This window comes from Mustela erminea, chromosome 8 (assembly GCF_009829155.1).
Source record: "Mustela erminea isolate mMusErm1 chromosome 8, mMusErm1.Pri, whole genome shotgun sequence".
Taxonomy (NCBI): domain Eukaryota; kingdom Metazoa; phylum Chordata; class Mammalia; order Carnivora; family Mustelidae; genus Mustela; species Mustela erminea.
In genome coordinates, this window is record NC_045621.1 from 106,987,954 (window position 1) to 108,141,386 (window position 1,153,433).

At 38.2% G+C, this 1,153,433-nt stretch overlaps 1 protein-coding gene, 1 long non-coding RNA gene and 1 pseudogene across 4 annotated transcripts; 1 reads left to right on the forward strand and 2 right to left on the reverse strand.

Moving 5' to 3' along the window:
- Positions 1–129,440: 129,440 nt before the first annotated feature.
- CNTNAP5 (contactin associated protein family member 5) lies at positions 129,441–955,123 on the forward strand. Of its 2 annotated transcripts, XM_032353926.1 has the most exons (24): positions 129,441–129,929; positions 301,147–301,251; positions 319,426–319,619; positions 466,845–466,992; positions 495,501–495,704; positions 516,042–516,226; positions 533,504–533,647; positions 560,348–560,612; positions 578,196–578,345; positions 581,168–581,339; positions 618,772–618,878; positions 669,976–670,095; positions 696,292–696,492; positions 797,198–797,354; positions 813,947–814,074; positions 814,262–814,432; positions 823,813–824,031; positions 840,655–840,894; positions 848,915–849,139; positions 895,970–896,100; positions 903,198–903,285; positions 943,464–943,682; positions 945,135–945,206; positions 947,759–955,123. In XM_032353926.1, the coding sequence occupies exons 1-24, from the start codon at positions 129,848–129,850 to the stop codon at positions 947,953–947,955; spliced, it is 3,924 nt and encodes a 1,307-aa protein (XP_032209817.1). In that variant the 5' UTR covers positions 129,441–129,847; the 3' UTR covers positions 947,956–955,123. The 2 variants fall into 2 exon arrangements, with proteins under 2 accessions (XP_032209817.1, XP_032209818.1); XM_032353927.1 differs by lacking the exon at positions 823,813–824,031 and having other exon boundaries at positions 947,759–947,955.
- LOC116596861 lies at positions 289,464–289,843 on the reverse strand (annotated as a pseudogene).
- A 146,885-nt stretch (positions 955,124–1,102,008) lies between the features above and the next one.
- Positions 1,102,009–1,113,484, reverse strand: LOC116596788. 2 transcript variants are annotated; one of them, XR_004288313.1, is made up of 4 exons: positions 1,113,335–1,113,484; positions 1,112,850–1,112,914; positions 1,102,964–1,103,588; positions 1,102,009–1,102,302 (listed from the first exon to the last, which is right to left on the reverse strand). It is a non-coding gene; the product is annotated as an uncharacterized LOC116596788 (long non-coding RNA). The 2 variants fall into 2 exon arrangements; XR_004288314.1 differs by lacking the exon at positions 1,112,850–1,112,914 and having other exon boundaries at positions 1,102,011–1,102,302.
- Positions 1,113,485–1,153,433: the final 39,949 nt, after the last annotated feature.

Consider the following 1,153,433-nt stretch of genomic DNA (forward strand, 5'->3'; position numbering starts at 1 on the left):
TTTAGAACCTGCTTCCTGTCTGATAATCTCCACGCTGCCTCCCAATAGGCACTATAAATATCTGGTATGGATGTAAGAGGGGAAAGCTATTGTATAATCAATCAAGGCATGAGGGCTCAGTAAAGAGGTAGTAGGAGTTAAGCAAATAATTGAAAAGTTTGAGACTGCAAGGGTGGAATTTGTTACCTATAGCAAAAGATTAGAACACACTACTCGCAACAAACAGCTGAATACTGAACTCCAAACCCTTCCAAACGGTATCCCTCTGGCCAGAGTACTAATTATCAGTGTACCCTGGACCAGCAGTATCACTTAAGAACTTGTTACAAATTCAAACTCTGGTCCCAAGAAAGAGGATCAAATGGAGCCGAGCAGCCATTATCTTAGCAAACTCTCCAGGAGATCAAGATGCCTGCTGAAGTTAAACTACTGAACTGGAGATAAAATTGGGCTCTAAGGGAGGACAGGAGAGAGGTCATTAAGGAGGTAATTAGTAATTCAGTGGATTGGATGAGTGAGGAAAGTGCAGGGAGCAAGCCAGTCTAAAACATGGGGATACAGAAAAGAAAAATGAGGTACCTACAGAAAAATAAGATAGGCCTAGGGAAAAGAGTTGGGGGCACATCAGTTTTCTTTTCCTCTAGCATTTTCTTTCTGCTTGATTAATGCAAACTATGTGTCAAAGGGTAATTTATTCACTGTTAGTGAGGCAGTTAATGGTGTTGTAATTTTGTTCTGAATAAGATATTATACACTTATTATTTTATGTATTTAACAGAGCTTGAAATTAACACTGTCATCAGACCGAGACTCACAGACGTTGCTCTGGTTCTGGGAGGAAGTGTCCTTTTGCAGAGGGAGTATCCTCATGCTCCTCTATCAGTGGGGATGCTCCCAAAGTAGCTGCATGATAGACTCAGAAACAATTAGGTTCCTAAAGTCATTATCATTTTTGTTATTAGTGCTTGTTGTCAAGTCTGTAATGATCATTTTTCAGTTTATGAGTTTATTTTAACGGTTAGTGAGGTTAGTTTTAGGAAAAGGAACACATCTGAATGACCCAGCTCATTATGGAGTAAAACAAGCATAAGTACTCCACCTTGGATCCTTTTCTATATACTCAAGTAGGACTACTTCCCCCCAACACAGACCCTAGCCACATTTTGTCATTTAAGAGTTGGTATTAAATCAAAAGCCAATAAGCTTTGGCACCAGGAGAATATAGATCTTTAGCACATTAAACAAGTTGACTGTCCTGAAGAAGTTTCCTGACCCTTGGAGACTCTCTTATCTCAGATGTACATCAGAAACAATGAACCCTAACATAACCATTTCTTGTGGGAGCCAAACCTGATCACAAATATAAACAGAATGGAACAAAATAATAGCTGGCTTTTATGAAGCAACCTATTCTAATATACACTTGCTCAGTATTTTTTTTTAATTTTTACCCTAGACCTTCTCATATTCACTGTAATAACTTTAATATCAAAAGGGATAGAAATGATACCACAGCAATCCAGAGACAGAGCCCAATGTGGCCTACAGATAGCATTAAGTTTGTATGAATACATGCTTTGTGTGTGTGTTAATTTTTATGTGCTATACATGTAAGTTTGAAATATAATTCTATTTGTTTTTATTAAAATACATTTTTAAATTACTTAATCTAAGTAAATAAGTAATTAGAGATATGCTACCTGTACCCCTGGCTTCAGTTACAATGGATGGTAACAAAACTGATCAAGAAGTAGAGTGTGTCTTTCTTTCCAGGGTCTTGGTGAAAGGCTTCCCTTTCACTATCTTGTTCAATAATCACAATGATCTTGTGGTGAATTCCACTGTTATTCCCACTTTATACATAAAGGCAATGAACACTCAGAAGTTAAATAAACTTCCCCAGATTGCAAATGTTGAAAGAGGTCAGAATTTGAACCCAGATGGTCAGCCTACAGACATCAGGCTCTATTTCACATCCTAAGGGAGGTTTTATCCTCCTTTGATTTCTCTCCTCATCTCTACATATTTCTGAGTTCTACTTAGAACTCATTTGTTTTTCTAGTCTCTATTTCATTTAGTTCTGTTCTATTTTTTGTCATTCTGTCCTTCTTCTACCTTTGGTCTTAGTTTGTTCTTTTTTTTCCCCCTTAAAATATTTCAGTCTTGCAAATATCAAGTTTCTTTTTTTTTTCTATTATGTCATGTTACTCACCATACAAATACATCATTAGTTTTTGATGTAGTGTTCCATGAGTCATTGTTTGCATATAACACCCAGTGCTCTATGCAATACATGCCCTCCTTAATACCCATCACCAGGCTCACCCATCCTCCAAATCCCCTGCCTCCCTTCTAAAACCTTCAGTTTGTTTCCCAGAGTCTATAGTATCTCATGACTTGTCTCTCCCTCCAATTCCCCTCCGTTCATTTTTCCCTTCTTTTTCCTAATGTCTTCCATGCTATTCCTTACGTTCCACAAGTAAGTGAAACCATATGATAATTGACTCCCTCTGCTTGACTTATTTCTTTTAGAATATCTCCTTCAGTTCCATCCATGTTGATGCCAAGGCTGGGGTATTCATCATTTCTTTTTTTTTTTTTTTTTTTTCTTATGATAATTTTATTTTATTTTATTTTTTATTTTTTTTAAAGATTTTATTTATTTATTTGACAGAGAGAAATCACAAGTAGATGGAGAGGCAGGCAGAGAGAGAGAGAGGGAAGCAGGCTCTCTGCTGAGCAGAGAGCCCGATGCGGGACTCGATTCCAGGACTCCGAGATCATGACCTGAGCCGAAGGCAGCGGCTTAACCCACTGAGCCACCCAGGCGCCCCAAGGGTATTCATCATTTCTGATGGCTGAGTAATATTCCATTGTATGTATGGACCACATCTTCTTTATCCATTCATCTGTTGAAGGGCATCTCAGCTCTTTCCAGCTTGGCTACAGTAGCCATTGCTGCTATGAACATTGGGGTGCATGTGGCCCTTCTCTTCACTACCTCTATATCTTTGGGGTAAATACCCAGTAGTGCAATTCCTGGGTCATAGGGTAGTTCCATTTTTAATTTGTTGAGGAACCTACACACTGTTTTCCAAAGTGGCTGCACCAACTTGCATTCCCACCAAAAGTGTAACATGATGCCCCTTTCTCCACAACTTCTCCAACAGTTGTTGATTCTTGTCTTGTCAATTTTTGCCATTCTGACTGGTGTAAGGTGATATCTCAATGTGGTTTTGATTTGAATTTCCCTGATGGCTAATGATAATGAACATTTTTTCATGTGCCTGTTAGCCATATGTATGTCTTCTTTGAAGAAGTGTCTGTTCATGTTTTCTGCCAATTTTTTGACTTGATTGTTTGTTTTTTGAGTGTTGAGTTTGAGAAGTTCTTTATAGATCTTAGATATCATCCTTTTATCTGATATTCTTTTTGCAATATCTTCTCCCATTCATGGGCTGCCTCTTTGTTTTTGTTTTTGTTTTGTTTTGTTTTAAGAGTTTTATTTATTTATTTGACAGAGATACAGTGAGAGAGGGAACACAAGCAGGAGGAGTGAGAGAGGGAGAAGCAGGCTCCATGGTGGAGCAGGGAGCCTGATGCAGGGCTTGATCCCAAGACCCTGGGGTCATGACCTGAGCTGAAGACAGACACCCAGCCACCCAGGTGGCCCATTTCTTTGATTTGTTGCCTGTTTCCTTTGCTGTGCAGAAGTTTTTTATCTTGATGAAGTCCCAAAATTTCATTTTTACTTTTGTTTCCCTTGTCTTTGGAGACATGTTTTGAAAGAAGTTGCTGTGGCTGATGTCAAAAAGGTTACTACCCATGTTCTCCTCTAGGATCTTGATAGATTTTTGTCTCACATTGAAGTCTGTCATCCATTTAGAGTTTAAGTCTTTGTGTATGGTATAAGAGAATGCTCAAGTTTCATTCTTCTGCAGGTGGCTGTCCATTATCCCCAGCATCATTTATTGAAGGACTGTCTTTTTTCCATTGATATTTTTCCTTCTTTGTCAAAGATTAGTTGACCATAGAGTTGAGGATTCATATCTGGGCTCTCTATTACGCTCCATTAATCTATGTATCTGTTTTTGTGTGAATACCATTGGTGCTCAAAGCTTTGTAATATATGAACAGGCAAAGTGATTCACATAGCTATCTTTTTTTTTTTTCTTTTTCAACATTTCCTTAGTGATTCAGGGTCTTTTCTGGTTCCATATAAATTTTAGTATTGTTTATTCTAGTACTTTGAAAAATGCCATTGGTATTTTGATCAGGATGGCATTGAGAGTATAGATTTCTCTGGGAAGTGCAGACATTTTAGCAATGTTTAGTCTTTTCATCCATGAACATGGAATGTTTTTCCATCTTTCTTTGTCTTTATCAATTTCCTTCGTAAGTGTTCTGTAGTTTCTAGAGTATTGATCCTTCACCTCTTTGGTTAGATTTATTCCAAATTATCTTATCATTTTTGGTGCTATTGTAAGGGGAACTGATTCTCTAATTTCTCTTTCTACAGTTACGTTGTTAGTTTATAGGAAAGCAACTGATTTCTGTGCATTGATTTTTTATCTTGCCACATTACTGAATTGCTGTATGAGTTCTAGTAATTTAGGGGTAGAGCGTTTGGGGTTTTCCACATAAAGTATCATGTCATCTGTGAAGAGAGAGAGTTTGACTTCTTCTTGGCCGATTTTGATGTCTTTTATTTCTTTTTGTTGCCTGATTGTGGTTGCTAGGAATTCTAGTACTATGTTGAACAACAGTGGCAAGAGTGGGCATCCTTGTTGTGTTCCTGATCTTCAGGGAAGAGTTCTCAGCTTTTCCCCATTGAGAGTGATATTTGCTCAGGGCTTTCATAGATTTTTTTTTTTTAATGAATTTGAAGAATTTTCCCTCTAACCCTACACTCTGAAGAGTTTTAATCAGGAAATGATGTTTATTTTGCCAAATGCTTTTTCTGCATCAATTGAGAGAACCATATGGTTCTTCTTTATCCACTTATTAATGTGTTCTACCACACTGCTTGATTTGCAAATGTTGAATCACACTTGTATCCCAGGGATAAATCCCACCTGCTCATGATAGATAATCCTTTTAATGTACTATTGGCTCCCATTAGCTGAGATCTTGTTGAGAATTTTGACATCCATATTCATCAGGGATATTGGTCTGAAATTCTCTTTTTTGATGGGGTCTTTGCCAGGTTTTGGGATCAAGGTAATGCTGGCCTCATAGAATGAGTCTGGAAGATTTCCTTCTGCTTCTATTTTTTGAAAAAGCTTTAGGATAATAGGTATTATTTCTTTAAATGTTTGGTTGAATCCTCCAGGGAATCCATCAGGCCCTGGACTCTTGTTCTTCGGGAGGTTTTTGATCACTGCTTTAATCTCGTTTATGGTTATTGGTCTATTGAGGTTGTCAGTTTCTCCTGTTTTAGTCTTGGTAGTTCATAGGCTTTCAGGAAGACATCCATCTCTTCCAGGTTGCTTAATTTATTGGCATATAGTGGTTGATAACAATTTCTAGTAATTGTTTTTATTTCTTTGGTGTTGGTCGTGATCTCTCCCCTTTCATAATTTCATTAATTTGGGTCTTTTCTCTTTACTTTTTGATAAGTTTGGCCAGTGGATTATTGATTTTATTAATTCTTTCAAAGAACCAACTTCTAGTTTTGCTGATATCATATACTGTATTTCTGATTTCTAATTCATTTATCTCTGCTCTAATCTTAATAATTTATCTTCTAATACATGACTTAGGCTTTATTTGTTGTTTTTTCTCCAGTTCTTTTTTTTTTCTTTTTTTTTTTTCTTTCTTTTCCCCCAACCTCCAGTTCTTTAAGATATAAAGTTAGTTGGTGAATTCTGGATTTTTTAATTTTTAAGTTTTTTTTATTGTTAATATTTTTTTTAAATTAATTTTTTATTTTTTATAAACATATATTTTTATCCCCAGGGGTACAGGTCTGTGAATCACCAGGTTTACACACTTCACAGCACTCACCAAAGCACATACCCTCCCTAATGTCCATAATCCCACCCCCTTCTCCCAAACCCCCTCCCCCCAGCAACCCTCAGTTTGTTTTGTGAGATTAAGAGTCACTTATGGTTTGTCTCCCTCCCAATCCCATCTTGTTTCATTTATTCTTCTCCTACCCACTTAAGCCCCCATGTTGCATCACCACTTCCTCATATCAGGGAGATCATATGATAGTTGTCTTTCTCTGCTTGACTTATTTCGCTAAGCATGATACGCTCTAGTTCTATCCATGTTGTCGCAAATGGCAAGATTTCATTTCTTTTGATGGCTGCATAGTATTCCATTGTGTATATATACCACATCTTCTTGATCCATTCATCTGTTGATGGACATCTAGGTTCTTTCCATAGTTTGGCTATTGTGGACATTGCTGCTATAAACATTCGGGTGCATGTGCCCCTTTGGATCACTACGTTTGTATCCTTAGGGTAAATACCCAATAGTGCAATTGTTGGGTCATAGGGCAGTTCTATTTTCAACATTTTGAGGAACCTCCATGCTGTTTTCCAGAGTGGCTGCACCAGCTTGCATTCCCACCAACAGTGTAGGAGGGTTCCCCTTTCTCCGCATCCTCGCCAGCATCTGTCATTTCCTGACTTGATGATTTTGGCCATTCTGACTGGTGTGAGGTGATATCTCATTGTGGTTTTGATTTGTATTTCCCTGATGCCGAGTGATATGGAGCACTTTTTCATGTATCTGTTGGCCATCTGGATGTCTTCTTTGCAGAAATGTCTGTTCATGTCCTCTGCCCATTTCTTGATTGGATTATTTGTTCTTTGGGTGTTGAGTTTGCTAAGTTCTTTATAGATTCTGGACACTAGTCCTTTATCTGATATGTCGTTTGCAAATATCTTCTCCCATTCTGTCAGTTGTCTTTTGATTTTGTTCACTGTTTCCTTTGCTGTGCAAAAGCTTTTGATCTTGATGAAATCCCAATAGTTCATTTTTGCCCTTGCTTCCCTTGCCTTTGGCGTTGTTCCTAGGAAGATGTTGCTGCGGCAGAGGTCAAAGAGGTTGCTGCCTGTGTTCTCCTCAAGGAGTTTGATGGAGTCCTTTCGCACATTGAGGTCCTTCATCCATTTTGAGTCTATTTTTGTGTGTGGTGTAAGGAAATGGTCCAATTTCATTTTTCTGCATGTGGCTGTCCAATTTTCCCAGCACCATTTATTGAAGAGGCTGTCTTTTTGCCATTGGACATTCTTTCCTGCTTTGTCGAAGATTAGTTGACCATAGAGTTGAGGGTCTATTTCTGGGCTCTCTATTCTGTACAATTGATCTATGTGTCTGTTTCTGTGCAAGTACCATGCTGTCTTGATGATGACCACTTTGTAATAGAGCTTGAAGTCCGGAATTGTGATGCCACCAACGTTGGCTTTCTTTTTCAATATTCCTTGGCTATTTGAGGTCTTTTCTGGCTCATCTAAATTTTAGTATTATTTCTTCCATTTCTTTGAAAAAAGATTAATGGTGTTTTTATAGGAATTGCATTAAATGTGTAGATTGCCTTAGGTAGCATAGACATTTTCACAATATTTGTTCTTCCAATCTGTGGGCATGGAATGTTTTTCTATGTCTTTTGGTCTTCTTCAATTTCTTTCATGAGTACTTTATGGTTTTCTGAGTACAAATTCTTTGCCTCTTTGGTTAGGTATATTTTTAAGTATCTTATAGTTTTGGGTGCAATTGTAAATGGGATTGACTCCTTAATTTCTCTTTCTTCTGTCTTGTTGGTGGTGTAAAGAAATGCAACTGACTTCTGTGCATTGGATTTTTATCCTGACACTTTACTGAATTCCTGTACAAGTTCTAGCAGTTTTGGAGTGGAGTCTTTTGGGTTTTCCACATATAGTATCATATCATCTGCGAAGAGTGATAATTTGACTTCTTCTTTGCCGATTTGGATGCCTTTAATTTCCTTTTGTTGTCTGATTGCTGAGGCTAGGACTTCCAGTACTATGTTGAATAGCAGTGGTGATAATGGACATCCCTGCCGTGTTCCTGACCTTAGCGGAAAAGCTTTCAGTTTTTCTCCATTGAGAATGATATTTGCGGTGGGTTTTTCATAGATGGCTTTGATGATATTGAGGTATGTGCCCTCTATCCCTACACTTTGAAGAGTTTTTATCAGGAAAGGATGCTGTACTTTGTCAAATGCTTTTTCAGCATCTATTGAGAGTATCATATGGTTCTTGTTCTTTCTTTTATTGATGTGTTGTATCACATTGACTGATTTGCGGATGTTGAACCAACCTTGCAGCCCTGGAATAAATCCCACTTGGTCGTGGTGAATAATCTTTTTAATGTACTGTTGAATCCTATTGGCTAGTATTTTGTTGAGTATTTTCGCATCTGTGTTCATCAAGGATATCGGTCTAAAGCTCTCTTTTTTGGTGGGATCCTTGTCTGGTTTTAGGATCAAGGTGATGCTGGCCTCATAAAATGAGTTTGGAAGTTTTCCTTCCATTTCTATTTTTTGGAACAGTTTCAGGAGAATAGGAATTAGTTCTTCTTTAAATGTTTGGTAGAATTCCCCCGGGAAGCCGTCTGGCCCTGGGCTTTTGTTTGTTTGGAGATTTTTAATGACTGTTTCAATCTCCTTACTGGTTATGGGTCTGTTCAGGCTATTTCTTCCTGGTTCAGTTGTGGTAGTTTATATGTTTCTAGGAATGCATCCATTTCTTCCAGATTGTCAAATTTATTGGCGTAGAGTTGCTCATAGTATGTTCTTATAATAGTTTGTATTTCTTTGGTGTTAGTTGTGATCTCTCCTCTTTCATTCATGATTTTATTTATTTGGGTCCTTTCTCTTTTCTTTTTGATAAGTCGGGCCAGGGGTTTATCAATTTTATTAATTCTTTCAAAGAACCAGCTCCTAGTTTCGTTGATTTGTTCTATTGTTTTTTTGGTTTCTATTTCATTGATTTCTGCTCTGATCTTTATGATTTCTCTTCTCCTGCTGGGCTTAGGGTTTCTTTCTTGTTCTTTCTCCAGCTCCTTTAGGTGTAGGGTTAGATTGTGTACCTGAGACCTTTCTTGTTTCTTGAGAAAGGCTTGTACCGCTATATATTTTCCTCTCAGGACTGCCTTTGTTGTGTCCCACAGATTTTGAACCATTGTGTTTTCATTATCATTTGTTTCCATGATTTTTTTCAATTCTTCTTTAATTTCCCGGTTGACCCATTCATTCTTTAGAAGGATGCTGTTTAGTCTCCATGTATTTGGGATCTTTCCAAACTTCCTTTTGTGGTTGAGTTCTAGCTTTAGAGCATTGTGGTCTGAAAATATTCAGGAAATGATCCCAATCTTTTGATACCGGTTGAGTCCTGATTTAGGACCAAGGATGTGATCTATTCTGGAGAATGTTCCATGTGCACTAGAGAAGAATGTGTATTCTGTTGCTTTGGGATGAAATATTCTGAATATATCTGTGATGTCCATCTGGTCCAGTGTGTCGTTTAAGGCCTTTATTTCCTTGCTGATCTTTTGCTTGGATGATCTGTCCATTTCAGTGAGGGGAGTGTTAAAGTCCCCTACTGTTATTGTATTATTGTTGATGTGTTTCTTTGATTTTGTTATTAATTGGTTTATATAGTTGGCTGCTCCCACGTTGGGGGCATAGATATTTAAAATTGTTAAATCTTCTTGTTGGACAGACCCTTTGAGTATGATATAGTGTCCTTCCTCATCTCTTATTATAGTCTTTGGCTTAAAATCTAATTGATCTGATATAAGGATTGCCACTCCTGCTTTCTTCTGATGTCCATGGTAAATTCTTTTCCACCCCCTCACTTTAAATCTGGAGGTGTCTTCGGGCTTAAAATGAGTTTCTTGGAGCCAACATATTGATGGGTTTTGTTTTTTTATCCATTCTGATACCCTGTGTCTTTTGACAGGGGCATTTAGCCCATTAACATTCAGGGTAACTATTGAAAGATATGAATTTAGTGCCATTGTATTGCCTGTAAGGTGACTGTTACTGTATATGGTCTCTGTTCCTTTCTGATCTACCACTTGTAGGCTCTCTCTTTGCTTAGAGGACCCCTTTCAATATTTCCTGTAAGGCTGTTTTGGTGTTTGCCAATTCTTTCAGTTTTTGTTTGTCCTGGAAGCTTTTAATCTCTCCTTCTATTTTCAATGATAGCCTAGCTGGATATAGTATTCTTGGCTGCATGTTTTTCTCGTTTAGTGCTCTGAAAATATCATGCCAGCTCTTTCTGGCCTGCCAGGTCTCTGTGGATAAGTCAGCTGCCAATCTAATATTTTTACCATTGTATGTTACAGACTTCTTTTCCCGGGCTGCTTTCAGGATTTTCTCTTTGTCACTGAGACTTGTAAATTTTACTATTAGGTGACGGGGTGTGGGCCTATTCTTATTGATTTTGAGGGGCATTCTCTGAACCTCCTGAATTTTGATGCTCGTTCCCTTTGCCATATTGGGGAAATTCTCCCCAATAATTCTCTCCAGTATACCTTCTGCTCCCCTCTCTCTTTCTTCTTCTTCTGGAATCCCAATTATTCTAATGTTGTTTCGTCTTATGGTGTCACTTATCTCTCGAATTCTCCCCTCGTGGTCCAGTAGCTGTTTGTCCCTCTTTTGCTCAGCTTCTTTATTCTCTGTCATTTGGTCTTCTATATCACTAATTCTTTCTTCTGCCGCATTTATCCTAGCAGTGAGAGCCTTCATTTTTGATTGCACCTCATTAATAGCTTTTTTGATTTCATCTTGGTTAGATTTTAGTTCTTTTATTTCTCCAGAAAGGGCTTTTATATCTCTCGAGAGGTTTTCTCTAATATCTTCCATGCCTTTTTCGAGCCCGGTTAGAACCTTGAGAATTGTCATTCTGAACTCTAGAGCTGACATATTACCAATGTCTGTATTGATTAGGTCCCTAGCCTTCAGTACTGCCTCTTGTTCTTTTTTTTGTGTTGAATTTTTCCGTCTTGTCATTTTGTCCAGATAAGAGTATATGAAGGGGCAGGTAAAATACTAAAAGGGTGGCAACAACCCCAGGAAAAAATGCTTTAACCAAATTAGAAGAGATCCAAAATCGTGAGGGCGGAGAAAGGGGATAAAAAGAGGTTCAAAAAGGAAGAAAGAAAAAAAAAGAAAAAAGAAAAAAAAAGAAAAGAAAAGAATTAAAAAAGAAAACACCTAAGAAAAATGTAAAAAAGAAAAAATATATATATATTAGATAAACTAGTAAAAAATCGTTAAAAAAAAGAAAAAGGTAACAGTTAAAAAAAAAATTTTACCCGAAGGCGAGAAAAATAAAACAAAAAATGAAAAAGAAAAAAAATTAAATTAACTGCAAGACTAAAAAAAAATCACAGGGAAAAAGCCATGAGTTCCGTGCTTGGCTTTCTCCTCCTCTGGAATTCTGCTGCTCTCCTTGGTATTGAAACCGCACTCCTTGGTAGGTGAACTTGGTCTCGGCTGGATTTCTTGTTGATCTTCTGGGGGAGGGGCCTGTTGTAGTGATTCTCAAGTGTCTTTGCCCCAGGCGGAATTACACCGCCCTTACCCGGAGCCAGGGTGAGTAATCCGCTCGGGTTTGCTTTCAGGAGCTTTTGTTCCCTGAGCGCTTTCCGTAGAGTTCCGGAGGACGGGAATACAAATGGCGGCCTCCTGGTCTCCGGCCCGGAGGAGCCGAGAGCCCAGGGCCCCACTCCTCAGTGCGCCCTCAGAGAACAGCGCCCAGTTACTCCCGTCTGCCTGACCTCCGGCCGCGCTCCGAGCTCACTGAGCCTGCGACCGGTTCAAGGTAACACCGAGCTGTGAGCTTACTGTCGGCTCTGTCTCTGTAGCCGGCTTTCCCGTTCCAATACCCGCAAGGTCTGCGACACTCAGACACCCCTGATCCTTCTGTGACCCTGCGGGACCTGAGGCCACGCTGAACCCGTGTGGGCTTCGCCCCGGTTTAGCCTCTGGAGCGATGTCCCTCAGTGGAACAGACTTTTAAAAGTCCTGATTTTGTGCGCCGTTGTTCCGCCGCTTGCCGGAGCCGGCCCCTCCCCCCGGGGTCTATCTTCCCGTCGCTTTGGATTCACTTCTCCGCCGGTCCTACCTTTCAGAAAGTGGTTGTTTTTCTGTTTCCAGAATTGCTCTTCTTCTTCTCTTCGATCTGCCGATGGATTTTCAGGTGTTTACAATCTTTAGATAAGCTATCTAGCTGATCTCTGGCTAGCTGAAGCAGTCTCAGCCTGCTACTTCTCCGCCATCTTGACTCCTCCCCCCTAATTTTTTTTTTTTTTTAAATAAGGCTTGAATGCCAATGTATATTCGTCTTAAAACTGCCTTTGCAGTATTCCATAGATTTTGGAACAATGTGGTTTTGTTCTCTTTGATTTCTTGAATTTTTTAAGTTCTTCTTTAATTCCTGGTTGAACCAAATATTCCTTAGCAGGATGATCTTTGGATTCTAATTGTTTGAATTTCCTCCAAATTTTTCTTGTGATTGAGTTCCAGTTTCAAAACATTGTGGTCTGAGAATACACAGGGGATAATCCCAATCTTTTGGTGTTGGTTGAGGCCTCATTTGTGACCCAGTAAGTGATCTAATCTGGAGAAAGTTCCATGTGTGTTCGAGAACAATGAGCATTCTGTTGTTTTGGGGTGGAATGTTCTGTATATATCTATGAGGTCTTTCTGTGCCAGTATGTCATTCAAAGCTCCTGTTTCTTTGTTCTTTTTCTAGTTTCTTGAGTTATAAGGTTGGGTTGTGTTGTTTGTTTGAGTTCTGTTTTGTTTCCTAATGTGAGCATTTATAGATTTAATATTCCCTCTTAGGATAGTTTTTGTTGTATTTCATCATTTTTTTAAATTTAAATTTTAATTTTTTTTAAGATTTTATTTATTTATTTGACAGACAGAGATCACAAGTAGGCAGAGAGGCAGGCAGAGAGAAAGGAGGAAGCAGGCTCCCTGCTGTGCAGAGAGCTCGATATGTGGCTCAATTCCAGGACCCTGGGATCATGACCTGAGCCGAAGGCAGAGGCTTTAACCCACCGAGCCACCCTGTTGCCCCCATTTCATCAATTTTGATATGTTGTTTCCATCTTTATTTGTCTTAAGGTTTTTTTTTCCCCCTATTTCTTAAAGAGTATATTGTTTAATTTCCACATAATTTTAACTTTTTTTATTTTAAAAAGATAAAGTTAGTAAACATTTAGCTACATCAAAGGAAAAAATAGAAGGTTCAAATAAATAAATAAAACTATAAGTGAAAGAGGAGACATTACACCTGATAGCACAGAAATACAAAGGATGACAAAAGATTGCTATGAATAATTGGATACAAACAAATCAGATAAGCTAGAAGAAATTAACGCCTTCTGAGAAACATATTGAACCTGAGTCATAAAGTAAAGACCAGTAACAAGTGAGGAGATTAAAATAGTAATCAAAAACTTCCTAACAAACAATAAAAGCATAAGACTTGATGGCTTCACTGGTGAATTCTACTGAGCATTTATAAAAGAATTAACACCATTCTTTCCCAAAATCTATGTGTTCAGAGATTGGAATAAGTAACATTGTTAAAATGCCCGTACTATCCAAAGAAACCTTCAGACTTAATGTAATCCTTATCAAAATTCCAATGTCACTTCTCACAAAATAGAAAAAATAATATCAGAATTGTTGTAGAATCATGAAATCCATGAATAGCCAAAGGGATCTTGGGCATAAAGAACAAAACTGGAGTTATCATGCTTCCTCATTTCAAAATATACTACAAAGCTATAGTAATCAAAACAATGTGATACTGACATAGAAACTGACATTTAGTCCAGTAGAATAGAAACAGGCCCATGCCCTTATGGTCAATTTGTCTTCAACAAAGTTGCACACAAGGAGTAAGAATAGTCTCTTTATTAAATGATTTTGGGAAAACAGAATATCAACATGTAGAAGAATGCAAATGACTCTTATTTCATGCCATATACAAAAATTGACTCAAAATGTGCTAAAGACTCACATGTAAAACCTAAATATTTAAAACTATTAGAATAAAGCACTGGGGAAAACCTTTATGACATTGGTACAAGCTGTGATTTTACAAATATGACCCTAAAGGCACAGGCAACAAATATAAAAATAGACAAATAGTACTGTATCAAAACAAGACACTACACACAGTAAAGATAATCAACAATCTATGGAATAAAGTAAAGACAATCTATGGAATGGGAGAAGATAATTTTGAACTGTACATATAATAAAAGTTAATATCTAAAATGGTCAACAGGGATATGAAAAACATGGACATCATTAATCCTCAAGAAAATGCAAATCAAAAAACACAATAAGAGGTCATCTCACACCTGTTAGAAACATTAAAGATAAGTATTGGCAAGGACATAGACAAAAGAGAACCCTTACAAACTGTTGGTGGGAATGTAAATTACTATAGCCCTTATGGGAAACAGTATAAAAATTGTTTTTAAATTTCTCAGAAAAGTTAAAAGAAATGCAACTTTTATGGTTCAACAATCCTACTTCTGGATATATATCCAGAAGAAATAAAATATCTTGAGATATAAGCATTCCCATGCTCATTGCAGCATTATTCACAATAGCCAAGACATGGAAATCAACCTAAGTGTTTATCACATTTGCAATCATATGTGTGAAATTTCAGCACATTATGCTAAGTGAAATAAGACAGGCATAGGAAAAAACAAACAAAGCAAACAAAAACAAACAAACAAAACCCTGCATGATCTCACTCTTGTTTGGAATCTTTAAAAAAAAGCAATTTCATAGAAGAGAACAGAATGGCTTTTTTCAGGGTTTGTGTGGGGGAAATGAGAAATGGTCAAAATATGCAAAGTGTCTTGTGCAAGATAAATAAATTCTGTAGATTGAATTTATAGCATGATGACTATAGTTTAATTAAACTATACTGCATACTCAAAATTTACTGAGAGTAGACTTTAAAAGTTCTCACCACACACAAAAAAATAACTATGTGAAGTAATGAAAATGTTAATTAGCTTGATTTTGGTAATCATTTCATGATGTATACATATATCAAAATATTTTGTAAAGTAAATATACAATTTTTAAAGTTATATCACAGTAAAGCTGGAAAATGGTTTATCAAAATGTTTCCATATTCTCCATTCTCACCCCACCTGCTTTTCTTTAGGATTTCTTTACTCTGCAATGAATTACAAGTAAGTAAGCAGTTATAATAAGGTAATTATTTCTATAATTGAAGATGGTAAAATTTGTTGCAGAATTCATAACAAATAACTTGATAAGTAATAAATAGTAAAATCTAACACCAAGATGAATACTTCATACATAAAAAGGCCTTCAATAAATGTTTGCTGAGTTTAATAAAATCTTGTAGGGATAGCAAGTTAATAAACTAATTTAGTTATCTTAGAAGAAACTACCATGTAGAGTTATTATAGTAACTGATTATAACCCAAATATATTTTTACAATAATTTTCCAAAGTGCCTTAAATTCCTTCAGTGAATCCAAGCTGTTCATTCACTCCACCATTTATTCATTCATTTATTGAACATTTTTCTGCTGCTTAAAATGTTACAGAAACTATGCCAAACCCAAGAAATATAAAGGAAATCCGAACACAGTATTTGCCTTTCAGAAATCACAACTTGGTTTAGACTATTGATATCACTTGTTTCATTGTTATGTTATCTGAAATGAATGAGGCTATTTATCTTTGCGCTCCTTCCACATAAAGTTTTTACCAATTCAGATTGACAAATAATGAAGTTAGTTAAATAAGGAGGATTTGAAGTAGGCTCTCCAGATTTAGAGAACAAAAATAGCATGCAATACATTTGAATTTCACATAAGTTTTTTGTTTTTGTTTTTGTTTTTAGTGTAAGTATGTCTCATGTAATACCTGGACTGTACTTATATAAGATATTATTTTTTGTTTATCTGGGACTCAAATGTGATTGTGTATCCTGTATTTTATTTGATAACCCTAGTTTGGGGACTTTTTAATCTCATTCCCTCTTCTGGTTTTAGTAGAGTTGTAAAGGTATACAGAAAAGAGCACAGCCCACTGAGTCTTCTTACCCATGGTGCACAAACCAGAGTCTCAGCACCTTAAACAAAACTAAAGGGGTTTTGAGACCCTTATATGAAAGGCATTTTTCTCCTGGAAAATTATGTTATCCTGTCAGACATATTTTCCACTCAGAGAGCAATAGTTTTCTCATTTAAGTCTGCCTGTCTGGGAATATTTTGAGTGCAGTGATATTTTTAATATCATATTTCACTCAAGGATTTCAAAGTACTTTAGAAATAATTACATTATTAATGCCTTTGTGACCCCTGTGAAGTAGTTAGGGGGGATGTATTATTTATAATCACATTATGGATGGAGAAACTGAGATAAAGAAAAGCTTAGTGGTTTGATCAAGGTCATGGAATGACTCACGAGTGAAGCCAAACACAGAACTGACAACTGGTAAGCAGAACGGTTCTCTGTACTTGGGAGCAGGGGCAGGGGTGGGGGTCGTTTCACCAGGGATACAATTCGGTGGAAGCTTTGAAATAAAGGGGAATCACAATTATAATAAACTGGGATTATTATGAATGTTCTTTCCTTGTCCCTGCTTATTTTTCCTGCCCCATCCTGCCATATGGCAGGTGACATAGGAGATGAAGAACTTTAGGGTGTGACGTGATCTGTGGTCTGGTCCTCATTCTAATCAGATGAGGTAGACATTAGAACCAAGCAAGGTCAGTTTCAGTATCAGCCTTGTCACTGTACTAATTGTGTAACATCTAACTAGATATGCAACCCTTAGACAGCCACCAAAGTTTTCCAGCCTCAGGGTCCTTATCTCTATTATAAAAATATTAGTACCAATTTTGACTTGTGCCATTAAGCATGCGATTCATTAAAGATGTAGCAAATTGTTAGTACATATTTCAACCAAACTAAAATCAGGCATTTACATAATTTCTCCTTTTCTCTGGTTCTTGTTTACATCAGCAGAGGAAAATGATGGCATTAGGAACAGAAGACCTAGGTCTTCTCTGGCTTTAAGATGATATAATTTTATGGACTGGAAGCTTTGAAAAAATCATGGAGGTTCACTTTAAAACAATGCTATGTTTATAAGCTCTCTCTTAAACGACTTCAATTCTGTCCATTTCTGGTGCAATGAAGCTGCTACTGATAACCCAGGTGCAGGGTGCTGGTATCATTCTTTCACACACATAAGCACCCTCTGATAGCTGAAGGTTTATTTTTGACATTAAATAAGACCTTTTTTTTTTTTTAATCTCAAAAAGCCCTCAAGTTATAGTATTTACATTCAAGCTGTGACTATAAAAAGCAGAGTATCTCTCCCTGAAACCAATTTCTCTGCATGTTGGGCAACCCAGAAAAAGCCCTGGACTTTGGAGATAGACCTTCATTTGACCTTGGGTGAGACAGTTAACTTCTCTGGGCCTTGCTCAGCTACTTTTACATATGAAATAGATGTACTATGATCTAACTTATAAGTTTGTTATAAGAGTGAAATGACATAGTAAAAATGTTCTCTTACATAACTTTCTATTTTAATTAAGTTTCCAATGAGTTGAGGTTGGAAAACCTCTTTCCTATATACAGGTCTTTTCAGAGCACTCTACAATTAACAAATATAGAACTGCATTTTTTGGTGGGGGGGGTTCATCTCATTCACCCATTCTCTTATTATTCATTCCTAAGAATGTTCTCTTTTTTATTCAAAAACAATAGCGAGTTGTTACAAAGAATGACATTTTGCTCAGATTTACTAATAGACATTATTCTTTTTCCTTAACAATTCAACTTTTGAAAACACATATTTATAAAATAAAGTATCTTTTAACCTTTCAATCGGTTGACTAATCTTCCACCCACAATTTGAAATGTCTGCTCGATTTGTAGTGATGTACTAAATAAGAATAAGAGAAAAAAGAAAAAGTAGGAAACCACAAAATTAGTAGCAAGTTTGCACACACATGCACACACACACACACACACACACACACACACACAGTTAAAAGGAAAACATTGCATTGAAACAACACATTCTTTTAAGTAACCACTTACAAAATGCCAGAATAATGAGTTGCCTTTCAAATCCCATTTCTATAATATTACCCACTTTTATCCATGCTATTTCAGCACCTTCCACATCAGATAGAACTCCTGTCTCATGTGGGGAACATAGCCCTGACTATTTACCAGGGCAGCAAAACACAAAATTGCATAAGATGATCATCCCCCACATGACATGATGATCCCTGGGCCACCCTGCTTGCCACACGGGTACTACTCCCATACAGCTTATGCTCCTTCCCACTGCTCTCCTTTCTCACTCCATGGCCAATAAACTACAAGGACTTCTTCTACATGAGACTGGCTCATGCCTCTGTGCTATTGCTAGTGCTGTTGTCTTGGTTCCTGGCACTACCCCCAATACCCTTCATTTCCTCTGATACTCTTTTACTCAGATCCTGTGGCTTCCATAAAGACTTCCATGGCCTTTCAGGCTAGCCTAGGCACACTTTCTGTTGTGAGCTGTGATCCATGACCCCTCAGTCAAAACACCTACTACCATATTGACTGCTTATGAGTTTAGGAAGGCCATGGCTATGAAGGACTTTTTTTTTTATTATTTCTGAATTCCCACTGCCTGGCATGTAAAAGCTAAATATGTGGTATTTGAGTGAAATAATGGGTAAATGAAAGAACATATTCATTGATCTCTTCCACAGAGAGCTCTGCAGCCAATCTGTAGGATGAGCAAGAGCTTATGAAGAGGCCCTGAATGAAGAACTTGGCCAAACATAAGTAAAGGAAAGAGGATTATGTTTAAATGAAACAAAAATATTTCTCAGGAGCATAGGTTTAAGATATATGGAGAATAAGTGCTTGGTGTTGAAGGCAGTAGCCAGAAAGACACAAACAGAAAGGGCAGTATGTGTGCCATGAATTATAAGCTATCTGCGGGGCTCCTGGGTGCCAGATGGTTAATCCTCTGACTCTTGGTTTTGGTTCAGCTCATGATCACATAGGTAGTGAGATCCAGCCCCATGTCGGGCTCTGCACTCAACAGGGAGTCTGCTTGAGCTTCTCTCCCTCTGCCCTCTCACCCACACCAAACACTCTCTTTTCCTCTCAATTAAATAAATCTTTAAAAAAAAAGAAAAATAAATCATTGGCAATGTGGTACCTGCCTCATAGATATGTTGCAAGAATTCAAGAAATGCATTTAAGACACTTAACATGGTGCTTGGCTCCAAGAAAGCAGTCAGAAAATGTTAATAATAAGAAGAATTATTATATTTTTAATTATAGACTTTCATAAGATGCCCTTTGTACCTAAACTTTCGTGATACCCTATGGTAACTCTACTATATCCCTTATTAGTGATCTGTTGACTCAAAAATCCACTTGCCACATATATATTGAATGCCCATGATATCTCAAGCACTTTTCTAGGTATTTATTTTATCCCCTATGTGATAAGCTTTTGGTGACTACATTTTTTATTGAAGTTGACTGACCTAATATTTTACTAGTTTCAGAAGTCCAATATAGTTTACTTAGGTACATTATGAAGTGATCACTATTATAAATCTAGCTACCATCTGTTACCAAAGTTGTTATGATATTATTAACTATATTCTCTATGCTGTATACTGCAACCCTGAGTCTTACTTACTGCATAATGGGAATTTTGTACCTTTTAATCCCCTTTCCCTATTTCCTCCACCAACTCACCCTTTTTCCCCTCTTGCAACCACCAGTTTGTTCTGTATATCTATGAGTCTTTCTCTGTTTCTCCTGTTCATTTGTTTGTTTTCTACATTTTGCATAGAACTGAAATCATATGATTTATCTTTTTCCTGTCTGACTTAATTCACTTAGCATAACATGCTCTGGTTCCATCCATGTTGTTTCGAATGGCGGGATTTCATTCTTTTTATGGTTGAACAATATCCCATTGTATATATACATACCACATCTTTTCCCAAGAGGCTCCTAGTTTTCCCAAAGGTGTGAGCAGATCACTAAGACTCTCTGACATTTCCAGCAATATTATTAAAAAAAAGACCCCAGTCTTTGCCTTGAGGGAAAGTAGGATCACACGAGATGGAAGATGTGTGTGGCCTTTCTTGAATATTAATTCACAAATTTGTATTAGTAAGTGTCTACTACATGCTAGGTAATGTCTTAGGCACAAGGGATAAAAAAAAAAAAAAGAAAAGAAAAGAAAAAAGAAGAATCCAAGGCTTTCAGTTCACTTATGAAACTCAATCATGACAAAACAATTTGAAAATGTCTATCATATAGTAGCATAAGCTACGAGAGCTTATAAAAGGGGTGCCTAATAGGAAGGGAAGGAGTGTGTCAGGGATACCTTCCTAGAGAAGATGATGGCTAAAATAAATTTTGAAAAAAAATAGTGTTAATGAAAGAGTAAAGGAGAACTTTTGAGGGAAAAAGAATAGTGCTTTAAGGGCAAAAGATATAGCACAGCAAAATACACCCAATTGATTATCCATGCATAATTTAGACATGTTTAACCACAGTATGCAACATTATTATATACATTATGTATATATTATATACATTATATACATCCATCTATGTATTTTAGGCAATTCAATTTAAGAAAGATTAAAATTCAAAAGAATATATTTTAATGCATAAAGCATATTTATTTTCAGTCCAAATTTCTGGATGAAGCAATTTGACCTGTGCTAACTTCACTCTACTTATCTTTCTAGCTTCCTACTTCCTTCTTCCCTGATGCTAGTTGTTAATTTGGATGTGGGCATACTCTTTTCTATGAAGGACCAGATACTAAATATTTTAGATTTTGTGGGCTAAGCAATCTCTGCTGTGACTACTCAACTCTGTTGTTGCATGAAAGGAGCCATAGGCAATACATAAACATATGGTCATGGCTGTGTTCCTAGAAGACTTTTTTCATGGACTCTGATATTAGAATTTCATGTAACTTTCACATGTTATGAAATTTCATTTTCTTATAACTTGTTTTTCAATTATTTATAAATGTAGAGAAGTTTGTTAGCATGTGGATGTAAAAAACAAGTGGTAGCCTGAATTTGGTCCTCGGAACATAGTTTACCAGCTCCTGTTTTAGAAAATTATTACAACTTCATGGTTGAAAGCTAAAGCAGAAGGCTGATGTCATGGGATTTACTCCGAACTCAGTCACTTTATTAACTTTGTAATCTTGAACTTGTTAGAGAGAGTTTAAGTAGCTTGCTCAAAATTACCCTCCTGTAGGTGATGGGAAGTCATCTAAAGATTTTAAACAGGTCAGCAGAGTAGTATGATTAGCATTTTTTAAAAAGTCTTTTTTTTTTAAGATTTTATTTATTTATTTGACAGAGAGAAATTACAAGTACACTGAGAGGCAGGCAGAGAGAGAGAGAGAAGGAAGCAGGCTCCCTGCTGAGCAGAGAGCCCAATGCGGGACTCGATCCCAGGACCCTGAGATCATGACCTGAGCCGAAGGCAGCGGCTTAACCCACTGAGCCACCCAGGCACCCCTAAAAAAGTCTTTTTAACTAAATGGTGGAACTTAAACAAAAGGGGGCAAGTTGGGTATTGTGGAGGGCACATACTGCATGGAGCACTGGGTATGGTGCAAAACAATGAATTTTGGAACACTGAAAAAAATAAAATAAAATTTTAAAAATGGAAAAAGAAATTTTTAAAAGGGGGGCAGTTGGATAAACAGAGGGCGGTTAGGAAGAATTATAGAACAGATTTTATTCATTTCATTAGCTATTCTCATTGTTATATCTGAAATCAGAATATACTATATTTATTTGATTCTCATATCTAAACTTGCTGTGTTTTTTCCTACTGTCATTTACAAATGTGTTGTATTTTCTATTGCAAAGTCATTAAAGACCAGCTGTATGTGATGACCTTGTGAGTATCACATTTGATAGGAATGGATTTGGAACCTGTGAACTGCAGACAGGAATGCCTTTGTAAAGTATTTTTACCAGGAACATGGACCATCTGTTTCCTTCGGTGATACAGTATCTCAGTCCACAATGTGGTTCCAAATGAATAATGGAGATTGGTTTTTACACGTCAGCTTTATCTGTTGCAGCAATGATTAATAGCCCCATGGTCCACCTTGCTTATAAAAAGGAAGAAAACACGTGAAAACAATTTTGTATCAGAGTGAGATGAATCCAAATTTTGTAAATAAGATTAAAGTCAACATACACAGATGCCACTGAGTTTGGAGCTTTTCCTTATTGTTCTATTTAAGAGAAAGAATATGGGCATTGGAGACTGTATGTCTTGGGTTAGGAACCAGATTATGCCTTTTATGTGGCCTCTGACAAATCACCTAACATCGCTAAACCTTCATTTCATCTCTGAAAAGGGGTTACCAACAAACACCTTGTGCTATTTGAGTAAACATTTATCATTTTGCATTTATAGCGTCTAGAACATGGTAAGCTACATAGTATTCAGTAAGGTATTTAGATTTTTTTGGCGGGGGACAATGATCTATGTGAGGATGTGTGTGTGTGTGTGTGTGTGTGTGTGTGTGTGTGTGTGTGTGTGTGTGTGTGCTGGGGATATGTCTAACTCCACTGCAATCCAAAAAACTCTTATTCCAAATTAGTTCTCAATTAGAACCCAATTACCTCCATATACTTGAAACAGACTTTTTCCTCCACTTACCTTATTTAACTTCTAAGCACTATTATTTTAAAAATTATATGCCCTTAACTTCTTAAATACCACAATATTTTGTTTTTATTACTACTTCTCTGATATCTCCCTCCCTCTCTCTCTCTCTCTCTCTCTCTCTCTCTCCATTTACTCTCTCTCTTTCTTGCTCATCTTTTTTTCCTGCAGTAAAAGACCACTAAACATTGGACTTCTTCAAGACTCAGTCCTATGGGGCACCTGGGTGGCTCAGTGGGTTAAAGCCTCTGCCTTTGGCTTGGGTCATGATCCCAGGGTCCTGGGATCGAGCCCCACATCGGGCTCTCTGCTCGGCAGGAAGCCTGTTTCCTCCTCTCTCTCTGCCTGCCTCTCTGCCTACTTGTGATCTCCATCTCTCAAATAAATAAATAAAATCTTTAAAAAAAAAAAAAGACTCAGTCCTAAGCCATTATTTTCTTTTAGCCTATATTCTAACCCTTGAAAACATTATTTGTGTTCATGATTTCAAATGTTGTCTACACACAGATAACTTAAAATATATGTCTCTAATGCAGAATTCTCTTTTGTGCCCTATAATTAATTAAAACCTAGTGATCACATGATACCTCTCTTTGGCTAACTACTCAATTTAAATTCCTTCAAACCCAGTATGTTTGCTGTGTTCCCTACAGTGTTGTGACAGTTTTTCTGTTACACAATATCCCTGATATCACTTGTTCTCTCATCCCACAAAACCCATCCACCTCTTGCTCTCTCATCCCACAACCCCCCCCCGCCATTCACCATCAAGTTTTATCAGTTTTTCTCCCCAGATATTTTCATACCAGGGTTTTCAACCTAGACACCATTGATCCTTTGGGTTGGGTAATTCTTTGTTGAGGGGTTCTATGCCTTGTAGGAGGTGTAGCCTCATTCCTGACCTCTACCACTAGAGGTCCTCCCATGTTCTCACAACCCAAAGTACTCCAGACATTGCTGAATATCGTGGTTTGGGAATAGAGAACAAAGTTTCTTCCAGGTGAAAATCAGTATATCCATCCATTTCTGTCCATCTCACTTTGATCACATAGACCGCGCTTGTATCTCCCTTCGCTGGATGGCAGGAATAGCCTTCTAACTGGGTCCCCACATCTACTGTTCCACTCTCTCCTTCTCACATTGTAGGGGCAGTTCAGTTTGGGCATTCACAGTAAGAGTGCTAAAGTCTGACTACTGGGGTTTGCTCTGCCATACTTTCACCGTGTGAGCTTGGACAAGATAATTGCTCTACTCCTCAATTTCCTCACTCTTACAGTGTGGATAACAATGCAAAACCTGTAGGGAAATTATGAGCACCCAAAATGTAACACACACATAGTGCTCAGAACAGTGTTTGGCATAGAGTAAATTCTCAATGAATATTAGCCATAATAGAATGATCTTCTGAAAACAGAAATCGATAATTTCAATTCTTTACTAAAAAATATGCTTCCTTCAATTTCATGACTCTTGGGATTAAAAAAAAAAAATAAGTCATTAATGTGGCCCACAGAATCACCTGACATTGTCCCTATGTCCCTAGTGTCAGGTTGCACAAAGCTTCCTCTTGATACCTAGCCGCATATGCTTTGTTTGTATATTTTTGTTTGTTTCATGTTTTGTATGTTCATGATACATGTTTCATTAATACTTCAGCCTCCAAATCTTTGCCCCTGCTCTTCTTTCTAGAATGTCCTTTCTTCCCCTAACCATATATTCATTGCCTCAATAATCCCTACTCTTCCTTGGGTTTCTGTCCAGCCAATCACCACTTTTTCAGAGAAACCTTCCCTGGTCCCCATGACTAGATCTGTTATCCTTACTTAACCAGTCTATAACCCCTCGTACTTGCTTTGCACATATTCTAATTTGTTTTGTGTGATTTTTTGTTAAATACACACTTTCACCACTAGACTATACACTCTTAGAAGATAAAGTTTCCTTGTTGTTTTTTTTTTTTTTAGTTTTGCTTACTGTTAGATCCATGCATAACATAATTCCAGACTTACAGGCATTCAAGAAATATTTTGTGTTGAATGAAATATAGAGATAATTTTATAACTGACTAAATGACTTTATAGTCATAAAACTAATGTATGTTGCTTTATAATAAAGACAGATATCTTTGCTAAGTTTCCTGAAAAAAGCAGACGGAGAAAAAGCCTTATGTATAAGAAGTTTATCTATATATGCTATCCAGCTGATTACCCCTATGGGCAGCTATGTCTAGATCCTACTAGAGAATCTATAGAGAACGCAACCAAGAATTACCCAGCCAGTTAACAGAAAAAGGACCATTTATCTACCATTTCCTATTGCCCACAGTCACATGTCCATGACATGAGTGCTAACTTCTTCATATACCTGGGTGTATTTTTGTTTTGTTTTTGTTTTGCGTGTACCAAGAAGCTAAGTGGATGTCCATGTGGAAAAATCAGAGAATATATAGCACCAAAAGCAAAATATATGAGGCGCAAACATTGATGTCGAATCATTTTAATTTATATTTCCAGTACTTCGGTGAAGCTACATTTTCATGTATTTTTGGCTACTTTCTTGTTCATATTATGTGCAAATGAGTTGCTTGTCTTGTCTATTCACAATTTTAGGGTTTTTTTTCTAGAGAGATAAAGCAATCTCTTTGTCTTTCATTTTATTTTAATATAGTCAAATCTGATAGTTTGTGCTTTGTACATTTTTGGTTCCTTCTCTTGCTTTCTGATACCTAAGGAACAAAATAATTAGAATTTTTTTCTAAAAGGCTTATATAAGATTTTTTTTTTTTTTTTTTTGCAAATACTAGATTCACTAAGAATTTATTTTGGCGCATCTTTTCTTTTCTTTTCTTTTTTTAAAGATTTTATTTATTTATTTGACAGACAGAGATCACAAGTAGGCAGAGAGGCAGGCTGAGAGAAGGGGAAACGGGCTCCCTGCTGAGCAGAGAGCCCCATTCGGAGCTTGATCCCAGGACCCTGAGATCATGACCTGAGCCAAAGGCAGAGGCTTTAACCCAAAAAGCCACCAGGCTCCCCTATTTTGGTGCATCTAAACAATGCATGAATGATAAAGATCTTCCTCATCCTTGGCAACATTTGGTTATCACTATTTTAAAAAGCCATTTGATAGGTGTTTAGTGATATCTCATTGTAGCCAATGCTGATAGCCAACATCATTGAACACTTTTTATGTGTTTATTCATCAACTGTATTTCCTCTTTCATGAAAGGTTTGTTTATGTATTTTTTTTTTCATTTCCTAATTGGAATTTTGTGGATTATTTTTTTCTTTTTTTTTTCTTAATACTTTTGAGTTTTTGGAGTTCTTTATACATTTTAATTACTAAGTTATTTTTGCTGGATATGTAGTTTGCAAACATTTTCTCCTACTCTTTAAGCTTGCTTTTGCCTGTTTAATGGGATCAGTCACAGAGCAAGAATTTTTAATTTTTTTTTGAGGTCTAAATTATCACTTTTTCCTCATATGGATCTTGCTCTCTCCTGAAGTACTCTCTGCATTCGCTGTCTGGATTCTCATCAACCATCTCAAAATACAAACATATACCTCATAAATGCTATTAGTTACTATGTAGACCTAATTAGCTCTTACTTTATTTCTCTTGCCTATTGATGATAAGCAAAAGTTTATCCATAAACAATCCAAACATTTATTGAGATATGCTCTCCCTAGAAAGGACTCCATGCCATTGTTGACCCATTGGCTTAAACAGCCCACAGCTAATTCTACTCAACCAGAGACATGTGGTTAGGAACAAAAAGAAGAAGAAAAAAACACCTGTATTAATACTACATATCTTAACCAGATTATAAGTAACTATTAGAAATGTCATGTACTAAGTGGATGATCTAGTGAAGATAAGCTGTAGAAATCTAGACTGAAAATATCATTGCTATGATAAATTATCCAAGAAGCAAATCTATTTCATTAGTTTCAGGCTTTGGAATATTATAGAGTCAAATACAATCTAGTACATGAATGGAAAAACCACAGCATTGACTTCACATTTGAAGAAATGCTAGAAATAAGGATGAACCCAAAGGAACAGAAGAAATAGGAGATTCATGTTCCCTCTCTGGGAACATATAATCTATCAACGAACAAAATCTAAAGGTTATGGGAACTCTAGGGACGTTCTAGAAGTGATATATCAGTTGGAGAGATAAGTACTACATTTCACAGAGAAAACCATGCAATGAAGCTTGTTAGTAACTACAAGAGATGAATCTGGAAGAGTTAATTTGAACTTGCATCCAAATAGCATAGAAGGAGTGGGACCTGTGGCTGAAGTTAGACTCATTTGGAGAGAGTCTGGGGGGAAATTGCTTAAGCAAAGTTTCAGGGGTAAAGAGCATGAGAGCAATGGCTTTAAAACTGAAATCAAGCCATTTAGTAACTTGGCTTCATTTAGTTTAATTGCATTTAATGAATATTTCTCCAGTTCCAGCTATATGCTTGGCAGTTACTAGACATTGGAACTGTGATGAGGAAAACCACAGTACAGGTTATTAAATAATATTTTAGTATATCAGAGGAGAAGATCAGCTAAAAGTAGTAAAAATCCAATTATAATTACAATGTGCAATAATAGAAATTTGTAGAAGCAAATAGCTTCTATTAATTAGATGGATTATAGGCATGACTTTTAATGAATACAAAGGACTGGTGTCTATAATCCCTTTCTAAGTGAGAACAAAGGTTGTGTTAATGTTACTTTCTTGACCCGGCCTGCTTTTTCCTGCCACTCTCATAATTCTTTCTGGTCCTTATGATACTTATGTTCCAAACAATATTTTGTTCTTGGGGTTTTGCAAACATCTTTCCCTTGTTCTTTCTTGCATCCACCGCATTCAGGCTTTTGGCCTAACCTCTCCACAAAAGCTCTTTCTTCCCTATGGACCTTTGGTTGCTCCAGCACCACTTCCTGAAAAAGGGTATCTTTATTCTACTGAATTGCCTTTGTACCTTTGTCAAAACACAGCTGGACAGATTTAGGTGGGTCTGTTGTTGGGTTCTCTCTTCTGTTGCACTGACCGCAGCCCTTCTCCCTCTACCAAGACTACACTATGTAATTAGTCTAGATATATATATATATTAGCTCTTCCATAAGGGTAGAGTGATTTTTCTCACTTTACTCTCCTTTTACAAGATTTTTTTTTAGTTACTGTAGTGCCTTCTCATATATATTTTATATGAATTCTAATGCCTATTCTAGAAGTGATATATCAGTTGGAGAGATAAGTACTACATTTCACAGAGAAAACCATGCAATGAAGCTTGTTAGTAACTACAAGAGATGAATCTGGAAGAGGTAATTTGAACTTTCATCTAATGTTTGTGTATTGGTCTTGGATGCTGTGACCTAACCAACCTCATGTATTCATTCTAGGATTTGTTTTTTAGAGATTCTTTTGGATTTTTCATACAGACATTGAAGTCATCTATAAATAGAAGTAGTTCTTTGCCTCTTCCTTTCTAATATGTAGGCTTTTAATTTTTATTACCTTAATGCAATGACTAGAAATGTCAGTACTGTGTCAAATGAAAATGATGAGAGCAAGCATCATTACTGTGTTCCTAGTCTTAGAAAGAAAGCATTCAGTCTTTTGTCATTAAGGAGTAGGCTATCATTAGAATTTTGTAAACACTCTTCAGAAAATGAAGATGATTTCTCTCTATTCTTAATTTGTGGAGAGTTGTTCATTATAATATATTTTGAATTTTGTCATATGTTTCATCCACATTAATTCACATGTACATATGATTTCCCTTCTTTAGCCTGAAAATTAATTTATTTTGTCTTTGTCTGCCATAAAATAATTTTATATCACCTTATTTTTGAAAACCATGTCCACTGGCTATACATTGAATGTTTCTTGCCTTAGGTGAAATTCCCTGCCACTGCCTTTGGGCTTCTACTATTTCTGAGTAGAAGACAGACATCTTTTTTTTCTTTTTAAGATTTTATATTTATTTGTTTATTTGACAGAGAGTCCCAGTAAGAGAGGGAACACAAGCAGGGGGAGTGGGAGAGGGAGAAGCAAGCTTCCTGCTGAGCAGGGAGCCCAATGTGGGGCTTGATCCCAGGACCCTGGGATCATGACCTGAGCTGAAGGCAGACACTTAACTAAGCCACCCAGGTGCCCCTAGACATCTTTATTTTTGTTTTCCTGAATGTCATGTGTCCAATTGCTTGGTTGATTTATAGATTTTCATTTTATCTTAGGTCTTCAACAGTTTGTCTCTGGTGTGTCTAAGTAGTATTCCTCCTGTTTGGAGTTTATTGCTGTTCTTAGATCTGTGGGTTTATTTTCTTCATTATTTAAAACAAAACAAAAACATTATATCTCTATCCCTCTCACATCTCCTACTAGGACTTCAATTGCAAGTATGTTAGACCATTTAATACTCTCCTACAAGTCTCAGATGGTCTGTTTGTTTCTTTAAAATCTATTTGGGTCTTTATATGTTAGTTCCTGATCCTTTCCTTTGTTGTGTCTGGGTTATGGTCAAATCTACCAAATGACTATTAATTTCTAATGTATTTTTTAAATTCTAAAATTGCCATTACTTACTTTTTGTAGTTTCCCTTGAGTTGCTGAGACTCCTTATCTGATCCTATATATCACTTTTCTTTTCCACTTGGTTTTATTATATATTTACCATAGTTATTTTAAAACCCTTCATTAGGCTGCTGCTTAGCACCAAGCAATGGTCTTGGATGTTTTGGGAGAAATTCTATGGACTTTATCACTTATTCCTGAGTCTTTTCTGTACTGTTGCCTGCAGTGGAAGGCCCATGGCGGGGTGAGGAGGGTGGGGAGTGCTGATTGTTGTCGATTCACTCCCTGGTAGGATATCTGGGAACTCTCATTCCTCATACCAGGCCTCATGGTGTCATTTGAAGGTGGGCTTTTTCTTCAATTCCCTCTTTTATGATTGTTCCTTCTAGCTCTGAACCAGTGATAAAGCATCCATGGGTCTCTAGACTCCTAAGAACAGCCTCACGCATTCAGAATTAGGCTCATTTATGATTCTTTGTGTTTTCTGCCTTCTGGTGAAATATCTTCTTGTCATTATAAGATCTGTGGGCCAGTCTTCTGCAGCTTTTTATAAATTAGATAAAAAGGTCCAGAGTGATCTTTTAAAATAAAAATCTTATCACATAATTCTTCTCAAAGTCTTTGCTAGATAACCTACTACTAGATAGCTTATCTTCTCTCAGCCAAAACCAAAATCTTTAGAACTTTCTTCCAGACCAGTAAGAGCTGGACTTCTATTCACTGTCTGATCTCATTTGTTCCTGGGCTCCTCACCACGAACTCATTCTGCCCCACTGATTTCTCTGTTATTCCTCTGGCACACGAGGTACATGCCCATCTTTACAATCATTTCTCCTGCCGGGAATACTCCTGGCCAACACCAGCATGGGTTGCGCTTGACCACCTTCAAATTTTAAAAACAAAAAATCACAAAACAAGAGCAATAAGAAGGAAAAAGAAAGAAAGAAAGAAAAAGGAATGAAAAGGAAAAAATCTAAAAAGGAAACGACTTCTCACAGTGATTTTTCCTGAACACACTATTTAAAATCAGACCTCCCTTTGTTTGAACTGTATTTCCTCTTCTTTCCTGCTTTCATTTTCTCCATAGCATTTATCACCTTTATATGTAAGGTGGTGTGGTGTATGTAAAGGGTGTGTCTGTGTAATTCACCAGTTTATTATCTTTTTTCCCATTTGAATGTAAGTCTTACACATGCAGGGATTCTTTCCTATTTTGTCCTTTGCTGTATCTAAAACCCTTCAAACAATGCCTGCATGTAGTAGGTATTTGGTAAATATTGTAAAATGAGCACCTAGGTAATACATAGTTTGAAAACATGATAATCTCTTCCATGTCCAAACCTTATTCATTATAATCTCATTTAGTGATTTGTGACCACTAAAGAAAGCCTGAGTTTTAGATATGGCATCATGAACAAGGAAATACCTTTGTCAACTTGACAAATTAAAGCTTCTACTGACGCCGCTCTTTCTGAATGAATCCAGTGTACCTGATTCGTATGTATAAGTGAATACTTCCTTAGAAATTGTAGGAGTACTGAGGAGATTAATGAAGTAAAATATGAAATATTTTATTTCCTCTTAAGAAAACATGCTAAGTGTATGTCTGTGCAACCTCACATAACAATACAACGGAGTAAGCAAGCCTCATGGTTAAGCTAAGACATACCATTGATATTGATTTATGGGGAGAACTTAAACAGACATTTTCAAAAATCTAATGAATAGAAAAATAGAAAATTGGGAAAATAATCCTTTCATTTTTCTCACATTTTACATTAAACATAGAAGACGGCATGGAGTATTCAGATTCATTGGGATAATTCCTGATTCCGTGTTTTGCTGCCCTTAATCTGGTTGGTGTGCTTCAGTTGCCTTGCCACCTAGCCTCTCCATGTGAGAGTCATGGCTGGATTGGATTTCCGAGCTCCTATGGCTCCTGTGGCTGCAGCAGGGAGCTCAAAGAAGTGAACTTTCACATCAGTAAGTCCTGGTGTATAATCCAAGTTCCATGTGTTACTAGCTGTGAAACTTCCTCTAGCCCCAGTTTCTTTATCTGACAGTGACATTATTGACCTTATAAGACAAGCATGAGGATTTGAAATAGCAGGTGTCAAGAATTGTGCACATTATAGGGACTCAGCTGATGGTAGCAAATGCTTTGCTAAATGCTTCCTATGGAGACATGTGCTTATACTTAGTCTCAGAACAGTATAGAGGTTAAATGTGCAAAGGTTCTGGCCAAAAGACCTCTCCAGCTCTTGAGGGAACTTGCCTTGGAGGCATGCTAGAGAGATTTTATAAGACTGAAAATGCATGATACTTAATGTATATGTGTTACAACAGTGAAATATAAGCTAACAACTTGGAGATGTTTTTAAATATAATTATTTTTAAATTATTTTATTCATGATTGTAGGAATATTTATGCCTTATAAATATATATGCCTTATATATATAATTATATAATTATAATATAATAATATACAAATATTATTTAATAATATATGTTCCATAATACATAACTTATATAAGACTTATAATATACTGACATATAAATGAATATATATAAATATATATATAAATAGTATGTTATTTATAATTATTGCATACATATATATTTCTTATGCATATATATAATATATAATAATATATTTAATAAAAAATAAATCACATGTACATTAGCTAATATTCACTGAGTTTTTTTCTAGGCTCTTCTATACATAGGAATCATCAAAACAACCCAATTCTGTCTCGAAAAGAGAAGGGCACACTTGAAGAATCAGTGGAAAGCAGTGAGGAGGGGAAGGAGGCTGTGCCAAGTTAATGCACACACCACACATATGTTCATGTGAGAAGAAATAAACGTGAATTAGAAAATGAAAAATGTGCAGCTATAGGCTCTAAATACATTTATCATTGCAATTTGTCTTCTTTCATTATCCTTATTTAGCCTATGAGTAAACCAAAGAACAGAAAGCTAAATTATTTGTTCCAGTTCACACAACTAGTAAGTGGTAGAGCCACGTACAAACCCAAGCAACAGGATTCCACACCCATAAAATCAAATATACATTTAAGACTATCTATACACTTACATTTTTATTTTTTAGAATAACAGTAAGTAAAGTGATGTATCATTTCTTATGTGTCTTAATATTTCACAAACTGTGATTTGTAGGGCACAATCTTCAGGAAGCTTTTTACCCTTGGCCACAGAAACTAAAGAGAAACTGATCATTGCCTTCCTTTCTTTGAGACTGACAGTGTTTATTAACATATTAAGGCTCTCTGTAATAAAGAAACCTGTAATAAAAATAAATGATTTAGCTTTAACAGTTAAAGAAATAAACTTATTTATGTATGGAGAGAATAAATATTTATTTTATTCATCTATCAAAAGTCCTCCTCAGTATGGTATTTCTTTAATAGTACCTTGGGGAGTATGACTTGAGGTCATTCTCAAATTAGGACCCAGGGGTGATGCCAGCAAATTTCCTTCTACAGGAAGATTCAGCACACTAATTAGCTTTGTGACACTTTGTAATATCTTCATTCATTTCAAGACCTTCCTTGGCACAGTTTCTGACATAGTCCTGATGCAGATGCAATTTTTTGTTTCCTTCTCAAAGTTGGTCAAACTAGGGAACTTTAACTTGAATACTATGTTACAATATTTGCCATTTAACAAACCCCATCCCAAGCATTACTTATCAATAAGAAATCCACAGAAAAGATTTCAAATTCAAGGTTTAATATTTGGCATGTGTTAAGATACCTAGTTGAAATTTTGCAAAAGAAAATTGAGGGGCTCCTGGGTGGGTCACTGGTCTCAGGGTCCTGAAATCGAGCCCCTCATTGGGCTCTCTGCTCAGTGGGAGCCTGTTTCACCCTCTCTCTTCCTGCTTCTCTGCCTACTTGTGATCTTTCTCTCTGTCAAATAAATAAATAAAATATTAAAAAAAAAAGAAAAGTTGAACTCAAGTCAACCCGTTTTCTTTCTCTCTTTCTTTATTTCTTTCTTTTTTTTAAGATTTTATCTATTTACCTGATAGAGAGAGGGAGAGATCACAAGTAAGCAGAGCAGCAGGCAGAGAGAGGGGGTAAGCAGGCTCCCTGCCGAGCAAAGAGCCCAATGTGGGCTCGATCCCAGCACCCCGAGATCATGACCCAAGCTGAAGGCAGAGACTGTAACCCACTGAGTCACCCAGGTGCCCGTCAACCCGTTTTCTAAGTGGGAACACACTGGGTGTCTGGGGGCACAGTCTAATCTAAGTCAACAGTCTTTTTCTTTACCTTTTTAGGTTCTGTTGCAAATGGGGCAGAGGGCACAGCTGAGGACAGAGTGGAAACCAGTGAGGGATGAAACTATGCAAGTTTGTGTGCGCTCATCACATGTCCCTGTGAGAAGAGGAAAACAAATGGGACTGTGAAGATTCACACAGCTATGGTTTAAAAATCTGTGTTTGTCCTTAGGTCATGTTACACTTCAGTGCCTCAGGTTCTTTATCTGTAAAATGGGTTCCCACATTTTTCTGTTTCTACTTTTAACTTGGTAGCTTGTACTGGAGAACAATTTGTCTACATGTTTACCCCAGTTCCTTCTAAGGACTTTCAGGCAAATTACCAAAAACATGAATAATTAAGATAAAAGAAATTTTTAAACTCAAAGAAAAATGAAAATGAAGTATTCAACCACCGTGAAAGTGAGCACGTAGAAACATATGCATGCAGCAAGGACTTGAACAATTCTTAAAGTAGTGCTGTTAGCTCAGATCAGAATTTCCCAGAAGCTAATGCCGATAGAACAACTGGACGTTAAAAGTTTTGTGTTATCAAAAAGCACCACTTTCTGGTGCTTTGAAGCAGAATGCATTTTTAGTGAGAGTGTATGGAATAAACCAAGTGCATGTTCCCTGCAAAAGGCCGCACACATTGTTCTGGCTTCAGCAGAAGAGTGGTGCATGACACTGCATCACGTCTGTGTGAACAGCTCTTCAACCTGTATTCTTTTGTAGCTAGCCATTGTAAACATATGTGGCAGATTTGATGACATCTCCACAATTAATATGCTAGAGACAAACTTTCAAAGTGGCTATTTCTAATAGCATTCATCACAATATTCAGCTCTATATTTAGTTGTGACAACTTTCCAAGGTCACTTGTTGAAACCCCTAAGGACAAGCATATTAACTTGGGTCTGTTTCTCAAATAAACACAGGCAGCATGGCCTCTACCAGAAAAACATTTCTAATTTGGAGGAAAATAAACTATTTGATTTTAAATACCATTATGAACATGTAAGAGAATGCTTAAGTGACTTTTATAGTTTAGTATACTCTTTATTACCTGTACTCTGCAGGAAATGTGCTTTCTCCACTCCTTCTTTTAATAAGAAAGCCACAACAGAGAGAACATTCCACTTGCTGGCCTTGTGACTCTGCTTTTTCCCACTCCCATCACAGGATGCTCAACAGTATGAAAAAGTCCATGGTGTTTCACTTGTGTATGCAGTGATAATTAATATTGAATTTATTTTATTCCTTTAAGAAATATTTGCCAGGAGGCTACTATTCCAGGTACCAACCTAGGCATCAAAAAGGAAATGGAAAGGACATGGTTATTATCTAATGATGATGTACCTTAAACCTGTAAAATAGTCTTTAAATGCTAGTTACTATTGTTAAGTAATAACTGATAATGAGTAAAGGTTATGGTGATTATTATCTTCCAAACTTTTCTCATTGCCTCACAGGCGTTTGTAAAAGTAGGTGGCAAAGTTGCTGCAGCTACAATTTGCTTGAAATGTAGGAATCTGTCTTGATATCCCTGAGATTTTGTTTCATGTCAGATATATCTGAATTGTGCATATCTGTTCATAAACCATTCATGTGGCATTGTGCTAGGTGATCTAATGTATACAAAAAATTACAGAAACACTCCATATCCTAATTTGATGGAACAGATATAATCCCTTTAAAATGTTAACTATGAGGAGCCATGAAATTACTTATTTATCTGAACATCCTGTGGCTTATATAAGGATGCAGTCTCTGGACAGACTATAATTGCAACATGACTTCCTCTATGGATGGAATCTTTTTATAAAAATAGTCTTTCTTTGCTCTGGGCAGATGCAGCTTTATACTAAGATACACAGCTTGAGTAGCCAGCATGCACGCACTGGATAGCTTTCCCCACTCACCCTGTTAGCTGGGCAGCTTCGAACATGTCCCAAAATGCAACGAGTTTATGCAATCCTGAGTTAATGCCACTAAAATGGATGCCAGAGTAGTAAAATATTAATTAGAAAATTAGTAAAGTAATATTGGCATTAAGATATTCAAAGAACTCCCTTTTGTTTTGTTTTGTTTTGTTTTGTTTTGTTTCCCTTCCCCCCAGGAAGACTTTATAAAAGATGAAGAAAGAGTAATTGCATTTTGAAGAATAGGTAGGATTCACATAGGCAGAAAAAAAAGATAGAGATATTTTCAGTTGGGTAGATGAAACAGAGTGCACAAAAAGTATGAAGATTGGAGAGAGAAATTTGTGAGAACAGCTGGTAAAAGCATTTGGTTGGAATTGTTGTATTTAGTGTGAGAATTAGGATAAGAGAAGAAATACAGTTTGCTGCCAAGTGACAGAGGACTTTGAATATTAGAATAAAGAATTTAAACTCTACCCTTTGGGAACAACAAATCACTGAAGCATTTTGAGAAAATGATTGATATAATTAAAAGGAATCATTTTGGAAAATGTCAGTACAATATAAAAGAAAATTTTCCACTTAAAATGAAAATCAGTAATGGTTGCTCCTGAGAAATGCTAAACTGCAGGTTAGGTAAATAAAATCATCTCCAATTCACCTACAGTGAGGTAAGGAGTACTAATGTTTTAGTGTACTTAAATCTAGATTTGTTCCATGCATGTAGTGCATTTTACAATTATATAAGCATATATGTTATAAAAATATTGTTTCACTGTGCATAATATTTTAAAGATACTTTGTCATTGCACCAGATAATATAGATTTATAGTTAATAAGGAACACATCTATTGAACTACATAAAAGTTTTACACACACACGTGTGTGTGAGTTTAATTTAATTACAAACAACACAAACACAGACTGTCATTTGTACACAGATATACGTATGAAACCTGGAAGGAGACAGAAGACCTAGACACAGGCAAATGCTGGGAATGGCCAGCAATCCCTATACCAACAAATGAAAGGTCACTCCAGACTTGGCTGTGAAAGAGAGTAGAAGGCGAGGGGGTCAATGCCCAGAGCAAAGACCCTTTGCTCTTCTTTGCTCCTCCTTTTATTGATCCTTCACAATAATCACAAATCCTTATCACTGTTTCTGAGGCCTGTGATGTTGACAAGGGGTCTTTCTGAAACTAGGAGGATCTGTTTACAGGAAAGATAAGATATGCTAATCTGCCTGTCCTCCTAGACATAGCTTAAGGGACAAAGCATATATCTCTTAGATCACAGGGTGGCTGTTTGGGTTAAGAGAGCCTTGGGGAAAGCAAGTCTCTGCAGCATTCCAAAGGCAGAGAGGTCCATCAGGCCTAGGCATTCCAAAGGCCTATCCCTTCTCTGAAAACTTCTTCCCCCCAGCAGCCTTAGTGTTACATTTTAGCAAGCCCAGTATTATGGCTGATTTCATGCTGAACATTAACCTCAAAAGGCAAACTTCTATCGCAACTGACTAAAGATAAATAAATAAATCCCCAAACAATATTGGGTTTGAAAAATTGAAAATAATTCTGGATATATAAATGAAATTTAAAAATCAGAATTGGAGTGCCTGGATGGCTCAGTGGGTTAGCCTCTGCCTTCATTCAGCTCAGGCCATGATCTCAGGGTTCTGGGATCCAGCCCCACATTGGTCTCTCTGCTCAGTGGGGAGTCTGCTTCCCCCTCTCTCTCTGCCTGACTCTCTGCCTACTTGTGATCTCTCTCTCTCTCTGTCAAATAAATAAAATCTTTAAAAATAAAAATAAAAATCAGAAGAAATTATAAACAACTTCAAATGATATATAAGAAAAAAGGTAAAAATGACATTTCTATCAATATATCTTTATAAATTTTCTACACACACACACACAAATAAAATCTAAATATATCCAAAGCCATCAAAGTGATTAAATCAGCAAGTAAAAGTTACCAAAAATATTATTTGTTAGTTCGAAAATGTTTTATAAGCTAATGCCAGGGAACCTTCAATAAAGTAGCAATTCCCTTATTGTACTATTGGGTCCATGGAAGAGGGGGCAAGACTGATCCAAAGAGAAGATCAAGCAAAGCTTTATTTTGTGCCAAGCATCGAGAATCAAACTGACCATCCAGGACCATCTCATGCAAAGAGGTGACCTCTCTCTGCCTTACAGACTAGCTTTTAAGGGCAAAGGCCATGTGGTTGGGCCTGGCCATGCACAGGTGGCCAGTGAGATTGTAACACAGAGAAAGCTGTATAGTCCTGCTAGGTCACACATAAGTGACCAATTGAATTACAATTTACCCTATAGTAGATATTTGAACTAGCCTTTCACCTTGGTCAGAATTAATGCCCAAAAGGCACCCAAAGGAGGGGCCCATACTCCTTGGTAGCTAGGGAGACAATATGAGCCCCTACTGATTGAATACCTCCACTTGGCATGACCAACCCTTGTATTTGGGCTTTGTTACCTGGGACTAGTTTCCAGGACTTGCTTTAAGTAAGTCCCCTGGGGGAAGGGGGGGCAGGGACAGTTTAAGTTTTACTGTGTAAACAACAAGGTCATTGCTTAACCGGGTGGAATTGCTCTGGCTAAATAGGCCCTTACAGTACTTTTTTTTTTTTTTTAAGAAAAACACAGCATGAATATTTGTTCAATAAATAAGAAATGGCTAACAAACTTTATAAGGATAGAATAAGATTTAAATCAAACAAAGTAAAAAGAGATAAAAAATATAAAATTTAGACCAACTCTCTTACAGAAAAAAATGCAGTAGTAATAATTATAAAAATAGAAAAAAACATAAAATTTCATCCTTATTAGTTTATTTAATCCTTAAATATACATGTGAGTTAAATGATATTTTAGTTTTTATAAAGACGTGATTTGGGTGACAAAGAGAGTAAATGCTTTTGCTCATGTTTCAGCTACTTTTGATAGCACCAGGTAGTCTAGGAAAAATATATGTTTCTACTGATTTCATTATAATTCACCTTCATATTAAATAAAGTATGCTAAATCAAACACAACAGTATATTTTGAAAAAAAAATCTAAGTTCAAATTGTCTTTATCCCAAGCATAAGATGTATTTCAAGAAAAGATTATGTATTTATGCAATATGTATTATTAAGTGAGTAGGGGAGAAAATGTAATTGTATCAATCCATGGATAAACTACTTGATAAAACCCACAGCTAACATCACACTTAATGATGAAAGACCAAAAATTTCTCCATAAATTCAAAACAACACTAGGATGGCCACTCTTATTATTTCTATGTAATATTTTAAAAGATTGTAGCCAAAGCAATAATGCAAGAACAGTTAAAAAGATATTAAGATTAGAAAGGAAGGGATAAAACTATCTGTATTTTCATGACATGATCTTGTGTATATAGAAACATATGAAATGTTTCTAGAGAAACATATGAAAATACAGAAGGAAATTTAAAGCAAATAAATTCAGCAAGGTTTCAGGATACAATATCAATATACAAATTTAGTGGTGATTTTATACACTAGAAATGAACAATCTGGAAATGAAATTAAGAAAGCAATTTAATTTTCAATAGAAAAAAATAATAAATTAAGTGGAAATAAACTTAAAAGAACTACAAAACTTGTACAGTAAAAAATATAAAAATCACTGAAAGAAATTTTATAAAATACTAAATGCATTAAAAGATATACCATGTTCATGAGCTGGAACATTTAATACTATTAAAATGGCAATCCTACTCAAATTGATCTATAGATATAATACAATTACTATCAAAACCAGCAGGGCTCCAAATAGCAAAAAAAAAAAAAAAAAAATTAAAAGAACAAAATTAGAAGACTCATACCTCCTGAATTCACAACTCATCACAAAGTTAGAAATTTAATTATGTGTGTTATTGGATTAAGAGTAGATGAATGAATTAATGGGATAAAAATTAATGTTCCAAAATAACACCATATATCTTTGAGAAACTGACTTTTGATGAGGGTCCCAAGACAACTCAGTAGGTGAAAGAATAGTCTTTTCAACAATTAGTGCTGAAGGACAGCTAGTAATCTTATGCAAAGGAATCAAGTTGGACTCCTACCTTATACCATATATAAAAATTAACTATCTAATTTTTAAAAACAACTATCTAAATAAATAAATAAATAAACTATAAGAACTAAAACTATAAAACTCTTAGAATAAAACATATGTGTAAATATTTTTGATCTTGAATTAGGTAGTAGTTTCTTAGAAAGAATTCATAAAGTCCAACATACAAAGAAAAAACAGATAAATAAGATTTCACCAAAATTATTTTTTTCTCCATCTCCAAGGACATGATCATGAAAATGAAAGACTATCCACAGAATGGGTGAAGATATTTGCAATTCATATATCTTGTGACTTTCACATCCAGAGTATATCAAGAACTCTTACAACATGACAAAGAGACAACCACCCAATTAGAAAATAAGGAAATAACTTGAATAGACATTTCTCCAAGAATACAAATAGCCAATAAGGGCATGTGAACAGGCACAACATCACAAGCCATTAGGTAAATACTTATTAAAGCCACAATGAAATGTTACTTCATACCAATCAAGATGGCAATAATCAGTAAAGTCAGAAAATAAAAAGTGTTGCCATATATGTTGAGAAATTAGAATCCTCATCTATTCCTTGTTGAAACATAAAATGGGGGTGATGGACATTGAGGAGGGTATGTGCTATAATGAAGACTGTGAATTGTATAAGACTGATGGATCACAGATCTGTACCCCTGAAACAAATAATACATTATATGTTAACTTAAAAAAAAGAAAGAAAAGAAAACAAAGAAAAAATAAAAAATCAAATGCATTTAAGATTTAAATAATTCCACACCTAGGAATTTATGCTAAAGATATAATCAAGTATCTGTACAAAAATTAATCTATAAGAATGTCAACCATAGTATTATTCATCATAAAATAATTGAAAAACTAAATATTCTATACAAATGGAGTAATTAAAAGAAAAAGAAACATAAAATGATGGATTTCCTCTGTCAAACAATTTGACAGTTCCTCAAAAAGTCAAATTTAGAGTTATCATATAAACCAAGAATTCTACTACTAGGTATATATTTCTAACAGAACTGAAAACATATGTTTACATAAAGAAAACCATGTATATGAATGTTCATAACAACATTATTCTTAACAGCTCCAAATGGAAACAACACAGATGTCCAACAACTAAAAATGGGTAAACAAATTGTGATATATCCATACAATGGAATAGTATTTGACTATTAAAAGAAATAAAATATTGTATGTGCTACAATACAGATTAATTTTTAAACCTTATGCTAAGTGAAAGAAGATTGACACAAAAGGCTGCATATGGTATAATTTCATAAAAATGAATTGTCCAGAAAAAGCATATCTAAGAGACTGAAATCAGACTAGTGGCAGCCAGGGCTGGGGGAGGGGAGAATGAAGTATAACTGCTAGTATATATGCAGTTTTTCTTTTGAAGTAATAAAAATATTCCAAGCATTAAATAGTGGTGATTTTTATACAACCTTGTGAATATACTAAAAACCAAATAAGTGCAAAAAAAAAAAAAAACCAACAACACTCTAGTGTCATGATATGTGAATTACATAGCAATAAAAAAGATGGCAGAGAAAGAGGAAAAAGATGGTAGAGAAGTAGGGGACCCTATTTCAACTGGTCCCCTGAATTGAGCAGGATATCTACCAGACTAGTCAGAACACCACAAAATCAGCCTGAGATATAAGAAGATATATCTGGATCTCCACAAACAGAATATCTCTGGTGGTTGGTATTGAGGTATGAAGCAGGGATCCATGATTCTGTGAACAAATATTGTAAGATAAACAGAAGGAGAAGAGACCTGCTTCTCTCTTCAGCCTGGAAGGTGAAATAACACAAGAGCACTCAAAAGCTGCCCACACTATGGACCAGGCACAGACTTGAAGATCCATAGCAGTAAGGAAGGACTTTAGGACAGTCCACCAGACTTATACCTAGAGCTTTAGGAGCACACAAGCAACCCAAGGGTGCCTTGCAGTTGTAGAAGCACAAAGGGTAGAGACATGCCTGGACCTAGAAGCAAGGGCTGGGAGTGCTGCTGTGGGGTGCACAACCCAGAACACTGTGGTTTTTAGCAGCACATACAAAAGCAGAGACAGTGTGGCCTGGAGAGTTCCATGAAGATCAGACTGCATTCTCTCTATTCTGAGACAAAGGTTTGGATACAATCACTTCTGCTCTGACTCTCAGAAGAGATGCACAAAGCTGCCAGGGAAAGATGCCAGACAACAACAACAACAACAACAAAAATCAAAACTAAAAAGGTTTCAATGAATACATCCCCTCCCCACAGGGGGCAGGGTAATTTCGCCCAAACAAGGTTGCCTGAGTAATAGCACCACAGGCCTATCCACCATCCACCAGAAAATAGGCTGGAAGAACAAGAGGCCAACATCCCTAAGGTCCCTATAAAACAGGTGCATCTTGCTTGGGTTGTGGTCAATAATTTGGACTCTGTACATCCCTTCAACCACCCCTCAACAGAATGACTAGGAGAAGGAACCCTAAAAGAAAGAACCAAAAAAGTGGTCTCTGCCATAGAACTACTGGATATGGATACAATCAAGATGTCAAAAATTGATTTTAGAGTAACAGTTATCAAGGCAATATCTAGGCCTGAGAAAAATATTAACAACAATGTAGAATCTCTAAGGACAGAGATGGGATCTAATCAGGCTGAACTTAAAAATGTGGTGAATGAAATGCAGTATAAGCAGGATACATTGACTGTCAGAGTAAACGAGGCAGAAGAACGAATTAGTGAGATAGAAGATAAGATGATAGAAGAGATGGAAATTGAGGCGGCATGGGAAAAACAAATTAAAAACCAAGAAATCAAACTGGAAGAGATTAGTGACAGAATGAAATGTTCAATTTAAGAATTATTGGGATCCTTGAAGGGGTGGGGGGAGTTCTAGACGATATATTTGAGTAAATTGTAGCTGAGAACTTCCCTAATCTGGGGGAAAAATATAAGCATTCATGTCCAAGAGTCAGAGAGGACCCTTCACAAGATCAACAAAAACAGACCAATGCCACAGCATATAATAGCACAATTTGCAAATTTAGATCCAAGGAAACAATCTTGAAAGCAGGAAGAGGGAAGAGTTTCTTATTTATAAAGGGAGGAAAATTAGAATAATGTCAGACCTGTCCCCAGATACTTGGCAAGCCAGAAAGGGCTATAAGACATATTCAGGGTAATAAGTGAAAAAACATGCAGCCAAGGATACTTTATCCAGCAAGATAACAGAATGGATGGAGAGACAAGGAGCTTCCAAGACCAGCAGAAATGGAAAGAATTTGTTACCATCAAGCTAACCCTACAAGAAATATTAAAGGGGGGTCTATAAAAGGAGAAAGACCCCAAGAGTGATATAGAACAGAAATTTACAATCTATAGAAACAAGGACTTCACAGGCAACATGATGAAAATAAAATCATATCTTTCAATAATCACTCTCAACATGAATGGCCTAAATGCTCCCATGAAACAGCACAAGGTTGCAGATTATAAAAAGATAGGACCCATCCATACGCTGTCTACATGATACTCATTTTCAACCTCAAGATGCATCCAGACTGAAAGTGAAGGGATGGAGGGCCATCTTTCATGCCAGTTGACCTCAAAGTAAGCTGGGGTAGCAATTCTTATATCAGACAAATTGGGTTTTAAGTTAAAGACTATAGTCTTTACAGAAGGACACAATATAAATATATTTTTTAAAGATTTTATTTATTTATTTGACAGAGAGAGATCGCAAGCAGGCAGAGAGGCAGGCAGAGAGAGAGGAGGAAGCAGGCTCCCTGCTGAGCAGAGAGCCCGATGTGGGACTCAATCCCAGGACCCTAAGATCATGACCTGAGCCGAAGGCAGTGGCTTAACCCACTGAGCCACTCAGGCGCCCCAGACACAATATAAATATTAAAGGGTTTATCCAACAAGAGTATCTAACAATTGTAAATATGGTATGCTACCAACATGGTAGCAGCCAATTACATAACCAACTATTAACCAAAATAAAGAGACATACTGATAATAACATGCTAACAGGAGGAGACCTCAGCCCTCAACTCAGCAATAGACAGGTCATTGATGCAGAAAATCAATAAAGAAACAAGAACTCTGAATGAGATACCACACCAGATGGACCTCATAGATATATACAGAATCCACCCTAAAATAACAGAATATTAATTTTTCTTGAATGCACTTGGATATTTCTCCAGAATAGATCACATACTGGGTCACAAATCAAGACTCAGCTGATACCAAAAGACTGAGATTATTTCCTGTATATTCTAAGACCATAATGCTTTGAAACTGGAATTCAATCACAAGAAAAATTTGGAAGAAATTCAAACACTTGGAATCTAAAGACCATCCTGCTAAGGAATGTTTGGGTCAACCAGGGAATCAAAAAAGAACTTAAACAATTCATGGAAACCAATGAGAATAAAAACACATTGGAGAAAACCTATGGGATCCTGCAAAGGCAGTCCTAAGAGGGAAATACATAGCCATCCAAGCTTTAATCAAAAAAATAAAAACACAAATTAACTATACACCTTAAAGAACTGGAGAAAAAACAACAAATAAAACTTAAATCATGAATTAGAAGAGAAGTTATAAGATTAGATCGGAGATCAATGAATTAGAAGCCAGAAATATAGTATAGGGCATCAACAAAACTAGAAGTTGGTTCTTTGAAAGAATTAATAAGATCGATAAACCACTAGCCAGATTTATTCAAAAGAAAAGAGAAGGGACCCAAATTAATAAAATTATGAATGAAAGGGGAGAGATCACAACTAACACCAAAGAAATAGAAACAATTATTAGAAATTATTATCAACCACTATATGCCAATAAATTAAGCAACCTGGAAGAAATGGATGTCTTCCTGAAAACCTATGAACTACCAAGACTGAAACAGGAGAAACTGACAGCCTCAGTTTCCACAAACAATAACCATAAACAAGATTGAAGCAGTGATTAAAAACCTCCCAAAGAACAAGAGTCCAGGGCCTGATGGATTCCCTGGGGGATTCAACCAAACATTTAAAGAAATAATACCTATTCTCCTGAAGCTTTTTCAAAAAATAAAAGCAGAAGGAAATCTTTCAGACTCGTTCTATGAGGCCAGCATTACCTTGATCCCAAAACCAGGCAAAGACCCCATCAAGAAGAGTTTCAGACCAATATCCCTGATGAATATGGATGCCAAAATTTTCAACAAGATCCTAGCTAATAGGATCCAACAATACACTAAAAGGATTATCCATCATGAGCAGGTGGGATTTATCCAAGAAACATAAGGATGGTTCAACATTTGTAAATCAATCAATGTGGTAGAACACATTAATAAGAGGAGAGAGAAGAACCATATAGTCCTCTCAACTGGTGCAGAAAAAGCATTTGACAAAATAAGCATCCTTTCCTGATTTAAACTCATCAAACTGTAGAGATAGAGGGAAAATTCCTCAATTTCATAAAAACCGTCTATGAAAGCCCACAACAAATATCATTCTCTTCCCTTAAGATCAGGAGCATGACAAGGATACTCACTCTCACCACTATTGTTCAACTTAGTACTAGAAATACTAGCAACGGCAAACAGACAACAAAAAGAAATAAAAGATATTCAAACTGGCAAAGAAGAAGTCAAACTCTCTCTCTTTGCAGATGACATGATACTTTTCTGTGGAAAACCCCAAAGACTCCACCCCTAAATAACTAGAACTCATACAACAATTCAGTAATGTGGCAAGATACAGAATTAATACACAGCAATCAGTTGCTTTTCTATACACTAACAATGTAACTGTAGAAAGAGAAATTAGAGAATTGATTCCATTTACAACAGCACCAAAAACCATAAGATAACTTGGAATAAACTTAACCAAAGAGGTGAAGGATCTATACTCTAGATAAACTACAGAAGACTTATGAAGGAAATTATAGAAGACACAAAAAAGATGGAAAAACATTCCATGTTCATGGGTCAGAAGAATAAACTTTGTTAAAAAGTCTATACTGCCCAGAGCAATCTATACTTTCAACGCCATCCCAATCAAGATACCAATGGCATTTTTCAAAGTGCTAGAATAAATAATCCTAAAATTTGTATGAGACCAGAAAAAAACGTGAATTGCCAAGGAAATGTTGAAAAAGAAAAACAAAGCTGGGGCATTATGTTTTCTGATTTCAAGATACATTACCAAGCTGTGATAATCAAGACAGCATGGTACTAGCACAAAAACAGATACAAAGATCAATAGAACAGAATAGAGAGCCCAGATATGGACTCTCGACTCTATGGACAAAGCAAAAAAATATATCCAATGGAAAAAGACAGTCTCTTCAATTAATGGTGCTGGGAAAATTGGACAGCCACATCCAGAAGAATGAAACTTGACCATTCTCTTACACCATACACAAGATAAACTCAAAATGGATGAAAGACCTCAACATGAGGTAGGAATCTATCAAAATCCTAGAGAACATAGAAAGTAACCTCTTTGACATCAGCCACAGCAACTTCTATCAAGACATGTCTCCAAAGGCAAGGGAAACAAAAGCAAAAATGAACTTTTGGGACTTCATCAAGATCAAAAGTCTGCACAGCAAAGAAAACAGTCAACAAAACAAAGCAACAACCACGGAATGGGAGAAGATATTCACAAATGACACTACAGACAAAGGATTGATATCCAAGATCTATAAAGAACGCCTCAAACTCAACACACACAAAACAGATAATCACGTCAAAAAATGGGCGGAAGACATGAACAGACACTTCTCCAAAGAAGACATACAAATGGCTAACAGACACATGAAAAAATGATCATTATCATTAACCATCACGGAAATTCAAATCAGAACCACACTGAGATACTATCTTACACCAATCAGCTTGGCAAAAATTAACAAGACAAGAAAAAACAAATGTTGCAGAGGTTGTGGAGAAAGGGGATCCTTTCCCCAGTGTAACCTGTTACACTGCTGGTGGGAATACAAGGTGTAACCTGTTACACTGCTGGTGGGAATACAAGGTGGTAAAACACTTTTTTTTTTGTTTTAAAGATTTTATTTGTTTATTTGACAGACAGAGATCACAAGTAGGCAGAGAGGCAGGCAGAGAGAGAGAGAGGGAAGCAGGCTCCCTGCTGAGCAGAGAGCCCGATGCGGCACTCGATCCCAGGACCCTGAGATCATGACCCGAGCCGAAGGCAGCGGCCTAACCCACTGAGCCACCCAGGCGCCCCACTTTGGAAAACAGTGTGGAGGTTCCTCAAAACGTTAAAAATAGAGCTATCCTATGAACCAGCAATTGAACTACTGGGTATTTAACCCAAAGATACAGATATAGTGATAAGATGGGCCATATGCACCTTGATGTTCATAGCATCAATGTCCACAGTAGCCAATCTGTGGAAGGAGCTGAGATGCCCTTGAACAGATGAATGGATAAAGAAGATGAGGTCCACATATACAATGGAATATTACTCAGCCATCAGGAAGGATGGATGCCTAATATTTGCATCAACCCAGATGTAAGCGGAGGAGATTATGCTAAGTGAAATAAGTCAAACAGAGAAAGGCAATTATCATACAGTTTCACTTATTTGTGGAACATAAGGAATAGCATGGAGAATATTAGGAGAAGGAAGGGAAAAATGAAGGGGGAGAGGGATTCAGAGGGTTGGATGAACCATGAGAGACTGTGGACTCTGGGAATCAAATGAGGGTTGGGGGGTGTAGAGGGGATGGGTAAGCCCAGTAATGGGTATTATGGAAGGCACATATTGCATAGAGGACTAGGTGTTGTACACAAACAATGGATCATGGAACACTACCTCAAAAACTGATGAGGTTTTTTAACATTAAAAAAAAATAATGTAAATAAATAAATAAATAAATAAATAAATAAAATACCAATGCAAAAACATTACACAAATGCCTGACGCCTAGTAAATACTCATTAAATATTAGTTTTTATTAATAAAAAAGATGCCAAATCTAAATGTGAAATGTGATTCAAGATTGTATCATAGAGCAGAAATATAATATTTGCTGTAACAAACATTATTGAGACAATCTACAAAGCTTGAAATCTAATGGGATCAGAAGGAGACAAACCATAAGAGACTCTGAATCTCATGAAACAAACTGAGGGCTGCTGGAGGGTGGAGGGGTAGGGATAGGATGGCTGGGTATGGACACTGGGGAAGGTATGTGTTATGGTGAGTGTTGGGACATGTGTAAGCGTGATAATTCACAGACCTGTATCCCTGGGGCAAATAATAAATTAAGTGTTAATTTAAAAAAAAAAACTTGAAATCTTTACTTAGCCAATATTATTTTATTAATATTAAGTTTCCTATTTGTGGATAATTTGGGGATCTGAACTGACATACTTAATAGGAAAGGAGTCCTGTGATTGCTGCCTACTCTCTAATGAATCAGAAAGACAGTAATAAAATTGAATATGACAAAATGTCAGCAATTGCAGAATCCAGGTGAAGGGCAAAAAGAAATTCTTGGTACTTTTCTTGTCATTTTTATGTTAGTTTAAAGTTGTTTAAAGATAAAAATGCTTGCCATAAAGTGAAAAAAAAAGAAAGAAAGGAAAACTTAATTTATCTAGCAGCATGTGAATATGGTCCTTTCTAGAAAGAAGTGATGTTGAATTCAATGATTCTTAAAGGTTGCTGGAAGTTTTCTCAGCCTCCTGTTACCAGTAAACTCATAACATGTTAGATTAACTGTTGAAAAAAAAAATGTCCACTATCTTGTTAGGGAAAAAAAAAAGATATTTATCTGATGGTCTTATAAAATTAATTTTACTGTCAATATTTAACTTTATTTACATTAGTGAAGTTTATAAAAGATGGATGATTATTTTATGATTCAAATGAACTTCACTCAGAATTCTAGAGAAATGAGAAGATTTATGGATTGATAAAATATTATGATTAAATATTGATACAGTGATTATGTTTATATTTCCTGACTTTGCTTTATTTTACTTATTAGGAGTATTTCTAAATCACCAAATATTAATATTTTATTTTCAAGTCTCAGGTATTTTTCCCCTACCTCTATGAATTATTGCATGATTGTTGACATAGCTTTAAATTTGTGTTTTTCATGACTAGATTATAGTAGATATTCTAAATGTGAGTTTGTAGTAAAGCCAAGAAAAAAAGTACAGATGATTAAAATAATTCATTTTTATCTACCCTCAGATGAAAATAAAATTTATATTCACTTTCTCTCCATTAGCCATATCAGTATTTCTCTGACATTGAGAAATATCTGATATCAGGCAAGTGGATTGGCACTGAAAGACAGGAGAGAGAATGGCCCAGTCCTGCCCAGCACTTTTAGGTCACCAGATGTGTGCTTGCACTGAGTATCTGTCACCTCAGTCCTTCAGAGCTTTAACCTGTACTTCATACTCTGGCCTTCTTTACTTTCCATTTTTCTCATTTCTTCCCCACCCTTCCTGCTTCTGAACTTATTTCTCATCAAAGTCATTAGAAGACCCTTAATAGCTCAAAGTATATACTTTTAATATTCCAGGCTTTGAGTTAATCATCACATCATGTAATTCTCACAAACATTATCTCAATTTTTATTTTATTCTAAAAAAATAGGGCAACGTAGATGGATTTCCAATTCTGTCAGTGTGGAATAGTCCCATTCCTCATGGGTCTTCTCACACATAACAAAAAAGCCCTGCACATAAAGCATGGGAACTCTCTGAAAGATGGGAATAAGAAAACATGGTGCTTGGAGAATGGAGGACTTGAAGAATAGCATGTCAGGGGGTTCCCTGGATTTCTTAATGTCCTACAGAAGCATCCAATCCTGAATCACCAATACAAACAAACCAAAAAATCTCCAATAAAGCCTGCTACTATAACCAAATGGCCCCAAACTGGACAACCCAACATTAGATGTTGTCTGGTAATCTATTTTCTACTCCAGCTAAATACTAACAGAAAAACTAGGATGCTTCCCTCCCTCCCCACTATGGTTTCATTGGCACTGAGCAAGAAGTTGATGATTTTTCTTCCACCACATCTCTTCTTACCCTTTTCCCACCTTTCCAAGCAGGAGTATGCGTTTCTCAGAGTACTTCCAATTAAAATAAAGTTACTGAAAAAGAAATCTTTGGGCCTAGATTGCTTCTCTAGAGAATTTTACCAAATATTTAAAGAAAAATTAATACCTATTTTATAGAATTACCTCCAGAAAACAGAAGAGGAGGAAACACTTCTCAAGTAATTTTCATGAGGCTAGTATTATTTCGTTACCAAAACCAGACTAAGACAATATAAAAAGAAAAAAAAAAATACTCCACAGATACTGTCTCTCATGAACTTAGATACGGAAGTTCTCAACAAAGTACAGCAAATCCAATCCAGCAATGTCTACAAAGAATATATATACCATTGTCAAGCAGGATTTATTCCGGTTATGCTAAAGTGTTTTAACATTCAAATACCAATCTTTATAATCTACCATCTATATGAGCAGACTAAGGAAATCATAGTTTGATATCAATTGATAAAGAAGTAGTATTTTACAAAATCCAAAACCCCTTCACATGAAAACTTTTACCATACAAGATACATATGGGAACTTCTTCAGCTTAATAAACAGAATCTACAAAAACTTCCTATAACCCACATTATATTTAGTAATGAAAGACTGATAACTTTCCATCTAAGATTGGCAAGAGGGCAAAGATCCACTCCCTCATTCTTATTCAAACAAAGTATGAAGGTTCTAACCACTACAATGAGATAAGAAAGAAAGAAATATATAGACTGGAAATAAGTAAATAAAACTGCTCCTATCTGCTGATGGTATGACTGTCTATTAAAAATCCATAGGAAGCTAACAACAACAATAATAAAACCCTAGAACTAATTAGTAGTTCAGCAAGGTCATAGGATACAAGACCAACACACAAAAAGTCACCACATTTCTGTATACTCACAATGAATATGAAAACTAAAACTAAAAACACAATATCCAAGAAAGCGTTTTTGCAAAGACAAACTCATAATAAAATTTACACAAAAAGGCACACATCCTGCAATAGCAAAAACAAACTTGACAAAGGAAAATATGGTGGGAGGAATCACTGTACCTAATATAAAGCCTGATAAGCACCTACAGATATATATTAAGGCGGTATGATGTTGGAAAAATGGACAACACATAGATCAATGAAACAAAACAAGATAACCCAGAAGCAGGCCCATTGAAATGTACCTAAATGATTTGTTATCAAAAATGCAAAGAAAAACAAACAAACAAGCAAAACACAATTCAGTTGAGGAGAGCCTTCTTAGCAAATGGTACTGAAGCAGCTGGGTACCCATAAGCAAAATTTTTTATTTTTATTTTATCTCTATTTTATTTTTATTTATTTAGAAAAGGAGGCAGAAGGGCAGATAGAGAGAGAGAATCTTAAGCAGGCTTCATGCCCAGCTTGGAGCCCAATGTGGGACTCGAACTTACAACCCTGACGTCATGACCTAAGCCAAAATTAAGAGTCAGACAGAATCAACTGAGCTACCCAGTTTCTCCCCATAAGGAAGTTTTTAAAAGAACCTCAGCCTAAGCCTCACATTGTACAAAAAATTAATGCAAAATATATCCCAAATTTAAATGTAAAACATAAAACTATAAAAGTCTTAGACAAAACTAAATAACAAATAATAAAAGAAAAATATCTTAGGATCCAAGATCCAGGCAAGATTTCTTTGACTTTACATTAAAAGCATGATCCATAAATGAAAGAATTGAGCTACTGTACTTCATCACACTTAAAAACATTTGTTCAACAAAAGACCCTGTTAACAGGGGGGGAAAAAAGTGAAGGTACAGAATGGGATAAAATATTTGCAAATCACATATCTGACAAAGGACTTTTGTCTAAAATACAAAAAAAAAATCAAAACTCAACAATATGGAAACAATTCATTTAGAAAATGAGCAAAAGATATGAATAGACGTTTCACCAAAGAATACATATAAATATAAATTAAGCAAATAAAAATATTCAACATCATCATCAATCATGGAAATGTAAATTAAAATCATAATGAATTTTCACTTTGTACTTATCACAAAGATTGAAATTAAAAATAATAGTCTCAACATCAAATATGCATGAGGATATAGGAAAACTAGATCATTCATAGGTTGTTGATGGGATTATACAACGGTACAGTGATTCTGAAAAACAGGGTGCTAATTTCTTTTTTAAATGATATTCCATGTATTTTATTTATTTTTTAAAGATTTATTTATTTATTTATTTATTTGACAGAGAGAAACACAATGAGAGAAGGAACATAAGCAGGGGGAGTGGGAGAGGGAGAAGCAGGCTTCCCACTGAGAAGGGAACCTGTTGCAGGGTTTGATCCCAGGACCCTGGGACCATGACCTGAGCCAAAGGCAGATGCCCAATGACTGAGCCACCCAGGCGCCCCCAGGTTGTTAATTTCTTATAAAACAAATTATGTAACTATCAAATGACCCAATTGCATATTTGGTCATTTATCTCCAGGAAATGAACATTTATGTTCACCCAGAAACCTGTACACAATTATTCCAAGAAGATCCGTTCATAATTGCCAAGAACTAGAGATACTAAACACATTCTTTAAGGGGTGATTGGTTAAATATCCTGTGTTCATCCATATCATGGAATATTACTCAGTAACAGACTTCTGATGTACACAACTACTTGGATAAATGTCTATGTAATTTTCTGAGGGGGGGAGCCAATCCCAAAAGTTTATATACCCCATGATTCATTTATATGACCTTCTTACAAATTAGCTGTCGCTGGCATTCAGGGACCAGAAGAGGGAGGTGGGAAGAAGATGGATGTAGTGTTAAAAAAGCAACAGGAAAAATCCTTGTAGTAATGGATCTGTTCCGTATCTTGACTCTATCAATGTCAGTATCCCAGTTGCGATATTTTACTCTACTGTTGCACGATGCTACCATTATGGGAAACTAGGCATGTTAGTTTTCTAGGGCTGCCATAACAAAATACCATACACTTGATGACTTAAGCAAGAGAAATTTATTTCCTTGCAGTTCTAATGGCTGGAGGTCTGTGATTAAGGTGTCAGCAGGTGTGGCTTTACGAGAGAAGGTTCTTTTCTTTCTTTTGTTCTTTCGTTCTTTCTTTTTAATGTTCAGTTAGCCACTGTATAGTACAGAATTAGTTTTCTTTCTTTTTTTTTTTTTTAGTACATAATTAGTTTTTGGTGTAGTGTTCAGTGATTCATTAGTTAAGTATAACACCCAGTGCTCATCACAGCACATGCCTTCCACCTCTTCTCTCCTTGGTTTCCACATGGCCACCTTCTCCCTTTGGGTTCACATATTCTTTCCTCTATGACTGTGCTCTGGTATCCTCTTCTTATAAGGACACCAATCAGATTGAATTAGGGCCCATCCAAGTGATCTCACTTTTCTTTAATTACCTATTTAACACCCCTATCTTCAAAACAGACACATTTTGAGATACTGTTAGGGCTTCAACGTAGTAATTCTGAGGGACCCAACCCAGCCCATAACACTGGGTAAAGGGTACATGTATTTTTATGAATTATTTCCTGTATTATTTCTTATAAGTGCATGTAAATTTGTAATCATCTCAAAATACTTATGTTTTTAAAATAATATGAATCATTATTGTACCTCATTCTATTAAGAAAATGACTGAAACCCAGAGCATTGCAGTTACTTTGAAGTTACAGGCATTACAAGGTAGTAATAGGCTATAATTTATTTACTCCATTCCACTGAGCTTTTGATAGGTATCTAATAAGTATCTGATGTGCCAAGTAGCATACTGTTTGTTTGTTTTTTAAGATTTATTTATTTATTTATTTGACAGATCACAAGTAGGCAGAGAGGCAGGCAGAGAGAGAGAGAGAGAGAGAGAGAGAGGAGGAGGAAGCAGGCTCCCTGCTGAGCAGAGAGCCTGATATGGGGCTTGATCCCAGGACTCTGGGATCATGATCTGAGCTGAAGGCAGAGGCTTTAACCCACTGAGCCACCGAGGTGCCCCAGCATTCTTGTTTTTTAAGATACAGAGATGGATAAACTCTAAGTAGCTGTGATTATTAATTTCATGTGTGAACTTGAGTGGGCTATAGTATGCCCAGATATTTGGTTACATGTTATTCTAGATGTTTTTGTTCTTAGATACCCATGAGTGTGTTTTTAGATGAGATTAACATTTCAGTTAGTAGACTGAGCAAATCGGATTGCCCTCCCTTATATGGATCCTCCTCACCTAATCAGTTGAAGGCCTGAACAGAACAAAAAATCTGATCCTCTCCCAAGTAAGAAATAATTATTTCTGCCTCCCTCACTTCAAACTGGTATATATGCTTGTTGTTTTTTGTATTTTGTTTTTGTTTTTGTTTTTGCCTTTGTCCTCAAACTGAAATATGGGCTCTTTCTAGGTCTGCAGCTGATACCTTCAGACTAGAACTATACCATCAGGTCTCTTGAGCCCCCCAACTTGCTGACCCACTCTGTAGATCTTGGGGCTTTCCAGCCTCCATAATTGTGAATCAATTCCTTAAAATAAATCTTTTTATACACAAACACACTCTCACATCTCCTATTGGTTATGTTTCTCTGAAGGACCCTAGGTAGTATGCTAATTCAGTGGCTATAATATTCTCTTCAAATGTAAGATTGATTTTCCCACCCTCAGTTCTCCAAGGGTTACCTCTTTATCCCTGTCTTGCTTAAGTACACCTGGACAGTGGAGTTCTCTAAGTTTCTCATAAGATTTTACTGCCTGAGGAATTGCATGCTGTTCTTAGAGACTCTGAGCACCTGAGTCCCACCTTTCTCTTGGACTTGACATTATTCCTAAAGTGTCCCACATCCTGTCTGGAATGAACATCACTGGAAACATGTGATTCAAACTCAATTTTCCACGGTCAGAGCCTGGTTTGAATGAAGCTCCCTGAGGGGACAGATATAGTGAGCATGTTTATGCTGTATCACCAATACCTAGAATAGCATGTGTTTGGAAGTTATCAGATAGAAAGGCAAATAGAAAGATGAAAGATGATAGATTAGATAGATAGATAGATGATGGATAGATGATAGATTGATTGATAGATGATAGAATGATTGACTGATAGAGTGATATATCCTACCTATATTTTGAATGAATAAGTCTTTTTGCTCATAAGCAAATTTATATCTAGAATGAGTTTGTGAGTCATACTGAGTCTTATCTAGAAGTAGGTGGGTCAAAAAGAGGTTGCAGGTGGTAGATAGGTACTTTCTTCCAGAGGCTATTTTATGATCCTAGGTTTCAAGAGGACAAATTATTGTACCCACATTAAAAGCCCTTCTTCTTTAGTCAGTGATATATGCTGGTTTTGAAAACAGGACAATTGTCTGTCTTAAACAATTTTGGTCTGATGTGGCATGTTAGATGTTGTTGTTGTTGTTGTTGTTATTATTATTATTATTATTATTATTATTATCAGTTAAAGGTTTGTTCAAGTTAGTTTTTCCAGAGGTCAGTTGTCAGTATTCACGGAAGTCCTACAAGGACTTCAAGTTCTACAAGGAACAGAGCATGGTGGCACTACACTATGAAACCAAAAACCCTAGAGGGGTATACATACATGTAATGTTTGAATGGTACACTTCACTGGGGCACGTGGGTGGCTCTATTGGTTAAGCAGCTGCCTTAAGCTCAGGTCACGAGCCCAGAGTCCTGGGATCATTCCCCATGTTGGGCTCCCTGCTTGGGGGGAGCCTGCTTCTTCCTCTCCCTCATCCCTTCCCCCTGCTTGTGTCCTCTCTCTCTCTCTGTGTCAAATAAATAAGTAAAATCTTAAAAAAAAAAAAAAAAACAGCACACTTCATCTTTCACAGTGCACTCATAGCCCCATTTCTCAGTAACCATGGGGCACATCATACATCATCCATATAACATTCCTCAACTACGAGACACATTGACTTGCTTGCCGAGAGCTATGATTGCTCTCTTTACTATTCCAGCTCTAGGGTAGCAGGAATCTTTGATTGGACTGAGGTAACCAGTCTCTTTAATATACGTTTAAGAAGTTAAGCCCACAAACTTATTTAGAAATCTCCTGAGGCCAATAGTCAAGCAGATGATTATTGCTTTTCCCTTAGCAGTCCAAACAGCCATCATTCAAGATTCCTTAAAACAGATGAGTGAATGTCAATATTATTTTTTGCTACAATGTCACTGTATTATTAATAATCATTTCCTATGTGCTGGGGCTGGACCAGGCATGAAATCTATGAGTTGTTCTGATGTGAACCCAAAATGGGAGAGGGACGGGGAGACTGTCATTTGCTTAGAAAGTGTGGCTGTCCAGAGTTGAGTCCATGGAACCTGGAGGAATAGATTAGGATTCAGGAGACACAAGTTGTTGCAATAGTAACTGTGGGACTCTGTGTGGGAAGATACCATGTCTTCATTTTTCTCTTCTGTCCAAAACAGTTAACTCCTGTAATCGCCTTCTACTTTTTTCCAGTGCTTTAAGTTTAACCATCCTGGACTCTACACCTAATCCAATTTACACACTCCCTCCCTGACAGAAAAATAAATAAATAAATAAATGAACAAATAAATAAATAAATGAATAAATAAAAAGAACTGGCAAATTATTTCAAACATACAGTTATAGGAAATAATATAACAAGTATATATCAGGCACATGTGACACATGTTTGCCCATAGTAATAATGTTTCTGATTCTTCTTTTAAAGAAACACAACAGTTGAAATCTTCTTTCTAACTCAAAATTGACATTTCCTTCCCATTCCCTCCAGGAATTGTAAGTTTCTGAAACTGTTGCTAACAGCTCTCTGTACGTTTAATAATTTTACTCCATAGATAATTTATCACAACCACTATAGTATTATTTAGTGTGCTTTGAAACATATAATAGTGGTAACTCTCTCTACATGTTCATTTGCATCTTCTTTTCTGTAATGCTTCAAATATATTTTTAAAGGTGAGAGGTGTTTGCATTTCCATCCTAAAATACTAGCCATATCATGTAAATCCCTGGATGTAAGTATTCAGAAATCTTTCTCACAACATGAATTCAAAACTTTCTAACATGGCATAAAAGACAAAGACAAAAATTATCTACCTCCTTGGCCCTGGAGCATAGTGTTGAAAAACATTCTGTAAATGGATAAATGGTCTCCGGTATCCAACTTATATGGCTAAGTCAAATGAAACAATGGAAGTGAAATTGCTTTAAAAGTACCAAAGTTCAAAATAAAAATGAGGTCATGTGTGTATTCTCAGTGGCTGAAATAATAATAATTAATAATAATAATATAATACTGAAATCATATATCCTACTGCAATGTGTGGGAATTGCTCTCAGCTTTCTTATCCTCTGCAGCCAGGTTATCTCTGGTACTACAAAAATACAGAGCCACAAAGCAGAGCCACAAAGATGTTTCAGAGCTGCACTGCAATATCACTCATTATTGACTCTGATTGTGAGGACAGTTCCTGGTAAAGTTGCCACTATTTTCTTATAGTTTAAATTAAAAACAGTGCTAGATATCATGCAATTCTGTTTAGATGTTTGTATTGAATCATTTCTCACTTTTGAGTGCTTATAAATCATATGGTATTCTCATATAATTCTCATCAATTATGAAAAAAATATTCACAAGTTGCACACTCCTTCTTGCACTGGACTCCGGGGAGACTCACATTTGTACTATCTAAACTTAGGCTGGGTCGTGTTTTGAATGTTTTTAGTGATGCAACCAGTCCCCCTACCAACAACTTGTCTTCCTCTGGAAGAAACACCTCACATTCCGGTGCTTACTTTTCATTCCATATGAGTTTTAATTTCATTTTGTAGTGACTATGGCTTTGAAATAAATATGTGCTTCTTCTTTCCCATACCCCTTATGCACAGATTATACCTTCCTTTAAGTAGCTCCTTTTCTTATCTCAGGTACCTTCCTCAAGCTTACCCTATGGTCTATTCCATGAAAAGTGTGCCAGTTTTGTTTTTTGTTTTTTGTTTTTTTTTAAGATTTTATTTATTTATTTGACAGAGAAAGACATAGTGAGAGAGGGAATACTACAGGGAGAGTGGTAGAGGGAGCAGCAGGCTTCCCGCTGAGAAGGGAGCCCAATGTGGGGCTCCATTGCAGGACCCCAGGATCATGGCCCAAGCTGAAGGCAGACAATTAATGACACCCAGGTGCCCCGAAAAGTGTGCCAGTCTTCAGCTCTTCTCTCTCAGCTTCAAACCTGTAGTTTAAACTCTGCTGTGTGATGACAGCACTGTCTCAAAACCACATTAACACTGTGCCAGCTGCTTCCTGTTTGGCTCAGCCATGGGGACTGCAAAGGGCCAGCGAGCTCTAGAGGGAGAGACTTGCTCTGCCTCTCCTCTTCCTGTTCCTGTTCCTGTGAGGATCAAAACAGCCTTGCTTCTTCACTGTGATGGCTGTGGTTCACATTAGGAAAAATCGTTTAAATCAATTTTCAGTGTTTCCAACATTTGCAAGACTAGTGTCAGGGTATTCCCTCAGACCCCCTCCTCAGATATCTCAGTCCCAGGGAAACTTTTTAGAGACACCAGTCCGACTTAGCCTATTCATAGAAATCTTGAGTTCAGTGCTGCAGCATTCCTATTCCAGGTTTCTAAATGTAAGTAATCGCAGCTTCATCTGCTTTGCTTAATCAACCCTAGAGGCAGCAACTACCTCATCGACATCTTAGTGTTCTCTTTCTACATTTTTTAACTTTATACTTAGTTAATTCTTTATAATTACTTTTTTTTTTCCTCTGCTAAAATACCTAATATGATTTCTGTCTCCAACCTAGATCCTGCTTAATTAGTAAAAGAGTAATCTCAGGAACTAGACCAATAACAATGAGTTTTAGGGAGGGTTTAACCTGAAGCAGAGTAAGTATTTCTGTAAAAAGCCAGAGAGTGGTAAAGGTTTTTTAGCCTCTTGGGCCAAGAATCACTGTCACAACAACTTAATTCTGTTATCAGATGAAGGAAGTTCTACACAATATGTAAATGAGTAGGTATGGTGAGATTTGACCTATTGACTATCATTTGGAACACCGTGGTTGTTGGAAAATGATCTGGAGTGGATCTGGAGACAACAGTCTAGGCCTGGGATGGCTGCAAACAAGGTCAAGGTCTATGACCTCCTTTCAAAAAGCAGATTTTGGAGATCAAATATCTCAAAGTTCTTCTTCATCTCTGAATTTCTAGGAGTCTAGAATTATTCATTTAACTTAATTATGTACCCGTGGGTAAGATTTGGCACAGAAAACAGTTGTGGTAATTGATTTGAGGAATGACAGAGATAGGAGCTCCACTGACCTGCTCTCCAGTAGGGAAAATAATCACAAAAAAAGAAACCATTTAAAGTCTTTGAAAACCATCCTAAAGGTACACAGGAAATGAAAAGTATCTATTCTCAAGCAAAGCTACTGAAATTCAGTAAGAACAGCAAAATTTTGTAGTATTTTGGGGGAAAAAAGGCATTAAGGGAGAAATTGGGGGAACTCAATATATGGAAATTGAAAAACACACTCCTAAATAACCAGTGAGTCAAAGAAAAAATCACAATGGCTCAGGTCATGATCTCAGGGTCAGATGGAGCCCTGAACTAGGCTCCATGCTTAGGGAGTTGGCTTGAGGATTCTGTCCTCCTTCTCCCTCTGCCCATTCCCCAACTCATGTACACATATTCTCTCGCTCAAATAAATAAATAAATCTGAAAAAAAGGGAAATAAGAAAATACGTTGAGATAAATGAAAATGAAGACACAATCTCCTAAAACTAAAAAAGATAGAGATAAATCAATGTAAATGTCTATGGTAAAAAAGAAGAAAGATCTCAAATTAATAACCTAACGTTTCACCTAAGAACCTGGAGAAAAGAAGAGCAATTTAAAAACTGAAACAAACAAAAGGAGAAATAATAAAAGAGCAAAAATTAATAGAGTAGAGGGGTGCCTGGGTGGCTCAGTGGGTTAAAGCCTCTGCCTTCAGCTTAGGTCATGATCCCAGGATCCTGGGATCAAGCCCCACATCAGGCTCTCTGCTCAGTGGAAGAGCATCCCCCAAACCCTGCCTGCCTCTCTGCCTACTTGTGATCTCTGTCTGTCAAATGAATAAACAAAATCTGTATTTTTTAATTTTTTTTAAGATTTTATTTATTCATTTGGCAGACAGAGATCACAAGTAGGCAGAGAGGCAGGCAGAGAGAGAGGAGGAAGAAGGCTCCTCGCTGAGCAGAGAACCCAATGTGGGGCTTGATCCCAGGACCTGGGAGCATGACCTGAGATGAAGGCAGAGGCTTTAACTCACTGAGCCACCCAGGAGTCCCAACAAAATCTTAAAAAAAAAAAAAAAAATTAATGGAGTAGAGAATAGAAAAACAATAGAGAATAATAAATTTAAAGAAAGCTAATTCTTTGAAAAGATCAACAAAATTGATAACCCTTTCACTGTATTGATGACTCAAATAACTAGAAACAGAAATGAAAGAGAAGGCCATTACTAATGATCTTACAGAAACAAAAAAATATTATGAAGGAGTACTGTATATAGTTGTAAGTCTATAAATTCAGATAATTTAAATAAAATGGGCAAATTCCTGAAAACACATAAGTTACTGAAACTTGACTGAAGAGGTAGACAATCTGAGTAGACCAATTAAAAAAAAAGGATTGATTAATAATAATAAAAATTTACCCCAGCACACACAAAACACCATCCAAATTATTTCACTGGTGAATTATTCCAAACATTTAAAGAAGAACTAGCATAACTTTCTTATAATATCTTTTTTAAAAATATTTTATTTATTTATTAGACAGAGATCACAAGTAGGCAGACAGACATGCAGAGAGAGAGAGTGGAGGAAGCAGGCTCCCCGCCGAGCAGAGAGCCCGATGCGGGGCTCAATCCCGGGACCTTGAGATTATGACCTGAGCCAAAGGCAGAGGCTTTAACCCACTGAGCCACCGGGTGCCCCAATATCTTTTATTTTTAAGCATTTTATTTATTTATTTGAGAGAGAGAAACAGGAGGAGCAGAAGGAGAGGGAGAAACAAACTCCTGGTTGGGGCTTGATCCCAGGACCCTGAGATCATGACCTGAGCTGAAGGCAGACCCTTAAATGAATGTATCATCCAGGCACCTCTTTCATAATATCTTACAAAAGCAGAAGAAGAGAAAATATTCCCATCATTTTATTACCTTTCTATCAAAACTGGACAATGACATTACAAGAAAAGAAAACAGCAGACCACTAACACTTCTGAGTGCAGTCTCAAAATTCTCAACAAAATATTATCAAACCAAAGCTAGTAGCCTATAAAAAGAATTATACTCCATGACTAAATAGGGATTCAAGATTGCTTTAATATCCAGAAATCAATTAACATAGCATATCAATAGAATACAAAACAGAAGACACATGATTATCTCAATAGATTCAGAAAAGCCATTTAACAAAATCCAATACCTATTTATGACAAAAGCTCTTAGAAAACTAGAAGAAGAAAACATCCCTAACCTGGTAAATGGCATATAAGAAAAAGAAAAAAGAAAACAGCAAAAATCATATTTAATGCTGGAAGACTAGCTTTCCCCCATAACTCTAGAAATAAGACAAGGATGTCTGCTCTCAACATCATTTCTATGTTGTCTATCCATTGTAGGTTTTAGCCAAGAAAATTAATCAATAAAAAGTACTAAAAGGCATCTAGATTGAAAAAGTGAAATAATCTCTATCTGCAGATGACAGAATCCAGTATGAAGCAATTACCTTTGGTCATAAGAAGGAACTCTGGACTGATATATGCTCTACATTGACGAACCTTGACAATATCATGCTAAGTGAAACATCATTAGAATTAATAAATGAGTTCTGCAAGGTTGAAGGACAAGATCAATATACAAATACTCATTTTCGGGGTGCCTGGGTGGCTCAGTGGGTTAAAGCCTCTGCCTTCGGTTCAGGTCATGATCTCAGGGTCCTGGGATAGAGTCCCACATCGGGATCTCTGTTAAGCAGGGAGCCTGCTTCCTCCTCTCGCTGCCTGCCTCTCTGCATACTTGTGATCTCTGTCTGTCAAATAAATAAAATCAGTTTTCTTTCTATAAACCTGCAATGAACAATGTGGAAAGGAAATTTAGAAAAAAATTTCATTTACAATAGTATTAAAGGGAATAAAATAATTAGCAGTAAATTTTACAAAAGAAATTCAAACTTTATATTCTGATAACCATAAAGCTTTGTTTAAAGGTATTTTTAAAATATTGAAAAAATAGAAAAATATTCTATGTTCATGGATCAGAAGACAACAATGTTAATGTGACAATAGTCCCCAACTGTCTTCTTTGTAGAAATTGACACATTGATTCTAAAATTCATATAGAACTGCAAAGGGTGGGGCGCCTGGGTGGCTCAGTGGCTTAAAGCCTCTGCCTTCAGCTCAGGTCATGATCCCAGGGTCCTGGGATCGAGCCCCGCATCGGGCTCTCTGCTCAGTGGGGAGCCTGCTTCCTCCTTTCTCTCTGCCTGCCTCTCTGCCTAGTTGTGATTTCTCTCTGTCTAATAAATAAAAAAATAAAATAAATAAAAAATAAAAAAGAATAATTAAAAAAAAAAGAACTCCAAAGGGCTCAGAATAACCAAAACAATATTTTTTAAAAATAACAAATTTGGATGATTCTCACTTTCCAGTTTTAAGACTTTCTACAAAGCTACAATAATCACAAAACGATGATACTGGCCTAAGAATAAACATATGGAACAATGGAATAGAAGTGAGCATCCTATTCTCACACTTGTATTTATCATCAACTTGTTTTTGACAAGAGGACCAAAAGCATTCAATGGGAAAAGAGCAGTCTTTCCAACAAATGATACTAAGACCATGGATAGCCATATGTAAAAGAATGAAATTAGAACCTTAGTTCATCCCACATTAAAACATTAACGCAAATGCATCAAAGGCCAAAATGTAAGAGCTAAAATTATAAAATTCTTAGAATAAATCATAGTATTTAATCATCATGACCTTGAGTTGGACTTAGATGGGTTCTTAAATATAACACCAAAAACAGGGAAAACAAAAGTAAAAATAAATAAATTGAACTTTATTACAATTAAAAACATTTATGTTTCAAAGGACACTATGAAGAAAGTGAAAAACCAACCCACAGAATGGTAGAACATATTTATAAATAGTATCTGAAAAGAGACCTATGTCTAGAACACATAAAGAACTCATACAACTCTCAATAAAATCCATGGTTAAGGGGAGAGTGAGGTAGATTTCCAGTTATGGAATGAATAAGTCACAGAATAAAAGGTATAGCATAAGGAATATGATTAATGGTATTGTAATAGCCTGGTATAGTGACAGGTTGTAGAGCACAGCACAACACATGCAGTTGTTGAATTGGTATATTATACCCCTGAAACTAACACAACATTGTGTGTCAACTATAATCAAATAAACATTGGAAATGTAATATATATTTCAATGCAAACACACAAAATATGCAGGTGATATGAATAAATATTCTGCTGAAGATGAACAAATTGTTGGAAAGCACATGAAAAATGTTTGATATTATTTGCCACAGTAAGATACTATTTCAAAAGAACTAGGATCTCTAGAATCAAGAACTAAGTAAGATGATAGCAAGTATTAGCAAGGATTTGCATCACGCAGAGATGCCTGGGTGGCTCAGTGGGTTAAGTGTCTGCCTTTGGCTCAGGTCACGATGCCAGGGTCCTGGAATTGAGTCCTGCATGGGGTGGGGTAGGGAGCCCTCCCTACTCAGTGGAGAGCCTGCTTCTCCCTTTGCCTGCCACTCTACCTGCTTGTGCTCTCTCTCTCTCTCTCTGAAAAATAAATAATAAATAAAATCTTAAAAAATATATGTTTCTCACTAACTGCTGGTGGAAATACAAAATGATGCAGCCACTTTTGCAAGTTGTTGGCAGTTCCTCAAATGATTAAACATCAAGTTACCGTGTAGCCCAGCAATCCCCCTCCTAGAGAACTCCACACCCAAAGGGAATGAACTACATCTACACAAAACTTTTATATAAATGATTATAGCAGCATAAAGACTAATTTCCAAAAGTTAGAAACCACTTACATGTCTGCTGAGTAATGATTAGATTTAAGAAATGTGGTAAACCTGTATGAAGGTATAGTTTTGGTCATAAAAAGGAACTCTGTACTGATCATACTCTACATTGATGAACCCTGACAACATCATGCTAAGTGAAAGAAGCTAGTAACTAAAGACCGCATACCATATTATTCCATTTACTTGAAAGTCCTATGAAATATGAAACCTGAAGATAAAGAAAGTGCCTTAGTGGTAACTTAGGACCAGGACAGGATGAGATAAGGAAGTGATAGCTAGAGTCTATGGTATTTTTTTTTTTTTTGAGATAATGAAAATATTCTGAAATTTGACGGTGTTGATAATTGAACATCTCTGGACTATACTAAAATCACTGATTTGTACACTTTAAAGGGATGTACTATATGACATGTGAATCACAGTTTGATAAAGTTGTTAAAATATTGGCTGTGATAGGAATTGACAGAGGTCTAAGCAAAACGAGTTACCTTAAATCATTGCACATTCGGTTAGCCTATGTAGTTGGTTGTAGTCTTTGAGTCTGGATAACTTCTGCAGTTCAGTAAACTCGAAGTAGGGAAAGAGTTGAGGGTAGGTAGGAGGTGTCATGTTAATCCATTTAAGGGGTATTTGATCTTCTTGGTGATTGATAGGGGCAGAGGCTGGGGAGAAGAGAGCCCGTTTTTTTAACCTACAGCACTTGAAACTGTTGACTTCTTCCTGGCTTGCGTTGTGTGAAATGAGGGACACCTAGTCCATTTAAGTGGGCTTTGGAGCTCTTTGCAGAGGCTGTACCAGAAGCCTCCACAAACTGCTAGAAGGCATGCTGGCTGCTGTCCCTCATCTTTTCCTTCTACTCAGAAAACCACCACTGCCTTTTTGTGTAGTTACTTCCCCATCAAGTTTTAATAGACTGCAATATTTGTGAAGCCTTGTGGGCTGAGTCTTAGTTCTCCTTGGGAGTTAGATCAACACACTGTCCACTTTGCTTCTCTTCCCCATTTGTGTCTCCACTCCCAGGCATTTCCATTAACTCTGACTTATAAGACATCCTCTGCTTTGCTTCAGGCTTGAATTTTCCTACAATTTAGTCATATTTGGGCAGTGGCCCCATTCTGGAATCCTAACTGGGGCATTAAATGCACACTGAGATGCTTTAACCAAAACAGTCTATAAGTAGGACCCAATAGGCCTGAAGATTGGGGATGTCATCGTAGTGATTACCTCTGCAGTCCTCAGGAGAATGACTGGCTCAAGTCAGGCTGTGGGCACATGCATGACAAACAGAACTGAGATATCAACAGCTTGACAAGAGAAGTGGGGCAGTTGTTTGGGGGCTAATGCCTAAGTGTTGACAAGATTCTCAAGTCACATGCCCTCTGCATCATTACATGAATAGGTAAACCTGACCGTGTTACCCCTGGATATAATTACAAAAGGATTCCCAGGCTAAACTTTCATTGTGTTCACTTTTCCTGAAACATTAGTATTACCGACAACTGCAGGGATCCATACACGAGACATTTTACTTTGTGTTATTTCTGAACGTTAATTTATTTTCTTATTGTGGAGTCTTGGATTGCATAGCTATGGGCATTCTAAAAATCAATCCATCAACGAATAAAAATGCTGACATTTTTTTACCAAAATTGCTTTTATAATTAAAGAGTGTATGTTTTGCCTCAAATAGTTTCCAAACTAAGGAAATAGCCTGTGGGGTCAACTGGGACATGGGTTGCTTTTTCTCCACCAAATAAATTAGTATAAATGAGAAATTGATAAAGTAATTCATTAGAAGTCAACTCTAAAATTCCTAATGTTCCTTGTGACTATGAACTCAAATGCTCACAGTCTATTTTCTCAGCTCACATGAGAAGGGCAATTAAAATTAGCTCCTGTAAGCTGTGACCTGCTGGGTTTTATGACTGTGAGGCTGGACAGGCAGGCTATTTAACGGTAATGAGAGCCCACTCTGGAATTCTGCACACTTTGAGTGGAGTCCTAGATCCACTATTTACTAGTTGAATGAACTTGAAAAGTTGTTTCTCTTTTCTGGATTTCTGTAGCTTAACCTATAAGATGAAAGGAAGAACATAACCTTTGGTATAAAGTGGTTATATGAATTAAACAGAGAACAAATATAAAACAGCACAATCCCTGGCACATGTAAACCATTCAAGAAATGTCTGTCATTATTATCATTCCTTGGACAATGTGCAAAATGGTTTTCAATTTAGTGTATAAAAATGGCATGATTAATGTGGATCATGAGAAGTGAAGCCATGAGTGCCTGATCACCCTTATTTTGGTTTCACCCCCAAAATAATAATTTGATTATGAAATATAGTTCTCATTAAACAATTTGCTTAATAAATGTAAAAATGCAGAAAAATATATAAGTAAAACTTTAAAAAGAAGAATCTTACAAACCTGAAGAATGTAACTGTTAACATTTTGTTATATAACATTTTTCAGCCATTTGGGAGTGTATGTGTAATAGTCTCTTTTGTTTTTTAAGACTTAATGTTTTTTAGAGTGGTTTTAGACTTAGAACAAAATTGAGAAGAAGGTACAGAGATTTCCCATGTACCCCTATATCCCCCACAAATGCCTCTCCCATTATCAACATCACTCACCAGAGTGGTACATTTTTTACAATGATGAACCTACCTTGATTCATCATAATCTCTCAAGGACCACAGTTTACATTAGGGTTCACTCTTGGTGTTGTATATGGTATGGATTTGGACAAGTGTATAATATATGTATCATCATTATGGTATCATGTAAAGTATTTTCACTGCTCTAAATATCCTCTGTGTTCTGCCCGTTCATCCCTTCCTGCTCCAGTCCCAACCCCTAGCAACCACTGATCCTTTTATTTTTTCCACATTCTTAAATTTTACAGAATAACATTCAGTTTGGATCATGCAGTATGTGGCCTTTCCAAATTAGCTTCTTCCCTTAATAGTATTCATTTAATATTCATCCATGTCTTTGAATGGCTTGATAATTCCTTTCTTCTCAGGGCTGAATAGTATTCCAGTGTTTGAATGAACCACAGGTTATTTATCTGTTTACCAAAAGGATGTCTTGTTTCCTTCCAAGCTTGGGCAATTATTACTACAGCTGCTGTATACATCCATTTGTATGTTTTTGTGTGGACATAAGTTTTCAACTTCAACAGGTAAATACCAAGGAATATGATTGCGAGATTGTGTGGTAAGAGTATGATTGTGTGGTAAGAGTATGATAAGATTATGTTTCTTTTTGTAAGAAGACACAAACTGTTGCTCAAAGTGGTTGTACCATTTTGCTTTTCTACCAGCACTGAATGAGAATTCCTGTCACTCTACATCCTTGCCAATATTTGATATTGTCCCTCTTCGGGATTTTGGCCATTCTAAATAGGTGTGTAGGAGTATTTCCTTGTTTTAATTTGCATTTCCTTGATGACATATGATGTGGATATTTTGAAGTTTTGATCACACTTAATATATATATTTTTATCATGTATTTTTTACTTAATTTACCAGGATTTTTTTTGCAAATTCCTCACAAAGATCTTTTTAAGAACTGCTTGTGATTAAAATAGGTGGAAAAGCACAGGGCATTGTGATTAAAGATGTTGACTTGAGATCAGATCCTGGCTCTGAAGCTTTCTATGAATGAAGATATTCATTACTTTTACCTCTCTGAAGTCCAGTCTTCTCAGATTAAAATATGGGTAGCATATAATTCCAAATAAAAGATTCATGGGATATTTAAATAAAATAGTACATTTAAAATATATAATAAAATTGCTGACTCAAAGGACATTTTCTAGTAAATAACGCTAATAATAATTATCGTGATTTAAACAATTATGCTCTATCTCATATATCCATTGCTTCCTCTTCCCCTCCCAGGACTTTTGTATTATTTAATTAGCATCATGATGAGTACTTTTGCACATGAGGCATTTTTACAATGTAGACTTTTTCTTTAAAGCTGCAAGACTTTTTTTTGAAGCTCTAATTCACATTTTGCATATGTCAGGTTGCCATTATACTGTCACAGTAGCAAAGACCAAATAAGTGTGGGGTTTTGTTCTCATTACCACCCAGCCAGTATGGCATCACAGACAGACATGATAAAGTGTGGTCTAGAACCCAAGTCTCTTGGTTTCCAATTCTTAGCTTCTATTAAATCCATTCTGTACAACTCTTGCAGAAGGACAGATAAATGATTTTTCATGCCTTCCTATATGATTCATAGCAATAAAAATAATCTAGTTTGGAGAAAATTTATTCACACATGCACCCAAATATCTCACACCCACATCAGTGAGCAAATAATGTAAACACTTGCCAATTTCATTCAGAGTCAAAATATCTTCAAGCATTAAGATTTTCGAGAAAATGAATTACTACTGATAGCGAACTGCCGTTCCTAGTCTTAATCACGGGAGATGACATGCTTCCTTTGTCTTGTTATATGACCCACTAATAACAGAGAATAAAAGTCTAAATTAAGTCAATGAAGAAAATGGGAATTCAAGGAGAAAGAGGGGGAAATGGGGGGGGAAAAAAGCAACTGAGTTTAAGAATCCAGTCCCATTCATTTAGTTTTTGTATTTCTGGTCAAACAACCTTACAATTTAGTGAAAGAACATTTAGTTAATCTGAATTTACAACTAAAATGGTTTATTTTTGCTTGCTTGGCAGTCTGATTGGCAGTATATGATTAAAAATGTCCTCAAAGGAGCTGGACAGTCCTCCAGGATCAGAGATGTGGAGTCAAGAAAAGGAAACCCCTGGGGAAAAAAAATCAGCCCCTGAAAAACAGACTCAACCTCAAGATGGACTGGTCAGTGTAAAATGTTTATTTAGAAGTTCTCAGTGATGGAGACTCCTGCAAAGTTCACTAGTTGACTAGTCAATTATTTTCTTCTGGGATAAAAGCCAACTTGGAAGACCAAATTAATTCAAGAGCTACAGAAGGAAGGTACATGAGTGGGAGACTCCATAATAACCACTAACATCCATTCATTTATGCTTATCTTTTTTTTCCACCAAGGGATACTTTTCTATTTATGACCGCTCAGTTGAATTAAGTAATTAGTTTAGTTTAAAATGCAATTTTTATCAGAATGGCCATAAAATAAAAATCATGTTACTCTCACAGCTGTAGCATTTCATCTGAACATGGGGCGGGATAAACATATCATGAACTATAGTATTTTACAAAAAAAAAAAATGGCTGTGGTCTCATGATGAAAAAACATTAGTTTTTTCAACCAATAAAAATTAAAAACAATTATCATCCTCCCGAGATGGCTGCAAAAGTTAAATAAAATGTAATATATAAACTCTTCTTATGTACTGGACATATTTTTTAAAATGTTAAAGTGTTTGGAGAAATAAAAACAAATGTTTTCCAAAACCTTAATGAAAAGTTTTTTTATACCTTGAAGCCAAATTGATTTTATTTAAAACCATGTTAATAATAATAATAAATTTTTGATTACATATTAGGTCCATACTAGGTGCTAGGCATTGCTTTAATTGTTTTACATTATTAACACATTTAATGTTTGCAACAATACAATAACTCCAAAAGGGAGATATTACACTTACCTCATTTTTGAGATGAGAAGGTCTTAGCTAGTACATGTGGGTCAAATATCTTGCCCAATATCACAGAGCTCTTGCAGGCAAAGTCAGAATTATAACTCAGGCAGTCATAAATTAGAGTGTGTCCTCTTATCCACCCTTGCCATCTGTGTCAATCAAGATACATTAAGTTATGCTTCAATAATGACTACTCTTTAACTGTCAGTGGATTAAAGCAAAAAGTATTATTTTTCACTCATGCATGTCTATTTTAAAGCATATCAAAATATGTCCAGTCTACAATTTCTTCATTCAAGACCTCCACCATCTTGAACTGGTAACCAGGAAAATAAGAAGAAAACGTAATAACTATTTTAATGCCACCCAGAAGTGACAAATATCGTGTCAGCTCACATTTCACTGGCCAGATCAAGTCATATGGCCATACCCAACTTCAGAGGAGGCACAAACTAGAATATTGGCCGACGAACTCTACTGACTCTAAAACTAGGCACCAAACACACACTCATACACAGGCATGCTTGCATGGACATGTATGTATACCCACAAACCATTGCAAAGCAGTGTGTATATTATTTCAATGTATAGAAGCAAACTAAAAATTTCAGTAAACCATTTCTTCCTTCCTTCCTCCCTTCCTCCCTTCCTTCCTTCCTCTCCAAAATTTGATCTTTATTAAAGATCATTTTGTGTTAATTATTCTGAGAGCTATATGATAAACTACTAATACAGGATGTCTTTAAAAAAAATATGAATCTGGACATGCAACAGGTCAAATCCCTGAAGTATAATGTGGAATTACTCTGACATCAAACTCTGATCTTCTAATTAATCTGTCACCTTTAAGCTATATCCTGCTAAGTAGCATTATAAATTACTTTGTCAACAGTTGGTCTACAGATATTAACAGATATTAAAATAGTTACATACATTTGTTTAATTTTCATCCACATGGGAATGTTAATCTCATTTTCTTCTTGGTCATTTACTAAGCACACTTATTTACATATAAGTTTCATTATATATGATCCACATGTAAACCAATTGTCAATTGCCTGGTAGTGCCAAGTTTCCAGTCTGTCTTATAACATGTTTAAGGAGTCTCCCATCACAGATATACCAGTAAAAATTCAGCATATCATCAAATCTTTCTGGAGATTGTGATTCTGGAGGAGTGAATAGTTGTAATCTTCCAGAGACCTTTTCACTCCAATTTTCTACCTTAGATTTTTTTTTTCTGCCTTTTGTTTTAATTCCTGCAGTTAATGCTATTAAGTGCAAACATGGTTACTGGCCCCTTTTCTATAATCACTTGTAAGTAACATGTATTAGTCTTCTCAGATTTCCATTACAAAATGCCACAGACTGGACAGCTAAACAAAATAAATTTATTTTCTCATAGTTGTGAAGCCTGGAAGTCCAAGATCAAGGTATTGGCAGTTTTGGTGTCTCCTGAACCTTCTCTCTTTGAATTGTAGATAGCTGCCTTCTTATTCTGTCTTCCCATGGTCTTTTCTCTGTGCAAAAACATTCCTCTTCTGTAAGGAAACAACTCCTATTGAATTAGGGCCCCACCCTTATGACCTCATTTAACCTTACTTACCTACTTGAAAGGTGCTATCTCCAAATGTAGTCACACTGTGGATAAGTCTTCAACATATAAATTTTAGAGAGGACACGATTCAGTTCATAACATATCACTACATAAGATTCAGGAGTATTCTATATTTCTACTGAAAACATGGTAAAAAATACCATTAGTACACTATGGCACAATCAAAAAACTATATAGTTTTAATTTTATTAGATTATATTTAGTATTTATTTATTTATTTATTTATTTATTTATTTATTTATTTATGGGCACTGTGTAGAGAGCTCATAAAAACAAACAATACCGAAAACTAAATCTTAGACATCAGGGTTCTAGAAAACCGTATGAAATTCTTTGCATTGGGAATTCCTCCCTTGTTGCCTCTGTATGCACAACCTGATTTTCATCATCACTGGACTCCTTCTCTCAGTCTAATTGTCAGTCTTCCACTATTACTGACCCCCCCAGGCCTTGTCTCTCTCTCTCTCTCTGATGTGAAAAACTGAGTTGTGTCCTACTTTCAGTGTTTCCACCAGTCCTTATGCTGAAGAATTTTCACCTTCCATTCACTACACAACTTCTTAGAGCATCTTGCTAAACAAAGAGCCAAATACTTGAGAAAGGAATTAACTCCAGCCCTAGCAGAGGAAAGGTGATAAGTCAACTTTGTTTTCTCGTGGATTTTAAGTTAATAAAATGGTGATTGGAGACAACACAACTGAGACTTAGGCTTACTTTAAAAATAACTTGAGAAACTCTGCAGGCATCTAGGGTTTCAGTTAAACATAAGACTCAGGGTTTGGGCTCAGTTCATTATCTCAAGGTCATGAGATCAAGCCCTAAATCGGGCTCCTCTCTCAGCATATAGTCTTCTTGAGATTCTCTCTCACTCTCCTTCTACCTCTGCCCCTCATGCTCTTTTTCTTTCTCTCTCTCTAAAATTTTAAAAAAAAGAAAAATCTTAAAAGAAAAACAATTTGAGAAACTCTGAAACACAAAGAAATATGTCGTATTGTGTAGAAATAAAACAAAAGTTTCATTCTTAAACTGTGTGATAAAACCTGATATTTCCTATTTTATTGCATATGCTGTTTTGACTTTTAGATGATTTTATAACTTCTAATGGGTTGTGACCTACAGATTGGAAAACACTAGTTTAAGGAGATTATATTAATTAAGAAAAATCCAAGAACTACTCAGTGTTGGAGACAGAATTCCAACACTAGCTTCTCCGGATTGAAATCCTGTACAAGCACTACTAAAAGCATGAAAACTTTAGGTCCTCTCTGGGGGATGAACAATGTATTCATGAGTCTGCAGGAGATCTCAGAGGAAGCAGCTCAGAGAAGTAAAGAAAGAGCTTCCACCTTTTACCCAGAATTTCTCATGCCTGCCTAGCAGGGTGACAGCCTTCTGCTTGAAATGGGAATGCAGACTCGGTTAGGCAGTTCACTTTGAAGATGTTTTCACAACTGCTCTTTTAAAGCAGTCTTATAAAACTCAACGCTGTCATTAGAACTGTGATCCTTGCACAGGGGTGATATCATAGCTCATTAGGGCTGTGCGAATTTTAATAAAAAGAGGAAGAATTGTATGGTGTACTTAATGCAGTGAGCTTAATACCATAATAAGTACCTACCAATTTTTTTTCTCTCCATTAGAACTGTACCAATCTTGAATTAAGTACACATGTATATACACACAGACACAAAAAAACTATCTCACAAATAAAAATAATTTATCCCCAATGTCCAAAGCCCAAATAGAAAATATGTAGCAAATATTCAACATTAGTAAGATGGAATAAGGCAGAAGTAGAATAGGGGTCCAGAATTTAGGGCAAAAATGGCAAATAGAAATAACTCCTTTAGTTTGTCCCTACTTCTAAACTAAGGGCTGCTTCTAGGGCCCAGCTCCCACAGCGACAGAGGAAGCACTCACTTATGGAGATAACAAGGAGACAGACTCCCGCTTCACACACACACATCTCCCTCTGCCCAATCACTGAAGTGTGAAGGACCACCTATAGTGGTTTCCTCTTCTGGGTTAGATTAGACATTGACCCTGAAATGAGATGGTACTTATGTCACAAAGGGTAGGTAATCTCCTTGGAACAGTGGACTCAAGGCAGCATGAACAACATTTGGCAAGAATGGGATAACAGATGGGATAGGCAGGAGGACATGAAGGAAAAATATATATGTCACAATATCCAACATTTCAAATGTCAAGAGTAGGCTTTCCTATTTCCTTTTCTCTTCACAATAAAATGAGAGAGACTCAACAAGTCATCCCATATGACCCTGGAGTGATGTTTGAAGATATTCCACCACATCATCCCAAACTAGCTATCAAACCAGATGTTGTGAAGTACCCCCACTGTTTAAAAAAAATTCAATCCTGCTGATGGATAGTTTTGCATAACACAAAACAACGTGGATAATTTGTTCGTTTCAATTCCTATAAAATAAGCACTTTTCTTACTTTGTCTACTTATCTCATCTTGGACTGTAATAAAGAGTTACAGCACTCATGTAACTTATGTTTGAACACCTCCAGCATTATCATAAAGGTCATTGTCTTGAGACAAGGTGATTGCATTTCTGCACCTTGACAGTGTGAAGAACATGTGTCAGGCATTCAGCTGGGTGAAGGAGATACTAATGTGAGTAAATAGGATATGTGTGTGGAGGAGCTTTCAGCCCAGCCCAGAAACGTGAAGGTTTGGGGAAAGCTTCCAGAAGAAAGGGTCCAGAGCTGTCTTGGAAGAACAGGAGCTATTCAGATGTGATGGGGGGAAAAGACTGTTTTGAGCAGAAGAAACAGCATAACATAGACCTATGAAAACATAAATCAGTACACATATAAAAAACTACACACAGTTTGGTGTACAGGAGGTTAAAGCTCTCAGTTCCCCTGACACACACACCTCTCTTCTCTCTCTCTCTCTCTTTTTCTTTTTTCTCTCTCTCTCCCCCATATAGAGGCATATTGGTCTATCTGTAGTTTCTACTCACTGATCCTAGTTATACTTGTGGGGACCAATATCAGTTAGGGACTTTATCATCACTAATGGACAAAACAAAAGAGAGAACAAAAAAGAGAAATGGGGCAGGGGGTGTGGCCGGGTGGGAGCAAGGGCAGAAAAACAGCAAGCAAGAAATCAAAATTGAATTGCTCCAAAAACGGAAAGTGAATCGTGTTAAATCTCACAGAAACAGCAATATTTTCCATTCCTCAAATCTCCAGTCAACTTCTCCCTGGTTTAATTAGTTACATTTCCTTAATCTAATCAGTCTGCCAGAGCAATGTGGGATATGCATACAATTCGAACGTTGCGCATTCTGCTTCTAGAGCTGTCTCCGGTGAATCCCACCTAAGTCATATGGTTGCTAATTAGGAAAGTGAATTCTCTCAACAGAAATCAGGATACATTCTGGAAAGAAGAAGAATGGATATGCATCAGGGCCAGGTGAGGGCCACAACAGGCCTCCCAGCATGTTCTAACCCTTCTTACACGTGGCAGAACTGCAAATATTTCAAACATTTTTAAGCATTCCTCAGGGTTAAATTAACACAGTGTCTTAAAATGTGCCCTAAATTTCAGGTTCCCTCAATATCATAGTGACCGTATTTAGGAAGATAAATATATCCTTTTTTTTTTTTTTTTTTTAAGAGAAATGGAAAATCTTTAGTGACTTCCTGGAGGATCTTAGAACCATACTTATCAGAGGGTGCCTGGGTAGCTCAGTTGTTAAGCATCTGCCTTCAGGTCATGATTCCAGAGTCCTGGGATCCAGCCCTGCATCAGGCTCCCTGCTCAGCGGGAAGCCTGCTTCTCCCTCTCCCACTCTCCCTGCTTGTGTTCCCTCTCTTGCTGTGTCTCTCTCTGTCAAATAAATAAAGTCAAAAAAAAAAAAAAAAGGAACCATGCTCACAAGGTGTAATGTGACCCAAAAGTACCCTCCGACACAACCACCACCAGTAAATCTTGCCCCCTGCCATACTGTCTCTCTGCTCAGACTATTCCTACCATTCTCACCTGGCTGTCCAATTCTAATCCCTCCCTTGCCCTGGACCTTGTACATATGACTTTTTTGTGCTCAAAACACTCCTTGCTCCCCTATTTGCCTAATCTCCCTGCCAAGCTCATCTGCACCTAGCTAACCTTTCAGGTCTCGGATTCAATATCCCCTCTTTAGAGAGTGTATCTTTCCCCCTCCAATCCAGGTTCAATCTTTCTAGAATATGTTCACACTGAGCTCGCTCTCACTCTTATGCTTTTTTCTTTCATAAAGTAGTTGATAAGAATTGCAACTACGTAATAATTGTGATATCTCCCTACAGTCCCTGGGATGAAAGCTCTATGAAACTACAGAACCTGCCTGTTTGGCCTTTCTAGCATAGTATAGGGCTTCTCCATATTCACCATGAAACACATATTTGTAAACGAGTATGAGAACCTGCCAACTATCATTCATAAGAAGTATAATTTCCCGAGTACTTACTAGTGAATGTTTAGAGACCAATATTATGAAAAAAGGAAGGCAAGAAGAGATTAAATGACTTGTCTAGGGTGACACTAGCAAGCAGCGGAGCTGGGATTTAAAGAGTGACAACTTGACCACAGAGTGCGTGTACTTACCTCCCGTACTCTGCTACCTCTCAGTTACTAATTTTAATAAAAACCCAACACCATCAGAAAACATGAATCATGGTTCTCTTTTCCCCAATCTAGACTTTAACCTCTTTGACTCTCACACTGCTCCAATTTATTTAACTCTTCTAGAGCCTTTATTGGGAAAGGAAGGATGGGGTTTGGATCAGAAAATTGGAAGCCACACCCTGGAAATTCTCAGCAATGAATTCACCTGTGGAAACAGTACTCCATTGCTTCCCTGGCTGCCCAGAGCCTTGACTCTGGGGACAAAGTCCATGAGACAGGCAGCTCTGTAACCTTTTATTTTGGGGAGGGGAGAACAGGGAAGCCAAGGTTCTGCAATCTCTGGCATTGATGGTATGGAGCACTAAAGGTACAACGAGATTTCTGTCCCTCAGTATGGCCCACCATCATCATTGCCAGCTTCTACACTGAGGATTTTATATCATACCTTAGTTGACAGGGTAGGAGAGAAGAGAGTCTACAAGATGGCCACTTGATCCCACTGGGAGAAATAGCCCTCATGTAACTCTGCAAATGCTCTAACACCAACGATCAGACATTTCCTTTTTTTCTCACATTTTATTTTGTTATTATTTTTTTCATCATGATCAGTGTAGTCTTTACTGCCCACTGACTAGTTCCCCCATCTCCCTACCTACCTCCCCTCTGGTAACCATCAGTTTGTTCTCTATAGTTAAGAGAGACACTTCTTTTTACTATTTTCCTTTTTTTTTTTTTTTTTCAATCAATGGATTATGCCAGAAACAACAGAGCATAAATATGTGAGGCAGAAATTTTGAAACATTCTCTTGCCTGCAGGAAATACAATTTCTTTGAAAAGGAAATGATTTTGTTTGGGAAAATGCCTTGATAAGCTTTGGGGGAGGAAAGGAGAAGCCTGAAGGTATCAATGTTGGCAGGAAGCAAATAAAAATAAGAAAAGCTCAAGGGCTTTGCTCCACAGACTTGTTCTGTGTTCAGTGAGTGAGGGACAAACGCTGGGGGGAGGCTGAGAAAGATGTGTGCAGTGGTGAGAATAGGGGGCGCTTGAAGCTGGGTACTCTGCAGAAAGAGGCAAGCAGGAAAAGGTCAACTGGAAGGCTGACCCAAGGCCATTTTTAAACCAGAGGATATTTAACATTCCATTTGGAGAGTTTTGCACAGTTATGATGGATATCTGTCCCCTCCAACACCTCACCTCAATTCCAACAAAGTTTTCTGCACACACATATACCATCGTTTATTTATTTATTTATTTATTTATTTCGCATTGTCTTTTAGGTTGTGTCATTTCATCTGTTATGAAATATGGAAAGGGGCAGTTGTCTGCCTGGAGTGATGTGGTATAGGTGGAAACAAAATGTACAAGAGGACAGGACCTAGAGATTTAATTAGGAGGAAGTGAGGAATTTAAGGCCCATGAGTCTCTGATTTGATGCCAGCTAGAATTCTAAAAAATCATAGACAAACATTTAGATTTTTTTCAGGCTTGGTTTTGGGCCATCTGATTCTATTCAGTTGTCAAAGAGATTAGGCTCTCTCCCTTACAACTGAATTAAATTTAATAATCATTTTATGCACACTGACATTGATTTGTCCTACTTGTCTCCCCACGCCAGTAGCTCAACAAGGTTCAGGTCTCAGAAAAGACACACTGCATGTACACAGTCTGATGTTCATGAGAAAATGCTGATGACACTGAGAGACTGTTGAGAATAAAAGTGTCAACGGAAACATTCTCTATCAATAAGTATGCTGGTTGTTGGTAAGCATTTTAGCCATACACACATGCAAGGCGGAGCTGCTACTGCAGGAGAGACAAACATTGAGCCTATGTGTGTCTGTCCAAAACTCTATTCACTATTTACCAACTATACCTCAAGGGGATCTAAAAATAAATTCTTAAAAATTGAAAATCTCAAAAGTATCACTGGAATCACTCACTTTGAAAAGAGAGAGGCTTAGACACATTCACCAGCCTGGGAAGATGAGTGTCCAGTAGGTCTTAAAGGTATCCAAAAGAGTTGTTTTCTTACAGACACGAAGCTAACATAATGAGAAAGAAGAAAAACAAGTTAGAAATCAATCTTTCTTTCTTCTTTCTTTCTTTCTTTCCTTCTTTCTTTCTTTCTTTCTTTCTTTCTTTTTCTTTTGCCTTTTAGGAAAAAGGAAGTTGAGAAATGTATATTTAAACTTCTTTTTACTCCCCGCTGCCTTCCATCCTTGTGACCACCTTGAGAAAATTTTATCATTGACTGTTTGCAAACAGTCATTCCTGAAAATCATTGTACTATTGTTGTAGCATGAAGCTTCAAGGTCTGCATTTTGGTGATGAGAAGGAAAGAAGGAAGGAAGGGAGGGGGGAGGAGGGAGGGGAGCGAAATGGGAAAGGGAGGGAGGACTAGAGCAGAGAAGGGAGAAGGGAAGGAAGGAGTGATCAGAACTCAGATCAAGAATCAAGATCAACAGTACCTCAGAAGTCCACCTCAACCCATCTCTGGGTTTCTATATTCCCCCTAGAATAATAGGCAATTTTGCCTGTTTTTGAATTAAAAAAAATAAAAGCATATGGTATATCTTTTTATTCAAAATTACTTTCTTGAGATTCATGTGTATTGTAAAGTATGGTTGTAGTTCATTTATTTTCATTGTTAATAGGCTGCTCCACAAATGTAAAATTTATTGATACAGTTTACAGTTAACAAACATTTGAGCTGTTCTCTCTCTTTCTCTCTCTCAGCTACTATGGTTAGTGCTGCTGTAAATATTTTTGCATATGTTGGAGAACTATCTTATTCCTTACCTGGAGCTATCTGACATTATCAGTTATAGCTTCATCTCTCTTCCCATAATATAGTGGCTTCACAAATACATTATTATTTGATGATTTGGCTTTAGCATATGATTCCCTAGAAAATTTGTTATCAGCTACATTTTAGGAAAATAAAATGTGTGTCCTTCTCAAAGATGTGATTTTTGGCAACTCTCTTGTTCTTAAGGAATTCTCTTGTTCTAAAAGGTGGCAGAATGATGTTCTTACATAAGGATAATTGGCAGCTAAAGAGCATTATGAAAGATATGAGTCCCATAATGAGTGATTTACTTACTCAAGCCTGGCTATAAATTAAAAGACCATGGAAGAGTGAATACTATTATTCCAAAGGGAGATGTTAGTTAGAAATAACAGGAATAATATGATAATAAAATCACATAATAATAATAATTATGATGCAAGCTAGAATTTATTGAGCTAGGTAGCATGGCACAGTCGTTAATAGAAAAGTATCTGGACCCAAACTGCTGGGTTAAAATCTTAAATCTCAACTCTGCCATTTTCTATCTATATGAACTTGTTGTGCCTCAGTTTTATTATGTGTCAGATATGGAGAATAACAAAAGAAACTATTTCAGATGTTCATTAAATGAGACACCATGTGTAAAGGACAAAGAACAATGTTTGAAACAGAGGAAATGTTGCACATGTATTAAGAGTTATCATGGGGCACCTGGTGGTTCAGTTGGTTGATCATCCAGCTCTCGATTTTGGTTCAGGTCATGATCTCTGCATAATGATCTCAGGGTCATGAGATCACCCTCCCCGGTGGGCTCTGTGCTCAGTAGGAAATTGGCTTGACATTCTCTCTCTTCCTCTCCCTCTCCCCCTCTTCTTCCTCCCTGACTCTCTCTCTCAAATAAATTAAATCTTTAAAAACAAAAGAGTTATATTATCATGATTTTTGAGCATGTATATACATTATTTCTAACTCCTTTTATAACTTCTCAAGATAGCTATCACTATCCCTAAACTTATATAAACTGCCTTTTTTTTTCTAATGTCTTATTTAATTTTCCAGTCTCCTGTGTTTCATGTGATTTCTTAAAAAAAAAAAAAAATGTATCTTGTATCTTATGTCATTAACTTGCTTTTTTGAGTGCCTCTCTTTACTGGTTACTTTCCATTTATGTTGTCTCAGTGCATCAATGGTAAATCTAGGTAGAGTTTTCTTATAGCCTGCTTTACAGATTCAGTTATGAAGTCCTGTACGAGTTAAATAACTTTACAGCATATTAGGTAGCCAAACTGGTGTCTTCTTTCCTGCAGGCCCAGTGGTCTTTTCCTATTTCTTGCTGCCCCCTGTGGCTTAATGGAAAAATTAAGTCTTCCATGAGTTTGACTATTATGAGCTCGTCTTAATACTCTGAGTTAGTTGGATACCGATGTTCTAGATCATCATTTCTGGACTGCCACAGCAAAAAGTCTGCTCAAATTGTCAGACCAAATTTTGATTTCTAATTTTGGTGATTTGAAATGCCATAACTAGTAGAGAAAAAAAACCAAAGCCACATGATGACATGAATATTTCTGTCTTTTCTGTGCAGCATTTTTAAACTATATTGAAACTCACATCAGTTATAATTTAAACATAGTTAATAGCGAATTAACAGATTCTATTTCTGGTAAAGATGAGTAAGTGAGATGTCGATGTGTCTCCCACTAAATGCAACCAAAAATCTGAACAGAATGTATCAAAGAAACCATCTGAGAGCTGAAAAATAAATAATGGCAGGAAGATTATGGTCAAAAAATATGTTTGGAGCTATTATTGAACTGGCAGTAAGTTTCCCTTTTTATTTCTTTCAGTTGCTCCTAGTCTGGAATCAAAGACAAAAATGCTACTAGCAGTGTACACCCATTGCGGACAGAAGGAACTTCAGAAGAATCTCTCTGTATGAGTAGTGGGACAGGGAACATGTATGGGGCAGATTTAATAGGAAATACCCCACTAATTTTTTGTTGTTTTTCTCTCCTAAGCTGGCCCCTGGACAATCTTACAGTGAAACAGAAGAATTAGCAACTTAGAAGACACCTAAAATTCCAAGACAGAATCATCTGTGGTCTCAAAAGGGTGCAGAGGACCCCTATTGTCTAGAGAGAGCAATAGTCACAGAAAGTTCATGACAAAATAAGAATATTATGTACAGGTTTTGTGTTAGGAGGTCAGAACGTGGATCTCCTGATACAAGAAAGTTTCAAGGAAGTTAAAGAAGAAAGACATTTCAAGAAAATGATCTCATACAGTTGTTTATGAACCACTGAACTCACCCTCGATCTGTGCATGTATCCATCTATCCAACACACCAAAGAGTCTGGGAACTGAGCTAAATCACTGACCACCACTCAGGTCCTAGACTAGCCATTGAGTGATCAGATGCAAAAGACCTGAATAAAACTGTGAACTCTGAAAACTGACCTGACATGAGCACCAGAGCCCTCAGGTGTGGAGGGACTTGGCTGCTGAACATAACACAGTCAATTGCCTGCTAAAACAGAAAGATCAACATTGTCAATAGTCCTCTGAGACACATAGTATCTAATAATACACAGATATAATCCATAGCTTCTCCATCTATGACAGCACAGGAAATCTTGACATCTTGTAAGGGGAAAAAAAAAAAAAAAAACAACTGATGACAACTCTGAGATGACATAGATGTTGAAATTACCAGGCAAAGACTGTGAAGGAACTATTAACATAATCCAAAAAGTCAGGTTGAATGCTTTTGAGACTACTGAAAAGATATAAAGTCTCAGAATAAAAAATGGAAGAGAGGAAAAGGAAAAAATACGTTTACAAATGAAAAACATAATACATTTTTTAAAAATACTGCATAGGTTCAGTAGTGGAGGGAGATACCAGAGGAAATAATTTGTAAATTTGAAAATACACCAATAGAAATTATCTAATATGATAGAAAGAGGTGAGGGAGAAGGAAAATATAAACAGAGCCTCAGGGACCTGTGAGATAATACCAAAGATCTAGCATTAGTGTCATCAAAGTCCAAGAAGCAAGGGAGAAAAAGCAGGAAAGTAGGCTCAGGGGAAAAAAATAAAAATAAATAAATAAATAAATAAAGGAATAGTTTCTGAAATAAGACGGCAAAATGTAGGACTTAAATGATGCAAAAATGTCACTGAATCCCAAGAAGGATAAATAAAAAAATATATATATCCTCTCTCTGATACATCATGATACAACTGACCACTTTAAAAAATATTTTAAAATGTGAAAGAAGCTAAAGAAAAATAAGGCATTACTTATGGGGAAACAATAATTCAAATGATTGTGGATCCACCCCCCCCAAAATAAGCCAAGAAGGGCTGAAAATAATTTAATACTTTTATTTTATTTTTAAAAAGATTTTATTCATTTATTTGACAGAGAGAGAAATCATAAAGGGAGAGTGAGAGGGAGACGACTCCCTCCCCCACTGAGCAGGGAGCCTGATGCAAGGATAGATCCTAGGACCCTGCCCAAGGCAGAGGCTTAACCAACTGAGCCACCCAGGCACCCCCAGTTTAACATTCTTAAAAAGGTAACAGGAAAGATCTGTGAACTCAGAATCTATATCCCTCAAAAAATATCTTTAAGGAATAAAAGGAAAAGTTATAACATTTGTTAGCAGCAGATCTGTTCTATAAGAAATGCTAAAGAGGGGTGCCTGGGTGGCTCCATCAGTTGAGTGACCCACTCTTGCCTTAGATTCAGGTCATAATCTCAGTGACCTGAGATGGAGCACCGAGCTATTCCACGCTTGGCAGGGAGATTCTCTGTCTCTGCCCCTCTCCCCCTCTCTCTCTCAAAAAAAAAAAAAAAAAAAAATCTAAACACCAAATAAAATATCACAGTGGATAAATAAAAAGATGAAATTATACCCTGTTTCCAAGAAACTCACTATAAATGCAAGAGTAAATAGACACCATATCTTAAACTCTGAGCCAAAAGGTAGGCATATTACTTCCATTTCTGAAAGATGAGTGTGGTCTCCACTCAGACTTCCTTACTTAGAACACAACCTGATACTAATGCACATGTCCTCTTGTGCCCCCTCATGTTTCCCTGTGGGAATGGAGGCTTGGGAACCTCAACCTAATAGTCTGGATACTGTGATTTCTGTGAGACATAAATTGCCCTTAATCTCTGACTCACTATTGTGTCCTCCATCAACATTCATAGAACTGCGGCATGCTATTAGCTTGCAAGTAAAATAAAGTCTCAGACTCTCACAGCTCTTGACATGAAGTGGCTACATTAGTATGAAACAAAGTATACTTCAGAACAAGAAAAATTAGAGATAAAGAGACATATTACATAATGAAAAAGATGTCACTTAGTTCACTAAGAGGACATACCCATCCTGAATGCCTAGATACAGAATAACAGAGCCTGAAAATACATGAAAAAAAGCTGATAAAATGAAAAGGGAAAGTGGACAGATATACAAGTATTCTCAGAAACATCAATATTCTTCTCTCATTAATAGATAAGATTGTATTAGAAAAGATATATAACAACAAAGCAATACGATCAACCATTTGGAACCTAGTCGGCATTCACAAAACACACCATATAACATCAGCAAAACACATATTGCAGGGAGCCCTGGGTGTGGTGCATAAACAATGAATCTTGGAACACTGAAAAAAATAAAATTGAATTAAGATGTTAAAAAAATAAAAAAATTAAAATTAAAATAAACAGCAAAACACAAATTATTTTCAAGTGTACATGGAACTTTCACAAAGATAAACCATATATTGGGTTATAAAATATCCTTACTACATTTAAAAGACTTCAAATCATATTTCAAGTATATCACTTGATTATAATGAAATCAAGCTGGGTATTAATAACAGAAAGAGATATGAAAAATATACACATATGTGGAAGTGAAAAAACACACATCTCAGTGATCCTTCAGTCAGGGGGAGGAGTTAGGGTGGGGCAGGGGAGGAATGTGAATGGAACTATACAGCCTAAGAAGATGATCAATTTTGTTGTATAGATATTTAAACACTTATAATAAAAAGGTTAAAAATCATAGCTAGTGTAGACAAAGAGGCAAAACTATATCCATTGTTGACAAATTTATTTTTAGCCAGTAGCCACATACCATATATGGAATTTTGAGTCTCTGTAGAGCATGGTACACAGGTATCACCCCACTGGAAATGGCTAAAGAAGCAATGCCTCTGGTGCTATAATCCAGCTTTAACGGATCACAAGAGGACCTGAAGGCCCAAGGTAAATTGAAAATGACAATATTAATCATCAAAATATCTGTATCTTGAATACACTTTTGAAAGCACCCATTATTCTCGCTGCAAAGACCTTATTTATGTATAAAATAATAAGAATGGAGGCTCTGGAGAAAACAGAATACACTATTTACTGGCTCACAATCCTGAACTGTTACATAAAATCCCTGAGCCTTCATTTCTTCATTTTAAAAACGGGGCTAACAGTAGTAACTATTTCTCTGAGCTGTAGGAAAGAGACAATTAAATCAGTATCAAATGCTTAGAACAGGGCCTGAAACAGTAAAAAGTCAGTATGTGTTAGCTATTATGGTAAGCCGAATAATGCTGATCAAATATGTCCACATCCCAATCTCCAGCACCCAAGAATATGCTACTTTTCATGGCAGAAGGGACTCTTCAGATGTGATTATGTTCAGGATCTTCAGATATCCGGGATTAACTTGGGTGGGCCCAGTGTAATGTCAAGGGTCCTTTCTTGCACGTGAAAGAGGAAGCTGGGAGTGTGAGAGAGAATTCAGAAGATGCTCTGCTATGTACTTTAAAGTAAGGGGCAAGAGTAAAGGAATGTGGAGACTCCCAGACTAGAAAAAGCAAGGAAATGGGTTTTTCACTGTAGACTCCAGAAGGAGCACAGCCCATCGACACCTTGATTTTAGTCCAGGGAGACCTGTTTCAGACTTCTGAATGTCAATACTGCAAAATAATACAAAATAAAGATTGGAGGAGTCAAGATGGCGGAGAAGTAGCAGGCTGAGACTGCTTCAGCTAGCCGGATATCAGCTAGATAGCTTATCTAAAGATTGCAAACACCTGAAAATCCATCGGCAGATCGAAGAGAAGAAGAACAGCAATTCTGGAAACAAAAAAACAACCACTTTCTGAAAGGTAGGACCGGCGGAGAAGTGAATCCAAAGCGACGGGAAGATAGACCCCGGGGGGAGGGGCCGGCTCCCGGCAAGCGGCGGAGCAACGGAGCACAAAATCAGGACTTTTAAAAGTCTGTTCCGCTGAGGGACATCGCTCCAGAGGCTAAACCGGGGCGAAGCCCACGCGGGTTCAGCGTGGCCTCAGGTCCCGCAGGGTCACAGAAGGAGCAGAGGTGTCTGAGTGTCGCAGACCTTGCGGGTATTGGAACGGGAAAGCCGGCTACAGAGACAGAGCCGACAGTAAGCTCACAGCTCGGTGTTACCTTGAACTGGTCGCAGGCTCGGAGAGCTCGGAGCGCGGCCGGAGGTCAGGCAGACGGGAGAAACTGGGCGCTGTTCTCTGAGGGCGCACTAAGGAGTGCGGCCCTGGGCTCTCGGCTCCTCCGGGCCGGAGACCAGGAGGCCGCCATTTGTATTCCCGTCCTCCGGAACTCTACGGAAAGCGCTCAGGGAACAAAAGCTCCTGAAAGCAAACCCGAGCGGATTACTCACCCCGGCCCCGGGTAAGGGCGGTGTAATTCCGCCTGGGGCAAAGACACTTGAGAATCACTACAACAGGCCCCTCCCCCAGAAGATCAACAAGAAATCCAGCCGAGACCAAGTTCACCTACCAAGGAGTGCGGTTTCAATACCAAGGAGAGCAGCAGAATTCCAGAGGAGGAGAAAGCCAAGCACGGAACTCATGGCTTTTTCCCTGTGATTTTTTTTTAGTCTTGCAGTTAATTTAATTTTTTTTCTTTTTCATTTTTTGTTGTTTTTTTTTTTTTTTCTCGCCTTCGGGTAAAATTTTTTTTTTTAACTGTTACCTTTTTCTTTTTTAACGATTTTTTACTAGTTTAATATATATATTTTTTCTTTTTTACATTTTTCTTAGGTGTTTTCCTTTTTTTTTTTTAATTCTTTTCTTTTCTTTTTTCTTTTTTCTTTTTTTTTTTCTTTTTTCTTTTTTTTTCTTTCTTCCTTTTTGAACCTCTTTTTATCCCCTTTCTCCCCCCTCACGATTTTGGATCTCTTCTAATTTGGTTAAAGCATTTTTTCCTGGGGTTGTTGCCACCCTTTTAGTATTTTACTTGCCCCTTCATATACTCTTATCTGGACAAAATGACAAGACGGAAAATTCAACACAAAAAAAAGAACAAGAGGCAGTACCGAAGGCTAGGGACCTAATCAATACAGACATTGGTAATATGTCAGATCTAGAGTTCAGAATGACAATTCTCAAGGTTCTAGCCGGGCTCGAAAAAGGCATGGAAGATATTAGAGAAACCCTCTCGAGAGATATAAAAGCCCTTTCTGGAGAAATAAAAGAACTAAAATCTAACCAGTTGAAATAAAAAAAGCTATTAATGAAGTGCAATCAAAAATGGAGGCTCTCACTGCTAGGATAAATGAGGCAGAAGAAAGAATTAGTGATATAGAAGACCAAATGACAGAGAATAAAGAAGCTGAGCAAAAGAGGGACAAACAGCTACTGGACCACGAGGGGAGAATTCGAGAGATAAGTGACACCATAAGACGAAACAACATTAGAATATTTGGGATTCCAGAAGAAGAAGAAAGAGAGAGGGGAGCAGAAGGTATACTGGAGAGAATTATTGGGGAGAATTTCCCCAATATGGCAAAGGGAACGAGCATCAAAATTCAGGAGGTTCAGAGAACGCCCCTCAAAATCAATAAGAATAGGCCCACACCCCGTCACCTAATAGTAAAATTTACAAGTCTCAGTGACAAAGAGAAAATCCTGAAAGCAGCCCGGGAAAAGAAGTCTGTAACATACAATGGTAAAAATATTAGATTGGCAGCTGACTTATCCACAGAGACCTGGCAGGCCAGAAAGAGCTGGCATGATATTTTCAGAGCACTAAACGAGAAAAACATGCAGCCAAGAATACTATATCCAGCTAGGCTATCATTGAAAATAGAAGGAGAGATTAAAAGCTTCCAGGACAAACAAAAACTGAAAGAATTTGCAAATACCAAACCGGCTCTACAGGAAATATTGAAAGGGGTCCTCTAAGCAAAGAGAGAGCCTACAAGTGGTAGATCAGAAAGGAACAGAGACCATATACAGTAACAGTCAACTTACAGGCAATACAATGGCACTAAATTCATATCTCTCAATAGTTACCCTGAATGTTAATGGGCTAAATGCCCCTGTCAAAAGACACAGGGTATCAGAATGGATAAAAAAACAAAACCCATCTATATGTTGCCTCCAAGAAACTCATTTTAAGCCCGAAGTCACCTCCAGATTTAAAGTGAGGGGGTGGAAAAGAATTTACCATGCTAATGGACATCAGAAGAAAGCAGGAGTGGCAATCCTTATATCAGATCAATTAGATTTTAAGCCAAAGACTATAATAAGAGATGAGGAAGGACACTATATCATACTCAAAGGGTCTGTCCAACAAGAAGATTTAACAATTTTAAATATCTATGCCCCCAACGTGGGAGCAGCCAACTATATAAACCAATTAATAACAAAATCAAAGAAACACATCAACAATAATACAATAATAGTAGGGGACTTTAACACTCCCCTCACTGAAATGGACAGATCATCCAAGCAAAAGATCAGCAAGGAAATAAAGGCCTTAAACGACACACTGGACCAGATGGACATCACAGATATATTCAGAATATTTCATCCCAAAGCAACAGAATACACATTCTTCTCTAGTGCACATGGAACATTCTCCAGAATAGATCACATCCTCGGTCCTAAATTAGGACTCAACCGGTATCAAAAGATTGGGATCATTCCCTGCATATTTTCAGACCACAATGCTCTAAAGCTAGAACTCAACCACAAAAGGAAGTTTGGAAAGAACCCAAATACATGGAGACTAAACAGCATCCTTCTAAAGAATGAATGGGTCACCCGGGAAATTAAAGAAGAATTGAAAAAAATCATGGAAACAAATGATAATGAAAATACAACGGTTCAAAATCTGTGGGACACAACAAAGGCAGTCCTGAGAGGAAAATATATAGCGGTACAAGCCTTTCTCAAGAAACAAGAAAGGTCTCAGGTACACAACCTAACCCTACACCTAAAGGAGCTGGAGAAAGAACAAGAAAGAAACCCTAAGCCCAGCAGGAGAAGAGAAATCATAAAGATCAGAGCAGAAATCAATGAAATAGAAACCAAAAAAACAATAGAACAAATCAACGAAACTAGGAGCTGGTTCTTTGAAAGAATTAATAAAATTGATAAACCCCTGGCCCGACTTATCAAAAAGAAAAGAGAAAGGACCCAAATAAATAAAATCATGAATGAAAGAGGAGACATCACAACTAACACCAAAGAAATACAAACTATTATAAGAACATACTATGAGCAACTCTACGCCAATAAATTTGACAATCTGGAAGAAATGGATGCATTCCTAGAAACATATAAACTACCACAACTGAACCAGGAAGAAATAGAAAGCCTGAACAGACCCATAACCAGTAAGGAGATTGAAACAGTCATTAAAAATCTCCAAACAAACAAAAGCCCAGGGCCAGACGGCTTCCCGGGGGAATTCTACCAAACATTTAAAGAAGAACTAATTCCTATTCTCCTGAAACTGTTCCAAAAAATAGAAATGGAAAGAAATCTTCCAAACTCATTTTATGAGGCCAGCATCACCTTGATCCCAAAACCAGACAAGGATCCCACCAAAAAAGAGAGCTATAGACCGATATCCTTGATGAACACAGATGCGAAAATACTCAACAAAATACTAGCCAATAGGATTCAACAGTACATTAAAAAGATTATTCACCACGACCAAGTGGGATTTATTCCAGGGCTGCAAGGTTGGTTCAACATCCGCAAATCAGTCAATGTGATACAACACATCAATAAAAGAAAGAACAAGAACCATATGATACTCTCAATAGATGCTGAAAAAGCATTTGACAAAGTACAGCATCCCTTCCTGATCAAAACTCTTCAAAGTGTAGGGATAGAGGGCACATACCTCAATATCATCAAAGCCATCTATGAAAAACCCACCGCAAATATCATTCTCAATGGAGAAAAACTGAAAGCTTTTCCGCTAAGGTCAGGAACACGGCAGGGATGTCCATTATCACCACTGCTATTCAACATAGTACTAGAGGTCCTAGCCTCAGTAATCAGACAACAAAAGGAAATTAAAGGCATCCAAATCGGCAAAGAAGAAGTCAAATTATCACTCTTCGCAGATGATATGATACTATATGTGGAAAACCCAAAAGACTCCACTCCAAAACTGCTAGAACTTATACAGGAATTCAGTAAAGTGTCAGGATATAAAATCAATGCACAGAAATCAGTTGCATTTCTCTACACCAACAGCAAGACAGAAGAAAGAGAAATTAAGGAGGCAATCCCATTTACAATTGCACCCAAAACCATAAGATACCTAGGAATAAACCTAACCAAAGAGACACAGAATCTATACTCAGAAAACTATAAAGTACTCATGAAAGAAATTGAGGAAGACACAAAGAAATGGAAAAATGTTCCATGCTCCTGGATTGGAAGAATAAATATTGTGAAAATGTCTATGCTACCTAAAGCAATCTACACATTTAATGCAATTCCTATCAAAGTACCATCCATCTTTTTCAAAGAAATGGAACAAATAATGCTAAAATTTATATGGAACCAGAAAAGACCTCGAATAGCCAAAGGGATATTGAAAAAGAAAGCCAACGTTGGTGGCATCACAATTCCTGACTTCAAGCTCTATTACAAAGCTGTCGTCATCAAGACAGCATGGTACTGGCACAAAAACAGACACATAGATCAATGGAACAGAATAGAGAGCCCAGAAATAGACCCTCAACTCTATGGTCAACTAATCTTCGACAAAGCAGGAAAGAATGTCCAATGGCAAAAAGACAGCCTCTTCAATAAATGGTGCTGGGAAAATTGGACAGCCACATGCAGAAAAATGAAATTGGACCATTTCCTTACACCACACACAAAAATAGACTCAAAATGGATGAAGGACCTCAATGTGCGAAAGGAATCCATCAAAATCCTTGAGGAGAACACAGGCAGCAACCTCTTTGACCTCAACCGCAGCAACATCTTCCTAGGAACAACGCAAAAGGCAAGGGAAGCAAGGGCAAAAATGAACTATTGGGATTTCATCAAGATCAAAAGCTTTTGCACAGCAAAGGAAACAGTTAACAAAATCAAAAGACAACTGACAGAATGGGAGAAGATATTTGCAAATGACATATCAGATAAAGGACTAGTGTCCAGAATCTATAAAGAACTTAGCAAACTCAACACCCAAAGAACAAATAATCCAATCAAGAAATGGGCAGAGGACATGAACAGACATTTCTGCAAAGAAGACATCCAGATGGCCAACAGACACATGAAAAAGTGCTCCATATCACTCGGCATCAGGGAAATACAAATCAAAACCACAATGAGATATCACCTCACACCAGTCAGAATGGCTAAAATAAATAAGTCAGGAAATGACAGATGCTGGCGAGGATGCGGAGAAAGGGGAACCCTCCTACACTGTTGGTGGGAATGCAAGCTGGTGCAGCCACTCTGGAAAACAGCATGGAGGTTCCTCAAAATGTTGAAAATAGAACTGCCCTATGACCCAGCAATTGCACTATTGGGTATTTACCCTAAGGATACAAACGTAGTGATCCAAAGGGGCACATGCACCCGAATGTTTATAGCAGCAATGTCCACAATAGCCAAACTATGGAAAGAACCTAGATGTCCATCAACAGATGAATGGATCAAGAAGATGTGGTATATATACACAATGGAATACTATGCAGCCATCAAAAGAAATGAAATCTTGCCATTTGCGACAACATGGATGGAACTAGAGCGTATCATGCTTAGCGAAATAAGTCAAGCAGAGAAAGACAACTATCATATGATCTCCTTGATATGAGGAAGTGGTGATGCAACATGGGGGCTTAAGTGGGTAGGAGAAGAATAAAGGAAACAAGATGGGATTGGGAGGGAGACAAACCATAAGTGACTTTTAACCTCACAAAACAAACTGAGGGTTGCTGGGGGGAGGGGGTTTGGGAGAAGGGGGTGGGATTATGGACATTGGGGAGGGTATGTGCTTTGGTGAGTGCTGTGAAGTGTGTAAACCTGGTGATTCACAGACCTGTACCCCTGGGGATAGAGTATTATGCCTCCATCAGAAAGGATGAATACCCAACTTTTGTAGCAACATGGACGGGACTGGAAGAGATTATGCTGAGTGAAATAAGTCAAGCAGAGAGAGTCAATTATCATATGGTTTCACTTATTTGTGGAGCATAACAAATAGCATGGAGGACATGGGGACTTAGAGTGGAGAAGGGAGTTGGGGGAAATTGGAAGGGGAGGTGAACCATGAGAGACTATGGACTCTGAAAAACAATCTGAGGGTTTTGAAGGGACGGGGGGTGGGAGGTTGGGGTACCAGGTGGTGGGTATTATAGAGGGCACGGATTGCATGGAGCACGGGGTGTGGTGCAAAAATAATGAATACTGTTATGCTGGAAATAAATAAAAAAAAAATAATACAAAATAAATATTTGTGTTGTTTTCAGCCACTGCCCATGGTGATTTGTTGTATCATCGATAGGGGACTCATTCAATCATTTAAAGCAAATAAGTTCTTTCTTCTGAAGTGTTTTCCTCAATTTATAAAAGTATTATTTTACCACTTTCTAAATAGTCTTTCAAATTCTGTTATTTTCTTGCACAAAATAGACACTTTGAGATAATCCATAAAGGAATTCTATGCTGTGATAGAAATTCAGACTTGGAGTTGACCAAACCCAGATTCAAATCCTGACTCCAACATTTACCAGCCCTGAGACTTGGAAAGGTTGTGTAACTTAGGGTTCCTGTTTCCTTATAACCCACACAGGGATTAAATTTTGTCTGCCTATAGGGTTGTCATGAAGAACAAGTGAGATATTGTCACAAATCATTTAGCACAGAATCTGGCTCTTAATTAGTGGTCATTAATGAGAATTATTAATGCCGTGTTTATCCAACATCCTCACTTTGTAGATGAGAAAATTGACACCCAGAGAAGGCAAAAGTCTTGCCCGAGGCACACAACCAATTCCTAGCGTATGTAGGACTGAAACCCATATCATTTTGCTCTAAGACAACTGTAAGCTTCTCATAAATTTGGCTGATTCAGAATATCTTTATGTTATTTATCCTTTAGGAAACTTTGAAGGGTAAGCACAGGTTGACACTGCTAAGCTATGGATCCTACCGGTCTTCTTATAGAAATCAGTGTTCTGGGTTCTCATGGAAAATTCACATTTCCTTTTTCCAATCTCCCTTACCCCATGACAAAGCATTCTCTGCAAAGTATCCTTTTAAAATGTCAATTAAAAACCTGATCCAAGTAAACCTGCCTCCTTTACTCTTGCAAAAATAAATATCTCCTATTTTCTTCCTCTTCAAAGTGTCTTCTTCTGAAGTGAAATGAGTCAAATGACAAATGACAACATCAAACCCCCAGGTATGAAATCATGCTTCCCAAGACCTTTTTGCTGAAGAGGTGGTAGGAAGAACAGGGAGAGGTGCCCAGTTGGACCAAGATTCACTGCTGTTTGCCATCTGGTGGACATTTGCTCTCACTGCAAAATAAATTCAAATTCCTGCTTTTAAAAGCATCCCTGATCAATAACCTTAACTCCTTGGTTGTGTATTCTGCCGGTGAGTAGAGATCTACTGATAGGAAGACAGCTATAAGTGTACTTCATTATCCTTACTTTGGGAGAAAAAAGATCTATATTCAGTAAGTAATTAGTTGCCTGGCAGTTACAATTTCTTAGATGTTCTCCAAGAGACCCTTAATACTACCCAGGGGATTGCTATCACTGAAACCTGCATTTCTCATGGCTTTGAATAAAAACGTGACTACCTGTTGATTATTTATTTTTTTTTTTTTCAAAAACGACTTCATATCCTCCAGTAGATCCAAGGGTTCAGGGTCTATATATTTCAGTTTCCTTGAACAAACCCAATCAAGCCCCCCACCTCCACCTAGATCCTCTTTAAGTGTCCGTTCACAGCTTTGATCATTTTTTCAAACTTCATTGCATCTATCCTTTATAGGATGCTTTAGCCATAGTATATAATTTGCAATTGCCTGCTATGGACTGAATGTTTGCAATTACCCCAAATTTAACTGTTAAAACTTAATCCCTAATGTGAGCGTACTTGGGAATGGGGTCTTTCCCATTTAATTCTATGAAGGTAACTGGGCAACAAGTGTGAAGTAATCACAAGGCCATGAGTGCCCTTAGAAGAAGAGATAGCAATCAAGAATGTTTGCTTCCCCTCTTTCTCCCTCTCTTTCTGTCTTCAACCACAGAGCAATGTATCCATTTACAAAGAGGAAGTGAGTCTCACCAGAAAGTGACCCAGCCAACACTTTGATCTTAGACTTTCGCAGCCTTCAGAAATGTGATAAGTAAAGGTATGTTGTTGAAGCCCCCTGGTCTCCTGTACCTTGCTCTCACAGCCCCAGATGAGCAGGACTGTTTCTGTATGTGCCATGGTCTCTCTCATGCTTCCCTGCCTTTCCATGTGCTATCTCCTTCTCATGGGGTGAACTTTTCCCTACTTATTTGAAGTATGCCACATCTTATTTAGTACAATATATCCCTCAACGTGTAATCAATAGGCAAAAACAAATTATAATGGGCTATTTGACATTTGCTTCTTCACACTAAGTTTTCACAATTTAATGTAGAGTTTTCACTTACAGAGCATTTCAACACAATTAAAAATTTAGATTCTTAGTCATATGAGCCATATTTCAAATAGCCACAAGTGGCCACATTGGACAGAGCAGATCTATAAAATCTTGGGCAGATTCACATCGACACAGCCATCATTGAAACAAAGATGATAGCATTGTCATATAGATATTTCCAGTATGGGTTTCTGTGTCAAAAGAATGATCTTATTTAATTTTAGCATTTTTAGGCACTGCAGTAGATGAAGAGGGCCAGACAGAGTAGAGACTATACCTTCCTCCATAAAGCCATTACTTTTTATCTAGCCATTTCTATGTCTTGTTGTTGTTGTTTTCTTTTTCTTTTTTCTTTTTTCTTTTTCTTTTTTTTTCCCCCCCACTTACATCCAACCTTGCTTTTTTGGAGGAAGTAGAAAGCACCCCTGATCTCACAGTCTGGTCTAGAGGGACCTTCGGTGTCTCCACACATCTTCCATAAAAGCATGTCATCAGTGGATTCATTGTTCTCTCCTCTAACTGCCTCTTTTCCTGGCAGTTTTTCACATTTGGTGGTGTCCTTCTTGAGGTATAGACTAGCTGATCCTTCTCCGTACACCCAGTGCCATAACCACTAACAGCACAGAATTGTGCTAATTCCCATTTGTTGAATGAATGCATGCCAATCCCTTTAATAGGCCTAGGTTAGGTAACAGTCACCAAAGAGTGTTCAACCAGATGTGATTTGAATTCAAATAAGGAGGCGGGGGGGTGGGCAGGGAGTACTGCTGCCTTAACCCCATCTGAAACATTGTTTTATTATACTTATTGAAAATACAGTTTTGAGACTTTTTATAATACATTTTGAAGGCATTTTTGCCACATCCCATTGAAATTCTAACCTCTTTGGAATGGGCAGGGTGCTTTTCAAGACATTAGTTATTGTTCAATGGACTTATCAGCAGTGACAGGCAGCTGAAGGTAATGTTCTTTGGGAGGAGAACAACATGGGGAGAAAGAACTCAAAAATAGAACAGAATATAAAAATGCAAAAGTAATAAAGTGGTAAAAACAAGTATTTCTTACAACATAGCTTTGTCTATCAATAGATATTCCTCCTGCTCAAGGACCTACAGTGAATATTTTGTTAAAATACAGATATGAATTCCATTAAAGCTGAATTCAACTCCAACTTCTTCCACTTCTGAAGACTCTGAATGACGGAAAGTTATTCATACTGTCTGAGCATCACCGTAATAGAAAAAGGGGGTCACAATTTTGCAGGGGTTTTTTGGGGTATGATGCATGCCTTACACAATGCTGGAGTCACAACAGAAATTCAATAAATGGTACAATATACATCCATTCTGCCCTGTGCTCAAGGCTCTTCACAGTGTGCCAGCAATCTGATATTTTGTCCAAAATCTTGCCAACAACAGAGGCAAACATCCATTTCTTGTGTGTTCTTCATGCATTTGACCATTGTAACTTTCTACAAGCCATTCCGGTATCAAATGTACTGAGAAGATTACTCCCAAGCTTTCCTATAAACAGAATTGTGCATGGATTTTAGAGAAAGCATGTGTGTTGGGTTGTTCATGGTATTTTGGGGTAAAGAAACAGGAACATTTCCTTGTTAATTGGATTTTGGAAACCACTTACTTTGCCAACTAAATGTCTGCCTAAATATATGTACAGGAGGGGAACCTGGGTGGCTCAGTGGGTTAAAGCCTCTGCCTTTGGCTCAGGTCGTGATCCCAGGGTCCTGGGATCCAGCCCTGCATCGGGCTCTCTGCTCAGTGGGGAGCCTGCTTCCCTCTCGCTGCCCGCCTACATGTGGTCTCTCTCTGTGTCAAATAAATAAATAAAATCTTTTAAAAAATGTATGTACAAGAAGTTTAGACTACTTCACATTTATTGGGTGTCTTCGATGTATGAGGCTCAGAGCTGTTTTGTCTGTCATCTCTAGCAATACAGGGAGGAAAGTTAACAATTAAACATTATGCTATATTTTTCTACAAGACCTTTCCATTTCACCAGAGTTAAGCTGTGAATTAACTTCAATGGTATGTGTAGGCTCAGCACACACATACATCTGTTGACCCTAAGAAATGGTCTACATTCCAAGAAATTCTGACAACTCCTCACATGAAGAAAATTTCCCCAAATTTGAATTAACCATTGCTGACGCACGGCTGAAGCACTGAGATCTGCAGGGGCCTTGCTTTTTCACTAAGAAATCTTCTGATGGAGTTTGGTTTAGCCTGAGCTTGACCTCAGTGCTCATAATATCCTGTTCCACCTCAAAATCAAATACAAGTCAATCAAAAATTATTTTGGGCCTGCACTATGTGTAATTGCTAGGAAGGCATGATGAGGATGCAGTCAAGTCTGATAATATGTCTGCCCAGCTGCCTGCATCCCCACAACACAACTAAAAGGGCCACTCCATCCACAACATCTATTTACCCCCATTTGGGGTATTCATGTATTTGGGGTTGTCTACCACAGTTATCATCTAGGACAATAGCCATGAGATAAAGTGGACATGTCCTTTTCCATCATCACTTATATTTATTAAATCAATAGCCCACTAGAAAAACACATTTCCTAAATTCTATAGGATTTTGGCTATTACTGTCATTGGAAAAAATATACTTTGGGAAGATTTTTAAAAGAAATTTCTAGCTTCTGAGTTAAACTTTTGATGAGTTTTACATTACCTTATAAATATACTGAACAGCTAAGGAAATCATCAGTTGGAATGACAAAATCTCTCTCTTTCAAAATGTACTGAGTTCACACAAAAATACAAGAAAATCTATTCCCCATACTCCAATATGTAAGACATGTACATACGCTTATACATGCACAAACCCACATACATACAAACAGAAAGTATTTGAGGGGCACCTGAGTGGCTCAGCGGCTTAAGCCTCAAAGTCTTGGTTTCAAGACTCAGGTCATGATTTCAGGGTCCTGCGATCGAGCTTCAAGTTGGGCTCTGCACTCAGCGTGGAGTTCCTCTCCCCCTGCCCTTCCCTCTACTCATTCTTTCTTGCTTCCTCTGAAAATAAATAAATAAATAAATGAATAAATAAATAAAATCTTTTTAAAATCCTACATGTGGGATATTATGACCGCATTGGGTTTACCTCTGAAAACTGTTCCAAGTCCTTTGTAGAAGCTAGGTGCTTTTATTCTAGTGTTTCCTTAGCATTCTGTGCCTTTTTCTATCACAAATGAGACATGATATTTAATTATTATTTATTTTAGCAAAAATGGGCATAGGCTCCTACTTTTTGAGAGCATAGTCATGTTTTTCTCACCCGAAGTTCTCCTCAGCAAATCACAGAGGATTCAGCATACAGGTTGTGCTCAAGAAATATAAGTAAAACTACAAGTGGAAAAAAAATTCAATGTTTAATAAATGTTAGAGACATTAACCACTCATGAAATTTTGAGGATAAGGTATTCAGTGTGTGATGAAGTTAGGAAGGTCATACAAAGGAGAGGAGAATAGGTTAGCTGTTAAGGATCTGAGGAATTTCTATTCATCCATGTTAAGTTTAAATGGTGTTTTCCCTTCCATCTTTAACTCTGAATTTATCCATTCACGCAAACATATAAAGATTCTTTTCCATACCAAATCTCACAGTGAGTCCTAGGTTTATAGAAACAAGTCAGGACGCCTCTTGAGGAAAGGAATATATATTCTCAAGAAATCCACAAGCTAACGATTGTTATTTGTTGAACGATGACATATTAATTCAAATATATCCCTATTTAAAAACCCAGAGAAGAGAAAGTAGTATCTTCAACTGATGGGTGAAAACACTAAGTCTCAGGAAATTTAAGCGATAAATCCTATACCTGAAAGGGGTAGATGTGGTATTCAAACCCAAGACTTCCCAGCCCTGAAGCTGTTTATTTTTTCTGCTACACCGTAAAATCAGCCATAAACAGGAAGTTGTGGGTAGATAAAGGGACCTGAACTGAAAGCCAGCTGGTGAGAAACATGACCTTTCTATAATAAGGTACACAGTAGCAAGCACCAATGTTGTTTCAGGAGTGATACATTAGGAATATACTTATTGACCTCCCTGCAAGGCTCCTCCTGAGCAGCCAATTTAGGCGCCAATGCAGTTAAAAATAGGTTCTCTAGACATTTTCCCTTGCTCTAGCTCCAGGAGCTGACCACATTACCTCACCTCACCCCCAATTAGTTCTCCATACAAAAGCACTTTGGCTACCAGCCATTTCTAGAGCCAGTGAAACAGACTTCAGACCCAGCCTGAGCATAATTCCAAAAACAACACCATAAGGGCAATGATGTGGAGTGGAGAACGTGGGCCGGAGAGAGAGAGAGGTCATCCCACGGCACCATCCACAGTTCATTTGCCATTAATAACAAGGCAGCCTGCTTTCCTGGGCCTGCTCCAACCTGCTAATAGGTACTCTCTGGGGATGGTTTCAGCCCTCCTCCTCCGGCAGAGTGGAGCCACTGCTGAGGCGTCTATGGACTTGAACTCTCGTTTCTAACAACAGCAGGACCCTACAGAGTTCTAACCTTTGAACACTCCTCCATTCCAGTGGAAGGATTCTGGCTTCCTGGCCCTTCTCATCTTCTGCATTCCACATTAGTGAGGGCATTTAATATGTCATCCTAATTCTTTTCTGTTTTCCATTTAAACACTCTCTTTATTAGAAGCACAAGAAATTGATTTAATTAAAAGGTTAATTCCAGAGCAATCTAATCTTCACTCCCCACCCTTCTCATCTGATTTATCTGGGGTTGTAGCATACATGAGAAATCACAGAGAAGGAAAAGGGGGGAAAAAAAACCCATCAGGCTAGTTTTATAACTAGATAAATCAAAGGACAGCTGGGGAGGGCTCAGTATAGTGAGCACTGCACTTTGAATGGAGATTTTTAGATTTATAGCTCAGCAAGAATCTCATCACAAGTTATTTTGGGCAAGTCCCTTCCCTTTCTAAGGTTCAGTTTTCTGATCTGTTAAATGAATGGGGTTTTCCAAACTTGCTCAATTATGAGGATCATATAAGATACTTGTCAAAATAGATTTCCAGGGCCCACCTTAGATGAACTAAATCTGAACCTTCAAAGAGGAGGAGGTCACCCTAGATGTTATTCATGGTCAGATGAGTTCAGAACACTCAAGGCAAACAAGCCCTGCACGCGTGTCCATCTCTGATTTCTTGTCCACATCTGATCGTGATTGTAAGATTGGGTTATAGATAGAAATAGAATCAAGGGTTCAGGGTGTTTGTTTGTTTGTGTGTTTGTTTTATCAAAACACCTTTGAAAGTGGTAGAATACAGCAGTCAGATGCTTACCTAGGTCATGATCGGCCCTATAAAAATTCAGACTGTATATCCTGCCCAAACTGCCCTTTATATATCCCACTCTCTCTCCGTTGCTCGCTTTTTTGGCCAAGGTACGGCTTGGCCCAAAGTTGGTTTCTGCTTTATCTAGGCTGCCCGTCATGTCTGCTCCAAGGACTAGCACTCCGTTCTCCCAGTCATCCCTCCTCTTCTGTCCCTCATGAAGCTATTCTCAACTCTGTCTCACTAGACAGTATCTGAGAAGCAATTAATATTTATGTGTTAATAACTAGATTGGGTGTAATGTATTTCCTCAGGAAGATGATTTGCATTTTAACTAGATATATCACCTAAACTTGAAAGAATTCTTCTCTGTTGGAATTGTGAACAACATGCACGATCTAGTGTGAAGATATTTGGGGCCAATGGGTTGCTTCTGACACACTAAATCACTCCATACCATCATGGAAGAAACTGCATTAATGGGGCTTTATTTTTTAATACTTTGATGTGTATAAAAGATTTAGCTACTAGGCTAAAAATCTCTCTGCCTCATCCACATGAAAAGGAATTTTGAAAATTTAATCAAAAATCCATTTAGCCATTTCTGATATTACCAACCAAGCTACTTCCCCCTGCCTCCCTCTGCACAGTTAAGAGCATTCCTAGACCTTAGCTTTTTCCGACAATGAAATCTGATGTTCTGCAACACAAATCTAAGAATAAATTAGAACCTCATGAAATATCTGTATCTTTGAAATGTTTAGAAAGGAAATATGCTTGTATGTGTCAAAACCACAGGTAACCACTTTTGAAAATAATGCGGTACACCTTTTTTTCCATAAAGCTGAATGGACACTCTTGATTTTTTTTTTAAATAATATTTGCAACATTAAGATCGAATGACTGAGGATTTTCCTGTGTGCAGAATAGAAAACAATGGGAGGATAATGCTACTGGAAAAGACAAAATTTTAAGGGATATATTTTCACCAGTATTCATCTTACAGAGTTATTGTAACATCTGACAGGAAGACCAAGCAAAAGTGTTTTTTGGTTCTGTAAAGAAATTCACAATGGCTCAGTACCTAGGTTCTAAACACAGACTCCCTGGACTGGAGTGGTGGCCTGACATTTTTAAATCTAAGTCCGTGGGTAAGCAGATTGATTCCCTATGCATTCGTTTTTTTATTTATAAAGTATTAAAATATCACCTACTCAGTAGCTTTCCTGTGAAGAATCAATGAGATCATGCATATAGGAAGCTCAGAATAATGTTTTGGTCCCCAACTATCATGGAATCTTAGTGACAAGTGTTATTATCAATACTCAACAGGATTATTTCTTTTCTTTTTTTTTTTTTAGATTTTATTTATTTATTTGACAGACAGAAATCACAAGTAGGCAGAGAGGCAGGTAGAAAGAGAGGAGTGGGGAAGCAGGCTCCCTGCTGAGCAGAGAGCAGGATGCGGGGCTCAGTCTCAGGACCCCGAGATCATGACCCCAGCCAAAGGCAGAGGCTTTAACCCACTGAGTCTCCGAGGCGCCCCACTCCGAGGCGCCCCATTTTTACCCAGAGTAGTTATTAACTGGGAGCGATCTTTGCAAACCCAAGCTCTTAATACCTATCAGTTTGGTGCCCATCCTGACTAACTTCCTTATAAAATGTTGAAAAATAAGGGGAGTCTCAGGACCCTTTTCACCCTCAAGACTTAAACCTGGCGGAAACTTGTCCTGAGCCACCTGCTCTTGTCTTCCTCTTCTTTCAGCCTCTACCCAGGCTGGCAGGATCCTTCCTGATCTTCCCCTATCAGCCCCCTGCAAGATAAACAGAGAAGCCCCAGGAGAAGAGCAAGAAAACTCTGTCTCCTTGTCCCCTACAACTTCCACCAATGAAAAACACGGACTGACATATTCATTGATGGTCCATTTGTGACTTTCATTTTCCATGTGTTCATTTTAATTTATCCTCTAAGGATTTTACTGTGAGTTAAAGATCTGTCCTTTGAGAAGTCAATAACTATATATTGAGAGCCAACTTTGTGGCAAGCACTACCCTAAGAACTAAAGATGTATTGATGAAGAAGACAAATAGGATCCTCACTCACAGACCCTGGTAGTCAAGAGACAAAATACATATTTTTCAAAAAAGTACAAATGATTGAACCATCATAGGTATGATTAGTGCCAAGATGGAACAGTATAGGTGGTCTAATATAGTCCCAGAAGTTGGGAAAAGGACATAAATTGGACATGGGAAAGATAAGTCACAGTTGACAAGTTGGAATAGAGAGAAAAGTCATTTTATACAGAAGAGAATGTATAAGGAGGCCATGTGAAGGAGAACATAACAAGGAAAAAGCATGATGCAAAAAAAGGAATGGAGGACAGAGGAAAGAGTTACCAGAGAGAAGCAGAGCCAGCTCCTTTATGGCCTGGGAGACTGTGTCAAATATTGAATATTTTATGACTGCAATGGAAAATCACTGAGAAGTTTTTACAAATTAAATGTTCAGAAGTGTTTTTAAAGGATCACTTTTCTGCAGTCTAGAGATGTTTGGCTGGAGACAAATAGATGTGAGTCTATTTAGAAGACTACCTAAGTAGAATCTGTAACCTATGGTGGGTCTCACCAAGTGCTAAAAGAGGTTCTGAAAATATGTCAGTTTCTGGACATATACAGAGATAAGAACTGATGGGATGTGTGTTAGAAAGGGGAGGGAGAGGAAATTCTGAAAATTTCAGGAAAAGATATTGTGTCTTGTGTGGGCAACAAAAGCGATGTTAGTGAAGTAAGATACCTGGGACATGCTGAGTTTGGGTGTCAAGGACATCACAGTAGAGATGTCAGGCGGGCAGCTAACTGTGTTGATCTGGAGTTCAGAGGCATACGGGTATAAGAATTCACTTAGGGAATTCGTATTCAGTGAAAAAAATGAAACAACCTAAAATTGGACCTTGAGTAACTCCAAAGTTGAAAGACTTATGAGAAGAAAATGAACTCTATAAAGGAGCTATCAGCAAAGCAGGAGACACTGAATAATCTGTAGATTCCAAGAGGAAAGAGTGCTTCCAAACAAGATAATGCTTATGAGAGGTATGAGAGGTTAAGTTTGCTAAGAGTAGCAATGGTCATCAATGATTCTACCATCAGGTATGATGGTATCACCTAGGTGGCAACTCTGGGGCATTTTCATGGTTTTTTGTTTGTTTGTTTGTTTGTTTTTGTTTTTGTTTGTAAAAGAAAGACGAAAAATGCGAGAGTTTGATGGAGAATAGAAGTCAAGGTAATGATATATAAGGTTGTACACTGAAAAGTTAAAGGAGGATATCTAGTATAAGGGGGAAAGAAAGAGGTTAATCTATGTCTTAGACTCCTGAGAAAGTAAAATGAATGAGAGAAGAAGTGGAGGTATTGGCTGCAAACATACCCTCAAATCCTTCAGTTTACCAGGAGAGGAGAATAGGGAAATACGTGGAAGTCTCAGTGAAAGCTTTTATATCATTCCTTTCAGGTTTCCTACTGTGAGTTCCACTGCCGTATTTTGAACAATTGTGGAGCATATGACTTTTTTTTTTTTTTTTTCTTCCTTGGTCTCTGAAACAAGATAATCTATGTCTAGAACTGGTGTAGGGAGGTTTATTCCTCTGAGATCCCAGTTTGACCTTGGTGGCCAGGCTGGATGCATTCTGAGTCATTTCACTTAATGAAAGTTTGAGTGTGTTCTCTTCTAGAAAATAGAGAGCAAGAGACCAAGTTTCTTAAAATCACACACTCTATCTCTCAACTGTTGTACTAGATAATCTAAGAATTAGGATACCCTAGGTTTACGCTACCAAATCAGTTTTTTCCAAAGTTTATTTCTTGCTTTTGTTACATGTTTATTTCAGGTTGTAAGGGGGAGGGAAGTTGCTGGCTATGGATGATCCGCTGTCTGATAGCTACGCCATTGGAAAGCCCAGTCTCCCAGGGTATGGAAGCTGAAAAACTGTCTATCATTTTTTGCATGCTTCAGTTCAGCAAGGAAACCCGGTATTTCTTCCCACGGTTTGAACAAGTCACCTGGTCCTGCCTAACAATGAAAGGGCTTGGAATTTTGGGTGAGCACCACTGACCACTGTCTTTGCCACCATCCACATGTCTGCTCACTAAACATTTCTTTATACTCTTTTTCTATACATATAATATGCTCGAATCCTCAGCAAGGGAAACAACTCAAAGTCTCATCCATCCAGGAAATTAAGCTCGAAGTCTGGGGTCTCAGGCTGATGTTCTGTACTTTTGTCACTAGTTGCAAGCATAACTTGTCTTGGACTAGAGACTTACAAAGGAAAAATACAAATCATCTACATTGCCTGTACTTAAATTTTACTATGTAACAGAGTCAAGGTAACCACAATAAACACCCTTATCTCATTCAGAGTGAGAAAGAAAGAGATAGTTAGCAGACATAGATCTATAGAAACCTAAAATTTCATTGGACGAATATTGTGAAGGCCTCCTGCTCTGGGTCAGAGAACATTTTTTGGCAGAACCTGTATCCTAAAACTCAAAGTCTCTAGTTCTAGACTTGGAGTATTCTTACTTTTTCTATTATCATTCTTAGACACATCTGAAATCAGTATTTGGGAATATCTCATCTTTCTCGAAAGCTATAAAGCTCTGGGAGAAAGTTGAAAGACCTAAGAATTATTGTGAGTTTCAAAGAGCTTATAATTTAGCTCAAGCTCCCTGTTCCCTAGCAATACAATTCTCTCAAAACAAACAAACAAACAAACAAACAATCAGATTTCTTGTGTATTTAATATCAATTAGTTTAAAGATGATGTCTGCATTTGCTTTTTTTATCTCCCACTCTCCTTTCCATTTGAGGGGGACCTCTTGAAACTAAACGTAGTTTATTTAAAAAACCATTGCTCTAATAATCCTTGCCAGTGTCAGTTATTCCATTCCTGGGAAAGGTTTTACTATGGGTTATGCCCTCATCTTTCCCCTGTGGGATCTTTTTCATTAGAGAAGTTTTGTCAACAGGTGTGAATGCCATACCTATGTGATATTTGTCAAGAAGCTAGTTTAAATTAATTCCTGTCTTTCAAAGATTCCTCAGTTTTATTTCTTAGTCTTTGGGATCTCAAGGATATCTGCTCCTTCAATATTGTAAGGCTGAATTTCTGGAATCACTCTGTTCTGTTTTATTTCCACTTAACACCTGAACCATTCTTTCCTGAGATGATTTTTTTTTTCTTGTAATACCTTCCCAAATGCTCTCTGTAAATATTACTTCCTCTCTGATATTTATTGGCTCATATATGGATCATTAAAAACGCCTCTTGACTTCTTTCCCAGTAACTAATCTCTCCTATTATAATGCAGCTTCCATTTTCCTATCTGATTAAGATCATGAAAGCACAATTCTGCTCCCATTTATTCTTTTTAAGTATCTTAGTATATAACAAGAAGAGCATTTATGTAATGAGTATCCATTCTGTGCCAGACGTGGTTTCAGGTGTTATCTCATGTAATCCTTGCTGCAGTATGATAAATAATCTCCCTATCCAACTTTTAAGTCTCTCAGAAGTAGGGAGGCTGAGCAACTTTTTCCCAGTTAGATAGTATTAATTGGCAGAGCTAGCCTTGAGGCTGTGGACTGCCTTGATTCCAAATCTCATCTCATTCCCTCCCATCCTTACCCCTGAAAGAGTTAAAGGATGGATGCAATCTATAAATGCTAAGCAATTAAACCCTCTGGAGTCCTGCGAATGGCTCAGACTTTGCACACTACAGATAAGGTTTGTCTGAATTAAAATGTCTGAGTCCCAGGCACCTTGGTGTCCTTAAGAAGTCACTGCAATTTAACACATCTTCTAGATATATTTAGAATGTCAAATTTTAGTCTTTTCTTCTTTTTTTCTTTCTTTCTTTTTTTTTTTTTTTTTTTTTTGGCTAGCTTTTTTTTCCCCGCACTTTCTCCTTAATAGAAATCTGGCAAGGATAAGTGTGGGTGAAATGAGGGAAACCTCTTTCAACTTTAGAAATGAAACCACACCTCGAACTACAACCTAATGACCACATTATCAAAAGTCTTAATTTAAAGAACTGATAGAAATAACACTTAGAGGTGTGTGTGTGTGTGTGTGTGTGTGTGTGTGTGTGTGTGCTGAAGATTTTATTTATTTAAATAAAAGAGAGAGAGAAAGCACACACCAGCAGGGAGAGGGGCAAAAAGAGAGAGAGGATCCTCCCTATTGAGAGATTCCCTACTGGAGTGATGAGCCTGTTCTGAATGAGCAGAGGGCAACACGGGCTAGATTCCAGCACCCTGAGATCATGACCTGAGTTGGAGGCTTAACTGACTGAGCCACCCAGGAGGCCCCCTTCATTTAATGTAGAGATTTTGTCTCACTCCTTTTCTCATTTCTTAATTCAACTGTGATACTTTTAGATTTTTTTTTTTTTTTAACAGGCAATGCTGTTGTTTGGAACACTCAATTCACACTCTATCTTTTCCAGTTCTTTCACACTTCCAGAAAAACATTGCTTAAAACTGCCATTTATATGTCTTAGATCTTAATATACTACATCTCATCTTCTGAATTTTAATCTTTTAGTGACTATCTTTCTGAAAAAGAAATAGCCAAAAATAAAATAAAAAAATAATCAACCAATCTGTGCTCACTCACAGTGTCTGAAATATAGTAGACATGTGTGATGTTTATAAATGAAACAAAATAACACGAACTCTGATTTTCTCAGTGATCACACCATTGAACCAGTCAGCCCTTATTTTGCAAACTAATGAGAACTGGTCATTTCAGGTTTAAAATTTTTGTTCTGGCTTAAAATAACATACATTTATAGGAAATTTGGAAAATTCAATAAACTAGAAAAATTCCAACAGCAAAAGAGAAATATTTCCCACCTTTATTCATATATTTTATATATGAATATATTTTATATTCATATATTTTATAGAGCTGCTTATATACATTGCATACATGATGTATATTGATTTTCTTCCCAACGGTACAAAGAGACATTTCTAATGTCTTTGCAAATATGATTAATATAATTCTAATCCATCATGCCTTAATTTACTTAATCAATCTGCTATGGCTAATCATTTATCTGTCTTTTATGTTCTTGTGGGGTAACTACAACTCTGGCATATTTGTCTTTCTAGTGTTAATTCCTCAGAATTGACCCCAAAATTGGTATTTCTAGATCAAAGTTTAGTGATGATTTCAAGCCTCCAAGTACACATTGTGAGAGTGTTTTCCAAAATGGTTGTACAGTTTTAGGATATCAACAGTGAATGACTGATAGTCATTTCACTCAAGCAAATGCTGAGATTGATTGGAACATGTAACATCTGCAACTGGTAACTAGTTTATAGTGAGCATATCTGGTATATCCAATACTTTGTTAAGTGCTGGTATTTTAAATATGCTTACACATATAATATTTCATTCAGGAAGTCTTGCAAAAAAAGAAAAAGATGGAGAAGCTATTATTAGACTCGTGTATAGGTGGAGCATTTGAGGCCAATTATAGTCAAATAAATTGCCAAAGGTCACTCAATGGAGGAGCTAAGAGTATAGGTCACATTCTGCAACCCTCAGACTGGTCCTTTTCTTTCTATCCTATCTGGCCTTGTTTGAATGAGCCTCTCTGTACATTCTGTGCAGACAAGAGTCACACATCCTGACAGCACTAAGACAGGTGTATGGCCTCCAATTAGCTATCATTTTTTTCTGTCAAACACATCCATTATGATGGGGCCCACTAAATCCTTTCAGATTATGTCTAATTGATATAAAATACTGCTAAGAGCTGAGATAACCCTTTAAATTATTGGGCCATTTACAGAATGAGGAAACTGAGAAAGAAACATGCTCGATTCATGATCACACAGGATACTGGTTCATGCTCATCACTATTAGTAAACCCCATGTGTACGTGAAGGAAGTATAGCACAAACCCACGTGTGTGCCTAGCACACAGCACAAAGCCAGTTGCATTGATTTTCTCAGTTTCCCCTTATACTGTCTTCCTTGGCCACACATGGTTACTTCAAACTCAGAAATATGCAGTAAAACCTCGCCTCTACTTCTCACTTCTCACAACAGGCTACCTCATTTGTAACTTGATTTTATATCATGAACAGTAATAATTAGTATGCTAACATTTTAATTAATGTGGTCATCATCAATTGTTTTCTTTTGTTCTGTGATAGCCATTGCTGCATTTTGAAAAATTTTTAGCCTTTTTATTTATCTACCTTTTTTTTATTTTTTTATTTTTTTTATAATTTTTTATTTTTTATAAACATATATTTTTATCCCCAGGGGTACAGGTCTGTGAATCACCAGGTTTACACACTTCACAGCACTCACCAAAGCACATACCTTCCCCAATGTCCATAATCCCACCCCCTTCTCCCAACCCCCCTCCCCCCAGCAACCCTCAGTTTGTTTTGTGAGATTAAGAGTGACTTATGGTTTGTCTCCCTCCCAATTCCATCTTGTTTCATTGATTCTTCTTTATCTACCTTTTTAAAGATTTTATTTATTTATTTGACAGAGAGATAGAGAGTGAGAAAGGGAACTCAAACAGGGGGAATGGGAGAGGGAGAAGCAGGCTTCACTTGAAGAAGGGAGCCTAATGCAGGGCTCCATCCCAGGACTTGGGGATCATGACCTGAGTCAAAGACAGATACTTAACAGCTGAACCACCCAGGTGTCCCTGAAATTATTTTTTAGACCATTAATGGATATAACAACACTAAGGAAAATTTTCTAAAAGGAAAATCTCACAATGTTTCATTCTAGCAGGTCTATTTCAATGTTTGCTTATTTCATTATATTATTTGTCTCTATGTATGTGAGCATTTATTAAATTTTAAGTCTACATTGTATGCTTAATTGCCTTCATATGTCATGCAATTTGGGGTCTGCATTTTCTCCATAACTGTGGTTTGTAATTGTTGTGTAAAATTTTATTGTATTTTAGCTCAATCAGTTGAGAATTGTACTTATGATTTCAGCTCTGATCATAATCTCAGCATAGGGAGATTGAGGCCCCCCTCCCCCATATGGAGCTCCATGCTGAGCATGGAGCTTGCTTGGGATTCTCTCTCTCCCTCTTCCTCTGCTCCTGCTCCCCAGCTTGCTCTCTCTTGCTGTGTCTCTCTCGTGCTCTCTCTCTCTCTCTCTCAAAAAAAAAAAAAAAATGCTGTCTACACATTATATTGAATAGGCAGACTAAAGTTGACATCACAGGGTAACAAAGTATACAGGTTTGGCAATTCTTGATGTGTATATCACAATTACCTTCCCAGAGGACAGTGCTCTTTCTATTGGTTTTTTTTACTCTTAAGTTTTATTTAAATTCCAGTTAGTTAACATATGGTGTGATATTATTTTCAGGTGTAGAACTTAGTGATTGGACACTTAGAACACCAGGTGCTCATCACAAGTGCCTTCCTTAATCTCCATTACCTCTTGCCCCCAACCCCCACCCACCTACCCTCTAGTAACCATCTGTTTGTTCTCTAGAGTTAAGAGCTTATTTCCTGATTTGCCTCTCTTTTTCTCCACTATATTCATCTGTATTGTTTCTTAAATTCCACATGAGTGAAATCATATGGTATTTATCTTTCTCTAACTTACTTATTTCACTTAGCATAATACAGTCTAGCACTATCCATTTCATTGCAAACAATAAGATTTCATCCTTTTTTACGACTAAATCATATTCTCTTTTGTAGATACAGATGGTAAATAGGTAGATATGCACACACACACACACACACACACACACACATATGTATATATCACATCTCCTTTGTCCATTCATCAGTCAATGGACAGAAATGGACTCAAAACTATATGATCAATTAACCTTTGACAAAATAGGAAAGAATATCCAATGGGAAAAAACAGTATCTTCAACAGATGATGTTGGGAAAACTAGTCAGAAATATACAAAAGAATAAAAGTGGACACTTTCTTACACCATACATAAAAATAAATTCAAAATGGAATAAAGACCTCAATGTGAGTCAGGAATTCATTAAAATCTCTTTGACTTCAGCCATAGCAACGTCTTACTAGGTATGTCTCCTGAAGCCAGGGAAACAAAAGCAAAAAATAAATTATTGGGAATTCATCAAAATATTTCTATTGATTCTTATAAAGATTTCTAAAGTTATTGACCATGGTTAACCATTTTATTGTAGGTTTTTAAAGTTGTGAGTTTCTAACATAATAATGAAAGCTGATGAAGATATGTATTGGTGGCACACAAGTCCCTATTATAGGGTATGGTTGCAGCATGTGATTCATCTCTTGAAGAAGTTCTGAAGGAAGGAAGAAGAGCTGATATTTTGTCTCTCTTTTCCAGTTTTAAATGGCAAAATGAGGATCAGACCAGACCAAACTTTAAGTGGGGTCAGAGCTTTCAAGAAGTTCCTGGTTATCTGCAAGCCCTACTTTGACTAGACTGATAACCCAGGTTGCTGTGAGTCAGAAGAGAAAGCCATCTGAAATAATGTGTTTTCCTAACCTCTCATGAGACTGAAGAATGCCTGATAAATAGAGGAATGCCATCAAGAAACAATAAACTCTCTTTTTATGAAAATGCTAGAATCTGGAGTAAAAGTCAGGTCTGACAATTTGTTCACAGCTATATACACAGACCATTATTTCTTATAGTGGGTTTTGAAGAAGACATATCTGTGCTATGGTTCCACTCACATAATCCTTTAATATTTGTTTTTTATTTATTTATTTTTAAAATTTTATTTGTTTATTTGACAGAGAGAGAAAGTGAGAGGGGGGAATACAAGCATGGGAGAGGGAGAGGAAGAAGCAAGCTTCCTGTTGAGCAGTGAACTTGATCCCAAGACCCCAGGGAAAATGACCCTAGCCGAAGGTAGACGCTTAACGACTGAGCTACCCAGGTGCCCCAGTCCTTCAACATTTCTATATTTATTCTATTTAGAATTCTGTAACAAGTTAACTATCATAGGGCTTTAGGGACAGTAAGTATTTGCCTAGTTCTTGGGTAAAATATTATGTTAAGTCACTCACTTTATTTCAAAAAAATATTCCGTGAAAATTGATCAAGGGAAACCTCACTAAAGTGGAATCAGAAGACTAAAAGGGAAAGCAGTGTCACTCAATGTCAGTTATAGGAGGGATTGCTAACTATAGATCCCAACAGAAGAACCATCAATAGGAAAGAGTGAGCCATCACAGGACAGATATACATTAAATCTTCTAAAAGAAATCAACTATTCCTGCAATTCAGTCAGTGAGAAGCCATAATCCCTCATCTTCTGCTTTTCTATGTGAACTTTTATTCAACAGAACCCTTCCCAATTTCCTCTTTTTTCTCTATAAAATAGCATTCCTCTCTAGAGTCCATTGGACAGGCCTTACCTTGCACATTCCAGATTTCAATCCTCTGCTATTCCCAGCAAGGGGAATATTTGCTGGTAAAATAAGTCACTTATTTTTCAAGGTAACAGTTTTATGCACTTATAAACACAGTGAAAAGATCTGTAGGTTGTTCTTTAGAGTTTAAAATCTCTTCAAAGAAACGATTTGGTTGTTTGCAAAATCATTTTCATATTTAGCCAGTGCCTCTTTCTGTTGCTTTGGGAACTTAAGAAGTTAGGGAAAACACGACTGGAATTATTTTCTTTTTTAAGTAGCTCACTGAACTACCCAAACATTGCTTGCTCTGTTCCCATTCAGGCTAAGACTACTCTAAGCAAATTTGAAGGGAGGAAATAAAAAATGTTATTCCAAATAATTAAAAGTTAAGACATTCAAAAATTGTTTTTTTCTATACATCTACAGGAACTAAACTGGAATTTTGATAAGGCTTAAATTAGTCTGTAAATTGCTTTGAGTAGTATAGATACTTTAACCAATATTAAGTTTTCCCCAATCCATAAGAACAGAATATCATATATTTGTTTGTGTTTTCTTTAATTTTTGTAATCAATGTTTTGAGGATTTCAGTGTACCAGTATTTTGCCTCTGTATTTATGTTTATTCCTAAGTATTTTATTCTTTTTGGTGCTATTGTAAATGAGGTTATTTTTCTAATTTTATTTACAGGTAATTCATTGTTGGAGTATAAAAAAAGCAAATTGATTTTTTTTTTTTTGCATTTTGATTTGTATCCCGCATCGCTACTGAATTCATTTATTATTTCTAACTCGCCCACCATTGCCCATGGAGTCATTAGGGTTTTCTGTCTATAATACCATATCATCTGCAACTAGGAATGATGCTATTTCTTCTTTTCAACTTGAATTATTTTTATTTGTTTTTCTTGACTAATTGCTATGGCTAGAACTTCTTATGTTATATAAAAGTGATGAGAATAGCTTTTTAGTTTTTCACTGTTGAATATGATATTAGCTGTGGGCTTTCGTATGTGGCCTTTATTATGTTGAATTTTATTCTGGTCTTTTATTTCTAATTTTTGAAGTTTTATCATGAAAGGATGTTGAATTTTTTCAATGTACTTTCTGCATCTATTTAAATAATCATGTAGGTTTGGCCTTTTTTTCTATCAATGAGGTATATCACATGAATTGATTTTTGTATGTTGAACATCTGAGGGATAAATCTTACTTGGTCATGCTCTATGATGTTTTTATTGTGTTGCTAAATTCATTTTAGTAGTATTTTGTTGAGAACATTTTCTTCTACATTTGTTAGGATATTGGCCTGTAGTTTTCTTTTCTTGTGATATCTTTGTTTCACTTTGGTGTCAGGTTAATCCTAGCCTCACAAAATGAGTTTGAAAGTTTTCCTTTATCTTCAATTTTCTGGAAGAATTTGAGAAAGATTACTGTTGATAAAATTTACTAGTAAAGCCACCTAGTCCTTGAGCTTTTATCTGTATAATTTTTTAAAAGATGACTTAATCTTCTTACTAGCTATAGGTCTATTTAAACTTTCTATTGCTTTAGGATTCAATCTTGGTGGTTTGTATGTTTCCCAAAATTTACTTATTTATTTTAGGTTATCCAATTTCTTGGTATATTATTATTCATATTAGTTCTTCTAATCCTTTTTATTTCTGTGACCTCAGATTTAATGTCTCATCTTTATTTCTGTTTGTATTTATTTAGTTTTTTCTCTCATTTTTCTTCATCTAGCTAAAGATTTGCTAATTTTATCTTTTGAAAAAAACAGCTCAGTTTTATTAATTTTTTTTCTAATTTCTGTTTTGTTTATTTCTTCTTTTTGTTCTTTTATTTTTGCTCTTCCTTTTCCCTACATTTCAAGATGTAGGGAAAGATCTTCAATAGCCAAATTCAACTTAAGAAAGAACAAAACTGAAGGCATCATACTTTCTGATTTCATAATATATTACAAAGCAACAGTAATCAAAACAATATTTTGTTGAATAGCCAAATCAATTTAAGAATAGCCAAAACAGGGGTGTCTGGCTGGCTCAGTGGGTTAAAGCCTCTGCCTTTGGCTCAGGTCATGATCCCAGGGTTCTGGGATCGAGCCCCGCATCGGGCTCTCTGCTCCTCAGGGAGCCTGCTTCCTCCTCTTTCTCTGCCTGCCTCTCTGTCTACTTGTGATCTCTATCTGTCAAATAAATAAAATCTTTAAAAAAAAATAGCCAAAACAACTTGAGAAAGACCAAAACTGAAGACATCATACTTTCTGTAATACACTACTTTCATAGTATCTTACAAAGCTACAGTAATCAAAACAACATGGTACTGAAATAATGACAGACATATAGACAGATATATAAACAGAATAAAGGGAACAGAAATAAGTATGCACATATATGGTCAACGGATTTTTTACAAGGATACCAAGACTATACAATGGGAAAAAGATAGTCTCTTTAACAAATGATGCCAGGAAAACTGGATATGCACAACAAAACAAAACAAAACAAAAACAAAAAGAAAGAAGAGCAAAGAAAAGAAAAGAAGGAGGGTAGGAAGGAGGATAGGAGAAGAAGAAAGAAAAAAAGAAATACTTATTTCATACCACACACAAGATCAACTCAAAATAAAGACCTAAATATTAGACTCCTAGAAGAAACTCCAAAACTCCTACAAGAAAATGTAGGGGAAATGCTTCATGACATTAGGCTTAACAATAATTTCATGGATAAGACACCAAAAACACAGCTAATAAAAGCAAAAATAGATGAGTAGGATTAAATCAAACAAAAGATTCTGCGTAGCCAAGGAAATACTTAACAGAGTCAAAAGTCTTCCTGTAGAATGGGGAAAAAAATTAAATTGTATATCTGATAAAGAGTTAATTTCCAGAATTTATAAGGAATTCATACATCTTGATAGCCAAAAATTCCAATAACCCAATTTTAAAAATGGGTTAAAGACATGAGTGGACATTTTCCCAAAGAAGACATACAAAGAGCCAACAGATATATGAAAAGATTCTCAATGTCACTAATTATCTAATTCAAATCAAAACTGCCATGAGATATCATGTCACACCTGTTAAGATGGCTATTGTAAAAAAAAAAAAAAAAAAAAAAAAAAAACCCACCACCAACAACAACAAAAAAAACCCAAAGGCAATAATTTTGATGAAGATATAAGGAAAATATAAGAAAGTTTCATTAACTTGTACACTGTTAATTAAATTGTATAATGGTATATAGCCTTTATGAAAGGAAGATTTTGAAGATTTTGAGATTCCTCAAAAACCTAAAAATGGTGCTACCATATGATTTAACAATCTCACATCTGGGTATTTAGCAGAAGAACTGAAATCACAATCCTGAAGAAATATTAGCACTCTGTGTTCATTGTAGTGCTACTCACAATAGCTCAGATATCACAATTACCAAATGTCCATTGAGAGATGCATGGTTAAGAATACACACACACACGCACACACACACACACACATACACACACACTGGAATATTATTTAGGCTTTACAAGTAAAAGAAATTCCCAGTATGTAACAATATGGATGAACCTTGAGGACATTACACCAAATAAAATAAGCCAGACACAGAAAACAAATATTGCATGATTCCACTTCTATGAAGCATCTAAAATGGTCAAACTCATAGAATTAGACAGTGGAATGATGGTTATTAAGGCCTGGGGAGAGGAGAAAATGGGGGGGTGTTGCTAATCAAGAAGCATGAGGTTTCAGTTACGCAAGAGTAAGTTCTAGAGATCTGCTATAGAACATTGTGACTATATAGTTAGCAACACTGTCTCATGCACTTAAAATTTTATAAGATGGCAGATCTCACTTTGTGTTATTGCCATAACAACAAAAAATAAAGTTAAATGAATTTTAAAATATTGTCATGTCATCTATTCTCATACTTTAATAGTTGATATCTATAGACTTTCCTAAGCCTAAACATAAAAACGATTCTATTTCAGATTAGCATTTTGCCTTCTGCATTCAAATCCACTTTCTGACTAATCAGAAATATAGACACATTGACACATTTACTACTACATATACTATTTATTCTTCTCATTGTATCCGTATGCATCCTAGACACACAAATATTTATTCTAATTTACTAGAAATGTTCAAATTTTCCCCAGCACATGGCACACAGACCCATAGCTTTGGGCTTTTACTTTCTCCTGAAATTCCCTCCTTTGTCTCCACAACAGATGAATTTTTGCTCATCAGCTCTGGATTTAAAACAACAACAACAACAACAAAAAAAACAACTCTCTTGCTGAATTTCAGGATGGCAGAGTCCGTTTCTTCCTACTCTAGTTTTCCCTGATACATTCATCATTCGGTATATATTTAGTGGTTATGATGTCTGCCTTACCCTTCACTATGGGAGCATTCTGGAAGCAGAGAACTTGGCTTACTCATTCTATAACTAGTGCAGCTCTCATGGTGACCTGGCATCTGGTAGGTCTTCAGTATGTTTGTTGAATGTATAAACTCCAAATTGTTTGACTCTTCCTATCACAGACTTAACTCCACAGCAAAAGGTCTAAAACTACCTTACTTACAGAGTCCTTAGGGCTCTAATGATACATCAAGAACATCAAACATGTCTATGGAAATTACCTATAAAGAAAATATGTGTCACTTTTTGATCAATGTCCCCAATGATCTACTGCTGTGCAAAATTAAACCATGTAAACAGAAATGGGTATAATTTCAAGCCATGATTGAAAGTCTTTATAATAGAAGCCAATAGCCTACATTCCTTAATCAGTCTAAGTAGGAAAATTTGGTCTTTCATAAATTATACCAAAGTTACCAAAGTCTTTAATTTCCTTCTTAGTTGCAACACATTATTAAGTGATGCTATCATCTTTCTACATTTTACCCTAACACATTTGGTCTGGGCTGGCTTTAATTTCTGCTTAATAGCAGAGCAAATGCCATTACAGAGTTATGCAAATGGTTCAAAGATAGTGAGCTAAAATAATTAAAGTCCCCCATATGAAAATCTTGATCAAGATTAAATTGTATATATACTTTATTCATACATACCTTTCCCCAAAAATCTAATTGAATTCCATTTAATCCTATAAATCTAAAGTTGCACATTAGCAATTCATAGACTCATGCTGAATCAACATCTCATTTTCATCCAATGAAAAACTGCAAGAAAACCAAGATGTGGATTTTGAAACCCATTAATCAGGTTTCCTGACAAATAGGAGGAAAAAAGATGGTAATACCATTTAATATAGAATTCCAAGAATATTGTAAGGACATTCCTAAGAAACCAACTAAAGTTTCTCCATGCTCAGTATAGTTATGGACAAAACACTTTCTGGAGTTGTAGGTGGGATGACTCTTTCCTAAACCAAGGAATAGCATCATACCAAGAAGAAAGAGTTGTGCATCAAAAAGTCGAGATACAGTGTCGGTAAATTCCAAGCAATGAAATTTCTTTGAGAAGTATTTGTCTAGTAAATTCAGCACCAAACTTTCAAACTTCAGCATTTATAAAGCTAATCTTCCCCAATCTCTAATCATTTTGGCCAAAATCACTGAGCTACAACTTTCTGGTTTTACTCTAAAGTCCTCTTAAAAAAAAAAAAAAAAATCCTTTCTAAATAAATTGCTTTCCATCTGTCTTTTTCCCATTATAAATTTTTAAGACAGACTTTATTATGCCAACTCATTCTGGCTGTATTGAAAACAAATTCTTTTTAAGGGTGAGATATCATCATTCAGATTCTGAAACCTGTTAGTAATTCTTCAGAAAATAAGTCATTGTCCACCAGAAGCGAATTGTCAGACAAATGTCAAATATGAAAATTTTGCATTGGCCACATTCTACAGTCCTTTCCCCCAGGGGAATATGATTATTGTTGATAACTATGATACTGCTGCCCCTATTAGGCTTTGCTATATGAAAGACATTGAATGGTCTCAAAGAGGACTTGCTGGAAGTTAAGTCAACATGTTTAACAGCAACAAATTGTCAATAACAATCACCATTTCAGGAGCACTTAAAGCAGTAAGCAGTGCGTTTCATTTGTAAATTGTCACAACCACCTTGTCATTTGGCACTATTCCATTTTACAGGTAAAAAGGATTTAAATAACTTGTCCTCTATCCTATGTCTAAAGTGAGATAAAAACTTAATATATAATTGATACTCTGGACACCAAATCTAAATCCATAAGCTGTTATTTCTTTGAGCAAGGTGTTAGATGATGTGGGAAACAAAGGCAGAAGAAAAATTATTAGATTTCCTTATTATCTACAGCCCACTGACAAGTCCTTGAAACTGGTAGAGTGACATTCCTCTAGACACTCAACTGCCTTGATGTCAACACCTTGCTAAGGGCTTAAGGTCTTCTTAGCCAGCCCCCCCTTCCACTCCCCATCCTGTAAGTCTGCTTTAATATATAAAAATTCCTTCAGATATTATCCTTTATCTCTAAACCCCCAAAATATAGGATGGCAATTATCCTTCAGGCATATGACCCACTGATATACATCTGAAGGGTCTTATAATTAAGGTTTTTTTAAAGATGGTAATAAATGACCTTTTCCCAACAATAACTAGCACCCTCAAGGTCCTGGAAAACTTGCTTCCAAATTCCTTAGAGACTAATGTTATCTGTAACCCCCTTCCAACTTGAAAGTATATAATGGGGGGCGCCTGGGTGGCTCAGTGGGTTAAAGCCTCTGCCTTCGGCTCAGGTCATGATCCCAGGGTCATAAGATCGAGCCCCGCATTGGGCTGTCTGCTTGGCAGGGAGCCTGCTTCCTCCTCTCTCTCTGCCTGCCTCTCTGCCTACTTGTAATCTCTGTCTGTGAAATAAATAAATAAAATAAAATCTTTGGGAAAAAAAAAAAAAGAAAGTATATAATGGGCCATTCCTCCTGACCCTGGTGCAACTCTTCCTGCCCTCTGTAGGTCCCTGTGTCTTAATAAAACCACCTTTTTGCACCAAAGACATCTCAAGAACTCTTTCTTGGTAATCAGCTTCTAACTCTAACATCTTTCCTTCATCATTAGAGACATCTAAAGTGGAAACAAATGTTGAAAGGAGGAGTAAACATTATTTCCTTGTAACTACAAATCTATCTCTGAGAAATGACCTGACTGACACCTGGACCCAAAGAACTACAAAATACGAAAACATGAGTCACTTCCTTCCTTTACAAAAATAAATTAAAAATCCCTATAATACCTATACTATCTCTTTTAACAAATACCAAACCTGTAATAATCTTTCTATGGGCTGACTCTCAACTCACTTTTCCATTTGGAGGTCACTAGTTAGCTCTGGTAGTCTTCCTCCTAGCCATTCTGCTCCCTCCACTGAAGTTCCTTAAACACACCCTCCTCCTCCCACCTCCCTCAGCTCATCTTATAAGTTACTTTCCCTAGGAAACTCCCTGGCATCTATCGAGAGAGGTCAAGCCCTCTTCCAGTGTGAGTTCCTAGTATGCCAGGTTTGTTCTCCTTGGCATGTAATGTAATTGTAATTAGTTGTCAGACAGGGACAAAATAAAGATCTCCCTTGACTTATGATGGGGTTATGTCCTGACAAACCCATGATAAGTTGAAAATATCCTAAGTCAAAATGCCTTTAATACACCTAACCTACACCATAGTTTAGTCCAGCCTACCTTAAGCATGCTCAGAATACTTACACTTGCCAACAGTTGGGCCAAATAATCTAACACAGAGGCTACTTTATAACAAAGTGTAATATATTAGGTTGACTATCTCTTGTAATTTATTAAATGCTATACTGAAAGTAAAAAGCAGAATGTTTGTATCGGTACAGAACGTATCAGTTGTTTACCCTCAGTGATCACTGTGGGACTGGGATCTGTGGTTCACTATTACTGCATAGTGTCTTGAGACAGGATTGTTACACATTGTCACTAGCCCAGGAAAAGATCCAAATTTGAAATTTCAAATACCATCTCTACTGAATATGTATCACTTTCAGACCAACAGAAAGTCAAAAACATTTTTAAATTAAACCAGCTTAAGGCGGGTATATTAAACCGTGAGTATTCATGAGCTTTCACTGCTCTTCTGTACCTGCCATTTCTGGACCTTTCCTTATGTTGACCCAAGTGTTGGATGAGTCAGAAGATTAGAGGAACTGTAGAAGATTATGGCCATGGAAAGAAGGGGAAGAGAGACAAAGAATATATATTATTAAGTAAATGGGGTAACACAAAAAAATGCTAAAAGTAAAATGGATATAGAAGTTTTTGCCATTATAAAAATTTAAAAGTATACCACAATAAATGTGAACATGCAAGCATTAAAAACATGCAGTCAATAAGCAACAGGAGTTTTTTGGAAGATAATTAAAATTGCTCAATAATCTGGTAAAATCAAAAGAATGAGAAAGAATGCATTTTATATTTTTAAGAGAATAATGAGAAGATCCAAACTCAACACATTTAACAGAAATGTTTTTAACCCAATCCAATTACTGCCAATAAATCAATATATCCACCTTAGACTTTCCAAGACTTGAGTGATTATTTTGTTTCTCAGCTTATCCGATGGTACTGATACATCAAAGAGTCTTGGTAAAAAAGAAAAAAATATTCTGAATGGATGAGCTCTACCACGTCCTTCATTGTGTAGTACCTCTGTACCTTGTATTCTGCTTTAGTGTTCCACCTAGTAGACCCTGTCAGGGCTCAGTAAAGAGTCATCAAGTAAGTAATTTAGGTTTTGCAGGTCTTAAAATTTCTGTGGAAATGTCTCAACTCTGCAACTGTAATGCAAAGGCAGCCATAGATAACATGTAAACAAATAACCATAGCTGTATTTAAAAAAGAGAGAGAGAGAAAGAGAGAAGGAAGGAAGGGAAGGAAGGAGGAGAAATTCTTTGTAGACACTGAAATTTATTTATAGACTGAAACTCCTTTGTAGACACTGAAATTTGCATTTCATGTAACTTGAAAATGTCATAATATACTACTCTTTATTTGATTCTTTTCAGCCATTTAAAAAAATGTAAAAAATCATTCATAGTTTGTGCACTGTTCAAACACACACAAAAAAACCAGACCAAATCTGATCTATGGGCTAAGGTTTCGAAAATCCTTGTCTCTACCTTTTCTTTTGGCTTGTATACCAATCATTCTTAAATTGTATAAAGCCTTTGAGGAGTTGCTATCTATGTAACCCCATCATCTAATTATACATGGCTAGATTTATAATAGCATCCCAAATAGAGATGTTATGGAATTTGAATCAAGACATATTCCACTTAAATGAATTCAAATAACTGACTCTTACAGCAAACATCCCTATTTTAACAGTTTTGAATGGAAAATGTCTTAAGTCATACATACATATTATTTTGACCTTTAAAAGAGGGTTTCTTTTATGCTAAAACAAAAGAAAAATTTTATTTACCATATAGGGAGTTTCCTGCAATTTGAGGTCATTCATCTTCATAACTACACTACAATTTCCTCAAAACCGCAGATTATCCTTAATGAAGCCAGTATGTGAAGTTTCTCAAACAGGGCTAGGACAAAGAGGATATTATCAGGTAGTGATTGATGTGACTTATACAGAAAATAAAAATGAGGCTATATAGAAAAAAATACATAATGAAAATGTCCATTTCACTACACATATGAAACACTGAAAATTTTTTCTAAATTATATAGCTTTGAGTGATTTAAAAACTCTAAGTTTTTTATTGAAAGAGAGAGGTAGCATATTTTTTTAATAAAGATAAAAATAATTAAAGATAATGGATTTTATTCAATATGTTTGATCATAAACTTTTATTATTTTTGGTCATGCATGATTTCTTAATAGATATAATATCAGAGTTGTAGGGAAAAATTTAAAGAAAGTCATCAACAGATTTGGTTTTATTCCATTACCTTCTTTAGCATCCTCTCTCTACCTTCCCCTAAATGAACAATAATTCAGTAACCTACAAAGTTTCCCACGCTGCTGCTTCAAATCTGCTCTGGTTTTTTTTTTTCTTCCCACTAGTCAACACACCCCCTGCTGGCTCTAGGCTAACATTCATTCTACCTTATTAGAAATGCCAATAAAAAGCAAATTATAGATGTTTTCACTGTATTTTCTATGCTGATTCAAATGCAAAAGGGACAAAAGGACATAAATGCTAGGGATTAGGTTACATAATGAAATAATCCTTTGAAATCAGCTCTTTCTCCTTCCAAATAATGTATTTCCTGAAAAATATACCTTCAAAGAAATTTAAATTTTGTAGAAGAGTTTTCATAGTAGTACTTACCACAAATCCTATGTTCAGATGTCAGCCTGACTGACTTAAAGATCAGGTGAGTACCTGGAACTGAAGAGATTACCTCTTTTCTTCATTAATTTTCTTTAACCAAGTTAGTCATAGCAAGCTGGCTTTAGAGACAGCTGTTCCCTGAGACGTAGAAGCAGGCCAGCAGTAACCCAAATAATTTTTTTTTATCATAGAAATCAAATTGTCAGTCATATTGGAGAGTAAATGAGCAAGTTACACACACACACACACACACACACACACACACACACACACGATTAATATATGCATTCATTTCTAAACATTTGTGGCACTAGTGATGGCATGATAAACCAAAACTCTAAAATCAGAACCATTTCTGATTAATAGCTTTGAGCTTTGGACAATATTACTTAATTTTCACAAGCCTCAGTATCCTTATCTGCCAAATGTAGCTAATGATACTTCCTTCAGAATTTTTCCATGAATTCTAAAAGGAAAAAACAAACTCATAATGCCTACTGCAGGTTGATATTTAATACGTGTTCTGTTTTCCTCTAGAGAACCTAACTAGCAGTGGCTTAAACAATACAGACATTTATTGTTCTAGAGTAGAAATAACTCAGTATTGTCATTAATATCCATGACATGTCTCTGTTTTTGGCCATGTCATTGTCCTGGTCATCCCCTCATATTCCCAAGCTGGCTACTGGAGTTACAAACCTTATGCCCTTGTGAGATAGTAACCATGCTGTGGGAAAGCAGTGGGGATAACAGGATTTTTATTCATGCTCCTCTCCCTTTTCGGAGAAAAAAATTTCTCCTTCCCCTTGAATACTATTGTTCAGAACTGGGCCACAAGGCAAGCATCACATAATCACGCTCAAAGGGAAATATACTTGTAAAGGCTTAGTCAAATCATGATTCTTTCGACAGCCTGTTTTGCAATCAAGGAAGAAATTGCAAATGGTTGTTGGTCAAGAAACCAATAATATCTGTCACTTCAATGGACTGGAAAACCATAAATTTAGAGTTTTCTCACCTGTAAACATTCATTACTTATGTTTGTATACACTAACTTCTTATTTTAAAATTGAGAGGAGTGTAAGAACCTTGAAGACTGGACCAAGCCAACTCTTTCTAGGGACCCTATTTAAGTATTTAATTTATTTATTTATTTGACAGACAGAAATGACAAGCAGGCAGAGAGGCAGGCAGAGAGAGAGGAAGGAAAGCAGGCTCCCTGTTGAGCAGAGAGCCCGATGCTGGGCTCAATCCCAGGACCTTGGGACCATGACCTCATCAGAAGGCAGAGGCTTTAACCCACTGAGCCACTCAGGTATACCCTAGGACACCTATTTAACCAAAAGGAAATAATACATGTCTAGGCACATCAGCGTTGCTCAATAAATTAATGTTGGTTAATTTAATTATTGTGATGCCTTTAAATAATGAATTATGTGTACTTCCCATAGAACAGGTAATGTTTTTGGATACTTACATGCATTTTTACTTCAGGGATGAACTAGCAAATAAAATGCATGAGAAATCCAGTGGTTAGAGGCTGACTAAATTGTCTTCTTTGGACTAAGGCATGATATTTATAACTTGTGCCTATATAACAAAAATGCTTTTACATGTATGATTATATTCACTATGCCAAAATACCTAAACCAGAAATTATCACAATTTACAGTTGTAGAAGCTGACTCTCAAAAGACCAAATTAGGGGCACTTGGGTGGCTCAGTGGGTTAAGCCTCTTCCTTTAGCTCAGGTCATGATCCCAGGGTCCTGAGATCGAGCCTCGCATCAGGCTCTCTGCTCAGCGGGAAGCTTGCTTCCCCCCTCTCTCTCTGCCTGCCTCTCTGCCTACTTGTGATCTCTCTCTCTCTGTCAAATAAAATCTTTAAAAAAAAAAAAAAAAAAAAAAGACCAAATTATTTTCTCAGGGTTTTGTACCTGGTAAGCTGCAAAGTCAAAGCTAATGATTGGGGTTTCTGATTCTGAGCTCAGAACACTTTTCATTAAACTCCAAACAGGTTTATCCTGAAATATGATATATATCATAAACAACTTCTCAGAGATTGTAAGGAAGATTCCCCTCAGAAAGAGCCAGCAATAAGTGAAGAAGAGAGATCCTTCTCCTTTTTCTTTTTCTTTCTTTCTTTTTTTTTTTAAGATTTTATTTACGTAGTGGGGAGAGAGAGTGAGCGAGAATGAGCACAAGTTGGAGGGAGGGGCAGAGGGAGAAGCAGACTCCCCACTGAGTAGAGGGGCTGACAAGGGATTCAATCCCAGGACCCTGGGATCATGACCTGAGCTAAAGGCAGATGCTTAACAACTGAGCCATCCAGGTGCCCCAATCTTTTTCTTTTTTAATTTATTTTAAACAATTGCATTTTGAAGCTTATTTTATTTGTTGTTATTATTTATATATTTTTATTTCTTTTCAGTGTTCCAGAATTCGTTATTTACGCACCACACCCAGTGCTCCATGCAATATGTGCCCCCCATAATACCCACCACCAGGCTCACCGAATCCTTCACCCCCCTCCCAATCCTTTTCTTGATATATGTTTCCAGATACAGCACAGCTGGGATTGTACAAATATAATTACATGAATGCTTTAAAGGGTGAATTCCTCCCCCCAAAATAAATCCAAGTATTTGAGAAATATATGTCTAGGAAAAATGAACTATAAAGATACTAACCTAAACTGTATTTGTAATGTAATTGACATCTTGATTTACAGGGAAAATAAGAGTAAATGCCCTCAAAGGAGCCTCTGAATTCTGGTGCAGTGGGTGAATAGGGGTGAAGATAGGGGGTAGATGTAGCCTTTTAAAAAGCTGACAAGGTCTTTTTGTATCTAACATGATTCATTCATCAAATATTTTTTGAGGGGTGCCTGGGTGGTTCAGTGGGTTGAAGCCTCTGCCTTCTGCTCAGGGTCTGGGATGGAATCCCACATTGGGCTCTCTGCTCAGCGAGAAGCCTGCTTCCCTTCCTCTCTCTCTGCCTGCCTCTCTGCCTACTTGTGATCTCTGTCCAAAAAAAAGAGTGTATATATATGCATATATACATATATACCTGCAGGCTTTCAAATAAAAAAAATATATATATTTATATTCAATATCTTTTTATATTAAAATATATATTTTAATATGTATATATATACATGTGTGTATACATGTGTGTATACACATGTATATATATACGTATATACATGCAGGCTTTCATGTGTGTATATATACATGTGTGTATACACATGTATATATATACGTATATACATGCAGGCTTTCAAATAAAAAATATATATGTATACATATATATTCACACACTTATATATATACATGTTAAAATATATATTTTAATATAAAAATATATTTAATATAAAAAATATATATATTTTGGTCTGTGGAGCATAACAAATAGCATGGAGGACATGGGGACTTAGAGTGGAGAAGGGAGTTGGGGGAAATTGGAAGGGGAGGTGAACCATGAGAGACTATGGACTCTGAAAAACAATCTGAGGGTTTTGAAGGGACGGGGGGTGGGAGGTTGGGGTACCAGGTGGTGGGTATTATAGAGGGCACGGATTGCATGGAGCATGGGGTGTGGTGCAAAAATAATGAATACTGTTATGCTGGAAATAAATAAAAAAAAAAAATATATATATATATATATATTTTTTTTTATTTGAAAGCCTGCATGTATGCTGAAGACTAAGAATTGAATGTTCCTTGATAAATTACTCCTGCGAAATTACTCAGAGTTAGGAAAACACATGTGAAGAAAAACATTGTACAGAAATCACCAAAAAATTCAAGAGAGATGTGGTAGCTGAATTTGGAGTGGAATGGTGAGTGAAAATTAGCCATTTGGGAAGAAGTAGTCCATAGAAGGAAGAAAGAGTAATATGTGTAAACAGCACAACATATTACCAGCTGAGAAACCTGCACTTCAGGTAAAAGTACATAAAGGGCTGTTCTATCTGCAGGAGACTGATGTTAGAAGATAACTAGTTTTGAGGTCAAGGATGACTATGGTGGTGACGAGACTGAGTGAAGTGGCACAAGGAGAGAAAAATAGTGGGGAGAGACTCAAGTGAATTGTACTCCGCCTTTGGCTGAGGTCCCTTTGCCTGAATAGAAAAGCCCATCCTGTAAAAGTAGAACTCTGCCTACATGATCCTAAAATGTGACTTCCTATGAGGCAAAGCTACCTGACCTAACCTAATCTGAGTAACAATCTCCATGGCCCAGGGTGACTCAAATCCCTTTACCCATGAAGAGAGAATTACTTCATTATGCCAAATGCAGGTCTTCGTTCCCAGAGGAAGTAATCTTTGTCCGCTTAAAATCTCCTATCACACTTATTATCTGAGCCATTTGGCACTCAATCACATGCTAACTTGTACTGTTACCTTAACTTTTTAATGTGTTTACATCATACTTTTCCAAATCATTTTTAGCTCCCAGAGAGCAGGAACATTTTTCCTATTTCCTACACCCTTCAGGTATAGCATGTTGCTGACTCCATGCTCCAAAGAGGAAAAAAGAAAAAAAAAAAAATTATTTCTTTAAAAAAAAAATACATATATATATATTTTTTTTTTAAAGAAATAAAGGTGAAAGGATAAATATTAAATTAACTTTCTGCCACATCATTATTTTTAAAAACTCTATTTTAAAGATATGAATGGCAGCAGAAATCATCCTTCCATCTTTACAACTAACCACAAATATGTGAAGCTGAAATAATCTCAAAGTACTGATACTCACAACAGTGTAGCCTATTGTGATCAATGCCAACTCTTCCCCTATATGTGACAGGCACCAATAACATCACAGTGAATTTGACCTATTAGTTCTCAAAAGATAAAGGAAAAAAGATGAGGGGTTTTCATTTTAAAGTACCATATGGGGGGGAGCCGTTAATTCTGTATGATACTTAACATATCAATATCTGTCTCCTCTTAGGATAGCATCTGTAAAATGGAGATGACCAAACATACCTCCTACATACCTCACAGGAGGATTACAAAATCCATGAGGCAAACCACTTGTTGAATATACCAAGGCTAAGATTCCAGTTGATTATGATTCTTTCCCTTCAGCTCTATTAAAGGGAAAGAAATGGAAGGACCCAAGGGAAAATTAAAGGGACATGAACACCAAAGCCTGTCCAAGTCATTCCTTTTTTAATATTTTGGACAAAAGTTTGTCTTGAGAAGATGCTCAGATTTATCATTCTAAAATTCAGGCATTTGAGGATTTCAATTATCTGTTTTCCCCCATTTCCTGTTAGCAATCAATCTGCTCTATCTATGCATAATTTTTAAGCTTCTTCAAAGCAAGGCACTCTGCAAGTATGAGTTCTTCTTCTTCTATATAAAGCAACATCGAGGAAACTGATAGATTATTCACCTTCTACTCCAGCATTTGAAAGGTGGATTTATCAAACAAAAAGGTTTACAAAAGAATTTCAAAAGGTAAATATCAATCTGGCTGAGAACAGTTTTAACAGTGATTAATATTCTACAGCTAATAAAAACTTGTTGGCAAAATGCCCCCAGAAGATGGCATTGTTTACACTATTGTCTAAAAGGAACAGCTGTTTACCCCTCGCTCCATTCAGAGCTGCAGTATTCTTGCTGAAATGTTAACAAATCTTAGACAAATATCTGCTGTTTAAGGCTCAAAGTTGCTTTGAGAACAGGTGTATTTGAGAGAGAGAGAAAAAAGCTACAACTGTAAATAGGACTTTAAATTAGGTGCAATTTATATAGTATACACTAGGTTTGCATATGGGCATCTAAATGCAGAGTTCTAATACTCACTAATATCTAGAAGATTATTCAGTTTAGGAGCTTCACATAACAATTTCCCTGCTTGTCTTTTAATATATATTTCAAGCACATTTTATTGACATAGGTAGATTCAATTTTAAGACATTGTGACATGAAATGAAGCCCACATCTTCCATAATTAAAAAAAATTATTTATCTAATATTTTTGGATTGGTGGACAAGGTAGGATGATGCCCTAGAGCATTACTCACTGAACAAAAGCTTGTATTCCCTGGGAATCATTTTCTCATTTGTAAAAAGAGAGGTCTTAAAGTTTCAGCAAGGTTATGGAGCTAGGGGAAATTTCACACACTGCTGTGGGGGAAGGGGAGTGAACTGCTAACATCATTTTATAGGGCAACTGGAGAGACCTACTAAAGCTGAGGATAAGCATGCTTTATGACCCAGAAATTTGACTCCTAAGTACATATTTGGGAAATATTAAGGGACAGGTACAAGAGTGTATTGCTTATGTTAGGGAAAAAAGAAAAAATTCTCTGGAGGAGATCTGGAGGGCTCAGTTACTTTGACTTCTGACTCTTGATTTTGGCTCAGGTCATGATCTCATGGTCATTAGCTTCAGTCCTGCATAGGGCTCTGTAAAGGGCATGAAGCCTGCTTAAGATTCTCTCTCTCTGTCTGCCCTCCCACCCCTAAAAAAAAACAGGAAATAGTCTGTAGATTCATAAGCAGTAGAATTAATGAATAAAGTTGCATATTTATAAAATGAACTATAATACAGCAGTTAAAATGAAAGAATCAGCACTACATGTATCCAAATGCATAAATTCAAAAAGTATAACTTTGAGTAAACTGCAGGTGCAAAATGAAACAGTATGATACCATTTATATGTTGATTAAAGACAACCAAAGTGATACCATATATTGTTTAGGGATGTAAATACTTGTGGTAAATGTATAAAAACATGATGTATAAGAATGAAAAAGAAAGTGTTTACTTCTAGGTATGATAGGAAATAAATGGGATAAGGCAAGAATGCAAAAGCAGCTTAAATTATATTTGTACTATTTTATTTCTTTTAAAACATGTCTAAATGTTAAAGAACATATAAACCTGGATAATGGTGCGTATTTTTTCTACACTCTCTAGTATGATTAAACTAGCCACAAAGGTGTTTTTTATCTGAAATATTCAAAGGCCAAAGATGAGTGGCAGCTGCTTGGGGCCCCCTGTAGAAGAAGAGGCAGGCCTGATCAGCTTGACTTTGAACACCAGGCCCCCTCCTTACTCAGACCTCTTTGAACCCCACAGATTTTTGGATCACCTCAGCTTTGATCTGATGTGATTCACCATCTCCTGGAGACGGCTCTTCTTCCACAGGTAAAGCCTAAGCTGGAGAAGTCTTCTGGTCGCCCAAGAATCTAGTAGCTAACAATTTTTTTTAGTTAGAAGCTTATAGACAAAGTGCACTGACTGGGGTGGTTTATTTGGTTGCCTTTGGCTCAGGTCATGATCTCTGGGCCCTGGAATTGAGCCCTACCTCCTGCTCACTAAGGAGTCTGCTTCCTCTTCCTCTCTTCCTCTCTTTCCCTCTGCCTACCCCCAACCCCCAATGGTGCTCTCTCTTTCTCAAATAAATAAAATCTTGAAGAAGAAGAAGAAGGAGAAGAAGGGGAGGAGGGGGAGTTTACAGACAAGAGGGTCATTTTAAGTGACAGAATTCTTTCTTTGATAAAATATTGGTGTCACAAATCCAATTGTCATTCAAATTACCTTTTAGTATTCCAGTGCAGCGAGTCCAGTCCTAACCAAAACCACATATTAACCTCAGGATTCATGCAGAAGCTGCATGAAACCCAACTCAATCTGCTATTCCCTGTTCATTTGATAGGGGAAGACCAAAGGTTATTGTCAGGAATCTATAATGTGAAATAAGTCTGCCTGGGCGCTGCTGCTGCCTGGGGAAGGGGGGTGGGGGTGGGGGGAAGAGGAGACATCCACTTCCTCTGAAGTGACTCTACCCCAACTTAATTTTAAGCTTCACGTAGGAGAAATCATTATGGTCCCTCATTTTGTTAAGGTTTGACAGCTCTCTGACAGCTTCCAATAAAAACAAAATAAAATTGATTTATGGTAAAGCAGGAGAATCCCCAGATGTAAACTAGAAGCCAAAGAGAGAACCAGAATTTCCAACAGGAAGCTTCTAGGAAGGAACCAGAACTACTCTTTACCCCCTTTTAAATTTTAATCCTTCCATGGCGGGGGTGGGGGGGTGGGGGGTGAAGGCGGGCCCAGATCTCCAATCTTAGAAGCCAGCCAGGACCCCCAGCCTGACTCCCATCATTTGTCACTGAGAGACCGAATTTTTCTCTCCCTCTCTGGGGAACGTAAAGCCCTGAACACCTTGCAGTACTCGACCCAAGCTACATGCTAACAGCTAAGAGCGAAGTGTGGATGTGGTCGCCCTGAAAGTGCGAGCGACGCAGTGGGGCGCGGGGTCGAAGACCAGGGACTCGGCTGTAACGTCCAACAGTTAAACCAGAAATCCCAATATCATCAATACCCATCGGCCTAGTAGGAAATAAACACGGGGTTGAAAATCGCTCATCATTTAGTAATTCAAGTCTTCCCTCTCCTCTCAAAAAAAAAAAGGCATCTCGTTAGCTCGTTGCCAAGCTTTCCATGGGAAATTCGCTCTGGCTGATGCGTTCTGTCTTCCAACTCCTTTCAGCATCACTCGGACAGCAATGTTCTTGGAAAACCTGGTTGAAATGCCTTCGCTGCACCCCCCATCGAGGGCGGGTGGGGAGGCAGAGGAAGGGTAGCGCAGGGAGGGGATCGAGGCGCGCCCGCGGGAGAGCGACCCCCACCCCGGCCGCCGGAGCGCACCGCCGCGGCGCGGGGCCTGGAGCCAGGGCGCCGGAGCGCGCAGAGGACCCGCCCAGACCGCTCTTATAGGAGAGCGCGGGGCGGGCCTGGCCGGGGGCGGTACCGCGCGCCTCGCTCGCCTATAAGGAGCGGCCGGCCCGGGTGCAGATCCCAGCGCCGGCGGCCGAGGTGCAGGGGCTGTCTGCCGGGCTCTGCGCCTCGTGTTGCAGCGGGGTTTGGATTTGCACCTTTAAGGAGGGGGAGAAGAGGAAGAGGCGGGCGAGGAGGGCGAGTACAGCAAGCGGCAGTTGCGGGGACCGTAGCTTCAGCCGCAGCTCAGAGGCAGAACCCGCTACCTTTTCGGTGGAGCGTCTGGACACGGGATGGAGTGAAGCCGCGAGTGCCTCTCCTAGGGGGGGTGGGAGGGGGTCAGGCGGTGCCGAAGAGAGGGAGAGAGAGAGAGGGAGAGAGCGAGCGAGCAGCAGAAGAAGCCGCGGCTGGCGCCTGCGAATTTGGGATTCGATTGGGAGGGACCGCTTACTCGGGGGAAATGGATTCTGTACCAAGGCTGACCAGCGTTTTCACTTTGCTGTTCTCCGGCTTGTGGCATTTAGGATTAACAGCGACAAATTGTGAGTACCAGGAGCTGGGGGCGGGTAGGTGAGATGGGAAACGCCAGCGTTGGGGAGACACACTCAGCTGTCCAAGCATGTTCAATTGTGACTGCCCTGAACAGAGAAGAAGGGGGGAAGTGCTGATTGGTGTGGTTCTAGCACTCAAACCATCCCAAAAGTTAGCAGAGCTCGGATGAGCCAGCCCCGCTGAATTTCCTGCCCTTTTTCCCGAATCGCAAAGTTCGGGGGAGAAGGGAAGGTTTCTCTTCCCCGTGCCTCACGCCAGGTCCCTGTTCTTCGCCTGCCTGGTCTCCGCCAAAGCTTTTCCGGAGAAGGGCCCCGGGTTCGGATTGTATGCACTGAAGGCTGAGCTTCCAGAGATAGAGATGCTCCCAGCCACCGCACTCGGTGACAGTGGCTCATCTCTGAATGCGGCTGTCTGGGATTTGCAATATACCCAGTACCTCACTAGACATGGCTTTCAGCTCTCCCGTAGGCAGGAGGCTTCAGTTGGGGTATCCTGCAACCAATAGGCATCGGTTTAATAGGATTGGGAGTTTTGGCCTAAGAGTCATGGCCCAATGTAGTCAAACCACAAGATCAATGGCTGCCCCTGTTACAGGAGGAAGAGCTTTGATGCACACTCCACCCCCAAAATCTTTGTGCCAAAGAACACATAATGAGTATGCACTAAGTGTACACTCTGTCGTCCAAGCTCTAACCTCAGCAAGTGCAGGGCATTTAATTTGACAGGCAGGAAGGCTGGACACCTGGGGATCCACCACCTGCACTGTGTATTTAAAGAACCCAGTTCGTCAAAGTTGAATAAATCGCTAGAGCCATCAGAGGTTCAAGCTCAATTGCTCAGCTGCCTCTCTAGGCAGAGAGAGGGAAGTTTTTCCAGCTTGGAAACTCCTAAATGAGAAAGAACGCAATTAAGCCATCTGTGTTTTTTCCAGAGATGTTTTACCAAGGTTCCTTGAGTTTCTGGGCTTGCTCCTCTGCCTGCTACCTCCCAACTCCCAGGAACCTCTGAAATGCTTAACTGTACTAGAACATAACACCATTTTAAGAGAAAGATAGAAAGACTACTTAGTACTTGTGAGTCCCTCTACATCACTTCCCACACTCAGGTTCAAGAGGACCTTGTGTAAGAGATACTCATACTCAACCCAGAGTTGCTCCTCAAGGGAAGAAAATTAGACAAATGTTGTTTAGTGAAAATGGTCCAAAAAAGAGCCAGTGTTTCTGTGATTGGAAGTTTTGGAGGTTCAGAATCCATCGTTAGTGGTAATGTCTTATTAAGATTGTATTAAAGTTTCTATTCTAAAGGAGTGAGGTCAACCTCTCTAAAAGGGAGGAGCCAGAGGGACTTAGTATAGAAATAATTTCAGATAAGAGGTAGGACAAGGTTAGAATCTGATGTTTCTTTTCTCTTCCTCCTCCTCACCTCTCCCCACTTCCCCTCCCCCTCCTCCTCCTCTTCCTCCTCCTCCTCTTAAGTGAAATTGTTCCCATGGTGCTTTAGAAAAACATCTAAGCGGTTTAGTTAGAGGAAGTTAGGCATGGTGCTGAGCTAGCCTCTCTACCTCCTAAAACACTAGAGGTCAGTATTGTCCTAATGATGCAAAGGTATAGCTGCAAAAGAGCTGTTTTTCCGTTAGCACATTTACCTATCTGGAAATAGTGAATATTTTGAAGATCCATAAAGGTGGGGCGAGGAATAAGGGTAAAATAGATAGAACATACCCTACAGGAATATGGTTGGGGCTTCCTTATGTAGCACCTTTTCTTAAGAGCAAGGAAATAAATAAATTGTAGAATCCAGTTTGTGTAAATTAACTGAATTATGGTTAATATGTTTTAATAATGCTCATAAAGCCTAAATGGTGTGGATTTAAGACTCATGCTTATCATTACTGATGCAGCAATAAAGCTAATTCTTAACATTTCAAATGAAACTTTGTGGTAATGAGCTTTAGTATTTCATCAGTGACAGTTTAATTTTCTTATTTCCAATCAACAATTCAATTGAATGCATGCTACTTGCTAAATATTTTAGGGTCAGTGTTCTTAAAGAATAATGATGAATGTTTTTTTATTATGGTGAACAAAATGTATTAGTTCAGTAGCATGGCAGCAGAAAATTACTTCTCAACTCAGTTTATCTCGGTCATCTTCAGAAACAGTGATGCAGAACCTCTAAGAGAAAAACATTAGCATTCCACAATTCTTCCCGACTTCAATTGTCCACATACTTTATCCATTAAATTTAGGGCTTTGATTTACTATTTATCTACAATCCATGAACATTTATATGCCTGTATTGAAGAAGATAAATCTCCTTCAAATAGTCAATTTGTATAAGTATACAGATTACTTGGAGAATTTTTTTTCAAGATTTTTATTTTTTGAGATAACATTTTATGTCATTTGTGAAAGTATCCCTAAACATGAGTTATTTATGCAACATGCTCCGTGGTATCTAAGTATACCTGTGACCTTTGTTCAAATAAAAACAACTTTTAATTGTTTGTATTATTCTAAAAATAGTGTGTTGTTATTACTGTTGCATGTAGAATGTATATGTATGTGTGTGTTTAATTTTCTTATAATCTGACCAAAACTTGGGCATTTGTCTGTAAGAGAGAAATGAATGCTTACCCATTATGGATTTTGTAAGTTTCTAATTAAACAAAATTAAAATAAAGTCAGGTTAGAAGGCCAGCTACAGAATAGGTATTATGAATCTGTGCAGAGAACATAATTACCAACCAGTAATAAAAACTGTGGAAATTCCCCCATTCCAGATTTTCAGGATATTAAGTAGCTACAACATTTCCTTTGGGTTTACCCTGAGGGAATTAGTTAATTTCGAATGTAGCTATGATAGGCCACTGTTAAATGAAAAACCATTTTACATGTGATATCAACTCCTTTGGCACAAGAAGAAACAATGTAACTTGAGGATAGCTGGTTCAAGTGAAACTAGGAGTTTGAAATGCTCATGGATTTTAGCCCTGGTTATGCCACAGCTAACACATCGAATGTTGTCCACTTATGCAACTTTGCCATGCTCACAGGCTTGGATATAAAATAGCAACTGAGATATGTATCTTCTCCCAAACAGAACGGCAGTTCAGTATTTTACTAAGGAGATTCTTCAAATATTAATTATGTGGAAAGACTATGATAATGCAAGAAATTGCATTCAGAAGATAAGAGCAATGCAGGATACTTACAAGGGTCTCTCTTCACTTTATTTTTGCCAATATTCAGATGTTATGTGATTATGACTGCCTTAATTTTAACCTAATGAGTCACTTGGATCTCCAAGCATCTTAACTGTTCGGTGCTACATACCATTCACAGAGATAACAGCCTTGAGAAAGAAATCAGAAACTCTTTATTCTATGATGATGCCTTTCATCACAGAAAGAACCTCATGTAAAATATAAAAGGATGTCAATCATAGTCATAAACATCTTTAAATAAAGAGAATGCAATATTTCTTGAGTTATCTGAAGCTTATGCACAAACCCAATCAATAGGTAATATTATAAATAAACAAATACCAGGCTGACTTTTTTTCAGCAGGGAAGTGTTTGCGGTATACTTTTCTGACAATTATAGTCAGCAGAAGTGAAGGAAGCACTAGAATGCTCATTTGGAAGAGAGTCCTAAAGATTTTCCCATGGTTGAATAGGCTTGTCTTTGACAATCCATGTGAACTCTCTTTCTCTTCAATCCCTCAGAGCCCACATCTCCAAACCAGATTCATATTTCCACTATTGGAACATGTAAATGAAAAACTAGAAAAGCAATGTCCATACCAGGGTACAGAAATATGAGAGAATTAGCTTCCATTAGAATGACATCACTCCAGCCCTATTCTCTAAATTGAAGTTTTCTTTCTTTCTTTTTTCCTGCTCTTCCCAGTTTCTTCATCTTTCTTTAATAGGACCCAGTTCTGCTTACCTACATCTCTTTACTTTTCAGTGCTCATTTGTTACAAAACGAAGATTTATGATACCATTTGAAATGTTCCTAAAAGCATTAGTTGGTGATCCAAAGCCCTTCAGTTTGTATGCCGGAACTCTGCTGAAATATGCCTTGTCTATATACAAAGCTAATTATCCTCACTAGTTAGGAGGGTGGGGAGAGGGTCTAGTTACCACAAAGATCATAATACAATAGTCATGCACTCACTGGACCTTTGTTTTGAAGATTCAGTGTACTCATTTGGAGCTAGTAGTGGCATTTTTAATACCTAAGGGAAGCTGTCTTCATTCATCAAAACTCTTGACACTTTCCGGAAAGTGTCCTTGAGGAGGTCATTGACTGATCCCAATGATTGTTGTGGATTAATTGAAAGAATTGGATCATACGGTGATTAAGGTCCTATCTAGTCCTAATGTATTTATGTCTTTACTGATGTTACCCACTTACTGGTCATTCCATTTGGATACTTCTGGGATGGTCATATTCTAAATTGTTAAGCAATTATATTTAGAATAACAACATAATAGGGTTTTAATTCCTAATAACTCCCAATAATTGTATCTCTCACTTCATATGCCGTGGGCACATAATTTGGCAAGGCATTGCAGCTAGGTAGACTTTATTAAATTCAGTTTACAGATGAGTAAATTTAAGGTTAATAGAAGTTAATAATTTCCCCAGGATCATAAAGGTATGATCCTATGGAAAAAGAAAAAAAATCAGGATCTGGACCTCTGTCTGTCTCCAAAGATCAGAGTCTGCAAGATACGAAATTAATTCCCATGCATTCAGTTGGGGGCTGTGTGTGAGCTGGCAAGTTGCCTTGTGATCCCTATGGTTAGTCTCTGTAGCTCTATCCATAGCAAAGGGCAGGAAGGTAACATTTTCCACCAGAGCCAACACCTGAGTTATACCTTATCAAAACAAAACAAAACACACAAAAATTGGAATGTAGATTTGATGCAAAATGCCTAATATCACAATGGTCAAAAATAAGAGGCCACATATTTGTATGATCATCAGACGCTTTAATTTTATTTTACAAGTTTTAATAAGAAACTGGATGGGGAAGGGCATAGCCTTGATGAAGACTTGTGACCACACACAAGCTACCATGAAATCTACCTCTGTTGGCATCATGTCTTCTCAGTCTCTAGAATCAGACGAAATGTCTTAATTAAATAGTAGATATGCGCTCCTTCTCCCTGCACAGGGCTCTTCTAATCTAGCCCTACCTAATGGTCTAAACTGCATGTCCACGGTTCCTGCCCTGTCCCCTAATTTCCAATTTGGGAACTCCACATTTTACAAACAAGCCATGCTGTCCTGCATCTCCCTTGCGTTTGTTTGTGTGTGCTATCTGTTTGATCTAGTTACCCTTTTCTAGTTTTTACACATCCTAATTTTCTCCCAGTTACACACACACACACACACACACACAGGCTTTCCCCACACTGGGCCAAATGCCCCTATGTATGACTTAGTATATTTCCATAGCACTTTCTTAGAATCCTTGTCTTCTTGAGTAGTTGCAAAGCTCCCTGATTATCTTATTTCATTTCAATGTCTCTATTCAACACATAAAACATTAGGTGAATGAGTGGATGAGAGAAGTAGTGAATGGTTTCTAACTAAGAAGTTTAATTTGTAAACAAAAATAATCTTTCTATGGCCCTGTTGCTAGAGTCTTAAATTTATTTGGTTTATTTTATTTTTAACTGGCAAGTATTACTTATTATTGTTCTAGAAATGCTAAGAAGATCTGACCTCAGAACCAAGTTTGATCTAATTTTATTAACTTGCTTTTGCAGTTTTAATGAACATTTCCTATAGAGCTGAAAGTACACAAATATATAGCTATAAAAAATCTTTCTTCATGGCCCAGCATTCAGCATAGAAAAGAAAAGTTTAAATGTTGTTTTATAGGGCATTTGTACTAAATTACTGGAAAGATTATATTTTATTGCAAGCCGACAACATGACCTCGATAACACTATCCTGAGCCTCTGATATCCTCTCTCTAAGCTGTGGTTGGAAGATTCAGTGTTAATACTTCATGTGTGCTACTCATTTGAAAAACTTACTGAAGAAGTGTCTCCCAACTAAAGGCTCTCCTTACTAAACTCAAGTTTTTCTAGAAACAGGAGAAATAGAGATAAATCAGAAGAACTGTCCATGATCTCAAGGAACTTTGAACATGGACAACCAGAAAAATAAATCTTTAATCACATCAATGTGATAAATGTTGTAGAATAGGTAAGTGCCAAGTGTAATATGAGGCACCAAATGAGCATCTCACACTGGCTGGGGTATCAAGGCAGGGGAGTGAGATGGAAGGTGAGACTTGAACAAAGTCGGACTTCACTCACTGCAGAAATGGGGAGAGGTTCTCACTGGCTTTTTTTTTGTGGAGGCTTAAGGGTGAGACCTGTTGTAGGGACTACTTGCGGGAGTGGCCTATAGGGAGAGGGCTAGAAAAAGAAATGAGGGGGCGCCTGGGTGGCTCAGTTGTTTGGGAGACTACCTTCAGCTCAGGTGGTGATCCTTGAGTCCCAGGATCCAGTCCTGTTTCAGGCTGGAGTCTGCTTCTCCCTCTGACCCTCCTCCCTCTTATGCTCTCTCTTGCTTTCTATCGCTCTCATTCACTCTGTCTCTTTCTCTCTCTCTCAAATAAATAAATCAAATCTTTCAAAAAAAGAAAAAAGAAATGAGGGAAATTGGTAAGTGTGGGGGGTCTTGTTTTTACTGTCAAGCTATGAAGCTTCACTGAAGGATTCTGTATATGTAATTAGATAATACATAGTCAGATACTTGTTTTAAAAAAAATCACCACGTGAGGGGTAGACTGGCCCAGGCCAACACTAGCAGCAAGAAAACTAGTTGAGAGCTTAGCTTATCACAATAAGTGATAAGCTTATTATCAAGTGGTAAGAGCCTGAAGAAGGATGTTTCAGAATCTGCAAAGGTCACAAAGAACCAGAAAGAAAATAATGGCCAAGTACATTGAAACCAGGGGTATATAAACTAGTAAACTCACAGAAGGGCCAGATTTGTGGTTAAAATGTATGCTATTGCTGCTCCCATTGTTTTTGACAAATGAGAGCCATAGATGCTAGAGAAGGTGCTCTGTTCTCTGAAATGAAGTTCTTCTCTGGGAATACCAAACGACCATATTCTCAGAGCAGTATATTTCATATTTGCATGACACTATATAGCATATGCTGTCTGTATCCATCATTCTGATGCATCCTCTAGTCTGTAAATTACACCAATTTTTGTCAGCAGAGTGAGAACTAGTCATTAAGAAGTGTGTAATTAAACCTCAGTGTTTCTGTTCTTGATCCCCTTCTGGCAGGGGGTAAACCAGGGATCACTCCTCCTACCAGTGGTTGCTCTTTGGAAAGAGAAACAAAGGGAAGCTGGGTGTGCCACGTTGATTTGCTATCATTGGTAATTGATTTGCTGGCATAAATTCCAAGTCTCTACATTTCTAATTGCTTTTGTGCATATTCTTGGGGGTTGATTAATGCCATCTGTTCACTGGATCAGCTGCATTGATTGAGTTTTAAAGGATGACAACAGTAATGTTGAAGATGGGGGGGGGAACGAAAGGGAAATGCCAAAACACACTCATGATGTATTTTATTTTTAACCATCCACCTTTGGAAGCAGAAATATCCCTTTGAAGACAATCCAAGGCAAATAGCAGTTTAAAGAAATTCGCCTAACAGACAGATGCTTGTAGGTGTTAGTCTAGGCCACTGTTTGCTGAATATACATGTTCAGTTCTTTCTTGCTCTGCCCCCTGCCCCATCCCTCTCTCCCCGTCTCTTGCTTTCTCTTCCTCCCTTTCCCACTCCTCTCCCCGTCATGTGGCCAGGTATTTTTGGTATTATCACTGGCTCTTCCCTGTGTTCATGATTGTGTTCAGATGTCAGAGGACGGGAGAAAAAAAAAAAAAAGTCTGTTGGATTCAAGTGTTTCCTTGTTATAAACTACGTGGGCACAGTCACCAAATGTGATGAAGCCTCCCATCAAGGCCTATTCTAAGGGTAGGCCTGACAGGGATCTGCCACCCACAGGACACTTGGGAAAGCCCACTTGATTCTAACACCCCCTACCCATCTGTCCCCAAACAACTCTTCCGCCAACTCCATCAGTGCTCTGAATTTGTAAATATGAGGGAAAGACTTTCAGTGCATGGAGATAAGCCTTAAGACACAAAGCGCCCTCCCCCCCCCCCCCCCACCGGAGAGAAAATATAGGGATGCCTGTGTATCTGAACTATTCTTGACTGAGAGGAACAGACCTCTCAAACAAACAAAAATTTATTGGCAGAGAAAATGCTGGGTACCTGAAGGAGACGAAGAGACTATTCTGAGTGGGAGAAGGGCAAATAATAGGGATGTTCACGGTGTCTAAGACAAGTGTTGCCAACTTCTGATTTTGCGCAGGATCCTCCATATTCCAAGCAGGTGGGCAACAGGGAGGTAGTTGAAGGAGAGTGGAAGGGTGTAGGTCATCAGTTATGATACATATTAGGGCAAAAGTGTTTCCATTCTCAAGCAAAGGTTGAAGAGCTCACTCTCCCTTCATTTGGGCGAGCAGAGAGCTGAGTGATTGCCCAGGCAGATGGAAACTTGTTCTCATTTTAACTCCAGTGTCAAGAGGACTGTGGGCAGAATCTGTCTCCACCTGACAAAAACATGCCTGTCTGGATTCCTCACTTGATTCCTGAACTCTGTCAGGGTATGACCACTGCTTCTGGGCTGTGGCCAGTGAACATGCTCGCTAAAAAGCTCACAAAGGGAGCCTTCTAAGACAGTAGAATGGGTGTTTATCTAGAAAAATAAGGAGCACATTTCCAGGACAGTGATGAGACCCTCGCAGATATTGTCAGCATGATGGGAGAAGTGTCCTTGATTAGACCTTGAGAAAAGCCAGTGAACTGGGGCAGGATTACGTGTGAAGCTTTCCCATGTCTGAAGCAGGAGGCTCAGGCAAGAGTTTGGGAGCTGTTCTTCTCGCGCACTGCTGAAGCCTGCACTGGGTGAACAAATAATAGACATGCTCTTATTGCTGTTGAGTTAAAAATCAGGTACTGGTACAATGATTGGTGTATTGTAAGTGCTTCTTCCATTTTCAAGTGAATCATTCATTCATTCATTGATTCAAAAAATGTTTATGAAATGCGTGCTGTGCATTCATTTTTGTGTGCATTCCTAAAGCCTTTTGTTTATTGATTGTTCGCTGATGGACTATTAGGATTGCTGTCCACAAAGCCCCAGAAACAACCACAAAAGCTAATAGTATCTCTTCACAACAAGATGGTACTATGGTCCTGTAGCCCCTCTGCTCTATTCTTGATCAATTTCTTTTCTTTTCTTTTTTTTTTTAAGATTTTATTTATGTGACAGAGAGATCACAAGTAGGCCGAGCAGCAGGCAGAAAGAGAGGGGAAGCAGGCTCCCTGCTGAGCAGAGAGCCTGATGGGGTGATCGATCCCAGGACCCTGGGATCATGACCCGAGCCGAAGGCAGAGGCTTAACCCACTGAGCCCCCCACCCCTTTTGATCAATTTCGTAAGCAGCCTTTCCTAGTCCCAGATCTTTTCTCGCTGCTTCCTTGTCTTCAGTGTTTCTTCCCCTTTGCCCCAACGCCGCTGCTTCCTGAGGCTCCTTCTTTTTCTTTCCCTTGTCCCATCTCTCCCTTCTGCTCTTTCCCTCCTCCTTTCTCAGATCTCTCCCTGTCGCTGCCTCTCTTCCTCCACTCAGCCTGTCTCAATCAGCAAATACTAAATGACTCCTCTTTATGTGTTATGGCTGATGCTAACACTTTTCAGACTTTTCCTTTGAAGTGCCACTCACCACAGTAAATAAAGAACTAAATAAAGACACACATACATAATAAATAAATAAATAAATAAAGTGCAGGAAAACCCAGGAGATTCTCAGTTCCTCCTCAAGTAGCCACTGAAGCATGTAATTTCTTGAATTTGTGTCTTAAGCCTCAGACACATTTGCATTCTGCTCTACATTATAGCCATGTTTATATTACGATAAAAAATAGCTTCTCAAGATCTCCAATTAAAAATTGATGGGCAAAGTTGATTCACTTAACCCATGGCAGAGGGCCGCATACACCCGGAGGCTCAGGTCTGAGCTTTTTAGCTTCTCTCCCTGCATCTGCCTTCCAGGGTTCCTATGTGAAGGAGAACAACTGCCTTGTCTCTCCTGGAACGGCAGCTTCCTTTGCCATCAGCTATGACAGTTCTGTGAGCTGCACATTACGATTAATCAATAATGGGAGGTGAGAAGGGCTTATCAATTCATAGGAAGAAAAGAAACCCACAAGCCTATGAAATGAACAGAAAAGGAGCTGTTTGTAGGGGCTGTGGGCAAGCAGTCTGCCTGGCCTGCTCCAGGTCTAGGCTGCACCCCAATATTCTGCCACTTGCATGAGGTTTACCTTTGAGTGAATGAGCTCTGCCAGGTTACAGGATTGGGGTCAACAGGGGCAGATTCTTTCTGATTGGAGACAGGCTGAGCTCACTAGGATATTAAAAGAGAGATTAATGCCTCTCATTCTACAACAATCAGGAACCTTTTGACACAATCAAAAGAAATGAATCCAGTAGATTGGAATGTTGGAACCCCGGAGATTAGAGATAAAATGAAGTAATGTGTTTCTTCATTGGCAGGGTTTCCAAACCTCCACTGGGTGCCAGGGGGATGCCTTATGAGGTCTCCTCCTATTCCTAACCACAGCCATTGTCTTCTCCATTACAGACTGAGGATGTGCTGGCTTGAATGGTCAGGTTATTTCCACAAGATCAAATAGCTGGGAGGTGGTCACACTGGGATCATAGTCCATGTTTCCCTGACTGAGAAGTCTGTACTTGCTTTTCTCTGCTTGCTGTTTCCTTGAACCCAAACCCAAGGCTGAGTCATCCTTAAACTCAAGTTGATGTTCAGCCTTGCAGAGCAAGCCTTCTCTCTGATGCAGGATGAGAAAACCCTTGTCAGGGTAGACCTACAGATTCCTCCCAATCTGCCAGTCTTTTACTAATTTTCAGGCCATCTTTTCCCCTACATCTAGAAATCCCTGTGGCAAACAGCTCCTATATATCTAACCATTTGTAAAAGTTGAAAAGTTGTATTACTCATTAAAGCTTGTGCCATCAGCTCTCTATGGCCAGGCTCCAAACCTATCACTAATGGTATTGTGGATTCCATGATCAGTGTGTCTGCTCCTTTGAGATCTTCCTCATAAATGCAGTATTTTTTTTTTTTTTAATCTGTATCATACTGTATTGCTCCTAGAATTTGTTAGGTGGGTTTGTTCGTTTGTTCTTTCTTCCTTTCTTTCTTTCCATCCTTCCTTCCTTCTTTCCATGTGAGTAAAAAAACCCTATTTGTGATACTTAGGTCACTGGTTCGAATAAGGCAAGGATTGGATGGCCTTCAGATCTGTTCTGCATCTTTGGGCTACAGAGTTCAAGCTGCCTTAAAGCCCAAACACAGCCCCAAACCTCCTTCCATCCAGTGGGTGTAGATGGGAAGGTGGGTTTAACTGGTGTATACACTGTACCATTATTCTTTGTCACAGACTAGGTGTGATGATGAGCCTCTGCCCTGCTGTCCTTGTAGTGTCTGCTTGATAGAAGAAGACCAGCCCATGAGGGAACTTCCTTTTATCACGGGCTGTGTGGAAAACCAGGCCAGGCAATGGTTTGCTTTATTCTCCGGCTCTCCTGCCCTTATCCCTGCAGTCTGGCTGCTGCTTGGCTTGGCTGTGTGTTACGTCTTTGTGTGTCTCCTTTGTCTTCTTTTTCATCTATTTCCTTGGCTCAGTGGACCTTCATGCTTGGGTTTAGAGAGGCCGAGGAACTCGTCCGATGGCCCACTCCCTTGCAGTCTCGCCTGTCTTCTCTGTCCGTGGCAGTCGGAGAGGAAAGGAAATGGAGAATTCGGAAGTCACTCACACAGAGGCAATGCAGAGATGCTGTGTTCTAGCTCTCGGAAAGAATAAGGCCCTTTGTACTCAAACTTAGTTCAGAAGCAGGAATTTTTGTCTTCCAAAATGAGCTCTTACGTAGACTTTCTGGACGCAAAAGAAATGACCAAGATTGCTGTTTGGGGGAGATGGGGTGAGGCCCTGCTCAGTCTCCTCTTCTCTTTCTGATTCTTCATAGAAGTGAAGCCTCCAGCTTACTTGCAGGTATCTTTAAATTTGTAATTGTATGCAGATGTGATTAGGCATAGGGAAATTTTGAGGAGTCGGGGGACAGTGCCCTCCATGGTGGCTGACCTTTGGCTGATGTGCCGGCAGCAAGTCTGCCCTGGGTGCTCACCACTTGCATCTGCTTCCAACAGTGTCCAGCTGTTGAGATTATGAAATACTTTAAATATTATCTCTACCCTGGTGCCCATTTTTAACCCCTTGAAAATCTGTTTTTGTCCTGATGCTATTTTATAGAAGTCTTAGGACAAGAGACTCTTACTGGCATTTACAGATGGGAGAAGAGAGTAGCTTCTCCAGGACATGTCTCTTCATTTTGATCTCCTTTGTGAATAGTCAATAGCTCTTATGAAGGCCCTTGAATTATCTACCTCCATCCCAGAAATTCCTTGGGGACCTTCTCAAAAGAAGGGATTTTATGTTAGCCATCAGCAAAGAGCAAAATAACTACTTGCTAGGTTGAATTAAAGCATAGACACTTGACATGAAACACAAATGCAGACAGCAAGCCTGGGTGAGCGACGGGAACAGAGGCCAACCTCTGAATACGGGTCCTCAGTTCATCATGTGTGGATGGAGGCATAAGCTCATTACACTGCCTCTCAACTTTTGTGAGAAAAATAGACCTTCGTTCTCCACCAGTGAGGCCCTCTCAGTGTGCTCTCTAATGTTAATTAATGTGGCTCGAAGTGGTAAATGTACACAAATTAAATAAATGTCTGGATCCAGCCTTGGCTCCTGATTCTGGTTAGACTCATAATTGTAACCACGTGCTTGTGTGTGTGCTTACAGTTCCATGACTTGGGAAATCCCATTGTATATAGATCTACACTGTACTTATATAGGGAAATAAAACCTCTAGTGAACTCCAAATGCTCTTGCTCTGCATTCTTAACAGAATTTAATGTAATAAATAATTAAAGATAATATATATGCATACACATATGTATTATATATTTGAGTTTCCCTTCATGGTTAATACACCAGGGAGAGTTTTACATGTGTATATACTCTATGCAAACTGCTTATTCTGGCAAATGTCAAAATTTATTATCCCCCCAAGGTCAATATTGACTTGGGTGTCACCTTTGTGAATATTTACTTCTGTCGATAATGAATTGAAACGGACATTTGGATGGAAATTAATATCTATTTATTTTCTGAAATAGAGTATGTTTTGCCAAGAAGGTGGATAAATGCTGGGGGGAGGCGTGCAGACACGTTCCACTGTGGCTGCTCTGTGTCAGGGCAACATGCAAGTAAGCATCCTTCGCATTCCAATTTACTGGGGTTATTTTTTTATAGTTCTTTCACATAGTTCTGTTACCTGATGGACGGAATGCAAATCTTCAGCTATATTCAGCTTGACATTTCAGTAACATTAGCGGGAGATAGTGATACTTGAGCATATGGATAAGTATACATGGGATTAACGAGAACCTTGGCCGTGGGATTTACTGAGGCCAAGGTACTATTACCTGAGACACACACAGCTCCTTCAACAATGATCTAATTAAATGAAGAATACAGGAAGAGACATAAAATCACAACGTGGTTCTTTTGGTTTTGCGGTATTGAGTTTTTGTCTTGAAATAACCTTATGGGACATTAGGTGCTTTGAAGCCTGTGTGTGTGGGGGGTGTGTGTGTGTGTGTAATGCTTGCTTCTTTATTAACAAAAGTTAGTACAACATGTTTTGGTACGTTTTCAGTATATCAAACCAGGTTAATATTCTTTCTAAAATTTCTACAATAGAAATATTTGCTGCTGTTCTCCTCATCACTGTTTTATCAGTTTTGGGTATTGAATTACCTAATACACAGACGCACACACACACACACACACACACTCTCTGGATAATGTTCTGACTTAATACGAACTGATAAGACACTTAGATGAAAGTGTAATTGTGACAGGCACTGTGTGCTGTGTGCTGTCATATATGCATGGGATGTAGATATGCTTTTCTCTACAAATATGCACCCACATCACATTCCTGATTTTGTCCTTTATAAACAAGATGGATTAGTTTAGCTGTCATGTCAGCGAATCTTTTCCTGCCATTAATGATTTGATAAAAGATCTGGACTTAGGAAAGAATATCATAATTAAACACAGACCGTGGCTTAGCAGTCAAGGGAATAAACTACTGTGAAAATTCATTAGTAAAGTTAATCCAAGAAACATTGGACCGAGTGAAACAAAATCAATTTAAGGGGAGAATGTATAACTCTATTGATGTTCTCAGCCTTGTTGATACATTGTTTGGGGTAAAGATTTCTATGTTTTCTGTATAAATGTCAGTTTTATTGGAAAATTCAATTTGGCTTATTGGGTTCCTATAGCTAAGTGTTTTGTGGCTTCATTGGGGAAATGATGTCATTTTGTATATGGAGAAATAAAAATACCTCATTTGGTGTCCAATGAAATTCTCATTTTACACACCTTCCAATTCTCATTCCAGATTAGAAACCAAAGTCAAGATGGCACCTTGCTTTTTCTGTGCTAGGGAGATTTAATTCCTAGAAGCAGCCAAATGCACTGGGAGGTTCCTTCGTCATTGTTTATATGTGCTTGTGCACACATGCCTAGATTAAGACATGTATGTGCTCAATGTCAAGTAGTTTAGTTTGTGCTTCTCTTAAAAAAAAAAAAAAAAAATCAGCCCAATAGTGTGAGATCAGCAGTTGTCAACTGGAAGTGATTTTGCCCCTGGATACATTTGTCAATGTCTGAAGGTGTTTTCAGTTGCCACATCTGGAGTCTTGCTACTGCATCTCATGGATAGAGGAGCCAGGGATGTTAATAAGCATGCAGCCATGCAGCAAAGGAATGCCTCCCACAGCAGATAAGCAGATAAATATCTCGCCCAAAAGATCATGATAGCCGAAGTCTGAGAAACTGTTTAGATCTGTGAGTTATTTACAGAATATCATGTATTAATTGAAAAGACACACACACACATACCCCAAGTCTTTCTTCTACCATTTTTCACTCTTAGGAAAATTCTTAGAATAGAATAAGAAATATCCTAGTCATGTTTTTACCACTTACTAGGTGTATGCCTTTGTGTTTATCCTTCCACATTTTCGCCCAATAAGGATAATAAAGCAGATAGCTATAGCAGATAGGCTATTGTAAATAACAAATGAGATAAGTAGTGTCTGTGGAGAAGCTGTGCATGCATATTTCTGATATATTGATATTTATTATAATTTTAATATTTAGTTAGTTAGTTGGTTATTGTTTTTGGAGAAATAATGATCTGGATATACTGTCCTGGTAGGCTTTAGACAAAAGCTGATGGGGGAGACCTAGGCACAGTTTGAATAGGGGTGAAAGGGACGTATCGTGGACTGGGAATGGGAAGATAAAATCCATACCATTTTTCTAATTACCTTGTGGTTCAGTTTAACTCTTATCTTGAAAGCCATCTGGTCATGCCACCTTAGAGTACCATGGTTTTGTCATATGGTAGTAAAACTCTGTTTCATAACAAAGCATTTTCTAATTTTTTGTGTTACTTTTTCTTTTTATAGCACCCCCCCTTCTAGCATACATAAATATTTGAGGAGTTCTAGGAACAAACAAAAAGTACCAAAATGGTCTATGGAGGTGATTTCTGACACTCAGGAAAGGCCATGAACCAATCTATGCAGATGACCTTTTCTACTTCATCTAGCAATTCAGAGATCGGTTAGATAAGAATTCTGGCTTTGATTGCTTATCTACCCCCAATCAAATGTTCAATTTCTAAAGCAATTAAACAGATACACAGTATTTAATTTGTCTTCTCAATGGAAATGGGATGATTGGCTTTGGCCTCTACTGGATGTCTGCTTTTTGAAAAAAGGCAGGGTATAAAAATCAGAAAATACAGAATTGACAAAGAGACCTTCGAAGTTATATAATCCAGCCATAACCTTTATAACCTATGCGGATCTCCGTATTTTCTAAAGGCATTCCAGACAATTGGCAGTTACATTATACTTCTTTCATAGGACAACTTATTTTCCTCCTCCAATATCGGGCATCCTTTCTTCTAGCCTGTCTTCATGCACCACAAAACCACTGCCCTTACTAAGCTCTGCTCCCCGGGGCATCTCAAACCAAGTGCCCTTCCTCTTCATCATGATTTTTCTGCAGATCCATAAAGAGAACAACACCATTTGTCTTAGTCTTCTCATCTCTTCTTTTCCTTTATTTTTCCTAATGTATGCTTTCCCTTCCTTGCCGTCCCTGCATCACGTTTCCTTATTTTGTAGATATTCTGCTTTGATGATGCTGTATTTAAAATATAATGTCCAGGGGGAAAATATAATGTCCAGAACAGAACACAGTCATTCCTCCAGATTTGTCTTACTGATCTGCGAGAGCCACAGTGTGACAGCCATTAGGAAAACTGGATTGCAGAGTAGATTCGGAAAGATTTGACCACAGCGTAAGGCTTTCAGTTGAAAGTAAATCAAGCTAGCAAGCATCAGATAGCTGTGTTGTTTGAAGGCCATCAGTGTCTTTTCTTTCTCCCTCTCATCACTGTCACTTAGTTAGCCCTCCATTGATATAAATGGTTCTCTTAACTTTGTTCAAGGCTATCTTGGATAAGTTTTCTTTTTTTTTTTTTTTAAAACATTTTATTTATTTGACAGACAGAGATCACAAGTAGGCAGAGAGGCAGGCAGAGAGAGAGAGAGAGAGGAGGAAGCAGGCTCCTCGCAGAGCAAAGAGCCCGATGTGGGACTCGATCCCAGGACCCTGAGATCATGACCTGAGCCGAAGGCAGCGGCTTAACTCACTGAGCCACCCAGGCGCCCCTTGGATAAGTTTTCTTGCTGGCTTCTCCTGAATTGAGTAAACTAGAAAGTCTCATCTTAGCTTCTGTCTTCAGAGATCTCCATGGTCCAGTCCTCAGCTCTCAGCCTCTCTTCCCTGGACTTCATTATTGTTGCTTTCCTTTAAACCCTTAAAGCCTATACGATATATATCACATCTTTGTTTCATCTCTGTTTATAGTATTAGTAGCTACCATGATTGACTGCTTACTCTATGCCTGGCCTTGTCATTAACATGCATCACCACTAATTGGCCCCACAACCTTAATGTGGTCAATGTTTGTTAAGAAACTTAACAGTTTAGAGAGGGCTGAGTAGCCTACTATTAACCATTAAGCAGTTGACCTGTGATTCCAAACCACTATATTCTTTCCACTGAGAAGAGAATTTTAGACCCTTGGTAGGAACTGAGGTCCTAACAGTTTATCAATATATTCTGACTGGAGGAAATAACATTCATTTCCCCCCAAATTTTGGAATACAATTCCAAACTAGGAACTGATTTTAGTTTTTAGTGAAGAAACACATTCAACTTCCAATTTGACAGTGGAAGAGTCCCAGCAGCCTAGGCTTCTTCTCTTTCAAGGCCATGTTTATGGAGATGGTGTTTGTATCGGCCGCTAGTCTGTATCCACCCACCCACCCCCGTAATTTTACTGTTGCTTAAGTTTTTCATAAAGTGCTATGGTTGTTCCTACCTCCTCTACTGTCATGAGATGATGGATGCTGTGAAATTATCACAGCATGTTTAAGAACACATATCATTCAGGGTGGCCTCATCTCTGAACCCAAGCTTTTCAACTATAGCTTTAGCAATATTTGTATCACAGAAGGAAGCAATGATAATGAAGAAATAGACACACTGATACACACACACAGTAATTTGGTTCTTGAGAACCAATTCATGCAAAGGTTAAGAAAAGCACATTATTTTAATATCAAAGAAAACAACAGATATGTTCTGGAGTAGGATATGAAATATCATGGACTTTTCAAATGAAAACTCAGATCGCAAACATGTCTCTGGCTTCAAAATGTGTCTTTAGTCAAGGTTTATCAGTTCACCCTTTTCTGACTTCTGGACTCCTCAGGAAAAAATCTTGGTAGAGTTTCCCTGAGTCCTTTTCTCCAGGCCAACATTAAGCATTTCAGCTTGGCCTCCAGTGGAAAATGTCTTTCTTGAAACACTTTTCCCCTTTAGGGGAAGAGTTATTTTCCCTTATAGGACAGAGTTACTAGATTGTGTTTGCATTCTTACAGAATGATACTACCGTTGTGTGTGTCTGATTTCTCCTGACCCTCTGAAATAAGGCACTGTGTGAGTAATGATAATATTTATACTCACTTTTTATTCTAATACCAATTTATTTTTTTATTTTTTATTAAAATATTTTATATATTTATTTGAGAGTGGGAGAGAGCATGAGTGGGAAGAGGGGAGTGGCAGAGGGAGAGGGAGATGCAAACCCCTTAGTCAGCAGGGACCCCAACTCTGGCTCAATCCCCAGACCTTCGGATCATGACCTGAGCCAGAGGCAGAAGCTTAACCAACCGAGCCACCCAGGTGCCCCTCTAAAACCAATTTTTAAACATATGTCCACTACTGGCTTTATGTGTTGGGAAAGAAAGTGCAATAAGTGATAGTGACAGAAAGCCTGTATTTCTGCCCCAGCTCCCCACCCTTCCCACCCTCCCCACACAAAGTGGAGCAGGGACTTTGCATTAACATTCTTCAGGATTTCCATTGTGCATTTAAGAGGGCCTGTGAGTCCCCTGAAATTGTGCAGGAATTGCTGGGTTTGTATATGCCGTTGTGCATTTTTCTTGGATAAAGGGCTTATATTTCACCTGATTTCCAAAATCCGTCCATGACCCAGAAAAGATGAAGAGAGAAAGATTCTGAGAGACTCATTCCCCTGCAAGTCCTTGGAGAGGGGAGGAGGGGAAGGTCTATTCTGAATGCCAGTGATTGTGAAATTTCTCTGAGTGTGCATGAGTGGCATGTTCTTCCCCAGCTTCTGACAAGATGGGTGTGAACCCTGTGGGGACTGGCTGGGGGCGGGAGGGATCTGTGTGAGAAGTCCCTCAAAGGGAAAAAGCCAGACAGAATCTAAAAGGCAAAGACAAGAAAGGGAAACTTGGAGATTTCACAATTTTGCCAGTGGCCAAATATGCACATGGCAAATAAGTGGAATTTATACAGATGAACATTTTTATTACAAAGAAAGGAGATTTTAAAAAGAACTTATTCAGAACCTGTCCCTTTGTCTTTTCCAACCCCTCCCCTGTTATGCCTTCATAAAAGAGAAAAAGACAGAAAAGAACAGCTTAATGTCTAGCATTTGCAAGTCTCTGAATATCCACCTGAAAACAGCTACCCCCCACAGAGAAATCACTGAACCTTAATCATTTTCCATTGCTTGAAAAGAAAAATGGCTGAGGTACCCATTTTTTTTTTTTTCCTTCAAATATCAGGTGCCCACGGCAATTAACTAATCACACTCCTACCAGGTCAAGTTACAGGGTGAGGTACATATCATACTAGAAAAGAAGACAATTGGGTCGTTAATGCTAAAGGAGCTTTCTAGAGACAGAAATGAAGAAAGGTTTTCACAATAGGAGAAGGCTCCCCAGGAGTGGCTTGACAATCCCTGAGTAATCCTGTTCCTTGAGACTCAGAAACCAGGAAATAAGGGTGAGGTTGGGCTGTTGCCTTGGGCACACATTTTTGTTAGGTTAGTGCTGGAATGGCCTTTAAAATCTTCAATGTAAGAGATTTCTTTGATACCAAAATCTCAAAAATCCTTACGCGTAAGCGTGGGAGAGCCACTTGTTCAAATCATCCTTCCCCAGTATCTGCCATGGCCTAAAAATTGAGTGTTACTATCTGACAGCAGTAATAAGGGGAAGGTCTAACATTTATGTGACATTATAGACCAAAACAATCCTGTCTTTTTATCTTCATACTATAGGATCTTCGTAATAACCCTGCATGCTAAGGATATGTCCAACCTGAGTTTACAGGTAAGGAGACAGGCACAGAGAGGTTAAATCACTTGTCTGAGGTCACACAGCTGGAAAGTGGAAATGTTAGCTCAGGCAGTCTGGCTCCAGGACCAAAATTTTTGTGTCTGAGGTTGGCATTATGTTCCTCATTTAACGAAAGAGAAAATGAAGCTAATCATGAGTGACCATCATTAACAGCCAAGAAGTTCACCCAGGGTTTATCATTGCCTCACACGGAGCTTGGCTTTGACCTAGGTCTGTCTGACAGTCCATGCCTTTTCCAGTGTGATATTCCTTCATAGAACCTGCTTCTTGCATATCATTATATGGGAATTCAACTCTGGAGGGAATACTGGTTCCCACTTCTGGTGCCTGAACGTGGCCAAGCAGAAAGGCTGTATCTCAGCTGGACCTTATAAGCCTATCACCCTGGAATTCCTGGGTCTCTTACGCATTCAAGAGCAGTCAGTGACTCCACTAGGAAAGGTGTAAGATAGAGGCTCCCGACTCAGAAATGTGAGGTCTTCCTCAAACCAGCTGGTCTCCCATTGCAGCCCTGTCTTCCCATGTGCTTGGTGTCGATCTATCAGGTGCCTATTGTGTGGAGTCAGTGTGCAGTAGTGATCAAGGGCCAGCTCCTGCCATGTGACACTGTAAGAAAGAGAAAATATTTCCTCTACATATCTAGGTTTTTGGCTAACCCCAACACCCCCATAATAAAAGACAGATTAACATGAACAAAAGACCCCAGACATTTAATTACATAACCTCATATACATGTGGGAGATAGTGGGAAAGTTGAGTAACTCCCTAAAATGGCCCAAGCCTTCACCTTAAATATTTTCTTCAGCTAACGACAAAAGAAAGGTGCTGCGATGGGAGAGGCTGACAATGAAGGGTCACCAGGAAAAGCACAATAAACAAGAGTAAGGTGGCTGTGGGGATTTAAGTTCCCAGAATTTTAGTCCTCTTCCTCTTCCTGGAACAAAGAGGGAGATACCCTTACGAATGGAGATTTCCCCTTATAACTTGGACTGTCTCAAGAGGTTAAACACTACTTAGGGTTTCCAGAGCTTCTCTTGTGTCTGCTATTTCTTAAAAATAACCAGCTCGAGATAATCCTTATGCCAAATGGATCTATTTTGGGGTAGCATGTTCTGTGCCCCTTCAGCATGTAGAGGTCAGGATTGGAGAGGCCCCTAGGGCTCTTGTTTCTAGAGCTCTCATTGCTTTCACACTGCTCCCTGGCCCTGCCTATAGTGAGTGCGTGCACACCTGTGTAGGATGCCTGCACCGATTTCAGTCACAGCCATTCCCAAGCCTATGCCAAAGCCTTCATTTCTCTCTGTTTCTGAGTCCCTTAGGCATTTTTTCTGCCTGTGTTACTAGTTTTCCTGTCATGCACGTCTCTAATCTTCCCACCCACTAGATTGTTCCTTGAAGTGAGAGCCACTTCTTACTCATCTCTGTAGTAGTGGTCATCAGCTCCCATTAAACTGGCAGCATGAGGTGGTGAAGGCACGCTTTAAAGTCATACAGACCTGGGGTCAAAACCTAGCTCGACATCATCTTGGGAAAAACCTCTTAATCACTATTTTCCCATCAGTAAAATGAGAATTCCTTTCCTGACCCCCTCATATTTATTGAACACATTCCTGCCAGATACAATGCTTATGTGTCATTTAATAATGTCTCTTTCCTTTTTTTCTGCATCTAGTAGGTACCCAGTAAAGAGTTTTACCACTTCTTCCTAAGGTACCGAGAGTTATAATTGTAACTCCTGTTTGTCTCTAATTTCTATGTAGGGGGTTGTTAGCTGGGTCAGAGCACAGGGGTCCCATGGACATCTGGGATGTAGGTGCAAACTTCCTTAAATTATGTGTGAAGTTATTTGTGTATACTGTTGAATTCATCATACTTTCTAATGGGGACAAGTTAAAACATGATGAGATAAATAAGCCTGCCTGGTGCCACCACCGGTCTCTGGGTTTGTCTTCTTATTCCCTTTAAATGTCCAGCAGTGATACGGAGGGAATGTAGTAGAACATTTACTGTCATTGAGAAACCCCCATCTTGCTCTTTGGAGGCAAATAATGCCAATGATTGGAGACGACATAATGCTTTATTTACATCTCAGGAGGCAAGAGGAGGTGGTGGCAGTACCTGTGTAAACCTTAAGCTAATGTTCAGAGATTGACTCTGGTGTTTGTTTGCAACCTGGTCAAAAGTTTGGTGTATACTTTTCACCCTTTAAGGTACAGACCTGTATTTTTCAAACCAGAATAAAATTGTCAGGTCTGCTATATTTTCTGTTAGATAAAACATAATTATACAAAATAAAAATTTAAAAATTAACAAAAAAACAATGCTTAAGGATGAGTTGAATCTGAGTTTAAATAGAGGCTCTGTTATAGTCTCTGGATTGGGAACTCCCTGAGCTTCATCTGGAAAATGATGATAATATGATAAAATACCCTTATGATTAAGGAGAGAGTTAAAGGAACTACCTTTTGCATTATACTTTAAGTTTGGTGCTTAGTATCCAATAGGTGCTCATCCAGTAAGGGATGTTCTTGGCTTAAAGCCTATGGGCTTAATCACCAGGCTGTATTGCCTTGCTTTGAGAGATATTATTAAAAACAACTGAGATTATCAAGAATAAATAATTAGATTGTATTATTAAGATCTTAGCAAGGAAGGTAGGTTGGGGGTCATAGTAATAAATATGCTTGGGGAGATGTCTGGGCCTGTCCTGATAAACTCCGAAGCTATCTCTGCCTCTGTGTGCTGCTCTTTCTCCTGATGTGGGACCTTGACATACTGATGAGCATATTGAATGGTTTTGAACCCCAGGTTCCTCTCAGATTTCAAGGCATAGCTCTGGACTTTGATGAAGACTACTTTTGAATGAATTTCAATTTCTCTGAAATATCAATCTCTCAAAATGTCTGCAGCTTTGGTTACACTTGGCACAATCTGCTCGGGCACTGGCAAGTACTGAAATAAAATTTATAGGAGGAACCAGCTCAGAGCCACCCTCTCCCTTCAGAGTGTGTGATTTCTGAATGAAATAGTCAACAGGAGAAAATCAACAGTGTTTAATCTTAAGCATGCAGAATGTTCTCTTGGACTGTGGCATATTAAGTGTCCCTGTTCAAAACCTGAAAGAGAAGTGTGAGCAATTTTTCAGTTAATCTAACATTATAGACAGCTGTGGTGGGATAGGAGCAGATATAATGGCATGTGACAAAGTGTCTCCCATTGACATTAAAACCTGTGTGTGCATCTACAAGCGTCTGAGGCCTTAACAATGGCAAAACCTAGTTTTCTTTCCATCTCTTCTCTCTTCTCAAAATGAACTTGCACACATACACAGTCCTTGTAGATAAACACCAAGTGTCCCATTAGACACAAAGACATAGTTCGAAGTTTAATTGTTTCTCTATAAAGACCTGATGCAAAGATTCCCCCTGATAGAAGCTTTGGCTGGCTTCTGAGAGGTCCTTCACTTGGCTCTTCCAGGGTGCTCAGCACTGCCTTTCCTTTACCTCTAAAACACTATGTTAATAGCAAGGACAATTCTAGGGTGGCGCTAGTTATCCAGAATATATTGAAAATCATCATCGCCTCTGCTGCTGTGCTATGGATTATGAACATTCTTTTTAGGTTTCTGGACTCAATTTCAGTATGGGGGTGGGGTCCTCTACACACAACACCAAGCAATTCTCAGACTCCAACAGGGTGTCCAAAAATTCAACTCAAATCCAACACTCTCCACTGGAAATAACATCAGACTCCACAGGTTAAGACTTCAGTCCTACAAGACTGCCTTCCCCTCCCTTCCGAGCTAGTTGCATGCCTCAGATGGTTACCTGTGTTTCTGACCAGATTGGCAGTTCTGATGGCTTCCTCTTCAGGTTTGACTAATTTACTAGAATGGCTCACTGAACTCAAAGAAACACATACTTACACTTCCCAGTTTATTAAAGGGCATGAATCCATAGCCAGATGAAGAGATGCATGGGGTGAGGGCTGGGGAAAGGGCACAGAGCTTCTGTGCTTTCTCCAGTCACACGACTCTCTATAATATCCATGTGTTCACCAACCCGGAAGCTCTCCAAGCCCAGTCCTCCTGAGTTCTTATGGAGGTGTCATTGTATAGTCATGACTGAGTGTCACTGGCATTGACTGATTTGACTCCAGAGCCTCTCCCTTCTCTGGAGAGGAGGATTAGGACTCAGAATTCCATCTCTCTAACTACATGGTTGATCCTCCTGACAACAAGCCCCTGCCATTGGGTGGGGTCCAGAATTTCAACTTCATTAAGAATAAGACACACATTTCACATTCATGGCTCTGACATGTTTTCAAGGACTGTGGATGAATACCAAAAAATATCTGAATGTGCAAATAAATATTTTATATAAATCCCTGTATCATAGGCATTTAAAATGGTGTATCATGTGGGCCCTGATTTTAATGACCTTTCTATCTCTTGAAGAAGCTAAGCCTAATTTTAGCAATAAATTATATACTTTGTAACAAGGGAGCAGGGGGTATTAAAAAGAATATTGATTTGGGGATTACATAGATTTGAGGTTGAATTCCAACCCATATAATCTACATAAATGCTCCCAGCTCTGGTTGTTTCATTTGCAAAACAGCTGTAATAATGTCCATCTCACAGAGCCTTGGGAAGGGTCAAGTGAGACATCCAGTTTACCTGCCTGACACAGTCACTCAGAAATGTGTTAAGACTATTTTGCTTTATTTTATTTTCTTATGGCATTCATTTTGCAGCAGAAAGTAGAACAAGGCTTCTCAGACTATCTGTGATGAAGGACCAGTCCCTCCTACATCTCTCCCTCCGGCCCCATCCATCACAGACTAAGACATTTGCAGACACAACAAAATGGATTACTGGAAAAAGTAGAATGAAGAAGATGCCAAAGATATTAAAAAATGCAAGGCAAATTTTTACCATTGAATTCCACATGGAGAAAATCATGCAGCCAGGTTGCTATAGGTTGCTAAATGCTACAGCAAAGTTCTGTACCTATCCCATCCTGGACCCAGCAGAGCATCCCTGGGTCTGACATGGTCTGCGGTGTGGTCTACAGATTACACTTTAAGTAGCTCAAACTGAAAGACAGACATGGTGTCCTTAATGTGATTAAAAGTTGAAAATCCCTGAGTTCCTCCATTTGAAGACTTTATGTCATGCTAATATCTCCAGAGAGACTGATCTTCATTTGCAGGTGATGATAAAAACCCTACCCAAGGAAGTAACCATGCACACACCAGTATCAAGGACAACAGCAGGGGACTACTCAGAAGAGAGTCACCAGGCACAGTCCAAGAGATGAAGGAATTAGAGGCAGCCGGGGCTTTCCACTTAGTCCCTTTCTACCAAGCTTCCCGGTATTCACAGCACAGAGGAAGTGGAAATTAATGCATGTGTTTTGACGTGTAGAACTTTTCATGTTTTATAGATTTTTTTTCACTCCAAAGTTTCCATTCAGTAATTATTAATGATCCTCTTGCTTTCTGGAGAGGGTGGAGATCACTTGGGCTGGTAGTGTGAGTTTCCATCTCCTGCCTCTTTCAAGGACCTCTTCCACTAGAATTCAAATGTTCTAAATGCACATCGGTCTATGCCACTCCCCTTTGTTCAGCTTCAAGACCCTGAGGCCGACTCCTGGCTGACCTCAGCTTTCCTCTCTCCCTCTGCAGTTGCTTGGTGTTCAGTGTTCTAATTGTTCTTAATCCTTGAAAGTTCCCTGTCCACCTCTCACTCCTGCATTACTCTGCCTTCTTTTGTTCATGCTTTCTTCCGCTGCATAGCCCAACATCGACCCCTCCTTGTCTGGCTGACTTTTAGTTATCCTTCAAGAATAACTTCAGCTGTCCTCCAGAATGTCTGCCCTGACTCTCCCTCCCACATTCTGAGCGAGATGTCCCTGCTCTGTGGGCCCCTACTTTCCTCTGCATACCTTGACCGCTGAACCAACCACATTATTCTGCAACCATCTGTTTGTCCTCATTTCTTATTCATCGACAAATGCCCAATAAATGTTTGAGAAGTGACCATAACTGAGGTAGCTGTCATGGCCATGTTGAGAGGCACTCAAGGATAGACCCGCATACTAATAAGCCTAAAACCATAATTTATTCCACAAATTTGGCTGAAGCAAAGCAGAACAGAAGATCATCAGATTCACCTATCAGTTAGATATATAATCACCTATCAGTTAAATATGTAATCAAGGCACACTCTGTATGCAGCTCTTCTATTAGTTTGCCCTGGCCCCCTTTGATATACATTAAAAACTTATACATACATATTAAGCCAAATTAAAATTGAGCTATCAACCACCAGCACAAAGGTCTCCATATTAGGGTAGCAATGAGCATGAGAGATGTTAGGCTCAGTCTAGAATAATGGAGAGAGCCCCAGGTTTGACTGGAATTTTTCCCTTGCTACTTTCAAGCTCAACAGATTGTTGACATTTCTAAATCTCTGTTTCTTTCACCAAAAAAAAAAAAAAATGATTAATAAGCTATGCCATAGAATTATTTTGAGGGGTAAGTGGCATGATTTACATAAACACCTGGTACAGTGTCAGCCACAATAAATGGTGGCCATTATGATTATAGGCAACTCTTAATTTATAGTCTATTTAAAAGCTTCTTTTATGTTACTCTGCTATGCAGTTTCTTGCAGTCTAATGTTACATTGCCAGAAACAAAGTTGAGGGGGAATAAACTCTAGAAGGTCCATCAGAGCATGGCTTTACTCTTCTTAAAATCTTCCCTAGAAATTATAACAAACATTTAATCTTAGGAAGTATTTCTTAGCCTTCCCCCTATAATGAAGATGTTGGAGGATCTAAATTTTACCAAATTGTGGAACTGCTGCTGAGGAATGGGATGAAATGAAACTAAGGCAAGAAATTATGCCATATGACTTATTGGAGGAAAATGGCTTCTTAACTGGCATCAGAGATAAATCAGACAGGTATAAATCAGATAGGATTCATGGCTACAAATATAGAGACAGATGCCTCGGCTAGTTTAGAGGACCACTAAAGATGCAAGAGGGCCAGTAAAATTCCTCCATTTGTACATAAAAAAGAAACATGGACCCTTTGCCATCTCCCATGAAACTATGTGCTCTTGGCTTTTTGTCCAGATGTTTGAGTTGGTTTTCTTTTTAAGCTATGTATATGGGAGGAGAAGGGAAATGAGCATTTGGAAAGTGGGAAAATCCTTTTGGTTTTAAAAATATTAAAGAACATATAGCTGATGCAGTAGGGTCCTTGAGCTCCTGGGACCCTGTTCTCCAGACACCAAGAAAGGTGAACCTAGATGATGTTTTAAAAGGATTGCAGGATGGGGCGCCTGGGTGGCTCAGTGGGTTAAGCCGCTGCCTTCGGCTCAGGTCATGATCTCAGGGTCCTGGGATGGAGTCCCACATCGGGTTCTCTGCTCTGCGGGGAGCCTGCTTCCTCCTCTCTCTCTCTCTGCCTGCCTCTCTGCCTGCCTCTCTGCCTACTTGTGATCTCTCTGTGTCAAATGAATAAATAAAAAAATCTTTAAAAAAAAAAAAAACATTTCCTATCTTTAAAAAAAAAAAAAAAAAGGATTGCAGGATCACAGTGACCTGTCCAGGTCACTAGCAATGAGCAATGGTATCACTAGCATCTAGCAATGGTATCACTCCACCTCCAGTAGCCTGGCTGGAAGTTGCTGGAAACAAGAGTCATGAAAAAAGAAGGAACAGACAAAGAATACAAAAACACTAATTTGAAAAGATATGTGCACCCTTATGTGTATTGTAGCAGTATTTACAATAGCCAAATTATGGAAACAAACCAAATGTCTGTTTATAGATAAATGGATAAAGAAGAGTGGTATATGTATATATAGTGGAATATTACTCAGCCATAAACAAGAATGCGATTTTTGTCATTTGCAACAACATGGCTGAATCTAAAGAGAATCATGCTAAGTGAAATAATTTGGAGAAGGAATTCTCCAAATACCATATGATGTCACTCATATGTGGAATTTAAGAAAAAAAAAAAATGAAGAAAGACAGAGATGAGCCAAAAACCAGACTCTTAAATATAGAGAACCAACTGGGGGTTTCCAGAAGGGAGGTGGCTGGGTAGAATAGGTGAAATGGGTGAAATAAGTTGGGGGGGGATGAGTGAAATAAGAGGATTAAAAGTACACTTATCATCAATGACTTCTGTTACGCAAAAAAGAAGTTTTTAAAAAAGTACACTTACGAGAACTGGGTAATGCATGGAATTGTTGAATCACTATTTTATACATCTGAAACTAATATAACTGTACTTAATATACAGTGAAATTAAAATGAAAAAGGGGGATATAGAATGCCCAAGGAGAGGTGTATACACAAAATAAGTTTAGATATCTTGGAATTTTATTGCTGTCCAAATCCCAGAATTACTGCAGTAGATCCTGGCCCCAGATACACTGGCAGTCCGTGACTATTCCTTATAGTTCCCAGGGCTATGAAGACTACATAAGACACTTCACCAAAGCCCTTTCTTTCCTTTGGTTCGTTGATAAAATTACCTTCCATCATCTAGGTGACCTCTCTATAACAGCCCCACAAATCTTTTCTGCCATTAGGACAAAGAGAGTAGCTCTTCTTGTTGTACGCAAAAGGGCTCTCATTAGAAAGTGACTATTGATGCTTTTCCACGAATTATGTACCTAAGGAAGTTTATGGGCTGGAAACAAATGGATGTGTGGGAGTGTGGACTTGAAAGCCTCTGCTTCCTACCTGTGTGACCTTGGCCAAAAAAAATGAGCATAATCCTACCTATGTAAAGATTAGATAGATTATATATAAAATCTCTTTCCAACTCAAACAAGGAGCCAACCTTTTTTTTTTTCCCCCTCCTTTCCACAATATCATGGGATAGAGCTGAATATGCACATCTTTAAGCAGGACACTTAGTGAAGCCAATGGTGAGTGTCTACTTTGGAAAGACTTGACAAAGTATGAAGTCCAGTTTCTTCAGCTAGACTGGCGATCTTTTCAGAAACTAAGAAGCATCTAACTCCATTCTCCAACATCCCCCAACAGTATCCCTCTCCTCATATCCCTTTCAACACTTCCATGTTACTTGATAGCCTTTAGATAACACCTTTTCACATTTCCAGGCTCATTCCTCTTGCAATAGTTTTCTCCCTCCCTTCCACCAGTCCACATTCTGTTGAACTTTTTAAAGTTTCACTTCAGACCTCACCCTTTCATGAATGCTCCTTAGAATGCCCTCATGCAGCTATTCCTAACTAATGGTATGTGATCCTCCTGGTGGAACACAGAGGTTGTCTGAGGTGGACATCAAGTTTTGCCATAAGTTACTGATAGTTTCCTGACCATGGAAAGTGAGGACATTCCAGGTCCTTTTGCCCCTTTCTGAGCTGGACCATTTAAACTCCTTGCCTTATTTCTATATGCCCTTGATAACCCACCACTCCATGTCCTCTGAGGGGTTAGTCACATTTTCATTTCATTTTATTCCAGCTCCTATTTTTACCATCAGATCTCATTATTTTCAGCAAATGTCTCCTAAGTCAATGAGAAAATGGAAAAATAAAGGCCATCTCTCTGGAGAGACTTCCTGAACTCTTCCTTTCCCTACCTAATAAGACAATTATTTGTATCCTTGAGTCCCTCTCCTGCCATTAAAATGTCTACTGTCATGGGCTCTGAATTCCACTTCCCCTGTGACTCTACAAATAAAACATGCTTCTCTCCTGCACCGTCATCTCCTCCCTCTCTACTGTCTCTTTCCCCTTTGAATGGAAACATACTTTTATTTTTCTTTCACAGTTTCATGTCCCTTCATCTCAAGTTACTTTCCCTTTGTTTTCAGACACAGAGTTTTAGAAAGAATCATTGATGTGCAATGCCCCTGTTATTCACCCTTACACTTACTGGACGTGAGTCTGTTGACATTTCCTTCATAGGCAGCACGTGATAGAGGATGGGTCATCGGCTTCCAGACTAAGCAAAGGTGAGACTGGGGACCCTTCTCCTCTCATGAGCCGTGTGACTGTGGGCAAATTAATAAGTCTCTTTTGTGTCTCTGCATCTTCCACAAGTCTGGAGTAAGCATTCTACCATGTAGTCAGGGTGAGAATGCAAATGAGAACATCATCAAGTAGAACATATGAATTTGACATCCCACAAAAATTTTCACACTATAGAAATTCTCTTTTGGAGTTTTTCTCTTTTCTTTTTCTGGTTATTCCTTCATTTTTTTTTAAGTTATTATCTTCCATCAAACATTGCCTTCTTCAAAATTCTATGGGTGCCTTTGTTTTCCTTTGTGTGTGTGTGTGTGTGTGTGTGTGTGTGTGTGTGTGTGCTCTTTACTCATCCAGACTATGAATTTAACTAATATTAATAGTTTGACAATTATTAGGTGCTCTTGTCCAATGTTGATCTCCTGAGCTCTGTTACATGAACTGACATCACAATCTGGAGGAAGCACAGGAAAAGAATGCCCACCCTGAGCTCATCTCTCACTAATCAAGCTCCCACACTGTCCCTCCTTCTCACACTGCATGGTAGTACCACGTTTCAAGAGTCATCCTTGAATCTTTCCCTTTCCTTGTCCCCTACACAAAGTAACAAGTTCAGCCTTACTTAATGCATGTATCACTACTTAACCCGGATTATAGCAATAAGTTACTCTGCCTCCCATTTGCCTCATCTTCTTTGAGTGTCCAAACCAATCTGCAATTTACTTTACTGGAATAAAAACTTAAGCAGATAAACATGGCCACTTTGCCCAGTTAAAAATTGTTCAGTAGAGGATTGGTTGCTGGAAGTGCCAGAAGTACCAGAAGTGATATAGCCTGGAGTGATTATTTATAATGCTGATTTCTAGACTTAAACTCACAATATTTCTTGGCTGGGTGATATTTACAGACTGAAAGTTGGGAGCAATTAACTCTGGAATAAAGATCAAACCCCATAGAATGTTACATAAGGTTTTGGATAATTTAACCTCTTCCTGCCTCTCCAACCTCACCGTCAACCATCCGGGCATATCACTTGCATGCTCATCACATGGTCTGATCCTTCATACCACTGTAACTTTGCATAACGTCAGAGTCCTGCCACTGCTGGTTCACCTTCCACATTTGGTCATCCTTCTAAGCCTAGCTCACATCAATCATCTTCCCCTTAGCAAGGCTTCCGAGAAACTCTTTACTCACCACCCATTCAGTCTGAGATAAATGACCATCTTCCATGCTTCCATAATCCAAGACATCTTTAGGTCACAATCCCTTTACTTCTTATCCTATTCCAAAGCCAACAGTATTTTTTTACATATATCACTGTCATTAATTGTTTATTTGCTTGTTTTTCTCACCAGCCTAGAAAATTCCTAGCACTTGAAAAAGATGGATGGCATGTATTAGGTCCTAAAATATTATTTGTTAATTGAAGAATTTTATCTCTTTTTTTTTTAAATTTTATTTATTCATTTTGACAGAGAGAGAGAGATCATAATTAGGCAGAGAGGCCGGCAGAGAGAGAGGAGGAAGCAGGCTCCCTGCCAAGCAGAGAGCCCAACACGGGGCTCAATCCTGGGACCCCGAGACCATGACCCGAGCCGAAGGCAGAGACCCCAACCCACTGAGCCACCCAGGCACCCCGAATTTTATCTCTTTAAATCACGATGTCTATTGGCTCTCTCCTACCAGTCCTGTGGGCTAAGTCTTGTCTATCAATGACCTTCTGAAATTCAAGTACTAACCTTGTGTGGAAAGTTTTCATCTTCCTGTCCATCCTGGTACTTCTAAGCAAGTGCTTTTGTAAGCTGCTTCCTGCTGATCCAATCTGCCAGGGATATTTAATTGGCCTTGTGCCTATTCCCCTGTTATTCTGAAGAGTAACTTATTGTCCTACCTGGTGATGGAATTATTTCTTATTTCACAGGCTTTTTTTTTTAAGTTATAGAAGTGAAATTATTAACAGGAATATTATTGCCAACAATGTTATTGAAATTTTAGTTACTAATGTATTTATTGTTCCTTGTCTGTGTGATAAGTCATGGAAATAAAATGTATTTTCAATGACACTAGTGCATTTTTTATTTATTATATTTATTCTTTACTCTTACCTTAAGCAGGAAAAGTTGCCTTTAGCAGGGCTATTAACATTTTCAAAAACTAATGGACTCATTAGATTTGTTTGTGTGTATTTTAAAGTCACGACTATAAAATGGATTCACTGGTTATTAAAATGATGTATATACATCACATTCCTGCGGGCAATAAATAAAATAATGGAAAGCCTGTAATCCTGTGAATGTCTTCAGAAAATTATGCTTTTGCTTCTTCTCCCCAAAGGGAAGCCATGCTACACTTTAAAGAGCAAACTCTTTTGAATCAGACACAGTTGGGGTCCTGGCTCTCTAAGCTATTAGCATGATCTTCAGGTTTCTCGTCTATAAAATGGAGACAATGATATGAACTTTGTAGGGATGTGATAGTAGAGGTAAAAATACCCCAGAGTGCTTATTGCGTATTGTGATACCTGGCACATATCAGGCATTCAAAACATATATTTCCTGTCTTTTTACGTGTTTTCTATCGTGGTGGGGGGCAGACTTGTTTCTCATAGATCCATTAAGGAGTTGAGAAATGCTGTTCTCGTGGCTCTGGCACTGCTTTGTCAGCCTTGATTATCTTCTGTCTGACATCACTGTAAAATTATTCAATATACCTGTGACTGTGGTCTCTCAACAAGATGCAAGTTTATCAAGGACAAGAGCCCATGAATGCCAACACAGAGTGTGCTCAGTAATAAAAATATCAGACGAATGCAATAAAAAAATGCAGGAATAACATTATGTAAGGGAAGCAACACTGCTTGAAAAATAATTCTCCTTCTCACAAACATGGTTTCTTTAAAATAATGAAGTTACAAATGGAAATGCTTCAGGTCTTTTCTGATTCTAATGGCCAATGATATGTAAGACTTTTTCTGTAGTTGACAGATGTCCATAACCTTCAATGTTCAACACGTATATGTAGCTAAAGGAGAGTTTTATTTTATCATGTGTAGGGTGGCCCTTTTACCTTTCCTGAACTTAAGCACAATGTGGAATTAAAGGCTGAGAGACATCGGTACAAGAAATCCATCCACTATGAAGACATCCGTCATGATTAATCAGCCTAAGCAATTCTCAATAAGGAAAGCATGAGTGAGTTTGTTTTGCTGCAAAGGCATGCCCTGATCACATTAATTTGGGAGGCAGCTGGAGGTGGCAACTTACCAGGGGAAAACAGATTGTAGGACCTATGAAATTATTCCGATGCTCATGGGAAACTCTTCCTGTAATCCACAGGCAAGCCTATTCTTACAGCTGAGAAGGAAAGTTATAGAAAAAACCCATCAGAAATTGTAACCCCAGGTAATCAAAAGCGTGAACTGAAAGGAGTCAATGTACGAGAAACCTGTGTGAGTGCCTGCTTTGTGGGCTTATGTGGATAGGGAAAAGCCTTCAAGGGACAGAGAAAATAAATAAATAAAAGTAAATAAATAAAATTTAGCACTGGGAAGATTTTATTTTGAATCCTGGCTCTGCCACTTCCTGGCTGTGTGAGCCTCTGCAAGTCATGTGAATTTGGTATTTACAGCTGTAAAATAGGAACAATAAGCCATACTCCACAGTTATTGTTAGGATTAAGTGTGACCAAGTTCTTTCACATGTGGTTGAAAAAAGCAAAAGTCCTCACCCTACCCACTTCTATTTCTAGGTAGGAATATGATTTAATCAACATTTAATAGTTTTTTACAAAATTATCTCCCCATAATCTTACAGAGTGCCAGAAATTTTCACCATGGTAATTTTGCTTTAATGGTTAAAACAAGAATGCTCCTTTTAAAAATGCAACACTCCCCAAAGGGGAAAGGTAAACATTTTGGTGGTATCTGGACCTCCAGTGGGCTCTTGAAAGGCTTGGTCTCAGAGAAAGGAAAGTCTGGTGATGAGGAAGTAAGGGCACCTTAGTAACACAAGGCCCCCAAATCCATAGAGATTTGTCATCCGAAGCATGGGGGTAATGAGATTTATCTTGCCTCACTGGAGGTCTTGCTGGTGTACATGCCATATGCTACTCTTTACACATCCAGATTATAAGTTCATCAAAAACATGAAACATTTCCTTTTCATCTTTGTATTGCCAGTGTCTAGAAGAGAGCCTGGTACAGAGTCAGTCCTCAATAAATATTTATTAAATTTGGTCAAAGTGAGAATTCTATATGGAAGAAGACTCCAGCAGAGATCCAAGGACCTTTATTTACTTCAGAACATGAAAATCACAGCTGAGCATAGTATTCCTCAGAGACTACAGCAACAGACTTTCATCTGGAATCTCAGAGATGGTGTTTTTCCAGTTCTGTTATAGTCTAGTTTTCTCTGATATTATTGTCATTGATGTTTCTCAGTGCCAGAGCTTTAGGTCGACATTTTTCCTCATGGAACCCAAGACCTTTTAAATCTGACTCTCTCCTCCTTAGCCAACTTTGTCTGCCAGACTTTGCTTGGGTCATTCTGGTGTCTTCATCTCCTGCTTGCTCTCATGGTCCCATAGTTCAAGTCTGCTGTGTCTTTCCTTTTCCCAAAATGACCTTCTTCCCCTAGCCCTGGTCCTGCCTGTCCAGATCATCACAGGGCATCCAACACAGCTGTCTTCTCCTGCACTTAACCAACCCTATGCCATTTCACATTTCCTTAACTCATTGCTTCCCTAATTGATTTGCGTGCAGCCGCTGTACCTCTCCAAATAGATTAGTGAGAAATAATGCCTACCTGCGGGACTGTGGTGAGGATTAAGTGAGGCAACAAATGAGACAAAGCATAGCTCAATAAATAGTTCTGATCTTCCTCTTTCCTTCCTTAACACTTCACATAGAGTCTTAAAATCGACACTTTAGAGACTGTATATTTCAACGTACCTCAAGAAATACATTCTATAGCAGTGCTTCACAAAATGCTTCACACCATGGAGCACAGAAAATCAAAATATCAGCATGGACCCTGAGGTAAAGGCAAGGCAGCTCTTGGTTATAAACAACTGGCCAGAGACTTGGTCCATCCAGGCTCCGACTTTCTACTCAAGAACTGAGACAATCACTGCTTTGGTCCCTTTGCGACCCAGTGATGGCACATTGACCATTAGTGAACTCAATGGCTGAGCGCCATACCTCCCTGAGAAAGAACACTGATGCTGAGAATGCTGGCTCTTAAGTTGAACTAGAGTTTTCCTCTAAGATCAATGAATCCTTGTTGTTTGGACTTTCTAAAACAATTACAGAAATTAAGTTTAAGCCCCTCCTCTTACAAAAATATATTTTCCACATTAAAAACAAAAAAGATTCTCTGAAGGTGCTCACCCTTCTTATCCTAGAGTTCGGAAGCCTGCAATGACTCTGGAGTCCCACGCCTGACTCTGGAATTCCACACTTCCTACAGAATCCCTCAGCCACTCCAAGAATCCTGCAATGACTCCAGAACTGCAGTTACTCCGGAATCCTACAGACACTTCAGTCTCACAGCTACTCCAGCCACACCTTATAAAATGCCATTTTCAGACCTCTCACATCCCTGGCCCATTTTCCTCTGTGTTCTCTGTGTTTACCATGCATACTGCCTTCTCGTTGGATAGCAAGTTTATTGATATAAGCAATTATTACATTGTCCAGGAGTATATTTGGCATTCTAGTAACTTTTCTGTAACTTCTTGGAACTGTGTACACAGCGGAGGAAAAAGACCTCTTTCTGTGTGAGTCCTATATGAGCAGCACCTAACTGGTAGGTGGGACCCCATTTTAATCAATTGTTTTCATTGGAGTACCTATTACAGTCTCTAGTACATAGTGGACGGTGAACAAATGCTTTCCAAACACAACAGAAAGACTTCTCCTGGCATGTGACATGGTAAAGATCAGGTGGGGGCCAGAGACGAGACGTAGAGCTAGAGGAGCAGAAAGTTCTAAGCTGCCCATGTAGGAAATCCTACTGAATTGTAGCCAAGCTGAGTAGAACGCCAAAAAAGAAAGAGGCCTCTTTCTTCTGTGGAGGTCTTTGTTTTTGTTTTGAAAATGCGCACGGAGGGTTCTTTTGGCATTTTTCCATGGGGGAGCCAGCATTCATATTTATATCTCCACATTGGCAGAAAGGACTCTGGGCAGATGTATCATCACATTTACTCATTTGTGAATTCATCTAATTAATGACTAAAAAGAGTTCTAATCTTAGTGATAAGAGATGTAGGTTGTTATGGGGTTTTTGTTTGTTTATTTTGTTATGCTTTTGTTTCTTTTTCAGAGTTCTAATGATTTTCTCTTGATGGTTGTGTTGTAGCAAAAAGATAAAGAGAAACTTGGGGCAAATCATACCTTTTTTTTTTTTTAATTCTCCATAAAGCCTAAAAAATATGATACAACCAAAGTATGAACTCAGAAGTGCTAATTTATGAACAGTAGAAATCACAACACATAGTAAAGTGTCATTTGACACTGACTTGGAGTTAGAAGATCAAGTTATGTCTTCCGTTTTGTCATGTCCAGTTATGTCATCTTAGACTAGTTAGTGTACGTCTCCAAGTATAACTTTCCTCTTTCTTAAATAGGAATATTGATTTGTATAATTCCTAAGATTCCTTATGACTTTGGTATTCTGATTCTAAATTCTATAATTCCAGTTGAAGTGATTTCAAATGTATTTACTGAAACCTCTATGTTTATCAAAACCAGCCACAAAATAAGAAGTTCTGGTTCTTGTTCTTACTGAGTTATCATCTAGAAAGAGAAGTTTAAAGTACAAAAAACATTAAATGAGAATTACGAAAGCACTTAGGCTCGGCTTGATTTATAATACTCAACACATATTTCTCACATTCAGCATACACTCTTTAAGTCCTTTTATATGCTAGGCACTACGATAAGTGCCTGGAATATAAAGTAAAAGAAAAGGCAAAGTCTTCGCCTGTAGTGTAGTAACACAAACTGACAGTTATTCAAATAATTATTAATTTCAATATAAGCCACTTAAAATATAGCATTCATAATAAGTATGAGATATAACAGGATTATAAAGGAGTAGGCTGTCAAGGCTACTCCTGTTGTATCCTGTGAGATGGAATGAATTCTTTTTAATAGGATGAAATAAAAATTGCAACAAAAAATAATCAATTTGTGCTTCTTTTCCATTGGCTGCAACTTCATCTCATGCTCACTTACAGCTGTAATACAGACTTAAGTTGTGTAAGTCATTTGCTCAGATGAAACTTAACAGAAATCTATTGGAGGACTGGCAAGTCAGTTATATCACTGTCACACATGGTCTTGGTCTGGGTGGGGGAGTCCTCATGATTAAAATCTGGCCACTATGCAGGATTCATTGGCTGAATAGAGTAGGGGTAGAGGTGGGAGATGAACAGAAGAGTGAGTTTGAGGATAACATAACACTTAGGGGAGCTACCAAAATCATCTGGCCAGGAGATAAGAAGCTTTGTTAATATGACAGCCATTAAGATAGAGAGCAAGATCAAGATGCAGATTCTGACCCAAGAGTCAGAAATGAACCCAAAGAGGTCTATGTTGAGAGGAAGGTATGGATACAAGGCATCCTTCATTTCCAGACTTAATAGACCTCACATCTCAAGACCCTAGGGAAGCTGTCAAAGTAGTAGGATAAATCCAGGTATAGGATGTTCCACGGTGGGTAAATTGTTTCAGAAGTACAGGATTTTCATACAAGTGCTAGGGATTTTGTTCAGGGATAGGTAGGACTATTGGTCATTCAGGCCAAAGAGTTGCAAAGCAGAATCTGCCATATTTTCTTGGAAAGAGAAGCCAGGCTCTTTCTCTTTCCGGAAACGACAAGAAAATATGTTGTTCCCACTGCTGCAGTAAACTATCTTATAAATATTTACAAAACCAGACTTAGGATGAAGCTGATGCTTATAGAAATAAGGGAAGTATGGAAAGAAACTATCAGGTGATATAATAGAGTGGCTAAATCAATTAACCTTGGGACTATTTTCCCTTTGGATTTCTGTATATCTAAGATGAAATCCTCCTGCATTTTTTAAGTGCATCAGAATTGGGGTTTCTTCTACTTAGAATAGAAAGAACAAAACTGATACTGTGAACAGACCCCACAGTGTTATTAAAGGTCAAGAATTAAGAACACTATCTGATAAAGGTCAATAGTTGTAGGGTTAATATAATTTGTTTTTCAGGTATAGGAAGAATCCAGGCAAGGATCCATAGGCCTTCCTTTCTCTCATTCTACATGTCCAATCAATCACAAACCCTGTCAATTCTGTGACCCTGCTATATCTTTGCTCCATATCTAAAGAGGTCAACCCAGTGCAAACTGCCATCTTTGCACACCAGGATCAATACTCTGCTGCAGGCTCCTTACTGGTCCCCTACATCCACCCAATTTTCATTCCTCCACTCTATCCCTTATCATATAAATCTGACATCATCATTCCCTGGCTTAAAGAACATATTCAGTGATAGCTCATTGTTATGGATAAAGTCAAAACTCTTTAAAATAGCTTATGAAAATGTCAATAATCAGATTTCTGTCTACTAATCCTACATCATTATTCACTATTTCTCTATCTTCCATAACTAGATTCTGGGTTTCAGCCATTCTGAATCTCTTTGAAATCCTACTAATGCATGTGAGTCCTCACATGCCGTTAATCCTCAGACAGGCTTTTCACAGGGAAGTCAGGCATGCCATGCCCCCTGGCAGACTGACTCCTGACATTCTTCAGGTTTTGGTTACAATGTCAGTTTTTGTGAAAGTTCTTTTGACTCTGGTTTAGATTGCTTCCTCCTGCTAGACATTCTCATAATACTGTATCCACTTTGTCCCATTCTACTGTAACTGGCTGGCTGTTTCTCTTCGTTCTTGCAGGTTCTAGTCTGTCTTGTTCACAGCTGTAATCCCCAGTGCCCACTTAGAGTGAGTACTCCATACTTACTGAAGAGAGGAATCATGTGAGGCCATGGGTAATCAGGCAGACAATCCTTAACAAGGCAGTCATGTTAGGGCAGGCACAGACACTGAGGATAAGGAAACGTGTAGTTTGGCAAAAGAAAAACAATTAATTACTCAATATTCTGTCCTGAGAGTGAGTAAATGACAAGCGTTAAAAAAATACATAACACACAGGTAGGTTCCCTGACGCCAACCCTGAGGCATGTCATTACTCCTGGCCAGTTTCACTCCACTTGTCCTACCTGGTCCCCATGTGCTGCAGCAGTAATTATTCGACCTAATTATGTGGTACTAAGAACAGGAGAACTGCCCACAGTCAAAGGTGAGCCCACAGTGTCAGCCTAGAAATGAATGAGTCACAAAGAGCTGGGGTCAGAAGCCAACATGACTAATTTCAAGCTCCGTTACTTTGGCCAAGTTTCTAAATCCCCCTAAGTGTATGTTTCCATATCTTGAAAGTGAAAGAGTATTCTTTAAAGAGTTGTACAAATGCAGACTTTGTATGCATAACAGAAACTATAATGCACTGAAAAATGAAGCTTGTCATTATAATAACACAAAGGATCCAAATTTAGAACACCAGAAGAATGGCAGTAGCAACCAACAGAAATAGGAATTCAAGTGCTGAGCAATAGCTCCTTCATCTCATGGTTGGTGTTCTCAGTTTAACATGGTTGAGCTACAATCCACAAACTAGATGACTCATAATCAAAAGTAAAAAAAATCCAATTTAGTTCACAGTGTTGATACTAATGTTAGTTTCCGTCTGGAGGTTTATCAGCTTAAAGTCCATCTGCTTTATAATGCTAAAAAAGGACGATGTGTTCACAGTCTGATTTCAGTTTCAAATTGAGAAATACTTTCTGGAGCTATTAACAGTAAGTGGATATGCTCTCGAGGTAGAATATCAAAGTAGCCACTGTAGCAGTCAGAGGAATGTCTCTCTGTTGCTGCCTTACTGCTTAGATTCTAAAAGTCTAAACTCAGCTACCACAGGAAGTGTGGCAAGTGCATCAGGGACTACGGCTGGGGGAGCCCTCTGGCAGGTGGGGTGCAACCTGACAGACAGTATTTCTTTTCTTCTTATTCCTTGAAGAGGGTTATGGACAATAGACGCTCCAGCTCAACCTCTAGAATCCTGTGCTACATCCCAGTGATTTCACTTTTGCTCTGAGAGGAGGATAAAGTCAGTTTATTTTTAGAAAATTACCTCATTTCTTGAAATTTAAGATAGGCTTTATTGTAATACTATTCATTGTAGTATTTCACTGAATTTAGGATATGCATATGTAATCTAATGATGAGGTTTTTTGTTCTCTTTGAAGATTGTTAAAAAATTAATAACATTCCATTTAATCACTGGTATCTGAGCATTGAATGAAAGTGGCCTATACTCTTCTGGGTGGCCAAATCATTTGTCATTAGAAAATACAACCCTCTTCTGTGGTTTGATGAGGAGGACCTTTGATGAGGAAACATGTTACTAGGTTAGTGATCCTCTATCCCTCCTCTGTCTTACGTCTTCATCCTGAATGTATTTCTAACTGGCACTCAACCCAGACTGTTTTTAATAAAAATACTTTTATTGCTTTATCATTATTAAAAAATCAGGATATTGGCAAGCACAAACAAAAACCAGATGAAAATAAACACTAGAAACCCACTACCCAGACAAACTTATGAATCATGCCTTGGACCATATACTTATGAACAACTTTTTTTGCCCCGTCGAAATTATTTAGTGGTATTGAGTTTGAAAGATATCAATACATCTGAAGACATTTCCAGGTTAATACATTTGTTTACAACCACATTTTAAATGGTCAGATAATATTCCATTATGCAAATATGCCACAATTTGTAACCAAGTGCCAGAATTTAAGTGATGACACTGTCTCATAACAGTTCCATTCGCCCGTTTGTGTAGATTATGGGCACCTATAAAACGGGAGACTTGTCTTACTCAGATTTGTATTCAGCTGCCTTGTACTTGTAGGAACTTGGTAAATATTTTTGGATTTCAATTAACTCCACAAACAAAAAGATCCTGGAATAATATGCAAAATCTTAGAAGATAATAATCTAGTTTCCTATGCCTGCTGTAACAAATGATCACAAGCCTGATCTCTTAAACTTCAGAATTTTATTGTCTCACAGACTGGAATCCGGAAGTCTGATATTACTATCACTTGACCAAAAATGAAGTGTCGGGAGGACAATTTTCCCCTGAGACTCTAGGGGAGGATTTGTTTCTTGCTTCTTCCAGGTTCTGGAGACTCCCAGTTTTCCTTGGCTGTGGCCGCACCTCTCTAGTCTCTGCCTTGAAAATCACACTGCCTCTGCCTCTTCTGTGTAGAGGAGAAGGGAGTTGGGGGAAATTGGAAGGGGAGGTGAACCATGAGAGACTATGGACTCTGAAAAACAATCTGAGGGTTTTAAAGGGGCAGGGGCGGGAGGTCGGGGTACCAGGTGGTGGGTATTATAGAGGGCATGGATTGCATCGAGCACTGGGTGTGGTACAAAAACAATGAATACTGTTATGCTGAGAATTAAAAAAAAAACATATCCCACTTATTAAGGATAAATATGGTTGCATTTAGGCCCACCCATGTAATCCAGGCTAATCTCTCCATCTCAATATCCTTAATTTTATCACATCTGTGACTACTCTTCTGTGTTTTTGTTTGTTTGTTTGTTTGTTTGTTTTTCCTTTAAGGAAAATTTGCAAGTTCCAGAAAAGATATCCAATACATGGATGTCTTTTTTTTTTTTTTTTCCCCTTTTTGGTGAGGAGGACTTTTTTTTTTTTTAACTCACTATTAATAGTACACAAATTCAGCTGTAGCTTTTAATCATAGATTATACTTTTATAGGAAGAAAGTTCTTAATATTTGTTGTGTACTTGGTCTTGTTAGTTTTATTCCAAATTGCCATTTGCTGTGGTGAAAGCACTTTGCATAGTTCATCTCATTTATTCTTCAGAGCAATGCAGACATTTCTTTTGTCTGTACAAGTTGAAATCGTTCAAAGCAGACTCAGTGGCCAATGGGAAAAAGTACAATTATTCTGTGACTTTTTAAAAAAATAAATATTCTATTTCTTTAATTGAAGGAGAGAGAAAGAGTAAGTGGCAGACTAGGGGTGGGAGTACAGAAGGAGAGGGAGAAGCAGACCCCTGTACTGAGCAGGGAGCCAGACTCTGGGAACCAGAGTCCAGGGCTAAATGTCAGGATCCTGAGATCATTACCTGAACTGAAGGCAACTGCTTAGCCAGATGAACAAGCCAGGCACCCTTGTTCTTTAAAAAAAAAAAAAAAAAAAAAAAAAAAAAAAATTACTTTTAAACATTGAAAGACATTCTCACAGTTAGTTTTAAATGTATAGGGAAAGTAGTTAAATTAATAATTAGCTAGTATACTTTAATTTGAAATACTAGAAATATAGGGAATCAAAGTGTTTCTTATTTCTTTGCAAAAAAAAAAAACTACCAAGAGGAGTTGCAGCAGTGTTTGCATTCTCATTGTACCACTTACAGTATGCAGCAGACATCTTTTCCCTGCCTTGGTGTATTGGCAAACTCAGTTCTCAGTTTGGATCAGCTTGTAACATTTTATTGTTTGTCCTTTCAATGTTGCAAAATATCTCTGAGGGTCTCTTATTTATGTATATATCGAAGTATAGTTGACACATGATGTTACATTAGTTTGTGGTGTAGGACATAGTGATTCAACAAGTCTGTGCCTTATGCTGTGCTCACCGCAAGGGTAGCTGCCATCTGTCACCATTCAAAGCTATTACCATTTCACTGACTATATTCCCTACACGGTACGTTTTATCCCTGTGACTTATTCATGCCATAACTGGAAGCCTGTACCTCCCACTTCCCTTTGCCCATTTTACCCACGCCCCTACCCTTTACCCTCTGGCAACCATCACTTTGTTCTCTATATTTATGGGTCTGTTTCTGCTTTTTGTTTGTTTGTTTTCTAAATTCCACATATAAGCAAAACCATATGGTATTTGCCTTTCTCTGTCTTACTTCACTTAGCATCAGACTCTGAGGTTCTTCTTAATGTGGCTTTTTCTTCATTGTCCTTCCTCTGGAACGTCTTCATCTCATTTATCAGGACATCTTTTCTTATTTATGTTGACAAGTCTGCCTTCCCTAAAGTCTTCTGGCTTCTTGTGGAATCTCTTGAAGAGCAGCATGTCAACACTTCCAAGGTCAGCTCTTGGTGTTCTAGTTCCATTTATATATAATTCTCATTTTATTTCCAGTGTCACCACTTTTCCTTTCTTTACTGCACTTGGATTTTTGTTGTCCAATCCCCTCTTTTAAATACCCACATATGTAAGATGCCGCCTTTCTTGTGTCACTGGAACAAGGAAGAAACACAATCACATGCTTGACTGTCTGTGTGTGAACTACATAACAGAAACAGTGACTTTGAGAGATGTGGTGTGATTGGCCACTGGCCACACAGCCCATCTGTTATGTGGGTGATGATGTGAAGACTCAGGAGGTAGCAGCCAAGTTTTGACTTTATGCAGTTTTCTCATACTTAATATACCACGGGAATGGAAATTTAAATGATGTCATTTGAGGACTTTGTTGTTTACTCAAATAGTGGAAGTCAAAAGTGTGGATGCCAGAAACATGCAAAGTGAGGATGCTTCTGATCTGAAGTGGAGACTATTATTTTGCCCATTTATTAAAGAGGAAATTGAGCCAGGGGCACCTGGGTGGCTCAGTCATTAAGCATCTGCTTATGCTTGGGTCATGGTCCCAGGATCCTGGGATTGAGCCCCATATCAGACTGCCTGTTCAACGCGGGAGCCTGCTTCTCCCTCTCCCACTCCCCCTGCTTGTGTTCCCTTTCTGACTCTTTCAAAAAAATAAATAAAACATTTTTTAAAAATTGACCCAGAAAAGATTAAGTGATTTACCCAGGGTATTAAGTGGTGAAGCCAGAATTAAAATCTAGGTAGCCTCACTCCTTACCACAGCTTCACTTTCACACTTTTGGGCTTCAGCCTGAGTTTCCTACCCACAGCTCTCTCAACAACCAGATAAGTTCTGAATGCTAATCTCAGTCACTTCTGCCTCCTAGGGACAGCAGTTCATTTTGCAGCATCTCTACTTAAGCAAGGACACTATCTTCTGCTACTGTTAGAGTCTCTAGCATCTCCATTTTCCTGAGGAACTATAGAGTTTGTATGACAATGTCCACCTTTGATGTTTTTTTCTTGTCTCCTCCACCCTCTGACTAGGCCCACAAGTTTGAAAACTTCAAGCTTGTCCTTGAGTCTCCTCCTTCAGTTAACTCTATTGGACCCAAAGTCAATTCCCCTTTGGTTCTTGTTTCTTTTCCACAAACACCTTCTTGGTGCCTTTGATGTTTCTCCTCACTAATTTCTGCCAGCGGAGAAGAAATTTGTGCAACCCTCTTTTCTTCCCAAGTAAGTCCTTTGCATTTTTTCCATTTTTAGGAGAGTGTGCCAACCCTCATTCTCTGACTAAGGGATGGAATAAGCCTGAATATTTGAGACTGGAAGGAACCAAAATAGTGCACAATTGTTGAAAAGTTTGAAATAGAAAAGCCATCTCTTCTGTTTGGATAGCAACATCTACTCTTTTCATGATGCCAACATGACCATTATCTTCTCTGCTTTCATTACCATTTTCCAGAAAGAATAACAAAGTAAAAAGATTAGGGCTTGCTTCAAGAGGAGGTTAATGCTTGTTCCTATGTAGTGATGCTAGAGTTGGAGCCAGTATAATATAGAAGAAACAGCCCCAGGTATAAGATGCACAGGCCAGCTCCATCACCTACCACCTCTGTGGCTTAGGGAAAAGCTGAGCATTTTAAAACCTCCTCTATAAAGAAAGAAAAGCTCAAACTCTCATGAGGCAACAAGAATTAAAATGTAGTTTATGCGACCTGTCTTGTTATGAGGACTTAGAGAGTGGGACACAGTGATATGTATACATTATGCATTTTTTTATTCATTCATTTATTCATTTAGAATATTTTGTCATATCCCCCCAAAATCTGTGCTCCAATAATTCTTGTAAGCAACTTCATAGACCAATTTATTAAGTATAACCTGGGCAGCATGCTTCCAAATGACTCTGAATATAGCCCTTTGAATTTAACAGGTACAGCCAGACAACTTTAATTAGAATTACAAACTTTGTTTGGGAAAGAGTTCCTTGGCAGTAGATTTTCCTCCTAAGCTAAGCTGTTTGACAAACCACAAGTAATCTCACAAATTCACACTCCAGCTGTAGTTTCCTGACATTTATGCTGTCATAAATTATTAGGAGACCTTGCTTGAGAATGCCTTATGTACACCTGTAACCTGATAAAAGTGTCTGATGAATATACAGGTAGGGGTATGTTGGTGTAGGTTCTCACCCCTGTGGAAACCTAGAAGTTCTTCAGGAAATGCCCTTACCTTTTATCACCCAGGGTCTGCCCCAAAGCCTTTGTCCATGTTCTTTCAGTTTGTATCTATGCTTAATGTTCTCTCATACGTAGTCATGCCTTGGGTTTGGACCAGCCCTTCTGACTCTGATTAAACAGATGGACAAAATGAGATTTTAAAGCTCTGACACCAGCTTTAGAGAAAGTAGGTAGAGTCAAGCCAGATTCACTCTGGCTTGTAATATAACTTGCCTTGAGTCAACCTTTCAGAGTTAGGGGTTTGACACTGCTCTAAAAGGATTCTTAGATATACCGTGAAGATATTTTGAAGGTATTCAGACATGGTTCTCCATTTTCTTTCAAAGCCCACTGCAAGATTGCACAGTGGTGGAAAAGGTTAAAAGAGCAAGGACTATGGAGTCAACCGTATTATTTGTTGAGTTAGCTCAAGGAGTGTATGTTGACTCCAAAAATAAAATTTTAGAAAATATAGAGAAAAAATAAAAATGCTAAACAAAATTCAAAATTCTACCCATAAAAGGCAACTACTCTTTAAATTGTAGTATATAACCATCAAATTTTATTTTTTATGGTCATGTATACCTTACTCCTGTAGACAATATATATGTATTATTTTACAGATAAGATTTACAAATAAGATCATGGTCTACATATTGAACTATAACCTGTTAATTTTATTCAACAATATGGTATGAAGAGCCTTCTATATCTGTAAATATGTTTCATACTTTTATTGGTTCATAACAGTTTATTGTATTTAGGCAAAATGGTTTTGTTTGCACCCATCTTTAATTATACCCTTCGGAGAAACCTCTACATAACTGGCCTGGGTTCAAATTTCTATTTATTTACCAGCATTACGATATTTGCTCTTAATTTCAAACTGTTTTTGGCTCCAACACATTGGTTTTGCCCTCTATACTGTGATAGAGTCTTCACAGAGGAAGACTTTATATTATCTTATCAATTATTTGATATGTACTAGGTATTCCACTAGAGATAGACTATACTTCTGTCATTTAGTTCTCTTCTCTTAATTCATGTTACACCAATGGTAGAGACTGAGACAAAGATTTGGGTGCAGGTTGATGATTTGCAAGGTAATCCCAGAAAGAATGAGGATGGAAGTGGAAAGAGTAATACAGAAAAGAAGGGGAAAACAACATAAAGACTCATTTCTGTGGGATCACTCTGAAGAGAATAGTTTCCAATTTGTCTGTTCTGAGGAGAGTTGGGAATTTATTCACCAGTTGAAGATTGAATCCTCGGTTATTAATTCCTCTGAACATGTAGGAGATCCAAAAGGTCAGGAAAAGACAGAGGGCTGGACATAGAAATGAAACTCCATCTGTGTAAGTGTGTGCTTAGATAAATCTGTCCATTGAAGTTGTGGTTGAACTCATAAGTAAGATGTAATTTCCAGCAACAAAATCACCTGCTCCATTATTCCAGAATAACAGATAAGATCTCAGAGAGATTAATTATTTTCCTGAGAATACTTGAGTCGTAATTGGCAGATCCAATCTTCAGTTCTGGTTTCCTGGCTCCTGGTTCTTCCCATCATACCACACTAACTCCAAAAATTGCAAGCACTTTATGCTTGTGTGGGAGCTGTAGGCATTTTGCCCCTTCCATAGCTCCTTGGCCTACCACAGTGGCTTGCCCTGAATACCATTGATCAACCTCTAAATCTCCTTTAACATCAGAACTTGGACATAGGTTCTTCATCCTTTTTTCTTTTGTAACCCCTAATTTCCCTCATAGCAAAGATAGTGCACTGTGCATTTTATTTCAAGCAGTGGTTTGCAATATATTCATGGGTTGTGAAATTAGTTTAGTGGGCCTCATCTAGAATTTTTGTTTTTAAAGATTTTATTTATTTATTTGACAGACAGAGATCAGAAGTAGGCAGAGAGGCAGGCAGGGAGAGATGAGGAAGCAGGCTCCCTGCTGAGCAGAGAGCCTGATGCGGGACTCGATCCCAGGATCCTGGGACCACGACCTGAGCCCAAGGCAGAGGCTTTAACCCACTGAGCCACCCAGGCACCCCCTCATCTAGAATTTTAAAAATGAAATAGATGAGAAAAATATTGCAAATGCCTGGGTTCTCTCATTTCAAAAATGATTGTTTCCAGCGTGTGTGTGTGCGTGTGTGCGTGTGTGCGTGTGTGTGTGTGTGTGTGCATGTGCATGCTTTAGGATCTACTAGGAGCTTATTTCATACAACTCATCCTGGATAAAAACTTTGAAAGTCATTACTTTGGTGCTTGGTAATGTTCAGAACACCTGGAGTAAAATCCCAGTGCCACTACACATTAGCTGAGTGTGTCTTCCTATCTGTAAATATTACCAACCTGCATGGCTGTTGAGGAGAATAAATGGATTACTATATATATAAGGTGGTGAGAACAGTGTCTGGCACATTAGGGTCAATAGGTAAATGTTACTATTATTGCAAATGTTCAATCAATCCATAAAGTAAACATTTCTGTGCAATCTTTTTTCAATATGGAACAAGGGAGATGAAAATCACCAGCATTTTCAAGTGTTTAGACAATGTATTATTGGAATGGAATTAAAATAAAAATTTTCTGGGACACCTGGATGACTCAGTCGGTAAAGCCTCCACCTTTGGCTCAGGTCATGATCTCCAGATCCTGGGATCCAGCCCAGTGTCAGGCTCCCAGCTCAGCAGGGAATTGGCTTCCCCCTCCCTCTGCCTCTCTCTCCTACTCATGCATTCTCTCTCTCTCAAATGAATGAATAAAAATATTAAAAAAAAACCCTATAAAATAAAAATTTACCAAAATTTTCTATGTATTGTCTCCTAACTATCCCTCATTAGTAAATGTTATAGCACCATACACACAGCATTTATTAATGTATTTATTAATTTAATTTGGGAATACTATAAAATTAATGTAAATATTTTACATCAGAAAGCTGAACTATATTAAAATATTCATTTTGTCCAGTATCCTGGAGGATAAATAATCTGTATAATATGGCCTATGTCGTAAATAGTCTTACAGTCTAAACAAATAACTTTAAATTGCCATAAAATAAAACTGAATTATACTTTCTAGCTCAAAAAGAACACTGCCAACTGGGCTTCTTCACTGTGACCTCCAAATCTTGATGAGTATGGGTGTGTTCTGTTTTTATAATCCAGGGTAGTCATTCCTGAGTAGAGTGTACATCAAACTCATCTGGGGGACTATTAAAAGCAGTTTCCCAGTTGCACTGGACCAATTGTATAGGAAACCATGAGAGAGCCCTCAAATCCATTGTGTGAATAGTATTCCTGGGAGGTGACCTTGGATCCAAAAATAAGCAGTTTTGAGAATTGAACTTGCTGATTCTCTTTCTTAGGTTGAAATAATGTCACTGCAATTATTTTTAGTACATCTGCAACCATTATACAATCATCACGGGTCCTCCAAAACCAACCTCAGAAAATCATGGATCCTAAGATCCTGAAATGTCAAGTAAGGATCTAAGAGATTACCTTTTCCAGAAGGTCAACTGTGATAAGAACCCTTCTTCCAACATCTTCGATGCATCTTGTTAGATCTGACTGAAGACTTATAATGATAAAATGATAAATGTGTCTCTAGTGAAAACCCACAGCCGCCTTCATAACAGCCTTGAAAATTGTCATAGTCATGAACCATCTATACTCTTATTTACTTATAGTTTTCTTCAAAAAATGTCTTTTAAAATCTAGATGTCTTTTTAATAGAGAATGTATACATCCTATTACAAGTGAAAAATTTGTATTATTAGATGTACTATTTTCATTTTTCTAATTCATATACAAACGAGAACATAACAATTAACATGAAATATGTTAGTTCTTTCACCACCTAAAATCATCTGTATGAACCACCCTATGGGAAATACTCTTTATAAGTAAGAGGAGATAAGCTCCCATTTGTCTTGCCTAAGAGCCCTTCAAATACATGTACCTGCTAACGTTTCTCCAGGCTAAATTTCCGTATCTTAACTACTCCTCATATGAAATGACTTCCTGACTACTCTCTAGCCTATCAACCTTTTTTAGATGCTCTCTGGTTTGTCAAAATAGCTTTTAAAATGTACAAGCTTCTCTAAGGTGTTAATTTATGACTTGTCTCTGGAAAATGTAAGCATTCCACTATAGCTTCCTTTCCTGCATTGCAAACCTAAGGGACTCTTTTCCAAAAAGTGTAAAAGAATCAGTGGAATTTCTTACAGTGCATTAAATTTCTCTTTCTGTTTCTTCTTAGAAACAGATCAGATAGTGAGAGTTTGCCTTTAAAAGAGGACATTGGGCAGAATATCAAATGTACTTTTTTCCAAGGATAAAGAGCATAAAGTAAATACCCCACACATTCAACATTTTAATTATCTTTTAAATTTTGAGATAATTGTAGATTCATATACAGTTGTAAGAGATAATACATAGAGATCTCATATACCTTTTACCAGTTTCTCCCAATGGTAACATCTTCCAAAAACTACAACATAACAATCAGGATAATGACATTAATATAATCAAAATATAGAAAATTTCTATCACCACAGGGATCCCTCCTATCACTCTAGTCTAGTAAATTCCCTCCCAACCTTACCTCTTGGCCTTTATTCCAGTATTTGTGTCACATCAACAGGGGTATATAATGGAATCACACAATATGCACATTTGAGGATTGGCTTTTATCACTTAACATAATCCTCTTGAGATTTATATATCAATAATTCTTCCTTTTTCATTGTTGAGTAGTTTTCCATGTTATGAATATACCACTCTTTGTTTAACTATGTACTATGAAAGGAGAATTAGACTACTTGCAATTTGGGGCTATTAAAAATAAAGATGGTATAAAATTTATGTGCATGTTTTTGTGTGAATACATTTTATTTGTATTTCTTTGAGATAAATTCCTTGAAGTACAATATGGTAGTAACATATTTAATTTTTGAAAATGCTGCCAAAATGTATTCCAGATGCCTGTATCATTTTAACTTCCCACCAGTAATTTGTGAATGATCCAATTTGTCCACATCCTTGACAGCGTTTGGTATTGTCACTATTTTTTATTTTAGACATTATTTTTTAAAAACATTTTACTTATTTATATGATGGACAGAAATCACAAGTAGGCAGAGGCAGGCAGAGAGAGAGAGAGGGTGGAAAGCAGGCTCCATGCTGATCAGAGAGTCCGATGCAGGGCTGGATCCCAGGACCCTGAGATCATGACCTGAGCTGAAGGCAGAGGCTTTAACCCACTGAAAATAGGGGCACCCAGGTGCCCCTATTTTAGATATTCTGATAGCTGAGTAATGAGATCTCATTGTGGTTTTTATCAGCACTCTCCTATTGCCTAATGATGTTGAACATCTTTCATGTGATTATTTGTCATCTGAGTATCTTGTTTGGTAAAATTTCTCTTTATGTCTTTTGCCCAGTTGTAATTTGTTTACCCACTATTGACTTTTGAAAGTTAGTTGTATGTTCTAGATACTATTCTTTTGTTGGCTATGTGGTTTGAAAATATTTCCTCTCACTCGGTAACTTGTTTTTCAAAACAATGAATGGCGTATTTTGTGGACCAGAAGTTATTAATCTGGATGAAGTCAAATTTATCTTTATGAGTTATGCTTTTTTTTTTTAAGATTTTATGTATTTATTTGACCGAGAGAGAGAGAGAGATCACAGGTAGGGCAGATAGTCAGGCAGAGAGATGGGGGGAAGCAGGATCCCTGCTGAGCAGAGAGCCCTATGTGGGGCTCGATCCCAGGATCCTGAGACCAGGACCTGATCCCAAAAGCAGAAGCTTAACCCACTGAGCCACCCAAGCACCCCATGAGTTATGCATTTGATGTGATGTCTATCTTAAAACCTGTTGATTTTCTGTTTGTCTAAAATTTTTATGGTTTTCTGCTTATATTTAAATGTATTTTTAAAATAATAATTACATAAATTTATGATCCATTTTGAGTTAATTTTTATATACAATGTGAGAATTTAGTCAAGTTTAGTTTGTTTCATTTTCTTTTGTTTTGTTTTGCCTATGGATGTTCAATTTTTCCAGTACCATTTACTTAAAAGATTGTTTTTCTCCACCGAATTACTTTTAAGCATTTGTCAAAAATCAGTTGGGCATATCTGTGTGTTTGTCTTTAAAAGAGGACTCTTTTTTATTCCATTGATCTATATGTTTATACCATCATTAATGTTACACAGTCTCAATTGCTACAGGTATAACAAATCTTGAAATTGACTAGACCTATTCTTTCCACTTTGGTCTTTATTTTTCGTTTGTGTCCAAAATTATTTTGGCTATTCTGATTCCTTTGCTGTTCTATTTGAACTTGAGAATAAGTTTGCCCATATATGCTACCCTAACCCCCCAAAAACTTTCTAGGAACTTAATATAAATTGTGCTAAATCTGTATATCAATTTAGGGAGATTTGACATCTATACTGAGTCTTTCAGCTCATGTACACTATACATCTATCTCTCCATTTTATATAGATTTTCTTTGATTTCTTTCATTGCTGTTTTGCAGTTGTCAGCATATCATTCCTGTTCCTGTTTTGTCAGATTTGAATGTAACTTCTATATTTTGAGTGATTACTAATGGTATGGTATTGTATTTTTATTTTCATTTGAATTCACGTGTTCATTGCTAGTTTATAGAAATGCAATAGATATTTTATGTTTACTCTATGATCTCGCCGGAGTCACTTATAACAATACTAGAGGTCTTTTTTTATAGATTCTTGCTTTTTTGCCCTAGCTACTAATTCCAGCATTATGTTGAGCAAGAATGGTAAGAGCAGACATTTTTGCTTTGTCTCCCATCAGTTTTTCACCATTAAGTATGCTAGCTGTAGGTTTTTGTCAGTGTCATTTATGAAGTTGAGAAAGGTCCTCCAATATTTCTATTTTTATCATGAGTGAATGTTACATTTTATGAAATTATTTTACTTAATTTATTGATATTATTTATTTTATTTTAAAGATTTTTATTTATTTTATTTGACAGAGAGAGAGATCACAAGTAGGCAGAGAGGCAGGCAGAGACAGAGGGGGAAGCAGGCTCCCTGCTGAGCAGAGGGCCCGATGCGGGGCTCGATCCCAGGACACTGAGATCATGACCTGAGCCGAAGGCAGTGGCTTAATCCACTGAGCCACCCAGGCGCCCCAATTTATTGATATTATTATGTGATTTTTCTTCTTTAGCCTATTTTCTATGTTAGTTTACCTTGTTTGATTTTCAAATATTTAACCAGCTTCACATCCCTGAGGGTGGAGGTGAGAAATTATGGTCAGTAACCATGTACAATTATTTTATATATTGCTGAGTTCTACTAGCAAATATTTTTCTTAAAAATTTTTGCATTTGTACTCATGAGGAGTATATATGTATATACACATACAACAACTGTTATGTAGGAACTTCATATAAAATTAATTTAAGATAAATAGTGACGAAGCTTCCCTCTTCTGTATTTCCCAGAAGAATTTGTGTAGAATTGATGTTGATTCAGCTTTAGTTCTTTGGTGAAATTCCTTCCTGAAACTCTCTGGGTTTGGAGATTTCTTCTCTGGGGGTGTTTTAAAATTATGAATTCAAGTTTCTTAATAGACATAGAATTATCCAAATAATATATTTCATGTTTGTTGAGTTGTGGTAATTTGTGCTTTTTTCAGAAATTTATCCTTTCATAAAAGTTTCAACTTTATGAGTTAAAGGATTTAAAAAATATATCCCCTCATCCTTTTGATGTCTGTAGTGATAGCCCCTGTTTCATTCCCGATAGAGCCTCTTCTCTCTTTCTTTTGTCAGTTTTGCTAGAGTATTGTCAGCCTCATTGATCTTTTCAAAGACTTAGCTCTTTGCTTCATTGGTTTTCTCTATTTTTTCCTTCAATTTCTTTGATTTCTGCTCTTTATTGTTTTGGGTGTTACCTTTTTTCCTGTCAGTTCTGTGCTTTCTTTACTTTCTAAGTTCTTGAGGTTAAAGCTTATATTATTGACCTGAACTCTTTTTTGAAGTGTGTAGTTAGTCCTCTAAATTTCTCTCTTAGTCATATGCCCCAAATTTTGATATGTTTTATGTTTGTTTGTATTCAATTAAATATATTTTTGATCATCTTCAAAACCACTTTTTTGACCCTATGAATTATTTAGGACAACATTTTATAGTTTCCAAGTATTTAGAGAGTTTCTTTCTGTTGCTAACTAGTTTATTCCACTGTGGTACAGAAATCAGGCCCTATTTGATTTTTAGTTCTTTTAAATTTGTTGAGGTCTGCTTTATTGCCCAGTATATGGTCTCTTTTGGAACTTGAAAAGAACGTATGTTTGGCTGTTGTTTTTGGTTGATGATGTTGTTGGTTGATGACCTCACTGAACCTCTGTCTCGTTCTATTAATTATTTAGAGAATGGTGCTAAAGTCCCCAGCTGTAACTGGATTTGTCTGTATCTCATTTTAGTCTGATAGTATTTGCTTCACATATTTTGCTGTTGTTTGCTACATATACTTTTATGATGCTATATCTTCTTGGTGCACTGACCCTTTTATCATCATATAATATCCCTCTCTGGCTGTGACAATTTTCTTTACTCTGAAGTGTACTTTATTTGATATTAATAGAGCCCTTCCTATTTTCCTTTGATTAATATTTTCATAGTATATCTTTATATTTATATCTATATCTAGATCTATATCTCTTTTTATTTATATTTATATTTTCAACATGCTGTACTGCTATAGCTATAGTAAGGTTTTATAAACAGCATATTTTGGAGATGGTATAATCCACCATGATAATCTGTCTTTTATTTAGTGTATTAAAACCATTTATATTTGATTTTAATGTTGATATATTTGGCTTAACATTTAACATTTTTTTCCTTTGTGTTATCTCTGTCACTTCTCTATTTATGTTTTCTTGTCTTCCTGTGGATTACTTGAACATTTTTTTAGAATTCCGTTGTGATTTGTCTATAGTAATTTTGAGTGTATTTCCTTATATAACTTTATTAGTGGTGCTCTAAGCATTATATTATATATGTAATTTATCAGAGTTTACTAGTGTCATTTTACCAGAGTAAGTTAAGCATAGAAAGCTTACTTCCTTTTAAGTCCCTTTAGTCTCCTCCATTTATAATACAATTATTTTTAAGTATTTCCTTCAAATACATTTAGAACCACATCAGACAGTGTTATGATTTTTGCTTCAATTGTCAAAGATAATTTAGAAAACTCCAGAGGAGAAGAGCCCACTAAACTGATCCACAGTTTTGCTTACTGTGTTTTTTTTTTTCTCCTTGATGTTCCAGGGTTCCTTCTTTTATTATTTTCTTTCTGTTTAGGTAACATTGTCTAGCCATTCTTTTAGGATAGGTCTGCTGGTAACAAAACGTCTTAATTCCCCTTTTTCTTTATTTCCTCTTGATTCTTTATTTTCTCCTCATTCTTGAAAAATGTATTTCCTGTGTTAAGGATTATGATTGACAGTCCCCTTCTTGAGCTGTAAAAAATGTCATGCCACATATTTTCTGGCATCTCTGGTTTCTGATGAATAAAATGCTGTCGCTCTAATTGTTTTTGCTTCTTTATTGTAAGGTGTCATTTTCCTCTGGCTGCATTCAGTAATTTTTGTCTTTAGTTTTGAAGTTTAATTACCGTATGTCTTGATATGGATGTCTTTGGGTCCATCCTATCCTAGGTTTACTCAGCTTTTTGAATCTGTAGATTATGTCTATTGTCATAAAAACTTTGGAAAATTTTCATTTATTATATCTCTGAGTTTATTTTCAACCCCACCCACTTTCTTTTCTTTTTCTGATATCGTAATGATATGTGTTAAATTTTATTTATAGACTTTAAGTCACTGAAGTTCTGTTTTTTTCTTTTTTTCAATTTACTTTGTTTTCAGATTGAGTAAATTTTTTTGCCTTTTTCCAATTTTTGATTATATTCTCTGTATGTTTTCTTTTTTTATATATATGCACATATATATACTTTATATATATAAATATCTTATGTATACAAATTTATATTTATATTTATTTATTTGAGAGAGAGAGAGAGAAATAGAGCAAGTGCACAGGGGGAGGGGCAGAGGAAGAGAATTTCAAGCAGACTCTGTGCTGAGGGGGAACCGGATGTAGGACTTGATCTTACAACCCCATGATCATGACCTGAGCTAAAATAGGGTGGGATGTTTAAGCAACTGAGCTACCCAGGCACCCCTTCTCTCTCTCTTTTCTTTTGCCGTTGAAGCCATCCACTGAAATTTTAATTTCAGTATTGAATTTTTTGGGTTTAATATTTTCATTTGGTTATTTTTCTGTCTTCTTTTTATTTGTTGACACCTTTTTTTTTCTGAAGCTTTCTAATTTTTCTTTTGCTTGAAGTCTATTCATAATTGATCATTGAAACATTTTTATCATAGCTGCTTCTAAATATTTACCAGATAATTCTAATATATATCATCTTGGTGTTATCTTGTTTTTTAATTCAGTTTAAGATCCTCTTAGTTCTTGGTAGAATGAGCAGGTTTCAATTTAAACTTTGATGCTTTTATATTGTTATGACATTCTTGATCACATTTAAATTTTCTGTTTTAAGTGGCTTTTGTGACACTGTTTTGTCAGTCAAAGGGAAGAGTACCATCTCATGGGACTGTAGAAACCAAGGTTTCTCTGATCAATTTCCACTGACGCCTGACTCAAAGGCTCCTCATTACTGCTAGGCAGGGTAAGAATTCTGACTCCTGAGGTGGTCTCCACTGAAATTATGGGTGGAGAGCCACTTTCTGCCATTGGGATAATAGTCCTGGCTTCCTCATTGGCCTTCTTTGATCCCACCTTGGTGCCTTATTACAGTCTGATAAGGGTGGAAGTATAGTTTTTTCACTCAGCCTTTGCATGGGAGAAATGGAGCCTTAGTTTATTCTGTGCTTTTTGGCTATAACAAAGTAGTTATTGTCATGAAGTTTTCTGACTTGCTAGGTTGCTCTTTTCCTGGTCCTTTGCCTACAGAGAATAGGCTTCTGTTGGGGGGTTATTTTGTCTATCCCTACAGGCATTTCCAGGTTGCCGGCCTCTTCACCTCCATGTTTGAGGTACATGAGGAAAAGAGAAATCTCAGGGCACTCTCCGCTGTGTTCTTCCTCAGGTTTCAAGTTTCCTAGCTGGTCGTCTTTTTTCTCTACAACTTGTTTTAGTGATAATGTCCAGAGTTTTCCATTGTACTTACTGGGAGGAGTAGGAAAGAGTATGTCTACTCCATCTTCTTGGAAGCTGAAGACCCCCAGTCTTTTTTAAGTACAAAAGGAGAAAAACATTTTGATGGATTACTATATCCCAGGTGTTTGACTTGCATCTCATTTCATGTTTTCCCTGCTCTCTTTGTATCTTCCCAAGTGTACATATGACATATTCAGTTTCCAGAAAGTGTGAGAAACTTGCTCTAGGTCACAGAGATGAAACATGAAATAGATAAAATTGAGGGCCCTCATGTGGCTACCTTACCAGCCTATGCTTCACTCACTATGCTTTTGCCCTCCTTCAATGCTGTAATATTTTCACGGTTGCAATAGCTTTGCAAAACAGTTTAATAGAAATAATTCTCAAATGTTTTAATAACTTTGGGAAGTCAATTAGAGGAGGAATTATGAATCAAAATTATAGAATTTGAGAATAAAGAAACCTAAAAGGTAATTTAATTTTCCCGAATTTTAGGTTCAAAATATGTTTCCTAATCCAGATCTTCTGGATCCACGTGCACCTTCTGCTACAACAAAGGGACAGTGAATTAATCCATTAATCCAATTATTGAATTGAACACAGCTTAGTTGAGCACAACTCTACAGACATAATAGGATGTTTACAAAGGCATTGGCTTCCTGGAATGTTCTGGCCTCACCTAATCCCATCCTTTGAGTCCATTTACCTGCAGCCTTCAAATCTCAGCCTTCAGGCTATGAAGAATTACCAGAGCTACTTTGTACATATGTCATTATGATATCATCTCATACTACTGTGGCTTCTGTGAATCCACATTTCCCCCTGAGAGCAGGGTCACTGAGAGGAAACTCAAACTTCATCTTTACAATCCTAGCACCTGTGCTGGCCTACTGTCACATGGTAGGGCCTCAGGAAACAATATTGATTGAATATATGGATAAGGCAAAGAAAGTATAATTGGACTGAACAATCATATATTTGTGAAAGGTATTTTGTGATTGTTTTATGTTGTAAAAATATACTGCCTACATTGAAAAATAATTCAAGATGATTGTAAAAGTACACAAATTATCAGTCCCATCATGCTCTATTTTTTATCTAATCTTTTAAAAAGACTACTTTTGATGAGGATCTTTTTTTTCCAGTAAAAATATCAGTAAGAAAAATTGCAAAGCACTGCCTGAGGGTAAATTTTCTCAGGATTATATTGACTACTTTACCTTGGGTTAAACCACTGATTTCCCCCATTATCTAAGAGACTCTACTTAATATCAAACATTTTATTGATTGATTCCTGTATGTTCAACAAAATCCCAAAGACTAAAGAAAAAAAAGAAAAAAAAACATATTGTATGGACCTTCCTTTCATGTTATTCACATTGTAGTTTACATGGTTTCTGTTGGAGAAAATACATGTTTTCTATTGGAGAAGAAAATAGAGGGGAAAAAAATAAGACAGGAAATGAAATACTGGGTTGTATAGGGTATGTTGCATAGAAACAGTGGTAGCCTAAAAAGGAAAAAGAAGGAAATATGCATTAATTGCCTACCATGTAGTAGCCATTATTCACAACACCTTAAATGTTATCCCACAGAAAAACCCTTCAAAATAGATATCTGTCTCTTTTTATACATATGAGAAATCTGAGACTTTGGGAAGCTGAATAACTTTCTTAATGCTACACATTAACTGAAAGAGCCAGGATCAAATGAGGTTTGAAATAAAATCTGTTCTCTGTAGAACACATCAAGCCCATTGAGCTGAATAAGCAGTGATAGTATAATTAATAATACGTATTTTAGAAACTAAGAGAAGAATGAGCAGACGAGGGAAGGAAAGAAGTCTGTATAGAGGAAGTGTGGAGATTAAGATGTGTAGCATCTTAATGCATGGAGAAAAGGAGACGGAGAAGGGGCCTAGCCAGAGACATGAAGAGATCTTTCAAACCGGGAAGAGTAGATGCTGATAGAGATGCTTAGGAAGTGAATGAGGCCTCTTGGGGTCAGGTGATGAACAGAGGCCTATAAATTGGACTTGATGGGGGAAAAAAAAAACAAAAAACAAAAACTGGAAGGATGTCAGAGACTTTGGGTCAGAAGAGTAATATAATTTTGGTATGATTCAGTGGCTAATCTTGCAGTTGGGCAGAGTGAAGCAGAATAAGGCATACTCCCAGGGAGGAGGAACAACTAGGGACAGGGGAAGTTCATCCAGGCCTGGATTCAGAGAGGAAGATGGGATCATTGCTAGGAAATGTTGCCCCCTGGGTCTGGGTAGGGACTCAGTGAGAGGAGATGACAGAAATGACTTGCATAGCTCACACCTGCCTGGTTGTTAGAGCAGGAGAAGCACATGGTGGAGAAGACGCCTGAAGTTGTGACCTTGCAACATACTAGTTAGTGATCTAAGAATGTTATTTTACCACTCTGAACTTCTTTATGGGTTCTTCATCATTAAAATTTTATATCATTAAAATATAAGACCCTCTCCAAAGGGTTACTAGAAAAATTAACTGGAATAAAATATGTAAAGCACCTGGCCCATACAGCCTCCCAACAACTGCAAGTTCATATCCTTGGATGGATGCTAGTTCCTTTTACAGGGAGAAGCAGCACAGAAGAGAGCGCAGAAGGAGATTGTGACTTGGAGCCCAGAAGTGCGTTTGGGTATGGACCCTAAGGTAGATGAGGGCCCCTAATCATGAAGTCAGGTTATAGCCTCTGTGCCCTAAGATTCTCAGGTAAAAACAGCACAGAGCTGTGGATAGCTTCTGCTGAAAACCTAAAGTAGGTCAACAAGTACCACCCAAGCCCTGGGGGAATATGGAGCCTTGTGCTTTGCATATGGGCTGTCCATGGCTTCTCTGTCAGTCTGGGCCCTTTTGAACTTAGATGAATAATCGTCACTACATCACTTCTTTTTTTTTCTTTTTTTATTAAAGATTTGTTTATTTTAGAGAGAAAAAGTGAGGAGGGGGGAGAGAGAGAAGGATCAGAGGAAGAGGGAGAGAGAGAATCTCAAGCAGATTCTGAGCTGATTACAGAGCTCCAGCTCAGGACCCTGAGGTCACAACCCGACCCCAAACCAAAAGTTGGATGCTCAATTGACTGCACCACCCAGGCACCCCAGTCTCTACATCACTTATGATGTCTCTCTCTCTATATATATATATATAAAAGCATATTATGCTTCTGAACATCTTCCTCCTCCTCCTTCTTCTCCCCCTCCCCCACAATCTCTGGGCTTTACAATTATCCTATTGCAGTGCTAGGCTATATTACATAAGGAAGTAAACTAAGCTACAGGAAGGTGAAGGAACTTCACCTTGGATTATAGAATTGTGGAGAAAACTGAGGATTTGAAGAAATGAGAGCCATCAGCTCTCTTAGGGGTTGGCAAACATTGTAAAGGGCCAGCCAGTAAATATTGTAGGTTTTGTAGGCTATCTATCCTGTCTGCTACCTATTCTCCTCTCCCTCCTCCTCTTTCTTCCCCTTCCTTTTCTTCAATAATTCTTAAACTTAAGAAAAGTAAGCAAACAAAAATACTTTAAAAACTTAAAAAATCATTCTGCTTGCAGGTTGTACAAAGAATGAAAGAGCCAAATTTGTCCCAAAAGCTATAGTTTGCCAACTCCTAGTTAGTTCAAACATTTCATTTTATAGGTAACGTAACAAAGACATAGGTTCAGTGAGGTATCCATCTGATGAGGTGAAGGTCAGCTGGCTAGACAGTGGCAGAGCTGGACTAGACCCAATATTTCCTTGTCACCATCATTCGGTATCTTGGATACTTGCCAGTAGTGGAAATAGTTACTTAGCTATTTAAAGTCCAAGTAGGACCACTTGAAGGGCCATTGAAGATTGGGACAACAGGCCTTGCTTCTCCCCTTGTGTGCCTGTCCTCATTAATCACTTCTTTATACAGTTACTCATTGCCTTTGTCCACAGAGTATTTGAGGTTGTATACAAAAGCACAAATAACCCATAATAATTAAAAAAAAATGAAGCGATCACATGAGGTACAAAATAAAATAAGAAAATAAGAATGCCAAAAAGATTCACAGTAGGGGGTAAATTTTGCCTTGAACTTCTGAGTACTTACTGCAGAGTGAGATTCGTGGTTAGTCAAAAAAGCCCATTCCAGAAGATTAAAAAGGATCAGATGTTTGTTGCAACACACATTTTTGTAGTTTTGAGATTCCCCAAGAGCTCCACATGAAGAGTGCACTATGTGATGATGTGACCCAGGCTGCACAACTAAAATGGGTATAATTATAAATTCCTGGATGTTGCTCAGACTCTGGGAAACCCCATTCTTTTGTCTCCAAGATTTGGGAGTGAGGATTCTTATACTTGGAATAGCATTTTAAGAAGCCTGATTTTCTAAGCTCTTTACAGATACCAATGTCAGATTTCCAACTTACAGGTCTGACAGCCACAGAGAGTAGACCGCCCTGCCCTCTGACCTTTAGCTTCGCTGCAGCTGTGAAGTCTGAGATAATGAGAAGGGAGGTGGGGCAGGTGGTGGCCACAAGAGCATACGCCCACCCCTTCGGCCCTGTTACCTAAGCCTGTCCCTCTATCCTTCTGTTCTGAAGACTTGAGGAGCCAGACCTCTTCCAAAAGACCAGCTTTAAAGTGGAGGAAGAAGGATAATAAAATCTGGGCCAGGCCAAGCCTTCCTCACCAAAACATTTCTTATCATGGGCAGAGGCGGCGTCACTGCCACTCATTGTTTTCATTCAAATTACCAAACGCTCTGCACACAGTAGGTACCTAATGCTACTGATTTCTTGTCCACTCTGCTCTGAGGTCCACCCTTTCCCAATCTGGCTGAGGGTGTGCAGTATTTGAAGACAACATTTCCTGAAGTTTTCACCTAGTCTGGTGACTGCCAATCATCTTGTTGTTTGGTGAAATGAAGGCCTGTATAAGTTGGCAATGCCTGACGGCTCATCTGAAACCATCGGAGCTGTTCCTCCTGAGTTTCTGCCCTCACATACACACAGTTTCCTCCTCTTTCCCCGGCCTGCTTCCTTCTTGGGGGACATTTGCTCATTCCTTCTTTGCTCTGCTTTCTCAAGCTAACTACATGCATAATCCCTCATCCTAAACCAAGGTACTAACCGTTCGGAGCCCTTCTATCCTCTAGGTTCTCATTTTCCAGGCATTGCTTTATCCCATCTGCTCCTTCCCAGAACCATAGTCCTTATTTTACCTTCTCCATCTGGATATCTTGCAGTTTCTCGAAGACCTACACCTAAAGTTATGCTGTGCAAACAGGCTGGGAATGGTAATTAGGGGAGACAGTCATTCCTTCAGTGGATATTTAGTGAGCACATTTGGGGCTCTTGGAATATAGTGGCAAACAGGCAAGCATTAGTGATCCTATCTAAAATTATAGAGAGCACTGTTCATTGAAGTATTTTCAGGCTTGTACATTTAATTATCCCCCCTATCAAAGTAGTGAACATGGGAACTTGACTTTCACTTACTGTTTCAACAGCATGAGCTCACCTCTTTGTGTAGTCAGTATCCTTCTGTTCCCATTAAACACCTGGTACTCCAACAGTCTTTCATGACATTCCAGGATATTTGCAGTGCAACTTTATTTCCACTCATAGAACAAAGGGCATCATCTCTTGCTAACATAATCCTTGTCAGCAAGTGAGAATAGGATTAGGGAAGGAGGCTTTTAGCACAGCACAAATCCAGATTATGCAAATAGCTGGATTTTACAAGATCTTCTTTTTTTTTTTTAATTTCATAATTATTATCACATAAGAGGCTGATTTTTTTCTTTTTTGGGGAGGGGGGGTAGGGCAGACCGTGGCCTGTGGTATTAGGCAAACCCGTGTTCAAATCTTATTCTGTTGTATTCTTGCTGTGAGATTTTGGCAAATACCTTGACCTTTCTCTTCCTCCATGTCCTTATCTGTGACAGGAGAAATAATAATAGTTACCTTAAGGCATGTGGTAAGGAGAAGTAAGTAGATGTGAAGCCTCTAGTCGAGGCTAGCACGTGATCAGTGTTCAATAAATGGTACCTATTATGATTACTCACTATAGAATTTTGGCTTGCATTTTGAAGGAGTGATGATTATTTCAGCGTCAGCAGCTCAGTACTGATTTGGTATCAGATGAATGCTTGATGATTCTCTGTGAATGCCTGAATATGAATGATTAGACAGTAGATGTTCAGGTTAGTGGAGGAGAAGATGGGATCTTTTACTTTTAGGGAAAATGTGCACCCATAGTCACATTAAAAATTAAAGAACATTTGACATTGTAAAAGACAAAGCACAACAAAGCCATAGTTGTTATTTCATCTTTCTAAATGTCTAGTGTAGACTTCTTATTTTCACACGCTCCCTAATCTCCATATTCTGGTATAAGATAAGGGAAATACCTCATAGGATATGGACCACAATAATAATCGCATTGCATTTACATGCCAGCTCAATGGGGGTGAAAATAAAGATGTTTATTTCAACTCAGCATTATTGTACATGATTTGTATTACTGATATCACAGCTCCAGTGTTCAAAACCAAGCTTGGAAATTTGCAGATGCTACTAAATTATGGAGAACAACAAATAATGAGGTACAGAGCATTCTGATGGAGGAGAAATTTGCTCATTTGTGCACCTCAAGCTAGCAGGGAACTAATGGATGGCAAATACAGTTTGGTGTAGATAAATGTTGAATGAGTTTTGAAACACAGACTAAAGAGAAGGAATGCCTAATGAATTGGAATTGTTTCTGTACAATGAAACAGGGAAGGTTGGGGAGTTATTAGAGGGGATGCTCTAAACTGAAAACTCAAAGTGTACCTCCCATGCAGAGAGTGGCAGAAGTGGTCCGCAGAGGGAAGGAGTGCTTTGGGCTGTTGGCATTTCAGAGAACAGAGAGAGCAGGAACTTTGAGTCAGGTCTATGTGAGTTTAAGGTCTGCTCTGTCATTGTCCAAATTCATATGATTTGGGACAATTCTATTCATCTAGCCAAACACTATTTCCCTCTGATAATAGGAATAGTAATATCTACCAAGGCTGTTGGTATGGTGGTGTTAGTTGAGCACTGTGTAATAAGCCTCAGCTGAGGGGGCATTCCCCGCATCAGATACAGGATACATTAGTCCATTTATTACAACAGTGTCCTTGCAGATGGCTCCAAACCTTACGTTCTTTTTTTTAAAATCAGTATATTATAAAACATTTCAAATATGTGGAGGCATAGTATGTTGAGAAGATGCTCTTTTTCTAAATTGTCAAAGGCACCATAGGAAATAATGGAAGTACCAAAGATTACATGGTTCTAGGTGTACGTAAGGCCTAGAGCAAGGTGGTGCAGAATGAAGGGCCAATTTGGGAGTGAAATGTGGGGACAATCTCTAATGGTCATTCCTTCAGGATTGACATTGCCCACCAAAAAGGTGGTGGGCTCAGGAGGGATCTATGTGGGATTATGGAATATTACAGGGTAAATGAACCCATTGAGGGCTACAAGACCAATCAACCAGGTATATACTGATTGCCCCCCTCTCCACAATCCTACCTTTAAATGCTGCAGTACAACTGTCCATTTAGCTGTCTGGTCTTTCGCTGAAATGTGAGCTTCCTGCAAGGATGAGGGCAAATCTCAACGTCCCTTTATCCACAGGAAAATGCCTGAAAATATTTAAATACTGGGTTCATTGTTTCCAAATAAGTCATGAGTGAATCTCTCTTCTGCTGTCTTCCATTGAGAATAAAATTATATGTCTAGGGTTATTTTTTTAACTTGTCATTTTTTTTTCATATTCATGTACACCTTTCTTTTTCTCTTATTTTTGGTTTTGTCAGCTTGTATTGAAAGCCCAGTGCATGATAGTCACTGTGGTAAACACTTTACAGTCCTTATTTATTTTACATTTTATTTTATTTTTATTATTTTATTTAAACTTTAAAACAAACTTATAAGATAAACACATCAGCCCCATTCTCCAGATGAAAAAAATTAAGGATTAGAGAGGAAAAGAGTAACTGCCTGAGGTTTCACAATCAGCAGATATCAGAGCCGGTTCCATCTGCACCGTGATACCTTTGCTTCTAACCACCCCCTCCTCTTGACTTCTTCATCCTCTAATGACAAAGACAGGTGTCTTCTTCAGTCCACCAATGTCATGATTGTATGAGCAACCAAATAAGCACACAAAGTGAAACAGCATGTATGTTTTGCAAACACAGATTAAAAGCAAGTGCCTTCTCCTATATTCTCCCACCCTCAGCTTTTAGTCAAGCTCCCGTTTAAAGACATTCTGGCAACACCAGAGCCTGGGTTGTCTTACTGTGCCAGTAGGACTCAACACATACCACCCTGAAGTGAATGATCAGGTCCTTCCCCCCATTTTCTATGTGTTTTACCCAAAGAACATAAGAGATAACCTTTACTAAATCATATATGCCAAAACTGGGTAGTGGAGGAGGATCTACATAATTTAGACCATTAATAGTCATTAAATTTACTGGCTATTTACCACATCCTAGAGATGGTCCTAATGCTATTCTGTGTATTGAGTCATTTAACCCTCACAACAGCGCCAAGAAGTGATATACTCTTTGTATTCCCATTTTACAGATGAAGAAACTAAAGCACAAGTAAAAAAAAAAAAAAAAGTGCTTGTCCAGAGTCAAAGCTAAGAAGTGTGAGGGTTGGCATACATATTAAGACTATTCTACCCTAGAGTTCTGTGCTCCATGACTTTATCTGTGCCTAGGATAGGTTAGAATTGGGAGGGACAAAAAAAATCTAGCAAGATGTCAGCTTGAAGAATGGCTTAGTGCTCTACACAAATTGATTTTATTCCATTGGGAAAAGTCAGGAAGGGGTGTAAAATGTCAGCAGCCCAATGGCAAAGATTTCACATGTGCGAGGGAATCAATCCTGTGTCGGCAACATTGGTCTGAGGACATTGCCCCATTAGCAAAAGTAATAATAATACCATCTACCATGTATTAACTAATTCCTATGACTCTCAATGTCGACCTATGAGTAAAGCCTCAGGTCCTAGTGCAGCCCTCAAGAACCAGCTTACTTTTTCAGACTCATCTTCCACTTTGTCCCTCCTCATGCTATGAGCTCTAATAAGAACATGGGGTTCACTGCTTCCACTGCACCCTTATGTTTGAAGGCATTATTTATGCTCTTTTTTGCTTGAAAAGACCTTCATGGTCTTTATGCCTGAACACCTCAGCTTCAATTCAACTATAATCCAATGCAGGAAGTCTCCTCTGGGCATACAGCTTGGAGGTGAGATCTTTTGCTTCTGGCCTCTAGAGCACCAAGTCCTCACATACGTCTGAATATTTACTTAGAAGGACCTCGTCAGTTTGTTTCTGTCATTAACCACATAGCAGGATCCTTGAGGGCGAATCTGCTGTAACCACTTTTGTGTCCTAGCATCTCACACAGCACCCAACATATGTTAAGTATCCAAAAGGGACTGAATTATGTATGAAACCCGAGTATGGTACTTTGATTCCAGCTCTAATCTCAACAGAGCCTCATGAATGTGGCATTACCAAGCCAACTTTACAGATGAAGAAACATAAGCTCAGGGAAATCAAAGAACAATCAAAGATGCAATTCAAAATTGCATCTAATAAGCAAAACATATAATAAGGAAGTGATAGAAACAGGAAGGGCTCAAACCTAGCACCATTTAGAGTCTGGCATTGGTTCCCAGGTTAGCACACTGCATTACCCTGCCTTTTTTCCCCCAAGTGAGATGACAGTTTGGGAAACTGAGCAGAAGAATCACAACTCATGAGAATCAATGGCGCTGACACACAGAATAGGAAGGCAGTTTTTGAAAAACTTTAGGTATTCTTTTCTTATCACCCATGGCTTAGCTAGAAAGGGGTGGGCCTGTAGGACTCAGCCAAGCCTAAATCACAGTAGTAGGGAGGTAAGAGAGCCCTGAGATGGGTCACATCAATGATATTCCTCATGAAAATGAAAATTGTTATAGCTAATATTTCTGATCACTTACTACAACATTGATGGTTTTAACTGCTTTACAGTTAAAACAGGTACTGTTTTGATTTATTAAATGAGAAAACCAAGAGAAATTAAGTAACATTAAAATTTGATTTGTGAGAGAACCAGATTCCAAAACTCAAATTCAGATTGTCTGACTTCAAATATTAAACCCATGATGGGAATCCTACACTGTCTGACCAGGGTTGACCTCCAAGGAGGTGCTGACTCTGAGCTATGTCAGAATCCCAGACAAGGGCAGACAAAGGATGATGCCACCAGACAGGCAGGATGTATTTGAGGTGGATTCAGAATTTGCATGGGGAACCCCCAGCATGCAATATAGCTCCCTTTTTAACAAAGGACTTTGACTTGGGGGTACACGTGTTAAAGAGCAAATTCGGATAAGGTATTATTCTGATTATAGAATAGAGCCCAAAGTTTAATTTGAAAGCTTATTTAATTCAGTGATTTGCTCACTCCAGCCCTTACAGACTCATGGACGGGAAATTCTAGGGACTGTGCCAATACACCCCTGATATTTGAACCAAGACAGAAGCAGCAAGTCAATGTTATCTTGGAGTACTTAAATGGCCACCCTACATTGATCACTTATTTGAGGCCTTTTTGCAAATAGAATTAGGTCAGTTGTATTAGACATGTGCTTTATTTAACATGGATCAGTAGTTCTGTCTCAAATCAAGCATAGCTTCCTTATGCCTCCTCTCTCACAGAAGCTAATGGGATCTCTGGCAACATATCCCCGCAGACCGCTACCAGCTCCAGAAACGCTTGCTTACCTCTTCCAGGACCCACTGCACGTGTTAAAGACAACCATACCCTCCCCGTAAACTGAACCCCTTATAAACACTGAGGTTTCCAGATCTTATCCATCACCACCCAAGCCAGAATTAAATATCAAGGAAACAAAATACATTGTACTTTTTAGAAGTGACCTTTGAGTTCTCTTTTGCAAATATTAAAAACAATGCCACAGGCACAGAAACTCATCCCAATCTCTTGGGTCACTTTTCAAGGAAATGAAAAGTCAGTAAACTTCTACATAAAACAAATGAAGAAAATACAAAACTACTGGCAAAAATTGCTGAATAATAAAATAAAGAAATTTAAATCATCCTCCTGGGATAATTATATACTGGACTCTGGTTGACTTAGCCGATGAACAGAGCACAGGACAACAAGCAGAGGGACCAGGGTCTTTATTCCCAGTTTGCCCATCCACTGGCTTTGTGGCTTCCCCTCAGGCAATCCAGCAGACTCTGCAGTTCAGTTACTCTTCTGCTGCATTGGAATGGTAACACCAACAGAAGTCACAGAGCAGACCTAGAACCATGAGAAAGCCAAGTAGTCTGTCTCTGTCTCAATGGAGATCGTGCCCCACTCTTCAATGCCAAGAATGGAGTCTTTTGATGAAAGCTGATCTCTCCATTGTGCTCTGGAAAGGGACCCCCATTCCCTTGGGGAAATTTAACCTGGGAAACTTCCTGAGCTTCTCTAAACTCTGGACTGATTATCTATGAATTTGGATTTAAATATTAACCTACTTCATAATGCTGTTATAATGATAAATGAGATAAATCAGACAAAGCACTTGAAAAAGTGCCTGGCACATTCAAAGTACACCATAAATATTAGCTTTTATTATTTCTGGCACTTATATCTCCACATATAAGAAATCCCCCCCCAAAAAAAGAAATTTTCAGGTGTCTATCATCTTAAAATGTTTATATGATATAAGCATGCTGTCTTTTGTGTGTGTGTGTGTATATATTTATATATAATTTAATTATTACATATTATTATAATTATACATGCTATATATTATTAAAATATAATCTGTGAAGTTACCTTTTTTCAGACTGTACATATAAGTGAGATCATACAGCGTTTGTCTTCCACTGTCTGACTTACTTCCCTTCACATAGTTGCTGTGGTAATCTTCTTGCAATATATGTGTGTTCAGTCATTATGCTGTAGGCCTCAAATTTTTACAGTGATACATATCAATTATGTCTCAGTAAAATTGAAGAAAAATTTAGTTAACCATAGAAATAAATATAAAGAATATAGATCGTCACCTCCTTGGACAGTTATCCTCCTCTACCTACGAGCTACCTTATTTCTCCATTTTTTTGTATAGCTGGACTTCTTGACCCGGTTCTCACCATTGACAGTCTTACCTTTTTCCTAATTTTTAAGGCAAAATAAAAGTATAATGAACCCCATGTAATTCTTACACAGATTCATCAATTATCCACTCATGTTTCATTCAGTTGATCATTTCCCATCTTCTAGATGTCAGTAAGTGTCATTGAGAGGATTATTATTTCTACTTTTTGAATTTCCACTCACTCCTCTAGAGAGGTGCACTTGTCCATTCCACTCATAGACGCGTTGAACACATGGTGGATCTTTCTCAATTCTCTGGGAAGTAGTACATGGCCTACCTTTCTCGGTTGTGTGATTTAGCCATTCTATTTCAATTGCTCCCATTTTCTTAAAAGTTTTTGGGTTTTTTTTTTTCCATAAGAGACTCTTAATCTCAGGAAACAAACTGAGGGTTACTGGAGGGGAGGGGGGTAGGAAGTTTGGGGTGGCTGGTTGATGGACATTGGGGAGGGTATGTGCTATGGTGAGAAAAAAAGTTAAAAAAAGGGTTTTTTGTTTTGTTTTGTTTTTGTTTTGTTTTTGCTTTTCTAACCAAGATAGCTACAGTTTTCACATTGTCCAGTCTAATGGTAATTTTTCTGTCCTAACTATATTTGATTTTCTGAGGCCTCTAATACTTTACAGTGAGATAGGGCTAAACTAATATTAACATCTGAGATCAGTTTCCTAGCCTTGTTAACATCTATTTTTTTAAAGCTCTAAAATGGGGGGAAGTTATAAAGCATCATATAACATAATTCTTGGCAAAAATGCCTACTCTGTGAGAAGTAGCATTATTAATGCTACTTAATTTTCCGTTTGTCTTCCATGGTGCCTCACCCTCTTTGTTTACTTCCTATCCATCATATCTTCAAGTCATTTCACAGCCATAGGTTTTATCAAGGTGTTTTATTGACGTTGGAACCTGGGCCTTACTCTTGGCATTCTACATAATTACTTTGGGGGAGCTCCTAGTCATTGCTTTAGCTCCCAAGTCCATGTACATGTCCTGATTCCCTTTGGGCTGGTTCCCCTGCCCATGGGTACTTCCACTTAGGTAATCTCAAAATCTCCCACTTTTTTTTTTTTTTTTAAGATTTGATTTAGGGACATCTGGGTGGCTCAGCTAGTTAAGCATCTGCCTTTGGCTCAGGTCTTGATCTCAGGGTCCTGGGATCAAGTCCCATATTGGACTCCCTGCTCAGTGGAAAGCCTATTTCTCTCTCTGCCTGCCACTCCCCCTGCTTGTGCTCTCTCTCTCTCACATGAATAAATAAAATCTTTTTGTAAAGGTTATTTATTTATTTATTTATTTGTCAAAGAAAGAGGGTGAGTAGGAGGGAGAAGGTGAGAGAATCTGAAGCAGACTCTGCACTGAGCCCAGAGCCTGAACTGGGGCTTCATCCAAAACTGTGAGGTCATGACCTGAGCAGAAACCAAGCATCAGATGCTTAACTGACTGAGTCACCGAGGTATCCCTACAAAGTTCCCAAATTAAACATTCTCAAATAAAATTTGTCCCCTTTCCTCCCAAAGTATTTCTCTCTCTTGGTGATCCCAGTAACATTACTGAACCACACATGTGGCATTATTTTCTGTGCTATACTTGGAGAATGGGGATGAGAAAAAAAAAAGATTACTTTGATTTTACTTGCTGATGAATCTCTCTGAGATCACAAGGTATTTCTAAACCATGTTTTTAACCCTTCACCACACTAGCATTGCTTATGCTCAGTTGTTACTGTACATCTGCTTCTTCCCTCCCACAGACTCACAGCTCCTTCCAGAGAATAAGTTTTTATCTTCTGTCATCCCAGGGTCTAGCTCAGTGCTTGGCACAGTTTTAAGGGAATGCCTGTATAAGATTATTTTTATATTATTGTGTGAAGTTGAGACCTCCGTGTGGGGAAACAATGGAAAAGTTTGTTTTTTATTGCTTTTATAGCTGTGGAAAGCACTTGTGAATGCCTGGATTAATTGCAGTTTCAAGGTAAATTTTAAAAAAGAGAGATAAGGTAGAAGTATTTCATTTGATTAAGGAGGGAGTAGCTATAATTTTACCATTGTCATCATCATTAACCTTAACTGAAGAGAAAAAATATATAAATATATGCATACTCATTTGCTTCTTTATTCTCATAAAATTTATTAAATTGTGTAGATTCAAACTCATCAAAGACCATCTCAAATATGTTCAGTTTTGCATATCAATTATAGCTTCCGAAGGCTGTTAAAAAATAAATAAAAGAATGGTAATTACAACTCCACTTAGTATAGGAAAGCCCATTAGTCACAGTGACAAATTTTAACAAAATTTTCTCCTCCCACCGAAGAGATTTAGAAACTGGACAGAGAAATGAGATATGCATATAAATGGCTATACATGAAAAGTACCCTGCATTGAAGAGGAGTGGCAGGAGTTTTCTGGAAGCAGGAAGAGTGTCAGATGTACAAATCAGAGGAGGCAGAGTGCCTGGGTGGCTCAATCAGTTAAGGGTCTGCCTTCTGCTTAGGTCACAATCCCAGGGTCCCGTGATTGAGTCCCTCTTCAGGCTAACTGCTCAGCAGGAAGTCTGCTGCTCTTTCTCCCTCTATCCCTCGCCCCGCTGTTCCTGCGGTCTCTCCCTCTCAAATAAATAAATAAATGAAAACTTTCAAAAAATCAGGGGAGGGTGGAGAGTGAGTATGAACCGGCTTTCAGCATCAGCAGGATGGCAACGCTCAGAAATAGGTATGGTGGGAGTAAATGTGAGAGTCCATGTGCAAGCAGTACAGTGAGGGAACCGTGGATTCAAGGATGCATGCACATTTGCCAACAGGTGGGTATTTTGGAATCATTGGAGCGGAGGAGGATCCACACGGAATGAAGCAGCTGCTGAGCTTTGATGCAGAGGTTGCCTGGGCTGTGGATGGTCTTCATACCATCCCGTGGAGGGTCTGATACTTGGTATAAATAAGAAAGGCTTTAGAAGTTATATTCGGTTTCCTGAACCTGATATGAATTCTAGTCTATGATTTTCTCAGTAAAAAAATAAAGCAAAACAAAAACAAAAATGAGTAAAAAACCAGAACAAAACAAAACATAGTTGTTGCTTATCATACTGGTCGCTTTGTTTTGTTGGGAGTACAGTTGCTATTGTCCTCATTTTTACTTATCTTTGGAAAAATTAATACAATCACATCAAACACTGTTAAAAATGTATATGAAGATAGGTAGATAAAAGTCTCCTGACATACCTATGTCCGACAAAACTAGGTCCCCATAGCTTCTTGGCCTTTTGGCTAAGATCAAGTGTAAAACTAGGTCCCCTCCCTGGAAGCAACTCATTTATAGTCTACTGTGTATGGTTTGGAGATACTCTACAAGCATTCAAACATATATAGATGTTTTCACACATACTGGCATAAGGAGAAATGTTTTGCATCTTGCTTTTACCACTTAACAACCTATCTCTGTGATCCCTTCAGATCAGCGCATATAGAACTTCTTCATTCTTTGTTAGGATGTAGAAAATTACCTTGTGTGGCATATGATTGCTTCTTTATCCCGTCTTTCACTAATAGCAGTTTAGGTTATGACTAATCACTGCCATTAAAAACAGTATCACAGGAAATAACTCCACGCATTCCACAGTTTGCAAATGTTTGAATACATGTATAAGGAATTTCTAGAAGTGGGGGCTGCTGAGTCAAAACATACGAACACTTGCTATTTTTAGAGATAGTGTCAAATTGTCCTCTAGAGAATTTGGACCAATATATACAGTCCAATCAGCAATTAAAAGACTGGCTTTTTCCAAACACTCTTGTCAAAATAGTTTTATTAATCTTTTGATCTATTCAAGCCTAATTAAAGAAAAAATGGTATCTTGGTCTAATTAATTGGCATCTTCTATCAGCTTTATCTAAATTCTTTAAATATTAATGTGTTTGGTGTTCATGATTGTCATTTTAAAAATATTCAGCATTTTTTAGTATTTACCATTCACCCTTAAACATGGGAGTTGTTTTAGCACATTGTCTTTTGCTGTTTGTTCTTGTTGTTATTCATTTTCCCAGTGGAGAAGTTAATTGATTTCCTAGCTTTTGTATTGATTCCAGTTTTGCCTCATTGTGATTAGAGAATATGGTCTGAATTATTTCTGTTTGAAAACATATTGAGAGTTTCCTCATGGTCATTTATTTGGAATGTTCTATGGATCATCTGAAAAAAATATTTACTGACAGTTATCAGGTTACAGAAGTTAAATAGATGTACTATACCAGCTTTTAAATTATATTATTTCAGCCATCTATCTACTTCTTTTGGCCAACTTGATCTTTCATGAAATGAAAGAGGGGAATCACATTCTACTATCAGTTTGTTTCTGTGTATTTTCCCACAGACTTTTACTTCTTTTTCTTGATACCTCTTCCTGTTATAAGAATTAGGCCTACACAAATGTAAGAGAAGCTGGAGAAGTGAGGGACAGCAGGTGGCAGTGGGAGGGTCAGGTCAGAAGTTGTCCCCTTGGACCAACCATCATGAAACACAGAGTAGAAAACTGTGGAGACTTTCAGACCCTTCTGAGGCAACGTCACGTTCAGTTGCTAAAGGGGGGCTGAAATGGGAGCTCAGGAAAAATAGGAGGAGGTGGCCTCTTGGAGTGAGCACCTCTGTGGGTCCACAGCCAGCCTCTGGTGATATGCTGGGGACCACTGAGAGTTAACAGGGCCAGCTGTGGGGAGTAGCTGGCTCTGGAGTGGAGGGCAGTGAGGACAACTGAGCCCAACCATCTGTCTTTATGTCCAACCATGAAGACCTTACAGGGGACGTCTTCCACTACACCTGCCAAATCCCCCTGAAATCACCCTTCTGACACAGAGAGTCATATAGGAAAAGGAAATCTGGACAAATATTATTTCCTGGATTAACAAAATTGGCTCAGTACAATCCAGCTCACTTTGCTTATTATCTTATTTCTAAACTCTAAATTATTTACTATAGGTCTGTCTCTCCTATACAACATAAAATTGGGATTTGCTTCTGTCCAATCTTGGAATGTCTTTTTTTCATTTAATAGGTGAGTTTAGCTATATAGAATTTATTGCTTGGCAGAAATATTGTTAGTTCCTCAAATATTTTCCATACACTTTTATTCCTTGTAGCTTTAGAAAAACATTTCTCCAAGTACTCTGTAAATTCTTGGCTTTGTTTTATTTATTTATGTATTTTTTTGTTTATTTGCTTATTTTAATATTTTATTTATTTGAGAGAGAGGGAAAGAAAATGAGAGGGGGAGAGGGGTAAGGGAGAGAAGCAGGCTTTCTACTAAACAGGGAGCCAGACACAGGGCTTCATCTCAGGACCCCAGGAACACAACCTGAGCTGGAGGCAGACACTTAAACCACTGAGGCACCCCTTGACTTAGTTTTATTGACATATCTGTTTGTGTCTGTGTGTGTGTGTGTGCATGCATGATCCCCTGTGCAGGTGCAGAGTGGGTATTCATTTCGAGTAATTTGAAACCCTAATATATTTGCTCTACTAGTTAACTATAGAGCAATGGTTGTATCTGGTATCCTTCATCCTCTCTTTCATTGAAGGAAAACCTCTGGTTATGATCTGATTAAATTAACCTTTCCTCTAACTCACACTCACCGGTCACCACCTGATCTTAGTGTATTATGTGCTCTTTCTCAGTGTTTACATTTATAACATTGAATATACTTATTACTTTACTATTTGAAGTTTTGGTGTTTAACAACAGTCTGTAAAGAATGACTTCCTCTCACCTTCTAATACTTTTGCCCTTCTGAACTTTCTCCTTACATCTCTCTCTGTAATGTTAGTGTTTGTTACATGGCTTGTATTTCTTTTCTTTTCTTTTAATAATTTTTGTTTATTTATTTATTTAGAGAATGTGTGAGTGGGGGGCAGGATAGAGGGAGAGAGAGTCCCAAACAGACTCCATGTGGCTCAACTAACAGAGCCACCCAGGTGTCCCCATAATTTGTGTTTCTTATACTATTGCTTCTTAATGTTTTCATGTCATTTCTCGGAAAAGAAGAGGAAATGCCTACTTCACTTTGTCATATGCACATTAGAAGCACATGGGTAATTTTTAATATGTTCAAAATAAATGATTCCCAAATTTGATCCTTTAGATGATATTAAAACCAGTTCATCTGCCACAGAGCATGCTGCTTTAAGTCACACACAAGTTTGTGGAAACCCCGCAGTGGTGAACCACCTTTTCAGTACCGATATAATAGCAATTTCCTTAATACATTTCAGAAACCAAAAAGTAATCAGAAAATGTGTTTTCAAGTTGAGATCATAAAGCTCATGCATGTGCATCACAGGAGATTTCCTTAGCCTCTTGCTTCAGCCCGTGTCCTCTTTATGTACCCACAAGTCTAACAAACCAGATTATTACCAAGTTCCCATCACATTAAAAGCACAAAATCAGAATTTTCGAGAACTGTATTGAGTAAAACTTACATCTTGGCAGAAAGCTTAGACAATCCTAGGAAACATACCAATACAAGGTCATCAGGACCAGCATCATGAGTATGCACCAGAGGGGTTTCTATTTCAGCACCCTCGAAATTATTAATAATTTTACCTTTGAATTTGTACTTTGTGAGTGATGTCCAGTGGGACAAAGAAGCACGTGTTGGGGGCTTAGAACCTTGGCTCCCAGATGGATTTTGAGCTGCCAACTTCCCCACCCACTGATGCTCCAGCCTCCCACTCCTGGCACCCACATAGGGACAGCTGCCACCCTCCACTCATGGCAAGACCTGGGTGCACACATGGAGAGAGTTAGGAATAAACACACATTTCACAGCATCTCAAGGTAGGGCATGACAGAGCTAACCCTGTGCCAGGTGAGTAACACAAAGGCACATTAGTCAGGTGCCTCTTACTCAATGGAGGCAAACCTCTTACTCAGTCCTACTGCAGATCCCAACCATGTTCTGGAACAGACTTTCCAGTTGCCTAGGGGCTGCCTACTTGCCATTAATTGGCATGCCGTCCCTTGGGAAGGGAACACCAACTTTCTCACTAAGGCCTGGTCATGGTTTATCCGTTAGACAGCTGGCAGGAGGACAGCTGGTGAGCCTACCAGCACCTGCGAGAGTCTGTATTCACCCAGCAAGTATCCCTTTGCCTGGCAGAGTGTGACATTAAATAAAAACAAAACAAAACTAAGCAAAACAAAACAAAACAAAACAAAGCAAACAAAACAACCACTGTAACAGGTCAGAGACACTAGGAAGAAAGGAAAATAAATGTATACGTATTTTAGCACTTTTAATGGCCCCGTTTTCTGTTTATTTTTTTAAAAAAAGGACCCAGGTTTTTATTTTGCAGTGGGCTATTAAAGGCATGTACTCAACTGTGTAAGTAATTTAGGTACAAGACAGACTGCTTTACTAATGGTTCTAACTTTTATTGCTTAATTCCATGAAATTACAATAAGTACTCAAGAACACTATTACAGATTATATTCTGGATGCTGAATACACGGAGAGGTAGGAATCAGGATTTTGTTGTTTGCTTGCTTCAGTAGGTCCAGTTGTGTGCAGGACATCTCTCCAGGTTTTGATGGTCTTTCTGTCAGCTCAGTGGAAGCATCTGGATTCCTATTTGCGTCATCTTCCCATTAAATCAGCTGTACATATGCGTGGACTTCCTCCTTGGAGCTAAGCACAGGGCTTCCTATTTAGGAGTGGACGATATTCAAGGATAGGTAATGTGCTGAATAGAGATTGCACTTGTGAAGCTCTCTGGGGGCTCCTACCATCAGTGAATCCACATGCATATTGTTGGCACCCTCTTTGGCCCTGGGAGCGGGAGGTTAAGACAATAAAGAACTTTGTTGTCTTTGGGAACTTGGAATCAAATTGGCAGCCAAACACACATGCACATTAAAGAAAAACAAACAAAAAGCTAATACATTCATGGTGCTGCCAAATGAGCCACGCCATCAAAGAGCTATAGGGAAGAGAGAACTCTGCTTTTTGAATACCTGCCATCCGCATGGCACAGTGCTAGCATTTCCCATACGTGACTCCCATTTCTTCCTTCCACACATCCTGAGAGATGGCGATTGGTATTCTCACTTTACAGACAATGTAACTGAGTCACAGACAGCTGAGAGGTTGCTCCCCAGGGTCACACAAGTAGTTGGCATTCAAAGGCAGATCTCTGTGACCTTAAGGCATTCCACTTTAAGAGCTTAATTCCCAAGGACAACTGTCTCTATTTATTCAGTACATTTACCATTCAAAGAACTCTTCATCTATTACCTCATTTGATCTTCACAAAGGCCCTTGATAAAGAGCTCACCACCAGAAAGGGGAGCTGGGGACACGGAGGGGGTGAAGGACCCAAGTTCATTATCCATTCACACGTGTGGCTCCTCTGATCTCCCACGATCTCTACTTGTCTGGTAAATGAATGGACTGAAAAATGACTGTATAATCAAAGTGCAATTTGTCCAGGGTGGTACTGTATGAATAATTTATGTAGCATAAATACTGCTGGATAGAGCACTTAACTAAACCCTTGATCAGATGCCTGTTATTATCTAGCTGGCACACAATCAAAAAATGAAATGAAATTTGGGCAAATTCCATACACACTTGGGAAAGGCCACAGAGAGCAAAGGAAGAACAGAAAAAAAAAAAAAGAAGAAGGGAAGTATTGAGAGTTTAAAGTGAATGTAGATTTCTGGGACTGCTGAAAGCCCATTATGAAAACAGGCTAAAGCATCACAGCATATCTTAGAGTAAAATTATATGTAGTGACTGTGATTGCAGATAAACCAGAGTCTTTTTCTGGCTGTAGGTTGGGGGTTTGGTGTCTCCTACATTTTCTGCCTGTAGCGACTGATTCTGACATTGTCCCCAGGCTCCATATTGCCTGTATGTTGACAAGTAGGAGTCCGTTAAGTGTATATTTGACAATCCATGGAACATAAAATTATTGATCTCTCTGAGACCCTCAAATCATTTTCACCTCATGCGCCATGAGTGGTTTGGATACCTGGAAACAGCCCTCATGATGAGATTACAAAATGCCTAAAACAAAACCAGAACGGCAGCCATGGTAAGAAATACTGAGTGTTCAAGTCTCCGAGGCCCTGGGCAGATGATATATCGGGGGTGTCATAAAAATTTCTGTTAACACCACATTGTCTTCTTTCTGGCCTTTATCCACATTAATCATAGCATCAGTCTCCCTTCCAAGTAACAGCTTTCATTTCTGACTTCTCAATTTCTCCAAATCCAGAGCTCTGAGTCAACAGCCTTTGTCTGTCCAGGGATCCTTCATTGGCGTAGTCAGCACACCCACTGCTATTGTATTGTTCAGGCCCCTCCTACTTCTGTACCGTCCCCAGAGACATCCCTGATGGGTGACAACATCTTCAGTGATTTTTGCTCAGTGAACCTCAGAATCCTACCTACTGGAGTTTGCTGGAATCATGTGCTGCTATAATATAATAGTAGTATCTGACGTGTCTTCCTTAAGAAATTTAAATGTTTTGAGGGCTAACGGAGCACATTTCTCTTACATTCAGGTTTTTGTACATGAACCTGGCTTGCCCAGTTGTCAAGTGAAAAGAACAAACTGATGCCTGACGCTGAATGGCTTCTTTAATATCCATAGGATTACCTTCCAATTCACTTCTTTTGGTTTGTCATTCCTTGATATTATGTTCCCTAGTTCTCAAAGACATTGATTTCCCATTCTAGCTCCTAGTATTTTCCATGAGTTGACTATGTACCACTGCCTGATGTTCAGATCAGATCCAGGGCTCTGTCTCAAACATAAAACATTGTTCTCTTTTGATTAGAAGCTTCCAAATTCCATTTATGAGATGTTCTGACCACCTGCCTTGCTCAAAGGACCCATGTTAGCCTAGCCAGCTTGTCACACTCTTAAAGAAGACAAATTAGAGATCATCCTTCTTTACAAAATAGAAGTGCTTGGCTTAAAATATATTACAAAGGGATCTCCTGTGTAGTATTCATTCATTTATAACAAGGAAAAAAATATATTGGTGCCACCCAAAAGATCCTGAGTGGACCCCCCCTGCCACCTCCTCCCTCTTCCTAAAAGCCTCCCCTACTATTGTAGTAATCATTTTCATGTTTGTTTGTTTGTTTTTATAGTTTTATCTCTGCAGAAAGCATCCTTAAGCACCAGACATTTTTAACTGTATAAATAGAAACATTTTGTATTTGGCTTCTTTTGCTCCATATTACTTTCTTTTGAGATTCTTTCAAGTTGTTATTTGTCACTATAGTTCATTAATTTCCAAAAGTAATTAGGGAAAAATTCACTAAAGAAGATTGAATACACAACTGACAATAGATATAAAATTTTTAAAATCCTCATACTATCAAGACCAATAATATCAGGTGTTATACTGCCATTGGGAATGTAAATTTATACAGATACTTTGGAAACCAGTTTTCTATTACATAATGAAATTTGAAATGTGCTTACCCATCCCCCAGAAAGGCATGCACAATTTATACCAAGAAACATACACAAGAATGATCATAGTATTATTCACAGTACCAAAAACTGGAAACCCTCCAAAACAAATCAAAAGTAAAAAATGAATTATTATATTCATACAATGAATTGTAGTGAATGAGAAATCAGTTTTTAAAGTTTTTTTGTGTATGGGGTGCCTGGGTGGCTCAGTTAGTTAAGCATCTGCCTCCAGTTCAGTTCATGAGCTCAGGGTCATAGGAAAGACAGGTGCTGGACTTTCTGCTCAGCTGGGAGTCTACTCTCTATCTCCCTCTCCCTCTGCACCAACCCCCCAAACTTGAGCTGGCTGTCTCTCTTTCTCAAATAAATGAATAATAAAATCCTTAAAGTTTTTTGAGTACTTTTTTGTATAGGTGTTATGTTTCTCACATTACACAAAGGCAAAAAAAAAAAAAAAAAAACCCACAAAACAGACTTCATTTAATGAATTGAATTAGAAGAAGCACTCTACACCCCATTGCTGGGTAAATAACCTACTAGGTCTGTTCAAGACTTCTGGCCATTATTCTATTGGATAATATAAGTTTTCCTTTCCTTTTTTCCCCCCATGGGAATTCTATATATATTCTAGGTAGAAGCTCTTGGTCTATCATGTGTCAGAAATGTCTCCCTCCATCTTATTTTTTGTTCATTCACTCTTTTAATTAAGTTCAAACAGATATTCATACTTTCAATGATTTAGTTCAGCAGTGTTTTGCTTTATAGCATCATGTATCTTATTTAAGAAATCATAAGATAGTTTATCTACAAGCTTTATGTTTTACCTTTCATATTTGTATCTATGATCCTCCTGGACTGTATTTTTGTGGGTGAGTGGAGTAAGGTCACATTTTCTATTTTTTTTTTCCAGTTGTCCCAGAATCATTGAAAAGACCCTCATGTTTCCATAGCTCTACTGTGTCACCTTGGCTTTAAATCAATTGTCTACACATATCAGTCTATTTTTGATTCTATTCTGCTGGTCTATTTGTCTAACCTTGAGCCAATATCACATGGTCCTAATTACTATAGTTGTAATAACTTTTGATAGGTGAAAGAACAAGTCCTCCCACTTCATTCGAGTACCATTAGCCCTTCATGTCTTTTGTTTTAAATTACTATATAAATTTTAGAATCAACTTGTTAAGTTCCAAAAAAATTCAATTGCAATATTGGTCAGGATTACCCTGAATCAAAACACCAGTTTGGGAATAGCTGACATCTTTACAATATTCAATCATGAGCCAGTGAGTTTGGCTTGTCTACCTCACTTCATTTATCCAGTCTTATTGTATATTTCTTTTAATAGTAGAGTTTTCTACATAGAACAGTGAACTTTTTTGTTAGATTTATTCTTTGTCATTTTATATTTTTGAGGCTATTATAAATTATATCTAGTTTTCAAATATCATCTCCTAACTATTTGTTGCCAGCACATGGAAGTAGATGTATTTTAGTAAGTTGATCTTGCATCCATCAGCCTTGCTAACTTCATCAGTCCTAATCCTTCATCTTTGGATACATATTTTCTGTGTATATAATTATAGCATATATGATTAATGGCAGTTATATATTTTCCTTTCTGATCTTAATGTTTAAATCATTCTTTTTTTTTAAAGATTTTACTTATTTATTTGACAGAAATCACAAGTAGGCAGAGAGGCAGGCACAGAGAGAGGGAAGCAGGCTCCCTGCCGAGCAGAGAGCCTGATGCGGGACTCGATCCCAGAACCCAGAACCCTGGGATCATGACCTGAGCCGAAGGCAGAGGCTTTAACCCACTGAGCCACCCAGGCACCCCTGTTTAAATAATTCTTTTGCTGTACTGCATTGGATAGGTCCTTTAGTACAATGTTCAGTGGAAGTGAACAACGGACAATCTGTTAATTTCTCAGCTAAAAATAATAGCTTTCAAAATTTCATCAGTAAATATGATGTCTGTTTACACTTATTTGTAGATTCCTTTTATCAGATAATTTATTTCCTTTAATACAGGCAATATTTTGTCTCTCTCTCTCTCTATATATATATAGGTATATAATTGTCAAGTGCTTTTTCTGCATTCAAGATGATATTTTCATTTTGTTAATATACTTCATTCCACTGATTAATTTTTGAGTATTAAACCAACCTTGCATTCTAAATATACCCAAACTGCTCATGAGAAATATTTATATATAAATATGCATACATATAATCAATGGCATGATATTATGATAATAGTATATGATTATTATGGTGTTATGTCATGACATATAAAATCAAGATCTCTATATATCCTTTTTAGATATTGCTAATTCAGTTTTTAATATATCTCTGCCTCTGCTTTCAATTAACACAAACTCAAAACAATGAAGACAAACATTGATTTATTCAAAGGGCTGATTTCTTTAGATATAAACAAAGAACTGACAGGAGGGAAAATGTGGGAGCAGTTACTTCCAAAGGAAGGTTCAGACCAGACTGTGTCTCAGATCGTGGGTCCTCCCTCTACTTTTAGAACAGGAATAAAGTCAGTAGCAGGCATTCACACTAGAAAATGCTGGATAGGGGGCACTGCCTGTGAAGATGTGAGTCCTCCCACCTCAGCTTCCACAGCAGGAGCACAGGACCTGTTACTTTCCTCAGGGTTGTGGGAGGACAGGGAGTGACTTTTCTTCTGCCCAGTTATTGACACAAAGGAATTTGAGAGAAGGGAAGGGGTGACAGGAGCTGTGCTAGTAGCTTGGCATCCTCACCTTACTTAATTACACCCAGGTACTTGGCCTTCTGAGGTGAGCTTTGCTGTTGGTCTCCATTTTGGTGGCTCAACATGGGCTTTCTGGCTGTGCATGGAGCACCACAGATACTTGGAGTTCTCTCAAGGTGGTTGTGCTCTTCTTAGAATGAACTCCTCCTTTTTTACCTGATTTTAAATGTGTAGCCCAGAACTCCTAGACATTTTGGGGTGTTTCTACCATGAATTTTGCATTTCCCTATGAATGACTTTCAAATATCTGTGTTTCTGTTACACTACCTTAAAGAATGGCTCTTCTTTAGGTTCAGTGTCCTCTGTGACCTTCTTCTTGCATCATCCTACTTAGTTATGTATTTCAGGGTTGCATATATTTCCCCATCAAACTTGGTTCTAAATTCAATACAGCTTTCTGCAACTGAACTAGAATCCCAGGTGGAAGGCTAGGACTCTTAAGAAAATGAAACAGGGTTACAATTTTAAACACAAGTTTCTGACTTGTTTTGCCAATGTTTCTATTTTATTGCCTTCAAAACTCGAAGGGATTTCTTGAATTACTTTCTCCCGTACCTGCTTCCCTGAAGAGTGCTACAGAAACAGTATCAACAGAATTCTCAAAGTGTTGCTTCAGCTTACCTTCTCCTTACTTCCTTTTGATCTTCTGGCTTGACTTTCAGAGGATGCAAACCAAATCAACTATTTCAGTCATTCTAGGGCAGAAATCTGAGGCTGAATCTGGCCCCTTTACCAGAAGCTTCACCTCTTCTCAAAACTCCCTCATTCCACTTTCCTAGTTGGTATTTCTCTATCACTATTTAGCATACTGTATGTTTTATTTAATTAACCTGTCTCTTCTCCCCTCCCTTACCAGAATATAAACTCTATAGAGGCAGATATTTGACTATAAGTACCCAGATGCCTAGAACAGTACATGGCATTTATAGCATATACTCAAAAAATATTTGTCAAGATAATTATCTCAATATAAAACAAAATGCATTTAATTCTAAATTATCTAGGCTAGTGTGGGGTGAGGAGTTAGGTTGAAGGATGGGGGGAAGGGGTATTCAAACAATCTGTGATGAAGCTTACTGATACCTTGAGTATTCATCATCATAGTGATTACTTAACACTAATCAATGTACTCTCATCCCAAGAAGGACTTGTCCAAGAGAAGAGAAGTTCCTTCTGTAACATCTATTCTTCAGGAACCCTACTGAACTCCTCTCCTCTCCTGTACTCAAGCACAAATCTGACTGCAGCACTGAGACCAGTGGTCCTCAAATGAAAATTCTGAGTCCCTGCTCCAGGGTGACTAGACCAGAAACTCTGGGAGTGGGATTCTGAGCAACATGGGCTTTAGGCTTTCCAAAGGTTTTGATTCGTGCTCAAGTTTGAGAACCATTGGTCTATGTTTTATCTTAAAATCACCCTATTTCTGTTCTGAGAGGATTTTAAAAAAGAAGATCATGACTATGCAACGTGTTCATATGAATATGTATTAGACACACACACTAAATACGCACACACACACACAGGCATTTAAAAGCCAAGTGTATATCTATATCCTCCACTGTTTTGATAATTGAAGAGTTTTATAAGCCACAATACTTGCCTCAGATTGTCATTTCTGTAAGCTACATGTCTTACATTCAACTTAGAAGAGCTGACAAGTTATTCTCAGACCTGTCCCTTCTAGAGGACACCCTGTCATGGGGCTGATTGAAGGGATAGGAAAGAGAGTGCAAAAATAATGAGGCTTATTTCCCATTAAGGAAGTGACACGACAGTAAGCCAGTTTGCTTCTTAAATCATTGTGACCAGGTTTGCTTGGGGGAATTCTGTGCTTTACAGAGAACATAGAAAGAATGCTTTGGAAGGGGATAAGGGTAGTGGAAGGTCAAGGAAAAATAGCTCTGTGATAGAGCTCATGCTTTTTCACTCAAACTGCCTATTCTATGACTTATGGAAACCTGATACCGATATTTTAGAGAGATGAGCAAGTGAGGAGAATTGATAGCTGCTAAAAGCCCACTATGGACTGAGTGTTTACATGTGTATCTCAATCTTCATAATGACATACTGTCTCAAATTACATTTCCATTTTAGAGAAGGAAACTGAAGTTTACAGCAACCATATAATTTGTCCAGGATCATAGATCCAGTTAATGCGGGTCATTCATTAACAATTACTGTATGCTTATTGTTGGACACTCTAAGGCAGTTATGCTCAAACTTGGAACCACCTCAGGGGCCTAAAACATACTGATAGATAGGGTCCAACCTATAGTTTCTGATTTAATTGTTCTGTAGAACAACTTGGGTGTGGGGGTATTGAAAGGGTCCTCCGATCACTCCACTACACAGCCAGTTTGAGGACATCTGCTCTGGGGATAGAGCACAAGGTTCAGTGAATGTCAGAGTCTGATAAAAGTGACAGGTACAGCAGTTATGGTACAGAGCCAGGAGTGGTGTCTAATAATAACAGTGACCTGAGGGTGCCATGGGAGCACACAGTAGTTGCTCCTCAATGAGGCTGCTAGTCCCTGCTCAGAATGTAAACAGACTTAGGAAGAACCAAGAGCCAAAGAAGGAGAAGGGATATTTGTGGCAGAAATGGAGTTTACACAAAGTGGAGAGGAGCAAAGATGAGCTAGAGAGAACCATTTGGCATCCTTGGAGCATGAGGAAATGCCAAGTGAGCGAGAGGAAAATAGCCAGGTCTGTCTCTGAAGGGCTTGCGGCAAAAGAGGTATCTTAAAAGATGGATGGAATATGAAGAGCCTTAGAGGAAATGAGGTTAGTTTTAGGGGAAACTAGAGTTAAAAAGAGTTTAGAAATTATATCACCTCATCAGTTTATTTGACACATGAGGTAACTGAGGGAGAGAAGTTTTAGCCAGACTGTCCCAAACCAGCAACCAAATCATGTCAGGGGCAGAACCCCCATATAAACTTGGAGACTTTCAGACAAGTTTCAACCACTGAAGTGCCATCAGAAGAAGTTACATTAATGAAAGTAGAATGATCCTTGTGTGTCTGAGTGAAAATACTGGTTTTACAGAGAAAAGTAGACACCAACTGAATGGAGACAAATATGCTTTTATCTTGTTATAGGGTCTCAGAAAAAGCCCCAGGCATGTATTCACCCATACTCTGACCTTGTTTCCAAAGACGGTCTTTTAAAAAAAAATTATTTATTTATTTGTTTGTTAGTTTATTTATTTATTAAAATACAGTTGTACATGGGAGGTCTATGTTTTCAATCTGCATCTTCAATGTGGTAAAAATGAATAGATTTTTGGAACACCATGGTGGATTTGGGATATTTGGACCATCCGATGTGTCCCTAGTCTTGGCTACCTCCATGTTACTGTCAGTGTTTCTTCACCTTGAAAGGATGGGAGGTTTTGGTATTAGTGCTCTACCCACTCCACACACACACACACACACACACACACACGCGCACATACACACACACACACACACACACACACACACACAGTGTGCACATACATCTAAGGTCACTGCTTTGAATGAAAACAATTTCATATGCCTCCATGAGTATCTTCACTCGGTCTGCATTAGGTACAGACTGACCATTTAAAGCACATTTTATCAATACAAACCACTGATGAAAAAAATGCAACACTTCCTCTCCAGCTGGCTTTCTAGCACATTTTTACATTTTCCTTCCCTGCTTCCCATACTTATTTTCATCCCCAAAATATTTCAGAGGCTTTCTCCTTTCTCTGTATTTTGGTTTCACTGTAGTCTGCACAGTCAACACAATGACTGCTTATGTGTGGCTTCCAGGACTTTTATCATTATTGAGGATTATCATTATTGAGGAGAAATACAAAACCAAAACACATGCTTTTGTGGTCAAATGCTGAATTAGGCTTTACGAGAGTCTACATTTGGGAAAATTCTGGCATATTTTGAGTCATGAGATGTTATCAGAGGAAATGAGGTAAGGACCTCATTATCCCCATGGCCCAACCCAAACTGAATTATCCAATGCACCCAATTTTTTCAGTCCCCATCTGGACCTGGATTTTTCTCTACCACTACAAACCACATGTTGATCTTTCCCTTATATGAACATCAGCTGAGTTTTATAGTGTGTACCAAACAATTTAGCACTTAGTGCTAATTAAATGAGGTTAAATAAAATCACTTCTGTGGAAGTGCCTGCTGTGAACTGTAGTAGACAGATGCATGGGACTATTACCACCATTAATTAGATTAATTGCCTTTTGTATGTTCATTCTCTCTCCTAGACTCTTGCATAAGCTCTCTACTAGAGGTTTATATCAGCTAATTCATGATGGAAAGAGAGAAGATGCTAAATAGCTGTGGATTAATGAAAGATGGGATTTCTTGGAGGGTCTGATCCCTGGCTCCTTATAGAAGGTAGTCTCATTTCCTCCTGCGCCATTTTCTCCTTGAAAATTCTTGCTCATCCCTGCAAAGGGAACAATGCCAGAATTCTAGCCAGCTATATTTAGACAGCCAGAAATGAAATAACTGTAACATGATTGATAACCTTAAGTCCAGGGAAATGATATTACTAATTAAATCGTGAAACATTAGGCAGCCTGTCAAGCACAGATATATTTAAAGTCGTAACAGCTCTTGCTTATTTTTAAAGTGTTTGCATATTGAGTGATTCTGGTAAAATTGTTTCTATTTATCAGACCAAGTATAAAGTGCTCATTTCCACAGTATCTGCAAGCATAACAGGCAATCTAAAAGAAATCCGGGTCCAAGAGAGCAGCAATGCAGAGAACTGGTCGGGTTCTATGAATCTGAGCCTCACTCAATTTTTGGAATTAGAAAATCTAATACTTACAGCTTCTAGAAGCAAAGTGTGTGGGTGAGGTTAGTGGAAGGGAAAGATAGAAATAACCAAGCTACAATTTACTGAATGCCTATTTTGTGCCAGGCTCATCCACAGATTACTAACCTTACCAGTACCATTTCTCAGATGAGAAAACTAAGCACAGAGATGGGAAAAGAAAGAAAAAGCAAACGAAGATCATTTTCCCCTCATGGTGCAACTAACAAGGGACAAATCACGCTTTGAACTGAGTACTCGCTGAAGCCAGTGTTGGAGCTCCTTCAGCTAGCTGAATTCCACTTCCTTTGAGGGATCTTTCTTATATGCTTGCTATCTTTATATCCAGTAAAACCCATAAGTTTGATGATAAGAGAGGCTAAGAAAAAAAATAATCTCACATGAAAGAGTAGGTGAGGGTGTAGTTCTTCTTCAGAAGTGATCACATTCATGAATTAAATCCTTTTAAGGGATAAATCTCTAAAGCCAGAGAGGAGTGAAGAACACTTGGTGGGCTCTAGGGTCAAGCAGATCTTTTGTCCCACTGGCAGGTCAGACAGAGGACGGTGTGACCACTGACATACTACTCAGTTAGAGGAGACTTGTCCCCTTCTTTAGAATGGGGTAATGATCTACTTTGACTGTGTTTAAGAAAAAATGAATGGAGATAATGTAAGAGATCTACAAGATGAGAAAGGGAAGGGGAAGTCAGGAGAGAGCAGAACTACCCAACATGTCCAATATTGCATTTCTGTGAATGTTTGCTTATTCTCTGTTTAAAGATGACCTTTGATATTGCATATTGTACAAATTTTGGCAAAGATAATAGGCACATCCTACTCCAGCACAAGGTATTAGATTGAGCATAATAAAATTGTGGTTTAAGATGAAAGGCCTGAAAATCATGTTAAATAGGATAAGGAAAGCTTAATTGAAGCTCCAGCATGATTGCTTTAAAATCTCTTTATCTAGGTTTGTTATTTTCCCATCTGATTGGGAGGGAAGGATGACCTCAGCTGACCTGGTTTACATTCGTTCTAACAGGCTTTCTGTCACTGTTGCAAATGAGTAAACAGATACTGCCCCTAATCCTGAGTGCTGCAGCATCACAGTGAATTAAATGCACAGAGGTAAAGAAAGGTCTTTTGGCATTAAATCGCAGCCAGGGACCTCATCTTCATTCCATATGATTGTCAACTTGCCAAATTCAAGGCTACAACTATTGTTATAATTAGACTTTGAAATCCTTCTTCTGGTTTCTCTTTTTCCGTGACAAGGATTTGCTACTTAAAATTATAAATTGCAAATATATTGCCAGGGTCTGGATCTAATCAGCTTTCATCCCCTCTGTAAGCCCCAAGAAATTGCTTTTGTTTTCAGTGTTGAATTTGGGTGGTTTTAAAGCACTAATTCTGATATGGGGTGAGGTGAGGAGGAATGAGAAAGAGGTGGAGACCCTTTCATCCGTGGGCAGCAAAGGTCCTTCCCAAGGCCAAGGCAGCATCTTTGGCCTTACCTGACTCTTAACCTCAGCATGAATAGCACCATTACGCAGACTTCCACCGAGCCACCTGTCCCCTTCTTTCATGCAAGCTGATTGTTCTACATGAAACAACTGCCTTTTGGCCTATTCATGCAGTGTCCAGATACTTTTGAGAGTGAAAGGAACACCGTTAATTATTATGCCTGAAAAAGATGCATAAACTGAGACTTATCTGGGCCAGCCCGGATATCCTGGTCACCCCACTTACGCTCCCCTCTTCTTCAGAATTCTCCAGAATTCTCCAAACATTCATTGTGAGCCCCAGTTTCTTCTTGATATTTAATCCTTTCATTTTTGCATGATTTTTTTAAAAATACTTCGAAGATGTACTTTATCTCACCAACTAGGTTTCTAACTTCAGCATAGACACACTTCTCCTTTAGTGCCTAATAAAGTATTATGGGGTGGTCCGAGTAGACATGCAAACACTGACTGAATAAATATACATCAATTAAAACAATTTTGGGTGGTTTCCTCTTTTTTGTAAATGAGGAAGAAGAAAGGTCATGCTGGTATAATATTAGCAATCCCCAGAAATATAAAAATGCCAAGAATAATATTCACAATATTCCCATAAATGTTAGTAGCAGTAGCTGCTTTTGAGGTTTGATTTCTTTAGGAAAATCTAACAACCAGGGAAATAGTTGATCTGTTTTCCATTAATATGACTGCTTGTGTTTTAATAAAAGGAACACTGGCCTAAGGACATTAGTTGACTTGGACTATAGCTTTGACGCTGATGAATGACTGTGTGACCTTAAATGTATTGTTTCAAGTTGATGAGGCTCCACTCTTCTAATCTCTTTATTGGGTTAGTGAAGCAAATCTTTTTTCTCTAATTCACAGCCATGCTCTGATGATGCATTTGATACTGTGACCGTTAAGATCACATTCTAAATGAAGATGCTTTATCGTTCATACTACATAGGAATGTCGTAGAGTGTTTTTGATACAGGACAGTTAGTTATTCCGAACTTCACTTGAAGATAAGGAGGTGGAGACCAAGGGTTAAATAAGTTGACTAAGTCCATAACTGCCAAAGCGGGGATTCAATCTCAAGCTCACCAGACTCTGTAATCAGGAATTGAATTGTGTCATTGCTTCAGCAAACCCAAGAGTTTCCTCATGGGTAGGTGATTGGAAGTTAATAGATTGGGAATTGATCTCAGGATTCATTGAGCTGCAGTGGTTCCATGCTGATTCAATCCAAATGTGTTTTTGTAGATACAGCTGCAGCACATTCCTTTTATTTCTCTATTGAGGGAAGTGGGTGGTTTCTATGCAGAAGCTAAATGAAAGCCTTTTAGAGGAGAAAAAAAAAAAGTCCCATAGGTATGTTACAAGCATTCCTTTGTTTGCATACTTTTCCTTCCCACTACAAAAGTTTTAGAAAGTGATTCCATCTCTTATGAACCCCCTTTTTAATCAACACAAGGACAATGTTTCGTTTAGCTTTCTGTTCCGACACTGCTTCAAGCATAGGCATCTTGGGGTTACGTGTAAAGATTGGATGAAAACCAAGGGCCTGGTCCTCTCCGGGTAAGACATCAGAGAGGCATGAGCAGAAGTATATTCATAAGTATTGATTTAGTCTATTGAATGTGTTCATATTCTTTGGGAATGGGGGTATCCTGCTCTCCCTTGGCAGGATAAAGGAGAATATTTAAGTGTGTTATACAGGCAGTGCCATCAGGTTTAAAAGGAGCCTGTTTTCAGAGCACACCTGAGCGGGAAGGATGTCGACACACCAAATGGGCACTGAAAGCTCCCCCATGGCCATCGTCAGAGGAGGGGCAGCCACAGAGCAGGGGTCTCTGAGAACGCAAACCAGGGAGGCAAATCTAGAGAGACACAAAAGAGCAGCAGCCTTGCCTAGAGTCAGCCAAAGAGGACTGAAGCTGTGTCAGTGGTCAACCAGCAGAACCTGAAGACATCCAAACTACAAACTGCGCCAAGGCCACGCACTGAACCTCAAGCATGCTGGTGCTGAGGCTATGGGCAGAAACTGTTGCTCCTCCTTTACAGATTGCTGACTGAAAGAGCCCACAACCTTGCATGTGGTGCTCACTATAATGAATGGACATGGTCACTCTCAACAAATTCTTCTGCTGGCTTTGGGAACTGCAGAGTTTATGGCTTGTGTTATTATAGTTAGATATTTGAATATAGTGCAAGTGCCCAGCTATTAAGTGTTAAGATTATCTTGCACAGATAGATATTCCCTATGGAATGTGATCTTACTGTGACTTGCATTTATCTGCCCATATTACATAATATACTTCCAAAGGGGTCATCTGACTTTCCTATTCAAATAATCTGAGATAAATAGAATCAACCTAATTGACCCCATTTTATAGATCAGCCGCTTGGTTAATTATTATTGCTCCTGGCAACATCCAAATATTCAAACCGTATGAACATTAAGTAATTGTGATAAAATAGTAGTAATGCTAAAGTAACAATATTAATAATAACTAATATCTGATGAGCACTCACTATGTGTCAGGCACTCGGCTAACAATTATCTCCATTTCTCACTGGTAATCTGGAGATACAATTACTGTGCTGTCAATTTCACAGGGTTGTTGAAGAGTTAGATGCAATAATGCATGGCCAAGTGCGTTGGCATGTTAGATACCACTCAGTAGTAAGTGTTCACTTATCACCCTTTTGGCTGTACAAACACACTCCTCTCCCTCACTCACTGAATCAACCATCAGTTTGCATTTTCTCAGGCACCTCTACTTACATTTCTCTCCTTAATTCCTTAATAGTGATATTGATAGAGCAACAAGAAGGATAATAATAGTGCATTATTCCATTGTGGAAGCCTGTCTGGTTTACAAAACATTTTATACATTTCATCTAAAAACCATCACTGTGAAGAGGATAGATTAGATATCCTAATCTTCATTTTTCAGAAGAGGTAGCCGAAAGTCAGGAAGACTGACTTTTCTAATTCATGTCAGTAGCGAGGTGGAACTCAAACCCAGAGTTTTGTCATTCTCCTCCATAGCTGTCTTTGCTTTAAGTGCCTATTCCTCTTCCTTCCAAGTCCTTTTTGTCCAGAAGAAGTGCCTGGAAGTGTCCCTCAGCCTTCTTCAAAGCTTCTTACATCAACCAGCTTCTGCAATGTTACTTGCCACCCCAGGTGACCTGAGCTCCCAGACAGTCTGGAGGAGGCTCTCCAACAGTGATCATTTCTTGTGTTACTTCTCACCGGAGGACCTGGTGACACAGATGGGGACTTGGAGGTCACACTGCTCTCTCTACAGGAAATGGCTCTCACTGTGCTTATCTCAATGGAGTGTTGGAGAAGATGGAGCTCAAGTGTCCCCTCTCCTGTGAAACCTTTGCCAACACTGTTTCTTCATCAAGTGCTGCTCTCTGTGCGTCCCTTTGTTCCCAGCATTGATTTTCCGTGAAGCCGGGCCATGCTTGCCTTCCCCCACGTAGTCACAGATCTGTCCCATGGGGTACACTGTGTAGTCCTTGAGAGGCACTACTACATCTTGGCCTGTCTGTGTCTGTATTCTAGCACAGGAGACACCAAACTCATGGTGGATTTTTGAAATGAATGAATAGAGAAATAAACCAATACACAAAACCTGTGGCCCCTGTTAAAGTGCAAAGTGTCTTTTGCTATGGTAGGTAAAACTGCTGTGCTCTGAAGGGAGCTGAAGTGGAGAAAGCAGCCCCCTCTTTTGTCGTAGGTCCTTAATTGCTCTTCTTCCCTGCAACATTACCGGTGTAATGTGCTAATTCTTCCTATGTGTCACCTGAATGCATTTTCAAGTGTATGTGGAGCCTAATTCTGGTTTCACTCATTTGTAAAGACTAAAGGTGAGATGTTGTGACAGTTTCACCTCTGTGAATCGATGAGTTTCTTTGGGGTTCTTTCCATGGGGCCATTAGTTACCGCCTCTCACCCTCACTCACTTCCTGTTGTGAAAAGGAAAAATTACAAGGACAGCGTGACTCCTCCGTTAAAGGGAAAGAGAGGTGAGACGATTAAATAAAAATGCTTCCCAGATGAATTAGCTCAAGGAAAAGAAAGGGAGGGGGAAGATGGGTAAGTATTCCTTGACATTTGCATTAATGAACTGGGGTTCCAGACAGTAACTGTGGGGTCTATAATAAAAACTAGTTTGGAAACAATATTGTAGTGGGTTCTTTTATACGGCAATCTCTTCTTCAGAAAGCTTGCTATTAGTAAAATACCCCCAGCAAGGGGTCTGGCACAATGCTATTTCTAACTCGTAAAATCCATATTGTCTACTTCTAGTCAATAAAACACACTATCTAATAAAACTCAATTGTGCATAGTCCTGGGGCCTGGAATTCATCTGGATAATTGAAATGAAAGACATAGAAATACAAATAATTGGCTGTAGTCAATATTCTAATGATCTTCCCCACCTGGTGTTGGAGATGAACCTGTATTTCTCAACACTCTTTCCTGATCTTAGCAGCCAGTATTCCTCAAGAGTCCCCCAACCTGACTCCACCCCAAAAGCTCATCCTTGTGGAAGACTTGTTATATTTCAGTAAGAGCACCGACTTTACAATCAGACCCACTAGGCTTCCCATTGTGATCTTTCCTCTTCCCGGGTGTGTGAGCTGACATTTGATGCCAGCATTTCACTTTCTTCATTTGTATAATTAGGATAAAAATATCTGTCATAAGATTATTGGGAGGATTGAATTAAATTGAAAAGGACAGGGCTGCCAGCAAGACTTACTCAGTTCCATCTTAATTCCCATTTCTTTCCCTTTGAAGCAGAGACGTCCTAAGTAGAAAGGCAAAAGGGACAAGAAAGAAGAGCCTCAAAAACTTGAAAATTATATAGCAGTTCTCTGCATAAGCTAATGGATGTCCAGGCTTTTCGCCTCTTCTGAAGCCTTAGAATTACAATTTTCTGAGGATTCATAGCCGCAGGAGAGCAGGGCATTTCCCAAGCCAGCTCTAGGTGAGGGCCACGTGTGTATCCAGAAAGCAAGATGAGTGCTGGCAGCGGATGATTCAGCTTTGCATCGTAGCTCAGTCATAGGGAAGAGGAGGAACCTAGGCAGTCTTACATCTCTTTAGGTCTCAATCTTTCCCTCTATGAAGAGATGTATGTTTGGTGCCTTCTTTGCTCTGTGTTTCTCTATGAATATCTACACTAGATTAGTAAGGATGGGCTTGAAGAGAGATAAGAAAAAAATGGATGGACAGCTGAAAGGGAAGGGTCCTAAAAATAACTTAAGGCATATATTGCAGATATTGAAGGTTTGTCCTCCGAGCACCACAATTAAGTGAATATTGATATAAGGCAAGTCAAATGAATTTCTTGGTTTCCCAGTGAAAAAGTTATATTTATGTTAGCCTATTAAGTGTCAAATAAGTTTATTAATCTATTAATTATGTGTAGAAAAACAGTGTACACACCTTAATTAAAAAATGCTTTATTGTTGAAAATGTTAACCATTATCTGAGCTCTCAGTGAGTTGTAATCATTGATCACAGATAACAATAGCAAAGACAATAATAATGAAAAAGTTAGATATATGCAATAATTACCAAAATGTGACATAGAGACACAAAGCAAGCAAACACTTTTGGAAAAATGGCACTCATAGATTTGCTTAATGAAGGATTGCCAAAATCCTTTAATTTGTGTAAAAAAAAAAATACCTCTGAAGTGCAGTTAAGAGAAGCACAATAGGGGTGCCTAGGTGGCTCAGTGGGTTAAAGCCTCTGCCTTCAGCTCAGGTCATGATCCCAGGGTTCTGGGATTGAGCCCTGAGTAGGGCTCTCAGTGCTCAGCGGGGGCCATGCTCTCCGCCACCCACCCCGCTCGCCGCCTGCCTCTCTGCCTTCTTGTGATCTCTGTCTATCAAATAAGTAAAATCTTAAACAACAACAACAAAACAAAACAAAACAAAACAAAACAAAACAAAAAAAAACTCCTTAAAAATGCTTTAAAAAGGGCGCCTGGGTGGCTCAGTGGGTTAAGCCGCTGCCTTCGGCTCGGGTCATGATCCCAGAGTCCTGGGATCGAGTCCCGCATCGGGCTCTCTGCTCAGCAGGGAGCCTGCTTCCCTCTCTCTCTCCCTCTGCCTGCCTCTCTGTCTACTTGTAATCTCTGTCTGTCAAATAAACAAATAAAAAAAAAAATTAAAATAAAAAAAAATGCTTTAAAAAAAAAAAGAGAAGCACAATAAAATGGTGTATGCCTCTATATTTGTCAAAGGGATGTCTCTTTCCCTGTGAAGCTACAGATAAGAGTCTCTCTACTGACTTCCCACTCCCATTCCTTTCTCTAGTACTACTATATATACCAACATCTAGATCTGTGCATTTACCCCCATCCACATCCATGGATTAAGAAAAATCCTACAAAAATGAGGTATGGTGACCTAGGTTTTATTTGTTTTATTTTGTTTCTAAATTATTTACTTAGACTGTGATTCTTATGTTCTGTGATTCATGCTGCTCTTTGCCCTACAAACTTCATTTATTCTTATTTCATCCTCTAAAGCTAGGATAAGCACAGCCTCTCTCATAAAGATTTATCAATGGACTTGATCTTTATTTATTATGAAATTCTCTGAACTCTTGCGTAATGTATTATGGTGACAGCGATGAACCCTAAATCTGTATGAACTGACCAGCATTACATGAGAAGTGCTGAAATTGTCAGAATCTGGGGCACGTGGTCTTCATACTTAAGATAATACGATGCTCATTTCCAATTACATTACAGTTCCCCATTTTTTAAGGGTATAGTCTTATTGCATAATAATCTGAGGCTTCAAGGAGGGGGCCGTGGGTATTCCATCATGGTTAACTCCAAAGCTCTAGCTGAATCTGAGAGCCTGAAAAATGAACCCATGCTTTCACTTTTGAGCTCTTCCTTTGCTGCATGCTTAGGGTGACTAGAATGGGAGGAGGAACTAACAATCAGGAAAGTGAAACAATGAGTGCCAACCATAGGGCAAAGGTATGCACCTGTGCTGGCGTATATTTCTGTTTGTGCTAGAAACCTACAGAATCAAATATAAATGCTGGAGGTGCTGGCTGGGAGCAGTGGACCTCTTCTATATACATTGCTTAGATGAACTTTCAAGTCCTCTAGGAAGTGTCTCTTCATCAGAAAAACTCTGGCCATTGTAAACAACATGCTTTTCTTCCTATGTGCTCTCTGTCCTTTTGCCATTGTATATCTATAGTGTGCCCTTTGGGGATGCCCTGTCCAAGCTTCTTCAGGGACTTAGTCATAGCATCCTCTATGAGGGATGACTCCTTCTAATCTAGGCTGTGTAAGATGTCCTTCTTTTTTTTAAAATTTATTTTTTATTTATTTTCAGTATAACAGTATTTATTTTTTTTCACCACACCCAGTGCTCCATACAATCCATGCCCTCTATAATACCCACCACCTGGTACCCCAACCTCCCACCCCCCGCCCCTTTAAAACCCTCAGATTGTTTTTCAGAGTCCATAGTCTCTCATGGTTCACCTCCCCTTCCAATTTCCCCCAACTCCCTTCTCCTCTCTAACTCCCCATGTCCTCCATGCTATTTGTTATGCTCCACTAAGCTGTCCTTCTGGGTTATCCCGTCTCTTATTTATTTATTTATTTATTTATTTATTTTCCCCATGGCATAAATAAATAAATAAATAAATGAGAGACGGGATAGCCCAGAAGGACATCTTACACAGCCTAGATTAGGAGTCATCCCTCATAGAGGATGCTATGACTAAGTCCCTGAAGAAGTTGGGACAAGGCATCCCCAAAGGGCACACTATAGAATATACAATGGCAAAAGGGCAGAGAGCACATAGGAAGAAAAGCATGTTGCATTCTATGTGCATGGCTATCTTCTTCACCAGGTCATGCATTCCTCACGGGTCAAATGGTCCTTTTCCTTGTCATATTCTATTGTCTAGAATAGGTTCCCCCTCAACATTGACATCACATCAGTGTTCTTTGAATGTGTGAATGAATGAATAAACACATGAATAAATAAAACCACATATTATAATTTTTAATTTTATTTTTTAACCTGATACACTTTTATGATGTTATTTTTCCCCAAATTTGCTCTTCATGTTAATATTAACCAGACTGTATTTGTACATAAAAGAAAGGAAAGAAAGAAAAAGCTTGATTCTGGCTGGATCCGCACATAGCTTGGTGTAGCTAAAATCTATTGACCATGATTGGTAATCTAACATAAACTCTGAGCCCATTCACTAATTATGTAGCTTTAATAGCTCAGAAACAAATTACGTGAGTGAAGTCCAATTCTAGAGAGTTTTTTCTTCATCGACACTCATGCTTTGAACACACACAAGACATTGCTCTTTTAGATGCTTTAAGAGAATAAAAGATGAAACTAAAACCAGTCTCTTAAGTTTTAAGAAACTTATACTCTGTAAGAAGAAGTTGGCACGTGTTTATATCAGTGCTATTGCCAGGTATAGAAACATTGTCCAAAACTTTAAAGATCAACATTAATTTGAACTTTGCCATTGAAGAGATGGCAAAGTATAGGGAGAAGAAATATAGGTCATTCTGGGTTAAAAGTAACACAGGAGCATGGTAACCAGAGGGTTCTGAGCCTGGAGCCTAATGTTGTTTTGCTGAATAAACAACATGTGGAAAAAGTTACTGGGGTATACACCAGAACATAAGCCAAGGGAATACCCTGTCAAGGCCTTCTCTGTCCCATTGATCTATATTTCGGGGGCAATTCAGTTTTGATGGATTTCCTGGAAAACTTCAGCAGTGAGCACAATGGTTAGCTCCAGGACAAATGTTAGATATTATCCATTGAAGATGAGGAAGCTGGTGGAGTGAAGGCCAAAGGCCCCAGACGACATATGGGTGTCAGCATCTCATAGGAGCTTGTGATCAAAGTTGGACAGAATTTAGGTACTGACAGAGATGAAATGTCTATGTGCTCCTTTACCCTTTGCCTATTCACATGCTTTTTCCTCCACAACAGCAACCAAGCAAGAGCAGAGGGGTGAACATATGCCAAGGTCTACTGGTTCCTTAAAAGCATTTGTGTCATGATTCTGTACGGAGCAATCATCAATATCTTGTTTCCATTCAGGATCCTTAAAATCACTCAATATTACTGCTCTAGAGGATCTTGCATTCTTAATGGGATAGTATTGAAAGAAGTTTTATATGAAAGTTATTTCATATCAAAGCCTATTTGACTGTGGCTTTCAGGGATAGTTAAGCAAGCCTTTTCATAAAAACGATAAACTCTGTTTCTTTCACTTAAGGGTTTCTTTAAGATTTGCCATTTTATCCCTCAACTACCATACAGTAAAGCTTCAACTCTTCTGGCATTGTTGGAATGTCTGAGCTATAGAGAAAGCCAGGCTCTACTCTCAAAACCAAATTGAAGAATTAGTCCCTGAGGTTGAAAGAAAACCTATTTAATTTGATTATTGACAGAAGAATAAGTGGCACTATTACTTCAGACTAATCTCTTTAATATGGCATATATGAACCCACATGATTTGATTCTCTCCAGCGGCTTACTTCCCTCCGGTCTCTCTCTTTCATCTCTCTCTCTCTCTCTTTCTCTCTCATATACACCAACAGAACTGCATGTCAGCTCTCTAGAATTACTCATAATTCTACAAGAAGCTACATTCTGCCCACCACAACAAATGTTTCCTCTCCAGAACATTTTTTGCCTAACCCCTATTAGCCCTGTGGGATGGATGGCATTAGGGTTCCATATACTGGGATTGGTTCCTTTCTACTTCACTCCTACAACTCTTCAGACTTGCCTCCATCCTGCAAATGAATCTGTCATGGTAAGTATTCATTTACTTATTTTATTCCTTTTTCTTATTATACTATGAACCACTCCTAGGTAAAGACCATGATTTGTATCTTTAATCAAGAAATTCTAGAGTATTTCTAACACAATGAACGATGTAGAACAAAGAATTTAACATAAAAAACTTTCTATTTCTGCACACCACAACTCACATGCACACAAACACAGACCTGGAGTCCCAAGAGTTGAAGAACTCCACAAAATGCCATCTGATCATCTTTATGCCGTTGAGAAAAGACTTATTGCCAGTTGAAACATACTAAGAGAAGAGAAGTTAAAAGAACCTCTTGAAGTATATCCAGCCCCTGAAAAAGCAGTTGGGGTAGATTGCTCTGTGACATGGCTTCTCTCGCTGTAGCCTTTTTCCTCCAGCCCTTCACCTCTTTAGAGGAAGAGAGACGAGGTCTCAGTGTTAACACTCGGAGATAGTATACTTGTCATATGAGCAAGGCTTCAATTTGCTCATGTTCAATGTACTCTTTAGAGTGGCAAAGGAGACTCTGGTCTATAATTATCTACTTCCTTCAGTTTCTCATTAGTACTTGCTGTTGCTGAATAGAGATAAGTCTATTTTTGAGAATTCTGTGCCCAATCATTGTTATTAATTATAGGGAGGATTTGATTTTTTTAAGTATTTTTAATGGGATTTTGAGCTTTGGATTTCACAGGAAGAATTGAAATCTGATACATGTTGCTAGTAACTGTAAATAGTACACAGCTGACAAAAATTTCCATTGCTGGTGTGTTGAATAAATAACACCTTGCAGTTGTAGAGAAATTTTTACTTTAAAAGGTTTTTCATGAGAACTGTTTTATCTTCAGAATAGCCCATTTAAAGCAATAGGGCAGAGGTTAACAGAGAAAGGGAAACCGAGGAGTGGAGAGAAACAGAAGGGTGTTTGAAGCCAGGAACCTTGCGCCAGCTCTCCTGACACCTGGGCAGGTATACTTTCCACTGGAAGCTGCCACTTTGGTTTTCTTCCTAGTTGCTAAATGCCCAGATCGTTATTGTGCCAAAAAATCACTCATACCGCTAAGTTTTGTTCCCAAACACGTGCACACGAATGCATGCACACGCATAGCCCGTCTCTCCTGATGTTTCCTGAAGGAGGGGCAGGACTCAAGAATATTAGAAATTTTTCAAGTCAGATTCAATTTCTTTTAATGCTAACAAGCTTAACACCCTGGCCCTTTCAGGTAGGAGTCCTCTTTCTAGAATCTGCTCTAAATGGATAGAGACATGTGAGCAGATTTTGATTTTCAGCTCAGAATTATGAAAGCAAATATTTGAAAATGAACTCCAACATTAGGAGAATACTTAAATAATTTATATTGTATCCATATGGCAGAATTGTATAAAGCTGTTAAATTTCATACTTATCAAGAATATTTCACAAAGATGGGGAATGCTCTGTGACTGAACCTTAAATAAATCAAGAATAAATAAAAATAGGGGTGGTTATCATCAAGATAGATGAGATGTAGCATGATGATGTAGCTCATCATCAAGAGGTTCATAAAAGAAATGAGAGCCTTAGCCAAAACACAACCCCGTTTTTGGAACCTTGACAACAAGTTTGTTTTCAGAATTTTTTAAAATGTATAGGAAGATTATCATATGGTTTCACTTATTTGTGGAGCATAACAAATAGCATGGAGGACATGGGGAGTTAGAGAGGAGAAGGGAGTTGGGATAAATTGGAAGGGGAGGTGAAACATGAGAGACTATGGACTCTGAAAAACAATCTGAGGGGTTTGAAGTGGCGGGGGGTGGGAGGTTTGGGTACCAGGTGGTGGGTATTAGAGAGGGCACGGATTGCATGGAGCACTGAGTGTGGTGAAAAAATAATGAATACTGTTATGCTGAAAATAATAAAATATTTTTAAAAATCTGCTAAAAAATGTATAGGAAGAATTCAATGGATGTACTGTATGTTAACTAAAACTCCAGTGAGGTCTAAGAGAGTACTCTTAATCAAACACATTAATATTTTTATAGGAAAATATATGAATAGTCACACAATGTGGTATAAATAAAGAGCCTGCATTAGTTCAGGTTAGGTTTCTTCATCAAGTGACCTATGGAAAAAAGTGGTTTAATTTCAGATCTTTTTGGATTTCAGAATGCAGACAGGGGTTGTGATACAGACAGCTTGGTTGATGCTCTACAATCTGAAATAACCTTTCATACTTATTGCCATAAAAGTGTACCATCTTGTTCCAGGTGTCTTTCTGACAGCCCTGCATCCCTGGTTAGACTTGGCAATAGTTCAGATGTTAGTTGATGGAGTGAGCTACTTACAGCCTATGCTGCAGAGCTGCTTGTTACCTGGAGCCCAAGTGGGTGAGACTTTGTACCAGAGAGAATTCTTGCTTTGCAAAGAGGCTTGTGCTAGCTTACCTCCTTGATTATTCTCTACTTAAGAAGATCTCAGGCCATCAAGGCATAAATATACTGCATAATCTCTTTTTTTTAAAATATTTTATTTATTTATTTGACAGACAGAGATCACAAGTAGGCAGACAGGCAGGCAGAGAGAGAGAGAGAGAGAGAGAGGAGGAAGCAGGCTCCCTGCCGAACAGAGAGCCCGATGCGGGGCTCGATCCCAGAACCCTGGGACCATGACCTGAGCCGAAGGCAGAGGCTTTAACCCACTGAGCCACCCAGGCACTCCCTGCATAATCTCTTGATGTCTGTCTTCAACAGTGACTATTCCAAAGGGAGTACACTGATACAGATGCTGGGAAGATGTTGGGTAAAAACCACCATTTACCTTTGTGAACGTGATCTTGATTTATTGAAGGATTCAATAAATATGAGTTGAAGGGATTTTTGAATAAATGAAGATGTCTGGCTGCATACAATTCCACCCATGCTGCTCCAGCCTTACCTTACACAAGGGTCTCCTAGGTTAACTGTCTCTTGTCTTCAAGGGTTATGATCTACTTTAATGTATTATTTACTGTTCAGATCATTCTAGTAAGCATGCTTTCCAAAATTTCCAGAACATTGACTGATTTAAATATTCTCACTTAGTTTTGATTTATGTATCCCAAGAGCTAATTCCAAAAATAATTTACCATGGAAATGCCTTGAGGCAGGGAGTTGTGTTTTTGTTTTTCCCTGTTATATCCTCATCTCCTTAAACTGTGCCTATAAAATACTAGGCATTACACACACATACACACACACACACACACAGAATAAATGAATCTCATTAATAGTTTTCCCTGAACATATTAAATTCTTATAAAATTGTGGGCAAATATATCATTTTTAACTTTTGTTAATCATATGCATTGTTTTTGTGGAACTCTTCAAAGTTGTGCGTGTTCCATTAAATTCTTTTTTATTTCCAGCCAGACCATATGACCCCCTTTAGTCTGTCTACATGTATCTCCTACTTTACTCCACTTTTTGAGTCCTTATATATTACATGTAATTTTGATAAATTAGTAAAGAAAAAATGTGGCTGTTTAGACATTACATTTTGATGTTGTCATTACAAAGAAAACTTAAATGCAGGAAGGAGAGGAAATAGGACTTTGGTACCATGTGATCCAAGAAAGTGCCTGTCACAGAGTAAACAAACCCAAAAAAGAACCAGCTTTATTCTGATGGTAGTGAAAATGGAGGTCGATATCACACACAAGCCAGTTTTTTGGCTGCATTATCTAGATTCAGAACTCTCTGTAAGATGTGTCACCAAGGCAAACAACATGATTTTTACATTACTTTTCTGTGATTAAGAAATTTTCTTCAAATAGAAGGAAAAAATAAACAACAACAGCAAAAACTGAACAGTTTTTAAGGGCCATTATGAGTTCTGAGAGCCACATGGAATGTGTAGTGAGAATCCAAGGGAGAAATCACGGCATCCAGGCAGCCTGCCCTCCTTCTCTTCTTGTGACCCTGACTACAAAATTAAGTCCTAGAGCTTTAACAGAACCAACAACACTGAACGGTCTACATCTAGCCAGGCCGCCTGTGTATCTTGTGTTGCAGCCAGAACAATCCCCTTGTCATCCATGAGGAGCACAAAGGCAGCCTCTTGACCCTCCCAGTCCAGTTCTCTGGCAATGAGAGGGTCCAGACTTTTGACTTTTGGGCAGGTGTTGCTGCTGTTCAATAACCTCTGTCTTAGCAGTTGAAAATCTAAGCTTTTGTCTCTTGTGAGTACCTCTGTATCATTCCAAAAACTCTTGGGAATGGTGGAGTGGGGAAGGAAGTCCTTAATTCTCTCTACTACTTAAAAAAAAAAAAAAATGCAGTGTAAAGGACCTAACTCCCAACCTAAATACCTATTTTTTTTCTATAAGCAAAATTTATTTATGATTAAAAAATACAACTAGAAAGTGTATGTTTGCTATTATATCAATATATTTAAGAATGTTGGCCTCCATTATATTTGTCATTGTGTTAAATAACAAATTTGAAGTACAGTGACCCATAGTTCTAAATCTGCCCAATGTGTGATATCTCAGCTCCAACTTATTAATTTTATGCATTCATTTACTGCCTTTCCTAATGAAGTTTGTAGTTCCATACCAGGGTTTCTTCTGGCAGCTTATAAATTGGCTATAAATATGAATTATGGGCACAAATAATCTTGATTTTGGATACTGGATCCTGGGTAGTTGTTACTTAGCACTCTCTTCCTCCTCCTGGAGAGCTCTCTGTCCTTCTTTTGACGTATCCAGGCCTATTCATTTTTTTAAAATGCCTATTGAACACTTACTGCTTGCCCACATTTTAAGCCTGTGCTGGAGATCCATAAGTGACTAACAGAGAATCAGGATGTGAGAGATGTTCTGCAGGCAGCAATAGGGAGTTCCACGTAGAGGACTTGATCTGGGATGGGATGTCCTAGCTAACACCCCAGAGTGGGATAGAGAATGGAAGTTTCCAAGAGGAAGAACATTTATCAAGAGCCATAGAAGAGAGACTTAAACTGAAAGACTTCCAGAGCGACACATAGATCATTGAGTACAGTTAGGAGAAGCAGTCCGTGATTCAGGGTGAACTGGTCTGGAGCACACATTGGAAAGCCTTGTGGCTGCTATCAGGGGCTTAGACTGTATCTTAAGAGCAATGCCAAGCCATGGAAGGTTTCTAAACAGAAGTGACAGAAACACATTCACCCTCCTGTGTCCTCCAGGCACATCCTGCTTTGCCTGCTCACATGGTTACTGTTCCTTCTCCGACCACCCTCCTGAGCACCCAGGACTTGCTCACTGTTGCTAACCTTGCCAGGAGGACTTGGAATTACAATGAACCATGTTTAAAAATCTGTTCTGCCACTTACTGGTTGTGTGATTTTCGGCATTGCATTGCTAAGATGTTCTTCCTTAATTGGACCTCCTAATGGGCTACTAATTAAGTCTATGTTTCAACACTTTAAAAATGTTCTCCTCTGTTGTCGTTGTCATATGAATTTCAATTAAATGTCTTAACTCACTGGCCTTAGGCCCTTAAGTGGATTGCCAAGTGAATTCATTTAAAACCATGTATATCTACATTTTGAGACTGCTGTGTTGGAAAGATAACCCGGGACCTAGCTTTATGAAGTTGTCTCATATAGATGGTGATGTACCCTTGTCTCCTCAGCCTAAATAATCTCGATTTATCCTTCTGCTTAGGTGGGCAAAGTTCTCAGACCCAAAGATCAAGAACACCTACTGTTAGCTTAGCATGCAAATGCTCTGCGTGTGTTTGCACCAAAGGCACATGTGTCCTCAGTCATGGAATGATGCATTAATAATCTGGTGAACATCTGATGCTTACTGTTTTTAAGGCAATTACAGCTTTGTAAAGGGTAGGTGAGAAGAAGTGGGGCAAGGGAAATAAATGTGTGGGACATCCACTAAAAACACAATGGCTAGGGGGTTCTCATGTGGTGATGTATTGAGTTAAACTTGACCAACATTATGTGAAGTAGGCGGTGGCCAGTGCATTTTATAGATAAAGAAGTTGCTGAATGCACTCTAACTTACAAAAACCAATGCGTGTGTGTAGGGCAGTCGTGAAGCAGGATTTGTCTGACTGTCCCATCTGTGCTCCTGATGTGAGTGCTGCCTCATGAAGTGACCCAACAATGAAAGCAGATCCTGCTTTAGCTATCGTTTACTGAATGTACACTACATGTCCGTCACTGTGCTAAGATAGTCTGTCCAGGATCCCGTGGAATCCTTTACCACAGAGGTGGTCAGTTCTATTGTTATCCAAATTTTGCCAACGGAGGGACTTGAGACCCTGGAAGGTGAAGCCAATAGCTCAAGGCCTCCGAATTGTTAAGTAGCAGAGCTGGAATCACAGATCTGTCTTTTGCCAACTTCTTTGTTCTTAACCGGTCCACCTAACAACAATATAATCATTATATACATCGTGTGGAATTAAAATTGATATATTCCTCAGAGCTGATCCCTGTTAATAAGGATAAGAGGGGATTTTATTAAGGGAGAGGGCGGCAGATATGGAAATAGTAGCTGGAGAAAATACAGAAAAGCAGAGAGGAAAATGGAGGGCATTCCAAGCAAGACAACATCGAAAGGCAGGGTGTGGGAGAAGAACATGACAGATTTGAGGGACTTTGAAGAGAACAGACAAGCCAAGATCTAAATTTCAGTTTTGAAGAAAATAGCTGGTAATCCTATCCTATAATAGCATATAACCCTCTCTACTTGGTAATCATATTTCATATTTCTCCTCTAGTTTCCTATTAAAAGAAAGTTGTAACTCAGAGACAAGCAAATGAAAATCATCCTCATTTATCAACTTTGGTTGCTATGGAAACTATTGGTGAGGCTCTGTACAAAATCCTGGAACCAAGGTCATCGAACCCATCCCTGGGGTTAATTCCACCTAGAATATTCCAGGAGTGGTTAGCCAACCTAAAACTACCTTAGGTTAAGGCTGGAGGTTGAGGTTGGGATTACTGATGGATTTATAAAAATTTAACCCTTCATACCATAATGACATGATTTAAATATTTCATACCATCCATTGATTTTCTGAAGAAGGGAGAAAGGCTAATGACATTGATCAAAAAGTAGAAAAAATAGAAAACTAGACAAAAACATAGAGATAAAATGTGGGGAGTGTATGTACAATAAATACTGGTTAATAAATATTTAAAATGATAATCTCTATCATTTAAAGATGACATAGAATGCTGGCTTGGAGTGTGACCCCTGGCATCAAATGTTGCTGGACTCATCATGATTTGGTTGCCAGAGAACTGAGTGTGATGCAGCAGCTAGGTAACCTCCAGAACGTTCCAATTGCCTAAATATTTGGGATATGGTCTCCTTTAGTTATGAGATTTGTTCACTGGTTGGCTTTCCTCATTGTGGTGTGGGCTTCCCCAAGCCCAAATGAGCCTGGTTTGGATTCTGTCAGAGCAGACTCTGAGACAGTTTTCAGCTGCAGGGAACTTTTTTGGGAGGTAAAAAGAACAGCTCTAAGGGGCCCGAAAGTGAGACACAGAAGAGAAAGGAGGTTTCAGAAAATGGGTGTTAGCTAATGAAGGTGGGGCGAGATGGTTGGAACTTAATTTCACTGGAGAAACTGTGAGGCCCAGTTGTAGAACGTTCACCTCAGAGTCGCCCTCTATAGAAGGAGCGAGTTCCCATCCATCCTGCCTTGAGGAATATGTCCAAGGAGCAACGGTGCTCTGGCACTTCTGTCCTGCCATGTGATACGTAAAGAGGCCTCTCATGGGAACACAGTCTTCAGATGGTGAAAATTCTGGTGCGTTGGAGTGTTAGGAGTGAGGGGTGTGGGTGGGCACTACTAGCGTCTGCTACTCTCCCTACTTCAGTTCAGAGAATCAGGCCTCCTGAATTTGCCCCATTAATATCTGTCAACAGAGTGATAAATAAGATGAATGCCTTCCCTAGCCCTGTGTTTCTTTATCTGGTTGCACACTGGAATCAGATGGGGAGCTTATAAATATCCTAATGCCTAGGCTCCACTGTGGATCCATTAAACCAGAATCTGTGGGGTGAGACCCCAGTCTCAGAATTTTTAATAGCTGGGACTGAGAACCATTACTGCTGTTTAAAGAATGTGCGAATTTTTCTACAAAATCCTTGACAGGTAACCCATACAAGCCTCTTTTTGAAATATCTTATGAGGAAAGACTTTGCTATTCTCCGAAGCAAATCATTCCCTTTTATGATAGAACTAATTGTTCCAATGTTTTTATACTTATGTTGGCCAAAACTTGCCTCTGCAACTTCCATCAGTCATACTAGCTCTGCACTTTGGAACAATGAAATGAGTCTATTCCATTTTCTACATGACTGCCCTGTAGATATTCAAAGGCGGTGATAATGCCCCAACTTGACCTTCGTTTTTACACTCTGAACACTCTTAGGTCTTTCAACAACTGCTATTCAACCTCCTCTAATCATATTTGAGTTTGCCAAGTAGCACTTTTATCCTTTGGAATTCTAAAATTAACCCATGGTCTATGTCTGCATGTGAAAATAGAGAAGACCATGTGTTAAATAAAGTGTGTGTGTGTGTGTGTGTGCGCGCGTGCACGCGCGTGTGCATGAGCACAGTGTAAAATGTTATTAGTGATGGGTCCACTTAAAGTATATCCACTTTAATTGGCTTATTAGGAAACAGTAGATTTTCAGTTTTTCTTTCCCATCTCCCAGAAGCTGCCTTTTCTAACCATGCTTATTTTTCTCCCTTGGATAATTAGTTGGGACATCTTAATCCTTATATTGCTTTTCAAGGTGATGCAGATATATTTTTAACATGCGTAACAGGGACAGATGAGAGGGGAAGTGTTTACCTTGAGGTCTGTCACCAGTCTTTTTGGATTCATGAACTCAATAAATAAATTAATTAATTAATTAACCTTTGAAAGAAAAACATTAAATGGCTGTGGTTCTCCAGGATAAGCCATTGTTAGATCAGTGACCAGTTTCAGTTTCCTGAAATTTTGGAGCAAGGGAAGTGGAGCTTCTTCCGGATAAGTGCAATGGAAAAAGCTTTTGCTGCTCTAGAGACAGTGTGCATGCTTGACCAGCCCCTCTGTGACACACAAAAAGACTCCAGCTAGCTTTGGAAAGTGCTTCTAAAAGAAGGTTTGGGGAGAAGGTACATTTGTGCCAGTTAATGTAACATGATCTCAGAAAACAGAGACAAATAGAATTGGCATATGGCTGCGATCAGCAATCTCAATCTGTAAATAGGTTTAAGACTTGAAGACTCTTAGGTTACGTCTGAAAAACGTAAACAGGTAGTTTGATACACTGGCAAGGCCGAGGGCGGATGGTAAGAGGACAATAAAGTTGCATTGAGACCAAGAGGAGAGACAAATCAGAGAGGCAGTACTGTGACCCCAGATCCAGAACAGATTATCAGAATGACCACAGGGTGATCTTGCTTTCCAAGCCTTGGTTTATGCATCTGGTTTAAGCCAATGCCCAACCGCAGCCCAACAGTTACTGTAGGAATGGCAGGACCTCATGTCTGTGTCAGGCCCAGAGTAGGACCCAATAAATGTGAGCATTTTGCCTAATCCTTAAGAGTCCATAGACATAGAAGCTCTGGCTGAGGCAAACCCGAGCTTCATCGTGCACCTAACAATGTGATTGATCCAGGGAAGTGCCTTATCTCTGTGCCTCAGCTACCTCTTCTGCAAAATGAGATGACAACAAAAGCTACCTTACAGAGTTATTGTGAGGACTGAATTATCTAATATGTATGCAAAGCTTATGGAGCAGAGCCTGGTACATAATAAGCATGCAAAAGATTTTGCCAGTGTTTAAGGATCTGTCCCCAAGTGTTCCCATTAGTTCAAAAACCTTTGAGGCTCGGTTTTTTCAAGTGTGAAACAGAGAAGGGTCATTAGAGTTATTTTTGGTGATTCTCTATTTATTGCAGCATTTGATAAGTTGCACTGGGAATCCAGTTGCATGTCGCGTCTTGCTCACAGCTGTCTTCTAACTAAGAGCAGAGCCTGGGTCTTACCTATCTACTCCAACAGGGTTGGCATTTGGTGTTTCTTCCTATTGTTAGGCTGAATTTGAGTTGTCCCTTTTAGGTGGGGAACAGGTATTCTGGAGGTGTGTTGCATATGGCTGACAGACTGTGTTTTAGTGACTGAGACAGTGATCTGTCCTCAGGACCCACAGGAATCTTCCAGTCTACTCTCTCACACACACACGTCTTGCCCTTCAAGTGAGAACCCCTTAGTGGAGTTCTTATTTGAACTCAGCGCAGACCTGAGAGAGAATGCTCATGTGAAGTGGCTCAGAGACACATATATTTTATGGGTTTTACTGCCTAACCTCCACAGTCCTGCCCCCTAATGGGAACAGCTGCTTTTAGCATTGACATCACACTTGTGTAACTCTTTTTACAAAACTCACTTCAGAGTGAAAAATGTTGAACATTGTTTCTTGGTTGGTTTTTCCACTCAGATTAAAAAAAAAAAAAATTGGGGTGATAACTCACTTCATGAGTTGGAGTTTTGGAACTGTTCCTCTCGATCAGGGGTTCACAAACTTTTTCTAAAGTTCCAGAAAGTAAATATTTTAGGCATTGCAGGCCATATGGTCGCTGTCACAACGATTCATACTGTTGTTGTAGACGAAAAACCATAGACAATATGTAAATGAATGGATAAGTCACTGTTCCAATAAAATTCTATTTACAAAAATAGGCGCCTGGCCAGATTTGGCCTATGGGTCATAGTTTGCCAACCTCTGTACTTAGTCAGTAAAAAGATCAGTGTGAACATATTGTCCCTGTTTTGTCACTAACCAACTGAGAGGCCACGGGAAAGTCATTTAACCTTTCTGGGTCCCAGTGTTTCTTGTCAGAAAATTAAGGCATGGGACAAGGTGATCCTTATGTTTCTTTCTACAGCTAATATATGATGCTCTGTGATTCCAGTTGTGACACTTCAAAGGCTTAGCTGAAAACCAAGCAGGCAAGGATTAAGAGGTTATGGTCCTCTTTTGAAAGCCAACTGTCACATTTGAGCTCGTTATCAAATGTCAACAAAGAACATGTCCACCTGTATGAAAGAGTTCATCCAGATTTTGAAGAACTTGAGGGATACTTATCCGGAGGGATGAATACATTTGAAGAATGAGGGTAGGAAACTCTATCACTTACTTAGAGCTTCCCAAACACGAAACAGTATTATCATTTTTTAATGGGAATGAACAGTCACTGTTTCTCCTTACAAATAGTCTATGAAGGAGATATCAGCATTCCTTTCCAAAGAAGTTGAGATTATGGACAGTCAGGAAACATACACCAGCCACTTTACACCAAATAAATGGCAGATCTTTGAATCCACATCTATTAAATCCTATGTTTTTACCACGTCAGATTTTCCTACACTAATGGAGAAAAAGTTATTGCCACCGAGGGAAAGGGAAAACCAAACCAAACCAAACCAAACCAAACCCAAACCTATGGTGGGCAGCAGCAGGTCAACATTAGGGTCATCAAATTAATAGGCTGGATCCCTCTCTTCCCCAACAATCAGTTCTTCAGTGGTAGATATCATAAGTTTTAGATCTCTTCTCTCCAGTGGTTGCTGTCTTTACCATTTTTTTTTTTTTTTAAGCTTGAGAGCAATTGACCATGATACATAAGCAACAAACTATAAAAACTGAGCATGCAGGTGAGGAGAATAGTGGCATAATCAAATAAAACTTACAACAGAGTTAATTTGACACACACCTAATGATATACATAATGCAATTTTGAGGCATGGTAATTAGGTATAAATGGTAAGCTGTTGACATAAATGACTGCAATTAGTATTGCTTCTGCACATACAGGCCCTGTGTTAAATTTTACAATTCTCACTTTGTTGGCTCTTTGGGATTTATAAATTATCATCATTGTTGACAGAGTTTAAAACTAAAGAATACGAGGCTTTGGGAATTTGTGGCCGGAGGCCATATTTATTTGTTTTATTTTATGTGTTTGCTTATATTGTTTGTTTATATTATACACTACCAATTTCACAAAGGCTTTGAGGATTATCTGCAATAACCATATACAATGCAACAGGAAAATGTACAAATTCAATGATAAACAAAAAAGTAGAATCAGAGGAATTATCAGTAAGAAAAAGGAGTCTGGAGAAAAGAAGTCTAGACCATGAAAGAGGCTAAAAGTTGACTATGTTTCTTGGCACAATGGAGAGATTCATTCAACTTCTGTGAACTGAGTACCTAGTACATCAATTTATTTCTAATTATCTTAACAACCCTGCAAAGTAGATTGTCTAAATCCCATTATACATATAGGTCAGAGAGACAAAAATATGTTTGCCAAGTTCATTCAGCTAGCAAATTAATAGAGCTGAGGTGAAAACTCGGTCTGCGTGAGCTCAGACTCATTGTCTACTCTTCTGCATAAGAGACTAGTGGAGGGGAGACAATGATGGGGGTGATGATGGGACTGGGATTTGGAAGAAATAAACTGAATCTCAACATCTAAACTAGTGAGGAAGGCAGAGAGGCCAGAAGTCAGTTGCCTCGCAAGGTCCATGCACACATACACACCAATGGGCACCAGAGGAAGAGCACTCCTGGAGACTAGGACTTAGCAAATACTCAGTGTTTGAGTCCAACCAGAATGAACATAACATGACCACCATGTTTTCAATTTCAATCATACCACACTAGGCCCACCCCCACTCCCTAGGCTGTAATGAGGACAGGAACATGTGGTCTCCAGGGCCTTGCAAGCATAGCAGAGAAGTAGTTACTTTGTTTATATCAAATCATCATCACAGGCAAATGTCAGAAGGAAACTATTTTATCTGTCTGCCCACAGAGAGTTTCCATTTATAGCAAATGCCAAGATGGGATCATGGTTCCTCAAAGAGTCAGGCATGGATGTCTTCATCTTATCTGCATGAAAACACTTCAAGACAGAAATGCTGGCTGTCAGGGCCCATCATTCTACATAAACCTAAACAAGCAAACTCTACCTTCCTTCTTAAAAGTCAATAAAAGCAACTTTGACTTTGCTTAAATCTCCAATTTTGAAATCAGTGTGGTTTCCTTCCTTACATGTGTACTACAGAAAAGTTACCACTTCCTATGATAGCCCTCAAAATTACACACCTCTTCCTCTTTTCGTATCTCTGTCTCTCATCTAATTTTCCAACTTAAGGAAAGGATAAAGAAAAATAACGTTTATTCTTCTTCCATAAAAAAAAAAAAACCCTTTTCTTTTAACTTCAAGTTGTTTTCTCTGCATGAATCTTTGAAAGAATTGGAATCTCTCCTAACAACATTCATGGCTTAATTATTTTTATTTTCTGTTCTAAGGTCTATGACTCTATTCTTCAGTTACTTAGTTGGAACCCACCAAACATTTTTTTTCTTACATCTGTGTTTATTCACAGCATTTGTTTTCAGTGATTTCATAACACGACTGTTCTCCTTGTGTTTCGGCTCTGAAAACATCAGCGTGCATGCCAAATGTTGGAGAATGTACCTGGACCCTTGAAGTCACTTGGCCATTCGTGAAAGGGGATTTGTGCAGGTCGGACTTACTCAGACACTGTTCTAAGTGCTTAGACACAGCTGTGAATGCAGCAATAACCTTGCCCTCATGGAACTTACATTCCAATGACGGAGATAGGCGGTAAGAAAATACAGAGATGATATAATTTTAAATAGCTCTATGTGATAAAAAGAGGACAAACTTAAAGCAGAGACTCATTTTTATTTTATTAAAGATTTATTAAAAATTTATAGTTTTAGAGGGAGAGTACAGGCATGCACAAGCAGGGAAAAGGGTAGAAGGAGAGGGAGTTAAGCAGACTCTTTGCCGAGTGGGGAACTCAATGTGGGGCTCAATCCCAGGACCCTGAGATCCTGACCTGAGCTGAAATCAAGAGTTGGATGCTCCACTGGTAAGAGTCACCCAGGTGCCCAGCCACTCTATTTTAGATAATGATTTCTAACATTGCCTCTTTGAGGAAATAATATTTGATCAATAAAGTGAGGGAACAAGTTTTGGAAGAAGAAAATTTTCACTGAAAGGGGCAGTCTATGACACATAAATCCCATGAAAGAATTTGGATTTTATTCTAGGTGGGAGGAGAAGCCTTTGGAAGCGCTGGAGCAGGGGTTTAATGACACAGTTTAAGTGTTCTCAAACACTCATAGACAACACGGTAGAGAGAACTTACTGGGGAAGAGAGAGCTGCAGGCTTGCCCTAAGCTGTCTGTGGGTAGGTGGAATGATGAGTAATGAGTTTACGCAGGGGAGGGTATAGGAGGACTGTCTAGCAAGAAGCATGGTGGAACCAGGCAGAACTGGACCTGTACCTCGGATTGAAACCTGTGTTTGGGCTGACTTGGTATCCACACACACTTGGACAAGGAGCTTGAACTCAACCGTGAAGTGTAGATTCTGTTGCCTACTCTGCAGGGATATTAGGAGCCATCACAGTATAATACAAACAGAACATGTGGAAGAACAATCCTTTTTTTTTTTCCCCTAAAGATTTTTATTTATTTATTTGACAGACAGAGATCACAAGTAGGCAGAGAGGCAGGCAGAGAGAGAGGAAGGGAAGCAGGCTTCCCACTGAGCAGAGAGCCCAATGTGGGGCTTGATCCCAGGACTCTGGGATCATGACCTGAGCTGAAGGCAGAGGCTTAACCCACTGAGCCACCCAAGTGCCCCCCACTTCTTTTTTTAAAGATTTTATTTATTTATCTGAGAGAGAGAGAGAGAACATGAGCATGAGTGGGGAGGGCTGGGTTAGAGAGAAAAGGAGAAGCAGGCTTCCTGTTGATGGTGGGCTCAGTCCCAGGACCCTCAGATCATGACCTGAGCCAAAGGCAGACACTTAACCAATTGAGCCACCCAGGTGCTCCTGGAAGAGCAAGTCTTGTTATTAATGGAAAAGGCATGTTCTTGTGAGTCAAAAGAGTAAGATTTGAATCTAGTTTTAACAAGTTACACTTGCTGGGTGCATGCCTCTTTGTTGCATTAGCTAAGACTTTCCCCTCCCTTGAAATATATGTAAAATGATATCCGTCTTACATGGTTGTTTTGAGAACTAAAGCCACGTGTGGACTTTAGAGACTTTAGAGGTACTGAGAACTAAAGCCACCTAAGGTAGGGTAGATTCAGTTTAGTAACTGCACGATTTGGGACTGGTTCACTTAATTTCTCTTTCTCCCAGTTTCTTCTTCTAGAACATGGAAATGTCTGATATGTTTGTGAAGATAAAATGAAAGAATACATCTGTATATTTTGTCAGAACATAGTCTGTGTTAAAAAATGCAAGATAATATAATATTTATCATCAGCACCTTCTTTTCGCTGCCCCTTCCCCTTCATGTGAAACAGATTTTTTTGCTATGAATGGCTTTTGATGCACAGCCTAATGGATATCTGCAATCCTCTTATTCTGCTTTTACATCACTAAAACCTTGAAAAGGGGAATGGCAGTAGGCTCAAGGACATTAGGCAGAACTTGAAATGATATTCATCTGCCCCTGCCACTACCTGTCTGCCCATGGAAGAGTCCCTTTCCAACTTAGTACCATTACACCCACTGGTGCCTTTCAGTCATTTATTCCACACCCGTCAAGTGTCCATTTCATTTCAGGGCACTAGACAATGAAAAAGATGCTAATAATAATAATAATAATAGCAATAGTAATAGTAATAAAATAATAATAATAACGCAAGGATATGTGATATCTCTCCTGACAATATACACAGTTCAGAGCAGAAGTCTCAAACTAATGGCCCATGGGTGCGTCATGAATGGTGCATGCATAAATATGTTTTAATATAATTTCCCAAATTCAAAATCAGGGATTTTTTTTAAACACTAGGAGCCCCAGACTACTGACTTTTTCTTATAAAAATACGAATATTTTACAACTACTATATGCAACAGTATATAGCAGCTGGCTCTGTCCATGAGACATGGGCCTTTCATTAAGACACAACCCCCCAAATCCCTATTTACTTTTACACCCAGCTCCCTCATCCATCCATATTACTCAATGGCACACAGGATTGTAAGTGTGAAACCTTGGTTGGTTACAAGAAAAAATGAGGTCTAGACATGGAGCCTCTCCAAAAATCCAGGTCATGGAATTCATTTTTCTGGTTGAAACATGAATGTTAATATTGCAAACTAAAGTAAACTAAAGTCTCCAAACAGCCAATTATTTGGGCTGTGATTTGCCTGCTTTGCTTCATCATCTATCGCTCCTATGGCTTAACATCTGTGAGTCTGTAAACAGGACATGGATCGAATTGCACAGACTGTTGTTTTGTTTAAAACTGATGTGCCATAATCCTGATTAAAGCATCATGTGGGAGATTTTATAAAAATAATTATATGCAGTTCTCATTAGAGCGAGTAAGAACCTAAATCACATTTAATGATCTAAAGCTTGGAACTAGTTACACTTACTTACCTCGGGATTTAAGTACAGGGAACCCAAGGATGAGGAAATGGACATTGCTTCCCTGCATACTTGATCAGGTCCTGAACCAACAGAACCACTTGGGCCAGTTGATATGAAAGTCTTGCCTGGCTTCATTAGCTATCATTTAGTTAGTTATTGTCATTTTTCCCTTTTACCTTGTTCCCTTACTGGCTTCCATTTTTACTTATTAGAAATAGTGTTGGCAGTTCCACTATTGTGCCTGAAACCCAAGCTAATTAACAAAAGCCACCAAAAGAAAGAAATCTACCATTTCTAACCTCTGGGGGTTCTTTCCAGGCAGTGTAGGCCACCAGGTGGAATAAATGGGACATCCAGGATATACAATTAGAATATTTACATTGACAAAGATTACACCATTGGAAGGACGAGGGGTCTACGAATCCAAGAAATTTCAAGCTTGAAACACAGCCCACTCCCTCTGTCCTTGGACAAAACATCCTCAATTTCCTCTCCAAACCTTCTCCCAAGATGAAGTGGTCAGGTCACGTACTGCTCAGTTTCTATTTCTTGTTCTTTTGCTTTTCTCATTTTACTATTATTTGCATATGGAAGCAGTCTATAACCAAGGGAGCAAGACCATGGCCCCTGGAAGTTCAATGCTAAGGCTTCGGTTCTATGTGGTAGAATGCCAGTGGTCTTTTTTTTAATTCATCTTGTCTCTTGTATTAATAAAGATAAAAACTTCATTATTCTCCTCATATTATATTTTGTCCCATTATCTCCCTTAAATTCTTCAAATTAACACATTATATTTCATAAAGTATGTATCACATCTCTCTTTCTTTTTTGAAATAAAAGATTTCTAATTAAAACACAGAAATACCTTCTTAGTTTCTCCTCCCACCTAAAGATTTACTTTTAAGTGAAGTTCTATAGTTTTTGGAAACCATACACAATCAGAAAAAAAAAACCAAAAAACAAAACAAAACAAAAAAAACTTCCTTCTGCTTTTCAAAAAATGTTTGACAGGTGGTCCCTGTTTAATACATTTCCATGTGTGACTGCAGAGTTCCAATCATAAGAGATTAAAAAAAGTTTCTTTTATACTCCAGAGCCCATTTTTACTTGGCAGTTTCAACTCTGCTTATCACTTAGAGTTGTCAATATAAAAACAAAACAATTTTTTAAAAGGTTCTCACTCTTCTCCACACTGGATAAAAGTTTCTGAATTTTTTTTTTCTCTCACTTTTTTTTTTTTTTTTGAAGTATAAACATAAGGTATAGCAAGTTGTATGTGGAGAAACTGATTTCATTACCATGTAGTCTTTGTAGGATTCTGAAAATAATCCCAAGTTGTTAGAGAACAGATTGTGACTTTACACCCCCTGTTAGGCCAGTTGCAGAAAGCCTGTCCAGCCTGGACCTTTGAGGGCAGTCGAGCTGCTTCCACGTGGTGTCAGGGCTGCTCTGTGGCACAGGAGCAACAGCCCAATCCTCAAGAGTCCAGAAATGTCAGATACACAAAGAACTACTTTCCCCTTCTGTGTGCAGATTTCTAACATCTGAGATTGGCTGAAGGAAGAGAAGCAAAATCCCAAGTGGTGCTGGGCCAAAGCAGGCAGTCAAAACACATCTATGGCAAAAAGTAGGAAAAGAGAGGCCAAGGAAAGAGGGAGGAAATGTAGGGAAGAAGAAAGGAAAGAGGGCCAGCAAGGAGGAGAAGATCAGAAGCATTCTAATTCTCATCCCTCTCTGGGTGTGTGATCTGGGGCGAGGCAGTTCCTTGCTACAAAAGAGAGGAGTCCTAGATCTATGGAAAGATCATTGGTTTCCTTCATCTCTTCTGAAAAGTGTCCTCATTGTAAATTATTAATCATATCAAAAAGCAGAAAGCTGTTTTTTTTAATTATTAAATTATTATTGACATATTCTTCATCTTGTACTTTTCATCCCCGTGACATTTAGTTTATGCCTGGAAGTTTGTACCTCTTCATCCCTTTGCCATGTCTCTGATCCCCAGCCCCCTTCTCTCTGGCAACCACCAGGTTGTTCTTTGTATTTATGGGTCTGTTTCTGTTGTTTGTTTGCTTGTTTTGTTTGCTAGGGCTCTTATGTTTACAGTGCATAATACAGCATCAACGGAATTCTAATTATTCCCTAAAAGTTTATACAGAAACTGGGCAAAGAGTGTGTACACAGCCCTTGGGCTCTTGAGGGCAGAAGGGAAATTCTTGACTGCTAAAACATTGTTCCCAATTTTCAAGATTTTCTCGATATAGGACCTGCTTGTTTGGTACAGTCATGACAGACATGGGCCTAGTGTCCCTACACTGAAATAGCTCAGTTTTTTGGGCAGAAAGTCTTTTTCCTACTAAACTGTCAGGTTAGGGTTGAGAAAGCCCTTCTATCAGATCTGTCCAGATATGGTAGAAAGAAAGGGTAAGTCAGGAAATGTCTTGATTTTCTCAGAAGGCTGCCGGAATATCCCATGTGGGATGAAGTTGGCCCCACATGGAGAGAAGGGCAGGCAAAGCATGAGCAACTGGAATTGCTCAGGGTCCTTTGGGTCATGAGCACATCAACACTCATCACCAGTTGTCCCAAGTCCTCTGTATAAAGATATGGGGTATGAATAAATACAAATAACAATCATCATTACCATTACCATTGAGCGATGCATGTCTCTCACCCCAAACCAAGCTGAGCTTTTGTACATTAGTAAAGACCGTGAATTGTGGGTATGGCTATCTAGTGCTTTAGGGTGGATGCAGACTCTAGCTGGTCAGTCAGTGAGGCCTTCCAAATTGCACACTTATTCATGCCGTCCTCCTCAGTGGAACCCAAAAAGGCCCCTCACCCCAAAGGCCCACCTTGGAATCAACAGGCCAGCTATTTCTATACTCACTACTGCTGCCTTCCCCTTTTCTTCTTCTTCTTCTTCTTTTTTTTTTTTCACTGTTTTCTCTACATTCATGTCTTCTTGCTACTAGGCTATAAGCCTCCTAGAGGACAGAGGTGGACATTATTGGTTGCTCCTTTCCCAGCCATTATTCTTCTGCAGGTGACATGGGAAGATAGCAAGTAAAGCACTGAGGAGGTTGTGGGAGGCCTTTAGTCTTTTGGTATTGTCTGTGGTGGCTGGTGTGCCACTTGGGGCTGGGCTTTGGGCTGGCAGGACGTAAGTGGAGCTACAGGTCACTGAGCAGCACGAAGCAAGTGTCCACTCACATGAAGGATCCATGAACACAACCAAAAAGATGGGTCCCATTCATCCATAAGAGAAAATTAATTGTGAGGTTGAAGGAAAAGCACAATAAAGAAAAGGCCTGTCTTTGAGAGAAAACTTTAATATGGGTGCAGTTTCCATAAGAATCCTTGACTTATACCTAGAAACTGCAAAGATGACATTTGTTGTGAACTTCTATGGGACACTGGACAAAATATAGGAAAAATCCTAAGAATAGCATTGAACAGAAATATAGACACAATCTACAGAAAGAAAGACTTCAAAGGTAACACGATGTCAACAAAAACGTATCTATCAATAATCACTCTCAATGTGAATGGCCTAAATGCGCCCATAAAACGGCACAGGGTTGCAGATTGGATAAAACGACAGGACCCATCCATATGTTGTCTACAAGAGACCCATTTTGAATCTAAAGATACACCCAGACTGAAAGTGAAGGGATGGAGAAGCATCTTTCATGCCAATGGGCCTCAAAAGAAGGCTGATTAATATTTAGAAAAATGAAAACTAGTAACACTGTGGTGCATTTCCAACAAAACCCAGTGGAAAGCTCCATTTCTAAGATCCAAGAACCCCAGCCCATTAGCAAGCATTATAGTGCCTCACTAATTTAAATATAGTGCCCAAATATTCCTATTTTGTTTTTTGTTTTTAGGGTGCAGGCCAAAATTATGGTGTATTAGAGGCTTTACTCAGCCTTAGGCTCAGTATAACTCTGGAGTTGATACGAAGGAGAATCATGGGAAGGCCATAGCTTCTGGTTCCAGAAGTCAGGGTCACTTGAGCTGAGGTCTAACACTTGCCATATCGCATAGACCTGTCCTGCTCTTTTCTTCATGTGGGAAAAGATGGTGGGCAAAATCCTGGTCAGGAGCAGCACCAATGGAAAAAAAAATCTCTCTATAGCTGAGGCCAAACATGATGGGGCATTTAAGGGAGGCAGGTGACATCTTCACGTTTTGTTGAGAAAAGAGGTGACAAACCAGGACAGGCATGCTAACAAACGACACAGGGTCTGAGGACCAGAACAGAGAGATTAAGGAGAGGTAGGTGGCATAAGGAGACAGTTATAAAGGAATCTTCTTTAAGATTTCAGATATCTTGGGGTGCCTGAGTGGCACAGTGGGTTAAGCCTCTGCCTTCGGCTCAGGTCATGGTCTCAGGGTCCTGGGATTGAGCTCTGCATTGGGCTCTCTGCTCAGAAGGGAGACTGCCTCCCCCTCTCTCTCTGCCTGTCTTTCTGGCTACTTGGGATCTCTGTCTGTCAAATAAATAAATAAAATATTAAAAAAAAATTTCAGATGCGTTAAATTTTTATTTATTTCTTTTTTTCCAGAGAGGGCTGACTTCTCTTTCAGTCACTGACTTAACCTTTACTTTTCTCTAGGAGAGTTACCTTGGGAGAAGACCAATAAGGATTTGACTTGTTCATTTGGCATGATTTAATACCTGAGTTAGCTTTTCAGAAATCTTGCCAATATTAGCATTGTGTGCAGACGCTTCTCAGATGAGTGGCGCCCTGGGACACTGGTGGAGATGGCACTGTTAAATCATACAGCAGTGTCCTCTGCCACTCTAAAAGGCAGACAGTGGGGCAGCGGCTTCCCAATGCCATCTTTTGGGTCATCTACGGGAGCTTGTCTCAGAGTGTCCCTGGTACACTTCCACAGTGATGAGAAGCTGTGGGTAAGTATGGGCAGAGACAGGACAGGGTCAGTCAGGGTGACTGCTTTGGGCCACAGTGAGCCATGTCAGTGTCTCCCATAGCCTGTAGATACCCCCGTCCATGGCATAGAGTGACTGAGGGCTGAAGTAGGCAAAGGATTGGTAAGAAGACAAAGACTGGTAAGGAGCATAGGAAGAAGTGCCGCTCCCCCCCACCCGACATAGCTTATATAGAAGGGCATAGTGCACAGACAGAGCTCACAGACCTTGTGGCCTGCCCCTTCCAGTTGAATGAGCTTGAATCTCTGAATTTCAGTCTCCTCACTCTCAAATAGGAAACTCAGCAGGCTTCTGTGGCATGTTCTGAACCATTTGCATTTGAGAAGCCCCTTCCTTCCTTTCTGCCTCCTCCATCCCACCATCTAGGTGGATTTTTCTATCTCTACGTTGCACGGAACTATAGAAACTACCCCATATGGCTGTCACTCAGATAGAAAGAAAGTTATTGCTTTTTCAAACCAGGATAGAATTACAGCAGGGTTATAAAATGTTGGCTTCTATCAAGTAATTTCAGATGTCGTGTTGGCTCCTCTGCCTTCCAAAATGCTCTCTTTTCCTGCCCACTGGCCTGACGCTACCTCTTCTCCTTGAGAAAGGTCAGATAAAAGAGCTGCATCTAATTCATGTTATTTATTGAGCACACAAATTACAGTATTTCAATTTGCCAGCTGCAAAGTGACCTTGCTGTTTTTGATCATGGTGGGGGGGGCTGACATAACAAGATCCCCACTACCCCTCAACACACAGGTAATTTGAGCTGTTCTTTAGATGTGAAAAAGGTGAAGGACTTGTGACAACAACTCCTGGCTGGACATCAAGAGTCACTGAAAGGCCGAGCAATGGTGGTGAAGGCTGTCTGGCCTTAAACAGGTCTCACCCGAAGTCTTGGGATCGTCACGATAGCTAGAGCTGTCCTCAGGGGCCATGTGATACATAGAGCTTCTGCTTTTATTTCAGACTCTTGACCTTCTCCTATTTCTGGTTTTGGAATTTATTGTTTCCCTGGAGTCCAGGCCTGTCTACTAGAGCTAAAGACAAGGTGTCCTCGCCATGGTGGGCATTCCGTAGAGTAAAGGTCAAGCTGTTCTGGTACATGTGGTAAATGCTGAAACAGGCCTCTCTGAGGAAACGGTCTAGAAAGGTTTTCTGTCAGCCAAACTTGGTGGTGGTTCATGTTCTTTATCAGCAAAGAGCAGCACAGTGACCTCCCCCACCTACGTGTAAGATACAGTGCCTGCTGGCCAATTTATCAGCCCGGTAGCTAGCTATGTTCATTTGTCCTTGTATGCTCAAAGCCCGGTCACGGCATCTACCATTAATAATACCAAAATATTTAATAACTGAGTAATTAATGGTTAACTGTCTTATTTACTTTTCTCTATCAGGATTTGATTAAATATAGTTCACTTTTTTTTTTTTTCCCCTAAGCATTCGAAGTTTCTATATGCCAATTGCATACTTCAAAAACAAACTATCTGAGATAGGCTGCTTTTCCCTCTCAAAACAGCAGGGAAAATGATAGGAATTTTTAAGTGTAATGGAAAACATATACACATTGAGATGGGCATTATTATTATCATCATCATCATTATTATATTGTTGTTATTATTATTAGTTGTTAAATAATGTTGTTAAAGTTGTTAAATAACGTTTTTTACATTTTTCAGATTATAAAAGTAACACAAGCTCAATTTAGAAAGTTTAAAAATTACAAAAATTTAGAAAATAACATAAAACCTTTACTGAAATTCCTGAGAATTAATTCCTTAACATTTTGATTCCATGGCATTTATTTTGATGTGTTTCTAAATGTACACTCTCTCTCTATATAAATAGAAAGATAGATACAGATAGACAGATATGCATGAATTATTAGCCTTAGAATATATGCTTGAATATGTATCACAGAAATGAGAACTACATACATATGCATATATGTACACACACACAAGAGTTCATAGAAGCCTACATATTTAATATTCAGCATCTTGATTTTTTACACTTTATCTTATTTTATGATCTTCTACCCTGAAATTAAATGGTACTCAAAACTAAGCTTCTAAAGTGTTTTTAATTTATCAGAATGCAAACCCACACCCTTGAGTCCTTGAGGCTGAAAATTCTGTGTCCATAGGAGAGTGTGTTTGTCCTTCCCATTCTGTTCCCAGCATCTCTCTTTGCTGATCTCTTCCTTGCCTGCCCCCCATTCCTGGCCTCAAAGAGTGAGTACACCTGCCAGCATGTGCTCCACTAGAATTCAGTCCCCTAAAACATAACAAATGGTCATTAACAGAGAGATAATACCCCTGGCTTCACACCTCATTATTGGGAGACATGAATTAATTTGTGTGGCAGAATTAAGGGGAAGGAAATGCCACTTATTGAGCTTAATGATGCAACAACTCGAAGTAGAAAGCTTGGAGCTCTGATGAGGCCTTCCTCTCAGGGGTTTTGTGGCCGCCAAGCCAAGCAAAATTTATATCTAGGAGGCAGATGATGACGACAATCTAAATTCTTCACAAAAGCTGCTGGCTTCTTTATCAGCGTTAGGTAAGAAAATGGTGACTGCAGAATCAGATAGCTCTGGGTTCTAATCCTGCCTCTTCCACTTGAAACATGCACATTCATACATGTTATTTCTCCGTTTTATATGTGTCTTTTTCCTCTTATGTAAAAAAAAAAAAAAGGTGGCAAAACTTGTATTTATCTTGGTTTTTTGGGGGAATAGATACATAGGGTGTGAACAGTGCCTGGCACCTGGGCGTTGTGTAATCAGTGCTCATTCTGCATGTGCACACCTGCCCACAGACACTCTGCCCTAAGATCCTGACTCCAAGGAGAAACTCGGGTGAAGGGCTGGAATGCCTCTGCAATGGTGGATTAAAAATCCTTCCTACTTTCTGTATCAATGATCAGATTTTTTTTTTCAATGATTTACATTTTCCTTATTGTTCTCCTTCTTTGGCAGTCATTCTTGTCACATCTGGCTTAATGTGTACACTGAACAAATGCCTTTTCTTAAATATTGCTTCCCTTCCAAATGAATCTAGTATATGTATAGAATTTAACCCTCACCCAACCCAGGTCTTTTCTAGACTATAGATCAGTTTTTTAAAAATTCTTTCTTAATGTCTAATTTCTTTCTTTTAAACACAACTGTTGCTTTCCACTAGAATTTGTTCATACTGTTGATATTATCATGCAGTTGCTGAGATTAGAAACTGGAGCATCATTCTAGAATCTGATCACAAAATTTAGGGGCTAATTGGTGTTTTCCCCCATACTGAAATATCCTATAGTTATTCTGACATCTTGCTTAATATTGCAGTTTTAGTATGCCTTGTACACCACAATATAGCTTGTGTTCCACTAAGACCACCAAGTCTGCTTTGGTCTCAGTCCCTCAGAGGTAGTACTTATTCCCCATTTTGGGTTTGAAATGCTTTTGTTACTGTGATGCTGGTGGTGGTAGTTGTTTTCCTTTGTTTTAACTCCTGACATTAAGGCAAATTTTGAGGTACATTTTTCCTTTTTAGATTCTTGGTAGTTTGCTCATTATCATAGGATTGGTTATAATTTAGAAATTGATCTACAGAGCAGCATTTCAAATAAGAAAAAAAAAAAAGTAGTGTAGAAAAGCTCTCAGAATTTTAGGGATCTCCCAAGAAAGACTGTCAAAATTAGCTTCTCACCCGGCCCAATCCCCTCTCGCTATTTGTGGTGCCCCTGGCCTGCCCTACAGATGCATCTGTGCTCACTCTGTAGCCTTAATCTGATATTAGGATGGTATACCACACAAAATCAATTTTACATAAGGGAGTGAGTGCATTCTTTTTTCTTTCTCTTTAATCATGAAACAATGACGTTCAAGTGTTTCTTAGAGTGATTACATTATTGTCAGAGACTGCATTCCACAAAACCAGGAGTGAGCAACATTCAAGATGAAGATGCTTCCTTTAATTATAAGAAATGTCAGTCTGCAAGTCACATGGAGGGGAAGGGGGAGTTTTATTTCAATTCACTCAGAGACAGATGCACTTCCAACTTCCAACTATTAAAATCCAAAGCCTGTGGCTCTGGCAGAATTAATAGGATTTCGATGCCTTCCTGATAGGTTTGACTTTCAGATTTCAGTGGTTGGCCCCATGCCCGTGCTTGACACTGCTCATCTGCTCATTTCTGCTCCCCTAGGACAAGGCTATTTCAGAGTGCACATTTTATATTTCCATCAAAACCAGTGAGGATGTCTCTGAAAAACAAACCTGTGGTATTTTCTTTTCCTACTGATGTGATTTGGATGATTCCACAGTAAATAAAAGAGAGGAAAAGACATGATTTGAGAAACATTAAGACTATAAATAAGGGGTGGGGGAATGTTTGGCTTCTGGTATCTTTTCCAACAATTAATTTCATGAAAGAGTATTCTGCTAGTTTACAAACAATGCATGAAAATGCACATTGGTCTTTGACAGGACTTCAAAGAGCCTGCAGAGCTGAGATGATTTCCATCACAGAAAATCAATTTCCTGTAAATGGTGAAGAAGCAAAGATTTTAGGCCAACATCAGATAGGATTCTCGAGAGTCTATTTTCTGCTTGTTTTCTGGAAGCACTCAATGGAAATTTGAAATAGATATATTGTACCATCATTTAATTTCTCCTTTTTCTTTCCATCATATTCAGTGATATTAGAGTTCATATTTTATGTAGATTTTTAGACGTAGTTTTCTTCCACAAGGAATGTAGTACAGTTAAGTACATATTGAGTATTCCCTATTTTCACTCTAAACATAAATGCTAGTGAGAGATGGAGAAAAGATAATCGTGCAGTATTAAGTCCCAATTACTGCCTCCCCACCAATCTGCCTGTTGTCAGGAACACAAAGCCTAAATTTATACAAACCAAAAATAAGGAGATTTAGAAAACCTTACCTAAATAAGGTTCAAATCATACTTAGGGGCACCTGGGTGGCTGAGTTTGTTGGTATCTTACTTAGGCTTGGGTCAGGATCCAGGGTCCTGGAATGCAGCTCCCCCTGTCTGGCTCCTGACTCAGCAGGGAGTCTGCTTCTCCTTCTCCTGCTGTCCCTCCCTGCTCCTTGTACTCTGTCTCTCTCACTCTCTTCCTTACTTATGGTTAGGAAATATTTCTGTTTTCTGGGCTCTGGATTTCAGAAAATGAAAATCGCCCCCCTGTTAATTCCAGTGCTGCTGAGTAAGTAACAGGAAGTGCCCTGCTCTGCCAGCTCATTTCCTCTTATTGTTCACTTTCAATGGGCCCCTCAGCTATGTTTTTGTGCCACCCTCTCCCCTCAGATGTACTGAGACTGGTAAAAGCCAGCAGCTTCCACTGGAAAGGAGCTGGGTTGGAGATACCAAGAACAGTATGAATTCCCCTTCTTTAAGAGAAAGGGTAGGGGAGTTATAGGGAAGCTAGAAACTTTCATCTACCAAAGCCTAGTAGACATTTAGATGGATACATTAAAGGAAAACAAAAACAGATCTTTTAAAAACATTTCAGTGTAATTTTATATTTGATTTCACTTAAATATTAATTTTGTATTTCTATTATTTATAGTTTTAATGTAATTCTACATTTTTTATAAAAACACTTGATGCCTCCTTGAATAGTCATAGCAATTAGTACAGTGCCTTGCTTTTGGAGCTCAATGAAAAATTACTGAGTGAATAAAGATAAAGAGAATAAGAATTTCTGTGTTCCAAAGAATGATTGTATTTCTGAGTCAAAACTTACAGTATGTAGGAATTCCTTCCCTTGCACCTAATCAGGCTATGGCAATTTAGGATACAATTAATCGTATCGAGTATCATGAAGATATTCTGGGAATATGTGTTACCTGTATGCAAATAAGCCTATATCCAGGTATTGCTTTTTCCTGCATTCTTTTGCTGTTGGTTTCAAGCTAGTTTATCATCTATATCTCTCAATACGTTTTCATTTCAGAAGCATTTGAACTATTTGATCTAGCAAACAGATCAGTGGAAACAGTACTTTGGCAAGCTATTTTGTTTTATGTGTTATTTTCTTATGTGATGAAAGTCATATATCTGCGTGCATCACATGTTTGTGGTAAGGAACAAGTAAGATTATCAATGCATTCTGAGAGGTAGAAAGTGCTTTATATTTATAAGGCAGTATTACTCACACAATGGTGATCATAGTATTAGTTAGGTAGTAGGTCTATATTAACAAACAAATTAGGATGCTCTCTTCGACATCTTCCATCTTGAGTGAATCAGTAGCTGTTTGGTCTCCTAAGTTATTTTGAGATTTGAAGTTGCCTATGGGACAGAAGGGTATGTCATGTATCTACGAAGAAAGTCATTCAAATAGCTAAGTACAGTTTTGACTTGACTTTAGTTATGTATAATCTGGGTAAAGTAAATTCAAGATTATACCTTTCTAAGTATAATTCCTTTCCAAAAGAATCTGATTTAAGAATACACTTTCAGCATTATATTTTCTCTCATTCTCCCAGTGTGATAGAAAAGTAGAAATGTTGTTTGTTCCTTATCTGCCAACATTGTATTTTTTTATAGGAACACATTTATCTGCACTGGAAATCATCTTCACATTCTCCTCAAAAGAAATACAGAACAGAAATATCTCAAACACAGTTATGTATTCTTCATTAAAAGTAATCCACCTGTACCCAAGGGGATAAAAATATATTATATGTTTATAAAAAATAAAAAATTAATTAAAAAATAATCTTTGGTGACATTAGAGGCAGTATCTCATTTAGTTCTGAAAGTATTTCTCACAGGGAGATAAATTACCCCAATTTTACAGATGAAGAAACTGAGACTCAGGAAGATGAAGTAAGTCACTGAAACTCACATAGCGGTCAGGAAACTCCTTTTGGACCCCAGGTTTCTTTGACTGTTCATCCCATGCCTCTTTGCTTCTCAGTTCTCTGGGAAGCCTAAAGCTTGTATCACTCAAATCAAGCGTTTTGACTTCAGCATAACAAAGTCCTGGAACCTATGTCCTCACTGACAAATCCGGGAAATAATCCTTTTGTTTCATCCCTCTGGTTCTTTAACCCTGTGCTTTCACCTCAGTATTTGCCAAGTGTTGAAAGCATGTCTACCAAAATTCTCTAATATGTTTAGACTTACCAAGATTCTGCTGTTGTGATACTACCTTCACATTCTTGCCTTTAAGTCATTCTTTGTCTCTAAGGTACTAACTTTTCTCTGACCTCATCTTCCACCTGTGTCTTGAGTCCCAACAGTCTTGGCTGTGCTGTCCTTTCTCTTCCTGTCAGAAGCTTTCTGCCATTTTGTTCTCTACCAGCAAAATTATTTCACTTTTGCACTTCCAAATTTTCTATGCTTTAATTTTGGCTTCCTTACCATGAAACCTCTGCATATCAGATCCAGAAATTTTGTTATTCATTCTCATAAGTAACAAAGAAGTATCAAATCAATCTCTCAGTGTGGAAGACATTCCACATTTTTCTTATTCATTTTTGTGACTTGTGCTAGCCTTTCAGTATTTGGCTTAGACATCACTTCTACCAAAAATTCTGTATGATAGATACGTCACTGATAATTATCAGTATGATTTAGACTTTTCTTCACTACAGCTGTTTATTTCTGTATCCCTACAACTGGACATAGTTATTGGCATTGTATAAACATCCATTAATGAAAGAATAAGTGAACATTTGAATGAATGATTGAAATATATGTCCAAAAATGAGAGATAGCTTTAAACTTCTCTATTTCTCTGATCCAATTTATAATGTCACCTCCTAAAAAACACATTGTCTGCTAATTATTTTATGGTAACCTTGAAACCCTTTAAAGATTTTCCTTCTTAACTATTTTCAATAAATAGTAAAAATGTCTATTTTCCCTTGAAATATGTTCAAGTCTTATGAAAAGTCGAAAACAAAATGTACATTCAGTGTGTTGTAATCCAGTAGAATCAATTGATATTGAATTTATGTCACAGTATTTCTTCTGGGTTGAATAGCTTCCTTTCAGAAACCATCATCCATTGCATTAATCAATCTAATCAAATAGTAAATCACAGTCAATTCTTTCTCACTTGGAAAATGTATAAAACATAGTTAATGTATTTTACTGCAACCCCCACATGGTCTATTTCTAATTTTTTCTATGGAAGGTTATGATGAAGTTTACTTCATTTATTCATACATTCATCCAACCCCCCCTTTTTTGGTGTAAGGTGCAAGGAACTTCTCAAAGGCTGAGGGTAAAGAGATGAAAGATAGCATCCGCCCCCTCAGATGTTCACTATCAAGGTAGAGAAGTAGATGAGTAGATAAATACAACAGATTATATTATTGGGTCTAAGATTGATAGATACCCAGGATTTTATGACAGAGAGCAGAAGGAAAAGCCATTCAGATCAGGGAATTTGGAAGATTCCAGAGGAAGTTACATATTTGCTAAAGGTGAAATCCTGGTAGGTTATGGAAGTGAAGGAGGTTGAGGAAGCATCTGAGGGAGAGGGAGCAGCCCATGCAAAGACAAATAGACAAGAATGGCAGAGACGTATGTTTGGGACTGAAAATATATCTGTTGGATGAAAGCAACATTGGAATTGCATATCTGAGAGAAGGGAAGGCAGTGAAGCTAGAAATATATGCAAGAACTCCTTCAAAAGGGCCACATGTGCATTTCCCATCATTTTGAGGGGAGGGATGTGGAATTATACAGAGGATCAGTGTGATTCAGAAGAGCACTTGGATGCAAAATTTTGGTAGAAAACTATAAGGTAAAATATAATTACATTTCAGATAAATAATGAATAACTGTTTAGTCTAAGCATATTCTAAGTATTGCGTAGGACATACGCTAAAAAGTTCTTCATTATTGACCTGAAATTCAACATTAACTGGCTACCCTGTACTTTCACATGTGCAGTCGGACAACCTTACTCTGGTGGCAGAGTGGAGAATGAGTTGGTAAAGAAAAAACAAGGCAGGAGGGACAATTTGGGGGATAGGTCACTAAAAATCTCAATTAACCCTTTGAGACACAGTGGCGGGGGGATGCACTATGCTAGATTTCCGGATGTAGGCCAGCTTGTGATGGTTACTGAGACTCTGAGAGGTACAGATTGAAGAGAAAGCTGCCTTAAGATCTTTAGATCTTTAGGCATCATTTGGAAGTTAGTGGTTTTGGAATGAGTAACTTTACTGGCCAGGGTTGACACACAATCCACTGGGGAGAAGGTGGCATGTTTGCATGCCTGCCACAGGCATGTGTGCCAACACAGATGCTGTGGAAAGGAAACCAAGGGATACAAAGACCCAATGTGCTTACCTTGGTCTTAGGGGTGCATTCTCAAACAGGTGCCATATTGATGTTTGTATGATGTTTTAAACTTTTCAAGTCCTCTCCTACTCACCATCTCACATCTATACACAGTGGTCTCACAGTCAGGGATCAGTTATTATTAAACCAAATTGACAGATAACGAAATGTACACATATAGAAGGACTCTGCCTTAGCTCTGCATTTGCTGTTGAAATTCCAGTTGAAATGCCACACCTCCCATGAAAATTTTCATTGTTCCAAGTTTACTCTCCCTGCCACTTGCAGTGCTAGCATTATTTATTTTTTTTAAATATCTTCTTGCTTTTAAGTAATCTCTACACTCAGTATAGGGTTAGAACTTAGAGCTCTGCTCTAAGAGTCACATGCTCTACTGACCCAACCAGCCAGGCAACCCAATGTCAACAGTATTAAGTCCAACACATAGCTGCTCTCTGTGACCTTATTTGATTTCATCTTATGTATTCATATGGTCAGCCACTAGACTATAAGCTGCCAAAAAACAAGGGCAAATTCTCACATTTATCTGGAGACTTTGATAGTAGTACATGTTGGGCATTTAAAAGGCTCTTAGTAAATGTTTCATTATTAGACTAGCATTGGCACAGCCAGAAATAAAACCTTGATTTGCAGCCTTCTTTTTTTCTGTGCTATCCTCATACCCCTTTTTTGTAGAACCAGGCAGAGATTTTTTTTTTTTTTTTTTTTTTTTGTGAGCAGAGAGAACAGAGCAGAGCAAACACAGAAAACTAAAGGCCAAAGTACTAAGACACTTCATTTGCTCCCTAGACTTAATGCAGGACTGGGTCTCAACTGCACTAAAGGGACAGTGTCTGTGTAAACTGCACCAGGGTTCAGCCTAGCAGAGCGACAAAATGAGAGGTTTGGCTGGCACATGCTTACCCTCCTAAGGTGGCTTGCTCTGGTTCTTGGCTCCTTTCTACCAGCCCTAGAGGTGTGACTTCAGTCCTCCTTGGTCGTTCCTCAGGTTCTAGGAGTTCTGAGCTGGGAGCACACTTGGATGGCTCAGTTGGTTATGTTTCTGCCTTCAAATCAGGTCATGATCCTGGAGTCTTGGAATCCAGTACCTCATCAGGCTTCCTGCTTAGCGGGGAGTCTGCTTCTCCCTCTGGCCTTCACCGTGCTTGTGCTCTCTTGTGCTCTCTCTCTCTCAAAAATAAAATCTTAAAAAAAAAAAGCTCTGAGCTGGTAAAAAGAGTCTGAACAGGGTCCCCCTGCATGCCAAAGGGTTCTATGCACCGAATGGTTATCTGTCCCTAACTAAAGGGCAGTTGCTTTACATTTATGATTATATTCAAGTATTCATTTTATTATTTGTTAATGTAAGAGCATATGTATATGCACCTATAAATAAAATATGTGCAAAGTACATTTACTGTATATTATATAGGACAGTCATTTTCATTCTAAAGTGTAAATCAGAATTCCCTAGAAGACTTGTTAAAACAAACTTTCTGGATCTCAGGGTTTCTGATTCAGTTCGTCTGGGTAAGTTCTGAGAATCTGCAAGTGTAACAAGTTCCCAGGTGATGCTGATTATACTAATTCAGGATCACACCTTGAGATCAATGGGTATAGAATATAGAGTCTTATATTTTTTTGTGCATGTGTCTTGTACATGTTGGTTTACGTATGCATGCATCTCTTCCATAGTAATGGATTATGATTAGAGACAAATTAGTATACACATGCTTATCTATGTATTTAAATATACACACACATATAAATATATACAAATAAAATGCATATTCATAAAGCTGTTTATATATGAATATAAATGTATATAAATGCATATGCAAATGTAAAAGCCCAAATATGTAATTTTATTTATTTATCTGCATGCACACAGATTTTTATACCTAAAAATATGATCATAAATATGTTCATAGGTGATGCTTACACTCTATGTGTGCATGTGTATATTTGAATGTGCCTTTCCCTTTTATAGCAAAACACTCAGTCAAACATAGAACTCCATATTTTATGTTAAACTCATTACAAGAAGCATTTGTTAAGTGTTCCTACCTGAGGCAGAGATATCTTCATGCTGGTCCTATTAAACTCTATTAATGGGATGATCTTTTCAATTTCTCTGGAGTCTCTTACACATTTGCCATATTTCACATACAAAAGTGCTAAATTAAACAAGCTCCATGTTCTTTTTTTTTTTATTTTTTTTTTAATTTTTTTTTAAAGATTTTATTTATTTATTTGACAGAGAGAGATCACAGTAGGCAGAGAGGCAGGCAGAGAGAGAGGAAGGGAAGCAGGCCCCCTGCTGAGCAGAGAGCCCGATGCGGGACTCGATCCCAGGACCCTGAGATCATGACCTGAGCCGAAGGCAGCGGCTTAACCCACTGAGCCACCCAGGTGCCCAAGCTCCATGTTCTTAATAGAACCACTAGGGTCTACCTGTGAAGTCAAATTTCAGTCTTTTTTTTTTTTTTTTTTTTTGCCTTCCTTTCAAGAGATAATGCAGTCTTTCTGGCATTTTACTGGCAAAATGAATGAAAATGTAGTACAAACTCAGGGTGCTGTGTGATCCTGGATCATATCTCCTCTCCCTGCTGACAATGTCTGTTTTTGTCAAAGGCAAACACTGTCTCTAGAGGAGGAGGAAACGAGAACCAAGAATTTGAGACCTAATGCTTAAGACAGCAGAAGTAGAAGCAAAAGCAATGAAAGCACCAGGTTTACCAGATTGCATGGAGCACTTTCTGTAATAATACCTTTTCTCTTCACCCTTATCCTCCATGCTCCAACATTCTTCCAATACAACGAAAGAGAGGAAGGAATAACCTGGAAGAAGAAAAGAAAATGCAGAGGGAAAATATTTCTCTGTGTTTCACGAATGTGATCATGCTCTGTTTATATCTCATGACACCATATTGCAATAAATATTGTCCTTAACATAGAACTATCTGAACTGAACTTCAGAGTCTTGCAGTAGCATGCTCAAGGACTCTCAACTAAAAGTAGAAGAGTGAGAATTTGAAGGCACATCTATCTGATTTCAAAGCACAACTCCAGAAATTGTGATTAGGGCCTTCCTAAAACAATGTGCAAGAAAGACCCAGATCATAATTCATCATCCCTGGAAATTTATCAAAGTACGTTTCCCTATGGAATGAGAGGAGCAGTAGGAGACCTAGTGGAATTGTGCATTTTGAACCAGGAAAATAAGCTTGGGATGTGAGGGATGGGAGGTCAGCTATATGTGATGGGCTGTCAGCAACAGTGGTTATCAAAGGCAGTGTGTGTTGTGTTGGCCGTCGGAGATCATCTTTGGTATGTGGTCTGGTGTTCATGTACTTTCATGTCCATGATTTTTATTGGGATGTTTGCCTTGTGGCAAATTCACAATAATCATTAAGTTAAGTGCCAATTTGAATTGGCCTTATCTAAAGGTAGTCTTTCCTGACCTGTTCTCTTTTAACAAGAGATAAGATTTTATTCCATAAAATGAGATAATTTGAATGTAAATAATGCAGAGAGGAAAAACATTGACTTAGCACCTGCAAGTATAATCAATGGAAGACCATCTTCTGAGCTTATGGTTTATCAAAGAGGTAGAGAAGGACACTGAATGTCCCATCAGGGAGTCAGGAGAAGCCCAAAAATGAAAGACTCTAGTGGTATGAGATAAAAATATTCTGACCTCACTAATGTTTTGGGAAGGATCTGAAATTTTGAGGTGACTTTAGACAAAGGAAATGTGAGGGGTGATTTTTGGAGCAGGGATACCTTGTGAAGAAAGGCTTTCCTGGAAGTCTCTCTATCCAGGTACATTGCTTTTAGACATTTTGCTCAAGCAAAAAGGGTATCTGTCATGGAACCATGTAGAAACAAGAGATCCTGAAGGTAGAGAAAACACTGAATCAGCTAAGTCGATGCTTCCAATGATATTGGGGAAAGTTTGGAATTCAAACCCTCTAACAAAACCCAGAATAAATCCTCACTAAACAATTATTTGAAAGATCTAGCCTCACACGTACACACAAAAGAGAAATAAGAAAGAAAGGGGAGAGACGCAGGATTATTTCATCACCAACCAGGATAAAAGAGTGGCATCTGCCATGCTTGGACCTTCTGCTGTCATGAAGAATAAGACTGACTGTGGCCTGAGGGATTTAACATCTGGATGTCTTAAAGTCTGGTCTGGATGATTGAACTCAAGAACATGTGTAATAGGATTTCAATATTTTGGAGATTAAGCCTTTCATGAGTTCTTCATATGTTTTCTTCCATTATCAAATTGAAATGAACCAAAATGTTTAAGAATTTCATATGCTAATAATGTACATCCTCTGATTGATTAGGAAGTCATTTTAAATTTTAATTCCTGTTACTCATACAAAAAGTATTTGTCGATCACTTGTTTCAGGCACTCTTTTAGATGCTGGAGATGTGGGGCACCTGTATGGCTCAGTTGGTTAAGCATCTGTCTTTGGCTCAGGTCATGAAACCAGGGTCCTGTAATTGGGTCCTGCATTGGGCTCTTTGCTCGACGGAGAGCCTGCTGCTCCCCCTGCTTGTACTCTCTTTCACTCTCTCTGACAAATAAATAAAATGTTAAAAAAAAAAAAAAAGAAGGTGCTGGAGATGCAGTAGTAAACAATACAGAAATCTCTGACCTTGTGGAACTTATATTCTAGTAGAAGAAAAGAAACAAAGTAAATCTGTAAAATTTGTAATATTCTGGATACTTCATATCATTGAAAACCTTCACAAAGTCTTCTCCAGGGCCTTTTCATGGTGTCTCCAGGAGCCGCTGTTAACCTCAAGAGGAATGAAAGCCATGTTGTCTGGAGTAGCCCTCACACATCTGCTCTGCAATTTCCTCACCGCTGGACCCTAGAGAGGTCATTGATATACCTTAGCCTCAGTTACTGCTCTCCTAGTATCATGGCTATTCTTTTTACCTTGAAAGTTATTGAGAGTTTTATGGGAGATACTAGATGTGGAAAAATATGAATATAACTAGTGATGAGGAGAGCTCTGGGTAATTGTCATTAACATATTTTTATCAACATAATTAACACCAAATAACAAAGAAGAAAATTTCTTTTTATCTATTTCATTACATTTTGTTTTGTCTTGTTTGTTTGTATTTAATGGACTGGACAGAGATCTATATCTTAAGAATTGGCAGGGCACTTGTCACTAGATTACTAATCAATTCTGAAGCACCTTTTGAGGTCACAGAATTGCTATTCTAAATATGTAAGTAATAATGAGCAGGCACTCCTTTCATACCTGGCTTTCCATCTGTGTTTCATGCTCCTTTTGAACATGTATTTTAACTTCATCGTGTTCTTTTGCATCTGGAAAATTAGAAAAAATACCAACTTGTCTATATGTGGGTCCTTAAATTGAGGCTTCTCTCCAAAGAGGGGAGAAAAAAAAGTTACAAAGACTTCATGATTGAATTAAAAATTATAACCTTCATGGGGCATCTTGGTGGCTCAGGTGGTTAAGCATCTGCCTTCACCTCAGGTCATGATCCCAGGATCCTGAGATCAAGCCCAGAGTCAGGCTCTCTGCTCTGTGGGGAGCCTGCTTCTCCCTCTCCCTCTGCCTGCAGCTCCCCCTGCTTGCGCTCACTCTCTGTCAAATAAATAAATAAAAGCTTTTAAAAAAAATTACAACCTTCATATGTTTTGCTAGACCACTTTTCCTAAGTGCCCTTAAGGGTAAGCTTTCTCTCTCTTTGTTCCATAATGTGTATGTTTAAATAATTTATTGTTTTGGTGATCTGAATAGGGATATGATAAGAGCCACTATTAGGCTAACAATTGGTAACAATGATCTTTATGAGAAAACTTCAAGGGTAGTTGGAGAAAAAGTCTAATAGTGCCTGTTTTATGAGTTAAACATAGCAGTGATAGTAACCAACAAGAAAATATCCCTTAAGAAGGAAGAGGGATTAATGTAGTTTCAAATAACACACTTTCCTCCATGTGTGATTAGAGAACTCAACTGAGACCACACTAGCCCATGGGACACTTCCTGGATCGAGTACCCCTAATCTTAAAGTCAGATATATCCCAACTTGCAAATAACCACTTCTTAGTGTATCAGTTAATCAAAAAATGTGTGTAGCAAGAGAAAAAAAATCTCAATTAAGGTACAACAATGCAGTTCCTCATAGGATATCCATTTCTTTGAAACTGCCTCTTCGTTAAATGAGAAATAAAGGCATAGCAAAGAAGCCCATCTCATTACTAAGATCATAAGATATCTAATAATTAATGTATAACATATATGTATAACATATATATACATTACATGTCTGTGTGTGTGTGTACATGTATGTAAATTCTATGTCTGTGAGGGCTTTGTTCTAAGTATTTTCTTCATTTTTCCTCATTAATAAAAGCCACTGAGTATGTGTTACTTTCCTTAGCATCAATTTTTAAAAGATTGATTTATTGAGAGACAGAGAGTGTGTGTGAGCAAGCATATGAATGGGGGTGAGCAGAGGGAGAGAGAGAGAGAATCCTTAAGCAGACTCCCCACTGAGCAGAGGGAGAGAGAGAGAGAGAATCCTTAAGCAGACTCCCCACTGAGCACAGAGCCCGAGGTAATGGGACTTGATCTGAGGACCCTGAGATCATTACCTGAGCCAATATCCAAAGTCTGATACTCACCAACTGAACCACCCATGTATCCTCTTCTCCTGCTCTGGGATGATACCACTCATCAAGATATTTATTTTTCATCCTGAAAAGGTAGATGCCTCTTTAACTATTGGATGACATATTTTATTGGAACTCAAAAAGTTGAATATATACTTGTACTTTTTGTGGATTGTTTTATTTTTGTTGTTGTCTTTGGAGAAATGTTGTTGTCTTTCAAGACCAAACACCTAATGCATCTGAATTTTCTGACTAAAGGCTTGAAAAAGACTCTGAGTGACTACTTTATTCAACGCATTTCCTTAGGCCAACAGATATGCATGACACAGACCTGGTTTTATATGTATATATATATAAACTTTTTCTGGTGTGTGGGGAAAACTTCAAAGGTTGGGATTTTATGAACTGCCTTTGTTGTGCATTTCAGTTTGTGCTTGCCCCTTTGGGTTTTCGAACCTCCATGTTCCCACATACACTTCTTTCATTGAAGAAGTTTTCCTTGTGTTCTTTTTTCTCTTTCAAACAAATTTACACAAGATGCTTCCAGTGATGGGTTTTAAGGAGGGCAAGTATTGCATGGAGCACTGGGTGTTATACACAAATAATGAATCCTGGAACACTACATCAAAAACTAATTATGTACTGCATAGTGACTAACACAACATAATAAAAAAAAATTTTTTTAATGCTTCCAGTTCTTGGAAAAAAATTTTTTTTAGGTAAGTTCCATGCCCAGCATGGACCCCGATGTGGGACGTGAATTCATGATCCTGAGACAAGATCTGAGCTGAGATCAAGAGTCAGACACTTAAACAACTGAGCCCCCTTGGTGACCCCAGTTCTTGAAATTCTTGAAAATAATTTATAATCAATTATAAAACTGTGGCTTTAACATTAACCAGTGTATTAAGAATGATTAAAATGTATCCCATGTCAGCAATCCTAAAATCTCTAATTTACATCACCCACTTTCACTCTCCTCATGTCAGCACAAGTCAAAGACTACATGGTTTCAGCTTTAGTCCATTCTGCATGATTTACAACCTTTTGAAGATCAGTAAGTGCATCTATTATGTGATTATTCTTCCATTTATAATAATTGAGCTCACATTAAGTTGACCTTTTAAGTTGAGTTGATTTTCCAGTTTGAAAATACAAGACTACAGATTCATAACCCAAATGTTTGTTTTGTGTTCCAAGAGATATATAGTAAAAAGGAGGGTAATGTGGCTGATATCACATAGCTTATTATACACAAAGTTTCCTCTTTCCAGCCTTAGTACCATTACACAATTTTTGGTCTTCAAGGTTTTTGTTTTTGTTTTTATTTTTTCCCCAAATACATTACTAATATTTTGTTCTTGAATCCATTTTCTTAAAAAGAAACATTAAAAAAAAAGAAAGTTGTATCAGTATACTGTTTAGAAAAGCCATATTTTTCTGGCAAATGTTGATGTTGACAGAAATGGAAGTCTCAGGGGAAATCTGGTTTAACAAGTTAGTAAAGGGCAAGTGTATTTATTAATATGAATGATAATTGTATTCTGACTGAAGAACAGAGGCTCTCCTTTCACTGAGGAATGCCTTGATGTTATGAAAATCTAGAGGTTAGTCGCTACTGAGAAACTAGAGTTTCTGGTTTTAAAATCTGGATAATTTGAGTCAGTATTCTTAATATTAACCACCACTCTGAAGATGGTTCTTTTGCCTAGGTGACTTTTTCAAGTTAGAAGTGGTCATGAACATAGACTATATGCCAATTTAAAGGCTAGTAAACCAGATTTCTGTAGGAAAAAAAAAAAATCCCTATTTTTTTCTTTTATTTCATCTATAACTAACAGCTCTGACTTATTTTTTCCTGAAACAAAATAAACAAGGAAGAAGGCATTAATTAGTACTTGTAAATGAATAGCTTTTGCTCACATCTTTTTCATTCAGAATAAATTTTTTTGATGTATCCGGATGTATAATGGAAGGTCATATATACTGTTGAATCAATATATTTTTATAGAGTCAAAACTAGACCCATACCTTGTTCTGTTTCTTAATCTTCTCACATCTGAGTGTCCTCAAAGAATAAATTTAACTCTCCATAAATGAAATTCTCCAAGGCACATCCCACTTCTGATCCATTGTTGAGGTTTAAGAAACTTTATTTCTAGGTATGAATGCATGTATCTTGCATGTTTTGCTATATTGGAGCAAGAGTGACTTTGGTTTACAATTGAAAGTAATTATTTTTAAATAAGCACAAGGAATGTGACATTTTTATATTCAGACAGTGAAATCCCTCATGTAGAGTTAACCCTTCATATTTATATGTGTAATAAAAGAAAAAAAGAGAGATAAAGAAAAAAATCTTTTTAAAACAATTTATTTATTTATTTGTGAGAGAAAGGGAGAGAAAGCACAGGGGGAGCAGCAGAGGGAGAGGGAGAAGCAGGGTCCCTGCTCACTTGGGGCTTGATCCTACACCTTGGAATCATGAACTGAGCAGAAGGCAGATGCTAAATGGACTGAACTACCCAGGTGTCCCCCGTCCCCCCCAAAAAAGTCTTTTGCAAACATTGCATAGTTTCCTTGGATGCCTTAAATCTTGAGGAGATACTATTTGAAGTCACTTCAGATGATACTACTTGGAAGAGAGGTTTATATGTCTCTGGGTCCTTCACAGAGTAGAATAGGCAAGATAACAGAATTATACCCTTTGAAGGGATCTATAAGGAGAACCAGAGGCAGCGCATAAGGATGCAGATGCCATTTATACTTTCACTCCACAACGAGGCATGGGTTCCCTTGATACATGAAATCCGTACTGGAGAACAAGGTGAAGAAAATGTGGATTTCATCAAAGGAATGAAAGATATGGACAGATACATTTCTAAATATGGCAGTGTTATAGATTAGATGACTCAGGCAACTATAGGAAAGAACCCCAAGAAGAACCCTCAAAACAGACATGCTTGGCACTGGAGGGTTTAAACCCTTTTGGTTGGGGCAGTGGATGGAAGGAGTCCCCCTTAAACAAGAAAGCAGAGGGTGGTGAGTGCAGGCTCAACCCCCGGGCTGTTCTCTGTCTCTATACCATTTGTGGCTCTCCGTCTCCACTCCCTCCACTGCTTCAGGCTTCTCTCCGGGGAACATGGTGACAGTGAAAGACTAAAGCAAACAGTATCAACTTGGGATATTGAGGAGATACTCAGGTGGAGAGGGTGACTAGGATTTTCAGGAAGAAGAATAGCACCCCAAGGCCAGGGAGGCAGGAAAGAACTGGCCCACTTGGATAATTAAAAGTTACTTGATGTGCCTGGTAGAAAAAAAAAAAAAATGGGGAGAAAATGGACAGAACAAGCGGAAGGGCCATAACTGGTGCCATAGTAGATATTCTAAGGATTTGACCTGTTTTTAAAATCTGGGAGGAGCCACTGATGAATTTTAATGTGAGTACATGAAAAGACACAAAAAATAAACTGCTAATTTGTCACACAGGAAGATTACAAAACCCCCTCTTCCTTGCAGTGCTTTAATGAGCTGCAGTTATATCAGATTTGGACTTTGTGTACTTGGGTAGGTGACCTGTGATGGGAAATCTGTGAAGTTCTTTCACTGCTGTGAAAAATAGCTTAAGTGTTGAATGGAATGCTTTCTGCTAGCTCTGCATATCCACTCTCATTCTTTCCTGGCTCTGGATTTGGGGACTTAACTTTATCAGTTGTTCTTTCTCTCTGACTTCTGCTGGGATCTGTCCCAAGAAGCATGAGGAGAAGGAACAAGGGCTGAAGGAGAATGTGGTTATTATTACTGCACAGTCCATTCCTATTCCATGCTACCCCAGCTGGCTGCCTGTCCTTAGAGGAGGCCCTCCCCATTGCCCTTGTTTTCACTTCCCACTGCCTTTTGCAGCCCTGCTCCTGGCCTATCCACGTACACCTTCCAAGCTGACCTCCACTACTATGGATGACTCATGGTACTATGTCATCATGTGTGGATTTCTCTTCACCCTCCCCACACTGCAAGGACAGTCCTTTAGTTGTATTCTCGCCCATGCATTTCCAAGTGCCATCTGCTTCTTGCCAACATGCAGACTAAAGAGTGATGTGTAATAACATTTCAGATGTCTTAAATGTCAAAACAGAAATCCACAATGCTCTACCTGTAAGCATCTGCATCATCTCAGTCATCCTACCAGCTGTCAAACTGAAAACCTCAGAGCCACCCATCCTGCAACTACCCTCTTTCTCCTCTGTGCCACACACAATCTCTTAGGAAATCATATTGGCTCTATCTTCGAAATGCAAGCTTGCCTCTTCTCACCAGCCTCTTGGGTGCCATTCAGGTTGGACCCATTGTGGTGCCTTGCCTGGATTAGTACCATAGTGCCTCACATGGTCTCCTTGCAGCTATACTGGCCCCCTAATAACTTATGCCCAATATAATAATTGTACAACTAAATTGCTGTATAATATAGAACATGTCACTCCATGAAACCTCCGACTACTGGCTCCCCTCCCACTCAGAGTGGTCAACAAGGTCCTAATGATCTGGCCAGTGACTTCATGGACCACTTGTTCCACTCCCTTCTCCCTCAATGTTAGCCATGCCATGTATAACTTGCTGGACTTTGGCCATCAATCCCCATATCTACTTATCCTTCCCTTAGATATCCTCTGGGCTACCACCCTCAACTCTTAGTAGATGGTATGGTCATAATAGTCTCTACTCTGACCACACTATTCAGTACTGTACCTCATTTCTTCCTTCCCGAGCATCCTTCCTCCTCTTTGTCTTGTTCGACTTTCTCTGTGTTTTGCAGCATTTATCATTTTCAAGCATTCACGTGATATGAATTTCCCAAGGCTGCCATAACAAATGGGTGGCCTAAAACACCACCAATTTATTGGTTCACAGTTCTGGAGGCGTAAAGTTCTGAATTTACTTGTCAGCAGTGCCATGTTCCCTCTGAATTCTCTAAAGAGAGGATCTTTCATTCTCTCTGCTGGTGTCTGACAGCCTCAGGCTTTCCCTGGTATGTGGAAACGTAATTCCAATCTCTGCCTTTGTCTTCATGTAGCCATCTTCTCTCTGCGTCTACGTGTCTCTGTGTCATCATACACATTTTCCAGTGGTCTGTGTGTCTAAATGTCCCTCCTTTTAGGAGGACACCAGTCATACTGAATTAAGGCCCATCATCCCTAATTACCTCATCTTCACTTGATTAAATTAAATCTGCAAAGACCCAATTTTGAATCAGTTTGCATTCACAGGTACTGTGGACTTGATCTTTGCCAGGTTTTTTGTTTTTTGTTTTTTGTTTTTTGTTGTTGTTGTTTGTTTTTTTGCAGGGGAGGGGAGGAAGGGACACAATTCAACCTATAATACATAGTTTTCTTATTTACTATGTGAATTGTTTATTGTCTGTCTTCATGGGCCAAGAGCTAGGGTTTCCCAGAGTAAGGACCTTTGTCTCTTTTATTCACTAATTCAAAGTATCAAGTCTGTGGATCAAGTATCTCAGATTGTGTGGGCACATAGTGAGTGCTCAGTAGACATGTGTTGAATGAAGGGAAAGTCTGAGTAAAGGCTGCTTTACAGATAAATGTGAATGGAATTTTATGCTACAAAAAAAAAAGAAAGAAAGAAAGAAAAATCTCCGAAGCTCTGGTTTGGCAACGTGAAGTTTTGAAAAGCGAAACACTTTGCTGAAGATTTAAAAAGACACCAAACCATGAACCTTTTCACTTGAAAAGTAGTACCTCACTGGCCATGGTGGACCCACATTTTACTCTCATGATTTATTTTCCATATTTTACAACCTGTTCATGCAACTGAGACACATATTTTTAAGCCAATCCATGTTACTCACATCTTCTGAATTTCAGACCTGGGATTTGACTCTTCAGCAGATGGTTGATATGTACCTTGGGGAGGAAGGCAAAGTAGGAGAGGGGATGTGGAGACAGGAGGTACAAACCTCTGCCGCAAGCAAGCTTCGGCAATAAAGGGAAGTGAGATGTGGCAGGACCCTATGTGCCACTAGCCTCATCGCTTTCCTCCAGCTCTGGGTCATAAGTGGCCTAATCAAGCTTAGCCAGGCGTCTCTGCCTATTGCACTGTGCCTGTTTTGTTGCACTTGGAGCCACCTCTCACTCCTTCTGGTCCTGTGCATTAGGATCCCTTCATGGGTTCCAGGACACAGCTGTTGGAGCATCTCTTCATTTCAAATTGTTACCCAGCCGCTCCCTCATTTTGTTCTCCTGGGGGCCACTGAGGCTTTCCAACACTTAATATATCAGTACGCTCTTCACACTGCCCCTCGATTACTCAGTCAGCTATGGAGGAGCAGAAACAGGAGCAAACAGCTGTCATATATATTAACGAAATCTGGATTGCACCTAGTACAGATATAAACCAGGTCTCTCATATATGGGTACATCATATCTTTACATAACCCAACAAGGTCTGGATCCTCTAGTCTTGAACATGTGGTCATTAGACAAAGATGCATCCATTGGGCCTCCATATAGTTCCTACAGTAATTTCAAATATTTGAAAGTAGTTTACATCAATTATTAAACCAGAGGGGGAAAAAATCTATATGATTTGCAAGTAAAAGCATACCCATCAAAACCACTTGGAATATTTGTTATAAATTTATAACAATAGTATTATAAAAATATATAATATATAAATATATGCTATGCAACATATACAACATTATGTGTAACAGTATACATAATGTAATGACATATATATGACATATAAGATTATCACATTATAATGATAGTGCCATTAATTTGTTAATCCTCCAAGAAAGGATTTCTTTTCAACATTAGACACAGAAAGAAAAATTAATAGATGAATGACAGGTGGCAGAAGTTGCTTGAAGTGTCCCAATTCAGTAAGGGATTGTTGTGAAAATATAGAAGGGTTCTGCATACCAAAAATATGCCTGAAAGGACAACCATTCCAATAGAAATAGGCCAAATATAGATCACAGCCACTTTTAGAAGAAATAACTCAAAAAGTATAAAAAGCATCTGAAGAGGAGCTCAATCTTTTTCAAGCTCTGTAATGTAAATGTAGCCAACAGCAAGACGTTACTTAATGTTGATAAACCTGGAAAGAAGCAGACACCTGAGTAAGGTCAAGGTTTAGGTGGACAAGGTGGCTATGGCAGTGTGGGCTGGTGTAACTGTGCTGGGGGCGGGCAGTTGTGGGGCATGCTCACTCCACTGTGATCCCACATTCTTGTCCTGAGCATGTGTCCTGGAGAAAGTCTCACTCAGGTCCATGGAGGCGTGCTCCTGACAAGTGTTTACTTTTAGTGGTTTTTAGGATGTTAGGGAGCAAGAGGGGAGGCTCTGCATCCAATGCTGGAAAGTGGATGGGTAGAATATGGTCAGTGAACACCTTTGAGCAGAGGTAAGCACACTTGTTTCATAAAGTGTGTGTAAGTAAATGTATTTATTAGGCTTTTTGAGCCAGAGGGTCTCCCTTGCCATTGCTCAACACTGTAGCATGAAAACAGTCCTTTTGACAGGACCCAAAAAAATGGATATGGATGTGATCTATGAAGGAGCGTTTACAGAAACAGACAGTGGGTTGGATTTGGCCTGGACTATAGTTTATCCATTCTTATATGGCGATTTCTGTTTTAAATATTGTGTTAAATATAAACACATGGAAAAAAAATTGGCAAGGCTCAATATAATAAAAGATCCACATTAATCACATATCAATGAGGCTTCTGGGGAATGGAGAGGGAAAAAAGGATGATATAGAAAAGAATAAGAAGTGGGGCAGTGATGAAAAGGAACCTAGAGGGGCGCCTGGGTGGCTCAGTCGTTAACCGTCTGCCTTTGGCTCAGGTCATGATCTCAGGCTTCTGGGATCGAGTCCTGCCACAGCCTCCACGGTCAGCAGGAGGCCTGCTTCTCCTCTCCCATTCCCCCTGCTTGTGCTCCCTCTCTCACTCTCTCTCCAATAAATAAAGAAAATCTTAAAAAAAGAAAAGAAAATGAAGCTAGAAATAAGGAATATCATTAAGTCAAGATTTTGTACTTAACATGCAGTTTCTTTTTTTTCTAAACAAGGACAAACAAGCTGCCATTTTGAATTAGAGGCTTTAATTTGCTCACAACTTCCAGAGCTGAAGTACTGTGTAGGCATGGCTGAGTGCCCGCTGTGGGTTAACAGGACATGTGGGCCTCCAGTTTGATGTTGTACCTAACTACGGCAGGGAATCACTGTACTTTGTGCAAAGTCATTTTTAGTGCCCTTCTTTCAAAAAATAAATGGCACTAGGTAAAAATAGAACCTTCCTTTCTTTTTTTTCCTCCTGATCAGGAAATAATAATTTGAAAAATGCCCAAGGGGAGAAGAAAATTGTCAAGCTGAATGTACAATGGCTTAAATTGCTCAAGATATTACCTCTGATAAAGAAGAAATGGAGCTCTGTCTTACAAGAAAACCCTGTTCTTACGGGAGATGTAGTAAGGGAGAAGCATGCAACAATGGTTAAAAGCAAGGTATAGGAGTCAATTTGGGATTCATATCCTGGCTCTTCCACTTTCTAGCTAAATTACTTAATCTTGATCAGTCCCTGTTTCCTCATGTTAAAATAAAGATACCTTGAGAGATTGTTTTGAGTGTAAGAATCTCAATTTAAAAACTAAGATGGGCACACAAGGTAGTACTGCTATCATGGAAGATGCATTAATGGTTTGTATGAGTAGCAATTCCTCATTTCTGCTTTTCTCCAGGTTTCCATGCAAGGATTATATTTCATAACAGGGAGAAAATTGTTACCACAAAAGCATAGTATATTTTATAGAGGAACTACCAACGTATTGTCTTGAAAGCATCCAAGTTCCCATTGTTAAATACTCAAAAACATTTTTATTTTTTTAATTGTATTTATCTATTTGAGAGAGAGAAAGAGAGGGGGAGAACAGAGGAAGAGTGAGAGGGAGAAGCAAGCTTCCCACTGTGCAGAGAGCCTAATGTGGGACTCGATTCCAGGACCCTAGGATCATAACCTGAACTGAAAGCAGACACTTAACCAACTGAACCACCCAGGTGTCCCACTCACAAAATATTTTTTTTTAAAGATTTTATTTACTTATTTGACAGACAGAGATCACAAGTAGGCAGAGAGGCAGGCAGAGAGAGAGGGAAGCAGGCTCCCTGCTGAGCAGAGAGCCCGATGTGGGGCTCTATCCCAGGATCCCAGGATCATGACCCCAGCCAAAGGCAGAGGTTTCAACCCACTGAGCCACCCAGGCACCCCTCACAAAATATTTTTGAAGAGATTACCTCAAAGAAAAGTCCATGTTAATAAAGTAATTGATTAATTAGAAAATTAGCAAAATGCAAAGGATCGCACCACGTTGGGCAAAAGTCATCCACGGTCATCCATGACACCTCTCTCTCAAAAACCAAATAACAAGCTGCAGACTGTCATCTGCTTTAGTCCTTTCCAAGGACTAAAGCTGGTAAGACTTGGAGACAGTGTTGGCTTTTCTTAAAGATTCAGCCCCAGCCTGATTCCCAGTGTTTCTTGGCGCTGACACAGCTAGTTAGCACACCCCCACCTCCAAGCTTCCAGGTGAAATGATAGGTGGTCTGGATAAAAGCCATTAATGCAGAATCTTATGGTTTCCAAATCAGTTCTCAATAATGTATATACTCCATTCTCATGCTAAATATTTATTTCACCTCTAAAATTTGTTTTTTTTTTAATTAAATTGAGAGTTCATTAAAAAAACATTTAAATTATGGTTTGTCTCCCTCCCAATCCCATCTTGTTTCATTTATTCTTCTCCTACCCACTTAAGCCCCCATGTTGCATCACCACTTCCTCATATCAGGGAGATCATATGATAGTTGTCTTTCTCCGATTGACTTATTTCGCTAAGCATGATACGCTCTAGTTCCATCCATGTTGTTGCAAATGGCAAGATTTCATTTCTTTTGATGGCTGCATAAGTGACTCTTAATCTCACAAAACAAACTGAGGGTTGCTGGGGGAGGGGGGTTGGGAGAAGGGGGGTGGGGTTATGGACATTGGGGAGGGTATGTGCTATGATGAGTGCTGTGAAGTGTGTAAACCTGGCGATTCATAGACCTGTACCCCTGGGGATAAAAATATATTATATGTTTATAAAAAATAAAAAATAAAAAAAATTAATAAAAAATAATAAAAAACATTTAAATTATGTGAAAGGAATAATAAATGGTGCATACATATCTATATACTCACCATCTCAGTTCAAGGAAAATGACATAGTCATCCTGTGAGAATTAGCCTGTGGGCCTCCTCTCTCCTGTCTTTCTGTCTTGCCTCCACCCGTGCAAGTTGAGTATTCCATGTCCCAAGAAGTTTTGCGTTTATTGTACTCTTGTTTTCCTTTAAGAAGATTTTACCGCCTATAGTTCTCTTTTAAGCTTTTGGATTTGGAACTTCAAATCAAATAACAAAGATGTGATTGGAAAGTTCATATGAATGGATTAAATTGCCGTATCATCTTGCACGATTTCACTCTTCACTCAGTATTAACTTCTTTATACTTCCATAGATGTGTTTTGCAGGTAGCTCTGGTTTGGTGTCCATGTGGAATAACTTTCCTTTGTAACAACATACAACTGTCTCTTTATTCCTTCCACTGTTAGTTGGTATTTGTGTTGCTCTGGGTTTTCTGCTGTGCCATGATGAATAATGTGGCGCATGTGCTTGTGTGCTTGGGAAGACATTTTGAGAGTATGAATCAAGCAAGGGGATTTTGTGCTCATAAATTGTGATTGACTTTAACTATATTAACAGTATCAAGTCATTGTCCAAAATGTTTATACTGACTCACACACAATTTGTAGGCCTTCCAGTTGATATCTATTCTCATCAAAACTTTGTCAAAAATTTTGTTTTGGAGAATGTGAAATGGTATTTTATTTCCATTTCCTTAAATACTAATGAGTTTTTTTTGTTAAATCTATGAGCCATTTGAGTCTTTTTTTTTTAAGATTCTTTTCATATATTTTTCACTGGATCATATGCCTTTTTAAAATTTATTTGTAGGCATTATTTATATATTCTGAATTCAATTATTTAGTCAGTTAGATTATTGTCAAAATTACCTCTCAGTGTAGGGCTTGTATTTTTACTGTTTTTATGGAATATTTTTTAATGAACAGAAGTTACTAATTTTTTATGGGGGATTTAATCCTTCATTTCTCCGATAATTTGAATTTTCTGTATTTTGTTAAAAAATAGTTTTCTACCTCAAAGTCATAAAAATATTCTTTTATAATGCTTTCTAAATATGTATTTTTTTAGTTTTGTCTTCTACATTTAAACCTTTAATCTACCTGGAATGTGTTCTTTACATATGGAGTGAGAAGAGGTTTGCCCAATTTCATATATTTCCAGATGAATGTTTTTTCAGCACTATGAATTGTGAAGTCTGTGCCTTCCCTATTGACTCATATGACCAATTCTATCATAAATCAAGTCTCCGTATATTTCAGGGACTGTGTCAGTTTGATTAATTGATTCTTGATTTATTTATTTGTTTTTGGATTGGTATTATTCTGTCTCATGCCAATACTCATACCACCTTAATTACTACAGATTTTTAGATAATTCTTTTTACTCCTTATTTTATTTTTCTTGTTAGGGAATATCTCAACTCTTGGGATCTTCTAAATAAATGTTAGTATCAGCTTGTCAGAGTCATAAAAGGAAGGGAGGAAGGAAGCGAGACAGGAGGGAAAGAAATTCAGACATGGCATTTAGGATTGATGTTCCAATAATTTATATATCTCTTTAGGGAGTAGTACAATTGCCAGTTTTACAATGACAAGTCTTCCTAATTTCTCTCTATTTACCTGGGTCTTTTAAAATGTCTTCCAAACATGTTTTATAAATTTCTCACTGTTTTATTAGATTTATTCCAAGCTGCTCGAGACTATCATAAACTTTGTTTTTAAAATCATATTTTCAATTATTTGCAGCTGGTGTGTATAAACACAATTGATTTTTATACATTGATTTTATGTCTAGCAACTTGAATGCTCTTATTAATGCTAATAATTTCTAGGCAGATTGTTGACAGTTTTCTTTTAACAATTTCTAAATGAACTGTTTATGGTTTTTTAAGTATACATTCATCTCAAAGGCAGATGATGAGGGCTGTACCCCCTCTTTTCTAATGATCAAAAACTCTTTTCCTCTTTCTGGCCACACTATGCTGGCTAAGTTCTGTGGAGAGTTCACAATAGGCTTGTTGGTCTTTTTTACCATTCTAGGGAAATGCTTTCAGGAGTTGATCATGGTGGATCACGTTTGCCCTAGGTTCAACATCCATACCTTTCTATTCTAGTTTGCTATAAGTTTTTGTCAGAAATAGATGTTGTGATATTTATACTGGGTAATGAATTTTGGTATTTCCTATCTATGAACCAATCACTTTATTTCTTTTCTTTTATACCTTAATTTAATAAATCATATTAAACAATTTTCTAACATGAAAATTTTTGTTTCTTAAGAAAATTTTGTTTCTTAATTTTTGGGTTTTTTTGTTTCTTAAGAGTTTATTTATTTATTTGAGGGAGAGAGAGAGTGCACAGACACGAAGGAGGGGCAGAGGGAGAGGGAGAAGCAGCCCTCCTGCTGAGCAAGAAGCCAAAAAAGGGGCTTGATCTCAAGACCCTAGATCATTACCTGAGCTGAAGGCAGGTGCTTAACCAACTGAGCCACCCAGAATCTTAACATGAACATTCTTGTCCTGTTTACTATTGCTGAGCCCTCTACAGGATTCACTTTACTGCATCAAGTATTGGGCTCTCCTTAGGATTTACCTGACGTGGCCATGCTGATGATCTTTAATACATGCTGGATTTGATACTACATCAAAAACTAATGATGTATGTTTGGTGACTAACATAACACACATACACACACACAAAAACCAAAAAGAATACATTTCTAGATCTGTTCTGGATTCTTGCCTCAGTGGTGATGAGAGTGGCCTAGAACTTTCGTTCACTGTATTTATTAAGTTTCAGTAGTAATTGATTGTAGGATTACTTCCTCATTTATGCTCTGGACAGACTTACGATATTTTTTAATGATTTCGTAAAATTCCTGTTAAATTGTCTGGTGTACACACACAAAAACCAAAAAGAATACATTTCTAGATCTGTTCTGGATTCTTGCCTCAGTGGTGATGAGAGTGGCCTAGAACTTTCGTTCACTGTATTTATTAAGTTTCAGTAGTAATTGATTGTAGGATTACTTCCTCATTTATGCTCTGGACAGACTTACGATATTTTTTAATGATTTCGTAAAATTCCTGTTAAATTGTCTGGTGTACACACACACACACACACACGTTTCTTCTTAAGAGACCACTGATTATGTAACATTTTCCCAAGATATGTCCCTTTAACTGGTTTTCAAATTTACTGGCATAATGTTCAGAATATCCTCCTAATAACTTGAAAATTCCTTCTGCACCTTCAGTCACACCCTATTTTCAATTCCTAGCTTTATTCAGGGGCTGAAGACACTTCTGTCTGATCCTGAATTTCTTACCCCTCTACCTGGGACATGATCTTCTTGTCCAGAAGTTGTCCACACTCTGGCTGCTTCCAATCTGCCTGGAAGATTTAATACCTAACTGCTGACTGAAACCTGAATTCTCCACAGCTTGGGCAAGCTCTCTTAAGGAGCCCCCTCCATTCACCCTCTGGAGCAGTCTCCTCTTCAGGCTTAACTTTCTCTGAGGCCAAAAGCTCTCTGGATTCAGTGCACACAGTATCAACACTTTTCTGAGCATCTATTTTGTTCATAGACATAGATGGTAACCTGCTGTGCTTCATTTTATTCCTTTCCTAGACTTCTCCTTCATGAGTGCTAAGAGTAGACAAGCATGGCTTAGAAATGAGACTCAATCTAGCTACCATTCATTTTCTGTGATTCAACTGAATGATTATTAGTACCAGTATGGGACTCTGAGGCTTATAGCACTGCCCTCCCCTGATTCCTACTGCTGCCTGGACCATTCTACTTTCACCTAGTGCTGAGAGTGTTTTCTTATCTGGAAACTGTGGAGCAATGCCCAGGCTCCCCTACCCATACTGGCCCATAAGTCTTGAGTAGCCAAGCAAGGAACACCTAGAGGTGCCACGTGGCTCCTTTCCTCATTCCAAGGAGTGAACTTCCTTCCACAGACTTCAGAGCAGTAGCATGAAATTCCAAGGTTGGAACTGACTAAGCCTTATCTCTTCTGTTTTCTGCTTCACTGTATTGTTCACAGTCACCAGGGAAATAACTTTACCTTGAAGGCCATCTTTCTGCCCATTCATCTTAATGTTTCCATTTTCCCTCAGGATGGTCTATTTTCTACCAAATGACTGAAATCACTCCACTTCTCGGGACCTCAAGCCTTCAATGGAACCCTTCTCCTCTGTCCAGGATCTGTATAAATGTACTAAAGCTCTGTCCTATCTGGACTTTCCATCCTCACCACACTGTCTTCTTGGACTCCTCAGTCAGAGCCCAGTCTTCCAAGCTCCAAGATATCCCAAGTTCCTGTGAACACTCTCCATTCACTTTTCACTTCCCCTAATGTTTATGTTCCCATTGCCCAGGTGTACACTTACTCATGGCAGCTTAATGGAGTACCTGCAATGTGCCCAACCCTGTGTTAAGCACTAGAGATACATGGACTAAAAAGAGATTTGAAGCCTTTGGTAGATTAAGCATGTGGTTGTGCAGATAGACTAGAGCCCAGTCCCGTTTCATCCTGGGAGTAGCAGCGTGTGAGGACAGTGGAGAAGAACAGCCTTGCAGGGACAAGGCCATTCAAAAGGAGGATTTCTGCATCATTTAAGACCAGGGTGAGGTCTGAAAATGGGAGGAGCTGATTGGGAAAGAAGATGATAGCAGGAAAATCAGGTAGCATTACTATCAGGTTAGAACCAGAATTAGCCTGAAATCTAAAGGGAATTTTAGGCTAATGAAAAATTTAGTTTAAAGCAAGTAAAGACTGGGGAAAGAGGCCTTAACAATATAAGGTGCACATTAGTATCTGGAATATATGGTAGACTCCTAAAATCAATAAGAAAACAAGCAACACAATTAAAAACAACAAAGCAGCAGGCAGCAGCAACAACTCGGCAAGGAGTATAAACAGTCACTTCATTCAAGAGGAAACGTAAATGGTTAATAGAATATTAAAAAGACACCCCCCCCATGATCTGGCAAATATTGCTTACCTGACAAAATACCCAAGACAAAAATATCTACGATATCAAAGGTTGAGAGATATGAGGAATAAATTAAAGCTATCTTATATTGTTGTGGGTGGGTACAAATTACTATAACCACTTTGAAGAATAATATGACAATTTTCTCTAAAAATGGAAATGTACCTATATTATAGGTCAGAAACTTTACCTCTAGATGCATCCACACATCTACACAGTGATGTTTATTGTATGTTATTTGAATTAGCAAAAATGCATACATATATACATACATACATACATACATACAACCTAAAGTCAATGGGAAAGTGAATGACTAAAATATAGGTTATTCACGTGGTCAAAACCAAGACACATCTTTAAAAGAAAGGGTAGATCTAGATGTATGGGTTGGGAGAGAGCTAAAAATCAGGTTTGACTGAAAAAAAAATTTGCAGAATATTAACACTGACTTCCGGTTTTAGAGAGTTATGTTTCATTCAGTTTAATAAAATTCCAAATGATCCTGGAATTGAGAAGGTTCTAAGAAAATGGATGTCTGGAAAATTAGGGTTTCTTTTATTTTTTTCCATACCTCCCTCCATCCATACCTCCCTCTTTCTCTCCTTCCTTTCCTCCTTCCCTTCCTTCTTACTTTCTTTCTTTTTCTTTTTCTTCCTCTGGGAGGGGCTGTGGTTGGATATAGAGCTGGAGGCTGGTGAGTGATTTGCTGTAGGGGGGTGATCAGCAGAGGTTTGAATTAAATATAGATGCACTTACATTTTGGAATGCTTGGCTCTTTATAGCAGTCATTTTGAAATGAGTCAAAAAAGTCATTTGTATCACTCGGCATCAGGGAAATACAAATCAAAACCACAATGAGATATCACCTCACACCAGTCAGAATGGCTAAAATAAACAAGTCAGGAAATGACAGATGCTGGCGAGGATGCGGAGAAAGGGGAACCCTCCTACACTGTTGGTGGGAATGCAAGCTGGTGCAGCCACTCTGGAAAACAGCATGGAGGTTCCTCAAAATGTTGAAAATAGAACTGCCCTATGACCCAGCAATTGCACTATTGGGTATTTACCCTAAGGATACAAACGTAGTGATCCAAAGGGGCACATGCACCCGAATGTTTATAGCAGCAATGTCCACAATAGCCAAACTATGGAAAGAACCTAGATGTCCATCAACAGATGAATGGATCAAGAAGATGTGGTATATATACACAATGGAATACTATGCAGCCATCAAAAGAAATGAAATCTTGCCATTTGCGACAACATGGATGGAACTAGAGCGTATCATGCTTAGCGAAATAAGTCAAGCAGAGATAGACAACTATCATATGATCTCCCTGATATGAGGAAGTGGTGATGCAACATGGGGGCTTAAGTGGGTAGGAGAAGAATAAATGAAACAAGATGGGATTGGGAGGGAGACAAACCATAAGTGACTTTTAATCTCACAAAACAAACTGAGGGTTGCTGGGGGGAGGGGGTTTGGGAGAAGGGGGTGGGATTATGGACATTGGGGAGGGTATGTGCTTTGGTGAGTGCTGTGAAGTGTGTAAACCTGGTGATTCACAGACCTGTACCCCTGGGGATAGAGTATTATGCCTCCATCAGAAAGGATGAATACCCAACTTTTGTAGCAACATGGACGGGACTGGAAGAGATTATGCTGAGTGAAATAAGTCAAGCAGAGAGAGTCAATTATCATATGGTTTCACTTATTTGTGGAGCATAACAAATAGCATGGAGGACATGGGGACTTAGAGTGGAGAAGGGAGTTGGGGGAAATTGGAAGGGGAGGTGAACCATGAGAGACTATGGACTCTGAAAAACAATCTGAGGGTTTTGAAGGGACGGGGGGTGGGAGGTTGGGGTACCAGGTGGTGGGTATTATAGAGGGCACGAATTGCATGGAGCACGGGGTGTGGTGCAAAAATAATGAATACTGTTATGCTGGAAATAAAAAAAAATATGAAAGAAAAAGAAAAAAAAAAGTCATTTGTATTACTACTTTTTATCTTCTTTTAAAAGCCAGTGTATGAGCATAAAACTGTTTAATGTTAGTTGCAGTGCCAAGCAAATCAAGAAATAGCTTTATCTTAAGTCTATGAGAATTGAAGAAAGAAAAGGAGAGGGATAAAATTTTGGATAAAATTTTGATAAATTTTGACAAAAACCCAGAGATATCTGCCCAATTCTATGTGAAAAAATTTATTTTGGTCAAATTTTCAGTTTCCTCCTCTTCCAATGAATACGTAGATCCACATATTTCTTGAAACATCTTTCATCCCATTCTCTCTCTAGAGGGGGCCATATTGGATCTTTTTCATTAGTCATAGAGGGAAGAGTGTAGGCATATGTCTTCCACAGGTTGGCAGCCTACAGAAATGAAGACATGTATTTCATCCTTCTATATTACATCAGAGTGCAAAACACTGTCTAGCACTGGTATAATAGTCTTTAAAGATAACTAAATTAAGATGACAGATAAAATTCTTCAGGGAGAGCTTTCCAAAGCCCTCTCTTAGGTATGTGCACTACTTATAAACCTAACCAAGAAAAATACAAACATGATTAAAGTGTTCCAATTTATAATTATGAAAATGATATTAATCAATCAAGTAATCAGGAGATATTTGACCATAATTGCCTTTGGAAAAAGAACAAGAATGAGCAATTACTAAATCCGTACAATAAATGAAGTCCTTTATATGTTACCACATTTAATTTTCCTCAAAACAATCACACTAAAAAAAGGGTAATTATCTCATTTTATGTCAAAGAAAACAAAGTTTATAAAGGTTAAATAAATAATTCAAGGGCATCCATCTGAAACCCTGTTCCTTTTATATGATACCAGTTCCCTGTGGGGCTCACCATTAGGCTAGAGTACAGAGGCATGCATAGGTCTCTTCCTGAGGCTCAACATCTAATTGGGGTGACAGTAACTATGATGTGTAGCAGTAAGTGACAGGAGCTACCCATAGCCTGGTTCCAAAAGTTCATTCCATGCATTCAGAGATGGTGTTTGAAAATGATCCAGAATATTAGGATTTTGAGTACTTGGATTTATCCTCAAAAGTTGACTATATAGGTTTACAGAAGCACTATTTCAGGACACATTTCATATTCCATAGTACTGTCTCATCTGAGGTATCAAAACTGGCAAAGAGCTGTAGACTCTGCCCATTAATCTCATTATGGATATTGTTTTCCCTTTTCCTTTTCCTTTGCCCCCAAAACAGTGTTTGCATAATTGAGGTCTGATCCATTTATGTAAAGAAACTTCTTGAAGCATGTTTTAAAGATCTATGTTGTAACATAAAACAGTCTGATTCTAATTCAAATATTAATATAATTATGTGTATGCTTTAAATTTCTGCAGCTACCTAATATGAAAAATATTAATATGGTCATTGAAAACTTTTTCAAATCAAGGGAGAAGAATGTATTCAATCATTTAATTAATGTCCCTATAACTCTGACTGTGGCTTCTCTGAGCTTACTATTCTCAGTAGGACTGTTACAGTGATAATTCAAATTCCATTACAGCGAGACTGGAGATGGATTGTGGGAATGTCACTGAAGCCTCGGGAAAGTGATTCAATGGCCATCCTGAGAGGTTTCAGAAGAAGGGCTTGATTTTTACATGCTAGTTTCATGTTAGCATCTCTTCCGTAGTGTAAATCTAAAAAACAAAAGCTGTCATGCAGGTCTGTGAGTGGGAACTTGCTGGCCAGGTGGGGCTGGACTCGAGAAGAAATAGAAAGCCCAGTTCAGGAGCAGAGTTTGCATGTCATCCTTCTGGTTAAGCCAGAAGACAGACAGAATGAGGGTCCACAGCCAAAGCCTAGGTAAGCTTCTGTGAAGGGCAGAAAGTTCAGGATAGCGGGAGGACTTATATCTGAGATGTCACAGAAAACAAAAATTCTAAATTTCAAGAGGGTTAAACCAATCATTTGCTGTGCCAAAGCAGAGGGAGTAGAGTGTCCCTCACTCTAAATCAGTCATCACTCTCCTTTTACCTCCTTTGTGTGTTGTTGGCTCTGTAGACCCTGGAGACATAGCCCTGGGTGTGCCCAGGATAACTTAAATTCCAGGTAATAGAATCTCTGAAAGGTACTTGGATGAGGTCCTCCTGAGGAAGTTTTAGTAGTGGACCTCAACCTATGCCTACTGATTTAGTTAATTTTTGGTATGGACATACTCTCATATGTATTGTAATAGCACTTGGCAGAGTATATGTGAAGCTCTCTTGTATTTTTTCTAAAGAGTCTAAGATTCCAAGATTGGTCAAGATATTGGGGAAAAAATGAACAGAATGAACTGAAGGATCCTGGGTTAATTCTGCAGGATGGTAATAAGGTAGTTATTGTTAGCAGTCATTGGACAGATTTAGGGCCCATCCAAGCTCTGCGACCTTGGACATGTTACTTAAATACTCTGAAATCGCTTCCTTATTAAACCAGGAAAATAATACCTAATTCATAATTAGTATTAGGAGGAAGCAATGAGGTAATTTATGTAAATCCCCTGTCACAGTGTGCCGTTGTCTGAATTCCATAAGTGGTGTGTTCTGTTGTAATGCTGGTAGTTATAGCAACTGGAACAGTATACAGATGGCCTGTTTTGTAAGACACTTTGTAATAAGAAGGGAAACTTTATCCATATAACTTTTCCATGCTGATAATCTTCCCTTCTCTTCATCTGTCATTCTTTTTTCTTCTACCATGGGGTAAGACAGCTTTTCCAAGCTCTCTCTCTCTGTGTCAGACAGATTCTGGAGGTCCTAATCAGCCAGTGGAATTGGTTACATGAAATAGTAAAATGAGATCAAGCTACAAGACAGAGGCCACAAGTATCCCAGGGCTTTCTCAACCCAAGTGTGACATCTGAGATCTGGGAACTTAATCTTGAATCAGGATTTATTCCAGGGAGTGGTACCCCAGGAAATCAAAAGCAGAAAACCTTGACCATAATAGTCCACAGAACCCATGAGGATGCTAGAATGGGTTTAAGTACTACAGCTAGATGACCGAAGTAGGTCCAACTACTTTGGACCTACTTCCAAAAGACTGAAGTAGGGTCCAACTCTTTTGAAGGCACAGGCACAGCAGGGACAAAAACAAAACAAAATAAAACAAAATGCTATCTAGGCTTAACATCAGTACATATTAAACATGAACAAATGACTAAATTTTTTCAACTTGTCAGTGTTCATATAAATTCATTCCAAGTCTGTGTGGCAAATACAGGATTTAGTATCAAATGGCATGCATCCACATTTTCCTAAATTTACTCCCCAATTAAAATTCCATTTAAACAAACCAGAATGCCTTCCTCACACATTATACTGACTCCAAGGAACTAGAGTCTGTGACCCAGTTCATCAAAATGCACTTGAAAAATTCTGTCTGGAACTCTCAGACCAATGCTGTGCATTAAAGGGTTTTTGTTTTTTGTTGGCTTTTTTTTTTTTTTTCATTCTGTCTTTTCTCTTCCAAAGCTTGACTCATAACCACTTGAGATAGAGCTAAAGCTGACAGAGAAAGTGAAAATCCTCTGCCTTCTTGCCCGCAGGAAATGCTTGGCAGGAGATTTCCAGGCTGTGCTGTCATCAAAGCTAAACTTAACCTTGTTCAGGAAAAGAACCCTTCACTTTCAAACCAACTCCTTGTCAGACCCATTCAACTTGCAGAGTACAATGTTGGGGGAAAAAGAGAAGGAAGAATAGCAATGAACGCATTTCAGTTTGAGGTTATTGAGTCTTGAAATGATGACTTCTCATGTTTTGCAGTGACATTAAAGTTAAATGTCTTGGTTCACAGCCACTACCATTCCCTTCATCTCCATTAATCTTTGCTCACGGTTTTGAAATATACCACTTTCTGTCTTGAGCAATAAAATTAAAATTTCCCAGGGTTATAACTGCTTTCCAGTGTGTCTTTTCTCTTGTTATTTGATTGCTAAAGATCCCCCCCCCCCACAAAATGGTAGATATTTAGTGAACACAATACAATGTATTTTCCCGCTTTTTAAATCTGTTCATGCATAATTTGAGGGGTTGGGTATGGGAAAACTTGAACTCATCTGACCCTGACAGATTTACAAACTCTGAATACAACTCAAACTTTATTGATGCTTTTAAATTACGGCACCTAATACCTGGACATGTCCATATAACATTTATAGCATTTTATGTCTTCATAGCTACAGCCAACATTTGCTTAAGAGTCACAGTTGTAATTCAGGATGAGCAAGAAGACCATTTTACAAGGAAAAGTAGAACATGCTGAAGCATTTTGCCTGGAACAAGCTTTTATTTTTAGCCTGTCCCCAAAAAATCATTATCTAGAGGCCTGAAATGTCTCAAAAAATCATTATATTTGAGTGCCTGGTAGGTCACTTCATGGAGTTCTGCAGGATCAGATCATATTTGGTATCAGATGGGTAAGCTCTCTGGACCACAAAAACAATTGGTAGAATGGATTGTCTGTTGGAACCTACCTCTTTCTTGGTCTTCTGATGAGCAAATATTCTCTAGAGAATGTTTTAACAAATGGCACACCATACTTTGATCCAGTAAATCATATCCAGGATTTTTATTGATTTATATAAAAGATAGCATTTCTAAAATTGAAATATGGTAATATGAGGGGATCAGAATAATTAATATCTGTCTGCATATAATAAATGAAGATCTATCTTCTCTCTACTGCTGTAAATTGGATATATTTTGTACGGGTGATAGAGTACAGAGGGCAGCAAAGACAAAAGGACCAGATTTGAGACTTAGCTCTGAACTCTGCCTGGTTCCCTCTCTTGCAGTGATTAAAATTTTTTAGAAGAGGATAAGCACATTAAGGTAGAGCCATCAGTAATCAATAAAAGGGAACCAGCTGGTAAGTGGGAACCTCTAAGGCCAGTTTATTCGCCACCCTTGCCTAGTTCCTATCCTCAAATTCTAAGAGCAATGTTAAGAGAGGTCTAGTGATAAGTTAAAGATGATCATTGAGAACTAGAAGTGTTTTCACTTCTAAATTTTAGGATTCAAGTTTATGTACTCTCTAAACATCATTTCCTTACTCAAAAATCCATACAGGGGCTTACTGGATAATTATGTTATAGTTACCATTAATTGAACACTTTTATCTGCCAAGCATTATTTTCTCCGTTGCTTATTCATAATAATTCTAATTTGTCACATTCTCTCTGTGGAGAATAGGCATCTGCATCACCAGTTTCCAGGGAGGGAAACTGCAGCACAGAGAAATGAATGGATTAGTCTAAATGTACCAGTAAGTAAGCAGGACAACCAAATGCATGGGCAGAGTGATGCAACCCACAGCATTAATGTTTTTATTCGACTCAATATTTGCACACTCACTAGATTTACACAGTCAGGATCCCCTCTGTATTTACTGGTCTGCTTTCTTTGCCAGCAGAACTGGGATGGTGGAGATGTTTGAGGCTAGAACAAGTACTTTGGAGAGAAGATGTCTTTGTCTTTCCAGGTAACACTTGTGTGTCACTGGTAACTGCTTCTCACCTGTTAGATGACCACCATTATGGCCGTCCTACTCACCTGAGACATTTTTTCCCCCAAAGATCAATTAAAGAAAGTATTTGGAAATCACACACATACAAAAATAGTATTGATGAGCTCATCAAAATTCTCTTCAGGCATTCAGTTTTGATTTAACTCCCCTATGTGACTTGGGTGGAGTCTTTACAGTTGCAGTCAAATGCTCTTCCACTGAGCTGTAACCCCCAAAGTTTTGATTGTTGCCCAGACATTTCCCATTTTAGAAAGCTGCTCAGTTCCTACTCAGATTTTTAATTTGGATTAAAGACTTTCCTTCATTTATCTAAGATTCTACTCAACAAATAATTATTGAACAGCTGATCTGTGATCATCACTGGGAAAGGCAAGGAGGATAAGAAGTAAGACATGGTCCCAGCTCTCAAAGAGCTTGATGCCTCAGGTGCAACAATACCATCGAAATAAAAGCTTATTGTTGTGGTAAGTCTTCCTACTGACCTACTGACCCCCCAAAGAAGAAGCACTTCTCTCTGCATGAGGAGATCAAGGCATGCTCTGGGAGCATTTTTATCCTGTGCAGGAAATAGGAGTTGATGGATGGGCAAGCGGAAGGTAATATGGAGGGCTTTCAGGACAAAGTCACAGATGGAGGGGCATAGAAGTATGGCACAGAATGGTCCAGAAAGCTGTCAAAATATTGTCCAGCTGTGAGCACAGACTGAGAAATAAGGAGTGCTAGGAAATAAAATAACAAACAGTGTGATTACGAATGGATCTAGAGAGGCAAGGGACTAGAATTATATTCTTGTTGTTGGTGGTGGTGTTGTTTGTTACATAAATTAACCCATTTGTTATAGGCCAGCAAATGGTGGGGCTTCTCCTGGTCTTTCAACTCCTTCAGTCATCTGATGGCTGACTTTACTGTGACAGCAGAAGGGTGTTGTAGATCCAGGCACCATCAACGATAGTTTTCATGCAGGAGGCTCAATGCCAGATCCCCACAGCTAGTCTTTTCATCTTGGTTTTACTGCAGAAGGAGCAAGTGTACTTGGCATGCTGACTCATTTCAATCTTTTTCACCGTTTTCCTGAGGAAGGCACTATAACTGGTCCCATATTTACCCAGGATTCCGATCTTCTTGGTGTGTTTAGCCATATCACTGCAAACCAGGTCTGAGCCCAGAGAGGAAGAGACTAGAATTGTGTTCTGAAAGCATGGGGAACTACATACTTCAGGTCAATGTGATGTTTCTTTTTTACTGAATATAGTACTTACTGCTCACTTCTCTCTTTGGACAATTAAGGATGTGCCTCTTTACAACATGATATGACTTGCCATGTGATATATGTGTGTGTGTGCGTGTGTAGTATTCTCATGACACTATTTATTGTATTTATCTAAAAGGAAGATGAGGAGTATTCACTATACTTTGGAAATCATTCTAATGTGTGGTCATTCATCTCTGTTTTGCTTGATTTAAATTTGTTAATTTTAGAAACTGATCTGTAAGTTTCCAGGTCTCTAAAATGACAAAATATATAGTCATGAAACAAAACCTTTAAACTATCTTTTATTTTTACCTCCCTTTCAATGCACCAAGCAACGATGATTCTTAAGTGATATATATACCTCAATTTTCTTACCTTTTCTCCATTCCAGTTGCCATTGTTTTAGTTCAGGCCTTCATTATCACTTTACTATTTCCATAGGCCTTAATTGGTTCTCCCTGTCCTTTACCCTCACTACTCTGTAGTGCTTGCTGTGGACATGCACACATAAACATGCTCCATTTTCTATGCTGAAACCAGAACAAACTTTCCAGAATACAAACTGGGGAGACTTTCTTGCCTAGAGCAGTGTTTCTCAGCTTTTTAAGCTTCTGAACTAAAAGCACAAACGTAGCAGGACCATTTTTTAATGTCTAATTAAAAAAAAATACATTAGGGGCGCCTAGGTGGCTCAGTGGGTTAAGCCTCTGCCTTCGGTTCAGGTCATGATCTCAGGGTCCTGGGATCAAGTCCCGCATCAGGCTCCCTGCTTAGCAGGGAGCTTCCCCCTCTATCTCTGCCTGCTGCTCTGCCTTACCTGTGACCTCTCTCTCTGTGTCAAATAAATAAATAAAATCTTTTAAAAAAATACATCAAATATAAGGACTAGAAAGAAATCCAAACATATTCTACAGCTTCATTCTTTGTAATGTGTAAAAGCTGTGCTTCATATTCCTCTTACAAAGACTCACCGGTATATAGGCACCTAGGTGGCTCAGTTGGTTAAGTGTCTGCCACCTGCTATCAGTTCAAGTCCTGATTCTGGGGGTCAGGGATTGAGCCCTGCTCAGTGGGGAGCCTACTTCTTCCTCTGCCCCTCACCTTGCTCATGCTTTCTATGTCTCTGTCTCTCAATTACAAATAAATAAGTAAAATCTTAAAAAGAAAAAAAAGAAGACTCACCAGTATAATGGACTAGACAGCATGATCCTTGGCACATTGTGCTTAAGAACTGCTATTGAATGCATTAAAGGAAAAAAAAAAAAAAGATGATAAAACTTAGAAAGAGTACTGGGTCTAGTCTTAGAGCATAAGTAATGCATAAACAGAATAGCTCTTGGTACAGAATTATATTAAGAGCCCTGAAATGCTGATAAAGAAATAGTGTTAAAACCATCTGGATGGGAAAAGTCTGAAATATATAATAAAGTGTACAAAAATGTCATTTTTCAAATGTAATGACTGCAACTGGAAAGGGTGAGCTTGAATTTAAAGTAGAAAGAGTGACAGCAAGTGAAGGAATGAACACATATCCAGACATGTGCCAACCACTGGGTTAAATATTTTACATGAATTGTCTTTTTTTGTTCTCATAACAAGCCTATGTACACTTATTATCCCCATTATACACAGAGAAGACTGAGATTAAATAACATCCCAAAGGACATATAATTAGTAAGCTGCAGAGTCAGGATCTGAATTCAGACTGGGCTGGAATCCAGTGTCTGGGCTCTTTCCAAATATACTACAGTCTCCAACTGGTCCAGAAAGAAAACGCACACACATACACACACATACAGAGCCAGATTATGATCTTGAAAGACAACTGCTTCTGTCTCTGGGCTGTCATTATTTTTTCATCTAAAGACCAATAACGATCAATATTTGTTCACATTATCAGTACATGTTTATCCCATCCACTCATAAATGGTTGGCGTTGACCTCATTGGGTTCTGCTGTCAGCCAACTGGCTAGTTTCCAACCCAAGCCTATCTTTTTAATCAGGCCTTTTCCCTCGATTCCAACGAGCAAATTGATGATACAGAGATGTTAGTGTTTCCTTTAGAAACTGTGCCTATGCCTATTAAAAACAAAGAGGTTTTTATAAATATCTAAGGATTCATTGATCTGCCCTTTAAAATCAGGGTTTCCAGAGAACCAGAATTTTCATTGTAATTTAGAACTACTTGATGCAAGAACTTGAGTAGCTATTGGAAGTTTAGCTTCATTGTATTCAAAGAAAGAATAGGTATCTCTGTAGAAGACCACAGCTCCAGAACAGAAATTCTCAGCTCTGATTAGCACTGAATTGGCAGAAACACTATCTTTATAATTCTTCAGTTGTCTCCATTCTTTCGTCTTAATACTCCATGCATAATCCTTTAAACAATTCACTTTAAAAGTAAAAAGACATAATCTGTACTTTTAATTCTTTAAACCTGTGATCTTATTTTCCCATTTTCATAATCTTCTTCCTTCTATATATCCCATTCATTCATTTTTTTAGCTTTGCTTAAAAAAAATAAATCCCAAACCTGACTGACACTGTACTTTGCAATGATGTGTGTGTATGTGCATGTTGCGAGTTGCGTGTAATGCTGATAATTGTGTTCTATGAGGAGTGTTGATAGTTGCAGATAGGAAGAAAGGAACAAGGGTACATAGAAGCAAAGTTAGATTTGGAATTTAATTTAATAGATAAAATTTAATTATTTCAAATATTGGCTTTTCTTTATCATTTGCTTTTAAAAATAATCTTGTCACGAATCTCAGTTTCTTGTATTCCAGAAATTTCCAGTCCTTTTTATTTATGATTCTTGTCTTTTCTACCCATCAAAGACTTACTGTCTTCTAACTAATCCAGCTCCTCTATGAATGAGCATTCATAATCTTAAGAGTTTAAAAACTTCAGCGTATTTGTATTTAGGCACCACAAGTGATGCTTTTGGGGGTTATGGTTCTTGGTCTCTGATCAAAGCTAATCTCAACAACAGGTTCCTTACTCCTGACTCTGGTGACTGAACCTCAGTTTCTGAGTCTTTGACCAGCCTGTGACCCCTTCAGTGATGCTCTGACCTTATGGTCAACTGAGACCTCATATATGCACACAACTCTCTCTTTGTTCCTTCATTTTTGTGATGTCACCTCTGGAAGCCAAATTTAAGGCTCACATACTATTAGGTCTTGGTGAGAGAAACATGGGGTTCACAACTGTTGATTGAATGAGGATAGACACAAGTGGTAAACTGACAAGGTGGTTACCAAAAGTGTCACATGGTGTTCAAAAAGCCTGATATGGGATTAAGTAGTGGACAAACGAAAGGGAAAAAAAAAATTGAGTACAAATCTGAGAGACCTTTCTTTCAACTGTTCATTCAACACATATTTATTGAACATATATGTAGTACTGGACATTAAGTGCTGGAGTAGAATAATATCCTTGCTCTACCAGGAGCTTTGTATGCTTTAATCACCCCACAATTAGTATATATATCCTGTGACTCACACATGAAGGAATTAGGAAACATTTCTTCAGTTAGGGGCACTTGGGTGGCTCAGCTGGTTAAGCATCTGCCTTCAGGTTAGGTCATGATCCCAGGGTCCTGAGATGAGCCCCGCATTGAGCTCCCTACTTAGCGGGAAGCCTGTTTCTCCCTCTCCCACTCCCCCTGCTTGTGTTCCCTCTCTTGCTGTGTCTCTGTCAAATAAATAAATAAATTCTTAAAAAAAAATTCTTCAGTTTATATTAAGTCATTGATAAATTATATTTAAGGTTAGAATACAAGAATAAGATAGTCAATATTCCTAACCTGAGAATCAAAAATAAAAAAATCCATTAGTGGAGGTCTGGGGGTGAAATGGAGTATGTGAAGAAAGCAACTTAGAAAAACATATTTTTAGGCATATTTTGAGTTTAGGCTAATTATGTAACAGTCATGTGGGCACATTCTTGAAAATCCAAGAAGGGCCAAACTCACACAAGACAGTCAAATGGAAGACTCACCCATGTCCATCTAGGAGACATTCCTGCTGTCATTTTTAGGGATTGGAAGTCAATTTTCAAATAGGCGATATGCAAAGAATCATACCAACCTTGGTTCAAAGCCCAGCATAGATATTGACTAGAGTGTGAAATGGATTACAACCCTTGTAGCTGCCTCAACCACACAGTACAAATGATGGTTTTCCTCTTGCTGACAACCTAAACAGACAGCTGTGCAAGACAGACAGCTCCCGCTGCTTTGCTGTTATACTTGTTCGTTTATTTATGATGTAGTCCTAGCAAGCCATTTATTTTTTTTAATTTAATTTTATATTTTAGTGTTCCAAGATGCATTGTTCATGCACCACACCCAGTGCTCCATGCAATATGTACCCTCCTTAATAGCCACCACCAGGCTCACATAGCCCCCACACCTCTCCCCTCGCAAACCCTCAGTTTATTTCTCAGAGTCCACAGTCTCTCATGGTTCGTCTCCCCCTCCGATTTCCTCCAATTCACTTTTCCTTTCCTTCCCCTAATGTCCTCCATGTTATTCCTGATGCTCCACAAGTAAGTGAAACCAAATGATAATTGACTCTCTGCTTTACTTATTTCACTTAGCATAATCTCCTCCAGTCTCGTCCATGTTGATACAAAAGATGGGTATTCATCCTTTCTGATGGAGGCATAATATTCCCTAGTATATATGGATAATATCTTCTTTATCCATTCTTCTGTTGAAGGGCATCTTGGTTCTTTCCATAGTTTGGCGACTGTGGCCATTGCTGCTATGAACATTGGGGTACAGATGGGCCTTTTTTTCACTACATCTGTATCTTTAGAGTAAATACCCAGTAGTACAATTGCAGGGTCATAGAGTAGCTCTATTTTTAATTTCTTAAGGAATCTTCACAGTTTTCCAAAGTGGCTGCACCAACTTGCATTCCCACCAACAATGTAAGAGGGTTCCTCTTTCTCCACATCCTCTCCAATACTTGTTGTTTACTATCTTAGCAAACCACTTATAATTGAAAGACAGTACCTCCATATCAAATCTAACACAAGATTGTGAATAGAATTGCTTTTAAAGCTGGGAAAATACCCGAGAGCTCTCTTGTCAATCCCTGGACAGGACTAGCCTTTCTTCCAGAAACTCTTGCAGCCTGCTGCACCCCATCCATCACCAATCACCAGCACAACATAGCAAGTGAAGTGCCCATCTCCACCATGTTTGAGGAATTTGCTTTAATTGCCTTTATTAGCTTTGAGGCCCGACAGACCCTCAAATGTCTAGAATGTGCTCAGTTAAGGCTTGTTGATTGAACAAATGAGTGATAACCCCTGCAATTTACATTTGAGGAATCTGAAATACAGAAAGGTAAAACTGGAAATATCGAAGGTAGAAGAGTGCCCAGGATTCCTGGATCCCAAGTTAAAGTTTTTTTTACATGGAATTTTTCATAAACATAAAGAGCTTCTTAAAAATACATGTGTATTATCGTTCAATGCAAAGTAGATGCTTGGTTTCTTGAGTTCAGGGTCTTTGCCTTTGACTTTAATTTTGTCTTCCTACAACAAAGAGCACAGCCATGTTTATTCAGCAGGTAGTCAAAAGGCAGAGACTGTATTAAGTTGGAGATGGATGTCAGGAGAGAGAAGGTTTAAATTTCTTTTCATCTATCTAAACTTCTTCTATTTTAGAGAGCCATGTTTCTTGTTAGGTTCATTATAAAGCAATTTATCTTTTAGGATTTCATGGTGGAAAATGGGGACAGGGTTAGATTTAAGAGTAATATTAGAGTATTTATTTTTGTTGTTTACTAAGTGAAATTATAGGTAACAAGGGGAAAAATAAATGAAGCTAAAAGCACGAGTTGTCACTTCTAAGCACCATTGTAGGCACTACACAAAATACGTGCTTTATGTCTTTTAAACAAAGTAGGCCATTAAGTGTGAAATGCTAAGAGGAATTTTATCTCACCTATAAATACAAGTGAATCTTTTAAGCTCCAAATCCCCATACACAGACAATTTACTGTGGTAATCAAGATGATACTCACAATTTGACTTCAGGGCCATCTGTTACTCTATTGGTATTTTAATAATAATGAATAAAAATATATGTTGGTAACAAAAAGTGTTACTTAAAGTAGAATCATCTTAAAGAGTCAATGATAATTTCTAAAAAGCTGTGTAAATATCATATTTACTCAGAATTCTTTTGTTTGCCTTTACCTTTTAATTAACGTGATAGAAGACCTTTAGTATGTAACCGTACATACATACTAAGGAACAAATAATCCCCACTTCTTCAGACTGAAAATATCAAACAAAATGCTTAACTTGAGGATCCACACATATATTCATAAGGAAACATATCACTTTTGTTTATCTGTTCTTGTTTTTTTAATCCTTCCTTTATGTTTTCTTTTCTTCTTGATGTTAAAGTTGTTGAACTGAAAAGACAAGAAAAAATAGAGAAGACATTCAAATTCTTTTGAAAATCCTATGCTATTCTTTACTGTTTTTTTCTGTTATCCAGAAGATGCAACTCTGGCCTTCCTTTTGCACAAAGAAAGTTATTCTTTAAACGAATGTTATAGAACACAATATAATAATGATCGCTGGACTTATGCAGATGTAGCAGGTAACTTTGAGCTAGCAGTCACCATTTATGAGTAAGGATACCTGAGCTTTTGTCTAGGTTAGTCCATCAGTGAACTGAATAATCCTTAACAGCCTTGTCATCTCTCCAAACCCTGAAGTCCTCATTTGTAAAGTGGAGGGCTTGAATTTCACCACTTCATAGGTTTCTTGGGTTTTGGTATCCTCTTAGTCTATGAATGTAGGGCTAAGTCATTTACAGGTAAGAATAGTGTTGTTCAGCAGTTACTGATTGGAAAGAGTTGAGTAACTTTCCATCATACACAGAAGCTTGGATTTTTATCTGCCTGGGCATCGGGTAGAGTAGAAAGTGACCTTAATGTCGTAAAGGAAAAAGGTAAAGATGGAAATGAAATCATCTGCTGAGGAAAATGAATTAACAAATCACACATGAGTAAGGGTTTACATTTTTTTAATAATAGCTTTTTAACTTTATTTCCTTTTTGCAAAAAAATATTTTTTAAAGATTTACTTATTTATTTGAGAGAGAGCACGTGAGCAAGTGTGGGAGGGGAAGAGGGAGAGAGAATATCAAGCAGCCTTGTCACTAGGCATGGAGCCCAACGTGGGGCTCAATCTCAGGACCCCGAGATTAGAACCTGAGCCAAAACCAAGAGTCTGACACTGAAACAACTGAGCCACTCAGGCACCCCTGTAAAAAAATCTTTTAGAGATAAGCTCCATCCATGGGATTTTTCAGAGTTTTGTTTTGAAAATATTCTACTATGCCAATGCATCAATTAAGTGTGAAAAATGATGTTCTAGTAAAATTATGAAGGTCTATCTCAGGTTGTGTGTTCTCTTCAAAGTCTGACTTTAGTCCTTTGCTATATTTTCCCCAAACTTCAAACATCTCTCTGCCCACTTGGGTTTATTCACCCTCTCCTCTCTCCTCATGTAAATACAGATAAACATCCACCATACTTTTGGAGGAACTGACTGATAGATTTAGCAGTGTGCAGACACACTGTCAGAAAGCAGAAATGTGAGTGGTGCCTAAAATGTAATGACAACACGGGTTTGCTTATTTAAAGCCTGCAGGAATGGTGGAGCAGATGGTGCTTTGTTTCTTTCTTTCCCATCCATGTGTTTGGCGTGATGTTGGCCCAGGCTCCGCAAGGCTGCCGATCCACAGAGATCCGGGAGGACTGCCCTGTGCAATGTTGTTCTCACTCTCTGATGATTCTTTAACACCCTCTTTCCCCCTCCATTTCATATTCTCCTTCTCATCTGGCCCTTTGTCAACGTTTAGTGCAAAAGAGTTATTGGTGACATCAATTATTGAGCAGGTATTGTGACATACAATGCCTCAGAAATAAAATTGTTGAAATGGTTGTTTTTGATTACTGCAAATATTACAGACAATTCATATAGTGCTTCCTGATTTCATTCTGTGCTTTATCCTTTAAAGGGAGTTTCTCCCATATTTTCCCATATCTTCTCTTTCTGTTTGTTCTAAGATGGTGCTCTGGCTAGATATGTCAGAGATAACTCTCTTGATTTTGCAGACAAAGAAGTTGCTGTTTTAGTATATTTGAATGTATTAACTGGAGTCATCAAATCAAGAGAAGAAACCAAACTAGAATGACAAACTCTTAGCTCTAGCCTTCCTGATAATTTCCACTATCCCCGACTGCCCCAAATCATGAATTAAAACATATATAAACTGTTCTCATGTATGCTAGATTATTTCTCTTCTGCTTTAAGAATAGGACACTTGTCTAAAAATAATACACACTTTTGGAATTAGAATGGCTACCTGGACAAATTCTTAATTCCCAGTGACCAGGGTTAATTTGATTAGAGGCCTGGTCTATTCTCAATTTAGGTGAAATAAAGGAGGCAAAAGGAGCTATGTACTGGCTGTGGAGGAGAGGTCTTTCTTCCTTTCTGATTTGAAATTTTCCCATTATTTTTATTTTTAAGGATAGAACAAAATTTCAGCCATGTTCTCTAAAAGTCACTTTTGCAATGCACAAGGTCCATGATGAGAGGAATCCTGAACAATCTCCTCTGGACCTTTGCTAATCTTCCAAGTGGAAACACTGACCCCACAAACTGAGATACAAGGAAGGTACAATTCAGAAGAGGAAATGGCCATTGGGGAAAATGGCAGTTGGGGTCACAAGGCCAGGAAGCTTTGGAAGCTAACCTCTCCTTGAGGCCAGCAATTTGTGAAAGAGGAGACTGCATAGGGCTGGAGGAGACAGAGCAGATCAGTTGCCTGGATGTCTAAATAGTTGGATCCCCATTTTACTGGCTTGGGTGTGACCTTGGTGAAATTCCCTTAAATTTTCTCATCAGTTTTATCTATCAGCCAGCCATCCATCTATCTATCTATCTATCTATCTATCTATCATCTACTCTTTCTATTTCTCAATGGTCTCTGAGCTCTGTGAGGTCTAAGATTCAATTTTACTCAACTCTGTCTCTAATGCTTGTTCAAGTTCAAGAATAAAGTATGTCCTTATAAATATTTTTTGGACTGAATTAAATTGAAATGGTTAAATCACTTCTATTCCTACTTTAAGGGAAACATGGGGTTGGGGCACAAAACCCAAGCATGTCATTGGCAACATATTGAAAAATCCTAAGGACCCAATAAAAATGGTAACATGGCATTGTACATGCTGTATGTTTAAGGAATACTTAAATGCATAAATGTATAAACATGGCACTTTAAAAAATCTTTAATTTGCTTGTGGAAGTGGGTGTCAGAAGGGTTCTTAGCTATTGAGAAGTAGTACAAGGAGTGTTACCTGAAATTGGAGGATGGTTTAACTACAGTTGCAGACAAGTGTGGCTCATAGCATAGCTGTGAAGTATGATGTTGTGTGGTGTTTGATGTGTGCATGTGTACGGGTATACTGTATTTCCGTGGGGGTCAGTTCCACTGAATTCAGTTTCCTGTCTTTACCTAATGTTTTCTGATAATGAGATAAGTATAGGCAAATGTAAGATTTGCATCACATCAAAATTGTTTGCTAATATATAAATAGTGTAACCAATCTGCGTTTCCAAATTAACATATTGGAAGTGTGTATGCACCTCCCTGCACCTGCATCTTATGCCTGGAATAAAGCAGCCCTGAGTTCTGCTTTCTATTTGCAGAATGACCAGAACTGCAGAGGTGTCCTTGCTGTGATTTTTATGTCATTCCTCCTTAGTGAAGATCTGGCTCTGCTTTGTGTTTGTCAAGTACCTCAAAATATTTTTCAAACATTTGTGTTTGGGGAAAAACTCAAAATACACTTTGCCAGTTGATTTTTTTTTTAACACATTTAACAAACAAAAATTTAATCCTTATGTTTCTCATTAATTTTCCTGGAGTTAGATGAAATAGTCCTCTCTAAGAATTTTCTAGATAAACAAACACTCCTATCCAATGTACATTAAAAAAAAAAAAAAGACTCGCTTTTTTGAGAACCTTTAATACACGAAGTTTCCCTTCAAATTAAATGACATAAAGTCATGTTTGAATGAGTATGTCTAGATTCAATGGCATCATTTTGCAGCGTTCTGAAAAGCCAGTTGTGTACAGAATGGAAAAATAGGGAAAACATGTTGGTACTGTTGTGGGAACTAATTCTGTCCTTTCTCCCTCCCTCCCTTCCTTCCTTCCTTTCTCCCATGACCACCCATTTCTTTCAACAAACCTTTATTGAAGGCTTACTATGTATCAGATTATTTGCTAAAGTCCTGCAAAGTGTGTGCCATTTAGTGTAAAATGCAAACAAATAAATGATTACAGAACATTTATACAGCCAGTGTGCTCTTTGGAGAACAGGGTCCTCTGCACAAGATTGCATGGTCAATCTGGAAGAACAGGTCTGTGTTGCCAAGATCACATCTCCCCATGGTCCCACCCTGTTCCACATTTGGAAAGCATCAAAAAAAATTTAGAAAGCCTATCTGTCACATCAGGGTGGGCAGGAAGGGTTGTTTCTGAAGTAAATATCAGATTCAAGATTGTACAAGATTGGGGGCTATTCTCCTTCACTTTGTGGGATAGAAAGAAATTAATTATTAGAATTAGTCTTTCATTTTCCAAACATTTTCGCACAGCTGGGAATGAGACATTCTAAATCATTCTATCCATCTAGATACATCTATGGCAGGACTCCTCGGGGACTGAAGATCTGAGAGCAAACAATTTTATCTTCCCTTCAGTAGTCTCCTTCCTTCTAGAATAAGCTATAGAATAGCTTCTAGAATAGCCATAACTTGAGGCTTTGTTCAAGTGGTTGATAAAAGGAGCAGATGATAGACAAATCAGTGAGATTTCTGGCCACAGCATTTTCTGGTGTTGTGACCTTGGACAAACTTCTTAAAATCTCTGAAAGTCAATGTCTCCAACTGTGAAAGAAATGTTTACCTGTGTTTCAAGACTGTGAGGAGTCAATGAAATAGCACTTGGAAATGAGTCATACTGTCCTTGTTCAGAGCAGTAGTTAGTAAATGATCATGGCTAATGCCATCATTCCTCTCTTGACAGGCTATATCTTGCTAATGGAATTTGCTTGCTTTCTTTCTTATCTTTATAGACAACTGTGATGACCCATTAGCATCCCTGCTCTCTCCAATGGCTTTTTCCAGTTCCTCAGACCTCACGGGTACTCACAGCCCAGCTCAACTCAACCGAAGAGTTGGTGAGTAAGGTGACTGAAACTCTAAAGGCAAGTGCTGAATAAGCACAATGTGAGGAAATGGAAGACAGAGAGCAGTTTCCTTCACTGGGATCATGTCCAAGAGCACTTTCAGAAGAAGAACGGGAAGAGAGGGTTAAGGTGGAATTAAACCCTGTTTCTCTGTGCATAATAGATATCAAACTATGCCAGTTCTATCTCCCCAACCCACACTATTCTTAATTATTATGAGAGGCCTTGGTGAAATTAAGGGTTTTTTTAATTGCTTTCTTTTTATATTTCATATATCTAACATAAATAGCTACCAAAATATATTATTACTGAAGCATGTTTATAATAAACATGATTTAAATCTACTGATATAGTCCCTTCAATAACTTCAAATTTTACAATAAAATGAATTTCACTAATTTTAAAAATATGTAGTACTACTAAATAAAAGTAAAAAAATGCAAATAACTTGCAAGCTTACCAGCTAGAGATAACTGTGGTTAAGTGTTGGGTGTGTATCTTTACCATGTATGATGGAAGTAATAGTAGGAAACGCTTAACTGATCTCTAAGGCGAAATGTCTTTAACATAATGTTGGGTATCTACATAGATATATTTTAGTCAGATTTGGTTAATTTTTATTATATATATGTTCATTTAAATACACACACACATATAGCTATGTAATTGATTTTTTAAATTTTTAAAGATTGTTAAAATTTTTTTTTTATTTTTTAAAGATTATTAACATCTTGGTAATATTTATATGCTTTTATCTCACTAGAGAACATTATAAACTCTTTCTCAAGTTGAGAAAAAATGTACATGCAACTTCAAGAGGTATTCTGATCTGTTAGAGTTCATATTAATTATTCCTAATTATATCTTCTCATTGATAATATGAGGCACATCATATTAGTAAAATTTCAAATATTGGCCCATATTTGCTTTCTGGAATAAGTTATAATTGGTGATTGTGTTATGGATATAATATGCAGAATGATTTAACTTGTCAAATTTTATTGTTTTAACTTGTTGACATTTTAATTTATAATTTTGAATTTTCATTATTCATAAGAATGATTTGTAGTTTTTGTTTGTGTATTTGGTATCTCTTTTGTACTATATTTTACAGGTATTCTGTTATAATGGGATCAGTAATTTATGTTAGCAAGTTATATGGTCTTGTTAAGAAAGGAGTTTAAGGGAGCTCCTGAGTGGCTCAGGTAGTTAAGCCTCTACCTTCGGCTCCGGTCATATTTTAAGGATCCTGGGATCGAGCCCCACATCAGGCTCTTTGCTCGGTCAGGAGCCTGCTTCCCCCTCTCTCTCTGCTTGCTTCTCTGCCTACTTGTGATCTCTCTCTCTTTCTCTCTCTATCAAATAAATAAATAATCTTTAAAAATTAAAAAAAAAAAGAAAGGAGTTTTAAGAATGCTGTAAGACACTCTTAACTAAAAAAACAAATCGAGGGTTGCTGGAGGGGAGGTGGGTGTGGATGGGGTAACTGGATGAGGGGCATTAAGAAGGGCATGTAATGTAAGGTGTTATATGCAACCGCTGAATCACTAAATTCTACCCCTAAAACTGATAATACACTACATGTTAATTAAATTGAATTTAAATTAAAAAGTAAATAAATTTTAAAACAGAATTCCATTTTATTTTTTTTTAAGATTTTATTTATTTGACAGAGAGAGATCAAAAGTAGGCAGGCAGAGAGAGAGAGAAGGTGGTTCCCTATTGAGCAGAGAGCCCAATGTGGGGCTTGATCCCAAGACCCTGAGATCATGACATGAGCTGAAAACAGAGGCTCAACCCACTGAGCCACTCAGGTTCCCCAAGTATGCTATTCTAAAGGAAAAAAAGAATAAATAACCAATAACCCAGCAGGAAAATATTAATAATAATTGTGTACTAATAAGAATTTCATAAAGCATTTCACCTATATTAAGGTATTTTTTCTTCAGAAAGATACTGTAAGATAAGTAGTATTACCTTTTAATTTCAGATAGGGTTCCTGAGGCTCAGAAAAGTTGTGTAACTTGCTTAAAATCACACAGTTACAAAGGGGAGATGCTTTGATTCAAATCCAAGTCATTCAAAACATAGGTTTAGCTCCTAATCACCCCATGAGCTAATTGGTTCACTAACAAAGGTTTAAAAGGGCTATATTAGTGCAATTGCTGGGTCATAGGGTAGGTCTATTTTTAATTTTTTGAGGAATCTCCACACTGTTTTCCGAAGTGGCTGCACTGCACCAACTTGCATTCTCACCAACAGTATAAGAGGGTTTCTCCACATCCTCTCCAGCATTTGTTGTTTCCTGCCTTGTTATTCTTTGCCTTTCTAACTGGTGTAAGGTGGCATCTCAATGTGGTTTTGATCTGAATTTCCCTGATGGCTAATTATGATGAACTGGAGGAGAGTATGCTGAGTGAAATATGTCAAGCAGAGAGAATTAATTATCATATGGTTTCACTTACTTGTGGAACATGAGGAATAACATGGAGGACATGAGGAGAAGGAAAGGAAAAGTGAATTAAGGGAAATCAGAGGGGGAGACGAACCATGAGAGACCGTGGACTCTGAGAAACAAACTGAGGGTTTACAAGGAGAGGGGGTGGGGGATGGGTGAGCCTGGTAGTGGGTATTAAGGAGGGTATATATTGCATGGAGCACTGGGTGTTGTACATAAACGATGAATCTTGGAACACTACATCAAAAACTAATGAGGTATTTTATGGTGACTAACATAACACAATAAAAAAATGTAAAAAAAATAATATTAGAGGGGCACCTGGGTGGCTCAGTGGGTTAAAGCCTCTGCCTTCGATTTAGGTCATGATCCCAGGGTCCTGGAATCGAGTCCCACATCAGGCTTTCTGCTTAGCAAGGAGCCAGCCCCCTCCTCTCTCTCTGCCTGCCTCTCTGCCTACTTGTGATCTCTCTCTGTCAAATAAATAAATAATTTTTTTTTTTTTAAAAAGGAACTTATTTAGTTTAAAAAAATATCTTAGAAGGAGACTTGGAAACAAATTATCCAGAGTTCGAATGCTGTCTACTGCATTTACTTACAAGCTCTGTGATCACCTACATGTCACCTCTCTGCTCTTGACCTTAGTTCTTTATCTGTAAAGTGGAATGCTTGCCTTGACACATGATATGCACATTGAGGAAGACTTTCACATTCAAAAGATACTTCTCCCTGCAGGGTAGAGAGCTGGACGGGAGTACGGAGGTCTACTTGCCAGTTCAAGAGGAAACACAGCTTGGAAGATTTTATGTATGTTTCGAATGGGACATCCAGGGCCAGAGTTTGTCCCAGTCTCATCCAACTCTGCAGTGGCAAAAAGTCATTACTGCCTAGTAGCACCTGGGCAGTTTCTGGGGAAGCTGTGAGTCTGATCATATGCCAGCTTGTCCCCTAGTGGACAGATATTGACCGAGCACAGTTCTCTCTCCTCCAGTTTATTATAACGATCCTATTCACTTATCACTAGAAAATCTGTGTGCCATGAGTGTGTATAGAGAGGATGTTGCTCTCTCTTTCTTCTCTCAACTAGAGTTTACATCAGCACGGCCATGCAGGAGATTCAGTCTCAGAAGGTTGAGTCACGTTGGCCTAGAAGTCATCCTCTAGCACAGCTGCCTGGGCTGGCAGCCTCCCCTTCATTCCCTGGGTCCAACCATTGCCCTCAGGGGGAATTTAACACAGCTTCAAGGAGAGGTTCAATCACTGGTTCTCATCCACGAGCTGTATCTTTGAATCACCTGGATAGGTTTATAAGTAACACTGCCTGAGCTCGTTCCTCAGATATTCTGAATTAATTGTCAGAAATGGGGCCCAAAGTTGAATATTGATGAAGTAAATAAACACAAGATTTCCAGTTGATTCTAAAATACAAGAGTTCCAAACTGATAAGTTGAATGAATTTACAAAGAACAAAATTTTTTCTATTAATATTTATTGAGCACCTACTATACACTAAGCATAGTTCACTCTGTTAGAACTGTAGCACATAGTGGTAAAAACAGGCACAAATCCTATTTATAAAGAGTTTACATGGATAATGTAAATTAGCATATAAGTAATTAATAGCTACCATTTTTGTTAGTGATAATATTGATGTCATTATCCTTATATATAACATAAATAATATGCATGCATACATATATATATAAATAGGATAGAGAGCCAATATAGATGCATACAGTTATACACACACAAACACACACTCACTCACAGACATACACACCGAGTCAGATATAGAGAAAGAGATGAATATATGCAAATGCAAGGTTGGAGATACACGCACACAGAACCCCATGTATTAGGATATATATACACATATATGCATATACACACATATAGTAATATGTATGTGTACATATGCACACACATATACTACTTATACAGAATATATAAATATATAGCATGCATTATAATAAAATATAAGTTATGTTAATATTAAGAATAGATTGTTGTCATGAATTTTCTAAATATAGAAATCTGAAAGTTGAGAAAACTAATTTTTGTTTAGTTTGGAAATGTTAGTATGGTAATGACTTTTTTCTCCTGTAAAAACAGACTTACATGCTGTCTGTCCACTGAAAAAGCCTGGAAGTATTATATATCTTTATCTAATGAACACTCCTTTCTTCATGTCTTTCTTTAAAACTTCCCTTTTACTTTAAAAGAGGAAACACATCAAATATGCCCAGAAATGCAAACTGTTCTGCATGGTTTGAAACCTAGGATACATTCAGATATACTGGAGATTTCAAAGAACATCTTGGTTTTAATTTGAATTCTCTATATATGTTTTATTAATTAATTAATTCATTCATTTTTAAAAGATTTTATTTATTTGAGAGAGAGAGAGAGAGCATGAGGGGTGGGGGTAGGCAAAGAGAGAAGAAGAAGCAGGCTCCCTGCTGAGCAGAGAGCTAGAAACAGGGCTTGATCCCAGGACGCCAAGATTATGGCCTGAGTCGAAGGCAGACACTTAACTGACTGAGTAACCCAGATGCCCCAATTTCTGGATTTTTTTTTCTTAACATACTCCAGTCATTCATTTGCTTATTCATTCATTCATTCACTTATCACCGTATTTCATGAATTCCTTCTACTCTGCCTCATTCAGACTTTTATATGTTTATAAAGAATCTTCCCGGGAGGCCACCCAAGATGAAATCCAGGTTGTAAAAATCTTGACTTCCATGAAGCTATGTCTCTCTCATATGGAGTGTGCTCAGCAACGTTCTCACAGCTAGCTATTCCCTGTTGAGCTATTTCCCAAAGAGCAACTTTTCTGCAAGTCCTGAGCACCATTTAAAACTGCCGACTCCAGGCAACCACATACACCTTTGGCATACACTGAACATAGTAATGAGAACGACTTTACCTCTCGTGTGTGCTCAGAACTCAAGCACGCATATCTCTGACCTATACACAGGGGCAAATGCTGCCCTGCTGTTAAGTTTGTCGCGTCGGAAGCAGAGATCCATTCAGAAGTTCAAAAGAAGACTATAGGAAAGTGCGCTGATGAGTACTCTCAGACCCTGAGTGAAGCAGATGTCATGAGTTCTGTCAGTGACAAAGGAATCTTTCCGAGAAAAAACATGCCCTGGGAAACAACCTTTGCCCTGAGGTACTGCGGTGGAAGCCAAAATCTGGGCAACACACCAAATGGGGAGGTAGCCTGGGTGGTGGGTGCCCGCTGCAGTAATGTTGACATGCTCTCTCCTCTAGGGAAGGGATTTGCCAAATAGAGCTTTTGTTCTCTCTCTCCACACATCCTTCAGCCCTCTCTCATCCATACACAGAGAAAGAAAAAGAAAAAAAAAAGAGAGAGAGAGAGAGAACTAATTGCTTAAAAAAAACTGACAAAATATATTAAGCAGGAGGTCAGATCACTATTAGGTTACCAAGTCAAGCTATACAATTGTGGCTTAGGAGGCATCTAACTTTGTCCAGTGTGATTTATTTTGCGGCAAGAAAGCTTTTGATCTGGGCTTTAAAGTCAGCTGGGCTTGGAGAAGCCCTTCCTGTCAGGAGAAAGTGCACTGTTGGGGGCGCAGTGGGAAGCTGCTCAGCTGTGGCTTCGACCTGATCCAGAGTGAGAAGGTTTTAAGTTACTTTATATGATTAAAAGGCAAATAAGAACAGACATCTCTGGCCCCGTGAGAGGAGGGGTTCGTATTTTTCTTTCCCTATCGCTCTTCCCCTCATACACAGTTTTGCAAACAATTACCTTTACCATTTATCCCTTGAAATTTTAATCTCTCTTCCTCACTTGATATATTTTTGAGATGCTTGCCTGTGTAAGTTGAGATGGTATGTTTCTAGCATGACAATTTTGTTGCCATGGAGAATCTGATTTTTTATGTCAAGGCCTTTTTAACTTCCTGGACTCGTGGACCAGTGAAAAGGCTCAAAACCCTTGCCCCCATTTAGCACAGATTCCATACACACTTTTTATTTTCTCCTTGGGCAACACTGGTTGCAAAAACCTAAGGACCCCTGAAGGTCTTTGGAAGTTGGTTTTCGGTTTGGTGTCACTGGTCCTTCTATAAGGAGAAATGGATTCAGAGCAATTCAGGCATCAGTGATATCAGTTATCTGGAGACTTGTTCCAGATAGCTAGGTGACAGTCCTGAGGATCCAATTTCACAGGCAGCACCATGATGCCTGCTTGCAAATGACAGCACCAGTCTCCCAGCTGAATTGATCGAGCCAGACATGATACGGATATCATCTAATCTGTTTAAAAAGACAGTGAGACGGGCAGAACTCTGTCGCTGCATTTCTTCTCCTCCACTTGAAGGGTTCTTCCCTTCTTTTCAGTTTTCCTTTTTTTTTTGTTTTTTAATCCTGCTCTCACTGCCCCCACCCCCAGCATGACCAGAGTCAAGTTCTTTGCTTTCCTTTGTGACCTTACGCTCTCCTCAATATTTGAAGTAAGTGTGGACTCTTTCTGTGGATCCTGGGGCATCACCTGGGAGCTTGTTAGAAATGCAGAATCTGAGCCTCCGCCCCCAAACATCTGATCAGAACCTGTGCTTTAGCCAGAGTTGCATTTACACAGACTTCTGATCATATGCCTCTTGAATTCTTAAACTCTATGCCTCTTTCAGCTCAGGATCTCAGAGGTGGGTGCTGGGGGATGGGAGGAAATCAAAGTTATCCAAGTTATTATGAATAAGAAACCATGCTCGAAACCAAGAAGTAGAAACTTAAGCTCTATTTGTGTCATCATATTGGTACTCTAAGATAGTTGGTATCATTCACATTTTTAAGAATGAGGAAATAGACTCAGAGAGGTTAAGTCACTGATTTTTAGGATAGGCAGCTAATTACTCAGAATTGAATTTAATTCTGTCTATCCCTAGTTAACTAACATCTTTATCCATGTTGATTTGAGATCTTAATCTGGGTAAAGGTGGGGTTAGCGTAACATTCACCCCTTTCAGGTCATTTTGGCATTTCAGATAGTATTGCCAGTGTTTTAACCACGAAGACTGGATTTTCAGGCACCAAGAGAGAAAGAGAGATATGGACACCTGTGCCTTCTCCGTGCCCCTGAAATCACACTATGGCCTAATAGACCTGTGGGCAAAATTAACCTTGACCTAGATATTTAAACAATGCTGTAGGCCTCTTCTCTGACTAAGACAGCAATAGATCATTGAGAGATACAGAATAGAAATCTTCTGGTATTTAACAGGAGCCTTGGGACCCTGTTTCAATGTAGACAAATTGAATGTGATGACCCTCTCTCTATTCAGCCTGGATAACTGCAAAACACAATGATTTTAAGAGAGGGAGAACCTTGAATGCTTTTGCTCCCTAATAATACAATTCTTAAGAGCTTCTAAACATCAACATTCAGCAAATTGAGAGTGATAGATAAACCCACATAATTGACGCTTTACTTTTGCTTCTGATAGCCAGTCACTTCCTTTGAAATGCCAAGCTGAGATTATTTCTAAGTAGCACTCTGTAAAATGCTACCTCAAGCCTATCTGATACCACTAATACTTTGCAAAGAGACAAGGTCTTCAGTTTGCCAGTTTACTGAATTTAACTTAAAGCATTGTAACTTAAAAATACAGTAATGCAACTAAGAGCAGGGTAATTAATGACATACATTTGTCTAGTGGTGACAGTTTACCACTGTATTTGCAATGAAGGTCACACACAGATGGAAGTAAGTTGTATTTGAATAGCTTATTGTATGGTGGATATTTTTGCTTTGTTTAACCTGGAATAGTTAGAGTCCACTCAATTCCTTTGTTTAAAATCTATTTAGAAACTTTTCACTTAAGACATTGTAGAAATGGGATGCCTGGGTGGCTCAGTTGACCTGCTTTGACTCAGGTCATGATCCCAGGGTCCTGGGATCAAGTCTTGCATCAGGCTTCTTGCTCAGCAAGGAGCCTGCTTCTCCCTCTGCCTGCCCCTCCTCCTGGTTGTGCTTTTACTCTCTCTGACAAACAAATAAATAAAATCTTAAAAAAAAAAAAAAAAGACATTGTCTAAATGCCATTAAAAAGATGAGCTAAGGGTAATTGAATCCACCATATGGAGTGAAAATGGTAACATATAACCAACCTCAAGAAACCAGAAAACAAGAGTAAATATAAACAAACAGTTCATCTTTCTCCAGGATTCCTGTTAGGATGCTCCACATTCGGTGGTGGTGACTTTCCTGGGGCCCCTTTTGAGAATCTCAAACTACACTTCTCAGACTTGTCTATGCAATCACTTACTGACACTTGTATCTGGACTTTATTTTGCTAATCAATGTACATGTTTGATAAAAGTCCAGATTTTATAAGAGAATCCATCTAATTTGTTTGCTAAGGACTTGCTTCTAATCAATCCCTCCCACAAAATATTCAGAGCAATTGGTATTATCCCTGAGATATCTCTGTTAGGGTAAATTTGTGTGCAGGTAATGGAAAACAGAAAAACTCACTAGCTTGGAAGAAAAACCTCAGTAATGTGAAAAAATATTAAGTAATCGAAGTTAGGTGCATGGAGATTGAGAAGTGTCCGTACTTTTGTTTCTTGAACAGCATGGTAGTTGCAAAGGTGTTCCCCTTGGAGTAGTTTATTAAGCTAAATATTGGGTTTGTGAGGTTTTTCTGTATCTGTGTTTTATTCTACTTAAAAAAAGAATACATATTACCTTACATCAAAGGAAATCCTCAGTGAGCACCGGGCTCCAGGGCTGGTGGATTCAGTTCAGCAATGCCATCCTCACAGCCCACATCCTTCTCCAGCTAATAATACACCCACCCGCATCTCAGCCAGATTCAACAACATTCTGGGAAACAGAAAGCATGGAGTCTAATGCTTGCTTTTAAGCCATCAAATTCAGTTCTTCAGAACAGCGACATGCTGAATATCACCTCAGAACTTGTTAACAAAAATGTAGATTGTCTGGACTTAACCCAGACCTGCTGGACCAGGAACTCTGGCAGTGGGACCTAAGAATGTCTGTTTTTCCAAGCCCCTCGACTGGTTCTGATGTGCTCAGGTTTGAGAACCATGGAGTAGAGCTGTGAGACACTTCCAGGACCCAAGTCTGCCCAACCACTCAGCTTTCACATCACCAGCAGTTCTTCTCCGTCCATTTAGCCATAATCTGATCATATGTCCACTTCCTTGACCCAATCACTGTCAAGGCTGGTGGAATTACCTTCACTGGCTTTAGACTAATAATCTGATACAGAGTAAGAGAACAGTTAATGAGGTTTCTTCTCTATCCTGTGTGTGTGTGTGTGTGTGTGTGTGTGTGTGTGCGCGCGTGTGTGTGTATCTATCTTGAGCTGTATCTCCATGATTTTGGAGGGTTACACAGCACATATTCCAGCCAAAGGAGTAATTTCCTAATGGGTTGAACTGATGCCATAATTAGTTTCTGGAACCCAAAATGAAGCTTTTGAAGTAACAATTAAATACACTTGTATTTAACCATTTGGGGGCCTATGTCATAAAAGGTGTGAGTAGACAAATATTATCTTGGTCCTTGATTCTTGCTAGAGTGGACACTGAACTATATTATTTTTATAGAAGTAAAGAAATTACTTGCCCAAAGTCACAGAGTCAAAAGTAACTCTTCCAACTCAAGCACCAGACTTAGACTGGGCACTGTCTTTCAAACAAAACTGCCCCAGGAAGCCAAGATAAATGTAATATGTGAACTGTGCAAAAAGTATGCTGTTCATGGAGAGAGAAGCTTTAAGTGGTAATGCCAACAATATGAGATTTGTAGGTTTAAATGACTTTTGATTCCATGGCTCTGTTTTCCCTTCAAAAATCTTGGGAGTGTCATTTTTTTCTCTATATGCCTAAAAATAGGAAGAGTGTCTTCTCTTGCTCCTCAATCGTTTATATTGCTTTACTCATGGATGGAATTCAATAATTATATATCCATTAAATGAGGAATAAATAATCCACTAAAAGCACCCCCAGGCCTGAGTACCGATGCATAGTTAAATTGTATTGATCTGACAAATTAAATAGAACTCAGCTTCCACCAGTTTATAAGAGAAATTCTAGAGCAGTACTAGCCAATAGAAAGTTCTGCAAGAATGGAATATTCTTTGACTGTGCTATCTAAAAAGGTAGCCACTAGCTACACGTGGCTATGGAAATGTGGCTAAGGCTACTTCAGAACCAAAAGGTTAAGACAACCTAATTCAAATTTAAAGAACTACATGTGGTTAGTAGCTGCCACACTGAACAGCATAGTTCTGCAGTCTTTTCACATTTTATATACACGACCTTCTCACCTGAGTGTTTTTGTGTATGTGAATCAATCCTTGGCCTACAAGGGGCATAAATATGAGATATCCTCCTCGGGACTGACCTCCAAAGTTTCCAAGCCCCAAATGCCCTCCTGCTGATTTCTCTCACTTCCTGTATAATTTTGAACTGTGACATGCTCAGCCTGATGTACTTTTTTGATCAATGAGGTCCTTAATGGCTACACTCTTCACAAGAGAAGTACTCACTGTAGGACACCACGGCTATCTGAGTAATGAGCGCTAGAACCCTTCAGAGTAAAACACAGCTCTCTCTGATCAACACAGTCACATAGGTTTGTGTACAAGTGTACACACTATAGCAAGGGCTGTTGGAGCCCATATCTCACGGACCTCATCACTTCCAGTACAAGGACATCTTAGAAGCTGGCCTGTCATGGAACTTCTGATTCAAATTCAAGTGATTTCTGGAGACAGGTTGTGAGGGTTAGGAGAGGGGAAAGCTAGCAAGAAACATGGTCTCAACTGAAGCCTTGCTTCCTTCTAATGCCAGGAGGAAGTTCTGGACCACAGATTGCACCACAAGTATCAGCCACGTCTTGAGACAATGGGATTGACTTTAAGAACTGTGTAGCAGTTCATCACTGGCTGAGATGAGAACCAGGAAGTGGCAGCTTCCTGGGCAAGCGCGCTTCTGTTTGGCTAATGGAGAAGGGGACAGACAGTTCTAGTTGTCAGCCTGCATCTACAGTTGGGGGATGAATCCATCAGCTAAGGAAGACCACAGAAGAACACTTAGAAGACCTTAGGATCTCCCCCCAACATTACCACCTTCTTTACTCTGCCTGAAGTCTCTCTCTCTCCCTGCCGTTATTTTCAAGCACTATGGGACTCAGTTGTTATATTTATGATTTATGATAACACACTCTGGTAATAGAACCCTAAGTTGTATCCTGCACTGATGGGATTAAGCTCATCCATAAGAAGGCTCGCTTGCTGATGTGCCTTGGCTCTCCTTCCTTCCCTGTCTCCGCTCCATCTGCCTAACCCAAATTCCTGGGGTCATTTTCCAAAGAAACTATTGACACTCCAATCCATGCTTCATAATTGACTTCTGGGGAACCTAGCAAAGTCACACACAAAGAGCCACTGTTGCCCCAACATTACTCTTGAGGCAGCCTCAGGTATGACTGGATCTGAATCGGACCCAGACTCTCCCCTCCCTTTCATGAGTCTCCTCTTATAACCTCCTTTGGTCTTCTCTGCAAATTGGCCTCAATAGGTCCACTTCAGGTTTTTGTTTTGTTTTGTTTTAAGATTTTACTTATTATTTATTCGACAGACAGAGACAGCAGGAGAGAGCACAAGCAGGGGGAGCAGTAGGCAGAGAGAGAAGCAGGCTCCCCACTGAGCAGGGAGCCCAACGTGGGGCTCCATCTCAGAACCCTGGGATCATGACCTGAGCTGAAAGCAGACACCTAACTACTGAGCCACCTAGGCGCCCCACACATCGGGTTTTCCTACAGGTTTTATCTGTTTTGAAACCCACAGGGTGTTTGGCCAGGTTCCCACTTTCTTTATCCTCAGGGAGTCCTGGCCAGGGCTGGCCTGAAATGCCCAGGTCCTACCATACCTGCCCAGCAGAAGGATGATGATGCCCAGGCTTCCAGAAAACATCCCACCAGCCTCAGAAATCCCTGCTCAGCCATAGGTCCTGCTATAAATGGATGATAACATCTCTGTACATGGAGGTATAGGAAGCCCTCCTGAGTGCTTTGTGCAAGTCTGTGAATGTTAATCACTCTTACCCATACTGTATAACATTAAATATTTATGGAACAGTGTCTCTGCTTTTCTCATTGCCATCTCTAGGTAGTTTTGTCCCTGAAAAATCTTGAACCTTTGCTTATATGGGCATGAAATATTTAATAATTAATGATGCAACTAATAATTCAAGCTCACCTCCCAGTCATTGGTGACAATGTACCTGTAGCTTTTGAGAGTCTTGTGTAAATCTGGGGGAAGGCACGAGCCTAAGAAACCTATTCCCTGCAGAAATTATTTTAGAGCTTTTAAAAGTGGCTATGTGCTTCAAACAAGTAGGTATGAAAATGCTGTGTGTATGCGTGTGTATGTGATGATTCTAGTTCCTGTTGGTCTTGTACTAAATGGACTGTTTTTGAATAATAGTTGTAAAATTTTGCTGAGCAGAGGGCTGTATATAATCCATCTTGTGCCCATTTCCAGTGTGTGACACCAATGAACTCTCATTTCCTTTTCTGAGTTAGAAGTGGAGATAAGTGTAGAAACCGAGGAATTTCTCCATTTTCTACCAGTTATTCTGTTTCATGCTTAGAGCCTCCCTAGCTTGTGAAGTGAGGAATAAGCATCATGGTATAAAGGCTGAGGAGGTTGCTGCTGGGAGTCAGAAGATGTTTCTCTTTTCCTAGTTTAAATCTTCTTTAGAATTCTCCATAAGGATCATTTCTAAGGTTGAAGACCCTGGTCCCTGTTGGAACCTCAGGTAGGGATGAAGCATCAGAAGGACTTGGTTGGAGAACAGTCTCTCACCACCATTAGCTGGTTGACCCTCCGGGGCTGCTTTATTCTTTCATAAATGGAATTAAAAATACATTGCTGATTGCTGTGGGAATCAGGTAAGATATTCTAAACAAATTCGGAAATGTGAATTATGTTTCTCATGAGAATTGCTATTTTGGAAAAGAAAAAGAAGCAGGAGGAAGGTTTTCTGTTCATCCTGTTTGGAGTTGGTATTGCCAAGTGGTTAAGTTTGAGCTCTGGGTCCTGGTTTTGTGGTTTCAAATCCCCTGTTCTGCCACTTACTAGTTGTGTGATCTTGGAAAAGCTGTCCAACCTTTCTGGCCTCAGTATCACCACCTGTAAAATGGGCATAATGATATCTATCATATAAAGCTACTGTGTCGATGATTTGAGTCCATGTGTGCCAAGTACACAGGGGGTTGCTGAGCACTTAGCAAGGACCATATGTCAGCTAATGGTGTTTATGAATGAACACTCCAAGGTCGTGCAGGATAGGTGTGATGAGAAGGAACAAAAGGGTTAACTGGGAGGGGAAATAACTATTCAAGTAAGAGCTGAGGTGGATATTTCTCAATTCACAGTTTTTCAGATTTCCTTGCCAATTGTTAAGTGTGAGTTTAACTACACATCTGTGTTTGGTGTGGGGACTTGGGGGACAAATGAGACAAGGGTGTCGATCTTTAGATCCAGAGGCAATTCCAGGTAGTTATTTTTTGTTATTGTTTCTGATCATCAAAAATAGCATGTTGGATTTAAGCTATTTTGGACCACTATATAGCTAAATAAAGCAATCCTTAATGGTAAAATACTAGAACTGGAATTGTAGAGGTGGTCCCATCCAGTTTTTCCCAAACCATTCAGCATGCCAGGAACAACTTCCTAAAAAATCAAATTCCTAGGTTAGGCCCTGGAATAAGTCATCAAGCAGAAGGCCCAAGAATGTGTACTGTCATCTTCACAAACACCTAAAGGTGTTTCTGATGATTGAACCCCTCTGAGAATTTCTCATCCAGTCTAACCTTGGGAGCAGAATAATATCTTGAACCAGGTCTCTTGGCTTTCAGTCCATAATCCCCTTTTCCCACCCTAGTCACATATGGTAAATGTAATGTTCAGGGCTTGGGTTGTGCTAAAATATAACGTGAAAATCCTTCAGGATCCCATGTTTGAAAACTATTGGAAAACTATAGATGATATTAAAATATAAAGTGAAGTTAGTTTTCTTCTAAAATTAAAATCTTCCCTTAACTTTTTATTAGATTCTCTTAAATTCAAACTACAGGGGTTATGGGATTTGCAGCTCATAGTCATTTATACCTCAGCCACATTTATAGGCAGCACTGCCGTAGTTTACGCCTTTGACACAGGTATCTGTGTGTACGTTACACCCCACTTTAGAGAATAATTCAGAAACAGAAAGCTAGTGTGGGCACGGTATGTGTTTAGAGTAGCTGCAAATAGTATCTTAGGCTTCTCTCATCATTTTGAAAACACAGTTATTGTTTGGTGCAAGGAACAAAATGTTTGCCATAGCAACCATGGCAACCCTGGATGCCTGGTCTATTAGCTGTAATGCAGGGAACATCTTCAACAGCAGGAAAAGAGTTCTTGGCAATTATCACCCAGACAGTGCCCCTCTGTTTTAAGAGCTTAGGTTGAAGCTTCTGGGTTTGGAACATTTTTAACTCAATGTGTTAATGAAGGTGAACAGCAACAATTCTATTTCAGTTAATTTCAGGGTGATTAATAAGCTACGGATTCTACTGTGGGCAAAAGGGAGATGTGATTTTCTTTAGGCAAATTTGAAGAAACCTTAGCATTAACTCTCTGTCTTTTGTTTAGTCTTGTTTTGGTTCGGTTTGGTTTTCAGTCGGTCTTCTGTGATTTTATGTTTTGCGTGCTGACAGGGAGAGTTCCTTGTCATTTTTTCTCTCTCTTCCATTCTTAACAAAAATTCTTAACATATATGAGGATGACAATAATTAGAATAAATGAAGAAAAAAATCCTAAAACATGACTAGGAGCTCTGGCTGCTGATAATTGAGGATAAAAGAGGACTAGTTAAGGTCTGAGGATTTTGATTTCAAAAATAGTGATGATCACATAAAAAGTCACAAGTTGTCACCAGCTGTTCAATTGCTGTACATATTCTTTAGGCAATAAACCACATAAATATGAATAATGCGAATCTGCATTTATGTAAGAAAGACATACTGATAATAGAAAATATGTCATAGGCAAAAAGCATAAAAGGATGAAATCACTCATAGTTTCATCACTCAGAAGAAATCATCATACAAATTTCTCTTCGATCATGTTTTAACACATGATATATAGTTTATACAAACTTGCGTTTTTTCACTTAAGAAGAAAGAGACCCCATGAAATGAGCAGGAGGAGAAATTGAATGGAAATAAAGAATAGGCTCAAAATTGTTTTGGACTTTAAAATTTTTTTTTAATGTTTTTGAAATGTAAGTGCTCTTCTTAAGCCTCTCTGTCAGTTGTGAAAAGTTGAGAGAAGGTAGTCAGGGCTGGGAATTGTAGACAATTTAGTAAACACAAAGCTGTTAGACAAAAATGTACTTCCAGATCTGGCAGGTCAGATCTCTGCTCATATGCCTCCTCCCTGTGCCTTTCTTCTGTATTGATTTTCTGGGTTTTGTTTTGGTTTTTTTGTTTGTTTTTCTGCTGAAAAAAATTTTTTCCTGAAACTTTTTTTTTTTTTCCTGCTACATAATAGTCTCAAAGAGCAATGCTTGAATCTCAACTGTCAGGTGTTCCAAACTTGCTGGATCTCAGTTTCCTGAACTATATACTGGCAATTGCGCTATTTATCTTACAGGATATTATGTATGTTTTAAAGTAGGTTGAATTGCAGTATCAAAAAAGTTCTAATCCACAATGTCTTGAGCAACATAGATGCTTAGTTCTTATTTATATTATTATTTGGGGCAGGTATTCAAGTAGACAGATGCTTTCCTTCATGTGATGATATAGGAAACCAAGATCTTTCCATATTATTGTTTTGTCATCACCTCAGGCCTTGGTGCCAACTGCATCTATCAGTCATAGAAGGAGAAACAAGTGGGGAAGAGACCAGTTGGCTTCTAAGTGGCATGTCTTCATCCTACTCCTATCTTGGTTAGAGAGAACTTATCTCTGTGACTATAAGTATAAGAGGATGGAGAGCTGAAAATGAAATTAAGCTTCATACCCACCTGAGAAGAAGAGAAATGGATATCAGGGAAATCAGCCATATCTGCCACTGTATCTGTGTCTTGCAGAACACTTAATAAAATACATTCCGTAATAGGTGCTGAGCATGTTCCATCTCTTCCTTTCCCTGCATTTCAGTCTTCTCAGGAAAGTGAAAAAAAAAAAATCAAACCAAAGCTTAATAGCAGTTGCTATTAAGAGAGAATCAACACATACCTTGCGGGATGTGCCTATGACTAAAGTAAGGTTCACCTCATGTCCTCCATCTCCTGTGCCTACATGTCTGCTTCCATCAATGACGGGCTGTCTACACCAGGGAGCCAGGGCTCAGAAAAGTTCTCGATTACCAGGAAGAAGTCCCATTGATACCTTCTGAGATCGTGAGAAAGTTATAAAATCATAACTAAAATGATTTTAAATGACAAAGGTTGAAATCAAAAGGGATTTATTGATTAAGTCCTCTAAATTGAAAATGTAATTAACTCACCAACTTGATACGCTGAGCAAGGTGCTTCACAGAAGTGTTGTTTCCTTCTCATCCCCACCCATGGCATACACATTCTGCCTTTCCAGGATTCCACTCAGGATTTGGAAGATTTGTTAACTCTTGGGTCGATAAAAATGATTATTGACCTCATTATTACCATGTGAAACAATTAGAGAAGACTGAGGCCACAAGTCTTCCAACAAGTCTTCCAAAGTTGCAAGAGCTAATACTGATCTTTTGCAGAGTTCCAGTATATCAAATAATGGATTTTTAAGGCCCAGGGTCTTTTGTCGCATGTAAGAATGTTTTTGTGTGTCAAGTATACTGAATCCCGTGTAGATCCAGAAACACGGCACACTGTCTCATGTCCCCTGATATTTTGTGCATGCTGTTCCCTTGGCCCTGTTTGATCTCTCCAACGTTTTCTCTCTTTCACCTTGTTTGCCTGCAGCATGGTCATAATTGCTTCGGGCTTCAGCTGTACTGTCTCGTCATCACTATCTCATTTCACTATCTCACTTTCTGTCACCTACAGAGATATTCTGTCTTCTGAGCTCCTATTGTACCTTGTGTTTGCCTTTTATAAGGCTTTCTATCACATCAAATTGCACATTTTTGTTTGCATGTCTTTCTTCAGTATCCAGAATGCTCCAGGTGCTCAGAGAACATCAGTTGCATGGATGAGACAGAGTCAAAGATATAGTCAATGATCTTTCATCTTTGTATCCACAGAAAAAATATCTGGGCCTTGGTAGAGGGAGGGATAAAAGAGTGGAGAAAAGAAGGAACGAAGGAGCTCTCCATTAAGCAAAGGATAGAAAGCATGTTATAAGATTAAGGTTGTAGGAGAATAAAAATAAATAAGTAGTACCGATTGTACTAGGAATCCAAAAAATAGAAACTAATGCCCGAGGAAAGACAGGAAGAATTATGGAAGGGACAGCATGGGCTCGAGATGAATCTTGAACCATGAAAGGGAATAGTGTGGAAGAGGAGAATGGAAATCAGGCCATGCAAGGACGACCAGGGCGCTCTGGGGGGTAAAGACATCTTAACGGCACACCATTTCTTTCTCTTTGAGAGCTGAGAGTTGCAGCCATGGGGAATGTTACTACAACTCTCTCTCTGATCTTCTTCCAGGAACTGGCGGTTGGTCCCCAGCAGATTCCAATGCTCAACAGTGGCTCCAGATGGACCTGGGAAACAGAGTGGAGATTACAGCAGTGGCCACGCAGGGAAGATACGGAAGCTCTGACTGGGTGACGAGTTACAGCTTGATGTTCAGTGACACAGGACGCAACTGGAAACAATACAAGCAAGAAGACAGCATCTGGGTAGGACATCTTTTCTCTTCCAGTGAATGAATCTGAGATATAATAATGGTAACCAGTGAGCATTTCTATCATTTTCCTCTACTCAGATTGTTGGTAGCTTAATAACTGTGGAGTGCCCATTCAGAAATAACTAGATGGTCTATGAGTCATCCTTCCAGCATGGTTCCAGTTCCAAGGGAAATTAGGATGCCTGTTGGAAAAAAAAAAAAAAAAGAAGTGTTTTCCTCCTCTTCTGGTAACCTGAGTAACTCGATGAGCAGGTCTCAATTCTTCATCTATACAAACAGAAGGATACTGTACGGGTCTGATTTTTAATGAGAATGTATTGATTTATTGAGCATGTATTTATTCACTCACCTGTTCATTATGTATCAAACACTTCACGTATCCTCTAGTGACCCAGCAAGCTCAGTTATATAATGCAATCGACATTGAACAATTTGTAAAATCTCAGCCTGAGAATCTGTAGTCTGGTCTGATGTTAGAGCCACTGTGCTCAACAAACTCTATTCAAGATTTGAAAACAATTAAAAGGTTTAAAAAGACAAGACAAATGCAAAATGTAGAATCATTTCGTCATTATAAATAACATCACCTAGGAAGTGAAGGACAGTGTGCTCCAAGTTGTGAAAAAGAAATTTCCTCCCCACCCCAAGGTCTAAACTCTTGACCTTCAGGTATAGTGAAAGGCTGTCCCCAGACTGAGGTTAGAAAGGGAGACAGAGACACTGAGCAAGAGGCATCTGGAGGAGGCTTCAGAAACTGATGCACTAAATTAAATAATGTGTTTCTTTATGTTGCTTACAATTTATGGAAAAAACATCTCCAAATATTTATTTTTTTCTTAATGTATATACTATGTGGAGATGTGGCAGTTGATAGGTTAATCTGTCTTTCTCATATTCTCCCTACTTGTTTCCCCCTTTAAATTAATGCTAAGTATGGTTCCAAATTGCTATTGTCTATGCTTTTCTGTGTTGGCCCTACTTTGGTTGGAAACAGATTTCTTTTTTTTTTTTTTAATTTATTTGACAGACAGAGATCACAAGTAGGCAGAAAGGCAGGCAGAAAGAGGTGGGGAGGGGGAAGCAGGCTCCCCGCTAAGCAGAGAGCCAGATGTGGGGCTAGATCCCAGGACCCTGAGATCATGACCTGAGCTGAAGGCAGAGGTTTTAACCCACTGAGCCACCCTGGCACCCCTGGAAACAGATTTCTATTTTATGTTCATTGCTATTTGATAATTGTCTACTCATCAATATTGCTAATTGAAAATAATAGTGAAGTTAGGATTGAGATTAGTTATGGTAGATTGAATCTTGGGAATACTATTATTATCATGTTTATTCTAGGTTGCCTGTATATTAAGTTGTAACATTTACAAGGAATATGGATTTTCTACATTTTAAAAATTAGGTTTTAAGGGGTACCTGGCTGGCTCAGTCACAATAGCATATGACCCTCGATCTCGGGATTGTGAGTTTGAGGCCCACATTGAGGGTAGAAATTACTTAAATAAATAAAACTTTAAAAAGTTTTTCTAAATAGGGCTTCAGGGGACCATTCCATTTTTTCACTCAATTTTGAAGCCTCCATAAATTTTTACAGATTTTTTGTTTTCTTTTGTCTTGTTTTTAGTTTGAAATGAAAAATAAGCACACCTTCCATTTTGAAGAACAATTTTAAGGTTTTATTTTGACTTGAGAGAGAAAAATAGATGTGGGGTTATTTATTTTCTTTGACATTTTCAATCAAAACTGGTTGTTTTTCAGAATGAATTGAAGTTTTGAATTATTTTGTCTAAATATTTTTATTAAGGTATAACTGATATGCAATATCATAGTCATTTCAGGTATACAACATATGATTCAACATTTGTCTAAATTGCAAAATGGTTATCACAAAAAGTCCAGTTACCATCTGTCACTATACAATACTATTGTCCGTAGGATATTATTGTCTGTATTCTCTATGTCGTACATTACATCCCTATGACTTCTTTATTTCTTAATTGGAAGACTCTACTTTTTGATCTCCCTCACCCATTTTGTTCATACCCCAACTCCCTCCCTTCTGGCAACACCAATCTTTTCTCAGTTCCTAAGAGTCAAGATTTTGTTTGTTTGCTATGTTTTTTAAATTCCACATGGTAAGCATGTGGTATTTGTCGTCGTATAACTGACATATACTACTTAATCTAATACTCTCATGGGCCATCCATGTTATTGCAAATGAGGAGATTTCATCCTTTTTTATAGCTCAGTATTATCCGCGCGCGCACACACACACGCAACATCTTCTTTGTCCGTTCATCCATTGATGGACACTTAGGTTGTTAGCATACCTTTGCTGTTGTAAATAATGCTGCAATGAACAGAGGGGTGCATATCTTTTTGAATTAACATTTCTGTTTTTTTGGATAGATATCCAGTAGTGGAATTGCAGGACCATATGGTAATTCTATTTTTAATTTCTTTTGAGGCATCTCCATGCTGTTTTCTATAGTGGCTGCACCAGTTTGGATTTTCAGCAACAGTTCATGAGGGTCACTTGTTCTCTTGTTTCTTGTCTTTTTGGTAATCACTCTGACAAGTGTAAGTGATAGCTTATTGTGGTTTTGATTTGCATTTCCTTGATGATTAATGTTGTTCCTCATCTTTTCATGTGCCTGTTGGCCATCTGTATGTCTTCTTTGGAAAAATGTCCATTCAGATTTCCTACCCATGTTTTAATCAAATTGTTTTTGTTGTTCTCATTGAGTTGTATGAGTTCTCTATATATTTTGGATATTAGCCCTTTATCAGTTATATGATTTCCAAATACTTTCTCCCATTCAGTAGGTTGCTTTTTGATTTTGTTAATGGTTTCCTTTGCTGTGCAGAAGCTTTTTAGTTTAATGTCCCATTTGTTTATTTTTGCTTTTGTTGCACTGATCCAAAATATATATACAACTGATTTCAAAGAACTTCAAATTCATGTTTTCTTCTAGGATTTTTATGGATTCAGGTCTCACACTCAAGCCTTTAATCTTTTAAATTAATATGTATGTATATTATAAGATAGTCATCTAGTTTCATTCTTTTGCATGTAGCTCTCTAGTTCTCCCAGCACCATTTGCTGAAGACAGTCTTTTCTCCATTGTATATTTTGCCTCTTTGGTCATAAATTAGTTAACCATATATGTGTGGTTTTATCTCTGGGCTCTCTATTTTGTCCCACTGATCTATGTGTCTGTTTTTATGCCAGTGCTATGCCATTCTTGATTACTATAGCTTTGTAGTATGTTTTGAAATCAAGAAGCATGATGCCTCCAGTTTTGCTCCTTCTCAAGATTGTTTTGGCTATTTGGGGTCTTTGTGTTTCCAAAGAAATTTTAGAATTATTTTTTCTACACCTATGAAAAATGCCATTGGAATTTTGATAGGGATTTCACTGAATATGTAGACTGCCTTGGGTGGTCTGGACATTTTAACAATAGCAATTCTTCAAATCCATAAGCATGAAATATCTTTCTATTTCTTTCTGTCTTCAATTTCTTTCATCAAGGTCTTACTTTTTTAAGTATATGAGTCTTTCACTTCTTACATTAAATTTATTACTAGGTATTTTGTTCTTTCTGATGCAATTGTAAATGGAATATTTTTATTTTTCTTTCTGATACTTTCTTATCAGTGTATAGAATCACAACACATTTTTGCACATAATTGTTATGCCTATGATTTGCAATACTATGTTAAATGAAAATGGGGAAAGTGGACATCCTTAGGAGGAAAAATTTTCAGTTTTACACTGTTGAAAGTGATATTAGCTGTGGGTTTGTCACATATGACCTTTATTATGTTGAAGTCCACTATACCTCTTTGCTTAGGGTTTTTCATTAATGGATGTTTAATTTCATCAACTCCTTTTTCTGCATCTATTGAGATGATCATATGATGTCTAGATTTCACTTCTGTTAATGTGGTGTATCACACTGATTTATTTGTAGATGGTGAATCTTGCATCCCTGTGATAAATCCTACTTGGTAATGGTGTATGACTCTTTTAATGGATTGTTATATTTGGTTTGCTAATATGTTGTTGAGGATTTTTGCATCAAGGTTCATTGGGATATTGGCCTGTAATTTTCTTTTTTATATCGTCATTGTCCAGTTTTGGTACCAGGGTAATGCCGGCCTCATAAAGTGAGTTTGGAAGCAGTCCCTCCTCTTTACTTTTTTGGAAGTTTGAGAATAGGTATTAACTCTTTAACTGTTTGGTAGAATTAACCAATGAAGCTATCTAGTCCTGGACTTCTGTTTGTTGGAACTTTTTGATTGCTTATTAGTAACTGACCTTATTAGTAGCTGATCTGTTGAGATTTTCTGTTTCTCATGATTCAGTGCTGGATGAAATTCTAGGAATTTAACCATTTCTACTTAGTTGTCCAATTTGTTGGCATACAATTGTTGGTAGTAGGCTTTTGTTTCTGTTTTGTTTTTTGTTTTATATAGTCCCTTTTATTTCTATGGTATGAGTTGTAGCTTCTCCTTCATTTCCAATTTTATTTGAGTCCTCTTTTTTTCTTTCTGTGGTGAGTCTAGCTAAAGGTTTGTCAGTTTTGTTTTTCTTCTTAAAGAACCAGTTTCTAGTTTCATTGATGTTTTCTACTGTTTTGAGGGTTTTGTTTGTTTCTTTGTTGTGTTTTGTTTTTATTTCTCTTATTTCCACTCCAATATTTATCATTTTCCTCTTTCTACTAATTTTGAAATTTGTTTATTTTTTTTCTAATTCCTTTAGATGTCAAGTTGAATTTTTTATTTGAGATTTCTTTGTTTCTTGAGAGAGGCCTTGTTACTATGAACTCCTCCCTTAGAATTGCTGTTGCTGCATCACATAGATTTTGGTATGTCATATTTCTGTTTTCATTTGTCTCTAGATTTTCTTTTCCTCCTTTGATTTCCTTCATGATCCAGTAGTAGTTCACTAACATGTTGTTTAATCTCCATGCATTTGTAGCTTTTCTAGTTTTCTTCTTGTAATTGATCTTTAAAATTTATTTATTTATTTATTTGAGAGAGCTTGCAAGTGAGGGGTTGTGGGGAGGATCAGAGGGAGAGGGACAACAAGCAGTCTCCATGCTAAGCATGGAGACTGACTGAAGACTGGATCCCATGACCCTGGGATTATGACCTGAGCTGAAATCAAGAGTAACATGCTTAACCAACGGAACCATCCTGATGCCCCTTAAATTGATTTCTAGTTTCATACCACTGTTGTCAGAAAAGATGTTTGATATGACTTCAGTTTTTTTGAATTTACTGAGATGTTTTTGAGACTTAACATGTGGTATACCCTGGAGAGTATTCCATGTTCTTTTGAGATTGCTGCTTTCAGATGGAATGTTCTAGCTATACCTGTTAAGTCCTTCTGGTCTAATGTGCCATTTAAGACTGGTGTTTCCTTACTGATTTTCTGTGTGAATAATCTATCCATTGATGTAAGTGGAGGTTTAAAGTCCCCTACTATTATTATATTGCTGTCAATTTCTACCTTTAAGTCTATTAATATCTGCTTTGTATATTTAGTGTTCCTATGCACGGTGCATAGATATTTGTTTTATCTCCTTCTTTTGAGTCTTTTACCCTCATGTACTGCCCTCTTTTTCTTTTATCACAGTCTTTATTCTAAAATCTATTTTGTTTGACTGAGTATAGCTACACCAGCTTTCTTCTGCTTTCCTTTTGCATGGAATGTCTTTTTCATCCCTTACTTTTCAGTCACTATTGCTTTATCTCCTAAACATCTTGTAGATAGTATATAGAGGCTTGAAACTCACAGAGACTAACCCAAGATCATACTGGGGGTGCTAGAATACAGAACTAAGATTTATTTCTAAATATACATGATTGCAAAACTGTATTTTCTATTTCTCCTTTATTGCACTTGATTAGTTTTTTTTTTAAAGATTTTATTTATTTATTTGACAGACAGAGATTACAAGTAGACAGAGAAGCAGGCAGAGAGAGAGGAAGGGAAGCAGGCCCCCTGCTGAGCAGAGAGCCTGATGTGGGACTCGATCCCAGGACCTTGAGATCATGACCTGAGTCGAAGGCAGCGGCTTAACCCACTGAGCCACCCAGGCGCCCCTGCACTTGATTAGTTTTAAAGTTTCACGAAATTGATTTACTTCTCTTACTTTAAATGTAAACTTTATTTGGACCCACTGTTAAGTCCTTTTGTTTTATTCACATGTTGCTAAAGTATGAGTGAGAACACAGTAATAACATAGAACTGTTTCTAAAGCAAATGGATGGGGCTCAAACTGAAACTGCATGGCCATCAAACAGACTGAGTATTTTACCAAATACTTCATAGACATACGTAAAATCTGACTTGTGGTTAATATTCATTATTATTTCCACAAGATTATGTTGCTGGATGAATAGATTATCTTGAGAAATTTTATTTATTCATTTTAATTTTTATTTTAAATTTAAAATTAGAAGGGAGATTATAGATTTACCAGAATTAACCCTGATAAAAAAGATGAGAACAATGGCCAAACAAGAGATTTTTTTTTCGTTTAAGATTTTACTTATTTATTTGACAGAGAGAGTGATCACAAGTAGGCAGAGAGGCAGGCAGAGTGGGGGAAAGCAGGCTCCCTGCTGAGCAGAGAGCCTGACGCGGGGCTCGATCCCAGGACTCTGAGATCATGACCTGAGCCAAAGGCAGAGGCTTAACCCACTGAGCCACTCAGGCACCCCCAAAGAGATTTTTATAAAACTCTTTAAGTTGTTCTATTTAACTTTTCATTAAAAAAATCAATACTTAAAAACATCAATATCAAGTACTGAATTAATTAGGGATGATGTATCTTGGAAGTAGAGAATCTGTTGAATGATACTTTCATGTGGTCTTTTGGAGATCTTCAATTTTTGCTAATATGGAGTTTGTAATGCTTTTTAAAATTGAGTTAGCAAACAATACAACTTAGGACATGCTGTGGTTGAGATATCAATTTACCAGTACTCCAGAGATTTATTTTATTTTATAAAGTTCATTCAGAGTAACAATCCTGAAATATATCTATCTATACAATGTACAATATCAAATATTCATGCCCTAAAAATTCAATTTGAAGACTCTCTGATCTGGCACTGAATGGAATGTTCATGAATGAGGTCGCCAAGCAGCTGCTTAGAGATGAATCATGATTTATGAACAGACCAGAGTTCTCCACTTCACTAAATAATCAGGTGTGACTTTGTGACAATTTTAGAACCTTAGCAGATTTAAAATCTTTTTCAGGTTGTCTTGAGACACTCCACAAAAATACAAATATAAGATTCTAACTCTGAGCAGCAACATTTGCCTATGTTTGGTAAGGTGGATAAATATATTTGGAACAAAGAAACCTCTAATTAAATCTACACAGACCAGAGTCCCGTTACCAGCCATTTGGAAAGATAGGCCTATAGAAACACTTACTGTCACAAATATATGCATGAATTACCGCTTCAGTTCTGAGTCCCTCCTGTATGTGTTCGAACCCTTAATGAATCTGCCTATGTTTCCCACATACAGCATGTAAGTGTTCTAAAAACGCATTGCCCTCTTTGTGTTTTGACACTTTCCTTTTTTTTTTCTGATATTTTTCGTTCTGAAATTTCAAAGACAGCCACTTGTGCTTGTGTTTTAATATATGGTCTCCTATTTTTAGATCACTTTATCCACATTGCTCATGTTTGTGTACAAGTCAGTTAGGATCCTTTCTTCTCACCTAAGAGAATGTCTCCATCTTTTGATCTATTATAAAATTTCAGGGAAATTTTCACTTTCTTTTTCTTGAGGTCTTTTGTTCCCCCCACCATGTTTCCGGGTAAATCAGCTGTGCCACGTGCATTAGCTATGGGTGCAAAAGCCTTATATGATGATTCAATAATATTATATGTTTCATTTTCAATATCCTTTAAAAAAAAAGATTTTATTTATTTATTTGGCAGACTGAGAGAGATCACAAGTAGGCAGAGAGGCAGGCAGAGAGAGAGGGGGGAAGCAGGCTCCCTGCTGAGCAGAGAGCCCAATGCGGGACTCAATCCCAGGGCCCTGAGATCATGACCTGAGCTGAAGGCAGAGGCTTAACCCACTGAGCTACCCAGGCTCCCCTCAATATCCTTTTCTGATTACAATTTCTATACCCATGCTGTCTATAGAAGCGTATCAGCATATTCCAGCCAATGGGCTCACAAGTATTTAATAAGTTCTTACTAGCACAGGACAAGAAGCAAGTGCAAGTATCTTCAACCCGTAAGGTAGGCTCTGCCAGTCCATGCTAAAAGCTCATTTCACTCATCTGGAAGTTAATTTCCACTGTCAGAGCTCCCAGATTCCACCACCCTTCACCACATTTCTTGGATATAAAAGAAGATATATATCACAATTCTGTTACCTTTTTGCATCCAAGAACTTCACCCGCAGAAACCCACAGTGTAAAAAAGACAAAATCAGGGGCGCCTGGGTGACTCAGTGGGTTGGGGCCTCTACCTTTGGCTCAGGTCATGATCCCTGGGTCCTTGGATCGAGCCCCACATCAGGCTCTCTGCTCAGCTGGGAGCCTGATTCCTCCTCTCTCTCTCTGCCTGCCTCTCTGCCTACTTGTGATGTCTGCCAAATAAATAAATAAATAAATAAATCTTAAAAAAAAATAAAAAAGACAAAATCAAAGTCCCCAAAGCCATCTTACCCCTGGTCTCCAGGCCCCCATCTCAACCATGTTTAGTTTATAAATAAAATTCTTTTTTATTGAGGTATATTGGATAAAATATTTGCCTTTTCTGACCGCTTTACACATATATGAAAGTGTTCACCAAACTCTTTCTTTAATTCAACTCTAAATCCCTCCTACTCACAGACTTTCATGTCACCTAAAACTTCAGTGTTTTACACTTCTCTTACCGTGTTTTTTTATGATGATGACAGAAAATAAAAACTAGAATCAATCTATAAGAATCCCAGATTTTTCAAATTCCTCTTTCTTCTAATCATTTGCCTATTTTTTCCAAGTTTAATCCTATTATCAATGTTAAAGCTCTATTCATCTTTATAGAAAAATAAAACTTATCCAACTGATCTTTTCCAGAGATAATCTAATGAACCCCTCTTAGGTACTGGTTTTAAACAAGTATCTGTTGTTGGTGGATCCCTCAGTATTAATTATGAAGATATTAGTGAGCTGTTTTACCTACATGTTTGCTCACTTATTCCTAGCCTCATTTAGTTAGGCATTCACAACCAGCCTCTGATCTATGCAGGTCATATACTTTGAAATGGTCAAATCAGTCCTCATGCCATAATATGGGAATGTTCCCTCACAAGGGATGCAAGGACCACAGTGATATAGACAGCTGGGGGAGACCAGAAGCTTAAAGAGTTGAGGTCAGGACTAAAACAAGGAACTTTGCAGGGATGGCACCTACGAATGAAATAATGGCATTTCAGAATATGTTCAAAGGGTTGATTCCTTTGGGGTCTATATTTCCGGAGGCCTAATGCAATGAAGGAACTAATCTATTCAGCAATCAAAAATGAATAGGTACCCAGTTAAGATTACTGAAGATATTGTCCACCACCTTCTAAATAAGCCTAATGAATTGTTTCTATCTTAAGGGTGAAAGTTGAGATTTAGAAGGGCCAAGGAACCTGATCCAAACCACAGAAGTGGTAAAGTGATGGACCAAGATGCAAACCCGACTCTGTTTGTTTATAAAGCCTAAGCACCTAAATCAGCAGATTAGGCAGTGGTTGATGGCTTAAGAATGAAGACCCAGTATTCTTTTTTTTAAACATTTTATTTATTCATTTAACAGAGAGAGCACAAGCAAGGTGAGTGGTGGGCAGAGGGAGAGGGAAAACAGGCTCTCTGCCAAATAGGGAGCCCAGTGTGGGACTCGATCCCAGGACCCTGGGATCATGATCTGAACCAAACACAGACACTTAACTGACTGAATCATCCAGGTTCCCAAGACTCAATTGTCTCAGACAAACAGCTAGTGCAAACTGGATCAGGACACATTCTGGCCCAATGAGGAAATCACCTGCTAACTGGAAATCCAAGTCCCATCTGGGCTGAACCAGCACCGTGAACCTTGGGGGAAAGCTTCATGGACAAGGCAATACTGAGGAGGTATCTCTAACACATTATATCTTTAAAGTATCCCTAACACATCATGAATTTCAGATTCTTCCTGCTGGTGGCTCTGTAGTCAGTGGTGAGCTCAGAATGAGGTTTAGTACTAGCTTTCTGACCTAAGTCTTCTGTTGATGATTCAGTAAAACAGATCATCAGAACAGAGTTGGAAGAGACTGACGTATACAAAGTCAAAATCTGCCTCCCTTAAGTGTTTACGCATTGAAACCCAGTTGTTTGTTCATGCAACAAGTCATGAAAATGTCTGCCTCCTCCCCTATAGAATGATCTTTCAAATCTTTTAACAACAACTAGAGGCTTTGATTCTTTTCCTTCACTGATGCCATTTCCATGCCAGTAAGCCTGCTCACTCATGGCCAATAATACCTGGTAAATTCCATCCCCCTCACTAGCCCATCACTCCCCTCTGAATATACTGTATGTTATTGATAATTAGCTTACAGTTTTCTTTTCTGAAAATCATGTTTCCTCTTCCCAAATACATCAGGAATCTTTCTCTTTATGTTAGAATCCTTTGACATGTATGATAATGTGGTCTATAATTTCCTGTGGCTTTATGGAATTTATCTTAATATAAAGCACTTGCATATGTTACTCAACACTTTTCTCACACAGAGGTCAATTGAAACAATGGATTATACATTTAGCTCATTAGTCCCCTAATTTCATCCTTGAGTGACTTCTGAACTCTGGGAGATGTTCTCTGATATTTATGATTCATATACATTTATTTTACCAATTTGGTCTAAAATATCCTGAGTTTTGATCACTCCTTGATATAGTATTTTAAGCCTACTAATTTCAGAATACAATCTGAAAGTGAGAATCTCATGAGCATCAACATATATCTTTTAAACTCTCACTATATGCCAACAGTGTGCTGGTGTTGGGCATAAAAAGGGGCCTTCAGGTGTGGCTAATACCTTCCATGGATATGCAGAACCATCAAAGAGAAGGTAAATGGCACCGAGACAGAGTATGTATGTACAAGCAACACTGGTGACCCTCCGGGACCATGAAGCTTTGAGAAGTGTGCTGGTGAGTAGAGAGTGCAAGGGGCAAATAGGGGTCCACAGGGCAGGGACCGTGTTCAAGTTACATTGCCTTCCCAGCAACTACAGAAGGCTGTGCACCTAATACAAACCCAACAAATGTAGGAAGGGGGCAAGAGAAAGTCATAGAAAAGAAGGAATATTCATAGCAGGATAAGTGTTGCAAGCAAAATCTGAAAGGATGAAGTACAAAATACAAACAAAGTCTTGAAAGAAGATGTGTAAGATGTATCTGAGATATACAGAATTAATAAATTTAGATACAAGATTCCCTGGTCAATTCTATGAAATAATCCTGGAGAGCAAGGCTGGCTAGATATTGTGAACTACTAGAATGCACATATCTTCATTAGCTACAGATCAAGAAAGTAAGTCATTTTGTGTTAATTACTTTGTTTTGGTGGGACTTTTCTTGGGGGGAGGTTGTTGTTAAATAACAAAGACCACACATATAAGAATATAATCAAACATATTTTTCAATGGGGCGCCTGGGTGGCTCAGTGGATTAAGCATCTGCCTTCGGCTCAGGTCATGATCTCAGGGTTCTGGAATCAAGCCCTGCATCAGGCTCTCTGCTCAGCAGGGAGCCTGCTTCCCCCTCTCTCTGTCTGCCTCTACTCGTGATCTCTCTCTCTCTCAGTCAAATAAATAAATAAAATCTTTAAAAAATATATTTTTCAAGATTTTGTTAATAGTTCTCTCCTTGGCTCTCTCTCACATACATATAAGGTTTTATTGTAAATATTTATTTCATAGTTGGTCATAACTAAAAATTCAGTTCAGAAGTTGGCCTCCAGTTAGAATTTTGCCTCTGACTTAATGAAGACCACCAGTGCAAAAGTGAGATAACACTATGTGCCCGACCAATAGAAACAAGGAGGGAGGGAAATGCAGAGGCTTTTGATTAGCATCAGACCCCAGTTGCACCACTGGTTGCTTATGTGACCTTGAAAATATCACTTAACCTTACTATAATGATTCTCCCCATCCATAGCAGGGATGTATCTAGAAACTTCCAGGCCCTTTGCATCAATTCCTCCATACTTCCCTGCTTGGAATACTTGGTTTATGGGCTGCCCTGTGGATTGTAATAAAAAGTAACTGGCAATAAAGCCTAAGCTTCACTAGGGATCCAGCTTAAAACAGACAAGGCCCCCTCAAAACTTGATATTTCCCATGAATCATCCCCATGGTTTTGTCCTGTGCAATTTTTGTTGACCTTAGATTCTCTTATCACTGGATGAGGTTCTGCGGAAAAGGGAAGAAGGAACAACTGGCCAATCAGCATTGTGCAAGCAACAGCTGGTCTTTACCCCAGAAGCAGCAGGCTTCCCTCCAGCCCTCTGGCTCCACATGAGTCTGTGAAAGTTCCACAATGATGCCCATCTGTTTCCCCTTCTTAATGTTAGAATTTGCCGAGATGTCTCAGAGAACTTCCCAACATGGGGCCTAGCCTCTTCAAGGAGTAAATACTTTCACACATTTACATATGTGGCATTTAAACACATCACATGGACAGGGAGTCACCATGTAGTCTTCAGGATTAATATTCATGCGGACACTTTCTAGGGGAGAACAGATGTTTGTGGTCTCCTACAAACTGGTTGCATTTGTATTGGGATGAGGTTCAGCAGCTGATCATCAAAGGAAGGATAATCTGGTTAAAATTAATTCTTCTACATGCACTGCTATTAAATTAATCTTATTGTTAAAGCCCTCAGCAGTTTGTGGGAAATTTGACTTATAAGTGTATTCCTGATATTTATATATATCAGGAATATATATATATACATATATATATATATATATATATATATATATATATATATATATATATATATATACCAGTTAGGTTTTGGAGACACCTACCTTAAATTTGGAGAAATTAGAGTTAATATCTCAACTTTAACATGCAGTAGAACGTTAGAGTGTGTGTGTGTGTGTGTGTGTGTGAATATATTGAATTATTTTAGCAAGGTATAATGACTGAGGGGAAGAAATCTATTAACTACCTTTTATTCATTTAGTCTTTAACTATCATGATTTCTTTTTCTTTTTTTTTTCCCCTTAGATTATATCAGTCTTTGAAGTTTGGCAGCTAGAAATGCTATGACTCTGATAAATGATTTAGTCCATAGAAGGCTCAGTTTCTTCTTCTGCAAAATGGGTTCTTACCTAATGTGGTCTGTGAAGGAGAGATTATCAAAAATAAGTGTGCCTCAAAATGCCCCACAGAGCTTAAGGGACAGATTGCAGGGCCCCACTTGCCAATTTTCTAATCCAATAAATTTGGGATTGGGTTGAGAATTTACATTGTAACAAAATCCCAACTAATGCTGTGCTGCTGGTCAGGGACCTTACTCCGAGGGCCACTGTGTAAACTGTAAATGGGTTAAAGTGTGTAAACTATACACAGAGCTAAATAAAGATTAGTTATTATTATCACTATTAAAGGTAGGTATACATGATGCATTTGGTGAAGATACCCAGAGGAAAATGGCTCTAAGTTTTCTTTCTTTTGAGCTTTGTATGCAAAATGGAAAACAATCTTAATAAGTCAGTTTTTTTTTTTTTTTTCAATAAACTAAATACTCAGTGGAGAAGGTAAGATCTCCTTGTGGTTATAGGCAAAGATAGTTACCCACCCAGGCTCATTAAAAACAATTAGCTGCGAGTCCTGGTAGCAGACAGAAGAGCTAGAGGAAGAGCCTGGGGGAGTTACTGACGCCTCAAGATAAAGGCTCTGGGCCAAAGTCTGAAGCCCCGGGTGCCTACTTGGCTCTAGGCAGATGGAAGGATTCCAGGCCTGGCGGGGACCTTGAGGAGACAGAGTCTCTCAAGTGTTCTTTACAAAGTCCAAAAGAAAGCAAGCTTCATTAAGTTTATGATTAGAAGGATAACAGTCGATAGTAAAGACAAAAGTGTGATCTAGTCAGCACAGGTTTCGATTCCTGTAAGTATCCTTCCAGTTTTGTTTGTCTTCATGTTAAAAAGAAAAACGAGAAAGAATCAGAAAAATGTGAGTGTAAGCAGGAGTTGATCTTGTGCCTCAGATCCCTGGCCAATTGTGACTGTTAATGTGAGAGAGCATCTTTCCCCTGCCGTGTCACCCAGGGCACCGCTCCTGCTGGAGCAACTGTCCGAAGTAAAGAAGCAACTGCATGGTACCACTAGATTTGTCTAGACTCTAGCCTGACAAATAATCAAATAATTCTCCAGTTTTGTGACTAAAGAATTATTTGAAAATTAATTCACAAATCTATAAAAAAAAAAGTGTTTGTTTTGTTTTGTTTTGTTTGCTTATTTGTTTTTGGTTTTGGTTTTTGGTCTTATGTTGTTTTTAAATATTGGAAGAAGAGGGGCACCTGGGTGGCTCAGAGCCTTAAGCCTCTTCCTTTGGCTCAGTCTCAGGGTCCTGGGATAGAGCCCCACAGTAGGCTCTCTGCTCAGTGGGGAGCCTGCTTCCCCTCTCACTCTGCCTGTCTCTCTGCCTGCTTGTGATCTCTCTCTGTCAGATAAATAAATAAAATCTTTTAAATTTTTTTTAAATTAAAGAAAAATAAATATTGGAAGAAGATAGAGGGAGTCATAAATATCAGGCTGGAATTATTTTGGCCTGAACATCGTCGATGTTTTTTGTGTGGAAAAGATGCACTTGCAGGAAAAAAAAAATTGTAGCAGAGAATCATGGACCCCTAATATCCTGTCTTATCTGATTGTAATTTAAGATATCAAGCATCTGTTAGGCACATTCTGCATGCAATAAATTAAGGGAACTTCAAGAGTAGAATGTAGAAATCCCTGGTCAAAGGTGAGATAAATGCCGGTAAAGGTACACAATAGAAGAACATGCACAGATGGCATATATTTGAGAGCATGAAGTTTCTGACTTGTCATTAGAGTAGGTGCTATGAGTTGTGTTGTGTTTTTTTTTTTCCCCAGCAGTTATTTTGATCTCATAATGGTTCTTCCACCATTTTTCCTATCTGTCCTCCTTTATGACACCCTGAAATAATCTGCAGCCAAAGCCCCAGGAGTGAACTCTGAAACAAAGTGGAAGGAATGAATGAGATAAGGACTGAGCTGATAAACATGAAGGACTTAATGGATGTTCCAGACACACCGGCTGCCTGTGTGTGGTAGTTTCTGTGAATGGGAAGGAGTCTGAGAAAGGGGAGTGCTGTGTCGGAAGAGGGGTCCCTAATACACGGCTGTGTTTACTCCGAGGGGGCAGGTCCTCTCTATGGCGAGGCTGCCCCTCCCGTTCCGCACCTAGTGCACATTTCTCTGTGGTGTCATGCTGTGTTTCGGGCATTGTGTTTACATGAGCGCTCTATACATCTGAGAATTTCGGAGGGTATGTGTGTATACAGAGGCATCACCGAGCCATCTCTTGGGAGGGGCATCCTAAGCCACCTGGATGAACAGATAATTTGAGGAAAGATCCTGTGCTTGCCAGCCAGGCTTGGCTTGGAGGACGGTCACTCAACCCCCCTCCATCAAGCTGGCTGCCCCTGTGCCAGCCATATCCAGAAATGCATACATAGCTCGCACTGCTACTGTAGGCAGCATCTCCACGTGCACTGTAGGTGGCTCACCGGTGATGACCAACCACTTAGCCAGCTGAGCCCCAGGCTGCTCTCTGAGACAGCTCTGGGAGAGGCAGCCACTCCAGAAGCCTTGGAGCACCGCTCTCCTTCCTTGGTGGAAATTCTAACCTGTTCATTCTGATTCCTCCAAACACCCTTTGTTCATTCTGCGTTATGTGTTCCCCTTCACTTTTGACATTGGTTTGTCACTTAATCACTTCTGAAACAATTAAATGACAGCTCAATACATGGCTTTGTCAGTGTCATGCAATGAAAAGCCAAATTATCATGCAAGAAAATGCAACATCTTTCTTCTTATAACATGGTAAAGGAAGTTTTAAAAATAACTACAGTCACCCAAGAATTTTCAGGTATTTAAGTTAGCAAAATCAATAAGAACACTCTGTAAAATTTTTTTTTCCTAGAAACTTGAAACCTTATAGATGACCTTATTTATATGTAAATATATGAGTGAAACTTCTGTGTTAAGAGTGTGATCCTGTCATTTAAACTAGAGTTGAAAAATTGCATTGATATGTATATGTGTATATGTACATATGCGTACATACTAGTATTTAAAGATATATTGTATACATAAATTTACAGATTTAAATTATATAAATATACTTCTAGATTTAAATATATGTTTGTACATCCATCTTTAATTAAATTTAAATATATATGCTGTATATATGTGTGTATACATATGTATCATATATCTTTTAATTTTAGCATGCTTTATCTTAATTTCTCCATAACTATAATTTCTGATCTTTCACATATTTTACCTCAATGCCAGGCGTTAGAAGATTTAGAAGATTTTTGCTCCACTTATTCTGTGTTAAAAGGTTGATGTTGGAAATAGATGTTACAACAGTAGTAATACATAAATTATGCCAAATTACTGTAAAGTCTTGTTGCTAATTGCCAAAGTCTCATTGAGGTACAAAAAATGAGCCTAGTACTTTAATGACATGATGGCCAAGTTAGAGAGGCACTAGTTGATGGGATATCAGGTACAGATACAGATACAAATACAATGATATATGTATATATATTTTTTTGTCTAAACCATCTTTCAAGCATATTAGAAACAATAGCACTAGCTACACATATTGAGTGTCTACTGTGAGCCACATTTGTGCTGACAGCTTTTTATAAGCCCTACAAAGGGGAGATCATCCCTACTTACAGATGAGAACAGAGGGCTCACAAAGTTAATCAACCCAAGGCTCAGGTCCTTCCCCTTGCACAACTCATTCATAATCAACACAAGTTCTACCTGCTTGCTAACACAGATGTGGCAGCTGCCTTACTTTAAAATGTAGCAATCACAAGGATTCTTTGAAATAATCATAATTCTTGGGGAGCCTGGGTGGCTTAGTCAGTTTAGAATCTGTCTTTGGCTCAGGTCCTGATCTCAGTTCCTGGGATGGAGCCCTGTATCGGTTTCTCTGCTCAGCAGTGGGTCAGCTTCTGCCTCTCACGCTCCCTGTGTGAGCTCTTGCTTTTGCTCTCTCTCAAATAAATAAATAAAATCTTTAAAAAAAAAAAAAAGAAAGGATTTTAATCTCTGTTTTCTCTAATCAAGATGACCCCTGATGAAGGAACATAGTAAGGATTTGTTGAATGTGTTGCCCTGTTGTTCAATGACTTATGTAATTTTCTTATTTAAACATGAAAAAGAAGCCAAAGGAAATAAATTAATGTGCTTTGGACATAATTGGGCACTACTTATCAGAGTTCTTGAAGACCTGTTACTAATAGAGTGGACTCTGAATTAGTTCTCTCCCCACTTAGAGCTACCTCTGCTTATTCCACACTAGATATGGTGCTGCCAGTAGTTGAGACTGCACTTATTGGATTCAGATAAGACAGCAATGGGGGAAGGCAGATTTTTATTTTATTTTATTTAGTTTTAAAGCTTAAGTACAGTTGACGTGTAACATTATATTAGTCTTGGGTGTACAACAGAGTGATTTGGAATCAAATCACTGTTATGCAGTAATCACTACAAGTGTAGCTACCATCCATCAGGGAAGGTGGATTTTTTTTATTAAAACTGGATCTGGATTACTGATTCATTCGAGTCTCTTTTAATTTAAGAGTGCTCTAAAAAATTCTGCTTTATGGACAAACTTGGAACGTGAATTTAGGATTGAGGCAAATCTGAGTGTGAACCCCTGCTGCTTACTATCATTGTCAATTCTGAGCAGCACTTTATGTCTCTGAGCCTTAAAGTTCACATCTCTAAAAGTTTATAGAACCTACCTCTGAGTGTTAGAAGAATCCATTGAAGTATCAATCTATGTAGAACCCCAGTGTCCCTGAAATATAAGAAGCATTCAGATGAACAGTCTCTGAATCTTTATCGGAAGCAACCTGGATTGTTGACCAAGATTGTGTCAGACTTCCAAAAGGTACTCTTTCCCCCTTCAAACATAAGGTGATAAATGCAGTCAGCACGGTCCTGCTTGTGTTCCCAGTATATTTCCTAGGCCAGTGGCATTTGCCAGTTCTCAAGGCTATGACATACTAGGTGCCCGCTGGTGAGAGATGAGTGGCGCCTTTGAGGCTCTGAATAGGCGAGCATTTCCCCCATCAGCCATGGCGCTGCTGCTCCACTTGGTCCCAGGATGAATAAAGCATCCGCCGTTCTTGTGCACAGACACAGGTTAGTAAGCAATAACAAAGTGTAAGTGGGTCTGGAAAAAAGGTAAACCACCTGGAGGGCCAGGGATTTAACACTGAGCAGATTTCTAGTCACTGATATTTTGTTTAAATCGGTTCCCAGGAAAATCATGCCAGCATAGTTTCAAAGTCAAAGCTGGGGCCTTGGTTGAGATAGCATCTTATGGCAGACATCTTGCTGAAGGCCCAGAATCTGAGGAAACATTCATTAACATCCATTCTTGCAATGCTAGGTAATAGCAGAGCATTGTTTGCTCGTTTCAAAATGGGTCGGCTAGCCAGTCAAAATGAGTCAGTCAAAATACTGACTTTTGCTTGATTTCCAGAAGCACGGGCATGTTTTGCAATTTATTTTACTCCTGATATGGATTCTTTAACCTCCTCCATCTAAATAAAGATATTGTCACAACAAAGATTTCCAAGTAACATTTCCAACAAATATGTTGTTACCCGAAGTCTGAAGTAGCATCAGGTTCTAGACAATGATGTAGGAGATAAGATGTAAAGAAAGGAGATCAGGAGATACTGGAGAAGTAACAGATTCTGGACAGGGTACAGGAATAGGAGCTCAAGAAAGTTCTGTTGTTTTTTGTTTGTTTGTTTTTTTTTTTTTTTAAGATTTTTTGTTTTTATTTGATAGAGAAAGAGAGAGATCACAAGCAGGCAGAGAGAAGGGGAAGCAGGCTCCCCACTGAGCAGAGAGCCTGATGGGGGGCTTGATCCCAGGACCCTGAGATCATGACCTGAGCTGAAGGCAGAGGCTTAACCCTCTGAGCCACCCAGGTGCCCCGCAAGAAAGTTCTGGATGGTGATTAAGACACCAAATTCAGAACCATCTCTATCTAGTGAGACTTAAAGAACATTTCAAAAGAGGTACCAAAGGAATGAACACAGGATTTGCAGTTAAGGTATCTATGTCCCCATCCTGACCCGTTCCCTAATTATTGGTCACATCTTAAGCTCTCTGAGCCCCCAACAGTATATATTAATCAAATGCAAATACCTTGTCCAGGAACACAGTAGGTATTTAATAAATGCTGGCTGTAATTGCTATATCATTTTCAACAAGTATTAACTAAGTATGTATTGTGACAAGTCTCAGGATTGAATTTTGGGAAAAAATATATAAAATATCCTTTATATGCCCAGAAAATAAAGACATGCCATCTGTTTGGCTGAAATGCAGAACTTGTGTTGGGCACAAAGAAGGTAAGTCTGGACGGGCTGGTGCACCTTCTGGATTTGCTAGGGTAAATTTCTTGTTTACACCAGCTTACACCTGCAAGTTTTAATTGTGTCACCTTTCGCTCTCAGAAGTGTTTTGGTTTGGATGATAAATTATATGGTCAATGTGCTTCTAGGGTCCATTAATTTAGCATAAGCAAATTATAATTAACTCAGGAGAAAAGAAGACTAAGGAAATTTAATACCTTTTGAGTGTGTGTAACCAGAGAATGGTGGTGATATTAATTGATGTTGGATGATCCTTAACCTCATGTTAATTCAGGAGATGGCCAGCATTATTTATTTATTTATTTATTTATTTAGAGTTTAAACATAAAGCATGATGAAAGAATGACCAAAGATAAAATTTTGGTTTTAAACCCCCAATGGTCTTAAATTCAAGATCTTTAGGAATCTGTATGACATTAGTGTGAGCAATAATACAGCATGTAAAGAAACCTTCATTTCTTTTTTTTTTTTTAAGATTTTATTTATTTATTTGACAGAGAGAGAGCACAAGTAGGTAGAGCAGCGGGCAGAGGAAGAGGGAGAAGCTTGTTCTCTACCGAGCAAGGAGCCTGATACGGGGCTTGATTCCATGACCCTGGCATCATGATCTGAGCCAAAGGCAGTTACTTAACCAACTGAGCAACACAGGTGCCCCAAGAAAAACCCTAATTTATAAGGAGTTCCTGTAGGATACTTGTTAGGATAACTAAGAAGGAAGATTACCTGCGTCGACTGATTTGTACTAAAGACAAAATTAGTTTATTTGGGAGAAAAAATGTCTATTGGAATGCGTACGAGTCTGTAACAGATACACTTGGTTTTAAAACTTCATAGGAGGAGTTAAGCCTCTGACTCCTGATTTCTGCTTAGGTCCTGATTTCACGGACCCGAGATCAGGCCCCGGTGTAGAGCCTGGCTTTGGGCACTGCACTCAGAGTAGAGTCTGCTTGAGATTCTCTCTCCCTCTCCCTTTGCCTCTGCCCCACTCATGAGCTCGCTTTCTCTCTCTCTCTCTCTGTAAATGCATACATTAAAAAAATATTTAAAAATAAATACCTAGATAAGTAAAAATATAGCTTTAGAGGAATCGAGTTACTCTGTGGAAGTGTATGTAGGGACCACAAAATTAAAGTATCTTCTTTTGGTCACTTTTTAACTTAAGCACAGACTTGTAATGAGCTAAATAGTGCCCCCTCCTTCCATTCTGGGTCCACCAGGAACCTCAGAATACGATCTTCTTTATAAATAAGATCTTTGTCGATGTAAGTGGTTAAGGACCTTGAAGTGAGATCATCCTGGAATTAGAGAGAGCTATAAATCCAGTGACTGGTGTCCTAATACAGAGGATAAAATACCAGGAAACACAAGGAAGGTCATACAAACACGAGGACAGAGACTGGAGTGACACAGCTATGATCCACAGAACACCAAGAATTTCCAGGAGCCAGCAGTAGCAAGGAAGAGGCAAGGAAGGAATCTTCAATAGAGCTTTCAGGGAGAGCCTCACCCTGCCAACATTTTGATGTTGGACTTCTGGTTTCCAGGACTATGAGAGAATAATTTTACTTGGTTTTAGGTTTCTCGGCTTGTGGGAATTTGTGTGGCAGCCCTAAGAAACTATTACATTTCATGTACAATTTTGTGAAATGTACTTTAATTCCACACATATAACCCTGAGCTTGTTTACCAGAGCAAGGGCACTGTGCATAGATGCTCTTGTCTAAAAACCCCCCTGACTGGGCTGCCTGAGTGGCTCAGTAAGTTAAGCATCTGCCTTCTACTCAGTTCACAGTCCGAGGGTCTTGGGATCGAATCCCATATCAGGCTCCTGGATCAGTGGTAAGTTGTCTTCTCCCTCTCCTTCTGATGTTCCCCACTTGTTCTCTCTCTTTCTCTCTCAAATGAATAGATAAAATCTTAAAAAAAAAAAAAAAGTTAAAACAAACAAGCAACAAACTACCCTGACTCACCCATAGCACCTAGCACAATGGCACCATTGGCTCCACACAGCCATATGGCTTTGCATTTTAATCATTTTCTATCTTTAAGATTTTACTCGTAGTAACACCATCATCTGCAATTCTTCCTCAGTCCCCCTTACCTGCCCCTTGTCCCCCCAACACACAGACCTCTACCTCCAGGAATTATCTCTCTTCTTTTGAAATCCAGGGCAAATACAATCCCAGACCCACAGTGACACTTCTGATTCAGTCACTTCGGGTAGAAGTGATCTCTGGCACATTTATGTTCCCTTCCACTTTGTTTGTTCATCTCTTAGGATTTAGAGCAATTCTTCTTTATATTTTGTTATCATCCCTTCAAATGTTGCTCCATGTGAGCTAGTCTTGTCCAAGAAACTAAACAGGGTATGTTTGGAAGACAGAGCCCCATCCGATTTGTATCTCCATCTTTGTACTTTGCCTTGCACAAAGTAAATGATCAACAGTAATATGCTGACTGTTTGCCCTGACTGCTTCATTCCACAGTGATAAAACTGAAATGTTCTCTAAAATTACTTTTCCATCATTATAAATTTGACGTGAAAGCCATGCAATTGATGCATTTGCAAGGGATTATCTTTTGCCCATAGCTCATTAAGGCTGTCCTTATAAAGCATACACAGTCATAGAAACAGCCATACATAAGACCCCAAGTGAAAAGTGACTGGTGCACATGGCCTGGCATAAGGAAAATACCCACAATAGCTACAAGTGTAGCTCATGCAATAACTCTGCTGGGTGGCTACAGATCAGAGATGTGGGCGATGGATGAACTAACTTGGAGAAGGCAGCCAGAGCTGGCAGGGGAAAGAAAAGGGTGCAAGGCTTCATTAATTTGTTCCCAGCAAACATTTTTCAAGGATTAGCTACATACTGATCCTCCTAGAATATGCTCTTTGTAAATGAGCAAAGGTGATATGACAAGCATTTCAAAACAGTAATCGTTGGATTAATGACACTGCTGAGGAACGAGGACTCATTATACCTAATTTAGAAGATTGTGAATATGTTGCATAGATGAGTTACAAGGTGGCATTTCGGCCAAATGACTGGACAAATGCAAGATGACATTATAGTACCCCTTTGGACGTCTTAAATATATAGCACCTTCTCTCACCTTTCATTATTTTAAGACTGTAGAATAATGTTGCATACTGAAGTCTACCAATTCAAACTGAGTACAGCTGTATGCTGCGCTACGCGAAGAAATTGGCCACCTGGTTGACAAAAAACATTCCAGGAAAATGTGAAATTGTAACAATGCTATCACAGTGCTACACTTATAGAGACTCCATCAGACAAAAAGTAACATTGTTGTAAAGAGAATTTCACGGCAGCTGCCTTCTGAGATTTACATGTCTTCCTACAATAATGCAAGTATCCATCAGTGGTTGTTTGACATTAAACAATGTAAAGTGATTTTATTTTTTTAAGTTTTTACTTATATTCTGATTAGTTGACATACCATGTAATATTAATTTCAGTGTACAAGTTACACTGTAAAAGGTAAATGTGTACAGGTCAATGTAATAGATAATCATTTGTGCATGCACACACACATAGAAAAAAATGAAACAATTTTCATTTTTGACAGATTACTAGGTTTACTAAAATTAATTAATTAATTTTGACAGATTACTAGGTTTACTAAAGAATTATCCCCTTCCATAATGTCATTTTAAAATAGCTTAAGAAAGTCATATTTTATATTTACTTTTTCTGTGGGAATGCATCCCTAATCGTATTCTTCATTTAATTTTATATAATTTACATAAAAAATATATTTTAAAATAAAACCAGAGAGGACAGAAGGGTTCAGTGTCTCAGAAGTTCCATGGCAGTAACAGAAAATCTGAAAAGCCATCCTGAAGGATGAGGCACATAGATATGAAGATTCATGACAACCATCATTACTGGGTAATTCAGTTAACTAGTAACTGGAGAACTTGTGAGCTTCCTGTGTTGGGATTTCTTTAAATATAGAGATCTCTAAAATAGATATCCCCCAGCAGAATTAATCACCTCCATATTTCCCTGCTACTGCCTCTTAAAGAGCACATATCCCACGTTATTCTAATAATTTTTTTTTTTTTTAGTGTCTCTCCCCAAAAGAGTGGGAGCTTTGAGAAGTGGCAGAAACTGAGATTTAGGGAGGAAGAACAGTAAAGAGGGATGGTAAGGATAAAGGCAACAAGTCACAGCAGCAGTGGCTATGGTATTTTCCCATTTCCCCTTCCTGCCCAATGGACACAACTGTGCCTTTGCTTCCTGAGCTCCTCGTGACTAGATCTGTGGCAAAGGAAGCCCTCCTTCTGGGACACGGTCCACCTGCCTGCTGCCTGTCACAATGTTTGCCTTGTAACCAGGCCACTCTGTACTTGGGAGCTGCAGGCAAGATGCTATTTCTGCAGTGACATTTCCTTCTTTCTTGGCTGTCAAAGCAGAGGCTGTTCAGGTACCAATCCTCAGACTCTTGAATAAGAGAAAAAATTCCTATATAGGGAGTTGGAAGGGTGCAGGTGAGACCCAAGCAGGGTTTTCTAACTGCAAGGGTCAGGGAAGCATGAGGCAATCTGGGCAATTACAGCTCTCATTTTCATTGTGATTGTGATAGCTGCTAATTAGGTATTTACAACCCACCCATTCTAAGCAGAATAGGAAAGATGGCTTGTAAAAAATATATGTAATAGGCAAGTATGAAATGAAGCAATGAAGCAATCACAGAAAGGAAGAATTAATTGTACAAAATCAAAATAAATCCAATATAAGATTGATACAACAAATTAGATTGAATACATAGCAGGTTTACATATGACAAGTATAATCTTTGCTAACACCGCTATTGCATATGAAATATAAACATCATTCTGCAAATTTAAGAAATTAGGATAGAACTATTAGCAATCTGTTCCCTGATCCCCTTTTATTTCTATGAAAACTGATAGGTACTATGTAGGTCAGTGAAAAGAGAGGTGTTTCGTGGATGTTGTTGTTGTCTGCTTTGTTTCATTTTGTTTTGTCCAACAATGCATGGAATTTCCCCAAAAGCCTTCTTGGAAGCAGCAACAAGTGGGGAGGCTCCACCTGTCAGTGAGTGGCCCCAAATGCCCATACCAGCACTGAACAGGAGGTGGAGGAGGCAGGCAGACAGCTGTAGGACATGTAAGATAATGTCTTCCTCTGATAAATTCTACCTGGATCTGTGATCTTGTTCTTAAAATATACATAACATGAACATATACACTTATCTGAATCACTACTAGTGGATACGTGATCCAGGGTCTCTATGGTAAAATTCAAGGACCATTTCTGCCTCCTGCCAAAAATCTAATTGGCTTCATGACCAAACTGTCTTAGTGATCCTGACCAATTTTTCTTTTTCTTTTTTTTTCTTCAACATCTTAATCTTATTTTATTTTTTTATGTTCCAAAATTTATTGTTTATGCACCACACCCAGTGCTCTGACCAATTTTTCAAAGGTCATACATGATTTGGATGTTCCTTGCTCTCCACCAACACTCTTTTGTATATGACCAGTACTTCCAAAATCCTACTGAAGGAGACATGAGGATGATGCCAGAAAAAGCATGGGGTATATGTCCACAAAGCCTTAACTTTGAATCTTAGCTCCCCACCACCAACTTTCCTGTGTCTTTAGACCAGTTATTTACACTGCTGCCCAACCCAATTTCCTTTTGCATGGAATGCAGATCACAGTGTCTCCTATGTTAGATTATTGGGGGACTAGAGGTAATATATATGAGATATCTGTCACAAAATAAGTGGTCAACAGATGATTGACATTATTAGCCACTTTTATTTTATGCTAACCCACTTGTCATATACAGAAAGAGATTCTTTTCAATCTCTAGATGCCAGAGTTGTAGAAACCAGCCTGCCCTTGGGAGCTCTCTGGATACTCAAACTTTGGGCACTGATAAGACACTTCTGAGTTAATTAACAGAATGAGTTCATTTAAACCACGTAAAATGTCGAAACTTGTAAATATTCTTGTAAATAAATGCCCAAACTAGACTCTTTCTATAAAACTATGAAGAAATGATCCTCTGGTTGACAGTCTTTGGGTAAACTAAGTGATGCCCAAATACACACACACACACACACACACACACACACACACACACACACAAACACACACATACCCTGATCTCCATGCCCAGTAATCAATATGAGAATTAGATCCCAAGATCCTAGAACTAGAAATATTGATCCTTCCTGAGGCAACATGAATGTGAGCAGCCAGATGGTCAGTCCTATCAAGGTTCCTTGGGAACACTCTAGAATCAGATGTCTGAGAGATACAGTCTCCACACCAAGGCCTAAAGCCCAGAACTACAACTGAATTTAGATTGTCAATGTGGATTTCAAGCCCCTGAGGGTAGAATGGAGTGTATCCAGATCTGTTCCAAGGTAGGAGGATCCTAGATGATTACCTCCTGCTATCTGTGGTGGCTTTATGAACTTACTCAAAGCCCAGAGGTGGATCAGGTAATTAGCAAACCTCAGACCACCCTGGTCATTCTTGTTATTTTACTTGCTGGTGTCATGTACCAGAATCTCTCTATAGTACTGTTGTGTGAGTGTGTGCATAGGTAAACATGTCTGTGTGCTTCTGTCCGTGTCTGTGTATTTGAGGATGCAACAATTCCTTTCAATGACAGAGTTTACCCTGTGTGAAGGCCACAAGAAGTGTGAGAACCCATGAGAGATCCCAGAGTCACAATTGTCACCCTAAGTGGAGCTATTAGGCTAGAGGATCCAGGAAGCCTTCTGGCTCAAGGTGCTTGGGCTGGGAACATGTGCATTCATTGTTTTCAGACAGGGATGGTGAGGAATGCTTCCAGCCTCTCTCACAGTTTGTGGAATGGCACAGCCATCCTGCCCCCACGTTGGCAGAGTAAAGGCTCTGAAGAAAGCTCCCACTGTGCACACTTTGCCATCTGGAATCCCTTAAGCAAGAACAGTGTCATTCTAGCACTGCCTGTCAGTTTCTGCCTGTCTCACCCCTTAGTGTCAATTTCACTTTCTGCATCCAGTAAGGTCCAAATGGACGGCAGGGCACCTCCACACACTGCTTTTGCTAATAATCGTTCGCTGACTACGCTAATGTGGTCATTATCCCCTCTCATGTTCGTGGGGTGCAAATTGCCACTTTAGCATCCATCGCTTCTGACCTAAGCCGCCACTATCCTTCATACCAACTGCTCTTAGAAACCAAAAAATTCTGTCTAAAAAGACAGCATTATGCCTGTGCTTCCTGTGAGCATTCAGAGATGAAAGAAAGGGTACTGATGGCAACATGCCTGAGAGAGATTATAGCAAGTTAGGGAAGAGAGGAGGCCCTCTGGCAAGGTTTTTAGCTGCAGCGAATGAAACTAATTCATGAGTAAAGGATCCTGACATGGAATTGGAGCTGGTGCAGTGAGTGTGTACAGTCTGGCTTATCTAGGTGACAGAGGGCTGGTCTGGGAGCCTGGGATCTGTCTTCTGCTCCAGCAGCTCTGGCTGGACGACACAAAATTAATGGGCCTTCACATTTCCATTTGCAGCATGAGAATGGTAAAAAAGAAGGGAGTCAGTTAGTCAGGATTTGGGTCAGTGCAAAGTCAAACAACCAAGCAGATGATCCAACAGCCACAGGAGACGGACCACACAGTCTGGAATGTTGCTCATGTTGACAACCTTCCCTCTGTACCCAGCACACTGATTATGCTGATGAGTTCAACCTCTGGGACCCCACCATCCGGCTCCAGCCCCTATTAGCTGTGTGCCTTTGAACTGTTGCTTTTCTCTCCAAACCTTAGTTTCTTCATCTATAAAAAGAAACAAAATTACTGGCCCCAGGATACTGACTATCTCCTGAGCCTCTTATGCTGGAGTATTCAACCTGTGGCTACTGATAGTACTTTTCTTTACAGAATTGGATGGGAGTTTATGAAGTTTGAGGTGTCTTGGTGTTGATAGTTTAGCAGCACCATGCCTGCTAACCAAATAGAATGTTCTAAGTGTATGTGACTAGAAATGACTATTTTTTTAAAACTGAATTGACATGTTATTAAACTAGATGAAATCAACCACTTGGCACTTATGGGTACAATATCAATGTCTTTGCAGACTTCAGAAACTGATTTTGCTCCATTTGACTCTGGGAGAGAGTTAAATTTCACCTTCCAAGAAAAGTTGGGCAACCCTAAGAATGATTTATGAATAGTTCTCTGATGCATAAAATCTCATTTTCTTCAGTGCATTTGTCAAAAGATTTTCCAGTATGTGTCTTGTGTAGTACTTGGTTAGTGTAATCCCCTCAGCCACCCATGCAAGGGGCGTATTTTTGCTGAAACTTTCTCTTGACAAGTCTTGGGATGATCATATTTGACTGATGTGTTGGTTTTCTTCCTTTAACTACTGCACTATGAACTTTATATCAAGTTTTACTTCCCCGCATATTAATGCTTCGGTCTTCATGTGCAGATGAAGCAAAGCCATAAAACTCAGTCCCGTCAGCCAATTAGGATTCATCTGACAAGCGACACTTTGTCTTTTGTGTGCTAACCCAGGAATGGTGGAAAGACAGCATCTTGTTTGCCTTTCCAAAAATAACACCCCTTGTAGAATAGAAGTTACATATGCTTTTTGCTGGCTTAAGCATTATATGGATTTATTATATGGGGAAGATGAATGAGAGTTTTTTTTTTTTTTTAACGTGCGGTGCAAGCTTTAAAATTATTTACTGTCCTCATTATCATTAGGAAGCTGGCATTATCTGATCTATCTCTCCATTTTTTCATGGAGAAACTCTGTTCTAAGATTCATAATTTTTAAGCATCGCCTGTTCCTGCACAGAATACACACACTGCACCGAAAAGAGTGATGCCTGAGGGATGTCCAATTGCTTTCACAAAAGCATATTTGAAAAGTTGAGAACATGTTTTCCAACAGAATGCAAAAATTCAGTCTTAAACAAAGTGGGTGCTGCTCAGAAGAGTGTTTGGAAAGGAATGGCTTCTGAATTTATGTAGTGCGAACATTTACAGTAAAAATTCAAATCCTCACCTTTGGGGTCATGGTGATTAATTTCCATTCCAAATGTAACTCTTCTTATAGGCAAGAAATCCAGTAAATATTCCCCTGTGACCAACAACCCCGTGAGCTTTTGGCAGAATTAATAAAGCTGTCAGGATTTCTTTGGGATATTGCACGTCTCTCTGTATGTCATTTAATCGTGAAGTGTAAATATGCATATGGCACATCCAAGAAGACTAAATATATTAGTCTTTAGGGCTTCAGATCCTGTTTCTGTATTCATTTATCAATTTGGATTAAATTAAGGGAGAGCATTTTGATACAAAAATATATAAAATGTATGTAGTTTTCCAGGAGAATGAGTTGCATTGTTTATACAACGTAAGTGTCCAGGGAGAAATATATATTTTTCTAATATGCAGCTTTGGATAATATAAAATTTTCTGTATATAAGATTATGTTCACAGCTTGGGAGAATTTGGGGGAAATGCTCCTGGCAAACAAACTGTTTTTTAAGAAGAAAAAGTAGAATACCCAGAAGCATAGGGAAAACGTAATGCAACTTAGTTTCTGGTGCTTTAAAATACGCAGTTTTTAACGCTGATTCTCAGTCCCAGAGAGGCTTCTCTCAGGAAGGTTCTGGGTATGCAGAGGGAGGGAATATCTAGATAAAGGGAGAAAGTTTCTGTTTATGTCACGATCAAGCTCAATTCTTCAAAGCAATGCTTTCAGTACAAATAGGTCTTATTTAAAAGGAAATTGGCTTGTCCTTTACTGAGTGAACATGGGACTTCCTGTCCTCCTGAGTGCTCCCCCACTAGTTAAACTATCCTGTTTTTGGAATGACAGATACTGGCACAGACAGGAATAAGTCAGTGTTTTGTGACTTTCAATACTGCTTTCTCATTGAACTTGTCAAGAATGAAAAGTATCTTTTATAAAGAATAATAAGACGTGTCAATGGATATAATTGAATTTTATTAAAATCCATGTGTTGAAGTTTTTGTTTTGTTTTGGTTAGTTTGTCTTGCTTGTACTTCCCTTTCCAAACTTGAGTATTAGTTTGGAAGAAAAGATTTAACACGTTTTATTAACCAATGAGTTAACCTATGGTCTGTGTTGTTATAAGTATTATAAAATTAACTACAAGCACATCGTAGGACTTACTGTTCCATTTTAAAGATTAACGAATTGTAGTGCATAAAGATTAAATCCATTTACTTCAAGTCATATGGTGAGGTGGTACTTCCCCTGACAATGAGGGGGCTTGGGGCAAAATCATAAATACTGTCATGTTGCACCGTATGCCTCCATATGTGAAAGTTATAAATCATGTCAACGAACTGTGAAATAAGTTGTGCTCTCTTTGTTAACAAATATACTTTCATAACAACATGGATGTCCAGGTTCAAATCAGAACATGTGGTACAACCCACCCTCTTCCCTTCCGACTGGGCAGAGTTCATATTTCCAGGCTCTGCCCAGATGTCTGTCTCCCCACGCTCGGCTGACCCTTGCTCATGCCCCCACTAGTATTGTGTTCCTGGTCCATTTTCTCCGAGGCTGGTGAGCCTGGGAGAGGCCTGCACACACCCAGGAAGTGGGCTGGGCAGTTTGGTCAGGGAGTTCTCAGATCTGGATGCCTGAAAGAAGGATGGTCTAGATTAGGATGGAGGCCAGTGACAGGGTGCCCAGGCTCCTAGTGAGCTCACCGCCCACCTGGTTCCAGTCTTCACCTTCAGGGAGGAACTCGTGAAAAGGAACACCAGCCAGAGTAGGGTCTCTGTAAAGTGTGGAGCCTGGGACAGGCCACCTCCTACTTGGTCTAAGGAAGATACTACAGCCTGGAAGTCATGATGGAAATGAATTGATTGGAACTAAGGTCATGTGACTTGAAAGCTGGTGTCTTACCCATTCTATCTTGCTGACTTCCTAGTGCTTTAAATGAAAAAAATAAACAACAACAACAACAAAAAATGTGCATTTGGCTCTCTTGACAATTACAAATAAAAAGATTTCAAGAGTCAGGCCTCAGTGCAAAGACTTCATGTCCCTGTGTGCCCTTGAGAAGTGGCCAGGAGCCCCAAATCAGGGCCTTCATTAAACTAAGCTGGATTTCTTTCTTTGGGGTCTTCTCGAATTGGGCCTTAGGAGCACCTCCGGACCGCTTATCTGCTAGCAGTGCTTCAGATAAGATATTCAGGGCTCTGCAGATTTCCCAGCTGGGCTTCCAGTGAGCGATAGGAGCTTTGGGATGCTTTGTGTCTGCAATCACTGGGAAAGAGAGGCCATGATAAGCACCAGAGAGAGGGATTTTTCTCGCCTGTAGTCTGAAGACAGAAAGTGATAAGAGAGGAAGGCCTCTGCAGACTGACCCCAAAATCAAATGCAAGCTCAACAAAAGGAAGCCCTGAGTGTAAGAAGATAAGGCAGTCGCACAATTGGTAACTGGCTATAGAAGAGCCATCCATTCAAGTCACAACCGTATTCTACAGCATACATTGGAGGGAAAAAAAAAAAAAAGAAATATATATATATATATATGAATATGAAAAATAAGAAAAAGTCTCAAGGTCTCCACTATTAAAATAGGTCAGAACATCCAATCAGACTTAAGTAAAATAAGGCTAAGAACAAGTCAGTTGGAAAATGGAAGACATTGTTTGATGAGATAGATAGCCTACTTTCTCAAACTGTGTCCATGGGTATCAATGAGGTCAAAGCAGTGCTAAACAAGATGAAGCATGATGGTCCTTACATTAAAAAATTTATGATTTAAATAAGATGTCACTAAAAAATTTGCAAAAATGAGATTTCAGATAATGCAGGAGGGAAGCATGATGGTGACACCATCCTCCCCCCAACAACCATAACCTGCAAATCACAGGCATAACTCTCCTTCACAAGACTGTCTTGACTGTGAAATTACAAAGGTAGAGTTTTTAGGGGAGTGACTGGCAGCAGCCAGTGTAGAAGATGTTCCAGCTTTACCCTCTGTGTGTTCAGTGATAGCCCAGAAATACTTCTGTACAACAGGTACCATATTCTAGTTCTGGGAGTTTTGAAAGAGAGGATGCAAATTTCTGTTCCACGAATGGCTTGAAAACTTTTAAGTTTGTAAATCAGATGAGTTTATACTTTTTTTATACCTTCAAAATTTCTATTAAAAACACTATGTCAGAGCTCATCACAATACTGGCTCATCTCTCTCTCGGATTTCTCCCCCTTTGGATTTCTCTCCCTTTCCCTATGGTGATCCATGCTTATGTTCCAAATATGAATGAAACATATGATAATTCCCTTTCTCTGCTTGACTTATCTCACTTAGCATAATTCCATCCAGTTCCATTTATGTTGATGTAAATGGTAGGTATTCATTGTTTCGAAGGCTTAGTAATATTCCATTATATATATTAACCACATCTTCTTTATCCATTCATCTGTTGAAGGTCATCTTGGCTCCTTCCACAGTTTGACTATTGTGGACATTGTTACTATGAACATTGGGATGCACGTGCCCCTTCTTTTCACAACATCTGTTTCCTTGCTATAAATACCCAGTAGTACAGTTGCTGGGTCATAGGGTAGCTCTCTCTTTAACATTTTGAGCATTGGCTGTTATACTTGACTAATAAATCACTGAACACTACATCAGAAACTAATTGTTTACTATACAGTAGCTAACTGAGCATAATAAAAAAGATTAAAATAAATAAGTCAAGCAGAGAAAGACAACTATCATATGATCTCCCTGATATGAGGGAGTGGTGATGCAACATGGGGGCTTAAGTGGGTAGGAGAAGAATAAATGAAACAAGATGGGATTGGGAGGGAGACAAACCATAAGTGACTCTTAATCTCACAAAACAAACTGAGGGTTGCTGGGGGGAGGGGGTTTGGGAGAAGGGGGTGGGATTATGGACACTGGGGAGGGTATGTGCTTTGGTGAGTGCTGTGAAGTGTGTAAACCTGGTGATTCACAGACCTGTACCCCTGGGGATAAAAACATATGTTTATAAAAAATAAAAAATTAATAAAAATAAAATAAAATAAAATAAAATAAATAAGTAAAATTCAAAAAGAAAAATAAATAAAAATTTAAAAAAACAAACAAACAAACAACAAGCAATATGTCAGATATCCCTGTGCCAAACAGTATTGAAAAGGCCATATTAAAGTAACAGAATCAAAATATCAGACTTCCTTCTTCTACCTCAGTTCTTACCCTGTTAAAAACAGGCATGCGTCCCACAATATATACCCAGTTTTGGAGTTCCCAGTTATGGTCATCAGTGCCATGAAGCAGAGCTTGGCTGCTAAATTATGGGAAGGAGTAGGTTATTTTTACATAGAAGTGCTGACTCCCAGTGTATGGAGCTACTTTGGGCAGGGCTTGGGGAGCGCTCCCATTCCAATGACTGAGAACCTCGTACTATACTGTGTGAGCATAATTATCACCTACTGTGATCTGAAAAGCATTGGGTGACAGTGGCTAACTTAGTCTAGAGGAAGAAAGGTGAAATTGGGGTACAGAAGGGGTAGATTTTGACATATGTCAAATCTACATGTATATGTCAATGTATATGTCAATACATTTTGACATATGTATACTTGGGAGAGACACTGAATTTAAATTAAAGAGGGAAGGGAATAGATTGCACAAAAGGGGAATAACAAGAGACATAGTTGGGAGGGTCAATTAGAAGGTGGGAAGAAAGGAGTGTGGGTGACATTATAAAGGGGTCCTTTCAGGCAACAGGACAAGAGCTGAGGTCAGCCCTCTGGTCCAAAGGGTCTGAGAGTGGAGTGTGGCAAGGTGGCCGGAGGAGGTCTCTAGGCAAAGATGTGACATAATGAAAATGGGGTTCAGGAAAATGCACTCTTTAACTGCAGGCAGAGAAAACAGATGGCAAGAGAAGGAAATGGAGTCTGGGAAATCGGGTAAGAGTCGCTGAATCTATACTTTTTCAGTTTTCATCTAAAATTTGTCATCAAAAAGATAGAGCTTTGGTTTTCACCTTCTTTTCAAATTGACTTTATATTTATTTATTTTTTAAAAGATTTTATTTATTTATTTGACAGACAGCGATCACAAGTAGACAGAGAGGCAGACGGGGGCCGGCGGGGGCTGGCGGGGGCCGGCGGTGTGGCGCTAGGAGCAGCCTCCCTGCTGAGCAGAGTGCCTGATGCTGGCTCAATCCCAGGACCCTGGGAGCCTGACCTGAGCTGAAGGCAGAGACTTAACCCACTGAGCCACCCAGGTGCCCCTGACTTTATGTATTTAAAAAAAAAAAAAAAGTTTCTCGCTTGAGAATTTCATCTTTGTTTTGTTTTTAGGTTTTAAATTGTTTGTGCCTGTGACATAAACTTACTTTTCTTGTCCCTCCACATTTCAGACTTTGCTATAGATAGCTATCATCAAAAATTAAGCATAGACAGAGCTTATTTCTAGGATATTTTTAGTTTTCCCAATCGCTGATCTGGACTTCCAGTTTTTGTTTATTTTCTTTAGTTCAGATAAGATGGATTGCTTTGGGTTATGAAGTGAGTCCTTTATCCAACCATAAACTTTACTTTTAAATATGTTATGAAAGTGAATTGAAATGGGCTTTAATAGGTACTACTGTAGCATATATGCACCAGACATTTTTATGCAGAATGTGCTTATGGAAAGGGAATCTGAAGACTGAAAACTTTCCAGAAGCCATCTGCTCTGTCCCCTACCTCTTCAGGGGAGAAAAAAAAAAAAAAAAAAAAAAAAAAGAAAGAAAGAAAAGAAAAAAGAGAGAGAGATTGAAAGAGAGAGAGAGAGAGAAATGGAGACATCATGCTTAATCATAAAATATTAGAGTAAAATATGTAACTCTAGTTCTACTATTGCACAGAAGAGGAAGAAGGGGTGGGTGAATAAAATAAATTTTAATACAGTTTCCTTGCCATCTATTACCTGTGGGTTGATAATCAAAAGACTTAAGTTCTCTGAATCTATTTCCTCATCTGTGAAATCAGGTAAGTGTCTACCTTATAAGACTGTTGGAATGATTAAATAGCATAGTATATGTAAAACACCACTCAGGACATAGTGTTCAATAAGTTATACCTACACATGATTATTTTATTAATATTATTTTCATAAAAATGAATTGGAAACATGACAGCAAAGATCCTCATGTTTTATTTGGAGAAGTAAAGAATTGATGCATGAATCTATTTAAAACATAAAAGACTATCTCTAAGCATTAGATGAGTGAGCTGATAGGTCATTTCTTGACCTTGTTCTCCAAAGGAAATGTTAACACATAGGAATGGCGATAGTCTAGATTCTGATATTTACTAGCTGTGTAACTTTAAGAAAGTCATTTAAAATTTATAGCTAAGAGATCTATAAATATTAAATGCAATAGTTTAGGGCGCCTGGGTGGCTCAGTGGGTTAAGCCGCTGCCTTCGGCTCAGGTCATGATCTCAGGGTCCTGGGATCGAGTCCCGCACCGGGTTCTCTGCTCCGCGGGGAGCCTGCTTCCTCCTCTCTCTCTCTCTGCCTGCCTCTCTGCCTACTTGTGATCTCTCTGTGTCAAATGAATAAATAAAATATTAAAAAAAATACAATAGTGTATAATATACCCAGATTAATGGCTCTCACATATGGTGTTCTGTAGGCATTATTCCCTATCCTAGCATTTCACCTCTAAACTTAGAATGCTACCACACTTTCCCACTCTCCAGGGTTATTTGGGGTTCACAAGAGATGGTGAGTGATATAGCAATGTATTTGGATGACTGTACATATGTGAACTTACAATTAAAAACAATGATCAGAGATATCTGTATGGCTCAGTTGGTTAAGCATCTTCCTTTGTCTCAGGTCATGATCCCAGAGTCCTGGGATTGAGTCCTGCATCGGGCTCTTGGTCAGCAGGAAGCCTGAATATCTGTCTGTCTGCAGCTCCTCCCCTCTCTCTCTGTGCTCTCTCTCTCTCTCTCTATTTGATAAATAAATAAATAAAATCTTAAAAAGATAAAAAATAAAAACAGTTACCAGAGATTGGTATCCTGATATAGAACAATGGATGAGCAATGGATACTCTGATAAGTTGAAGAGAAAGATAGATGTCCAGGTTTCCCAGTGTTGAATATACGTTCTGCTTCCTCATTGAGTCTATCAGTTTCTAGACTTGATACATGAACATTTTTCTCAGCTCAACGACTGAAAGTGCTGTCCAGAACAATTCAAATGTCTTTCCCACACACAGAACAGGTATAAAATGTATTTCCACGTTGGTTGTCATATTTGCCAACAGTTTCCAAAGGACTAAATAAATAAATAAATAAATACCCCCCCCCCACACACACACACCTCCTACCTGGCAGGCTGCGAACACTCAGTGAAGTTCAGCTCAGTGGTTTCAACGAAGAACCCCTGAGGAAGACAGGTGGGGGTATCACTGGTAAGATCTTCTTCATGATAAAAACGTGTGCCCTTTCTAATTTACCGCTTATCCTCACATTAACTCTGAAACAGACCTTACTGATACCAATATTTTGGATGTTGACACAGAAGCTCCAAAAGGGTAAGCAACTTGTCTAAAGTATACATGGCAGAAGAAATGGTATAGGGACACAGGTCTGTGTGATTCTGAAGTATATAGGTCTGCACTGTCCAAAAGAAATATAATGCAAGCTACGTGCACAATTTTACACTTTCTAGTAGCTTCATTAGAATAGCAAAAAAACAAACATATGCTTTATTTACCCCAATATGCCCAAAGTATAATTTCAATATATAATAATGTAAAGTTATGAATCAGATATTCTACTTTTTTGAATTAAGACTTTTATGTTCATTGTGTATTTTATACTAACATGAGCACACCTCCTTTTTAGCTTGTTTTTTACATCTGTTTGACATATAAAAAGCTGTACATATTTAATGTATGTAGCTTGATGAGTTTGGAGTTAAGTATACAGTCATGAAACTATCACCATAGTCAATGCCATAATCATATCCATGGCCTCCCAAAAGTTCTACCCACCCTCTATTATTATTTTGCTTTGGGGGATAAGAACACTCAATATAAAGTCTACTCTCAGCAAATTTTAAGTATACAGTACGGAATTATTAGCTAAGGCTCCATTGCTGTGTAGTAGATCACTGGGACTTACTTATCTTGCATAACTGAAACTTTGTTCTCTTTGACTAAGACTTTCCTCCGCCCCTGGAAACCACCATTCTACTCTCTGCTTCTAAGAGTTTAAATATTTTAAATGCCTCCTGTAAGTAGTATCACATAGTATTTGTTATTCTGTGTCTGTCTTGTTTCCCTTAGCATATCCTCCAGGTTCCTCCATGTTGTCACAATAAACAGGATTTCCTTCTTTTTTAAGGCTCAGTAATATTACCTTGTATGTATAAATCACAGTTTTTTTATCCATTCATCTGTCAATGACATTTAGGTTGCTTTCTTGTTGTGGTTATTGTAAATAATGCTGAAGTGAATATGAGAGTACAAATATCTCTTTGAGATCCTGATATCAATTCTTTTGGATTTATACTCAGAAATGGGAATGGTGGATCATATAGAAGTTCTATTTTTACTTTTTAGACTAATCTCTACTATTTTTTTTCCGTAATGGCTGCAGTAATTTACTCTCCTACCAACAGTGCCCAAGGGTTTCACTTCTTCATTCTTGCTGACCCTTATATTTTGTGTTTGTTTCTTCTGTACTATGTAACTTCCTCCTTTTTCAAAGTTTGTCCTTGAGGCCCAAGATAAACACCAGATTTATCCAAATTTGGTGAAATATTAAGTTAATTTGGTGAATTGAAATTAGCCAGATTGATTTTTTTTGGATTTGAATGGATTATTTGGCCAATCCAGTAACAGCTTATAGTAGTAGATTACAGAATCAAACACCACAGGTTGGGTCCTTCATTGCTTGAACAGAAAGTACAGTATCTCAGGGAATAAGAGATTCTTGTAGGCTGTCCTTTGGGACTTTCCACCTCTTTCTGAGCCTCTGTACCCTCTTTTCCAACTCCAGGTTGGTCTGGGGCCAATATTTATAAGTGAGGTAAAATTAATTCTTTTTCTTTTGTCTCCTCTTATTTGATATTAGATTCTGGTGAAAACAGACTCCTTTAATCAAGGATATGCATGTTTTATTTTTGCCTGTTAAACCAACTAAGACACCCCACAAGCTATGTGGAAACAGGATAAAAGTGTGTGGTCTTGTCCTCTGTGTACTCCCCCAGCAATAAAGTTACGGGGATCATTCAGATTCCAGCTAAGGGTGACGAATGATTCTGGGCTATCTTTGCATCTGAACTTAGGAGAAGCAATATGTGAACAGCAAAACAAGAGAATTATTCACATAATGCACATTTTGTGTTTTTAATGATAGCTATCCTAACTGGCATGAGGTGATATCACATTATGGTTTTTATTTGTATTTCTGCAATGATTAGTAATGTCAAGCACCTCTTCGTATACTATTTGGCCATTTGTATGTCTTGTCTTTTCTGGAAAAAGTCCTATTCTGTGCATGTGCCCACTTTTTGATCAGTTTATTTATTTTTTACTTTTTTGCAATTGAGCTATAGGAATTCCCTATATATTTTGAATATTAATCCTTTATTGGATGTATGGCTTGTAAATATTTTCTCCCATTCTGTAGGTTGCCTTTTCATATTGTTGATTATTGCCTTTGTTGTTCAGAAGATTTTTAGATTGATATACTACCATTGGTCTTTGCTTTTTGATGTTGTTTTTTTTTTTAAGATTTTATTTATTTATTTGACACAGAGAGAGATCACAACTAGTCAGAGAGAGGGGAGGAAGCCGGCTCCCTGCTGAGCAGAGAGCCTGATGCGGGGCTTGATCCCAGGACCCTGAGATCATGACCTGAGCCAAAGGCAGAGGCTTAAGCCACTGAGCCACCCAGGTCCCCCTGTGCTTTTTGATGTTATAGCCAAGAAATCATCACCAAGACTAATTTCAAGAAGCTTTTCCCTTCTGTGTGTGTTCTTCCAGGATTTTTATGGTTTCAGGTCTAATGTTTAAATCTTTAATCCATTTTGAGTTGAAGTGATTGACAGAGTCAATACAATCTCTATCTAATTTACAGAATTAGAAAGAAAAATTCTAAAATTTATATGGAACCATAAAAGACCCTGATTATTCAAAGCAATTTTGAACAGGAAGAACAAAACTGGAGGCAGCATATTTACTTATTTCAAAATATATTACAAAGCTTCAGTAACAAACTAGTATGTAACGGCATAAAAACAGTCATATAAACAAATGAAACAGAACAGAGAGCCCAGAAATAAACCCATGCATATACAGTCAACTGATTTTCAAAAAGAGTGCTAAGAATACACATTGGGGAAAAGATAGTCTTTTCAACAGATGGTGTTGGGAAAACTGGATGTCCACATGCAAAAGAATAGAACTGTACTTTTCTTATGAGATATCCCAAAAGTGCATCTTAATTTAAACTAACAATATATCAATTACTGAATGACCACATGTGAAAAGACTAGGTAGATAATTTCACTATATTGTGCTACCTCTCTATCCACCCTTCCTCTTTTAACACATTCTGCAAACAGCATCTAAGTTATACTACACTTTAATTTTCTGATGCATGTGGAGTCTTGAAAGAAATGAAATGTGAAAGAAAACAGTCTCCCTTCCCTATATTTTCCCATAGTATTGAGTTTCTAAATATCATTGTCAGAATATGTATTCTACTACCATTATCTCAGATGAACCATCCAATCAGTCCGAATGGTATACCTGCTTATGAACTACAGACTACAGCATGCTCACCTTGACCTACTTTCAAATATAGCACATAGGGATCTCCAACATAGACCCAGATCTTGCCTTATTATCTTCATGGCTTCACCATCTCCTGGCTCTTTATGCCTTGCATTGATACATTTTAGTTCATTTGAATTTCTGACCCATTCTTTGATCTTAATCTCTGGTCATTTTGTAACCCATAATCTCTCCTCTTGTGGCTGCCTTGATTCTTGACCCACTGCTTCCTGCTTCCCTTACCTTCTAAGAGAAGGACCTCTCCACCGTGATTTCTCCAACATGGTATCAGACAACTTGCTTGACCTATGGGACCATTCTTCAGTCTTACCCATCAGTTCTAGTATTCTTGGCATTTGAAGCTTCATACCTCCACACTCTGCAGGATCTGTCACTTGAAGCCTTCCCCAATGGTCTTTCAGGGACTCCTGCTTTACACCTGGTTGTCAGGCTTTCTCCTCACTTGAATTCCTCTGTGACTCTTAGTTGCCTTGCCAAGCTCTGCTGCCAGTGAAACTATCTAATGTCTGCCAAGTGGAAAGGGATTTTATTTCTTTCTTTTTTTTTTCCCACCCTTAATTTCAAGTGTTATGAGTTTCCTCAGAAATAAGCCTAGGATCCTTATTCAGCAAACTTCACACAGAAATATTCTGTCCTCTTAGGGAATATTTTAACAACCATGAAAGCCAAAGGTATACGAGAGAAACTTCTTAAATAAGAGATTCCCCATGAATTTAGATTTACTAGGTATGATAGAATGCAGTTCTGAAGTTAACAAGTACAAGAAACTAGGAAGTAAAAAGGAAGGAAAACTAATATTGCATGCCTTCAGGCAAGATGAGCATGCTTCTGATATGAAATGGATTAAGAACAAAAGCCCTGCAAAATGGTTTGGAGTTTTTTCAAAAAGTTAAAAATAGACCCAGCTATTGCAGTACTAGGTAATTATCCAAAAGATACAAACATAGTGATTCAAAGGGGTATGTGCATCCCAATGTTTATAGCAGCAATGTCCACAATAGCCAAACTATGGAAAGGAACCAGATGTCCATTGACAGATCAATGGATAAAGAAGATGTGGTATATACTATATATTGTATAATGAAATATTACTCAACTACCAAAAAGAATGAAATCTTGCCATTTGCAATGATGTGGATGGAACTAGTTGGTATTGCATTAAGTAAAATAAGTTAGTCAGAAATTGTCCAATACTATATGATTTCACTCCTATGTGGAATTTAAGAAACAAAACAGATGAACATAGAGGAAGTGAAGGACAAGTACAGTAAGACGAAAACAGAAAGGGGGCCAAATCATAAGAGATTTTTTTTTTTAAGATTTTAGTTATCAACGTGACAGAGAGAGATCACAAGCAGGCAGAGGGCCAGGCAGAGAGAGAGAGAGAGAGAGAGGGAAGCAGGCTCCTCGCTGAGTGGCGAGCCCAATGCAGGACTCAATCCCAAGACCCTGAGATCATGACCTGAGCCACAGGCAGAGGCTTTAACCCACGGAGCCACCCACGTGCCCCAAGAGATTCTTAATTTTAGGGAACAAACCGAGAATTACTGGAGGAGAGGTGGTGGGAGGATGGGGTATTTGGGCGGATGACATTAAGGAAGGTCCTTGAAGGAATGAGCACTGGATATTGTATATAACTGATGAATCACAACATTCTACCTCTGAGACTAATAATATACTATATGTCAATTAAATTTAATTTAAATAAAAATTCTAAAAAAAAATTTATAAAAATTAAAAGTTAGAATAAATAAAAACAAAATACCTCAATAGGCGGGATTTTCTCTGATTCTGACTTAAAGAAAGGCTTATTAACAGATCCATTTAAAAACCTAATCAAGAAAAAAATGGATCAGCCTTTCTCCCAGTTTTAATTTATGAAAATATGCCCCTCAATTTGTTTAAATTATACCGCATCTAGTAAATATCAAAATGTGGATCCACCAAAATCTGTACATGTTTGGATAATGGGCCCAATCCAAGGAAAAGACAGTTGGGCCCAAACTTCCAATATTCCAAGTTCAGTCTTGATGAAAACTACTTCCCCATTTAGGGAGTTTATCAGTTTTAACTAAGCTTATAGTAGGTAATAGCCAAATATGTACTACACTCTTTTCCCCCGATTCACGCACGGGAAGGGTTTTAGTACTCTTCTTCTCTGGGTTATTAAGGAAAACTCTCAGCTGGGGGATTATGTTGGCTATTACACATATAAAGAGTAGTACAGAGGCATGAATATGTACCTATGGGGGAATCAACAGGACAGTGAGCAAATTAAAGCCAAGTCACATGGAAAAGTTGGAAGAATTCTGCACATGTCCAGTCTGAAGACTCCTATTTTGGCAGGTTGGGAGTAGATGACATGTGGCCCCCATGACAAAAACAAGCCAAAAACCAAGGTGCTCTCAGGACACATCAGCCAGCCTGACCAGGTGATACTGCAGACACACGATGGGGGAGTTAATGTTAATGACCTTGAAGGGCCTGTCAGCCTTGAGATTCTATCACAAAATATTCCTCTCCCACAACCACATGTGAAACATCAATGTTGTTCCATGAAACACAACCAAGAGAAGACTTCTTTTAACCATGCCAGAACAGGGGATTCCTGCTAGTGAAGTGTTTGAGCTTTGACCTGGGTCTTGTTTTTCTATAAATAATCAGTAGTGCACATGATTGTGCAAGGCAGGGTTGGCCCTAGCACATTTTCCTGGCCTCATCTCATTAGATGAAGGGTGGAAAAACCAGGCCCTCTCTGGCCTTGGGCAAGGAAACTTTTATTGATTGCACTTGTCATGAGTAATTTGCAGCCGAAGAAGAGAAACCAGGGGAGTCCTGTAAACTAGAACTCCTGGTCCTGCATTCGCCATATCCAAAATGGATACAATATACAGAAACCTACATGGTCCATGTTCTCATTCCTATCTACAGGACACTCCAATATTTTTTCCTTTGTAAGTGATTGGGTAAAACCGATCCTCATTAACTTTCAGCTTCTAAAGCTTTAGTAAAGACCACAGTGATACATCAAAATAAATATTGAGCCAACCATCCCTTTTTAGTTATTATTTTTGCTATTATTTTTATTATCAACAATGACCTTAACACATCAGTTAGGAATAGGTTTTTATCTACCAGTGAGAACAGGTTTAATGGGATGGGGAAAGAGAGTGTGTGTGTATGTATAATTATTTCTTTGTCTTCTTGCAATAAAAAATCCCATGACAGGCAATTCATAACAGGTAGAGCAAATGTCAAGTAACTAGTAAATGAAGGATTTGAAGCCCTGATTCATGTCAGATCAGGGCCCATACATTTGCAATCATCACCATGTTGATATACCAAAGAGACCAGCCTCAGGAATTGGGTCATCCCATGACTGACTTGGTTAACTTCCTGCCAAGTGTCCCTATGTTCCCAGCAGATGGAACAGCAATGTTCTCATTGTGTTAAGCTGCCAGAGACAATCCATCCTCCAGTGAATATTTGCAATATCATCACTAGATGTAACAAAAGCTAAGAAAGTTGAAGGAAATTTTAGGGCTGAGATGACATATTTCATAAATACAGATGAAGACAATGCTTAAGTTAGGTGGGATAATGAGATCATTGGATTTGTACAAAATATCCAAGATCATCAGGCTTAATAGACCCAATGCTATATTAAAGGGAGACATTGAAAATAACATGTTTATAATAAGGTATAAGCAGATTCTATTCATTTAATTAATTCCCACCAAAGGAATTACAAATTATTTTCAAAAGAAAAATACTGAAAAAATGTGGTAATTCAACAAAAAAATAAGGCATTTACTTCTACTGAGAAGTAATCCAAACAGACTTTAGAAAACATTTACCTTTCCCTAATTATTCTTTATAGTCAACTTTATATGAAAATGACCAAATCTTAATACCCCAGATGGCCAATCATATGCTTACTTATTTATCTGTCCACAATCAAAACAAAGCCCCAGACAGGCAATGATTTCCACGTTTTCTACAAATTAGAAGAAATTTTAAACAAATAGACCTCAAGCGGCTGATAACAGTACCTTTCCTGAGAGATCAAACTTGGAAGTTAAGATGATGTTGAATGACATCATTCCAAGCCGTGACTTCTCATTGAGAAATGGCACCATAGACAAACAGCTCAAATTAAATGAGAGAGATGTGTACCCTTTTGAACTATAGCTGCTTTCTATCTCTTGATTTTACTATGTTTTGAGTGAATCTTTCTTACCTTCCTCATGCAGTCCTCTTATTCTGTTCCTTTTTAAATTATGTCCTAAGTTCTGTATGAGGAAACATGTTTGTCCTTGAAGAATGCTTCTAAGTAATCATAGGTCTTATTTATGCCTCATTTATGATACATTTCAAGTTTGTTTTTTAACACTTTCTTCACTTTTTTATTCAATATTTATTGAACATTCATCATGTGTCAATAGTTTGGCATCATTTTTTCTAGGGAATAAAGAAAATGGGTTCTGGAAATGCCATTGTTTGCTGCTCCAAAGCCCAGACGGAGGTAATCTTAGGTTGATCATGCAAGTGTTTCCAGGGATTGTCTTGGTTTATGCCTATTGTCTCAGCCTAAATATGTCTTTTTTTTTTTTTTCATCTTCAAGTGTTTCAGTTTGGAGGATAACTTATATGTATATCCTAGTTAGAACTATAGGAAATATGGTTTCTTAAGTTGGTGACCATGTTAGCATGCCTTCTTATGTGTATTCTAATAGGTATAGAAACCTGAAATCACAAGCTAGAGACAAGCCAATGCTATTGCTAACATAAGGAAAAGAAGAATAAGGTTGGAGATGTCACATTCCCTGATTTCAAGCTTTACTACAAAGCTACAGTAATCAAAACAGTATGGTTTTGGCATAAAAACAGACACAGGTCAATGTACCAGTATAGAGAGCCCAGAAATAGGCCCAAGAATATATGGTCAATTAATTTGGCAAAGGAGCCAAGAATATAAAATAAAGAAAGGTTAATGTCTTCATAGACAAATACCATGCTGCAGGGAAAACTGGATAGCCACATGCAGAAGAGTGAAACTGGACCACTATCTTACACTATACACAAAAATAAACATAAAATGGATTAAGAACTTGAACACAAGACCTGAATCCATGAAACTCCTAGAAGAAAACATGGGTGATAAGCTCCTTGACATAGATCTTAGCAATAATTTCATGAATCTGACACCAAAAACAGAAGTGAACAAGTATGAATGCATTAAACTAAAAAGCTTTTGCACAGCAGATGAAACCATCAGCAGTATAAAAAAGCAACCCACTGAATGGGAGAAATATCTGACAAGAGGTTAATATCCAAAATATATTAGAACTCATACAACTGAAAAAAAAAAGTAACTCATAAACTGAATAGCAAAACAACAGTCTATTTAAAAAATGGGCAGAGGATCTGAATAGACATTTTTCCAAAGAAGACGTACAGATAGTCAACAGTAAATGAAAAGATATTCAACATTATGAATCATCAGGAAATGCAAATCAAAAACAGTGAGATGTGACCTAACACCTACAGATTAGAAATAACAAGTCTTCGTACAGATATGAAGAAAAGGAATCCTTGTGCACTATTGGTGGGAGTGTAAACTGCTACAATCACTGTGGAAAACAATATGGAAGTTCCTCAAAAATTAAAATATTAAAATAGAACTGTCATAAGATCGAGCAATTCCACTTCTTGGTATTTGTCGAAAGAAAATGAAAACACCAATTGAAAAAATATATAGGACCTTCCTGGTCATTGCTGCTTGTTTACCATAGTCAAAATATGGAAACAGCCTAAGCATCCAGCAGTGAATGAATGGATAAAGAAGGTGTGGTGTATACACATAATGAAATTTTTTAATTTAAAATCAGTTAGCCAACTTGTAGTACATCATTAGTTTCAGACGCAGAGTTCAGTAATTCATCAGTTGCATATAATATCCGTGCTTACCACATCACATGCCCTCCTTAATGTCTGTCACCCAGTACATTAAAAAAATAAAGTAATTTTGCCATGTGCCAGAACATGGATGGAATCTGAGGGAATTATGCTAAGGGAGTAAGTCGGACAGAAAAAGACAAATACTATAGATCTCTTATCTGTGGAATATATGTAAAACTCATAGTTACACAAAACAGACTGGCAGTTGTCAGAGATGGGGGGGCAGGTAACAAAAATATCAGATCACGATTTGGCAAGTTAGCACCAATATTCACATAGGAATTTAAGCTCCAACACCTACCAAAAAGCAAAGTAACCACCTAGAATGCTCTACACATGGTTGGCTTATAGAAGAGAAGTAAACTATGTACCAGGATGTGTTAAAGGCTCTTGACCACCATCTAACCCTCAGGAACAATCCCATGGGGTGGGATTGTTTATTTCCAATTTCTTTTTGAGGATATTAAGGGTCTGATAGGTGAAGGGAGGTGTCAATTATAACCTCACAGGAACTGAACAGGGAACAATGTATACAGATTTACTGTATTAAAACAGTTCTGCTCACAAATTACACAGGCCCTGCTCCCACTTGGCTTGGTGGAGACAATGGGCTGGGATAGAGGAATAGCGTCAGAGCCACTGTATTTGATGAGTTGGTTTGGTTTTCCACTCTCTGCTGACATCTGTTGGATTCAGGGACTCATTCCATCATTCACTCTAACTACACACCCTTTAACCTCCTTACCTCCCCAATCCCTATATATGTACATTACTTATTTGCCACCAAAAAGTAATGCGTATTTAAATTTTGTCCCATTCCTTTCTGACTAATAGCATTATCCTTCACTCAGTATCCAAGTATATAGCTTAAACATCTATCGAGCATTTGCTTGTAGAAAATGTGACATTTGCCGCCTTTATCAGAGACTTACTATTGCATGGGTTTCAAGACCTCACTGATATCCTTAACTTCCAACACTCTTTTTAAAACTCATTTACCCCCCCCCCCAGCTTTACTGAGATGTAATTGGCATGTAACAGTGTGTGGGTTTAAAGTATACCAAGTGTTGATTTGATACACTATGTATTGCAAAATGATTGCCATCATTACATTAGCTACCACATCCATCAAATCACATAATTACCATTTCTTTTTTGTAGGGAGAACATTTAAGATCCACTCTTTTAATAACTTTCAAGTTTTGGGGTTTTTTTAATGGCCCAGCTGCCTCCTCTGTGATCACTGCCTGCTAAGAGTTCCATACAACACCGTATAAGCAAGACTGTTTATTGCATAGCACCGACTTTTACTACAACTTTGGTTTGGTAGTCGTAGCATCAGAAAGACACATTGAAACATTGAAGCCTGGATGTCACTCTCCCCATAATCATCAGCTCATCTCCAGCTTTAGGTCTCTAACCGCCTGTCCCTTCAGAAGCCCCAGTGTCCCCTGAAAACATCCCATCTTCAAATCAAGTCCCTCCCCTTTTCTTTTTCTTTCCTTCCTTCCTTCCTTCCTTCCTTCCTTCCTTTCTCTCTCTCTCTTTCTTTTTTTTTTTTTTGTTTTTTTGTTTTTTTGTTAAAATTTTATTTATTTGACAGAGAGAGACACAGCGAGAGAGGGAACACAATCAGGGGGAGTGGGGAAGGAGAAGCAGGCTTCCGGTGGATCAGGGAGCCCGATGTAGGGCTTGATCCCAGGATCCTGGGATCACGACCGACCGAAGTGGAAGGTAGAGGCTTAAAGACTGAGCTACCCAGGTGCCCCAAGCCCCTCCCCTCATCTGACCTTTTTTACATGGCCCTGGGTTCCAGGGGAAAAACAAACAAGCAAACAAACAGATTTTGATTTTACCTGCAATTATTAAACAACTCTAAAAATAACAAACAAAATCTCTCCACCACAGAACAACCACTTCACATGAAAAAAGGAAGGTGGTTTTTCTTGTTATTGTACTCTACTAAATGTTAACTTCTTTTATCTAGACCTTCCCATAACTAACAGTGACTGAGGTATTTTCCTAAACAGATAAACAAGCTGTCTTTCTTCTCCTCCTGCTCTGGAACAAGGAAATGCTGAAATCAGCTTTTAAACTAGCAGTGTTCTTCTAATGATAGAAATGAAATATATTTAATTCATTACTAAAAATGTATTTATTGGGCCCCTGTAATTCTCCAGCAAGGTGGGGAAGATTATGGAGTTATAAAACAGGATAATATATGGATCCTCAAGGAGCTTTCAAGTCTGTTGAAGAGAACAAATTCTGAAAGAACAGATAGAAATGAGAACGAGGGTAAAAAGGCAAGGTGTTTCTTCCACACTCCCTTCTCCTACCTAGTTAGACAAAACTAGTTTGAAGATAAAAAGGAAAGCATCTATGGAAGGAAATAGGTCCTTTAAACTTCAAATAAATTAACTAAAATTAATTCAATGCTTATTTATTGCCCAAACCCCCATCCCTTGAGTAAGTGATAGCACCTAGAGTTTTTGCAAAAATAATATTTTAAATTGCTAATTCGAGAAATACTTTACTGAGCACAATCAAAGTAGAAAAGACAGACTGATGAAAAATAATTTAGCATGGAAAGATTAAGGTGATTATTTCTTCTCAAAAGAGATATTGTTTTGTTTTGATTGCACATGGAGGTATTTAAAAGACTATCATCCCTAAACCTAGAGTCATCCTCTAGGTAGACCCCAAGGAAAAGCCAGCTAATTGAAGAAACTTGGCAAATGTGGGTTCTCCTGGGACCAATTAGGTAAGAATAGGAGAGAGGAGTTTTTGCTTTCTTTCGTGGCAGTTTCACAAACTGGCTGTAGGGCTGTTGCTGACCAAGTATGGAAGCCAGATGGGACCTCTTAAGGAAGAAAGCGAAAAGCATCGTTTACAGCTCTACTTCCTTTAAGCTCAGAGTAAAGACCTCGGTCTCTCAGTAAGTAACGCAGGGACTTCTCTCATGCTAGCATTTAACGCCTGCCAGGCTTCCTGACAAGGACGGCATTTGTTTGCAGGCAGGTTACACCTTCGCTCGCTCCCACACAAAAACTATATCCTCATCCTTTCTTCTTTTTTGAGGCTGAATCATCAGTCCACCATGTTTGAAATGCAAAGATTCAAAGTAATACGGTTTCCAGGCTTTTAAGACAGAGATGGTTCAAAGCCTCAACGAATCACAGGAGTGCAGACACTCAATAAGGGCTAAACAAATGATTGGTGGCTGAACAAAGGACTCTGGAATCAGATACACTTGTATTTGGAATCCAGCTTCTCAGTAAACCACCTGAGTGATTTGGGGCTAATGTCTAGCTCAGTACTATAAGCCTCAGTATACTTATTTCTCAAATGGAAATAATAGTAGGTTCTGAGGTTCGCAACTGATGTGTGTAGATAATCAGGTGTTCTAATAAACTATGGCCATGTGCATGAAATAAAAGTGATACAGCAACCTGGACTTCTTCTCCCTTCATTCGTCATTGCGATTGTGTGTGATTGTTGGTATATGGCACGCAGACCAAAGAGCATTTGCAGCCAGCCTTCTCTGACTGGCTCACATCTCTCCAGCATATATATTAATAGCATCAAGCACCTCTCCTCAATGTATCACAGTTGGAGTTTTCTATTTATTCCTGCATGTATTTAAAGTGTGCCTCCTTCCAGATTGTATATGAGCTCCTTAAGGGCAAATACCATTTTGGTTTTGTTTTTTGCAATGGCATGGCACGTGGAGATTATGATCAAATAAAATATGAAAACCTTGCCTTCCAATTTCACAGGTGAGAAAGCTGAGGCTCTGGAGGAATACTTTTCTTAAAGTAACTTGGGTCTTAGGCAGAGAGCCTGCGATTCAGACCTAAAAGTGATACTCCATAGTCAATATGGTTTCTGGTAAGATAGACAATACCACATTACCATTATTATTATTACTTTATTATTATTATTATTTACAGACAATTAAAGGAAGCGTAGGGGATGTTAAATAATTTTCACAGGCAGATACATACAGTGCTGGGGCTCATCCAATTAGATGCCCACAGCTCCTTCCCTATAATCTACTTCCTATTTACCATGAAAACTATTCTCAGTATATTGCTAGTGGGTTCCTTAATGGTCTTCTGCTGGTTGTGCAGGGTTTGCTTGGTCCAGGCAGGGGTGATGCTTTTTTACTTTCTCTCAGTGATCTAGATGATCCAGTCCTATGAGAATCTTGGATTGGCACTTGTTGGGCAGGTGGGATTCAGCTACCACCTGTTTACTTGTTCTAGTTTGTGCTGGAGGGCCTTTTCTCTGAATATTTTGACAGGCAGCCAGGCCTTTTTACTGAATGAAAGCGAGCCTAGGAAATCTACAGTGGAGTGAGGGAGCGTGACGCTGTCAGGAAGTTAAGCAAAAGAGGTTGCAAGACTGACCAGCTTAGAAGCAGAGGGTTGAACAATTTGCCCATAGTATCTGCTGACCCACACACATGAGTGTCAAGCTAGAATGATCCTGGCAGGTGTGCCTTTGGAGTCTCAGGTGGACTCTGAATTTTGGGCTTTTGTAAGCCAAGTAGGAATGCAGGCTCAAATAATTTAAGTGTCTCTTATTCAGCCTGCCAAGTGACATAAATGCGGGAGACTATAGGAAACCTACTCTGTCTTGGCAATATTAACTTTTGCTATGAAGCTCTGGATACAAAAGTATTCTCAGTAATTCCTGTGGGGGAATTACTAGCCCAGTACCTGTACTTAACCTCTATTCAAATCTAGGATGAATCAGTATTGCTAATATGTCAAAATGATAGAAATATCAAAATATCAAAATATTTCCTTTTCAATTAGCTAAGTACCAGAGTTATCCAAATAGCCGCCATAACTTTGTGTCTATCCTGTCACCTCCCTAGGAACCCCAACTCATCTCTGCTCCAGCCATGACCCATCTGGAAACTGGCTCCTGTACTTTGATACTGGAACCCTGGTGGGCAGTGATTTATTAAATATTCTAAATATTACGTGCTTTTGAAATTGCTTTGACATATCTGGTTTCTCTGCTAGACTATCAGCTCCTTGAGGCCAAGAATAGTGCTTAGCTTACTTGTTTAGCCCTAACACCTAGCACAAGAGTTGGGAACACTCTATGTTAAAAAAAAAAGTGGAGACACAGAGCAACTTTTTAGTACAGTTTACTCTTTTAAAACAAGTTAGTGGTTGAAGTATGAATAGACACTCAGTGGTGTGGATGTCCAGGACCACGGCTTGTTTCAGTTTGTAAGATCACAGGTAGCGTTCCCTTTATTGTTCATTACTATCTGAACGCTTCTGTAATACCGGAGTCCTGCAGTTCCACAAGGAGAGTAGCCCCGGATAATTAGTTTCATGAACCACGGCCACTTTGGCAGCTTTCCCCTCTTCTGGCACTCCTGGGAATATCTGGGACCTGGGATATGCTTTCTTTTCATAGAGTTATCTTAAATGAAAGTAACTATACACTATGTAATATATACATTAAACAGTAGGAAACTAGATTATATAAAGTCATTTAAAATTGCTAACCAACTTTTATATGGGTTTCTTCTCATCCAACATGTTGGACTTCATGTTGTGTCTTTCCTTGTGTTCATAAATGGGATCCTGGATGTTTAAGTCTTGTTAAAATCATTTTATACATTCACAGTTCCCAGAACAGCATGAAATGCAGGGAGTTTGGTCATTTGGATACTTTTTCATCTGGAATAATAAAATATGTTGTTAGTAATAATTTTATTTACCAAATACATATTATTTTTATCTAGTGAATGCTTTTTTGATTATTGATCTCCCTTCATACAGCAAGCCAATACATCACCTTTTATTTTGATTATAACACTCTAAGCTAGGTATTTGTATCCTCATTCTACCTATGAGAAAACCAAAAGCCAGAGAGATTAAATAATTTCCCCAAGGCCTTCCAGACCCTAATTGGTGTTTCTGGGATTCATCTTGAGTCTGCCTGGCTCCAGCCTGCGAACGCCTTTCCCCTGGTACTGCCTTGTCTTTCATTCCCCAGTGACCCATGCCTTCCCAAGGACAGCCTGTGACCAACAAACTCAACCTGACAGCAGGCAAGGCATCCTCACAGCTACGTTCTGGAGCAATGGGTGTCAGATTCTGGGAATCTTAGAGTTAGCGAGGGAGTTGCAACAATCACAGGTGCCCAGATGCCACTTGCAGATATTCTGTCGGGAGTGGTCTGGAGTGGGCCTGAACATCTGGGTTTGTGTTGTATTATGTTGTGTTTTAATTTTCTGTCAATTCAAATGTGCAGCGAAGTCCAAACCCCTGTTCCAGTGTAGTGGCGCCCATATGGATGTGCATACGAACGGTTGAGGATTTGTTAAGGATGCTCCTGGATCTGTAGAACTGGCATTGGGCCCGTGTTTCTGCTTTTCCAAGAAGCCCCTGTGACCCTAATGCTGCCGGTTCCACAGGTTGTTAGCAAGGCCCCGGAGCTCCCATAGTTTCTCCCCCCAGCAGACCTCATCCTCTCCTTTCCCGCTCGCTCTCCTCCTCGGAGAAATTCTCCTGCCAGCGGTTTACACTGAGTTCCCCGCCACCACTCGCTTTCAGCAGCAGGCTTGGTAAGTCCTGGGAAAGCTCTGGTTTCCACTAAGACAACCTGTTAGCTGAGGGGATAGAGGATAGTGAGTAATGAAGTCCGGGTCACAAGTTCAGTGCCCAGGTTCAATGCCCACAGGGATCAGTTAGCTTTTCTCCACTCCTAGCCACAGTCTCCAGGCCAGCCATCGCATACACACGTGTGACTGGCCCTGAGGGATGGATGCCTCATCCACCACGCACGAAACACTCACCAGAAACTCAGCCAGTGTCGGATTCCTCCCTACAGTGGTGGATAGCATCATCCTGATAGGAAGGAAGCATGCAACAATATTAGCTCTCACTGGGCGCGTCCATGTTTTAGGCACCATGCTAAACACTGTGGAATCTTCTCAATGTTCTATGAGGTATGGGGTCATTACCCCCACTTCAAAGAAGAGGATATTGGACTCATGGCTTTAACCTTATGATTAAGCCCCCAGATGCACAAAGCACCTGGCAGGCACCTGGCATCGCGAGGACTCAGGCTAGTGTGCTTCATGCTATAAAGCATAAAATAGGGTAATAAACTATTCGTATTCTTTTAAGGTTAGAAATTTTAGAATTCATTCTTGTAGGCCCCATCTTGCCTTTTGATTCTTCTCAATTTATAATGATGACTGTTGCAGTGTTTTTAGAGAAGCATGAATCAGACTGTCCCTATTAAAACAAATAAAAAACAAGCAAGCAAAAAAACCACAGCTGATGAACTCTGTAATATTGGGAGTGTTTTACCTACATCCAAGATGAACAGCAAGTGTATCCACAGATTTAACCACCATAATCAAGGTCCTGAAGGTTTTCTGACATACCTGTCTTAGACCTTTTTGGTTTGTCCTAAGTTTACAGGAAAAACATCTAGGTTAGGAGCCCAGGAGTTTCTCCATTCAAATTTAGGTTTGATTCCTACATGTCTGACTAGTGGAATCAGCTTTATTTTCGTATGTTAAGGAATCACTAATGTGGACATTGGTGTTTTGTTTTTAAGCATCAAATTCAAGAAGAAGGGGCGCCTGGGTGGCTCAGTGGGTTAAGCCGCTGTCTTCGGCTCAGGTCATGATCTCAGGGTCCTGGGATCGAGTCCTGCATCGGGCTCTCTGCTCAGCAGGGAGCCTGTTTCCTCCTCTCTCTCTCTCTCTGCCTGCCTCTCTGCCTACTTGTGATCTCTCTCTGTCAAATAAATAAATAAAGTGTTTAAAAAAAAATTCAAGAAGAAGCTGCATATGTGTTGCTTCAGTGATCAGAAATATATTTTTTGAAATTTTTAGTGAATATTGAATACTACCAAATTGGAAAAATAACCGTGATTCTGGCAAAGTCTAAAGTCTGTATGATTTAGCACTAAAGCGAAGTTGCTAAAAATTAAGTAGTAGATCACACACTTTTTGGAGGAATTCCCTATTATACTTTCTTATTGAGTGTTTCAATTACTCTGAATCAAGCCAGCCAATTAGTGCATTTTTATTGACCCTTCTGTATACTAGGTACTGTCCTAAGCCCTAGGAATTGAAGCAGTCAGGCATATGGCTTACCCACAGAGAGATTCTGTCCTTCCATATAAATGGAAAATTTTATTTTTTTCTTGGTTATTTGCTTGCTATCCCTAAGGAGTCTTTTATCTTGTTTTAATAAAAGACTTATAAATTCTGATAAATATTTTGCTCTTCAGCTAGTATTCCTCAAGATACTTCAGGTAAAAATAAAAAATAAAACTTGTAGTTCCCTACTCTTTTAACTCAAATATCTCTGTCTTTCAAATTGAAATCTTTCTTGTGATTTCCCAACCCTCCCACCCATTCTGTTTCTTTATTGGTATTTTATCACTCTCTGAGATTATTTATTAGTACCTTGACACACAGTACCTATCTTCCTTGCACCGGATGTAAGCTCTATGGCCATAGAGGTTTGGGTCTAGTTTGGTGGTATGTCATTATAACCAGGAACAGTACTTGGAAAATGGGAGGCACTCAACAAACACTCCCCGGAAGGATGGGAGGATGAATGGATGAAGGAAGGAATAAATATTGGCCATGGATTCAGCATAAGGAATCTGTTACTACAGGATGGATCAGTACAAGAAATCCATCCTACACTGGATGAAAGGTTACTAAAGACGGATCTCCATTTATCATCATAAGATTTGAGGATTTTACAATTCAGTCCCCCGATGACCATTAATAACAGTCACTATTGATCCTCCAGTATGTTATGAGGGTAGCTTTGTGGTTAATAGTCCAAAGACACTGTAGCCATATCAAAAGAGCATTCAGTATTGACTCTCAGTGTTAGGCTACGTTTCAGTATTTGAAGACTTCTGCTGTAAAACTAGTTTTATTTTTTTTTGTATCATCTGAAAACCACTTCACTTATTACCTAGACCTTCCATTTCTGCCAGGGACCCAAAATTATTATGCCCTGAGTTGCTTTAAGAAGGATTGTTTTTAATCAAGTTGGTGACTAGACTATTGCTAACAACAAACTAGAGGAATGAATGAATGGCAAATTGTCAACTTGAGAGTAAATGACAATAGGTATAAAATTGGTTGCACATGTTTTAAGTGTATGGCCATTTAAAGGAGTATTTAAAGAGTATGAAAAAATATGAGTTTTACAGATTTGTCACCAGTCCCCATGGTATTACAACAAGATCTAATGCTTGAAGAATAAGCAAATTGGTCTGGTTTTAAAAGAAGTAAAAGAAAGCAAACCCCATGCATTTTTTAGCAATTCCATTATGAATGCCCACTATGCAGGTACATAGTGGGCCAAATGGACTAAGCACTAACTATATTTATTATTTCCTATAACCTAACTATCGTCTTAGGAGGTAGATACATTATAACCATATCACAGATGAAACTAAGGGACAGAAAGATAAAAGAAATAAAGAGAAATTGAATCTGGATTTTGAACCAGATATGCTCATCGTACTGTGGTCTTTGCATGCTACAACACTGCCTCCTGGGGTCTAGGCTGAAATTACACACAATACTTTATAACATTCACACATAATACATATAAAAGTTTATTATACATAAAGATTATACATTGTATATTACAGTGGTAAGATTATGAGTGATTATTTTCTGATTTCTTTTTTTTTTACTTTTTTGAATTTCTATTTATTGTCCAAATTTCTACAAAGAATATAAGTTAATTTTTACATTTGTATTTAAAAATATCCTTTGGGCTTTTTGGAGGGTATCTATAGATTTTTGGAAACTGATTGCAAAGGGTGATAACCATGCTTACCCCAGCTATGTCTTGGAACTGCTGCAAGAAGCAGAATATTAGCATAATGGGTCACTGGTCAGCCTCAGTGTCTCATATCTGAAGATGAACTACTCATCAAGTTAAATCCAATGTGACTTCTACTTTTGTAGCACTTCCTGCAACTCAGTGCCTATTGGGATGCCATATTCAAATAGCATTGCACTATTTAATGTATTTTTCCTCAGTGAGTTGAGTTTGGAAATCACTATATAAGTTATTACTACAATTATTTTCCACCTTCATCTGCCAAAAGAAAGAGAAATCAATTCAGTCCACATCTTGACTGCAAGGCTGTGATAAAAGATCCATTGTCTGCACCTATTCTATACATGGATTTTTGAAATTGAGAACCCAGTGATGCAACATAAATTTTAGAAAAGTGATCTTCAACTGCCAGGCAGGCCCCAGGACTATTTGAAACATGATTTGGGGGCCTCCTTCAATTTCCATTACTCACAGGTCTTCACCTTTGCTTAGACAGGTTCTAGACCTAATGTTCTCACTGAAAGCTCTGTCATTTTCAGTAGGTTGCTTGTTCCTCATCCCAGTTTCTAATTGTGTATAGTAGGAAGTGCCACATCTGCAGTTCATACATCACATCTCCATTTTTTGACTGCTGTTGGGGTGATGAAGAACCTGTGCATCTTGTACGGTCGTGAACAATGAGGTTATCTAAGTCAGAATGGCCCTAACTTCTGGCTCCATGACTTACTTACTTTACACACTGGTATTTCCCTGGACCTCCCTAAGCCTCAGTTTCCCTATCCTTAAAATAGGGGTGATGGTATACATGCCTCAGAATCATTGTGGATAGGAAAAGAAAACTATGGGTAAAGAACCTGGCTCAATGACAGTCACAGAATGAGTTCTCCATGGATGGCAGATAACAAGTCTCCAAAGAGGTACATACAAATCATCTTTAATGTTAGTTCTTATGTTTAGATTTTGTTATTGTGTGGTTTTCTTGATTGATATGATAAAAATGCATGCATATATTTATATTAGGTATTTATTATTGAAAATGGACAAAGTAAAAATCAAGCTTGGATCCATAATTCCATAACTGTCATTGTACTATCATTTTAAACTTGCTGTTAACATTTTGGTGTTTCTCTGTTTCATTTATATTAAGTTCTCTAAGTATTTTTATAGATAGAGTCATATGTAATTATATAAATTTTATTGTATCTTCTTCATCAACTAAGTACTTAATCTTGTTATTACAAATAAAGCCAATTTTTAATTACTATTTTCATTATATAAGTAATTATACATATATTTTTCATTTAGATACTACAAATAGTGAATTTAGAGAATTATAATTATTTATAATTCCATGGGCCAGAGATAGCAGCTACTAACATTTTAAGATATTTTCTTCTGGTCTTTATTTAGATGTATATATTTATGTTAATATAAAATACCAGCAATTATAAGACCTACCACTATTTCCTCAGAAAGAAAAGAAATGCCACCAAATTGACATTGATACATTATTTTCTTTTTTTAAAAGATTTTATTTATTTCTTTGGCAGAGAAAGAGATCACAACTAGGCAGTGGGGGCGGGGAAGCAGGCTCCCCGCTGAGCAGAGAGCCTGATGCGGGACTCGATTCCAGGACCCTGGGATCATGACCTGAGCGGAAGGCAGAGGCTTAACCCACTGAGCCACCTGCGCATCCCGACACATTGTTTTCTTATCGCTAAGAACTTTTATTTTGCATGTCTTTACCTGACGCTCTTTTTTATTTTTTAAGATCGATTCATTTATTTGAGAGAAGGAGAGAAAGTGCAGGGGGGAGGGTCAGAGGGAGAGGGAGAGAATCTACAGCAGACTCCCCAGTGAGTGTGGAGCCCAACATGGGATTTTATCCTAGGACTGTGAAATCGTGACCTGAACTGAAATCAAGAGTCAGATGCTTAGCTGATTGAGCCATAACTCATATAGTGACAAAATATGCACCTGCTCTGATCATATCTACACAATCTTTATGGAGCCAGCACAATTTCATGATTACCAATCATGAAATTGATGGGAAGATGAGCCCCAGTTTCAGGCATACTGTGGATGAAAAAGCCATATGGCTTAGAACTACTGGGAAAGGAACATTTTACATAATTTTTCTGTTATAGCATTTTATTTAGTTTTATCTTTTTGTGTTTTTTTTTCTTAATTTCCATTCAATATTAAATTGGGAACATTTCCCAGTATCTTTAAAACTCTTTAGACCATCATTTCTTTCACAATATTCAACAAATGTAGAGCCAGAGAACCTTAGCTTTTGAGGTTTTTAGAACATTACCATTATTGAAAACAAAACATGCAAACAGGAATATATTAAAAATTACTTCTACAAAAGCAAGGGAGGAACTGGACAAATTAAGTAATGAATGTTCAAATGTGTACAAAATTTAATTTTAAAACTCCATAATTGCATGTTGGAATATCTCGACTTCTGGGAAGAATATTTTGATGAAGCTCCTATTTTTAATTAGATAAATTCATATTCTGTATAAGAAGGGAATGAAATTGAAAAAGCCTATGATTTCACATAAATCTAAATCTTATAAAACATTGAAGAGAATCATAAAGGCAATTTATTTGGCAAGTTTTGTTGTGCAAAAATATCTATCAGAGGAAGATACTGTGAAAGAAGGCAAAAACACTGTATGTATAAATTAACTGGACTCAAATATATAAACATTTCTATACAAAGAAATATTGGGATTCAGAATATCCTCCATTTAGCAGGTTTGCTCTGAATATGTCAGCAATTTCTGATACATAAACTATAATTATGAAGAAAACTGTAATTTTTACATTTTAAAATATTAAGTGATCATATTGAAAAAAGTGGATTTTCCAGAATGTAATAATGTGGTGTTATATACAGACTGAGCTTAGGAACTGATGAAAGTATATGAATAAATAATAATTATTTTGTATATTTTGCTTTTAATATTCATACATTCATATCAAGCTTTAAAAATTGTATGTAGTATGCTGGATAATTGTTATTTTTATTTTTTAGAAATGATTTAATGAACAAAAATTGTATATTTTCTTAATTTTAAAAAAGCTTACGAGTTATTATATATGACATTTATAATAAATAAATATTCTGTCATGTATTTTAAATAGTAACATATATTAGATAATAGACTTAATAAAAACTAAATAATAATATTTTTAAATATTTTAAAATCTTCCTTATACCAGAAATTAATCCCTCTTTTGATCTGAATGAGATATTTAATCCTCCCCATTGTACAGCATTTAGGACACTGCTATTTCCCCTATTGTACTGATTATTAAACATATTAAACAGATATCTCTCCATCTGAAATTCTGATCATTTTGTTAGGATAGCTTCCAAGTAGTGGAGTTTCTGATAATATGAACATTTTATATCTTATGAGCATTTTAAAATTAAATTGCATTGAAGTCTTTTGAAAGATTTAATATGTTCTCTGAATATCAGAAAATAATAGTAATAAAAATCCAATGCATAATTTAAAAAAAGAAATTATTTAAAATAGGTTTTAAATAACTAAAAGAATATCAATAACACTTCGCAGAAAGGTAATGTTAAGCAAATAATGTAAATGGTACTTGTGAAAATTATTTAATTATATTTTTGTTTAATCAATTATATTTTTTTAAATCCAAGGAAGTCATTGGGCACATGCCATGTTCTTGGAGTTATGCATAATGTTCTAAATATCAAGATAAATAAGACACAGACTTTGTCCTTAAGGGATTCTTCCGGTGGAGGCCAAAATGCAAACAACAGAGATAAATACCACAAACACTTGAGACTGTTAAAATAACAGAGCATCTGAGTTCTGAGAGCACAGAGGGTGGCTGCTCTTTTCCTGAAAAGTGGATATGATGATGATGGGGCATGTAACTGGTACATTTTTTTTTCTAATTTAATTTTTTTCAGTGTTCCAAGATTCATTGTTTATGCACCACACCCAGTGCTCCATGCAATATGTGCCCTCCTTAATACTCACCCAACCCCTCAACCCCTCTCCTCCAAAACCCTCAGTTTGTTTCTCAGAGTCCACAGTCTCTCATGATTCCTCTCCCCTTCTGATTTCCCCCAACTCACTTCCCCTGGTAGATTTTATAAACACCGGCAGAGGACCTGAGGCTGGAAACCTGAATAGTTTGATAGCAGAGATGAGGGAAAGTATGCATACATTAGAACAATATGAACAGAGCCTTCAGATAGGAAAAGCATAGCATATTTGAGAAACAAAGAGAGGATTGTGAAGTTGAACTTAGCACAGCATGGATCTGGAAGAGAAGGGGGGTGGTTCAAGGGAAGGGTGTCCAGGATGAAGCTGGAGAAGTCTTATTTATCTTCCTATGAATGCTCTCACTGTGTTAACTCAGTTTCGTGGCTGAGACTGCCACTTGTACTACTATTCATATAGTATATTCATTTAAGATTTATTTATTGATACCTTATTTTCTGTGTGCTGGACACAATTCTAATCCCCAGAAACAACGCTGGGCATAGCTGATAAGCATGATGGCAATAAATGAGTACAGTAATATGACAATTTAAAATAATGACAAGAGTTTTAAAAAAAAAAAAAGGTAGAATTTTTTTTTTTTTTGAAGGGTAGAATTGTAAAGAATGCTTGGCTGATTTGCAACAATGTGGATGGAATTAGAGGGTATTATGCTGAGCAAAATAAGAGAAAGACAAATACTCATATGTGGAAATTAAGAAACAAAGCAGATGGACATAAGGGAAGGGAAGGAAAAATAAAATAAGATGCAAAAGGAGAGGGAGGCAAACCATCAGAGAGCTGAACTCTAGGAAACAAACTGAGGGTTGCTGGAGGGGCGGTGGGTGGGGGAAAGAGGTGACTGGGTGATGGGCATTAAGGAGGGCACTGGATATAGTGAGCACTGAGTATTATATGCCATTGATGAATCACTAAATTCTACCTCTGGAACTAATTAGAAAGCAAGCAAGCAAGCAAGCAAGCGAGCAAGCAAGCTTGACTAGAGTTGGATGTGGAAATATTCTGGATCAAGAGGTTAAGAAAAGCCTTTCTGAAAAGGAGATACGTGGAATATAGAAAAATGCTAGTAAGGGGTTAGCCTTCTCTAGTAGTACCAGAGGAAAATTTGTCCAGACTATAAGAATTGCAAAATAGCAAGTGCAAATGCCCTGGGACAGGGGCAGCGTTGGCATGTTTGAAGACTTGGAAGAAACCCAGTGATTGAATTTCAGGAGCTAAATAAGAATGAGAGGGGTAGAAGAGGATGTAGAGATAAAAGGTACAATGACTTTAGAGCTTATAGATCTTGGCCAGGGATTTGAATGTTATACTGAATGTTATGGGCAGCTACTAGGTTTTTCTAGAGTGAAATAATGTGATTTTTAAAAGTCTATTTTCTTTCTTTTTTTTTTTTTTAGATTTTTATTTATTTGACAGAGAGAGAGAGAGCACAAGTAGGCAGAGAGGCAGGCGGAAAGGGGGGGCAGGGAGCAGGCTCCCTGCTGAGTAGAGAGCCCAATGCAGGGCTCGATCCCAAGACCCTGAGATCATGACCTGAGCCGAAGGCAGAGGCTTAACCCACTGAGCCACCCAGGTACCCCAAGAGTCTATTTTCTTGTAATACTGTTATTACTCTAATGTAGATGGGAATAGATGCTACATATATGTGTCTCCAAATAATGCCTCGCCTGTTTATATTTAATATTTGAAGATGTAGCTTTGTGTAAAACTAAAGTAGAGCTTGAACATGGTTCTCAAATCTTTTTTTTTTTTTTTTGGTAATTATGAAGATCATTCTGGATTACTATGTTCTATAAAAAAAGGAAACGCTATTCTCTGTCGAGTTTTGAACTCTTGGGCTCATTCTGGGCAGAGGTGGGATATTACCCATGTGGTACTAAGGGTGTGGTATAGAGAAGACTACCATGCAATGCCTCAGTTTAGCCTTATAAACTTTGTAGAATGGAGTCTTCCTAAAAGTTTTTCTTTGAGTATATTACTACTTCAGAAATGAGTTAATTTCCCCTCTGGTTGTCCTTATGTCAGTGGTTACTACCATTTTGACTTTGATTGATTTTACCTCAGCCTCTTTCAAGGAGGTAATCATCTGCACAAAATGAGCAATTAAAAAATCCTGTAGGCGATTAAAAAGTAACTAAGATTTGTGGATAATCCTTTCCTAAGAAGTATATTATGATTGTATATTCAAAAAACAGTCTTAAATATAATGACATGCATTTATATCACACATTCCCTTCAATTAATATTTTGGTCTATTTGCCTCCTGTCTTTTCTCCATGAATGTTTTATATAGTTTTGTTCATATCATATAGGCTGCTATTCACTTGATTATAATGCTAGTGCACATTTTATGCTATTTGTCAAAGTAATTAATCCTGGATGCCCAGAACAGAAAACACCTTTGAAATCTCGAAGGCTTAATACCACCAAGATTTATTTCTGAAGTCACTTCACTAGTGATTAGGTGACCATGTGCCATCTTGTACCATTCCATTTAAAACAAGCACTGTAGAAAGTTGCAATGGTGGAGAAAAAATGAGAGGGTACAAGCACACTAGGTCTTAACTGACCAGAAATGGAAAAAAAAAAAAAACAAAAAAACAAAACTCTAACAGTCCACTAGGCTGATGTGGTTTCATGTTTAAGTACAATGGAGGACAAGGAATGTTTGATGAGCACTGTCTCTGTCACGGCCTGCTCTTCAGTCACCAAATACCTGCCACTCTCTTACACACATACACTCCAACCTTCTCCTGTCTCAACACACACTGGACTTCCCAGACCCTTCCTGAAAGAAGACATTTCACAGTCTCATTCATTTACTCCTTCTGCTCCCCAGTCCAAATGTCTGCTATTGTCTCCATAAGGTCTGTATGTGTTGGCTTCTTTTGATAAAAAGATCTTCAATTTAAGAACAATGGGAAAAAATGAATATCGTCTTTTTTTCTCATCATACTTTATACACACATATACACAACGAGCGGGCAAATGTGGAGCAGAAGCAAAACAGTCTCAATAAACACCAACATCCTAGAGGGGATGACAGGGAAGATGAAACAGGACACAGCACAGTCACTGGTTTGTAGCCTTTCTGCAATCCTGGTCAGCAAATGCTAAAAAGTCCTCCTACCCTAGGATATGGAGGCTTGATTTGCTTTCTCAAGTAGCTCCTTCATTTGATCATTATCCGGACTCTTCAGCCCCTTTCTACAAGGCTTTCCCTATTTTATTATCTTCCCTGGCATCAGCAAAAATGAACATCAGGGAATATGCCCACTTTGGGGGCTATAAAGCTTTTTCATTTCACTTCATGTTCTCAGAAAGTTGGACCTACCAGGAACATTTTAAGGAACAAATACTAAAAGGTGTTTTGTCTTTGTTTTTGTTTTCCCTAAACTCATGATATACTTATATATTTACACTTTTATTTGTCTCAAAAACTAGAAAATTTCTGATCAATGTACTTCCCCTTCATTCTATGTGCCAGTAATAATGCCTAACATTCTTTCTGAAGTATGTCTTGTGTCTCAGAAGTCCTATTCTCAGAGCCTTTGAACTCTCAATGGCAAATACTTATCTGGAAAAATACACGGAAATGGTACATACTTAATCTGGTCTTTGCCTTGATTTGCTTTATCTAACTAAGAGGTCTTACTGGACCTTTGTCACTGAAAGTCTTTGTAAAGACCCATTATTGGGGCACCTTAGTGGCTCAGGTGTTTAGCATCTGCCTTCAGCTTAGGTCATGATAACAGGGTCCTGGGATCTAGCCCTGCATCAGGCTCCCTGCTCCGTGGGAAGCCTGCTTCTCCATCTCCCACTCCCCCTGCTTGTGTTCCTTCTCTTGCTGTCTCTCTTTGTGTCGAATAAACGAATAAAATCTTGAAAAAAAAATCCATTATTTTGTTTGTGTATTAGAAGCACTCATGTTTTTCCAATCAGGAGGACCTAGAATTTCTGTAATCCTCCAAGTCCTTTATTTCTGCATATAAACTGGCATATTGTTTCCTGAGTCTTTCTCTTTCTTCTAAGCCTTAGCAAACACAACCAATACACACTTCTCATATTCCAATTCCCAGCCTCTTCCCTAAGCCATAAATCCATTTGCCCTTCCAGTTAATAATTTCACTAAACGTTTTAGCACCCCCAAACATAGATGTCTATCTTTCCCACTTCCAGTATCAGACTCTGTACTACCCATCGAAGAATCACTAAGCCTGGCCACCAATACACAATCAGTGACTTCTTTTTCTTCTTCTTCCTGTTCTTTCCTTAGCAGTACCTCTTCACTTCAAGGTACTGATTTCTGCATGAATCTAAGTAATTAAAAGTAACTCCTCACAAAAGAGGAACTTCTGAAATGTCAAAGTGAAATGCAACACTTTGTTCCTCACACCTTTTTTTAAAAGACATTATTTATTTATTTGAGAGAGACAGAGACAGAGTGTGTGCATGCATGTGCATGTGTACATGAGAGAGTGGAGGTGGGGAGAGAGAGAATCCCAAGCAGACGCAGAGCTGACTGTAGAGCACACCACAGGGCTCAGTCTCAAGAACCTGAGCCCAAACCAAGAATCCAACACTACTGGAGCACCTGGGTGGCTCAGTGGGTTAAAGCCTCTGCCTTCGGCTCTGGTCATGATCTCAGGGTCCTGGGATCGAGCCCCGCATTGGGCTCTCTGCTCAGCGGGGAGTCTGCTTCCCCCTCTCTCTCTGCGGCTTCTCTGCTTACTTGTGATTTCTGTCTGTCAAATAAATAAATAAAATATTTAAAAAAAAATCCAACACTACTGACTGAACCACCCAGGCACCCCGTTCCTCACACTTCAGTTGGGTGTGGATGAGGCAGGCTTCTTTTATCTGTGCCATTTGTCACGACGGCCAACACCTCGCTCCACACAGGACACGCACCACTTTCCCTCGTGTCTATTTGCAGGAACTAGTTTGATGGCCCCGCTGTAAATTTTAGTGTGGCTGTGGAGTTTAGGGAAATACATGTAACATTTGGGTAAGTCTCTACCACATTATTGTGAACCAGTTTATCTTTTTAAAACTGCTTTCTCATCTGTGATTTAATATGAATTTCAAGTTTTTCTTAGAATTGAGGCAAGGAACTCATGCGTCTGTCCAGCTCAGTGTATAAGAAAAGCTGAGGGGCTATATACTTTTCTTTGCACTAGCTTTTGCAGCATGTTCTCTTATCTTGGGTTTAGCACACATAAAAATCTGTTTTCTTAATTCTACAAAAATAATCACTGGGCCCAAACATTCCTGCAATCATGAAGGTACATAACGACAGGAAAAATAAATAATTCCAACAAACTATAGCAACTACCAAGGGAGCCCAGGGCAGAGCCCCCTTAGTCTGTGGGCCAGGAAGCGTCTCCCTGAGTAAAGGGCATGTAAACGGTTGTGCTAGGGATGGGTAGAAATGAGCCGTTTGAAGCTTGAAGAGGAGAAGAGTGGTCTAAAGACAGAGAAGGCAAAGAGGAAGAAGGAACATGAGTCTTTGGTGTAATGAAAGGTCAGCAGTAAGCTGAATGCAGAGGAGGCAGCCGTGGGAAGGGAAAACGGGCAGAAAGCCCAAATGAAAGGTCTGGTGGGCTCTGTTAAGGACTTGAGAGCTTATCCTGAGACAGAAGATTCAGCAAACCCTGCAGGGGCTGTTCACCTCCCCTGCCTTCCTCCACCGCCCTGCCGGCTATGTGAACTTAGAAACGGGCTTGGCCTGAGGGCTGACAGCCGCTATTCAGGACACAGGTTTTCCCAGCTGTTTCTTCAAAGATAATCCAAGGGCCAAAGGACCTGACTCTCCTGCAGTTTTAACCTTGAAAACCTGGGCCGAGATGAACTTATCCATCACATTGAGTTACAGGAACTGTAGAACCCAGGCAGTCTGTTCAGAATGTATTCCTGCTCTGGAGACAAATGTTATCTTCCAATACTTTTGTACAGGGTATAAAAGTAAAAAAGTAAAAAAAAAAAAAAAAAAAAAAGAGAGAGAGAGAGGAAAAAATTATTATTATTTTATTATTATTATTATTTTTTAAAGAGCACCTCTGAAGAAATAGCTAGGGACACATTTGTTTCTCCTCCAACTTGTGATTTAGCAATTATGTGATCAGGCATTACATGTTTTACAAGGGCCTCGTCTGTTACTGCTACAGCCAATAAAGCTTCTGCTTTGATGATGGACTATGTAACACTTGCAACTGATAGTTTCTGAATCTTTATTTTCTTTGCAGAGGCCCTGTGAAAGCTCCAAAAACTGGACAGCTGTACTTGCTAAATGAAGTAGAGTATCGATCACACTCTCAAACTATCATGCCTTCTGCAATTTGCGAACTAACATTGCACTATTCATTTTGCCTGTATCCATCACACTAGATTCCTGCCTCCATCCTCTTCCTGTCCCTACACCCAGATATGTGAAGGAAAATCATTAATGCAGAACTTAGGCATAATGTCGTATGACATTGAACCATAGTTCAATTTTGTTCATATTATATGAAAAAATGATTTTTCATTTATTACATGTATTGTCTTATTATTAGACTATGCTGTTCAGTGTGGCTTCCTATCTTTGGTTCTGCCTGACACTCACCCACACACTATTCAGTGAAAGCAAGAATGACACCCACTCATATCTCACTCGTGGTGGGCATTCTAAAAGCTCAGTCCCATCAGCTTCTATGTGGACACCAGTTTGCATTTGGTCCTTGCTCTTGATACATTATGAGGTCTATGGTGTAGGCTTGACATTTTGCTCTTGCTAGTTTGTCTTTGATCATTCCAGGGACTAATCTGTGGGTCTTCCTTAAGCACTCCACTCCAGATTATTTGGAGGAGGATACCCACTAGAGGTGACTCCTCTGGAAGGGGGGAAAAACAAACAAACAAACAAACAAAAAATAACTTACTGGAGTAAGACTATGTGCTCTTAAGGATAATGAAGATGATGATTAAAAGCACACTTTTTCTAGCCCTTTGCTCTGTTTTGCTTTTATGTGACCATTTCTCCATCTGTGGATTTGGCCTCTTCTCTTCATCAAAGCAGTTAACTAAGGGGTGCCTGGGTGGCTCAGTTGGTTGTGTATCTGACTCTTGATTTCAGCTCAGGTCATGATCTCTGGGTGATGAGATGGAGCCCCACATAGGGCTCTAGGCTGGGAGTGGAGTCGGCTTAATACTTCTCTCTCCATCTCTGTCTCTCCCCACCCCACATGCTCTCTCGCTCTCCCTCTCTCTCTGAAAGACAGACAGAAAGAAAGAAAGAGAGAGAAGTTAAGTTAAAATCAAATTCATTTTTTTTCCTCTTTATAATGTCCCTCATCTCCAGATACCTGGCCAGGATCATGTCCTCCAAAGCTCAGAGCTTCTGTCAAAGAATTGAATTCTTTGTTGTTCTTTGTTTTTGGCATTCTGACTACATATGTTTGATCTTTGCCCACAGAAAAGTACAAATATCCACCTACTTGTTTCTTCCTTAGCAAATCTATCTTCTTACATTTGACTGCAGTTCAACATGAATTATGTTTTCTACCAGTTTTCTCTGTGTTGTGGCAACTCCCTCCTTCCCGCTCATGAACATCTGGGAGGTCCGTTGCATCATGTCGTTTAAGGCCTGCTTTATCATTTACCTGCATGTGGGGAAGAGGGAGGCAGAAGCCCAACATCACTTCCCAGAGCTGACTCAAACGGGGCAGTACCTGTTTGGACACACAGACAGATGGTCTGGACGATATACATGTAAATTTATGTATCCAATCATGGCACACATTTTCTAAATGGTGATTTTCAAAACGAGATGGTTCCACCTTGCAATCTCTTGTGCAGCTGTTTATAGCAACAGATAAAGCAGCTGCTCAGCCATGACACAGTCACAGAAGTGTCTGACCCTTCCTCTGAGGCTAAAAGCAGCTGTTAATATAGGCCACAACAATCAAGGCAGGTGTTCAACTCAGAAATAAACAATTGCTAAAAATATTACCTCTGTCTGTTTCTATAAAACAGCAACACATTAAAGTGAATTGTAGTTTCTAGCTATTCATGGTACTAAATGTATGAATTATCTGAAAGAAATGAAAACCATTGCAAGGGCATCCTCTTTGGGCTTAGTTGTTTTCACATCATGAGACATGACCTAATTCACTTCTCCAGACCATTGTTATCGTCATTATCACCACCATCGTCATCCCTTTAATTTTCATCATTAAGTTCTATTTGTGCTGAGAACTATGCTAAGGGCTGGGAATAAATGATGAATAAGATAGGCAAAAGCCTAGTTTTATAAATTATATGCTCTAGCAACAAGGATGGTTAAGGAGATAATAAGGCAAATAAGTATAAAATTAAATAATTTTAATTACTATGCTAAGAAGAAGTATTTTATGCAGAGAGAATTCATAAATTTGAGTACTTGGCCTCAGGTGAAGTACCAAGAAAGGTTTCTCTGAAGCATTGGCATTTAAGCCAAGATCCAACATAGAAGAAGGAATAATGCTGGGAAGAAAAGTAGAATAGTAGGTCCAGAGAGAGAACCGACAGTGTGAAAACCCTGAACCAAGAAGAGCTCATGAACAACACTGCAGAAGTTAGAGGATCCAGGGAGGAAAGGGCCAGATCCTTCAGGTTCCTAATGGCAAGGATAAGTTCTGAAAGAACTGGACATCTATCAAAGCAAATTAAGTGGGGAGTGGTATGATTAGTGATTAGACCTTCCCCCACCCAACCCATGTAAAAATAACACTCTGGCTACAGTGTGGAGAATAAGGTGGAGGGAAGCAAGAGCAGTTATGAGAACAAAAGGAAGGAAACTTCTATCCTGAAAAAGTGCCAGAAGCATCTTTCATACCAAACCTTAAGCATACCCAGTGACTTTTTAGTTTGCGGTCTGTGTTTCCAAAAATACTCATGAGTCCTAGGTGTTTTCATGAAGATGACTTCCATCACTCAACCACTCATTCAGCCTCACTTTGTGGTGCACTGACCCTGTGTGAGTCACTGGGGTTCAGGGAGGAGATGCACAACCCCAGTTGCCAAGGAGTACTCTGGGAAGAGCAGGCATGTGACTTACGGCATGACAGGTGCCATCACAAAAGTAGACAGGAAAACTAGGGTTGCACTGGAAAAGGTGCCTAACAAGGTATTGATCCAGGAAGGTAATGCTGTAGATGCATAGAACTAAAGTGAGAATCAAAATTAGCCAGAAATCTCTGGTAGTTATTGACTGTTTTCTATAAGCTGTTAGTGTGGAACTTTAAAGAATTCAAGAGAAAAGTCACAAATGCTACTTTTAATCATATCTTCCTTTGGGGCTTCAGAAAAAAAAAAAAAGAATATCATGTTTTCATTTTCACTCTTTATTACTCACAATAGTAATTGCCTATATATGCCCTTGTGGAGGTTTCCAAATATTGTTTTAATCAGGCCTCATTTTTCTTGCCCAAACTCATTTTCAACACTTTTCAAGTCCTGCCTTTTTCTTGTGTTTAGCTCTGTCTCCTTAATACATTTTATTAGTCAAAGAACATGAAATTGCATTTGCTAGAACCTCAACTGGAATGGTTAATGAAAGAAAGAACATGATTTATTTACATACCTGATAATTTAAGGCTATACCAATTCCAGGCAACCTGGGGTATGGAAATCAAATAATGCCCTGGAGACTTGGTCTCACTTCCTCCCCAGCCTCTCTCATTTGCTCCCACTCCCTTACACATGAACAGTTTCTCTAGCTTCCATGTCTGCTGCTCTCATAGGCAGACCTTTCCACAAGGAGGTGAGATAGTCAATATTAGCCAATAGCTAGTCAATTGCTGTCCCAATATTATAGCCTACCAGTGTATCCAACATAGGACAAAATCAACTTATCTTTCCAAGTGGTTCTACCAAACTCCAGAAGTGAGCCACCTATGGTCACAGCAAGGTTGGAGAATTGATTCTATCCAGGAGTATCACCTATGTTGGCTGTCCAGATCTTGGTCACATGTACTGCATGCATGCATCCATGAAAGAGTAGGAGTGTGAGTGGCATCTGCTCCACACAGATAGAGTGGGGTAACAGTGGATACGGTACAGATTCTCCAGGAGAGTGCTGAAGTGTCAACATCAGAATGGGAGAAATTCAAGGCAGTATCTGCTACATTTCTCACATAACATAACTGCTCACTCTGAGCTCCCATTTTTGCTAACTTGGTTTTCATCAGTCTTTTCCTCTAATGGAAGCAGGTTTGAGGACGTTTCATCCTTAAAATCACCTGCATCTGATTACATATATAATTCTTTTCTTTTCTTTTCTTTTCTTTTTTTTAAAGATTTTATTTATTTATTTGACAGAGAGCACAAGTAGGCAGAGAGGCAGGCAGAGAGAGAGAGAGAGGAGGAAACAGGCTCCCTGCTGAGCAGAGAGCCCAATGTGGGGCTCGATCCCAGAACCCCGGAATCATGACCTGAGCTGAAGGCAGAGGCTTTAACCCACTGAGCCACCAGGTGCCCCTACATATATAATTCTTGCTTGACATTGATTCCACCTTTGATTTTTGACACCAGTATTTTATCTTGGACCTAAAATCTATAAAATTGAGGGCTTTTGTCTTCAACACCAGCTATTTTTTTTTTCCTTTTAGTTGCATTCTGAATATATTATAAGATATTCTGGTCATCCCTGGAAAGCATGATCATTGCTTTGGGGATTATTCTGGAAAGAATAACTTTATATACCAGAAACCAGACACTCAAAAGGTATGAATGCAAGGACTTGTTGGGCCAAAATGACAAAAGTTGAAGATAGCTAAAGACAGAGAATGCTCCATTGGTGTTTCCTAGGTTTCCAGCAAGGAAGGGGAGACACTGGTAGGGAAAGAAAATTGATACTTTAGTAACCAGATCTCATGTTTTTTTGATACTCCATAGCTTCGGCAGAGTCTTCTCTAAAACTTTTCTGGGAGTTAGTTAGAAATGCAGAATTTAAAACCCCATGGCAGGCGTACTGAATCAGAATCTGTAATATATAACGAGACTTATAGGTGATTTGTAAGCACTTAATAGTTAGATAAATATTGCTCTGAAAGTTTCAGTCTCAAGTACACTATGCTTCAGGGTATAAGGAGAGATTCAAGGTTCTACATTTGACCATAATATTAATGGGACATAAGTATTTAAAAAGCTCTCCCTAGGGCGATGTGATTTCAAGGGAGAAATGCTGAGCCTACATGAAAGTCCTTTCCCTACATGAAAGCTCTCCCTTCTTTGCCAATATTGAGAGGCTTGTTTATTAAAAAAAAAATTAAAAAAGAAAGAAAATTATATTTTGTTACATATAAATGAAGGTTCATTGTGACCTCACAAGCTTGAGTGCCAGTCTTGGCCACTTATCCATGGTTCTGACTCTGCTTCCAAACCCCTTCCCCAGGCTATGCCCTGGATTCTAACATGATTCTTTATTACCTGCTCAGTTAAAGGACTGAATTTATTCATTTTCCATTTTCTTTGGCAAGAGTAGCCAGTTCAATGTTGCTAAGTAAAATCAAACCAGATGTGCTAAGAATTTATTGACTATTTTATGTAACTACTTGAATTACCAGAAGGCTCAAACCAAATTCACAGAAAATTAAAGCATAGGAATCTTAAGCCAGAAACTATTTACACAGGCTTAAAAGGTTACCACAGGAAAAGAACAGGATCAGTGTTTGAGTGATAAAATAAGAGCTTAAGCTGAATCAGGGAGAGAAAACCTGCCTCTTGATCTATAGATTTATCTCCTTCATGAAGTATCAGCTGTTTTACTATTTGGGGAGTTAAAAATGAACTAATATATAAATATAAAGGCTCCAAATTGGCAATCTTCCCACATATTATACTGAAAAATCATTCTGTAGATTTGTAGGATTTGAAAACAGAGACTGTGCAGTAGGAAAAAAGCATGTGCCTGGGAATGAGGCTGAGCTGGTTTCCAATCCACATGAACCATGCATTTGGACAAGTAACTTCGGTTCTCAGACTGGCATTCCTTATGTACTAAACGGAATTAATAATAAAATATATAAAGCGCTGTTTTACAGATCAAATGAGATTATTTCTTTATAGAACCCACCATAGGCTACAAATATTCAGTAATGGGGAGCTAGGAATGTTAGGAGAAAAAGTTCATTAGAGAAGTAATTATAGGAGGGAGACACTGCATAATGCTCAATTGACTTAAAGATCTGAAAAAGAAGGTCATCTCCATTTTTGGGACTCCATACTTGAGACTCACAGACAGCCTTTGGAATAGCGAAGAGAGATATTCTTCCAACTTAATAGATGCAGATGGAACACAAGGAAAATTAAGAATAGGCTTCTGTAAGGCTCAGCGCTTCCACTGAAGAGTCAGGCTGCACCCAGCTTCCAGACTCTGACATTCTAGGGATTTTAACCAGGATGGTGCTTCCTGGCCTTTAACTATTCTGCATCAGCCATCCTTTAGAGCTATGACCCATGGCCTCTGCTTCTTGCCAGCGATGTTTCCCACTAAGATAGCTGAGTGACAGAAAGAAAATGGAGCTCTGCATAGAATTGAGTGTTGGCTCCATAAGGCAGATGTTCTTTTCTGTTGAACAGTTATCCCAGGTACCAGCAACAGTGTCTCCCCCATAATAGGTATCAGAAATATTTTCTGGGATAATCCCTAAACATGTGTTTTTGTACAATAAAGGAAAGATTGGTAACCTACAGGTCAACCTGTGTGTGTGTGTATGTGTGTACATGCATAAGGGCATTTGTAATTGTGATTTTGTGATTGTGTGTCTGTGTTTTGATGGGTGAGAAAGAAAGGAGGAAGAAAGTACCAAGTGATAAAAAAAAAAAACATGCATAAGTGTGGCACTTCTTACTTATCAGGTTGGTAAACTCTTTCCTTCTATTAATAATAACCTTTATCTTTTCATCCCTTCAGAAGGAAAGGTCAAGATTGGCTAGAATCATAACTTACCATTATAATTTAATTCCCTTCTTTCCTCCACTACCCCCTTTACTGTACTCAACCCCTCCCTTAATGAGCCCTTGGAGAGTGTGAGAAAAGAAAACAGGCCTCATCAATTTCCCTAATGACCCTTTCAAAATGCCTTTTTGTTAAACTTTTTATTTTTAGATCTTTTCAAACAATGTTCCTATTAAAAGGTTGTCAAAGGCCTCATGGGATTTATGGAAACTTTCATTAAGAAAAATAGGCAATGATTTCAAGGACAGTGTCAAATGTCATAAAAAGAGCTATTTTTAAAGTTATGGATAAGTAGACAAAGTTTCATTAAGTAGTTAACCAGATTCGCAGTGGGAGCTTGAGGTTGGCAGGAACATGGTATACTGTGGCAGGCTTAGGTTTGAAGCCTGATACTTACTGGCCCTGTGCCCTCATGCAGGTGCCTCTGAGGATAAAGTCCTCTCCTTGAAAGTTCCTTTACTTTTTTTTTTTTTTAAATTTTGGATTAAAACGAGGCAGCTTTTAGAGGTAAAACTCAGTACATACCCCTAGTAGTTAGAAAGGCATCCAATATATACTGAGTTCCTTTATTCTGATCATGTTTGAGAACTTCAAGTATTATTTGAGTTCTCTTCCAAATTTCTTCAGATGAATTTTTAATTTTTTTCCTCTTAGACTATACCTGATAGACTTTTTTTTTCCCCCTACCTGTAGGAATCTGCTCAGGCTGCCATAACAAAAGACCATATACTGGATGATTTAAATTTATTTCTCACTCTTCTGGAGCCTGGGAGGACCAGGATCAAGGTTCAGCCATTTCAGTTCCTGCTGAGGAATCTCCTCTTGGCTTGTAGATAGATAGCTGCTTTCTTGATGTGCACTCGCACAGCCTTTCTTTGGGGCATGCTGGTGAAGAAAGAAAAAGCTAGGTCTCTGCTCTTTCCACTTCGTCTTCTTCTTCTTCTTCTTCTTTTTTTTTTTAAGATTTTATTTATTTATTTGACAGAGAGAGAGAATGAAAATTCAGGGGGAATAGCCGAGGGAGAGGAAGAAGCAGGTTCCCCACTCAGCAGGGAACCTAATGGGCTTGATCCCAAGACTCTGAGTTCAGGACCAGAGCCAAAGGCTGATGATTAACCAACTGAGCCACCCAGGTATCTCTGCTCCTACCACTTCTCATGAGACTATCAATCCTGTCAGATCAGGACCCCATCCTTATGACATCATTCAACTTCAATTCCATCCCAAGAGCATCTAATTATAGTCACATTAGGGGTTAGGGCTTCAAGATATGAATTTGGGGGGGGTGAACACAGCTCATAAATTATAGTACTACACAACTATCAAACTTCGGTCCTCAAGTTCTCTGATTTTTTCATGTTCCCACAGGAAGAAGTAAATCATCTGCACAAGTCACCTAATGATAACTTATACTCACTCAATAAAACTTTATTAATTACCTGCTGTCTGGTGGGCTCTATACTAGGATCTAGATTATCCTCATTAATAAGACATGATCTCCATCTTATGAAAGCTAATAAGAGAAGAGAGACACTTAAAAATAGAAGAAACAGAATATTGCTGATGTGATCACAGGAATAGGTTTGTAGTATTGTAGGCTACAAAGAAAGGAGACTCACTTATGCCTGAAAAGGAAGAAGCCAGGGAGTCTTGAATTATTATTAGGAAGGGATGTGGAGAGAGAATAGGAGGAAAGAAGCAGCCTCGTGCTAAGATGGCAATAAACAATCTGCAGACAATTTGGAGGATCTAGCAGTTGGGATTGAAAGTGGGTGACTCAGTGAACCATAAAACCAGAATTTCAGATGGGAACTGGTTTATAGAAGACATTATATGTCTTTCTGAAAAACAACTTCTTTGTCCTTGAAGGCATTAAATATGTTTTTACAATACACTTTTGTGCCTGAAATAAGAATTGGGTTGGAGATATGTGGAATTGGGACAAGAGTGAGCTTTGCAATTGAGTAAGAATGTAGCATTATACTTGGTAGTAATCAGTCCTTTCACCAGGGGACTGTTCAATGAATAGGACCCAGGCCTCTGAATGGGTTGGAAATTACAGTGTATCCATGTTACCATTGTATCAAGAAACCATTTGCCATTGTTTCTCAATTAACCTTGTGCCATCATAGATATTTAAGAGTCAGTCAGGCTTATGCATCCAATTCATACCAAAAGCAGTCTATGAGGTAATTACTTTTAATTATTATATGATTAATCACTAGTTAGGTGGCTATAAAATACTTTTAAGTTACTTTTATGAATCAGATCATTAAATATATTTGTTACAGAAGAGGCAAAATTTCTAGATTCCCCCTTACCACACATACACACACACAATCATGATTGGAATTCATTAGACACAATCAGCTCCCAAGCCCTGACACTGGTTGGTACATCAGGTGAGAAGCCCACCCAAGAAAGAGATGAACAGTAGCTAATAGATAATCAAGCTCTAAGGACTCTATTTCTCTTTTCAGAATGGCCTAGAGCCCCCAAATTTGGTTTTGTCTCCCTACATCTCTTTCTCTATCTTAATATATTAATTTTTGTCTCTTAACTTGAAAACACATAAAAAAAAAATTTGGTCCCCTTCTCACACTTTTTCAACCCTTGACACTTATCAAGAATATAAGGTTATGGTATTGTGTGGATCTTCCCACTCATGTTTGTCTGACTAACTGGGGGTACTGAATACACCCCAGGTGAGCCAGCCCCAAGACAATAATTTAGAATCCAACAAAGCCATGGGACCAGCAGGAGGAGTGGGTTGTGGTGGTTTGGCATGGGTGGGGGATACCACAAATCATATCCAGATCATTCCTGTTCTACATTCAATTGTTAATGGTTTGCCTGGGCCATCAAAATTTGTACTTACGGATAAACTTAGTACTTCCTTCATTTTGTCATCTTTAGTGATAGAACTAAATCGCAGACTTCAATAGCTTTTCTTAATAACCAAAAACATATTATACTATATCCCTTGTCCTTCAAAGCAGCCTTGATTTGTTGCCCCAAAGGACCCCTTCAGAATACTGTGGATGGGTGATTTGTAGGAAAGCCAAGATGCTGTATATTTTCCACGTACTGGATTCACAAGGAATAATGTGATCATGATGCCTTGTTTTCTCAAGCTTTCAGATGTGGGGGCCTAGACCTGGTAACATGCAGTCTCTTGCTGCTTCATCTGAATTACTCAAATGGGGACTTTCTGTCTGCCTTCTATTACGGATTTTTGTGTCTCACAACTGGCAGTTTCCAAATCTTCAGGGTGTAAAGAAGACATAGCTCAAATTAGAAAGTGCCTTGCCAAAGCCTGTAAGAACAGCCATTTCTCCATGATTTGCAGTGACTTGTTTGAATCTCCATAGTGGGCCCTGAGAGACCCATATTTTGTCTTTGGGAGCAAGCACAACACTGAGTTGATTTACAATTTTAGCTGAGGAGACACACTGAGGCACCAATGACTGAACTATTTTCATGCGGTTGATGTACTTGGGGGCCTCCAGCCTCTCCCAGTCTGAGCTCAGGAGTCCCACTTTGATACTTTAAACTAGTAATATTCATGAGTTCACTTTTCCACTTATAAAAATAACACATGCTCATTTAAAAAATATATATAGTGGAAAACAAAAATCTCTCACAATCTCATTGTTATTGGTGTTTTAATGACCACCAATATGTTTTAACCCAGTCATCCATCCATCCATCCATCCATCCATCCATCCATCCATCCATCTACTCTTGCATATACAGGTTTGTTTAAGAATATATTTAAGACAACTTACTTTATATTATGAATATATGCCCATCAAATTATTGAAATATGTATCAAAATTTGTTTTTCTTATCTGTAACAATTTTTACCTTAAAATATATATGGAAAAAAGTTGAAAGGGAAGTGCATCTGAATATGTATATAGTATACGTGTATGTGTGTAAGTGAGGCGCATAAGGCATACAATGGACAAATAAGCATTTCTGTTTGGTTTGCTGGTTTTGAACTCTGATTTGCCTGTGCTATTATTTTTCCTTCAATAAGAGGAAAACTTTATTCTGTAGAGTATATAATTTTAAGGTTGCAAGTGAGCTCAGAGACCATCTGGCCCTGTGGTTTTCAGATCTCAAGGGTTCCAAAAACCCTTGCCTCAGGGTTGCCTTGGGCACAGTGCTTCACCTCCGATTGTCAGAGCTGCTCCACTTCTGTTTTATAAATGGTGATGTTTCACAGAACAATTTATTTAAATTTGTGTGCCTGTGCATGTGTATGTGTATGTGTATGTGTGTGGCAAGCTTTCTACTGCCTTCAAAAATAAAAAAAAAAAGAGTCTTTGAAACTGTTGGTCTTGTTCAACTCCTTACTCAAGGTGGTTGCCTCTCCTGCCACAGACCTGTCAGGTGGCCCTTTAGATGCCACTTAATTCCCCCTCCCTGCAGCGACTTCAGCTAAGCATACAAATACAGAAGCTCTCTCCCCAAGGCAGGGGCCTGAATGAGTTAAGAAAAATGCACCACCTCTCACCAGTGATTTATAGATCAGGAATCCACGTATGTTTCCTCGTGGGTCAATTGTATGAACACTAGGAGAAGAATTTTGCTAAAAGCTTTTGAGAAAAAGTTTCCTCAGTTTTGACAAAACAAACATATATAAAACAGAAGAGACAAGCCCTCTTCCTCCCTTGATGAAGTGTAGCTTGGAACAACTGCTGTACCTCTCAAGTCAGCCTACAAAAGGGTTAGAGGAAGGCAGGGCTCAGAGAACTTCGGGGATGTGGAAATAGACCAACCCAAGTGAGTTGCCCTACTTGCCATCCTTCTTTGCCTTGCCTTCAAAGCCCAACTATGACGTTTTATTGTCATAATGAGCCAGGGCTGTGGGAGTCGTGTGTTCTGCAGAACATCTTATGTACAGTGTGACTCCCACTATGCCTGAAGACTGAAGGCTCCCAGACAAGCTTGGAAACCTGTGGAGTGTTGCACAGAAAGCTGGGTTTAGGCCAGGGGACTCTGATATGATTCCAAGTAGAATTGCGTACTGTTTCTTCCTGTGAAAGTTGCCTAATTGGGGTCTATATCTTAGTTACCACATGAGCAAATTGGTGACCAATATCTACACAATAACTAAGTGACGGAATTGCTGAAGGGCTCACATTCACACGTGGAGTATCATGCAAAATGTGCCGTGTCATTCTCATGGTCATCATGGGGACTGGACTGCTCTAATAATAGCTATCATTTTGGGGCTATTTACTATATGCCTGGGTCTCCACAAAATACTTGCTTTTCATGCTCACACAAAATTCATGATGTAGGTATAAAGCCTCAATTTTATATCGGAACTGCTTAGAACCAGTGTTTTAGAATCCAGAATGTTCTGGGTCTAAGAAAGTTCATGTGAAGCATGTGTTATGTATAAGGTGCCATCTTCTTTGCTATCTGAGCAGCACATCATCTCTAAACACAGTAATATTTCTACGAAAAAATATATGACTATTCACATTAAATGGTTTTCATTAAGACCTCACATTGTTATGGAGCTGACTCTACCTTTGGGGTAAATTCACTGAATAAATTCAGATTTTGCAAGCCCAATGAATTAATACTAATGTTACCGGTAATGCTAATGATAATAATAATTTTCAGTCCTTCTTGAAAATCAGAATTGTGGACTATGTTGCACTTATCCCATTTCGCAGATGAAAAACTAAAGCATGCAAGGGTTAAGAAACTTTCCTCACATCATACTGCTTTTAAGTGGAGAAGTTAAGATTGAATCCAAGTTGTTGGTTCCAGAAACTCAACACTCAAGCACCCTGCAAACACTTTTTCACAGAGGTTGCCTGGATAGGGTCCTCTGCTCCAGCCTCCGAGTTAACTAATAATCCCCATTACCTTTTTAAGAGGAGTTTTAGAACACCAGAACTATTTTAAAGAAATCTCAGCAATTAGGCTTTGGAGCATAAGGATAAACAAATACCTTGTTCTTCCTTTTCTTCTTCCATATTTTCTGTATCTCTGTTTGGTAAAGAGAAATTAGATACTTATTAAAGTCTCAGAGAGACAAAAAGAGTCTAACAGAGAGAACAAGCACAGATATAAGGACAGATGTCAATTTGGTGGTCATTGAAGTTACTGATTTAAAATACAGGCAAGCACATATACATTTAAATTCATACACATGTTATATATACATCTTTATATTTATAGGATATGTGTGTGCCTATTTGTATGTATGTGTGTATGTTACCTCTTAATGTACCGGAATCTCTGTGTGTATGTATGTGTTACCTATTAATGTACCAGAACCTGGACCCTCTAAGGATGTGGAACTGACAATATGGTAGAGACAGACAAGGAGATAACACTCGCATTTTTTTTTTTTTTTTTTTACTGCAATAAGTGTAGTAATTCTTGAGTGGAATATGTGCACATGTTCGTAGGATAAATGAAAACGGAGAGTTCTCCAGTGTTTCCCAGAAGACACAACATTGCAGCAAAACAAGGGGTGAGAGCTGACGCTGGTGTGGAGGAAGGGAAGCAGAGGAAAGCATCAGCAGTCCTTGGGAGCGGTGGGCACAGGCTCCCGTTCAGTGCTGCTCCCCCACGAGCTGCAGGCCAGGCTGTGGACAGGGAGAAGCAAGCAGGGGTCAAATCACAAAGGCCTCTTTCATTTGGAAGCATTACCAATATTTTTGTTTTAAAGTTAATATCTCAACCTTAAATAATCTTCAGCTAGAGATCATGTGAAAATATTCCTCAGTTCAAAGAGCATATATATTAATATCTCACATTTCTATAAAGCCCTGAGCTAAAGGTACGACTTACATAATCAGCAATTCCTCAAAGTATGGTGGAATCTGTCTTACGTCCCAGGTACAATGCAGAGACTTGTGATCAGGAAATAATGAGATAATTATATTACTATATGCTCCACAGTCAGGTTTTATCATTTTTTAAGAATGTCTAAAATTCTATTAAGCTTAATTGTTGCAGCTATTAATAACCCAAGGGAAGAGTTTGGAAAACAGCACTTACAGTTTTCCTCTAGTGATTCAGATCATGTCTGAGAATAAGGATCTTTATAAAATCCAGGGACAGGGTATTTTTGTAGTGTGTCAGCTTATTCCAGTGCGAATGGCTGGCCACAAAACCACTCTGTTCCCTAAGCCAGAAGCCTGGGAGTCTCTGTCAGATTTTCTCAACCTTCACTTCCAATCAGTTTGTTATTTCTCTCCCTTAAGCATGTCTAGCTCCCTTTCCCACAAACCTGTTGCCACTGCTATAATTACAAAAATCCACTGACACTTGCTTTCCGTCATGACTCAGCTCCCCATGAAGCTTTCCTGAACCTTCTCCCCTACCTGAGCAGAACCGATCATTCCTGTCTGAAACTCCCACAACAGCTTGGGGGCTATGTTTCACTATGTCTGTCTACTCTCCTGGAGTATGTAGGACTTGCCTTTCGAAAGCAAAGTTGGGTAGTGCATTGGCTTTTCTATCCTTGCACTGGGCACTTGGCCCACTCCCAACACAGAAGATGATCAGCCAGCTTTTGTTGACTGAGTGACAAAACATCTCTAAATGTTTTCCTCCCTTGTAGTTCTATTCTTTAACTTCTGTAAGTGGTTTTATCCCATTAATTAACATGCTCATTAATGCATAAGGCCAAAGCAGATGGCAATTCTTTGCTCTTGGAATTTTTAGGATGTTCATATGGCAAATGGCAAGAATGTGTATAAACAACAATATTCAACACGAGACCAAGAAAATAAAGAGGTGTCATGGTCCATGGTTCTGCATCAAAGACTCTTTCCTGTCAGGATTCTGTCTCCTGGCAATGTGAAGAAAAAGTAGATTTTAAACTGGGAATGACAAGATAGGTGCATGACCTCACGTTTCAGTATAGTCTTGCATATGCCTGACTTTTGTCTTCATTTCGGTGATGTGTCTGTTTATTTGTTTGGTATGTGATGTGTATGTGTGTGTGTGTTGGCATAAACTACTTTATACATATATATATAAACTACTTTATACATATATATATATATGTATATATATATATATATATATAGCCATTTTTCTTTTTTCGCTTTATCATCTCCCTCCCATATCGTCTCTGCTCTTTCCATCTTCATTCCCTAGATCAGTGTCTCTCAGCCTGGGCACCATTGACTTTTTGAGTCAGGTCATCCATTGGTGTAGGGGGCCTTCCTGTGCATTGTTGGGTGTTTAGCTGCACTCTGGCCTCTCCCCACCAGATGCTCTCCCCATAGCACCACCCCCACCCCACAATATGTGTCAATCAAAATTGTCTCCAGATGTTATCAAATGTGCATGGGATGCTGGGAGGTTGACCTCAAGTGAAAACCACTCTCCTGGTTAGCTGATCCTGAGGGTCTGATGAATAACCTTTTAACAACTAATTGAGTAATCTAGTGACCATGTATTAGAGGACATGAATAGGATTTTCAGTTATTCCTTGTTTTATAAATAGAGATCTTGCTATTTCCCCTTCTCAGCTTCCTCTAGGCCAACTAACTAACTCTCTTTCTTTCTTTCTTTCTTTCTTTCTTTCTTTCTTTCTTTCTTTCTTTTTTTTCCTTTCAAGGGAGGGAGAGTTGGGGGAGGGGCAGAGGGAGAGGGAAAGCAAGAATCTTAAGCAGTCAATCACACAACCCTCAGATCAAGACCTGAGCTGAAATCAAGAGTCAGGAGCTCAGCCCACTGAGCCACCCAGGCACCTCCAACCTGCTCTTTTTGAATGTCCATGCAGGCTTCCTCTGTAGAGATGTTTTACAGTATTTTTAACCATCATCTCTTTGTAAACATTTGCTTGGTTTCTATTTAGGTCCAAACACACAATGCTGCAATAAGGACCTTTGCAGTGACAGCCATACATGCTGCTGCTTCTGTTTCTATGGCTGACCTTCCCTGGAGTGAGCTTTCTGCACTGTTCAGTGTGTGTATGTTTAATGGAAATGGATGTTGATAGATTGATTTCCTAAAAGATTGAAACAATACTCATTTTCTCCAGCAATGCATAAGTGGACCCACCTTTCTTCCTGCCTGCTCACCAATCAGCATTAGTTTTCAAGGCTTTACTTTTTTCCATTCTAATAGATCTAAAGAGCTGTCCCACTGTTACCATAATTTGCATTTCCCTGACTAGCTGTGATGTGGAAGAGCTGGCTTAATGGAGTATCTGACTGGAGTAGCGTGACATCAGACACCTGCAGGGCCCCACATCACTACTCCACTGCCCACCTTTAATTTCTGGAGCATCTGCCTTGGACACTTAAGTGCCGGCACCGACTCACCTCATCTCACATGCATTGAGACAATGTTCTAGGCCATAAATCCTCAGTCTTTTCATCAAATAAGCTTTCCCTGTGCCTCAAATCATCATCGTTGTCATCATCATCTTAAAGTACATGAGGGTTTGGATATTTTGTTCAGTGTTCCTCACATTTTTTATTTGTGGGCATTTGTGTGTTGAGAGTGTTTGTGCCCTCCAAACAGAAGAAGTTCACTTGTGGACTATGCATTTCTGATGTCAAATTAACTATTCTCTGTTTTTAGGAATGAGCCACAATAGGCAACGGAATTTGGTATGAAATGGATGACCACAGGTTTAGTTTAAGGGAACACAGAATGCTGTGTGAGGGAGATTGGAGTCACTGTATTCTGGGACCCAGACAAGCAGTCATTCTGGAGCTCTTGTGGAGTCTTTAAAAACAGCTACTGTAATATAGCTCCTCAGAGGATGAGCTGGAGAAACAAGTTTATAATGCAGCAAGAAGGATGTAGGAACAATTTTTTTGGGGGGGGAAAGATTTTATTTATTTATCTGAGAGAGAAACAGAGAGAGCTTAGGGAAAGGAGAGAGGGAGAGGGAGAAGCAAACTCACCACTGAGCATGGAGCCAGATATGAAGCTCAATCCTGGGAGCCTGAGATCATGACCTGAACCAAAGAAAATCAGACGCCTAACCAAGTGAGCCACCTAAGTACCCCAATGTTGGGCAATTCTGTGTTAGGGCTAAAAAGCAAAGAAAGTATTAGAACTTTTTTTCACCTTGTTCTTTTATCATCTAATAAGTGGGGAAAATATTAATTCCTTTTTCTTTTTTTGAAAATATTTTTCTATTATAAAAGAACACATGCTTATTAGAGGAAATCTAAACAATAATTCTTAATGAACATCTAGCAGTGGTGATCTGGAAATTGTGTTTCTCAAGAGAGTCTGATTGGAAGTTAGTGGAAATGTATTGCTTTTATAAGCCATTTTCCCATTGATTTTTTCAAAACAAATCTGCAAAGACAACAAGTTCTTCTTATTTGATAGATGATGAATTTAGAATGTGCCAAGGCCAGTTACATTTGATAGACATTAGTGATGTCTGTCATCTCTAGTTCCATCAGAAGTCAGGGAAGTCATTCACTAACTTGTATTAGTCACTTACAAGTTTGAGAGTTTACCACCTGTAGTCACTTAGGTTAATCTAAGAAATCTCACGATAACCAAAGACCAGATAAGACAGGCAGGTGATGTAAAGGGGTTAAGGGGCAAAAGAGTAAAAGCGTAATAAAATGATTCTGACAACCCGTATTAAGACAAAATGAATAATAATAATAATAATAAGGAAATCAGAATGGTAATTATGTGTGTAAAATGGCTATTCAGTAGAGTTGGTTTGACCTTGTTTGGGGACTGTGAGCTGAAAAACTGACTACCACACATTTTATTAGCTGTTTTGTTTTGCAGTGACTTCCCTGTGCAGTTGGAATTTTCTGTGTAAAAATGTCCATGAAATAGGTGCTCTGATGACAAAAGCCTCACTTCCTCCTGGATTACAAAACCTTGCCTGGTAGAAATGCAGTCCATTAGCATTCTTGCGCTGCCTGTTTTAAAATTTCAGGCCCTCAAAATTCTGTTTCCAATAAACTTTAACTGAGCATCTAACATGGCTAACACAGCATAGGTGCTTCAATACATAAAGTTGCCACATTCATCTAGATGGGTCATAGACACCTTCCCAGGGGAGGCACTTGATCTGGGCACTGAAATGCCCGTGGACATCAAGAACTTACAAAACAGGTATCTTAGACTCTTAATTCTTAGCCCTTTAGCTGCCTGATTTGATCTTAAGGCTATAGAGAAGTCCTAAAACAGAATTTCACAGACTCAAGTCTAGGCCTAATTTTATATGCAAATGTGAGTAAGGTCTTGGTACAAGTGTGAGAATCCTCAGTGTCCTATGAGTCATAAAATTCAACAACACATCTCTTGGATCAACTAAGCTATTCAAAGGAATCAAGAATAGCAAACCAGCTAGGGACAAGGGTTCTATCTATAGAAGAGATGATGGCACATAGGGGCCTGGTCCCTGGGGCAGAGGTTCCCAGCTGGTGAGGTTGGGAACATCATGTGTGTACAGATGTAACTCAAGCAAAGGGCCTGTTCAATCAGACCTGCCAATCCCTCCCTCCTAGGGAGGCTTTGAGAATTAACTATACAATGTTTGTCAAGATGGTGGTGATAGCTTAGGTAGGAAAACATTACCTCATCCTTGCTTTGCCTCATAGACCTACAGCTACTCCTTCAATTATTCAAATTGAAAGTCAAAATGAAAGGAAGAACATTATGAGCTTTGTGTATATGTCTAGATATCCATGTGTATGTGAAAGAGGGAGATGGAGAATGGAGAGAAAAAGAGATTTGAGGTGATTTATAGGAGTAGAAAGAGAAGATATTTTTGTTGGGATCTGGAGGTCCAATTTGGAAAAAGTACTAGACAGAAAGACAGAATCTGGACCCCCCCCAAAAAAAAAAACCAAAAATAAAACACAAAAAACAGTAATGGATACATTAATTGAAATAGCCTGTTTGTTTTAAATTTTTAATTAATCATCTAATATGTATAAAGCCAGTGACAGACAGTGAGGACGGCAGATGAACAAAAACATATATGGCCCAATTCTGGAGTTTCCAGAGCCAGAGCAGATGAGAATCCTACCCATTGAATTTCTAGGTCCACAGGTGTATATATCAGATCCAAATGGGTCTATGGAAAGTTAAAACAAAGTCAGAAAAAATAGGACTGAATTGAAGGTGGCAAAAGGGAATGAGCAGCTTTGTGGCATTTGGAAGGCAAGACCCAGAGAGAGAATGTGTGGAGGGCTCATGTGTACCGTTGGATCTGCAAAGCTTGAGGGTATGGGTAAAAAGTGGTGAGTCAGTTTAGATAATATGCTAAACTGAGTGAGATGAGTTACTTCATTCAAGGAACGTGTGATCCAAGGAGCCAGGCAGTCCTATCAGCTGAACCTGAAAACAACGTGATGTGTACCATGGAAACAAGAGCCTCCAGGTGGGATTGCTGACCAGAGAGGGGGCAGGAAAGAGGGCACCCTGAGGACCTCGAGAGGCAGAAGGAGGAAATCAGTTCTTCACAATGGAAAGGAGCCATTTGTAAAATAAGTTCCCATCAACCTCAAGGGGTTTGTAGTTCTATGACTTCCAGCGGTTAACTGGAAGTTCTAGGAATCCTTTGAATGGGAATGATGTAAGCACACAGTTTATGAAATACTGTTTTATTACAGCTCTAAGCAGGATAGTTTGAAAAGGAATGTTAAAAGACACAGAACCATTCATTCGGTAATGGGGTTTCTAAGAATGTGTGGCCAGAGACTCAACCAGTATCGTGACTCTTCATATGGAAGGGAAGAAGCAATTTGCAATCATATGATGGAATCCTGTACAAGCTTTATCTCATCAATGATATGCGTCTCCATGAAGTTTTTTGTTTTGTTTTGGTTTTGGCCCATAGTTCAACTGGCTAGAAAGTATTAATCTTGGAATTAAAAACGTTTTCAGACCTCCAAGTCTGGCACTCATTAACATAATTGAAGACAATGATCAAGTCTCTTCTTCCCCTGCCCCTGGCTTCTATTTCTCCATAAGATGAGAAAGGGAAATGAGCACATTTCCAAGCTTCCTTCCCAATTGAATATTTTATATTCTAACTATTCATATGTCGAAAATAAGGACGAGGATATGGAAGTAGGATCTGACTGCTTTCACTCCAATTTATTAGAGTCATGGAAGAAACCATAACTGTCAACCTTCCCTGGAAAGTGAGCTGCCCTGGCTGGGCCCCATTCCTCTCAGGTACCTCGACCATGGGTGGGGCAGTTCAGGGTTTTGTACACAGAGAGTAAGCATGAGCCATACCAGCCGGAGTTTTAGGATTAAAGCAGAGCTACTCTGGCTCCAACGATGAAAAGACAAAATGAGTATAAGGAGGATAAATGCAGATAACAAACAAGTAATAAATAGGATTAAATGTTTGCAGAATGTATCAGAGTGGAGTGCAGTGCAGGGACAGAGCCAAGACAACAGACAAAGGAGGGTGGGCAAGGAGGTGGGGCGGGTGAATGATGTTTCTTGTTTTTTTGTAGAAGGCTCATCAGGAAGAATGCAGCCCTAGTGAGCCTGGGAATGGGGCTTAAAAGTCCTGATAAGCTATCTGTGTGGCCTTCACAAAATACATCTCCTTCTTCAAGTTGCACTGCAATCAGGAGGTTTTCAGTATGATTTTTGAAGCAGCGAGCTTGCTTTTTCGGTTAAAAACTAATGGTGTGTGTTTGCATGTGCAAGTGCACACACTTGTGGTGGTTATGGTAGGAAACCCCTAAGTAAAGTACCCAGTTTTTGTTTGTTTGTTTGAATGTTTTTTACGTGGCCCCAACTCTGAGTATTAAGCATTTGCTTGACAGAGACTATGAATCAATCAGAATTATATACTATATAGGAAAGAAAGTTTGTTAAAATAATTAAATACATAGATTCCGGAGGCAGATTTCCTGCTGTGAGATTTATTATTAGCTGTGTGATCTAAGCACATAGCTCTTAGCTTTTCTCTGCTTCACCATCCTCGTACATAAAATAAGTATTGTAAAAATGCTTCACACAAGATTGTCGTGAGAATTAGTTGAGTATTCCATATTAAAAAGGAAAATCAAACAAACAAAACAACTTAGAGCAAGGCCTAAGTCTGTTCTCAAAACTGCTGAAAGCGGGGCACCTGGGTGGCTCAGCGGGTTAAAGCCTCTGCCTTAAGCCCAGGTCATGATCCCAGGACCCTGGGATTGAGCACCGCATAGGGCTGTCTGCTCAGTGCAGACCCTGCTTCTCTCTCTCTCTCTCCCTCTGCCTGCCTCTCTGCTACTTGTGTTCTCTGTCAAATAAATAAATAAAATCTTTAAAAAAAATAAAACAAAACTGCTGAAAGCTTGAATGGAAAGAATTTTTTAAAAATGAAAGGTGCAGAGTTATAGGGAAAACAAAGTGTTTTCTGTTTTTTTTTTTTTAGTTAGCTTAATTTCATATCCTACAATAAATACATCTATTACATTTTGAAGGACGAATATATGGCTCTCATTTTTCTTATATCATGTAGAAGACAAAGAAGGTCTAGGAAGTCCTCTCCTTAGAGTGGAAATCTCATAGAGGAAACGCAGTTTCTAAATTGCAGATTTTATATTGTTCTTCTCTGTTCTTCAAACCAGTAATTTTGTGTTCACTCCCTCTCCCCAACTGAGGCTGTGAGCTACCAGCTTACCTTGCTCACATCATGGATACTGCTCATAATATCTTGCTTCTTATTCAGAATTCTATGAACTCATTCAAATCTTGGTCTTAGCCCAGAGCCTTACCACACACACACACCAAAAAAAAAAAAAAAAAAAAAAAAAAAAAAGAAAGAAAGAAAAATAAAAAAAAATCTTCCTTTTTGTTCTCTAAATTAGTGACTTCTCCCTCCTCACCCTTCAGGAGTTTCTTTCTATCACTCCTTTTACATGCATATAAGCATTGTCCTTTTGCAAGATCTCTTCTCAAAGAAATGCAAATGTATGAAACTGTTCTCTTGCTGCAGAGCCTATAGAGAAGACTAAAGTATGCGATATCACTAGACAATAAGATTTTTGCTGAAAAGTTCTAATAAGACTGGCTGAGGCAACTATTTCTATAACAGAAATATAAAAGGAAAGAAAGGGAGATCCAAAGGACGGAATTTTTAATCTAGATAATGTGAGAATAAAAGTTTTCATGGAAGAGGTACTGTTGAAACTGAACCCTGAGGATGGCCATGACTTGGTCTTATGGATATGGTTGGGGTGGGGGGAATCTCCCAGTGGATGCAACATCTTGACCTGGGCCAGAAAAAGGGTGGGTGGTCAGAGGGGTCCTATTCCCAGAATAGCCAATTACCCTTTCTGTCTGAGACGTGGGATGCATGTGTGTATGTGTGGAGTGGAATTGGGGGAAGAGGGAGGGTTGGTCAGAGTTAGATGAGGCTGTGGAGAAGGGAAGAGCAGGATCCTCTTGCTAGATTCTTTATACTTCATTCCGTATCGTCTGATCAGACCCCAATTTGAGAGAGAAATTTCACATCCATTTTACCTAAGGGAATCACTGGATTGCTGAAAATTATGCCAACGGTCCCTCCCCTAGAAAGTGGTAGACCTCTTTGACTCCTTCCATCCTATACTGAACAGCCAGAAATGTTTCAATAATAAGTTATATTGGTCATTGACCTTTTTTTAGCAGGAGTGTAATGGGATAAAAGCTATAGATGAAGATAAACCCTGTAGAAGTCTGTTGACCAGCTTGGAGATGAGAAAGAGAAGAGGTGGGAGACCAGTTGTGAAGAGTAGTATAGTCATACAAGGAAAATTCAACTTGGGCGAGAAATACCTGAATAACTGGGAAAGGAAAGTAGAGGATCACTGTATGTAACCTTGCAGAGTTACAAAGGCCTTTGGATCTTAGGAAATGCAGTCCTTTGATTTTAAGCCATTAAAGGTTTTGTTGTAGCTAGTAGAGTTTGAATGCACTTACCTCCTGCAATATTTTAACTATGTTGGAATATGTATTTTAGTCACCTCCAACATGGGCTTGTCAGGTGGGCTTCTAAGAAACAATTTCCTCCTGCTTGTATTTGGCTCTATTACTGTGACCCAAATAAAAACTCAGTGGAAACCAGGACAACATTGTAGCAAGCTCATCATCAGTTGTGCGGAGGTGGAGACCTGCTGTCATTAGCATGGGGGAGGACAGATGCTAAAATCTGACTTTCCCAAAGAGGAATTATACAGAAAATTGAATAGGGGCTTAGAATTGAGCAGAAGTGGAAAGAAGTGCTTATGAAAATGTCAGCATTCATAAGTAAAATAATGTAGCGGCTGTATTTGAAATAAAGATCTAATTCTCTTCACATGTCCTTATATTTACACGATAGCCATTATTTTTCCAAGTGTCCTTCATAGCCACCGTCTCATTTACTCATCACAATAATTGGAAGAGAGCAAAGGAAGAAGTGAGGACCAAAACGCAAAATGACTTTACCAAGATGTGGCCAACTTTCTTCCTGATTCAGTATGGTCTCCTTTCCTTACTGAATTCAGTAAAAGGATCCTTCTCCCTATCTCGTTCTGACTTTCTTCCCTCCCATTCACATATATTTACCCAATCAATGTGTAGTAGTTACAGAAACCAAGAAATAACAGTAAGGAAAATAGCAAGTTGGTTGACCTTGCCATACTCTGAAGATGACAGAGCATAAGACAAGTTCCAAACACGTAGATCTCTTGGTGTTAAATCAACAGCTTGCCACACCAGTGAGCTGAGATCAATTCTCAATCGTACTGCAAATATTTTTCCGTCATAATAATGTGCTAAAGTTTGTGAATGATTTACTTTTTAAAATAAACTAAGGTGCCTTCAAGGTTATCTCAATACTATCTCTAGAATAAATACTACTCTCACTCACTCGCTTACTTGAATTCCAATGTATTTTCTTAAGTGGGCAAAAAAAGCATGGCATTATAGTGAACAAAATAGAGAAATATTTCAAACTCCAGTACTGGGGAAGGAACTGACACTGATGCTACAGCGTGAGTCTTGAAGTTCAGAATTATCATCAGGATTGTGAGTTGTGATTGTTCTGGTGAACTGGTTTCTTCTTTATTTTAACCATGGATAGATTTTTAATCTGGAAGAAAGTAAACTGGAGGAGAAATGTGGAATATCACATCAGTATTACATATGAATATGAAAACTACAAACATATCAATTGGCAAAAACACATGACTTGAACATGAAATGCAAAGGGTAATATAGATGGACATTTTAAAAGTGCTATCTAGGGGAGCCTGAGTGGCTCAGATGGTCGGGTGTCTGCCTTTGGCTCAGGTCATGATCCCAGGGTCTTGGGATGGAGCCCAGCATCAGGATCCCTGCTTGGCAGGGATTCTGCTTCTCCCTCTCTTTCTCCCCACTGCTCCCCCTGCTTGTGCTCTCTCACTCTGTCTGTCAAATAAATAAATAAAATCTTTAAAAAAAAATAATAAAAAAGTAAAAATGCTATCTAGTTAATGACATTTTAAAATGTGTAAATTCTACTGATTATAATTTAAAAAATAAACTACAAGTGATTATTGTTTAAGATTTGCTTTCCTAATTCGTGTTAGATAAAGTAGAAAGCTAGGGAAGACTATCAAGACTTGTTTTTATTTTTATTTTATTTTTATTTTTAATTTTTTTTAAATATTTTATTTATTTGACAGACAGAGATCACAAGTAGGCAGAGAGGCAGGCAGAGAGAGAGGGGGAAGCAGGCTCCCTGCTGAGCAGAGAGCCCGATGCGGGGCTTAAGCCCAGGACCCTGGGATCATGACCTGAGACAAAGGCAGAGGCTTAACCCACTGAGCCACCCAGGCACACCTTATTTTTTATTTTTTAAAGATTTTATGTATTTGACAGAAAGATAGAGAGAAAGCACAAGTAGGCAGTCCGGCAGGCAGAGGGAGAAGCGGACTCTCCATTGAGGAGGGAACCCGACATGGGGCTCAATCGACCTCTGGGATCATGACCTGAGTTGAAGGCAGTTGTTTAACCGACTGAGCCACCCAGGCGCTCCTCAACACTTGTGTTTAATAACTGAAATTATATTTACTTATTAAATGACAAATTCTGAAGACATTTATTACTGATTTCAGTACTGATATGCTTATAAATAACTGCATATAACATCACTAAAATCCAATACAGTGAGGTAATACATCTGTGTTGTTTTCAGCCGCTGAGAGTTTGTGGAAATTTGTTACTGCAGCAATGGGAAACTAATAGAGTAGTCAAAGTTTGAATGTTTCTTTAACTTTTTTCAGCCTAGCCTCTCTTTAGGGGGACACCTGGCAGAAGAAAAGCTATGGCTTCCTTAAATGCTTATTGTTTCTCTTCCTTTCTACCCCTTCTTAACTGGTGAACACTAAGGAGTCCTGAAGAGTGAAGGAGAAAGATAAAGATAAAGCCTCTCGGTGGCTGACAGTTAAGGGCTGGTCACTGACTCACGAGGGAGACTCCTGGAGCAGGAGGTCAGGTACAAGAGCACTTCTAGACAGATGAGGGGAGGACCGTGGGGAGGTTTACAGAGTTGCACAGAAAAAAGCTGCAAAGCAGAGTCAGATTCCTTTGATCTGTTTTCTCTGAATTAACTATGTGTGCATTTTTGAGGTGAGCAGGGATGGTCAAAGGCTGACACATCATTTGTACAACTCCACAGTGAGGGTATGTGGTATCCTGCTCTCCCACACTTCCTTTGTATTCAGGGTGTCCTATTTTGACTGATATTTCTACTTCATACCACGTACTATTTAACCCAGATTCTTCATCAGATGTTCATTTAAAATTAACATGATAAATAATGTCTTTTGCTGCCAGCACTTATAAGGTGAATGCGTAAGTGTGTCTGCATGTTTACATATACACTCAAATGGACGCAAACAACTCATACACTTTTAATTCATTCCCCTTAAAGTTTTTACCCATAATAGTCCACATACTACTTCTACATAGTGCCTTACAGGAGGTAAAACGGAGACTGAAAAAGATGTGCATAGCTGTGCTTTCCAGAATTCATAACTTACTCATTTTCCAAATATGCTCATCACCTAGTAGATTCAGATTTTGTTTTTCTCCCTAAGGGCTTGAGACCGTATTTAAATAGAAATGTGTGTGTGTGTGTGTGTGTGTGTGTGTGTGTGTGTGTGTGTGTGAATACATGAGAAGGTTTTTTTTTTTTAAGTGGGAAATATATTTGTTAAGGTATTAACGTATTACTCTCATATAAAAAATGTGCCTTTCTAAAGCATACTATTCAGTGCATATTCACAATAATCATCACAAATCACTCAAAACAAACCCCTGTTCCTGCCTGCAGTCACTCTCCATCCCTCTCTCCTTTACATAAAACTCATATTTCATTTTTTAGAAACTGACACACTGTTTCCCCAATGACTTCACCATTTCATATTCCTGCCAACAATGTATGAGTGTTTCAATTTCTCTACATCCTTGGAAACACTTGCTATTGTCGGTTTTTTTTTTTGTTTTTTTTTTTGGTTTTAGATTTTAGTCAAACTACTGGGGTTAAAGCGGTATATCACTGTGGTTTTGATTTGGATTTCTCTAACGACAAAGGATGCTGAGCATCTTTTCATGTGCTTATTGGCTATTTGTATATTTTCTTTGGAGAAAAGTCTACTCGTTATTCACCCAGTTTTAAAATGGGTTATCTTGTTATTGCTGACTTATAAGAGTTCCTTATGTATTCTGAATACTGGACCCATATCAAATATATGATTGCAAGTATTTTCTCCCATTCTGGGGGCCATCTTTTCATTTTCTTACTTTTAAGTTTTAATCCACAATTTTAAAAAATTAATAAAGTCCAATTTCTCTCTCTCTCTTTTTTTTCTTTTGTCACTTTTGCTTTTGGTGTCATGGTAAGAAATTGTTGTCTAACCCATGGTCATGAAGATTTACACTGTATTTTTTTTCTGAGTGTTTTATAGTTTCACCACCTACATTTAGGTCTTAGATCTATTTGCTGTAAATTTTTATGGGTAATAGATGGATCTAACTATTTCCTTCTGCATGTGGAATCCAGTTATCTTGGCACCATTTCTTGCAACAAATGTTCTTTCTCCATCGAATTTTCTTGGTATCTGTCAAAATCAGCATTAAGGGTGTACTACAGGACTCTTGTTTGTTTGTTTTTTTCTTAAGGTTTCATGTATTTATTTATTTATTTGAGAAAAAGAGAGAGCATAAGAGATAGAGAGCTCATGTTCCTGCACATGTATGGGTACCAGGGGTGGGGGTAGGGGAGGTCCAGAGGGAGGAGAGAATATCCAGCCAACTATCCTCTGAACTCAGAGCCTGATATGGGGTTCAATCTCACAACCTTGAGATCATGACTCTAAAATCATAACTTGAGCTGAAACCAAGAGTCAGAGGATTAACTGACTGAGTCATCCAGGCACACTTATTACAGGACTCTTAATTCTATTCCATTTATCTGTAGTTCTGTCTTTATTCCAGGACCATACTGTCATATTTATAATACCTTTGTAGTGGTTTTGAAATTGAGATTCTTTTTCATTATTGTTTTGACTATTTGGGATTCTGGAACTCTTGTATTTGCACATGAATTTTAGTATCAGCTTATATTTTATTTTTTCCAAAAAAAGCCCATGCTCCAATAAGGATTGCATTGAATCTTTTGATCAACTCAGGAAGTATTGCCATCCTAAGAATATGAAGTATTTCAATCCATGAAAACAGTATGTCTTTCACTTGTTTAGATTTTTTGTTTCTTCTGACAATGTTTTGGAGTTTTCAGTGTACACATATCATACTTCTTTTGTTAGCATCTTTTTTTTTTAACTATATTGTAAATTGTATTGTATATATAGTAAATATATGTACATATATATACATATACATATATACAAATATATATAAATATATATTTATTTATATATAAGTATATTACACATACATTATATGTATAATATATTATATATATTTATAATATATAAATATATACTTATATATTTATATAAGTATATATTATATATAATATATTATATACAATATACATGTTGTATATACAATATACATATATTTATAATATAGAAATATATATATTATACATATATACATATATGTATATGGTATGTATGTTAAATATACATATATAGTATATATGTATATATAGTATATATTGTAAACTATATTGTATATTCTTAGTTTCACTTTCTAATTGTTCACTTTCTAATTGTTCATTGCTAATATATGAAAATAAAATTGTGTTTTTTATATTTATTTTTTATATTTTTTTATATTTTTTTTATTTTTTATACTATTCTTGCTAAACTCAATCTCTACAATCTCTACACTGTCCTTCAGGGTTTTTTACATAGAAGTTCTTGTGAGCTATAGATGGATAGTTTTATTTCTTTCTCTCCAATCTGAAAACATTTTATTTCATTTTCTTACCAAATTGCTGGAGCTAGAATCTACAATAAGATACTGAATCAAAGTGAGGACAGTGGCATCGCTGTCTTGTTCCTAAATGTAGGAGAAAAGCTTTCAGTCTGTCACTATTAAATATAGTTTTGGTTGTATTTTTAGTAGATGCCCTTTATCAAGTTGAGGAACTAGGAGACATTTTAAAAGGGGTTTTCTAATAATATATCTTCATTTTTTAATTATAAAAAATGCATGATTATTATATTAAATTTAGAAAATGTAGACATATAGAAAGAAGACTATTTTTGATTCAGTCATCAGCACACTATGTACACAAAACCATCACTGGTGTTCAATCTGGCACACATCAAGAGGAAAATATTAAACTTCATGATTTGTCCCCTAGTTTTCACATTTGTAGATAATGTAATTAACATATTTGCATACATTACACTTTCCCCATTATTATGGATTATTTTCTGAAAGATTTCTGTAAGTTGTGCTTTAAGATCAAAGAATATAAATATTGTGTGTGTTTCAATCTCTTATCTATCCTCTCTCATTTGTCTCTTTCTCCTCCATCTACCTCACCATTTATCATACACATATATATATATATACACACACACACACACATATAAAGTATCTAGCTACATATATGATTTTCTCTATATATCTATGTATGTAAATACATATAAAATTAAAATTTATTTTCAGGAATTCTTGTTTCAATCTATACTCCTCTCAGAAGTGTGTGTTTTCATTCTTTGGTATCCCGTAAACTTTTGGTATTGTCTTTCTTTATTTTAATAACGGCTAATTTAACAAGTAGAGTTTGTATAGAATTACTGCTTTGCTCTGGCATTTCTAGTTTAAAATGTTACTTTGAACTACATATTTCCTGGATTGTGTGAGCCATTCAATTTTCTCCCTTTGTGAATTGTTGTTCATGTCCTTTCCACATCTATTAGATTGTTTATGCTTTCTCTTAGATTGTTTGAGCCCTGTATATAATAAAAGCACCAATCCTTTGTCTATCAAACCTGTAAGAAGACTGACTCTTTTTAAGATATTAGAATTTATACTTCCAGTTAAGTAGCATTTCCTTCGAAATAGTCACAATGAGAAATTACCCTTATTCTAATGACGTTACCTTTTATTGTAACACTGTGACATATTTGCATTGTAGAAAGACCTTACAGTCTCTAATGAAAACTACAGAATTAACCCAGCCATTTTCATCATTGTGGACCCAATTCAGTGTAACCAGGTTGCTCATTCACCTATTCCCTAGACTTGATTTTGAAATGACTTCTTGCTATTTCTAAACTAAAATTTACATCAAAAGGATGAGATCTTAGTTCCAAATTAAATTTGGTAGAAACAAAAAGAGTTATAAACTCTTAAGCAAGCTTAGCATTACCAGGAAAATTTAATCTCTTCATGCCCATAACCACCTGGAATGCTAAAATATTCCTTATCTTGTCTGATACTTTATTTTTTTTTTAAAGATTTCTTTTTTTTTTATTTATTTGACAGACAGAGATCACAAGTAGGCAGAGAGGCAGTCAGAGAGAGAGAGAGGAGGAAGCAGGCTCCCTGCTGAGCAGAGAGCCCAATTCGGGGCTCAATCCCAGGACCCTGAGATCATGACCTGAGCTGAAGGCAGAGGCTTTAACCCACTGAGCCACCCAAGCGCCCCTTGTCTGATATTTTAAATGCCTATGTAAACGTATGCATTTTATAGAAATACACATGGTTTGTCCCTTTAATCCCTCATTTCTTCTTGTCAGTTTTTACATCTCTGCACTTATAAAATGCTGGTGTTTGTTGTTGTTGTTGCTTGTTTTTGTTGTTTTTGTTTTGTTTTTATTTTTGTTTTAAGATTTCTTCAACAAGTATACACAAAGCTATCAACCTTTTTCACATCTTTTGAAAAATAAATTTCATTATCTCGAGTTTGTGAGGAGACATGACTTTAGTAACTTTAACAAAGAATAAGAAGGTGTGAAATTGTTTTCGCTAGCTTATCTACAATTTCTGAATCTAATTAATGGAAATTTATTGAATTAATATTACATGTAAGATTCTATATATCCTACCCAGATGTAAATGTTTACGAGTAAAATTTTTGGACCCCCAAGATACACGTAATGAAGTCTTTGTGCATTCTAAGAAAGTAGCAAGGACTGGTTACCTTATAGCTCTATGTTTCAAGGACTTCTCTTTCAGTTTTTTACCTGACATTTTAAAAATACAGACAAGCCAAGCTTTTGTGTGTCTCCCTAAAGAGCCTACTGCCCTGAACATCATTAGAAATGTTTCCCTTTAAACTTTCCATTTTTCCAAAGACTTCGACTTACACAGGCTTATACTCTTCTATATCGTCCCCAGACTTCACCTTATCTGTACACCACAGATAGTGCTTTTGATAGTTACATTTCTCTAGAGAAGAGGACAAGTTTTGAACATCAAACCAGGAACTTATTCCTTTTGGGATTGGGGGAAGTGTTTGCAGACATTTCATAGAAAAAAAATGTTTCTTAAAACCAAAGATATTCTTTGCATTCTTTTCCTGACACTTTGCAGATCCTTGAGAGTGTCCTGGTTTCAGAAATGATCCCTTTCAAGGCAAGCTCTTTCTTTCACCTCAAGGCAGGGTTAAAGTCAAGACAAAGGCCAAGTATTGGGATAGTTATTTCTGTTCTGTGGCTATACGCCCTATCGTTCCTATCTGTCCACCATTTGCCCAAGCTTGCTTTCTATGGCAGGGGGGCCAGTGCCCCTGGCAATGCTCTCGTTGGTGTGACGGAAGCATCATGATCTCATCTCTAACCTCAGCCATGGGCAGGAAGACCAATGAAATGTGCAAAGAGTGAGTTCAGATGAGTATATTAAAAATTTTATCTGAATGAGTTTTCAGAGCAAGAAGGACATGTTGGTGGTTGGGGTTTGGAGGAAAATAATAAAACAAAACAAAACTGAGGAAGCAGAAAGAATAAGAAGAAGAGCAGAAGGGCAGTCTTAAAGAATAAGAAAGGTGTGTTTTCCCACATCTGTTGCATTATCTGTCTAGGTGTAGTTAAGGGATCTGGGAAAATTGTGTAATAATCGGTAGTGCCAAGGAATATTTTGCTTTGATATTAAAGGAGATTGACAATTACTCATTCATCAAATGTCTATTATATTACTTATAATTAAATTTATGTAATGATATTTCAGAAGTAAGCCTAATAAATATACAGCTCTAAAAGCTGGTATTTACATGGGGTATTAAATAGGTACACAATTTAATGTGGTAACTACAAGGATAGAGCTAGGGGAAAAATCCAGAGGAAGGACACTGAGCATAATCTTAGGAGTAGGAGGAAGGATTCCAAGAATAGACAACACCGACCTGTAGTAGTAGAGTAAAGCTACAATTCTAGAGAAAATTTCTGGAAAATGGCATGCAGTTTTGCCTATTGATATACAGATAAGAGAGTCACACAAGACAATTACCTGCTACAATGAACTTTCCTCATTTCACCAAATTCATCTGAAATAAACATTGTTTTGAAGATCCATTTTCCTATGGCACATGATGTTTTCTACTGGTTGCTATACTGAGAAGAAAATTATAAAGAAAAAGGTTATTAACACTAAGTATGTATTAGGTATGCAGCACAGTCTTACCATGGGGAGTCTTTGTATCCCAGGGCCATTCTCTACATGAGTATTTCACACGTGAAAAGTTGAGCCTCACTTTACTTAAGCAGCTTGCAAAGGGTACATAGAGAAGGCAAGGGCTGGAGCTCTTTGTGCTTTCTACTGTTTGGAAACAGAAATGCCATGCCTGGAGGACAGACTCTGGTCCTACTCGTAGGGGATGGGATATCTGCCACTAACCAGTTGTACAGATTAAGGGAATCACTTTCTCTGAGCTATTGCAGCTGTTTTGTAAAGCAAGAACATCAACCCAAAGGGGCCATAAATAAAGAAGTATAGAGAAAGTTTTGTGGGGTATTTTTGTTTTGTTTTGTTTTTTGTTTTTTGGGTTTTGTTTTTTTTTTTTTGGCATGTCTAGTGAAAACTATGATTTGATAAGCACACTTCTGGATAAAAGTTTAGGCTCCAGGGCCTAAATATAGGTTGAATTTCTCTGCTTATGAGACAAAAGAAAAATGTTTGGTGTTGCTTCAGAGTGTGAGTAGAGCCAGCAGGATAATTGAAAGCTGGAAATCCATGAATTGAAACTTCCTTTCAACTCCACAAATCTTTGGTAAAGTTATTAAACTCATAAAATACTTGGATAAAGGTGTTTAGTTTTGTTTTATTTTTAATACAAAGAAAGAGCGATAAAGTGGTTGCGTTTCAGGCCTGGATCAAGGTGGGGTAGAACTGAGGCAGGATGTTTTGTCCTGGGACGTAGACAAAGGGAAATCCAAAAGGGAAATAAATGTACTGGACTCTCAGAAAGCCACAGAGCTGGGTTTTTAGGGAAAAGAGAGACATAACTGACATCTTGCAAAATGCCATGAAGATTACAATAGATGACAGATGGAGAAAACATATTTTCTTTTTTTTTTTTTTTTTTTTTTTTTTAGAAAACATATTTTCAATGTACGATAACCCTACCATGATCAATACAATGAGTTTGATGTGCTCTGCCTCATTCTCAGGGGCTTGAGGTGTTATCATGAATCTGATATCAGTCTTTCACTCTTTCTTTCCCAATTTCTCATAAAAAGAAAAATAAAAGGAGAGAAAGAAAGTGAAAGTCAGAACAGCATCTAAGAAGACAATATAACATTGCAATAATTCCCTGGATCTTGAGCTATGTTTGCAGATTAGGAGTCTGGTAGAACCAGAATTTGGACGTAAATCACGGAACTGTGTATGTTCTGCAAACTGCCCCCTGTCCTCCTGAAAGTGGAGTCAGAAATGAAAATGTGTTTCTAGGCAACTGCTTTATTGAAGGCCTGCTTTGAGGCAATTGGTGTATGCACCATCCTCCTCCACTACATCTTCATAACAGACTGCTTCAGATTTCGACATGAATCTCCCTATTCTCACGAACATAGAACAGAAGTAGTCACACCTCTGCAAGCTTGGAAGGAGAGGAAGAACGCAGAGGTGAAAACTGACTCTCAGGGAGTGGTAGTGTGCAAAAGTTAAAACTAGGGAGAGGGGGGCGCCTGGGTGGCTCAGTGGGTTAAAGCCTCTGCCTTCGCCTCAGGTCATGATCTCAGGGTCCTGGGATCGATGCCCGCATCGGGCTCTCTGCTCAGCGGGGAGCCTGCTTCCTCCTCTCTCTCTGCCTGCTTCTCTGCCTACTTGTGATCTCCGTCTGTCAAATAAATAAATAAAATCTTAAAAAAAACCAAAAACAACAACAACAAAACAAAACTATGGAGAGGGTTGGAGACAGAATACCCAGAGCAGGTGTTTCAGGGGATTTCAATTTTCCTTGTGCTTCTTCTTTGTCTCTGTATATCTGAGCCGTAGGTGTGAGGACAGGATGGGTCACATTTCAGTTGGAAAGGGACACCTTTGATAACAGTCTGTTACAGACTGCAAGTGTGCTAAGAGGTATAAATGACAATATGACACCCATTGGGCAGATGGAAATAATTTTTTTACTTGCACAAAGGAATGATTTACAAAATTCTAACAAGATTCAAGAAGACATGTCTACAGTGAAACAAGGATATAGTATAAATAAGAGGCATCAAGGTGAGATGAAATGAACATGGTTAAATAAGAGATTAAAAGGAAATTCAAAATGGCCACGTAGGCTTTGTTGTCTTCTTCCCTGGAGTCAGTAAAAAACACAAGTAACCCAGCAGATATTTAAAACGTAGATGAAGAGAAAAAAATAAACAGAAAACTTGAGCACTAGTCCAGAGCATGAGAGAATGATTTGTTGTTGTTTTTTTTTTAATAGTATATAATGACAACTCCTTAAAAGATAACCATAAAAACACATGGCCTGAGGAAAGCTCAAGGTATTCGACCTATTGTAATAGGGGAGAACCCTCTTTGTCAAGTCTCAGTGGTTTCTCAGAAGAGGAAAGACACAATAGTATATTTTTAGGAGTCAAGAACCTGAGCTGAGTTACTTCATGATCTCCCAAGATGGAGAACTGGTTGGAACTGGGCAGTTTATATCCAATTCTTTTGAATTAATGGGTACAGGAAATCAAAAACCGTGAAACAAGTCTTGATGAATGGGCTTTTCATCTTATAAAATAACTATTTTCGTTGGTTCAGTTTTATGTGAGATCAGACTTTTCCAGGGATAATGGTAAGTCTCTTTGGTTTCTTCTCTGTATTACTTAATACAGGGGCAGAAAATTAGTTGGTTTTAGTCCTCAATAGACAAGCTAGCTTTGCTTTGTATTTTCCCCTTTAGCATTCTACCTTGAAATAAGTGACCAGATTTTGTCACATGTGGAGTTTTGCTGTTAATTTTGCCTGGATGTAGTCCTGCCTTTTGATAATCACAATGACGTTGATCATCAATTTAGGAAGGTCCCTGTGCATTGTTTAGAGAGAACACTCATCCTATGCCTGAGTTCTTTATTCTGTAGGAACAGTTTTCCCTAAATCAGTCCATGTTCTGTACACTCCATATATATCATCTTTCTCCTCATCGTTTCTTCTTTCTTTTCTGTATAATTTATGTTTTCTAAAAGAAGTGAGTGATAATTTCAAAACTTAAAAATAGACATTTAAATATATGTGTACAAAAAAGGATCAGAAGATAAATGTTCTAAAATCTTTACAAAGTCTGTTTTATTTTGGAAAATGGGACAACTAGGTGAATTTTTAAAGTCTACTATTCTTATTTTCCACATCCCTTTAAGGAATAGGTATAACTATGGTCATTGGTAGAAACCTAATTTTAATTTTATAAAAAAATACATAACAAAAGAGATGTACAAACTTTCAAGCCCTCTTTTCCTGCTCTTAACTTTTGCAAGAGTATGATTAGTGTGCACGAGAATGTGCTGGTGGAAGGGAGCAGAGGCAGTCAGTATGACAGCGGATAGTCCCACAGTAGCAGCGCCACTTCTGTCCCATGGAACAAATGTTTTCACATCAATTTTGGGTGCTACATGAGCCATCTTCGGTAGAAAACCTATGAAAGTTGAGTGGCGTTCTTATGGTACATCTCACCCTAAATATATGGTTTTTACAACCAGGGACCCTTTTTATTTGTCCAACTTATGAGATCTAAACATAGAGATGAAGCTTGGCTATTTCAAATTTGTATTTACTAGACATGATAAAAAACCATGGATAGGGGAAGGAGGGCATTTCCATGGTCGGAAAGACCGTAACTGTGAGCTTCATTTTGCATTTGGCATATCCAGTGCCAACAAGGACAGATGTAATGCCAGGATAACATATCTGCCAATGAATTGGAAGTATCTCTAGCTTTCCCTCATGAATTTTATAATTCTGTGGGTGTTAAGAACAGGTGATAAACAATGCTTGTAGATGAAACATAAACACAATTTCCTCTCTCTAAGCCTTGGTAGTATGGATTAAAATATTACGTCCAAATGACAGAATCAAGATTGTCACAAGATTTGAAGACTGTCTTTAGTAAAACCATTATAAAATACGATAAAATCATAATGAATTCTTTGAAGATGTAAAAATTAAAGATAATATCTTGTTTCCATTCTAATATGCACACACCAATGATTTTAGCACTTCTCTTTAGAAATATCCTGATATTGATGCATAGAAATGCAACACCTTAAATTTCATAAAGAAGAAACAGGTAAGTAGCACTGAAAGAAGTAAGTATCATGTGCTTAGGAGTTTCCGAATCTTATCTCTCTGTTTTGTGTCTTATTATAAATTCAACAAATAGTTCAGCTTACTTTTATATCACTTGCAACTATTCCAAAATCTAGACTCCTTGTCTGGTTTCTTTCTTTCTTTTTCTCCCCCCTCTCCTCCTCCTCTTCCTCCTCCTTCTCCTTCTTTTTAAGGATTTTATTTATTTATTTGAGAGAGAGAGACAGAGAGCACACAAGAGAGAGCTAGCAGGAGTGGGGAAAGGGCAGAGGGAGAGGAAGAAGCAGATTACCTGCTGAGCGGGGAGCTGGACCTCGGGCTTGATCCCAGGAACCCAGGGATCACAACCTGAGCCTGAGACAGATGCTTACCTGAACTGATCCACCCAGGCACCCCCATCCTGATTTCTTTAACCATTGTTTACCTCAGTGACTTTGGACACTTCTTTGAACTTCTCTACCAAGAATGATTTCAGTGCATAAAGTCAGCAAAAGAAAGCTGTGGTCTGCCGGGCTGCGAGGGAATAAACATGATAGCATGCTGGCTGGATACCTCTGCCTTCACTCGGCTATCAGTTTTAATTGCTTCAGCCCTCCAGGCTTAGGTTTGACCTTATTGAGAGTGCCTCTGTATCTCCTCAGTCCAGCTCCCTCAACTCACTTTATACCTGAAAGCATAGCAATGGATTTTATGTCAGGCAGGCACCCACTGCACTGTCAATAAGTAACCGACTACACTTTAGTTGTCTGCACATATTCAGTCACTGTTCAATATGTTTTTATGACTATACCTACTGTGTGTCAGTCAGTCTTTTTCTACAAGTTCAGGATATAGCAGAAAACAATCAAAGCATGTGGTTTATGGTAAGGTGAAAAAGACAGACACTAGCAAATAAATACACAAATAAGTTTTACTCATTTCAGTTTTATGAAGGGATTATGATTGTTTGTAATGCCTCATATTGACTACTCTGTTGCTGGCTATCATCAGGACATGTGCAGGTGTAATTCCACTGTAAGTCATATTTTGTCACTTCTTTCTTCATTGGCTCTGTGGATATCTCACCCTTTGGGTTTTCCTCTTGTATCACTGGTAGTTCCTTATCAGAACTGATTGCAAAATTAGTTTCTTTTCTCCTATGTGATCTCACCTATTCTCATATTCCCAAATATGTATCTCCAAACAGACCCCCTTCCTGACCTTTAGACCCGTAAGTCACCTGCCTTCTCAACATCTCCTTTGTACAACTCAGCACTCCCAATACAAAATGACTTCCTCTCCATACTGACTCCACCCTCAGCCCCTGAGATCTTTTTTTTTTTTAAGATTTTTTTTGTTTTATTTGACAGACAGAGATCACAAGTAGGTAAAAAGGCAGGCAGAGAGAGAGAGAAGAAGCAGGCTCCTTGCTGAGCAGAGACCCCAATGCGGGGCTCAATCTCAGGACCCAGAGATCATGACCTGAGCTGAAGGCAGAGGCTTTAACCCACTGAGCCACCCAGGCACCCCAGCTTCTGAAATCTTAATGGATGGCAACTCAATGCTCCCAGCAGCCTCCAAACCTTAGCTATACCCCTGCAACCTTTCTCTCCTTCATACAACACATAGTAAGCCATCAGCTCTTCCTTCAGAAATAGCCCCCTAACTTTTATCACTCCATCCCTACCCGCTGCTCCAAGCCACTGTCACCCTTCCCCTTACAGTGTCATTGCCTCTCTCTTTATCCCTCTGCAATCAATTTTCCACCCAGAAGTCTGCTGCGTCCCTTTATAACTCACGTCAGATTATGTCTCTCCTCTGTTCAGTCGTAGGCAGTGGCTCCCGATTGACCTCAGAAGAGTAAAAACAAAGTCCTTAGAATGGCTTACAAAGATGTATCAGAACTCACTGAGACCTCTCTGATCTTGCTGTTCTTCTACCCCAACTGCATTGGCTGCCTTCCTCCTGCTAGCACACACCAGAGCCTCTGCTCTGTTTGCTTCTCATTTTGGGATCACTTATTCAGTTACTTCTTTAATTCTTTGTTCAGATCTCACTCACTCAGTAGGTCCTAACATAATGAACCTCTTTCTGTTGCAAACTGCCCCCCTTCACCTATGACCTCTGGCTTTCCTTTCCCTGCACAGTCTTGTCTTTTGTCCATAGCCCCTGTACCTTTCTATCATACTATTTCATTGACTTCTGTTTCTGTCTGGCTAGAATCTAAGCTCCATGAGAGCATAAATATTTTTCTGATTTGTACACTGCTGTACCCCAAATGTCTTAAAGAATATCTGGTACAAAGTAGTTACTCAAGGATCATTCAGTGAACAAATGGATGAAAAAAATCAATACACTTAGTGATTTTTTAAAATTTCTAAAGGATGAAACTGATGCCATAAACCTGGTTAATTATCAAGTTAGGATCTTTCTCATACTCTGAATTCAGATAGTGCTGCACTAGGTAGAATACCAGAAAGGAAAAAAGAAAAAAAAAAAAAAAGAAGAATAAGAAGTTTCAAAAAGAGAGAAAGGAAATTAAAGGTGGATATTAGAGTAGAACTTTGGTTCTGACAGTTGTGAGATAAAGCAGTCAGCTTTTTAAGGTATTCTTCATCACCTCCTTCCTACTCACGTGGTGGATGGTGGATGGTAGACACACAATAAGTGTTTGCTGAATTAAACTGAAATTTTAGGGGCGCCTGGGTGGCTCAGTGGTTTAAGCCTCTGCCTTCAGCTCAGGTCATGATCTCAGGGTCCTTGCATCGAGCCCCGCATCGGGCTCTCTGCTCAGCGGGGAGCCTACTTTCCCATCTATCTCTGCCTGCCCCTCTGCCTACTTGTGATTTCTGTCTGTCAAATAAATAAAGTAAAAAAACAAACAAACAAACAAACAAAAAAACCCCTTAAACTGAAATTTTAGAAGAGATATAAATTACTACCAACAATGACCACAAAGTTGAGATAGTACTAGTTAGTGGTCCTTAAATGAATTTTTCCAAGAAATACTAGAAATCCTGACTGACAATACAATAGGAGGAATGTTAGTGGGGAATCTGTGGGGAAACTATTTTGGGGATTGTTTTGTGTACTTGCCACTTTTCAGAAATGCATGATTCACGTGAATAAGTTAGGTGTCTGGGACATAGCACAATAAGGAAAATAATTTGTAAAGTTTAGCTGATTATTTTCTACATATCTCAGACAACATTGGTGCATGGTGTGGGAAACATTGAAAAGGATGGTCTTGAATTGTCTTTTACAATAGTAACACTATAGGAAAGCAGAACAAAAGTTGGACTTTAAATTCGGAGATCTGAATTTAAGCTCTAGTTTTACTACTTAAAAAAGTTTTCTTGGTGGGGCGCCTGGGTGGCTCAGTGGGTTAAGCCGCTGCCTTCGGCTCAGGTCATGATCTCAGGGTCCTGGGATCGAGTCCTGCATGGGGCTCTCTGCTCAGCAGGGAGCCTGCTTCCTCCTCTCTCTCTCTCTGCCTGCCTCTCTGCCTACTTGTGGTCTCCGTCTGTCAAATAAAATAAATAAAATCTTTTAAAAAAAAAGCTTTCTTGGGAAGTCTTTCCACTTTGTGAGGCTCACTTTCTTAATCTGAAACAGGAAGTTGTTAATGAACTTCTTCACCAGATGGTTGTGGGGATCAGAGGGGCCAAACTGATAAGACTTCCCTCCTTCCTTCTCCGCTTTCTTCTCCTCCTCCTCTTCATTGAGCAGTTATTTCATTAGTCAAATGTATTCAGTTTAAAAATATAACAAAACACAATCACACACAATTCTAATCTACATTGAAATTTATGGGGCGAGATACAGTGGCCATCTTGGGACATTCATAGGAAAAAGAATGCAGGGGCGCCTGGGTGGCTCAGTGGGTTAAGCCGCTGCCTTCTGCTCAGGTCATGATCTTGGGGTCCTGGGATCGAGTCCCGCATCGGGCTCTCTGCTCAGCAGGGAGCCTGCTTCCTTCTCTCTCTCTCTGCCTGACTCTCAGTGTACTTGTAATTTCTCTCTGTCAAATAAATAAATAAAATCTTAACAAAAAAATTTTAAGAAAAAGAATGCAGGTGAGTATCCTTTATATTGCAAAGTCTACAGCCTCAGAAGAAGGAAACCAACCCTGGGCTAAAGCCCTGGTTCCAGAGAAACTTTCTCTGAAGAGAAGGGGCAGCCTGCATAAGCTTACCTCTCGAGGTGTTAGTCTAAAGAGAAACCACAACAACCTAATTCACCAGCCATTTCTTCCTCCAGGAACATAAGGACAAACTCCAATTATAAGTCTAGTAAAAAATGTATCTAGTTTCACCAATAAAATATTTTAGTTAAAATTATTGATTTAAAGCTATTCATTTTCTGGACACTCTAAGGTATTCTCTAATCATCTGTTTTTGGAAACTTTGTAAGGTAGAGAACATTGCCCCATTTTCAAAATGCATAAATTGAGGCATCAGGAGGACTAATGAATTAGTCTCAGGTCACCTGGGTAATCAGTATCTGAGCCAGGATTCGATCTTCATAAATCTGACTCCAAAGTTCATAGTCTTTAAATTTTTAATTATAGTCAGTGCCAAAGTTGATATGACACTTCTGAAAATTTGTTAGCACCTCCCCTCCCAATGACTAACAAGAGCTCCAGAGCAAGCTGAGGAGGAGCTAGGAGAAAAAAAAATGTGATGTTGAAATGTCTATGCCTGTAGAGAATAGAAGATTCTTGGGGGTATACTAGACTAAAAATCAGGCATTATAAATTCACAATGTATCCTGGATCACCAGAAGGCTGCACACATTTGCTTTCATTGTAGCAATAATAAGGGGTTGGGAGGTCTCAGGTGTTTGATTCTCACCATGATAGTTTCATTAAGTCTGAAATTAGCAAAATGCTGGCAAAAGGGATCATTGTCATCTGCAGAATAATAATTGCTATACCAGGTACACATACATGATAAAGAACCAGCACAGAGATTGTCTAGGATTGCAGAAAACATGGCAGAGTGACATATTTAAAGCCATGACTCTGTGCTCATTGTTTCCTCTTTGCCAGGTACAACGTGTCCAATATTGAGGCACAGGAGTCTTGGCTTTTGTTAATGTCTTTACTCTCAGCTTCTAGTTAGTATGTGCCACATAATAGGTTCTGGATGAATATGTGACGCTGAATGGGTCAGTTAATATTGACCAGCATGTGTGTGCACATGCCAGAGAACTAGTGCTCCAGATTAGACAGGTACACTGGGAGTTGATCATGTTGCTTGGAAAACAGACTTTGGGACAGAGATTACTGTGTAGGAAGATTATTGGAAAGTGCTTTGGAAGTCAGTAGCAATTGAAGGGAAGAAAAAGTAGCAGGGCCAGGCAGAGGGAGAGGTTGGGCTGTGATGAAAGCATAGCCAAAGCCATAACCGATCTCATGGAAGCTCTAGAGCTGAGAGAACCATCAGAGTTGTCCAGTATGAGAAAAGGGGGCTGGGCCTTACTCTAGTCTCCCACACATGCGGACCAGTCTTAAGGTGCAGGCCCTAGAGAGGAGACATGACCTTGGACAAAGAGGTTCTATTCCACCAAGGTGATTCCCAGGGTTGCACCCAGCTGTCGAGTGCCAACATCCCCATTAGCTGAGAGAATGAGAAGCTTAGTCCTGTGCAGGGATTGGGCCCTTACGGCTCAGCACCCATCAGAGGTATACTTTGTAAGTAAGCCAATGGCATGAACGAGTTAAGGTACATTTTCATTACACAGAAGAAAGAAAAAAGTGTGGTTGACCTTTGAGCAGGTGGTGATCAGGGGCACTGACCCCCAGGCAGTCAAAAATCTGCCTATAACTTTTGATTCCTCAAAGGTTTACTAATAACATACTGTTGACTGGAAACTTTACTGATAACGTGAATAGTCTACTACCATATTTTTTGTTATAGGTATCTTATTCTGTATTCTTATCATAAAATATTATAGAAAAAAAGAAAATGTTATTAAGAAAATTATAAAGAAATGGGAATATATTTACAGTAGTGGAATGCATTATTGAAAAATAATTCACATACAGGTGGCTGGGGCCGGAGGCTAGGTGCGGAGAGGCAGGGCTGCAGAGTGGGGCCTGGCAGCTGGCTGGCTGTGGACCATGGTCCCCAGGGCCCTTGCTAACTAGCCCCCAAGGCCTTCCAGCAGCAGCAGCCTGGAGCACAATACCACTGCCCCTTCTGCTTTGAGGTATATCACCACTTTGGGCTCTGGCACCTGGAGCCACTTGTGAGTGCTGTGGCCCTTTGGAGGTGGCAGGGTGGAGTTGGAACGCCGGCCAGACCTGGGAGGAAACAAGGCCTGAAACTGCCCAGTGCAGTCCAGAGCAGGCATGTGGAAGACTGGGTCCAGGAACGTTGGGGCACAGGGCAGCCAGTGCTGCACCATCCCTGCCATCTGGGAATGTTCTGCATCAGCTTAGCCCTCTGCCCACCGGTCCTGGTGCTAGACCTGACCACTCCAGTGGCACTCCCGGCGACCTACAGGCCAGCCTGGGCCTGGTCCAGGGGCTGCTGATGTCTGGGGCACACCTCCTGGGCACTGAGTGGGCAGCAAGGACCGGTGTCATCCATTAGATCCCTTGGAGACTGGGCAGGCAGTTGCAAATAAACGCCTTCTAATTCTTGTTGTCAATTCTTTAAAAAAAAAAAAAAAAGACTAGCAAAACTCCATGTTTAAGTGGACCCACACAATTCAAACTTGTGTTGTTCAACGTGTTGTTCAAGTTAGAAGTTCAGAATCACACTTTAGGATAATTATTAGTTTAAGGCTGGGACTTTTGCTTCCCGAACAGAGACGTGCATTTGAACTGGTGAAGGTGGAGGGGTGTAAGGAGAAACCTTTGCGCTGGGGCTGGAGGCCCGGTGTCTGATTCCAGCCATCCACCAGTGCCTGATCATAGGCACACTGCTAGCTTCCTGGCCTCCACTGCATATCTGAAAGCTGTGTGCTGGCAAAAATTGATTTCTGAGGGCCTTGGGCTTTAAACTGTGCTCCATCTGAACCACAGAAAGGATTTGGCTCCCTGATGTGATGGAAAATTATAAAATTCACAAAACCTTCTAAAATGCTAACTCTTTTATTATGGCCCTTTAATGACCTTCATTCAAAGAGCAATTACTTAGGGAAAGAAATCAATTCTTGGAAGGGGACTAGCAGATAATTTCTGAATGCACTTGCTTTTCAGCACTGTGAATCTGAGCAGATACTTTGTTCCCCGTCAAATACGCAGCACGTGCGTGGTGTGCAGCACAGATCTGCTGGCGGTCTACACTGCGTGATTTTCAAATGTGTATTTATATTTCAGTTATACAGAACAATAGTTGATCTTTTTCCACGGGAAAAAAAATGTTGTAAATACTGGCAGAATTCCCTGACTAGCCCATGTATTAGCCTTTTAAGCTTATATTGAAGCAAACAGTTGCAGTGATAAAGAGCAAGTTTGGTGAAATGCTAAAAATTAATATAAGACAAAGACACAAGTATAGTTTTAAAATCTAGCTTCCAAACCTTGACCATAAAAAGAGCTATGCAAAATAAATCTCTGCTGGGAAGCCATTTTTCACTGTCTGATTGACATACAGATAAAAATGTTTTATAACACAGTGTGTTAGTGAGGATATCAGGGAAGCCTCTTTCTCAAATTTGCTGGTCATAGTGAAAATCGGTACAGTCTCCAAAGAAATCCATCTGTCAATATCCATCAAAGTTACAAATGTGCATAGTCTTACTCAGCAATTTCATTTCTAGAAATTTATCTTAGAAATATACATCACATGGGCAAACTACTGGAATAAATTTGTTTAGAAGCTTTCCTGTAATAACAAAAGATTGGGAGCAAATCAAATGCCCATCATCAGTAGAAGAGTGAGATATAATTGAAAACACAAAGACATGAAATAGAATAAGGAAGTAGCTTATAGGCTGATATGGAAAGATACCGAAATAGTTATTGAAAAAAAGGAAGATGTAGAACAGTTTATATAGGGTAATATCATCTATGTAAAAAAATAAAAAATACATATCTTTTCGGTATAGGCATCAGATATCGCTGGAAATATACAGAAGAAATTAGACATTGTCACTTCTGAGTGAAAAATCTGAATGGCTAGCAATGCATGCAAGGTTGGGGGAGAAATCTTTCCTGAAAACCCATTTAATTTTTAGCTGTGTTAAAAAAAAAAAAGAAATGTTTAGCCATGTGAAATTATTGTCTGTATAAACCAAAAACGTTTTTCTGAAGAGCTTAAGAAAACTGGTAGTTTGAAGGAAAGCTGATTTAATTAGAAAAAGGGCTATGGGAACTTGTTAGCCCCTGCCTGGATTAGCCTGGAGTTCCACTGGGTCTCAGGGTTTTCCCAGACCACTGGGGACAGTGGGGAGATAGAGCGTGATGCAAAGGGAGCAAGTGAGCTACACTTGTCTTCCAGTTGTTTCAGAAGGGTCGGGGACTCATAATCTCAATGTCTTTAAAGGATTGTGTATATTTGCAAAGAAAAAAATATCTTGGACACCACTGAGCCTAATCGGGAGATTCTAGTTCTAATTGCAGACAGTGAGTTATATGATTTTAGTTGTATCATTTAATCTCATGTTTCCTAACTCTTGCTAAGGTTGGATATAACTGGAGAGGTTTTTAAAAATATACACTTGTTGGAGGCCTCACCTCAAACCAATTAAAAGAGAATCTCTAAAGGGACATAGGCATTGATATTTTTAAAAAGAGTCCTGGGAGATTTCAAATTGTAGCCAGGGTAATTTTTTTTTTTTCTTTTTTGCTTCAGTTGTATAACTTGTCAAATTGTGATTTCTAAACATCAAGTGAAATAGTAAATGAGCAGTGACACATTTTCATTCCATAAAGTGTTCTAAGAATAAGGAGATGCTTTTATAAAGAGCTTGCCGGAGGTTTCAACACATATAAAATGTTCAGTAAATGTTATATATACATATATAAAATGTATATTTTACAAATGTCCATGGGGAAAATGTAAAGAGGTCCTAATTACACCTGTAGTGATTATACTATATGCACAGTAAAATCCAGTAAAGGTGGTTTCTCTGGGACTAGTAGAAAAAGCACCAAATTAAAATCAGAGCCATCTGGGGTCAGTTGCACTTGTTACTATTCTCATTCTTTTTTTTAAAGACTGGTAATATTCATCTGCCTATATGCCACAGCTTCTTTATGTACCCATCTATTAATGGACACTTGGTTTGCTTCAATAACTTGATTATTAAAAATAATTTTCTAATAAAATAGCAGGGCATATATCTTTTTGAATTGGTAGTTTTGGTTTTTTTGGGTAAAACACAGTAGTGGAACTACAGATCATATGGACAATTCTTTTTTTTTTTTTTTTTTTTTTTTTTTAGTTTTTCTCCAGTTTTAATATGAAATGGTTACTACAATAGGTTCAGCTAACAATCATCTTCTCATATAGATAGAGTACAAAGAAAAGAAAGAAGAATGAAGAAAAAATTCTTATGGTAAGAACTCTTAGGATTTACTCTCTTGACAATTTTTCTATCTGTACATTATAGAACAGTGTTAATTGTAGTTACCATGTTGTACATCACATCCCTGACACTTATTTATCTTATAACTGGAAATTTGTACCTTTTAACCATCTTCCTCCAGTTTTCCCTCCCCTTGCCTCCCTTCTCTGATAAGCACAAATCTCTTGTAAGTTATTTTTTTATGAGTTTGGTATTTTGTTTTCTGTTTCCTTTGACTCTACATATAAGCGAGATCCTTTAGTGTTTGTCTTTCTCTCTCTGACTTATTTCACTTAGCATAATTCCTGCAAGGTCCATCCATGTTTTTGCATGTACATATGTAAACCACCACTTCTTTATCCATTTATCCATTGATTGAGTCTAGGTTGTTTCTCATGTCTTGGCTATTATAAATAATACTGCTATGTACAAGGGCGTATAGATATCTTTTACAGTGAGTGTTTTCATTTCCTTTGGTTATAGTCCCAAAAGTGGAATTGCTGGATCATATGGTACTTTCAGTTTTAATTTTTGTGGATTCTCCATACTGTTTTCCTAGTGGCTGCATCCAGTTACAATCCCACCAACGGTGCAAGAACTTCCTTTTCTTTACATTCACACACCAGCATTTATTATATCTTATGGTTTTTTTATTATCAATCTAACAGGTATAAGGTAGTATCTCATTGTGGTTTTAATTTGCATTTCTCATGACCTTGAACATCTTTTCATATACCCATTGGCCTTGCATATATCTTTTTGGATAAATTTCTTCTCAGTGGACAAATCTTGAGACAGTGAAGTCCTTGGGAGAAGCCTGAACTCTTGGATATTTGGGTTCATTTTTAATTTACTACTTCCTGCTCCAAATCAAGGGAGAGGGAACTAGGGAAATAAAGTTGGATATAAAGTACAGACTGCTGGTGATATTTGACATCACAATTTTATTTTTTTTTATTTTTATTTTTTTAGAATCATGCTTTAGAAACCCTCAGCTGGAGATTGAGTATACCTCATGGGGTATGGGAAGAATATGTTTGCTTTGACATTTGAAATCTTATCAGAATTGTCTTAGTCCACTAAAGTATGTAATGGGAGATAAAATATATAATTAAAATAACTATTATATAAAAAAGAGAAGCTTTTCCCAAAGTTTTCTTTTGGGAAACATTAAACATTATCATAAGATCAAAGGAACTATATGCAACATGAGAGTTCTGTGATAGAGTTAGTTTGGAAAATTCTGGGTTAAATATGCCAAAGGGACTTCTACTTTCAATCACAGAGTTTCTCATAGACTTAGCATGCTAATATAAACTGTGAATCCCCTCTGACAGATATAGCACATGGGTTTCATAAAGTTGTGGGACTCACACAGATTAAATACTCTGAGAAACATGGCAGTCATTGATAATAAAGTTGAGAAACAGTAAATGTGGGGAAAGATGTGAAAGGATATTGGAAATCATAAATCTGATCTTAACTTACTATATATAAATACTCAGCTTATGGGTAATGAAGACATAGATGGACTCTCTCTACACCATCCTTAGTTTCAGGGATAGATCCCAAAGTACAGAGATTCTGCTGCATTGCGGAGGGCCATATGTCCTAAGTTTCCAAATAGGACTACAAAGGAGGATTCGTATTTTATTGTTGAAAGGATATAATTTTTCCCAACTTAAGAGACCTGGAAAAAAAAGTTGCCTGGTACCAATTTATAGTCAATTTCTGACAATGAAGTGAATCAAACTTAGGATGAAGCTACAGTTATGGACAGTAGCAGGGGCAGTTGTAGAGAACTAAAGTTTTTGAAGAGCTCACAGTACTACTCAATCAAACCCTAAGCTTCCCCAACTTCTGGACTTACTAATGTGTAAAGTATTAAATTCTCTTTTATTTAAATTGTTAGACTACGTGTTTATGGTAACTGGCACAGTCACAAAAAATTAATAATATGGCACTCAACACAGAATGGAAGAGTAACTATGTCCAAAAGAATTAGAAAATCTTGGAAAAAGAAAGATGGAATTGAATATGCATGTGAGAAAATATGCTACTGTCTAGAATTCCTTAAGCCTGATGGTTTGAGCACATTTGAGGAATTTTGCATATATGCAAAAAACGAAGGCAACAGAAATTATATCCTTGAGGAGATATACTACCAATCTTTAGACAGAGATATGGCAGTCCAAAGACAGGTAACAGAATAGTCACATATGGAAGTTACCACCATGTTGAAGCAACTTCACTATTCTTTTTTTCTTTTCCTTTTTTTTAAATTTTATTTTATTTATTTATTTATTTGACAGAGATCACAAGTAGGCAGAGAGGCAGGCACATAGAAAGGGGGGTAAGCAGGCTCCCTGCTGAGCAGAGAGTCCGATGCGGGGCTTGATCTCAGGACCCTGAGACCATGACCTGAGCCGAAGGCAGAGGCTTAACTCACTGAGCCACCAGGTACCCCAACATCCATATTCTAGACATTAGCTTGGAGTTTCAGCATGGAGAGGAACTTTTCGTAAATTTTTGATTTGCTTTACAGACAACCTTAAACTCTTGGAATGTATAAGAAAGATAAAGAGTACTATTATTTCTTACTCACAGAAGGGTGTTTCTTTATAAATTAGAAACAACAGAAGTCTCATGAAAACATTGAATATCAACTATATCAAGCATTCTAACATGTTCATTCAATGGTGACCAAAATAACAATTTCCAGAAAGGAGAATTACAAAAGGGATATATCGAGGAAAGTAAGACACAGTCTGACATGAAATTGCGATTTTAAAAAATCAGCAATGACCTTGACAAATGAATTGACAATGAGGAACTGAATATTTGAAGTGGTTGCGTGAAGTGTTCACTATTAAACTGAGATTTTAGCAAGATGTCTATAAGTCATGTGAAGAAAAACATGTCATTAAGGATGAGTACAAAAGCATGGAACAGGATTATAAAAATACTACCTAGCAGCCTGAAGCCCAGAATAATTGAGACTTCCATAAAAGTGCAAAGAAAAACAAACACTTTCAATGATATTAAATACATTTTCAGTTAAATTAAGACTTATGTGGGACACTCAGTTGGTTAAGCCTCTGCCTTCAGCTGAGATCATGATCCCAGGGTTCTGGGATTGAGTCCAACATAGTGTTCCTTGTTTGTTGGGTAGCCTGCTTCTCCCTCTGCCTATCACTCCATTGCTTGTGCTCTCTCTCTTACAAATAAGTAAATAAAATTTAAAGAATTAAGACCTATGTAATTTTATTTGTAAGCATCTTTATTAAATAGGTGATTATAAATCTGGACCAAGATTTATGTACAAAGATGTTTATTACAATGTTACTAATGATAGTACAATATTGAAAGAAAACTAACAATTTAATAATGGAAATTTAGTTAAATTAATTCTAATGAATACATAAAATGATATATAATCTATTATAAAAATATAATGATGAATAATTTTACATGTGAAATTTTCCCATGATACCATGTGGGATGAAAATAGCTGAATATAGTAATATATATTCAAGTAATCTAACTTTTATATATATTTGTATACATGTGTGTATATGTGCATGATAGGTAAAATACATATCTCTGGTGGTGACATTACAGATTTTTTAAATTTTACAGTGATCTTATATTACAGGGGCTTGGTATTATTTTTAAAAAAAGGAATATTCTTTTTTTTAAAGATTTTATTTATTTATTTGACAGAGAGAGATCGCAAGTGAACAGAGAGGCAGGCAGAGACAGAAGGGGAAGCAGGCTCCCCACGGTGCAGTGAGCCTGATGCAGGGCTCGATCCCAGGACGCTGAGACCATGACCTGACTCGAAGACAGAAAGTTAACTCACTGAGCCCCCCAGGAGTCCCCCAAAAGGGAATATTCTTAAAAAAAATAAAGACAAGCTCTTAAACTTTAAATATAAAATGAGATTAAGATGAAATATTTTAAGAAATAATTGTATCAGAAAAATAAGTTTACAGAAGGTTATATAAGGAGGACTAAGTTCTAATAACAATCAAATAAAAAGTGAAAATTATGTAGTGCTTTTATGTGTTTATTTTTAAAATATTATATTTATTTATTTTAGAGAGAAAGAGTACAAGTTGGGGGGAGGGGAAGAGACAAGCAGATTTCACTCTGAGCTTGGAACCCAGTGTGGGGCTTAATTCCTGACCCTGAGATCATGACCTGAGCTGAAATCCAGAGTCACCCAAGCACCTCTGTAGTGTTATCATATCTAACTTTCTTCAGATTTGTAAAAATTGAACCAACATAAATAGTAGGGAAATGAACTTCAACTAGTAGAGAGATCATAAAAGAGATTCTAGTTTCTCTAAATGAGTTCAAGTCTCCTGGATCCTGTTTTCCAGACATGGTGCATCTCTGGGTACTGAATGTACATCCAGAAAGAATCAATAATTTTCCTTTCAGGAATTATGGAAAACAGATATATGGAAATATTAGGAATGGTCCCAAATAACCCTCATTTATAGGAAAGTAAAATAAAAGAAAGAGAGTCCATAAAATAAATACTAGTGAATGAAATACTTATATTAGGAAAAATTATAGAATGACTTAGTTAAAAAATTATGTGTGAGTGCCCAGTAAGTGAAATGCTAATTACTGCAAGCTGGTAAGGGGTCATTAGAAATAAGTCAGATCTGCTCCAGTAGGAGTGAGCACCCCTGGTGGCAAAATATTGGTTTCTAAATACCACTCTCCAATAAACAGAGTCAGAGGCCAGTTTAAGAAGTGACTGATACCAGAGCTGGGGAAGAATACAAGGTGGGCTAGAGCATCTTGTAATGTCAAAAAAGTAAAGAAGTGTTGAAAAAAAAAAATATATGGGAAGGTATCACAGGGATACAGGGGTCAAACTGAAAGAACTGGGACAATTTGAGAAACATAATAAATCATGACTATAATAGATTATAGCCCAAAGACTAAACTAAATAACCATGAGTTCATCCTGATACAAGTAAATAATTGAATAAGTAAATAAAGGGAACGCTTTTCCTTACAGAAGAATTCTAATTAACAAAGAAGATTGAGTGAACAAAATAGAAAATCATCATGGGAGTACCACAGTAATAAGCAGATTAAATCATCTATGGATGCTAAAATTAGTGGGTAAAGGTTTGGGGAGAGACAAGATATCTCCAAAGCTTCAAATTATCTCTCCCAAAATATTAATTACAAAAGGAAAGAAATTATAACTTTATAATAAAGATACCTGCATACTCCCCCATAACAGTGATCAAAGTGAGCATCACCAGTAATAAAGCATAACAATATTACCATCCCCCAACATGATGCACTGGCAAGGGCACAATGTCACATCTGTGAATACCATCATTAAATATCATCATTAAAATATCATTAAATATCATCATTAAAAAACATCAGGCCCAAAGTGAGGGGCATTTTACAAGATAACTGACAAGGAAGCATTCTTTAAGTCCGAGGGTCATGGAAGATGAGGGAAGATTATAGGACTGTCACTGGCTACAGGGGACAAAGGCAACATGGTAGTTCAATGGATTGGATACTGGAGCAGAAAGGGGACAGTAGTGGAGACCCTGGAGAAGCGCAATAGAACACTACATTAGGGGTCATGCAATGAGAAAAAGTACTGGAATGTACTTTTCTGGTTTTGGTAATTGTGCTGTGGTTATGCAAATTGTTAGCAGCAGGGATATCTGGCTGAGTAGTTTTTTAGGTACTTTCTGTATTGTTTTTACAATTTTTTATAAGTCTAAAATTATTTCAAAATAAGAACTTTAGGAAAAAATAGAGCAGTCCAGCTTAACATGTTCTTGTATATTTATATAAATACAATTTTAAAATGCACTAAATGTTAACACTGAAGAATTCAAAACTGTTGACCATATAATACTCAAAATGCCTGTTGAGAGCATCATCTTTAAGAGTGGCCTTAGAAGGAATTACGAGGTCTTTGATGACCTTGGTCTGCTGCTCAAGTCGGGACATGTATGAAGCTTGCAAATTTTTCATAAAATATAAAACTGGGAAGGAAGAAAAATATAATAGATACTAGAACTTGGGTGCCAAACTTAATGAAATGGAAGCAAAAATACTTCCCTTAGTTTCAAAATAATCATTTATACCAGTATGAAAGTGGAAAGATGTTGGTTGTCATAAGTTCAGGTGAAGTAGAATGAGTGACAGCTGCCATTCATTTAGGAAAACAGTCCTCATCATTGAAATTCCATAATGAAGAATATACAGTTTTCTTTTTAATGTTATTCTCAAAGACAGAAGAAGGGACTATAGTAAAAGTTACTGAGAAGTACATGCTGGCTGAGAATAAGGAAAACCCTTGCAATGGTTACTTAAAATTCAATGTGTCTCAGGTACATGGTTACGTTCAGGAGGATGGGGGTAGTCACTCTGTGGCTGATTGACCAAGATTCTCTGTGCTTAGAAAAGGTTTCCGTGATGCCTTAAAGTCTGTCTAAACGAAAAAGCTATGACCTGAGAGTATACGCTTTTGTGTGTATGTGTGATACAAAGTTGAATGTGCAAGCAGTATTACTGTTATTATAAAGTCCGGCATTTGGGAGGTGGCAGTTTGTGGTTGCATAGATGGTTTTTTGTGAGCATGCTATTCCATGTTAAGATCCAATTTCTCCTCTTTTTTTAAGAAGGTATTTACTTTGGTGTGAGCTTCCACAAAGGGTCCAGATGGCCCAACCTTTTTCTCTTAAGCTTAAGAAAGTAATGAGAAATGAATTAGAGTTCTTTGATGAGTCAGGCTTCATGCCTCCAGAGAAGTGCTAGGGAAGGCACTATTGATTTATTTTCTTCAACTCATTTCCTGTATTTAAATGGAAATATTGATACCTGTAAATAGGTTTCTCCTGAGGTTTTTGGGGACGTGAGGCGTGTTTTGTATTTGAGTGAAAGTATGATTTATATTTTATAGCATTAAAGTCAGAAATGTGAGGAATTAAAATAAAAGTTTCTGGGGAGAAAGAAGCAGGAAAAACCTTTGCTAATAGCCTTAAAGCAGCCGAGAGGCAGTTACTGCTTTCAATGATAATGTGGTAGGCAAAACTCAAACTTACCAAGTAGGTAACTATGGATGTGGATAGTTACATTATGAACACTTTCTTCCACTTAAGAAATTATGCTTTGCTTTAGTAGAAGGATTTATTCTTCAAAAATTGTCCCTTCCTATGTTTTTAAAGGTTAGCATATGGGGCACTCTTTACTCAAGAGAAAGAGGGTAGTGAGTATAGAAATGAAAGAATTACAGAGAAATATCATAGTAGCGGCCATCCAAAATTTCTGTAAGCAAAAATAGGATAAAAGCATCTTAAGAATAAAAATCCATGTCACTGGGGAAAAAAAGGAAATTGATTCTGGAAAATTTTGTGGTTAAAGAGAATGCAGTACCTACAAATTAAATTTTCTTTTAGTACCAGAAACTTAGGGATTTCTGAGCTAAATGTGTAAATGATGTTGAAAGGTCAGCTTTCATATGTACCTTATGTGCAAATCTTAAGTTCTGTCTCAATTTTAGTGGGACTCTTGGCTGAGCCAGTAGGACAGCCAGCCTTTGGATTCACCCTCTTTGTCACTGGTGATTCTAGGAGCCAAGGCTAATTCCTGGAAATGTTGCAGTGTTTGTATTTCTTTTGTACCCTTTTAGCACCATCACATGCTATATGCTCAAAAGATTTTGTACATGAGGGCGGATGTTTATCTAGAATTTTCATTGGATGGTTTAAAAGGATTGGACTGGTCACACGTATACATCAAAAAAACCTTCTGGGGTGCCTGGCTGGCTAAGTGGGTTAAGCATCTGCCTTCAGCTCCGGTCATGATCCCAGGGTCCTGGGACTGAGCTGTACATTGGGGTCCCTGCTCAGTGGGGAGCTATTTCTCCTCCTCCTCCCTGCTCATACTTTCTCTCTCCGATCTCAAATAAAATACTTTTTTAAAGAAACCTTTTAATCCTTTAAATAGGGACTTCCTGAAGACAACAAAAAGACTGAGAAAGAATGAACTCACTCCAAGGATAAACGCTATATCACGTATTTTAATAATTATATATATATATATATATACATATATATATATAATGGAGGTGGCTATTTTTAGTATTTTTGCATTTTTTTCAGATATTTCTTGAAATATACAAGCATACCATATACATATGTCAGACGATACATATTTTTAAAATTTTTTCTGTCATCACAAGTGCATTTGACTGATTTTTTTTTCAATAGCTGCTTATAATTCCATTATATGGTCTTGCCGCTATTTCCTTGATTTTTGGACAATCAGGTTGATTTCAACTAGGTTTTCATGTTTCAAAAATAGGGCAGACACAGTCCTTGTAAATTTTTCTTGGCATACTTGTGTGAGAAATAGCTAGGAGGGTCATTTCCTAGGAGTGGAACTGCTAAGGCACAGGGTGTAAGCATTTATATATCTATTATTATTGGATGTTGCTTTGTGTTGAGGTATTGTTGACCTCAGTTATTACAGACATTTGGAAACATTCATTAATCTCTTGTTTATGTCTTGATAGAGGGAAACAGTGTTCCATCTCAGAATGCCAGGGAACAGTCTCACTTTGCATATGAATTATCCCACATAGGAGGCTTCCTTCTTCAAATGCCCTATGAAAAATAGCTAGTTAACTTTTTATTATTTTTATATGGTCTGGCAGCTGACCTGAACTCCCTGAGGATTCTACACTCAACACAGTGTTCTGCATCCATCCCTGAGGTTCTGCTCCCGCAGATGATAAATGCACCTCCCTGAGTAGAGTCTATCCTGAACGTGGGTCCATGGTTGGGCAGAAAGGTAGATGGTATCCTGTGGAATAGCATAATGATATTTAGAGAGAGCAGATGGTTAACAAGAGAACAAACAACAAGTTTCTCATATTTTGGTCATGGAAACTTCTGCCTATAAAATTTAAGACATGAATCAGAGTTGTATTTAGGACCCAGGTTAACATATATGCCTTTTGTTTGTTTTATTACTTTTCCTTAAGTTGGTTTTCTGTCATTCTGCCAATACAGTCCATTTGTTTGGTATGTCTAGAAATCCTATCATCCTATTTATTGATTTATTATTGGAATTAATGAAGATTTTGTATGAATTTGAAAACATGAAGATATTATTCCAGATATTAATAGTTCTAGTTTATTAAACTAACCATATGACAAGAAGTCCATTTTTTAAAAAGATTATTTATCTATCTATTTGAGAGAGAGAGAAAGAGATAGATAAAGCACAAGTGGAGGGAAAGGGCAGAGGGAGAGGGAGAAGCAGACTCCCCTCTGAACAGGGGCCCAAGGTCCTCGGGCTCCATTGATCCCAGGACCCTGAGATCATGACCTGAGCTGAAGGCAGGTACGTAACCGACTGAGCCACCCAGGTGCCCCAAGAACTGGATTTTGTACATTATCTCGTTTGGTCTTAATAAAATAACTGTAATGTAAAAAAATAACTGTAATGTAAACAAAACTGTAATGTAAGAAAACTGAGGATTTAAGAAATAAGGAAAATTGCCAGAGATCGTACATGGCTGAGCTTAAAGGGTCAGAGTCAGGTTTTTCTTCCTGCACTCTCATAGTTTTTTACTGCACTGACCAATTTATCTTGAAATTGCCCTTGGGCAGACTGGTTAGTACAATACCTCCATACTGTGGCCAAGAGGAAGATAAATAAATGCTGTAATTCTCTGGAATCATAGGAGCATAGCCTTCAGTTCATTTCCATCTTCATCACAAAAGAATATTCCTTATAGGATTTTCCATAATATGGTGTATTTTAACACTTAATTACATATTTTTTTGTTTACTTTTCTCCTTTCCATTGGTATATATCATCTCCTTCCAAATTTCTAGTAAAAACTAAATTTTTCCTCCCCCCACCCCTTAAGATTTTTTTTTTTTAATTTGACAGAGAGACAGAGAGAGAGGGAACACAAGCAGGGGGAGTGGGAGAGGGAGAAGCAGGCTTCCCACCGAGAAGGGAACCCAGTATGGGGCTAGATCCCTGGACTCTGGGACCATGACCCGAGCTGAAGTCAGACGCTTAAGGGCGGAGCCATCCAGGCACCCCATCCCTGCACCCCTTAAAGCAGTTTTGGAGCTGACAGCCAGTCACAACGCAACTTTTCTTTGGGAATCATACTAAATAAAGACACCACTGCAGACTCTGGGGATAGAACAACAATCAAAAGAGAGTCCATGCCTTCACAAAATTCATATGCCTCTGGAAAGAAAAAAGAAAATAAATGTACCAAAAATAAAGAAATTATTTTAAATAATGATATATATCTTGCAAAAACGTAAAATACTGATCCATGGGATAGAAAATGATCCAGAAACGAGAGAAAGGGATATTTCACTGGGGAAGGGACAGCTGGAATCTCTCTGGCACTTGAGCTGGTACTTAACTGTTCAAACAGGCAGCTTTGGGGCAGGAGGGTAGATCTGAGAAAAGTGTGTTCTATCCAGAAGAAATGCAAAGTATGGAGAATCTCATGTGGGAGCTAGTTGAGTGTGTTTGGGGGTCAGCACGGGTCTCACATAATTGGGAAGTTGGAGACACTGCAGCAACAAGAGTCTTAGAGAGTAAGGTAGACACCAGTCATGCAGGGGTCTTGTAGAACTTGATAAAAGGCTTAAAGTTTGAACTTCATTCAAACTGGAGCAAGCTGCCAACACAATGCACTATGTGGGAGAGTGGCATTATTTGTTTTACCTGTGGGAACAAATATACTGACTGGGAAAATGGACAGCAGGCAGAACAAGAACGAAAGTAGTAGGACCAGTTAGGAAGTCATAGCAGCAGCTCAAAAAAGAGATGATTATGGCTTGGACAAGAATACAACAGTGATGGAATTGAAAAGCGATCATATTGATAGAGTCAATGGGAAAGGCTGTTGAATTATCTCTGGTATATCAGGAAAAGACGGGAATAGGTATGTATGTCCCCAAGATGGAATCTCCCGAGAACGTCTTCTTATGGAGGCGCCATTACTGACCTGAGTAAGCATCCAGCAAAAGATCATTTGTTGGTGGATGGGGAGAGGATGGAGGGTTTTATTTCTGTTCTAAAAAGTTGGAGCTGCCTACTAGCCAGCCTGGGAGATGCAGAGCAGGACCTGTAAGCAGATGTGCTAGAAAATTAGACCTACAGACAAGAGTCATTGAGCATGTCAAGGGTAGTAACAACTATGGGTGAATGAGATCATTTAGGAAAACCTCTTGATGATGAAAAGAATGGGACACAGGAGAACCAAGCTCCAGGGCCTCCAGCAGTAGGAACCTGGAATAGCTGACTGAGAGAGAGAGAGAGAAAGTTTAGGGAAGCAAGGAGGACAGGATCTCAAAGAAGCAATGTGGGGAAGCAGGGAAACAGAAGCAGAGTGGTAGCAACAAGGGGAAGTGCCGTTTAGATTCACTTTATCATTTGCTTTATTTTTGTTACTTGCTTTATAAGATGAGGGTCACTGAGGCATACTTACACGCCCACGTGAATAATGCATAGAAAGAGAAAACTGATGACAAGGAATAACTAACTGCAGAAGGGAAGGGTGGACAGAAGGGGAAGAGAACAGTGGTTAGCTGGTACCCTCCGCCAAGGTAGGCCCCCCTCAGCTGGCTGCTCTGGATGGCAGGTGGCTTATGGGAGCAGATTCAGGCAGGGTATGGCTTTGGGGATGGGTCGATGAGCTAGTTCTAGTCTGTTTCTGTTGTGTTCTAAAAATATGAGGAGTCATCAGCCAAGTGTGGGAGTGAGGAGGGAATTTTGGAGGTTTGAGAAGAGAGAAGATTGCTTGAAATTATCTTCTTGTAGAGTGGGAGAGTGAATTTGTCCAGTGGTGGTTTTAAAGCTCTGAACAACAGATTTGAGTTTCAATTTATTCCCCTCTCAGCTTCTCGATCTTGCAAAAACTGCTTAAATATTTTAACCTAGTCTTTTCTGTCAATACAATTAAAATAATTATTGAGAACCTTTGCATAAAAGCCCGAGATATTTGGCACCTTCATATATACACTTTGATTTAACCTGTACAATGAGGATAATGATGGTTACTGGGAGATTATTTGGAGGAAATAAATATATATTCAAAAGGATAATGTAAACTATCAAAAAAGCAAGCAATTAAAATACTTTGCTACCGTTTTTCTTACCCACAAATCTTAGCTCAAACTATTTGGTGACTGATCGGTTCTAAGAACTTCTTCTGTTTTAATTCCTACGTCAGAAGTTTGGAAATTGAACCTGTGTTTCTTTTAAAGCAAAACAAGGTATTTAACACAGGAAAGTCTATCTTTTTTTTTCCTTCTTTTAAAGTGTTCTTAACATTCCTCATAGTCTAGCATTTTCTTGAAATGAAATTATGTACATACTTTGAAATGCCAAGTTTTCAAACGCCCCCCTGCAGCCCAGCTGCAAAACCATTCCCTTTGTTTCAGTATGTTCTGCAAACTATGCCCCCAGTCCCAGCCCCACATTCTCATGCCAAAGATCACAATGGCCCTATGCATTTCCCTGTCACCTTCCTTTCAAGGAGTTTAAAGCACTTGGCAAACATTATCTCTCTAGTAATGATAACAGTTCTTTAGGTTTGCATAGCTACAGCCTTCCCTGGGGCCTACTATCTGCATTCATATTACCTGATTTACTCTTCTATTACCATCTTGAAGCAAATGTTAGTTTTGGACAGGTGGACAGGGAAACCAAGGTCTTGAAAGTTTGCAGGCATAGCTATATCTTTTGCCTGTAATGTCCTTCTTCCTAACTCACCAGCTTCTAGCAGCCTTCTGAGGCCCATCTCGGCCCCTCTGCACCATGCAGCCTTTCCCAATCACTGCAGCAATGATCATCGACACTGCTCCCAAACTACCTCTATCAGTGTGTAGCCCCAAGCATGGTGCTGCAGTGGGAGGCAGTGTGTTCTGACAGAATGAAAAAAATACACATCAGCATCCAACTGGAGCTTCAAGCAAAGACCATCATTTGCTAGCTGTTACCTAAAACCTCAAAGCCTCCCTTTTCCTTATTTGTAGAAATTGCAGGGCTATTATGAAGGTCAAGACTAATTTATGCAAAGTGCTTCAGGAGCATGTCTTTCACCATAATTGGGCTCAATGAATTATAACTCATGAGCTGTAATCGACATATATTTTATCATTTGCTAATTGTTTCATATAAGTATGCTTTTATCTTTTTGATAAGAATAAGGTCCTGTAGGGTATGATGGATATCACATTGTAAGAAATGAGTTCTTAGGTTTGACTTCTCTCACTTGCCTTCATGCTTCCACATTTTGCCCAGTGTAGCCAAGCTAGGTGTTTCTCTCTAGATAATACTTTAACTTGGAGGTAGGGCCTATTACTTGTTCAGTTTTAATTGTATACAATTTCTCGTATTATTTCCCCATGGTTTACTATTAGTGGGTTATTGAAACTCTAGGTATATAATTTTAAAAATTTATTCTTTGATTATGTATTTTATTGTCTTTTTTTGTGGTCTGTGAACATAGTTCTATGTGTTTAATTCCTTGGAATTTATTAAAATCTCTTCTGACATCCTGTAGGGTAGATTTTTTTTCTTTTGTTAGAATAGGTATTTAAAAATATTCCAGTCATGCCAGAGAAAAATGGGAATACTTTGTTATACTGACTTTACATGGCCACATCGTATCGGATTTAACCGGCATATAGAACTCAGCATTTCATGTCACTTCTCTTTCTCATGCAGAAATATACATATGTGTACTTGTTGTAGTGGTGAGGAATATGGAAGTTTCCTTCAGTTAATTTGGAGAGGTTCTGTCTAATATAGGATAGAGGCTGGGAAAAGGAGGTAAACTTTGGGCAATAAGGAAGCGGGGGATATATACTGAGTAACTGTTATGTATAAGGTCCTTTACTGATGTTGTATTTTAATCCCCATTTGGGATAAAGGCCTATTTTCTTCATTTTTAAAGATGAGGAAACCAAAACTTAGAAAAGGTAAGTAAGTTTCAGTCTGAATTTTTCTGATTCCCAAACTTAGATCCATCCTCCTATTAAATGGAAAAAAAAATAGGTTAAATGAGCTGTGGATTTGTTTTGTTCTTCCTCTGCTATTTAATTTCCTCAGTCTTTCAGCCTACAAGAAAGGAACAGGTACACTTTCAGAGCCAAAGGTGCCTCCCCCCACACTCTTCTGTTCACCTCACGCTGCCTGCCTTTCCCACTGCTATGTCCCTACAGGTGAGATTGCAGAAGATACAGATGCCATATGGACTCAAATATTGGGCACAGGCCTCCCTGACTTGACTGTTTTCACAGAAGCAGCTGTTACTTAACAAATGATTAGAGGTCACTTTGCAGATGGCAGACAACTAGCCATAGAGAAAGAGGTCCCCACCACACCTCATTTTTTGATATAAAAGGCATTTTATTTGAACAGAAATTGAAGATGCAAATTAGTTTTGTCAATGTATCAGGGGCAGTCAACTTCAAAATCAGGAAACAGAGGCCTGTTGGTAGATGAGGTCAATGGTCTGTTTATTCTCATCACAGAGGCATTAATGGGAGAGGTATGCACATAGGTATCATCGACATTATGTTAATAGTGAACAGGTGTCCATCATGTACTGTGGGCCAGCTACTGTGCTAAGCACTGAGCATGCATTATTTCACTTTACCCCTATATCAATCCTGGGAGATTAAGTGTGTTTATTATCCTGGCACCCATGGCCAAACTAGGCCCCTGTTCCTCTTGACATAATTATGCTATACAAGTATTTAAGTAAACAGGTATATAATTAATGACTACCTCCCCCCATAAGGCTAAACCACCTTCAGGGCCAGGGTCTGTGTCTGTCTTTTCATAAGTCTATTTTCAGTGCTTTGTACAATGCTAGCCTCATCATTAGGCACTCAAAAATATACATTGGGGGGGTGGTGAGTGAGTCTGTTTTTATAGATGTTTAAGTTGCAAGTAAGTGACAGAATCAGGATATTGTTCCAGCCTACCTGAGCATCATAAGTGCTGTATTAAACAAATCTGTGCTTCCTTCTTGACCAAGAACCATCATATGTATCCATCCAAGATAAGTAAAATGTCCCTCCCTGAGAACTTAGAAGAGTCCTCCCAGCACTCGATTCCCATATGAGAGCACAGCCCCTCACCAATCTCCACTCCCCTCTTTTTTTTTTTTTTAAAGATTTTATTTATTTATTTATTTGACAGAGATCACAAGTAGTCAGAGAAGCAGGCAGAGGGAGAGAGGAGGAAGCAGGCTCCCTGCTGAGCAGAGCCCGATGCGCGGCTCAATCCCGGACCCTGAGATCATGACCTGAGCCGAAGGCAGAGGCTTTAACCCACTGAGCCACCCAGGCACCCCTCCACTCCCTTCTTTAACATGCTGGGTGACAGTGGTTGGTCTCTTTTTCCTGCTTCCTTTTGGCTGTGGATTCCTACAGAATGCATCATTCACCTTGTATCTCTGTAGTGTCCAGCATGCAAACAGCATTAATGTTTGTCAAGGGAAAGAATGAGTGAGTGAGGAAGCAAACTTCCTGGGAGTGAATGCAGTGAATAAATGGTAGGCACATTATGCTAACCGTAAGCACCTATTTATCCAGAGTGATTCCATCCGGTTAAACAGTGATTTTGTTGTTTATGCAGTAAAACTTAAACTGACCCTGCCCCCCCCCACCCGCCCCCGGGCCAGGGGATTTACTTAAAAGCAAGTCTGGGAAAACCAGTAAATATGGTGACCAATCCCTGATGACAGAGCCCAAATACAAGGGTGGGTCAGGTCAGGTGGAGATAACAGTCCAAATGCAGGGATGAGTCGGGCCAGATGGAGACATCCAATCAGTGGAGCACTCATACTGTCTCCCTAGCTACCAAGAAGTGTGGGCTCCATCTTTTGGGTGTGCTTTGGGTGCCAATTCTGACCAAGGTGATAGGCTAGTTCAAATAGCTACTATGGGGTGAATTGTAATTCAGTTGGCCACCCATGTGTGACCTAGCGTCACTGTGCAGCTTTCTCTGTGTGTTGCAACTTCATTGACCACCTGTGTGTGGCCAGGCTCAACCACATGGCCTTTGCTCTATAAAAGTTAGTCTGTGAGGCTGGGAGTTGCTCGCTCTCTCTGTAAGAGGCAGCCCCAAATGGTCGGTTTGATTCTTGATGCTTGGCTCAAAATAAGGCTTTGCTTGACCTTTGCTTTGTATCAGTCTCACTCCTTTGACCACGGACCTAACACTAACCAGGTTTGAGAACCAGGATCAGACTCTTCACATTGGAAGCAATCTTGGCAGTCTTCCAACCCAGTCTACCCCCTCCAGGAATCCCCTCTCCTGTGTCATCCCTGGAGAGCCTTGATAGTTGTAGGTGATGCTGCTACCTCATCATGCGGACTCTCCCACTCTTGAACAGCATTACTCCCAAGAATTTCTTCCAGTTTGTTCTATGGTTATAATTTAAAACTATACAAAAGAAGGGGCATCTTTCTTTAATAATGATATGATGGTAATTTTCATCTTCCCTTTTCATCATTCTCCCTTTCTCACCATCCTCCTTCCCACACTTTGTGTGTTTATCTCTCTCTCTCTCTCTCTCTCTATATATATATATATACACACACATACATATATATATAGAGAGAGAGATGATATATATACATACATATATCTCATGCCTCAGGGGCTTCAGTGTTCCTCATGTGATCATTCCCAAATATCCTTCCAGTCTTGTAGCTTCTTCTGATCATGCTTGGTAGATGCTGTCCTAAAATTGCACCAGTGCCCTCAACACCCACACCAAATACACAAGCTTCAGATTTGGCCTGATAAATAGAGCCTAACTGGAATGCCATCCCTCCACTGGAGACAGGCATAGGCTATTTTGGCTACCATGTTTCATTGTTAATTTTCTATCAGTCGTTATTCTCAAGGAAGAGGAAATTTTTGTTTTTGTTTTAAATTAAATCTCTGGGTTTGTACTCTGAGATCAAAACAAATAGAATGGAGGCTAATTTTGAGTTCAGTCCATTGCCTTCTTATCTCAGCCAGTGTTTCCTGAGAAAACCAAGCCTGAGCTATTTAGCCAATAGCCAAAGCTATTTTGACAAATGCAATTCCCAGGAAGCAAGAGTGAGGGAAAAGGGGATGGAGGAGGGAAAAGAGGGAATGGTGTTAGAAAGGAGTGGCATTCCAAGCTGGCCACATCTCCTCATGGCTTCCTAGTAGCCTGATGCAGCAGGCCTGATGACTAAGGGGAGGAATATATCCAACAACTCTGTCGTTGATCAGTTACTCTCCATGTGTGAACTCCTCACATATTCAGTTGACCATTTGAGAATACAGACTGTGCCTCTGGGGCAGGAGCACAGAGATGTGTGCCTTGGGCTCCAGCTAAGACGCTGGCAGGCTGGAGCTGGGGGGGCTGAGGCTGGGAGAGCAGCTGCTTCCTGAGTGATCCTGCCCTACAGACGCAGCAGCCACCATAGCCACCAGAACTTGGGAGTCATGCAGAGTGATGTAGGAAAAACATTGGGGTTTGAATCCCATGGTCAAGAGAGAATTCTTGAGACCTCTTTAGTGCAAAGGGTTGATTTTATGAAAGCACAGGGACAGGACCTTTAAGCAGAAGGAGCTGCACTGGGGTCTTGAGGAACAGCTCATTATATACCCCCAAGTTGGGAGAGGGTTAGGGATAGTGTAAGTCTCTAAGAAATTTTGGAAGCAAGGTTTCCAGGACCTTGAGAGGGCTATCTATTGTTGGGAAGAGTCATTTAGTACCATCTAATAAAACCTTAGTCATGAGACCCTTCAAATGTATGTAGGTAGGCCATATGCTTGGGGGAAGATTGCCAAAACATATCTTGGGGAGTTTAGAGATAAAGGAACTTTCCAAAGAAATTTTTATATGTTAAAGGTGGCTTACAGGATCCGAGTGGTAGTGGTGTCAAGCTAGGATTGCGTTTTGCCCTTAGCAAAGTATTAACATTGAAGCAGTTGAGTTCCTAGAGGAATGTCACTCTGCCTGTTTCAAAGACTTGTCAAAGGGCTATATAGGGAGGAAGGAAATTTAATAATTTTTTCTTCTGCCTTTGTTTCCCACATCACAGAGCACCATGGGGCCTCTCTTGCACTGTAGGTGTGGGGCTCTGCAGGGAACTCTGGATGCGACTCATTATACCTCAGTGGGTTATGTCCTTCCTCCTTCCCGGGTTTAGCAAAAACCTTGGCTTTTAAGAAGCTGAGAGAACAAGCTTCATTCAGCTCAAGCATCAGTTTTCTCAGAGGGCATTTTGTGAGCCTTCATTCTAGGTCAGACACCAGGATTATGTGCTCTCATGGCATGGATAGCATCTTTCCTCCCCCTTCATCATCACACATTCATTTGTGTGACTACTAGCGCATTTCTGTCCTGGGCCTGACTTCGACCCTCGCTCAGGGTTGAGTTTTGCTCTCACCATTATCTCAGTGCTTCACAGAATGCCAGGCACGCAGAAGGCTCAAAGTTCATTCATTCATGAGCCAAAGTGAATGAACTGTGTCCATGAGACCCGAGAGACTAAGGGAAGCCATTTATCCAAACACATCTTTCCAGAATCTCGATTCAGTAAGCCAAGCTCAGTGTGGACAAATTAAAGGAAAAGGAGCTGAAAATAAAACAGACAAAATACCTTTAACATGGGGTAATGTTTAGGTAGAGATAAGAAATGCAATCAAAAAGTTTGAAAATCTAATAAAATGTTATATATATATATATATATATATATATATATATATATATATATATCCCTAAATTTTGGGAGAAAAGATTGTCTGCTGGAAATACTAACATTTCACCATTCTCCTTTCCAATGCCACTCAAAATAAAATTCTTCAAGTTTTTTTTTTTTTTTAATACTTTTTTAACCAGTAATAAGAACATAACACTTAGTGTCTTTCTTACTCATTTGACACTTTTCACAGTCCCTGGTATGGTTAATTAGCCCATAGGTTATGTCTCTTGCCTTCTAAAATATGCTTTTGCTTCTATGTTTTTCACACTAGGACTAGTTTTTGACAGGCAAAAGGCACACATACACTTAACAAATAAATTAATTATTCACATAATAAGATTCTGGTATTAGTTGATTTGAGACAAAAAAACAAAACCAAGGCATTTATACGTTTCACAGAGAATACAGATGCAAACAGATGCAAGGAATTGGTAGACCCTCCTTTAAAAACAAAAACAAAAACAAAAACAAAACAAAACAAAAATAAACAACAACAACGACAGTGAAAACAACAAAGCATCGGTTGGTCACTGATGTGAAGGAGAGCCCCAAAGTCTCCTCCAGCTAAAGAATCAGAGGTCTAAGTGCCTTCAAAGTATGACTAATCATAGCAAAAGGGAAGAGGATTTGGTTTGGTCTCCCAGTTAGCAAACCATGTGCCAGGCTTTCCCCTTGGCTTTGGATAATCCAGCTGCTGACCGAGTCAACTGCTAGATGCTTTTCATTTATTTATTGTGTGCATGCGTTCATTTGTGTGATTTTAGTTCCTAATCTGCATCTTCTAGTTCACATCTCACTGTTCTACCTCACAGGTTGGCAGGCAGCTCCGATGAGTGACTTCTGACTTCCTAAATTTCATAACATCTGTTCCACTCGATAGGAAAGTTGACTTTCCAGCAGAAGGTTCTCTACTGAAAAGCCAGAGCAGCCCGCCAGTCCCTGCTTTTCTCCTGGGCTACACTTGCCGATCCAATCAGCTTATGAGAAAGGAGACCCTGGAAGACAAAGACAACTGGAGATAAACATACTGAAGGAAAATATAGCTAAATACAGTCAGAGTCACCTGAGTAAACTGTACCGCCTGGAAAAGATTAATTTGTGTAGCAGCTAAGGGAAAAATGGTAACATGTTGAGTTGCATACTCTTCACCTGTATTGATAGAAAATACACATTCAGCTTTGTAGTGAGTTATTTTTTCTATGATTAACTCAAGAAGGAATTATTTCATCGCACCTGTGTATAAAGTCATTGAATGTTATCATGAGCAGTCCATTAAATAGTCGTTTTACACCCCATGCATAAAAGATGCGATAAAAATGCAGTTCAGCAATATTTTTGCACAAGATCAGGAAAACATATCCGTTCCCCATGAAGGTAGAGAACTAGAATCAAGAGTATTGTAAACGCATTTCTGCAAGGAAGATACACTGAGAATTTGTGCCGGACATCAGTTTTGAGAGCTGTGGGTTCACGTATTATTCTTCATTGTCCAGGAGAAATGTTAAAATTTTGAAGCTAAACCAGCATGGGTTTAGATTTTAAGTATGAATTACCAGAAGTGTGCCATGGAGAAGTCATTTGAATTCTGTGGCTCTGAGTCTTCATTGAGAGATGGAATAGATAAGTCTATGTCACAGAAACTGTTTAAGGAATTAGCTAAAATAACATATTTCTAGTGTGTGGGGGGGGGAATAAAGCTATTACATAACAGAGGCAAAATATTTGCTAAGAAGGATGTCTAAGGAATAAGACATTTTGCAGACTTAAGATATTTTAAAGGTTAAACTATTAACATATTTATGTTAACAAGGAATGAAATATAGAACTTTTAAACTGAGAGTAGACACAACTTGATCATAAAAATGGACGAACTTGATAAGGTCATCTTGTTGAGTTCAACCTATTGACCTGCTCACCTCACTTTGTATCTGGTGAATCTCAGGCAATAACAATAGAAGAAAGTTGCCCCCTTTAGTTGTTGCCCTTGGGAAATTGCTGCCTGCACTGGGGGAATGGTTATGTGGAAGCCCACCTCAGTGCTTGTCTTTGTAATCTTTGAGTCTTTTGTTTTAGCGCTGTTGTAGAAACCCCAAATAGGACCAGTGACAGTATCATTAATCCAGAGCACTTGCTGTTCTCACCAAAAAAGGCAAGGTGAGACCAGGCATCAGGAATGAAAGCTGAAAAAGGCAAGGAGCAAGTCATCAAATGTTGCTTAGAGTGAGAAAGGTGACAGAGGACACGGATCTGGATGAAAGACACAGAGCAAAGTGACTTCTCTCGTCCCCGCTTTATGCCCAGAAACCTTAAAGTGAGGCATAAAGATATTTATCATGGGAACCTTTTAAAGGACCAATTAGCATTTACTATATAGCAAGACTGCTTACTGTGAAGAAATGTTAGCAGGAATGAAGAACTATAAAAGCTGACAAGGAAAAGGTCAAATAATCTAAACAGGATAAAATGGTATATACTCAACAATTACCCCGATGATGGAGAGAAATGGCTTTGATTGCCTTTAAAAGGAAAACAGTTAAAAGGATGCTAATCTTTTAAGCCAGTTGTCTTTACAAGTCTCTAGGAATGGGTTAGTTAAATGAAATCTCTAAATAGCTCAGTAAGTGAGTTCACAAAACCAAAATCTCTTTAATGGAGACAGAGCTCTCATGCATTTTGACAGCCACATTGGAAATTAAGACTGAGATTATATCATAACAAAGTAAAGCCATGCTGAAATTTATTCACTCGATCCTGCTGTCTCTTTCAGAATCCCTAGTTCCTGCACTGAATAATTTGCTCAGATATGTTTCCTAAGTGTACTATTTGAATAATTCTAACTTCTGGTTTATATTGTGGTCTTTTTTTTTTTAATCAAAATAAAATATGGAAGGAAGGAAGGAAGGGAAAAAAATGCTTTGTTCTGTGTGTCTTGGCAATTTGGGTATCAGGTTGACTGAGGAATTATTGAAAAGCACTTTTTGATTTAACACTTTCATAACTCTTCCTTACATATATTCTGAGACTTATGGACAATTGAGACCAATCTATATTGACCTCAAAACACTCCTAAAAGTTATTTGGCTTTTTACTTTGCTTTATAACCCATTTCCAAATTTTTTTTTTAAGATTTTATTTTATTTATTTGACAGAGAGAGATCACAAGTAGGCAGAGAGGCAGAGAGAGAGAGGAGGAAGCAGGCTCCCTGCTGAGCAGAGAGCCCCATGCGGGACTCGATCCCAGGACCCTGAGATCATGACCTGAGCCGAAGGCAGCGGCTTAACCCACTGAGCCACCCAGGCGCCCCACCCATTTCCAAATTTTAGCTTATTTTATCTTTTGTTATTCTTCCTCCTGATCATTTAATCTAAACACAGGAATGAGAGGACATGGTTGAGTGGGCATAGTTTTTGGTCAGATCTGAGCCCATGCATGTTTACTGCTTCACACTCTATAAAGTGTGGAGACCGTGTAAGGTGGCATGCCTGAGCTCCTGGTCAGCAGGGGCCTCCCTTCCCCCTAATTCCCATGTGGGATTAGCTAAACCTCCATTCCTCACGACTGGTCTGATCTTAAATATTTCTGAGATGCTGAAAAATACTTACATGTCCCTCAAACCCATCCTGGCGGTGACCCTTCATTTCAGCCAGGACTCCAGGATTTTTTGCTGTATCAGGATTTATGTCTCCGTGTTCCTCCAAGTGAAGACACAGTTCCCTCGGAGAATTCTCTAAATATCAGCTAAACTCAGCTGTAGAGTTTGGACATAAGAAGGCAGCTTGGAAATAATAAGAAAATTACAACCTAGTAAAACTTCCGATTATCATGTGTTGAAGACCAGCTTGCTCAGCACCTCCAACAGGCTGTCCTGGGGGGCATCTCTCTCTTTCGCCCCCGGTGTATCACTCTGTTGCACACACTCAGGTAATTGTCCTGACCCTACAGGGTGCCCCTGACTGGACTTCTCTGAAACCAAGAGGGCTACTCCCCTCAACTTACTCTAAGGGGTCAGAACACAGTTTCCCCCACCCCAGGCGCAGTCAGTATGAAGAGCAGTCATTGTCCCAGGTGTCACCTCACCCAAACCAAATCCTGGCTTTGCTTTGGGAAGACCAAGGGAACAACTGAAGTATCATATTTTATTTCTACAAAACAATTGTGGAATTTCCTGCTCTACATGAATGAATCAGTGCAGTCAGCTTTAAATAAGCAGTTGGTCCTGGATTCCAGCCACTAAGGTTTTAGAATGTTCGGAGTACGTTAGAGAACCCTCAGTGGGAGACATCCCTCATATTTTAGGCATATTTAGGCATTTCTAATGTGACTTAATTGTTACAGCTATTGTGTGCTTTCTCTAGCACATAATAATAAAAGAGAATACAGAGATGGAAATAGGAGAGATAGAAATGATACATCACAAGGCCAGCCTCAGGAGCACAGTCCCTGGCAGAATGAGGCTTAGACCCCCAGGATAGATTGAGTCCAGCCTGGCCCATCCTGACAAATGACATATTATTAATGAGAAGGAGAAGATGGATAGTGAACATGTGACAAGCATTTGCTACATGCAGAACTACTATGTATTTTAGATTTTTTTAAAATTATTATTTATTTATTTATTTATTTGACAGAGAAAGAGATCACAAGCAGGCAGAGAGAGTGAGAGAGAGAGGAGGAAGCAGGCTCCCTGCCAAGCAGAGAGCCTGATGAGGGACTCAATCCCAGAACCCTGGGATCATGACCCCAGCCGAAGGCAGAGGCTTAACCCACTGAGCCACCCAGGCATCCCTGTATTTTACATGTAATGCTGTCTTTCATCTTACAATGGCCCTGCACAGAGGGCCCTGATCCCCACTGGGCAGGGGAAGAGACAAAGACATGAAGTAAGGTACTTATGGAAGCCCCATTGTGATGGAGACAGGACTGCACCCCACTGTGTTGCATTTCACCCTTCCTTTTGAATGCACTCCTATCCTGAACCATGCTTTCTGCCTGCACTTCATAGGAATCCAGTGGAGCTCAGATTTAGGCTTACAATGCCATGAAAGAGTCAAGATGCCCTGTCATAGCAGTTACTTATTTACGTTTTTATGTGCAGATTAAAATACTTTGGATGTCACCCAGGGTAAATGCTAGGATCTTCCTAAATACCCTAGAGTCTTCCAAAAATTAAGTTCACTCAAGGAATGTAGACTCTAACAGAAACAAAGCAAACATGCCCATTGATAAAGCAAAGGAAAGAACAAGATGGAAAGTGAGGGAGGGGGCAGGTGTACACTGTTTAAGGTCAAGCTTTAAGCATATGTTTAATACGTGATATTAGACAAGTGTGGATGTTATCAGATGGAGTTTTATATAAAATCTTGCACTGAAAAATGTTTATTCTTTCATTGTAAAAGTCATGTATGTGCATGCATCACTATAATATAAAAGAGAAAGTATTAAGTGCCCTTACAGAGTTAGAAATAATATACAATTGCAGTTCAAAGGACAGGGAGACCATTGTTCCTAAAAAGCAATTGTGTGGGTCGGGGAGAACGGAAGCTTGAACAGAAGGGTAGCCCTGTGCTCACTCCCAGCTCCACTGCCAGGGACTCACCCGACCTCTAAGTCCGTCTCCAAAATGCCCAGAAACAACATAGTATGGGACAAGGACTGTTGGGAGAATCCATGCCTGGATTATCATCGACTTCCAATAAATGTGAGCTGCCCTCCCTCTTTTGCCTGTGGAATTAAATGAATAAGGATTCATTTAATAAATAAATTGACATTTGAAATGGGTTTGAAAAGTAATTATGATCTAAGTAGTAGTAGTTAACATTTATACGGGTAATATTTCAGGCCAGAACGTCATACTTGATGCAAGAACTATTCTAAGCAATATTCAAGCCATCTCTATGAATGTATGTATTACTCGGAATAATCCTTGCATGATACATGAGACTTGTGTGTTAACAAATGTACACACAGGAAACCCCTACCCACACACACTCATTTCCACCATCTCAAAGAATGCATTTTTATCCTCATTTTAAACTTGAGCAGGTATTAGTACAGAAAAGCTAAGTACTCGTCCAAGTCCTCACGCCCAGAAAGGATTTTGAAAGTAAGCACAGGCTCCAGAGTCTGTCCTCTTAACTCCGTACTGATAAGCTGTGAAAGCATAGCAGGAAGGTGCTAAAAGAACCTTCCGTGTACTATCTATGGCCAGCAACAATGATAAGCCCAGGTTTTGGAGGTTACAGGGCATGCAGGGATTGTAAGAAGTAAGACTCATAAAAAACAGAATAGGGGTGGCAAACAGGGCCTTGGATGACATGTGAAAGAGCTGAGAATGCCCCGTTCGACTTGGTTCAGACACGGTCAACAATGAAGTCAGATGGAGTGCGGAATTATCAGGCTGCATGGTCTGAAAATGACTGTTTCATTTTGGGGATGAAGCAGAGTACAAACAAGGCCTGAGTGTTCCTTGACACAACGAGGTACAAAGGCATCATCCAAGTTTAATCCTCTGATTCTTTCCGGAGCATGCAGACCTCCCTGGTACTTGAGCCCATTGGCAGCTTGGAGGCTGTTTGATGTTAGCAGTGGAAGCCACTGCACACTATCGGAGAAGGGCCCAATAATTTATAATTCCAGGGAATCTTTCTATTTTTATAGAAAAATATAGTTTTAAAAAATATTTTATTTATTTATTTGACAAAGAGAAAGATAGAATGCACATAAGCAGGGGGAGTAGCAGCAGAGGCAGAGGGAGAAGCAGGCTCCCCACTGAGCAGGGAGCCCAATGTGGGGTTTCATCCCAGGACTCTGAGATCATGCCCTGTGCTGAAGGCAGACTTTTAACTGACTGAGCCACCCAGGCGCCCCTGGAAGAAGGAAGTTTCGATATAGAATTTCCCTTCATCAGTATTATTACTCCCATTGAATAGATAAATAAACCAAGATTCTGAAAGACAAAATTAATGGACTTTGGCTATATATGAAGTAATGGTAGGAGGTCGTTTTCAAGGGTACCTCCACCCAAAGCCCAGCAGCTTCATACCACGTCATGTAGTTGAGGAACCGGTAACACATCTCAAGAGGGATCAGGGATAATAAGTGAAATGAAGAATGAAAATATCATGCATTTCCCCTTTGCCATGTATCAGGTGCTAGAGACACAAAGTGATTCAGGGTGGAGGTCCTCGAGGTGATTGCTGTATACAGGAGGGGACCAGTATAATGCACAGGTTTCAGCCCTGTTGTTGGTGTGGTGCCATGACAGAAGACACAGCAGGGATCAACAAGGGGAGTGTTGCCAGCTTAAACAAGAGGTTGGGAAGAGCATAGCAGAGATCCTTAAAGAAAGAGTTTGCATGTGTGTTTGAGGGAAACTAGCAGAATGATACAGTAGAAGGAGGGCATGGTAAGGACAGAAGCAGCAGGAGATGGTTTGGAAAACGGAGGGCTTTATGATAGGGCATACTAGAAATTTGATTTTTGTTTTTTAAGATTTTATTTGTTTATTTGATAGAGAGGGAGAAAGAGATGACAAGTAGGCACAGAGACAGGCAGGGAGAGAGGGGGGAAGCAGGCTCCCCACTGAGCAGAGAGCCTGATTCGGGGCTCCATCTCAGGACCCTGAGATCATGACCCGAGCTGAGGGCAGAGGCGCCTCTAGAAATTTGATTTTAAAGGTAATAATCTCTCTTGAAAGATTGATTAAATGGAGTAACACCAGAGGGAGAAAGATGATCTGGTGGCTATTGCAGTCACCCGGGGAAGAGCTGAAGAGCTGATGAAGGCAGTGCAGAGAAAGAACTGAACCCTACACCAGATGTTTTCTGTGCCATCATTTACTCAGGGCCGCACCTCAGGGCTTACAGCAGACACCCAGGGATTTGATTTCAGGTTAGGAGCCAACCTGTCAGGAGAAATGAAATATGTTTGCATGTATTTTTTTCCTCCCTTCCTATCTCTTTCTTTCCTTTCTCCTTCATTCTTTTGTACAAGTGTCCCTTTTGTAAATGTGCACCACAGTGAGATACCACCTCACACCTGTTGGGATGGCCGTCACTAAAAAGATAACAGAGAAATGCTGGCCATGATGTAGAGAAAAGGGAACGCTGGTGTCCTGTTGATGGGATTATAAACTAGTTCAGCCACTATGGAAAACAGTATGGAAGATCCTCAAATAATTAGAAATAGAACCACCATATGGTCCAGCAATTCCACTTCTAGGAATATATCCAAAGGAGATGAAAACACTAATATTTATATCTGCATCTGCATCTCAACATTAACAGGAGCATTATTTACAATTAGCCAAGACATGGAAACAACCTAAAGGTCCATTGGCAAATGAGTGGATATAGCGAGTGTTGAGGGGGGAGGGGGCTGGAGGAAGGTGGTCAGAAGCTACGGATGAGGGATGTGACTCACAGCATGATGATGACTGTATGCCATTATAGGAAAGTGGAGAGTTTTCATCACATTAATAGGTTTTTCCTTTTCTTTTTATTGTATATCTATGAGATGATGGCTATTAACTAAACCTGTTGTGGGAATCGTTTCACAATATAAGTAAATCAAATCACCATTCTGTATACCTTAAACTTATACAATGATTCATATCAATTATTTCTCAATAAAATTGGGAAAAAGTGGAAATTCTGATTTTCCCTAGGAAGGACCATTGCTTGAGCTACTCATAATTTAACAGAAAAAAAGCTGGAAGTCAGCTAAGAGCAGAAATGGAACAAAGGAGGAATGGAGAAGAGAAGTAGATCATGATAAACTTGTCCTATAACATGTTTTTTCCCAAAGGCTGACAATGAGCTAACATCTTCTCTTCAGAGTGCTAGTTTGAGATCCAAATCTCAGGAAAATGAGGGGAAAAAAAAAAAAAAAAGGACATGTGTTGTCTGCTTTCATGTTCCTATTTCCAGAGAAATCTGCTGTCTCTTCAAAGTTTCTATTCAGCAATGTTAAATTATCTTGCGAGAAAATCAGCTACATGACAGGTGAATTGGTGCTTATCAGCTGGTGTACACATTGCTATTTGGAAGTGAGCCTGTAAAGCACTGTGGAGGCAATAATGGTAAGGACATGCTAGAACCTTTTAGCCCTCGCTTGGTCCTCATAGGACTAGTATCAGGCTCAGCCTGTTCTCTGGACGATTAGATGTAAAGAACAGTGGGAACCAGACCTACAGTCCGCAAATAGCTTTTGAGACCAACAATTGGACCATCACAGGCACAAAATAACATCAAGGAAGAAATATGCCCAGTGTGTATCATCTGCTCTCTCCTTGTGATACTTTTCCCTCAGGTAGTTTCTGATAGGCTGGATGTACAGGTTTTCTTAACTATATAGATTGAGAGTTCACTGTCCTGTGGCCTCTCTGAAGGGCTTTGGTATATGAATTAGGAGTACTTAAGTAGAAGGACACATCAGCTGCTTCCACAGTATGGGTGGGCATGATGAATGGATGACAAAGATGCGGTCCACATATGCAATGGAATGTTACTCAGCTATCAGAAAGGATGAATACCCACCATCTGCATGGACATGGGCGGAACTGGAAGGGATTATGCTGACTGCAATAAGTCAAGGAGAGAAAGGCAATGATCATATGGTTTCACTCCTATGTGGAGCATAAAGAGTAGAGCAGAGGACCACAGGGGAAGGAGGGAAGATGGAAGAGGAGAAATCATAGAGGGAGACAAATCATGAGGGACTCTGGATTCCAGGAAACAAACTGAGGGCTGCAGAGGGGAGGAGATTGGGGATGGGGTAATCAGGTGATGGGCATTAAGGAGGGCATGTGTTGTGAAGAGCACTGGATGTTATACTCAATAATGAATCATTGAACCGTATATCAAAAATTAATGTGCTATATGTTGACTAATTGAACATAACAATAAATAAAATAAAATTTGTTTCAAGAGAAAAAGAGCATTAAAGTCCGCTGTAGTTGGTGCACCTGGATGGCTCAGTCCATTAAATGTCTACCTTCAGCTTAGATCTTGATCTTGGAGTCTTGAGATTGAGCCCTGTGTCCCTCTGCCTATGCTCCTACCCCCACCTCGTGCTCTGTCTCTGTCAAATAAACAAATAAAATCTTTAAATAAAAAATAAAATGATGTCAGTAGTGGAAGGAACTCTCATATGTAATATTGTTTTAATTCCCCCTTCAACTAATTATCTTTCATTGAGAAGATATCTTACAACTCCTATCTTTGGTTTGTCCACAGAAAGTGATGAATATGAAATTCTCTCAAGATGATGTTCTGTGCACATTTCTATGTGAGCACAATCCCTTTAAGGCATTCCATAAAAAGATAGCAGGGTTCCCTAATGAAACAAGTTAGGGGAAAAAATTGGATGCTTCCTTCATTCAAGAGACCTTTCTGGGCCTTACCTGTGATTCCTGAAGACCCTTCTCTCTTAGAGTTTGCAGTGCATGGACAGAGACAAACAGTAAAGCAAGATTCGTTTTTGAAGGAAGATGAAGCAAGATAGAACAGGTTGTGCTGGAGAGGGAAAAGGAGTTGGCAAGATCCCCTACTAAAGCCACTGTGTGCGCATAAAGGGACTGGAGAGCTCAAGTCTTTTCATCTTGGTTTGTACCCGTGACTTTACCCTGGACACAGTGGTCAGTCCCTTCCTAGCTCTGGGCCTGGCCCTTTACTACAATGTCTCTTCACTGTGGCTCCTGTAATAGACCAGGCCCTCCTGGCAACCCCCATGCTCAGTTCTCTATTTTACTGAGGAGGAAGTTCAGAAAGCTGCTTATTCCTTTTTCAGAATTCAGAAGAGGGCAAAGGCATTGCTTCTCTTTGCTTTCATGGAGTGTAAAAAGTCTAATTTTACTAAGTGGATATTTCTGTTTTCTTCAGTTGTGCACCATATAGTCAAGCTGCCATACATGTTGGTGTTCTAGTTCTCAGCCCAGAGATGGGAACATAAATAGATGACACTGTTGTCAACAGTTGCTTTATTACCCCTTATACTTAATGTACTTAATGTACATTAATATACTTAATGTACTTAATGCAGCAGAAGTCACATAAAAAGCAGAAGGAGGAATTTTTGTGTCATGTGTGTGTGTGTGCATATCCTCATATTTAAATAGATACTTATCTGTACATACATAGTGTCTTCAAGAATAATAGGGGTCTGGATCATCCAAGTCCATGGACAAAAAGTTGTGTTTTTATTAGCTGTAGGTTGATCCTGATTTTCACATTATTAGTTGATCCCATTTTATTTTCTACAAAATGTGACCCAGATTAATAATTGTCAAAAGGAAATTTATAGCCTAATTGTATGCAGAAGGTTCCTATTGGTATAGGAAAAGTTTTGAGCAACTTAACTCAGAAACGTCTTTCAAATTAATGATGGTTTGTTGTTAAAGCTATGAGTAGGCAGAGACCAGTGGTGGTTCGAGGGCCCTTCAACTTCAACTTTAACGTAGCTTTAACAATGTCCTTTGTACCTCTTGACATTCAATGAACTCTCATTGCACTTGAGTTATTGATGGGATTGTTTTCATGCAAATAGATAACAGAGGAACACACTATTTTATTAAACTAGGAGAACAATGTGGAAATGAGATATAGAATTAATCATCTAATGGGAGAAGTAAAGGCAGAGATTCAGATGTCACAGCTGTGCTGTCCTACATTTATGAGAAACCAGCTCTTCCTGCCTGGGGCTAGGTACTAGTTTCTAAAGGCACTGCACTGGTGCCTCCAATGGGAGAGGCATTTAATGGAGGACATTACCTTTAATCTTTGTAAGTTATTCACTAACTTCTGCTGTCAAGTCTCAGTATCTCCCTTTACTGGGAATAAGCAAGAATGCATGTGATGGGTTAGTGCATTTGGAGACTTCATACCTGATGATATTTTCATGCAAATAACTTTAATATGGGTAAATTAATAACAAAGTGACCAATCTTAGGACTTCACATTGGATTCCATTTCCTGAACTGGCCACACAGTAACCACGTTTCAAGAGGATGACTGGCAGTTAAGTAGAAAGTAGGAGCAAAATGACAATTGACCATTGACTGCACAAGAGCATGTGTGACAAAAGTTGTGTCGGGGTTCCGATGGGAATGAGGAAGCATTCATACCTCATGCTGGAAGGCATTCCTACTGACAGAAACCAAGGAGGAAACATATTCTTCAGTGATACAGTCACACAGCCTGGAAAGAGAAGAACACTTCATTCCTAAGAGAGGGGAACAGGACATGAGTGTGTGATTGTAACTAGAAGGGCTCACTTGAGAGTCCTACTCCACCTCTGGTCAAGGTCAAGTGCGAGTGACAGTTTTTCTCTATGGTTGCTCTGACTCCTTGAGTTATTCCTCTCTGGAGGCCATAAAGACAAAGGAAACAGAGTGGACAGTGGCATGGATTAGTTTTCCTCTTTGCCAACTATTGGGATCAAGAGATGGGGGGGCCCGTTCTTATACAGTGATCAAGTTCATGGTGGTCTTCTAGCCTAATTAAAAAACTGCTCCTATGAAATTAAAATAGATATATAGCATCTACACTTAAAATGATATAATTATGTCATGGACACCATACTACAAACAAGAGTAGAATAGAAAAGGTCCAGCAGTTTAATTTTCCTTTTTACATCCCTAAAATCTAGCACTTAGGCAATATAGTCAATGGTACTGTAACAGTGATGTATGGTGACAGATGGTAACTGCACTTGTGTTGATTATGGCATAACATATGAACTTGTCAGATAGCTTTGTTGTACACCTAAAACTAATGTGACACGTATGTCAATTATACTCAAATTTAAAAAAAAAAAAAAGATAAAAAAACTAAATACTAAAGAAAAAAAAAAAAAAGAATTCCTGTCAGCCAGTAGTGTCCAGTGACTAACCCTGATCTCTCTCATTTCCTTCTCTATAAGTGCCTCTCTGAAATCCATTTCAGCAAATACCCCTGCATAGCAGTTTGGAACACTGAAGCCTGAGGAGGTTTATCAATTTTAGATTTAACTCTGCGGTTTGCATGTTAATTACCCTCTGCTTTATTAAATACAAAAAATGTATTTCTAATTAGCTCTGAGCTGCTAGTCCTTCCTTAGTTTTAGTTTGTACTTTTTTTCCCTGGGAAATACCTTTGAATGTCATTCAGAAAATTTAAGTATGATTGACAAATGCCTTCCACGGGGCTTGAGAGTATTAATAAGTCACTGCTTCAGAATATACTCTCACAGAAAGCTACTTTTACACAGAATTTGTGATTGGAATCTCTTTCTCTCTGTGTGAGTGTATTGTGTGTTTCTGTGAGAGTCTATTATGTGCACTGTCCATTTGCATGTAGTATTTAATGTAAGATTCACAGCTGCCTTAGAGATTTTATTTTCACTCTTCTGATGAGAACACCAAGAGTCAGAAAAGTTGTGTTCCTTTGTTCATTCATTCACTCAGTGAGTTCAACAACTTACTAATAACCCTGTGAGCAATGTTAAAGTGCTGTTTGTAGAATTCACTGATTTTGAGATATCTAAGGCGTACAGGTTTGGTTTGGGTTACTGAATGCCATTTCAACTGTACCTTTAAGAAATACTGTGTTCCATGCACTAAGCATTCCAGTTTAAAATAAGATACAGTCTATATCCCCAAAGGAATTACAGTCCTAGTACCTTGCTGTGGACGCCAGAGTGAATCCGCAGGGTTGTTAGGAATAGCACTCAAAGCTCATCTCCTTTCTCTCTCACTCTAATGCTTCTTTTAAAAAAGACTCTTAGGCAGCATGGTGTTTGGCAGAGCATCAGACTTGAAATAGGTCTCCCTGAGAATTCCTGATACTCCCTGTCAAGTTTACAGAGGCAAAATTTGGTTGTTGCACCTGTTAGTTATTGCTCGAGACTGTAGTTAAGCAAATTAATGACATCTTCCCTCTGGCAGACACCTGGTTGCTTGCAATCTTCCTGCCAATCAAAGTCATCAGTGGGATTGGCTCAATGTGTTGTATTTGCTGAAGCCAAATGAGTTGCTCTGGCTAAGCCAGACCCTTCCATTTTCTATTGATAAGCGCCAGTGTCAGTCCCATCTTAGACTCCTAGTTTGTGCCTATTATACTTAACTGCCTAGTAAAGGGTACGAAGAGCATCATCATCTTCATTATGACCAACAATTCTTCCATTCATAAGCCAAAATGTTGTTTACTGTCAAGGAATGAACGTCTTAGTGGAAGTTGCTGAATACTGACTCTGGCACTCTCATTTTCTTAAGTATTCTCTTCGAGGCTCCCACTGGTGAGCCCTGTGCTATGTGGTTGTTTTTTCCTAAAAGCACACAGGAACTCAATTTCTGTGATCCTTACACTTCTTAACTATAGGGGAAGAAAGATTAACTAGTGCACTGTGTTCTTATGTAGGGACAAAATCAATGAACAGCTTTGTCAAGAACAATATGCATAATGTTTTATAATAATAATAATGATGATGATGCCACTATTCATCCCACAGTATGACAACAGCAAAAGGTCTGTGCCAAAATTCAGTATATTACTGCTTGATGTGGGGTGAGAACAGAACAAACTATTCTGAGAAACAGTATATATAATGATGCTCAGAATTAACCTCTCTGATTCCGAGGGTCTACTAGTGAGGTGGGAAACCCAATATGGTGGGCTGGCTACACGATTATAAGATGTAGTGCAATTTCAGAAAGTTTAAATGTACTTGTGCCCTGGTGCGGGTGACTCCTTTACTGAGGAAGCTGCCTCAAACTTCCCCATAATATATGCAGTGAGCTTAAAACATACAAAGGCTCACCTAGGATGTATCTGGTGTGGAGCAGCCCTTCAAAACTGGTAGCTATTATTGTGCCAGGGGCAATATTTAGTTTCAGAAACCTGGCATATGCAGGTGATAATGGGAATTAAATCAGAGAGTCACTGGACTTTCATCAGAGTCTCTATAATCCAGTCTCAACTTGATAATTTCTTGATTTAAAATTTATGATCCAATTTAAACTCTCCAAAATTAAGTTGTCTCATCTTGAAAATGAAGATAATACAGATTTTCTACCTCACAAGGATGTTCTGTTTAAATGAGTTGATGGATGGTCTTGGTAGTCATTTTCTGTCTCCCAGCATCAAGAAAATGACTCCTCTGGTTTCTATCACCAGAGCTTAGTTCTGCACCTTCTAGAACTTCGTGAACATAGAATCATGTGGTATGGGTATGTGCTCTTCATGGCTGGCTTCTTTAGCTCAACACATGGTTTGCTGTAGATGCTGTTGGTTATTTTTTAACTACTGAGTAGTAATCCGATCTACTAATGTTCTGAGTTCGATTTACTAGTTTTCTAACTTCTTGGGATGGAGATGTAAATTTTGTTTTAACTTCACTTCTTCCTTTTTTATGTAAAAAGGCATTTAAAGCCGTACATTTTCTTCTAAGGACTGTTTTAGCTGTGTTCCAGAAATGTAGATACATTGTTTTTACCATTATTCAATTCAAACTATTTTCTAGATTCCATTTTGATTTCTTCTTTGACGTATTACGGGTCATTTAGCAGTGTGTTGACTAACTTCCAAACATTTGAGGGTTTCCTAAATAATTTTTTATTATGAGTTCTGAACTTAATTGATCAGAAAACAAAGTATGCTTCTTTATGGTTTAGAATAGGGTCTTTCTTAATGAATATTCCATGTGTGCTTAAAAACAATGTATCTAATCTGTAGTTGTTCAGTGTTCTATGAACATTGATTAGGTTGGTTTCACTGTTTGAATATTCTGTATCCTCACTGGCTTTTCCCCCAACTTGTTCCATTAGTTACTGGAGGAAGATAATAAAAGTCAACTGTAATTGTCACTACTTTGTACCTCCTCCACCCTTTTTGTTTCTGTCAGGTTTACTTCTTATATTTCAAATCTCTGCTGTAGGTGCAGACACTTTTATTTTTCTGGTTTTTTTTTTTCCATAATGACTTAGCCCTTTGTAATTTTAGAGTCTCTTGGTATCTTGCAATACATGCCCTTTGTTTGATAGTAATACAAAAATTCCAGGTTTCATTTATCTACTGTCTGCCTGTAATACTTTCCCCATCCTCTACTTTCAACCTGTAAGTGCCTTTATTATTTAAAAAAAAAAAAAGTGTCATATCAAAAGTACAGAGATGGGCCTTCCCATTCTGTCCAGCCTGACAATTTCTAACTTTTCATTTGACTTTTTGCTCGTTTTTCTTTTAATGTAATTATTAGTTTGGTAAAAATTAAGTCTACTAACAATTCATTTTTTCTTTTTCCTCTTTGTGATTTATTCCTTTGTTTTGCACTTTCTGCCTTATTTTGTGTTAAACTGAGCTTTTTGTTGCTGGTTTGTTGTTCTTATTTTTGTTATTTATTATTATTATTATTATTATTATTATTATTACTATTATTTGGTATCCCATCCTTTCTCTTTTATTGGCTTTGTGGCTATACCTTTTTGGTTTATGTTTATGCATCTTTAACTTATCATGTTTGAATCAAATTTCTATTATATCACTTTGTATACAATGTGGGGCCTTATACTAGTGTAATTCTATTTACCCTATATCCCATTCTTCAGAGTTTTATTGATATATGTTTACTTTTATTTCATAATACTGTATCTCATAATACATTTTTATTTTTCCTCTAAACTGTGAATGAACTTTAAGATGTTTAGGAAAAGAAAACTAGTCTTTTATTTTTAGCCACATATTTATCCCTTTGAGTACTCTTCATTCCTTCTTTCCTATAACTTAACAATTCTACCTTGAATCAATTTCTTCAGATTGTATAACTTATTTAGCAATATTAGCAGTGGGGAGTGTAGAAATTATCTCACCTTTTGTTTTTTCTTCAGAACTGAAAGCTATTTCTGTTGGGTATAGAATGCCAAGTTGATGGTGTCCTACTTTCAGCATTTGTTGTTCTCTCCCATTTCTCATGAGAAGTTGGATGTCATCCTTATTGTTCAGTTGTTATCTTTAGCAGTTGAGCTGGCTTTGGGGGGGTGGTAGCTTCAATGCATCAGTAGGGTTTTACATTATTCTTTGAGAAACTCCCTCCCCTAAATTCAGAATTTTCAGGAGAGTCAGATTCTATTTGGCATATGTGAGAACTTGAGGATTTTCTTGGAGTAACATATGTGGATTTGCAATGATGTTCTTTGACCTCAAGCATGGGAAGGAGATGCAATAGTATCCTAGACCTCACTGGGGCTCCTTTTCTCTCTGCAGACCTTTGCAGGAAACATGAATGCTGACAGCGTGATGCACCACAAGTTACTGCATTCAGTGAGAGCCCGCTTCGTTCGCTTTGTGCCCCTAGAATGGAATCCAAGTGGAAAGATTGGCATGAGGGTGGAGGTCTACGGATGCTCCTATAGTAAGTGTATGCATGAACCCTCGCGCTGGTGTGTTGTGAGCAGCTTTCCCTATATGGTATCAGTTGATCTACATTGAGATGGCAATCTCAATTGTTTTAAAGTCTTTCAAGTCCCCAATAACTTCTACACATTTGAAAATGTAAAAAAAACTCCTCTGTCTAAGAATGAAGGAGCTTTGTGGTGATAATATGATAAGAGCTTAACAACACCACAAAGGTCAAAGTTAAGAGCTCTTGGAGTTTGAATATCATTTGTCCTTGAAGTAGAATAGCAATTTGAGCTCCATTCTTTTCCCAGAAGTGGAATGAAGTATTATAAATTCACCCTTCCTTCAGAACCATAAGGGAACAAAGTTTCTCCCTCTTCACTTGTTCTAGAAGTGGAGGCAAAGGAACATTTCAACCCAGTGTAACCCAGGGAATGCTTCTTTCCTGGAATTATGCTAGCCATCCATTCATTTATGAGTTGTTGGTACATGTGGAAGTGGTTCTCCATCTTGCAAATAAAAGTTATAAATGTGGGTAGAGCTGGCAATCACTCAAGATTAAAGTAACAATTATGCAAGAAATGTAATCATTCCTATAATTCTCCCCTATACATTGTCATCATTATAAATTATTTTTCATTTATTTTTTTAATTTATTTTTATTAACATATAGTATATTATTTGCCCCTGGGTTATAGGTCTGTGAATCATCAGACTTACACATTTCACAGCACTCACCATAGCACATACCCTCCCCAGTGTCCATAACCCAGCCACCCTATCCCTACCCTCTCACCCCCAGCAACCCTCAGTTTGTTTCGTGAGATTAAGAATCTCTTATGATTTATCTCCCTCCCAATTCCATCTTGTTTAATTTTTTCCCTCTCTACCCCCATGACCCCCTGTCCTGCCTCTCAAATGCCTCATATCAAAGAAATCATATGATAATTGTCTTTCTCTGATTGACTTATTTTGCTTAGCATAGTACCCTCTAGTTCCATCCACATAATTGCAAATGACAGGATTTGGGGATTTTTGATGGCTGCATAGTATTTCATTGCATATAGATATAACACTTCTTCTTTATCCGTTCATCTGTTGATGGACATCCATTTTTCCCCCCATAGTTTAGTTATTGTGGACATCGCTACTACAAACATTTGGGTGCACATGCCCCTTCAAATCACTACATTTGTATCTGTAGGATAAATACCTAGTAGTGCTATTGCTGGGTCATAAGGTAGCTCTATTTTCAACTCTTTGAGAAACCTCCATGCTTTTTCCAGAGTAGCTTTACTAGCTTGCAATTCCCACCAAAAGTGTAGGAGGGTTCCCTTTTCTCCAAATCCTCTCCAACACCTGTCCTTTCCTAACTTGTTAATTTTAGTGATTCTGACTGGTTTAAGGTGGTATATCATTGTGGTTTTGATTTGTATTCCCCTGATGCCAAGTGATGTTGAACTTTTTTTCATGTGCCTGTTGGCTATGTGAATGTTGTCTTTGCAGAAATTTCTCTTCATGTCTTCTTCCCATTTCTGGATCAGATTATCTGTTCCTTGGGTGTTGAGTTTGATAAATTCTTTACAGATTTTGGATACTAGCCCTTTATCTGGCATGTCATTTGAAAATATCTTCTCCCATTCTGTCAGTTGTCTTTTGGTTTTGTTGACTGTTTCCTTTGCTGTGGAAAATCTTTTGATCTTGATGAAGTCCCAATAGTTCATTTTTGCCTTGCTTCCCTTGCCATTGGCGATGTTTCTAAGAAGAATTTACTCTGGCTGAGGTTGAAGAGGTTGCTGCCTGTGTTTTCCTTAAGGATTTTGGTGGATTCTGGGATTCCTGGGTGGCTCAGTGGGTTAAAGCCTCTGCTTCGGCTCAGGTCATGATCCTGGTGTCCTGGGATCAAGCCCTGCATCAGGCTCTCTGCTTGGCAGGAAGCCTGCTTCCTCTTCTCTCTCTCTCTCTGCCTACATCTCTGCTTACTTGTGATCTCTATCTGTCAAATAAATAAATAAAATCTTTAAAAAAAAAAAAAGATTTTGGTGGATTCCTATCTCACATTGAGGTCTTTCATCCATTTGGGTCTACTTTTGTGTGTAAGGAAATGGTCCACTTTCATTCTGTGCATGTGGCTGTCCAATTTTCCCAAAACCATTTTTTGAAGAGACTGTCTTTTTGCCATTGGACATTATTTCCTGCTTTGTCGAAGATTTGTTGACTATAGAGTTGAGGGTCCATTTCTGGACTCTTAATCTGTTCAATCTTAATTGAACTATGTGTCTGTTTTTGTGCCAGTACCATACTGTCTTGATGATAACAACTTTGTAATAGAGCTCGAAGTCTGGAATTGTGATGCTGCCAACTTTGGTTTTCTATTTCAACATTACTCTGGCTATGTGGGGCTTTTCTGGCTCCACATACATTTTAGGATTATTTGTACCATTTCTTTAAAGAAAATTGATAGCATTTTGATAGGGATTGCATTAAAAGTGTAGATTGCTCTAGGTAGCATAAACATTTTCACAATATGTGTTCTTCCAATCCAGGAGCATGGAACATTTTTCCATTTCTTTGTGGCTTCCTCAATTTCTTTCATGAGTACTTTATAGTTTTTTGAGTATAGATTCTTTGCCTTTTTGGTTAGGCTTACTCCTATGTATCTTATGGTTTTGGGTGCATTTGTAAATGGGATTGACTCCTTAATTTCTCTTTCTTCTGTTGGTATATAGAAATGCAAGTGATTTCTGTGCATTGCCTTTATATCCTGATACTTTACTGAATTCCTGTGTGAGTTATAGCAGTTTTGAAGTGGAGTCTTTTGGGTTTTCCATATAAAGTATCATATTATCTGCAAAGAGTGAGAGTTTGACTTCTTCTTTGATGATTTGGATACATTTTATTTCTTTTTGAATTGTGATTGCTGAGGCTAGGACTTCTAGTACTATGTTGAATAGCAGTGGTGATAGTGGACAGCCCTGCCATGTTCCTAACCTTAGGGGAAAGCTATCAGTTTTTCCCCATTGAGAATGATATTTACTGTGGGTTTTTCATAGATGGCTTTAATGATATTTAGGTATATACCCTCTATCCCTACACTTTGAAGAGTTTTGATCAAGAAAGGATGTTGTACTTTGTCAAATGCTTTTTCAGTATCTATTGAGAGTATGATATGGTTCTTGTTCTTCCTTTTATTAATGTATTGTATCACATTGATTGGTTTGTGGATGTTGAACCAACCTTGCAGCCCAGGTTAAATCCCACTTGGTTTTGGTCAATAATCCGTTTAATGTACTGTTGGATCCTATTGGCTAGTATTTTGGTGAAAATTTTTGCATCCATGTTCATCAAGGATATTGGTCTATAATTCTCCTTTTTAATGGGGTCTTTGTCTGGTTTTGGGATCAAGGTAATGCTAGCCTCATAAAATGAGTTTTGAAGTTTTCCTTCCATTTCTATTTTTTGGAACAGTTTTGAAAGAATAGGTATTAATTCTTCTTTAAATGTTTGGAAGAATTCCCCCTGGGAAGCCATCTGGCCCTGGCCTCTTTTTTCTTGGGAGATTTTTGATTACTGCTTCAATCTCTTTACTGGCTATGGATCTGTTCAGGTTTTCTATTTCCTCCTGGTTCTGTTTTGGTAGTTTATATTCCTCTAGAAATGCATCCATTTTTTCCAGATTGCCAAATTTACTGGATATAGTTGCTCATAATATGTTCTTAAAATTTTTTGTATTTCTTTGGTGTTGGTTGTGATCTCTCCTCTTTCATTCATGATTTTATTAATATGGGTCCTTTCTCTTTTCTTTTTGATATGTCTGGCCAGGAGTTTATAAATCTTATTAATTCTTTCAAAGAATCATCTCCTAGTTTTGTTGATTTGTTCTACTGTTCTTTTGGTTTTTATTTCATTGATTTCTGCTCTGATCTTTATTATTCCTCTTCTCCTGCTGGGTTTAGGTTTTCTTTGCTGCTCTTTATCCAGCTCCTTTAGGTATAGGGTTAGGTTGTATATTTGAGACCTTTCTTATTTCTTGAGAAAGGCTTGTATCGCTATATACTTTCCTCTCAGGACTGCCTTTGCTGTGTCCCACAGATTTTGAACAGTTGTATTTTCATTTTCATTTGTTTCCACGAATTCTACTCTTTAGTAGAATGTTCTTTAGCCTGTATTTGTGTTCTTTCCAACTTTCTTCTTGTGGTTGAGTTCTAGTTTCAAAGCATTGTGGTCTAAAAATATGCAGGGAATGATCCCAATCTTTTGGTACTGGTTGAGACCTGATTTGTGACCCAGGATGTGAACTATTCTGGAAAGTGTTCCATGGACACTAAAGAAGAATTTGTATTCTGTTGCTTTGGGATGGACTGTTCTGAATATGTATGTGATGTGCATCTATCCAATGTGTCATTTAAAGCCTTTATTTTATTTCTTTGTTGATCTTTTGCTTAGATAATCTGTCCATTTCAGTGAGGGGGGTGTTAAAGTCCCCTACTATTATTGTATTATCAATGATATGTTTCTTTGATTTTGTTATTAATTGGTTTATGTAATTGGCTGCTCCCATCTTAGGGGCATAGATATTTAAAATTGTTAGATCTTCTTGTTAGACAGACCTTTTATGTATGATATAGTGTCCCTCCTTATCTCTTATTATGGTCTTTGTCTCTACATCTAATTTATATGATATAAGGATTGCCACCCTATCTTTCTTTTGTGTTCATTAGCATGGTAAATTGTTTTCCACCCTCTCACTTTATTTTATTTTTTAAATTTAATTTTACTTTTATAGTATACCAAGATTTATTGTTTATACACCACACCCAGTGCTCTATGCAATATCTGCCCTCCTTAATACCCACCACCAGGCTCACACAAAACCCTCAGTTTGTTTCTCAGAGTTCACAGTCTCTCATTCTTTGTCTCCCCCTTCTGATTTCTGCCAGTTCACTTTTCTTTTCCTTTTCCTAATGTCCTCCTTGATAGTCCTTATGCTCCAAAAGTAAGTGAAACCATATGATAATTGACTTTCTCTACCTCACTTATTTTGCTCCACATAATCTCCTCCAGTCCCATCCTAATATCTGAGATCTATAAAGAATTCCTCAAACTCAACACTGAAACAACAAATAATCGTGTCAAAAAGTGGACAGAAGATATGAACAGATACTTCTCCAAAGAAGACATATAAATGATTAACAGACACATGAAAAAAATATTCATTATCATTAGCCATCAGGGAGACTCAAAACCACATTGGGATGCCACCTTACACTAGTTAGAATGGTCACAATTAACAAGACAGCAAACAATAAGTGTTGGAGTGATGTGGAGAAAGGGGAGCCCTCTTATACTGTTGGTGGGATGCAAGTTAATGCAGCCGCTTTGGAAAACAGTGTGGAGATTTCTTAAGAAATTAAAAATAGAGCTACCCTCTGACCCTACAATTACATTACTGGGTATTTACCCTAAAGATACAGTTGTAGTGAAAAGAAGGGCCACATGCATCCCAATGTTATAGCAGCAATGGCCACAATCACAAAACTGTGGAAAGAGCCAAGATGCCCTTCAACAGATGAATGGATAAAGAAGATATGGTCCATATATACAATGGACTATTATGCCTCCATCAGAAAGGATAACATCCCCTCACTTTAAATCCGGAGGTATCTTTGGGTCTAAAATGAGTTTCTTGTAGATAGCATATCCATGGGTCTTCTTTTTTTATCCATTCTGATGTCCTATGTCTTTTGATTGGGGCATTTAGTCCATTTACACTCAGTGTAACTACTGAAAGATATGAATTTAGTGCCATTGTATTTTCTGTAAGGTGACTTACTGTATATTGTCTCTGTTCCTTTCTGGTCTGTTAATTTTAGGCTCTCTCTTTGCTTAGAGGACCCCTTTCAATATTTCCTATAGGGCTGGTTTGGTTTTTGCAAATTCTTTTAATTTTTGTTTGTCCTCAAAGCTTTTTATCTCTCCTTCTATTTTCAATGACAGCCTAGCTGGTTATAGTATTCTTGGCTATGTATTCTTCTTGTTTAGTGTTCTGAATATACCATGCCAGTCCATTCTGGCCTGCCAGGTCTCTGTGGAATGGTCTGCTGACAAACTAATATTTCTGCCATTGTATGTTACAGACCTCTTGTCCCATGCTACCTTCAGGATTCTCTTTGTCACTGAGATGTTAAGTTTTACTATTAGATCATTGGGTGTGGACCTATTTTAATTGATTTTGAGGGGGATTCTCTGTGCCTCCTAGAGTTTGATGCTTATTCCCTTTGCCAAATTAGGAAAATTTTCTGCTATAATTTGCTCCAATATACCTTCTGCCCCCGTTCTCTTTCTTCTTCTTCTGGGATCCCAATTATTCTAATATTGTTTTGTCTTATGATATTACTTATCTTTCAAATTCTCCCCTCATGGTCCAGTAGTTATTTGTCTCTCTTTTGCACAGCTTATTATTCTCCACCATTTGGTCTTCTATATCACTAATTCTCTCTTCTGGCTCATTTATCCTAGTAGTAAGAGACTGCATTTTTTTTATTGCACCTCATTAATAGTTTTTTTTTTCAACTTAGTTATATTTTAGTTCTTTTATTTTTCCGGAAAGGTATTTTGTTTCTCTAGAAAGGGATTCTCTAACATCCTCCATGCTTTTTTTTTTTGAGAGCAGTTAATACCTTTATATTCATCAGTCTGAGCTCTAGTTCTGACATATTACTAATGTCCATATTGGTCAGGTCCCTAGCTGTCAGTACTGCTTCTTTTTTTTTTTTTTTTGTGGTGAGTTTTTTTTTGCCTTGTCATTTTCTCTAGATAAGAACAGATGAATGAGAGAACAATATACCAAAAAGGTAGCAACAATCTCAGAAAGACATACACTAACCAAATCAGAAGAGACCCAAAGCCATGGGAAAAGAAGAAAGAAAGAAAGAAAGAAAGAAAGAAAGAAAGAAAGAAAGAAAGAAAGAAAGGAAGAAATGTATATAGGTAAATAGACTGGTGAATAGAACAGAGCCACAAACTGGATTTTGGTTGTATCTTTGTCTGTTAGAAGAAACTACCTCCCACAATTTTAAAGAAAGAAAAATTTATATATACAAAAATAAGGGTAAGCATGATGAAGGGATGGAATATAACTATAAAGATGAAAATTTAAAAAGATTCTTGAAAAGGAATTGCTAAGATAAGAAGTTGATTGAAAAAGGAAAAGAAAAAAAAAGAGGAAAGAATGTGATCAGGCTGGAGTCTAGATCAAAGCCATGTGCTAGATTTATGGTATAGTTTGATGTTTTGGAAGAAATTGTATCCCAAAATGTTAAAGAAAAAAAAAACTATATGTATACAAAATATAAGGTTAAATACATTGAAGGGATAAAATATGAATATAACATAGGAAAAAGTTTTAAAAAGGTATTGATAAAATAGTTTTAAAAAGTTAAAAGAGGAAAGGGAAAAATTTTTAAAAATAGAATAAGAAAAAATAAAATTAAAAAATTTTAACTTTGAGGAAAAAACAAAAAAAGAACAAGAACAAGAACAACAACAAAAAAAAAAACAACAACAGAAAATTTAACTTTGAAAGACTAAAGGATCATGGGAAGAGAGCCATGAATTCTATGCACTGCTTTCCCCTAGCTCTGGAGTTCCACAGTTCTCATTGATTGGTAAACTTGATTTTGGCTGGATGTTCTTGCTGATCATTTTGGGGGAGGGACCTGTTGCAGTGATTCTCAAATGTCTTTCCAGGAGATGGAATTGTGCCACCCTTGCCTGGGGCCAGGTTAAGTACTCTGTTTGGTTTTGGTCTCTGGAGTTTTTGTTCCCTGAATGCTTTCTGTACAGCTTTGGAGGAGGAGAATGAAGATGGCTGCCTCTTAATCTGTGGCCCCATAGGAGCCGTGAGCTCAGAGCCCCACTCCTTAGTGTACCCTCAGAGAAAAGAAGTCCATCAGTCCCATTTCTCTGGTCTCTCCGGTTGCACTCCAAGCTCACCTGGCTTGTGATGGAGAGTTTCTATCTCTGACCCACACCTCCATTTGGAGTCACCAAACCTAGCTCATTCTTACAGAACACTCCCATGCCACTCCTCCCTGAGGAGGAAGGTGAGTCTCCCCAGAACCACTGTTTTTTGGGTCCCTGCCCAAAAATCAGTGGTCCAACTGTGCCTCGGATCATGGTTTAAGGTAATCCTGAACTGAGAGCCTACTGCTTGGTTCCATCTCTGCATCTGGCTTCCTTGCTCTGATATCTGGGAGCTCTGCCACACTCAGAAACCCCCAGTTTTTTTGTGACCCTGCAGGTCCTGAGACTATAGTGTCTCAGCAAGGGCTCTAATCCCTGCTTAGCCTCTGGAGTGATATCTCTCAGACTTCTAAAAGTTCCGATTTTATGTTCTTTGGCTCTTCCACCTGCTGGGAGCCAGCCTCTCCCTCCACAGTCTATCTTCCTGAATGTTGCCTCAGATTCATTTCTCCACATGTCCTATTTTCTGGAAAGTGGTCAATTTTCTGTTACTAGAATTGCTGCTCTTCTTCTCTTCTCTCTCCTGTTGAGTTTGCAGCTCTTCAGAATGGTTTGATAACTATCTAGCTGAACTCCTGGGACCTGATGATATTTAGGTCTCCTACTCCTTCACTGTCTTGCTCCTCTCCTCCATAACTTATTTTTCTACCTTAGCAGTTACACCTCCTGCTTATATGCCCAAACCCAGTGACTTCTAATGAAGGAACACACATGATTGCTACCACTAAAACTCAGCAAGTCCTGTTGAAGTGTCTATTTGGTTACATGCTTGTACTCATTTCTGTAATGTGGTCAACTGAATGCCTATATCAGAATCAACTGGAGTTCTCATTAAAAATGCATTTGCCTAGCTATGTCCTATACATCCTGGATTGGGATTCTGGGCACAGGGACCCAGAAAGTTGAGTATTAATAAGCTCCCTAGAGAAGCTATGGACACAGAGTGTCGGGTAAAAATAAATACCTGCACAGAGGCAATGTACTTATGAAATGATTGTCTTTATCTTGCACAAGCACTTCCAGAAAGAATGTGTTAAAACAGCAGATACATCAACAAACCATTACGCTAGGGATACACTGCCTTCCACTCTAGCCCTTCCATAACAAAGCATAGAATATCTAAGAGGGTATATGCTTCCTATCCCAGGATATCTGGTGCACCCAGATTCTCTTGTTACCTCTTTTGTTGATAACAGCTGTCACTACTTTGAGCTTTATTTTTAAGTACAATGTGAACCTTTCATGCTGAAGTAAAATGTTGTTTATATTATAACTTCAGCCATCTATTTTGGTGTAACAATCCTATTACTATTTAACGTGTCCTCATTGTTTTCTGCCAGTCCTGTCTGTTGTCCTTCAAAATCATTGTTCTGTGTGCATGCATAGAAAGACTCAGAGCATCAAGTGAATAGCAGACTGTAGGGTTGAAAGTGGCCTTTGAGCAACAGGTCCAGCTTTTTCTAGTGCAGGCTCCTTTGAGAATCTGATGGCCACAAGAGACCCTCTCTTAAGAAAAGTGCCCACAGTAACATTTTTTTAAATTTATTTTTTATTTATTTTCAGTATAACAGTATTCATTATTTTTGCACAACACCCAGTGCCCCATGCAATCTGTGCCCTCTATAATACCCACCACCTGTACCCCAACCTCCCATCCCCCGCCCCTTCAAAATCCTCAGATTGTTTCATTTTTCTTTGTAATTAGATTTTTCTACAATATTCAGAAGTCCACAGATCTGTTACCCCTCAATTCTTGACCAAACTAACTGCCCCGGATTTGGAGTAGCCCAGTCTTTCATGGATTCCTTTCCAGGTAGGCTCCTGGTCTATCGAGTTCATCCCCTCAGGGGATAACTTACACTTAGGTACCTAGTATGAGTGATGGGACACAGATGTCTGAGACCATCCTCAAACCAGCACCTGGTCTTTTTCAGTCACTAGTTCTGGTGCCTTGCTGCTTTTGCCCTTGGGTGTGTGGGTGGGTGGGTGGGGGCAGATCTCTCATTTCTACCTAAAAACACATTTCAGTGTGTCCTCTGGATTCCCACTTTCTTTCAACATCATCTTATCCACCATTTCAACTGGACCATTCCTAAAATTATAAAACTTTGCTATATAAGCTATCAAACAAAGTAGCAACAACAAAATTCCTATGGCTCTACTTAGCAGCTACTTCTCCTTCTTTCCCTTTCCCCAGAATATCTTCTCTCCAAACCTTGTCTGAGGTTACTCTTTCCACCTGCTCACCTCCCAGTATACTACAGCTGTTTCTATTCAAGTCCATACACATGTGGTGTTCAGTTTAAAGTGTCAGCTTGTCTAGGCTATAGTCCAGATAATCAAGCAAACATGAATCTAGGTGTTGCTGTGATGGGTGAACAATCACTGAACTTTAGCTAAATGAGATTAACCTTGATCTCCCAGTGGGCTGGATTCAGTCAGTTGAAAGGTTGTAAGATCAGAAGTGAGGTTTCCCTGAAGAAGAAGAATTTCTACATGTGCTGTGTGGCTTCACCTCCTGCCAGAGTTTCTGGCTGGCCCCTCCTAATCTGACAACATGAATTTCAGACTTGTCTAGTCAGACCCCAAAATTGTGTAAGCCATTCCTTGTAATGTATCTGTATCTGTACCTCTATCTCTCTATCTCTATCTATCTGTCATCTATTTATCTATCTGTCAATCACCTAATCCTATTTGTCTGGGGGAACCCAGAGTAATAGAATGTCCCACAGAAACTACTTTAGTCAAGACCACCAGTGACCTCCACATTATCAACTCCAATGGTCACTTCATTTTTCTCATTTCACTCAACTACTCAGTAGTATTGAGTTCAGTTAGCCACTTCTGCTTTTTAAAAACCTGGTTTTCCCTTCTAGATTACTTGTGACCTATGCTAAATCCCAAGCCTCAGTCTCAGGACTTCTTCCACTGTCCAGCAATACCACATGCTGAGCTTAATTTATAGAGTTCCATAAATTTAAATACTGTGGATATGCTGATCATTTCATGCCAGGCTTTTTCTACCTGAGGGCTTTGCACATTTTGTTCCCTAGGAGCAACAGCTTTTTTCAATAATTTACACGGTTTGTTCCTTCAGTCAATGTAATTTTCAATTCTGGTGCCACCTCTTCAGAGAAGTCCACTCTGGTGGCCACTCTAAATTATTTCCTGTGCATTAACTATCATCCCCTCACTATATAATGTGGTTTTATATTCTTCCTGATGCCTATCACAAACCAGAATCTTGTTCCTTTGTTTTGTTTGCTTACTCAAATCCCTGCACCACAATGTAAGTTCCATGAGAACAGGTACCTTGTATGTTAATTCTCAATACCTAATAGGATCAAATGGGTAGTTAACACATATCTGTGGAATGAATGGATATGTATATCAGCATGGGCAACCATGTAATTTTCCTGTAATTACTTACTATTAATACACCCATTGTAGTTTCTGGGGAACTGTTTTTTGTTTTTTTGTTTGTATTTATTTATTTACTTCCTATGGGTTTATAAATCTTTTTCTTAGAATTCCGCTCGGGTATGTTGCTCAAGATTGGTAGAAAACTTATAGTTCTATAATTTCTTAAGACTTCAAGTTTTAACAATCTGAAATACCTGCACATGTATACTTTCATCACATTCATCACTCATTTAGTCATTCAGTTGAGAACTTTACTTAGCACTTAAGTTACACCAAGTATAGAGTACCTGGGTGGCTCAGTCAGTTAAGTATCTGCTTTTAGCTCAGGTCATGATCCCAGGATCCTAGGATCGAGCCCCATATCAGTCTCCCTGCTCAGTGTAGAGCTGCTTCTCCCTTTTCTCTCCCTCTGCCTTTCCCCCTGCTCATTTTCTCTCTCTCTCAAACAAATAAAAAAAACTTAAAAAAAAAAAAAAAGATACACTAAGCATCATGCAGAGGCCTAAGGGATGTAAGAAATAAAAAATACCTTAGAGGGGTGGGGTTATGGACATTGGGGAGGGTATGTGCTATGGTGAGTGCTGTGAAGTGTGTAAACCTGGCGATTCACAGACGTGTACCCCTGGGGATAAAAATACATTATATGTTTACAAAATTTTTTTTTTAATTAAAAAAAAAACCTTTTCCCAGACTTTTATAAGTCCTGTATTCTTTTCTTTGAAGCACTTTTTTTTTTTTTTATGGTCACATGTCACTAATTGATTATATAATTGTTTCTTTGACATATGCCTCCCCTGGCTAGACTCTAGGTTTCAAAAAGTCAGTCACTGCCTGTCAGGTATGTTGGGTACCTGGTGTACTTTCAGTAAGCATTCACTGAATGATTGACATTGCTGATAGTCAAAGATGGAGTCAAGAGCATGTAAATAAAAACATGCCAAAAAGGATTGAATGTGCCTGGTAGAAATCTTAAAAGGGAGCCAAAGGGGCAAAGAGGACAAAGTAAGCAGGTGTCACTGTTGATGTCAGAAAGATTCGCCTGTCCACCTTAGCTGCGTCTTAAAAGTTGAGTAGTAACTTCCCCAGCACAGAAAGAATTGCCAAGAAGCAGGTGGGGACTGACACATAGGGAGGCAGGGGCAAGGCCTCAGGGCTTTGTCATTTTAGTGCACAAGAGACAAGGACAGGAAAGTGGGAAGCTGAAGCCATTTGCCTCTCTCTGCTCCAACATTTTTTTTTTTCAGTAGCTTAAATAAAATTCATCAGCCCGTAGGAAGAAGGGCATTGATAGTAAGAGATAGTCCTTCCTCTTTGCTAAGCTCTCTTGGGCTTCACTTCCTTCTTAATAAAGGCCACCTTTTCTGGTTTGAAAAGCATCCTCCGTGTTGGAGGAGTCAAAGCAGGCCTTCTCTCACTATCTTTCCGTCATCCTTCAACATTGCAGACTGGGCCCAACTGGAGGCTTTTGTTCGGTTTTATTTGCTTTCTTTGACCCCCTTTCTTCTTGAATTCTCCAAACCTGGCTTGAAAATCCATGCCTGCAGATTTTTTTTTTTTTTTTCTGTAAACCCCATTCACGTGATCATGTGGGTCCTGGTGCCTATGTGCCTTGTCCTGCCTATCCTAGCCATGCTTGTCCCTCCTCTTTCCTCAGCCAACATGGCAGCAGCTGTTCTCCGTGGTCTCCCTGCTTCTAGGGCCTTCCTGATAGGAGCACTGACTCATTGTTCAAGGGATCCCCATAGCATTTGGAAGAGCCCACACTTCTCCACCCCTGTCATCTGCTGCATTCCCCATATTCAACTTCCACTGAGTGTCATGTACAGTTCCCTGCAAAGACATAAGCTTCTCTCTGGATTCCATGTTTTCATATTTGCAGCTGTCTCTTTTTTTTTTCTTTTTTTCGTGAAAAATCCTCTTTCTCCTTCACCAGGATGACTACGGATTTCCCCTCACTAGCCAGATCAAATATCACCTACTTCTGAAATCTTTTGCCTCCTGGACCTTGCCGTGTGATCTCTTTTTAGGTTTTATGTTTCAGTTCTAGGTCTTATCTTGTTAAATTAAAGTTACCTGGTGCTTCCTCACCTAATAACCAGTCTGTTCTGTAAGATGGGATCATGTCCTACCTTTCTGCTACTCAGAACCTAGATCAGTGCCTGATGGCTGCTGTATGCTCCATGAATATTTAATGTGTATTTAATTTTTAGATCTAAAGGCTAGCCATCCTTATTCATTTTTGAAATTTTTATTGCATATTTTAGTGTTTTTTTGCATATTTTACCATTTTATTGTATTTTTAAAATTACAATGTTTGTATAATATTCTTTCTAATGAAGGCCTCCTTTCTCTTGTGTGTGTGGTATATATAATGACATACATATATGTGTATTTTATAAGTAATAAAAATTATGAGCTTATTAGGCTCTTCCTTGTACATGGGTTTCCTTAATACCTCATGTTATTTCTCTTTGAATAACTGAGATTATCAGCGGTTGCAGTTCCCAAATTGAATGTGTTTAGAGCCTCCTTAAGCTATTCTCGTATTATGCTGCCTTAAAATCTCTAGAAGTGAAAGTGTATCTCCATTTTCCTTAAGTATTAATGTTTTAAAAAATATTATCTTCTTAATTGGCTTCATTCTATTTTATTTGTTTATTTTTAAAGATTTTATTTATTTGAGAGAGACTGCACAAGCAGGGGGAGGAGCAGAAGGAGACCAACAAGCAGACCCCACCCCCACCCCGCCCCCAAGAGCAGGGACTTAGAGCTCTATCCTAGGACCCTGAGATCACTACCTGCACCGCTGAAACCAAGGGTCAGATATTTTGACCAACTGTGCCACCCAGGCATGCCCTGCCTTCATTCCCTTTTATACATTCCAAGGTGACTATCCCATTTTACAGAAGTTCCCATTGCTTTCACATCACCAATGCTATCTTTTTTGCCATGGTCACAAGGAAGTTCCAAGCAAACAATTCCTTTGTGTACTCAATAGAATGGACAATGGAATCAATGGTCTGTTCATAAAAGCATGCACCTTCCAGCAAATCTTGTTGACTTATTTGAGCCTCTGTTTTCTCATCTGCAAATCACAGTGATAATTATTTTAAAGACCATGACATCACTTCAGAGTTATTCTGTATCAAGCATAGAATGGAGTATGTAGTCAATAGTCTGTGTAATTGACAGCTAGTAGTAGTGGGGGTATGTGTTCATAGAAGAAAGCCCTGTACTGCCACTACATGTTGCCTTTTGGGGAAACGTTGGTCTTATCTTCTATTAGATGAGGGGCCTCTCTTGGATTTAGATATATTCTGCCCTTGTCTCTCCTTCTGCTGTCATAGACTCTGGGATCTCAGTTCTTAGTAGCCTTTGGGTTCTCTCTCTGTTTTCAAGAATAGGATCAAATGTGGTCTCCCATGGCATTACACAAAGACTAAAATACAAATTCTTCTCCTATTACAATTGCTACTGCTAAATAATTCTAGGGAGAACCAAGAAAATAATTTTTAACATCCTTCTAGATAGTTATTCTGAACATGTTATACCCTCTTCTTGCTGTGCATCCATTTCAGTATGACTATGACACATTTCCACGTACAAATGTTTGGCAACCAAACTTGCGACATTACATTCTCATAAGAATTCTTGAATACCTCCTCCATTACCACTTTTCCTTCTGTGTCACCACTGTTGTCAAGTGGGATACCTGGTTTTTGAATTTTGCATGGGTGTTTTCTCCCTCTGACCAATTTTCAGTTCGATTCTTTTGAACCAAACATGTTTGTGCAGGTGAACCAAGTAAATAAAAGACACGGGTTCTGCTACATCACTGAGCTGCTGTTATAAAGAGACATGCTTAAATAAAGATGTCAGTACAGAATTGTGCAAAATAATTCATCTCATGTTGAGTCTACAAAATAAGAAGGGGGGTAATGAAGAGAACTATTCTGAGTTGTAATTAGTGGGGATGCTTTCTGGGAGAGAGAGCCAGTATCTTCCCTGTTTGTGACAACTTGTCCATCATTAAATTATAATTTCCATTAGAAATGTCACCATCTATCATCAACATCCCCTCCCCCACTGTCATTTAATATGTTCAGTATGGTGCAATACACTCCAAACCTCAACAGTCTTTCAGATAGGAATGACTGACTATTCCTATGTACTATACAAAGAGAGACTAAAATTTATAAATGTGAAGTGACTTTTAGATAAGTAATTTGCATCCTAAACCAAATATTTCTTCTGAGCTCTAAAAATATATATTCATTTGCCTGATTGATATCTCAATTTGGTTATGTCATAAATAGCTCAAATTTAACATATCCCAAAGGGAACTCTTAAAGTCAACTTGTATCCTCTAACCACACTCAGTTTCTTCTTGTTGTGGACTTCCTTATCTCAGTAGATAACACGAGTTGCCTGAACCAGCCATGGGGAGCTTTCTTTAAATCTCTGCTCTCCCTTATTTACCATAGCAGTTCTATCAGCAAGCTCTATCAACAATACTTCCAAAATTCATTACAAATATGTCCATTTCTTTTCATCCAGCCTGGTTCAGTTATATCTCCTATCACCTGGATTTTTAACTCAGGAACCCACTTTCCTTTTTTTTTTTTTTTTTTTTCTTTCTTTCTTTTAGTCCATTATCTCTGCAGCAGTCAGCAGGATTGTCATAAAAAGCAGAGTTGAGCCACTTCCTGTTGAAAACCTTTTGCTGGCTTCTGCCTATACTTAATAAAACCAAAGTCATATATGTGCATGAAGAAGAGGTCCTAGAGCATCTGGCCTTCACTTATTTCCCTGGCCTCACCACCCCATGACATCCCCTCCCTACCTGGGCTCAAGCTTTATTGGCTTCTGTTCTGCCTTCTGTCATGCCATGTTCCCTCCTATCTCAAGGCCCTTGAATGGGTTGATCACTCATTGTCTGGAGGGCTCCCCACCCCTTCTACCTTATTTTTTTATTATTAGGTTCAATTAGCCAACATATAGTACATCATTAGTTTTTGATGTAGTGTTCAATGATTCATTAGTTGGATATAACAATCAGTGCTCAATCACCCCAGGTATCCTCCTTAATACCCATCTCCTGGTTACCTCATCCCCCCACACCCTTCCCATCTGTAACCCGCAGTTTTTTTCCCCAGAGTCCTGAGTCTCTCATGGTTTGTCTCCCTCTCTGATTTATTCCCATTCTGGTTTCCCTCCCTTCCTCTATGCGGCTCCATGCAAGTCTTTATGTTCCACATATAAGTGAAACCATAGGATAATTGTTTTTCCCTGCTTGACTTATTTCACTTGCATAATGTCCTCCAGTTCCATCTAGGTCAATGCAAATGGTGGGTATTCATCCTTTTTGATAGCTGAGTAGTATTTCATTGTATATATGGACCACATCTTCTTTATTCACTCATTGTGTCCACAATAGCTAAACTGTGAAAGGAGCCAAGATGTCCTTCAACAAAGGAAAGGATAAAGAAGATGTGGTACACACATCTAATAAGTATATTAAATATATATTAAATACTAACTCAGGCATAATCCCTGGGTAGAGGTCCCAGAATAACTGATTTTTTTTTCCCCTGTTCCTGGGTGATTGTTATATGGAACCAGAATTTAAAACCTTATTGTCAAATTTCTCTTCTAATTATGAGAGTCACTTCATTCTTTGTCTACGTTGTTATTTTCTTGCCTGTGATTGTGAATCTTAAGGATTTAAAATGAAATATAGGCACTATTAAAGACAGTACACAATAATATTAGATGTGTGGGTACATTTACCACCAGAGATGCAATCCTAGCTTGTCAACTATTATCAACTATTGGTTGTATAATTCTGGACAATCTTGTGTTTTCTGTGGATACAGCTTCCTTTTTAGTGAAAAGAGAGGTAAAAATAATGCTCATTTCGTATCACAAACTGCCTGAAAGAGTACTTGGCATATGGTAACCATTTAAAAAGTATTAGCTATCATTATCATTATCTTCATTTGTATTTATACTGGTCACCACCCTTTTCCCCCTTTTTCCTTTCCTCTCTTATTCAGGACCACATTCCAACTGCTCCTCAGGGGAAAGAGGCAAACTTTTTTATACACCCTCACGAGGCCACCTGGTGACTTTAGGCTATGTGGACTTCTGTCCAGGGGCTTCTACTTGAATTCCTTTCCATATGGGAAGCTAATTAATTTTAAAAAGCATTATAAATTCTGATAAGGCATAACGATCTGTAAGACTTCCCAATCTCATTAAAAATTAGAACTGTCATTTTATACTTCAAGTTGCCTCTTTACACACCAAAAAAAGACTTTGCGGCTATTTGGTTAATTATGGACAAGTGGTGTCATGCAAAATTCATCAGCTTCAGAGCTGACATCATATCCTAATTCCCCAAATAAAATTTTGTTGCCCCGGTTTCAGCTGCTCACTTTGTTGTGGTTCTCATCCTCTGGGGCCATTTGTTATACATGGTAGAGTCCATAAAGTTGTAAATTTCACCTTTGACATGTGAAGGCCCATATCACAGGGCACCTCAAAAGGCTGAGTTTATAGCAATGCAAATCCTGAAGGGGACAGAATGATAGCAGTCAGGCCTGAGGGCTTGGAGACCTCAGTGTTTGTGGTCTTTGAATCCCACTTTGGAAATCATAGCATCATACAAATGGAAATACAAATGGAAATGATAGCTTGTTGCAATTCCTTCATTCTACAGCAGAGGAAATTTAGTCCCAGAAAGGTCTTAAAATTTGAGTTAGTCAGCTTCTTTTTTTCTCTTTCTCTTCTCTGAGTTCATAGAGGAATAACTAACTAACTAAATAAATAAATACAAACAAAACAAAACAAAACAACAACAACCAAAAAAAGAACCCTCTTCTGGGAAGAGACCAGTTTACATATATATTTGCAGTAAGAGCACATTAACTCAAAAAACCAATGATATTCTACCTTGTCAACTTTTCTGATAAATCTGGAATAACTTTTCTTATTGATTGAGGGTCTCAAAAGTCTTTCAGCAAAAGGTGAGCAATACTCAGTAGCCCCTCTCTGCTAGGCTTTGGAGTATAGAAACAACAAGACAATCCTTTTCCTATAGGAATTCAGGATTTTTAGTTGCTATAAAAGGCAGACAAAGAAATGCTTCTAAACGTGGGGGTTGAGGAAACCAAGTGTTGTATAAGGCTAACAAAGGATGGGAAATCCACAGCTAACAATTTCTCTTGATGAATTGATGTTCTGCTGCTCGCTGTGTGCTTTGAGTGTGTGGCTCTGATTCCTGGGACCCGTATGCTAATGGTTGTGATTTTAAAGGAAACTTAAGAGGCAAAATGAACTAATAGATCAACCTCTTTATGCAGCAGTGGGTTTCCTCAAAAATGTCAAGGACTTTCCCCCTACAGTTTTTTAAAATTATTATTTAAAAAAAAAAAAATTCTCTATCCAAATGATCACTGGAGGGGTTTGTTCCCCATACTTACCTCCTTGCCCTCACTTTCACAGATCGTACACAGGTAGAATCAATAGCAAGGGTATTCAGTAGGTCTCCAAACTAAAACCATGGTAAATCTTATTTTAGAAAAAAAAAAAAAATACCAGCTAGTTTTAAGGTGGGAAGTAGCAGCTCTTTTCTCCAATTTTGACACTCCCATATAACTGTGTCTCATTGCACCAAGACCCTTTCACAGGAAACATTTATACATTGTGGCTGAAGATTACTGTGGGTCTATTAGGTGAGGGGACAGCTCATAATTGTATGCTATAATAGTAGCATACAAATAGTATGTATTGTAGCATACAATAGTAGCTCAAATACTATGCTACAAATAGCGTAACTATTTGTACATAACAAATAGCATACTATTTGTACAACAAGTGCTGGATGCTCAGGGTTAGCTTGTTGCCTTGATCATTCCTTCTGGAAACTTATGAGTAAGATTTGTGAAACAGTACTCCCATAACAAAACCTTCTGTTAACTTGCTGAGCCTCTGTGGCTATGACCTTCCACTTCTCATGGCCCTCCTTTTGCCTTTTATGTGAGGTGACCCTATGTCCCAACTAGTTCTACTCAGTCCTGGTCCATGCTGTTGGCCCAGTTGAGTGACCCAATGCTCCCTTAAAGTCTCACAAGTCCCTACTTGGGCAACAAGGTCTAGGGGCCATAATTATGATTTCTTTTATCACCTTCTTATTCACCAAAGCAATTAATTTTTTGGGCTTTCATGTTACTGTGTCTGAATCCCTGGATGGAACAACCCATATCTCAATTACCTGGATCTCATAGCTCAGCATAGTGACCCAAAAGAGTACAAAATATGCCTAATATCTGCCAGTGAATTTAAGAACAAGAAAATCAAAGGAGGGCGCCTGGGTGGCTCAGTGGGTTAAGCCGCTGCCTTCGGCTCAGGTCATGATCTCAGGGTCCTGGGATCGAGTCCCGCATCGGGCTCTCTGCTCAGCAGGGAGCCTGCTTCCCTCTCTCTCTCTCTGCCTGCCTCTCCGACTACTTGTGATTTCTCTCTGTCAAATAAATAAATAAAATCTTTAAAAAAAAAAAAAAAGAAAATCAAAGGATATCTACTATTTTAATTTATTTATTTGAGAGAGAGAGAGCATGAAAGCAGGGTGAGGGGCAGAGGGAGAAGCGGACTCCTGGCTGAGCAGGGAGTTAGACGAGGGCCTCTATTCCAGGACTCCAGGATTATGACGTCAGCTGAAGGCAGACACTTATCACCGACTGAGCCACCCAGGTGCCCCAGGATCTCTACTATTTATAATAATTATTATTATAAATTATTATTACTGTTATTATTATCATTATTTTGTTGTGATTGGGTCTCTACTATTTAAAAAGTTCTTTAAAATGATAACACTATTTGGGCCTAATCTTTGGAGTTAGTGAACAGTCCAGTTGAACTACAAATGCTAAGTGTGCTCAGAGATGTCGACATGTCTAAGTCATCCAAAAAAACCTAGGCATTTTAAGAAGGCACATCTGACTGTCAGAGCTAAAAATTCTATCTGCTAAAGTTAGGATTGGAATTCAAAGTTTTGCCTTTTTTTTTTTTTTTGTACTATGACTGTTTTTCATGTTGTCTTTTTGAGATCTATTCTATGTATTCCCTGCTCTCATACACAGAAATGTCAGAAGTTCCATAAGGAAAGTGATTCTTGGGGTTTGTCAGTGCTAACTTTGGAAACTGACATTGCTTTCATAGTTCATCTGAGGTTATCAGGAGCTTCTGATAAGGCCTAGAAAAGTCAGGATTGGTGGAGATCTGTGTAAATTTGAGCTGACGGAAACCTTTGTGGTTTGTGGATTGCTAGCCAAAGCCCTGGAGTCCTCCGTATAAGTTTATGGTCTGAATAATAATCCTTTTTCTTATATAATGTATCATGAGCTAAGCTTCATACTGTAATTGTATTGAAAATCATGTTTACTGCGAATAGCCAAAGTGTCTGAGTGGGACTAATTGTCTCAGGGTGAATTGATGGTTTCTCCTGTCAACTTTGAGCTGGGGCTTTCTTGTCTGTGAGAAAACAGAGTATGTGTTGCAGGCCCACGCCAGAATCCTTCTCGGCTCACTTGGGGATTCGAGCTTGGAATCTTTTATTCAGTGGAGCCCTTGTTTTAGCTGGTTTGTTGACAAGCTACCAACATCCATCAAATATGCCAGAGTCTGACTCCAGAACTCTGTCTTTCTCAGAAAACGAGCTATGACAGCTGGGTCATCAATTATGGGCTCAGTGGGAAGTCAGCCAGCACTGGCATTTCTCAGCACCACTGGGATGGAGGGTTTGTCTTAACCTAAAAGGAGAGCTTTGTGAGCTGTAGAACCTGTCCTTATCCTGAAGACTTTTTGGATCCCCAAACAGGCTCTCCTTCATATTCCAGAGAAATCTGCCAGTGTATTACCACCTTAACAAACCACAAAATGAGTTGAATTGAATTCACAATGAGATCCTAAAAATCGATTTTGAGAAAGAGGAAGAAATTGTCCTCTCTGGGGAGTAAATATCTAACAGCTGTGTTCTAGCCAGCATTGTCGATAAAATAAGAAAAGCTGTAAGAAGAAATTAGGTAACCCCACTGGGGAGGGGAGGGATGGGTAGCTGGGACCAGAATGCAGACTGACCGAACAATACAGATGAACATTCTGAAAACCAGAGTAAGTTCTAAAAACCAGAACTGGCCATACACTTTCCCTACTTAAAATACTTTGACAGTTATTTCTCCATTGACCTCAGGGCCATGTTGAAACCCATTATTACTTTTAACAGGATGCTCCATCACAGAAGCCCAGACTCTGTCCCCAGCCTCTGGATTCCCTACTGCCTGCCATTTTATGCTTTAGCGTAGAGCTTCTCAGACTTCTGTTGGCATTAGAATCACCTAGAGGACTCAATACAACTCAGATTTCTGGGTCTCATGCTCAGAGTTTCTGATTCCGTATACCTGTGGTGAGGTCGGAAAACCTGAAACTCCTAATGAGCTTCTGGGTTTACCAAGGCTGCTGGTGCAGGCTGTTCACTGCCTGCCAACAAACCTGAACGCTTGCTGATCCTAGATATGACCCCATGTCCTCTCCATGCTTCAGATGGGCCGCTTCTTCCCTCTGGTGGCAATACCTTGTGTGCATACCTCACCTGCCTGATTTTCAGTCATCCCTCAGGGCTCGGGAGAAGTATTATCTACTCTTAGAGAGGGCTAGACACCCCTCCTCTGGGAACTCCCAGTGCACAGTGCTCACCCTCTTCCCAGGAATGTGTGATTGTATGTTTGCTGTCTCTAGCTTAGCCCTTGAAAGCAGGAACTTCTATAGAGTTTATCACTGTCTACCTCTGCTGAACACAGGTGCTGCCATGTTGAGGGGGTTCAACAAAGTTTTGAATACAAGCATGTCTTACTGAAATGAGACCACAGAAATAGACTAAGATAAGGAGTTTGACCTTAGTGGAGATAGTGAGGGTGGGAAGGGTAATGCATGTCTACCTGAAAAAAACCTCTCAGATATTTGTGTGGTCTCCCTGGCCCTCTTAGGAAGAACACTGCCCTAGTTGAGTCTCTGAGTGAAAAAGGAAGTTCAGAAGAGCAGGGACCACAGGAAATTCCTATCAACTTTTAAGGAAAAGATAATTTCCTGCTTAACATTATCTTCCTTTTAAATTGGCATCTCCTGGGCACCTGGGTGACTCAGTTGGTTAAGCCTCCGCCTTCAGCTCAGGTCATGATCTCAGGGTCCTGGGCCCCAGTGTCCTGTTTTGGGCTCCCTGCTCATCAGGGAGTCTGCTTCTCCCTATTCCTGAGCCCCTCCCCTGCTTGTGCTCTCTCTAGTGCATGCTCACTCTCTCTATCAAATAAATAAATAAAATCTTTAAAAAATTGACATCCCTTTTCTTATACACATATTCCCACATACATAGCTCCTCCCCAGTGCATGCTTAATGCTGAGTGTACAAAGTCTTGTACATTCTCGTTATGTATGAGATGTAAATTTCATGTAGTTCTCACACCAACCCCCACTTTTAAGAGGGAACATTGATGGTTTCTGTGTCACACAACTCATTCCCATGTGTATGCTTTTGGGCAAGGTACATAATCGGTGCTTTGGCTTTCCCATGTTACAAATGGGAAAAAATATAGACCTTGTAGGGCTGTTAAGAGCATTAAATCAGGCAATGCGTGCTAATTTGTTCCTTTTTTTCCCCTAGAGAATGGATTACTTCATCCAGAATAAGAAATCTCTATGGGTGGCATAGAGAGGCAGTGATAAAGAACGGGGAAGATATATTTAGTTTTGTCAGTTACTTTCTTGGTGCCCTTAAAACTACATTCTGAGGTGATTACACACTTTTCCACCTGCCAGAAGGGGGCCTATCTCTACACACCTTGCAATGCACTCCATTTTACTTGTCTTTCCTTTTTCCTTTTCTTGGTATTTTTAAGCAGAATCTTCTTTCAAGTAGCTCGTAAGACATGAAGGAAGGTGTTCATGTTCATAATCAGACCCCATGCCACAAAGTCCTGAAAGTGCTGAATGAGAGAGTCAGGACAAAGTGGTTACAATAAGATCTAAAAAGGAAAAGGCAGCGTATAATATAACTGTTTTTCTTAACAACCACAGTTTAAAAATATGAGCCTTCATTATTTTGATTTGAAATCTGCTTATCCAAATGAAGTTGGGAATGCTGGGTATTTCATATAGCTCCATGCTGGGAGTATTAAGTATTCAGCTGGGGAATGTTTTAATTCTTCTATAAACCTCCCTCTGCCCCCCCGTATCTTTTTAACCACCTGTTTCTCCTTCTGGGATATGGTTGATGCATTTTCGGTGTGGCCCCATACTGCAAAGGTTCAGGGTGTTGGCCTGAGTTCACTTACAGTGGTGAAGTTTTTCTCTCATTAGCTGTTGGTAGTCTTCGGAGGAAAGCTTCCATTCTCCACAAGGCTAATTCTGTGCTTTCTAAAGGAGGCCTCTCACCTCTGCACCGGTGAGTGTGCATTATGTGGGCTTTATATCCCAGGTGAGCGTGTACCTCCAGGCAAATGAACACTCTGAGTGTGATTCTGCAGCCAGGGTCTTAAAAAGTGGGGGCAGGTGATGTGACAGGAAGTCAGGGAACAATCAGCAGTATTACCTTTGGGCACAAGTTCCTTACTGGGTCACTAAGTCATTTCACAGGTGTTTCTGGACAGCATAGTGTTCTGGGCCCAGTGCTGGGCTCTGAATTAATGAGGTGGCAAATATACACCTGGCCCCGGCCCTCATGGGATGCCCTGTCATGCTGGAGAGCTGGACTAGAAACACATCGGGAAACAACCAAGAATCAAATTGCAGTTGGGAAGTGAATTACGAAGGAAGTAGCAGGGTGTTCAGGGGAGACTAGCTAAACGAGGAACCTGTTAAGGAAGACCAACCACCTGCCTGACAACTGAATATCAGAGCCTGAAGCGAGAGAGGGGCATGCCTGTTGAAAGGGCTCAGCACAAGCAGAACAGGTTTAGTGGGATGCAACAGGTTGGAATCTGGGCTCTGCCACTTGCTAACTTCATGCTACTCTTCACCACTTTCAACCATAGATTCCTCATTTGCAAAACTGGAATAATAATAGTACGTTCTTTATAGGTTGATTGAAATTAAGGAAGTTCGCATGTGGGGGGAAAAAAAAAGTTTACACCATTATAGGGCTCCTGATATGTGCTCTGCGTATGTTACCCGAACTAACCCCCACATTGCACATGCACACACGTTGAAAGTACATAGTACATAAAGGGGAGTGATGGTTGGGGATGGAAGAAAAGATAAGGTGGGAAAGCAGGAAAGGCAGATCTTGAGAGGTCTCAGAGAGAGATTTTAATTCTTAGTGTAAAGGGAGTTCACTGAAGGGCTTTAGTGAAGGCGATCTGTGATGTTACTTATGTTTTATGAGGATGAAAGAATGGGTCAGAGGGAAGTAGCAAACGTTGAATCACACAGGACAGTTATGAGGTGCTATTTTAAGAATGTGGCAAGTGATGATATAGGCTTGAATGCATACCTGCTCGGTGTAATATGACAGATACCAAATCAAACCATGTTCTTCGTATCATCTTTATACTGTAATGCACAAATCTTTACCGCTGTAGTAATGCTTTTGGATTAATAATGGATGGAGGGGGGTGGATTGCTGAGTGATTCTACATTTCCAGGTATACTTTATGTAATTCTCACCATGACTTTGTAGGGTGAGCGTCTCATAGCTCCATTGCACAGATATGAAGAATTAACCCCTGAGCAGTCAAGAAAGTTGCTGCAAGTCCTCCAGCTAGTAAATAGCAAGGCCATAATGGAAACCCAGGTCTGTTAGGCTTCAACAATATTTTTGTTTGCTTGTTTGTTTCTCTTTGTCAATTGCTTCTATTAGCTTTAGATTTCATGGCAATATGTACTTTCATGGCAAGATGTACTTTCTTGGAGGTAACCTATGTCATCAGCACTTGACTAGGTAAGTCACTAAATTAGCTAGGCATTTGAGGAAATGAAATATAGGTCATTAGTGCCATGATGAATTAGGAGAGAGGGGTGTAGGGACCTAGATTGGAGAGAGGAAGAGCCTGGGCACTGTAGGCTGAGACATAAGGCATGAGGTGTGTCTTCAAAGCAATAACACATTCTGTGTTTATTCATGAAAGCATTTGTCCCACACTCATAAACAATATAGTGTTTCAGCCTTCTGTTTCCATAGCACTGGATGTGCCCTTTATTTTTAGCTCATAAGTCATATTATCTTGGCTGTCCTCAAAGAGTATATGTCATGTCCACTCACTCAACACCAAAGCTCCTAAGGAAACATTTCCTATCCCAGAGTCTAGTGCAGTAACAGAAGAAAGCACATCTTTGTATTGCCATGAAATCTAAAGCTAACAGAAGCAATCGACAAAGAGAAACAACAACAAAAAGATATTGTTGAAGACTAACAGCCCCGGATTTCCATTATGGTCTTGCTATTTACTAGCTGGAGGACTTGCAGCAACTTTCTCGACTTCTTTGGACTTCAGTCTTCCTATCTGTGCAATGGAGCTAAGAGAAGCTTCTCTCTGTATCTGGCCTATTTCCTTTTAGGGTCTAGAGAGTCATCAGCAACCCTTGGTTAGAATCGCTTTGTTCCATAGGAATACATTGTGAAGTTGCATTTTAAAACTAATTACGGTAAAAGTATAATTTCATTTTTACTTTCATTTCAGAATTTTGGCTTTACAAAGAATGTTTCAATTTGGGCAGCTTGAACTTGGCCAAAATAATATACTTAATTTATCATTGTGTATGTTCAAGCTGAGTATTTTAATTGCTTGGTGAATACTAAAAAAATGAGTTTTTCAGAGCACTCGATTTCAAATAAGACTAATTCCACCCTCTCCATACACCCATTCACCACTACTCCACCCACATAAGATGGTATATAATGAATTTGTTTCAAGTTATATTAAATAGCCTTACATTTTTTTCTATTGTAAAAGTAGTAAGAGTTCTTTGCAAAAGTTTTTATAATTAAAAAAAAAATAGGAGAAATAATGTGAAAATAACATAGAACACCTCCCAAATAGAGTGCCTATTAATTGATTGTTAAAAGCTTACTTTTTCAGAGCAATTTTAGAATCACAGAAAAATTAGCTATGCAGGGTGCCTGGGTGGCTCAGTGGGTTAAGCCGCTGCCTTCCACTCAGGTCATGATCTCAGGGTCCTGGGATTGAGTCCCACATCAGGCTCTCTGCTCAGCGGGGAGACTGCTTCTCTGCGCCGCCCCCTCCCCCGCCTCCCTGCCTACTTGTGATCTCTGTCTGTCAAATAAATAAATAATAAATAATAAATAATAAATAAAATAAAATAATAAATAAAAAATAAATATTTTTTTTTAAAAAAAATTAGGTATGCAGATTTCCTGCTTCTATATGTAGAACCTCCCTTATTATCAGCATCCCCCACCAGAGTGGAAAATTTACTACAATTGATTAACCTACACTGATATATCATAATCACCTAAAGCTCATAATTTGCATAATGGTTCACTGTTGGTGTTGTATGTTCTATGCGATTGGACAAATGTATAATGATATGGTATTTCCATCATGATACTATCGTACAGAGTCTTTTCAATGCCCTAGAAATCCTCTGGGCTTCATCAGTTCATCATTCCCTTCCCCAACTCAGCCAACCACTGATCTTTTTACCATCCCCATCATTTTACCTTTTTTAGAACATTGTGTCATTGGAATCAAACAGTAGCTTTTCCAGATGGGTTTCTTTCTCTTGGTAATATACATTGAAGTTTTGTTCATGTATTTTCATGGCTTGCTAGCCCATTTCTTTTTAGTGCTGAGTAATATTCCACTGTCTTGATGTACCAGTTTATTTATACATCCACCTACTAAAGAACATCTTGGTTGCTTCTAAGATTTGACAATTATGAATAAAGCTGTTATAAACATCCATGTACAGATTTTTGTGTGAACATAAGTTTTCAACTCCTTTGTGTAAATACCAAGCAGTGAGGTTGCTGGATAGTTTAAGAGTATGTTTCGTTTTGTAAGATACCACCAAATTGTCTTCCAAAGTGGCTGCTCCATTTTGCATCTCTATCACGAATGAATGAGAGTTCTTGTTACTACACCTCGCCAGCATTTTTTGTTCTCAGTGTTCCAAATTTAGGCCATTTTAATAGGTATACAGTAGCATCTTCTTACTGTTTTAATTTGTATTTTTTTAATATCATGATGTGGAGCATCTTTTCATATACTTATTTGCCATCTCAATATATTCTCCAGTGAGGTGAGAACCTCTGTTAATATGCTGGCATACAATTTTCAAGTATGTTTATACATATCCACTAAATAAGTTGATTTAGGTCATGATTACTTGACTTTCCTTTATTTATATATTTTTTTGATTAACAATAATAATTAAATATGTTTACATATAAAAATAAAATGATATATATCACTAACACAGGATAGGTAGGGATGGTAAGGTTAAAATATACTTGCCCTCCCTGTACAAATACCAAGTCTTCCTTTACTGCACATTCTTTTCCATTAAACTCAAAGGAGACCTCAGTATCTCTCTCAACACAGGTTCTGTGAAGACAGTACTATTCAGTTAGATGTGGTAAATAATAGACTATATTTTTCATCTCTAACCTTGAACCTGAGGTGACGAAATCAAATGGCTCCAACTATCAGAAGCAAATTAATAATGAAGATAAGTCATGATATATTATTACTACCAGGCATCTGACACCATAGAGCCTGACATAGGTATTTGTGGTATTCTTGTGCTGTACCATCAAGCAAAATATGATATATCACTAAAGCAGGGTTATATTTCCAGGCTAATGATCAGTTCACCTTGACTCAATGTGTGATGCCTGCTTGTAAATGAATAATCCCCTTGAGTCTAATTAGGTTGGGTCTAGTCCATATGCTTTCTGTTGAGACGGAACCCTCCAAATGTCAAGAACATTCTTAAGCACGAAGAGCAATTATGAGGATGTTCACTGATCTCTCTCTCCCTCTCCCTTCTCCCTGTTCCCAGAATCAGATGTTGCTGACTTTGATGGCCGAAGCTCCCTTCTATATAGGTTCAATCAGAAGTTGATGAGCACTCTCAAAGATGTGATCTCTCTGAAGTTCAAGAGCATGCAAGGAGATGGGGTTCTTTTCCATGGAGAAGGTCAACGTGGAGACCATATCACCCTGGAGCTCCAGAAGGGGAGGCTTGCCCTGCATCTCAACCTGGGTAGGGTCAGGCTTTGTTGCTTTCCATGTTGAACTATCAGGAACTCTATTTTGTGGTGGGTTACAATTTCTTATTGCCCTTGTATGTTAGGTGGGAGTTGCTGAAATATAATCTCAGTGACATTTTATTGGAGAAGAAAAACTAAACATTTTGTGAAATAGTTAAGCCATGGATAGCATTCTTTGAAACAAGATAATATTGGTGGGTAGGAATCACTACAAGCTCATTGCTATATATATGTATTTATTTATCTACCTACATATTTATCTGTTTATCTTTTTTAATATAATTTAACTTGAGCAAGTTTAATACACATGCACGCATATTTTTTTTTTAAAGATTTTATTTATTTATTTGACAGAGAGAGAGATCACAAGTAGGCGGAGAGTCAGGCAGAGAGAGAGAGAGAGAGAGAAGCAGGCTCCCGCTGAGCAAAGAGCCCGATGCGGGGCTCGATCCCAGGACACTGAGATCATGACCTGAGCCGAAGGCAGTGGCTTAATCCACTGAGCCACTCAGGCGCCCCCATGCACGCATATTTTAATGAAACTTGCTCACATTCTATTCTGATTAGTATATTTATGAAAATTGAGTCCCCAGGGAAAAGTGGAGAAGATATATTTTAATTTATTTAGTTTATTATTATTATTATTATTTATATTTTGGTTAAGAAGAGAGAGGGTCATGTGTATAGTGGGAAAGTCTATGTTTTTGCTCATTCCCATGTCTTGTTAAGGAAAACACTCTCTTTTACATCTCTTGTGCTAGGGTGAGCCCTAGACTTGCCAAATGCCAGTTAAGTTAGTAAAATGACCTGCCTCCTGTGTATTTAGGACTCCATCCTCCCCCTATGGGTTGGCACCCAGCATGACCTGCCTCACCACAGGTAGTCTATCATTGTAATTTCATTGTAATCAGCTTCTTATTCCAGGAAAAAGAAAGACGGGCTCAGCCTCCTTTATATGCTCAAAGGTACTTTTGAAGGTAGAGTGAACCAAGTGCTGAGGGCAGGGGTCAGAATTCCCAAAGGTGCAAAGGCAAACCAAAAAGCTCTTCCATAGAAAAAGAAATAAACAAAATACAGAGATCACCCAAGGTGAAGAAAAAGGAAGTGTCATTCTTTATGAGAATGATTCCCTGCCTCTCACTGATTTTGTTAGTATATTAGGGGGGGATATTATACTTGTGGAAGAGAATTGCCACTAACTATTTGGTATCAAAGTAAAGAAGGACAGTTATAGCAGAATTGAGTTTGTAACTTTAGGTTGCATGGAGAGCTGGGAAAAATATCAGATAAGTGTATTTTTATAATTAGAAGGAGAGACAGAAGAATGAAAGTTAGTGTTGACTCACCTCAAAAACCAAACCAAAGTCTTTATTCTGAGGCATTTCTGAGTACCTTTTTAGCCACCATGGTGAATATTGTCAGGGAGAACATATGGAATCCTTTAATTTATAAAATTGACATCTAATGCATTACATTAAATGTAAACCAAAGGCATCTTTAGAAGCAGAATTTTACCCAGAAGAGAGCAGTAAGGGGATTTACTAATACCATGATTAATTGCATTAACATACCTAAAGAAGCAACTTCTCAATGAGTTATCTGAAGGGTAAGCATACACATATTCAGTAAAAATACACCAGTTCATTACCTGACCTTCAGTTTTCAGAAAGGGAATATGGATGAATGGAGTGCAGTCCTGTAACTGCATATGGCTCAGAGAGCATTGTGCATTGAGAGTGAAGTTATGGTTACTTGTCAATGGCAGAGCAGGTGTCTTCTGCTAGTAACACTGAATCTTCCAGTTACTGTGATTTATATTCCTGATTAGATATGCCATTCCCCCTCCAAAGGTCTGCCCCAACATGCATCATCTGATGTTTTAAACCAGTTGCATTCACAGTATTGCATGATGGAAAGGAGGAGGTGTGGTCATGCAACACCTATTTTAATTGTAGACATGTACTAACTATTTGTTATGGGGAAAGTTGCATAACTCAGAAGACTCCATTTACTTATGTATAATCTGGGGCTAAGGAATAACTATCTTGTGGAGCTTGGGCATGAAGACCAAAAATAATATAAATGAATATTCTCTATCAATAAGTAAACATAGTGAAGTATCAAAAAGAGAAGCTCTTAATATTCTTCATTTATTAAAATGAAAAACAATATCTGAATGTCCTGTATTCTGTGCTATTTCAGTATTCCTGAAGGGAAATTGTATTTAAAATTAATAGGACCTGCTCCTTGCTGTGATATATGGAAAATAAGTCTTTATTTCCCCCCAGATTCCATGTTCCGTGTATTTCTAATCATGTGGTGATAAAGTAAAACCTCATTTAGTGAATGATTCAGTAGTAAGAATTTGTTCTCTCAGTATTATGCATAGTTTGAGAATTTCTTCATCTCTTTTATCTGTTTGGAAAGTGAAATGTTGTGAGTTTGAGTGTTCCCTGTACTTACCTGTTTGAAGCAGCCACCTAGGTTTCTTATAAATTCATATTAATCTTCTTCTCCAGAGAGACACTGGCATATATCAGTTCTTTAACCCTTCATACCTCAGAAAGAACCACCAGATCTCTGAAAGCACTAAGTTAAAGGGGAAAGGAAGATGATAATTGCTTTTTCTCATAATATAAAATCTGTAATGTAGGTTGCACAAAGACAAGGTTTGTTCACTGCTGTAGCTCCAGAAGTTAGGAAAGCACCTTCCTAATGTAGGTACTCAAGGTACAATGAGTACGATGGAAAAAGGGGGTTCCATCTCAAATACTAGGGCTTGACACAAGACACATTATTACTGCTGGGCATGCTCACCCCAAGACTGTGCTCCTGTCCTCCCCATGAGTCTCTCTCTCTATGATGTCGCCCTGATATTTACAGAATCCCCATGGTGTGTTAGTATCCTATCCAATCCTTAAAGCAGCCCAACTAGGTAAATGAATATTAGCCCCAAATTACCTGTAAAGAATATTGGACTCAAAAAGGATAAATCATTTCTTCAAGTTACACAACTAGTTATTAGGCATGACCACTATTAAAATGTAGTTATATCTAATCATTTTTTACTATTTTCTTCGGATTATAAACTATATATCAGTTTTAGAAAACCTGAAGAATTAAACAAAAATAATTATATTTAAGGAAAACAAAAAATGTCACCTGAAATCCTACAGTCATCTCTCCTATTGACATTTTGGTATATTTTTTAAATGTTTTTCTTAGTTATTTATATGAAATTTTATATATTATACAAAATTCATGTTCTTTCCATATTGTCACGCAACTTCCAAGATGGAAAGATTTCATATTATTCATGATCATGATAATCTATCTTAAAATTTTCTTTTAAAATCAATTAATTAACATATAGTGTATTATTAGTTTTAGAGGTAGAGTTTAGTGTTTCATCAGTTGTGTATAATACCCAGTGCTCATTACATCAAGTGCCCTCCTTAGTGCCCATCACCCAGTTACCCCATCCCCCAGAAAGCCTCTGTTTGTTTCCTAGAGTTAAGAGTCTTGCGGTTTGTCTCCCTCTTTGATTTTGTCTTATTTATTTTTTTCCTCCCCTTCCCTATGTTTCACCTGTTTTGTTTCTTAAATTCCACATATGAGTGAAATCATATGATAATTGTCTTTCTCTGATTAGCTTATGTTTATCTTTTAATATTTCATTTTTTAAAGAAATGAATGAATAATGGAAAGAAAGGAGGAAGAAAGGATATGAAAAGGAGGGTAGGGAGGGGAGAGAGAGAGGCAGAGAGGGAGGGAGGGAAGGAGGAGGGAAAGAGGGAGAGAGAAAGAGAGAGAGAGAGGGAGGGGGAAAAGAGAGGGAGGGGAAGAGAGGCAGAGAGAGAAAGAGGGAGGGAGACAGAGAAAGAAGGAGGCAGGGAGGAAGAGAGGGAGGGAGGAAGGGGAGGAGGAGGGAAAGAGAAAGAAGGAAGGAGGAAGAATCTGAAAATCCAAATTAGTGGTCTAAAGGATGGCCCTAGGCCAGTGAAGAGGTAGTTTTCCTTCCCAGATTCCATGGAGGCTCCAGTGGTACAACTTTTAGTGATGATTCTCCAGTGTGTGTCCCTTATGTAATCGGACTTTACAATTCAACAATTCAAGATAGGAATAGAGGGGTTCAGCACCATGGCCAGTTGTTGAGGCTGGCCTTTGGATCCCCATTGGTTGTGTTTCTTTTTAAGTGATGCTCTTTGGTGACTGATTCATTGCCAATTATCCCTACCGGGGCTTACTTGGGCAGGTCAGTACTATGGTAAAATTGACCTAGGTCATTCCCATTGACTTAATTTCTTAGGGAAGAGCAATGATTCTTTTTTTTTTTTTTCTTTCCTAGAAGTACTAATGGGAAAGAGATTTCTTCTCTCAGTCAGTTCCTCTTCTCACTTTGAACACATCTCATTCACACCACCTGTGGCAGTCTGCCCTCTGCAGAATTCTAGTGGCACTAACCCATACATGCCTGTGGGAGAATCAAAGAGCAGGTATTAATGACTGGGAAACTGTTGTAAGAACTAAGCAAGACATCAATAGTACATGTAGGTCATTCTTCCTTACAAGAGTTCAGTGCCTTTGAACTAAGGCAGAATGTGCAGTTGCAATGAGTGCAGCTGTAGTAAAGTGAGAATCCAAGAATAGCGTATAAACGCATACACAGCAATGCCCTTGAGGAGGCAAGCGTAGGGTGCAGAGACCAAAGCAGTTGAATGAATAATCAACTCGTGGTGATATCTTGAGATATTGGTGAAAGATCTGCACATTCTCCATAAAGTAAAATGGACATTTGTATTAGCTCTTTTAAATCTACACAATTGAATAAGTCAACCCACACATATTTGTAAAATGTTCAACATGTTTCTGAATTTATACTGAATACTATGGAAGATATTTTAAGTGTTGCTGCTTTTGAGAGCCTGCACTTGAGCATTATACTAGATAAGTTAAATATGCATTCTATTCAAAATAACATGACAGACCTAGAAACTGTATCCAAACCCATTTTACAGATGAAAGAACTGATGGTCTGTGATGTGCGGTCTGTTGCCCAAGATCACATAGTCCCATTATTGTAGACTTGGGATTGGAACCCCCTCCAGTTCTACCCTAATATCCTGACATTAATAATTAAAATGTTCTAAACCTTTATAAAAATATCATGAAGTCCATGTTCTTGGTTAAACTGTAACAGTGGAGTGATCAGGGTAGGGGAGAGGAGACCAGAAAGGCTTTATGGATAGCTCTGACTAATCTGGACATTTTATCATAAAAAGTAAAGGAATACAGGAATTTCAAAGTGTCAGGGGGTCAAAGTGCACCCCATTTTTCATAAAATTTTCATTAATGTAATAGCAATTTGTTGAACTAGTACATTAAATTAGGAGCTGAGCTAGCCATGGGGGATTGAAAGTTGTACTTAGCAGTCCCTAATTTCAGGGAGTTCTCAACCTGGTAAAATAATTATTTCATTCTCTTTTTTTAATGTAAAATCTATTTTATTTTATTATTTTATTTATTATGTTAGTCACCAAATAGTACATCATTAGTTTTTGATGTAATGTTCCATGATTCATTGTTTGTGTATATCACCCAGTGCTCCATGAAATACATGTCCTCCTTAATACCCATCATCGGGCTAACCCATGTCCTCCCCGCCCCTCCCAACCCTCTGAAACCCTCAGAGCCCTGTTTCCTGGAGTCCTTAGTCTCTCATGGTTCATCTCCCTCTCTGATTTCCTCCCTTCGTCTTTCCCTTCCTTCTCCTAATGTCCTCCATGCTATTCCTTATGTTCCATGTACATGTAAAACCATATGATAATTGTCTTTCTCTGCTTGACTTTTTTCACTCAGCATAATCCCCTCCAGTTCCATCCATGGTGATGCAAAAGTTGGGTATTCATCCTTTCCAGTGGCTGAGTAATATTCCACTGTATATATTGACCACTTCTTTATTTATTTACATTTTAACTTTTTAATATTAATTTAAAGTATATGATTATATATTATCAAAACCATATGCCATAACTGTATTGAGAAACCATTTTCTTAAGGTAGTGAAGTCACAGATGATGGATAAAAAGTAGAGGCTGGACTTGAGCAACCACCCCTAAACCTGGAGAGTATTTTATTGAATGATATTTAGAAATATTTAGTTTCTAAATATCTATACCTATACCTCTAAATAAATATAATGATAGTTAGAAACATTCTAAATAAAGACCTATGTTTCTTTGCTTTAGTGTTAAAGATTTACGCCAGTTTTTTTTTTTAAGATTTTATTTATTTATTTGACAAAGAGAAATCACAAGTAGGCAGAGAGGCAGGCAGAGAAACAGGCAGAGAGAGAGGGAAAAGCAGGCTTGCTGCTGAGCAGAGAGCCCGATGTGGGGCTTGATCCCAGGACCCTGGGCCAAAGGCAGAGGCTTTAACCCACTGAGCCACCCAGGCGCCCCAAGATTTACTCCAGTTTGAGTGTCAAGCCCACTGGAATCGTGTTGCTTACAATTAGTTTCTTCTTCTTCTTCTTCTTCTTTTTTTTTTCCAGGAAGTCTCACTTGGGCACACAGGAGAATATTCATTAGCCCTGCATCTTTCCAAACAAGTGTCTTTACAATACTGGATAACCTATGGCATTGAAATTTGCCTTCTCATTCTAAAGTCTATGCTTCCCCCTTAGCATTGCCCCATTTTTCTTTTGCACAACTTGTTGCTTTCCATCCAACAAATTCTTTTCTGAGACTCTTCATTCCTGCTAAGCTAAGCAACATAGCTTACGTGTGTATGATGGGATGCAGATGTGCAGAGGATGAATCAGGAATATCATTTTTTCTCAATAAGATTGTGTTGGTAATATTAGTGTTAGAGTCAGACAGAGCTTGGTTGCCATCCTAATTCTTTGTGTTCTTGAGTAAGTCACGTGGCTTCTTTGACACAGCAATTTTTTTCAGGGTTTTGTTCAGGAAGAATTGAAACAACATATATTAAGGTCTCATATGTGAAAAAGCTTAATAATATAAGTGAATACCAATATTGATAATCTCAATTAGAGTGGAAAGGTCAGTTCTGAAGGTCAGGTGAATGCAGGCACTAGGGACTTCCATATGAGTGCTCACCTATTTCATTAACAGAAAATGAAGCCCTTTCCACAAGTGACTTTTTTCTGAAATACAATGTTAAACAAGAGTCCCCATTCCCCTGAAGAGTTCCCCATTCAGGCTATCTAAAGTTCAAAGATTGTGAAAGTTAAGGTGACATCCATGTTTGAACTGTTAAGATAAGACCAAACAAGAAGATCTAATCAAAGAAGAGTTTTCAGTGAAAACACTGTCATATGTATGCCCTTGGACATGAAGATGTTAGTTTAGCATATTTCAGTTTGTTTTCTTAGAAGAGACATCCAGAATGTTGGTTACTAGATAAGAAGTTATGAACATTTTTTAGTCCCTCAATACTTACTGATTTATGTTTTATTAAAAAAAAAGATGGGGTTTTATTTTGCATTGTTTTGGGGCAATAAAAAAGATTTGTCTAACTAAGTTAACAATGTAAAGAAGGAATGATATTAATTTGCTTTTGAGGGAAGGTCAACAAATTGTTATAAATATTCATGAAAATTTCATAACCTGTTTTGCATGAGAAGATAAGTGTGTTAATTAAGGCTCATGTTTTCATTTGATGCAGTAAGGGGGAAGTAGCTCCATTTTATTTAAGAAGATATGTCCTGTTATTCCTCGAGTCTTAGAATTATGAGTGGGATTATTGGATGAAATAGCAAACTTGCTGAGGCAAAGTTTGGGTGGGGGAGAGGAAGGCCAACTCTACCTTGGTGAGGATGTGTATGGGGCTATGAATGCTGATTCTGCTTCCTCTTGCCCAGATGTCCTGAGGCATGAAGAGTGTGGTAATGATGGTGGCAGTGGATGCATGTAGAATATGGGGGCGGGGGTGTGAGTCAAGATGGCAGAGAAGTAGCAGGCTGAGACGACATCAGGTAGCAGGGGATCAGCTAGATAGCTTATGTAACCATTGCGAACACCTACAAATCCAATGGGAAATTGAAGAGAAGAAGAGCAACAATTCTAGAAACAGAAAATCGATCCCTTTCTGAAAGGTAGGACCTGCGAAGAAGTGAATCCAAAGTGATAGGAAGATAGACTGCGTGGGGAGGGGCCAGCTCCCGGCAAGCAGCGGAGCATCAGAGCACAAAATCAGGACTTTTTTAAAAGTATGCTCTACAGAGATACATTGCTCCACAGGTTAAACTGGGGGGAAGCCCATGCAGGGGCAGCATAACCCCAAGTCCCACAGGGTCACAGAAGGTCCGAGGGTATCTGAGTGTTGCAGAGCTCACAGGTATTAGAGTGGGGAAGCCGACAAAGCCGAGGAGTGAGCTCTCAAATGAGGCTTACCTTGAACTGGTCGCAGGCTGGGTGAGCTCGGAGTGCAGCCGGAGGCCATGGAGACAGAAGTGACCAGGCACTTTTCTCCAAGTGCAAGCGATTGAGCGCTTTCCCCCAAGCGCAGCCAGAGGCCAGGGAGACGGGATGGTTCAGCGCTTTTCTCTGAGGGCGCACTGAAGAGCGGGACCCCGAGCTCTTGGCTCCTCTGGGCCAGAGACTGGGAGGCTGCCATCTTCATTCCCATCCTCCGGAGCTCTATGGAAAGCGCTCAGTGAAAAGTTCCCGAAAGCAAACCGGAGCGGATTACTTAGTGCAGCCCCTGGTAAGGGCGATGCAATTCTGCCTGGGGCAAAGACACTTGAGAATCATTACAACAGGCCCCTCCCCCAGAAGATCAACAAGAAACCCAGCCAAGACCAACTTCACTCACCAAGGAAACCAGCGGAATTCCAGGAATTCCAGAGGAATGGAAAGCAAACCTTATCTGAACAAAATGACAAGGCAGAAAAACTCACCACAAAAAAAAAAAAAAAAAAAGCAAGAGGCAGTACCGAAGACTGGGGACCTAATCAATACAGACACTGGTAATATGACAGATCTAGAGTTCAGATTGACGGTTTTCAAGTTTCTAGCCGGGCTCGAAAAAGGCATAGAAGATATTAGAGAAAGGCTCTCCGGAGAGCTAAAAGCCCTTTCTGGAGAAATAAAAGAACTAAAATCTAACCAAGTTGAAATAAAAAAAGCTGTTAATGAGGTGCAGTAAAAAATGGAAGCTCTTACTGCAAGGATAAATGAGGCAGAAGAAAGAATTAGTGACATTGAAAACCAAATGACAGAGAATAAAGAAGCTGAGCAAAAGAAAGACAAACAAATACTGGACCACGAGAAGAGAATTTGAGAGATAAGTGACACCATAAGACGACACAACATTAGAATAATTGGGATTCCAGAAGAAGAAGAGAGAGGGGAGCAGAAGGTATATTGGAGAGTATTATTGTAGAGAATTTCCCTAATATGGCAAAGGGAACAAACATCAAAATCCAGGAGATGCTAAGAACGCCCCTCAAAATCAATAAAAATAGGTCCACACCTCATCACCTGATAGTAAAATTTACAAGTCTTAGCGACAAAGAGAAAATCCTGAAAGCAGCCCGGGGAAAAGAAGTCTGTAACATACAAGGGTAAAATCATTAGCATGGCAGCAGACCTATCCACAGAGACCTGGCAGGCCAGAAAGAACTGGCATGATATATTCAGAGCACTAAACGAGAAAAACATGCAGCAAGAATACTATATCCAGCTAAGCTATCATTGAAAATAGAAGGAGAGATAAAAAGCTTCCAGGACAAACAAAAACTGAAAGAATTTGCAAACACCAAACCAGCTCTACAGGAAATATGGAAAGGGGTCCTCTAAGCAAAGAGAGACCCTAAAAGTAGTAGATCAGAAACAAACAGAGATGATATTCAGTAACAGTCACCTTACAAACAATATAATGGCATTGAATTCATATCTCTCAATAGTTACCCTGAATGTTAATGGGCTAAATGCTCCAATCAAAAGACACAGGGTATCAGAATGGATAAAAAAACAAAACCCATCTATATGCTGCCTACAAGAAACTCATTTTAGACCCAAAGACACCTCCAGATTTAAAGTGAGGTTGTGGAAAACAATTTACCATGCTAATGGACATCAAAAGAAAGCTGAGGTGGCAATCCTTATATCAGATCAATTAGATTTTAAGCCAAAGACTATAATAAGAGATGAGGAAGGACACTATATCATACTCAAAGGGTCTGTCCAACAAGAAGACCTAACAATTTTAAATATCTATGCCCCTAACATGGGAGCAGCCGACTATATAAACCAATTAATAACAAAATCAAAGAAATACATCAACAATAATACAATAATAGTAGGGGACTTTAACACGCCCCTCACTGAAATGGACAGATCATCTAAGCAAAAGATCAACAAGGAAATAAAGGCCTTAAATGACACATTGGACCAGATGGACATCACAGATATATTAAGAACATTCCATCCCAAAACAACAGAATATGCATTCTTCTCTAGTGCACATGGAACATTCTCCAGAATAGACCACATCCTGGGTCATAAATCAGGTCTCAACCAGTATCAAAAGATTGGGATCATTCCCTGCATATTTTCAGACCACAATGCTCTGAAGCTAGAACTCAAACACAAGAGGAAATTTGGAAAGAACCCGAATACATGGAGACTAAACAGCATTCTTCTGAAAAATGAATGGGTCAACCAGGAAATTAAAGAAGAATTGAAAAGATTCAGGAAACAAATGATAATGAAAACACAATGGTTCAAAATCTGTGGGAAACAACAAAGGCAGTCCTGAGAGGAAAATATATAGCGGTACAAGCCTTTCTCAAGAAACAAGAAAGGTCTCAAGTATACAACCTAACCCTACACCTAAAGGAGCTGGAGAAAGAACAACAAAGAAAGCCTAAACCCAGCAGGAGAAGAGAAATCATAAAGATCAGAGCAGAAAACAATGAAATAGAATCTAAAAAAACAATAGAACAAATCAATGAAACTAGGAGCTGGTTCTTTGAAAGAATTAATAAGATTGACAAACCCCTGGACAGACTTATCAAAAAGAAAAGAGAAAGGACCCAAATAAACAAAATCATGAATGAAGGGTAGAGATCACATCCAACACCAAAGAAATACAAACAATTATAAGAACATACTATGAGCAACTCTACGCCAACAAATTCAACAATCTGAAAGAAATGGATACATTTCTAGAGACATATAAACTACCACAACTGAAGCAGGAAGAAATAGAAAACCTGAACAGACCCATAACCAGTAAGGAGATTGAAACAGTCATCAAAAATCTCCAAACAGGGGCGCCTGGGTGGCTCAGTGGGTTGAGCCGCTGCCTTCGGCTCAGGTCATGATCTCAGGGTCCTGGGATTGAGTCCCGCATCGGGCTCTCTGCTCAGTGGGGAGCCTGCTTCCTTCTCTCTCTCTCTCTCTGCCTGCCTCTCAGTGTACTTGTCATTTCTCTCTGTCAAATAAATAAATAAAATCTTTTAAAAAAAAAAAAATCTCCAAACAAACAAAAGTCCAGGGCCAGATGGCTTCCAGGAGAATTCTACCAAACATTTAACGAAGAACTAATTCCTATTCTCCTGAAACTGTTCCAAAAAATAGAAATGGAAGGAAACATCCAAACTCATTTTATGAGGCCAGCATCACCTTGATCCCAAAACCAGACAAAGATCCCATCAAAAAAGAGAATTACAGACCAATATCTTTGATGAACACAGATGTGAAAACTCTCACCAAAATACTGGCCAATTGGATCCAACAGTACATTAAAAGGATTATTCACCACGACCAAGTGAAATTTATTCCAGGGCTGCGAGTTTGGTTCAACATCTGCAAATCAATATGATACAATACATTAATAAAAGAAAGAACAAGAACCATATGATACTCCCAATAGGTGCTGAAAAAGCATTTGACAAAGTACAGCATCCCTTCCTGATCAAAACTCTTCAAAGTGTAGGGATAGAGGGCATATACCTCAATATTATCAAAGCCATCTATGAAAAACCCACTGCAAATATCATTCTCAATGGAGAAAAACTGAAATCTTTTCTGCTAAGGTCAGGAACATGGCAAGGATGTTCGTTATGACCACTGCTTTTCAACATAGTACTGAAAGTCCTAGCCTCAGCAATCAGACAACAAAAAGAAATTAGAGGCATCCAAATTGGCAAAGAAGAAGTCAAACTATCACTCTTTGCAGATGATATGATAGTATATGTGGAAAATTCAAAAGGCTCAACTCCAAAACTGCTAGAACTTGTACAGGAATTCAGTAAAGTGTCAGGATATAAAGTCAATGCACAGAAATCAGTTGCATTTCTTTACACTAACAACAAGAAAGAAGAAAGAGAAATTAAGGAGTCAGTCCCATTTACAATTGCACCCAAAACCATAAGATACCTAGGAATAAACCTAACCAAAGAGGCAAAGAATCTATACTCAGAAAACTATAAAGTACTCATGAAAAAAATTGAGGAAGACATGAAGAAATGGAAAAATGTTCCATGCTCCTGGATTGAAAGAACAAATATTGTGAAAATGTCTATTCTACCTAAAGCAATCTACACATTTAATGCAATCCCTATCAAAATCCCATCCATTTTTTTCAAAGAAATAGAACAAACAATCCTAAAATTTATATGGAACCAGAAAAGACCTCGAATAGCCAAAGGAGTATTGAAAAAGAAAGCCAAAGTTGGCAGCATCACAATTCCAGACTTCAAGCTCTATTACAAATCTGTCATCATCAAGACAGTATGGTACTGGCACAAAAACAGGCACATAGATCAATGGAACAGAATAGAGAACCCAGAAATAGACCCTCAACTCTATGGTCAACTAATCTTCAACAAAGCAGGAAGCAATGTCTAGTGGAAAAAAGACAGTCTCCAACAAATGGTGCTGGGAAAATTGGAAAGTCACATGCAGAAAAGTGAAATTGGATTATTTCCTTACACCACACACAAAAATATACTCAAAATGGATGAAGGATCTCAATGTGAGAAAGGAATCCATCAAAATCTTTGAGGAGAACCTAGGCAGCAACCTCTTTGACCTCAACTGCAGCAACTTCTTCCTAGGAACATCGCTAAAGACAACAGAAACAAGGGCAAAAGTGAACTGTTGGGATTTCATAAAGATCAAAAGCTTTTGAACAGCAAAGGAAACAGTGAACAAAACTAAAAGACAACTGACAGAATGGGAGAAGATATTTGCAAATGCCATATCAGATAAAGGGCTAGTATCCAAAATCTATAAAGAGCTTAGCAAACTCAACATCCAAAGAACAAATAATCCCATCAAGATGTGAGCAGAGGACATGAACAGACATTTCTGCAAAGAAGACATCCAGATGGCCAACAGACACATGAAAAAATGCTCCACATTACTCGGCATCAGGGAAATACAAATCAAAACCACAATGAGATACCACCTCACACCAGTCAGAATGGCGAAAATTAACAAGTCAAGAAATGACAGATGCTGGTGAGCATGCGGAGAGAGGAGAACCCTCCTACACTGTTGGTGGGAATGCAAGCTTATGCCACCACTCTGGAAAACAGTGTGGAGGTTCCTCAAGAAACTGAGAATAGAGCTACCCTATGACCCAGCAGTTGTACTACTGGGTATATATCCTAAAGATACAAACGTGGTGTTCCAAAGGGGCACGTGCACCCAAATGTTTATAGCAGCAATGTCCACAATAGCCAAACTATGGAAAGAACCTCGATGTCCATCAACAGATGAATGGATCAAGAAGATGTGGTATATATACACAATGGAATACTAGGCAGCCATCAAAAGAAATGAAATCTTGCCATTTGCAACAATGTGGATGGAACTAGAGCATATCATGCTTAGCGAAATAAGTCAAGCGGAGAAAGACAATTATCATATGATCTCCCTGATATGAGGAAGTGGTGATGCAACATGGGGGCTTAAGTGGGTAGGAGAAGAATAAATGAAACAAGATGGGATTTGGAGGAAGACAAACCATAAGTGACTCTCAATCTCACAAAACAAACTGAGGATTGCTGGGGGGAGGGGGGTTGGGGAAGGGGGTTGGGGTTATGGACATTGGGGAGGGTATGTGCTTTGGTGAGTGCTGTGAAGTGTGTAAACCTGGCGATTCACAGACCTGTACCCCTAGGGATAAAAATATATGTTTATAAAAAATTAAAAAATTAAAAATTAAAAAAAATGAAAATATTTCCAAACTCATTCGAAATGTATATTAAAACTGCTAAGAAATATACTGTTTTTGTCTATTGCATAGGCAGAATTCCAAAAACTTCAACATATTTTCTTGACAAGCCTGTGGAGAAAAGTCAGTCTCATAAATTGCTGGTAGGAGTTTGGGCAGGCACAACTTTTGTAGAGGACAATTGGCCAGCGCCAGTCAAAATTGTAAATGTGAAAATTTTTGACCATTCATTCTTTACCTAAGAATGCATGGGACAGAAAGACTGCACACATCTAAAATGATGGCTACAAATAAGGTATTTCAGCAGTATTAGGTATCAACAATAGATAGAATACCTAAATATGTATCAATAGGAAACTGGCATACATATATATATATATATATATATATATATATATAAAAATTATACATATATATACACACACATATATATCATATATATATGTATGTGTACATACATATACATATGTATCATATGTATGATTCAATAAATACTATGCAGCTTCAAAAAAGACTGAGACAACTTTTATATACTGATGTAAGAAAATTCCTAGGATAGATTAAGTAAAAATGAAAAGGTCCAAAAAAATGTGCAGTGTATTTCACCATTAGGGTAAAAAATTAAATGAGGAGAAATAAAGAATACATGTATTTGCTTATATGTTGTCTTGCATATATTGCTATCTATATGCATATATACAATGCTTATATATTGCATTTATAAATTACATATATAAAGTATATATGAACATATAAAGTATATATATACATATAAAGTATATATATACAAATATACATACACACACGTATATATAAAAGAATACAAGTAGCTAATAGAAACATGAAAAAATGTTCACCATCATTAGCCATCAGGGAGATTCAAATAAAAACCACATTGAGAGGGCGCGTGGGTGGTTCATTGGGATAAAGCCTGTGCCTTCAGCTCAGGTCATTATCCCATGGTCTTGGGATGGAGCCTCACATTGGGCTCTCTGCTCAGCAGGAAACCTTCTTCTTCCTCTCTCTCTGCCTCTCTGCCTACCTGTGATCTCTTTCTGTCAAATAAATAAATAAAATCTTAAAACACACACACACACACACACACACAGTGAGATACCACCTTACACCAGATAGAATGGCCAAAATTAAGAAAACAGCAAACAACAAGTGCTGGAGAGGATGTGGAGAAAGGGGAACCCTCTTACACTATTGGTGGGAATGCAAGTTGGTGCAGCCACTTTGGAAAACAGTGTGGAGATTCCTTAAGAAATTAGAAATAGAGCTTCCCTATCACCCTGCAATTGCACTAGTGGGTATTTACCCCAAAGATACAGATGTTGTGAAAAGAAGGGCCATCTGTACCCCAGTGTTTATAGCAACAATGGCCACAATCACCAAACTGTGGAAAGAGCCAAGAGGCCTTACAGCAGATGAATGGATAAAGAAGATGTGATCCATTCATATGATGGAGGATTATGACTCCATGCCTTTTTTTTTTTCTTCCAGCTTCCACAAAAAGGCTTTCTTTAATCCGATGTTGCTGGAAGCCCAGGAGTGGTTGGGGGGCAGGCACAGAGTAGTCAGAAGTTCAAGGACATCAACAGGATAAAGATTCTTCCCAAAGCTGACACTCCTGCCAGCCAGACCAGAAAGGGGGAAGGAAGGCAAGAAAGAAGGAAACTCCCCCAAAGTCTGCAGCAGACTTTCTCTCCCTTATCATTAACTGGGATTGAGGTCCAGTTGGCCTCAGCTATTGCTCAAAGAATGGGATCCCACATCTGCCTGGTTACTGGAAGCTATGTGGGGCTGCCCGAAATGTGTAGCAAAACGGGGTCACTGGTGGGGAGGGCAGGGGGACGATGTCATGTGCGTAGCCTGCAGGGTCCTGCAAGGGTCACAAAGCTCCATGAGGCAGCCAGAGAAAGCTCACTCGAGGATGGAAGTTCCCTTTTGGTCCCTTCATAGACCAACGAGCCCCCACACTGGTTCTTACTCATTAGAAAAGATGAATACCGAACTTTTGTATCAGCGTGGATGGGACTGGAAGAGATTATGCTGAGTGAAGTCAAGCAGAGAGAGTCAATTATCATATGGTTTCACTTACTTGTGGAGCATAACTAATAACATGGAGGACACTGGGAGAAGGAGAGAAGTGAGAAGGGGAAATCAGAGGGAGAGACAAACCATGAGAGACTGTGGACTCTGAGAAACAAACTGAGGGTTTTGGAGGTTGTGGGGGGAGGTTGAGTGAGTCTGGTGATGGGTATTAAGGAGGGCACATATTGCATAGAGCACTGGGTGTGGTGCATAAACAATGAATATTGGAACATTGAAAAAATAAAATAAAATTTAAAAAAAATAAAAAATAAAGTATATATGACTTGCATAAGCCTTTTTTTTTTTTTAATGGAAGGAGAAACAGGCAATTAATAACCATGATTACCTGTGGTGGTTATATGGAAGATTAGCATATGGAGGCAGGAAGGGACTATATCCAAAAAGTTAAATAAAATAATACAGTCATTTTGACCCATTTATAATTAAATTCATCATTTGAAGCTGGAATAATAGTATAGAAAAAATATTTAGATATGTGGTTTTAATCATTATCATTGGCTCTCTGAAAGTACTCAGTATATCCACTAAAATCCACCAAAAGCAACACATAGAATAAATGAGTAGAGAGAAAGGATGTGATTCCTTTTCCTTTTTTCCTTCATTTTGTGACTTACAGTGGAGTTATATTTTCAAATGTTTAATGTTTCTGACTTATTGTTAAGAAATAATTAAATGTCTTTTTCCCTTTTAAGATGAAAATTGAGGCACACATCAAAGTGAAACCTCTAATATTAATTTCACTTGGCTTATTACCTGAACCGACTGTTTTTTGTTTTTTGTTTTTTTTCTCCATTGCAAAGAATTGTGATTTGATTCTTTCCCCATTGTCTCCTGAGCAACTACTCTGCCAAACTTGGTTCAGTAACATCAAGTACCACTATTATTAAACATATTAACATTATCACGTTTTTGAAGTGCCTCCCCTACCCTGAGTTCTTTATTTTTTTAAATTAACATATAATGTATTATTGGTTCAGGGGTACAGGTCTGTGAATCATTAGTCTTACACAGTTCATAGCACTCCCCATAGCACATACCCTCCCCAATGTCCATCACCCAGCACCCCCTCCCCTCCAGCAACCCTCAGTTTGTTTCCTGAGATTCAGAGTCTCTTATGGTTTGTGTCCTTCTCTGGTTTCTTCTTTCATTTTTCCCTCCCTTCCCCTATGATCCTCTCTCTGTCTTGTTTCTCAAATTCGTCATATAAGGGGGATAATATGATAATTGTCTTTATCTGACTGAGTTATTTGGCTTAGGATAATACCATCTAGTTCCATCCACATAGTTGCAAATAGCAAGATTTCATGTTTTGATGGCTGCATAGTATTCCATTGTGTATGTGTTATCTATATCTATATCTATACCTATATCTATATCTATATATATAACATCTTCTTTATCCATTCATCTGTTGATGGATGGATATCTAAGCTCTTTACATAGTTTGGCTATTGTGGATATTGCTGCTTTAAACATTGAAACCTACTGTTTATAAGGCACACTAAGTTTCCTTCAATAGTTCATTAACCCCTGGACAAATTTTATTTTATAAATAAAGGGTGGTGTGTGTGTGTGTGTGTGTGTGTGTGTGTGTACATTGTGTGAAGAAAAAGAGAGGGTGTTCTTTCTTTCTGTCTTGTACGTGTCTCATGACTGATACCACTTTCCACCCATCTGCTCAAGGGGGTAACAAAACAAAAAACAAAAAAAACTTAGAGGTCACCTTTAGGGGAGTCTCCCTTTATCACCTCCCTTTCAATATCCAAGTGACAATATCCAAAAGAGGCCACCACCTTATTATCCATCCTTCCTGCCCTCTCTTTGGTCTCCCATCTAGATTACTGTCAGTCTTACTTGCCTTCTAATCAAATTCTTGTGCAGTTGCCATAATAATCTTTTTTTATATAAGAGGAAGGAAACAACAGAAAAAATTAAAGACTCTCTCCTCTCTTCCTCAGTCATTTGAGTTAGTGACATCTGATTTACTAATTCATCAGATGTCCTTTCCTTAAAGGTAAATAAAATATGCAGTTACCTCACACACACTAGTGCCCTAGTCCTGGATGATACCAGCCAGGCTGGCACGGTCACAGAACCACTACATGGACTCCCCCAGCATGATTCTTTGCACCTCCGGCACAGGCACAGGCTTCTCCTGGCTGTGTGCTATTGCTCCTTCTTCCTGCCAAATCTCAGACCTGTCACTGCTCTATGGGAGCTTCACAACTCCCTACCCTGCATTTGTTTAGCTCCTAACAGTAAACACTATATGCCACTGCATTAAGACTTTTGGGGTGGGGGGGAGCCTGGGTGGCTCAGTGGGTTAAAGCCTCTGCTTTTGGCTCAGGTCATGATCTCAGGGTCCTGGGATCGAGCCCCGCATCGGGCTCTCTGCTTCACAGGGAGCCTGCTTCCCTTCCTCTCTCTCTGCCTGCCTCTCTGCCTACTTGTGATCTTTGTCTGTCGAATAAAGAAATAAAATCTTTAAAAAAAAAAAGACTTTGGGGGAGGGGAATGTACCTTTGAACTCCTTTATCCCCTTTATCTATCCCAGTACCTTTTTTATGCAAGGAAAGAAGGAAGAAAGAAGGAAGCAGGGAGAGAAAAAAGGAAGGGATGGAGAGAGGGAAGGAGGAAGGAGAAAGAAAAAGAAGAAATAACTTTTAATCATTAGCATAACTTGACTAATTGCAAGAACTTAAAAGTTTTTCAATAAATAATGAAAAAAGTCAGCAATGAATGCACCATCTATCATTTTTCATCTACAATAAGTTTGATGCCCTCCACCACCCCCGTCTGAAGCAACCAAGTGTTGTTCAGTGCAGGAAGCAGTGCCATCGGGCCATAATGGAGGTGGGAGTGAGCAGCCTACAGGGAAAATGGCAGCTCCTGCCTCCTTAATGCCACACTGTTGAGCAGACTGTTGGAGCTGTTCTGGTAAAACGCATCTTAGGAGAGAAGTGGGAGACATTTAGCTTTCAGTTTCTAAGGGGACCAAACAATAAAACATTCACAAACTTGAAAGTTTACACGTAAGTCTTAATTAATTGCATTTAACTTTTCATTTGGCTAAATCTGAGCTATTCTGAAGGGGGAAAAATGCTGTAATCTTTTTGACAAAATGGTACTGGCAGGAACTTCCATAAAATTGGAGGAGGGGCTGAGGGGAGGGAGAACTAGCCTGGCCTGATAGAAAAATGTGCCTCTCCACCTGAATCTCTCACAGCCTAAGTTTAGGGTTAATCTCTCACGCCAAGTTTAGGGCATCTTCAGTCTAGACAGAATCTATGCATATGGCCCATGCCACAGGCAGAGTGACAAGGCTGGTCAGAGGACCTGGATTTGAATGCTTGCTGCACCCCTGGGCCATGGGCGCTTAACCTTACTGATCTGGACGTTCTTTATTCACGAAGTTCAGATAATAATTTTCCCCTGGGGGATTAAAGATGGTGGGTATAAGCTTCTAACTTAAGTGCTGTTCATATAGTAGGCACTTGAAAATTGCAGCTAAAATGATTCTTTCCTCACCTTTGCCTTTGTCTTCAGACTTGCCTAACTCGGTGCCCACTGCCTTCCCTTTACTTACCCAGAATTTACTTTTCCTCCAAAGCATAAGTCAAGATTCATTTTCTCCATTCAAGAACCATTCAAACACCAAGAATATGAATTATTTCTAAGTGTGATATTCCCTGTTTTCAATATTATTGATGGACATTAGGATATGGTGCATTTTATTACTTAACTGTTCATGCTCTGAAAGCATATCCTTTCATATCCAGAAGGGGATGTATATATATCAGCTGACCTAGAATTTGTTTCTTAAATCTGTGGACAGAATATGTTATTCCTTTACAAACCCAATAGGGTTCTGGCTCTGGAGAGAGAGAGAGTCGTTCTCTACCTTTAGGATAAAGAGAGTTGGCGTTGCTTGCGGAATATTCTACCATGCACGTGCCCTTGGGCACGAATGCCACCCACTCTTCCTTTCCCCTTCACAGATGACAGCAAACCTCGGCTCAGCAGCAGCCCACCTTCAGCCACCCTGGGAAGTCTGCTGGATGATCAACACTGGCACTCGGTCCTCATTGAGCGGGTTGGCAAGCAGGTGAACTTCTCTGTGGACAGACACACACAGCACTTCCGCACCAAGGGCGAGGCAGATGCCTTAGACATCGACTATGAGGTGAGTGGACTCTCCCTGCAGGTCCCCAGGCGCCTTACTCAGCATCAGTCAAAAAAAAAAAAAAAAAAAAAATCAGCAAACAAATGATCAATTGAGAGAAGATGGGGGGCCATGGCAAGTCTTACCCTGGGCTCAACTTCTCTGTCTAAGCCCAAACAGCCTTCAGTGGAAGAGTCCAAGAAAGCAATCTGAGCAATGTTTGTGGGGGGGAAGTGCCTTGGCAACAAGGGGACCTCAGCAAATTGTGTGTATTTTAAAATCAGGAAATCTCCTTTTTCACTTAAATTTTTTTTTTCCTGCTTGTAGCCTTCCTGTATCACCTTCCTGTATCACTGCATAATCTTATCATTATATTCAGTTGTTCTTTTTTTTTTTCAAAAATCAATTTCAATTAGCTGGAAAAATACAGCAATTAGACTAATATAATATTATATGTCACATATTCCTGAAGAAAAAGTGGAGATAAATAAAACCCAAAGGAATCTAAAATGCACACTATAGCACTTGTAGTTAACCTTCATTTCTATGCAGACTTTTGATAGCATACATGAAGAGTCATTTCTTTCTTGCTTTCTTGCATGACTGCAAGAAATGCACCGAGACTACAACACAAAGAAGATGACACAAAGTTCGGCAAACTAGCAGACAAAAGTTATCCATCTTTGCAAGTAGTTCTTCAGTTCTACAAACATGCCCCTGCTCTGTATCAGACTTTTTTTTTCTAGGCAATAAATGTACACAGTTGGCTGAGACAGAGTTCCTGTGTTGGAGAATTTATAGGACTTTTTGCAGGATGGTGGCATGGCAATTCTGAATGTCTGTTTTAGGAGTCAGCCCAATTAACATCCCTTGGGGGATTTATAGTCAACCCCCCCCCTCCAGCTGCTGAATGTGAAACTCTGGGAGAAGAGCTCAAAAATTTGTTTTAGAAATCCTCCAGGTGACACCCTACCATTTGAAAAGTATTATTTTAGAACAGTTACTCTGTAGCTTAGACTTGTGGGCAGGTGGAGGGAGGAGATTGCTGGACAGATGGTGGGAAAATCTGTTCGTTGACAATTCCACTCACCAGTGGGGTACATTCTAGAACAGCAGGGGTGGAGATAGATAATTGAAAAATTAGTGTCTGACTTACTTTTTATCAATCACCATCATGAGCTATAAGAAAGATTTCCTCTTTTTTTTTTTAATTTTATTTATTTATTTGACAGAGAGAGATCACAAGCAGGCAGAGAGACAGGCAGAGAGAGAGAAGGAAGTAGGCTCCCCGCTGAGCAGAGAGCCCGAGGCGGGGCTCGATCCCAGGACCCTGAGATCATGACCTGAGCCGAAGGCAGAGGCTTTAACCCACTGAGCCACCCAGGAGCCCCAAGATTTCCTCTTTTGATCCTACCTTTAGCTTAGCATACTATTGATAAATTATGCCATTCATTAGCTTCAAAAAAGAATTTGCCATTCTGACTCAAACACACCAGGTAGATTTTTTTTTTATTTGCTGATAACTGGAAATCTATGAATATCAATCATCTCTCTTTGTCAGGTTTAAGTGATTTAAAGTGGTTGAAAGTGATTGAAAAAGAAAAAACATAAAGAATACACATAATATTTAAAGAGATATCTTTCATGAACTTGAGGACAATAGAAAACAAAATCATCTGTAACTCTACCTGCCTAGGAGATGGTTCTAAAATTCTCCCAGTTGCCTGATTTAACCTTTATTTTTAAGCCTATGTCTACCTATCTCTCCTGTGTAGAGAATGTTTATGGGATCACAGCTGAGTGGCATTAAAATGAATGTCAACATTTGAGGGAAATGAAATCCAGTGATGTCACTCAATTTATGAAACTGGAACAGGTTTCTTCAGGAAATGCCTGGATTTCACTTTGCCTTATAAAAAGTGTCTCCTAGGAAAGAAATGTCTTGGAGAATTCCTTGGAAGTAAACTCTGTTTCAGAGAATTCAGGCCCCTCCAGAGTGCCCAGCCAGCTTGCCCCAGTGACCATATAAGAAGACGGATTGACTCTAAGGTGACATTAGAAATTGACTATACTAGAACATGAGAATTATGTGTTCCAGTTTCTGGAACAACTGGAGTTCTCCAGTCTTTGCAAGTTCACCTTAAAGATTATGTGTAAAGGAAAGAGCAGTAGAATGGGGGTCTTGAGTTCTAATTGCCACTTTACCACTAACTAGTTGTATAAATCCAGGAAATGAAAACTCTTAATTTCAGTTACCCAGAAGCAATAATAGCACCCTATTGGCAGGAATAAAGATAAATAAAATATTTAAATCTAGAGATTATTTTGTAACAATGTTTATTAATAAGAATCTAGGTTATTGATTTGATTTCTGTCATGGGACCGTATGTGCCCATATGCACCCTGGATACCACCAGCTAGGAGGAAAACTAAAATCAGGCCGTTGGGTTCCTATGATCCTTTAGAACATCGCTGTTCTAAAGTTATGCCTTTCAAGTCTTATACCAAGGTTCATTATATTATGAAAATCAAAATTCCTCTTCAAATGTTAACATTATGAGCTAATAATTTCAAGAAAACATGGTAACTTTCATCTCTCCATCTTAGACTATCTATGGATATCAATGAATGACATCATGCCTGTCTGTGAGAAAAAAAGAAAGGAGAAGGCTTTTGTTACATTAAGATATATTAAGTTGCTTGTTTCTCTTCCCACCTAGGGCTGGGAATCTTCTGTCAAAAATCAATCAATCAATCAATCAAAAGAAGCAGAAAGAATGTAGATCCTTTGCTTCTCATTGAAATGTCATCTTAGTTCACATCACTCAGCCTATATGATTTTCTCCAAATGCATGTGAGAAAGACTATAGCAATTTGCTTCACTTCTGGTCTGGAGCAGATGGATTTTAGAAAAGAGATATTTTTAGGATCTTAATAAGGGCCCATTTCTCTGAGATTCATATAATCCATTAATTCTTTTCCTATCAAAAGTGCTCAGTGATCCTGTTTATATAGCCATTTTACAGGCACCAGAACTATTAAAATTTTTTTTAAATACATGATTTTGCATATTACCACATCATATATATTGAAAAGGCATTTTACAAAATAAAATATATATATATATTATAATAATACTTAGTTTAAAAAGCTAGGTTAGATTAAACCCTATAAGCATTTAAAAATGCATATGTATACGTATATCTTCAAATGTAGGTTCTATCAAAATTTTAAGGAAAATATGAGATAGTACTTTTTTAAAAAAGATTTTACTTATTTATTTGACAAACGGAGATCACCAAAAGGCAGAAAGGCAGGGAGAGAGTGAGAGTGGGAAGCAGGGTCCCCGTAGGGCAGAGAGCCTGATGCGGGGCTCAATCCCAGGACCCTGAGATCATAACCTAAGCCGAGGGCAGAGGCTTTAACTCACTGAGCCACCCAGGTACCCTGAGATAGTACTTTTTAATCAAGGATAATGGGAGGTTCTTCTAAGTCTGACATGAATTTCAGAAGCCTGGAAATAAAACATATGAAAAATACCCATATAATTTTTTTTAAAAACTTCCACATAATCCTCCATAAGAATACATATATAGTGATATCACTACTCCAGTAACTTAGAAAATTATTTCAAAATTCAATTAATAAGTAAAAATCTCCTACAAATAATTCTTAATGGATAACTTAAAGGAGAAATAAAGAAAATGGATGTAAGAAATACAAATTGCTCTCAAATATATGAAAAGGTACTCAACTGAACTCATAAAGAAAAATAATGAAAATTCATGCTACAATGATATTATTCACTTAGATTGCAAAAACTAAAAACGTTACAATGTTGGCATGGGTATGGAGAAACCAGAGCTATTTCATCCATTATTAGTGGGATGATAATTAACATTACATTAGCAAAAGAACAATGTCTTCAAAATTGTAAACATGTGGTCTTCAACCCAACTGTTCTGTTTCTAGCAGTTTATCTTATGGTCATAGGAAATATGTGTAATAGGACATATGGTAGGAATAATAAAATAGTGGAAATTCCCCAAAAGTCCTTCACAAGGGGGTTAATTAAGAATTATGCTAGGGGCACCTGGGTGACTCAGTCAGTTAAGCGTCTGCCTTTGGCTCTGGTCATGATCTCAGGGTCCTGGGATTGAGCCCCGCATTAGGCTCTCTGCTCAGCAGGGAGCCTGCTTTCCCCCACCCCTGCCTGCCTCTCTTCCTGCTTGTGATCTCTCTCTCTGTGTTACATAAATAAATAAATATTTTAAAACAAATGAACAAAAAAAATATAATTATGCTAAGCTCTTTAAAGGAACAGCTCTGCCAAGGTGCCCTGATGACCTCGCACTATCTACATGGGCCACACAACCATAGCTTTTCACAGTAGCTGATCTGAGTCTTGACAGCATGCTTTATGATCTTTCTGAAACAACAGAAGTTGGAGGCCTGCAATTAGAAGCTTCAAGGCTGTTTCCCATTCACCGCACCTGTCCCTTGGGAGGATGTCATGACACAGTCTCTTGTTGCCTCCTAGGTTCTGATAAGGCATGAGCACTTTTGCCCTGTCCTTTCAGAATAGAGCTGTGTCATCAAGAATTGCTTAGCTGAAGGACACTTCTCTTAGAACTCATACATGATTAAAGGACAGACATAATACAACTGCTTATTTAGTGACTGAAATAACTAGAGTAGGATCTATAGCAACAAGGAAACCCCCCAGCTTATATTGTGGTCATCCGACCTCTCCTTTTTTTTCTTTTCTTTTTTTTTTTTTTTTAAGCATAATTTTTTTCAGTTCTTGGGACAGGTGGGCAGCAGTATTTAGCTACTATTGCCTTTGTTGACTCTGTAAGTCACAATCTATCTGAATCTAAAAGTGGCTTCTTTACCTTTACAGGTGGGTCGGTCACGTCTTGGCTTTGGGCTCACCTTGTTTGGTGTGTGTGCTTGACAAAGCTATACAGAGGTATTATGCAGCCATTAGAAAGAATGAGGCAGCCCTATATACCCTGATGTGGAACTATTTCTAATATAAATTGCTAAAGGAAAAGAAAAACAATATGCCCTGCATTATAAGAATGTCTGTGTTTAAGATTAGAAAGAAAGCATGGACTTGACAGAAGACAGCATGTAGACAGAAATCTCCGGAAGTGACTAAAAGGACAGATAAGGCAGATCATAAGAGAATGAGTTCAATGAAGAGGGAACCCTTAATTTTCACTAACTACTTTTTAAAATATTTTACTTATTTATTTGACAGAAAGTGACACAGTGAGAGATAACACAAGCAGGGAGAGTGGGAGGGAGGATCAGGCTTCCAGCCATGCAGGGGGCCCGATGAGGGGTTTGATCCCAGGACCCTGGGATCATGACCTGAGCTGAAGGCAGATGCTTAACAACTGAGGCACCCAGGTGCCCCACAGTAACCACTTTTTAAAAACATTTTGAATTTTGTACCACATATAGAAGTATTCTAAGGAGAAACTGAGGCAATAGAAAGAATATGTGACTTTAAAGATATTTCTTATATTTTCTGCTAAAATTACAACCTATGATTTGTGTTTATTCATAGTTCTTTTTTTTCAAAAACACTTATCACTTTAGAATTTTATTTAATTTACTTATTTTTAATTGTCTATCTCTTCATCCCCACGCCAGTCATAACATTCAAGCTCATCATAAGGGTTAACATTTTCTTTTTTATTTTTATTTCACTTTTATTTTTATAGGAATGTGTCTGGTACAAAATGTGGAGTTCATGAATATATGTTAAGTAAATGAAAGAAGTTTCTTTCTGTAATTATAAAACATAACAATTGATGACCAACTTTGGTTTCTATAAGAAGTTCTTTATAGGTCTGCCATGCTTGAAGGCCACTTCTTGCCACCACCCTTACTTGACATGGCCTAAAGGACACTTCTCTTAGAACTCAGACATGATTAAAGGACTGGCCAGACATAATACAACTACTTATTTAGTGATCAAAATAACCACAGATCACTAAGGAAACAGTTTTCCAGATCATGTGGCAGTGTAATTGTTATTGATCCTGTTTCCTTTGGAAACTCAGCTGAAGGCTAAAGTAGGAGGCCTATGTAGAGGAAAATAAATGAAAGAAAATAAAATAAGGAAAAAGAAAATAAGTAGGTGCAAAGTGGAAATAAAGAGGAAGAAACTGGAAGGGAGAAAACATGAAATACTATTTTGTTGATATTTTGTGATTTTGTTTTACCTCTAAAGCTACCTTGTGAGGGAAATCATTGTCTTACATTACAAAAAAAACAAGGCAAGAGAGACTGTTGGTGGCTCCCCATCCCCATACCCCAGTAGCTATTATGGAACAGAAACAAGATTTGAGCTCAGATCTGTGCAGCGGTTCAACTGGAGATCCCTCTGGTGACTAGACTCCTCTGAGAATGAGATACTCTGTCAACATACAAGCACTGTTTCTGGTCCTAATTCTGGCCTCTGCATGTATTCAAGACTTGAAGCCACATTAATCCCTGCCATTCTTCTTTCTGTTTTTAAATTTAAGATTGTTGTGATTTGTGGATTTTTCTGTGTTTCCCCAATTTTATAACGGCAAACTGGAATAAAAACATGATGAAGGGAGTATTTCAGTATTACCATTATATCACAAAGTGAAAAAAAAAATCTTTGTTTTTATTAACATGAACTAAAAGAACAAATGAAAAAACTCCTTATTTTATTTCAGCTGCTATTGGTGGAGTTGGTAGCAGGTTTTAATCATCTAATAAGATATCTTGAGTCTGGCTGAATTTGGGCTGAATTATTATAACATCAATAAAGTATTATAGAATTAGCCAGGCCACAGTTGAATATGTGTAGAGCCTGAGGCAAGAGTAAAAATTGAGGTCCACATACCATAAGTTTAAATATTTAAAGGGTTACAAATAAGCTGACAAACTGTTGAATAAAATATCTTCTATTCTCCTGCTTTGACGAATGTACCTTCCCAGTGACATCCCAGATGGTCAAGCCCTGTCCATGGTGTAAACAGCTGCCACCTGGCCACAGCTCAGACCTGTCATTCTGTGGTCCATCCTGAGGAGGGCAGATGGGGAGAGAGCCATTCAGGACCTCAAAACACTTTCAGAACGGTTTAGGCAAGAATTTCTGGGGCGCTGTGTAGGAAGATCATGGTTTATACGGGTGGTAGCAGGTTATTATAGCTGTTTCTCCTTGACTGCACCATGAGGAAGAATGGAACTGGAAGGTGGTCAAAGGTGGGTGCCTGGGTGCCTGGTGGGTGCCTGGGTGCCTTCCTATACTAAAGTTAGGATTTCCAATGAGCTCCCCATTTGAGTGCTAAAACAGACAAAATTTAACCCATTGTATAAAAACCCAAGGTAAAACTATTGTAAGTTCACTCAGACAGAACAAATTATAAATACATGTTGAACCAACTGGGCTGTGTTAGCTCCTGATGTTTTTGAGTGTGTAAAAAGATACCCATTTATGGGTGCCTGAGTGGCTCAGTTGGTTAAACTTCTAACTCTTGGTTTCTGCTCATGTCATGATCTCAAGGGCATGAAACCAAGCCCCATGCTGGGTTCCATACTCAGTGAGGAGTCTGCTTGAGGTTTTCTTTCTTCCTCTCCCTCTACCTCTCCCCCTGCACTCTCTCTAAAATAATACATAAATAAGCCTTTATAAATGCCATTCAGTGTTCCCTCATTTTCAATGCAGGGCTGTGTCTGGGTCAGATATTGCTCACCTTCTGTCCACTGTAAAAGAGACATAGGACATTTCTTATCCAGAAATAAGGGGATGCTGGGAATTTGTGAAAGAATAGGTTATAGAAGCAATGAAGAAGAGGTAACTTTTGGTTAACATGTAACCAATTACCATCTCTCAATATGTGACCCCAAAATACAGACAAAAAATAAGACATCATATGCACAATATGCTTTTTTAAAGTTAAAGAGATCAAACATTCCAAAGAAGTTTCAAACTGAGTCATTGATCAAGTCAAATAGTAGAGCAGAAGCCATAAAATTGTGACCCTGGAGAAAGTTAGGACTGCTATTATCTCACTTGGCCTATTTCATATTTTTCATTTTTACCTATTTGAATTTGGGCTAATATTTAAAAATCAAGAGATTTCACAGGAAAATTGGGATTTCTGGTTTCATTTGAAATGGCAGAAACTCATTGACCTTTGAGAACATTCCCAAGGTCAGTGATGGGCTCTTCTTCCATAAAGGCCATGGACTCTGTATATGGCTCAACAAACACAAAGCCAGTATAAGTTTTAAAGAACGAAAAAAAAAAAAGACAGCTGTTTGAATCTATTTTCATACATCTTTCATTACAAAGTGGACTATCAAATGTTAAGTGAGACAAATATTCACACATGAGAAACTTCAAAAATATCAGAAATCCAAGTCCGACAGAAAAAGGAATCTTCTAAACAGGAAGACTCCAAAATTTAAACAGGGCCAGAGGGATAGCCAGTAAGGAGGAATGAACTCATTGCCATGGAAGTAACATCAAAGATTTAAAAAGATAGAAGCAAATTCCAGACAAAGAAGAGGAATGAGATCAAAGGAAGAGAGAGTGGCAGATTCTGGGACCTCATACATTTAACATCAAAGCAGGCTTTCTTCTGGGAGTCATCTAGTTGGAGCCCACCTGTGACACCAGAAGACCCATCAGATTACCAGATGGACTCTGTTGCTTAAGACACTGAAACTGTGAGTGAAACTTCACAATCTAACACCTGGTTTTGTTGACTACTAAGATCAATGAAAGATACACTATGCAATTTGCCATAACCAAACAAACAAGAAAAGTAAGCAAAGAAAGCAGCTAAACTGACCAAAACAAAAGGGCAATAAGGCAAAAGCAAATTTAGAAGTAAATTGCTAGTGTTCTTTTTTAAAGCAGTTCAACAAATATTTGTTGGATTTATTATGTTTGAATCATACATCTTGCATTAAATATTAAAAAGTGAATAAGATATTATCTGTGTCCTTGAGAAATATTTTTAGAGAGATATTTAAAAACATTCAACAAATATTTATTCAGAATCTATTATATATCATCATCATTTTAAGCAGTTGGGAAATTCAAATATGTCAAAGAACAAAGATGCCTACCCTCGTGATGCTTACATTTTCGTAGAGGAGACAAACCATAAGCAGTAAACATAACAAGTAAATAAATTACACATGTGACGGAAAGAAGAACAAACATACATCTAGGTTATGGATTGGAAGTTCAAAGATGAAGGGAGGGGCAGCTTGGTGGCTCAGTTGGTTAAGTATCTGACATTCTATTTGGGCTCGGGTCATGATCGTGGGGTTATGAGATTGAGCCCTGCATTGGGCTCCATACTGAGCATGGAGCTTACTTGAGGTTCTATCTCTTCCCTTTCCTCTGTGCCCCAACCCTGGCATGTGCATGTGCTCTCTATAAAAATAAATAAATAAATAAATAAATAAATAAAACAAAATAAAATCATTAAAAAAAAAAGATGAGGGGAAACAGATTGCAATTTTGGATATGTTGATCAGGGTAGACATCATTGAGATGATGTCAACTGAACAACAACAACAAAAAAGTGAGATTGCTAAAGACTACTTGGAAAGAACTGGCATAGGGCATTTGGCTCCCTTACACTATAACAACTGTACAGAGTTATATGAGACCGTGAGCTAACAGAAGTTGGGTTTACAGCTCTGTGATCCACATCCTGAAGGCCCTTGGGCAACATCATGCAGATGATACACCCTGAAATATAATCTCTGTTCAATATCATCAATATCTGTCCCACGGTATAATATGCTGGAGTCTGAATGAATGGGCAGGATCATATCATCAGAATCTTAGACAATAAAATTAGTGAATGAAGAGGTTCATGGCATTCAGCCAGGTTTGTCTTGAAAGCAAAGATTAATTCAACGACACTCATTAAAGTTTGAAGGAAATACATGGGGAATTGTAAACACAATAATGATATGTGAGGCAATAAAAAGTAATTTGTACAAAGACATACAACTGAAGTAACTGAAAAAAATAGGATAGAAATTCAGGAAATAAAGGAAATAAACCAACCAAACCAAACAAAACTAGCACTTTTTAGAATAATGACTGATTAAAAAAAAAAAAAAAAAAAAAAAGGCAGAACATGAACCTGAGATGGTATTCTCCCCTACCTGCTGAACGAGCAATACAGACTTTTACACTCAACTGTAAAATTACTAGTCTTTCTAAATTTGAAAATAAAATTGAATATAGAGAGTAACCATGAAGTTCTAGCATGGCCTCTCTTTCTTTTTCTTTCCATCCAATATATACGGGAAGCTAGAACAAACCAATGGTTTTTTTTTTTTTTTTTTAAAGGCGCACTCAGCATATTAAGTTCTAGCGTTCTGAAAATCTGAAAACCAGATGGAGGCTTCTGTAGAATCTTGGAGGAAGGTTTGTTTATTAATCCAAACAAAGAAAAGGCACTCACTTGAGCTGCCATTGAATAAAATATCAATACGTACTATCACAACCTTCAGACTGAAAAATATTAGAAGATTTACTATCCATATGTTTTTATTCAGAAATTATAAATATAATGCCACAAAATACAATTTTGGAAGAACTTCTGAACTGAGAAGGTGCTACAGTGCAAACAGTCTTATTAACAGCAAACACTGTATGCTAGGATCCATTCTCCATCCTTCAGGTGAGGGAAGGTTTTTAATTCTCACATTACCCAGTCAAGCTCAGTTGTTTATGTGACATAAGTATTATTACTATCCTCATTTTGAATATGAGGATCATGAATCCCATAGAAGTTAGGTATTTTTCCCAGGTCCCCATAGAAAGCAGAAGCAGACCTGGGTTTGAATCCAATAAGAGAAGTTCCTGAAACATCACCTTTAAACACTTAGCCGTGGAAAGGGAGAGGATAAATGCTGACATGATTTACAAATTTATGCAATTTCACAACAAACTGGCACATAATGTAATATCTTAAAAAGGAATGTGAAGTGGAAAAAGTGGGTATACTGATTATTAATAATAATAATAGTTTAAGTAAACAAGATGTAGAACAAGTTGGGGTTGAAAGAAAAAAAAAAACAAAACAGCAATCTGTGCTTCATAGAAAGTAATCCAAAGCCACAGTTTGAGAAGCTAGATAATCTCAGTGACTGTCTTCCAAGTTAACATCAAAACACAGTAAACATTACACAATAAACTTAAGAATTACCTGTTTCCTCAGGTGGTAAATAGTCTCTTTGTTCTAAAAAACAAACAGCAGACACACATGGTTTACAAGAAACATACTTTCGCAGAAATAATCAAAAATTATTTTTTTTATAAAAATAAGGAATTGGGGACAAAGATATACCAACTAAATTTAGAGAAAATGCATAATTGGAAAAAATAATTAGATTGAAAGTAAAAATTAAAATCAGAAGATAAAGGTCACCATAAAATAATAATCGGTGTGATTTTGAATTAAAAACATCCATACTTGGCAGATGTATATGTCAAGTAAAATATCAATCAAATACTTGGGGCACCTGGGTGGCTCAGTGGGTTAAGCCTCTGCCTTCGGCTCAGGTCATGATCTCAAGGTCCTGGGATCGAGCCCTACATCGGGCTCTCTGCTCAGCAGGGAACCTGCTTTCCCCTCTCTCTCTGCCTGCCTCCCTGCCTACTTATGATCTCTGCCTGGCAAATAAATAAATAAAATCTTTTTAAAAAATCAATCAAATACGAAAAATAACTCCAAAATACAAAACAAAACTGTCCATTCTTACTAATTAGATGTTGGTTAACACTACCCTTACATGAGCTGCCTGTGTGGCAATTCCAGGATATGGAGACCCAGGAGCCAAACTCAAGGAAGTGATCACTGGTTTTCCAGTTATGTTGCTAGTTGAATGAACTAATGGACAGCATTAAAGGAGAAAACCTAGTGTTGCAAACTTGGGAGACAGTCAATCAGATGCCAGCTGAACTAAGTGGAATAGCTTGAGAATGATCAATATTCAATTTTTGCAAATAATGACTAAAATAATTTGACCATCCCAGGTCATGCAGAAGAGTGAATTTAGTATGGATGGCTTGATGGACAGAAACATAGTTTAGAGTAATATTTTAATTTTTATTCTTACAATTTTGATAAATCAGATAAAATATGAATGCAAATTATTTGAGGAATATAATTATTAATGTAAAATTAATAAATATATAACAAATATAGCATACCAGTGTTTATGAAGTATTTAGAAAAAAATTGATGCTATATGTGTAGGAAAGGAATCCATATATGAAGCATTTTTTTCATTCTAAATTATCTGATAACAAACTATCTATAATTCAAGAGTATAATTATAACCTCAGATTATTGAATTTGAAAAATTTGAAAATATAAGATACATCAAAAATTTACAGTCACACTCAAATGTGCAGAGACATAATTTTGTTTCTTTTCCCCAGCTGAATTTGATATGCTCATCAGCCCTGCTTCCCCTGACTGCAGAAAAATCTAACCTTGATAATGAAGGATAACTAGTTAATGCCTGTTTAAAATTTAGTGCACTGTGTAAATATTGGATTGTACTGATGTTTCCTCTTCCCCCTTTTTTCCTTTTTCCTGGGCAGATCACTGGCTGGAGGGCTTGTGCATTATCCTGCACTAGGGGAGACTTGGGGATAAAGTGTTGGGTTCTGTGGCTGCTGTCCATGTTACTTGCTATGGGCTCATGCTTTGAGGTCTGGTCACTTGGATTCTCTCGGACCTTCAGATCCAGCTACCATTCTCAGTCCATCCATATCCTGCATCCTGCTCTCATAGGCTGGGGACCCTCCACAGTCTACCTCCCACTATAATAGAGTGACTAGGTTATTGTGAAGAACCCTCAGACCTTTCTGTATCATTGTTTCCCTCAGACATTGATAGTTTGTCTCACTTCTGGAGAATTTTTGCTGTGGGACCCTGCTGAACTTGAAACATCTCTAAAAAACTATAGCTGTCACTGTGTGGGGAATGAGTGGAGAAATAGCTATATTTTCCAAAATCTGTCTTATGATCAATATGAACATCCCCCCCAAACCTCAGCAGGTTTCAGGTTTGCAGAGAATCAAAGAACAGGGCCTATACTACTGTCTAATTATACTCTTGTCTCCACCAACTTTCTCCAAATGTCCCCCACTCAGGCTAGAAACAGCTTTTGTTGTCCTTAGTGTGACAGAAAATGACAATTTTGCAGTAGACAGCATTCTCTAGTATTTGCTATACTACTTGGCTTCTAAAAAAAAAAAAAAAAAAAAAAAGGGCAAAAAGAATACTACCCCAAATCTTTTAAACACTAATTTTTGCTATTTAAAAGAGTTTTTGTCTTTATCTCTTTTTTCAAGTATTTCCCTGTGACTCTTATTTTCTTTCTTTCTTTTTTTTTTTTTTTTTTTTTTTGTTGACTCTTATTTTCCTAAGTCACAAGCAAGTAGAGCATTAAAAATATTTTTACAAATTGCGGAGGGTTGCCAACATTTTTAAAAGTGTCATTGTATATTTAAAATTATAAAAATGATTAAGAACTTATGTCCTCACAAAAGCTGCATAGGGATGTTTGCAGCAGCTTTATGCATGGTTGCCAAAACTTGGAAGCAACCGTGCTGTCCTTTAGTAGGTGAATGCATGAATGAACTATGGTATATCCAGATGGAATATATTCAGCATTAAAGAGAAATGAGCCATGAAGCCATGAAGCCATGAAAAGGCATGGGAAAACTTTAAATCCATATTACCACTAAGTGAAATAGGCCAATCTGGAAAGGCTACATACTATGATTCCAACAGAATGACATTCTGGAAAGGGAAAAAGTATGGAGACAGGAAAAAGATTAATGGTTGCCAGGGCTTACAGTTGAGGGGCATGGGGGAGGGATGAATTGGCAGAGCTCAGAGGAATTTTTTTTAGTGCAGTGAAACTATTCTGTATAATATCATAATGGTAGATATATGGCATTATACATTTGTCCAAACCCATAGAATGCACAACACCAAGGGTGAACTGTAATGTAAACTATGGACTTCGGGTGATTATAAGGTGTCAGTGTACATTCACCAATTGAAATTGGTGTACCATTCTGGTGAATGATGTTGATTATTAAAGAAACTATGCATGTGTGAGGACAGAGAGTGTATGGGAAAAATCTGTACCCTCCTCTCAGTTTTTCTGTGAACCTAAATCTCTCTAACAAATTTTATTTATTAAAAATAAGTAAAAATAAATTTTCAGTTTAGTTTTTACTAAACTATGGCAACAATTTAGAAAACAGAAAAGGATCTTTTTTAATGTAACTGAATCAAGTTGAAAATATTTGAATATTGCAACAGATCAACAAGGATGATTTTATATAAGTTATCAAAGAAAGAATTTTAAAAATTTTTCTGAACTAAAATTCGTTAGTGTTTTAAATTTCTGAGTATTCCCCAAGCTTTATGAGCTATCCTTAAATAGAATCAAAGATAAAACTCCCATAGCTGTTCTCAGAGATAAATCTAGACTTGATCTAAATACTTGACAAAAGAAGGAAATTAGAGCTCAAATTCATTTACTATTTAAAATATGAGCACATGTATTTCAGGGAAAATGGAGCACACATGTGGTTCAATCAAAGAGAATCTATTAATTTATGATCTGTTAATATAATTCAACCCACCAGGACTTTAAACAAAATACCCTGTATTCTCATTTGGATTTCTGAAAAAAACGATGGATAAAACAGCATTCAATTCTCAGTTCAAATAAACAAATAAGTAAGTAAATAAATTATGTATGTGTTAAATAGGAGTAGAAGGATATTTCTTTAAGGTATGTGGAGTCAGAATCAGTATTACGTACTCGGGAAATATATAAAAATACAATTTTTTTGCAAAGTTTTGTACTGTGATTATTTAATATCGTTTAAACCGTTTTGTATAGGGGCACCTGGATGGCACAGTCTGTTGAGTGTCCGACTCTTGGTTTTGGCTCAGGTTGTAAACTCAGGGCCCTGATCTCAGAGTGGTGGGATGGGGCCCTGCATAGGGCATTGCCCTGAGTGAGGAGTCTGGTTAAATTTCTCTCTCCTTCTTCCTCTGTTCCTCCCTGCCTTGTGCTTTCTCTCTCTCTCTTGCTCATTCTTGCTCTCTCTAAAATAAATGAATCTTTAAAAAGTTTTGGACAGATTTTAGAAAATTTTTACAAAGACAATGGAGCAAGGAAGAATATATAAACGTTGACTTGGAAGAGGGTAAAGTGTTTTAAATATGGCTTATGACTATCCCCTTTAAAAGTTCAATGATATTAACTAAAACATACATTATTTAATATAAAATTATCTGGATAATGAAAACAAGGGGATATTTATGTAATTTATATGACAAAATGTTTAATTAAGGAAACAATTCTTAAATAATATAATTTTTTGAGATGTATTTGACGTATATTAATTTCAGGTATACAGCACAGTGACTCAGTATGTGTATATATTGTGAAATGATCACCACAATAAGTCTTGTTAACGTCCATCATCACACATAATTACAAATTTATTTTTTGTTTGATGAGAACTTTTAAAAGCTACTCTCTTAGCAACCCTCAAACATATGATACAATATTATTAACTATAGTACACCATGCGGTGCACTACATTTATTTTGTAACTGGAAGTTTGTTCCTTTTGAGTTCCTCTTTACTCCTTTCCTCTGGCCCCACCCCCTGTCTCTGGAAACCACCAATCTCTTCTCTCTATCTATGAGTTCATTTTTTTTTTATTATTATTTTTTTAAGGATTCCATACAATAGCAAATTTTAAAAGCATGAAATTCAAAGGAAATAATTTAATGATGAGTATATCAACTAGGGTAAAAAATGATAACATAATGAGCGGTCTCATCAAAAACATTTGAAAATAGACAAAGACACTGTGTACTTATATAGGAAGATGAAATACTTCAGAAATATCCATTTTACTCCAAGTAAATGTGTCAATGGAAATAACAAATTCTTAATCGAAATTCCAATGGACTATCTGAGGTAAAACAATTCTGAAATTCAACTTTAAGATAAAATAGACAAAATACCAAATAATTCTCCTAACAGAATAAAGCAATGACAAGTGAAAGTAGACAGCAGGATTAATAACCCTTATCACACATTACAATTTTTCTATAATAGTGTGGAATTTTTGAGGAAAAAATAAACATCTAGAACTAGCCCTGGATATATGAGTAGCTATTCATATAAAACAAAGGCATTCTAGTTGGGAGAACACATCTTCCTGAGACATACTCAAGCATCAATATGGTTTAAATTCTTGCTAAAGGTAACATTTCAAAACACTGAAGAAAACCTGGCTTACACATTGAATCCTGTTGTGATAAACATGATTATAGAAACTATCCTGTTTCTCTTGTATAATGGTAAGAATATTCACAACCACTCAAGTTTGTTCTTTAAGTAGTATTAATATTACAAAAACAATTTGTAGTATTTTACTGGAAAGAATGGTAGTAAGACAAAACAAAACAAAACAAAACAAAAAAACAAAATGAGTATCTCATGTTCTTCCCAAAGCAACCATGATTAGCAGTTCAGTGCATTTCCTCCAAGTCTATAGTATATAAATAATTTTTTTGTTGTTGACATCATAACTTGATTTCTCAATCAACATTATGTTCATTTGCTGCTTTATCACATATATAAGCACCATTATTGACAACTAAGTAAGTTTCCATCATATTAATTCTTGATTATTTCCTTTAAGGAAATTGTATGGAACATTTGGATTATTCCCTATCTTCCATCTTTACAGAAAATAATTTGGAAATAATCATGTACATAGGATTATTTGGTATAACACAGACTTTTAAACTAGGTCTCTCTGTAGGTGAACAGAGGTATGTTATATTTGTCCCTTGGCTTTCCTTTGGCTATACTCTCTCAGATGTTTGCACAAGAGAAAAATATAAAGTTGTTGATTTTTTTATTTCTCCCTCCTATAAATTATTGTTTTATTTAGTATTAAAAAGGTTCAGAAAGGAAGTGAAAGTTTTGTAAAATAAGCCCTTAAAAAGCAAGCAATTATAGTTATTTTTATGTGGGCTAATCAGTATCCTTTTAAATGTGCAATCAAGTGGCATCTATAATTATTTGAGCCACTTGGCTCACACATACAATTGAAACTACTAAAATTCACTCGCTTACTTTTCTTTCCTACTCCTTCAGGGCTTATAACTAAGAGCTGATTTTTTTTCCCCCCTCTTCATAAAGCTTAGTTTTGGAGGAATTCCAGTACCAGGCAAACCTGGGACCTTTTTAAAGAAAAACTTCCATGGATGTATTGAAAACCTTTACTACAATGGAATAAATATAATTGACCTGGCTAAAAGACGAAAGCATCAGATCTACACTGTGGTAAGTCAACACCTTTCTCAGCGTGGTGGTTTCTAATACGTTGGAGTAAGTCTTTTTCCCATCCCATCTCCTGAACTTCTTTATAATGTGTTTATATTATATTCTTTGAGGTCCTATCAGTCTCCCAGGTGAAAGTGGAGAGCAAGAGAAAAGGCAGGAACTGAGCTGGTGTGAACTGCGTTATCAGGAGGAACAATACATTAGAGGCACCTAGAGAATTCCATTTTCCTGGCTATCAGTTGTGTGCCAGCTGTGGGGAGTGTTGCAGCTTACCTTGTATTAGCCTCAGTCCTTTATTATCTCTGGGAAATGCGAGTAGAGCCACAGATTCTATAGCTTGTGAATTGCGTGTTTACCTCCTTAGTATTTATATTAAAATGTGGAATTTTGAATAAGAGGAGTTAAACTTTCTGTGTTTTTGAGATTTACTTTGTAGCATTTATCATGCTGGCAAGTTATATCCTTTTCTAATTCATTAACATTTATCTTCCCCAATAGACTGAGAGCCAGAGCTGGCTTTTTTCTTTTTCACCACTGCATACCCAATACCTAGCAGAGTGCCTTGTACATAGTAGGTACTCAACAATGGTGTTGATATTTCCAGTTATTATTGTGGACTTGTTCATTTCTCCTTCCAGTTCTGTTTCACTTCATATATTTCATGTCTCTGTGTTTTAGTATATACACAGGATGGCTGTCTTCCTTTTGCCATGTTTCAAGGTGTGTGCTGGTGACAAGTTCTTAGCTGTGCTTCAATCTATAATGTCTTGGTAGCTATTCCATTCTTGAAGGATATGTTCCCTGTATAGAAGACTCTGGTTTGATTGTTGTTTCTTTCAGTTCTTGAAAAATATTAGGTCACTTTCCTCTGGCTTCAATTTTTTGGGGGGCAAATTAACTATTATTAAAATATTTTGCCCCATAGATAAGCTGTCATTTCTCTCTCAGTGCTTTCAAGATCTTTCCTTTGTCTTTTGTTTTCAGAAGTTTGACCATTATGTGCTGAATGATATGATATCTTTATGTTTATCCTGTTTGGATTTCATTCAGTTTCTTGAATGTATGGGCTGTTGTCTTTTTCCAAACTCTGCCATTTATTTGAGTAATTTTTAGTCCTCTCTTTCTCTTCTCTTTTCTGAATTCCACAATGATGAATGCTACATCTTTTGTCATAATCTCACAAGTCCCTGACCCTTTGTTCATGTTTTTGTCTTGGTTTCTTTTGTCTTTTGTTCAAATTGAGTAATTTCTATTGTAAGATCCTCAAGTTCACTCCTTCTTTCCTTACTCTCTTCATTTGGTTATTGTGCATATTTGTAATTATTTTTATTATTTTATTGTATTTTTCAGTTCCAAAACTTTCATCTCGTTCTTCTTTACCTTTTCTATTTCCTTGCTAAGACTTTCTATTTTTTTGCTGGATCTTTCTATGTTCTTATTTGTCTCACATGTGTGATTGTTCCCTGATGGATTTTTATTATAATTGCTGCTTAAAACTATTTGTCACATAATTCTAACAATATTTTTGTCATCTCAGTGTTGGCATCTATTGATTACCTTTTTAAATTCAATTTGAGGTCTTTCTGTTTCTTGCTATATAACAAGAAGATTTTTATTTTAACCTGAACACTTTAGGAAGTATGCTATGATCAATCATAATAGCTATTTTCTATTAGCTGCCTTTCTCTGACACTATTCCAATAGCGGAGAGGGGATTTTACCTTATTTCTCCTAGGTGGGTGGGGATAGTATCCAGGTGTTCCACTCAGACTCCATTGACACCTAAGGGTACGGTGGAGAAGAATGAGAGCTCCAGCTCCCCATCAGCTCGTCAGTGATACCTCCAACTGGCTGGGATGTGTATGAGAACCTCATTACTGTTCTCCATGTGACCTCCATTGCCATCACAGTGTGTATGTGTGTGGGCATGTCGTTGTTATCACTAGACTGTGATGAAAGTCATGACTTGGCACTAAAACATCTCCAACACCATCCCTGCAGGAAGTGGGTGGGGTTGCTCACAACTGCTGAGTGGGGGTACACAATCCAAGCTGTACCAAACATGTGGTTTCAACTGTTACTACAGGGAGAAGCTTGCTACACTCTGACAAAGCTTAAAGTTCTTGCTCCCTACTCAGTCTTTTCTGACCCAGTCTTGGTCAGGGGTTTCAAAACATTGCTATAGCATGGATGAATGGAAATAGGGTCAGAGTTCTTTGTATGGTGTTTGGCTGGCAGATAACAGTTATTGTCTAAAGATATTCTGTCTTACTAAGCTTTCCTTCTCCTGGGCTTTTGATCATAGAGAGCAGGCATCTGATTGGGATTTACTTTTTACCTGCTCCAGTTGGTCTCATCAGGTTGCTGACTTCTCAGCAACAACTCTAAGATGCATGAGACAAAAAGAAAATCTGGGGAATTCTTTACTGTTGTTCATTGGTTGTCAAGAACCTTAAGCATACTTTCTTTTCTCCACCATTCAGTCTTCTTAGGTTTGTTTTATACATAATGTCTAGAAGTTTTTAGTTGTACTTAGTGGGGATAATAGAGAAAATTACACTACTCCATCTTCCCAGAAGTGAAACTCCTTTTAACTGACACTCTTCCAAAAGCCATGACAAAAGTTGGCCACCGCATCATTTGACAGGCAAAATCTGATTCTCTTTGTAATCTGGCCAGCAGACTGTAGAAAACCTATGGGACTTAAATGACCTTGATGTTTACTTTCCCCCTTGATAAGCAGACCTTATAATGAATACTTTATTTCATTTGGGCATTTGAATTTTATATAGGTAAAGCATTTTTTAAAGTGGCCATTGGATTCCAGGGTGTGAGATAGGCTTGCTGGAGGGGAATCATATGTGTGGTTAAAGGTTGCAATTATTTTAAAAGGTTAGCACCAAATTTCTCCTGTAATTCTGAAGAGTAAGGATGGTGCTAAGAGAGGGTTAGTCCTCTGACTCTGGTTCTAGGAGATCCAGTGATATTACTTACCCATCCCTGGCTCATGCTCAGGGGTCTTGACAATTATCTTATCCATGTGTACTTAGGTTGTCCATCTCCCAGTTGACCTAATCACTAGATTGGTGGTGATATTTTTCTTCAGCCTCATTCAGGAGACTTGAGCCATGTAAAATACACTCATGCCCATCCCTTCCCCAACATTACTAACGAATATTTCATAATATACTAGTGTCATTGAGTTCAGTCTGCCTGTTGGCAATAAGATCCCACACTACTGGGAGTTTAGTTTAGAGTAATGACATGAATGTCAACTCATATGAAAGGCAGGATACCATTTGCCATTGTGCAAGGTGTTGGCAGAGTGTGTTGAAACACAAGGAGCTCGTGATATTGTTTACATCCACTGTTTATAAACAGGTTCGAAAGTATGCTAGCCTGAGCCTTCCATGTAAATAACTAAAATCCTCAGGGCTATATTCAAAAAGGAAATATCCATACATATTATGTGTTATAAATATCTTTAATGATGACACATATTTATTTTTATTTATTTTTTAAAAGATTTTATTTATTTATTTGATAGAGAAAGATCACAGGTAGGCAGAGAGGCAGGCAGAGAGAGAGGGGGAAGCAGGCGCCCTGCAGAGCAGAGAGCCCGATGCAGGATTCGATCCCAGGACCCTGAGATCATGATCTGAGCCGAAGGCAGTGGCTTAACCCACTGAGCCACCCAGGTGCCCTAATGATGACATATATTTAAAAATGTGCTGGTTGCACAGAACAACAACAACAAAAAAAGAGAACATGGAGAAAAAATGAACTTCTGAATATTGGAAGCTTTTCATCATCTCTTTTTTCTGAGAGAATGATTAACCAAAACTTTAATAAGTGTTTTGTTGATTTTATACTACTCTAGCACTTACCAAGTTGCCTGAAACATTGCTAGCATACTTCATTCCTCAGAGTTTAATTGGTGGTATTGTTAATATGAAGCACAAAGATCCATTTAGCACTAATGTACTTGGGGAAAAATAATCCCAAGAAAACTGTTTTACTTTGCAGGTAGACAACCATTACTTTTAACCTTCAAAACTTAAAAGAAAAAAAAAAGTGAAATGTATTTTTATTCCAAATTGCTTCCATCACCTTGCTTAAGTGAGAATTCATATCACTACACACACACACACACACACACACACACACGTGCACACACACCTTTATATACCTAGTCTTTTTCCTTTAGGAATTCTGTGAGGGAAGGGAGAGTTTTCCCTGTTAATTACAAGTAAAAACTGTTTTATTCTCCTACTCAGGCTTAAAGTGTTCCCCCAAAGACATAATATCAGCTACAAAATCAGCTTTGCTCCAAGTTACTAAGTCACTGCTGTGCTAAGTAAGGGTTTTTGAAAGGGATGGTGTTTTTGTCCTTTGCCAGTGTTCACAGACTCTCATAGTTATGGAGTCTTGGAAAGTTCAGAGTTGAGCAGGAAGAGTTGAGGAATCAACAAATCAGGTAGCAAGGGTACGATAACACCCATACATTACAAAATGTGATTAAAGGCTCAAGGAAGTGCCCGCGTTGGCCTCATCCAGTACAAACCTCTCTAGCCGCTGGCACTCAGGGAGCATCCCTATTGCAATTTGTCATTCCCTTCTGTGGGACCTGCCCACTCCCTGGAGATTTAACAGCTGTTCCATGGGGATAATTCAATTTAGTCTTTATGGCTCGATTTGCCTACAAGACGATCCTCCACATCCTGAAATGCAGTAAAACTAACAGCTTAAAGTAGACATAAAAAATACCTCTCTATTCTTCCTCAAATCTTTCATCCTATGCTAATACAGCACCATATAATAAACAATCAGAAAGTAAATGGCCCATTGAAGTGTGTGTACAGTACCTGTAATGTGGATTATTATATACATAACATAAGAAATATATTGCCTGCTAGTTTCCTGAAAATGATTAATTTCATTTCTTCCACTTCACAAGAAATGCTGCTTTCTTTCAGCTCTGCTTTCTGAGGGTTGCATCCTCACATCCAGAGGCAAGGAGAATAATGTGATTGGTTGTTAGCTGAGGTCTAACTTACTTCACTGTAGGTCTTAAAATGATTTTTTTTTTTTTCATTTAAAGGAAGAACATAGTAGAAATGGTCTTGTTCCTTTACATTTTCTCCAACAGAAGAGGGGGAAAATGGCTAATAACAGGACTATGGATATAGACTTGGCTTTTGAGCTAATAGACTATATCAATTCACTTTTGTGCCTTTTTCTCCAAATAATTGAAATTAAGGAATTGAATGGGTGGTAGCCAAAATGCTAAACACAGAATGATACTCCCAGCCTCATGGCTGAAATCTCTTCATGCAATCCCGGAATGTGTTTCCACTCAGCTGATTGGGAAACTCGTGGTCTTCTCAGACCAACACCTGCAGTAACAGAATGGCTGAGAGAGCCGTTGCATTTCTAAACGCATAGGTTTGTATTCTATGACCCCAACAAATTAAAAAGTAGATCGGCGACAGCTTAGGTTCTACTTTCCTGAGTCTGAAGTTTCGTTTATTTCCAAACCGTATGAACCATGGAGTGGATTTTGAGTGCATCTATCACAAACTTATTTACCTAATTCATTTGAGGAAATTGAATGACCGTCTCCAGTCCAGATTTTATCAAATGATGGGCTCCATTGAAATAAAGAATGTAAAAAAGGTGTTGCCCAGTAGACTTGATGTAATAGGCATACAGATAGGTAAGAGAAGCAGGCTTCTGTGAGGTTTATTGTCTCTTGTTTGCATCTGCTGCCACAATACTCCGTGCAGTGTGGTTGTTTATTTCTTGTAGCTCCGAAGCCAAGAAAATATACTCAGAGATAAATATAAGATAAATATAATATAATATGCACATGAAATCACACACACACTTACATTGTATATGCACACACACACATGCATGCACACACACACAGTGGCAAAGCAACCTTTGCCCTACCTGTCTGTGACCCAGAAGTTCATGAAAATCGCTCAGAGAAAAGTCCCTGGTGTCTAGTGAAGCCTATAAGCTCTTCAGTTTGTCCCCAGGATTATGTTTCGTCTCCGTGAGTATGCTCTGTGATAAATGATACTTTTCCTTGATGGAAGGAATCCCTTGAAAAAGCAGCTAACATAGCATGTCTTCTCTCTCCACATTCCTACTGTCATCTACTATCATTTGACCATTCTGACAGTCACACCACCTGCTTCTCTATTGTATGCTCCTCATAACCTGGAAAAAAAAAAACCTAAATTATTAGCTTCCAGAAAATTTGCTTCCTTTCTTTTGGTGGATACATTAACGTTAGTTTCAAGATTGTATGAGGAATAATGTAATGTAAAGTTAAAAAAATGAACTAACAGTGGAATGGTCATCCTCTCTGAAAATCATTCTACCTTAAATCAATGTTATGACTTGTTTTTCTAAGATGGCCAATTTTGTAGCTCATCTAGTAAAATCATTACTTGAAGCTATTAAAGGAAATGTCTTTAAAAATGTTAAAGTTGTATGTTTTCTATATATTTTTGATGAATATTTGGAATATACAAAATAAAACACAAAACCAGCCAGAGAACAAAACATTGTTCTCATCTGTTCTCATTTTTCATGTTTTAAATTTATATTTTATATAACATGGACCATATTTTATTGACAACTTTTTATCTTGCTCCTTATAGCTAATATTTTCTCTTAAAATATGTTTTACATTGCTAAATTTTTTTTATAGATTTTGTTTATTTACTTGAGAGAGGAGAGAGAGAGAAAGAGAGAGAGTGAACATGAGCAGGGGTCACGTGGGGAAGCAGAGGGAGAAGCAGGCTCCCCTCTGAGCAAGGAGCCTGGTGCAGGGCTCCACCTCAGGACCTCAGGATCATGACCTGCACTGAAGGCAGCTGACTGAAGACCCCAGGTGCTTCATCTTTAAAATTTTTATTAAAAATTTTTAATCTTTTTATATAAAATATAATTTAAGCATTAATTCAATTTATCAGAGTGCCTTTAAGATTCTACAGTGGTTACGGGCTCCTGGGTGGCTCAGGTGTTTATGTGTCAGACACTTGATTTTAGCTCAGTCATGATCTCAAGGTCAAGTCCCTCATTGGGTTCCACACTCAGTGCAGACTCTGCTTGTCCATTTCCCTCTGCTCCTGCTCCCTGCTCTGTCTTTCTAATACATTTTAAAAAATCTTTAAAGATTCTACTGTGTTCAAATTTTGAGTGTCTTGAATTTTTACTACCAAAAATAATGTGGAGATCGTAAACATAATGAAAAGGTAATTTTCTAAAATTCAGAATAGATAACCAGGAGTGAAGATTATGGGATGAATAATTACAGACTTTAGACTCAATTGTTTATAGTCTGTACCAGTTTCCCTACACACACACTGTGTGTAGAAGTACCTGCTTCTCCTGCCAGTGCCACCTCATACTTTCCCCTCATTTGAATATTCAAATTTCTTTTAAAATAGTGGGTTTAATTTGCAACAACTTGGATAGACATAGAGGGTAAGTCAAGTAAGTCAGTCAGAGAAAAACCAGTATCATATGATTTCAGTCATGTAGAATCTAAGAAACAAAACAAAGAAAAAAAAGAGGCAAACAAACAAAAACAGTCTTTAAAAAAAAAAAAAAGATTTTATTTATTTATTTAACAGAGAAGGAGAGAGAGTGTACAAGCAGACAGAGCAGCAGGCAGAGGGTGAAGGGGGAAGCAGACTCCCCACTGCACAGGGAGCCTGATTCTGGACTTTGGTCCTAGGACTCTGGGATCAGGACCGAAGCCAAAGGCAGATGCTTAACTGGCTGAACCACCCAAATCCCCCCAAAACAGATTCTTAAATAAGAGGACAAACTGGTGTTTGTCAGAGGGGAGGTGGATGGGGAGATGGATGAAATACCTAAAGGGGATCAATAATACATTTAAATTGATGAGCACTGAGAAATGTCTAGAATTGTAGAATCATTAGATCATACACCTGAAACTAACATAACATGGTATGTTAGTTATACCTTGGTATAAAAATAAAAAAAAGAAAAAGAAAAAGAAAATGTCTAAATGATACTTGAAATCAACTCAGGTTCTTTTCTTCTGCAAAACTTCCAGCTAATAACCTGAGTGTGTTTTTTATAGCTCATGTTTCCCCCAATAATACCAGCAATGATAGTCCCCTCATTTGAAGATACCTTGTTTCAGAGCGTTGTCTTATAGATAATCAGGATGCCACAAATCACGATGCTAATATCAGAGGATAGTAAAGGGAAGTGGCAGATGGACGTATGGTTGTATTCACTCCTTTGTGTCTGAAACCTCTGTGAGAGGCAGACAGGGGCAGACATTATTATCCACACTTTATACTGAAAGATGCTTTATGCCCAGGACCCAGGAAAGTCAATGATATATAGTCAGTGGCTGTGTCATTCACAGTCTTCTTCCTCTTCTTTTGGAAAGCACTACACCATCAGCTTTTATTCATTTTTATTATACATCTATTTTTTCCTAGGGCCTTGAATGACTTTCACACCAAAATGGGGGAAAAAAAAATACAAGCCTGGGCAGCTTTGTGATAGCACTGCTTACCTCGGATTTGAAGACCCAATGAGATGTTTCAGAAATGGTCCCATGTAGTTTGCTCATCGCCAAATAAATTTCCCTGGGACATCCCTTGCAATGTATGAGCATTGGGGCAGAATCCTTGCCTTCATCCCCAGAATGAGAGAGAGAAGCAGAGGAAATGCCTGGGAAGAGCCTAACTGCCTTACAATCATGTGGCTGTGATCTTGGCTGGAGCTCCTCACTGGCTTCACAGCTCTCAGCGTGTCCAGTTGCCAGCATCTCGCTGCCAGGCTCTACCTTCTGCAATTAAGGATGTGGCAGAGAGTCTTCATTGGGATTTTTTGTCTCCTTCAGCCTTTTGCAACCAGTGACTCTTGTATTTTGTGATGGAAACTTCTTGGGTTTTGAGTCCTTCATGATCAGCTCCTCCAATATCTAGAAGTTTATTTCCCCCCTCCTTTCTTGTCATTGTTTCTTTTCTAGCCAGGCCTAGATGGTTCCATGTTTCTGGAATTCACCATATGCATATGCACGTCTAAGCCTTTTCATTCCATGTTGCTCCTGCACTGAGCTGCTTTTCTCCCTTGGCTCTTCCCTGACCTAGTCCCAAACCATCCATCCTTAACTTGCTAAACTTGCAAGTAGGTTAACGTTCGAATCAGGATGAGACTCAACATGTTCAATGACTTCTTGAAGTTGAGCAGAGTACTGAAGCCCCCAGGTTGTGCCAATCACGGACCCTTGAGTTGCTGCCTTATGCGGAGGCCCAGAGAGAACTGGCAGTCAGGCAGACAACACTAGGTTCAGGGAGCCCCTTAGGATCTTTGGGGCTGGGGTTTTATAGGAAGTTTCAAAACCTTAAAGATGGAACCTCCCTAGAGTATACCAGTATGAACCCACTGCATTTCTACCCTGCCTATGTCTACCTCAGTGGATTGTCTGTGGCTCTCTGGAGCACAGTGCTATGGAGAATCATGGCTCCAGGTCCAGCTTGCATAGAAGAAGCTGCTATGACCCATAGGCAGAATCCACCATGGGTTTGGGAATCATGCAGTGTCAGATGTGCTGTGCCTGCTAGCCTTGTGTGGCCATTCCAGATCCCACCTTTGCCTCAGAGCACTTTTCATCACTCAGCTCCATTATGCTTTCTTTGTTGTGACACTCACACTTCTATTACATGACATAACTCAGCATTTGATTCATCGTCATCATCTCAATACATAACTTATAGAGTATCTACTGTGCTCATAGCAAATGATCCTTACCTTCAATGGATGGGAAACTTTAAGCCTCTTTTTGCCCCAGCATCCACAACCTTGGCATTGCATCACAATTTCAGAACTCAAAGTTAAGAGCCAATAGACATACTTTGCCTATCTCCTTATCATGTGCTTTCTATTCTCCTGGTCACCATTTTGATGGCCACCCCTCCTCACCTATTCTCTCTTGCCTTAATAGTTTGACATATACTTTTTATTAATTTGGGTATCTTGATTACTCTCATTGATTCTCTCAATGATTCCATTTGGTTTTATAGCTTCTTGCTTTCTGACTTTGACTACAGCCCTGCCCTCCCAACTGTGCTCCTGAACACCATTTCCCCAGCCACTGAAAACTACTGGCAGGGTGCAAAATACATTACAAGAATTAAGGAAGAGAAATCACAGGCTAGGAGGTTCAGGAAATACTTCATGAATGTCCAGGAACTTGATGTAGGTTTTGAAGAAAGACATCTCTTTGGACAATTCCATTGTAATAGGACAATTCCAAGGTAATTTGAGCAGGGGCATGGAAACTCAAAATGAGGACATAGTATTTCTGGGAAACAAAATAAACATAACTTTCTGTGCCACTCATCACGTTAAAATGTACATAATGAAGGCACTATGTGTTGAAGAAGAGTATAATCTTTGAAGGCAGTAAGATTAATTCCCACCATCATGACATAATAGCTGCAGAAGATGGACCAAATTACCTGACCTCTTCATGTTTCAGTATCATCATCTTCAAGGTAGAACTAAAAAACACCTGCTTTATAGATTGGTGACTCCTGGGATATTATAGGCACTGAATCATTAATAGCTAATGATAGTGTTATAATTATTTTTATTGTCCCATTTTGCTCACCATTTCTCATTGTATGTTTCCCATGAAGACCATAGTCCTATGACTATGTCTATCCTGTTGTGTAAATGGCCTTCTGCAAGAACAACTCTAAATATTTTAGGTCAGTGATTATAAATATCTTAGGAGCCACATATCCCTTGAAGAATAGAATGAAAATTATGAAAACATTTTTTTTTGTATAACATTTTTGGATCACTAGATACCCCTGAAGTCCATCGGCGGACAGTAAGTTAAGAGCTCCAGAAAACATTTTAAATTACAAATCATGAATAAAATCAAACCTTTTCTGTGTCTTTATAAATTCCTAATAATCTTATATAAATTCTCCTGGTTGAATCATTAGGGCCTCAATGAGCAGGGACCTGACGTTGAGTCCCTTGTGGGACAGGTGGACGTGTTTCTTAGAAGCTCTTCACTTTGTGCCACAAGATTTAGAAGACATCTCTGTCCAGGATCAGGTTGTTTGAAAAGGAAAAATTTTATTATATATATGTTTTAAAAATATATTGGCAAGTAGAGGGTAGTAACCGCTAACATGGGTAAAAGAGGACTCAATGGTCTAGAATGAGCACTTAGAAAAAATCAGGTACTTTCTCTAGGCTGCCAGAAAACAGACAGTGAAGGAACTAGATACAAGGAAAGCTCCCCCTGCCTTCCTCTCAGGCTGAGATTCACACCCGGTCCAAGTGGGTGGTTGGGACCATGCAGTCTGCCAACAGCAACAAAGCTTGCCAGCCAGCATAGGTCTAAGCTGCCTGTGGGAGCTGCTACCAGTGGAGAAAGTGCTAGCTGAGGGCGCAGCTGGAGCTCAAGCATGAAGAATTAGTGGGTTCCCCAATGACCATCAATGATGGAGGACAGGAACCCAGTAGAGAAGGCGGCCAAATGGTATGTCCTTGCAGTGGCTCTGTCGTGCCCTCTACTGGCAAATCCTAACATTTGGGCGGAAAATGTTTTCAGGGTCCAATCTCAGCGTCAAAACAGGGAGAAGAAGGGCTTTGGAGCTGAAACTCAGAAACGGGTAACTGACACAATCTCTAATCTCTTTTCTTCCTTTTAAATTGTGGGTTAAAAACCAAAAGGCACAGGACTTCTGGAAGAGAGGGTAAGGAAGACAAAGGGAAGCACGTGCGTGTTCATGGTTTAACATCACCTGCGTGTGGACTTGGGTGATCATAGCATGCCTCACAGGTGTATGAGCACAAACTCTAAATACAGGTACAGGCTCTTGTGAATAGGGAAGTATTAATTTATTTCATTTTGTCATTATCTATTTCCTCAATAGAAAATAATGAAACTACACTTACTCTCTTTTATAGGTCCATGTAATTTACTACATAGAAAAGTATTTTTCATACTCAAAAAAGCTTGATGTGTGCCATAGGCAGACCTGCATTTGAATCACCCAAACAATGTACCCCTCTGATGAGGATTTGCTATGCCACAATTCTCCTAAAACTTATTCCTATATTTTACCTAAAGGTTTTCTCATGCAACTCCCTCCACTCCTTTGAAATAGTTTTATTTCTTTGCCATTTCTTTCCACCATTTTCTCTAATATCCTAGTTTGGCTCATCTTTCTATTCCTAAGTCAGCCCATGGGTTATCCATTCTCACCCAAGGTGGTCAATTATTACATCAATTTCCTCCCTAACAATAAGTTCCAAAATTTACCTTGCTTCTGCCAAGGAAACAAGCCCTTTGAAGGACATTCATATTTGTCATTTGTCTTTATTGCATCAATAAGTCCAGTAGCTAAATAAAAGTCTTCTCTTTTAAAAATAATAAGGATAATTTAAAAATAATTTTAAAATTTGATGATTGACTAGAACTTTAAGAAAGGTACCCTGAGGTCAAGAATATGGCTTAAATGGACACATTTAGTCTGTACAAGCCACAGTTGATATATCTTATAGAAATGTGGAGTCTGACTAGATTTGGGGCTGAGGGCATGCCCTAAAATCCACCATTTACCTCAGTTTTGGATGATGCATTGTGGAAGCTTCTAAGCACAGTATGATTTTGTAGAGTGCTGCAAGAACACAGCTGAGAATCAGACCCTGAGGATGGAGCATTCAGTGCTAGTTTCTCAAGGTGAATGGAAGGTCGGGCAGCCCCAGAAGATATTTAGTTTTATAGGCTGAGGTTTTGGTGAATGTTCATCATTCTATATTCATGGGCAAATACAAAACCCCATATTGAATCAGTAGTCCTCGATTCCTCCAGGAAACTAGAAAGCACATGAATGTTACCAGACTTTTAACGTTTAACAGTGTCATGACTGGCAAAAACCATTAAGACAATCTAAGCATCTTGGTTTTTTGTTTTGTTTTGTTTTGTCTGTTTTTTTTGTTTTGTTTTGTTTTTGTTTTTCATGTTTTTACTCATAAAATCAAGTATTTATAACCAGGGCATGTTTTCAATTTCAGTGCATTGTGATTGATATCCTCACAACCTCTTACCCTTTTTAAGAAATAGTGGGTCCCCATGTTTTATAAATGTGTGAGATAATTAGAGCTGATAGTGCTCTGGGAAAGCACAAGAATCATCCTCCCACCAATATAATTAAATTAACAGCATATGGACCAATAAGTGTAATAAAAATGATATATAATTCCCACTTTTCACAAGAGAATTCATGTTTACAGATTATAGGAAATTTGGGAAACACAAAAAAGTGCAGATAAAGAAAAAATCACCTGCATTCCCATCAAACAAAGTCAACTATAAATGCTGTGTCAATGTAGATTTTCCAGTTTTCTTTTTCAAAAAGAATATTATCTCATGTAACTTTTTTCTCCTTCTTATCAACATAGTCTGTAATGAGAATAGTAATATACTGAGCATTTAGTATATGCCAGATACTCTGTCAACTGATTTTCATATTAATTTATTTCCATCTTTGATCTCACCCTATGAAAGGACAAGTATTTGTGGTTTCATTTTGAAGTTGAGAAACATGGTGTAATGCTATTAAAGCCAGTCATCCAAGATACATAGTTAGGAAGTCTCTATCCTGGCTTTTTTGATGCCAAAGCCATGTTCATCTGCTATGATATGCTTTATGAATATTTTGTGTGTCCTGCTCTAATCACCAAATTTCTGAATTTTAGCTAAAGTAACAGTACATCAGAAAAATGGTGATCAACAAGTGTTGAATAAGTGAATGGCTTTTTTTTTCTTTTTTCTTTCTTTCTTTTCTTTTCTTTCTTTTTTTTTTTTTTTTTTTTAAATAGGAGGAGACAGGACTAATTTGAATTCCCAGCAAGGAAACTAGCATACTACAGATAGTTTGTACTTAAAAAATATTTACTTATTCTTGTGTTGGAATGATTATTATACCAAGACAACTTGCAGCATCTGATTAGAGTGAGAATGCCTCCTTATTTAACACTGGAGAGTAGAAGCATCTTTTGAAGGGAGGCTATTCCTCTCTAAACCTAGTGATCGTCACCTATAAGTAAAAGATCCTTAATACCATTTAACTTTTTTTTTTTTTAAGATTTTATTTATTTATTTGAGAGAGAGACAGTGAGAGAGAGCATGAGAGGTGAGAAGGTCAGAGGGAGAAGCAGACTCCCCATGGAGCTGGGAACCTGATGCAGGACTCGATTCTGGGACTCCGGGACCGTGACCTGAGCCAAAGGCAGTTGCTTAACCAACTGAGCCACCCAGGCGCCCATACCATTTAACTTAGCCACCTGAGGCAGAGAATGAGAAGATGATCTCCGGTGGGACATGAATGGCTCTGTCAGTTAAGAGTATGTCTTTGGCTTATGGCATGATCTCAGAGTTTTGGGACTAAGCCGCCCATCAGATTCCCTGCTTCTCCCTCTCCTTCTGCATGTGCTCTCTCTCTCTCTCTCCTCAAGTAAATAAATAAATAGATCTTGGAAAAAAAAAAAAAAAACACATGCTCTTCAGGACATCTACCCCCACTTAATGATTTCTATGTCCCTGATGCAGAAGTAGTTCTGGCCTACAGAGAAACCACTGTATGAATCAGTAGTTGTGGTTTCCCCATCCAGGATGGTTACTATGTAATTGGATAAACTTCGTGATTAACTTAGTTTGGCACTGTGACTGAGAAACATTCTTTAGAACATCTAAATGCCTTTCAGGAGCACCTGGGTGACTCAGTCAGTTAAGTGACTACCTTTGGTTCAGGTCATGATTTCTGGATCCTGGGATGGAGCCCTCTGTCGGGCTCAGTGCTCTGCATCTCGCTCTTCCTCTGCTTGCTGCTCTGCCTACTTGTACCTGTGCTTGCTCTCTCTCTCTCCCTGTCAAATAAATAAATAAAACCTTAGAACATTGTCTGAAATACCTTTCGACACAAACATTTCATTAAGGAGAATTATTTAGAAGGCCTCTATCGCATATCAAACTACCACAGACTAGCTTGGTTCAAACAATAGAAATTTACATTCTTATAGTTCAGGAGAGTAGAATTCTGAGATCAGGGTATTGGGAGCTTTGTTTTTTCCTGAGACCTCTCTCCTTGGTTTGCACTTGGGCATCTTCTGCCTAGGTTTTTAACTGGCCTCTCATCTGTGTCTCCATACAGCTGATTTTTCTGTGTCCAATTTTCCTCTTCTTGTATAGACACCAGTTAGATTGGATTAGAGGTGACCCTAATGACCTCATTTTAAGTTCATCCCCTCTTTATAGGTCTCATCTCCAAATACTATCCCATTCTGAAGTGCTGGGGGTTAGAGTAACAACATATCGATTCTGCGGAAACACAATTCAGATCATAACAGTCACTTAAAATTTTATTATCTGAAGACCACAGGAAGTATTTGTATTAGTTATCTATAGCCTCCCCTGCCCCCTCAACAAAATATTAACATAGAGACTAGAAGCCCCAGGAAGTAGTTAGAAGCTCAGACTATTTCACCTTTTCAGGAAGCCATTCTTACTCTGTGACTTCTATCCTAAGAGTCCTAGCAATCTTCTGGAACTTGAGGTATCATATCTACATGAAAAGCTTCAGCAGGGAGCAGGGGGGGCAGGGAGGCAAAAGAGTATCCCTGCCAGCTAAGTCAGCACTTCTTAAGGCTTCCAGGAAGTCCCAACCAATGCTTCTGCCCTGCCATACCTCATAAACCAGACTAAATTACCTGAGCATACACATCTGCAAGAGGACTGGGGACATGTAACCACCCACTTGAACATAGTGCTACCTCAAATAAACTGGAGTTCAACTATAAGAAAGGCAAGGAGAATGGATTTTCAGTAGGTAAACTAGGGATCTTTACCCAAGTCTCTTTGAACAATAAAGGTCAGTATATGAGAATTCTCATGTAATAAGTGTTACAGTTTTTACTTTGGTGTCAAGGTCTACCATCACTATTATAAGGACACTTTGGACTTGTGTAATCCAATATGGTAGCCACTAGCCATGTGTTGCTGTTGAGCATTTGAAATGTGGCTGGATCAAACTGAGATATGCTGAAAAGTGTAAATAAAAAACACACCTCAATAATTTTAGTGTTGACTACATGTTTAAATAATATTTGTTTATATAATAATATTAAATAATATAAATGCCCAATATTCAAATTAAAATTAAGTTAATTAAGTTGATCTCTTTCATTTTACTTCTTTCTTTTTAATATAGTTACAGAAAACTTTATTTATATATTTATTTATTTTTAAAGATTTTATTTGTTTATTTGAGAAAGAAAGAACAGAGCAAAAGAGAGAAGGATAGGGGCTGGGGTGGAGGGGGGACAGAGGGAGGGGGGAGAAGCAGACTCCCCACAGAGCAGGAAGCCTGACTCAAGGCTCTACCCTAGGACCTTGGGATCATAACATATGCTACAGGCAGACCCTTAACCAACTGAGCCACCCAGGTATCCTGCTACAGAAAATTTGAAATTACCTATGTGCCTCACATTCTATTTCTCTTAGACAGTGTTAATTTAGCATATTCACCACCCCAAATATAGGTATGACAGTTTTAGCTTCTATTTTTTAAGCCTATTTTTATTAGGAAAACTTTTAAAATGTTTACTTAGAGATAATAATAATCAGAATTAGATATTTTCTTCTTTCTAAATCATTATTGATAAACTTGAGAAGCTGCTTTTTATAATGCATTCATTTTTAAGCTGTAAATTTGTTTAATTTTCAAGACCAGGTAAAGGTACTTGCCCTGCACACACACTTGATACATTTCAGTCTTTTCCTAAGACACAAGAAGCCCATACTATGTTTTCAGAGCTAACAACATTTGTTCCTCACTGAAGTTAATTTTTAGTCTATAAAGGCATAACGTACATGCTTGTAGAGTAGAAAGTTGCTTTGTTTGCAGGCCAAGCAGTTTGTACAAGAAAGTTTATTTAAAAGGAAAAAATAAATACTTGTTCTCACACACACACACACACACACACACACACACACACACACTGATACATACATGCTCACACATGACACTTTCTTTTGACTGGTTACCATAATGACTTGTCACCTTTGCCTACTTTGTTGGGGTAGACACATAATTAATGACTGCAATGGAGGGAACAAATCTTATTCAGTTGTGGGAACCACTTGAAAACTAGTAGTCATTGGGTTTCATATCCAGCTTCTTCTATCCCTACTTGAATTAATTGCTATTATTTATTTCTCTCAATAATCCACACTTATAGCAGCTACTAATTCTCAATATTGTTGTCATGAAAACTTTCAAACAATACTTGGAAAACTATTTAATTTAAATTTCCATTATAAAAGTTTAATTTTTCATTTTAAATAAATTTTAAATGGAGAAAAAATCAATTACGTGAATAAAAATCCCCATAATTCCACAAGCCAGTTAGAGCCGCTATTTAGCAAAGTGGTCTCTGTTCTATACCTACATATTTATAGATAGGTATATTTTATCTGATTTGTACCTGCAATTTGTATTCTGTTCATTTCATGTGATGTTATTTTAAAGGCAATTTTCATGCTTATCATAAAAATTGCTATTAGTGGTGGCAAAATAGTATGTCGTATGAATATACCGTGATTTACATAACTATTTTAATTTTAGAGCCAGGTTTGTATTATTATAAATAATGGTTGCCTAGTGTGTAAATATTGGTTTAATTTCAGATTATTTCCTGAATATAGATTTCTAGAAGTGAAAGTAAAGTGTCAAAAAGGACTGTTAATATTCTTAAGCTTCTTGATTCATATTTTCAAATAGTTTTGCACAATATTTGGAAATAGAAATTAAGGAGTGTTCAAGGTAGTTACAGCTTTATCTTCTGCCTTAAACCTGAGAGGTTATCAGTTTAACATTTTGTCTATTTGTCGTTCCCTTTCATTCTCCAGCTCCCAAGGACCTCCTCTGGGGTTTGTTTCTAGGTAAAAGACACCATTGTTTGCAAAACCTGAAACTCAGGAGGGGTCAATCATCTTTGATGTAGAGGACTAAGCATGAAATACAGGGCCAGAAATGGGCACACACAGGCATGGATCTAACACTGACTCCATAGCCAAGGAGTTGAAACTGGGAGCTTGCAAAGTGGGAAATATAGAATAAAGTCAAGAGAGAGTCTCTGAAGCCAAAGCCAGCATGTGCCTCTCAGTGGGTCCCTGTTTACTGATATGTACATGTAGCCAGCTCATGGAAAGCTGGAGAAGCAGGCTATGTGGGGAACCACCTACCAGTGTATCCAGGCCCTTCAGTTATAAGTGGGACATTCTCTTCATTATTAAAGATGTTTCCCATAGGTATCCCTCAAATGAAAGACCAGAAGGACCATGATCTCTATCCTAGAAGGCCTTCTTTGGCAGAAACAATGTGTTACCTGTATAGACCAATGCCAGGCATCTAGTCTTCCTTAAATTCCAAAACTACGTCATGGCTTTCTTTCCAGTGGCTGTCCTGTTTGCTTTTTCACCCTCCACCCCAATCCTATCCCCACTCCCACTTCTGCCTACTTATCATCCAAATCAAAAGGTACTTCAGGAATCCCTGTTACATGCTGTCCCATCAACATAGACTTCTACCTCCTGGCCCTAATCATACCTGTGATGCCACCCTGTGCAGTGGAAATTCCAGGTGCACAGCTCTGAGCCTACCTGTCTCCTTGGCTGTGTCCTTGCCACTAAGACTGAGCCTGGTCTATAGAAACTACTTAATAAATATCTGTTTAAATACATAAATAAAAGAATGAAGGAGCCTATCTTTGTCTAAACACTTAAAAATGCCTTGATTTAGCACCCTGCTTCTCCTAAGTTTGTGAATCAGAAAGATAGCTTTAGCTTACAAGACAGCCTTTCCTCTACATTTGCCGATAGCATGCCAGTCAGTCCTGGGAGTTTTCAGACAAATCAAATTAGAAATGGTTGTACTCATTTGGAAAATCAAGAACTGACTTTGAAATCTTTCCCCACAAATTAGATTGAATCAAGATCATTTTCCCCCAGCTTATAAATGCTTGATTGGCTTTGTTTGATGCCTCCTGATTGAAACCCAGTCTTGCACTGCTGGCTTTATTTTTTACTCACCAGGGTGTTGTGATGTCTGGATGATGATTAAAAACAAAACAAACACCCACAATGAAAATGCTTTGTAAATAACAGCTCAGCACAGCAACATAACCCTTAGAAGTGCACGTTTAGGAAACTCTAAAACGAGTCAAGGTAAGCAGAACCTCAAGATGGGTCTGCTATATTCCCCTGAGGTCTTAAAAATCATTTTTCTGGTACAGAAAGACAGCCACAACTGACATATCATCTCTACTGTGGTCCCAAGAAAGGGAGGTACTGGGACTTGGCTGTAACAGTATTTGAGAAGTCTCAGTGGACTCACATAGCCCCTTTGTCTAACCACAGCCTTATTGCCCAGGCTAGATTCAGACTCATCCTAACTTTGGTCAAGTTCTTTTCCCAGCCTACTTTGATCGATGACCTCGAGTTTTTTTCAACAGATAAATATTGGTTTACTCTTTAGATTCATTTGCTTTGTTTTGTTTGTTTTGTTTTCCCCTCTCTTTTTCTGCAGGGGTAGGCAGGTGTTCTCTCAGATGGGTGACAACTAGGGGTCTCCAGGGCTAGAGAACTTGGGTCTCAGATCTGGTAGATGGATTTCTGGATGATGCCCACCTTCCAGCTAAAGCCAATCCTTACAGTCACCCCATCCCCACAACAGAGACTCAATGATGGTGTGGGCTTGCCCGTTTTTGGGGACCGGGAACTGTGAAAATACATGTGCGTGCCCTGGAGCACCTCCTTCCCTCGCCCCTGGGGAACCAATCTAATTATCTGCCAAGGTTCAAGGCCACAGCATCCCAACTGCCTCAGTTCCATTGCATGTTCTGCTGTGCCAGTGGGTGGCTAGTAGGTCCCAGACCAGAATCCGGCAACTGTTTTACCTCTGCCCTCCTCTATCCTGTCAGCTCTAAGCAGGCCAGAGTCTTACTGTCAGGCATGTAGTCCGAGAAAAGAGGTAGGAAGTCGTGGCAAACCACATGACTGAGAATAAGTTAGAGGACATTGACCTTGCCTGCTCCTCACCTGCCTTTTATCTATCATGTCTTTAAGACTATCATTTAAAGCAGAGGACAACTCTCTGTGCCTTCCACAAAACAGTTCAATGGCTTGAATCACTATCACAGGCAGGAATAGATTATCTTTGAGAGTGAAATGCCTTGGGAATGAATGCACTTGCCAAACCAAGATAACCAGAAAAAGGTGGTGCCTATCATTACTTGGTCAAAGTTTGACTGGAGAAAAATGCCCACAAGTGGCAAGTGCCCATGAAGAATTCTTCCTTGATGGCCCCTTTACTCATAACCTGCAGTCTGTGAAGCCAGCACAAGTTAAGGAAGGAACAATCTTGAAATAAGGTGGATCCCTTAGCAGAGAGATAAGGCAAGGGTAACACCTAGGTTGAAAATTCAGCCACAGTTAACTTCGGCTGCTGTAGTCTACACTGTCTCATGTATATCCATGACCTCCTCTAACATAAGCAAAGGGTTATGCTCAATCCTCCAGCTGTGAAGTAGGCACAAGTTAAGCCTACTTGCGTGAATGTCTTTCTTCTCAGTTTTGTTAGCTCCTTGTTCTAGTTTGGCAAATGAGGGCATCTTTGCCTTGTGCTCTCTGAGGGCTGGCTAGCATCTCCTGTGACCAATGAAAAAATGACAATCAGTTGCATGTTTAGCAAACGTGGGACAAACCAGAGACCATGAGTTCACCGTTCAATGCATTTCGGGCTGTTCCCTCTATTACACACTCACATTTAGACCATGATGGTGTTTCTTCCACTGTGTCCAGAAGCAGAACTGCATCTTCTGAAGTTTGTCCCTCTGTATGAAAAATAAGTCTTGTTTGTGACCATTCATCTGATTCATTCCGTGATCACATGGCAAAGACTTAGGTGTCCAGAACTCTCTCTGTCAGATACTCCTCACTCACAAGTCATCAGGAGACCATGGTAATTATGCTATTACTACAGGATCTCCTTTTTGACGAGCCCCTCCACCATGGAAGAAAGCTTTTCGTTAGATGGATTTTATTTGGAATACAATCATCATTTGACAAATTTTTGATTTAGTGGGAGAATGACTTGGATTTATTTGGAAGGAGGCTGCTGCTCAGAACCTGTGTTCTCTCTTATTGTTTTCTTCCAATTTTCATTGCATGGTCCTTGGACCAGCACCAAGCTAAGCAGATTACATGTAATTTCACTTATTTTATTGTCTCCCAGAAATTGTTAAACACTGTAAATCCTGGTTCAGTTCAATGTTATAGTCTCTGTAAAGTAATCACAGATGCTTTTTTTAGAGAGTGGGTAGAGAGAAGAATAGTCAGTCAATTGGTTGTTATTCCCTGCTAATTATGTTTATAAAAGTTGGACCTCGTTTTTTAAAATATGAAACAATATTATTTTCTCTTTACTATATTTTAAATACATATAGTCATTTATGGAGACCCTTGGCTCTGTTCCCTGTAGTTAGAAAAGAATTGGTATGAGAGAGGCCTAAATCTTCTTCATTATGTCCTGAATCATTATAAAGAAATCTTTTGAAATGTATTTTAAATTATAAATACTTGGTTACTCTTCTCATGCCAACGATATGAATGGTTCAAATGATGCCTATCTTTTACTCCAAAGAGGAAACAGATGATAAGGATGTGGGTGCTTAGTCTCAGATACCCTAGAAATGGAGAAGCAGTGGGGACCTCAGAACTATCTAGTCCAATGGTTTCAGGTTACAAAACAGGAAACTACAACTCTAGAAGTGACTTGCCTCAGATCCCCAAAACTAGAAGTCCTGGGAAAGCAGAAAAACAACCATTGTGATCAATGCTGGGCTTATTGCATGTATTCTCATTTGATCCCAATTCAACTCTCTACTTTCATCCTCCAAATTATAGTAGCTAAAAATAAGGATCATACAAAATATATGGGTTTTCCAGTAAATATTTATGATAAGAATCCATTTCTGCCTAACTGAACAGCCCACTGTCTTTACGTGCGCACTGACATGAAGCAAATCAGGTGGAGAGCTGGAGAGAAATTTAACATAAAGGAAATCTTTTCCTTCCATGTCTGCTGAAGTCCCTTGTTCAAGTAGAGGAGAGTGGGAGCTATGCTTGATCTTCCTGTCCCTTCACCATGCAGGGGTCCTCCTATCAATTTTACCTGCAAAATATGTTTGCTTTTCTCCCTCTCCCCCTTTGCCATTCTAGATAGAGCCCTCCATAAGCCCTCAGCTGCTCTGGTCTACTAACTGTAACAGCTACCTGAGGTGTGGCCCTTGGCCACTCATCTCCATATACAATACATTCTACTCTTTAAGGACAGCCCCCTAAGGGAAGTATGTGAAGCACCACTTGACGGTGCGTCCTAGCCTCTACATCAATCCCCCTTCCCGCAATCCCATTCTCTTTTTTTCCCACAGCATCAAGTTCTAGTGCCTCAACATGGTCTAAAAGCTTATAGGATTGCCCTTCCTTCTGTCCTTTCCACTTCATCTTGCCTTCTGATATGCTGGCTTTTGAACTCTAGTCAGCGGACCTTCTGTTGAGTCCCTGACTATATCTGCCCCACACTTCCCTGCCTCTAGCCTTGTAGCATATGCTTTCCCTCTATTATCAGATAACACGCTTTCCTATTCTCCACATAGCCACTCCTGTGCCTCTGTGAAATCTCAATGCTATTGTCACCTCCCTAAGGTAGCTTTTTGCGACTTTCCAGATTAGGATAGGCTTCCTTTGTCTAAGACAGGGTACTGCTTCTTTATATCTATTAGTGAGGTAGGGGTTTTTCTCTGCCATTTGGAAGGAAGGCTTCCTTGGGGAGGATGAATCAATGAAAAGGGTTTGCTTCCTACTCTGACACAAATTTAGTTCTTGGGTTTCAAGTCCTGACCACCTGGAGGAGGCCATCAAGCTTCTCATGACAGGTGACAGTGTTAGCTTTTGTTATTTATGATCCAGAATAACATTTTTACACAGATATGGACAATCTCTCTAAGATGGTCTATGAATAGATCTTTAGGATTTCAAAGTTCTGTGGTCCATCTGGAGTGATCACTTCTTACCTGAGAAAGGTGGGATGGGAAGTTCTGTGTCTTCAGGGTTGTAAAGAAAAGCCATGGTGGATCCTTGAAAAGGAATATGGATATTGTTTGGGGGTCTCTAATGGAGAGATGGTTGCTCTATCTTGGGGCCAGCACCTTTGTGTACCTTGCCTTTTGGAGGATGGTCATGTATGCACATGAAAAGGATACGTGAAAGCTCAGGGCACTCAGAACTGCCATCCTGGGTACAAGGGAGGTCCCCACTAGGTGTTTCAGGTACTTGTGCCTTGGGTAGACCCTACCCCCGTCTTGACTGGCAGCCTCAGTCACACAGTAGAAGGTCACTATCCAACCATGGCATGGTGGAGCTGTCAGGAGAAATGCATCAGGTACTAAGGATTTAGCCTCTTCAATGTAGAGTGACCTCCTTTTTGGACAGTGAAAGACCCTGCAGGTCTTGTAATTTATGCAGGAGAGAAAGGGGCCCATGGCAGGGATACTGACTTCTTCATTTCATCTATTGGGCCAGCATTGGTTGGTTCATGTTGAATATTTGACCATGGTGTGCTCCTGTGTCATGGCATGCTTTGTACCTATTATAGTCAAAATGCACATTTAAGGATGGATGCGATGGATTTCAATCACATTTATCACTTATTTATAACTCCTGTGCTTAGAACATTGTCTTACAATGCTTGAGAAATCTTTAATAAATGTTGAAGTCCTTTTTTTTTTTTTAAGATTTTATTTATTTATTTGAGAGAGAGATAACAAAGAGGGAACACAAGTGGGGGAGTGGTAGAGGGAAAGTAGGCTTCCTGCTGAGCTCAATCCCAGGACCCTGGGATCATGACCTGAGCCAAAGGCAGCCACTTGGCAACTAAGCCAACCAGGAACCCCAGTGTTAAAGTCTTTATGAATGAAGTGTGCAGTGTAATAGGGGGTCTGAGAAATGGAGCTTCCTTCTTGGCAGGCAGGGCTAAGTGGGAGTGCAGGCAGGCAGTTGGGGTGGGGGAGATGGAATAAAAGTTGAATTAATAGATTGAAGGGGAATATAGTCTTTTTGCCACTTTCTGTTTTGACACTGTCCTAAAGTAAATTGTCTTCTTGCACACTGTTTCTAAATCATGGTAGGGACTCCCTCAAATGTTGCCTTGAAAAGGAAACTGGAATCAAAAATGGTATTATTGAGAAAGATTGAATAATCGTGCTGATTCAAAAGTAACATTTTTGCATTTAGCTATTTTTTTTTCTTTCTGTCTATTGGGGAGATGGAAGTGGGATGGATATCGATGTTTCTCAACACTGTGACATTTTTGCAAACAGCAAATGTAGCTGAGATGGGATTAGAAGCAGAAATGGCAGCACAGCAGCTGTGTGATAGGGAGCTGAGCTGGGAACATTCTCTTGCCAGGAGAACTGGGTCAGATTTGGTGTGGAAAGCATTTCCCATCTACTCCTTTCTCTTGTCTCCTACTCATTTGTCCTTGCACTTGCCATCAGAGAACATAAGGGGTGTGACCGAACAAACGGAAGTTTGGACAGCTCAGGCAGCTGGTCCAGGGAAGGATAGTAGAGTATAGTGTGAAGGGATGTGGAGAACGAACTGGGAGAGCATGACCTGCCGTGAACCAGCGACACCCCAGTGCATGACAATGTTGTCCTACGACAACCCAACGACAAGTGCTGATCACCACACATGGCTTTACCTTAACCAGGGAGACTCCCTCAGACATCAGTCTGAATTTCTTGTCACCAGAATCTAGCCAGGACACATGAATGTCTTTCAAGGGATGCTGAGTGCCTTTGTCTGTTTTACATGTACCTGAGGTCCATTAGACATTCAGTGGATGGAGCAAGTCTGAGGAAGGCGTCTCCCAGACCTGTCAAATGTGAGTGAACTGCTCAGATAAGGGGAGAATCTCAGTTTCTGTAGACCCCCAACTTCCATGGCTATTGATCCAGAGAACACCGAGAGAACACTGGGTTGAGCTAAACATTGGATTTTAAATCAATGGGGGAGTGGGGCATTTTTGTTACTTCCTATTCTTCTGCCTAGAGTCATATCACTGCCTCCCCAACATTCCACCTTCTCCACAGCCTCAAACTTGGGGTACAGCTTTGCTCTGGCGAATTTGTTTCTCTTCTGTGAAAAATAAAAAGAGGAAAAATGGTTACTGCTATCTCTGGATTTTGCTGTAGGAGCATTTGTGATTTTCCCTCTTCCCAAAGACAGCTCTTCCTCAATCATTTGCCATCAGGGAAGATACTTCCTTTTTGAAAAAAAGTCCACCAGAACTTTTTAAAAAGATACTGTTTATCTATTTGAGAGAGAGAAAGAGAGCTAGCAGGAGTGGGATGAAGGGCTGAGGGAGAGGGAGAAGAAGGGTTCCTGCTAAGAGGGGAGCCAGGTAACATGGGGCTCCATCCCAGAACCCTGAGATCATGACCTGAGCAGAAGTCAGACGCTTAACCCACTGTCCCTATCTGGACGCCTTACTGGAAATTTTGAATGCAGGCAGCCAGTCAAGCCAGGGTGTCCCCCCACCCGACCCCCCACAAAACTTGGACCAGCTTCCACTCACTTACACAAAGAATAATATTCTTCTTTATCTTCCCGATTCTAGTCGATGCACAGTTAATATTCCCCACCTCTAGGCTTCCCATCTGCCCCTCCCCACCACACTTCACTCCTGATGCTATTGAAAATCATCTTCATAACTTTAATCCAACCAATGTTGTTTTATTGTTTCTAAGCTTGGATTAACAAATGTAACATACATAATGGGGCTTTTAAACTCTGCCTTTACTCATCTTCTGGCCTCACCTCTTTCATGGCCCCTGGCCTTCCCTGTTGCACTTAATATTCAGAAATGACCAGTTCCCTATAATTCCCAGGAATGCCATTTTGCCAATTTCTCCAATTCTTTGAGCACAATGTGCTACTTGCTGAAAAGCCTGGCCAGGCACACTCCTTCCTCCCCTTCCCCACATCCTTACAGGAAAGCATCACCTCCCTTGTGAAACCTTTACTTGTTTCGTTATTTCTTCTACCAGGGTCCACTTGGGAGATTGTGTCTATCTGTCTTGCAGCAACTTTCACATCAAAACAAAGTTTTTTCATGTGTATGTCTTGAAACTTTACCCCTGTTTGGTCCATAGTTGGTTCGTGGTACAGATGTATTCAATGGATGAATGTCCTTGTTTTCATACCTGCTTCCTTAGAAAATGTTGATGCTTCCCATACCGCCCCCCACCCCAACTGGGGTCTTCGATGGCCTTCTTGTGGGTAACAGTGTGATCTGCAAAACAGGAATGGAAACAATCTCACAGGTATATCTGAACAAAGCTGACATTTTCTTTTCCTTTAAGGTCTTGTGGCTGAATGTAGAATGATCCTGAAATTAAGGTCAGCTACAGGTAGTTGTTTATATCAGCTGTCGGATTGCAGAATAAAAAATGGCTTTTATATGTTTGATTTTTATTGTTTTCCAGGGCAATGTCACTTTTTCTTGCTCCGAACCACAAATTGTTCCCATCACATTTGTCAACTCCAGAAGCAGTTATTTGCTGCTGCCCGGCACCCCCCAAATTGATGGGCTCTCAGTGAGTTTCCAGTTTCGAACATGGAACAAGGATGGTCTGCTTCTGTCCACAGAGCTGTCTGAGGGCTCGGGGACCCTGCTGCTGAGCCTGGAGGGCGGAACTGTGAGACTCGTGATTCAGAAGATGACCGAACGCACAGCTGAAATCCTCACAGGTACCGTCTTCTGACAACTGCTAGGTCGGCTTCTTGGTCAGCCAGATCAACACACTTTTGAGGTTCTGACTAAAACATGCAGAATCCAGCTGTCAGTGATGTGGAATGACCCACTAGTCATTTTATTCTAAGTCTGGGGAGGCCACCATATGTATGCATGTGTGTGTGTATGTATACACACACACAGAGTTAAATTAATATATATTTCATTTATTTATTTGTGGGAAGGGAGCAGAAGGGAGGGACAGAGGGAGAAGCAAACTCCTCGTTGAACAGGGAGCCTGACTCAGTGTGCGGCTGCTTCCCTGAGATCGTGACCTGAGCAGAAGGAAGTCATGACTGACCGACCACCCAGGTGCCCCAAAGCAACTTCCTCCCACATCCCCTCAAAAAAAAAAAAAAAAAAAACTAAATGAACAATAACAAAAAAATACCCCTGAATTCCGAAGTATCTATTGAAACTTTGACAAGTCTCCTTATTTCCTTATTCCTCAGCAGATTTGTTTGAGAAGCAGGAATATGAATTCCTACCTAAATATAAATAATATAGACCACTTACTGAACAGTTTGTTAGGTCTAGACAGACATGGCATATGTTATATGGACTCTTCATGATGCTCGTTCTAGGAAGGTTTTTTTATATGTACTTTATAGACAAGGAAGTGAAGAGTCAGGGAAGCTAAGTAACTTAAAAAATCACATGTTAATACCTGTTGGAACCACATTTCATCCTGAATTTCCCTGGTTGCAAGTCCGTAGTTTCCCTGTATATCACACACAATACCACGGAGCTTTTACAGCCACCAAATTTTATTTCAAGTGAAAGTTACTGAGTTTAATGAAATACTTTTTAGGGACACCTGGGTGGCTCTGTAGGTTAAAGGTCTGCCTTTGGCTCAGGTCATCATCCGGGGGTCCTGGGATAGAGCCCTGCATAAGGCTTCCTGCTCAGCAGGGAATCTGCTTTTCTTTCTCCCTCTGCACCTCTCCCTCCTCGTGCTCTCTCACTCTCAAGTAAATAAATAAAAATAGTTAAATTTAAAAATATATTTAAAGTACATTTTTAAGATAGTGATTAAATACTGATGCATATGGCCTCTAGGTATGGTAAAACTTTTAAAAACTGGCCCCGGAATAACTAACTTTGGGAAGACTTTTATGGCAATATACAGATTCTAGTATGTAGCAATACTGCAGAATAGATTTATGAAGAAGTCATGTATTTCAAACTCTGACTCTTCCATGTGATATTTTTGTAACATGGGACAGCAGAACTTTCTCCTTCCTTCTCTGTTTGTTACCTTACCAATGTCTCCTGTCTTTGCAGAAGCAGTACTTAGTCAACAAGTACTTACTGAGGCTACAATGTGCCAGACATTATATTAGGGGCAGAGGCATGTTCTTAAGTAAACAAATCATTTGAAAAGCCTTCATGGTTCTACAGTCTGAGTAAATACCCCTCCTCTGGACATCCTGGGCCAATATCCATCCTGGATTACACTACATCACATTTTTGTCTTAAATGTCTTCCTTCTCCCTACTGGAGTGTTAGTTTTGTTATCCAAATAAATTACAGAAAATTGATTTAAATAGTAAAGGGCATGACTTAATACCCAAGATCAAGTCAGATTGTGGGAGAACCTCATATGCCACTTAATGAGCAAAAATAGGAGAGCCTGGGTCTGGAACTTAGGTTCAAAAAATACCTCTTTTCCTTAATGTTCTATGGCTCTGAATAAACTTCTTAACTTCGTCCCGTATGTAAGTGAGAGTGGATTCGTTATCTCTGGTTGTGTAACAAACTATAGCAAAATATAGGGGTTGAGAATGTTTATCGTGTCCTAGTTCACAAGAGTCAGGAATCCAGAAGCACCTTGGCTGGGTAATTCTGGCTTCAATTCCATTGTTGGTGGGGGCTTCCATTACCTTAAAGTCCAACTCTGGGTCAATCTGCTTCCAAGCTAACTCATATGGCTATTGGGCAGCCTCAGAAGATCCACTTCCAAGCTTATTCCAAGGCCTCTCCAGAAGGGTGCCTCATGAAATTATAGTACCTTTATCCCAAAATGAGTGATTCAAGAAAGACAAAGAATACTCACGGTGAAAACCATAGTCCTTTTATAACCTGACACCAGGAGAGGCACCCCATCCCTTTTACCATGCTCTGTTCAGTAGTAGAAACAAGTAAATGAATCTCGGCCTTGCTCAAGCAAAAGGCATTATACAGACCTGTGGATATTAGGAGTCACAGATCATCAGGAACTATCTCAGAGTTTGCCTAAAATGTGAGATCGGAAGAAAAAAAAAAGAGTTCTTAAATCAGGAGACTGCAGGATGGTGACTAAATGAAATAATGTATCTAAAATCCTAAGCACGATGTTGAGAAGTAGTCAGCAGATTCCTTTCCCTCACATACTGATTCAAGACCTATAGCTGGAAGGGGCCTCACTCCACAGAGTCATAAAAGCTGAGTCAATTTGTGCAGTGACAGAATTTTATAAAATTTATAGAATTTCTAGTAATGGAGGTGAGTTAATCACTTAGAAACATAATATTCTTCATGTTCAGAGTTATAAAATTAGACCTCAGCCTCTCTATTTGAAGAAGAAAACCTCTCTATTTGACCTGGTACTAGGCTGTTTGTCTCTAATCAGCAAGATGTTTGAGTATAGAGACTTGTAGGCCTCTGGTCAATAATGCAGTTTTAACATAGGCTAGGCCCTGGTGGCACTTTGTTCTAAAGCATCCAGGTGCTGTCTGTATTATTAAGCACATGTCAGTCCATTAAAACACATTTATGACTGAGAGAGGCTGGTAAAAGCTGCCACATTACCCAGCTGCAGGAAGGGGAAAAAATTATCTGTTATTTCAGACCTGTCTCTCAAAAAAATGAAACAGGTAAAAGGAAGTTTTAAAAATGTGCTGACTGAATTCCTGAAGTCTGTCTCAGAAAAACTCTTGCTTTATTCTTTCCCCAATAATAATTTTTGAATTTTGGAAAATTCGGACCTCTCTCATTTTTTTCTTTGAAATGGAGCTATGCTTTGTGTCTGCTGAAATTTTTCTACCTGGGGAGGGCAGGGGAGACAAGTAAAACAACAAAGCCAACAGAAAGTCAACCACAGAAAAAGGAAAAAGTCAACCACAGAAAAGGAAACTTGTTTTCAAAGTACCTGAGATCATTGTGGCTTTCTAATGACAACCCCAAATGAGAAAGTAGGATGTAATGGCCATTGTTCTGTTGATGTTTGAGGCCCAGTGGGGCTACCCTCGACACATGGTACATCACAGAACATAGACAGTATAGCGCATTGCATTTTGTTAGTGGGACAGGGATTCCAGATATTTAAAGATTAATTCAGGCGTTTCTAACATCTTGGGTCTAAAAGAGAAAGTAACCCCCACGGAAATGGAAGTGCAGGGATGCCTAGCACATCCATTCCTCTTTCCAGAGCTTCATACAGAGTGCATGGCTTTTTGCTTTGGAGGTCAAGGACAGAAGTGCAAACTAGATGCATCCTCAAAGTAGAAAGCATCTGAATTCAGTTCTTCTAGGAGATGAAGTTTCCAGAAGATGAAAGATAACAATATAACGCTTCCCATATATATATATATATATATATATATATATATATACACACACACACACACACACACACACACACATATATGTATATATATATGTACATATATATGTATATACATATAAGAAGGGAGATAACAAAAACAAAAAGTAAATATATATATATATATATATATATATATATATATATATATACACACACACATATATGTGGAGATGAAGAAAATTTGAGAACATCTTTTCACTGTAACTGACAAGAGAGTAGAATCGCCAGTCATTGTGAATCTCTCGCAGGTCAGGCATTGTGTTGGGGCCTCATGGCAAGGATGAAACTGGGAACCAAAAAATTAAGTTAAAGTGACCAAGATGGTATTCTACCTCCAGACTTTCTTTTGGATTCCCAAGTTCATGGTCTTTATACTAGAACTTAATGCCACCCATATTCATATTTTATATTGTAATTCAAATGTAAGGAAACTTGAGAAAAATGATTTACAGATGTATGTTCAAAAGCTATTAAAGTGGGGTGCCTGGGTGGCTCAGTGGGTTAAAGCCTCTGCCTTCTGCTCAGGTCTTGATCCCAGGGTCCTGGATGGAGTCCCCACATCAGGTTCTCTGCTCAGCGGGGAGTCTGTTTCCCTTCCCCTCTCTTTGCCTGCCTCTCTGCCTACTTGTGATCTCTGTCAAATAAATAAATAAAATCTTTAAAAAAAAAAAGCTATTAAAGTAAATAGCTATCTAGTGTCTAAGTTAATTCTTCCCAGAACATTTTATTTGGTGGCTCCATTGAGAGATTCTTAGGTTATGTGGGATTTACACAAGATGGTGAGTCCATTGTCTTTAAGACCTCTTATATATTTTAGCTGAGTTTGCCTGCATAATATTATAAAATAAAGAACCCGTATCTCCATCACACACACACACACACACACACACACACACACACACATATTCATTCAGTATACAAAATATAAAGCTTAGAGCCAATTCCTTAGTAAGATTATCATCTAAGGACTAAGGGTACTAAGCAACATGAAGTACTACTGAGTGTCTATCTGCTTCCAAAAACTTTGCCCTGTATTATGCAGCCTTTACCTTTCTGATCACTGTATGCTCCAAACCCCACATGGAAATCGTGGGGCTGCCTTGGAAGAGAGAATACCTTCAAGGTGTCCTTCTGCACAGTGAGACTTTCCATTCCTCTTTTCAGGAATCAGAAAAGATCTATAGGCAAATCTTAAATAAATGAACAAACATCTGGGCTTTCTACTTTATGCATTTCAAGCTCTCAGTTCTTGACTACATTTCATGAGGTGGCATGTGTCACAGGGACTAGTCCATCTCTCACATCCACACCTGTTCATTGAGCAGTAGATACTCTGTTCTATTTTTTAATGTCAGAAATGGGTGTCACTAAAGACTTTTAGAGAGCTGTTGAGAGTGGAGATTGATATTGTCCAAACTCATCTGAATTATTAAGAAAACAGAACTGTATAAAGGTAAAGAATGCCACCTGCTCTGTTTCTTTGGAGAATCAGGGAGGAATGTTTTGAATTTTGTGTGAAACATTAAAGAATTGAGAGAAAAAGCTGGCATCACTATAATTACCTTAAATGTGATGTGAAACTTCAATGTTATTTTTATTTTTCTGATGTGAGGATGCCCAGAATGAAAATGGAAGAAGTCTGAGGGCTTTAGTCGTTGAAGTTTGAAATCTGCTTTTGTTACTGTGACATTTCTCAAAGTGTTAACTCCCCACTGAAAAGTGAGCCTGGGCAAAGAGCTTGAACTCAGGCTTTGGCATTCTTGGCTATGGCTTACAAAATGAGGAATGTGAGTAACTCTTGTTCTGTTAGACCTCATTGTCTTGTTCTGCTAAAGGAGAGACTTGGTGTAAAATTAGTAAAATCCCTCCTAGTCCTTTATATGAGTTCCTGAAGAAGAGCTGAGGTCAATCCTTTTCCTCATTGTCTTCAAGGAAATCATCAACCCAAGAGTTTTCTTTTGAAAATATGGTAAATGGCCTTCATTGAGGGTATGCAGGGCCATGTCCCCTGTCAGAGATCATGTTTCTCTACTCCCAAAATTGTGGTATATTTTGTGAAGTAAGAAATCTGAGCTTTGGGGTACCTGGGTACCTGGTTAAATGTCTGCCTTCAGCTCAGATCATGATCCCAGAGTCCTGGGATGGAGCTCCATGTTGGGCTCCCTGCTCAGCTTCTCCCTCTCCTCTACACTTGTGCTCACTCTCAGTATTCCTGTCTCTCTCTCTCTCAAATAAATAAATGAAATCTTAAAACAAACAAACAAACAAAAAAACACACAAAAAAAACTGAACTTAGCCTTTGTCCTACAATGATTTTGTGAATGAGACTTGGATGTTCCAGAAAGGTCATGCATTTGACTCTCAGTGACATGTATAGTTAGGAGCTAAAGATCCCAATATGAGAAGTTGTTTTGGGGGGAACTTTCTATAAATAGAACTAGAAGAAAGAGAAAGAGAAAGAGTGAGTGTGTGTGTGTGTGTGTGTGTGTGTGTCTTGGTAAGGGGGTGATCAGAATGTATCTTCAAACTATGTTAAGAGTAGAGATATTTTAGGAGAGGAAGCAAGACACAGATGTGACAAGTATCTTTGAGTATGGAATAGACTTTCTTATAGCTGAAGGTTTTTTACATGTTTACATCACTGCAATAAGTAGAACAAGCACCAGTAAAGTCAAATGGCATAAGGACAAGTTTTGATATTCCATTAGAGGAATAATCTATCCAGAGCTTTCCCTGGTACGACTAGAGGCATCAAACTCAGAGTAAAGTTTTCAGGATTAAGGCATGATTGGAACCTGGGAAATGGATGAAGTCTCCAAGCTGAAAGATGTCAACCTAACAGTTGGGCACAACTGAATGACTATTAGTTGGGAAGATGGAAACTAAAAACCAGTCCACAGGTACAGAACAGAATTCTTGGGCAAGAGGAGACATAACTAGCAAAGAACCAGAAATCAACCAGACACCATTGAAATGTTTTCAGGTAAGGCCAAGAGTTTGTTGAAGAGGCACTCCCAGCTTACCCAATTTAATTCCTAGATACAGGCAACTGTGTTCATAGTATTTCCTCAACCACCTTACAACTTTCGGTATTTCTATATACGGCTTGAATAGGAAGAATTCTAGAAAGGGCATTCCAGAAGTACCAATTATGCAATGTATTCTAAACAGCTATCCATTATCCACACTTAGGAGACTTCTGGGACTGAAGATAAGATGAAATTCTAGTGGCATAACCTTAGGTCAGCAGCCTTGATGGATGTTTATTTGATTATTATTTAACACTGACTACTTAAATAAGTCCTACAACTATGGTCAACACCATCCCACTTGTCTTTCAGAATGTATCTCAATTGATATTTTCTCAAGAAACTTTCCCAAATCCAGCCAGATGCCCCATCACCCAGCTTTCTAAATCTTCTCTTATGTAGCATTTGCCCTAAGGATATGTGTATGTGTGTGCATTAGTTTGCTGAAACTACTGAAAGGAAACAGTACAGAGTAGTGACTTAGGAATTTCTTTTTGTATAGTTCATGAGGCCTAATATTCTCATAAGGACACCAGTCACATTGGATATGGGTCCATTCATATAACCTCATTTTACCTCCATTATCTCTTTAAAGGTCCTTGTCTCCAAATACAGAAAATACAGACTCATTCTCAGGTACTAAAAGTAAGGACCTCAGCCTATGAATTCTAAGGAGCACCATTCAGCCTGTAACAATGTAAATTAATCATGTGTCTATTAATTGGTTGTTCATTGTTGTCCTGACTACTTCAGTATAAAGTTTCATGGGAACAAGAACACTGACTTGCTCATCAGTATTTGCCCAAGGCCTATTATAGCACATTCCTGATACACAGATTTTTGATAACTATGTGCCCTAGGTATAAGCAACTGCCTAAATGAATAAACCAGTAGAGTTGACTGCCAAAATGATTCAGAAGGATGTAATTTTAACAGTGAAAGAAGAGTTAATAGTGATTTTTTAACAAACATTCATGTTACCACAATCTTATGCTGCCGAATGTGTCAAAACCAGAGATGAGCTACACTCAGGGGACGTACTAATTAGATAAAGGCCAGTGGGACTCCCAGAGGTGGAGAGATGGCTGAGGAGCTGCATCCTGCAGGACAGACGTGCTCACCCTGATTAATACTTGTGGCCAGATGGTTTTAGGCTACAGCCCTGCAATTAACAGAGCTGGTCCCCAAATATTGCCCTTTCATTTAAGCCATTTGTATCTAGCCGCCATCTGCACATCAAGGAAACGTGATAACTTTGTGAACTTCCTCTTCTGCTTCAATTAAGTTGTCATTAATGCGTCTGTATTTCAGCTAAGATAATGTTGATGAGAAAATCCCATTAGCAAGGGCAAATACATAAATAGCCACAGGGCTACGACTGTCACAACAAGCTGCTGAGCACAGAGTTCAAGTTTCAGAAGACAGAAATGTGATGAGACATTGCATTTTATGGGAAACTGAGAAATGTCTGAGCTTTGAGATATCTTGTAGAGGTTGGGAATGTTTACCAAAACAGTGATCTCTTGGGCATTTACAGCTTTTTCAAGTCCTAGCAATGGCAGTGGGGTCATTTCATTTCTTAACTTACTCTTCCTTCTTCACCACTCATTCAAAAGAGGAACTGAAGGAGCTAGATTTTTATTGCTACATCAGAACACTCTAATAGTCAAAGGAAGTCAGGAAGTGATCTCACTTCCTTTGCTCTTTCCTATTTTCTGCTTTGATAATTCTCTCATAGAATTCACTTTGCTGCCATTTAATTTAGGAAGATTTTGAGGTATCAACTCTCTGCTGGCATTATACTCAGACTTGAGGATGGAGGTATTGTCCACCCAGAGCTCATAGGCACAGTTGGAAGGGATGGTCTTGAGGCATTTGTAATGCAAGACGACATATGCTCAGCTTAATATGGGAACACTGAAGAGAGGAACTTAGATGTGTGAGAAAGGAAGGGCTTTCTAAGGACAGGGGCAACACAGCTTGCTTTTGAAGAATGAATAGATTCTGACCAATAGAGAGGGAAGGAAAGTATGTGCCAATCAGAGGAGAGAAGTAGGAGATTGAGAAGTATAAGAATCCACAGTTGACTCAGGATAACTGGGTCACAAGGCAAAGAGAACAGACAGAATATAAAGCAGCATTCTGGCAGGAACATCAGATTTTGGGCTGTATCCTGAAGGTGATGGAGAAATATATCTCTGGAGCTCAGCTCACTTTTTACCATGTTGATTTTTAAGCTAAGCGTTCAGGCCTATATCAAGGAAACAAGGGGGTTACCATCAACAACAATTCCATCACAATTCCTCTCTGACTCTAGTGGATGGCAAACCCTGGTGTTTTCCTTGCATACCCTGACCAAGAGTTTTCAGGATCCAGGTTACTGTGACATATGCACCAGGCTTTAACAACTAGGAAAGGTTTAACCTGTGATTTATGGGCCATGTACCAGGGAGACCCTGCTGCTGACACTTGGCAATGGAGATTCACCTGGTGAGATGTTCAATCAATCAATGAGCATTTGGAAAGGAGAGGATGCTGCCCTGTTGATGATGAGGTGGATACCAAAACAGAATTTAGACTCTGACCCCCAGGAACTTGTAATCTCATCGGGGTGATGAGACTGGCAGTGATGCATTCTTAATTAATGGTAAAGAGCAGTAAATTATATGAACTAAATGCATAGATCAGACAGCAGATGTTATAGGAATTTGGAAGGAGAAATGACTATATTGGTCTGGTAAAGGTAAACCTCCTTTGCTCATTTCTTGGTTTATTAACTGATTCACTCAATCATTTGGCACTTATTAAATGCCCTGCACTGTGCTAGATAGAGAGTCTAGTGACTATGATAGAAAGTAAAAAAAAAAAAAAAGAAAAATGTAGGCACCATGGTGGCTCAGTTGGTTAAGTGTCTCACTCTTAATTTTGGCTCAGGTCATGGTCTCAGAACCCTGAGATCGAGCCCCACGTCAGGCTCTGTGCTCAGCAGGGAGTTTGCTTGGAATTCTCTCACTCTCGCTCCTCTTCCTGCTCTCTCTCTTAAAAATATATATATATATATATATAAATATAAATATAAATACATATATATATATATATATATATATATATATATATATACACATACATACATATATATTTCCTGTCCCTACAGTTGAGCAGAAGAAGCTCTAGGAAAAATATTGGGTATTGGAGGATAGAAAATGGGCTTGTATACTGGAGATCTGGGAGTAGAGGCAATGATTAGGTAAGTGTATTCACTCGGAGCATAATGAATGCCCTAGCCTAACTACAGTAGGGAATTTGTGTAGGAACATTAGGAAATGGGATTGAAGGACAGGTGGAGACTTGATTATAGCAGGCAAAGATTGTCAGGCTAAGCCTGTGGAGATTCAGTGACCCACTAAAGGACATTTGCTGTGAGGTGCTACTTAGTTCAATCTAGCAAGCTGTCCTGGACCAGAAAGAAGTCAGAGGCTTGGAAAAGAGAGAGCCCATCATAAAAATTCTCAGCTGCAGTGATAAAGGATAGAATAAAGCCTGGAGAGGGAATTTGAAGAAAAATGTGAATTCAGTCTACTGTATAGGGAAGGGTTAATAAAATTTCATAATTGATGGATAAACGGTATCCAAGAAAAACAGAACTCAGGATCTAAATTGTAGCATAATGGTACTAATAATTGTAATATGTTCTTTTACGACATGATTGACATTTTAAGACTGCTTTGTTCAATTATTTATGTATTCCCCACTTTGTTCTCACAAAAATTGAAACTGCTTTTGAACTATTAAGTAAATGTAGACATGACAGAATGTGGAAAAAGCAGCTGAATTTGGTTTTCTGGAAAAGATAAAGCCTAGAGTCTTCTAAGTCAAGCCAGGTAATTCTATCTCCATTTTACAAATGGAGATTAAGAAATATGTCTAAATTCCTAGAAATTTAGAGAGATTAAGAAATCTGTCTAAATTCCTAGAAATTATAAGTGGCAGGGCCTTGAGCAAGGGGTACAAGGTGAATAAAGGCATCACAGAAATCTGTGACAAATTCTTTTCAGGGTCGGAAATAGAGTCTCTGGGGACTCTGCTGTGGCTTGAGCTAAATCTCTGCAAGTTGATGTGTGGCTCTAACAGTTCATGCTTAGACGTCCTGGGACAGCCCCTCTGTTTCAAGGGTTTTGTACTCAAATCATCAAGAGAGATGCTGAAATTAGACGAAATCTAAAGGGCAAATACCTATTCAGTATTTGAGGGCAAGAGAAATACAGAAAGGAAGAGGAGGTGAAAGAGAGCACCAAGGCTCTGCAGCCTCCAGAATTATTGAATATGTCATTCTCAACCAACGGAGATTCCCCATCTGGACCAACCCCAGCCTCCCCTCCCCTAAACTCACCCAAGGAACTTTTGTCAGTATCTGGAAACAATGTTGGTGCTGGGAGTAGGGGGCTGTCACTGGCTCTAGTGAGTCAGGGGTGCTGCTAAACATGCTGCACAAGAGGCATAATGCATAATCCCCTACCTCCAACAAAGAATTATCTGGTCCAAATGACATAGTGCCAGTGTTGAAGGACTGACTCTGTTTCAAGGAAAACCTTACTTCCATAAAAAAAATTAGGGTTTTGGTCTTTCAGGATATTACTTAACTGCTCTGAATCTCAGTTCTAACAAATGTGAACTATAAGTTGCTGTGAAGTTCTCATTACAAAAAGTATTTAAAAAGGCATATTAAGGGGCTCCTGGGTGGTGCAGTCGGTTAAGTGTCCAACTCTTGGTTTCAGTTCAGGTCATGGTCTCAGAGTCCTGAGATCAAGCCCCATGACCAGTTCCACATTCAGCAAGGAGTCTTCTTGAAATTCTCCCTCTCCCTCTGCCCCTCCCTCCCTCTTTCTTTTGCTCTCTCAAATAAATAATTAAATCTTTAAAAATAAAGAAAGAAAGAAAGAAAGAAAAAGAAAAAAGAAAAATATATTAAATGCTCAATGAGATCACCTACCTGGAAAAATAAAATTAAAGTAATTACAATTAGCTAGAATTCCAAGTTAGAGCTAAGCAGACATTCTAAGAAACAGAAGTTGAATGTGTTTTAATTCTTAGAAGCTAGAAGATCTACATAACACCAGGACCAAAGTTTCAACTTCGTTTGGTCAAGATAGTGTATTATTTCATGCATAGGAAGTTCCCAGTACAGGGAAATCCATACAGACAGAAAGCAGACTAATGGTTGACTAAGGCAGGAGGTGAGGGGGTGAAGAGATTAGAGAGGTGATGGCTACATGTTACAGTGTTTCTTTCGGGGTTATGAAATGCTTTAAAATTAATGTTTTGATGGTTGCCTAACTCTGAATAGACTAAAAACAATTAAATTGTGCATTTTAGATAAACAAATTGCATGGTATGTGAATTTTATCTCAATCAAGCTGTTCCAAAAATAAAAATAATGAAACACAAAGTTGAATTCAATGTCAGAAAATAGTTTTGCAAAAGAATTGGCCATCGGTTCCTGGAGAATGGCAGGGCTGGCTTTGGAGGGGTGTAGAGCAGGAGCTTAGCCTGGGTCCCCCATACCACCTCTTCAATTTTGGCTTCAACTCTGTAACCCCATGAACCTGAGCAGCTCTCTTCCTTTTCATTTTGTACCTATAGCATAAAGACAATAAAACTTGGCCGCCTGGATCATTGTGAGAGTTAGGAATTATACATTTAAAATGCGTAGCACATCACAGATATCCAATATCTTGAGCGTATTATTAGCTATTTTTACAATTTGCCCGTGTTTCAAAAGTTCATTTACAAGTTCAATTGCAAGAAGGGAAACTGATTTTATTTGTTAGTTTGCTTTTTGTTTTCATGGAGAAAAACTTTTGAGTCTTGGTTCAGATCCTGAGCAAAGGACAGAGCAATTTCTTTAACTCTCTCTATAAAAGATCTTTCCTAGGAGTGCCTTAGGCTGAATTCAGGGACCTGTGAGCAACAGCTTTAACCCATGAGAGCAAGAAGTAAGAAAGAATGAAAACATTTCCTAACCTTTATCTCAACTTAAACAGTTTGCTAGTCTTAAAAAAAAAAAAAAAATTGTTTACATTTGTTTTCAGAAACTTTGAAATTTCCACTACTCTTTATTAAGAAAAAAACAAAACAGACAAAAAAAAACATGTAATCATTCCAGAGCATTCTAGTATTTTCTCTTTGTAATAATTTTCAACAAAATGGAAACCATAACCATAACCACATATACTATATAGTCTCAGTTTTTCTCTTATCGGGATATCACTTGCATTCTTGGACATGGTCATTTTTAATTACTTTATAGTTCATATTATTAAGTATTCCATGTTCGATTTAGCTAACCTGGAAATATTGGTGGTTGTAAATTTTTGGTCTTAGAAATAAATGGCATCATGAACTCTTTTCACTGTAAATCTTGGCTGCAGCTCTTGTACTATTTTAGGACTAATTCTTTGGATTAAAATTTATGGAAAATGAATTATGATACTTTTAGGAACTTTTTTTTTTTTTTAAAGATCTTATTTGACACAGAGAGAGAGATCACAAGTAGGCAGAGAAGCAGGCAGAGAGAGAGGGGGGAAGCAGGCTTCCCGCTGAGCAGAGAGCCTGATGCGGGGCTCGATCCCAGGACCCTGGGATCATGACCTGAGCTGAAGGCAGAGGCTTAACCCACTGAGCCACCCACGTGCCCCAGGAACTTTTTTTTTCATGTTCGGTATTTTGCTTTCCAGAAAGAATGCACAAAATTATGTTGCCACCAACAATATATGAAATTTCCTATTTCCCTTTCTATCCACTAACTTGGTATAGTGGTTTTTCTTCTTTTTCTAGGGGATGGCAAATATTATTTGACATCACTTACAGGTCAGAAAATTTGTATTTGTCATTATCCAATGATTTTTCCAGAAATCAAATTTCATATTTTAAGTCTGGTCTCCTAAACCATATGAATTCTTAGAACTCCAAAGTCATCCTAACATCATTTTACCTCCAGGGGCTTTTCCCCATCAGATATTCCTGAACTCAAAGCTACTGCTTTCCCAGTCTCGCCACTGAAAACTTGTATTCGTTCAGAACTTTTGGTCTCAGGGAGGTTTTTGGAGGAAAGCAACCCGATAAAATTGCTTTTCCCTAATTTCTGAATAATTACTAGGACTTAAACCTGTACTTTTAAAAAGAGAATTCTTAGAAACTAAACCTTGAAGAACCTCCAGAGCTGTTATTTTGTTATATATATATAACATATATAGACCTTCATATGTAACATATATATATATATATAACATGTATAACATATAAACAGAATGAAGTAGGAAGGAGGACCCAGGCAGAAAGCAGATTTTTAGAAGGAAATATATCACTTTGCTTGCCTTGGAATCTGTTCCCAGCTTCAGCACCTCTAAAACAAGCCTTGTTTTTCCCAGCTTCTTTTCTTCCTCTTCCGAAACCTCAAATGGTTAACTTGTTAACCAGGCTGCACAATGGGCTCTCTGGGGATCTCTGAAACTTCCAAGGCCTGGGGCCACCCTGAAGCCTGCCTTAATTAACCTGGTGTGGGGCCCTGGGACCTGTCTTTTCAGAAGCTCCCCAGGTGCTCCCTTTGTGTGGTCAGCACCAGCACCAGGAACGACTGACCTAATAATTTTCTTCAGAAGAGTGAAGATTTCACATAGGCTCTCCCTGCAGGGATTCAGGACCATGGAGGAAAAGATCCAAAAGATCAAACCAAAAGGAATTGCAGACCAGAGAAGAGAAAAGAAAAAGTGAAAGAAAGAAAAAAAAGGAAAAAGAAAACAAACAACCAAGCAAACTCTTATTAATAACAATGTGAAAGAGAGCGACATGGGTGTGATGGGGGAAGGGGAGGGGACCCAGAGTCAGAACACAAAGGCCAGCGCTATGGCCTGGCCACTCACAGGGCTCAGACTTCTTCCTTTAGGCCACATTCATTTGTAAAAGGAGCAGAGGATGTATATCTGATTAGCTGGGGCTGTCCCCATGGCCTCTGTTTCCTTCTTCCTTACTGAAGCTCTGATGCTTAGCAGAGTGCTGGGCTCTTAGGGGTTATTTTTTTACATCCTCTAAGTTGGATTAGTTAAGGACTCCTTTTCACCTCCAACAATCTATAGTTTGTCTGCAGATGCAGTATCCTATATTATGCAAATGTATTTCAATCAGTATGCAAATAAGAGTAAAAGGAAGTAAAGACCTACAGCTGGTTATGCCCCCCAAATGCCCCTGCCAGAAGTCAAACGTTCATCACCAGGAAACACCTGACAGAGCCTCTACCTCATTAGCAGAGTCCCTGTGGTTAGGACCCAAACACTGGCTTTTGGGAGGAAGTAAGGCTGCCAGGTGGAGCAGCCCTTGGGTTCACCCCAAGCAGATGTTCAAGGCTGCAGCATTGACTGCTAGGGAGCTGGCTGGAAATGCAGGAGGGTCTCTTACATCTGGCCTATTGTGAGCAGATGGGGCACAGCTGCCTTGGTGCATCACAGCTGGGCCCCCAGCCTGGTGCTGTGCTTCTCCCTGGGCATCTTCTCCAACCATCTGAGGGCTCAGGGGCACAAGCTCTTTAGTAGCTATTCTGAGAAACCCTGCAGACCTTGGCTCTGATTTTCAGTGCTTCCTTCCCAGCTGGTTTCTTAGGGACTGCTCCACTAGGCTCTACCAAATCTGATCTCTTTTACCTCTAGGAATAGCTCTTAATCCATCCCTTGCTCTCAATTTGCATTGCTGCTACTTTGGCTGAGACTCCCATCATTCTGCCTCCTGGGACCAGTGCATGCAATAGGCCCTATCAGTTCTGCTTCCAGCCTTGATTCCTCCCAGCTGTCCTCTGCCATGGGGTCTTTACATATGTATCTCCAGCCATGTTTTTCCCATGTTAAGGACCCCTCGTGGACTCCCATTGTTCTAAAGCAGTGATTTTCACTCCTGGCTATACATTAGAATCACCCAGGAAGCTTTTAAAAAAAAACTCAAATGCCTAGGGTCCCATCTCCAAGGGTTCTGATGGAATTAGCTTGACTAAAGCATTCTCCAGAATCATTTATTCAAGGAAACTGTGGAAAGCCATTCCTTGGTTTGGCATTGCAGGCCCCTAGGTGATTGGATCCATCCTCAGTTACCTCCTGTTGCCCTCTCCTGCTTCTCATTCCAGACCTGTGCTTTTTTGTAGTTTTTCTGTCTCCTGAACTCTTGTTCTATGAGTAGAGAGCTCTTGTGCATTTTTCAGAAACTGCTTGAACCATTTCTGCTTTGAAGCATTTTTAGGGTCCTCCCATGCCGTTACTTAGGTTTTCTTTCTTCTCTTCTCCCATATTACTGCACCAACCAAAATGGCAAGTATTGTTCTTTGCTTGCTTCTCTGTTGATCCCACTACCCTGAACTCAAAGGACAGTGTTCTAACCCTTGTTGCTTACATCTCTTCCATTTAATGAGGGATTATAGGCACCTTGTGATGTCTTCATACTTCCAGATGGGAGGGACCACTTCGCAGTTGCTGTTCTGTCCATTTGTTTTAGGTAACATTGTCTATTTACAATGCGGCATGAACTGTCCTACGCGCACCACTGTATTAACTACTGTATAATTCTCACAATGGCTAGTAAGTACAATCATTTCCTCACTTTGCAGGGAAGAAAACTGAAGCAATAGGAATAGAAACGCCGCTCAACACACAGCAGGGCACAACAGATGTCTATTGAGTGAAAACATGTGAGGCAATGTGATTTTTTCACAGACACATCTTTGTGACAGGATTGGTGATTAAGACTTAGTTTCCTTCAGCACGCACCTGACATGAACAGTCTTAATGGATGATACACTTGTAAAAAGAAATAGTCCCTATCTTTACAACTAATTCCCAAATCAGTTGTCTCAATCAAATAGTCCATCAGGGTAGTATGCACCAAAGACATCAGGGGTGTGAGAACAAGGGAGGACTAACTTGTAATAAGCACCTACTATGAGGTGCCTGGGTGGCTCAGTCTGTTAAGAATCCACTCTTGATTTGGGCTCGGTCATGATCTTGGGGTTGTGGGATCAGAATCTTGCATCGGGCTCTGTGCTGTGAGCAGTCTGCTTCAGATTCTTTCTCCCTCCCCCTCTGTCCCTCTATGCTCTCTTAAAAAACAAAAAACAAAAAACAAATAAATAAATAAACAAAATCTTAACAACAACAACAAAACCCACCTACTATGCCTGCAACTGTCCTAGAAACTTCCCTGTCTGATCTCAATTGATCCTTTTATAATGACACAAAGTGGGAATTATGATCTTTTCAGATGATAAAGCCAGAGTTCAGGGAAGTCAGGTAACTCAGCCAGTGTCACCTAGTTGAGGAAAAACGTTGGGAATGAACTGGTCTGTTACTTCTCTCAGATGGGAGGTTGCCTCTGCCTGGAACAAGAATTTAGTATTCTTCATCTATTTTTGCCTTTAAAAACAGTTTATATTTTCCTTAAAAAAAAAAAAAAAGGCAGATAAGGTACTTTTGGAAAACTGTGAGAAAACTGAAGTCACCTATAACCCCACCACCCAGAGATGAAATCACCATGGACATTTGGAATTTTTTTTTCCTTTCAACATTTTACTCTGCATTTATACAGCAAGAGGTCTGTTCACATGGCCCTGCCTTTTATTGTAGTATACAGAAAAATTTGTGTTTTCCCTTTTGTTCTGAAACCAAATGTATCAGATGCGGTTCAGCCACTTTAGAAATAATAGAATTAGAGCAGTAAACAGAGGAAGAAAGTTGAAGTGTGTAGAAACGTGGGGTTTGTGGTTTAAGTACAGGGACACAAGGGGTGCCTGCTGAGACACACAGGGAGCACAGCAGGGGAGGAGCATGAGCCCCCTTGCTCCAGACCGCCCTACTCAATCAGCCCCATGTGGGCCTTTCCTGTTTCTTTTGCAGGAAGCAACTTGAACGATGGCTTGTGGCATTCTGTTAGCATCAACGCCAGAAGGGACCGCATCACTCTCTCTCTGGATAATGATGCAGCATCCCCAGCCCAGGACACCACCCGTGTGCAGATTTATTCTGGAAATAGCTACTACTTTGGAGGTAAATTCCACAGGTTTTGAAAGTAAAGGAGGGAGGGAGAATGCAGTGAACAATTATTTCGCCCTGATTATTATTATTATTATTGGTTTTTTGGCCAATTAGACCATTCACACATGTATACACACACACACACACACACACACACGGGTACCCACTCCCAAGCATGAAATAATGAGAAGCAAACTCTCTGACAGCTGTGCAAATATAAACTATCTAGGTCAGGACAGAGGAAGAAAAAAGAAAAAAAAAAACTTTAGCTATAAGAGCTGGTGTTATATAACATGTCCAAAGGAGATTTCTGTAGCTATGCCAAGCTCTGTGATCACATTGGTAAGGAGAAAGTCAGCTGAAAACTTGGAGAATATGTACCAACAGTCAGCAATACGTGCAAAAGGAATAATCCAGGCAGAAAGGCAAAACCAGCAAGTTCAGCTGTCTAGGCTATTCCTCTACCGCTTTACTCTCTGAATCCCCTATCTGTTCCTTCCTTCCTGACATCCCTGGAGGCCATGTCCATGAAGTGGGGCTCTACAAATGGGAAAGGTCTAGAAGGCCCATGAACCTGTAGCTTCACATGGAGCTGACGGTACAGATCCAGCTCTTTCTATTGCAAGGTGAATCCTAGGGACCTTCCCAATGAAACACAGGGCAAACTGGAAAGGATGAAAAATATATAAGTAGGAATTTACTGCATTTTTATGGGTGCGTGTGCATCTGTATTTAGTTTTTTTTAAGGCATTTCTTTCATGAAAAATATTAGTATCTAATTTCCTAGTCATCTGTTTGCATTAGACAAACAGTCACTGAGAGTAATCTCAATCTCTGTCTGACCTTGAGTGAGACACTGATGGCCCCTGAACTTCTTTATCGAGGACATGGGGAAGCAGAGCCAAATTACTGGAAGACTGCATTAAGGGCAGGGTGTACGTGTATAGCACAGTTCTCCCAACACGGCAAGGAATGGACAAAATGGCTTTGACTTTTGCAGATATGGGCATGGACTGGACCAGTTCTCAGGTTGCTAATTCTTTTTCTTAGGAAACTGAAGGGAATTATTATGTAAAGTTATAAAGTACAGTCTCTCAAATAGAATTTACAAATCACTTCTCTCATGTGATGACACGTGGTTAAGCCTTGAAATACAAATGGGCATTGCATAAATGTAACATATGCATCTGGACATCCTGGAAGAAATGAAGCGTAGAGCAATACTTTTGTGGTTTGATTCTAAGACCCCATGAAGAGCCTCTGTCCTCCATTCTAAATCTTCTCCATGTATGCAAGGACAATGGATTCCTCCAAGAAGAGAGAACTTCCATTCGCTGTACATGGCTTATGGGTCTTACCTCATTTAATTCGTGGGGTAACTTTGTGAGGTAGGCAATTTTAGCCCCATTTCACAGATAATAGGACTGGGGTTTGTTGAAATGAAATCATTTGTGCAAATATTAGAACTCACCCCTAAGTCTGTGGTGTCCACAAACCACTAGTTTGGGACAGCAAGAGGATGCTAGCGAATGTAGCATAAAGGCTACCAAAGAAGGGCTCTTGGGGGCCCCAAAAATACATTTTACAGACTGCATCATTTTTGCATCACATTCAATGTTTCCCCAATAAAGAGAGAGAAGCATTCTTGTACTTATTTCTGGGGAAAACAGTGTTCAATAATGATGGCATCTGAAATGTCTCAAAGGGAAAATGTGTGCCTTCCCCAAGTTTAGAGGGCACTGGGTTTAGAAGGGGAAGGTTTATCTGTGATTTAAACAGTATTTAAAGAAGCGCCCCACATGTAGACTGTAAACTTAAGGAAGGTGAAAAATGAGTTTGAGTAATAATAGTCAGCTTACATAAATTCTCTCTACAGCTTCAATTAGAACTTGTAGCATCTCTCTTCACTTTATAGTGTGCCTGTAAGCTGTTAGCCAGCTGCTGGGCTTCTGCCCAACAGTGACTGTCTATTAGAAATGGCTGAAATAATTCCCAATTATTTATGGGTTATTGCCATGTTTTCAAGCTTGCATTCCCATATGCTCTGAACCTATTAAAACCATCAGGATGGAGTTTATAAAGAGCACAAGCACTCATATACCTACGTTACTCTGTACCTGTCTTAATGAGAAGCAGATATGCCCTCGTTGCTAGCTATGCTAAATCAGTGTAATAGATTTTTTTTTTTTTTAAGAACACTCTTTAAAAAGGTACAGTGTTAACCTTTCACGTGTGCTATTACAGCCCTATAACTATGTGCATTTAAACCCCTGGTTCCTTTGGCTCTGGGATTTGCTTTGCACAAGTCTTCAAAATTCCAGTTACGTTCCTATGTGTACCTTTCTCAGGAACTAAGCCTGTTAATGCTAACAATTAACCAGACAATTACTCTGCCACCATCCTTACCCAAAGCGTAATTTCTTTTGAAAGTGTAATTCAGAATTGAATTGTGCATTTAAAGCGTATTTTGAGACAGAACCAACATTCCCAAGAAGTGATAATGTGTTGCCTCCTTGGGGTGAGTGAAGTATACCATGCAACAGAATGGTGGGTAGCTTACTGATAGGCAAAAAGAAATAAGAATGAGATAAATGTTAAAGTAGTGGTATTCCCTTTAACATATTTTGTTTTCTGTTCTGTACAGCGATTGAGTATGCCCCATTTTGTACCAATTCCTTCTCTGAGAATGCTAGGATTTACAACAAAAATGCGTGCACTGCTGTGAATGAAAAAGCCCCCAAATAATTAGACCTCCAGGTCCTCCATCAATAGGTCGCCAAAGCAATGACTGATCATTTCAGTATTCTTCTTCATTTTTTTTCTCTGTCCCACAGGGTGCCCCGACAATCTCACCGATTCCCAATGTTTAAATCCCATTAAGGCTTTCCAAGGCTGCATGAGGCTCATCTTTATTGATAACCAGCCCAAGGACCTCATTTCAGTTCAGCAAGGTTCCCTGGGGAATTTTAGTGATTTACACATTGATCTGTGTAGCATCAAAGACAGGTAATTATGGTCTCTTCTCTGTTCTCCCGCCCCCTTCCCATTCTCACTGTTCTAAATATGAGTTTCTTTAAGCAAAATTCTAATCCACTGACATTAGCCACATTAGACATAATTGAGTCGCCTAATGGAAAATATTTCTGAAAGGATTTCAGGCCCAGAGAAAAATGGTTTAAATTAGTTGAGTCTCTCTTCCTGTTGACTTGCAGTAAATGGGATATACAAATTAAATCAAAATACAAATTTGTGACAGGATTAAAATTTTATGCATAAACAACATTTGATTAGTTTGAAGTTATGAGTAAAGCCTAAAGGAGGGAGGGATTACTTTTCTCTTAAACCATTTTTATTCTCTACTGCAGTGAGCGTCCCTTCTAATGGGGGCAGGTGAGCATCAGGCCCTCAGGGTCTAGACCAGAGGTTCAGGTGGTGCCAGGGGTGATTCCTGGGGTGGTTGACCTTTGCTGTTGCTACCCCTAACCCACTGCTTCTTTGGCCCAGAAGAGACTAGGCAGCAGACAGAGAGAATCCACACTTATACTCTGCAACCCACAAATCTAGCAGAAGCTTGGTTTCTCTCTTTATTTTTTTCTGGGCTCTGACTCCTCTTGTATTTAAAGTTTCTAGGTTCAAAGACCTGCTGCAGGAAGTTAAAGATTCTGAATTTTCAACCAGGTTTATCATGCTCTCCACGTTTTATCTCTAGTACTTACTTCTTTCATTCTCACAATTTTGCTCATTCCTGTCAAAATAGCACTTATTAAATGTGTGAATAATATGTGTCTAGTGCTTGCCTATGAGGTGGTGATACAGGGTTCTCTGCTCATGTCTCATTTGGGAATAAATTAGCTATTAGGATAAAGTACAATAGACACCCATGAAGCGCACCCTTATTTGTGGGACATATGGCAGCTATAACTCAGTCTGACCTTGTGAAGAATGAGGTCAAAAAGGGTTTTAGGAAGTGGTGCTGAGCTGGATCTTAAGGAACCAGTAAGACTTAGCTGAGGAGTGGAGAGGAGGTTCTGGGATAAGATGGGTTCTCTGGACGCAGTGTCAGAAATGACAGAGAAGTAGGAGAAATCATGGCTGGCAAGTATTTCATCAATTCAACGTGCCGATTTTTCATTTTAAAATCTCTAATGTTGGGATGCATTTTATAACTGATGGTGTATCATCGTTCAATCAGCATTTCTTTCTTAGTGGCATATAAAATAATGGTATGTCTTACAATGAAGAGTGACTTAGAGTCAACAAAATATAGGTTGGTGGGGGTGTAAGGTGGTCATTGTAGTGGAGTATGTAGTGTGAATATGGTTAGAGATGGGGGCCAGTCGCCACTATGAAGAAATTTGTGTGCCTGTAGGATGTGGCCTCATGTGCTAGGTGAGAATCAAAAAGGAAGGTATGAAACTTGCTTCCTATAAAGAGTACTCAGGAAAAAGTAAAAAGGATGGATTGGAAGAGAACCAGCCCATGCTGGGAAGGTAACTGCCCCTGTCTAGGGGAGCAATGATGAGAAGTAGCAGGTGCCTCTTCTAAGCAGCACAGAAATCAGCTCTGCAGGTTATAGTCTCCGCTGATGCTCGGAATGACCAATATAATTTGATGGAGCTTTACGTACACGTTTCTCTGTTAATACCACGACACATGGGATCCTCAGCAAATCACACAGACTTCCTGGCTCTTCTGCTTCATTTTTTTTTTCTTTTTTTCTATTTGACCAGCTGGAAAAGTGGGTAATAAAATGTGTGCTTCATTAGAATATGCTAGCTTAGAGATCTCAGAATAAAATATACTACACAGAATGGTTGCCACCCCTATAGTCTTTATTAACAACGAGGGGAAGCGTCCAACTTCATCAGCCAGCAGAGCCTTTTGCAAAGTGGAGTTCAGTAGAGGGAACATTTATCAATAGGGATCTCTTATGATACCTTAATTTCTAATCAAGGATGCTCTCATTATTTTCGATTACATGAAAGTCATTGCCATCTATACTGCATCATTACTTTTGTGTAATTGTGGTCTGTATAATTGTATTACATACAATTGTGTTTTGGTTAATTGTATAATAAGGGATTGTGTTTAGTTTAGTGAGTAAATGGTACGTTTGTCTTGATTTACCAGACAGCGCCTCTAACAGAAGGGGATACAGTGGTAAAAGGCTTTGCTTGATTGTTTCTTGAACTTATATTTAACATTTGTTAGAGAGGATAAGAGTTAGAAAAACAGGTGGGTTCTAAGTTGTGTGTTTTATTTTTAATGTGTTAGTTATTTGAACTTGATTTAAGAGCAAATGCAAAGTCTTTGTTTAGACAGAGTTTGCCACTTGGAGGGATAGGGTGGGGTGGAAGAGGTTGGGGTGGAGAAGCCTGGTTCTGTGCGTGAGTGTGTTTTCTCTTGGCTGTGTTTTTTCTTAACTGTGCTCCATTCAGGAAAGTCCAAGGAGAGTAGCATTTTATCTGACCTAAGAGTCTCTTCTCTCCCAGACTCAATTTTCTGCCCCTTCATCTTTGCCTGTAGAGACCCAGGCCTCTTTCTGGCCTCTCTATGGTTGCCTGCCCAGCCCTCCATCTCCCTCAGAGTGAGCCGACCTGGCTGGCCAGAGGGAGTCTGCCTTCTCAGTGTCCTTTGAGGCTCTCAGTGTCAGTCACTGTGGGAAAACCAAGGTAGCATTTATAGAAGAGACACAAACATTCCAAAATTGCAAGAGCTTCCTCCCCTTACGCCATTTGCCTTTGAGGGGGTGCCTCTGTTGCCCAGCCTGAGCAAATTCACAAACCAGCCATGAGACAATGCTGGTAACAGCTGGGAGAATCCCTTCTCAGGGATTAAGGAATCTAAACTAACAATGTGTATTTCAATCATGGGTAAATTATCAAGCCTTCTGATCTCAGGGAAGAAAGAAGTGGAGTAAGTGGCCTGCACCCCAATCTGGCAACAAGGAGGGTTGGCTTTAGGACACACCATCTGTACAACTGCCCAATACCTGACAGTCCAACAATGAGTTAGGAGAAGGAGAAAGGGCAGCTTTTTAGGAATCACATTTGGGACAAGACAGCATTCCTAGAAGACCCCATGCACTTTCAATAGTCTTTCTAAGCCTCTAAAACATGATGTCCATCTACTATCCATCCTCTGTGAACTGAATCTTCAACCTCACATTTTCCACACCCTAGACCCCTGTACTTATCTCTTGCAACCCTCTTGGCAAAACATGATATTCTAAACTACATAGAGTGAAGTCACCCTTAATAAATGCTTCATTCCATGAATGGCTTTATCATACCCTCAGGTACTCAACCTCATAGATAGGGATTGAGGGAATGAGTGAGGCAGTCTTATGTATATACTTGGGTAGTGTAAGATGTGGTACGAGCTGCCGAAGCCCTGGTGATACAACGCCATCAGTGGCCCCATTTTTTACAGAGGGTAAACTAAGACCTGGAGACATATGCCACTTTTTCCATGGCCACAGGAATGAACTTGTGGCTCAGAGTTAAACACTACCAGGTTTGCTCCCTTGTACTTCCACCCAGCAGGCACTGACCTGGAAATGGCAGTCATTGGGTGTCTGTGGCTTTTACACATCTTCGGCCAACCATATAAAAGTTTTTCAGGGATAATCAATATATTCATTCTTTGTAAACACTGGGTGCCTAATGAGATTTTGTTTAGAAGGGGGACATTCAAAGTGGCATGTGGTGCCAGGGTGGTTTCTTTTTTTTTTTTTTTTTTTTTTTTAATTATTTTATTATTTTTTTTTATTTCCAGCATAACAGTATTCATTATTTTTGCACCACACCCCGTGCTCCATGCAATCCATGCCCTCTATAATACCCACCACCTGGTACCCCAACCTCCCACCCCCCGTCCCTTCAAAACCCTCAGATTGTTTTTCAGAGTCCATAGTCTCTCATGGTTCACCTCCCCTTCCAATTTCCCCCAACTCCCTTCTCCACTCTAAGTCCCCATGTCCTCCATGCTATTTGTTATGCTCCACAAATAAGTGAAACCATATGATAATTGACTCTCTCTGCTTGACTTATTTCACTCAGCATAATCTCTTCCAGTCCCGTCCATGTTGCTACAAAAGTTGGGTATTCATCCTTTCTGATGGAGGCATAATACTCTATCCCCAGGGGTACAGGTCTGTGAATCACCAGGTTTACACACTTCACAGCACTCACCAAAGCACATACCCTCCCCAATGTCCATAATCTCACCCCCTTCTCCCAAACCCCCTCCCCCCAGCAACCCTCAGTTTGTTTTGTGAGATTAAAAGTCACTTATGGTTTGTCTCCCTCCCAATCCCATCTTGTTTCATTTATTCTTCTCCTACCCACTTAAGCCCCCATGTTGCATCACCACTTCCTCATATCAGGGAGATCATATGATAGTTGTCTTTCTCTGCTTGACTTATTTCGCTAAGCATGATACGCTCTAGTTCCATCCATGTTGTCGCAAATGGCAAGATTTCATTTCTTTTGATGGCTGCATAGTATTCCATTGTGTATATATACCACATCTTCTTGATCCATTCATCTGTTGATGGACATCTAGGTTCTTTCCATAGTTTGGCTATTGTGGACATTGCTGCTATAAACATTCGGGTGCATGTGCCCCTTTGGATCACTATGTTTGTATCCTTAGGGTAAATACCCAATAGTGCAATTGCTGGGTCATAGGGCAGTTCTATTTTCAACATTTTGAGGAACCTCCATGCTGTTTTCCAGAGTGGCTGCACCAGCTTGCATTCCCACCAACAGTGTAGGAGGGTTCCCCTTTCTCCGCATCCTCGCCAGCTTCTGTCATTTCCTGACTTGATGATTTTAGCCATTCTGACTGGTGTGAGGTGATATCTCATTGTGGTTTTGATTTGTATTTCCCTGATGCTGAGTGATATGGAGCACTTTTTCATGTGTCTGTTGGCCATCTGGACGTCTTCTTTGCAGAAATGTCTGTTCATGTCCTCTGCCCATTTCTTGATTGGATTATTTGTTCTTTGGGTGTTGAGTTTGCTAAGTTCTTTATAGATTCTGGACACTAGTCCTTTATCTGATATGTCGTTTGCAAATATCTTCTCCCATTCTGTCAGTTGTCTTTTGATTTTGTTAACTGTTTCCTTTGCTGTGCAAAAGCTTTTGATCTTGATGAAATCCCAATAGTTCATTTTTGTCCTTGCTTCCCTTGCCTTTTGCGTTGTTCCTAGGAAGATGTTGCTGCGGCAGAGGTCAAAGAGGTTGCTGCCTGTGTTCTCCTCAAGGATTTTGATGGATTCCTTTCGCACATTGAGGTCCTTCGTCCATTTTGAGTCTATTTTCGTGTGTGGTGTAAGGAAATGGTCCAATTTCATTTTTCTGCATGTGGCTGTCCAATTTTCCCAGCACCATTTATTGAAGAGGCTGTCTTTTTTCCATTGGACATTCCTTCCTGCTTTGTCGAAGATTAGTTGACCATAGAGTTGAGGGTCTATTTCTGGGCTCTCTATTCTGTTCCATTGATCTATGTGTCTGTTTTTGTGCCAGTACCATGCTGTCTTGATGACGACAGCTTTGTAATAGAGCTTGAAGTCTGGAATTGTGATGCCACCAACGTTGGCTTTCTTTTTCAATATCCCTTTGGCTATTCGAGGTCTTTTCTGGTTCCATATAAATTTTAGCATTATTTGTTCCATTTCTTTGAAAAAGATGGATGGTACTTTGATAGGAATTGCATTAAATGTGTAGATTGCTTTAGGTAGCATAGACATTTTCACAATATTTATTCTTCCAATCCAGGAGCATGGAACATTTTTCCATTTCTTTGTGTCTTCCTCAATTTCTTTCATGAGTACTTTATAGTTTTCTGAGTATAGATTCTGTGTCTCTTTGGTTAGGTTTATTCCTAGGTATCTTATGGTTTTGGGTGCAATTGTAAATGGGATTGACTCCTTAATTTCTCTTTCTTCTGTCTTGCTGTTGGTGTAGAGAAATGCAACTGATTTCTGTGCATTGATTTTATATCCTGACACTTTACTGAATTCCTGTATAAGTTCTAGCAGTTTTGGAGTGGAGTCTTTTGGGTTTTCCACATATAGTATCATATCATCTGCGAAGAGTGATAATTTGACTTCTTCTTTGCCGATTTGGATGCCTTTAATTTCCTTTTGTTGTCTGATTGCTGAGGCTAGGACCTCTAGTACTATGTTGAATAGCAGTGGTGATAATGGACATCCCTGCCGTGTTCCTGACCTTAGCGGAAAAGCTTTCAGTTTTTCTCCATTGAGAATGATATTTGCGGTGGGTTTTTCATAGATGGCTTTGATGATATTGAGGTATGTGCCCTCTATCCCTACACTTTGAAGAGTTTTGATCAGGAAGGGATGCTGTACTTTGTCAAATGCTTTTTCAGCATCTATTGAGAGTATCATATGGTTCTTGTTCTTTCTTTTATTGATGTGTTGTATCACATTGACTGATTTGCGGATGTTGAACCAACCTTGCAGCCCTGGAATAAATCCCACTTGGTCGTGGTGAATAATCTTTTTAATGTACTGTTGAATCCTATTGGCTAGTATTTTGTTGAGTATTTTCGCATCTGTGTTCATCAAGGATATCGGTCTATAGCTCTCTTTTTTGGTGGGATCCTTGTCTGGTTTTAGGATCAAGGTGATGCTGGCCTCATAAAATGAGTTTGGAAGTTTTCCTTCCATTTCTATTTTTTGGAACAGTTTCAGGAGAATAGGAATTAGTTCTTCTTTAAATGTTTGGTAGAATTCCCCCGGGAAGCCGTCTGGCCCTGGGCTTTTGTTTGTTTGGAGATTTTTAATGACTGTTTCAATCTCCTTACTGGTTATGGGTCTGTTCAGGCTTTCTATTTCTTCCTGGTTCAGTTGTGGTAGTTTATATGTTTCTAGGAATGCATCCATTTCTTCCAGATTGTCAAATTTATTGGCGTAGAGTTGCTCATAGTATGTTCTTATAATAGTTTGTATTTCTTTGGTGTTAGTTGTGATCTCTCCTCTTTCATTCATGATTTTATTTATTTGGGTCCTTTCTCTTTTCTTTTTGATAAGTCGGGCCAGGGGTTTATCAATTTTATTAATTCTTTCAAAGAACCAGCTCCTAGTTTCGTTGATTTGTTCTATTGTTTTTTTGGTTTCTATTTCATTGATTTCTGCTCTGATCTTTATGATTTCTCTTCTCCTGCTGGGCTTAGGGTTTCTTTCTTGTTCTTTCTCCAGCTCCTTTAGGTGCAGGGTTAGGTTGTGTACCTGAGACCTTTCTTGTTTCTTGAGAAAGGCTTGTACCGCTATATATTTTCCTCTCAGGACTGCCTTTGTTGTGTCCCACAGATTTTGAACCGTTGTATTTTCATTATCATTTGTTTCCATGATTTTTTTCAATTCTTCTTTAATTTCCCGGTTGACCCATTCATTCTTTAGAAGGATGCTGTTTAGTCTCCATGTATTTGGGTTCTTTCCAAACTTCCTTTTGTGGTTGAGTTCTAGCTTTAGAGCATTGTGGTCTGAAAATATGCAGGGAATGATCCCAATCTTTTGATACCGGTTGAGTCCTGATTTAGGACCGAGGATGTGATCTATTCTGGAGAATGTTCCATGTGCACTAGAGAAGAATGTGTATTCTGTTGCTTTGGGATGAAATATTCTGAATATATCTGTGATGTCCATCTGGTCCAGTGTGTCGTTTAAGGCCTTTATTTCCTTGCTGATCTTTTGCTTGGATGATCTGTCCATTTCAGTGAGGGGAGTGTTAAAGTCCCCTACTATTATTGTATTATTGTTGATGTATTTCTTTGATTTTGTTATTAATTGGTTTATATAGTTGGCTGCTCCCACGTTGGGGGCATAGATATTTAAAATTGTTAAATCTTCTTGTTGGACAGACCCTTTGAGTATGATATAGTGTCCTTCCTCATCTCTTATTATAGTCTTTGGCTTAAAATCTAATTGATCTGATATAAGGATTGCCACTCCTGCTTTCTTCTGATGTCCATTAGCATGGTAAATTCTTTTCCACCCCCTCACTTTAAATCTGGAGGTGTCTTCGGGCTTAAAATGAGTTTCTTGGAGCCAACATATAGATGGGTTTTGTTTTTTTATCCATTCTGATACCCTGTGTCTTTTGACAGGGGCATTTAGCCCATTAACATTCAGGGTAACTATTGAGAGATATGAATTTAGTGCCATTGTATTGCCTGTAAGTTGACTGTTACTGTATATGGTCTCTGTTCCTTTCTGATCTACCACTTGTAGGCTCTCTCTTTGCTTAGAGGACCCCTTTCAATATTTCCTGTAGAGCTGGTTTGGTATTTGCAAATTCTTTCAGTTTTTGTTTGTCCTGGAAGCTTTTAATCTCTCCTTCTATTTTCAATGATAGCCTAGCTGGATATAGTATTCTTGGCTGCATGTTTTTCTCGTTTAGTGCTCTGAAAATATCATGCCAGCTCTTTCTGGCCTGCCAGGTCTCTGTGGATAAGTCAGCTGCCAATCTAATATTTTTACCATTGTATGTTACAGACTTCTTTTCCCGGGCTGCTTTCAGGATTTTCTCTTTGTCACTGAGACTTGTAAATTTTACTATTAGGTGACGGGGTGTGGGCCTATTCCTATTGATTTTGAGGGGCGTCCTCTGAACCTCCTGAATTTTGATGCTCGTTCCCTTTGCCATATTGGGGAAATTCTCCCCAATAATTCTCTCCAGTATACCTTCTGCTCCCCTCTCTCTTTCTTCTTCTTCTGGAATCCCAATTATTCTAATGTTGTTTTGTCTTATGGTGTCACTTATCTCTCGAATTCTCCCCTCGTGGTCCAGTAGCTGTTTGTCCCTCTTTTGCTCAGCTTCTTTATTCTCTGTCATTTGGTCTTCTATATCACTAATTCTTTCTTCTGCCTCATTTATCCTTGCAGTGAGAGCCTCCATTTTTGATTGCCCTTCATTAATAGCTTTTTTTATTTCAACTTGGTTAGATTTTAGTTCTTTTATTTCTCCAGAAAGGGCTTTTATATCTCTCGAGAGGGTTTCTCTAATATCTTCCATGCCTTTTTCGAACCCGGCTAGAACCTTGAGAATTGTCATTCTGAACTCTAGATCTGACATATTACCAATGTCTGTATTGATTAGGTCCCTAGCCTTCGGTACTGCCTCTTGTTCTTTTTTTTGTGTTGAATTTTTCCGTCTTGTCATTTTGTCCAGATAAGAGTATATGAAGGGGCAAGTAAAATACTAAAAGGGTGGCAACAACCCCAGGAAAAAATGCTTTAACCAAATTAGAAGAGATCCAAAATCGTGAGGGGGGAGAAAGGGGATAAAAAGAGGTTCAAAAAGGAAGAAAGAAAGAAAAAGAAAAAAGAAAAAAAAAAGAAAAAAGAAAAGAAAAGAATAAAAAAAAAAGGAAAACACCTAAGAAAAATGTAAAAAAGAAAAAATATATATATTAGATAAACTAGTAAAAAATCGTTAAAAAAGAAAAAGGTAACAGTTAAAAAAAAAAAAAAAATTTACCCGAAGGCGAGAAAAAAAAAAAAAAATGAAAAAGAAAAAAATTAAATTAACTGCAAGACTAAAAAAAAATCACAGGGAAAAAGCCATGAGTTCCGTGCTTGGCTTTCTCCTCCTCTGGAATTCTGCTGCTCTCCTTGGTATTGAAACCGCACTCCTTGGCAGGTGAACTTGGTCTCGGCTGGATTTCTTGTTGATCTTCTGGGGGAGGGGCCTGTTGTAGTGATTCTCAAGTGTCTTTGCCCCAGGCGGAATTACACCGCCCTTACCCGGGGCCGGGGTGAGTAATCCGCTCGGGTTTGCTTTCAGGAGCTTTTGTTCCCTGAGCGCTTTCCGTAGAGTTCTGGAGGACGGGAATACAAATGGCGGCCTCCTGGTCTCCGGCCCGGAGGAGCCAAGAGCCCAGGGCCGCACTCCTCAGTGCGCCCTCAGAAAACAGCGCCCAGTTACTCCCGTCTGCCTGACCTCCGGCCGCGCTCCGAGCTCTCCGAGCCTGGACCAGTTCAAGGTAACACCGAGCTGTGAGCTTACTGTCGGCTCTGTCTCTGTAGCCGGCTTTCCCGTTCCAATACCCGCAAGGTCTGCGACTCTCAGACACCCCTGATCCTTCTGTGACCCTGCGGGACCTGAGGCCACGCTGAACCCTCGTGGGCTTCGCCCCGGTTTAGCCTCTGGAGCATGTCCCTCAGCGGAACAGACTTTTAAAAGTCCTGATTTTGTGCGCCGTTGCTCCGCCGCTTGCCGGGAGCCGGCCCCTCCCCCCGGGGTCTATCTTCCCGTCGCTTTGGATTCACTTCTCTGCCGGTCCTACCTTTCAGAAAGTGGTTGTTTTTCTGTTTCCAGAATTGCTGTTCCTCTTCTCTTCGATCTGCCGATGGATTTTCAGGTGTTTGCAATCTTTAGATAAGCTATCTAGCTGATCTCCGGCTAGCTGAAGCAGTCTCAGCCTGCTACTTCTCCGCCATCTTGACTCCTCCGCCAGGGTGGTTTCTGAGTGAAGTAAATCCTGGTGATCCAGGTCAGGAAGTGCCTCTCCCTAGGATTTTTGTGGCAAGATCTACCAAGTCACTTTGGAGGAGCCATGCCAGTCCTGCTGAGTTCAAAATCCAGGGCAGGAGAAGCAAATAACCAAATGTTGTCTACAGATTTGATTGGAAGACTGGATCCAAGGTGTGAAGCCAAACTTGGAGGAGCAAATAGGGAAACTGTCTGAGGTGAGGGCAGGTGGAAGTCACACCTAGGTGGATTCATTAATCTCTGGGCAGGTGGCAGCAAATTTGAGAGGTGATAGAATGTGTTTAATTCCCAGTGTACTACTTACCAGCTTGAGATACAATACATATTATTTAACCTTTTTGTTTCTGTGTCTTCTTTTGTAGAACCAAGATCATAAAACTTACATTCACAGTGAGAGTTAAATGAGACAGTGTGAGAAATCAGGTTCATAGCTGTATGTCTAGTAAACAGTAGCTACTCAGTAAATGTTCTCCAGGTCAATTTCCTTAGTCAAAGGTTTGCTAGCTCTCTAGATTCCAGCTTTCTAGCTCTCTAGAAAGGAGAAGGCTCAGGTCTCTTTTTGAAGTTCCTCAAGCCCAACATGGCCAGGTAATCCCCATAGTTTCTGGGATGGATCCCCATACATATACCTCATACATGCCCTCAAGTCAGTCTGTTCAGTTACTTGGAATTTGCACTTTGATTTCCACAGAGATGCTCTCTGGGCTACCAACAAACATCCATTAGGAAGGTGCCCATCAATTTGGGTGCCAAGGTTGCAGTCTGTGGATTCTCCTAAAGCATTGCTTCTCAGGGCCTGGATAGGAAAAGGAAAGCATGTGATTGATATACCAAGGGCACAGAATTTAAGACAGTCCTCATTTCCTGGCTCATGTACCTGTGGACCCTGAATTTACATAAACCTGGAAGTGAGTGCTTCATTAAGTTTTGCAGGCAAATTCCAGCATGTTTACATCAGAATGATAGGAGGGATACTTAAAAGCCAAATTACTGGGCCCTATCCCTAGAGTTTCTGATTTTACTATGGTGGGCCAGAGGATATTCATTTCTAACAAATTCCAGGGCGCTGGTGGGCTGGTCCTGGGACAGACTTTGAGTACTACTCCCTTAAAACCTCCGACCCTGAAGGTCAAGGTATTGTGTAGATTCTGTACAAAAGTGGTGTAGGTGTGGGGAAAAGGGATGGCTCTTGCCCCCACTGGACACCCAAGCAGTTGCCCTTCTGATCAGAATCTCACTGGGTCTCTGAAAAGTTCCAGCAGCTCTGTCTCAATGTCCATCTCCAAAGGGGTGCTGAAATCAGTCCCTGGGACACTATTGGTGGGTGGGCACAATTGAACTCCATCTGCCTCCAGATTATCCTGGTTCTTGTCACTCAGCTTCTCCCCTCTTTACCTTTACAAACAAATTTTTTGGGAATGTAAATGAAAACAGTTGGATTTTCAGTAGTGCCTGAGCAAAGGGATATTTTGGTGTGGAGGGAGTGTGGGTCTTAGAATGCCTGCAGCTGCCAACGAACATCTTTGTCTTTGTGTTATCTGGGTTACAGTTGACTTGTTGGCCTGCTGGAAGTTACAGCTCCAATCTTTCTCCCTCTCCCTAAGCCTCACACCCTGTGGGGGGTGGTGGTGCCATTCTACTGAGAGTGACTCCACCCTCCAAATCATATTGCTCCAAACCTTTATAAAGACTGATAGAGACTGATTTCATCTGGTCTTCTGGTGCCTGGCAAAGGGTCTCCATGGTCGTGGGTCACATTTCCTGCCTCCCTTCCTCACAGAGTGATGGTATTGAGGAACCGTCCTCAAAGATCATCTGGCTCTGGTTTTGCATAGAAGGTAATGGAAGTCTAAGCAGAGTGTGACAAAGCCAGCATGGAAGTTGGGTCTTTGCTATTGTATCCTACGGAGACTTTTTTGCTTTGACCCTTTTAAAACAAAACGATTTCCTTGTTCCAGTGAGAAAATCACATGTGAAACTCTGCTTTAAAATGTCTTGCACCAGATAAGTTATGAAATATGGCTTCTCACTCCCTAACCACTTCCTTTTCCCCCAACATTCATCTAAGAAAAGCATCTGCTAAACTCTCCGGTCAAGATTCTTACCTTCTTGGTTCAGAGTTTGGAGTGTTGTAAACACTGAGGGTGGAGAAGCATTATTTTGGATGACCTCCCATAAACAGACTTATGCTAAAAACCCACTCTGTGTGTAGGAGTCTGTTAAAAACAGTAGGATATATAAAAAGATTACATTTCATGGTAATGCATATGTTTTAGTTCTTCTCTAAAATTGAAAGCCTTTTCATTGGGTGCCAGAAAAGCCATTGTAAGGCCAATGCCCACACAATCTGAGCTTCTAACTCTAAAGTGAGAAATGCTACAATATGGTGTTCTCCTTTAAATCATGGGATGGAGCCAACATCAAAACAAGAGCACTTCTGGTGTTTTTATTTATCATTTTAAGTTGATTTCATGGAGGAAAAGAAAGGTTATAGTTTATGTAATAGATACTGAGTAAACATTCTCTAAGTATTTCATTTAATTCTTTCTGCAGTCCTGCAGTCCACAAGAGTGCTTCTCAAAGTGCGGCTCCCAGACCTGCACCTGGCAACCTGTTAGATGTACATATTCTCATGTCCCAGCCCATGCTTCTGTATCAGAAACTGGGGGAAGGGGAGCAACCTGAGTTTTAAAAGCAGCCCCCCATCACCACCCAGAGATTCTGATGCAAATTCAGATTTGAGAATAATGGGGTTGCTCTATTATTATTATTTTAGGGATAAAACCACCCCTGCTTAGGAAAGTTCAGTAAGCTGCCTAAGGTCACATTTTTCGTATTTGGTGGAGCCAGAACTCAAATCCAGATTTTGGTGATTCTTCAATCCATAGAGAGGTAGAGGGCCTATTGCTGAAAGGCCAGAGAAAGAGGTGAGATGTGCTCAGTCATTCAGATCAAGTCAAGGGAATATCACTGAGGAAATAAGACTTCAAGAGCTTGATGGGTGGGCTGGGCTTAGGGAGGTCAGGCAAGGCTGTTTCAGGTGGGGTGGAATGCATGATGCTGGGACTGAGAAAGGGTGAGGTGCTGGGTGTTTGTTTGCTTGTGTGGGAAAAGCTGCACTGGCATCACTGGATAAAAGAGAATTTAAAGTCAAAGCCATAGGGAATTTGCAGCAAATAAAACACATTAAAATCTGAATAACAGACTATGTTAATAGTTAATCCTAAAAAATGTTTACTGCATACCAAGACATTTTTACGTGTGTGAGTTTGTGTGTATGTGTGTGTGTTATCCTCACAATAAGCCTATGAGGTGGGTAATATTATTAACTTTGTTGTACAGAATGAAATTGAGACAGAGTGACACTAAGTAACTTGTCCAAGGTCACACAAACCGATGAGTCTCATTGAAGAGGTTTGGCCTCTCCTTGCACTTAACCACTTCTAACTTTGTAGTTAGGAGGCATCCTATATTCTTCATCAGGATTGCAAAGTAGACAATGATGTGCTTTCATCTTGTGTCCTAGTCGTGAAGCTGGTTTATTTCTGCAGGAATAGATGGACTCCCAAAGATGTCTGAAGTGTTACACCCTAGCAGCTAATTGCCACAACCTTGTGACAAGCACACGGATGCTCAAAGAGCTTAAAGTCTCCACCTTGATATCTTTGGCCTGGTTAGGGAAGGGAGGAGCCTCAGAACTTACTCGGAATGATTGCCTTGAGGAGGCAGATTTTGAGTGGATCTGTTTTAAGCACCTTTCATCTAGAAAATACTGATTTACTCAACCACTTATTAAATGAGGGTTATTCTCCCTATCACCTATGTTATAATTCTTTGAAAGTCAGGGGAAAGAAGGACATTGGAGAAATATGGAACTTGGCTTTGATTTGAATAAGTGGCTGTGAACGAGTACATCTGTGTTCTGTTACCAAACTCATCTCTCTCGCCCCTTGTTTTCACAAGAAAAGCAGATCACTGTCTTGATGAAATGGTAGTTCTCTACTTGTGCATGAAGAAGGGCACCAAGGCACCTTTGATTCATGGAAAACACAGAGTGCCAACAAAGCCAAAGGTGGCACTTCCTTCTGTCCTATCAGAAGGTGGTGAGACTGGCTGTTCCCTCACCAACCAGTAATCTGAAATATTGATGCAGGAAACAAAGCCAGAACCATGAGCTGGGTGAATGGTCACAGGTGCTTCCGAAGAGGAAGGATTCATTCTGAGAGCTATAGTTATGAGGTTAAGGTGAGGTACACACCTTCAGAGAGCAGTAAGATAATGTCTTTCCAAATTGGGAGGTGCTTGGAGCATCTCTCCTGAGACATACTGGCTAAGAAATTCAGATGTTTTAGATGACACAGAAACCAAGGCAAACTTTTGATCTGGATCAAAACATGGGGGAAAAAAAAGGTTATTTTAGATTCTCAAGTGACTTCTGGCAGGCAGTGCTTATATTTAACTGTGCAGAAAGCATTTCTAAATTAATAAGTAGAAAGAGATTTTTCTTTCTTGCTCCCTTCACACAATCATTACATCACTATGCCTCACCCAACACTCTGATAAAGGCCTTCCATCTGTTTGCCCCGTCCTCCAAAGAGCGCGCCTTTCTAAGTGGCCCGTGTCATATTCGGTTTTTTCATCATTTACATTAATGTCCACTCATGGGGCCACTGAGTCAGAGCCCTTGTTACCTTTAACATTATTTTTCCCTAGTCCAAAAGCATGCATCCGTGGCTCGTTGTAAGCACTGTTTATGGGCACAGTTGGAAGAGAAAAGGAGGTTAACATGTTTTTAGTTGGGGAAAAAGCAGATGTGGCCTGTGATGAAATGTGCCCACCTGTTTCTGCTGCAAAATCTACATTTAGAATCAGTTCTCTGTTATTTTTATCTTGCATTAAGATATCTCACAGGAAGTCCCCAGAACTGGAATCTGGCCTCCTGGGTTTTACTGTGACCTGACTTCTGAAGGCTGGGTTTGGCCCCACTGCTGCCTGCATAATGTGTACGGTTGCCGTGATGATATGCCATTGCTGTAACCATCACAAAAGGGAAAGTTGGCTTTCCTGAGCAGCAGATGAGGAAAACCCACCTTTGCGTAAATTCAAGAATTTACCTTACGGCAGAATCTGACTCAGGCTTTCCACAGGGTGAAAACCCTGCTGTTTACATTGAACCTGACTTTGGACTCAACAAGCCACTGAGCCTTTTCCTATCTCAGCTTCCTCTGTGGTCAAAAAGGGACAATAGATGCACTTTATCTCTCGAGGGTGTTAAATGAGAGCAACATGGTCTTACTGCCTTCCTCTTGGACTGTGGTAAGGACTGACTGTGAGAAGGAAGATAAAAGTTCTTAAAGTTAAAGACAAGAGAGACAGAAATGGATGGGTCTGTATGTATCTCAGCAGGCCAGATTTTAGAAAACCCATATACGAGCAAAAAAAGATGACACTTTCCTGAATAATTTACCTACATCCATAGCCTATTTTATTTTTTGGACAACAATTAATGTTTTCACTTGCTTCAAGTTAGAGATTTGAAGTCTTCCCTCCAGGTTTAGCTTCATCTTCAACAGACCACTTCAATGTGACTTACTAGGGTCTTTCTCTCCTAACATTGGGATATACTGTGGACCAAGCCAGAGATTATCTCAACACCTGGAAAATGCAAAGGGAAGTGTTACACACCTAAAACAGATAGTTATGCAAGAGAATATGAACATATCAAACGTTATAGTCTCTTTACTTATGTAATACTTCATGTGTCCAGAGTATGATTAACTTTAGTATGACAAAAAAATGTCATTATCATCTTGCTACCTGCTTTTATCCAAATTGAAAAACACGATTTTCACTATAATAATTTGATAAGGGACTATCTCTGCCCTCAATGTTAAAATAATCCCAGATGGTGTTTAGCAGCTCAAGGTTTATAAATTTGAACAGAAATTTTTGTTGAGAATTACAGAACCTCCCACTCTGAAATGAGATCGGATGCACAAGTTTCAGAATTTGCAGGTGCACAAATGTGCATAGGCATTTACACACACAGTACACAAAGTATGACACTATCCAGAAAGTCCTGGTGTACTTCTTGTTCCTGCTCCTTGAGACTGTCCATGCTCTGCTAATCTTCCTGTGGGACCCACACATTCATTCAGCAAGTCTTTTCAGAGAGTTTACTATGTGCCAAGCACTTTTCCCCCCCTGGAGATCCAAGGCTGTGCATGTCACATAGTTGCTGGTGTTTCCCCTGCTGCAGTCTTCCTGGGATCCTTGGATCAGGAGTCTGTTTGTTACTATTGTGAATCATTCATACACTCTTCATTCATTCATCCATCCATCCATTCATTCATTCATTCATTTATATCTTATATTTAGAACCTCTCTGCTGGACCAGGGCCTGGGTAGGAGCTGAGATTTTACTTACTTGCTGAACAGAGTAGATTACACCTGACTTCAGAAAGCTCCATGGAGAGACACAGATTGACCAAATAGTCTTGGACATAATCATACATGCTCCCAAATAGGAGGATCGGTATGAAGTGAATACACAGAGTGCGAGGAGAGACTGAGAGGAAAGCTGGTTTTTAAGGGGGTGCAGACCCTGTGTCAGGAAAGGAAGTGGGTGACATCGTTCTCAGACTCTGCAAACAGAACCAGTCTGGATCAATGACTTTTCTCAGAGATTTGCCCTTTCCAATCCCTCTTACAAACCTCTGGCTAGTGATTCTGATCTCAGTGTCCTGGCTGTGTGTCTTCTGCTAAAATCAGTGTTTGCTGTGGGGACTAGGTTATGAGTACTGGAAAATTCTGCTTTCCTTAGTGGGAAGAAACTTCCTATCTGGGTTTTTAACTGAAAACAAATTTCCTAAATTTTCCCCAAATATGAGTGTGCTGGGAATTCCTCTGTGTGCTAGGCATAGTAACATCCCCTTAATTCATCCTGATCCCACACAGACTGTCCTGGCTGCCATGGCTAAAGGGTTTACTTTTACCTTCTAGTAGCACATTTCTAATATCATATAGGCTGCGCCTGCACTTAGCAAAATGGAAAAAAAAAAAAACCCACAAAAGTCCATGTCTTCCCATCCAAAATAAACACCCGTATAAAGGTGGGAATGATATTTTAGCTGGCACTTTGGTAAAGCCCAAGAATCTGAAAGTGACAGGAGGCATATGCATTTTAAAGGTCATTCCAATTACCATGCTTACTCATGCTAAGCTGCAACTCTGGGGTTCTTGCGAGAAGATCCACACATGGGAGTGGGAGGGGGATGAGAACATGTGGTTGGCAGCACTTGAGCAAATAGTAAGGATGGTAGTACAAATTACTATTGTTTCTAGTGATATTAAATAATTCTTCAACATCTGAGACATTTGAGAAGAAGAGGGGGGCAAGCATTGATAAAGAACAGGGTAAATCCTCACAGTTCTAAAAAATGTTGATGCCATGATGTCTTTTCCTGGAATCCACATTTTGCATGGTCGTGTGGGGACCCATGAGAAGAGGCTGCAGATGAGCTCCTGACTGCATTAAATTTGCCATTTGCAGCCACTTCATTCTTCACATCATAGAGAATTCATAACACAACTTTTCTTGATAAAATTATCCTAAATGTAGAGCCACTTTTGAGATAGGGAAATAAAATAGCAGAGAACTATTCTCTTAGTGGCAATTTGCCTCATATACCTCTCTCCTGCTACCTGAAATATGTATTTTATTACAAGTCTAGTTGTGGCGAAATTCAGATTCTGTGCCTACATGTCACATGCCCTCTGGCACTGGATGGAGTGAGGCATTAAACACAAACATCCAGGGGCGCCTGGGTGACTCAGTGGGTTAAGCCACTGCCTTTGGCTCAGGTCATGATCCCAGGGTCCTGGGATCGAGTCCCATATCTGACTCTCTGCTCAGCAGGGAGCCTGCTTCTCTCTCTACCTGCCTCTCTACCTACTTGTGATCTCTCTCTGTCAAGTAAATAAATAAAATCTTTAAAAAAAAAAAAAAAAAACACAAACATCCACATCCTCCTGCTTGCCTTTTGAGGTCTCCTTTGACCTCTCCTCCCTTTTCCTTCCTATACCCCTTACCTCCTATATTAATGCATCATTCTATCTATATGCATTTACTGAGCATCTCCTGTGTTCCAGAATACATATAACTCTGCCAGTAGGACACTTAAGAGCAAGAAAGCCAGAAAAAATAGCAGACATTGTGCACAGGGACACTGGTGGCACTGAGGGGCATGAAAAACTTCATGTAGCTTTACATCTGAGCTACTTTTTGAATGGCAAGCAGAAGTGAAAATAGCAGTGGAGGGGCACTCCCGAACAGAACAGGGAGTATGTCATTCCAGCCCCCCAGCACTTGGCTGGAATTTCCTCCCAACATTTTTTTCCCCCAAATTTGCCCATCTCTCAAAGACTCCTTTGAATCCCACCTACTCTGTAGAGTTTCCCTGACTATGACTGATGCTCACAAAGACCTTCCCTTATGTGACCATCTCTAGCACCTTCTTTTCTCTTTCATTTAGCCCCCAGTCATGACTGATACCTGTTTTATACCTTGCCTTCTGTGGGAAAGTCCGTGATATCTACTTCTGCCTTCTGTTAAGAGCACATGCTTTGCAGTTATTGTTGGATAAACTGAACCTTCCCAGAAGCTGCTGTCAGTAGCTGGGGATGGACTGCATGTGTAACAGACAGAACTCAACACTTGGAGTTGGATGGAGTACCTTCTCAAGAGACGGAATGAAGTCGCTCATCTTTAATATCGTTGCACGTCTCAAACTCTGGAGACAGTTGTCCAAGATTTGGGAATTAAGGCCCTTCACCTCTTTCTCATATTGAAAACTTCCCCATGTGGTTCGCACCAAGTATTGCTCTATTTGAATAGCTAAAGTGCCTAATAAAAGCAGCTGGTGCCAGCTGTCATCGTTCACGTGGTGTTAAGTGCTCCTTCTGTAAGCACTAGCAAGCAAGAGTATTTTTGTTTAGCAAGGCCATCATAAAATTAGACAAGCAAACCAGAGCAATGTGTTTGAGCAATGTAGCCTATAAATATTACAGTGGAAGGAAGCACATGAGCACATTATCCTTAATACAATCTTACGCTTTAAGGAAAAATGGGGGGGGGGGAGTTGCAGCTCTGCAAGAAAAGGGGAGTCTGAATAGAAGCCAGCTCTAGAGAAACATACAGAATGTCTGTGGTGACTGTCAAAGGATGTCACCAGTCTCCTAGTAATAGGATCTGGGAAATGCACCCCCTAGACTCAGTGAGCTCTAAATAGCCTTCTGGAGACTGAGTTGGGAAGGCTTGTGAAATTGTCATTGTTCACCTATTAGTAGTGGGATTAAAAAAAAAACTGAGGGGGTGCCAGTGTGTCTGTAACTCTGTCAGCTGTTTATCTGCAAGTGAAGTCATTGAAGATGAGTAAAGTTTCCCCAGGAGCCCAGAGAGCACCACCGGAATCATATACAATCCATACTCTGTCACATCTTTATTTTTTCTCTTTCTTTTTCTGAAATGCCTGGCAGAGACTTAAACAACATTGTTATTATTCATTGGGCTATGTCAAATTCTCTAGTGTTTTCCAACATAGAAAGCTACTTCCAACTTTTGCCAAATGCCATCTAAATCTTCTTTGTAAAAAAAGTATATATATATATGTATATATATATATACACATATATACATATATTTCCATATATATAGACACAAATATATGGAAGATATATATATTTTTCCTTCTCCTATGAAGTTTTTCTCCTACTTGTTTCTGTACTATACCTGGAATCATCTAAATTTAGTAGAATTCAACCACAGGATGGGTGCCATGCTAGGCTTTATCCTCTACCAATTGTCTTGTTGAAATCTATATTAAATGTTTAAACCATTCTCATTTTATAAAGGAGAGAACTGAGGTTTATAGGTGTTAAACGACTTTTCCAAGATTATGTAGTTATCAAGTATTAGAAGTTAATGGGCTCCCAAGCAACTTGGAAATAAAAGGAATAGTGTTGGCCTTTCAGAATTAAGCTAAACATCTCATAGGTCTTAATGGGTTAACTTGAAGATACACAGCATCTATTCCAGGCTGAATTATAACCAAGTTAATGGCATCAAATGTGTCCCCTGAATTCCCATACACCTGATGTCAGAGTGAAGGACCATCATGGATCTGACTGCCTAGGAATGGATAAAACCTATGGGGATGTAACATAAATGTTTGTTTCAATGAATTGAATACTAATAGGACTCGACATCTACACCCCGATAGAACATTGTGCAGTGATGGAAATGATCTCTTTTGTGTTGTCTACACCTAATCCTTAGCAGCTACTGAGATCTTGAAGTGTGGATGTTATGACGGAGAGAGATAAATTTTAACTTAATTTAATTTTAATAAATTTAGATCTAGATAAGCATGGGTGACTAATGTCTACCGTATTGGATGATACAAGACTAGACTCTCTGCTTGTGTCAGTTCCCATGGAACTACATTTTTTTTTGTGCTAACTTAGCAACCTAGGACTGCACCTAGAGTAAATCTAAAGATTAGGTGTGGGCCTCAGAATCAAGACCTGGTGAGTGAATGTAATGCCAACCACAGCAGCCCAGGTTGTGTATGACCATGGTATACCTTTCTATACCTTTCTCCAGAGACATTTGTATCAGAAGAGAAAAGCTTATCACTCTTTGCTTTAATTTCTTCCAAGATCCTGGACAAACAAGTGCTTAACTGTTACTATTTCAAAATGTCAAAAACTTTATATTATGTAAGATATAACTGTACCATGTAAAGTATTCTTTTGCTCTGTTGACTGGTTCAAAGTTACCTTCTAAATAAGGATATACTTTGAGGAAATATGAACTTATTATTTAGTTATATATCATCAATAAAGGATTAGTTTTTTTTTTTTTAAAGAGAGTCTTCACTTTTATTAATTTTTTCTTCATCTCAAGTATCATAGAACATGCTAGAGTTAGTTATTGACAGATCTCTAAAACCCACCTGCCTGAATCCAAACAATTCAGAGTAAGAAGTAGACCGAGGGCCTACAAAAGCTGTGTGAGTTCACTCACAAATGTGGGTTTGGATCAGTCAGTCTGTCAGAGAGTACTGGCATTAAATTAGAAATCCTGAAAACGTCATTATTCTGGTTTTAAGTTTAACTGACTGACCTAATAGTTTTGCAACCCATGAAGCTTACTGATCTATAGGAAGGGGACATATTGGATAATCTGGTGGATATATCAGGCCTTTTATCAGTTATACTTTTTGATGTAAATCCACAAATTGGAATTCTAGTCCACACCAGTGTCTTGTTAAGTTTGTTTGCATGAGTCACAGTTCTGGAGACTAATGGTCCTGGTAATCTGGGAAGATTGGATTTCAGAGTTTGCAAGTTGAGACCAATCCTTGGATGGGATGCTTTCCAAGGTAAAGGCCATCTAATGGGTCTCTGTTGGCAAATAGTTGGCTTCAACTGAGTATTTGTACCAGCACAAATGGACTCAACTCAAGATTCATACCAGACTGCAGATGCTAACCGAGCACAATTCCTAGTGCTATCAATGGATTAAAAGCAATATTGGGGCACCTGGGTGGCTCAGTTGGTTAAGCATTTGCCTTTAGCTCAGGAGATGATCCTGGAGTCTTGAAATCTAGCAGGGGGTGCCCTGCTCAGCACAGAGTCTACTCCCTCTACCCCTCACCTGGCTTGTGCATGCGCTCTCTCTCTCTCTCTCTCAAATAAATAAAATGTTTTTAAAAAAAATTTTTTAAATAATCTTAAGATTTGACCCCAACCACATTGGAACATAGCTTCAAATTTTAGAATGCATAAAAATCACTTGAAGTACTCTTTTTAAAATGCAGATTTTTGGACTCCACAATCCCAGAGATTCTGATTAAGTTTAAAGGAGATGGAGACATGGAATCTGTATTTTATCAAACACCTCAGGAAGTCTGCTGTTCAGTCATTCAGAAATACTGTGTCAGCAGATTAAATGAAGAAATTTCCCTATTTTGCTCATCATAATACAGTCGCATCCAAATTTTCTCTACACAGTGGGGGACAACACTCCTAGTTCTGCCTGATGTTAATGGTATTCTCTGAATAACGATTGCTTTGTTCAAATAAGTTTGAGAAATGCTGGAGTAAGTAAAATTAAATGGGTTTCTTTACTGCAGGATTTCTCAATATGTCATCTGGTGTGTGTGTGTGTGTGTGTGTATAAATGTGCACCTTGCATTTACAGGCTATGCAAGAGAGGGATAATTAGAAAAATTTCACAACTTCACAAATATATTTGACCACAAAACCCTTCTTTCCACAGACTACTCACCCACATAATAAACTTTTGGAAATGTGAGTACATCAGAGTAAACACCAGGAGGTGGTCAGTACTGGAGACACTGTGGCTTCAAAAGCTAACATTAAAGAGAACCAGAAGGTCATAAGCAGATGTTAGCCTTCCTTTTTCCTTTTTCTCAATAAAGCAAATTTTTTATATTAAGGAAAAAATTCCTTCTAATTTTGATGCCTTGAACTTCTGCTTTTGATTTGTATACTTCCAGATTTAAACCCTGCCTTTTACACTTCTGTAATCTTAAATAAGCTGCTTAATATGTGATCCTCACTTTTCTAGAGATAGTGATAACTGCCTCACAGGATTGTTTTATGTATTAGCTGGAATAATTACTGTGATAGCCTAGCACTAAATCTAGCACACCAAGTGTACCATTTAATAAATGGTAGAAAGGTTAACATTCTTTCAGATATATACATATTTGGGGAAAATTAAGGCAGAGAAGGAAAGAAATAGATATGATTCTTTTCCTAAACCCTAGAGCTTGCAGATAGGCTGCAGTATTTGTACCCACCATGATGATGGCTTCAGAGATTCCCAGGGATTCCAAGATAGAATTTAGACTCAAAGGTAAAAGACTGCAGCGGATGACTAGTGGTATCTGCTGAAGAAGTACGAGGGAGAGAAAGCAACTTTTTCTTAGCCATCCAGGGAATATTAAGCACAGAAATGCCAGGTGGCCCTTGGTCATCTAAGAACTGTCTGTCAGCATGCCATTCAGTTCCAACTAAATAAAAATACAATTGGTGAACAGTTATGGTCTGAACTTTGCAGTGCTGATTACCAATTTTGAGAAGAGACAGATTACTGTAGCCTTAGAACAAGTGTTCAGTTTTAGGATATCACTTAAGCTGAGCCTAAAATGACAGAGAAGATTGTATTTAAAAAAAAAAAGATTTTATTGACTTATTTGAGAAAGAGAGAGAGAGAAAGAGAGAAGTGGGCAGAGAGAGACAGAGGAGCAGGGAGTGGACACCAGACTCTATAGATCCCAGGACTGCAAGATCATGACCTGAGTCAAAGGCAGCCCCTTAACCCACTGAGCCACCCAGGCACTTTGTTATAGGCAAAAGTAAGAGACATTGAATGCAGGCAGTGTGTGGTTCCATGTGTTAAGATGGGAACGTGGGCAGACCTTTAGAGGCCATGTATAATTTTATGTGTTTCAGATCTCTTGTCCTTTATTATCTTCTATTGCTCCTCCTTCCTTCCCTTCCCACCACATATGTCTGTGAAAACTCTGGCGGAGCACCAGAAGCCAGGAGACGAGAACAGAGTGGACTGACCCATCAAGCTGGGCTACCCTGGTGCCCTCTGAGGAGTCCTAAACTTGACATTGGAGAGACAAGTTCTTTTCTAACAGAGGACAGCTTAGATTGCAAAACTTGGCCATTCACAGCCATACTCCCTGCCTTAGAGGGTAATTAGGACACAGACAGAGTGAGGGACGTCAGCCCGCAGAGCAAAGCAAAGGACAGGGGCAGTGAATCCCTCCCAGCTGTGCGCAGCTACACGCGCTCACCTGCTCTGTATCCACTCTCCCTGCTGCTTGCGGTTCCGCTCTTAACTGTGTCCTGTGAGCCTGTGTCTCCTCCTTGACCTAGGATAGCTTAAAGGTTGAGTACTTTCCACTAAGGTTCTCCTGAATATAAGACATTTCAGATCTTACTTTCCATACCTGTAAGTCAGATAATGAAGAATCTAAGAAGCCGAAAGGAAAACAAAAACAAACAAACAAACAACAAAAACAGATATATAATAATCATAGGAAGGATTCAGTATTGTCTTTCTTGTTTGTGTTCTCCAATAGCTCTGTGTTCCAGGGTCAAAGCATTTTAGCTGGAATTGGATTCAGGGCCTATGCCCAGGACAGACACAAATTCAGGGACCAAGGAAACTGTTCACTGGCTGTGGGAGGAATCATGGTGCCTACCTGTGGTGGCCAGTGGTTCTACAGCTAAGCAAGGCATGACACTTGAAGGATTCAGGTCTCTGCTGCCTTACGTCTCAAGCCCCAGAAACAGAGCTTAACTCAGAGCAGCGGCTGCTCCCTTCTCTCCAGGAAGTCAGGTTTGCTCTGCCAGTAGACAGGACACTGATGAAACTTAAATGAGCGAAGATGAAATGTGACCTTTTTTAGCAGCTCCTGAGGTTAGCAACAGAGAATGGAAATGTCAGATCTGCATAGACAGGCTAAGTAGCAAACTGAGCTTAGCAACTTGCAGACCAAAGCTGTTCATGTGCAGGGAGAAACATATCTGTTACAGAAAGAAAGAAAGGAAAATACACAGTCTGGGTCTGAGTGAATGAAAAGAATAATGAGTTTATTGACACTTATTCGTGTTCCGCCAGACCTAATGATTTAGAAATTATTTTTGCCTTGATTTTACTAAAGAGGAACCTAAAGCCCAGGAAAACATAAATAATTTCGAGCATAACAAAGCCAGAAAATGACAGTAACTAAGATTTGAACTTGAATCTCCTTAATCTGAAGTCTGGGTTGTTGGAATGGACCCTGTGCCCTTTGTGAAGAAGCCCACATTGTCCTTCAGGGGATGGTCCCAGACCAGCCCTCAGTGGTAGCAGGCTCAAAAATGAGAGCCTCTGGTAGAGGCCCTAATTCTCTGGTTCTTAAACAGCAGCTCAAGTTTAATTTGATAGCATGACCTTTAAAGTGAAAAATAGAAGAACCTTATAAACATGCCCACATGGGTCAGCATCCCAGATAATCCAGCCCTGCTGGTGTCCTGTCTGTTCACACTCTTTGTGAATTCCAGGGGCCATGGCAGAGACCACAGCAGCCAGGGCCGGCCTTGCCAGCCCTAATATCCACTGGAAAATAAAACCTTGGTGGAGTCAAGATAATAAAACTTGAAAAGAGATTGATGAACCCAATCATAACCTGTGTTCTTTTTGTCTTGTATCTGAGAGGTTTTCCTTCTTTCTGTTTTGGCAATGATTTTTTTTTTTTTTTATTCTGCCAAATAAAATCATAGGACTATCCGTAAAAGATAAGAGTAATTATTTGAGGATCAAATTAAGTATTTCTACACTTGGTCTGTGAAAACAATGAAGCTCTTTGAGAGATCGCACACTGCAGTCCTGTGTTAGCTTCAGGACTCAGTCTATGTAACACTTCTAAATATTTAAAAAATCCTGATTCATATAGGTAAGTAGCTACCAATATAGACAGGTTTTGAATACCTTCCCCTGAAATAGCTGATATTTTTCAGTAAGATTTATCCAGCAGTGTTCCAAAGTTAGTATAATTTTTCTACTTCAGATTTGTGACCTATATTCATTCCTTATAAACACAAAAGTCAGATAAATGCATAGTCAGTGTTATTGCTTTCTATAATATGACATTTTTTTGATGTCATGTTCATCCATTCACTTGTTCTTGCTGTTATTATGCAGTGGAAAGAACATGTGGCTAGCAGATGTTCCTGAGCTTAGCTGGGCTTAAATGGGTTTATGTGGGTTTCAGTGTAGCAGAGGCCTCCCTTCAGCCACTCTACCTTCTGGGGCCTGAGCAGACCCCAAGCCACCCAGATGGTGCAGTGCAGCCTTCCTCGTCATAGATGACACTAGTACACTCATTCCCCTGAATACATAGGGAAGGCAGAAGAAGATTGACATCAAGGTCTCCAGGGTTAACCTGAAGCACAAAACTAGCAAATTGCTGTGCACTGTATTAAAATACAAGGGCACCTGGGTGTCTCAATTGTTAAGTCTCTAACTTCAGCTCAGTTCACGATCACAGGGCCCTGGGAGTAAGCCCGACATTAGGCTCTGCATGCATCAGGCTCTGTATGCGTCAGGCTCTGCACTCAGCAGGGATTCTGTTTGAGAGTCTCTCTCTCCCTCTGCCCCTCTCTTCACCTTCATTCTCTCTCTCTCTCTCTCAAATAAATAAATAAAATCTTTTTTAAAAAATCTGATACATAACTCATTGTGTTTAATTTAAAATTAAAAAAAAAAAAGAAATATTTGCAAGAAGAGCCCAAGAACTAGAAAAGAGAAAAAAGAAATCCCTCTAATTTGCAACCCCTCTGACCCATCTCTGTTGAATGGTTCTGGAACTTGAACTCAACTGGCCCCTTGGTATTCAACTGCACTTTGAGGACCAACAGCTTTGGCCCTGTCAGGGAACTTGTCAATGCAGACCCTCAGTCTCTAACCTAAAACTACTGTATCACATTTTAAACAAAATTTAAGCATGGAACCAGACAATAGAATCATTCCTATTCCTAGTGGGATATGAATGATGGTCGAAATTTTAAGAATAAGGCCATTCTGGTAATCTGGAAAGCTCTATTGTTTGCATTTTTTGGTTAACATAACAATTGGGATATCATCTCTAGGATGCAAAAACAAAATCATTCCACTGGAAGGCACACAAAACCTTCTACCTTACTGATATATAGTAGATAAACCCAGACCAAATTTCTCTCCTCTAAGTCTAGAGCCTGTCTGTAAATTGTGTGGTGTGTTTCCATTCCAATGAAGCACTTCTAGGCCATTGAGACAAACGGATTGATTAGGGAACTTCAATTTGGCCTTATTTCGTCAAAATGCTTCATATCAGGGACACCTGGATGGCTCAGTCAGTCTGCCTTCGGCTTGGGTTGTAATGCCGGGGTCCTGGGATCAAGTCTGGATTCTGGCTCCTTGCTTGACAGGGAGCCTGCTTCTCCTTCTGCCTGCTGCTCCCCCTGCTTATGTGCTCTCTCTCTTTCTCTGACAAGCAAATAAATAAGTTGAAAAATGATCCATATCAGGTTAATAGATTCCCTTGTGATTTTTGAAACAACGTTATATTGTTATTTGGAGAAAACAGACATTTATCTTTGTGAAATAACCAGGTGGCTGTGATTTGGTATTAGTTTCGTGGTCTCAGCTTACTTCTCATATTAACAGTATTGGACTAGATAACACTGATATATTCATGAATCAGAGCATCCTTTGCTTTGAAGAAATGGCCTTTGAAGAGCACTGAACCTCTCTTGGCATAAAGTTGAGGTTTGCAGATGAGTGGAAAGGGGACTTTCCTGTTTTTGCCATCAAAATCCAGAACAGGGAGGAGGCGTGCCCACTGTGTGTGCTGGGGTCCCTCTGGAAGCTGGGCAGTATTTGGCGTCACTGAGGTGCACAGCAAATTCCTTTGACCACCATTGGTTTGTCCATTATCTGGGGATCTTCTCTGCAATGATTGACAATTGGCTCCCTGCTGTGAACTAGACCCTGGGAAATTTAGGAAACTGACTTCTGACACCTTTCTTTTTATTCACTTAATTCCTTAATGTCTGCATCTGCTGTAATTACAACAAATTTCAATTATAATGAAGATCCAACTGTGGGGGTAAAATGGGATTATGGTAATTGTTAGAGTGGAGAGGCATAGAAATAGGTTTCAAAAGCTTTCAGGGAAGCTATCTGACCAAAATAAGATCAATGCAGTTGGCTGCTAATTAAAGCAAACAGACAAAGGAACGCAACCTAGCTGATTTTTAATGTATGAGCTTCATTAAAAGGCTTACATTAGTCAGCTTGCATTTTGAGGACTATTGAAATGTTTTGTTCTTTTTGTCTCTAAGGAAAGCATATAGAAATTGAAACTGACCTTCAACTGTATAAAGAAGGGATGAGAATTCTTAAAAAGGGAAGTAGCTCAATGGAGCATGAATACATTCAGGCTCGTTTATAGGCGACCATTTATCTGAACATTTGGGAATTTCAAAGGTCTGCCAATAGGTGTCCTATTCATTTCAATCTGTTATGGGGAATGAGGAAGAGGGAAATCTCATACTGAGGAAAAAATATTTCTGTGGGTGTTTATAGAAATACACTGAGTGTTTTTTTAGGCTGATCTAAACAGATGACTTCCTCTAGCTGTGTTCAGGTTGGGGATTTTTTCGTGGGGTGTACATGTGTCTAACAGCGTATGTGTTTAAATAACTGTAATAGAAGGGTAGATACTCAGCAACACAGTTAACCATTGTGCGGATTTTCTTAAACACAAGACCCTTTCCTTTTAATTTTTACAAGAGACTTAAAATTACATGGATCAATAGAGGACCATAATGAATGTGATCATTAGGAGTGTATTACCAGGTGGGCTTTGTTCCAAGGAGCAGAGGCCTCACCCACTGAATTTTATTTTCAGAGTTTAACAAGGGAGGTAGAGTTAGTTAGACCTTGATTTGAGTGCCTGTTTTGTGCTGGTGGGTGACCTGGAGCTCTCTGAGCCTCTGTGGCTTTATGCAGAAAACCAGATTCATTCACCTGAACCTCTTCTCTTGTCCAGCTGATCTGCTTTGGCTAAGAATGTGTTGGGACAGCCTGACTCACTCTTCTTCTTAGAGACCATTTCTTAAGTGAATGAGCTTCTCTTTGCTGCTGTCTAATGGCAAAATAAAATGCGAATGTAAGCCCCTGTATATGTTGATTTCCAGTTTATTATAAAGCCATGACCAACCCAGAAATAAAAAGTGGGATGGTACTTTTATGCCCACATTTAACTACTATTAACAGATTACTGATTTGAACCATTTCTTCCTAGATCTTATTTTCTCTTCAATGAGGGCAATAACAGCAGAAGCTACGCATGATACTCTGCAATGTGCTTTCTGTAATTAATACTATATTGCACATGTAGAACTTTCCAGTATCCTTACATACAGATGTATGGATTCATTTTAATGGCCTCATAACATGCCATAGTATGGAGGTGCATCGTTTCTTCAGCCATTCCCCAAATGGTGGACTATGTTTCCTTTTTTTAAGTTGTTGATAGTTATAATAATTTTATATATATATATTTAGTAAAAATTGTATCTCTTTATTTGAGAGAGAGGAGAGTGTGAGGATGAGTGGAGGAGGGGCAGGGAGAGAGAGAGAGAGAGAAAGAGAGAGAGAATCTCAAGCAGACTCACACTCAGCATGAAGCTTGACATGGGGCTCAATCCTACAACCCTAAGATCATGACTTGAGCCAAAATTAAGTAGGATGCTTAACTGACTGAGCTACCCAGGGGCCCTAGTAATTTTCCATATATCTTTGCACATATAAGAAAGCATTATTCCAAGAAGTGGAATTGATAAGTCAAAGTACATATATAATCAAAATTTTAGAAATGCCACCGCATCAGTGGCAATGCCCTTCTCGAGTTCCATGAACAACAAGGAACATAACAGGGAAACACTTCAAAGGCCATAGAGGAACAATGTGTAAAATAAGAAAAAATACTCAGAAAACATAAACAAAATCAAAAGGACAACTATCTAATATATAAAAAATAATGTAAATTAAAGGAAGCAATGTTTTCTTTTTTTTCCCCCCGACACTTGCAAATTAAGGAAAATACAAGATGGGACTAGGAGGGAGACAAACCATAAGTGACTCTTAATCTCATAAAACAAACTGAGGGTTGCTGGGGGGAGGGGGGTTAGGAGAAGGGGGGGGTTATGGACATTGGGGAGGGTATGTGCTTTGGTGAGTTCTGTGAAGTGTGTAAACCTGGCAATTCACAGACCTGTACCCCTGGGGATAAAAATATATTGTATGTTTATAAAAAATTAAAAATTAAAAAAAATTTTAAAAAAAAGGAAAATAAAATAAAATCAAAGGATGGCTAGTTTTATACGACAGATTCACCTCACTACTGTTTAGGGGAAATGAGGGCATCTGGAAGGAGAATTTGGTTAACAGAGTGAACCTAAAATCCATTGTTTTCGGGGCGCTTAGGTGGCCCAGTGGGTTAAGACTCTGCCTTCAGCTCAGGTCATGATCCCAGGGTCCTGGGATCAAGCCCCGCATCTGGCTCTCTGCTCAGCGGGGAGCCTGCCTCCCCCTCTTTCTGTCTGCCTCTCTGCCTACTTGTGATCTCTGTCTGTCAAATAAATAAATAAAACCTTAAAAAGAGAAAAAAATAAAATCCATTGTTTTTGACCAAAAAGTACTCACTAATGTGACAGAGACACAGAAGAAGAGGAAGTAGAGAAGGAATTCAGTGCTCAGAAAAGAGAAGCTGCCCTCAAGGTGAGGCTCAGGGTCCTACGCAGAGCCTGTGGACTACACGGTGCTCCCCCATAAAGTGGGTTAGGAAGGTAAAACTTAAAACCTGAATGACCAGCCAACACAGGTGTGATGAAACTGTGGTATGCACAAAGGAGGACTTTTTTACGCCAATAAGATGCTTTGTAAGGTTATTTTTGTTTCAAAGAGTGATACTGAGTTTCTTAAAATTATTAACTCAAAATCTTGTTTTTTTAAAGTTTTCTTTTTTATTCTTTAAAAAATTCAGTTTATAAAACTGTATTCTATTAAGTCTAGCGAGTATTAGAACTCAGGTCTAAAAGTCCTTTGAATAATGCTTAATCCTATTTATGGATTTAGTTACTTAAATACCTTCAAATACATTAAACTTCATTTATGATATGATTGATTTACTTTCCAAGTTGTACAATTTATGGCATTACAAGAAAGAATGCCACAAATATTTCTAAAAGTTAAGTATCCAGAAAATGAACATATAACTTTGGGGAACTGAATTTGTCTTAGATGTTCTAGGAAGATTTTTAAGGTCCAAATCAATTATACTTCACTATTTATTTATTTAAAGATGTTATTTATTTATTTGACAGAGAGAGACACAGCGAGAGAGGGAACATAAGTAGGGGGAGTGGAGGAGGGAGAAGCAGGCTTCCATCTGAGCAGGGAGCCCTACACAAGGCTCATGACCTGAGCTGAAAGCAGATGCTTCATTACTGAGCCACCTAGGCACCCCTGTTCTTCACTTTTTAAATTGGTGTTTGCAAGACATATTAAATAGGCCAAATTCCCTTAAAAATTACAAATACCAAAGAACCTGAAAAAATATATATAGCTAAGGGTTAACATCTGTTAAGTTAGTTGTTTTTGTTGTTTTGGGGGGACCGGGCTTCCATGTGTGTCAAATACGCAGAATTAAAGGAAAGAAAAGCTAAAACAAAAAATAAATAAATACTGAAGAACTGTTATTTTTTTTTCCAAAGTTTATTATAATCTTGTTGCAAGAGAAAGACCTATCTCAGACCAGTTCAAAGATCCATTCTTGGGGCGCCTGGGTGGCTCAGTGGGTTAAAGCCTCTGCCTTTGGCTCAGGTGATGGTCCTGTGGTCCTGGGATCAAGCCCCGCATTGGGCTCTCTGCTAGGTGGGGAGCTTGCTTCCTCCTCTCTCTCTGCCTGCCTCTCTGCCTACTTGTGATCTCTGTCTGTCAAACAAATAAATAAAAATCTTAAAGATCCATTCTTGGCAGGAGCTATTTTGAAGACAATTTTTCGGGGGGAGGGGCTATCAAAGATATCCCTTGTAAGACTGAATTTTTAAAAAAATAATAATTATTATTACATTCCTTGTCTTGTTACAAGACTTAGTTTAAGTTAGGTTCCTTTTGAAGTGGACCATCAACCAACATTGGTCTTTACCATCAACCAACAAAGTCCATTATAAATATGTTTAAGCATTTTATCAAAGTCAAGAATATTAGTTTCTTCACAGGAAGATGTAGATTATATCATATAGAAGTTTCTGGCTGAGATCAGCTTTGGGACCATTTTTCTCTCTCAATACCTTATTCCTTCTTAACCCCCAAGCATTAATACTGAGGTCTTGATTGTCATAAATTTTTGGTACTAAATTCAGAAACTTGGAGGACTAAAAATTTCATGTTAAAAGAGGACACTGACTATGCTGAGTGATCTAGATGTGAGCACAATCTTGGTTAATCCCGGTGGAACACCCCGAGAGCTGTGTACATATGAGTGTTCAGTCAATGGCTCCAGGACATCCTGGCAGGCTGGCCATGAAGCCCATAGTCCTGCATTCAAAGGCCAACTTTGGATCCTGAATTTATCTTCTGTTTTGCGGAATAGACCTTGATGGACTGCATTTTTCTCTATTTGTAGGATTATACAATTACAAAGTTTATTTTAAACATTATGTCATCAATTTTTAGATTGGTCAAATAGCTTTGTCTAGCTTGGGATAACTTATACATTCTACCAAAAGCAGGCCCAGACTAGAAACAATCAAATTAACTCATATAGGCTTAAGAAATGTAGAGGGAGTCTCCATCATCTGGGGGAAAAAAAAAAAAGGAAAGGAAAGAAATCAGAGCAAGAGTAGGGTAGGGACAGGGGCTGTCCTAGCAGTAGCTTTATTTGAAGAATTTCTTTCTTACTTTAAGAATTCAACAATTTGGTCATGAAAAGAAATTGAAAATAGAATCAAAATTTCTTTTCCCTGCTCTTCATCACTGAATTTATAGAGTTTGTAGACTCAATTATATATCATTTTGCTAATTATATAATAAATATGTCTTTTATTCTCTAGTTCAGGTTTATTTATTGTCAATTGACCCATTTGTCACTATCTTTCTCTGCTCTAACCTCACAGCTCCAAGTTTGCTAATGACTTTCTGGAATCAGTGGTAACTATATGAAGGCCCCTCCATCCCACTCTTCACAGAAGTGGTGCCTTAATGCACGCTCGGAGTTCACCTTTAAGGAGGTGCATCATCTGGTGTTTGGCAGAGAGAGGATAGGATGTATGGTGCTTGGGAACACAGGTTTCAGTGACAGGCAGCATAACTCACGTTCCTGGCTCTGTCACTTTATATCTGGGCAAGTTGTTTACCCTCCTCTTGTCTTTCTTCTCTTATTAAACAGGGAAAATAAAACATTAAAACAACATCTCAGACATGATGGTGAGCACATGTCAAAGTTTCATTTCAGGTTGTTGGTGAGAGGAAAGATTTTGGTGGATGTGTTTCGTAGGAGATTAGCTGCGAAAACAATGTTCCGTTAATCACCATTAGGATTGTCACAAGGCTGGCTAAAGGTCATTGCGTTTGGCAGTACCTTGTTAAAGGTAACAATAATCAAGGGGAAGGAAAGTGTCCTGATCGTGCTGAAGGCTTTTTTTGTTAAACTAAGTGCACCTAGAGAGAGCACATCCATCCAGGTCCAGCTGCGCATGAAGGATCATTAGACATTTAGGAGGTAGGGATTCCGAGTGCTTATCTCCTAACAATTTGAATTGAGGGTCTTACCCCTAAGATTGTGACAGAGCTCTCACTCTTAATGGGGTTCTCTTACTCTGGTAGCCTCTCCACTGTTCTCTTTCTGGGTCATGCCTTCAGTGCCTAGTTTATGGCAAGTGGAAAAAGAAACAAAGTACCAGTTTAAAGAAACTGATTAAAGACTATGGAAATTATACTCATAAAACTGGCCCTTAAGCATATTGGGATTATACATCTTTTATTTTGAGTGTCAGCTTTACAGATGAGTTTTTCTAATCATAGTATGTATTGAACCAAAATGAACCAAGCTAGAAGCATCCATTTTTTTTTTTTCTCCTCATTTTAGGAATATTAGATTGTCCTTTACCAAAGCACTGTTTTTGTCTTTCAGAAATATATAATTTTTTTAAAGTGACCACAAGCAATGAATTTCTATCCTACACTTTCCTTGGTAAATTGAGTTTATTAACACTTCAATACAAAGTCTATGTGAGGCTTATTAAGGATGTGTTCAAAGTGCCCAGATATTTCTTACTGTTTTCCCCAAGACCTCTTCTACGACATGCTCAACTGAATTTGGAAATCTTCAATTTGAAATATTTTAAAGTACAGAATAGAGGGAGAAATGTGTGTTTTCATTTCTTTTTGTATTTATAGAATTCTGTTTTACAAAGTGTTAAGATTCTGTTACTTGAAAATCACAGAATCCCGGTTTGAGCTAGCCTGAAAGGAATGGGGGTTTCTCTAGAAAGATCTCAGGTTATCTCACAGCATGTGATACAGAGTAAAACAGCCAGCCCTCAGGAAGTTCAGGGGTGCAACCAAATCTTGGAAACAACAGGAACCAGCCACACAAGTTCTATCAGGACTCTCCATCTGTCTTTTCTGCTGCATTCTGCACCCCAACGTTCTCTCTCCCTCTCTTTCTCCCTTTCTCTTTTACAGCATGTGAGTTTTCTTCTTGTGGCTGAAAATGTGGTCTCTTAGAAATTATGAGTTTTCTATTTTATAGCTTCAACCATTAAAGAGTCCAACCTAAAGCTCCTTGGCACCAAAACCAACAAGTTACAGGATTAAATGCCTACCAACCTGGCTTTGCTCAACTTTCCACTTTTTTTTTCTTTTTTGAAATATTTATTTATTTATTTATTTATTTATTTATTTATTTATTTGAGAGAGAGAGAGCATACATAGTGGGGAGGGACAGGGGAAAGAGTTTTCAGCAGACTCCCCGCTAAGTGGGGAGCCCTACAAGGGGGCTAGATCTCACAACCCTGAGATCAGATCTGAGCAGAAACCAAGAGTTGGATGCTCAGCCAACTGCACCACCTAGGTCCCCTCAGCTCTCCCTCTTTAAAGCAAATAACTTTATGTTAGGGAAGGAAGAGGAGCTAATAATAGTATAATTTGCCAATCATGGAGTGCCCTTGAGTTGTATGTGTATGTGGGTCTTTATTTGGTATTGGGGGAAGGAGAGTGGAATGGATTTGGGTAGTGATAAAGACAGGAGTGTGTTGACAGTTCTAGAGGGAAAATCTATCGAGAAGATGCATTGCAGGAGGAGCATAATTCAGAAGCAGGGAGGTGCTCGGATATAAGGGAAGAAAGGTATAGGTTGAGTGGGTTTTCATGAGCTAGCCCCCTAGGCTTTCCCTCGGGGCATACCCTGAGGCAGAGAGGTCCTTGCTTGGAATATGTAGATGAGGACACTGATGCTTCAAGGTTCTGTAACTCCCCACAGAACAAGATTAGTCAGGGAGAGGGACTTTCATTCATCTCCGTGACAAATCTTTTTCTTACCCCCTTTTTTTTTTTTTTACCAACTGGGAATGGGAATCAAGAGGAAGGATAAAATCTGTATTAGGGAAGGCACCCCTTGTTTTTATTTATGTATTGATTGGTTGGTTTCTGTGAACGTGTTCTACAGAAAATTTACTGGTTCTTTTTCCCCCTTTCTGTTCTTTAAGCCATAGTTGGATACCATGGAGTCACCAATATGCTTTCCCCAAACATAAGCTCTGTCAGCACAATTGTGTGTTTGCTGTGCTGAGCGGAAAACTTCTAATAATGTCTGAACATATGCAGGAATATTAGTTTCTGAGCTTTGAAACAATCATTGCTGGAGGGCTTCCTACCTATATAGAACATTAAGGATAAATCATCTTACTTTTGCTTGCCTCACATTCTCAGAGGCTACACAATGAACCCTTTTATTATATTAGACTACTTCCATAACCTCATTGTTCACACCCTCTCCCTTTTTAAATCAGTGGGATTTTTTCCCCCATAAAGATTATTTCAAGAATTGCAGTATTTATCACTGCTTTTAATTTTAATTTTATTCATTATAAGTATTGAGCACTTGCCAGGTTATTTCTTGGTCACAACAGTGCCTGCCATGTAGATATTTTAAATCATGTATGTCAGAAGTGAAGAGAATTGCCCAAAGACGCCATGCAGTGAATAGCTGAGCTGGTATTTGAACTCAGATATAAGTGACCCTAAAGCCCATGATCTCTGTCCAGAAGATAGGAGCATTGCCTTTACTCCCATTACCTCAAGTGATCCTTGACATCTATTCTTCCTATCAGTTTTGCAGGACAATATATTTGGTTTGCTTTGTTGTGGCCATGCTTCATATCTCAGATTTTCACTTAATCCAGTCTCTGTTATAATCCTTTTTGCTAACTGTTTGCAGTAGCTTTATGATAGCCCATTCATTTTATGTACCACAACGTCCCTAAGAAATTTTCCAGTATTGGATATTATATTTTGAGATATATGCTTAAGATAGAGCCATTTAAGTGTGATTGTGGGGTCAAATTCTACAAATGCTTTGGAACATTTTTAATATGTGTGGTGAAAATATTTTTCAGAATAGTTATAGTGTTTTCATTGTAAGTAATAAAGGCTTCATTTTAAGGGGGGGTTGGGCTGACATTTTTTGAAATGACAGTATTTCCTTGCATGTTAAATGAGAAGGTACCATCTTTTCCAATTTCATATGTAGCTTAAAATAGATTCCTGGCCATCACCCAAAAGAGAATCATGAGGACAGTGGCCTCAATTATCTGCCCCCTGCTCACTTCCTTTTAAAAATGTAGAACCCTTCCAAAATGTAAAACCACAACCTTTGTACATTTTATTCTATAGTAAATGAAAAATCATATAGATTCTGACCACTTCAAATTAACTTTAAGTCAATGGCAACTTGCCCCAATGTTGAAATGCTTAACGTAATTGCCTAACTCAGCTCTGATCCTTTCATTACATAGTAGGGCTAGATGGTTCCACCCTGTGTGATAAAGCTATAGAATTATTTTGCTGTTGCTCAAGTCTGAATTAGGTGTAGACATACAGCAGACCAATTTCTACTATCAATTCATACAGCTGAATGTTAGACATTTTTTGTTTTCTCCCCTTCATTTCAGTTGAGTTGGTTTATTTTGTTTGCTTTTGCTTTATCTCCTGTTAGGTGTTTGCCAAACTACTGTGAACATGGGGGAAGCTGCTCCCAATCCTGGACTACCTTCTACTGTAACTGCAGTAACACGGGCTACACGGGCGCCACCTGCCATAACTGTGAGTACTTATGATTTACCCACAGAATGAGCAAACATCCAGGAATACCAGTGTTAACTTTAGGATGCATTCAAATGGGGCGGGCACTTTTTGTCATTCATTCAACATGTGTTTCCTGAGAGGCTGTCATATATGCCCGTTCCATGGTGGCCATGTGAGACGGATAAATGGATACAAGCCGTATCCTTATGGAATTTATGGTTTGACAGAAACACAGGAAATGGAATAAGTGTTGGAGGCACAGGTGAGATGATGTACATGGGCCCACAAAGGAGAGCTACTAAGTCAAGTACATTGTTTAGATGGGCTCAGTTGTGCTGCTCTAGTCAATAATCTAACATCTCAGTGGCCCGAGTAACCGGTGGTTGTGTCCTGCCTGTGTTACGTGCTCATCTTCCATTGGCAGACGTCTCTCTCCCACTTTGTTCTCATTCTGGGATGCTCACAGAGCCTCCATCACCTAGAAGGTTGTCATGGCAGAAAGAAGCAGTAGGAAGCATGTGCTCACTATTGAAAGATTCTGCTGGGAAGTGGCAAACATCACTTCCACTCACATTCTGTTGGCCGAGTAGCATCACAGGGGCACACTTGAATTCAAGAGGAAGGGAAGTACAGTTTTGCCATGGGATCAAAGAGAATAGAACCAGTATATAGTGCTAAGTGCAGAAGACTGCACGCCAGTGTTAGGGAGGCTTCATATAGAAGACCTGAGCTGATCTTTGGTAGGAATGCTACAGAAAAAGAAAAACAAAAGCAAACTGAATCTCTAAGTGATTTCACGTGGCTGGAGAGTCCTGACAATGAGGAGAAGTAAGAAGAGACGAAGCAGGGAGCAAGGCAGACTGGAACATACAAAGAGCAAGGGGTGACGAGTAAAAACGAAATGAATAGCATGAGCCCCGATTACTGTAATTTTAGAGTCTCGTTGGAGTCACCAAACAAAAACACATGCCAAAATAGAGGTTTGTCATTTAGAGAATTGTGTGTCAAACTGTGTGAAGTGAACTGTGAGTATAATTTAGAAAGACATAATCTGAAGGTGCTGGCTATAGTTGTAGAAGATTTCATCGGAAATGTGAGCTGTGAAATTGACTTAGGAGGTAGGAGAAGGACCTGCTAGGGTAAAAATGTAAGAACAAAGCCAAGGACCTGCCGAAGATTAGAGTGAGGTCCACTCGGAGCAAACTTGCCAGGGTCTCTTAAGCTACTGGAATGGCACTTAGGGATTCAGAAAATGGGTGGGAGATGTTGGCACGGCTGAGATCAGACTCTGATCCAGGATGGGCAGTGTCATCACTCTCATCCCTGAAGACCTCTCAGCCATTCTATGGCCTTTCTGTGATTTGCAAGACTAATTGACCAATGACGCCCACAGAGCTGTCTAATCCAATCAGAGAAGACATAGCCCAAAGGTCATCATGGGATGATGCTACTGCTGTTGGATGCCTATGAAAATGAAAAGCACCACTTAGCTTTAAAATGAAGTCTATTACTTAAAATCTATAAGTGTGGAGCCTATTCCAGAAATATTGTCCTTAAATAGCCCGGAACAATCTATGCATGCACAGACACATTGCATGATGCATACAGTACTGTCCAGATTGCCAACTCAGTGCTCTTGTAAGAAGCACAATGACAACGAGAATAGCTATCGATGTAATAGTGAGGACTTCGAAGGAGATTTAAATCAAAGCTACTCAATTTTTGGCCAAATCACATGACAACAAGTCTAAGATTTTTCAAGCTGATTCTGTTCACTTTCTCCTGAAGTAATTTAACACTAATCTGAGGGGTTCATCTCTATGGATACTCTTCTCCTTTCATTTTCTCTATCCATTAAGGCTAAAAATAAAACATTTCTAGCTTTAAAAAAAAAAAAGTGTGAAGTTGAAAATCAATGGAAGTGAGGTGCTGATTTTTAAAGGAACACTGTCAAAGGTGATGAGCAGGAGACTCAACATGCAAAGTATTTTTTTTTTTTAAATTTTTTATTTCTTTTCAGTGTAACAGTATTCATTGTTTTTGCACCACACCCAGTGCTCCATGCAATCCGTGCCCTCTCCAATACCCACCACCTGGTTCCCCCAACCTCCCACCCTCTGCCCCTTCAAAACCCTCAGATTGTTTTTCAGAGTCCATAGTCTCTCATGGTTCAACTCCCCTTCCAATTTCCCTCAACTCCCTTCTCCTCTCCATCTCCCCATGTCCTCCATGCTATTTGTTATGCTCCACAAATAAGTGGAACCATATGATAATTGACTTTCTCTGCTTGACTTATTTCACTCAGCATAATCTCTTCCAGTCCCGTCCATGTTGCTACAAAGTTGGGTATTCATCCTTTCTGATGGAGGCATAATACTCCATAGTGTATATGGACCACATCTTCCTTATCCATTCGTCCGTTGAAGGGCATCTTGGTTCCTTCCACAGTTTGGCAACCGTCAACACACAAAGTCTTAAAAAAAAAAAAAATTCTGTTTTATAACACCTTCTGATTCCCCTTGCTGTGAAATTGCTCAGTGTATATACCATAGGTCACAACGTTGTTAAACTCTTTCTTCCCTTCTGGGCACCCAGCCAGGAAAATCAGAGTTACCTGGGTGGCTTTGAGGTTTGGCAAACACACCTGGTATACCTGTGTAATTCAGGAATTTGTCACCCTCTAACTCATTTCTCTCCTTTCCCTAGTTTGGAGAGGACCATTGTTTCGAATCAGATTTATAAGCTAATTGATTCAAGGCATGTTTTCCTGACTGCAAAAAGCACATGCCCCTGACATGGGACATAAGAGATGAGAGTTGCCAAAGTGCAGAAGACAAAAGAAAGGATACCCTTGGGTAAAACAAAAGCAAGTTCACAGCTCCACTCTTGTAGAAATGACAGTGTCCTTGGTGTGTTGGTGCATACGTCCTGAAGCAGTCATCCACAGTCAGAACTCTAAATAAAAGGAGCACCTAGGTGGCTTAGTGGGCTAAGCCTCTGCCTTTGGCTCAGGTCATGATATCAGGGTCCTGGGATTGAGCCCCACATTGGGCTCTCTGCTCAGTGGGGAGCCTGCTTCCTCCTGTCTCTCTGCCTGCTTCTCGGCCTACTTGTGATCTCTCTCTCTGTTAAATAAATAAATAAAATCTTAAAAAGAACACTAAATAAAGTCTTCAGATTTATAAGACATTTTTCATACTATTTAAGACTGATGATTTCTTGAGTATTCTTAGTCTTCTGTCTCTTTAAGCCCTTCAAGGTGTGTTTTATTTTTTCGTTCTAGATGCTTACAAGTGAATGTGAGCCAATAGTGTTGAAGACAGGTAGGATTACCCTCTTTCTGTCCAGTCTTTGTGGATAAGAAATGAGTCTGGGTGAGGGGGAGAGTATGATGGACTCTAAGAAATAGCAAAATGGGAATTCCCAAAGTCTCTAGGCAGGGCAGGTTGCTGTTAAAAGTAGATATATCATCATTCACTTTCAATTTCCTTTCCTCCTTACCTGATGACACATAAAGAACTTGCATGCACAAGTTAGATTAGTTTTCAAACACACTTTACTCAAAACCACCTGTTAAAGAAGGAGGTGGTGAGTGTGTGGACAATTCCTACCCAATCTGGCAGCCTCCTCATATGAGGAGGAAACGTGAGACTCTCACTTATCCCACAAACTGTCACTGAACACCATTATGTCATTTCTTTATGTTGTTTTGGTTAGGAATCTTCTTCTCTATGTTGTATCCTATTCTCCAAAGGAATAACTGAAGATATGCCAATATTTGTAGTCCACATAAGTCTTGTCAACCCAACCAGCAATCAGAGCTTTCAGATGACCAGAAATGGTTACTATGGTTCTTGGTTTTACATAGTGTGCAAGTTTAGAAGGTTGTGTAGTAAATGTCAAAATTCTAAGTAATTAGGGCATATCCTACTCAAGGTAATTTATGAACCTAAGTTAATATTAAAAGGAAGAGACTTTGATTATAGAGCTAAATGCATAATAAGTCTGCAACATGCTAATAAAATGAGATGGATATTACTATCTCCATTTTATAGAAGAGCACATTGAGGCCCAGAAAAGCTATACACCTTCCTTAAAGGTCACAGAGCTAGTGAATCTGGGACTTGATGGATGGAATCTGGCTTTGATGCCAGAGAGGTTAAGTCCTGTATCTTTTTAATTTTTTTAATACTTATTTGTTTATTAAAGAGAGAGACCACGAGAACAAGTTGGGAGACTGGCAGAGGGAGAGAATCTTCAAGCAGACTCTATGCTCAGCTTGGAGCCCAACATGGGACTTGATCTCATGCCCATGAGATCATGACCTGAGTTGAAAGAGTTGGAAGCCCAACCAACTGAGCCAACAAGGTGCCCCACACTCTGAATCTTATTTCATTTCTCCATTTCTCCAACAAGTAAAAGGACATTTGCAAACCTCTGGATAGAATTTCGTGATGGGATATCCATGACTTCCTTCATATCATATCGCTTGATACTGTAATTGCTGATGCAGTTCTATAAGACCAAGAAACAAGGAAGTTTTTGTATTCTAGAATAATTAGGCAATCATCATGAGAAAGTAAGATGAATTACCACTTGATAGACAGCCAAAATTAAAATGAGTATTAGAAATAGGGAAGCCTATTGAAAACAGGCAAGAACCAAAACATGATAGTAGGAATATCTATGCTATATTTTGGAACACTGCATATGTTTCCTGGCCCAAGAGAAGACAGGTAAAGAGCTCTCTTTATTAATTCCAACAGCCCTAATGATATTCCTATGAAGCACTTTCCCTTAGGGGAAATCTGAGCTCACTTCCCATTATAACAAAGCTTTTTATTTGGTATTGCAATATCTATAAATACCACTTTAATGAATACATAATAAATAATCCATTTAATGATTTTATTCAAATATTTTCATCTTTTTTTTTCCCTTTTTTTGGGGGGGGGAGAGGAGACCTGTGTTGTTTCTGAATATTATTATTATAACCAGCACTGTAGCATCACTCATGTGCTTAAGCACATTATAATTATTTAAATAATTTAAAAATCCCTCAGCTTCTATTTTTTTCTTAGAATGTCTTACTAATGACATTACTGACTCAAAGATAAGTGTTAAGGATCTTGATTCATATTTTCAGCTTGCTGTCCTAAAGTTCTGATACTGTTTGTACTCTGATCACTATTTTCTGATATCTTGTTTTACCTCCTCTTCCAGAATTTACTATAACTTATGAAACAGTTACACATACATTTTTACCAAAACATTTTACATATTGAAATGGAAATTATTATTGACTCTGATGAGTTCCAGATGGAAAAAAAAAAGGTTTTTTTGTTTTGTTTTTAGGTGACTTATACATAAAATTATCTCTGCAGAATTTTATTTCATCACTCAACAAGTACATTTTGAAAGAATATCTGGTGTCATAACTATATATTTGGTGATTCCCATTGAGTGGACTCAATAAGTAATAGAAGTACTTACTTATCATCTTATGCGTTCTATTGAGTGGAATTGTCCTCGATCTTCTCACTATGTCTGATGACATTCACATGGGCCCTTTTCAGGATCTCTTCACCATTTCCCAGCCTGTGTTAATCCCTTTTTGCAATCCAGACACTGGTATCCTAACAATGCCTTTTAGCTCACTTTGTAGTTGGGCAAGAGGATATCAGCTTTCTTCCTCTCCCAAGCTTGACATAGTGCTTCTCCCATTGGGCAGTCAGTAGTTGGGTATTGATTAGGAGCATATTAGGTTGTCTTGCTATCAGACTCTACACTAGTCATCACAGAGGGATAACACTTTTGCTGTTTTAACAGTAGGTAAGTTTTCCTCTAACTGTATGGCATTTTGTAGTTGGAGTGGCAGGTTGGAGAGGGTAGGGGATTCTGGTATTAAAAGGCTTGCTTAAAAGCATCTCTTACAGCTTTTAATTCAGTGTAGCTCATATCCTAATATTATCTTGTGGGCTTCTTATCAAGATCTAAAAAAACATCCCTCTTCATGCTTAACCCCCAATGCCTTCTGCAGATATTCCCAGCTACAACTAGACACCTAAAGGAGAAGGAAAAAAATAAATAAATAAGAGTAATGAATTGTTGAATCCACACCCTGCTTCATTTTATGACACTAACCACAGTCTTAAGTGTCATCATTATTTTTATTTATGCTAACTCCCCTACTGAGGCTATAAACTCCTTTAGAGAAGGAACTCTGTCTTGTCTATATTTGTACTAAACATATCCAAGGATTTGTTGACATAAAGTACATACCATGTAATTGATGAAATAGACGATTAAGTGGGAAAGAGTCGTTCAGTGCGCCATTAGTTGGAGACTCCGTAAGGACAGGGTGGTATCCAGATCTTTTCTGTGTCTCCAGCACCTTGTTTAATACCTGACACATAGTAGAAAGCTGCTGTTTGTTGTGTGCACTAATGGACAAATGAAAGATGTGCACACACTAGTGGTGAGTTCCTGGGGCAAAGGCATTGTCACTTTCCAGGGAGGTCGGAAAGTTTTCTCAGCAATTTACCTTGGAGCAGAACCTTAGAGGATGAGAAAGAACAAGAGCCAGGAGGAGGAAGAGTGAGGAGGACTGCCCAAATGCAACAAGGAGAGGATTGTCCAATGCCTAGCATGGGTAGAGTCTAAGGTGCAACGGGGAAAGATGGAAAGGCAGGAAATATAGCTAGAGAGAGGATGGGTGATCATTTCAGAAGGAGCTTGCCTCTCTGTTGCGCATTTAGGAGCCAAGCACGGTTTGGGTTTGGTGGTTTTGCTTTATTTCTGGGGAATGACTTGCTAATATTTATTTTATTGTTGTTTGCATTTTGCTTATTGGGCTTTTTTTTTTTTTAAGGGAATTAAAACTGTGATGGTTTTGTAAAGTACACACTGAAATTAGGAGACGAGACGTCGGTGCAAGGAAAGATACTGGATGCTCTTTGCAGTTGTGTGGACAACAAATGATGAGAGTCAGAGCAAGCTAGAAAAGAAGGGACCTGACTTGAAAGGCATATCTAAAATTGGATCAAACAGACTTGAAGACAAATCAAATAGAGCAGAGAGAAGGATGACTTTTAGCTTTTTAGTTTGGAAGCCTTCATGAATGAAGAATGTAGTGACTAAGTTTTCAGGTCTGCTTGACCCTGAAAGCCTCCTGTCAAATCCAGACCCTACAACTTACAAGCTGTATAACCAAGGGCAAGTTATATTAGTTCTGTGTGCTTTAACTTCCTTATTTGTGATATGGAGCTAGTAATGACAGTCATGTAATGGAAATATCATGATGATTAAACAAAACAATCCCCCTAAAGTAGTTAATCCAGTGCCTGGCAAATGCGAAAGTCCCTGTTCCAGGTGAGCTGCTATTTGAACAGATAGAGGAGGAGATTCACTGGATTCTATTATCGGTTCTGCTTGGGAAACAGTGTCAGCCTGGAGAGGTGCTCACTATACTGAAGTAGCTGAAAATCCCCAGGTGAAGTCTGGGAGGAAGATCAGAATTGTGAGGTGTGGAGTGGCTAAAGTCACTCAGGTGTGGCAGGCCAAGGGTGGAACCTACGAAGTAAAGCATTTTAAGGAACTCAAGAAGGAATGGTGGGGAAAGAGAAGGACAGCCTAAGGAAGTTGGTAACTTGAAGGGCAGAAGAGAAGTATTCCAGGAATAGATTAAACACAAAAGTGTCTGAGCCGTCACCCCCAGATTACTTCATCATAGTGTTTGGTGATTGTTGAATGACTAGATGGGTGTTTATAAAAGTAATGGCAGAAAAGCACAGTAAGAGAACGAAAGAAACGATTATTCTAGAGACAATCTGTGACTGTGGAAGTACTAGAATGCACAGAAACTTGCTGTTTGAAGAGAATTTGTGAATTGATGACTATCAGAGGTGTTGTCAGGATCCAGGGGATTCTGAACCCCTATCTGCCATTGAGTTGATTTTATTCTCCTTCAGGAGAAAAGATAATTATCTTTGCACTCATTAATAAACAAGTAACAGAAGGCAGTATGTAAGGATGTGGGTGACTTATTCTCTGTGAAAAAAGAGATCAGAACAGGCTGAGTTGGTGGGAGGGAAAGGGTTCTCAAAGGATTGATTGATCCAAATGTGGACAGGCAGAGAAGTCTTAGGACAGTGTTTCCAGAGTGAGAACCAAAGGAAGGATATGATATAAGGATAAGCACTGAGATATTTGGGTTTCTTTAGAGGCACTAGCCTAGGGGAAGGGAATGAACATTTGTTTAGCTTATTTTAAGGGCCATGAATTATAGTCAGTGGCTCACCATGTCATCTCACTTTTTGAGACCCCTTAAGTTCTTAGCTTTGACCTTTTTAGACTATGGAAGTTCTTCAAACAACTGGGTCTTTGTAGATCTCTTGACCAAATCTCTTTTTGGTTTGACCTCATCAATTCCTGCTAGAAGCCTACCAGGACCTTTCCTAGTTGCTGTTCCACTTTGCTCCCTTGATAGCCATTGATGTAGAATCTATTCCATCAGATTAATATGGAAGGTTTGGTTCTTGTTTTCCCTACCAAACTGCCAATGTTCTGTGCATCCCTCTTTGTATAATATATGGCAAATATGTGTACCACAGAGGATCAATGGATATAAACATCTCTTTTATGGCCAAATGCTTAAAGCCACAGAGCTAGAGGAAGTGGGATTTGAACCCTGTTCTAGATGGCTTGAAAACACTTCCTCTTCACATTACAACATCTCTAAGTGGAAGAAAGAGCACTTGTAAATATTTTATAGAACATGGCAGGATTTAAAAACAAAACTGATACAGAGACTTATCAGAAAGGAGGAGGAATCAAGGTTGCATATTCACCTCGGATCGATTTTCTTCCTTTTGAACACATCTCAATGATTTAAGAGGTTCCCACAGTCATTTCCTACATGTTAATTTGTTCTGTTTGTTCTTTCCTTCCTCTTTTCTCCATCTCTCCCTTCATCTCCCTTTCCTCTCATTAATTGAGGCTAAGTAAAGCCAACTTCAAATACTTACGTTGGATTGACAATGTGCAAGAAATGTAATCACAAGTTTTGGCTTTATTCCAAATCCTTAGAAGCAACAAAAGATCCCCAAATATGAAAGAATATAATTAACTGGAGATAATTTAATTGTTGATGTTGCTTTCCTTCGGAGAACCATTGATATTTACTTTGAACACTGAGCAGGAACAATGAGCATTTATTTTTAATTTTTTTTTTCAATCAACAGAAGACTAATTGCCATAGAATTATAAAACTCTGGTATGTCCCATGAGTTAGAAGTAGTCTGAACTGGATACATACCTAATAAACTCAATATATGAAGACACATTTTCTCTCTGGATCTCAGCTTTGGATCCAGACAGATCTAGGTTATATTTATGACTCTCTGGTCTTGGGCAAATTACTTAACTTTTTCAGCCTTGGTTTCTTGATCTCAAAATAATAATGACCCATTCAAACAGCTATTGTGTGCACTATAGCAAAGGAATGAGAAACATCTAGCACTATATTTGCAATTTGGCATTTTTAAGGTAAATGGTATCTATTATAATTTAAAATTATGTTTATGAAAATTTATGTGTATTTTTCACATGAGACATTTAGTAATTTATCTGTCTATGCTAACAAGTCATATGACTGTAAAAAGACTTTTTACATTATAGAATGTTAAACAGATATTAGGTTCTCACATAGGTGTTACCATTAGCAAAACTGAAAAACACCGTGGAACTGAAAAAAGACCAAGCTGGGGCTCAAGAGGCCAGAGGTTAGATCTGTCTCTGCCATAAATGACCTTAGGCAAGTCAAATACTTCATATAACCCATATCCCTCAGGGGACAGTGTGGATTATATGTGGATTATACATGGTCACTAAGAAAGATTATTTTGATGTGCTCTGATAGCATGACTCAGGATGAGTATGCTGACTCTCTTTAGTGTGTTGTTATTATACTGTGTAAGTGCTGTGTTCTACCTTAGGACATTATTTACATAGGTCATATAGCCCATTTCATTACTATGGTTTAGAAAGCACTAAGAACTCTTTTACAGTGTTACCTCTGATTTTTAATTATTTATTTGACAGAGACAGAGAGAGAATAAGCAAGGGGAGTGGCAGGCAGAGGGAGAGGGAGAAGCAGACTCCCCACTGATCAGAGAGCCTGACAAGGGGCTCAATCCCAGGATCCTGAGATTATGACCTGAGCCAAAGGTAGATGCTTATCCAACTGAGCCACCCAAGTACCCCTACCAATTTTACTTTAAATGGTAGTGTGAGGCTGGACTATCTAAGGTGTCATGACACAAAAGAATTTTTAATATGCTCAGCTTGAACCTTGCAAAAATATTTTGATTCTGTAATTTAGACATAAAATTAAAAAAAAATCTTTATCAATTAAAATTCTGTGACACAATACAACAGTGATTTATGGCAAGTTATTTCACCAATTTGAGACTTACTTGCACCATATACCAAGGGAATATGATAGAATCTATACCTTATCACTCCTAGGATAAATGATTAATCAGTGTGCATGAAGTTCCTTTGACATGTGTGATTCTAGCCCTTCTTTATAGGTTCCTTCTTCTTATATATGTACATCATTTTGTTTCTACTTTAACTTTGGTAAGGGACAAGGCAAAAATTCAGAGGAAGGACCCTGGTTTCAGAGGAGTGTAGAATGCAAAGCCCAACCACATTCAATTACAAGACTCAGGCAGTACTAAAACCTGGATATTATTCTACATAAGTTTCCTTTACTATATCATGCTTTAGCCAAGGTAAGTTGGTAAGGTGGTGAAATTCTAAGGTTATTTCAAAATTTAGTATGTGTTACTTGTTTTCTGAAAGGAACACTGAGTATATCACTTCTCAGCTTCAAATTCTTCAGTGGATCTCCATTATCTTAATGATAAAATCCTTGCTTCTTAGCTCAGTAAGTATGGCTCTTCATCACCCTCATAAATCACAGTCATGGCCCCATATGTATTCGTGTTACAGTAGATCTGATTGACTTTCAGTCCTAAGCACCTCAAATTCTTATCTCCATTCTTCTGACACTGAATGTTTGTTTCCTTGTTTGTTTTTAAGTAATCTCTACACCCAACATGGAGCTTGAAACTACAACCCTGAGATCAAGAGTCACATGCCCTATTGCTGAGTCAGCCAGGCGCACTAACCCTGAACGATTTTCCTGACTTCTTCTTCCAGATAATTCTCTACTCTGCCTCAATACTCTCCTTGGGTATCATCTTTTGATCTTCAGCATTAGTTTAAGCTCCTTGAGGACAGGCACTTGGGCATTTCATGCCTGTGTCCTCAATTCTGACCGCCAGCTCCCTATTATGTCACCCACAAAATAAATTTTGAGAAAATGGAGTTTTAATTTTCAAATTGTTGGCTTCACTTCACTTCACACTTCCTTGAAGTGTATTTGCATGTCTTTTCCACTGAAAGGAGAAAGATAAGAAACCATATGATAGTCCATAATATCTGTTAGGCTTTCTCTTTGGTTACCATGAAGGGAAATGTCCTGTTTTTATCTTGAACAGAGACCTGAGGTTCCGGCCTTGAATTCAGAGCACATTTCTTAAAGACTCCCACTTCTAGTCCCCCATTAGCTCTCAGATGAGCTTATGAATCACCTTTCAGGGGGTATAGTTGTAGTCACAATTTTAAGATACTAGCAGAAAAAAGACATTTGGATAAGTAAATATATGTAGAAAACATAAAAAGGAAATAAAGCTGTCCATTGTCAGAGCAGGACATGTAACTGAGTTTATTAGTCTGTCAACGGAGGAGTTGTCAATGTCGGTTTTTGGCAGCACAGATTTCCTGCTTGCAGCTAATGTGATGATGATGAAGACCTTGGCAACTGTTCCCTTGTTCCTGTCTCCCTGATCCTGCTGTCATGATGGCTGAAAGAGGAAATGAGTGAATGCATCTGCTAACATTTGGTTTCACTGCTGCATGTTGTCTTAATGGGCATTCAGTGGAACAACTTGTCATATAACCTGCAGTCTAAGGTGCCTGGAGCTCATAGGCCATCGGAGAAAGGACCTATGCTCTCTAGCTTACTTAAGAGAACTTTTCAGTCTGATGACATTATTAGGGGATTGTCAAAAGAAGTAGACACTAAATGTTTTTAAGTTTGGTTTTGTTTTATGGAGATGAAGCATGAAAAGAGGATTGTTTTTGAAAATTAGTCCATCTGGGGTTCAGATCTAGGTTCTGCCAGTTACTAAATGAGTAACCGGGAAAACTTACTCAATTTCCTTGAAACTTGGTTTTCTCATCTCTAAAATATGAGCATAATCATGTGTATGTCTTAAGATATTTTGATGATTTTTTTTATGAAAAATAGATCACTTTGGAGTATCAGTTGTAGTGCCAATATAGGAGGCTCTTGGTTTACTTACTTTCCTTCATAAATCCTCTGCGCTTTTACCTTTTCTGTTCTTCTGTAGAGAGCTTTTAGATTAGTAACAGATGCTGATCTCTGTGTTGGGAAGGGACCTTTCAGTGCCAATATGTTATTCACATCCTTCCTCAAGTGATGCTGTAGAATCAGGGTGATCAATACCTTCTGCTATTATTGTGCCTCTCTGGTGGGCAGAAGATTTGTTTCTCTTAGAAGCTAGATTGTACCTTCTTTTAACTTTCTCTGGTTAGACTTTCTTGTATCTTCAGTGAACCCCCCATGGACAGCCTGTCATTTAAGCCCCCCTTGCCAGGGGTTGAGAAGTACCCCAAAGAACAGGACTTGATTTCCTTTTCTTTTCCCTGTATCATACCTCAGTTACCTTAGTTAAGTATGATGTTGGTGTCCCCATAGTTTTTGTAATCACTGGATTCAGAAAGTACTAGGTAATAATACTTTCCAGGGAAAGAAATTGATTTTATTTACATTAATCAATGATAATATACATATTATCATCATATTATAATCACAGTAGATCCTCAAATCTGTGAACATAGATGACTCCCACACATTATTTTGACTGCTGTTATGTTAGAATTTAATGAAGATGTTTATTTTCATTTAGCACCAATTTGTGACAATCTCTTCTCTTTTCAGGTCACTCTTCCACACAATATGGCATTCTATCAGGACTGTGTATATAAGTACCCACTTTGGGTCCAGCAGTATCACTGTGGGTGATACCTGAGCAATTGAAGATTGTAATCCTCTTCTCAAGGACTTTAAAATTAGCAAGAATGGTAGGAGAAGGTTGTGCATAGTCAAAGAATTAACTGAATATAGGTAAAGATTAAAATAGAGGCATCGAGCAGGAGGGGCGAGATGAGACATGAAGCAGGAGAGGGGAATGTTCTGCAATTCTAGACTTGAGCTACACCTGATATGTAAGTGTGAGCTGCACAGCCAGAGACAGTGGGGGAGGGTCAAGAATACAGGGTGAAAGGGGTGCCTGGGTGGCTCAGTGGGTTAAGCCGCTGCCTTCGGCTCAGGTCATGATCTCAGGGTCCTGGGATCGAGTCCCGCATCGGGCTCTCTGCTCAGCGGGGAGCCTGCTTCCTCCTCTCTCTCTGCCTGCCTTTCCATCTACTTGTGATTTCTCTCTGTCGAATAAATAAATAAAATCTTAAAAAAAAAAAAAGAATACAGGGTGAAATTAACTTGGCTGGAGTTGGGATAAAGAAGGAGACTGACTTGTATAGACTGAGGGTCTTACTAAACAGAGAAGAGTAATGATGATAAACACAATTGACATCAGTCAACAAGGTTGAAGCAGAGAAACAGGATCAGGAGGAGAAACATATCAAGAGATTTATTTTTAAAAACTGGCCTATGCAAGTGTGGGAACTGGCAAGGCAAGACTGAAGTCCATAGTGCAGGCAGTCAGAAGGGACAATTTGGAATCCTGGAGCAGCAGCTGAAGGTACAGTTCACAGGTGCAATTTCTTCTGCTTCAGGTGAGCTGCAGCTCTTTTTGTAGGTCTCTTAACTGATTGAAGCAGGCCCATCTAGCTATTTCAGGATGATCTCTGTTACATAAAGTCAATTGATTATGGACTTTAATTTCATTTCCAAAACACCCTCACAGCAGTACCTAGGTTTCTTCTTGACTGAATAACTGGAGACTATTTTCCAGCCAAGTGGACATATGAAATTGACCATTACTGTCTGCCCAACTGTCACCTTGGCACCTATATTCATTTTGCCATATTTGGAAATACTTCTACTGTGTCATTTTTCTGAGTGACATGTTACAGGTATCTTGTTACAGCTGATATCACATAGGATTGTTTAGCACCTTAGTGATAATGCTAGTAGTTATCACCATCAGCCTTGGTGTGACTAAGATGCTGACCAGGTGATATTTTATGCAATCAAAACATGACTCTGTATTTGTTTCCCACCCTTGCTTTACATTTTATTTAATGAAGATAATTTTTCTCCCTTTTGATATAATTTTGGGCAAGAGTCAGATTTTCTCATTTGTAGGTGATAAGCATTTTTTGATTCTTTTATATCACAAAACATAAACCCAGTGCAAGATTTAAAAAGGACTAGTTTATGATAGATATTAATGTTTCAGTATTCAATCAGAGATGGGATTTTAAAAAGGCTAGTCGCAGGGGAGGACCCATGAGAGGATAGGGGATGTGTGGGTAGAATTGACTGTTTTCACTCAGTGTAATTTCCTAAACATTCATCCAGGTTGTTGCCTTTTGCCTTAGCTCGGTAGTATGCCATGGAAGCACCACAGTTTGTGTTTCTGGATAGAGCAACTGATTCTACTCCTTCCTATCGGTCTGCCCTTTCATGACACCATCTATCCTGGAGGTGGTTCCTGGCTTGCCTGATGCGTTTTGGTGAGGAATATGAGTGTCAGCCCCAGTGATGAAGAACACCCCATCCCCTGGCCACTTAGTGGTAGTGGGGATCCCAATGTCAGGTTCTGTCAGGTACTGCCAGGTTCCGCAGATGGTGTCAGAGGTAGTGTCTTTTGATTCAGTGGCCTGGGAATTAGGGGATGATAATCCTACCTGGGATGCCTTCTGTGCTATATTAAGGTCAGAAAGTAATTGGCTTTGGGTCAACTTCTTGGGTCAAAGGGTAAGTATAGAATCACTGATGTGTTATCCCTTCAGTCCTGAGGTCCCAAACCATGTCACCATCTTCTTTCGACATCTCAGAGTCCTCTCTGACTATTCTTGCATTATTTTATAAAGTGATAGTTGCAGTTATCAAGAAGATCAGAGAGAAACAAATCTATGTCACCTGAACTGGAAGTCATGCAACAGATTTTAAGAATGTGATTTTTTTAAAAAAGTAAAGATTTTATTGATTTATTTTAGAGGGGGAGGGAGAGAGAGAATCTCAAGCAGACCTCTTGCTGAGGATGGAGCCTAATGCAGAGCTCAATCTCATGACCCTGAGACTGCAACCTGAGCTGAAATCAAGAGCCAGTGCTCAGCCATCTGAGCCACCCAGTGCTCCAAGAATGTGATTTTAAGTATATTACAATGATGCTTGATTTTTTAAAATTTTATTTCATTTTCCTTGTTCAGTGTTCCAAGATTCACTGGTTATACAACACACCCAGTGCTCCATGCAATACGTGCCCTCCTTAATACCCATCACCGGGTTCACCCAACCCCCACCCATCACCTCGAAGACCCTCAGTTTGTTTCTCAGAACTCCGCAGTCTCTCGTGGTTTGTCTCCCTCTCCAATTCCCCCCACCTCCCTTCTGCTCTCCATTTTCCAATGTCCTCTGTGTTATTCCTTGTACTCCACAAGTAAGTGAAACCATATGATAATTGACTCTCTCTGCTTGACTTATTTCATTCAGCATCATCTCCTTCAGTCCCATCCATGTTGGGGGGAATTAGAAATTAAAGATAGAGCTACCCTCTGACCCTGAAACTGCACTACTGGGTATTTACCCCAAAGATACAGATGTAGTTAAAAGATGGGTCATCTGTACCCCAATGTTCATAGAAGCAATGGCCACAGTCACCAAACTGTGGATAGAACCAAGATGCCCTTCAACAGATGAATGGATAAAGAAGATATGGTTCATTTATACAATGAAGGATTATGCCTCCATCAGGAAGGACGAATACTCAACTTTTGTATCAACATGGATGGGACTGGAGGAGATTTTTCTGAGTGAAATAAGTCAAGCAGAAAGAGTCAATTATGAAATGGTTTCACTTACTTGTGGAGCATAAGGAGTAACATGGAGGACATTGGGAAATGGAGAGCAGAAGGGAGGTGGGGGGAATTGGAGGGGGAAACAAATCATGAGAGACTGCGGACTCTGAGAAACAAATTGAGGGTTTTGGAGGGGGAGTGGATGGGGGTTGGGTGAGCCTGGTGGTAGGTATTAAGGAGGGTTCATATTACATGGGCACTGGGTGTGTTTTATAGGCAATGAATCTTGAACACTGAAAAAAATAAGATAAAATAAACTTACAAAAAAAAAGAGAGATATTCAGTGAAAACCTGATTATCATTCCATCTGCCTAGACCTGCCCTGAGGCTATTGTAGGTAACTTGTGTTTTACCTGTGTTTCTTTATAGAAATGCAAGCAAATACAAATGAGCATTATACACATTTTTTTAGAGCTCATCTTTCCATATCAACACATAAAGTGTTCCATCATTCTTTTTTCAGCGTTTGGGATTCAGTTGTAGAGCTGTGTCATAATTCATTGCATAAAGCCCAGATTGATATGCTTTTGTAGATTTTCTTTTCTAATCCCATATGAATAAAACCGCAATGAATAAATTTGAACATATATCATTTCACACACTTGCACGAATATCTGTAGGTTAAATTCCCAAACGAGAGATTGCCAGGTCAAAGGACAGGTATGATTTTTGCTATATATCACCAAACTGACTTCCACAAGCATTCAGACATTTTTCACTTCGACGACCAAAAGATGAGAGTTTCACACTCACTAACAAAGAGAGTTGTAAAAAGTTTGGATTTTTGCCAGCCCGATAATTATTTCTTGAGAAAATAGAAATAACATTTTTAAAGCCCTGGCAGTGTTTAGCAAGTGATAGGAGAACCTTATGAGTGTTGGGTCCTCCTCCTCACAGTCTTCAATATGCTTCACAGTTTCATTTGGTCAAGACGCTGGAAAGCATACAATCCATGTCTGTGTCTGTATCTACATCTATCCTTATGTCTATATTATCTGTATCTGTATCTATATAGAGATATAGATATATAGAAATTGTATATATATGCTGAAACATACATGTATATATATTTCTGCCTTTATAAAGTGTTTTGGGGGCAAAATATATGTATATGGCATGATTATGAAGGTAATTCTTTGTTAATTCTTTGTTAAATTCTTTTGTTAAATGAAGTTAATTCTTTTCTTTTTTATTATGTTCAATTAGGTAACACATAGTGTAAGTTAAGGTTAATTCTTAACAAAGGTTAATTCTTTGTTAAATAAGTGGAATAGATAAGATTCTAGAGATCAGAACAATATGGGGTACCTAAGGTTAAGGCACCAGTGAGGAGCAGGAAGTCCGTACAGGATACAGGTGTTTGCACAAGTGGAGAGGACTTAAATAGAGAAGTTGTGGTAGCAGAAGTAATGTCTCATGCTCATGGCATGTTGATAGAGATGATAAAGGGGAGAATGGATAGCCAATATTGCCTTGGGAGCCAATAAGGGGAGCAGAGCAAGTTGACTGGGTAAGCTTCATGGGGGGGGGGGCAATGGGCAACCACGCTGGGCATCAATTCTTCAAAAGTCTTCTCGCATAATGTGGATCTTTTAATATCTCGATTAGTAGAGATCATTTCAGGTTTCATAACTATAAGTTAAAATGATGTTAAGGTGAGAATAAAAGTGAAAGAGAAAAAAAAAGCAAAAGTTGAAATAATGTCTTTGTGATAATCGTCTCTTAGTTTCCTCATTCTTCCTACTTAAAAAAAAAAAATACCCTCCAATCTTCTAATTAGAGGAGAAAAAATAAAAGGGAGTGCACAGACTCCCTTATGTGATTCCTCTAAGAAATCAAAGCTCTTTCATTTTCAATTTTCTAGCATGACAACATAAAACAATCTCATTAAGGACTTTGTTGAATATTGGTAAAGGTTAGGCAGAGTTCAGGCAGCAGTGACTGAGAAAAAGTGTTGGAGGGTTTGTACAGAAGTTGGCAAACCTCAGTTAAGTTTTCCAGAAGCTGGGATTGCACAAAAAAAGGAAAGCTCACAGGTAATGATGAGTCAGAAGACATTCCCTCAAGCCTAAAGACCTGGCAGGCACGGGAGGCAAAAGGATGCCCTGAAATGTAGGTTTATTAGGGGGGAAAAATGTGAGGAAAAGATTGTTACATGTGCACATAATGGGCATCCAAGAAAGACAAAGATTATCTCTGTGGTAGCAGAGGCCATCTTCCCCAAAGGTGATCCCATGTTGCAGTATAAATAGTACTATGGGGAATCCACTCCAAAGTCCAAGAATAAGCCATGTCCTTAAGCTGCGGCTCTCTTACAGAAGGAAATAAGTTTTCATTACATATTAAAACAGATGGTGAAAGCTCTCTACTTTAAATCTGCCTTAAAATGAATCTTGAAAGATTGACATGCAAGCGATCTGGAAAGTCTATAAATTGAAGTTGTTGTATAAATCTGGTGCATGCTATCCTGAATAAGCTGGTTTTCTTTGGGTCAGAAGGCCTCAGTGGCTCTCTTGTCTGTCAGGTTGTAGGCACTTGGTTAGGGAACAGTAGCACATGCAGATAGCAAGCAGACTCATTGGGACAACATTTAAGGCGAGGTGATGGCTGCTTCCAAGGCTTTGTCCATTCTGGCAACCAGTATTGGACTCTAAGAGGAAGACAGAATGCCCCAGTCAAGCCATCCACTTAAAACAGTTTCCTATCAGCGGCTTTATCTCAAGGTCTGACAATGACAAAAGGATAACTGAAGATTTAATCCAATCTAGATGGGAATTAAATTCAGTTTAATATGCGTATTTATAAAAAAAGTGATGACAGAATCAGAGAATGATGAGATCAGGCTCCACAACCCCCTCGCTGGGAAGCTTTATACACTACTTAACCAACAACGTAACTATTTCTCCCAGCCTCTATCTCTCTTAGGTCCCGGACGTATCCCTCTGTGTTGTCTCTTATCCGTCCCTCACTATCTGAGCAGGGATGGCATCTTCTTCCTCTAGAAACCTTTGCACAGAGTTCTCATTTGGGTCTATTCAGGTGCTCAAAAAAGATGCTTTCTGTGTGGCTTGTCTTGGTGGAAGGCCGTAGCTATTACCCCTGCTCTCTCCCGGCCCTGAATCCCTTCCTCCTCTCCCAGCAAATCCATGCCTCCTTCTCGAAGCAGCTCAGAATGTGTTCGGTAATTCTGAAGAGTTTTCCCCACACTTATTTCCAATATTCCACTTTATAGCTTCTGTCTACTTTAGTTTTCTTCTCTTCCTCTCACTTTGCCCCTCCTCAATTTCTCAGGCACCTACAACACAACAGACAGTTTCAAGGCACATTCCCATGGTCCCATTTACTCTTCAAAAGAAGCCAATGAGGCTAACAGTATTATTACATTTTACAGAAGAGGAAATTGCAGTGCAGTGATAATTGGTAGCTTCTCTATCCATTTTCCAGTTTTCTAAGACACTGCTGCACACATAACTTAAGAGTGAAGTCAAAGGCAGGATGGAGGTCTTTGGACACCAAGTGAAGCCTATGTCAAGAGTCCAGGGTTCCTGTTTGCTTGTGAGAAGAGCTCAGGCACATTCCTAGGAGAGGTGGGCTGCCAGCTTTGCTCCTTGACCATGGAAATGATCCACTACCAATGCTATGTTCAGTTTCTGTACTCTGAGCTGGGGCAGATCAGAATTTCAAAAGCCCCAGACTTACATAATTCTGAACATTCCATTTAATAATTTTTTCTACATTATTTGTAGAATAAGAAAATAAATTGCTACAAATGACAAATTGAAAAAGTGGTATCTATCACAAATATGTCCAAATTTAAAAAATATTTTTAGTAACTATGATATAATTTTATAGTCCTTTTATATAGTTATATATATTTGACTGGGGTTTTTTTGTCCCTCTCTTTCTAAAAATATTTTATTTATTTCTTCTTAGAGAGTAAGAGCATACTAGCAAGATCAAGAGAAGGACATAGAGAGAGGGGGAGAGAGTAAGAAACTCTCAAGAAGACTCCCCACTGAGTATGGAGCCCAATTGGGTTGCTCAATACCAGCACCCTGAATTTATAACCTGAACTGAAACCAAGAGTTAGCTGTTGAACCAACTGAGTCACCTAGGAGCCCCTTTCTTTTTCCTCTGTACAAGATGCTTTTATTATTTTTTTTCTGCAAAGAATAAAGTGGTAATTCAGCTTTTCTTCTAGTATGGTTGACTGAAAAAAAATTAGGCTGATAATTTAGAAAATGATCTCTTAGAGCACCTTCTATTATAGGTAACACCAGATACACATTCAAAATACCCACTGTTTATTTACTTTAATGTAAAACAACATGACAATAGAACTGAAAGTTTCAAAATATCACCTTTTCTCATCTGGTTATCTGATAAACATAACATAACATAATGAATGCTAAGTGTCAACATTTTTTAGGCATGCCTAGTACTAAATTGTTTTATTTTTATGACTATCTCCTGACGTTTGGAGACAAACATTCCAACTTTTTAGATCCCCATTTTTTGTTGTTGTTATGGTAAGATACATGTAATTTAAAAGTTACCATCTTAGCTGTTTTTAAGGGTGAAGTTCAGTGATATTAAATACAGTCACACTGTTGTGCACCCACACTGACCGTCAATCTCCAGAGCTCTTCTCACGTCATAAAACTGAAACTGTACAAATTAAACAAAAACTCCCATCCCTGTTTCCTGTGCTGCATAAACTTTTATGAATATGGTTGAAATTGGAAGAATTCCTGTCAAGTTTTATAAATTAGATAGAAGATTTATAAGAATTTCCTACACACGGGTTTCTGACTGCATACACTTGAAACCTGGTTTCTCTATGAAGACGCATACACTTTGGATGCAGGGGCTGCCTGGGTGGTTCAGTGAAATAAGAGTCTGCCTTCAGCTCAGATCATGGTCTCAGGGTCCCGGGATGGAGCCAGGCATTGGAAGTGGGTCCCCGCTCAGCAGAGAGCCTGCTTCTCCCTCTCCCTCTGCCTGCTGTTCCCTCCGCTTGTGCTCCATCTCTTTCCTCTCTCAAATAAATAAATAAATAAATAATCTTAAAAAAAATAAAAAGAAGAAGAGGAAGAAGAAGAAGGAGGAGGAGAAGGAGGAAGAGGAGGAGGAGGTAGACCGGGATGGGGAGGAGGAGAAGAAGAAATGTCTGGTGCTGGATGCTACAGGAGACATTTCTATTGAGATACAACCTCTGGCTCTGACAGCATTGGTATTGCTTGAGTTTGCGGAGGGAACAGCAGAAGTGTTCATGAAACCTCCTCCCAAATCACAATGGCTAGCAATAATGGTATCTGTGAATATCTGCAAACCATGTGGTTATAACTCACCCATCTGTGGCTAAATACATATCCATAGCGTACCTTCCCCTTCACTGGATCTTAAAACTTTCTATGGTTTCTCCAATGCTACCTGGCATGAGATGTGTGACAATCGGAAGGACAAGGGAAAGAGACAGTGGTATTCACCAGTTGCTGTTAAATATTTTACTTTAATGGATTATAATTAAAATATCCCACTTTTAAAAATCTGGTAGCTTTATAGGCGTTAACTTGGTTTGGCTGAACTATATTTCCCAGAATTTTCTTTCTTACATGTTTCTACTTAGGGAAGACCAAAAGAGAAATACTGTTGGGAGGTTCGAATGGTGGCAGGGACGCAGCAACATTGTATAGCTGACATTCACTGTTCCTGATTTGGTGCCTCACTTTGCTTGCTTAGGGCAGCAGTAGTATTCCCGCTACCACTCTAACTCCTCCAGATCCTACTTCAGCTTCTCTGACTCCTGGCCAGGTGCATGTGTTTAGCTCTGTGACAAGGGGCCCCAGGTTTTGCAGAATACTCAAACCATTAAAGAGAGAGACAACAGGCAATGTCCTGGGTTTCAGTCCATCTTGGGCTCAGCGCACAGTCAGGTGTTCCAGAGTGACATTGCTTCCCCACCTCACATCCATCTTCCCTTCTCCACTGTACCTTCAGGTTCCAGCATCCAACAGAAGAACCACAACCTTATGGTAACTGCTTCTCAGCTCCCGCAAATTCTGTAGCAGGTGCTGCCTAATGGACCCATAAAATATCCCAATGGTCTACTTCTAGGATTGAACCCCAAAGGATACACAGTGTTTACAAAACCTGTCAATACATTGCTGGAACAGCAGTTAGGGCATTGCAAGGGGGGTCCCAAAGCTTCAGCTTTTATTTTTTTTTAGCTTTATAATATATTCACGTATTCCCAGAGATTTGTGTCTCCATTTCCTCTCTGGTGGTCATGTTTAAGCATGATTAGTATTCTGTGATCACTGTGATGATGAGAAGGATTTGTAAACATAATCTGGTAGTAAGAATTCAGTGGGTTTTGACTTTAATCTGGCTGGAAATGGGCATCGTACATTGCACCAACACAAGATGTCCTAAGTGACAAAATTAATTATCCTCAGTAAGGAGAGCTCAGGGCATTTTTAAAATCTCTTTGTTTCAACTATGTAGTCTGCACATACTAAAAAAAAATTTGTCAATGTAGAATGTTTTTCTCACATCTTAAAAGAATAGGCATCTGCCAATTTGTACAGGAAACCATTCTTTATAGTGTGCAAATGCAAAGTACTAATTTATTGTACAGTATGGCCTTTACACAGGGAATTCTGGACTTCTTAACAATGATGGTAAAATATAGACAGATAAATATTGTGTAATTATTTCCAAGATGCCTTGAAGGAACTTTTACTGGGATTGCCCTTATTACTCTGTCTATTTGAGACCAGTTTTAGAAAGTTACGACCACAATATAACTATTTTATGAGTTTCTGTTTGCTGGTAGCATTTAGAGGAGAGTGCAAGGAGTTTAGAGTCAGGGAAGCACCGTCAGAGTCCCCCACTATTCCCTCACCAGTTGGGATGGCTAGGGGCAAAGCTCTTGCACTTAGTGAGCTCCTTTGTATATATCCAAAAACAGGAATGCATGGTACCAAGCTTGGCACTCAGGAATCTCCCAAAAACTAAGCTAAATTTTTAAGGAGCAAGGCAAAGGTAGGCTAACTAAGATACCAGGCAATCCCCAAAGTTCAGTGAATAACCAAAATAAAAGTTTCTTTTTACCTCAAATCACACTGTAATGGGGCTGAGCTATGCAGTCATACAGGGACTCAGTCCCCTTCTCTCTTAGTGTTCCGCTTCCTGCTTAGTCCTCGGGACCCTCTGTTCTGCTTGTGAAGGAGAAAGAAGGTGAGAATCACACAGGGCATCTTTCTAAGTGTCACACCAGGAAGTGAGGCACATGCCCCTATGGGGTAACTGGGGCATCTGCTGGGGCAACGCTCAGCTAATCTTAGTGGCCTGCACATGTCATGCTGTTCTACCTCTGACTTTTAAAGTGTGTTGTCACTTCTGCTGGGAAGGCTGCAGGATTGCTTGTCAGCCTAGGACACTTCTACTCAGCTTTTCACACCCAGATCAAGTGCCATCAAACCAATGCCTTCAGTTAGGCTTGGGTAGTCTTTTGGTCAAATGTATACTAGATTTTGTATATGTCCTAATCTTAGGACATATATTATACTATAAATGGTGATGTGTCTATTTCTTTGTTATTCTGCTGGAGAATAGAAATTGCTTTTTCTTCTTAAGACCCTGAAAATTAGTACAGGCATGTAGTTATCAATATAGTAACTGCAGAGCAGACATGTCATCTAGAACAACAGATGGTATGGGAAGCACACTCCTGATCAGATAGATGTTTTCCCAGTCAGTACACTGGTTGGATATAAACCCTAGATGTGGCAAGAACCTGAGCCCTCTGGGGGCTTCTAGTCTGGGCTGGAATGTTTTCAATCAACACTTGATCAAAGTAGTTCTAGGGAGCATGGGTAGGAGGAATAGCAGGAACTGATTGTGAGTGCCAACTATGTGTTTGCTTGGAAGTTCTTTATAACTTTCTGAAGTATATCTAGCAACACACTGTTAGGTTTAGGAAAATGTACACCTACCATGGTAATCAGGCAAGGTTTATAAGTCTCAGAAGCAAGAAGGTTAGCATTTTAATGCAAAAGTCTTTGGCTAAAACAACAACAAAACTCTTTTTCACTGCATCCCTGAAACCTATTCTCAAGGAAATTATCATTTGGTTGTGAAATCAAGGCTTACTCCCATGGAGCAAGTGTGGACCACTCAAATCATGATATGAGTCTACTTTCCAAAGCATGACCCCAACCAAGAACAGGGAGATTAGGAAATATGTGCCTTGAGCCAGTCACTGGGGAGGTAGACGTGGTGGGCTTTAGTTCACTTTTTCATGCCTGCCTGAGGTAAGGAGGTTGGAGGTCCTCACTTGGAGGCCCCCCCAGTACCAGATGGCAATTTCAGTACCAAAGCCAAGGTCACTAAGTAAGTCACGCTATCTTATGTTTCAAGATTATTTTCCACCAGCAATTTGTACTCCTTATCTAATCTGTCCACAACATCCCAGCCCGCTGCATTAGTGAAGTTTTGTTCTGTGTAGAATGAGAGGAATGCCATGAATCAGGGGTTCTTGAACACTGTGAGCCTATGAATGGCCAGTTTAGCCCCAGTGGAACTGAGTCTATAGTTGACACTGGCCTGTCTGCAGAATTTATGGTTTTGTTTAGATTGGATTTTTGTTTCATTTTCTTTATGTATAAAACAGAGAGTAAAATATCCTCATATACTCACATCAAATATCATCTTTAAAGCATCACCTCTTTTTTTTTTTTACCAATTTTTGTTATTTTTTCTTTTTATTAACATGTAAGGTATTATTTGTTTCAGGGGCACCGTTCTGTGATTCATCATTGGTCTTACACAATTCACAAGCTAAGGTAAAGGGATGTGATCTAGTTAGAAGCCTCAGGCATATGCGAAGGCAATTATCATCTATGGGTGCTTTTTCAAATTTAAGTACTTCAACAATTGAAAAGATTTCTTTGTTATGAGTAAAGCTAGAAAGTCATAATTAGATAGCTAGGTCTTTCTGGAGACCTTGTGGGGGAACTGCCAGAGCTGTAAGGGCAGGTATGTTTATAAAGCTCTGAGTTTATAAAATTCTGAGGGATACTCAGTTCATAAAACTCTGAGGGATGCTAAAAAGTTTGTACATATTTGTTGGAGACTCTGAAATTGAAATAAGTCTCTGAATATCATGTTTGATTTTTCATATTGTTTATCTGACTGAATGAGATGCAAGAACATCTCTATAAAGAGGAGAATATACAGAACATAGCCATGCCTGGGCTCAGACATCAGTTGCTGTGCTTCTGGGTGGGTGAGCTCAGACAAAGCCAGGGTTATCTCCTGAGCCTTTGTTTACACCTCTATAAAACTGAATCTCAATATTGCTGTATGAGACTAACAATCCTGCATGTAATATGCCTAAGGCTGTGCCTGGCACATGGTAGGCATTGTTTATTATCAAATAGTAACTATTACCATTATGTGAGTCAGTGATCCGACCCTTTGCCATTTCCTTATGATCAGTAAATTTCTACCCAAAGTTTTTGTGCTTTCTTATTGCATGGTAGCCTAGATTTATACTGAATCTTTGTGTAATTTGAAATGGATTTTTGGATTATAGTGACAGACACATTTAAGGCTTAAATCTTACCATTGTATTAAATCAACTTGTAAACATTTTTTTTTTCCTCCAGAAGAAAATAATACTTCTTGCTATTTCTCTTCAATTGATTTCTGATTCTTTCCAAATGAGATGCCCAGATGTATGGAGTCCTAGATAAGCTGCAGAATAATTGTCTTCAAATTCAAATTCAGTTGTCTTCAAGCTTGCATAAAAATGTCCCCGCACCATACTTGGGCTTCTTTTTAGAAATATTTACAATGTCCTCTTGTTTAGATTTTAGTTCTTACTCAGGGGGACTTCTGCAATGGTCTTCTCACTTGTCTTCCTATCCTCGGTCTAACTTATTTTAGTCTGGTTTCCAGAGAGGTCTCTTAGAAGGGCACGTTTGAAGACATATATGGTCCTCATTGGTCCCCTTGGGAGCTCTCCTAGCTTATTCATTTATATGTTTCTAAATCTGCCAACAGTCATTTGTTGAACACCTACTGGGATCCAGTCTAGACCCTGAAAACACAGAGACATTCAAGGTCCAAATTCTTCAAATTTTATCATGTAAGTGGAGAATATAACTCAACCTACACCCTCATCTGACTTAAAATCTGAGAGCAGGGCAATATCTTATTCATTTTTGTATCCACTGCACCTAACTCTTTATCTAACACAGGGCTGGTGTGCCGTATATATTTTGATAAAGTTCCAGATAAATATCCTAAATTCACTATGTACATGTACTCAGTCCTTTTTTATTTAATTGTTGTAAATGATTTTAAATGGTAACAATCAGATGGCTCCCCATGTCTGAATTCCTATTGTGGGGAAAGTGCCATATCAGCTAATTTTCATATATTACCTCATCTAATTCGCATAAAAATCTTGAAAGAAAAGGAAGAGTCAAGAGATTAAGCAACTTACCAAAGTCTTTTAAATTATTGGTAGTGTTTGAATCCTAAACTGTTGGCTTCCTAATGTTTTCTAGAAAGACATCAAATGGTGCAATGATAGAATTAATAACCAGTGATAAAAATATAAAAGTAGTGTCATATATTGAATGAGCTGGTAATTACTCTTGATTTACACAGATACATGATGAACATTACCCCCAAAGTAGTGCAGTATCATGAAAGAAAACAAAAGGGAGCAAAAAATATATGGAAACTGTGTTCTGGGCAGAAGTTGAAATTATTTTGTCTATGGGTATGTCAATGCCAATGCTTATTGAAAACTTGAATTTTCAGCAAATGGAAAAGAATTCTAAAAAAAAGTCATGCTAGCTGCCACTATTTAATAAGTGTGGCAAAAAAAAAAAAAAAAAAGTTTTTTTGTTTGTTTGTTTTTGGTTTTTTGTAGAACAAAGTTTTCCAAGTTTTAACTTGCAAAAGAATCACCTGGAGATCTTGTTAAAACACAGTTTCTATAATGCTCTGCCCAGAGATTCTGATTCAGGATGGAGTCCATGAATTTGCAAGGCTAGTGAGCTCAGAGTTTTGTCAGTTGCTGCTGGTTTAAGGAGCACAACTCAGAATCGCTGCTTTAGAAGTTGTGTATTTCCCCTGAGGCTCATGCCAGTAGCTGCCTATGGAATCCCACTGCTTCGCTTCCATGCACCTGATAAGCTAGACGTAATTCAGTTGTGGATTACTAGGAAGGTTAATATTAAGCATGTTTACATACTTATCATTTACATAGAACACATCATTAAGGATAATTACTAAAAGTTTTATAGATTAATTTATTGGCTTACAGAGGGTCAGGATGACAACATAACAGGAATATTAGACACAAGATTTTCTATTGAGCAACCATTGTTTCATCTTATCTTATTTTAATGAAATATGTTGTAGCTTTTAAGGAGAAAATGAAATATTGGTGTAGTCTTGGGTGGAGGTTATGCGGGACTCAAACATGTTCCTTTCTGATGGGCATGTAGCTGTAGTCAGACAATGTGGGTCCAATGTAATAGACACCAGGGCTCTGATGCAGTGTGTTTGCCAGGTTTGAGGTAAATCACCTTTTTGGATCTTTCCTATGACCTAACACCCTGCCCCTTGATCTTCCCCCCACCCCAGGTTTATTGAGGTCTATTTTTACATCATATATTTCACCTGAAGTGTACAGTTCGGTGGTTTTCAGTATATTTACATAGTTGTACAACCATCATCACTACCTAATTATAAAACATGTCAATACCCCAAAAGAAACCCCATACACATTAGCAGTCATTCCCCATCCCCGATGCCCACCTCTCAAACATCTACCCTCAGCTGCAGGCAGCTATTAACACATTTTCTGTATATATAGCCTTGCCTTGTGTGGACAGTTTAGATATATGAAATCATACAGTATGAGACCTTTTGTAACTGGCAAATTTCACTTAACATAATGGTTTGAAGGTTCTACGTTCATCCGTGTTGTAGCATGTGTCAATACTTAACTCCTTCCTGTTGCCTAGTATTTCACTCTATGGACAGGTTTTGTTTCCCTTTCATCACTTGATGGACATTGGGCTGTTCCATTGTTTTTCTATTGTGAAAAATGCTACTGTGAACACTCATACACAAGTTTTTATGTGGACATGTGTTTTCATTTCTGTAGAGTATATACCCAGAATTAGAATTGTTTGGTTGGTTTGTATGATGACTAAGATAACATCATAAATTAAAAAAGAAGAGTTATTTGGTCATATCTCCCATTTTAAAGCTTTTTATTTTGAAATTCACAGTAAATTGGGGGGGGGGGGGGAGCTACTAAGATGTCCTACATACCCCTGACCTAGTTTTTTCCAATGGTAGCATCTTGCATAACTGTGGTATAATACCAAAACCAGGAAAATGACACTGATAATATACACAGTGTTAATTAAGATTGCTTCATGTGGCATGCACTTCTGTGTGTGTGTGTGTGTGTGTGTGTGTGTGTGTGTTTCTGTGCAATCCTATCACATGTATGGATTTGTGTAATTGCCACCATAGTCAGGATGAGAATACTTTTATCACGAAGTCCCTTCATGATGTCCCTTTACAGTCATACCCCTTCCATCATTCTCCCCATTCCTAACCTTTAGTCTCCACTACTTTGTTTATATCTTTACTAGCCTCCTTTCCAGTATTGCAAATGTTGTAGAATCTATTCCTGTTTTCAACCTGTGCCATCTATGTACAGGCTGTGACATCAAAAGATCTGTTTTCTAACTTAATTTCTTGACACAGTTTTTTGAGATAATGTCAGCAATCCCATCAGTTTTAACATACTATTATTATTTTTTTCTTTTCTTGTACTGAAACCAAGCAAGGCAAAATCCCGCAGACCTACTGCACAAGGGATTTGCTGAATGTAATTAAATAAATGGTTGTTAAGTCCAAAATGCTTCACAAGTATTTACTTAATTACTAGAATTCATTTGATCTTATTTATGTCTGTAGGCCCTGTATGTAGATCTGTAACTAAATGTTCAAGCTTGTCGTAATAATTAGACTGCCAGGGACATAGAAAGAAAGAAAGGAAATAGAGCTGAACCATTTTTAAGACCCCCCCCAAAATATGTACTTGTTTTGTAAGCAAGTTTCTTGTCTATTTCTATAGTTTTACAAAAGGAATATAAATGGTGGGACAGAAAAACTACAGCTCTGACCTTGGTACTTGAAAAGGTGAGATCTAAATAAAAGTGTTTTGCTGTCTGAATACTATCATTATCTTTAATGAGAGTGGGCATCACAAGGACATTTCATATTGTACCTTAGGCAATAAATTAGCTGTCAGATCTAGATTCATACAATTTTCCTTAAATATGAAAACACTGATCCATCTGCTCTGACCAATTACATTATATATCTGTATATATTACTATAAAAATATATTCTAAAGAGTCTTTATATGTCCATTGTCCTTTTCATTGAAAAGCACATATCTTTGTGTGTGCCCTTAAGTAGACCTTCAAATGTAGCATATTTGTCTAGTTGCTCTTTTGAGTGGAGACAACTCTTGGCCCACTGGCAGATTCTTTTGTTTTTCATTTATGGTTTTATCTTCTTCTTGATAGGAAATGTGGTGCTTCTCCTGTAGATGACATCTGATGGCAATCGAAAGCCTGTATAAGACATATGATGTCTCCTTTATTTAAAGATTTTATTTATTTATTTATTTATTTGAGAGAGATGTGAGAAAGAGAGAACCAGGAGGAACAGGTGGGGTGGGCAGAGGGAGAAGGAGAAACAGACTCCCCAATGAGCAGGGAGCCCAACGTGGAACTCGATCCCAGGACCCTGAGATCATGACCTGAGGCAAAGGCAGACACTTAACCAACTGTGCCACCCAGGCCCCTTTTTTAAATGATTGGAGTTGATCATATAAACTTTTTCTTTGGCCCTAACATTGGATTAAGACCACACTTGGCTATAATGTTCTTTCAAAATAATCTGTTGGGTTCTAATTGCTAATATTTTATGTAAAATTTTGTTATTGATATTCATAAATGAGTCTGTAGATTTCTTTTTTGGGGTGATCTCTGTTAGGTTTGAGGATGACCTTTATACTATATAACACACTTGGAAATTTTCTCTTTTTTTTTCCTGTGCTTTGGAAAAATATAAGTGGCATTAGGCTTATCTTCTCTGTAAAAGAATCTCCAGAGAATTACTTTTTAAAGATTTTATTTTTTTATTTTTATTCTATTTTTTTATTAACATATAATGTATTATTTGTTTCAGGAGTACAGGTATTTGAATTATCAGTCTTACACAATTCACAGCACTCACCATAGCACATACTCTCCCCAATGTCCATAACCCAACCACCCTATCCCTTGCCCCACAACCCCAGCAATCCTTAGTTTGTTTCCTGAGATTAAGAGTCTCTTATGGTTTTTCTCCCTTCCCAATCCCAACATGTTTCATTTTTCCCCTCCCTACTTGACATGACCCCCCCACCAGCCTCTCAAATTCCTCATATGAGAGAGAACATATGATATTGTCTTTCTCTGATTGACTTATTTCGCTTAGCATAATACCCTCGAGTTCCATCCATGTCATTGCAAATGGCAAGATTTCTTTTTTTGATGGCTGCATTATATATATAGATATATAGATATATAGATATATAGATATCTCAGATCTTTTTATCCATTCATCTGTTAATCGACATCTAGGTTCTTTCGATAGTTTGCCTATTGTGGACATTGCTGTTATAAACATTTGGGTGCATGTAGCCCTTTGGATTACTACCTTTGTATCTTTAGGGTAAATACCCAGTAGTGTGATTCCTGTGTTGTAGGGTAGTTCTATTTTAAACTTTTGAGTAACCTCCATACTGTTTTCCAGAGTGGCTGCACCAGCTTGCATTCCCAGCAACAGTGTAAGAGGGTTCCCCTTTCTTTGCTTCCTTGCCAATATCTGTCGTTTCCTGACTTGTTAGTTCCAATCATTCTGACTGGTATGAGGTGGTATCTCACTGTGGTTTTAATTTGTATTTCCCTGATGCCAAGTGATATTGAGCACTTTTTCATGTGCCTGTTGGCCATTTGTATATCTTCTTTGCAGAAGTGTCTGTTCATGTTTTCTGCCCATTTCTTGATTGGATTATTTATTCTTCAGGTGTAGAGGTTGATAAGGTCTTTATAGACTTTGGATACTAGCCCTTTATCTGATATGTCATTTGCAAATATCTTCTCCCATTTTGTCAGTTTTTTTATTTTGTTGATTGTTTCCTTTGCTGTACAAAAGCTTTTGATCTTGATGACATCCCAATAATTCATTTTTGCCTTTGCTTCCCTTGCCATTGGTGATGTTTCTAGGATGAAGTTGCGGGGGTTGAGGTCTTATAGGTTTCTGCCTCTGTTATCCTCAAGGATTTTGATGGATTCCTATCTCACATTGAGATCTTTCTTCCATTTTGAGTCTATTTTTGTGTGTTGTGTAAAGAAATGGTCTAGTTTTATTCTTCTGCATGCAGCTGTCCAATTTTCCCAACATCGTTTGTTGAAGAGACTGTCTTTTTTTCCACTGGACATTGTTTACTGCTTTGTCAAAAATTAATTGACCATAGAGTTGAGGGTCCATTTCTGGGCTCTCTATTCTCTTCCATTGATCTGTGTATCTGTTTTTGTGCCAATATCATACTGTCTTGATGATCACAGCTTTGTAATAGAGCTTGAAGTCTGGAATTGTGATCCCTACAATTTTGGTTTTCTATTTCAACATTCCTTTTGTTATTTGGGGTATTTTCTGGTTCCATATAAATCTTAGGATTTTTGTCCCATTACTTGGAAAAAATTGATGGCATTTTGATAGGTATTGCATTAAATGTGTAGAATATTTTAGGTAGCATAGACATTTTCACAATATTTGTTCTAATCCATGAGTGTGGAAAGTTTTCTCATTTCTTTGTGTCTTTCTCAATTTCTTTCATGAGTACTTTATAGTTTTTAGAGTACAGGTTCTTTGCCTCTTTGATTAGATTTATTACTAGGTATCTTGATTTGGGGTGCAATTGTAAATGAGATTGACTCCTTAATTTCTCTTTCTTCTGTCTTGCTCTTGGTGTATAGAAATGCAACTGAGTTCTGTGCATCGATTTTATATCCTGACACTTTACTGAATTCCTGTATGAGTTCTAGCAGTTTTGGAGTAGAGTCTTTTGGATTTTCCATGTAAAGTATCATATCATCTTCAAAGAGTGAGAGTTTGACTTCTTCTTTGCTGGTTTGTTTATTTCTTTTTAATATCTGATAGCTGAGGCTAGGACTTCTAGTACTATGTTGAATAGCAATGGAGATAATACACAGCCTTGCCATGTTCTTGACCTTAGGGGAAAAGCTCTCAGTTTTTCCTCATTGAGAATGTTATTCACTGTGGGTTTTTCATAAATGGCTTTGATGATATTGAGGTATGCATCTCTATCCCAACACTGTAAAGAATTTTGATCCAGAAATGATGTTGTACTTTCTCAAAATGCTTTGACAGCATCTATTGAGAGTATCATATGGTTCTTGTTCTTTCTTTTATTAGTGTATTATATCACATTCATTGATTTGTGGACATCGAACCAAACTTGCAGCCTGGGAATAAATCCACTTGGTCATGGTGAATAACCCTTTTACTGTACTGTTGGATCCTATTGGCTATTATTTTGGTGAGAATTTTTGCATCTGTCTTCATCAAGGATATTGATCTGTAATTCTCCTTTTTTGAAGGAGTCTTTGTCTGGTTTTGGGATCAAGGTAATGCTGACCTCACAAAATGAATTTGGAAGTTTTCCTTCCATTTCTACTTGTTGGAACAGTTTCAGGAGAATAGGTATTAATTCTTCTTTAAATGTTTGGCAGAATTTTCCTGGGCAGCCGTCTGGTCCTATGTTTTTGTTTGTTTGTTTGTTTGTTTGTTTTTTAGCAGGGAGATTTTTGATGACTGCTTCAATCTCCTTATTGGCTATGGGTCTGTTCAGGTTTTCTATTTTTTCCTGGTTCTGTTTTGGTAGTTTATATGTCTCTAGGGATGCATCCATTTCTTCCAGATCATTAAATTTGCTGGTGTATATTTGCTCATAGTATGTTCATATAATTGTTTGTATTTCTTTAGTGTTGGTTGGGATCTCTCCTCTTTCATTCATGATTTTGTTAATTTGGGTCCTTTTTCTTTTCTTTTTGTTAAGTCTGGCCAGGGGGTTACCAATTTTATTAATTCTTTCAAAGAACCAGCTCCTGGTTTCATTGATTTGTTCTACTTTTCTTTTGGTTTCTATTTCATTGATTTCTGCCCTGATCTTTATTATTTCTCTTCTCTTGCTGGGTTTAGGCTTTCTTTGCTGTTCTTTCTCCAGCTCCTTTAGGTGTAGGGTTAGGTTGTGTACTTGAGACCTTTCTTGTTTTTTGAGAAAGGTTTGTATTGCTATGTCCTTTCCTCTCAGGACTGCCTTTTCTGTGTCCCACAGATTTTGAACAGTTGTGTATGCATTATCATTTGTTTCCATGAATTTTTTCAATTCTTCTTTAATTTCCTGGTTGACCCTTTCATTCTTTAATAGGATGATCTTTAGCCTCCATCTATTTGAGTTCTTTCCAACTTTTCTCTTGTCATTGAGTTCTAGTTTCAAAGCATTGTGGTCTGAAAATATGCAGGGAATGATCCCAATCTTTTGGTACCAGTCAAAATCTGATTTGTGACTTAGGGTGTGATCTATTCTGGAGAATGTTCCGTGTGTACTGTAGAAAAATGTGTATTCTCTTGCTTTGGGATGGAATGTTCTAAATATATCTGTGATGTCCTTCTGGTCCAGTGTATCATTTTAAAACCTTCATTTCCTTGTTGATCTTTTGCTTAGAGGATCTGTCCATGTCAGTGAAGGGAGTGTTAAAGTACCCTTCTATTATTGTATTATTATTATTTTTTAAAATATTTTATTTATTTATTTGACAGACAAAGATCAAAAGTAGGCAGAGAGAGGAGGAAGCAGGCTCCCTTATGAGCAGAGAGCACGATGCGGGGCTTGATCCCAGGACCCTGGGATCCTGACCTGAGCTGAAGGCAGAGACTTTAACCCACTGAGCCACCCAGGCGCCCTTATTATTAATGTGTTTCTTTGATTTTGTTATTAGTTGGTTTATACAATTGGCTGCTCCCATGTTATGGGCATAGATATTTAAAATTGGTAGATCTTCTTGTTGGACAAACCCTTTAAGTATGATATAGTGTCCTTCCCCATCTCTTATTATAGTTTTTGGCTTAAAATCTAATTTATCTAATATAAGGATTGCCATCCCAGGTTTTTGTTTTGTTTTTGTTTTTTGTTTGTTTGTTTGTTTTTTCCATTGGCATGATAAATTGTTTTCCACCACCTCACTTTAAATATAAAGAGGACATTGGGTCTAAAATGAGTTTCTTATAGACAGCATATCAATGGATCTTGTTTTCTTATCCATTCTGATATCCTGTGTCTTTTGATTGGGGCATTTAGTCAATTTATATTCAGGGTAACTATTGAAAGATATGAATTCAGTGCCACGGTATTGCCTCTAAGGTGACTGTTACTGTATATTGTCTCTGTTCCTTTCTAGTCTGTTTCTTTTAGTCTCTTTCTTTGCTTAGAGGACCTCTTTCAATATTTTCTGTAGGGCTGGTTTGGTGTTTGCAAATTCTTTTAGTTTTTGTTTGCCCTGGAAGCTTTTTATCTCTCCTTTTTTCAATGACAGCCCAGCTGGATATAGTACTCTTGGTTGCATATTTTTCTCTTTTAGTATTCTGAATGTATCATGCCTGTCCTTTCTGGCCTGCCAGGTCTTGGTGGATAGGTCTTCTGCCAGTCTAATATTTCTACCATTTTGTGTTACAGACCTCTTGTCAGAAGCTGCTTTCATGATTTTCTCTTTGTCACTGAGACTTATACGTTTTCTATTAGATGATGATCTGTGGACCGATTTTTATTGACTTTGAGGTGGTTCTCTGTTCCTCCTGGGTTTGATGCATGTTCCCTTCACCAAATTAGGGAAACTCTATACTATAATTTGCTCCAATATACATTTTTCCCCACTCTGTCTTCCTTCTTCTGGGATCCCAATTATTCCAATATTGTTTTGGCTTATGGTATCACTTACATCTCAAATTCTCCCCTTGTGGTGCAGTAGTTCTTTGTTTCTCTTTTTCTCAATTTCTTTATTCTCCATCATTTGGTCTTCTATATCACTAATTCTCTCTTCTGCATCATTTATCCTAGCACTAAGAGTCTCCATTTTTTCGTATTGCACCTCATTAATAGCTTTTCATTTTTCAACTTGGCTAGATTTTAGTTCTTTTATTTTTCCAGAAAGGGCTTTTATTTCTCTAGAATGGGATTTGCTAATATCTTCCATGCTTTTTTCAAGCCCAACTAGCACCTTGATAATTGTTGTTCTGAACTCGTTTTGACATGTTACTAATGTCCATATTGATTAGGTCCCTAGCCATCAGTACTGCCTCTTGTTATTTATTTATTTATCTGTGGTGAGTTTTTCAGCCTTGTCATTTCATCCAGATAAGAATAGATGAATGAGAGAACAAAGTACTAAAAGGGTCATAGCAACCCCAGAAAAATACACACTAACCAAATCAGAACTTGGGGGAGAAGAAGGGGGGGGAAATATATATATATATATATATATATATATATACTCATGAGTGGAACAGGGCCACACACTTGATTTTGGGTGTATTTTGGTCTGTTAGAAGAAACCATCTTCCAAATTTTAAAGGAAGAAAAACTTATATATATATACAAAAATAAGGGTAAATATGATGAAGGGATGGAAAATGACTGTGAAGATGAACATATAAAAGAGGTTCTAGAAAAGCAATTGATAATATAAGAAGTTGGTTAAAAAAAGAAAATAAAAAGAGAAAAGAATGTGATCAAGCTGGAGATTAAAACAAAACCATGCTCTAGATTTAGGGTATATTTTGATCTATTAGAAGAAACTTTATCTCAAAATTTTAAAGAAAGGAAAACGTATATGTATACAGAAAATAATGTCAAATACAATGAAGGGATAGAATATGAATATAACAATGAAAATTTTAAAAAATTAAGTTATTGATAAAGTAATTAAAAATGTTATAATAAGATGAAGGAAAATTTTTAAAAAATAGAGTAAGAGGGATGCCTGGGTGGCTCAATTGGTTAAGCAGATGCTTTCGGCTCAGATCATGATCCCAGCGTCCTGGGATTGAGTCCCACATTCCTTGCTCAGCAGGGAGCCTGCTTCTCCCTCTGCCTCTACCTGCCATTCTGTCTGCCTGTGCTCGCTCTCTTTCCCTCTCTCTTTCTGACAAATAAATAAAATCTTAAAAAAAATAGAGTAAGAAAACAATAAAATTTAAAAGATTTAACTTTGCAAGACTAAAGAATCATGTGAAAAGCCATGAATTCTATGTGCTATATTCCTATAGTTCGGAAGTTTTGCAGTTCTCATTGATAGGTGAACTTGGTTTTGGCTGGATGTTCTTGTTGATCTTCCAGGGGAGGGGCCTGTTACACTGATTCTGAAATGTCTTTGATGCAGGTGGAATTACACCACCCTTGCCAGGGGCCAGGCTAAGGGGGCCGGTTCAGAGAACGAATCTGTTCGGTTTCATTCTTGGTAGCTTTTGTTCCATGAACACTCCCCGTACAGCTTTGGAAGAGGAGAATGAAGATGACAGGCTCCAAATCTCCAGCCTAGAGGAGCTGAGAGCTCAGGCTCCCACTCATCAGTTCACCCTCAGAGAAAAGAAGTCAGTCACTCTCATCTCCCTAATCTCTGGCTGCACTCTGTGCTCACCCAGACCATGACTTAGCATTTCTACCTCTGGTGCAGCCTAGAGGAGTTGAGAGCTCAGGCTCCCACTCATCAGTTCACCCTCAGAGAAAAGAAGTCAGTCACTCTCATCTCCCTAATCTCTGGCTGCACTCTGTGCTCACCCAGACCATGACTTAGTATTTCTACCTCTGGTGCACGGCCCCATTTGGAGTCTCCAAAACTAGCATATTCCTGCAGTGTACTCACACACTGCTCTTCTTAGAGGAGGAAGGAGGGGATCTCTCCAGATCTGCCAGTTGTGGGGTCCCTGATCAAAGAGTAATGGTCTGAATGTGCCTTGGATCACTGTTTAAGGTAACCCTGAGCTGAGAGCCCACTCCTTGGCTCTGTCTCTGCAACCAGCTTCCCCACTCTGGTACCTGGGACCTCTGCCACACTCAGGCACCCCGGGTCTTTCTGTGGCCCAACGTGTCCTGAGACCACATGTCCCCACAAGGGCTCCACCCACGCTTAGCTTCTCTAGCAATGTCCCTCAGTGGAGCAGACTTCCAAAAGTTCCTGTATTGTGCTCTGCTGATCTACACTTTCCTGGAGCTGGCGCTACCCCTGTGGTCTCTCTTCCCATATATTGCCACAGATTCACTTCTCCACACATCCTACCTTCCAGAAAGTGGTCGATTTTCTGTTCCTAGAATTGCTGCTCTTCTCTTCAATCTCCTGTTGAGTTTGTAGGTGTTCAGAGTGGTTTGATAAATACCTAGCTGAACTCCTGGTACCTGATGATATTTAAGTGGTGATATTTAGATCTCCTACTCCTCCACCATCTTGCTCTCTCTGGAGAAATTATATGATTTAACACTTATTACTTGATACAACAGAGTTTCCTATGGGTACTCTTTAAAAACTTGTTTTTCTCTTTATTTTATAGAAATTGGTCTTTTATATTTTTCTATCTGTATTGGGGTAGTTTTGGTAAGTTGAAGATCCCGAATTTTTTGATATCTAGAATCGTGTCTTTTTTATTTTATTTTCTGAGAGCTTAACATGGAGTTACTGAAAAATGAGAAAGTTTTCAATAATTGTGTATGGTTTATTTGTTTCACCTGTAGCTGGTCAGAGAAGATCCTGGGCCCATACCACCACCAGATCTTCAACTTTGTAATGGAGTGATCATGAGATCTAAAAATGCACATGGCCAAAAATTAGAGAAGTTGAAGGAGGAAATATTCCATCTGGAGGAGCAGCTGGCTTGACTTGGCTGCCCTTTGTTAACAACTTAAGTCAGAAGATAAGTGAAAACATGTGTGATCTCCATAGCACTACGATCATGAAATAGATGTTTGATGTGTCACTTGCACCTTCCAAATCCCATGTAAAATATCCCTCTCAATCACAGAATCTAAGACCAAAAGAACATATTGAAAGTCACTGACATGTCTTTAGGGGTTTCCCATGAAATGGTCCAAGCAGATAAACTTATAGTAAAGTATATGGAGAGTAAACTACAGATATTTTCTGAAAGCAGTCAGTATTTTAGAGACCACTGATTTAATGGGGGACTATAGAAAAGTATCTGACATCCCAGAAAAGAATCTAACCTGACTGATAAGATGGAGACCAAAACAAAACACAAAATAATACAACTAAACACACACACACACACACACACACACACACACACTACTTGGAGAAACAATGTACACAGAGAGGAAAAAAAATGTCTAAAAAGAAACTATATTATAGTTAATATTCTTAGGGATATTAGAGATATATTGTATCAGTGAATCAAGAATAACATGGTAATGGGGTGCCTGGGTCTTCCTTCTGTTCAGATCTTGCTTCTAGAGTACTGGGATCAAGGCCCGCATCAGCCTCCCAGCTAAGAGGGGAGCTTGCTTCACCCTCTGCCCCTCCCTCACTCTTATGCACCCCCCAAATAAATAAAATCTTTAAAAAATTGCGTGCTATTAAAAAAATATTTAAAAAGGAAAAAAACACTGGATTTTTTTTTAAATGCTACAATTGAGGTATCTCTAAACTGGAAAACCCAACAAATTAACTTTAGTTTATTTGATAGACATTTGATTAATATTAAATAAACTGTGGTATGTCCATATCATAGTAAGCCACTAAGAAATTAAACTATTGATACATGAAATGACTTGAGTGTATTTCAAGAGTGTATTTCATTGTGCTGAGTGAGAAAACCAGTATTTTTCTTTCTTTTAGAGAGAAAGGGAGATAGGAAGGGAATGGGGGTTGTGGTGGGGGGCATCAGAAGAAGAAGGAGAGAGAGAAACCTAAGCCGGTCCCATGCACAATTCAAAGCCTGATTCAGAGGTCGATCTCATGGCCCTGAGATCATAACCTGAGCTGAAATCAAGAGTTGGATGCTTAACCAACTGAACTACTCAGGTCCCCTTAGGAAGCCATTTTTAAGAAGAAATACCTGGTGGAACTCCTGGGTAATAAATAAGTAAATCTTTAAAAAAGGGGGGAGGAGGGAAATGCCTGGCATGTTGGTGATTTGACCAGGGAAACAGCTGTACACTAGATGGAAACCATACCATTCATATTGTATCAGGTCAGAAAGATCCAGAAGATAATTTTTCAAAGAGATTGAAATCCACAGAATACCTGAAATGCCCAAATATTCAGAGAAAAATTTTATTATGACACACATTTTCAAACACATGCACAAAATGATAGAATAGTACAGTTGTTCTCTTTGTACCTTCACTCAGTTTCAACGTTTATTGATATGCTGTGATTTTTGTTGTTACTATTCACCTCATTTCTTTTGTTTTTTAAGATGAAGCAATGCATTTTCTTTTTTTTTTTTTAATTTTAATTCCAGTATAGTATACAAATAGTATCATGTTAGTTATTAGATTCAGGTATACAATATAGTGGTTTGACAATTCGATACATTACTTAGTACTCATCACAATAAGTATACTCTTAATCCCCTTCATCTATTTCACCCATTCCTTCAGCTGCCTCCCCTCGTAACCAGCAGTTCATTCTTTATATCATTAAGAGTCTGTTTTTTGGGTTGTCTCTTTTTTCTTTGTTCATTTGCTGCTGTTGTTAATACTTTTTCTTAAATTGCACATATGAATGAAATCATATGGTATTTGTCTTTCTTTGACTGGTTTATTTCACTTTTAGCATTATATTTTCTAGAGCCATCCATGTTGTTATAAGTGGTAAAATTTCATTGTTTTTCATGGTGGAATAATACTCCCCTGTGTATATATACTACATCTTCTTTATCCATTCATCCACTAATGGACAGTTGGAAGGGTTCTATAATTTGGCTATTGTAAGTAATGCTACAGTAAACATAGGGGTGCATATATCTTTTCAAATTGTCTTTTAATATTCTTTTGGAAAACACCCAGTGAAATAATTAGATCAGATGATAGTTTTATTTTTAATTTTCTGAGGAAATTCCATACTGTTTTACCATACTGGCTGTATCAGTTTGCATTCCCACTAACAGTGCATGAGGGTCCCTTTTTCTCTACATTATCACCAGTATTTGTTGTTTTATGTATTTTTTATTTTAGCCATCCTGATGGGTGTGAGGTGATATAACATTATAGTTTTGATCTTCATTTCCTGATAATTACTGATATTGAGCATCTTTTCATGTGTTTACTGGCAATCTCTGTCTTCTTTGGTGAAACGTCTTTTAATGTCTTCTGCCCATTTTTAATTGAATTATTTGGTTTTATCAGATATATCATTTGCAAATATCTTCTCCCATTCAGTAGGCTGTCTTTTAGTTTTGTTGATCATTTTCTCTGCTGTACAGAGACTTTTAATTTTGATGTGGTCTGAATACTTTATTCTTACTTTTGTTTTCTTTGCCTCAGTAGACATATCTAGAAAATTTTTGCTATGTCCTATGTCAGAGAAATTATGGTCTGTGCTCTCTTCCAGGATTTTTATGGTTTCAGGTCACATTTATATTTTTAATCCATTCTGAGCTTATTTTTGTGTATAGTGTAAGAAAGTGATCCAGTTTCATTATTTTGGATGTAGCTGTTCAGTTTTCCCAACACTATTTTTTTTTTTTTTTTTGGAGAGAATTTTCCCATTTTTTTTTTAAGATTTTATTTATTTATTTGACAGAGAGAGATCACAAGTAGGCAGAGAGGCAGGCAGAGAGAGAGAGAGAGGAGGAAGCAGGCTCCCTGCTGAGCAGAGAGCCCGAAGCGGGACTCGATCCCAGCACCCTGAGATCATGACCTGAGCCGAAGGCAGCAGCTTAACCCACTGAGCCACCCAGGCGCCCAGAATTTTCCCATTTTATATTCTTGCCTCATTTGTCAAAGATTAATTAATGCTATAATCTTGGTTTTATTTTTGAACTTTCTGTTCTATTCCATTGATCTATGTGTCTGTTTCTGTGCTGGTACCATAGTTGTTTTGATTACTACACCTTTGTAGTATATCTTGAATCTGGAATTGTGATACTTAGAGTTTTGTTCTATTTCAAGATTGCATTGCCTATTTTAGGGTCCTTGTGGTTTCATACAAATATTAGGATTGTTTATTCTAGTTCTGTGAAAAATGTTGTTGGTATTTTGATAGAGACTGAATTAAATCTGTAGATTGCTGTGGGTATTATGGACATTTTAACCATATTTGTTCTTCTAATCCATGAGCATTGAATATCTTTGTATTTGTGCAGTCTTCAATTTCTTTCATTAATGTTTTATATTTTTCATAGTACAGGCCTTTTACCTCTTTGGTTAAATTTATTCCTAGATATTTTATTATTTTGGTGAAATTATAAATGAGATTTTTAAAAAAAAATTCTCTTTCTGTTCCTTCATTATTAGTGTATAAGAATGCAATGGATTTCTGTGTATTGATTTTGTATCCTGTGACCTTACTAAATTTACTTGTCAGTTCTAGTAGTTTTTAGGTGAACTCTTTAAGGTTTTCTATATATAGTATCATGTTCTCTGCAAATAGTGAAATTTTACTTCTTCCTTAATAAGTTAGATGTTTTTAATTTCTTTTTCTTGTCTGATTGCTATGGTTATGTTGACTAAAGCGGTGAGCATGGACATTCTTGCCTTGTTCCTGATCTTAGGAGAAAATGGTCACGTTTTTCCCATTAGGCATGATATTAGCTATTGATTTTTTAAGTATAGACTTTAGTATGTTGAGTTATATTCCCTCTAAACATACTTTGTTAGGTTTTTTGTTGTTCCTGTTTTTGTTTTGTTTCTGTTAATGTGTGATATATGTGTGAGCAGGTGGGGAGGGGCAGAGAGAGAGGGAGAGAGAGAATCTCAAGCAGACTCAATGTAAGTCCAAAGCCAGGCATGGGACTCAATCTCACAACTCTGAGATTATGAATTACCCTGAAATCAAGAGTTGTAAGCTCAACCAGTTAAGCCACTCACATACCCCAAAATTATGCTCTTGTGTTTTGTGTGTGTGTGTGTGTGTATTGCATGCTTTTTCTACATCTATTGAAAATATTATATGATTTTTAATCCTTTCTTTTAATTGATATGATATGATTGATTTGCAATATTGAATCACTCTTGCATCCCAGGAATAAATCCCACTTGATCATGGTGAATGATTTTTTTAATGTATTATTAGATTCAGTTTGCTAATATTTTGCTGAGGATTTTTGCATCTAGGTTCATCAGTGATATTAGCCTATTTATTTATTTATGTCTTTATTGTTTTGGAATCAGGTCAATGGTGACTTCATAGAATGCATTTCAAAGACTTCCTTCCTCTTCTCTTTTTGGAATAGTTTGATAAGAATAGGTATTAATAATTCTTTAAGTGTTTGATTGATTTGCCTTTTAAGCCATCTGGTCCTGGACTTCTGTTGCAAGTTCTTTGAAAATGGATTCAGTTTCATTGCTGGTCAGGAGTCTGTTCAAATTCTCTTTCTATTCCTCATTCAGTTTGGGGGAGTTATATGTTATTAGGAATTTTTCCATTCCTTCTAGGTTGTCCAATTTGTTGGCATATAATTTTTCATGATATTTTCTAATGATCCTTAAAATCCCAGTAGTGTTGGTTGTTATTTCCCCTCTTTCATTTCTTATTTTCCTTATTTGAGTCCTCTTTCTTTCTCTAAGTCTTGCTAAAGGTTTATCAATTGTGTGCATCTTTTCAAAGAACTAATTCCTGGTTTCATTGATCTGTTCTACTTTTTCTTTGTTTGTTTCTATTTTGTTTATCTCTGCTTAATCTTTATTATTTTCTTCCCTCTAGTGGTTTGGGGTTTTGTTTGTTCATTTTTTGGTTTCTTTAGGTTTAAGGAGAGGTCATTTATTTAAGTTTTTTCTTGCTTTTTGAGTCAGGATTGTATTGCTATAAACTTCCCTGTTAGACCAACTTTTGCTGTATCCCAAAGATTTTGAAACATTGTGTTTTCATTTTCATTTGTCTTCATGTATTTCTTGATTTCCTCTTAGATTTCTTGGTTGACCCATTCATTGTTTAGTAGAAACTTATTTAACTTCCATGTATTTACCCCCACCCCCAGCAAGTTTTTTCTTGTGTTTGGTTTCTAGTTTCATAGCATTGCAGTTGGAAAAGATGTGACTTAAATCTTTTTAAATTTGTTGAAACTTGTTTTATGGCCTAATATGTTATCTATTCTGGAGAATGTTCCACGTGCACTTGATAACAATTTGTATGAATATGCTGTTTTAGCATGGTATGTTCTGCATATATCTGTTAGATCCATCTGGTCCAATGTGTCATTCAAAACTATTGTTTCCTTGTTGATTTTCTGTTTGAATGATTTATCCATTGATGTAAGTGGGGTGTTAATGTCACCTACTATTACTGTATTATTATCAGTTCCGTCCTTTAATAGTTCTTTTTGTATTTGGATATTCTCATGTTGGATGCATAAGTATTTACAATTTTTCTATCTTGTTGGATTTTTTTCTTTTTGATCATATAGCGTCCTCTTTTGTCTTTTCTTACAGTCTTTGTTTTAAAGTCATCTTGTTTAATATGAGAATTGCTACCCTGGCTTTCTACTCACATTGTTTTGGATGATACATAATTTTCCATCCCTTCACTTTCAGTCTGCATGGGTCTTTAGATTGGAAATGAGTCTCTTATTGGTAGCATATAGATGGGTCTTCCTTTTCTATTATGAGACATTTTAAAGACAAATTGTGTACTGATGATTTTAATACTACTACCCTAGTACATATTTCTTTTTTCTTATATATATACATATATATATATATATATATATATATATTTATTTTCAGCATAACAGTATTCATTGTTTTTGTACCACACCCAGTGCTCCATGCAATCCATGCCCTCTATAATACCCACCACCTGGTACCCCGACCTCCCACCCCCCGCCCCTTCAAAATCCTCAGATTGTTTTTCAGAGTCCATAGTCTCTCATGGTTCAACTCCCCTTCCAATTTCTCCCAACTCCCTTCTCCTCTCTATCTCCCCATGTCCTCCATGATATTTGTTATGCTCCAGAAATAAGTGAAATCATATGATAATTGACGCTCTCTGGCTTGACTTATTTCACTCAGCATCATCTCTTCCAGTCCTGTCCATGTTGCTACAAAAGTTGGGTATTCGTCCTTTCTGATGGAGGCATAATACTCCATAGTGTATATGGACCACATCTTCCTTATCCATTCGTCCGTTGAAGGGCATCTTTGTTCTTTCCACAGTTTGGTGACCATGGCCATTGCTGCTATAAACATTGGGGTACAGATGGCCCTTCTTTTCACTACATCTGTATCTTTGGGATAAATACCCAGTAGTGCAATGGCAGGGTCATAGGGAAGTTCTATTTTTAATTTCTTGAGGAATCTCCACAGTGTTCTCCAAAGAGGCTGCACCAACTTGCATTCCCACCAACAGTGGAAGAGGGTTCCCATTTCTCCACATCTCCTCCAACACATGTTGTTTCCTGTCTTGCTAATTTTGGCCATTCTAACTGGTGTAAGGTGATATCCCAATGTGGTTTTAATTTGAATCTCCCTGATGGCTAATGATGATGAACATTTTTTCATGTGTCTGATAGCCATTTGTATGTCTTCATTGGAGAAGTGTCTGTCCATATCTTCTGCCCATTTTTTGATATGATTGTCTGTTTTGTGTGTGTTGAGTTTGAGGAGTTCTTTATAGATCCTGAATATCAACCTTTTGTCTGTACTGTCATTTGCAAATATCTTCTCCCATTCCATGGGTTGCCTCTTTGTTTTCTTGACTGTTTCCTTTGCTGTGCAGAAGCTTTTGACTTTGATGAAGTCCCAAAAGTTCATTTTCGCTTTTGCTTCCTTTGCCTTTGGAGACATATCTTTTAAGAAGTTGCTGTGGCTGATATCGAAGAGATTACTGCCTATGTTCTCCTCTAGGATTCTGATGGATTCCTCTCTCACATTGAGGTATTTTATCCATTTTGAGTTTATCTTTATGTATGGTGTAAGAGAATGGTCGAGTTTCATTCTTCTACATATAGCTGCCCAGTTTTCCCAGCACCATTTATTGAAGAGACTGTCTTTTTTCCACTGTATATTTTTTCCTGTTTTGTCAAAGTGGTGGGGTCTTTGCCTGGTTTGGTGATCAGGATAATGTTGGCTTCATAAAAAGAGTCTGGAGTTTTCCTTCTGCTTCAATTTTTTGAAACATCTTCAGGAGAATAGGTATTATTTCTTCTTTGAATGTTGGTAGAATTCTCCAGGGAATTCATCAGTCACTGAATTCTTGTATTTTGGGAGGTTTTTGATCTCTGCTTTAATCTCGTTACTAGATATTGGTCTATTCAGGTTGTCCGTTTCTTTCTGATTCAGTTTTGGAAGTTTCTGTTTCCAGGAATGCATCCATTTCATCTAGGTTGCTTGACTTATTGGCATGTAACTATTGATAGTAATTTCTAATGATTGTTTCTATTTCCTTGGTGTTAGTCATGATCTCTCCCTTTTCATTCATGATTTTATTAGTTTTGGTCCTCTCTTATTTCTTTCTGATTAGTTTGGCCAGCAGGTTATCAATCTTATTGATTCTTTCAAAAAACCAGCTTCTAGTTTTATTGATGTGTTCTATCGTCTCTCTAGTTTCTATCCCATTGATCTCTGCTCTAATCTTGATTATTTATCTTCTTGTGTGTGAGGTTGGCTTAATTTGTTGTTGATTCTCCAGTTCTTTAAGGTGTAAAGAGAGCTGGTGTTTTCTGGATTTTTCAATGTTTTTGAGTGAGGTTTGGGTGGCTATGTATTTCCCCCTTAAGATTGTCTTTGCTGTATCTCATAAGTTTTGTACTGATGTGTCTTCATTCTCATTGGCTTGCATGAATTGTTTAAGTTCTTCTTTGATTTCCTGGTTGATCCAAACATTCTTAAGCAGGGTGGTCTTTAGCTTCTAAGTGTTTGAATTCCTTCCATACTTTTTCTCATGGTTGAGTTCTAGTTTCAAAGCACTGTGGTCTGAGAATATGCAGGGAAGAGCCTCAATCTTAACATATCAGTTGAGCCCTGATTTGTGACCAAGTATGTGGTCTATTCTGGAGAAAGTTCCTTGTGTGCTCAAGAAGAATGAGTATTCTGTTGTTGTCTGGTGGAATGTTCTATATGTATCTATGAGGTCCATCTAGTCCAATGTGTCATTCAATGTTCTTGCTTCTTTATTGATTTTCTGCTTGGATGATCTGTCTATTATTGAAAGTGGCATGTTAAGATCCCCTACTATTAATGTATTCATATCAATACTCTTTATCTTGATTAACAGTCTTATGTATTTGGCTGCTCCCATATTGGGGGCATAAATATTTACAACTGTTAAATCTTGGTGTATAGATACTTTAAGAATGATGTAGTGTCCTTCTTTATCTCTGACTATAGTTTTTAGTTTAAAATCTAATTTATCTGATATAAGAATCACTACCCCAGCTTTCTCTTGAGGTCCATTGGCATGAAATATGCTTCTCCATCCCTTCACTTTCAGTCTGGATGTATCTTTAGGTTCCAAAGGGGTCTCTTGTAGACAGCATATGGATGGGTCCTGTCATTTTATCCAACTGAAACACTGCATTGTTTTATGGGAGCATTTTGGCCATTCACATAGAAAGTGATTATTGAAAGATTTGTTTTTATTGACATCATGTTGCCTGTGAAGTCCTTGTTTCTATAGATTATCTCTGTAAATTTCTGTTCTATGCCACTCTTGGGTTCTTTATTCTTTTACAGAACCCCCATTAATATTTCTTGTACTGCCAGCTTGGTGGTCACATACTCTTAAACCTTGCTAGTCTTGGAAGCTCTTTATCTCACCATCCATTTTGAATGTCAGCCTTGCTTTATAAAGTAATCTTGGCTGCATGTTCTTCTCATTTAGTGCCTTGAATGTGTCTTGCCAGCCCTTTCTGGCCTTCCATGTTTCTGTGGACAGGTTTAACATTATTCTGATGGACCTTCCTCTGTACTTAAGGATTCTTTTCCCCCTAGCTGTGCTTAAGACCTCCTGTCTGAAACTATCATTCATGAATTTCACAATTAAGTGTCTGGATGTGCAAAAAACAGATCTGGGGATCCAGATCTCAGGGTTTTGCAAGTTGCTGCCAGCCCCAGAGATCCCAACCAGAGATAGTGCACTGAGTTTTTAAGCCTGGGCTGGGAGTGTTCAGACTCTCCCCAGGACTTAGAGACCATTGGCTAGTGGCCACACAGAGTTCTGTCAGGCATAGGTGGGGAGCATGGTTCAGACTCCAGTCAAGCAGTGCACATTCAGAATGCAAAAGGCTGTTGTTTTAGAGAGCGCTGGCTGGTGTCCACATCAGACTCCATAGTGCGCACTGGCAGGAGTATGCCTACCTGAGTAGTGGTGCAAGCAGCAGAAATCTGGGGACTCAGGGACCACTGCCTGTAGGCTTCACTGCACTCTCTGGCATGGGTGGTTGCCACTGGTGGCCATCCTAAGTCTGTGGGCTTAGGCCCATGCCTGTGACAGCCCAATTCTACCAGTTGCCTCTTAATATCTTTTGCTCTTTTTGAGTGCTTTTAATAAGACTCCAAGTTAATCATGGTCCCCAATCACAGGGCACTCTTGTATTGGGGTATTACTTTCCAGTAGGTCACTTCTAGTGCTCCCTCCCCCTTCTATTTATTGTCTGATATCAGTCCGATCATTCCCATTCTGCTTTACCTCTCTACTGATGTCTTCTGCCACCTTAGAGATCCAGAAGTGTATAATCCTACATCTCAGGCTGATTTCATGGGTTTTCATGGGTCTTCAGAGTGTTCTGGTAGATAATTAGTTCACTTTAGGGGACCAGTTGAAACAAGATCTTCTACTTCTCTGCCGTCTTGCCCCTCCTCCTCCAAAATTTAAAATATAAATATCCAGAAAGTTTTAACTTTCATCTCTGTCCCTTCTCCCCCATTCTTCCTTTCTCTCCTTAGGTATCCATCTATATTAGTTGTTACATGAATATTTTGGGAGGCATTTTAGAGATTTGGTAGTGAATTAGGAGTTAAATTTGTGACCAATACATAGACAACTAGACAAATGGGAGAATAATGCAGTTATTAATTATGAGAAAAATTGCATTTGTTTCATAAAAGGAAAATTAATCCCATTGTAAGATTTGTTATTTGTGAGTGGCTTGTATGTTGTCACATCACTGTAAACAGTAACCACTGATCAAACTAAAATTATAATGCAACTATATTTGAGGTATGGAGGATAGAAAGTTCTTTGAATGTGGGGGGTTAAGTAAAAGCCAAATTATTATCTTTGTGTTGATAAGTAAAAAACATAACCTATATAAATGAAAAAAAAAATCAAGAAGTAGCAGTTTGGACATGCTATTCAGAGATACAAATAGTTAATACCAAAAGAATGAACTAAGAACTAAAAGTCATCATCTTTGCAGGAGGTAGGACTTGTTGTTTTTTCATAAGGATCCTTGGGATTATCTTGAGTATCTCTTTGAATCCTTACTAGTTGTATAAGGTAGGCTCTTTTTTATACTTATAGCCCCATGATTAAAATTAATTATTTGAGAGTTTATTAACTATGTATTGCTACATAATGACTTATAACAAAACTTGACATCTGAAAACAACATATTATTACCTCATATTTTCCCTGGGTTCTTGAAATTTAGCTGGGTGTTTCTGGCTCAGTCTCTCATGGAGTTGCAATTAAGATGTTAGCTAATACTGCAGTCATGTTGGTGTTTGACTGTGGCAGTCTGCTTCAGAGCTCACTCACATGGCATACCCAGAAGCCTCCAAGCTCATTCATGTGGACCTCTTCCTACAGCAGCCTCAGACCAGAGCAGTTGGCTTCTCTGACAGCAAGTGATCTAGCAACACTCAAGATGGAAGCCATCACCTTTTTAAAATCTAGTCTTGGAAATGACATCTGTTACCTCTGTCATAATCTGTTAGAGGCACATCCATAAGTCTCGCCTACACTCAAGTTGAGGAACTTCAGGAACAAAATATGAATTCAAGATGAGTTATCTTAGAGGTTGTGTACCATAGGAGAAGTGGCTTCTCCAAGTTCCCATAAGTGAGTGTAAGTGGTAGCCTGATTTCAGGGCTCATAGTTCTTAACCACTATGTAACCCCCACATTGTTGCCTGTGTGGTATTTACTCTGCATGTGAAAGCAGCACCTCCTTTCACACCGTCACCATCTTGGAAATGAAGGGGTGGTGAGAGGGATAACTCACATAAGAGCTGACTCTCTTATGTTTGGTACGCACCCAGGTGTGTCAGGTTTGAGCAAACAGAAATGAGCTATATGTTATGCTCTGTATATGTGATGCAAACTATAGCCTCTGATTCAGAAAGTGTGCATGACTGCAAGAGAGAATTATAGGAGTACACAGATAACCTTGAATTCACTCTAATTTATAAAAAAGTCAAACCCTCTCAAGCTTTAGAACTTTATTGGTAATGAATTATCTGAGGCACCCCTTACACTTGATCATGACAAAGTGCAGCTTCATATTTTTGGGATGGGGCATTAGTCACAGGGGCATGTTGGCTAAGGTGAGGAGTTGGTGCTATATCTTTAAAGTCGTTGGGAGCCACTGAAGTGTTTTAAGCATGGGGGAATGACATAATTGGATATGTACTTGCTGCTCTGAGCTATACCATTTTGTCTAAAACATCAGATGACATTCTACATTCTCATGCATGAGACAGCAGATGCCTCCTTTACACGTCACCAAATTCATTCATGTTACTGTAATGAGATTTATAATTTTCTCATATCTGTATATCGGTCAAAGTACCCTATCTCAAGGCACCCGTGTCTGTCTCTTTCTGTGCACATAACCACCTGTGTGGCTACAGCTAGGCCGTGAGCTTTCTATGGCACAGAGTGATTGCCTCACTCATGGTCTGTTGTCAGGTGGCAACCACGCTATTGACACATATTAGAAACACAATGAATATTGTTAAGTAAAATAGACTCAACTTAGTTGGACACCTGCTCTGTTTTAGGTACTGTATTGAGCTCTGGATATAGAGAAGTAAGATAATGTCATTTTATTTTATTAATAAAAAAGTCATGATCATATATATTCATTCAGTCTTCATCCATTCATCAAACATTTTTGAACTTCTCTGAATGTGGCATTGTGCCAGGTGTTGGAACACAGCATCACACAGCACAGGGCCATTGCTCTTACAGTTTCCGTGACCACTGTTGGGGACAGAACAGCGTATGATGATCCTAGCTCAGTACACTCTGTGGGTACAGAGTAAGGGCTCATACATCAGCACAGAAAAGGGCCAAAATTGACAGAAGGGGAGACTTTTTGGAGGAACTAACATCTGAGTGGTTCAGAAGAATGGATGCTAGGAGGAATGGATGTGTGACTCCACCAAGTATTGGGAGACTGGATTGCTAAGACCTGGGTAAGGGGAGTGGGAAATGAAGGCTATAGAAGGGGGTGGAATCAATAGTGAAAGTGAGCGATTAGTAGGAGTTACTGATCCCTCCAGAGTGATATCCAGAACCAAGCAAAGCTTCATCTCTGCTGTCTTTGTGTCTTTTCAGCCCTCTACGAGCAATCCTGTGAGGTGTACAGGCACCAAGGGAACACAGCTGGTTTCTTCTACATCGACTCTGATGGCAGCGGGCCACTGGGACCCCTCCAAGTGTATTGCAACATCACAGGTAAGGATCAGAAACCCCATTCATACTTAACCTAGCTATGGGATGGTACAAAGCAAAGGGAAGACAACAGGAAGAAGACATTCATAAATAAAAAATTAGAGAACCAACTTCTGTGGTGGGGGGTGGTATTTAAGTAAGTAATAGACATTAACAGCTGGGTTACCTTCATGAGAGAGGAAGAGTTAATGGTCTTGATCACACTCCGTCAAATCAAGAATTAACTCTGAGGTATTTTCTTTAGAACTTGTCAAGGACGTTTTCTCTCTTAAACTCTCTTAAAACTAAACAAACAAAAAAACAAAACTCAAAATCAATAAGGAGCCCTGACTCAGGGAGTGGGAAAGTATGATTCGTGTCTGGCCCTAAGGATGGTGTGAATCAGATATGCTCTCTGAGCTTCAGCTGTTCATCAGTGAAATGGGAAAAGTAGTTCCTTCCTCCCAGAGTTGAAAATGAGACACAATCATGAATATCAGAGGAATTGGCCAGGCTACTTATCCAATAGATGCTTAGTAAGAAAAGTGAGCTATTTGCATTTTCCTGGCCACTCCTTTCTAAAGTGCACAAAGATATAGTAAGAATTAATTATTGAATGGATTTAGAAACAATATACGATCACTAAATTATTCTGAAAAATAATTCTTCAAAGCCAAAACATGTAATAGTTCCTTAAAAATACAGCAGTGCAAGTACCCTCTCCATTGTGAGTGTCATTAATTAGCACATACACATTTTTGTGTGTTTGTTTCAAGCACTGGCCTTTAGAAATGACAACAGAATCATGTAATAAAGCAGAAAAGTAAGGAGGGTATTAAGACTCATTGAGTCCTCAGGCTTCCTTGCAACAAGGCAAGCACATTCACCAAGCTCTTTCTGTAGCCACAGGGTGCCCGGGGCACTGAAGACATGCAGAGAATTAAGACACAGCCACTCTCATTTGTGAGGCCATAGTATCAGGGAAAATGTCATGCAATATCGCAGGTAGAAATGCAAAAAAAGCATTTCAAAACTGGTGATTACAGGCACTTACCGATTTGTTCTTCTGGATACAAACAACCACACTTCTTCTGTAGAATATGTTAGTTACACAGAATTAGGTGCACTTCATTGCATTTCCTTAATAATTCATCTCTCCAAATTGCATATGTGCTGGCTGCTTCTCAACTTCCCTATATCATAATTAGAAATTATGTTATAGTAAACTGTAGTGTTAACCTATGGGTGAAGAACTAATTTTCTCTGTGTATCTTGAGTATTTTCAAGATGGAATTAACACACGGAACTCCAGTGATTCTTGTTAACAATTTAGACTTTCTAGTTTAAGAAATTCAAATTCAGTAAATGTCCTGTTACCCACTTTGGGAGCTGAACTGAGATTTATAAATACCATCTCTTGCACTCCTCACAATAAAAACCTGAGGTAGATATTTTTATCTCTATCTTCATAGAAAGAAAGAGAATATGAGATTTTCATGACTTGCTCAAAGTAATAAATACTGGGACTAATAGTCGAGACTCAGGAAGCAAAGAAAACCTTCTGGTGCAGTAATAATTTATATCACTCAAAGATTGATTGGGTACTTTGCATTGCTTCTGTTTTGCTTCTGTTATAAAATAAGTCAATATTAATTATAGAAAATTTAACGAAAAAAGCAAGATCTGAAGAGATTGTTAAAGTCACCTTTAAACCACAATCGACGGATTACTACTGTTATTTTATTATATGGATTTCCTTGGGATTTTTTTTTTTTTCTGTGAATGTGTATGTGTGACTCTTCTATGAGTGCATATATTTTTATTTATTTATTTTTTTGTGTGTGTGTGTGTATTTTTAAGGTTTTATTTATTTATTGGACAGAGAGAGAAAGAGAGAGATCACAAGTAGGCAGGGCAGCAGGCAGAGAGAGAGGACAAAGTAGGCTCCCCACTAAGCAGAGAGCCTGATGTGGGGCTTGATCCCTGAACCCTGAGATCATGACCTGAGCCAAAGGCAGAGGCTTAACCCATTGAGCCAGCCAGGTGCCCCTATTTCTAAATATATATTTTAAAATCATGAATTTAATAGATAAGCATAGACTTGCCCTTATGTCATTAAAATATATTTTGAGATTAAAATATATACATTAAATCGGCCTTAAATTATTAAACTCTTCAAAATAATGTAAGCACAGTGACAAGGAGGGTATAATTGATTCATAGGTCTCATCTACATGGCGCTTCCTGCCTCTTTAAAAAGACTACCCTTCAGGCTTATGTATGATATTTTGTCCAGGAATGGCTAAAGAGGAATGCTTACGTGTATTTAAATTTGCTATTTTGCTGATGTGATACTGAAAGAATGGGGAGTTTGGAATCTTGTTCTGGACTTCATAGGCTTGGTAATGCAGGACTGGGGATTTCTTTTACATATGCTGTTTTGGTTACATGTAGTTGTGGAGCATCGGTTTTGCTTTTGATTTGTTTTTGTTTTTCTAGAAGAACTATAAAAATAAAAACAAACCTTCTGTACAGGCTAAATTCCATAATTCTCATATTCAACTGACACCCATTTTAATACATAAACATCATGATGATCAAACACATATTTTTGTATGTATAATTGTTACTTGTTCTTAAATAGGAGTGACTTGTGACACCAGTGTAGGTATAACAAAGTGACCCAGGGAAGAGAGAGAAGGAGGGAGAGAGGGAATGGACAATCGGAACTGAGGGAACAGAGCAGTGTGCAGTGGGGTGGGAGGGTGACTTGTTCTGTGTTTAACTCCAGTTTCTGAAAACACAAAGTTGCTGTTCTCTGCACGTTTGAGCAACATCACTGGGGTAATCACACAGAGAGTGTAAATGGCACCAGACGGCAGGGGACCTGGATTCTCTCTCTGCACCTTGTGCCAGTCAGCTGAGTGGCCCTTGCCTAGTTGCACATAAATAAGACCTGGGATCCTAAAATAAGGACCTGGAGCCAGGTGGTCTCACAGGCCTTCCTCATTTAGCATTCCCTTAGAGATCATTTGAGATTTGACAGAAAAGGGGATGTTTCTCCTAATAAATCTACACACACCTGCATATAGGTATCATGAGGGTAAAGGACAGGTTTTTAGATCAGAAAACAGTAAATTTGAATCACAACTGCATCTGTCTTCTCAATGTGCCCTGGGGGGACACATTCTTTTATTCTAGGTGGCACCTTATTCCTCCCTGGGGATTTATGCCTGTGCATCTTACTTAGCACCAGGTGATCTTGGGAAGATGAGCTCTCCACATATTCACAAAGCAATGGCCCCATTCACTGGAAAGCAGTGTGATCTCTGCATGGGGACAATATGCCAATTCGTGGAAGTAACCTAAGGGGGGTAATTAGGCTTATGTATAAAGTGGACCAAATCTGAACCTCTACACATTTTGACCGTGTGCCTGTTGTTCTGAGTTGGTTCACCATAGCACTGGCGGGTAGGAGAGAGGGAAAACCCACTGTGGAGTGTTGAATGAAATTACGGATGAGGAAGATAAAAAGTTTCTGCAGGAGTGCAGAGTTGGCCTACTTCTATCATCTCTATATATGATTTACTATTCCATTCAGCCCAATATAAGTTTACACATTTCAGGCACTTTGCAGACTGCAAAGGATACAAAATAGCATCTGCATTAGTTTCTCCAGGCTGCTATAACAAATTGAGTGACATAAAAATACCTAGAAGTGTATGTGTCACCGTTCTGGAGGCTGGAAGTCCAACATCGAGGTGCCACAGGGACACACACTACCTATGTACCCTGTAGGGGGGAATTCTTCCTTGCCTTTTCTGGCTTCTGCTGGCTTGCCTAACCTTGGGCATTCCTAGGCCTTAGCAGCAGCACTTCAGTGACTGCCTCCCCAGAATGTCACCCGACTTCCATATGAAAGAGTCACACTTAGCCTTCTCCTTTCCTGTGTCTGTTTCTTCTCTTCTTGTAAGGATATCAGTCATATTGGATTATGATCCACCCTAATGGAGTATGATTTCATCTTAAATTGATTACATTTGCAAGGAACCTATTGCCAACTAAAGTCATGTTCACAAGTGTCAAGGGTTAGTACTTCCACACATCTTTTTGGACAGAATTCAATCCATAAGTGTATCATTTCAGTCTCCTTCAGAAGTTAATCATGGAGAAGCAACAACAGCAATTATAAGGATCACGACAGGGTGTGTACAGTGTTCTGGGAGTCCACTGGAGGGACAACTAATCCAGCCTCCTGCACAGTGGAAGGGCTTTTGATCTAAGATCTATGTGGGGAGTAAGAGTTGCCCAGAAAAAAGGGCAAAGGAGAGCACTTTCAGGAAGAGCAAATGAATGTCAGGAACAAATTCCAAAGGTCCCCTGAGCCTGCGTATTTATGGGGACCAACAAACTCACCAAGATGAGTTGCGAGTTAAGAACACTGAGAAACTCATCAAGCTGAATGAGTAGAAAAGGATCACATTTTCTTGAGTAGGGGCAAGCAAAAGCTGTTGAAGGTCCATAATCCGAACTATAGTTTCAAAGCAAGGAAATCTACTAAGTCAATTCTGGGGAAAAGAAGGAATGTTTTATCATAGACACTTGCTGAACATGCAGACTAGTTAACTGTCTCTGAATGAAAGATGAACCACTTTCTGAGCACCAGTCAGAAGATGCCATCGTCATATCATGCTTAGGCTTTAACACTGTTCTCTTATCTTGAGGACAGCAGACCACTTATAGGCCTTGCTCAAATTAGAGACTGTTTACAAAAGTGTGTGCCTAACAACAGGAAATTATGGGAAGGCGACTACAGAGAAGAGCTAGTAACAGAGGGGCTGTTCCCACCATCATGCGCATAAAGGTGAAGGGAGTGTTACCAGAGTGAGAAGGGGGGCAGCATGTGGAGAAGCCCTGCCTTGTGAGAACTATGACCTCCTGTAGGGGAATAGCCAACTAGGCGCTTGGGGAATGCTCCATCTCTCCTTGTTCCTTCCAGTCTCTTCCCTATTTCTTCACTGAGCAAACCCAGCTAGAATTCAGAAGGCAAGAGCAATTGTTTATATAAAGTTTCTCATCAGTCTTCCTGGGTACAGAGAAGGCAGCAGGCAGATGGAGAGTGCGTTGGTTGGGGGCAAATGGAAAATATCAGTGTTAGCCTGTTTAAAGAACTGTGCAAAAAAGTCTGGGGGAAAAAATGATTAGAATTCATCAAGGAGCAAGGATGGTGGTGAGGCAGGAAATCCCCAAAGCATGCAAATATATGAAGCATGGATTTGTTCAATAGATTCCAAACTGAAGCAGAAATACGTCCCTTTGCAGGTTATATGGGAGTGAGGTTAAGAAGAATGCAAGAGGGGTGCTTGAGTGGCTTAGTCGGCTGAATATCCGACTTGATGTCAGCTCAGGTATTGATCTAATGCACCTTACATTGATCTCAGAGTCATGGGATCAAGCTACACAATTGGTTCCAAGCTCAGAATGGGGTCTGCTTGGTATTGTCCCTCCCCCCATCCCTCTGCCCTTCCTCCCACTTTATCTCTCACTCTCAAATAAATAAAATCTTTAAAAAAAGATGAATGTGAGAAACACAAGCTGAACAAAAGACAAAGAAAGCTAACAAACTAAAAGTTGGTAAGTCAATCAGTTGGTGAATAACTGAGGGACACAGAGACCACTAAGGGAAACCATGGCATGGCATACTAAAACACAATGTTTTGGTAAAGGGCACCCCTGGGCCCTGTGCCACTAGTTGGTTGTAAAAATCTCCTAGACTGGGTGTGGATAATTTTAGCAATGATGTGACGTTTGTGGTCATCCTTAGCTATGTCAATACAATTGGGCTAGTAGGGGAGAGTGCATTTAAGACAATAAGAAATCCAGGAGGACTCAGAATTAGGTTCCTGGAAGAAAATTCAAGTTGGGCTTGCAGAGTGAGTTGGATGCTATAAGGAAGTGAGGGAGTTCCAGGCACTGGGATCAATATAAAGGAGAAGATAGGAATAGAGAAAGACCAGGGCACAGAAAGTAGTTGAAATTAGTGAAACCTTGAGGAATCTGTGCAGGAAATTGGGGTTTAAAATAGGAGAATGAGTCTTTTCAGGTATTTCCTGCTTCCCTCAGTACAGTGGTTAATTTTATGTTTCAACTTGGCTGGACCATGATACCCAGATATTTGGTCAAAAATTATCACTAATATTTCAGTGAGGGTGTTTTTTTGGTTGTTGTTGTTGTTTTGTTTTGTTTTGTTTTTGGATGAGATTAACATTTAAATCAGTGAACTGTGAGTAAAGCAAATTACCCTCCAAAACACGGATGGGCCTCAACTGATAAATTCAAGGGCTTGGTAGAAAAGAGCCTGATCTCTACCAAGCAGAAAGAAAGTCTGCCAGCAGATAGCCTTTAGACTCCAACTGCAGCTCTTTGCCGAGTCTCCTGCTTTCTGGTTTACCCTGCAGGCGTTGGACTTAAAAACCCTCCATGATCTTGTGACCCAATTTCTTGAAACTGATCAGTTGATTGATTGAGAAACAGAAGATAGACTTAGATAGATATAGGTCTGGGTAGATAATTATACTCACATCCCGTTGGCTCTTTTTCTCTAGACAGCTGGGCCTAATAAATTTGGAGTACCTGTAGTTTAGGTATTCCTGTTCTGTGCTCTCCTCTCCTCTCTGTGTACTTCTGCCGTGACACCAATCATACTTCGTTGTAACCCACTAGTGTTTACTTGTGTGTTCCCATGGATCTTTGAGCTCCTTAAGGGAAAATGAGGGACAGGATGTGATGAATCCTAAATCTGCTTTATGTATGCTCCAATGAATTCAGTGTAAATGGAACGCTGAAAAATCCCAGCCAAATTAAAGATTAATTAATACCTTTCCCCTTTTTTTCTTCCCATTCTTGCTAATTTATCTTAGATTAATCCCATTAAATCAATAGCAGTTTGGAACTGTGGCTACTGCCTCAACATCTGATTTAACTGGGTTTGAGACATTTCCACTACATGCTGTGTCTTCCACAAATCCAAGAGTGCAAGTGCCCACATGTTCCCCATAGCCTTTAAGAGTTCCCATTAATGACCTTCCGCAAATCCCTTCTTTTCCTCAAACACAGGAATGACCAGTGGGAATACCACATGTTTTGGATTCACATTGGAATTCAGATTCTAGTACTGGCACATTCCAGCTACGTGACCTTGGACAGGTCATTTAGCATTTCCGGATCTTGGTTTCCTTATCAGTGAAATGAAGATGTGAAGATGTTAAAAATAGCTGCCTTTACAATTAATGTGAGGGTTAGAATATATATGCAAACTTCCCAGCCCCCAAGAGCAAATGGTCATGAAATTGGGTAACCAAACAACCTGATTTGATTATTAATTATGTCCTCATTCTCTCTCACTGCTTGTCCTAGTATAGAAGATAACTGTGTAATCATCCTAGCTGTGAAATATAGTTGTCTCCTTTTGCCAGAAATAAAGTCTGTGCTCCTTCTGCAGGTGCCGTGAGATTTCTGAGGTTCTAGGAGCCTCAAGGGAGCATTTGTGAGGGGAAACTTCTAGTATTGATAAAGCAGAATTAAAAACATGGGGCATTCTGACAAGATATTCCTTAGAACTTGACATTTAAGCTCACTTTACACAGTTTCCATTTTGCCATTTTTAATGTTAACAGTTCATCTTGTCACCATGTTCAAAGATGTTTCCCAGCCTTACAGTGTTTTTCCTCTGTACAGAAGAATTTCATATTGGTATGCAAAACTGTTTGTTTAGAAGCACTAAAAAAAATACATTTATTTTCTCTCTTGATGGATACCAACCCAATTTTGTGTATCTAGACCTATACTGCTATCATCAGGCATTTCAAGGAGTTTACAAGGAATGTTTCGTCAAATCTCTAAAGCAAAACTTGTTTTTCATTCTCAAACAGCTCATAATCCATTTGCAAACCACCCTACAAGTCCCCGTATCTTATCACTCTTGTTATTATGATGCTCTGTTTGTCCCTTCTTTGGCAGTAGGCTCTGTTTTCATTAAAACCCATCAAAGCATGCATAATGGAGTAGGTAGAGAAGCTGCAATTGAAGTCTCTCTAATATTCCTGCACATAATTGTGCAGTGTGATTGCAGGTAATAGATTATTATCCAGACTATTGATGGAAAGAAAGAAACGTGTCCATTCAGTTGGCTCTAAAAGCCTTGCTTTCAAAGTTAAAGCAATGTTTGTGAGTTTACAGTTTGTGTATGGGCTGCACAAGGGTCTGTCAGTATATGAGTTATCCATGACATTGCATGGAACCAACTTATAGCACATTTATCTCTCGCTGAGTTTCTTAGTATGCTGTTAATTTTTGGCAGCTGTATTTTACACCAAGGAGAAGAAGAATTCAGTTGTTGCTGTCTTGCACATCTGTAACAAAGTTCCGTCCTCGTACCTCTTATTGGCATCCCCCTGCTGGCTTCTAGCCCAAACACTGCACTTCCCAAACACACACACACACACACACACACACACACACACACACGGACATAGGCACACATACACAGCACAAAAAGGAAGAATTAACTTCCCTGCCAAAGTCTTCTGCAAGAACAGTTGAGGCTCAAATTATTAAGCTTGCCTTTAATCATATGTTAGATAGCCATCATTGCAGAGGAATGGTTGCCAAATCTTGTCATTTGATTATGGACTATATACTGTTGTGCTGGATATCTTCTGGGTACTGGGTTAATTTGAGACACATAGACACATCACTCTGAAGTGTGCCTGGGTGGCTGGCTCAGTGGGTTAAAGCCTCTGCCTTCAGCTCAGGTCATGATCCCAGGGTTCTGGGATCCAGCTCCGCATTGGGCTCTCTGCTCAGCGGGGAGCCTGCTTCCTCCCCTCTCTCTGCCTGCTTCTCTGCCTACTTGTGATCTCTGTCTGTCAAGTAAATAAATAAAATCTTAAAAAAAAAAAAAGACACATTGCTGTGAAGTACCTGGAATTATTTTTACTTTGCAAATATGTTAATAAGGTTATTAAGTTACAGAAATGGGATTCCAATTACAGCCATCAAACCTAAAGCTGTTCCTTTGTCAGGTGCGTTCTGTCTTACCAGAGGATACTAAAGCCTAAGAAGCACTCTTTCCTCTCTTATTTAAATCAGTATGCCTTGCTGGTCTGCTTGGGCCAGACACTGATGAGGCACTGAGAATGTAAAAATGATTAAGATATGGTCCCCCCAAGTCTACAGTGTTTATAATCCCTTGTCCTTGTTGTACAAAACAAAACAAAACAACAACACCCGAGTCCTCAGCCTTCCCCACTCTGATTCATGTTCCTCCTACAGGCAGAGAGGTCTTTTGAAAATACAGGTCTAGGGGCGCCTGGGTGGCTCAGTTGGTTGAGCGACTGCCTGCAGCTCAGGTCACAATCCTGGAGTCCCGCATCGGGCTCCCTGCTCAGTAGGGAGTCTGTTTTCTCCTGCTGACTTTTCTCCACTCATGCTCTTTCTCTTTCTCTCATTCTCTCTCTCTCTCTCTCTCTCAAATAAATAAATAAATCTTAAAAAAAAGAAAAGAAAAGAAAATACAGGTCTGTGCCTTTCCCCAAGCCCTTCTTCTACCTGTGCAAATTCCAGGCTCCTTAATCATGGCTTACAATTTTGAAAGTCATGGTTATGAGGGTAAGTGAGTTCATATGCATTAATTAAAAGTCTTAGAACAATTCCTGGTATTTATTACATCATTCAAATTATTATAATTAATATCTATTATAATTATTGTCTTGGGACCATGCGCAAGGCCCTTAATCTTTGTATCTCAGTTCCTTTGTCCGTATATGAAGGGTGATGATAACAGAATTTATGATTGGTATGTACGCAATTAAATGAGCTAACATTTTAAAGAATGTCAGAGAGTGACTGACACAAAGTGGATAGTGTAGGAACCATAGGCCTTTCCCCTTTTCTTCATTTCCCTTCCCTAGGAAACATGTCCACTGTGTCTCTAGACATTAGGCTCAGCTCATCCTGGGAGGGAGCCCACAAGCTGTGTCGCCGTTCCTGGGTAACACAAGCACCATTTCCTGCTTGAGACTCACTCATGGGTGACGTATGTGCTGTGGCTCACTAGCAGTTTAATCAGTTGGACTAATACTTATATTGTTGCTTATGTTTCAGAGGGACAATTTGCTCTCCAGAAATTGTTTTCCGTTTTAGGCTGAAGATGAATGGCAATTCAACAGTTTAGAGGAAGGAAGCCTTTTGTTTGAAGTATCTGTTTCCCTGTTTGATAGCTTATGCTATCCATCCACCAAGGTGTGGTGACCTCATAGGGCTTCCAGCAGACTGGTCTCTTAGGTGGAGCCAGGGAGCAGATCTGCTTGTGTTGAATGCATGAGTGTTAAAGTGGTCTCTCTGGGCTAGTGGCAGACGGCATAATCTCCTGCTAAATTGGGCCATTAAATAAAACTACTAAGTCATAAAGCTGTAGCATTACCCTGAAATTAAAGCATTGTCACCTTTGAATTGCCAAGAATTTTAACAGGCACTTAGAGAAATTCCTTTCACACACCCGTTTAGCATGGCCAGTTGACTCCGACCACATGGATGAGAACAGAAGGCTCAGGACAGAAGATGAGAGAGTGATTGCAATGTGATATTCGTTCATTCATTTGCTTATTCACTCATTCACACACACACACACCCTCCACTAATGCAATCACTGATTTCTTGAATTTCTTTTATTCATCTCTCATTTATTTACTCATTAATTCTCTCATGTATTTACTTCCACATTTATTTTTCATGTGTGCAGTTATTTATACATTATTTGCTCATTCTTTTTTTTTAATATTTTATATATTTATTGGACAGAGAGAGAGAGATCACAAGTAGGCAGAGAGAGAGAGGAGGAAGCAGGCTCCCCGCTAAGCAGAGAGCCCGATGTGGCACTCGATCCCAGGACCCTGACATCATGACCTGAGCCGAAGGCAGCGGCTTAACCCACTGAGCCACCCAGGCGCCCCTATTCGCTTGTTCTTAAGTCAGTTAGTCATTCAGATATTCAGTTGGTCATTCAGAAATTAAGCCATTCACATAAACTTTTGGGAACTGACTGATTTAAGGGCCAAGGTTACAAAATGCATGTCTGTCCTTGTCCTCAAGATCTCACAGTTGGAAGAGGGAGACAGATATTGTAAACAGATTATTTACATATGGTGCAAAAAATAAAATAGAAGCCAGTAGATGGTACAGAAATAGCACAAGGAAGGCAGTGGTTGAATCAAGGGTCCAAGGACACGGTGATGGTGGTTGGAGATGTCCTTGAAGAGCTGCTCTCTGCTGGGTTTTGTGGTAGAAACAGCTAACATTTAATTGAGCATCTACTGATACAAGGCACCACACTAGGCACTTTAGTTTCATGATGTCATTCAGTTTTCTTGGCAATCATGTGAAGAAGATACCATTCTTTCCATTTTATAGAGCAGGACACTGAAATTTTGAGGGGCTGAATCACTTGTCGTGGGTCTTACAAGTTGATGTTATCTTGGCCAAAAGTTGGAACTAGCTCTGCAGTTCCTATCACTGGGTCCCTAGGACAGGTGACACAAGCAAATAAAAACTCGTGTGTCCAAACAGAACCTTTCTCTGGCTTCCCCTGGCCTGTTCTGCCCTCAGCCATTGGCCAATATCATAGTGGAAAATTCCTCAAGGAAGTGACCACGATGGAATGAGGTCTCTATAATATCTACCACTTCCCTGATTATCACTTTCCTCATCTTTAAAATGGGGATCATCATACATACCCTTCAAAGTTTTCTAAATATTAGATGAGAATTACAGAAAGCAAAGGTTTTTATATTTTATTTCCCCAAAGAATGACCTGGGATAAAGATTTAAAATTATATTTTCTAGGATATCCCCAGCCATGGGGATAGAATGGTGATCAGAAGTAGCATTTTTATAAGCACCTAAAGATATCAGACTTTGGGAAATATCCCCATAAAGTGATTAGCATAATGCTTAACTCTTAAAAAATCCCCATGCTTATTCATTCCCACTTCTAAGAGGGGGCTCGTCAGTGACTAAAAGACTTGAGCACAGAGCCTATCCTGATCTTTCCTGGTAGACCTTTCACAACACATTTTTATTGTGGATACCTAGCAAAACCCACCTTTTAGTGCTGTGGGGAAAAGGGCCCAGTCTGATCAACCAGTATTTATTGATACTGCTTTGTGTTCAGTGCTGTACAAGCTACTGTAAATGATTAACCTTTTTGCCTAAGGGTCTCGTATTTAATTTCCAGCTCTTAAAGCACTTTTATCTAGGTCATTCTATTTAAGGTCATGTAATCATCTTGTAGATTTGACAGCCATGGAATCTCAGGCACATTAACTTCTAAGAAACTCAATTTCCTCATCTGTATAATAGGGATGATCAGTTACTCTTACATCAATGTGATGATGTGTAGATTAAATAAAATTAAATGAGTGACACGCTTAATAAACTCAATCCAAGATGTGGCATTCTCGAAGAGCTTTTGAAATAGAGGCCATCATCAGCAAGTACCATCATCATGGGAGGTTCTAGATGCTGAAAGAATTTAGAGACAGAAATGATTAAGAAAGCCTTCATAGGAGACGTAGTACTTAGGTTTGATCTTGGAAGGTAGGTGTGCCAAGGGGGTGCAGAAAGGAAGAAAGGGAGAAAAATATCAATCTTCTTGAGCTCAGGAGGGTCATGGATGTGGAGATGCAATGAGCAGGTGCCTAAGGACCCTTGGCCTTCTCTAAGGACTCCTGGCTCACCTGTGGATTCTGATGCAGTGCTACCATTAGGCTGGACAATTTCCTTGTCTGGAAGAGTAAAATAGCAAGTGGGAGTCAAACATGTTTCCTATAAAGCTTGCTTGCTCTTGTTCACTTTTCCTCTGAGCCCAGGATATCTAGGGAAAGATGATGAATCAAAGTCAATCTAGACATTCCACACTTGATCTTAGCCAAAGGGTTGAGAAGCAAGTCCACAGGGAGGGGAAAAAAAAAAAAAAAAGAGGCAAGATGTGCTAGAGCTTCGGATTCCCTTCTCTTCAGAGTAGGGAAATCAGAGGAGACATTCTCTAGGGCCCTTTTTCCTATTACTCAAGTCAAGGATGCACGCATCAGCCCTGTGTTCTCAGTATGCAAGTGTTTGAGTATGTTATATGTATTTGCAGGGAGAAGTTGGTAAGAGACATTGACTGGTTAGACTGTCCATTGAGACAATTTCCACATGGAGTTAAGAGTGCCAGCTCTGAGAATTCTGTCCAACCCTCAAGCCTTGTTCCCAGTTCTGTTCTTCTGGAATACCTATTCCTCACCAACTTCTTTAGACCAAGCTCTCATCCCTTTCTCTTATGAAGCTTCTTTGCCTGTCATAATTCTTATGACTCCTCCTTCAATTCATGTACTAGACGAACATGTGCCAAATGTATCATGGTCATTAAGAGCATGGACTTGGTTTGAATCCAAACACTAGTGCTTCTTAATTTTATCAATTCAGGTGATGTAGTTGAGTTATTTGGCTTCCCTATTTCTCAGTTTCCTCTTCTGTAATGAATAACTGAAATTATTTTTAAGGTGTTATGAGGCTTATATGAGATGACTGATGTAACCTATAAGAAAAAAATGCCTGGCATTGTATACCTAATACATGATAGTTATTATTATTTATTTTTACCACCATAGCCCCCAAAACCTTGACTCTGGTTTCTGGGAATGAAGTAAAGCAAGTAACTAATAACTTTTATGAGTGTACAGCACCCGATATATTGAAAGCACTCCCTAAAACTAATTCAACATTATTAATAAATATGCACTTGAAAATGGATATGCTACCATGTGTGAATGGTTGAATTTGAAACTTACTTCTGCTATTTGATAATTCTTGGCTAATTAGTCCTTAGCCATGTGTGTGTTGGTATAGGGCACACACAAATGAATTTGTCAGAGCATAGTAGAATAGCTTTGAGCACTTACCAAAGATGAAGTACTGTGCTAAGCGTTATTTTTTCCCCTAAAGTTTTTATTCAAAAATATTCAAACTTACAGAAAAGTTGAAAGAACACTAATACCAGCATCCATACACTTTTCACCTAGCTTCCCCAAACATTAAAATTTTGCCGCATTTGCACATTCGTGCCACTCTCATCTCTGTGTCTCTCTCTCTCTCTCCTATCTCCCCCATCCCCCTTCCTTCTGGTGTAAAAGCTTTTTTTTTTTCCCTGAAATTTTTGAAAATAAGTTGTAGACATACTGATAATTTAAACCTAAAGACCTTCTGTTCATATCTTTAAGAACAGAGATATTATCCTACATATAACCATAATACCAAAGCCATGCATAAGAATGTAAACATGAATTCAATCAGAAATCTCCAATATATGGTCTGTCTTAGTCCCTACTGTGTCTTTTGTAGCAGCATCTGTTTTTTTATGTCTTTTCAGGATTCAAGGAGTGCCCACATGTTGGATTTGGTGGCCATATCCTTTAGTCTGTTTTAACTAGAAAATCCCTGCCCCCAACCCATCACTTTCATACGGTTTTCATTACTAACTTTTTTAAAGAGTACCAGCCAGTTGTTAAGCAAAATGTTCCATATTTCTTTAGACTTTTTGTTAATTTCTTTATTGTTGGAATACTTTGGCAGAAAACCTCATGGGTGATGTTTGTCTTCTTCAGTGTATGCCACTAGGAGGCACATGATGTTATTGGGGAGGTTCAACCCCATTGCTGGCTAAAACACTTGTGCCAGTTCTCTGTATGGTGAAGGTGATTTATAATCAGTGAGTTGCCTGTGGGGTTATATGCAGATGCTGTGTGAATACCCAGTTCCCCAACATTTCCTCCCAGTCCGGGAATGACCCTGACCCATATGCTATTACACTGGAATTTGTAAAATGTTGTTTTACTAATCCTATAATTCCTTCTGCATTTTCAGCTGTCATTCTGCATTCTTCTCTACAGAAGAGCTTTTTTTCCCCCCAGAAAAGCTTTTTATTCCTTGCCCTGTCTAACCTCTCTTGTGTTGCTCTAGATTCATAAGTTACTTAATTTTAAAATGTTACTATTATCATTATATTTTTTTGGTATTCAAGTTGCCCCAAATATAGCTAGTCATGGTCCCACTAATTGTGCTTGTATGTCTTTCTTACCTGTCTCCATTAATCTTGGAGTACTTCCTTGTTTTCTAGCACCAGATGTTACCTTGAATTTGCCTTGCTTACATCTAAACTCAGCTGTTTTCCCAAAGAAGCAAAAGACACATTTTGTAGTAAATGGTATTTGGAAATTGGGATCTAGGTGTTAGGTTTGCTTATTACTTCTAGTTCATTGCAGTGGACAGAACTTGAAAATGTGTGTGTGTGTGTGTGTGTGTGTGTGTGTGTGTGCATGTGTGTACACAGATGCTTAAATTATTTCTTATGGTTATTTCTAATGTTAATGGAACATTGTTGGATTTTTCCTCATCATTCTCTTTTCCATATATCTCTCTCTTCTCTCAGAGTAACAACCTGTCTCAACAATACCAATATATTTACTCATTTGTTCTACCTGACAATATGCACAAAATAGTTTCAGAGTCACATCAACTATATCACTACCAATAATAAAGTAAAGCATAACATTTACTGAATTTTAACCAGTTCTTAGATTATATTCTACCAAGGTGTATGGCTAGACAGAATACCTCATTAAAAAGTCACTTGAATTAATATTTCCTTATTTGTCATTTTAAAAATCTATTTAATATACAGTTAGGCTTTTTGTTTCTGCTTAATATTCAGTTTTAGGGGGCACCTGGGTGGCTCAGTTGGTTAAGCATCCGATTCTTGGTTTTGGCTCAAGTCATGATCCTGACAGCAAGCCCTGTGGAGGGCACACTTTGTGCTGAGTGGGGAGTCTGATTGGGATTCTCTTTCTCCGCCTCTCCCCCAACTAATGGAGCCTCTCTCTCATTCTCTAAAATAAATAAAACTTTAGAAAATTATTCCAATTTAGTGTTTGTCTCTTTTTATCCTTTTCATTTAATTATATATTTCATTAATGACTTTCCAGAATATTTACATGTTACAAAACCTAAATATAGATATTATATATGCTTATATTTGTATACTTACATAATATATACTTTTATATTTATATTATATATAATATGGTTGTCCAAAGATGTCTTACTCTCTCTATGGCATTCACCCTCTTCTTACCCATCTTCTCTTGGTTATTGGTTTTATTGGTTTACCCTTCCTGTGTGTTTTTTTATTGTTTCTGTATTCTTGCATACAATGTAGCAGAGTCTTTTTTACCTTAATGACTTGATCTTGTCATTTACAGTACTTTGTGGAACACATTATAAATCCGTTTAGAAAGGTCTTGTGTGGTCCTTATTATGCATGCATAGTATTTCATTGTGCCAGTTAACTATGCTTTGTTCATTCAGAAACCTCTTGGTGGATATTTGATTTTTTCCCTTTTTTTAGATATATGTATTTGAAAGAGAGAAAAAGAGAGTGAGCATGGGAGGGGAGGGGCAGAGGAAGAAAGAGAGGAAGAGGGAGAATTCCAGTCAGACTCTGCATGGATTGTGGAGCCCAAAACAGGGTTTGATCTCATGACGGCGAGATCCTGACCCCAGCCAAAACCAAAAGTTGGATGCAAAACCAACTGAGCCACCCCAGGCACCCCTGAATTTCTTCTTCAATGTGCTGCTTTTGCAATAGATATTCTGGGCTACAGAGCAGAATTTTAAGTACATATCTAAACACACTTTCCCATCCTTTATCACTTACCTGTTGATTTCAGGAGATCTCACTAGAATCAGTGAAATCCTGGCAATCTGTTGGATGTTTAGATTCATGGTAAGTGAATGCCCACTCTGGGTCAAGTGTTCAGCATACAAAGATTTACAGGATTGTCTTTTGCCTTGTAGAGCTTATGGTTTAACGGGGAGATTGAAGTAAACAAGTTGTTATCATGGTTCTTGAGCAAGACCAGAGCTGGATGTTGGGGGAGTTAGAAGACGCTTCCCACAGCAGAAGACACTGGTGCTCTGGCAATATCATCCATACTGTGATGAGCTCCAAAGCAGAGTTGTCTGCTGAAAGAAAGATGAATCATTCCATGCTCCTCTTTGAGTGTCTTTTTATCAATCACTTCTAGAACCAGAATATAAGATCTGTAAAACGAAATGTTAGGCAGTCAGAGATTTATTGTGGCCTTGTCTTTCTTTGTGTCCTTGTAAAAGGAGATATAAATGTTTCCCTTGGATAGTCCTTCTCAGGATTATGGAAAGACCTTTACAGTCAGCTTTCTCCCATCTAGACCCCTGAAATCGATCTTGGCTACTTTAGCTCTTCTTAACAAAGGAATGGAAACTACTTATTCTGTACTTGTGTCCCAGATAATGAACTATCCTGTCTCAATATTTATCTCATTTAATACACATGATTAAGTGTGAGGTAGAGATCACATCTTGCTTGTATTTTGAGAAAACAGAGGTTCAGAGAGGTTGAAGAGCGTGTTCAGCATCACTCATCTAGGAAGTCCTAGATGTAGGAACTAGGTTTAGATCTGTATGAGTCCCAGCTTTTTCGTCAGAATGTACCAAAAGAGTACCTGCTACAAAGGTACTCCTAAAGACTTCATAAATACTCCTAACAGCAACCAAACCCTGACCACAAACCCCATAGCCCTCTTCCCTTTAGTGATTTTGGTGTGGAGTCCCCTTTCTTCCCTCCTCTGCCCAGAAGGCAGGCACACCTGGCTTGTTCACACCTACCCTTAAGCCCCACAGTGTTTGGGTCTGGGTTTCCATGTGAACTTCTCTCCCAGAACCACCCGAGAATGCCCTGAGCTCCGGGTCCAGAGTGTCATTTAACCTTATACACTTCGTCCTAACTTCCCAGTCCCTAACATAATGTTCTGCACACTCCACACATCTAATACATTCTCCTTGAATAAGCCAGTGAATAACAAACCATCAAGTATGGTACAATGTGCGTGGAGTCTGGTCTAAACCTCCTGCCACCCTCCACCCCCGCCCGACCATAAAACAGATTTCCCAGGTCTCTGTGATCATACCACCTATTTTAAAGCAAGGCAAGAGAAAAATAACCCCCAAAAAGGTACATAAAAAGTAAAGGCTCCAGCGAAGTAGGAGAATAAATCACAGTCAAGTATGTTGTCTGGAAATCATAAAGCGTGGCCCGCGCAGGCAGGTGGAGGAGCGGTAATGGCCAGAAGCAGGCCCCAGCACCCGCGCGCCCCTTGAGCTGCGGTATCTGCGTTCCAGCTAATGCATCGCGCAGGGCCCCTAGCAGGGGCCATAAACCGGTAATGCGCTCCCCGCCAGCAGCAGAAGGCCAGAGCTGAAAGCGGCCGCATCTGCAGTGGTTTGTTGTAGCGCCGCACAGATGGATTCTAGCACAGGCTGCTGATGGACGCGCCTGGGAGGAACACAGCTCCTGTGAGAATTTGAAGCCCTTTAAAGGGGTTGGAAATTGTTTTACACCGATTGTGCCACTTCCTTTTGCCGGCTGAGGAGAACGTGGCATTGACCCCCTCAGCACAGGTTCCCATAACTGTTTCTGTTAATGAAATGATCCTTCCCTATGCTCCCTGAGTGGCTACATCAGCGGGGCTGATAGCAGTGGACTTTGGTTTTCTTTCGGGTACCCAGACTGTGTGCTCAACATTCCCGTGTGTTTTATTTCATTCTCACATCATCGTTGCACGGTGGATTAAACCCAGTTTATAGGTGATAAAACTGAGGCTTGGGGAGGTGAAATGTCTCTGCAAGTATTCAGCATGTGAGCTGGTAGTGTCCACTGAGCCTGCAGATCCTGGTGCACTCACTTTTCTTCCTTGCATCTGCCTCCCTTAACCAGAGAAGTCCTTGCCAACCTGATATTTACTCAGCAGTCATTGCCTGTGATTTAAGTGCAGAGATAAGGTACATACATATGAAAAATTAAATAACTACCAATGCAAAATGACAGGAGATGTCACTAGAATGTACATACGTAGATGGCAAATGAGTGGTACAGGCAGTGGTTTGAGGATTATTTAAGCTGTCTTTACCCTTGGCACAGAAAATTCACTTTGTCAACATAGATAACTGTACCAGAAGTGACCCCAGGGACCTTAATATAGACTTGCTTTATTACAATAGGATCGTAAGTGAATTGGCACACTTTTCAAAGGACTATAAGCAGCTCCCCACAGTGATTTAAGTTCAATTAAGCTGGGTATTGACAATCTGTAGACTTCCCTTCCTCCCACGCTTTGTGATAGAAAAATTTCACATTTTCTTTTGGCCCTTGCAAAGAGATAGATATGTGTGTAGAATGAGGTCTTATTAATCAGAGTTACTTCTTGTCTTGCTCTCCTTTTTTACTTTCCTTTTATTTGTTCTTTCTTCTGAGTGGTGATCTCCATGGTAACAAATAGAATAGCTTATATCATCTATAATTACTGCTATTATTAATAATAATAATGATCATCATCATAATAATAGCAATCAGATAAAATGAGAGAAAAAATTTTGAAAGAAAATTAAATTGTGGCTCTGTATGTAAACAGTTTACAGTTTCTGAAATGAGAGCAGGAGAAACCAGAGGTCACATAGAAACGCAGAATGAGGGTCCATAGAGGGCTTTCTGGGGTGATAACTGGAAAAGATTTTACAACAGAGATGAAGATACAGAAAGTTCTAGAGCATCCTATCATTACTACTGTGCTAGCACTTTGTGCAACCTCTTTTTCTTTTCTTTTGCTTTGATATTGCTGGTGATCATATTAAATGTGTGTGTGTGTGTGTGTGTGTGTGTGTGTGTGTGATCTTATAATGAAACTTCTTTTACATTTGGATCACTACACATGCATAGAAGAGCTGCTTTGACAATGCTAGAAAAAATAACCTAGAAGAAAACAAACAGTGGTGATTAACTAATCTTGTCACTTGACAATGATTTCCTGAAGTCCTAGAAAGTGCTCGATGGCAGCCTAAGCTCTGGAGGTCTGAGGATGAAAGACTTTTGTAGACCTGTCCATTCTCAAGGAAAACATTGTGGTCTTTCCTGGGCAAGCTCCTATAACATCCATTCCCAACCCTGCCCCCACCAGGTCTCTGGGGCAGCCTCACTTACTTTTACTTATTAAGTTTTTAGTTTTATTTATTTATTTGAGAGAGAGAGAGTGCATAAGCAGGGTGAGGGGGCAAAGGGAGAAGAAGCAGGCTCTCCACTGAGCAGGAACCTCGAAGTGGGGCTTGATCCTGGGACCCTGGGATCATGATATGAGCTGAAGACAGATGCCCAACTGACTGAGACACCCAGGCACCCCAAGCCTTACTTACTTTTAATCTCAAGAATACTTATGATAGCCTGAGATATTTGTCATTCTTCTGTACACAATTTTCCCCCCAAACAATGGCAAGCTTTTAGAGAGTTAGGCAGTACATCATCCTTCTGGGCAGGTATCCCTGTGGCTGGCTCAGTAGTAATTGGGTACATATTTGAACATAAGAATGAAGGATATACTTCATATTCTGGGAGATCTCTTAGCTTTATGGGAAGATGGATTTCAAACCTAAATTCACAATGTAGTGTAATAAATGCTTTGGTTGCCTCTGTAAAATACATTGTTATGTCTGTGAAATGATGCTTTAGAATTTTATCGCATATGCTTCTTGATGTCCATGGCCTGTATAATGTATAATGTATAATGGTAACAAATAGCAGGTGAGGGTCTTTGTAATGTCTTGCCAGTACATCGAGCATCCTTAAACAACATCCCTCCATTTCTTCAAAGTTCTAGTAATTAAAACAGCACAGTACTTCCATTAAAAAAAAAAAATAGACATATACACCAACAGAACAGAATGAGGAACCCAGAATTACACTCCCATAAGTGCGTTCAATTAGTATTTGAAAAGGGAGCTAGGAACATTCATTGGGAAAGGATAGTATCTTCAACAAATGGTGCTGGAAAAACAGGATAGCCACATGCCAAAAAAAAAAAAAAAAAAAAAAAGCCCTATTTATACTACTCACAAAAATTAACTCTAAATAAATTAAAAATTTAAACATAAGACCTGATACCATAAAAATCCTAAAAAATATAAGGAAGTTGCTCCTTGACATTGGTCTTGGCAACAATTTTATGACACCAAAAGTACAAACACAAAGAATAAAAATCAACAAGTGGGACTACATCAAACACAACAAAGCAAGCCATCAAAAAAATAAAAATGGAACCTATGAAATGGGAGAAAATATTTTCAAACTATGTATCAGATTAAAAAACAAATACATAATTACTGTTACTTTAAACTAAGATCTTTAGTGAATTGAGTAAATCCTGCTGCCAGTTCAAAAGTCTCCAAATGTAGTTTTCCCACAGAGAATTTGTCTTGGATAATTTAATACATATATTCCTTTGAACAAGTTAGAAAGATGGGACTATGCTTCTCATCATTGGACTGAAAGGCAATACACAGTAAGAAATAATAAAGAATGACCTGAGTAGCAAAAAAGTAATAGCAGAAGCAGTGTTTTTCTAGGTTTCTGGGATCATGAGAACTAACCAACATATTTAATTGACAAGATTTCAGGAAGTGAAAGGGATACAAATAAATATAGAGACACATGAAACAAATCCAAAGTGAAAAGATAATTGAAAAAGAAGGTAATAACTAATTATACACAGTAACAGCTATGTTACAAGAAATTGCGGCCCCTCCCACTTGTTAACTTCATTTGCTGGATGAGCTCCTCACCCTCAATTCTCTAAGAAACAAAGTTGGGGTCCTCAGTCTCATGTTATAGAAAAGTTTTAATGTATAGATTATTTATTTATTTATTTATTTATATTTGCATGCCAGAAACCCTATTATATGTCCATGTGAAACATGGTGCTGAATCACTGTATTATCATGGATAAAAAGATTGATATTAATATCCCATTTTCCAAAGTGGAAATTTCAGAAGTTAATGACTTGCCCAAAACCTCACTGGTGACATGTAGCAGAACAGTTTCCAAAGGCAGGCAGGTCTCTAAAGCCAGGTTGTCTCATGGCACCTTGAAGCACTAAAAGCACCTCCAGAGATGAGAATATATGCCCTGTAGTAGAAGGTCCAGTCTGGGGCAGACCAGCAGAAGGTGGTGCTTGGAGCCTGGAGGGTTTTATGATGTTCTCCTAATCATAGCATTTAGATAATCTACTCCTCCACCCCTGAGTGTAACTGGACTTTCTTAGGTTAAAGGCAAATCTCTAAAGGTTTCCTTGTGTGAGGAGAGTTCAGGTTCATAGAACTTCAGGAAGAGTCCATTTTCTGTTCCAGGTCTCTTGAAACTGGTGTGTTTTCCTCATGGATCTGCAGAGAAATGGTCAGCTTCAGTGTGTCTCTACCCCCTTCTTGAAATGACTCATGTGTCTTCCTTTATATTCTGGGAAAGATTTCTGTTAACAAAAACTATAGTTCTTACTATAGTTATATAGAGGCCATCTGCTCCTTGAAGTTATTGTTAAAAATAGCAGCATTTGATATCTGCAGGATCCTTGGGACAGAGATGATATACCTTTTGTATAATAAGCATATACAGATTACTGTGGAATGTTTAATAATTCAGTTAATAATGGGCTTTCTCACACAAACCGTCTCACTTAATCTTTACTAACTCTCCTGTAGAGCTGGTATCATTTCTGCTTTCCAGATACTGCTACAGAGGAAACTGATATTTAGAGAAGTAATGATTTGACCAAGGCTGCTTGAGGTGGCACAGAAATCCAGATCTTCTCACTGCAGAGCCCAATCTGTGTCCGTAAATATCCATGCACCCATTGACTTAATTGACTATCTTTAACATTTAGCTTCATGGGTTCAATTTCAGTTAAAGCACGTGTACGTTCATGAGTGGATTCCCACCAACATCTACCTAAAAGACTGTTCAAAATGAGTATTACTTGTTTGAAAATCCTTAGAGCTAAACTTCACATACACATTCCCTAGCTAAAACCACATGTTCCTATCTTAGACCAGACATCAAGAGCATCAGGCACCAAAGCCAACTTACATGAGTGGCATCGACCTCTAGTCTTTTTATATTTTGTCAGAGTGCAGAACTTAATCTGTACCTGCTATCAATGAAACTGCGAGAAGGGAAAAAAAAAAAAAGGCAAAAAGAAATAGTATCCAATTACCTCCTTCTTTCCAATCTTTCTTCTGCTATCTCCCAGGAGGAAAAAGTAGTCTGAGGACAAAGGGCATCTTTGAAAGGAAAGCCAGCTAAGAGGCCTAGGTTTCATGTAATCATCTCTCCTCTTGTTACTCATACTGTGTTTTCAGGGCTCGTGAATCATGGAGAGCACTTCAGAGCTCTTAATTGTTCCTTTGTATCTTCTGTGTATTTGCATATATCAAAAAGTGCCAATACTTTAGTTTTTAGAACTTCCATTCACCCTCAGGTCCCAGAAGGCAGGGCTGGCAACATTAGTGGCTTTAAAATGAAAGGTTGTCTCTCCTACACATTTTCCTATTCCATCTTGCTAAAGGTAGAATATGATTCTGGCAATATGACTCAGTGAGTAAATGAATAAGCAAATCAATGAATGAATGTATGAATAAGTAGATGAATGGATATATGGATATAAGAATCTGTGTGTATTTGTAAGGAAATCTAAATTCATATGATTTAATGATGCTATTTGGACCACTTCTGGCATCAGACTGGACACAATGAGACTGGGGACAAGTTTATTTTCTCTCTCTAAGGCTTCATATGTCTATACCACTATGTGTATATGTGTATGTCTGTGTCTTTATCTATAGCTATATCTGTTTATATGTGTATGTATATGTATGTGTGTGTGTGTCTGTATACACATATATCTACATTGAATATATATATATATGTGTGTGTGTGTGTGTGTGTATATATATCTACATTGACATCTACAATGGAGGATTGTTATCTGTACCAGATATAAGGTATATAAAATGACCTCACATGAAACAGTAACACAGCATCTATACATTAGACTGGGTGGTTCTGTTTTTCTTCTACAGACCATGGGCATTTCAAAACTGTCACTCTTTATTTCTCTTTCTATGCTATTGTGTTATTAAATAATTACTTTTCTCTGATAATTTATCAGATTTTTTCTATATTTTGGAGTAACAGGTTAATTATTGCCAATTAGAATTTATGTCCTATTATTACTTCCAAAGTCAGAACTTTCAGTCTGATTCGTTTTTCAGACTTTATAGAAAATGTACCATTAAACATTGTAGACATGGTTATCACTGGACTGGTTTTAGGAAATAGTCTGAAGATGAATCAGAATGCTTGAACAGTTTACTATTTTTGCTGCAAGAAATATTTCCTTTTCTGGAGTTGGAAAATTCTTTAGAGATAATGGAAACGAAGCTTTCTTTCTCTCCTCTCTCTTTCTAACACAGTGAAACAGAAGTGCAAGCAATGATGTTACTTCTCCCAAGTCACATACAGAGTTAGGGTAGAGAAAGTATTAAAACTGGGGATCTAGCTTGCCTGTGCTTTTCCTTTTTACCTAAATCTGCTGACAGCTGTGATCCTGCTTCTTAGTGGTACTAATTAATGATAGTTATTTTTAGTGCGGGCAGTCATCACTATGGTCTAATAGAAATGTGTTGGGTCATTTCTTTACTTCCTAGACCTTGGTTTCCTCCTTTATAAAGACTAGGAGGGTGGAGTAGGAGGGAAACCACATGATAGCTATGTTAAGTTATTTTTCAGCCCTGAGAATCTATGAAGAGTAATGGTGTTATTATGTGGGTAAGATTCTCGGATGACAAAAGCTTTTCGAGTCTTCCTATTTCCTCCTTTATTTGTGAGCATGTTCAGAATGAAATTCTATGTCCAATTGCAGTAAAGGCTTTAGTCTAGGTTATTAGTACAGAATGTCTGATAGAACTCAGACAGATCTATCTCTTAGTATAGAATGTCTGATAGATCTCAGCCTTGCAACTTCATCTGTTTGCTTGTTATTTCATAGAAACAGCCCTGCGGCCGGGACTGCCACCTTTTTCTTCTTCTTCTTTTATTTTTATAATAAAACTGAGCCCTAGAAAAGTGAAGGGGTTTGTCCAGGCTTCTTGTTGGCAGAGAGAGGTTTCAAATACACATCTCTCAAGCTGTAAAACTTTAATTTCTCTTCTTTCTCTTCGCCTTACATTCCTACCTGTAGCAGGTGAAGTGTGACCTCCAAACGTGTCGTGAAGGTCCTCATCTCTGCATGTTATTTTATTGTAAACCTCTTAAAATAATTTTTTGGCAAAGAGAGGATGCATAGAGAATTAAAAAAAAAAAAAAAAAGAACTTCAGTTAAGTGCCTTGTATGTATAGTGTGGATCATACAATCTCATCATTGTTAATTAGGTGTATTTTTTTTTATTTGTTTATTTGACAGACAGAGATTACAAGTAGACAGAGAGGCAGGCAGAGAGAGAGAGGGGGGGAAGCAGGCTCCCTGCCGAGCAGAGAGCCAGATGCGGGACTCGATCCCAGGACTCTGGGATCGTGACCTGAGCCGGAGGCAGCGGCTTAACCCACTGAGCCACCCAGGCGCCCTAATTAGGTGTATTTTACAGGTACTTTCTATACGGAGATCTTTCTGTGTACAGGAAACATTCAATGTGATACTTGTGTTTCTATGAGATAGTTATCTGTGCTAGTGTTTGTCTCATGGGGGGAGTGTGTGTCAGGAGCTGGAAGCATGAGTTTTGCAGTCAGACACCCTGGTTTCCTGTTCTTGCTTGGTCACTTGCACAAGGGTAAGCTGCTCAACCCTGCTCATTCACTTTCCTTTCATTTCTAACATGGCATTTCTAACTTCTTCAGATTTAGGTAATGTCTGTTTAAAATGATATGATGGGAATTAAATGCTTAGCATAAAGTGTTCCACAAATTTAGTTCTTATAATTACTAACCCCCGTATTAACTCTGGGAGGAACTTTATGAGAAACAGAAATTCTCTGTCGTTTTTATCTGTGTAAGTGGAGCATTCAGGCGGATTGATTGCCCCATGTTCAGCCAAGCATCACATTGCTTATGAGATCCTCTTCCGGACCCTCCCTCCCCCGGCTTTATTGGGTTATACAAGCATGGTCCTCTTTTGACCTTCCCTTCTAATGTTTCCTTCCTTATGTTTTCTGGACAGAGGACAAGATTTGGACATCAGTGCGGCACAATAACACAGAGCTGACGCATGTGCGGGGTGCAGACCCTGAGAAGCCCTACACCATGGCCTTGGATTATGGTGGCAGCATGGAGCAGCTGGAAGCCATGATTGACAGCTCAGAGCACTGTGAGCAGGAGGTGGCCTACCATTGCAGAAGGTCCCGCCTGCTCAACACACCAGGTAAGGCTCAGCCCCTCTCCTCTGTGTGAACCATACAGGATGACCACAGACAGCCCTGGAAAACATGGAATGTCAAGGAGGGGGCATCTGCAGTGATGGCTGTTCACTGCGCAGTTGAAAGAAATAAAGTCAGGAAAAGACTGGGGATGGACTCATCCTGGCTTTGATTCCCAAGTGTGACCTAAGGGAAGGCTCTCATGGTAGCCTCTCAAGGTTCCATCCTCATCTTCAAGAAGAAAATGGTGACAACATGCATCCTTCAACAGTTGAGAGAATGAGAAGTTTCTTGAGCTCAACAGCCCTCGAAGAGAGCATTGAATTGTGGTATGGAGGTGGGAAGGAATGTTTCTGGGAAAGGGACCAGCATATGAGAAAGCACAAAGGATCTCAGCATATTCACAAAAGAACAGTGAGTTCTGTCCTGGTCAAGAGATGCAGAGGGAAGTGGTATCAGGCAAGGGGGCCAGCAGGGCAGGCAAGAACAGCCCTGTGTGTTTGTTTGTGTGTATGTTGCCTGGAGAGCGCATGTCTCAATGGAAATTACTCTTTTTAAATAGTCTGCTTTTAGAAAAATCAAAACAAGACAAAATGACAAACAAAGAAAACTTTACAACTGAAAGGGGCTTTTGTAAATTGTCCAGAGGGCTTTGTCAAAGCTCATGGATGCCTCTGGGAGTCAGTCATTTTTGTGAATATCTTCATCATTTTTTTCATCATTTTTTTCAGGCATGGATCTGGGGGCAGACCCTTGCGTATGCACACAGGCATACACACATGCACAAGCTGAGAATCATAAGGATATGGAATATCCAAGAATGGTGTCACAATCTGTTGCCTTAAGAAATTCACAATCCGGGCGCCTGGGTGGCTCAGTGGGTTAAGCCGCTGCCTTCGGCTCAGGTCATGATCTCAGAGTCCTGGGATCGAGTTCCGCATCGGGCTCTCTGCTCAGCAGAGAGCCTGCTTCCCTCTCTCTCTCTGCCTGCCTCTCCATCTACTTGTGATTTCTCTCTGTCAAATAAATAAATAAAAATCTTAAAAAAAAAAAAAAAAGAAATTCACAATCCCATGCCTGAAGGTTAGGAATTTTGAAAGGCTTGAGAAGATTAGACAGTGGAATGTCAACAAAGGAGAAGTGATAGAAGCCTAACTAAATATAACATTGTGGCTCACTGATCTAGAATCTTTAGGAAAGACGTTGTTCCACATAAGTGAATTTTCCAGATAACTGTCACTTATCCCTTTAAGCACCAAAAATGTTTTCAAAGAATTTTTAACTATTTGAAATGAAAATCTTTCTCAAATGGATTACACGCTTCCCTGCCTTCTTAAACAGAGAGTTCTGAACATAAAATGTAACCTTTTCTTGATGACTCAGGATCATCATTGTGAAAATCAATTATTGTACTCTCCTTGGATTCAGCCGTGCTCACAGGGCTGATTAGATCTAGGCATCGGTTGCTGTCCCTCTTCCCGTGTTCTTAGACGGTGCTGCTTAAGAGGCTCAGTGTGTATACTTGCTGGTATTTCTGTCCATCTGGCTGTCAAGCCTGTACCTGTCACTCTTGGCACTATTCAGAGTACCTATGTCTGGATAAAACAACCTACTCTCTTTTCACTGTGTGGCTTTTAGTTTTCTAAGGATTGGGTTTGATGGAATTTTTTTTTTTTAAAGATTTTATTTATTTATTTGACAGAGAGATCACAAGTAGGCAGAGAGGCAGGCAGAGAGAGAGAGAGAGAGAGAGGAGGGGGAAGCAGGCTCCCTGCTGAGCAGAGAGCCCGATGCGGGGTCCGATCCCAGGACCCTGGGATCATGACCTGAGCAGAAGGCAGAGGCTTAACCCACTGAGCCACCCAGGCGCCCCTGGGTTTGATGGAATTTTAACAAAAATGGGATTCTGTTCACTCTGACCATGGATTTCGTTTAGTCTATGTCTTATTATGTGATAACAGTTTGGTAATACTATTGCCTTTGCACACTTTTTCCCCCCTTAACTCCACTGTCATGAATTCCCTGAGCATATTCAAGTAGAAGGGCATGGATCTGGGGGCAGACCCTACTGAGAGTGACTCTGCCTCTTACTGCCTATAGAAACTTGTGCAAGTTGTTAAATTTCCACTAGTAATTTCAACACCTAAGCAATTTACCCCAAATCCTCAATTAATAAGGTTGGTATGAGGAGTGCAGGAAAAATGTACTCTGTACTCCTTGTACTGTGCCTGGTACTCATTAGGTGTTCAACAAATACCAGGGTCTTATTTCTTTCCTCCTTCACAGCTTCCATCCCAGCAGGGAAGGTCTAAATTTGCACTGTAATGAGAAGCAAGCTCAAAGGAACAGTTTATTTCTACTTTAATGGTGTAAATAGAATAATTATAATAATTGTAACTCATGCGTGCAGATAATCTCACCACCCAGAGACACCAGTGTTGGATTTAGTTGTGCATCGTTCCAGACACTTTCCCATTTTGTGCACATTCACAAAAACACAGTAAAAACATATTGTCTATACTTTGGGGTTGAGAATACTCATTAATCTTCTTTCCCCCATGCTTTATGAATCAAATGAGGTAGATGAAGGAAGATAATGGGCATGGGTACACAATGCTCCTTTTTTTTGCTGGGCTAGCTTACAGAACATGGTGTAGACCAGACACTGCGGTGTGGGGTATGGGACTGCAGACAGACAGCCCCACAGAGATGCGGGCCCAACCTCACATCCCTCAGTTCAGAGATGAGCACTGACTCATTTAGGCTTACCTCACAGAAACAGGGACAGAGACAACTATGTGCACTACTGTAGGCATGTGAATCCCAGAGCCATGGCCTAGTGTACTACCTTTGTTGAACTGCTATAACAGTGTGGAGGTTCTTCAAAAAAATGAAAATAGAGCTAACCTATGGCACAGAAATTGCATTAATGTATTTACCCCAACGATACAGATGTAGTGACAAGAAGGGGCTCATGCACTCCAATGTTCATAGCAGCAATGTCCACAATAGCCAAAATTTGGAAGGAGCCAAGATGTCCTTCAACAGAAGAATGGATAAAGAACATATGGTCCATATACAATGGAGTATTTCTCAGCCATCACAAAGGATGAATACCCAACTTTTACATCAACATGGATGGGACTAGAGGGGATTACGCTGAGTGAAATAAGTCAAGCAGAGAAAGTCAATTATCATATGGCTTCACTTACTTATGGATCATACAGAAGAGCATGGAGGACATTAGGAGAAGGAAAGGAAAAACGAAGGGGGTGAAATTGGAGAGGGAACAAACCATGAAAGACTATGGACTCCAGGGAAAAAACTGAGGATTTTAGAAGGGACGGGGTGTGGGAATGGGTTAGCCCCATGATGGGTATTAAGGAGGACATGTATTGCTTGGAGCACTGGTGTTACAGGTAAACAATGAATCATGGAACACTACATCAAAAAACTAATGATGTACTCTATGGTTAATAACATGACATAATAAAAATAAATAAATAAGCCTTGTTAAAAATATGACAGACTGATGGGCTTATAAAAACACAAATTTATGTTTCATAGTTCCAGAGGCTGGAAGTCCATGATCAATGTGCCAGGATGTGTGGATTCTGGTGAAGGCCCTCTTCAGGTCACTGACAACTCATTTTTTGTTATATCCTTACATGCCAGAAAGAGAGTGAAAGACCTTCTGGGAGTCCCTATTAGAAGGGGACTAATCCCATACATGAGGGCTCTACCTTCATGACTTAATCACCTTCCAGGGGGCCTCCTCCTAATACCATCATATTAAGGATTAAAATTGTGACATACGAATTTTAGAGGGACATTAATATTCAGTTGTTAATAGGCGCACACTTTCAAGGTTGTTTTCTTCGTCTATTTAGGCAATGCCTCTCCCATGGGGAAGACCACAGAAAAAAGGGGAGATGAGTAGAGTCCATCTCCTCCTTACCTACCTGCTGTGTGGAAGAGTGGAACAAGTCCCTCCCTTACCTGCCGAAGCCAGAGCCCCCCCTCCACTCTGTGATACTGTTTTATTACCTTATTTGTCTCACACACACACACACAGTACACATATCTTTCCATATTAGTGAATATGACCCTATATCATAATGTTTATTGACAACCGTCTTCCACTTTATGGACATACCACAACAGATATACAAAATGAACACATCTATTTTGGACCTTTAGTTCTCTCTCTCTCTTTTTTTCCAATACAGATGTGTAAGAACATTTTTTGCACAAAAATTTTGTGAACAAAACTGATTATATCCCCAGGATAAACTCCTTGAGGTGCCATTGCCAGGGTAAAAAGCGTACATATATTTAAGTTTTTTGCCATATTGACTTCGGCAACATATTAAGTTTATACCAGTTTATACTCCCAAGAATACTGTGGGATTGAGGACCCACTTGTCAGCAACATGTATCTTATTTTCCCTTTGGTATCTGAAAAATCGGAAGGGGGTCAAAGGCAATTATAGTTTTGTTTAATTAAAACAATGGATAGCATGGTTCCCTTAGGTTGTTGGAGGGAGATACTACTGGTCGTCAGGGTTAATAGAAGCTATAAAGTGTTATGAATTGTGGCTGCTGTGGACTTAAATCAATAAGGAGAGAATGTGGAGGATGCTTTATTTGCTATAGAGCCTCCTCCAGATTATACACAATGGACAACATAGAGAGGAAATAAAAGAAGACAAGATGAGGGAAAAATAAATAACTGTTCTAATGGCCACCAGTGACTAAGCATTTCTCATGTTAGTAGCTATGTCTGGGGAGCCATATAAGCATTATCTCTAATCCAGACAAGGGCTCTGCACAGTAAGGATTGGTATCCCCGTCTGGCATTTCAGGAAAGAGAACCTCAGAGAAAGGAACGTGTTGGATTAAGCTACACAGCTGGAGAGGGACAGATCAGGTTCTTGGGCTGGGCTGCACCCGTAGTCCAAACACCTCTGCTCTTTCTGATACCATGCAGATTTCAAAGGGCCAGAAGCTAGAGGGAAATCACTTGGTCAGGGTAAACATGAGTTTCTAAGATCTTCCTTATTTTGTAAGAAAATGTAGTAAAGACAGAGAAGAGGAGCCAGAGGGCTCTCCGCCAAGGCCCTGTGATTGTGAGGGTGGCTTGAATTAGGGCAAATTCCTGGGAAGCTACAAAAAGTTTCAGAATCCCTGCTGAGTGCAGGAGCTCCCAGGGCTCACGCACGCCTTCCCAGGGTGGCCCTGAGGACCCCACAACGGTATTCCCAGAGCCTCTTTCTGTCTGCTCTCAGCTCTGGCTTTGGTTCTATTCATCTGGAATAGAGAGGAAAATTAAGACAGGCAAGCTGAGTTCAGGCCTGGTTGGTTCACAACTGCGTATTTTTCATTCAGTCAGTACTGAACCATGACGCTGTCATTTTCTGACAGTTTCCTCTGATATTCTTCCCCAGAGCTGCTGATAAGCGCCAGCCAATGGAATGTGTCATCTGTCTCTTTAACTGAAGGTTTATGCTAGAAACTCTCCGAAGGACCAGGATTCCAAGCCACAGGGGTCCCTGGGAAAGGTGTCTTTGCTGTTCCCATGCATCATTTTGGTTGTCTTCCTTATGCTTCTACTTATTACTTTGAGCTTTATGCAGAGCTACAAAGTTTCCAAGACAAGAATCATCAGCCTGCCTGTGCTCGGGCACTTTGTCACCAGGAGAGGAGGGGTCCACTTGTCCTCAGGAACAAGGGCTGCCTTGTTGGAGCCCAGCCTTTGTCACCATCAGCATCTTCTTAGGAATTTTGCCCGAGGCCAGGGTCTCGGTAACATGTAATGAGTCATATGAAATAAAGTAGAACCCAGCTCAGGAAACACACAGAACATGCAGAAAGAAATATCGAATCCACAGTCTGGAGGATGCTTTAATCATGTGGCCAATGAGCTCTATAACCTACAACTTCCCCCTGCAAGGAAGACAAGATTGAAAAGGGCTTCGGAAGGTAATCACCTGGGGAAGCCCAATGCCCAGGTTCCTGCTGGGACTGAGGATAGAAGATTCTATCAATCCCAAATCTCTTCCATAGTCTCCATGGAACCATGACATTGCTCACTAGATTTCCTCAATAAAGTGTATCCGATGTATGTATCTTTTGTGTTTATACTCTGCATAGTAAACGTTTTTATTTGGGGATACCTTCCCAGGCATATTTATTTGGAAATACCCTCCCCAATAAAGCTGTGAGCTTTCTAAGGCAGATGTTAAAAGTCATATTTGAAATATGAAACCACTGAAATGGCTTGAAATATCTATGAAAATTGAGACTCCACTACTTTGAAATCTAATAGCTATAGGATAGCTTGAGCTGGAGTTTACCTTGGTTCTGAAAAGAAAGCATTTGCCAAGAAAACCTATCATATAAATAAGATTGCCATGAGGATTAGGTTCCTCGGTAGACCTAATTATTCAGTGCCATCAATGCTTCAGAGTCCTCATCTCCCTGCCTGTAATGGGTGAACATCATTCCTGTTCACTCATTCAGGTCGGCAGGGACTTGGGTGATTTCCTTCTGGGGTCACTTGTTTTATTGTTTTACCCAGTTGTGTTCCCATGGATTGGAAAGCACTGAAATCCTAATTAATTAATTAATTAATTAATATTTATTTAGAGAGGGAGGGGGGAGGCCAGGGCAAAGAGATAGAGAATCTTAAGCAGGCTCTACACCCAGCACAGAGCCTGACTTGACTCTATCTAATGACCCTGAGATCATGAGCTGAGACAAAATCAAGAGTTAGATGCTTAGCCAACTGAGCCCCTGAAATCATATTTCTTTTAAAGCCTTCCTAAACTTCCTATTTTCTTCTTTTCCCTTATTTAATGATACTTCAGTGTGTATGTGGCTAACTGGTTATATATAATATATATGTGATACATAGTTTAAATTATATATAAATATATAGTGTAGCATGTAGGAATATATTATATATACACACTATGCATTATAGTGTACATACTATACAATATATAATATGTGATTTATATATACTCACTATATACTTTTTACATCTCCAGATATATCTGTAAATGCACCTGTGTGTATAAACCCTCATGACTATCCTCGATATTTGGCTTAAGATGTGTACAAAAGAATGATCAGACTTAGAAATCTAGGTAAGGAATTGTGATGGAGAAAAGTCAAATTATGGATAGAAAAAAATGTAGTTTTTCAGGATATACTAGGTTTTATTAAACTTAAAAGTCTTTGTCCCCAGTATTTGTACAAAACATAATAAATTTACAGATGATTACATTTTCTTTCAAACAATAAGTATTTACTCATTTTTATTGTGACAAAAGTATTTTGTCACATACTTTTCTGTCCAGGGGGAATGAAATATTGAAAAAATGGAGTTCCTGCCTACCTGATTGTAGCAGGGTTATAAGAAAGATAGGCCAAACACACATGTGCACCCTCACCCCAAACATACTCAGTTCATGATGAACATAAGGAAGAATAGTCAAGAAGCAAAAGAAGATTGAAAATGAGCAGGCACTGGGAATTCTGCTTCATAAGGGGTAAGAAAGCCTCCTGGGCTAAGAGGGGTGCACCAGAGAGTCTTGGGTGAAGGGAGGGTGTGGGCCATGTGATATCCAGGACCGAAGATTCTAGGCAGAGGAATAGCAAGAGGGCCAAGTGTGCCTAGTGGGGAGAGATGAGGGAGTGAGAATGATAAGGGAATGAGCCTGGGGTGTCCAGAGACCGTATCATGACAGGCCTAGTGCTATGGATTTTATCCTAAGTGTGCAGGGAAGTCCTGAAACAATTAAGCAAAGGATTACTCTTCTTCTTCCTATTTTAAATCCAAAGACTCATGTCAGTTTATTTAAGTCAGGCTAAACTGGGTATCCATTTTTTGTTAGATCCATTTTAGGTCACTCCCTATGCCTAGTGAACTAGAAATAGCTATGAGCTCCCTGAGGACAAAAGCTTTGTCTTACACAGTCCTGATCCCTACAGTCTAGCACAGCACTGTCAGCAAAAGGCTTAGAGGTCCTTCTGGTTCCTTCTGTTTCCTGGAAGTACTTTTGTACTTGTTCCCTAATTACACTGAGTTGAGATTGCCTTGGCCCCTTCACCTACTATTTTACTGCTTTCCACTTCCCCAGACCGCACCCCCAAATCCTAGAGGTCTCTGTGGGAGCTGGAATCCTTGTCCTCTGAGAGCCCCTCCCTCCCTTCCTCCCTTCTTCTCTTTCTTCCTTCTCTCCTTCCTCTCTCCCTCCCTCCTCTCTCCATTCCTTCCGCCCTCCATTCCCTTCTTCCTTCCTTCTTATCTTCCTTCCTCCCTTCTTTCCATCCTCTGTCCTGCCCTCCCTTACTACAACACACACACACACACACACACACACGATACATAGATAGACAGATAGATGATAGAACTGATCCCAAAGTCCATCGTGGTCCTTTCCTTATGACATGCTGTCAACATACTACTTAAGAAGAAAAAGTCTCACAGAGGGAAGGAAAATAATAAAAGGAAGATTCAGGTACCCAAGAAAAATTTTATTTTTAAAATTATTAATTATTTTTTAAATTATTAATTATTATTAAATTAAATTATCAATTATTATGTAACAAACCACCATAAAACTTAGTACTTTAAAATGATGGGAACATCCATCTTGCCCATCCGTCTGCAATTTAGTCACGTGCCAGTAAGATTTGCCCATTCCTGCTTCAGCCTGGGTTGCAAGAAGCTGGGACCAGAGCTGCATCTGCAGTCATCAAGGGCTCACTCACTCGGTTGTCATGGCTGTTGGCTGTGTCCTTGGTTGGGCATGTGGTCTTTCCATGTGGCTGTTTGGTTTTCTCATAACAGAGGGGCTCAGGGACAAATGCCCCAAGAGAGAGAAGGACAGGTACTACCTATACTGCTTTTTCTTACCTAGTGTTGAAAGTCATGCATTATTATTTATGCCACTTTCTAATTAATAGAAGATGGCCAGTTAGGCTAGCCCACATTTAATAGGAGGCAAATTTCATTCCATCTTTTCACGGGGTGAGTGAATGAACCTATTTTAAGACTACCATGTCCTCTTCAGACTTTGGCATGGGTAGTTTAAGGAAATAGAGCAAATGGAGGGCAGAATCAGGAGGTCATATATCTCCAACCTGCACTCTGATGTCCTGCTGGCCATTGAACATTCAGTTCTAGTTTAGGCTAGAAACATGTCTGACTCTCCATTTTTCCTTCTTAGGGACTTCTGTTACCCTTGAAGTAGTATGGCTAAAATGTGTTTATAAGAGTTTTCCATAGGTCTTAAAAAATATAAGGAGACTATAACATGAATCAAGTCAGTGCATTTTACTGTGCATGAAAGCCACCTTTCCTAATGTCCTAATAATTCACTCTTGGTGTTTTGCTGGGGACATAAAGTCAAAATTAGAGGTGGGTGGATTTTACAAAGAAGACATACACCTTAGGGAAGCTAGAGATGTGGGTGTGTATCTAAGGAAAATAAAAACTGTCCCACATAAATTCAAGAGATGATAAGTGCCAGGTTGCAAATGAATTGCTTTCCAGACCATTAATTACTTTCATAGTCAATGTAGATTACTCAACTATCAACATTTGGACCCCACGTGAGACAAAGTTTTTATTTTTCTCACTACTCTATGAAAGAATGTGTTTGCCTAATTTATCTTGAATGTACTTATAGGATATAGGTTTTTTGTTTGTTTGTTTTTTCTACTCTTAAGACATAGTACACTAGCAGCAACATGAAAAGAGCATGAATTTTGAATCACAGAGAATTGTATGAAATTTTACTTTTTCTACTTCTTGGCTCTGAGAATGTGAGCATGTTACATGGACTTTCTGAGCCTCTGTTTTCTTAGCTACAAATGTAATAATGATAGATACTATGTCTTGCTTATAGTAGACATTCAAAATACTATGTTTTTTTTGTCAGTATTTTATCATACTTTCAAAAGAGCAAGGAGAATATTAGTTCTCCTAGCTGTCAGGAGAGGGTCTCAGAATCCAGCTATATGTCTGGTGAAAAAAATGAATTTGGGGATCTGCCTCTTGTTGGTTTATGGGCATACTTACTTTTAAATTGAAGGTTAGGTATTTGTAAATGTGATATGTATCCATCTAATAGCACTGTTGAAAGTGGTAAAGTTAAGTCTGTGTTCACTCCCTCGCCGCTAACCACTCAACTCCAATCATCTTTCTATTTTTCTCATTTCAGTAAATGTCTCCATCCAGGTTCTCAAGCCCAAAATCTAGGGCTAATTCCCTCATCATCATTCCCCTTCCGATCCAGTCTATCAACAATACTGACTCATCAGTCAGTCCTGACTCTGACCCCAGCCTCTTCCCTTACTTCCACTGGTTTCACTTAAGTTCAGAACTCATCCTCTCCAGACTGGACAAGTGCATCATATCTCTGCTTCTCTCCTGTCACACCCTTACCCCACCTTGCTACAGTTTCTATCTCACAGCGGACAATGTAATGGTCTTTCCAAAATGAGGTTGTATAAATCTGACTTTAAATCCTTCTCCGTGCCCTTGAAACAGAATCCTGACTCCTTACCATGGCCCAGAGAGCTCTGCAGGCTGAGCCCACTCCCCAGTTCCTGTCCTCCCACCTGCTCCCTAAACATAGCCCGATATCCTTGTATTCTGCTTCCTGCCAAAATAACCCTCTACATCTTAAACTGATGCACTAGCCACTCTCCCTATTCAAAACTTTCATTCCTCTTCCCATGCTTAGCTCTCAGCTTCAGTTTTACACACATACACACTATGATTCTTTATAGCACTTCATTCTATTTTAGTATTCTGTGTAGATGTTATTACTGCCCATTATTTTCTATTTGTTTATTGTGTATCTCTGTCAGTAGAATGTGAGCTTCATGAAGGAGAGAATTTTTTGACTAACTCAACATTTTGCACCCCAAATGCTGAGAATAATAGCTGACACCTAGCAAACATTTAGTTAGTAGATGTTGAATAGAAGATTCCACCTCAATTAATGGTATCACTAATGTCCATATTACATTAGAGGACCCAGGATAAAGCAAGCACATTTCACTAAGCCTGCTACAGAAACCCTTGCAAGCAGAGAGCAGTTTGTGAATGGGAAGGGCGGGACTGGAAGGTCGGAGACACTGTCCCACTTCTGGCTCCGGGAGAGTCTCTCTGTGACCTTGAACAACTTTCTTATATTTTAATGGGTCTCAAGTTCCTCTTCTTTATTTTTTTATTTATTTATTTTTTAGGTTTTATTTATTTACTTGAGAGTGAGAGAGCATAAGAGGGGAGAGGGTTAGAGGGAGAAGCAGACTCCCTGCTGAGCAGGGAACCCAATGCAGGACTCGATCTCAGGACTCCAGGATCATGACCTAAGTTGAAGGCAGTCAGTTAACCAACTGAGCCACCCAGCTGTCCCAAGTTTCTCTTCTTTAATCCTAGTGGGTTATATATGATTTTCTCCAAGTGTCCTTCCCACTGTGACACCTCATGACTGTATTAGCTACTACAAAGTGAGTTAAAAAACACATTACAGTTTATTACTTTCTTGTTACCATAACAAACTAGAGGAGTTGGTAAAACACACAAACACACACACACAGAAAGAAAGAGAGAGAGAGAGAGAGAGAGAGACCTTTCTGACTCTTAAGACAATGAAATATGGTGATTTATTTATTTGGTAGGTGACATTTTTAATACCTTCATACACCTGAACTTCTCAGAATGTATTTTCCATATGGTAATACTGATTTGTATAGATAACATGTGAAACTTCCCCAAGGTCCTAACAAGTCAAGAGTAGTGGAGATAACAGTTTCTTGCCTTATAGTATGTACACATGTATCAGAGTATTCATTTTATAAACACCTCAGTGATTGTGAGGTAATATAGAGATGTTATGATACCAGCTGCACTCATGAGGCCTGCCAGTCTACACAGACTTTGTGCATAATGGCATCTCATCTTCTCATGGAGAGTTAGGGCTGATGCTGGATTTCTTTCCTGCCTGGGCCCTCACAGGAATGCATTATGGCATTTTTATTCCTCCATGCCTTCCTGAGTGTGTGCGTGTGTGCATGTCCATGTGCAAGCCCTTGTGTGTAGGATTTTATGAGAAATACCAAGTTGTGTTCTGGGTAGTGTAGAGATGTCAAGCCATAATCTTAGTATTGCACAGTGGAAACATTTTAGGTTCTAAAGACATAGATAGATAGATGATAGATAGATAGATAGATAGATAGATAGATGATAGATAGCTGATAAAAATAAAAATACTGAGCTTCCCCACTCTGCCACTTCCCTGCTGAATGGCTGTTGCCAGGCCATATAACCAAAATCTTGAGGCATTTTCTCATCTGCAAAATAAGTAATATATTAACCCAGTTTGAGACTTTTTCATGGATAGCCATGATTTTGTAAATGGGTTTCCCATAGTGGCTACTACAATTTAAAGAGCCTGTGCCCTTGTCAGTAGAGCTAGAGACAATATTTATAAGTCAGAAAGATAGAGAAAGCTCTGGAAAGGAAAAATCAATTCTGCTTAAATGAATCTCAGAGATCCATGGAAAAGAATCACTTCTTTTTAGACACAGCTTGGGTAGTAGTCACTGTGATGGGGAAGGGCATGGAGGGAGACCATTCTTAGGGAATGAGGGAGAGTAATATTTAGGAATGAAGCAGTTGAGGCTGTTACTGCTTATTTCAGTGAGGGGAACAGAGGATGAAAAAGAAAATAGTTAGGAAGGATGGAGAACATTCTGTGTTGTAGATACTTTGCAACATGTTTCTGTAGATGAACTCCATTACCTTCATTCGTGGAGTGTGATATAATAGGAAGATTAGCCATGTGGTTATAAAGAAACCTGACTAGATCAGGAGGAGACTATTGACAAGGAGACAAGTTAGGTCTATCTCACTGTCAAAGAAAGAGGTAAAAAGTGTGGGGACATAGAAATAGGAAGGGAGGGGTACCTGGGTGGCTCTGTCAGTTAAGCTTCTGCCTTCAGCTCAGGTCATGATCCTGGGGTGCTGGGATCAAGCCCCACGTCTGGTTCCTTGCTCAGTGGGGAACCAGCTTTTCCCTGTGCCTCTGCCTGCCACTCACCCTGCTTGTGCTCTCTCTCTCTCTCACTCTCTCTCTCTGTGTCAAATAAATAAATAAAATCTTAAAAAAAAGAAATAAGAAGACAAAAGAATGATTGCTCTTGATGAACAAAATAGACTTAAGCAATGCTATTCAATGGAAACTTTGCAAGTTTCTAATAGCTACAATTTAAACATAAAAAGAAATAGATGAAATGAATTTAATACTATGTATTATTTGTGACAATATATCCCAAATAGTATCCATTTGATGTGTAATCAGCAAAGGAAAATTATTAATATTTATTTAATATCATTTTTATTCCACATCTTCAAAATCTGGTGCACATTTTGCTTTTACAACACATTTTAATTCACATTGACCACATTTCAAGAGCTGAATAATTACATGCAACTAGTGGCTTCCATATTGGATAGTGCTGTTCAAAAAAATATTTTCATTCTGTATAAGTCTTTCAATGCAAGACCAATAAACAGAAACACTGGAGTTAAGAAGCTGGAGGGAGTTGATTCTAGTAGGGAATAAATTAGATTTTGATTAGATACGTTGATTTCGAGATGTGGGGTGGGCAGTCAGGTCAATAGGTGGTGCTGAAGCCTGAGGCTAGAGATCAGAAGTGATAGTGTGGCGAGCAACCAGAGTAGGAGGCATCAGGTACATTAAAGAGCGCAGGACAGGCATGCAGCTAAGGGAAAGCATGTATGTGGCGAGCGGGGGGTGGGGTGGGGTGGTACAAGAATGCTGTAAGCAGTGAGAATAGAGACCCGAGTTCATGTGATAAAGGAAGCATTGTAGTAGGCAAACAATGCCTGAGCCCTGGAGCTCATGTAAGTGCAGAAAGCAAATGCGCTTAGCAACAGTCACAGAAATATTGTAGGGGGGGAGTCTCTGCAGCTCTAAGGATGGTTTACTATAAGGAATCTATACTCTCATGGGTTGGAAAGTTGGTTTAAAGGCACAGAGGGGGTCCAAAGCCCCTCCATCCAGATGTGGAAGACCAGTCAACAAAAGAATCAAGAAATACCACTATTACTAATTATTATAATAATAACAACCCCAACAGTGATGTCTGTACCTGCTATCTGCTAACATATGTTTATGTACATATGTATGTAATACGGATGTATACATACAAACATATATATGTGTGTGTACGTATATTTACATGCACACAATTTTATATTCTCACGTGAACCACTGAATAAGATGTTATTATTCCAGGTATATGAACGAGGGAATGGAGACTTCAAGGTAAATAACTCGCCCTAGGTCTTACAGGGAAGATCCTAATAGCTCTAACTTCAAAACTAATACTCCTGATGTCAAGAGAAGAGGAAGGAAAAGCAGGATTAAGATCCTGAGTCCAGATACCTTGTTCTGAGTGCTGGTTCTGCCAATGAAGAGGGCTCTCTCTGAAGAGAGCATATTGGTATAGGCTACATGAAGTTTACTGCAATATGTCATGTGTATATACATATGTAAAACAAACCCACTTACATATACCTATATATGATATGATATATGATATATGATATTCAAGCCTTTACATATATACATACTTGTATATGATATATGTGCATACATATTGTGTATATATACATTTTTCTGTTCAGGTTCCTAATAATCTCCATGTAGGAGATACTTAAAATACTTGGAAAAAAGAAAAGGAGCAACATTTGCATTAAGCCTAGCTTTTGAATCTAAAAACTTTAATGTGCCAGGATTTTTAATACATGTTTTTAATTCCTGGTATACACGGATTGTATAACCATCTCATTTAATCTTTATGATCCCATCTCAAAGGTTTTTACTGATAAACAAAAAAGGTTCAAAGAGATAAAGTAAGAACAGCATGACACTATCCATATCTGAAAAAAATATAAATGAATCTAATAAAACCTGTTGTGATTAAATTCGGTTTGATAGACAAATGAAAGTAATCTTTGTCTGCTACTCAGATGCCAGTTATACAACGTCCCTGAACTGAATCAAGTCAAGGCTGGATTTTGCCTAGTAAGCCAGTATTATATGTATAGTCAGGTAACTACAAAATCTATCTGGGCAATCGTTTCATAAGATGTCCCCAAGAATAGAAAACTAATTCTCTCTGTGAACACGTCACTGACAGGGGAAAGAAGTCAGATAAGGAGAAAATCAGAAATGAAGTTGCTGACACTCCAACAATACATCTGTATATTCAGCAACGTTTTTGGATTGAGTTTAGAAAGGATAAAACGTTGCAATTTGGAGTAGTTGCAGAAAACACCTTGGGAAGATTAAGCCAGAGGAAGGAAGGAAGGAGGGAAGGAAAGTAGGAAGGAAGGAAGGAAGGAAGGCAAGAAGGGAGAGAAAAATAGGTGGCAAGGGAGAGAGGGTGGGTGGGGAGAGAAAGAAAAACTACTCTCTGGGGAATTGTCTCTGAAGTAGAATCCTGTAGTCTGTCTCATCAAATAGATTCTCAACTTGGAGGCATGATTCTGGGCAAAAAGCCCTATGTGATCCTCCCATGGGCTCAAGTTATGATGGTGAAAATGAATCCATGACAATAGACATGCACATGACAACTAATCTAAACAGCTTATCTTACAATGAGTTTCTTAAAGGGAGAAATGAATATGGTGGCAGTAGGAGCCCAGAGAGGGCAATTTTTTGGCAGCTGAGAGGCACAGAGGACATCCATTTCCTCAGTGGCAGAATTGAAATAAACATTCTTTTCTTTTTTTTTTTTTTAAGATTTTTTTTTTTAATATTTATCTATTTGACAGAGAGAGAGAGAGAGAGAGAACAAGCAGGAAGAGTAGCAGGCAGAGGGAGTAGGAAAAGCAAGTACCCTGCAGAAGAGGAAGCCCAGCGTGGGGCTTGATCCCAGGACCCTGGGATCGTGACCTGAGCCAAAGGCAGATGTTGAACCAACTGAGCCACGCAGGCACCCCTGAAAAATATTTTCCAAGTGAGACTTTTCCATCTCTGAGTTTTTAAGAATAGCTACTTGGTCTTACTCATTTCTGAACATTTCTAGAGCCTTGTCTGATGCCTGACAAAAAGTAGGTGCTCAACATTATTTCTTGCCTGTGAAAATCATGTGAGAATATGATTTTTTAAAAAAGTACTTTCCTTTATCAGATAGGATAGGCTAAATAGCTGATGATCTCATCAGGGAGTGGCTGTTGGCTCTACTCTGTGTCTTCTTCCTGCATGACCCAGAGATGAAGTAGCTCCCCTCAGGGGTCTCTGGTCACCTTGGAAGAGGAAAAGACAACTCTGGAGTGCTTCAAAGCTGCTACAGCCTGGGGTGTCATATGTCACTTTTGTTTGCAATTCATTGCCCGGAATGAAATATTTAGGAGAGGACAAATAATTTTCCCTCAAAACTTTTGAGTTTCTTGGCTAAGACCCCTTTAAGAAAAGACAGATGAACAGGAGAAAAATAAACAGAAGTTTATCAACATGTTTCTCATGTATACATAGGAGATGTTAAGGGAAAAATGGACAATTCAAAGAAATGGCTTAGAACTCTTGCTTATATGGTACCTTCAGTAAAGAATGGTCAATCTGTGGAGAAGTGATAAGACAAAGGAAAACAGTTTTAGGTTTCCAAGTGTAAAGATAAAGGCTAGTTAGTAAAATTTGTTATGCAGATTCCTCTGGTGCCTTATCTAGGCTGAGAGGGTCTGATGTTGTTTCCAAATGGTTAACTTTTGTCCTCCTGGCAAAGAAGTAAGTAGGGATACTTTTGTAAATTTGTGCCCTTCTTTCAGGCAAATTTAGAGAGGATGGGGAGCTTTGTCTGTCTCTCCTTCTCAGTTACCTTCAGCTCAAAATAATCCTTAGGGCAAATGGCATATTTTGAAGTGGCATGTTGGGCTAACCTTCAAATACCTATAACCCCAAGGGGACCAGGAAGTATAATGCCACCATATGCCCGGAAGGTGAAGAAACAGAAATAATTGGTGCATAGCCTCAATGCCTATCACACACCAGGGGAGGGGGAAAGGGAAGAACAGGTGCAAAAAAGCAAAAAGAAAGTCATATCCACATTGAATTGAAATAAAAGAGTATGCTTGCAACATCACTTTTCTCTTCTCATCGACTACAAGATGTTTTATTTTTTTAATGTAAGACACACCAAAAAGAAAAGTGTATCAGATCTCTAAACTACTATAATCTATTTTGAAACCTGAAAGTTTATTTATAGATCTTCACGTATGAATATATATAGCATGAATTTCGGTTTCAGCGAAGATGAAATATTTGATTAATATCAAAATTAGCTTTACTATTTAATAAGTATTACAGTTTTAGTGTTAGTTCATGGTAATGTCAACAAAAATTGTAGGGTTAATATTTAGAAAGTATTATAATCCTTTTTTTTTTAAATCAAAGCAAATTTTCATGTTTAATTATGTAATTAGTCAAGAAGCCCTAACATATGTGTGGATAAAAAATGTGTCTGTATACATGTGTTGATGTATAGTTGAAAACATTATATATTTTTTGATTCACACAAATGTTTTGATTCACAGAAATGTCACTCAAATGTGTTACTTTTATGAATCTGTTTGGCTCTGAAATATCATTCTTATGTGTGTGTATTTGTGCAAATGTATAGAACAGGACCTCACAGTGCCCTGTTGATGTGGTTTCCCCCATGCTCTGAAAGCTAGCATTCTCACTCTGGCATCTGGAGAGCTGACAAAGCAGATGGTGCTGGACACTTTTTGCCAACAGGGCTGGTGCACCGTACTGCAAATGCCTCAGGGCGACAAGCGCACCACTGGGCCATCTTGCCCTGAGGACATTCCAGTAGCTCGGGTTACTCTCCCACAGTGGCCTCTTCTGCTGCTCCATATTTTATGTTTAGGGGAGTTGCTTTGATATTTCAAAAATTTCAAATGTGTTCAGGTGATTGGGCATGAACTGCAGCGAAGAACCAAAGGGAGATTATTACTCTGGTTGTTATAAGATAAACATTTAATGGCAGCTAAAAGTGCTTTCTGAAAAATATTTGGGGAACACTAAAATGACCAGGCAGTTAGAGGCTGGTAGAAATCCCTCCATACCAGGAAGAACTTTAAACGTTGTGGTGAAGATTAACCAATAAATGAAGGGGTGGTTCATGCTGCAAGGAATTTAAATGTGTCTGAAGGGTCAGATTACGTATTGACTGAATAGCAACAGGAAAACAACCCTACTTCCTGCTAAATGAAAGACAGAAGGGTGAAGTCTCTGTGCTGTCTCTGAGTATCCTTTATTCCACGCAGCTGGGCTCTGGGTGCCACAGAATCACGTGCCCTTGATTTGAAGATTCAGGCCTCTGGTGTCTCAGCAATAGCGTGTTTCTCCCAGTTTCAGTACTAAGCCTGCTCCATCCCACCTGCTCTGTGGTATTATTTTGGTCAAAGTAAGTTAATTCCTGCCCCTGTTATTCATCAGTGCCCTTGGGTCTTTGGGAGATATGTTCTTCCCTGCCTCAGGGCCATGCTAATTTCATTTCTCATCCTCCATCGTGCCTGAATACACAGTTTACCTAAAGGTTAAGAATTATGAGTCTAATTAAGAGGATGGAGCAATTCCACTACATTAACATTAATAGTGCATGGAAAGCACTCCCCATGGCTTCATTTTTTAAGCAGTAGCTATTTCTATGTCTCTTCTCTCTTTCCTATTTTTCCTTCCTGCACCACTTAATGATAATCTAATGGTAGCAATGGCACCTATGTTGATAGAAGAGAAAAGGTGATAATTGTTCCTGCCTATCTTTTTCTCATTCCCCCACTGCTAAGGGCAGCGTCCTTGAGACAGGTTTGTTTTACTGATCAAAGGCAGTCCATGGGAAAAGAGGCCCAAAGGAACGGGGAATTGTCAAGAAAGCTCTGCTGCAGACAAATATGATGGAACTCATTCATCAAGTGATAAAATGTGAACTTCTCTTTCATCCTGGATTTGAAAGGTCATTATTGTGAAGAGTCAGTTTTATAAAGGTTAAAAGTAAGTGACCGAAGGTGATGTATCCTGGAATCCCCTGGCCGTGGAACACTGCCCGCATCAGGCTCTCATGCCCTGCTTCAAGTTTAAACAACTAACAGGGCCTCTGAACCAGTAGAGAAAGCATGCTTCAGTCATGCGTCTGTCCAGAAAATCCTTGGGCATCAGGAGCTTCCGCAAGGAGCAGGCCTGGAATTCCCACTCTGTTGTAGATTTCCTTCAGATTTTCCTCAGGGGGCCTGCAAAGGAGGGACTAAGGTCTGAGATCTTTACCTACTAATTGAAAGGTTTAGGAGCAACTATTTAGCATGACATGTGTTCCAGAGGCATTGAGAGGAAAATAACAAATTGAACATATGTCGAATCATTACTAGAAGGAAAAAAATTGTCCAGGAAACTGGATGATATGGAGTGAGATTTCAAAAATGTTTTATTTATCAAGACTTGGCAGGCTGCAGCTTATCTTCCCCTCATGGGTGCCTTCTTGTCCTCATTTATTTATGTACTATCCTTACATATTATTCATTAATCTATCATTATTTAAATATTATTTATTTATTATCTTATTTTCCTCCATGGGTTTTTCCTGATACTATATACTTGAGCTCAGGGATTCACAAAGCATGAAATGCAAGAATATTTGATGTGGTATTTGGACTTTTCATAAATATTATTTGTATTTTTATTTTAATATATGTTAGAAGAAATGCATACAATTAACATATCAACCACATGATTTTAAATCTCTTGTTATTAAGCGAATAGTATAAGTTGAAAAGAAGTTAGTAAATTTTTCTAAAGATTTTAGTTGTTGAGAGAGAGGTAGGCAAAGGGAAATTCAGGCTCCTCACTGAGCAAGGAACCCGAAGCAGGACTCTATCCCAGGACTCTGGGATTATGACCTGAGTTGAAGGCAGATGCTTAACCAACTGAGCCATCAGGTGTCCCAGAAGCTGGTAAACTTAAGGTAAATTAATTTTTTTAAAAAATTTGCAAAATAATAGTGCAGGTAACAAACTCAAATTTGGTACTGCTATGACAGAAGGAGTTAGTATTTGGATGCTTTTCCTTCCCCAACAGCTTAGCTGTGTTACACTACCATGTCTTACTCATTCTTGGTCCCACTTCCAGAGTTCCCTGTCCCATACAGCACTGCTGGTGACATTTCTCCTTCCCCAGGTCTACTCCCCTGTGAAGCCCATTCTGGTATGTGTGGGCCAAGTTAGTGTCTGCTCTTCTTGGCTCTTTTTACTTGGTTCATATGGTCACTGTATTAAGTGTCCACTTTTGTTGAAACGGGTTGCATACTTACAGCAAATGGTGTTCATTTATATATTCCTAATGTATAGACCTGCATTTAGAAAATACTACATAATTTGTTTTGAATACAAAACTGATTTATCTAAGAACTTCTCTTAGGAAGCGTGCCAATGAGCTTCACAGTTGACTAATTTCATGGGGATGACAGAAGATCTTCTCTTGATGTAGCAGTGATGTGGCAGCCCCAGTCTAAAATACATGCTTCACTTGATATTGAAGATGCCTCACCTTCCTACCTGACTGTGCTTTCACTATTCTTCACTGGTTCTTTCTTTTCTCCTCACAACTGAAATGAGGGGTCATCCTTGGGGATCAGTCCTTGGCTCTCTTCTTCTCCTTTGGGGTTACAGTCTGTTCACATGCTGGAGATTCTCAAATTTAGACCTCCAACCAAGATTCCTTTTCTGATTGTAAGATTCACATACCCACCTGCCTACTGGTCTTGTGTCCAAAAATAATTTTCTGGGAGTGCCTTGGGGCCTCAGTTGGTTAAATGCCTGCCTTACACTCAGGTCATGAACTCAGGGTCCTGGGATAGAGTCCTGCATTGGGCTCCCTACTCAGTGAGGAGTCTGCTTCTCCCTCTCCCTCTGCTGCTCTCCCTGCTTGAACTCTCTCTTTCTCAAGTAAATAAATAAAATCTTAAAGAGATAACAAAAAATAATTTTCTGATCTTCCTCCTCCACATCTACTGTCCAGTATTCTTGCCCAGCTCTATAAAAGGCAACTTAACTCTGTCGAGTGCTAACACTGAAAAACCCTGCAATTATACCTTGATCCCTCTTTTTCCCAGGCCTGAATCCCACTGACTGTGACCAAAATATATAGGGAATTTAACCACTCTCACCACCACACTGGTCACTCCCCGGGGTCTAAGATGCATCATCTCTCATTAGGATTATAACTGGATTTACTTGCTTCTTCCTAATACACTCTTCAGTTTGTTCTCAACATACATGTCACTGTGTGTTTCTTCCCGACACAATGATTCAGTGTTTCTCTGTCTCACTTAAAGTAAGCCTAGGGACTTCTCGGGCCTTCCATATTTTGGAACCACTTGATTCCTTTAGCAACTTATTACCTTCTCTTTTTTCAATTGTAATCATCCTACCGGGAAGGGAGTGATGATATCATTATGGTTTTTGGTTTGCATTTCTTTAACAGTTAATGATGTCAATCATCTTTTCATGTATTTGTTGGTCATTTGGATATCTTCTTTGGAGAAATATTTCCTCAATATTTCCTCTTTGCCCATTTTTTAGTGGGGTTGTCTTTTTGTCATTGAGTGCTAAGAGTTACTTACAAATTCTGGACACTAGACTCTTACAGATTGAAACTGTATTTTCTGCATTCCCTAATTCACTTTTTTCATGGTATGTGTCCTTTATTGTAAGATTTCTAATGAAGTCTAATTTCTCTGTTTCATCCTTTGTTGTTTGAAATTTTGGTTTCCAATTCTTGTTCCTCTACCTGCAAAGTTCTTTTCCAATTTACCACATGCCTTACTACTTTATCTCTTCCAGAACGTGGCATAAATGCAACTTCCTACCAGGGCCTTCACTATTCACCTTATTTAAAATGGTAAACCTTCCTGGCCTCAGCACTCCCTATCCCATTTTCCTGTTCTCTTTTTCTCAATCAGTCATTTTCTCATGATACGATTTACTGACTTATGTGTACATAGAGACTTCAGCTAAATAAGGCAATTTTAGTGGCTGATAATATTCTGCCCCAGTTCTCGTGCCTGGAGCAGAGCCTGTTCCAGAGGAGGTGATCATTATACTGACTGGTAAGAGAGTTCATCCTGTCACCAGAGAGCTGCTTCTCCCTGTGGGTAAGCAATTTTATGTCTTCTTGCTCACCTATCTTTGACTTCCAAGTATTACATCATCATTGGTGTAATTATCAGCATAATTATCACTACCAAGTAATATTTAGAAAGGTTCCACCTCCTCATGGTGCTAAGCTAAGTATAGCTATGGAAGCATGCATCTGGGACTTTCCAGGACAACCTCGATTTAAAAATAAATTTATTAAACAATGTAACCCAGTTTTCCCTCAAAAAAAAAAAAAAAAGGCCTAAGAGATAGCAATTTTCCATCACTGCTTATGAGCTGAGCTTCTGACCTGACATCAGTGTCATGGGTCTCCTAAGCTACAGTTTCCTCATCTATAAAATGAGGTTGATGTAAGGATTAAGGAAAATCATTTCTCACAATGGGAACTGTGTGCTCAGTTTCATTCACTGGTGAGACAGGCACAGAATACTTAAAATAGTAGCTATTATAAGAAGTATTAAGCTTATTAGTAATAATAACTGTGATGTCTTGGTTGAAGAATTGGAGTACTCAGTCTGAAAGCACTACATCATCTTAAAAAAATTAACTTGTGCTCAGAATGTGCTTTCTTAATGGATTTAATTTAGTGATTACAATAGCAGTGATGGTACTGATGATCATCATTAAAATGATAGATACTGAATTAAGAATCCACAGTTCCTGATTGGGTAGTAGTTAATACAGTGTCATAAACTATGTCAAGGTATTTGTGAGATACATTTCTTTTCTGCCTATTTGCCTGAGTTCCTAAATATTTCAACTAACTTATGTTTTTTTAAGGCCCCATGTGAAGGTACATGTCATGGTCCAAATAAGGTTTGTTTGTCGGGACCCATAAACAAAATAAAGTATGTACCGGGATAATGAAAGCAGAATCCAGTTGTTGAATACCTACTCTGTGCTAGAAAGCCAGGCTAATTATTTTGTGCTTTAGGTAACATAATCATCACATATTTTATAGAGAAGCACCTTAGGCACAGAAAAAAAAAAAAAAAAAAGGAATTGCTGCAGTACATAGCTATAAAGGGAAAGTGGAAATTTCAACTCAGTTTTTTTTTTTTTTCCTGATTCCAAAGCTCTAAAATATTTTCATAATGATGAGGTGCTATTTTTTTTTAACAGTTTTATTAAAATAAATTTAACAGGCCATAAAATTTGGCCAAAGTCTATAGTTTGTGGTTTGGGGTATATTTAGAGTGGTAAACATCACCATAGTTTAATTTTAGAACATTTTTTAACATCCCAGAATAACACCACCTATATATTTACAGTCATTGTCCACTGCTTCTTTGCCCACAATGCCCCAACCCCAGGCAAATACTAATCTACTTTCTGTACTAACATATTTACCTGTTCTAGACATTTCATGTAAATGTAATCAAGCAATGTGTGATTTTTTTTTGTAACTGGATTTTTTAACTTAGCATAATGTTTTTAAAATTAGTTCACATTATAGGGTGTGTCAGTATTTTATTATTTTCTATTGCTAATTAATAATCCATACATTATTAATGCTTTATTAATATATGGATATACCACATTTTATTTATCCATTTCTCAGGTTATGAACATTTTAAATTATTCCCACATTTTTGGCTATTATGAATAATGCCATTGTAAACATTAAGGCCAAAATAGGTTTTCCTTTCTCTCGGATTATATGCATAGGAGTAAAATAAGTGGGTCATATAGAAATTATATTTTTAGCCCTTTGAGGAACTGCAAAACCATTTTCCAAAGCTGCTGAACCATTTTATGTATCCATCAGCTGTGTAGGAGTTTTCCAACTTCAACAGCTTTTTGCCAACATGTGTTATTGTCCGTCTTGCTTATTTTAGTTGATTGAGAGGGTGTGAAGTGAGATCTCATTGAAGTTTTGATTGTCATATTTCTCAGTCACTAATGTTGACCAACATTATGTGCTACTGAGAACTTTAAGATCTTCTTTAGATAAATGTCTATATAAATTATTAATCTATCTTTAAACCACATTATTTGTTTTTTTCATTTTTTACTTGTAAGTGTTCTTTATATAATCTGGAGAATACTTCATTACTAGATTTACCATTTGAAAAATCTCTTTCCCATCTGTAAGATGCAGTTTTACTTCTTGATAGTGAACTTTGATGTTCAGTTTTTTGTTTTTGCTTTGTTTTATTTTAATTTCAGTGAAGTCCAAATTACCTATATGTGCTTTTGTCTCTTGTTTTTGATGTCATATGTTAAGAAACCATTGTTTAGACCAATACTTCAGATTTTTTTTCTATGTTTTCCTCTAGAATTTTTATAGTTTCAGCTCCTAAATTAAGAGTTATGACCCAATTTCACTTAATTTTTGTTTATGGTGTGAGGTAGGGGTTGACTTTATACTGACACCATTTGTTTAAAGGGCTAGTATTTCCCATTGTGTGGTCTTTGTGCCCTTGTCAAAGATTATTTGATCATAAATGCAGAGGTTTATCTCTACACTCTTGATTATATTCCATTGGTCTATTTGTCCTTAATCCAAAATCACAGTCTCAATTACTATAGTACTGGACTAGGTTGTGATACGGATAAATACTAGTCCTTTAACCATTAAATCCCTTTCAAAATTGGTTTGGCTATTTTATGGCTCTTGCATTTCATGTGAATTTTCAAACTCATATGTTTCTTTTTTTTTTTTTTTAAGATTTTATTTATTTGACACAGAGAGAGAGATGACTAGACAGGAAACACAGGCAAGGGGAGAGGAAGAAGCAGGCTTTCCGAGAAGCCGGGAGCCCTAGCGAGCCCAATGCAGGTCTCGATCCCAGGACCCTAGGATCATGATCTGAGCTGAAAGGTGGACACTTAAGGCGCCACTGTTGTGTCAGTTTCTTAAAAAAAAAGTTTTGATTTTGATAAAGATGACGTTGGTTTATAGATTAATTTGAAAATTGTCATTATCTTAAAAATATTAACTCTTCTGATCCACAAACATGAGATGTCTTTTCCTTTATTTAGATCTTCTTCAGATTATTTCAGCAGTATTTTCCAGTGTATGTATCTTGCAATTCTTCTGTTAAATTTATTCCTAGTCATTTCCTGTTTTATTAATGCTATTATAAATGTTTTCTTATTTTCCTTTTTTACATATCTGTTTATTTTTCATGTATTATGTTCTTAATTATTTTTATATTTTTCATTACCAGTGTATAAAAATACATTTAATTCCTTATATTGATCTTGTATCCCATCATAGTTTAAAGTATTTTATTAGTTGTATAACTCTTTATTTGATTCCTTAGCATTTTGTATACACAAGATTGTATCATCTGAAAATAGTGGGCTTTACTTCTTTCTTTCTAATGTAGTTGATTATTTCTTCTGCTTGCCTGATTGCCCTACTTAGAAACTTCAGGATAGTATTGACTAGAAGTAGCAAAAATGGAGAGACATCCTTAACTTGTTCCTGATCTTAGAAGGAAAATAATCTTTCCTCATTATATGTAATGGTAGCCATAGGTGCCCTTTATCAGGTTCAAAAAAATTTCCTTCTAAACCTGGTGTATGGCTTTTTTTTTAACTACTTAAAAATGATTATTATGAAAATGTGTTGAGTTTTGCAAAATGCTTTGTGTGAGTTTACTGAGATGATTATATAGTTCTTTTATTTTATTGTTTCATACTATCAATTTTCACATACCAATGAATTTGTCATGTTGTATAATCTTTTTATAAGTTGTTGAATTTGCTTTGCTAGTATTTCCTTGGATGTTTTTACATCAATATTCATCAGTGATTTTGGTCTATAGATACTTTTTCTTGTGATGTCTTTGTTTGGATTGAGTATCAGAGTAATGCTGGTCTCATAGAATGGATTGGGAATTGTCCCCTTTACTGTATTTTTTTGGAAAAGTTCAGGAAAGGAAGGCATTAATGGTAGAACTCCTGGATAAAGCCATCAGGACCAGGGCTCATGTGTGTAAGCGTGGTTGGGTGGGGGGGACAGAATATTTTTTGTTTTTTAATAATTCAAATTCTTTGTTAGAAGTCTATTCAAATTTTATGTTTCTTTTTGAATCAGGCTCAATATCTTTTTTGTTTCTAGAATTTTCCATCTCATCTACATTATCTAGTCTATTTCTCTCCAATTTTTCATAATATTTCATTTTTGTCCTATATATTTCTGTAAGAAGAGTAGTGATGTATCTTCTTACAATCCCAATGGTGGTAATTTTAGACTTCGTTTTGTTGTTTTTGTTGCTGTGCTGAGTATAGCTAAAGTTTTATAAAATGTGTGAATCTTTTTAAAGAATCGTTTGGTTTCATTGATTCTTCTCTATCATTTTCCTATTATCTATTTCATTGATTTATTCATTAATCTTTTTTATTTCCTTTTTTCTACTTGACTTTGGCTATTTTAATCTTTTCTTAGTATCTTAAGGTAAAAAGTAAGGTTATTCTTTCTTCTTTTCTTTTTCTTTCTTTCTTTCTTTTTTTTTTAAATATAGGCATTTAAAGCTGTAGATTTCCCTCTAAGCTTTCTTTAACTGCATCCTGTAAATTGTCTTTTGTACTTTTGTTTTCATTTGTCTCAAAGAGTTTTATTTCCTTTGTGATTTATTTTTTGACTCATTGGTTAGGATTATGTTGTTAATTTTCACTTATATGACTTTCCCCATTTTATTTTTTTAAATTTTTACTTTAATTGCAAGATCTTTGGTTAACATACTTTGTATGATATCAGTAATTTTAAATGTATAGTGTCTTGTTTATTTCCTAACATATAATTTATTGTGGAGAATGTTTCTTATGTACTTGAGATTATATATTCTGCTGTAATTGTTGAACATTCAATTGATGTCTGTTAGATCTAGATGGTGTTAGATCTGGATGATATTAGATCTAGATGATGTTAGTTAGATCTAGATCTAACTTACACCATCAAAACTTCTGTTTTCTTTTTGATCTTCTACCTAGTTCTATCCTTTATTTATACTGGGATATTGAATTATCCAATTATTGAATTATCTATCACTATCACTCCAACCTTTTATATTTTTGATTCAATATTTTCAGGCTCTGTTGTTAGTTGTATATATGGTTATAATTATTGTATCTTCCTAATGATTTGATCTCTCATCATTATAAAATTCCCCCTTTTCGTCTCTAGTAACAATTTTTTTAATATTTGTTTTATCCAAAATTAGTATAGCTATTCTACTTCTCTTTTAGTTATTTTTGCATAGTATATATTTTCCCATCCATTTATTTTCAACGTATTTGTGTTTTAAAATACAACTTGCGGGAGGGCTTGGGTGGCTCAGTGGGTTAAGCCTCTGCCTTCGGCTCAGGTCATGGTCTCAGGGTCCTGGGATCCAGCCCCGCATCAGGTTCTCTGCTCAGTGGGGAGCCTGCTTTCCCCTCTCCCTCTACCTGCCTCTCAGCCCACTTGCGATATCTCTTTCTGTCAAACAAATAAATAAATAATCCTAAAAAAGAAATACAACTTACATCTCTTACAGATAACATATATCTGGATCTTGGGTTTTTTTGGTGTATGTCTATTTTCTCTCTGTATTTATCTCTATCTTTGATTGGATTATTTAATCTATTTCTTATATAACATAATTACAATACGATAGGATATATAGCTCCTGTTTTCTATATGTTTCTATATGTCTTATGACCTTCTCCCCAATTTTTGATTCCCACCTTACTTTTTTTAGATAGTTATTTTCTAGGATATCTCTTAATTTTTTTTTTTTTTTCATGTTTGTCTTACTATATTATTTCTTTCACTTTCTTACTAGTTATCCAGGGGATTATAATTAGCATCTTAATTTAAAACAATCTATTTTATATTAATGCTAACTTAAGGTTAATAATAAATAAAAACTTTTCTGTAACATGCTTTTGTTCCCCTTCCCACCTTGGTATTATCATTGTAATACTAATTAAATGTTTATACCTTATAATCCCATCCTTACAGTTTTCTGTTTATTACTTTTTTGAGATACCATTGTTTAGTTCCTTTTGATTCTTTTTTTCCTTTTACTTCTTTAGACATGGATATCTTTCTTTATTTGAAACATAGTTAAAAACACTGGTTTAAAGCCTTTTACTAATTAGTCCAATATTTGGGCTTCCACAGGGACATTTTTTATTTACTGTTTGTTTTTGTATGGGCCATAATTTCCTATTTATATTCTGTTTTGTTTTGTTTGTTTCCTTAAAAAGAAGACATTTAAAATAACAATGTAGCAGCTCAGAATCAGTTGTCTCCTCCTCAGGTTTTGTTTTTTGTTGCTGTTTTATTGTTGTTTTATTTATCACACTGATGTTGTTTGTTTAGTGACTTTCCTAGACTAATTATAAAGAGTTTATACTCCTTCTACTTTTCACACATGGTCACTGAAGTTTCTGCTCAGTTAGCATTTTTTTATAGCTAATGATTAAGCAGTTTTCCTTAAAGCCTCCACACCACAGAGTCTTCTAGTCTTTGTTAAGGGTCTCTGAGTATGTGTTGGGGCATTACTTCAGTGTAAGCAGTTTACAGCTCTGTCATTGCCTTCACATCCTGCTTTTGCATGTCCTTAAAGTCAGCTATATGTGAGAAGTTAGGACTTTTTAGGTATGTCCTAAGACTGTGCACAGCCTTGTACATGCACATAACCTTCTAGATTTCCAGAAATCTGCTAAAGTTTTCCACCCTCTGTAGATATCTCCTTTCCTAATTCCTTTTACATGTTTAGTCATCCTCTTGGTAGTCCCACCTGACAAAATGGATATTAAACAATTCCCATTGATTATTTTCAAGACATATCCTCAGGATAGGGATGTTCACAGAGTAAGCAGTGAGTCAGGTCATAATAGAGATAGGCTCTGAGACTGGTTTATTTCAGGGAGCTTTCAGACAGATCAAATAATGACAGTTCTCTGGGGTGTGGCTTTTGGGAAAAATCAGACTCATTCTACTCCCTTGAGTGGCTATTAGGCTATGGTAGTTGTAAAGCTGTTAGTTTTCAAGGATCCCATGTTTCTGAAGAGGAGATTAGAATAGGCAGGTTACACATCTGTATAACTTGTTTTTTATCAAAATTCAGTTATAGTTTTAAATACATGCTCCTCAGACTGTTGCAAATTTTTCATTAATTTCCAGAGCTCTAGAAAAGTGGATTTTTGACAACATTCTCATTACTTTTATGGAAGAGAAGCTTTTCAGAGGTCTTTACTGCACCTTTCTGGAAGTGTTTTCTTGCAATTGGGATCTCCTGTGAGACATGACACTTAAGTTTTCTTAAGGTAATTTCCTGTGACGGGAGCTGCCTGGTCCAACAAGCACTCCCAATGTGAATCTAGAAAAGTATACATTATAGCAAAATTAACCCTGTGCTAAGTAAGGAGAGGCTAAGAAGGGAAGGTACCTGATTTTGTCTTGGTTTCCTCTTTTGACTGTTCTCCACTTGGCGTTTGGCCTCTCTGATCTTATTTCATGCTTCTGCTTATCTTTATTCCAGCTCTCACTACCCAGTACCTTAACTGTTACTTCTGTATCCCTTTGTTAGAATAAGAGCTTCCTCAAGGACAGGAACCTTGATGATTGTCGCTTGACATCCCCATCCATGGCTTTTATCAGGACTGGTACACAATAGGCACTCAGTAAATGTTTATGAAATAAAGTGAACTGCATACACCTTTCATTTCAGAATGCCAAACATATGTCAGGAAGGGCATGTTGAAATCTCTGCTACAAAGTAATTTCCAGCAGGAAAATGAAAAAGGGAGAAATGTCAGCAACACCCACATTCTCCTTATTAGAGGGGTGAGTGGCCTGAGGCAAAGCCATTAAACAAATAAAACAAAACAAAAAGGGTTAGGAGTTGGTCCTTAAGGCACAGCAGAATGCATCTCCTAGTTTGGGAGGCACCTCTGTGTTAAGTAAGACAAAAACCTGTTAAATGGCAGGTCTCCTCAAGTTGTTGAGCTGAGCTGAGCTAAGAGCTGGTACACACCTGGGGAAAGCAGAGTCTAAGACCCAGGAGTCTGTCTGATCCTTTCTTTTTTTCTTTCTTTTTTTTTTTTTTTTTTTTTATTTATTTGACAGAGATCACAGGTAGGCAGAGAGGCAGGCAGAGAGAGAGGAAGGAAAGCAGGCTCCTTGCTGAGCAGAAAGCCCGACGTGGGGCTCGATCCCAGGACCCTGGGATCATGATCTGAGCCGAAAGCAGAGGCTTTAACCCGCTGAGCCACCCAGGCGCCCCTGTCTGATCCTTTCTTAATAGGGCAAGCCTGACATGTCAATTTTTTTGTGGCTAAAAATACAATCCTTATCACTATTATTACCTCATCACTTTTGATTCCAAGAGACTTCAAGGTTTACAAAACTTTCATCTACAATGATGTGCCTATTATAAGGGGCAGTGGTCAAGTAACTTTCACTCTTTACAGGTGAGAAGACTGAAGCCAAGGATCTTTCCTTAAATCATTTGTCAAAATAAGTGAAAGAACTGAGCCTAGAACCCAGGTTTCTGGCTGTTGGTCCCATTTCTTGTATTGTCTCTCTTAAATTCAATGCAAAACGAATTTCCTTGCTAATTCCTTGAGGTACATAACTATTCACATTCTCACGTGGCTCAGCATCAGCTCTGTGACTGGCTCTCCTGCCTCTCCATCCTCTCTTTAGTCAATGGATACATGAGTTATTACAATCTTTCACTTGAAGTTTTGAAGGAGTGAGCATTTTATCTCGTGCTCAGATGGGCATCTAGATAAATGTATCTCTTTTCTAGCCAGATGCCCTCAAGGTACTTGGTCAAATTTCTCATTCCTGTGAGGGTCAGTCCAACTCCTTTCTGTCCTTCAAGATTCAGTTAGGAGGTATATCCTCTGGAAGCTTGTTTTGCATTCCCCATTCTAGGACAGATTCCTCTTTCCTCAGCTTCTACAGCATCCTGTACTTTTCTGCACAGAAATATTAGCAATATGACTCTGTGCTGTCACTACTCGGAATATTTTTTCCTCACCTTCCCCTTACCTAGCTGAGTCAGCAGCAAGGATAGGAAGTCTAGAAAAGTTAAGAATGACTTATTATTCCCAGCCATATTCCTGTGCTTCACACACAGGCTGACACATTTTAGGCTCCCATAAACATTTTCCAAATGACTGACATGTATCTTCTCCCAGCCATCCTAGCTCTGAGTTCAATAGTCACCCCACTGTGAAAACAAAGATTTCTGGGGGAAATGCATTTTGGACAAAACATTCTGGACAAAATGTTGACCATAGTCTGATGATGATGATGATGCTTTTAATGGAACTGTTGATCTCTCTATTGTCTGAAAGATTGCAAGTTACTGGCTACTAAGCCACTGAACTTGGGCGGGAGAGAAAAGAGAACATCATATACATCCCTACTGTCTTCATGAGGTTCAGTAATTTCACTTGGATAGGCAATTTTCAGTCCATTCTGTGGCTTAGGTTAATTACTAGAGTTCTGAAATGGTTGATTTTAGTCGTTCTGCCTGCAGTTTTGTTTTTTTAGAGGGAGAGTGAGTTCAGCAAGGTCCTCATTCTGCCATTTTGGAAGAGTTGCTAATTTTATGATTTTGAACTTGTGAGAGTATAGGCTGAGTTTGGAATGAATTGCACCTTGTTACCAGCTACAGAAAAAGTGGTTGGCTAATTAGTGATGCAAAAATAGGAGACAAGCCATTTAGTTACTTAACGAAACAAATTGTTTCAATCACTCTGTAAATATTTACTTGTAAGCAAACAACTATAGTGATCATCATAAACTTCATCTATTTAAAATGATTTTATGGGATGTTGTTGCTGCAATTGGTGATAGTGGTCGTGGTGGCAGGTGTGTGGGTGTATTGTGTATGTTTGGGGTGTTCATTTTAACTTGAGAACATTTTATGGACAGTAAAATCAACTATTTTCAGAATTTAAGAGCAATAATCTGGTGTTTCCTCCAGTTAATATAAATTATTCAGGAGTCTCTGAAAGCACAGTGTGGCTGAACATTATCTGCTATTGGGGACCATCGTGCTCACTCTTCCCCAAACACTATGTAGCTGGGTACTTCAGACTGCTTGGCTAGTCCACTGTCAGCTCTTCAAACTAGGTGGTGGTGGGGTCTATGACGCGTCTTCCAATAATTTATTGTTACCCATTAATCACCAGAAGGGAATATTTGTGGCTTTGCTCATTTTAAATTCTGTAATACGAAGTTCTGTATGTACTACATTAGTTTTTCTATCCTTTTCTTGATAAAAAGGAAAGAAAATAGTCCTCTAGTCAATCCTCCAAAATGTTAGGCAACTAACATTTATTGACTGACTAATCACCTTACTTTATTGAGTGAGTAATCATCTTATCTACACGGTGCCATCGGGGAGGTAGTAAATAGTGAAACAAAACCTTGGACAACTCATTTTCTTTCTCCGAACAAGGCTCGGGGATCCTTCTAGCCAGATTGTGCTGAAGAATGTCATGTTTCCAAAGGATAAGCTTTATCTTCCGTGAAACAGACCATTTGCAAAATTAATAGGTAAATTAGCAAAGTGTAACAGCCCATTAGACCCACTGTCATAGTTTAGAATCTGGGCTGGGGAAAGGAAGCAAAAGCTAAGTGTGTAAACAGAAGTTCCCTGAAATGACAGGAACTATCTGTCTGTGTGGAGAGTTGTGGCCACTCAAATGGAGCCCACAAACTGCTATGAACATGTGGTCTGCAGTATCTCAGCACACCTGCACCAGGGGCAAGCTTTTGAGCTTGCAGACTGGAGCTAGTAATCTTACTTTGTTTGTGCTGGAAGCACTACATTGCAGAAAAAGTGCTACAGCCTACTCTACTAACCATTTTCTTCATTTTTTTCAAAAAGTATCTACTGAATTTCAGGGACACCTGGGTGGTTCAGTCGTTAAGCATCTGCCATCTGCTCAGGTTATGAGCCCAGGGTCCTGGGATCAACCCTCTCGTAGGGCTCCCTGCTTTGTGGGGAGCCTATTCTCCCTCTCCCTCTCACCCTGCTTGTGTTGCTCTCTTGCTATGTCTCTCTCTGTCAAATAAAATAAAATCTTTAATTAAAGAAAGTATCTACGGAATTTTAATAGTCCTTACCATGTACCAAGGCCTGCACATGGCCACTGTTTTCCACTTGGAGAGCTAACTCTTTTAGTATAGACTAGAAACTCCTGCCCTCCTGACAAAAAGACTGTGGGCCATACTAGCTAAAATCAGGAACTTTGCAATCAAAGAGACTACTGTGTGACCTTGGGAACTTCTGTGACCTCTTTTTAAGTCCTACTTTCATTAGCTGTAAAGTGAGGATAATATCACTCCATGGAGTGGTTTTAATTATAGTAATTAAATTCAAAAAAACCTCATGCCAGTAGTGACCATAGGTAACTCTTACTGAATTCTTAGTATGTGCCAGGTAGTATGTTAAGAGATTTATGTGCACTATGTCACTTAGGTCTCACAACTAACCTATGAGGTGGGAACTATTATTATGTACATCTTACCTTTGGAGAAACTCAGGTTGGAGATATCAAACAGCTTGCCCAGTGTCACTGAGCAAGTGAGCAATGAAGGTGGACTTCAGCTCTAAGATGTCTGGCCCCAGAGCTTTGATCAGCCTTGACAGTTCATCATCAGACATTATTGTGTTTGTGAATAGTAGCTCTCAACCAGTGCCAAGTTCCTTCCTTTGCTCTTATTATCAGTTCCATCTCTCATATCTACCAGAGGGATTAAAACTCTATTTGAGTACTTTTCTAGCTAACCTCAGAGGTACACTATCTTCACATTGGTTAATAAAGCCTCTTGATCTTCAAAATGTAAATTACTTGAGTGCTGAGGTGCACCTGGCTGAAAATCCCCTTGGATGCTTCTTTTAATTCCAGCTGCCAAAGTGCAAGGGGTTCATTTCCCTTTTGCCTCCCATATAAATTAAAGAAGACACATTATTTCCATTTTCCTTTCTCAGATCTCATCTTCTTCACTATTTTGGAGGCTGTGCAGAATAAATACCATAAAATGGCTCATTTCTGCTTACACTTTATTTCTTAGTACCCACATAGATCATCTCAATCACCTATAGAAATATTTGTGTCAAAGGCTAAGGCAGCTGATAAAATTTTTTCCTTGTAGGTTATGAGTCTGAGTATCCCAGCATCTCTGCATTGAAAGAAAAATAGTTACATTCGGTGTTTGTGATGACTTGAGGTAGTGAAAATATTTTTACTGCCAACAAAAGCAGTTTTATGGTGTTCAATCCTGAATCACTAAAATCTGATTTTCAGTACAGCAAATTGCACTGCTTACAACTGAGGTTTTTTTCTTTCTTTCTTTCTTTCTTTCTTTCTTTCTTTCTTTCTTTCTTTTTTTTTTTTTTTAAATGAGTACAGTTTATTATTTAGGCAGTCTTCACTGGCAAGTTTTTCTATATGGTTAACGTCTTGGAAGAATCAAAGGACACGCAGCACCTCAAGTGTGTGTATGTATGTCATTGTCTATTCCTGTGAGAAAGAGTGAATGAAATGTAAGTGAAAATGCTGACCTTGTAAGCAATATAAGGTCCAGACCCCTCAGATTGTAATTTCTTTGAGAGTTGTCATTTTTGTTATTATTACTTTGTACTGTTTTTATTTCTCTTTCCATAGTTAAATTTTCTTAGATTTGAGTCATCCTTACAATTACATTGGGGCGCCTGGGTGGCTCAGTGTGTTAAGCCACTGCCTTCGGCTCAGGTCATGATCTCAGGGTCCTGGGATCGAGTCCCACATCGGGGTCTCTGCTCAGCAGGGGGCCTGCTTCCTCCTCTCTCTCTGCCTGCCTCTCTGCCTATTTGTGATCTCTCTCTGTCAAATAAATAAATAAAATATTAAAAAAAAACAATTACATTATGAAGACCTTACAGTTCTTTTTGAAGCAATATGATGTAGTGGTACAATGGATCTGAGATTTAGGCCTTCGTCCATTTAACTCTAAAGTTTATTGTCATACTATCCTTGACGGAAATTGATGGATGCTCTTCTGCTTTTGAACAGACCCAGTGGTGTTTGGGATGGATGGCTATGGAGGACATAGTCAATCCATTCTTTTATTTATTAATGGATTAATTTGTGCACAATGTTCAGCTAAATACTGGAAGGCTGAAAGAGGTACACAGATCCTAGATATTTAGGACTCAATTCCTTTAAGAAACTTAACAGTATTTTGATGAAGTGGGGTAGGAAAAAAAGGTATGAATTCAAGAAAGATGTGAAGGACAACATAATACTTACACGAATTTATATGAAGGCCAAAAGCAAAGTAGGCTTATGCAAGTTTATATACATTATGAACTGAAGTGGTATATCATTTCACGGAAGACTGTAATTTATAAATGTATTAAAAGTTCTCCATAGAAGGCGCACCTGCAAAGGAAGAGGACGCGAAAGGTGGGGAGAATAGGCAGAGAGAGAGAGACCCAGCTTACTCAGTTTTCCAGACAAGCTCGGCTTTTCCGACATGATGGTATGCCAGTCATGGAGGCAGTCAACAGTCATGGGGATGAGGTCATCTTGACGTTGCAACTTCAGCTGACATCTCATCACAAGTCTGAGAAACTCTCAGTGAGACTGAATCCTGGTCAACTCACAGGATTATGAGAAAGAATAAAATAATTATTTAAAGCCACAAAATGTTGGGGTGGCTGGTTATGCAGCAATGGATAAGTGAAACACTGGAGCTTCGAAACAGGTAATTTGAATAGATAGGAACAATAAGCATCAGAAGTTACGAGAAATAATTTAATATATATTTATTTATTTATTACTTTTTATTGAGTTAGTTAAGATGGTAAATAAATGATAAGATGGTAAATAAATTACCTAATTCATAACTGTCCAATAGAACTTAGTGCAATGGTGGAAATATTCTTTAGTTACCTTCTCCAATATAGTAGTCCCTTGCTACATGTGGCTGTGGAGCACTTGCAGTATAGTAATTGTGAATGAGAAATTGAAATTTTAATTTTAATTAATTTAACTTTAAATGGAAATAACTATATACAGCTATACTTTTAGACAATATAGCTCTAAAGCTTTGGAAATGGGTACCTTTGAGTGGTAGATGTCGTTAATTCCTAGCTTTTGCAATCAGAACTTGAGTTGGTGGGACAGGAATTAGCTGACTTGGTGGCTGTGTTCCTTCTAGGTTTGCATGTGACTAGGTAGATGTCTAGGGCCAGGGCTATATAAGTAAGGAGTGGTATATTGACTACTAAAAGACTTGTCAGTGTAGCTTAAATTGTGGCCTAAAAGTTTGGGGTGTCCATTAACAATGGTCCACGCTGGTGGTTTTATTTGAAGGGCCTAAGCACTACATTATAAGGAGGCCCCTGGCTGACATGGTATAGGTACACAGATCCTCGATATTTAGGTATAACCTGATATAACCTGATCATAGCTCTTATTAAATGATCTATTTACTATGTCTGTGGGTCGTGAAACAGGCCTCCTTAAGCAGTTATTAAGCATTTCATAGGTATGTTTGACATTCTTTGGGAAACTTTTCCTTTTCTCTTCTCTCCTTTTTCCTTTTCTTTTTTCTTTCTTGGTTTCTTTTTCTTTTCTTTTATTTTCTCTGAAGTGCGCTGCTCTGGAAGTTTCATAGGTTCATGGGTTTCCTTTTCAACCAGAATTACATTTTTCTTAAGTTCCTCCCTTGAGTGCTTAGAGAATATTGATGTGAAAGGTGGTTGGTAATCATAGGAAGCAATTTCTATATTCTATACTTCCTGTGCATGGAAACGACAGAGAAACCTATAAGAGGCAGACGGGAAGATCCGACTGAATTACAAATTGTCTGTCATGAAAAACAGTTATTTTTCTTTATAACTTATATTCTCTTCTGCGAATCTACTCTTGGTTTTAGTAAATACAGAAGATCATTTGTAGTTTTTTGTCACCAGGTACATACAATTAGAGTATTGAAATCTTAGGGAATACTATGGCATCTTAGTTAATTTTGCCCTATTTGTACTTAGTTAGACATTTCCTTATTAAAGTATTTACTCAAAAATTGAAGAATTTGTTCAAGTAAATTTTACTAGCCCTGATTCTGAACTAATGGGGCCCAAATACATGAAACTGCCCTATTCATGAGAAGCGTGCTGGGTTCCTAGAGTCACATGCTTTCTAGACCTTAGTTTCTCTCTCAAATATTGCTGTCTAATAACGGAGATTTATCTATGAAACTCTACTCTAAATCCCATTCCTCCCCCATCCCTACCTTACGATTTTATTTATTAATTTTACAGAGAGAGACACAGTGAGAGAGGGAACACAAGCAGGGGGAGTGAGAGGAAGAAGCAGGTTTCCTGCTCAGCTGGGAGCCTGACATGAGGCTCTATCCAAGGACCTCGGGATCAGGACCTGAGCCAAAGGCAGAGGCTTAACAACTGAGCCACCCAGGCACCCCACAAATCCCATTCTTTAACCAATAAGCTCTATAATGTTTGTTGACAACAGCATCTCAAATCGGTCTTTGTTTTGTGGAAACTAAATCATAATTCAGCTTTTGGTGATGATATTTTTGGAACTGGTGGTTTATTTATATATTTATTTATTTTTTTAATGAGCAGAATCCTGAGAACATTTGGGAGACTCAGGGTGGGGGTTTTCTGGAGTAGGCTAAGCAGACATGTGATGGTCTGGTTCCTGGCTTGAAATTCTCAGCAGAGCTGATTTGAGGGGAGAGGCTGAGAAGAGGAGCCTGGTTGGGAGCCTGGTGTTGCTGTCCCAGTCAGAGATAACTGAGACCCAACCTGATGCACTTTCAGTAGCTGGGGAGAGAATGGGGCCAATTTCAAAAAGTTTGTCAGCTTCCATGACTGTATAAGAAGATGAAGAGAACAGTAAAGTGAGGCAGACAGAATGGTCTGGGGTTCAAGACTATGTTCTAGAATTTGGACTTCATGAAAGAAGCAAATGTTGATACAGCCCATTGAGAGGGGAGGGAGACTCTCTGGTGGGACTGGAAATAGTGTACACTGAGTTCATTTGGGGACATGCAGTTAGCCAGTGAGTGTTAGATCTTGGGCCATAGGGGAATTAAAAAGCAAAGGTGTGAAATATGGCATCAGATGAGACTGTTAAGCAATAATGTATTGCCAAACTGATGAAAAGTCATTACCCTTAAATAATGGCCCACATCTGAAAGTTAATTATTACAGGGTGAGATTATGGGTGCCTCTTACAGACAAGGTCAATTATCTTATACATTTAAAATGTATTATGAATAATTCACAGGTAAAAGTTGGCTATAAAACATGTTAAAAAATAAAGGTGGAGAAAACATTGAATTCAGTGGTAATGTATTTTGATAATAGCAGGTAGATAATTATACATGGATAATGTTCATACTTAGGTTATAAAGAATTACTCATTAGAGTGAAGACGTTCAACCCTTGACATTATCCTGCTCCTGGAAATTGTGATATTATTGTTCTTGCTACCATCACTGTTTTCATTTTGCAATTGACCACACCCAGCACAATAACCATTTGTCAAGCATTTACTCTTTGCCCGGTTTTATGGCTTTATGTTAACTCCCAGGGATATAATGGTAAGTAATACAACAGCACTACTCCTCAGGAGTTCAGTCTAATAGAGGAGATAAATCAGTAAACAAATAATTTTAAATAAAATAATCATTCTTGGGACAGAGGTAGAGAGGACTGACCCTGGAAATGGATTCTTAAGTAAGATTAGATCCAAAGCAAGTTTTGAAGGGCCAGTGAGAATTAGGCAAGCTAAGGTAAACACAGAAGATGCGGTGGCTGGGGAGTGAAGCTGAGCCAACAGCATAGGGTCTGCAGTAATGAATAGCCTTGTACATAGACATGTGTGTACATAGCCTTGTACATAGACATGCGTGCATGTGCATGTGTGTGTGTGTGTGTGTGAATATGCATATGTGTTTATGTGTATGTATATGTGCTTATGTGTGCCGTGTGTGTGTGTTGGGGGGTGTTTATGTGGCTGGGGGAGGGTGGTGGGACCAGAAGTAACTGGTTTATCTCTAGAGTATAGGTCAGAAGGCATTCAGTCTCAATTTACAATCTCCATGGTGTTTTCTTTTCTCATTTCAGTTGGTTTTGCCCTCAGTGCTAACCCAGAGATTGCTAGAAGAATTAAAATTAACATTATTATTTCTTTTTATTTCTGTTCTGCCTACTTGCGCCCAGGGTAGGATGATGAATTCTCACACTTGTGGGAGTGAAGGAGGGACACTGAAGAGAGCCCAGAAGGGGAAGTTTTCCTGTTCTCCCTTCCCTCTCCCTCGTTTTATCACTCTTTCCTCTTTGGAAAAATTATCTATAATGAATGAATATATGTTATTTATATAACTTGAGAAGAAGAAAGAGGTGCTATTAATTGTAAACACCACTGCACCCGGACCAGCCTAAGAGGTGCTTTTAAAACACGTTTAAAAACTTTATATTTAGCACTAATATGACTTCTTGCTTGGAGTTTGAAAAAAAAAAAACAAAACACAAACACACAGCAGTCAGTACCTGTTGTTGTTTGTTTGTTTGTTTTTTAATTTTTTTTTAAATTTTTTAAAAATTTTTTATAAACCTATAATGTATTATTAGCCCCAGGGGTGCAGGTTTGTGAATCGCCAGGTTTACACACTTCACAGCACTCACCATAGCACATACCCTTCCCAATGAGTCTCTACCTGTTTAAGATGTATTAAGTGTCTGTACAAGATTCCTTATTGAAGTTAAAGGTACCTTAATTCTTGAAGGTCACATAAATTTTTTAGATTATTTCAGACGGAAGCTTTATTCCAGTAACCTTACTACAAGACAACATGCTTTGTATTTGTTATTTCTTCGTGTACTGTTCCTTACACATTATTCTTCCTTTTTATCAAAATCTCCCAAAACAGATTTCCCCCTCACTGAGAAGGGTGAATAAACAAAAATGTCAAAATGTGTTTTGTTTTTTTTTCCCAAGTGGCCATCAAATCCCATCTGTAGTACTTTAATTGCCTTCAAACAGGTATCTCTCTGTATCTTGTTTCTCATTCACCAATTTCTGTTCTACACTGTTGCTTGAAATTCTTAACATTCTGAAATCCTGCCTCAGATCACTTTTGCCTACAGGGTGAATGTCACTCAAGGCCTCCGGGGCTGTTCCCAGCTGGGCCCTCCAGCCCCTTCCTTACCATTTGTGCAGTCAAGCCCTTGCTGCTTCCTCCCATTTCCACACTGTTCTTTCTGACTAGGACTCCCTACATCTTGTCCATAGTGTCAGCCGCTCCTTATTCATTAAGATTTTGTTCTCACCTTATCTCTTTCTCAAAACCTTCCTTTGCATCTGTAGGCAGAATCCCCTTCAGTGTGCCCTGCTGATTCTTTGATCACTCACTTTTCTAGTCTAGAATGTATTATGTTGTTGAAATTCTTTTCTTTCAGCCACATCTTTCTCATATCATGTGAACTTGATGAGGGAAAAGTGTCTGTCTCTATCTGTGTCCTTGGCATTCTAGCACAGTGACTGGCACTTAACTGAAAAGCGAGTCAGTATTGGAGAAATGGATTATTCCTTTCCACACACTCAGTGATCCTACTTTCCTTTAGTTAGGTCCTGAACTTCTGTGACCTGAAACCTCTGAACACACCATTATTTTATGATAAATTATGTGATAAATAAATGTGATAAATCCTGTGTTGGGCTGTTTGTAAATGTGGCTGCTGACAATCCCCTCATTCTTGTATGTGCTCTTCCCATAAGGAGAGAGAACCTATTTCCCTTCCTCATGAGGCTAAGCTATCTTGTTGTGATGACTTGTTTGACCACATAATTAGCCCTGTGCTAATTTTCTGTCCTGGCACCAGGAAGCCTAGCAGTTTTTATTTTTGTACTTTTGGAAATCTATCTAACTTCCATGTAAAGAAGTGTAAGCTGGACTGAATGAAAGACGCCACATGAGAAAAGAAAGGGACATAAAGTCCCCAGCTGTTCCAGCCACTCCAGATGAGGCATGAGACATGTAACTGAAGCCTTTTGGCATGTTCCAGCTCAAGCCAAGCTCTTCAGTTAATATGGTCACAACCAATATCCCACAGAAAGAATAATAGCCCAAACTGTAAGAAATAATGAATTGTTGTATTCCACAAAGGGTAAACAAACTATAGCCCATGTGGCCCACTGCTTGCTCTCTTTTAATAAAGAGTTATGGGAACACAGACATGCATATTTGTTTATATGTTAACTATTGCTGCTTTTGCTACCAGGACAGGGTTGAGTAATTATGAGGGAGACCAACCGTATGGCTTTCAAAGTCTAAAATATATATTATCTAGTTCTTTACAGGAAAATATGGGGATTCTTTATATATATATATATATTTTGTGTTATTTTTGTGTTATTTTTAGCATCTAAAACAGTAGCTATTTATTAGATAATTAGTTTATGAGAGTTATGAATCAGGAGTGGCTCAGTTATGCAATTCTTGTTCAAGATTTCGCATGAGGTTGCAAACAAGTATCAGCTGGGGCTGCATCATCTGAAGGCTTGATTGAGGCTGGAGAGGATCTGTCTTTTAAGGCACTAAAAGTGGAAATATAATAAATAATAAATACTCATAAAAATGTGTTTTTTTTCTTCTTGTAATGAAAATGTTTTATTTTGTTTTACTATGCTTAGATACGACCTCATTTAGTGTTCAGAATAAAAATCCCAGAAATACTGCTGCTTTCCCAAAACAGTTTAACAGTGATGACCATTTGGCATAGTTTACTAAGCAGTAATGGATCACCAGAATGAAGGTTGTCAGATATCAGCTGATCCCTGGAGGTAGAAGGGGTAAAGAAAGATGTCATAGGTGAGATGAGCTAGAGGGGAGTCGTTAATGTAGAATTATTGATAAGACTCCAGGACATAAGAGTTAGTACAAAGAAAAATCAATGCCTTTTTTTGTTCTAGATCCTTTTCTTTTTCCCTTTCTTGCTAATGGTAGAAGACAAAATATGAACACAGAGTAAGAGAAGTTAAGTCAATATATTTCCCAATTATGTGTGGGTGATGGGATTTAAGTTGCTCTACGTAATGTTTTCTGATATTACCAAAGGGAATCTAAGAATGAACTATTCAAAATCTAGGACAATAAGTTATAATGGGCTCTGGGGAATGTCCCATTTGATTAATAGGCCCTTTCTTGGTTTAGCTTCCTTTGCTAGCTCTCAGCCTTTCCTTGTTGTTCCCCAAAGGAGTAATCTATCTTTTCTTTTGACATCAGATAGAGATTTTTTTTTTTCTATGACACATGAATCTTTTCTGGTGAATTCTGAAATTCTTCACAGACATATCTAGAGTATGGAAAGAAGGCATAATGCCTTAGTGGCAAGAACGTGAATTTTGAAGATCCATAGTTTCAGGTTCAAATCCTGGCTTCACCAATTACTTGTGTGTACCTGGGCAACAAATTTCAACTTTTCTATGCATTACTTTTCTATATAGTATGGACAAAAGTGGAAACACAGTTGGCACATAATATATGCTTCTTTGTCCTTTTTATAATGCAAATGTATTATTTTACTATGTTCAGAGATGATCTCATTCAGTATTCAAAATAAAAATCCCAGGAATATCACTGTTTCTCCAGAACAGCTTAACAGTGATAACCATTTGTTGAGAACATAATGCATCCAAGATATCATGCCAAGCTCTGAAATTACAAAAATGAATATCATAAGTGAAAAAAAAAAAAAAACCTCTTTAATATGAAGAACCAGAGATTTTAACTGTTACATCTACTGGGATTTAGGATCAGACTGCACTTTATCTAGTATTTTCTGAAATAAGAATGTAAACAACTACGACCCCGGGGTGGCTCAGTTGGTTAAGTGTCTTCAGCTCAAGTCATAATCTCAGAGTCCTGGGATCAATCCCCTCATCAGGCTCCCTGCTCAGCAGGGAGTCTGCTTCTCCCTGGAGCAAGAGCAGGAGCAAGAGAAAACAAGAGCAGGGGGAGGGGCAGAGGCAGAAGGAGAAGCCGACTCCCTGCTGAACAGGGATCACAACCTGAGCCTAAGGCAGATGTTTTGCCGACTAAGCCACCTTGGCACCCCAAAAATAATATCTTTAAAAAACTGTAAACAACTGACATCCATCAAGTGTTGACTGAATGCCTAGCACTTTGCATACATTAGCTTATTTCTGAGTTCCCTATGGAGTACAGTTGTCCCATGATTGTGACATAAGTATGCCATAGTGGGCTGTACTTTTGCTACTTAGAATCTTGTCCTTACTGTCCTATCAATGGCTTAGGCCAATCTAATTTCAATATGGCTGCATAATACCTCTGGCTATTCCTGTAGAATTTGGATACAGGAAAAATATAATCTCAGTTTTGACTTAGACTCTAAAACATGCCCCTAAACTATCAGACAAATCATCTAAAAGAGACCAAGCATCTCTTAAACAAAGTAGGATATAAAGAATAGCTAAAGAAGGGGTGCTGAGTGGCTCATTTGGTTAGGAATCTGCCTTTGTCTCAAGTCATGATCCCAAGGCCCTGTGATCCAGCCCTGTGTCAGGGTCCCTGCTCAGTGGGGAGCCTGCTTCCCCCTCTCTCTTTGCTTGCTCACTTTCTCTCTCTCTCTCTGTGAAATAAATGAATAAAATCTTAAGACAAAAAGAATAGCTCAAAAAATAGTGTATTAATCAAATAGGAGCTGATCAGCCTAGGAACCAGATAACCACATTAGGCCCAGATAGAGGAAGCCTGGCCCACCATACTAATGCCCCCACCCTGGGGGCTGTCCTTATAGAGAGAATAGATGGAAGCTCACATTCTCAGTGGTTTCCTGGCAAGCATTCCAGGTATGTGTCTTGGTGCCACTAAGATCAGCCTCTCAGAAAAAATGTGGTCTTTAAACTATCAGTATGATTCCTATTAAAAGCGAAGAAACGTTATCAGTAGAAATTTTGGTATATTTAGGAATATTGCTTTCATGGTTCTAATTGAGGAGGAAGGTTTTTCAAAGTTTTCTTGTGCCTTTGTTTAAAAACTTTATCCTTTGCAGATAAATCAGAGAAGCAGGTAATTATGGCTTAAATGTCCCTGATCTCATTTCTTCCTCTTGCGCTTTTATCCTAGAGTTGCAATTCAGATTTAAAAAAAAAGAAAAAAAGCTTGGAATCTTTTCTTTCCTAGAGAAATAACTCCTTTTATTTCCCATCTCATCTTAAATGCACTTATTTCATTTTTTCCTTCTGCCTCTCAGTAAAATGTCATCTTGAAAGGACCAGCAAAAAGCTAATTATTTCCTTGGAAACTTACTCAGCTCTAACTTCTCTCAAGGTACTCTGTTCTGGTTTAAATCATTGAGTTTGTGTTCTTGAAGGGGAGCAAGGATGTTGAGTTCATTTGATTCCCTAGAACAGTATGGAGGTTCCTCAAAAAGTTGAAAATAGAGCAACTTAGTAATTGCACTACTGAGTATTTACCCTAGAGATACAAATTTAGTGATCCAAAGGGACACCTGCACCCCAATGTTTATACCAGCGATGTCCACAACAGTCAAACTGTGAAAAGAACCTAGATGTCCATCAATAGATGAATGGATAAAGAAGATGTGGTGCATCCATATCTGAAATAAATAATACATTATATGTTAATAAAAATAAAATAAAAAATAAAAATTCCCCCCAAATAATTTCTTTATCTGTAAATCAATGAAATCATGAAGACAACCATAGCTCAGACTGACTTGCTGACTTTTGAAGCATCCTAAATGAGTGAGCGACATTCTTCAAGTATTTTTTAAGTTTTTATTTAAGTTCTAGTTAGTTAACATACAGAATAATATTAGTTTCAGGTATATAATATAGTGATTCAATACTTCTATACAACAACTGGTGCTCATCACAAATGTGCTCCTTAATCTCCCAACACCTATTTCCCCTATCCCCGCCTCCCTCTGGTAACCATCAGATTGTTCTCTCTATAATTAAGAGTCTGTTTCTTGGTTTTCCTCTCTGTTTCCCCTATGATCATTGGTTTTATTTCTTAAATTCCATGTGTGAGTGAAATTATGATATTTGTCTTTCTCAGACTGATTTACCATGCTTAGCTTAATGATCTCTAGCTCCATCAACATTGTTGCAAATACACCACTATGTATGTATATGTATATGTGTGTATGTATGTGTGGATATATACATATATATGGATATATATATGTATATGGATATATATATCCACATATATGTGTGTATATGTGTATATATATTTATACATGTGTATATACATGTGTATATATATTTATACACATATACACACATACCACTCTTTTATCCATTAACCAGTTGATGGAAACTTGGGCTGTTTCCATAATTTGTCTCTTTTTAATAATGCTGTTATAAATATTCTTCAGTTCTTAAATCTATACCCATCCCTGACAATTCACATCATTAAATACACATACACAAATAAACACATACTCACAAGTTCATTTTTCTTTTAATTTCCAGATTAAGATTTGCTTCAACAAAATGTTACTTGATACAGCTATTTCATCACTTATAAACTGAGTCTTTTCTCTCACAAATTCAAGACATTTTAGAATTTTGTGAGAAAGTAAATTTTGTTCCTTTAACCACTTCTTTGCATGAAGAAATATCTCAGAAAGGTTAATTAATCTAAGCCACAGTCATGCATTTACTCAATGCTGGGTCTGTTTATACATCTAAGATACCTTGATTTTTTAAGTTATTAGCATATAATATATTATTTGCTTCAGGGGTACAGGTCTGTGATTCATCAGTTTTACACAATTTGCAGTGCTCACCATTGCACATACCCTCCCTAATGTCCATCACCCAGCCACCCCTTCCCTCCTACCCTCCCCTCCTCCAGCAACCCTTAATCTGTTTCCTGAGATTAAGAGTCTTTTATGGCTTGTCTTCCTCTGTGGTGTCGTCTCCTTTAATTTTTCCTCTCTTCCCCTGTAATTCTCTGCCTTGTTTCTCAAATTACACATATCAGTGAGATCATCATATGATAATTGTCTTTCTCTGATTGATTTATTTCACTTAGAATAATATCTTCTAGTTCCATCCACATCATTGCAAATGGCAAGATTTCATTTTTGATGGTTGCATAATATTCCTGTGTGTGTGTGTGTGTGTGTGTGTGTGTGTGTGTGTACCACATCTTCTTTATCCTTTCATCTGTTGATGGGCTCTTCCATATGGGCTCTTTCCATAGTTGGCTGTTGTGGACATTGCTGCTATAAACATTGGGGTGCATGTGTCCCTTCAAATTACTACAATTGTATCTTTACAGTAAATGCCCAGCAGTGCAATTGCTATGTTGTAGCATAGCTCTATTTTCAATTTTTTGAGGAACCCCCATACTGTTTTCCAGAGTGGTTGCACCAGCTTGCATTCCCACCAGCAGTGTAGGAGGGTTCCCCTTTGTCCGCATCCTCGCCAGCATCTGTCATTTCCTGACTTGTTAATTTTAGTCATTCTGACTGGTGTGAGGTAGTATCTCATTCTGGTTTTGATCTGTATTTCCCTGATGCCAAGTGACGATGAGCACTTTTTCATGTGTCTGTTGGCTATTTGGATGTCTTCTTTGCAGAAATGTCTGTTCATGTCTCCTGACCATTTCTTGATTGGATTATTTGTTCTTTGGTTGTTCTTGATAAGTTATTTATAGATTTTGGATACTAGACCTTTATCTTATATGTCATTTGCAAGTATCTTTACTCATTCTTTACATTGTATTATGGTTTTGTTGACTGTTTCTTTTGCTCTACAAAAGCTTTTTATCTTGATAAGGTCCCAATAATTTACTTTTACCCTTGTTTCCCTTGTCTTCAGCGATGTGTCTAGGAGGAAGTTGCTGCAGCTGATATAGAAGAGGTTGCTGCCTGTGTTCTCCTCAAGGATTTTGATGGATTCCTGTCTCACATTCTTTCATACATTTTGAATCTCTTTTTGTGTATGGCATAAGGAAATAGTCCAGTTTCATTCTTTTGCATGTGTCTGTCTGATTTTCCCAATACCATTTGTTGAAGAGACTTTTTTTTTTAAGATTTTATTTATTTATTTGATAGACAGAGATGACAAGTAGGCAGAGAGGCAGGCAGAGAGAGAGGAGAAGCAGGTTCTCCGCTGAGCAGAGAGCCCAATGTGGGGCTCGATCCCAGGACCCTGAGATCATGACCTGAGTCACAGACAGAGTCTTCAACCCACTGAGCCATCCAGGTGCTCCAAGAGACTTCTTTCTATTGGATATTCTTTCTTGCTTTGTTGAAGATTAGTGGACCATAGAGTTGAGGGTTCATTTCTGAGTTCTGTATTCTGTTTCATTGATTTATGTGTCTGTTTTTGTGCCAGTATCAAACTGTCTTGATGATTACATCTTTATACTAGAGCTTGACATCCGCAATTGTGATGCCACTAGCTTTAATTTTCTTTTTCAACATTCCTCTGACTAGTCAGGGCCTTTTGTGGTTCCATACAAATTTTAAGATTATTTGTTCCTTTTCTGTGAAAAAAGTTGGTGGTAATTTTTTTTAAAAGATTTTATTTACTTATTTGATAGAAAGAGAGGGAGAGAGAGAGAAAGCTTAAGCAGTGGGAGCGACAAGCAGAGAGGGAGGGAGAAGCTGGTTCCCAGCAGAATAAGGACCTGATGTGGGGCTTGATGCCAGGAGTTGAGATCATGACCTGAGCTAAAGGCAGACACTTAACTGACTGAGCCACCCAGGAGCTCCAAGTTGATGTTATTTTGATTGGGATTCCGTTAAACGTGTAGATTGCTCTAGGTAGCATAGGCATTTTAACAATATTTTTTCTTCCAATCCATGAACATAGAATGTTTTTCCATTTCCTTGTGTCTTCCTCAATTTCTGTCATGAGTATTCTACAGTTTTCTGAGTACATATTCTTTGTCCCTTTGGTTAAATTTATTCCTAGGTATCTTATGGTTTGGGGTGCAATTTTAAATGGGATTAACTCCTTAATTTCTCTTTCTTCTGTCTGATTGTTGATGTATAAAAATGCCACTGATTTCTGTGCATTGATTTTATATCCTACCACTTTACTGAATTCCTGTATGAGTTGTAGTAGTTTTGGAGTAGAATCTTTTGGATTTTCCACTTAAAATATCATATCATCTGCAAAGAGTGAGAGTTTGACTTCTTTTTTGCTGATTTGGATGCCTTTTATTTCTTTTTGTTGTCTGACTGTTAAGGCTAGGATGCCTTGATTTTTTTAAGACTAATTTTTGAAACAGCTTTAGGTTCACAGCAAAATAGAGAAGAAAGAACAAAAAATTCCCACATACCTCTTGCTTCAAAACATGCATAGCCTCCTTTAGTATCAATATCCCCCACCAGTGTGGTACATGTGTTCGGTCTTATGGGCCTACATTGACCATAATAATCACCCAAATGTTGAGGTATAAATTAGGGTTCACTCTTCATGTTGTACATTCTATGGATTTGGACAAACATGTAATAATGACAGGAATCCCTTATTATAGTATCATACAGAATATTTTCACCACTCTAAAAATCCTCTGTGCTCTACCTATTCATCCTTCCCCGACCCCCAACCCCTGGAAACCACTGGTCTTTTTTAAGGTCAGCATAGTTTTGCCTTATCCAGAATGTCATATGATTGGAATAATGTAATAGGTAGATATTTCTAGATTTGTTTCATTCACTTAGTAATATACACTTGAGTTCCCCCCATGTCTTTTTATGGCTTGATAGCACACTTTTTAGTACTGAGTTATAGTCCATTGTACCACCATTTATTGTCCATTCACCAGTTGAAGGATGTGTTGATTGCTTCCAGTTGTTGGCAGTGAATACCTAACTTTTTAAGTAGTCTTAGTTTTTAGAATAATTTTAGATTTCTGGAAAGTTGAGAAGATTAAAACAAAGTTTCCATATACCGTGTATCTAGTGGTATGATAATTTTTGTGTTGGAGCAGAGGGAGAAAGAGAGAAGGAGACTCCCCACTGATCAGGGAGCCCAACACTACTAGGCTTATATCAGGATCTTGAGATCATGACCTGAGCCAAAGGCAGATGCTTAACTCACTGAGGCACCCAAATTAAAACAAATAATTTGTTTTAATTTATGAACCTATATCAATATATATTTTTAAAAGATTTTATTTACTTGACAGAGAGATAGAGAACACAAGTAGGCAGAGTGGCAGGCAGAGGGAGAGGGAGAAGCAGTCTCTCCACGGAGCAGGGAGCCCAAGGTGAGGCTCAATCCCAGGACCTTGAATTATGACCTGAACCAAAGGCAGCCACTTAACTGACTAAGCCACCCAGGCGCCCCATCAATACATTTATTTTATTTTATTATTTTTAATATATTTTTATTAACAAAAATCCATACTTTATTTTGATTTCCTTAGTTTTGCTTACTGTCTCTTTCTATTTCAGGATCCCCTCCAGCATACCACATTACATTTACTTGTCATGGTCTCCTTAGGCACCTCTTGTCTGTGACAATTTCTCAGACTTTCCTTAGTTTTAATGATCTTGACAGTTTTGAGGAGTGTTGGTCAGGTGTTTTGCAGGATGATGCCATGATTTTGAATACAGTGTTATTTCTGGATTCATTCAATACTGACTTTTTTTTTTTAATGGGAACTTCAGCAAGGCTTATATTAAGTGAGCAATGTTAATGAGTGATTTGATGGAAAATCCCTCTCTTAATTGAAAAAAGAAGGAGGAGATGAAAGAGGAGAGGAAGAAGAAGTAGAAGCAGAAGTAGCAGAAGCAGAAGAAGAGAAGGGGGAGGAGGAGAAGGAGGAGAAGGAGAAGAAAAGGAAATGGAGAAGGAGAAGAAGGAAGAGAAAAGGAAAAAGAAAAAAGAAAGCAGGGTCATTGCGGGAGTGGGAGGGGAGCCATCTACCTTCAAAAGCCTGTTATAATGCATGAGTATCCTTCAACAGAGATTCGTTCATCTGGAGTGTTCGCTGGAATGCAGATACTTCCCAAGCTGAGGCAGCAAATTAACCTTCTGTCCTCTGTTAATAACCTAGCATGATTGCTTTTGTTTTTTTGTTTGTTTGTTTGTTTAACTCTCCCTACTAAATACCTGATACTGTTCTATACACTTGTGTTAAACATTGCAACAATACGATGCAGAAGGTTCGATTAATATATTCCTTTTATGGAATTTCCTTTTTAAGGAAACTAAATCATATAGCAAGCACCAAGACCTAGCGGAGAACTACTAAGCATTTCAGAACACCTGAAGCCTGGAGAGGAGTGAATGGTCAATGGTAGGGCTAGCAGGAGGAGCAGGAACTGCATCCTAGGGACCCTTTCTGGCCATCCTAAAGCCATCAGATCTTCCTCAAGGAAATAGATCGTACTGAAAGGGTTATAAAAAGGAGCATGGAATGCTTTATTTTGTCAGGCGCTTTTACTCCAGTGCACAGAATGGGTTTGAGATGGACCAGATTAGAACAGGGAGGCTGTTACCCAATACAGGTGAGAGAGATGGTGGTCAACATGAAGGCAGAAGCAATGGGTACATGCCTGTTCTTGGAAATTTTGCTTTAGGGAGACCTCACTCACCCTCATTTTCCTACAGATACTGCTGAAGTTGCAACTGGAAAACTCATACATTCAATAATCCAAAAACTATTATATATGTGGGTATACGTGGATATGTGTGTATGTGTGTGTGTGTGTGTGTGTGTCCATCATGGGGTATTTGACTAATAGCAAATATGAATCTTTTTTCATAGACTTTGGAAAACATAAATAGAATCTTTTTGTATTTCTTCATTTCAAATTGAATCTGAATCTAAGCTAATGTGACAATATATGCAGTCTTGGTGATTTTTGGGTAATCCTACCTGGGCATGAGGAATTAGGGAAGCTCATACAGTATTCTATAATGGAGGAAGGGCTTCTAAGCTTCTGTTTATCATGGTCACCACTAATATTTCCATTATGCAAATGAGTGCATCCATTGCTAACTCCTTGGTAATACAGGCCAGAACTGTTGTCTTTGCTAGTAATGCTGAGGCCCAGAGTCCAGCCATCGTCAATAAACCAGGAGACTTTCTGAGAACTTCCTACTCCCAGCCCATTATTTAGGCTGCCTGAGAGACCCACTTTATCTTTTTCCCATGGACAAACATCTCTCTTTCTCCTACTGTTTCTGTCTCTACCTCTTGCAAGGAGGTGTGTATGTGCCCCATGGGACATTTTATGATGGTGGAAATGTTCTATTCTACACTGTCCAACATTGTAGCCACTGCCCACATGTGGCTACTGATCACTTAAAATATGTCTAGTGCCAATGAGGGACTAAATATTTAATTTTAATTAATTTTATTATGTAAGTTTAAATAGCCTCTCATGGCTATTAGCTACAATATCAGACAGTAGGAGACAGAGAAAAGCCAGTAAGTCAGTTGTTCTAAGTAGCTTTCACTTTCCTTGAGATGTACATCACCCCCCCAGACTGGGAACACAGAGGCATGGTTGCCTTCTTAAAATAGGGAGGGAAGGATACTGTTTGCTATCTCAATAAACATCAGATATATTCTCTTCAGTCCTTACATGGTTTGGATGTAGTACCTACTTACAGGTTGGGAGAGGAGCTCAAACTAAAAATAATTGAAGCACCCCCAGGAGGCTTTCTCCAAATCCTGTGCTGCACCCTCAGCACAACAACTGGAAACCTGGCTGGAATAACACAGAGCTTCAGGACATTCAAAGGTAGGCCAGGTCAGCTTTAGCATCACTCCTGTCCACAGAGTCAAGTGAACAGGCTGTTCTATGAAGTGAGATTCCTCAGGTTCCCATAGCACATGCCCAAAGTGACCACCACCCAGCTCCCTTGCTCACCCACTTACCCTTCTCTGTGCCATCTCTCTTTGCTCCTTGAATCTCCTTACAAAGCATAAACACCATCCTTTGCAAGCCCATAAGGTTAGCGGATTGATATGGTCAAGGCACACAGCTATCACTGCAGTCATGCCAATAAAGTCACTTGCAGGCTCTTTATACACTCATCTCAATTTCAGATTCCTATGTTTGATTTGTTTTCTTTTTCATTCTTTTTTTTTTTTCTCTTTTACTATTGGGATGTAACTTCATGCCATAAAACTCACTATTTTAAAGTATACATTCGTTTTCCTAAGGTATCATAACTATAATCACTTTGATTCCAGAGCAGCCTAAACTGAAACCCCATACCCATTAGTTTCGTTCCATTCCTCTTTCCTCCCAGCCCATTTTAACCATTATTCTACTTTCTTTATGGATTCAACTTACTGGATATTTCATATAAATAATAACATGGGATATGTTGCCTTCCTTTTCTGGCTTCTTTTACTTTTTGTAATTCCTTTTCAGGGTTCATTCCTGTTGGAGCATGTATCAGTTCTTCATTCTTGTGTATGGCCAGATAATATTCCACTGTATGGACAAACCACCTTTCATTTATCCATCCATCAGTTAATGAGCATTTGGGTTATTTCTACTTTGGAGCTATTGTGAATAATGCTGCTCTGATGATATATTGTCCATGAACATAAGTGTTCATTTCTCTTAGATGTATACGTAGAAGTGACATGGCTGGATCATATGGTAATTCTATGTTTCAGTTTAAAGAAATTGCAAAACTATTTTCAGTTTGAAGAAATTACCAAATTATTTTATCAGCAATGTTTGCTAATTTTTCCACATTCTTGCCAATGCTTGCTTGTGTTTATCTATTTAATATAGCCCTCCTATTCAGTGAACTGTTATCTCATTTTGCTTTTGATTTGCATTTTCCTAATGACCAAGGATGTTCAGCATCTTTTCATGGAAAAGGATTTGCTGTGTGTGTGTGTGTGTGTATGTGTGTGTGTAAATTGAATTATGTGCTTTGCATTTTTCTTTGTTGAGTTATTTGTTACTTGTAGTAGTTCTTTTTATATTTTGCTCACTAGATCCTTGTCAGATAGGTGATTTGAAAATATTTTTTTCCTTTTTTGTGAGTTGTCTTTTCCTATTACTGTATGACTAATTTAAGGAGACTTTCTATCCTATTTTTTCCAACATCATATTGTAAGCTTTTCAAATATACATACATATAAACATTTCAAAATTGTATAGTGGACACTCATACCTATTGCTCTGATTCTACAATTAATATTCTGCTCTTTTTTGCATTATCACCTGCCTTTAATCTGCTGATGTTACCTTGATTCTTCCTTCAGCCTTTCCAGGCATCTCTGGGGCAACCTCTCTCCTTCTATTAATACTTTTTTCTCAACATCTTCCAAGGCATTAAGCCATGCAAGACCAGGGGCAAAAGAACAATAATAACAACAAAACCAAATTGTTCTGCTCAAAATAAAGACATTTACTTTGAAGATTTAAATTTAAAGGGTCCTGTCAGTTGTTTTAAGAATTCCGTTGAGTGCTAGCACTCTATCCTTCAGATCATTTGGGATTCAGATTATGATGCCCTCCTGCATCATAATGCATAATGATGAGGGTGTATTAATGATTCCTTCTCCTTTGGTAGCAAAGGACTTCCCAGGGAGAAAAGACTGATAACACAACCTCAACTCTGTGTACTCCAACAGCTAAGGTGATCGCTTAGGGCTGTGGGCTTTTTTTTAAAGGTCTTTGTGAATAGGAAGTTATCTCCTCTAGTGCCTTATTTTATGTCCCTGAATTTAATAGTGCCAATTCCATGGCTGTTGAGTTTACCTGCTTTATTTGCTCTAAAGAGAAAGTTCAGCAGAATTTCAGAAGGGGCTGGAGAATTGCATGTCAAGCTACGCCTGCCCTTTATCAATTTTGCACAGCACCAGGGAAAGAGAACTGAAATGAAATTTCCCATTATGTAAAATCAGCTATTAAGAAGATGCAAGTGAAGTTAAGATGATTGGCAAAGGAATGGGATGCAATATTAAAAGAGAGTTGGGGGCACAGTTAAAAGATTTATTTTCACCTTTCCTTGTTCTCTCTTTCTGATCCTGTCATTTACTTCAGAGGCTATCAAAAAACACTGTTTTAAAACCAATCTGAATTTTTGAGCATTACCATCTGATGTGCTTATTTCAACATATGAACATGAGCAGATGTTTACATTATAATGTTAAATGTGCCAGCTGTTCTTATGTCAGAATAAGCAACTATGCATTTTATTTAAAAGTAAAACAAAGCTTTTAAACCTCTTTGCTCTCAAACATATGAATAAATGACACTTTCCTTCCTTTCTTCTTTTTTCTTCTCTCTTGAAAAACAAAAAGACAAAAATAAAAACAAAACAAAACAAAACAACAACAACAACAAGGTTTCTTGGAATGTTATGTGCCATTTTTGGATGTATCACAGATAAGTGCCTGATGGTGCGAGCTAGTCAATGGCATGCTTTAATTGTTCACAGGACAAAATCAATTTTAAGAAATTTGTCCCAGATATTTAGGCTTGAGTTTTTAAGATTTCATCCACAGCTGCGAAAGGCTGGTTATATGGCTGTAGGCATATGTCCATGAATTGTGATAGCTGTCACCACTTGAATAGTCTTGTCCATCAGGCTTGCTTCCCCTGCCCACCCCCGTTTGTGGTGCACAAACCAGGAAAGCAAGGATTATCCCTAATATATTGCTGTAGTTCTGTATTATTTATTAAGATATAAAATGAAGGATTTCAGTATCCATTCTAATAAATGCATGGGGGATAACTTGATTCACAGGATCAGAATAGGCGGCCTCGGTCTAACTTGGTGGTTACAAGTGCCAGGTATTCCCCTAGGGCGCTAAATAAGGCACTTCTATCTGGAAAAGCAGAAGGTCTGCATTAAAAAGATCATTAATGCTTAAGTGAAATGTTTTTTGTTTGTTTGATTTGTTTTATTTCATTTTGTTTTTTCTTATATTTTTTCCTGATTCTCTCAAAGTGTTAAACAGACACAACAAGGGAGTGTTTGGACATCAAGTGTGAAATTCATTATATCATTATTCCAGGAATATGCCAGAGGGTGTATCTGTTTTAAGTATGTCTCTTTGAAAGATAAATAGAATTTATACACAGTCCTTAAGTGTTTTTATACAGAATGCTTTTTATGTCATAGGAAATTAATTTTAAAGTGTCCTTAATTGGTAGCACAGTGTACCTCATAGGAGTTTTAATCTTTAATGTTTTCTCAAACATTTTAGGAAATGTTTGTCTGAGTGTAAACAGGAAAAGACAAATCAGGAGGAAAAATACCAGAATGTTTACAGTTGTTTTCTGATTATAGTGTTCTTTGTGGTGGCTACAGATACCTACATAATCTGGCTGCTTCTCTCCCTGTCCCCACTCCAACACCTAGAATCTCCTCACTTGCCCTCACTCCACAGTTAACCCAGCATGCTTGCTCTTCCTCCAGCTCTTAGCTTAATATCTTTGTGCCAGTTGGTCCTACTGCTTGGAACCTTCTCCCTGTGTGCAGCTGCTTGGCAGTCTCTTCACTTCTTTCACGTTTGAATCAAATACTGCTTTGCTGTGGGATATTTATGTCCCCCCAAATTCTTGTTGAACCCTAACTCTCTGACGAATGGCATTTGGAGGTGGGGCCGTCTGGAAGTGATTAGGTCATGAGAGTGGCGCCCTCATGAATAAGATATGAATGTCTTTACAGAAAGAGACAGGAGAGAGACCCTTTCTTTCTTGGGCATGTGAGGGCACAGCTAGATACCCATTTGCTGGCTTCTTGATCTTAGATTCCAGCCTCCATATCTGTGAGAAACGTGTGTGTTTAAGCCACCCACTCTGTGGTGTTTTTGTCAAAGCAGCATGAGCTTAGTAAAACATACTTTTTCTAAAAGGTCTATCCTCTTGGAGATACTTCTGTTTAGTACAGCTCCTGCTTTTTCTTCTCTCCATATCGAATTCCTGTTAAGTGTCTTCTACTTTCAATTTTTTAGTCCTTTCCTCTTAATTGTATACTACGTAATTGTATTATGCAATATATGGTTATACATTATATACTTACATACATACATGCATACGTGTGTGTGTGTGTGTATATATAGACATAGATATATATTATAGAGTGGTGTGTATATGTATGAGTGTGTGTATGGTGGTGGGGGATAACTCCCTTTCCGGAATCTAAATTTCATTAGAACAGGTTATGTTTGTTCTTTTTAAATCCAGTGATATATCTCATGTGCTTAGAATAATGTCTGGCATATAGTAGGCACTTTCTGAATATTTGGTAAATGAAATGGGTTTGGCATTAGATATGATTTATAATAAGAATAGAGTAATACAGTTTGATAAAATGATGATTCTTTAAAAATGGAGAAGAAATACTACATAATAAAACAAATAGCATAAAATCACAGTAAAGTTTCAAGATATTCAAATGCCTAGAAACGGACTTTGTAATTAATAAGGTAACTATTAATAATAAAACATGCTTTACTCTTGTTATATTTCATAATATCTTTAGTTTGAAATGGACTTTCAGTCTGGTTCTTCCCCTCCAGGTTTCTGGCTTTCCCAGGTACAGGGGAAATCTGACAGGTCATTCTGCCCAGGTGTCATCCCTCCCACCTACACAACACTTGCTGGGCCCAGAAGACAATAGTGAGTCTTTGTAGGTTTGGCCTTGAAACTTGAACTCTGTGAAGCATGGTAGCTCCAATCCTAGGTTACTTCTCCATATCATATGAGATTTCATCACTAGCAACAGACTTGGCAAAACATCAAGTATTTCCTTTCAAAATGTTAGAAATAATTGGATTTGTGTGACTTGGGGCCAATGTCCATCATTTTAAAAAGAAAGGAAAATATTAAAGTTCCATGTGGCATTAACTCTTTTGTTCCTCTTAGCCACAATTGAAACCCAATTCTAATTGCTAATTTCTTGATAATTTTATTTTGGAAGAAATTACATTTGCACAAAAATGTGATAATATGTGTGTTTCCTTCAAAGTATTGTTTGCTCGACCACTGCTCATTTGTCATCATTTTTATGGCCTTTGAAGTATCCTAGGGTAGAATAGTAAACATACAACCATTTAGTGACACTGAGGAGAGTGGTTGGTAGTCCATGTCCAGTAGAGACCCTGAGAGGTGACCTGGTGATGGGGACAAGAATACAGAGATGGGGAAAATGGGCTTGATCCCTCTAAAAATTCCCACCAAAATCTGAAATAAAGTTCCATTTTTGATAGGGAAAAATGCTACCTTTTCAAGTAAGTAGGGATAAAAATACTTCTAGAAATAATTGCTCATTTTTGAGCTGCTTTACACATTGTATGTTATCTAAGTAAATTCAGGGTACAATAAATGTAAATAAAGTTTGAAGAAGAAAATCACCTACCCCATCATTGCCATCTCTCAGCAATTTAGGATACCAATAATCCAAATAAATAATCGCTGTTACAACGTGGTCAGAAGTTGCTTCCACATTCGGAGATGGGGGAAGGAAAGAGAATGGAAGCACCAGATTTCATCTCAGTTCTGCAGAGGCTCAGCCCAGGACACTGAAAATGCTTAACACCTTTCTGTTTAATTTTTAATTTCTACAAAATGGGCATCTCTTCCTTTATCTTTCTCAAAATATGAAGTTTAGGTAAAAGATTTACCTAAAAAATTAATTATAAAAGAAAAATCTCTTTCAACAGCCTCAAGTTTTAAATTTCCTTTCCATGCAAGCAAGATTACATAAAATTATGATCCTAATTTGGATATCTTACAGTGTAACTGAGGACGGATAGCTTTTTATGTACTAGTGATTGTTGGCAGGATAAAATTCAAAGTAAAAATTATATCCATAATGATGTAAATAGAAACTACTCATTTGTGTAAAGCAAATTTATATGTCAAATAACTAGTTGGACCCATATGGTGCTCTGGTGACTATTGTTATTTGTTAAATCATCTGAGTATTTACAATTGAGCTTACAGTATTCTTTGAGTTTATAATTAATAAGTTGAAAATCAAGCGGACTTTCTTTTTCATGTCTGTTAATATATAGGCTTCAACTAAGTCAAAATGAGGAGAGTTCTTGTTTTCTTTTTTCCTTTTATTTTTATTCAAGTATAATTAATATAAAGTGGTATATTAGTTTCAGGTATATGATACAGGGATTCAGCAACTCTATACATTTCTCTGTGCTCATCATGATGAGTATATTCTCTTTTTTGTATTTATTTATTTATTTTATTTTTTATAAACATATAACGTATTTTATCCCCAGGTGTACAGGTCTGTGAATCGCCAGGTTTACAAACTTCACAGCACTCACCATAGCACATTCCCTCCCCAATGTCCATAACCCCACCCCCCTTTTTCAACCCCCCTCCCCCCAGCAACCCCCTCCACCCAGAAACCCTCAGTTTGTTTTGTGAGATTAAGAGTCACTTATGGTTTGTCTCCCTCCCAATCCCATCTTGTTTCATTTTTTCTTCTCCTACCCTCTTAACCCCCTATGTTGCATCTCCACTTCCTCATATCAGGGAGATCATATGATAGTTGTCTTTCTCCAATTGACTTATTTTGCTAAGCATGATACCCTCTAGTTCCATCCACATCATCACAAATGGCAAGATTTTATTTCTTTTGATGGCTGCATAATATTCCATTGTGTATATATACCATATCTTCTTTATCCATTCATCTGTTGATGGACATCTAGGTTCTTTCCATAGTTTGGCTATTGTGGACATTGCTGCTATAAACATTCGGGTGCATGTGCCCCTTCGGATCACTACGTTTGTATCTTCAGGGTAAATACCCAGTGGTGCAATTGCTGGGTCATAGGGTAGTTCTATTTTCAACATTTTGAGGAACCTCCATGCTGTTTTCCAGAGTGGTTGCACCAGCTTGCATTCCCACCAACAGTGTAGGAGGGTTCCCCTTTCTCCGCATCCTTACCAGCATCTGTCATTTCCTGACTTGTTAATTTTAGTCATTCTGACTGGTGTGAGGTGGTATCTCATTGTGGTTTTGATCTGTATTTCCCTGATGCTAAATGATGTGGAACACTTTTTCATGTGTCTGTTGGCCATCTGGATGTCTTCTTTGCAGAAATGTCTGTTCATGTCTTCTGCCTATTTCTCGATTGGATTATTTGTTCTTTGGGTGTTGAGTTGATAAGCTCTTTATAGATTTTGGACACTAGCCCTTTATCTGATATGTAGTTTGCTAATATCTTCTTCCATTCTGTCAGTTGTCTTTTGGTTTTGTTAACTGTTTCCTTTGCTGTGCAAAAGCTTTTTATCTTGATGAAATCCCAATAGTTCATTTTTGTCCTTGCTTCTCTTGCCTTTGGTGATGTTCCTAGGAAGACTTTGCTGTGGCTGAGGTTGAAGAGGTTGCTGCCTGTATTCTCCTCAAGGATTTTGATGGATTCCTTTCTCACACTGAGGTCCTTCACCCATTTTGAGTCTATTTTTGTGAGTGGTGTAAGGAAATAGTCCATTCATTTTTCTGCATGTGGCTGTCCAATTTTCTCAACAGCACTTATTGAAGAGGCTGTCATTTTTCCATTGGGCATTCTTTCCTGCTTTGTCGAAGATTAGTTGACCATAGAGTTGAGGGTCTATTTCTGGGCTCTTTATTCTGTTCCATTGATCTATGTGTCTGTTTTTGTGCCAGTACCATACTGTCTTGATGATGACAGCTAATAGAGCTTGAAGTCCAGAATTGTGGTGCCACCAACTTTGGCTTTCTTTTTCAGTATTTCTTTGGCTACACTTCAAGGTCTTTTCTGGTTCCATACAAATTTTAGGATTATTTGTTCCATTTCTTTGGAAAAAAATGGATGGTATTTTGCTAGGGATTGCATTAAATGTGTAGATTGCTTTAGGTAGCATAGACATTTTCACAATATTTGTTCCTCCAATCCAGGAGCATGGAACATTTTTCCATTTCTTTGTGTCTTCCTCAATTTCTTTCATGAGTACTTTATAGCTTTCCGAGTATAGATTCTTAGCCTCTTTGGTTAGGTTTATTCCTAGGTATCTTATAGTTTTGGGTACAATTGTAAATGGGATTGACTCCTTAATTTCTCTTTCTTCTGTCGTGTTGTTGGTGTAGAGAAATGCAACTGATTTCTGTGCATTGATTTTATATCCTGACACTTTACTGAATTCCTGTACAAGTTTTAGCAGTTTTGGAATGGAGTCTTTTGGGTTTTCCACATATAGTATCATATCATCTGTGAAGAGTGATAGTTTGACTTCTTCTTTGCCGATTTGGATGCCTTTAATTTCCTTTTGTTGTCTGATTGCTGAGGCTAGGACTTCTAGTACTATGTTGAATAGCAGTGGTGATAATGGACATCCCTGAGGTGTTCCTGACCTTAGCAGAAAAGCTTTCAGTTTTTATCCATTGAGAATGATATTTGTGGTGGGTTTTTCATAGACGGTTTTGATAATATTGAGGTATGCGCTCTCTATCCTGACACTTTGAAGAGTTTTATCAGGAAGGGATGCTGTACTTTGTCAAATGCTTTTTCAGCATCTATTGAGAGTATCATATGGTTCTTGTTCTATCTTTTATTAATGTGTTGTATCACACTGATTGATTTGTGGATGTTGAACCAACCTTGAAGCCCTGGAATAAATCTCATTTGGTTGTGGTGAATAATCTTTTTAATGTACTGTTGAATCCTATTGGCTAGTATTTTGGTGAGAATTTTCGCATCTGTGTTCATCAAGGATATTGGTCTGTAGTTCTTTTTTTTGATTGGATCCTTGTCTGGTTTTGGGATCAAGGTGATGCTGGCCTCATAAAATGAGTTTGGAAGTTTTCCTTCCATTTCTATTGTTTGGAACAGTTTCAGGAGAATAGGAATTAGTTCTTCTTTAAATGTTTGGTAGAATTCCCCTGGGAAGCCATCTGATCCTGGGCTTTTGTTTGTTTGGAGATTTTTGATGACTGTTTCAATCTTGTTACTGGTTATGGGTCTGTTCAGGTTTTCTATTTCTTCCTGGTTCAGTTTTGGTAGTTTATATGTCTCTAGGAATGCATCCATTTCTTCGAGATTGTCAAATTTGTTGGTGTAGAGTTGTTCATAGTATGTTCTTACGGTTGTCTGTATTTCTTTGGTGTTAGTTATGGTCTCTCCTCTTTCATTCATCATCTTATTTATTTGAGTCCTTTCTCTTTTCTTTTTGATAAGTCTGACCAGGGGTTTATCAACCTTATTAAGTCTTTCAAAGAACAGGCTTCTAGTTTCGTTGATTTGTTCTATTGTTTTTTTGGTTTCTATTTCATTGATTTCTGCTCTGAGCTTTATGATTTCTTCTGCTGGGTTTAGGTTTTCTTTGTTGTTCTTTCTCCAGCTCCTTTAGGTGTAGGGTTAGGTTGTGTATTTGAAACCTTTCTTGTTTCTTGAGAAAGGCTTGTACCGCTATATATTTTCCTCTCAGGAGTGCTTTTGCTGTATCCCACAGATTTTGAACCATTGTGTTTTCATTATCATTTGTTTCTATGAATTTTTTCAATTCTTCTTTAATTTCCTGGTTGACCCATTCATTCTTTAGAAGGATGCTGTTTAGTCTCCATGTATTTGGGTTCTTTCCAAATTTCCTCTTGTGATTGATTTCTAGCTTCAGAGCATTGTGGTCTGAAAATATGCGGGGAATGATCCCAATCTTTTGATACTGGTTGAGACCTGATTTAGGACCCAGGATGTGATCTATTATGGAGAATGTTCCATGTGCACTAGAGAAGAATGTGTTTGGGATGCTTTGTGATTGAAATGTTCTGAATATATCTGTGATGTCCATCTGGTCCAGTGTGTCATTTAAGGCCTTTATTTCCTTGTTGATCTTTTGCTTGGATGATCTGTCTATTTCAGTGAGGGGAGTATTAAAGTCCCCTACTCTTATTGTTTTATTGTTGATGGGCTTCTTTGATTTTGTTATTAATTGGTTTATATAGGTGGCTGCTCCCATGTTAGGGGCATAGGTATTTCAAATTGTTAGAGCTTCTTGTTGGACAGAACTCTGAGTATGATATAGTGTCCTTCCTCATCTCTATTATAGTCTTTGGCTTAAAATCTAATTGATCTGATATAAGGATTGACACCCCAGCTTTCTTTTGATGTCCATTAGCATGGTAAATTGTTTTCCACCCCCTCACTTTAAATCTGGGGTGTCTTCAGGTCTAAAATGAGTTACTTGTAGGCAGCATATTGATGGGTTTTGTTTTTTTATCCATTCTGATACCCTGTGTTTTTTGATTGGGGCATTTAGCCCACTAACATTCAGGGTGATTATTGAGAGATATGATTTCAATGTCATTGTATTGCTTGTAAGGTAACTGTTACTGTATATTGTCTTTGTTCCTTTCTGATCTACTACTTTTAGGCTCTCTCTTTGCTTAGAGGACCCCTTTCCATATTTCCTGTAGAGCTGGTTTGGTGTTTGCAAATTCTTTCAGTTTTTGTTTGTCCTGGAAGCTTTTTATCTCTCCTATTTTCAATGATAGCCTAACTGGGTATAGTATTCTTGGCTTCATGTTTTTCTCGTTTTGTGCTCTGAATATATCATGCCAATTCTTTCTGTCCTGCCAGGTCTCTGTGGATAAGTCTGCTGCCAATCTAATATTTTTACTATTTATGTTACAGACTTCTTTTCCTGAGCTGCTTTCAGGATTTTCTCTTTGTCACTAAGACTTGTAAATGTTACTCTTAGGTGACGGGGTGTGGACCTATTCTTGTTGATTTTGAGGGGGTTCTCTGCACCTCCTGGATTTTGATGCTTGTTCTGTTTGCCATATTGGGGAAATTCTTTCCAATAATTCTCTCCAATATACCTTCTGCTTCTCTCACTCTTTCTTTTTCTTCTGGAATCCCAATTATTCTAATGTTGTTTCATCTTATGGTGTCACTTATCTCTTGAATTCTCCCCTCATGGTCCAGTATTTGTTTGTCCCTCTTTTGCTTAGCTTCTTTATTCTCTGTCATTTGGTCTTCTATATCACTAATTCTTTCTTCTGCTTCATTTATCCTAGCAGTGAGAGCCTCCATTTTTGATTGCACCTCACTAATAGCTTTTTTTTTTTATTTCAAATTGGTTAGATTTTAGTTCTTTTATTTCTCCAGAAAGGCCTTTTATATCTCCTGAGAGGGTTTCTCTAATATCTTCCATGCCTTTTTTGAGCCCAGCTAGAACCTTGAGAACTGTCATTCTGAACTCTAGATCTGACATATTACCAATGTCTGTATTGATTAGGTCCCTAGCCTTTGGTACTGCCTCTTGTTCTTTATTTTTGTGGTGAATTTTTCTACCTTGTCATTTTGTCCAGATAAGAGTATATGAATGAGCAAGTAAAATACTAAAAGGGTGGCAAATACCCCAGGAAAATATGCTTTAACCCTATCAGAAGAGACCACAAATCGTGGGGCGGGGGGGAGAAAGGGTATAAAAAGAGGATCAGGAAAAAAAAAAAGAAAAAGAAAAAGAAACAATTAAAAAAAGAAAACAAAGAAAAAACATAAAAAAGAAAAAATATATATGTATTAGGTAAACTAGTTGAAAAAAGTTAAAAAAGAAAAGGGTAAAAGTTAAAAAAAATTTAGCAGAAGAAAAAAATATTGAAAAAAAAATTTAAATTAATTGTAAGACTAAAGAACATGGGGAGAAACCATGAGTTCCGTGCATTGCTTTCTCCTCCTCTGGAATTCCGCTGCTCTCCTTGGTATTGAACCTGCACTACATGGTAGGTGAACTTGGCCCTGGCTTGATTTCTTGTTGACTTTCTGGGGGAGGGGCCTATTGTAGCGATTCTCAAGTGTCTTTGCCCCAGGCAGAATTGTACCACCCTTACCAGGGGCGGGCTGAGTAATCCGCTCAGGTTTGCTTCTGGAGAAATTTTGTTCCCTGAGCACTTTCCCTAGAGTTCCGGAGGATGGGAATGAAAATGGCAGCCTCCCAGTCTCCGGCCCGGAGGAGCCGAGAGCTCAGGGCCCCACTCCTCAGTGCGCCCCCAGAGAATAGCGCCCAATCACTCCCCTGGCCATGGCCTCCGGTCGCGCTCCGAGCTCACCCTGCCAGCGACCAGTTTAAGGTAACCCTGAGCTGAGAGCTCACTCCTCAGCTCTGTCTCTGTAGCCGGTTTCCCCATTCTAATACCTGCGAGCTCTTCAACAGTCAGACACCCCGATCATTCTGTGACCCTGCGGGACCTGGGGCCACGCTGACCCCGTGTGGGCTTCACCCCGGTTTAGCCTCTGGAGTGATGTCCTTCAGCAGACCAGACTTTTAAAAGTTGTGATTTAGTGCTCCGTTGCTCTGCTGCTTACCGGAAGCCGGCCCCTCCCCCCACGGTCTATCTTTCCGTTGCTTTGGATTCACTTCTCTGCCAGTCCTACCTTTCAGAAAGTGGTTGATTTTCTGTTTCTAGAATTGCTGTTCTGATGAGTGTATTCTTAATCCCCATCACCTATTTCACCCATCCCCCACCCACCTCCCTTCTGATAACCATCTCTTCTCTATAATGCCTTTTTTTCCTTGTCTCATTTTTTTCTTTGTTCATTTATTTAGTTTCTTAAATTTCACATATGCATGGAATCATATGGTATTTATCTTTCTCTGAGTGACTTATTTTACTTAGCATTATGCCCTTTAGATCCAAACATGTTGTTGCAAATGTAAGATTTCATTATTTTCTTTATGGATGAATAATATTCCTGTGTGTGCATGTGTGTGTGTGTGTGTGTGTGTGTGTACTACATCTTTTTTATCCATGCATCTATTGATGGGATACTTAGGTTGCTTTCATCATTTGGCTATTTTAAATAATGTTGCAATAAATATAAGGATGCATTTATCTTTTTTAATTATTTTTTTTCTTATCCTTTGAATAAATACCCAGTAGTGGAATTACTGGATTATATGGTAGTTCTATTTTTAATTCAAAGTGTACAGGCTTTAATGAAGGCATTGCTTACTGAGGTAGCAGCAGGGATGGGGATACAGCAGAAAGTGAAGACACCTGGACACTAACAAAAGCAGGGGTCAGTGCTACCCCTGCAGTTGAAGAGGAAAGTAGTGGAAGAGGGCTACCAGATAAAAGTGGACTCTGTTAAGAAGCTCAATCATTGATAGTTCTAACAATGCAGAGGGGAAGCCAGAAAGTAATATCCTGACCTCTGTCTCCTCTAAACTTCCTGCTGGTGCTTTCATTGCCAGCAGATATGGGAACCTGAGTGGGACAGTCTGCAGAGGCAGTTCCCAAGACCACTAAGAAGGGCAAACAAAGACAGAGGTACACAGGGAATAACTATCATGAGAAGGATGTAAATCATATTGCTGTTTATTATCATGTCAGACGCTGGCATTTATGTGTCTTTCCTGGAACTGCAGTTGCAAAATAGCTTTCTGGGATTCTATAGAGTAAGGATGCTTCACATAGTTTCCTTGCTACTACCTGCTTCCTAAGAATGAATGTGAGTCTGTGTTTATGGTGGCAGTGGAGTCCCACACCATCACTTAGTGATCGTTAACCATTGGCGTTAATTGCTGAGTTCTCTGAGCCAGAATTGCTCAGCAGTTGACAATTGTGGTGAATCAGCAATTACTTATGTAGTTTTTCCTTCATGTGGTTTTACCTGACTATAGAGAAGCTTCAGAAATGGGTTCTTTCTGTTCTGCTCCCTGGGCAGGAGCCCAACCTGTGACGTCCTTCTCTGCACATTAAATTGTAAGGATAACTCCTTCACCATGTACTGTGTTCTGTTCAACACAGTGTGGAGTACAGTCTCTCTTAAGTAGAATTGTGAAGTGAGCAATCCCTAGCGTTGCTTTTATTTGATATTTCTTCTGCCCCCAGGCCTTTGTAAAAGTACCGTTTCCTTGAGAAATTCCTCTTGAAATTATCCACACTGAGATCTAAGTAGAGTTAACAGCTTCAAGAAGTACTGCTGGGGTGTGTGTGTGTGTGCTCATTTTGTGTGGGGCTATGTGTGCTCATTTTGAGAGAGATCACCAATAGAAATGTCTATGGAGGCCAGGCAGCTAACATAAATGGAAGCGTTTTCTCTACAAAGATTCATTTTGTGTAAACAAAAATACTAAGGAAAAGTTATATCTTTCTCAAAAACATAAAATTATAATTGTCATAAAGTTAAAATCATGGCTTGCATATAAAATATGGAACAAATGCATGTGGAAGAGTTTCATAAATGATTAATAAGGGAACCAGCAGGGTGGTAAAGCAGGTTCAGAGATCACTTGAGAACACAAATTTACATAGTTATTCAGGAAAACATGCTAAAACAAGTTACCTTGTTAGAGACAAAACTGGTCAAAGTTTATAGGTCAATAAAACCATAACTTTTGGAGTTAGAAATCATTTTTATCTCTACTGGACAAAAATCCACAAGTTAACATGTATTGTGGTCCTAATCAATAGTAAAGAACAAGTCAAACAAAGATAAATCCCTTAAAGAAATAATTAATCCCCCAGATAATTAAATAATATTTTAGAGAATTAAATTAAGTATTGGAGGGGCCTGTTAAACAGTGTTTCAATATGACCTTGAAAGAGTCTTAGTCATCATTCTGCCTTATTGCTAAATTTCAAGCAACTTTTCTTAACAAAGGGACATGCTGTCTTCTATTTTTCCTAAACCACAAAATCACCTGGCTTTTTCCAATTTCACAGTTTTGATAGATGTGAAAGTAAAATAAATAATTACTTTCCTTTTAATTCTTCTATCAAATTACAACAACAACAACAAATAGGTATAGATCTCACTGTTTTGCTATCTATGGTGAATGAAGAGATGGTAACTGAAGCCATCCCTTAGTTTTTGAGGAGGGTATTGTGCTGGAATGATGGAAATAGGAATTGGAAGCCCAGCTTGTCCTTAATGAAGAAACTGGTTTGCGGGAATATGGGCCCAGTGAGGCTGGGTCCCCTGGTTTTCCAAGCAGGCCCAGAAATCCAAACTTTTTATGTTAAATTTCTTGATTTTTTAAATATCGGCAAGTTGGTTGGAAAAGTTAAAAACACCCATCACTGGGCTAACTGGTGATGGGTGATGGGTATTAAGGAGGGCACATATTGCATGGAGCACTGGGTGTTACACACAAACAGTGAATCATGCAACACGACACCAAAAACTAATGATGTACTTTATGGTGACTAACATAACATAATAGAAAGAAAGAAAAAAGAAAGAACAAAAGAAAGGAAGAGAAAGAAGGAAAGAAAGGAAAATTAAAAACATCCATGGGTCAAAAATTGCAGGCTACCTCTGCTCAGGGATCTTCCATCTTAGAATTTCTTAAGTAGAACAAACTATAGTAGTGAAATTTTAGTTCATTTGATACCTTTGCACCGCATTGTGATAGAAACCCAGTGAATATAGCCTATATAAATTTGGATCTTTCTTCTGGATGTTACTGCAATTTGTCTCCTAGAGGATACCTCTTTCTTTCCTTCCTAACTCCTTTGAGTTATTGTCCCTTCACTTTGCAACTTCCCTTTTTTCTGTAAGAGTGACTGGAGTGGCACCAACAGAACTGCCCCCTATCTCCTTGCAGTCGACATCCAAATGGATCCTGGGTATTTAATGTAATATATGCTTAATATTCCCCAAACCACCTACTCTCTGCTATCTCTACCTACTTTAGTTCAGGCCCTTCTCATTTTGTACTAATTATAACAGTCAAGATGCCTATGGACAAAAGTAACAAAAAACTCAATGCAAAACAATTTAGGAAAAAAAAATTTCTTATCTCATTTAAAAAAATTTTTATACATTTGTAATGAAAAACATTACAACGTTTTTCAATGTTCTCCTCAAGCTTCACCCTCATGATGCCCCAGTGAATGTAGGAGATTCAGCCTCTCAGTAGAAAGAATAGCATCCATTAGCAGAACAAGGCCCTCCTCAGGACCCATTTTAAGCCCCTGGCCTGATATCCTTTTACATCTTATTGGCCAGAATTGTATAATACATGCCCGTCTAAAACAATTACTGAAAAGGAATTGAATTGCATCGATCAGTTTAAGCCACTTACAGTTTACTTTTCATCTGGGACCCACCTCCTCAGAGGCTCGTGTAGGATGGCTGCATGAACCAAATCACAAGGACAACAGTGATAGTTAAACTTGAGCATGCCAGATGTTCTCGTAAGCATTTGCTTGTATTACCACATTCAATCCTCACAACAAGCATTATCTGGTAGGTAGAATTATCTCCATTTTTTCAGAAGTGAAAACTAAAGCTTAGAATGTTTAAGGGTTTGAACACATTTACATAGCTATCAGGATTTATACCCAAGCTGACTGATCCAGAGTTTTGCTCTTTATCCCTATATAGCTCTCCTAATGGGTTTTATTAGCAGCGAAAGGAGGATCTGTGGAAGAGTGTTATTGGATTGGGTGCCAACAATAGCTGCTGTATTTCTACCTCAGTGACATTCTAATAATGTTTCTGATTTCCAATATTATTTCTCTTCTCACCTCCTTCTCAAATTAGCTTCCATAGTTCTACCAGAGTAAAGCACAAATTTTGTCATGTTATTCCTCTGATGATACATCTCTCAGAATCTCGCTATTGCCTTTAGGAGAAATTTCAACTTCTTTATGAGAGCACATATGGCCCCAAACCATCTTATGCTCTAGTTCAGATAAATTTCTCTCCTTGAATGCTGTCCTTTATTTTGACTAATTAATTACAGCTTTGAGATTATAGTGTATTCTGTCACATCCGCTCTACTTTGCCTATATACCACCTCTCACCCTCCTTCTCTTTCTTTCTCCCTCACCCTTCCCCCCTTTTTGTGGCCAGGAATATACCCTGGACTCTTCTTTTCCAAATTAATATGTCACATCCTTAGGTTTTCTTCGCTGACATCATTTCCATTCTTAGTTTGATGAGCCTTATTTTTGCTTCCATAGCACTCCATGTATTATGACCTATTTTGTCTTCTCATTTTGTACTTTTCATTACATGGCCTACTCTTGCAGGGTAGGGTAAGGTCCTTGAGAGTAGTTATCATGCCTTGTGCATCTTTATAGCCACAGGGCATCTTGGTGTAAACATTTAATACATTCTCTTGTGGTTTTTCTTTTTTTAAATACAAGTTTGTATTTAAATTCTAGTTAGTTAGCACATAGTGCAATATTAGTTTCAGGTGTAGAATTTAGTGCTTCAGTATTTCCATACAATGCCTAGTGTTCATAACAAGTGCCCTCCTAATGCCCATCACCTATTTAGCCTCTCCCCCACTCATCTCCCCTCCAGTAACCATCAATTTGTTCTCTACAATTAAGAGTTTGTTTCTTGGTTTTCCTCTCGTTTTTTCCCCTTCCATATTCTTTTGTTTCTTAAATTCCATATATGAGGGGAATCATATGGTTTTAGTCTTTCTCTGACTTTCTCTGACTTATTTCACTTAGCATAATACTCTCTAGCTCTAACCATGTCATTGCAAAAAACGAGATTTCATTCTTTTTTATGTCAGTTGGTGGACATTTGGGCTCTTTCTATAATTTAGCTATTGTTCATAATGTTGCTATAAACATCAAGGTGCATGTATCCATTTGAATCAGTATTTTTGTATCTTTTGGGTAAATACCTAGTGCAATTGCTAGATTATAGGGTAGTTCTATTTTTAACTTTTTGAGAAGAAGAAGAGAGAGAAAGAGGACAGAACTTTTATTTAGCTGAAAACTTCCCTAATCTGGGGAAGGAAACAGACATCTAGATCAAGGAGAGAGCTCTCATCAATATCAACATTTAATATATTTTCACTGAACAGTTGCAGAGACCTGCCCTCAAGGAGCTCAGAATTTAATGAGGTAAGGTAGAAATTTGAATTAGGTATTTATATAGTAAGGGAAATGTTAAAATAGATGATTCGCTTCATTTTATTTATTTATTTATTAAATTTTTTCAGTGTTCCAAGATTCATTGTTAATGCACCATACCCAGTGCTCCATGCCATATGTGCCATCCTTAATACCCACCACTAGGTTAATCTGTCCCTGAACCCCCTTCCCCTCCAAAACCCTCAATTTGTTTCTGAGAGTCCAGGGTCTCTCATGGTTTGTCTCCCCTTCCAATTTACCCCAACTGACTTTTTCTTTCCTTCTTTTAATGTCCTCCATGTTATTCCTTATGTGCCACAAGTAAGTGAAAGCATATGATAATTGACTCTCTCTGCTTGACTTATTTCATTTAGCATACTGTCCTCCAGTCCCGTCCATGTTAATACAAAAGTTGGGAATTCATCCTTTCTGATGAAGGCATAATATTCCATTGTATATAAAGAGCATAACTTCTTTATCCATTTGCCTGTTGAAGGGCATCTTGGCTCTTTCCACATTTTGGTGATTGTGGCCATTGCTGCTATGAACATTGAGGTACATATGACCCTTCTTTTTACTACATCTGTATCCTTGGGTTAAATACCCAGTAGTGCAATTGCAGGGTCACAGGGTAGCTCTATTTTTAATTTTTTAAGGAATACCCACACTGTTTTCCAAAGTGGCTGCACCAACTTGTATTTCCACCAACAGTGTAAGAGGGTTCCCCTTTCTCCACATCCTCTCCAACACTTGTTTCCTGTCAAACACATGAAAAAATGTTAATCATAATTAGCCATCAGGGAAATTAAAATCAAAACCTCATTGAGATACCACCTTACACCAGTTAGAATGACCAAAATTAAGAGACCATTTGCTTTAAAACAGAACTGCATTACAGCTAAATTATATAATTTAATTCAGCTCTTATAATTCAAGTCCATTTCTTTGATGAGTTGTTACACACACTTTGTGAAATGTAAGGGCTCTACATGAAATGGGAGAACAGATAGTTACATTTTTTTATTATTTTATACAGTGACATTCATTTAGCTAGGTGCTTGAGACATGGAAATTAGAGAAGTAAAATGATGGGGCACCTGGGTGGCTTAGTCAGTTGAGCTTCCATCTCTATATCTTGGCTCAGCTCTTTACCTCATGGTCATGAGTTCAAGGTCCATGTCATGAGTTTAAAGGCCATGCCCAGCATGGAGCCTACTTTAATAATAATAATAGTAATAATAATAATAATTTTAAAAAGAAGTAAAACTAAACAAAAAACAAATGCTGACATTGTTCTTGCAATTCACTGTCTAAGAGGAAAAGAAAAGCAAGCAAATAAGTAGTAGAAGTAGGATGTGATCCACTCTGTCAGCAACATAAATCCTGGGTGGTACCGGAGACTTAGGAAGGGTCTCTAACCAACTGGGGCATGAGGAAAGGCTGTGATACTTACTGGAGAGGTCAAGCTTAAAGATCAAGTGTGTCTGTAAGTTAACTGTCAAGAAGTGCATTCTGGTTGAACAATGAACAATCAGCCTGCCTCCTTGTACATCACCATTTATATCTCCTGTGTCCCTTTTGTTGACCTTAGCCCTCTGCTAAACAACTGAGCTTTAGTTTTTAACTATTGTCACCTCAAGATGCCCATGGGCCCCTTTGGCTACTGACAACTGCTGTATTAAATTAACAATCCACAAAGATTTCACACTGAGTGGTTTTCTGGTTGTGGCCCCTCAAGTTTCATTGTCTGAGGACATTTCAGAAAGTGTTGAGACATACTTGAACCTTGATCCCTGCAATGAGTATACTCGAGTTCCATGACATTTGGGGTCCAAAACACACCGGAGTGATCATGCTAATCACTGACAACATAGAATTTACTCTCTTGAGCTACAGCAGACAGACTCCAATTATGAGTGTTGGGGCCTGGTCGGGAAGAAAATTCTTGGGCCAAATGAGTAGTTGGACAAAGTTCACCTATGCCTTTTTAATGCCTGGGTTTGAGTCCTCACTGGGCTTACGGCATCATTTATTCTCCACTGAGGGCAGGATGAGTGTCCACCTTTCACTGTCTCTCAATTGTCTGTGATTTTCTTTTTTTTAAGATTTTATTTATTTATTTGACAGAGAGAGAGATCACAAGTACACAGAGAGGCAGGCAGAGAGGCAGGCAGAGAGAGAGGGGGAAGCAGACTCCCTGCTGAGCAGAGAGCCCGACGCGGGGCTCAATTCCAGGACCCTGAGATCATGACCTGAGCCAAAGGCAGAGGCTTTAACCCACTGAGCCACCCAGGTGCCCCGATTGTCTGTGATTTTGATATTAAAAGGATGGTGATGATGTGACACCTTTTTGATACTTTAAAATATTGTTTCTATAGCTAAAAATAATTATTAAAAATTTACCTTTGGTTTAAACAATTGATATTCAGTAGCTCACAGTTAGACTTTAAAAACAGAATTTTTAATGCTTTTAAGTTTAAATTAAAACCTTATTCCACATCTAAGCCTAAAAGATTTTAATAATCATAGTTAAAGGAACTTTGTATAAAAATTGGCTCCACTTACAAACCTTATTAAGCACCTTTAAATGTTTCAATATACATTTATGAATCTTATCAGTCTAATGTCCTTTTTAACTATAGTGAAGCCTGGTATTAACACTCATTTTCATATAAAACCATTGGTAACTGACCTTTTCTCAGTCTGGTCCCTTTTTATCAAATGCTGGGGAGGAACAGGTATCACAAATAATGTGATTGATTTTATTGATTCTTTTCCCCCTACTTCTGCCCTCAAGGGCAATGCAAAATGTTTTTTTGTTTTTGCTTTTGTTTTATTCTGTGCTTGGACATCACAACTGATTCTTTTCTTCACACCAACTGATCACGTATAACGAGGACTGTCTAGATTTTGAGTAGAAAACAAATCTGGAAAATATAATCTAAAAAATGTCAGATGACTACAGTGGTGAAAACCAGAACTTCAATTCTGAGGGTTGTAAGTTTTAGGTGTGGTTAAGTTTCAGACATGGTGTTATTTCAAAGACAAAGATATTACCTTCAAGTTGGTATCTAGAATTTACTATTACTGGATATTTATAAAAAGCTTTTTTGTCCTCAAAGTAAGCCCAAAGTACTCATTTAGGGAATTTTGGATAGAATATTGCTTGTGGATGCAAAGCATATAGACACAGGGGCACCTGGGTGGCTAAGTCAGATAAGGATCTGCCTACCACTTAGTTCATGATCTCATGGTCCTGGGACTGAGAACTGCAGGGAGCCTGGGCTTCTCCCTCTCCCTCTGCTGCTCTTGTTACTTGGAGCTATTTCACTCTCTCTAGCAAATAAATAAAAGCTTAAATAAAGTATACAGATATATAATAATTTGTAATAAGTATATTATGTATTATGCTATATAATGCACATTATAGAGATATTAAGATGTACAGATATAGATGTTGATATATAGTATAATGAATAATATTTGAATTATATGTTATATATGTCTATACTACATGTATAGTTATTATATATTATAGATATACTATATGTGATATTTACTTGAATGATTATGTTTATATGGGGGCACTTATATATTAAATATAAAATTATATTTTGCTAGAACCACATATGTATAGATTTTTGACTTTTGAAAAATATCTAAAAATCCAGAATCCAATCTGACAAACAGACAATCTGGAAAAACCTCAATCTGAAGATTTGCAAAGGCATGTTCTTGATTTACAGAAAACACCTAATTGATACTTTAGGCATAACTTTAGGCATAACTCCAACACATCTTGTTTAATAACTCCTAAGACAAACTAGAAAATACAAGTTCACAGAGGAGATAAAGACAGATAAGACTACTAGAAGAAGAAGAAAAGACAGTAGGGAATTGTAATAAGAGACAAAACATGTTATTGGCCACAGAAATTCAGTTATGTTTAATATTTGGTCAGATACACATGGCAGGTGAACTTAGTATTTCTCTGAGGAGGAAGCCATTTGAGCTTCAAGCGTTCTGCCTCAACTCTTCAAACAATTTCTGTGTATCATTGACTGGGCTAGGATACAAAAACAAGTAAGACATTCCACATGACTCTCCTGACATTGGGATCCTGTTACTTAGAAAACACATTTGACTGTGGAAGTAAAGAATCAAAATAGCAATGTCTTGAACACAAGACACATTTATGTCTCTCACATAATGATCCTTGGTTATTTTAGCTCAGGCTTCTTTTTCATTGCTCTGCCATTCCCAAAATGTTGAACTTCTATGTGTGATCTTGGACCTCTCACTGCCATGTTCCCAAGGAGGCTGCAGTACAGAAACAAGGGCTTGGTCCCTTAAAAGGGCACAAGTCATTTGTACTCATATACCACTAACCTGAACTTAGTTGCATGGGTTTACCTCTCCGCAAAGAACCATTGGAAATGCAACCTTTATCCGGGTGAAATACTCCCTTAAAATTCCACTGTTAAAGGAAAGGAAGAATGGATATAGAACAACTACCAATCTCCATTACCTTGTCTAATAGAGGAAGATGGGCATGTGAATAAATAGACAAACACAAATCATGATTTCCAAGTCTCCAACACAATGTACAAAGTTTATATGCTTAATTCTATCCAAGATGACCCAAGATACCAGAACCAACCAAAAATACAAGTTTATGACTCATCTAAAATTAAACCCTACTGAGATATATGTTTACATAATCCTGTGAGCCATTACATTTTCAAACTCAGGTGTACTTTGATTTAGTTCCTCTTTTATTTCTTAACTATAAGGTTGAATTTAAAAAGTCATCTGGGGGCACCTGGGTGGCTCAGTGGGTTAAGCCTCTGCCTTTGGCTCAGGTCATGGTCTCAGGGTCCTGGGATCGAGTCCCGCATCGGGCTCTCTGCTCAGCAGGGAGCCTGCTTCCCTTCCTCTCTCTCTCTGCCTGCCTCTCTGCCTACTTGTGATCTCTCTCTGTCAAATAAATAAATAAAATCTTTAAAAAAATAAAAAAAAATAAAAAGTCATCTGTAGGGGCACCTGGATGGCTCAGTGGGTTAAGCCTCTGCCTTTGACTCAGGTCATGATCTCAGGGTCCTGGAATCGAGCACCACATCAGGCTCTCTGCTCGGCAGGGAGCCTGCTTCCCCCCACCACCCCATCCCAACATGCCTCTCTGCCTACTTGTGATCTCTGTCTGTCAAATTAAAAAAAAAAAAAAAGTCATCTGTACTCTTCCATGTATTTTCTATATATTTTTCTTGTGAATGGACAGTTCTTTATTTTTAAATCCTCCTCATATTCCTGCCAAGCCCCTGTTTTGAACTATATTCTACTTTGAAAAGGTTGGGCACTTTAAAAATTGGTATAAAAACATTACTATAATTATTTTTCTTTAAATTCCATAATAAAAAAATATACATCTGTCACTTGGGAAATGCACTTATGGAATAACTCCCTTTCTGAAATTGCTGAACCAATCATGTGTAGCAGTATAGTATTGGTAGTAGTAGCAGCTATCACCTACATGATACCTGAAAACTCTAAGTATCTTTAATAGGTTATCATCTTATGAATGTACATTTGCTTTTTAATTACATAGGGTATAAACAATTTAAGAGAAATGAAAAATCTTTAATTTCTCTATATTCTATCCATACTTAAACAGCAATCAAACGCATGGTATGTGTAAAGACACAAGCTAGATATTGGGGATGCCTAGGTGGTTGGAAAATACAAACACACACACATTTTTTAGAATAGGCAACTACTAGATGAAGAGTAAATAGGTATTGATTAGTTGATAGATTTTTCTGGCATGGTACCTAGTTAGGATGAGAGGAAATAAAATTAGGCCATTGGTCTCTGCAACTTCCAACAACCTGTGGATAAATATTCATCTCTTGGGAAATCATTCTGCTCTAAAATAGGGCTGGTCTGGCAAAACTTCTGTGGTATTCAGTGAAGTGTTCCTTTGCCTAATTTCTTCCTGTTACTATAATCACCCCCTGCTTAAATACTCTGGGTGCTTATCCTCTTCAACATGATTTTAAATATCTAGATGATCATCCCCCACACTTTATTTTCATTTGGCCAAGCTCCCACTATATAATTATTTTAATCAAGAGCATCGTCTCCTTTAACCATGATAGCAAATGATGCCATTTCCAGAGTAGGGTGGAAATTAAAATGGTTAGAATCCAATTTGATTTGCTGTGTGATGGTGATTCAAAGGGGATGGAGGGCAGGAGTGTATGCTGTGTTTGCCACAGTGAAGTTCAGAGGCTGCGTGCTGCCAAATTGGCACAGTTTCTACCTATGAAAGCTTTTTATTTCACAATAGAATTGTAGAATTTGTATTATTGAAACATTTAGGAAGTACCTGAGTAGTGTTGAATATTGTATGTTAGCGTGTGGAATAACAGTTCCTGCCTAAAAACACTCAATAATTGGTTTAAAAGGATAACACAGACAATTGTAAAATAAGTTAATGATTTGACATACTGTTCCCCAAACTGTAGTGTGCATAAGAATCACCTAGGGAGCTACTAAAATGTTGATTTCTTTGGCCTTATCCCTATAAATTAAGATTTAGTCAATGCAACGGAAGGCCCTGGAATCTGCAATTTAAATAATTGAAAGACATAATGCATAATTCTGTTGCAGCTCGGATATAGATTCCAACCTTGACAGAATATTGGGAGATCTGACATCAACAATATAAGCCATGCTGGTTTAAGTGGGCTGTGAAATGTAGGGGAATGAGGATGGAATTTTCATAGGTCAGTCTCACCTTCAAGAGGTATTTGGTTTGTTCCTCTTGAAATTCATGTTTGTTTGACTGCTGGATACATATACAAATATGTTCATACAAGGCTTTACAGAAGTAAATGTGGATGAATTGTCCCACAATAAACATTAGATGCTCCTTATCGTTGGGGGTACACAAAGCTCCAAATTGCTTGTCCTCTCCCAAAGGCAGACTTGAAGTGTGAACACATGGATGTGAATGCTCTAATCATGCGGTGACATTGGATCTATCTCAGCCATTGTTTCAAGCCTTTGTACTAAATAAATTAAAAGATGAACAGATACAAAGAGGACAACAGTTTGGTTGGTCGTACCTAAATACCCAAATTTCCAGTCCCACCTCATTCTGACTAAATAAAATTGAACATGAATCCTTTAAAACAGAAATATTAAAAAAAAGACATAGACAAAGTATTATTATTTATTAAGCCCCCCACCCCCAACCCATGCCTAAGAAAATGATCTTATTTGGTTTGGTAATAAGGAAAGATGACTTTTTCCAGTTTTATTTTATAAGCCCACCCTTCCATCTAAAGTTTATTTTTTTTTAATTTTAAAAAGATTTTATTTCTTTGTTTGACACAAAGAGAAAGAGAGATAGAGACTCACAAAAGCAGATGGGGCAGCAGGCAGAGAGGCAGGCAGAGGAAGAGGGAGAAGCAGGGTCCCTGGTGGGCAGAGAGCCCAACATGGGACTCCATCTCAGGACTCTGGGATTATGACCTGGGCTGAAGGCAGATGCTTAACTTATGGGGTTACCCAGGTACGCCCACCCTTCCATCTAGGAAAAAAAAAAGGTGTAAAAATCAGTCCAACAAACTCTTCATTTTTCAGTAGAAGTTAACATCAGTGAACTTCCCTGACCTTTGTTTTTCCTGTGTTCTTTTTTTCTTTTTTGGCACTTTCCAACCAAGCTATAATGTGTCAGGGTATAAAAAACTATGGAAGGGAGAAAAGAAAAGAGCCCAAACTGTCCATTTATTGAAACACAAACAAACAAAACCCTAATTATTGCTTGCTGTTGCTGAGACAGTGTTGGTGATTATGCATGCTGAATATAATTTCATTGGATGTGATGAGTTTTCATATTTTGTTTCCTTCAGGATCAAATACATATATTTGCTAGATCCTGGAAACATTATGGAAGTGGTACGGGCCAATGACTTTAAGGAATGGCATGGACTCATTAAAGGGCAAGCCAGTGATTTTATTGAACAAAGTAATTGAGTGCCCTTTAAGAGAAGAGACAGAGTCATGTCATGGGTAGGAGAATAGGTGGACTCTGGTAACCTCTCTGAGTCTCAGTCTCTCCAGCTATCAAATGGGTCTAATAAAACTCCCTTTATAAAATATTAAAAGGACATATCTAAATTACCTCTTATAATTACTAACAAACAATACATGTGTAAGACATACTTAATTCCTCATTTTTCTCCTATGAGAAGAATGCACCTTAGGGGATACAAAGGTTTCCAATACTGTGCGTGACACAAATGTTTTATGAATTAATGAAATAAAGATCCTGTCTTGGGAGATTATAATCTATGAGTAAATATGAGGGACAGGCATAAAGAATAGCCTGACCAAGTAGTAAGCTTATTATGGAATTGGAAATTGAGGAGATATCATTTGTTCTGATATCTGATTATTAAAATATATTTTAAAATGACATTTTGTTTTAATTTCCTTTTTGAATTACAATTTCATAATAGAAATTTGGAAAACTTTTTCCATAAGGTGATTTTCAAAGACTGCATAATAGTTTCTCATGTAATTGTGTGGCAATTTATTTAATTATTCCTCTATTGAAGGGATTTAGATTATATACCAGAATTTTAAATTCTGAGTAATACCACTATGAACAATTTATTAAGAAATATTTAAAAGGTTTTTAGAAGTAGAGTTGTAAGACTTTAAAAGAAAGAAAGAAAGAAAGAAAGAAAGACAGACAAAGATGGCCAGTGTTCCTCTAGAAAATTTGTCTGATGTTTAAAACAGTGAATGGCTAAGATTTTCATATGAAAAAAAAAAAAAAAATGAGGTTGGTCGTTGTTGCCCTAGTCCCAGTGGTCAGAATTTTAGTGGAGGACTCTTTGTAGTTCTTTACCTGAAACATGACTTCTTTGGGGCAAGTCCTAGAGAAAGAAGGGGATAGTGAATTCTTAGGTGACTGAGATTTTCGCAGGGATGAATTCAGATTATGAGTACCCAACCAACGGGAATGAGATGGGAGTGAGGCTCTTAGCTCAAAGACAGTTCTGAATTATTTGTGAATCCAGTGCTGCATACATCCCCTGATCCCAAGGTATCTGGGTTCTCATGTTGACCCCACATATACAGACCAGTCCCCGAGGCTGGGCTTCCTTCCCTTCATCTGTGAGAAGAGAGTGTAAGCTGCCTGGATGTCTTGTGTTGACTAATTTATTGGTTGTTTTCAGAGTTTGTATCTGAAGCATTTTAACTGCTAAATATTGTCACTAAAGCTGTTGAAAAACCCAGTGGTTTCCTCCTTTGAATATTTTCTGAAAACATATGTTCCCATTTCCCCCATCGAAGCTGAATTCAGTCACATCTGGTTGTTTCTCCCAATCTCTGTTCCGTTCTGATGAGTTTTGAGTGTACAACTGATGAAACCAGAAATAACTTAGCAGCTGATGGTATTTCAGGAAACAACTTTATTTTTTTTTCAATCCCCAATTTTTAAGTGACTCATAGAATAAAAAATTGTTTAATTATTTTTAATTTCCAGGTAACTCTACTACTTTTAGAGCTAGTTTTAGTAGAAACCAGATCATGGGACATGGATAGAGAAAAGGTAGAGCCAGGAATTTCACTGTCCCTGAACAAGCCTTGCTGGAAGCCTTACAGTTACAAAACACAACTATACAGAAATTAAAATAAAACGTTTAAATCAGTTTGCTGTAGCAAAATGTTCCATGTATGTTTCCCCCAAAAGATAAAATATTTAATTTTGTGCCTATATCGCTTTAGGTATAAAAATAGAATGCTAAATTTCTTTGAAGCCTAATGATAAATTTATAGTTCACTAGATCATATTGAGAATACAATTTTTGAACCCTTATTATTTTTTTCTTCTTTGATATATTTTAAGGTAGTGAATGTTTTCTTTGTTATCAACCTAAATAATACTATTTCATAGACTGTGAAACATTTGTCTGTCTAGCTCCCATCTTTTTGCAACATTCATACACCTCCGAGGGTGGGAAGATGGCAAATCCTGTTAAGCACATAGAAGAAGAGAATATATTCCAATACTCACCTTTGCCTCTGCCCAGCTCCCTCTCCATATCAGGTGGTAGACAGAGGTCAGTACTCAGAATTGCCAGACAGATTTTCACTTTGTTTATCTGTAAGAGTCCACGGAAGGGTGCTGGAAACAGACAAACAAAACAAAAGATAAAGCAGAACTCCCAGAAGATATCAAAAATAGTACCTTTTGAAAATAAACTGGAGGGACGCCTGGGTGGCTCCGCTGATTAAGTGTATGCCTTCAGCTCAATTCATAATCCTGGGGTCCTGGGATAGAGTCCCACGTTGGGCTCCTAGCTCCATGGGGAACCTGCTTCTTCCTCTGCCTCCAGCTCCCTCTGCTTGTGCTTTCTCCCTTTCTGACAAATGAATAAATAAGATCTTAAAAAAATGAAAAACTAAATATGTCTTGCCCTATTTCCTTTCATGAATGCCACCACTTCCCTTAATACTTAAGAGACATTAGACTTACCTTCAATGTGTTAGGAATTTTAAAATTGAAAACTCTGAAATCAGGGCAAAATCCCAAATGGCACTGATTTCACTTGCTAGGGCTGTTATGTTGAAATACCACAAATTCTGTGGCTTAAAAACAGAAATCTATTCTCTTACCATTCTTAAAACTTGAAGCCCAAGATTAAGGTGTAGGCTGGGTTGGTTTCTTATTCAGAGGCCTCTCCTCTTGAGTTGCAGATATCCAAATTCTTGCTATGTCCTCACATGGTCTTTCCACTGTCCACATGCTTCCAATTGGGTCTTTTCTGAAAAAGAGACTTTATAAGGGCACCGGCCATATTAGATTAGTGCCTCACACTAACAGCCTCATTTTAACTTAACCACCTCCTTAAAAACCTTCAGGTACTTGCAGTTGGCACTTCAACATATGGATTTGTGTGTGGTAGAGAGTAATTCAGCCCAAAACAGGTATGAAGAGCTAAAAATAATTTCATATCATTAGTCAGTTACCAATCTTTTCTGAGAGCCTCAGAAATCACCTCAGTCACTCAGAAGTTAATGTGTGATGTTTGAACATGTGGTTAAAGGGTCTAACTTTCCCCTTCTTTCCCTTCCCCAGCTGAAGTGCACAGTGTGGGTGGTGGCATCTTTGTCTCCTCTGTTCTCTAAAGCACTTGATCCTGATTCAAAGCAGCATAACATGTCCCAGACCCTTGTCAGAGAGTCTGTTCTCAAAATGTCTTCTATCAATCACTTACGCATATCCCCGCTCAGAAAAGTAGTATTGGGAGGGGAGAGGGCCATGGGAAAGCCATGTACTCAATCTGCTCCTTAATTTCTCTCTTTAGATCAAGCCTGTCATTTGAAGGCTAATCCTTAACTGTAATGCATTACTTTATCAACGATAGCCCCTTTGCTTTTTCCCTCTTCCCAAAGGACCTCCTAGAAATTCCTCCAAGCAAAATTCAAAGTGTGTCTTTTGTGGTAGGAATGCTACTGAAGACATTTTTCCAGTAGATTTCTTTGTGACCTCCTATAGAGGAGCTCGTATGAAAACTTACTTTCCAAACTCAGTGTTTAAAAAAAAAAAAAAGTCCTCTATGTCTCTTGAGAATTGGTAAGCTTTCTTCTTTTTGTAAGAAATGTGTAGCTGATGGTATCTTTCCTGTCTCTTTTACTGACAAAATAGAATTTTACCAAATAATTTATTTCTAGAATTTTATTTTCTGTTTTTACTAGGACAACCCTAATCTATATTTTATCATGCATGTAGTGGTCACTTCCTTTCTTATTTCTTAAAGATTTTATTTATTTATTTGACAGAAAGAAACAGTCAGAGAGGGAACACAAACAGGGAGAGTGGGAGTGGGAGAAGAAGGCTCCCCACTCGCAGGAAGCCTTATGCAGAGCTGGATCCCAGGACCCAGAGATCATGACCTGAGCCAAAGGCAGATGTTTAGTGACTGAGTCACCCAGGTGCCCCAGTCATTTTCTTTTTGAAAGCCACTTGAAACCAAAGAATTGAATAGAGACAAAAAAAATATTGTTCTTTTTCTCAAAGAAATTAAAATATCTTTAAAATACAGAAAATTTTACAAATATAGTTTTAAAATAAAAGCTCTAAATGACTGTAGCCATCTATAGCGGGAGTTAATAAAAGAAAGTTTCATGGAAGAAGTAACATTTGTGTAAAAGTAAGGCATGATGGGGAGGCACCTGGGTGGCTCAGTTGGTTAAGTATTTGCATTTGGCTCAGGATCCTGAGATCAAAACGACATTCCAGAGCTGGTCTTCCTGCCCAGTGGGGAGTCTGTTTCTCCCTCTGCCCCTTCCCCAGCTTGAGAGCACTCTCTCTTCCTTCATCTCTCTCTCTCTCTCTCAAATAAGTAATATCTTAAAAAAAATACGGTACGGGGATGTTGGCTTAAAAACTTTAAGACAGTTGTAAGTCTTTTGAATCTTCTGAGTGATCTTTTTTGGAAATCTGTTAACTCCACAAAAAGAGAACTGATTGGTCTTTGTAACCCAATATTTAAGCCAAACTGAATGGTAATTCATAATTTAACATGTAAACTAAGATATTTTCTTTTACCCTCTGTTAAATTCCAAATAGAAAGGCATTCTTAGACTGCTGGATAAGCCTTCTTACCTCTTTGGTATACAAGAGGGATTGTTTCAGTCTCCTGGACATAATCAGCAATGTTCTCTAATAAAATCACAGTTTAGAAACTATCAGTCATGACCTATGAGGACTCACTTGCCAAATCACCTAGCATCACTTCCTCCCTGCTTTCTTGGTTGAAGCTCACAAGTCTATAGGGATTTAAAGTAAGTGGAGTGTCAGAAAATTTTCAGACCCTCTTTTGAAATCACCTCATGTACACCCATTTCTTACCTGAAAACACTTGTCTTCAAATATTTTTTTTAATAAAATACTTGTATTGAACATCTAATTTAAGCTAGACAGTGGTAATTGTTCATAAGAAAACTGTTCAAATCCTGATGAATTTTCTGGATTGTTTTCTGTTTAGATATTATTTTTTATCCTTGTTATATTTGCAACAAACAAACACACACTAAACAGTTTTCCTAACTAGATAAAAAAGGACATTAATTTTAAATGGAATGAATCATAGGAAGTTTGACTATATATGTAAATGTAATTGAAATAAAGTTTCTTTTTATACGTTTAAAATCTCCAAAATTGGAATAAATCTTATAATCAATGTTATATTTTAGTTGATCTGGTAGTAGTTTTTCTTTCTTAGTGGTACAAAAAATAACGGTACAACTTATTATCATGGAACTAACCTTTGGAGAAATATGATAGCTGTTATCAACAATTCCAGAATAACCAAAGAAACTTAGCATACCCTCCATTTTGAGAGATTTGAGAGATTTTTCTATATAACAAGAATAAGTCCTAGATCTTAGATCTTGCTTGAATTGTACCATCCCAGAAACCTGTTAACCCTCAGAGGTATTTTTCCCCTTGATTAATGGGCTCATTTTTCTAATTTGATTCTAGACTTCTAAGAGTAGCCAACAATGCATTAGCTGTCTCTGTCAACTGAAAGGGCCTTTAATTGACTTGTTTCTATTGACTGAGACCACTGAGACCCTAGAAGGCAGTCTCTGTTAATGGTATATCCTGATGGAGACAAGGACTGGGTTTGCCAGCATTAGGGCTGAGTGGTAGATGTAGTGTATCATGTTATATTCTCATCACTTATCTTTCCTTCTGATAGCAACAAAATGACTTATTAGAAAATGAATCCCAGCATTATGTTGTTTGATAAAATATATACCTGTCTGTGAGAACTATAGTTAAAAATTTCTTGATAATGATACTTTCTCAAATCTTAATTATTCATCTTTTCAGAAATTATATTGAACTTATCATGAAAAGCATTTGTACTGTTACACTTTTCAAATAGGGTGGTGTTTTGTGCTTTACACTAGACTGTGTGTGTGTGTGTGTGTGTGTGTGCATGTCTGTGTACATGGACATATATCTACACATATATATACTTGTGGTCATTTAATGAATTATTGAGAGTCTAATAAAAACTGGGTGTCTATTGATTACTAATCATCCCTACCCTTAGGTAGATTACTGACCATGTCTGCAACCTCATTTTTTTTTGCTGCACCTTTTGTGATTTAGAAACATAGCGATAGTATATTTTAAGTCCTGAGTGATCACTAGCCAATGTTCTAACTTTTTTATTTAGAAAATTAGTTTGTATCAACATACACAGCTAATCAGTTTTTTCAACTGGTCATTTTGTCTAATTTTTTCAAATATAGAGTACTCTTTTAAATGGCATATTTCTGCTCAGAAACCAAAATTACCACTTTCATGTATTTTCTGTTTGTAGACTATCTTTTAGAATAATTAAATGACCTTTGTGGTCTATCATGGAACAGAAAATCCTTGAAGGCAGGAAACTCATAGCCTTGTTTTATTTTTTGTTATGTTCCCTGCAAATAACCATAAACAGGAGAGTGGTTAATAAATATTATTCAGATTTGGGATGTGAAATAGGAGATACAGGCATGAAATCCTATTTTTATTGCTATCATTATGCTGATGATCCTCTGGCCACTTCTTTCTGGTCTGCGTAATTGCAGAGCTCTTCATATTTTATTCATTAGAAGAGCTGCTCTGTGTCCATTCTTCTTATGTTGCTGCCTTGCACTGTTTCTAGCACTGCCTGGTGGGCGTGATGTGTGGGCTCCATCAACTTTCTGTCTGTGCCTTGTTCAGGTCTCTAATGAATATTAGACTTACAGCCATTGGCTATGTTTTAAGGACAGAAATGAACGAAGAGGGGATTTTTGTTTGTTCATTAGCAGGAACTATGAAAAGCAAACTCACTTTATCTCCTTCATGCTCTCCTTCATGAATTTGTTCACCTGTTATAATTTGAAAGAAAACTTGATTCATGCAGGGATTTGCTTAAAGGGTTCCAGCTAGCTCTTCCTTTTTTCTTTCTTTTTTTTTTTCCTTGTTCCTGCCTTGTCTTTTTTTTTTTTTTTCTTATCATAATCAGGTAATGTCTATTAAACAACAGTGATAGAATATTATAGACAGAATTGTGGGCAATTCTTATATGTGTGATTGTGTTTATGTATTTAAGAAAGAAGAAGTTAAGAATTATCTTTGGTAGTTGCTCAAAAAAGGGATTGGGGAGAGAAGGAGCAAAAGAAGTAAAAATGACTCTGGAGCGGGGGATATAAGAGAGAGGTGGGAAGGAGAAATGATGAAATGAGAGAGAGAAAGAAAAGAGAGCGAAGGAGGAGGGGAGAGAGACAGAGGTGGAGGGAGAGGGCAGAAGAGAGAAAGAATGAAAAGGAAAAGGAGGATTGGAGAAGAGGAAAGAAGAAATTAAACTGACCACTCAGGCAAAGAGGGCATGGGTGTGTGGGAGTGTTTCTCTCTAATGTTCTGTAATTTACAGTTGAATCTGTAGTAGCTGATTAAAGGACAGGATTGTCTTACATAAACATCCTCATCCTACATGGTTTTCAACAAAAAAGCCCCAGAAAATATGCCATCAGCAAAAGGAATTTACAGTACGGATGGAAACATTCATAGTATAAGCCACAGTGGGGTTAGTTGGTGTCTTCATAAATGGTAACAATCACTTAGAGGTGATCTATTAACATGAATGATCACAATGGCGTTTTGATTAGCAATGCAACATTTACTCCCTTAATATTTCCACACACAATTACTGGTTTATCGAGTGCCTTATTTAATACAAGACTAAGAGCTATTTGTGAGGTATGTGTGAAGACCTCTCTGTGTATATTTTATATACATTCCTGTAGGACAATGAGTAATAAATAATTTTCAGACTCTGTGAGGAAGCAGTGGAAAATACTGATGGAATAGTTGAGTCCACCAAACAACTCAGGAAAGAATACAGGGTTGGAAATCTAGGCTTTTTAGACCTTTGTGATAAGTAATAGATGAAATGTCTATGAAGAAGGACAAGGAAAATTTCTCCATATCTCCAAGTGTGAGGCCCACCAAAGGGTTGTCCATGGGAAAAATATTGGTAAGAACAGCTAAATGGATGTATGAGTAGATGGACTAATGAGCAGACAGTTGGAGGAACAGAATGAATAGGTGAGAACTTTCATCATCTTCCTGTTGAAGCAAATTAAAAGTGGGCACGGGAGAGCCATTTGACTTAGGAGGGGGAAGGTAGTAAATTTTTGTTCTGTTTTGCTTTGTTTTTTGAGCCAGAGTAGAAGAAAACTAAGAGAAGGTGAATTGGTCCTCCCTCATCTTCCCAAAGTATGGAACAGAGTTTGCTAAATAAAATGACTGAAGTGGAATGGATAACTGTGGCAGACACTTCTCTGGTGAATCTTCTAGGGAATTATGGAAGATTAGCATCATCAAATGTATATTAACTGTATTTATATTAAACCAAACAAAAGAGAAGAGACTAGTTAATATATATTTCAGTGACCTTTTCTCAGTTAAAGTTAAACTTGATTTTTAGTATGTATTTTATTTATCTCCTTCTATCATTATTTTTTTTTTCTTTAGCTGGAACTGGTAAAACTTCATGTCTGTGTTTTGGTAATGGAATTCAATCTAAAACGGAGGCACTCACTAGTACTTAGCAATCTATAGTGTCATTCAACAAGGATTCTTTAAAAATAAAAGGAGGATAACATCTGAACATCTTGAATGAGGTTCAAACCATCTCACCAATGGTTTTAAAATTTCTGTGTGAAAAATTTGTTGGGTCTGATAGAAACAGAGAATCTTGGACTCAATTCCCTGGGAAAATACAAAGAACACTTGTTCTTATGAGAATATCAAATCATTCTGATTAAAGTCAGAATAATAGTACACTTTGAGAAACACTGATCTATTTCTAGAGAGAAAGTCCAATTGGTTCCTGTTTATATGATTACCCTCTCACTCTTCATGTAGCTGTTGACCAGTGATAGAGGTCCAGGCAAACTGGCTTTCTGAGAAATAATGGTAATTAATATTTATTTTTTCAGATTTTGCTTGTTTCATTGATTGACCATTAGATAAATCAAAGATATACCAATACAGTTAGGAAGACAAGATAGTTTGGAATATCTGAAGAGAATTGAAGATACAAACTCAATAAAAAGCCCTCCAGTTTCACCAATAAAATATTTACTTGATGTATACTCATAATTTTGACTCAAGATCAATTGTTGTGAAGATCTATAATACCCTTTCATTTCTACCATTATAGGACTGGGCTCCATTTGATATAATAAAAATGGTATTGGTATTTGGAGCCTTAAGATCTAAATTCACATCTTCCTAACCATGTGATCTTGGGAAAATTACTAATCTTTTATTACCTTCAGTTTATTTGTGAAATGAGAATAAAAATCTTCACAGAAATGGGGGAGTGGGCATTGAATGAAATAAGTTATGTAAACCTTATTTTGAAGACTAATGTGCAGTGATACCATTTGATTTCAATGATTGGAAAGCCAAAATGGCAGATGTATTTGAAACAAGAATGACCTCAGAGTTTTCTTCTAAAACCATGCTTTCCACTAAATACTAGCCCGTTTTATTTTTGTTTGTTTGTTTGTTTTTTCCTGTTGACACTCCACATGTTGCCCAGCATTCTACTTCAAATTTATTTCATCCCAAGTTGCACTAAAGATTATTTTCACCTTTTTTCCCTCCTCATCTACTATGTTGCGAGGTCCCTAATGGCAGGACTCATATCTTTTTTGTGGCTTGTATTCCGTCCAGTCAAGTATCTTGTCCATTGTAGGTATCTTATGCCATTTTATTAAGCTCACAAATGAACTGGTGTGTCAACACTGTTGTTTGTGGCTATTTCATTCTATGCCACATTTATAGGAAGCTCTTACTCAAAGGCTTCATAGGCTTTATCACTGAAATGACAAAAATACTTGATGTCTGCAATAATGGTACACAATACCAAATATGAATATACCTATATTGTAACTGTATGAACTTCTATAACAATATATTTTTGTAAAATTATTATTTTTTAATTATTTATTTTTTATTAACATATAATGTATTAGCCCCAGGGGTAAATTATTTTTAATGTAATCTGTGCAACGCATTTTCAGACTGATGTTTATTTTTCTTGCTATTTAATCACTTGTTTATTCAGCAAATATGTATTTGGTTCTTGGCCCAAATCAGGCACATTCTACATTCTGGGGATTATAGTCATAGAACAAGAGTTAAAAGCCCTTGCTTTAATTCAAATGGGGGTTGACATAGGAAGAATATGTTAAACCAACAAAAGAAACAGAAGTATAGTTTCAGAAAGTGGTAACTACTCCTAAGAAAATAATTGAGTGATTTTGGAGCATGTTAAATAGGGTCAGTAGGGAAGAGGTGGGATTTAATTTCAGAATCCAGTGATACAACACAAAGAACCACTGTAAAAATTCATGAGAAGACTGATTTGGGCAGTCAAGGAAGAGCAAGCATAAGGGCCCATGTGAGGGTTCATTGTAAAGTTGGTGTGGTTGGAACAGGCTGGAGTGCCAAAAAAATCAAGCTGAAAAGTCTGTGGGAACCAGACACATGTGGTCTTGGGGGCCATGGTAAGGAGTTTGGATTTTATTCTTATAGTGGGATAATATGGAAGGATTTTAAGAGGAGAGATCAATCATCTAATATATATTTTAAATATCCTAATTTTCTGTTATTAGAATAAATTTTAGGGAATAGAACAATAGGGGAGGCCGGGATTTTACCTTTGAGTCTGTTGCAATCACCTGCAATAAGTCTCTGTGGCTTTGGCCAGGAGCTATCATTTGCTGAGTGACCTTGGATGTATAATGTCTCCTCCAGGTAATGCCTTTGTTTCTTCATCTGTAAAGTGGGATAGAATAATTTACCTCATAGAGTTGTTGTGGAGATTGAATAAACTAGGTTATAAAAAGTGTATAAAACTGCCTGAAATATTTTAAATGCTCAGTAAACCCTGGATGTTTTAAATTAGGTTTGCTAGTATTAAGTAGGTGCATTAGCTTTGGTCCCCAGATTTTTGCAATTCTCCTTCTATGACTGTGTACAGACATTAGGTGTTTTACTTTTCTAACTCTGTGTCTTATCCATTATTATTATTATTTATTAATTAATTATTACTATATTAATCAGTATAGGTTAACCTATGCCTTGGTAATAAATATATTACTCCAGGTCTCTGGGGCTTCACACAATGACAGTTTCTTTCTTCTCACATTACGGTTTGATATGGACAGGGAAATCCTCTGCTATCCTTCTCACCCAGCATCTGAAATTACTACTCTCAAGTTTATCCTATCAGAGGAATGGTGTGTTAAACCAAAGATCTTATTTTATTAATGGTTCCCACGTATTTATCATAGTTGGTCATTTTCCCTACACGGGTCATATCTCCACATGTTTTTGGCACATTAAAAAGTAAAAAGGTCTGTGAGTCTTTGTGAAGGTAAGTGTTCCAAATATGAGCCCTGCAGTGGTGGGTCTTAAAGACCCACAGCTATGAGCCCAGGTCTGCCCTCAGTTACCTTGTAATTTGGAGCAAGTCATTGAACCTTGCAAATCCTCTTCATTACAGCTCTTAAAATGAAATATACTACTGAATGCAAAGTATTATTATATTCTCTTGTGAAACATAAACAGTGTAAATAGAATTATTTAAGTTATTCATTTTGTCTATCTCTTTGCCTAATGAGGAAGAATTCCTGTGACCCATTCTAGAGAGATTTGTCTAGTCTTGCTTTAAATAACCCCATCAAAGTGAATTTTGTCATTTGTTTTGAGAGGACAGTATCATTAATCTTTTCTGCCCCTCCCTTTTGTGCTCACTTCAATTAAATAGGCAGGGAGAAGAGACCATTGAACAACATTATAAAAATGTTAATTCCTAATGTCACTGAGTAGCTCTTAATCACACTATTAGACATATGGTCTGATTTAATGATCCTGACCAGCAAGCGGTAAGACCAAGATTGACTTTGATGAATGTCTACCATTATTTTCTGATATGGATGAGGTTGTTTTTCTTTCTAACTAAATGTTTTCTCAGAAATGATATTCTACTTAGAAAGATTATATAAAATGCTTTGTTTCATGGTCAGAGTCTTCTTTCCTAAACCAGTGTTTGATGATTTGTATTTTGATCATACAAGGAACCATTTTGGTGCAATCACCTGTAATTCTTTGCCCTTTCAACTTGGGTTGATTCTTTCTCTCCCTCTTATTTTTAAAGCCCACATGCTCAACTACAGTCAGTTAAATAGCTTATCTTTAGTATATGCAGAAGTCTTATTACTTCAGACAGTTTCTTCCTCTAAGGATGCTGTAGTGAATTTTGGGTCCCCTTTAGTGTCTCATACCTGCACAGACTCTTCCCAGTGGCACCATCCCCCTCAATGCCAAGCCTCTAATCAAATGTCACGATTTCCATGAAATTAAACCATTTCCATGAAATCTTTCTCAGGACTCCTGAGACAAAATTTATAGTTTCTTATTCTGGGCTTCCCTAGCCTTTTATTAACTGCTCTATTTTGGCCCTAATCTCATTCTAACTTTCATTTCTCCCAGCTGTGTATAAGTCCTTCTTCCCCTAAATGTTATGAGCTCCTTTGGGGTAGTGATAGTCTGTTAAAATTATATCACTGGGTTACATACCATGATCTTCATATAGTGTAGAATGAAGAAATAATTGTGATTATGTACGTATGTATGTATACACACACATGTCACACTAATATGCATACTATATATACACACTAATAGACACACACTAATGTATATGGATATATACATACACATTGTATTTAATTACATTATTTTATAAATCATAGATATATGTATGAGATATGTATCTATTTTATATACATTAATGTATGCATGTGTATATATATATTTATTTATGTATTTAATTTATATATATTATATATATAGTATTTAATTTATATATATTAATTTATATATGTGTGTGTATATATACACTAGTAGAATAACGTAAGACTTAAATATATATAAGTCTTACGTTATTCTATTAGTGTGTGTGTGTATATATACACACACACATATATTTAAATATATGTGTGTATATATTTAAATATATATTTAAATATATATAAGTCTTACGTTATTCTATATATTTAGTATATATTAAATATATAAGTCTTATTCTATATATTTAATATATATTAAATATGTGTGTGTGTGTGTGTATTTATATATATATATATATATATATATATATATATGTCTCATGTTATTCTATTAGTGGAAGCTGTGCCAGGTGACCATCTAGTGATCAGACACTTGTATGATTCCTCCAGAGTCTTATGCACAATTTCTAACCAAATGCATGGGTGTGAGGCATTGAGCCTAGGAAGGATGAATGGGGACTATTACCATTGGAAAAAACTGTTATCTGAAATGTAGGAAGATCTAAGCACCATATCTGAAGGGAACAAAGGTAGGTGGGAGAGTCAAGGTTCCACTTTAAATAATGTTCCCTGAGTTAAGACAGGCTCAGAGTGAACCCAGACTGGGCTCAACTAAACGTATGTGGAAAGGCAAGAAAGGCAACTGTAGAAGAGGATTAGGAATGACTCCCAGAGCAACCACTCAAGTGCCTGCTACAACTGTTTACATATATGGGCCAGAAGATAGACAATTACTTGGGCCAAAAGAGGATTGATGTTTCTTTATATTTTCCTCATCCACCTATATTTCTCTTTTTTTATGTTTCTAACCTAATTGTAAATCCTTTGAAAGCAGAGCCATTGACCTTTCTATTTAGTTCTTTATAAGCCCTACAGAATATGTTTATGTGGTTTTTATCTAATTTGTATTTTCAGTTATTGTCACAATAGTGTTATCCAGCCAGGTGCCAAAGCTTACTGGAATACAGCACTCAGTGCTTATTCTCAGCTCACACGTTTGTGCATCAGAAGTGACAACTGTGCTTCATGTGTCTCATCCTGAGGTCCAAGCTGGACAGTCTGTTACTCCCTTGACATGTTCTTATGGTTATGTCAGAGAAGATCCTCAGAGGAAAGTGGAAACATCCATAACTCAAGGTGTAGACTCTGAAGGACTCACTGCCATTTCTCTTCACATTCAATGGGCCAATGTAGCAAGAGCAAATCTAACATCAAGGAGACAGCGATATTTACCATGAAACCACTATAACATATGTTTACTGATCAGTGTGGACATTTTTGAAGCTATAAAAGAAATGAACACTGGAAGTCTTTCTGTTGGCACAATGAGCCTACCAGAATTTATGGCTATGAGCATACTACTTGTAAACTTAGAAATAAAATGAGGAAAAAAAAATAAAAACAGTGACAACAGTTCAAAATGGTAGCACTGTCTCTGTATATTTACAGAACTTTCCAGCTTCATGCTGAGTTTGTTTGGAATTGTGTTTGGACTGTTTCTAGTGGTGGCAACCGCCAAATTCTCTTGGCTGTGGCTGTAGTTATCACTGGGAAGCTATTGTTTTTATTGTGTTCTCAGTTATCAAGACTTTAATTTAAGCAATTGCAAGATTAAGGAAGGATCTCCAATTTGAATTCTGTTCAAAAACTCAGTGATTAAGCCGTAAAAGGGTACAGGTAACCTGCATCATGATCTGTTTTAAATTTCTGACATTAGGAAAATCATAATGTGAAATTAAACATATACAGCTTGGTTTTCTGCTTAGGTGTTCTATTAAACTTATTCTGATTTTTCTGTCCTTAAGCTCTGTCTCTGTGTATATCATATAAAATGTCTCACTGGAGGAAACCTGTACTTATGCACTAATTATCAAAATCATAGTTTGACCTTCTATAATGCTTTAAATTCATATATATTTTTCTGATGCTGTTTGGAAAGGAATTAATATGGGCTTAATTTCTGAGGTCAAAAGTGAGGATAAGGATTTTTCTTCATCTACATCCTCTTACTTCACTGTCTGTCTTTCAATCTGTATGTGTGTATGACACACACACACACACACACACACACACACACACACACAAAACCTCTCCAAGCTGAAATTCCCTTTATAAAACATTCTATAATATACAATATGCAGTTCATTTCCACCTTCTTTGGACTCAATTGTGAGAATTATTTTCCAAGTTTATGTTGCAATACCGTCTTGATAATTAGAGTAATAGGAGCTTTGTGTTAGTCAATCTCAATGGGATGTAAAGTACACACAGACATTTCTACAAGAGCCCAAGGATAGAGACAAGCATTAGAGTCTTGGATTTCATTCCTTCCCTAATTAAAAAAAGGAAGACAGGGCAGGGATGAAGTCCAAGACTCTAAAGCTTGTCTCTGTCCTTGGGCTCATGTAGAAATGTCTTTGTGTACTTTACATCCCATTGAGATTGACGAACATGAAGCTCCTGTGACTCTAAGTATCCCCAAGAAAGTACGGACAAACCTAAGTCTACATACCCTGCATGGTCTAATATGTCAAGTAAGTTACATGGTGGTCTGCACGATTTTCTATTTTAACTTATTTGTCAAACACCCTAGCCAGTTTTTGGGGAACAATTCCAGTTCTAAGAAATGGATGTTTAAAAAAAAAAAAGTATAAAAGAAAACTGCGAAACTCAGAAAGGTACAGAGCTTTTGAAAGGCAGTCCAGCTACAGGGCATAAATTGTGCCTCTTAGTATGTGTGCAGTCTTTAGCCAAACCAAGTATACTTGTGGCTGTCTTGCAGAAATTCGTGGTGGGGTCATCCTGGAAAGTTCTAGCAAGCAATGCTAACATTAGATTCTGCTGTGGCATTATTAGTGTGTATGAGTGAGTAGTAGTTAGATATGTTTAGGAATGTGTTGTCTTTATTTTAGTGATTATGAGAGATTACCCATGACTGGCAATTTTCTTAGCTATCACTTAAATCTACCCATATGTATTTTGTTGAAAGGCCCAAGTTTTGTGTTTTGTTTTGTTTATTTTTTTATTTAGTCTTTTTGGGATTTGGGGGCCCTAAATTTTTTAACCATGTATTATTTCCCAACATGTCAGAGCACGGTAGCATAACATAGGGATTAAACCCATGGACTCTTGGGCAAGAATACTTGGATTCAGGTTCTGACTCTGAACTTTCTAATTGTATGGCCCCAAGAGGGTATTTTAAACCTTCTCTGCCTCACTCCCTTTACCTGTGAAGTGAAGGGTAATACCCACCTCCTAGGATAGCAGTGATGATGAAATGGGTTGATATGTGTAGAGCACATCAGAATACTGCCTATAACTTAGCACATGCTCAGTAATGTTTCCTATTGTCACCTTTACAAGCCTCATGACAAATGATTGATCTTGGTCTGGTGATATTCTATTTGATATTAATAAAAAGCACCTTTTGTGGTTACATACTGCCACACACTGAGGTCATTCACTCTAAGCCATTAACTTTCTTAGGAGGGATTTTTGTTCAATATATATATATGATGGGGGTGCCTGGTGGCTCAGTGGGTTAAGCTTCTGCCTTTGGCTCAGGTCATGATCTCAGGGTCCTGGGATCAAGCCCTGCACCAGGCTCTCTGCTCAGCAGGGAGCCTGCTTCCCCTCTCTCTCTGTCTGCTTGTAATCTCTCTCCGTCAAATACATAAATGAAATCTTAAAAACAAAAAAAAAGAAGATGAAAAAGTGTTTCAACAAAAAACATTCTGAGAAGATTCTTTTAAAAAAATGTATATATATGATGAATTTTCCTAGACTTTATTGTGTGCATGAGGATACATAACAATAATAATTCCAAATGTATAGAAGTAATGCAAATGAATGCAATTTCTCAGTGATTTTTTATTTTTTCTATATCTTGCATATGGAGGACCTCACCACCTCTCTGAGGCCTCCGTGTCTACTGTTGAGGTCCTGGTGGTGCCATACTCCGGAGGAATCCAGTCCTCCCACATTCTTTTTTTTTTTACATTGTGTTATGTTAGTCACCATACAGTACATCATTAGTTTTTGATATAGTGTTTTAAGATTCATTGTTTAAATATAGCACCCAGTGCTCCATACAATACATGCCCTCCTTAATACTCATCACTGGGTTCACCGATTCCCCCACTCCCTTCCCCTCTAAAACCCTCAGTTTGTTTCTTGGAATCCCCAGTCTCTCATGGTTCATCTCCCCCTCCAACCACCCCTCCTTCATTTTTCCCTTCCTTCTCCTAATGTCCTCCATGCTATTCCTTATATTACACGCAGAAGTGAAACCATACGATAATTGACTTTTTCTGCTTGACTTATTTCACTCAGCAAAATCTCCTCCAGTCCCATCCATGTTGATGCAAAAGTTGGGTATTCATACTTTCTGATGGCTGAGTAATATTCCATTGTATATATGGGCAACATCCCACATTCTTCTCTTAGGTTTTCTTGTGAAAGTCTGCTGTAAGAGGGGCAGTGCATTTAAACACTGCTTCTTTGATAGGAGTCTGGCCCCTAAAATCCTGTAGCCTCAGGCTTCAGAAGCACAAAGCATTGTGCAGACCTTCTTTTCTGGGGTGCATAAACTCTGCCCCAACAGTTTAGAGTTCTGATCCATTAAGTGATATTAAGTGTGTCTTTACCTCCAGGATAGCCATTTGCATTCTTCTTCTTCCTCTTCTTCTTATTATTTTGTCAGAGAGAGAGAGAACACAAACAGGGGGAGTGGCAGGCAGAGAGAGAAAGAGAGAGAAGCAGGCTCCCTGATGATCAAGTAGCCCAATGCAGGACCCTGGATTCATGACTGAAGCTGAAGGCAGATGTTTAACCAACTGAGCCACCCAGGTGTCCCGCCATTTGTCTTATTCATACCTGCCCCATAACTTTTGTGTTATTTCTGTGTTAATGAAAATTTGCCTTGTGAGTCCTGTCTTTGCAGCAAGTCAGAATATACATGCCCAGTCTCCTTGGCAGCTGGGATGCAAGCATGTCACCTCTGCTTCCCTAATCAGACACCTGTACGCAGCTCTTACTGGAGGTGAGCACTGGGAAGCAGGCTCTTCATGGAGCTTCTATTCTGAGAGTTAGGATCATTGGCCACAGTAACTTCTGTCTTTGGGGGGATGACGCCTATTGACCCTATTGATCTGTAGAGGACTGGTTGTGGCACTGGCAGCATGACATCTTTGGCTGGGTAGGTCTCCAGTATTTGACTTTCAAGGCTAGTGAGCCAGGCAGAGTTCCCTTCGCAGGCCAGTGAGCAACATGGTAAGCCCATTAGCCAAAAGCCCATTTCTTCCCGGGTCATGGTTCTGTGGCAGCCTGATATCTTCTTAATTATACCCTTTGCCTTGGAACTATCAGAGTGAATTCTTAGTTAGTAGCCAATAATCTAATTTAATACATGTTCTATTTTGCCTGTCCTGCTACTTTTTTTTTTTAATTGGACAGTCCAGTTAGAGTTTCCTCAAAATTTTAAAAATAATGGTTTGAGAACCAGCTGATAGATTTTAGGAAATCCCTTTATTTTACATTGATCCTATATTTCCTGATTCTTTACACTGAATGTTTCCTTTGTTTGCTGTGTTATCCTCCAGATAGCCAGCCATTGAGTCACTTGTTCCTGCCCTGAAGTTTTGCTCAATATTTTAATGATTTTTTCATCAGTTTTTATCCTGACCGTTCTAAAACTGCAGCCCACACTTCCTTGCAGTCTACCTTACCTCGGTCTGCTGTATTGTTTCCATACCTCTTCCTTTGTAAATGTGAAATTGTTATTGGGGTGTGTGGGTGCCTCAAACAAACAAACAAAACAAACAAAACAAAAGTCACTTTTGCATCCAACTCTTAATTTTGGTTCAGGTTATGATCATAGGGCTGTGAGATCAAACCCTGTATCAGACTCTGTACTGGGCATGGAGCCTGCTTAAGATTCTCTCCCTCTCTCTGCTCCTTTCCATCTCCCTCTCTGTCACTCTCTTTCTCTCTCAAATAAATAAATAATAAGAAATTATTTAATTACTATTATTGTCTGTTTCCTATAATTACAATGCAAGCTTTTGGGACATGTTTTCTTTCTTTGTTGGTTTGCTTTGTCTTAAACTGATTTATTCCAGCTACCTAGAATAGTTCCTGGAATATTATAGATCTTCAGTAAATATTTGGTGAATGAATGCATATTGAGATATGTCTATATCTGTATAATTGTGTTTTGTGACTTTACTTTTTTTAAACACTTGGTCAGGAGGAAATAAATTCAATTTCTCCAGTGGCTGAAATGTGAACCTAAGGTATAGATTCCCTACCTGACTATATCATTAGAGTCATGAATCAGGGCAAGTCCTATCCTTTTTGATCTTTGGCTTCCTTGTTCGTTATGCTCTAGAGGAAAACAAACATAAAAATGGGACATCTGAGAGGAAAATTTAGCAATGATTCTCCTGCTTTCAAATATCTGTGTGTGTACATGTATTTTTCTCCTCTTTTTCCTTTCTTTCTTCTTACTCATTGACATGCATTCAGTTAACATAATTTAAAACCTTTATACTAATCTCTAGACATGAAGAGGGGACCCCAAGCCTCAGTTCTGTAAGACAATGATGGATTTGAAATAAAGCAAAGCCTCAAGTTGCTGTGAAACTTCTAGAGGCTTAAGATACCAAATGAGAATTTGTAAAATTCCTAGAAAGCAACACAGATTCCAGAAGCTGTACGCAAATTGGTTGTTCGGAAATCATACCATTAGTAATGATGCTATTAGTATGATTACAACCTTGGTTATCTCATAAGCAAAAATAATTCGTGATGGTATTGAACATTATTATTTGATCTGAACTAATGTTATGGGGAAGAATCCTGGGCAGTGCCAGAAAGATGTAGAGTTGGGGAGATTTCTTCTCATGTTTTGGACCCAGAACCAACATTGGTAAATATATTCACATTTAAAATGTTTTACCGTTGTGTTCCCTGGACTCAAACACCTAGAAAATCTACCTAAATTTACTCCATTCCCAAAAGTAGTGCCCTCTGCCCTAAATAAACCCACCAGCTCTCTAGGCCACTTAAGTGGCTTATCTAAGCTAGAATTTAGAAGTAAAACAATTCATTTGAACTACTGTTCCATGATTTATAGGGAAAATGGATTTAAACCATTGAGAATTAGTATTTAAAAAGAAGGGTCTGGTAAACAAATACTGTTAACTGGAATTCTAGCTTAAAAGATAATAAGGGAGCTTGGAACATTTTAGGCAGAATCAGGTGTGTTATTTTGGGTTTTGTATGGTCCTTCAAGCTGTCCTCCTTCGAACTCAGTAACTCTAAGATACTTTTGCTTTTCACAGTATCTTCCTGAACTTTTCGTTATGACCTACTGTTTCTTGGAAGCCCCAGATTGTCATTTCTCTTCCTACTTGCCTCAGTGACTTTCATAAGTATATTAGCACAGAGAGCAATCCAGAGAAAGTTGTTGCTATCTGTGCATACACAAATAATTTGTAAATTATGTGTTTGCAAATCAGGAGTTGTATGCACAATTAAATCTTGACTTGGCAAAATTCCAACCTAGTAACATCATCAGACAAGCATTGTTCCATTTTAAAATGGTACATCGTTAAAAATGATCCCTAATAAGCTTTTTTTTTTTTCATTTTTTAGTAATCGCATGTTAAGTGCCTGTTGTATGCCAAAAATAAACACAACAGCAATTTCCAAAGGGACCTGGACCTAACTCCATGCAGCCTGATGATGTATAACACCTCCATCTCTCCCTACAACCCGTTGCTTGGATACACTATCATCTTCTGAGTAATAATTTTAATCTACTGAAATATTCCCAATCATAAAAGAAAACTCCAACAGATTTTACTAAACTAAGCTTTGAACAAAACAAACAAACAAACCAAAAGGAAGAAAGAAATTGATAAAGCAAGACTCCAAAGTAGTTTTCTCTCAACTACAGAAACCAGAAATCAGTTTATATACCAACTCTGTATGGGTTAAATATACCTTCAGAAGGAATTATTTGGCCCTGGCAGTATTGATCATCAACAGGTTTTATTCTTTTTCCTTCAAATCTTTGAATTTGAAATATATAACTTCTCTTTATTTTTTTAAATTAAATTTATTTATTTTCAGCATAACAGTATTCATTATTTTTCACCCCACCCAGTGCTCCATGCAATCCGTGCCCTCTATAATACCCACCACCTGGTACCCCAACCTCCCACCCCCTGCCCCTTCAAAACCCTCAGGTTGTTTTTCAGAGTCCATAGTCTCTCATGGTTCACCTCCCCTTCCAATTTCCCCCAACCTCCCTTCTCCTCTCTAACTCCCCATGGGACTGGAAGAGATTGTGCTGAGTGAAATAAGTCAAGCAGAGAGAGTCAATTATCATATGGTTTCACTTATTTGTGGAGCATAACTTCTCTTTAAACAAATTAGAAGCTATGGTAATCCAGGGTTCCAACACTATTCCTCCACCGTAGTCTCCACTTGTCCTCAGAGACTATCAGAAACTGAGAACTAATGTCAGGTCAGTCTTGGCCCTCATGCTGTTGCTTTTCCTTTAACAGTTTTATAATGAAATTAATTTCTGTATCTGTATCTTAAAAAATATTTGGTCTGCAATTTAGCCCAGTTTACTCAACTAGGATAACTGATTTGAGTTTGTGACCCTGCCTGAACATTGTGATTGATCCTTGTCCTACTATGTGAATACTTTTCATGAAAGTGTTTTTATGTCTGTATCTGATTATATCTCTAGATAAAGATATAGATATAGATGTATATGTGGATATATATGTGTGTGTGTGTATACATATAGAGAGAGTTTTGTATACATGTACAGATACATATAGATCCATATACAGGATGACAGAGGGAAAGAGAGGAAGGAGGAAAGAAAGAAAGAAAAAAAGGAAGGAAGAAAAAAAGAGAGGAAATGAGAAAGGGAGGATATATACAGATATGCATATATATATTATGTATATGTAATATGTGTAAATATGTATTTATTCTTTTTTGAAATTTAATTTAATTTTTTTCAGTGTTCCAAAACTCATTGTTTATGCACCACACCCAGTGCTCTGTGTAATACATGCCCTCCTTAATACGCACCACCAGGCTCACACAACCCCACCCCCAAAACCCTGAGTTTGTTTCTCAGAGTCCACAGTCTCTCATGGTTTTTCTCCCCCTTCGATTTCCCCCATCTCACTTCTCCTCTCCATCTCCCGATGTCCTCCATGTTATCTCTTATGCTCCACAAGTAAGCAAAACCATATGATAATTGGCCCTCTCTGCTTGACTTATTTTACTCAGCATAATCTCCTTCAGTCCCATCCATGTTGATGCAAAAGTTGGGTATTCATCCTTTCTGATGGAGGAATAATATCCCATCATATATACAGACCATATATTCTTTATGCATTCATCCGTTGCAAGGCATCTTGGTTCTTTCCACAGTTTGGCAACTGTGGCCATTGCTGCTATGAATATTGGGATACATATGATCCTTCTTTTCACTACATCAGTATCTTTGGGGTAAATACCCAGTAGTGCATTTATTCTTGAAGACATTTTCATGTAAGTTTTTGACACCCTCTGCAAACTATCTTGTCTTTCAGATGGAACACCATTTACCTGGTGGATTGGGCGGTCCAATGAAAGGCACCCTTACTGGGGAGGTGCCCCACCTGGGGTTCAGCAGTGTGAATGTGGCCTGGATGAGAGTTGCCTGGACATTCAACACTTCTGCAACTGTGATGCTGACAAGGATGAATGGTAATTGGGATTATGATCTTTCTGCAGTTGTGGGGGAACCACTTTAATTGATGCACAAAATTCCCCCAAGAGAAAAAGACATGTTGAGAAATTCAATATAAACTAGGTCTCCCTGTTTGTGACTGTTTTTAACTTTGAGAATTGCCAGGTGTAGTACTTTTAGGACTTTCACTGAGGCTTGCAACATAAAACACATTGTCACATCATCACCTCCTTATAGTCTGAACATTCCATTTTGTACAACAGAATGAAATGTAATACTAAGCTTTGTGACTTATCCAATGTTTCTATAATGTGTGGACTATATGTTCTGGGATAGAGTGTGGGAGATAAGGATGTGCAATTATACAGCATATCTTCGTTCTCCCATTTTCCCAATGATGTGTCAGTAGCCAGCCTACCTTATCATAGAATAGAGATATAGCAAAGAAATATATATTTATTGAGCATCTACTTAATCACAAAAAAAACCCTTACTAAGTCCGTATAATTTTCCCACCTTTGCATCTTAAGACTGAGAAATACAGCTTATAGAGAAGTTAAATAATATTCCCAAGGTTGTACACATGTATTAAGTGACAGATCCAGAATTTGAACTCAGTTATGGCAGGGACCAGGTCATTCTTGTTCTCCCATATCATGTTGCTTTTGTAAAATGAAGCTTACTTTTTGGTTCTCAAATCCGTAACATCTACTTTGCATTTGTCCTCGAGGTGAACTGCCTGTTTTTTTTTTTACTGTATTATGAAAATAAGCATAGAACATTTCTAAACCTGCTTTTGTTTTCACTAAATTTAAGGCATTCTTCAGTTTTGGTTTTGTAATTTTTCTTGCTTCATAAAATTCCGCTCAATTATAATTAAAAATTCCTATGTCAAGTTGCTCTCAACCCACCTGATTTCCCTTTAACTACTTCTTCTTCACTGTTGAAATTGATAACAGCAGGGACTGTTTTGATGAAGTTTAAGGTAGAGTCAAACTCTCAGTTCAATCGGAAAAGAGCAAACACTTGCCTCCCCTGGGTTCTGCTAAATGGGCCACCTCTTCAGAATGCTATAGGGCTTCTTGGGCCCTGAGACAAGATACCTGGATGCTTTCTTCTAACCTGAAAATCTTACTATGAGTAAAATCAAACAAAGTCAACTAGACTTAGTTTGGACTTCTCCATTCCTCGGACCCCCACTTTACGATGCAGTGCCTTCTCTCAAAACATCATGGAGGAGTGCAATCAAATATAACTCATATTTTGAATGGAGACCATGTCTTTTTTAATCTTATAGTCCTCAAGATCTATTCCTTCTACAGTAGAAACTCAGTGGCAGTTAGCTGAATACATGAATTTAGAAAACTTTTAAGGAGGAAGGGTGATCACAAAATGTCTCCTGCAAGCTTGAGAGATGTGTGTGGAGAAGTTAAATGATTTTGTTGCTGAGAAAACATATTCAAAATGATCTGCAACCAGTAGCTTAGATTAACTCATTTTGTGAATTCATTAAATCCCCTTCTCTATGCTTGATATCAGAAATGTATATACGTACAGACCTGAATGGAAACAACTTTATTTCATTATGTATAATCAGGGAAGTTGATATGGGGCAGTAGAATATAAAGGGAAGGGGAAGTGTTTCTCCTGATTATCTTCATTCCCTTTTGGCTGAATTCTTGATTTTTGCTCACTGTTTTATTTCCTATGGTGTGGCCCTTTCCATACTGAACACTGCCTCAGTGCCTTTCTTTGCTAGGGAACAACCAGCCAGGGCTAGCCTTAATTTATTGGGCAATTAGGGGCAGTGAAGGAAAATGACATCACATTACTTAAAAGTGGAAAATAAGCCACCACTCTGATGAGCTTCCACAATGTCTCCTCTGAGACTTCCCACTGGCCATCTCTTTTACTCAGATTCCAGCCTCTTCCTCCATTGAACTACTCACTAACTTACTAAGCTCTGACCCCTTTATATGTTGACTTAACTTTGTCATCTAGGCTGTACTCAGAGGAGTGTTTCAAAATGTCCTTTCTGTCAACTCTGGTGCCATCATACCTCTATCAATGTAGAGGTCATTGCATATTTCATAACCCTTTCTAGTTCCTTTACAGTCGGGGAAAAGCTCTATTATTTTCTACTTTCTGTGGCAAGTGACCTCTATTAGGGGTAGCAACATTTAATTTTAGATATAAATGTTGTTCAACAATTCACATAACTAGGATCAAGAGAAATGATCTGAACTTCCTTTTGTAAAGATTCCTACTTCACTGTGACTCGAATAACATGTTGAACATCTCAGGGCAAAAGTCAGATGAGGTCATGGAGTTCCTTGTGTCATTCTTATGAAGGAGCAGAGGCTGAGATTTAACTCTCTGGATTGTACTCATTTGTATCAGGACAGTCACAGGTTGGTATACATGAATCTGAAAAATACTTTGTTATAGAATCAACTGTACTTACCATTCCATCTGATATTTACTCATGTATCATTGGCTTACTGCATGCATGGTCTTTGCCAGTCAAGCAGTCTTTGGTGCAGAGAAGGTCAACGGCATTACAATTTCTGCCTTTGCGGAACTCACAGAACAGTGAGAAGGAAAAGAATTAGTTAGCAATAAATGTACTGTGTAATGACTTTGGTAATAAAGATAAGTGTAGATATGCCCAGAACTATGGTGGATATAGACTGGGATGTGGCAGTTAGGTTTCAAAGAACCAGAGAAAGCTAGCTGAAGTTAGTGTAGTATAGTTAGGCGGAACCTCCATTTAGTGTAGTATAGTTAGGCGGAACCTCCATATGCTCAGACAGAAAAATGTGAAATATAGAAATCGCTACTTCCCCAGAACAATCTGTTGTGATTATTGCCCCATCGTCATGTGGGGAATTTACAGGAGAGGAAGACAGGAAAGAAGACCAAATCCAAATCAAGAAGCTCCTTGTATGTGAACTAATAGTGAGATCCCTTTGTCTGTGACAAGACTGTGAACACAGAATATCCTTTCCACCAGGACACCTGGCAGAGTCTTGTGGAAATGTATTCATTACCTATCTATTTAGGTCTATTATTTACTGTAGAAGGGGAAAGTACAGAAGCTTACACAGTTGTGAAATAGTCTTTTTCCTCTTTTATTCTCCCAAGCACACTCTTAGCTTGCACGTGGTCAAGCAGGCATTCCACACATTTCAAGTTTGTTTTTCAGTCGAGCATGCTAATATCTGCTAATATCTCTGCTATTTCTATGTGCTCCTCAGAAAACTCAAATATATTTACCTTGTACAATTCCCTCAAGTCTCTGCTCTTGATAATTTTTGTTATTATTATGTTATGATAGTCACCATACAGTAATCATTAGTTTCTGATGTAGTGTCCCAAGATTCATTGTTTGCGTATAACACCCAATGCTCCATAAAATATGTGCCCTCCTTAATACCTACCACCAGGCTCACCTAACACCCCCCCCTCCAAAACCCTCAGTTTGTTTCTTAGAGTCCACAGTCTCTCATGGTTTTTCTCCCCCTCTGATTTCCCCTCCTTCATTTCCCCCTTCCTTCTCCTTATGTCCCCCATGGTATTCCTTATGTTCTACAAATAAGTGAAACCATATGCTCTTAGTAAAATTGATCAGAAAACTGATTTGGGCTAGTAGAGCATCTAGCAGATAGTAGTTTGATATATTACAACTCCTAGGTAGTATTGTCACTAAAAAATATCACCTATCATATACTAAAGTGTTCTTGGCATTTTATATACTACACCTCATAGCATCATCCCACCACCCTTGAGATAGGGCTTATCGTCTCTTTTCCCCAGAAAAGGAAACTGAGGATCTGGCATGGTAAGTGGCTTAGTTAAGGTCATGTGACTAAGGGGGCAGAGTAGGATTCTGCTGAATCCCAGGATTTTCTTGGTGACTCCATGGAAGGAGCCACCGAGTTGAGATTCTGAGTTATGACAGTGGGTGAGGATGCCAGAGAGACCTCTCCCGGGGCTTCTACAATCACATCATGGTAGCCTCTGGGTTTCTTTGTGCTGAATCAGGCTGCTCAGGAGAAGCTTAGCCATCCTCTCAGCCTCTGGCAATTGACAATAGTTTATTCTGTTTTAATTAACCTCTGTAACTGAATAAATTTGTGCTATAGATTTCAATAAGACCAAGTAAATGAGGAAAATGATTATGGGGTGGGTGAGAGGGAAAGTGAGTCAGCTCAGAAGATGGAGGGGAAAGAAGAACTTGATGAACACAAAAAGTGTGACTTCTTAGAGTAAAGGAAGTGTCAGGTAGGCATTGGAAATCAAGTATACTACTGAGCTGACATCTCCAGAGGGTTCGGATCCAGCCAAAGAACTAAACAGTAAGAAAAAGGAAATAAAATGAGAAAACTTGAAATGAGTAACAGTTTTACAGTCAATGATTGTTTGCAAAGGAACTTGTCTTCAATCTGATGGTTCAACATATAGAAATCCTGCCAGTTGGGTGTTTTCTGATCCCATTACTTCAGACTGATAGACTGTGAAGAATAGCAAAGGACACTGCGGATAGCTCTAGGCTAGAGACAGACAGTATAGGATATGGGGTTCTGTAGGGTGGGAAACTGTCATCTATGTACACAGATCCAAAGGCTGGTTCTGGCAGCAAGTTGGAGGAGGCTGGGAGCTCTTTCGAAGTGTGCCTCTTTGTGGTGGCCTGTGGTCCTAATGAGGACTTCTTTCAGCAGGACAACCAAGCAGAACTGAGACAAAGCTCTATTGCTTAACAGTGAAACATCTTTTAAAATTTAGTCATAAGGAAGTGAAGATATTTTTATTTGATTTTCAGTAACTTTGTTCTTTGCCGCTTGTTCCTTAATACACCCTTATATAAAGTAATATGGTATAAGACTGGAAGAGAAAATGATGTAAGCTTTAAATTCTGGTCATCTGGTCATCCAAAAAAGGGAAGCTATTATTCTGTTTCTTAAAAAAAAATGTAGGCTATTTTTAGGTTATTTTTTTTTTTTTGGATATGGAATCCTGAAGCTTCAAACTACTCTTTAGCCATTGATTCTGCCTCTCTACCACAGAGAAATTATTTAATAAATGGTGTCACATCCATGAATGAACAATTGAATGACTTCTATTAGACATATTTTTACTTTTCGTAGGTCAGGCTATGGTCATTCCAGGATTAACTGATCTTTATTTCATTGTTAGCTCTTATCCATCTTTTATAACCACTCAAGAAACATTTACCCAAAGTTTAGCCTAAACTTCCCACTGTGCATTCATTTTCCTTCTGACTATCAAAGCATAGTTGGAAATGGCCCCTCTGCTCCAAAATTTATCTTTTTTTCCCCCCAAGATTTATTTATTATTTATTTTGAGAGTGAGAGCACAAGCAGGGGGAAGGGCAAAGGGAGAGAATCTCAAGCAGACTCCCCACAGAGCATGCCCCGATGAGATGTAGTGCTCAATTACACAACCCTGAGATCATGACCTGAGCCAAAATCAAGAGTCAGACACTTCACTAACTGAGACACACATATGACCCCTCCCCAAGGCTATCATTTTATACACTTGCCTTCAACTTTTCTCTTTGGTAAATATATGTCTTATCCCTGATCTTCATGAAGATCCTTCATGCCATTCACATGAGATTTATTGAGACAGTTGCCCTTAGGAGGAAGATGCTGGATACATCCAATGGGTTTAGAGTTTGCTCACATAGGCTGTTCTTTGATTTCTTAGATCTTTCTTCAGACTTCGATTCCTGAGGTTCCCAGACTTGCTGCAGTGAGGGTGCTTCATCCTTGTTAGTGTCCTAAGATGGGGCGGGAATCCTCAATCCTGAAACAAAGGAAAGGATCACCTCAGAACATACTAAGGATCTGCATTTTTATTTATTTATTTAGTTAGTTATTTAGTTAGTGAATGAGTTGGTTAGTTATAACCTCTGCTGGTTGAATTTTATTATTCATGAATCTGCTTATGAGCAGTTCCAAGCCCTGTTAAGTTTTGGAAGTGCTTTTGTTCCTAGCAGGCCTTAATTATGAAAGTTTTACCTAGATTCTAACTCTTCAGTGAATTTCCACATGAATCCAGCAATAGAATCAGGACCTGAACCTTGTGTTAGAGAGAAGTATGCATGCCACATGGCAGGTCCTTCATGTACTAACTGCTGAGAGAATGAATGAGATAATGAATACATGGTGTTTCCTTTCTCCAGATACTCTCTCCCTGGCCAAATATCTCCATCACTTGCTAGTTATAGTCTGCTGTTTCATTTGTTACATTTCCACTTAAAATGTATGTCCTGGGGCAACTTGGTTTTGGCTTGTTTACACTAAGTATCCCATGACTAGATACTGGACTGTTTTTAGACAGAATGTTTTATGGTGTATCATCCTGGAGATAATTGAAGGTATTGCATAACAAGAAAAAAAGAAACAATACAAAAATGGGGAAAAACTTATATCAGAGGTTGATTATTCAAAACCAATATATCACATCATTATTTTATAGAATTCTAGATGGAGTAAAATAGTTGATATTTTACTAAAAATAACATTTAGGATTTTTTTAAAAATTATTTGTTTGTTTCAATTCAGTGATGACACCATCCTAACATCTATTGGGAAAATACTCAATATAAGGAATTTAAGACTTGTGGGTTCTAGAAAACAAAACATAACTATAAAATGCTCCTTTTACTACTTCTAAGAAACAAAGATGTAGATAGAGATTTTTATCACATTAGTTCTCTGTCAAGCTTTACAAATATACTATGTCTAAATTGTCTGTGGAATCAAATTACTTGGGTAGTTACAAAATTTTGAATATCAGAAATAGAACTTGAAGTAAATATCAAGATTAATAAGAGTTTTCTAAAGATAAACAGGTTTTCATGTGTCTGTTAGCCATCTGTATGTCTTCTTTAGAGAAGTATTTGTTTATATCTTCTGCCCATTTCTTGACTGGGTTTTTTGTTTTTTTGAGTGTTGAGTTTGGTAAGTTCTTTATAGATCTTGCATACTAGCCCTTTACCTATAATGTCATTTGTAAATATCTTTTCTCATTCTGTGGGTTGCCTCTTAGTTTTGTTGATTGTTTCCTTTGCTGTTCAGAAGCTTTTTATCTTGATGAAGTCCCAAAAGTTCATTTTTACTTTTGTTTCCCTTGCCTTTAAAGACTCATATGTGGAACAAAAGGAACAGTGCAGAGGAACACAAGGGAAGGGTGGGGAAAATGAATGGGAAGGAATCAGAGTGGAAGACAAACCATGAGAGACTCTGGACTCTGAGAAACAAACTGAGGGTTACAGAAAGAAGGGGGCTAAGGGGATGTTATAACCAGGTAATGAGTATTTAGGAGGGCACATATCATGATGAACACTGAGCAATATACACAACTAATGAATTGTTGAACACTACATCAAAACTAATGATGTACTATATGTTAGCTAATTAAACATAATGATAAAAAAAGATTAAGAATTTCCATTTACATAGTACATTTTATATAACATTTTGATTTGTACTATTATTGTGTAACAACATATTATAATTATACTTAAAAATGCAATGAGTCTTTGGCTTCTATTTTAATTTGCCTACTTATCACTAAGTGTATGGCATTACTCACCTAACAGTAGCTCTTACTCAGATCCAAATTACATGAGCTGCTTACCTCTTTTATCTACTCTGCATGTTTGCTCACAGTTTTCAGTTCTGATTCACCCAATTTAGGTTTCTATATTTAACAAAACATAAGAGGAATATTTCTCTTGCTTTTTTTTTTAACTTTAAGAGTTTATTTTAATAAAATAAATATATTCTATTATATCCTTACTATAAAAATTCAAATATTTCAGACATATTTAAGTAAAAAAGTAGAATCCCCTTCCTAACCACTGGTTGGAATCATTACTTGTACCCCATACGTAAAATCTGACACCTAGAGATAATAGATGGGCATGTAGGGCATTTTTACATCTTCCTATGCATATGCCACATTTACTAAATGTGAGATAATATTAAACATAATATTCTGCAACTTACTTTTTTCACAAAAATATGTCTTGGAGAGCTTTTATGTGGCCTCATTAAATAAGTATGAAAATAAGTACATACTGTCCATTTTAATGGCTGCAAAGTATCCATAGTATGATTGTATTGCAAATTATTTTACCATTCCTTTATGATAAACATTTTCCTTGTAAATGATTTTTCACTATTAGAAAAAAAGGTTCAATGAACATTTTTGAGTCTTGATTTATACCCTTTCCACTTTGGAAATTATTTCTATTGCATAGAACCCCAGCTTAAAATTGTTAAATTATCCATTTTTCTGTTTTGCTAGATGTGGCCAAATTGCTGAAGGGACTTAAGGTATTACATAGACCACAAAGGGATCAGTTCAGAAATGGATGCTCGGACTCTGTGGGGGAAATGATCCTCTCTACCTGAGAAGGAATGTGCAGTACTCACTAGGGTTAAAACAGGGCCACACAGGAAGACGTCAGTTATAACCTCTTTCTTCTCAGAACTTGCAGGAACCCTTAGGCAAGTGCAAATAGCTTGGATGGACCCCAGGTATCATTTCTACCATTACTGGCATGACTTCTGAGGTCTGGGGGATACTCTTGGCTAACTAGAGATAGATCCTAGCATTTCTGCACTTTATTTTCAAAGTGTAGATTCTTCTTCATTAAGGATAAGAAGGAGGAAGAGAAGAGGAAGAGGTGAGGGAAGGAGGAAGAGAGGAAATAGTTCTATCGCCTTTGCAAATCTGCCTTATGGATTTTCAGAGAAAATATCATGAACTAATATGCATAATACACTTAGAATGCTCACAATTGTAGCTGCTTCTTCTGGCAACAGTCTTATTTTCTGGATGTAAAATGTAATTTATCTCTAAGTAACATTTTATTATGTAATGAGATGATCAAATCCTGGATATGTCATTACTAACTATACAGTCTACATCATTTAGCCTCTCTGGGCTTCAAGTTCCTATTTTATTTAAAAAAAAAAAAAGAAGAAGAAGAAGAAAGAAAATAAGGAAAAAGAATATCTTTGGAGAGTTGGGAAGTACTGGCTGAGTTAGCAGTAATTTGTGCGCTGAGCAGATGTGCCATGAATTTGGTTCTCAAAAAATTGTTAGTCATCATGTTTATTATTTCCCCTATTTTTAAAGAAGCTTAAATAAAAGGTAAGAGACAAAGTTGATTTATAGAAGTTAAACAGATTTCTAAGAAAAAAATACATCCATGTCATAAAATAAATAGAATTAAATAGCAGACAGAACAATCAAAGGTATTATTCAGCTGTCAAACTCTAGGTGAAATGAAGAAAGAAAAAGGAAGGCCCCTCTTCCCAAAACAGAGCTGCTCTCTGAAAATTCACTCGTGAAACTCACCATGTAATGGATGGGTCTGGCCACAATAGAAATAAACCAAGAGAGTGCTTGTAAATGTGTAACTGAAGAGTTTGTGGGCTCCCAGAACTCCTGCCAAGGTGACCCACATGTAATCTCAGGGAATGCAGGGCTGGAAAATGATTGCAAATTAGTAAACTGAAACCTAGTCAATTGAATTGTATCTTGCCTGTGTGAACGGAATGGGGATGGTCAGTCCAAGACCTGCAAAGGCAGCTCAAGGACTCAGGGGCAGAGCTGTTATTCAAGCACTACCTGGAGAAGATATAGACTGACTGTGGGAAGGAGCAGCAACCCTATGCAAGAGAGCCACTCTCTGTAGGAGTGAGACCAAGAGACCAGAGGAGCACCATGGTGACAGCAAAGGCATGCTGTTCAAATCCTGACCCTTCCACTTGTAAATGATGCACGCTGGGAAGGTTAGTGACTTCTATAAAATTCCATTTCCTCTTCTGCATAAGACAGGTGCTGATAACAATATTGTCACAGGGATGTTCTGGGATTAAATGAGATCATGTGTAAAAAACTATTTTTATGCTCACATGGCCATGGAAAGGCAAGAGGCAGCTCCCACGCTCACATTCAGTGATAGGAGACATTCAGCTGAGCCGCAGAGCCAGAAGTAGGATCTAAGGATAGCAACCCTAAACTCAAGGAATACCTCTAACCCCTGCATGATTTTTCTTTCTTTCTCTCTCTCTCTCTCTCTCTCTTTTTTTTTTTTTTAGAAAGAATTGTCTGTAAAAGACAACTGTGGTTTTAATAAGCATTTTACTGTCCAGTCTACTGTGTTAAACATGGAATTTGGACGACACCTGGAACAGACAGAGACCTCTTATCATAACAAGGCTTTAAGCAATAGAGTATGAATCATGGTCACATTTAAACAATAGAGTATGAAACCGAGAGTCTAATGTGGAGAAGCAGACTAGGAAGACATTAGTGAGATTGGCGGGAGAAAGCCAGTGTAGGTAGCCATCTCCAAGGACCAGGCAGAGACCCTGGAGCTCCCTCAAAATAGAAGTGAGGTCAGGAGGGTGAGGACAAGGCAGCTGGATGGAATGGCATATAGCAGGTGAGCTTGGTGGAAGTGGTGGATCCTGAATGAGGGAGGAGCAAGGAAAAGAGGAAGGGAAGACGTGTGTATATAGGGTCTCAGCCCCTGAGAGCAGGGGGCCTCATCCTTCACAGAACTGAGGAACACATGCAAGCAGGGAGCAGATCGCTGGAGCAGCAACAAGTGGAAGGGGTTGGGGCATTGTTCCTTAGAGGTGACTGTTGATGTCAGTCAGTAACGGCATTCATTGTGTGTGTAACAGGGAGGAAGGCAACACTGTGAAAAGATACCACAGAGTGGAATGAGGTAGGGGCTGACCTACTCCACGGAAATGAGCAATTCAGTGAGAGGAGTTGCCTTGGCATGAAAGGAGAGAAGACTGATTGTGGGAGCTGAGGAGGCAAGGGAGAGGAGAGGTGGAAGATAAGAGGGAGAGTGCAGACAGCTCTGATAAGAACTCCTCTGGCCCTATTGAACGCTACTTTCATTCATATCCAGACCAGGTTAATCAAATCATGCCTCCAAAAATCTTCATCTGTGGTAGCGTTTTTTAAATCAACTTTATACTCATAAAATCTTGAGGGCCATGGTAATTTCTTAATAATAAAGTAACATTAGGTGGCCTTTGGCTGTATTCACATACCAAGGCCTGATTTTGTTTTCCTCACACCTATTTGAGAAGAGCACTGTGGTTTCAAGTTTCTAGAATATTTACAGAAGAACTATAGTTTCCAAATATTTAAATATTTGCAAAATCGTCATTTTACCCTTCACATTTTTTATGCTGGGAACGGAAAACAATAATCCAGACATGGTCTGGTCAGTATAGGGCAGAGAGGAATGGATATGACCTCCTGGTGTGCACTTGTCTATGTGACCGCAGTCGATGCTTGCATTTGCTTTTTTTGGCAATTAAGTGACAACCAACCTTTAAGCTAATCCTCTAGGTCCTTTTTATCAGGAAGTCTTAAGAAGGAAGACACAGAGGAAATAATTGCTTTAACCAAGGTTAGGGTAGAATTACTGGCAAGCATCAATACCGTACCTCAGACTTGCAGACTTGCTTATGGACACCTTGCAGCCACAGAAAGTGGAGGGCATCATGTCACCCACTCAAGGGAAGGCTCTGCAGAAAGTCCTGAGACTCACCCATTCAGATTCACATAGCGGCTTCAAAGGGTGCTAGAACCTTCAGTTTTTGCATAATTTGCTAGGTATTCCTATCTTATGCATAAGGTGTTTTTGTTTTGTTTTGTTTCATTTCATTTTATTTTTTATTTATTACTTTCAAGTGACTAAAAGAAAGAAACATAGAATAAGGAAAAAAAAAATCTCTTAATAGGCTCAGTGACCCAATTGATTCTGCTAAAAGAACCTTACAGAGCCGCAGTTAACCAAATTTGATTGATTCATGAAAACAAAAATGTTAGCATATGACTTTTCACCATATTTTACCCAAATGATTCACTAAAGAAATCAGCGGCCCCTGTTTTGTCCTGAAATCCTGAACCTGGTAAAATCCCAAGAGGCACATAAAGAAAGAGGAGACCACGTTGCTTCTGACGGGTTTTTCCATTAGCTCATGTGGGTTTCCTGAGGACCACACATGTCTGTGACTTATACCCTTGGAGCCTCCATAAGCTGGAGTCTCTGACTGGCATCTGTGACTGGCCTCTGCTCATTCCTGCCAACAGTGAGGCTCTCTTTCTAAATTTTCCTTTAAAAATTATTTGTATTTCACATTTTTATTTCAAACTTAACAGGGAATATCACAACTATCTATTGAATACCTATTTTGTGTTAGTGTGTTAATAGTTTTATATGCATTATCTCCTTTGATTTATACAATATCAAATTGATATTATTACCCCATTTTATAGATAGAGAAACTGAAACTGAGGTCATTTTAATGACCTCACTAACATTTTATAAACTAATATACTGAGTTACATGGATTCAACCCATAAAGTCTGGTCCAAAAGGCAATGCTTTTTCACTACAACATAACCCTTTCTGCACTTACAAACTATGTGAGTACCCTGTACTCTCAGGGAGAATTTTGTGTATTATTCCAAAGGAAGACAAAGTCTACAAAGTGTTTGCCCTTAAGAGGGCAAGTTCAAACAAACGAGAAAGGAAAACAAGTTAATGTGCACAAAGAAATGTATAGCTGTAGACTCCCTGCTTATTAGTAGGGAATCTAGTAGGGAGTCTTATTTGTATCACTGTGTATTATCTTGTACACTAAAATCCACCACCAACAACCACACCTCTCGGATATTCTACTCATTGAATCTTTGAAATGTTTGAAACATACCTGTCACAAACTGAATTAAATCCAATTTTATTCTTACTGTGACCTTAAGAGAATGACTAAATGCCTAGGTTGTGCATAAGCAGAATTCAGTCCCCACATTCTATTGAGCAGTGCAGTATTGGCTCCCATCATACTCTTTTTTGTTTCTTCAGAATTTTAAATCCATTGTCAAAATTTAAAATTTGAGTTTTACATTAATACACCAGGCTGACCCACTTGTTTGATGTTCCTTAAAAGCATAATTACTTGTTACTAACGGGTATCAGTTTTCTTTAGTCCAAACGAATTTTTTCTACCAGTTTTCTAACCTCTCTCTCTCTTTCTCTCCCTATCTCTCTCTCTCTGACAATGAAGGTATATGTCAGGTTTCATTTATTATCCAAAACAAAGCTGGCATCACTTGTTTTTGTTACTCATCTGGCCCCTGCAGGAATTTGATTTTGTATCTATTTAAAAAAAGTATTTTGGGTATTGTACCTTGCATTATCAAACTAAATATGAAATTTTTTTCTCTATTCCTTGGAAGATATTTTTATTCTTAGAATGCTATTTATATATTCCAGCTCTTTGACACAGGACATCAAATTGATGCAGACAGGGTGCCAGAATGGGGAAGGGAGACAGTAGTTAGCATTGATGGACAGACTTCAGAATCAACCATTTTCACCTTGAAATAAAAATGGAGAGAAACAAAATCCTAGAGCAATATACTTTCTTAGAATTACGTATAGTTTTGTCTTTATTCAACTTTGACTACTTAGAATTTGCTTTGAATTCTGTGCTTGAAAAGATATTGACATCTGCTCAAAATACTTATAAAATATTAAGATGATTCTCTGGAATCATAAGAGAAATAATCTCATTAGAGAAATTTTTGGAAATTTCTCTTCAAGAAATCATCATGAACATGAGAGTTACTCACAAGGATTATCTACAATCACTATGCCATTGAAACATGAACTAATCACCAAAACCATTTCTTCATTTTCCAAGGCACATGGCTAATGCACATTTCCCAGCCTCCCCTGTGGTCAGAGGTGACCATCTGATTAAGCCCTAGCCAATGGAATGTGAACATAAATGATATGTGATGTGTGTCACTTCCAGTCTCATTGGTAATTGTTTATGCTCTTTCCCTTTCCATGTCAACCTTGAAAGCCACATGTTAAAGATGGTGGATCCCTAATATGGGAGGATACTCATCCCTGAATCACTATTTGAAGGTGGTCAGAAACACTGGTTTGGACTGTATGTGAACAATAAATAAACAATCAATCAATAAAGAAAAAGATATTGAAATATGAAGACTCGAATTTTACCTTTTGTCTTTGTAACATTCATAGATGTTCTTTCAAACAGAAACAGCAGCCTTATTCCTAATCCTTTGAATTGCTTCTAAATACAGGTATTCAAGTAATAAAAAATGGACAGTGCATTTATTTACCTTTTTGGTTACTTGACCTGAAGGGTATGTGTGCAGGTAATTATTTCATTTATTTACAACCAAGATGAACTGATATTTTTTCTCCAAATTTCATGAGTTGGATGCCAAATATGAACATTTAATTTTCTACAGTGTTCTATGTAGTATGAGAACTCCCATATAGAATTATAGCTGGCTAAATAAAAAGATGGATTGACTTGCCTAAGGCTACAGAGGTTTCAGGAACAAAGATAAGAACTAAAATGAGTGTTGCCACTACCATTTTTGAGCATTTATCATAGATTAGGCACCGTGCTAAGTGATTATATGATCTCATTTAATTCTCTCAGTAACTCTGTGGTATAGACTTTATCTCCATTTTAAAATTGAGGATGCTGGGGAAATCTCAGAAATAAAATTATATGCCCAAACTTACACAGCTAGGAACTGGGACTTGGGATTCCGGAACAAATCTGTGTGCTTCTGAAGCTATGTCCTTAGCACATCACATCACACTACTCCTGCCATGCTTCCTCAGTTCAGAATATTCAGGGATATTATTTTCTCTCTAAACGAGAGCTGTAAATGATATATAAATGATAATGAAATGTAACATTGATTTTGAGTGTGTGTTCAGTGTTTTGCTGATTTCTTTGTGACTAAAGAGAGAAAAGTAATATGAATCTGCTCCTTTGTGTTCTTTTTTTTTTTTTTTTAAGATTATTTATTTATTTATTTATTTGACAGAGATCACAAGCAGGCAGAGAGGCAGGCAGAGAGAGAGAGGAGGAAGCAGGCTCCCTGCTGAGCAGAGAGCCCGATGCGGGGCTCGATCCCAGGACCCTGAGATCATGACCTGAGCCGAAGGCAGCGGTTTAACCCACTGAGCCACCCAGGCGCCCCTCCTTTGTGTTCTTGATATCAAATTGCTACATCGTATACTTTGCCCTGAATACTGGTGTGTGGTGGTCTGTCCCCCAATTCCCATGCACTGGCAAAAGGTTCCATCCTGTCCTTAACTAAGGCTGTAGTGGGTGGGGACTCTAGCCCACTCTACAATTTTCGGACTACCTCATATGACTCAGTTCAGCTTGTCATTTAAAGTTGGTAGCACACTGGATGGATGGAGCATGGAAATGAAAATGTTCCATCATCTTTTATAGCAGGCCACCTGATGTTTGGATGAGTTAAATGGAGCAAGACAACAATGGAAAGTTCACCTGGCACACTTAAAAAAGGCTTTTGAGGAATTTTGGTTACTATTTCATGACTTGCTGTAATACGACACATTTTGTATTCCCACCACCCACTCCTCCCCCCACCGCCTTTCGGAAATGTCAGTGTTTTATTAGTCACGAGTTTCAGATTATCATGTGGGAATTAAATGTTAGCACATAATATACAGGCATCTTCAAAGCATATAAACATATATTTTTATTAAATGTAGACATGACTATTTATGGCAAGATTGTTAAATTTAGACACAAGGTAGATCGTATGTGATCAAGTCCCTGCCTTTTGTGTCCTGTGAACTTAGATAGGTTGTCTGATATATATCTTAGACTCAGTTTCCTCATCTGTGAATGAAAATAATGGTACCCACTTCACAAGTGTGTTGTGTGGGGAAAATGTACTTATCCCCTAATATATTTCTGGCTCAGAATAGTTATTTATTCAATGCAGGTTTCTTCTCCCAGATACTGTGGTATGTTCTTACCATGAATCCAAAAACACAGCTTTAAAAAAGGGAAAAACAATACTGTCACCCTATTTAATTTTAATTCCCCCCCCCAAAGGGTAACTAGTTATCTGTTTGCATAATTAACAAAGACAAAGATGTTAACTCCCAAGGTCTTTAAAACATAGAGCAAAATCAAAAGCAGCAAACAGGTAACTCTGAAGACTTGTTTTTACCTGGAGTTAAAAGGTGATAAGAAGCATCCCAAGCTGATTAAAACCTATACGCTGGTGGCTGGAGCAAGTCCTGGGAGTGATTTCAAGTGGGATTTGTGGTGCCCATTTCAAGTTAGTTACTGAGATAGCCAATCTCTGTGGAAAGAGAGTTGCTGTTTAATGTTACATCAACAAGGCATTGGGCAGGTGGGGTGCTGTCAGCTACAACAAGAAACAGCAAGCTCTGTATATTACCTGTGTTTCTGGAAAGACTTAGAGAAAATGTAACTTCCCTGGTTTTTGGAAGCTGGCCAAAGGTTTTGTAATTGGCCTTCCAGTCTTTTGTATATGCTTATGAGATGAAAAGCCTTCTGGTTTCCCCTCCCTGGCCTCACCCAGCTACTGCAACCCCCCAGATCACCTTTGAAAAAAGGAGTACTTGGTAAGAGTCCCTACATTATCCACATTTTCTCCTCTTTTTTCTTAAATTTATGTTTTGCAGGACAAATGATACTGGGTTTCTTTCCTTCAAAGACCACTTGCCTGTCACTCAGATAGTTATCACTGATACCAACAGATCAAACTCAGAAGCTGCTTGGAGAATTGGTCCCTTGCGTTGCTATGGAGACCGTGAGTACTAAATTGAAAAAAAAAAAAAAAGCTTTCTCTCTTCATTACATAAGCACAAGATGTTTTTATTCCCTTATCCCTTTTTCCTGCAGTGTCCCTCAGTCTTGAAAATTTTTCACATGTCCAATGCTTTTCTACATCTCATTCTAAAACAATGAACCCTGCTTAAGGATATTTCCATTTGCAGGGCACTTCTGGAATGCGGTATCATTTTATACAGAAGCGTCTTACCTCCACTTTCCTACCTTCCACGCGGAGTTCAGTGCTGATATTTCCTTCTTTTTTAAAACCACGGCTTTATCGGGAGTTTTCCTAGAAAACCTTGGCATTAAAGACTTCATCCGACTTGAAATAAGCTGTAAGTGCCCTCATTTATGAATTTAACATAATGTCAACAGAAGTCCAAGTCTTATCTTTGCCACCAATGGCTAGTACATGTTGATACTATCAAATTAATGCCTCTGGTAATCTGTAAAAATAGTCATGCTAATTTCTAGTTCCTTCTAATTGTTTTTGTTTATTTTATTATTGCCTATCAGAATGTAATCATTCTCTCTTCAAAATAGTGTATTTCTCAAGTCCCCATAGTACTTATTACAGTGTCCCTTATCTATCCATGGGTACTGCTTACCTTTTACGTTAACTTCCATACCCCAGAACTTTTTCACTACAATTTTCATGGAAAGCTTAATGTATTATTATTATGCATTCTATTCATAATTAGGGTCTATTTTTTGTTGTTGTTGTACTTTTGCTCTGAAAGTAATTCCTGATTTATTTTTCACCATTAGGACTGTGTGACTACCCAATCAGAATTCCTGCTCTTTTTCAACTACTTCCCCATATGCAGTGGTGCAGCTACACCAGAATATGGATCATTGTCTAATATCCCATTTCCTACACACAGGTTATATCAGTAACAATCATAAAGTTAAAAGAATAATAATAGAAATATAGATGGCAAAATGTCCTAATATTGAACATTTCTATGTGATCAGGCCAATTAAAAAAGAAAAGACATGAATGGTTTCTAGTTAACATTAGTCCTTTTTTTTTTTTTTCAGTAAAAAGGACAAAAACATACCTGTATATTGGTTTGTTCCAGTAATAGTCATATTAAAATTTCTGTTCCTCCAACTTAACTTCTACAAATTTGTGCATGGCTTATCAAAATCAATAGTCTTCACATGTGTATGTTCAAAACAGAATATAATCAGATTTGCCCATCTATCTTAATCAAAGGATACTTTTACTATTTTTAAATTTATTTTTTTTTCACGATAAGCAACAGACATGTAAATTTTAGGAAAGGTTCTAAACATGAAGGTAAATTTGATTGATATTCATAAAAATACTTTGTTTTATAATAAATTTCAGGAATTATGATTTTTCCATGTGTTTTCTTCACGATTAGTTCTAGCAACATTTAAATATCTTTGCAATCAATAAGAAAATCACTAAAATATTTTCACTAGAAATTTTATCACATTTGGTAAAATATTATGGAGTTCCTAAATATTGCAGTTGTGTGAGCTCTCTTTGGGTGCAATCTGTGTCCACAAGCCCCGTATTAATGTGTATTCATGTGTTTCAACAGTAGGTCTGAGTTAAACAAGGAGCATAGTAATTGTACAAATGAGAAATCAGAAGTTGAATTCTGACCCTTAGAACTAAGCCTTTGTATTTGAGTCTGCATGTTCAGAAGCCAAAGGTATAACTGGAGTTGTCTGAATTAACTTCCCTCTTGAATATAATATTTATTATATTCAAGTAATAATGACAAGTAATAAAACATGCTATTTGAAGCTTATATATACGTTATTAAAAATTCATACTGGCATCGGCATTTCTTAGAACTTAGACCAACAAAAGGCTTTTTTTGGTAGAAGAATGTTTTTCACTGATCCTATTTAGAATTGCTGGTGCGTGGCAATAATAAAAGCATTTACTTTTAGTTGCTTTTGTTGGTTTTCCAATTTCTTGCACCTTCTGCCCCCTCCCCCCATATTTCTTCTACAAAGATGGACAACTCCCACCATCTTGCCCTTTTTATGCCATGACCATGATGACTTGTGCTTGTCATTAGATTTCTCATGTATCTGTGTCTACACAGATGTTTTCTATAGTTTGATGGAGGCAGTTGACCTATACTACCAATACTATGATAGTGATGTGACTGCATGAAATACCCTTTAAAAGTTATTTATTTATTTGACAGAGAGATAGCACAAGAGGGAACACAAGCAGGGGAAGTGGGAGAGGGAGAAGTAGGCCTCCCGCTGAGCAGGGAGCTGATGCAGGGCTGGATCCCAAGACCCTGGGATCATGACCTGAGCCAAAGGCAGATGCTGAAGGACTGAGCCACCCAGGGACCCCCTGCATGAAATACCCTTAAAAGCATAAGTAACGTTCTGGGAAGAGGAGCTTAAAAATTTGAGAGCTCCAGAGAAAGAAACAAAAGCACTAACTGGAGGAGATGACTGAGGTATTTGCACCAGCTCCCTGTAAATCACCAAGCAGTTAGAAGTTTCTTTTGCAGTTATAGAACAATACATACAAGGAAAGAGATCTCTTTAATTGTTAGCCTTAACCTCCTTTTACTCTGAAGATTTAGACTATTAATGGGAGGACGCTCTTGTGGCTTTAGTGTGTCTCCTATCTAACTTAGCCAGGCTCTGAAAATGTGGGGTTGAGTGCCAACCATTGCATAATATGGATATAATAACCTCAATGTAAATTTAATAAAAATCAGGCCCTAAGGCCTTTTGATTCATTAAAGCAGCAGCAAATGTCATGGCATATTATCACAAGATAATGAACAGTGATTTAGTGTTAATTACATTTCAATGTCCAATTTGTTTGTACTTTCTGGTACTGTATTTTGTCCTTCGGGTCATATAAAAATGTTTTAAGTTCAGGTGGTATTTAATTTGAAGAAAATTTAAAAATCCATTGATGTAATTGTTTGCCATACAGTTTTTTCACCAGGTTGAAGAACATATACTTTTTTGAAACAAGAGGATTTTATATAAAAAATTTAAAATACAGGACTTCATATTTTTCAAAATACTGTATTTATTATTATTATTATTATTATTTAAAAGGAAAAAATAAATTGGAAGAGGTCTTGTATTTCTTATTAACATCTATACTCATCTTTTACCTTTTCTGTAGATAAAATTTTCACCCTAAGGGGTTCATAACAAGATACTTTTACAGATCAGCTACTTATAAAGGAAATGGCCTTTAAACACATGAAATGGCTCAGAATAGATTTCTTTTCCATCCCTAAGGAGTATTCCTCTATAACTATCTGAACAGAAGCCTCTGAAGTTGATATATCCATATTGTTCAACAGGGAACAAGACGTCTCCATGAAATTTTCAATCCATTTCCTTCTGGGTCACTTCCAGCTAAGACGTGTGAATTATGTAGCCTTGAAATTAGTCCATATTCTATGAGAAACAAGACATTACACAGTATCATGTCTTAGTGGATCTGTTTCAAATGAGACTGAGTGTAAAAAATGAGCTAATTTGACAATTATCTCACAATGGTTGTGAGTTGGAAATACAGTTTAGAGTAGGTGAAGAGGAGAAGTGGGGAATTGTTGAAAGTCCGTGTGGTTTAGTGGAAAGAGCCTATTGCTTAGAACCCCAGGTGATTCAAATTTCCAGCCTTCTAAGTTTAATTGTGAACATGTTCTTTACCTCTTTAGTGCTTACTTATGCAAAATGGGACTTATGACACCCATATGCCAATCTGATGTATTTGGCTGCAGTTAAGAGAAAACTTGATCTGAACTAGTAGATACAAGGATGGGGATTCACTGGTACTGAGACATGTGACTAGGTCCAGAACTGGTGAGACATTTTATTTCTGGTTGAATTCATCAGTTTCATAATGTTTCATAATGTTATCTGGATTCAATTTATTTCTTTCCCTGCACTGACTTCTGAATTTTTTTCAGTCTAAAGCTAGCTGTCCTTCAAGGGAGAGCTACATTTCAGCTAATGGGTAAAACTCCTGGTGTGCAACACCTAAACACCTCTGGCCAAGGCTTCTGGCCATGGAAGTAAAGATTGCAGAGTGGTTTTGCCAGGACCCACCTTTACATGTGCTGGGGGAAAGAGGGAGGAAAAACAATGTGCCTCTTAACTTTTCAGTTCTTGGTTGAGACCCCTGAGTAACAAGAGGAAAACAAACAGAAGTTTACCAATCTACACACATTGTGTGCACATGACATGAACAGAGAAAAATGGATAATTCAAAGAGGTGGCTTAGAATTATAGATTATCATATAGTGTGTTCAACAGAGAAAAATAAAATTATGGAGAAATAATGGACAAAGGAAAGCAATATTAGGTTTTCAAAAGTTGTGATAAATGATAGTTAGTAAAGTTTGTTATGCAGATCTCTCTGGTGTCATCTCTAGACCGATAGGATCTAAAGATGTCTCCAGGCATGCCTGGGTAGCTCAGTCAATCATCTGCCTTCGGCTCAGGTCATGATCCCAGAGTCCTGGGACCAAGCCTCACATCAGGCTCCTTCCTCAGCAAGGAGCCTGCTTCTGCCTCTCCTTCTGCCACTTACCCTATTTATACATTTACTATATATTTTGTTTTCAAACAAAATTGTTCTTGATGTTCACAAGATACTGCACTATGATTTTCATTGTTCAACTCCTAATCCAATTTAAAGATGAGGAGGGTAACCCTAGAGAGACTTAGTAAAACACCCAGAGTTACACAGCTTACACAGTTGGTTTAAGAGTCAGCATCCATGATCAACCTACCTCTTTCTTCCTTAGTGCAACTTCCTATTCTGTTTTGCAAGACTGCCTCAAAACCCAAGAATGCTAGGACTCAGAGAAAATAGAATTATTTTTTTCTGTGATTTGACACATAAGACATTCAGGAAATCTTCAAAATTTTAGCAATTTGTATATCCTTTTTTCTTGAGTTGTCTTATCTACAAAAATGTTTAACGATATGTCATATAGTTCATATTTCCCACTTTATAGATGCATACATAGAAGGTCAGAGAGGATAAGTGACTTCTTCTTTGTCCATAAATGATCCTGGGATCTGTTGTATGCCCAACATGGTATTGGATATGAAGTTCTAGGTGGGGAGAACATTATATAGGAGCCTCTACCCAGAAAGACTCTCATCTTCTAGAAGTACTTGAACTTTCAGCACTTTCCTCCACTTAGCATGTTCTTTCTTTGTCAATCTTGAAAGTACATTGTGAGGTCATTGGGTTTCATTGATCTGTGCATTCTCAGGGCCTAACACAAGACCTGGATTGGTAAAAACCCACTGAAAGGCTAACTGACTCTATAGCTTTGTCTTGAACCACAAGGGAGTAAATTAAAGGAAGATATTTGTCAGACAGGTGGGAGAGAGAAAGGCCAGCAGGTAAATTCATGCTGGAGCTAAGGGCTGACACAAGGCTTCTGTTTTTCTCCTCCAGGGCCATCAGGTGATGAATATCCCATCAGCAAAGGAGATCAGGCTTATGTTTGACTCTGATCCCCATCCTCAGCGTCACTAGGCAATGTTGGAAATACCACTTATTTACCTACATTGTTATTGTTTAGTTGTTTTCAGGCACCTCTATTACATATTTTAGCTTTGAACCCCTCCCCCAGGGGCACTGCATAAGTTTGGGGGAAGAAGATTTTTTTTCATAGAGAGAGTGGGTTCAGAAATGAGCTCCAGAGACACATCACCAGGATTTAAATCTTGACTCTGCCCCATCTGGGTTGGACCCACTTGTCAGCTCAGTTCCTGCAGCTGCTATATGTTACCTGTCTCATAAGGGTATAGTGTGGCTTAAAATATTAAGGACTTCATTAATGAAAAGTGTTTGGCAGAGTACTTGGCTCTGATTACTGCATTTTACTGATTGTCCCTCAGTTCTAGGAGGAATAGACTGAATAAAGTAGGTCTTTAATAGTGACCTAAATAAAATTAAATAATAATAATTAAAATATTTGTCAAGGAAGTTAATGCCTTGGTATAAAACTAAAAAAAAAAAAATCTAAAAGAAATTACAAACTTGTATTTGGTGTGTGTGGTGTAACGTTTTAATGAACAAGTTTTTAGTTGGATGAGAGCTTCCTATATACCAGCCCTGGTGTTAGATGTCCAAAAGTTGAACTGTTATAAAAACAGACACATAGACCAGTGGAACAGAGTAGAGAGCCCAGATATGGACCCTCAACTCTATGGTCAATTAATCTTTGACAAAACAGGAAAAAATATACAGTGGAAAAAAGACAGTCTCTTCAATAAATGGTGCTGGGAAAACTGGACAGCTATATGTACAAGAATGAAACTCGACCATTCTCTTACACTGTACACAAAGATCAACTCAAAATGGATAAAAGACCTCAACGTGAGACAGGAATCCATCAGAATCCTAGAGGAGAACATAGGCAGTAATCTCTTCGATATCAGCCACAGCAACTTCTTTCAAGATATGTCTCCAAAGGCAAAAGAAACAAAAGCGAAAATAAACTTTTGGGACTTCATCAAAATCAAAAGCTTCTGCACAGCAAAGGAAACAGTCAAAAAAACAAAGAGGCAACCCACGGAATGAGAGAAGATATTTGCAAATGACAGTACAGACAAAAGGTTGATATCCAGGATTTATAATGAACTCCTCAAACTCAACCCACATGAAACAGGCAAACATATCAAAAAATGGGCAGAAGATATGAACAGACACTTCTCCAATGAAACATACAAATGGCTATCAGACACATGAAAAAATGTTCATCATCATTAGCCCTCAGGGAGATTCAAATTAAAACCACATTGAGATATCACCTTACACCAGCTAGAATGGCCAAAATTAACAAAACAGGAAACAACATGTGTTGGAGAGGATGTGGAGAAAGGGGAACCCTCTTACACTGTTGGTGGGAACGCAAGTTGGTGCAGCCTCTTTGGAGAACAGTGTGGAGATTCCTCAAGAAATTAAAAATAGAGCTTCCCTATGACCCTGCAATTGCACTCCTGGGTATTTACCCCAAGGATACAGATGTCGTGAAAAGAAGGGCCATCTGTACCCCAATGTTTATAGCAACAATGGCCACGGTCGCCAAACTATGGAAAAAACCAAGATGCCCTTCAACGGACAAATGGATAAGGAAGATGTGGTCCATATACACTATGGAGTATTATGCCTCCATCAGAAAGGATGAATACCCAACTTTTGTAGCAACATGGACGGGACTGGAAGAGATTATGCTGAGTGAAATAAGTCAAGCAGAGAGAGTTAATTATCATATGGTTTCACTTATTTGTGGAGCATAACAAATATCATGGAGGACAAGGGGTGTTAGAGAGGAGAAGGGAGTTGGGGTCCATTGGAAGGGGAGGTGAACCATGAGAGACTATCGACTCTGAAAAACAATCTGAGGGGTTTGAAGTGGCGGGGGGGTGGGAGGTTGAGGTACCAGGTGGTGGGTATTATAGAAGGCACGGATTGCATGGAGCACTGGATGTGGTGAAAAAATAATGAATACTGTTTTTCTGAAAATAAATAAATTGAAAAAAATTTAAAAATAATAGTTGAACTGTTTACCTAGAGTTTGCAGACTAATTGGGGAGACAGACCCTAGAAAGATCATTATACAACAGATGGATACGTGTTGGAGCAGGGATAAGCCTAGACAGGAACCCTACCAAGGATGTGGTGGACAGATGCAGCAGTAGAGCAAAGAAAGCTCCATAAAGAGGTGCTGTCCATGTAGAACTTAATATCCACAAGACCAGCTTTACAGAAAGGCTTTTAACAAAATCTTTAACGTTTTTCCTCTCCATTTCTCACCAATCCTTACCTTGGTTCTGCGGAGAGAAATAAATTGAGGTCCCAGTTATCCTGCATTTAGTGTTTATTTGAACTCAAGATGTGCAGGGCTGCAAGGTGGCATCTGTGGCCTGAATAAGAAACAGGAAATTGCTCAAAGAGCCAACTTCATTCTTATTTAATCTTTTAATTGTTGAACACAATTTGTTCACCTCAGTTCTCTCTCCTTTAATGCATGGGTTTCTGAGCCAATGCCATGGGACTGAGTCCGTCACAACTCACTCTGTCACTATAACAGCAGCAATAGCAATCACTTTGAGTACATCTTATGGGCCAGGTATGGTTCTATGAAGTTCATCAGGATTAAGTCATAAACAACCTGACACTTAAGTATTATTTTCATTCCCATTTTTCAAATAAGAAAATTGAGGTGTGATAAGATTGGAAATGTGGGTCCAGAGTACATGCTTTCAAGTCCCAGTCTAGGGCCTCTAACTCTTTTAGATTTGGGCTCACCTTGACCAGAATGCAAAACATTCAAGCTCTTGGTTACTTGAAATTCTACCTACTGGGGGGCTTCTTATACTAAGGCTCATTCTCTGTTTGGATTTGAAGGCTGAGAAGGGAGAGTCCAGGGTGCTATTTGACATGTGTTATTACTGATAATTCAGTTGATGAGTTTGTCAAATAAATACCCATGTCTTGTTTTAGGTATAAAGGAGAGGGGGCTGTGCAAGGTGCTTAGAAGGAATGGAAGGTCTGTCATAGGAAGGCTCCAGCTCCAGGGACTCTCATCAACATCAACTTATAATTTGCCTCTCCATATCCTTCAGATAAAAAAAAAATCTTATTCAATAATGGAAAATACAAAAGACATATTCAATAGAGAAAAATCGAGAAGAATTCTACTTTTAGAATCAAATTCTTTGTCCTGTCGGAGAAACTGAGAAAATTACACTTCTTTTCTCACCCATGGAATGGGAATAAAAATTATACCTTTATCATGGTGTTGTTTTGAGAATTAAAATGACAGATTAAATGATCAGAATTAAAATGGTCAGAATTTAGTATAGCACTCAGCAGAATTCATTGTACCTATTGTGTCCCTGCTACTTCTCTTTCTCTATCTCCCTCAATGGCTATGTCACCACCACCATCATCATAACCATCACCACCATCATCGTTACCATCACCACTATCACCAACACTATCACCACCACCGAGACCACTAATGCCAATACCAGTACCACATCATCATCATTGGTATTATTACTCCTGACTGGGTGACCTATGGCATGTGTGATATGCAGATTTTTATAGAAAGGCAGAAAGAGTCATGGAAGAGGGATGGGGACTTATGTTTGATCCCAGGAACCACTACTTGCATGATATATCCTTGAGATAAGCACTTAAACTTTGACTCTCCTTGAAAAAGAGGAAAAAGGTCGTAAGAATAGCATGAATGCTTATAATCACATGTATTAATGAAATAAGATGGAGGAGATCACTGGACATTCAAGGGTATGAATCCTCTCCCTCCAGGAATGCAGGCATAGCTAATCCAGTATCTACATATATCTATGAAGACACAATTGAAGACAAAATAGACCCAGAAAACCCAGAGCCTTGGCACTGATGCATGTTTATCAGATTGGTATCTGTGGCTGTAGCCCTTACCCTGTTTCCTAAATTCTCACAATGAGTACCAAATGGGCCATAAAAGAGCTTGGGACTTAATATTTGGTAATTTTCACAACTAACTGATAATTTTAATACTGCAAAGATTTCAACTGAAGACTTCCTCACCTTGTATTGACTTGTAGTCATTTACACCATTCATTCAGTGTGTGCTTGTGATCTCAATGCACTGACTGACACCTCCCCTCAACTTCCTACCTGTTCCCTTGTTGGTTTCAGCTCCATCTGAGATCACTTTTGCCATCGATGTTGGGAATGGCCCTGTAGAGCTCATAGTTCACTCTCCTTCTCTTCTGAATGATAACCAATGGCATTACGTCCGAGCTGAGAGAAACCTCAAGGAGACTTCACTTCAGGTGGACAACCTCCCAAGGATGACCAGGGAGACTTCAGAGGAAGGTCATTTCCGATTGCAGCTGAACAGCCAGCTGTTTGTAGGTAAGGGACATCTTGAGTTCCCTCTGTGCTAATACCTTATAAGACTTCTATATGACCAGACCCAGAGAAAATTATGATTTTGTTTCAGACTTGAGGGATGGTTAAAATGTGTCACAAGGCATTTATAATTATAAATTTGATTTTACAGATTCTTTCATTCTAGCTTCATAGCCATGGCAATAAGAGATTATGCCACCCCTTAGCAAATTTTGAGGTGGTGTCAGATTTTGTCTCTTTTCTCCTTGTACATATTATTTTCAGATGTTCACGGGCCCCTAATATTTTTCATTCTTATAGTCAAGATACACTTGTAGAAAAAGAAAATATCAGCTATTTACACCTTAGTAGGTGTTGCCTCTAAGTCAGTGAGCACCCTTCACCCTTCCTAGTGATATCTGACTCCTGATAATTAATGATAACTGTGCAATAAAACATGTTACAGTATCTCAAAGGGATGTGTCACCAGTCATATGGTGGAGGGAGGAGCTACTGTTTTCCACAGGTTTCTTTGATGCTCCCTGAAATCACATCATTCAGGTCACTGCCTTACATTGACACAGAAAAGCAGGTCTAGTTCTTGAGCTGATGTTGCTCCATTGAGCAGTTCCTCCTGAGACTCAGAATTAGTTTCTGGACAAGTTGTTCATCTGAACTGACTGCCCCTGCTTATAGTGGGTACCAGGAAGTTTTCAATGTCATTTACTGAGTCCATTCATTCTTTCATTCCAGAGTCACTAAACACTGAAAACAATTCAGGCACCTTGTTGGATGATGGGCATTGAATGATAAATTGTGTGGTGACACTACTTTCAAAGAGCTTGTGTGCCTGTTTGTATGTGTAAGAAAGACACTGAGAGACGACAATAGAGAGGAAGAGAATTTAGCCACATGAGTCTAGGTAGGAAAGGGCAACCTCACAGCTGTAATTTAGAAAGGATTTTTTAAAAGTAGGTTGAGTAGCACTTGCAAATCTTGAAGGTACAAAATAGAGCTATAAATAATAGGGCCATTGTAATATTATCAAAGCTAAGAAGCTATTCTTATATAAAATTTGAAGTTCAGATGTTTAGAACAGTGGTATAAGTAAGGTCCAAAATTTTCCAGTCAGCCCAGATTTAATTTTCTTTCCTTATTTATTTGTTTAACCAACTCTCACACAATAGAGTTTTACTGCTAGTAATAAAATGCCATCAGCAATCAGCGGGAGTTTCTTACAAGTTTTCTTTAAATTAGTTTTGAACAGTTTTTAACTCTGACAAAAAGTCACTAAAAGCATGCCAGCTAAAAGAAAAAAAGAAGTAGCAGAATATGTCATATTTTCTCTTCTCAAGAGGAATCATATTTCTTTCTTCATCTGTCATGTTTTACCTATCTAGCAGAAGCTATAAGTGATTAAAGCATTTTTATGATTATAAGACATTTACTTAATTAATAACCTACATGAGTGATATGATTTACTCTTAAAATATTTTTGAAAATTTATATTGCTGTTTTAATTCTATTAAAACATCACATTTCATTTCTCTGAAGAAGTTTGCTAGTCATCAAGATTTAATGTCTTTTTTGGTGAAATCAATTCAAGTAGTTTGCAATTTTCATAAATTATATTCCATGCCAAAGTTTAATTTATCTTCAGGCAGTATTTATGAATCTTTCTGGCAGAAAGGTGTACATAAGATGGAATAATATTTTTTATCCTTCCATGCAAATTTCATGTCATTATGAAATTATCATATGCCCTGAATATGTGATAAACTGTGTGCAAGTCAAAAGGGAAAAGTAGCAGCTGTGTTTCATGGCAGGTTTTTATCTCCAGACGTTTCAGTTAAATTGATCACAAATGCAATGAGTTGTAGGAGCATGTCGATGGTTTTGGAGGACATATCTTGCTCGAGCTGGAGCCAAGGTCAGCTGTGGTGAGAGCACCTGCTTCGGTTATGTTTTTCTCCAATAAGTTCCTTCTCAGATGTTACTCTGCCTTATTGAATTTGTCTTAATGTACTTTAAGAAGAAGAAAAAAAAAAAAGAAACATGCTGTTGGAGGTCATTTTAGTCTGCTGGTTTGAATTCTGTTGTTCAGTGTTCAGCAATACACTATTTAGAAATGTCAGGTGGCCAAAAATGCTGAAGTCCCAGTATTTCCATTTTGTATAATTCAGTGGTCCAAAACCAAAAACCAAAAACAAAAAATAAAACCCTCTACTTAGCTCTAAGAGCCCAAGTGGAGAATTGCATTCCCTGTCATTCAGAAATTTAGAGACATTGAATATTTATATTTTCTAGGCAGAAAAAAAGATATCATTGGTGTATACTTCTTCCCAGGGAGAGATTGAAGGTAGCAGTATTTAAATATTCATTTGGATATGCCTATCTGGATACTTTTAGCCACTAAAGGATCTTTCAATCAAAACAGAGCATCATTCAGCATTGTAATTGCTGGTGTAGACGTGTGCTCGTGAGTGCTTCCTGAGTACTAGAAACAGGTTAAATTTTGTAGAACAGGATGTACCTCTTCACACTGCTCCTGTCATTTAAATGTGACAAGTTGAAGTGCTCATACATGAGTCAAGGCATGCTGGATTCCCAGAATCAATATTTTTATCTTCAGACTTTTATCACCATGATAGTTAGGGACATTTGCAACCCTGCCATCTTACTGATCACACTTTTTTTTTTTTTAATTATTATTATTGTTTAACAGAATAAGAGAAACTTTATAACACATAGATTCTGAAATGTATGCTGCAAGTATGTAATTATCTCATCGATGAAACTCTTAGAGGTATTAGCCCTCTGGTTTGCTGTTCCCTACAAATGTGGAATCCAAGAACTAGCACCCACTGCTGGAAATGGAGAGACATGGGTGTGTAACCCAGGTCAAGAGCCAATAAGCCACAAGACATTGGTTAAAAAACACCTATCCTTTGTATACTCATTGTCTTTACCTGCAAAATAGAAAAGAAAAGTTTGGTATTTTACCTCCCAGGACCCAAGGAACTACAATCTCCATGTTTATGTTAGGAATGACAATCATCCTTATCCTCATTCTCCCCAAATCTGAATTGCGTCTTTCCAAGTTTGCTGCAATTATAGACATTTTGTAAATATCTGGGCCTGTGAGCTTCATTTTCATGTGATTTTACTGCCTTCTTATTATTATTTTTGTTTTGTTTTGTTTTGTTTTGTCTTTCAAGGACTTGTGTTTTGTTTTTTGGGTTTGTTTGTTTGTTTGTTTGTTTTGGTCTTGGTTGTTTTTGGCTTAGCTATTTAATTGTGTCAATGTAAACTGAAGCTGCTCACATTTTACAGTTCCTTGGAGAAAATACTAGACTATGAAAGAGAACAATACGATTCTTGATAAATCATTAAGTTCAAAGAGATCCCTAAAAATGTTGCTTCTGCCTCCCTGCCGGTAGCGAACTATTATTTCTATTTTCAGGTGAAGCATGTCAAACTTAGTGGGGTCAGTAGTGAAACCAATCAGGGAGAGTGAACACACAATGACCTTGATCTCTGGCACAACATAGACAGGTACTCTGTGGCAAAATGCAGCCACATACATGAGCTGCCAGAAAGTATATATGTGCATAGTTACTTATATTTATCCTTGAGAGTGACTCAGGAGGATGGCTTTCCTGATGCAGCCCAGTAGAGTTTTCTATTTGAGAGGATATAACATGTCTCAAAGTACAAGAGAAGGTATGTATCCTTTTCTCAATTAAAAGTAACTGAGGGGCACCTGGGTGGCTCAGTCCACTAAGCAGCTGACTTCGGCTCAGGTCATGATCCCAGGGTCCTGGGATCTAGCCCCACTTCTGGCTCCCTGTTTAGAGGGGAGCCTGCTTCTCCTTCTCCTTCTGCTGCTCCTTCTGCTTCTGCTCTCTTGCTTTCATGCTCTCTCTTTCTCAAATAAATAAAATCTTAAAGAAAAATAACTGAAAGGCATATTTCAGCATATTTATTCAGCATATTTATTACATAAGCCATAGTGCATTGAAGATGTTACTTAACATTACATCAGTGGTGAAACAAAAAGTAAAGGAATTATTGTATTTTCAACATCACATAAATTTCTGATAATATCTAATTTACCAAAAATGTTTAAATTTTTTCAAAGGTAAGTCATATAACAAGTATACTTGAATTATTTCTCTTAGTAAAAAAAAAAAAATGTGATATCTGATGTTCCCCATTAATAGTTAAATACAAGAAACTGTTGTGACTAGTTTAAGAAGTTGGTAAGAGACCTCAAAACACCAGCAGGGTAAGTCCCAGAAATGCTGTGCTTTGTTGTTGTGGACAAAGTACCTAGAGGAGCCCCTGTGTCCACTTAATAAAAAATTCTATGATGCAAAACAAAACAAAATACAACAAACAACAACAACAAACAATGATGCAGAGCTACGTGCTTCCCCATGCATTTTCTGTCCCCAACACCAGTGTTCCACCAAATCACATTCTTATAGCTTGAAAGTGTTTTGAAAAAAACATTGGTTCTATTTTTATATTCAGAGAAGTGAAAGATTAAATCACTGTCTTATGCAAAGTTTTATTTCTTCTTTAAGATGTTCAGAGTTGAAGGCATTAAACCTATTCCAATAGCCCATTTTTAGTGTTTTCTGCACCCCTCAATAGTCCAGAAACTTTTTTGAAATGTTTATCTGCAACCCCTTCTGCTTTAAATGAAGCTCATTTTATCATATGTTGGTTTGCAATGGATTGATAATGGGTAATTGAAGGAGAATGTAAAGTTATTTTGTTGGTTTGATTGATTGATTGATTGATTGCTGTTGGTAAAACATAGCACAAATCATACTGTCTTCTTTAAAGGAGAGTGCCTTATGGCATATGGAATCATTTTCTCAAGCAAACCCAGGGAAAGACGCCTGAGATTTAGACTACACAAAAACCCAATGTTAGAAGTAGTTATTCTGATTCCTCTGGCACTACAAGTCATCAAAATTTATAACTCAGTAAAGAAAAAAAAAATTAGGGCAGTGTCATTTACATGGAGCTTGGGTGATAATCATTAAAAAAAAAAAAAAAAAAAAAAAGTAAATCCAGACCTTTCTGGAAAATAAAATCAGTATTCCCTGGACATTCAAGGACCTGATCTAAGGGACAGAAGGGAGGTGAGAAGTTGTTTATGTTTTGTTTTGTTTCTTGTTTTTGTTTTTTTGTTTTTTGTTTTTTTTCCACTGAGCATTAACAATCAGGGAAACACCAGGTTGGAAAAAAGCAGACCCAGCAAGGCATGCAGGTGCTGGGACCCTAGTGAGCCTGTTTCAGTTTCTCCAAGGCTTTGTCGATATAGCTGAGGATTCAGAAAAAGAGGTGAGAAAGCCTTTGAGCAGAGTAGTAGAGGGGAAGAAAATGTAATCACAGTCCTCTGAAAGTGTTCCTGGCAGATTTACACTCAGTTCGCATATTGTTACCAAGTTGCCTTTGATTCAAGAAGGAAGGGATTTGGCTTCAAAGTCACTTGTGTAGGTGAAGGCAATTTTGCAGAAGAAGTGAGAAGTGCCATGTCTCAATTCAGCTTTTTCCATCATCCATGCACCACGCTGAATGGTGCATTGTCGTCTCGGGATCTATTTATGGTGTAGAGAGAGGCTTAGGAACCCATGGTAGACATGGAAATGTGCTGTTCAGGTCCCCCTTCAAGATGGACTTGTTGCCTTGCTATGTGAAAGCCGTTGACAGATAGTCTTCATGTGTCTGCCCCTTCAGGGACTGTGTCAGCTCCAGAAAAACACCTAGACAAAGTCACAACCTTTGCAAGTGTGTCCACAATGACCTTTTGAATTGAGGGTATAAAGGTTTGTCCATTTTGGCCCAAGGAGGTACAATTCTCATGGGTTTCTTCTAGCTCTGGTGCTCTCTGTGGGGTTGTTCTAGACTGTCCTTAAATATGCACTGCCGCTCTAGCACCCCCCACCCCCTCCTGCTTTCTCCATCTCCCATCTACAGGTGTGGTTCCCAAGGGCATCCTTAACACACCTCTTGCTGCACAGCCTGCTTGCTGGAGAACTCAACCTGAGCCAGAATCATATATTTCTTGTAAAACACACACACACACACACACACACACACACACAACTTTTTAAAAGTCATAGTAATCTCTTAAACAAAATTTATTTTTCATTTCCCCCCAGAATTAGCCATAATATAACCCTTCCCCCCTTATTTTTTTTTTTCCTCCAGAACACTCTTTAAAGCTGATGGGTTCCTTAGTATTGAGTTTGCTTGTTTAGTTCTTTTTAAAGGTCTTCTCCCTCAGTGTAGGATGGATACCTTTACCGCTATCTACTTGGCAGACTCCTCTTCATTAATGACACAGCCTTTTGATGATTCAAATCCAATTTCTTCTCATAGGGGAGTGTACTCCCCCACTCCACCCTCTACCTGTGATCATACCCTTCACACTAGGTTATAATGATCTGGTTATTGCCTGTCTCCCCTCTAGTGGTTTCCTTGTGCACAGACACAGTATCTAATTTATCTTTACATCCTTGTGCCTGGTGCAGGTTCTCTGATGTATTTTGAATTCAGTGAATGTATAATCAGTTACTGAAAGTGATTGAATGCAAAGTTCCAAGTGCTGGTCCTTTTAATACTGGCTTTATTCTAAGTCATTACCTTTTCTGAGCCTCAGTTATTCCATCTGCCCACTGGGCTTAATAATCAATACTTCATAAGTCAGTTGCAAAGATTAAATGGGCATTTTTTTCCTTTTATTTGGAATTTTCTATCCAAGCTTATTAAATAAGAGTTGCAAGCAAAATATCATTTTAAGTGGGAATTTATTTGTACCCCCATCCCAGGGGAATAATAAGACACTGCTTTGCCTGGAAATTTATAAGATTTGACATTTAAAGGACACATTCAATTAGTGCAATAGCTCCCAGGGGAAGGATCCTGCCCCCACACTGGGTTTTATCCCTTCTTTGCACAAATCAGCAGAAGTGTCCCCACGTGGTAGTGTATCTGATGCATGAATGCCTCAAAAGCTGAGGTAGGGCCTTTACAAAAGGTAACATTACAATGGCCGTTGTCTTAGCAACTAGCTTTCAAAGGGAAAGGGATTTTCAAAACCCCATTTTCAAATTGTTCCGTGGTATGTGTAAGCATGCTCTGAGCTGTTGTTACTGGATTCCTTTTGCTGTTGCTCTTGTTTTCCCTGTGCTATGGTGGGTGAAGATGGGCTTATTTATGGAAAATCCTATCAGATCAGAGAAGGTGCCCAGGCCAGTCTCTCCATTTGTGATTCAGTGATATTTTAAGTTTCATAAAATAAGCTGAAAGCCGTCCACATCCAACACCCATTTGTGGTGACATCCAAGCAATCATGATCTTTTGCAACTGCCCTTCTCTTAGCTGGTGCTGCCAGTGAGGCAGTAGCAAAAAGCCAGACCTCTTTTTTTTTTTTTTTTAATTGGAATAATTTTCAGGTTTTGTTTTAATTGAAGTAATTTTTTAAAGTTTATTTATTTATTTATTGTTCTTTTAGTATCAGCCTTATTCTCTCTTCTTTCCTTGTCCAAATAACTCTAAGGACTAACAGATTGTGCATGACTTTGCCAGACTGGGGAGGAAACACTGAAGGCTATCTGATCCTTTCCCTCCATTTGCCACTGTGTACTTCCTCTCATCTCTCTCTCTCTCTCTCTTTTTTTTCTTTTTTTTGGACACAATTTATTTAACAAATATTTCCTGAACATACTCTGTGTTATTAGCCCTAGGGTAGGCAACAGGAGCATGAAAATGAATAAGATCCATTTGGTGTTTAAGAAGTATGGGCTTTGAATGGAGAGGAAAGGCTTTAAGCCAGGTGTCTGAGAATATGGTATGAGGGTGCATATCCAAGGACGGTTAGTAGGGCTAAAGGGGTGTGGCTTTCAAGTGTAACCTGAAGGTAGTTTCCAGGCTATCCCTCATGAAAGTGTTGTTCAACAGGCCATCTTTGGAGTTACCTGCTTTACTGGAAAGAAATTATTTGCATTTCTACTGAATAAATGTCAGCCACTTTTTTTTGTTTGCTTTATTTCCAAGTTTCAGGGACACACCATCAAATGTGAGAGAGATGCTTCTCACATTTGATGGTGTGTCCCTAGTCACACTGCAGCCATCACATACCCAAAGGAAGCTTGGAGTAAGAAAGAGCTCCAAAGTGATTGCTGCAGAAATTATCAATATGTCATGACAGTGTTAAAAAATTGGACAGTGAGAACTGGTTACCCTTGACTCTACAATGCTACTATCCTATTTAGTGAATTGCAGCCTTTAAAAAAAAAAAAAACATATACTTTAGGGTGTCCTGGCATCACCCATAAAATCACTCTAGGCCAGGAGAAATATTAGGGGAAATTCTTAAAGTTTATAATCATAGAACTTTTACTATATATCCTTATTTCTTTGAATTGGGTCTGTGCTTTAGCTTCTAGGAGAGTATCTGTTCTCAGTAGGCCCATGCTGGAGAAAACAAACATGTGATTGTCAGGGGCCCAAGCATATGCGAAATCCAAACACGGGTGCTAGTAGGACAATGATTTGGCCAGGCAGCAGCTGGGAAGAATGTAAGTGTTGCCGCTGACTGTTGCGATGACCTGAGCTCATACGGTATTTCTCATCTCGTGGCTCTTGCAAGAAGGGCAATAATCTCTCCTCTTAACCCAGGAGCCTTTGTAACTTTTCTTTAAATCTATTTTTGATGCTGATTTTTTATCTCCCAAAACGTTAACAGAAGGGAGCATAGCGAGGCATCATTTGGCACTCATCTTTGCAGGATGGGAGATAATTGTGGTGTCACGATGGTTCTCGTGGCTATTCTAGACTGATACTTAGGATTATGGAAACTTTTCTGCCCCATCATCTTGATATTGTCCAAGGGTACCTCTAAATTATATGCAAAACAATAATTAGCTACCTTGAACTGAGGTGGGCTCTATTCCCTCATGGTTCCACATTAGCAACAAAAGCAGAAACACAATTCAGGTGCTTGCTTCTTTCTTTCCCTTCCTCCTGAATTGTAAATAATAACCAAATGGGGATTTCCACAGAATGCATATTTAGTACTCTGTCTGGACGAAATGTTGGCCCTGCCCTGCCACCATTCTGTTAAAAAGAAAGCAAATGTTTGTTTTTGGCCAGGAGTCTTGAAACAAAATTACCAGAAAAACAAGCCTCTTTGCAGAAAACCCAAGTAGCAAGATACATACTTCCTATACACCGTGACCCACACAGACACAAACATGCTGATACTGTCAAAGGTATTCGTCAATATCCAAATACCACATGGATTAATAAATGGCTTTTAGAAATGTACACAATTCTATAGCAAGGAGTTTCATTTGAAACGATATAATAAATTATTTCTCACATGACTTTTAGAAAAAGGAGACCAACCACACTGTACACAATATACATAATAAATGAAAATATTTATTTTAAATTACACAATCAATATGCAAATGCATCCTCACTGAAAATTAGTCAGTAATACCTCCAACTACCCTTATTAGAGGCAATTGATATTTGTCCTGCTCATGAGATGTTCCAGGCATTGTTCAAGTTCTTACATACATTTAGGTACCCTTAGGAAACACTGAACAATATTATTATTTGTGGGTATATTTACATAAACGATATATTTATATGTATTATACCACAGCTTTCTCACTGTTTTTGTTTATTTGTTTTTGTTTGTTTTTTTACACCTCAAATATGCCATGGAAATGATAACAGGCCAATATAAATAGCATTTTAAAACTGTTATATAGTGCTTTACCTAATATTTTCAGTTTTTGCCTATTTTGTAGCCATGTTTGTTTTATGTTTTTAATGCATCTGTAATTTGTTTTAGGATCTGAGGTAGGATTGTAATTTTATTTACTTTCCAAAATCATATTTCCCCATCTCCATTTATTTCATGGTTCCTCTTTTTCCTAGTTACTTAGAACTGCAGTGTATATCATAATGTAAAAAACCATCTCTCTGTATAAAGAGTCTATTTCTGAATTTCTTAGAAATGTCTGGTTTCCTGGGGTGCCTACCTGGCTCAGCTGGGAGAGCATGCAACTCTTGATCTTGGGGTCATGGGTTCCAGCCCTACATTGTGGTGTGGAGCTTACTGAAAAGCAAGAACAGAAACAAAAACTAAAACTATAAACAAAATCAAGGAATTTATGGTTTCTGTTTTATTTAAATAGTTTTGTTTTTCCAAATACTGCACCAAATCACACTTACAGGGTATATTTTGATACAGAATTGGGTAAGTTTTACCCCTGTGCACACCTCACTTCTTTTCATTTTAAAAACTTATTAATGATTCTCAATCATTTTCCCTTCTTGTGGAATTAGCTTTTCATGTTCTATGAAAATAGTTTTTGGGGGGCTGGTGATTGGATTTTATTGTGTTAAAGAAATTAGCTGTTCATTACTGGATCATATAGACACATATTTTACTTCTTCAGGTATTCTTTAGGTGTAAAGGTAGAATTATATTTTTTCCTTCATATAGGCACATCTTGTTAACTTCTAGGTGTTTTGCTGCTTTTGTTATTAAATAGGATTTTTTCCTAGGTATTCCATTCTCCAGTTGGTTATTGTTGTTATATAGGACAGTGATTGATTTTGTATGCTGATATTTATATCTATCCACATTCTTATATCTTTATTTTATTTAATTAATTAATATATTTTCAAAAGATTTTATTTATTTATTTCAGAAAGAGAGAGAGCACAAGTGGGGGGAGGGGCAGAGGGAGAGGAAGAAGCAGATTCCTGACTGAGCAGGGAACCTGATGCGGAACTCGATCCCAAGACCCTGGGATCATGACCCTAGCTGAAGGCAGGTGCTTAACCGACCAAGCCACTCAGGCGCCCCCATATACTTTTATTTTAATTGTAATGATTTGTCATTATTGTTTTGGGGGGATTTTCCAGGTAGATAATTATACTATTGTGCAAATAATGAAGTATTTTTAATGACTATGTATGAGCAAAATTAATTATTTTTTATTGTAATCAATGCCCCCAGCTCCATTTTGGGAAATTTCTTTAAAAAACTAGAATAAGGCCAATGATAATAATATTTTCATGGCTCTCGATGCATATTGCTGAATTATTCTTGAGAAGTTTTTCATAGCATTCATTTCCACCAAACAAACAAATAAGAAATACTTTCAACTTGCTGTTAAGTGATTCTAAGTTAACAATCTCTTTCCCAATTTTTGGAGGATTAGTGTTTTATTTTAAGTTCCACAATTTATAGGAAGATTAAACCAGAAAGTGTCTGTGAAGTACATGCTTGGAAGGTGCTTTATAAGAAGTAAACTCTTAGTTTAAATTAATGTTTCATCATTATTTTACTTTTTAAACATCCAGTTAGTGTCACATCTATTATTAAATGATGTGTGTTTTTTGGTTTATGAGCAAGAAATCACTGTATCTGGCCAAACTCAACCAGATGCATGCCTTGTTCTCAAGAAAATCACACTTTATACTTTCCTTCTGGTACCAAGGCTCTGTCAGTTGGAGGGGTGGGATAAACGCAGATGATAATCGATGGTTAATGTATTTATATTTATTCATCATGTATATGCTAAATCTGCTGCCACTTTACAATTTGGAATCTAGGTGGTAAATGCACCTGTAGTTCAGCTGGTTATGGCAAATCATAAAAACAAACAAAAAACAAATAAAAACAGCTACTCCAAGTTCAAGGTCAAAAAAACAACCAAGAAAGGCAGAAAGATGGAAAAAGAGGAAATTATTAAATGTTTTTGTGAGTCAGGAGCCAAGCTTGGTGCATTCACTGTTTTATCAGGAGTCCTCAACAAGGAGTTCTGTTTGAGCTTGTGGAGGAAAGAAAGTAGACACCCAGGAGAGAAATAGAGGTTTTTGCATGTGGTGCCAAGGACCACAAAATAATTTATCTATTCCTCTGAAAGTGACGAGCATTTGTGAAGCTGCCACATGGAGGTTTTCTAAGACAGATTTAGAATGATGACAGTGACATTTTCACGAGTTGATTTGTACTCAGGTGAAGGAAATGTCTTCAAAATGAACATGAACATACCAAGGGCCAACTGTAGAGTCTCGTGCAGAATTGCTTCTAGCTAGACCAGCCAGCTAATGGTGATAGTTATCAAGAAGAGTAAGGGCAAAGTAAACAGAATAAATGCATGCATATATATTACTTGCTGGAAGAAACCATATTACAGATAAGGGTAAGAAGGTAGAAGGATCATTTAGTTATAGTGCTGATTCAAGTTGTCTAATCAGATCATCCATTTTAGGATTTTAGAGCTTCCAAGGTATGCAGGCTTTGAAGGTCAAGAGATCACAGTTTGACACCTGGCTCTGCCATATAGACTCTTTTTGATTCTTGACGCTGGCCAAAGCAATCTCTCTAACACTAAATTACTTCAACTAGGCCATAGGAATAATATGAATACACTCTTTCCCTTTGGGTGTTCGGTGAGTTAATGATAAAGTTTCTAACATACACGTATGTTTGAAATGTTATTATTATTATTATTATTTTATTAGAAACACTGTCCCGATTCTCTCTCGGCTTTCAGATTAAATGCAAGCCTCAAAACCATGACTTTCAGCTGCTTTAAGAATGATGCTACAGTTTTGTTGTTGTTCTTCTTCCAATGTTTTAGTAAATCTTAGACAAGATGTAGGCAAGTAAAGAGCAAAGTTATCTTAGGGTAGCATTGAAAAACCAAATACCTACAAGGGGCAGGAAGGCAATATAAATGAATGAAGTGGTCCTAGTGCAGAATGTGGCCAAGTGGGGACTGGGTTCCCCATCTTAGAACTGACCATGGTGCAGCTGCAGTGAGCTTTGCTGTGCAGGAAAGCACATTCGTTGTTAACAGATTTGATTTTTTTTTTTTTCTCAAAGATTTATTAGAATTTTTAAAATATCTCTCATTTTAAGTAAAATTGGGAACTAATTGAAATAATTAAATACTGGGAGGCAAAAGATGTGTGGGGAAGGGAGGTGTGCATATGAGTGCTGGTGTCTGTGTTTTTAATGACAGGGATAGTGTACTGTGATCTGCGGAGTACATGGGGAAGACAACATACTACATAAATGCAAAGTACCTGAAAAGATCCAAAGTCAAGACAAACCAGAGGGCACTGGGGAGCCATTTGTAGTTCAGAAGTCCTGGGTGCACTTAAGTCAGAGAAGGGGATGTGGGAAAAGGAAGCTAGAGAGGTAAGTGGGGGCCAGATCTTTCCTACTGTATCCTCTGTGCCACGGAATTTGAACTAGATCCCGAGGACAATCAGTAATCTCTAAAGAGCATTAGATAGGAATGGCAGAATCCAATTTTCAAATTCGGTTTATCTTTCTGATTGTAAAGTGTTGAATGGATGAGAAGCGTGGTCAGTTGGAAGGCTGTGGAAAGGAATCACGTTGAGGTAAGGACCATGGATCTCGGTGTACAAAGAAGCAGAGGGTACTGTATGTTAACACTACTGGAATAAAAAAGGAGAAGGAGGAGGACAAGGGGGAGGGAATGGAGAAGGAGACGGAAAAAGAAGGAATAAGAAAGAGAAGAAGGAGAAGCAGCAGCCAGAGATATCTGGAAGAGCTGGGGTGGGGGGAAGAACTGAGTGAGAAGGGGGAGGGAAGCTTGCAGCTGCGTCTCCGCAGAGTACGCGAGGTTCAGAGAACATTTACGCCTGCAACAAAACTCTACACATAGCAGGCAATGCCAGAAAACGGACAGCACCAACAACTTGCCTGGGTGTGAGTGTGGGGGAGGAGCATCTTTCTGGAATTATTCTATTCTTAGTCTACCTATTATTACTTCTACCTAAAGAGAAAGGAACCTGACCTCTAGTTCTTATCCTATGACAAACAGTCAGGTGAAAATGGAAATTTAGCTCATTTCGCAATTTAGTTCATAGTTCTTTGTGTCATGCATTTTGTCAGCATCTCAGAGTGAAACGGTCCTCTTGCTTTGGATCACTCTCTCTGTACTCTACTCAAACCTCTGTCTCAAACCTCAAGGAGTGCATTTCTGCCTGAGAAACCACCCCAGCCACTTTCGCCTCCATTTATAAACGTGTTGACTAAGTCACACGCAAGAAAATGTGCAATAGATCTTGCATTCTCCACCTCTGCTAGAGGAAAAATGCCACTAACAAGATATATGAAGAGTTATTCAAATCTACCACAGGGAGTGACTGCAAAATAAGGGAAAAAACACAAGACAAAACATTTGACTACATAAATCCTCCCCTCTTTATTCTGCATGATCTCTGGGAAAGAAATAATGAACCTTCCTTTATGATCTGCTTGTACTTATAATTGATTTATCTTGTGGTTAAAAGGAGATTTAGTCACTAAAATTAGGACAGACAAGAGAAAGCAATTTGGGTTTGACCTCCTGGCCTTTTTGAGTATCACTTATCAGACCTGAAAATACAATAGAGTTTCAACATTATTTCAGAATAAAAGAGTAGATTAATCCTTTTGGAGTGTTAAATCGGTCTGGGGATGCAGCCAGTGACTGGCAGACACCTATTTATGTGTCTGTAGACTGGTGTGGTTCCGGGAAGTTGCAATACTCCCTCATCCCCATTCTATACTCCCATCAAACCATTTCCAATGATTTTCTTGTCCACCTGGCCAGGCTGACTGATGTTGGGAATGTTTAGGTTACCTAACTCACTTCTTTAACTTACTTCTTTGTTTCTTATATAACATCTATATTCATGGTCTGAGATGACACATTTGGAATTCCCATCTGTATCCACCTTGGTGGGAATGAATATGTATATACATATACATATATATATGATTTTATTTATTTGACAGGCAGAGATCACAAGTAGGTAGAGAGGTGGGCAGAGAGAGAGAGGGGGAAGCAGGCTCCCCGCTGAGCAGAGAGCCCAATCCAGGGCTCGATCCCAGGACCCTGGAATCATGACCTGAGCTGAAGGCAGAGGCTTTAACCCACTGAGCCACTCAGGTGCCCTGGTGGGAATATATTTTTATCTGGTCATTCGATAGACTAAATTTTAATAGAGTTGTAGGGCTAGAAACAAATGAGGCTCAGAGAGGAGAGTCGATAGATACAGATAATAAGGGACAAGTCCATCCTGCCCCTGTTGTTTTATCCCTGTTAGTACAATTTATAGACCTTGAAGTCCTGAAGGTTCCCTCCATTTATTTGTGTGTGTGGACTTGAGTCTTCACTGTTTAATCTAGACTAGAATTTGTGTCTTTAAAGGCAGGCTTGACCTATGTCTTTTCTGGGATCTCCCATAATTCTGGGCATCATACAAATACCTGCAGATGGGATTTAGCTTTGTTTCTTGGCTTTTGTCGCTCAGTGAACATTTTTCTGATATTAGAGGTTTAGGCTAGGAGAGTCCTGGATTTGCAATGGTAACAAAGTCCTCTCACTTTGAATCAACTCCATTCTTGAATAATTTGCAACAAGCATTGTAAATCTCTCTGAAAACTTCAAGCTGTGCCTGCAGCAGAAGTTGGGTTAGAATCCTGTTCTGTAATCCAGAAGAACAAATTTGGCTTCCAAATAATTTGGAGGTAAGTGCTAGGATCTCTCTTTCTCTCTCTCTCTCTCTCTCTCTCTGTATACATATATATATGTGTATGTACATATGTAAACAATCTACTTGTTTGAGACATTGTAAGGACTCAGAAGAGGGCACAACAAAGAGTTATGATTGAGTATGTACTGCATTCCATGATCTTCACTAAGCTTTACTGTAAACACACTAAACAAACATTCTTATTTTACAGATCAAGTAGCTAAGGCTGAGGTGATCAGTTATCAACATGGCTAATCAGCTAGTGACATGGAGTAGGACTCTATGTCTGTGTGTCCTAAAGCCCACCCTCCTTCCGGTGCTTGCATTACACTTCATAAGCAATGCCAAGTTTGTTGCAAGTTTTCTAAGCTGGTGTGCATAAGAGCTTACCTTTAATTCTGTTAGAAGGGACAATCCCGTTTGAGCATTCTACTTCAGACAAAAGTCTGCTATGGACTATGTGATGACACATTTTATTTCATTTGCAAGGAACACCGTGATCTGAAATTTCTGTCTTAAACATGTAAAGTATAGGATTCCACATGAAGTATAACCCTTCCTCCCTTCCTTCCTTTCTTCTCTTCCTTCCTTGCTTCCTTCTTTCCTTCCTTCCTTCTTAAAGATTTATTTATTTATTTGAGAGAGAAAGCAGGTGGAGGGACAGAGGGAGAGGATGCTCAAGCAGACTTCCCACTAAGTGTGGAGCCGGACACAGGGCTCAACCCCAGGACCCTGAGATCATGATCTGAGTGGAAACCAGGAGTCAGACACTCAACAACTTAGATTCCTGGGCACCCCATTGTTGTTGTTGTTGTTTTGGAGTTAGGGGTGAGGAGGTTCCCAGCCTGGAAAGACATGCATTTTGCACATGCTGTTTGAATTCCTAATTCTCACTGGAAACTGTAATGGAAAAGTTTAACACAGCATGACAATAGAACAATGCTTAACTATTACCAATGTCAATATTAAACCTAAAACAATTGAACTGTATGGTATCTTACCTTTTTCTTTTTTTCCTTTTTATTTTTCACTGCTCAGGGGGAACATCATCCAGACAGAAAGGCTTTCTAGGATGCATACGCTCCTTACACTTGAATGGGCAGAAACTGGACCTGGAGGAGAGGGCAAAGGTCACATCTGGAGTCCGGCCAGGATGCCCCGGACATTGCAGCACTTATGGCAGCATCTGCCACAATGGGGGCAAGTGTGTGGAGAAGTACAGTGGGTACTTCTGTGATTGCACCAATTCACCATATGAAGGGCCCTTCTGCAAAAAAGGTACAGTCAACTCCCCAGTGCTGTTTTGCTGTACCTGTAAGCCATGGTCAAGTCATGCCCTTAGACAGTCCTTATGTGATCATTTACCTTCTTCAGTTTTGCTCTGTTTAAAGACTCTGTGTAGCCCCTCAACATAATTACATATAGACATATGTAATTGTCTGGCAGTGCCACTGAACTGGATGGGTAGTAACAGTGCAACACGCTCTCCTTGGCTGAGGGGTCAGCTGAACACTGGGAGAGGTGCTCTTTCATTTCTGTTGTATCACCCCAATCTCGAGGGATGCATTAGTCTTTCCAGTTCCAATTCCTTAGCCCATGCATGTAATCCAGCATTATAGATTCTACCTCTGGAAGAGTTTTAGGGATGCTTGAGTCATCTCAAAATATTCTTACAATAGGAAACTTATAGGTAAGTCAGTAGAAATAATACCATGCATCTAGTAAAATCTCCCTATGCTGCCGGTGATATGAATGGAGTCTGAAGCTTTAAAAGCCCTGCTTGGCAATGCACATTTAGTTCATTGGGGGATAGGTATGGAACACAGGGTCAAAATCCCTGCCCCAGTGTCTTTCTACAGACTTTCCTATCTTACGAACTTATTGCATTGGTAAAACTAACCATGATGGATGTATGCCTTGAACAAGGAATGGTATTTATGGTGTAAATTATCTCTAAAAAAAAAATAAAGATAACTCTACAAACTATAAAATTGCCTTATTTAGTATAAACAGTTAGTATTTTTTCAAATACAAGGGCAAAAAGATTAGGTCTCCAATCAATCTTTGCAGGATTTTAAGGTTTATTTTACTGATGGAGGGGAAAAATGTTTGTTGAGCAAATAATGTAAACAATATTTCAAGAGCAGCATTTAAACTATTAAAATAAAATGTTTTAATTACTTTGAAACACCATTTACATGCAAACAATGATGGCAATTATACATAATTCTTGTCATTTCATTAAAACACATTTCCCAAACACCTCTACCAAACAATGCTTTATTTAGTCCAATTTACTGTTGGAACTTAAAAACAATAGACGAAAGAAGAGCACCTAATGTTCTCATTGAAGGACTCTGTAATTTGAGCTCTTCATCATTTACACTGGCTTTCTCCATAGTTAGATTGAATTACTTGCTTATTATTGTTGAGAATCATTGTACTCCTTGGGAGTAAATTAATGGTATAAATGTTAAGGTCAACAATGTGTTTGGCCCTGCATGGAACTTGACATGAAGTGGCCCCATCCCAGTAAATGCTGACCATGGGCTAAGACACTTAGCCGCTGGATTTTTGTACTGGGGAGGGTGTCTGAATTACCACCCCTAAAAAAATTTTAAATACTCTCCTTAGTCTGGTTTTACACAGTTAGAAGAAGCAAATACAGAACAAACACTATCAGGCCTGCTCACAAAGGTATACTAGCATTGTTCTACAGGATCTACAGGAAATACTACAGGAAATAGTACACTTTATGTACTAAGGAAAATACTATCATTAAGTTCCAAGCCCAATGTGTAGAAACAAAACAAAACAAAAATACAGTGGGATTCTACATTTCTCTAAAGACATTGCTTAAACATCTCATAGATCATATTCTAAATTTAGCCTATTTTTTTTAATTTAGCCTAATTTTTAATTAGCTCTTTTTTTCCCCTGAAACAACTCAGATTAATTATCTTCTGTCCATACCATCATATCTTTGGACAGCATATGTTGAAATAGACCCTGTGCTCTCTCCCCACTTTTCCTTACTTCGATCCATAAGCAAAATATACAAATATGTGCTTAGCCTTTTTAGCTTGCTTCATATTTCACAGTTCCAAACTTTCTTCCCTTTCCCATAAATCTAAGGAAATGATTCCTTTTATATTCAGTAGCTGCGAAGTATGTGGGATGAATCTTTTAACCAAGTCTTTTAACCGTGCCAGTTGCCTAGGGGAACTGGAATGGAAATCAGAGCCACTAGCTAGGAGGTTGTCCTAAACAAGGGCACTCTCCATTGAGGCAGTCTTCCGTGTTAACTTCCCAGGGCATATGTATTTTAAGGAGTGTAAATACTAGAAATATATGGGGTGGAATTACCAACGCCTCGGCCAGAACTATGATCCCTTGACCTACTTTCTGTTTCTGATTATAATACAAAGTAATAATAATCATGCAGCTAGCTAGTAATTATTGACTGCAACATACATTCCTTATGACCAACCTAGTGTGGAAGATATTAACATATTAAGAACATTGACGTTCAAAGAGGTTGAATGACTTGGTAATAATTGCCAGGGCTGTAGACCCATCCAGCATCTTTTTGGTTTCTTTTTTCTCTTTAAAACCCTAATTTCATTCAGTATAGGAATATGGTAATAGGATTCAAAAGTGTTTATTTGTTGGTTGGTTTTATGTTTTGCATATGTCTCTTTTTTCTTGTCTCTGAGGTGTAATTTTCATACCCTAAAATCCATTCTTTACATTATATAATGCTGTGAGTTTTGGCATATTCACAAAGTTGCACAACCATCATTATTATCTAATTTCAGAACATTTTCATCACCCTAAAAAGGAACCTTATACACATTAGTAGCTACCCCTCCTTCACCTCTCCCCTCAGTCCCTGGAAACAACTGATTTACTTTCTGTCACTGTGGATTTACCTATTCTGGGTATTTCATGCTAATGGACTCATACACTATGTGGCCTTTTAGTGTCTAGTTTCTTTCACTTAGCATAATGTTTCCAAGGTTTATCTGTGTTGTGGCACTTTTCAGTATTTTGTTCTTTTTTTATTTCCAAAGAGTATTTTATTCCATTATGTGGATGCCACACATTTTGTTTATTCATTCATCAGTTGATGGACATTGTGATGTTTCCATTTCTTTGGCTATTATAAATAATGCTGCGGTTCACGTTCGGGTACATATTGTGTGGATTAATGTTTTTCTGTTCTCTCGGGTATATACCTAGAAGTGGGATTACTGGGTCATATGGTAACTAAAAATGTAACTTTTTGAGGATACTGGCAAACTGTTTTTGAAGGGGCTTCTCCATTTTATATTCTTACCAGAAAAGTCTAAGGACTCTAGTTTCTCCACATCCTCACCAATGCTTGTTATTATCCACCCTTTTGATAAGAGACATCTTACTGTGACTGTGTGAAATTGTATCTTATTGTGGTTATGATTTGCATTTCACTAATGACTGATAATATTAGACATCTTTTCGTGTTCTTATTGACTATTTGTATATCTTCTTAAGCGAAATGTTTATTTAAAGTTTTTACCAACTTTTGATTGGGTTATTTTTCTTTTTATTATTTACTTGTAGGAATTCTTTGCATATTTTGAATATAATTCTCACATTAGATATATGCTTTGCACCTATTTTCTCCCCTTTTCATTTTCTTGAGAGTATCTTGTGAAGCACAAAGCTTTTAATTCTTATAACATCTGGTTCTTATTGTTTTATTTTTGTTGCTTGTGCTTTTGATATTTTTAAAAAATATTCTATTAATTTACTTGACAAAGAGAGTGTGGTCACAAGCAGGCAGAGCAGCAGGGAGAGAGAAAGGAGGGTGTAGGCTTCCCATTGAGTAGAGAGCCCAATGAGGGGCTCAACCCCAGGACCCTGAGACCATGACCTGAGCCGAAGGCAGAGGCTTAACCCACTGAACCACCCAGGCGCCCCTGTGCTTTTGGTATTATGTCGAACAAATCATTGCCTCAATGAAGGCCATGAAGGCTTATGTCCATGGTTTCTTCTAAGGGTTTTATAGCTTTGCTTTTATATTTAGTCTTTGATCCATTTTGAGTTCATTTTTGTAGATGTGAGGCAGGGATTCAGCTTCATTCTTTTGCCTATGGATATCCAGCTGTTCTAACACCATTTAATAATGCAGACTTGTCTTTGGCCCACCTCCACCTGCCCCTTCATTATATGAAGAATCTGGGTATGACTGTCATAGTAGCGTCATTTATTATTTTTTTCTAATTAAAGTTAGTGTATTTGGAATTCTATTTGGAAATATATTTTGGAATCTAGAAAAAAATCTAATCACTCAAATACAAACATTAAAAAGAAAATCTGATTTCCTTCTAGCTCTTTTCTTTGCATTTAATATAACTACAATAATTCTGTATTTCATATCTACATTTTATATCAAATTTTGTTTGTTTTATTTTATAGATATTTCTGTGTAATTTGTCAGTTTTAATGGTGTGATTGCCCCTGCTTACTTCAACACTTCAACCATTCTATCCCCAGAACAGTTTAGCTTTGCAGTAGTGGCATCATTCTGCACTTGATCTGCCTAAATTCAGATTCTGGCTCAGCTACAGTCTACACTGTGTGCTGCTACTTGTGAGACTGACCTCCCAGGCTTGGTTTTCTCATCTATAAGATTAGAAAATTCAAAAATCCATCAGAGGGTTGTGATGAACATTTAACGAGCATTTCACAAAGCACTTGAAATAATGCCTGGCAAATAAAGCCTCACTAAGTGCTTGCTTTTATAACTGTTTTAGAATTTTATTATTTTTATTTAAGAGAGAGAGCTAGAGACAAAGAGAGGGAGCATGAGCAGGGGGATGGGCAGAAGCAAACTCCCTGTTGAGCAGAGAGCCCAACATAGGGCTGGATCCCGGGACTGAGCGGAAGGCAGATGCTTAGCCAGCTGAGCCACCCAGGCACCCCTGTTTGGAAGTTTACATTACCCCAACTTTTGCGCATAAATAATGCTGTGATAAACACATGTATTATTTTCTTGTTAATGGAATTTCAGTGAAAAAATAGCATGTATGTTTAAGTATGCTTTATCAGTTGCCTAAAACCTGTTGAAAGTTCTTTAATATTTACCTTCCTGCCAGTGGATATCACTAAAAACAACAAAAAAAAAAACAAAATAAAAACGAACAAACAATTCTCGGTGATAATAGAGAGAAGGTTTCAGAACCCTCATGCATCCATTATTTAGCTTCAAAAATGGTCAACTCATGGCCAATCTGATTTCATCTATATACTCACATCCTCTTCTCTTCCTTTATTATTTTGAGTAAACTTCAAATATCACATCATTCATTTATAAAGGTTACAATATGTATTGCTAAAAGATTAGAGCTTATTAATAACACAGATCCACAAGACCAATCACAAGAAAAATGAATGTCTAATCTTACGAAATATCCACTCAGCATTCAAATTGCCAATTGTTTATTTTTAGTTTGATGTTCTGCTATATTAATTACAACTTCACCGATTTCTAGGTAATCACTAGTCTACTCATTACCTTTATGCTTATTCTAATTCTAAATTGTATCACTATTAGTCAGACCAGCTATTGTCCTTTGAGTTCCTACTATGTGTTGTGTTTCTCCATAATGTCTTCCAGTCCTTCTGCCTACAAGATTGAATCCATCCCTACTTGTCCATGAGCTGAGTTTGAGTGGGATCCTCTGAGAGCATTAGAGAAGAGGCACAGCCAAGTGTCAGTTCCCATCTGTTAGACTCCACAGATGGCTCAGAGACCACCTTGTTTCCTAACTGTTTCTCTTAGTTCATCCCACACTTTACTCCTGGTCAATGCAGAGTTGCCCCTTCAGGTCTGGTCAAGTTACTGTGGCCACAGAGACTTCCAGCTCTAGGAATCATTGTCTATATGGCACACATCACACTGCAGGCTACCTTCCATTGTGTTTTGTTTTGTTTGATAAGTGTCCCTTCTTCTCAGAACATAATCAGCATAATTCTTTCCGACAGGTAAGTGCTCAGTAGACATTGCTGATATTGGTTCCATGGCCTTAGAATAGCATGAGGATCATAGATGATCTCATCCAAGTTAAGATCTTTCTTCTAATGAACCCAGAAGTTTTGTGTATTCAGACAAATCATTCAGCTTAAATATGGTCAGGGAGCTTAAACTCTTAGATTATAAAATATAAGAAACTTATAGAATAATATAATCCAGGTGTTTTGGTAAGGAAGCTTTATGTTAAAATTGATGGTATCTAAATATTAAAAATTAAAATCACTAAGCATTAAGAATAATTAGAACTGCGGCTAGGAGAGAAAGGAAGACAGAAATTTGGTAGGGCAGCTCTAGTTTAAAAGTGCTTCACGTTTTAATTTCCTGCCCTGAGAATTAAGAAAAAAATGTAATATATATGCCCATATCTAATATGCTATTCATAACAGAATGCGCTGAATTACAGTTACATTTGAACACACTCACAACATCAAATAAAAGCCATTATTCTGTTAACTAGGAGATAGTAGCTCAAAATGCAGGGCAAATGTCCCTGAGGAAATTCACTCAAGGATAGTGCTTGAATCAAGCTGATGATTAACTGGAATCCTCACTGTCACAAGTCTCTGCTGCATATCTTTGTAATCAGGAGTACTAATGTTGTAAACCAAATGATAAATGCAGAACACATTCTCTGAAACTTTAGTCAAAATGAACTGGTATTCCCAATCTGCTAAGCAATATGCATAAATATGCAACTTTAATTTTTTTGGCACTCTTACAGGCTGTTATAGAATTTTCACAAAGGTAGAACAAATTTGCAATAGAATTAGGAAGGAAAAACCAGGTTTGATTATGTTCTAGGTGCCACCAACTCAATCAGGGAATTTCATGAGGGATTAGGAAAATTCCACACATCATACAGGAAAAAGAGAAATCTATCATGGCAATATGGGTTCATGTTCATTGTGTTATCTTTATAGTAGGGGTTGTTGCTAGATGTGAGCTGTGTTGTTCTGTGAAGGAAACTTTCCTCCATGCCCTGATACTATAGTACCATATAGAGATAAAATTGTAGGAGAATGAATGTAAGAGCAACCTGGATGGGAAAAAAAAAAAAGGGGGGGGGGATATCTCAGCATTTGATGGATTTGGAGTCAAAAAACATACAGTCTGTAAAGGAAATTACGATGGGTTCAGGTTAAAGTCTCTTCTAATATGGAGAGCTTACAAGATTCAACTATAGTGGCTATCTCTCATAAGTGTTCTATGCACATTATCTCATTTAGGCACCCAGAAATACTGTTGAAGTGTTAATGTTTCCTATTCAGCAGAAGACAAAACAGACTCCCCAGGATGCACTAACTTACCTGGGTCTACACAGCTAGTGTGATACTGAATGAGCTTTCAGATCCAGAACAGAAGCCAAATCCTGTGCTAGTTCCACCAAACTAAAAGAGTTAGAGTTGGAGTGAGCACATGATACAGGGAAGGTGGGTCATTTGCACATTCCAGCTAACTGATAGTCAGTAGTTTGTAGATGCTGCCTTTCTCCGTGGTGGTGGCAGGACTCCATCCAATGTGTTATGCTATAGGACTTGTATCCCATTTGTTCAAGTCATTTCTCTCTTTGGAAATGACTACCAATTCCTCAAAATTAAAAAAAAAAAAAAAAAAAAAGGAGTCGAGGGGTTAGATACTTAATGCCTTATTCTATGAGTTCCACAGATTCTCTCTCTTCTGTGTCCACAGATCCTTACATTTTACCCAATGCTATAGAGAATTACCACTGCCTCCCCTAGTGTCCTACTCTCAGTAACTTAGAATCCACTTGCAATCCTCCTAACACACCAGAAAAGCACAAGCTGGAACTGTTAAAATCTCAGTTTTTAAACTACGAAAGTCCCAGGAAAATTTATCTCTACTGTGCTGGTGGCAGGGACAGTTTATCTTTGCTTCTTGAAAAATCAGCCCAGCACACGGTAGCTGTACTGCAAATGAATGTTAAACTGGAACTAGACTTCAGGATGCAAATCTCAGCTCTCCTATTTTAGCTATGCAACCTTGTTCAAGGTGCTTAACCTCTGTAAGCTTCATGTTTCTCATTTGTAAATAAGAGTAACGACTTCTGCCACTTCAGACTTATTGTGGAAAGCGTGTTATATAATTCAGGTAAAAACCACCATGCTGTGCTTGATGCATAGCAAACCATAAACAGTTATTGCTGTCCTGAATAATCAACTAAATGTTGCAATGTGTGCATTCCCCTCTTCTATTTTTCAGAGGTTTCTGCTGTTTTTGAGGCTGGCACTTCTGTTATGTATATGTTTCAAGAACCCTACCCAGTGACCAAAAATATAAGCCTCTCATCCTCAGCGATTTACGCAGATGCGGCTCCATCCAAGGAAAATATTGCATTTAGCTTTGTGACAGCCCAGGCGCCCAGCCTCTTGCTCTACATCAATTCTTCTTCTCAGGATTACCTGGCTGTCCTGCTCTGCAAGAATGGTGAGTACTGACAGCATGAAGCCTGATGGCAAGAGGGACAGTGCATGCCCCCCAGAACGCTGCATAATTTCAGCCTAAATTTGGTCCTGGGCAGGACCTGGGCCTCTTAATTCTGGACCTTCAGCCACAGCCTTGATTGTACTTTACCTTTATGACTTGCATTTGGTATTCAGGGCCAATGTCAGTTCATCGCTGAAGTCTCAAATGCATTGCCTTTAATTTGCCTCAACTGTGTAGCAGTAATTCTTTATTATTTATTCTGTGCTGGAATCCATTAAGTGTAAAGGAGAAAATCACAAGCATATCTGAATTTCAAAAGGACGCTTGTCACATATATCGTGTCATCTTTGCTGCAGTCTCCTTTACTGAAGGCTGTTAAGGAAATGGCCCAAATGCAGGCTGTATTAATAGGAGTCGATTGCCTAGGTCTTGGGGAGAAGTGGTACATGTGAGTCATACCCCTATGCAATATGGGGCATGGCACTGAGAATCATCCCTTGAAGAGAATGTGCACTAAATGGAATATATGAAGATTAGACGGGGACAGGTGCTGGGACCCACTTCATGAAAGGGGTATTTGTTGAAGGTCACCAGTTCTGACGGCTGTTAGGGGAAGTCAGGTTTTCTTCCCTCACTGTGTGATTGTACCTCACAATGAGGAGGACTATTGGTCAAGGGCACCGTGAGATCAAAATCCTGGGGAATGGAACAACTGTTGGGACAGACAAAGAGAGCAAAGATGTGGACATCCCTGTAGTTAGGTCTCAAAGAACACGTTCCCATGATCGAGACTATGTCCTGCCTCCTCTTGTAATTTGCCAAGATAATGAGAGGAGTCTGGGCTTTAGCATGATCCCCCTGGGATAGACCGTGCTGGGGCAGAGAAGAAAGGAAGCTTGGAATGTGCAGTGTGCACTCTGCTGTCTCCAGACCTTAGGACAGAGACTCCACAGAGACTCCAGCTATTTCTCTTGCTCTCTATTTTTTTGGTGGGGGTACGGGAGGGTGTTATTTTTCTTAGCTTCATCTTGCTCTCTGACTATGATACTGAAAATAAAGATGATGTGTGGGCCTAACGCAAGGATCAGACCTGGTGGACATGTGAGTTGAATCAGGCCTGAAATACATTAATAATAAGGTTCCCACAGACAATAACAGGACTAATTCATTTAAGAGCAAATGAAAGGGAAGGAAAAAAGAGGGAGGGTTCCTGGGGTGGTGACTGACCACTCCACCTACCTGATCTTGAGGAGCCTATAAGAAGGAAAGGAACGATTAGACCCCTTATTTATCAGCAGACCTTTGTATGAGTAGAACCATTATATTAACTTGTCATATCTTAAACTTTGGCCCCATAATGTCTCTTTGAGGTGGAGAAGTCTGGCTGAGGACGCTGAGACCTAGATTAACTGATTAACCTATGTGGGCCAGATAATTCATGACACCGTTGGGACCAGAAGCCAGATCTCCTGATAATCAGCCCCACCATCTTTCCTCTAAGCCAGACCATCCTGCTGTGATGTAGCTGGACTATAGTAAGATAGTTACAGAGCTCTGAAATGCAAGTTTTTCCCCAAAGCATCTTATAGGTGTGATTCCATGGCACACTTGTACTAGCCAGGCTGTACCTATGGATACAGACAGTGAATAACAGGAATAACTATATTTGGTTACATATACATACTACTCCGTCTACTCTACACACACACACACACACACACACACACACACACTCAACACACACACTCCCATATTCTGGGCATTGTTCTAATGAATGTGCACAGCCCTTAATTCTCACAATAATCCTATGTGGGTGGTGGAATTCATCTCATAGCTCCAGAAACTAAGGCATACAGACACAAAGTAACTTGCTTAAAACCTCACAGCAAGTAAGTAAAAGAGTTAGAATTCAGTCCTCCCTCTCTGACTCTGGTAGCATATTTTGTGTTCTTAACCATAGCTCTAAATGAAGAGTGTTATTTATTTTTTGAAACACAGGGTGTTTTAAATAACTTGCATTTATTTAATTGGGAAGGCCTTCTTGAATTCTGCCTGATCCCCTATGTCTTATACTCTAAAGCCTCACTTCCCTGAAAGTTCTACTTGACACCATAGGCATGTGCATTTTTAAAGCCCTAGCTAAGTGCAGGAAGCAAGGAGGTACTTGTGCCTTGTTTGTTTGCTTGTTTGTTTTATGCTCAGGTCACAGGGCCGGTGTGAAAATTTAGGCTTCACATCTCAGTCTAACTTACTGCCTCAGTCCAGGCAGTGGCTGATCACATAGTGCTCTCCTCGCCTCACTCCGACTCAGAGAACCCCCTCCCCCATTGCTCTAGGGAATGCTTGTCACACTGGGCGGTGGTAGATGCCTTTCTGATTTGGAATCCTGGGCATTTCCTGACATTTATCCTACAGAGATGCAGGGGAGATATACACTCTCATTCATTCATTCCTTCACAGACTTCCCACTACCCAGTATCAGAATCTATGGAGAGCAATGAAAAGAAACAGGATGCTGTGCTGTCTAAACATGATAAGGAAAAAGAGATTCAAAAACTGTCTTACAGGGGTGCCTGTGTGGCTCAGTTGGTTGAGCAACTGCCTTCGGCTCAGGTCATGATCCTGGACTTCCAGGATCGAGTCCCACATCGGGCTCCCAGCTCCTTGGGGAGTCTGCTTCTCCAAACTCTGACCTCCTCCTTTCTCATGCTCTCTCTCACTCATTCTCCCTCAAATAAATAAATAAAATCTTTAAAAAAAAAAAAAAAAAAAAAAACTGTCCTACAGTTTTTGATGGGCAGTCTAGATCTATGAGGGAATCGGGTTGTCCAGATTTCTCAGGCAATCTAACCAGAAGTTAGATTCTGTCTAAGTTTAAGGATGAATCTCTTAGGAATTCAGGGGTTATAACAATAGAGCAAATGCCTTGAGTGAGAGTGAATTCCTTGTCATCGGATGTCTTCAAACAGTAATTAAATGACAATTCCTTGGAGAAAGTATAAGAAGAATACTGGCAGTGGATGAGGGAGAAAAATAACCTCTGAGTTTCTTTCCAAGTCTAAGATTTTGTGATTCTCTATTCCATTCCTGTATAGTCTTACATTTTTCTTTCTTTCTGTTAGGGCTGCATTTGCAGCCTTTAAAATGCTTCTATAAGGAATGAAGAAATGGTATTGGTACAGCTTGTTCCCAGTATGATCATGGTATTAGGCCACTGACCTAATTGCCAGTAAATAATGTGGGCACCTTGCTTCATGAAGAGCTAAGCATATTCCTAATATCTGTGTGTGTGTGTGTGTGTGTGTGTGTGTGTGTGTGTGTGTGTGTGTATAGATTCCTGATAGACTTCAGGGAGAAATACACCTCCGAAAATACTAATGGAATTTAAGAATACCTACAGCTTGGGGGGGAAAAGTAGCAAACATGGTAAGGGGTTAACTAGGGAAAGTCCTTCTCTGGAAGGGTTTTCTAAGATTGATTCACACTTCTCTGAAATGAAGTTAAGAGTTTTCTGTTAGTACAGGTTTCTTAACCTTTCTTTGATTTAAGACACCTCTGGGAATCTGGTAGAAATTATGATGAGAGGATCACTCTTAAAAGGAGTCCTTTTTGTTCTCCCCAGAAGGAAGAAAATGCCCATGGCCATGCCATACAAAATGGTTCCAATTTCAGCACTGTGGGTTAAGAAGCCGGGAAGGGGGGTGGTGGAGACAGGTGAATGAACTGCGTAAATGCTGAACAAAATCCTTGGCTTGCAAATCTATTTAATACGGGTATACAGTCCAGAGAAGAGAAGAGCAGTGGGACTCAGAGTCATTCTTACAAGTGTCTCCCTGGTGGGGGTTTGGTTTAGCATGCTTGGAATTCCTCTTTGCACTTTACTGTTTTTCTTGAAATTTCTCCAACTAGAGACTTATTCGGGCTAAGTCATTGCTGTCTTTTCAAATGAAAACATGTCCTTTTTCCTAAAAGAAGAAAAGAATTTCCATTTCTGGGATGGGAGATTAGAGAATGAGAAGGAGGCATTTGAGGTTAGAGAGTCTTCAGGAGAGAGAAGGTGCTCCCTTCTGCTGGAGCTTTGGACAGCAGGTAACTTCTCAGAGATACGGCAGTTGGAGGAGAAGGGGCATATGAAGGAGGAGAGGGTCCAGAGAAGACAATGAGGTTTTCTAAAGATACACTTAAATTTCATAAAATTTTATTGAGTGATGGCTCTGCCTTCCGCATGGTACCATGGAGTTCCCCTTCAAACTTGTCATTTAACAACTATTTGCAGAGCATCTACGATGTGGCAGTAATATTTCACGCATGGGAGAGACATATTCAGACAACGTCTGTTCTCCTTTAAGGATCTGGTCTGAGAACAGAGACACAACAAAGAAGGACAACAACGTGTCATAGATATGGATATAGTTTGTTCCAGGTAGACTGAAGCAAAGAAGGAAAGAGTGACAAATTCTGTCTGGGAGGGAGGGTCACAAAAGACTTCATGAAGATATTAAAACTTGAGTTGGGTCAAGAAAGATAAATCAGTGTTTTCCAGGCAGACATTAGATTTTTGTTTAATAAAATTAGAGGTTTCTTTTATTGTTCCTTATTTTCTCCATTTTATTTCCATTGCATGTGAAATACACATAGTCTTTCCCATTCCGTTCCCCTTCCTACACTTTCATCATGTGTCCTTGGTTCCTCTATAGTAAAAATTAAAAAAAAAAGAAATCAAATTTAGAATATGTGCTAAGTCTAAGGCCATCAATCTACCGTGAAATCATGTGGATACAAAATCCAAACAGGGCCCCCAGGTCACCTTCCCATGGTGGCTCTTCAGCTGCCCTCCAGCATTGAATGGTTTGTCTGACTTTGCTTCAGCATTTCCTTTTTATCAAATCTTTTTTTTTTTTTTAATACATACATTCATAAGGATGCACTGTCTGCATTTGTGATTATACATACCTTGGATGGAATAATGATGAACCCAGACACTTTACATTTTGAACAGACTGACTCAAGGGAGACAAGGGTAAGGAGGAATCCAGAGAGGGACCGTCTTCAAAGTACAAATGTCAACAGCTGCTAAATGGGACTGGTTTGACCCTAGACTACTCTCTGTCTTTGCTGCTTTCTTGCAGAAGACTTTCAAAGTTTAGTGCTGCCGCTTACCATGCCCTCTCTGACACCAGCATATATGTGAGTTCCTTAGAGCAGCAGGGATCCTGATAAACAGGTTGAGAAAAGCACACCTCCGAAGACATCACCATGACCACTTCAGTCTCTGGGCTTGTGTCAGGCAATACTTTGCTGCTATTGAACTTAAAATTCCCCATTGTCTTTTGATATCTGCAGGATTGTTTTAGTTGGTGCATTTCCTCCATTTCTGGGCTTTCTAATAATCTCTTACTGGGAGGAAATACCAGGTCCTATTGCGCTTCTCTCCTCCATTTCAGAGTAATGTGGTTCTGACACAGCATGACCTTGAGAGAGTATCAAGAGTCCCTCTCTGTTACCCTTTCTTAGAGGAAAGACAAAAATATGGGCAGACACAAAAGTCATCTCCAGTATCAGATAGTTAATCCTCTGTGCCAAGGCGTGGGCCTCTGTGAATAATGAAGGTATGGTGAATACAACCAAATCCGGGTTGGGGCATCAGGGTGACTCAGTCAGTTAAGCATCTCACTCTGGTTTTGGCTCGGATCATTATCTCACAGTTGTGACATCAAACCCCTCATCAGTCTCTATGCTCAGCGTGAGTCTGCTCAGATTTTCTCACCCTCCCCTATTACCCCTCCCTTGACTCATGTACTCTCTCTCTCAAATTAATTAATTAATTAAAACACTGGATCCCAGTCATTGTTCTTGTTTTCCTTCTGTCTGTTTTCATGGATTTCTTTTTTTTTTTTTTAATTTTTAAAGATTTTTATTTATTTATTTGACAGAGAGAGATCACAAGTAGGCAGAGAGGCAGGCAGAGAGAGAGGAAGGGAAGCAGGCTCCCTGCTGAGCAGAGAGCCTGATGTGGGACTTGATCCCAGGACCCTGAGATCATGACCTGAGCTGAAGGCAGCGGCTTAACCCACTGAGCCACCCAGGCACCCTGTTTTCATGGATTTCTTATTTTGTGGTGTGCTTATAGGTCCTCGAAGATCAAGTCCTCCTAAAATCCATAGGTTGAAGTGACTCCTAGTATTTTTTTTTAAATTTATTTTTTATAAATATATATTTTTATCCCCAGGGGTACACATCTGTGAATCACCAGGTTTACACACTTCACAGCACTCACCAAAGCACATACCCTCCCCAATGTCCATAATCCCACCCCCTTCTCCCAAACCCCCTCCCCCCAGCAACCCTCAGTTTGTTTTGTGAGATTAAGAGTCACTCCTAGTATTTTTTAAAGATTTTTTAAAAATTTATTCATTTGAGGGAGAGGGAAAGAGAGAGAGAGAGCACAAGTAGGGGAAGAGGCAGAGGGAGAGTGAGAGAGGAAGAGGGAGAAGCAGACTACCTACTGAACCAGGGGCCCAAAGTGGGGCTCAATCCCAGGATCCTGAGATCATGATCTGAGCTAAAGTCAGATATTTAACCTACTGAGCCACCCAGGCACCCCTCTTAGTTATTAGAGTAAGAAGGAAGTTAAGGTTAATGTAGGTTATAAGGAGAGAACATTGATCTGCTAGGGTTAGTGTCCTTAAAAGTGGGGACACCAGACTTTTCTCTCTGTTTTTGTCTCACTTGGTCATTTAAGGACAGAGTAGAAGGTGGCCATGTAAAAAGCAAGAGAAGAATCCTCACCAGGCACTGCTCATCTCACCTGCTGGCAACCAGAACTTTGGGAAAATTTCTGTTGGTTGGACTACTAGTTTGAAGTATTTTGTTATAGCAGTTCAATCAGGCTAAGACAAAGACCAAATGGGATATTGCAAGAAATTGTTCTTCACAGACTGTAAAGAACAAAACACGTTGCATTTTCTCATTGATAATAAATAATAATAACATTAATTATTTTAATGCTTGGGTTGGCAGAGCATGATTGTGAAGGTCAGGATTCAGGATGACTGAGATTAAAATTTAATACAAAGAGGACATGAAAATCACCCATCGTCTAGAGATAGAGCATCTAATTGAGGGGACATTACCCTGAAGAAGGAGAAAGATGAGGCACAGGGTCTCCAACCTCCAGGTTGGCTGTTGTCATTAGGTACAGGCAGAGACTTTTGATAAACATAAGCATGAAAACAAAACAAAAAAACCTTTAAGAGTGGCTTTCTCAAATACACTCTGAACTAGACTGTTGAGGAACTTCTCTGATTTTTCTGAAATAAAGACAGACAAAGAGAGACATAAAATAACTGAAGAACAGGGTATATAAAGGATTAAATAAGCTCTGCTCATAGTAGGGCCAAGCCCAGTGACATATGACTGAGGAGATATAGTTAAACGCTTGGGAACCCCTACCTCAAACCCCCGCCACTCTGACCATGGAGCTGGCTGGGCAGTAAGTGCCAGCATCAAGGAAACCAAAATAGCAAGAGCAGAGCTACTGAGTCAGTGCTCTAAGTCCCCGAGTGAAGAGCAATAATCAAAACTAGCATGAACTTAAGGGTAACAAAAATTACAAGGGACAGCTCAGTAGTTTAATTGGCTAAGCATCCGACCCTTGGTTTCAGCTCAGGTCATGATCTCAGGGTTGTGAAAGCTTGCATCAGGCTCCTTGCTAGGCATGGAACCTGCTTTAGAGTCCCTCTTCTTCTCCCTCTGCCCCTCCCCCACTTCTCCCAACTCACTTGCTCTCTCTCTCTCTCTTAAATAAATTACAAAATACAATTAACTCTACGAACATTTTTTTAATACACCTCCTGTATATGTCTGCCAGGGCTGCCATAGCAAATTATCACAGATCGGTGGCTTTATCACAGAAATTTATTTTCTCACAGTTCTGAAGACTAGAAGTCTGTTATCCGTGCACCAGCTGAGTTGGTGTCCAGTGAGAGCTCTCCCACCGAGTTGCAGATGTATATTCACGTGGCCTTTCCTTGGTATGCATGTGCCTGAGAGGGAAAGACAGCGTGCTCTGGTTTCTCTTCTGAAATGGATACTCATCCTCTTGAATCAGAGTCCCACTCTTATTTCACCATAATTACTTCCCTGGAATCTCTGTTTCCAAATTAGCCACACTGGGATTAGGACTTCAACATATTAATTTGAGGGGTCACATATATTCAGTCCACAACACCTACTGTGTGCTCGATGCTGTCCTATGTGCTCATAGTAGAAGAGCATGTAGGTATATAGTTGGCTTCAGGGAGAATACTGAGGTTGGATTCCATACCCAATTTTCATCTTCGTAAGGTCAGCGTCTAGCAGAGTATTTAGCATGGAGCTGGCCTTGGTATTCCTGGATTGAATTATGCCTGGAAAGTGTGAGGACACCCCCCAGAGTCCATGAGAGGTCTTTCTAGAGTGCCAGTGGGGCTGTACTAGGGGAAAGAGGGCAGTTCTTTTCAGTTTATCACAACAGGCTTTCTAGCGAATGTGGGCATGAACATACATTATATTAACCAAGTATTAGTATCCTAAATTCTGGTCTTCCTCTGATTCCATTTTGTTACCTGTGATGTGCTTTTGAGAGGCAAGGTTGTTTGGGCAGTGAGGCTCTGTGGAACTGGCATTCTTTAATTTTATTTTCTGAGAGCCTTCAGGGTCTTTGAATTTTCTCAGTTTAAAAAACTCTTTAGAAATTTTCCAAGAATTGAGCAACTGTTTGTTTTGCTTTGCTTTTTTTTTTTTTTTTCTCTCTCTTTTTTTTTTCCCCAGCAAGGCTGGTTGCTTACAACTGTCCTGTGAGAACCAAGAGAATTATTATCTGCTCTTATGCTTCATTGTTTGTAAAAAGAGAAAAGACGTGCACTTGGTGCCTTGGTTTCTTCATCTGTAAATTTGGGATAATTGCAATGGTCAAGGGCTGTGCAGCAGTGTTGTTGAGGATTAATAAGATCCTGTCTGTAAAGGGTTTGAAGAAACTAGATGAAAGATGTGGGATAAATACAAAGAAGAGTTATGAAAAAAAAAAAAAAAAAAAAAAAAAACGGAACAAAACACTGGCTGGTGACTGAGCCACCTTGATTTTTTTTAAAGCCACGGTTGAAGAGAAGAGGGAACTGGGTGGTTAGCTTTTGGACTAGAACTCTAATTAGGGGTTTAAGGATTAAGAAAGCCGTTGCAGTCTGTGTGAAGAAAGATTTTCTAAGAGACAAGACATGTTTTTATTCTCCTTAGAACGCTTGATCTGTAAATACTTGAACCTCAAGATGTGAAACTGTCAGTAGAAAGCCCAAGCTCGGGGTTTATTCAGTTCTCTGTGCAGTTAATTACCTTTTGTGCAGCAAGTAGGCCTTAGATTATCATTATTTCTCTTCATTCAAAGTTATTGAAGATGGTTTTCCACTTTAATAAGTCCCTTATCCTCTCAGAGTTTAGCAATGAGGGCCCTGGACGTCGAATCTACTGTTATAAAGCTGCAGTGGAGACAGGGTGAGCAGGTGTTCAACTTTCCGAGTCCAGTCGGAATTTCTACCACCACCCTGATCTCCCAGCTCAAAACCAGTTGATAGCAGCTAATATTTGCCCCACGCTGAACAACACTTTTAGTTTTGTCTTAGTTCATCTCATTTCCTCACAACGGCTGTGAAGTTGCCACCAACATTCCCTGTTTTACAGGTGAAGAAACTCAGGCACAGGAAAGCTAAGTGACTTATCCAAGAAGACACAGCATTGGAGGCTAAAAAGCAAAGCCCACTGATCACTTTTTAGCTTATGAACTATTCTGCTCTGTTCTCTGACTTCTCATTGTTCTGTATGCTGCTCTCATGGAACCTGCTGCCTTCTATCTGATGTTTGCTTCAGCTTTCATATGGGGTGTGTGCTGGGTTGGGAATGTCATGTTCACTCTCTGTAGCGCCTTGCTTCCAGAACTCTGTTTAAAAGATGGACCAGGGGAGCTTGGGTGACTCAGTGGGCTAAGCCTATGTCTTTGGCTCGGGTCAGGAACTCAGGGTCCTGGGATTGAGCTCTTTGCTCGGCAGGGAGCCTGCTTCTTCCTCTCTCTCTGCCTGCCTCTCTGCCTACTTGTAATCTCTCTCCATGTCAAATTAAAAAATAAAATCCTTAAACAATAAAAATGAAAGATGGACCAGACAGAAAGGATGGGAAAGTATATAAGGAAGATTAAACCCCGATATTTAGAAACACATTGCCAATGGAAGAGGTGCCAGATATCGCCTTCTATTTGGAAAATTGCACTTTGGCACACAACGAAGCATACAGACTATCCAGTGGGAACAAACAAACAAATAAGGACAAACTAGTATTCCTTATTGATGCCAAATTCTGTGATGTAAGTTATAGGGTATAGCTAGAGCCCTGCTATGAGATTAGCCAGCCAAATTTGACAGTCACTGTTAATTGAAAGTTTGAAGTGAAATTGCGGGAGTGCTACTTTCTCAGAACAGGTGATTTTAATATAATTAATAAGGCTCAATAGAATTTTTCTGGTTTAGAAAAATCTTGAGTAATAAATGCATATTCTTAGTTAAACATAAGGAATAAAGACACAAATTTATTGTTGTTCTCTTCCTACACTCCCCCACAGTGACATAAAGGAATTTTTTTTTAAAAAATTAAAAAAAAAAAAAGTAAGAACTCCAAAAGACAAAGAGAACAAAACAGAGCTTAGAATGGGTATAAAGTATGAAGAGATTTTTAAAAAAGACTGAACATCAGATAGAGGAGGAAAGCTGACTGGGTCCAAGTCACTAGGAAGGCATGCTAATGAGAAGGTTTCATGAGAAAGGCTCAGGCCGGGGCATTCTGTATACCATAGAGTCTGGGATGAGGCATGAAATCAGGAAAGGAAACATGAGAATGTTTTGCAGAGAACTGTTGACTCTAAATTAATTTTTTTCTTGTCTGGGAAGATAAGAAAATTCCTTTTCACCTCTGCCTCAGAATACTGGACATATTTAGTAACATACAGAAATTGAACCAGAGTTTCCAAAGCTGAGGGAAAGATCTAGATAGAAGACTAAAGAGAGAAATGACCTGGCATTCTGTACAGTGGGGTAGGAGATCCCTGGCCTCAATTCTCCCTTCTTCCAAGATCTCTTACTGTGAAGTTTTTCTTTCTTCATGCAGGAGATGAGTTTCCCACAGAAGGACTGAACAATTCCATGAAAAATATATTTGATAACTATAATTTTAGGGATACCCCCATTAAAAAGAATAGTGCCCCCATGTGGTCACCTAACAGTGAGCCCCTCCTGTTGGCAAACTCAGTCCCTGCACAGAGAATCTTCAATCCAATTTGTATTGCCTCAGTCACAAGTGTGAACAGATGACTAGGGCCATCAGATATTTCCATAAAACCTTCGAGGTGAAAGAAAAAGATCAAAGTGGTTAAATAAATGGAGATTAGTGGAGAAAACAGGGATAACGCAAGAGGCAGAAGAAACTAAAACTACAGTTATTTCAGTCAGGTAGGAGACTATATAAATCCATGAAACAAGAACGTGATGGTTTAAAATGAAACTCGAAAACGATAAAAAATAACTCCTGGAAATGCAGTAGGGGAAATTGTTAGAAATCTTGAAAGTGGGAAGATAATATTTGAGAAATTTCCCAGGGGTTGAACAAAAATACCAAAATGTGGCAATATGAAGACAAAAGAGAAAATTGGAGGGCAAAACATGATGTTCACTCTCTAACTAGATGTATAAAAATGGTGAAGAGATGTGAAGAGAACATTAACAAAGATGTACTGGAAAATATAGAGTAAAAGAAATTATATGTCAAACTTTGCTTCCCTACCCAGCACGGTGGACAGAAGAAGTCACACATCAAGGCAAACACAGAACCCTAATTTTGGTAAAGACAGGATCAGGATTCAAACTAGTGGAGAATTTCTCAATGGAAACACTGGAAATTTGAAGATAATGGACAAGCATCCTTGCAGTCCTAAGGGAAAATGGTTTCAAACTGGAATGCTATGCTTCGTGAAATTATTAGTCAAATAATTGAGGAAGGAATGCAAGCAGTTTTATGCATTAAAGGGTGGAGGTAGCTTGGGTGATTGTTTATGACTGTGTAAACACCTTTGTAAAGATGCTCCTTAATATGCATGCATTAGTATAAAATAGTATAAAATATCACCCCCAAATTTAGTACCTTTAAACGACAAAAATGTGGTTAAACTGTATAAAGACATTTCTGTGAGAGACTGGCTTAGCTGGATGTTTCTGGCTTATGGTGTCTCACGAGGTCTTACCCCTTGGCTTGCGCTGCCATAGTCTGAAGGGACTGCAGTAGTCTGAGTGCAGATGACCTGCTTCCTGGCTCCATCCTGTCGCTGTTGGAGCCTTTAGTCATTAGTTCTTTGACTTTTCCAGAGGGCTGCGCAAACAACATGTCAGCCAGCTTCTCCAAGAGAAGATGGTGGAGGATGGCAGGAGTAAGAAAGACAGAGACAGAAACAGAGAGGGAGAGAGAAGTACCCAGAAGGGAGTGCACCTAAGACAGATAGAGGAGTCTTTTCAGAACGTAAACTCATCAGTGACACCTGGTACAATGAGATGTGGGAGGAGAGTACACAAGGTTATGACTACTGGGAGGCAGGGATCCATGGGGTCCTGTTCGAGACTGCCTGCTACAATGTACTTCACCCGAAAAGGAAACATATACAAAAGTATGATATGAGATCCAGGAAGCAGATCACCCACCACAGAACAGGCAAAATAATTTCAGGATGGCAGGTATACGGAAATCCCAGTGAGCAACTGGTCAGGCTAGTGGTTCTCAACTGGGCATGATTTTGTCTCCCAGGGGACAGTTGGTAATATCAGAAGACATTCTTAGCTGTCCAGATGAGAAGCACTACTCTTGTGTAGTGGATAGAAGTTAGCAATGCTGCCAAACAACGTAAAGACCCAGGACAACCTCCCTTCTCACCACCCTAACCACCCACAAAGAATTACCTGGCTTGGAAGGTCAATATCTTTAAGGCTGAGAAAACCTGGTCTTGAATAAAGCATACTGACAGAGGACTTTTGGAGAGTGGCTCTTAGATAAAACATACAAGTGATAGATACCAGCAGAAGATGATATTTACATCAGACACAACAATATGGCCTTTGAAAACCAACCTAACCAAAATTGAAGATTGCCTATATTGGAGGCATGGGGGGGATGTGACTGAGTCCAAGAAAAGTAATTCTTTGTCTGCCATTGTGGTAAGGCAAAATAAAATATTTAAAATTAATAAATCAAGAAAGAGCAATATATTTAATTAAATAAAATTGAAAGAAAATAACAATAAAACTAATAGAACCAAAAGTCACTGCATGGCGGGAAGAGGGACCAGAGTAGGAAGGTGTGGGACAGGAGTTGCTTTCTCTTGTTAAGTCTTGTTATACTATTTGAAATTTTTTGACTATGCTCTTTGACTATTAAACAGTATTATTTTCATAAACAATAGTTAAATGCATGAATAAATCCATTGTTTGAACATAAAGAAAGAGGTGTATGGTTTTGTTAATAGAAAACTAGTTCTCCCTACCAGTAAATGAATATAAATACATATAAATACAAGTACATATAAATAATACAGGATATTGGTTGAAGGCAGATTAGAGGATTATCTCTAATGAGTTGTATACATACCCCATTTCCCTGTTTTCAATTAGTGAAGTAAGTCTTATAATTAATGGACAGAAGAATAAATGAGTGAAATAATTTTACTGGAAATATTCAGTATAACAAATTGTTCTATTTACATAACCGTTAAGCACACTTTATTGAAATGGCGCATGGCAAGACCACTAAGAAGCCCCCTCACTACCACATCTCTTGCAGGCCTTAACTTCCATGGGTTTGCTAGAACATGTTATGCTATTAGCTACTTCCTCAGCCACCTGTGTAGATAACTTACTCTCAGCTTGCCCCCTGTACACTGGCTTCCTTGGGGGCAGTTCCGGCTTTTTTGGAGGAAAGATATACCTTCACTGAGATATCATCCATTCTCCGGACTTCAGATAGTGATTATACAGATAGCTGTGGCTTCAGGAAGATTGTCTCAACTGCTTGAGGGGGTAACTTTAGTTGACTGTCACATAGAGTCCTCAAGCTCCATGTGTCCCAGATTAACCTCAAACCTCTCAGCACACACATGTATATATATGCACATTCATGCACACACATGCAATAAACCCATACACATGCACACACATGTGTATGCATGTAGATACAAATGTGCATGCCCACACGTACACACATACACACATACACATGCTTATAGCTACATCTTCCCATGCTCGAGTCTTTCTTTTCTCAAAGGAGTGCTCTATGTTCAACCAGTCAGAGATATGCATCACCCATATCTTCTTCTTCCTTACCCCTCCAGAGTCCATCAGTCACCAAGTTTTATTCAACCCTCTTGCATCTCATTGTATCTACTTCCTCAGTCTCTTACATCTATCACTTTTGTACACTCCCACTCTGGTAATCTTTGCTCTGGCCACCCTAACCTCAGAATCAGATTACTGCCAACAGTGTCCAAAAATTTCTCCCAGCCTCCAGGCCTATGCCCTTTTAATTCATTCTCTATTCTGACCAGGGTGATCTTTTCAAAATTCAAATATATTCATGTCACTCATTTCTGATAGCTCCCACTGCCCTTGGGCTAATTTCCAAACTCGGCTCAACCCTAGGTTCTCACTTTCCTGTGAAGTTCCAATTCTTATTATTCTCATACCCCACTGTACCCTCTCCCCATATTGAATTATGTTCCAAGGTTGAATGCATCATGCTGTTTCACCTCTGGGTCTTTGCACATTTTGTTACCTTTGCTTGAATCATTCTTTTCTTTCCTACCTTTATCTCTTCTTTGTTGGCAAATTCTTATTTCTTCCAGTCTAACTTTAATGTCACTTCTGGGAAGCATTCTGGTTCCCTCCCAAAGACTGTTTTAAATGCCCTTCTACTGGGTTTCTGCAGCAGCCTGTTACCAAAATTGTCACTGTCTCTGCCTCTGTTAACTTGTTGGATCCACCACTATAACACTAATTCAAGGACACAGGACTGGTCTAGCACCATTCAGGGGCCCAGTGGCTACACCTACATTGCCACTATGGACAACAATTTCTAGTGAAATTGCTTGAAAGATTTTAATAAGAACAGGGTACTTTTTTTCAAGCAAAAGAGCCTTTTAAAAGCATATTCTAATGGTTCATCTTCAAAAGAGTTCACTGTCATATCTTTATGGTGCACTAAAGTGCAGCTAAGAATCGAGGAGAATAAATTAAATCGGATAACAACTTTACTTAAAAGCATGAAGCTAAAATGAGAGAAAAAACCTGAAGAAACAGCAAATCATAAAAATGGATTACTCTTATCCTCTTATTTCTAATTTTGATAGGTATTTTTCCTCTCAACGTACACAAAGTTCTGAGGAAAGGTATCTTAAAAGAGAGGCAGTTTGAAACAGATAAAATATCGCATTTAAAATTGGTAGAAGAAAAACGGTGACCAAATCATCAGCCCCATGACTGTACTGCTGCTGGGTTTTAGTTGTTTGCGTTGCCATCCATAGATGGGGCATCTAAAAGATGAACGAGATTAAAGATGAAATGCCTGATGGTTCAGATGAAAGCACAATAAAAAATCAAAGAAACAGCACACATAAATCCCCATTGAAGGTCCTGATTTCCTGCTCTCCGTAGCAATAACTAAGTAAGCCTGGGTGTCCTGTACCATAGGCCACCGACATTTGTCAGGCTTTCCAGTAAATTGGCAATGAAAGACTAAATCCGTGCAAGGTGGGAGATAAATTAGCACACAGCCAAAGTGCTGGAGAAATAAGCACTGGTTTCGTAGCTGAAATATTTTTTTTGATAAAGTAATAATCCCCCGTAATCTCTCTTTAGCTTTAAATAACAGCCGGTCTTTGTGCCGGCAGTTTAATTTTGTTGGCTGCCCTTGTCTTACAAATATATTTAGTGGAATCTGGAATATCATTTTATAGTGAAAGCTGAAGCCTTTGTCATGCTGAAGCCAGGCAAAGGCAATAAATCAAGGACAAAGTGAAAAGGAGTAGAAACGGGGTATCGGAAACTTATTTCCCCAGAGCGGTTGGGCTTCCTTCTCCTGCAAGCAGGTGTATCGCATCAGTCATGTCTTCTTGTTAAGTGCCTGTGTTGTAAGGATATTGACTTATATCTACATTGCACCCTGGTTGGCATTGCTCCAAAGTACTTAAGATGCATCTATGGGAAATGCATGCTGAAAATAGCACCGTGAAAATATACAACCCTCGTTTTCCTTTCTTCTTTACCTCCTCTAAGATCATTCTTCCCAGGAATGTCCTGAGATACCCAACCTTATCTGCTTCTACGTATTTTCTCACTTGTGTCTGAACAATTAATAAATGGCTTTTTAAAGGTAAACGACAGGCTGCTGTAGATTTAAAACGATTAAACCAGAGCTAATGTACTTCATGATTTGCATTTGCCACCTTGGTTATTGTTGAAAATGGATTACGGAGAAAGAATGTTGATTTGTTTATAGGGTGTTTGTCTTACCTGTAACAAAACAAAGGGATAAAAATTACTATGCTAGAAAGCCAGGGATCTGAGTTCTTATACTAGTTCTCCATTCTCAAGTTAGTGGCTCAAAAGAGCACACATTTCTTATCTCACAGTTTCCTTGTGTCAGGAATACAAGCACAGCGTATTTGGTCTTCTGCTCAGAGCTCACAGGTGGACTTTGGTCTTATCAGGGACTCCACTTGGGAAAGATCTGCTTCTGAGCTTCCTCAGACTGTTGGCAGAACTCAGGTCCTTGAGGTTTTAGAATGGAGACCCCCATTTTTTGCTGGCTGTTCCCCAGACCTTGCTCTCCACTCCTAAGTGTGGTGGCAGTTCCTGGCCAGGTGGAACTCCCCATAGGCCCTGACAGCTTACCTCTGCAAGCCAGCAAGGGAGCACCAGCAGGTGTATGAATACATGGATTTTGATATCGAATCCCAGGAGTGACATCCCGTCACCTTTGCCATTTTCTGTTTGTTAAACGCAAGTCACAGGTCCTCACCTACACTCAGTGGTTGGGGCTATATATAGAGTGTGAACATGGGGCCACCCTGGAGTCTGCCTACCATATTCCTAGTGATGTTTAGGCATGAAAAGCTCAGTACTTTTCTATATTCACTTGATGCAGTAAGAAAGAATGACTTAAATATGCATCAAACACAATGGATAAATCTCACAAATTTAATGTTGAAAGAAGCCAGATATAAAAAAGCATATATCTGTGATTTCAATTTTTATACATTTTAAAAACAGGAAAAATTAATCTGTGCCATTAGAAATCCTAATAACGGTTGATGTGGGCAGGGGAATAGTGACAATAGGGGTCTGAGAACAACTCTGTGGTGCTAGAATCCTGTCTTCTGAACTAGAAGCATTCTATTTACAAATGGATCAGTTTCATTTAGGCCCCATGAATGGCATCTTTTTTTTTTTTTAAGATTATATTTATTTATTTGACAGACAAGATCACAAGTAGGCAGAGAGGCAGGCAGAGAGAGAGAGAAAGAAAGAAGCAGGCTCCCTGCTGAGCAGAAAGCCCAATGCAGGGCTTGATCCCAGGACCTTGAGATCATCACCTGAGCTAAAGGCAGAGGCTTTAACCCACTGAGCCACCCAGGCGCCCCCTGTGAATGACATCTTATCAAAGGCTCCTTCCTGGACCACAGGCTGCAGTATTAGGACCTTAGAGCAGAGTTCATAAGGACCACACTGTCTCTGAGTCAGGCCGTACTTTTCTCTCTCTGCCGTCTATACTGCTTGGTGTTCCTTCATCATCTTATTACCTGGATATTACCTACTATATTATACATGCATTTGTTTGTGCCTGCCATCAAAAACAGAATGTAGGCTCTGGTAATCGCAAACTTTGTCTTTTGTGTCTCAGCATTTAGAATGAAGCTCACCCTATTATAAACATCCACTAAATTTATAAATTGATTGAATGATTGAAAGTTCAGTTTAGCTTTTACATTAGTCATATTAGATCACCAGCATCACTACCACAAGTTTCCTGTTTTCTATTGGTAAAATATTCCTCATTAATAAAATGACAGTGCAGATCTGTTAAAACCCAGTGACCTGAGGCTTACTGGAGATTTTAATCATCTGTCACCCAGAATTTCATCATCATTGTCTTAAAAAAAAAAGTCAGTAGACAGTTGGTGATGCTGTTAATGAAACAGTTACATTCAATCAGCATTCAATCCAAGATAGAGTTAAAGTTGACTGAAAGTAACAGTAGGTCAGTTGGACCCGATGAACTGAGATTTGTTTCAATGATTTAATCCTTCAGCTTCAAGGCTAAATTTAAAAACCTGACCAGGTAATACAGAATTAAGGGAAAGAAATAAAAATGGAAATGAAAAGAAGGAAGAACAGGAAACCATAACAGCAAAACAGTTTAAAACAACAACAACAACAACAACAAAAACAACTGGGAAGCAGAATGAGAGACAGAAGAAAAATAGGAATAGTAGGGGAAAATCCATGCCACCAAGCTAGGTGTTCTGCAAGCTTCTCTACCAGTGGTAACTCACCCCAGAAAGCTGCCTACTTACCATGTGTCCTTCTCTTCAAGTTTCTTTTCTTGGTCCCCATGCTTTTCCTATATAGGCCCTGTCTTACTTATTAGGCTTCTGCCTCTGGAGAGGTTAGCTTGGGACGTAAAATTGCATATTGCCTTAGGGCCTTTGAGCAAGACAACTGTTTGATTTGTAAACTGATTGAACTATCTGGAAGGGAGAAGTTTCTGTCTCTTGTAGAATGGGTCAGGTCTGGACAAGGTCAAAGAATCTCCATTAGTGTGCATTGCATGTTCTTCACAGACCTCTGTCCTGTTACACGTCCAGAGTCAAGCTGTTGTCTACCGTGACTTACATTAAGACCTTAGTCCATTTGTTTGGTTCACATCATATTTGAAGGTAAATGTGATTTCAAGCCTTTGAGGCATTTTTAAAGAATCATATTTAGAGGTCTTATCATTTTGATAATCAGGTGATTGTATCCATACCTATTACAGGGCTTTTGGCCTATTTTATCATCCTTTGGGAGAACAATGATTTTCTGCTCTGGAACAGTATCTAAATTGAAACCTGATTAGGAGCCAAAATGGGAGTCTCTGCCCTCTTTCTCCATTTCATCCACAGTCCTACAGTCCTAGCCCTCGTGTCAGCTGGGGAAGTCAAGGAAAGCAGGAGTAAAACTGCACGGAAGGTAGGAGAGATGGAAGGGGATGGGGGTGGGGATGGATGAGAGACAAGAGGAGAGAGGAGAAGCCAAAGGGAGGCAATGTCGTTAAAGAGACATAGTTAGAGAAATCCCAGCAGTGGTACCCCTACGTTGCCTAGCTTCTTGTTTTCAATCTTTGTAACCCTCCCTAGAATATGGTGGCCCCTCATATTTATTCAACAAGTTTTTACGTGCACTATGTCTTTCCATCTGTTTACGATGCCTGTGTTAATCTCACTGTCACAGCTAACACAACTGAAATCTCAGTGGCTCATAACAAATATCCACATTATTTCCCTCTGGCTGTGGGTCGGCTTCTGTGATTTTATTCCATGTGTCATTTCATTTGGAGGCCCAAGATGAAGCAATAGTTCTAAGTGGGATCCTCTTTTCTACGGTAGAGGGAAAAGCAAGAATACCTGTGGAAACATGCAGTGCTTCTTAAAGCTTCTGCTCATAGGTCTTTGGCTAAAGCAAGTCAGATAGTTGAGGCCAATACCAAGCAGGGCACTGCCAGTCTCATGACCATGGATAAGAATGTGTAATCCCTTTTTTTTAAATTTATTTATTTGTTGGTGAGTTAGAGCCAACAGAGCAGGGGGAAAAGCAGGCAGAGGGAGAAGCAGGTTCCCATTGAACAAGGAGACCCATATGGGATTTGATCCCAGAACCCTGGGATCATGACATAAGCCAAAGGCAGACGCTTAACTGAGTGAGGCACCTAAGCATCCTAAAGCCATGTAATCCTTTACAGGAAATACAATTTTGTATTTGGGGATAATAATACAACCTATCTTAATACTTGAGTAATTAGGAAAGGCTTTGGGCTCACTCCACTTACAAATAAGAAAATTGAGGGACAACATGCTGAAATGGTGTGTGTAGACTCAATAAACAGAAACAGAGCTTGGCTTAGATCTCAGGTTATCTGATTTCTAGCCATTGATTTGTACAGGCATCTTATCTCTTTCTACCACCTGCATTTTCTTTCATCCTAAGGTAGTGCTTCTCCAACTTGGTGGGCATCAGAACTACCCATGGTCATCCTTGAAGCACAGCTTGATGGGTCCCACTGAGAATTTCTGGTTTGTTCTTGTCTACAAGTGGGGCCTAAAGAATTATCTTTTTAGAAAATTCCCAGGTGATCCTGAAAGTATTGGCCCAGGGACCACACTTTGAAAACTACTGCTATAAGGTACAATCTCCAGTGCATGGTGCAAAGTATAACTCCTACATTAGATGTGTGTGTGTGTGTGTGTGTGTGTGTGTGTGTTCATTCTGAAAAACTGAACAATGAGTTGGATGACTTGGGCTTACATCTTTCACATGCCTCCCTAATACTTAGGAGAGGCTGAAGGGTCCTTAGAGCAGAATTCCTCAATGTGTGGTTCTCAGCCTGGTAGCACTGGCATTGCCTGGGAATGTAGTAGAAATGCAGATTATTGGCTCTGCCTTAGAACTGCTGACTGCTAATTTCTGAGGATGGGGCTGAGCCTGAAGCTTCTGTGTGGTTGACAGCGATTCGGGTGATTTTGATACACACTGACCATGAAACCAAGAACCATGGTTTGGTCCTATAGACACTTCTGTGGCTACACTGTGGGACATTGAGGAAGGTCTTCAGGCTCCTGTTATTCAAAATGTGGACCCCAGACCAGCAGTTTCTTTATCACCAGGAACCTGAGCAATGCAGGATCTCAGGCCCCTTCTAGACCTACTGATTTCTCCTTGTGTTCTGGAGTTTCTTCTCACTGCATAGTACCTGGTTTCTGTCTTATCATCTAACCATTTAGTCTGCCACAGCTGGCTACTTCCCTTACTTTTGATTATGATTTTATCCCTGGATGATCCTTAGTTCTATACTCTGTAGCCTTGGTATTTGATAATACTGCCCATCTTCCTGCTAACAGAGGTTCTCAGAACTTTATTGGGTAATAGCTCCTGACCCTCTTCTCTACGAGGTAAGTGTGGGAGGTTTAGGTAAAGGAGTCTTGGAATGAGGACTTGTGATTCTCCTGATTTGTATTTTTCCATTAAGGTCCTTCACCTTCCTTCATTACAACATTGTCTATTTAACTCTTCTTTTTATCCTTTGAGACTAGCATTATGAGAAATTTTAACCAATCTATTAAATAAATAATTATAGCCATACTATTGTGTATTTATAAAACACAAATCATCTAAAGAACCACTGTGACTGCCATTGCATGAATTGTTCGTAGAAAGCATTGTGTGCTTAGTAGCCCTTTGAACTAGATGCATTATTGCCATTTTTGAAAGTATTTCTGTATCCAAAAGTTATTTAGTCTTTGCTTCAAGTTTAAAAAAAAAAAAAAAAGTGTCAGGCTGCAGACAATGAAATCAGAGAAACAGATCAACATCTCAAATGATTTCTAGGCAAACTCTGAGTCACTTCACTCTAAATCTGTGGTGTTTATGTAGCAAATGCAGATGTTATGTTTACTCACTTCTAGAGCATTTGCTAAAAACACTTGGCTTGTATGGGAAACTTTTCCTGGGATATTCTGTTAAACTGTGCATGTTTTGCCTACCAAGAGAGATTTTAAATTAAAACAAAAACAAAAATAAAATACCAACTAGATCTCTGGCAGAAATTTTGGTAGGTGTATCTTAAGTAAAAACTTCAGGAAGAAAATATCGAATAACAAGTCAGTATATACTAGCCCATGTATACTTTCGTGTGCCCAGCATTGTGCTGAAATGTGGAGAGATGGAGGGCTAGGTGGAGGTAGAGGTAGAGGTTTAGGTGCATAAAACATTCTTTTTGTCCTCAAGGAGCTCATGGTTTGCAGAATAAAAATAATTCAGAAAAAGAAAATATAGTTATTATCATAAATGCTGCATTAATGCAACCAAAAATTTGTCTCCAATGCAAGGACATTTCAGACAGTAAAAAGGGGTGTTAATAATCATTTTACCCTCATACCTGGGGTAATTTGGATTTGTTTCTGGCATGCCAATTATATACTCACAATTGGTACTCACAGATATGGTGTACGCTTGCAACCGACCTCTTCTTGGGGTATGATTATGGAAAAGTTACTTGGGACACCAGATTAAAACAACAAACAAACAAATGAAAACATAGCACACCTCCTTGTCATATTGATCTTTAGAGGTCACTTGTTATATATTAATGAGCTATTGTGTATGGTCTGGGAGCCATCTTCTAAAGCTGACCCATCATCAAATGCTTAGTGTCCTGGACTCACCAGCAGTCCCTATCCATGTGATTCTCCTTGTCACCATCACACATTGCACCTTGGCCAAGACCTTCACCACACTGACCCTGTGACTAGATGCAGAAGAAATTACAGAGTAAAGTTTACAAGAATCTAGGTTTAACCCTAACTTTTTAGTGCAAACTAGGCCTGACACTTTTTGCAAATCAGTGAACTCCAGTCTCAAGAAGGAAAACAAGCCTTTCCTGCTCACGTTGTTCTTTGGTGCCCCCATCAGACTAAAGAGTGTATAATAGATGGAAAAAGGTGGACGTAGGGATAAATGTCAGCTCTGACCCTCCCTAGCTGGGTGACCTTGGATAAGTCCCTGAACACATCTGAATCATAGCATCTCCATTTGTAATAACAACAGGACCACAGATGGCAGTTCTGTGGACTGACAGCAATGACGAGTGTGTAACAGAGTGGCTACTGCAAAGTTAAGTATTCAGTCACGCGATGGGCTGCCGTCATTGCTCTTACTGATGCAGTTGTTGACTGCACCATGGGGCTGGCAGAGAACAACGGTTCTGATGTTCTTTCAGACAAGTGACCATATCCTTTCCTAGAACCCTCTGGGAATCATCATCCCTTTTTTCCATCTTTGCATGATATTTTCAATTTTCTTGCTAAAATTCCAGAAACAGTTTGCTGCTCATTCCCCTGCTGCATTCCCAAGCAGGAAGTAGCATGCTTGCAGGCAGGTGTTGGCTGTTTGACTGAAAGGAATAAACAAAAAGCTGTGATGCACAGTTTGCTAGGATGTTTTATCCATTGTGTGCCATGGAAGTGGGTTCATTAGTGAGAAGCTAGCTCTGAAGGGTGCCCAAGGCAGAACAGTCAGAAAAGGCATCAGTCAGTATCAGCATCTGGTGAATGTTGGCATGAGAAAACCTATGTCTGTCAATTATTTAAAAGATCGTCCTGTCCGGAAATGGTGATCCTCATGGCAACTCCCACTGATTCGTAGCAGTCCCCTGGGAACAACTGGGAAGCTACTTGGCCCTGGCTGGAAGGAGGGCGTGATTAGCAGTGTCTGCATGGGATGGAAAGGGGAAATGTACGTGTGTTCTCTTAGGGTCCTACCTGTCCAGTACCTAAATTAATTGCTTGTTCACAGGACTGTGATATAAGCAGAAGTTCTTATGCTTCATTCACTAATTTCTTCATTTATAATAGTTCTTGTATTCCTGGATTTAACATATCTTTCAAGATCCCAGAGATCAAACAAAAGCTTGTTTAATTCATGTTGTTCTTCCCTATGCATTCCCTTTTGTCCCCCTTGAAAACAAGAGACTTTTATTCATGCAACTCTAACAGCTACTCATATATTCATGACCATCGTAAAAATGGGAGAATGGCCCAGAAAAAAGACAATACCAAAAGCTGGGAAATACTAGATAAATGAAAATAATAAATAAGCTATGTATATTTAGAGTTCTTGATAAAAATACCATTTTCTGCTAAGGTCTACCTACCTTTTATTTTTTTCTCAGACAGAGCATAGGGTATGTGTGATCTCTTCTCTTAAATCATAGTTGGGAGATAACAAATTTATATTCTTAAAGTAATTGGAAAATTGTGATTTATTTTCCTTTAATAGAAGTTATTTACTATATTTTTCTCATCTCCAACAAATTCTTGTTTGTAGTCAGAGGTTGGTATGCCAACATTGGGAATGTTTCCATGTAGTTGTCCATCTAAAATCCCACTAAAGCCAACTTTCCCTCAGGAAAGGTTCTTGAAGGTAACAGGGTGAAGCTATGAGGGGCCAGTACAGAAATTTGGTATTGACTGTGGATTAGTCCTTCCTTGTGTGGGTAGAGCAGAGAGAATAAAGGCATTGGAAGACTGGGAGCAGAACTTCAGCAGGAAAGACGAATGCACCACGAAGACTCTTTCTTGTTCTAATCGGAACCCTTCCCAGTCAGAACAGATTTTGAGATGGAAATACTTGGGAGAGTTATACTTTTGGGCCAGAGGGTGGTTGCCCATCAGAGGTCTCCTTTTATTTTAGATTCTGGAGAAAAGGGAAGGCAGCATGCTTTCTGCAGATCTACTGTCATATCTACATTTCCTGGAATGGCACCTTAAGGTGACCCCCTCCAGCACATTCAGGAATATCTAGAATTGGATCCATGTGTATTGTGTGTGAGATATTTCTGTGGGTAGAATTCCTAGTTTTATTAGAACCACAGAAGTGTCTTTAATTTTAGAAAAATAAGAAGGGTCAGGAAGGAGTCCTTATAAATAACATTGGCTTATTTAATAAAAGATAGTGAACTTAGGGACTTAAATCTCTCTTCTGGCTATTCTTGGATTTTAGTATACTTTGCTGTTTTTATATATCAAAATACTTGTGTATTAATTTAGTTAACATAGTATTTTCAAATAATGTTTTTTAACCTGAATTATTTAGATTTTGAGAACTTACCCAGATATTTATGACTGAATTAAATATTAAAAACTAAAAGAGGTAGTTTAGTTTAAGAAACTTTATGGTCAGGGAACACCTGAGTAGTTTAGTAGGTTAAACATCAGACGCTTGATTTTGGCTTAGGTCATGATCTCAGGGTCATGAGACTGAGCCTGGCATTCGGCTCCACATGGGGCATGGAGCCTTCTTGGGATTCTCTCTCTCCTTCTCCCTCTGCCCCTCTGCCACCTCACATGAGCTCTCTCTCTTTCTCTCTCTTCCTTTCTCAAAAATGAATGAACAAACAAACAAACAAGAGCAGTCAGTTAAAAAAATAATAATAAAAGAAACTTAATGGTCATATCCTGCTTAAAACCTTTCCAACGTAATTCATCTTGTTTATTTTTTTAAAAAATTTTTATTTATTTGACAGACAGAGATCACAAGTAGGCAGAGAGGCAGACAGAGAGAGAGGGGGAAGCAGGATCCCCGCTGAGCAGAGAGCCCGATGCGGGGCTCGATCCCAGGACCCCGGGATCATGACCTGAGCCAAAGGCAGAGACTTTAACCCACTGAGCCATCCAGGTGCCCCAATTCATCTTGTTTAATATCATTTTCCAGAGTTACTAGTGAAGCTAAAAATTGTAATTTAGTCACATGGCTTTTTCACAGAGTCAGTTTATGCCCCATAGATCTTCAGATTTGTTGATGGAGCAAACTTAGAACTGGAAACGGGATAAAAGCCCTCCCCCACCCCAAAGCAAAAGAAGTATGTACAAAGGGAGGTAAAGAAAGAAGGGGGGGTCAGATGGTGAGAGTGCTTCCAGGCCCACTTCCCAGCCCCTCCGCAGGCTGTGCTTTCCTCTGGAACACAGCCCAGAATTCCCTCTCCTTTCTCATCCTGTTTTGCTTTAGGACAAGATATGTTATCTTAACCTAGAGGATCTCAAATTGTGGTCTCTGGACCAGCGGCATCAGCCTCACTTAAGAATTGGCTGGAAATGGGAATTCTGGTGCCCCGCCTGGACCTACTCATTGGAAATTTGGGGTGGGTCCCAATAATCTGTGCTTTTAGCATGACTGCAGGTGATTCTCACATAGCTCCAGGTTGAGAAACATTACCTTAACCAGGTAATATTTCCAAAACTTGCCTGTGATAGGACTCACTGGGGTAGTTGGTTAAATAGATACCTTCCCAGGTCTCTTCTCAGAGATTTTGATTAAGTGAGTGTGTGATGAGGCCCCCAAAATGGCGATTGTTGATGAATATTTACAGGGATTCTCATCATCAGGAAGCTTTGGCACCACCAGGCGAGCTTCCCTCCCATATCCCATGGCACATTACCTGCTGCCCATGGGCCACAGCAATTTTCAGCAGCATGCTCCCTCAACCCTCTGTGTCCAGGCAGACCTGGGGCAGATGACATCCCTGGATCTGCCATCTCTGAACAGCCAAGTTGGTGCCTGCAGCATCTTCACAGATACCATGATGAGAATGTCATGACACCTTCCACCTCCCAGACATGTCCCCCCTTGCTGCCCTCCCCCCACACCCCAAATAAGCCACAGGAACCAAGCCCTTCTGCCATCATGGTCCTGCAGGAGACTCAAGCCACCAGACAGCAATTCTTCAGCCCAGCACCCTGGGCGTCTAGCGGTTAGAGCAGTAACTGAAGACAAAGTGAGGAAGTCAGGGAGACCATAGCCCGCTTATATCCTTATTTGATTTTTAAATAAAACATCACGCTTTCAGCGTTTGTTTTGTGTAATACATTTTGTTTCTTTATTGCAATTATCAGCTAAATGTGATGTATCCTTTTGTAAGTAGTTCCATGTCAGGATAATAAACACTAATGCTTATTGCCTGCTGTAATAGAGTAGTTCTAAGGCAGCTGTGTTCTCTTGTCTGTGTCTCTAGTTTTTCTGCCTGCCTCCTTGCTGGCAGCTGTCTCAGATGGAGGCTCTCAGTGCCTAGGGAGCCCTTTAGCTTACTGACTGCAATTGGTTCTGGTCTGGATGAACTATATACCATGGTCAGGGGTGGATGAAAAGTCAGAGGAAAACTGTTTCCAAGCCAGTTTCAGGTTGCCCTTCCTCTGAGGTGCACCCGCCATGGGCCACGGCTGAGCCGGCTGACTCGGGCCGGGATGAGGGACTTTGTAGTTGACAAATCATACCTGGAGGGCTGATGCCATGTGGCCATGACCTTGGAAGAGCTTTTTCGTTTCTCGGAGACTGCTTCCCTGCCATTTTTCAATAACGATGCCTACTTCTCTCTCTCTCTCTGTCCCCTCTCTTTTAATTCTGTTATGAAAAAGAAGAATTTGTAGAACACCTAAAACCATACTTGCCACATTTTCAAAAAATGCAAGTTCTGTCTTCTCTTAGTCATTCCTCAGTTGTTTGTATAGTTCATTTGCCAGAGAACCAGCTTCTCTAGAAGAATAATGTAAGTATCTGTTTAACAGGGACCCACCATGTGCCTTGCACACAAAAACCAAGTGGTTAAAGGGAACCATTTAGATAGCACTTACTACATTTCAGACACCATGTCAAGTGCCATCCTACGCAGTAGACAGTTCCGAATCACAGATGATGGAGCTGAGACAGAACAGGTTTAAATAAACTGCTGATGAATTCACAGATCCAAGATTTGTACCAGATATTCTGCTCTAAAGGCTATTGATGAAGCTATTCTTTACTATTGATGACCCAGACTTCAGCTTTGAGAGGCTTTCAGTCTAGAGCCTGAAGCCTAGTGTTTTTATTCAAAGAAAACCCCCCTCCACACACACACATGCATGCACAAATGATGTTTCCCTTAAAAACGAATTTTTAGACAATTGACTCTGTTGTTTCATCTCGCCAGCTGTACTTTCTCTGAAGAGTGGATTTACGGAGCGCAAATCTCCAGGGAGAAACGGCTAATTAAGGCACAGGCTTCCTAGCCAGCTGTTGCACGCAGAGAGAGGTAGTTCATGTTTAAATATCCAGGCTGTAAAGGGGAGGTGAGGCAGCAGAAGGCCTCTGCAAGCTGCCAAGAGATATTTCTTGTTGAATGGCACTGGAAGCAGAGACTGACACAGCACAATCTGTAAGTAACAGGACTGCGGGCTCCCCTAAATCGTGTCAGGGAAGCTCTGGGTAACACTGTTACCATGGATTCAAGTGCACTATGGCATTGAAGGTGCCACTTGGATACCCAGCAGGTATCTCCTTAAAACCTTCCTTTGTTGTACTTGCTTTCAAGATCTCTTTAAAATGATTCACAATTAATACCCACTCTGGAGGGTTATTCCAGGATTAAATAACAGTGCATACAACAGAGAGCATAATTAATGTGACTTTTATCTATCTATCCCTATATAAATACGAATATAATCAGACTATGCATACAGTGTTAGAAATATTGTCCTTTGGGGCGCCTGGGTGGCTCAGTGGGTTAAGCCGCTGCCTTCTGCTCAGGTCATGATCTCAGGGTCCTGGGATCGAGTCCCGCATTGGGCTCTCTGCTCAGCAGGGAGCCTGCTTCCTCCTCTCTCTCTCTCTGCCTGCCTCTCTGCCTACTTGTGATCTATCTCTGTCAAATAAATAAATAAAATCTTTAAAAAAAAAAAGAAATATTGTCCTTTAATATTTTCTTATGGAATCTTTCCCTATACTTATATAGTGGCAGATAAATTGTATTAGATGACAACTTGTTCACAATTTTTCCTGTCCTTGAATATTGGGGTTGATTTTTAATGTTTCGCTTCTTTTATGGTATAATGAGTTACTTACTACTGAATCTTGGGGCCTCAACAATTGCCCTGGTTAATTGCTCAATCTGTATGAATGCATATTTTTTAAGGCCTCACATTTACTTTGCCAGATTGTCAAGGGTGCTGCAGAATTTGGTAAAGGTTCCATGTGATACCTTCGGCCAAACTTCTAGAATGCAGGGTGACTTGCCTAGGAGTTAGCATCCTTTGGGGTGGCAACATCCACAGCCACACATAGTACTAATGAGTCTAAGTCATAAAATCATAAAACCCAACCCTGCTATGGCATTTAGCACCACCCTGTACCTAGGCATGGAGCTCGGTGTCCAGCTTCTGGAAAACTAGTATTTGCTCAATGTCTCCTATGTGTTGTGCAAGGCTGGAGCCCACATTAGGTCTTTTTTTGGTTTTTGTTTGTTTGTTTGTTTTTTGAATGTTGTTTTGGTTCCCCTCCTTTTCAAAATCACATATGTGCAAAACAGGTATTAATATTCTTACCTGTGGTACCCGGGTTGGGTAAACATTTGCCTTTAGCTCAGGTCGTGATCCCAGGATCCTGGGATCAAGTCCTCTGCTCAGCAGGGAGTCTGCCTCTCCCTCTCCCTCTGTGCTAGCTCTCTCTCTCTAATAAATAAATAAAAATCTTTAAAAATATTCTTATTTTCCTCTGGGGAACAGGGAGTTTAGGTGACTTGCTAAAGCTCATACAGTAGAGAACAGCTGACCAATTCTTTCTATGTGACTGACCTGGCACAGATGTACCAAAGAATTACATCCCTTGCCCCAGATCACACATGCTGGTATCAATAAGGAAGACTCTAAAGTGGTGACAAGCACGTCGACCCTTCCACTCTCCCTGTCAGAGGAGTGACACCTCCGTCCTTCCTCTGACCTAACTGAGAGCATATCAGAGAGAGAAAGGGGACCTGAAATGGAGGTGGGCAGCCCTCCACTTTGTTCTCTGGTGAGCCAGACAAAAATTTAAAATAGAGAGGGTAGAACAGAAGATGAAGAGACAGTGGGAAAAAAATATAGCATTTTCCAAGGGGAAATGGAAATAGCTATAGGGGAAAAATGGCTATATAAGCAGATTTAAGAAACTTATTCACCTCAGAACTGTGAGTAAGATTCTGGAGTCACTGGGTGGTTAGGCAGGTGCTTTGTAAAGCTCAGAGCCTACACACAGTCCAGTTGTGTTAGTAGCAGGAGTGTGAAGCTAATAAGAGCAGATATTTAAATCATAATGCCATCTAAAAATAAAAGTGGCCTCTAAATCAAAATTGCTTCTGCCACAGACAGCTCACCCCTTTGCAGGTTTTTATTGTATCTGTTTGTTCAGACTAAACACTGTGTCCATTTTGTGACCTGTTTATAGAGGGGATAATTGGGAGTGGGGATTGGTGTTCTGTTTTGGTTTACAATTCCTCAGAGAGAATTCTTGGCACATTTAGTTGTAATGATGATCACTGTCCTTCCTGTCAATCCTCAGGTACAGCTAGTGGGGGTCATTACCCAAGTGATATGGTCTCTTGAGGTGGGGGCTGACTAAAACATGCTGTGTCCATGGCAGCTTCTATCCATGCTCTTGAGTGCTCTGCAAATGAATTCTCCCTACATCCAGCAGGAGTATGCCTTGGGTTGTTCTGATATTGTTTAACTATCTTCCATGAGTGTCAATGTATAACTACACTCTTACCCAAAGAGGCCATAATCCCTACTGAAGAGTTATTAATTATACATGTACCTAGTGTTTGTATTCCAGGTTTCCCCAGGGAGCTCAAAGCACTTTGCAAATATGAATTGCAAACAATAAATAATGCCTTTGACTTCTAAGAAACCTATCTCTGAGGGTTTAAGCTGATGCCTCCCTGAGCATTCAGTGAAGCCCTCCCTTCTTTAGGGCAAGAAATCACCTCCTATCTTCTCCTGTAAGAAAAAGCAGGATTAATTTGTTTGCAAAACAGTAAATAAATAAGAACCACTGGCTGCTTTCTATATAAACTTGCTTCTCCTAGGAAATCACCAGTTCCGAAATCTCCCTTTCACTGAGCAGAAATTTGAACTTGAGACGAGGATCAGGTCTTTCAGAATTCTTCACGGCTGCTGTCTACCCTGCAAATTGTACACATTCAATTGATATCAATTGGTAATGAGACCAACTCTCCAGGTGGCTGTTTCAGAACTCACCACCACTCTTGCTTTTTTCCAATTCCCTGTTGTGTAAATGGAGCTCTTAAATATGGCGCTGCATTAATACAGCTCTTTGCAGAATCATTTTACAACAAAAATGATGACTCGGAGTATCAAGCCCATAATGATGATGATGATGATGATGATGATGATGCATCCTTTATCCTGATTCCATATGTAATTCTTGCAAAATAGCTTCAGGGATTACATAGTAATCAAAGTAATAACTATGACACAAGCCAACATTTATGAATGTCATGTTGCAGATACTCTGGAAGTTCTTAATAGGGCTTCGATTCTCAGGATTTCATGACGTAAATGCTATGACTATACCTATTTTGCATACACAAGAACTGAGGTACTGGGAGACTGTTCCATTTACCTAGGACCTCACTGGTAATATAGAGACACACGGGGGTCCGATCCTGGCCAACAGGCTAATCTTAACTATTACTCTGTCCTGCTTTTCAGAAAACATTTCAATAGGCACACAGGCTCAAGATTTTAACTGGACCACCATGTCCGTAATTCTACAATAATTCTGTCATTTGAAGGGATATGAAGCATCTTATGAAAAAAAAAATTATTCCCATACATTATAACCAGTCTTTGAGCTGGAGAGCAATGTTCCTAACTTACCATAAAGCAAGATCTTATTACACATGGCTGACTGAATCTAATTGGGTTGCAATCCACACAACCTCCCTGTCAATGGCTCTTAAATATCTATTTCCAGCCAATGCTTTTCTGCAAAATTCTAATCCCCACATTTCTTACTGTTTTTTGCTACCTTTAACTTTGTATTTATATTATAGCCTTAATACCTCATGTAAATTTTAGTAGTTAAAACCTGCTTTTGTCCCATTTTAAATCTCGTCTTTCCTTTCCATATTGCCAGTGTTATTCAAAGCTATTAATTAATACCTTCATTCTTTAGATGAGTGTTTACTAACTACCACATACCAGACGTCTTTGATAGGTACTGAAGACACAGAGGTGACCAAAAGAGAGAGCACCTCTGTCTTCCTGGATCTTAAATTCTTTGGAAGAGTCATATGTTAATACACTAAGAGAAACAATTATAAACTCTGCAGTTTTCTGTGAGAAAAGTTTCCTCCTATCAAAACTGGGGGAGGGACCAAAGAGGGTTTCCCTGGGGGAGAAATGGGGGAAGGTAGGTGGGTGGGGTGGATTCCTGCAGAGGAGATATAGCGGAGATAGCACCTGCAGACACTCTTTGTAGGCAGACAGAAGTGTGTGGCATTGCTGACAGGTGGTCGCACTGCCCACAGAGAATGAGGTGAGTGATGTGAGGGGGCCAGCTGGCACAGAGCATCCCCAGGCCTGGAACCCTTTGTCATGGTTCTTCACTTTGCCTTAACACACCCATCCTCTCATCAAATCCTGATGATCTTGGTGTGCCCTCTCAAAATTACCTTTTCTCTTATCCAATCTGGCCTTGACTATGCCTGTAGGCCTTTAGATGGTTTGCAGGGTTCTTGTCCCTAGCTGTCCTAAGGCACTGAGGCCTGGAGTTTTTCACTGCAATTTTTCCAAAATATATCCCACAATATTCTCTCCATTAGAAACTTCACTAACTCCTCAACCCTTGCAGTTAAACACAAACTCATGGGATGGTGTATACAGCCCTGTAGCATCTGGCATGGATGGCTTTTACATGGGGAGCTGAACTTCCTTTCAGAAAGTTTCCTGCTTTAAAAGCTCTTTTCTCTAAACTAGAATGTATTGTCAATCATAAGGAGCTTGGGGAGCTCTGGAGATCTTTGCTAAACATTGGAAAACACCAATGTAATTATTTTATTTTTCTTTCAAGAAAAGCACACCTGTCTCTCTTTCAGTGTTTCATGAGTGAACAAATATATTTGATGTAGTAAAAAAGTAACATTAGCTCTCTTAGTATGCACAGGTTTTCTGGAATGTGCTCATTCCTTCATTTGGCAGATATTTTGGCAGCCCTGACTATATGTAAGAACGGTGGAGGAAAAACTTTAAAGCCTGTGAACCTCTTTTGGCTGCAGTATAGGACAACAGGAGGGGATTGGGGGGAGATGGCTAACAGGTTGAGATAAGATTAGGTAATTTAAGTCATCCGACTTAATTATATTGATAGGTAGGGAGCGTTCTTCACAGGGAAGTGAGGCTGTCAGGCATGATGAAATAAGGTAAATGTGTTGTTGATACAGAGGAAAGTGAAAGAGAAAAGTGGGTCAGTGGGAAGTCAATGCATGGCTTAGGCATTGTAGAATATTGGGGGATGTCCTTGAATGAGGTGGCCACCTTTCCAACTGTTAAATTCTCCCATCAAAGCTGGAACATTTCCTCTAGGCCATAGCATTTGTTCTGTTTATAAAATTAGGTTTACTTTCCATCTTCACTGGGAGGTGTGAGCTCCATGAGAGCAGAATCCTTGACTGTGCAGTCTGAATGTCCAGGGGGAAAAAAAAAAAAAAAAAAGCACATAGTAGGTGCTCAGCAGACAAAAAAATGTGGAGGCTTAATTATATGGCCTTTTATTATTTTTTTTCCTCCAAGACTATTACTAATGTTTGCTCTTGCTTACTTTTCTTTTTTTCTTTCTTCTCCTTTTCTTTCTTTTCTTTGTTCTACTACATAAAATTCATCATCTCAGTAGAGAACAAAGTTTCTTGTCTTTTCTCTTCAGTGCATATGTAATGTGTACATCTTTTTGAAAGATTAAACTGCATAGTTAGGCAAGGGTATTTCATGTGTGTAAGTGTGCCTGGGTAAGAGGGTGTGAGTGTGTTAGTATGTTGTGGGTGTAGGGGGGAGATGTTCTTTGTTCTTATTTCATTTCTTTTGTACTTCATATTCAGACACAAGAGGTGGAGGAGAAAAACAAAGTATTCTGGGCTGCTACTGTCATCTCTTCTCTCTGTTCTGCCTCAGATCTGGAGGCGGAGACCCTCCCCCAGCTTCTTAGTTACCTCAAATCCGTGGCAGCAGGTAAACAGAGTAGTATAGTCCTTGGGTTCAAAACCTCCTGTTGCAACTGAGACTTCAGGCACATTTTTTCCCTGAGCTTCACTTTTTCTCATTTGTAACAAAAATAATAACTATTCCAAATTGTTGTCATGTCACAGCCTCTGACCCAGGGAAGTGGCTGGCTCCTTTTAGGAGTGGGACGAGACTCTTGGGAAGGGGTCTTGGGGAAGAACCAGAAGCAGGCTCTTTAGGTCTGCATCTTAGGACATCCCCATCTGTTCCTTTACTCCCTTATCAAGTGAAATGTCCCATATGAATACACAAGAGCTTTTACAAGTTTGGCATGAGATAGGCACTCAGTAAACTTTATTTTTAACCCATTCTCGAGCTTTCTCAAATGCAAGTTTCCATTTCCATGGCTAAGGCCCATGCTGGAATAAGAAGGAATAAGGTATCTAAAAGGGACAACACTCTGGATGGGGCCTTCATTTCTGAACAGGTGGGACTCCCTGTTGAAGAAACCCTCCCACCAAGAAAGGCCTCATGCTATTGTCTCTGTGCCATTAAACAGGATCCTGTGGTTACATCTTGATGATTTTGCATTGTGAAAAGTGCCTGAAGTTATTCATGAGCTAGTTACACTATTTGTTAATGATTGTGGAAAATGGTTTAGGAAATCATCTCTAATTGACCATCATTTATATTTTCATTTATGGAAGTGCCTGAAGCCAGCACTGACTGCTCTGTAATTTCTGCACTTGGCAGGCTGCATGGCACTGACGGGCATCAGGAAAACACAAAAGCCCAGGCATCTGGGTGCCATTCTGACCATGCTACACCTTTCACACTTGTAAGCTTTTTAACAAATCATGGTTCTATGCTCAACTTTTTTTTTTTAAGTCTTCCTTCTTCACCATTGCCAAGTGGTGTGCACAGTATTAGATGCTAAAATACTTTTAGACCTGATTATTAAGTGCAGGTTGGCTCCTCTCCCCATCACATGGATATATTTGTGCTCTGGGTCAATCACTGCTGGCCCCAGTCCTTGAGTGACATCACTAGAAAATGTATCAGGATTGTCATCCAGAGCAGCACTTTTGAAATTATCTTTATAAATAACACTTAGAAAAGGCAAAATTATGATTTGAAGAAATAATGGCTCCCTAGAGGTAATGGCTTCCTTAAGGAACACAAGATTTATATTCAATTGATTATCTTCTGCTTATTCTCCATGTGCACACCTGCATTCCACAGACATGCACACCCTCTTCTGTTGCTTCTCCCTACCTTTGACTTGCTATTACATCTTTTTCTTCCTTTTGTCTTCTTGCCTGTGTGACCAGGTTTTGTGTGCTCTTTATGACTCCAGTTCAGGGGTTATCGCCACCACTGGCAATCCTTCCCTGATTTTCCAGTTTTTTCACACAACAGATGTGTTTTCAGTATTTGTCTTCACTGTATGGTACTAGTCTTCTTATGGTCCTGGGTCACTCACTAGGCTCTGTGTGTCTTGGGGGAAAAGCTTTGTCTTTCTTCTCCAAGCAAGTGTTCATAACACCATTCCTGGAACATCATGGTGTGTCCCTCCTGTGTGCTGCATGTTGATGGAAGCCTACTCCTGCCAAGCTCCATATCGGCCACCATGGGTGATGGAAAGAAATAAGCACCAGCTTCCAGTAGAAGTGCGGGTTCTCAGTGGCATTTCAGCCAACCCGGTAACAAGTCGCAAATCGTGGCCCAGTATTTCTGCAGATTTGCATTGTTTCATACTGTCAGTACCTGTTGTCATCAAATTTTTTTTTTGTGAATGTTCACAAATACATGAATAGCTAACATTAGTTCCAAATAATGTAAAGTTTTAAGTGCCATGATCAAAAGCATCTATATTCAAAAGCAATTGGATCATAAAAAGTGAGCATAAAATTTACAAAGCCGCCTCATCCTGAATACTTTAAAGACCAATTACTATGTTGAGTTCTAATGACTATTGCCTTCAAACCCCATAAATCATATACAAATAAGAGGAGAGAGTTTTTAAATGTAAGTGAACTCTAATTGGGTCTCAGCAGAAAGGAAAATAGATCTTTAGTCGCTCAATGAAATCTCTAAGCCCATAAAACACCAGACAGTGTTTCCCATGGAGTTTTGGGATCTGTGCCTTTTACACATGCTGTAAAGACTGAATTCGGAGAACAAATCTGAGCCAGAGGAAACTGTTTGATTTCAAATATATCATTTGAAAAATAAAAACAAAAATAAATTAAGTTCCTAATTTTGTCATTCAATGTATTTTTTTTTATTATTATTAAAAAAAGAAGGTCATTCCATAATGTAAACCATAAGGAAACAGGGGTTTGGACAGAGTACCATGTAAGAGGAGCAGTTGGTCTGCGTTTATTCCCAGTAATGGGACTATTGCTATGCAAATGACTTTTGAGTTAAAGGTAAGACAGGTTGAGGAATATTTTGTGCAAACGTAAACAGAACCACTGAAATAGAAGACGATAATTGTTACTTATTAAGGTGCTTAGAATAAGGTTCAATGAAGTAAACCAGAACCCATCGCCGAATAAGCTGGAGGATTTGGTACCTGTTTACAACTTCCTCTGAGAGTTTTCAAGGTTGTTTTGAATAAGAAATGAATTGAGCCCTAGAAAATCATCATAGCTGAGTGGATCTGGGAATGCTCAGCGCATTGCAGTTACTGACTCATGAGAAATTCTCAAATAGCTGAGGTTTTTTTTTTCCAGGATAACTGATTCTTTTCAGTTCTAATCTCTCCTCACCTTCCACGATAGAAATAGGAAGAACAACCTTAGTGTTTAACTTTGCCATAGAAATCGACTTTATCTTCCATGAGGCTTGCAGTACTGTCAGTATAAATGTCTGCTTTTTCCAAGAAGCTTAAAAAATACGTTGTTTTTTTTTTTTTAAATTTTAGAGGCATTTCACTAAATTTAGCATTCAGTTGTGCATGCAGTGATTTGTGGACAAGCTCTGGACAACCAAGTTTGGCTTCAAAGTGGCCACAAATTGGTTTTTAGTGTTTTCTTTGTGAAGTCTAGCTAAGTAGGATTATCATGCAGACATATGCCTTCCTCCAAAAGGCCTTTATTTTTATATGGTGGGTGCATATAAAAGAAGAGACCTAAAGCATGACTGCTACCCTACAAGGAAATCCAGATTACAGTTAGATTAGAGGGAAGAGCTGTGTGAAATGACTGGTAACAGGTTAGACAAACTATATTCTCTTTGTATGCAAAGTTAATGTAAAACAAGAATCTGTATGTCATAATTTTTGATGTATAAAGATGAACTATGAGGAAAAAAGTTTAGACAATCCCTAGAACAAAATAGTCAACTCATATTTAATACTATTAATTATACCCATAACAATACCTAACATTCATAGCTGTAACAATGAAAACTATTGAAATTATCATGATCAACCCTATATGTTGAAGCATGGGTGACATAAAAGAAATATTTTTCATATATCACCAAAACCATTCACTCCTTCAGTCTATTAAAAAAAATCAATAAATATTTATTGAACCCCTCACTAGAAGCTAGGCATTTTTTTCTCTACACTGGGTATACCCCAGGAAAAAAATACAGGTAAAGTTCAGTTATGGAGCTTATAATTAAATAGATAATGAAAATCACTAAACAAGTTTAAAAAAAAAAGATATGAATTAAGAAAAGAGCAGGATGGTGATAAGTACTCTAAAAACTAGTTATTTGAAAACAAAATAGACTTTTCTACAGTGTCTTACCAAAGTCTTTGTAAGGAATATTTTTACATAGTGACTCAGAATCAGTTTGTATAACTAAAACAATATTTCCCCTAAGTGTAGGGAATATTATTCATATTTTCTGTTTTGGACTCTTCCATTTTATTAAATCTCTGCCTTTATGGAACTGACATTCTAGTATACAGATATAGACAATAAATAATAAATGTTAACAATAAGCAAAATGTTGCAAGGTGATAAGCTCTGTGTGTGTGAGGGGGAGAGCTGGGTAAAGAGGTCAGGAATACATATAAGTGAGGCGAGGGTCTCACAGTTTCTAACATGGCCATCAGAGAACTCTTAAACAGGTGGTATTTGAGCAAAGACTTGGAGGATTTTGAAGTGGGTGTGGGTTTTGGGGGGACACATGGGTATATCCAGAGAAAAGTGTTCCAGGCAGAGAAAACAGAAAATGCAAAGTCTGAGACAGATATATGCTTGTTAAGGGAAGCATCATGACTGGGTCCCAGTGAGAAAGGGGAATGGGGAAGGTAATAAGGAAAGGGGAAACGGGGTAGGTGATAAGGAAAGAGAAGCAATAAAAGTGATTGGACCTTATAATCATAACAAAGACATTGCCTTCTAGTCTGGATAAGATGGGGAGTCATCGAAGGGCTTTGAGCAGGGAAATAGTTTATCTGATTTACAGCAACTAATCTGATTTTTATTGATATATATGATTTAACAAGATTGTTCTAGATGCTCTGGTAAGAATAGTCTATAAGAAGCTAAGGCTAGAAGAGGAGTAGTTAGGAGGCTATTGAAATCATCTGATGAGAAATGTTGGCTATTTGGATGAGGGTCATAATAATGGAATTGATGGGAGGTAAAGAAATAGTTGGACTCAGCATATATTTTATTTTATTTTATTTTATTTTATTTTATTTTATTTTATTTTAAAGATTTTATTTCTATTTATTTGATAGAGATCACAAGTCGACAGAGAGGCAGGCAGAGAGAGAGGAGGAAGCAGGCTCTCCGCAGAGAGCCCAATGCGGGGCTCGATCCCAGGACCCTGGGATCACAACCTGAGCCAAAGGCAGAGGCTTTAACCCACTGAGCCACCCAGGTGCCCCTCAGCATATATTTTAAAAGGGGTGCATAAAATTATGTCATACTCTGCTGGAAATAGGATATGAGACAAAGAAACATGAAGGGAGGTTCTAAGATTTTTGGGGGCCAATCGCCGGGAAGTAGAGGCTTGCCACTTCTGGGTGGGAAGTTATGGAAGGAACAGGTTTAGAAAAGAGGATCATAAATTCTGTCTTGGGCATATTAAGGTTTGAGGTTATTAGGCATCTGAGTAGAGATGTTGAGAAAGTAATTGTATAGAGGAACCTGCAGGTGGCAGGGGAGACCAATCTGGAGATAGAAATTTGGAATTGGTCTACATTTAGATAATATACTGGGTTCAGTAGTGTCCCTCCAAATTCACCTTAGAACGTCAGAATGTGATTTTATGTAGAAATGGCACAACTTAATTAGTTAGTACAATTAACTAGTTATGGTAAAGTCATGCTGGATTAGAGTAGATCCTAAATCCAATGACTGGTATCTTTATAAGAAGAAGGGATAGGGATACATAGACTCAGGGACACATGGAGACACACAGAGAGAAGGACATGTGGCATGACAATAGAGGCAGAGATTGAAATAATGCAGATATAAGACAAGGAACACCAAAGATTGTCAGGTCCCAGAAGAAATTACAAAAAGACAGGAAAGATTCTCCCCTGGAGTCTTTAGAAGACTTGTGAAAATGCTGACACTTTGATTTCAAACTTACAGCTTTCCAAATTATGTGTAACAGAAATTCTAGGATACCAAAAAGATAACATTGGAATCCTATCACTGGATGAGATTGTCAAGGCAGTGAGTATTGAAAAGTCCATAGACTGAGCCCTTGTACTTGAACATTAAGAGGGCAAGCAGAAATAGAGGAATCAGTGATGCAGAGGGAGAAAGATGGCCAGTGAAGAAGGAAGGAAACTAGGAGAGAGAATGTCCTGGAAGCTAAATAAAGAATTTTACAGAGAAGAGAGTGACCTGTATAGAATGTTAAGGAGAGTTAAGGGGAGTTAAGATGGGGATTTTAAGTGGAAAATTAGATTTAGCAACATGAAGGTCATTAATGACCTCAGCAATAGAAGTTTTAGGAGAGACCCAGGGGTGAAATCTTATTGGAGGGAGTTTAGAAGTAGATGGGAGAGAGGAATTGGAGACAGGAAATATAGATAAAACCTCAGGAGTTTTATTGCAGACCAAAAGAGAACAGAGAAAAACGGCAATGGCTAAAGTTAACAAAGTTTAAGAGTTTTCTTTTCTTTTCATTTTTTCTCCTTTAAGATAGGAAAAAATGTTAATGAAACAACAACAAAAAAGATTGTAAAGGAAGGGGGATGTTGGGGCTCAGTCATTAAGCATCTACCTTCAGCTCAGGTCATGATCCCAGGGTCCTGGGTTCAAGCCCTGTGTCAGGCTCCCTGATCAGCGGGAAGCCTGCTTCTCCCTTTCCTACTTCCCTGCTTTTGTTCCCTCTCTTGCTATTACTCTCTGTCAAATAAATAAAATCTTAAAAAAAAAAAAAAAGTAGGGTATGTTGACTAAGTGATGTCTTCAAGTACATGAGAAGGATGAGAAGCAATGCATAAAATGATATTAGGTGAGATCATGGACAGTTTATATAAGTTAAATAATAGAAGGTAAAAGACTTGGGTTTAGAAATTGATAGGTTAGTAAATGTGGTGACAGGAGGTTGTGGATGTTGTGAGAACTGGCCATGCTGGTGGAAGACCCTTTAGATCTGCCATGCACACTGGGTTTGTAGGCTAATTTTCTTTAGATACCAATTTTTGTATGTCAGGCCAGTCACTCATATGTCTAAAGCCCTTTATGGGACCCCTCTTTACAAGCACAAGTCCAGATTCTTTGTCACTCTGGTGTGAACCTTCTTTGCTTGGTCTCTCTCTACTAATCTCTTCCAAGTTTCCCCTCAACATGCAGGATCTTAATTTTTTTTTTCCATCTTTCAGAATGAGAAGGTTGGTTGGGTGCATGTTCTGCTAATATGCTCATCAACGCTAATGGCCTACAGCTTTACTGCTTCAAGCATGGTAAAACTCAACAGCATTGTTCTTAAATCTCTACAACTGCATAAGCATATCACCTTATATTTTGTTCTATTTTGTTTTCCTAGCTAACTTCTACCTTCCTCCAACAAACCTCTTTCTCTGAAAAACACTATCTCATTACCTCAGCCCTTTAACTGCTCATAATTTTTGTTTCCATTTTCAGATTATTTAAATTCTAGTTAGTTGACTTACAGTGCAATATTGGTTTCAGGAGAATTCAGTGATGCACTAGTTACCAGCATCATCATTTTGAATTCACAAAATGTGTATGTTCTGTCAAATCATTTACCTTTCCCTTTGCTCCACCATCAATATCTCTGTCCAACCACGCATCCATCTTCCCCACCACACATCTCTTTGGAGTCAGGATGCTATACTGGAGGGAACATGTACTTTGAAGTTCTGTACTTCTGAGTTTGAATCTTCTTCTCCTTATTTTTATTATCATTCTTTATTTGTGTAGCTGTTTACATCCCTGAAAATCTAGTTCCTGATCTGAAGATTTAATTAAAAAATATCAATATCTTGGGGCACCTGGATACCTCAGTCAGTTAAGCATTTGACTCTTGATCTCAGCTCAAGTCTTGATCTCAGGGTTGTGAGTTCGAGCCCTTCTTTGGGCTCCACACTGGGCATAGAGCCTATTTAAAGAAAAAAAAAGAAAAAAAAAAAAAGGAAATCATATCTTTAGGGGCACCTGGGTAGCTCAGCCAGTTAAGCATCTGCCTTCAGCTCAGCTCATGATCCTGGGGTCCTGGGATCCTGCCCCACATTGGGTTCTCTGCTCAGTGGAAAGTCTGCTTCTCCTTCTGCTTTCCACTTGTTTTCTCTCCCTCTCTCTCACTCTCTGAAATAAATAAACAAAATTAAAAAAAAAAAGAAAAGAATAGAAGTATCTTTAATACAGAATTAAATGTCTAAAATACAGTAGGCGTGTATGACCTTGCTTTTGCTTTCAACTAGATTATAAACTTCTTAAAAATAGAACTAAAATATTGTAACTATTCATTTATTTAGTATCCAGCACACATTAGGCATTGAATAATTTTTAGTTCATAATTTTGGTGGAGTGTTAATAAAATTCTCCAGAATGGATTTTTTTTTAATTTTTTATTTTTTATAAACATATATTTTTATCCCCAGGGGTACAGGTCTGTGAATCACCAGGTTTACACACTTCACAGCACTCACCAAGGCACATACCCTCCCCAATGTCTATAATCCCACCCCCTTCTCCCAAACCCCCTCCCCCCAGCAACCCTCAGTTTGTTTTGTGAGATTAAGAGTCACTTATGGTTTGTCTCCCTCCCAATCCCATCTTGTTTCATTTATTCTACTCCTACCCACTTAAGCCCCCATGTTGCATCACCACTTCCTCATATCAGGGAGATCATATGATAGTTGTCTTTCTCCGCTTGACTTATTTCGCTAAGCATGATACGCTCTAGTTCCATCCATGTTGTCGCAAATGGCAAGATTTCATTTCTTTTGATGGCTGCATAGTATTCCATTGTGTATATATACCACATCTTCTTGATCCATTCATCTGTTGATGGACATCTAGGTTCTTTCCATAGTTTGGCTATTGTGGACATTGCTGCTATAAACATTCGGGTGCACGTGCACCTTTGGATCACTACGTTTGTATCTTTAGGGTAAAGCAACCTCTTCGACCTCAGCCGCAGCAACATCTTCCTAGGAACAACTCCAAAGGCAAGGGAAGCAAGGCCAAAAATGAACTATTGGGATTTCATCAAGATCAAAAGCTTTTGCACAGCAAAGGAAACAGTTAACAAAATCAAAAGACAACTGACAGAATGGGAGAAGATATTTGCAAACGACATATCAGATAAAGGACTAGTGTCCAGAATCTATAAAGAACTTAGCAAACTCAACACCCAAAGAACAAATAATCCAATCAAGAAATGGGCAGAGGACATGAATAGACATTTCTGCAAAGAAGACATCCAGATGGCCAACAGACACATGAAAAAGTGCTCCATATCACTCGGCATCAGGGAAATACAAATCAAAACCACAATGAGATATCACCTCACACCAGTCAGAATGGCTAAAATCAACAAGTCAGGAAATGACAGATGCTGGCGAGGATGCAGAGAAAGGGGAACCCTCCTACACTGTTGGTGGGAATGCAAGCTGGTGCAGCCACTCTGGAAAACAGCATGAAGGTTCCTCAAAATGTTGAAAATAGAACTGCCCTATGACCCAGCAATTGCAGAATGGATTTTTATTCAAAAAATATCTTCAGGAGGATTATGATAGCCAACCCTGTGTTATACTTTATAGATACAAAGATGAATAGGCAACTACCCCTCCTAGGGGCCTTAAATTCAAGAGGAAAGACAATGTAAACATGATAAATTGAGTTTGTTACTAAAAGTGAGCACAGTGGCAATATAGTAGATTATGCCGCCCTTAGGGGTTAGTGAAGACTTGGGTCACATGAGCTGGATGTAAAAGAATGAAGTGTAACCTGCCAGGAAGAAGAGGAGGCAGAGGAAAAGAAAAACACACAGAGGTAAAGAAGTGCATTATTTGGAAAGATGCTGAGTATTCAGGTATGATTCAGATATGAAAAATATGTATGTGATAAAGTTAGAAAGGTTTAAAAAAAAACCTTTGTACATCAGGCTAAGAAGTTGGAATATATCATACAGAATTAAGGAGGCTTAGGATTTTTTTAAGTGCTAGAGTTGCAAGACTGAATACGTGTTATAATAGTCACACTAATGGCAGCGTGGAAGACAGTAGAGTAAGAACACTGGAAAAGTGGGAACTGGTAAGAAAAAAGAAAACAAAATCATGTTTTTAAATGACTGAGATGAAAGAATCTTTACCCTAAAGCCAACTCAAGAATTCAACTAGATATTATTTGGACTTTTCAATTTTTAGTTTCTACTTCATTTTTTCCCATGCTTATGAATAGACAATTATCGAGCAGGATATGAATAATAAAATGACCTGCTAAATGGTATGTGGTATCCTTTGTGGAATATTAGAAGAGTTTTGAAATAGGGCCAACAGAGAGACCAGGGAGAAGGTCATGTGAAGATAAAGAACATCTGAGTGATGCATCTACAAGCCAAGGAACGCCAGGGATTGCCAGCATCCACCAGAAGCGAAGAAGAGGCATAAAAGTATCCTAGCCTAGAGCCTTTAAGAAAACATTTTGTACTTCTAGAATCCAGAACTATTGTCCAGATAAAATAAATTTATGTTGTTTAAGGAGAAAAAAAAAAAAAAAAGAAAAGAAAAGAAAGAAAAGAGATCCAACATCTCCCAAGGAGAGCATGGCTTCTCCTTAACCTGAAGGTCTCTCTCCTCAGCTAGAAACATCCACATAGATATGTAGAGATGATCTGTCACTGATCAATTTAAAGCCTAGACAAATCCAACTGTAAGCTTGTCAAACCTATGGGCCTATGAGTATTTGGAATGTGCGGTCCCAATGGTCAGGACTGCAGGGAGAGACTGCTCTATAGGATGTCTTATGAGGTGCACATGAGTGATACAAAGCTGTCCAGGACAGATGTAACCAAATCCTAATAGGCTGAGTTGTCACTCCAAAGAGTCAAGGTTTTCTACTATGCTTCTGGGAGACCAAAGAGTTCTTTGGGCCAACATGAGGTTTTGGGGTGAAGGTGGGTGGAGAGGGAGAGGACAGTGGCATCAGCAGCCTAGAGGTAGCCTCCCATTCTTGTGTCAACTCAAGAAGCTCCAGGGTTGTTCTGCTTTCTATAACTTTCACTTTAGGTTTCATTTAATAAAATACTCTGTTTTGTTAAATATTTTATTTTTTTAAGTAATCTCTACACCCAACATGGGGCTCATATGCACAACACTGAGGTCAAGAGTTGTTCATACTATTGGCTAAACCAGCCAGGCCCCCAAAAGTGCTCTAATTTGCAAACAATTTGAAAACGACTGGACTAGATATATAAGACAAATCCAGATGCATGGGAAAGAGATAGAACCCTAAATACTAAAAAGAGACAAAATATTCAAGCCAATTGGTTGGAATCCAAATCTGAATTAATTCCCTGAAACATCACAGCCTCAAATGCAGGAGGATAAGCTAGTGCAGACACAACCAAATTGTAGAGGGAACCTTCAGGAATTATTCACTTCCTCAGGCATACCACTCCTTGTGTTCTTCTGAAGTTCTCCCGGCTTTGAGTCAGTAAATACCAAGGTGAAACAGTTTCTAAGAATAATTCATTGGCCTCTGAATTTATTGAGAATATGTATCACCTAGATTTGTACTGTTTCAGAGGAGTTATTTCTTTAGATATAAAAGTTTCTAAGCCCCACTGAATTTGTTCATCCTTCCTGCCTGCCTTCCTGCTTGCCTTCCTTCCTTCCTTCTTAACTTCCTTCCTTCCTTTCTCCTCCCCTCCCTCCGTCCCTCCCTCCCTCGTCTCCTCCTTCCCTCTTCTTTCCTGCCTCCCTCCTTGCTTGCTTGCTTGTTTCCTTTAAAATTTACTGAGTATTTACCATAGTCCAGACGCTGGGAATCTAAGATATGTGCAGATCCTCAAGGTGCTTAGAGATTTGTGTGAGAGACAGGTGAGTATACAAATAACATAGTCCAGTACCTGTTAAAGTAGAAATGAGCAGAGCCTGTAGGAGAAGATAATGATTGCATCAAAACTCCTAAGAAATTGATATCAGTATTTGTATGGCTCTAGAAGAACTGGTTGCAGTATTTCAGACATAAACTGTGATGTTGGGGATGCTTCAGAAAACTCTGATAGACATGGCCCCTGTGAGATTGTTAACATGTAAGATGGATCATTGTGAAGCGGGTGTTAGAGAAGAGGTTTAAAATATAAGTTATTTTAAAATGGACAAATGCATACAGAATACGTTTGCAGAATCTGCATGTGTATATGAATTACCCAGACAGTGGAATGGCAAGACTCCAAATACCCTCAAGAAATGTGGTCCTCATCACCGTACCTAACACATAATTATCACATTCTGATTTAGTTTATTGGGTTGAAATAGACATGAAAACACTCCAGTTCTTAGAACTGGAAGGAGTCTGGAAGAGCATGCCACTGAACAACCCACCAGTGCACACAAAGGGTGTTTCCTTATCATAGGCTGGCTGTGGCCAGGTCCCCTTGCCCTATACCTGAACATTTGCACCACCACTGCAGCTCAGCTCCTCTCAGCACCAAATATGCTACTGCTCCAGAGCTAGTATTCATATTTAAGTGATAAAAACCCAGACGATAATAGTTAGGAAACCATATGTAGAAATATGCAACAGACAGAGCCAAAAGGAGAGAGAGCGAACGAACCAGGGAAACCAGCATTAGCTGTAGTGGTTCTTGTATCAACTGATTCAATTGTGTATCAGTCTAATAGGCCAAATGTTTTTCTTCTATTCTGGCTTAGATGATTTTATAATCTTATTTCACATTATGTAGTATGAAATTCCATGAAGGCAACTAGGAAGGAAAGGAATTATAAAAAGTGGTAGGAATTGAAGAGAGAATGGAAAAGGATTCTATCTTATTAAAGTTTTGACAATCCAATTACACAATAGACTTGAGCTTCTTTTATATTCCAACCTGGCATTATGGTTTTTCATCACACACACACACACACACTCAAAACACACACAAATTTTGCACATGTACTCAGGATTTTCCATATGGACCCAGATGTTATAATAATACAGCATTTTAAAAAATTTGAATAATGAAATTTGTGTAGTACATATAATATATATATATAATATAATATATAGGATATATGTATATACAAAGAGTAATATATGTATGCTATATACACTATATACATGTACTGATATAGCATTTTTAAAAATTTGGATAATAGGATATATATAAATCCTTAGAAAACAGTAATGATCAACTAAGACAATCTGATAATATTTTTGCATTTTATGAATCCTATGTTTAATTCTAATTTCTAATATTTTTTCAAGGAAGCTTACAGGTTCGCTATCAGCTAAGCAAGGAAGAAACCCACGTTTTCAATATTGATGCAGAGAACTTTGCTAACAGAAGGATGCACCACCTGAACATTAACCGGGAGGGAAGAGAGCTTACAATTCAGGTACCTTACTTCTCTTCTCATTCGGCCAAATATGCTTTGTCTGTTCAGTAAAATTTTCTGAGCTTCTACCCTAAACCAAGTGTGCAGCCAAGTTCTAGAGACAGATACTTGACTCCAGCTTTTGAAGAACTGAACAAAATTGAACTACAGTGTGTTCCTCTCTTCCTACCAGTACCAACATCACCTGAGACCTTGATAGGGATGCAAATTTTGGGGCCTGACATCAGATCTACTTAATCAAAACTTCTTTGCAAGAGGGGTAGCAGGTGATTCTGAAGCTCGATCAAGTTTGGTAACCCCGAACTGGAGTATAAGAGGAAGACACACAGCTGAAGAGAAAATCACAAGAGACTCGCAAGGGCTAGGGTTGAAATTGCACAGATATGGGAACATAGATGATGTCACTGATCTCTTCTGGGCATCAGTATTTTTTTCTTGGATAAAGTTAGGAATAAACTGAGTAATGAAGGTGAGTAGGAACTGGCAAACTGGAGGAGGGAAAGAAATGCTCACATGGTGGGTCTACATGAGAATAAGCAAAGAGGTCCAGCAGGTTATAGTGTGTGGCAGGTACACTGGAATTCCATTGGTCTTGGTATAAAAGGCAAGGATCAGGTGAGAGAAGTGGCAGAGTCCAGCTCATCCTATTCAAATCATGACCTCAAGTGAGCCCTTCCATCTGTCTAGCAAGTGCCTCTTATTATTATTATTTTTTAATCTTTCACTTTCTGGATCACCTAGATGGTAATTTTAAACCTCCTTCTTTCTCCTTAAACCACAACAATTACAACCCTATCTTTACTTGCACAAGTTAACTTTGTTTTCTTCTTTCTTGTGATAAATGTAGCATTTAGAATGCCTGCACACTCTCACCACCACATACACCCGCCCACATGCATTGGTGTTCAGGCACTCTGTCTCCCTCATGTTGGTGAATATGAGCAGACAGGGCTTCTATCTAAGACTGATTCCATGACTTGTGGGACAGGTCTCTTACCCCACTGAAGAACATCAGTATAGCATCTTCCCCTCCTTTGTCAACATTTCCTAGTTCTGTTGGATGACTTCCCAAAGCATAAACATGCAAGGTTTGCATGCATTACAAATGTAACTACAATACAACACAACACAATACAACATGACAAAAAACACTCTCTACATCAGGGAGGGGAACATCTCTCTTGTCTGACTTCATACAGTGTTCCATTTTTTCTTTCAGTTTTTTGCCCACATCCTTGGAAATGTTTAAATATTTGGTCTTCCAAGTGCACTTCCTTTTTCTTAAGCCTATAAAGGATTTGTCTCTGCGGTGGACTAAAATTATACTTCTCAAAACACCAGTAGTCTTACATAATCTAACAATCATTTCCTTAATTGTCCTCCCATTGGCATTTGACAGAGTAATGCCTTAGCTCTTGAGATAAATTCTTATTTAGCTTGTAGGACATCACTTTGACCTGCTGTTTCTTCTGTATCTGCTAGTTGCTCCTTGTTTTCTCTTTCATTGCCCTCCCATCGTCATCTGAAGTGGAGCATCCCAGGACTCATCTTCATTTCCTTTGTGTCTGCACTCATTCTGTGTCTAATCTCACTCAGACTCACATCTTTAAGTGCCATGGAATGCTGATTAATTAATCCCAAAGGTACATCTAACTCCAATCCTTTCTCTGAATTCCAGACCTATCTATCATTGCCTACTTGGTTTATCCCTTTGAATGTCCATTGGGCATCTTGAATGTTACAAATTTCACAATGAATTACTGAAAATATTTCCCTAAACATTCCCTACCCCATAATCTTCCACACGTCAGTTAATGACCGCACTATTCTTGCATCACCTCAGTCTAAACATTATAGTATCATCTCTGATATCTCTCTTCTTCACCTGCAACATCCTGTTGATCACCAATTTCTACCCCGTCCCAGCCACCCTCATTTCTTCCTTGGATTCTTATAGTTTACATTTTCATCTTAATTGACAGATACCTCCTTCACTTTTTGTTTTTTGTTCCCCTACAGTGTGCTCTCAAGACAGGAGCCAGAGAGATCCTATTAAAATATTAATCAGATGGTAGTGCTCTTCCATCCAAACATTTCAATGGTTTTCTTTCTCATGTACAGTAAAAGCCAAAGACCTAGAAGAGGCTTAAGGGGATCTCCATGGCCAAGCATCCACAGCTTCATTCCCATGTTGCTTCTCATCGATCAGTATTTTCTTTGACTCTACTCATGCCACTCTGGCCCCCTTGCTGTTACATTCCTTGTTGTACTTACACTTCTTTCAGGACTTCACTCAAAAAGCTATTCTCAGTGAGGCCATTTTTGATCACCTTAATACAGTGACTTAGTCCTTTGACTTTCTCACTACCATACTTAAACACAATCTAACATTCAATATTATTTATTTATTTATTTATCTAATTCTTTATCTTCTCTTTCTTCTAGAAGATGGGAATTTTTTTCACTGTTTTCATAGAACCCCCACTTTATCAAGCAGTGCCTAACATACAGCAGGGACTCAATTAGTATTCATGAACAGAATGAATGAATTCCATAGGGCTTAATGTATTACATGGAGGAGATAAAATTGGCCCTGTGGCAAAATGAAGGGAAAGCATTGGGTAAGCAGTGTGGCTAGAATTTCATTTTTAGGGATTCACTGTGATCACTGCATGGAAGTACACATTTGGGAGTGATGAGGCATGACAGAGGCCACTCAGAAAGAGATCATGAGGGATTCAATTAGTGCAGTGGAAAAACCATGGAGATGGTGATGTGAAATGTTATAACATCAGTGGCACTGGGCAACCTTTTGGATGTGGGCTATGGTAGAAGTCAAGATTGACTATTAGTTTTCTTGATTGAGTGGAGGTTGAAGAATAATTGTCCATAATGTGGTAAAAAAAAAAAAATCCCTGAGTGATTATAATATAATGAGCTTCTCTCTGGAATTTACTCTTGAAAAATAAAGGGGACACATCTTTGGAGAAAGTTTGGGTTGTTGTAAGATTGGAGGATAAAAGGGAGGGAAAAGATGACTTCTCATTTGAATGTTTTGACTGAGGTACTGATGGGACATGCAGGATCCACTCTGGTGGGAATGTGTACGTATGATTAAAATTTTCCTTCTTTTTGTTTCCTGTATTCTTTTGCACAAATGAAAGACAGAAACAGGTCAGTGAGAGAATGAACAATAGGAGGTATTTCCTTCTTTTTTCTGTAAAAAGGATTTCCAACAATCAGTTTAATAGTGAATGATAAGCACATGAGAGTGCAGAAACAAAAAGTGCAGAAAAAACTGGAATGGAGACTTTTTAAAAAATAATTTTAAATCAGTTTATTGACACAGTAACACAACACACTTGCCTCCCTGATACTACTACCATCCCTCTTATCCTGCCTAGTTCTCTTCTCCTTTCCTGCTTAGAAAAAAACTGTTCAGTAAAAACAGAAAAGTGTAGGCTCCTACTACATCCCCAGTCCTGCCCTTAGGTCCTGTGAGGCAGGGTATAGGCCTTACTCAGAACTGGTTAGAGAGAGAGAGGGCAGGTGGGAATCACCATATTCAATCAGCCAGAGGCTTCCTGTGCCTAAAAACAGATTCCCTCACAACCCCTAACCCTTGAGATGCTATTCCTCCTCCTGTCTTTTAATGCTAAGAAGGAAGACATGAGGACTGGGCCACAACCAGGAGCAAGTACTCCCGGAGATGATTTGAGAATTGTAATTTGGCTAGTGTTTTTTAAGGTACAGGTCACCCAAAATGCCCCGGTGATGGAGGTGAACTTCAGTGTTCCTATTTAAAATGCATGCATGGCATTAAACAGATTAAGCCAGTTTACCCAAATGCCAGCTCAACAAAAAACTGTAAAGAAGGAGGTTCAAGGCACTTTTCAAGTAAAATGATTACTTCCTTTTTTCCAGAGATGAAAATCCCGAGGTTAAGAAAGGCATTCCTATAGGACCTGATTGTGAATTTCTGTTCCACTACTTACATTATGTGATCTTGGACCATTACTCACCTTTTTGAACTCTGGTCTACTGCTTTATTAAAAAAGAAGGGGGGATGAGAATGCAAACTGAGCTCAGTCAGTTTTTATAAAGATTATATGGAAGAACATAACTAAAAGACCAAGCATGATGCCTGGCATGTAGGACTTACTCAAAAAAAGTTTGTTCCATTATCTTCTTTTTCCAACCCATTTAACAACTTGACAAGACCACTGGTCATCCTAGATTCTGAGATCAAAAAAGCTTTTCTAGACCAGATTTCAAGCTTTAAACATCTAATAGTTATATAGAACTACAGATAGGATGTCACCCCTTACCACCCCACCAATTATAATTAAAAACAAAACCAATATGAAACCATAAAAACAAATAAAAGGAAATCTGAAAAAAATAATGTATTTCCCACAGAATACCACAATGATTGCAATGACCCATATTATAAAATTTTGAAGCCTAAAAATAAATGTATCTGGTATACCCCTCTTTTTGTTTATGTGTTTTTATCCTATGAATTTGTTAAGCTTGGTAACTCCGCACCTGAACCAGTTGTAATGCTTACAGGCCCATATTCCATGTCAGGGATGAAACCCATCCCCCAACTTTCCATAGTCCAGCCTCAAGTATCCTTTGAGTCATCTTTCCTTCCTCTCCAAACCTTTAAAAAATACTCATTTTTTTTTCTTTTTTCTAAAAACTCCCTTAACTGATTGTCATTTACCACCTTCTCTCCTTCATTAGTCATCTGGTTTAAGAACAAAAGACTAGGTAAGTTCCCACAAAACAGAATAGCAGAATAGGGATGACTCATCTACTTGAACAGTGAGCTCTCCCATGTGTGACATTTGAGCATGGACGTGTCAGGGTTCAGGACAACTTGCACAGGAAGCTGATCCTGTGGACTCTGGGCAGCAGGTGAGGGGTGAGGGGAAACTCAGCTCACACTGTTTTCAGCTCCACAGGAAATTCTACCCATTCTGCCTCCTCTCCAACCTTGGCAAGGGTGCATAAGGGGAGGTCCCTGCCCCTATTGGGAGGCCCCTGCCTCTACTCAGTTTGAGGGAGTAGAAGACACAGGACCGAGCTCTGAAGTAGGGCGGAAAGAAAACTCCTTCAGAGCAAGGACTGAATCTGAATCCATGAGCATTAAACAAACTATTGATGGGCATGATGAGCACCAAAAACCCTATGTTGTACCTAACGGCGCAGGCACTACCAGGCAGTGAGTGTGGTGTGACTAACTATATCCCCATACCCCCAAGTTAGAAAGGGAATCAGTACAGGATGTTTATTCATTCATTCAACAAACCCATGTTAGGAGTTACTTTGCCAGTTTCTGTAGAAGGTCCTAAAGAAAACATATATCACTAAGATGTCTGACTTCTCAAAAAGGCAATAATTTAGTGAGGGTGAGAGGGAGAGAGGGAGAGGGAAAGAGAGAAGCAGATCATTATAATGCAGCACTTTAAATTCCAAGTTAGGGGCAGAAAAAAAAAAGTCACCTTGAGCATAGAGAAGAGTGTCAGCTGTCTAATCAAGACATCAAGAGAAGCTTCCTGGACGAGGTGGACCCGTGGAGTACTTAGAACAGTGTTTGACACACAGTAGATTCTCAGATGTTTGTTGATGAGTTTTGTTGAAAGACAGAAGTAAAAACATACAGTGACTGTCTACAAGCTGCTCAGATATCTAGAGAGGTGTGGACAAGTAAAGCAAACACCATAAGGAGTGATGGGTGGACCACATGGCAATGGAACACTGCTTTATGACACTGTCTGGCCTTGGCCAAGTTATTGATCTCCAGGATGTCAGTTCCTCAGTCTGTTATACAGGGTGGTAATGCTTATTTGACAGTATTATTATTATTATTATTATTATTATTATTATTATTATTATTTTATTTGACAGTATTATAAGGAAGCATATATTTTGCAAGATACTTCAATATGATGTCTCATACATACCAAGTGTTCAATAAATAGCAAATGTTATTCCAGTCTAATTTCATAAATGAAATAGTAATAAGTATTTAAGGGTGCACCACAAGTCATAGCAGCTGACTTCTCTCACAGCAGACATCACGCAGAACCGAGGGGATCCCAGGAGATGCTTAATCTGAGCAGAAGTGGGATTGGAGGGACTGTGAGATATGGGAAATCGAGTCTCCATCCTGGGTTAACTGCTCAGAGTGGAGAACAGGGCTGGGCACATCGTTTTAAGGGTTCTTAATTCCTTTTTTTTTTTTTTTTTTCCCCAAGTCAAACTGTAAGATAATGAGGATCCTTTCTAAGGAAAACATCATGTGAATGTTTAATGTAGAGCCTAGAAGAATTTGCAGATTTGACTAGACCAAAAAGGCTGGGAATGGATGGGTAGCATTGTCTTATAATGAGGAGGAGGGGAAGAAAGGTTTAGAGCCCGGGTTAGCTTAAGCCATAAGAAGAGGGTGCCCTAAAGGATTATCTTGTAAATAAAGTCCTAAAGAATCCCAGTGGTGCTTTTTGCTTACCCCTTTGAGGGGGGCTTATCAGGTGTTCATGTTGGTGGCAACTGTTCAGCTAACCTCTTCTCCCCACGGTCCAACCTTTTGGCAAACTGAAATACTTGCTCAGCAAAATTCCCATATCCATACCTGAATGGGACCAGGTCAGAATTATTGTAGCAAAGGAGGCAGCAAAGGCAAAATGGGGATAGAGGGGAACGGGGAATGAACCTGTGCTTTCCATTCAGTGTCAATCCTGCACAGCATGGTTCCAGAAGGCTTCATTTGTTTGCTTGTTTGCAGCAAAGAACTTGGTGAGAAAATCTCAGTGGGGAGATAAATACCTGTCAAAAGCTGTACAGAATTTCCCAGGGAGACGAGTTGTATGAGTTGTATGAAAGCCTTTATTTAACCAAGAGGGAAGAAAGGAGTATTTTTCATGCATTGTGGGAGAATTAGTGAGACATATCTTATCTCTCCTGAGAGAAAGTCCCAAAGAGAGGTCTGCTCTCTGTGTGTGTTTCCAAGCTCTTTCCAGATGGGAGGGTTTTATTCCCTTTACTTACAGACCTCTGCTGATGCACCTTTGTTTTCTGTTTTCCTGCAGGTGGATCGGCAACTGCGACTAAGTTACAACTTCTCCCCAGAAGTCGAATTCAGGGCCATACGGTCACTCATCTTGGGCAAAGTCAGAGGTTTGTTGTTCTTGTCCATTCCCTTCCAGTGGGCTTTGTTGAAATCAATGAAGAAATAAATAATTTCCCTTGGGTTGTTTAGTGATTCAAATCTGGAGGCTCTTGCTCCTTTAACACACAAGTTTTAAAATTAAGGGTTCTGGGGCACCTGCGTGGCTCAGTGGGTTAAAGCCTCTGCCTTCGGCTCAGGTCGTGATCTCAGGGTCCTGCGATCAAATCTCACATCGGGCTCTCTGCTCAGCAGGGAGCCTGCCTCCTCTCTCTGCCTGCCTCTCTGCCTACCTGTGATCTCTGTCTGTCAAGTAAATAAATAAAATCTTTAATAAAATAAAATAAAATAAAATAAAATAAAATAAAATAAAATAAAATAAAATAAAATAAAAAAGGGTTCTGGCATAGGGTGTGCTGAGACATATGTGGCAGGGTTGGGAGCTGGTATTTACATATACTTTATAGGTGGCTGAGTAAGGCACATTAACATAGAAGTTGAGTAAAATAATTAATGTTTTCTTACTTTATAATTAATTAATTAACTTCAGATATTTATTTTTTTAACTTAAATTTTCTTTTTTTCTTGAATAAATTAAGGAATTTGGCTGTCTGATTATTGGATTGTTCAAATGATTAATCTCTTCATTAATTCATCACCAATGGAAAGAGGTTTGAAATCTCTTATAGTAGTGGATTTTGCTTTTTTCTACTGGAAGTTCTATAAATTTCATCTTATATACAATGAGAGTCTTTATTGCATGCAAGATTGAAATTTTTTTATCTTGATAAATTGAACTTTTTTTTCACATTAAAGTAGTAAATTTTAACTTAATTTCTCCTTGGGATTAAATCTGTTTTGTCTATTATTAGTAAATCTGATTCACTTATGTTTTAGTTAGTATTTGTGTGGTCTATCTTTTTCCCATATTTTTTTTTTCAATTTTTCTTTTTCTTCCCTTTTTTCTCATTTTTTAAAAATTCAAGTGTAATGAAGATACAGTGTTATGCCCCTTTTAAATGTGCAATGTAACAACTAAGCAATTCTATACATAGCTTGGTGCTCATCACAATAACTGTACTTAAAAAAAAACATTTATTTATTTGAGAGAGAGAGAGAGAGAGAAGAACACAAGTGGGGTTAAGGGCAGAGGGAGAGAAACTCAAGCAGATTCCCCACTGAACACAGAGCTCTATAGACCCTGAGATCTCAGGACCCTGAGATCATGACCTGAGCTGAAATCAAGAATCCAGTGCTTACTGACGGAGCCACCCAAGTATCCTATGATTAGCTTATTCTTGATCTTTCATTTTCTTTAAGCTTTCTTTCACAAGCTTTAATTTGTGAAGAATATATAGCTGAATTTTGTACTTTTCCAATCTGACCATCTTTGGGATATAAATTGACAAATGTAAGCCTCTCTACATTTTGGGGTTGCTCGTATTGTTGGATTTATCTCTGCTTTATTATTTTATTTTCTTTTTTTATAATTTTTATTTTTTATAAACATATATTTTTATCCCCAGGGGTACAGGTCAGTGAATTTCCAGGTTTACACACTTTACAGCACTCACCTTAGCACAAACCTTCCCCAATGTCCATAACCCCTCCCCCCTCTCCCAATCCCTCTCCCCCAAGCAACCCTCAGTTTGTTTTGTGAGATTACGAGTCACTTATGGTTTGTCTCCCTCCCAAACCCATCTTGTTTCATTTATTCTTCTCCTACCCCCTTAACACACCGTGTGGCATCTCCACTTCCTCATATCAGGGAGATCATATGATAGTTGTCTTTCTCCAATTGACTTATTTCGCTAAGCATGATACGCTCTAGTTCCATCCATGTTGTCGCAAATGGCAAGATTTCATTTCTTGTGATGGCTGCATAGTATTCCATTGTGTATATATACCACATCTTCTTGATCCATTCATCTGTTGATGGACATCTAGGTTCTTTCCATAGTTTGGCTATTGTGGACATTGCTGCTATAAACATTCGGGTGCACGTTCCCCTTCAGATCACTATGTTTGTATCTTTAGGGTAAATACCCAATAGTGCAATTGCTGGATCGTAGGGCAGTTCTATTTTCAACATTTTGAGGAACCTCCATGCTGCTCTCCAGAGTGGTTGCACCAGCTTGCATTCCCACCAACAGTGTAGGAGGATTCCCCTTTCTCCGCATCCTCGCCAATATCCGTTGTTTCCTGACTTGTTAATTTTAGCCATTCTGACTGGTGTGAGGTGATATCTCATTGTGGTTTTGATTTGTATTTCCCTGATCCCGAGTGATATGGAGCACTTTTTCATGTGTCTGTTGGCCATCTGGATGTCTTCTTTTTTTTTTTTTTTTAAAGATTTTATTTATTTATCAGAGAGAGAGAGGGAGAGAGAGCGAGCACAGGCAGACAGAATGGCAGGCAGAGGCAGAGGGAGAAGCAGGCTCCCTGCTGAGCAAGGAGCCCGATGTGGGACTCGATCCCAGGACGCTGGGATCATGATCTGAGCCGAAGGCAGCTGCTTAACCAACTGAACCACCCAGGCATCCCATCTGGATGTCTTCTTTGCAGAAATGTCTGTTCATGTCCTCTGCCCATTTCTTGATTGGATTATTTGTTCTTTGGGTGTTGAGTTTGCTAAGTTCTTTATAAATTTTGGACACTAGTCATTTATCTGATATGTCGTTTGCAAATATCTTCTCCCATTCTGTCGGTTGTCTTTTGGTTTTGTTAACTGTTTCCTTTGCTGTGCAAAAGCTTTTGATCTTGATGAAATCCCAATAGTTCATTTTTGCCCTTGCTTCCCTTGCCTTTGGCAATGTTCCTAGGAAGACTTTGCTGTGGGTGAGGTTGAAGAGGTTGCTGCCTGTGTTCTCCTCAAGGATTTTGATGGATTCCTTTCTCACATTGAGGTCCTTCATCCATTTTGAGTCTACTTTCATGTGTAAGGAAATGGTCCAATTTCATTTTTCTGCAAGTGGCTGTCCAATTTTACCGACACCATTTATTGAAGAGGCTGTCTTTTTTCCACTGGACATTCTTTCCTGCTTTGTCAAAGATTAGTTGACCATAGAGTTGAGGGTCTATTTCTGGGCTCTTTATTCTGTTCCATTGATCTATGTGTCTGTTTTTGTGCCAGTACCATGCTGTCTTGATGATGACAGCTTTGTAATAGAGCTTGAAGTCCGGAATTGTGATGCCACCAATTTGGCTTTCTTTTTCAATATCCCTTTGGCTATTCGAGGTCTTTTCTGGTTCCATATAAATTTTAGGATGATTTGTTCCATTTCTTTGAAAAAATGGATGGTATTTTGATAGGGATTGCATTAAATGTGTAGATTGCTTTAGGTAGCATAGACATTTTCACAGTATTTTTTCTTCCAATCCAGGAGTATGGAATATTTTTTCATTTCTTTGTGTCTTCCTCAATTTCTTTCAAGAGTACTTTATAGTTTTCTGAGTATAGATTCTTAGCCTCTTTGGTTAGGTTTATTCCTAGGTATCTTATAGTTTTGGGTACAATTGTAAATGGGATGGACTCCTTAATTTCTCTTTCTTCTGTCTTGTTGTTGGTGTAGGGAAATGCAACTGATTTCCATGCATTGATTTTATATTCTGACACTTTACTGAATTCCTGTATAAGTTCTAGCAGTTTTGGAGTGGAGTCTTTTGGGTTTTCCACATATAGTAGCATATCATCTGCAAAGAGTGAGAGTTTTACTTCTTCTTTGCCTATTTGGATGTCTTTAATTTCCTTTTGTTGTTTGATTGCTGAGGCTAGGACTTCTAGTACTATGTTGAATAGCAGTGGTGATAATGGACATCCTTGCGGTGTTCCTGACCTTAGCGGAAAAGCTTTCAGTTTTTCTCCATTGAGAATGATATTTGTGGGGGGGTTTTCATAGATGGCTCTGATAATATTGAGGTCTGTGCCCTCTATCCCTACACTTTGAAGAGTTTTGTTCAGGAAGGGATGCTGTACTTTGTCAAATGCTTTTTCAGCATCTATTGAGAGTATCATGTGGTTCTTGTTCTTTCTTTTATTAATGTGTTGTATCACATTGATTGATTTGAGGATGTTGAACCAACCTTGCACCCTGGAATAAATCCTACTTGATCATGGTGAATAATCCTTTTAATGTACTGTTGAATCCTATTGGCTAGTATTTTGGTGAGAATTTTTACATCTGTGTTCATCAAGGATATTGGTCTGTAGCTCTCTTTTTTGATGGGATTCTTGTCTGGTTTTGGGATCAAGGTTATGCTGGCCTCATAAAATGAGTTTGGAAGTTTTCCTTCCATTTTTATTTTTTGGAACAGTTTCAGGAGAATAGGAATTAGTTCTTCTTTAAATGTTTGGTAGAATTCCCCCGGGAAGCCATCTGGCCCTGGGCTTTTGTTTGTTTGGAGATTCTTGATGACTGTTTCAATCTCCTTCCTCCTTATGGGTCTGTTCAGGTTTTCTGATTCTTCCAGGTTCAGTTGTGGTAGTTTATATGTCTCTAGGAAAGCATCCATTTCTTCCAGATTGTCAAATTTGTTGGTGTAGAGTTGCTCATAGTATGTTCTTATAATTGTCTGTATTTCTTTGGTGTTAGTTGTGATCTCTCCTCTTTCATTCATGATTTTATTTATTTGTGTCCTTTCTCTTTTCTTTTTGATAAGTCTGGCCAGGGGTTTATCAATCTTATTAATTCAAAGAACCAGCTCCTAGTTTCATTGATTTTTTATTTTTTCTTTTTTTTGGTTTATATTTCATTGATTTCTGCTGTGATCTTTATGATTTCTCTTCTCCTGCTGGGTTGAGGGTTTCTTTCTTTCTTTTTTTTTTTAAACATTTTATTTATTTATTTGACAGAGAGAGAGAGATCACAAGTAGGCAGAGGTAGGCAGAGAGAGAGGTGGAAGCAGGCTCCCTGCTGAGCAGAGAGTCTGATGTGGGGCTCGATCCCAGTATTCTGGGATCATGACCTGAGCCGAAGGCAGAGGCTTTAACCCACTGAGCCACCCAGGCGCCCCTGGGTTGAGGGTTTCTTTCTTGTTCTTTCTCCAGCTCCTTTAGGGGTAGGGTTAGGTTGTGTACTTGAGACCTTTCTTGTTTCTTGAGAAAGGCTTGTACTGCTGTATATTTTCCTCTCAGGACTGACTTTGTTGTGTCCCACAGATTTTGAACCATTGTATTTTCACTACCATTTGTTTCCATGAATTTTTTCAATTCTTCTTTAATTTCCTGGTTGACCCATTCATTCTTTAGAAGGATGCTGTTTAGTCATCCTTCTTTAGAAGGATGCTGTTTAGTATTTGGGTTCTTTCCAAATTTCCTCTTGTGATTGAGTTCTAGCTTCAGAGCATTGTGGTCTAAAAATATGTGGGGAATGATCCCAATCTTTTGATACTGGTTGAGACCTGATTTAGGACCCAGGAGGTGATCTATTATGGAGAATGTTCCATGTGCACTAGAGAAGAATGTGTTTGGGATGCTTTGTGATTGAAATGTTCTGAATATATCTGTGATGTCCATCTGGTCCAGTGTGTCATTTAAGGCCTTTATTTCCTTGTTAATCTTTGCTTGGATGATCTGTCCATTTCAGTGAGGGGGATTGTTAAAGTCCCCTACTATTATTGTATTATTGTTGATGTGCTTCTTTGATTTTGTTATTAAATGGTTTATATAGTTGGCTGCTCCCATGATAGGAGCATAGGTATTTAAAATTGTTAGATCTTCTTGTAGGACAGACCTTTGAGTATGATATAGTGTCCTTCCTCATCTCTTATTATAGTCTTTGGCTTAAAATCTAATTGATCTGATATAAGGATTGCCATCCCTGCTTTCTTCTAATATCCATTAGCATGGTAAATTGCTTTCCATCCCCCACTTTAAATCTGGAGATGCCCTCAGGTCTAAAATGAGTTTCTTGTAGGCAACATATAGATTGTTTTTGTTTTTTTATCCATTCTGATACCCTGTGTCTTTTGATTGGGGCATTTAGCCCATTAACATTCAGGGTAACTATTGAGAGATATGAATTTAGTGCCATTGTATTACTTATAAGGTGACTGTTACTGTATATTGTTTCTGTTCCTTTCTGATCTACTACTTTTAGGGTCTCTCTTTGCTTGGAGGATCGCTTTCAATACTTCCTTTCGAGCTGCTTTGGTGTTTGCAAATTCTTTCAGGTTTTGTTTGTCCTGGAAGCTTTTTATCTCTTCTTCTATTTTCAATGATAGCCTAGCTGGATATAGTATTCTTGGCTGCATGTTTTTCTTGTTTAGTGCTCCGAATATATCATGCCAATTCTTTCTGGCCTTCCGGGTCTCTGTGGCTAAGTCCGCTGCCAATCTAATATTTTTACCATTGTATGTTATAGACTTTTCCCAGGCTGCTTTCAGGATTTTCTTTTTGTCACTAAGGCTTGTAAATTTTACTATTAGGTGACTGGGTGTGGACCTATTCTTGTTGATTATGCAGGGGTTCTCTGCACCTCTTGGATTTTGATGCTTGTTCCCTTTGCCATATTGGGGAAATACTCTCCAATAATTCTTTCCAATATACCTTCTTCTCCCTTATCTCTTTCTTCTTCTTCTGGAATCCCAATTATTCTAGTGTTGTTTCGTCTTATGGTGTCACTTATCTCTCGAATTCTCCCCTCGTGGTCCAGTATTTGTTTGTCCCTCTTTTGCCCAGCTTCTTTATTCTCTGTCATTTAGTCTTCTATATTGCTAAGTCTTTCTTCTGCCTCATTTATCCTCGCAGTGAGAGCCTCCATTTTTTATTGCACCGCATTAATAGCTTTTTTTATTTCAACTTTGTTAGATTTTAGTTCTTTAATTTCTCCAGAAAGGGCTTTTATATTTTCTGAGAGGGTTTCTCTAATATCTTCCATGCCTTTTTCAAGCTCGGCTAGAACCTTGAGAATCATCATTCTAAACTCAAGATCTGACATATTACCAATGTCTGTATTGATTAGGTCCCAGCCTTCGGTACTGCCTCTTGTTCTTTTTTTTGTGGTGAATTTTTCCGCCTTGTCATTTTGTCCAGATAAAAGTATATGAATGAGCAAGTAAAATACTAAAAGGGTGGCAAAGACCCAAGGAAAATACGCTTTAACCATACCAGAAACCCATAAATCGTGCGAGGGAGAAAGGGGAAAGAGGTTCAAAAAAAAAAAAAGAAACAATTAAAAAAAGAAAACGAATAAAGAAAAATATAAAAAAGAAAAAATATATATATTAGATAAACTAGTTAAAAAACGTTAAAAAAGAAAAGGGTAGAAGTTAAAAAAAATTAGCAGAAGAAGAAAAAAATTGAAAAAGAAAAAAAATTAAATTAACTGCAAGACTAAAGAATCCTGGGGAGAAAGCCATGAGTTCCATGCTTTGCTTTCTTCTCCTCTGGAATTCTGCTGCTCTCCTTGGTATTGAAACCGCACTCCTTGGGAGGTGAACTTGGTCCTTGCTGGATTTCTTGTTGATCTTCTGGGGGAGCGGCCTGTTTTAGTGATTCTCAAGTGTCTTTGTCGTAGGCGGAATTGTGATGCCCTTACCAGGGGCTGGGCTGAGTAATCTGCTCGGGTTTGCTTTCAGGAGCTTTTGTTCCCTGAGCATTTTCCATAGAGTTCTGGAGGATGGGAATGAAAATGGTGGCCTCTCGGTCTCTGGCCTGGAGGAGCCAAGAGCTTGAGGCCCCACTCCTCAGCGTGCCCCCAGAGAATAATGCCCAATCACTCCCGTCTCCCTGGCCTCTGGCCATGCTCCGAGCTCACCCAGCCTGTGACCGGTTCAAGGTAACCCCGAGCTGAGAGCTCAATCCTCGGCTCTGTCTCTGTAGCCGGCTTCCCCGTTCTAATACCTGCAAGCTCTGTGATACTCAGACACCCCTGATCCTTCTGTGACCCTGTGGGACCTGGTGCCACGCTGACCCCACATGGGCTTCACCCCAGTTTAGCCTCTGGAGCAATGCCCCTCAGTGGAACAGACTTTTAATAGTCCTGATTTTGTGCCCGTTGCTCTGCCACTTGCTGGGGGCTGGCCCCTCCCCCCTCAGTTTATCTTCCTGTCGCTTTGGATTCACTTCTCTGCCAGTCCTACTTTTCAGAAAGTGGTTGATTTTCTGTTTCTAGAATTGCTGTTCTTCTTCTCTTCAATCTCCGTTGGATTTGTGGGTGTTTGCAATCTTTAGATAACCTATCTAGCTGATCTCCTGCTAGCTTAAGTAGTCTCAGCCTGCTACTTCTCCGCCATCTTGACTCCTCCCCTCTGCTTTATTATTTTCTATTCATTCAACTTTTTAGGCATTTTGAGCAAGAATTCATTTAACACTGGAAATAAGTTGCTTGCAAAATTGTGGAACCCCTTCCAGTATTGGTAGATTCTTGTTGCAGTCTTTTGGAATGATTCTTCAGCTGTTCTGAAGGGATTTATGAAGGCTATTAGCTCTGAGACGATCACTGATGATAATCTGGAGTCCAGAAGCCACTGAGGCCCTAGTCCTATAGTACTGCTCCCCAGGAGGCAGGAAAAGTTCTCTGAAAAGTGATGGCAGGAGACATTTCATGTTACCATGATTTTCCCTGCTGGTAGAAACAACTGAAAAGGCATAAAAATGACTCCTGTCTCACTGTACCCTTCCAGATCCATAACTTATTTCATTTCCAGAACATTATGCATGTACAGAAACCCAGCTGCAGTCAAGTCCAGAAAATGTCAATTTTAGCTTCCAAAACAGCAGTTGAATGAGCCAGTCACCACTGACCAAACTTTAGATCAAATTTAGTGTGTTTATTTTCTGATTTCTACCCCTCCTATTAATAACAATTGTTTTATGTAGACACCATTATTGTTATGGTTGCATTTATTTATTTATTTATTTATTTATGTGCGAGTGGAGCTAGGGAGGGCAGAGGGTAGAGGGAAAGAGAGAATCCCAAGTAGACTCCAAGCTGAGCTCAGACACCAACATATGGCTCAGTCTCACAACTCCAATATCATGACCCAGGCAGAAATAAAGGGTTGGACATTTAAGGACTGAGACACTCAGGTACCCTGACACTATTATTTGATTTACCAATGCAGTCACTAATTTACTGGTTTTTATTCCTTCATATGCTTCATAACTTTCTCCTTACTACAGCGTTTCGTTTCCTTCTTTCTGAAGTAAATCCTTATGAGTTTCTGTTTTGTTAAGTGTCCCTTCATCTGATAAAGGACTTTATTTCACCTTTATTAATGGAAGTTAATTTTGCTATATGTACAATTCAATAATAAAAGAAAATTTTCCCTCTGATACTGAGAAAATTATCCAGGTACATGATGGAGCTAGCTCACACTCACACATAAAAACCTGTCATACTCATCTGTGCCCAATTCTGCATTCCCTGATGTTGAGGGACCAGTTTTAAACCCTCATCAGCATATCACTCTAGTCTTCTGTCTTTTGCAATTACTGCTGAAAAGTTGGCTGTCAGTCTGTCCTGCCTTTGAAAGTGCTCTAACCACCCCCACCCCCAACAGCCACAAGCTACATTTAAGGTCCTCTTTTTTACTTAGGTGTTTTGCAGTTTTGTAGTCCTTGACTGATAGTATATTTCTTTTAAAGTATCTTATTTGATGTTTGTGTTTCCTGTCTGTATCTATTTATTAGATCTTATGAATCTATGTATCTATATCGAATGTACTAGTCACATGTATCCATGTATTAATTCTCAAAAATATTCAGCATGTCAAATCAAGCTTCTTTCTTATTCTCTCTATTCAATTATTTTAGACCCACACTAGGTAAATTTTACAGTTTCTAATTTTATCTCCATGTTTCTTACTATACTTTTATAATAAGTATCATCATCATTATTTATTTATTTATTTATTTATTTATTTATTGTCAGTCTTGCTTTATGGGGAGTGTATTGTTTTTTCCCATCTTCAAATTCACTAATTCTCTCTTTAGCTCTTCCTAATACTCATTTAATCCAGTCAATGAGACATTTTTTATTGATTATCATTTTATTTCTAAAAGTTTTTATTTTCGGGCGCCTGGGTGGCTCAGTGGGTTAAGCCGCTGCCTTCGGCTCGGGTCATGATCTCAGGGTCCAGGGATCGAGGCCCGCATCGGGCTCTCTGCTCAGCAGGGAGCCTGCTTCCCTCTCTCTCTCTCTGCCTGCCTCTCTGTCTACTTGTGATTTCTGTCTGTCAAATAAATAAATAAAATCTTTAAAAAAAATAAAATAAAAATAAAAGTTTTTATTTTCTCTTTTCAAACATATCTTTTTATTTAGCCTGTTGTTCTCACTCATTTTTATGTTTCTTTATTTTATTCTTTAATTATTATGTTAATAGCTATTGAACATTTTGCCTCTGACAATCCTGATATCTGAAATCTGTAGGGGTCTAAATCTGTAATTTTTGGTTTTCTACTCCTTGCCTATGGTCCCTTGTTCTCATGTGTGAAAACTGAATTTGTTGAAATTAATTTGTAGGAACATTAATGATCAAAAATTGGGAATCTTTCCTTCTCCAGGCAAAATTTGCATTTAATTTTGCCAAATACCAGGAGGTGCTGCCAATTTAGGATTATTTCAAGTTCTCACTTTGGTTTGTTCTTGTTTTTGTTTTCATGTTTTCTGAAAAGAGAGTATAAGCTTGAGCTGCAGGCCTGACTGAGAACAAACCTATGACTGAAGTTTTAGCAGAAATTTTGTTACTATTAATATCATAATATGTCATCTGATTACTTTTGTTACTTTTTTTTAACAATTCAAAGCTGAATCAGAAATGGACAGGTTCAATGTTTATTCCATTTGCTGTTAGGTGATATTCTTTTCTAGTCTACTTTTCACTAAAGCTTCACATGTGAGTCTCGGATTCAACATATTCAATTGGCAAGAGGCTCAAGGCTTCTATGAGGTGGTACAAGTATTTCCCCATGATACAACCTTGATATTGGTTTATAGTTCACTACCCTGATTTTTTTTCCCATCCCTCCAAAAAGTCCTCTTAAAACTTATGACTCTGTTCCTGAAGTTCAGTGAGACAGTAAAAGTATGTTTATTGATTTTAATGAAGCAGAATTACATTTTACAGTATCTAGTCTATTGTTTGTTCTATACTACATAAATATATATATATAGATTCCTGTCATCCTTACTTCAGCCAAATCAAAAGAATCTTGGGAGGAAAGATAATTAGGGCTGCATGACCACAAAACTTAGTTGTTTTTCATAGCACTTTTTTTTTTTTTAAGGCTTGCATTTATTTGACAGAAAGAGACACAGCGAGAGAGGGGAACACAAGCAGGGGTAGTGGGAGAGGGAGAAGCAGGCTTCCCACTGAGCAGGGAGCCTGATACAGGGCTTGATACCAGGACCCTGGTTTCATGACCTAAGCTGAAGGCAGATGCTCAATGACTAAGCCACCAGGCATCCCATTCATAGCACCTTCTTTGTGCAATGGAAGCTTTAGAAACATCCACTTATTTAAACAGTGTCCCTCCAATATTAGTCTTGTCACCATGTGGGATGTTCCCATGGTCTTCCCATCTTTTAAAATAAACTCATAATACATAAGACTGAAAAGGTAAAATTTTAATTAAAGGTACTAAATCACTGAGGGATACCTTGTCATTTTGTTTTGGGTACTTTGTGAGGAAAGATTGGAAAGAACTTGGTTAAGTTTGGAGAATACTCAGTAAAATCTCTTCCTTATGCTTACATTCGGGGACTCCCAACTGCTGGCCTCTCTCTCCCCATAATTAAGCAGGAACCTTAATTAACCTCACCACTTCTGGTCTATGAGAGGTCTGTAGCTGGAGGAGAAGAAGGTGATATGAATATCAGCTTCATTATTAAGAAGGGATGCTGATCCTGGGAACTTGTTGGGATTAAGCCTTATGAATTAGAAAGAAAAAAGATGGTACAGAAATAGGTAAGTGGCAATGATGGCAAATGAAACCCTACTTTCACAATTTTAGTAGAGTCCACAAGTCTGTTGGACATCTTCAACTCTAAAACAATGATGTGCAAGCATTCTTCATCATAGATACTCAGGGCAAACAAGTTCAATAAATCTATTGCCTCAGTTTTCTTCAGTATCACTAATAGCATTCCATAATGATACAAGAACAGGTTGTTTTGCATTTTTTTGTTTTGTTTTCATATCATATATATAGTGATGAGTAAAACAGTTTCTTTCCTGAGAATTCCTGTGATGCAGGGACTATGAAAATAACATACAAAGTCCATGAAAATAACATACAATCATTGACATTAAAAACTACATTGCAGATGCTTACCTCTGGTAAGTTATGGGATATTTTTAGGTTTCTTCCTTGGTTTACTGACACTGTTTGACTTTTAGGGGAGTGTTTTTTGTTTGTTTGTTTGTTTGTTTTTTGTTGTTATCATTGTTTGGTTTTTGTTTGTTTTTTTTAGCTTGGTTCTATTGCATCAGTGGATTTTCAGAGAAATTTAAAAAAAAAAGAGAGAGATTGTGTATTTAGGTAAGCCATCCTTTTGGACAAGATCATATGTTTCTGGTTAATAACAGTTCTTTAGAAAACATAGAAATGCATTCTTTAGATTCAAATAGTGTGACTTATCTGTGTGCTCCTAAGCATCCAACTGATTTGGTCTGGGCAAGAGAGCATGGACATTAGACAGATTTAAGAATTCAAAAATCTTTAAACTTCTAAAAGAAACTGCCTATTTTGGTTTTGGTTTTGTTTTAATGTCTTTTTTTCTGGCCCTGGCTTTCCCTAATTTACTGTGCCAGATATATCATTAAATTTGTCTGTAACATTAAAAACAACAACAACTATTTTTGGTAACTAATAATTTAGGAATTATTGTTGTTGCTATTATTATTATTATTATTATTATTATTATTATTATTATCTTCCCAGAGGAGCCTTCTTAACTGTATTACAGATTTAGGAAGTAGCTATTTTTTAAAATATGGAAACATGTTAAATTTTGAGTAGAAATAAATCATAGCACTCCCTTTACACCATAGCCACCAGATACTGAATAAACATTACCATGAGACTTGTACTCAGGGTATGCTTATAGGATTGTCTGTTTATGGAGCTAACATTGACTAATTCCCTGCCTACTTGCCAATTTGAAAGGCCAAAGCTCACACCTGGCAAAGGCATTATTCTTGTGCTCTGATGGCTGTCTACTCACATAGCTTCAAAGTTCAGTTGGTTCTAAGAAGCCATATGGAAATTGAAAGAATTCCTTCTCAACCTGCATAAAACCCAGCTAATCAGGAAATTGCAAAGCTAACCATGAGCACTTGCAGATGATTTTTGATCTATTCAAATGAAGTGAGGTTTGACTGTGTTTATAGAGCAGGGTTCTTGAATTCTTCCAGATTCTTGAATTCTTCCAAATCCCCAGTTTTGAATTTCAAGTCTACTGTGTCTTCAGCAACATCAGAACATTGTTGAATGAATGCCCTGATTATTGTTTTGTTAAATTATTTCCAGACTATCTTATAGAAGGTTAGTTATGGTTGTCATGTTTAGAAAGTGCAGCAGAATTTGTGCATATAAATTAAAGGTGGAACTTCAAAGTACTCATTTTGAAAGACTGCATATACCCTCATTTCTTTATGATTTTGTACAGAGTTGGATTCACCTTATGATTCAAACCTGATAGAGCTGATATACACTGAGAAGTAAAGTTAAAGTCAAAAAGTGAAAGATGCTCAGCTTTTCAGGGACAAGGTGACACATGTTTGGTTCTTTCTGCTATAATTTCTGTCATGTGACCATGGGGAAGTTGTCCAATCTGTCTGTAGTTCCTCACCAGTAAAATGAAGATGAGGTGCTTGATTAATTTAACTTGTAGAGCTGTGTAAAGATTACATGAAACACTATATACAAAGCATTTGGTATTTAACACACACCCAATAAATGTTAATTTACTCGGTTTGAGATTGTAGGAACATAGAGAGCTGATGTTTTGCTCTAAGACACTGGAAAGGCAGCTATGAAGGTAGTTTCCAAGAAGGGACACAGATGTGCTCTAAATGGAAGTTCTGAACAATTGTAGGTCGAAGACATGAGGGTGACTTGCCGTCAGAGCTATTTCATGGGTGTATCAAGCTAACACCAACTAAAACAGAGGTAATGGTAGAGAATATAATAGTGAAATGGTGAAAATGAAGTTTCAGGGTGTAAGCTTTGTTTCAGGCACAAATGTGACCATGATTTAGTCTTTGTTAATCTCTCTGTTTCTTGCTCTGCTTTTAACTCTGTTTACTTTTCTGTGTGGCTTCATTCTCAGGCAGAATTTCAAGATTAACAAAGGTGGAATCAGCAACTCCAAGCTTAAATACTACCATTTCAGCTTCCCGGATAGAAAGAAAGCCTTTGATTTCTAAAATTTTCAAAGTCCTGGATTGACTCTTAAAGGACCAATTTGTGTCAGGTGACAATGTCAGATGATTACAATGTCAAAGTTATTGGAATACGCTGAATGACTATTCCTGAATTCAAAGCACCCAGCTATGGCCCTGTGGGGTAAAAGGGTCAGCTCAGCATTAACCACATGTGCTGAGAAAAGGGAAGCTGAAGTGCTCTTCCAAGAAAGTGAGATGAATTTTGACTAGGGGAATCATCAATAATCCAATAATGTCACTGCTTTTTCTCAGCTGCCTTCTTCTTCTTCTTCCTATTCTTCTTCCTGTTCTTCTTCCTCCTCTCCTCCTCCTCCTCCTCCTCCTCTTTCTTCTTTGATTATTATTATTATGAGAGACCCAGATAGAGTTCTCGAGAAGGGGTAAGGGGCAGAAGAAGAAAGAGAGAGAAAATCTCAAGCAGACTCCACAAGACTGATGTGGGACTGAATTACCCTGAGATTACTACCTGAGCTGAAATCAAGAGTCAGATGCCTAACTGACTGAGCCACCCAGGTGCTCCCATATTCTGCTTCTGTTAAACAGGAGAGAGGTGGATGCAGTTACAGAGGACAGACTAGAAGTTGCGCATAATTTTGGAACTGCATTATGCTTGTGGGCAACAGCCCAAATATGTCACAATAGATAAAATAGAAGTTGAGAGATGTTCTTTTAAGAAATGCATGTTACCTTCCTTGGGACAAGTTTATAGCTTTCTGAGAGGTTCCACTGAGAATGTTTTCCCTTTGAAAAAGGTATTCATTTCATTCATTCCTTCTGAAAGCATAGGTTTCTTAAAAAATCTTATTTAGTTTCTGTTCATTCTCAGTTCTTTAGTAAACAAAAAGATTGCCAAACCAGAACCTTTTCTGATTTCTGATAATGTGTGTAATTGTCTCATGCTATGTCCAGAGATTTCTTTTGTGATGCTGTTTCTCTGGGTAATAAGATATTTCAGATTCATTAATCTAATCTGATCTCCTCATGAAGTGAATCGTGGGTTTTCAAGTATCCCAAAATATCAGACTACAGTAATCATGCCAATTTCTTAAATACACAAACATTATCCTTTGTATTTTGAAGACAGCCAACACTGAATTGTAATTTGGTTATGCAGGATTTGCTACTGTTTCTTAAAAACAAACAAACAAACAAACAAAACAATAACAACAATGACAACAAACTGCCTTTGTTCCCCATAAAGAATTTCAATAGATGATTTCGTTTCACCTCATGCAGAAGGACTGTGTGTTATCTTCTGATTTAAAATGCAATTTTATTTTGTGTTTGAAATGAATCACTTCATGATAGGAGCCTAGACCTACTCCCTGCTCTGTGCTGCTCTGCAGAATTCTTCTTTGTAAAAGCAAAAGCACATTTTGAAGAGCATGCCCCTTGGTTACTCCTTCAATCTACTCTCTTACTTGCTCTATCTAAACTAGTGGGTAACAGCTGAAGGAAGGAAAGGTATCTAGGATATGATGTTTCCAAATGTAGACTATCCTCAGCTGTGAGGAGATGTTTTAATCTTTTGGAGAAAGGGATGGCCCTTCCAAGGAAGTGTCAAACTTGGCACATCTTTGCCTGGCTCTGTTAGCAAAGGAGATTTCCTGTGGTCTACCAGAAGTGCCATAGTGTGACTGTTACTGATAGAAGTTCAATCAATTTTTATCATATTCAGGAGTCCTTAAGAGAAAAAAAGAAAGTGTACATTGTCTGGAATATCTGTCATTCTTTAAAAACCCAACTATGACAGGAGTGATGTGTGGAATCCAGACTCACAGGGAGTGACTTTATTTAATTTATTTTTTATTATTATGTTATGTTAATCACATACAATACCTCATTAGTTTTTAAACATGAAGTCTACCACTTGTTAAGTCTGTGATATTGGGCAAGTCACTTAACCTCTGTGACTTAGTCTCCTCACCTATAAAATAGCCATATAATAACACTGACCTTCCTGAGATCTTGTGAGGAAAAAAAATGAGTTAACATAGGAACTTAGATCTAACACAGAGCAGTGCATTATTAAATAATAATAGTACAAATAATTTCCAGTTGTTCTTATACTTTTAATATCAGTATGCTATAAATATTATATAAGTATTATTAGTATTTGATTTGTGAAGAAAATCTGGTACTTACCATAGCCTGCAAGAGATAATCCAAAACCTTGAAAAACTTTAATATTCCCAAGCTCACCTTGATGATTTCCTTTGAAAGTGGAATAATTATAAAGTAAGAAGCATCTATAGAACAGGAACGATTTATTTGCTCATTTGATTGTTTGGGGTATCTAGGTGGCCTAATAAACTGCATGGCCCATTATAATTCTCAATAGATTTTCCATGATAAAACCCTGTCTCTAACTGATGCTTGACAAATAATAAATTCATAATTTCTGATGGAAAGATCTTAAGAGCGTTAAACCAGGTCACACATACCCGATATTCTTTACATGTATGTTCTCAGTTGCTCCTCATGGATTTTAACCACGTGAGAGTTGGTGGATCAACTAAGCTTAAAACATAGGATCAAATGGGATTTTTAGAAATGTCAGCTACCACCTCCATCCCTCTCTCATTCACAATATGTAGGAATCATGGAGTTCGCAAGACAAGACCTGAGTCTTATGTACGGCTACTATACTTGCTACTGTATCAGGAAGCACGTATTAAGTGCCCCTTTGCATTTCTTGAGGAAAAAACAATGGATAATTCATAAATATTAGAGTTATAGGAATTGAAAGGTCATTCTTCTACACATTAATGGGCTCAGGGCCATACAGCTCAACTCACTGTAGCTTGATCTCTGGTGAGGATCTCCAGACTCCCCATACACTGTGTTTGTCCTTACAATTGTACCTAGCAGTGGGGTAGAAAATTAACTGGCTTGGTATCAGGCAGTGCGAGGGTTAAATCCTATAATAGTCACCTACTAGCTATGTCCCTACTCTTAACTTCTCTTCTTTGGGCCTGGTATCCTCATCTGTATAGTAGTGGTAATACTTGCTGTATTGACTGGTGATGAAGATAAGAGGTAATGTGTGTAAAATGTCTGGCACACTGTGGTATTTGAAAACAGCAGCTATTGTTAATAAGATCATACAGCCATCCTGCCTATTGATTTTCTTCAGCTGGTATCCATTTTCCTGCCAATGGCCCTGCTATTGATTTGTTTACCCTTGGCCTGAGAGATCTGGGACAATGTTACAAATGTCAGCGTTGACAAGGTAATGAAGTGAAGGGGTTCCTAGCTGAGTAATGAACTCTACAGCAGCCCTTCTGTTACCTTCCTCCAGCTCAGTGGGAATGGAAGCACTGACCTGGTCAGAAACTGAAAGGGGCAGTGGAACAAACACTGTACATTAGAATTTTAGATGTTTTCCCATGGAGTGGAGAGAAAATCCAGGTACAAAGAAGGTCATGTGACCACTGGTTACTCATTTAGTCTACCAGGGTTTTATTTTTGGAAGATGCCCTTAATAATAATAAAGTGAGTATTAAAACAGATTAAGAAGTCATGAAGTTCATTTCCACTTATGAGTAAATATGGGGTATCCACTTCTAGGAGAGATTTGATCTGAATCCCTGCATCTTTTCTATTTCACTTCCACAGGGATTTTCCCAAGTGATCAGTGTCAGGACTTGACACCTGTAGCTAATATGCTAATGTTATATGCTAATGTTCTCTACCTTTAGCTTGAGACAAAATCAGATTGCCTGCTTTCCAATGAGAAGGATAAATAAGTAAATCTTTCTACTTAGAAAATTTCTGGCTTAAGATGATCTCTTTTTTTTTTTTTTATTTCCAGCATAACAGTATTCATTATTTTTGCACCACACCCCGTGCTCCATGCAATCCGTGCCCTCTAAAATACCCACCACCTGGTACCCCAACCTCCCACCCCCCCGTCCCTTCAAAACCCTCAGATTGTTTTTCAGAGTCCATAGTCTCTCATGGTTCACCTCCCCTTCCAATTTCCCCCAACTCCCTTCTCCACTCTAAGTCCCCATGTCCTCCATGCTATTTGTTATGCTCCACAAATAAGTGAAACCATATGACAGGAGGCCGCCATTTGTGATCTCTTTAAATGAATCACAATTTTTTCTAGTCTACCAAAGACTTGGATATGTGCTTTAGCTTCCCAATCTTTTTCCTTGCTTTTTACAAAATACTTCTATAGAATATAAGCTTCAAATAGGCCATTCCACTCTTAAAAGATTAATGTTATATAAATGTTTGGAATTAGGAAGATTACACCCAAGCATTCTTTGTGGGTAATTAATTCAATGCAGCCTTTGAGTACCTAATACGTACAAGACAAGATTTTAAATGAAACTAAGAATATTTTAAAGAGATATAGCTTTAGGATGATTGTTCCCAAGATGGTAAAACACAAGTCTATGCAGGTACCCTTATTTAGTGATTATAATGTGAGTAATTTTACTAAGTATTTCTAGGATTCTTGAGAGAGAGAAACCATTTCTAGCCAAGATTATTCTGAGTAGTGTCATGGAAGGGTCACTCTGACCCTAGTCTTGAAGCACAGAAATGGTCTCAGGAGATGGAGTGCATTTTGGGGAAGGGGTGGTGTAAGCCAAATAAGACAGTCAGAAGGCAAAGATAGAGTGCTCGCAATAATAAATAGGCCATCTTCAGATGTTCTTTTTTGTGCCAGGGAGTAGAGAGCAAAAAGGCAAACAGGAAGGTCCGGGTGGGATCATACTGTGTTCTGCCAAGATGTTCAGACTTCATTATGTAAATGGCAGAAACCACTTAGGAAGACTCTCCTGGTCAGAGCTGCTGGTGTAACTCTCCTTTATGGGTAACAGGTAGGATGTAGAAGAGAGAGACTGGTGTGGAGGTTATGCTAATATCTGTCCTTTGAGTAGGAAAGGACAAGAGCCTGGACCAAAGGATAGCAATAAGACTTGGGGACAGGTGCAGCAGAAGCTTATGAAGTGGAAATTGGAATATCTGGGTAATTCACTGGGTAGGTGGATAGAAGTATAAGGTGGGCCGGAGAGGAGCACAGGAGAATGGGAACCGAGTTGTAGCGTTGGTCAGTCATTGCAGACGAAATCCGTTTTGGTCTGGTCTGAGTTCATGTTTGCTAACTTGAGGCAACCTTACGGTGGATTGTAAAGCTGATACATTACATACTACCTTTAAGCCATCACTCCAGGCCTGGTCAACTGCTTCCGGATTTGTGAAATTTCTATCATCAAGGACAGGGCAAAGGGGCACAGACCAGACTGTACTAAGAAAGTCCTGCTTGGACCCTTCCCAGCGTGTCGATTTCTGCATTAGTCCACTTCTGCAAGAGACACCCTGAGTTAGCTTACCCTTCCTTGGCTTATAGTTCTTATCTGTGTTGTAGCTGTTTCCCAGGGGAAGACTGTGGTCTTTGAATGCAGGGACTTTTTGTTATCTGTATTCTTATCACTCCCATGTCATAGCACTTGTCTTTGTGCTGTGACTGTTCTCCATATGCATTTTACAATACAGTTCTTCTGACTAGTGAATTACAGATAGAGTGCCTGTTGTCTGTGCAGAAGGAAAATGCCTGTGTTCATATTCCTGATTTTATAATCCAGTGCTAAGGCGAACAGCCATTCTGGTCTGTGGGAGACTGGGGAATTTCTAGGGACAAGGAATTCTTAGTGCTAAAACAGAAAAAATCCTGGACAACCCCGGGCAAGTACTTACTCCATGCCATGCCTAGTTGAGGGATTCTGAATAGTTTGGAGGAACTAGACTCAGGGCTTTCGATGCTAGCTGAGCAATCGGGTCTCCTGTTAGTCACAGTCACAGCAGAGCCCAGGAGTTACTAACCCAGCTGGCTGACCCAAGTGAGGCTGGAGAGGGAGTGAGAACAAACCAGTCAGCTTACTGACTAGTACCTCCCAACCCTGCTGTGGTGCTGATTATGGCAGCTATGTGCGCAGAGATACTGAAGAAGAGTGTTAGGTTGTTTCTGCCCTTACAAATCCAGTAGGCTCAATGGAGACATGAAAGTGCATGCAAGCAATAATCTCACAACAATTAATCTCTAACTCATGGAAATTGGATCCTAAAGGCATTAAGAGCCCAAAGAAAGGAAGACTCAAAACCAAACCATCCGTAGCTAGGATACTGTTCACCTATTGATTCTGGATGGGGAACGTCAAGCCTTCGTTTGTGAACCTATCATTTCTCGCTATGCCGAGCAGTGGGGTCTTTCCATTGGAGGAAACTTGTAGACACATAGGTATCAAATGTGCACAGCATGACATGCTCTCCATCTCTGAGCAGGAGAGCTCACATGCATCTTCCATTCCAGCAAGGACTCACATTATCCAGCAAGTGGTGGCCTTGGTTATTGGCAGAATGGTTCTCCTGAGGTCTGAGTGAAATTTTGTATACATGGGAAGCTTAGCTTTTATAGATTAATATGGAGTTTCAAAATGGAGTTATCTTATCACTCTGAGTATATTGGTGTGGGTATGCGTGTATGTGTGTGTGTGTGTGTGTGTGTGTGTCCCTCCGTTCTGATTATTTCTGCATAGTTACTTGGTCCCAAGTATTTTTCCCCCCTCTGTTATGTCATTTGATCTCCCCCATTCTCATTAGAGGATTTTCTCAGAGCTTTAATGATCCCAGTCTTTTTGCCTGTATTTAAGAATGGGTTGGTGAGCATGTGTTCAATGGGAGCTACACTGAAGCATATGGCTGGGCCTTTAATTAGAAAAACTCTAATTGCATCTTCAGGCCATGCTTTTGGGATACCTATATTTCCCAGGAAAGACCTTTCCAGTCCCCTGCTTGGAAGGAGGGAAATTTTGAAAGTCATGATGGAAAGAACACTGGTGAGGCACATTATCTGCTGGGGAAAAGTGCTTGTATTTCCTTTGTTTTCTGTGGCCTGAGTTGTGGGCATTTCCCTCACCTACCTGTCGTAATCCCACAGTATCATAGCACTTACTTATTCATTTCTCCAAGAAGTATGGGCAGTTGAAGTTCTAAAGTGCACTATTTGGAGCTATTTTCTCTTTCTCTAGGATTTCTGTCTTTGTGAGGTGATCACTGCAGAGTTGGCTGTAACAGAACAAAAAGCTTTTGGATGCCAAATATTCCAAATTTAGAACCTACTCATGTAAGTCAGGGCTCAGCCAGTGAAGCCTCACTGTGGGAGATACTATGTTTGAACCTGCAAAGAGCAAGTTCACATGATCAGATCATGAGCTCTGAAGTCCTCAGGGTGGGCTCCTGGGAAGTGCAGGTTGGCACTCTGAGGCATTGGCTGTGCACAATGGGATTTCTTCTTCTGCAAAGCTTAGAGAGCCACTTTGCTATTAAATCCTTGCAACCCATCGAATCAGACTCACACAGCTTATCTAAGATAACCAGTCAACTGATTATGGATTTCATTCACAGCTACAAGATACTTTCTTGGCAACAGTCAAATTGGTGTTTGAATAACAGTAGACTACTGCCTGGCCAAGGAAGCATATCAATAGACCATTACTGCACTTTCTCTTTATTTGTGTGTGTTTGTTTTTTTAATCAAGGTAAAATTATCCTAACATCAAATTATAATTTTAAAGTATGCAATTCAATAATATTTATTACATTCACAATGTTATTACATTATTTATATACAGTTCCCAAACATCAATATAAAGGGGACCCCGAACCGATTAGCAATCACTCCTCATTCTCCCTTCTTCCCTGCTCGAGGCAAGCACTAACTGCTTTCTGTATCTATTAATTTACCTATACAGGATGTTTCCTATAATAGAATCAAACAGTTTGTGACTTTTAGTGTCTCATTTTGTTTTTGTTTTTATTTTTTCACTTAGTGTAGTTTTTGAGGCTCAGCAACATTGTAACATATATCAGTACTTTATTCCTTTTATGATTAAATAGTATTCCATTGTATGGATATACCCAATGTTTTGTTGTCCATTTATCTGCTTGTGGATATTTGGTATGTTTTTACCTTTTGGCTGCTGTAAATAGTGCTGCTGTGAACATGTATTTATATGTATTTATTTGAATGCCAGTTTCCAGTTTTCTTAGGTAGACCTCTAGGAGTAGAATTGTTGTCTTTGGAAAGCCATCATACCAAGGTTTAGCCAACCAGGAAATTTAGGAAATTCTGTATTGTAATGTAGTTCCCCATGCCTTTCTGTCAATCCATAGAGGTCTTTAAAGAGGACTCCTGCTTATTCTTCTGAAGACCCTACCAGTCTGCATCCTGGAGGAGGCAAATGTACTCCCACATCTTCTCCTTCTAAGCCTCAAATATCAAATAATTAGACTAAGAACACGTATCTTTCCTTGGGCTCTGTCCCTGGAACCTTTGGAATTCTATGAGTCATATCTAAGTGATTAGCAATAGCAGTTTGCCTTCCAACATGTCCGTAACATCAAAAAGCCCTGAATTCAAATTTTCAACATTTTTCCTTGGGTGGATCACAGACATATACTTTCATGGTCATAAGAACTCTTTCTATCTAGTGCTTCCATAGGCATTGAAATATGGGTTTAATCTTATTTATTTATTCAAATTTTAATTTTTATCTTATTTTTATTTATGTATTTATTTGTTTTATTTTTATGTTTATTTTATTTTATTTTTTAAGGAAAGAGAAAGCAAGGGAAGCTCAAGAAGTCTCTATACTCATATTCATGTTAAAAGCCCAATGCAGAACTCTATTCCATGACCTTGAGAAATGACCTGAGCTAAAATAAAGAGTCAGACACTCAAGTGACTGAGCCAATTATGCACCCCATCTTTATTGTTGTTGTTTTTATCTTATTGGTCCTTCCTCCCCAAACAGTGTTCATAGGTCTGTACCTCTCATTCAGTAGTGAGCTGTTTATTAATCATCAGCTAGAGACTTATCCGAGTAGCTGAGTGAATGCAGTGAAGCTTGTACACTTTGTAAAGGCAGAAAAGTACAACAAGAGAACATGAGCTGTGACATCAGGCAGACCAAGCCTAAAGCTGGCCTCAAGCTTGGCTCAAACACTGGTTACTTGAGAGCTTGGCAATTTCCTTATCTTATTTAGGTCTCAGTGTTCTTATCTATAAGGCAAGAATAACTACTGCTTACCTATTAGGATTGTTTTGATACTTTAAATAATTGTGTGTGTGTGTGTGTGTGTGTGTGTGTGTGTGTGTGTGTTGTGTGTAAGAGTATGTATGCATTATATATTTGCACACATAGTGCTTAGCACACAGTGACTGATATTTCAATGTTAAATGGAAGCAGTTATAGAAGGGGAATCTGAAAGTGGAAATAGTAGAAAGAATTCCTGTGAAATTCATGCCAGCAAGAGAACTAGGCAGATGAGAAACTCAGTACCTCCTAACTTATTATCTTTATATCTAGTTGCCTCAGTCAGTTGATCCTCTGACTCTTGAGTTCAGCTCCGGTCGTGATCTCAGGGTCATAACATCAAGCCCTGCACTGAGCTGTGGGCTCTGCTTGAGGTTCTCTCTCCCTCTGCCCTCATCTCTCTTTCTCTGTCTAATATGTTTACTCTCTGACACAAGGTATCCCCTTATAAAGGTACAGTTCTGCATAGCCAGAAGGTAGTGAGGATAGGTTGGGATGAGCAGGCAGGTCCAGATCCTGAAATGTCAGGACTGTTTGTTTGGTTTTCTGTAATATGATAGAAAGGCATAGATGCTTTTAATTGGAAAGGAGATAAAATTCTTAAATGCTTCTTTTTGTCCTTTACCGAGCAAACTCTTTTCTAAGCTGTGGTGTTATATTTGTTGTCACAGTGTGAGGTGTTTTTGCAGTCATATACTCAAGGGCCCTTATATGATATGGCTGATATTTATTGATCAAATTAAAATGCAAATACTCTTATCTGCTGCTACTAATGCCCCAAACTGCTAGGATAAAAATGGCAGCAGGTGCTTTCCCATTATAATTATGTCACACAAGTTTTTTAAAGTTTCTTTTTTCCATTTGCTCTGTATATTCATTTTCCTTTTATTGAAGTATTTGAGTGGTTTAAGACTATAGTATTTCTACTGTTACCTTTGCTATTTCAAGGATGACTGGAATAAATATTACTTATTTATTCACTTACTTATTAATTACTATTTATTTACTTACTTATTTAGTTACTTATTGTTATTTTCAGTAGGAGTTCCAGTCAACTATCATCTACTGATCTCAGCTACTTCCACAACTTATTTCATGATATCTGTGAAGTCCGCAAGTACAGGGCTTTGGGAGTATTATAATATTCCCAAAGTATAATAACTTTTTGGGCTAGTTATTTTTATCCTGTTTTGAGAGAGTTCAGTAACTTGCCTTTTCTGTTTTAATGCCAGCTCATTTCCAGTTTCCAGCACCTAAAATCATTTTGCTCTGGGCTTTTCTGGCTACTAAAATCATGCTTTGCCTGTTTACTTGGCAGGCCAGACATGTCAGGGATTTAATGGCTGCTGGGAAAAACCCTGAGTCAATGATAACGTGACGTAGTATATAAATGCCCCAGCTCCTTGCCACCAATCGGGATAAATATGGTGTGTGTGTGTGTTTTCCCCATTTTTTTTTCCTAGTGTCTTCCCAGTTGGCCTCTGTCTGGTATGATAATGCATATATCACTAGTTTCCTTCCCACTTTTATTTTCTCCCCCACCCTGCCAGTGTTTTCCTTCACTTCCCAAATAAAGTACAGACTCTCTAGTGCTTGCTTTAGAGTCTGCTTTTGGGAGAATTCAAACTCTAATGCTCAACCACACATATCAATAGGCTGAAGTGAATGCAAGCCATATTTGCCTGTCTCCAGAGCTCATACTTATCCCACTATGCTATAGTTGTTAATAAAAAGTATAAAAACACAATATAACCCCATTTCACAAAACTTTATATCTTATCAAAAAATTAGCAAATGAAAAGTGAAGAAGGAATGATATAGCTGAATCAAAGTAACATGTCAGCTTAAAGCCTAATTATAAAAAAAAAAAAAAAAAAAAAAAAAAAAAAAGAAAACAGTCCTGAGGTGGTAAGTGCATGATAGAGACCTGATTGGACAGATGGGTCATCTCCTTCCACAGGCAGGTGTGTGGGATCTTTAGAGAATGATTGTCGAGTAAACATTGTTGAGTATTTACTGTGTGCCAGGCAATAAGTGAGATCCACCTTCATTTTACATTTAGTCCTCACAACAAGTGTGAGGTATAATCTTAAGTATCTTTTGCTGGATGTCAAACTATCCCATAATTTAGTAGTTTAATGCAATGTCTATTTAAAAATATTTCATGATTTTGTGGAATTGGGGCTGAGCTTGCCTGATTGGTCTTTTAGCTATTTTCAGAGTTAAGTAAGGTCTCTTGGTGATATCTGGCTAATACCTGGGCCAGTCTGGGGGATCTAAGACATATTTATTCACAAGCATGGTGCCTTGGAAGGGACATCTAGAAAGCTGAGCTCAGGAGAGACCTTCTCTTTCTCCATTTAGTCAAGTTCTGTCCACATGATCTTTCAGGGTAGTGGGGCTTTTTTCCTGAAAGGTTGGGGCCCCAAGCCCCCAAAGCAGAAGGTGCCAGCACTCTTGAAGGTTAGTCCTGCAATTGTCAGAGTATCATTTACAATGGGCTTCATTGATCAAAGCAGCCACAAGTCAACTCGCATTCAGTGGGACAGGAGATAGAGCTTATGTCTCAATGGAAGGAATGTCAACAATTGTGGCCCCTTGTAATCTATCACATGCAGGCACTCTACTCATTCTCATTTTATAAATGAATAAGCAGTCCAAAAGATATCACGTAAGTATACGAAGGACACAATGTTAATAAGTGGGAGAGTTGAATGTTGAAACCAGGGAGCTGTCTGATTCATCAGTAATGAAAACCTGTGTCTAGAGGGGAAGTTACACAATTGTTTAATAGCATGTAAAGAGGAAAGTTTGTCTGAAGGGTTTTGAATCAGACACTATAAAAAGTTCACATCGTCTTCAATATTTATTCTCCTCTTCTTAATAGAACATAGTAATGTTTTCTGGTTTTGTTTGCTTATTTGTTTGAGGGAAGAGTTCCCCTTGTTCAGTACATTCTCAGCCTTCTTTTTGGGTTAAAACTGGCCATGCAACATTTTCCTGGACAATGGGCTCAAAGCAGAAGTCACTAGGGTTTTCCAAAAGGCCTGACTTAGGAAGTATGCACACTTTTGCCCTTTACTCGCTCTATTTTTTTCTGTCTGGAACATAGACCTAGTAACTGAAGTTCCTCAACTTATGTTATGAGGAGGAAGACAAAGTCCCTAGTCTATGAGGCAGGAAGTATAAATCTATAAAAAATTCTGGTGATATCTGAAACCAAGATACCAACCCTAGACTGGTTGACATCAGACTTTTTACTAACTGAGTATAAAATGAACTAATTTTTTAGCCTCTTTCTTTCTTTCTTTCTTTCTTTCTTTCTTTCTTTCTTTCTTTCTTTCTTTCTTTCTTTCTTTTCAATACATGCAGCCAAATTCAAATAACTAATATGGGTAATTTGTGATTTTGTACTCTCTGAGTCAGATTGAGAAATAGGAAAAGAAATGCCACTCTTTTAGCCAAACCCAAAAACTCTGATAGAGGGACAATGATATAAATTACCAAGAACTGATGACTGACAGTTGGGACAATCTCTTATGGGCTCCTTGCCTTACAGAGAAGTCAGTGGTTGAAATCTTTGTTCACATCTGGGTCCTGGAACAAGTTTGATCTCAATTATTCTGGAGGCCACCTTGTGTGAATTCTGTAGTTTGTGGAGGAAGGACAGGAGACGGCCTGGAGGAGGAGGCTTCTGGGCTGGGACCGTTGTCTGCTGGTGGATGCTGCACTGTAATTGTGATGTGCCTGGGATCATGAGCTGAACTAAAGGCAGATGCTTACCTACTGAGCCACCCAGGTGCCCCCTAAGTTATCTTTTCATGATGAATATGATATAAGCAGTCCATGCTTCACAGAGTACTGCAGAACAGTAAAAGTGACCCCAATCTCCCACCCCCTACTCCTTCAAAACCCTCAGATTTTTTTTCAGAGCCCATGGTCTCTCATGGTTCAACTCCCCTTCCAATTTCCCTCAACTCCCTTCTCCTCTCCATCTCCCCTTGTCCTCCATGCTATTTGTTATGCTCCACAAATAAGTGAAACCCTATGATAATTGACTCTCTCTGCTTGACTTATTTCACTCAGCATAATCTCTTCCAGTCCCATTCATGTTGCTACAAAAGTTGCATCATCCTTTCTGATGGAGGCATAATCGTCCATAGTGTATATGGACCACATCTTCCTTATCCATTCGTCCGTTGAAGGGCATCTTGGTTCTTTCCACAGTTTGGTGACCATGGCCATTGCTGCTATAAACATTGGGATACAGATGGCCCTTCTTTTCACTACATCTGTATCTTTGGGGTAAATACCCAGTAGTGCAATTGCAGGGTCTTAGGGAAGCTCTATTTTTAATTTCTTGAGGAATCTCCACACTGTTTTCCAAAGTGGCTGCACCAACTTGCATTCCCACCAACAGTGGAAGAGGGTTCCCCTTTCTCCACCTCCCCTCCAACACATGTTGTTTTCTATCTTGCTACTTTTGGCCATTCTAAGTTGTTTAAGGTGATATCTCAATGTGGTTTTCATTTGAATCTCCCTGATGGCTAGTGATGATGAACATTTTTTCATGTGTCTGATAGCCATTTGTATGTTTCATTGGAGAAGTGTCTGTTCATATCTTCTGCCCATTTTTTGATATGATTGTCTGTTTTGTGTGTGTTGAGCTTGAGGAGTTCTTTATAGATCTTGGATATCAACCTTGTGTCTGTACTGTCATTTGTAAATATCTTCTCCCATTCTATGGGTTGCCTCTTTGTTTTGTTGACTGTTTCCTTTGCTGTGCAGAAGCTTTTGATTTTGATGAAGTCCCAAAAGTTCATTTTCACTTTTGTTTCCTTTGCCTTTGGAGACATATCTTGAAAGAAGTTGCTGTGGCTGATATCGAAGGGGTTACTGCCTATATTCTCCTCTAGGATTCTGATGGATTCCTGTCTCATGTTGAGGTCTTTTATCCATTTTGAGTTTATTTTTGTGTACGGTGTAAGAGAATGGTCGAGTTTCATTTTTCTACATATATCTGTCCAGTTTTCCCAGCACCATTTATTGAAGAGACTGTCTTTTTTCCGCTGTATATTTTTTCCTGTTTTGTCGAAGATTATTTGACCATAGAGTTGAGGGTCCATATCTGGGCTCTCTACTCTGTTCCACTGGTCTATGTGTCTATTTTTCATGCTGTCTTGGTGATCACAGCTTTGTAGTAAAGCTTAAAATCAGGTAACATGATGCCCCAGTTTTATTTTTGCTTTTCAACATTTCCTTAGCGATTTGGGGTCTCTTCTGATTCCATACAATTTTTTTTCTACAGCATTAAAAGTTCTCTTAGGGAAATGAAAAAATAGAAAAACTAATATCTGTTTAGTACACTGTCACCTAAAATATTAGAAACATTGAAAATTAGTGTGCTTGTTAAAAATGTATGAAGAGTAGTTTTCACAGTGCTTTCTTCTTGTTATATGGCAAATAGGGGAGAAATATCTTTTCTAGGCCATGGTTAACTGTCTTACCCCTACATTTGGATCAGCTTCTAATATTTTATCCTTTGTACTTTCAATGACATGAAATGTCTTGGAGAGTTCCTTTAATGTAAAGATTTCTACTAGTAGCCCTTCCCCTGGGACATTGTCATTCTTTTTGTCACAAACCCACTTCTTCATTTGTATCAAATTATATCACTTTCACTAATTTCCTGTGGCTGCAGATCTAGAATCTGTCAAACAACACATGTCAGCATTTCCATCGTCAGCTATTCCTTTGTATGAATCTCTTTACATCTGAGTTTAATCGCCAGTGTTGTTTTTTATTTCTTTGCTGTATATTCATCTTTGTTGACCAATTCCCCCTTTTTATCTATTTTTAGAAAATGTCACATGGGATTATCATTGAGAAATGAAGAAGTGACACAACTCTGTGCTTTGCTGTCTGTGTGGGAACTGAATAATAGATGCCCCAGTGACCAATCACCAATAGGTTTTGAAAGAAATGTTGTGATTGGTCACTAATTATGCTGAGCATTTGTAATTTACATATTTGTTTGTTGACTGAAGAGCTAGCAGGAGAATTTGTACTTTATGCAATTATTCCCAGTTAGTCCTCTCTGGTTGCTGAAACTTGAATTATGTTGCTTGAGGACTGGTGTGATTTAAATTGTGATAATTGAAATTTGTGCATATTAGAGACATACAAAGTGGAAACTTTGCAATCACCAAATTTATTAAATAGAAATATTTAAATGATAAAATTACCACTGTTATATAGCCATTAAAATATTAGTATCTAAGTATGTTTTAAAAATAGAAACAGAACCACTTTAACATTCACAAAGAATGTCCCTATGTGCATTGCTTTCCTCTTGCTGCTGTTACAAATTGTCACAAACCTGGTGATTTACAACAACATAAATTCATCATATATTTGTGGAGGTCAGAAGTGTTATCTAAGCCTTATGAGGGTAAAATTAAATAGGGCTGTGTTCCTTTTGGGGGCTTCAGGGACAAATCTCTTTCCTTTTCCTTTTCCTTTTCCTTTTCCTTTTCCTTATAGTGTCCCTTGCATTCTTTAGCTTACAGACTTGCCTCAAAGGTAATGGAAGAGTCAGGAGTTTTAGTTACAGTGACTTTGAATCCCTATAAATTTACTTTTCTCATTACAGAGAAGTTATAATTCTACACTACTCTGTATTTTCCAACTCTTAAAGCTAATGTATGCCATTTGTCTGTGTGAATCTTTACCACTTAATCTGATAGATGCTTAGTAACTAGTACCTGTAGTATTATTATGGAGCAGTATTTCAAAGGTCATCCTGAATGACATAGGCATATAATAGTGTCTTTTATGATGAGGTGTGTGATACAGGTTCACACCAGAATAGAAGATAATTTACAAAAAAAGAAAAAAAAAGGCAACATCAAATATGATCATCACCAATGGGACAGTTTTGCCTGTTTCATCTTCATTCAGTCCCTAAAGAGTAGCTCTATTATTCCTTATTTAGAGCAGCCAAATTTAGGTCATTCAACCTAGACATCAAGATATTTATAAAAGGTTGGGGCCCCTGGGTAGCTCAGTAGGTTAAAGCCTCTGCCTTCAGCTCAGGTCACGATCCCAGGGTCGTGGGATCGAGCCCCGCATCGAGCCTGCTTCCTCCTCTCTCTCTGCCTGCCTCTCTGCCTACTTGTGATTGCTCTGTCAAATAAATAAATAAAATCTTTTAAAAAAAAAAAGATTTATAGAAGGTCAACAAATAGCTTATCAAAAATAACTGCTTTTTAAACTGAATGTGTGGTGGGAGGTAGGGTTTTTAAAGGTAGAACTTTTGTTTGCTGAAATGACGTTGTTACTTAATGTTATTTAGATAGGTTCTTATGTATGTATGTGTATGTATTTATGTGTGTGTAAATATGGCTCTTGCATGGCTTCCAGAGATTGTTGGTTTCTGTGTATGCAACTCAGTATTGGTGATTTACTAACCATCCATTTTGATTTAATTCCCCCTTCCTAACAAAATTCTGGTATATGAGCTCACTGATATGAGGAATTTGAGAAACAAAACAGAATATCATAGGGGAATGGAGGAAAAAATGAAACAAGATGAAACCAGAGAAGGAGACAAACCATAAGAGACTCATAATCATAGGAAACAAGCTGAGGTTGCTGGAAAGGAGGGGGGTGAGAGGGATGGGGTGGTTGGGTATTGGATATTGGGAAGGTAGTGCTATGATGAGCTCTGTGAATTCTGTAAGACTGATAAATCACAGACCTGTACACCTGAAATAAGTAATACATTATATGTTAATAAAGAATGAAAATAAAAATAAAACCACCATATGATAGAGAAAAAAAAAACCTGGTTTTATTCAAACATTCATGCTCTTCCATGAAGTCATGTGCTTCTGTAAAGTTTTTCTCAATCAGTCCTGGAGGATTCTTCCTAATTGGTCTGAAGCAGTGGTTTTAAATGTTTGGTCCAGGGGTCATTGGGAGTGGGGTTTGGGGGATCCTGGGACCTTTTTTTAAAAATTATTTTATTTTATTTATTTATTTGAGTGAGAGAGAGACAGAGTGAGAGAGCATGAAGGGGGTGGTCAGAGGGAGAAGCGGACTCCCCCATGGAGCTGGGAGCCCAATGTGGAACTCCATCCCAGGACCCCGGGATCATGACCCGAGCCGAAGACAGTCGTTTGACCAACTGAGCCACCTAGGCACCCCGATCCTGGGACCTTTTTAGAGAATTCACAATATTAAAACCATCTTTATTTTCATACTAGAGATTTTATGTCTTTGTTATGTTCTCTCACAAAAGTAAAATGGTTTTTTCAGGGGCTATAAGATGTGTGATAATATCTTTACTCAGACAGCTAATGGGATGGGTGCTCTGAGATTTTGTTTTAAAATTTCCTCGGCTTTTGGGGTGCCTGGGTGGCTCAGTGTGTTAAACCCTCTGCCTTCGGCTCAGGTCATGATCCCAGGGTCCTGGGATCGAGCCCCACATCAGGTTTTCTGCTCAGCGGGGAGCCTGCTTCCTCCTCTCTCTCTCTCTGCCTGCCTCTCTGCCTACTTATGATCTCTGTCTGCCAAATAAATAAAATCTTTAAAAAAATAAATAAAATAAAATTTCCTCAGCTTTCATTTCTAATACAGGAGTTAGTGATAGATACAAAAGGGTTAAGGATATCCAATTTTTTTTCCAAAATTTTAAGAGTAGAAATGGGTCTTGAGACCAAAAACAGGTCTTTGAACTGCTGGTCCAAGTAAATGACGATGGTCCATTTTCACTGCCAGAGATTGGAGTAGGCATGAGCACATGACACAACCTGTCTAATTAGAGGAAGTCTGAAAGGTAGTGGAGTAGCTGTGTTTCTGAGAAAAGTTTCTTCATTTTTTTTTTTTAATTAAGATGTATCTACTTATTTTATGTAGAGAGAGAGCATGTACGTGGAGGCGAGGGGCAGAGAAGGAGAGAGAAACTTAAGCAGACTCTGTACTGATCATGATGTCACCACCCTGAGATCATTACCTGAGCTGAAACAATGGGTCCAAACCAAGAGTGCTTCGCTTAAGGGACTTTTCTGTCCAGATGCCCAGGATTCTTCATTCTTAAAAAGAAATATAGGATGAGGGATGAGGCAGTCTTTTTTTCCCACCTACTCCCCCAACCTTTGGACTTGACTGGATCTGGATGTTGGTGATGGTGCGATGCCTGGAACTGTAGAGCCACCTTGCTCAAGCATGAGGTTGGGGCAGCCACAGAAGAGGAGCCCTCACCTTCCAAACCCAGAGTGCTCCTTGCCTCATTTAAGTCTGTAAACAGAGAGAGCGAGCGCACGAGAGAGAGGAATAACATCAAAGCACTAAAGGTGCTCAGGATGGTTTTTACTCTTATTGGTGCTTTTAACTCCAAAGTAGCAGTTTCATATCCTAGTAGAATATATTTCTCTAGGTTATTTTGGGACTCTGTTAAAAGATTTTCTGTTAGAACAGGCAAGACTGCAGTTTTGCTTATTTCCTTTAACAGTACAAACACATAGGTACAAATTAATACATGTGAGTTTGGTTTTGACCCCATATCAAATGTTTAGTACCCCAGGAGGAATTATTTTTGTTTCTTTGAATCCCAAAGAATGGACTTTTATATTGGATTGGAAATCCCAGTCTTAAAGTCAAAAAGGTGATTTTTCTATGGAAAAAAAGCAGAATTGACATTGGGGTATCATATCTATAATTTTTAGATTTGGATATTGTTGCTAAGGTTTTACTGATTCAGTAGTCACTATCCCTCATCCATAAGGGTACCTTTGCATCAGGCACATAACTAAGCAACCCAATTTAACAATGAAAAATATAGTTCAACTACTGAGTTGTCCAGTTAAAATAATGAATTTTTAAATGGTAGAACTTTTGTTTACTGAACTAGCCTGGTTATTTTTTAGTCTTCTTGTATCATTATCATATGTATGTATATATATATGTATGTCTGTATTTTTACTCAAAGAGTCATGGAAGACCTGTTATGGGGAGACCCTGTGCCATGTGGACTCTGTCAATCATCCAACAGATTTATTTAACAACCTCTGTGTCTGAAATACTATGTTAGAAAATTGGTAGTTAGTGGTAAGCAAATAAGTATGCTTTCTTCATAAAAATTTTTGTCCAGTGTGGTGCATAAAAGCTAAACCAATAAACACACACACACACACACACAATTACAAAGTTTGAGGAAATGAATTAGAAAGAAAGTCACCTGGTTTCAGTGCTAATGACTAAGAGGAAGAGAAGGGGACATGTGCTTTTTGGCAAGGTGTCTAAAGACGTGCTCATCGACAAAGGGACTTTCAGAAAAAGAGGCTGCCATATGGTTTTTGGAAGATGCTTCCTCAGCCACATGAAGAACAAATTCATAGGCCCTGACTCTTAAAGTCTACGGGATCATTATGAAGAGGATGGACACTAGGACACATAGCAACCAAAGGTACATGGCCACTCAGACGCCATATGAATAGTACATTTAGCTCTAGGTAACAAGGTGCTGAAATAATGAGGAGGCTATTCCATGTGCACTCTTGGCAGAGCTATACGAAATATTAATGGACTTGGCTGGCCTCATCAAAGAGAGTTCCACACAACATGTCCTGAATGTGAATGTGAAAGTAAGGAAACTATATGCTGATCAATGGCCAGAATGAAGTTTGAAATGGATGTAAATATCTCTGATTAGGCTGCGTTACTGCTCATGTTAGGGCACATGTATTTTTTCATTCATTAATTCCTTCAAGTCTTTACCAAACACACATTGTGTGTGTGATGGGCTCTGTGTGCTAGTTAATGAGGGTGGAACTCTGAAAAGAACTGTGCTCCCGAAAGCAGGACGCTTCCAATCTTGTCAGGGGATAGACTTGTAAACAATATTGTGAAATAAATAAGGTCATAGAAGTAAAATGCCTCCTTCTGGCTCCTGCCTATCTTTCTAACATCATCTTTTGCTTTATTTATTTATTTATTTATTTATTTATTTATTTATTTATTTATTTATTTGACAGGCAGAGATCACAAGTAGGCAGAGAGGCAGGCAGAGGGAGAGTGGGAGAAGCAGGCTCCCTGCTGAGCAGAGAGCCCGATGTGGGGCTCGATCCCAGGACCCTGGGATCATGACCTGAGCCGAAGGCAGCGGCTTTAACCCACTGAGCCACCCAGGCACCCCCTTTTGCTTTAATTTAAAGCAAAGTTAACCTGATTTTTCTGTTTTAAATGTCCTAAACTCCTTGTTGTAGGCCTTAGACAGGCTTTACTGGAACCCTCTGCCCACCCACTCATTCATGATTATTGTCCATTCATCATTTAAGAATTTATTTAAATACATTTATTCCAAACTATCTTTCCTGAATCAGTGTTTCTCAGTGTGGTCCATGAAATATCCATATCATATGTGACTAACAATATGCTTTAAAAATGCAAATTCTTGGATACCTCCACAACAGACCAACCTACTGAATGATTAGAGATCCAAAAAAAAGAGTTATTTTCATACATTTTGCTGGAAATTCTTTTACACACTGAGTTTGATCTCCACTGTCCTAAACTGTGTTCAGGATCTTTTCTGTGCTCCCATAGCCACAGTGACCTGCCCCTACCATAAGACTTACTGCCTGAAACCATTGGGGGCTCTGTTAAATAAATCCTTCAAAGTAAATGAAAACTCACAGAGGTAGGGAAATGTCTGCTTGCTAACAATTGTTAAGTGCACTCTTTCAGACTGAATGGTTGCCATGGGTGTCCAATAAACAGATGTAAGTTTTACGGTGTAGAGGCAGATATTTTCCATGTATTTAAGGGACAGAAAGGCCTTCTTGGCAGATTGTGTGCCTGTTTAGGTGTTCAGGTAAGACCGAGGTAGTTCAGGTTATCTGTAATCCAGATGGGATGGATGGGTGGAGGCAGATGAGTCAGTGAATGGCTGTAAATCATGCTACAGAGGTAAGGTTTCTTTTCATGTTATCAAAAATAAATACCTACAGAAGTGTGTTAAGTATGATGTAATGGGGAAGGAAAAAAAAAAAAAAAAGGATAAAGTCCTGGAGACCTAAGTTCCAGTCCTGGGTTGGCCAGGGATCCTTAAATTTGCTTTGGACAATTTCTTGATCTTATGTCTTGGTTTTAATAACTGGTAATTGTATATAACTATCTCATACTTTGTCACTTCACAAGGATGAATATTTTCATAAGGTATACAAAATGAACATACCATGAAAAGCATAACACATTAAGTAAATGCAAAGTATTTTTTTTAATACATTATTCCCCTTTAAGGGTTAAAAGCTTTTATCTGTAGGCTACAGATCTTAGCCTTTGGATACTCCTGATAGTTACATTTTCAGACTACTTCTGTCTTACCTGAAAGCCACAATGAACTCTTGATGGAAAAACTCTTTACTTGTATATACTGTTCATACATTCTATTAATATCATCTTCCTTTATATTTTATGTTGGTACAACATTTTACTCTTATAAGCTCAGGTTGAATGGGTCTGTATGGCTTATATTTTGACACTTTAGGATTCAAAAGTCATAAATGGCTTTGACATATAGCAAATGTCATGTTACATCCTAGAGCTATGTCTATTTTTGGCAAATTGCTGATCTTTTCTCCTTTTTTTTTTTTTAATCCAGAATAAACTTTCTGCCTAAAATTAGCCTGGATTGGGTCAACTAAACTCTTAGTCAAATACTTATGACCATGTAAAGAGCTGTACATCCTGTGGCTAAAAGAATCCACTTCCTTTATTAGAGGGGCATAAATTATCCTTCAAAAGCTGAGTGTTTCCAAATTAATGTAGCAAGTCAAGTTTTTTGTTTGTTTTGCTTTGTTTTATTTTTTCTTATTTTTACAGTATTTACCATAGCCAAGATATGGAAGTAACCCAGATATCTATGGACAGATGAATGGATAAAAAGATTTGTTATATATGTCGAGTGGAATATTACTCAGCCATAAAAATCAAGAGAACTTGCTATGTGCAGCAAAATGGGTGGACCTTGAGGGTAATATGCTAAGTGAAGTAAGCCAGACAGAGAAAGACAAATAACATATGACTTTATTTACATATGGAATATAAAAAACAGAACAAATGAACAAACAAAAAAACTCAATCAGACCATAGATATAGAAAACAAACTCGTGGCTGCCAGAGGAAAGGGAGATGAGTGATGGGTAAAATAGGTGAAGGGGGTTAAAAGGTACAAAATTGAAACTGGAAAATAAAGAAGTCACAGGGCTGAAAAGTGCAGCATAGAGAATGTAGTCAATAACAATGTACTAACATGTGCCAGATGATAACTACACTTGTGGTATGTTCTAAAATGTGTAATTATTGATTCACTATGCTATATACCTGAAACTACTGTATTATTGTATGTCAACTCAGTTTCAGTTACAAATAAAAAGAATTAGGGGTGTCTGGGTGGCTCAGCTGGTTAAGCATCCAGCTCTTGGTTTTGGCTCAGGGCAAATGCTCTCAGGGTCATGAGATCCAGCCCAGCACAGGGCTCTGTGCTCAGAGGGGAGTCTGCTTCCCTCTCTCTCTGCCCCTCCACCCACTTGAGCTCTCTTTCTGTCACCATCTCTCTGTAAAATAAATAAGCAAATCTTAAAGAAATAAAAAAATCTTAAAGAGATTGACAACAACAAGTTAGCATTGCTATCTCCATTTTCTGGTTGTAGAAATTAAATCCCAGAAAGGTTTATTTAGTCAGTAATCCACAGAAAGTGGTGGAGATAGAATTCAAACCAGGTGTCTCCAGCAGAGGGAGGTTAACTGACAGGAAGAGTTTAAAAAAATTTAAAAAAATCCTGTGTTTCAAGTTATAACATGAATATAGTTGAGCCTCAACTTCGCCACATTGTCTTTTTTTTTTTAATTTAATTTAATTTTTTAAAATTTCTTTTCAGCGTAGCAGTATTCATTGTTTTTGCACCACACCCAGTGCTCCATGCAATCTGTGCCTTCTCCAGTACCCACCACCTGGTAACCCCAACCTCCCACCCCCCACCCCTTCAAAACCTTCAGATTGTTTTTCAGAGTCCATAGTCTCTCATGGTTCACCTCCCCCTCCAATTTCCCTCAACTCCCTTCTCCTCTCCATCTCCCCTTGTCCTCCATGCTATTTGTTATGCTCCACAAATAAATGAAACCCTATGATAATTGACTCTCTCTGCTTGACTTATTTCACTCGCATAATCCCTTCCAGTCCCATCCATGTTGCTACAAAAGTTGGGTATTCATCCTTTCTGATGGAGGCATAATCGTCCATAGTGTATATGGACCACATCTTCCTTATCCATTCATCCGTTGAAGGGCATCTTGGTTCTTTCCACAGTTTGGCGACTGTGGCCATTGCTGCTATAAACATTGGGGTACAGATGGCCCTTCTTTTCACTACATCTGTATCTTTGGGGTAAATACCCAGGCGTGCAATTGCAGGGTCATAGGGAAGCTCTATTTTTAATTTCTTGAGGAATCTCCACACTGTTTTCCAAAGTGGCTGCACCAACTTGCATTCCCACCAACAGTGGAAGAGGGTTCCTCTTTCTCCACTTCCCCTCCAACACATGTTGTTTCCTGTCTTGCTACTTTTGGCCATTCTAAGTGGTGTAATGTGATATCTCAATGTGGTTTTAATTTGCATCTCCCTGATGGCTAGTGATGATGAACATTTTTAATCTTTTAACCTTTCTAAGAGTCAGTGTCTTCCTTTGTAAATTTTGGATAATAGTAACAAATAGCTGGAAGAGCTTGAGGGGGGAAAAGAAAAATACTTTAAAACCAGTTATTGCATAGTTATATAATAAGTACTTGTAATAGATGGGGACCACTGAGTATTTGTAACTTTTAAATTTCTTTTAATAAATGATTATTACCTACCACATATTAGTTAACAAGGCTATATGAAGAAAAAAAATTTGTAGTTATCCTAATATATATTTTAATTAATTAATTAATTAACATCTCCATATATGTAAAGATCTGAGAAATAATTATATCCGGCCCCATACTGGGAGTATTTTCTCCTATCAGGGACTTTTATCCTCTTCATTTCTTTTCAGAAACATCTCCAGGGTTCCATCTTTATTATACACCTAGAATAAATACACTTTAGACATAAGACTTTATTCAAAACATCTCTTCCTTTAAGAAGAGAATGTTATTGTCTGTCATTTTCCCCAATTTACCCATGTGCCTTTTCTTGTTCCTGGAGCCTGTATCCCTAGCAGTCACTAGATTGATGTCCTCCAAGGACCTTGGCCCTGATCTAGGGTTCTTTCTTTCTGGGTTCTGGGAATGAGATCTGGCACTTTTGACTTAGACCCTTAGGGCACAATGACAATGACATGTCACTTTCCACTGGTTTGAAATCCTACAATGCAAAAACTTCATGTCAGTTTCTGCTTTTCTTCTCCTATCTTCTTCCTCTTATTTTAAATGTTCTAATCTCTAACTTTATCCCTTGAGAACTACCAATCAGTAGTGAATGTGTGTTTGGAATTATAGCAGGGTACACTGAGTTGTAGTGCCATTTAGCAAAAGTACGCTGTCTTCATTAAAGAAGGCTCTTTGGCTCTTTGGAAACTTACATAACAGTATTCAAAAAGTGTCTTATGAGAAAGTCTTTTGGAGTCCATATTGAGAAATAAACATGAACATATGCGTGATCCTTTAATGAGTAACAAATATGTACCACTACTATAGGATATTTATTGGAATATTTGGAAATCAGTAGTTTCCACCCCCCCACCCCCGCTCCAATGTTCTTTTACTTTTGAAGAAGTGTCACTTTACATCTCTGTTAAATTTTCATTATCATTACCTGGAAAATTCTCATGGTATCTCAGACATGTAATGGTAGGAAGAATAACGATCCCCGGAGATACCCAAGTCCTATCCTCAGAACCTGCGAATATGTTAAGTGGCAAAGAGGAGTAAGCTTGCCAATGAAATTAACGTTGCTAATCGGCTAGCTTTAAAATAGGGAGAATAACCTGAAACTTCTGAGTGAGCCCGCTGTATTCACCAGAGTCTTTAAGGTGAAAAAAGAAAACAACAGGAGAGAATTAGAAGCAGGAGTGACTGTGGAGGAAAGACATGCAACATGTCTACATTCCTTGGCTTGTTGCTCTCTCCCCAGATCTTCAAAGCCAGATCTGTTGCATGTCACAAAGACAAAAGACAAAGACAAAGACAAAAAGTCTGGTTTCTCTTCAGATCGCATAAATCTTTCGCCTTTTACTTGCGACATTTTTGAGTGCAATGTAATGAGCACTGTAGTGTGCTTGAACTAATCCCAAGCATCTGTAGATAAATGGTGACAGGGATAATGAAAGAATTTTATAAAACATCCAGAGTGTAGAACAGATTTATTAAGTCTTTGTTATAGTTCATAAAATATATGAATGAGAATTTGGAAGTTTTAAATATTAATTGAAAGCAGAGATGGCCCTAACAGTTTTCCATGATATGTGGTTGATAAATTGATGCTTATAGTGTAGGGTAAGGTTTGGGGAGAGAAGACGAGGAGAGACTTAAAGAATTCTAAGGTAAGTTCTGTAATTTTAAACATTATTTAAAAAGGATATAGAGCATAATTTGAAAAAACAAACAAACAAACACAAAACACAGGCGTGTCTTTCATGTTGCAGAGCATGTTGGACTGGATTCTGTAGTTGCCAAAGCCAACACCCTGGGTTTTGTTGGATGCCTGTCTTCAGTCCAGTATAACCAGGTAGCACCCCTGAAGGCAGCCCTGCGTCACACCACCATTGCACCTGTGACTGTCCATGGGACCCTGACGGAATCCAGCTGTGGCTCCATGATGGATGCGGATGTGAACGCAGTGACCACAGTTCACTCTTCATCAGGTACACAGGAGAATACCCAGGGAACTGCCTTCTTCTGGTAGCACTACTTTCGATATCTTCAAGAAGTTGTAGGTTGAAGGCTAGTATTACACAAGTCCTTACTTTATATGATTACAGGTAGTTAAGAATTATGACTGGTTTCTCATGGTTGATTTTTATATGTATTGAATATAATCCTACTTTTAATAGATGAGTAGTTAGAACTCAATAGTTAGTAGTTAGAACTTAATACACACACACACATATATATATATATATATATATATATTTAATTTTAGGGTCAGAAAGAAGAAGGCTGGTTGTTGAACTAATTTAATTCATGTAATTAAAATCAGCCTTCTGTAATAATAGGAAAGTCCCACACTATTATCATCCCTAAAACACCTTTTCTGTCTTTCCTTAGTCACCATCATCATAGTGTCTTGAAATATCCCTAGGATTTGTCTTAATCAACTGTGGTAATCAACTGTCAAAGAAGTTATTAATCATGAACAAAGAAAGAGGACTGAGTTTTGCTGCTGCCTACGCATCACCAGGCTTGGTATTTTCCTGGCAGTAGTGAGGTATAATAGAAGGAAAAAGAATGGGACAGTTGACTAGCCTTGATTTGAATTCTGATGGATAAATTCTATAACTCCAGACAAGTTACTAAATAGCTTCAATCTAATTTCTTTATCTGTGAAGCAGGAAAAAAAAATAGTCACATTGTAGGTGTTTCCTTGAAGATACAGGGATACTGATGGCAGATGCTATAGGTCTTGAAAATTCCATGTGTGCTATATGCATATGAGTATCATTACCCCCTTTTAATACATTTGCAGATTTGTTATTTAAAAATGCATCTAACTTACTGTCACCAGGCCAACAAGTGGCAGATCAAGATTCAAAGCCAGGTCTCCATGCCTTCAAATTGATGTTCTTTCTTCTTCTACCATACATGTTAATGTATGTGTAGTGAAATGCCTCTCTCTGTCAGTGAGGGTTTCTTGGGGGTGTTAATCCTCCAGCACTTTTGTCTTTCCCTGTCAATGGACTCCAGATCCTTGTGCAGCTAAAGAAACCTCTGAAGCAGAAATCACATGTATGCTTGAGGTAAGAGGCCATTGTCATGAGGAGGGAGGGTCCAACAAGGCAGAGAGGGACCTCTAGGTTAGGCCAAGAAGTAAACTGTAGGCAAAAGCAGATATGGGTGGGTTCTACCATCATCTGTTTCAGCCCATTATCTTATAGCTGATATAGAAGCTAATAGTTACGGAACTATGGGGTGGAAGTTGTGTACCTCAGAAGCTTTTTTGTGTGTATGTTTGTTTGGGTTCCTAAAAAAATGTAAGCTCACAACTCTTTGAGAGCACTTGGTCTAATCCAGAGATGTGTCATCTCAAATCCGTATTGTACACCTCCTCCCTGTATCCAGAATGAGGAGTGAAATGCCATGTCTTTTATTCCTTGCAGATCCCTTTGGGAAGATAGATGAGCGAGAACCACTCACTAATGCTGTTCGAAGTGACTCAGCCGTCATTGGAGGTAAATCATTCCTTATTGCTGAAAGCAGAGGGGTCATAAACGATTCTGTACTTGCGAGGAATTTATTTGATTCCTTTCTTAATTATAGCCATCTAGTATCCAGAACCCTGCATGATCTTCCAGACCATGAGCTTTTTCATGAATAGTCATGGACGTGATCAAAGGCACCCTTTCCCCTTTCATCCCCATCACCATGGATTCATCCTATCCTGATGCATCAGGCAGTTGACTACTGAGTCAACAGCTGGAACATTTACTTAGTGACAAGCAGTGTGCCCTCCATTCATTTCATCCAGTTGTCAGTTTTCCTAAAGCACAAACAAAGCACACCAATAAAACATGTGGGAGGAAGCCATGTTGGGTCAGACAGATTGGTGAAGCCCCAGTTCTATTGGTTTTCTCCACCAAGTGATTTGGGTTGGATCTAATGAGCAGGGTGAAGCCCACAGGAACGGAGTTTCCAATCCAGCAGCACATATGGTTATGGATACAGATCTGCTCTGCTGTGAGCTCAGCTCTCCCTCCTTCCTCCCCTGTCTTTCCATTTTCTCACTGCCTGTCGGTCTCACCCCTTTTTATCCTGCCATAGCCTGGCTGCTACCTTCACTAACTTACTTTTTGCTTCACCCACCCCTTCTGGGACTTGCAACACAGAATGATTCCCAAACCTTGTTTAATAAAAGATGCCCGTGAGAGACTGAATTCATTGCAATCCAAGAACCATAGCCCTAGCAGGTACCTCCATTGCTGCCTCTGGCAGGCTAAATGAGCGGATCCACACCAGATGGAGTTCTTTTAAAAGTCAGCAGTATCCATTCATTTAACTTCTATTTAATGAATCTGAGCTAAGGGTCAGGCCCGGCGCTGAGCATAGGAATACATGGGCGAAAGCCATAGAGGTTGTCCACAATGAACTCACAGCAACAATGGAACTAGAAAATGATATTTTGAGGGAGGAAGTGCAAATGCTTGTGGGAGCACAGAAATGCACCATTATAATGTAGTTGTGAGAAACAAAAACCATGTTAAGGAAGTTCTTAAAATGTCTGACCTGAGTTTCTGCTTCAGGGAAGAGGGTCCAACCTGATTTTTGTTTGGAAGCAAGAAACACAGGAAAGAATGTAGTGCCTGTTTCTTTTCCTAAAATTTCCCATTTGACAGGGGAAGAAAAGACTTGTGACTGCTGACATTTTCCCACTCAGTTACATGCTTCTGTGAGCCTCTAAGAACAGGAAAGGCATCTCAATCCCTTGGGAAAACTCCTCTAACTCTGAACAGTCTGTGTACTGAAGGAGTGGAAACTGATTCCGTATTTTATCCCATAAAGCTGCACCCCAGTCAGGGAAGTAACTCACTAACACCCAGTGTATTCACATTTGTTAACTTAGGTGGTTTTACTCTGCCTTATTCTAAAATAGTCAGGGAAAATGCTGCATAGTGGTTTCTGAATATTAAAAAAAAAAAAGTATGCAGTCTTAATCATGGCCCTGGCGCTAAAACAAATCAGGAGAAAATGTGCAGTCAATGTAGTTAACTCTTAAATGCCCATGCTTATGTAAATCAGGATACAGGATGTCCAAAACTATCTTTCTAAAAGAAATGTATTGTGTCATTATACGTTCTACTTAGAAAGAAAAACAAAAACATTAAAATATGTGCTTTCTTGGGAATAAACTTATATTTGAATATCATAAATACTTCTCATATTTTAATGTTGAAAATCCTATGTTCATTTATAGAACCATTCTCTCTTTAAAAGTCACCAGTTCCTATATTTTCACCCTTTTTTTGCTGACCTTGCTCTTCGCATCCCGAGAGGCTTCTTGGCAAAGGTACAGACAAGACCTTTGAGTCAGCGAGGGCAACTTGCCGAGTAAATGCAGTAAAATCACATGCAGTCAAAGCAGGCAGAAATCTGACCTAACTGGAAGAAGACTGTCATTTCAGTTGACTCTCAATCTCTGAACGACAGAGGCATACTGTCTCTGAGCTGTCCCATGCCTAGCAGAGTGCACAGCAGTGTAGGAACATCCTACATGTTTGGGAAGTTTGTCATTATTAACAAAACATGTTCAGCAAAGCAAACATATACCTTAAGTGAATTTACATCAGGAGAACACACTTTGAAGTCTGGGACACTTCACCATGGTTTTCCAGGGTGCTAAAGTAGTTCTGAAACTTCTTGGTTGCAAGAAGCGGGAAATGATTAAATATGACAAATGTGCTATTTAAATGATTTTGTTGCATTCTTTAAATCAAGACTTGAAGAAATAATTAAGAAGTCCTTTGCCAGTCTGAGTCCATGTTTATATGATGTCATTCTCTGATTTACACTGGTTTTCTTCCTGGCCAGTCTGAAAGAGGAGATGTTTTTTGTATCTGAAGACTGAACACATTTCAGCTGGACTTCAGTTCTGGGCATGCAGTAGAGTTTGTTGTTTGGTTTCTTTTGTTTCTTTCTCCTAAGTGGGTTCCCTGTTTAGACTGAATCACCTCTTTTGAGTGCATGAACTGATGATTTCCTTCTCTCTTTCTTTCCTCTTTATCGACAGGAGTAATAGCGGTGGTGATATTCATCATCTTCTCTATCATCGGCATCATGACCCGGTTCCTTTATCAGCATAAGCAGTCACACCGTACTAACCAGATGAAGGAGAAGGAATACCCAGAAAATTTGGACAGTTCCTTTAGAAATGACATTGACTTGCAAAACACAGTGAGCGAGTGTAAGCGGGAATATTTCATCTGAAAACCTGCAGGGTCACCTAACATTCTCTTTTGGGTTGTTGTTAAATTTTTCTCCTTTCTCCTATCTTTTAATTTTGGTCATTCTCCTTTTCCTGTCTGTGTGCCAATTATTTTTGGCACATACCAGGATCAACCACAGCATCCATCCCCTTGATCCAGCCCAGAAGACCAGGCAGCTATGGCCACTGCCTTCCTTTCTGACAAACTCATTGTGGTGATAATGATCACTTAAGAGACTGACTTTACTCCTCTAGACAAAGAAGAGACACATGTGTGCACATGTGCATATTTAGTTATGTATTTCCAGTTTCTAAGTAGGATGCACTCTTTAGTTCCACAGCCGTTCTGTCTCGCATTAAACCTCGGGCTTACTTTGAACCTGAGCTCTGTGACGTAGGCGTGTGACCCTCATCCTTGACATCCTCCCCCACCTCAAGTTCATTCCTACCAGGGAACTCAGGGTAAAGAAAAAAGATGCTAAAGGCCTGGTTCACTTCAGTGACACTTCTAAAGGAATAAGAGAGGTTTGTTTTGTGTTGATTTTCCTTACCATAGGACGCCCATAGCCCTAACTCACTACCTTTTTTCACTTTGACTCTTGTCCCCTGAATATTTCAAATATAGGATTCCTGATAGTAGTGAGCTATTCCTTTGCTCCTTTCTTACCACCCTCTCCTGGGGCTGACACTTTAGAACAGCAACAATAGCATAAACCTGGGGGAAGCATGGGGAATAGTAGCTTGAAACTAGAAGGTAAAAAAGAAAGCTGCTAGGAAGTAGATGTTCTATAACTTCAAAAATGCCTCTTCCAATTTTGTAAGAAATGTTAGATAGGTTTTTCTTGGATTTATTATACTGAGATCTATATCTATATCTATATCTATAGATATATATCTATTTCAGCATAAAGAAATTCTAATAAAAGTCTAAAATAGTACCCAGTTTCATTAAAGAGCTTAAACCATCTTAACTGAGCTTTAAAAACAAAACAAAAACAAAATAATAATTAAAAAAAAACTGCATGAAAGAAGAGAAATATCAAGCAGGATTCTTCCCTTCTATCCACTCACCAAAGATCTGGTGAATAAAGTGAATGCAGATTTCATGTTTTAGGGCAAACGCAATGACCCCACCTCTGTCCACGGAGCTGTTCTCTGGGAGGCTCTGGATATACTGATTGATGGGCCATTATGGTTTGCCTAGAGAACCCTCACTGCTTAGTTTGAGGAATCCGTAGCTTCTACCGTACATCACGTTTTCAAGTCATCTACACCCTGTGGATATAATGGCCCCCGCACACATCTTTTTATAGGCATAGACTCCCAGATGAGATGATGGTAAGTTTCAGGGTCTTTGCCCCTCTTGATAACAAAGCTTTGAAAAAACACAGTTATTCCTTAAAAAAGGCATCTCAAACTCCTCCACGAGGTAGGGGTAAGAATCCTGATGATTTTTGCTATGGCAATTGGTCTAACTCTTTGCCTCGGGGCCACCCTGGAGAAAAAGAGAAGGGGAAGACAATATCAATCTTCCAGAATGCTGGGGATGCCAGGATAATGATCCACAGATGTGGAAAGTACTTGCCGATTCTCTTTACAAGACAGATTCGGTTTGGGAAACAATGACCACATCGCAGTTTGCCAGCCTTGACAGTAAGCAGAAATTCCATCTTGCTCTTAGAGTGTCTATTGCCTCTGATTATTTAACACTCCCCTGCGTGGTCAGGCTCCCAATAAGGAACTCATTAGCTCCATCTCATTTCAAATCCATTTCAGGGTTTTCTTTCAGTGTCTGAGCACATGGGTAAGGATTCGTTTTGTAATCCTATTTCTCAATTTTAAGATGTTCTAAATATATATTCTCTTTTTAAAACTTTCTGTGGATTCTTAATCACTCCATTATATGATTTTTCTAGTCAATTTATTTAAAGTGATTCCAACATGGACATCTTTTTTTTTCCCCCCTCTAGCTTTTCTGAATTAGATCCATGATCCATTAATAAGAGGAACGATCTTTAAATATTGTTTGCTCCTGCCCTGTCCACCCCTATTTCCAGTTTTCACTTTTGAACTTTCTATTTCCATAAAAAGACTGTATAAATCAGCTTTTTGCTTGGGTACATAGTCCTTTGTCCCCTGAAATAAAAGTTACCATGCAGTGCAGTGGGTTTAGCCTGAAGCATCTCCAATAGTGAAGTGGAAAGGCAAAGGAAGGTGTGAGTAATAAAACTGGAAACCCTCATTATTCAAGTCTCTGAAAAGCAAGGACTCTATCTTGCTGACATAGTGCCGATATAAGCAATGGAGAACCCAGAGTATTTGCTTTCCTCATCTACCTGCATATGCTCATAGGGAGCTCTGTAGGGTAAAGAATCTGTGAAGCTCTATCCTTGCCACATCTGCACCACAGAATCCACCAGCACACTTTCCTGCGCACGTAGACGATGTATACATACACATGACGACGTACCGCAGACCTAGAAACCAATGCCAAGACCGTGCAATCTACTCTTACAAGTAGAGTCTCAGGGCTAAACCAGAATTACTTTTACAGGGTTGGATTGTTTCATAACCCCAGAGAACACTAACTTTCACTAGATGTATGTGGAAATAAGCAAGCTGCTCCCTCCAAAGCAAAACACAATTTTCACTCAGAAATAAGTGCTATCTCTGCCTGTCTTTCCTCAGTGGTACTAAATCCATGTCGTCTTATGCAATTGTTCAAGTGTGTGAGTGTTTGGATCTTTGAGTGATTATAATTTAAAACAAATAGTCATTGAAAGCATTCTGGCCCCTCCTTAACCACTGTTTTCTTCTTGGCTAATCAAGATTCCTGATATGCTCCACCAGCTGGACCACCACAACCCTCCACTATAAGCCTCAGTCCTTGGCAACTGCTGATTGCAAAAAGATTTTACGGAGTATGGACCCTTTACAGAAAAACCAAAAGCACCTATGCAATTTCACACTCTAAGGGGGATATTTTATTGATGTAATTCCCACCAAACAAGCCTATTTATGTAAGCAGCAGTACATTTGCTTACCCTAAATTATATTCAACACCCACCGCATCACTCATTGTGCATATAGGTTAGACTGCTGTGGTCTCTATGAGAATTCATCTAGAGCATTAGACATTTCTCACTTCTCTAGATACATATTTATGGATAGTTTAGCCTATTCTATTCATTCTAAACTTCATATGAGAGATTTATTTTAAGGGTCCTGAGCCTGATTCTATAAAAGTTTCTGTTCTCATTAGTAATGACAGAGGTGGTACTAAACTGACTTCTATCCTCTGTTAGCCCTAGGCCCACCACAAGGTAGCAGGAGCAAGATAGGAACAAAAGAAATAGATTCTTCCCTTTCTTAATTCATTATGACTTATTTATTGAATGCCCAGTACGCCAAGGATTGCACTAGACATGGACTGTACACATATAAATTATACCTTGTTCTTGCCCTTGGAGGGGCTCAAAGTCTATCAGGGGAGGTACATATTGTTCTATAGAATGTAGAGTGAAGGTCCTGAGCAATCGTTTTTGCAAAGACTTGGCTAGACACATGAATGGATAAATTTTGGGAAGATATTCATAATTTTTTCTTGTATATTCTACCTTCCATAAACTGCCTTGTTTCTCTTCTTCAAAGCAAATACCTATCTATCCAGATACTTTTCTGTAGAGGGAGACTGATTAACTCTTTAGGAACAGCAGGAAATGATGGTCCTGGTCTGTAAAGTACCTTGGAGGAAGCGCAATTCTCTCCATTCTTGCTTCATTTCAGGTTGGGGTGTTCTGAAAATCCTCCTTCCCATCAGTCAGACTGACAGTTGATGGCCTGGGGACTCTCTGTGGGATGGGGACAGCCATCTCCACTTTCACTCCCCTCCTCCTCTTTTTTCTGTTCTTTTCAAGCCATGTGTTTATGACCTCTTGTGTCTCATTTGCTCTTCTGAATGTCCTTTAAGGTGTCTGCTGTCCTTCCACCCCTCCTAAAACCCTTCTTTGTCCCCAAGAACAATTTGACTCTACTTAAAATGATCTCAGAGAACTAGATGAAGTATCTTCAAGTAAATAACTGACTAAAAGTTGTTGTCCATCTAAGTGAGGTCTCACCTCTGTGCCCTGAGTGAATTTTTCCAATCCAGAAAGTCACACCTGTCTCTTCTCTGCAGGAAGCTCATTCACTTGGAGAAGCCACACTGGGAAGCTAAAAACAGACTGTCTTCTCCAGGATATTCAGGGAAATAGAAACCAGGCTATTGAAATCTTTCTTTAAAAAGCCTTGACAGTTTGTCCACCAATGCCCTGGGTTCCTTTGAATTCCCCCATAGCTGCAATCTATCAAATCCACATTGTAACATCAGCCTGCTAAGGGGAATCTGAGACAGTGTGTAGCTCTGCTACTCATTTTTCTTTAGCCTAAAGGCTTTGACATACTTAGGCTTCAATTGTCCTACATGTCACAAGTGGATCAAGTAAATAAAGAGATTTCCTTGTTTTTGCAGATGTGAAAGTGGTTAATGGAATAAGGTGTAAGCAAACCCCAAACTTTTAGAATACATGGAGGATAACTGAGTGCTATTTCATGTCTCTCATGCAGTTTGACAATGTTTTCTTGAAAAAGAAAAAAAAAAAAAACACTTAGTGTAATCGAATTTCTTCCACATACTGTTCTTGTTTCTTTCTCAACCTGTCCTCTCTTCCCCTCATCAACCCCCTTACTTGGTGAGCATATAGTATATAGATTTGGATGTCTCCAATTTTCATCTCTGCTCCCACAAATCCTGAGTAGTTGAACCTCTTAAAGGGAAAAACAGTATAAACAGACACATACATAAAGACTTTGTAAAATAGGGCTGTTAGTCCAGGTTTCTCCAGGATGTCACATATACACATCTGTTCAGTAGGGATAGATTTCCTTTTGAGTTGGCAATTGTTTGAAACCTTCATATGAGGTTTTAATATTGAACTCTTCCTATGTTTGAGTGATTTTTCTCTTATTTTGCACTAAGGTACTCTGAGGAAGAACAGAAAAGCACATTTTTTTAGTGAAATATTGTACTTTGTAAGCTAGTTGTCTGTCTTTTGTAATGTTTATAGACTACAAAGTGGCTGAGCAGACATGAGCAAGGATAAAGGCAAAAGTTGGTGTTGGTGTTTTGACCACACCTGCTGAGAACATGTTGAGGTGGAGGAGGGAATCTGTGGCAATAGTTGGTGGCCGTCTCAGGTGTGGAGGGTTATTGCTCCCACTATAGATCAGTGGAAGCAGCTCTTCCCACTTTCGTGGCTCCTAATTCAGGAGTCCCTTCAGTACATTTAGATAATTGTCTTACACATTAGGGAAAGAGGCAATATCATGGGGTATGCATGAAGAATTCATTACCCACCTTCGCATAACATTTTTTTTTTTTACCCTTCCCAGCCCTACACCAACCACATCTTTTTCTTTTTCAATATTTTTATTTCATCAAGATTTTCCCAGGATGCTTTAGTGCTGTCATCACAATGATACACCCTGCTCAGGTTGAACACCCAGACACAATTTTAAGGGAAATAAACTGTCAAAAAACTCTTTAGATCCACAGTCCCGAATCAAAACTCACATATGTATAAGGGTAGAGGTCCTGAAATCAGTCTAAGGGTCCTTCTTTCCCCTTCGTTGGTCCTGCCATAGGATGACACGTTATAAAAACATGTGATATTCTCCATCCCTAACAATGAATACTACCAGGAACCCACCATCTAACACCACTTGGGAACATTGGCTTTCTCAATCATTCCCAGTGACACAGAAAATTTTACAAAATACCAGGATAAAATTGGAAGAGTAGTACTAGACCATGACCAAAGGTGAATCTAATTGTTCCATAATTAAATCCTTGTCTTCTTTGCATTTGCATCATGTTATTTCATGCTTCAGATGCCAGCAGCAGCCTCCGAAGATATGAACAAGGTTCTAGGCATGCAAGAGGAACATTGCATTGCCCTGCAGACTCATTGGAAGGCCCATAAGTAGAAACTTTCAGTGAAACTTTGAGGGATAATATTATCAGGCATCTGCCTAGTCATATTTTTCCATTATAGTCAACCCCATCTTAAAGGCTTTACATGAAATATTAACATAATCTCTTCTATTTGAATGGCAGTGTCAACTTATGTAACCTTGCCCTGCCTTAAATATCCATGCAAAAAAAAACAAACAAACAAACAAAAAAAAAAACAAACCTTGCTTTAAAGCAGCATAGTTATAGTGTAAGAAGGACTTCCCATTTAGGGAGGTCCAACACCAAGACTTTTCTCCTTCTGAAGCTGGTAGTTGGCAGGCCTTCTGATACCCTGTAATGTCTTAGGCTGTCACTTCCCTCAGTCAACAGGAAGAAGAAAAATGTGTCCAGGGTTGTCACTGGGGATACAAATGCAGGCTAAAGGGGAACTAGGAGTCTGCCTCTAGGATTTAATAGGTAAGCAGTCAGAAAATGTTTTCTGGTAAAAGGCTGGATGATTTATACTTTAGGCTTTACAAACCAATAATAGTCTTGGTTGCAAATACTCACTTCTGCTTTGGCAGCAGGAAGTGGGGCAAATATACACAAAGAGGCATGGCTATGTTCTAATAAAATTTTATTTACAAAAAACAGGGAATAGGTCATATTTGGCTTGTGGACTGCAGTTTGCAGATCTCTACATCAGAACGTTACCATGCCCATTTCAGATGGGAGATCCATCTCTCTCTGGCATGCAGTGGCCCTCTTTTTTGAGGAATTAGAAGGAGTGGGGAGATTATTTTTTGACAAACAAACAATAAAATGCAAAATAACCTCTCCCCCCAAAATCTATCTGTCAGACGTTTTGTTATGGCAAAAGCACAAAACAGGTCACCTCCTTTTGTAGATCTGCCAGAGTCTAGCTTTTCCTTTGGACCTTCTCATTTTTATTCTTAAAAGAGAACCCCAAGTGATGTTGCCTCGTTCCAAGTCCGTTTTGTAGACCACGTAACATGTCTTAATACACTGTATGGGGAAAAATAAAAGTTAGCCTTAGATTTCTTTGTTTTCTATGGTTACTGTTGTACAGAAGGAAGACTTAAACTGTAAATAATGTATATTTAATAAAGAGAGGATTTTGTATGATTTTGTGTGGAAGCCAAATGTCTCTTGCTGTGTTTTCTTGGGTTAATGAGGAGCCAAACAATTAATCCCTTAGCTGCCATTCTTATCCCTCAGACCATTAACTCCCAGACAACGGGGCCTGTGGTGTTGCTGGAGAAACATGAAACTCCCACTCCCTGGGTTTATTGATTTCAAGAGGCCTGAAAGTGCGGTCACGGGCTGTCTCATCACTCAGCAGCATTATACTCGCCTGCATGTCTGGCTCACATGTGTACAAGAGTAATCTCGTTGGCTTGGTCAAAAGCCTTGTACAGGGCTCTGGAGGCATCCTGGCTTCAGCTCCCCATGTAAAATCCTGGGCCTCTGTGAGGCCTTCCTCAGTTCCCATTTCCAGCAGCCACATTTCTTATCTTGTCTCACTTTCCCTTTCTTCTCAGAGCCCTAAGCCCAACTGGACTCTATGTGTTAAACATCCATTTTCATGAAATAGAACTCACTTCATAAGTTCCTTATTAACAGTTCTGTGTATGGGGTAGTTGGTCAACAACTAGAAATTAAAGCCTGGCAAAGTTTTTTAGACAGGAAAGTGATAATGTCAGATTTACCTTAAACACACACACACACACACACACACACACACACACACACACATCTCACTTCTCAATGAAGAACAGGCTATAGGGGAAGAAGAGGGGAGGAGGAAAGAACAGTTAGGACCCATCATTCTTTTTTTTTTTTTTTTTATAAGATTTTGTTTATTTATTTGACAGACAGAGATCACAAGTAGGCAGAGAGAGAGGAGGAAGCAGGCTCCCTGCCGAGCAGACAGCCCGATGTGGGGCTCCATCTGAGGATTCTGGGATCATGACTGAGCTGAAGGCAGAGGCTTTAACCCAGTGAGCCATCTGGGCATCCCAGGACCCAATCATTCTGATAGAGGACAATGAATGGTTTGGATTAAGACTCTTGTAGAAGACACTATAATAGTAACTGATCCAGACAGAACCCAGAGGGCTTGCTGATATACTCAAAGGAGATTGTGAGGGGAAGAAAGGAATCAAGAAAAATTAAATTTTAAGCATAAACAACTAAATGGACAGGAGCAAATAGCTTTGTTTTGGAGAATGGCAGCTGGGAGGTAGGAAGCATGAATCATGAATTCAATTTGGGATTTTGTTGTCTGAGATTCTGACTAAACAATACATAGAGATGTCAAGCAGGTATCTAGGTATATGTCTGTAGTTCAGGCGTGCGGCCTGGTCTGGACAGATACATGGGGACCTATTTATATGTATGTTCATGTAGAGGTGTACAAATATAATTATATGGTAGAGATTCATAGACATCAGAGCCAGGCACACCATCAGGGCTCAAATCCCATAAAATCCCATTCTCTAGTTATGTGACTTGAAATAGATTAACTTCTATAATCTTTGGGTTTTGAAGATGTAAACTGGAAAATTATTAACAAAACATTTAGAAACCCTGAGTATCAAATGAAGTAATACATGCAAACCACTTAGCTATATGAACAGGGCAGTGGAACCCTCCATAAATGCTACCTGTCATTATATGTCTCTTTATCATTTCCTAACATTTTGAAAACAAATGGCCACATACCACACAGAATTTAATAGAGCCAGGCATAGAAAAGGCATTAATACTTTATTCTGCAAGGAGACTCAGTAGTAGTTCGCAAGCAGATTGGACTAGAAGAGGTCTTGAGTTCTAGCTCTGGCTCTGCTATAAATAAACCTTTAAGATGCCCTTTCCCCACAAAAGTGGGTACATAATTGTAAATAATGAAACACATCAATTATCTTAAATGTTTTCATTTTCTTTTTATATTGGAGAACTTGTCCTTTCAGACTTTTAGCCAGAAAGTCAGAGTTCAGATTCCAACTCTACTAATTAGTAGCTGAAGGACAGCAAATAAATAGGTCCTTTCTCATCTCTGAGGTTCAGTGCCTCATTCAATAGATTTTAAAATAATACTCAAGTACTAAAAATATATTAGTTTTCCCACCCTCTTTTTCATGAGCTGCTTTCTAGTCCCATGATATAATCAGAGAGTAACATGCAAATTTAATGAAGAACTGTGTTAATCGTACCCACTTGCCATATCTGTATTTGGTTTAAACCTGTAATATAAAAGAGAAAAAAAAATGTCTCTGAGTCCAAGCAGACATAAAATATGGGGCAGAGGAACAGGGAAGGAATAACTTCATGGTATTTTTTTTTTAAGATTTTTATTTATTTGACAGATCACAAGTAGGCAGAGAGGCAGGCAGAGAGAGAGGAGGAAGCCGGCTCCCCGCTGAGCAGGGAGCCTGATGCGAGGCTCGATCCCAGGACCCTGGGATCATGACCTGAGCCGAAGGCAGAGGCTTTAACCACTGAGCCACCCAGGCGCCACAACTTCATGGTATTTTTAATACAATTTTTAAACTGTGTGTGAATTGATTACATTGCTCATGGAGGTTCAAAAAAAAAAAATTTCCAAGAGCCAACATATGATCAGGTAGATGAGCTCACAGCGTCTGCACATCTGAGACAGGTTGTACAGTCTCTGACACCAGTGTGCTGGCTGCTGAAAGCCCAGTGTGGAATGTGATATCCGTCCGTGGGGAGGAAACACCATCGCTAACTAATGACAGCACTGACTAGCCAAAAGGCAAATCTACTTCAGCCTTGTCCTCTGAGGAGCTTCAACTGTTCAAATAGGCCTTAGAGAATTAAAGCCTGTCTTAGAGCATATCTTTCACTGAACAGAGGACAAACGCCATCAAGGGAGAGCTCAGGAGGCCACTCCTGGTGAAAGGGCAGGTGGTAGCTCTCAAGTCCCTGACACTTTGGTTTGGAGAGTGTAACGACTTGACATTGTCTCCCATGGCCTTTTGTTGTGTGCAAAGCTCTCATTTAAGAGATACTGACTTTATGAAGATAACTGGCATGAGCCAAGTACCCTCATACAATAGTAATGTAATAACAAAATAATTACCAATTGCTGTGACTTAGTGTATGTCAGGTACTTCTACACATTACTTTTTTTTTTTTTTTTGTCATAATGAAACTATTGACAGGTATTGTTTTTCTCCTTTTTTTTCAGATAAATATATCTAGTGTGAGAAAATTAATTTGCTAAAAGAACTGCACAGTCTTTGATTATACAGACAGTTGGATTCAATGCCTACTGTGTTATCTGTGTAGTCTTAGGCAAGAATCTTACCCTCAGCTTCCCATCTGGAAAATAGGAATGTTAACACCCATTTCCTAGATTGATATGAGTGGTTACTGGAATAGGGAATATTTAACCAATTTCAGCCTTAAAACCACATCTAGCCATACCCAAATACAGCTAAAACAAATTCAAATCTTGTATTTTGACCTGGTACAACTGCTCTGTCCCTGGCTTCTACTGCTCAATGAAATTAGATGAAAATCTCCAGCTAGAAAGATAAACAGAAAGCCTGCCTATAAGTAGAAAACTGAGGGGTTCTCAGTCAATAGCCATTTACACTGAAATAACACTGAGACCGAGATATCAAGAGAGTATGTAGGAATCATTTTGTGTCTGTACGACACTCTCTGTGATGTACCTACTTGCCCAGCCAATCCCTGTGAATGAGGAGTGTAGCTGATTTTACTTGTCAGATGTCTTAAGAGGCAGAGTGCTTCTGGAAGAGAATAGCATTATCCAATGTTTACTTAAAGCCAGAGCCCATAGAAAACATTTTGAGCACAGAAACTTACAACAAAAAAAACAATTGTTCCTTTCCAATGAATAGGTGAGATTTTCCATCAGCCATGGCACCATCTTGGAATTCTGGAGGGATGTTCATGTTGTAGTGTATTTCAATGCCTGTGGATCTTCCCTTTGGGTGTCTGTGAAGGGGCTGGTGAGCTTTTTAAGGAGACTTTATGATGGGATATTAATTGAAAGCCTGCAGTGTTGTAGATGGTGAACTCCCCATTTATGCCTTGTTATTTAATTATAAGGAAAGGCAAAGTTAAAAATAAAACTGTCATATATCAAATAAAAATGTATCAATATCTTGTGATGTGTATATACGTTCTTTAGCATTTTATCTTATTATAAAAGACATTTTGTCATCCTTTAGATTTTGTAAGGTAACTTTTTAGTATTATTTTTACAGTGTAATATGAACTTTACTTAACTTTTGACAGTAACCATTAATTTCTTCTCTAATTCATTCATCAACAAATATTACTCAGCAATTTTGATGTGCATTTTGAGTAAGATGATAAGAATAATACCATAATCCTTGGGGAGTCCAGCACATGAACAACATGCCTATATAGCAGGTGCTATAGAGAATGCCCAGGTTCCAATTAACACACATGAGCAGGGAGCAGGTATTTGACTAAACAAGATGTGGTTTCAGTTGTGTCTTATAGGTCTAGAGGATGATCAGAAGTTAAGTTGAAAATGGCATGTAGGAGAATGAAAATGGCATTTGAAAAAAAGCACCAAGGCAAGAGTGAGTGTGCCAATTCAGGAAATTGTACATAGCTCAATATGGCTCAGAATGAGGCTAGGAAGTTCTTTTCCAAAATTGACAGGCAACTCAGCAAAGATGTGACAATGACCTTTTACATCAAAGTTTCCTCACTGGAATAGGGAAAGCAAAGATGACAAATAAGAGATGTGCAAAAGTGAAATGGAATTATTTTTTCGGTTATAACATATGCAAGCAAGCATTAGATGGGATTTGATTTCAGATTTCCATTTGGTCCCAACCCTCTCTTCTCAACTGCGTAGACTAGGAACAGTTGAACCACTATTTTGAGCTTTAGGTATCTAATTTATAATATGAGTTGTTTTCAGTAATTAATAAAAGAAATACAAAAGTGTCTTTTAAAACTATACAGAGCAATACAAATATTAGTTATTATTATTGCACTTTCAAACCCAGAGTGGGAGAAAATATCCATCAAATATGGCAGGGCCAGATAGTAAATATTTGGGGCTTTAAAGATTAGTGTCTGTTGTAAGCACTTAATTCTGCTGTTTTAGTTGAAAACAGCTATGGACTCTGTAAGTGAATGAACATGGCTGAGTTCCTAAAGCATGGAAACTGAAATTTAAATTTCATATAACTTTCATACCCAATGAAATTTTTTCTTCTTTTTATTTTGTTAAGCTGTTTATAAATGCAAAAAGATACGCTGAGCTCACAGGCTATACAAAAAAACAAAACAACATAAAAACAAAACAAACAAACAAAAAAACAGTTGGCCGGATTTGACCTATAGGTCATACTTTGCAAACCCCTTAATTAGACAAACATTCATTGAATTTGAAGTCTATCCCCTTTTAGCATAGAAGGTGGAAATATAAAATATACGCTTGTGTTCTTCTGGAGACCAATACCATGAAAATGTACACACAATATAGAAAATAAGGCTGAGAATGTGGAGAAGTCTCTGAACGTTGTGAGATTCACGAGATCCAGACTGCCCTTGAGCTGATTGAATGGGGAAAGGTATAAAGCAGACCGGTGTGTTCCTGGGGCCACAGCTTTGACAGGTATGGGCTGGATTACCTCAGATTCCTGCTTACCTCAAAATGTTGCCATGAAAATAAGAAACAAAAGAGACTATGAATATGAAAACACCTGTTATACATAAAACATATATAAATGTGAGTTACAATGGAGACTCTTTGTCATAATCTTGTTTGTTCAGCTTGAGAGACCCAAAGGAAGTTGAAGTTAACAACTTTTACAGAAGCCACAGGATATGACCATATTACACATATAATTGTGTGATTAAGTTAATTAAGTTAAGCAACTATAAAGGGAAACAAATGTTATTGTGGATAAAAGCAGTTTTGTTTGCTTAGCATAGATGATGTCAATGCACAGGAAGATTCATCAGTTTTAAGCTTCTAAAACTTTGCATTGTTCATGGGCAATAGATATAGTAAGATACTGATTCCTTATTCCTTTGGTGAGGAATCCCTGCTGGACTTTAGGTGGCTGGGGCACTCCAGCTGGTGACCTTGTCCAAAGTTCCTAAAATGATGTCATGTTTAAGTTGGCATTGTAGGGATGGTGAATCAAATTCTGTAATCCCAGATCTCCATTGTTGTGTTGGGATAGACAATACAGACAAAATAGCTAAGCAGAGAGAATAAAGAAAGGCTATTTAAAGATTAAATTTAAGTAGACTACAGCTAGCAAGACAATGCCAAGCAAAGAAAGTAGGGGGGGGGGTGGGGAGGAAGATGAAAATTACATAAGACACTTGGTCAAAAGTCTTCTAGAAAAGAAGAGCTCTTAACAGAAACCCATAAAAAATCCTGAGGGTTTGTATGACTTTTTTTTACTTCTCACTTTTAACAAAACTGAATATGAATTTTTGAGTTAAATAACTGTCATTTTTATTGCAAGGTCGAATCTGAGTGTTGAAAGATAAAGACGAACCAGGAACAGTGTCATATTTAAATCAGAAGAATTGAATGCCATGTTCTTCAGCCTTTCAATGGACTTGGCCATGATCCCTGGCATTGACCCTAACTACCTGTTCTAAAGAAGGAAACATTCAGAAAAGTCAGAAAGAGAGAGAGAGAGAGAGGGAGGAAGAAAAAAAGAAAATCCTAGCAAACCATCAAATAATTCATCTGGGGTAACCTGAAATGGCATGGGATATTATAGTATTAGAACACAAGATTCTGAAAGAAAGCAAATCTTTTTAGACCAATTTAATTTATTTCAGCAAAAAGGTATAAGAGTAAAAGAATAAGATGGAAAGAATTAACAGCCATCTCTCTTCTTTTCAAGAAGGCTTTGATCAATTCTAACTCAAAAGACTTCTCAAAAAATGATGGCAATACAAACCTCAGGGTGCTGGGATTGAGTCTCGCATCGGGCTCTCTGCTCAGCAGGAAGCCTGCTTCCTCCTCTCTCTCTGCCTGCCTCTCTGCCTACCTGTGATCTCTCTCTGTAAAATAAATAAATAAAATCTGTAAAAAAAAAAAAGTGATTATTTATAACTGAAACTCAACTAGGGCCATAGATGTTATTTAATAATAATTTAGTCCTAGAATACATTTTAAAGGTTGTGATAACTCCTCTTAAGAAATTGAGCGTACCAAATATATAGACAAACCTCACTAGGCAGAATTATTAATATAAAAGAAATAAATATATTTTGGGATGTTATTATACACTAACCAAAGTGTACTATTAAAAAAAAAAGAATATAAAAAATAAAAAATTAAAAAAAAAAAGAAGAAGAAGAAAAGAAAAGGTGACACAGCTTGATGAACCTTAAAGAATATAACAAACACACTTATATCCATAAAGGGGATGGATTTGTACAGGAGAAAATAAACTGAGGTCAAAAAAGGCCATATTTAATGTAAGTAAAAGTCAAAATAAAGGACTCTTTCTCCTGTGTGTATTCTTCATAGATGCCGTATACATTGGCCGTTCAGTTCTTCTCCTCTTGCAACACAGGTGTGCTTGTGTTATTTGGGACTTTGCTTACCAGTTACCTGTTTCCATGTTTGCCTGTCAGTCTCTGAGCCTTTTGAGTGCAGTGGCAAGCCTTAGTAGCCTCTCTCATACACAAAAGGGAAAACATGGAAAATATAAAAGGCTTTGGGACACCCATTCATATTGTTGGATGGATCAATTGTTAAATGTCAGACTAAAATACCATGATAACTTTATGGAGGAATGTGGGACAGAGAGTTCTGTGGTGAGTGCTCAGAAAATAATATAAGGTATTTTAAAATATCCCACAAAATATTTAGATTTTGATGAAAACAAAAATGAAGTAGAACATGAATCTCTAAAACCGTGAAGAAAAGAGAAAATTTAACTATTATCCTTATCATCTGGTCTTCAAACATGTATTGAATTTCCTTATATTGAATTTTATAACTGTCCCTTAAATGTAAACTCATGTTAAGGAAAACATTTAAAAAGTTTCAGTTGATTATTAATAACTGATTAAGAGATAAGTCTTCCACTCAGCTTATCAAAATACATTCCAGTAGCAACATACTAGGCTATCATAGGAACATCAGTTATTGGGCTGTTCATTGATATCATTTTTATTTGATGATGATAATAAAAATAAGCACTGATACCAAAAACGCACTTAATATTAAAAGCTGATATATATCCAGGTTTTCAATAGTCTTGGAGATATGGGATGACTGATACAGGTCCTGGGTTTGAGGGCATTAAGATTAGGCTGAGGGGTATCTGGGTGTCTTAGTCCTTAAGCATATGCCCTGAGCTCAGGTCATGATCCCAGAGTCCTGGGATCAAGCCCCACATCGGGGTCCCCACTCAGCAAAGAACCTGTTTCTCCCTTTCACTCTACTGCAACCCCTACTTGTGCTTACTCTCCCTCTGTCAAATAAATAAATACATAATCTTAAAAAAAAAAAAAAAAAAAGATTAGGCCCAGTTAAGTTTATGAGTAGTTAACGTGCCACCATCTAAACTGTGGTTAGCAAAAGACTTCTTGTAGGTGTGCATATTAATTTCTATAGAATACTAAAATATTATAAAAATAAGAAGAATTAAATGAGTAAGGGTGCCTGGGTGGCTCAGTTGGTTAAGCAGCTGTCTTCAGCTCAGGTCACGATCCCAGGTTCCTGGGACTGAGTCCCACATTGAGTTTCCTGCTCAGATGAGAGCCTGCTTCTCCCTCTGCCTCTGCCTACTGCTATGCCTACTTGCATTCTCTCTTTCCAATAAATAAAATCTTAAAAAAAATAAAGGGATTAAATGAGTAAATAATCTTTGGGGAGTAATGTATGTGTACAAATTGTAAGAATCTCTGTGGTAAAGAAATACAACAAACTTTGTTTACCCCATATACACCAATGGTTTTGAGCATTAAACATTTTCTCCCAAACCTCATTAATTAACTTCTATTAATGAAAGTGGACAGTATACTGTCCTAGGAGCCAAATTGTCTCCAGGATCCTGCCATTAAATCTATTCCTGACACATCATTGGGCCTTGGACAAGATACTTCTACTTTCAACAACAGTTTCCTCTAATGTAAAATGAAGAGAGCTAGTCCACATGTATCACAGAGCCTTTACACTTCTCCAGCTTGATAACACAAAGGTCTTAACAGAAAAAACACTACTTTCACCTTACTGACTTTTCATCATGAACTTGAGTCAACCATAAAAACATGTAACAATAATTTTAATGAAGAATAAAAGTAAGGACTGGCAAAATTAGTTATCTTTTTAAAAATAGCATAGATTAAAAACAATAAGAATTTTAAAATTGTGTCCTGAATATGATAAAGAATTTGAACCTGGATGATTCTGAAGGGATGAACGGGAAAACTGAAGAATGATATATAGAGGACAATGCAAGGATCAGGTACATCAGCCTCAGGATTGTAACATTTTGGCAGAAGACACCAAGAAATGTTTTGTGCAAGACATGACATCATCCACAAAGTGAAACATACCTTCTTCCATCCCTATCCACTGGTATCACTATTGATAATCTCTCAGGAATCTATTATCTGTGGATCAGTCAATCTTCTTCAATTTAATCTGAAAGAGGACTTCAACTCCCTCCATTTTGACCTCAAACTTTCTACTTGATTAAGTCCTTCTTTCTAGCTTCTCTTAACTCCAAAAAAAGACCCTGTGGGCAAAGAATCCCCTGATGGAAAGGAGACTAGCCCCTCAAGCCATAAGGACTGCTCTGAGTCAGCAAGACCCTGCCCATAATAGACTCCAAGACAGTAATCAATTTAACTTTCACTGCCCACCTGCAGGTACCCATCACCTTTGCCTCAAATTTTCCGTTCATAAACCTGGAGGTATTTTTGGTATCTTGGAGACAGTCTTTGAAAAGCTAATCTACTGTCTTCCTGGTGTTGGGCTCACTGAAATCAATTCCTTTCTTGTTTCTCCATCACTCATTTCTCTGCCTTTATATTTTGTCAGTGATGAGTGGTTGAATCTGGTCTGTTTAGGACCCCCAGAGCCAGGTGGTCTGTACCCCTGTGGCCAGACTATACATCTCTATTAGGTTAATAAAACTTATCTGATTAGTTAATTTCATAAGTTTGAATTCCATGGCAATTCAAACTATTTTGTTTGTTTTATTTAACTACTAGTGGAAAGAATTAAGGAAACGTCATTTCCCCTATTTCCCATCAACAATAGCAGTAGCTTCTGCCTACCAGATATGTTGAGTGACTATTCCAGATTTTTACAGAATGAAGTAGAAGCACTCTAATCCCCATTTTCCACATACAGAAACTGAAGATAAGCAGGATGAAGGCAGGAATCCAAGGTAACACTGTAAAAGGGTCAGAATTTGAGTCTCGGTGAGTCTGAAGGGATGAGGGAAATCTGAGAGTGAGAGCAATGTGTGGAGAAAGTGAGGTATGGACACATCATCAAGCTCTGCCTTTCTTCCCCAAATTCTGCCTGTCTTCCTTGTCACACCTCTGGACAAGAAATGGTCTTAGTTACAGAATGTCTGTATGAGTCATGAAATAACATTGCCTCCTTTGTCTTGATTTTTTTGTTTATTTGTTTTTTTCTTTTCATGGTCACAAATGTAGGCTAAAGACATCTAATTGTCACAGCCTGTCCTTACATCCTTTTTTCAGGAAGAACTTCCCCACTGAGTCCATTCAAATGAATAAAATGCCCTCATATCCTAGGAACCTCCTACTGGCAGGAGAAAGATAGGATACTGAGGAGATAATGAAACAGGGAAATGGACCCAAAAGGAGAAATTAGGAGAATTAGCAGCATTCAGATGAAAATTGAGGAGGGCTTAGTCAACATGGTGCTCTTTTCAGCTTCAAAAATTTGAATATTCAAAATTTGTCAGTCTGAGGAGACTATTAGTTTTAAGTGATGCTTTTCTGTGTAGCTCTGTGGATAATGGATCAAGCTGCCAGGTAAGATCACTGCTCTGTAGCTTGGTTTGAAAGAGATCAGAGACATTAACTGGGAAGAGAAGGGTGCATTTCTGCACAGAGATGATGCCTTCTTGAAGTTGGAGAATGAAGCACGGAACAAAAGGATGACAAGGCTGTGACTTAATTGTCAGAGTTTCCGAGCATCTAGGTGGCTCAGTCAGTTAATCTTGTCTTCAGCTGCCTTCAGCTGAGGTCCTGATCCTGGAGTCCTGGGATGGAGTCCTGCATCAGTCTCCCTGCTCAGCAGGGAGCCTGCTTCTCCCTCTGTGTGTTCTCTCTCTCTCTCAAATAAATAAAATCTTAAAAACAAAACAAAACAAAAAATTACTGTCAGAGTTTACTTTGTACATTGCAGTAATCTCAAAAACTTAAGAGATGTCACAAAGCAGAATATGGTATTAAACCTAAACAAAGAACAATGAACATTGTTCCATAAAGACAGGAAGCCCCTCAGACTGGGCAGAATTCTCTTCTGGAACTGTGTGGGTCCAGGCCAGGCCTCTGCCATTCTGGGCCTCAGTTTCTTCCCCTTGAAATGAAAGGAGTAGACAAGATGTGCCCTTGGGTTCTTTCTTCTCAATTTATGAGAATATCCTGAGAAAAGTGAAGTCTACTGAGAGTTCAGAAACATTTTCAGAAGATTTGGGGAAGAACCACAGGATACAGATAGAATTACCTCCCCATTTAAACACACACACACACACACACATACACACACAATGAAAATAAATTTTACTGTCTCCTGTGATACAATTCTGAAGTAGAAATAATGATCAGTTAATACTTTCTTTTAGCTAACAGCCATACCAGTGGCAACTTGTATTGAGCTTATGTTCTACACACTATATGTCATGCATTGTCACTAATCCTCACAATATCTCTGCAAAATAAATTCCTGCGTTCCCAATTTGCTGATGAGAAAATCTAGTCTTTAAAATATCAAATAACTGTTCCAATTTCTGTTCTTTTAGCTATTTGGAAGAGGGAGAAATCCAATGCAAGGTGATATGATTCAGACGTTCTTCACAGTAATCAACATCACTATATTCATCTCTTTGTCCCATCTTAAAAGGAATGTCCCAAGAGTAGAAAAAAACCAAAATGGAGAGATGTAAGTTTGGGAGTTAGTACAAAATAGCTGGTTAACACGAACTTGATGGCTAATTCTGAAGTTAACACACTCTGGAGTGATTCTCATGTAACCACTGAGTTGATTGGGGTTAGGATGGAAACACATATTAATAAATTCTCCAAGAAAGTTTTAAGAAATTAAAAGCAAATTAAATTAAAAAAAAATATTGGACATTAATTGAAATCTTAAAATGTTAAAGGTTGTGCTAAAATCTTTATGCTTATTGTCACTCTAATCCATCAGCTCCACGGAATAGGCATTATTATTTTTCGTTACTGTTGTTTAGATAAAGAAGCAGAGTCTTAGAGAATTTAAGTACCAAGGTCTTAGAGCAAGGACTCCAGGACAGGGCTTGAATTCAATCCCATGATCTTACTCCATTCAGCAGTCAGTATGAAAATATATGCAGTGATGAAACCCAGACTGAGTCTGGTTATATCAGGTTTAGCTCTTAATACTGGGTAAGTACATGCAGACTCAAGTACCTTCATTGTTTGAGGGACATGCATGCAAAGCTGGTCATTCATGAAGAGAGTAAATGCTTCGCTCTGGGTCAAGCTTCCAGCCAGAATGTCCAACTCAGAATCCAAGTTAAAACCTCTTGAACCTATAAACTGGGCTGTTTTCCAAACATAGAAGTCACTGACCTAGAAACCAAGCAATAGCTACCTTTCAACAGTGATGGAGAGGACCTGTGGTCATAAGAACAAATACTAGTGCAGTAATGACTTTTTGAACATTGGGGGCTTAACCACTATCCATTTTTTGTTTTCTTTCTTCTTCTTTTTCTTCTTTTTATTTTATTTTTTTAACTTTGAGCAAAATGGGTACTATTACTCAAATTGTAAAAACAAGACGTAACTATGCTGGGTGATTGCTGCTCTGCCTATCCCATCCCCAGTCAAGACTCAAGGAAAGTCACAATTCAGGTATCGTAAGATTGACGAATCTGGGTTTCACATAGTTTAACTTATTTATTTTTCAGATGAGAAAACAGAACCATCACACAACTTGCTCATTTACCCCAAAATTGTTATTTACAATTTATGTGGTTTGGAGAAGACACACAATTTGTCTAGGTCATCAGGTGTTTCATGTGTAAAAGGGGGATAATAATAATCAGGCCTACTGCATGGGGTTGGATCAAGAATTAAATGAACAAACAGAAATCATCAAGGACAGTACTTGGGACAGAGTTCAGTGAACACATTTCAGTTCACATCAAATGTCTCTTTCCAAGTTCTGTAGAAATTTCATCTCCTCCATGAAGCTCCCCATGACTACCTAAATTGACATGGGATTGCCTTCTTTGGCTACATAGCACTCCAGAACACTTACTACTCAATTTTACATTTGAAAGTAGTTTATTTATATACAAGCCTTTGGTTCTTAATTCCAGATTCTCTGCCGAATATATACTGAAATGTCTCCAGTGTCCCCTATGTCCCCTTATGGTGCCAACTTCAATGCCTAAGTCATAGTAAGTATCCACAGCTAACTTTTAATTGAATAATTAAATTTTACAATCATCTAACCAACTTAAAAGCCACAGCTATTTTAAAAAGTAAAAATTTTTGATGTCTTATAATTAAACTAATCATTCTCAGGCCCACCCACCTCTTCACCTGATCTTAACACCCCCAAAGGGAAGGCTTAAATTGATTTCAATTGTTTCTTCTGGCACCATCCCCTATTTTTCTAAATAACATGTTTCTGCTGCTAAATTTGACTTTTTAGTTGGGAGATATCACTATGACTTTCTACTATAGAAAATAAGTGGTTAGCTCCTCTTTATAAAGTCTCTGCCACCCACCCAGAAGAATTAATGCACAATTGTTGCTTACATCAATATTCAGTGTTTATATCATTGTGAGTACATAAATATTAGTGAACCTAGGGCAATTACTATGCAATAATTGCCTTTATTCTCCTATAAATCTCTATTTTCTTATGCTTTTACTTGCTTGATTGGCCTATCAAAAGTTTATCATTAAACTGCCTGCAGAGTGCATCTCCTTTCAATATGCTAAAGCACATCAGGCATGCAGGTTCATTTCATCCTTCCCTTCCGAAGCCTTTGATCTGCCTGCTCTAGTCAAGACTTCTGCTCTCAGGCCTGTAGGTCAGCTGTTCTCCTGGGGTTTCCCTTCACTATCATGTAGGAAATAAAACTTACTATGCTTTATTTTGCATTCTATTCTCTTTGCCCGAATACCATGACTACCTTGCCTTTTTTCTTCCTCATGTGGACAAATGTATACTGAGAAAAAATAGAAGAATGGAAAAAAAAAAAATTGGACCTTACTTTATAACACTTTTTTTTTTTTTTAAGATTTTACTTATTTATTTGACACCGAGAGAGAGACAGTGAGAAAGGAGCAGAGAGAATAGGAAAGGGGGTAGCAGGCTGCCCAGCAAGCAGGGAGCCTGATGTGGGACTCAATTCCAAAATCCTAGGATCATAACCTGAGCCAAAGGCAGATGCTTAAGGATGAAGCCACCCAGGCATCTGCCCTAATTCTTTTCTTATACTTGATAACTAACTAGGTGAGGGACAGAACTTTTAGTTTGATTTTTTTTTTCCCTTAGAATTTTTTTTTTAAGATTTTATTTATTTATTTGACAGAGAGATCACAAGTAGGCAGAGCAACAGGCAGAGAGAAAGGGGGAAGCAGGCTCCCCGCCGAGAAGAGAGCCAGATGAGGGGCTCAGTCCCAGGACCCTGAGATCATGACCTGAGCCGAAGGCAGAGGCTTAACCCACTGAGCCACCCAAGCGCCCCTCCCTTAGAATTTTGAAGTCATTTCTCCACAGCCATGTTAGCCTCCGGTAGTATAGGGACTAAAGCCTTATACCATATACATTCCTCATTTATTATGGAATGTCTGCTTATTTATACTTTCAAAACCTTTCAGGATTTCCCCTTCGTTGCCTTTCTGAAATTCCATGATGATATTGCTTGGTGTAAGTGCTTTCCATTCATTGTGCTTTGCCCACAAAAAGTCATTCTAGGCTGCGGCTTGAAAAGCTCAAGTGTTCTTTCATAAAATTCTCCTTTCAGATTTCTGTCTTTGTGGAACAGAATGATTTGGGGATCTGAGTCTGATTCTCAACCTCTTTCTTTTCTTTCCTTCTTTCTTTCTTTCTTCTTCTTCTTCTTTTTTTTTTTTTTTTTTTTTGGACTATTTTTCCATCATTTCACTCTTCATTCTGAGTATTATCCTTGGTTATCAATTCTGTTTTTGAGCTTTGAATTTCTACTATCATAACTTTGCTTTCCAAGAGTCCTTTTATATTATCTTAATGTTTCCTTATAATAGAATCCTGCTCTAGTTTCAGTTCATTTTCTATCTTCACTCATCAAATTAACTATATTATAAATATGAGTTTCAGTAAACTGTAAGTTTGAATAAATGTAAAAGCTTTTCTCTATTTGGCATTGTAATATGGTTTTGAGAAAAACTCATGAGTGAAACTTTCTTCCAGATATGCTCTGTTTAAACTAGATTTGCTCAAACATACATTTGAAATGCAGGTTCCTCTCCAAAGGTATTGGTGAGAAAACAGGAGGACGGTGGGGAGAGTGGGCTAACCAGCCCCTTCTCTTCCTGGGCCTGCCTCACTGCCCTAGCCTCCCAAAGAGCTGTTAATCTCACTTCACCCCATCTCATCAGCTGCCACATACATAAATGCAGCACTCAAGAGTACGTGCCAGTTGTCTTTATCAGAATTGTTTTCTGGACTGAATTTTGTCACCCTCTCCACAAATTTTTATGTTAAAGCATCATCCTTCAGTGTGACTCTATCAGGAGTTAGGGCCTTTCCAGAGGTAATTAAGGTTAAATTGGGTGATAAGTGTAGGTTCCTAAATTGTTAGGACTGGTTTCTTATAAGAAAAGGAAGAGACTCCAGAAAGCTGTCTCTCACTGTTCCTGTAAGCAATAAGAAGAGGTGATGTGCCCTGGCCATCCATGAACCAAGATGAGAATTCTCATCAGACACCTGCCCTGACGGCACCTCCAGTTTGGACTTCCAGCCTCTAGAACTATGAGACAATAGATATCTGTCTTTTAAATTACCCAGTCTGTGGTATTTTTTATGGCAACCCTAGCACACAAACACAGTCACTTAGTAATCAAATCAAACTTTCACAATCTACTTTATGACTGTTCTATATTGGGTCTCAGGGATGGGAATGAATCCAACCACTAATATCTAGGAATTATCAACTTAGAAAGAAAGGGAGAACATCCATTCTCTACTTCTGGTGCAAAACTTTGTTTCTGATTATCTTAGATAACTGAAATTCTGGAGTTACTTAGATCCCAAACAGAGTCTCATTTCAGCAATTTAAAATCTCCAGAACCAGTTATTAATCAAAACTTTACTAAATTTAAACTTAAAATTCCTCTCCTTTCTGAGCAAGTGTTGCTTACCTTAAGGTTGTGATGGTGGCAATTTTTTTTTTTTTTTTGTCAAGTACCCCAGCCTTTGCAGCACCCACAGCTGGTGCTCCCCACTCCATTAGGGGAAAACAGAAGAGTTAGTGGCCAGATGGATCCCAAATGAACTCATTGCGCACATTCATGTGAAGAGTAAGTTAGAAATGGGTTGGAATTGTTCATGCTTCCTCCTGGTGCTGTGTCTCTAATGCCTGTGGTGTCACATAGGTTCCTGAAGAAAATAAATAATCATCACATAGTAATGAAAACATAAAGAAATGGAACTTCAATTATTTCATTGTGATCAACTAGAATTCTTTCTGAGTTAAAATTTTCTTCAGCTTTATTGAGATAAAATTGAAAAAAATTATATATATTCAGAGCATACTTGTTAATTTAATATACATATATCATGAAATGATTACCATAATCAGATTAACTAACATATCGATCAAAAAATGGGAGCTATGTTCCATAACTACAAATGTAATTCATACATGAAATGTTATTCATATACAAATAATATCTTTAAACAAGAAATTCATCCCTGTCATTTGTTGGCCTTTCTTTAGTACTACAATGTTTTTATATTACCTTTATTTATTTTTGTTTCTTATTGGCATGATTGCAAAGATGAAGGTCATTAAAAGAACATTTTGGGGCATCCGGGTGACACAAGTAAGTGTTGGACTCTTGGTTTCAGCTGGCCTCATGATCTCAGGCTTGTGAGATTGATCCCCACGTGGGCTCCATGCTTAGTACCGTCTTCCTTGGACTGTCTCTCCCTCCACCCTTCCCCCATCCTCTCTCTTTCTCTCTCTAAAATAAATAAATAAATCTTTAAAGATTTATTAAAGATTTCATTGTCTTTATTTCCTTCTCTGTTCTGATATTATTTTTGTTGGATTATCAATATTGAAAATAATTGTGTCTAATAAAGGAGAGGATTAATTAAAAAAAAAAAAAAAGGACTTGCTACGGTTCTAAACTAAGCTGGTTGTGCCTCTAAGGGAAAATATAGCATTGTCCCTGACTTTACAGAAGACCCTGGGATGTCTACACCAGCGGTGCCTACTGTCCTCTGCTTGCTTTAAGCACGAGCATTGCGCCTCCTCTGCTGTTGAAGCCTTCACCAGCAGCTTGTTGCTGCCATGGCATTTCCAGAGCAGCTCCTCTACATTCATATACCATTGCTCATGCAATCTCTTCCAACTGGAATTTCTGTTCCCAGTAAGCATCCCTTGTGAATCCTTACAAGGCATTAAAGATTAGAGGCAGTTTTATCTTCTTCATGAAATCTTTCTTGTCATTGCTCTGAGAATGTTGTTCAGGCCCTTATTTAAGCTCTACTGTACTCCATAAATAATTCTCTACTGACTCATATACAATTTCCTCCTTTTCTATGAAATACTTCAAATATACCCTGAGACCACATTAATTATATAATTTTTGTGAACTATTTCCAACATAGACAAAAGTACAGAAAAAACATCAATTTTTCATGTACAGAAAAAAATACCAAATTCTCATGTACCAAACAACCAGATTTTATAAATCGTTAACACTTTGTTACTTGGGGATCAGATCTTTTAGGTATTATTATTTAATAATAATATTTTATACAATGTATATATTTGTATCTAATATATAATAATTGTATCAATTTATATTTAATATTTAAAATAAATGTATAATATTTATATACATCAGTAATTTTATTTTTTTTATTTTTATTTTTTAATTAAAATACATGGTATTATTGTACTCATAACCTTCTGTTATTTTACTTCCACTCACTGTTAAGTTTTTAAGTTTTATCTATTTCTATCAGATTTATTACTGAGAACTATTGTATAAATTATTGTTATATATACCACAATTTACTTATTTCTGTTGTGATGGGAAACTCTAAAACGAATATATTCTTATATCTTCAAAACATGAGAGGGTCTGCTTTCCTATATTTGTGCCAACTTTTAGAAATTGTGTTCTTTTAAACACCTGTGACTTGATGAATATGAAATGAAATCTTGGTATCTTAATTTCATTTGATTTTCTAATTCCTGGTAAAGTTAATTTATTGCACTGAACATCTGCCATGTGCCCATCACTGTTCTTACCTCCTGGGATACCTCAATGAACAAATTAAAGAATGCCTGTTCCAATGAAACTGATACCTGGTGGGGGTTGTGAGATTGATCCCCACGTGGGCTCCATGCCCACGTCTCCTCCACATGGGGGAAGGAGAGACAAAGGATAGCTAATCAATAATATATAAGTAACTTAGTAAGTACATAGACCTCAGAAGTACATTACACCCCTATTATATTCACAATATGTGAAATATGGTTATTGAAAATTAGGGAAAGAAAGACTTAATCATATACAGGACTTGTTATCTTCTTCCTAAAATGTTTGAGAGAAGTTTCCTCACCTAATCAATTGCTTCCATATAAGGCAAAACCACCTACAAAAACATTATATCATAACTTCAGTGATTATAGTCTTAGTTAACTGTGAAGAGCATTGTTTTTACTAGTGGATGTATAATTTTTCCAGCTACCTATTTATTGCTGCATAGCAAACCACTCCAAAAGAATAACTTAAACATTAGCAGCAATCTATTTTGCTTACTAATTGGGGGGTTGATTGGACTCAGCTAAGTAGCTCTTACCTGGGGTTTTCCCATGCCATTGTAATTAGATGGCAGCTGAGGCTGCATCCTGGAGGCTCCTTCTCTCACAGGCCTGTCTCCTGGGCTGGAGAGATTCAAACAGCTAGAGGCAGGAAGAGCTGGGTCTTCCTGGGCTTCTCCATCTTTACAAGGGCTCTCCACTGTTTTTCCAGATGTCAGTCTCAAAGTAGCCAGACATCTTACAAGTTCTTTCAGGGCTCCTGAAGAGAATGGCTGAAGAGAAACTAGAATAAGGCGCACCCCTTTTTAAAACTAGCTATAGAAGTCATTGCACATCATTTTTTTCCACTTTCTGTTCACTGAAGCAGTTTCAAACACCCAACCAGGCTCATGGAAACAGAACACAGACTATCTTTTGCCAGCAAAAGTGTCAAAATAATTTGCAATTTTTTTAAAAAAACCACCAGAGTAGCAAATCATGATCACATGTCAAAACAAACGTTTCTACATAAGCTACTCCTTTTCGAAAATACCTAAAAAAATGAATAAATAAAAGCTCAGACAATCTACCAGCTACGTATACAATGAAGGGAAATAATTTTGCTGAAACTTTGTTTCTAAGAATGTGTCCAGTCTCAAATAATCACTTATGAAGAGCAATTTTCCGCCTGCTCAATCATTTTACCATCAGAGCTTTATCTCAATAGGATGAAAAAGGAAAGAAATAGCCGTGTTACACAGACTGTTACAGACTACATGGACAGACTTCTATGGACAAGGGTACTTGAAAAAGGTATTGGGAAAAAAACTTCAGAAAAGACAAGAAATCTATCAAAAAAGTGACAAATATTTTACTAAAAAGGTACTTCTCTGGAAGAATATAGTATCTTTTGCTTGAAATTTTCCACTGCACAAATCTCCTGTAGCAAATGATAGCAATTGGGGACATAAGATCAAAATTTATTAAATGTTTTTGATCTCCAAGGTATTGTGGTAGATGTTAAGGATACAAAAACAAAATAAGACAAACTAAAAATTAAAAACAAAAACAAAAACAAAAATTAACTCCAAAACTTTGGTAGAGGATAGCAGTCCTTAAAATTTTACACATTTGTGAAGTACTTTAAAAAAATGATAGTGGGGCGCCTGGGTGGCTCAGTGGGTTAAGCCGCTGCCTTCGGCTCCGGTCGTGATCTCAGGGTCCTGGGATCGAGTTCCGCATCGGGCTCTCTGCTCAGCAGGGAGCCTGCTTCCTCCTCTCTCTCTCTCTGCCTGCCTTTCTGCCTACTTGTGATCTCTCTCTGTCAAATAAATAAATAAAATATTTTTAAAAAAATGACAGTGGGGGGCGCACCTGGGTGGCTCAGTGGGTTAAGGCCTCAGCTTTAAGCTCAGGTCCTAGGATCTAGCCCTGCGTATGGCTCTCTGCTCAGCAGGGAGCCTGCTTCCTCCTCTCTCTGCCTGCCTCTCTGCCTACTTGTGATCTCTGTCTGTTAAATAAATAAAATCATAAAAAAAAAAAAGAAGATAGTGGGGCTCCTGGCTGGCTTAGTCAGTTAAATGTCTAACTCAGGCTCAGGTCATGGTCTTGGAGTCCTCAGCTTGAGCCCCTCAATCGGCTGTGTGCTCAAGAGGGAGAGTCTGCATGTCCCTTTACCTCTCCCCCACTAATGAGTTCTCTCAAATCAATAATTAAAAATAAATAAAAATAAATAAAATTAAAAAATAAATTTAAAAAACAATGATAGTAATTATTTTTAAAGATTTTATTATTATTTGTTTATTTGTCAGAAAGAGAGAATACAAGCAGGGAGTTGGCAGGGAGAGGGAGAAGCAGGCTCCTGCTGAGCAGATTCTGACATGGGGCTTGATTCCAGGACTCCGGGATCATGACCTGAGCTGAAGGCAGAGGCTTAACCAACTGAGCTACCCAGGCACCTCCAGTGATAGTAATTAAATAGTGACAATTGCAGTTACAACGTCTGGAATGTTGACTGTGTGCCAAATTCTGAATACACTGCTATGATATCTCTTTATTCCTGGCTAGCTTATGATGTGTTCATTTTCTATTAATTTTTAGGCTAAAAAAAAATTAAGAGTAAGAGTTGTTATCACAAACTAAATTAATAGAGAATGTCTTTAGCCACCATATTAAACTGACAACCACACTCACTACCAGTATGTATATTATAAGTGGTATGTATATTATAAGTGGTATGTATATTATAAGTGGTATATTATAAGTGGTATGATTGGCAAGGGCCTAACTACCCTCTCAGTTCAGAGGTGGGAAGCATGACCATGACCTTGTGGTAGCTAGATACAGTGTTTGAACTGATCCCTCCAAGATGACCAGGTGTGATTCAGTTAAGCAGAGGGGTAAAAAAAAAAAAAAAAAAAAAAAAAAAATGGTTTTTGCAATAAAAACACTGGAGAAAAAACATTAGGTAATTGCTTTTCTATATAATATATCATCTGGCTAAAAGATAAATTGGAGGAAAAAGTAGGAAAAACAGTTGTCTACTGTTGTGTGCAAAGAATGGTTTAGAAAAGAATGATCCATTACATATGTCATTCAAATAAGAATTTGTAGATTCTCTATGGGTTCTTTAAGGATTTTTGAGTTTATTCATTATGTATCAAATGGAAATTGATAGTTTATGTGAAACAAAAACTTGAACATGCAGGTAGAGAAACATCAAAGCTGAAAGAATCAGTGTGACTCAGAACTACTGCAATGGGGACAGAAAAAAGAAACTTGCTCCACCTCTACTTGATAAGAACCTGGAAATGTATTCCCTGAAGCCTATAGGCAGCCGCCTTGGGACCTCAAGAGAGTCTGACAGTGACTCATAAAAATGCGGAGAACAGCATGATAGAGGGAGAGGAAAGATGGGGAGAAAATAGGTTTGTTTTAGTCTCAGAAGAGGTACATTTCAAGGCAGGCTGATCATTGAACTTCTCATTAGGTGAATCTTTGTTGAAGGCAATATTTTTTTCTTGTTTATTTAATAACTAAAGATTCCTAGGTGATATACCATCTGATGACATGTTACTAGATAATATATAGAATATATAGAATAACATAAATACAATATAATAAATAGAATAAATAAATATATAGAATAAACAGAATATAATAAGTAGAATATATAGAATAAAATAAATAGAATAAAATAAAAGTTGATTATGTTTACATAGCCAACCAAAAATATGGTTACAACACAGTGTGATCAATGTTATAATGAACAAAAATATTAAGACAAATGTTATTTAGACTTGCAGCATCTAGATCTATTTTGAAAAATGAAGAAAGCTTTCGATGGAAAAAGTTGCTTAAAATGAGACTTAAATCTTGTCTATTATGTAATCCTTACTCCCTACTTTACAATATTTACATCATGGAGAATTAAGTTTTGAGGAGATAATGTTGTATTTTTTCTTCCTAAGCTCTCTTCAGAACAATAGTGTTTGAACTAACTTCAGTGAAACAGCATGCTTGGAAACCCTTGGTAGAAATAAAACACCAAAACTCCAGGTATCAAGTTCAAGGTATTGATTTAACTGCAGGGAGTGTGATTGTTGCTGAACAGTTTCACAAGGCAGGAATTGGGCCAACTTCAGTGCAGGTCACCAGCAGGTGCTCTGCAGTCTTAGAATGAGGTTCACATCATTGACATTTAAATGGAACTTTCTTGGAAAACATATGTCTTTGTATTTCTCAAAGACAAGGAAAAGAGTAATGTGTCTGGTTTTTTTGGTCAGATTATCTCTGAGCTCAAGTGATATTTTGAGAACAAGGTGGGTCTCTGGAAAGTCATACTCAGACTATGGCATGAATCCATTTCAATCCAGGCAATGAGGACTCTATAACCACACACACATCTGTCTGCCCTTTTGTCTTGGGTTCTTAAGAACTCAAAGTTTAGAAGTTCAACTAGACAATCACAATGTAGGTGTCTGAAAAATGTATATTCTTTGATTCTTTTATTTCTTTTCATTCTCATTTTATTTGTTCCAACATGTTATTATGAAAATTCCCAAATACGCAGAAAAATAGATTAAATTTTGCAGTGAACACCCTCTACATTTTACCATTAACATTTCACTATGATTGCATTATCACATTTTTCTATCCACCTCTATTTCCATCTATAGCCTTTTTGATGTGTTTCAAAGTAAATTAAGTAAATTTGCATGATAAATATTCTACCATGTATATCATTAACTAGAGTACAGATTTGTTCCTCGTCTTTCCCTCCTTTGAGGTGACATTTACAATGATGAACTGTATGTATCTTATTTCCTTTCTCTAAGTTTTTGCAAATGCAAACACTGAAGTAACCAAACCTCTACCTATATACTAAATTTACTACCACTGAGAACATTTCCGCATGATCTCTCCAGTCATTTGTTACCACCACCATCTCAGGCAATCAAAACACTGTTTTGTTTTGTTTTCCCAAACATAGATTAGATTTGTGTATTTTAGGAATTCATATAAATGGAATCCTACTGTATGGCATGGTTCATGTAGGGTTTCTTTTACTCAGGGTAACATATTTAAGATTCACTCATGTTGTGTAGACTTCTTTTATTCTTATTGCTAAATAATACATCTTTTTGTCTAAATATACCACAACTTATTTATCTACTCCTGTACACCAGGGCGTTTCCATATTTTGTCTCCTTGTGCATAAAATTTTATGAACATATTGTTTAAGTACTTTTTGGATATGTATTTGCATTTCTCTTGGGTAAATATGTAGCTTCAGAATTGCTGGGAATGTGTATTTTTAGTGCCATTTTATATTCATACCAACACTATAATAGAATTACTATTCCACGTACCTGTTAACATTTATTTTTATTCATCTTTAATTTTGGGCTCCTAGTGGAGGATAGTTGTATCTTACTGTATTCTATATAGTTTTATCTCGGTTGTCTCATAATTTTAAGCAATTTTCATGTGATCATGGGCCATTTTTATACCTTCTTTTATGAGGTGTCTATTTTGCTCATTTTTATAGGATTTTTGTCTTTTTATTGTTGAAATTTTTAAAAATAAATCCTGCATACCAGTCCTTTACCAAACATAGGTTTTCTTTAAAAAGGAAAAAAAAAAAAAAGAAAAAAAAGAACTTTTACTGTTTGTGTTTTGTCCACTTACTTTAATGAGTGAGAGTTTCTAGTTTGACAAAAATATAACTTTTTTCATTTTTTCCATTACTCTGTTTTTTCTTATTAATAGTTTTTTATACTGTACTTAGTTTTGAAAGTGCCTTAATCCTTTTGAAGAACAGTCAAGAGTACTTAAAGTGGTAGAGTATATATTTGCTATGATATTGATGACCCAATTATTTACTGTTTTTTTCTTTTTCCCCAAAAGTGAAATTCACTTACCAGTTACCTTGAGGACTACAGTGGCAAACAAAACAAGAAGCTCTGTCCTCCTAGAGTACTGGGAAGGGGGCAAATATAGCAAGGAAGGAGGTTAATGAGTGATGAGGAATCTATTTTAGATAAATGGTCAGGAAATATTTCTCTGATGAATTAATAAAGACTACAGTAATAAACAAAGTAATACAACACATTATGGAATCTTTAGTATGAGCCGCATGGGCAGTTTTGCTTCACGTGTTACTGATTTGTGCTTCACACTACTTTATAAAACACTCACCATCCTTAGAAGTGTCCAACAGTGTCATCCTCTTTATAATGAGAAAATGGAAAAAGAAGAAGGAGGAGCAGAAGGGGAAGAAGGCGGAGGGGAAATAAGCATGAAGGTGACATAACCTGTATCTTGTTTACCTGAATCTAAAGTCTGAGCTCTAAATCATTATGTTTCATGGAGAAAATCATTTCCAATAATAAAGCATGTGTAATAAATTATGTGTGTGTGTGTGTGTGTGTTGTATGTGGGTGTATGTGCATGTGTGTATGTGTGTGTTGATTTTAATGGTCAAACTGACCCATAAGTTTGGCAGGGCCTCAATGCCCAAATATTTAATATTTATTTGGTTAAAACAAATGTTTCTGTGGATGTTTGTGTGATACTGTTTCTTAATTTAGTTTAACATTTAAAATTGATAAACTTTAAGTAAGGCAGACTGTCTTCTGTCTTCTATTTGAAGGTTTTAATAAAACAAAAGCAGACCTCCCTTAGCATGAAAGAATTCAGCCAGCAGGCAGTCTTTGGACTTAAACTAGAACATTGTGTCTTCCCTGGATCTCTAGCCTGGAGGCCCAGTCTTCAGATTTTGAATTTACCATTCTCCATAATTTCCTAAGCCAATTCCTTAAAATAAATCATTGTCTCTCTATAGGACACACATATATAAGATATACACACATGGATTCTGACTAGTTTGATTAACACAATATGTATATGTACATGTTTATGTGCTGAACTCTTTTATGCATATAAGAAAACCCAATCATTCGCATGAATATTCATGACCATGTCTGAAAATGGGCAAATCAAGTTTCCCCAAGTGACCCATTTAGATTATTAACTATGACTTGAACTGAACAGAATTTAAAATAAGTGCTCAAACAAAAACTAGTGCTGTGGCTCATGGATAAACATGACCGTCTGACCACACATATCTAACACATCCCTCCTGAAATCTTATTAAACACTAGTACAAGACTTTTTGTTGTTGATGTTAAAAAAATCTACAAAAGAGAATGGTAGATAAATACAGTGACAGGATATTTAGGCTTGGAAAGCAATACCAGCAGGGATTATTCACTTAGTCTTGAGAAAGCTCAGTTGTGAGTCATACAGGTGGACAGTTTGTGGGTAGATATGAGGGGTGTGGACAGAAAAGCAGTATGATTTATATTGCTGTTTCTCCAACAGGCTCGTGTCCCTTGAGTTAGATGAATGGGTATGAAGGGGAGTAAAATAACAGATGGCTGGTTAGAACTTGTTGGGAATTAGATCCCCAGATATTTTCCCTCACTTTGTTTCCTTGGACTGGTGCCCCCTACCCCCTTGATTCCAGGAGAGCACCTAAAGTTTTCACTAGGGGAAATAGAATAAAATATCTCTACACCAGGGGAAGCCAAGGTGTTTGAGAGCAGGGATGCCACACTGGAACCACAGCCACCAAGTGAATGCATACCTACTGTAGGAAAGAAGCCTGAACTCCAGTTGTACTCAGCTTCCATAATGTAGGCAGTCAAGCCTTTTCCCCTTGTCTGGAGAATAGAAATGATTTCTTGGGAACTTCTAGCACCCCAACCAAATGGATCAATCAAATTCCCATAAAGGGAGTCCATAGTACATATACTCTGTGTTTACAAAATGTATTAATCCCCATACTTAAATATCAACAGACCATCTGAGATCATTAAGTATCTGAAGAAAGCCTCTAGCATAAGAGATAGAGATCGGATACCCAAAAAAAAAAAAAAGCAAATTTTGAAGAGCTTTTTCAAGAAGAGCAACACTTCAAATAAATATCAATAAATACCCTTAAAGGAATAAGAAGAGACTTTGCAATTAAGAGGAAAGAAAAGGAAATTAGAAGGAAAAGGAATATTCATGGGACAAAAGAATATTTAGAGATTACCAATGAAAAAACTCAATAGAAATTTGAAAAATAGAATTGAATGACTAGTGGATGCAGACTTCTTTCAGGAAAAAAGGCAGAATTAAAAATGAAATGAGTAATGTGAAATGAAGTGCAAAAATAATAGAGAAACAATCCAGAAGTTTTAATATATGCCTAAGATTTATTTCACAATAATTGAGACAAGTATCATCAACAAATTATTGAAATATTCAGACATGCAAGTTATGAGTGTCCAAAACAAAACAGCTCTATTAAAGAGCATGCTATTAGTTCAGTGGATGAAAATAGATCCATGAAAAGGTATATCATTAAAAAGTATCTGAATATTGAGAACAAAGAAAAAAGAAAAAAAAAAATAAAACCCAGAAGTCACTTAAAAAAAAAAAAAAGGAATTCAATCAAAATGTTTGCAACTTCTGAATACCAAAGAGAGCAAGATTTTCACTTTTTAAGAACAAACATTTTTTTTTAACTTAGAATTCTCTTTTAACTAAATTACCAAAGAGCAACATATAGTAAAGACTTTTTGTAAGATATGATGTCTCCAAAAATGTACTATGGTCTGTTTTCATCCAGAAACTATGAGACTATGTGCCATACCAAAAAGAGAGACTAGTCTGAGGAGCAGAGATCCAGGGTCCAGTGATCAGGAGATCCAAAGGAAATCACCATTTTAAGCCTGTATGGCAGCTTTGTACTAAAATAAGAGGTATTCATCTCAGGTTTAAACCAGCCAGAAGAATCAGGAATAATTTCTCTAAAAGATGGCATTGACATAATACCTGATATGTCAGTGTCCTAAGATATTTTGGAGTGAAATTTGTAATAAGTCTATTTTAAAAAGCTAACAAACAAAACATAAACAACAATAACATGATAATCATTCATTCCAGAACAAGCTGTTTTGGAAAGTAAAAATAATCAGTTTGCTACATGGTGAACTGTGAATAGCATTTCAATTGTTCAAACGATGTAGATACTGACTACTCATTAACCCTAATTACAACACTGTTTTGTCGAAAAAGTGACAGGAGAGAAGCGAGAGATGTGAAGGGAGGAAGTGGTGTGGAATGGAGGAGAGGAGTGTGAATCAATGACAAATTGCTGTGGGAAATCAATAGATAATCCTCAAAAGTGAAAACCAAAAGTAACAATGATAGCATGTTGTTTGGAACTATTGAGGTAAGTAGGAGAGTCTGATAAAGTTCAGTGAGTTGACATAGGTAGGGGAAGAGGGAGGCCAATGGAGAGTGCAATGACACTTTCCAGGAACAAATCGTAAAGAACAACGTGAGTCTTTATTGCATTCAATTATTGAGTAAAATTAAAATTTTAAATAAATAAACAGACAAAAATTAACCTAGTGCCCATCTGCTTCTCCAAGCAATGTCTCAAAATTTTTAACTCTTTCTCTTATGAATAGTCTGAAGATTTTAGTTACTATAGTGTAAAGGTTTTCTGATAGCTGTTTATTTATTACATCTACCAGAGGCACACTGGGATTTTAAGACTTTTTTCTTAAAATTTATTTATTTATTTATTTTTAATAATCTCTACACCCAAGGTGAGGCTCAAACTCTCCACCTTGAGATCAAGAATTGCATGCTCCTTTGACTGAGCCAGCCAACTGCCTCACTTTGTTTATTTTTGTTTTAATTTTCCTTATATATAAAGTTCTTCCCTTACTTGCATTTTTGTCCCCATATGTTTCCTAATAAAAGCACTCCTTAGTGTACAGAAGGACATTGCCATTTTCTTTTTCCACATGACAGCTATAGCCCTTATGGTCCTTGTGAAGAAAGAGATTGCTCCTGAATCTTGAACATAAGCAGAAACATAAATGATCAAGCTCTAAGAAATTCTGTACAAGAACCTGATAAAACATCCATTTTACTTCTTGAAAAGATTTGGGCATTATTAATTTATTTATTTGTACATTTATTTGTTTTTAAGGATTTATTCATTTATTTGGGGGGGAGGGGTAGAGGGAGAGGAAAGGGAGAGAGAATCACCAGCACACTCCCTGCTAAGCCTAGAGGGAGAAGAGGAGCTTCACCACAGACCCAAGATCCTGACCTGAGCCAAAACCAAGACTTGGAAGCTGAACTGACTAAGCCACCAAGGCACCCCTAGGCACTATTTAATGCTCTGGCCTGAGGTGATGAAAGATAGATTTGACCTTGACATCTCTTTCCCAAAATGAGAAATAACACTTCTTTCACATTCCAATCTTAGTCTTCTCCTGGTCTTATGGAGGAACAGAACAGCACCCCATCTTGATCAGAACATAATAATAATCTCCTGAGCCATTTCTGGTTTTCTCCAATTCTTCCAATATTAAATCCAATTTCCACATTGCCATCAGAAAGACTTCTGAAACACTAGTATAATTTTCCTCCCCAGTGTTTAAATTCTTTCTTCAGTGTCTACCCATCAGGCTCAGGACAGATGCCAAAGTCTGCTAACAAGTATATCCCCTATTTTCTGATTTCTTTGTATATCTCTGCCTCACATTTTCTACCCTTCCCACACTTTCTCTTCTCTAACCATAACTAATCACTTGCTATTCCCCAGGCCCTCTGAGTTTCTCATTCCTCTGTGTCATTGCATACACAGTATACTGATCAGAATACCAGTGTATCTATAGCCAAATGTTAATGAAGAATTTATTCATGCACATCAAAGAAGAAATATTATGGGCAGAAATTATATCTTCTAATGCAAGTATAGCTCAAGAGACGAAGGCATGGGTTTAGGGGGTCTAGAAGCATTATATCTGATCTGGGATATGGCTTTTACTAGATCCCTAAGTTAATTTACCCCTTCTTCCTTTCAGGCCTCATGGTCTTTTGGTGTTTGAAATAATTTTAAAAAAGCAAATTAAGATGACTTTGGAGCAGGAACTTGGGTGAAGAAGATGATTTCTTCCTAATCCCAGGAAAGATATTGGAGAGTTCAAAAGTCCCCTGTATTCTCATAAATATTAACCCTTACTTTTGCAAAAAAAATAGATAAGGGGGTGTCTGCTCTTTTTTGACTTCAGTAAAAATAGAACTAGCATGGAGAGTAGAAAGAAAAGCTAGAGTAGCAGCAATGGAGGAAGTGAACATGAAGGTGGCGCTCTCTCACTTAGGAGCATGGGCTCCAAACTGACTAGAAAACAAAGAAATCACTTGAGTACCTTTCCAAGAAAATAAACATCCATCCTACTAGTACAGTAATGCAGTGCAGAGTCCAGTTGTATCAACAGAGTTCTAAACATAGCTACAGCTGAGTTTTTGCTCTCTCTTTCTTCCATTATAATACAGTACGTCAAACACAATATGTCCTCAACCATTTTTGAGAGGGGAATGCAGGCAAGTGTGAGATAAACGCAAATGGAATTAAAAATTCCCCTAGAATCTCCCAAAGTAAATAGAATCAGAACAAAATTTCTCATAGTAAATTTGACTAAGAAGGAAAAGAGAGATTCACAACACATGTTGACAAATACAGAAGACATAACAATAAAAGTCCTCAACATGAGGCAGGAATCCATCAGGATCCTAGAGGAGAAAATAGGCAGTAATCTCTTTGACATTGGCCCACAGCAACTTCTTTCAAGATATGTCTCCAAAGGCAAAGGAAACAAAAGTGAAAATGAACTTTTGGGACTTCATTAAGATCAAAAGCTTCTGCACAGCAAAGGAAACAGTCAACAAAACAAAGAGAAAACCCATGGAATGGGAGAAGATATTTGCAAATGACAATACAGACAAAGGGATGATATCCAAGATCTACAAAGAACTCCTCAAACTCAACACACACAAAACAGATAATCACATCAAAAAATGGGCAGAAGACATGAATAGACACTTCTCCAATGAAGACATACAAATGGCTAACAGACACATAAAAAATGTTCATCATCATTAGCCATTAGGGAGATTAAAATCAAAACCACATTGAGATACCATCTTACACCAGTTAGAATGGCCAAAATTAACAAGACAGGAAACAACATGTGTTGGAGAGAATGTAGAGAAAGGGGAATCCTCTTACATTGTTGGTGGAAATGCAAGTTGGTGCAGCCACTTTGGAAAACACTGTGGAGATTCCTTAAGAAATTAAAAATAGAGCTTCCCAGGCACCTGGGTGGCTCAGTGGGTTAAGCTTCTGCCTTCAGCTCAGGTCATAATCTTTGGGTCCTGGGATCAAGTCCCTCATTGGGCTCTTTGCTGGGCAGGGAGCCTGCTTCCTCCTCTCTCTCTCTGCCTGCCTCCTGCCTACTTGTAATCTCTCTCAGTCAAATAAATAAATAAAATCTTAAAAAAAAAAATAGAGCTTCCCTGTAACCCTGCAATTGCACTACTGGATATTTACCACAAAGACACAGATGTAGTGAGCAGAAGGGCCATCTGTACCCCAATCATAGCAGCAATGGCCACAGTCACCAAACTGTGGAAAGAACCAAGATGCCCTTCAACGGATGAATGGATAAGGAAGATGTGATCCATATATTCAATGAAGTATTATTCAGAAAGGATGAATACTCAGCTTTTGTTATCAACACGGATGGGACTGGAAGAGACTATGCAGAGTGAAATAAGTCAAGCAAAGAAAGTCAATTATCATATGGTTTTACTTATTTGTGGAGCATAGTAAATAACACAGAGGACATGGAAAGATGAAGAAGAGAAGGGAGTTGAGGGAAATTGGAGGGAGAGATGAAACATGCAAGATTGTGGACTCTGAAAAACAATCTGAGGGATTTGGAGGGGTAGGGGGTGGGAGATTAGGTGAACCTGGTGGTGGGTATTATGTAGGGCATATATTGCATGGAGCACTGGGTGTGGTGCATAAACAGTGAATTCTGGAACACTGAAAATAAATTTTAAAAAAAGTAAATAGGGTGCCTGGGTGGCTCAGTGGGTTAAGCCGCTGCCTTCGGCTCAGGTCATGATCTCAGGGTCCTGGGATCGAGGCCCATGTCAGGCTCTCTGCTCAGTGGGGAGCCTGCTTCCCTCTCTCTCTCTCTGCCTGCCTCTCTGCCTACTTGTGATCTCTCTCTGTCAAATAAATAAATAAATAAAATCTTTTAACAAATAAATAAATAAAAATTTTAAAAAAAGGAAGGAAATTAAAGCATGTAAAAAAAACCCTCCATTTATAACAAAACAAAATGCAAGACATAAAATAAAATATTCATTTATTTTTTATATCCAAAATAATTTATTACTATTACATTCACAACACTTAGAAGATCAATAAGGAAGTTCAGGACTTCAACAACACTATTAAGAAACAAAACAAAACTAGATCTTGCACATACATAGAAAATTCTACCCACTAACAGCAGAAAGCACATTCATCTCAAGTGTATATGAAACATTTCCCAAACCATACATTAGGCCACAAAAGCATTCTCAATTAATTTTTAAAATATTCACTTTAGACAAAGCATTTTTTCTCACCATAATAGAATGAATTATAGAATTTGACAACAGAAGAAAAACTAGAAAATGTAGAAATATGTGAAAATTAAATAAGATGCTCTTAAAAAATCAGTAGCCAAAGAAGAAATCACAAGTAAAATAAAATGTTTAGAAGTGAGTGAAAACAGGAGGAGTGAAGATGGCGGAGAAGTAGCAGGCTGAGACAACTTCAGCTAGCCAGAGATCAGCAAGATAGCTTATCTAAAGATTGCAAACACCTGCAAATCCATCGGCAGATCGAAGAGAAGAAGAACAGCAATTCTGGAAACAGAAAAACAACCACTTTCTGAAAGGTAGGGCCGGCGGAGAAGTGAATCCAAAGCGATGGGAAGATAGACCCCGGGGGGAGGGGCCGGCTCCTGGCAAGCGGCGGAGCAACGGCGCACAAAATCAGGACTTTTAAAAGTCTGTTCCACTGAGGGACATCGCTCCAGAGGCTAAACCGGGGCGAACCCCACGCGGGGTCAGCGTGGCCTCAGGTCTCGCAGGGTCACAGAAGGATCGGGGGTGTCTGAGTGTCGCAGAGCTTGCGGGTATTGGAACGGGAAAGCCGGCTACAGAGACAGAGCCGACAGTAAGCTCACAGCTCGGTGTTACCTTGAACCGGTCGCAGGCTCGGTGAGCTCAGAGCGTGGCCGGAGGTCAGGCAGACGGGAGTAACTGGCGCTGTTCTCTGAGGGCGCACTGAGGAGTGGGGCCCTGGGCTCTAGGCTCCTCCGGGCTGGATAACAGGAGGCCGCCATTTGTATTCCCGTCCTCGGGAACTCTACAGAAAGCGCTCAGGGAACAAAAGCTCCTGAAAGCAAACCCGAGCGGATTACTCACCCCGGCCCCTGATAAGGGTGGTGCAATTCCGCCTGGGGTAAAGACACTTGAGAATCACTACAACAGGCCCCTCCCCCAGAAGATCAACAAGAAATCCAGCCGAGACCAAGTTCACCTACCAAGGAGTGCGGTTTCAATACCAAGGAGAGCAGCAGAATTCCAGAGGAGGAGAAAGCAAAGCACGGAACTCATGGCTTTTTCCCTGTGATTTTTTTTAGTCCTGCAGTTAATTTAAATTTTTTCTTTTTCATATTTTATTTTTTTTTCTCGCCTTCTGGTTAAATTTTTTTTAAACTTTTACCTTTTTCTTTTTTAACGTTTTTTAACTAGTTTATCAAATATATATATTTTTTCTTTTTTGTATTTTTCTTATTAGTTTTCTTTTTTAAATTCTTTTCATTTCTTTTTTTTTCTTTTTTCTTTTTTTTTATTTCTTCCTTTTTGAACCTCTTTTTATCCCCTTTCTCCCCCCTCACGATTTGGGATCTCTTCTAATTTGGTTAAAGCATATTTTCCTGGGGTTGTTGCCACCCTTTTAGTATTTTACTTGCTCCTTCATATACTCTTATCTGGACAAAATGACAGGACGGAAAAATTCAACACAAAAATAGAACAAGAGGCAGTACCCAAGGCTAGGGACCTAATCAATACAGACATTGGTAATATGTCAGATCTAGAGTTCAGAATGACAATTCTCAAGGTTCTAGCCGGGCTCGAAAAAGGCATGGAAGATATTAGAGAAACCCTCTCGAGAGATATAAAAGCCCTTTCTGGAGAAATAAAAGAACTAAAATCTAACCAAGTTGAAATCAAAAAAGCTATTAATGAGGTGCAATCAAAAATGGAGGCTCTCACTGCTAGGATAAGTGAGGCAGAAGAAAGAATTAGTGATATAGAAGACCAAATGACAGAGAATAAAGAAGCTGAGCAAAAGAGAGACAAACAGCTACTGGACGACCAGGGGAGAATTCGAGAGATAAGTGACACCATAAGACGAAACAACATTAGAATAATTGGGATTCCAGAAGAAGAAGAAAGAGAGAGAGGAGCAGAAGGTATACTGGAGAGAATTATTGGGGAGAATTTCCCCAATATGGCAAAGGGAACGAGCATCAAAATTCAGGAGGTTCAGAGAACGCCCCTCAAAATCAATAAGAATAGGCCCACACCCTGTCACCTAATAGTAAAATTTACAAGTCTCAGTGACAAAGAGAAAATCCTGAAAGCAGCCTGGGAAAAGAAGTCTGTAACATACAATGGTAAAAATATTAGATTGGCAGCTGACCTATCCACAGAGAACTGGCAGGCCAGAAAGAGCTGGCATGATATTTTCAGAGCACTAAACGAGAAAAACATGCAGCCAAGAATACTATATCCAGCTAGGCTATCATTGAAAATAGAAGGAGAGATTAAAAGCTTCCAGGACAAACAAAAACTGAAAGAATTTGCAAACACCAAACCAGCTCTACAGGAAATATTGAAAGGGGTCCTCTAAGCAAAGAGAGAGCCTACAAGTGGTAGATCAGAAAGGAACAGAGACCATATACAGTAACAGTCACCTTACAGGCAATACAATGGCACTAAATTCATATCTCTCAATAGTTACCCTGAATGTTAATGGGCTAAATGCCCCAATCAAAAGACACAGGGTATCAGAATGGATAAAAAAACAAAACCCATCTATATGTTGCCTCCAAGAAACTCATTTTAAGCCTGAAGACACCACCAGATTTAAAGTGAGGGGGTGGAAAAGAATTTACCATGCTAATGGACATCAGAAGAAAGCAGGAGTGGCAATCCTTATATCAGATCAATTAGATTTTAAGCCAAAGACTATAATAAGAGATGAGGAAGGACACTATAACATACTCAAAGGGTCTGTCCAACAAGAAAATTTAACAATTTTAAATATCTATGCCCCCAACGTGGGAGCAGCCAACTATATAAACCAATTAATAACAAAATCAAAGAAACACATCAACAATAATACAATAATAGTAGGGGACTTTAACACTCCCCTCACTGAAATGGACAGATCATCCAAGCAAAAGATCAACAAGGAAATAAAGGCCTTAAACGACACACTGGACCAGATGGACATCACAGATATATTCAGAACATTTCATCCCAAAGCAACAGAATACACATTCTTCTCTAGTGCACATGGAACATTCTCCAGAATAGATCACATCCTCAGACCTAAATCAGGACTCAACCGGTATCAAAAGATTGGGATCATTCCCTGCATATTTTCAGACCACAATGATCTAAAGCTAGAACTCAACCACAAAAGGAAGTTTGGAAAGAACCCAAATACATGGAGACTAAACAGCATCCTTCTAAAGAATGAATGGGTCAACCGGGAAATTAAAGAAGAATTGAAAAAAATCATGGAAACAAATGATAATGAAAATACAATGGTTCAAAATCTGTGGGACACAACAAAGGCAGTCCTGAGAGGAAAATATATAGCGGTTCAAGCCTTTCTCAAGAAACAAGAAAGGTCTCAGGTACACAACCTAACCCTACACCTAAAGGAGCTGGAGAAAGAACAAGAAAGAAACCCTAAGCCCAGCAGGAGAAGAGAAATCATAAAGATCAGAGCAGAAATCAATGAAATAGACCCCCAAAAAACAATAGAACAAATCAATGAAACTAGGAGCTGGTTCTTTGAAAGAATTAATAAAATTGATAAACCCCTGGCCCGACTTATCACAAAGAAAAGAGAAAGGACCCAAATAAATAAAATCATGAATGAAAGAGGAGAGATCACAACTAACACCAAAGAAATACAAACGATTATAAGAACATACTATGAGCAACTCTACGCCAATAAATTTGACAATCTGGAAGAAATGGATGCATTCCTAGAAACATATAAACTACCACAACTGAACCAGGAAGAAATAGAAAGCCTGAACAGACCCATAACCAGTAAGGAGATTGAAACAGTCATTAAAAATCTCCAAACAAACAAAAGCCCAGGGCCAGACGGCTTCCCGGGGGAATTCTACCAAACATTTAAAGAAGAACTAATTCCTATTCTCCTGAAACTGTTCCAAAAAATAGAAATGGAAGGAAAACTTCCAAACTCATTTTATGAGGCCAGCATCACCTTGATCCCAAAACCAGACAAGGATCCCATCAAAAAAGAGAGCTATAGACCAATATCCTTGATGAACACAGATGCGAAAATACTCAACAAAATACTAGCCAATAGGATTCAACAGTACATTAAAAGGATTATTCACCACGACCAAGTGGGATTTATTCCAGGGCTGCAAGGTTGGTTCAACATCCTCAAATCAGTCAATGTGATACAACACATCAATAAAAGAAAGAACAAGAACCATATGATACTCTCAATAGATGCTGAAAAAGCATTTGACAAAGTACAGCATCCCTTCCTGATCAAAACTCTTCAAAGTGTAGTGATAGAGGGCACATACCTCAATATCATCAAAGCCATCTATGAAAAACCCACTGCAAATATCATTCTCAATGGAGAAAAACTGAAAGCTTTTCCGCTAAGGTCAGGAACACGGCAAGGATGACCATTATCACCACTGCTATTCAACATAGTACTAGAGGTCCTAGCCTCAGCAATCAGACAACAAAAGGAAATTAAAGGCATCCAAATCGGCAAAGAAGAAGTCAAATTATCACTCTTTGCAGATGATATGATACTATATGTGGAAAACCCAAAAGACTCCACTCCAAAACTGCTAGAACTTATACAGGAATTCAGTAAAGTGTCAGGATATAAAATCAATGCACAGAAATCAGTTGCATTTCTCTACACCAACAGCAAGACAGAAGAAAGAGAAATTAAGGAGTCAATCCCATTTACAATTGCACCCAAAACCATAAGATACCTAGGAATAAACCTAACCAAAGAGGCACAGAATCTATACTCAGAAAACTATAAAGTACTCATGAAAGAAATTGAGGAAGACACAAAGAAATGGAAAAATGTTCCATGCTCCTGGATTGGAAGAATAAATATTGTGAAAATGTCTATGCTACCTAAAGCAATCTACACATTTAATGCAATTCCTATCAAAGTACCATCCATCTTTTTCAAAGAAATGGAACAAATAATTCTAAAATTTATATGGAACCAGAAAAGACCTCGAATAGCCAAGGGATATTGAAATAGAAAGCCAACATTGGTTGCATCACAATTCTGGACTTCAAGCTCTATTACAAAGCTGTCATCATCAAGACAGCATGGTACTGGCACAAAAACAGACACATAGATCAATGGAACAGAATAGAGAGCCCAGAAATAGACCCTCAACTCTACAGTCAACTAATCTTTGACAAAGCAAGAAAGAATGTCCAATGGAAAAAAAGACAGCCTCTTCAATAAATGGTGCTGGGAAAATTGGACAGCCACATGCAGAAAAATGAAATTGGACCATTTCCTTACACCACACACAGAAATAGACTCAAAATGGATGAAGGACCTCAATGTGCGAAAGGAATCCATCAAAATCCTTGAGGAGAACACAAGCAGCAACCTCTTCGACCTCAGCCGCAGCAACATCTTCCTAGGAACAATGCCAAAGGCAAGGGAAGCAAGGGCAAAAATGAACTATTGGGATTTCATCAAGATCAAAAGCTTTTGCACAGCAAAGGAAACAGTTAACAAAATCAAAAGACAACTGACAGAATGGGAGAAGATATTTGCCAACGACATATCAGATAAAGGACTAGTGTCCAGAATCTATAAAGAACTTAGCAAACTCAACACCCAAAGAACAAATAATCCAATCAAGAAGTGGGCAGAGGACATGAACAGACATTTCTGCAAAGAAGACATCCAGATGGCCAACAGACACATGAAAAAGTGCTCCATATCACTCGGCATCAGGGAAATACAAATCAAAACCACAATGAGATATCACCTCACACCAGTCAGAATGGCTAAAATCAACAAGTTAGGAAATGACAGATGCTGGCGAGGATGCGGAGAAAGGGGAATCCTCCTACACTGTTGGTGGGAATGCAAGCTGGTGAAGCCACTCTGGAAAACAGCATGGAGGTTCCTCAAAATGTTGAAAATAGAACTGCCCTATGACCCAGCAATTGCACTATTGGGTATTTACCCTAAGGATACAAACGTAGTGATCCAAAGGGGCACATGCACCCGAATGTTTATAGCAGCAAGTCCACAATAGTCAAACTATGGAAAGAACCTAGATGTCCATCAACAGGTGAATGGATCAAGAAGATGTGGTATACATACACAATGGAATACTATGCAGCCATCAAAAGAAATGAAATCTTGCCATTTGCGACAACATGGATGGAACTAGAGCGTATCATGCTTAGTGAAATAAGTCAAGCAGAGAAAGACAACTATCATATGATCTCCCTGATATGAGGAAGTAGTGATGCAACATGGGGGCTTAAGTGGGTTGGAGAAGAATAAATGAAACAAGATGGGATTGGGAGGGAGACAAACCATAAGTGACTCTTAATCTCACAAAACAAACTGAGGGTTGCTGGGGGGAGGGTGGTTGGGAGAAAGGGGTGGGATTATGGACATTGGGGAGGGTATGTGCTTCGGTGAGTGCTGTGAAGTGTGTAAACCTGGTGATTCACAGACCTGTACCCCTGGGGATAAAAATATATGTTTATAAAAAATAAAAAATTATATTAAAAAAATAAAATTAATCTAAAAATTAAAAAAAAAGAAGTGAGTGAAAACAAAAAAACAATATTCTAAAACTTGTAAGATGCAGTAATAGTAAGCTCAAAGTGAAATTTATAGCTGCAACATCCTGTGTTAAGAAGAAAGAGAAATTTCAGATTAATGAGAAACCAGAAGATGAGAAAACTAAGCCTATAGGCAGAAAAAAAAAAATAGAGCAGAGCAGAGGTAAATAAAATAGATTAGAAAACCAATAGAATTGATGAAACCAGAAGTTAATTTTTGAAAAAGATGCACAAAATTGGCATACTTTTAGCTAGATTTACAAATAAAAGTAGAAAAGACACAAATAACTGAAATTTTAAATAAAAGGGATAGTTCTACTGACCTTACAAAATAAAGAAGATTAGATAAGAATACTGTGAATAATTGTATTCCAACAAATTAGGCAGCTTACATAACCTTGAAAAATGCAAATTGCCTAAACTGACTCAAAATGAAATAGAAAATCTCACCAGACCTATAGTAAGTAAAGAGATTGAATCAGTACGCAAAACTCACAAATAAAGAAAAGCCCAGGGCCAGATGGCTTCACTACAAAATTCAATCTAGCATTTTTATAAATAAATAAATAAATAAATAAATAAAAGTAGTGATGTCAACCTTTGTCAAGATCTTCCCCAAAATAGAGGAAAGAATAATACCTGATATATTCTAGAAGCTGGTATAATCCTACTACCAAAGCCAGATAAACACATTATAAGAAAATTACAAATGTATCTTTTTTTTTTAAATTTTTTATTTTTTATAAACATATATTTTTATCCCCAGGGGTACAAATGTATCTTATGACTACAGATACAAAAAGTCTCAACACGATACTAGCAAACTAAATTCAACAGTATTTTAAAAGGATTTTACACACACACACATACACACACACGAAGTATCATTTACAATCTGTCACAATTTGCACAAGAAAAAAATCAATGATCTGAATAGACCTATATCTCTTAAAGAACATGTGTCAATAACAATAATAACCTTCCAAAACAGAAAATGCTAGGCCCAGATGGGTTCACTGGTGAATTTTACCATCACTTATGGAAGAAATTGTACTTATTATCTATATTCTCAGAAGATAGAAGCAGAGGAAATATTTCTAATTAATTTTGTGAAGCCAGCATTACCAGCAAAACCAAAGACATTTCAAAAAAGAACACTATAGACCAAGTTTTTTATGAACATATAGGCAACAAAACATTATCCAAACAAATCAGCTGTTCATGAAAACAATTATATATTATAATAAAGTAGAATTTATTTTATGCTGGGATGAATCAACATTTGAAAATCAATCAGTATAATCTATCACAACAGGCTAAAGAAAAAAAAAATCACATGGTCACATCAACAGATGTGGGAAAATCATTTAACAAAATCCAACACCTATTTATGATAAAACTCAGAGGAAACTAGAAATAGAAGGAACATTTTTCAGCTTGATTAAGAGCATCAATGGAACAGCAATCCATAACACACATTAAAATGAGAAACTAGAAGCTTCTCCACTAAATTCAGGAACAAGGCACTTGTTAAGTTAACCACTCAGTTAAGATCATAATGGAAGTCTTTGCTAATGCAACAAGATAAAAAAAGGAAATGATAGTTATATAGATCAGAAAGAAAAAATAAATAAAACGGTCTATGCAGATGACACAATTGTCTATGTAGAAAGTTAGAAAGAATCAACACTACCAGCAAAATCTCCTGAAACTAATAAGTGATTATACCAAGGGTGCAGAGCACAAGGTTCATATACAAAGGTCAGTCTTTCCAACGTGGCGGGGGGGGGGGGGTAGAACAACAGGAATTATTTTTTAAAAGATAACATATACATGAGAATTTCCCCCAAATTAAATACTTAGGTTTAAAGCCAACAAAATAGGTAATAGGTCTATATTAGGAAGACTTACAAACCTCTAATGAAATAAATTTAAGAACATTAAACAAATGGGTAGATATTCCACATTCATGAAGAAAAAGATGCAATATTGTGAAAATATCAGTTCTTCCTGACATGATCTCTAGATTTAAAGCAATCCCCATCAAAATCCTAGCAAGTTATTCTATTGACAAACCAAATCTAAACTTTATTTGGAGAAGACCCAGAACAGCCAGCATTATATTGAAGAAGAACAGAGTTGGAGAAGTGATACTTCCTGACATCAAGACTAACTATAAAGCTACAGTAATGGAAGCAGTGTGGTATTAGAGAAAAGCAACAACAACAAAATAATAGACCAATGGTACTTAATAGAAATCTCAGAAATACACAAATATAGTCAATTCATCTTTGACAAAGGAACAAAGGCAATATAATGAAGAAAAGATAGAAAAACCATTTTTCAGAAATGGTTCTGGTAAAACTGTGTATTAACATACAAAAAAACAAAATGAATTTAGACACATACCTTATAGCCTTAACAAAAATTGAATCAAAATGGGTCTTACATGGGTCATAGATCTAAATGTAAAACACAAAGCTTAAAATTCCTAGGAGATAACATTGCAGAAAATCTGATGACTTTGGATTGATGATGACTTTTTGGATACAACGTTGAAGGGATGTTTTATTAAAAAGTTATAAATATAGATATGTAGATATACAGATATAGATACATAGATATAGGCTTGCACCTCATTAAATTTAAAATCTGTCTGCAAAAGACACTTTCAAGGGAAAACAAACAAACAATAAACAAAACAATATTCCACTGGCTGAAAGAAAATGTTTTCAAAGTCATACCTGATAAAGAACTTATACCCAAAATATGAAAAGGACTTTTTCAAATTTTTTTTCCATTTTATTTTTTTTCAGTATTCCAGCATTCATTGTTTATGCACCACACCCAGTGCTCCATGCAATACATGCCCTCCTTAATACCCACCACCAGGCTCAACCAACCCCCCAGTGCCCCCTCCCCTCCAAAACCCTCAGTTTGTTTCTCAGAGTCCACAGTCACTCATGGTTTGTCTCCCCCTCTGACTTCCTCCTACTCACTTCTCTGCTCTATCTCGCAATGTCCTCAGTGTTATGCTCCACAAGTAAGTGAAACCATATGATACTTGACTCTCTCTGCTTGACTTATTTCACTCAGCATAATCTCCTCCAGTCCCATCCATGCTGATACAAAAGTTGGATATTCATCCTTTCTGATGGAGGCATAATACTCCATTGAATATATGGACCATATCTTCTTTATCCATTCATCCATTGAAGGGCATCTTGATTCTTTCCACAGATTGGTGACTGTGGCCATTGCTGCTCTGAACATTGGGGTACAGATGGCCCTTCTGCTCACTATATCTGCGTCTTTGGGGTAAATATCCAGAGGTGCAATTGCAGGATCATAGGGAAGCTCTATTTTTAATTTCTTAAGGAATCTCCACAGTGTTTCCCAAAGTGGCTGCACCAACTTGCATTTCCACCAACAATGTAAGAGGATTCCCCTTTCTCTACATTCTCTCCAACACATGTTCTTTCCTGTCTTGTTAATTTTGGCCATTCTAACTGGGGTAAGATGGTATCTCAATGTGGTTTTGATTTTAATCTCCCTAATGGCTAATGATGATGAACATTTTTTATGTGTCTGTTAGCCATTTGTATGTCTTCATTGGAGAAGTGTCTATTCATGTCTTCTGCCCATTTTTTGATGTGATTATCTGTTTTGTGTGTGTTGAGTTTGAGGAGTTCTTTATAGATCTTGGATATAATCCCTCTTTCTGTAGTGTCATTTGAGAATATTTTCTCCCATTTTGTGGGCTGCCTCCTTGTTTTGTTGACTGTTTTCTTTGCTGTGCAGAAGGTTTTGATCTTGAGGAGGTCCCAAAAGTTCATTTTTTGCTTTTTTCAAGACATATCTTGAAAGAAGTTGCTGTGGCCAATGTCGAAGAGATTACTGCCTATGTTCTCTAGGATTTTGATAGATTCCTGCCTCACAGTGAGGTCTTTTATCCACTTTGAGTTTATCTTTGTGCATGGTGTAAGAGAATAGTCGAGTTTCATTGTTCTACATGTAGCTGTCCAATTTTTCCAGCATCATTTATTGAAAAGACTGTGTTTTTTCAACTGCATATTTTTTTCTAAAAAGGACTTTTAAAACTCATCAACAAGAAAAGCAACAACCAGATTTTAAAAATAGGTTAAGGATCTGAAAAAACAACTCACAAAAGAAGACAGGTGTCAAATGAACATACAGAAAGATGCTTAGCTTATGTCACTAGGGAATTAAAAAATTAAAATAACAAAGATGTCTGTACCACTATACAGCTATTAGAATGGCAAAAGTCCCCAATACTTATAACACTTAATGCTGGTGAGGATGTGGAAAAACAAATAGCTTTCATTAATTTCTGGTAAAAATGCAAAATGGTAAAACCACTTTGAAAGACCATTTGATAGTTTCTTAAAAAAAAAAAAACAACTAAATATACTCTTAGTATTTTACGTAGCAATCACATCCTTGGTACTTATCCAAATTAGTTGAAATTTGTATCCCTACAAAAACCTGCACCTGGATATTTAGAGTAGCTTTATTCATAACTGAGTATACTTAGAAGCAACAGAGATGAACTTCACTAGGGAATGGACAAATAAACTGCAGTGCATTCATACGATGAATATTCTAGTTACCACAGAAAATGGAATCATAAAGTATCTGTCTTTTTTTAACTGGCTTATTTCACTTAGCATAATGTCTTCAAGGTTCATTTATGTTGTAGTGTGTGCCAATTTTTTTTCCCTTTTTAAACCCTTGTATATTGTTGGTGGGAATGTCAACTGATACAGCCACTATAGAAAACAGTATGGAGGTTCTTCAAAAATTTTTTAAAAAGAACTATCATAACATCCAGCAATGCCACTTCTGGTTATTTATTCAAATAAATTAAAACACTAATTTGAAAAAAATGCAGGCACCCCCATGTTTATTACAGCATTATTTATAATAGCCAAAATTTGTAAAGACCCTGAATGTACACCAATAGATGAATAAATAAAATTTGATATATTTTATATATATCTCTATATATTTATTTTATATGTAGTATTCAGTCATAAAAACATATTAAATCTTGGCATTTATGGTGAAGCAGTGAACCTTGAGAGCATTATGCTATGTGAAATAAGTCAGACAGGAAAAGATAAATACCATATGATTTCACTTATATATGGAATTTAAAATAACAACAACAAACACTACAATAAAAACTGAGCTCATGGAAATAGAGAACAGACTCAGGCAGAAGATGGGGGTGAATAAATTGGGTGAAAGGAGTTAAAAAGTTACAAATTTCCAGTTACAAAATAAATAAGTCACGGGGATGTAATATATAGTGTGATGATTGCAGTTAATAATACTCTATTGTAGAGCACGGGGGTGGCTCAGTTGGTTAAGTGACTGCTTTCAGCTCAGGTCATGATCCCAGAGTCCCAGGATCAAGTCCTGCATCAGACTCCCAGCTCCATGGAGAGTATGATTCTCCTGCTGACCTTCTCCCCTCTCATGCTCTCTCTCATTCTCTCTCTCTCTCAAATAAATAAAAAAAAATCTTAAAAAAAAATACTGTATTGTGTATCTAAAAGTAGCTGGAAGAGTGGATCCAGAAAACTGTCATCACAAGAAAAATAATTTGTAACTATTTAAGGTGTGGATGTTAACTAGACACTGTGATGATCATTTTGTAATATATACACAATATCTTTATATTGTATATCTGAAACTAATAAAATATTTTGTCAATCACTCCTCAATAAAATATATTATTTTTTCTTTATCAGGCTTAATAATTTCCATTTTATGTATATGCCATTTTTTTTTATTCATTTGTCTGTCAATGGACCTTTGAGTCTCTTGCACCTTTTGGTTATTGTGAATAATGCAGTTATGAACATGGTTGTACAAACAAAATATTTGAGCCCAAGCTTTCAATTCTCGAGGTATATATACAAAAGTGGAATTTCTTTCTTTTTTTTTTTTAATATTTTATTTATTTATTTGACAGACAGAGATCACAAGTAGGCAGAGAGGCAGAGAGAGGTGGGGCAGAGAAGCAGGCTCCCTGCTGAGCAGAGCCCGACGCAGGGCCCAATTCCAGGACCCTGAGATCATGACCTGAGCCAAAGGCAGAGGCTTTAACCCACTGAGCCACCCAAGTACCCTAGAAGTGGAATTTCTTGATCCTAATGACAATTCTATTTTCATTTTTTCTTAATAACCTCAAGTCTGTTTTCTATGGTAGCTACACCATTTTATGTTCCTCTAATAGTGCATAAGTTTGACAATTTCTCCATATCCTTATCAATGTGTTTTTTTTTTCTTGTTTGTTTGTTTACTTTTGACTAAATGATCTTTGCCAAGATCACCAATTATACTCCATGGGAGAAAGAAGAGTCTCTTCAACAAATGGTGCTGGAACAACTGGATTTCCACATGGAGAGAAATGAAGTTAATGCTTACCTCACACCATATACAAAAATTAACTAAAAATAGATTAACAATCTAAATATAAGAGATAAAATCATAAAGTTACTGGAAGAAAACATAAGGATAAATATTTACGATTTTGGTATTGGTAATGGCTTCTGGAAGGCAGAGAGGCAGGCAGCAAGAGAAGGGGAAGCAGGCCACTGCTGAGCAGAGATCCTGATGCGGGGCTCGATCCCAGGAACCTGAGATCATGACCAGAGCTGAAGGCAGAGGCCTAACCCACTGAGCCACCCAGGTGCTCCACTTGTGTGTTTTTTAAAAGTGAAAATAAACTAGTCAATTTTGGGATCTACTTGTTCCTCCCATGTTTTCAAAGTGATATAGTCCTTTATAACTTGGAGATAAATAGAATAATGTTAACATTAAAGTCACAGCATCAAACTTTTGAGTTTTATTTCAATAACTCTGGAATAGGTAATTATGTATGCAGATAATTGTGCAGATTATATTAGGTAAGGGATTGGTTCTCTTTAGTATATTAATTAAGATCATTATAAATACATGCTGTAACAAAAATTACAATATGATAATTAGCTGGCAATCATCAATAGTCATAGCTATTTATCCTCCATCCATGGAGTAATCTAAGATGGCTCTTTTGTGTCATCCTAAGTGAAAAATTGAACTATTTTATAGTGGCACTAGATTAAGAGGATATTTCCTCATCTTTCATTGGATAAAAAGGAAGTAACCGCATTACAGTTTTGATAAATAACATTAATCTGAATAGAACATTTCCCTCTAAACCTGCAAGTCATTTTATAATGCTTTGTGCTCAATTCTTAAAAAGAGATTTGGACTCTAAAATCTCCTTCTGGCCCTTGTGATGAGCACTGAATGTTGTATGTAAGCAATGAATCATCAAATTCTACTCCAGAAACCAATATTGCACTGTAAGATTAACTAACAAAATTTAAATAAAAACAAAACAGTGGAAAAAAAGAAAAAACAAAATACAAAATCTATGACCTGTGAAGAGACTACATCCAGAGAAGACACAAGGTCCCCCAAATCTCACACTAACCAGCAAGACAGGTGGGGGGATGGAGAAGTCACAGCACAAGCTGTTGCAATAGGGCTGTCTAGGCAGGGTTATACTTTCAATAGTGTCACTGGAGTAAGAACAAACACCCAAGAGGTAAATCATTTTGTGTAATAAATCAGATTTCCAGATAATAGATAAGACTTACAAGATCAGAAGTAGAAGAGAAAATTCAAACTCAAGGCACTGGTGTTTTTAGCATTTGAGCTTACTTCCGTTTCAGAGGTCCGCGGAACTCACAGAGAATGGTAATAAGACAAAATTTAATAGTGAGGTAAAATGGTATTGTGAGTCCTTTAATCCTCCCAGCAACTCCACCAGGTCTATACCATCATTTCTTTATATGCAGAGCAGCAGAGGCTTACAGTTTAAATAGTTTCCGCAAGATTACAAAGTGAAAAGTCAACACAAATCTATCACAACTCTTCTAGAACACTGTTCAATTTTCTGTCTTGGTCTAGGGACAATAACCTGGTAGGAGATGGGTTTGTCTGAGGCGGGTTTTTTTGTTTTTCCTGTTTTCATTTTTCTTCCTTTGTTTGTTTGTTTTTTAAGTAGGGGTAACATAGGGATTAGAAAATTCGTTATAAAGAAGCACGGGAATATTTCACATACCATGATAGAAATAAAACTTGCTGAAGCAGAAGTGAATAAGTGAAACATTACTTGTTTCACTACCTCTGGGGAGTAGAACATTTACTCTGGTAATCAGAGGTGACCTAATAAGTCCAAGCACCCATCTATAACAATGCTAGAAAGCTCAGTACATTAAAAAGATAGCAGATTTTATTGGCAGTCTGTGAATTCACATTTTAAAATAAATTATGCACAGATGTCAGCAATACACATCGCGTATTATTAAATATCAATAAACATGGGAACATCAATAATAGTTTATTACTGAACATCAATAAACATAGAGACATAGTTCTGATAAAAACTTTTAGAAAAAGAAACAGATGACAGGAAGTAATCCCATTTAAGTGTTCTGTGTCATGGTCTTTTTTAAGCCTCTTTTCTAATTTTTTTTTTTTCATACTTACCTGGTTTCACTGTAGGTTCAGAACGGATGGTGACAAACGTCTTCACTCTTGTATTAGCTTGATGAATCATTCTTGGTTTTTGTAGTAACTGCTATGGAAAGTCGTTTCTGCCAATAAGACTTGATGTAATTTTGGTTTAGCACAACATGAGCATCCCTTTTGTGCAATGATGTCTTTTCTGGGTTGTTGTAGCAAAAGGGGGAGAGGGATTTTTATACTCTTCATCCTCAAGCATTTTCTACTCTGGTCAATTCTGAAAACAAACCCCCATGTATGTGCATGCATGATTGCTGCATGTTATCATCACACATCCTATAGCCTCATATTTTTGACAGCAACACTGTGAGCGACAGTCCCACTTCAAGGATCAGTTGCAGTTAAATGATGATTCCAAATATAAAGATCATCAGCTACCGTAGTTTCATTATGCCTTGAAATCAAATACCTTAAATGATTAAGGGGACCTCAACAAATGTTCAGAAACAGCGCATAAAGGTCTCAACCTAAGTTCTGGAATGAAAGGAGGAAAGAGCCTCAAGGTTGACTTATGGTCTGAAACAGGGTAGACTCTCTGCTTCATACACCCAGAGGTTGTAATCACCCTGAATACATGTGCATGTGTATGTGTATGACTGACAGCCACTCCATAGCAAGGATTTAAGAATGACTCTCAATCAGTGAGTAGAGGTTTGTTGGGTGGCACACTTGTACTCTCTCCATCATGATGGCAAGCTTTTTAAGGAATGTAGTGTTGAGGACTCTATATTTTCACTTTGCTTCCCTTTGTTGTAATGTCACTGAATCAGACATATAATTGTTCTGGAATTAGGGAGAAATAGGTCTTTAAAAACTAGCAATTTATCCCCCATCCATGGAGTAATCTAAGATGGCTCTTTTGTGTCATCCTAAGTGTAAAATATTGCAGTTTACATTTTATTTATGGAAATATAAGTGTGTTGGCAATTTTCTTTGCATAAAACAGATGTGTTTTGGAGAAAATATATATTTCCCATGTACCCATTTATAGATATATGGTTTCTCTTGGGAGCTGAAAATATTTCCATTTTTTTTTTCTCTCAAATCCCCTTAGTGTTAATTATCTGCTTACAGTTCTTATTTTCTTTTTTAACAAAAGTGATATAGGCCACTAAATCAATTAGGGCACTTGGCTTCCCAATTTGAATCTCTTGTTACTAATAAGTAAGGTTTTCAGATTTAACTTTTTATCTTCTAATGAACCAGTGTCTCAGAGTAAAATTTCAGCTTCTTTCATATTTCAGGATTGAAGCTCTATGTGTCTATTTTTAATCCCATATACATGCAGTCATTTATACATTTGCAATAAGATGAACTATATGCATGTATAAAAATAGATGGAAATGACTTCCTTTCTCCTAACAGTGTTATATCCAAGGTCTTGTTTTCAAATGTGTGGACCTTATATGGACCTCTGTAAGCAATATTAAATTCCTCAGATTCTTTGAGGACATGATGAGGGATGAGTGTATGACCTCTGTAAACAATATTAAATTCCTCAAATTCTTTGAGGACATGATGAGGGATGAGTGTATAAATCATACATGATACTCCATTTTGGCTTGGGTTTTCATGTTGAAAAACCTGAGGAGGTTTGGTTTTCAATCCAATCAGAACCGATTATGGCATGAAATGCAGAGGGAGAGGGTGTCACCTCAGTGCACTGATTTTCCCTCGATTCGGAATTTTATGCTCTCTTTTATCAGATAGAGTGTCATGGACTTTCTGTTAGGAGATGCACCAAGTAGCTTTCCACTTCACTCAGCACACAGCACAGGGGACCCTTACTTCTGGCAGTTTTTGGAGAAAAATCAAGCTTGAAATAGGTGTCTAGCTGAAGATAAAGTACCTGGGCGCCTCTGGGGTGGGACAGAGAGCTGTCCTTCAGTTACTCAAACCCGAGCTAATTGTCTTAACTTTTGGCTGGGTTTGAACTCCGATTGCTCATATATATTGTCCGGTTGCTCAAGTTCTTTGCTTTTTTCCTTCCTCCTCACTTTCCTTCACTTTCTCCCTTCTTTCCCTTCTTCCTTTCCTTTCTCCTCCTTCCCAAAATGTGTGTATTGAGTGCTTCATGAATAACAAATGAGACATGCTACCCATTCCTAGACTCTTTCTCTCCCCACTCCAAGCACCCACAATAAATGTGTTCGGCCACTCACTTCGTATATGCAAAGATATGGAATAAAGTCTAACTGTATGAAACCAACATATTTTCTTTCATGATTTTAGAACGCAGTATCTGTTAACCTTTCTGAAAGAAATGAGCTGCTACTCTTCTCAGGATCCTTGTGGAAAGAAAAGTTAGATCATGTAAAAGCAAAAGAGAATACTTAGGGAAAGTGGGATTGCAGTGATTTTGTTATTCTGTCCTTTATCTCAAGAAATCTTCATTTTATTATACAGAACTCTTTAGAAACCTCAGTTCTCCCCAGATTTGGAATTACCAAAAAAGCTGGTATTCTATGGACACAAATCCTAAATAATGTGCTTCAGGAAATCACTGCCCAACCTTAACTTCCCTACAGAACCCTCTGCCTCCTATCTATGCTCCTCCTAGGAAGAAGATAAAAAGCTTCATTTCTTTTTAGTGGTTGGTCTGCGTGGCAATTGTACCTTATTGTTTTAAGGGGTGATCCACAGGCAATGAATGTGGCATTTAAGTCAGTCCTGGGGAGCTGGTGAGTCTTGCTTTCTGTGCACTACATAAGGCAAGCTTCACAAGGTCTGCAGAATTTGAGAGACCCAGAGGGGGATTACGAATGTTGCCATTACCCTCTGATTCCAGCAGTATGAGACTGTCTCTATTAAACGAGATTGGACATGAATAAAGCCAGTCTATTCTCAGCTTGCCAGCTGCAACTCAGCTCAGCTTGTGGGTGAAATGAGGTGCTTATCTGTTCTCTTCTTTCCCTTCAGAAATTCCTTTCATATGAATTCATGTGCATACATTTCATTGTACCATTTTAAATTCTTTCTCTCAGCTCCACTATACATCCAAGGAATCTTCACATACTGAAGGACCTAGGATTGGATGGGAAGGTGAGAGTTCTAGAATTATACATAGACTCAGTACTGGATTTGGGGACAAGCTATCTCCACTGATAAAAAAACTTGACTGAAAGGTAAGCCCTGTCTCATTCTATCATTCATCTGTGCAAGAACCCAACCCCACTACGTGGGCTGGTGAAGGGCCCACTTCTGGTAAAACTCCACAGTCACAACAGTTTTTCTACTTTCCTTTTCTTCCGCAAGCCCCACACATTGGAGCTTTTGAAAACCCCAGTGCCCAGCAATTATTTCAGAGTCCCTAAGGACAAAATCTAGGCATAAATATTTTTAAAGCTCCCTTAGTGAGTCTTCTGAGCAGGCAAATTTGAGAAATATTTTGTTGAGGATTCTCAGGCATTTGTGGTTACATGTGGATATATTGTGAGGAACCAGAGAAATTTACTGAAGGAGTTGAACTCAATATTTCAACAAGTTTTTAATTCATTTAGAATAAAACCTGTATCCCTGCCTTGACAAGAGCTATCACCTGTTAAATTCTTTGCAATTTAGAATCTTGCCCTTGTTTTTGTTTATTGGAAACTAGGTTTCTGGTGTGTCTACAGAAAATAGGATGAAGTGTCAAATTATTAAAATATCATCTGTGTGTCAATGTCTCTTTATTGACAAGGGTATATGTGGCTCCTAGCAGGGCTTGGTGAATATGAAATTATACTGTAGAGAAGGGGAGAGTTTTCTAAGAACTTTCTTTCAAGAGATGGTGGGGCTCAATAATCCACTGCTATCAGCTCTAGAAAAAAGTCCCTTACCAGGTCTAGGTTGTTTATGGTGGCTGGTTTATCTCTTATTCTTGAGATGTCAGAAACAATATTGCTAGTTTTACCTGTAAAAGGCTTATCAATTATTGCCTCCTTGCTCACATAACCACTCAGGGACTTTTCCTCACAGTCTTCCTAAAGACATACCTATGATCCATCATCATAGCTTAATGGGTTTAGACAGTGAGTTGACTGGAGAGGAACTAATCAGACCACAATTAGGAAACTGGAACTGGTACAATGACTTATGTATAACTGGTAAGATAATGATGATCAAACGCGCGCGCGCGTGTGTGTGTGTGTGTGTGTGTGTGTGTTTTGAGAAAGTCAGTGGCCATGGAAGGCACACACCCATTGAAGTCACTGGGAGCCGATACATATGTAAGCAGAGAAAGCTTGTCTTCAGAGAAAAGTGATGGAATAAAGTCACCGTGCAGAAAGAAGCAGTGCACAATGCAATACACTCCCATGAATGATGATGGATGTATATCTAGGTCCTTTAGTTTCCATTATATAATATTTAATTTACATTGTTGGTGTTCAAGATTGTGTACTGCTACTTTTCAGCCATCTTTTATGTTTTAATGGCATTCTGTCTTCTGCAATTAAAAGTATTAACAAAAATGGGGCATCTGAGTGGCTTTGTTGGTTAAGCATCTGACTCTTGATTTCAGTTTAGGTCATGATCTCAAGCTTATGAGACTGAGCCCTGTGTCAAGCTCCATGCTCAGTGGGGTGTCTGCTTGAGATTCTCTCTCTCTCCTCCTATACCTGCCCCTCCTCCTACTTGTGCATGTTCTCTCTCTCACTCAAAATAAATAAATACAATATTTAAAAAATGTATTAACAAAACATCATCCCTCAATGCCTAATTGTCTATATATTACTCCTGTCATCCTGTAGATGAATGTTAGTTTTCTGTGGCTACTCTAACAAAGCACAGTAATTGATTCTTTCGTAATCCTGGAGCCTGAAAGTCCAAAATCATAATGTTCACAGAGCTCTTGGAAAAGAATCCTTCCTTGCCTCTTCTAGCTTCTCTAGCCATTGCTGCAATCTTTGCTTTTACTTAACTTGTAAACACATTAACCCAATCTCTGTCTCCACCTCCACATGGTATACTCCTCTAAGTTTTGTATGTCTCTGCTTTACTTCTTGGAAGACATTTTATTAGGGTCCCTCTAATGCAGTATGACTTCATAATGGATTCAAAGACTCCAAATAAGTTTACATTCTGAGGTTCACAGTAGAAGTGAATTTTGGGGAGTACACTATCCAATCCAGTATATAGTCTATGAAATTTCTCTTCCTTGAATCTGGGCAGTATTTTCTTTTGAAGGACCTTCACATTGGGTTCCCACTTTGAAGAACCAAGTAACTCACAGACATGTTTATTCACATCACTATACTAAGATATAAATGTTTTGGGGAATGAAAAAAAAAATAGTTGTTTCTCCTTGAGGCCAAAAATATAAAATAGTAACACTAGATCTTGGATATTAAAGATCACAAAAATAAGATAAGATTGGGAAGATCTTCTCAGATGTTATGAAGCAGTGTATCTATAGTCTTAAAAGCTCTAGGAAACTGCAATAAATTTCCTCTGACAGAATATAAAATTTAATCAGATGATGGTGTACTGGACAGGAATACCCTCTACCTCACTGATTTTTTTTTTTCCCCAGTATCTAACACTCTTCAATTGGAGGTGCCACTGTTATAGACTGTCCTGGCTATAGAGAGCAAGGGATAAACTTTTATCCCAAAAACTTAAAAAGGTATTCTTTCTGTCATAATCTTCATGGCATATCCAATCCTAGGTTGTCTCCAATCATTTTGGTGTGAATTTTCTTCTATTCCTTCTCTACCTACATTTAAAGAATCATACAGACAGTTATATGAAAACATAAGCAGAGCCAACCTCATTTCTGCAGCCCATTCCTCTGTCTGACACCTATGCCCTTAACCTAGATTGGTATTTGGATCACCATTTGATGATGATTTGTTCTTTTGCAATAATGAACTTTATATGGATAGATAGATAGATTCCCAACTAGACTATTTATCTTTTCATTGTCTTTCAGTGTCTTGTCAAGCTCCAAGAATTTATTAAATTTTCATTGACTTTCTAACTGACAAGGGAAGAAAAGGCCCTATAAGTCCATGAAGAACTTGATCACATCATTGAATATTCCCAAATTCTTGCTCTGAGGAATGCCAAAGTCAACACTGAATTAATAGAAATAGCACAAAAGTGGTTCCAGGTCCTTTTCAACTGGACTGTGTGACCTAGAGAAAAACAATTAACAACTTGACTTCTGTTGCTTCTTGAAACACATTCCAAAATTAGATACAATGGAACATGATAAAATACAGTAACTTATCGACTAAAGAATGGTGATAGCTACCTAAATCAAGGTTTATTTACTATAGGAGGAACTTGTGTGATGCATATGTACTCAAAATATATCATTTAATCTTGAAATTAATCCTTAGGTTAGGGCTTATTATCAATAATTTGAAGATGATAAAACAGATTCATATAATTTGAATAGTTTTTCCAAAGTAATCAAAGTAGTAAATAGCACATAAAGGTTTTAGATATAGTTTGTTGACTCTATTAACATTCAATGCTGTCTTTAGAGCTTGGGTTATATGATCTCATGAAGTTCTTTCTAGTCATAACATATATAATATTCCGGTGTGATACTGGTACAGTGAAGAGGGTTGATTTTTGGCACGTGCTGGGTGACAGTTTGCAATGGACACAGCCTTTTTTTTTTTTTTTTTAATTACCATTGTTTTCTTCAAGAAATCTTACTGCACAGATACAGTATGCCCAGGTTCTCTCCCTTGTCCATTGTCCTCCTGCTGCTTCCTATAATATTAATTTATACTCTTTTACACCCAATTTCCCTTTACCCTTTATCTTGTTCCCACAAGTACAAAAATAGCAGTTCTCATTAAGCTGTTGGTTGTGTTTGTGTGTAGTCTAGAAGTCAGGGAAATAGTGCATTTTATGTAGTAAAGTAAATAATACTCATTAAGTACCAGTTCACCAGGTATTCTCTTAGAATGATTTTGTATATAATGTTACCTAATTTACAACACCAAAGGCATCAGCTGATTTTGTGAAAATGCATCTTCTGAATTCAGGAGCAATCTATAAACCTATAGATACATAGAAACCAGAAAAGAAGAGCAGTCACAAACATTACTCTGGTGACTCTGTTCCCATCCACAGGGGGATTTAGACCCCCAAGGCAAGTGTTCTTTTAGCAGATGGAAGCACTGAGATCCAGAGAATTTAAATATTCTACTCAAGATCAAACAGCTGTTCCGCAAGTCTGGATTCAAACTGAGGTTTTCCTGGCCCCCAACTGAACACACTTTCTCTACTCTTCCCAACCACCTACTCTGGTTTACACTTGAAAGGTATTTACTCAGCATCATCCCTGTCTTAGTTGCTAGAAATAGAGCTGAGAAGATGTCCCTGTCTCTATTCTCAGTGACCTGATATTTTAGTGGAAAGTAAACGACAATCAACAAGGGAACTAATACATAATGAAAGGTAACTTTAGGTAATACTGTTATGAAGAGTATAACTTCAGGGTGTCTATTGGAGAGTCCTGGGTCTTGGAGCAAGCAATTTAAGTTAGATGGAATAGAAGGCATTTAAGAGGAGTCCCCTGTGCTAGAAAGCAGCAGACAGAATATAGCTTGGAGGGCAGTATTCTGGGGAAAGGAAGAGCTGGCACAAAGGCTCTGGGACACAGGTGGGAGCTGGCATGTTCAGGCCACACTCTCAGAATGTGGAAAGCCTTCCTCTTTTGTCCAGTTGTCACTATGGGAGCTGCTGTGGCTTAGCCAAGAAGGACTAGCAGAAGGACAGAATCCCACCTGGGAGCCATGGTGGCATTCAGCACTCCTGAGAGGGGGCTGTCTTCTCTTTGCTGGGCAAAGGTCAGTTCTGCATGCCAGACCAGCGCAGGCTTTCTGTCCCAGAGGGATCTCTGTAACCCACAAAGCAATTTGGCTTTGTTTTTAAATTACAGAAGTGAACTTTTATTGCACAGATTCTAAGCAAAACTCATGAAACTGCACAAGGAATTGCCACAGCAACTTTCAGAAAGTTCCAAAGGGGAAAGGAAATAAACAAAAGGGCTGGAAGCAAAGAACAAGGCATTTCAGTTGACTTTAAGCTGACTTTTCTTCATTTCCCATAAGGTCACATTCAAAACTCTCTTTGCATTTGGATGGTTTATAGTGGTTGAGTGTTTATTGTAGGAAAATGATCACCTTTTCTGCTACTCCTCCAGTCAAGTCAACGCAGTTGATGACAAGAAGGAAGACTAATGCAAAACCGTCTGAGACCTTGCTCTCTGGTAAAGCACAGGGTCTGGTAAATCACATTAAACAGGAAACATAGGGGATGTTTTTAAATTCTGATGAAATGATCTGCTCTCTCCTTCTCCCCTAATCTCTACTATCTCTGCTTTTGCAGGAAGGTGATGGCTAAAAAAAATATATGATGGTATTTAGGGGAACAGAATGCAGAGTTTTTCAGGTAATACTTACCCCTGGGGGAGACATATTTTTCAGGTCTGAAAAAGATGATCAGGTCCAGAGGGACAGTTCATGGTGTTGCAGTTGACAGTGGTGTTTTATTTTTTGTTCTATTTCAACACAATTTCCTATTCAGAAGGCTATGTGCACAATAATATTAGTAATGCCTCACCAGGAAAAGAAGAAGAAGGGGGAAGAAGAGGAAGAGGAGGAGGAAGAAGAAGAAAGAAGAGGAAGAGGAAGGAGGAGGAGGAGGAGGAGGAGAAGGGAGAAATGCCTCATCAGCCGGACATCCAAGGGACTGGGTAGCTCAGTAACCAGTAACAGTGACACACTTACTGAGCACTCAGTATATAAAAAACAATATGCTTCTCGAAAGCACATTCACTCTTACTCTAATATTATGGACTGCTAGGGTGTGGGGCAATATATATGTAAAGGAAAGTGAAGATAGTATCTCAATTCATTTGTGATAAGGAATGGCCTCTCCAAGGCAAAGTTAAATCCAGCCAAGATGGTGAGGAGTAGGGAAGGGAATCATAATTAACCATTCAGTGCACATGGTCATCATATTTGCTATGAAAAATTCCATGGTTTTGGTATTTTGAGTGTACTCAATCAATTAAATATTTTCCAGTTTCACCTCCCAAACTGTCTTCTGTCCCCACATGCATTCAAATGGCTTATACTGCCTTACTTCAGGGTTTGGACTGCAAAGGTAACCAGGACCTCATTTCTGACTTTAAGGGTCATTAATGAACAAAATGTGTCTGCATGGGGTAGAGGGCATGTGGTTTGCTCCTGTTTCATGATTACCGAGCTGCCCAGAGCAGATAGAGACCAAGAGTCAAAGCAAATGTGACCTGCACAAGTATCTAAGCTGAACAGTCACCTTCTGTTATATACTAGAAAGGATGATAAGAGGGAAGTGGATGAAAAGTTCTGATAGCATGGACAGCCTGGGGATATGAGTAGAAGTGGAAGAATGGAAAAAAAAGGGGGCACATTCTTTGTGATTTCAGAACCAACACAGGGGTAGCTGAGAAGGAAGAGGCAGATATGCTCATGGGATGCCTAAGCCAATGCTGCTGCACAGTTGAATCATCATCAGCAACTTAGTCACTCCTTATGCTCAGGCTGCATGTGGACCAATTAAACCAGAATCTGGGGCCTGGTGCCCCAGTATGCTGGACATTCACAATGACTACAATGAACAGCCAAAGCTGACAGCCTGTGAAGTAACAGGTTGGAGCTGTTGTATATGCCCTACACAAGGTACTGTCCAGCATCCAGCCACCCTGTTTTCTTCTGTTATAGTCCCCAAACCCATGGATTTGGACCACATTTCCTCTCTTTCAGAAAGTGCTTCTGCCCATTCTAACTTAGGAATTCCTAATCTCTTCCGAACCTGAATTCTTCTTTGGTTCTCCTAAATACAAGTCCATCAACTCTTTTTAATAATGCAGACATAGATAACAAACAGTAAACTTCCATTGGCAAGTTAATAAGTGTGTGTATGCTACAGGCTTTAGGATGGGGAAACCTGGTTACAGGTACTGTACAAATGTTTTCCATGGATGATTTCACTGGATCCTCACAACTATTACATAAAAAAGAAAACAGTTGGTTCCTTTTTACAGAGGGGAAAACAGATGCTTAGAAAAGTTAAGTAACTTGCCAAAGATCCTTTGGCATGTCTGTGATCAAGACTGGACATGATTCCAGGTCTATGTGATTGAAGCCCCGACCTTAACTACAGGATTCCATAGTTGTATTGCAATATCATAGAATATGATACTGGCCATTGCTGCTCATTATTCTTCTTTGGATGTTAAGATGCAAGCCCCAGACTACCATGAACTTCTTTTTATTTATTTATTTATTTATTTGTTTGTTTGTTTATTTATTTGACAGACAGATTACAAGTAGGCAGAGAGGCAGTCAGAGAGAGGAGGAAGCAGGCTCCCTGCTGAGCAGAGAGCCTGATGTGGGGCTCCATCCCAGGACCCTGGGATCATGACCTGAGCCGAAGGCAGAGGCTTTAACCCACTGAGCCACCCAGGCGCCCCTACCATGAACTTCTGATACCAACTCTAGGAAGGCACATGGACTTCTCTATCATGGCCACACATCCAACCTGGGTTTTGTCTTTGGGGCTGAGGCTTGAATCCAAACAATATGGGAATGGTATAAAGCCGTGTAGGCTTGAGACTCAGAATCATCCAATTTAAAACTGCTTGACCTTGTGAGTTCTTTATCTCTTTGAGATTTAATGCTCATCTGTAAAATGAAATTTTTTAAAGAAAAGCATTGATAATGAGGACCAAAGGAGAAAGCATATAAAATGCCCATTAAAATGCAAATCCATAACATATTCCTAATAAATGGTGGTAGATGAGGGAGTGGATGGTTTGTATTTCTGAGATTCCATATACCCAAGACTCTTCATACACAGAACTGTGTTCTGCTTGCCTGATGCTTTGGGGAATTTCCTCCCATGGGGCTACAATGGAAGCATGCATAAACCTCAATCCTAATCCAGAGAAGGGACTAATCCCCACAGTCCTTGCTCTAATTAGTGAGGCCAGCCCAACCCCATGTCATTTCCCACATTTGCCACTGTGGCTGCTCTGGTCTGGCTTCTTCCTACTTCCTCTACTTGTGCCACATTCACCACTTCCTAACTCACTCTTAAAACTGGGTTGCTAGGTAAGTAGGAATTACTTTTGAAGAATAATCGATCCTGAATAAACCCTCCAGATTCATACCCAGGGTTAAGAACAGAGCATCAGACAGCAGAATTGCTGTCGCTATCATTTTGATACTTCAAAGTCTTATATGCTGTGGAAGAGTGGAAGAGACCACCATGGTTCATCAATTGAGGACAAATTATCTTGGGACACCTAACTGTCCATGTGCCTTGAAAAGTATAAAGCAACAGCCAAACATGGCCTGCCTTCATATCCTTGACTTTTAATAGGAAATTAATAATTTGATCCAATACGTCTATTATTAAGTTACTTAAACTTTAAGATTTTATTTATCTATTTATTTTTGGGGGGCAGAGGGAGAGGGAGAGAAAGACTCTCAAGCAGACTTATGATGAGTGTGGAGCTCGTCATGGGATGAGTGCAGGGCTCATGGGGCTCAATCTCATGACCTTGAGATCATGACCTGAGCTAAAAGCACAAGTAGGCTGCTTAACTGACTGAGCTACCCAGGGTCCCCATGATTCTTATTTAAAATAAAGTTATACACACAGCTATATCCCCCTACATATATATACACAAATGTACACACAGAATTTCATTAATATTTAAGATAAAATGAAACTTCAAATATACTTCCCATCTGGAGTGGGTTGTTCATGATTAAGAACCCATGGTCAACTTCAGTGCATTTTCCATTGACTCAGACTTTCAGGGTGCTTACCTGGGAAAGTTTGAGAAGCTCTGGGAGAAGTATATAGAGGTGGAGGTCTGGTGGGCTTAGAAAATGAACATGTGTCACATTATTTCAAATTTCAGCTTTGCTACCAGAGAGCTACATGATTTGCACAAATCACTTTGCACTTGGGCTTCCTACATGTGACAAGACGGCTGTGTTGATGGTTCTGTTTGTCCTGTCTCCCAACCCCCTACCCATGTTCACATATTCTCTGTTCCGCTTGGGGTTCTGTAAGGCTGACCCTGTGGATTGCCTGCTGGGGAGGCCATGGCAAGGGCAGTTCAGAGGAGAAGAGGGACATTGTAGAATAGCACCCACTCCCTTTCCTTCCTGTGGAGTCTTAGCAGTGGCTGCATTTCTCTGTAGTCTTAGCTCCTGCCTGAGAGTCCCCTTACCAGTTGTAAACCCTTGCTGGGTCACAGCAACACTCTTTTCTCTTTGCCCTTTTATGCCAGGGATGAGGGCTTTTCCCCTACAGTCACTCCCAGAGCCTGCTTGTTTTACCCTCACTCATGGATCCCCATAACCTTACCCACACTATCTGCACAATGCTGTTCACAAAGCTCTAGTAGGTTCCACAAGTCCTGAGCCATTACTTTCCTGTCCCACCCTGACTAATATGGTCTCAATACCTGAAAGTGCTGGATTCCTGAGCCCATGGGCACATATGCATTGTGTGCACCTGGTAAGCACTGAATAGGTGGGTGGCTATTGTTATACTTTTATTTTTTTTTTTTTCCCCTTCTGGCTACAGGAAAGGGTACAGGCAGATCCCATGCTAGAAGTCATGGAGGTTAGAATGCCCACATTGTTCCTAGAGGTTTGGTGCCCTAGGTCACTACCTCTGCCTTCAGCCCTGCACAGCACAATCACATGTGTGACACCATGCATGCTCTTTTTGGATTTTCCCTTACTTGAACTTCTTCACCTCAGGATTTGTGGGTCAAAATACCAGACATATTTCCTTCCTGAGCCCTACACCCCTAAGCCCCAGTTATTGAGTTAGTGGCTGGCAGGCACCATACTGGGTCATGAGCAAATGTCAGAAGAGGGAAAGCCATGTGACAGGGGTTCTGGGGACCTAGAACAAAGAGCCAAAGGATCACATAACACAAAGGCATGTACAGAGAGAACTAACCAACCCAATGACCTGTGCCTCCCTGAAACTCTGTTAATAATGGATGTTAATTAGGCTTCCATGATCTTTTTTTTCTTGCTAGTTAAAGATGTATATATTTCATAAATTTCATGTTTTAATTAATGATTTTATATTCTATATATTACCTTGGCTTATAAATTCAAATGGGCTCTTGGAGATTCTTCAAGTAGGAAATGCATTCCATAAATGTAAGATTGTTATTAATCTTTATTATTAATATTTAATTTTAAAATGAATAATTAACCTCATTTTAATCCCATCATTTTATGCTGTTCCTGGAACTCTTACTTTCTTTCACGTCCAGTCTAGAATACCTCACAATTCTGGGCCTTTCATTGGCTTTGAAATGTCAAGATCTATGTGATCTTTGCATTCAGGCTTTGTCTTAGTGAGGGCTTCTATTGGCAAGGCACACATTAGGATTGGAAGAGGAAGAAAAAGAGGAAGTTAGTGGATGGATGTCAGGCAGAATAGTGAAGGTAAAAAACCTGGCTCATAAATATGTGATAACCAAGATGGGCCACAGTTGAGACCACCACCCACATCCTAGAGCTGGGTAAGTGAGGGACACCACTACCACTGTCCTCATCACTGATTTCAGGCCATCACCAAAGGCATGGCCTAGACTTTCACACTGGACATGGGCCCAGTCCCCACTGATGACCTTGACACCATCCTCAGCCACCATACATGCTCCTTTATGGTAGTTCCCCCTCTATGTCACCAGCTCCTGGTTGGATGTAATGGCACATACATCTGTCTCATTGAGCTTTGAACACTTACCTCCCTATGCTCTGATGCAAGAAAGGCTAGGAAAAACAAAAATAAAAACAAAAACTTCTGGAGCACTCACATCTCTAGCAGAACTACATTCCAAATAGAGATGAATTTTAGCTCCTTGGACTATAAAAAAGAAAAAAAAAAATGTGTGAGTGCTGTGTCCATCCTTGCTATCTTCACCAACTGGTGAGATAGTGCAGCCCCACTGCCCACACTGCTGTGTCTTCAAATTAGCCCCTCTATTCCTTGTGAAGGGAAACTCCTTTTTCATGGTTAAGAGATTTTTCCCTGCTTTCCTTATTTGGCAACACAGGATATTTAGCAATTCCCCACACTTCTCTTACTTTGCATGTGGTTAACAATCTTGGCTTTAAGGCTAGACTGACTGGCATCAGATCTGCCTATCAGCTCATCAACTGTATTTATCTCAACCACCTTGTGCCTCACATTTTGCTTCTAAAAATGAAGACAATGATAGTTAACTATCTCATAGATCTTGGCGAGGCTCCAATGTGTTAATAAAGTTCTATTCAGAGTGAGGTCTGAGGGCAGGAACAGCTACATAGATTAAAGGGGTCCATGCAAATGAAAATGAGAGGCTCCTTGTTCAACAATTACTAAGAATTTCAAGATGGGGACAACAGAACATTAAAATAGGTTTGTGGCCGTCTGAAGCATGTGTCTTATGCAACTATAGAAGTCATGCATCCATGAAGAGGTTTACTCTGTGCAGTATTATGAAGCTACTGCTCTAGAAAAGGTGAAGAAATGAAGAGGAAGCATTTACAAATGTTTGTAGTAATTTGACATTATCATGACATCTCAGTATGTGATCAGTCAAAGTGTCTTATTGAATAGGGCAGATACTGGTTTGGATATTGTCACTTAAGTGCTAAGTGGCATGGACTTTGCATTAGTTACCCAGTGTGGTTATTATCCAATTAAAGTTGATTAAAAATTAGAAAAAAGAAAAGGTTCTTTGTCTATAAGGTTATAGCAGTACTTGACATACTCATATGTTCAGTAAATGTTCTCTGTTCTTATCTGTGACTATTTTTAACAGACACTTTTTGCTTATGGAATTGTGAATGTTTATATATGTGTAGACATGAGATGTGCTTTTTCAAAACTTTTTGTTTCAACCTTTCTCTATCTACTCCTAATTATTTTTTTGAAGATTTTATTTATTTATTTGAAACAGAGAGAGAGTGAGAGAGTGAGTTCAAATAGGGGAAGTGACAGACATAGGGAGAGGGAGAAGCAGAAAGCTTCTGAGCAGAAAGCCTGACCCTGGGCTTGATCCCAGGGCCCTGGGATCATCATGACCTGAGCTGAAGGCATCCACTTTAACTGACTGAGCCACTCAGGAGCCCCAGTCTAATCCTCTATTTTTTTTTTTTTTTAAGAATTTATTTATTTATTTGACACAGAGAGAGAGATCACAAGTAGGCAGAGAGGCAGGCAGAGAGAGGGCAGGAAACAGGCTCCCCACTGAGCAGAGACCCCCAATGCAGGGCTTGATCCCAGGACTCTGAGATCATGACCTGAGCTGAAAGCAGAGGCTTAACCCTCTGAATCACCCAGGTACCCCTAATCCTAACACTTTATGACTGTCCATCTCCTCCCTGAAGCCTCTGGTCCCCTTACCTAACTAGGTTAGTCACCTCTCATCTGTGTCCCTCACTTCTCATGAGATTCTTTATTGTTAATACCTCTTACTATATTTATTTCTTTTTCCTGAGATGTTTTCCTTCTCAAGCACTTTCTGCTGTTCCTAGGAGGTCTTTGAGGTTGAAGACAACATATTCTAATTATTTTGAACATATGTAAAGCAACCTATTTGACTCTTCTGGTAATAGAATTAATATTGATTTATTCTTGTTGGTCAGAGTCACATACTTATCCCTGATTCTACCCCATGTGGCTCTTTCTTTGGCTAATTTTGATTTGTATACTTTCACTGTACTAAACAGTAACTGTCAGGGTTATAACTTTCAGTAAGTTCTGTGATTTTTTTTTTTTTTAACGAATTATCAAGGATGAGAGTTGTTCCGATCTTTAAAGCTGCCAAATATCAAGCTTAAACTGTACAGAGTCCCCACCCACCAGAAGAAGTCTCCACTTCTGACAAAAATTGCTGTTGCAGGCAACATGATGCTAAACAGTTTTATGAATATTACCCACCATGGGGGCTCATAATTAACCAGATTGTCCTCAAAGAGTCCTTTATATAAGAATATCCAATGTGTTAAAGGGAAACTCATGAAAATCATTTATTTACTTTTAACAAAGAGGAATTATTTTTTCCTTTTTTTTTGTTTTCCTTTTCTATTCCATGGATTTAAACATTAATGTCTAATCATGCAATATGAAATAACAAATATGTATTTTAAAAATGGTTATAAAATTGTTTATACCAGAGAATATTTGAGATAACTTAAATTCCCCAAAATAAAGGAACTATTAAATAGATTATGATATAAATTTCTAACAGAATAGTATGTAGCAATAGGGGAAGCAAGATGGCAAAGGAGTAGCAAACTGAAATATCATTAGGTCCCAGGAGTTGAGCTAGATACTTATCAAACCATTCCAAACACCTACAAACTCAACAGGAGATAGAGCAGAGGAAGAGCAGCAATTCTAGGACAGACAATCAACCACTGTCTGGAAAGTAAGATGTGTGGAGAAGTGAATCCAAAGGGATAGGAAGATACACCATAGGGGGAGGGGTCAGGTCCCGGCAAGCAGTGGAGCAGCAGAGCACAAAATCAGAACTTTTAGAAGTCTGATCCACTGAGGAACATCACTCTGGAAGCTAAGCAAGGGTTGAGCCCTCATGGGGACAGTTTGGTCTCAGGACCCTCAGGGTCACAGAAAGACCTGGGGTGTCTGAGTGTGGCAAAGCTGCCAGTATTGGAGTGGGGAAGCCGGCTACAGAGATGGAACCAAGGAGTGAGCTCTTAGCTCAGGGTTACCTTAAACCATGATCCAAGGCACAGTAGGGTCACTGCTCTTTGAGTAGGGACCCCCCAAGTGGCATATCTGGAGAGACCCCCTTCCTCCCTCCTCTGGAAGAAGTGGTGCGGAAGCACATGGCAGGAATCTACAAGGTTTGGTGTCTCCTAATGGGGCCATGCACCAGAAATAGAAACCCTCAGTCACAGACTGGGTGAGCTCAGAGTACAGCCAGAGATCAGGGAGATGGGAGGGATTTACTGCTTCTCTTTGAGGATGCACTGAGGAGTGGGGCCCTGAGCTCTTGACTCCTACAGGACAGGAAATTGGGAGGTCATCATTTTCATTCCTGTTCTCCAAACCTCTGCAGAAAGGGTTCAGGGAAAAAGTTACCAAGAGCAAATCCAAGCAGGTTACTTAGCTTAGCCCTAATTCTGCCTCTGGCAAAGACACTTGAGAATCACTGCAACAGACCCCTCCCCCAGAAGGTTAATAAGAATATCTAGCCAAGACCAAGTTCACTGATCAATGAGAGCATTGGAACTCCAGAGTTAGGGAAAAGCAATGCATAGAATTCATGGCTTTTCCCCATGCTCCTTCAGCCTTTCAGAGTTAAAATTCTTTTAATTTTTTTTTTCTTATTCTGTTTTATTTAAAATTTCCTCTTTTCTCTTTTAACTTTTTATTTATTTTTTTATTTTTTTAAGATTTTATTTATTTATTTGACAGACAGAGATCACAAGTAGGCCGAGAGGCAGGCAGAGAGAGAGAGAGAGAGAGAGAGAAGAGGAAGCAGGCTCCCTGCTGAGCAGAGAGCCCGATGCGGGACTCAATCCCGGTACCCCGAGATCATGACCTGAGCCGAAGGCAGCGGCTTAACCCACTGAGCCACCCAGGCGCCCCTCTTTTAACTTTTTATAAACTATTTTATCTTATCAGCACCTTTAAAAAAATCTTTTTAAATTTTCATTGTTATAGTCATATTTTATCCCTTCATTGTATTTAACCTTATTTTTTTGTATACATACAGATTTTTTTGGCTTTAAAATTTTGGGATACAATTTCTTCTAATAGATCAAAATATACCCTAAATCTAGCACATAGCATTGTTCTCATCTCCAGCCTGATCATATTCTCTCCTCTTTCTCCAACCAACTTAGCTTATCAATTCCTTCTTTAGAATCTTTTTAAAAATTTTCATCTTCACAGTCATATTTTGACCCTTAATCATGTTTACCCTTATATTTGCATATGTATAAGTCTTTCCTTCTTTAAAATTTTGGGAGATAGTTTCTTCTAAGAAACCAGAATACACACAAAATCAAGTGGGTGGCTCTGTTTTATTCTTGAGTCATACACACACACACACATATAATATATACATATACATGTATATGTATGTAAATATATATATAGAAAAATTATATATATATATATATATATATATATATATATATATATAAAAAATTTTATTTTTTCTATTTTTCCCTCTTTCTTCCCTCCCTGGTTTTGGGTCTCTTCCAATTTTCTTAGTGTATATTTTTATGGGGGTATTTGACACCCTTTTAGTATATTATTCTCTCATTCATATATTCTTATCTGGATAAAAGGACAAAGCAGAAAAACTTACCACAAAAAAAAGAACAAGAGGCAATACCGATGGCTAGGGACCTAATCAATACGGACATTGGTAATGTCAGAACTAGAGTACAGAATTATGATTATCAAGGGGCTAGCTGGGCTTGAAAAAGGCATGGAAGATATTAGAGAATCCTTTTTTGGAGAAATAAAATCCCTTTCTGGAGAAATAAAATAACTTAAATTAACCAAGTTGAAATAATAAAGTATAGGTGAGGTGCAATAAAAAATGGAGGCTTTTACTGCTAGGATAAATTGGGTAGAAGAGAGAATTAGTGATATAGAAGACCAAATGACAGAGAATAAAGATGCTGAGCAAAAAAGAGACAACTACTGGATCATGAGAGAAGAATTTGAAAGAAAAGTAATACCATAAGAAAAAATAATATTAGAATAATTGGAATCCCAAAAGAAGAAGAAATAGACAGGGGGTAGAAAATATATTGGAGCAAATTATAGTAGAGAATTTCCCTAATATGCCAAAGGGAAAAAGCATCAAAATCCAGGAGGCACAGAGAAACCCCCTCAAAATCAATAAAAATAAGTCTACAACCCATCTTCTAGTAGTAAAACTTACAAGTCTTACTGACAAAGAGAAAATCCTGAAAGCAGCTCAGGATAAGAAGTCTGTAACATACAATGCTAGAAATATTAAATTAGCAGAAGACTTACCCACAGAGAACTGCCAGGCCAGAAGTCTAATGATATATTCAGAGCACTAAACCAGAAAAATGTGCAGCCAAGAATACTATATCCAACTAGGCTCTCATCAAAAATAGGAGAGAGGGAGGAGTCAAGATGGTGAATAAGTAGCAGGCTGAGATGATATCAGGTAGCAGGAGATCAGCTAGAAAGCTTATCAAACCATTGCGAACACCTACACATCCAACAGGAGATCGAAGAGAAGAAGAGCAACAATTCTAGAAACAGAAAATTGACCACTTTCTGAAAGGTAGGATGTGCAGAGAAGTGAATCCAAAGTGACAGGAAGATAGACCGTGGTGGGAGGGGCAAGCTCCCAGCAAGCGGTGGAACAACGGAGCACAAAGTCAGGACTTTTCGAAGTCTGCTCCACTGAGGGACATCGCTCCAGAGGCTAAACCGGGGTGAAGCCCACATGGGGTGAGAGTAGCCCCAGGTCCCACAGGGTCACAGAAGGATTGGGGGTGTCTGAGTGCCACAGACCTCACAGGAATTAGAGAGGGGAAGCCGGCTACAGAGACAGAGCTGAGGAGTGAGCTCTCCACTTGGGGTTCCCTTGAACCGTAATCCATGGCACAGGCCACTGCTCTTTGACTGAAGCCCCCACAAGATGCACGGAGACACACCCTGGGGGAGCTCAGGGATCTGCAGGGTTTGGAGACTCCAGGCAGAACTGTGTGCCAGAGACAGAGATGCCTGGTCACAGGCTGGGTGAGCTCCGAGCGCGGCCAGAGGCCAGGGAGAGGGGAGTGATTGAACGCTTTTCTCTGAGGGTGAACTAAGGACTGGGGCCCCGAACTCTTGGATCCTCCAGACTGGAGATTGGGAGGCTGCCATTTTCATTCCTGTCCTCCAGAGCTCTACAGAAAGCATTCAGGGAACAATGCTTCTGAAAGCGAACCCGTGCAGATTATTTAACCTGGTCCCTGGTAAGGGCGGTGCAATTCCACCTCAGGCAAAGAGACTTAAGAATCACTACAACAGGCTCCTTCCCCAGAAGAACAACAAGAAATCCAGCCAAGAACAAGTTCACTTACCAAGGAGAACAGTGGAATTCCAGAGGAAGAGAAAGCAAAGCATGGAATTCATGGCTTTCTCCCCATGATTCTTTAGTCTTGCAGTTAATTAATATTTTTAATTTTATTTTTTTTCTTCTGCTAATTTTTTTAATTTTTACCGTTTCCTATTTTAACGTTTTTTAACTAGTTTATCTAACCATACCTTTCATTAAAAAATCATATTTTTTGAACATTTATTATTATAGTCATATTTTATCTAACTTTATTTTTTTTGTATACATAGAGGACATTTTCTTCTAAAAAAATTTGGGGTACAACTTCTTCTAATAGATCAAAATATACCCTAAGTCTAACTCTGGGCTTATTCTAGTCTCCAGCCCGAGCAAACTCTCTCCACATTCTTTTTCTTTATTCTCCCAACCAACTTACTTTATCACTCCTTTTTAAGATTTTAAAAATTTTTTTTTCATCTTTATAGGCATATTCCATCCCTTCATTGTGTTTACCCTTATAAATATTTTTCATTCTTTAAAATTTTGGGAGGTAGTTTCTTCTAAGAGACGAAAATACTCCCAAAATTAAGTGGGTGACCCTGTTCAAGTCATCAGCCTATTACATAAATATTTTCTTTTTTATATTTTTTCTTTACTTGTTTTCTTTTTTTAATATATTTTTTTGTGAACTTCTTTTTATCCCCTTTCCCGCCCCCTCCCCAACGATTGGGGTCTCTTCTGATTTGGTTAAGGCACATTTTCCTGGGGTCTTTGCCACCCTTTTAGTATTTTATTTCCTCCTTCATATATTCTTATCTGGACAAAATGACAAGGTGGAAAAACTCACCACAAAAATAAAGAATAAGAGGCAGTACTGAAGGCTAGGGACCTAATCAATACAGACATTGGTAATATGTCAGATCTAGAGTTCAGACTGACAATTTCCAAGGTTCTAGCTGGGCTCGAAAAAGGCTTGGAAGATATTAGAGAAACCCTTTCTGGAGAGATAAAATCCCTTTTTGGAGAAATAAAGGAACTAAAATCTAACCAAGTTGAAATCAAAAAAGCTATTAATGAGGTGCAATCAAAAATGGAGGCTTTTATTGCTAGGATAAATGAGGCAGAAGAAAGAATTAGTGATATAGAAGACCAAATGACAGAGAATAAAGAAGCTGAGCAAAAGAGGGACAAACAAATACTGGACCATGAGGGAGGAATTCAAGAGATAAGTGACACCATAAGATGAAACAACATTAGAATAATTGGGATTCCAGAAGAAGAATAAAGAGAGAGGGGAGCAGAAGGTATATTGGAGAGAATTATTGGAGAGAATTTCCCTAATATGGCAAAGGGAACAAGCATCAAAATCCAGGAGGTGCAGAGAACGCCCCTCAAAATCAATAAGAATAGGTCCACACCCTGTAACCTAATAGTAAAATTTACAAGTCTTAGCAACAACGAGAAAATCCTGAAAGCAGCCTGGGAAAAGAAGCCTGTAACATACAATGGTAAAAATATTAGATTGGTTGCAGACTTATCCACAGAGACCTGGCAGGCCAGAAAGAACTGTCATGATATATTTGGAGCAATAACCAGAAAAACATGCAGCCAAGAATACTATATACAGCTAGGCTATCATTGAAAATAGAAGGAGAGATAAAACACTTCCAGGACAAAAAAAAAACCTGAAAGAATTTGCAAACACTAAACCGGCTCTACAGGAAATATTGAAAGGGGTCCTCTAAGCAAAGAGAGACCCTAAAAGTAGTATATCAGAAAGGAACAGAGACAATAAGCAGTAACAGTCACCTTACTGGCAATACAATGGCACTAAATTCATATCTCTCAATAGTTACCCTGAATAAAAATGGGCTAAATGCCCCAATCAAAAGACAAAGGATATCAAAATGGAAAAAGAAATGATATGCTGTCTACAAGAAACTCATTTTATACCCAAAGACACTTCCAGATTTAAAGTGAGGGGGTAGGGGAGGAGTCAAAATGGCGGAGAAGTAGCAGGCTGAGACTACTTCAGCTAGCCGGAGATCAGCTAGATAGCTTATCTAAAGATTGCAAACACCTGAAAATCCATCGGCAGATCGAAGAGAAGAAGAACAGCAATTCTGGAAACAGAAAAACAACCACTTTCTGAAAGGTAGGACCGGCGGAGAAGTGAATCCAAAGCGACGGGAAGATAGACCCCGGGGGGAGGGGCCGGCTCCCGGCAAGCGGCGGAGCAACGGCGCACAAAATCAGGACTTTTAAAAGTCTGTTCCGCTGAGGGACATCGCTCCAGAGGCTAAACCGGGGCGAAGCCCAGGCGGGTTCAGCGTGGCCTCAGGTCCCGCAGGGTCACAGAAGGATCAGGGGTGTCTGAGTGTCGCAGACCTTGAGGGTATTGGAACGGGAAAGCCGGCTACAGAGACAGAGCCGACAGTAAGCTCACAGCTCGGTGTTACCTTGAACTGGTCGCAGGCTCGGTGAGCTCGGAGCGCGGCCGGAGGTCAGGCAGACGGGAGTAACTGGGCGCTGTTCTCTGAGGGCGCACTGAGGAGTGCGGCCCTGGGCTCTCGGCTCCTCCGGGCCGGAGACCAGGCGGCCGCCATTTGTATTCCCATCCTCCGGAACTCTACAGAAAGCGCTCAGGGAACAAAAGCTCCTGAAAGCAAACCCAAGCGGATTACTCACCCCTGCCCCGGGTAAGGGCGGTGTAATTCCGCCTGGGGCAAAGACACTTGAGAATCACTACAACAGGCCCCTCCCCCAGAAGATCAACAAGAAATCCAGCCGAGACCAAGTTCACCTACCAAGGAGTGCGGTTTCAATACCAAGGAGAGCAGCAGAATTCCAGAGGAGGAGAAAGCCAAGCACGGAACTCATGGCATTTTCCCTGTGATTTTTTTTTAGTCTTGCAGTTAATTTAACTTTTTTCTTTTTCATTTTTTGTTTTTTTTTTTTTCTCGCCTTCGGGTAAAAAAAATTTTTTTTTTAACTGTTACGTTTTTCTTTTTTAATGATTTTTTACTAGTTTATCTAATATATATATTTTTTCTTTTTTACATTTTTCTTAGGTGTTTTCCTTTTTTTTTTAATTCTTTTCTTTTTTTTTCTTTTTTTTTTTCTTTTTTTTTTTTTCTTCCTTTTTGAACCTCTTTTTATCCCCTTTCTCCCCCCTCACGATTTTGGATCTCTTCTAATTTGGTTAAAGCATTTTTTCCTGGGGTTGTTGCCACCCTTTTAGTATTTTACTTGCCCCTTCATATACTCTTATCTGGACAAAATGACAAGACGGAAAAATTCAACACAAAAAAAAGAACAAGAGGCAGTACCGAAGGCTAGGGACCTAATCAATACAGACATTGGTAATATGTCAGATCTAGAGTTCAGAATGACAATTCTCAAGGTTCTAGCCGGGCTCGAAAAAGGCAAGGAAGATATTAGAGAAACCCTCTCGAGAGATATAAAAGCCCTTTCTGGAGAAATAAAAGAACTAAAATCTAACCAAGTTGAAATCAAAAAAGCTATTAATGAAGTGCAATAAAAAATGGAGGCTCTCACTGCTAGGATAAATGAGGCAGAAGAAAGAATTAGTGATATAGAAGACCAAATGACAGAGAATAAAGAAGCTGAGCAAAAGAGGGACAAACAGCTACTGGACCACGAGGGGAGAATTCAAGAGATAAGTGACACCATAAGACGAAACAACATTAGAATAATTGGGATTCCAGAAGAAGAAGAAAGAGAGAGGGGAGCAGAAGGTATACTGGAGAGAATTATTGGGGAGAATTTCCCCAATATGGCAAAGGGAACGAGCATCAAAATTCAGGAGGTTCAGAGAACGCCCCTCAAAATCAATAGGAATAGACCCACACCCCGTCACCTAATAGTAAAATTTACAAGTCTCAGTGACAAAGAGAAAATGCTGAAAGCAGCCCGGGAAAAGAAGTCTGTAACATACAATGGTAAAAATATTAGATTGGCAGCTGACTTATCCACAGAGACCTGGCAGGCCAGAAAGAGCTGGCATGATATTTTCAGAGCACTAAACGAGAAAAACATGCAGCCAAGAATACTATATCCAGCTAGGCTATCATTGAAAATAGAAGGAGAGATTAAAAGCTTCCAGGACAAACAAAAACTGAAAGAATTTGCAAATACCAAACCAGCTCTACAGGAAATATTGAAAGGGGTCCTCTAAGCAAAGAGAGAGCCTACAAGTGGTAGATCAGAAAGGAACAGAGACCATATACAGTAACAGTCAACTTACAGGCAATACAATGGCACTAAATTCATATCTGTCAATAGTTACCCTGAATGTTAATGGGCTAAATGCCCCTGTCAAAAGACACAGGCTATCAGAATGGATAAAAAAACAAAACCCATCTATATGTTGCCTCCAAGAAACTCATTTTAAGCCCGAAGACAACTCCAGATTTAAAGTGAGGGGGTGGAAAAGAATTTACCATGCTAATGGACATCAGAAGAAAGCAGAAGTGGCAATCCTTATATCAGATCAATTAGATTTTAAGCCAAAGACTATAATAAGAGATGAGGAAGGACACTATATCATACTCAAAGGGTCTGTCCAACAAGAAGATTTAACAATTTTAAATATCTATGCCCCCAACGTGGGAGCAGCCAACTATATAAACCAATTAATAACAAAATCAAAGAAACACATCAACAATAATACAATAATAGTAGGGGACTTTAACACTCCCCTCACTGAAATGGACAGATCATCCAAGCAAAAGATCAGCAAGGAAATAAAGGCCTTAAACGACACACTGGACCAGATGGACATCACAGAGATATTCAGAACATTTCATCCCAAAGCAACAGAATACACATTCTTCTCTAGTGCACATGGAACATTCTCCAGAATAGATCACATCCTCGGTCCTAAATTAGGACTCAACCGGTATCAAAAGATTGGGATCATTCCCTGCATATTTTCAGACCACAATGCTCTAAAGCTAGAACTCAACCACAAAAGGAAGTTTGGAAAGAACCCAAATACATGGAGACTAAACAGCATCCTTCTAAAGAATGAATGGGTCAACCGGGAAATTAAAGAAAAATTGAAAAAAATCATGGAAACAAATGATAATGAAAATACAACGGTTCAAAATCTGTGGGACACAACAAAGGCAGTCCTGAGAGGAAAATATATAGCGGTACAAGCCTTTCTCAAGAAACAAGAAAGGTCTCAGGTACACAACCTAACCCTACACCTAAACGAGCTGGAGAAAGAACAAGAAAGAAACCCTAAGCCCATCAGGAGAAGAGAAATCATAAAGATCAGAGCAGAAATCAATGAAATAGAAACCAAAAAAACAATAGAACAAATCAACGAAACTAGGAACTGGTTCTTTGAAAGAATTAATAAAATTGATAAACCCCTGGCCCGACTTATCAAAAAGAAAAGAGAAAGGACCCAAATAAATAAAATCATGAATGAAAGAGGAGAAATCACAACTAACACCAAAGAAATACAAACTATTATAAGAACATACTATGAGCAACTCTACGCCAATAAATTTGACAATCTGGAAGAAATGGATGCATTCCTAGAAACATATAAACTACCACAACTGAACCAGGAAGAAATAGAAACTCTGAACAGACCCGTAACCAGTAAGGAGATTGAAACAGTCATTAAAAATCTCCAAACAAACAAAAGCCCAGGGCCAGACGGCTTCCCGGGGGAATTCTGCCAAACATTTAAAGAAGAACTAATTCCTATTCTCCTGAAACTGTTCCAAAAAATAGAAATGGAAGGAAAACTTCCAAACTCATTTTATGAGGCCAGCATCACCTTGATCCTAAAACCAGACAAGGATCCCACCAAAAAAGAGAGCTATAGACCGATATCCTTGATGAACACAGATGCGAAAATACTCAACAAAATACTAGCCAATAGGATTCAACAGTACATTAAAAAGATTATTCACCACGACCAAGTGGGATTTATTCCAGGGCTGCAAGGTTGGTTCAACATCCGCAAATCAGTCAATGTGATACAACACATCAATAAAAGAAAGAACAAGAACCATATGATACTCTCAATAGATGCTGAAAAAGCATTTGACAAAGTACAGCATCCCTTCCTGATCAAAACTCTTCAAAGTGTAGGGATAGAGGGCACATACCTCAATATCATCAAAGCCATCTATGAAAAACCCACCGCAAATATCATTCTCAATGGAGAAAAACTGAAAGCTTTTCCGCTAAGGTCAGGAACACGGCAGGGATGTCCATTATCACCACTGCTATTCAACATAGTACTAGAGGTCCTAGCCTCAGCAATCAGACAACAAAAGGAAATTAAAGGCATCCAAATCGGCAAAGAAGAAGTCAAATTATCACTCTTCGCAGAATATATGATACTATATGTGGAAAACCCAAAAGACTCCACTCCAAAACTGCTAGAACTTATACAGGAATTCAGTAAAGTGTCAGGGTATAAAATCAATGCACAGAAATCAGTTGCATTTCTCTACACCAACAGCAAGACAGATAAAAGAGAAATTAAGGAGTCAATCCCATTTACAATTGCACCCAAAACCATAAGATACCTAGGAATAAACCTAACCAAAGAGGCACAGAATCTATACTCAGAAAACTATAAAGTACTCATGAAAAAAATTGAGGAAGACACAAAGAAATGGAAAAATGTTCCATGCTCCTGGATTGGAAGAATAAATATTGTGAAAATGTCTATGCTACCTAAAGCAATCTACACATTTAATGCAATTCCTATCAAAGTACCATCCATCTTTTTCAAAGAAATGGAACAAATAATGCTAAAATTTATATGGAACCAGAAAAGACCTCGAATAGCCAAAGGGATATTGAAAAAGAAAGCCAACGTTGGTGGCATCACAATTCCGGACTTCAAGCTCTATTACAAAGCTGTCGTCATCAAGACAGCATGGTACTGGCACAAAAACAGACACATAGATCAATGGAACAGAATAGAGAGCCCAGAAATAGACCCTCAACTCTATGGTCAACTAATCTTCGACAAAGCAGGAAAGAATGTCCAATGGAAAAAAGACAGCCTCTTCAATAAATGGTGCTGGGAAAATTGGACAGCCACATGCAGAAAAATGAAATTGGACCATTTCCTTACAGCACACACAAAAATAGACTCAAAATGGATGAAGGACCTCAATGTGCGAAAGGAATCCATCAAAATCCTTGAGGAGAACACAGGCAGCAACCTCTTTGACCTCAACCACAGCAACATCTTCCTAGGAAAAACGCAAAAGGCAAGGGAAGCAAGGGCAAAAATGAACTATTGGGATTTCATCAAGATCAAAAGCTTTTGCACAGCAAAGGAAACAGTTAACAAAATCAAAAGACAACTGACAGAATGGGAGAAGATATTTGCAAATGACATATCAGATAAAGGACTAGTGTCCAGAATCTATAAAGAACTTAGCAAACTCAACACCCAAAGAACAAATAATCCAATCAAGAAATGGGCAGAGGACATGAACAGACATTTCTGCAAAGAAGACATCCAGATGGCCAACAGACACATGAAAAAGTGCTCCCTATCACTCGGCATCAGGGAAATACAAATCAAAACCACAATGAGATATCACCTCACACCAGTCAGAATGGCTAAAATAAACAAGTCAGGAAATGACAGATGCTGGCAAGGATGCGGAGAAAGGGGAACCCTCCTACACTGTTGGTGGGAATGCAAGCTGGTGCAGCCACTCTGGAAAACAGCATGGAGGCTCCTCAAAATGTTGAAAATAGAACTGCCCTATGACCCAGCAATTGCACTATTGGGTATTTACCCTAAGGATACAAACGTAGTGATCCAAAGGGGCACATGCACCCGAATGTTTATAGCAGCAATGTCCACAATAGCCAAACTATGGAAAGAACCTAGATGTCCATCAACAGATGAATGGATCAAGAAGATGTGGTATATATACACAATGGAATACTATGCAGCCATCAAAAGAAATGAAATCTTGCCATTTGCGACATGGATGGAACTAGAGCGTATCATGCTTAGCGAAATAAGTCAAGCAGAGAAAGACAACTATCATATGATCTCCCTGATATGAGGAAGTGGTGATGCAACATGGGGGCTTAAGTGGGTAGGAGAAGAATAAATGAAACAAGATGGGATTGGGAGGGAGACAAACCATAAGTGACTTTTAATCTCACAAAACAAACTGAGGGTTGCTGGGGGGAGGGGGTTTGGGAGAAGGGGGTGGGATTATGGACATTGGGGAGGGTATGTGCTTTGGTGAGTGCTGTGAAGTGTGTAAACCTGGTGATTCACAGACCTGTACCCCTGGGGATAGAGTATTATGCCTCCATCAGAAAGGATGAATACCCAACTTTTGTAGCAACATGGACGGGACTGGAAGAGATTATGCTGAGTGAATAAGTCAAGCAGAGAGAGTCAATTATCATATGGTTTCACTTATTTGTGGAGCATAACAAATAGCATGGAGGACATGGGGACTTAGAGTGGAGAAGGGAGTTGGGGGAAATTGGAAGGGGAGGTGAACCATGAGAGACTATGGACTCTGAAAAACAATCTGAGGGTTTTGAAGGGACGGGGGGTGGGAGGCTGGGGTACCAGGTGCTGGGTATTATAGAGGGCACGGATTGCATGGAGCACGGGGTGTGGTGCAAAAATAATGAATACTGTTATGCTGGAAATTAAAAAAAATAAATAAATAAAAATAAAAAAAAAATAAAAAAAAATAAAGTGAGGGGGTAGAAAACAATTTACCATGCTAATGGACATCAGAAGAAAGCTGGGTGGCAATCCTTATATCAGATAATTAGATTTTAAGCCCAAGACTGTAATAAAAGTTGAGGAAAGACATTATATCATACTTAAAGGGTCTGTCCAAGAAGAAGACCTAACAGTTTTAAATATCTATGCCCCTAACATCGGAGCAGCCAACAATATAAACCAATTAATAACAAAATCAAAAAATCACACTGACCATAATACAATAATAGTAGGGAACTTTAACACTCCCCTCACTGAAATGGACAGATAATACAAGCTAAAGATCAAAAAGGAAATAAAGGCTTTTAATGACACACTGGGCCAGATGGACATCACAGGTATATTCAGAACATTCCATTCCAAAGCAAGAGAACACATGTTCTTCTCTAGTGCCCATGGAACATTCCCCAGAATAGAACATATCTGGGTCACAAATCATGTCTTAACCCAGTACCAGAACATTGGGATCATTCCCTACATATTTTCAGACCACAATGTTCTGAAGCTAGAACTCAATCACACGAGGAAAGTTGGAAAGAACTCAAATATATGGACACTGAAGAGCATCCTGATAAAGAATGAATGGGTCAACCAGGAAATTAAAGAAGAATTAAAACAATTCATGGAAACAATTGAAAATGAAAACACAACACTTCAAAATCTTTGGGACACAGCAAAGGCAGTCCAGAGAGGAATGTATATAGTGATACAAGCCTTTCTCAAGAAACAAGAAAGTTTCAAGTATACAACCTAACCCTAAACCTAAAGGAGTTGGAGAAAGAACAGCAAAGAAAGCCTAAACTCAGCAAGAGAAGAGAAATAATAAAGATCAGAGAAGAAACCAATGAAATAGAAACCAAAAGAGCAGTAGAACAAATCAACAAAACTAGGAACTGGTTCTCTGAAAGAATTAATAAGATTGATAAAACCCTGGCCAGATATATCAAAAAGAAAAGAGAAAGGACCCAAATTAATAAAATTATGAATGAAAGAGGAGAGATCACAACCAACACTAAAGAAATACAAACAATAATAAGAACATTTTATGAACAATAATATGCCAGCAAATTTGTCAATCCAGAAGAAATGATGCATTCCTAGAGGCATATAAATAACCTAAACAGAACCAGGAAGAAATAGAAAACCTGAACAGACCCATAGCCAGTAAAGAGATTGAAGCAGTCATCAAACACCTCCCAACAAACAAGAGCCCAGGGCCAGACGGCTTCCCAAGGGAATTCTACCAAACGTATAAAGAAGAATTAATACCTATTCTTCTGAAGCTGTTCCAAAAAATAGAAATGGAAGGAAAACCTCAAATTCACTTTATGAGGCCAGCATTACCTTGATCCCCAAACCAGACAAAGGCCCCATCAAAAAGGAGAATTATAGACCAATATCCCTGATAAACATGGGTTCAAAAATTCTCACCAAATAGGATCCAACAATACATTAAAAGGATTATTCACCACAACCAAGTGGGATTTATTCCTGGGCTGCAAGGCTGGTTCAACATCCACTAATCAATCAAAATGATTCAATATATTAACAAAATAAAGGACAAGTAACATATGATACTCTCAACAGATGCAGAAAAAGCATTTGACAAAGTACAGCATCCTTTCTTGATCAAATCTTTTCAAAGTGTAGGGATAGAGGGTACATACGTCAATATCCTCAAAGCCATCTATGAAAAACCCACAGCGAATATCATTCTCAATGGGGAAAACTTAGAACTTTTCTCCTAAGTTTAGGAACATGTCAGGGCTGTCCACTATCACCACTGCTATTCAACATAGTACTAGAAGTCCCAGCCTCAGCAATCAGACATCAAAAAGAAATAAAAGACATCCAAATTGGCAAAGAAGTCAAACTCTCACTCTTTGCAGATGATATGATACTTTATGTGGAAAACCCAAAAGATTCCACTCCAAAACTGCTAGAACTTGTACAGGAATTCAGTAAAGTGTCAGGATATAAAATTAATGCACAAAAATTGGTTTCATTTCTACACACCAATAACAAGACAGAAAAAAAAGAGAAATTAAAGAGTAAATCCCACTTACAATTGCACCCCAAAACCATAAGATACCTAAGAATAAACCTAACCAAAGAGACAAAGAATTTGTAGTCAGAAAACTATAAAGTACTCATGAAAGAAATTGAGGAAGACACAAAGAAAGGAAAAATGTTCCATGTTCATGGATTAGAAGAACAAATATTGTGCAAATGTCTATGCTACTTAAAGCAATTTATACATTTAATGCAATCCCTATCAAAATACCATCAATTGTTTTTCAAAGAAATGGGACAAATAATTCTAAAATTTCTATGGGACCAGAGAAGATCCTGAATAGCCAGAGGAATGTTGAAAAAGAAAGCCAAAGTTGGTGACATGACAATTCCAAACTTTAAGCTCTATTACAGATATGTAATCATCACAACAGTATGGTACTGGAACAAACACAGACACATAGATCAATGGAACAAAATAGAGAGCCCAGAAATGGACTCTCATCTCTCAACTAATCTTCAACAAAACAGGAAAGAATGTCCAATGTAAAAAAATTCTCTTCAGCAAATGGTGTTGGGAAAATTGGACAGCCACATAAAGAAGAATGAAACCAGACCATTTCCTTACATGACACACAAAAATGTACTCAAAATAAATGAAAGACCTCAATGTGAGACAATAATCCATCAAAATCCTTTAGAAGAACACAGGAAACAAACGTCACAGTCAATAAAACCAAAAGACAACTGACAGAATGGAAGAAGATATTCACAAGTGACATATTAGATAAAGGGCTAGTATCCAAAATCTATAAAGAACTTAGCAATCTCAATACCCAAAGAACAAATAATCCAATCACTAAATTGGTAGAAGATATGAACAGACTTTCTGCAAAGACATCCAGACGGGCAATAGGCACAGGAAAAAGTACTCAACATCACTCAGTATCAGGGAAATATAAATCAAAACCACAATGAGATACCACCACACAACAGTCAGAATGGCTAAAATTAACAAGTCAGGAAACAACAGGTGTTGGTGAGGTCGTGGAGAAAGGGGAACCCTCCTACACTGTTGGTGGGAAAGCAAGTTGGTGCAGCCACTCTGGAAAACAGCATGGAGATTCCTCAAAAAGTTGAAAATAGGGCTACCATATGACCCAGCAATCACACTACTGTATGTTTACCCTAAAGATAAAAATATAGTGATCCAAAAGGGCACATACACCCAAATGTTTATAGCAACAATGTCCACAGTAGCCAAACAATGGAAAGTACCTAGATGTCCATCAACAGATGAATAGATAAGGAAGAAGTGGTATACATATACAATGGAATACTATGCAGCCATCAAAATAAATGAAATCTTGTCATTTGCAATGCTATGAATGGAACGAGAGGATATTATGCTGATCAACATAAGTCAATCAGAGAAAAGTAATTATCATATGATTTCTCTGATATGAGGAAGTTGAGAGGCAGGGCAAGGAGCTTGGGGAGTAGGGAAGGAATAAAAATGAAACAGGATGGGATCAGGAGGGAGACAAACCATAAGAAACTCTTAATCTCAGAAAACAGACTGAGGGTTGCTGGGCGGTGGGTGTGTAGGGAGAGGGTGGTTGGGTTATGGACATTGGGGAGGTTATGTGCTATGGTGAGTGCTATGAAATGTGTAAGCCTGACAATTCACAAACCTGTATCCCTGGAGCAAATAATACATTCTATGTTAAATAAAATAATTAAAAAAAAATAAAACATCAAAAAAAAGAAAAAAGAATAGTATGTAGCCATTAGTAATACTGTTTACTGAGAATTTTTAGATTCATGCAAAAAATTCATGATATTAATTAGAAAAAAAGAGTGTTAAATTTTATCAGCAATATGATCTTGATTCTGATTTTTACTTTACTGCAGTTGTTAAATTGGAAGTAACTTGTACATCTATTTTTGTAACAAAATCACAGAAACTTTATCATCATAGGAGATTTGGCATTAGAAAGTTATACTGAGCTTGGGGAACCAGGTGATGCATCATTTCTGTGCCTCTCCAATTTTTCTATGCATTACTATAGAAGGAGTCACCTGAAGCAGTCTGAGAATACTTGAAACACTATATTAATATTTTTATTGTAATACATATGTAAAATATTCCATTCATTCAATAATGTATTTATGCTTATTTTAATTTAAAAAAGTCAAATTACTTACCTCCAGGAAAATAATTACAACAGAAAAGATCACAACATAAATTTTCCAATTATTTATTGTGCATACAAGTTTTTTGCCACCCAACTTTCATAAAATCTATGAGATTCACCAACATGGAATCTTTATTCAATTAGGTGGTACATGCATAACACCGACTTCTTAAAATAAAAAATTAAAAAATTAAAAAGTCTTTACTTGGCATTTAGTTCAAATGAAAGCATTATTCTGGAAAGATTACTCATGTTTATCCTGTACCTTTGGGTGTCCTTTACCATTTTGGGACATACCCCTGGTGTAGGGACACATACCCCATTTTGAGGAACCTGATCATCATTAAAGTCCACATGTTGAAGGTGACTAATAGGAGAGTGAACATATTCTTCATTTTAATTTCATATATATATATATATTTTTTTTTTCCCCCAAAAGTAGAGAAGACAGCTTGTCATCTGGTACATAGTAACTGTAACAATATTTTAGATTAGGGTTAGGACATAAAATAACAAAACTCACCAAAATTTCTCCTTAAAAATTAAAGAACTGGACTTCCTGTGCCCTGGGATGTTTAACAGGAAGTGGATTACATTTCTGAGAGAGGTGCTCAGCACTGGAAAGTATGTGGCTAAGATGACTTCTAAGTCTCCTTCTGAACCTGAAATTATGTATAAGATGTCCCATAGTCATTGAATGATGGTTGACATTACCAGCACATGTGTGCACCACCATATTTTTTGTCACATCCACAGTTTCAGCTCCACTACATTTTTCACCTTCAAATAATTCCTCTTCCTCAGATGATGCACCTCTTAATACTGTGTTCAATTTCCCAGTATGCCACCCTACACTCCCCCATACTCTTTTCACTGACAATTAATTTGGGCACTTCCTGGTAGGAACACTGTTCATTCTGCTCCTGATATTCACACACAGTGGCTCTCCCTTGTACCAGAGTTAAGCTGTACTTGTCTGGTTTCCATCATCCACAGCATCTTGACATGCCCTTTCCAGTGCTTTTCTTCCCCCCACCTGCAACTCATTAAGATAATTGACTTTTTTTTTTAATTTTTATTACAGCTATAGCATATATTGTACTCCTTTAAAGAATGTGATGACCTGAATGGTTTTTAATGATATTAAGGTGATTGTAATGCCAAGTGCTTTTACTAGAAGATTATGTGGGGTGAATGGTGGGGAGTAGAAATTTCTACTTCAGTGAACAAGATAAAATAGATTTGCCTTGAAGGAGTGACTTAGGAAATACACTCCCAGGTGCCTTCTGTGAGTAAAAGGTTGGGACACAGAAGTGAAAGAGAAGTTCCTGGGATACAATTCCTGGAGAATGAGACAACTCAACGGCAAAATTTCCAGTAATTAGGAAGCAAGTAAAGGAACCGATAAGGCATTCTGGAGTCATCAGAACCAGTTTGTGCCTTAGCTCTACACCTCATTTGCTGTGTAACATTGAACAAGTTTATGGACTGAAATTCTGGGTTTGGTAGGGACAAATGGTTAGGGAGTGGGGAAAGCAAGAATGCAGGACATGATTCTATAGTCTTATGAAAAACTCTGTGGGTTAAAATGCAACTTTGATTTCATTGATGACAAAAAAAAAAAGTCACTTTTTTGGAGGTGCCAGAGAATGTGTAAAACAATAACAACAAAATAAAGCAGGAAGTGACAAATTAAAATTCAGTGCAACAACCTAGGGCTTGAATAAGATAATGACAGTGGTAGTAGCCAAGAGACAGATATAACAACTAGTAATGGAGATCAATTAGATTAGTTCAATTAGATTAGTTGTTTTGGACAAAGTTTACTCTTTGTTTTTTGGTTTAGCAACTGGAAGTATCAAGAAGATGAAAGAAGATGAGACTTTATGGGAAAAAAATAAGAAATTCTCTTGAGGTCATTTTAACTCAAAGAACTTGTGCATATCATGTAGGTGGAAATGATTTGCTGATGATCTTATTAAATTAACAGACTCAGTGTCTTTCTGCTACCATGATCCTGAGTTATCTAACCATAAAGTCAGTAGAAGACTAGAATTAACTACCAGAACATCTGACTACCTGGGAATCGAGAACACTCTTTGATGCTGTGAATTATGGTTCCATTCCTTTATTCATATTCATACTTGAGGTCCTATAGCTATCCTATAGCTATGCTCTCTTGAATATAAGCTCCTCTTCAATTAAGGAGATAATTTCATTGATCTTATCTTATAAATATTGCATTCCTTACATTTGGCAAAAATGATTACCATCACTTTGGTGGCATCACTTGGGCACAACTCATATCACATATCTCACCTAGTTTCCTAAGCAAAGAATGGAAGAATCTACCATTTTTTTTCCCCTCAAAAAGAAAATTTCACTTTGTTCAAAATGTTTTTTATAGACTCTGAAGACATTCTAGTTACAACGGTGCTTGGCTCCTTCACCCAGGAGAGCCAACATGTCACAATATTCCTGTTTTGTGGATAAGAGGTGTAAATGAAAATTTCCTGATCAAGCCTACTGGCCTTTTGATTGAACCAACTCAAGTCAGATATAGACCCATTGACTGGTCAACTGTGACTTGAATGGGGAAGATGACATTGAACAAGCATGATGACCAGGCACTCCAACAATCTAACTAAAAGATAGGAGAGAAGAAAAGTAAGTTAGCATTATAAGATTGTACCCTCACTATTTCCCAAAGACCATTAACATTTTTAAGCTCAGGAAATTATTTAATGTAATAAACATTTATAAGACACCTACCATGTAGTAGGAATTCCATGCAACATCTACTCTGTGTTAAATCTCTTAGGAAATCTTAGTGATACAAATATCAACAAAAGCCAACACTAAGCAAAAGCTTTTAGGTAGGAATAAAGGAGAATGAGGAAGCCCAGAAATAACTACCATAACCTTTTTCTAGTCTACATTTCTTCATTTCTTTCAAGGCCTGAATTTTTTGTTGTTGTTGTTAAGCTACTTTCTGGAGAGTAAGAGAGAAACTTCAAACTTTAAACTGTAGAAATCTACAGTTTAAGGAAAGACAACACAGGTTAGAAGAATAAAATAATGGACCTATCCACTATACTTTGAGAAATAAATGCACAGATGATCAGGAATATCTGAGACAGAAAGTGCCCCTGGGAATGAGGAGGAGGAGGAGGAGAACATACATTGTTGGACAGTCATGAGTGCGCTTTGTTCTTTATTTCACCTCTCTCCCTGACTTCCATATTACACTTTGTGGTGTTTCCTATTAGAGCTGCATCTATATTTCTCTTGGGATGAATTGTTTATAGTAACTTTGCTTTTAAAATAGCGTGACACTGTGCTTTTGGTACTGTTTGAGTTACTATTTGAGTTTTGTTAACCCATTCTGAAAGTTAACCCTGATTTATATAACCCTTCTATGGGAAAATGTGTTCGGAGTGCCAAATGTAGACCCTGTCTCAATTTGAGGAAGCCTTGGAAACCTTCTTCAAAATCTATCCATGTCTAGCAATCACGGGATGATTTCCAGCCTTCATTGACAGAGGCACCAATTCTCATTTCTTTCAGGTTTTGTTAGTGTTCTGGAAACTACATTTCTGGGGCACCTGGGCTGCTCAGTTGGTTGGGCATTTCCCTTTGACTCAGGTCCTGAGCCCAGGGTCCTGGGATTGAGCCCCACGTTGGGCTCCAGCCCCACAATGGTCTCCCTGATGATCAGGGAATCTGCTTCTCTCTTTCCTTCTGCCACTTACCCTGTTTGTGCTCTCTCATTCTCTCTCTCTCTCTCAAATAAACAAATAAAGTCTTAAAAAAAAAAAAGATAAACTACCTTTCCATGTGGATGTATAAGTAAAGAACAAAATAAATAAATAAATAAAAGATTAAAAGTGATGTTGCCCAGATATATTCTAAGAAAAAGGAAAATCCCATTCCGTATTCTATGGAGACAAATGGAAAGTGTTTAAAGCAGGTTGCTGATGTCTAATTCACAGAGTCATTAAGTTTTTGGGCACTGAGGCTGCAGGTGATATAATTTTTTTTTCAATTTACAGTTAATTAAACTTTCTCATTTTTAAACCACTGCAATATTTATTGTCTGGACCCTGAATCTGTCACTCCCCATACGGTGAACTACAGGAATCTGTGCACAAGTCTCCTTTCAATTGGCTGTAACCTTCTGGAAGGCAGAGCTGAAACTTGGACTATGTTTCCTTACCCGTGGAGCCCAGTTCAGTGTTTGGCACACATGTTCAGGAATTGAATGCAGCATGAATGAATGCTTTTGCCAGAAGCTACTACATTTCTGGGACATTTCATTTAGTCTTCCAGCTATTTCAGGAGTAATTTCCAAATTCCACAACTTTCACCAAAATTGCATGCCTGATACAACTAACCAGTTGGTGAAAATTGCTATTACTGTGAATCAACAAACAGATGGGATGCTCTTGTAGTTGGGAAGGCATGAATAAACTAGCTCCATATCAGAAAAGACTTCCCCTTACTTTTTTTTTTTTTTAATGGCCAAGAACTGTGCCATACAGAAATAAATCTTTGAAAGACCAATAGGAAAATAGACTTCCAAGGAAGAGTAAGGGAGATATTTTGGGGAGATGTATAAAAGAGACTTATGAAGCTGGGGAAGGGTCAACATCATTTTATTTCTTTAAGAACTAAATGAAGCTGAGATAAAGCTAAAGGCATCATCATTGGCTTCAGTTACTTGATAAGCAGAGTGATTACAGCAGAAGAATTCAGAAATGGGGAGGAGAGATAGCATACTTATTTTCAAGTGGAGCCACTCCCTTATGAGGACAAAAATCATAGCAGCAAAAAGAGGAACAGGAGACCTTCCACCTTTGTGCCAGCCTCTGCAATACCATGAATTATATGTTGTGTTGATTAAACATGTTAGTTTAATCTGTGACACTAACAAGATGGTTTCTTCAAATATGACCACCAATTGGATCATAAAACTTGCATACCCATTTATAGTACACACTAAACCATGCAGAATCAGTTTTTACCAATGCTTTAACACAACTGGGCATAAATGTTTGCAAGGATGTGTGATTTTACTCACTCAATACTAGATATTCTCAATCAGTAAAGAAACCTGCTTCCTCAAGGGAGATTAACATTCCAGAGGTAGTGTGGCAGTGAGGTGGTATCAAATAATATAGTCAATATTTTCCTATGACTTCATATTTAGAAAACAAATATTTATTGTTTCATACTACAAATTGTAGAATTTGGAGGAAAAAAAAGGATGAAAGAGTTGTAAAGCACTTGAAGTCCTGTGTGGCTCAGTTGGTTAAGTGATCTACTTAGGATTTTGGTTTATGATCTCAGGGTCATGCATGGAACCCTGTGTTGGGTTCCATGATCAATGGGGAGTCTGCTTGAGTTTATCTCCCTCTGGCTATGCCCCCTCAAATAAATAAAATTTTCAAAAAAATTTAATTGAGAAGCACTGAAATAGGCTGTGAGTTTCTTGCAAGCAGAAGGTATGTCTCCTTATTTTTATCTTTCGTCCTTATTTTCCTTCTCATGGTTCCTGCACAGTAAACTTTCTGTAGTTGCGGTTTATTAAACCTGGGCTCTCCCTTGCTTCATTCCCAGGCTCTAGGCAAGATACTGAGGACACAAAGGTAACAAATGCAGACTCTGGCCTCTTGATATTCACACTCTAGTGAAGAAGACAGTTAAACATACAGGCTGTTGAAACAAAGTAGCAAAATTTCACATCACAGGGTGCTGTGGGGGACATAAGAAAACTCAACCCATGATTCAGTTAAACAGAAACATGAAAGGCTGAAAAAATGCCTTTATAGGTATTCAGTAGGACAATTATTTAAGCAAACTTTTATTGGTAAAGACTACCTATCCTCAGAGATTATCTCACAAAGAGATTAATTTTATATGGCTTCTTTTTCTTCCACTGGAAACAGCACTTTGCTCCCAATCCACATATTGAGTGTCTATGAAATTTATTGTTGGAAATTTGGCAGAATAATTTAAGACTAAGATGTTTTCAAGTGTTTAATTGGAAATATCTCCCCTCTGCCTTCATTACATAGAATATGGGGTATTATTCAGAACCCTTTCAAAGAAAAAGATTTCTAAATGAAATTACTTCAATGTGGTATTTGTGTGTGTGAGTGTGTGTTCCTGGTGGCTTTTTTCCACATGAATAAATATCTCAATTGAGATGTAGAAAACCAATTAGGTCTCTGTTTCTCTTTGCTTTGCAACTGGGTACAGACTTCTCAGCATGAGGCTGAGAACCAGTGTGTTGTGCATGTGATGGGATACCTCCTCACAATAAGGAGGGAAAGGCACTTTCACTTTCACTTCCAGTCCCCAGCAGAGCTGCCAATGGTCCCAATAGTCAGAGAAACTGCTTTATGTTGAAAAACAATAGTGTTTCATCAGAAAATGATTTCCAAGGATGAGTCATTTTCTTTTCCTTTCTTTGATTTGTTAAGCTCAAGTAAGTAAGTAATTAAGTAAGTAAGTAAGTAAATAAGACAGTAGGGAATGCTGACTCTCTGTCCTGTACTCAGACTGCTTCACTGTTATGAACCAAGGGGCTGTGTGCAAATTACTTAACTTTTCTGAAATGTCATCCTCACCTCTGTGAGATGTTAGTTAGCCATAATATACCTCAGCCTAAGGTGCAATGATCTATGGTCTTTGAGCAAGTAGTGTCAGCCCTCTGTACAGACCAATAGCTATAAAATGAAGATAATGATAGTTCTTATTTGAAAGGAAATGGCAATTGAATGTGTTACTATGTCCAAAGAGCTCAGAGCAGTACCTAGTATATCACAAGCATTAGATAAGTGTTTTGTTTTGTTTTTTTAATGTTTACACTATTATATTTATTACATGTCTTGAATTACAAGCATGGGCCATATAGTTTACATTGGTTGTCTTCATTTAATTCTATTTTCACAGTGACTTTATGAAGTACTCACATTCATTTCACAAATGTCAAAACTGAGACTGAAGCTCAGCGGAAACCAGTTACATAGCATCATTCCATAAGTGGCTGAGATTGGATTTACCTGGAGTTGACTGACATCTGATTAAGGTTTTGTTATGTTTTGAATACCAACTGGAATAATTCCAGAAAATTCCATTTCCAGTAGTAAAAAATAAATAAAACTCTTATGCATTGCAGAGAAATCATTCCTTTACTTTAAATAGGATTGATCATGTACTTCGTTCACTTGAACATGATATTGCCAACAGAAACCATATTTACGAGTCAGCACTTTGACCAGTCCTAAGACTGATACCAAGCCAGCAGGAACATTCCTTACCCAAGAGAGCTATTGGCTTGAGTATTTTCCCAGAATAATTCACATTCTTTGAAGATCCGGGTCCATCTCATATGTGTAAAAGTGATCTTTATTTGTGTAGAAACACGTGTGTGTACATGTGACAAAATGTGTGTGGTTTTCATGTGGCGCCATTTATAAACAGGACCTTGAAGCTAAGCCATGATGGTTCCATTTAGTGAGTAATGAATAATAAACGAAGAGGGATACTTGAAAGGAAAAAAATGTGTGAATTTATACAGCCCCAATTACATTTAAAAAAGTAAGTCTCAATTTAAGTAAACTCATCCTACAGAATTTAATACATATCAAATCAACAAAGTAATAATAAAAAAGATAAACCCTATCATATATTGATCTCCTACTATCAGTCACCTCCATATATCTCACAGATCCCCTAGAACAATCATATGGGACAGATAATTCATTTTGCAGACACCAAATTAGAAAATCACAGTGAGTGATTAAATAAAGCCACAGAACAAGTAATAAAAGTAACAAAGTAACAAAGTAACAAAGATTACAATTTTTGAGCTCTTAGCATGTGTCAGGTAGTATTCTAAGTGGGTGGGTTTTAGGTATTATTCATGATCAATTTATTAAATAGATATTTATAGCATGCCTACTATGTACCAGCAACTTTGCTAACCTATAGGGACATAGCAGGATGCAAATCATGAAGCCCTTGTAGATCTCATGCACTCGTTGTGGGACTGTAAACAAATGACTACATTTATGACACAACGTTATAGTTATAAATGCTATGTAGAGTAGTAAGTGGGATAGGGAGGGCTGGAAAGTTGGGGCTCAAAATAGGATGGAAAAGATCCCTGGGAAAGTGAGGAGACTATGCATTCATTTTTTTAAATTTATTTTTTATTTTCAGCATAACAGTATTCATTATTTTTTGCACCACACCCTTCATTTTAGTAGTTCATTCATTTATGCAGAGATGACTCACTGTTGGGTTGCACTTACATAAATCTAGTTGATGCCCATCACTACAGCAGAGACCTAAATGAGGAGCTGGGGTCCAGAGTAGGAGAGGTAGTGCATAATGTCTTCAGAGACACTCCATGGGCTTACACAGAACCAGACTGCTAAGATGCTTTTCATTATTCACTGCAACAGCTTAGTTGTTAGTTGTTGGGAACACGTTTTAGGGATAGTCTTCCTTTGTTTGAATATTGTATTTAGGGGACTCCCCTTACATAAGCTACTTAAACTTAAAAGTTTCCTTAAATTGTGTGTTGAAGAACATGATAGATTATGTCTCATAAGGTTCTTGTGCGGAGAAGTGATTCCCTGATCATACTGCTTACCACTCTTCCTCACAGACATCTCCATGCACACTTAGCTGTCCCTATGAGTTCATCCAATTCTGTCAGCTTACCTTTCACTCTTACTCCAAATTTCATTATGGTTTTTTGTCACCCTTTTCATGTAGTTATTCAAGTACCATATTCTTGTCTAGGACTTAAGTACCTTACTTGAGCAAGTGCTTTTCAAAATGATTCTGTCCTTCTGAAGATTCTCCTTCACCATCCCTTATCATCTCCAGGCTGATTAGCAGGGTCATGCCTCAGCACAGTGCAAATTGGGACATACAGTCCAATATCCAGAAGGATGTAACTCAAAGACAAAACAAAACAAAAACAAACCATCAAGACCTACATAATGAAATTATAGCAGGAATTTGGGAAGATGGGTTTAAATGGATCCTGAGGGGTTGGAGCAAGAGATATAATGAATAAATGGACTATAAATGTAGACTCTTATGTTGACATAAGAGTCGTGAACTCTGCCTGTGTGTTAGCAGGCTGGCAAGGTCAGTTAAAAGTAGCCTCAAAGAGTTTCAAAACTATCCCTAAACCAGCCTCAAAGTGTTGGGCTCCTTGAAGCTCTTAGATCATGATGGTTAGCAGTAAATGCCATGGAGATGGTAGGACTGCAGGACCAGAGTATTGTGGTAAGGGCCAGAAGGTTTTGGGAAAGTTGGGATGTTTAATAAATTTCATATGTGAAACCAGAGAAACTACCACTTGACTATTTATTCTACACAGGCCAACAGAACACACCTTCAACTAAGATAAAGAGATATGTATTGGAGAGGAGACCTGAGCTGGCTCTCCTCTGTAGGCTGGAGCTGACATCCGGAGTTGCCACCACGGAGGTGGGCTCCGCTGTAACAATGTAGATGTAGATAGTACCAGTAAGAGAACTCTATAATGGCAGAGGCCAGGTAAAGACATTTAATCATCAAAGACAGGATGGAATTACCAAAATATACAGAGATGGTAAAGTGACAATGAGAATATCTTATCCCCTGGGACCTGAGATGATGACCAATAAATTATGGTATGCAAGGAGACAAGAGGTCAGCATCCCATTGAGAGGAAGTTGCTTCCCAGAAGCCACCTGATAGCCCTCATGGAAAACTGTGGCCCTCAGTGGAAGACAGGCCCAGGAATTATCCACTAAAGTGGAGACCAGAAGGAAGAATTTGCAATACCACTATAAGTGTTTATACTAAATACTACCAAAGTTCTTTCTGAAAGAAACACGTGGTAATGTATCTGACTAAAATTGTACTAGAGAAAAAGGGATGCCAAAATTTTCTTTTTTTTTTTTTTTTTTTTTTAATAATTGTTGCTATAGGTTCTGACATATATCATTGGTACCAGAGAGCCAAATTGCCATCAGGATCCTCCAGCTCGTAATAGCCCTATTGAGGCCACTTGTAAGTGGAATTCTAGGCCAAGTCAACTCCCAATGGATTCAGTCTTTCTTTATACATCCTCTGTTATCATTTTCCTATTCTCCATGTGTATAACTGGGGAAATATATTTAGTAGCTGGCAGAACCTCATTTTGGTTTCAGGATAATATAGAATAAGAGCCATGATTATAGTAAAGATCAAGTCCCTGAAATGGCCCTTTGTGACACCCTCTTCCCTCAGCAGTGGTAGTTAATCAGAAGTAATAATATATTCCAAAGGAATTGTGGAGATTAAAGCCACCATTAAAGATTTAAAGCTTTAAGGGATGTTACAGTAGGGCTGTCCATTATATTCACATTCAATTAGTTTGTATGACTTCTGCAAACAAAGACCACTCTTGGAAAATGACAGTGGTCTACCATAAATTTAGCCAAATGATAGCCACAATTGCAGCTGCATGTATGTGATATTTCTGCCCAAACATATTAACACAGCCTCCAGTACTTAGTGCGTGGCTATTAATCTAGTGAACAGACTCTCTTCAAAACACATCAGTAAGAAGGAGCTGAAGAAGCTTCCCCATCCTCTTTATTGAGATATAATTGATGAATGACACTGTGTAAGTTTCAGATGTACAATATGAGAGTCTGATACATGTATATATTGCTGAAAATTTGGCACAATAAGGACAATTAACACATACTTCACCTCACATGATTACCATATCTTTGTTGTTGTTATGGTGATAACATTAAAGCTCTATAGTGACCATGCTGTACCTTAAATCCCTAGAGTTTAAATTCAACTTGTAACTGCAAGTTTATATTCCTTGACCAATATCTCCCCATCTTTACACCCCTCAACTTTTGGCAACCACCATCTTACATTCTGCTTCTTTGAGTTCAATGTTTTTATATCCTACATGCAAATTAGAATATGAAGTATTTTTCTTTGTCTGACTTATTTCATTTAGTGTAATGCCTTCAAGATCCAGTAATTTGTCACAAATGGCAGGATTCCCTTCCATTTGTTGCTGAATAATATTCCATTGTGTATATATAGAAGATTTTATTTATCCATTCATCCATTGATAGACACTGAGATAGTTTCTATGTCTTGGTTATTGTGACTAATGGGGCTACAAACATGGAAGTATAAATATTTATTTGTGATTTTTATTTCATTTTATTTGAGTATATATCTACAAGCGAAAGTGCCAGGTTGTATGGTAGTTCTAGTCTCTCATGGTTCACTTCCCCTTCCAATTTCCCTCAACTCCCTTCTCCTCTATATCTCCCCATGTCCTCCATGCTATTTGTTATGCTCCACAAATAAGTGAAACCATACGATAATTGACTCTCTCTGCTTGACTTATTTCACTCAGCATAATCTCTTCCAGTCCCGTCCATGTTGCTACAAAAGTTGGGTATTTGTCCTTTCTGATGGAGGCATAATAGTCCATAGTGTATATGGACCACATCTTCCTTATCCATTCATCCATTGAAGTCTGTTGGTTCTTTCCACAGGAGCACTGGGTGTGGTGCAAAAATAATGAATACTGTTATGCTGAAAATAAAAAATAAATTTAAAAAAAAGCCAATTCCACTAACTATATCACAATTATCACTTCTCTATGCACTTTTGAGCAATTTCTAAGTTGAATATGGGTATTTGCCATACTTCTGGAAATGTAAATTCAATTATTCTTACGTTTATTCTCTTTGCTATGCTATGGAGATTTTAGATTTTTTCCTACAATAATCCTTCATTTTATGCAATGTAGCAGAACCTATTGTCTGCTCTTGGAACTTAGTTTTCTTTTCTTTTTTTTTTTTTTTAAGATTTTATTTGACAGAGAGAGACAAAGTGAGAATGGAAATATAAGCAGGGGGAGTGGGACAGGAAGAAGCAGGCTCCTTGGAGAGCAGGGATCTTGATGCAGGACTAGATCCCAACACTCTGTGAAGACTACCTGAGCTGAAGGCAGATCAACTGAGCTTATCAACTGAGCCACCCAAGAGTCACATAACTTAGTTTCCTTTGATGACTTTATCTGGTGTAAGAATTTAACTCAGTCCTCCCTCAGAAATTCTGACCCATCCAATGGGGAATAGGTTCTGCAGGTAACTCAGTTGTTGATCCCCCATAACTCATGGGACCTCTCAATCTGCTACTCAATGCCAACTGCTTTTGACTTCCCCAGTATGTAATCTTTTTAAGTCATAGTCTTCCATTCATCCTTGAATCTTCATTTATTTCTGAGTCTGCACTCTGGACACCCCTCCAGATTCAAAACCTGATCCCATATTTTTTTCTACTCTTATGTACACACAGATAGGTTCAGCTATTAGCTGGGTGTCACCTTTCACCCACTGCTGTTCTTGTCCTTTACTTTATGCATGTTTACATAGGGACTAGTTATCTACTGTTCTAAACCAATAAAAAACATAGTCAAAAGCACTTTGTTTACCTAATTTTGTCTTTTACCTCATTTTACTGAAACAAAATCAGATACAAAAATTCTCTTGTAGAAGACATACTATTTATCCCCAATAGCTGTCTCATTCCAAAGTACCCTTTGCTTTTTCACCTTTTATGAATAAATACACAATATGCCCATATAGTTCCCAACATTATTGATAATATCAGTTTTTCCCCCTCTGTCGTTGGTTTGCTGATGGTACTTGATCAATTGACTTTGCCATGGTCCTTACCGCTACTATTGCTAATCACAGTCATTGTGCATTGTTGTTGTTGGTGGTAGCATTTTACTTTTAATTGGGCCAGGTCATACTTCACAGAGGCAGAAACTCTTGCTAATAGTGTTGTCTTTCTTCAAAAGAAGTTGACTAGCAAGTATTATATTCTGTTTATGAGAATCACGGTTTAAATGAAAATGGCTAAAAAACTGTGGTTCAAAGTACAGAGGGAGGCAATGTGAAAAGGTATCTCTTGTGAGTTCCCTCTGATTTTCCACCTCTGTTGCCTTTGTTCAGACCTTTTTGCCAAAGAACATTACCAAAGTTATCTACATGGTCTCCCCATGTCTTATCTAATCCATTCTGATCTATCTTCCCAGTTATGGCAAAATAGTACTTAAAGTATTTCTTCTGTTTTTATTTTCTTTCAGGAAAAGTGATGAATTTTTGGATTCTATTCCATGTGGGAGAGCATACTTTGTATTATTCTCATACTTTTTAATTTACAGAAGCTTATTTTATGGCCTAAGACATAACTTAACCTCATAAATGTTCCTTGTTCAATTGAAAAGTATGTATTTTCTATTGCATTGGGTGGGATATTGTATAGATATCTGTTAGGACTAGGAGGTTTATAATCTTTTTTAAGTTTTCTACTCTTATTAATCTTATATCTAGTTGTTGTAGCCAATTTAAGGGTCAGGTATCAAATGATCTAATTATTATTGTTGAATTATCTATTTCTGCCTTCATTTATGTTAGTTTTACTTTGTGCGTTTTGGTGTTCTGTCTTAGGTGCATATATGTGTTTATAAATAGCATTTCTTCCTAATGCATTTGACCTTTCTTTGTCATTATAAGAGGTCTCTTTTTATCATATTTTTAACCAAAATCTGTTTTAAATTTTATTTTTATTTATTTTTATATTTTTTAAAGATTTATTTGACAGAGAGAGTGAGAGTGAGCACAAGTAGGGGGAAGCAGCCGAGGCAGAGGGAGAAACAGGCTCCCCAGTGAGCAAGGAGCCAGATGCCAGATTTGGGGCTTGATCCCAGGACCCTGGGATCATGACTTCAGTGAAATGTAGACAATTAATTGATTGAGCCACTCAGACCCCCTATTAACAAACCTTCAAAAGTTGTCTTAAAATTTTCTTTCTTCATTTGCTGTCATCCTGAAGACCATTTCTAAAGGCTCTGTTTTTTATTTGCTTGATTTTTGTTTTTGTTTTTAATGATTTTAAATAATTTCTCTTGGAATGAGTCACCAGAGTTCCCCATGTTCTCATGCCTGAAGCTATCTCCTGATGAATTTCAATACCTTTAATATTTGTATAATTCTTCTCTATCCCCAACCTCTCTACATACATATACATGCAAGTATAAATGCTCATATACAGAGTAACTGTTTTTCTATATCTGAACCAGATTTCCATCTATATCCTTTATTCTATTAGAGAGCAGAGAACACAATCTAGTCAGTTTTAATGAACTCAGTTACTTCAGAGTTTGTCAGTTATTTTAACTCAAAAGGTCCATTCAAAATGCTAGTTTATTTTCCTTCTTTCCTTCACCCTGGGATCACATTAACTTCCTAGCAGCCTATATTTTCAGGTATGGAAGACAAGTAAGAAAAAGACATGTCCACAGACATCTTGTGGAATACTCTGGGGTGTTCAGTTTTGTCTGATCTCAAGTATAGCAAATCTCCTTGTCCTGACTTCTGTATCCCAGTGTTCTGATGTTGTCATAGGAGCGTTCAACACTCTCCTTCAGAAATAATTAGAATTCTCTAATAGACCAGGAAACACAGCCCTCCCCATATCTTTTTTGGGGACAATAGGAGACACGGAACACTACTTTGGGCACTTTCTTCCCCAGCAGATATCTTGATTTTTCTGTTTCCAAACCATAGTGGGGAGGAAAACCTCCTGAACATTGATATGTCTCAGAGTTATACTGGTCTCAGATCTCCAAACTGTCCCTTGGAACTCACCTAGGGAGATGTCCCCAAATCTCCCGAAGTTCCTACAGAACTCTTCCTCAGAGATCCCACCAATTTTCCTATTTTACTTTCTCTTTAATTTTTCCTTAATCTGTGGCCAAATGATTCTGTATCTTTTCTGAAGTATGAACATCACATGTGGAGGAATTTCTTTCTTAAAATCTTTCAAGTGTTAGGAATGTGTGTGTGTATGTATGTATGTAAAAGTTGAATGTTTGAGGTCTCTGTCCCCTGATTCCTTAGTGATGATTCTACTTGGTTTAGCAGCCTGGATGTGAGATCAAAAGGTAAAAAGGGAGTATTATTTAAAGAGTGAGTATGCCTATTGGTTAGCTTTTGAAAAGCCATTTTGATATGTGTACATGTTATTTCTTCTTCCTGGATTGCATCCCCTAACCTACTGGCAAAGTCCTAATGATCCTATAGGATTCCAAACCTTGTAAAACTTTCATTGCCTATCACAGAAAATCAGATTACTTCTTCATGTCCCCTCATGTGTGTTTATATACATTGTTATATTTATTCTTTTATAATATTTCATATCATTTTGCTTTCTTTTTACCTGTCTGCCTTCCATTTTAGACTGTGCATACTCTGAGTGCCAGTTTTGAGGTTTCATTACTGTATAATACATGTTTTATGAGTGAGTCAGAGTGAAGACATGAAGGAAAGACAAACTAAGAAAATAGAATTCAAGAGGGAGATGTTGGAGATAGGTGTGAACTAGGGATCAAGGGCATAGCTTACAGTAAGATTCTCCCATAGTGAAAAACATTCTAGAACGCCCGATTTCTGGTAGAAAAAAGTGCTTTCAGAGAAGATTAGTACTATTCTTGGTAAAAATTCAGGTTAGTAGACAAGAGTAGATTCAAGTGTGTTTGGAAGTCAGGAGACAAGATTCTAGTTCTCCTCTTGCCAATATGCTTCATACACAGACTTCAGGTTCTCAACCATTAAGGAGAGGAATAAGAAGGCTTTGTTTTGTGATTAAAGTTTCTATTAGCTGAAGATATTCAGTGACACAACTTTTAGACTTTCAGTAATCAAAAGTGCACATTAAGGTATGATTCTCCAGCATATCACCTTGTATCCTACTGAATTCCTGACGAAAGGGAGACAATTTTGTCCTTCCCACCCATTTACTGAGGATTTCAAAGCAAGTGGTTCACATTGAAGGGTTGATTCTACAGATCCTTTGCAGTAGTCAACATTTATTTCTTTCTACTCAACTTTATTTTTATCCTTAGAAGAAGGCTTTCTTTGCACATACAAAGAATATAAAAAATCAAGAGGGATTATAGATGATTGTCACAGACCAAGTTAAACAGTCTGGGTGATTTTTATGATAGCTGTTTATGCACATCTCTTGTCAACACAGTGCCTAGTGATATCATTTTGATAGCGTGAATGTTCATGAAGAACATATTTATGAACACTTACATTACAGAAATCAACAAACCTACAAATCTGTTGTTTTCTCCACCCTTAATTTTACCATACACCTGAATTACTTTATATCACTCTTTGGGACAAAGAGAATTTTGGATAAAGAAATGGAAGTATTTCTTAGTTGTAATTCCATGATACTTTCTATCTTGAGATATTAAGAAGTATTCTGGCTAGGGCTTAGGACCCAACTTCTTACTCTTGTTCTGCTCTATCTGTCACACAATATAAGCCATTTTTTTTTTTCCTTTGGACTCTGTATCACCAGTTTTATTTTTTTTAAGATTTTATTTATTTATTTGACAGACAGAGATCACAAGTAGGCAGAGAGGCAGGCAGAGAGAGAGGAGGGGAAGCAGGCTTCCTGCTGAGCAGAGAGCCCAATGCAGGGTTTGATCCCAGGACTCTGAGATCATGACCTGAGCCGGAGGCAGAGGCTTAACCCACTGAGCTACACAGGGACCCCCATATCACCAGTTTTAAAATGAAACGATTGGACTAAATGGTGTCCTGGAAGCTTCTAGTTCTATTGATCATGACTTTAGGCTTAGAAGAAATATATTCTGGAGTCCACTGGTGTGATAATGCATATAAAATTATTTAATAGAAAAGTGGTTGGTTAATGTTTCTTAAGAGAACAGATATTGGCCTATGTTGATATAAGCATACTCCTTTTAAGGAGATATCTAGATAGGCAAAAAGGAGTGCCGCCCACACTTGGATTTTTAATCCCTTGAATATATATTTCACATTCAACATTTCACCAGCCTCTTATATGTTTATCACGCCTTTGAAAGCATTTTGATAGTCACACCCCTTTTACTATTCTTTGTATGCCACCTCTGCAGATAGCCTGAATCAATTCTGATCTACATTGCAATTAAGAAAATAATTCATCCGTTATTCTCAAATGGTCATTACCTCAATTTATTTATTTTATTTATTTTTTAATTAAATTTATTTATTTTCAGCATAACAGTATTCATTATTTTTTCACCACACCCAGTGCTCCATGCAATCCGTTCCCTCTATAATACCTTAATTTTTATTGACATTTGTCATTTGTATTTTCTCCATGTTTGCATTTGTGTAAAGACTTTGCAGAAATTCATTATTTATTTATTTATTTATTTACTACTGATGTCAAGCAATTTCTTCCTTGGTTTGCATGGACAGGAAGACTGGCCCTACATAGAGTTACAGAGTAGGTGAAATTAGTCTTCTTCATTTTCTCCCTCTCTTTCTTTTATTTCTGTCAATAATGGTAATGAAAAATAATAGAAAACAACAGCCATCATTTTTTTGAACTCTTATTATGTGCAAGGCACTGTCTCCTGGCATTATGATATTACCCCCTTTCTTACTCCAGCAGGCAGCATGTTCTATTCCCACCTTGATCTCCACCATTCTAGCCCATTGTACTTACCTCACTCTGGTAATGACCAGATTCCTGCCCTTGCTACTGATTTCAGGCCTTCCTTGTTTCACAGCTTCCTAGTCCCTCAAACTACCCCCATCTTGTCTCAGCCCTTCTATGCCAGAATCTCAAGCTGCCTTTCACTTAAAAAAATCACCTGACATAATAATGGGGAAAAATGCTGTGAAAGATAGTTTAAATTATTATAAGAGGATTTTCTATACACTCAGAAAGATTGAATAAAACCAAATACAAAAACAATGTTATAAAATAGTAGATATTTCCAATGGGGTATCACATAGCTAGAAGGGATCCCAACCATCACATCCTTGCTAGAGTTTGGACTTTCCAGAAGCATACACTGATTGATTTTGAAGTGTAAAGTGTTCATAGGGATCAATACATGAGAAAGGAAAAGTCAAATTGTAGTGCAGACACACAGAACTTTAGCCAAACTTGTAGGAGTTCTGGAGAGAATATTGACTAATGGAGTTGTTTTACATTGTGTCAAAGAGTAGGGCCTTGGTATCCCTACCTTGCTCAGTTATCACACATGCGCTATCCTAGGTAAAGCATGTCCTCAGGTGAGGCGACTCTCTGCAGCTAAAGCATACCCCAGAATGGTGGACAGTTGGCTGTCTCCTGATAGCACCTCTATAGCTGAGCAGAAACCCTTCCCTGAACAGGGATCAGGCAGCATATCTCCATGTTCATCACACGTCATCCACATCTTTTATTGATAATTTCCTTGGTTAGATTACAGAAAAATAAAAATTGTATACATTATGATTCTATCTATCTTCAGAAGAGTGAGAAATATAAAAGTTTACAAATATCCAAAATGCTGCCATTTTATATCTCTGAGGTTTTAGAATATCTGCTCCCTCTTTCTAGAATTTCTGAAATGTTCCCACCCATCTCTTTCAAAACCAATAGAAAACTGGGTATCCCATGGTATCTGTTTGAGGTTGTTGATTTCTTCCACTGTACAACTCTGAAAGTGAGCTTCCTCCTATTTTGGCTTTTCTGAGACATTTAGTTGTTTGTTTATCAGTGTTATCACTAGGCTGTGAGCCCCAAAGGCTGAGGCCATGCCTAAAATGTAGGTATTCCACAGGTAACTACAGGATGAAATAAGTATCAATTAATAGAACTATAATACAACACAAAACTGAAGTCACTAAAGAAAGTAAAGAAATATCAAATAATTTGTTTATCAATTATCAGTAATATTTTCACATTTTGCAATTTTCTGCAGATATATAGAATTGACATCGTCTCCTGAGTCCTAAGGCTTTATGGATTTCTATAAAGCACAACAGTTGGTGTATTCAGGGGGTGCCAGGTGGTGCTAGGACAGCCATCACACCCTGAAGAAAGTCACACCAAGAGATCCAAGGCACCAAATTTGATCCAAATTATCCTGATATATGAGCTACTGGCATTCAGCAAGTCATGTGGAGTGAAGCACATGGTTTCTCCTCCAGCAAAGACTTTTTTTTTCCTCTTCTTTTTTTTTTTTTTAACTGTTGCCAATAAAATAAATTGGGGTGCTGGTGGGGGTTGCATGCAGAGATACGTTGACAGAGGCTTTGAAAAATATTGTTGACAGAAGTCTGATGGAAAGCAATAATAGCACCTTGCACTTGGTAGAAAAATTGAACTGTTCAAACACAGTATTTGAGTCCCTGTAACATCATGAGCTTATGTAAAGTCACATAGGAGAACATGTGTTTGACAAGAGAGGGAGCTGGAAGCCTGGAGTACTTTAGTATTTAGTCCATGTCGTTGTCTTTTATATTACTTTGCCTACTTTTAGCACGTAGAAGATCTCCCTTCTAACTATCATGAAGAAAGGTCTTTGATGGCCAAGTACACCTTATGCTGGAAATTTTTTTCTTTCTCTTTTCTTTTTTTGCTTTCATTTTAATGCCTGTTTCTTTTTCTTTTTCGTTTTTAAGATTTTATTTATTTGACAGAAAGAGAGAGATGGCAAGAAAGGGATTACAAGCAGGGGGAGTGGAAGAGGGAGAAGCGGTCTTCCCATTGAGTAGGGAGCCTGATGTGGGGCTCTATCCCAGGACCCTGGGATCCTGACCTGATCCAAAGGCAGAGACTTAACACCTGAGCTACCCAAACACCACAAGGCCTGTTTCTTCTTAAAGCCTGTTTCTTTTTAAGGCCAAATCTCTAAGGTGAAACTCATCCCATCTTGTCCATTTAATGACTTTGTTCCTGTAATTATCCTCTCCTTTTAAATATGATCTTTTTTCTTTAGGATATAATAATAAGCTTCTAAACAGGTTGTAAGATCTTCTACTTTAAAGCAAAATTTATTTCTTGCCCACACTTATCTATATTTTTAAATTGTGCTTTATTTTAAAACTCCTCAAAGCCACAAAAGATAACCCCTTCTTCCTCATCTCTGATCTTCTCTAAGTCACTCCAATTAGACTATGTCTCTGCCTTTCCCACAGAACTCCTTCTGCTTTTGTCATGATCACTAAAGGCTTACAGTTTTCCAAGTTCAGCGGCCAATCCTTAGTTTTTATGTTATTTGAGCTTTCAGCAACAATTAACCCAATTGATTCTTTCATCCTTCTGTAAATATAGTGTCTGGTGCATAACATACCACTTCCTTCTGTTTTCCTTTTAATTCCATCAATGACTCTTTTTTGTTTGTTTGTTTGTTTCTTTCTTTCTTTCTTTTGCTTAGTCCACTATGTCTTTATGACTTCTAAATGTTGACACATTATGGGGCTAAGATTAATCGTACTGTCTTCTTATTCATCTTATGCTATGGTGCATCACCTCCAGTCCTATGGCTTTAAAGTGCTACTTGTAGGCTGAAGAGGCTCAGTTATTTCCAGTAACAACCAGAAAGGCATTTACGTAGTGAAGGACTAACATTGCATAGCACCTAAGTGAAATCCTAACAATATGAAAAGCTGTAACTGTTTGCCCATGATCAGACAATGACAACCATATCACAATCATCACCTGATTATCAGTGACTAAAAAGAACATGAATTATGTACAACATTTCTATTTTACAAGGATGTTGAAGTGTGAAAGAAGAATGAGCATTGGAATCAATGAAATATGGCCTTTTCCTGTGCCTATTCTACTTCCTCACTTGCATGGCTGCTAAAAGATGATTTAGATTTGCCATGCCCAAAACAGAATTCTTTTTTTTTTTTAATTGTATTTATTCATCTGAGAGAGAGAGAATGAGAGAGAGTGTGTGTGAGAGAAGAGGGAGGGTCAGAAGGAGAAACAGACTCCCTGCTGAGCAGGGAATGCAATGTGGGACTGGAGCCTGGGACTAGGAAAAGACATCCCCAAAAGCTAATGGTTGAGCTTCCTGATGGAATCTGCAGAATGGTTAGAAGAATACCCATTCATTTGATGCACTGGGAGAACCATGGCTGTTGTGCTTTCAGGCCCGGTACACTGCTGCCCACCTTTTCCACCCAAGTCATGCAGCACACGTCATATTTTGGAAGGGACAAGAAAGAAGTGAGCCTTTTTGGCAGCGCAAGGGGAAAGCTACATGCTCACTCACACACTGTATGCAATTATAGGCTGAGAGAGTATTCTGGCTCTGAGCTGAGCTATCTTGGAGGGAGAATGCCACTGGTACAATGAAACCATTCTCATTCTCTTTGTTTTTTTGAAGACTTATTTATCTTGGGGGGGATGAAGAGCAGAAGGTGAAGAGTCTCAAGCAGCCTCCATGCTCTTTGAAGAGACTGACAGGGGGGCTCATTCTCACGACCCTGAGTTCATGACCTGAGTGAAACCAAGAGTCTGATCTTTAACCAACTGTACCACCCAGGCTTCCCCTTTCTTATACTCTTGAATGCATCTAGTTTTGGATTCTTCTTCTCCAGTGGTTTTCTGGAACTTCTCTATTGGGCTCACTGACTTCTATGAAGACATTCTGGTCCTTGTCAAAAGTAGTGATATTTCTGAATACATCAGAAACTCCTATTCTGCCATGCCATGTCACTTTTCCAAGATGTCCATATTTCTAACTTCTTAATTAGTGCCTGGTACACAATTACTGGGTATATATTTATTTAATGAATAAATAAATACTGCTCTTGTATAAAATGAACTTGGGTCTAAATTTCGGCAGGTTGCTTCCCATTTTATGAATTTTTAAACTTTTTCTCTACAACTGCAAAAATGGAAAGAAATACCTAATTCACAGAGTTTAGGTAGGAATTAAAAATGGTTATTGATGCTAAGTACACATATGTAGTACAGAATAGCACATATTATTTTTTTATCTTTATTTAACTGTAAGTGATGGCCTTCTTGTTATTGCCCTGATAGGCAAGATGAAGAACATCATGCAAAAATAGACAAGCCTCCTCTGGTTCATTTTATAATGTTTGGTTTGGCCTGCTTCTGCAGCTGGTTGACCTAGGCCTCCACATTGTAGGTGTCCTCCATTTTGACCCCATTCACTCACTATCACTGTTTCTCTGCTAAAGCAGGCTTCAAGAACCAGGTGAATCTCCTCCAACAGTGGCACAGGCCTGAGCCCCACTGCATGTCGCAAGTGGGAACGGTGGCACCTCCACCTGGGATTCCCTGCCTCCTGTGCTTGATGAGAAGGTGTACCAAGCAACAATAAAGTCACAAAGCCCAAGCTTGGGCTCAGTAACTAGTGTATTCTACTGCCTCCAGATACTTATTTACTTATGAATTATTTATTGTGGCCTGTAAATACACCTCTACCTCCAAGTTTATTTATCTTTAATCTCCTTATTTATAATATGGAAGATGTAAATTCATTCTCTTTACTGTAACACAAGTTGAAAATATGACCAAATAAAATAAAGGGAGACATTTGGATACTAGTTTATGAAATAAAAGGTCTTTCCCCACCACACACACATACAAGAAAGGTAAATGAAGACTGGAGAGAATTATCTTTCATTCTTTTGGCAAACTATCTTTTGGCTGTCCTTTCTTCAAACAATCAAGGAAAAACAGAACTTTGCCTTGTTATTGTTTTTTTTCCTCTCTCTCTTTCTTTTTAACTAGCTGATCATAAAGGACAAATTTCAAGTAGTATGATGATAGAAATCGTTTCCTACTAAAGCTAGAAAACTAGGCAGTCAGAGTGTATAATTGAGGACATTGTCATATCTTATTGTTTCCCCATTGCTTAGCCTTTAAAAATAAAGAAAGAGACTAAGGAAATAGCAGGAATTAAGGCACATGGATTAAGATTAAGAAATGGGTGGCTTTGGGGCGCCTGGGTGGCTCAGTGGTTTAAACCTCTGCCTTCAGCTCAGGTCATGAACTCAGGGTCCTGGGATCGAGCCCTGCATCAGGCTCTCTGCTCAGCAGGGAGCATGCTTCCCCCTCTCTCTCTGCCTGCCTCTCTGCCTACTTGTGATCTCTGTCAAATAAATAAATAAAATCTTTAAAAAAAAAAATGTGTGGCTTTTCCTGAAATTGAGCCAGACAAATTTCCAGGCTTCAAATTCAAATTCAAATTCAAATTTCCCCATTAACATCTTTGGTTGACTAAATTCTATTATTAAAAATGGATCCCTTTGGAATTTGATACATTTTTTGGGTTTAATATTGAAATTAAAATATGCCTCTTTTTTCTCTATAACAAATAATTCCATATTTATTTGATCACACCCTAATACCACAGGAGTAACCTTTATTGCTTGGAGTAGGAGAAGTGAATATTAAAACTTCTGTTTATATTTATTTTTTAGCTTTTCTTGTATTTCTACTTATATTTTATGAGTTTTAAATAATTTTATATTTTAAAATGCATAAATGTGCTGCTAAACAAGTAACTTTAATAGCAATTATATTTTATTATTAGTAATTATATATAGATGGTACATAGTAAAAATATTTTTTATCAGAAGAATACAATCTGAACTTTCTGTAGGATAGAATGGGATACTCAAGAGATTATTTCCTCTTTCTGCAACACCATCACTCATATTTTTTTCTACTTTATACTTAAATAATACAAAACTCTTGAGTTCTTGAACACTTGAAGTGGTCTCCTATCACTCTGCATTTGTTCGCTTATATCCTTTTCCTGGAACCTCATTTTCTTCACCTGCCAAATTCTTAAGTCAGAACTGTATCAGGTCTCAGATTTTCTATGTAATGTTTCCTCTGTTTTTAAACATCTTTATTGAAATATAATATAATTTAAGCATCATAAAATCTACACGTAAAGTGCATAATTAAATAGTTTTAATACAGTCACAGAGTTGTTCCCCCATTGCTAATATATAATCCAAGAACATTTTCATCATTCTGAAAAGAAATCTTGTACCCATTAGAAGTCACTCCTCACTTTTGATTTGAAAACATATACAGCTGCAGTAATCAAAACAATGTGTTACTGAGGCTAATGAAAGTATACATAGTTCAAGGAAATACAATTGAAATTCAGAAATAAACCCTTGTGTATATACTCAACTGATTTTCAATAAGGGTGTCAAGAAAATTAAATGGGAAAAGAACAGTACTTTCAACAAACAATGTTGGTGTTAACTGAATATCCATGTACAAAAGAATGAAGCTGGATCTCAACATCATATCTTACATAGGAACCAATTAAACAGATTATAGACATAAATATAAGAACTAAAATAGTACATATTTTAGAAGACAACATGAGTGAATAGTAATGATATTGGATTGGGTAATAATTTCTTAGATATGACACCAAAAGCACAAACAACAAAAAGAAAAAAAAAAAAAACATTTGGACTTACTCAAAATTAAAGTTTTATTTTGTAGTATCATCAAGAAAGTGAAAAGATAACCACCAGAACAGAAGAAAATATTTGAAATTCATGTGTGTGAAAGGAACTAGTGTCTAGGATACAAAAAGAACTATTTAATGAAAAAAATAAGGATAAATAATTAAAGTGTACAAATGATTTATTTTTGTAATTTTGATAATTTGTAAAGAAGATGTAGAAATGGTCATAAGCATACGAAAAGTCATTAACCATTAAGGAAATGCAAGTTGTAACTGAGGTACCACTTTATATCCACTAATATGCTTATAATCAAGAACACAAATAATGAATATTAAAGAATATGTGGAGAACCTGGGGCCTTTATACATTACTGATGGGAATATAAATGGTAGGAAAAAATTATATATATATATATAAATGGTATAAATATGTGTGTGTGTCTGTGTATAAATATATATAAATGTTATATTATTATATATGGTATATAAATATATATTTATATATAAATAAATAAAAATATAAATAAATTTATAAAAATAAAAATATATAAATATATAAATATATTTATATATAATCAGGCTTTCCCCTGAGCAGGGAGCCCAATACAGGCCTCAATCCCAGCACCCTGGGATCATGATCTGAGCTGAAAGCAGCTGCTTAATCAACTGAGCACCCAGGCACGCCTAATGATTCCATTTCTAAGCATACACCCAAGATAAATTAAAACATGCCCTTCTCTCGCCATCTGTACCCCAATGTTTATAGCAGCAATGGCCACGGTCGCCAATCTGTAGAAAGAACCAAGATGCCCTTCAATGGACAAATGGATAAGGAAGATGTGGTCCATATACACTATGGAGTATTAGACTTCCATCAGAAAGAATGAATACCCAACTTTTGTAGCAACATGGACGGGACTGGAAGAGATTATGCTGAGTGAAATAAGTCAAGCAGAGAGAATCAATTATCATATGGTTTCACTTATTTGTGGAGCATAATAAATAACATGGAGGACATAGGGAGATGGAGAGGAGAAGGGAGTTGAGGGAAATTGGAAGGGGAGATGAACCATGAGAGACTATGGACTCTGAAAAACAATCTAAGGGTTTTGAAGGGGCAGGGGTGTGGTGCCCTTCTCTATCTTTTAAATGCATATTTTAAAAAATCAACTCATATAGTATGTTCTATATCTTAACCTGTGTCTAGCATGGTAGTTCATAGACTTCTTGAGGGTAAAAACTGTTTCTTATGCATTTCCGCATAAGTAACATGTGAATAGAAATAGAAAGTCATATTAAGCAAGCAAACTTATACTTTAAGGTATAAAGTTACAAAGCAGGTATCTGGTACAAGGTAGGCATCAAAAATACCTTCAACTAGGAGGGTACCATAAAGTCCTGCCCATTAAAACTTTAATGAGGATCAGTTGGTGGTCATTTGAGACTTCCATTGCTGAATATTGGGTTGAACAGACAGTTTTAGGAAGATTAGCAAAGAAAGAAGTCAGGAAATATAAATGTTTTTAGCTTCTCAATTTTCTTGTATACCAGTTAAAATTCACATAGTAAATTTTATATCAGAGTGTTATCATGCACTTGTTCCAACTTCCATGTAAGATTGTTTGAAATTAATGATTTTTTTTGAAATAAGTATCCTCAAATATCTCTGGATCTATGAAAATTTCCAGTTTTCTCTTCATAACCCTGGCACCTACAGCACAAAAATATATGATTTTACAAAAAGGCATATGTTTGTAATCTAAAAGAATTGGTTGAATTAGAAGCAGATAGAAGGATGAAAGATAATGGAAGAGAAATTTTCAGGAAAAAAAGAGAAGCAAGTAGAGGGATGCTGCAAATCATACTTTCAACACCATGATATTTTGAGCTGAGTTTCTCATGAGATGATGCACCATGAAAGAAGTGTCCATCCAGAAGTCAGGTCAACTCTGATCACAACCAACAAGTGATATGAAGAGGCATGATGTCTTCAGAAGGTCATAGAACGGCCATGCAAAAAAGCAACATATTCTTTCCTTTTTTTTTTTTAATTTTCACATATGCAACAATTGGGTCATGACCTAAGTCCTGATCATCTTCTCATCTAAATATTTGACTTTGATTTGGGGGTGAAAAATTCTCCTTGTTCTTTTGAGTGCAGTGGTGCCTGAAGGACAGTGCTCAAGGTCTGACTATGATACCTCTGATAACATGAATACAATTCAACAGATATGCTTGTGCTTTATAAGACTATTGGTCAGTCACTCTTTCACTGTAAATGTCAACTTCATCTGCATAGGAGGAAGGTAACAACCTTTGTCACTATGATCCCATGATGCAGTTACCAAACATAATTTTAGCCATATTCAGGCTTGGTTGAATCTCAGTGACTTACTGAATATCAGTTATAAGTTCTCTCTCCTATCTCTATAAAATGTATTATTCTCTGAGTTAAGAGTATGTATAACCAAAAAGTAGCTGGTGACCACTGCCATATACAAAGAGCTTTGAATTCACTTGAAAAACAAAGTTGTGGTAAGGAAATGATCTTCAGGATCCTACTTTGAGCAGGTCTAGTAATATCCTACTTAATTTATCTTTAAAAACTTCTCATTGTTTTCCTCCATATCATTGGACAATTTCAAGATCCTCATAGGTACCCAGAGGAAATTCTCAAGTGTTTTTCAATGTAGATTTTCAAGATAAGGAGAGAAGGAAGCTCTGCTTTTGTGACCTTTCAGTATCCAGTACTCTTCCTGAATTAGCTGGGTAATTAGCTAGTTTTTTTCTGGCTTCTCTTTTACCATGGCTTTTCCAAAGAGCCATATATTCCATACTCTGAAGTCCAGTAGTACCATCAGAGAAAATTAAGTATAAAAGTCAAACAAAACTTTAATGAAAAGAACATGCTTCAGGTGACTCTGTTTTCCATATTCTGAGTCTGATTTTTCTCTCATAATTCAAGGTCCTCTGGTCAAAATATAAGCTTTTTGGAGTGCCGCCATTCTTTTAAAAAAATTCGAATCAGCCTAGGGAATTCTTTCTTTTTTTTTTCTTTTTACTAATAAACTAGAAAAATGATCTTCAGCCATGAATGTATAGTATCTATCCTTACATTTCTTAGTGCTTCTACACAAATACATTGGCTCCTAACATCTAGTTAGGGACCACTTCCTGCTGTGAAATAATACTGAAGTATTCTCAATACTCCCTATTGACTCTCTCAATGACATTCCTTCTTTATCTGCTATCATTTTGTTCTCGCTTCTCCTTTTTCTTTGACTTGAAGCCATTATAAGGACATTTGGTTAATAGTTACTTAGAGTGATTAACTTAAGTCATTGTGTTCATTCTTCAAGGGGCTGGGGTTTGTGGTTGCCTCTGAAAAACAGAGTCTCAGAGCCCTTGGGTGGCTCAGTTAGTTAAGCGTCTGCCTTTGCCTCAGATCATGGAGTCCACATAGGGACTCACTGACTAGGGATCCTGCTTCTCCTTCTGCCACTCCCCATTGCTCATGCAAGCATGAGTGCACGCTCTCTCTCTCTCTCTCCCCCTCGCAAAAATAAATAAAATCTTTAAAAAATTCCCCCAAAACAAAATCCTCCCAAAACAAAAACAGAATCTCGGACTTTATCAAAATAATGGTGGAAATCCTGAGGACCATATTTTTAGTTATTTCTGCTTAATCATAGTGGTGGCCTACACCCTTCTCACAAGATTTCTCACAATGATATCTTCAAATACCTAACATGTTAGAGCTCTTCTACATTTAGCTGACAAAATTAAATCAACAAAAATTTCAGGAAAGAAAGGTAGAAATACTAGATTTATCTGAGACATTATGCTTGATTTCCAGTAAGCACATACAATTTGAGAAATTCTAAATCTGTGGTACATGGAATAGAATTTATTCTTTTTTTTTTAGATTTTATTTATTTATTTGATAGACGAGATCACATGCAGGCAGAGAGGCAGGCAGAGAGAGAGGAAGGGAAGCAGGCTCCCTGCTGAGCAGAGAGCCCCATGCGGGGCTTGATCCCATGACCCCCGGGACCATGACATGATCCTAAGGCAGAGGCTTTAACCCAATCAGCCACCCAGGTGCCCTGGAATACAATTTATTCTTAAGCTTCTGTCAAAGAGTACTTGAAATATTCTATTCGTTCTTCTGTGGAGTGTATATGTGGGTTTTTAGACTGAATCTTGGTTGAATTTGCTCCGCTGTCAGAATCCTAATTTAGCCAAGTGTAGGCTAGCATGAACACTGGCCAGCTACAAAACCAAACAAGTAAAACAATAGCAAAACATTTTTGAACTAACTTGCTTTCTTCTATTTTGACTGATTACAATCATTGTTCTTGGAAGTTTGATATCAAAATCTGGCTAAGGCAAATTCACCTACTTGGGTTGAAGGCAGTATGGTCCTAACTCTTGGAATTATGCTCATGGGAAGAAATTCCTTAAGAGAAGAATCTCCTTTGCATTTATCTCCAATTGCCTGTACTTGGCAGTGAGCTTGCCTGGTGATAGTCAACTCCAAAACACCACACATTGTCAAAATGATGTATGGACTTTCTGGGTCAGTATAGCAGCATCTGCAGCAAACACCTGATATGCCCCCACTTACTATGGCTCTGACACAGACACCTCTTTCTTTTCACTTGACTCTTTGCTCTGTATAGACTTGTGCTGTTTGTTTTAGATAAGCCCTGTATCAATAAGGGCCCAAACACTTTGAAAGAAGAAAACAAAACAAAATAGCAGTGGGTTTATTGAAAATGAAAGATGACCTCTTAAAGAAGAGGTAATCCACTTAAGAAGCATAAACATTCAGTATAGATATGGGGATCAATTGAAGCAATGAGTAGAGTTATTAGGTCTGATAATGCTTTTGGAAAACATAATAATAGCTACCATTTATTAAATCACTATTGTGCGTTTAACTTGGTACCAGTAGCTTTACATGTAATATAAATCACCCCTGTTATTGGTACTGTGTACTGTGTATGAAGAGCCTCCTATGCATGTGCTCCTGACCTAGATGCCACTTGCCCGCTCTGTTTGTGGAAGAATAGTCTTAACTCATATCATGCTGTGCATGCTATCACTTATTCTATCGCCCTTACATATATGGTGTTCTGTCTGATGGAATGCACTGAATACAAAAATATTCTTCACTCTTTGTTTAATAGTATCTTCACTCTTTGTTTAATAGTATCTATGTACTGGTATTATGTTAAATTTTTATGCACATTGTTGATGAGAATATCAGCCGCTATATAATAAATGCCTTCTGTTTGCTAAACAAGCTACCAGTTTCATTCAAATAGGTACAATGAATGTGTTAAAAGTTTTTACAGGTAAGGAAACTGAGGTTGAGAGACATTAAATATATCCTCCAAGGTTACACAACTGGTAAATCCAGGGGCTTTGAACTGAATCTGGATTAGTCTGATTCTGTAGCATGGGCTTGTTCCAATCTGTCCCAGTTTGTGTATGTGTGTGTGTGTGTGTGTGTGTGTGTGTGTGTGTGTATGAACACTAGTTACACATTTTATGCTAACATACATTTCTTAAGTAAAGGCTCTTGACAAAAGACTCACAACTTACAGCTGAACTATTTTTTTAAATACTTGTTTTCTCTCTCTCTCTTTTTTTTTTTTTTAAGATTTTATTTATTTATTTGACAGCCAGAGATCACAAGTAGGCAGAGAGGCAGGCAGAGAGAGGGGAGGGAAGCAGGCTCCCTGCTGAGCAGAGAGCCCGATGTGGGGCTCGATCCCAGGACCCTGAGATCATGACCTGAGCTAAAGGCAGAGGCTTAACCCACTGAGCCACCCAGAGCCCCTATAGCTGACCTTTTTAACAGCCTTTTCAGAACTAAAATTATACATTATTTATAGCAAAAAAAAGTCCTTAAAAACTAATTCTGATTTATCAAACTATGATTATTAATGTGATAGATTTGATTTGCACTTTAAAAGTATATTTTAAAAATTCTCATTCAAGGGAAGACTATTTTTCTTACCTATTTCATGTATGGGAAACGTAAATCAGCATCCAGGAAGATAACAATCATGTCTACTTATAAGTTAAAAAAAATACCCACAATGAAACAAAGAAGCCGAACTAAGTTTATTTAAAGCATGGCAAGTACACAGGAACCACCATTATCTACAGTCAGAAATAAAACAAAGCAAAACGAAAGACCACACACAGTTGTGACTGCTTTAAGCACTGATGCTCTAATCACTACCCTTCTGTTTTATGGACTCAGCTCTAACCAGTAACTCCATTATTTATGGTTAACATGTCTGCAATAATTATGGTGGAGGCATTTAGCTCAGCCATGCATATTATTACATTCCCAGTATTTCTAGGTCAGAAAAAAAATCTTTATGAAAAGATATAAGAAATTGAACTACCACATTGCTTTAATCATGGCCAACATCAGATACAGTTACGAGTGTTTTTTTACTATCTGTCTGGACCCTTGGAGAATTCCACTTCCCATACCCAGAGATCACTGATCACTGGCAATGCAAGTCTACTGAATCCTTCATCTCATATTAACTATGGCCCCCTGGCTAATTCCTTGATACCCATGAATCTCATCTGATTGCCTTATTTTAGCCAATGCTTTGCCCCAAATCTTGTGCCCTGACTCTTGTTATTATTATTCTGATAAAAATTTAAAAGTCTTTCTAAAAAATGAGTCTTTCTACCCCATTGGGACAACTTTCTTCAGCTGCCTTTAGAATGCCCGGTCCATGTTAATTAGGTATGGGTCTGTTCTGCATGGTAGATAAATACCTCAGGTTTTTCTGAGTCTTTCCCAACAGAACCAAATAGTATTTCCCCATTATCATCCATCTCATTTGCTCTGTAACTCTCATTTACCAGGTATGCAGAAGCATCTTTCCTGAGCTGACATTCTCTGGGTGATCAGTGAGTCATACCCTCATCTCAGCCCTATCTAACTTCTTAAATTTTCTTCTACACTTCCTGGTGATTCAGCTCTCACAGAAAAGAAATGTAAAAAATTACTCACAAGGGATCAAGACAAAATGGCAGTGAGGTGGAAGGGATGCTTTTAGGCAAAACTATTTCAATTTACCCTCAAATCACAAATCTACTCCTAGGGTAAGCTTTGAATTAAGAGCAATCCAAAGTATTATAGACATACCTTAGATTTAAAATTTCTTCATGAATCATATTTTAGGTAGAAGAGGAAGAAGAGGAAGTTATAGTGCATAAATACAGAGCTCCATAGTAATAAATTGTACTTATCAACTTAGTACAAAGTTTATTTAATTCTCTTTTTAATAATTTGAAGTAAATGTTAGAATTGTCTTGATTTTATAGAGGTGGGAGTTAGTATTAGAAAAATTTTGTGATTGCTGTAAGTTCACATAACAAGTAGGTGAATGAGCATGGATTCATGGCCAGGTTAACTTGTCTTCAAAGATGGCATTTCTGTCTCATTATGTACTTCTTAGGAAAATGACTTTAGGAAAAATGTAAGTTAACAAAGTTGGGGTCTTTTGTTTGTTTGTTTTTGTTTGTTTGTTTTTTAAATTACAGATGTACATTCTCCTGGCCCTCTTTCCTTCTCTATACAGAATTATCCTTAATTAGGTTCCTCATTCACCCATTAATAATCTAATAATAGCTACCTGTACCTTCAATTGATTTTCAATCATCATATGACCTCCACTAAGAGACTAAGAAATTACAGGGTTTTTTTTTTTCCACTAAGAAATTACAGGGTTTTTGTTTTGTTTGCTTGTTTGTTTGTTTGTTTCTTAAATATTACTGAGGCACCAGTGATCTCCCAATTAGAAAAAAAGATTTGAGAGGAAAATGGACTGAATATTCCACATAGGCAACCATATTAGACAGTAGAGGTTCTAGAAGAGCTTTTGTTGTATTTGGCAGTAGAACAAATTCAGTGTTCATCAGCTGATGGTAATGGTACCACTCTGCTTTATGATAACTAAGAAACAGTTTAGAGTAGTGACAGATTAAATCATGGATAAAATTTTTTAATAAGACCAAGATAAACTGGATAATCAGGGTAGTTAGAGATCAAGACAGTGGTGGGTATGCAATTGAGGATGTATCAGGAGAAGAAGTGAGAAAACAACAACAACAAAAAAGATGGTTATTTAGCCTGTGACAAAGACTTTGGTTGACAATATTGCTGTCTTCAAATACTTACTGGCTTGTATTAAGAAGAAATTGTTGGGCTTCTTTCTATTTTGTAGCCACAGAATGAAAAACTAAGATCTACAAGTGGAAATTATTAGGAGCTAGATTTGAGCTTAATGGAAGAAAGGACTTTCAAATAATTTACGTTGTCCTGAAATGGAATGAACTGCCTGATGAGGCAGTGAATTCCCGAGCACTGGAAGTGTGCAATAAGAGGATACATGACCACTTATCTGGAATTTATGCATCTAGTTAGAGGGTTAATACAGATGACCTAATCTCATTTTCCATTCTGGGAGCTCATGATTCGATACTTGGCAGTGTCTGTTCCAAGAATGTTTTAATGTGATTACTATAGCCTGAGCCAACACAATTTGGTGGATCTATGACCAACTCAACAGCCTCTTGATTTTTTTTTTAGTATTTTGTTATTTGTTATATACCTTTCTGAAGTCTATTACAGTTTGAGTCAATAAATTGGCTCTCTTATGTTGATCAGTGGCTCTAGTTCCAGCTTAGCTCCTTCTTCCAACAGAGAGAGAAAGAGAGTAATCAGCCATAATGTGTATTGAGGTGAAGGCCAATCACTATTCTTAAGAATCTTTTTTCCCTATACATAGTCCTTTTTTTTTTTTTGTCCTGTTTCCTCATTTACTATTCAAAAAGTATCATGAAAATTTTTGTATAGACCAAACAGGTGAAAGATAATTAGAATCACATAGAAGGCAATTCTGAAATGGGTCTATAGCATTTTAAGGTTTTGAGCTTGTGGGAAGTGACTATGGATGCATGCAATAAATCCTAATTTATTTAGTTGCAAATACAGAACTAAACAGAAATAAGACACTACAGAGCAAGAACAGATGGCGTATTTTAGTAGGCATTTTACTAACCCCTCATGTCCACAAGAGGCACAACACTACCACATTTTCCATACTGGTGGGGCCCTGAAAAAAAAAATTAAAAAAGCCAAAACAGCTGAATTTTTGCTAAGCCATTGTCCTTTTTACTTTGGTTGATCTCCTATTTCCAGAAAAATGTACCCTATGATCTATGTATTTCAATTTATGTAGGCATCTATGATAAACGTTAATATATTAACTTGACATTATAATTGCAATTAATTAAAACAAAGGATAAGTAATAAGTATAGTATTAAGAGATCCTTTGATGCTTGAAATATTAAAACCACATATATGATTTACTCTAAGTCAAGGCATAACTATTTTTTTAACTTATTTTTATTTGTCCTGAATTTCAGTATTTTACTTGTTTCTATGTGCATTTTATTATTTTTTGGCTTAAATATTGTTTTGTTATCTCTTGGGTGTATTATGGATTTCCAACTTGCTTTGGGCCCCATCACTGTATTGCCTTGACATGCAACTCTGTCCAATCTTCTATTGCTTGTTCATTTAATTTATCTGCTGTTTATCTTCTGTTCCACATCATTAATAATGACAAATAAAATGCAACCAACTCTCATCCCCATGGCACCTTGCAGGGAAGCCTTCTGGCTGAATAAGCTTCTATTTATCATTTTACCTTAGATCTAGACTTTTGGCCATTCTTCAATCCATTAGACAGTGCTTCAAATATAAACCAGCCTGCATTCATGATTTCTAATTATTTAATAGAACCCAGAAATTTTGGATCTTTTTGTTAATTGTTAATGTCAATCATAAGAAATCAGGGATGAAGTAGTTTGATTAGCAGCAATTTGTATTTTCTTCATCATAAATACATTATATTCTTGGAGCAAATAAATTTGATTTCATCCATATCTGTTAATTAGTCCAATGGTGGATATTAAATATTATGGTTGGTGAGGATGAGATATTGTTTCTACTAGACTTCTTGTGCCATTTTTTATTGCTTTTTGAATTAGAGACATTTTTGATGCAAATAGCAGAGACGTGAGGCATGTATCAGTCACAGCTTTTCAAGATACTTAGCTTCCTATCCCTGTCTACCTCATAGGGAAGATTCGTCTGTAATTTATTAATGTAGTTGGTCAAAGAATCTTAATTATTTATAATTGAGTGTCCAACACTCACAAGGAGGAAGGGTTGGTTTGCATAATATAGCCTTGTTGAGATATCTCCCTGAAAGACTATGTTTCATTTTCTCTTCAGTTTGATAAATCAAAATAATAGCATTACTTGACCGATTTTCTTCTTTTAAAAAATTTTAACAATTTGCCAATCATCTTAGAAAATTACCTTTTTCCCTTAAATATTAACCCCACTTATTTCCAGATTTTACATTTTTAGAGGATTTGTTTTCAGTACCTTTCAATTCTACTTGAATTTTTAAAATATCATATTTCATCAAAACAAAATTATTGAGTAATCTTTAGAAATACAAAAAGAAAATTATCTTTCAAATTGCTTGTCTTCATTCTCGGACAAAACTATTATTGACTTGGGGAATGGTCTTTTTGATTATTGCCTTGATTATATTATCAAAATTATAATCATAACATTATGTAACTCATGATACAGAATTTTGTAAAAGCTTCAAGATGCCCAGAATATGTAAAAATTTTAATAAATTCAGTGTCATTAGTTCATAACTTAAGCATTTAACTGGGTGTTAAAGGGGGACCTTGTTTGAATTTTATGAAATAATGGAATAAATTTCATGATAGTTAAAAGATGTTGACAATATACATAAACCATATTGTGTGTGTGTATATATATAAAAACTGGCCAGAAAATCAGATCATGACATCTATGAATTTCTCAAGGATTTGTGATTTTATGATTCTCAATGATTCAGTAGTTCTATGGACTGGTCCTAATAGTTGTGTCTAGTTTGAAAAAAAAAAAAAAAAGTTGTGTCTGATTTGTTTATTCTTTTTTTTTTTTTTTAAAGATTTTATTTATTTATTTGACAGAGAGAGATCACAAGTAGGCAGAGAGACAGGCAGAGAGAGGAGGAAGCAGGCTCCCTGCTGAGCAGAGAGCCCGATGCGGGACTCGATCCCAGGACCCTGAGATCATGACCTCAGCCAAAGGCAGCGGCTTAACCCTTTGAGCCACCCAGGCGCCCTGATTTGTTTATTCTTATAGGATATAAGAAGAATGAACCTTTGCACTATATTTCTCAGAAAATATATCCTATTTTCTACAGAGAAATAAGTAAATTGTCCAATTCCATCTAAGTCTATCAATAACTTCCATATGATTTGGAACCCTGGAGTACAAAGAGGATTATTCTGGACAGCTAAAGCTTCCAAACAAACAAAACTTTAATAAGTAATGATTTTAGTTAGTTTCTCACAAATTCCTATGCTTATATTTCTCTGAAATATTATATGATAGTGAAAAGTGCTCAGTAATAACATAACTTATACCCTAAACATAGCAAATTTAAAGGTCCAAGTTGAAAAGGGGTCATGTATGTCGGAAGTGACAACAAAAAACCCACAATCTACAAAAGTATATGTTTAAATAAGCAGTTTTATTTTATGGAACATACAAAAGACTACTTGGGAAAATGCATTTTATATGTTAATGAAAAATTAGGTCAGTTAGGTTAATCAAGTTTACTTATTAGCATTGATAGTAAGGCTGAGATGTGGAGATTGTTTTAATAGGAAATAAGGAAACTTAGATGATTTTTGATGAGAGACCTGGAAAAAAAAAAAAGAGTTTAGAATAATAAATCAGCCTGGGAGAATCTAGGTGTGAGTGTGTATGAGTAGCCATAGGGGTGTCTTTTTAATAGTTTTTAAATTTTAATTTTCAGGGTGAGGTTGATGATTTCCACTGATACTTGGGTGAAACAGACATAAACCAGGACCTCATCAAATATATAAAGGCCAGAATGCCAGACAAAAAAGGAGTAGGGTGAAGTGATATTCATACAAAAAAATTGCCACATTTGGATGAGAGAAAATGGTAGTACAAAGATTATTGTAAATTTTGGCCTAAATGAGTTAAATAATTTTAGGACCTAATCAAGAGTGAAAACATTCAGATGTAGTGTTACTTTAGGTTTTAGCCAAAAGTTCAATCTTACATATGTGGAAATTATTATAATGAGGAGGCACATATATAAGAAGAATTATAATAGAGAATATTTATAACCAACATTAACTATTTCTATTACAACTACTCTTTTAACATTTTTATTTTCATTAATTTATTCAATCTCTCTATTAGCCCTAAAAGATACATAATACCACTATCCTGATTAATAGATGACAACACTAAAGTACTTAGAGTTAGAATAACCTCCATGACACAGCTTATTAATGACAAACTTGAGATTTAAACCAGAAAGTCCAACTCATGAGCCTGTTCATTTTATCACTAAATTACAGATGCAAGGCTGGTAGGATTTTAACAGGGAAATATATCTAGAGAGACATTAAGGGTCAGAGCTCAGGGCAAGTGAGGGTCCTATGGCCCAAATTTAGGGACACATGTGCATGACCCTGAAAGAAAGTCTCTTTAAAATTTAGTCCTTAGAAGACTTGCTCTCAAAGAATTGTGGTCCTGAGACAAAGACCTGAAGATACTTAACATGGACACATACTTTACAAGATTAGCAGTGTACAGGTAAGAGGAAGGATCTAGGAAGTAAATCTCAGATGTCAACACAGGGTCAGGAAAAAACCCAGAACAGGAGAGAGTTGGAATCCTGAAAGACTTAGGGATCAAAGTGAGACAACTTTCAGAAGCAAAGATTGATAAAGTGTTTGTTCCAGTTACAAGTTCTGTGTTACAAATTGCCTCAAAATTTAGTGATACAAAGAATTTATTGATTGTGTTGAATTTGTGGGTCAGAAGAATTGACACAAGCCATGGTGGGTTTAAATCATCTGTGTTCTATGATGTTTGCAGCCTCCTCTGGGAAGAAGCAAAATCTGAAGGAATTTAGAAGCTATAATCTGGAATCATCTGAAGCCTATTCACTCACATCTGGTAATGGAGCCTGGCAGTCAACTGGGACATTAGCTGGGCTTCTAGTCTGGAACACTAGACACAGTGTTCCAGAATTGAATTGTGGGCTCTTATAGCATGGTGGCAGGGCTTGAAGGGAAAGTATGCCAACACAAAGAGCCAGGAAAAAAACTACATTCCTTTTATGACCCAGCTTTGGAGATCACATAGCATCATTTTTGTCACATTTTATTTGTCAGAGTACTCATAGTCCTGCCCAAAGGGAGGGAAATAGACTATCACTTGATGGGGAGTGAAATGTTCTCAAAGAGTATGGAGGAATAGAAATGAGATTTTTGGAAAATGCAGAACCTGTATAATAATCTATAAAGTATGTCATGAAACATGCTCAAAAGAATGGCAAAGCTGGTTCATTTGGCCTTGGATTTTAATTAATTTATTTCATGATAATCATGGATAGAGGGCTCTTGCTAAGAAAATTCATGGACAACTAATATACATTGGTCACTCATTTGAGAATTCTGGTGGCTAGAGAATAGCAGTTGGAAAGAAGAGCAAGATTGAGTATTTCTCAAAAATGATCAGGAACTCCTCAAATATTCAGTTAAAAGCAAACTTTGTGATACAAATGTTAGACAGAAAGAAGAGGTAAAGTTTTCTGGAGGAAGGAAAAAATGTTCTTTGTGTTCCTACAGTAGACTGTGACAGGTGTTTCAGGTGTAATCTCATTGAATCCCTGGAACATGGTAACTACATTTTTTTCTTTTTTTTTCCAAGTCCTTATTTATATTACAGTTAACAGTGTAGTAGTACTTTCAGATATACAATATAGTGATTCAACATTTCCATACATCACCCAGTGCTCATCACAAGTGCCCTCCTTAATATCCATCACCTATTTAACCCATCTTCCTGCCCACCTCCCCTCTCACACATATTTTAAAACTTCTTCTATATATAGAAAATGGAAACTGTCCAGTTCTGATTATTTTATTAATTTATAGATTAAGCAATAGAGTTGGATTTATGGTGGGCATGACTCTAAAGTTTGTATTCTTCAACTGATGTGTGAGGTTCCTAAAGAGAACTACAATCAGATTGGGTCACTGTGACAATGGCTTTCCTAAAATTATTTTGCAATAAGGTTTTCAGTCCAGTATCTCTGATTCATTATGCTTCTGGTTCAGACTATATTTCCTTTTATTTTTCCACTGTGATTAGTTAGAGTATAAATTGAAAGTAAATAACAGACCAGTAAGCTATTCTCATAAATATTTAGAATTGGGTGAGAAGGTAGTATGCATGTATTTATAAGAGTAAACACTTAGAGTAAGGGAAGGAAAGAAGAACTGTTGAGAAGCAAACAAACAAACAAACAAAAACAAAACAAAACAATATATAAAACAAAAAAATAACTAATGATTTCCTTCAATTTCTAGACATTGTGCTCAGAAGTTGGTTCCACAGAAATGCTGCTATACCCTTCTCAGGTTTCTGATGTCTGAGGTATAAAAAGGAAAGGTGTATTGTCCAAAGTGACTCATCTAGGAAAAGCTGAACCACAGTTAAATTTACAATATTCAAACTCCAAGGCTCTTTTCATGCTGCCTTCTTTGAGAAATAAAATGGTGACTTTACATTAAGACAGATGTCTAAATAAAATTTTTAAATTTTTGCCAAGTTGGTACTTATGTCTTACATCTCAAATTACAGAAATCAATTTATAACAATTGGCCATGGGTGTCAAACATTTCTACACCTCTTTCAAGCAACAACACTTGTAACTTTTCTGTGCAACTGCCCCTTTTCAAGGCTGTGCAACTGCCCCTTTTCAAGGATGTTTGTATAGTGATCAGCCTAGGAAGATGGAGACTTGCCTCCCTCTGGAGAAGAGGGAAAGGAAGGATTGTTTACTTTCCAGTATAATAAGGATCATATCTCCCACCAGGATAAATGTTGGGCACTTTGCTTGGAGCCTAGTAAAAAAGATTCAGATTCCCTAAACTCAGGGTTCCTTAGCTATAGCATGAATTCACCGCATGGATAGCACCTAGGTCTCTCTACTTTTCCTCTGTGGAATTAAGGTGGGAGCAACAAGGAAAATCAAAAGGGATACAAAGCTAATGCTATATGCTTATGCCATGAACAAACATCTTTGTTTCTGACCCAGAGACTTGTGTCTTCTCTCAGGGCAGTGAAACTGTGGCAAGCAACTTTGTTAGCTTCTGAGTATAGAAAATCTTTGACTCTTCACAAATATTTTACAACAGATCTAACATATGTTTTCCATGTAGAAATAAATATTTTGCTACTTATTTTTTCCTTTTATCAGTATCTAATTTTTAAGAGAAATTTGAAGGTTATTTTGAATTTCTCAAGTAAGGCAGGAAATGGGTCCACAAGATAAGAAAGAATAAACATGAGGTAGGAAAAAAAAAAAAGCCATAGGTGAGTATGAGAAAATATTTTACAACTAAATCTAACTTCTATGCATCCATATCGATACAAACATCTATCCATATTTATGAAAATGACAAGATTTCATTCGTTTTGATGGCTGGTAATATACCATTGCATGTATATATCACATCTTTATCCACTCATCTTTAGATGGACATCTGGACTTTTTCCATACTTTGGCTATTGTGGACACTGCTGTTATAAACATTGGGTTGCAAGTGCCCCTTCGAATCTCTCTGTTTGTACTTCTTTGATAAACATCTAGTAGCACAATTGCTGGGTCATAAGGTAGTTCTACTTATGACTTTTTGAGGAAACTCCATACTGTTTTCCAGAATGGCTGCACCAGTTTGCATTTTCACAAACAACATAAGGAGGTTTCTCAGTAAACTTGCCAACATCTGTTTCCTGACTTGTTAATTTTAGCCATTCTGACTGGTGTAAGGTTGTATCTCATTGTGGTTTTGATTTGCATTAAAAACTGTTATTTGATTCCCTAATGTGGAGTGATGTTGAACATTTTTTCATATGTCTGTTAGCCATTTGTATGCCTTTCGAGAAATGTCTATTCATATTTTCTGCCCATTTCTTAACCAGATTTTTTTGTTTGTTTGTTTGGGTGTTGAATCTACTCATCCATTGTCCTTGCAAATAATATACAGAGTTTGTGTCAGATAGTGAAGGAAAGAGTGATTGATGTTAGGGAATAACTTCACCCAATTGATCAAATTTAAAATTTCCAGGGGATTTCTCTTTTTCTTTTGTTCTTGTGTTTAGAAAATGAATACTCAGTAACTCTTTAACTTAAAACTAATGACTGAATTCCATAATGTGCAAATATCACTGGAAGAAGATGGATATCTAAGAAAACCCCTCTCATTGACAAGTATGGGTTCTCAAATTAGTTTGCACAAGAGAGGAAACAGAAGCCTCCTCACATCAGTGTTTAAACATAATGATTTCTAAGAGTTAAACGGTTTGGAAAAGAAAATGTTTAATTTACACAATCTCTTCAGGTCAGAGTAAAAACAGTCCTGTGAGTACTGGAAAAAAATGCATTATGATTTCATTATGTATTTATATTTCTATCAGAAAATCAGTTGGAGTACAATTTCATGAAATAGGTATTTATATAAAGAAAAGAGACATGTCACTAGAACATATTCTTGATTCATAGAGAAGAGAAAACCTAGGGTGTACTGGCCTGTGTGAATATTCTTAAATGGTTATAGCAGTTAATAATTAAAATTCATGTGTGCCACAAATCCGGAATATGACTAATCAGAAAATCACCTAGTGAGGACACTAAATAGATGTAGAGCAACCGCTACTGTCTATGGATCAGGGTCCCATCACTTCACCACATCCAGAGAAAAGGACTTTTCACCATCTCTATTCACTGTGCTGCCCATGAGCCAGCAACCTGTCTTCTCACTACTACAAATGTTGTAAATGTAGAAACTCAGGCTCCCCTCAGACCCACTGAATCAGAATGTTAACAAGATCACATACACAATAAATTTTGAGAAACCACTGGATAAATAGAATACCTTGATTCTGTCTCTCTCCTCCCTTTCTCAGTTGTCCACTCTAAGGAGAAATCTTTCAAAACTGCAAATCTTATCACAGATCTTCAAATGACAGCACATTAGTAGATAAAACCTAGACTCTGTGGTATTCTGTATAAGATCATCTAGATTTTGCTCCTCCCTTTCTCCAACTCCATGCCCCTTCTACCTGTTGAATTTCTCCAAAACCTAAGTGATAACATCTTCCTAGCGTCCCCAGACCAAACACACATGTGCCCCATCATTTCAACACACTCAATTAGTTAGGGTTTGGTAAATATGACTTGCCATTGTGTGCCTACTTGTCTTCACACAAGATAATCCTGCTGTGTGAAGTGACCTTTTCTTTTTTGTCTCTCTATTGGACCTTAGCTCAACTCAATAATCTCTTTCATCTCTCCCACTCTTAGAAACCCTTTCGATCCTCTTATGTCCTGAGGTCCATTTCCTTGCAGCCACTCATAGCCCACCTCCTCTCAGGCACAGTTGGTCCAATTATTTAATTTAATCCCATCTGCCTTCTCTTAATTCCTTCTGCTACTCTCACTCATAAACCCAAACAAGCAATTTTTCAACCGGTTGTAAATTATTATTATTATTATTATTTTTACCTCTTTCACATTCTACAGCTGTTCCCTGGTTGTGTGCTTTGTTTTTTTAGTTGGTATCATCTTCTCATCATCTCTAGTCCAAACCAGATTAATTCCAACCTCATTACATTGATCAGTTTGTTCCCCATAGCTGAAAGAGCACCTTTCTTCTTTTGGGGAAGTTAAATATTACTTGTTCTAAAAGATACAATAAAAATTCCACCTTTTCCCTAAAACAAGTTTTTTAAAATATATTAGTCTTATGAAAATAGTAACATTAATAAAATATGGCAGAGTATTGATTGCAAAACAACTCTGATGTAATAATATACTCTCACATTTTTTCTGTACTTTTGTGTGCAGGTACTATATAGGTATACACACACACACACACACACACACACACACACACTTTTTCTTTTCCTGCTTTTAGATTGAAAGTCATTTGAGGTTAGGGTTTGAGGAATCTGCACTCAGGATTATACTTCCCTGCATCCTCTTAACTGATCTTCCATATTTTCTCTTGAATACAACAGTTCCTTTTGTTTATCTCAACCCCCTTGCCTTGGATCTATCCTTGCGTCTTTCCTGTATTATTAAAATCAACTTCTTTTTTAAATTTATTAATTTATTTTTTTATTTCAAGGTTTTATTTAAATTCAAATTAGTTAACATATAGAGTACTGGTGGTTTCAGGAGTAGAATGTAGTAATTCACCACTTACATACCCAGTGCTCATCACAACATGTGCCCTACTTAATGCCCGTAACCAATTTAGCCAAGTCCTCTGTGGCCTCCCCTCCAGGAACCTTCAGTTTCTTCTCTATAGTTAAGAGTCTCTTATGGTTTGCCTCCCTCTCTGTTTTTATCTTATAAAATTAACTTCTAATTTTCCATGTTGCTTTCAACCTTCAAACTCCTCTTCAAGTGTGTACTTGTTATTTTCTTGCCCTAAATTTTTCTGTGTGGCTTATTATTTCCAGAATTTAGCATCAACTAGTTAGCAAGAAACATGAAGCCCAGCATAATGTGACTCATGTTGTAGGTCTTTTTTTCTTTTCTATGTGTGTAAGGACCCTCTCAACTGCAATGACCTTGAGTTCTCAAATTAAGTCAAACCATTTTCCTAGTTTTTTTTCTGGAGATCATATGTTCTTTTGTTTTGTTTTTGGTTGTTTTGAAACAACCATCCTCTCTTTATCTGTCTCCTGAGATTTCTTTTATATTCTTCCTTCAAGATGTAGCTAAATCTCTTGGAAATATTTTTTGTGCCCTGCAGGCCATTATGTACCTTTTTTTTCCCCATTCTCTGATGTACATCTCATGATGTATTACTGATTTTTTTACACTTGCCACAATGTTGCAATAATTAATTGCTAGGCTGAGGCCTTGACTGCTAGAAACATGTGTTTCTTTTCTTTTCTTTTCTTTTTCGTTTTTTTAATTACTTTATTTGGTGGGGGTGGGGCACAAGGAGAGGGAGAAAGGATCTTAAGCAGACTTCACATTCAGTCCAGAGCCTCATGGCTCAATCTCACAACCTAGATATCACAACCTGAGCTGAAATCAAGAATCCCTCACAAAGCAAATGTGTTATCCAGGATCCCTGTGTTTCATTTTAATACTACAAAAGATGGAACAAAATGTTTGCTGAAAAAGTGAATGAATGATATTCCTTTCTTACATTCTTAGAACTTACCCTCAGGTAAGGTATGTGTGTGTGTGTGTGTATATATAGATATATATATATAGTATACATTCTCTTCTTTTCTGTAAATATCACCCCTTTGGGTATATGCCTCTTATTTCTTTATTTTTTCATTTATTTGTTGCTATTACATTTGTTTTTCTTAAGTATGTGTGGAATCTCTAGATATTCATTTGTACTTATAGATTAAAAGCAATACCCAGCTAAGAAACTGCCACGAACTTCCTCTGTACCTGAAAAGAACATAGCTGAAGGCACCATGCTTCCTGATATCAAACTTTATTACAAAGTTACTATAATTAAAACAATATGGTATTGACCTAAACACACACATATATCAATGGAAAAGAATAGAGAACCCAGAAATAAACCCATTTATATATATTAAGGTATCTATTACAATGGAGTAAAAAATATAGAATGAGGAAAGGATAATCTTTTCCACAAATGGTTATGGGATAACTAGATATTTACAAGCACAGTAATAAAACTAGACTTTTATTTTACACCATACACAAAAATAAATTTGAAATGGATTAAAGATCTCAACATGAAACCTGAAACTACAAAACTCTTGGAAGAAAACACAGGAGGTGAACTACTTAATATCAGTCTTGACAATGATATTTTTCAGTATGACACCAAAAGCAAATGTTACAAAAGTAAAAATCAGCAAGTGGAACTATATCAAACTAAAAAAGGGTCTGCTTTTTTTAGTTTGATATAGTTTCAGAAACTATAAACTGAAACTACAAACAGAAAATATAAACAGTTTTAGAAACTGAAAAAAGTCTCTCTTCAACTAAATGGATGAAATGGGAGAAAATACTTGAAACTATATAACTGATAAAGGGTTAATATTCAAAGTATATAATGAACTCCTACAACTCATCAGAAGAAAAATTCCACAATCTAATAAATGGGCAGAGAAACTGACTATAACTTTTTCCAAAGAAAACAGAAATAACCAACTAGTACACGAAAAGTTGCTCACATCATTAATCACATGGGAAATGCAAACTCAAATCATAATTAGATATCACTTCACACCTGTTAGGATGTCTCTTATCAAAAAGACAGAAGATAACAAATATTGGCAAGAATATTCAGTAAATGGAACCCTTATACATTCTTGATGGGAATGTGAAATGGTACAGTTACTATGGAAAACAGTATGAAAATTCCTTAAGAAGTTAAGTTACAGAACTACCATATGACCCAGAAAGCTCACATCTAGGTGTATATCCAAAGGAAATGAAGGCTGGATATAAAAAATATATTTGCATTCCCAGGTTTAACTCACTGCCCATCAATGGCTGGATGGATAAAGATAATGTGGTATAAACATAACAATGGAATATTATTCAACCATGAGGAAAAAGAAAATCTTGCCTTTTGCAACAACATGTTTGGAACTTGAGGGCATTATACTAAGTGAAATGAACCAAGCAGAGAAAGACAAATACTGTATGAGCTCATTTATTTGTTCACTCTTAAAAAAAGAAAAAAAAAAAGAGAGAAAAAAAAAAAAGAAAAAGAAATACAAACCCATAGAAGCAAAGTTGAAAAATAGATGATAACGTGACAAGGACCAGGGGGTGGGGAAAATAAGAAGTTGGGAAAGAGGTACAAACTTTTAGCTATAAGGTGAATATGTTCTGAGGACCCAGTGTAAAAGATGGTGACTCTAGTTGATAACACTGTATTGTATAAGTGAAATGTGTTAAGGAAGTAGAATATAAAATGTTCTCACATATACACAAAAGATAAATATGTGAGGTGATTAATGTATTAATTAGCTAAATGTGGGGAAATCTATCATAGTGCATGGATTTATCAAATCACCATGACTTATACTTTAAATATCTTGCTTTTTTAAATGTCAATTATGGTCAGTAACGTTGAAATTTAAAATTTAATAAAATAAGAGAAATAAGATGACATTATATAATTTCTGGGATTCTTTTCAGCTCATTCTCTTATAATGTAAATTAAAAAAATGTTTTCATAAATTGGAAATCTTTTGCAACTCATGACACTTGTACGAGTTAATTCAAAGAGTAATTGTCCCTGCCAAGATGGATTGTAATAATTTCACCTTGAATATCAAAGTCCTACAAGAAGTTAAATGTCTTGGAATCAAAAGACCCAAAGACATTCAGTGTCACTGCAGCAAACATCAAATGCAACCCCAGGAAAATATTTGATCATGAGTCATAAAGATCTGTTCTGAGCCATGAATTATATTTAGAGGGAGACGGTAAACACAATTTGCTTTCAAGTTTTATATCTTCAGGATACTCATTTTCTCAGGTGTTAATATGAAGAGATGTAAATAGCCCAGGAACTACTTTTGAAACACAAGCTATAAAATTAATGATCTCTGCCAAAGATTTTCACATTTCTCATCACAATAAACAAATTGGACATAAAACAACCTGGCTGGATGTGCCCTTTTTGGTAGAGGAGTATGTGTGTGTAGTGGAAGTATAGTGTAGTAGGTAGTGATATAAACTTTTTAAGAAAGAGGGAAAGGAGAGGAAAATAAATAGGGCTTTAAATTATATTGGTTTAAAAATGATAGGTGCTCATTCGAAAATCTAAAAGGCAACTAGCCCCGACAATCAAACTCATGGCTTCATGAGTGGATGTTAGTTTCAAAAACATACCATTGGTGAGATAATAGGAAACCAAATATAAGAGATATGAGGCTGGGGACTCACTGAGGTGGGGCCTCTGCCAAGGTAGACCCATTCATAATTTATTTCTCTGCTTTTGCAATCAGGCAATTGTTCACAATGACAGAAAGTGGCAGGACTGCATAGAGTTTACTAGAGGCAAATGTTAGGGGCCAAGAAGAGGGAACAAAGAAAACAGATCCTAAGCACATTAGGGACATCTGGGTGACCCATTCGATTACCACCCAGCTCTTGATTTTTGATTCAGGTCATGATCTCAGGATTGTGAGATCCAGGTCTGAGTCCATCTCTCTACTCAGTGGGCAGTCTGCTTCTTTCCCTCTCCATCTGCCACTTCCTCCCCTGTTTTAAATAAATCTTAAAAAAAATTATAATATAAATTTATTTTTTTTATTTTCTGAAAAAAATAAAAGACATAGAAAAAAAATAAGGTGATCTCAAGGTTGGTTATGAGATTGAGCCCTAGTCAAGCTCCATGCTCAGCACAGAGTCTGCTTCTCTCTCTCTCTCTCTCCCTCTTAAAGAAACAAATAAATAAATAATAAAGCTTAAAAAAATCACTCAAATTTCTTAACTTTTTTTCCTTTGTATTAGAAAAGAGTTCACACAAAGATAGTATATATACACAGGTACTTCTAAAAATATATACAGATACACAGTGATAGATAAGATTTCTATTTTCCCATGGGATTCAATTTGGATGTGTTTATTTTTGTACAGATACTTATCATTTATTGTAGGAAAGCCATCTATAACATAGGGAAGGCCTATTGGAAGTATTTGTGGCCTGAATCTACGTAACTATAGGTGCATTTGAATTTTTCTGTGCGGATAAATATGATGGAAAATAATCTCTAAAAATGAATGAATGAATGAATGGCAGAAAATTTTCTCAGTAAGGAACCATTTATGCAAGAATAATAATTTATTTGATAGTAAATCTAAAAGCTTATCTATACCTCCAGAGAATAACAAATCCAACCTCTGTTTAGTTCTTAATGTGCAAAACTTGGTTCCAAGGATCTTATATAAATTTACTTCTCAGAAATAAGTACTATTATTTTGTAGGTGGTAAAACTGTGAAAGTAAGAGGTTACATAAACTTACCAAAGTCCCTTAGTTACCCCGAGGTAGAGCCAAGATTTGAACCAAAACAGTCTGGTTTCTGGTCCTCAGCTCTGGAAGGATGTGCACAGTGAATGCTCAAGGAATGGTGATTATATGGAGAAGAATGCAGAGCAAATTGGAGCTAAATATGTAAATGATGCTTCCTCCCCTACTGTTCACTCTCCATATCCTCCATGCTTAAAATGTTAAATAACTGTCATGTGATCACTAAGGCATGAACATGGTAAAAAAAAAAAAAAGATGTATGGATAAATAGGGCTTCTCTCTTTGGCAGAGATTTAATCTTGAAAAAGAGACTTAAGGTGGATTTTATCCAATACATGAGATTCTCATAGAGATGAAATTCAGAATATTCCAATAAATTTAATTATGGAAAGAAAACAATAGGTATCAAGCAACCACCTGGTCCCAGATGGGAGCATTAACCTTGTGAAAGTGATTTTTATTGCTATCTTAATTTAACAGACAAGGTTATTTCATTCCTGAAAGTTTAAGTAACTTGAAAAAGAGTGAGATTTGCATCAGAAAACATATAGCCCTTGAATTCTACTGTCTTTCATTAGGGAAAATACTGAATAGAACCAATCTGTGGCACAGAGTCTACATTTACCATCAAGTAATTAATATTTGTGCTGATGTGGTTCAGTACTGGGAGAATTTTCTGCCATTCATTCATTCATGCATTTGACAATGCATGGGTGGGGTAGTTTGAGTCACGATCAAGGTATAAGAGTGTCATTCTTGCCAGGCTGTCTAATAGTACACAGATGAACTCCCTCCATGTAGGCTGAGGGAGCTCTGGGTACTTGTGTTTGTGTGGGGAGATGGTTTGGGAGTGATAGGGAGGAGGGTGAGAACAGCTGGTTTCTTCTGCACCTTACCCTGTGCTGCTTCTCTCTCCCTTCTGGATTGGGTGCCACAGGGAAGATAAGAACATGGAAGATCTCATCTGATTGCAGTGGTTGTTTGAGGAACCTCTGCCTCAGTCAAATTCTTCAACCTTTTCCTCTGCTCTGAAATTCATGGCAGCTGGAGCCTTTTGACTGTCTATCCAGCGAAGATTTGATTTCTGGCAGGGCTTGATCAATGGAAGACAATGAAATAAGATTTAGACCAAGAGGATGGGGTAAACCTTCATGTTTTTTTCCCCTTCTTTTTGGTTCAGGAGATAGTTCTTCTGTGGCCCCATCTCCTGTTTAACAAGCCCACTGAGGTTTCAGCCTCTGCTTGGTGATAAGGATCTTGGGCTGAAAATCCTTACCTCTTGTCATTGTCCTTGGCAGTATCAATGGCTTCCAGCTATTGTTAACCTCTGAGCTCTTTACTGTGGCCTACATAGCCTCTCAGACCTCCAATTCCTTTTCGGCCTCTGTTTCTTGTTTGGTTCCTGGCAATACAACTGGAACAGATATTATCTTGCCGTGCAGACTGGTTTATGAATGAGGATGTTTTGCTTCATGGCTGGAGGGTGTGGCTTCGCTACCTCTTTTCTGAGGGCTACCATTGTAACCCCTAAGTGCCCATACCTAAAAGACTGCCCTCTTAAGACAAACAGTTTCTGCAGAGGTTAACTATCAAGAAAAACTCTTCTCAAAATGGAAGTTCTCTGAAAGCCTGGGTGGCTCAGTTGTTTAAGTGACTGCCTTCGGCTCAGGTCATGATCTCAGGGTCCTGGGATCAAGCCCCGCATTGGGTTCTCTGCTCAGTGGGGAGCCTGCTTCTCCCTCTCCCTCTGCTGCTCTGCCTTCTTGTGCTCTCTCACTCTGTCAAATAAATAAATAAAATCTTAAAAAAAATGAACGTTCTCTTCAAGATGACCCAATCAAGCTTCCATCTGTGGAATCCAAAACCAGCCCATTCTGAACATTTACCTTTGTCCAATAGTTAGAAGTGTTGCTTGCTCCCTGTCAACTCCCTTCAGAATCTTGAGTCATCCTCTCAAAAAAACTTTCCCAGGGATCAAAATGGGATTACTTCACAGTCCACATTTCAAGGAGCAAAAGTGAAGCTCGGTGAGGGTTTCTTGAAATCTACACATATGTATTGAGGTGAAGAGAAACCACCTCTCCTGTTCCTCCTGTTTCTCCTGTTCCTCCTGAGGGAGATGAGAAGCTACAATCTACCAATACACCAACAATTTTTGGAAAAACGCTAACATAGGGGGAAAATAAATATCTACCACTCTTCTGGAAAACCAAACCAAACCAACCAAAATAAAAAGTCAAAGATAAATGAAAGATTGGGAAAACCTTCACAATAAAGTACAGCTAAGTAGTAAACATGTTTAATAAATAGCCATATAAATGTCACTTCATCAGTGGTCTAGCACATTGCTTTGGCATGTGGGCATATTTGGAAACTCTTGTTTTCCTCTTAGCCTTTTAGTTATCATCAAAAACAAGGGACTAAGAGTCCCATTCTGTATCCATGCTTCATATTTTTAAGCAATACATGTACATATTATACAATCGATACAAACTAGATACATAGTGAAAATTATCCTTCCTTGCACCTGCCTTCACCTTCCCCTCTCATCAAGGTAACACTTCCTATTGTTTTCTTGTGCCCATCCAGGGATATGCTATGCATTGAATATAAATTTATTTTTGTGTTTTTTTAACCAATGCAACATATTATACAAGTTGTTTCATCTCTTATTTTTAGTTTGCATTGTATAGCTTAGAGATTTTTACTCTTATTTTTTTAAGAGAGAGAGAGAGAGAGTCCGTTGGAGAGTGGGAGGGGAGGAACAGAGGGTGAGGGATAGAGAGAATCTTAAGCAGACTCCACACCCAGTGTAGAGCCCAATGCAGGGCTTGATCCCAGGACCCTGAGATCACCACCTTAGCTGAAATTAAAAAGGACACTTAACAGACTGAGCCACCCTGGCACCTCTATCTTAAGGTTTTTCCATATCAGTACAGAGATGCCTCATTTTTTCCCACAGCAGTATGAACTTCAATATATGTATTTATCATACAGTCTTTAACAAGCACTCTACTGATGCACATTCTGATGGTTTTCATTTTTTGTAATGCACACACATACTCAACATGCAACCTGTACTTTTTTCAATTGCATAAATTTGCAGAAAACATTCACAGATATAGGTTGTGCCAAAGTTTATGTGCATTTTAAAGGTTAATAACGATTGCTATATTGTCCCAAGAGTTACTGTTTTATACCTCACCCAGGAAAGTAAGATAATTTGTTTCTTTATCAAACCATGAGTTGTAGTATGAACTTGTTCAGAACTTACTACTCTTAAGTGATGAATTACAGTATAATTTTAATATAAACAATTCTTATTTTCAGTGAAATTTTGCATCTTTACAGCTACCTAAAGCAATTGAATTTCATTCTCTGAACTATTGGTCCACATCTTTTGTCATTTTCAGAAGGTACTCATTAAATTGCTCTAATAACTCTTATGGCTGTTTACTTATTAAAAATGTTATCTACTTATCTGCACTATGAATTAGAAAAGTGTTCCTCAACTTTTAATTTTTCTTTTGACTTTGTGTTTTTTAAATACATGGAATCCTTTTTAAACTTCAAATTATGGGGCACTTGGGTGGCTCAGTCTGTTAAGCCTCTGCCTTTAGCTCAGATCATGATCTTGAGGTCCTGGAATCAAGCCCACATCCAGTTCTGAGCTCCGTGGAGAGTCTGCTTCTCCCTCTGCCCCTTCCAACTGTTCATGCTCTCTTTCTTACACTCAATAAAATAAATAAATAAAATTTTTAAACTTCAAATTTATTAATCTTCAACATGATTTCTTAAAATTTTTGTCATATTTTGAAAGGACCTCTTCATGCTAAGTCATAAAATATGTTTTTACCTAAAGTATTTTATGATTTTATTTTTCATATTTAAATGTTTGTTCCATCCAGAATTTATTTTGCTATATAAATTTATCTTCTGGATTTCTACTCAATGTGTCAAAATCATTTACTTAATAAAGTACTTGAAGGAGATGTCTGGGGGGCTCAGTTGGTTAAGCATCTGCCTTCAGCTCAGTTCATGACCTCAGGGTCCTGGGATTGAGTCCTACATTGGGTTTTTTTGAGTTTGCTCATTGGGGAGCCTGCTTCTCCCTCTTTCTCCTGCTCCCCATGCTTGTAATGTCTCTCTCTCTGACAAATAAATAAATAAAATCTTTAAATGAAGTAAATAAATAATAAACAAACAAACAAACAATGTATTTCCAGGTCACTAAGATTTCATTACCATTTTCATACATGAAATTTCTACATTTATTTATATTTCTGGACTTTCCATTTTGTTACTGTGATGTTTTATTTATTTCTAACTTAGCTTCCTACTTTTCATTGTTGTAGCTATGTAATTGGTTTTTAGTATTGGCTTGGGCTAATTTCTGTTCAGAACCCCTCTATTCAGAAATTTCTGGCTATTAATAAGCTGAGATTTTATATTAATTAAGAATATTGATTAAGAATAGTTTATTTCTTTAAAAATCCACTAGCAAATTTCACTAGGAATTCATTACCTTTGTGGATGAATTTAGAGAGACTTTTAGACTATGATATTATTTTCTTATGTAAGGAAACAATATGTCTTATTGTTTTTATTTGTTGTTGTTGTTCCTCAGATTAGAATTTTAAAGTTTCATTCATATAACTAGTGTATTTCTCATTAAGTTTACCTGTTTTAAAAATTGTTAGTATTACTTCAGAATATTGTAAAATACTTAAAAACAAAATAATGTATTGAAAAATACATTGAATGACAATGTATTCCCTCTACCCATATAAGAAATAATTCCATATCAGTAAAAGCTTCTTGTTAACTCTTTGGTGCTTAGATTTTTGCATTTATCATATTTAGAAATGTATCTATTCAAGGCATATATCAGTACTTGATACATTTTTATTGCTGGATAATATTCCATTGTATGAATGAATTTACCATGTTTGTTTTTCCATTTACAAGCTGACAACTGCTGTAATGTTTTCTAGGTTATGATTACAACAAATAAGGCTTCTATGGAATCTATGTATGTACTTTTATGGGATATACATATTCTCCTTCCCCCTTGAGTAAATTCCTAAAATGTAATTGAACCATTTGGAAAATTTATATTTGGGCTTTTGAAAAGTTTTCAAATGTTTTCCAATGTGTACCATTTTATATTCCTACCAGCAATGAATGAGGGTTCCAAAGTCCCCACATCCTTATCAAAACTTTGTACTTTCTGTCTTTTCGATTATAGTCATTATTGTTGACATATAATGGTAATTCATTGCAGTCTTAATTAACACTTCTCTAATTAATATTGATTTGGAACATCATGTGTTCATTAGCTACCTATATATCTTACATTGGTGAAATGTGTATTCATATTTTTTTGTTTGTTGTTTAATTGAACTGTTTTCTTATTATTGAATTATTAGTTTTTCTATACTCTGGATATGAGTCAAATACATAATTTGAGAAAAAAAATTCCCTCCAGTCCTAAGAGACTGTGGTTTGCCTTTTCATTTTCTCTCTTCCTCTCTTTCTTTTCCTTCCTTCCTTCCTTTCTCTTTCTTTCTTTTTTTCTTTCTTCATTTTATTTGAGAGAGAGAAAGAGACGATGAGTGCGGGAAAAGGTAGAGATAGAGGAAGAAGAAGGTTCCGTAAAGTTTTTACGGCGAGATAAACACACCACCAGGCAAAGTGGGTGCAAGGCGAGATTTATTAAAAACACTCTCCCGCAAAGTTTCAGGGCTCAGGAGAAGGGGAGCCAGGAAAGTTGCCCAGGGAGGAGATGGGCACTCTCGGGGGAGGTTCCGCGACTCTAGAAAGCAGAGTGGCGGAAGTCGTGCCCAAGGCAGGGAGAAGGGGGCTTTTAAGGGGCCTCGAGGGGAGTTCAGGGGTCTTTTGGCAAGTTTCCCTTATTTGTATATTTCGCCCGCTTGTTGGGGTCCCATTGGTCCACGGGAGCCCAGGGCGGGAGGGTTTTCAGATTCCTGCTTGGGTCTTTGTTCTCTTGTCCCAGCTCATTTTGTGGTGGGGACTTTCGCCATCTTAAGTAGCCCTTTCTTTCTGCCAGCCCAACAGGTTCCATACTGAGTAGGGAGGTAGATTGGGTAGATTGAGTAGATTGGGGCTCAATCCCAGGACCCTGGGATCATGACCCAAGCTGAAGTCAGACGCTTAACCCACTGAGCCACCCACGTGCCCTGCCTTTTAATTTTCTTAATGGTATCTTTTGAAACACTATTACTTTTCTTCAATTGAATTATTTTTTAAATTTATAAATTGTGCTTTTAATGTTTTATCTAAGAAATCTTTGTCAAATCCAAGGTCAGAACATTATTTCATATATTTTCTTTTAGAAATGTTGTATTTGCTGGTCTATGATCCATGCTGAGCTAATTGGTGGCTTAAAGATCTACAGGGATGTTTTTGCATGTGTATGTAATTATCTCAACACCATTTGCTACAAATACTGTTCTTTCCCATTGATTTGTCTTGACGCCTGTGTCAAAAATTAACTGACTATAAATGTAAGAGTTTAATTCTGTCCCATTGATCTATCTGCCTGATTCTATTAACCAAGACCATGTTGTCCTGATTACAATGTTTTTTTTTCTTTTAATTACTTAAAATTACTCAGTGTGGCTACAAATTTGTTTTACTTTTCAAAATCACTTGGTTCTTTTCGTGACGTATTACATTGTTTCATAGTTTCATATATTTAGGATCAATTTGTCAATTTTTGCAAAAAGCTTCATTATAATTTTGATGTGGAGTGCATTTTGTTTATAGATCATTTTACACAGAATAGCAGATTTGGAATTTTTTAGTTTTGTAACCAATGAATGTAAAATATTTTTCATTCATTCAGAAATTATATTAAATTTCTCTCAGCAACATTTAGTACTTTTTGATTTATAAGTCTTATATTTCTTTTGTTAAATTTTTTGATTAAATTTCTTTTCTCAATATTTTATTCTTCTTGGAGGATATGGTGAATGGAAATTTTTTCTCAAATTTATTTTTATTGCTCATTGATAGTGTATAGAAATACATTTTATTTTAATATTGGTCCTGTATCCTGCCACTATAATAAAATTGTTGATTTTTTTCTAGCATTTTTGTTGTGTATTTCTTAGCATTTTCTACATACATAATTACGGCATCAGTGAATAGAGTATTCTTTTCTCCATATTGATGAATATCCTTTTTTCCTACTCACTTCCTTTCTTCATCCTCCCCTTCCCTCAGGTATTGAGCCCAAGTAAGTTTATTCTTGCCCAAGTAAGTTCATCCTTTCAAGGAAGTCCTAGTGATTTTTTCTTTTTTTTAAATTCTATTTTGTCTCATTCTATAATAGCCACTCTATTTCTTCTATGGTTACTATTTTTATAATATACATCATTCTTTTCCTTTAAAAGAAAATATTCTTATTTCTTGGTATTTAAGTTTTGTTGCTTAAAGCAAACATATATTTAGATCTTGCTTTATTTTCCCCTTACATTCCACCTAACTTTGACTGGTCTTTATTGCATTTACATTTAATAGGAATATTGATATGGTTAGATATGCATTTCCCATTTGCCTCCTGTATTTTTGGTTCTTATGGCTTTTATTTATTGTCTTCTTTTCTGTTAAATGCATGTATTTTAGAATAGAATTTTTTTGGGGGGGATTTTATTTGCATTGTTTTCTTAGCTATTTCTCTAAGAATTACAAGAAGCCTCTAACATCACATTTTTTTTTCAAATTAATTCTGATGTAATTCTATTAAATTATAGAAAAGATCTACCTCCTGATCCCACCTATCTCTGCAAAGAATTATAATAGATAAATATTTAAATATGTTTTCTATAATGAAGTTTTTAGATAAAGATAATCATAAACTTATTCACCAAGCAGCTAAAAGATTAAAAAAATAGATATATTTGCTATCAGATATATCACTATCTACCAATTACTATCTAATATAGTACTGTAATTATTGCTTTGTATAATTTTTAGAGTTTTTAAGAGAAAAATGAGGAAATACATCTTTGTAGTCTTTCATATTATTACACATATGTATCATTTTTTAAAGATTTTATTTTATCTTGTTTTATTTTATTTTATTTGTTTTTTATTTGACAGAGAGAGATCACAAGTAGGCAGAGAGGCAGGCAGAGAGAGAGGGGGAAGCAGGCTCCCTGCTGAGCAAAGAGCCCTATGTGGGGCTCCATCCCACGACCTTGAGATCATGATCTGAGCTGAAGGCTGAAGGCAGAAGCTTTAACCCACTGAGCCACCCAGGCATCCCTATACCATTTTTTATTTTCCTTCCTTCCTTTTTATATTTGTGTTGCTAGGAGGTGCCACTTTCTTTCAGCCTGAAAAATCATGCCATTATTATTTTTTATATGACAGGTCTGCTAACAAAAAATTCTCAGCTTTTTTCTTGGGCGGTGGGAGGTCTTTATTTTACCTTCATTTTTGATAAATGGTTTTCCTGCAAATAGAATTATTGGTTGATAGTCCATCCCACGCCAATGTTCTGCATATCTCTTTCTACTGCCTTGTGTCCCCCATTGTTATAAATGAGAAGTCACTTTTTAACTGCATTGGTACTTCCTTGTGTATAAGTCATTTTTCTCCAGTTGCTTTCAGACTTTTCTCTTTGTCATTGGCTTTTCAATTTGACTTGGTGTATCTATTTGTGAATCTCTTTGTATTTATACTATGTAAGATTCGTTGGCCTTCTTTATGGTTAGCAAGAAGAAGTGATGCAAAATGTTGATTTTATGTTGTCTCTGATGCAGAATTATATCTTCTGTCAATATCCAGAAAACCATTTTTACACTTTAAGAAGTGTAAAAATCTCAGAGACTTCCCATTTCTTCACAATACCTTATTGACATATATGTGTGTGTGTGTGTGTCTGTGTGTGTGTGTGTGTGTGTATTTCCTGAACAGATCTACCCATTGCTGAGAGAGATGAGTTAATGTTTTTTTCATTCTATATGAATGCTGTATGTCTTTTGATTTCTCTAATTTTAGTTAATCGATATTAAGTGGTATATTGTTTGGAAGGGATATCTATAATTATTAAATGTTAATTATTTATTGAATACTTCTTCATTTTTCAAAGTTTTTTTCTTTTTGTCTTAAATCCAAACCAATGTTATATTAATATAATACTTTGCCTTATTTTTGTTTAAAGTAGTATGCTTCTGTCCTTCCCTTTATCATCAACATTTATTTTTAGAAAACACACTTTTTAGTTTCTCTTATACAAAATGTGCAGCTGCATTTCATTTTGTGAACCAGTATTTTAAATTAAGGGTTAGCAAATTGTGACCTCTAGGTCATACCTGGCTGCATCCATTCATTTATGCATTGTTGATTTTTATTTTATTTTGTTTTATTTCTTTTTTACTAAGATGGTCAACTTAAATAGTTGTACTTGAGGTCATATAACTTTCAACACCTAAAATTTTTATTATCTGGCCCTTCATAGAAAAAATTCCAAGATAGAAAAAATTTGATAATTCCTTTACCTAATAATATTTTATGCTGAGCTTTTATATTTTATTCTTTTGTTTCTTTATGTTTAGGATGCATTTTATTTTTCTTTTTTGTTACATATTTTTTCTTTGAAATTTAAAATTATTTTTAAGCCTCTCTAGCAATGATGGTTTTAACCATAGGTTTCTGTAACATATCAAGATCTCTTCTACTTTAGACCTTTGACCTTCTGCTAATGACTTCCTAATCGAGGCAATGTGTATATGGGTATGCTTTATAGTTTTCTTCATCTCACATCACCCTTCTCGCCTCACCTTCAGTATGAATTTTTATAGATTATTATTTCTAGTTCTTCATATTTTTACCTTTGTATGACTAATCTTGGATTTATATTCATTAAATTATATTATGATATCCCTATTATTAAACTTGAGAAATTTATTGTACTTTATAATATTCCACTATTCCTTTTTCTTCCTTTTTGATCTGTATTGGTCATATTATTTCTACATTCCTATAATAAGTAATATATGCATTCTGTTCTTCAACTATAAATCACCACAAATTTTTCAGACTTAGTCATAAATTTAAGTTAATTTATTGTTGAGAAATATTTCATTGTTAATTAGGCACCTAGTGTTTCTGCTAATTAAATTATATTCTATAGTAGTGTTTTAGTAAAAGCTTTATTCAAAACATATGAGTCCTCATATATTCATTAATATTCATATATTGCATTTGATACATATTGCAGTTTGATATTGTGTGGCAGTTTGATTTACTATAAAATTCCTGAGATACTTTGTTCCCTAGAACTTTGGAGGTATTATAAAAATGTCCCTTATATTTTAATATCACTGTAAAAGTCTAAGATTTGCCTTAGTTGCTTTTTGTTTTTTTTAATCTTACATATAGCTTGATATCTTACTTTGCCTTAAATCCCTTGGTATTAGTTTGCTAGGGCTGCCATAACGAAATACCACAGACTGGGGTGCCTGGGTGGCTCAGTTAGTTAAGCAACTCTTGATTTGGCTCAGGTCATGAAATTAAGCCACACATTAGTCTTTGTACTCGAGTGGGGAGTCTTCTTGAAATTCTCTCACTTTCCCTTTGGCTCTCCCTCTGTTTGTGTGCACTCTCTCTCTAAAATAAATAAATAAATCTTAAGAAATTAAACAAACAGAACACAACAAAACAAAATGCCACAGACTGAGTGGCTTAAATAATAGTTCTCATAGTTCTGGAGACTGGAAGTCCAAGGTTAAGGTGTTAATAGGGTTGATTTTTGACTTTTTTTTTTTAGAGAAAGAGAAAGCACAAGTTAGGGGAAGGAGCAGTCAGAAAGGGAGAGAGAGAATCTTAAGCAGGCCCAGCATGGAGCTCACGGCAGGGCTACATCTTACAACCATAAGATCATGACCTGAGCAGACACCAAGAGTCAGTTGCTAAATGGACTCAGCCACTCAGGTGCCTCAGGGTTGATTTCCTTTGAAGCCTCTCCTTCACTTGCAGATGGTTACCCTCTTGCTGCCTCTTTCCACAATTGTTCCTCTGTGAGTGGGCATCATTTTAAGAATTTATATCCAAATACAACACATTTTGAGTTACTGGGGCTTAAGGCTTCAACAGCCTCCAAAGTAAGTAATTTTAAGTAGCCACTGATAATTCAAAAATATATTATGTTAATGATCATTTTTCAACCTTCATTTTGTTTCTTTAGGGAAATAATATTTTCTTCAATCCCTGGGTTTAGGTATTTTTCTTTTTTTTTCCCTAAGATTTTATTTATTTATTTGACAGAGAGAGAGAACACACAAGCAGAGGGAGCAGCAGGGGGAGAGAGAGAGAAGCAGTTTCTCCACTGATCAGGGAGCTTAAGGTGGAGCTTGCTCCCAAGACCCTGGGATCATGACTGGAGCCAAAGGCAAAACACTCAACTGAATAAACCACCCAGGCACCCCTAAGTCCTTCTTTTTTTTTCTAATTTTGAAAAGTTTTCTTGAATTATATCTTGGAGTTGTTCAAATTTGATTTTTTTTATTTCAAAATATAAAGTAATTATGAAAATGTGGCATCTTTCTTGCCTTTCCTAATATTTATTTCTAATTTTCTTTTTTTTAAAGATTTTATTTATTTATTTGACAGAAAGAGATCACAAATAGGCAGAAAGGCAGGCAGAAAGACAGAAGCAGGGGAAGCAGGCTCCCTGCTGAGCCGAGAGTCTGGTGCAGGACTTGATCCCAGGACCCTGAAATCATGACCTGAGCCAAAGGCAGGGGCTTAACCCACTGAGCCAGCCAGGCACCCTATTTCTAATTTTCTTAATGTATTATTTGCTTCATCTTAATTTTCCATCTTTTTTTTTTTTTTTAATTCTGTTCTATGTCCCTAATGCTTTTAGAAGTGTCTGCTCTTTCTTTAGTTAATATCTTTATTGGAATTTGTTTCTGTCATAATTTTTTTGTCTTCCACATTTTTAAACTGAGGTGTCAGGTCCTGAATCATTTCCTGCTGTTATTTTTCACTATTTTACCAACCTTTGAATACCTCTTACTTTATCTCATTGTCTTACTAAAATTTTTGAATTGATATGTGGTTACCATTTCCCTGTTTGTTGTTTTTGTAGTTGTTGTTGTTTTTAACTGATGAGTGTTCTCTGCTAGTCTTTAGAGTGTTCCTAACCTCCCATTTCCTTTTAGTATTACCAGTAGTATCTTTGAACATTGTGTTGTTGACTATTTAGTATTACTCATCTTTCAATAAAGTTCCTTTTTGTATTAACAAATTGCAGGAGGTTCATAGAAAATAAAAACAAAAACCAAACCAAAACAAACAAACAAACAAAAAAATAAAACAAGGAAGTATCCTAAATTGGAAGAAATTCTCTCTAGCTCACAGTGAATTTTTATAATACAAGTAATTGTCTTGCCCACATTGCTTTGGTATCAACTTCTTCCCAGTTAACAGAAATCAATGACTATATTGTAGTAACTTAAAATGAAAATCTCTCTTTTATAGCCTGCTTCACAGAGAGACTACTTCCTACTAAATGGCTTATCTGCGTATTCACTCAATCAGGTCTAACCTCTCCACTTCCTCATCCTGTGAAATGTTTTGAAGAAACTTGGTTTTATTATTGGAGCAAACATCACGTTGTCATTATTTTAAAAATAATACTAATGTGACTCTTCCAGACAACCTACTACTCTAGAAAACTGCTCATGCTCCATGTATATCTGAGCTCTTCAGTTTTATTGTCATATCACATAACCATCACTCTTCTTTCTGTTTTAATTGAAGTATAGTTGACACACAACTTCACATTAGTTTCAAGTGTAAAAAATAGTGACTCAACAACTCTATACCTTATGCTGTGCTTACCACAAGTGTAGCTACCCTCTGCTACTCTACAATCCCATTACAATACCATTGACTATATCCCCTATGTGTCCTTTATCCCTTGACTTACTCACTCCTATGTATCCCACTTCTCTTTACCTCTTTTTGCCCATCTCCCTCACCCCACTCCTTTCTTTTATGTAATTGTTAGTTCATTTGGCAGGTCCCTCTTGAAAATTATGAGGACCTTATATGTAAATTCTAGTTTCATTGAAATGTTATTCAAGCAGAGGATTATAGGCTGATTAAAAAATTCTGTACTTCTGCAAAGCAAAGGAAACAGTCAACAAAACAAAGAGGCAACCCACGGAATGGGAGAAGATATTTGCAAATGACATTACAGACAAAAGGTTGATATCCAGGATCTATAATGAACTCCTCAAACTCAACACATACAAAACAGATAATCATATCAAAAAATGGGCAGAAGATATGAACAGACACTTCTCCAATGAAGACATACAAATGGCTATCAGACACATGAAAAAATGTTCATCATCACTAGCCATCAGGGAGATTCACATTAAAACCACATTCAGATACCACCTTACACCAGTTAGAATGGCCAAAATTAACAAGACAGGAAACAAGAAGTGTTGGAGAGGATGTGGAGAAAGGGGAACCCTCTTACACTGTTGGTGGGAATGCAAGTTGGTGCAGCCACTTTGGAAAACAGTGTGGAGATTCCTCAAGAAATTAAAAATAGAGCTTCCCTATGACCCTGCAATTGCACTACTGGGTATTTACATCAAAGATACAGATGTAGTGAAAAGAAGGGCCATCTGTACCCCAATGTTTATAGCAGCAATGGCCACAGTCACCAAACTGTGGAAAGAATCAAGATGCCCTTCAATGGATGAATGGATAAGGAAGATGTGGTCCATATACACTATGGAGTATTATGCCACTATCAGAAAGGATGAATACCCAACTTTTGTAGCAATATGGACGGGACTGGAAGAGATTATGCTGAGTGAAATTAGTCAAGCAGAGAGAGTCAATTATCATATGGTTTCACTTATAGTGGAGCATAACAAATAACATGGAGGACATGGGGAGATGGAGAGGAAAAGGGAGTTGAGGGAAATTGGAAAGGGAGGTGAACCATGAGAGACTATGGACTCTGAAAAACAACCTGAGGGTCTTGAAGGGGCAGAGGGTGGGAGGTTGGGGGAACAAGATGGTGGGTATTAGGGGAGGCACGTATTGCATGGAGCACTGGGTGGGGTGCAAAAACAATGAATACTGTTATGCTGAAAAGAAATTTAAAAAAATAAATAAAGTATAACACATATGTTAAAACAAAATTCTGTAGTTATTTAAAAAATCCCTAGCCTCACCAAGCTTTTTATTTTTCTTTCATAATTGACCTAACTTCCGTCTGTACATCATAGTATAAGCAATTAATAGCAGAGAACAACAGTTTTATAAAGTACTGGGATTAGAAAATACAAGCAAATTACAACTGAATCTGTAGTTTGGTTGTGAAAGAGAAGGTTAGGTGTTACAATCTATAATATTTTTTTCTGTTTTAACATTATCTGGTTCTGCTTCTACTATGTGTTATCCTTAAGAAGCTTATCACAACTGTTCAACTTATTTTTATGGAGTTTCTAAAAGATGGATACTGTTCCAAGAAGATATAATTTCTAATCTTCATAATAATTGTGCAAGGTAGATACTATTATCTCTATTTTAAAGATGACAAAATTAAGGCTTAGAAAACAATGGAAGGATTTCATGTTTAAGTTGGTAGATTAAACATGCATATCAATCACATGAGAATTATATTAAAAGGAAGGAAAGAAAAGAAAAGAAGGAAAAGAAAAAGAAAAGAAAAGTCTAAAATGTCCATAATCTAGCATTAGCAGGTATTCATAATAGTAGGGAGGATGAAGGAGCTTAAGAACAGCATAATTTCTTACAAGTAAAGACATTAATTCCTCTGTCACTCTTCCAAGTCAGACAACTGCTTCATGGGAAAAAAGGAAATATTTATTCCCTAGAGAAGACAAAAAAGAGGGTTTCTGGCCTGGAAACACCAGGCATAGGTAAAGGTAGTGATGCTAATAGGAAAAATTTTAAAGAATACTTAAAAGTAAAAAAATGAAACTAAACACACATGCACATGCACACAAAACAGGGTCTCAAACAAAAAATCAGGAAATCGAAAAGGATCTCATATTTTCAATAGAGGTTCTTAAAAGATAAAGAAGCTAAATTTTAATCTTAGTACAAATGCCACCCAATCTGGCATTCTTAACTAACCAGCTTACTGATTTATTTTGAAGGCACAATAAGCATGTGGAAGTCTATAAAATTGCACTTTGATGTACCTTTTCTCAGAAATGTACTAGAAGATATTCTCTACTTGCCAAAATATGAGAGAAAACAAAATAAGGGTTGGAGGGAGAAAAAGAATAGAATAGAGGACTATAAAGCAAAAGAGAGAAAAGTGAAATTTCCATATTTATGTTGAAGAAATGTTTAAAATGCCGCATATAGCTATTGAGCACTTGAAATGTCATTAGGCCAAAATGAGATGTGCCCTAAGACACCGGTTAGCAAACTTTTTCTGTAAAGGTCCAGATAGTAAATATTTTAGGCTTTGCAGGCCAGACAATTCTGTTGTAGTAACAGGAAGCAGCCACCGATGATAATAACAAATGGTGGAGACTTTGTTCTAATAACACTTTATTTGCAAAATCAAGCAGTTGGACAGGGTTTGGCTAACAGGCTTGTTGACCCAGTCTCGTATAAAATACATCATAGATTTCAAATTTAAGTACAAATTAAAATGGAATATATAATGTCTCAAATTTACATATTGATTATATACTGAAATGATCATTTTGAATATATTAGTTTACATAGGATATATTTTACAATTAAATTTGCCAACTTTAGTTTATTTTTTTATATGTGGCTACTAGAACTTTAAACTTAGGTGTATAGCTTCCATTCCATTTCTGTTGGACAGTGCTATCTAGAATGATGGCTCTGCCTTTTGCAAAAGTCCACTGGAGGATTCAGGAATCATTCATTCATAAAATTAAAAGCAGTATAACTTCAAATATGGTCAAACAAAATAAGAGGAGAATTAACTGGGAGAGATGATTTAAGATTGAGCTAATTATAAGTTAAAACAAACAAACCAACCAACCACAAACCTAGGCAAATGGAAAACAGAAAGGAACAGCCATGATCCTCAAATCCAGGAAACTGAAAAACTATACTAGAGAGTATAAATAAACATGCTATAATGTGTGCCTCAACTATAAATATATACTTTGATTTATGCCGTATTATCATAAAAAATACAAATACTGGATATCGTTATACTAGTTTCAGAGGTTGAATTTAGTGATTCATCAGTTGCAAATAACACCCAGTGCTCATTACATCAAGTGCCCTCCTTAATGCCCATCGCCAAATTATCCCATACCCTCACCCACCTCCCCTCCAGCAACACTCAGTTTCTTTCCTAGAATTTAGCATCTCTTATGGTTTGCCTCCCTCTCAATTTCATCTTATTTTATTTTTATTTCCCTTCCCCTATGTTCATCTGTTTTGTGTCTTAAATTTCACGTATGAGTGAAATCATATATGTGTCTTTCTCTGACTGACTTATTTTGCTTAGCATGATACCTTCCAGTTCCATATTTTGGCTATTGTGGACATTGCTGTTATAAACAGTGGAGTCCAGGCACCCCTTCAGATCACTTATTTGTATCTTTGGGCTAAATACCCAGTAGCGCAATTGCTGGGTTGTATTGTAGCTCTATTTTCAACTTTTTGAGGGACCTCCATACTTTTTTTCCAGAGTGGCTGCACCAGTTTGCATTCCCACCCACAGTGTGAGAACGAACAGTTCCCTTTCTCCACATCCTTGCCAAAATCTGTCATTACCTGCCTTATTAATTTTAGCCATTCTGGCTAGTGTGAGGTGGTATCTCCTTTTGGTTTCAGTTTGTATTTCCCTAAAGTAGAAAAGTTTGTGGTCTCGTTGTTTTTATAGCAATTTTAATAGAATTGATACCTTTAAAGATCTCTATGCATAACTGTAAAAATAAACTAGATGATAACAATGATGACTAAAAATAGAATTTTTAATATGGGAGAAGGAAGAAGGAAGGGAGGAAAGCACATCATAGTACTTGCCCAATGTCACATGGTTAGTGATGGGGCTGCCATCTAATCTGAAGCTGACCTGTCTGACTTCATTACAAGATGCTGTCTGAATGCAGAAATAATTAAGGCAGGCAGATTAAATGACAGCTTTTTACACAGGCATTGGCAGGAGTTTCACAGCCCCATTGCAGGCCTATCTTTTTAATCCTTTAATTCCAAGAAGATTCCTAAACAAGGAGCCCTGCTCCAACCTTGGACCACTCCAATCCTAACTTGGGCTGAGTTCCCAAAGGCTCCTATTGAATTGCAAAGCCAATGTCTCCTCCAGACTGAGCACATTTGACTGACTCCAGTCAGCTCAGGAAATAACTGGGGGTGAGGATCTTCTGGTTCTAGCCCTTGAATTTCTTGCATGATTTTTTTTTTTTTTTTGTAAAAATTCCTTCTTTAGAGGCAGCTGCAGGGACTGACTTTGGAAAACCTTGTGAATCCTTGTTCTCTCCATCATATTCTCCATCATCATGAAAACCATTCTCAATAATGAGCTATATGATGGCCCAAATCCCCTGAAGATCCACCCTGACAGCCCCACTGTGGAATCATGTGGCATACGGCAGAGGTGGGCAAGGATGACAAACTGTTGAGGATCTCGTGGCACTGCTGTTTGAAACTGCAGTGCTCTCTTATGGTTTCTCAGTTGAGGATTCCCAGACCCACTTTAACCTTATCTATCTCATGATTGTACTAGGGCTGAGCACTGATGAAAATGAGGTGACAGCAGAGGAAACCAACATGGCTGTCTTCTGGGTTGACAAGGATGCCTCTCACATGGAAGAAGTAGATTAGGAGTTTCTACCTGCAGACCTTGTGTCCTATAGTCCCCATGGTTCCCCCAGAAGCTGCAAGTGGCCCTGGCCCACCTAGTTCCCTCTGCCAATGTCTAATGGTTGTTCTTCTCTCCTGTCTTTCTGCCTAAGGCAGGATACAAGGGCTTCAAGCTCTATCCCATCCCTTATTTGACATGGGGTGTGGGTGTGTATTGTGAGGTTTTATCTTTATTGTTTCTTTTTGCTCTGAGGTTAGAGTATGCAAAATAAAGAAAAAATAATTATTAGTAGTGCATTTTTTAAGCAAAGTTTCTTCTCATTATATTTTCCTCATATTGTTACTCCTAATTCTTTCCTTGTTTAGTCATGGAACCCTGTTCTCTAAGCTTTGAATATTCTGAGACTTTCAATCTCCCAAACACATCTTGGCTTGTAAGAGTCTGGACTTTTTAGGCTTGATGTTTTAATTTCCTGGTGGATCTTCAGGGGATTTGGGCCATTTGTTTTAATTTCATCTGCCTGATGAGCTAGCATTTTTCAAAGTACCATTCATGGACCCCTTCTCTGTTGAAGATTTCCCTGATTCCTCCCCATTTTACAAAGAGGGATATTTGTAAGTCTTTAATAGTGACTGTCTCTGTCCTGAGTCACATGACAGCAGGAAGTATTTCTCACTCTTGTTTTTGTCCTCAGTTTCCAATCCAAGCCCTGTACAAAGGTGGCATTCCAAAGTCTTTCTCCAATGTAATAGGGAAGACAGCTAGGTAGGAGTGGCAAATGAGCTCACAATTAGGTATCAGCTTCTGTGGTCTGCTTTTAACTTGTAGACAGAGATGAAATCCAACAACATCTATGTTAATAAATGTTGATGATATACAGACTCATTTCTTAAAGACTATGGAAGGCATGTTGAATATTCAAGTATGCAATTTTAAACTTAAATAATACTAAAAAGAACTGTGACTCTACATGCAAAACAAAAACAAAAACAAAACAAAACAAAACAAAAAAAAAGCCTGTATTATTTCACATTATCAAGTGACTGCATTAGGTTTGCACCCTAGACATGAAGCAGTACTTTGGATGAATGGCATACACAGTGTCCACAATTCACCTCAAGAGCAAATTCCAGTATTTATTTGAATAGTATACCTTCCCCAGCTGAAATCAACAGTGGGAATTTGGGACAGGCAGGATGGTATCTGGCAAAGTAGAGATCATCAGAGTTGAGCCTTTGCATTCTTAATGCCAGTTCTTGTTTTGATGTCTAAAACAAAATAAAAATAAAGTTGAAATGACTAAAACATTTTGTTCTAGAACTAGTAAATAGGTTCCTTCTTTTATTTTGCTTTTCTGAAACAAATTGAGTAGACTTGTCCCATGTAACTTTGATGTCTTAGCCTCTATGTTTAACAATCTTGGCTGAGACAATTTGGGGCCTCTTGCAAAAATACAGCAAAAGTCTGATGAGTAACAAATGGCCAGAGCTGGAAGTTCACTATAAACCTGCTACCTGTTTCTTCAAACAAGAACACTGGCTATAAATACAATAGTATTATTGATTCTTGTGGATATGCTTCTGTTCACGATTTTGACATTTAGAGAACATGGTTTATTTATTTTCCCTTTTGTAAATATATATTCTTTAATTCCTGAAAAATGACAGACTTTATAGGATTTCAACTTTCTTTTTGGCATGAGAGATGTAATACCCATTTATGTCAATTTTTGTTTAATTCTTTTAAAAGGTGTAGTACAGCTCAAACATGCTGATGCAGAAAGCAGTTCATTTATGAATATCTACACAAACACAGGGAACAGTCAATATTCCAACCAACATCTAAAGTATTTAGAGATCATCTTCTAAATTTTCATTTTTTTTTTCCTTCCTTTTACTCATTCCCCTTATAGACTTAGATATCTCTTACCTCCAGGACTTGTTTAACTCATCTTCATGTCCTCTCAGGATAGCATTCTTTTTCTTTATCTTTCTTATTCCAGAAAAAAGTTGGTGGTACTTCTTCTATGACTGTCTATAATCCCCCAACCTTCCATAACTCACACCCATTGAATTCTTGCTCTGACCTCTGTTCCATGAATAACGTATATCTTTTATTCACACAAGTCTTCTGGTCTTTTGTTGATCCAATCTTTAACATGCCAAACATTTGAGTTGATTTTACCCTTCTTTGAATTTTTTTTTTCCTTTTTGTCATTGGCCTAAGAGTCTATTTACCCTCCTGAAATTTTCTCCCCGGTGCCCCTTGCCTTCTTCCTCTTCTCTATATGGATACCTTTACCTATGACATTTTATGATCTTCCTTAATGTTTCTACCTGACATTCTCTCCATGGAAGATCACATCACTTCATTAAGGGCATCTGTACATGTAATTTTTCCAAAGTTGTTTTCCATTTTTCTCCTATAACTACTTCCAAATCACCATCAGCTTATTGTCCATTTATTTTTTCCATCATAACAAGAAAAAAAAATTACAACTTGTCCTTGCATAGTGATAGAAGGGAAGAAATCACAATAAAGTCTGGCTCCAAGACTGAAAGAAATGAAAATAAAATAATATTTACTCTGCTGCTGAAGTCACTGAAATAATTGACCTTCATCTTTCTTGTTCCTCAGATTCAGTCATCATTCTGCTGATCCTGGTTTCCTTAATTCCTTTCTTCTCACTAAGATCTTTTTGTGATCGTCTCACTGCCACTATTAATTCTGCTGCTTTGCATTATTACAACTCAATACCCAAATGTCAGTACCCAAACTGGTCCTTCTCACTTGCAATATATTTTGCACAATGACACCAGAATAATCTCCATAAAACAGTTTTCCTTAATCAAAAGCCTTCATTAGTCCAGTGGTTTTCAACCAGGGAGATGTTGTCCCCCATCACCCTCCCAGAGACTTTTGACAATGTCTAAAACATTTTCCATTATTACAGCTGAGGACAGAGGTGCTATTGACATCTAGCATGTGGAAGCCAAGGATCCTGTCAACCATCCCACAGTGGATAGGACAACACCTGTACCAAATGGCTATCTGATGCAAAATGTCACAAATATCAAGGTTGAGCAAATTTCCTTTAATCTAATAAACATATCCTCTGAATTTGGTTTGATGGCACCTTTGCATTTGTATCACCCATTATTCCCTAATACCAGCACTACACGCTTCTCATTCTGTCTGTCATCCTTGAAACATGTTTGAAATATTTTTGTCTTCCTGCTAGAAAGGCACTTCCTTTTCTCTAACTTTGGACATTAAAAAAAATAAAAATCTTTTTAATATTCTTCATGAAACTTTAATGGGGCCACCATGTGAAACTGTGAAACTACATGTGAAACTACTTTCTCTTATACTGTCATGAATGAAAGCCCTTGCTGGAGAGCCTGATCCTCAGGAGCAAATCATGTCTCAAAAGTTTTGTCATGCTCCCAGAAAGTAAGCTACATATTTAGCCAGAAATCATCTATGATACTTTAAAATACAGGGTAGATTTAACTAGATGCTCAAATAGAATCAGAATTGACTGTACTCATTTTTAAAGGAAGGTTGGGGGGACCTCAATTCTACATCAATTCTACCTGAACTTTTAATTTCTGAAAAACACTTCGTAAAGCCTAATGGCCCATTCTCAGCTCCCTTGTTTTTCTAATGAAGGTCTTCAAGGTGGAGTCTCTCCTGCCCTTCCACAACAGAGATAGCTGCCCGGAGGCATTCACTTTACAAATCAGGTGTGATACTGGCAGACTTTAAATGATCAGGGCACAGAGAGGAAATCTTCTTTTACCCATCTAACATTTATGGTGTTTATGATTTAGAAATTTGGATGCCAGATATCAGGTAAGACATCTAATAAAACCCTCAGACCTAAAGACTGGCAACCATGATTCTGAATGAATTGGGAAATCATTTTATAATCAGACTTTTGTTCCGTGTTCCAGCAACTTCTTCCTCTCTTTTTTCTCCTCCTCCTCCTTCTTTTTCTTTTCTTTTCCTCCTCCCCCAACCCCCTTCTTATCTTCTTCTACTTTTTCCTTCTTTCCTTTAATTTTTAAAGGAAAAAATAGAAAAAAAAATGGTAGATTGGAAGAATTTCACAGACCAACCAGTTTTAAAAGGGCTAAATATTGTATTTCACATATAATTCATAAAACCCATTTGAGTATAACAGACTTTGTGATGTTCTGGGTTAAAAACAAAACAAGACTAAGTAAATGCAACAAAACTTTAACCATTTGAGGGATTCCAGTTCCAGATAACAGTGAATTCATATGATTAGTTCCCTTCATGGGATATAAACTTGTCAAGAAAGATTTTTTGGATCTTGTAAGGAGAGACAGGAGACAAAAGAGATATGGAGAAGCCCTAGGGAAATGAGGAATGGAACAGAAACACGAGAGGAATGAAATGCAGAAGTGAAGGCCTAATCGTGGTTGGAGAATCTAACAGTCCAAAGAAAAAGGCAAGGGATTAAGAGTATTGACAAAAGATAGTAAAGAGATGAACATATGCTGAATTGAATACCTCTAATCAATTGAGAAAGAGACTAATTGAGACAATGTCGGAACAATGGGGTTTAACAATGGTTGCACATTAGAAACAGAAGAAGAGAATTATAAAATATATGGATATTTAAAATTTTGTCAGATCAACTGAATCAGAATCCCTGAAGATTGGGCCAAGACAAATAAATTTTCAAAAACTTTTTACTTATAACTGTAATATGTGTAATGGTTGAGAAACATTGCCATGTAAAGCTCATGAAATTTGAGAACTTAATGAGGCTTAGGAAAGAATGAAGGTGATGGAAAAATTACCTGGAATGACAGGAGATAGTAGAAGAAAGTGAGATGTTTGGATATGATTCTTAATTAGTGGAGCAGTTAAAGTCACTGCAATTGCAAAGTTACAAAAATGAAGAACTATTGTATTACATGGTGAACACACTTTCATGAACAGATAGTGACTTTTCAAAATATTAAGTGAAAGATGGACCATAACCTGTGGAATAAAGTGGATATAAAAAAGAATCCAATATATTTAATGGGTCCTGGGACATAGGAGAACAACTAGTAACAATTTTAATACAGTTTCCTAGAGTTATAGAAGATTTTGTAAAAAGGAGGAAGAGTTGTTTCTTTACAGGAGAAATATGTTTTGAGGACATAGTAGAAAAGGGTTTTACCATCATCCTTGGTTACTTATTTGCTTTGGGCCTTCTAAATTTGGAAACATCAATCACACTAGGACAAATTTAAGGATGCTTGGGACACTATTAATGATTACAGCATTCTTGGTCACACAGTGTAACTCTATGTAAGTTATTTAACCTCTATACCTCAGCATTCTCACCCACAAGATGAAAATAATTTTCAAACCCCCTACTAGAGTTTTTAGAGGTTGTAGGCTAAAACCTTAATAATGTCTGAGGAACCTACATGGCTCAGTCAGTTGAAAGTCCCATTGTTGATCTTGTTGGATTCCCCCAAAAATGGGTACCCCAATAATTGGTCCATGATTAAAAAAGCGAGACTGATACAAAGCAAAAGTCAAGCAAAGCTTTATTTCATGCCAAGCATCAAGAATCAAACTGCTGCAAATCAATCAATGTGATACAACACATCAATAAAAGAAATAACAAGAACCATATGATACTCTCAATAGATGTTGAAAAAGCATTTGACAAAGTACAGCATCCCTTCCAGATCAAAACTCTTCAAAGTGTAGGGATAGAGGGCACATATCTCAATATTATCAAAGCCATCTATGAAAAACCCACCGCAAATATCATTCTCAATGGAGAAAAACTGAAAGCTTTTCCGCTAAGGTTAGGAACACGGCAGGGATGTCCATTATCACCACTGCTATTCAACATAGTACTAGAAGTCCTAGCCTCAGCAATCAGACAACGAAAGGAAATTAAAGGCATCCAAATTGGCAAAGAAGAAGTCAAACTGATGAAGTTCTAGAACCTAGGTGAGGTTCGGTGGGCTGAGGTCTGGAGCCGATGACCAAGAACGAATTCTTGAGACATCTTTGGTGCAAAATGGTGGTTTATTAAAGCACAGGGACAAGACCCATGGGCAGGAAGAGCTGCTGCCCCTGGTTGTGAGGGATGGCAGGATATGTACCCTGTCATTGGGGGAAGGTGAGGGGAAGGAAGGTTTCAATGGAGTTTTCATATGCTAAAGAGGGCCTACAAGGTGCCAGGATACTGGAGGCCTTGCAGCTTGATCAGTGTTGTCTTTTGGCAAGCCATTCACATTTCTTCTATCAATCATCTTTGTTAGTGAGATTTAGGTTTAGAAGAAATTTAACTTTATTTAGGGCTGAGGAACTGAGTTATTTGCCTCTGGAAATTGTGCTATTGATAAGGTAACTTCTTTGTTAGTAGATCTTTAGGACATTTGTAAACCAAGGGAGACTCCTGTCTTGCAGGATTGTGATCTCTGCAAGTTAACTATTTGTTTATCATTTATGGAAGTCAGGGGTGCCTGAGGAATGTTACACACATTACCAAGGGGAGCCAGTGGAGAGGGAGTGCAAAGCTTTCGCTTTGTCCTCAGCCTCCTGCTCCCTCATCAAAACTATCACTCTTCACAAATGATATGATACTCTATGTGGAAAAACCAAAAGACTCCACTCCAAAACTGCTAGAACTTGTACAGGAATTCAGTAAAGTGTCAGGAAATAAAATCAATGCACAGAAATTAGTTGCATTTCTCTACACCAACAACAAGACAGAAGAAAGAGAAATTAAGGAGTCAATCCCATTTACAACTGCACCCAAAACTATAAGATACCTAGGAATAAACCTAACCAAAGAGGCAAAGAATCTATACTCAGAAAACTATAAAGTACTCATGAAAGAAATTGAGGAAGACACAAAAAAATGGAAAAATGGTCCATGCTCCTGGATTGGAAGAACAAATAAAGTGAAAATGTCTATGCTACCTAAAGCAATCTACACATTTAATGCAATCCCTAGCAAAATACCATCCATTTTTTTTTTTCAAAGAAATGGACCGAATAATCCTAAAATTTATATGGAACCAGAAAAGACATCGAATAGCCAAAGGAATATTGAAAAAGAAAGCCAAAGTTGGTGGCCTCACAATTCCAGACTTCAAGCTCTATTACAAAGCTGTCATCATCAAGACAGCAGGGTACTGGCATAAAAACAGACACATAGATCAATGGAACAGAACAGAGAGCCCAGAAATAGACCCTCAACTCTATGGTCAACTAATCTTTGACAATATCCAATGGAAAAAAGACAGCCTCTTAAACAAATGATGTTGAGAAAATTGGACAGCCACATGCAGAAAAATGAAATTGGACCATTTCTTACACCACACATGAAAATAGACTCAAAATGGATGAAGGACATCAATGTGAGAAAGGAATTCATCAAAATCCTTGAGGAGAACACAGGCAGCAACCTCTTCAACCTCAGCCACAGCAACTTCTTCCTAGGAACATTGCCAAAGACAAGGGAAGCAAGGGCAAAAATTTCATCAAGATCAAAAGCTTTTGCATAGCAAAGGAACAGTTAACAAAACCAAAAGACAACTGACAGAATGGGAGAAGATATTTGCAAACTACATATCAGATAAAGGGCTAGTATCCAAAATCTATGAAGAATTTAGCAAACTCAACACCCAAAGAACAAATAATCCAATCAAGAAAAGGGCAGAGGACATGAACAGACATTTCTGCAAAGAAGACATCCAGATGGCCAGCAGACACATGAAAATGTGCTCCATATCACAGCATCAGGGAAATACAAATCAAAACCACAATGAGATATCACCTTACACCAGTCAGAATGGTTAAAATTAACAAGTCAGGAAATGACAGATGCTGGCGAGGATGTGGAGAAAGGGGAACCCTCCTTCACTGTTGGTGGGAATGCAAGCTGGTGCAACACTCTGGAAAACAGCATGGAGGTTCCTCAAAATGTTGAAAATAGAACTACCCTATGACCCAGCAATTGCACTACTGGATATTTACCCTAAAGATACAAATGTTGTGATCCAAAGGGGCACGTGCACCCGAATGTTTATAGCAGCAATGTCTACAATAGCCAAACTATGGAAAGAACCTAGATGTCCATCAACAGGTGAATGGATCAAGAAGATGTGGTATATATACACAATGGAATACTATGCAGCCATCAAAAGAAATGAAATCTTGCCATTTGTGATGACATGGATGGCACTAGAGGGTATCATGCTTAGCGAAATAAGTCAAGTGGAGAAAGACAACTATCATATGATCTCCCTGATATGAGGAAGTGGAAATGCAACATTGGGGGGTTAAGGGGGTGGGAGAAGAATAAATGAAACAAGATGGGATTGGGAGAGAGTCAAACCATAAGTGACTCTTAATCTCACAAAACAAACTGAGGGTTGCTGGGGGGAGGAGGGTTGGGAGAGGGGCGTAGGGTTATGGACATTGGGGAGGGTATGTGCTATGGTGAGTGCTGTGAAGTGTGTAAACCTGGCAATTCACAGACCTGTATGCTGGGGATAAAAATACATTGTATGTTTATTAAAAAAATAAATAAAATGTGCAAAAATAAAATAAGATAAAATAAAATTAAAATTAAAAGAACAATAAAACCAAAAGAATACTCCCAACCAAAAAAAAAAAAAGAATCAAACCAACCATCAAACAGACCGGGGCGGGGGGTGCAGAGTCAATTTAAGTTTTACAACAAAATGGCAGTTCAACCAGGGTGGGGTCGCTCTGGCTGGTTAGGCCCTTACATTCCCCCTTTTCTTTGGAGATTAAATCTTTGACTTTTCAGCCAGTTCTATGTCCCTTTTCAACAGCTGCCAGACTATTTTAATGATTCCAGAGTGATTTACCCAGAAACAGCATTTCTCTCCTAGGGCTACACAGAGCTCCCTCTTTTTAGAAATAGTATATCAAGCCCTTATTGTCTATATTTCCACCTATATTTTAACAATAGAAGCAACAATGAATGCAATGAACTCATTGTTTTTGAGTCTTAGCTTCAGTCCATGAGTGGCGGGGTCCATCTCTGGGGGGCGTCATCGTCCTCAGCTTGTTTGACATGATTCATGTGAATCCAGACCTTGACGCTGTCTACTTTTATTGCTGTGGGGATTGTCAGGATGACAGTAAATGGTCCCTTCCAGCCAGGCTCCCAAGTTTCCCACTTGGTGATGGTGTATCTAAACCAAATCCCTGGGTTGGCCAGGATGTGGCTCCTTCCAAGACAGACTGCAATGCCTGTAGTGACTGGAGTACAGACTGATCAGACATTTCTGCTAGGGCAACCTCTTGTAGCCAAGGGCAGAGCATGGGTGGGGTCTCCTGAACATTATTTCAAATGGGGTAACCTTGTTTAAGCAGGGTGTACATGGCGCCCTGAGGAGGGCAAAAGGAAGGAGATCCACCCATCCACTGCCAGCCTCCAGAGTTAGCTCTGCCAAGGTCTCTTTGAGAGTACAGTTCATTTTATCTCCTTGCCCAAAGCTCTGGGGCCGGTAGGCACAATGTAGTTTCCAATTAGTATCCGCAGATTTGGCCAATGCCTGTGAGACTGAACTCACAAATGCAGGGCCACTGTCTGACCCAATCGCGAGAGGTAACCAAACCTCTAGTAGCCTTTTTAGCTACCACTCCTGCCATCTCATGTTTGGCAGAAAAAAAAGCCTCTACCCAGCCTTCCATCCATATAGATGTTGGCGGTCTTACCCTTGGCCATCTGTAGCGCCTTGGTGAGTGCAATCAGCTCCACTTTTTGTACCAAGTTTCTGTGTGGCAGGGCTGTCATCCAGAGTTCCTGCTCAGGAGAAACCACCACAGCCCCCGCATACCTCTTTCCATCGACCATGTAGCTACTCCCGTCTGTGAACAGAGTCATTTCCGCATCTGGGAGGGGAGTGTCTCTGAGATCCTGCCTTTTTCCTGTGACCTGGGTTAGGACCTTCCTGCAGTCATGTGGGTGCTCAGCCAGCACCTCTGGTAGCAACGTGGCTGGATTTAGCACCACCTGAGGCTGGAAGGTCACTTTTGGTTCGTTGTGGAGGAGGGCCTGATACCCTGTCACTTGGGCATTTGTCATCCACTGATCAGGTGGAGTCCGGAGAAGGCCCTCAATAGCGTGGGTGGTGGGCAAGATGAGATTTTGGCCCAAAGTCAATTTGCTTGCATCCTTTACCAGAAGGGCCGTGGCAGCAATTATGCAGAGGCAAGGGGGGGACCCAGCCACTACTGGATCTAGTTTTTTGTTAAGGTGGGCTACTGGCCTTTGCCAAGGCTCCAGAGTCTGAGTCAAACCTCCCTTAGTCAGTTCGTAGAGAGGTTGCGCCATCTCCTCGAACCACAGTATCCACAGCCTGCAGTAACCCACCATCCCAAGAAACTCCCTCTTGGAGATCAAAGCCTAAATAAGTGGTGTGGCTCTGACAAAGCTGTGCTTTCATTGCTGATACCTGATACCCTTTTCCTGCAGAGTCTCTAAGAGAGCCCCCCCACCCCCCCCACAAGCATTACCCATAGTCCTCAGCGGCTATTTCTGCTATTCCCACTAACTCAGTCAGATTCTTCCTTTTAAATTTCAATTTTCTTAGGTTTCCTCCTTATCTCTGGGGCTGACTGATTGGCAAAAGCAAGACTGTCTAAACGAGCTATGGTGCAACTTCTCTAGAGTTTACCTCAAGTTATCTAGCTTAGGTAAACAAACATTTAAAGACAACCTAATCTAGAACTTAACACCCATAGAGGTATGTTATTAAAACTACTTTTTTTGGGCACCTGGGTGGCTCAGTGGGTTAAAGCCTCTGCCTTTGGCTCAGTTCATGATCTCAGGGTCCTGGGATGGAGCACTGCATCAGGCTCTCTGCTCAGCAGGGAGCCTGCTTCCTCCTCTCTCTCTGCCTGCCTCTCTGCCTACTTGTGATCTCTGTCTGTCAAATAAATAAATAAAATTAAAAAAAAAATAAATAAAACTACTTTTCTCATTGAACTTATGCAAATGACTGATTGCCATGAAAGAAAGAATACTTACTAAGACCTTTTGGTTTCAGAGGGTTCAGATAGAGAGAAAGGTTGAATGTCTTGATTCGTTTACAAATGAGCACTTTCACCTCTCTATAAGTTACAGATAACTTAAGAAAAAGTTTCCCTAGTCTGGAAGAGCAAACATTACAGAACTAGTCATGTTTAAAATAAGACAACACATTAAGAGACACAACATTACAACTTCCCTTCAGTTCATCTAGTCCCATGTTACTAATTCTGGTTTAGTCCTAAATCAGCTTTTACTTCTGGAAATTCTTACCCATTACAGTTCCCAGGATTTTAACATATCAAAGACCTGTATTTGTCCTGAAAGTCTCCCAAAGGAATTCCTTTAGGGAGGTTACCCAAATGTAATGTAAGGTTTATCCTTGGTTTAGCAGTACCCCCATGAGTAACTTAGCATAACAAGGAAAAGCCTTATGAGTCAAAGAGATCTCATTTACAACTCTGGGCAGGCAAAGAGAAAAACCATTTACATTTTCTTAAAAACACCTCAATCTCTAGTGAAGACTAAATATTAACCAATTGTGAGCTGTTATACCAGAATTCAGTTAAGCACAAAAGATGTTTACCAACAGATTTCAAAAGCACAAACCTAATTCCAGGAACTAGCACTCTAGCGTTTTATCCCATTTGGTTTAAAGATTCAGGTTAACAAAGTTTCAGGTACTTTGACAATTACCCATTAAAACTTAATACTGATTTACATTCCACCTGGGCCCACTCTGCTTCCAATGTTTACCTGAGACCTGAGTGGGAAGATCCGGAGTAGGGGGTGTTAGGTCCAGGGGGCGCTCTTCTTGTTTCCTGACAGAGAAGAACAAAAGTGCCACCAGAAGGCAGAGAAAGGGTTCCCAGTTTGAGTGCTCATCAGCTCCAAGAGAGGAGCAGACGCCATGCTTTCCAGCCAGCAAGGGGGAGGGGCTAGGCATTTCCTGTCGGGCCAGAGAGGGCAAGAAATGTCCCCAAAACAAAGGTAGTTTTGGCATCTGCTTAGTAATATTCCTTAAAGTCTGTCTTGAGTTAGACTAACCCCAGTTGGCTCCATTTATAGCCCTTAACACACGAAATGAGTGAGGGAGAAGCCCCACATCTATCAGGAGGAAGGGAGAGATGAAATCAGAGTCCCCTTACTCTCTGCTTGCCCCATTCCTTCAAACACGACAAACAACACAACAGGCTACAAAAAGACAAGACAAAGACAACCACAAACCCAGTGGCCCTTACCCAGAGCTGGCCTGGGTGGGGGTTTTTTCCTGGCCCCCTACAGATACTTGCCAGGGGGTCTTCTCTATCCCCTAGAGATGCTTGCCCAGATGAGTGACAGAACAAAACCAGACCCAGCGGCCCTCACCCAGAGGCTGCCACTGGCGGGGGTTTCCTGGCCCCCTACAGATGGGGGTTTCCCAGCCCGGCCCCCTACAGATGCTCGCCTAGATGAGCCACAGAACAGACCTAGACCCAGCAGCCCTCACCTGCTTGTGGGGGTTTTCCCAGCCCCCTACAGACGGGGGTTTCCCGGCCCCCTACAGACACTCGCCTGAATGAGCCACAGAACAGAACCAGACCCAGATGACCGCCTAGGGGGGACTTGGACCCCTAGATGATCTACCAGAAGAGGGATGGGGCATTCCCGCATCCACTCCAGCCCTGGGGAGCATGGCTGCATCCAGCTTCTCCCTGGTGGGCCCTACCTGGAGCTCCACAACCAGACAGATCCAGACCCAGAAATTCTAATGCTGGCTCAGTTCTCATTGTTTAATCCCAGACAAGCCCCCAATGTTGCTTCCCTCCAAAAGTGGGTACCCCAATAATGGGTCCATGATTAAAGGAGCGAGACTGATACAAAGCGAAAGTTTGACTTTATTTCACATCAAGCATCAAGAATCAAACCGACCGTCAAACAGACCAGTTGCGGCCGCCCCTTACAGAAAGGACGACCCCTCCCTTGCTTTCCAGACTAACTTTTATAGAGCAAAGGCCATGTGGTTGGGCCTGGCCACACACAGGTGGCCAGTGAAATTGTAACACACTGAGAAAGATGCACAGTCATGCTGGGTGACCAATTGAATTACAATTTACCCTCGTAGACATTTGAATAAGCCTATCGCCTTATTCAGAATTGGCACCCAAAAGGTGCCCAAAGGGCAGGGCCCATAGACCTTGGTAGGTAGGAGACAGTATGTGCCCCCTCTGATTGAATACCTCCACCTGGCCTGACCCACCCTTGTACTTGGACTTTGTTACCTGGGACTGGTTTCTGGGACTTGTTTTAAAGTAAGTTCCCGTGGGGTGGGGGGGAGGGGGTAAAGTCAATTTAAGTTTTACAACAAAATGGCGGTTCAACCGGGGTGGGGCCGCTCTGGCTGAATAGGCCCTTACATATCTCACCTCAGTTCTTGATCTCAGGGTCTTTAATTCAATCCACTTATTAGGCTCCATGCTGTTTGTGGAACCTACCTAAAGACAAAGAAACAAACAAAAAACCCACCAAAACCCTTAATAAATCCTGGAGTGTAGTAAACATGAGTTCATATTATGTATCAATATTAAATATACATTATATTGTGGTATCAGGTATCCTATTTTGAGTATCACATATAAAGCTTTGTGCTAAGAATATTTATATACTACTTATATCATCCACAATGCCCCATACATGACAATATTCCACTGTAGTGGAATAAATAAGGAATAAATGATAAGATCACACAGCTGGTAGATGATTATGCCAGGAAAAGACTCCTAGGAAAACCTGACTCTAAATCGATGACCTTCTCACACTCTAGGTTGTTTTAGCATCCTGTACCCCAGTGGCCAACAGAAGTGAAACAGAACCTATGTGTGTGTGTGTGTGTGTGTGTGTGTGTTTATGTGTGTGTGTAGGAAACGGAGTCTATATGCCTCTATAAACATTATAAAATTGCTACCCAGCGTTCTACATTCAAATAATGATTTTCATGCCCAGCTACACTTCTGCCGATAGTTCACATATTATAATTATAATAAGCAAATGCATTCATCAGTTCAGAATTGACTTCACAGATTGATAGTGGAAATACCTGTAAAACAAAATTCAATTAAGCCTAGTAATATAACCAAAATTTTTTAAATAAATAACTAGTGAAGAAAATAATTTAGTCAACTATGGATAGTGTTCCTACAAAGATAGATCTGAAGGGCTTCAGTGTTAATATTCTAAGCATTCTGTTATAATTTAAGCAAACAGAGCAATTCTAACAAGCTTTGAACATGGCACATTTCTATAAAAATGTAAGAACTCTTTGAACTTTTAGATTACCCAAGGGGAATTAGAAATTTGCTCATACATGCTTTGTAAATGAACAAAAAAATGACAAAAATACTAGGTAGACATCTCTCTCTGTCTCTGTATCTCTCTTTCTCTTTCACACACACATACACATACACACATAATATTCTAGATTTTTAAAATATCCTGTATCTACATAGTTAAGCCCTGTTCTTCTGAATAGTCCACGTCCGAATCCTGCAACAAGTTGAGATGACAAGCTATGTTTTGTGAATTTATTGTAGATGCCAAGATGTTGACTTCCTTGTCCTGGAAGCTACCCAGGCAGGGATAGGAGAAGCTGGAACATATTCCTGTTTAACCCAGTGTACCACACAAAAATCATTTTCCAAAGAAGACATAATGTGAAATATTTGGTCAAACACTGATATATACCTCACTGACCCCCAAAAGTCACTGCTTCTCCAACTATCCTTTCCCACAGTCTCACTTGCTGATTGAACACACTTAATAATTTCATCAGTAGAATTCAAAAGTCCATGTGTCCTTCATTCACCAGTGTGATAGCTCATGAATATAGAATCGTGGTTAACCCAGCTAAGGATGGGATCAAAGAAACAGATAGCCCGTTATGTCCATCAAAACTTCTAGGATCACCACTCACCCCTTCTCCCTCCTTGGCAATCTCCACCTTCAATTCCTGTTTATTGCAATGTTGATTTTCTCACTACCATCTGTTTGTTTGTTTTTAATAAAGGCATTTATGTTTTTAACTGGTTCAAATTTGTTTGAAAAAATAAGCATTTGGTTTGTTATGGTACAAAATATTTGCGCTTTTCATTAGTATTAAATACTTTGCATGTTTTATTTTGGAATTTTTAATATTCATGATCAGACTCACACTATGATTATAGATTTTTAAAATGTCTACTTTTATTTTCATTAACTTGCAGTTTTTTTAAGTTAGATGGCTAGAGGAAATGTTTATGTATGTGTGTAGAAACAAGCATGACTGCTACATATTTATAGTTAAATAATTTATAAATAAGAATTTTTCCAGTCCAATTAATATCTTCACCTTGAATTCTATTTTGTCTGATATTAATACTGACACATCTGTTTGTTTGGTTTTGTTTTCATTCATATGCTATTTCATATTTCCCACATTTACAGTTTTTATTTTGCTGCCTTAAACTTCTGAGTTGTATTTTTATGGAGAATATGATTGTAACATTTTCTGATTTCTTGTATGCCTCCTTTGTTTTGTTGCATTAAATAAATTTATTTATTTTTTTATAATTTAATATTAGTATTAAGTTAGTATTAGTATTTCTGGATATGAGATTCTAATTCACACAGTAATTTCTACATAAACTTTGAAGTTATTGCTCAATTATCTTTTTACAGTAGATAACAGATCTTTATATCCTTTCAGAAACTTGTTTTATCCTCAATTTTTCAAAATTCACTACAATATATGTAGATATTGATCTTTTTTTTTTTGATATTGATCGTTTTTATATTAATGCTATTCTGTACTATGAAGTGATAACTTGATAATCTGGGAATAATGTATATTTTTCAATTTAAATATTTTGGGTTAGTATTTTTTATTCTATTTCTATTTCTTAAATTTTCTTTCCCAGATTATAATTTTTCCTTTTCTACCGTGTTTTAGGACTATCTAAAATTAGTCACTTCTCAACTTTTCTTTTATTAACCTGTCGTGTGTGTGTGTGTGTTATTATATTTCAAGTGTCAAAATGTCTAATAGATGTTTTTGCATAGTTCTCTTGTATGACACAATATTCTATTTAATATCTGAGGAGAGGCATTATCTTTATTTTTACATTTCCTTATTTGGACTGCTGATTTATTTTCACATTTGTTGGTCTTTTTACTAATGTTTCTTTTGTCTTGTTTTAATTCCCTCAAATGTTGGCATTTTGGCTGTTTGCTGCCTTTTGTGTTTTAGAATTCCTATTTTATCACTACCATTGGGACAAGATTTGACTATACATAACTGCTTCTGGTGATGGTAAGGATTAGGGTATAAGAGCTATACTAAAAGGCAGGGAGTGCTAGGGGCTCATCAGTTCATTGCATGGTCAATATGTCCCTAATGATTCATAGTCTCCATGGAGATGTGTCTCTGTCTCTAGGGAGAAAAAGTACACCCTCTACATGCCTCACATTACTACTTTGACTGTTGCTCCTGAGGTCTTTTCTGCTCTCGCATTCACTGATTCTGATCTCTACCTCTATAGGTGGAGACATCTCTCCTGGGAGCCTTATTTTTCCCTTTCACTTCCAAAGGTTTTTATGATTCAGAAATACCTCAAAAGTTCGACTTGCTAATGGAATCCATCATCATCTTCCAGAATATTATGTATCCTGTTTTCATGTGTTTAAACCATATTTTAAAATATTTTATTTATTTGTTTGAGAGAGAGCGCAAGTGAGAACAGGAAAGGGGCAGAGCGAAAGAGGGAAGGGAGAGGGAGAGAATGAATCTCAACAGACTCCCCACTAAGCATGGATCCCAATTTAGGCTCAATTTCATTACCCTGAGATCATGACCTGAGCTGAAACCAAGAATCGGATGCTTAACCAAAAGAGTCACCCAACAGGATTTTCCTTACAGAAAAACAATTATTCACTTAGACATTCAATTACATTATTTGCTCAATTATAAGTTTCTTTAAGTCTTCCACGTGCTTAATAAAGACATTTATTTATTTATGTATTTATGTATTTTTTATTTTCTAGCAATGGCTTCAAAATCAGCTCTTTTATGGTCTGTATTAATTCCACAAATTATTTCACTTTTGAAGATTTCACTTCCACATTTACAAAGTGAAGATAATATCCCAAACTTCAGAGGGTTGGGAGGAATTTCATATTATGATTGCCTTCTGAAAATACCTAGTGACCTGTCCTAGTTTCAACACTCAACAGATGTCATTTTCCCATCATGACTTCTCCCTGTTTTGTACACGTGTATTACCCACTACAATCAGTCTGTAATTCTGAGAGTCTGGGATCACTGCTGTAGATTGTATGTCCTGTCGCACTTAAAGTAGGAGATATCCTTAAAAGGGTCGAGTTGAGTAAGTATATTATATAGAAAGATAGTGTTCTAGAAAGTGGCTATTAAGTGTTGAATTCCTAGTACTGAAGAGATGACAGGATCAGATGAGAAAAGCTATTTGCCTTGTTTCTTGACAGGTTCCTCTGAAAATGTCTACCTTTGCCTTCTCCATTTTGCCTCTTGTTCATTATCTCTTTTCACTAATTAAAAAGTAGTTATGATCAGACTTCTAATTCTTATGTCCTTTCACTTCTGGGAAGTGATAAAAGTACATGGGAGAATTTAGGTATTTGGGGGAAAAAAAAAGTTGAGCACATATGAAGATGATTAGTTGATTTTAATCACTTGCCCTTATTAAAGGCTGTCCTGTGAATTGAGCTCCTAATAGAAAGCGTGCAGGTTGGAGCTCAGAAAACAGGTTTAATGGTGGTTATTTCTAGAACTCTCTGTAGTGATGAAAATGTGTGGTTTTAACTTTTTCCAAAATGCTTTAGACAAGCATGAATTCATTAGTTTAGGTAATAGGAAGCCTAGACGTAACATGGCTTTAGGAGTCACTGAAAAATCTCAGTTTCTGAACTTCTCTGCTCTGGAATCTGCATTGTTAGTTATACCATAAAACATGTTTTTACTCTGTGAGTAACTTATAATAAGTATGTTGCAGCTTATTACTTTGTTGATATCCTGAAGGAAGTAAAACATGTGTTCATTTAAACTTTCTTTACTGCAAGAAAAATATTTCTTCATCTCTTATAGCAATCTTGCGTTGTATTTTATCTGCTAGCATGCAATCACTTGCTTACTTCTGAACAAGCTGCTGTCAATAAAATTTCCTTGAGACTGATCAGGTTACCTTCAGAGTTGTTTCCCAAGTGGGACTGCTGTTACTTCATATGGCTCAACCACAGTACCTACTGTACTCATAATAATGTCTCATTATTATCTATTGGATTAATTTTCTTACCTATAATCTGAATTTCCTTATTTCTGTTCTTTCTTAGATATACAACATAAATTTAAAATAGTAGTTAATCAAAATTTAGAATGCTTAGTGAGTTTTTAGATATTCTCTAATCCTGAAATTCTTAAAAATCCATGAGTTCACAAGTGAATTTTGAATGTTGTGTGATTGCAAATAACTCTTTTGTATTATGTATTGTCATTTCAAATGTCAAATCAATATAGACCTTCTTTTAGGGTCTAAAAATAGTCTTTTTAGGCAACATATTTGTAACATTCAAAGTCCACTTTCTTATGGAATGTAAAGCTCAGATATTATTAATACCATGATGTTGTTCAATGTCTGAGTAATTTTCAGAGCAACAAACTTGAATTCCCTGGTGGTTATGTAAGCACTGAAATATTTTTTGGGTTATCTGAGGTGGACAAATATTAAAATCTTTTGAGAGTTGATGCCTACTTAATGGCAAATCCAACATATCCCTTAATCTCTTGGGATTATCAAAAATATGCTAAAGTACACTACATAACAAGATATTCTTGGATATTATTGTTGGATGCTATAATCTTAGACTTTCTTTAACTTTCATTACTTCTTTCTAGATGTAAATTCTGGATAATTGATGTCCTGGTTGTCAATAAAAAAAACATTATTTGTTTTAAAATTTTTAAAGTATACAACTCCTTTCCTCCCACAACCTGACTAGAACAGAAATGATCTTAAAAATCACAGGACACTTTGGGGTGCCTGGGTGGCTCAGTGGGTTAAGCCTCTGCCCTCAACTCAGGTCATGGTCTCACAGTCCTGGGATCAAGCTCTCTGCTCAGCGGGAAGCCCTTTTACCCTCTCTCTCTGCCTACCTCTCTGCCTCCTTGTGACCTCTCTCTTTCTCTGTCAAATAAGTAAATAAATTTTTTTTCCCAAAGATTTTATTTATTTGACAGAGAGAGAGAGAGATCACAAGGAGGCAGAGAGGCAGGCAGAGAGAAAGGAGAAAGCAGGCTTCCCGCTCAGCAGAGAGCCTGATGTGGGGCTTGATCCAAGGATCCTGAGATCATGACCTGAGCTGAAGGCAGAGGCTTAACTCACTAAGCCACCCACGTGTCCCATAAATAAAAACATTCAAAAAAAGATCATAGGACACTTTCTAAAGGAGTAGTTATAACTGAATATATATTCCTCTTTACCATGTCACTTCCTTTCAAAATTTTGAGTACATTGTATTACACATTGAAGTTCCTGTCTTATGTCCAGTAGTATTCTGGGCACTGAACATAATGAATGAATAAGACTTTGTATCCACTCTAAAGAACTTATAAACTGCAGAGGGAGAAAACCATTAAGGGATACATGTGTTGTAGAAATGGAACATGGATGGGACTGGAGGAGGTTATGCTGAGTGACATAAGTCAAGCAAAGAAAGTCAATCATATGGTTTCGCTTACTTGTGGAACATAAACAATAGCATGGAGGACATTAGGAGAAAGAAGGGAAAATTGAAGTTGGGGGGGGTCGGAGGGGGAAAGAAACCGTGAGAGACTTTGGACTTCAAGAAACAAACTGATTGTTTTAGAGGGGAAGGGGATAGGGGACGGGTTGGCCTGTGATGGGTATTAAGGATGGCACATATTGCAGGGAGCTTGGGATGTTATATGTAAACAATAAATCTTGGAATACTACATCATTAACTAATGACAAACTGTATGGTGACTAACATAACATAATAAAAAATAACAATAATTTAACAAAAAGAAAAAAGAAATGGAAGCGACATCCTATTACAATAGTGAGAGGGGTTGAGTCTAGGGTAAATATGTAAGAATGGAATTACTTGGTTATGAGATGTATATATGTTCAATTTCATTGCTGTGAGAAATCCCTAAAACAATTCATGGTCCAAAAGCAAAAGCAAAAGCCAAAAAAAAAAAAAAAAAAAGATCAGTGTTAAATGTATGAAGATAACTTATTAATTATAGAAAACAAAGAATTTCAAGTAAATTTTAAACCAAGAGGTTAGAAAATATTAACTATAAAATACCAAACATAAATATGACAGAAAAATAATTATACAGATAAGGAAAGCAATAGAAGAGGACATTAAGAAAAACAATATGAGTCAAAGTAGAATTTCCTTATATCACTCTGGTAGTTACCTTGGGCTCATTCCTACTCTAAAAATGCTTCAATACATCTCAGACTTATTGTCTATACGTCTAAGATCATTAACTCTGGAGCCAAACTGCTTGGGCTGGAAACTGAGATTTAATTATTCATCTCTAAAGTAGAGGTTCTCATAGTACAAAACTTCTATAATAGAGTGAGAATGAAAATAGTGAATACATAGTGAGCATCTGTAGTACTTAACACTCAGCAGATGGTCGCTGAGACAGTGCTAGCAGTACAATGGTACAGTTAAGAGTATATATTCTGGATTCAGATTGCCTGAGTTCTAATCCTACCCTTGTGGCAAGTAAGTCAATGTCTCTGGATCTCAATTATTTTACTTGTAAAATAAGGGTAACATAATAGTACCTACCACATGGGACTGTTAGAACCAAATCAAACGATATGTATAAAATATTAAGAACAGTACACGATGTATGGTAAGTACTCAATATATTTTAGCTAATAGAGTTGGTATGCTGTATCTTTAGTTATTTTGGTCCTTCCTTGCCCTTGAAAAAGCTGATTTTTTCCTACCTTCCATATCTAACATTAGATATTATTTTCTGATGTCCAAAATTAGCGTATTATTGTTGGTACTGCAGCAAGTGGGGTTTTGAGATGAATATTAAAAAGTAATTTAATTGTTGTCTAAAGAAAAAAAAATCTGATTTTTAAATGTATTTTAGAATTATTTTATTTTGAATAGTGTATATATGAATGGTCCAGGGCTTTGTGGTATTTAGTCTGAAACTAGTATTGCTGATAACCTGCTTGATACTTACCTCCTTCATCACTTATTGTGCCTAACAAAGTTACTCTTTAACATCTGACTCATTCTCTTCTTACCATTTTATGTTATGTAAAATTATCATTTTTATTTATGTTGCCTCCTTATTGTCTATCTTTTCCCTAGTATATGAGTTCAATGAAGCAAGAATTTAATTTATTTTGCTTATCACTTGATCTATCTGCCTCTGAAGTGTCTGGAACATAGGCACTTAAATGCTTCTGCTTAGAATACAGAATAATTGCTAAGATGTCACGAAGAGTTTCCATATATCCCATATCCAGTTTCCCCTATTGTTGATATCATATATGTTACATTTGTTAAATTAATGAACCCACATTGGTATACTATAATTAACTGAAGTCCACACTCTATTCAAATATCTTCAGTTTTTATGCAATATCTTTTTTCTGTTAAAAGACCCTATCCAGGAGAACATAATACATTTAGCTGTTATGTCTCCCTACATTCCTCTGGTTTGTCAAAGTTTCTCAGAGTTTCCTTGTTTGGGGTGATATCAATTTTGAGGTGTTCCACTTAAGTATTTTGTAGAATATCCCTCAATCGGGATTTGATTTGTTTGATGTTTTTCTCATCCCTATATTGGAATTATGGGTTATGGGGAGGAAGGCCACAGAGATAAGGTGTCATTTTCATTATATTATATCAACGGCACATAATATCAACATGTCAATCTTGACCATGATGCTGAGATAGTGTTCATGAGATTTCTCCACTGTGAACTTATCCTTTTTGCTACTGTTCTCTACTATATTCTTTAAAAGGAAGTCACCGTGAGCTGCTTACACTTAAGGAGTGAGGAGGTATGTTCTATCCTCTTTAGGGTAGAATACTAAAGGAAATTATTTGGAATTGTTCTGCACAGCTTTGTTCTCCCAATTTTTATATATTTATTATTTATCTATTAAAGTATTTTCAGTATGGAGATATATAAACATACTTTACATATATATTATGCTTTAGACTATAATTCAAAACTATCTTATTTATTTTGATGCTCAGACTATTCCAACCATGGCCATGGACCAGTTTCACTTAGTTCCTGAGTCCTCTTGACATAGCACCATCTTTTTTTTTTTTTTTTAATACTTTCTTTTGTCTTATGGTGTTCAAAGCTCATCTTCAGTATTTCCTGCTTCAGTCCCTAAATAAGCCATTTATCTAAAGATATTTATTTCTTTTCATTAGAGTACTGTCATGAAAATCAAGACCTGAGCACTGACTATTTAGTGCTGCTGGGATGTCATCAATTCTAGGCCTTCTCACCTGAGAGAGGAATGAAATACAACTGTGAACATTAACCAAGTAGATATACACATATCCATGAATATTTTTATATCTAATCTTCTATATCTGCATTCACTAACCATGCATCCATAGTAACTCAAATTTATAACTGCATGAATCATTCATTGTACCTATCCCTCTTCTTTATCTCAAGCTTTCTACTCTCATGTGGAGAAGCCTGGCTCCCATTCTCAACCAGCCATTCATTGAACCATTTAAGTGCAGCTTAATTGTATGGAAGTGTCAGAAATGTTAGACTATACCCCCATGGGTAATAACTTTATCACTAGATTATAGTAGTTACACAATGTTTCTTTTAATCGTATAGACTCACGTCATTTCCAGGGATACTCAGGTCAGCACCCTTTCTCCCCATTCCCTGCAGTTAGCTTGTTGCAAGCATTTGAAATACTGCTAGATGGTTGTCATATTCTACATCTCATCCTGGTTTCTCTCAATCCTCTAAGTGAGTTTTTGAAAATCTGCACACATTGAAGTACACATGTTGTGCTATAAAGTCCCTGTTTTCATGAGCTGATAGTTTACTTTTTTTCATGCTTAAGAAATACTCTATTTCGTAGATGCACTGAACTCTATTTATTTATTCATTCCACCTATGTGAAGACATTTTTGTGGCTTACAGGTTTGAGTGATTAAGAAGAAAGCTGCTGTAAACCTTCGCATGCAGCTCTTCATATAAACATAATTTTTCAAACCAGTTGGGTAAATACAAAAAAGCATTATGGCTGCATCATATGGTGAAACAGGGATTAGTTTTGCAAATAACTGCCAAACTGTCTTCCAAAGTGGCTGTACCACTTTGAATACCCACTTATGAGGAATGCAAGTTCTTGTTATTCCACATTCTCACCAGTAAGATGGACTATCAGCTTTCAGCCTTGGGCTTTCTCATAGGTGTATAGTAGTAATTTCACTGGTGTTCTAACATACATTTCCTGAATAAAGATCATGTTGAGCTCCTTTTCATATGTTTATTTGTCATCTGTATATGTTTTTGGTGAAGTGTCTGTTCAAATTATTTGTTCTTTTTTTATTGGTTTGTTTCTTTTTTTTTTTTTAAGATTTTATTTTATTTATTTGTCAGGGAGAGAGAAAGAGAGCATGCACAAGCAGGGGGAGGAAGGGCAGCAGGAGAGGCAGAAGCAGGCTCCCTGCTGAGCAAGGAGCCTGATACTGGACTCTGTCCCAGACCCTGGGATCATGACCTGAACTAAAGGCAGACTCTTAACTGACTAAGCCACCAGGAATTTCCACCTGGTTTGTATTTTTTTTTTTTTTTTGAGTACTTAAATGTAAGTGATTTTTTTTGTGTGTGTGTTTTGGATAGTAGTTCTTTATCAGACATGGATTTTGAAAATATTTCCTCCCAGTAGGTAGCTTGTCTTGATTTTCTTAACAGACTTTCACAGAGAAGAAGTCTAATTTTAATAAAGCCCAATATAAATTTTACTTGAATGGGTCATTTTTTTTTTATGTTGTATCTAAAAATAGTCACCGAATATAAGGTCAAAAGAATTTCTTCCTCCATTTCCTTCTATAAATTTCATAGTGTTGCACTTCACCATTGGATCTGTGAAATATTTTTAGGTAATATTTTGGTGAAAGTTATAAGGTTGTGTTTAAGTTCACCTTTTTTTGCATATAAATGTCCTTAAACACAGTATTTGTTGAAAAGATTGTCCCCTCTGATCTTTAATGAAGGAACTGATCTTTGATGAAGGAATTGTCTTTGTTCCTTCATCAAAGATCAGTTCTGTATAATGGTATACATCTATTTCTGGACTCTCCACTCTGTTCCATGGATCTATATGTCTTTTCTTTTGCTAATACCACACTGTCTAAATTCTTATAGCACTATTAGGTTTGGGGATTTTTCTAGAGGCCCATTTCTAATGTTTTACTTTTCTGGGCTGTGTGCATTCTGGTTAAACCCTTGAAGTCATTCTTCATTTCTGTTACAGTGTTTTTCATTTGTAGAATTCATTTTTGATTCTTTGTCGGATGTAAAATTATATCTATCTTATTATATTACCTATTCACTATTACATATTATCTACCTTCTCTATTAGAGCTCTTGACATATTAATCATACTTATTTTCTATTTCCTGCATGACAATTCCAACATCTGTGCCATATCTGAGTCTTGTTTTGTTCTTTGCTTTTTCTCTTCACACTCCTATTTTTTTTCCCCTTTGGCATCCCCTAGTTGTTTGTTTGATTGTTTGTTTAATGGACCATCTGCTATGGGAATAATAACAACCAAGATAAATAGTGTCAGTGTTAGTTTTTATGTTAATTGGGTAGGGATTGGGCTGTATTAAGTGTTTTCTTTAGCAGTGGGTTCAAAGACTTCAAATTTATCATGTCTTTATTTTTACTCTCCTGACTTGGATTTTCCTAAGAAGTACTTCTTGAATAGCATCTGTGCTTTACTGAAATTTCAGGCATAACCCCCCTCTTCTTTCATTGGTACTGTTTCTCTTATGGTTAGGCATATTCACAGGTAATCTTTGATCTTATTAAATCTCAGTCTTTCTCTGGGCCTGTGTCTCTGGGTTGTGGTCTTCACAAATGCTTCTCTAGTAATATGGGACTGCAGTGGGATAAATGTCCTTATCCAAACTGGGATAAGGCTCTAGTAAAGTATTTTCTCCTGGAGTGTAAGCATTTATTATGGAAAATACTCTAGGTATATTACAAAATGATTACTCCTTTCTTCCCTTGGGCTGAGACATGAGGACATCTTTTCTTTCTGTGAAAATCCAGTGGGTTTCATGGAGTAAAATCCATGAAAGAGATGTTTTAAAGGCTAGAGCCACAGGAGCTACTCATTTTCAAATTAGTCCACACCCAAGCTCCAGCAATTTGTCAAAATTACTATTTCAGTGCTTTTACTACTTTAGACCTCTAGCAGCTTCAGCTGCAGGTAAACAGATCCTTTTTGTGAGTCTCTGGATTCACTTGTCTCCAGCGGTTGTGAAGGCAGTTTGTCTTATGACCACTGTTTTCTGGTGGGTCAAAAAAAATTCAGTCATTTTAAATTTTTACCACAGTTGTGCTGTAATGATGGAAGAGATGACTTATATATTCTTTACATGGCAGGGCTAAAACTGAAAGTCTTCAGTGATGATGTTTTTAAAGCTGATTGAAAATATAACATTAAAAAAAAAATCATTGTAAACATAGATTCTGAGAAGTATGACCAAGAATAAATAGAAAGATGTAACTTAATGAAACAAGTATGAGAGCGTTTAATATCTATAGGTATGTAATATATTAAACTACTATTTACAACTTCAGACAGAAACACAATTACTCCAGTTGAGTATAAAAGGTACTAAGCTGTCACTCTCTCCATATAAATGAGATACTTTTGATGGGTTTACAAGTAATGGTTATAAAACTTCTATGGCTATGCAGCTTTCATATAATATTAACTATTTCAGGTATGATGGAACTCTTCCCACTCATTTTAAATTCTTATGTCCAAATCAGACAACTCTACCATATATATCTATGAATGTAGACATATACATATTCGTACATAATCTACTCATCTCTCACACTATAAGCTCACTTATAAGCATTAGTTCTTTAAAATGTTGTTAAATCCTGTTAAAATCTTATCAATCAATATTGGATTAGAAATACTAATGTAATTAAATTTTTAAAATCAGGTGTGTAAATATTAGAAAAGGAGATGAAATTGTCATCACAGTGTGTTATCATAAAACTACAATAGAAGTTAATCAGTTGACCATACTATTAGTACATACAATAATGAGATATTTTGCTATAGATAACAAGTATCACAGAAAATACAGGTTTTTTTTTTCCTATGTCAGTAGAATTCAGTAGCAAATGTAAATAGAAATATTCTATTTTAAGTCAGAATCAGGGGAGCCTGAGTTGGTCAGTTGGTTGAGCCTCCAACTCTTGGTTCTGGCTCAGATCATGATCTCAGGGTCATGAAATCAAGCTGTACTTCAGCTCCATACTTGGTAGGGAGTTTGCTTGGGATTTTCTCTCCCTTTGCCCCTCCACCTTGATGTGCTCTCTCTCTCTCTCTCTCTCTCTCTCAAATAACTAAATCTTAAAATAATAATAAATTAGAATCAATGTCAAGAAAATACCTACTAGTAACCAGCAATAATTAGGCTCTTTGATTTTGAATTTCATCTCTAAAGTAGAGATGGTAATATTTACCTATCTGGCCACTATTCAGATTAATACCAGATATTGCAGTTAATAATGCAGTTAAATACTAGTCATTGAAAAAATAACATCTCTTTCCGTTCCACTAAGATATCCAAATCTTGACCAGTGTACTATGCTTAGGTCTACATTACATAACTTCATTCCTCATTTAAGTCCCCCTTCCCCTTTGTTATTTTCCAGTGAGACTGAGTTTCTTTTGTGTTCACTAGCTACTCAAAGGTCAGGGATCTCTTAACCTTCTCAAGTTCCTTTCAGCTCTTTTCCACATGATAGAAGAGAAAACAAATTTGAAAAATCTTTGGAGGTTTTTCATCTTCCACAGCTGTCTCTTCCAGGACAAGTGTTCTGGTTGCAATGTTTTGTGGTGGTGCTTGTCTGTGTTTGTTTATGGGTTTTCACTAAAGATATGTTATCATTTTTTTTTTCCTGAGAAAAGAAAATTTTCATAATTAACATATATAAAAATACATTAAAATATAAAGAAGAAATTAAATTTTCCATTACTTCCCTTAGAGAGATGAACTTTTTTGACCAGTTTGCATGGATTTCTCCCAGAAGTTAATTTTTATGCACATGTTTATAGAAACATTTACATAAGCACATGCACATGCATATTCACACACACACACACACACACACACATGCACACACACATATTTTTCTCCTTGATTTGACTTCTCATTAAAAATGTTACATATGTGTTGGTATTTGACATATGCATCATGCACTTAGTACCATTTAATTAACAAAGTTGTGGATCTCACAATACACAATCAATAAACATATTGCAACTCTGCAAATTAGTCCATAGCGTTGGTTGAGGAAATGATTCATACTTAGTGAGAACTTAATGTTTCTAGGTAATGAAAATTTACCTGCGTTAACTCATAGGGCTCATGCAACATCTCTAGGAAGGATGTATCTTTATTATTTTTGTTATACAAATTATGAATCAGTGACCTTGGAAGGTAAAACACCTTGCCCAAGGTCACATAGCTGGTACGGAGTGGAGAGAATGTAAAGACAGACATTCCAACATTGGAACTCTGCTCCTAATATAGTGCTATGTTTTCATTCACTAGTAGTAATTCAAAAGTGTTTTTGTGGGCATTCAGTAAATATACCTATGGCTCTACTCTTATTTCTTTGAGATTTTATTTTTTTTTTTTTAAAGTAATCTCTATACTCAGTGTGATGCTCAGAGTTATAATCCTGAGATCAAGAGTTATATATCCCATTGACTGAGCTAGCCAGGCACCTCATAGTTCCACTTAAATTAATTGTTTATTAAGAAATTTTCATTATATTAAGAAAATGTTTTTTATAAAGATATACATCTAGAATCTTGTCATCATGTTTTCTTCCTTTTCTTTAATTTAGTTAATGACAGCCAATCATTTGGAATTTTTGCCCTGGGTGAGTTAGACTGATGATTTTTCTAAAACCCATTTCTTAGAATATTTGTCTATATTTTACTAAATATTGAGAGTGTGAATGTTGATTTGATAAGCTACTTAACTTTAATAGCATTACATGTCAGATAATTACCCAAGCTAACAAGTATAAAAATGAATATGCAAAAGTCTGAATACTTACATATTCAGTTCTTAAAGTACTTCCTAATCATTAGTCTCATACTTTCCTCCAACTTCAATAAAATTAAATCTAAAAGCGATATCAATTTGGATTTTGGCCCTCTACCTAACTCTTTGTCAGTATTTCAAAGATACATTTTAATAAATGAAAACTGATTATTTTTGAATTTGTAAAAGTTAGTACCTTAATTTGTTTACCCTTAAATATTTTACTGAATGTATCCTAAGAATAAGAACACTTCCTTAAATAACCACAGTAAGTAATCAAGGTCAGTGAATTTTATATTGATACCTTATAATTATCTAATCTGACTTTAAATTATCTGTCTTAAATATGCTCAAAGAATTAAGGGAAAATACAAAGAACAAAATTAAAATGGGAAAATAATATAAGAATAAAATAAGTATATAAAAGAAATAGACACAAAAATATAAACAATCTGAGACTGAAAAATACAATAAATTAAATGAAAATTTACAGAGCAATTAAACTGCAGATTTAAGCAGGAAGAGGACAGAATCAATGGATTGAAGATAAGACATTTGAAATTACTGAGTTTAAGGACCAGGAGGATAAAAAAAAAAAAGAAGTAAAGTGAGCACAGCATAAGGGACCTGTGAAACACTGTCAGGCAGACAAATATCCATTATGGGGCTCCCTAATGATAAGAGAAAATATAACAGAGAGAAAATTATTATAAAAAATAATGACCAGAAACTCCTTAAATTGATGAAGTTTAATGAATTATAACTAGGATAAACCCAAAGAGACTCACAATGTAGCACAGTATAAGCAACTTAAGGACAAAGATAGAAAATCTTGAAAGCAACAAGAAAGAAATGACTTATCACATACAAGCAATTTTCAATGAGATTATCAGGGAATTTCTTATATGAAAGCTTAGAGTCCAGAAGGCAGTAAGACAATGTATTTCAAAGTGCTGAAAGAAAAAAAAAAACTTAATATTTTTATCCATCAAAATGCTCCTTAAAAAATGAGGGAGAAATTAAGGCATTTACAGATAAACAACATCTGAGGGAGTCCATAACCAGTTCACCTGGCCTATAAGAAATACTGAAAATCAGATTCCTTTAGTCCTTTGAGAAAAAGACACTATCTGATAACTCAAAGACATATGAAACTACAAATATTTCTCTTGTTTTTTAAATTATAAAGATTTCTGATAAAGGAATATACATGGGCAGATGTAACAGCCAGTACTTTTATAATTTTAGATTGTAACTCCCTTTCAAGAATATTTTATGGAATTTTAAAAGACAAATACAAAAATATAAGTATAAATTTATGTTATTAAGCAATGTATAAAGCTGTCATTTGTGTTTTGACTAACATAAAGGGTCAATGTAGGTGTCAATTTTTTGTATATGATTGATGTTAATTTTGTATCAATTCATATTTGGTTGTTGTATGTTATGCTGTATGCTGTGCTGTATGTTATGTATATTCCTCCTGGCAACCACACATCTATTCACACAAGCCCATCCACCCCCCTGCACACACCCAAATTCACAAACACACACACACACACACACACACACACACACACACACCAGTGGATTAAAAAAAGAGGAAATGAAAAAGGAGTCAAAATATATCACTAAAAACATCAGCTGAATACAAAAGACAGTTGATCAAGAAATGGGATGCTTGGTTCGCTCAATCTCAGTCAGTAGAATATTCAAATCTTCATCTTGGAGTTATGCTTAAGCCTTATGTTGGGGTGCAGATATTACTTAAAAATAAAATCTTAAAAAAAACAAAAACAAAACAAGAAACGAGGGATGAAAAGTTGTAAGACATACAGAGAACAAACAGAAAAATTATAGAATTCTTTCCTTATAAAAAATTACTTTAATAAATGACAAAATAGTCTTTTATAAAAGAGACTTTATGAGGTCCCTCAGGTGGCAGTTGGTTAATGTCCAACTCTTGAGTTTGGCTCAGGTCATGATCTCATGGTAGTGGGATCCATCCATATGTCCTGCTCCATGTTGGAGCAGTTTCTCTCTCCATCTTCCTCTTCCATCCCTCCCAAACAAAAACAAAAATGAAAAACAAACAAAAAATAAAATAGACAATGTATGAATGAAAAAAAAATAGTATCGAAGACAGAATAGACAGTTTTACAATAACAGTTGAAAGATTAAATAGCTCACTTTTAATACCTGAAAGAATAATCAGGCAACAGATTCATAAGGAAACAGAATGCTTGAACAACACTATAGGCCAACTGGATCTAACAGATTATATATATATATATATATATATATATATATATATATATATCCTTCCAACAACACCAGGTGACACATTTTTCTCAGTGTCTATGGAATGCATGGACAATACCTTAGGCCACAAAAGAGTTTAATATAAATAATTGAAATCAATCACTAGTATCCTTTTTGCTCACAATAGAATGAAACTAGAAATCGATAGTAAGAATACTAGGAAATTCAGAGAGGATGCAAGATGCTGAAAAGTAAGGGGGCCTCGTATCATCTGGTCCTTTGAATTTAGCTGGATAGCTATCAAGCCATTCTGAAAACCCAGAAATTCAGTCTGAGATAAAAGAAAACATATCTGGAATTCTGCAAGTAGAAAAGTGACTGCTTTTTCAAGGTAGGGCATGTGGATATGTGAATCTCCGGGCAGATATCAGAAGATAAATGGAGGGGAGAAGGATCCTCCATTAGACTACTAGAAAATGATACAGCCCCAGAGGGCAAAATTGGAACCCTCAGAAATCTGTTCCAGTGAGAGAAAGGGCTGTTCTTGTCTGAAAAGGGCTCAGGGTATGAAAAGGACAGAAACCTAAATGGATCAGTGTGTTCTCAAGATCCCAGGAGTCACAAAACTAACAGGAGTGCCTGAGCTGGTAAAGTACCCAAAGAGTGGGGAAACTGGTTGCAGTCAGCAAGCATAGGAGGGGACCCTCAGCTTGGGTCACCAGAATCATTGAGCCTGGCCAATTGGATGACTGCTTTCCACCTGAGCACTGTGAAAAGGATAGCAATGCATGGATAGTCTGTCACTCCCTGTGAGGGACAAAACAAGTCCACCCATGGCTGTTCATCATCTGTCAGGGTTCCAGCCCTGGAAAGGACAATAGAGTGACACTCAGCCATCCCCCAGGAGTGGTGGAGCAGGTACATGCACAAGCCCACAAATGGTTTCAGCCCCAGGGCACACAAAGAGCAGTAACGTGGGTCCCTCAGTCTCCTCCTGGGAGGATCACTGTGGGTACACACTGCAGGAGTCTGTGGAGTTTGGCACACACAAAAATGAAAACTGTCCCAAAGGGTTTACTGAAGAAGGAGACCCACTATCTTTTGGCTTGGGGCTGGAGATCAGGGCACAGCCATTTTTATTGTGATCTTCTTAAGAAGCAAGGAAAGCCTTCAGGGGAAAAAAAAAAAAAAAAAAAGCCACATGGAAGACCAGCTTACACTGAGCCCATCCCCCCGGCAAGGGGCGGTGCAACTCTGCCCAAGCAAAGACACCTAAGCAGCGACAAAGCAGACCCTTCATTCAGAAGACCAACTGGAAGAACAGCTGCAAACTAAGTTACAGATCCCACAAGACTGTAAAACTCTACTGTTAGGGGAAAATAGTATATAGAACTCAAAGTTTATTTTCTCATGATTTGTTTATCTTTCAGTCTAAAATTTTGCATTTCATTTTTTTCTTTTTTCCTATTTCAACCAGTTTCTTATTTTATCAACTCTGTATTTAAGTCTCTTTTTAACTTTTATTTTTTACAACTACATTTTATAGACATAAACTCATTTTTGGCTTTTTTTCTGACTATATTCAATTTTTTATTTGTGTATATATAGATATAAATACATAAAAGCTTGCTGTCTTTGTAATTTTGGGATTTCATATCTTCTAACCCATAGACCAAAACTCACTCAGGAACAAGTGGATCACCCTGCTTTGTCCACCCTGTGAGATTATATTCTCTTCCCCTCTCCTATTTTTGTTTTTTTGTTTTGTTTTGTTTTTGTTTTTGTTTTCCCTCTCTCTTTTTTTTTCTTTTTTCTTCTGTTTTGCTTTGTTTTTGTTTGCTTTTCTATTTTGGTTTCTGACTGCTTTGGATTGTCTAGAGTGTATTTTGCTTGGGCCATGGTGGATATTTTTGGTTCTGTTCACTTGCTCACCCATATTACTCTTGCAAAAATAACTAAAGGGAGAAATTCACAACAAAAGAAAGAACTAGAAGTAATGTCTTCTGCTACATATTTAATCAATATGAATATAAGTAAGTTGTCAAAGATGGAATTTAGGATAACAATTATAAAGTTAATAGCTGGACATGGGAAAAAAAAAAAAGGTAAAAGACAGAGACTCTCTTAGTACAGAAATGAGATCTAATCAGACCATAGTTAAAAATGTTATAACTGAAATGCAGTCTAAATCTTATGATCTAACATAGGGTGAGTGAGGCAGAAAAGAGAGTAAATGGTTTAGAAGACAGACTGACAGGAAGGAAAGAAGTTGAGGAAAAGAGAAAAATAACTAATAGTCCATGAACAAAGAGAAATTAATGATGCCAGAAATGTATCAATGTCAGAATTATTGAGGTGTCTAAGGGCAAAGAAAGAGAGAGATGGACAGAAAGTATATTAGAGCAAATCATAGCTAAGAACTTCCCTAATCTGGGGAAGAAAACAAATATTCATCTCCAAAAGGCAGAGAGGACCCCTCCCAAAATCAATAAAAATAGATCAACATCCTGACATATAATAGTGACGTTTGCCAAATTTTAGAGAGAAAAAGAGAATCCCAAGAGCACCTGAAGACAAGAGGCTCCTTACTTACAGAGAGGGGAACATCAGACTAACATCAAACCTAACCATAGAAACCTGGCAGGCCAGGCTGGCATGATATATTCAGGGTACTCAATGAGGAGAACACAGAGCCAAGAATACTTTATCCAGAAAGGCTGTCATTCAGAATGCAAGGAGAGATAAGGAACTTCCAGGACAGGCAGAAACTGAAAGAATATGTGACCATCCAGTTAACCCTACAAGAAATACTAAGGGGTATCCTGAAAGTGAAGAGAGCCCAGGAGTAACATAGACAAGGGGAAAAGCAAAAAATAAAAAACAAAGCAAACAAAAAACAAACAAATAACAAAACAAAACAAAAAACCAACCCCCAAAATTCTACAGAAACAGGGACCTTACAAGCAATGCAATGACACTAAATTCATATTTTCCCATAGTTACTATGAATGTAAATGGACTAAATGCTCCAATCAAAAGACACAGGGTATCAGACTGGATAAAAAAGCAATGCCCATCAATACACTATCTACAAAAGACTCATTTTAGACTTGAAGTCACTTTCAGATTGAAAGTAAGGGGATGGAGAACAATTTACCACACTAGTGGACTTCAAAAGAAAGCTGGTGTAACTATCCTCGTATCAGACAAATTTGATTTTAAACCAAAGACTGTAGTAAGGGATGAAGAGGGACACTATATCATATTTAAAGGGTTTATACAACAAGAAGATCTAACAATTGCAAATAATTATACCCTCAACATGGGAGCAGCCAATTCTATAAACCAATTAATAACCAAAGTAAAGAAACACATAGCTAATAATACTTTATTTATAGGGGACTTCAACATCCCACTCACAAGAATGGATAGATCATCTAAGCAGAAGATCAACAAAGAAATATTGGCTTTGAATGACACACTGAACCAGATGTACTTCACAGATATATACAGAACATTCCTTCTTAAAGCAACAGAATACTCATTCTTCTCAAGTGAACATGAAACTTTTTCCAGAATAGGTCACATAGCAGATCACAAATCAGGACTCAACTAATACCAAAAGAATGAGATTATTCCAGGCATATTTTCAGACCACAATGCTTTGAAATATGAACTCAATTACAAGAGGAAATTTGGAAGGAACTCAAACTCTTAGAGGTTATAAAGCATCATATTAAAGGATAAATGTGTCAACCAGAAAATTAAAGAAGAATTTTTTAAAAATCATGGAAAGTAATGGGAATGAAAACACATCTGTTCAAAACCTTTGGATTACAGCAAAGGTGGTCCTAAGAGGGAAGTGCCTTACAATACAAGTCTCTCTCAAAAAATTAGAAAAATCTCCAATACAAAAGCTAACCTTACACCTAAAGGGCCTGGGAAAAGTGCAGCAAATAAGGCCTAAACCAAACAAGAGAAGAGAAATAATGAAGATTAGAGCAGAAATCAATGAAATAGAAACTAGAAGAGCAGTAAAATGAAACTAGAAGCTGGTTCTTTGAAAGAGTTAATAAGATTGATAAACCTCTGGCCAGACTTATCCAAAAGAAAAGAGAAATGACACAAATTAACGAAATCATGAAGAAAAGGGAGAGATCATAACCAACATCAAGGAAATACAAACAATTGTGAGAACATATTATGAGCAACTGTACGGCAACAAATTAGGCAATCAGGAAGAAATGGATGCATTCCTGGAAATTTATAAACTACCAAAACTAAAATAGGAAGAAATAGATAATCTGAACAGATCAATAATCAGAGAGGAAAATGAAGCACTAATCAAAAACCTCCCAAGGCCAAATGGCTTCCCAGTGGAATTATAGCAAATACTTAAAGAAGAAATAATACTATTTTATTGAGGCTATTTCAAAAAAATAAAAATAGAAGGAAAACTCTCAAACTTGTTCAATGAGGCCAACATTACCATGATCCTAAAACCAAAGACGCAGCCAAAAGGTAGAACTTCAGACCACTATCCCTGAAGCACATGGATGCCAAAATACTTACCAGCCAACAGGATCCAATAGTAGATGAAAATGATTATTCACCAAAACCAAGTGGGATTTATTCCTGGGATACAAGGTTCAAAATTTACAAATCAATCAACATGATAGATCACATTAATAAAAGAAAAGATGAGAACCATATGATTCTCTCATGCAGAAAAAGCATTTGACAAAATGCAGCATTCTTTCTTGATTAAAATTCTTCAAAGTGTAGGGATAGAGAGAACATACCTTAATATCATAAAGCCATCTATGAAAATCCCACTGCAGGTATCATTCTTAAGGTCATTATAGGACAGGGATGCCCACTCTCACCACTATTGTCCAATAAGGTATTAGAAGTCCTAACCTCAGCAATCAGACAACAAAAAGAAATAAAAGGCATCCAAACTGGCAAGGAAGAAGTCAAACCCTCACTCTTTGCAGATGATATGATATTTTATATGGAAAACCCAAAGACTCCACCAAAATCTGTTAGAACTCATATAACAATTCAGCAACATGGCAGGATACAAAATCAATCCACAGATATCAGTACATTTCTATACACTAACAATGTTATATGTGACTGAAGAAAGAAATTATGGAATTGACCCCATGTATAATTGTACCATAATCATAAGGTACTTAGGAATAAGTTGAACCAAGAAGACAAAAGATCTGTACTCCAAAAACTACAGGACACTTATGAAAGAAATTGAGGAAGACATAAAGAGATGATAAAATAATCCATGCTCATGGATTGGAAGAAAAAACATTGTGAAAATGTCTATGCTACCCAGAGTAATCACATTCCATGCAACCCCCATCAAAATACCACTGACATTTTTCACAGAATGGGAACAAAAAATCGTAAGATTTTAGTCTTGTTTTAAAAACAAAACAGAACAGGTGTGCCTACATGGAACAGTCGTTAAGCATCTGACTCTTAGTTTCAGTTCAGGTCATGATCTCAGGTCACGAGATTGAGCCCTGTATTATTAGTTCGAGTTTCTTTCTCCCTCTTCCTCTGCTCTTCCCCACCATGCACGCTTGCTCTCTCTCTCTCTCTCAATCTCTCTCTCTCGATTTTATTTATTTATTTGAGAGAAAGTGAGAGAAAGAGCATGGGGGGAGGGGTAAAGGGACAAGCAGACTTCCTGTTGAATGGGGAGACTGATGTGGCTCTAGATCCCAGAACCCCAGGATTATGACCTGAACTGAAGCCAGATGCTTAACCAACTTAGCTACCCAGGCAAGCTATAAAATAAATAAATAAATTTTGAAAACATAAACAACAACAATAAAACCCCACAAAAACCCCATAAAATTTAAGATACTTACATATATATGTGTATATAAATGTATTTATATTTTCATAATATACATTATTCTTTTAATATTATAGATCTCGAAAGTAATATATCTAAGATAAATATATCTAGGATTTTCAAAAATATTACTTTATTTGATTAATTAAACTTTTGGGATGCTAAAGCAATAATTCAATATATGGATACTTATAAATGCTTTAAACCAGGGGACAATAAACTTCTGATTTGGATACCTGTAGGCCAATTCTGACTCACTGCCCTTTTATTTTCAAATACATTTTTATGGGAAGGTAGTCAAACCATCAATCATGTTGTCTATGGCAATTCTTGTGGAGCAATGGCAGACTTGACGTGTTGGATCAGAGACAATATGGACAACAAAACTTAAAATGTTTACTCTGGTCCTCAACCAAAAAGGTTTGTAGATCGTACTCCTTAATGCTTTACACTTTAAATTATGACAATTATTTTAGAACAGTTTTAGGTTCAGACTAAAATTGAGGGAATGTAACAGGGATTCAAATCCCCTTTTAAAATCAATATTTATTGGGTATATGAGTGGCTCAGTGGGTTAAGCGTCTTCCTTTAGCTCAGGTCATAGTCTCAGGGTCCTGGGATCAAGTCCTTGCGTCAGGCTCTCTGATCAGCAGGGAACCTGCTTCCCCCTCTCTCTTTTTGTCTGCCTCTCTGCCTAATAAATAAATAAAATCTTTAAAAAACAAAATAAAATAAAATAAATATTTATTAGAGAAAAGTGGGAAAAAATTACATATCCATAAAGCTACTACTTAGGTAAATTATACCTTTAAGATGTAAAATGTTAAAAGGGAATTCAGGTTTAATAGATGATCTATTAATATAAGAAATTATACTCGGCTGTATTAGTGTTTTCTTTGTTACTGTGTTGTGCTGCTGCTTCTGTGCAGTAAAGTCATGCAGTGGTTGAATGTCTGCTCAATGCCAGTCACAGGATGAGATTCTAGGATCCCAGAGTTGAAATGGCACTTAAAGAATTCAGAATAAGGAAAGGGGCAGGGAAATCCACTATGGCAGTGGCTGACAAGAAAGCCTAGATATGGCAAAAGTGGTTCCATATAGGAAAAGTTTTAGGTAGTGACAATTTTCAGTGTGTTGACCTGAGTGATTTTTTAAAAATTTCTTTTTGTTTTTACTTTTATTTCTTTTTTAAATTTTCATTTAAAGTCCAGTTAGTTAACATACAGTGTAGAATTAGTTTCAGGTATTACTATATACTGATTAACACTGCCATACAACACCCAGTGTTCACCACAAATGCATTCCTTAACCCTCATCACCAATACCACCCATCCCCCCTCTCTCCTCCTCTCTGGTAACCATCAGTTAATGGTCCTGAATGATCTTTGCATTTGGACAAGACTGCTTTTGAAACCTTTCCTCTTTGACCCACCTCAGTGATATTGGTCAGTGTTAACATATAGGCTGTAACAAGATTCTACTGGTCTTCTGGCATTGTCATCTTAGGGACTAAATTAATTTTGTCTTTACCTTCTGCACCTGGGTATACATATGAATATAAGTGGGAAGTAGAATAAGGAAAAAATGATCAAGAGTAAATAAAGCCATCAAAAGCAATTTCAAGCTCTGTGAGATACATCCTTCGAGTGAGTTACTAACTGTTGAGGACTATTAACTTGTTTTTAAAACAAGACTATTTTTTGTACAAATTCATTCAGAGGACTGTTATAAAGCCTGATGCCATAGCAAGCTTGTGATATGGTTTTCAGACAGGATTAATCTCTTCAGAGCACTGGGAATCTTAAAAATTCCTGCCTCCATCCTGCTCAGCCTTCACCGTTAGTTTCCTTCCTCCCTAACCCGTGGCTTACCTGCTCTGCCCAGCCACCAGCCTCATGGGCCTTCTTTCTGTTTCTGAAATATGTAAAGCTCCTCTCTCTTAGAATATTTATACTTCCTGAGGTTTCTCCATATGGTGGCCCCTCTTAGATAGTCTTCTTCCATATTCCTTTTCATCATTTAATCCCCCAGTTCCAGTAAAATTATCCTATTTGCTATATATTGATTTACGTCTTTACTAACTTTTCATTTCTCCTCCCTTTAGTCTGAGTTTCATTAGAGTGAGGTCCTCGACAGTGCCTACCTGAAATAGTGCCTTGCATTAAATAAATTTCCAACACCAATTTGGTCATAGAAGGATCTTTTAGGTTATCTACAGCAATTTCCTTTTCTCTTTAATAGATGAAGAAACTGTATTTCTGGAATATTTTATCCATTCTTGGGTTTTTCACAGTCTTGCACAGAGGACTTCCCATCCTCTAATTCCAGTCGTTCCCTTGCACATCACACTCAGCAGCCTGATCCCATGATCCACTGCCAACTCCACTATAATCTCACATTTTATCAGTGAATTTTTGTAATTTATTTGCCTTTGTAGAAAAGCCATAGAGTTTACCTTTCTGCCCTGTACTTTTACTTCCCATATCATTGTTTTTGTGTCTGTTTCCTTAGATGTTATTTTGCCTTCTGGATATAAGTTCTCTTAATGCATTGCTTGCCATAAAGCATTTTCATTATAGTCCTCCCACTACAACCAGAGTCTCTTTTCTACAATACACCAGTAAGTATGGACCTGCAGTGCTTATTTTATCAAAGAGGCATATAGCTTCTTTAGGATAATACAAGCATTGCACCTCTGTGGCATGTAAACTCATCTTCCTAAATTCCCCAGTCTCATTTCTGCTTCATTTCCTGCTCTGTCTCCGTGCACAGTGTGCCCAGTGACTGTGCACAGCTCTCATCTGCAGTGTTCCTCTGTAGTCTCTTTACATGCTCTGCTTTGATGACACCCTTGCCTCTGCTGGAGGCTGACCCAGTTCAAACATAGTGAGCTTTGAGCAACTTTTCCTGATTTTCATTTAGACTTAGCACTTTCTCCTTTTTTTTTTTTTAACTACTTAAGGTATTCTTTTGAAAAATAAATATCTTCTTGTACCAATCAGAAGAAACTCATTTTATAAACAGGGATAAGGGAGGACCCTTCTCTTTAGACTGGAGACTCCCAAGTCCCAGAGCTCTTTTATGGCTTTCCCTCTGGTGTCTTACCTGATCTATGAATTCTCTTCTAGAAGATTTAAAGTTATTTTGAGTATATAGCAGTATTTCTAATGCTTTACACATATATACATATTTCTTTAGAAATATAAATATACAAAATATTTTTGTATACGTATAATCAGTGACTATATCAGTCACTGAAATATAAACAGGAAAATACATATGTTGAACATGAGAAATATAAAACAATAGAAATGAACATTGATTTATAGCTTATAAGTAATGTTTCATAGATTATCATTAAAGTTTCCTCATCCTGTCTTTTATCTTTGAATTCTTGGACACACATTACATTGTCTATTTTTCCAGCCATTTAATCTGGGCTGGGATGTGAATATTTTGAATAATAGGGTATAGCAGAAGTGTTCCTCAGATATTTCTGGGCTTAGTCATAACAAACTTAACTGCTTCTACATTGATCTCTGAGTCCTGAGCACCAGGTTTGTAGGCTAGTTGCTGTGCTGGGAAGACAACACGAAGATCAAGAGTTGGCTTTTATCTTTAACCCACACGGCAATAGATGTGAGAAAAAAGCTGTTTTCCACGCTCCACACTGGTCCAGCTGCTGGCTGACAACTGGTAAACTTGTTTTGTTGGTACCATGTGTAGAAGAATCTCCCACTTGAGCCCTTCTCCTATTATGACCCATAGAATCACCAGCTATAAACATAAAACTAAATTATTTTTTAAATCATTTATTTTTTAGGTAGTTTGTTTTTGGTCCATTGCTCAGATGTTTCCAATTTATAGTAAACAAATTAGGTGTGAAAACACTGAACTATTTCCTAAGGCTATCTATCCAGCCAGCTAGTAGTGAAATACTCTTGCAGCTTCTTCTATGCTATTTAATAGCATATAATATTAACCTTTGAACTAGTTCTTGACATTATCAATATTTTGACATGAGAAAACAGAGGTTCATTGAACTGAGGCTCCGTGATAAAATCCTACAGGTAGTAAACACACTTTGAGGAAGAAATGAAAGGAAAAGAGTGTCTTTTGAAATTCCTGCAATACAAAAAGGATAACAAATGCCCATCTTCATGTTGCTACCTTCTACTTGGAAAAGCCACTTTTTCTTCCCCTTTAAAGATCTCCCATGAGTGCAACTCTTTCAAATGTCTGTTAGCAAAAGAAGGATTTTCCAATTGTATCCTATTTTCTGAGACATAATAGGTGAGAAGTCATACATTCATAAAAGTCACCACAAAGAATTTGTGTTGTATAGATAAAAAGGGCTGAAACACTTAGTGCTATTTTTCAATAAGAAAACCAACCACTTGAACCAAATATGTTTCCTGGACACACAGACTTTTGGACAATAAAATTATTTTTAGGGCATAAGTCAGGCCCTTCTTTGCTCACCCAGAATGACAACTTGAATATCTCACTTAATCATGGGCTTTTGAAGATCCATCTGCAAGCATTTAATAAACAGCCAACAAGAGATATATAGTACATTTCAACAATATATAAAACCAGAGCTTTGGGCTTGACTGAAACTGGAAAGAGTGTCTAGTTTAGACTCCCATTTAATAGAAAATAAAATTGAAGCACATAGAAGTTCACTGAAATAAGGTCACGCAAATCATCAGTGTCAAAGCAAATTAACTTAATGAGTATTCATGAATAATTGCTACATGATTAGTCCACTGTTAGCAGTTTTGGTGGTCTGGTTTCCTCAGAACTTTTCTTAAGTTTCTAAACTACTCAAACTGCATATGCAATAAATTTTATGCAGAATGAAAATATAGTATTTTTTATTTTAAGCCAGTAGCATAGTCTTATGGATCATCTTTGTACTAGTGTCTCCAGAATCCATAGCTCCAGAGCACCTTTACGAGTTCCAGACCCATAAACTCTACTCTGAATTTGACACATCAATGTCAGTGTGCCACAGGTGTTTCAGACATGCACAAAATTCCTATATCTAGCTTTTCCCATACAACACTCACTCATGAGTTTTGTTTGCCTTTTTCCCAAGGGCACTTAGGCACAAAACATAATTAAATTGGATTTAAAGAAGATAACATTTCCAAATCTCAGGTATAGATTATTTTTTCCTTCTATTTTGAAGTCCTGGCTTACCCAGTAAGTATGTATTTTCAGAGGGAACAACTCTGCTTTCTTCCTAGCCTATTGATGTATTTCCTTTCTGTTTCCAGTGAATCCTAATGTTTTTTTTTTTAATTAATTTTTTATTTTTTATAAACATATATTTTTATCCCCAGGGGTACAGGTCTGTGAATCACCAGGTTTACACACTTCACAGCACTCACCAAAGCACATACCCTCCCCAATGTCCATAATCCCACCCCCTTCTCCCAAACCCCCTCCCCCCAGCAACCCTCAGTTTGTTTTGTGAGATTAAGAGTAACTTATGGTTTGTCTCCCTCCCAATCCCATCTTGTTTCATTTATTCTTCTCCTACCCACTTAAGCCCCCATGCTGCATCACCACTTCCTCATATCAGGGAGATCATATGATAGTTGTCTTTCTCTGCTTGACTTATTTCGCTAAGCATGATACGCTCTAGTTCCATCCATGTTGTCGCAAATGGCAAGATTTCATTTCTTTTGATGGCTGCATAGTGTTCCATTGTGTATATATACCACATCTTCTTGATCCATTCATCTGTTGATGGACATCTAGGTTCTTTCCATAGTTTGGCTATTGTGGACATTGCTGCTATAAACATTCGGGTGCACGTGCCCCTTTGGATCACTACGTTTGTATCCTTAGGGTAAATACCCAATAGTGCAATTGCTGGGTCATAGGGCAGTTCTATTTTCAACATTTTGAGGAACCTCCATGCTGTTTTCCAGAGTGGCTGCACCAGCTTGCATTCCCACCAACAGTGTAGGAGAGTTCCCCTTTCTCCGCATCCTCGCCAGCATCTGTCATTTCCTGACTTGTTAATTTTAGCCATTCTGACTGGTGTGAGGTGATATCTCATTGTGGTTTTGATTTGTATTTCCCTGATGCCGAGTGATATGGAGCACTTTTTCATGTGTCTGTTGGCCATCTGGATGTCTTCTTTGCAGAAATGTCTGTTCATGTCCTCTGCCCATTTCTTGATTGGATTATTTGTTCTTTGGGTGTTGAGTTTGCTAAGTTCTTTATAGATTCTGGACACTAGTCCTTTATCTGATATGTCGTTTGCAAATATCTTCTCCCATTCTGTCAGTTGTCTTTTGATTTTGTTCACTGTTTCCTTTGCTGTGCAAAAGCTTTTGATCTTGATGAAATCCCAATAGTTCATTTTTGCCCGGGCTTCCCTTGCCTTTTGCGTTGTTCCTAGGAAGATGTTGCTGCGGCAGAGGTCAAAGAGGTTGCTGCCTGTGTTCTCCTCAAGGATTTTGATGGATTCCTTTCGCACATTGAGGTCCTTCATCCATTTTGAGTCTATTTTTGTGTGTGGTGTAAGGAAATGGTCCAATTTCATTTTTCTGCATGTGGCTGTCCAATTTTCCCAGCACCATTTATTGAAGAGGCTGTCTTTTTTCCATTGGACATTCTTTCCTGCTTTGTCGAAGATTAGTTGACCACAGAGTTGAGGGTCTATTTCTGGGCTCTCTATTCTGTTCCATTGATCTATGTGTCTGTTTTTGTGCCAGTACCATGCTGTCTTGATGATGACAGCTTTGTAATAGAGCTTGAAGTCCGGAATTGTGATGCCACCAACGTTGGCTTTCTTTTTCAATATCCCTTTGGCTATTCGAGGTCTTTTCTGGTTCCATATAAATTTTAGCATTATTTGTTCCATTTCTTTGAAAAAGATGGATGGTACTTTGATAGGAATTGCATTAAATGTGTAGATTGCTTTAGGTAGCATAGACATTTTCACAATATTTATTCTTCGAATCCAGGAGCATGGACCATTTTTCCATTTCTTTGTGTCTTCCTCAATTTCTTTCATGAGTACTTTATAGTTTTCTGAGTATAGATTCTGTGCCTCTTTGGTTAGGTTTATTCCTAGGTATCTTATGGTTTTGGGTGCAATTGTAAATGGGATTGACTCCTTAATTTCTATTTCTTCTGTCTTGCTGTTGGTGTAGAGAAATGCAACTGATTTCTGTGCATTGATTTTATATCCTGACACTTTACTGAATTCCTGTATAAGTTCTAGCAGTTTTGGAGTGGAGTCTTTTGGGTTTTCCACATATAGTATCATATCATCTGCGAAGAGTGATAATTTGACTTCTTCTTTGCCGATTTGGATGCCTTTAATTTCCTTTTGTTGTCTGATTGCTGAGGCTAGGACCTCTAGTACTATGTTGAATAGCAGTGGTGATAATGGACATCCCTGCCGTGTTCCTGACCTTAGCGGAAAAGCTTTCAGTTTTTCTCCATTGAGAATGATATTTGCGGTGGGTTTTTCATAGATGGCTTTGATGATATTGAGGTATGTGCCCTCTATCCCCACACTTTGAAGAGTTTTGATCAGGAAGGGATGCTGTACTTTGTCAAATGCTTTTTCAGCATCTATTGAGAGTATCATATGGTTCTTGTTCTTTCTTTTATTGATGTGTTGTATCACATTGACTGATTTGCGGATGTTGAACCAACCTTGCAGCCCTGGAATAAATCCCACTTGGTCGTGGTGAATAATCTTTTTAATGTACTGTTGAATCCTATTGGCTAGTATTTTGTTGAGTATTTTCGCATCTGTGTTCATCAAGGATATCGGTCTATAGCTCTCTTTTTTGGTGGGATCCTTGTCTGGTTTTGGGATCAAGGTGATGCTGGCCTCATAAAATGAGTTTGGAAGTTTTCCTTCCATTTCTATTTTTTGGAACAGTTTCAGGAGAATAGGAATTAGTTCTTCTTTAAATGTTTGGTAGAATTCCCCCGGGAAGCCGTCTGGCCCTGGGCTTTTGTTTGTTTGGAGATTTTTAATGACTGTTTCAATCTCCTTACTGGTTATGGGTCTGTTCAGGCTTTCTATTTCTTCCGGGTTCAGTTGTGGTAGTTTATATGTTTCTAGGAATGCATCCATTTCTTCCAGATTGTCAAATTTATTGGCGTAGAGTTGCTCATAGTATGTTCTTATAATAGTTTGTATTTCTTTGGTGTTAGTTGTGATCTCTCCTCTTTCATTCATGATTTTATTTATTTGGGTCCTTTCTCTTTTCTTTGTGATAAGTCGGGCCAGGGGTTTATCAATTTTATTAATTCTTTCAAAGAACCAGCTCCTAGTTTCGTTGATTTGTTCTATTGTTTTTTTGGTTTCTATTTCATTGATTTCTGCTCTGATCTTTATGATTTCTCTTCTCCTGCTGGGCTTAGGGTTTCTTTCTTGTTCTTTCTCCAGCTCCTTTAGGTGTAGGGTTAGGTTGTGTACCTGAGACCTTTCTTGTTTCTTGAGAAAGGCTTGTACCGCTATATATTTTCCTCTCAGGACTGCCTTTGTTGTGTCCCACAGATTTTGAACTGTTGTATTTTCATTATCATTTGTTTCCATGATTTTTTTCAATTCTTCTTTAATTTCCCGGTTGACCCATTCATTCTTTAGAAGGATCCTGTTTAGTCTCCATGTATTTGGGTTCTTTCCAAACTTCCTTTTGTGGTTGAGTTCTAGCTTTAGAGCATTGTGGTCTGAAAATATGCAGGGAATGATCCCAATCTTTTGATACCGGTTGAGTCCTAATTTAGGACCGAGGATGTGATCTATTCTGGAGAATGTTCCATGTGCACTAGAGAAGAATGTGTATTCTGTTGCTTTGGGATGAAATGTTCTGAATATATCTGTGATGTCCATCTGGTCCAGTGTGTCGTTTAAGGCCTTTATTTCCTTGCTGATCTTTTGTTTGGATGATCTGTTCATTTCAGTGAGGGGAGTGTTAAAGTCCCCTACTATTATTGTATTATTGTTGATGTGTTTCTTTGATTTTGTTATTAATTGGTTTATATAGTTGGCTGCTCCCACGTTGGGGGCATAGATATTTAAAATTGTTAAATCTTCTTGTTGGACAGACCCTTTGAGTATGATATAGTGTCCTTCCTCATCTCTTATTATAGTCTTTGGCTTAAAATCTAATTGATCTGATATAAGGATTGCAACTCCTGCTTTCTTCTGATGTCCATTAGCATGGTAAATTCTTTTCCACCCCCTCACTTTAAATCTGGAGGTGTCTTCGGGCTTAAAATGAGTTTCTTGGAGGCAACATATAAATGGGTTTTGTTTTTTTATCTATTCTGATACCCTGTGTCTTTTGACAGGGGCATTTAGCCCATTAACATTCAGGGTAACTATTGAGAGATATGAATTTAGTGCCATTGTATTGCCTGTAAGGTGACTGTTACTGTATATGGTCTCTGTTCCTTTCTGATCTACCACTTGTAGGCTCTCTCTTTGCTTAGAGGACCCCTTTCAATATTTCTTGTAGAGCTTGTTTGGTATTTGCAAATTCTTTCAATTTTTCTTTGCCCTGGAAGCTTTTAATCTCTCCTTCTATTTTCAATGATAGCCTAGCTGGATATAGTATTCTTGGCTGCATGTTTTTCTCATTTAGTGCTCTGAAAATATCATGCCAGCTCTTTCTGGCCTGCCAGGTCTCTGTGGATAAGTCAGCTGCCAATCTAATATTTTTACCATTGTATGTTACAGACTTCTTTTCCCGGGCTGCTTTCAGGATTTTCTCTTTGTCACTGAGACTTGTAAATTTTACTATTAGGTGACGGGGTGTGGGCCTATTCTTATTGATTTTGAGGGGCGTTCTCTGAACCTCCTGAATTTTGATGCTCGTTCCCTTTGCCATATTGGGGAAATTCTCCCCAATAATTCTCTCCAGAATACCTTCTGCTCCCCTCTCTCTTTCTTCTTCTTCTGGAATCCCAATTATTCTAATGGTGTTTCGTCTTATGGTGTCACTTATCTCTCGAATTCTCCCCTCATGGTCCAGTAGCTGTTTGTCCCTCTTTTGCTCAGCTTCTTTATTCTCTGTCATTTGGTCTTCTATATCACTAATTCTTTCTTCTGCCTCATTTATCCTAGCAGTGAGAGCCTCCATTTTTGATTACAACTCATTAATAGCTTTTTTGATTTCAACTTGGTTAGATTTTAGTTCTTTTATTTCTCCAGAAAGGGCTTTTATATCTCTCGAGAGGGTTTTTCTAATATCTTCCATGCCTTTTTCGAGCCCGGCTAGAACCTTGAGAATTGTCATTCTGAACTCTAGATCTGACATATTACCAATGTCTGTATTGATTAGGTCCCTAGCCTTGGGTACTGCCTCTTGTTCTTTTTTTTGTGTTGAATTTCCGTCTTGTCATTTTGTCCAGATAAGAGTATATGAAGGGGCTAGTAAAATACTAAAAGGGTGGCAACAACCCCAGGAAAAAATGCTTTATCCAAATTAGAAGAGATCCAAAATCTTGAGGGGGGAGAAAGGGGATAAAAAGAGGTTCAAAAAGGAAGAAAGAAAAAAAAAGAAAAAAGAAAAAAAAAAGAAAAGAAAAGAATTAAAAAAAAGAAAACACCTAAGAAAAATGTAAAAAAGAAAATATATATATATTAGATAAACTAGTAAAAAATCGTTTAAAAAAGAAAAAGGTAACAGTTAAAAAAAAAAAAATTTTACCCGAAGGCGAGAAAAAAAAAAAACAAAAAATGAAAAAGTAAAAAAATTAAATTAACTGCAAGACTAAAAAAAAAATCACAGGGAAAAAGCCATAAGTTCCGTGCTTGGCTTTCTCCTCCTCTGGAATTCTGCTGCTCTCCTTGGTATTGAAACTGCACTCCTTGGTAGGTGAACTTGGTCTCAGCTGGATTTCTTGTTGATCTTCTGGCGGAGGGGCCTGTTGTAGTGATTCTCAAGTGTCTTTGCCCCAGGCGGAATTACACCGCCCTTACCGGGGGCCGGGGTGAGTAATCCGCTCGGGTTTGCTTTCAGGAGCTTTTGTTCCCTGAGCGCTTTCCAGAGGACGGGAATACAAATGGCGGCCTCCTGGTCTCCGGCCCGGAGGAGCCGAGAGCCCAGGGCCGCACTCCTCAGTGCGCCCTCAGAGAACAGCGCCAGTTACTCCCGTCTGCCTGACCTCCGGCCGCGCTCCGAGCTCACTGAGCCTGCGACCGGTTCAAGGTAAGCCCGAGCTGTGAGCTTACTGTCGGCTCTGTCTCTGTAGCCGGCTTTCCCGTTCCAATACCCGCAAGGTCTGCGACACTCAGACACCCCCGATCCTTCTGTGACCCTGCGGGACCCGAGGCCACGCTGAACCCGCGTGGGCTTCGCCCCGGTTTAGCCTCTGGAGCGATGTCCCTCAGCAGAACAGACTTTTAAAAGTCCTGATTTTGTGCGCGGTTGTTCCGCCGCTTGCCGGGAGCCAGCCCCTCCCCCCGGGGTCTATCTTCCCATGGCTTTGGATTCACTTCTCCGCCGTTCCGACCTTTCAGAAAGTGGTTGTTTTTCTGTTTCCAGAATTGCTGTTCTTCTTCTCTTCGATCTGCCGATGGATTTTCAGGTGTTTGCAATCTTTAGATAAGCTATCTAGCTGATCTCCGGCTAGCTGAAGCAGTCTCAGCCTGCTACTTCTCCGCCATCTTGACTCCTCCCCCCAATCCTAATGTTTTTAGCCTGATCCTCATAAGAACAATTAGAAGCATCAGCATGAAGAGAGGAAAAACAGAGAAGAAAGGTCTAAGACACCAAATGAGGGGTAGGACAATTCCTACTCAGCCAGGGGCTATTTTTTTTTTACATTTCTTTTGCATATCTGCTGAGTTACATTTACTTAGTTTAATATTTACTTTATTTCAATGTCTTCTTCCCAGGTACTATATGGAAAAACACAGCCTTACCATTAGGGGAAAAAATACCTTCAAATATGATACTGGCCTAAGGTGCTAATGTGTTTTTGGTTGCTATAGATAAACAGCATAACACCCATTTACCCGATAAGTATAAAATAATAATATTAAGCCTCCTGGATATTATTTATTGAATTATTTAAAAATTGAATTATTTAAAAATTGAATTGAATTATTTAAAAATTCTGGAGGAAAATCGGTTTGATGCTTTTTCTGGGAAATTTGGTATTTTGGCCTGGTGCAGTCCCAAAACAAAATATATAATGTGTAATTTATTGGGTTCCTAAACACTAGGCCCTATTATCTTATACAGATTGTATCATTTAATTCACTCTCATAGTGTCTCTTGGGTGAGAGGAAAATATTATCCCCTTAAAAGAGGAGGTAGAGATGGAATCAATAAACAAACCCAAGTTTGTCTTCTCTCAAGGCTATTATTGTTGACCATGGCCTCACTAACCAGGTAGAAATATTATGCTCCTAATTGTACAAACATGAGGATACCAACTTCAAGTGATTTCAATGAATTTTACACCAATATATAGATTTGGTAACATTGCAAATCTATATATTAGAGGACAGGTGACCAGGAGAAACAAGCAAGTCATGGTAGAAGACAGAACACAAACAGGACACTTAATCACAGAGACACTTTAAAGACAATCATGGAAACAAAGAAACCATGAGATGTACAAAAGAGAATATAACTGGAGAGTTTATGGATTTGAGAAAGCCTTAAGGGAAAAGTTTTACTTTTTGGTTTTACTCTTCGGAAATTCCATGAGCCAGTATCATCGTCTCAAAGCCATTCCGCTTGACTTAAAATCTATCAAAGGAAACATTATCTGCTGTAATATAAGTACATTTATCAACATAAGAACATAAAAAAATATATTTGTTGATAAAGATATTTCTTCTAGCTTGATACAAACTAATCTAAGGGACTTAAGCCTACTATGAGATAATATGATAATCAGGAAATTAATTACATGTTACCTGAACACTCTGACCCACTGTAGGTATTCCCACTACAATATCTGTCGTAAATTGGCATCCATTCTAAGCTAAAACACTTTTGATACTGGCTCTACTCACTAACTCAAAAAGTAACACTTTTTCTTATGAGCTGTTGAATTTCCAGATTAAATTTCAATAATAAGTCATATTTATGTATTCATTACTTTTTACCCTGCTTTCAAGTGTTTTACTTTTGAAGCTAGAGATATCCACAGTTTTTATGTTGTATTAGTACTTCAAACTTGTTTTTACACATACATACTTGTTTTACAAAAGTTTTCTCTTTTGAGAAATACTAAAAAAAGATGATCAAGGCAAGTCCAAGGATTGTACATTTCAAAAAAAGAGTCACAGATTATTTTGGGACCAAGTGTTCTGCCCAACTTATTCTCTATTGGAAAACGATACTTCTTGATTTGATCCTCTCATGACACAGAACCCAGAGGAGTTATTCTGTTGGCTGGGATGCTGAAATCTATAATCAACTGGATTTTGGTTTGCTGCTACAAATAAAGGAAAGTCAAATAGCAATGAAATTAAAAGAAAATTATTTAATAAATGCAGGACAACTAAATCTTAGATCCATTTAAAAGGAGAAGTTTAATTAACTCTACTAGGGTAAGAACCTTATTGAGTAGATATACTCGTTGGTGATAAGAATAACATAAAATGGATAGTGGAAAAAGAAGTGATAAATAAAACTATATCTTCATGTAAATTTACAAATAGATAATAGCAATATATATATATAATATTATATATTAACTATATATACACATATATATACTGATATCTATCTATATATAATTTTTCACTCTATTTTTACAAAAAAATTGTCCATAAAGAACATTATAGACATAAATATACAATTCACTTCATAAGTATACAGACCACAAAGAGGCTTGGGCCTATCAAAAGTAGACAATTAATCAACTATCACTTGCTTTGGGCTATGAATCTAAAAAAAACAAAAAATGCTGGAATTAAATCAGCCTATCGACTATAGCTGAGCTACGTTTTGCATTTTCTGTTTTCTCAGGGAATCTCAAGACTTGAGCAGGGTTTAAAATGATCTTTGACACCAGTCTTTGATTTTTCAAATATAATGTCCAAAATACAAGTAAACACACATACACACTCACAGGTGTACACATACCCACAGACAAATTAGGACCTAAGACTTTATGAGCAGAAGCCAGAAGGAATAGTGGAAAACAGAAATAGGTCTGCTAGAACCCCAAATATTGGAACTATTACTATACAATTACATTTTACTCCTTTTTAAAAACAAAACAAATCAAAACAACAACAACAAACACAAGAAAACAAGTATAAAATGGAGTCACTTATGCGAAGCCCTATATCAACAAACTGATATTCAACGTAATTACAACATCAGCTCTCCCAAAGATAGAATCCTAAGCCAGTCAATTAGAAATCACTTCATCAGGGGCACCGGGGTGGCTCAGTTGGCTCAGGTCATGATCGCAGGGTCCTGGGATCGAGCCCTGCATCAGGCTCTCTGCTCAGCAGGGAGCCTGCTCCTCACTCTCTCTACCTGCCTCTCTGCCTACTTGTGATCTCTGTCTGTCAAATAAATAAATAAATTCTTAAAAAAAAAAATAGAAATCACTTCATAAGTACTAGGTAGGTAATCTGCCTGATAGACCCCTGGAAAGTGATCTTGCAATAATCAACCTGACTTTTGTTGAGTATAATCTTCCTGATAGACCCCTGACTTCCCCTAAAAGAAATTCATCTTTCAGTAAACAACCTGACTTTTGTTGAGTGTAACTTCTTTGCTGCCATTTTTTTCTGCCTATGAACATCTTTCATTTTCTATTTGTTTGTATTTGGTACACACAATGTTGCCTGATTCAAATCAATTTCTGCTCAAATTAACTCAAAAAATGTAATATGCTTCAGTTTATTTTTTAATATTCTTTCCAATATAATAAAGTCACACTTTAAGGTTTCAGAAGGAATAAAAACTATAAATATTTAATATTGATTTTATTAAATATATACACATAACATTTACATTTTTAATTTCTAACATTTTATAACAGTAGAAGTGGCAAACTGAAGAAAAAACTGTGGCCAAAAGATAGGTCAGGAGGTGCTATCAAGAATGAACCAGATAAAGGAAATGATGAAATGTGTAGAAATAAACATAAAGAACATAGAGAATAGAATGATGAGGTGTAACAATTGAAGTTTCAGAGGAGAGAAAAAGAGATGGACAAAGGGGATATTTTAAGAAAAACATAGCTGAAAAATTTAAAGAATCCATTGCAGACATTAATTTACATAGTCAGGATGACAAGAAAATCTCAAGGATATATATGTTAAATATAAATATAATATTATAGTAAACATTATATAATATATAATGTGAAATATATATATATATATAACATATATATATAATTTATTTTAGAGAAAGAGAGCACTCACATGTGTGTACATGTACAAGCAGGGGAGGGATAGAGAGAGAAGGAGAGAATCTTGAACGGACTCCACACTGAACACAGAGCCCAATTCAAGGCTTGATCTGAAGACCTCAAGGATCTAGGTATACACACACACACACACACACACACACACACACATATAGAAATTAAATGAATTAAATATATATGAAATAAATGAATTTTTAAAAAGATATATATAAATTCATTTTAAACATGTAATTGTGAAAGTGTAAAAACAAAGCAAAATTAGACACAGAAAAATAAAGCATTTTTAACCTAAATAAAAATGAGAGATTAACTAAAGGAAAGACAGACTTATACTAAATTCTCAACAACAGTAATTGAGGTCATAAGGCAAT

Coding starts and splice junctions, on each gene's coding strand:
- CNTNAP5 (XM_032353926.1), top strand. CDS start 129,848: ATGGATTCTGTACCAAGGCTGACCAGCGTTTTCACTTTGCTGTTCTCC. Junction 903,286..943,463: donor CATCTTGGGCAAAGTCAGAG/GTTTGTTGTTCT, acceptor TTCATGTTGCAG/AGCATGTTGGACTGGATTCT. Junction 945,207..947,758: donor TGACTCAGCCGTCATTGGAG/GTAAATCATTCC, acceptor CTTTATCGACAG/GAGTAATAGCGGTGGTGATA.